This window comes from Lissotriton vulgaris, chromosome 9 (genome assembly GCF_964263255.1).
Source record: "Lissotriton vulgaris chromosome 9, aLisVul1.2, whole genome shotgun sequence".
In the NCBI taxonomy this organism is placed as follows: domain Eukaryota; kingdom Metazoa; phylum Chordata; class Amphibia; order Caudata; family Salamandridae; genus Lissotriton; species Lissotriton vulgaris.
Window position 1 is genome coordinate 28,674,031 of NC_141697.1, and position 1,153,433 is coordinate 29,827,463.

A 1,153,433-nucleotide genomic window follows, 5' to 3' on the forward strand; every position below is an offset into this window, starting at 1 on the left:
CAAATCACCGTCAGGTCTCTAGGCGCTTTTGACAGAAAGGAGTCATGAGATAGGTGACCCCTCCTTTGGATCATATTTCGCATGGGCATCGGCTCCATCCTCAGATTCTTTTCCGCCAACGGGCTTGGATGTGTTTCCTGCACTCCGGGTTGGAACCGATTTTCCTTCGGTGCGCAATTCTCACCAATTTTGACGGTATTGTTTCGAACGCGTTTCCAATCAATGCTACTCTTCAACTCCTAAGTCTTCGATTCCGGTCGTCGACAAAGGCATTCGGGCCTACCCAGGCCTCATCTTCCAGCTCATGGAAAGGACGCCATTTAAAAAATGTTCTCAATGTGGGTCGAAGTTTCCCTACACCAATCTCCATGAGGTGTGCAACCTTTGCCTCTCACCGGAGCTCGAGGCCAGAGACTGTTCCGCTTGTGCCTCCTTCCGCTCCAAGAAGACGATTCGGGACCGACGAGCTCGAAGAACAATGGCTCGCTCGTCTGCTTCGATCCCAGACGACATCTTCCAAGAGTGCGTCGACGTCCCAGAACAGGAGCAAGAACATGGCGTCGACAGCAACTCCGAGGCCGAAGACTCAGACGTCAAGGACATCACTCCAGCTCAGCGGGTCATGAGTACACACGTCGACCCCAACCCTTCCTCAACACCCTCCAAAAGGCTTCGGTCACACCCTCGCCCCCGGTGCACACCGAGACACTGCTTCCCGCACCCCGCATTCGAGCTCGGCAAATAAGTCTAATAAGCCTTTAGGTGACTCGGGCTCAAGTCAGCCTACCCCCTGTGCCGGCGCACACCTACTGCACCGAAAAAGAAGCAATCTTCTTCCTCCATGCCAGCTGCTTCCACATCTTAGCACTCTGTGCTGAAGACTACCACTGGCTCCTCGGCAGCAAAACCACACTCGGAGCCGAGCAAAAAATTGCCACTCAAAGTACCCGACTCCCATATTTCGGAGCTGAAAAAACCCTCTGAGACGAAAAAGCCAAATGTTCCACTGGCCAAAGAACATGTTTCAAAGCCGAAAGATGCTACCGGCTCGGTGCCGATAAAAGCCTTCAGCACCGAAGGATCTACCTCTCACAGAGACTGGTTAAAGATCCCAAAACTGGTCGACTGACACTTAGTTCTAGAAAAACGACCATTAGACACGCCTGCACTGGCTCCTCATCCTAAGAAGGACATTGCAACCTCTCTAAGGATACCTCCTCCTCCTCCACCTCATACTCCTACACCATCTACTACTCCGTTAGCAGATGATGATAATAGGGATGACACCTCGGATGACACAGGGGGTGGTGCAGATAGTGAGCCACCAGATAATTCTAGTCCTCCAGGCTCACCTGACCCTTGTAATAATTATAGCACCCAAGATGTCCCTAACATCCCACAAGATGACATATATCCCTCGACGCCTTCCCCACCAGAGGACACTATGGAATTTAACCAACTTGTACATAGGGCAGCCCAATATCATGGGGTTGGCCTACATACCGACCCAGTAGAGGAAGACTTCCTTATGGATACCTTTGACACCACACAAAGGTCCGCTTCAATTTTACCCATGCTTAAAGGGGTTATAAAGCATGCACCAGAAGTCTTCAAAGATCCAGTTAGGGCTCGAATCATCAACCCCCGAATTGAGAAGTATAAGGCTGCCCCCTCAGATCCAGCCTACATTAAAGAGCCTGCGCCATTAGACTCCCTTGTAGTCTCCAACGCACGCAAAAGAGCAAATTCACAAACATCAGGTGAGGCTCCTTCACCATATAAAGAGTCTAAGCTCCTTGACGCATCAGGTAAAAGAACAGCGTCACAGGCTGCAAACATTTGGCGTATTGCCAATTCTCAGGCACTACTTGCAAGATACGACAGGGCACATTATGACAAATTAGAATCCTTAATGCAGCACCTTCCAGATAAATACAAAAATAGGGCTAATGAGCTTATACAAGAGGGTACAAACATGACCAATTCCTCTATACATTGTGCCTTGTATGCAGCAGATACTGCTTCAAGGGCAATTAATACCAGTGTCCTGTTGCGTAGGCATGCCTGGCTACGCATTTCAGGTTTCAAACCTAAAGTACAAAATGCCATCCTCAACCAACCCTTTGCTGAGCAACACTTATTTGGGCCGAATGTGGACGTATCCCTTGAAACAATGAAAAAGGATACGGACACAGCTAAATCTATGGGAGCCTTGCAGTCGCAGGCTCCCAGACGCTCCTTTCGCCGCTCATCTTACAGAGGCACCACCAGGGGATACTCATCAGATAGTCCCTCTACCTCTTACAAAGCCCCTACCCAATCCACCTACAGTGGAGGCTACCAAAGAGGAGGTTACAGGGGTAACCACAACAGAGGCAGAGGCAAAACGAATGACTCCCGCTCTGCCTCCACCCCTGCCAAATGACTTCCCTCCACTTCCCCCACCACATTCCACCCCAGTTGGGGGAAGACTCCATCAATTCCTTCCTGCCTGGATCAACATCACATCAGACAGGTGGGTGGGTGCGACAAATAATTCAGTCAGGTTACTGTTTCAAACTAACATCTACCCCACCAAACATACCACCCAAACAGTGCCTAATGTCACAGGAACATCTGTTTCTTCTAAGGCAGGAGGTAACATCCCTCCTACAAAAAAGCGCAATAAAATAAGCGCCGGGACACTCCGACTGGAGTAGCCGTTGCGCTATAGAAGAGCCCAATTAACATAACATAACATCACATCAACAAAACAAGGGAGTTTACTCCCTGTACTTTCTTCTCCCAAAGAAGGACGGCTCTCTGAGGCCTATTCTAGACCTCAGACCACTAAACCTTTGTATACAATCAGACCACTTCCACATGGTCACTCCAGCAGGTCCTTCCTCTTCTTTTACAAAACGACTTCCTTGCTACTCTAGATCTCAAGGACGCCTATTTCCACATTCCCATTCACACAGGTCACAGAAAGTATCTCAGATTTGTACTGGACGGTCAACACTATCAATTCAAGGTACTCCCGTTCGGAGTCACAACAGCACCAAGTGTTTACCAAGTGCCTGGCAGTAGTAGCAGCACACTTAACCTCATCGCTGCGCGCATATTTTTGCACTAAGCGGCTTTTTTCGAAAAGCCGCGTTAGAGGACGAGCTCAGCTCGTCATCCGCACACGCCCCCCGTGGCTGATGACGACCTGAGCTCGCCATCAGCATCGAAGGGGTTAAGAAGACAGCACATTCACGTCTTCCCATATCTCGACGACTGGCTCATAAAAGCCAGCTCACACAGTCAGTGTGTACAACACACTCCCACCACCATCCAATTACTCCACAACTTGGGGTTCACAGTAAACAACACCAAGTCTCACCTGCAACCGTCCCATGTACAACAATATCTCAGTGCCATAATAAACACCTCAACAGCGCTCGCTTATCCCTCTCCTGCCAGGATAACAAATATGCAAGCTCTCCTAACAAAATTCGAACCGCAACACACTCTTCCAGCTAGAGTGTTCATGCAACTCATAGGAATGATGGCCTCTTGCATATTCATAGTACCTCATGCAAGACTACAAATGCGTCCTATTCAAGCGTGTTTAGCACGACAATGAAGCCAGGCTCAAGGTCAATTAATAGAGCTAGTTTTGATAGACTGTCGAACTCACCGCTCTCTACAATGGTGGAACACCAAAAACCTTTCCAAGGGCCGACCGTTCCTAGAGCCAGTTCATCAAATAGTCATGACAACGGACGCATCACTCTCCGGCGGGGAGCTCACCTACTGCAGCACACCATGCAAGGCAGGTGGACGCTGCAACAAAAATTATTCCACATCAATCACCTGGAGTTAATAGCCATATTTCTAGCCCTAAAAGCATTCCAAAAGCAAATATCAGGCAAAGCTGTCTTAGTCCGCACAGACAACGTGACAGCTATGTACTACATAAACAAACAAGGAGGGACATACTCTGCAACTCTCTCAGTTCGCGCAGCAGATATGGAGATGGGCTAGTCAAGTCAAGTCAATAGATTTATATAGCGCGCTACATACCCAGAGGGTCTCAAGGCGCTTGAAGAAGGGTGGGGAGTTACTTGTCAAATATCCATGTTTTGAGTTGCTTTCTGAATGCTAGGTGGTTCTGAGTAAGGCGAAGGCGAGTGGGAAGTGAGTTCCAAGTTTTAGCTGCTAGGTAGGAGAAGGATCTACCTCCCATGGTGGTTTTGTTGATGCGAGGTACAGTGGCAAGGGCTTGGTTGGAGGATCATAGCTGGCGGGAGGGGGTGTAGAAGGATAGTCGTGTGTTGAGGCATTTGGGTCCTATTTCGTAGAGTGCTTTGTGTGCGTGGGTTAGGAGCCGGAAAGTAATCCTCTTATTGACGGGGAGCCAGTGGAGGTTTTTCAGGTGAACGAGTGGGAACTTCATCCACAAGTTCTTCAACAATTCTTTCAAATGTGGGGACAACCTCAAATCGACCTCTTCGCCATCCATGAAAACGCCAAATCCCCAAGCTTCGCCGCCAGATATCCACACTCTGTCCAAAGGCAATGCAATATGGATGAACTGGTCCGTAAAATTTGTGTATGCCTTTCCACCTCTCCCACTGCTTCCATTAGTGGTACGCAAACTACTGCAACATTCCCTAACACTCATTCTAGTAGCTCCAACTTGGGCCAGACAACCGTGGTACACCACATTGCTGCAACTTTCCGTGGTACCGCACCAAAAGCTATACCTGTCTCCACACTTACTAACCCAGAACCATGGAGAGGTCAGACACTCTGAACCAGCTCAGCTCAACCTAGCGATCTGGCTCCTGATGTCTTAGAGTTCGGTTACCTTAACCTTCCCCCTGACTATATGAACGTTATTAAAAGAAGCTAGACGCCCCACCACTACAGAATGTTATGCAGCCACGTGGAAACGTTTTGTAATATACTGTCAACAACCACATCAATCTTTTAGATGTGTCTATTCAACACATCATAGAATACTACACATCCAAAGATGTAACTTAGCGTTTAACTCTATTAGACTGCCTCTTGCTGCCATTGCAGCATACCTACAAAATAGACAACATCTATCACTTTTTAGAGTACCTGCCATAAAGGCTTTTATCGGTGTGGAATTTAAACATTGTTCTCACACGGTTAATGGGACCTACCTTTGAACCTTTACATAAATGTGAACTGCAATTCTTAGCTTGGAAAGTTTCTTTCCTAGTAGCTATTACTTCTCTCAGAAGTTAGTGAGCTACAAGCATTCACCATTCAAGAACCTTTTCTGCGAATGCACCATAATAAAGTTGTTCTCTGAGCTAATCCTAAATTCCTTCCAAAAGTCATTTGGCCCTTCCATCTCAATCAATCTGTAGAGCTGCCCGTATTCTTCTCGCAGCCACAAACAGTCACAGAAAGAGCTCTTCATACCTTAGATGTCAAAAGAACATTGGTTTACTACATTGAAAGGACACAACCTTTTCGTAAAACTAAACTACTTTTTGTGTTGTTTTCACCACCACACAAAGGCAACCCCATATCAAAATCTGAGATAGCTAGGTGGATTGTCAAATGCATACAGGTTTGCTACCATAAAGCTAAACGTACGTTATCTCTTCCTCCTAAAGCCCATTTTACGAGAAAGATAGGGGCTTCAATGGCATTTTTAGGGAACATTCCCTTAGATGACATCTGCAAAGCAGCTACATGATCTTTACCGCACACATTCACAAAACACTATTGTGTAGATGTGTAAACTAAACAACAAGCTACCTCGGGCCAGGCTGTACTCAAAACACTGTTTCAAACTACTGCAACAGATACGGGTGATCGCCGCTAAGTGTGGGTACTGCTATACAATCTATGCACAGTGTATAATCTGCAGCTCATATGTCTCGAACGGAAAATGCTACTTACCAGTATGCATCTGTTCTTGGCATGTAGAGCTGCAGAGTTGCATACGCCCACCCGCCTCCCCGGCTACCTTTATCTGTTCCAATATTATCTTAATTAGATACAGCTTACATGGACATCCTTCCTTTTCTTGCAAAGCTCCATCATTTCCCTAATGGCGAAAAACAATCTGAGGATGGAGCTGATGCCCATGTGCAATATGATCCAAAGGAGGAGTCACCTATCCCATGACTTCCTAAGACTTTCCAGGACAAAAACAACTGCAAACAGCCGGGCCCAACACTAGGTGGCGACCTATGCACAGTGTGTAACTCTGCAGCTCTACATGCCAAGAACAGCTGCATACTGGTAAGTAGCATTTTCCTTGTTCTCTCAAAAACATTTCTTGTACAGATATGGGCCCTACGACAACAGGTTTCTAACCATTTTTGGATTGTAACTGACAGATGTCCGTTACATACGCCCACATCTACGAGACAAAGTTTTGGTAAGTCATGAAAAATCACTAGAAATCCAAACACAGCTCCCCGACGTCCTGCCACTCTCACCGTCCGGAGTTGCTTGATGCCCTGGATACCTGAAGACCGCTGAGCTGTTCCTCGAGCAAACTCCTGTCGGGCTTCTGCTGGACTTCTACCTCAGTGGACAGCCACAGCGCACAAATTACATCAGATGAACAAGGCCACTGCTAACATTTTTGGTAGCTCAACTAATCCCACTGGAGATCCATCTGGCCCATAGGAATTGAGGTGGTTGAAAGTGGGAAGCTCTTTGGCGTATCCTTCTCTGATGCTGTTGGACTTAGCCCTTTTTGCAGGGTCATCCCTGAACTTTTTGCCTTCCTCCTGTATTGTTTCTGACCTGTTGTTGGCCGTTTTATGACTCTGGGCACTTTACCACTGCTGATCAGTTATAAAGTTCATATGTTCTCCCTATGGTAAATTGATGTATGGATTAGTGATTCCATGATTGGCTCGTTTGGTTTACTTGTCAGACCCTAATACAGTGCACTGAGTGTGCCCAGGGCTTGCAAACTAAATGCTGCTGGTGGGCTTGCAGCACTGGTTGTGCCACCCACAGAAGCAGCCTGTAAAAGTGTCTCAGGTCTGCCATCACAGAGCCTGCATTTTTGTTTTTCACTATTGCAAGGCTACCTGTTCCCCATAGGCCAGAATAGGCAGTTTGATTATAACATCTTATAATCCTAACTGACTCAGGGGACCAGGTAAAAAATCGAGTTTTGTATGCCTGAACTCAGAATGATAAAATACATCTTTTAATGAAGGTGGTTTTAACATTCTGTGTTCTAAAATAACACTTTTAGAAAGTAGGTATTTTCTTGCCTAACTGTCGAAGCCTGCCTCTGCTAGGTTGTGTATTCCTTGTCTAGAGTTTGAGTGACAGGGGCTGAGGGATTCCAGGAGACAAGGTGAGTCAGCACAGGGCTGAATAGAGCTATCTGCATGTAGATGGGTGAGAGGGGTGCAACTGGGACCTGAATCAGCTGTGCCTGCCTTCCACAATGCTGGCTCCACCTCCTGTGGTGCGTCTGATGTCCCTGGCCCACACCGTCAAAGAAAAGGAGTCTTGTCAACAAAGTGCTCCAGGACTCGACTGAACTGGTTTGGACTGGGTACAGGACCCTCTGCCTTCAAAGGACTTGCTAATATAAATATTGGGACCTCTGCCTTCAGAAGACAAAGGATTTGCTAGTTTAAATATTGGGACCCAGACCCAAGAACGTTAGATCACTTTTGGGAAACAGGAACCTTTACTGAGGAGAGGAACCAGAGAAACTGAGGAGGAAACTATCCCTAAGCTGAGTGCTATTTGGGGGATTTGCCTGCAGTGGTTGCCTGACTGCCAAAGAAAGGAGAAAGGAGTTTGTGCTACTTTCAAATCAACTTGTAAAGAATCTCCAAGGGTTTGAGATAGAGCTTGCCTCCTGCTGAAGTTTCAGGGAAAACAGACTTCACCAACCAGCTCCCCTGCCTTCCCTTGCTGGGAATTGAAGTACCTGCTGTTGAGCTGGGCCTTCTGAGAGAATGTGTGTCACTGGGAGCTGGAAGCATCATCTGAGAAGTGTTGCCATTGCAGCAGACGCCGTCGCATCACCAGAGAAGCGTGCTGCCGCTGTCTCCCTCGCATCACCCGCATCACCGAAGCGCCTCGCATCACCGGAGAAGAGCGTTGTCGTTGCAGCAGACTGCGTCGCATCACTGGAGAAGCGTGACGCAGGGCCTGTCGCGGCTCAGAAGAATCGCTGAGTCGCCGCATGGCCGTCAGGCTTGCACGCATCATTGTTGCATCAAGAAGAAGATGCCATTTTGTTTCATTGCACCGGATCTTCACCGCATCACTGCGCTGCTGGTCACATCACCACGGAAGCGCAGTAAGAAACAGACACATCACCTCCCCACGCGGAGAAGAACCAACACATCCCCTACGCAGCAAGAGGGAGCTGACGCATCACCTTTTCTGCGTGTAAGGAACTGATGCATCACCTTCCCTGCAACACTTTCGTTGTATAGCGTTATGCATCCAAAGGTACATTGAACTCGGTGTCGCATTTTACATCTAAAGAGAACTAAGCTATTTCTACCATTTTAAAGTACAGTATTGTGGATTTTTGTTGTTTGTGGTCTTGTGTTAAGTCTATATAAAAATACTTATTTTTATACTGCAACTTATGTGGTGTCCATCTGTAGTGTTGTCACTGGGTTACTGTACGTGTTCACAAATGCTTTACACACTGCCTCTGAGATGAGCTGGTCTGCTCGTGCCAAGCTACCAAGGGGGTGAGCAGGGGTTATTTTAGGAGTGTACCCCCATACCCTGACTAGACGCAAGGGTCCCTATTTGGTCAAAGGTACCTACCTCTGCCAACTAGAGACCCCCAAATCTAACATTGGTGGGCAGCAGTGAGGATTCTGGACTTGCATTTGTGACTCATATACAGTGATTGCCATTTGACCGCCACCCAGGGCCAACTCTCTACCTGGAGCACAGCACTGCTGTCACGTGCCATAGCACCAGCATCACTGACACCAGACTTTGACATGAGAGTTTTATCAGAATCTCAACCTATGACATCTGGATGACGCCATTCTACTTTTTCAGACGAAGGACATCGAGACCTCTGACAATGTTGATGATGGTGGTGACTTTTATGATGAAGGCAACATTTCTGAGGAACTACTAGATGCCAGTGGGTTGGACAGCTCCCCTGACATTGGCCTAAATTCTGCAAACCCTACGGGTGCTGAAGATTCCACCTCCTAAGCCACTATCCTCATGAGAGCAGCAAAATCCTTGACTTAACATTATCCATGAAGGAGGTCAAAACCAATGTACTTCGCCCAGCAGGTACCACTCAAGAACCTCCTGTCTTTTAAATAGGCGCCATATACTTATTGTGACCCGGGCAAAACCAGGATCTTGTCCGCTGGTAAACAGACAGGTGGCAAGACAGCACTGACCTGCTCCCAGAGATCCTGACTTTCTGCTCTCACACCCCACTGAACTTGGTGGTCCAGGCATCACCCAGCCACCTGAAAGCAATTCTTTTCCTACCATTCAACCTGACAAAATTCAAGAGGATGGAAAATCTTGTGAAATGCTTACTTTCTTGTACCAGCCATACATTTTGATCTGTCAACAGCTCAAGCCTCCTGGAGCAGTATTAGCACACCTTTTGGGGCAGAGAGGCAGAAATCTTGCCAGCTGTTCTGCAGGAAGTTAGATAAACCCTGGAATGTCTTATTCTCAGCGGTCAAGGTGCTGTGAAATTCGCCATCCGTTCTGGCCTGGACATTGCAGACCGTCTGGAACCAGTGTGGTGCTTGGACGCCAAGCCTGGATACGATCCATAGGCCAACAGTCCTTGTAGGTGTGCCCTTTCATGGCTCAAAACTTTTTGATGTAGAGGTGGACTTGGCCCTCTGGAAATTTAAAGGGAGCAAAGCCGCCACTTGCTCTCTGGGCCTAGCTCAGCCTGTTTGGTAGCTCCTCTAACAACAATACCCCTTTCAAGGCTTCGGTAGAGGATACCTGCACAGGCAATGCCAATACGGAACTCTGTAGCAAGAGGCTGCCCAGCCCTTTCGAGGGTGAGTAGCTGGTGACTGCTTTCAGGAACCCAGGGGTAATAGTCTACCCCAACATCTCCCCCTGTGGCCACCACAAAAGTGCATTAAATTGTCTTCATCAGCATACAGTCACTTGGTAGGAGGTCATGAAACTTTTCACCTTCCCGAATGTTAGAGCATCACATCAGACCTGGGTGCTACAGATTGTAGAACACGGATACTCCCTACCCTTTCTGTTCTGTCTCGGACACATCTGCAATGCCACAGCACATCCTAGAGTACAAGTTCAAACTGCCCCTGTGGCCCAAGTCCTGGCCGCCCTAGATCCAGGACGCTGGACTTGCAAGACGCATACCTGCACATTTCCATCTTTGAGCCCCATCGGATTATCTGTGGATTTAGATATCCCATTGGAACTTTCAGTTCTCTGTGCTCCCCTTTGACCTTACCAGTACACTTCAAGTTTAGGTAAGAGTGTCAGCTAAACAGAAGAAGGGTGAAGTGGAAAAGGGGGTTAATCTTGATACTCCAGTTGGAATTAGAGGGAGGGGCAGAGGCAAAAGATTACCGGCTCCTAAAGTAAAAATAACTCCCTCACTAAAGTCATACTACAATGATTTGTCTACACCCACAATTTGGGGTCCTAACACGGAAGGTCCTCTTAATTCCAGCAGGATGCAATCGGATCTACCCCAGAATCCAACCCAGTTTGCGACCTCGGCTATGTTAGCCACACCTCAGAGAGATTCACAGTCCCCCATTACACCTAGTGTCTCGAACGGATCAGCGGAGGTAGCGGTAGAGATCTCTGGGTCCCATTTTACTGCCATCCATCCTACGGTTAGTATTTCAAATCGTTTTAGTGTATTGGAGGCCCAAGATGTTCAACTAGGCTCTTCCCCAGTATCCATGAATCCCGTTACACCACCCCCACATCTTCCTACCTCAACCCCACGGTCTAGTACGAGATGGGGAGTAGATTTACAGTCTCAGAGACGAATAAGGCGGCAATCTAAGCATCCTGTGTGGTATTAGCCCAAAAGTTGGATGTGTTCGAGCAGGAGATACCGAAAATCAAAGAGGTACTCAATACCTCTACAACGGAAATGGCTATGTTGGCAAGTCAGAACAGGGAGATAAAGGACGATCTAGAGCGCCTGGAGAATCACGCAAGGAGGAATAATTTGAGACTCATTAATGTTCCCGAAGCACTTGAAGGCACTGATATTAGGGGGTTTGTGATATCACTATTAGAAGAGACCGTATTAAAAAAATTCCCCCCAGTATAGATCTCGCTCAGGAGATAAAATGGGTACATCTGGCCCCTTTGAAAGAAACCCAGCGAAACAGAAGCCCAGGAAAATGTTGATAAACTTCCTTACGTACATTGTTAACAAGGCAATTTTATCTACAGCACTTAAGGAAGGAACAATAACATCTAACTCCTTATCTAACTTTTTTACATTTTCCATCAGGTCAGATGTGTGTCATATCACAGTATCAAAACAGTGGCAGCTGGGCAAAAGAATGGAGAAATTGAATAAGCTGGGGGTAAGGGCACATTTGAGGTTTCCAGCATCACTACGCATTATGTGGAACAACCACATATATATGTATCGTTCGTTTGAGGAGGTTGATGCCCTCATCAATGCGATTAAGAAGGGTGCTGGGGTATAGGGGGGAGGATTGTGGAAGTAAAGGAGGTCCTGAATTTAGTTAGACCTGGGAAAAGGAATACAAAGTTTAAAGTTTTTTCTTAACCAGCCCGAGGCCGAATAGGCTTATAGCCTAAAAGAAGGGATGGTTCCCTGGGGAGGAGGGGGGAACGCAGGTGGGCTAGGGGGGTGGTTTGTGAGGGGGGGCACGGGGTGGGGAGCATTGGGGATTTTTTTTTTTTTAAATCCTCAATCACACTTTTGTTAGGCCGTCGGTCCTGGATTTCCCGTATTTAATCGGAAGGAACTGTCCCAATGGGTAGTGAGGTAAAATTTATCTCGTGGAATATAAATGGGTTAAGATGCCCTCGTAGGCAAAGAGCAGCGATGAAATACCTAGAGCAAGGTTCTGCTCAAATTTGTCTTATTCAGGAAACTAATTTCAGCCACCTGGAGAGTTGTACTATATTTTCTAGGTACCCCTGGGTAAAATATTCTTGTACTTCAGAGCAGACAGTCCACAGTATAGGGGTGTGTAGAAAAAGGTAGGGCTAGGACCTTTCTCAAGATTTGCCCGGCGCTAACCGCCCGTGTACCATTCAAATTACCAAGCAATGAGGCAGGCGCCGGAGACCAGAAGGCAGGAAACAGAAGTTTATTCTGACGGAGCAGAACACATCAGATCAGACAACAAGGTATCGTCTCGAGGTGCTCTAGCAGCCTCTCGGAGGCCTGGCCTCTTATACACTGGTTTATGGCATGTGACCTTCCTTTATTACAATCACAACTTTGTAAGGCAAGAAAAAAGACATCCCCGTAATCCTCGTGTTAATCCCACCCCCATATACCTTCACAATGGAGGTCCTCAACCTGCTGATAAGAGAGAGGGTCATCACGCAGCTGAGTGTTTCGTCGAGTCTTAGGATGTGTGCGCCTGATCGTGTCACAGGGGGTGGGGAGGCCTGGATCAATAGAGGGTCCTTTGAAGGAGAGCGACCTCATACAATAAGGGCAGTAAATGATATCTCTCGGCTTAGGCAATGGCCTCGGACCTGTGTGGACAGTCGGACACGGGGTGAGGGGCCATCAATGGAGTGGTATTCATGCTGCGTGGACAATCCAGCGCAGAGGGGAGGTTTATCAACAGAGGGGCATTCATGGGAGGAGAGGAGGTGTTGGTCAGGCGCTGGCGTGACTCCCAAGGACAGGGTCATGCTCATAAGGAGGAGGGAGGGGGAGCCAGGGTGCGCGGAGGATGCTTGCTGGGTCAGAGGGGCGCGCTGGCGATCGATCGTGGACAGGGAGACCATGATATCTAAAATGGCTGCCGTGCACGTAGTACATAGGTGACCTAGAATGGCTGACGTGCACGTAGTACATAGGTGACAAGCTGGCGCAGATGATGTTCAGATCGCAAACTAAAATTCCACAGTCCTCCCTTTTAACATGTCTCGCCAACTTGTCAGTTCGGATTTATCCCCATAAGGCCACGTGTTTCTACTTCATAGAGGGGGCTCATGTGCTCATTTCGGAAGTCCAAAGTCTTTGGGCACATACAGTTAGAAACAAGGCCGAACAAAGGTGGCAGACATTGGATACCTAGGCAACACCCACATAATATCACAACAGGTATCAGCACGAAGGAAAACAACTTCCAACCCCAATTTTTCAAAGTGTCCCAAAACCAGCTCCCAAGCGACCATCCTTCCTGCTCTTGGTGAACCTCTGAGGACAGTCTGTGGAGGTGTTCAATGGCTTTGTAGACTGAAGGCGAGTTGTCGGGCACGTAGGTGCAGCAGCTGGATCCGATGATGCGGCATGCTCCTCCTCGGTCGGCTAGGACCACGTCTAGGACGAGTCGATTTTGAAGGGTCACAAGGCGGACCGCCTGAAGTTCCGCAGTGTTGTTGGCGAGGATGCCAGCCGTGATGTTGATCGTTGTTTCTACAGCCTGGGTCAGGTGTCGGATAGCACGGCTGTTTGCCATTGGACCCCACAGAGGAACAAGTCCCTTTGCTGCATCCAGGAACTGTGCTCCGGTGGAGTCGGCTTGTCCAAGGTCGTCTGCACGCCTCTGCCGGTGATGGTTGGCAGGGGCTACATATGTGGGTGGAAGAACGAAGGCAATATAACAGGTGCCCTTCCAACCTCTCGGGAGCCAGGTGTAAGCCTTGGTGCCACACACAAAGTACATATTCGGAGAAGCAACAAAAGAAGGGGGTTCAGCTGAGTCCAATGTTCTGGTGATTCGGCAGGCGCTGTAACCCACCAGCTGCGTTCCCTGGCCTTCGAGACACACGAGACCTGTGACATTGATAACAGACAGGGCCACCGTCAGAGTGGCGGTAGTTTGTTTTTGCAGATGAGTGAAGGTGGTTCTGGCCGGATTGTGGAGCACCTGTACTTCAACTCGTTTTTTGGCTGGAATGTCTTTGATGAAGGTGGCGCCTGCGAGCGCAGGACACAGGGCAGCTGGGGTCTTTCCTGTTTTGTTCAGCCAGAACCCAGAGTAGAAGTGTGACACTGTCCGGCTGGAGGTGGCGTTGTCCCTGTGGCTCTCTTGCATGAGGATCAACCAGGCGAGGCAAGAGCCGTGAACTGAGAAGGGTGAAGGGATGAAGGGAATGGAGTGTCCAGTGGCATGCGGGAGCAACCCGCAGATCCAACAGTTCGTAGCATTTGCAGCAAGGTTGTGTTGGTGCAACAGTTGCACGAAGGAATTGTTCCAGAATTCCCTGCGCCTTTCTCGGAGCTGAGGCGACAGAGAGATCTGGTGATGCTCTTTCAGGGGTGTTGGCTGTGCAGTAGGTAGCAATGTCTCATGAGCCGGTGTGCTTTCCTCCAGAATCCAGAAGGAGGTCATGAGGAGGAGGCAGAAGAGGAAGACAATGAAGAGTGCAATTGTCTTTGATTTGTGCAGGTTGTCAGTCTTTGGATTTCTATACTGGGTATTTCCCGTTGCTTCCATCATCTTCTTATCTGGCGCTTCCATCATCTTCTTATTTGGCGCTTCCATCACCTTCAAGGGGCTCGGTAGTGGGCAGAACCACAGACTTCGTTTAGCTTCTCTCCCGGTGACCCTTGATTGTGTGTAGGTCACCGTTCTGAGATTTAACTTAGTCCGTGGCCTACTTAGCCGAAGCTCCCTCCTCTCGACGCAGGAAATACCCTTCTCTGGATGGCACAGTGGGATCAGAGAATTTTGCAAGTTCGAGTGCCTCAGTATCGGGATAACAGTCCAATATCGGTCGGTCTTTGCTCAGGAGCTCTTCTTGGGTGCTGACGTTTTCTGTCGTGGCCAGGTTTGCAGAGACCTTCCGGCAATGATGCGCGTGCAGCCAATGCTTCTTCCCCTCCACCCGGAGTGCCGTTCGGGTGGTGATCAGCACTTGCCAGGGGCCCGTCCACCGAGGTTCCAGACTCTTGGTTCGCTGGAAATTTCGTATCAATACGAAATCTCCCGGTTGGATGTCGTGACCGGGACCCCTGGAAGCATCGGGGATGGCCTGCTGCACCTGTTGATGAATGACAGACAACGTTTTAGTTAACTTGCACAAATAATCAGATAGTAGGACGTCTGGGACGTCATGAATGGAGGTCGGTTTGGGAGCAGCCCAGAGATTCATTGGCCGCCCGAACACGACCTCGTAGGGGGTCAAATGGTGCTTGGTGGGAGTGGAGCGCATTGATAACAAAGCCAGTGGGAGGGCATCCGGCCAGTTAAGTCCAGTGGTGGCCACTATTTTTGCCAGTTTCAGCTTTAGTGTGGCATTGTGGCGTTCCACTAGACCAGCGGATTGGGGGTGGAAGACCGCATGGAATCGTTGCTTCACCCCCAACCCCTTCAGGATTAGTTGGATAACCTCAGCTATGAAGTGGGGGCCATTGTCGCTCCATAAAATTCGGCAAAGGCCATAGCGAGGGAAGAATTCCTTCAGTAGTACTTTGGCAGTAGTCATGGCAGTGTTGTCACGGGTTGGATAGGCCTCCACCCATTTACTGAAGGCACATACAATGACTAGTACATACTTCAGATTTTGGCATCTCTCTAGTTGGATGTAATCCATCTGAAGGACCTCAAAGGGGTGATTGGGGGTCCCAAACCCTCCCCGGGGCACTACAGTTCCTTTCCCGGGGTTGTGTTGCAGGCAGATAAGGCACTGCTGAACTAGACGTCTGGCTGAGTCAGGGATTTTGTCGTTATGCCAGACTTTGGAAATGAGTTCGATCATGGGTGCAGATCCTATGTGTGCGGGGGAGTGAGCCATTGTCAGTATGGGAATCAGATATGAGTCGGGCAGCAACCATTTGCTTGCATCCTTCGTTCGCCAGCAGCCCTCCTCATCCTTCAAACCCACCCTTGCCCACTTAGTCAGCTCGTGAGGGGTGCTGGCCGATTGTATGTCTCTGATCATTATCCTTGTGTCACTCCATGTTTCTGCTTGTGACCTGGTCATGTACATGCGTGTCATCGTCCTATTCTCGGCTGTGTTTCGTGCAGTGATGTCGGCCAATGCATTCCCTTGTCCAACTAAGTCTGTCACCCTTTTGTGTGCCTGACATTTTATCACCGCTAATCGTTTGGGGAGGAGAACTGCTTCAATCAGAGCGGAGACTAGATCTCCGTGGAGGATCGGGGTGCCGTGGGACGTCAGGAATCCCCTCTCCCTCCACAGGAGCCCAAAATGGTGGACCACTCCGAAGGCATACTGGCTGTCCGTATATACGTTCGTGGTGGTCCCTGTGGCTATGATGCATGCTCGGGTGAGGGCTATCAGCTCTGCTGCCTGGGCAGATCGTTGTGTGATGCAGGCTGTCTCAACTACGGTTCGGGCTGTCGTTACTGCATAGGCAGCTGAAGTGGTGCCATCTGGGAGTTTGATGCAAGAGCCGTCTACCCATAGCTCTCCATCGGGGTCAGGAAAAGCAGTGTCTCGGAGGTCAACCCTACTCCTAGTTTGTTCGTCCGTGAGGGTCACACAGTCGTGGATGGGAGGAATGTCGGGGTCATTTTCAGGCAGGGGTAACAGTGTGGCAGGATTCAAAGTCGTGCATCTCTTTAGTGTGATGTGGGGTGCAAGCAGAGTCAACTCGTACCCTGTCAGTCGTGCGCTAGTCAGGTGCTGGGTTTTGGTCTGGTTCAAGAGGGTGTCAACTGCATGGGGTACTAGCACTGTGAGAGTGTTGGAAAGTACAATTCCCTCGCTCTGACGGATAGAGACAGCAGCGGCGGCTACTGCTCGAAGGCAGGCAGGCAAAGCTCTGGCTACAGGGTCAAGAGTGGCGGAGAAGTAGGCACAAGGGCGCTGCTTAGGACCAATTGATTGAGTTAGGACAGACAATGCGCATCCCTCCCTTTCGTGGGTGAAGAGGGAGAAGGGTTTGGAGTAATCCGGCGTTCCGAGGACGGGCGCTGAGCAGAGTGCATCCCGTAATTCTTTAAAGGAGGCTTGACACTCAGCGGTCCAAGGAAGCGGGGAGGGGACATCTTTGGTCAGTAGGGCAAGTAATGGTTTCACAATGAGACTGTAGTTGGGCAACCACTGTCTGCAAAAAGAGGTTAGGCCAACCAAAGAGCGGACCTGCTTTTGTGTTTTTGGGATGGGGGTGTCTAGGATGGTTTGGATTCGGTCGGGTGTAAGTTTCCTCCCTTCTTTGGACAGAAGATGGCCTAGGTAAGTCACCTGTGGCTGACAGAACTGTAACTTCTTTTTGGAGACTTTATGGCCATTCTCTGCAAGAAAGTGTAGGAGATGGACGGTGGCTGTCGTTGCAAGCGGGGTGGTGTCGGCCGCCAAAAGGATATCATCAACATATTGGATCAACACCACTCCCTCTGGTAGCTGGAAGGCATCCAGCTGTCTTTTGAGGGCCTGGCTGTAAATGCTGGGACTTTCAGTGTACCCCTGGGGAGCTCTACAAAATCGGTACGAACGGGATTTTAAGGTGAAGCCGAAGAGATAACGGCTGTCTGGATGGATGGGGATAGAGAAAAACGCGTTCTTAAGGTCGATAACAGTGAAGGTGGTGGCAGTGGACGGGATGAGGGTCAGAATGGTGGTGATATCAGAGACCACAGGATATTGGGGTACAACCACTTTGTTAATCTCTCGCAAGTCGATGATGAAGCGGTACGCTTTCTCATCTCCTTCACCTTGCTTCTTAACAATAGGTAGGATTGGGCTGTTGCAGACGTTGCTAACCACCTCTTCAACCACTCCTGCATCTACCAGAGACTGAATGATCGCTACCAGTGCCTTCTCACCCTCTGGCGATATCCGATACTGCGGGAGTTTCGGGAGCATAGCGTCCTGTCGTACAGTTATGTGAATAGGATCAATCATCATTCGCCCCACATCAGAGTCATTTTTGGCCCATAGGTACGAAGGCAGGGTGTCAAGCAGGGACAGGTCAGCGTCAGTTATGGAGCACATGTGTCGTGGGGGACGGGATCTGGGCATGTCTGGGTTGTCGTACAGGATGACTCGTATTCCATCTGGGGAACACCTAATGGTAGCTCGAAAATGTTTCAGCAAGTCAATACCCATAATGGCGTCAGGGGAGTTGGAGGAGAGTAGAAATGTTGTGTCAGCGGTGTTGTTTTCTAGATCAAAGGTAATAGGTACGGACAGGGGGTTAGTGGAGGGCGTCCCATCGAAACCTATCGACGTTATGTGTGAGCCAGACAAGGGTGCCCTTGGAATCAGTCGTTTTGATAACACACTACGTGTCGCTCCAGTGTCTACCAAGAATGGAGACTCTGTACCCAAGACCTTAGCGGTGACATAAGGACCTTGCTGGTCAACACAGAGCTCGACTGGATCCCTCCCTTGCCCCTGGCAGTCCTATGCAAAATCGGGGGCATGTTCACCTTCGGACAGCTGATATTGGTTCTGTCGGGGACGGTCAAACGTGTTCAGTCTCCCTGATCTGTCATTGCTGGTGTCGTTGGTGCTCCCTCGTCCTTGTACTCTATTTCTCGGGCCACCTGCCACATCCCTGGAATCCCTATTTCTATTCATTTCTAGCAGAACCGGACACTGGAATTTCCAATGGCCGAGCCCTTTGCAGAAGGCGCATTGGTCATTGCTAACGTCTCTCCGTCCAGTGTGGGATGTTGGGGTGTAATCTTTAGGAGGGAGATCTCTGGGGGTGATTGATTGGTAGTTCCCCCTTTGGTGTTCCCGTCCTAGCGCTATACCTTGTATCTGGGCTATCATTACCCTTTCCTTTAAATCTTTCTTCTTTTTCTCGGACGCCCTATCATTCTCATTCTTTTGGTGCTCGTAATACTGAGCCATCTGAAGGATAGCTGCGGGTTTGGAGGCCCCCCAACTACTCTCACTCGTCTGCAGTTTTTGGGAGACTTCTTGTGTTAGTCCCTTTACATAATTTTGCACAAACAGGTGCTGTCCGGTTGCGGTGGTCATGTCTTGGCCACTGTAGTCGGAGAACACTGTCTCAAATCGGGAGAAGTATTCCGACACATCTTCCTGGGGTTTCTGTCGACAGGCCGTGACTATCGACCAGTCTACTTTTCTTTCCGGGACCAGGGTTTTTAACTTCTGGACCAGTTTGTCTGGGAGTTCCAGTATGTCCTTCACTGGTTTACTCCCCGGCTCTCGCTGTCTATCTAGTTTACCGAGTTGGTCCCAGGTATGTCCAAACAGATCCGTGTGGTCGACCTTCCGGATTTGCTTCCACACATCAGCTGGCAGGCATAACCCAAAGAACAAGTCAATATCTGCTAAAGTCATTATTGTCGAACCCAAGGCTGTGCCTAATTCGGTATAAAATGCCGTCGGGTTCTTTCTTAAGTCGGGCAAGGTTTGCTTAAAGGTTAGGATGTCTTGTCGGTCCCATGGTTGGTAAACCCAATTGTACACAACCCTCCCCTTTGCATTTTCACTATTAACATCATCGCTCATTCCCTGGCCCCGTGGCGGGATCCAGTAAGGAGCCGCTTCTCTGATAGGCATCATAGTATTGGCTACTTCTGTCGAGGTTGTTTCAGGGACCGTAACCTTGGCTTCTGGTTTCTGTTCCGCGAGGTGGCGGAAGACCTCAAGCATTTGCATGAAGAGCTCCGTCGCCTCACGTTCAGTCCCATCTCCAACATCAATCTTCCTATACAGTGTTGTTAATTTAGCGGGACCCTTACTCTGATATCTATCTTCATACGCGTTCAGGGTGTGGTAGCTGAATCGCAAAATGAAATGCCGTCTGTGGCTGTCGGCATGTGAATTATATATGCTCATTGTGTATTCTTCGCTCTCCCTTCGTTCTACCAATGTCTTTGCTATTTCGTTGATCCCATCCCGCTCATCTTTGCTTAACCTACTTAGCCTGGCTGATGATTGTTTGCTAGCCTCGGGGTCGTCTGACGAAGTTGTTATTGTGGCTGGTGCGGAGGCCGTAAGGGCCGGTGCACTAGCACTAGGGTCACTTTCACTCACACTCGGGGCTTGCAGGGTTTGTTGGCTGGGAGCATATGGAGGGGGCATGTAGATGATTGGGGGACCTAACAGTAGCTCATCGTTTGCCCGTTGTTTGGAGGGTAGTTCAGGGTAGAGCGCAGAGGGGGTCCTAACAGGACATTGGCCTGTCGACCCTGATTCTTGGTTTTGTGTAGCTTCCTTTCTTTCTTTTATTTCCTCTTCTAGTTGCTTTGCGGCTAGGTGGGCTGCCTTTCGTAATTCTTTCCCTATTTTTGCTTCTTCTCTTTTCTTTCGTTGTTCCGTTTCTTTGCGCCACATGCCGATACTGTCGAGCATAGTGGGCGTGGTCTTATTCTTCTGGAGCGCTATTTCTAATGTTTTTATTTTATTTTCACTAAAGGAACCTATCAGTGGCCACTGACTTTCAGGGTTCTTTTTCGTGTATTTATGCCATAGTCTAGTGTAAGCTATAGCGACTAGTCCATACTTAGTGAACATGTCCTTATTAGGGGTGCCCTCCAGTGGAGCTGGATGGTTCATCTCTAATAAGCGGTCCGGGCTAAACAGGCTACCAACCAGTGGGGAGAAGATAGGCATGACGGTTTACACCGGGGACAAAAAGTCTGCACTACCTATCTTATCACGGCGGGCAAAGACTAGACAGAATATTTCTATTCTCCGTTGTTTGCCGGCGGTGAATACCTCAAACGAACCAATACCGAATAATCGGCCAATCAAACAATTCAGTGGGGAGAATAAGTGGGCACGAAAAGTTATCGTTACCCACTCTTTCTCTACCTGCAAAGAGAGACCTTGTTCTTCCCTGTTTGCAGAAAAAGAATCTCCAGACAATAATCCACGAACGACAGTTCGGGAAACAGTGGGGGAGGAAGATAGGCACGACGGATTACAATAGGGACAAAAGTCTGCGTTACCTATCCTTCACTGTTTGCAAAGAGAGAGCCTGTTTGTTTTTCCCCGTTTGCAGACAGCGAATCTCCAGAGGTTTCAACAAAGCGTAATACTAGTATTATCCAAACAAACAATTTTCCTCAATTCGTCGTGTTTACACGACCTTACCCGGACCGCATGGACGGTTTCCTGTCCTCTGGATCCAGCGCCCGATCGTCCTCTCTCCTTCGTGATGTTCGCGGCACTCCTGATGGTTCCCAGTCAGGACCGTAGATCACTCGAGAGAGGTCTGTTCAGAACTAGTGAAGGTCGGATGATCGGCTGTCAGACGAGGGTCTATCGGACATGAGCTCTTCCCGATCGTTGCAGTCGTTCACTCTGTCATCGGGACCTCTCCCACTGGATCCACGTGTCGCTGATGGGCCCCACGCTTTGGGACGCCAATTGTAGAAAAAGGTAGGGCTAGGACCTTTCTCAAGATTTGCCCGGCGCTAACCGCCCGTGTACCATTCAAATTACCAAGCAATGAGGCAGGCGCCGGAGACCAGAAGGCAGGAAACAGAAGTTTATTCCGACGGAGCAGAACACATCAGATCAGACAACAAGGTATCGTCTCGAGGTGCTCTAGCAGCCTCTCGGAGGCCTGGCCTCTTATACACTGGTTTATGGCATGTGACCTTCCTTTATTACAATCACAACTTTGTAAGGCAAGAAAAAAGACATCCCCGTAATCCTCGTGTTAATCCCACCCCCATATACCTTCACAATGGAGGTCCTCAACCTGCTGATAAGAGAGAGGGTCATCACGCAGCTGAGTGTTTCGTCGAGTCTTAGGATGTGTGCGCCTGATCGTGTCACAGGGGGTGGGGAGGCCTGGATCAATAGAGGGTCCTTTGAAGGAGAGCGACCTCATACAATAAGGGCAGTAAATGATATCCCTCGGCTTAGGCAATGGCCTCGGACCTGTGTGGACTGTCGGACACGGGGTGAGGGGCCATCAATGGAGTGGTATTCATGCTGCGTGGACAATCCAGCGCAGAGGGGAGGTTTATCAACAGAGGGGCATTCATGGGAGGAGAGGAGGTGTTGGTCAGGCGCTGGCGTGACTCCCAAGGACAGGGTCATGCAGAAGGGTCATGCTCATAAGGAGGAGGGAGGGGGAGCCAGGGTGCGCGGAGGATGCTTGCTGGGTCAGAGGGGCGCGCTGGCGATCGATCGTGGACAGGGAGACCATGATATCTAAAATGGCTGCCGTGCACGTAGTACATAGGTGACCTAGAATGGCTGACGTGCACGTAGTACATAGGTGACAAGCTGGCGCAGATGATGTTCAGATCGCAAACTAAAATTCCACAGGTGGCCATTCTGATAAAACAAGGGGTGGGCTGCACTATTAAATCAACTAAAACCGATCAAACAGGAAGATGGATAGTGGCTATATTGGACTTTGGAAAATTGATGGAAGCAGTCTTGCCCATAATTATCGGAGGAGACTTTAATGTCCTTCTTGACCCTTTAAGGGATAGATCTAATCAGAGCCACTATGTAGGGGCGCCCAGAGTACGTTGAGCCTGGAAAATATGGTCCATGATCTAGAGCTTGCGGATCTATGGAGGGCAAAGATGGGCGACAAACAGGGTTTTACTTTTTATAGCAAGAAATACAGCCACCCTACTAGAATAGACTATGTCTTTACTGACAGGCCTAGTATAGGCAATATGACATCTATAACTGTTCTGCCCAGTCATATATCAGATCATCCCCCGTGGTATTCGCCTTAGCAGGAAAGAGGTACAATCTAAGGCCCAGATGGACATTAAAAAGGTCTATGTTGTTGGATTCAGAGATAGCAAGGGCTCTCAAATCTGCTTCCCTAGACTATTTCTCAGTAAATATCGGATCAACATCTATGGATTATGTCTGGGACGCCTTTAAGGCATACCTAAGGGGATTGTTACACAGTCGTATTTGCTCGAAGAACAGGGAGGGGTCACAGGAGCTACGGACCTTGGAGGATAAAATCTCTCAATTAGAGGTAGAAAGGATTCATCTCAAACGGGGTTCTGAAAGGCTGTTACAAGTTCAGAGGGACTTGGAAAATGCTCGCCAGGACTATAAGGGTAGGTTAGATTAGAAGTGTAAGGCACAATGGCTAACTAAAAATATGCAGAACTTCGAATATGGAGAGAAGGCAGGAGCACTTTTGGCATGGAAAGCTAGAGTTGACTGCAAAAAACAACATTAATGAATTAATAATAAATGAAAGTGGGGCGATGTCGAGCAGATTCACTATTCTCAGAGCTCTATAAAGAGGGGATTGTACCAAATACTGAGACCCTTTAAACATGGTTGAGGGAGAAATCCATATCGACTTTAACAGCTGAAAGCCACGAAAGACTAGATGCTCCAATTACAGAGAGTGAAATTAGAGCGCAAATAAGTATATATAAAAACAATAAAGCAGCAGGTATGGATGCGCTTCCTAGTGAGGTTTATAAACTCCTCTCAGAAGAACTGGACCCGATTATGGGTATTTTATTTAACTCCGTTTACAACTCGGCAGGTCAGGTTCCTAGATCTTGGATATTGTGCTTATTTTGAAACCCGGGAAGGACCCTCTAAAGGCGGATTCCTATAGACCAATATCCCTGCGCAATGCTGACTATAAAATCTTTGAGTATTCTCGCAGGGAGATTGGTTGAGATTGCCCCACAGTTGATTAACGCTGGCCAAAAAGGATTTATACCCAAAAGATATATCCAGGAACAAACACACCAACTAATTGGCAATATAGATATGACCATGGTACAATTGGAACCCTTGGACGTTGTGGCACTTGATGCGGCCAAGGCGTTCGATAGAGTCTGTTGGGTATATCTTTGGGAGATATTAAGGTTGATGGCCTTTGGGCCCATTTTTATCCAGACCCTGATAAATTGATATCAAGGGGCCCCTGCAAAATTCTATTAAACGGCATGTTAACTTCTAGTTTCAATATCTTAAGAAGAACCAGACAGGGCTGCCCCATCTCACCCCTGTTGTTTATCATCTATATAGAGCCCTTGGCACAAGCAATAAGAGCGGATGATCTGATTAACCCTTTTAGATCCCACCAATATAGCAGCAAGGTTGCTTTATTTCCGGACGACTTGCCGTTATATACTAACAATCCGGTGGTGACAATACCAAGGGTTGAGGCTTTGTTAGAGGAATTTGGATATCTGTCAGGGTATCTAGTCATCACCTCTAAAACAGAGTTGATGTGTTGGAATAATGATACCTGGGGGGAGGTAGAATGAGCCATGAGTTTAAATATTTGGGCATCACTATAATATCAAATATTTATATAAAATCCCTCAGATTAATTTGTACACGACTATAAAAGAAGTGGATCGACTATTTGCTAGGTGGAAGAATCTTCCCCTAACAATTTTCAGCAGGGTCAGCTAAGTAAAAATGGTCATCCTCCCCAAACTAACATAATAATAATAATAATACCAGTATTTATAAAGCGCGAACAGCTGCCTCAACTAGGAGGCGTCCCGGCGCTGTGAGGGCTTAGCAAGAAAGCAAGCTGGGAGTCTGCAGCCTAGAGAGGCACCGAGAACAGCCACGACTTAAGCTGTCTCCTAAAACTTGTTTCTGATTGGGCCTTTCGCAGCTCAGGAGGCAGGGAATTCCAGAGACGGGTCACGTTGGCTGAAAAGGTCTGGCCGCCCAGTCTAGCCCTTTTGACTCGTGGCACACTCAGTAGCACCTGATCATTGGAGCGAAGGGAGCGGGACTGTGTATTTATCCAGTATTAGGGGTGTCTTTCATAGATTCACATGCCTGAATCATTCCCCGTCGTCGAGACGGGAGCCTCCGGTAAATAAAAAAGTAATGTCCATAGACATACATAGAGAGAAAGGGTCCAAGGGTCTCCCCTTAGTAGCCTTTCCTTGTCCTTATGTAAAAAGGACCAAACTGACATAGTCAGCCAATCAGCTCCGACCTCCCTCTAGAACCTTCCTGGGAGGAGCCTCAGTCCCTCAGATTTTCTACCGCACGTTGTGCTAGGGAGTCTCCTGCCTGAGCTCTCCTCAGGATTACTCTAATTTCACCAAACTTTCTTGAAAGTGTTCTCTGGAAACTCAAAACTCTTCAAGGACTTCTTCAGCACACTATCACTGAAGTAAGTGTGTGTTTCTCCTGCTCTTTCCATGTCTGACTCGGGGAAGAAAGCCCTGTTCAGGGCCTGCTCTTCCTGCAGCAAGAAAAGAATACATGTGGATGATAAGCACGACCTGTGCTTGTATTGCCTTTACCCGGACCATAATTCGGAGAAATGCGCAATCTGTCGGTCTTTTCCAAAAAAGACTGTGAGAGACAGGGAAGGTCGCCTTCTGATTTGGCTGGACAGGCTTAGAAACAGAGACAATCTGGACTCCTCTGTGAGCAGCGTTTCCAGGACATCTGCTGCCTCAAACAAGAGGCCAAGGGAAGCTTCCCCGGGCCCCTCAGACACTCCTCCTACGAAGACTCACAAAAAGTCTTCAGAGGCGAGATCTGCGTCATCTTCAGTGTCTGCTAAAGAGGATAAAACCTTTAAAATGCCTGCTCCGTCCTCCAGACAAAGCCAGAGGACTACTTCAGTCAAAACCACCGTCTCTACCACGTCAGCGTCGTCGCCCTCAGCATCGTCGACGATGACTACGTCCTCCTCCTCTTCAGGTAGACCCGTTTCTTCAATTGTTCCACTAACATCGTCGTCGATGACGAAGACCATGTCGACAACGAAAACTACATCATCGTCGACGCCGTCACCGGCGACGAGCCCATCGTCGTCAAAACCGGCGACGACCAGAGTGTCGACGAGAGTCTCGTCGACGAGACCATCGTCTACGAAGGTACCGTCGATGAAGACCACGACTTCGCAATCGTCGACGACCAAGATCCCTTCGTCCACCTCACCGTCGACGAAGACCTCGTCGACGACCCCGTCGACGAGAGACTCGTCGACGAAGATCCCGTCGACGAAGACCCCGTCGACGAAGACCCCGTCGACGAAGACCCCGTCGACGACGGCCCCGTCGACGACGACACCAAAGGCTCTGTCGACGGACTCGACGACGACACCGTCGACGGGCGACTCGTCGTCCAATGAACCATGGAAAAAATCAAAACTGGTGGAAGCACCGTCCATGATGCTGCCACCGTCGACGACCCCCTCGACGACGACCAGCTCTACCAAACGGTCTGGTAAACCAAGCAAACCACTAATTACCCCGGAAACGACGTCTCCTAGCAAGGTGGACAAGCAACCACCTCAAGAAATTTTCCAAAGCGAGGAATCCGAAGAGGATGACCATCTGGATCCCGCTACTTCGGTCTCAGAACTTCACATAAAATGTCAAAGCACTGATGAGGAGCTGGAGGACTTCACCTACCAGGAACACTCCGTCCAGGCCAGTGTCCGCACTGAAGTCACCCCCATGATATGCTTACCAGCGACACTGGTGGATGACTTACGACTTCTTGTACAAGACTACAAGCAACGCTTTCCGGAGGCTAGCAGAGGTGGGCAAGCGCCTAAGAGTCCCGCACCAGGGGACAAGGGAGATCAGACACCTCCAGCTCAAGGACAGGTGTCCGCACCGGAACGCACTCACCTTCACCACCAAACCCACCACGACGCCCAGCCTCAAGTGGGGGTTTCTTCGGACGATGAGGAGGAAGAGGAAGAACTGGAGGAGGGAGAGGTCCAGGAGGTTCACTCGGACCACTCGGACCAGGATGAAGAGGATGAATGTATAGCATCATCCCCAGCCTCACCACAACCACGCCAAGCGGACTCCCCCCCGGTGGACATTGCTGGCTTCCACAAGCTGGTGGAGAGAGCGGCGAAGAGATTCCACATGGTGGTGGAATCCACGGAAACTGACTGTTTCCTGCACGACTTTAAGGAACAGACTCAGAAATCTACAAAAGCTGTTCCGATCATAGAATTTTTGTGGGAACAAGGAAAGAAGTTAATGCTAACTCCTGCTTCTGTGCCGGCGGTGGTCCCACGCCTAGATAAGAAATACAGAGCACCACTCACTGCGGCGGCTTGCCTTAATGGTCACCCCAAACCGGACTCGGTAGTGACGCAGGCGGCCCAGAAACACTCCTGCAACCCTTCCTCACCACTGTCCGCTCCCCCGGACAAAGAGGGCAGAAAACTTGACACGATTGGGAAACGTTTCACATCCACATCGGCCATGTCCATCAAGGTGGCCAACTCCATTGCCTTGCTGGGGCGTTACAATCGCCAGCTGTGGGAGGACATTGCCCCTTACATGAAGGAACTTCCTGATGACGTCCAGGGTGAGGTGAAAGCGCTCCTCGCGGAGGGTCAATCTTCTGCAGCGGAACTCATAGACTGTGCTATTGACGCAGCCATGACAGGCTTCCGTCAACTTGCGGGAGCTGCTGTACTGAGATGCCAGGGATGGCTAAGAGCGACTTCATTCCGCCAAGAAGTCCAAGCAAAGGTTCTGGACATGCCCTTCGACGGCCAGCACCTGTTTGGAGAAAAGGTCGACGAGGCTCTACAGGCCATTAAGAAGGACACAGACACGGCAAGGGCACTGGGCTCTCTGCAGTCTAGAAACCAGTCCTTTCGGGGCAACAGGCCCAGAGGTCAGTCCTCCTATCGAGGCTCATATCAAAACAGGTCCTCGTCCTCGTTCTCCTACAATCACAAGGGCCAGTACCAAAACAAACAACAGCAAGGCCGTCAATCTTCATTCGGAAGATCAACCTACAGAGGTAAAAATACCAAGAGGGGCGCTGGCGGCCGCCAGTGACCGACTACTCCAGCCAGTCCAAACACCATATCCATCCTTTCAAATTGGAGGAAAGCTGACCCATTTCCTCCACAATTGGCAGTACATCACCACGGACCGGTGGGTTCTTCAAATTATTCGATTCGGCCACTCTCTCGAATTCACCTCCATCCCTCCCAATACCCCTCCATGCAGACGGACACACAAACATCCACGCCTGCTTCTGAAGGAACTTTCGACAATGCTACAAAAAGGAGCAATCGAAAGGGTTCCGGCATCCTCAAAGGGGAAAGGATTTTACTCCCACTTCTTTCTTGTACAACAAAAAGAAAACAAGTGGAGACCCATCCTGGATCTACGGGGACTCAACACCTTCCTGCGGAGCCAATCGTTCAGGATGGTGACGATTCAAGAAATCCTGGGCATTCTAGAGAAAGGAGATTTCATGGTATCACTGGATCTCCAGGATGCATACTACCACATCCCCATCCTCAAAAATCACCGGAAATTCCTAAGATTCGAGGTGGCGGGCCGTCACTATCAGTTCAAAGTCCTGCCGTTCGGCCTCAAGTCCGCACCGCGCATTTTCACGAAATGCCTTGCGCCAGTGGCAGCCTTCCTGCGTCAACTGGGCCACCAAGTCTTCCCCTACCTAGACGACTGGCTGGTGAAAGCACCCTCACCTGGGAACGCAATCACGTCCTCCAACGCCTGCACCAATCTCTTTCAAAATCTGGGATTGACGCTCAACCTCAAAAAATCATGCATGGTCCCCGCAACAAAGATTACCTTCCTAGGGGCCATGTTGGACACGGTGTGCACAAGAGCCTTCCCCTCAAAAGAGAGGACAGACAAGATCTTATCTCTGGCCACGGCTGTGGCGAAGACAACGCACCTGAAAGTTCGGACTTACACCTCCCTCCTGGGGATGATGTCTTCCTGCATACTCCTCATTCCGCACTGCAGGCTCAGAATGCGGCCCTTACAGGAGGCACTCGCGAGCCAATGGACCCAAAGCACTGGCTCCTTCGAGGACATACTTCGGGTCACACCAAAAATTTCCAAAGCTCTACAATGGTGGACACATCGCCGGAATCTAACAGTGGGCTTACCGTTTCTCCTCCCAGCATCACCGCTGGTGATAACAACGGACGCCTCCCTAGAAGGATGGGGCGCGGTGCTCCAGGACCTACAGATCAGCGGCAAATGGGACTCTCACGAGCAATCCCTCCATATAAACCTCTTGGAACTAAGGGCAGTGTATCTGGCTCTTCAAGCCTTCTTACCCCGCATCCAGAAATCCCCGGTGCTCGTCAGGACGGACAACACCACGACGATGCACTATCTAAACAAACAAGGGGGAACACGTTCGCTCTCGCTCTCACGCGAATCACAGACGATCTGGAACTGGCTGGTGCTGCACGAAATCCAACTCAAAGCAGAATACGTCCCAGGAAAGGACAATACCATCGCGGACGCCCTGAGCAGGCAAAAGTCCCTCTCCCACGAGTGGGAACTATCGGACAGCGCCCTCACTCACATCTTCTCTCTTTGGAGAGTACCAAACATCGACCTCTTTGCCACCAAGAGGAACGCCAAATGCCCGTGCTACGCAAGTTGGCATCCCCAATCAGGATCACTAGGAAATGCGTTTTCCATCGGATGGTACAGCGTCTTTGCATACGCCTTTCCTCCATTCCCGATGATTCCACGGCTCCTCAGGAAGATGAAGGCGGAACCTTGCACCCTGATCCTGATTGCCCCGTACTGGCCGAGGCAACACTGGTTCTCGGATCTGCTTCGACTGTCCATCAGATCACCGATTCGCCTGAACCAACACCCGGCCCTTCTGACGATGTCCAACGGGCAAGTGCAGCACCCGAACCTCCAATCGCTCAAATTATCAGCCTGGCTCCTGAGCACAGAGAGTTCGGTGGCCTGAATATCCCACAGGACTGCAGGGATGTACTAGCCAAAGCAAGGGCAGACAGTACGAACAAGACCTACTGTCTCAAATGGAAGAGGTTCTGCATATGGTGTTCAGACCAGGGCCTACGGCCCCTCGCCATCACACCTGAACAGATATTACCATACCTCCTGCATTTGGCCCAGTCGGGACTGGCGCATACGTCCATCAAAGTTCACCTGGCAGCAATCTCGAGGTTCACCAGAACGGTCACAGGACCTTCCCTGTGGTCTAGTCGACTGGTCAAACAATTCCTCAAAGGGCTATACAGATCCTTCCCGAGACCTCGGAAAGTACCTCCCACGTGGCAACTTAACCTGGTACTCAACCAGCTCATGCGTCACCCGTTTGAGCCCATTCACAGGGCATCTCTTCAACACCTCTCATGGAAAACAGCGCTCTTGCTCGCTCTAACTTCGGCCAGAAGGGTTAGCGAACTGCAAGCCTTGTCCATTCAGGAACCATATCTGCAATTCAGACATGATAGGGTGATACTTCGACCAAACCCTAAGTTCATTCCTAAGGTGCCCTCGGACTTCCATCTCAACGAACCATTAGTCCTTAGGTCATTCTTTGCCAACCCTTCCACGGCAGCGGAAAGGTCGCTGCATTCTTTGGACCTTATGAGGTGCCTAAAGTTCTACCTGGACAAGACTAAGGATCTCAGGAAATCCTCACAGCTGTTCGTGGCATACAGCAGGCCACGAATGGGCCTACCCCTCACGAAGCAGAGTATCTCCAGATGGATCTCCTCGGCGATTTCCTTCTGCCACGAAAAGGCCGGCCGGCCTTTGAATGACCGTGTTCTGGCTCACTCAACCAGAGCGATGTCTACGTCGGCAGCACTGTTTGCTGGAGTGCCGATCCTGGACATCTGCAGAGCGGCGACCTGGAAGTCACCGCATACTTTCTCCAGACACTACTGCCTGGATATCGAACTCCAGAAGGATGCGGCAGTGGGCCAGGCGGTGCTTCGCCATCTCTTTCAGTAAGGTGAGCCTTCCTACATCCCGCCTTCCAGGTATGCACATTATTGCTCTGATGATATTATGTCTAAGCTGTCTCTTTATTGTATGATATTATATGCTGTATCTACTATGACGGCAGAGCAACTCTGTTTTACAAATGTGCTACTATGATTGCTAGCTACTCTGATTCAGGCATGTGAATCTATGAAAGACACCCCTAATACTGGATAAGAAATGCGTTACTTACCTGTAACAGCAGTTATCCAGTATTGGTGTCTTTCATAGATTCACATGCAACCCTCCCGCCTCCCCTGGAAGGACTCACTTCCCTCTCGGAACTATATTACGCCAAACCTAGCTGGGTGCGTACGAAAATCTGAGGGACTGAGGCTCCTCCCAGGAAGGTTCTAGAGGGAGGTCGGAGCTGATTGGCTGACTATGTCAGTTTGGTCCTTTTTACATAAGGACAAGGAAAGGCTACTAAGGGGAGACCCTTGTACCCTTTCTCTCTATGTATGTCTATGGACATTACTTTTTTATTTACCGGAGGCTCCCGTCTCGACGACGGGGAATGATTCAGGCATGTGAATCTATGAAAGACACCAATACTGGATAACTGCTGTTACAGGTAAGTAACGCATTTCATCTAGGCAGACGGGCTCTCAAATAATTAGGACAGGTGCCGTAGAGGGACCTATAGGCCAGAGTAAGGATTTTAAATTTTATTCTACTGGCGATCGGGAGCCAGTGTAAGGCCCGAAGATGGGGGGAGATGTGCTCTTTAAAAGGAATATGCTTAAGTAGCCTGGCTGCCGCATTTTGCACCGTTTGCAGCCTTTGAACCAAGTATTTCGGGAGACCGCTATACAGGCCATTAGCATAATCCAATCTCGAAGTGATGGTGGCATGGATCACGGTTTTTCGGCAAGACTCAGGCAAAAGTTTCAGGACTGGACGGAGGTTCCTCATTTTGCTCAGGCAGCAGCCTGTGACCTGATGGATCTGGGGCACAAAGGAGAGATTTTCGTCCCACTTGACCCCCAGATTTTTTGCCCCCTGAGAGGGGGAAGGTGGAGTACCCATCTCAGTCGGCCACCAGAGCTCAGCTGGAGGGTGACTGCCTTTACCAAAGAAGATCACTTCCGTTTTTCCCGGATTCAGTTTCAGCTTATTAGTATTCATCCAGGAAGCCACATCCTGAAGGCACCCCTTAAAGTTTGCAAAAGCCACATCTGTAACCTCCGAGTAGGGAAAAACCAACTGGGTGTCATCAGCGTAAGAAATATCTGTTTAATGCCATTCCCCTTAACTTTCCAAGTTCGGATATGGGTAAAATTCAAAGTAAGATCATGAGTTTTATTTTGGCAAAAAGGGGTGCTAGACTGACATGGAAAAAGTTTAGACGTAAGCTCATTAAAGGGTGGCTGGCCCTTCCAGACATAGGTTGGTACTGTCGCCTTACAATTTAAAAATATTCTGATGATACTTGCGAAGCCAGAGGAGACATCTTGGGGCAGACTGTTGGTTGAAATGACAAGGGAGGATGGTGGGGAGATGGTTTTTTGTACCAATCCAGGGCACCTAGATATTTCAAAATGGTGCGTCTGAAAGTACTTAGGGCTGCCCGTAGTATTTGGCATAAGGTCATCTGTAGATGGGGGATCAGGTATTACTCTGAATTCGCTCCAATCTGGGATTCCCCGGGGACCCCGTTATGCCTGAAGGACAGCCTTGTGATATCAGTTAGAAGGGCAGGCATCAATATATGGACAGAACTCTTATCCTCAGAAGGAGTCCACCCTTGGGAGGTTTTAAGAGCTAGGATTGGAAGCAGTCTTTCAAGATTTAATATCTGCAATTAGTTTCTCGGTTTGCAGCAGAAAAGGGGGATATACATGGGGATTGGGAGACTGAGCAAATTCTGCAAGAGGTACACCTTAAGAGAAAGGAAATCTCAAAATGGTATAAGAAATCCCTGGAGGCTGAGGATGTGGAATACCCCCGCAACATCTAGTCTGTAATAAATCCCCCCTAGATTCTGATATTGAGGAACTTTTTGAAGCTTCTTTACAAACCTGTTAAGCCGGACAGGCTAAAAAAGAACCACTTTTTTGTTACCAATAGACTTTATTATACACCTGCAAAGATTGCTAAGTTTGCCCCACTCTCCTCCCCCAAATTTCCAAGATGTGATCTTTTTAAAGCCAACGATATTCATGTTTTCTATGAGTGCCCTGAATTTAGTGCTTTTTGAAGGGGAGTCGAGGAAGTTGTTAGTGGTATTTTTGGAGTTAGAATCAAGGTAAAGGTAAGGGGGGGCTACAATAGGGCACTGTATACAAACTATCGAAAGCTACGTCTGACTGCCCCAAGGCACGTACGGTGGAAGTGTGGCATGGAGTCCAGCGAAGGGTGGGTTGGCAGGGACGCCTCACGAAGGCTACCCCCCTTTGGGAACCAGACATTTTAGGCCACCTCAGTAACTGTGCGGGGTTCGATAAATGGGACATGATTGGGATTGCCACAGTGGGGGAACATGTCGGTGAAAGGGAAGAAAGCAACGTTTGCTGACCTTCAAATTAAGTACCAATTAACACCGTTGGAGGCTTTTCGATATCTCCAGATCAGTCATGCCATTGATTCGGCCCATCCCAAAGGATGCCCCCCTTCCGGATTCCTTGCCGCTAGAGGGCAGGCTATTACTGGACCCAATAGACCTCAAGGCTATCTCCTTCACGTATAAGAAATTGGTCAATAACCGAACCGACCCAATACTGAAACCATGGTCGAGCTGGGAGGTTGACTTGGGGGAGTTGGCTGATGAGAGGCATTGGCCTCTTCCCGGGAGGTGGCTATTCCGATGCAACTACGGCTGGTCCGGCTCATGATTCTCCATAGGGTGTATTTTGATGCCACATTGTTATTCAGGTTGGGTAGGAGGCCTGATCCACTCTGCCTTCGGCACTGTAATCAGACTGGCACATTCGTACACATCCTTTGGGACTGCCCACGCATACAACAATACCGGACAGACGTCACCCGACAACTGGTCAGGACTTGCGACAAACCTATACAACCATCTCCCACATTATGTCTCCTTAATATCTTGGAAGCAACTGACCTCTCACAGGCAGCGCAGTCGTGGGCCACAATGGGATGGAGCATAGCAAAATGAAATATCGCCCAGAAATAGGGGGTGGATACGACAACGCACTTACAGGACTGGGCAAAAGACATGGACTATGCCATGATTGCGGAAAAAGCAGTGTATAAAGGGAGAGGGTGTCCACAAAAATGGGATCATAAGTGGGGACTCTGGAACAAATATAGGGGTGAGATCTGCATATCTCTTACGGCAGAACTGAGGAGGGAGAGACAATCATTGTTGGGGGAGGATGAGATGATCATGGGCCCCACCCTGGGCAGCCAATGATAGTGCGTACCTACAAGTAAACCAGTAGCGTGTTTTCTTGCTATCGTGACCTGAGCACACAGTTGTAACCATCATAATAAGTGTGATGCCACCAAAGATTGTAGTCCTCTGTGCTCCTGGCGGTCCGAAGGTTGCGATATAATGCTGAGAACTTGTGTACCTCTGTGAAAGATGTCTGTATAATGTTTTTCAATGCTGCAGTTTGTTCTTAATAAAAACAGTTAAAAAAAATAATAAAATAAAGGTAAATGTCATTCTGGTTATATTTGAGGATGATGGCACACTAAGTAAGAAGCTGTAGCAATTACACAGAGGTCTGTTATATCTTGTTTTAACTGCCCGGAGGGAAATTTGCAAGAACTGGGAAGGTCCGTTTCCTCCAAAGCTTGAAGATTGTATTTAAGCTGCGTTTACTATAGCCCGCTTGGACCAGGGTGGAGAAAATGAGAATTGTGTGAACATTTGGCAGGCCTTACTATCGTGGGGTAGAGGCCTGAGACTTGTATAGCTCTTCCTGGTCCTTTGACCTATACCTACCCAATTGACCAAAAACCTCACACTCTCCATAGCCCCATTCTGTTGCAGAATCATCATCAGCTCCCTGAGAACCAGCATCATACCTGAATGCCTTTAAGTCGGCCAAGTAACGCCACTACTAAAAAAAACAGGCATTGACTGCATGGACCTGAATAACTTCAGTCCAATCTCCCCCTCATATCCAAAGTTCTCGACGAATGTGTCCTCTCACAACTGACTCAACACATGGAAAACATCAACCATCCTGATCCCCACCAATCGGGATTCAGAAAAGGCTATAGCACCGAGACGGCGATCCTCTGCATCACAGACTATATCCACAAATCTCTTGATACTGATCAATGCTGTCTACTTATTCTCCTCGACCTATCGGCAGCCTTTGACATGGTTGATCACCAACTTCTCATCAAGGCCCTACAAGAAAGGGTACGTGTTGATGAGGTGGTCATACGCTGGTTCTCCTCCTTCTTACGTAACCAGAAGCAAAGGATAAAAATCAAAAACTTTACCTCTGACCTTCACCCAGTCAGCAGGGGCATACCCCAAGGTTCAGTGCTCTCACCACAACTGTTCAACATATACATGGAACCCCTCACCACCATACTTAAAAATGCTAACATCCCCTTCCACCTATATGCTGATGACACCCAGATCTATCTAGAAACCTCCGCCCCAGACGACATCCTCAGACTAAACAACACCCTAAAAGAAATCCAACATTGGCTGTGCCAAAATCATCTAAAACTCAATCAAGACAAAACTGAGATCCTCCTCATCTCCAACAAAGAAGAGAACCCTCAAATTGCAGAACGGCTTAAAGCTTTGGATGCTCTAAACGGTAATCACACCCTGGCTAACTCCGTAAAATCACTAGGAATCACCCTGGACTCAAAACTCGACATGAACAACCACACCGAAACTCTGCAAAGAGTGCCTTCCTCAACCTGAAGCTTTTCTACAAAATTAAACCATTCATCCCTACCAAGGACCTCAAACAAGCCACCCAATCACTGGTGCTATCCAGATTCGACTATGGAAATGCAACCCTAACTGGCACCACAAAATCCCACCTAGCTCCCCTCAAAACAACCCTCAACGCAGCAGCCAGAATGGTCACTGGAATCAGGAAATACAATCACATTTCACCAGCACCAAGAGAACTAAAATGGTTCCCAGTCGAACTGCATGCCAGCTTTAGAACTGCTTGCCTCACACACAAAGCCCTACACACAGGAAAACCGGACTATCTGGCCGCCAAACTCAAGAGGGCTGGTCAGACAAGAATCCTGAGGAGCTCCAACACCCTCCTTCTCATCCCTATGAAAGCATGCAAACAAAAAACCGCTGCTAGGTCCTTCGCTGGAAACGTACCCAAATCCCTATCCTGTCCTTCGCAAAATTAAAAAAAACACCTAAAAGCCCTCTTTCTCAACCGCTCCCTCCCGAATGGATAGCCGCCGCCTTAACGCTAACCCTGACTACGTTACTCCTTGGCTTTCCACCTCAGCTCACTCCAAGACAATTGTGCATTAAATGAGGTTGCCTCAGGACTCACGTACCCACTCAATAATACATACAACGAGGTTACCTCAGGACTCAAGTACTACCTCAAGAGTGCACTGCACTCTTGGACTTGCGAAACACTGTTGGAAAGCGCTCCGATACCCCCGGGTCCGGCCAGCGCTACATAAAACTCCTCACATAAAATAAATAAATTAAAAAATAAACAAAGGGGCAGGTCTGGTATGGACCCAAGCGAATGCAGCAGCCGCGTGGCGCAAAGATTGGAAGGGCGGCTTCTTTTAAGAATTGCAGACGCTTATTTGGTGAGATGAGGACAAAAAAAAGAAAAAAAGCATTACTGCATGGACAGTCAGGTCCAGTGGGACAGGCGATTTGCCAGATCTGTCCTGCAGTATTTCCCACTCTGAGCCATTCCACAGACCCACCACCAGAGGAAGTGTACTGCTTTGGCATCTATCCACAAGGTGAGACTCTGCAGTTAGAAGTCTCTGTCAAAGAACAAGTTACTTACCTTTTCTGGTAGACACTTTTAACTGCCGAATCTTCACTGACTCACCCACCTCCCCAGTCTGTGGAATGCACATCTTTTTTTATTAAGATGCCAATACCTTTCCTGGCAGTTCGGGCTGGACTGTTCCCATTGGGCTCAGGGTAAAGGCTGATTTGCATATGGCTGGGTTTAAACTGGAATGGCATGGGGAGCAAAAAAAAACTATGGATTTAGGCCCAGAACTCTGTACTGGGGTGAATGTATGACATTGTTCAACATTCTGTCCATCAATTGTTTGCAAATCCAAAAGATCGGCAAACTGTTTTATCAGAGTTTCTTGGCTCCATGTCTGACGGCATGATCAGAGATCAGAAAGTAACTGACGTGAGCACGCAGAGGTGGCCCACATTTAGGGCCCCAATGTCCCATTCGAGTTGGGACAGAGCTGATACCTAGCCGCACAGTGCCACCAACCGATGCGTAGGGGAATCATGGTAAAGTTTCTGGATCTAGTCTAGCATCTTGGAAAATTCATAAAGTGAGGGTTCTGCATCTAGTCTCTACAAGAAAAGGCATAACCGAAGGTAACTTGTTCTTTACCGCTACATGTTTATATTGCCATAGACCTGTGTTAGTCACAGTTTTGCAAACTATACTTTATTGTATATGTTTTTGTTACATAAAATATTTTGAGCGTTGTTCAGGATGATCTTGACATTCAGCTGCTGATCCACCAGTCTGGCGCGTGTTCTGAGTAGATCCTCCATTCAGTCATCCTTTCAGCTGGAAGGCCAGATGTAATCTGCAGTACATGCTGATATGTGGAGTCCCTCAGGGATCATCCCTTAGCCCCACCCTGGTCAACATCTACACAACACCATTCTTTTGCTCACCATGCCACCCCAGTTAGGACCTGGCCATATGCAAAGTTGCTAGAGGGAAACTGGAGGTTGAGCTTTTTACTAAGCCAACTGATAAGAATACTCTTTTAAAATATCAAAGTAATCACCCATGGTCACAAAAAGATAACATTCCGTTTGGGGAATTTTTGCGGTTAAGGCGCAACTGTACTAACGTGGATGATTTTTATCACCATGCAGAGATCATGGACAAGAAATTACGAGAACGAGGGTACCCGAAAAAACTAATAAAACAATCCTTAAAACGGGCAAGATTTTATGACAGAGATGCCCTTTTAGATATGAATAAACAAAAACCCAATAGAACTGAGAATAGAATAGTGTTTGTCAGTCAATATTCAGGCCTAAGCAATAAATTAAAAAATATTATGAACCGCAATTGGAAAATTTTAAACAGTGAGTTAGAAGTACCACTTCCTAAACCGTTGTTTTCTTTTAGGAGAACCAAGACAATTAGAAACATTCTGGTACATACATATAAAAATTCTTCTGGTTTATCCCAAACCACTTTGACTGGCAATGGAAAAGCAGTAGGGAATTATAGGTGTGGTTCATGCTCTATATGTCCTAACTGCATTGAAGGCAAAAGATTGCAATTCAATGGAAAAACATTGACTCCCAAAAGCCTGAATAACTGCAGGAGTAAGAACGTAATCTATCTTCTGATCTGCCCATGTGGCCATGGCTATGTGGGGGAGACGGGGAGAGAGCTCCGCATTAGACTGTTAGAGCATAGATCAGCAATTAAAAATCTAAAAGATAATGCCCCCCTAACTGATCATTTTAAAACAAAGAATCACGGCTGCCATGATTTCACCTGGATTATTTTGGAAAAAGTGAACATGAGTAGAAGGGGTGGTAATTTAGAAATAATAAGAAAGTCACGGGAACAGTGGTTCATGATCCATTTGGACACAATTAACAAAGGTCTTAATACCAGGGAGGACTGGATGAAAATAGTGGCTAGTCAATAAAATAAATAGTGATATTACTGTATGCCCTGTTAAGTAGGAATTGGGTAAAACAATGATGAATGACCGTAATGCAAGATCACAGTAAGAAAAACTTAATGCACTTATAGTGATTTTGTATGCTTTTATTTTCGTATAATTTTAAGGCTTTAAATCTAGTGTTTTAATCCCACATGTAACTTGGATAATTACAATAAATATGTAAAAATGCAGTAACAGGTAGTATAATGACCCATATGAAATGAAGAAATAATTATGGGACTATATTCAGGTACACAATTTAAACTCAAATTAAGAAATGAGCATGAATTTAAAAATTCTTATAAGATAAGTAAATGAACAATCACATTAAAATTAACCATCTACTGTGCAAGTAAGGGGATTAACTTTCCCAATTGAATGTGGATCTTTAAGGTCAATCAATATTTTGCCAAACAGTCGGAATAATAGAATAGCAGAAGGTAGAGTATCAATAGTAACCATAGAAACTGCGCTAAAACGGGCCGCACAGTATCAAAGAGAGGCTTGGAACGCAGCGCTCGTGGCTCTCAAATCGAGGAGTGACTAGCAAAATGGCCGCGATTGACACCGCGGCTTGGAACTTGCGAGTGATACGGTGTCAATCGGCGGTATATACTAACGTATAACGATGATAGCCCTAATACAAGCCAACAAGCCTCACCTGAAAACAACCAAGAAACAGCCAATGATAGGTTGAGGCATGGGGTTTAAATAGAGCTATATCAGTTAAGAACGATCTTTTTCGTTTCCGACGGGACGCGGCTGGTAACACAGAGGACTGCCGAATATAGCGTGGGAGTGGAAGACAAGAGTTTTGATGTTTAAAGGTAAGGATAGCTCCCCGTGAATTAGCAGAGCTTTAAATAGAGTAAGGCTAACAATTTTATACAATTGTCAAGACTGATCCTTTGTATTCGCTTTCTATTAGATAAGGATCAAGCCAGCAAATAGTGCAGATCCACGGTAAGACATGTGAGACTGCTCTACAACAAACTGACATTTCAGTAACTAATTTGTTTAAGACCAGTGTATAGATCGTTTCTCCCCTTTTGATTTTCAGACAACTGAGAATTTTTGAACTTGAGTCGGATGGGTATTAACTAAATAGAAGACCCACCCATGGACCACATATAAGCACAGTACAATAAAACAGAAGGTAAAAGCAACCAAACCCTGAGAAATGATACAAGACTAACACAGTATATAGATGACAATATAGGGTGAGCTTATCCCTTTTTTCTTATCGGAAGCAAAGTGCGACAGAAAAGGTTTTTTATTAAAAAAAGGGCGGCTTCTAGGAAGAAAGGACAACAACAAGATGGTAAATATAAGAGAGAGTGGTAGCAATAAGTAATGTCATTTTAATCCATAATCACACTGTATAATGAAAATATGCATCCATATTTCAGAAAGAACAGAATAATATGAAGGTCTGAACGGTCTTTAGTAGAAAATCTGCGAGAATAAGATCTTGTGCTATGTGAACAGGTAAATGATATTAATGTTTAGCTCGATTTGAGCAATGTGCAACTGTTTTATTATGCACAGGGAGGGCTTAAATCTAGAGTAACAAACCATCATCACAAGAGTCCACCAAACCAAAAGATTAGTGTCTTAGGGGACGTAAGATGCCTCCATATGAGGAACTGATGACCAATATGTGACAACAGGGGGTTTAAATAGACAGGCGAAATATGTGCATAAAATGATTTAAGCCTGACTATAATCCTACCAAACTGCATTAGGATAATAGGATATAATAAAAGTCATACTATGTACATTAGGACTGTTGTGAATGTATTTACCATATGCAAGATGTGTGTACAACAGTAATATGAAACTTATGTAAGACACTGATAGAAATATGTTTATCTGCAGGAGTCTTGTGTCAGTGGCAACCAACCAGTGCCCACCAACAGGAGAGACTCATTAGTTAGTCTTGACAAAGATGGTAGAATATTAGTAGAATCCATCGAAACGCGTCGACGGCTCTTCTGCACGATCAAGGGACCAAACCTAACCTGTAGATAAAGAATTAAGCAAGTCCAGGATCTGGTTTTGTTTATGCTAGGTCTCAAAACATGCAATATCTAATGACAAATTACATATGTCTTTGTATGTCTCTCCCTTTTGTGTAAAAAATTTTGTCAGTTTTTAGCCAATGAATGTCAATACTAATTGATCATGTTTGTTATCTTTATGTGTACCAAAGTTGTATTTTATGAAATTGTTCATGTGGTTTTATTGTAGGCGCGCAATGAGTTGTTTTTAACAAAAACTGTATTTGTAAAGAATATTTTTCTATGAAAATAAACAATGAGCTATATTACTGTCGTGTGAGTGTTCTAGATAGCAAAGGGATCTAGTGGTTATAGTTTCGGCGGCTCCAACAACCATTCTGGTTGTGTTACGTGAATTAGTTTGTCAAGAGAAGATTTCTCTTTACCATATGCAAATCAGCCTTGACCTTGTGCCTCATAGGAACAGACCAGCCCGAACTGCCAAGCCAGGTCCTCCTTTAGGCCCAGATCTCTGTACTGGGGTGAATATATGACATTGTTCTGCATTCTGTCCATCAATTGTTCTTTTTTCAGTTGTCACCCCGAGTGGGACGGGTATGCCCAGACGTGGGCCCGTGCTCTCCATTCCACTAAAGTCAAGCTATCCTGGCTGACGCAGGGTGAAACCCCAAAACCGGTCCAAGGATGCTTGTTTCCAGTTCAGGGAGGACCTGGCGTGGCAGTTCCCATTGGGCGCAGGGTCAAGATTGATTTCCATATGGCTGGGTTCAAACTGGAATGGCATGCAGAGCTAAAAAAACGATGGATTTAGGCCCAGATCTCTGTACTGAGGTGAATGTATGACTTTGTTCTGCATTTTGTCCATCAATTGTCCTTTTTGCGATTTTCAAATAGTGGCATTTCTGAATTGTCATTTAAAATCAGAATTTACAATTCAGGGGATTTTAAATTATGATCCTTTAGACACAAAATAAGATGTTCTTACTTGCTCTCAACTGAAAGTTGGCATTTGTTAAACGTAATTAGGTAATCCAATGTTATTTTATGGGCAGGGCCACTGGAATTATGTGATTGTGTGGCACCGGCGCTTTTCGCATAATTATAGATTTGCAGCATTTACCAAGTAATCCATCATGTGCCGCATAATCAATAGATTTTAACGAGAATTTTTTTTTTGTTCCTGGCACAAATGGTTCAAAAGTTACAAAAATTGCAGCAATGCCTGTTTGCACGCAGTGGAAGACCCTTGGCAGAGTCTGACTGGTCACCTTTTTGTTGCTTATTTGGTGTTAAACTGGTACCAATGAGGTGCAATTAATGCCCAGACAGTGTCAACAAGTTTAAAAATGACAAAATAATGAAGTAATTCAATCACAAAATGTGCTGCATTATGTTGCATAGTTTGCCTTTTCTTGCCACATAATTTGCTTAACCCTGCTGCATACTTTGGCCCTCCCCTGCAGCATAATTCCAGTGCCTCTGCCTATGGGTGCAATGGCGTAAAGATAATTGAGGGGGCTCCCTGCAAGGTACGTGGAGGGGCCCCCTCCAGACTCTATCAGGAGCTCTCTGGCCGAAGTGCTGTGCTGAGGGGGCCCCCCGCACTGCGGGGGCCTGTGTTACGCCCCTGTATGGGTGATGTAGGCCTTGCAGTATTGAAATACAAATTTAGAGTTTTTTATGACCAGGATATGTAAAAGTTAAAAGTACATGTCTAACTTTTTTAAATGCAATCCAATAATTTCAATGGATCAGAATAGTAGAAATGTCTATCGGTAGAAAGCCTAGGCACTAAGAAACATGTTAATCACCATAACATAAGAACTTGATGAGAGGGCACATCTTTTTCTTTTACCCCTGGAGACTGTGTTTATTTTCAGTGAATCAGGAGTGATCGCGCTTTTCAGGGGAGGCATAAAGTACCTTAGTGAATGTGTATTGGGAAGCGATCAAATACCCACCCAGCTTACAATCGCCTGCCATGATGTGGTGAGCTGGCAATGTGGATTTCAGCTTAGCACTGCTTATTGTGCCCATGCACATCCCAATGGATCACCGAGGAACAGTGCATCTGTTTCTCAAGTTTGGCAGAACATGTGGATAGCAATTTAAATCTGTGCATACTGCATACCAGGGCTTCCTTTCATTAAAAGGGAGAGTATTGTATTTGTATTTTATTGTTTTATAGAGCGCGAACTTGACCCTAGGGTATCAGAGCTTTTTACAAGGGAAACATAGCAGTGTACAATAGGTAAGGAATCACAATAGTTAAGCGGACACGTATGAAAACAGATTACATATAATTAACTCCAGATAAGGCCCCCAATATCTTGAAGAGGTAGGACGGTATTCCAAAGGGAGGCGCTAGTCCGTATCAGGTCGAGGTCTGTGTATTGGTCAAGGACTGAGAATCGGCAGGAGGCAGCATTTAGGAGAGGAATTTACCCATACGGAAGGTTTTGGCCTCCTTTTTTCAAGCGTGCCAGTCAGAGAGGGGATTCTTCTGATGGCGGGCGGGAGAGAGTTCCATATTCTTGGAGCGGATCCAGAGAATGCCCGGTTATACGTTTTTTTTTTCTTGCACTGTGTGTCAGCACTTCTCTGTGGGGCGAATACTTTCATTAGGAGCGCACTGGCTCCAAGGAACTGCAGCTACTCTGGAATAGTCTGTTCGTTTCACGCTTTCATGTGACTAATATATGCTCTATCCAAAACAGCATCAACATATAGTGTACATTACAGGAGGTTAAAAACCACAACAGGGGGCGCATTAACTGCATTGTTTTTCTGAGACTGCAGTATTTCCTATGAGGAAGGATTGTTTTTGACGATTCTCCTTGTATCTACTAGTAAACTCACTACTTACAGAATGCAATCACAGGACACGAGGCTAAACTGGGCGTACGTGCCGTGGCATAATCATGCTAGACGGTGCTGATGGTACCAACAAACACGTCTGATCATGCAGAGGACGCATTGCCATTTAAATAAATCACAGTCCGGATCAGAAAGAAGTCTGGGAGCTACAACATAGCAAAGTATTCGTTTTACACCAACATAGCTTAGTGTTCACATCTGTAACTCTAAAGTTAAAGAGTATTTCTGTTCCTGCTGCACCACACAGGCTTTGATAACTTTGAATTAAGAAAAACAAAACATCATATATTCCTCACGCGACGGTTGCACAGCAGCGGCACTCATGAGTAAATTACAGCCAGTCACGAAAACTAACGGCTTGCAAACGTGCTAAAGAGAGGACAGCAGTGCCCCTCGTATCAAAGCATCTTGAACGAGTGGAGCAAAGCCTGCCCCTTTCATCGAAGCAGAGCGGCGTGGCTGGAAAAAACAGTGCACTGGGCTAGGAGCAGCTGCGTAAATCCAAACTATCTTCCCGCTTCCATCACTGCACTCAAGATCTAACATCTGCTCGAGACACCCCAGCGCACAAACAATAAACACCACGGTAAGGGGGAGCCCCACTCAGCCCTGCCGCAGTCCGGACGTGGCGCTCTGCGCTGAGTCGCGCGCTAAAGGCAGGGCTGGTCCAGGCCCACAGGAGGTCCGGCACACATAGGCGGGGGCACACTCAGGGCACTCTCAGCCCTGGAAACCCAACACCGCCTGATGTCAAGGCACCAAGACAAAGAAAACCCAGGGTCCTAGTCAAAGGAAGAGGCGCCCAATCAATATGATCAGAGATTGCCTTCAGGAAAGAAAAATGTATTTCTTGAGTCCCCTCACTCACCAGGGTTTCCCCACGGTGACATGCTTCATCATTGGGGCCATCCCACTCCTCTACGAACTGGGGCGTGCTACGACTAGCGGAGAATACGTAGGAACACTTGAAGTGGAAGACTATATGTAGTGCAGAGTGTGAAAGTGGTTAAAAAAATACCTTGCTAGTGGGCTTAAATACTTTATTATCGCTCTGTAACGGGGTCGGGACGGGAGGCCGGGAAGACTGGTGGACCCCTGACCATACCTCTCCTTCTACCCTACAGACTGGAACATCGAGGGATGAATGGGAAACACAGCAGGAACCGAGCAAGGAAACTAACACTGGTTCCTTTAAGTGGGCGTACGACGACTGCGGAGAGGCCCCGCCTGCAGCTGACGTAGACATTCCTGGATGGATGAAAGAGGGGGAAGCCCTATACGCGGCGTGTGACGTCACCGAAGGACCGAGGCAAGGAGAACGCGAAGAGAACCGGACGGAGAAGCAAGGAGACGACGGAGAAAACGGAAGAACCGAGAGCGGAGGAGAGCCAGGAGGCCAACGACCCTGTAATCCGCCGTGCCACACTCCCGAGGGAGGAGTGTGGCTTTCTCAGGTACGGCGGCGTTGGGCGACCTGGGTGGGGAGAAAGAGTGCCCCGTGTACATAGTGTAGAGATCCCTGTGTGTGCCTTTCCTGTGTATTTCCCGATACCCGCTACCCGATACCCGTTACCCCTCCCTTCCCTTTACCTCTGTTCCTCACTTCACTCCTCCCTTGCCTGAGCACAAACACGAGTGGAACTGTACATAACAACGGTGCTCCCTCACAACCACTGGGTCCTGTTGGGTGGAGGTCAGTATTAGACAAGTGACTAACGGCCTCCCTCTGTCGGTCTTCTTTTCCCCTTGGATTCCGGAGACGCTGCACCTGGGAAGGCGACCCCTGAAGACAACCCGCGCACAGATCACCACCATCACGGATAAGCTGGAGTTTGCCAGGGAGAGACTGACTTTCAGAACGAGACGCACTATAAAAATAAAACCAAGTCTAAAGAAGTATACTGGTCAGCCTGTTACTGTTGCAGCACCTGTTCCCAGCGTCAAGAGGGTCCCCAGCCCCCCTCCCACGCCTACACGCTCCTAGGTGGGTATATCTAAAAGGGGGTGTTACACAGAAAAACTTAGCTGTAATGGGTAGGAGTTCAGTGTAAGATCAACATGTTTCGAGCCTACCCCTAGCTCTTCATCAGAACCACACAGGGACCAGCCCTGTATTTGCCACTCCTATTAAACCTAAATATGGAAATGAAATACTAAATCAAGAAAACGCTGCAACTAATAAAGCATGTGTGGTTTATACATATGATCACTATGTCACGTAGTGTATCTATAATAATAAAAAGAAACGGTTAAAGGACAGCCCCCTCTCTCTAGTCAAGTAGGTGGGTACACATTGTCATGTACTTCCAGGCTGGTGTGCTCCATAATTGGGCGTGCAGACGTCCATGATCTGAGCGTGGTTGCAACCTGAAAGGTATAAACATGCCCGCCAAACGTGGTGTGTGGTTATAGGTACATTTAAAAACACAATACTCATGTGGTGAGAATCACACAACACACACACACAACCAGGAAAAAATGTGTTAAGAAACGACTGTCAGCATATACGTTGTTAGAAGCAGGGTTACGCTTCATGGACTCTGGGGGGGTGGGGTGGGGGGGGGGAAGGGGAAGGGGAATGCAGTGTTTCCCTGTGAAATTACAGGGTTGGGAAATATTAGCGCGTACATAAGAAACCCTCGAGTAGTCTGGCATCTGTCCTGTAATCAGGTTCCTGTGGAGGCAAAAGACACTTACTTCTAAATAGGGAAAACCTCACCTGGACACCTATTCGTCTCCCTGCCGGACCGCATCTTAGCGTGTCTCCGGCGGGGGATTGAATAAATGATTCTGTGTTTCCCGCGTGTCGGTCAAATTGGACTAGACCGCAGGAGACGTAGTACAAAATGGCTGCTGCCGATGGCAAAGGTGGCGGCCATGTTGGTAGGATACACGAGTGTGCTCCGCGTTATCCTCAAGACATGCCCTGTATGAAAATGTAAATATGCGGGTTGAGAGTGTATTGTTTCATTAATCTAATATAAGAACAAACTGTTGCTCTACCAAAACCTTCAAGTGTGTGGTTTATGTAGGTAATTGGTGTATTAACAGAATATTGATGAGTAGATTAACTGTTATGTGGAACGCAAATTTGTACTTTTCCTGCGTGTAGTTGTGTTGCAGGTGGTGGCCAATGGAGTTTGTGGGCAAACGGTCTGTCACTTGGTGTCTTTGGCCACCTTGGCATACTTTGTTTCTGTATGGAGCGACTGATGTCACAAGATGAGGTCCCTCCTTGTGTGGATTGGGGAACAAATGCACGTAGTCATGTCGGTAAGTCATGGAATATCACGACATTGAACTATGTGAATCTTACACGCGGCTGGTCAGAGAGAGTTACCCCAGTTGTAGTGGGATTAGGAAATCCCTCCTTGATAAAGGGGCAAAACCTGTCAAGGTGGGAAATGTTTGTCGTTTATAATGGGTCCGTGAGGTGTATACCCCTGATCTTGGCCGAAGGACCTACAAGTTATACATCATAGTTGGTTAAACAGACACTGGCTGGAGGGAATCATTCAGCAAAACTGGCCCCAGGGGATATCCTCGTTAAGGCCCTGGGTGTCGGTACGGAGTTTGAACATCCATCGCTTTTCTCTCTCATGCAACTTCTTTTCTAGGTTCTCTTTGCTATTGATGTGTTCTAGTACAACCCACCTCAAATCATTGTACAGTGGGTTTCTGAACATACCTACGTAGGCCCATGTTCAGTCACAAACGTGGCATGAACCTGAAAAACCACTTAGTACACACACAACCAAATACCACGAAGGAGGAGGAAGACCGTGTTCGACGTTTGCACCCACTACCCACAGGACACTACCCGTGTAGTAACTGCAGCGTCTGACACCTCACTTCAGCCACCAAGACAATCTGTAAGCAGTCAACCTTCTAAAAAACCATCTCACCATCCTTGAACAACACTTCGGCACCTTATCCTACCTTCTTTCCATCCCACCTACTAACTTTTCACACACCCCCAACAGATTGACGTCCTCTCACCCGCCCCTTCCTTGTTTTCAACCCCTCACCCTACAGGCACTTTTACTATGTGTGATGACTCTCAACCCCAATACTCCAATTACCCCCCCTCGCTAGCAACCCTCCCTCATCCAAACACCTCAATAGCATGCCCAGTTCCCCAAATCCTATCTCTCTCTTATGACTTCTCCCCACCCACCTCTAGACATCCCCTCCTTCACTTCCCCCTTCCAGCACCCTCCTCCCGATATTCCTATTATTCGACAACCTGTTCCTATTTCACCTTCTCCTAACTGCTTTCCACCCCTTAGCCAAGATGTTATTATCCAGGATGTTATTTCACCTCTCCCCCTCAAGAATCCTTGCCAACTCAGGACACCCTTTACACGACCATCCCTCCATCCACCAACTTGAGAACGCCTCTCCATGACCCCCCTAAGCTCCCAAACCTAACACTCCACAGACCGCTCTCCCTGGATAACTCTGATCCAAATTTAGCACAGACCCTAGCTAACATCAACAACTATCTTATGACCTTGGCGTCTGAAGTCTCTCAGCTCAAGAAAGTTTTCTCCTTGTCGTCTAAACTCTCTCAACTCAGGAAAGATTTTAACTCCCTCTCTGAAATCCACCTTAACTGCACGATTTCCCCAAACCCTGACTCACAAAACACCTCCAACCCTCTACAGTGGAGAACCCTCCCCCGTTGCAACTGCTCCCATCGACCCCACCGTGCCCTGAACTTTCTCCCCTCCTATGACCTCCTCGACCTTTGTAACTCCTACCTCCTAAATATCCAATTGAACCGCACTCCCCCCCCACCCCCCACCTGCCATTCCCGCCATTCCCATGATCTTGGGGACAAGCAGAACCCCTTCCTTCCCTGTATCACCCAGGCCCCCAACACAACTTCCCACTATCCAAACATGCCCTCCTCCCATAAACAACCCAAAACCAATCGCATGCATGCTGGTCAATTGCCGCCAGCTGTCAGGCATGCGACTGAAATAGCTGAAACCATTGTTTGCGAAGACATTGATATTGCCTTCCTTACGGAAACTTGTCTCAAGGCCCATTCTACATCTATCCTTGACCTACTATCCACCCCCCGGTTACTTCATACTTAGAAAAGATAGACTAGATAAAATTGGAGGTGGTTTAGCTATCACCTTCAAAAACTAACTTCAACTCTCGCTTGTCAAGAAGTCTGACCCTGCTACGTGTGAATACCTCAGTGCCAAACTTAAAATACAGGGCGCCACACCCATTCGCCTCCACAATATCTACCACCCACCGGGCGAATCCCTTCCCTTCGCTGAGGAACTTTCTGACCTCCTCACCCAATCATCACTTTCCAACTCTAAAAATCTCTTCCTTGGAGACTTCAACCTCCACTGGAATGATATCAAAGACCCTGCTGTTAACCTCCTCACGGGTCTTATGGAGATCAGTGACCTTAAACAAATGTGTCACTCCCTAACACACACCAAGGGGTCTACTCTTGATGCCATAATTACTAATAATAATTTGGCTTCCCTTTCCAACATCATCCCAATTGACTGGGCCGACCATCACCTCATCCTCCTCACTATCACCACTACAGCCCCTCCACTCTAAGCCAAAAACATTAAACACAACAAATTGATCAGAAACCTCCATCTTATCCCCCCTGGCGAGCTAGAAATGAAGCTCAAAGCCCAATTCCTGCTCACTCCCAAAATGCTAACACCTTCACCGAGCACTATAATAAATCAGTTACTGTGGTCCTAGACCAAGTGGCACCTCCCAAACTAAAAACCCAAAGAAGTATACCTTCAAAAACCTTTTTTCAACTCTGATCTTAACAATGAAAGACGCTCCCTTAGGCAGGCCAAAAGAACCTAGAGGCAACACCTGTCCCCCTCCCATCTAGCCCTCCTCCGATCTTCTAGGTCCAATTACAAAAAACACATCCTCAAAGAAAAGGCCTCCTTCATCCGCACACAGCTTGATAGGGCCATAAATAGACCTAGAGAACTATTCAGCATTGTCAAAAACCAAACTTACTCTGCCCCCTTAAGCTGATAGCCACTAACAAGAAATCCGAAGTAATTGCAAATTTCTTCTCTGATAAAGTCACCAAAATTGATCAATCCTTCCTCTTAAACTCCTCCTCCCCAACCCACTACCTTCCAATTACATTCCCCCTGATCCTCATCCTCATCAACTCGTCCCCAGGTCCCCTCCTGCCTCTCATCCGTTACCTTCCCAACTGAATCCAACCCCTTTCTTCCCCAGCAACAAAAAAACAACTCCTCCTGGCATAATTTTCACCCTGTCACTGAGCATGAAGTCTATAGCATAATCTCTAAACTCAAACCGTCTTCTCACACCAAAGACCCTATGCCCTCTAATCTTGTCCTAGACCTTAAACATATTAGTGCCCCTCTCTGGACCACCATTATAAACACATCCCTGACAACCGGGTTTGTTCCCGCCTCCCTCTAACTGGGTCAAATCGCACCCATCCCCAAAAATCCCAACGATGATCCCAATTACCTAAATAACCTCCAACCTATCTCTAACCTCCCTCTTCTCTCCAAAGCCCTTGAAAAGTGCGCCCTGCTCCAACTGGACAATCACATCTACACGTTCGACCTCTTTGACTCACTGCAATCCAGCTTCAGAAAAGGATGCAGCACAGAATCTGCCATGCTCAATATAGTGAATGACATTTGTCACTCACTTGACAATGGTGAGTCTTCCCTACTCATTCTGCTCGACCTCTCCGTGGCTTTTGATACAGTTAACCATTCTGCCTTATTCACACTCTCAAAATCCGCTTTGGCCTCAATGGCCATGTCCTCAAATGGTTCACCTCCTTTCTCCAACACAGAACCCAACAAATCAAAATCGAGAACTGTCTTTCTAACCCCACTCCAATCACCCTCGGTGTACCCCAGTGATCCATTCTCTCTCCCACGCTCTTCAACCTCTTCATGGAACCACTCACCCTCATTCTCAAACGAGCATGAATCAATCAATTACCACCTCTATGCTGACGACACTCAACTTTACTATAAGATTAAATCCCACTCTGATGTCCTTCACCTCAATGACACCAAGATCCAAACATGGTTCCACCACAATCATCTTAAACTCAACCCTAAAAAACAAAATCATTCTCTTCGCCCCTAAAAACAACCCTCTCCCCATACAAAACTGGATATCTGACCCTAATGCCCGCAACTGATCTCTCACTACTACCAACTCAGTTAAGTCCCTAGGTGTTACCATTGACTATAACCTTACTCTTTCCTCCCACATAAAAACCACAGCCAAAGGAGTGCTCTTCACTCTCTGCCATCTCTAAAAAATTAAACCCTTCATCCCGGCCGATGACTTTAAAACTGTTGTCCAATCGCTAGTCCTGTCTAGAATAGACTTTGGTAACGCTATTCTCGCTGGAACACCTAAAGTCCATCTTGCAACTCTCAAATCTGTGCTCAACCTAGCTGCTAGACATATCTTTGACTACAAACGGTTCGACCACATCTCCCCCCGCTTAAAACACTCAAATGGCTTCCCATCGAAGACAGATCCACCCACAAGATTGCATGTATCACGCATAAAGCACTTCACCAAAACTCTCCACGTTACCTCTCAGAAAAACTACACAAAGCAGGCTGCACCCGACCGACAAGGAGTACCAACGCACTCATACTTATTCCCCCTCTGCTAAAAAAGAAAAGCACACAGGCTCGATCCTTCTCTGGAAACGCTCCTTCCATCTGGAACTCCCTGCTTAAAGACCTACGCTGTAACTCTTCCTACATCAACTTCAAAAGAGACCTCAAATTGTACCTCCTCAACAAATATTGGGGTCACTAATACCTAACTCAGACACCGTCTCCCGCTCTTCACCTCATCAGGCTACCCTCTTTTTCCCTCCAACTCTCTCACCTCCCCTTTCCCCCTTCTTTCTCCCCTCCCTCACGCTACTACTTCCCCTCCCCATACCACCCTCCCTGCCCCTACCTTCAAGTATGACATCTAGACTCTAGCAAGGCCTCCCTCTGATCTCCCACGACCCTATTCCTCTAATCTCCCAGTCTCCGTATCTCCCTCCTTTTCCATCTCTTTTTCACTCCCTCACACCCACCCTAATCTAATCACACTCTACCCACATGAGCTTATCATTGGGCTCTTGTAAATAACACTTGTATTTATCTGCTTTTACTGTTATATTGCTTTGTATGGCAATGTTTTTGACCAAATGTATCAATCACTGTACCTCCTTGCACTCCTGTAAAGCGCTCTGATACCTCTGGGTCTAGCCAGCGCTATATAAAACCTTTTAAAGAAATAAAAAGACAGTGACTTTGAATAATAATACCACTTGGGAGCTGAGACAATTCACTAATCGCAACACGACAAGGGTAGTGTACCTCATTACGTGCACATGTAATCTCCAATACGTAGGGATGACCACCAGGAAAGTTAGCACCCGCATAGTTGAACACAGGAGTAACATACGCTGCAAGCGCACCACCACATGAATGACTACCCACTTCCTCGAGAAACAACACACACTGAACGATTTGAGGTGGGTTGTACTAGAACACATCAATAGCAAAGAGAACCTAGAAAAGAAGTTGCATGAGAGAGAACAGCGATGGGTGTTCAAACTCCGTACCGACACCCAGGGCCTTAACGATGACATCCCCTGATGCCAGTTCTGCTGAATTATTCCCTCCAGCCAGTGTCTATTTAACCAACTATGATGTATACCTTGTAGGTCCTTCATCCAAGATCAGGGGTATACACCTCACGGACCCATTATAAACTACAAACATTTCCCACCTTGACAGGTTTTGCCCCTTTATTAAGGAGGGATTTCCTGATCCCACTTCAACTGGGGTAACTCTCTCTAACCAGCCGTGTGTAAGATTCACATAGTTCAATGTCGTGATATTCCATGGCTTACCGACACGACTACGCGCATTTGTTCCCCAATCCACACAAGGAGGGACCTCATCTTGTGACATCCGTCGCTCCATACGGAAACAAAGTATGCCAAGGTGGCCAAAGACACCAAGTGACAGACCGTTTGCCCACAAACTCCATTGGCTACCACCTGCAACACCACTACACGCAGGAAAAGTACAAATTTGCGTTACACACAACAGTTAATGTACTCATCAACATTCTATTAATACACCCATTACCTACATAAACCACACACTTGAAGGTTTTGGTGGAACAACAGTTTGTTCTTATATTAGATTAATGAAACAATATACTCTCAACCCGCATATTTACATTTTCATACAGGGCATGTCTTGAGGATAACGCGGAGCACACTCGTGTATCCTACCAACATGGCCGCCACCTTTGCCATCGGCAGCGGCCATTTTGTACTACGTCTCCCGCGGTCTAGTCCAATTTGACCGACTGTTGTAGAACGAAAGTTCAATAAAGTAGGAAACGAAGTGTATGAAAAAGTGAAGTACTTTATTTAACAAACGAGCTCACGTAAGGAAAGGAACAGCTGTGCAGGATGAAGCCGACTGGCTCAGGGGGGCGTGCCTGTCATATAAATATTTACTGAACATTCCGATGTACGTCATGACATTAACCAATGGAGAGGGAGGAGGGAGGGGAGGATAACAACTAGACCTGCAACACCAACCCGCGGGAAACGCGGAAGCATTTATTCAGTCCCCCGCCGGAGACACGCTAAGATGCGGTCCGGCAGGGAGACGAATAGGTGTCAAGGTGTGGTTTTCCCTATCTAGAAGTAATTGTCTTTTGCCTCCACAGGAACCTGATTACAGGACAGATGCCCGACTACTCGAGGGTTTCTTATGTACGCGATAATGTTTCCCAACCCTTTTCTTCAAACCTGGCAGATCATTTCACAGGGAAACACCGCCCGAGTCCATGAAGTGTAACCCTGCTTCTAACAAAGTTTGTGCCTACAATCGTTTCTTAACACATTTTTCCTTGTTTGTGTGTGTATGTGTCATGGGATTGTCATCACATGAGTATTGTGTTTTTAGGTCGAGCTCGACCTGCATTCAATGTGAAGCATTGATTGCTGTCTGCTCGACAACTATTGCCAGCCGTTTTTGGGAATGAAGACACGAGAGTGGCACAAGCGCAGATTTGACCTCGTGGGTGCGCACGGCGCCGTGCCCATCTCCTGCCTCGGAAGCTCCAACAACACACACGCATGCGCATACACAGAGACACACACACAAGCGCCCATGCACGCACGCACCCATACATACAGAGAACCTATCCCCGCCGTCGCATACACACACGCACACACTGCATACACACACACTGCATACACACATGCTCCCCCCCTCGGAAGCTCGAACACCACACACTCATACACAGAGACACACACACGAGCGCCCATGAACGCACGCACCCATACATACAGAGAACCCACCCCCGCCGTTGCATACACACACACACACGCGCACACACACACACAGCACACACACAAGCGCACCAAGACCCCCCGCCGCCCCCCCAGACCACGCCGCCCCCCCTACAACTAAGGATTGATAACGTTGAGCGTGTGCGCTTCTGACTCAGACAGCATGGCATGGCAGCGCGCACACATCCCCCTCACACCCCACTCACCAGGTTCTTCGTTCGTGTCCCTCGGCAGCCATCCGGTCATTCTGGGCAACAGGCGGGTGCCGCGCTGAGACGCAAATCTTCCGGCGGGCACAGGAGCGCGGGGTAGACTCCTGTCTGCTTCCTGTATTTGTCTGGCCCCGCCCCCGTCCCAACAAAGGTTGCCTGGCTTCCTGTTGAAGCCAGGCTGCTGCGTTTCACCCTTTTTACCCTTTTCCTTTCCGTCCTGCTCCCTCTCACGAACGGCAATCCACTAAGATGCCTGCCGTGCGAACCGGTTTTGACTAGACCAAGACAGTACTTAAGTGTACCTCGAAGCTTCCCTCGCTGTTATCACATCCAGACAGAGGCTTCAGAGGCGACGCGTAGCAGCTCCAGGTGTTTTTTTGCCGATTACTTCGGAAGGTAAGCCTCACGCACAATCAACTTTTTTTAACGGCTGGCCCACACTTCGTTATTCTGCACACCACTTGTACACTAACTTAATCTGTTTCCCAAACTCTGGTACCACTGAGGCACTATCAGCCAATAAGAGGGTGGTGCAGGTATAGTCTACACGACTATTAAGCCATTTATGGGGATGTTGTCGTGCGCATAAATATTTTGCGCAAATAACTTTCATACTTTGAATGAAATGCCACACACTGGGGCACTGAATGCTTAGCAAAGCGACTAAATGCGCTATTAAGGTGCGGCACACCATCTTGCGAACATAACCCGGTCATTTAACACGGAGCATCTACACATCACAGTAACTCAGCAATGTGAAGCTAATTAATGCGCGATGACCGCGCGCCCCATTTAATCTCACATAACTTCCTGAACTCTGTAACTGATGGACAAGTGCATCCTTTCAGATATCCCAGGACGGAACATATCCAGTTACCGCGCCCATTTCATTGCTACCTGTGACTTGGCCTACCTTAATGGAGGCCTACACGGGTAAGAATTTTTCAAGTTTCTACTTGTCGTTTTATACATTTTTAATACATGATGCACTTATTCCCTTCATGTACCACGCCTCCTTTGCAGGTAATAGCTCTCAGGCTCTGATCCATAGACAGCCGCATCTGCCCTGTCTCATCGTCCACCGCCAGCCTTCCTTCTGCTCCTTCCTTTCCACCCCACCCTCACACAGAAGAAAGCATCCTCACCTACAGTTGTTCATTAATTTCCACGATTTCCAGTACCCGCTTTACCAACATTTTCCCCCCTTTTTTCTAACATATACAGTATCCGGCTGGGTCCAGTGTAATTATATCTCCATTTCCTTTTCACTTGTTCAAAATGAGAGGACTCGGATAAGAATGTTTTCTTTTGCCGCAGGCCTGCTCAGACTGGCGTTGTCTCTGATTACTCCTGAGGCCGGGTTACGCACCTGTTCACGTGGAGAGATAAAGGACGACATCTTTCTCAATGCAAGATAATCCGCGCAGGTAATCTGGTCGCCTCATCTCGACTGACGGAGTCCACAACAACTTTAAAGGCCAACTATCTTACAGCTTTGCGGTCAAACAACTTGGCCCATTTTATTTATCAAAGTCATTTAATTCTTTTTTATTTGAATGCAGGCGAGTACCCCCTTCTTAGAACTGCAAAAGGAAATTTACAACTGTGTAATATTAGGTGAAAAAGCATTGCTGCTGAATAAGTTTGTTCTGCTTTAACGAAAACACAATTTAATTACTTTATTTATGTTATGCTCAACCAGATACTCAAAAGTTAAAATGTGAGGTTGTTACCTTATCTAAATGGTTACGGTCTGGTTCTGTCAATTTAATTTACTTTGTATTCAACCAAAATAGTCCCTATGTATTTTCTCTGTTAGATTTGAAATAGTTCCATTGAAAAAGTTGATTTTGTATTACTATTACCCTCACTCTATCTATCTATCGCCCTCACTCTATCTATCTATCTATCGCCCTCTATCTATCTATCTATCTCACTCTCTATCGCCATCACTCTCTATCGCCATCACTCTCTATCGCCATCACTCTCTATCGCCATCACTCTCTATCGCCATCACTCTCTATCGCCCTCACTCTCTATCGCCCTCACTCTCTATCGCCCTCACTCTATCGTCCTCACTCTCTATCTATCGCATCACCACTGCATCACTCAGCTGCACCACAGCATCACTCAGCGGCACCACAGCATCACTCAGCTGCACCACAGCATCACTCAGCGGCACCACAGCATCACTCAGTGGCACCACAGCATCCCTCACGGGCACCACAACATCCCTCAGGGGCACCACAACATCAATATGTGCTACCACAGCATCACTCAACGCCACAGCATCACTCGTCAACAACACAACATCTCTCAACGCCACCACAGCATGAATCTGTGCAACCATTCCACAACAACTGGTTCAAATATGTTCTCTCAATGTTTCAAGCTTTATTAAAAATGTCACAAAAAGATGTTAATATTTCACTTCTGTTCTTGGATTTTCCTCACAATAAAATACACTGAACATAATCTTCACAAAAGTTATTTACAAAAGTTTAAGCTATTGCCATTAGAAATTACATTAACTTTTATTTAAATATTAATTATTTAAAAAAATTAAAAGCCATTGTTATTTGTAATATCAATACATCTAAGTCACATAAATACAACACATATTGCATTACAAATGCTATAGGTGTCACATTTGCGAAAGTTAAAACTATTGGCATTGTAAATGACAAAGCTATTAATTTCGCTATTTTCAAAACCAACACATAAATAAAAAATGTGTCATTTACAATACCAATAGCTCAAACTTTCCTAATGCGAGACCTATTGCATTGCAAATGCTTGTTAAATGTACCTATAACCACGAACCACGTTTGGCGGGCATATTTATACCTTTCAGGTTGCAACCACGCTCAGATCATGGACGTCTGCATGCCCCATTATGGAGCACACGAGCATGGAAGTACGTGACAATGTGTACCCACCTACTCGACTAGAGAGAGGGGGCTGTCCTTTAAACTTTTCTTTTTATTATTACAGATACACTATGTAACATAGTGATCGTATGTATAAACCATGCATGCTTTATTAGTTGCAGCGTTTTCTTGATTTAGTATTTCATTTCCATATTTAAGTTTAATAGGAGTGGCAAACACAGGGCTGGTCCCTGTGTGGTCCTGATGAAGAGCTAGGGGTAGGCTCGAAACATGTTGATCTTACACTGAACTCCTACCCATTACAGCTAGGTTTTTCCATGTAACACCCCCTTTTAGATATACCCACCTAGGAGCGATAATTAAGTATTTAAGCCCACTAGCAAGGTATTTTTAAAAAAAATATCTTTTTATTAACAACCAAAAAGAAAAACATCAGGTGACAGTAAACGCTACATGATTGCCATAATTAGAAATTCCACATCTTCAAAATAGTGAGCATAATATATCGATAGTGAATCAAGGAGACTCATGCATCTCTACGTCTTCCACATGGATCGGGTGGTACAGATGTTACCACGGTATTGATTCCAGTCCCCCCAAACCTTCCCCCACTTCTCGGGACAGCCCCTTGCCACGTACACCAACCTCTCCCTAAACATACACCAGTCTAGATCTTCCACCCACTTCTCGACCCGGGGCCGTGTGTAGGCTTCCCACAATTGAGCAATGTTACGCTTTATTAACATACATGCCAACGTTACCCATTGTTTCCTATACGTGTTTAGATCCGTGGGCTCCCACACATTCAAAAGACACCTGCGGGCTTCCGGCCGTAGTTCCCCACCCCAGAACCTCTTGCATCGTGTCATGGGTCCCCACAAAGTATTCTTGCACTGTCGCGCAATTAGCAAGGTATTTTTAACCACTTTCACCCACTCCACCACACTCTGCACTACACATAGTCTTCCACTTCAAGTGCTCCTACGTATTCTCCGCAAGTCGTAGCACGCCCTAGTTCGTCGAGAACTGGGATGGCCCCAATGATGAAGCATGTCACTGTGGGGAAACCCTGGTTAGTGAGGGGACTCAAGAAATAATTTTTTTTTTCCTGAAGGCAATCTCTGATCATATTGATTGGGAGCCTCTTCCTTTGACTAGGTCCTTAAACCCGTGACCACAGGTTTTCTTTGTTTGCATACATTTAGGAGGGCGGACCTAGCTGTAAAACCCTCCACCTCCCTCTCCTCCTGTGTATTGGTCACAGCACCAAGCACATCATTTCACATGCACCATCCACTGCTTGGCACTTGAACAACAACCTCCACTCCTGTTGTACGCGTTAGGCAAAGGGAGGGACTTCAAAGTCAGGGGAGACCCGAAGGAACATCGCAACAGTGGCATCAACTTCGCAAACTAATCTTGGCGATTACACGAAGGCCAAAGTGCGAATGCATTCCTGCTTTCATGGTAATTCTTCCAGAAACCAAATTAAAACAGCCATCATCAGGTGTTAAGCACTGCAAAGGCACAAGCAATAACAAGTTTGGCCGCTAAATTGAAAGCGAACGCGCTGTGTTTAATTATCCATGACGAGGGAGGAATGTAATTGCCACACGGCGCGCCGCTGCTCGCTCCCGAGACCAAACGCCGTGGGAGTGAACATTTAGAGAAAAGGCGGGACATGCACCCGTCTCTGGCCAATTGCGTGCTTTCGTTATTGAAAGCCACAAGCAAAGGCCAATGGAATGTGTGGGAGTTGCCAGACCCACACGGAGAAGTCTCGCGGAAAGTTTGGAGTGCTTACAAGAAGCCTCCCATAGAGCAGCGCATGCGCGCTGCGCTACGGTTGACCTAAAAATGCACTCGACAAGCATGCTTGAAATGTGTGCAGCCACAGGGAGATTAGGTGAAGGGCGGAGGACAAACCAAACAAGCATAGCAATAAATGTGAGAGCGGAATAGGTTGAGAGATGGCAGGTGTATGGACCCAATAGAAGGAAGATGTGAGAGGGGCAGCAAAAGGGAACATCAGGGCATATTGTAAGTGGGAATGGTGAGGATGAGAAAAAGGAGAGAGTGAAATGGAAGCGAGGGAATAGAACGCAAAGGATTAGATTTCGGGCTGAGAGGAGACATGAAGGGAAGAGAGATCAAAGGGAGGGAAGGGAAAGAAAAAAATGGTACAGAAAGAGACAAGAGTGGGGGAAGAACAAGAGATGAAAACGTGGAAAAGAATGAAGTAGAGATACTGGGGGTGACTGTGAAGGGAGGGAGCAAAAGAAGAGGGGGAAAGGCAAGGGGAACGAAGGGGAAAGAGAAAAGTAAGCGATAGAGTGCAAAGGGAGAGAGGGGAGAAGTAATAGAGGTGAAGAATAGATAAAAGTAAATACTTTTTTGCAAACTGTGTTCATGGAATCACAAATCTGCCATAATTCTAACGGTGATAAAATGGTATCAAATTTAATTACAACAGCACCATGAGAAATGAGAACACCGCAGGGCAGCAAGTACTTTCACTACTATGGAAACCTGTTCAAATAAAGTTTAAACATAGGAAGTATGTAAAGTTCATTCTTCAGCCATAATTAATCTCCATTGTATTACTCTTATGTAATGTGAAAATAATTCAGTGCAATTCATTCAGTAAAGCGACCTCACGGCAGCATGCTTCTGGACTTGCCCTTGTGTTGTGTGGCTGCTCTTGGTTGATTGTTCACCCACATCATGAATGTTCGTCACTAGCGCTCATTGCAGACTAAGGGCTAGATGTAGGTAATTGTAAATTACCGATTCGAAAATACCGAATTTTTCTGATTCGGTATTTTCGAATCGGTAATTGCAATGTAGATAATGATTCGGTAACAAATACCGAATCGGTAAGATTCGGTGTTTACCGAATCGGTATTTGCCATTGATTCCTATGGGCCTGGAGGCCTGGAGGCCCATAGGAATGAATGTCAATTACCGAATCGGTAAATACTGATTTGTTATTTACCGAATCGGTAAAATAGCCTCCTACATAGGAAGAGGCCTTTACCGGTTGGTAACGGCCGATTTTGGCCATTACCGACCGGTAATAGCCTTCCTACATCTGGCCCTAAATGACTTCGAGGCGGTCACAGTAAGGAAAGGCAATGGAGGCACAGCCAGGGAGGCAGAATGACCTGCCCAGTATCACACAGTGTGGTGCCAACAGAAAGCCAAGATTTCAGGCTCAGGCCCCTGTGGCTGAAGTAACCATGGCTCGGTGTTGAGAGTCTACACTTAAAACAAGAGACGGGGGCGTGATTAAAAACACACGAGGCAACGTTAACATACGGAGTAGAAAACGAGTGATACACAAGTGCGGTCCGAGATTGGATCCGTTTCAAGATCCAGTGGCGAATGGAGCTGAACTAGAAAGACAACAAATTAAATTAAAAGAGGCTGTATGATTATAATAATACAAAAGAGGCTCATTTCAGAGACCGGGAAAGGTAAAAGATACTAGTATTCAAGGCCGCAGTGTCGGGGCTAAAATGTTACTGCAGCTGATAAACAGAACAAATGATACAGATCACGAGAAGCCGAAGTCGGCTGAAACAAACAACGTACTGACATCAGCAGAGGGCAGTGAACATCTACCAACCCTCAGAGCACCACACCTGAGGAAGGGGAGTACAACCCGGGAACCAGGGTGAGGCCCTAGACCAGGGGTCTCCAAACCGGTCCTGGAGGGCCGGATCCATGCCAGATTTTTTAAATTGCTACATGTATCTCAATGGGGATATCCAAAAAATCTGGCATGGATCCGGCCCTCCAGGACCGGTTTGGGGACCCCTGCCCTAGACTGTCGAAACTAATGCACTAGAGCGGGAATGCCTGCTTACTGCCTGCAAAAAGGCAAACTGAAGGCATCCCAACAGCCATCAAGCATTTACAATGCAATGGTCTCGCCATTATTAAAGGTAGAGGTATTGGCATTGCTCATGACATTTTTTAAAAAAAATCATAAATAAATGGCATTGTCTTAACAATGCCAATAGCTTAATCGCTCGCAGATGCATGACCTATTGCATTTACACCCACACAGAGCCACACACACACACACAGAGCCACACACACACACAGAGCCCCCCCACACACACAGAGCCCTTCCCACACACAGAGCCCCCCACACATACACAGAGCCCCCCACACATACACAGAGCCCCCCCACACACACAGAGCCCCCCCACACACACAGCCCCATACACACACAACCCCCCCACACACAGCCCCCCCCACACAGAGTCCGCCCACACACACACACAGAGCCCCACACACACATAGCCCCACACACACACAGAGCCCCCCACACACACACAGAGCCCCCCACACACACACAGAGCCACACATACACAGAGCCCCCCCCCCACACACACAGAGGCCCCCCACACATACAGAGCCCCCCCCACACACACAGAGCCCCACACACACAGAGAGAGCCTCACAGACACACACAGAGCCCCCCACACACACAGAGCCCCCCACACACAGAGCCCCACACACACAGAGCCCCACACACATACACAGAGCCCCCCCCCACACACACAGAGCCCCCCACACACACACAGAGCCCCCACACATACACAGAGCCCCCCCCCACACACACAGAGCTCCACACACACACATAGAGCCCCCCACACACACAGAGCCCCACACACAGACAGAGCCCCCCACTGTTGCGATTATGGGTACACATAGAGCTGACATCCCTCACCTTTCCCGGTTTTGCCTGTCACGTATGAGTCAGGAACTACATGTCCCACAAAGCTTAGGGGCATATCACAGGAAGACAGGAAAAAGTAAACTCCTATTTAAGCCCCACCTCCTTGAGTAACGGTGCTTGACAAACTGCCTGCTGAGCCTGTTCCTTGGACCTGTTTTACCGTTCCTAGCGGTTCCCCGTTGTTACTGCCGAACAGAAGTAGCTGCCGGGATTGGGATCGCGCTGCATGAAGCGCGGCTGTGATTCTTTGCCGTTCGCTCATATTTTCCTTGATTGCCGAATCACCGCTGGGACAGTTGAGTGCTCACGTCTCTGTTCCGGAGCCGAACAGGAGAGCGCTGAATCGACCGCGCTGCATGGAAGAGTGGCCGAGACTCCCTTCCGTCTTTCCTTCCTGAAACCCCGAAGCATCTCCGGGAAGGCGGGTGCTAAAGTCTCGGTTCAGGACCCGAACCGGGGAACTTCATTGTGTTTATTATTTACGTTACAGTCTGGGCTCATGAGATGCACTGGAAACCAGGATAAAACGACGTCCCCCTTCTTTTGGTTTGTGTTCACTCAGGAGTGAAGCGTCCAGCGTGAGAGTCGGAGACTGCGCATAAAGGCGCTCTCATCTCACTTTGCGCTTTCGTCATCCCATCATTACTCCTCACGAAACCATCCAGCACCACAGGTATTCGGGTACACTTGGAGAGTCGGAGACTGCGCATCAAGGCGCTCTCCTCTCTAGGTGCCCTATAACTTTCCTATGTTCTGGTGATCGGGGAAGTCATTGACCTTCACTACTTGTAGTATTTACTGTCGGGTATGCGTGTTTCCCAAGCGCCTACCAGCAATTTCCTCTGGAGATATATCCTAGAATTGTTTCCTGTAAGTGTGATAGGAGTCGTGTTCTTCTGCCTACCTGTGTGATGTGTGATTGAGGTACTTCTCATTCTGTTCTTGTTTTCTCATATATACAGGGTCCCAGAGGGTGTTCAAAAGAAGGTAACCAAATCCTGTGACGGAACAGGATTCCTTTGTTATTTTGTCCCATTCCCCTTTTCCCTTGAATACTTCTCTACCCATCGTGTGGTGATAACCATGTGGTGCGATTAGTGTTTAGGGGACGTTGGGAACTACTCTTCACAGCATCGTTCCTGCTGGCCGTACATAAGGTTAGTGGTATATTATTCTTGGCGCTGCTGACACCACTGACAGAAAACCTGACACCCACACACACAGAGTGCCCCACACATGCACAGAGCCACACACACACATAGAGCCCCACACACACACAGAGCCCCACACACAGAGCCCCCCCCACATACACAGAGCCCCACAAACACAGAGCCCCACACACACAGAGTCCCACACATACATAGCCCCCCACACACACAGCCCCACACAACACACAGAGCCCCCCACACACACAGAGCCCCCCCACACACACAGAGCGCCCCCACACACAGAGCACCCCACACACACACAGAGCCCCACACACACACACAGAGCCCCACACACACACAGAGAGCCTCACACACACACACACAGAGAGCCCCACACACACACACAGGGCCTCCACACACACAGACAGAGCCTCCCCACACACACAAACACAGAGCCCCACACACACACATACACAGAGCCCCACACACACACAGAGCCCCACACACACACAGAACGGCAGAAGAATCATTGATCCATGTACTCTGCCTCTGCAAGGAACTGATTGATGCTGCTGAGAAAACGTTGGTTGCGGCCAATTTGCTGGTGTATTTTGTACCTTGTTTTTAGGCAGAGCCTCTCCCTCACTTGCACCATAATCGGATATCCACCACGCTTGGCGGGTCCCTGGTTTCCCCGGTCTCTCGCAGGTTTGGGCGCCATATTGGGGGTAGTTTTCTGGACGCCTGGCGGCGCCAGTTCTGCTAGCAGACCAGCTGTCGCAAGGACACGCTGGCCTGCATATAAGGGGGCATTATAGGCAGGCTCCTTCCTACCATCTTTAGCTACCTGACAGCTACCTCACTCGCAAGACTGCTTGCAGCGCATACAGGAATAACGCGGCAGCGTTTTTTAAAATTATCCCGTTTTGCCATTTTATTTGAATTTCTGTTGCTTGTACCTTGTTTTTAGGCAGCGCCTCTCCCTCACTTGCACCATAATCGGATATCCACCGCGCTTGGCGGGTCCCTGGTTTCCCCGGTCTCTCGCAGGTTTGGGCGCCATATTGGGGGTAGTTTTCTGGACGCCTGGCGGCGCCAGTTCTGCTAGCAGACCAGCTGTCGCAAGGACACGCTGGCCTGCATATAAGGGGCCATTATAGGCGGGCTCCTTCCCACCATCTTTAGCTACCTGACAGCTACCTCACTCGCACGACTGCTTGCAGCGCATACAGGAATAACGCGGCAGCGTTTTTTTAAATTATCCCGTTTTGCCATTTTATTTGAATTTCTGTTGCTTGTACCTTGTTTTTAGGCAGCGCCTCTCCCTCACTTGCACCATAATCGGATATCCACCGCGCTTGGCGGGTCCCTGGTTTCCCCGGTCTCTCGCAGGTTTGGGCGCCATATTGGGGGTAGTTTTCTAGACGCCTGGCGGCGCCAGTTCTGCTAGCAGACCAGCTGTCGCAAGGACACGCTGGCCTGCATATAAGGGGGCATTATAGGCAGGCTCCTTCCTACGTAACGGATGTAGACACGATTAAAATGATGGATGTGACGGCGCCTCTCGGCCTTTCGCCTTATTATTGCGGCCCGACACATGTAAAGGGCCATATCCTGGATCTGGTCTTCTCGACGACCTCTATAGAGATGCTAGCACCTATTCAGGTGCTTTGGTCGGATCACAGGCTGGTCAAGTACTATGTGTCGGAGGCAAGAAAACCATCTAATGTTCCTCCCCGGCAGTTTTGCCAAGGATCCAGGGCTTTCCATCGGGTGACTCCAGAACTGCTGACACAGCATGTCTGGCTCACCCTTGTATCCTAACAGGGGATTTAGAAAGGGATTCAGAGCCCCACACACACATAGCCCCACACACACACAGAGCCCCCCACACACACACAGAGCCCCCCACACACACACAGAGCCACACACACACATACACAGAGCCCCCCACACACATACACAGAGCCCCCCCACACACACACAGAGGCCCCCCACACATACAGAGCCCCCCACACACACACAGAGCCCCACACACACAGAGAGAGCCTCACAGACACACACAGAGCCCCCCCCACACACACAGAGCCCCCCACACACAGAGCCCCACACACATACACAGAGCCCCCCCCACACACACAGAGCCCCCCACACACACACAGAGCCCCCACACATACACAGAGCCCCCCCCACACACACAGAGCTCCACACACACACATAGAGCCCCCCACACACACAGAGCCCCACACACAGACAGAGCCCCCCACTGTTGCGATTATGGGTACACATAGAGCTGACATCCCTCACCTTTCCCGGTTTTGCCTGTCACGTATGAGTCAGGAACTACATGTCCCACAAAGCTTAGGGGCATATCACAGGAAGACAGGAAAAAGTAAACTCCTATTTAAGCCCCACCTCCTTGAGTAACGGTGCTTGACAAACTGCCTGCTGAGCCTGTTCCTTGGACCTGTTTTACCGTTCCTAGCGGTTCCCCGTTGTTACTGCCGAACAGAAGTAGCTGCCGGGATTGGGATCGCGCTGCATGAAGCGCGGCTGTGATTCTTTGCCGTTCGCTCATATTTTCCTTGATTGCCGAATCACCGCTGGGACAGTTGAGTGCTCACGTCTCTGTTCCGGAGCCGAACAGGAGAGCGCTGAATCGACCGCGCTGCATGGAAGAGTGGCCGAGACTCCCTTCCGTCTTTCCTTCCTGAAACCCCGAAGCATCTCCGGGAAGGCGGGTGCTAAAGTCTCGGTTCAGGACCCGAACCGGGGAACTTCATTGTGTTTATTATTTACGTTACAGTCTGGGCTCATGAGATGCACTGGAAACCAGGATAAAACGACGTCCCCCTTCTTTTGGTTTGTGTTCACTCAGGAGTGAAGCGTCCAGCGTGAGAGTCGGAGACTGCGCATAAAGGCGCTCTCCTCTCACTTTACGCTTTCGTCATCCCATCATTACTCCTCACGAAACCATTCAGCACCACAGGTATTCGGGTACACTTGGAGAGTCGGAGACTGCGCATCAAGGCGCTCTCCTCTCTAGGTGCCCTATAACTTTCCTATGTTCTGGTGATCGGGGAAGTCATTGACCTTCACTACTTGTAGTATTTACTGTCGGGTATGCGTGTTTCCCAAGCGCCTACCAGCAATTTCCTCTGGAGATATATCCTAGAATTGTTTCCTGTAAGTGTGATAGGAGTCGTGTTCTTCTGCCTACCTGTGTGATGTGTGATTGAGGTACTTCTCATTCTGTTCTTGTTTTCTCATATATACAGGGTCCCAGAGGGTGTTCAAAAGAAGGTAACCAAATCCTGTGACGGAACAGGATTCCTTTGTTATTTTGTCCCATTCCCCTTTTCCCTTGAATACTTCTCTACCCATCGTGTGGTGATAACCATGTGGTGCGATTAGTGTTTAGGGGACGTTGGGAACTACTCTTCACAGCATCGTTCCTGCTGGCCGTACATAAGGTTAGTGGTATATTATTCTTGGCGCTGCTGACACCACTGACAGAAAACCTGACACCCACACACACAGAGTGCCCCACACATGCACAGAGCCACACACACACATAGAGCCCCACACACACACAGAGCCCCACACACACAGCCCCCCCCCCACATACACAGAGCCCCACAAACACAGAGCCCCACACACACAGAGTCCCACACATACATAGCCCCCCACACACACAGCCCCACACAACACACAGAGCCCCCCACACACACAGAGCCCCCCCCCACACACACAGAGCGCCCCCACACACAGAGCACCCCACACACACACAGAGCCCCACACACACACACACAGAGCCCCACACACACACACAGAGCCCCACACACACACAGAGAGCCTCACACACACACACACAGAGAGCCCCCCCCACACACACAGGGCCTCCACACACACAGACAGAGCCTCCCCACACACACAAACACAGAGCCCCACACACACACATACACAGAGCCCCACACACACACAGAGCCCCACACACACACAGAACGTCAGAAGAATCATTGATCCATGTACTCTGCCTCTGCAAGGAACTGATTGATGCTGCTGAGAAAACGTTGGTTGCGGCCAATTTGCTGGCGTATTTTGTACCTTGTTTTTAGGCAGAGCCTCTCCCTCACTTGCACCATAATCGGATATCCACCACGCTTGGCGGGTCCCTGGTTTCCCCGGTCTCTCGCAGGTTTGGGCGCCATATTGGGGGTAGTTTTCTGGACGCCTGGCGGCGCCAGTTCTGCTAGCAGACCAGCTGTCGCAAGGACACGCTGGCCTGCATATAAGGGGGCATTATAGGCAGGCTCCTTCCTACCATCTTTAGCTACCTGACAGCTACCTCACTCGCAAGACTGCTTGCAGCGCATACAGGAATAACGCGGCAGCGTTTTTTAAAATTATCCCGTTTTGCCATTTTATTTGAATTTCTGTTGCTTGTACCTTGTTTTTAGGCAGCGCCTCTCCCTCACTTGCACCATAATCGGATATCCACCGCGCTTGGCGGGTCCCTGGTTTCCCCGGTCTCTCGCAGGTTTGGGCGCCATATTGGGGGTAGTTTTCTGGACGCCTGGCGGCGCCAGTTCTGCTAGCAGACCAGCTGTCGCAAGGACACGCTGGCCTGCATATAAGGGGCCATTATAGGCGGGCTCCTTCCCACCATCTTTAGCTACCTGACAGCTACCTCACTCGCAAGACTGCTTGCAGCGCATACAGGAATAACGCGGCAGCGTTTTTTTAAATTATCCTGTTTTGCCATTTTATTTGAATTTCTGTTGCTTGTACCTTGTTTTTAGGCAGCGCCTCTCCCTCACTTGCACCATAATCGGATATCCACCGCGCTTGGCGGGTCCCTGGTTTCCCCGGTCTCTCGCAGGTTTGGGCGCCATATTGGGGGTAGTTTTCTAGACGCCTGGCGGCGCCAGTTCTGCTAGCAGACCAGCTGTCGCAAGGACACGCTGGCCTGCATATAAGGGGGCATTATAGGCGGGCTCCTTCCTACCATCTTTAGCTACCTGACAGCTACCTCACTCGCAAGACTGCTTGCAGCGCATACAGGAATAACGCAGCAGCGTTTTTTAAAATTATCCCGTTTTGCCATTTTATTTGAATTTCTGTTGCTTGTACCTTGTTTTTAGGCAGCGCCTCTCCCTCACTTGCACCATAATCGGATATCCACCGCGCTTGGCGGGTCCCTGGTTTCCCCGGTCTCTCGCAGGTTTGGGCGCCATATTGGGGGTAGTTTTCTGGACGCCTGACGGCGCCAGTTCTGCTAGCAGACCAGCTGTCGCAAGGACACGCTGGCCTGCATATAAGGGGGCATTATAGGCAGGCTCCTTCCTACCATCTTTAGCTACCTGACAGCTACCTCACTCGCAAGACTGCTTGCAGCGCATACAGGAATAACGCGACAGCGTTTTTTTAAATTATCCCGTTTTGCCATTTTATTTGAATTTCTGTTGCTTGAACCTTGTTTTTAGGCAGCGCCTCTCCCTCACTTGCACCATAATCGGATATCCACCGCGCTTGGCGGGTCCCTGGTTTCCCCGGTCTCTCGCAGGTTTAGGCGCCATATTGGGGGTAGTTTTCTGGACGCCTGGCGGTGCCAGTTCTGCTAGCAGACCAGCTGTCGCAAGGACACGCTGGCCTGCATATAAGGGGGCATTATAGGCGGGCTCCTTCCTACCATCTTTAGCTACCTGACAGCTACCTCACTCGCAAGACTGCTTGCAGCGCATACAGGAATAACGCGGCAGCGTTTTTTAAAATTATCCCGTTTTGCCATTTTATTTGAATTTCTGTTGCTTGTACCTTGTTTTTAGGCAGCGCCTCTCCCTCACTTGCACCATAATCGGATATCCACCGCGCTTGGCGGGTCCATGGTTTCCCCGGTCTCTCGCAGGTTTGGGCGCCATATTGGGGGTAGTTTTCTGGACGCCTGGCGGCGCCAGTTCTGCTAGCAGACCAGCTGTCGCAAGGACACGCTGGCATGCATATAAAGCGTCCTCTCACGCGCAGCGTTTTCGCGCAGCGTTCTCGCCGTAGTGACGCCGGAGTCACGCCAGAGTCCAGCCCGTCTGCGCCCGTCAGCGTCCCGGAGGCATCAAGGGCGGCGGGCTGGACTGGTCTCTGGCGGTCCTCATATTGTATCTTACCATCATGCTACAATACAAAAGATGGGGAGTTCTTGTCATAAGGTATTTCCTGCCCGCCACAAGGGTAAGAGCCGGTGCCCTGACTGTGGATGGCTGCCTCAGAAAAAACAGGTTCCTGTGTTAGATAGGGAGGCAGATAGTGTCAAGCATCTCTGTCTGCTTTTAAACACTAGATCTCTCAGTCGGCATGCTTTGGACATTTATGATCTTCTGGTAACAGAAAAACCTCTGTGCCTGATGCTGACTGAGACGTGGCTTGGGGAGTTCTCTAACCCCGATATTGCCGTAGCTATCCCCCCTGATTACAATATTCTTAGGCACGATAGACTGAAAGGGCGAGGAGGGGGTGTAGCACTTGTGGTGAACAAACGAGCCACCTGTACCACCGTTCCTACGGAGGCTATTATGGGCTGCGAATCCCTCGCTTTCTCCATTGCATTATCGCCGCACCAATCTTTCAAAGGACTTCTTGTCTACAGGCCCCCGGGGCCGACAGGCCCCTTCTTTGAAGAGCTTCAGTCGATAATCTCAACACTGGCACTCAGATCTGAGCAGTGTATATTGGCAGGCGACTTCAATATCCATATGGATGACGTAACGGATGTAGACACGATTAAAATGATGGATGTGACGGCACCTCTCGGCCTTTCGCCTTATTATTGCGGACCGACACATGAAAAGGGCCATATCCTGGATCTGGTCTTCTCGACGACCTCTATAGAGATGCTAGCACCTATTCAGGTGCTTTGGTCGGATCACAGGCTGGTCAAGTACTATGTGTCGGAGGCAAGAAAACCATCTAATGTTCCTCCCCGGCAGTTTTGCCAAGGATCCAGGGCTTTCCATCGGGTGACTCCAGAACTGCTGACACAGGCAAGTCTGGCTCACCCTTGTATCCTAACAGGGGATTTAGAAAGGGATTCAGAGCTTTTGCAACTGTGGCTCTTGGAGAGGCTGGATGATCTTGCCCCGGTGAGGCCTCCTCGCACTACTGCAAAACGGGCGTCCGCTCCCTGGTTTACCGAAGCACTGGCGGCTTCACGACGGCAGTGCAAGGTGGCAGAAAGAGCGTGGCGGGCGAAATACGATCCGGCGGCAAAACTCGCCTACAGAGCCTCCGTTAAAGAATACCATTGCGACATTCTCTCTGAGAAGAGAGGTTACTTTGCAAGAAAAATTGAGACTGCCTCCAATTCATGCAAGGAGGTATTTGCCATTGTAAGGGAATTTATGGCCCCTCGTGTCTCTTCGACTCAGGCACCCCCTACGGAGGCATGGGTGAGTGCTCTTGCCAACTTCTTCACCGCCAAGATTAAGTTGATTCAGGATTCCTTTCCTTTGAAGGGGCCTGAAGTCTCCTACTGTTCAGAGGGTATCCCTGTTTCTACAGCTAGTGTGGCCCCGATTTTGGCAGACTTTCCACCACTTTCAGCTTCCTCATCTTTGGATCTGATGGCCTGTCTCAAATCGGGATCACCTCGCGACGCATGCCCTGCCAAATTTTTGGCTAAAATGGCGGATGTCATCAATCCTATCGTGAACCCCCTTTTGAACCGCTCTCTTAGTGAGGGTGTAGTCCCCCAGATCTGGAAGCAGGTGATGATTATCCCTCTGCTTAAAAAGCCCGGTCTGGACTCGGAGGTATTGGCTAATTATAGGCCTATCTCGCTCCTGCCCGCATTTGCCAAGATCCTCGAGAAGCATGCGCATAGGGTGCTCTCCAATTATCTGGAATCGCATGATCTACTACACTCCACTCAATCCGGCTTCCGCACCAACTTAAGCACCGAAACAGCGCTTTTGGAAGTTTCGGAGGCTATTAAGGAGGTGCTGGACTCAGGTGGCAAAGCGATGCTTGTGATGCTCGATCTGTCGGCGGACTTTGACACCGTCCCCCACGAGGGTCTCCTCGCCCGACTTCATGAGATCAGTCTGAGGGGGACGGTGCTTAGCTGGTTTCGATCTTTCTTGGCTGGCCGTCGACAAACGGTCTGGGCCTCCTCGAGTTCCGCCGAGATGCCGTCATTGGGTGTCGGAGTCCCTCAGGGCTCAGCGTTGAGCCCGACTCTTTTTAGGTTTAAAGTATTTTATTGAAGCAGGGTAAGGAAGGAAACAACAAAGGACATGAAAAGAAAACCACAGGTGCCCCACAATCAATGCGTACGGTACATTAGATACATCAAAGTAATTCTGTCGCCTCAGTGGGCATCATCCAGCATGGAAACACAGCTTGCGCGCCTGTGGTTGAAGACAAAAAAAGGAAAAAAAAAAAGGGGGGGGGAGAGGGAAGGGGGAGGAAGGGAAAAAGGGAAAAAGGGCGGGGAAACAATCCTGTTCCATATCCTACCCAACCAACAACCCCCCAACTCCCACACCCCGACCCACCCCCTGTACTGTGCCAGTGACCATTCGCTCTCTCCTCAAAGCAACCCTCCGGTTGGCTCCGCTACCAGATGCCGGCTCCGACCAATCAAACAGGCGGGTCCGGCGGCGGTGTCAGTCGTAACAGCCTGAGATACCTAGGGCAGGTGATCTCCCTGAATTCAGAACACAACAGATTATGGAAAGGCGCCCACAGCTCCTCAAAGGCGTCTACATCCTCCGCCGCCACTAAGGACATTTTTTCCATGCCAAGGACATGCCATAATCTGTGCAGCCAGCCGACAACGGTGGGGAGCGTGGTGGAGCGCCAGTGTATGAGTATGTTTTGCACCGCCGACCCCAAAGCTATCGCAATCTGTCTGCCCCTTTTAGACCTGAGAGGGTACATCAACCCGTTCGGCAATCCCAATAGGACGTAGGCAGGGAACCGGGGCAGCTCCGTCTCGAAACATTTGTCAACCTCATTGAGGACCTCCTCCCAGTAAGAAGCCAAAAGGGGACAGTCCCACAAGATATGAGTAAGCGTGCCATCCTGGCCACAGTTACGCCAGCACGTCCCAGGTATTGACCTATCCATCTCATGTAGTTTCTCAGGAGTGCGATACCAATAGGTCGAAATTTTCGTGAAGGTCTCCGTGAGCCCCGTGTGATAGGCAGAGTGGCGTGACCGGTAGGAGATGTGGTCCCATTCAGTATGACTCAACACTCGACCGAGCTCCCATTCCCAGCGCTCCCGACCCGGGTTGTAGATGTGAAAGGGGGGGGGGCTGCAGCATCTTGTACAAATCGGAGATAAGCTTAGCGTCCGACGTGCGAGTGACTAGCCAGCGCTCGTACACCGTGATCTCCCGGTCCGCCTTCTCGCGCACTTGAGGCTGTAGCGCCCAGTGGCGCGCCTGCATATACCGCATGCGCTCCGTCTCGGGGAGGCCATAATCCCGACGTAAATCCTGGAAGGGGATGACACCCTCCGGGCCATACAGGTGATACAAAGTGCAACAGCGAGCCGCCCGCCAGCAGTCGTAGGCGCCAGGCTCCGTTCCCGGGCCAAAGTCCGGATTGCCAATCAGCGGCGTGAAGGGAGAGGGGAAAGTAGTGAGTTCATGCCTAGTGGCCACTGAGTCCCACACCCAAAGTGGAACACGCGTCACAAAAGAGGCGTAAAGGTTAGGGGGCCGATGAGCCCGTCTCAAGAAAGGCACCTCCTGTAGCGTTCTGCCTGCCACCGCCTGGTCCTGAAACAGCCAGTGTTTATCTGACTCCCACCGGCTCCACTCCACCAGATAGCGCAGTTGGGCGGCCTGGAAATATTTCCGTAAGTCTGGTATCCCTAGCCCTCCAGATTCAGGCGCCAGCGTGGCTATGTTCCTTTTGATCCGAGGTCTACGGCCCTGCCACACAAAACGTGCAATGGCCGACTGAGTCTCCGCGAGCCACCCTGTGGGGGGCTGTAGCGGGAGCGCCCTAAACAGGTATAGTACCTGAGGTAGAAGGGTCATCTTCACTGCGGCCACCCTGCCCAGCAGCGATAACGTGCCCTTATCCCACCGGGCCAATTCCTCTCTGATTTTCGTACTCAAAGCTGCGTAATTGGCCGTGACCATCGCGGGGAGGGAGGGTGCCAAAAGGATCCCCAGATACGGAATCCGGTCCCCGGACCAGCTCAAAGGGAAGAGCCTCTGCAAATCAGCCCTGGTGGCACCAGTAAGGGAAATATCGAGGGCAGCAGATATCCCGAGGTTCACCTTGAAGCCCGCCACCGCGGGAAAGAGGTCCAATTCCGCGATACAAGCCGGCAGTGACCTCCGTGGGTCATCGAGCGTCAAAATGACGTCATCCGCATAGAGGCTAATCGCATGGCGAAACTCTCCCATCCTGACCCCGATGATATCGGGGTTCTGTCGAACCCTTTGAGCAAACGGCTCCATATAAAGAGCAAAGAGCAAAGGGGACAGTGGACATCCCTGTCGCGTACCCCGTTCTATAGGAAAGGGTCGGGAGCTGCCCCCATTCACTCGGACCACCGCGGACGGAAACCGGTAGCAGTTGAAGATCAGGTGCCGGAACTTCTCGCCGACCCCGAACTTGCTCAGGACCTTCTCTAGGTAGGGCCAGTGCACTCTGTCAAAAGCCTTCTCCGCGTCTATGGAGAGGAGCATGCGTTCCCCGGGGATCCTGGAGGCCTTCTCAAGAATATGAGTCACCCTCTTCGTGTTGTCCACCGTCTGCCTGCCTGGCACGAAGCCGGCTTGATCCGAGTCGACCATGCCCGGAAGATGAAGTGCCAAACGTGCCGCCAGTATGCTAGTGAAAACTTTCAGGTCCGCGTTCAGTAGCGAGATAGGGCGGTAGGATCCACAGGCAGTCCGGTCCTTGCCCGGTTTCGGGATCACGGAGACCGTGGCCTGGAGAAATTCGGGGGGAATGGCACCCGGCTCCGAGAATGTATTGAAGAGGCGGGTCAACAGAGGCGCCAGCTCCTGACAGAAGGTCTTATAAAAAAGAGGGACGAAGCCATCCGGTCCCGGGGCCTTACCCGGCTTAAGCCGGGAGATCGCCGTAACCACCTCCTCGATACGGATCTCCCGCTCCAAATACTGGGCCTGATCCGGCGTCAACGACGGGAGCGACACCGATTCCAGGTAGTCCGCCTCCGCCCGGGCGGAGGGGGCCTCGCCAGTGTAGAGGTCAGCGTAGAAACTACGGAAAACGTCCGCAATCTGCTCGTCCTCCGTGACAGAACCTCCGGTAGGAGTAACCAGCTCCTTCACTCGGTGCTGCTGATGTTGCACCCTAAGCTTGTTGGCCAAGAGCCGGCCACACCTGTCGCCACCGGTGTAATACTTGTGCTTCAGACGAAGCATCGCGTACTCAGCCCGGTCCATGTCTAGAGCAGACAAGAGTTTCCTGGCGGCTTTCAGTTGCCTCCAGATTCTGGGGGCTCCCGTTCTATGATGGACCTGCTCCAGCTCCCGCACCTGCCGGGTAAGCTCATCCCTTTTAAGCTGGCGATCCTTGTTCTCTGCCGAGGAGATAGCGATAAATTCGCCCCGGACCACAGCCTTCAAGGCAGCCCATTGCGTCGCGCGGGAGGTGTCGTCGTTATCGTTTACGCGCTGGAAGTCCGCAATGGCCGCGTGAATCTGTTGCATCGTCGAACGCCTGTGCAATAGTGTGTCCCGGAGACGCCAGACCCCTCTCGGGCGAGCCACCGAGGGTACATTGAAGGTACCCTCCACCGGCGCATGGTCGGAGAGAGAGAGGACCCCTATGTCGGCATTCGAGGCCAGCGCGAGCATCGGGCCTGTCACCAGCAGATGATCCAGTCGCGCGTAGGACTTGTGTGCGTGAGAGAAATAGGAGTACGCGCGGGTCGCAGGGTGGAGGCGGTGCCACATGTCGTGCAGGTCCAGCTCCTCCAGTCGGGTACGAACCGAGCCCGAAAGCTCTCTTAACTGGTGGCGCCGTTGCACAGACCTGTCCAGAGTCGCGTCAAAGACCAGATTCAAATCTCCCCCTAGCACTATGTGCCTATCAGAGGTGGATGCTACGTCTTCCAATGCCCTGTGCAAAAATTGATCTTGATGGTCATTGGGGCCGTATATAGAGCCTACAGTCATCACCAAGCCCCCCACCTTGATCCTATACGCCAGAAGTCTCCCTTTCTGTTCCGCTACCTTTTGTAAGACCTCCCCCCTGAACCCCCTAGAGAACAGAAGTGCCACCCCCGCCGTTTTAGAAGCGCTGGAGGAAAAAAGCTGCGTGGGGAACTTGGGGGTACGCATTCTGGGACAATCCTTGGCCAGCAGATGGGTTTCCTGCAGTAGGCAAATGTCTGCCTGAGAATTCTCCAACAGAGACAGTACTGCCCGCCTTTTAACCGGGTTATTCAGCCCTTTCACATTCAGAGTAACAACTTTAAGAGCCATCAAGGAGGGGAACCCCTGAAACGCACATGAAGGTGAGCAAAGCCCAGCGGGCGAAACACAAAGGCCACATCAAGAAACCTCAGCACACAGCGTAAGCAAACTTCCCTACGGCACAGTACAGACCCCAAACCCCAAAACCCCCCAACTGAGTGGACCCCCCCCTTCCCCCAGAACTTCTCACACCCAGCTCCATACTGCTCCCAACTCCCAGCCCCCCAGCAAACCCCCCAACTCGAAACACCCCCTTGCAACTCCCATTCCCACCCCCCGCTTCTCAAACCATTCAAAGAAGTCATTGTCCCGGTCCGGTCCTCATCGGACAAGGCCGTGGAAAGTCGATCTAGTGGACGTCCAGCCACCACCACCTGCACCCGCCTTCCCGTCCCTCCCTACCCCCCGAACCCCCGCACCTGCAATAATGAAAGGCTAATGTAGAATCCCCCCGGAGTAAGTTCAGGCCGTCAAGGCCACTTCACTGTTCGCCGTTGCTCTGGAGGCCTCCTGGATGGCGCTCGACATGTCCGCCCGAATCGTGGGCGAGTCAGGCCGCTCCGGTGGCGGGGAGTGCCTCTCCCCGGCCTGCTGCCAACCATCTCGAGTGCTTCATCTGCGGCGCGGCGCCGGGGTGTCTGTATCCGATGCCGTGATACCCAATACTGCGCAGACATCCTGGAGGGACCGGAGCTGGTGCAATGTCCCGTTCCACCGGAAAATCAAGCGGAAGGGGTGCCCCCAAGAGTACTGCGTTTCATGCTCCCGGAGGAAGTCCGTGGCAATTTTAAAAGATTTTCTCTTCTGCAGTGTGACCGTAGATAAGTCCTGACAGAGGGCCACCGGGTGGTCTCTGAAGCGGAAAGGCTGCTGCCGCCTCGCCTTGCGGAGGATCCGCTCCTTCAGGGGGAAGTCCGGTAGAAAAGCCAGAATGTCCGGGGGGGGCGCCGTGGCCCTGCGAGGGCGGCCCACCCGGTGCGCCCTGTCGATACGGACTTGAAAGTCCTCTGACTCCCCCAAAATTGCACGGAAGAGGGCCTCCAGGTAGGCGGTCACGTCTTCACCCTCCTCGCCGGACGGGACGCCCCGGACCCTGACATTGTTCCGCCTGGACCGATTTTCGAGGTCTTTGGCGTGGGCCTGCAGCTCAATCTGTTGTTCCCGCAGCCGCAGGACCTCCTGCTGCAGGTGGGTGATCTCTTCATCCCTGGAATGACCAGCCTCCTCCACAGTATTAACTCGCTCCCCCAGGGAGTCCACCTCTCTCCGTACCTCACGGACCTCCCCGGCCACCTCCTGCTTCAAAGTCTGAAAATCCTCCCTCAAGGAGCTAAACAACGACTCCAGGAATGATCGTGTCACCGGGGGCTCTCCGTCTTCAGCGCCTCTGGAAGGGGCCGGGGAGCTCGGGCGGCTTGGCTCCCTCTGCTGCGCAGGGCACCGCGTCCCAACATTTCCGGCAAAGTTCGATCGCCTCTCCTTTGACCCCTGGCATTCGACATCCTGGCGGTGCGGGAGTCACCGATGGCCGCTGTTTAGCGAAGAGTCTACTAGGGTCAGGGCAGCTAGTCGTCAGCCAGGAAGCACCGCTACGCGGAGGCCCCGATCAAGGCTGGGCGGCCGGTCCGAGGTCCCAAAATGGCCGCCCGTTACAGTCAATGGGCCAACGCCCAGGGAACGAGGCCTACCTCCGTCCCGGGTCCAATGGTGCTACACACAGCCGGAGGGCAGGCTCGCGGGGCGAAGGCAACCGGGGCCGGCTCGTCTGGACGTATAAATGCTCCGGAGGCGCGGCACTACTCCGCCACGACCAGGATTGGGCCGGAGCAGCCACGCGAAGCAAGCGTTCTCGAGCCCCGGACTTGCGTAGTAGACGTAGGCCGGCTACGCCTCCGTCGCCTTCCTCCGTTCGGCTCCGCTCCGCCGGCGAAGTCCTTCTCGGTACCCACTCGGCCACTGCAGCGCAGGCACTCCGGCAGGCCACTCACAGTCGTCAGATCACACCGTCGAGACCCCAAGCCTGAAGGTCTCACGGCCCTCGGGCTGCACACAAGCCGATCAGCGGGCTCCGCCCCAGTCAATCTCGGGCGGAATCGCCACCTTGGCGGGACACCCAGGGCTCGCCGATTGCTCCACACCACCACAGGGGTCACCAGGCGCAGTTACCGCTCGATCCGGGGGGGGAATCAGCGGCTGCAAGCGGTGCAGGGTTTCAAGGGCCCGGGAGCTCTCGGCAAGTGCGTCCTCTCAGCCCGCCATCTTGGCCACGCCCCCGCCCGACTCTTTTTAACATCTTTATGACCCCTCTGGCGGCACTGGCGGAGTCTTTCGGGGCCCAGATCGTTTCCTATGCTGATGATACCCAGCTCCTTTTCACGTGCGGGAAAGGTGCGGATTTTGATGGAGAGAGTATCCGGGGTTGCCTTAGGGCTGTTTTTAATTGGTTCCATCTCAACAGCCTCAAGTGCAACTCGGATAAATCCAAGGTACTCTTTTTCGGTTGCAGATCGGATCCAGACTGGCAGGAATGGTGGCCGGCGAATATGTTTCCTCCTGCAGGCTCCTCCCAGTTGGCCAAGAACCTGGGGATTAAGATCGATAATGGCTTGACATTGCGAACCCAGATTATCGGTCTTACTGGCACCTGTTTCGGTCTGCTCCGGATGCTACGCAAGTTTCTTCCCATACTATCGGAGGATCATAGGAAGATAACGGTGCAGGCCATAATCGGGTCGAGAATGGATTACTCTAATATTCTCTATCTCGGCCTGCCGGAGTATCTGCTGCAACGACTGCAGGTGGTCCAGAACTCGGCAGCACGGGCCATTTTTGGATTACCTGGCCGTGCTAGAACCTCGGGCCTCCTGCAGTCACTTCATTGGCTCCCCATCCGGAAGAGGATAATTTTCAAGGCCTTGACACTGGCTCATAAAGCTCTTTATGCCTCAGGAGCAAAATACTTACAAAAAAGGCTAACTTTCTACCATCCTGCAAGGTCCCTGAGGTCGGGGTCCTTGTTTCTTGCCGTGGTCCCTCGAATAAAAAGGGCACGCATAGGAGGCCGATCTTTCAGACTGTTGGCTCCGCAGCTCTGGAACACTTTGCCAGTGACACTGCGCAGTACTTCAAATTTACTGGCGTTCAGGAAGGGCCTCAAAACCTGGCTTTTTACTTCTTAGATATTAGTTTTGCTGGTTAGTCAGGCTTTTCCCCCCTCTTTTCTGCTTTTTCTTTCTGTTATGTTGTGATACAGGTTTGCATCAAAGCGCCGGGACACTCTTTGAGTAGCCGTATACTATACAAGACAAATATAACATAGCATAACATAACATGTGCGAACCTGTGAAAGAGCGCTATAGGAGTCGAGAGGTGACTCTGTGCAACTGATAGCTTGCACCATCAAATTTATGACAGCGGCAGCAACGTTAATGAATCTGAAAAATTTGCAAGTCTCAAAAAAAGGGATTCGGACAGCGCAAACGCAGCCTACGGTCCTTGACCTAAAAAGGTTTTCATCTTAAAGTTTGCATCAGTGGATGGTTCGAAAGCGAATGCCAGCTAGTAGGCACCGTCCATTTTAGAAGTGTTAGAACTTAAAGCACCTTGAAACCTAGAACCATCCATTTGCAGCTAGCCCCCAGGTTAGATAGACGCCCCCTGCCCACTACACTGGTGGCTCGCCTTCATCCATCTCTTCCAGTGACTAGTTTATGTAAGAACAGTTCTGTATGGTTGGTCGAGTGCTGTTTAAATTAATTTAAAAAAAAGAGACAAAGCTATTCCTCTGGCTGGCTCTGATCTCTTGACAGAAAGACACGTCCCTGCGCTTGGGAGACTGCCTACACACCCTTCAGGTCTACTATGGATCATAGCTTATCACCTGACTCAAAGTAACACCGCATGGGATAGTGCTGCTTGCCTTCTGAGACTGTTGCAACGGTTCAGTCTATGGCAATATCTTCCAAGCGCTGCGTATACAGCAAATTATGAACAAATGCGCACCTCTTGAAAAGTGATAGATTTCCAAGGCTGCCCCGAACTTGTAAATCCAAGTTCTCCTGCGAATCCTCTAACCAAAGCAATGGAGGGCGTGAGATCCTCCTTGCGAAGGCCGTGCTATCTGATGGGGCCATGGTAACGGAGACTCACTCTCCTAGCATACACCATCCTTACGCCTGGATGATCTGTTTTTACCAAACAGCAATTCCCTTCCCATTTCCCGGTTGTCACCTGGCTGGTTCTCTACAAACTCAAAAGGCTAAGAGAAAAGCTGCTTCAAACTATTAAAGTGTCATGCTCCATCTCGTTCTGTACTCGAGACCTCCCCCTTACCTAAAAGCGCTAAACAGTTAAATTACACCCCCACAGACCACTTAAACCGACCTTTTACCTAAGGCTACCAGATCCAGTCCTGGACTGCCTTGCAGCAGCCCTGGGACCGTTCTACTGACCCAAACAAACCAACGCTCAGGGTTAAACACTGTGTTGTTGGTGACAAGGGGTCATCTGATAACGCCTCGTGGGGGGGGAGGGTAGTACGTGCTATTTAAATACCATTACGATGAAGACTGGCTGCCCTGATGCGGACCCCGCCACCGTGTCAGCCCTTTCCAGCACCCAAAAGCTACCTACCCACACCCCCTCCCAGTCCGGGTGTTACCTGGCGGCCGGCTCGGTCAGCGTGGTGGTGTCCAGGTAGAGGATCTTGTAGAACTCGAGCAGCGCCGGCAGATTGTAGAACTCCTGGTCGCCGAACTTGAAGCGCCTCGAAGGCAGCAGCGAGTTGATGATGTAGTGGGAGACGCCAGCTCGAACAGTCCGACGAGTCGAAGCAGGCCGAGGACATGGCTTGGCAGAGGTGGGCCCTGGGGCTGCGAAGGAGATGTCACCGCGGGCCAGGGACTCGCGCGCGATTCTCCTGACAGGGAATGAAGAGTCCTCCACAGCCAAGGCGGGTGCGGTCCCCCATCCTCCGAGCACAGATAAGGAGCCCAAAAGGCTGATGCAGTAGCTGGCTTGCAAGGCACTTGCTGAGAGCTCCTTAACTGTGAGTCGGCGAGTCTGCTTTCCGCACTGACAGAGCAGTCCGTTCACCTCCAACTGCGACTGTTACCACAGTAAAAAACAAGCAGACAGATAAACAAGAAAAACGGCACAATCAGGGGCAGAAGAAAACTTACCTGGAGTGGCAGCGAGGCTGTTCCGGGCAACAACAACAACAAAAAATGTCGGCCGCAAACGTCCAAAATTTTCAGAATCGGGGGCGTGTTTTTTGCGTTCTGAGTGACGGATGAAGTCACAGGGCGAAAGAACGTTAAAAACACGCCCCCGAATCCGAAAAAGACGGGGCTTCAACCGAGCGACGCCCCTCTCCTCCAATGGCTGGCCTCCGTTTAGGAAGCCAGCCAATGGGGGAGAGGGGCGGGTCCTCAACCTAAAAACATATAGGTGGTGCCCAAGCAACCGCTTGTGTGAGAAAAACACCCGCCTCGTAAAAGGGTTTCTGTCTGACATTTTCACTGCGCCCAAGCGGGCATTTGTACGTGAAAGTTGGAAGGAGGCAGTCATTCCCACAAAATGGCCACGGTGCCCAAGCAGCCATCTTATTAAACAGAAGCTGCAGCCCAGCTGCCATGCAGGACAACAAACAGCACAAGCGAAACCTAACAAACACAGCACAAGCGAAACCTAACAAGCAGAGTGCAAGCGAAACCTAACAAACACTGCGCAGGTGAAACCTAACAAACACTGTGCAGGTGAAACCTAACAAACACTGTCAAGGAGAAACCTAACAAGCACAGCGCAAGCGAAACCTAACAAACACTGTGCAGGTGAAACCTAACAAACACTGTGCAGGTGAAACCTAACAAACACTGTGCAGGTGAAACCTAACAAACATTGTGCATGCGAAACCTAACAAACACTGTGCAGGTGAAACCTAACAAACACTGTGCAGGTGAAACCTAACAAACATTGTGCATGCGAAACCTAACAAACACTGTGCAGGTGAAACCTAACAAACACTGTGCAGGTGATGTAAGGAAATGGGTTTCTGTTGCAGTAACCCCCCCCCCACTTTTTGCCTGATACCTGATGCCCTTTTCCTTGGTGTTCCCTGGGTCCCTGCCAACCAGGTGCCAAGGGCCTGTGTTCCTTCCCTAAAAACTGTACTAAAGCCTAAACCCAATTGGCATCTCTGGCCACTTGTCAGCCCCTGGTAAATGGTACCCTAGGTACTCAGGGATTTGTGACCAGAGAAGACCCCTAAGGGCTGCAGCACGTATTGTGCCACCCTTGGGGGTCCTGTACCCTGAAACACACACACTACCTTTGCAGGCTGTGTGTCCTGGTGCAGAACTAAACAAAGAGTCGACATGGCACACAAAAAAAGTTTATAAGTGTTGATTTTTTAAACTTACAAATATTCTTTAAAAATCGTGTCATCGATAAAAACGTAATTACTTACTTATACAGAGCCACTTTCTCACAGGTTAAACCTAACAAACACAGCACAAGCGAAACCTAACAATAGTTAAAGTTTGATAAAACAATGAAGAATCCGCAAAGATGCAGGAAATAACTGCATTTCAGTTTTTGAACGTATGGAAGAGAAGGGAATGATGAGTTCTTTGCCTCTCATAAAATGTTAAATGACTAGCAGGTCTCTGATAATGATAAGTGCTTATATATGTGGAGGTCAAAGAGGGTACTTCCAAGGCTAATATAAAACAGAGCGAGTTGAATCTTTAATGGAGCTGTTACACTGGACGTAGAGTGAACTCAGTAGGGCTAGACTCCGGAAAAAATGAGAATTGGAAAGGAGAGGAATACAAATATGTAGCAATGAGAAGCAGAGAGACAGAAACAAAAGGTAGAACATCTGAAGTTAAGTGCTGCAGGTAGAACAGGAGCCCTTGTTAGAAATACTAAAAATAATTTGTCAGTAAAGGTCCCCAGTGAGGGATAGGAGTTGGAGGTCTGTGAGACAGGCCTGTCTAATGGGCACACACATGATCTGTGTTCGCCCATTCAAAAATCAGCACCAGGGATCCAGATATTGTTGCAGCTGGGGCACTCAAGGTATGGGTACACGTCCGTCACCATGCCAGGGACATTTCTGTCCCAAAACAGGCCTTTTAAAATTACATTCATGCCACTCAGCCCACAAACCGCTAAGGGTGAGTCAAAATTTATTTTTCAGAGATTTAAACCTATATGTGATCTGTTGCAGATGGATTCTTCCTAGCCCTCCATAGTGACTACAGATCATCAAACTCTTGCCACTCATAGAAGCATGAGTATTGTAACCAATTTTTATCTTTTGCAAACAAGTGAATTACGTTTAAGCTTGTTTAGCATTTTAGTGCTATTGCTGTGCTAGCTTTGTGACAGGTGATTTTAATACTGTGTGAAGGAGCATACTGCTCCTAGAGTTAGGGGGGGGGAGAAAATGAGAAGCCCTATTGGACTGGCAGGGGGGAGGGTGTGGGAGGGGCTGGGTCATTTTACACTGAATATGAAAAGTGAGGGCAGTCTGTCCTCAATGTAATTATTTCAATATGCTGAGCTGTCTTACAGTGATGGCAACCTGTGGCCTGTACTTTCCATACAGATCTGGACACAGGGAACATTGGCCTACTAGGATATCTGAATGGAATTGTAGCCTGTGATTTGAAGGTCACACAGAAAGACGCGCACACCTGAACCCGTTGACCTCAATGCTGAACACGGATGCCAACACAAATCACACTGCTCCTAACTGTGTTATTTGGGATTGTAATAAGTAACCTCAAAGTTAGAAATGGCTAGTTGCAGCAAGTGCATTAACCCCCTAAGTTATTTGACTGGGATGTACATCTGTATTATATTCATGAACTCTTTCTGTTATCTTACTGGTTTTGGAACCTGCATGTTACATGCACAGCTCTGCAAGATGTTCATTACCCACCTGGATGATCTTTCCATGTCCTGCACAAGGCCTAAGTTGCAAACTGACAATGATGACCCTTGTTATTATTTCTCACATGATTACACGATCGGAATAAAAAAGGCCACAATCTGACAATACCATGAAACGCAGCGGGTGTTGTAAAAGCTCAATATGACACACCATTTAAAGAGGGAAGTTCAGAATAATTCTCTGCACCAACACTTATGTTGTTATTGTTACTGGGGGCATGCCTCGAAACGCGTATATTCTGGGCTATGTTTCGGTCTATATTTGGACTAAAAAGAAGGAATATGTAACTGAAAAATACCTCGGTCTGCTCCAAGTTCAATCCCTGAGTTTGGGCTTCAGTCGGAGTAAACTAAAGGCAAGTGTATGGAAAAATAAAGATTTCTATTGTACATGACCGTGTTACAGTAATATAAGGTTACTACTGCAAGATTTCATCTAACAAAATGGAGCGTGGCGGTCTGCACCTGGAAGGACAGGCTGCTTGGTCTCAGTGTCGACCAACTCGAACAATGAGAGGACTGCTGAAAGAATATTGTTTGCCAACAGCAGGAAAAAAGTTTTCATCGACTTCTCTGCCAACTTTGTCCTTCTCAGACGCGTGCCTGGTAAAAAGGCCTGTTGGATCCCTGTTCCCTGAAGTCAATACTCGTTCAATACATAAACAAACTTACTGCACAGAGACAGCTCCTCTGGAATCGCTGCCGGGCAGGGGGCAGGCAGATTTGAAGTGTTTGCTGTTTAGAGAAATGCATGCATCAGTTGTCCAGAGCCACCATAATAACAGTCAGATGATACCATGAAAGCACAGAGGATGGGGTTTTTACTTTTCTCCGAACAGTGACCCGGTCTTTACTTTAAACAGCTGCACATACCAGTGATTCGAAGGGACTGAAAATGTTCGGCGATTGTTCCCAGGGCAGCCCCATAGTAGCTCAGAAATTCAATCCGAGACAAACCAAATAAAATGGAGCCGACAAGCATGCTTGAAATGCTTGCAGTCAGGGGATATATTGTAAACAAGCACAGTGCAAAAAAAAAAATCAAGCACAGCGCACGCCGTGCAGGCACAACATAAAACAAGCAAGGAGCAAACAAACAGAGCAGAGAGGCCTTTAAAAACACGCTGCGCTCCAGGAGTTGCTCAGAAGGGAGGACTCGAGTGGGTTCCTGCTTCGGCCCCAGGGGTACTGGTGAGTGCGCTGCTCAAAAAGGAGCACCAGAGTGGGTCCCTGCCTTGACCCCAGGGGTACTGGTGAGTGCGCTGCTCAAAAAGGAGCACCAGAGTGGGTCCCTGCCTTGACCCCAGGGGTACTGGTGAGTGCGCTGCTCAAAAAGGAGCACCAGAGTGGGTCCCTGCTTCGACCCCAGGGGTACTGGTGTGTGCGCTGCTCAAAAAGGAGCACCAGAGTGGGTCCCTGCTTCGACCCCAGGGGTACTGGTGAGTGCGCTGCTCAAAAAGGAGCACCAAAGTGGGTCCCTGCATCGGCCCTAGGAGGACTTGTGAATGCGCATTGAGATTGGCATGTTTAGCTTCCCACAAAGCATGCAGAGTTGCTTAAAAGAACTTCCACCAAAGTGGATGAAAACAGTACTTGGGCCACAGGATACTGATAAGAGAAGCACAGGACGAACAAGAAGAAATAACATGCTACAGCTAATGAAAACAGAGGAAAAGTGGCAAGCAAACAAGCCAATGAAAATCAACGGCGGGATGTAAACCCCTTTTAAGATTTATATTAATTATAATAGATTTTGCAAGAGTTGTGCAGGCGAAACCTAAAAGGAAGGTTTATGTCTGCCAACAAGTTTTATTTTACCAGGTGGAATTGGCAGTTTAAAACTGCACACACAGGCTGATATGACAAGCATGAGACATATTTCAAAGGCAACTTGAGTGGGTGGCTGTGACGGGGTGGGTTCCCTTGCACCCCTAGAGGGGGATTAGCCTATGGACTGGTGGTCCGCCACCGATGTTTTACGTACCTCCGTTCCCTCCCTGCAGCAGCCTGACAACCCCGAGGAGGAGGACTGGAAATCCGGAGACCCTGAGTACTGGTGGCCGACGATTAAGGAAGGAATAAAACCCTGTGCCTTTAAGGACTTGGAGCCCGCACTGACAGCCCCGCCCCTATGGAAGGACGTGCCGGCGTCAAAAGTGGCCCAGAAACAGGAAGCGAGGGACAGCGTTTCCCCGGAAGAGGAGGAGAGGAGCGAACCCGAGGACCGAGTAAGCAGTTGCCGCGAAGCCGAGGAGAACATCTCGAGACCCGGAGAAGAGTGGGAGAAGCCAGGAGGCCAACGGATCAACGAGCCGCCCCGCCATGGCCCCACGGGAGGAGTGTGGCTCCAACAGGTACGGGGTCGTGTGGCGGGTTGGAGGGGACACCGGAGTCCGCCTCTCATAGAGTAACTGTATAGACCAGTGTACAGCTACCCCTGATTCACGAGCACCTACCCCCCTCACGATCGCCCTTTGTAATTACACCTGAGCACTGGTTTCCCTCACCCCGCTCCTTAAAACTATAGTACCTGCGTGGTCCTAATACTGCCTTTGTCTCTTGTTACATACGGCGATCCCTGGTTCACTGGAAGACCGGACCCGAGACCGAGGCACACTGGATCCTCCCTGTCCCCCGGCCTACGATCCAGCCGCGTTCGCCAGAGAACGCCTAACCAGCAGACAGAGAAAGACTTACACGAAAATAAAGCCATCTTTAAAAAGTATATTCAAGTTTACTGCCTCTCCTTCCGTTGAACAGTCCCCAAGTGCATCGACTAGAGTGGAAGAAGCTACCCCTGTCCCCAAGCCCGCTCTCACCCCGGGACAGTGGCACAAGCAGTGCTGCAGGCCCGCAGGCCCGCTAGTAGCATTTAATTTACAGGCCCTGGGCACCAGTAGTACCACTTTACTAGGGGCTTACAAATAAATCACATGTGCCAATTTGATATGATTCTACCCAGTTGAAAGGGTAGAGCAAACATACTTTAACTAAACCCATCCTCTCCCCCCCAAAACTCATTGCACCCATCACCCTGAACCGTCTCGCACTCTATTCCAGAATAGCCCCTACACCTCCTCCCCTAGACCCATCCTCTCTCCCTTTGAAACTCACAACTCCCACCATCCGGACCTGCGCTTCTCCCTACTTCCGAACAATCCTGCCCCTCCTTCTTCACCTCCTTCACCCTCTATGGCCAAATATCCACCTTCCCCCTCCATGCCTCTCCTCTTGCCCTACTATGAACACCCCGTGCCGCTCCCTCCACCTTCTCCAATTTCCCACCTTAGTCTTATATCTAACTCTCTTAGCAACATTGAACGCATTCTCGCCACTCTCTCTAGAGATTTGCCTCATCTTAGATCTGATTTCTATTCCCGCAAAAACAGAACCCTCCCACTCCAGATAAACACCACTCACACCAGACATATTAATCCCACTACCCCCAAACCATTTTGCAGAACTCCTCTACACCGCCGCGCACACAGACCTCTCCGCACCGCCTGACCTCTCTCACCTATGGAGCTCCTAGACCTCTGCAAATCCTACCCTCCCTGCTCACCCACTAATATCCAGCCTCCCCCTGTCTCCAGCATCCCCGTCATATTGGGGACTAGCCGAACCCCTGCTCCCCTAGCTCACCTAGGCCACCTCCCCAACTCACCTCCATCCACTCCCTTCCACTCCCCAAAACTCCCCCTAAACCTCTTTCCTGCATGCTTGTCAATTGTCGGTCCGCTGTTTGACATGCCATTGACATCTCTGAAACTATTCTTAGTGAATCCATCGACATCACGTTCCTAACGGAAACCTGGCTCAATGACCACTCAACAAACATCCTTGACCTCCTCGCCCCTACGGGCTACTCTATTCTAAGAAAAGACCGGCCCATCCGAAAAGGCGGTGGTGTTGCCATCATCTTCAAAGAGAAATTACAACTTTCCCTTGTCAATAACACTAATTACTCCGCCCTTGAATACCTCGAAGCTGAACTCAAAATTCACGGCTCCCAACCCATTCGACTTCACAACATATATAACCCTCCCGGCAATACTCATCCCTTTGTTGATGAGCTATCCGACCTTCTTACACAATCGTCACTTTCCAACTCCCAAAACATTTTTCTGGGAGACCTCAACCTCCATTGGAATGAGACCAATAACCTCTCTATCACCCTCCTATCCAACCTTCTTGAGATCAATAACCTCGAGCAACTTTGAAAATCTTCGACCCATTCCAAAGGAGCAATCCTAGATGCCATCATTACAAGCAAAGATCTAGCCCTCCTATCCAACATCGTTCCCATTCTCTATAGCGATCTCTGCCATCCCTCCCCCCACGAAAATCATTAAACCCATGAAACTGTCCAGAAATCTTAATAATATCCCTCCTGATTTACTGGAATCCAAACTCCATGCCCAACTTCTCGCCATCCCTCCATCACTGAACACGAATGAGCTTACAGAACAGAACACTACAACAAAGCAGTCGTGGATACCCTGGACCTCCTGGCCTCGCTGAAGCTTAAAAACCAAAGAACCATTCCTTCCAAATCATGGTTCAATTCTGAGCTTAATAATGAAAGACGCTCACTTAGACGGACGGAAAGAACGTAGAGACAACACCCTACCCCTTTGCACCTAGCTTACCTCAGACTTGCAAGATCATCTTATAAAAAACACATCTTTAAACAAAAAGCATCCTTTTTCCGAGCACAACTGGGCCAAGCCAAAAATAGACCTGTTTAACATTGTTCGCAATCAAACCTCATCCACTCCTCCTATACTTCTGGCCTCGACCACTAGATGCGAAGAAATAGCCCTCTTTTTCTCTGAAACAATTGCTAGAATGGAACAATCCTTCCTCCAGACTCGGACCCCTACCTCCATTTTGGCCATCTCCCCTAACTCACCTGCATCCCTCCCACAACCTGCTCCCTCCATGATCCTACATAACATTGATCTCCCGATCCCCTCCATTCCCTCCTCCCTCCACGATTCCAATCCCCCTAACATTCTCCTTAAAAATAACACCGCCTGCCATAATTTCCAGCCAGTTTCTGAAAGAGATGTCTTTGACATCATTGCGAAACTTAAACCCTCCTCCCACACCAAAGACCCCCTCCCCTCTAAACTTGTCCAAAATCTCAAAACATCATTACCCCTTCCTGGACCTCGATCATTAACACTTCCCTAGCCACCGACTGTGTCCCTTCCTCCCTACAACTGGGCCAAATCACCCCCATTCTCAAAAACCCTACTGCCGACCCTAATGACCTCAACAACCTCCGTCCTATTTCCAATCTGCCCCTTCTCTCGAAAGCCCTGGAAAAATGTGTCCTTCTTCAGTTTGACAGACACATTGAACTTTTTAACTTACTTGACCCCCTCTAATCAGGTTTCAGGAAAGGTTGCAGCACTGAAACCGCCATGCTTAACATTGTTGATGACATTCACCACTCCCTCGACAATGGCAAATCTAGCCTATTGATCCTCCTCGATCTCTCCGCAGCGTTCGATACCGTTAACCATTCTGTTCTACTCAAAGTCCTTAGAGAACGATTCGGCCTTAATGGTATGACTCATAATTGGTTTGTCTCATATCTGCAACACTGTGCTCAACAAATTAAAATCCAAAACTGCTTATTGAACCCCTCCCCCATTTCTCTAGGAGTTCCGCAAGGATCCATACTCTCTCCCTCTCTCTTTAACCTCTTCATGGAACCACTCACCCTCATTCTCAAACAAGGCGGGATCAACTACCATCTCTACGCTGACGATACTCAACTGTACCATAAGATAAAAACCCATGCTGACATCCTCCACCTCATCAACACCCTCATCAAAATTCAAGCCTGGTTCCACTCGAACCACCTCAAACTTAACCCTAAAAAAACTGAAATTATTCTTTTCTCCCGAAAAAACAACCAGCTCCCCATTCAAAATTGGATCACGGACCTTAATGCCCTCAACTGCCCCTAGTCCCTAGCCACCTCAGTCAAATCCTTGGGCATCTCCCTTGACAACCGCCTATCTCTCAACGTACACATCAAAAACTCTGCCAAAGGAGCCCTCCTTACCCTCCGTAACCTTAAGAGAATTAAGCCCTTCATCCTAATTGATGATTTTAACCTTGCAGTTCAATCTCTTGTTCTATCGCGCATTGATTACGGCAATGCCATCCTCTCCGGAATTCCCAAAACACACCTGGCACCTCTAAAATCAGTGCTCAACCTCGCGGCCAAGCTTATCACAGACTGCAAACGATTTGACCACATCTCTCCCGCCCTCAAAACCCTCAAATGGCTTCCAATTGAAGGCAGATCCACTTATAAAACGGACTGCATTACGCACAAAATCCTCCACCAAAACACTCCGACTTACCTTGCTATCAAATTGACCAAAGCAGGCTGCACGCGATCCCTGAGAAGCTCTAACACCCTTCTACTTATCCCCCCCTTCAGAAACAGAATTCCTCTCAGTCACGCTCCTTTTCAGGCAATGCCCCTCTTATTTGGAATGCCCTCCCACCAGACCTCCGTTGTAACCCGTCCTACCCCAGCTTCAAAAAAGAACTCTAACTTCTTCTCCTTAATAAATACTGGGGCTTCTAACTACCTTCCGAGTGGCCTCGCCTTCCTCAGCATCCCCCCACCCAGCTGCTCCGCCTACGGCTAGTGAACTCCCTCCGGCCCCCCCTCTCCTTCCCTTCCCCTTCAATCTTAACACCTTCCCCCCCCCCCCCCCTCCTTGCCTCACCTTTACCTCCTGTTTCTTACTACACCTTATGACCTTCAGTTTTTCTTTCACATTTTTGGTCCTTCTTGCTCCTAGGTATATTTTATCGAACCTTCCCACCATACTGCGACCTCTATATTGTATATCTTATGGTGTTTAGCAATTGTTTTTTACTTTTCATCTAGTGTAACCTTTATCCTATGTGGACTGCCTATTTTTGAATCAACTTTCTGTACTTATACACACTGTACCTGTATTTAAATACATTTCTGTTACAATTGTAAAGCGCTCTGATACCTCTGGGTCCAGCCAGCGCTATATAAAACCTCTAAAATCAAATAAATAAATAAGAACTGGTTAGCAGTGGTTAGAGTCCTAAAGTTAGCAAAAAGAGGAGGATGGAAGGCAAAGTATTCCAGGAAAACCATGCCACGTGTGTCAGGCCCAACACCCAAGGGTTAAGTGTTTTTTAAAAACTACTTTAAATTAATTAAATTAATTAAAATAAATTAATTAAATCAAATAATTAAATATTTATTAATTACAATTTAAAAAAAAAAAGATATACTTACCTATACTTACGTTGTAATGGCATGCGTTGTAATAGCATCTGCTATGTAATGACATGTGTTGTAAAGGATCCTGCGTTGTAAAAGTCGCGTTGTAATGGTATGCGATGTAAAAGTCTGCGTTTTAACGTCATACATCCATTTTAACTGTGCCATTCAACCCACTCAGAATAAATCACACCAACAAACAGGGGGCACACTGATGGTATTGACATCTTCTAAGGCCCTCCTCAAGTATCTAGGACTGGTAGCTGCATGGTGCATCAGACACCCACTTAAGATGTATTTTCAAACTTTTCAGCAGCCTACCAGACGTATACATGTATCAACCATGTTTTTCTTGACCTAAGACTGGTCCACGGGCTTTGGGGGGTAAAATAGGGTCCACGAACAATGTCGGACCATGGCCCGGTTCAGTTGGTACTCAACTGGCCTGAGTAAAGAGGTAAACGAGCGACGATCACATGGCCCCATAACAATTCTCTCTTGAAAGACCAAATAATCCTACATTAAATAAAGGAAGCCAAGAATATCCAAAGCTTAATCACACAGGAGAGCTCAATCCTGGGTTAATCTGGGATGTACTCACAACAGTGGTGAGAGGGGGGGGTTATTGATTGATTTGATATTTGGCAGGAGAATCGCCGTGACCCCCGGGCAACGCCCACTGACACAGGCCACGCCCCCTTTGCTATTTAAGGCGCGCTTTCTGGCCAGCGCTTGTTGGTAGTCAGAGCTCTTGAGGCGAAAGCCGAGAGCAAGGAACAATTTTTAAAAGAGTAATTTTTAAAACTTGTATTGTGATAAATTGTGTTTTTAAAACAACATCTACTTCTTGCTCTCCTTCGTGATTTCCCTACCCACGCAGCCGAGTCAGGCGCTGCAGCGGGTCGCAGGAGAATCGCAGTGACCCCCGGGCAACGCCCACTGACACAGGCCACGCCCCCTTTGCTATTTAAGGCGCGCTTTCTGGCCAGCGCTTGTTGGTAGTCAGAGCTCTTGAGGCGGAAGCCGAGAGCAAGGAACAATTTTTAAAAGAGTAATTTTTAAAACTTGTATTGTGATAAATTGTGTTTTTAAAACGACATCTACTTCTTGCTCCCCTTCGTGATTTCCCTCCCCGCGCAGCCGAGTCAGGCGCTGCAGCGGGTCGCAGTTGAATCGCCGTGACCCCCGGGCAACGCCCACTGACACAGGCCACACCCCCCCCTCTCTGACATATAAGAATGTGTTGCTCCCGGAAGCGCAGCAGACGGGCGCAGCGGGCGCGCCGGCGGAACGCCGAAGGCGCGCCAAAGGCAAGCCCGTCTGCGCCCGTCCACGACCATACGGGACCAGGGGCCACAACCCCTGGTTCCCACTTAACCCAGGCCCGGTCGTTACTCACCAGCTGAACTCCCCTCTCGCTGCCTTGGATGCAAACACCCCTTTCACAACCCTACACCGCCGGCCGCGTCGCAGGAATATTGTATGTATGTGCTAAATTGCCGATCCTTACCGAGGCACAGTACACAAATTGCCCTGCTGCTAGAGGAGCGCAAGCCAGACGCCATCTTTTTAACAGAGACATGGCTTACATCTCAATCTGAGCCAGACATAGTCTCAGCCTTACCCTCTGGTTTTCAAATCTATAGATTAGACCGTTCAGAGGGGAGAGGAGGAGGCCTGGCTATAATACTAAAAGACCAGTATCGCTGTCGTACCACAGCTGAAACCATTCCTGAGTGCGAGAGCTTAGCATTCAGCTTAGACTTTAATGCGAACAGCTCCTTCTCCGGCACTCTGATATACCGCTCCCCAGAGCCCGCTAAGTTGTTCCATAGGTCTCTTCCAGAAATCATAGCTGAACGAATTATGACCTCTGCTAACTACACGGTCTTAGGAGATCTTAATTTCCATTTCAACTCCCCTACAGATCATACTGCCATGGAACTAACAGATGACCTAGCAGCCTTACAATTAACTCAGCTTGTCACAGCCCCCACCCATGAAAAGGGTAACTTACTTGATCCGATTTTTAGCAACTGCACCGAGCTGGTGGTGGGCCAACCCACTCCCCTCCCCTGGTCGGACCATTTCTTAATCCCGCTTACCTGGCGCACCTGCAAAACCCCCCTGCCTACTCCCCAAGTCATAACGAGGAGGAATTGGGCTAAACTTCCTACGGAGTCCTGGATAAGTAACCTAGATTCCACCCGCCCACCTCCCTGCACAGACACCAACATGGCAAACAAGAATTATGAGGGCTGGATCACGAACTCACTGGATACGATTCTCCCTTTTCGGAGATCTATCTCAAAGAGGCTGCATAAATCTGCACCCTGGTTCTCAGTCACTCTAAGAGATAAAAACGCCTCTGCAGGAAACGAGAGAGAGCGTGGCGTCTAGATTTCCTACCTGAAAAAAAGTCCCAATATAGAGAGGCAATCAAGGCCTACAGAGAAGGGGTCAGGGCGGCTCAAGCCACCTACTTTGCGGACAAAATCATGGAAGCCAAATCCAAGCCCAAGGAAATCTTTCACTTGGTAAAAAAATGCACTAAAGTGAACACAGCTCTTCCATTAACAAAAACTCAAGAACAATGCAATGAGCTAGCGGAATTCTTCCATAACATTCCAGATCTACTCTTCCTTCCCGATAACAGCCACAAATCCAGGAGCAATTGACCAAACTTCTTCGAGACACCCCGCTCCCCCAGACCAGCCAAATCTTGAACATTTCCCCCCACTAGACCTTGATACCCTTGACAAATTGGCACGCCAAGTTAAATCTGGCTCTCCCCGTGATCCAGCTCCACCGGAGATCTTGCTCCAGGCAAGCCAAGCCATCCTGCCCGTAATCTTGGATCTATTAAACTCTTCCATTTCCTCCTGTACAGTGCCCACTGTATGGAAGAGAACCATGGTGCGGGCACTGTTAAAAAAAAAACAACCTTGATCCAGATGATCACTCCAGTTACCGCCCAATCTCACTTCTCCCCTGGGCAAGCAAGGTCCTGGAGAAGTACATAAACACCCAGTTAGTTCAATTCCTTGAGAACAACTTACTACTGGACACGACCCAGACAGGCTTCAGACCTAAGCACGGTACTGAAACCGCCTTGTTAGCGGTTACCGAAGAATCACGCAGGATACTAGATCAAGGAGGATCAGTGGCAGTGATCCTCCTTGACTTAAGCGCAGCCTTCGATACGGTCAGCTACGCCACCTTGCTGAACCGTCTACACAACATCGGAGTATCAGGCGATGCACTGAGGTGGTTTGATTCCTTCCTGACCAACAGATCTTTTCAGATCTTTGACGGGGAAATAGTGTCAGCCAGCAAATCACTGAGTTGTGGGGTTCCGCAGGGCTCCTCTTTAAGCCCTGCGCTGTTTAACATATATATGAAACCACTGGCTGGGATCATCGAACCGCACGGTATTAAGATCATATCGTATGCCGACGATACCCAGCTAGTGGTTTCTCTGGCACAAGAGAGCAACAGGCAAACCCCGGAAGGCCTGTTGAAATGTTTAGAGGATGTCAAGGAGTGGATGACAATCTCTTCCCTAAAACTTAATGGAGATAAAACTGAGCTCATGCTCCTGGGCCCAGTATCACCAGTGCCACTCATCTCCCTATGGCCCCCCTGTCTGGGTACCCCTCCTACTCCTAAGAAAAGCGTAAAAAGCCTAGGAGTATGGCTGGACAAAAGTCTCTCTTTCACCACTCAGGCCACAAAGCTATCTGCCACATGTTTTGGCCTACTCAGAACACTGAGGAAAGTTCTACCCCTTTTGCCAATGGAAGCGAAACAGGTGGCAGTACAAGGCCTAATTCAGTCCCGGCTAGATTCAAATAACGCCCTATACGTGGGAGCCCCTGAGATGACCTTACGAAAGTTGCAGGTGGTACAGAACTGTGCAGCCCGTACCCTGCTACAGATCCCACGCACTCAGTCAGCCAGATCCGGATCAAAAAGTCTGCATTGGTTGCCAGTGAGGCAGAGAGTGGCATTTAAGGCACTATGCATTGCCCATCGGGCCTTCTGGAAGACAGGCCCAGCAATCAATGACAACTTAGTCACTCGCTACCACCCAAGTAGAAACCTTCGCTCCACAGAGGCTTTCTTGGCTGTGGTACCCAGAGTCAGGAGAGCTAGGACCGGAGGCAGGATGTTCTCCCTGAACACCTCGAAGTTGTGGAACTCACTTCCTCTACAACTCCGGTCCAACTCGAACCTGCTCTCATTCCGCAAACAACTGAAAACCCTACTGTTTAAAAGTCCACCGAGTTCTAGCCTCTTCTGCACTGCCCACCTCTGTCTACTTACTCAGCGCTTGGACGCCCATTGGGCAGCAATCGCGCTATACAATACAATACAATTTGTAAAGGGCAGCACTCACCCTAAGGCATCAAGGCGCTGAAGATCAGCCGTCTGGAAGGAAATCGACAATAAAATCACCCCAGATAGAAAGCTAGACAGAGAATAGCCATGTCTTAAGAGCCATTCTTATTGGATGGAATTGGGATGGCCCTTAAGGCAAGGGGAGTTCCAGAGTTTGCTTGCAGCCACAGAGAATGCTCTGTCACCCCATTTCCCCTTTTTGGTTCTCAGTACCACCAGCCGCAGTTGGAGCGATGATCAGAGGAGTCTACTGGGGGAGTACCAACTGAACATAGTTTTTAATCGGAATGGGTAAGGGAGATAGAGTGACTTGTGTACCATGCAGAGTGTCTTAAAGCGAATACATTTATTGATAGGGAGCCAGTGCAGGGATTCTAATCCCTTCCTGGCAGATTGCTTTTTGGGAATGTCCAGAACAAGCCTCGCCAATGCATTCGCCACCACCTGAAGTTTATACTGCGTCTTCTTATTAGTGCCCAGGTACAGCGAGTTGCAGTTTTTGAGTCTGGACATTACCAAGGCAAGAGCTACCTGTATACGTGCTGGCCTCTGGATGAAGGGGAAGATTTTATTGAGCATCCTCATAATCCAGGTACACGTGGAGACGGTACGATTCATTTGAACATTAAACTTAAGGTCAGTGTCCATCAGAATTCCAAGATTCTAAGCCTTCTTGCCTGGGACAGCATCCTAAGGACTGGGCCAGCACTTGCTGTTCCACTTTGATGTCCTTGATCCGAATATCATAACTTCTGTCTTATCCCCATTAAGCTTCAAGAACTTACCAGACATCAACTCTGCCACTTAAGTCATGCAACCAAGAATATTTTCAGGTGTTGAACATGAGCCCTTGGGGGTTGACACCATGATCTGCGTGTCATCTGCGTATGACACTACTTCCAATGCAAAGGAGTGAATCACGGTTGCTAGAGGTGCCACATAGATTGAAAAGTGTGGGGCTCAGTGATGAGCCCTGCGGCACTCCACGTGGTAGAACAAAAGAATCAGAGTGAAAGTGCTGTAATTTCACCCTTTGAGATCTTCTTGTCAAGAATGAGGACAGGAGGGGTAGTGCTCGATGAGAGATGCCAAGACTCTGGAGTCTGTTCTGCAGCAGTAAATGTGAGATGGTGTCAAATGCTGCAGACAGATCGAGAAGTATGAGCACCACCCCCTGTCCTTCATCCACAGTACGCCTGAGGTAGTCAGTGGCAGATATTAGGGCAGTTTCCATCCCATGGTTTTCCTGAATCCAAACTGGGAGTCATTAACCACAATTGCGGTTCCGCAGTTTCCATCAGCTGGTTGTTGAGATGCAACTCCTGGATCTTTGCGGGGTCTGTGTGCCTGGATATGGGAAAATAGTTCTTACAGTCCCCTGGGTCAAAATTTTGTTTTTTTAGGCGAGGCCTAATACTGGCTTGCTTCCAGCTACGCGGATAGGATCACATTATTCATGAGTTTACAGAGAGGCTCTGCTATAATGTTATCTAATTACAAAGAACAATGGTCCCTATATAGAAGTAGTATACAAAGAACACAATGATCATACACTCGATAAGTCGTATGTCTTCTGTCCGTCCGGACAGGATTTTTATTTTCTATTTAAGTGAAATTTTAGGTTTCTAAAAGATGTCAAGTGGGCACAGCCGTGACCTTTAACATACAAGACACAACAACAAGAAAAGTGGAAAAAGCAGGAAATCTGTCTGTGCACTTGTATTTCAGTGAAACAGACTTGGGATGTTCAAATAAACCACACCATTGCATTATTCAGTGTTACATAGAAAGTTTGCATATGGGGTTAAGGGTCGACGTTTCGATGCCTTTCCTAAAATATAGGCCTCATCATCAGGACATTTGATGACATTATTGTTGTCTTGGACATCATTAATAACATTTTTGAAGCCGTTTCATCACAATTACTGTACAAACATATTTACAAGAGGGGAGAAAACAAAGGAAAATAACATGAATAACAGGCATATGACAAAGATCCTCTTTGGCTGTACATGGAGTGATTTCGGGTGCCGCAGTCTTTCATTCAACCCTGGTGGGTGTTTTGAGACAGTTGAGGAGTGAGGCATCATATATTAGCATAATAACGGCGAAGTGAATGTGAGAGTAGGTGAGGGCGGTAACATGCACAATAGCGATCTCCTAGGAACATAGACGTGCACGGCAGTATTGGTATTGGTTGGGACATTTGTCCGTGACATGTGCTTAAAATGGCTGAGGAGTGAGGAGTTTTGATGAGGTCCAATTCGTGGCATCATGCGAAAAAATGCGACGCGGTGGCTGTGAGCATGTGTTAAAATCATGCTTAATAGTCATCTCCTAGCATCGTGGGTACAGATCGATATTGGCATTGAGTTAAAAAAGAGTCATGTGCACTGTATAGATTGAAACGTACACATAGGGGGTTGAGCATGCTTTTAGTCAATAAGGGGTTAAGCAAGTTTGAATAAGACACCTACGCAGTATATGTAAGGCGATCAATCAGAGGTTCAAGGAGGGTAAATACCGCTAGGACAGGTAATCTGTGAAGAAGTAAACTGTCGATTATACTTTGGAAAGCGCGTGGCATGCACATTAACTCTACAGGGATGAGAAGGCGTGTTACCTGCAAAGTCGGGTTTTGGCTGTTTACTTGTCCGGTTACTAAAATATTCCGGAGCGGGTGAACACAGCTCGTTCGTATTCAATGATACGCGAGGAGCACAATGCCTATCTGCAATAAGGAATGCCAGGTTACCAGGGAAAATAAAATAAAAGCTACACGCTAATGAAGCAGCAGTCTTGGTATCCAGCAGGGGTAAAACTTACTGTAAGGATGACTCAGCGCTGCCACGGGTCTGGCGATCTGGTGCTGTATCGGCATGCTTTCCCGGGTTTAAAACTCGAGGACAATGTAACAAAATCCCGCGCACACAGATTAGGTACAAACAAGTAGAGTGCTACTCTGTATGATTCACAGTAACAAAGGTCCAACGTAGGTGTTTGTGATGTATATCTCCTTTTATTAGATCGTCACAGAATGGAAATTCACAGCCAGCCGACACGTGTTTCGTTATGGGTCTATACAAATCTCGACACCATAACTCTTCAGGGCTGGAAAGATACAGAAAAACGAATGACCTAACATCCAAATACTACAAAGAGTAGTTTCTGGTCAATGTGCCCGAGTGAAAGTGACATATCCTCATACCAAAAAAATAAGAAGAACAAACATCTGGAACCAGTTAGGTTTTAATGGGGCGAAGGGTTTTTAGAGCCTACTGGCTTTTCTTGGCGAGCTGACAAAGAGCAGGTGTTCTGTTCACTCACAAAGTGGAGGAGCAGTAAAGATGCCTATACATTTAGTTTGTATCTTGTCACATTGTTCTTAGTTCAAAGACAGAGGTGAAAAGTCAATTTATGTCTTGGTACAATTAACCTTCAAGTCAGAAAAAAGAAAAGTAGAGGATTTTGAACATTGAACTGTCTGAAAATTGTGCTGTACAAAGTGTGAAATAAACGGCTGAATGATGTTATTTTTTTTTGCTAAAAACAGTTGAATATCTAATAAGTGAACTATACAAACATTTCAAATTATATTTTATTAGGTATGACAGCACACTTTTTGTAACTCTGTGATGAAAAACAAGATTAATTAGGATGATAACAAATCAGAACACTTTACTTGGTGATGTGCAACTAATGATCATTTTTGCTAAAACCAAATTTCCAAAGATTGTTTATACACTGTGCCTCTTTTTGCATGGTTAGCCCCCACTTTTTTGTCTGGTTTTGATTGTAGTACACAGGGTCCCTGCTATCCAGTTTACCTGTGCTAGTGATTCTTCCCTAAATAACATATCGCCAATTGGTACTGCTGCCCCCTGTACATCCCTGGTAAGTGGTACCCTGAATACGTAAGGCCTGGGAGCTGAAGAGGGTTCTGTTGGACCCGGCCTCGTGGCGTGGCCCTCGCTGATCCCCCTAACCCCAGAACGACGGATGGAACTGATTCCCGTCCACCCAGAACTATACATGAGACTCCTACACCGGACCTGAGACAACCTCCAGACCGCGTGCCTGCACCCGTGCACGTGACCATCAGACTCCATGTTTGGCCACCCCGGCCAGCCGGCCGCCTTCTTCCCTTTCGGCAGCCTCTGGCCGCTCCTGGCTGCAGCTAGGCGTGCGTGTCCGGCGCGCCCAGACCCGCCCGGGGGGTGAACGACTCACCAAGTACCCGAAACCAAGGCTTCCATCACACCTCCGGCCCCCTCCCGAGGAACTGGTTTCCCTCACACCTCTGAACCATCCCTGGGGGCTGGTTTCGATCGCACCATTGGCCTCCTAGCGAGCTGGCTCCAGACCTTGATGAGCGCCTGGGATCCCCTGGACGCATGGTCCAAAAGCATCAAAGACCCAGCCGCCCAGACAATCGGGCGCCTGGCCCTCGGACCTCCGGCCTCCTGCCTCTGAGAGTCCGGACATCAAAGGGCTCCTGGATTATAAGACAGCCTGCCTCCCATCTAGCCGGCAATTGTATCTTGGACAAGAAAGCCCTGCTGATCGGATCACGGCTGACCTTGAGGAGAACAGACTCTGACCCACCGAGCCCTGCTGACGTCATCGCGGCTCATCCTCTAAGCTACGGAACTAAACCACCGAGCCCTGTTGACGCTGTCGCAGCTCCCTCTCGCAGAGTAAGTCCTGAACCATCGGAGCCCTAGTGACCTCGTCGCGGCCCACTCGTGAGAATGAGAGACACTTGCTACCATCCTGAGCCCTGTGGACGCTGTCGCGGCTCCACCTGCCTACGAGTACTACGGAGTACTCCTGATCAAGCCCTGCTGACCTCGTCGCGGCTTAAAGAACCCTCTGGTCCGGCTGGACCATCGACGCTACCCTCACGACAATCTTGAACAGAAGTGAGTTGGACAGCAAGTACCATCGCCAGCCCCCGTACCCCCCAGTTCGAGGATTGAGAACTGTGCGCAGGGTGCGTGGCCTGCCTCCTGGCCCTCTAAGACTGTCCCGCTTCCCCGTTCCCTTGTTACGAGACTTTCGCGATCCCTCGATCGCTGTGTATTGCTTCTTACTTTTCCTTTGATAAAGTTCATACTTGATAAAGATTCACGGTGTGGTGTCCGTTCGTAAGTGTGGGGTGTCGACAATGTGTACGATCAGTCCTCCCCGGCGAGGACTCCCCCTCGATAAGACTCGGCAGGAATTGTGGGAGAGGAGGTCTCGGGTGGTTAAGAGAGTAATCTTGACCCCTGGGGTCACCGCCTTCCAACATTGGTGGCAGCGATGCGATACGAAGGAAAGAACATCCAGAGGAGACGACATCCAGCAGTGGTTCAAGGCCTACGAGGTCTCCATGTCGGCCCACCGGGTCCCCGAGAAGGACTGGGGGCCGACCTGTGGAGCCGCTTCCTCAGCGAGGGAAGAGACACCCTGCTGGACCTACCAACCGCACACATGAACGCCTACCCCCACATGAAAGACGCTCTCCTATTCCGCTACGGCCTAACGCCTGAAATGTATCGCCAGCGGTTTAGGGAGTGCAAGAAGATTCCTGGCACCACATGGGTGGACTACGTGAACTACTACACCCGGGCCTTGGATGGGGGGATCAAGGGCAGCAATGTGACCACCTTCGAAGGCCTAGTCGACCTAGTCGCTTACGAGCACCTGTCCGGGAATTGCTTTGTGGAACTGAGACAGCATCTCCTGGACAGCAAGCTCGCCAATCCACGAAAACTGGCTGTTGAAGCCGATCGCTGGGTGGCCACCCGAGTCCAGAAGTGGCCCGGGGGAGACCCCCCACTGAACGACCAAGGATCTTCTCGCCAGCGGGGTGGGGGAGGTCGAGGTAAACAGCAAGGATCCCAGTCAGGGCCCCAGCGTAGCCCCCCCAGAAACCAGGCCTCGACGAGAGCAGCCCCGAGCGTAGGTCCCCCGGGGCTCAGCCCCAGCACAGCGTGCTTCAAGTGTCAGCAGCCTGGGCACTATGCCGGTGATCCCCGATGCCCCATGTCCCAGAAATCCACTCCCACTGGCCCCTCCACCAGACAGATATCCTCGGTAGCCCTAGAAGAGGAAGAAATAGAAGAGCAGGGGGAGTGGGAGCCCGCAGCCATGGTCTTAGCCTCCCTGGGGAATAGCGAGATGATCCCAGGAGATTACCTGCCCGACAACACAGAAAAGTATTGTCAGACAGTTAAGGTTAACGGGTGCAGTATAGGAGCCCTTAGGGACACAGGAGCCAGCATCACGTCTGTTGAAAACACGCTAGTCCCTGAGTCCATGATCATCCCCCACACCTCTTGCAGAGTGATAGCAGCTGACAATTCCGTCCGCACCTGCAGGATAGCACAGGTCCCGTTTGAGTGGGAGGGAGTTTCGGGCGATCTACGGGTAGCGGTCCGCACGGACATGCCTGTAGACTGCCTCCTGGGAAATGACCTAGAGAGTTCGAAGTAGAAAGAGGTAGAAAGAAGGACCCATCTAGAGATGTTGGGTCTGCCCCACTGGGCCTGTGTGAGCACCCGAGCCATGACCGCCAGAATGTCCAACCCCGGGAACGAAGAGTCTGAGTTCCCCAGTACAGCCCCTGATGCCCCAGAGGGAGGCGAGCGCCCCACGGACCTCGACCAGCCCTTCAACGAAGGAAGCGAATCCGACGAAGGTCCCCCGGACCCGCCGTCGAGCCGGTCCCCACCCTAACAGATATCCCCGAGTTGGCCCAGTGGCGCCAAGAAGGAGGACCGTCCCGAGAAGAGTTCTGCCAGGAGCAGACCTCCTGCCCTGCCCTTGAGGGGCTCCGGCAACAGGCCGCAGCCCAGGCCGCCGGAGACCAGTCCGGCTCCCACTACCTTTACTGGGAAAACGGCCTACTTTACAGCGAACAGAAGACCGCCGAACTAGGGTCAGCCAGCGTGCTGGTGGTACCCCTATGTTTCCGCGGCCTCCTCCTCAACCTGGCCCACGATGTGCCCCTGGCGGGACACTTGGGCCAAGATAAAACCTACCAACGGTTAGTGACCCATTTCTACTGGCCCCGCATGTGGGCCGATGTGGAACACCGCTGTAAGTCCTGCCCCACGTGTCAGGCTAGCAGCAAAAGTGGAGGTAAGCGCAAGGCTCCCCTCCAGCCCTTTCCAGTTGTCAGTACCCCATTTGAGAGGGTGGGAATCGACATTGTCGGACCTCTGGACCCCCGGACCTCCTTAGGTCACAGGTTCATTCTTGTCCTGGTCGATCACGCCACCCGATACCCCGAAGCCATCCCCCTCCGGACAGTGACGGCCCCAGTCGTGGGCCGGGCCCTCATGGGGATCTTCTCCCGGGTGGGATTCCCGCGGGAAGTGGCGAGCGACCGAGGCACAAACTTTATTTCCCGGTACATGAAGTCCCTTTGGCAACAGTGTGGGGTGTCGTGCAGGTTCACCACCCCATATCATCCCCAGGGTAACGGCCTGGTTGAGCGGTTCAACCGCACCCTGAAAGGAATGATCATGGGTCTCGAGGAGCCCTTGCGACGCAAGTGGGACGTCCTCCTGCCCTGCCTCCTGTTCGTATACCGAGAAGTTCCCCAGAAATCCTTGGGGTTCAGCCCTTTCGAGCTGCTCTATGGGCACCCCGTCCGGGGTCCCCTCAGCCTGGTCAAGGAAGGCTGGGAGACAGCCCCCCCGAGCACACCCCCGATATGTTCTCCTACGTCCTGGCCTTCCGGAACCAGACGCGGAAATTTCGCGAGCTGGCCGAGGCCAACCTGGAGGCCAGCCAAGAGGAAATGAAACGCTGGTACGACCAGAATGCCACTCTGGTCGAGTTTCAGCCTGGCCAACAGGTTTGGGTCATGTCCCCAGTAGAACCTTGTGCCCTTCAGGACAAGTGGACTGGACCCTTTAAGGTGATAGAGCGCAAGAGCCAGGTCACATACCTCGTCGATACGAAATCGGCCAGGAATGCCCTGAAGGTTCTACACGTGAACCGGCTCAAACCCCACTTTGTGCGTTCTGAGTTGGGATTACTCCTTGCCACCGACGACGGAGAGGAAGAGGAAACGGACCCTCTACCGGATCTCCTGTGTGCGAAGGACCAAGATGGCTCCGTAGAGGGAGTGAGTCTCTCCTCCTCCCTCACCCCCGTGCAGCGTGAAGAATGTCACCAGTTGTTGGGACAATTCTCAGACCTCTTCTCCCTCACCCCCGGCGTCACCAGTTGGTGCGTCCACGACGTGGACACCGGGGACAGCCCTCCGGTACGGCACAGAGCCTACAGAGTACCTGACAGAGTTCGAGCCTGCATCAAGGCCGAAGTTGACAAGATGTTGGCCCTGGGAGTAGTAGAAGCCTCCGACAGCCCATGGGCTAGCCCTGTGGTCCTGGTTCCGAAAGCGGCCGCCCCCGGCACCATTCCTGAGCTGAGGTTCTGCGTAGACTACTCAACGCCGTCACCCGAACTGACGCACACCCCATCCCCCGAGCCGAAAAACTCATTGACTGCCTAGGGTGGAGGAGTGTGGCTCACTGATTAGAGCGGCAGACCCTGATGCAGAGGTCTGGCCCGGGACCAGGGTTCAATTCCCAATGCGGCTGGGGCCTGAGCCCAAAAATGTCCACGGACTCGATAATTCTCGCCTCGGTGCCTACTATAATCATGGGGTCCCACGCTGCAACTCTGGGCAATAGCTTGCTTAATCTCCACTACGGCGGCCCACCCGCTGCGGGATGCCTGGCTTTCACCTTGGGGATGCCCAGTAGGGGTTATCTCACAGGGAAAAGCCAGGACGGGTTCCCAAGGTAAGCGCCTTGATGCCTTCGGGTGATACGTGCGCTATATAAGTTGCAATACATTTACATTTACATACATAGGGTCGGCTCAGTACCTCAGTACCTTTGATCTCACCAGTGGCTACTGGCAGATCGGCCTCACGGAGAGGGCCCGAGAAAGGTCTGCTTTCTCCACTCTGGATGGCCACTTCCACTTCAGAGTAATGCCCTTCGGCATGAAAAACGCCCCCGCCACCTTCCAGCGACTGCTCAACCAGGTCCTGGCCGGGTTGGAAAGTTTCAGCGCGGCGTATCTCGACGACATTGCTGTTTTCAGTGCCCACTGGCCCGAGCACCTGCAACACCTCTGGGAGGTGCTGGACGCCCTGCGCCGCGCCGGACTCACCATTAAAGCTAGCAAGTGCCAGATAGGACAAAGCTCTGTGGTATACCTCGGGCACCAGGTCGGAAGCGGCCTTGTAGCCCCCCTCCAACCCAAGATAGACGCTATCAATGCCTGGGAGACCCCCACGACCCAGACCGAGGTGCGGGCCTTCCTAGGACTCACAGGATACTACCGTAGATTCATTAAGGACTACGGGAGTATTGTAGGCCCCCTCACAGAGTTAACAGCCAAGGCAAACCCCAAGAAGGTTAGTTGGACCCCCGCCTGTCAGAAGGCGTTCGAGGAACTGAAAAAGGCCATGTGCACCGCTCCAGTACTACAGGCCCCTGATTACTCCAGAGAGTTCTTGGTCCAGACCGATGCCTCCGAACATGGCATTGGGGCCGTGCTCTCCCAGGTGGATGACCAGGGAATTGATCATCCAGTAGCCTTTATCAGCCAGAGGCTACTACCCCGGGAGCAGAGATGGAGCACCATCGAGCGAGAGGCCTTCGCCGTAGTCTGGGCCTTGAAGAAGCTGCGGCCCTACCAGTTCAGTACCCACTTCCGGGTCCAGACCGATCACCGTCCTCTCCGGTGGCTCATGCAGATGAGAGGAGAGAACCCTAAACTGTTACGCTGGTCCATCTCTTTCCAAGGGATGGATTTTACTGTGGAACACAGGCCGGGTGCCGACCACGCCAACGCCCACGGCCTGTCCCGCTTCTTCCTCCTCAGCGAAGAGAACCCCCAAGAGGATGGGTAGTCCTCCTCGTCTTTCAGCTGGAGGGGACGCATGTTGGACCCGGCCTTGTGGCGTGGCCCTCGCTGATCCCCCTAACTCCAGAACGACGGATGGAACTGATTCCCGTCCACCCAGAACTATACATGAGACTCCTACACCGGACCTGAGACAACCTCCAGACCGCGTGCCTGCACCCGTGCACGTGACCATCAGACTTCATGTTTGGCCACATCGGCCAGCCGGCCGCCTTCTTCCCTTTCGGCAGCCTCTGGCCGCTCCTGGCTGCAGCTAGGCGTGCGCGTCCGGCACGCCCAGACCCGCCCGGGGTGTGAACGACTCACCAAGTACCCGAAACCAAGGCTTCCATCACACCTCCGGCCCCCGCCCGAGGAACTGGTTTCCCTCACACCTCTGAACCATCCCTGGGGGCTGGTTTCGATCGCACCCTTGGCCTCCTAGCGAGCTGGCTCCAGACCTTGATGAGCGTCTGGGATCCCCTGGACGCATGGTCCAAAAGCATCAAAGACCCAGCCGCCCAGACAATAGGGCGCCTGGCCCTCGGACCTCCTGCCTCCTGCCTCCTGCCTCTGAGAGTCCGGACATCAAAGGGCTCCTGGACTATAAGACAGCCTGCCTCCCATCTAGCCGGCAGTTGTATCTTGGACAAGAAAGCCCTGCTGATCTGATCGCGGCTGACCTTGAGGAGAACAGACTCTGACCCACCGAGCCCTGCTGACGTCGTCGCGGCTCACCCTCGAAGCTACGGAACTGAACCACCGAGCCCTGCTGACGCTGTCGCGGCTCCCTCTCGCAGAGTAAGACCTGAACCATCGGAGCCCTGCTGACCTCGTCGCGGCCCACTCTTGAGAACGAGAGACACTTGCTACCATCCTGAGCCCTGTGGACGCTGTCGCGGCTCCACCTGCCTACGAGTACTATGGAGTACTCCTGATCAAGCCCTGCTGACCTCGTCGCGGCTTAAAGAACCCTCTGGTCCGGCTGGACCATCGACGCTACCCTCACGACAATCTTGAACAGAAGTGAGTCGGACAGCAAGTACCATCGCCAGCCCCCGTACCCCCCAGTTCGAGGATTGAGAACTGTGCGCAGGGTGCGCGGCGTGCCTCCTGGCCCTCTAAGACTGTCCCGCTTCCCCGTTCCCTTGTTACGAGACTTTCGCGATCCCTCGATCGCTGTGTATTGCTTCTTACTTTTCCTTTGATAAAGTTCATACTTGATAAAGATTCACGGTGTGGTGTCCGTTCGTAAGTGTGGGGTGTCGACAGTGTGTACGATCAGGACTCTCCCTCGATAAGACTCGGCAGGAATTGTGGGAGAGGAGGTCTCGGGTGGTTAAGAGAGTCATCTTGACCCCTGGGGTCACCGCCTTCCAACAGGTTCCCTTGGGCTCACCTAACAGGGACCAATGCCACTGCCCTTGCAGGCCCGGTGAAAGGAAAAACAACAAAGTAGACATGGCACCCTGTCTGTGTGTCATGCCAGCAAGCACTGTCTAATGGTATAGGTATGTCACCCCTCTAGTATGCCTCCCAGCCCTTAGGCAGGCTGTACTATACCACTGGTGAGGGCCTACCTCCAAGAGCAGACATCGTCCTGAACGGCCGCTCCCCTCGCTCCCTGCTCCCAGCCCAGTGCAGCGTCCACAGCCCACAGCTGAATCTGGTTTTGCCTGTGACTCGCCTGCAGAGTCTGGTATCGTTGTTCTAACCTGCTCAATTCGCTCTGTGCATTTTCTAGTGGCAGCGCTTAGTAACTTATTTGTGCATTTAGTTTTGGCAGCGCTTTTAACCTGTAGTGCATTCATTTTAGACAGCTTGTCTTAAAATTGTCAGCGCTCTTACCGGGACTCTCTGTGTGAGCACGCTGGTACTTATTTGCATTTGAAATTACCTGCCTTTGCATTGTGCCCTCCCGGTTTCACTTTCCAGCCCCCCCACCATCTTGTTGTTGTGCTTTTCCCCTGGCCCGCCTCCACGTCCACGCCTCCCAGCGGACCCTCCCACCCACGGATAGAGAGCTCACCTCCTCCCAGGACTGATTGTGACCGCCTGGACATCGTCCTGAACGGCCGCTCCCCTCGCTCCCTGCTCCCAGCCCAGTGCAGCGTCCACAGCCCACAGCTGAATCTGGTTTTGCCTGTGACTCGCCTGCAGAGTCTGGTATCGTTGTTCTAACCTGCTCAATTCGCTCTGTGCATTTTCTAGTGGCAGCGCTTAGTAACTTATTTGTGCATTTAGTTTTGGCAGCGCTTTTAACCTGTAGTGCATTCCTTTTAGACAGCTTGTCTTAAAATTGTCAGCGCTCTTACCGGGACTCTCTGTGTGAGCACGCTGGTACTTATTTGCATTTGAAATTACCTGCCTTTGCATTGTGCCCTCCCGGTTTCACTTTCCAGCCCCCCCACCATCTTGTTGTTGTGCTTTTCCCCTGGCCCGCCTCCACGTCCACGCCTCCCAGCGGACCCTCCCACCCACGGATAGAGAGCTCACCTCCTCCCAGGACTGATTGTGACCGCCTGGACATCGTCCTGAACGGCCGCTCCCCTCGCTCCCTGCTCCCAGCCCAGTGCAGCGTCCACAGCCCACAGCTGAATCTGGTTTTGCCTGTGACTCGCCTGCAGAGTCTGGTATCGTTGTTCTAACCTGCTCAATTCGCTCTGTGCATTTTCTAGTGGCAGCGCTTAGTAACTTATTTGTGCATTTAGTTTTGGCAGCGCTTTTAACCTGTAGTGCATTCATTTTAGACAGCTTGTCTTAAAATTGTCAGCGCTCTTACCGGGACTCTCTGTGTGAGCACGCTGGTACTTATTTGCATTTGAAATTACCTGCCTTTGCATTGTGCCCTCCCGGTTTCACTTTCCAGCCCCCCCACCATCTTGTTGTTGTGCTTTTCCCCTGGCCCGCCTCCACGTCCACGCCTACCAGCGGACCCTCCCACGCTCCGCCCCCTCCACCACCTATGTTAGTCAGATGTCCCAACGCGCAGCGTCCACGCGCTACGTCCTCGCCGAAGGTGCGCCAAAGGTAAGCCCGTCTACGCCCGTCCGCGCCTGGACCGCGCCCAGTGCCAGACGCCCTGGTCCTCGCATTGTCCAGCCCTCCCGCTTTACCTACGATGCCACCACCCTCCTAGCCCTCAACCCCGGCCGCTCCCCCAACTGCGTCCAAGCCGCTCCTGGACACACCCACGGTCCTTTCTCATGCTACTCCTGCAAATTCACCGGCACCCTCAACAACTCCGCTACGATCACACCACAGATTTCCGACCCCAACTACCTACAATGCATCTTGCTCAACACCCGATCGGTCCACAGACACGCCATTGACCTTTGGAATCTACTTGACACCATCTCTCCGGACATCGCCTTCTTAACAGAAACATGGATGAACGCCTCCTCCGCCCCGGACATCACCATTGCCATCCCAGAACATTATAAGATCATACGCAAGGACCGTACCGGCCACACAGGAGGAGGAATCGCTATCGTCCATAAGAAATCCATCCACATCTCAACTAGCTCTGACGTCAATCTCGCCAACTCTGAACACCTTCACTTCCAGATCCACATCGACCCCAAGACCACACTCAGAGGCACCCTCCTCTGCAGACCACCAGGACCCCGCGCAAAGTTCAGTGAAGACATCACGGACTTCATCACTCCACACGCGCTCCCCTCCAAAGATTACATCCTTCTGGGAGACCTCAACTTTCACCTTGAAAAGAACAACGACCGCAACACCACTGCCCTCTTGGACAACCTCGCCAACCTCGGACTTAAACAACTGGTCACTTCCCCCACCCACATCGCAGGTCACACACTCGACCCTATATTCACCTCCAGCAATCATATCTCCTTCAGCCACACTACGGATCTCCTCTGGACTGACCACAGCTGCGTTCATTTCACCTACAACAAGCCGAAACCCATCAACCACCCCCAACCAACTCTGCAACGAAACTGGAACAAAATCACCATCGACCAGATCTCCTCATCGCTCCGTCTAAACACCCCAGCCCACTCTTCTAATCCAGACCAAGCCGCCACCAACTTCACCCTATGGCTATCCAATAGCGCCGACATCCTAGCACCACTGAAAAAACGTCAAAGCAAACCTGGCAGCAAGAAGGCCTCATGGTTCAACGATAATCTTAAGAAGTCCAAGAAACTCTGCCGCTCCAATGAAAAAGCCTGGAAAAAAGACCCAACCACTAGCACCAAGGAAGCCTTCAAAAACGCCACCCGCACACACCACCAACTAATCCGAAAGGCCAAGAAAACAGCTTTCAAGGATCGACTAGACAACAACGCCCACAACAGCAAGGAACTTTTCAACATCGTCAAGGAATTTACCAATCCCTCGGCCAACTCCAACGACATCACCCCCTCTCAAGCCCTCTGCGACTCCCTGGCTTTATTCTTCCACAACAAAATTGCAGACATCCACAACAGCTTCGACAACCACCCCGGAGACCAACCCACCCAACCATATGATGAACATTCTCCCCCCTTGAACACCCTTAACGACTGGAACCCAATCTCCACTGAGGACACCATCCGCCTGATGAACTCCATCCACTCAGGATCCCCCACAGACCCATGCCCTCACCACATCTTCAACAAAGCAGACTCCGTCATAGCACCGCACCTCCGAGACGTCATCAACTGCTCCTTCAAATCCGCCACCTTCCCGGAAAGCTGGAAACACGCTGAACTCACCGCCCTTCTGAAAAAACCCACAGCGGACCCCACCAAACTCAAAAATTACCGCCCCATCTCGCTCCTTCCTTTCCCGGCCAAAGTCATCGAGAAAGCTGTCAACAACCAGCTCGCCGCCTTCCTCGAAGCCAACAAATCCCTCGACTCCTCACAGTCTGGCTTCCGAGCAAAACACAGCACTGAGACCGCCCTCATCGCAGCAACAGACGACATTCGAACTCTACTGGACAATGGAGACACAGTCGCCCTCATCCTCCTCGACCTCTCTGCAGCCTTCGACACAGTCTGCCACAACACCCTTTTACAACGCCTCAGAAACATCGGAATACAAGGAAAAGCACTTGAATGGATCACCTCGTTCCTCACCGGAAGAACCCAGAGAGTCCGCCTTCCACCATTCAAGTCCGAGGCCACTGAAGTCATCTGTGGCGTACCACAAGGATCCTCACTCAGTCCCACCCTCTTCAACGTATACATGAGCCCCCTCGCGGCCATCGCCCGCCAACACAACCTCAACATCATCTCTTACGCGGATGACACTCAACTGATCCTTTCTCTCACCAATGACCCCAGCACCGCCAAAACTAACCTACACGAAGGAATGAAAGAAGTTGCCGAATGGATGAAACACAGCCGTCTGAAACTGAACTCAGATAAAACAGAAGTCCTCATCTTAGGTACATCCCCCTCTGCTTGGGACGACTCTTGGTGGCCGGAAGCCCTTGGAAAAGCACCCATCCCGACAGACCACGCACGGAACCTAGGCGTTATCCTGGATTCCTCACTTTCAATGAACAGACAAGTCAGCGCCGTCTCCTCATCCTGCTTCAACATTCTTCGCATGCTCAAAAAAACATTTCGCTGGATCCCCACCGAAACCAGAAAAACAGTCACCCATGCTCTGGTCACGAGCCGACTGGACTACGGAAACACCCTCTACGCAGGTACTACCGCTAAACTCCAGAAAAAACTCCAACGAATCCAAAACGCCTCAGCCAGGATCATATTAGACATCCCGCGTAACAAACACATCTCTGGTCACCTGAAAAACCTCCACTGGCTACCCGTCAATAAGAGGATCACTTTCCGACTTCTAACCCACGCACACAAATCACTCTACAATATCGGACCAGAATGCCTCAACTCACGACTGTCCTTCTACACCCCCTCCCGCCAACTACGTTCTTCCAGTCAAGCCCTCGCCACTGTACCTCGCATCAACAAGACCACCATGGGAGGTAGATCCTTCTCATACCTGGCAGCTAAAACATGGAACTCACTCCCCACTTACCTGCGCCTTACCCAGAACCACCTAGCATTCAGAAAGCAACTTAAAACGTGGATATTTGACAAGTAATCCTCCTCCCCTACCTAAGCGCCTTGAGACCCTCTGGGTATGTAGTGCGCTATATAAATTCTTTGACTTTGACTATATGCCCCTACAATATTAGGGTCCATTCCTTAACATTGTAAGTGCCAGTGAAGTGATAGAGAGTACATGGGCTGGAAACTCGACAACTTGAATTCCCAGCACCATGATGGCTTCACTGAACACAGGAGTGTTTGGTACCAAACTGCTCCTCTCAATACATCCACACTGATGCCAGTGTGGGATTTATTGTACCATGTACACAGAAGGCACCTCAAAGGTGCCCCCAATTGTGGTCTCTGACAGACTGTAAGCAGTCAGCCATCACCAACATGTTTCTGGATCCCTGGGTGGAGCGTCCCTAGAAAAAATGCACATCCTGGGCAGAGGTGTTACACCTACTCCTCCAGGACGGGCCAGTGCTCGAGAGGGGAAGCTTCAAAGACCTGCCACCTTTGTAATCTGACCCCAACCTCTGCTGCTAGCAGCAGATGGTATCCCCTGGTTTACATCCCCACTTCGGGTGGGAAAACTTAGGAGAATAGGAGGTGTGCCCACTTCTGCCAACTCCATCCCTAAGGTGAGGCAAAGCACACCTTTCAGTCCCCACCATCTTGGAGATTTTATTTATTTGTGTCATTTGTAATGCGCACAAATCCTTCCCAAGGGGATCTCTCAGCACCTGAGAAGGACAAGCAGTCATTAAAGTGCAGATTAGAATAGGCAGGTCTTAATCCATTTTTAGGGCTCGCGAAGCGAAGAGCCCTTTTGTAGGGGGTTTTAAAATGGACTTTGAAATTCCACACAGCTCGTGCGTGTGCATTTCTTAGGTCCATTTTGATTGGGCTTTGTGTGCGTGCTGTTTTTTAACAGAACACGCAATAGGCCATAGGCGGTCGCGTAGCTCCGCCTATGGCCTATTGGTGTCTGTTACGCGCACCAAAGCCAATATGTCTTCAATTATCGTGGCCAAACACGGGCACGATAATTGAAGACATATGCCTCGCAGTGGCACACACGCACACCACTCGCTGGTTTTTTGTGTGATCCATTTCACGGCGAAGCAACTAAATAAAAAAACAACCGCTGACGGCTTGTTTTCGTGTGCAGTGTGCAGATGTGTTTCACAGTAGATGTCTTCATACGTTTTTTGGATGACTGTGATAGTTCAGTTTTCTGACTGGCAGGCATGGTTGCTATACTCACTATACTTGTTATCGACTTGCGGCAGAAGCTGGCTCCCTTGATCCACCCTGAAGGCTCTGTTCCTCATGTAGGTCTCAGGCGCAGCCTGTTTGCTTGGCTGACGCAACCACCTCTTCGTATGCTGAACATTATCTTCGGAAATCCACTGCTGCTTTTGACAGAGCTGTTCTGTTATTTGGATCCTTTCTTGCAGTGCTTGCCAGGGTTAGCTTTGCCTTTTCTTGGTGGTAAGCCCCTGCACAGGGCTCAATGCATTAATCCCATGGCGCCCGAAGGGGACATTCAATGGTGGCAAGGGATAAAGTATTTGTTGCAGTACCGGCAGACTCATTTCGGAACCAATGAAACCCTGTAAACCGAATTATTCACTCACCCCTAAACAGGGATCTCGTGCAGTGATCGATCTGCCTGAGACAGTTCCCGGTCAGCCCCCGGGAGTCGGCGAGAAAGGCGGGCTGCCTGCCCATTCATTTGGGGTTGTATGTATATATTTCCAGGGTCTTGTTCTGAGGCTAACAGGCAGTGTTAGGGGCTTTTCGAATGCTCAGTTATTCAAAAATTACTATTTTTTGTGGCGGAAGGGATTGTGAAACCGCACATGGCAATAAACCGGTGAGACAGACTCCCTCGGAGAGCCGTGCTCTTCTCACGCTGCGGTCGAGTGTGCACTCCTCAATCACACACAGGCGTCTCTCGGACTCTCCCTTCTCGCCATGTGGAGCCCGAGCACAGAAAACCCCCCTCTGGTCTGCCGGAGAGTGACTCCCGGGCTGCGAGGCAGGCGGCAGAAGCAGAAGCTGTGTTACAGAAAGGGACTTGCCATTTGCTCCCTGAACACGCCCCGCCTCGCCCTGATATCCTGGCGGAGCCATATGTTCACCTCTGGTGTGTGTCACTCCAACCGGCTCCCCCGAGAATACTGCAGGTTCAGAGGCACACAGGTTCTTGTTCACCGACGACTCATATTTTGTAATTTATGATCATGTATATAGCGTGTTCCACAATTAGTATGCCAAAGTAGCTCCTTCTTTAACTGAGTGCTCTTTTCGACGGTCTGTGTCGGTTAGTTGATAAGGGAGAGGCGTTGGCCGAATGGCTAGGGCGCTCAACCTCAGACCTGGGGACATATATATATATATCGTATTTGTCAGCCTCTGAAATGTTCCTCTTGTATTTATTACAAGGGATATGTGTAGCTGCAGAGTTACAATTACTCGCTAGTGGTTTGAATGCAGACATCTCTGCAAACACAACCACACACACACAATAACACAGACGCACACAAACACAACCACACACACAAAACCACAACTACATACACAACCACAACAACTACAACCACACACACAACCACAACTACACACAGCCACACACTCACCACACACACACAACCACACACGCACAGCAACATACACAAATAGGCACAACCACAACTACACACACAACAGCCCACACACACAGTAACACAAACGCACATCCACACACACAGCCACACACACAACCACAAACACAACCACCCCCACACATGTCCTTTTATTTATGTTTTGGTTTTTGAAAGATAAATAAAAGCCATTGTCATGTACAATGCCAATAAGTCAAACTTGTTTGTTTTGTTTCATATAGCGCATACTCAACCCTAAGGCATCGGAGCGCTTTATGTTAAGCACCAGTTAAGTAACACAAGGCCACATTCATTTTTGGTACGCATGGGGAGAATAAGCGATTTTCCCAGAATCCCAGGATGTTGAGCCAATGGTGAGATTTGAACCTGGCTCCCCAGCTTCAAAGTGGGCATTAGGCCACAACCTCTCCACACTTATCAGATGTGTAAGACACGCTCAGGAAAACTTGAAAAGTTCTCACTCAGGAAGGTGAACAAGGCAGACTTCAGTTCAAGCATAGAAGTATTTTACTGCCCAGCCATTTCTGTTTTTTATTTACCAAACCACACACATCGGAACCCAGGCTGGAGCCCATTATTATGTTTCAACAATATTACTGCATGAGGTGATATTATCAGTTCAAAATTCACCTTTTATTCATTTGCATTGGTGCGTAAACAAGCACTTTGTACTTCTAGTCCATGCTTATGGGAAGCAAGGCTGGCAGTCTCTTTTACTGCCAGCCTTGCTCATCTTAAGGAAGGACTATATGTTCAAAGTGCGTGTTTATGCACCGATTGCAGCTTTTAAAAACAAATGAATAAAAGGCATTGTCATTTACAATGCCAATAGCTCAAACTTTAATAATGCGAGACCTATTGCATTGTAAATGCTTGTTTGAATTGGGACAGATTCGGGCATTCCCGTATGTATTCAGGGAAGTCGTTCCAGAGTTTGGGGGCCAGATATGAAAAGGCACGACCTCCCATTTTTACCTTCCTGATTCCCTGGCAGCACAGCAGCTTACGGTTGCTGGATCTGAGCTGACATGCAAGATGGTACCATTTAAGTTTATTAGTCAGATAGACCGGTCCCAGTCCGTGCAAGGACCTGAAGACTATGCACAGCATTTTAAAGGTGGCCCATTTCTTGACTGGAAGCCAATGTAGTTGGCGTAGGAGGGGCGAAGAGGGGATTCGGGCTGGGGGGCCCCCTCAATCAGGGCTAGGTCTATGCCTCCTTCCAAAGGAGGGTTGCATAATAGAGGGTGTAGTCACCCCAGGTAAGGTGCCCTTTGGCCCTACTAGCTACTCCCCTAAATCTAGTATTTAGGTGGCTGTCCAAGACCTAGACATTAGATCTGTGACAATCTAAGGAACAAGAAGACATCCCTGCAGAGAAAACTAAAGAAGATGACTGCCTTGGCCCCAGCCATACCGGCCTGTCTGCAGCCTCTGTGAACCTGCGACCTGTCATGTAGCGAGTGACCTCTGAAACCCTGGGCGGACTGCTGCATTTGAAAAAGACTCCAGTCTCCCGTGGACAGCAGACCTGTCCAGAAGAAACCAACACCAAGTACTCTGGATCCTACCCACTCTGCACCAGATGCCCAGGACACGTGTCTGAGTGGCTCAAACTTGCAGTGAAGTCTTCCCAGCGATCCAGACCTCGAGTCCAGCATTGGCTGACCTCTCAGGATCTCCACGACGGTGCCTGCAGTGTGAATACAGAGGCTCCCCCATACCAGCTCCAGTAAGAAGACTCAGAAATCAAGAGACACTCCTGATCCCGAAGCCCCTGGGCCTTGGTGAGCTGAACATATGGTGCCTCTATTACCCCCTACATTTCTACTAACCTCTGCTGTCGTTGGTCTCCCTCCTACAACCTCTGGTGCCACGCCTACAGCATGTTTGCCAAAAGAAGAATCTCCATTGAAAAGCACTGGGCGCCCAAGGCTTAAATTGCACACTGCTGCCCCTGTGCCACTGGTGGTGTACAGTTAGTGCTGCTTTGTGGGCCACCCTTGTGCTGATCCTAAACCTCAAAGTTTGGCATTGCAACTGATTTACCTACCTGCAAGCAGTGCGCTCTAGGCACCCCAATCTCAATTGAATAGCAATGGGTCAAACTCTTGATTTGACCTCTGCCCCTAGCTGCTGGTGGTGCAGTTTTGGTAATCGCCTCACCCTTGCTGACCTTTGGTCCCGAAGACTGGAACCGCAAGTACATTATTTGCCTGTTTAACTGCAATATTGATAACACTGAACTGTTCTGAAAAATGAGTCAATTTTTCTAAGTGAAAAGTATTTTTCCCTGTTCCACTCGTTTTCTTTGTGCCCTTCTGCGCCACTCGTTTTTGTGCCGTCGATCTCTGGGACCTGCTCGACACAACATCCCCGGACGTCACCTTCCTGACAGAGACCTGGTTTAACAACTCCTCCGCACCCGATATCGACATAGCCATCCCAGACGGCTACAAGATCACCCACAGAGACCGCACCAACGGAGTCAGAGGAGGAATCGCCAACGTCCATAAGAACAGCATCAGGGTCTCAACTAGCACAGACTACGCGCTCAGCATCGCCGAACACATGCATTTTCAGATCTACACAGACCCTAACTCCACCCTCAGAGGCATCCGCATCTACCGAACCGTCCTGACCCCACCCCCAGTTCAGTGACTTGATCAGCACGCACGCCCTGACCTCCACAGACTACATCCTCCTCGGAGACCTGAACTTTCACCTTGAGAACAACGACGACTCCATAACCCTGATCGATAACCTCGCCAACCTCGGACTGAAGCAACTCGTCACAACGCCCACCCACTCCGCCGGCCACACGCTCGACCTCGTCTTCTCCTCAAGCCTGCACGTCTCCGTCAGCCACACCACCGAACTCCTCTGGACCGACCACCGCTGCATCCACTTCGCCTTCCAGAAACCCACCACGCCCAACAGATGCCCCACCACTGCTGGAGCGGAGCAAAATCACTGAAGACCAACTACAAGCCAACCTCGCTCTCAGCCCACCCACCGAACCCTCCAACACCGACGAAGCTGCCCACAGCCTCAGACGCTGGATCGAGGACTGCGCCAACACCATCGCCCCGCTGTGGGGGGGGCCCACAGAGACACCAGCAAGAGGGCCACCTGGTTCACAGCAGAACTCCTAGCCTCCAAGCAAGCCTGCCAGAAACTAGAGAAGAAATGGCACAGAGAACAAACTCCGGACAGCCACGCAGCACACAAGGACGCCATCCGCAACCACCACCACCTCACCAGGGCGGCCAAGAGGACCTCCTTCAAAGACCGGCTCGACAACAACGCACACAATAGCAAGGAGCTCTTCAACATCGTGAAGGAACTCTCCAAACCCAGCTCCAACACCAACGACATCCTGCTGTCGCAAGCCCTGTGAGACTCCCTCGCCACCTTCTTCCACCGCAATGTAGCAGACATCCACGACAGCTTCAACACCCAGACAGACCCAACAGACAGCAACACAACAGACCCTCTGCACACCATTGACCACGACCCCCTGCTAGCCTGGGCCAGCGTGAGCATCGATGACACCATCAAAACCATGCGCACAATCCACTCCGGCTCTCCGTCAGACCCATTCCCGCACCACGTCTTCAACAGAGCAAGCAGCTCCATTGCACCCCACTAGCGCAACGTCATCTATCTCTCCCTCGAGATCGCAACCTTCCCAGAGACCGGGAAACCCGCTGAGATCAACGCCCTACTCAAAAAACCTAAGGCAGCCCCAAGAGACCTCAAGAACTTCCGGCCCATCTCTCGGCTCCCTTTCCCGGCCAAGGTCATCGAGAAAACCGTCAACAGACAGCTAACCTGATACCTCGAAGAAAACAGAATCCTGGACCCTTCCCAGTCAGGGTTCCGCAGCAACTACAGCACCGAGAATGCCCTCATGGCCGCCACCGACATCAGGACCCTGCTGGACAACGGCGAGACCGCAGCACTCATCCTCCTAGACCTCTCTGCCGCCTTCAAAACCGCCTGCCACCGCACCCGCCTCCACGCCGCAGGGATCCGAGACAAGGCTCTGGATTGGACCACCTCCTTCCTCTCCAGCAGATCCCAGAGCGTCCATCTCCCCCCATTCCGTTCCAAAGCCTCAGAGATCATCTGCGGTGTACCCCAGGGATCCTACCTCAACATTTACATGGCCCCGCTCGCACAAGTAGCCCGACAGCACGACCTCAACATAATCTCCTACGCCGATGACACTCAGCTGATCCTCTCCCTCACCAAGGACCCCATCACCGCCAAAGCCAACCTCCACAAAGGAATGAAGGCCGTCGCCGACTGGATGAAGACCAGCCGTCTGAAGCTGAACTTGGACAAGACGGAGGTTCTCATCCTCGGCTCCAACCCTTCAGCCTGGGACAACCCCCTACCTCAACAGACGGCTCTCCTTCTACATCCCCAACCGCCAGCTACGCTTCGCCGACCTCTCACTCGCCACCGTCCCGCGCATCCGAACAACCATTGGTGGGAAATCCTTCTCCCACCTCGGCGCCAAGACATAGAACACCCTCCCACTGAGCCTTGGACAGACTCAAGACCTGGCTGTTAGATCAGTAGCGCCCCCCAGAGCCTTGAGACCCTCACGGGTATGTAGTGCGCTTTACAAATGATTGATTTTTATTTAAAAACGTACTTACCTTCTTGCCAAGATCTTGGTCTTAAAATAAAATAAATATTTTTTCAAAATTAGTGTGAAACTCCTTCCTGAATCATGTGTCCATTATTGATTAATAAATGTCTTACACTCCTGTGTTAAGCATAAGGCTGCTCATAAACACTACCACGTATAGAGCAATTTGGGTTTTACATTTAGCCCTGTGCACCCTGAACTCTGTGCACGGTATAACTACCTAGTGGGCATACCATATACAGATCCAGCTTCCTAGATACACTATACAGTTTTAGCAGTAAAACTGCATGTTAGTGCAAAAGTGTGTGGTAGTTTCAATAGAAGATGTGCTGTCTGTAAATGAAAGTGTACTACCACATGTTTTAGTATTACATTTATCAAAAGGGAGTTTTTACATCAACTGAGAAACATTTTTGCCCTCGCCTTGACGGCTCCTAGTAAACAAGAGGCAAGTCTGGGGTCATGTGTACCATATATGTGAGCTAGATTTTTATTATATATGGAGCAAACGTTTAGTCTATTAAATCAAACAAAAGAGATTTCTTTGTACAGCAGAAATGCATAACTGACATATTTGAAGGTGCTCTTGTGACAACGAAGAAGGCAGCTCTGTAGAATAAAATACTTACCTAGGATCACCCAATTTTAGACCAGTTTACGGATTAAGTACATTACAGTTACGCTGATTAAATTTTTCAAGTTACTAGACCTGCAGGTCTAGTAATATTTTTATGTTTTTTTGTGGACTGGGTTTGTATAATTATTTTCCTGATGGGAAAGCTGTCCTACTTTAAATCCCTAGATGTAGAGTCAAATATTTCTACTGCACACCGAAGACTCATTACTTCTTATATAGCCTTACCTCCCTATAACATTAGCTACACATTATCAGGTGTTGAGACGCCTGTAAAGTTTCTGAAATGTAACCCGGTTTCTAAAACTTTAACAAAAGTATTCCATTAATGTTTATGAAGTACTTTACTGAGATTTTAATAACTATAACACAATATACGAAATTAAGATCAAGACAAGAGGGGTAATTGTTACTTAGTGATATTTAAGATGGATTGTCTACTTTAGCGACACTAGTCTTGATTTTACTTTCTTAATTAACCTTACAGCTAGAACTTCTTGTTACATCCCGTAAGTTATCACTTTCTACAACGCGTTTAACTGTAATACTCGTACAACATCACTTGGGATGTCATTGCATGAAAGACTGCAAAATATGGACGTCTTTATTGAAACAAGCTCTACTGGAGAAACATATTTGCCTTTATTGGCAATATTTTAAAACGTTCTAGTTACAGTCAGTCTGGTGGCAATGTAGATATTTACAGTAAACTCAAACATTTAACGTTATCCATATACATCAACTGTTTGTTTCTTCAGACACTGAACTGATAAAGAGGTGCTTAAGGATGTCCTTATCCAAGTTTCTACCTATGAAGACCATTCGATTAGTTCTTTCATCATCCTTCTCCCAGTTCACCAGTGTCTCCTCGAGGTCGTAAAGCTCGTGTACACCTTGGACTATTACTTGCTGCATCTTGCCCTTCAAAGACACCAGGCCTTTCAATCTTATGACTTCCATGGGGTTACCCGTCCGGTCTCTCGCGGTCTTTTCCCACAGCAGGTTCTGAATGAATAGATTGAGGTCTTCTTCACCGATGCTTCCTGGGACCTCGAAGGTGACGGTGACAATGCTCAGGTCCAAGTGCGGACGAGTTGTCTCCAGCTGCCGCAGTTTTTCCTGTAAACTTGTGCTGGATAGCTTGTCGAATGAGTGTAGATCCAGCACATCCGAGAGGTCCACCCTCGCCCTCTGCGTCTCCAGGAGCTTGACACAGCCGTTGATGGACCGGACGGCGGCCTTCAGCGCCTCCAACTCCTCCTGCAGCACCAGGTCGGTCTTGTTGATGATGAGGAGGTCGGCCAGGGCCACCTGCCTGGCCGCCTCGTTGACCAGCCCCTCGCCCTTCTCCTCGCTCAGCTGCCGCAGCCCGTACTTGGCGTCCACCACGGACACGATGCCGTCCAGGTAGAGCTCGCTGCCCAGCTCGGCGTCCACCCAGAAGACTGCGGCCACGGCGCCGGGGTCGGCCAGGCCGGTGGTCTCCAGCAGGATGTAGTCGAAGCGGCCCTTCTTGCGCATGAGGTTCTCGATGGCCTGCACGCCGCGGTCCTTGACGGAGCAGCAGAGGCAGCCGTTGCGCAGCTCCAGCCACTCCTCGTACAGCTCCCCGGCCTGGCCGACGGCCAGCGCCTTCTCCAGCGCGCTGCCCTCGCCGAACTCGTTCAGGATGACGGCGATGCGCTTGTGGTGCTGCTCCGTCAGGATGTGCTGCAGCAGCGTGCTCTTGCCCGCGCCCAGGTAGCCGGTGATGATGGTGACGGGGATGCGAGCGGCCTGAAGCGGCGGCTCGGGGATGGGGATGAGCTCCGGGCAGTCCTCCTCGTCCTCCGAGCTGGAGTCAGCCATGGAGCTGCTGTGGGGGGGGGGGGGGTCCTGGACTATACACCCGGTGCTCGCCCCCTCACACCCGCCCCCACTACCCTCCGGCCCCCTCACGTTACCCTCACACAACGGTCAGTGTTTACTTCAGAAAGACCCGGAACCACAAGCACCTGTCACCTGCGACCGGAAGTCATCACACGCATGACGCACAGGGATACGGCGTGACGCACGGTCACTTGATGGTGAGCCGTTGCTTAGATATTTTCTTCTAACCCGAACTAAAAACGGGTCGTAGTCTTTAGATATGTGCACGCGCTCTAGCTCTGACGTCTGGTATTGCGCAAGATGTCAACCTAGTCTCCAAGGCCCAATCACGTGCGGACGGAAGTGACGCACTATAGATGCAGGGCTGAAGTCTTTGCCCATTAGTCCAACGCTACGACGCGGTCGGGCTGTTTCTGGCGCCGCCTGTTGGGAAGATTTGGTACTGCATACAGTATAAGTTGATGTGGCCTAACGAATGTTTTTCGGGGTGCTCTGGCGCTCCGTACCATCGGAGTCATTCCCGTTGTTTGTGAGATTTTTGTTCGCTTGTGGATTTTACGTGTGGACCATGCTGACGGTCATGAAAAATAAAATGTCTGATTTCGTTTTAGCTCGTTCCTCCCCGGTGTCGGTCAGAGTCTCCGTCTGATTCGACGCGACTCTCGCGCCGTTGTGACAGGAACGGTGCGGGCGGGGACGAGACACAGTGATGGTCCCTTCCCGGGCCGTCACTCTCTCCTGCGCGGCCGAACCCGGCACTGCAGAGTGCTTCTGTGGTTCTCAGTCCCTCTTGCTGCCGCTCCTTCCTCGGGCGGGCGGGTTCACAGCGCCTCCCACGGCCAGCAGGAGTACTGCAGCCGTGCCTCCGCTCCGTGGCGTCGTCGCGCGGCCGCGCTCGCGCCCCCGCCCGGCCGCGCGCGGCACTGCGGGTTAATGCTGTGTTTGCCGTCCCCGCCGCCGCGCTCCTCGCGCGCTCCTGCAGCGCCCCCTCTGGCCGCGCCGGGAGCGGGGGGCGGGCTCTGGCAGTGACTCGGGTTCCTGTGACTCGCTGCGCCGCCCGTGTCCGGCTCTGCGGCGCCTCTGTCCCGGCGCTGCCCCTGCTGCTCGCGGGCCCCGAGGCGGTGAGTGACCCCCGGTGCGGGGAGGGAGGGAGGGAAGGAAGGAGGGCCCCGAGGGCGGCGAGGGGCCCGTAGAGAACTGACGAGAGGGAGGGGGTAAGGAAGCACCCCCGGGCGGAAGGGCTTACGAGAGGCCCGGGCGGGGCAGGGGACCCTGGAGCCCCCACCCGGCCCCCAGACCCATGAGTGCCCGCTGTGCCCCCAGACATCGGTGACCCCAAACTAGAGCCTTCTCCCTCTTGAGCCCCCCCGTGACTGAAGCTACCTGCCCCCCTCACGACTGAGGCTGCCTGTGCCCCCCCCCCCACACAAGAGGGGCTCTCTGCCTCCCTGTACCTACCAGAAACTCTGCCCCTCACTCCGGGGGCTCCCCCTGTCCACCCCTCACACTCCAGAGGTTTCCCCTGTCCACCCCTTACACTCCAGTGGCTCCCCCTGTCCACCCCTCACACTCCAGAGGTTCCCCCTGTCCACCCCTCACACTCCAGAGGTTCCCCCTGTCCACCCATCACACTCCAGAGGTTCCCCCTGTCCACCCCTCACACTCGAGGTTTACCCTGTCCACCCCTCACACTCTAGAGGTTCCCCCTGTCCAACCCTCACACTCCAGTGGCTCCCCCTGTCCACCCCTCACACTCTAGAGGTTCCCCCTGTCCACCCCTCACACTCCAGTGGCTGCCCCGTCTCCTCACACTCCAGAGGTTCCCCCTGTCCACCCCTCACACTCCAGAGGTTCCCCCTGTCCACCGCTCACACTCCAGAGGTTCCCCCTGTCCACCGCTCACACTCCAGAGGTTCCCCCTGTCCACCCCTCACACTCGAGGTTTCCCCTGTCCACCCTCACACTCCAGAGGTTTCCCCTGTCCTCCCTCACACCCCAGAGGTTCCCCCTGTCCACCCTCACACTCCAGAGGTTCCCCCTGTCCACCCCTCACACCCCAGAGGTTCCCCCTGTCCACCCCTCACACCCCAGAGGTTCCCCCTGTCCACCCCTCACACTCCAGAGGTTCCCCCTGTCCACCCCTCACACTCCAGAGGTTCCCCCTGTCCACCCCTCACACTCCAGAGGTTCCCCCTGTCCACCCCTCACACTCCAGAGGTTCCCCCTGTCCACCCCTCACACTCCAGAGGTTCCCCCTGTCCACCCCTCACACTCCAGAGGTTTCCCCTGTCCTCCCTCACACCCCAGAGGTTTCCCCTGTCCTCCCTCACACCCCAGAGGTTTCCCCTGTCCACCCTCACACCCCAGAGGTTCCCCCTGTCCACCCCTCACACTCCAGAGGTTCCCCCTGTCCACTCCTCACACTCCAGAGGTTCCCCCTGTCCACCCCTCACACTCCAGAGGTTCCCCCTGTCCACCCCTCACACTCCAGAGGTTCCCCCTGTCCACCCCTCACACTCCAGAGGTTCCCCCTGTCCACCCCTCACACTCCAGAGGTTCCCCCTGTCCACCCCTCACACTCCAGAGGTTCCCCCTGTCCACCCCTCACACACCAGAGGCTCCCCCTGTCCTCCCCTCACACACCAGAGGCTCCCCCTGTCCTCCCTTCACACACCAGAGGCTCCCCCTGTCCCCCCTTCACACACCAGAGGCTCCCTCACACACCACAGGTTCCCCCTGTCCTCCCTTCACACACAAGAGGCTCCCTCTGACCTGTGTAGGGCTTTATGGAGGACAGAAACGTGTTTATTTTTCTCCAGCAAGTTTTGTGTTATGCAGACATGTGGAGTAATTTTAATCATGTGATACAGAGGTTTAATTTGTATGGTATGAAAGGATATTTCAAAGTGTTGTACTGTGATTGTAGACTAAACTAATGAAAACAGAGTAAAAAAAAAGTGATACAGAGGTTTAATATTAAATTAAAGTATTCCACTTACCATCTCTCTTTGCATGTTTATATTGCCCAGGTCCCACTGTTGAGGGCGACTTTGTGCCCATATTCTTCCTTCTGTCAACCAAGTAAGACTATCCCCCTGTCTGTTTGCAATTTTACGAACCTCTTCCAAATATACCTTGTAAATAGCTCCCAAGGGAGACCCTTGCGTACTGGTGATCTGCTCATTCCGACGATGAAGCTTGGCACTGGGTGAGGGTTTCTGTCCTTATACATTAAGTGCTAGATTGGATGGATTCTGAAAGGGTATCCATGCTTTGCCCCAAAGAATAGGGCTCTTCTGTGGTAACCCTACATTTGAGTGTTCTTGTATTTTTTGTGATGTTCTGTTGACTTCAACATGCCCCATGCCAGATGTCCCCTCTTGGCTCCCCACATGCCAGAAGCTACCTGTGGCCCCTCCTATCCAGTGTCAGAGGGTCCCCTCCCAAAGAATTGCAGGGACTCCATCTTGATCCCTCTCACGTGCCATGGCGCTTAGTCTTAGCACCTCCCAATTCCAGGAACTCCCTTTTGGCCCCTCTCCCACGTGTTCCAACTGCTCCCCTTAATTAACTATATAAAAGAGGGCTGACCTATGTTATCGTGATCTCTTCGGGCCGAAAGATCGGTTGCGGGGTCCTAGTAGATCTCAAGAAAGTGAAGGTTCAGCACCCAGGTGAATTAGTGCGATCCTGGCATCACTTGGATATTTTTGTAGGATCCTCCCGCGCAGGTACCACCTGTGGCATGCTTCATCATCGGAACCTCGCCCACTACACCTAGTGTGAGTGGATGGGCTCTATGCAATTTGTAAGCAGAGCTGTTATTCGAAGAAAGAGGGCTTATCAGTGAATTAAAATTGCCTTTGGAATCCTAGCTCTTTTTAATATAAAGATCATTTGGCAGAGATGTTTTGCGGGTGACCCAAGCCAGCAGACAAACAACATAAGGCATGCATGCAGCATACAGACCATAACAGGCCTTTTCCTCTCTATGTCCTAAATTGTAGTTGGGATTCTTAAGGCAGTGGGCGATCCCTGTAGTCACACATACGTCAAGGGACATCGTCCTCCGTTTTTATCTATTCGGCTCCCTGCATGCCTTGCGTGCTTCATGTTTGTCTGACTGAACTAGTCTAGAATTGGAAATACTAACCACAAATCCTAGGGATTAAATATAGTTCTTGGTCCTGAGGAAAGCCTACTGACCCTTGGTCACATACTATAGGCTGAAAAATGTCGACCTTTTGATGTTTTGGGTCATCATACCCACAAAATATCTCACTTTTTTAACTCTGCCAAAGGACCTTTATATGAAAAGAAGCTAGGATCCCAAAGGCATTTTGAATGCACTGATAATCCTCTCATTCGTAGATGAGCTCCGCTTACAAACTGCGTTGAGCCCGCCCACTCACTCTAGGTGTAATGGGTGAGGATCTGAAGATGAAGCATGCCACAGGTGGTACCTGTGGGTGAGGATCCTACAAAAATATCCAAGAAAAGCCAGGGTTGCACTAATTCACATGGGTGCGAATCCATCACTTTCTTGAGATTTACTAGGACCACGCCACAATAACATAAATTAACCTTCTTTTGTGTAGTTACCTGTAATAGTCTGTGATGCTGAGGGTTGCCCCTTACGTAGCTTCTCACTCCCTCTTTTGGTCATATACATTCCACTTACCCATAGTAATACATCATGTTAATAGCTGAGCCCTGCCTGATCAACTGACCCTGTCTTACATATTCCACAACCAGTGTCCCCCTTCATACATATCTCTCACTAACGCAGTAACCACCCTCACCCAGGTACCGCAACATAACTGATACTGTAACTACTACATATCCGTGCACAGTTTCCTGGCACCACAACTTCTTTTCCCTCTTCTAGATACGCAACATTCTTGTCACTCATTCACCCCTACTAGCACTCGACCCAGTACCGCTCTCTATCCACTACCACTCTATATTGACCCCCACACTACCCTATCGATTGCCACACAATCTACTACCACACAACCTCCCCATATCCCCCCCCCCCCCCCCTATGAAGCTCCCCATTTCTACTCATGGTGCCACAACCATCCAATAACCTTGATAACTCTCATACCACTACCATGAGTCATCAGTACCCCTTGCTTCTATAACCCCAAACGCTGTCGGTTGTAGCCACTAAGTGCTTCCCCTGAGGCCATAACTTCAAATAACTCTCCTGATACCTTCCCCGCCTTCCTGGGACCGCAAGCCACATTGTCACATATGAAGACACCACAGCATACTTAATTCGTCGCATCTTTAGGGCCACCCCTGTGATGCCAGTTTTGATGCTATAATGTTTTACATATCATTACCATAATGTGTGCCTGTTACATGCAATCCTCCATCCTCTGATACAACAAAACCCTAACGCTACTAAAACAGTGGTCCTTGACTATTGATCATAAAACAAGCTTTACATGAAAAAATTTTTTGAATTTGGAAATGCGAATTAAATCAGCATACTTAGACTCAATCTAGCTGAGGGAGATCTACATCTTATCCGAATTAGCTCTACATCAAATGAAAGCGAGCGAACATCCTGGCATATTAGCAATTACAGTAACTTGTTACCACACTCTGAGAATGTACTTCTGAAGAATTTTACATATTTATTTACAATTATTATAAAACAATGATAATCAAGATACGGCGCAAGGACTATGAAGTATAGTCGGTGAAAAAGTAAAGGGTGCTCAAGTGTTTAGAGAAGGAACAGAAGAAAATGAGTGCACAGTATTGATATTTACAGTAGAACAAAAGCGGGCAACCTTCCGCTAATGATGTGTGCCTGTCCACACACTCAGTTGGGGGGGGGGGGGGGGGGGGTTGGGGACGTATTAGGTACAGGCACAGTGGTTATAAAAGCGTCGACGTTTCGACCCTGATGCTCATGGGTTGTTCGGACCTCGGCGGCGGGTCTTCCTCAGGACAAGGGTGGGAAGAGGGGGGGGGCCGGGGGTGGAAAGCTGGCTTGGCCGTGGTCCAATAAATGGTCTGGATCAGGTACCTAGAGTATAAAAGTGGGGGTTGCTATTAGACTCTTCATGAGTAAATATTTACAAGAGTGTGGTCTGAATGTATGCTGCAGGGTACATTACCGATGATGCCGGTCAACTGAGAGTTCAATTCAAGCTTGCAGGGTATGAATCACCTACAGAATATAGAAGATATTGGAACAGCATCAGTTCCCATCTCCCAGGGGCAACTGACAGTCAATATCAAATCTATAGTAAGACAAGGTGTTAGACTCACCTACTGTCTTGGGAATTGATACACCAAGTGGGTCAATCTGTTCCTGTTTCCAGTACCTGTTGGGGAGGAGCACATGTTCAACCCCCAGTCTTAACTGCGCATTATTATGCAATCAGGGTGCATAGTTAAACTTACCCAAGGATGGTTTATAATAGGGCAGTCCTACCGGTGCCCCCACGGGCAATCCGGTGGTTAGGGGAAGATATTGCCTCTGTTTGTTGGTGTTAGTAGTCAAATCACCTGGTATAGGGAAAATGACAAAGTGGTGTATCAGAAACCTGGTTCAGCAATAGGGAGTCTCTATTAGAAGCCAAACAGAAATCTGATTCCAAGGAAGAAAGACTCATTTGCGTTACCACCTTTAACACACGGAGTACGGAAATAAAACAGACCATTAACGCACATTGGCATCTTGTAGCGGAAGAAATAGGAATAATTGAACCCCCAATGCATGCATTCCGTAAAGGCAGAAGTATCAAAGATTTCGTAGTACACTCCATGTTCAACCAAAAAAGGACAGAAAGTCAAACATCACTGTGGAATATACCCCCTGTCTTAGGACATTTTAAATGTGGCAGTTGTAAAGCCTGTAAAATGGCATCTGAATTAAAAACCTGTACGTACAACAATCACTCTCACACAATGCAACATCACACCAACTGCAATACCATGGGAGTCATCTACGCTATAATGTGCCCATGCGGCTTCATGTATATAGGCCAGACCACACAGAAAACAAAGACTCGTATCTTGCAGCATTGCAGCAAAATACGTTGCAAGGTACAAGGGGCTCCACTTGTGGATCACTTTCTAAGGTTTAATCATCATCCAGAAAGTTTCACATGGTGGATACTAGAAAAGGTCAGTAAGAACCCCCGAGGTGGCAATTATGCCAAACTATTGAGCACTCGTGAATGTTTCTGGATGCACACTTTCGATACTGTGAACCGTGGTCTGAATGACCGTGAAGAAGTGCAGAGACAAATGGTGTCAATTAGAAATGGCTGATTACTTATTTGAGAACTGACCCCCAGAGTTATGTACCATGCTGTTTTCTAGGACATTTCAGAATTTTCCATTATATCCAGTAACAAATGTTTTATGTATTCTATGTAGAGGATACTGTACTGTATAATGTGTGTTTTATGTATGGTGTATCACACCACTGATTTATTGTACATACTATGGCACCTAAATAATTGTGACCCAGATGGAAACATAACTGTTTTGTATTAACACAAGTGGGGACATGTTTCAATTTAATGCACTGTATATCACAGTATTCTCTCTCTGTGAATCTTTCATGCGCCTTGATCGCCCCTTTGTCTGCATTAATATTCCAAGGGTAAGCCACTGCCCCGAGTGCCCACGATGAATAGTCCCTCGTTTATGTTTAGACTGGACCTGAACAAGTTTGGTCCGTTCTCCATGTCTATCGCGTTCCGATTGGCTGGAATCAGCCCATGTGACACGCGTTGTAAACGCGGAAGTAGCAGCCGAGTAAAAACGCTGTTCCCTGCCGGTGGAAGCAACTGCTCCTCGCGCTAGACGCTGTCCCTGCTAGACGCTGCCTGGGCCAGGAATTACACAAACTCAGGTAAGCAGGCTCCCTACAATACATAGGGAGGGTGCACCGTCGGTCAGTCCACGGACCGGGTGCACACGAGTGAGAACGCCATTTGGCGCGTTAGTAGAGAAATAATTAATAATGGAGGGTTTCTGATACACCACTTTGTCATTTTCCCTATACCAGGTGATTTGACTACTAACACCAACAAACAGAGGCGATATCTTCCCCTAACCACCGGATTGCCCGTGGGGGCACCGGTAGGACTGCCCTATTATAAACCATCCTTGGGTAAGTTTAACTATGCACCCTGATTGCATAATAATGCGCAGTTAAGACTGGGGGTTGAACATGTGCTCCTCCCCAACAGGTACTGGAAACAGGAACAGATTGACCCACTTGGTGTATCAATTCCCAAGACAGTAGGTGAGTCTAACACCTTGTCTTACTATAGATTTGATATTGACTGTCAGTTGCCCCTGGGAGATGGGAACTGATGCTGTTCCAATATCTTCTATATTCTGTAGGTGATTCATACCCTGCAAGCTTGAATTGAACTCTCAGTTGACCGGCATCATCGGTAATGTACCCTGCAGCATACATTCAGACCACACTCTTGTAAATATTTACTCATGAAGAGTCTAATAGCAACCCCCACTTTTATACTCTAGGTACCTGATCCAGACCATTTATTGGACCACGGCCAAGCCAGCTTTCCACCCCCGGCCCCCCCCCTCTTCCCACCCTTGTCCTGAGGAAGACCCGCCGCCGAGGTCCGAACAACCCATGAGCATCAGGGTCGAAACGTCGACGCTTTTATAACCACTGTGCCTGTACCTAATACGTCCCCAACCCCCCCCCAACTGAGTGTGTGGACAGGCACACATCAATAGCGGAAGGTTGCCCGCTTTTGGTCTACTGTAAATATCAATACTGTGCACTCATTTTCTTCTGTTCCTTCTCTAAACACTTGAGCACCCTTTACTTTTTCACCGACTATACTTAATAGTCCTTGCGCCATATCTTGATTATCATTGTTTTATAATAATTGTAAATAAATATGTAAAATTCTTCAGAAGTACATTCTCAGAGTGTGGTAACAAGTTACTGTAATTGCTAATATGCCAGGATGTTCGCTCGCTTTCATTTGATGTAGAGCTAATTCGGATAAGATGTAGATCTCCCTCAGCTAGATTGAGTCTAAGTATGCTGATTTAATTCGCATTTCCAAATTCAAATTTTTTTTTCATGTAAAGCTTGTTTTATGATCAATAGTCAAGGACCACTGTTTTGCAAACCAATTTATACCCAGGTCCTTTGATTTGATGGGTAATACCCCATTGATTTAATGGCCTAACGCTACTAAGGCATCTCTGTCCACCTGTAACCCTGACTGGTCCCTGGCTCCAGGACACTTGTTTCTTAAATAAATTAAATGAAGGGGACGGATGCTACTTATAATGCCTGATCTGCCTTAAGGATGGTAGGGCACCTGCCCGTCATTGGCCCAGGTTGTGTGGATACCTAGCTCCCTCCTGTTCCTGAAGTGGGTGGGGCCTGGCTCCCCTCGTGGGCGCCTGCTCCACGAGACCCGGAACTGGGTGAGGTTACTTCTTCGCTTGGCATGGTGCTCGCTGCATTCCCTGGCAAACATGGCTGTGCCAATCTCCTTCCCTCCCTGCTTGGGGAAGGGTTTGTTCTTCTGTGCTCGCTCAGGTCCCTTTGTTCCCTACTGCCCAGGATCTTTGTTCAGGAAGTGATCCAGCTGCCTATTCACAGAAGCTCTTCACCCATACTCAATTCCAGGCAGTGCTGTCTGTTTTCTGTCCCAGGCTTACATTTGTTTGAAGCCGGTTTACTTCTTTGAGGTCCTTTTGTAGAGGGCTGTATTTGAGCTGGGTTCTTTCTGTGTGCTAGAGAGCTCTCGTAGACCCCAAGGTACCAGTATTTACTGCTCTGTAATTCCTAGATATTCCTGTTGGCAAACAGTAGTAGCCTTCTGTTCCCTTCGTGCAGTTACTTCTCTAGCTGAGTAAACAAGCATATGCCTATTCTTAATGTCCGCATAAGGCTGCTCCCAGGGTCAGGGTGTCCCCAGTACTTAGAGCTGGGGCATTATGCAGCTTTTGCAGAGAATTATCGGAGGGTATGAGTGGCTTGTACTTGAGCTTTGCGTCATTTCAAGCATTTAATTCTATTTACTGTACAGTTGTGCTATTACCTGAGAGGTGTATACTTGTGCCTTATCACCGTCTGAGGCTTAGAGTAGTTTATGCTGGGACTTGGGTAAAAGCAGAGCCTGAGAGAGGTTTATACTGGAGCTATGGCATTGCCTGAAGCTTGGAGAGGTTTAGTTATGGCACTGTCACAGTGTAAGAGGTGTATACTGAATTTCGGAAAAGGTTTACGCTGGAGCTCTGGTATCACTTGAACATTTATGCTGCAGCCCTGTTGCTGTCTTGAGGCTGGGAGAGTGGTTTATTCTGGGACTCTGTTACTATCTTAGGTGTGTGGAGGTCTGTACTGGGACCCTGGAACTGACTGAGGCCTAGAGAGATTTAAACTGCAGCTCTGGCACCACCATCTTCAAATAATTTTCATACCCTGATGCTATATCATGTCGAGGTAGACCCGGGGTCCCTACATTTTCAGTGAGCTACTTGTGTTCAAAGAAAATCCTCCTGAGCTACTAATGTTATTAGAGATGTAGTAGTAACCATATCGGACGAGATTGCATTAGTGGCCACCACATGTTGTAAGATCCATGTAAGATTACTAACAATGTTCACCTCTGTGCTTCAGGCATGGCTGGCAGCAGTAATGTAAAAAATGGTTTGTCAATGTGTAATGCCTCTACATGGGTAATACATAAAAGCTATCGCTGCAATTCTCTGGCACCAAGATAATAACATTAGCAATAGTCTCCCAAACAGTAATTGATTTTTATCACTCAAATGCCAGCTTTAAAGATGTTTTGGGAATTCAACAGCTTTTTCCAAAGATCAGCTTATAAATACTGAAAATGCACACTTTTTTGTTTGAAATACACACTTCAAATTTGGTATAGACCTATTTATCCAAAGAAGCAAAAGCTTTTAGTGTAGTTCACTGGGCAGCCTGCAGGAGAGCTCCTTACAGGTAGCTGGAGATCTACCTGTAGCTCACAAGCAACTCGGAGAAGCGTGAGGAAAAGGTTTATTGTGGATCTCTACCACCATCTCTGGGTATAAATGGTTCATGCTTGCTCTGGAATCTGGCAGAACATTTTACTGGACTTTCAGTACCCTCAGTGGCTTAAAGAGATTTACATACGTTTTAGTTTTTCTTCGAAGCTGTGAGAGGTTTATATATTAGCTGTACTGTTATGCAAGTCTAGCAATAGCTTTACAGTAAACCTCTGGCAACAGCTGGGGGTGGAAAAGAGTTTTATATTTTAGCTGCAGCCGTCTGTGAGACTGAAATACCATTGACGCTTCATTGCTGCTAGAATACGAGGCTGCAGCAGGTTCTTGGAAGTTTATACGCGAGTAGCACACTATATAAGGCTGGAAGAGGGTTTTACACTATTTGTTTTTAAATGTCATTATAGTTTTCTAAGCCCGGCCAACAGTGTGTGGGCACTACACCGGTGTGTAAAAATTACTTTAAAGAATAAAAAAATGCATAACTGAAAATAAAATGATACCCAAGGTGAGGGAGGGCACTGCTCTGGTAATTGTTTTGGGGGGGCGGTTCATTGGAGCTACATTTCCATGCTGCAGGAGCCATGCTGGTGTGTCTTTGGAATGGTGTTATCTTTGTTTTGATTCTATGTGGGAAGTGTTTCCATGTTGTGTGAAGACCCTCAATGATGTGGTTATTGTGTATGAGACCCAGTGCTTAGCAGTGTGAGCAAAAGACACCTGGCAGCTTTGAACAGCTCGTCTACTCCCTTTATGGTATTTCTTAAGGTCATAGTCCACTAAGCTGGTTTGCACTGGTTTACCCATTGTAAGATTTTTAGTTTGATGTCTATGGTCCTGAGGGTATAGGTTGCAAGAAGAGATGGTGGAGAGATCTGTTGGGATAGTCTTTTTTTTCCAATAATCAGTGGCCCGGTTATATAGCAAGTTGGGGACCACAGTGGTTGACTAAATTAGAGGCCTCTGATGGGTCAAGATGTATAAGGGAGTTATTATGCTGTTTCTTTGAGCTACAAATGGCTGCCCAATTTCTAAGTATGTGTATTTCTATATTATGTTTCTAGAGCATGAGCCTAGACCAAGGGCAGCGGATCCTGTGCTAGATCACAGGCAAGCATAAAGTCAACAAGTGATAGAGGTAGCAGGGTTGTGCACAGTTAATGCGCTGTAACATAGTGTCTCAAAGAGGCGAGTCTTCAACTCTTTTTAAAAATTGGAGCAGCGTTGGGTTGGACCTGATGGATATGGGGATATTGTTTCAGAGCCTGGGTTCAAAGATGGAATTGTTATGGAGTATTATGTAACTGTATTGATTACATATAAATTTACATTACTGTATGCTACGATGGGCTGACCAATGTCCAGCCTGTGTAATATACAGTAACTTTTTTAAATTAGTGTTGTGTGTGTATGTGTGTGTGTATGTATGTATGTATGTATGTGTATGTGTATATATATATATATATATGTGTTAAACAATGGACCACCCTTTTGAAGACGCACTATAGGAATGTACAAACACTCAAGTACCAGCATGCAACACAAGCGGCTAATATCTTCTGCCTAATGGGGGCGTTACAAAAGAACGTGCTGGGCAACGCCCCCTTCGATTTACTGTTCATCCATGCTTAAATGCCTGTTACCAAGGAGCTGAAATGTTCTGAAACGTGTTAAGCGACGACAATTTTATTGAATAAAGTGAATGAAGTGCTTGGTGCCGTCAATATGCCACTTGTGAGTGCGCCTTCAAAAGGGTGGTCCATTGTTTAATATATATATATATATATATATATATTAAAGCTCCAAGTTAGTCCACAAACAAGAGCGCACGCAGGCTGCAGAAAATCCCCTCAGACCTTCACACACTGCGGGATGTCGCCGACGCTTTTCGTATAAATTCCTTTGTCACAGGCTGGTAACCACAGTTCACAGCGTTTCTTGCCACACCACTTTATTCAATTACAAGCCTCCAGATAGGCCGGTAAGCCGCTCCAATCAGCATCGTCCCCCGTCTTATGGGACATGTAGTGCGGTGATTCTACCCAGATGGGTGCAGTGTTCTGTGGGTTGAACTCTGCATAACGGGAAGCAGTACCGAGTATGTAGACCTCACCCACTCCGGTGCCCATCAGTGGGTTTGATTGGGGACCCACAGAACACTGCACCCATCTGGGTAGAATCACCGCACTACATGTCCCATAAGACGGGGGACGATGCTGATTGGAGCGGCTTACCGGCCTATCTGGAGGCTTGTAATTGTGTGAAGGTCTGAGGGGATTTGCTGCAGCCTGCGTGCGCTCTTGTTTGTGGACTAACTTGGAGCTTTAATATTTGCACGGCGGTCCAGCCGAAAGAGAGCGCACCACCGCTTCAAAGAGCAGTGGGCCTTTGAGCTTGATATTCTGTCGAACTCTGCATATGGGGAAGCAGTACCGAGTATGTAGACCTCACCCACTCCGGGGCCCATCAGTGGGTTTGATTGGGGACCCACAGAACACTGCACCCATCTGGGTAGAATCACCGCACTACATGTCCCATAAGACCGGGGACGATGCTGATTGGAGCGGCTTACCGGCCTATCTGGAGGCTTGTAATTGAATAAAGTGGTGTGGCAAGAAACGCTATGAACTGTGGTTACCAGCCTGTGACAAAGGAATTTATCCGAAACGCGTCGGCGACATCCCGCAGTGTGTGAAGGTCTGAGGGGATTTGCTGCAGCCTGCGTGCGCTCTTGTTTGTGGACTAACTTGGAGCTTTAATATATATATATATATATATATACACACACACAAAGATAGATAGAATCCAATCCACTGAATTCAGACAAGCCCACAGTTCATCCGAAAAAGTTCTTTATACGGCAGGCACAAATGTCAAGAGATAACGCGTTTCGAACAAGTTGTTCTTGGTCACATGACCCGCGTTTTTTCTCAACCCACTATTTAAAGGTGTAAACACGTTTAATCATAGACATAAACAACATTTCTCTTTAAGACTCAGAGCAGTGTTTAGGCCTCTGTATCAGTTACAGTCACTGGCAGAAATTTATACAAAGTTTCTAAATGTGAACAAAGTGAAAATAAAAGAGAAAATGCCCCTTTCTAAATAGGATACAAATTAACACAACCATCTCTTTTCATACATGAAGGAGAAACTCCGTTCACACGTGAGATTTAGCAGGGTCCAAAAATTACGGTATAGTACCTGTATACGTCGTAATACATGATTACTCCAAGGACAATTATGGTATAGTACCTTAAACCTATTCCATGCAGATAACTCTATTGGATTCTACTGGTATGAACTGTGATAATACATACAAAAAACATTGTAGGAAGAACGTAAATATCTCATGTATGGACGTCGCTCAAAAGTAGTATTCTCTTCTTCACAACCTAAAGGAAGGAGAGGAAATAGTTCAGTGATTTATCCAGTGCAAGAGAAAGGCAGTCTATAGAGTTCATGATTATACTCGGAGGACCTACTCAATTGTATGTTACACAAACTACATCAGGGCTAAATAGAGACTGGTTTCACGTGTAAGAGAAAGGGGTTTAGGGGGTGAGAATGTGCGGGAAGGGTAAATAAAACAAGAGGTATACTATTTCAGGTGAGAGTTCAGCTGTCCTATTTTTCACAAGGGAAAACATTTTTTTAAAGATGGGAATGTAATTCCTCGTCCATATTTAAACCGACAGGGAAACGGGTGCCTGCCAAAAGAATCAGTCTTGATTCTAATTTGCGTAGTGCTCCCAATCTGTCACCACCCCTGATGCTGCTTTTGATGGTGGCAATTCCTATGTAGTTTGCTTTCGAAGCATCACTTTGGTGGAATCGACTAAAATGCCTACCTGTGCTGTAAGAGAAGTCTTGGTTGGTAATCGCTCGGAAATGCTCGAGGATACGTTTCTTGACAGGTGCTGTAGTTGACCCAATATACCATAAGTCGCATGGGCAACGAATCAGGTATACAACGTATTCTGTGGTGCATCTTATCAAGGTGTTGATCTTCCATTTCATTTTCGTTTTAGGAAGGAGGATCTCATTACAATTTTGACTATATTTGCAAGCCTTGCAATTTCCACATTTCCTGAAACCCTTAGTTGTTTTCAGCCAGTCAGTCTCTTTGGGGGCTTGGTGACTCTGTACTAGGCAATCCCTCAAGGATTGGCCACGTTGGTACGAAATGCCAGGTGAGCTGCCAATGGCGTTTCTTAATATGGGATCTTGCCTCAGTATGTCCCACCTATTTCTCAGTATTCGTCTTATCTGGTTAGACTGGTAGCAGTATTTGGTGATAAATCTCACTTTTGGGGTTTCTGTTTTGGAAATCAAATCAGTGGTAGTTTTAGGTGTTAAGGCTTTCTCCCTTGATATTTTGTCAGCTCTAGATTCAGCTCCCTTGAGGGATTTGGAGGAATACCACCTGGCTTTGAATCTTTCTTTCATCTCCTCCTTAACGTTTTGGAAGTGTGATTCTGTTGAGCAATTTCTTTTAGCTCTCAGGAATTCACTAAAAGGGATTCCCCACCGAAAACTAGGGGGGTGGGCGCTGGAAGAATGGAGTAGAGAGTTCCCTGCTGTCTCATTACGTAAAAGTGAGGTGGCTAGTTGGTTATTGGTATTGGTGACTTTGACATCTAAGAAATCTACGGAGTGTCTGCTGTAGTGCCTTGTACATTTTAAATTCACAAGATTATCATTTAGACAGTCAATGAAACAATTCAGATCATTTTCCGTACCCCGCCATACAAAAAAGACATCATCTATATATCTTAGCCATCGTACTACGTTCAATGCCCATTTTTCCGTTTCGTCATTCCAGAGCACCTGCTTCTCCCACCAGCCCACCATGAGGTTGGCATAACTGGGGGCGAAGCAGGTGCCCATGGAAGTTCCTTGTTGTTGTCTGTAGTGTTCTTTGTTAAACAGAAATACATTTTCATTCAGACACAGCCTAATCATTTCTAAAACCATACAAGTATGTTCAAGATATTCCAATTTCCGTTGTTTCAGAAAGAACTGACACGCTTTAATGCCATCCTTATGCCTTATACTTGTATATAGGGACTCAACATCCAAACATACCAGCCAACATTGTTCATCCAAATCAATACTTGAAATTTTGTGGATAAAATCGGTGGTATCCCTCACATAGGAGGATAATTCCTTGACAAATGGGAAGAGAAAATAGTCTATATAAATGCTGGTATGCTCAAAGAGGCTATCGATAGATGCAACTATTGGTCTGCCCGGTGGTTTCGATATATTTTTGTGCACTTTTGGCAAAAGATAAAAGGTTGGGGTTTTAGGATTTTCCTTGTGGAGAAACCTCTCTTCGTCCCATGTTAGTAAACCTTTATCTCGCCAGTGCCCCAATTGTTTATAGTATTCTTCTCGTAGATTCACTATGTACCGCTTATCTACTTTGCAGTAACATCTTTCGTCTGACAGTTGTCTCATAGCCTCTTCTATGTACATATTCCTGGGCATCAGCACAATGTTCCCACCCTTATCTGAGGGCTTGATTATTATATCAGTATTTTGTTGTAAGTTCTTAATAGCAATTCTTTGTTCTTTACTAATATTTCTACATATCGTTCTGTTTTCTAATAGTTTGTCAAAATCCCCTTTAACTAAATCACTAAAAACATCAATATTGTCTCTTGGTGTAATGGGCACAAACTTGGATTTTCTCCTGAAATGGGTCCCAGCCGGGGCCCCTGTATCTGTGTCTATTAGATGTGCAATTTGTGTCCCTTGCGCACTCTCGAAGATGTCCAATGCGCTGGGACAATCCTCTTGTGTCTGTCCTGTTTCTAGTGATATTAGATCTCTAAGGGTGGGAATATCTCCTATTGTCAATTCTCCCATGTTTGGCTCCATTCCCTCCCTAAGGAGTCTTGTCCTGTCCTTCCCAGCATGTATTTTGCAAAGTTTTAATTTTCTCTCAAATTTATACAAGTCCGCTCTTAGGTCAGCGTAATCAAAGTTAGACTCTGGACAGAATGACAGTCCTAGTTGCAAAACATTTATCTCATTTTCAGTTAAAGTTTTATTAGTAAGATTGATTACCGTTAACTTTGAGTTGTTGTCCATCATAGTTGTCTCTTGTTCAGCTGGTCCCTTGTTCCCATGCCGGGCTTCTCTGTTGGTTTTTCTCCTGCTGTTCCTTTTGCGGTTGAGTCTTCTTTTCCTTGAGTTTTCGTTTTTAGACGTCCTCTGTTTGAGTGCTCTCTCGTTTTCTGGAGGGTTAGCAGCTCCTTGGAAAAAAACCTGTTGTGAATTTGTCATAGATGACCCACTGGCAATAGAGTCGTTATCTGAGCTTAGATCCGTTAATTCGGTTTGAGATCCCTCCTTTTGTTTGTCAAAGGTGGTCATTGCTTGCTCTTTGAGGACATCTCTGCGTGGTTTATCATATTTTCTCGCAAAGGTTAGAATTCGTCCTGCAGCGTAATCTCTCTCATCTCTTGTAAATTTACGTTGTTTCCTTTGCATAATTTCTTTTTCATATTTTTTCAATCTCTCATCCATGGTTTTTAATGCTGATTCGATCTCACTCCGCTCTAGCTCCTTATCAAGGTCTGCCACAATGTCATCAATCTGTTTGATTATTTCTTCGCGTTCTTCCCACGCGTTTTCAATTAATATTCCCATCATGTGCTTGGAGCATGCGTTGGTATTGTCTGTCCATTTCTGCAATACATGTCGTTTGGGTACAGCCAGTGTAGGGATGATGATAATTCGCAAACCACGTGGAATGCGATTCACTTCTATGTAGTTTTTTAAGGAAGTTGCCTCCCACCACCGACTTATCTCTTTTCTTTTCAATCTTTCTAGTGAATTTATTTTGCTTCTCCAGCTCTGAGGTGCATCAGGCTGAGGTGTAGCAGTCAATCCTTGTGGTGTAGTTGTTTTCGTTGTTTGAAAAATAGTTAGAGCCGATTTCTCTCTTTCCTTAATTGATTCACTCGACATTCTGATTGTGCCTTCGGTTACAAAATGAATAACAAAAGCTTTGATGCTGTGTCCGTTTGAACTCGCGTTATGTGGCTGTTACTTCTAGCCAACGCGCACTCTGATCATAGAACAAGCCGATGCGTGTGTTATTACGCTCCTTTAGCCTGGAAGCGTTTACGATCGTTTGTCACTTTCTCTTTCAAACCCGCAGTTACCGGTCCGCTGTCTCCGGGGGAAAGCTGCCGTACACGGGCTGCCTTCACCGTTGCAGATGACAGTACTCGGGCTGCAGATATTCGAGAAGTTAAATCCCTTCTGTAAACAAAAGGGGAAAGTCCTTCACATCCGCTTCACTTTCTTGATCGGCGGGTTTCTTTAAAGGCACGGCAACCAAACAAACGATTTTGGCGGAAAGAAGAAACCCAGCCAGCGAGTGAGGGCTTTGTCAAGCGGGCGCCGCCGCCGATATGTACAAAGATAGAATCCAATCCACTGAATTCAGACAAGCCCACAGTTCATCCGAAAAAGTTCTTTATTCGGCAGGCACAAAGGTCAAGAGATAACGCGTTTCGAACAACAAGTTGTTCTTGGTCACATGACAGGCGTTTTTTCTCAACCCACTATTTAAAGGTTTAAACACGTTTAATCATAGACATAAACAACATTTCTCTTTAAGATTTAGAGCAGTGTTTAGGCTTCTGTATCAGTTACAGTCACTGGCAGAAATTTATACAGTTTCTAAATGTGAACAAAGTGAAAATAAAAGAGAAAATGCCCCTTTCTAAATGGGATACAAATTAACACAACCATCTCTCTTTTCATACATGAAGGAGAAACTCCGTTCACATGTGAGATTTAGCAGGGTCCAAAAATTACGGTATAGTACCTGTATACGTCGTAATACATGATTACTCCAAGGACTTCAAAAGGGTGGTCCATTGTTTAATATATATATATATATATATATTAATCAGTCAGTCAGTCAAAATACACTTTATTCGATTTTTGTTAAAATCATAAAAGGCAAGAGAAATACATACATTAAAAACATTTCAAAAGTACCCACAATTCATTTTGTTTTTACACAGTGTCCGTAAAAGAGTCACTTAATTAATCTCCATGATATATGAAATATAGTTACAGTTAATATCTTAGTTTTTGATTTAAAACAGTACAGTTCTAGGGATTCTTTTGTTTCTTCCTCTGTATGCGGCTGTTAGAAAACTTGCTACACAGAAAGTGACGTGTGCATCCGGTAGTCTTTGGAGGTAAAGCAAGGCTGGTCTTACTTGTATGAAGCCAAGGATTTTCAAGAGGGGAATTAAATATTTTCTCCTCTCCGTGTTGTGAAATGCACAAAAAAACAGAAAATGGAGAGTGTCCTGATTAGAAAACTGGTCACACTCACACGGTGGTGCATGCTCCGGTTTACCCCACATAGGGAAGGTGCCTAGTGAATAGTGGATCAGGTTCATTCTAAATCTGGTTAGCAAAAATCTGTGCAGGGGTTTAGAAACATATTGCAGGTATGGTTCCATCGAGGAGGAAGAGGACAAAACCAAGTGTGCTCTTACTGATGGTTTGTTAACTTCAGACTCCTCTCTCTCTAAGCGTGTCCTCCCATGGAATTCCCTCTTAATCCATGCAATATCTGCTTTCCTGATTATTGACGGTGTTGTATATAGATCAGGTCTCCCGAGGGCAGTGAATGATGACTTTATGTATCTCAACCAGGGTATGTTCATTGCCCCCTCCCTTGCAGTCACATCTTTAAGGATTGTATGGTTTAAAGACAGCTCCGTGTTTAACCAGGTATTGGCCCAAAAAAGTAAAGGGGCCAATTTCAATCCATCTATGATATAGGGTAGGCCAACTTCTTCATGTATGGAGTAAGTAGGTGTGGAGTTTGGAACCGACAGGATTTTTCTAATGATCTTATTCTCTACCCTCTGCATACTGTCTAGGTTGGTATAACCCCACAATGCTGCACCATATGAGGCTATAGAAATGCATTTACTTTTATAAACTTTTGACACAGCTTCCATTGGTTTAGCCCCTAATCTTTTAGTGAAATCCATCAGGGCTGCTGTGGACCGGGCTAAAGAAAGATGTTTGGCCTTAATTTGCGGGACCCAGGAGCCCTTCTCATCAAACAGGACCCCTAAATATGGAAAAACAGGGACCCTGGAGAGAACCTCACCTTTACAGAAAAATGTTTTTGTGTGTGATTTATTTTTCTGCGGACCCACAATCATTGTATGCGATTTGGTCACATTGATTTTTAAATCTAATTTAGCCATAAAGGAACCAAAAAGCTCCAAAAGGGTCTGTAGACCAATGCCCGTGCGGGCGATGAGAACAGCATCATCCGCATATAAAAGAGCCGGAATCTGCTTCCCACCTACCCGCGGGACATCAGCGTTGCCTGCTAACAAGGACTTTCCTAGATCATTAATATAAATGGTGAATAAAAGTGGGGCCAGAATGCAGCCTTGTCGGACGCCCTTATTTGACCTAAAGCTGTCAGAACATCGCCCTTCCCTGGTTACCCGGACCTTCGCAGTAAGTCCTTGGTGCAAACTTGCTATGAGGGCCACCAAGGAATCCTCGATACCAAGCTCACGGAGTATAACCCAGAGCTTGGCCCTATTAACTAAGTCGAAGGCCGAGGAGAGGTCCATAAAAGCTAGATATAGTGAGCCCTCCCCGGCCACCGTGTACTTAGATATCAGGAGATGTAAGTTTGAGCATTGCTCTAAGGTTCCCCGTTTTTCCCTGAAGCCATATTGAATCTCTGCGAGGCCCCCACAGAGCTCCAGGTTTGATCTCAATTTAGTCAATAGTACTCTACCCAGGATCTTAAAGGCAGAGTCTATTAAAGAAATTGGGCGATAGCATCCCGGATTCTCCCTATCTCCTTTTTTAAAAATGGGTACTATGACAGATGTATTCCAAGTTTCTGGAAAACATCCATCATTTGTTGCCCTAAAAACGTTTGTGAGGACTTTAGACCAGGTTGTTGGGGCATATATAAAAAAGTCTACCGGGACTCCATCTGGTCCCGGAGCCTTATTCTTCGTGGAGTCCATTATAGCTTTATATACCTCCTCCTCGCAGAATTCTACTACCGCTAGCCCACTGGTCAGTCCTATATCACTACCATTCACGGAGTCATTACCGCCGTATATGTTATTAAAATGATCAACCCATTTCTCATCACTGATGATGCAGTCCGAGATTGTGTTAATCTCCCCAGAGAAGAATTGGTTATTTATAATGTCCCAGAATCTCTTACTATTGCGTAGTATATCCACGTCAAGCAAGTCATTCCAGGCATTTTTTTTAATTGTGTTTTTCCTATTTTTAATAGCCAATTTATACTCCCATCTTAATTTAGAGATTAAGGTTTTATCCCTCGGTTTTGCTTTGAGTGCATTTTTCAGGTCTTTATGGGCTTTAGAACAATTTCTGTCAAACCATTTATGAGGCTTGGGCGGCAAATTGGATTTGGGAACTGTGAGTTCCTTAGCTATTTGGGAGCAGATAGAGTTAAAAGCTAAAACAGTCTCTTTACTAGTAACATTTTGGTCTAGACAAATACACATGGCTTCCTCTATCTTTGGGCACAGGGAAGCCATGAAGGTTTCCTGAACCACCTTACCCCACTTAAGCCGTCTGCCCTGGTCACTGGGCACCGTCGATGTGCAAGCCCTAGGAGAACCCAGGTGTTTGCTCCATAAGTCACTCCAGTGAACCTGTGCAGAGACTGGATTGTGGTCACTGTGTGGGGAGGCAGTTACCTCATATATCCCCATCTTAGAGGTTAAACCCTGAGAAACGAAGATGAAATCTATCACAGACCCACTTACAGACCCTTTATAAGTGGGCAAAGATTCGTCACTACCAGTGCTAAGGGGTTCAAACATATTAAAGCTAGCAAGAAAAAATTCAAGCGCCTCCCCCGCTTTGGTGTGAGCAAAGTGCAGATTACCACTTTCAGTCTGCCCCTCCAGGTTGCCTAAATTACATTTTAAAAGACATTTTTGAATGTTAAAATCACCTAAAATTATGAGATCGAAATTAGTGCAAGATTTTTGACTGTAATTGTTAAGAACATTTTCCAAGTGATCCACATGGGCTGTGTCTGTTTGTCTAACCCAGGAATTATAGAAATTTGAGACCACTAGGACCCGCCCTGGTGAGATAGTCCACTCTACCATTAGAATGTTTGGGGAGCCAGACTCTAGTTGTTTAAACGTCCCTGCCAGTTTAAGTGAGAAGAGGAGAACTAGTCCACCCTTAGCTCTTCCTGCACTACTTGGGGTTGCAGGAATAGTGAAACTTGTGAACCCGTCCAACCAGAAAGTTGGTGAGGTGTCCCATGTTTCTTGAAGGGCGATTACGTGGTTACTAGCTATGAAGTCTATCCATGTGGGATCTGGTCTTTTGGCTCTAGTGCCCGCCACGTTCCAACTAAGGAACCGACATGGAGTGAGTTCCACCTCCCCTAAGAAAGCTAAAGGCGGTGTCTGAGTTTGTATTGGTTGTATATTAACTGCAAGCATAGGATCCTCCGCCCTGTCTATTTGGGTTTGCGGGGCCGAATGTCTTTGCCCCTCTGGTGTTTCTGCTTGGGCGCCCTTTTCTGTGGTCACCTTAGAGGCCTTGTCTGTTTGTCAATCCACCCCCTCTAGGCCGTTTAAACAGTTAAACCGATTATAAATTGGGAGAAAAGGTGCCGGTCTACCCAAAAGTGGCCAGGGATGAGAGGACTGGTGACGCCCACTACCTCTGACTGTCTCCCATCTATCATGGTTTGGGGGTGGATGATGTGGGCCTGGGGTGATAGGGAAGAAAAAAGACACACGGAGGGTATGGATGGTAGATTCCCTTGATATATTCTCCCCCTGGCATATATGCGACACCGTGCCCCTGTCCCTGAAGCTCACCAGAATGCAGTCCCCTGTGATGGATTTCCGGGTTCTCCCCACCCATGGGACCCTTCTTACCATTATGATCTCATTGTTAAGGTGTCTCGGGAGGGGTCTATTTTTATTTAGCCACTTAATAACCCTCGATTTTAGGGCACAAAAATCCTCTGTTTCTCCTTCATCAAGTGGCGGGACCCCTGCCATAACTACTGTGAGATCATTGGTCTCGGGGGGTAAATTAGGGCGACGGGATCTTACAGGGGGCATTTTTTGGTGGTCCGGAATGTTGTTATCTATCGTATGTGCCTGAGGTACTGATACAAGGGGAGGGTTAAGCGTATTAATATGAGGTAAGTTGGTAGCTACAGGATTTGGTATTAGGGATTTTTGGGGGACTACCCCTTTTGCAGCCTGGGATGGAACTGGCGCTGGGTTATCTACCCTGGGTTTTGACCCTTGCGAGGCAACAGGGGTGGTGATGGGTGCTAAATCGCTTTCCTGTCGACCACCGCGAGATTTCAGACTTCCCAATGTGGCCTCCAGTATGGTAAGTCTGATCTCGATCTTCTTTACGCTTTCACTGATCGGGAGTAACAAGGACCTTAAGAGAAATTCCAAGTTTCCCAGCGGCACAACGGAGAGGGGGACATTAACACTACTAGTTCCTGGAACTGTGCTTAAGGCGGGAACTGTAGCTTCCTGAGCATTAGATTTAGGGTGTGGCACTGCCAGTGGTTTTACTGTGGGTACGGAATGTTTTTGAGGTTTGCCAAAGTCTAGGTGTAGAGTCTTGGATTTACTACCACCCTGCGCTCCCTTTGCCCTTCTCCTGCATTTTTTTGGGGGTGGTCCCGGGATTAATTGTGTGGTGACTACTTTCAATTTGGGATGTCTATCTTTATGTGCTATGGGCGGTTGTGAAGTTAAATCCATAGTCCCCCTGACGGGACTGGAACTAATAGGTAGAGCTGTGCTCGTTATTTCAACTGGGGAGTTGTTCGTACCCTCCCTTAACAGGAGTGGAATATCCTCAATTCGGGTTATCTCCTCCCTTAATGTAATAGATTGATCTCCCATGGGGGTGTTTTTCAAGTTGTCCACTGAACGTCTCCGTTCCGCCCTTAACCTTGACAAATTTCCCTCTTTATCCACCTCCCCCACAGCCCGTGCGAAATAGTTTTCAAGAGTCCCGCTTTTCACTCCTCCCGGCTTCTGGGGGGTACTCTCCCTTATCGGTGAGGGCATGATTAAGCTCCGGGAGGGTCAGTCAGTTATGCCTCCCAAGATGGGTGCAAAAAAAAAAAAAAATAAATAAAAATCCGGTAAATACCTGTACAAATGGGAAACCAAGAGAGTGGGCCCAGCCCGGCCTACTCCGGCCGATGACGGCCTTGGACGGTCCCGCCCTTGTCCCGGGCTTCTCCCGGCGCCCTCCCGCGCCGCGGGAGAACTGGCCTCCAGATATGGTAATCACTGACTAGGGGGGAGGGGTCGGGGAGAGCAGCCCAGGTGGTCTCAATCAGGCAGGCGGGTGCTCCTGGGAAACAGAGTCCCTGCACCCGCGCTCGCAGCCCCGCCTCGCTCTGTCCACTCCGCCGTGCAACACCCTCTGCAGTTGCCCCCGGTGAAGGTGAAACTCCCCTTGCGATGCGGGACCCGCGGAGCGGGTACCGCGAGGGGTGGAGGAGAAAGGTGAGTAGCAAATAAAGATGAATTGCAGGGTCCCAAAGTGCAGCGTCCGTTCTGCGATGCGTCCCACTTAACAGTCCTGGGACGAAGGATTAAGAAGGCTCAAGGGCGGGGGGGAGGGGTCGGGGAGAGCAGCCCAGGTGGTCTCAATCAGGCAGGCGGGTGCTCCTGGGAAACAGAGTCCCTGCACCCGCGCTCGCAGCCCCGCCTCGCTCTGTCCACTCCGCCGTGCAACACCCTCTGCAGTTGCCCCCGGTGAAGGTGAAACTCCCCTTGCGATGCGGGACCCGCGGAGCGGGTACCGCGAGGGGTGGAGGAGAAAGGTGAGTAGCAAAGAAAGATGAATTGCAGGGTCCCAAAGTGCAGCGTCCGTTCTGCGATGCGTCCCACTTAACAGTCCTGGGACGAAGGATTAAGAAGGCTCAAGGGCGGGGGGGAGGGGTCGGGGAGAGCAGCCCAGGTGGTCTCAATCAGGCAGGCGGGTGCTCCTGGGAAACAGAGTCCCTGCACCCGCGCTCGCAGCCCCGCCTCGCTCTGTCCACTCCGCCGTGCAACACCCTCTGCAGTTGCCCCCGGTGAAGGTGAAACTCCCCTTGCGATGCGGGACCCGCGGAGCGGGTACCGCGAGGGGTGGAGGAGAAAGGTGAGTAGCAAAGAAAGATGAATTGCAGGGTCCCAAAGTGCAGCGTCCGTTCTGCGATGCGTCCCACTTAACAGTCCTGGGACGAAGGATTAAGAAGGCTCAAGGGCGGGGGGGAGGGGTCGGGGAGAGCAGCCCAGGTGGTCTCAATCAGGCAGGCGGGTGCTCCTGGGAAACAGAGTCCCTGCACCCGCGCTCGCAGCCCCGCCTCGCTCTGTCCACTCCGCCGTGCAACACCCTCTGCAGTTGCCCCCGGTGAAGGTGAAACTCCCCTTGCGATGCGGGACCCGCGGAGCGGGTACCGCGAGGGGTGGAGGAGAAAGGTGAGTAGCAAAGAAAGATGAATTGCAGGGTCCCAAAGTGCAGCGTCCGTTCTGCGATGCGTCCCACTTAACAGTCCTGGGACGAAGGATTAAGAAGGCTCAAGGGCGGGGGGGAGGGGTCGGGGAGAGCAGCCCAGGTGGTCTCAATCAGGCAGGCGGGTGCTCCTGGGAAACAGAGTCCCTGCACCCGCGCTCGCAGCCCCGCCTCGCTCTGTCCACTCCGCCGTGCAACACCCTCTGCAGTTGCCCCCGGTGAAGGTGAAACTCCCCTTGCGATGCGGGACCCGCGGAGCGGGTACCGCGAGGGGTGGAGGAGAAAGGTGAGTAGCAAAGAAAGATGAATTGCAGGGTCCCAAAGTGCAGCGTCCGTTCTGCGATATACATATATATAATATGTAGATGTGTGTGTGTGTGTGTGTATATATATATATATATATATATATATATATATATATATGTGTGTGTATATTTTCACTAATTGTACTTGGCGGAGAGATGATTATTCTGGGTTTCATTCCAGAGTTATGGGATGCTTTAGTTCGTAGAAATGGCCATGTTTGCAGCTCTCTTCTGAAGCGCTCATGCTCCTGAATGCTTCAAATCTTGGACTGTAGTGATTTCCAGATCTTATTGGCATGTGCTGTGACAGTGGTGCCTACTTTGGGTTTCTCATAGTAAGGTGGAATGACCCTCTGTTGTGCAAGCCTGGAGCGCATGGTTCTTTTTTGTTTGTATAGCAGTCCTTTTACTTAGGAGGCTCTTTAATAATGCAAAGTGCTTTGAACATTGGTTCTCTAGCTACAGTTAGCCACTGGAGTGCTTGATGAACTGGCATCATACATTTTGTGGGTTGAAAGCAGGAAAAGCATTGACAGCATTTTTGATTGGGTGAATTTTGTGGATGACTAAACTGAGGTACAGCAGTATAGGTTGTTGGCATAGTTGATCTTGGAGTTTACTTGTGTGAGGATAGTTGGTAGCTTTTGTTGATAGCCGAGGTATGGGAAGATGGTGTCTTCATTGTGTAGTAGCTGCTGTTGGCGACCTCATTAACTTGTGGTATCACAACTAGGTCTGAATCTGTGGTTATCCCTAGGTTTCTTGCCTCTTGAGTGGTTGGAAGGTCCGAGTTCCTTTAGGTATATGGCGGTAGGCTGGTCTTTTTGACATTGTGTACAAATTACGATCTGTCTTTTTATTGTTGAGCTTTAGGTAGTTACTCATCCATCCATTGATGGCCCGAAGGCAGCCATCCGGTTTTGATTTGTAGATTTCTTCCAGGCCATCCATTTTTAGAATGATATGCGTATTGTCTTCTTAGCGGTAGCAGGTGAGGTTGAATGATCTAATTAGGATTGGAAAGGGGGTGAGGTAGATGTTGAGTAGTAAAGGAGATATGATGGACCCCTAAGTGGCGTCACAGTGTTGGGTATGAGGGGCTGATGTGAAGGGGTAAGTCTACCAAATGTCTGTCTGAGAAAAGAGGAAATCATTGTAGAGTATTTTCTTGCATTAAATATGATGACGTTTTCATAGCAGCATGTGGTTGTGGACAGTGTCAAATGATGTTGATGGGTCCAGCAGCCATAGGGCGGCCACCCAATTCTGGTCTGCTGTGGGGCTTTGGTCATCCTAAATGGATACTAGCACTGACTCGGCCTGTGCCTGATCTGACTCTGAATTGTTGGTCTGACAACAAGTCATTGTCCTCCATAAGCCTGGATGGTTGAGTACCCAGTGCTCTGCCACTTCGACGCTGGGAGAGAAGTCTGTAGTGAGCTCTGGCATCAGTTCTGGGAGATTGATTATTCTGATAACCTTCTGATAACCTTGTGAAGCTAGAATATTGGTTTATGCTGGGAATGAGGTTTATAGGGATTTATAAAGATATCTACTGTTATGTGAGGCCAGTGAATGTTCATATGTGACTTCTGGAATTATCTACATCTCGTACAGGTTTGTATTGGAGATCTGGAACTGTCTAAGCCTCAGAGGGGTTTGTGAGCCGCTCTGGCTTTAACCAGTGCATTGGGATATTTATCCAGGAGCTAGTCCACTATCCAAGATTTATTCAAAAAACCTCAACTGTCTGAGGTTTATACTTGAGCGCTTGCATTATCTGAGGCATAGGGAGGGTTATACAGGACTTTGCAGTACTTGAACCTTATGTAGGTTTATTCAAGGTATCCGGGACTGTCTGAGGACCATGGAGACTTATGAGGGAACTCTAAAAGGCTTATATGTTTATATATTGAAGCTGATATAGAGCCCTGGTTTGGTTTATACTGGAGTGCTGGCACTGTCTGAGGTATAGAGAGGGTTATACCAGAGCTCTGCACTGCTCAAACCATAGGTAGGCCTACGCAGGAGTACTAGCAGGACCTGAGACTTGAGTAGGTTTATACTGATGTAGGCGGGGAAGGTTTATACTGAATTTTGATTAACACTTTAACTGGAAGGGATTTATGCTGGCGCTATAATGATCTCAGACATTGGCATGAGTTAGTGGAACTATGCTCCTCTGAGGTAGCAAGAAATTGAAGTGGGCTTGTACAGATGCTTTAGTATACCTAAGGCGCGTGCACTGGTACTGTACCACTATAGAGAGGTTTTTACCTGCCCTCTGGCATGCATTGTCACAGACCCTAAATGAGTGTGTGCATTCTGATACTATCTGATGCTTATTGAGGTTTATGAAAAGCTTTGTCACCTTCTTTGGCGTGCAGGGTTTTTTCAAGAGTCTGCAGCATATAAAGGATCTCTGGCAGTATCTGCTGCTTATAAAAGAGCTCTGGGAGCAGTGTCTGCTGCTTATAAAAGAGCTCTGCCAGCAGTAGCTGCAGCATCTAAAGGAGCTCTGGCAGCAGTATCTGCTGCTTATAAAAGAGTTCTGGGAGCAGTATCTGCAGCTTCTAAAGGAGCTCTGGCAGCAGTATCTACAGGTTCTAAAGGAGATCTGGCAGCAGTATCTGCAGCTTCTAAAGAAGCTCTGGCAGCAGTACCTCCGGCTTCTAAAGGAGCTCTGGCAGCAGTATCTGCAGCTTCTAAAGGAGCTCTGGGAGCAGTATCTGCAGCTTCTAAAGAAGCTCTGGCAGCAGTACCTCTGGCTTCTAAAGGAGCTCTGGCAGCAGTATCTGCAGCTTCTAAAGGAGCTCTGGCAGCAGTATCTGCAGCTTCTAAAGGAGCTCTGGCAGCAGTATCTGCAGCTTCTAAAGGAGCTCTGGCAGCAGTATCTGCAGCTTCTAAAGGAGCTCTGGCAGCAGTATCTACAGGTTCTAAAGGAGATCTGGCAGCAGTATCTGCAGCTTCTAAAGAAGCTCTGGCAGCAGTACCTCCGGCTTCTAAAGGAGCTCTGGCAGCAGTACCTCCAGCTTCTAAAGGAGCTCTGGCAGCAGTATCTGCAGCTTCTAAAGGAGCTCTGGCAGCAGTATCTGCAGCTTCTAAAGGAGCTCTGGCAGCAGTATCTGCAGCTTCTAAAGGAGCTCTGGCAGCAGTATCTACAGGTTCTAAAGGAGATCTGGCAGCAGTATCTGCAGCTTCTAAAGAAGCTCTGGCAGCAGTATCTGCAGCTTCTAAAGAAGCTCTGGCAGCAGTACCTCCAGCTTCTAAAGGAGCTCTGGCAGCAGTATCTGTATCTTCTAAAGGAGATCTGGCAGCAGTATCTGCAGCTTCTAAAGGAGCTCTGGCAGCAGTATCTGCAGCTTGTAAAGGAGATCTGGCAGCAGTATCTGTAGCTTCTAAAGGAGCTCTGGCAGCAGTATCTGCAGCTTCTAAAGGAGCTCTGGCAGCAGTACCTCCAGCTTCTAAAGGAGCTCTGGCAGCAGTACCTCCAGCTTCTAAAGGAGCTCTGGCAGCAGTATCTGCAGCTTCTAAAGGAGCTCTGGCAGCAGTATCTGCAGCTTCTAAAGGAGCTCTGGCAGCAGTATCTGCAGCTTCTAAAGGAGCTCTGGCAGCAGTATCTGCAGCTTCTAAAGGAGCTCTGGCAGCAGTATCTACAGGTTCTAAAGGAGATCTGGCAGCAGTATCTGCAGCTTCTAAAGGAGCACTGGCAGCAGTATCTGCAGCTTGTAAAGGAGCTCTGGCAGCAGTATCTGCAGCTTATAAAGGAGCTCTGTCTGTATCTGCAGGTTGTAAAGGAGGTCTGGCAGCAGTACCTGAAGCTTATGTATCTGCAGCTTGTAAAGGAGCTCTGGCTGTATCTGCAAGTTGTAAAGGAGGTCTCGGAGTAGTATCTGCAGGTTCTAAAGGAGCTCTGGCAGCAGCATCTGCAGCTTGTAAAGGAGCACTGGCTGTATCTGCAAGTTGTAAAGGAGGTCTGGGAGCAGTATCTGCAGCTTGTAAAGGAGCACTGGCAGCAGTAGCTGCAGCATCTAAAGGAGCTCTGGCATCAGTAGCTGCAGATTCTAAAGGAGCTCTGGCAGCAGTATCTGCAGGTTCTAAAGGACCTCTGGCAGCAGTATCTGCAGGTTCTAAAGGAGCTCTGGCAGCAGTATCTGCAGGTTCTAAAGGAGCTCTGGCAGCAGTATCTGCAGGTTCTAAAGGAGATCTGGGAGCAGTATCTACAGGTTCTAAAGGAGCCCTGGCAGCAGTATCTGCAGCTTCTAAAGGAGCTCTGGCAGCAGTACCTCCAGCTTCTAAAGGAGCTCTGGCAGCAGTACCTCCAGCTTCTAAAGGAGCTCTGGCAGCAGTACCTCCAGCTTCTAAAGGAGCTCTGGCAGCAGTATCTGTAGCTTCTAAAGGAGATCTGGCAGCAGTATCTGCAGCTTCTAAAGGAGCTCTGGCAGCAGTATCTGCAACTTATAAAGGAGCTCTGGCTGTATCTGCAGGTTGTAAAGGAGGTCTGGCAGCAGTACCTGAAGCTTATGTATCTGTAGCTTGTAAAGGAGCTCTGGCAGCAGTATCTGCAGTTTAAGTATCTGCAGATTGTAAAAGAGCTCTGGCAGTATCTGCAGGCTGTAAAGGAGCTCTGGCAGCAGTATCTGCAACTTCTAAAGGAGATCTGGCAGCAGTATCTGCAGCTTCTAAAGGAGCTCTGGGAGCAGTATCTGCAGCTTCTAAAGGAGCTCTGGGAGCAGTATCTGCAGCGTGTAAAGGAGCTCTGGCAGCAGTATCTGCAGCTTCTAAAGGAGCTCTGGCAGCAGTATCTGCAGCTTCTAAAGGAGATCTGGCAGCAGTATCTGCAGCTTCTAAAGGAGCTCTGGCAGCAGTATCTGCAGCTTCTAAAGGAGCTCTGGCAGCAGTATCTGCAGGTTCTAAAGGAGCCCTGGGAACAGTATCTGCAGATTCTAAAGGAGCTCTGGCAGCAGTAACTCCAGCTTCTAAAGAAGCTCTGGCAGCAGTACCTCCAACTTCTAAAGGAGCTCTGGCAGCAGTATCTGCAGCTTCTAAAGGAGCTCTGGCAGCAGTATCTGCAGCTTCTAAAGGAGCTCTGGCAGCAGTATCTGCAGCTTCTAAAGGAGCTCTGGCAGCAGTATCTGCAGCTTCGAAAGGAGCTCTGGCAGCAGTATCTGCAGCTTGTAAAGGAGCCCTGGCAGCAGTATCTGCAACTTATAAAGGAGCTCTGGCTGTATCTGCAGGTTGTAAAGGAGGTCTGGCAGCAGTACCTGAAGCTTATGTATCTGCAGCTTGTAAAGGAGCTCTGGCTGTATCTACAAGTTGTAAAGGAGGTCTGGGAGTAGTATCTTCAGGTTCTAAAGGAGCTCTGGCAGCAGCATCTGCAGCTTGTAAAGGAGCACTGGCTGTATCTGCAAGTTGTAAAGGAGGTCTGGGAGCAGTATCTGCAGCTTGTAAAGGAGCTCTGGCAGCAGTACCTCCAGCTTCTAAAGGAGCTCTGGCAGCAGTATCTGCAGGTTCTAAAGGAGCCCTGGCAGCAGTATCTGCAGATTCTAAAGGAGCTCTGGCAGCAGTACCTCCAGCTTCTAAAGGAGCTCTGGCAGCAGTACCTCCAGCTTCTAAAGGAGCTCTGGCAGCAGTACCTCCAGCTTCTAAAGGAGCTCTGGCAGCAGTACCCCCAGCTTCTAAAGGAGCTCTGGCAGCAGTATCTGCAGGTTCTAAAGGAGCCCTGGCAGCAGTATCTGCAGATTCTAAAGGAGCTCTGGCAGCAGTACCTCCAGCTTCTAAAGGAGCTCTGGCAGCAGTATCTGCAGCTTCTAAAGGAGCTCTGGCAGCAGTATCGGCAGCTTCTAAAGGAGCTCTGGCAGCAGTATCTGCAGTTTGTAAAGGAGCCCTGGCAGCAGTATCTGCAGCGTGTAAAGGAGCTCTGGCTGTATCCGCAGGTTGTAAAGGAGGTCTGGCAGCAGTACCTGAAGCTTATGTATCTGTAGCTTGTAAAGGAGCTCTGGCTGTATCTGCAGGTTGTAAAGGAGGTCTGGCAGTATCTGCAGGCTGTAAAGGAGCTCTGGCAGCAGTATCTGCAGCTTCTAAAGGAGATCTGGCAGCAGTATCTGCAGCTTCTAAAGGAGATCTGGCAGCAGTATCTGCAGCTTCTAAAGGGGCTCTGGGAGCAGTATCTGCAGCGTGTAAAGGAGCTCTGGCAGCAGTATCTGCAGCTTCTAAAGGAGCTCTGGCAGCAGTATCTGCAGCTTCTAAAGGAGCTCTGGGAGCAGTATCTGCAGCGTGTAAAGGAGCTCTGGCAGCAGTATCTGCAGCTTCTAAAGGGGCTCTGGCAGCAGTATCTGCAGCTTCTAAAGGGGCTCTGGGAGCAGTATCTGCAGCGTGTAAAGGAGCTCTGGCAGCAGTATCTGCAGCTTCTAAAGGAGCTCTGGCAGCAGTATCTGCAGCTTCTAAAGGAGCTCTGGGAGCAGTATCTGCTGCTTTTAAAAGAGCTCTGGGAGCAGTATCTGCTGCTTTTAAAAGAGCTCTGGGAGCAGTATCTGCAGCTTCTAAAGGAGCTCTGGCAGCAGCATCTGCAGCTTCTAAAGGAGCTCTGGCAGCAGTATCTGCAGCTTCTAAAGGAGCTCTGGGAGCAGTATCTGCAGCGTGTAAAGGAGCTGTGGCAGCAGTATCTGCAGCTTCTAAAGGAGCTGTGGCAGCAGTATCTGCAGCTTCTAAAGGAGCTCTGGGAGCAGTATCTGCAGATTTTAAAGGAGCTCTGGCAGCAGCATCTGCAGCTTCTAAAGGAGCTCTGGCAGCAGTATCTGCAGCTTCTAAAGGAGCTCTGGGAGCAGTATCTGCAGCGTGTAAAGGAGCTGTGGCAGCAGTACCTGCAGCTTATAAAGGAGCTTTGGCAGCAGTATCTGCAGCTTATAACGGAGCTCTGGCAGCAGTATCTGCAGCTAAGGAGACGAGGACGCCCACTGATTTGTCCCCAGCCCTACCGGCCTGTCCCCACCTTGAACCTGCAGAAGCAAAACTCCGGTGTGTTCTGCAGCCAGCAAACTCAAGAACCCCGAGGACCTGCCCTGCCTTCCAAAGAAAAGACTTTGTCTCCTTTGAACAACAAATTTGTTAACCCACAGACTCCAGCTCCGGCCAAATCCGCAAGTCTGCACCACTCTGCACCTGTCTAGCACGGCCCGAGTTTGAGTGGCCCAACACCATGAGGAGGTCTCCCCGGCGATTCTGACCTGACATCTAGAGATCTCTGACATGCCTTGAATCTCCCAGTGAAGCCTGCAGCCTCTTTCTAGAGGATCCCCCAACCAGAACTGGTAAGAGAAACCAGACGCCTAAAGACACTCCTCCACCTGAAACCCCACAGCCTTGGGTGGCCCAGACGACTGTGTCTCAGCATCCCCAGGCATCCCAACTTACCTCTCGAAACTGTGGTCACCACCGGAAGATGTACCTCCCCGAGCGTGCAGTCTTTGTTGAAACCAGAGAATCCCCACTGCAATCAACAGGGCACCAGACGCCAAACTAGCACCTGCACCCAGCCGCTGCTGGGGGTGCACTTTTGTGCTAAACAGGATCCCCCTTTGTCCTGAGCCTAACACCAGGAGCTTTGCTCTCACAACCCAGTAGCCTGCATGTAAGCATCCACCAACCGAGGCCCCCATCGAATAACACTGAGCCTCAGCACTCTGCACCTGGCAGCCCTAATGCAGCTGAGGGTGTAAAAGAAGTGCATCCTTGACCCTGGGGGAAACCTTGTTCTTGCCACAGAATCCTAATCCCAAAGACCGAGTACTTACCTGGTAACCGTTAACCTTATTTCTCTCCATAGTAACCTTTTGACTGTTTTTCTCTGAAAAATGTTTTTAAGTGTGGAGTTGATGTGTATGGAAACCTGAAAAATTATAATTGTGCAAAACTGATTTTACTTACCTTTTCTCTAGCACATGTCCCAGTGTGATATCTAGGTGTATCACACTGAGTAGAAAAAGTAACTTAAAAAGTAATCTAAAAAGTAAAGATAAAGTAATCTGTACATTAATTTCAATACCTTGACTTACCTGTATTTCATACAACTGCATTTGAACCTGCATTCGCTTGTAAACACTGCATACTATTTGGCAAAGTATTTATTTCACTTACCTGTGCCAGGCTTGGCTTAGTTGTAAAATAACGTAATATTTTTATACAAACAAAATTGGTCTGAGTTCAGTCTTTGAGTGTGTGACATCATTTGCTGGTTGGGTGTCTATAACAAATGCTTAACACTGTCCTCTGATATAGCCTTAAAATTCACCCACACTACCACAAATAGGAAATAAGGTGCTATCTACTTTGACCTCTGCCTCCCTTTGGGGTTCCACTGAATTCTGTGCAAACTATACCTCATTTTGGTGTAGTATAAACAGTCAGCTTCCTACAGTTAGGCTAGACTAGAGCAACAGGACACCGCCAGGGCTACCTCTTGAGAAGCCTTGATTGTGATCTTTCCCAAACCAGGCAGAGACCCACTAGACATTCGCTCTTATCAGCATCTAACTCTCCTGTGCCCAGATTATAAAATCTTAGGCTTGGTACTAGCAAGCCGACTGCTCCCCATAACCCGCACTTTTAGGCACGAAGATCAATCGGGGTTCATACCCATGCACAGTACTTTCCTTAACATTCAACGCTTATTACGCCTTGTACAGGACCATCCGAAGCCCCCAGCCGGGTGGCAGTGTCACCGGATATCGAAAAGGCGGTTGAAACCCTGAATTGGGACTAACTACTGCTGACCCTTGAATACCTTCTCCGTGCGGTCCACAAGCGCTACGAGGCCTCAGGGCAGTAACGCGCTATGCAAGCACTATTTCATTCATTCATTCATTCATACATGCGGGTCGGTCCAGGCTGCCATGACTGGATTTACACACTGTACAAGAGCTCGACAGTGAGAGTCTGGACAGGCCAGTTATCAGAGAGCTTCACAGTCCAGAGGAGCACCAGGCAGGGGTTTCCTCTCTCTTCGCTGATCTGTGCCCTAGCAATGGAACCGCTGGCCTTCCATCTGCGACAGCGCGTGCACTAGTGAGGGATCTCTGTGCACACCACGCCATTTCCCTGTAGGCGGTTGATGCCTTCATTTTCCTATGGGATTTGGGGGCCTCCGTACCAGGTCTGACGGTTTTGTTGGATGAATTTCACTCGGCTTATGGTGAACTGACCCAACTCATGCCTATTCCCTCTGGCATCAATCCCTGAACTAAACAGGGCTGCCCCAATGAGATTCTGACTGGAGGTACTACGACACCTTTAAATACCTGGGTGTCCAGATATACCACTCGGAAAAGGACATCAAGAAGAGCAACTGGGTTTATTTCTAAGTCTCAACCCTTTTGGCAATCACTACCCCTCTCCCCGATTGGCCGGATGGTAATCTCCAAGGGCCTCATGCTACTCCTGCCTGCTTTACTTTTTCGCAACACTTTTGATCGTGCTACCTAATAGCTTCTTCCGTTAACTTCATGACCTCCTGTTGGAACTAATATGGGGCAAAGGCTGGCGGCTGGTGACTCTTACCACCCTCCAACAACTCCTAACCAAGGGCTGACTCAGAGCACCCAATTTTGTGCTGTATTATACGGTGGCACAGCTACAATGGCCAAGGTTGAGCGACCCAGACAGTCGCCCACACTGGGGAACATGCCAGATGACTGTGGCTCATCTGTGTTGGGGCTTAATTTGCACGACAAAGGTCCCCACATTCCATACTCTCCATCCATAATGATATGGCGCCTTCATGACGATATGACAAGGGGAATGCGGAAGTCGACCAACTGGGGGATATTGACCATGAAGGTACCCTCATTTCATTCTAAGACATGGATATTTATGGTATAGGAGCAGGTCATTTTCTGACATTTCATGGCATACAACATTCATTGTGAGCCACATGGCGCACAGGGGAAGCAGAACCACCTCTATCCCCTAGGTTACACGCACTCCTGACCCGTGGAACCACATGCCAGGACACCATCACATTATACACATCCCTTAGTACCAATCCCCCATCTATACTAAGGGGGCGCAGGCTAAATAGAATGGCATCCTTCACAAGTGTTATTGTCCAAGGCGTTTCAGCAGGTGAAAGAGGTGTCCTGTAACCTGAGATTCTGCTTCACACAATTTAATTATGTGCATCATACCTACCTCTCCACGCAGCGCATTAAACGCATGTTCTCAGCCCTGACCGCCCTAGGTGCAAGTTATTGGACGTTGGATTCTATCACATGGTGTGGGAGTGCCTAATGCTACAAACGGTCTGGCATGAGGTCACTATATAGTAGCTGAACTCGTCGCGGACAAACCCTGACACCCGAGCACTGCCTACTAGGGCTTTGCCTCAAAACCAAGGGAGACAAACACTGTCACAGGTTCATCTACCTAGCTTTTGTCCTGTGTAAAAGGTAGATAGCGATGTTGTGGAGGGCGCCCATGCCCCCAACAATGGCAGGCCACACTACTGACAAGGGCATGAGCGGAAGCAAATACCCTTAGGTTGATCCGGATGAGGGGGAACTCTAGGACTGGCAGCGAATGCTGGGAGACCTAACTCACCAACATTGAAGCGGAAAACAAGTTGCACCACCCTGAAGTGCACACCACCATTAGCAGTCAGAGATTGCATTCGCACACCGAGAGGCAGATCTCCTAACCACTGGAGCAAAAGCACACAGGAGATAGAGGGCAAAACACTGGATGGATGCATGATAACCCCCAACTCTGAAGCCCCAGACCGACTTTCTAACACTGGTGTACCCCCCTCAACCCACGATGACAAAACTATGACACGTCCTTGTCACTACTCAAGACCGAGACTGACCAGTGAACACTGCCACAAAGTCATCTAATGTCTACTGAGGGTAGTTTGTCCTTGTTGCTTTATTTGTGGTTTACTCCTGTAAACCATCCTTTTCTTTTCACACTAAGTGAAATATGGTGGCTCATATTGTACATTGCAAATACATTAAACACACATTTTGTGGGGAAAAAATATGTGGAAACTGGGTATCAGAAAAAAAGGTTTACCATTTGCATATCACTAAGTAAAGTGTTCTGATTTGTTTTCATCTTATTAAAAACTCGACTCAATTACAACAAAAGTGCTTTTATAACTACTAAAATATATTTTTAAGTGTTTGTACTGTTCATTAACAAGCTATTTAAATGTGTATTAGAAAAAAACCTGATACCCTACAGCCTTTCATTTCACACTTTGTACAGCACGATTGTCGGACAGTTCACTTTACAAAACTTTGCTGCTTATTGTATCCTGGAAGTTGTTTACGTCTTTCTCTGACTGCACATTGTAAAACATAAGCTGACATTTGACTTATGTCTCTCAACACAGAACAAATGTGACCAGATAAAAGCAAGATTTTAAGCCATCTTTATTGCTCATTCACTTTCTGAGATAACAGAACACTTGTTCTTTATCAGCTTGCCAGAATTGGACAGTAGGCCCTAAAAATAGCTTGCCCTGATCAAATTTGAATTGCCATAGTAAGTAGATTTCTCGAGGCTTGTGGGTGAACTGCAAGGCCAGGCGCGGGTATGCCACAAAGGCAGATGATCATTAGGGCCAAGTATGCATCACTGGTAGATTTACCTGCTAGACAGGTTTTTTCAGTCGCCTTGTGTTTACCTGTACACATTTGGCAGACCTGTGGTTCAGTGAGTTAAAGGAAGTGCTGTCTGCTCTCCTGCTTAGCAGCACCATAAGCAGCTTTGCACTTGCGCCGGGGGGGGCTGAGGCACGCAGGCGGCCAGGTTTCTCCTGGATTCTGATCCATAGGAGGATGGATTCGCTTGAGAATGGAGACTGGTGGCTGAATCTCACCCAAGATAAATGACAGAGGTACTTCGCGCTGCAGAGTATTAGAACAGCCCTTCGTTGTTATGTGTTCACTTATCCTGCCTATTTTTACTCCCTCCAGGCAAAGACTGTAGGAGAGACCATCGTTTGACTCCCATCACTGGCTGTTCGCTTGGAACCATTTATGGATTTTTGGTGCTGCTCCTGATCTTGTTCAGCGGGGGCCATGGCAGACGTGGACCCGGATACGCTGTTGGAATGGCTCCAGATGGGACAGGGGGACGAGCGGGACATGCAGCTGATAGCCCTGGAGCAGCTATGTATGCTGCTGCTGATGTCAGACAATGTGGACCGCTGTTTTGAAACGTGAGTTCCCCTCACCTGTTCTTTATTGTTGTGACTCTGAAGCTCACACATTGTGTGATGTAAGGGATTGTCCTGCCATGTTCTGGGGAGCAGGGGTCCTCATGAATGATCTACTCTGCTGTGTATGGAACTAGACTGTGAGATCTGTGCCATGAGGGGCAGCTGTACTGTCTGAGCGCATAAACTGTATAGAACCTGCCAGGTAGACCTGCCTTCTAAATGTGTAAGAGACGCATAACCGAAGGTAATCTTTGCTGCTCGAAAACGTAACTTGTTAGAACTGTATAACATGAACTGACCCATTAGTATATCGATCTTTTTAGAGCACAGTCCTAGCTGGATATCATTTGAGCCCTGAACATTGGAGAGGTATGATTCAGAGTAACTTACAAAGAGGCCTACTTTTCATGAGCGGCAGTTCTGATCTTGTGGCGATGTAGGTTTCCCTGAAGAGCCGGGTCTTCAGGTCTTGCTAAATTGCGTTAATGTTGGGCATTTCTGATGTTCTCTGAGATGATGTTCCACATCCTGGCAGCATATATAGAAATAGTCCCTGCAGTCAGGACAGTTCGGTAGATAGCTCTGATATTTGATCGAACCTGAAGGATCTCTCTGATGCGTGAACCTGTAGTGGCTGTGTAGTCTGGTGGATCGCTCTTAATGCTTGAACCGGTAAGATCTATGTATTGTGGTGGATCGCTATGATGCTTGAACCTATATGATCTCTACATTCTGGTGTATCTTTTTAATGCTAGAACCAGTAAGATCTGTGTACTGTGGTGGATCACTTCTCTGGTGCTTGAACCTGTAAGATCTGTGTATGGATCACACTGATTTTTAAACCTGCAATATCTGTGTATGGATCACACTGATTCTTAAACCTGTAAGATCTGTGTATTTCGTTGGATCGCTCCTCTGATCTGTGGCTGTGTGTTTTGGTATTGTGGTGGATCACTTTGGTGCTTGAGCCTGTAAGATCTATGTATTGTAGTGGATCGCTTAGGTGCTTGTACCTGTAAGATCTGTGTATTGTGGTGGATCGCTCTGCTGCTTGGCTCTGTGAGATCTGTGTATTGTGGTGGATCGCTCTGCTGCTTGGCTCGGTAAGATCTGTGTATTCTGGTGGATCGCGCTGTTGCTTGAACATGTAAGATCTGTGTATTGAGGATCGCGCTGGTGCTTGAACCTGTAAGATCTGTGTATTGTGGAGGATCGCGCTGGTGCTTGAAACTGTAAGATCTGTGTATTGTCGTGGATCCTCTGATGCTTGGCTTTGTAAGATCTGTGTATTGTGGTGGATCGCGCTGGTGCTTGAACCTGTAAAATGTGTGGATTGTGGTGGATCGTTCTGGTGCTTGAACCTGTAAGATCTGTGTATTCTGGTTGCTCGCGCTGGTGCTTGAACCTGTAAGATGTGTGGATTGTTGTGGATCGCACTTGTGCTTGAACCTGTAAGATGTGTGGATTGTTGTGGATCGCGCTGGTGCTTGAACCTGTAAGATGTGTGGATTGTTGTGGATCGCGCTGGTGCTTGAACCTGTAAAATGTGTGGATTGTGGTGGATCGCTCTGGTGCTTGAACCTGTAAGATGTGTGGATTGTTGTGGATCGCGCTGGTGCTTGAACCTGTAAGATGTGTGGATTGTTGTGGATCGCGCTGGTGCTTGAACCTGTAAAATGTGTGGATTGTGGTGGATCGCTTTGGTGCTTGAACCTGTAAGATGTGTGGATTGTTGTGGATCGCGCTGGTGCTTGAACCTGTAAGATGTGTGGATTGTTGTGGATCGCGCTGGTGCTTGAACCTGTAAGATGTGTGGATTGTTGTGGATCGCACTGGTGCTTGAACCTGTAAGATGTGTGGATTGTTGTGGACCACACTGACGCTTTTTTATGGACTTTGTGTAGGCTGCTGGATACTTCTGCTGTGTAACACAAGGAATTGCTCTGCTCTTGCATTAACTTATCTTTTTCCAAATCTTTCTATTGTATATTTCGCAAACTGTACACAACCATCAGTAGCAGTGTTCTCTGATTGTTTAACATGTACAATCTGAATTACACTCTGGTTCGCTCTGTTGTCAAGAGTCAGTGTTTGCCATGAAAAGCTTATTTTTTATTTTCAAAGGTTCGGCCTGTAAACTGTGTTGTGAGTCTTGGGTCATTGCACAATACACACGCCTCTAGCACTTTTGAAAATTAGTGAGAGCTCATCTTTGTTTTGGTATAGCTCATTTTGTGTTGCTGTGACTGGCTAGCTGCAGAGAACCAGAGTGTTATCTTCAAATAGCATCAAATCTGGCAGTGACCCACCGCTGGGATAGGTTTATTGAGGAGCAGCTGTCCATAAAATCTTGATGCAAGCCAGAGTGGCTAATTGTTGCCTGATTGATTTAGAGTGTTCTCTTCAACCTGTGTTCAAATGTCGCAATTTGTATGCTGCATTTATTGTCTTTTTCTAAAACGTTAGTATCTGTGAGAGTCTATCTCTTAGGAGACAGCCTTTGATACAATAATAATAATGTATACTGTTGTGTGGATGGGGTGAGAATTCAGTTTGCAGCAGTCTGTTTCTTCAAAGGCTCGTTCTTCTGTATTAGGAAGGACAGTGTCTCGCTCAGTGGGTGCTGGGTCACTGTGCAGTGCCCTCTCCTAGCGGGTGTATGTGGGAAGTGGCCCTTCCCTTGATGGTTGGAGTACATGCCACAAACTGCTGCTGCTTCACCTGGCAGCTCACACGCAGCCTGGATGTTGTTTTCCTGTCAAGGAGTAAATGTGATACTTTTGATGTCTGTAGAGCACGTCACTCTCTGTCTGTGAGTAACACACGCCCTCACCACGTGTGATAGTGACACACAAGTATCTATTTTGGGGATTTCAATCTGTGAAATCCATTTATGGCACTGTGATACGCTTATAGTGGTGTGGGTGCTTGGGATCCGTGTGGTCATAAGCTCGCAGATCTCAAACCCATTACAAAGAATTCATTTCCATCCATTGTGATAGTCATGATCGCTCCTTTTATTTCTCTGGGGACCACATGCATATCCCTGTGCCACCTGTAGCTGTGTGTCACATCGCTTCCATCCACCCAGCCCCATCAAAAATCTTGAGTCATTTTTTTCGTGCCTGTTGATTCTTTTTTCAGGTACCTTAAATGACCCGTTTGGTAGATAGAATTATTTCTACATCTGTAAGACTGTTATTAAGGACTTCCAATGTAATCATACGCCAGTCAAGTTTAAGCTGCCTTGGCCATGTATTCCTGTATGTCTGTGGCCAAAGCAAGTTGTGTATCCATCTCTTTGATCCAGGACAAGAGATATTTCAAAACAAATATAGAAAGCGCATAGTGTGGGACCGAGTACATTCCACCTTCACTGGGGTAGTGTTTTATGGGTATCTTGCTCCTCCATTGTTTGCTTGAGCACCCTTGGACAGGCCTTAATCCCCTCTTCTGGTGTGGCTACTTGTTTTGACCCGCGCACTAGGTAAATAGAGGTGCCAGTCTGTCACCAATGTTGTACTCCCTTTTCGCGGCTTGTGACTTTGACCTCTGCTAGAGAGTGGTGGGATGAGACACTTGCAGGCACCTTGTGACTATGCTACACTCTCCGCCACACTGGCAAACCTATAGGCTTGACTTGAAGGACAGCATTTAGTGAAGCATGAAGATACAGAGAAGCGTTGATCTTATCGTGACTGTAGGCAAACAGATTACTATTTGCAACTGAGTGTCACAGAATTACTTGTATGCATTAGCATTTCTGGAAACGTCAAATATTTGTTCCAGTAACAGGACACAAGCGCAGAATACTCCCCTCTGTTTTCAATCTGCTTTAGGAGTGGATATTGAGTTGCACTGTTGTAGTGGGGGTGCTTCACCAGCTTGTATGTTGTGCAGCCCGGTCTCCTCGTAGTGAAACTCTGTAAGGGAGCTATGGGTTCTCGAAAGCGAAATGTTGTGCCTTAAAGCTGCTGAAGTAATCCGGCTTTCTGCTCAGGCTTTGACTGCGTAACCTCCTTTAGAACCAGAAGAGAATGCTAAGGTACACATTGAGGAAATCACACAGTATGTCCCCCGGATAGGGTTATGATAATCTAATCCTGGCCATGCACACTGCCGATCAAGACCGAGACCGGACATTTATGTTGCTACTGTCTATCTCATCTGGAATGAGAATGGCAACGTGGGACTTTAAATGGTGCCATCTAGTGGTTTGGTACAGCCTGCTCTGGTGCTTTACCTGCCCAAATTCTGCTGTCCTGGGTCACCTTAGGTATGTGCATGGACAACATGAAATAATTTCTTATTCAGTCTGTTTCGGTCCAGAAAGAGGCCACTTTTTAAAAGGTTTAAAAACTTGGCCAGTATAGAGTGTGTTAGACGTGACATCCTTGACGTGGGTCCCCCATCCACTTTTTCGCCCTCTTCATGTATGACCCCTTTTTTGTGCTGGATTAAGATGTGCGGAGTTCGGCACCCCTACTAACCAGGGCCATGGTGCAAGTGCTCCCTTTCAAAGTATAACCACGAACAGTGTATCTGACCCGGAGTAAATGGTAGGAACTCCAAATTAGTGTCCATAACATCAGGGGTATAAGACATTCTTGTCAAGGAATGAAGGTTAGACCCGGAGCATAGAAATGACCTTTGCAGAGAAATGTCCAGATTCCTAACCTCGTAGTGGGCCCCAGATGTGTAGTCTAATGTCTGGGCTATCTCCCACAGCCTGGGGGTAGCTGGCTGCCGCCAGATGAGAGGCGGGGTAGTTCTGGCAAGTGTCCTGCTTGCAACAATGCCTGTCCCACTTCCTGCGGAGCGTCTGACACCCCGGTCGCCCTCCTTCAAAGTACGGGGGTGCCATCTGGCCGAAAAACCCCACAATAGAAACCTGGGTGGAGGGGAACACCCTACCTGATCAAAGACTTCAAAGACCTTCTGGGATATAACTAGGGTACCCTTGAACTGGAGACCAGAGCGCTTTTTGGACAAGAGAGCCCTGCTGACTTCGCCGCAGCTCACGGATCGTACCTCATGTACGCAAAGCATTTCGCCATCCCGGGCCCTGCTGACTTAGTTGCAGCTTGGACCTTGAGAATCGTACCTCCGGTACACAAAGCATTTCACCATCCCGAGCCCTGCTGACTTTGTCGCGGCTCGGACCTTGAGAATCGTACCTCCGGTACACAAAGCATTTCACCATCCCGAGCCCTGCGGACTTTGTCGCGGCTCGGACCTTTAGAATCGTACCTCCGGTACACGAAGCATTTCACCATCCCGAGCCCTGATGACTTTGTCGCGGCTCGAACCTTGAGAATTGTACCTCCTGTACGCAAATTGTCGCGGCTCGGACCTTGAGAATCGCACCCCTACTCTTGGAGTGTGAGTACCCTAGTCGCCCTAGCTACTCGAACCCAACCCGAACTGACTTATTGTGGAATTGTACTGTCATTGGGCCTTGTGATAAATCAATATATAAAGGATACTATATTTTCATAGAAAACCGGTGTGGTGTCCGTTTGTACTGTGGCAAGATATTACTGTATATGATCATAAATGATTTACACTGGCCCTCGAGGTTCAGTCTGACTGCTTGGTGATACTACTAAGGGGAGAGCCCCGTATCCTAACTAGAGGAGGCAGGTCCCTGCTGGGACAGCGGTACTCACCTCTGCCCACCCGAGACCACCCTATCTAACAAGTGTCTAAAGAGTAGTTGTGGGCTCAGCCTGGTGTGTGTGGTGGTCATTCCTCCATGAACATAAATTCATATATACATAATGACTTGCACTAGTGGTGTGTGTGTTATGGGGATCAAGTATTCCCATTTCATTTGAATGAAGGCCTTCTAATGTGTTATGGTCAGTACAGCGTTTCTGAAATGCTCCAACCAATCGTGGCATTTGTGCTGTGCAGATTAGCAGTTTGGCCTGCCTATTTAATGCCAGTTCTCTACTATGCAAAATGGGCATTCTCCAAAAATGTGTGCTGTCTCATCGCTAACATAGGCCTTCTAACCACTTTTATCTTCAAAACGCACAGTAAGGAGCCTACTGTTTTGCACTAGAATGATGTCCTCTTTGGGTCCACTTTAATCCGTCTCCTCTCGAATATACTTGTCTTTTCCTTACAATATTAGCTTAGGCCTTGTAACATCTGTTACTACACACTCAGGACTTCATCTGCTCCAGAGAACAGTACCAAAATGCACTCCCCACTCCCATCTCAAAAGCTCTAAAAAGTGTTCTGCATCTTTCTAGGAGCAGCTGCTGGGTTGTCGGTCCAAAGGGCTTCCAATTGATTTTACCTCCAAGTAAAGGAGGCTTTACCTCAGGTGTACTGTGTAAATCTGAAGTTCGTTGTGTGTGCAGTGGTTGTCCCAAATACGTCATTCCACTTGATGGAAAAAAGGATTACGTTCTGCGGCGTTGCATAATAACGGGATCCCCTCTAAGAGTGAGCAGCTCCCAAGAGCAACAGATGATCGGTGCTTGGCTTGAAAAGAGGTGCGTAGTAATCTGGAAGAGCACTTATGGTTTTGGATGAAGCGGTGCCATTTTTAGGGAAGACCCTGTTTCTGGTTCTTTGTTTAACTCCGATGATATAATTGACAAGTCCCAGGAGATTTTATCCCTGATCTGTGCCCAAGAGCTTGTGTCCCCTGGAAGTGTCCCCTCTCCAAAGCATGAGAAGTTGCAAAAGGAGCCGCACCCTCTTCCCTTTTAGCGCAACAAGGTGCCAATGGCGAGATCACAACCCTCCGAGCATGTAGAAAGCCAAGAGTGAGCCACCTCATCATCCACTTATGGCAAGGTGCCATGGATGAGCCTTTTTGAGCAGAACACTGTCAAGGGAGGGATCCAGAGCTCAACAGGATACCAACCATACCTTTCCTTACTGCGCTCTTTTGCTCTTTTTGCCCCTTATGTATGTTTCTATTTCTTGCGATACCTTCATTCCCACCAATACGTTTCCTCGTTTCTGTTGCTAGTTCCTTTGGGTACTTCTCGTTCCGTGGGGTCTTGTCTCACCTTAAAACGATGGTAATCTAAAACCAAAAAAACAGTATTTCCAAGTGCCCCGGCTGTGCCATTGGAGCGAAAGAATGTATTTTAACTGCTGAGTCATGCCTGAACGAACTTGCACGCGGGATACTTTATTCCGTGGACTAAATAACAATATTTAATAGATAGACTTCTTCAAGACTATATTCTGAGGTACACGCACATGCCGTTACGCCCTCTTGGTGCCAGCCGGAGGTGGCACTACCAGCAGCCACCAGTGTGCCGCTGTATGTGGGCACTGAAGTGTGCGTAGACTGAGGAAGAGGAAGATGCGCTACAGGGTTGGTTTGCAATTAGGTAACGAGCGTCCGCGCATCCTGCGCTAGGCGGGTTCAGTAAAGGCGCCGAGTGTGCGGACAGCGGGCTTCTCGGCACCTGTGTTTGCGGGCCGGATTATGGGCCTCGACTCCCGCGGAGGATTCTGTGAGAATTTTTGATGCTCGAGCTGGCGAACATCCCCAGAAAGAGGTGTGAGTATGTCGAGAAGGAAAGATAAAAGGCACCAGCGAGACACTTCCTTTCAATATGTTAATGCGCCTGTTCCATTTACAACGTTGGGGCTATCGAGAGTTTGAAACGCGTTTACATGTGTATATATAGTAGGAGTGAGCCGGTGGACTCCCCCTCCCCCTATTTATCTGCATACAAACCGCTCAATTAAACTTGTTTAAATGATTCCGGTATGTTATTGCAATGCTAGCAGTTTATTGGGGACTGCTATATTTTTCTTTTGACAGCCATTTCCCTTTTATTTTTTAAATGCTTGGCACTTCATTTATTTACACGATGTTTTAAAAGTAATGCCTGTAGCCGGTGTAATCACCCATACCGCAATATGGACATTTTGTAATTTGGCTTGAATGAAAAAATTAAAATATCATCTAATAGCAAATGTTCTAGACTTTCAGGAGGGAGGGTCTCTTATGCCACTCACAAACCATTCTTTAAATATACAGCAAATTATTTTTATAAACTCTTCAGCGAAATGTATTTACTGTTTTCATGGTGTGTGTTGAGCGAAGTTTAACGTTGGTCCAAGCCTAATTTTCCAGGAAGTGTAAACTGCTTCCCAGCGCTTCAACTTAGTCGCATTCATTCTCACCTTGAACCATGGCTGGATTTCAGTTGCATAATAAGCGTTGTCAATTAAGTCTTTTGTGCATTTTCTGGGCATTTATTAAGTGTGTTTATATATGGCCATGCCTATTTACCATATGTCTGCCACTTGTATCGATGGCCTCGCAATGCCGCCTGTGCATGGACGTCCGAAACGGGGTGTTCGCCCGTCGGGGTCCAGCTGGTGCATGACTCGCTCTGGCTATGGATAATGAAGAAATACCTTGTTGAGTTTGGGGGAGGAATAGCTTCATTGTTTGTCGTCTTGGCGCTTTAGGGTGCTGGTGACCTGTCTAAGCCCCCACTGATGGGGACCTGGGCAAAGGCGGGGAACAGGCTCCTGCACTGCATTCTAAATTACCTCCCTTAATGCTCTGTAAAAGAAGGATGCTATCAGACCTGGTATTCACTCTATTGTTTGTCCGGCACATGTCTTTTTTTGGTTGTGCTATTACCTGCTGGAAGATCTTTTTAGGTCGAGCCTATGGCAGAGCGCATGCGCTGCATAGGAAATCGACCTTTTGGAATCACTTCAGCTTGTATAGAAGTTTGTGCGTCTGGTGCTCACATGCGATTGGCCTTTGTGTTTGGCTTTAATACACAATTGGCAAAGGCGTGAGGAGGTCCCAGTTTCTTGGGAAATGTTTACTCCTAGGGCCTTCTGTTTTTAATTTGCGTGGCCGTGCTTGTCTCCCAGGCAGTCTGTCCCCCCTTTTTCAGGCCGTGGGGAGTTACGATCTTTACACTTTAAGAGCCATCTTCTGTCTTAACTGGGGTGTGCTGGGAGTTCCATTTACGCCTGTACTGCCTTGGGACGGTAAGCGCTGCAGGGTTCAGTGAACTCTGATTCCACGCACATCCAGACCTTTCAAAGTACCGAGAGGCCCTCCCTGAAACCAGAGTTTGCAGAGCCCGTCTCTAAAGTGCGGGGGTAACTTTCACGGATAAATCTCACTTTATTTTTCACACTAAAAAGCCTTTTCTCACTCCGAAAAACTTTACATTTACTTATATTCGAGCTCCTCTGGAGTGCGCAGCGGGGCATGGGTCGTTTTGCCAGTGGAGTGGCTGCAGTTGAACACTATCCCCAGAATAAATTTCTGCTATTGAATAAAGGTAAATATCTCTTTAACACAGGTTGTATGCCCAAAGATCATGCTGCAAACAGGCTCTGGAAGGGTGCAGGCGGTGAAGGTTCTGAGGACATCACTAGACTAGCACTATCCAGAGCTCCCCCTGCTCAGAGTACTACGGTGGCCAGCTAGAGTCTAGTTTGGTCACAAGCTAGTGTTCCGAAAAGGTTCCACCTTCCGAAGCTCTGTGCGCGAGCTTGAAAAAGAAAAACGCGCTGCAGGCCCAGCTGGCAGCAGGGAGGATTTTTTCACCAAGGGATTTCCAGTGACATTAAAGGCACTGAGAGCGCAGCTCCAGTCGTCGATGATGCCCCTTGTGTACCGAGGTGGCAAACAGCCCCCTTGTTGACAGCTACCGGTCACTTTTTTATGTCGCGCAAATCACTTACCTGGCTATTATCAACTGCACGCGCCCGTATTCTTCAAGGTAAAAAACGTATGGTCCTCCCCCCTTTAGTTAAACTAATGAGGATTCATTTTAATACTTGTGAATTTCAAACTTCTAGTTGTTAATTGCGCATCATTCTGTAATGATGGCTTTTAAATTGCTATTTTGTTTGTTGGTTGGTGTTTAAAAATCTGATTTCTTTTTCGATCTGAAAGTCACGGTGCCAAGCAGGGGTTGAGCTCGCCCTGGGGCCGGGGATTCAGCCAGCGAAATAGCTGCATGAGGGGAGTATGGTGGGCTGGACTGCAGGCCTCTGTAACTTCGTGCCTTCCTTTCTATGCTTGTGGGACAAGATGGCGACCGCCATGCTATAGGGGTTACCGCTGCTGCTGCTTAAACTCACTGAGCCTTTCTTGGGTAAAAAGGGTGTCGCTGCCTCCCGCTGGAGTTATAGGGCGCACCCCAACATATAACCATCACCTGCTCTGAGGTCTCGTGGTGCACAAGTGAATTTAATGGATATCAGTTGCATAACTCGCACCAACCTACTGTTTCATGCTAGTGGTGGGCCATTGGTTGCACCTCATTAGCACCAGTTTAACACCCAAATGTAGCAATAAAAAGCAAACGGGTGACCAGTACAGCTTTGCTATAGCTCTTCAATCCCTGGGGGTACACAAACCAGGATAATGTGATGCATGGCTAAACCCTTATAAGATCCAAAAGGCGAGACCTATTGGCTATGCCAATGCTTGTTTTTAAAGTCTGTGAAACTGGCATCCTGCTTCAGACAGGAAGCAACTTATGTCCTCATATGCCAACGAAATAGACTATTCATTCATGCCTGATAGCGTTTAACCAGACACCTTTCCTTCATTGAAGTGGGTGGCTCTAACGCTATAATAAGCCTTCTGGATTGCATGCAGCATGTACAGGGTTGGAGGAGAAACGTGTTGTGCAAGTCGGTGTGGGTTTTAATCATCTGTAAGTCACGTGCAGTCCAAAGATAGAGTTGCCTCATCTATTCCAAATGTTTGGGAATTCTGCCCACTGGAGCAGTTTGTTTACTCTTTCCTAGTTCATGGAATTGAGCATGACTATGACTCGTTTGAGGACACTGCTCCTCAGAATAGTTTGTTTATTCATCTTGTGGAAGCACTGGTTTTAGGTTTCTTTTTTTAAATGAGATGTTACTTTTCTTCGAAGAAGGCGGACTTTGCTCGACTGATTCCTGTGCATTGAAATCAGGGAGTGTACATTCTATTCATGAGGTTGGATCAGACTGGAGTAAACTCGTTGTGCCTCTATGCTGCTAGAAGATGGCACTTGAGCACTTAGATGAGAATTTACAGGAACGCTCATTGGCATCTCAGATACAATTTACTTGGGGTGACAAGAATTTTAAAGCCAAAACCCCGGACATATCACAAAAATAGGACTACAATTTTACTTCAACCAAGTGCACAGAATGACAGCGCTCCTAGCAGAGAATTACAGAAGAGGCAGTAAGAACATAAATACAATGGAATTTCTAAAGCCATTAGTAAGCCTAGTTAATTAAATAGCTTTTTTGTAACAGCTGCTAACTATCTGCTTTGGAAAACATAAAAAGGTACCTACCACAGTTTTCAGTCGACCCTCCTTCAAAACCAGGACAGGAGCTAAATTTCCCCAAATCTGCTTGGGCAGCTGGTTAAAAACAAGCATTTACAATGCAATGGTTTCGCCTTTGGAAAAGTTAGAGCTATTGGCATTGTAAATGACAAAATTTGTATTTATGTGTTGGTTTTGAAAACAGATAAATAAATGGCATTGTCATTTACATTGCCATTAGCTTAATCTCTTGCAAATGTGAGACCTATTGTACCCTACGGACGAGCTCAGCAGACAGCAATTACTACCACACACACACACACACCCAGAGACACACACACACCCAGAGCCAGCCACACACACACCCAGAGCCAGCCACACACACACCCAGAGCCAGCCACACACACACCCAGAGCCAGCCACACACACCCAGAGCCAGCCACACACACCCAGAGCCAGCCACACACACCCAGAGCCAGCCACACACACACACACCCAGAGCCAGCCACACACACACACACCCAGAGCCAGCCACACACACCCACCCAGAGCCACACACACCCAGAGCCAGCTACACACACACACACACACACACCCAGAGCCAGCTACACACACACACCCAGAGCCACACACACACCCAGAGCCAGCCACACCCAGAGCCAGCCACACACACCCAGAGCCAGCCACACACACACACACCCAGAGCCAGCCACACACACACACACCCAGAGCCAGCCACACACACCCACCCAGAGCCACACACACCCAGAGCCAGCTACACACACACACACACACCCAGAGCCACACACACACCCAGAGCCACACACACACACCCAGAGCCACACACACACACACACACCCAGAGCCACACACCCACCCAGAGCCACACACACACACTCAGGAGAGCAAGCACAGCGAGGTGGCAGGGAAGCAAGCACAGCGAGGGGGCAGGGAAGCAAACACAGCGAGGGGGCAGGGAAGGAAGCACAGCGAGGGGGCAGGGAAGCAAGCACAGCGAGGGGGCAGGGAAGCAAGCACAGCGAGGGGGCAGGGAAGCAAGCACAGCGAGGGGGCAGGGAAGCAAGCACAGCGAGGGGGCAGGGAAGCAAGCACAGCGAGGGGGCAGGGAAGCAAGCACAGCGAGGGGGCAGGGAAGCAAGCACAGCGAGGGGGCAGGGAAGCAAGCACAGCGAGGGGGCAGGGAAGCAAGCACAGCGAGGGGACAGGGAAGCAAGCACAGCCAGGTGGCAGGGAAGCAAGCACAGCCAGGTTGCAGGGAAGCAAGCACAGCCAGGGGAAGGGGAACCAGGGGGCGGATGCCCATCATCTGCCCTGGCACACCTCTGCTGTGTGCCGTCACATGGTGTGCATGCTCTCAGTCTCCTGAATCTTTCAGCAGGCTATGCTAGTAACTAGCGGTGGGCCACCGTAGGATACTTACTGTGACTTTTGGAAGCTTTGAGTAAGTAAGCAATAGCCACAGACAGCTCTATACCCTTAATTTTGTCGATAAACTATTAATTAACACGTTTCCCAAGGACACAAAGTATCGCTCCTAAAAAACTTTGAACCACTAAGATGTGCACTTAACTAAGACGACTTCACATTGAGCGAGGCCAGGCTTGGGTGTATTATAGTGGTCACACTGTGTAGTAAACACGGGTGGCTAAACTATGGGACTACGGCAATATTGTTTGTACAGAAAAAGAGTTGTTTAAAAAAATAATATATTTTCAAGAATAATTCCAGTCATAAATTACGCCAGGGTTCGAAATCAGAGAGGCATTTCGGTTAAGAAAGACGGTAACCGCGTAGAAACGCTGAGGGCAACCCTTGTTTTTTAGCCTCGCTTTTAACGAAACCCTCCTCCGGCAGACCTGCTCACGCGAATCCGAGGAACCGAAGCTTTGTGCAGGACTCACGTAGGCCGCGTTTCTCAGGTGACGTAGGCGCAGCGTTGACAAAATAGTGACTGTGTGGAGGTCACGGGGCTGTCAAAAATAAATATTTTCATTTACGGGTGGGGGAATGAGCCCGCTGGTCTACCGACAATCGTATCTTTTCCTTAACATTTAAATATCTAGTAACTAAAATGGAGACTGCAAACATGCTCCTCAAACCAGATAAAACCATGGGAGGCAGTACACTGCGGCCACCATCAAAAAGGGTTAAAAACGGCTTTGCAGATCACATAACAAAACATGTTAATAATGCCCAACTGCCACACGTCTAAGGAGAAGGAAATTAAATCCTACGTACGACGGTTCCTTTAAAATCACCACAAAATAAAGTACTACCGCCGTGGGTTTTCTTCATTTGGGTAAACGTGTGAGACCGGGGTGTTTACTACTATTAAATTAGGTTCTGCCACCAATCACCAAAACAAAATGTCAATTTAAAAATATTTATAAAAACGCTCATTTTGTGAAATTTAAGCATAAAAACGTGCGTCGCTAACAAACTACACACGAAACAGCACTGCGAGGTTGTTTAATATGAAGACAGATTTTAGGCAAGGCGGATGTACCATCCGCATAATTGCCGCAGCCCACAAAAACACACACATGCGCGTTATTTTCTGAGGGAGATGTTCCAGGAACACGTCGTAAACTGTTATTTCAGACTGCGGAGGGCTAAGTAAACAAGCAGGGGAAAGACAGAAACAGCCACACTGGTGCAAATACTTACTCAATAGGGTGCTCCGGGTCATAGTAGTCCCCCATGTTCATCGACCGCAGGGAGGACGAGGAGCTGCTGCTTCCGGGGGCCTGGACACATCCAGCATGGGAGAGAGTAAGAGGGAGGGGTGAAAGCAGAGCAGCTAAACACAGGAGACGAGCCACTTAACCACACGCACGCCAAGGGGGATCACTATTAACGGCTGCGCACACAGTGCCACCACTAAGAGCTGAACGCAGGGGGCTGGACAAGTTTTACTTCCACCTGAACACAAGTGACTATTTACAACTACACAGCGGAAGAAGCTCTCCGTCAACAGTTGCATACGGGAAAGGGCACCAATCTCACCAGCAACTCAAACACACAGGGTCTGCTAGCAAAACAGCAGCACAGTGTCCCCAGTTGACGAAGTTGCAACTACGTTCATTGATTAAGGGAGACAAACACGCCTGGAGGACCATATGTTAACAGAAGCAACAGGACAACAAGACCAAGGTTTAGCACAACCAAAGCACTAGTCCAGATAAGAATAAGGATGGTGCAGCACATTTCCCGTGCCCGTTGTCCCTGGGCACAAATACAATCACCAGATATGAAAACAGAATGGAAGGCGCACTCAAAGGAATTACGCAGGTGCTTGTAGTCTTGAATTTTCTTTTCTTTCTTAAAGGTAATTATACCAAAAAGGACATACACAGCCAACGCGTTTCGTTACGTGTTGTAACTTCGTCAGGGCTAGGTCTGTGATGTTGATTTAGAATAATAAGTGACCAATGAAGTACAGAGGATAGGCTTAGTATCAAGCAGGCACTGTGGCAGGTAACGGAAAAATCTAGATAATATACTGGGTAAAACTGCTCAATATGCCTGGTTCCAAAAGAAGTGAAGCGTGGCCTGCCGCCGTTGATGGAAATCAATACTGATAGGTAAGGTAACACGGGAGACCGCCATCCCTTATTGGGGAGACCATTATGTTCAGTGGGCCGTTGTCTTGATTTCCGACTATACTATGGGAATTTTTTCTGTCTGCTACGTCTGGAGCAGCTGGATGGATATCTCCAAACGTAGATAAGCAGATGCGCTTTCCCTTTGACCGATTTGATGTAAATGTATTTTGTGATTTTGAGAAAAATAAAAACATCTAGGTATATGGCAGTTGGGTTTAGAAATCGCTTCACCAAATTTTAATTGCAGTTCAGAATCTGATTGGCTGTGAAAAGCTCATCGTTATATCTCCTTTTGCCATTTTTGAGGTTCACCATGCAGTTCTCAAACCTCAGTGTAAAAATAAATGCTGACGCTTTGTAGTGGCAGGAGGAAATCACCCTGCCCTCATTATTCCAGCACATACCACCAATCTCCGCTTGAAATACATACCTTTTCATATACCACACTGGGCTTCCTTACCTGCTAGCACAGAAGTTTAGTGCTATATGTCCTGGATTCTTGTCAGATGCCACAGCCTACTGGCTGGATTTAAACGAATGCTGTGGACTGTGTAGCAGCAGTGAGACTTTTCTGGTTGGAAGTATTGGAAAACTTGACCCAAACTACTGGCCTAACAGATTTTGGTTACATAGATGGATGAATTTTGGGACTGTTTCACTGATGCAAAAAGAACAATTGGACAGAATGCAGAACAATGTGATACATTCACCCCAGTACAGAGATCTGGGCCTAAATCCATCGTTTGTTTGCTCACCATGCCATTCCAGTTTGGACCCCGCCATATGCAAATCAGTCTTGACCCTGTGCCCCATGGGAACAGTCCAGTCCGAACTGCCAGGCCAGATCCTCCCTGGACCGGAAACAAGCATCCTAGGACCGTTTTGGGGTTTTCAGCCCTCCTCAGCCAGGATAGCTTGAGTCCAGTGGCATGGAGAGTACGTTTCACCGACCCAAAATAAGTCTAGTTATGAAACTCATTGATCTAGCGCTCCTATTTGCCCAAAAATCTTTACTAGGCACTGCAAGTGCCCTGTCACCCCCAACCCTTTCTGACTACATGGAGGAGGAGTATGGTGATGAGTTGTGGCGGAGAGGAACAGCTGTGCAGAGAAAAGGGGCTTACAAAAGCAGGTAATAGCTGGGTAATCGGGAGCATTAGTCTGGGTGCATAAAAAGATTGATAAAGATGGTACTCGACAACCCAAAAATGCAGGCAGTTTGTGAGTGGTAGACGGAGAATGAACAAGATCCAGGTCACGATTGTAGCTCTGAGGACCCCTAGTAACAACAGATTACAGCAGCTGCATGGGTTGGGGAGCAGCAAGACCACACAAGGCCTCATATCTGGCCCCTTCTACTTCTCGATACCCAAAAGCCTAACTACCTGGATGGGGAGATCCATGCAGAAGCTTGATAGATATAGCTGATGGCTGGCCTCGAGATGGGGAGGAACGAAGGGTGGGTATTGTTAATAAGCAGCCCGTTACCTACTGGCAATAACGAAGGCAGTTGTAAGGGAATATCGCAGTGTGCAGCAAAGGAATGGGTTGTACATCCTTGAAGAATGTGTTAGAAATATTACAGGGTTGAAGTATGTGTTAAATGGCTAACCTGTATTTGGGAATTAAATGACAAATTTCTTTTAATATAGGAAGGTCCTTTTACAGTCGTGTTTGAAGGTTTTTTGTACTTTATAGCTGAGATATCAAATTGGAAGGTTACAGCAAAATGTTCTGACCATGTCAAAGAAAGACTCTCGATTTGAATTCCTTTGAAATTAAAAATATTAGTAAGATGTCCTGCTGAGTCTGTAGGCAGGTTAGCTATGAGCTTCAAATTAAAGGATACTGGTGTTTCCTTAAAATCTAATATTAGCCCTGCTTGGCCTTCCAGTCATAGATTTAAGTCTATTAGGATAAATTACTCTTTTTGGGGCACAGATACTAGGGTGGGTAGAGATTGGGGTGGTGTATGAGTCAAAAGAAATGTCCATTGGGAGCTGAGTAATCTCAATGGTTAAACCCAAGTTGTTAAATTGTGAATGCAGGGACAGTGTTCTTTTTAAATATTTCTTTGTATTTGCCCTGCGTTTGTCCTCTGTGATCTACTGGTCGCTGGCGAGTTTCCCCAGCCTCTCTTTGACGTACAACACTCCTGAATGCTCTGGCACACATACATATATGACCTTTTACTCGGAGCCCTTAAAAGGAAAAACTTTATCCACAAGTAAATACATTTTCCTTCTGCTTTCACTGAGGTCATAAATGTGGATCTCCAAGAATGTTCCTTTGAAAAGTATGTCCGTTTTACAATGGAGATGTGTTTTGAGAGATCTTGTGTTTAGGATTGGAGGGCACATTTTCAGCCTTGTTCACTTCCGCAAGGAGTCGCCTAGGACATGCAATAGCATCAGGCCGCATATTGGCCCAGACTCCTCCTTGCAGCAGGACAGTGATGGAGTTGGAGGACATGACACATAGGTGGTGGTCTGGTGTTATACTGCTGGGCTGACGTAGCCCCTGTACAGAACTGCCCTTGGGTAGATTCCCTGTAGGAAGTCTTACTCCAGTACATTGTTGGCAAGTCTAGTGCTGTTAGGAGAGTTCAATAAAATGGATCCAAATTTTTGTTAGTGTTTTAGTTTCTTTCATATGCTGACAGTTCTTTGATTACGTCATTAATCTCTGCCCATAAGAGTCTGTTAGGTTGGTTGGACCAACAAGGATCCCGATGAAATTTGAGGTTAGTGGACCAACTTTAGACCTTTTCTAGTCAGACACGGGGAAAGTCTGTCCTGGATCCATCTTAGTGCTGGCACCTCTGGTTTTTAAGGTGAGCAAGGCGATAGGACTGCCGGAAGTTATCCTACGGTGAGGAGTAGCGACCCCTGGACTTTCATTGTTCATAATAGTTTGGCTCTTGACTTTTCAAACAAGAAGCTTTGATTAGGCATTGGCCTAGTGGCAAGATTTAACATCCACCAAGGACCTGTTGGGTGATAGGAGAATTCCCAGTAGAAAGTTAAGGCGGTCATGGCTGGCCTATTCACACAAGGATCCATTTAGTTGTGGCTTGAGCACTTTAATCGAGGAAAGCTACTTATCATGGGATTAAATACTACCCAACACTTTCCATCTCTTCCATACAGATAAAAGCTCTGTGCGTTTCAGTATAGCACGACTTGAAAACTTTAATGAAAGCTATGAGACATGAGAACCCCGGGTAAGGGGCTATATGGAAAAGAAGCCCAGTGCTTGGCAGTGTGCCATAGAGGAGGACAAGACAGCATGTTCTTATGGAGAGACGAGCCGGGGATCTGGACTGGTCCTGTGAGCCAAAACATTAGTCATGGAGGTGGATTGGGGATCCGAGCTAGAGCTCCGGGCGGGTGCTCGCGGACAAAGCATGAGCCGTAGAGGTGAAGGGACCAGGTTCATAATGGAACTGAGCTAGGGCTCTGTGCTTGGTGCTAAGGGTCAAAGCACATTCCATGGAGGTGGACAGGGGAACACGATCATAGGTAGAGCCGCCCTAGAGCTCCAGGCTGGTTCTCTGTGCCAAATCACGAGCCGTAGAGGTGAAGGGACCAGGTTCATAATGGAGCCAAACCAATGGTCTCTGGTGGTGCTGAGGGCCAAAGCACGAGCTGTGGAGGTGGAAAAGGGACCATGTCATCCTGGAGCTGAGCTAGGACACTTTGCTGGTGCTAAAGGTCAAAGCACATGCCATGGAGGTGGACAGGGGAGAACAATCATAGGGAGAGCTGACCTAGGGCTCGGTGCTGGTGCTCAGGGCCAATGCAAACACAACAGGTGATGGACCGAATGTGGATCAATGTCACACACTCAACCCAGTCCAAGGATCTGGGTCCAAATCCATCGTTTTTTTGCACTCCACACCACCCTGGGTTAGACAATGGCGATATGCAAATCAGCTCTGACCCTGTGCCCCATGGGAACAGTCCAGTCCGAACTACAAAAGCCATGTCCTTCCCAGAATGGAATCAAGCATCCGAGGACCGGACCGGTTTCGAGGTAACACCTCTCATCAGCCCGGCTAGCTTGACTCCAGTGGTGTGGAGTGCCTGGGACCCACGTCTGGGCATCCCCAGCGCACTTAGGGCGGAATATGCAAACACAACAGGTGATGGACCGAATGTGGATCAATGTCACACACTCAACCCAGTCCAAGGATCTGGGTCCAAATCCATCGTTTTTTTGCACTCCACACCACCCTGGGTTAGACAATGGCGATATGCAAATCAGCTCTGACCCTGTGCCCCATGGGAACAGTCCAGTCCGAACTACAAAAGCCATGTCCGGTCCATCACCTGTTTTGTTTGCAGCGGTCCATCACCTGTTTTGTTTGCAATTCCGGTCCATCACCTGTTTTGTTTGCAATTCCGGTCCATCACCTGTTTTGTTTGCAATTGCGGTCCATCACCTGTTTTGTTTGCAGGTGCTCAGGGCCAAAGCACGAGCTGTAGACGTGGATAAGGGAGAGGGTTCATACTGGAGCCGAGCTAGGGCTCTGTGATGGTGCTCCGGGCCAAAGCACGAGCCGTAGAGGTGGAACAGGGACCAGGTGCATACTGGGGCTGAGCTAGGACAGTGTGTGGCGCTGTAGACTGGACAAGGGAGCGGGTTCATACTGGAGCCGAGCTAGGGCTCTGCGTTGGAGCTCGGGGCCAAATCACCATCCGTAGCGGTGGATACAGGAGCAAGTTCACTGGGAGAGCCGAGCTAGTGGTCTGGACTGTTCTTAAGAGCCATGGCTCTAGCCTTTTAGGGTGGACAAGGGAGCATGTTTATGGGGAAAGCTTAGATTAGGGTTTATAGGGAAAGTTGGACTGGCTATCAATGGGGCTAGGAGAAAATTGGGCTTGTCATGTACTCTTTTGTATCGGAAAAGTTTTATTTCATATAGTTGAATCGAAAGTGTATTTTAGAAACCAAATATGAATTACGTTTTTTGTTGCACACACCCTGAAGTTAATTGCTTCGTGGTGATTCTAAATTTGCCAGACAAGGAAAATGGGATAACTTGAGGTAAAGTGATTTGCCTGAGGTCACAGAAATGGGTCAAGTAAAGAAGCAAAGATTTTAGCCTGTATTTTACAGTTACACATCCTTCCGTGCAGCCACTCTCGTCACGGTGTTCACACCAGCTAGCAATGCGTTCTGTTTGTCTTCTGGTGCAAAATGTATGCAATCTATTAAATCAAGTAAACCTGCACAAAGCATACGTCAAATGGTAACTAAGTATTAGACTACGTATGAAAGCTTTCTTGAAAAAAAAATAGTATTTGTCTCAAAAAAGAAAAGGCAGAGAGTGAAATAATATTTGGACCACAAAAGGCTCGTGTAAACCTACATCTGTGCTGCAGCTGCGCTCGTAGCCCAGGGCAGGGCCCCCATTTAGTGTCACTACTTCTGGGGTTCCCTGGGATAAGTGGAGGGAGACACCCCAGGAGCCTGTGCTCGGGTTACAGGCTCGGCTGGAGCTGTCGCCCCGCCTTAAAGCGGCTGGAGGCGCTCCAAAGCAGGCTTCCAGGCGTTACTTCACCCCAAGTAAATTGACAGGGAGGGTCGAACCGGGGTCCGACTCCCCCTTACAGCCGACGCGCGAGGAGCGGATGTTACCGCCTGTTTCTATGATTGTTAGTTTGTGTTTTGTTTCCTTTGAATTCGGAGCCCCTTTGAGCTCCACACCACTTAAGCTTTTTGTGCTGACTCTGGGCTGGGGGCAATGTCGGGCAGGGACGTAAGGTTTCTGTGCTCAAGATCACGCGATTGGACTAGTGCATGGGCTGTGATTTGAAGCGAGGTTTTCCGGTCACCCCGTCTGCAGCTCCCCATGGGAGCACCGCCCTGCCTCTATAGTTACCGTTGTGTTGACCATGCATTCTGCACACTTGTCATCTGAGAACTAAATGAGTTGACTCTGTAGAGCGTGTACAATAAAAGCATACAAATCTATCTGCCATGAAATAATAAATGTGTCCGATGAACAGGTTGTATAAACAGTGCGAGACAGTCGCAACAGCCTGCCTTCAGAATAATTATTGCGCACTGCAGAAGACTGCATAGATTAAAGTGTCTTTTTGTGCTACATAACACAGGGCCTAATGTTAGGAAGCAAAGTACTCCCTGGCGCCTAAACCTCCCAGAAGCCGCCCCCACAGGGGCAATGAAGGCGAGCAACACGTTTCCAAGGTCAAGAAGGCGCTATGGAGCTGGCCCTCATTGTACACCGGAAGTATGTCCCTCCCTGCCCGCAGCGAGACGTTTTCACTTCCTTGTTCTTAGTTCCATGAAGGGTAAGAATGCACCTTTCGCGAGTAAACACGAGTGAGCAGTGCTCGGTGCACCGTTCAAGCCTGCCTTGCTTTTCCCACTCCTGCTGCATCATAAAGCCCCCTCTTTCCCCCCCAAAACCGCACTTATCAATGGAAGGGAGCATCTCTGAACCTGAGGTACTGGGCTTGGCTCTAAAATTGCTCCCCTGGCAAGTTCTGGGTCCGAGCCAGGCTCGGGCTTTGCTTTCTTACCCATCTGCAGTGTACTGCACTAAAACACATTTAAGGCATTTAAAAACACCTAGGGTCCACAGTGCGTCACTGGGTGTCGCCCCTTGCCCTGTGAGTCATGTCAATCCATAGTATGTCACTACTGACACACATAGGAGTTCAGGTGCCTCCTGTGTGAGTTCAGTCCAGTGTGTGTGTGTGGGTGGCATCCCATGCCTCCCCTTGTGAGTTGTGACCACTGTGTGTGTGTGTGTGACATCCCATGCATCCTCTGTGTGTAAGTTCAGACCATAGTGTGCGAGAAGAGCTGACATCCCTTGCCTCCTTTGTGTATGAGTTCAGTCCTCAGGGTGTGTCAGGAGGTGACATCCCTTGCCTCCTCTGTGTGTAAGTTCAGTCCACAGGGTGTGTCAGGAGGAGACATCCCTTGCCTCCTCTGTGTGTGAGTTCAGTCCTCAGGGTGTGTCAGGAGGTGACATCCCTTGCCTCCTCTGTGTGTGAGTTCAATCCACGGGGTGTGTCAGGAGGAGACATCCCTTGCCTCCTCTGTGTGTGAGTTCAGTCCACGGGGTGTGTCAGGAGGTGACATCCCTTGCTTACAGAGGTGTTGATTTCATCCCAAAGTCCAAACTGCAAATGATTTCACCTCCTTCCTGGGCGAGCTGCTGCCCGATAGGTACTGAGAAAAGAGGGTCCCAGCAAATGAAAGCACAATATATACAAAGTAATAAACAATAAAGAGACCATTATTTCCAATACATTGTTATTTAATCACAATGTAGGTATATACTGAATAGCTCAGAGGTGTATGTATAAATAATTTACAAAATATTTACAAGTGCCCCTGGGGGAGGAGGGAAGTGGTATCGTGAGGGAAAGTGTGGGTAAAGGATAGTGACGTAAAACTTGGCCAAGTGGCCTCACTATACTTTGTAATTGCGGTCAAACATAGACAAATGGACTTTAAGTTCACACAATCAATTATAAACATGTCATACTCCACATAATACAATAAATGTTAAGTTTATGGGGTGGAGTTGGAAAGAAACACAGAGCTGTCGATGTTTCGACCCCTAAACAAATTGCAGGTACTAATTATTCCCTTGCAGCGGGGTCTTCATCAGGACGGGGGGCGAGCAGGAAACCCAGCGGTTGCTTGTCTTAGGTGGAAGTGGTGGAGAGGAGAAAACACTCAATTAGAGGAGACTCAAATTCTAGGCAGAGGGTAGCCAGATCGGTCATCTAATGATGATCTCGAAAATATCGTAATGGGTCACACCCCGTGGACTGAACTCACACACAGAGGAAGCGGGGATGTTGCCTCCTGACACACCCCGTGGACTGAACTCGCACACAGAGAAAGCAGGGGATGTCACCTATCAGCAATATGGACTGAACTCGGGCACAGGAGGCAAGGGATGTCACCTCCTGACACACACTGAGGACTGAACTCGCACACAGAGGAGGCAAGGGATGTCACCTCTTGACACACCCTGTGGACTGAACTCACACACAGAGGAACCAGGGGATGTCACCTCCTGACACACACTGAAGACTGAACTCACACACAGTGTGGGTAAAGGATAGTGACATAAAACTTGGCCAAGCGGCCTCACTATACTTTGTAATTGCGGTCAAACATAGACAAATGGACCTTAAGCTCACACAATCTATTATAAACATGTCATACTCCACATAATACAATAAATGTTAAGTTTATGGGGTGGAGTTGGAAATAAACACAGAGCTGTCGACGTTTCGACCCCTAAACAAATTGCAGGTACTAATTATTCTAGGCAGAGGGTAGCCAGATCGGTCATCTAATGACCGTGGGTCGGGCACCTCGCAGTAAAAACCGCTGCGGCAAGGATCGTCGTGATAAAGTCCAATATCAGTGAAGTTAATCCATACAAGTCCGAAGCGCGGTCAGCAAATTGCTGACCGCGCTTCGGACTTGTATGGATTAACTTCACTGATATCAGACTTTATCACGACGACCCACGGGCGGACCCGTTACGATATTTTCGAGATCATCATTAGATGACCGATCTGGCTACCCTCTGCCTAGAATTCGAGTCTCCTCTAATTGAGTGTTTTCTCCTCTCCACCACTTCCACCTAAGACAAGCAACCGCTGGGTTTCCTGCCCCGCCCCCCGTCCTGATGAAGACCCCGCTGCAAGGGAATAATTAGTACCTGCAATTTGTTTAGGGGTCGAAACGTCGACAGCTCTGTGTTTCTTTCCAACTCCACCCCATAAACTTAACATTTATTGTATTATGTGGAGTATGACATGTTTATAATTGATTGTGTGAGCTTTAAGTCCATTTGTCTATGTTTGACCGCAATTACAAAGTATAGTGAGGCCGCTTGGCCAAGTTTTATGTCACTATCCTTTACCCACACTTTCCCTCACGATACCACTTCCCTCCTCCCCCAGGGGCACTTGTAAATATTTTGTAAATTATTTATACATACACCTCTGAGCTATTCAGTATATACCTACATTGTGATTAAATAACAATGTATGGGAAATAGTGGTCTCTTTATTGTTTATTACTTAGTATATATTGTGCTTTCATTTGCTGGGACCCCTTTTCTCAGTACTTCAACTACCCAGGTCCCAGTGACTTATATTGGGTGAACCCCTTTTTCATCGCTACCCGATAGGTGTCTGGACCCGGTCTACTGTGACCTTGGAAACTTGTTGATCAACTTCATTGCCCCTGTGGAGATGTAGGGGCGGCTCTGAAAACATTAGGTGCCAGGGAACCCAGCAAATGAATTGAGTACTTTGCTGTCTGAAAATAAACTTCTCCAAAAATAAATATTTAATTATGAAAAGCGTCAAAAGTAGAAAAATATTCTAACTTTAATTGGCAAATTGGTCTTTGGAGGTGGTAGACTCATACCTTTACTTAGGGAACCTTTTAACAGGCAGTTCGATGATCAAACCTCATATTGCACACTGCACTAGTAAAGCTACATCCCACGCCTATGGTTTGCATATCTTTTACAGTGGGTAGAAGACATTTTTTACACTTACTGACAGTTTTCAAGGCAAAAATTCCTCCAAACCTGCTCTATGCAACTGAATCAATTCCTGTTAAGGACTGGAGATTTTTGGATAGTTCTGAAGGTCAGATACTACTTAAAATATGTAATTTTAACACGTTAGTTCCAACAGCAGCAATTCGACTGGAATTTGGTCTGATAAGCTTCTATAATCAAGGCTTGTCCAGGGTCTTAAGTTGAGGTTTTCTGCTAAAACATAACGAACCAGATTCACTAAGAGGGGTCTTGTGCCATGAAATCTTTGGCGGTAAGGCAGGCAATTACTCTTTCTTTTGTGACTTTTCATTGGCACTAAAAACCTTTGGTTTACAAGAAGAAATACCGTTTACCCTTCAGTCATCAGGATTTATGTCTCTTTTAAAAACTTTGTGGCAAAATTAGTTTTGATGGACATAAAATCCTGCAACTCTAAAAAAAAAGATTACAGCTAATAACCTGGACAAACTTTCCGAGTATTGTGCAAAAAAACTTGTTTTGGAATTTAGAACATGGAATCCGTTGTTTCCTCATGTTATCGTATGAACCTTCTGCCTTTAAATGACCTTACTGCAAACTGGTCCAAGAATTCGAATAACGGAAAAACTTGTAATTTGTGCATGCTTAGCTCTTAAAACCTGGACCATGTTTTGTTTCTGTCCAGCATTGGTACTGAGCCGTCGTCGTTGGCTTCGACCAATGTTTTTACATAACTGTGTGAAAAACGTAGCATCAGCCCGAGACCATCTTCTTTGTCGTAAAAAAAACGAAGCAGTGTGTAAAACTTTTTAATTACTTTAAGGAGTTTATGTACATATTTTAAACTTTTCTAGTTACTTTTTTTGATTGGGCAGCTCTCCTTTTAGCCTGTCTTTTCTTATATAAAGTACCAGTTTCCAGCTTTTTAGTAATTTCATAATTTGCTCATTGCTAGGCAGCTATTTACAGCTATTTTTCCAATTGGGTCGGGTTGCGATGGTTTCCCACTTTGTGTCTGTTGATAACCTCAAAACTCAACTGCAGTGGGATCCAGGAGGCACTTTGCACATGAACTAGCTGCTTTTGAATCGCTTTTTGCACAGGTTTGGATATGCCTTGTCTTCCTCTTTTTTACTAACTCCAAATCTAATATCTCAGTTGAATTCAAATTCAGTATTTTTTATTGCATATGTTGTGGTGATTCGAAATTTGCCTAGCGTAGTAACGGTAAGTTTCAATTCTATTAAGGACACGGAGGCGAGGATTATGCTTTTCTCTCTTCGCTGTTTATTAACATCACATCGCACAGCAGCCAGAAAAGCATCAAACTTGAAACATTTTTAGTATTCCCAACACAGGAATATCAGAAACATTGCAATAACATCGTTTAATAACTACAAATCCCATGAGATGAACATTTAGGCAGTCCTTCTTTAGTGTCCATAAATCCCAATATAAGGCGTCCAACCAACGAACTCCTCCTCTTTCTTCGTGGCGAGTCAGGCCAAAGTCTCAAGCATCTCTTTTCGCACCATCATTCCCTGGCGGAAAAAAGAACAGCGTGAGCTAAGCCATACCGCTAAGCATGAAGGCAAGTCAACAAAACGTAGCGTCAAGTCATCGACATGCAATTCAAGAAAACAGTAACCATATTGCAAGTCGGAAAACGGATTACTTACTCCAGTACGGGCGGGATCTCAGCAGGAGGAAGGGGTGGGATAATCCTCGCCTCCGTGTCCTTAATAGAATTGAAACTTACTGTTACTACGCTATGCAAATTTCGATTCTATGTCAGGACCGGAGGCTTCAGATTATGCTTGTTTAAAGCTTGTTCACCACCAAACTAGCAATATCCACCACTGGCTTAAAATAGAACCTTTTGAAGGTGGAATCCGAAGACCAATCCGCAGCGCGCATGAGGTCTTCTAAACGTGCCCCAAGGGCAAAAGATTTGGAGGCCATAGGCCCTCTTGCTGAGTGAGCTCGAACTGCCTTGTATCAATACCAGCTTCCTGCATTACCCAACGCACCCACCGGGCTATAGTGGGGGAAGAGACAGCCTTGTGCGGTTTGCGCAGCGCAATCAGTAACTGCCGTTCGCCCGGAGGGCGAAGTTCCGTTGTAACATCCTCATAGGTTTTCAAACACTGAACCACACACAACTTGGGGGCATCTGCAAATGCCGGATAGGAAATAGACCTTGTAGCCGATTTCGTGCGGCGACCCACAGTAAAGGTCACCCCATCCGGGGAGAACGCTCTCGCCGTGACATCCAGGACACGCACATCAGACACTCTGCGACAAGATACTAAGCACAAGAGCATCGCCAGTTTAGCAGACAGTTCTTTTAAGGAAAGATACTTGTTAGGCTGCCAGGAAAGAAAAAGGTTCAGCACCACGTTAACATCCCACAGGACGGAATACCGTGGCTCCGGCGGTAAAGCCAGACGTACCCCTCTAAGAAGGCGACATACCAGGGGATGCTCCCCAACCGCCGCTCCATCGATATGTACATGAGCCGCTGATATGGCGGAACGTATCGTATTAATCGTCCGGTATGCCAAACCGGCGGTAGAGAGTTCTGCAAGAAAATTCAGGATAGGAACGAGGCCTGCGACCACAGGATCCAAACCCCGTCGAAGACACCAACGAACCCACCTGGTCCAAGCCGATCTATACCTCTTGGCAGTGCTGCCTGCCCAGGCCTTGGACAAAAAATGCTGAGCTGAGTTCGAAAGGCCAGGGAGCGACCAACGTCGCCTGAAAGCCTCCATGCCATGAGGCGGAGAGAACCCTGGAGGAGATGGTGAGGGACCCCGTCTGGATTGAGGAGAAGACGAGGAAGCCGGGGGAGTAGGATTGGAGAATCGAAATTTGCCTAGTGTAGTAACGGTAAGTTTCAATTCTATTAAGGACACGGAGGCGAGGATTATGCTTTTCTCTCTTCGCTGTTTATTAACATCACATCGCACAGCAGCCAGAAAAGCATCAAAACGTGAAAAATTTTGTAGTATTCCCAACATAGGAATCTCAGAAAACATTGTAATAACATCGTTTAATAACTACAAATCCCATGAGATTAACATTTAGGCAGTCCTTCTTTAGTGTCCATAAACCCCAATATAAGGCGTCCAACCAACGAACTCCTCCTCTTTCTTCGTGGCGAGTCAGGCCAAAGTCTCAGGCATCTCTTTTCGCACCATCATTCCCTGGCGGAAAAAAGAACAGCGTGAGCCAAGCCATACCGCTAAGCCTGAAGGCAAAGCAACAAAGCAGATTAGCAAGTCATCGACATGTACTCCAAGAAAACAGTGACCAACTGCAAGTCGGAAAAACGGATTACTTACTCCAGTACGGGCGGGATCTCCGCAGGAGGCATGGGTGGGATAATCCTCGCCTCCGTGTCCTTAATAGAATTGAAACTTACCGTTACTACACTAGGCAAATTTAGATTCTATGTCAGGACCGGAGGCTTCAGATTATGCTTGTTTAAAGCTTACTCACCACCAAACTAGCAATATCCACCACTGGCTTAAAATAGAACCTTTTGAAGGTGGAATCCGAAGACCAATCTGCAGCGCGCATGAGGTCCTCTAAGCGTGCCCCAAGGGCAAAAGATTTTGAGGCCATGGCCCCTCTTGCCGAGTGAGCTCCGAACTGCCTCGTGTCAATACCAGCTTCCTGCATTACCCAACGCACCCACCGGGCTATAGTGGGGGAGGAGACAGCCTTGTGTGGTTTGCGCAGCGCAATCAGTAACTGCCGTTCGCCCGGAGGGCGAAGCTCCGTTGTAACATCCTCATATGTTTTCAAACACTGTACCACACACAACTTGGGGGCATCTGCAAATGCCGGATAGGAAATAGACCTCGTAGCCGATTTAGTGCGTCGACCCACGGTAAAGGTCACCCCGTCCGGGGAGAACGTTCTCGCCGTGACATCCAGGGCACGCACATCAGACACTCTGCGACAAGATACTAAGCACAAGAGCATCGCCAGTTTAGCTGACCGTTCTTTTAAGGAAAGGTACTTGTTAGGCTGCCAGGAAAGAAAAAGGTTCAACACCACGTTAACATCCCACAGGACGGAATACCGTGGTTCCGGCGGTAAAGCCAGACGCACTCCTCTAAGGAGTCGACATACCAGGGGATGTTCCCCAACTGCTGCTCCATCTATCTGCACATGAGCTGCCGAAATGGCAGAGCGTATCGTATTAATCGTCCGGTATGCCAATCCGGCGGTAGAGAGTTCTGCAAGAAAATTCAGGATAGGAACGAGGCCTGCGACCATGGGATCCAAACCCCGTCGAAGACACCAACGAACCCACCTGGTCCAAGCTGATCTATACCTCTTGGCAGTGCTGCCTGCCCAGGCCTTGGACAAAAAGTGCTGAGCTGAGTTCGAAAGGCCAGGGAGCGACCAACGTCTCCTGAAAGCCTCCATGCCATGAGGCGGAGAGAACCCTGGAGGAGATGGTGAGGGACCCCGTCTGGATTGAGGAGAAGACGAGGAAGCCGGGGGAGTAGGATTGGAGAATCCCAGGAAAGTTCCAGAAGAACTGGAAACCACACTTGCGACCTCCAAACGGGCGTCACCATCACAACGTCCGCCACCTGACGGCGGATCTGGGCCGCGGCCCGTACTATCATTGAGAAGGGCGGAAAAGCATGCGGTCGTTCCTGACTCCAGTCTTGGAGGAACGCATCCGTCGCTTCCGCCAAGGGATCCGGCCTCCAGCTGAAGAACCTCGGAAGCTGGAAGTCCAGACGGGACGCAAAAAGGTCCATGGAAAACGGACCCCAGCACGCCGCCAGCCAGCGGAACACCTGAGCATCCAGCTTCCACAGACTGGTCAAAGCCAAATCGCCCAATTTGGGATCCAATTTTATCAGTAGCGACCGACGCCGCTCGGTCGACAGGGCACAGTTGGCATTCCCCAAGAAGACAACCGCCCGCTGCGCCCAATTGGACAATACTTCCGGGCAGATGGCGCTGCCAGACACCTTGGCTTCTTTGGCCATATCGAGAATCTTGGTGAGGGGGCCAATGGTGTCCAAGAGCTTGTCCTGGCAGGAGCGCCAGGAACGGTCGATCCCCTTCCGGGGGTCCTTGACGAACTTCGCCATGAAGGTGGCCATTTTCCCCATCAAGTTCCGGCGTCATGGCCACCTTCCCCTCCAAAGTCGGGCGAGGGCATTCGCCCCTCAGACAGCTGCGCGCCTCCTTTTCCAAGGGCTTGCGGAGGCGGCCCGCCACAAACTGCGCCACCTTATCGCCAGGCGCCCAAGCGGCTGACCGCGGGTGCATGATCTCGTCCGGGTCCAGCATGCCCGAGGTGTCCTTAGCAACTCCGTCAAATTGGACGACGGTCGCCATGACCGCACGGAGTCCCCATCGTCGTCGTCGTCGTCGGTATCCGCGGGGGAAGCCCCCCCCGGGGAGGTCGGGACGACGTTCGCCGGTGCAGAAGGTGTGTTAGGCGGAGGCGCCTCGGGAGTCGACCCAGACGCTTTAGCCAGAAAAGCGTCACGTAGGCGCTCGAAAGCGTCCTGATCCACACCCTGCGAACCACTGGGACCCGCGTCCCCACGAGACTTCTTGGCCGCCGGAGGCTGGCCAGGATCGGTGGCCGGGGATCCCCCCGGGGTCGGTGCCAACTTGGCACATTCCTGGACAATGCGGGCTGCAAGCCTGTCCTCCATAGGCCCAACGATTTCCTGTACACACCGATAAATCGACTGGTCCACAGCCGCATAAAACTCGTCGTCCTGGGGGTACTGGTGGGACTCCTCCTCCTCGACGTAGTACCCCTCAGCCATGGCGCTACGCAGTAGAAAGGAAAGTGAAACTGAGGGTTCCGATGGCGTACACAGACTGCCACGTGTGGGCCGACCAAAGGTTGGCAAAAGTTGTGGGCCGGTGGAACCGGACAATTAAAAGGCAGCACCAGCCTTTACAGCGCGCCGACCCTCTCCAGAGACCGGGCCGCACCGCCTCCCAGCGCGCTCAAGCGGGGAACACCCCAGCGGAAGCTGTTGCAGAAAACGGTGCTGAAATCGCCCGCAGGCTTCAACGTGGGTACAACCACAATACAGACCCCACCGGGGCGTTCAAAACGGGACAGTACCACCCAAGAGAGCGTCGGGGTTAGGCGGGAGCAGGGCACTTGCGATGTCGACTCCCCAGCGCAGCTCCAATCAATGAGACGAAAACTGCGCGCGGGCAGGCGAGACGCGACGGCGCCCTCTAGCGGTGACTCAGCACCGCGGAATACACGGGGACATCGCGTAAGGGGCGAAGGCGTCCCCGCGATGGAAGGGGCTCTGAAAGGGAAGAAAAACCCCACAGGCCCCCCAAAGCAATACTCAATGCAATAGAATAGAAGTAAAACACAAAAAACCTCAACAAACACAAAAGTGCAAGAGAGGGAGAATAGCACTTAACTGGCTGCGAAGCAGCGAAGAAAGAGGAGGAGTTCGTTGGTTGGACGCCTTATATTGGGGTTTATGGACACTAAAGAAGGACTGCCTAAATGTTCATCTCATGGGATTTGTAGTTATTAAACGATGTTATTACAATGTTTTCTGAGATTCCTATGTTGGGAATACTACAAAATTTTTCAAGTTTTGATGCTTTTCTGGCTGCTGTGCGATGTGATGTTAATAAACAGCGAAGAGAGAAAAGCATAATCTGAAGCCTCCGGTCCTGACATAGAATCCCAGGAAAGTTCCAGAAGAACTGGAAACCACACTTGCGACCTCCAAACGGGCGTCACCATCACCACGTCCGCCATCTGACGGCGAATCTGGGCCGCGGCCCGTACTATCATGGAGAAGGGCGGGAAGGCATACGGCCGTTCCTGACTCCAGTCTTGGAGGAACGCATCCGTCGCCTCCGCCAAGGGATCCGGTCTCCAGCTGAAGAACCTCGGAAGCTGGAAGTCCAGATGGGACGCAAACAGGTCCATGGAAAACGGACCCCAGCACGCCGCCAGCCAGCGGAACACCTGAGCATCCAGCTTCCACAGACGGGAGTCTCGGAGATACCTCGAGTGCCAATCCGCCACCTGATTGGCCTGACCCGGCAGGTATTCCGCCTGAACCGAGACTTGATGAGCGAGACAATAATCCCAAAAGTCTTTCGCCAGGTCCGCAAGGGCTCTTGACCGCGGACCCCCTAAGTGGTTCACATACCGAACCGCTGAGACATTGTCCATCCGCAGAAGGACGCATGACTTCACTGAGTCCCTCGTCCAGCAACGGACGGCGAACGAGCCTGCTAGAAGTTCCAAGCAGTTGATGTGAAGTCGCTGTTCGTCTGACAACCAAGCGTCGCCTGTGGAAAAACCCCCGCAGCGGGCGCCCCAGCCAGACCTGCTGGCGTCGGACTCTATCACTAGGTCTGGAACGGACCCGAAAATCGCGCGGCCGTTCCACGCCTCCATGTGGGCTAGCCACCAAGACATTTCTTCTTTGACTTCCACCGACAGGGGAATCAAGTGGTCGTAGGAAAGCCCCCTGCGCAAATGGTGCGCCTTTAGTCGCTGAAGGGCCCGATAAGGAAGAGGACCCGGGAATATCGCCTGAATGGACGATGAGAGAAGGCCTACTACTCTGGCCACCTGCCGGAGGGAGGTGTGTGACTTGGAGATAGTTTGCCGCAGCAGATGCTTTATTTTGGCCATCTTTCTGGACGGCAAACTGAGAGTCGATTTCACCGAGTCCACCACAAAGCCCAGAAACACCATTTGCTGGGCGGGGGTGAAAACCGACTTCTCCCTGTTGACAATAAACCCCAGACCTTGCAACAGGGAGATTGTCTGAGACAGATGGGCGGCCAACTTGCTCGGGTCCTGGCCCAACAGCATGATGTCGTCCAGATAGACGATAAGCCAAATCCCCTGGCTCCGCAGGGTTTCTATGGCCGGGTGCAGAATTTTTGTAAAGCACCAAGGGGCCGAGGAAAGACCAAACGGAAGGGCCTTGAACTCGAACACCACGTCCTTCCAGCAGAACTGAAGGAAGCGACGATGCGGGGGGTAAATCTGAACCACCAGATACGCATCCTTGAGGTCCAGACGGACCATCCATTCGTTCGGGAGCAAAACGTCCCTCAAAAGATGGATGCCCTCCATCTTGAAGTGGTTGTACACCACCCAGCCATTGAACTCCCTGAGGTTGATGACTGGTCGTCTGCCCCCGTCCACTTTTTCCACAAGAAAAATATTGCTCAGGAAACCCCGGGGGTGGCGCGTTGTTCGACAAATAGCCCCCTTGCGCAGAAGCGCCGAGACTTCTTCGTCGATCAAGAGCGCGTCCGATTGGGAAAACATTATAGGCCGGGGAGGCTCCGCCTGGCACGGCTGGTCGTAAAACTCTATGCGGAATCCCCGCACGGTTTGAAGGACCCATGCGTCCGTTGTAATAGCCTCTAATGCTTGGGGAAAACACGCCAACCTCCCCCCAATAACCACCTGATCTGCAGGGATAACACTCACCGTGTGAACTGTTGCCGCCGGAATCGTTCCGGAAGTTTCCGCGTCCTCTGAAACGCTGACCTCTGGTGGGGTAGAAGTTGTTATAATTCGCGTTGGAGTTGTAGCCTCCTCTGCCGGAGCCATGCCCTTTACCGGGCTGTTGCTGACCACCATGGCCGGTCGTGAGGCCCCTACCACGACCAGTCCCCCGGGAAAAACGCTGGTGGAAGACCCGCTTGATGGTCGACTGGGCTTTATCCAGGGAGGTGAAGGTGGAAACAAACTTCCCCAGTTCCTTAATGAATGGTTCACCAAAGAGTCCACCTTGGGCGACAGCGCCAGCTTCCGACGAAGCCAAATCGCCTAACTTGGGATCCAATTTTATCAGTAGCGACCGACGCCGCTCGGTCGACAGGGCACAGTTGGCATTCCCCAAGAAGATAACCGCCCGCTGCGCCCAGTTATACAATACTTTCGGGCAAATGGCGCTGCCCGACACCTTGGCTTCTTCGGCCATATCGAGAATCTTGGTGAGTGGGCCAATGGTGTCCAAGAGTTTGTCCTGGCAGAAGCGCCAGGAACGGTCGATCCCCTTCCGGGGGTCCTTGACAAACTTCGCCATGAAGGTGGCCATTTTCGCATCAAGTTCCGGCGTCATGGCCACCTTCCCCTCCAGAGTCGGGCGAGGACATTCGCCCCTCAAACGGCTGCGCGCCTCCTTCTCCAAGGGCTTGCGGAGGCGGCCCGCCACAAACTGCGCCACCTTATCACCAGGCGCCCAGGCGGCCGACCGCGGGTGCATGATCTCGTCCGGGTCCAGCATGCCCGAAGTGTCCTTGGGCAACTCCGTCGAATTGGACGACGGTCGCCATGACCGCACGGAGTCCCCATCGTCGTCGTCGTCGTCGGTATCCGCGGGGGAAGCCCCCCTCCCCCGGGGAGGTCGGGACAATGTTCGTCGGTGCAGAAGGTGTCTGAGGCGGAGGCGCCTCGGGGGTCGACCCAGACGCTTTAGCCAGAAAAGCATCGCGTAGGCGCTCGAAGGCGTCCTTATCCACACCTTGAGAACCACTGGGACCCGCGTCCCCACGTGACTTTTTGGCCGACGGAGGCTGGCCAGGATCGGCGGCGGGGGAACCCCCTGAGGCCGGTGCCAACTTGGCACATTCCTGGACAATGCGGGCTGAAAGTCTGTCCTCCATAGGCCCAACGATTTCCTGCACACACCGGTGAATCGACTGGTCCACAGCCGCATAAAACTCGTCGTCCTGGAGGTATTGGTGGGACTCCTCCTCCTCGACGTAGTACCCCTCAGCCATGGCGCTACGCAGTAGATACGAAAGTGAAACTGAGGGTTCCGATGGCGTACACAGACTGCCACGTGTGGGCCGACCGAAGGTTGGCAAAGATTGTATGCCGGTGGAACCGGACAAATAAAAGGCAGCACCAGCCTTTACAGCGCGCCGACCCTCTCTCCAGAGATCGGGCCGCACCGCCTCCCAGCGCGCTCGAGCGGGGAACACCCCAGCGGAAGCTGTTGCAGTAGAAGGTGCTGAAATCGCCCGCAGGCTTCAACGTGGGTACAACCACTATACAAACCCCACCGGGGCGTTCAAGTACGGGACAGTACAACCCAAAAAGGGTGTCCGGGTTAGGCGGCAGCAGGGCACCTGCGAGGTCGACTCCCCAGCGCAGCTCCAATCAATGAGACGAAACTGCGCGCGGGCAGGCGACACGCAACGGCTCCCTCTAGCGGTGACTCAGCACTGCGGAATACACGGGGACATCGCGTAAGGGGCGAAGGCGTCCCCGCGATGGAAGGGGCTCTGGAAGGGAAGAAAAACCCCACAGGCCCCCCAAAGCAACAACAAATGCAAATATAATAGAAGAAAACACAAAAACACCTCAACAAACACAAAAGTGCAAGAGAGGGATAATAGCACTTAACTGGCTGCGAAGCAGCGAAGAAAGAGGAGGAGTTCGTTGGTTGGACGCCTTATATTGGGATTTATGGACACTAAAGAAGGACTGCCTAAATGTTCCTCATGTTGTGTTCATCATGTTGTGGTGATTTCATTCTGCCTTTTACACTGTTCAGGCGATGTCCTGTTACTCTCATTCTCTTGCTGCTATTTCTAAATTGAGTTTCTAGCTGAAATTGAATTTTTAGATTTTGTTTTTTAATGCTGGTGTATGGATTGTGCTAGTCTTGTTTTATTACTTGTAATAATAAGCTTGCATTTTATGTGGACCTCCTTGGAGTTCCTAATGTTTAATAAATATTGAATTGAGTACTTTGCTTTCCTAATATCAGGCCATGTATTATGTAGCACAAACACACATTTTAATCTATACAGCCTTCTGCAGTGCGCTTTACTAATTCTGAGAGCAAGCTTTCGGGACGGTCTCGCACTCTTTATACAACCTGTTCATCGGACACATTTATTATTTCATGGCAGATTGATTTATTATCGGATCCGTAAGCTTTAAGGTTGAAGTATCTTCCCCCCTCACACCCCACTCACCGAGTTCTTTTCGTGTGCCCCTCTCTCCCTCGGCAGGCAGCGGGTCATTCTCAGTAGCAGGCGGGGCTCTCCACGAGCACGGGAGCCCCGCTAGCTGACATGCAAATCTTCCGGCTGACGGGCACAGGAGCGCTTCAGCACAGGAGCGCGGGGTAGGCTCCCTTCTGCTTCCTGTCTTTTTGCGGCCCCGCCCCCGTCCCAACACAGGTTGCCTGGCTTCCTGTTCAAGCCGGGCTGCGGCGGTGAGTTTTTAATATCTTTTAATAGCTGTCTGTAAACGGGAAATAAGTTTTATTTTTAAAAAGGATCTGTGTGAAGATTAAATGCTTCTGACAGAGGTATTTTAAGTGGACGCCGTGCCTACAACGCGCGCATCCATTATAATAATGGGGTAACCCTAGAGGTACTGGACCTGGGTAATTACTAATATAAACAAACAGTGGTCCGAGACCAATCTTTTTAGAAACTGAAAAATCAAAGCTTCAACAATTCACGGTGTGTTCAATTCACGACCTGAACACAACTAATGAGTAAAACGCGCGCATGGCACTCTTTCGCTTTCCCTTGTTCATTTATACACCGACCTTCTGCCGCCACAAAAGGAATAAGCCGCTCCCATTGTTATAAACCAAAAAAAAACAGTGCACTGTAAGTTGAACACTGACTGACCCAAAAACAAAAGTCTCGCAAACTCATAAAAATGCTTAGTCACGGTCTGCGAATTTAAAAACAATCCGAGACCTGCCAAAACATGAGCTACAAATACCACGGAAAGGTCCGAGCGCCCTCTGGTTTAAAACAGTCAGGTGCAGATGTTACAACTTGAACTCTCCTTCTCGTGGATGGGCAGGGAAGTGGTCACGTTGACCGTACACAAGTATTCACGACGAACATCACGTCTCATTCTAATCACAACTTAATTAAGGAACCCACGGAAATAAGACACACCTATTTGGTACATGCAATACCCTTACACTTTGAACGTGCTTCTTCTTTTACAAGCAGGTTATGGCGAAGAGCCAGAATTTTCAACATGAAAATACAGAATTTTGTTGCGCAGGCGCATATGATGGGTGCAACTAATGCTATGATTGTCAGGCACTGTAAGCGGTAAATACACTGAAACTGGTATCTCCCAGTGACTGTAGCACGCAGTTAAGATGTTTGGAATAATGTAGGAAAACAGGCCTGTCCATTACATGTATTGCTTAGAAACCAACCACGGCAACAAGGAAAGAAAGGGGTTTTACAGTCTGTTTCTTCTCCCGCCCACTTGTGCCGAGAGGTGATGAATATCTAGGGAGTGCTGCCGGGCGAAGCTCTGCAAACTTGAGTTAATTACAGCAGCCAAGGGGTGTCTTGTGAGCATAGTTTACTCCAAAGGCAGGGGCATGGCTCCAGAGCCAGCTTTCTAGTGTGTGCACAGAGAACCAACATGGTTGTGAGTGCTGGATACTGGATACTGAGGGATGGTCTGTCCATAGTACAATTTCTGCAAACTGGTGTAAATCACAGCTTCCGAAGGGTGTTCTTTATTGAGTTAACTTTCTTGTGTGTGCATAAGAAAACCCTCTTGTGATTGCGGATACTGAGGGATGGACTGTGCATAGTCCTATTTCTGCAAACTAGAGTAAATTACAGTCACCATGGAGCATGCTTATTGTGATTGCGCAGACACGTCTCTGGTGCCAGCTCACTAGTGTCTGCACAAGAAAACCCTTTCGTGAGTGCCAGATGCTGGGGGTAGACTGTGCAGAGTCATCTTTCTGCAAACTGGATTACATTAAAACAGCCAAGTGGCGTCTTGTGAACAAGATTGATTCCAAGGACATGGGTATGGCTCCAGAGTCGATTCACTAGTGTGCGCACACAAGAGAACCTTCTTGTGAGTGCCGTATACTGAGGGGTGGACTATTTGCGGACCTTTTCCTACTAACTAGAGTAAATTCCAACAGTCCCTTTAAACCAAGCTTATTCAGAGGGTTTGACTCCAGACCAGCTCACTAGTGTATGTACAAGCACAAGCTATCCCTCTTCTGAGTGGAGGATAGTGGGTATACAGCACGCAGTCCTATTTCTACAAACGATTCAGAAAAGGGGGTGGTGATGAACAGAGTGTCTGAATTAAGCAGACCACTCTTACCCAGTCCAAAGATCAGGGCTTGATCCATCACCCTTATTTATCTCACTGCACCATCCCAGTTCAGAACCTGGCTATATGCAAATCAGTCTGTCCCTGGCCCAGTGCATCATGGGAACAGGGCAGACTAAACTACCAAGCCAATTCTTCACCAGAAAGGAGACAAGCTACCGGGGACCGGTTTCTGGCATTTCAGCCTTCTTCGGCCCGGCTTGCTTGAATCCTGATGGTGCAGTGAGAAAGGGACTCATGTCTGAGTATACCCTGCCACACCTATAGTGGCCAAAACGATTCAGAAAAGGGGGTGGCGATGAACAGAGTGTCTGAATTAAGCAGACCACTCTTACTTAGTCCAAAGATCAGGGCTTGATCCATCACCGTTATTTATCTCACTGCACCATCCCAGCTCAGAACCTGGCTATATGCAAATCGGTCTGTCCCTGGCCCAGTGCATCATCGGAACAGGGCAGACTAAACTACCAAGCCAATTCTTCACCAGAAAGGAGACAAGCTACCGAAGACCGGTTTCTGGCATTTCAGCCTTCTTCGGCCCGGCTTGCTTGAATCCTGATGGTGCAGTGAGAAAGGGACTCATGTCTGAGTATACCCTGCCACACCTATGGTGGCCAAAAACGATTCAGAAAAGGGGGTGGTGATGAACAGAGTGTCTGAATTAAGCAGACCACTCTTACCCAGTCCAAAGATCAGGGCTTGATCCATCACCGTTATTTATCTCACTGCACCATCCCAGCTCAGAACCTGGCTATATGCAAATCAGTCTGTTCCTGGCCCAGTGCATCATGGGAACATGGGTTGACTGTGTGAAGTACTTCTTTTACAAACTGGAGTAAATTACCACTGCCAAGGGCCACTTTGTAAACCAGGCTTATTCAGAAGGCACGGTTCAAGGGCCAGTTTACTAGGGTGAGCAGAAGTGACCCTCTTGTGAGTGCTGGATAATAGGGAGTGAACTGTGTGCAACTTTATTTACTAGCTGTATGAAATTAAAGCAACCAAGCCACGTTGGGTCACAGCTCTACTTTTGTGGAAGAGGGGTGGCGTGTGTGTTCAAGATTATGCGTTCCTAAAGTTTACAGTGCTTCATTGTTGCACACGCTTAGTGAGCAGTTGCACTTGGCACATTTTCTTTACTCGGTGTTTGGCACACTGTTAAAAGGTTCACTTTCACTGAATCAGTTAAAGTGCAGCGTCAGGGGTGCTAACAAGGTAACCTCTGGTTCCTTTAGGCATTCTTTACTTGGTGTCATTTCTAAGCTCGTTTATCACCTTCTGTGTCATTTACAATAGCTGAACATGGCACATACACACGCACTCTGCAAATTTCTCTATGTAGTAATGTTCAATGTATTCCTTGCTTTTACATAACGCTCAGATTCTTAGGAAGTACCTCATACCACACTTTCTCTTTAATGGGAATCGCACAGCTTTCTTTAGATTCTGGTCATCTAAAGAAGGGGTGTGGCCGCCACTATGTTATGGGGCGCTTTTACAAAGAAGCATTTGGAATGCAATAGGCCTCACATTTGCAATAGTTTGTTATTGCATTGTAAATGACAATGCCTTTTATTTATCGGTTTTAAAAACCAAAACATAAATATAAGGCATTGTCATTTACAATGACAATAGCTCAAACTCGCGTAAATGCGAGACCTATTGCATTGCATATGCTTGTTCTTATTGCGGGAGGACCAAAGGCCACAAAGGCTTTGGGGACCGCAAATGTATCTGTTACTTATAGATGTAGGCATGTTGAAATGTGATCTGTTCCAGTTTGTGGCTGGGTCTTTTCCGATGTGACTTTGTCCCGGTTCCTTATTGTGGGACCCCAAGGTTCAGATTTGTGCTATCCTAGTGTTAGGGGCCATTAGTGGTCTAGTAGGAGTCTGAGGTCAGTAGGTCTTCAATATGTGTTTGTGCCGCTTTCATGCTAGGGGTCGTCTGATCAGTGGTGTTTCCTCTTGCACCTGGGATCTAGGATAGTATATGGATCTATATTTGTTCAGTTGTTGAGTTACGGTTTATATAACTGAAGGAAGGTAGTAGGGTTATTTAGGAGAATTTATTTGATGAGTAGTTATGTCATTCTCTGCTTTGAGGGAGAGGTGTGGCGGCGCGGCCAGGGCGACTGACTCCGGAACTTGGGATCATGGTTCGATCCCCAGTGCCGGCGGCAGATTAGCCCAGCACCATGTGACTCTGGGCAATAGTTTGCTTAATCTTCCCGACGACCCCCAGCGCCTAGAGACCCTAACCGGTGATGGTTCGCGCTTTACAAATGTGGATTATTAATATTATTATTATTATTATATGTGGATTATTATTGAAGACTAAGAGAAGGATTGGTTATTATTGAAGGGGACATTTGGATCCAGATCCTGAAGTCGCATCCACAGAAGACTTTAGAGGGTTCTTTTCTTTTGCAGGGAGGTATTTCCAGTAGGAGGTGGTTGTTGCTCCGTAGGAAGTGTTGACCTCCTGAAAAGGTCAGTTTTCAGATCGGTAGCTCGGGGTCTTTCTGTGAAGGGCTTTGTAAATAATCCAGGTAAAGTTCAGAATACTCTGGCTTCAATTGGGTGTCCTCTTAGTGTAATTAGGATGGATGTGATCTGATTTGATTTTCTTATGCTTGATACGTCTAGCGGCAAAGTAGAGGGCAGCCTTTAGGGGCATAAGATGTAGTGTAAGTATGGCAGTTAGAAGAGCATTTTCGGAGGCTAATCTTGATAAAACAAGTGAGTGAACCACTTGTCTGAGGTTCTCAGGAGGAAGTGTTTTACTTCTCGAACTATTCAAATTTGGAGTTGTTTCTTTGGCCATGTTGTTTGTGTCTGCTTGGAAGTTAAGGTTTTATGAGGTTGATATTTGAGGATGTTGCTGGCTTTCTGCCAAGCTTGGACTAGTATATTGCTGTTGAGGGTTTGATCAGTAAGTATTCTGTCTTTTGTAGATTCAGCTTTAGGTGATGTTGGGAATACATGATTCTATTTTCGCTAGTGTCTGGAACTCTGTGCGTGAAGTGATTTTTGGTACAGCTGTGCCGTCTTAATAAAAGTAGTGTGAGACATTGCAGTTGTTAAGGAGAGTGCTCGGAAGTTTCAGCTAGAGGTTGAAAAGTGTTAAAGACAGGATAGAACATTGGGTAACTCCTTGTGGAAGAGCTGTTTGTAGAGGTGCAGTTGAGAACTTTATGCACTGAGGGTAGTTGTCTAGATAGCAAATAAACCATTTGAGCACAGTCCCTTTCAGGTCCATTCTTATTTTCAGGATTTGCAAGAGAGTAAGGGAATTGGCTGTGTCGAATGCCGCCGAGAGGGCAAGGAGCGTGAGGAGGCAAGATTCCCTTTTAACACTGAGAACATCATCGACAATGTGCAAGATAGCTGTTTCGGTCCTGCATCCCATACTGAAACCAGATTAAGAGTGGTCGAGTAGATCGGTGTCGTAGATGTATTGTTTTAGTGGGGGTTGCACACAGCTTTCAAGGGTTTAGTAACATGGGGATGCTTTGCGACTGGGTGGAAGTTGTTTACTCGGTCAGCTCCTTTTTTTTCAGTATTGGGTATCCTACCTGATTTTTAGAGCATTTTGTACAATGCCTCGTGAAATCGTAGCATTGATAAGTTTTGTCCTGAAGATTTCCAACGCTGGCCTTTGTTCTATCTTGATGTTGCTGGGGATAAGATTAAGGAAGTGAGGAGTTTTTTTTTTTTTTTGAAAACCTTTATTAAGCTCTTCGTACAGTACAAATACGGGCCCACAACCATCCGGCCGGCCACGACACTTCTGAAGCTTGATAGCAAAGTATACGTCCACTCGGTGGCACGGCAGCACAGAAAAGCATACGACCCACGTTACAACAAATCTACGTGCACCGAGTGGCAGGAGACATTAAGGTTAATTTTAAAATAATTTTGTATGTAAGGAGATACAGAAGCAGTACGGATCAGTGTACAGTACAGACGATCATATGATAAATGGGTAACAGCCAACAGGAGAGTCCATTAACAGTAAACACATCTAAAATGGCGGCACGATACCGTAACATCAGGATATAAATACGCAGCGAGATGTGCCTCCCAACCACTACCCTTCTAACACCAGTCCCCACCACTGACCCTGGAAAAGACATAAGAAAAAGGACGGAGAAAGAAAAAGAAGGCCCATAGAAATAAAAACTTACTGAAGAAGACCCCCCACCCTACACGCATGCCGAGGCTATGGCCTACCCCCCCCCTAGCTACGTGTCTGTCGCCCCAGAAGAACCCGAAATGTAGAAATAAGAAAAGAGAAGGAAAAAGGACCATAAGATCACGATTGAACCCAGGGAGAAAGAAAGAGTGCACTACCCTACTACTCCCAGGAAAAAGAAAAGCGGGGAGGAGCCCACCCAACAATCAAACTCCCGGACTCCCGCGCCGCCCATATATCCTGCGCCAAGCACAATACAGTACCAAGGGACCCCCGTGAACCCGGTGGTCCCGAATCAATACCACCCAACACCTCAGCACTTCACAAATCCTCGACCCAACAGAAATAGGAAACAGGAGAGGAGATCACAGCAACATGTAGCAAAAACACAGGATATCAAAACACTACTCAGCCAATATTGCAAAAACGTGTGTCAGTCCAAGTCCCCGCCAGCCAGTCCAATCAAAGCGACAACGGTCGTGTCGTCACCCCTGTCCGGACCGGCAGATGTGATGCAGGTCCGTCCATTGCTGCGAGTCTCCTCCAGCCCGGACAAAGAGGCAAGATGGCCGCTCTCGAGGAAGGGGGACAATGAAAACGTTTCGCTCCGCGGGGCCCCAAACACAGCAGTAACATGCCACAGAAGTTCCACCAGTAGGTGCAGCCAGGGTAACATCGGGCAAGTGACGTGGAAAGTCAGGTCTCGACAGGTAGTTCAGAGGCAAGGGCACAGCATTCAAAACGAAGGGTGTCTCCGCAATAGTATCCGTGTCGACAGGGTGACGCGATACAATGTAGCCAAGAGGACTCCGCACCACCATCTCTCCGCTCTGCAACAGTGTTTCACCTCCAAAAGAATGCATGGGCGGCGGGGGATCCTCCAGCCGGGGACGTCCCGTTGCAGACAGTGCCTCATCGAGTCTCCGGGTCAGCGCCCGGCCAGTACTCTGCATCTCCGCTTTTAAAGCCACGAGGGCGGCCAACACATCCCCACAGGTCGGGTCTCTCAGTGCCGAGCTACGATCCGCACGTTCCCTCTGCTCCCTCGACGCGGCAATCAGCTCCGGGGCACAAGGGCGCGCAGGCACTGCGGAACCAGGGGCAGTCCGCGTCTCAGCATGATGAGCAGGCGCCATTGTCATCTCCGATGCGGGCGAATAATGGCGAGTGAAGAAGCCATGTATTCCGGAGACACTAGAATGCAGTCCCCAAAAAACTCCGTGCGCCACTCGGAAAATGCACAGGGCGAGAGCGCCCCACGGTTACATGAAAGCCAGCAGTTCACCGCAAAGGACACCTCAAAATGGAGTCCTCTCGCTTCTCGACAGGGTGGCGGAGGAGAGTTATTATTAGAGGGCTCCAGCGTCGTCTATGCCACCGTCAGCACGAGGGGGGTCCGACCCGGGTGGAAGGGTACGATAACAGTCGCACAGCCAGCGTGTTCACCCCCGCGATCACCCACAGTACTCCAGCCCAGCGCACCGTCCACAGCCTTCGGCATCCGGTGGCGACCATCTACGTGGGGACCAAGGAAAGCGTCGGAGGTCGAGGTAAACACCGAGTCTGCTACCAATCCAGCCGACCAAGGTGTCAGGAGAACGCCGGTCGCTTCAGTGCCGGAAATCCACGGCGATAGAGCGGCGCAGGACAGGAGAATTGTTCAGGATTGTCGAAGAAAGCCGGACGGTCCACGGAGCCGGGAGCTCAAACGTCCGTCCCGGCCGCCATCTTGGCTCCTCCCCCAAGTGAGGAGTTTTTTAATTTGAACCTAGTTTTTCGCAGATCAATTGGTAAGAATGTTTTGAATTCAGACCAGGAGGTAGTGTGTTTTTGGGGGAGTTGATAAGTAGGGAATGAGGGTGGAGATTTGCTGGCTTTTGCTTATTTTGTGGCTCATGGGCTAAGTGACTCGTGCTAGCCGGGTTCTAACCCGAAAAATTATATCAAATTATGATTTCGCCCTGGTCTACCTTTTGTCAGGGCGATTAGAGAAGGCTTTGTAGATTGTCTATTTGAAATAGTTTTTTAGGTCGGTTTTTTTTGCGCAATAGATTTCTTCTCAAATGAACATTGCGTTATCTTTTTATATTTTTCTTGTATTTTTTTCTTTCCATTTGGAAGTCCAAGTTTAGAGTTGAATGTTGTCTCTCATCATCTTTCCACTTGTGCAACAGTCTTTCTGTTGAAATCAAGGAAGCGAGACGAGTTTTTTAATTTAAACACCGTTTTTAACAGATCAGTTTGTGAGAATTTGTTTAATTTAGACTAGGAGGCAGTGTAGTTTTGGGTGAGTTGATAGGTTGCAAATGAGGGTGGAGAGCTGATGGCTTTTGTTTCTGAAAAATGATCCGAAATTATTACTGATTTCGCCCGGGCTACCTTTTGTCAGGGGGATTGCAGAGAGCTTTGTAGATTGTCTAACTATTACAAATAGGTTTTTAGGTCGAGAAATGTTTTTGTTCGAGGTATGTGTGCTGTAGATACACATGCTTTGCATACTCCTGCCATCTAGTGTTGGGTCCGGATGTTTGCAAGTTGCTTTTCTTCGAAGAAGACTTTCCTAGTCACAAGGTAAGGTGACTCCTCCTTTCGGTGATAGTGCACATGGGCATGTGAATCTACAGCTCTACATCGCAAGAACAGATGCTTACTGGGTGAGTAACATTATCCTTATATTGTGCAATCAATTTCTTCTCAAAAGAAGAACGCTTTAGGTTTCATTTTTTTTTTCTTGTCTTTTTTTCTTTCCATTTGGAAGTTCTCTGAGTTGTTTACAGCTGGCTGTTCTCGGTCTTCTTTCCACTGGTCTCAGTCTTTCTGTTGAGGAGCTTTATTTATGGGACAACCAAGCGGTGGAATGCATTGCCGCTCCACTTAAAAAATGTTCCTCCTTTAGAAAAAATCTTAAAACCCGGCCTTTTAATTTTGTATATCCACATTTAGATTGCTTTATTCTTTTCTTCATCCCTCTGTTGTTTGATTAGCTCTAAGACTACTACGGGCAATCGAGTGATTTATAGAATGCATTTTCATTTAGTTGCTTGTTGTACCATTTTGATTTGGATGTGGGCCGTTTGAAATTTAAGGGAGCCATCTCATTGAAAATTGAGGATATGGGGTTCATATAATTACTCGTCTTATTGTCTACCCCTGGGGATTGGATAGCAGTGAGATGCTTATTCTTGTATGTAGGTCCATTGGGTTGGTGTTTGAGAAGTCCGTGGTCTGTTGAATTGGGTGTAGGGGCTATCTCTTGGGGCTCCTTTTGGAGGCTGAGAGAGAGAGCGGGATCAAGGAATCCAGATCAATCTACTGGGACTGGGTTTTTGAATTTCATCTGATCTTTGCTGGCAATCACCATATCTAATATTGCACGTTTTACGTGAGTGGGGGGGGGGTGGAGTTAGGTATGAGAGGCTCCCTCATAGGAACATAAGTGGTACATGGCATCATTGGAAGGGAGGGAACCATGCTGAGTGGTTTGCACAGACCCAGGGTGGACCAGGCCGCTCCCGGCAGTGCACAACTGGAGGTTCACAAGTTTCACCATCTCTCTTCTGGTGTTGAGTAAGGCTTGCGGGACACCATGGTGCCTTCATAACATTGCAGGCTGAAAGAGAGGGAACGTGCTCTGTGGAAGACAAGCTGTTTTTCCTCTGGTTAGTTCCTTCCTGGAGTGTCCACCTGGAGCTCCAGCCGTTTTCCCAGTGCCTCTTCTGGTGTTCAGTGAGGCACCTGCAGTCCACTACCAGCCTCTGCGTCGGATCCCTGAGGATGAGAGGCAGAGCGAGGGCGCTGGATACTGAAGTGTGCAGGACCAGGGCACACTGGGATCAGTCTGCAGGAGAAAGCCAGTCATAGAGTTGGGGCACATCCCAGCACACGTTCACCATGTGTGAGAGCCCCCATCTTGGGCGAGGTGTCCGCCCCACAGCGCAGGGCTCCAACCACTGTCAAATGGTATTTTAATCTCGTGCTGTGATGGGGCTAGTTTAGAAAGGAAGAGGTTCTTACTGATTTGTCCTGGCCACCTTGCTTAGGCTTATTTTGTGGCTCATGGGCTAAGTGACTCGTGCTAGCCGGGTTCTAACCCGAACGATCCGTGGCCAGTCGCATCTCCTACGAGGTGCTGTGCATCACCCACCGAGCTAGCCCTGCTCAGTATGAGTTGCAATCCAAACTTAGTCTACCTTCAAAGGAGGAAGTGTCCAGAATGATCCATTTTTAGGTCGAGCTGGACTAGTGTCCAAGTTCGACAACTATAGTCATCGACTTCGGGGGGATTAGGGACAAGAGGGTGCCACGCGCTTTAACCTGTGGATTTGACCTCGTGCACGCGCACGTCGGCTCCGTCCACATTCGCAGCAATTCCCGCGCCGTGCACATCCCCACACATACACACATGCGTCCACATACACACAGACACTAGCTCACACACACACACTCTCCCCCCCCGCCCCCCCCCCTCAGCCGCAGTCATCAGGCTCTTTTAAACACACACACACGCATACACACACGCATACACACAGACTCCAAGACACATACACACACGCACGCTCACACACATACAGAGCCCCCCGCCGCCCCACGCACACACACATGCCCCCCACCCTCTCAGCTCAGCAAAGGCCCCCACTCACCGGTACTAGTCTCCAGGCGAGGGCTCGTTGCAGGCGGCGGCGGTCTCATCCTTCGGTGCGTGCGAGGCTCTCACCTCACGGAAGCCCGGCCGGGCTTCCGGTGTGTCTTGACGTCCCGCCCCCGGCCTGCCTGACTTCCGCCCGGGATTGTAAACCTTGTTTTTATTTATCTAGCGCTTGTTTTAACTTTTTTGTGCAACTTGGACAAAAACGTGCTATTAGTCGCAGGAACATTCACGTGTAGGGGGAACGACCGATTTGTCTCTTTTAAAGTAGAAAATGTTGACATTTTGATACAATAGAGTGGTTTTGAAGGTCTTTTAGTTAATCTGCGGGTTGAATCTTCTTACCTTGACATTTTCCTTGCCTGAAATAGATGGCATGCCTGCTACCATTGCTCAAGGGGGATGCTGGTGTAAAGTCGCTCACTTGCATAGCCGTGTACCCTGCCTGTAAACCGTGACCAGGGGGGATGCTGGTGTAAAGTCGCTCACTTGCATAGCCGTGTACCCTGCCTGTAAACCGTGACCAGGGGGGATGCTGGTGTAAAGTCGCTCACTTGCATAGCCGTGTACCCTGCCTGTAAACCGTGAACACTGCCTTCTCTGCTACGCTCAAGCAGTGCTGTTCCGGCAGTCTGTCTCGGTTTAACGTTTTTCTCATCAAATAAACGAAATGTGTGCCGGATGTGAAGTTTGCGGCTTTGGTTTACCAAGAGCATCCAGATCGTGAAGGCACATACCTGTATATATTTGTCACTCCACTTATGTTAATGCTTTTTTATTTGTTTACTTTTTAGTGTATTTTTTTGTTTTTTAAATATAGTGCAAAAAATCAGCCAAAGTTATTTCGAGTGCATTACATGAGTACAATTTACATTACACAAGGTCACACATGCTGTTTATAGGCATGGGGAGATTAAGTGATCTGCCCAGAATCACAGGATGTTGACCTGAACCCGGTTCCCCCAGTTCCACAGTCTGCAGCTTCCTGCCCTGAGGCCACATCCTGGGCAGTGGGAGGAAAAGCATTATGTTTTCCTTTCATTGCTGATCATGCGACTGGTGAAAGTGACGTGGAGGAGGAGGTTCTTTGCCACACATGGACACCACCACTGCCATGCACACACGGACACCACCACTGCCATGCACACACGGACACCACCACTGCCATACACACCACCACTGCCATGCACACACAGACACCACCACTGCCATGCACACACGGAAACCACCACTGCCATGCACACACGGACACCACCACTGTCATGCACACACGGACACCACCACTGTCATGCACACACAGACACCACCACTGCCATGCACACACGGAAACCACCACTGCATGCACACACAGACACCACCACTGTCATGCACACACGGACACCACCACTACCATACACACACGGAAACCACCACTGCCATGCACACACAGACACCACCACTGCCATGCACACACAGACACCACCACTGTCATGCACACACGGACACCACCACTACCATACACACACGGAAACCACCACTGCCATGCACACACGGACACCACCACTGCCATGCACACACAGACACCACCACTGCCATGCACACACAGACACCACCACTGCCATGCACACACGGACACCACCACTGCCATGCACACACGGACACCACCACTGCCATGCACACACGGACACCACCACTGCCATGCACACACAGACACCACCACTGCCATGCACACACAGACACCACCACTGCCATGCACACACAGACACCACCACTGTCATGCCCACACAGACACCACCACTGCAATACACACACGGAAACCACCACTGTCATGCACACACGGAAACCACCACTGTCATGCACACACGGACACCACCACTGTCATGCACACACGGACACCACCACTGTCATGCACACACGGACACCACCACTGTCATGCACACACAGACACCACCACTGTCATGCACACACGGACACCACCACTGTCATGCACACACGGACACCACCACTACCATACACACACGGAAACCACCACTGCCATGCACACACAGACACCACCACTGCCATGCACACACAGACACCACCACCGCCATGCACACATGGAAACCACCACCGCCATACACACACGGACACCACCACTGCCATGCACACACAGACACCACCACTGCCATGCACACACAGACACCACCACTGCCATGCACACACAGACACCACCACTGTCATGCACACACGGACACCACCACTGCCATACACACCACCACTGCCATGCACACACAGACACCACCACTGCCATCCACACACGGAAACCACCACTGCCATGCACACACGGACACCACCACTGTCATGCACACACGGACACCACCACTGTCATGCACACACAGACACCACCACTGTCATGCACACACAGACACCACCACTGCCATGCACACACGGAAACCACCACTGCATGCACACACGGACACCACCACTACCATACACACACGGAAACCACCACTGCCATGCACACACAGACACCACCACTGCCATGCACACACAGACACCACCACTGTCATGCACACACGGACACCACCACTACCATACACACACGGAAACCACCACTGCCATGCACACACGGACACCACCACTGCCATGCACACACAGACACCACCACTGCCATGCACACACAGACACCACCACTGCCATGCACACACGGACACCACCACTGCCATGCACACACGGACACCAAAAAAAATTTACAATGCCAGTAACTCAAACTTTAATGCTGCGAGACCTATTGCATTGCAAATGCTTGTTTGTAGGGTGGGCAAAATTCCTTCACGAAATGCAGAAATGTCGCCCCTCCAGTGAAATGGAATGGCCTGATCCGCTGCTTTGTGGGTGTAGAAAACACCAAGATAACCTGGCAACCTTCTAGAGTGTTGAAAAAAGAGAGGGACAGACTGTACTCAAACAGAGGTCACTGTGTGCTGAGGTGTGTACAAGCTACAACCCTGTCTGTCCCATTCATGGCAGATCCCGACTGGCATGCATGACCCCTCAGACCAACACTTTCCCAACCATATATAGCAAACTCACGAGCTGCTCCTTCGAACCCTCAAAGTGCTTTGAGCCCTCATCTGGGGTAGGAAAGCACTATACAACGTGGACGATGCAGATGTAAATGTTGCCTGAACTTGAAAATAGCCAAAGCTATAGGTTTTAAAGTTTTACAAGTAATAGTAACGGACATCATGACATTATAAACCAATCACTAGTCAAATATTGTAAAAAAGCCTTCACCATTTACCAGAAATCAAGAGTGATTCTACCAAAAAGAGTAACTGATAATGCTGCCTACCAGTTAGTCAGGGACAAGTCCGCTTTGTAAGTTTAAGAGCAAACATTGGGAAAGGCAGGGCCCAGTCCTAGGAGTATCACAACACCAGATACATTGCCTGATGTGACACCCACAGAACAGGAAAGGGCTCAAGTGAAAGGGACTGTGCGGCCAGTAATGACGGGTGGTCTGTGAAGGAACCCCCCTGTCCTACAATAAACCATTCATTAGAAGTAATGAATATTACTCGTTCTAGTGCTGTGGAAGTCTGTCGGACAGTGACTGTCCCGTGAAGAAACACGTGCTCGACAGCTTCTGTAGAGGTGGTTCATCGAGCATGGGACGTTGCTTTGGCATCTAGTTTAGAGAAGCCGCTTCATGTTGAGACTTGAATTGTTCCCTGGTGGTGCAGTGCTCAGGGACCATCTCTCTTCTGGATGGACCTTGTTCCTTTTCAGAAACATTTTGGTGGCGTTTCCTCGTCCTGGAGCATCCGACGTTTGCCTCCCCAATCTATCCTAATGTACTGTTCAGCACATTGTTACTATTAACACTTGTTTGTGTGCACCGCTTTTAAGCAGCCACCATTTCTTTTGAGTTTAGAATTTTAATTGGCAGGCATAGAGCTCGCAAGAACCAGCCACACACCATCCATCGAGGACTGCGATATCTCACTTATGTTCAGCTACTCTGAAGCATCACGCTGCTCCTTAGTTACTTTAGGGGGCACCCACGCTGCTCCTTAGTTACTTTAGGGGGCACCCACGCTGCTCCTTAGTTACTTTAGGGGGCACCCACGCTGCTCCTTAGTTACTTTAGGGGGCACCCATGCTGCTCCTTAGTTACTTTAGGGGGCACCCATGCTGCTCCTTAGTTACTTTAGGGAGAAGCCACGCTGCTCCTTAGTTACTTTAGGGAGAAGCCACGCTGCTCCTTAGTTACTTTAGGGTTAGAAGCCACGCTGCTCCTTAGTTACTTTACGGGGCACCCACGCTGCTCCTTAGTTACTTTAGGGGGAGAATCCACGTAGCTCCTTAGTTACTTTACGGGACACCCACGCTGCTTCGTAGTCACTTTAGGGGGCACCCACGCTGCTCCTTAGTTACTTTAGGGAGAAGCCACGCTGCTTCTTAGTTACTTTAGGGAGAAGCCACGCTGCTCCTTAATTAGTTTAGGGGGCACCCACGCTGCTTCTTAGTTACTTTAGGGAGAAGCCACGCTGCTCCTTAGTTACTTTAGGGAGAAGCCACGCTGCTCCTTAGTTACTTTAGGGGAGAAGCCACGCTGCTCCTTAGTTACTTTACGGGGCACCCACGCTGCTTCTTACTTACTTTACGGGGCACCCACGCTGCTCCTTAGCTACTTTAGTGGGCACCCACGCTGCTCCTTAGTTACTTTAGGGGGCATCCACACTGCTTCTTAGTTACTTTAGGGAGGGGCCACACTGCTCCTTAATTACTTTACGGGCCACCCACGCTCTTCCTTAGTTACTTTAGGGGGCACCCATGCTGCTCCTTAGTTACTTTACGGGGCACCCACGCTGCTCCTTAGTTACTTTAGGGGGCACCCACGCTGCTCCTTAGTTACTTTAGAGGGCATCCATGCTGCTTCTTAGTTACTTTAGGGAGGGGCCACGCTGCTCCTTAGTTACTTTAGGGGCACCCACGCTGCTCCTTTATTACTTTAGAGAGGGGTTGCACTGCTCCTTGGTTACATTGGGGGGCGGCCACACTGCTCCTTAGTTACTTTGGGAGCACCCACGCTGTTCCTTAGTTACTTTAGGAGGCACCCACACTGCTCCTTAGTTACTTTAGGGAGAAGCCACGCTGCTCCTTAGTTACTTTAGGGAGAAGCCACGCTGCTCCTTAGTTACTTTAGGGGAGAAGCCACGCTGCTCCTTAGTTACTTTACGGGGCACCCACGCTGCTTCTTAGTCACTGTTGGACAGGCCACGTGAAAGGCTCGCTCCCTCCCCGCACGACCAGGCCCGAGCCCAGCCCTTCAGGTGTTACACGCGACAACCACCCGTTTCCCGTCTCATATGGGACCCCTGCCCCTGGACATCTCCCCATCATGGGCCCGATTCCCTACCGGCCCTCTCGCCCGGCCTGGGCGCCATCTTGGACACAGCACCACGAGGCCGCATGGCCTCCGATCGACCCCAACCCTGGGCCTGGCCAGGCCCCGACATTCCGGCACCACCATCCACCCAGGAGGTGAGCGGACTACTTGGCAGGTCAATGGGAGAAAGAGGTGTCGATGGCTCTCCCCCGCCAGGTGCCGATCGCCCCAGCTCCCCCGGGCGCTGGCTCCACCCCCCTGCTGGGTGTCTGGACTCCCTCATCCTGGACCTCCCGACCTCCAAGTGCGAGGGTCCGGACATCAAAGGGCGCCAGACCTATAACTGGGGCAGCTCCAGAGCAGGAAGGCAGTTGTATCCTGGAGTCGAGAGACGCAGTGAAGAACTCATCCTTGACGGACTACTGGCGCTGCCGTAGCCCTGCCTTGCGAACTATCGACCTGCCTGCTGGCGCTGCCGCAACCTTCTGAAACCTTCCTCGTCGTCGGGACCTGCTGGCGTGGCCGCGGATCTTTTGTAACCACCTCCTTCATCGGGACCTGCTGGCTCCGCCGCGGACCGTCGCTACCTTCAACCATCCCGGGATCTGCTGGCTCCGCCGCGGCCCGACCATCTAGAACGCCGAGCTCGAGGATTGTGAGCTATTCCATCTACCAGATTGGTAACGAGACTGTCCCGCTACCCTTTCCCCAACCAAGAGACTAGAATAGAGGGGACCCCTGAGTCCAGACCTCCTTGTACCATTTCACCGTACTTGAAGTTTTGCTTATAAAGAGCGTTGAACCTTATCCTTGTGTGGTGTACATCTGTGGGGGGGAAGTTACTTGTCTGTACGATCGCTGGAGACGGCTCTCCCCGGAGACCTCTCCCCTTGTCCTCGGCCGACCCTCCAGGTCCCGTCTAACATTGGTGGCCAGCGGCGCGATCCGAATCGACGCGTAATCGTACAGAGAGTAGCTCACCCCACAACAAAACCACAATGTCAACTAAAGAAAGCGGATCCACCGACAAATTCCAGATGGAGAAATTGGAAGAGTACAGCCATCGTGAGTTGAAACAATTCTGCATTGAACTAGGTATCGCTACCACCGGTCTGAGTACTAAAGACGATTTCAAGCACGCCATTGAGTCATGGGCAGAAACCGGGGCCGTCAGACCCCCGCTGCTTCTTAGTTACTTTACGGGGCACCCACGCTGCTCCTTAGCTACTTTAGTGGGCACCCACGCTGCTCCTTAGTTACTTTAGGGGGCATCCACACTGCTTCTTAGTTACTTTAGGCAGGGGCCACACTGCTCCTTAATTACTTTAGGGGCCACCCACGCTGTTCCTTAGTTACTTTAGGGGGCATCCACACTGCTTCTTAGTTACTTTAGGCAGGTGCCACACTGCTCCTTAATTACTTTAGGGGCCACCCACGCTGCTCCTTAGTTACTTTAGGGGCACCCACGCTGCTCCTTTATTACTTCAGAGAGGGGTTGCACTGCTCCTTGGTTACATTGGGGGGCGGCCACACTGTTCCTTAGTTACTTTAGGAGGCACCCACACTGCTCCTTAGTTACTTTAGGGAGGGGCCACACTGCTCCTTTGTTACTTTGGGGGGGCGGCCACACTGCTCCTTAGTTACTTTAGGGAGGGGCCACACTGCTCCTTAGTTACTTTAGGGGGCACCCACGCTGCTCCTTAGTTACTTTAGGGGGGGGGCCATGCTGCTCCTTAGTTACTTTAGGGGGCACCCACGCTGCTCCTTAGTTACTTTAGGGGGCACCCACGCTGCTCCTTAGTTACTTTAGGGGGCACCCACGCTGCTCCTTAGTTACTTTAGGGGGCACCCATACTGCTCCTTAGCTACTTTAGGGGGCACCCACGCTGCTCCTTAGTTACTTTAGGGGGCATCCACACTGCTTCTTATTTACTTTAGCGGGCACCAATGCTGCTCCTTAGCTACTTTAGGGGGCACCCACGCTGCTCCTTAGTTACTTTAGGGGCACCCACGCTGCTCCTTAGCTACTTTAGGGGGCACCCACGCTGCTCCTTAGCTACTTTAGGGGCACCCACGCTGCTCCTTAGTTACTTTACGGGGCATCCACACTGCTTCTTAGTTACTTTAGGGGGGGCCATGCTGCTCCTTAGTTACTTTAGGGGGCATCCACGCTGCTCCTTAGTTACTTTAGGGGGCACCCACGCTGCTCCTTAGTTACTTTAGGGGGCATCCACGCTGCTCCTTAGTTTCTTTTGGGGGCACCCACGCTGCTCCTTAGTTACTTTAGGGGGCACCCACGCTCCTCCTCAGTTACTTTAAGGGGCACCCATGCTGCCCCTTAGTTACTTTAGAGGGCACCCACGCTGCTCCTTAGTTACTTTAGGGAGGGGCCACACTGCTTCTTAGTTACTTTAGGGGGCACCCACGCTGCCCCTTAGTTACTTTAGGGGGCACCCACGATGCTCCTTAGTTACTTTAGGGAGGGGCCACACTGCTTCTTAGTTACTTTGGGGGGCACCCACGCTGCTCCTTAGTTACTTTCGGGAGGGGCCACGCTGCTCCTTAGTTACTTTAGGGAGGGGCCACGCTGCTCCTTAGTTACTTTAGGGGGCACCCACGCTGCTCCTTAGTTACTTTAGGGGGCACCCATGCTGCCCCTTAGTTACTTTAGGGGGCATCCACACTGCTCCTTAGTTACTTTAGGGGGCACCCATGCTGCCCCTTAGTTACTTTAGGGGGCATCCACACTGCTCCTTAGTTACTGCCCCTGCTCCTTAGTTACTTTAGGGGGCATCCACACTGCTCCTTAGTTACTTTAGGGGGCATCCACACTGCTCCTTAGTTACTTTAGGGGGCACCCACACTGCTCCTTAGTTACTTTAGGGAGGGGCCACGCTACCTTTTAGTTCCTACAGGGAGGAGTCACGCTGCTCCCTAGTTCCTACATGGAGTTCTGCTTCTCCATAGTTCTTACAGGGAGGGATCGCGCTGCTCCATAGTTCCTACAGGGAGGGGCCACGCTGCTCCTTGGATACTTTAGGGGGCACCCACGGTGCTCCTTAGTTACTTTAGGGAAGGGCCACGTTGCTCCTCAGTTACTTTAGGGGGCACCCACGCTGCTCCTTAGTTACTTTAGGGGGCACCCACGCTGCTCCTTAGTTACTTTAGGGGGTACCCACGCTGCTCCTTAGTTACTTTAAGGGGCACCCATGCTGCCCCTTAGTTACTTTAGGGGGCACCCACGCTGCTCCTTAGTTACTTTAGGGAGGGGCCACACTGCTTCTTAGTTACTTTAGGGGGCACCCACGCTCCCCCTTAGTTACTTTAGGGGGCACCCACGATGCTCCTTAGTTACTTTAGGGAGGGGCCACACTGCTTCTTAGTTACTTTAGGGGCACCCACGCTGCTCCTTAGTTACTTTAGGGAGGGGCCACGCTGCTCCTTAGTTACTTTAGGGAGGGGCCACGCTGCTCCTTAGTTACTTTAGGGGGCACCCACGCTGCTCCTTAGTTACTTTAGGGGGCACCCATGCTGCCCCTTAGTTACTTTAGGGGGCATCCACACTGCTCCTTAGTTACTTTAGGGGGCACCCATGCTGCCCCTTAGTTACTTTAGGGGGCATCCACACTGCTCCTTAGTTACTTTAGGGGGCATCCACACTGCTCCTTAGTTACTTTAGGGGGCATCCACACTGCTCCTTAGTTACTTTAGTGGGCACCCACACTGCTCCTTAGTTACTTTAGGGTGGGGCCACGCTACTTTTTAGTTCCTACAGGGAGGAGTCACGCTGCTCCCTAGTTCCTACATGGAGTTCTGCTTCTCCATAGTTCTTACAGGGAGGGATCGCGCTGCTCCATAGTTCCTACAGGGAGGGGCCACGCTGCTCCTTGGATACTTAGGGGGCACCCACGGTGCTCCTTAGTTACTTTAGGGAAGGGCCACGTTGCTCCTCAGTTACTTTAGGGGGCACCCACGCTGCGCCTTAGTTAATTTAGGGAGGGGCCGCGCTGCTCCATAGTTCCTACAGAGTGGGGCCACGCTGCACCATAGTTCCTACAGGGTGGGGCCACGCTGCTCCATAGTTCCTACAGAGAGGGGCCACGCTGCTCCTTAGTTACTTTAGGGGGCACCCACGCTGCTCCTTAGTTACTTTAGGGGGCACCCACGCTGCTCCTTAGCTACTTTAGGGGGCACCCACGCTGCTCCTTAGCTACTTTAGGGGGCATCCACACTGCTCCTTAGTTACTTTAGGGAGGGGACACGCTGCTCCTTATTTACTTTAGGGAGGGGCCACACTGCTTCTTAGTTACTTTAGGGGGCACCCACGCTGCTCCTTAGTTACTTTAGGGGGCACCCACGCTGCTCCTTAGTTACTTTAGGGGGCACCCACGATGCTCCTTAGTTACTTTAGGGAGGGGCCAAACTGCTTCTTAGTTACTTTAGGGGGCAACCACACTGCTCCTTAGTTACTTTAGGGAGGGGCCACGCTGCTCCTTAGTTACTTTAGGGAGGGGCCACACTGCTTCTTAGTTACTTTAGGGGGCACCCACGCTGCTCCTTAGTTACTTTAGGGGGCACCCACGCTGCTCCTTAGCTACTTTAGGGGGCACCCACGCTGCTCCTTAGCTACTTTAGGGGGCATCCACACTGCTCCTTAGTTACTTTAGGGAGGGGCCACGCTGCTCCTTATTTACTTTAGGGAGGGGCCACACTGCTTCTTAGTTACTTTAGGGGGCACCCACGCTGCTCCTTAGTTACTTTAGGGGGCACCCACGCTGCTCCTTAGTTACTTTAGGGGGCACCCACGCTGCCCCTTAGTTACTTTAGGGGGCACCCACGCTGCTCCTTAGTTACTTTAGGGAGGGGCCACACTGCTCCTTAGTTACTTTAGGGGCCACCCACGCTGCCCTTAGTTACTTTAGGGTACCCACGCTGCCCCTTAGTTACTTTAGGGGGCATCCACACTGCTCCTTAGTTACTTTAGGGGGCACCCATGCTGCCCCTTAGTTACTTTAGGGGGCATCCACACTGCTCCTTAGTTACTTTAGGGGGCACCCACGCTGCCCCTTAGTTACTTTAGGGAGGGGCCACGCTGCTCCTTAGTTACTTTAGGGAGGGGCCACACTGCTTCTTAGTTACTTTAGGGGGCACCCACGCTGCTCCTTAGTTACTTTAGGGGGCACCCACGCTGCTCCTTAGTTACTTTAGGGAGGGGCCACACTGCTCCTTAGTTACTTTAGGGGGCATCCACACTGCTCCTTAGTTACTTTAGGGGGCACCCATGCTGCCCCTTAGTTACTTTAGGGGGCACCCACACTGCTCCTTAGTTACTTTAGGGAGGGGCCACACTGCTCCTTAGTTACTTTAGGGGGCACCCACGCTGCTCCTTAGTTACTTTAGGGGGCACCCACGCTGCTCCTTAGTTACTTTAGGGGGCACCCACGCTGCTTCTTAGTTACTTTAGGGAGGGCCCACGCTGCTTCTTAGTTACTTTAGGGGCACCCACGCTGCTCCTTTATTACTTTAGAGAGGGGTTGCACTGCTCCTTGGTTACTTTAGGGGGCACCCATGCTGCCCCTTAGTTACTTTAGGGGGCATCCACACTGCTCCTTAGTTACTTTAGGGGGCATCCACACTGCTCCTTAGTTACTTTAGGGGGCATCCACACTGCTCCTTAGTTACTTTAGGGGGCATCCACACTGCTCCTTAGTTACTTTAGGGGGCATCCACACTGCAATCCACACTGCTCCTTAGTTACTTTAGGGGCATCCACACTGCTCCTTAGTTACTTTAGGGGGCATCCACACTGCTCCTCAGTTACTTTAGGGGGCATCCACACTGCTTCTTAGTTACTTTAGGGGGCACCCATGCTGCTTCTTAGTTACTTTAGGGGGAGAAGCCACGCTGCTCCTTAGTTACTTTAGGGGGCACCCACGCTGCTCCTTAGTTACTTTAGGGGGCACCCACGCTGCTCCTTAGTTACTTTAGGGGGCACCCACGATGCTCCTTAGTTACTTTAGGGAGGGGCCACACTGCTTCTTAGTTACTTTAGGGGGCAACCACGCTGCTCCTTAGTTACTTTAGGGAGGGGCCACGCTGCTCCTTAGTTACTTTAGGGAGGGGCCACACTGCTTCTTAGTTACTTTAGGGGGCACCCACGCTGCTCCTTAGTTACTTTAGGGGGCACCCACGCTGCTCCTTAGTTACTTTAGGGGGCACCCACGCTGCTCCTTAGTTACTTTAGGGGGCACCGACGCTGCTCCTTAGCTACTTTAGGGGGCACCCACGCTGCTCCTTAGCTACTTTAGGGGGCATCCACACTGCTCCTTAGTTACTTTAGGGAGGGGCCACGCTGCTCCTTAGTTACTTTAGGGAGGGGCCACACTGCTTCTTAGTTACTTTAGGGGGCACCCACGTTGCTCCTTAGTTAATTTAGGGGGCACCCACGCTGCTCCTTAGTTACTTTAGGGAGGGGCCACACTGCTCCTTAGTTACTTTAGGGGCCACCCACGCTGCTCCTTAGTTACTTTAGGGGCACCCACGCTGCCCCTTAGTTACTTTAGGGGCACCCACGCTGCCCCTTAGTTACTTTAGGGGGCATCCACACTGCTCCTTAGTTACTTTAGGGGGCACCCATGCTGCCCCTTAGTTACTTTAGGGAGGGGCCACGCTGCTCCTTAGTTACTTTAGGGAGAAGCCACGCTGCTCCTTAGTTACTTTAGGGAGGGGCCACACTGCTCCTTAGTTACTTTAGGGGGCATCCACACTGCTCCTTAGTTACTTTAGGGGGCATCCACACTGCTCCATAGTTACTTTAGGGGGCACCCATGCTGCCCCTTAGTTACTTTAGGGGGCATCCACACTGCTCCTTAGTTACTTTAGGGGGCATCCACACTGCTCCTTAGTTACTTTAGGGGGCACCCACGCTGCTCCTTAGTTACTTTAGGGGGCACCCACACTGCTCCTTAGTTACTTTAGGGGGCATCCACACTGCTCCTTAGTTACTTTAGGGGGCATCCACACTGCAATCCACACTGCTCCTTAGTTACTTTAGGGGGCATCCACACTGCTCCTTAGTTACTTTAGGGGGCATCCACACTGCAATCCACACTGCTCCTTAGTTACTTTAGGGGGCATCCACACTGCTCCTTAGTTACTTTAGGGGGCATCCACACTGCTCCTTAGTTACTTTAGGGGGCACCCATGCTGCCCCTTAGTTACTTTAGGGGGCATCCACACTGCTCCTTAGTTACTTTAGGGGGCATCCACACTGCTCCTTAGTTACTTTAGGGGGCATCCACACTGCTCCTTAGTTACTTTAGGGGGCACCCATGATGCCCCTTAGTTACTTTAGGGGGCATCCACACTGCTCCTTAGTTACTTTAGGGGGCATCCACACTGCTCCTAAGTTACTTTAGGGGGCATCCACACTGCTCCTAAGTTACTTTAGGGGGCATCCACACTGCTCCTTAGTTACTTTAGGGGGCATTCACACTGCTCCTTAGTTACTTTAGGGGGCATCCACACTGCTCCTTAGTTACTTTAGGGGGCACCCATGCTGCCCCTTAGTTACTTTAGGGGGCATCCACACTGCTCCTTAGTTACTTTAGGGGGCATCCACACTGCTCCTTAGTTACTTTAGGGGGCATCCACACTGCTCCTTAGTTACTTTAGGGGGCACCCACGCTGCTCCTTAGTTACTTTAGGGGGCACCCACACTGCTCCTTAGTTACTTTAGGGGGCATCCACACTGCTCCTTAGTTACTTTAGGGGGCACCCATGCTGCCCCTTAGTTACTTTAGGGGGCATCCACACTGCTCCTTAGTTACTTTAGGGGGCATCCACACTGCTCCTTAGTTACTTTAGGGGGCACCCATGCTGCCCCTTAGTTACTTTAGGGAGGGGCCACGCTGCTCCTTAGTTACTTTAGGGAGAAGCCACGCTGCTCCTTAGTTACTTTAGGGAGGGGCCACACTGCTCCTTAGTTACTTTAGGGGGCATCCACACTGCAATCCACACTGCTCCTTAGTTACTTTAGGGGGCATCCACACTGCTCCTTAGTTACTTTAGGGGGCATCCACACTGCAATCCACACTGCTCCTTAGTTACTTTAGGGGGCATCCACACTGCTCCTTAGTTACTTTAGGGGGCATCCACACTGCTCCTTAGTTACTTTAGGGGGCACCCATGCTGCCCCTTAGTTACTTTAGGGGGCATCCACACTGCTCCTTAGTTACTTTAGGGGGCATCCACACTGCTCCTTAGTTACTTTAGGGGGCATCCACACTGCTCCTTAGTTACTTTAGGGGGCATCCACACTGCTCCTTAGTTACTTTAGGGGGCATCCACACTGCTCCTTAGTTACTTCAGGGGGCACCCATGATGCCCCTTAGTTACTTTAGGGGGCATCCACACTGCTCCTTAGTTACTTTAGGGGGCATCCACACTGCTCCCTAGTTACTTTAGGGGGCATCCACACTGCTCCTAAGTTACTTTAGGGGGCATCCACACTGCTCCTTAGTTACTTTAGGGGGCATTCACACTGCTCCTTAGTTACTTTAGGGGGCATCCACACTGCTCCTTAGTTACTTTAGGGGGCACCCATGCTGCCCCTTAGTTACTTTAGGGGGCATCCACACTGCTCCTTAGTTACTTTAGGGGGCATCCACACTGCTCCTTAGTTACTTTAGGGGGCATCCACACTGCTCCTTAGTTACTTTAGGGGGCATCCACACTGCTCCTTAGTTACTTTAGGGGGCACCCACGCTGCCCCTTAGTTACTTTAGGGGGCATCCACACTGCTCCTTAGTTACTTTAGGGGGCATCCACACTGCTCCTTAGTTACTTTAGGGGGCATCCACACTGCTCCTTAGTTACTTTAGGGGGCATCCACACTGCTCCTTAGTTACTTTAGGGGGCACCCATACTGCCCCTTAGTTACTTTAGGGGGCATCCACACTGCTCCTTAGTTACTTTAGGGGGCATCCACACTGCTCCTTAGTTACTTTAGGGGGCATCCACACTGCTCCTTAGTTACTTTAGGGGGCACCCACACTGCTCCTTAGTTACTTTAGGGAGGGGCCACGCTACCTTTTAGTTCCTACAGGGAGGAGTCACGCTGCTCCCTAGTTCCTACATGGAGTTCTGCTTCTCCATAGTTCTTACAGGGAGGGATCGCGCTGCTCCATAGTTCCTACAGGGAGGGGCCACGCTGCTCCTTGGATACTTTAGGGGGCACCCACGGTGCTCCTTAGTTACTTTGGGGAAGGGCCATGCTGCTCCTTAGTTACTTTAGGGGGCACCCACGCTGCTCCATAGTTCCTACAGGGAGGGGCCGCGCTGCTCCATAGTTCCTACAGGGAGGGGCCACGCTGCTCCATAGTTCCTACAGGGAGGGGCCACGCTGCTCCATAGTTCCTACAGGGAGGGGCCGCGCTGCTCCAGGGAGGGGCCGCGCTGCTCCATAGTTCCTACAGGGAGGGGCCGCGCTGCTCCATAGTTCCTACAGGGAGGGGCCGCGCTGCTCCATAGTTCCTACAGGGAGGGGCCGCGCTGCTCCATAGTTCCTACAGAGAGGGACCACGCTGCTCCATAGTTCCTACAGGGAGGGGCCACGCTGCTCCATAGATACTTCAGGGTGGGGCCACGCTGCTCCATAGTTCCTACAGGGAGGGGCCGCGCTGCTCCATAGTTCCTACAGGGAGGGGCCCGCTGCTCCATAGTTCCTACAGGGAGGGGCCGTGCTGCTCCATAGTTCCTACAGAGAGGGACCACGCTGCTCCATAGTTCCTACAGGGAGGGGCCACGCTGCTCCTTGGATACTTTAGGGGCCACCCACGGTGCTCCTTAGTTACTTTAGGGAAGGGCCACGCTGCTCCTTAGTTACTTTAGGGAGGGGCCGCGCTGCTCCATAGTTCCTACAGAGAGGGGCCGCGTGGCTCCATAGTTCCTACAGGGAGGGGCCGCGCTGCTCCATAGTTCCTACAGGGAGGGGCCCCGCTGCTCCATAGTTCCTACAGGGAGGGGCCGCGCTGCTCCATAGTTCCTACAGGGAGGGGCCACGCTGCTCCATAGTTCCTACAGGGAGGGGCCACGCTGCTCCATAGTTCCTACAGGGAGGGGCCCCGCTGCTCCATAGTTCCTACAGGGAGGGGCCGCGCTGCTCCATAGATACTTTAGGGTGGTCGAGAGAAGGGGCGTCACCCTCTGCCTGTGGCAGCCCTCACAACCCTCCACTGACTCCTTCTTCTTGTCGGCGCGCCCCTGACAGCCTGTGTGTTCTTGGTGTCTGGAGGACAGATCTGCGGGGTCCGCCCTGGGTGCCCGAGTCGGGCAGTTTGACGCTTTTCACAGCTCGCCCTCTTCCCGGATCGAGATGGCCTCTCTTGTCGTTGAGTTCATCTGTGCCCAGCGCCTTGAGCCGGCTCTGCTGGCGCTGCAATGGGTGAGACTGTGCACAACACAGAGCCCTCCAAGTGCACCTTCCCACACACGCCTGAGTGCTAGGGATTGTGGTCGTAGAATGACACGAGACCCCCCCTTCCCCGCCCCCCCCTCCGGTTGAAGCTGGGCCCCTCGAGTGTGGCCTGGCCCAGCCTCGCCCTCTGATGCCCAGCGCCACACCTGCCTTCTAGCTGGGCTTGGCCAGGCATTCTTGGCGCAGCGGGTGCACACGGCCCTCCCTGCCCGTACCCTTGGTTCTGCGCCCTGGGGGCGGGGAGGCCTTCCTGATCCTCGAAGATTAGACAACAGCTGTCTGCACTCTGTCCTGGTATTAGGACTCTCTTAGCTCGTTTCTAAGTACTCTGAGTTTAGCCTGCTAACGAAGTCGATGTCCAGGAAGGAGAGGTCATTTGTCGAGGGTCACACATTTTCATTGAGAAGAAAAGGCGGGATTGAAATGTAGCGCTGTCGGTTCGTACCTAAGACCTTGACCATGGTCCATGGCCTTCTCCTCACACACACCCTGCTGCGCAGTGTTCGCCTGTCAGTGGATCGGGTGCACTTCAGCCTTTCATCCTCACCTGTCCCCAGTCAGCTGCTCTCTGTTGCAGCCCCAGGGGCTCACTGGGGGTAGGGATGGGTTCCTGCCTCTTTCACTAGTGGCTGCTGGAGGTCTTTGAGCCCCAGGGGCTCACTGGGGGTAGGGATGGGTTCCTGCCCCTTTCACTAGTGACTGCTGGACGCCTCTGAGCCCCAGGGGCTCACTGGGGGCAGGGATGGGTCCCTGCCTCTCTCACTAGTGGCTGCTGGACGCATCTGAGGCCCATGGGCTCACTGGGGGTAGGGATGGGTTCCTGCCCTTTTCACTAGTGACTGCTGGACGCCTCTGAGCCCCAGGGGCTCACTGGGGGCAGGGATGGGTCCCTGCCTCTTTCACTAGTGGCTGCTGGACGCATCTGAGGCCCATGGGCTCACTGGGGGTAGGGATGGGTTCCTGCCTCTTTCACTAGTGACTGCTGGAGGTCTCTGAGCCCCAGGGGCTCACTGGGGGTAGGGATGGGTTCCTGCCTCTTTCACTCGTGGCTGCTGGAGGTCTAACCCCCAGGGGCTCACTGGGGGTAGGGATGGGTCCCTGTCTCTTTCACTAGTGGCTGCTGGTGGTCTATGAGCCCCATGGGCTCACTGGGGGTAGGGATGGGTTCCTGCCTCTTTCACTAGTGGCTGCTGGACGCCTCTGAGCCCCATGGGCTCACTGGGGGTAGGGATGGGTTCCTGCCTCTTTCACTTGTGGCTGCTGGAGGTCTCTGAGCCCCAGGGGCTCACTGGGGGTAGGGATGGGTTCCTGCCCCTTTCACTAGTGACTGCTGGACGCCTCTGAGCCCCAGGGGCTCACTGGGGGTAGGGATGGGTTCCTGCCTCTTTCACTAGTGGCTGCTGGACACCTCTCAGCTCCAGGGGCTCACTGGGGGTAGGGATGGGTCCCTGCCTCTTTCACTAGTGGCTGCTGGACGTCTAAGGCCCAGGGGCTCACTGGGGGTAGGGATGGGTTCCTGCCTCTTTCACTAGTGGCTGCTGGACTTCTAAGCCCCAGGGGCTCACTGGGGGTAGGGACGGGTTCCTGCCCCTTTCACTAGTGACTGCTGGACGTCTCTGATCCCCAGGGGTTCACTGTAGGCCATCAGTTTTCTTGGCTCTCCGCCACTGGTCATTGCTTGGGCGTTTCTCCCTTGGTTGGTAGGCTAGTGTTCCCGAGGTCACTGCTGCACATCTCTTCCCATGCCCCCGCTCCACCAGTGCTCACTATTGGTGGGGCAGGGTTCTTGCCTTTCTTCCAGTGGTCACTGCTGGACGTTTCCCAGCTCGAGGAGCGCTCTGTGGGTAGAGCAGTGTTCTTGCCTCTCACCCCGTGGACGTCTCTTGGCCCCTATTGCATACTGTGGGCAATGAAGAGTTCTTACTTCGCTTCCACTGGTCACTGTCGTGTTCTGGGGTTCGTGCCTCCTGTCCACTGGTCACTACTGGGCGTCTTGCCATTGAAAGCGACGTCTCGGAGCCTGACTGGCACGTCGCTGAAAGTGAAGGGGTGTGCCTCGATTCCAGTGGTCACAGCTGGACCTGGTAATAATAATTCTTTATTTATATATATAAAAACATATCTTTAAAAGATTCTTCCAGCACATTAAATACAATTTTGCAGATTAAAAAGGATTAAGGAAAAAAAGTAACATTTGGCCTTATCAGTGCTTACTGCAACGTGTCAATTTAAAAATTAGCACTCCCGGACAATGCAGATGAGGTTAAAGTACATATTATTCTGCACAGTTATCCAATTTTTCTAGAAGTCTATAAACTTGCTGAACGAATTTGGCCAATTTTATATTTAAAACAATGTTCTCGATATATATATCTAAATAAAAGAATTAGCTGGACCTGGTGTTGTGGGAATCTGAGGCCACTTAGTCTGAGGGACACCGTGTGGGCAGTGTCCATGTAAAGCAGGCGAATAATGACTTGCTGCTTTTGTTTGCTATCGACAGATCTATCCTTCCTACCTTGCATCAGCCATGAACCCTCGGGTGATTTACCAGACATTTGCCTTGCTGGCGCCACCCTGGTGCCATGAGGCTTTGGAGTGCGCCGACATGAGCAGGTACTTCAGTGCAAGTACAAGTCCACTTGGGAAGCTGCTCTCTTCCGTGCTTCTTCGAGGTTTAGGAAGTGAAGCAGGGGTGATATACTTTGAATGGAACAGTATTGGCGCTTCTCAGCATGGCTGACTTACTTAGAATGGGACAGTTCAACGCTTCCCAGCAGGGTCCACATATTTGAATGGGCGAATACTGTCACTTATCAGATGGGCTGACATGCATTGAATAGGACAGTACTGTTGCTCGTCTGCAGGGCTGAAATTGTTTGAATGGGACAGTGCCGATGCTTCTCAGCCGGGCTGACATACTTTGAATGGGACAGTACCGATGCCTCTCAGCAGGGCTGAAATAGTTTGAATGGGACAGTGCCGATGCTTCTCAGCAGGGCTGACCTAGTTTGAATGGGACAGTACCGATGCTTCTCAGCCGGGCTGACCTAGTTTGAATGGGACAGTACCGATGCTTCTCAGCCGGGCTGACATACTTTGAATGGGACATTCTCAGCCGGGCTGACATACTTTGAATGGGACATTCTCAGCCGAGCTGACATACTTTGAATGGGACAGTACCGATGATTCTCAGCCGGGCTGACATACTTTGAATGGGACAGTACCGATGCTTCTCAGCAGGGCTGACATACTTTGAATGGGACAGTACCGATGCTTCTCAGCCGGGCTGACATAATTTGAATGGGACAGTACCGATGCTTCTCAGCCGGGCTGACATACTTTGAATGGGACAGTACCGATGCTTCTCAACCGGGCTGACATACTTTGAATGGGACAGTACCGATGCTTCTCAGCCGGGCTGACATACTTTGAATGGGACAGTACTGATGCTTCTCAGCCGGCCTGACCTACTTTGAATGGGACAGTATCGATGCTTCTCAGCCGATCTGATATAATTTGAATGGGACAGTACCGATGCCCACCTGTCTGGGTGAACTCCAGAGTCCAAAGGAGGAAATTAAGAGTCTTGGGGTTTGGCTGGAACAAGACCTTTCCTTCAGGACCCAGGCGAAAAAAACGGCGGGAGTGTGTTTCAGTCTTCTCCGCTCAGCTCGGAAAGTTCTGCCCCTCCTTCCACCGCCGTCTAGGAAGCTGCTCATTCAGGGGCTGATTGTATCAAGATTGGATTATAGCAATGCTATCTTTCTTGGTGCCCCTGAAGCAACGTTAATAAACTCCAACAGATCCAAAACGCTGCAGCGCGGCTTCTTAAGAACATCCCAATGTCGTGGTCAGCTAAACCAGCATTGAAGGCACTGCATTGGCTTCCGTTGCGCGAAAGGGTCAAATTTAAGTCCCTCTGCCTTGCGCATACAATTCTGCAGGATAAGGGTCCTCCTATCCTAAAGAATCTAGTTGTACCCTATAAGGCTAATAGAGCCCTGTGCTCAGATCAGAAACATCTGCTCAAAACTCCTAAAGTTATAAAGGTACGTACCGGGGGATGAAGATTCTCAGTGAACATAGCGACCCTTTGGAATTCACTCCGATGCTTCTCAGCAGGGCTGATATAGTTTGAATGGGACAGCACCGATGCTTCTCAGCCGGGCTGACATAATTTGAATGGGACAGTACCAATGCTTCTAAGCCGGGCTGACATACTTTGAATGGGACAGTACCGATGTTTCTCAGCCGGGCTGACATACTTTGAATGGGACAGTACTGGCGCTTCGCAGCAGGGCTGACCTAGTTTGAATGGGACAGTACCGATGCTTCCCAGCCGGGCTGACCTAGTTTGAATTGGACAGTACCGTTGCTTCTCAGCAGGGCTGACATTCTTTGAATGGGACAGTACCGATTCTGCTCAGCCGGGCTGACCTAGTTTGAATGGGACAGTGGCGATGCTTCTCAGCAGGGCTGAGAGACTTTGAATGGTACAGTGCTGATGCTTCCCAGCAGGGCTTGACGGACTATGAATGGGACAGTTCCAGCGCTTCGCAGCAGTGCTGACAGACTTTGAATGGGGCAGTGCCGATGCTTCTCACCCGGGCTGACATAGTTTAAATGGGACAGTAACTTTGCTTCTCAGCAGGGCTGACAGGCTTTGAATGGGACAGTACTGATGCTTCTCAGCCGGCCTGACCTACTTTGAATGGGACAGTATCGATGCTTCTCAGCCGATCTGATATAATTTGAATGGGACAGTACCGATGCCCACCTGTCTGGGTGAACTCCAGAGTCCAAAGGAGGAAATTAAGAGTCTTGGGGTTTGGCTGGAACAAGACCTTTCCTTCAGGACCCAGGCGAAAAAAACGGCGGGAGTGTGTTTCAGTCTTCTCCGCTCAGCTCGGAAAGTTCTGCCCCTCCTTCCACCGCCGTCTAGGAAGCTGCTCATTCAGGGGCTGATTGTATCAAGATTGGATTATAGCAATGCTATCTTTCTTGGTGCCCCTGAAGCAACGTTAATAAACTCCAACAGATCCAAAACGCTGCAGCGCGGCTTCTTAAGAACATCCCAATGTCGTGGTCAGCTAAACCAGCATTGAAGGCACTGCATTGGCTTCCGTTGCGCGAAAGGGTCAAATTTAAGTCCCTCTGCCTTGCGCATACAATTCTGCAGGATAAGGGTCCTCCTATCCTAAAGAATCTAGTTGTACCCTATAAGGCTAATAGAGCCCTGTGCTCAGATCAGAAACATCTGCTCAAAACTCCTAAAGTTATAAAGGTACGTACCGGGGGATGAAGATTCTCAGTGAACATAGCGACCCTTTGGAATTCACTCCGATGCTTCTCAGCAGGGCTGATATAGTTTGAATGGGACAGCACCGATGCTTCTCAGCCGGGCTGACATAATTTGAATGGGACAGTACCAATGCTTCTAAGCCGGGCTGACATACTTTGAATGGGACAGTACCGATGTTTCTCAGCCGGGCTGACATACTTTGAATGGGACAGTACTGGCGCTTCGCAGCAGGGCTGACCTAGTTTGAATGGGACAGTACCGATGCTTCCCAGCCGGGCTGACCTAGTTTGAATTGGACAGTACCGTTGCTTCTCAGCAGGGCTGACATTCTTTGAATGGGACAGTACCGATTCTGCTCAGCCGGGCTGACCTAGTTTGAATGGGACAGTGGCGATGCTTCTCAGCAGGGCTGAGAGACTTTGAATGGTACAGTGCTGATGCTTCCCAGCAGGGCTTGACGGACTATGAATGGGACAGTTCCAGCGCTTCGCAGCAGTGCTGACAGACTTTGAATGGGGCAGTGCCGATGCTTCTCACCCGGGCTGACATAGTTTAAATGGGACAGTAACTTTGCTTCTCAGCAGGGCTGACAGGCTTTGAATGGTAGTCTTGATGCTTCTCAGCCGGGCAGTCCTAGTTTGAATGGGACAGTACCGATGCTTCTCAGCCGGGTTGGCAGACTTTGAATGGGACAGTGGCGATGCTTCTCAGCCGGGCTGTCCTAGTTTGAATGGGACAGTACCGATGCTTCTCAGCCGGGCTGTCCTAGTTTGAATGGGACAGTACCGATGCTTCTCAGCCGGGTTGTACTAGTTTGAATGGGACAGTACCGATGCTTCTCAGCCGGGTTGGCAGACTTTGAATGGGAGAGTGGCGATGCTTCTCAGCAGGGCTGTCCTAGTTTGAATGGGACAGTACCGATGCTTCTCAGCAGGGCTGACATACTTTGAATTGGACAGTGCTGATGCTTCTCAGCCGGGTTGACAGACTTTGAATTGGACAGTACCGATGCTTCTCAGCCGGGTTGACAGACTTTGAATGGGGCAGTACCCGCATTGGGTTGCTATACTTTGAATGGGGCAGTATTAGCACTTTGCCATGGGTTGCTGTACTTTGAATTGGACAGTATTAGCACTTTGCCATGGGTTGCTGTACTTTGATTGGGGCAGTACATGCATTGGGCTGCTGTACTGTCAAAGGGGTAGTTCCAGCGCTTCTCATACGGCTGCCCTACTTTCCATGGGCAAGGGTTTCCACTTCCACCAGAGATTGAATGGGCATACTGTGGCATCCCCGTGTATCCACTTCTGATGAAGTATAGCTCTCATGTGTGGACAATACGGAAGCTGTCTGTCGTGGGCGAGCCACCAGTGAATAGATCTGTTTGAATACGTTCATTATTAAGAAGGGTAGCAAGGGAGCCCATCCACCAGCACCTTCCAGCTCTGTGATCCTTCAACTGACCACCGAACTGGCACCGTAGTATCCCGCAGGCAAGCAGAGTATGGAACGGTACTCAAGAGATGCATAGACTAGAATACAAAGCGCGAGAAAAACATAAGAACGAAATACAACTAATCTCCCCCATTTACAATAACTAAAAGAAAATACCCAAAAAAGGTTACACAGAAAAGTCTTGCAAATAAGTAGGTTTTTAGACATTCTACCACTCCTAGTAGTAATACAATTATTACAGTTACTAATACACTCTGTCAGAATTCATGACTTCCGTATTTAGTGTGTCATCAGTTCAAATCAGTTCAGAAGTACTAGAAATGGGAATATCATAGACAATAACAGGCTGTAGCTGAGCATCACCCCTCAAAAACAAGAGGTGGTAAAACATTATTTACTAGGTTGCTGCAACTGATCCCTCACAATGGTACTTTTAAAATCACTTAAGAGAATCAAATTCCTCGTAGTCCTCCAGCGACCATCTTTCAACTTCACAGATGAACGAGCCACTCTGGAAACCTTAAAAGGCCTGTTAAAGTTGAAATCCAGTTTAGCTCTCCAAAATCTCATGTCCTTTAACATGACTCAAGAACCCACACAAACATCACTCGCACTCCTCGCCTTGTCACGTTATGTTGTCATTTTCCTCTGAGCTACACTGACTCTGGATTTGATTTTTTTCTAAATTCACTGCTTTCTCTAACTTGTTGGAAGATTTCTTTCCCAGCTAAGTAGAACATAACCCCATACAGGGCTGTCTACCCCTTAATAAGGAGAAGGGTGACACACCGGTCACAGTGTAAGGAGTATGTGAAATTCCCACACTTTGTCCTGAAATAATTTTTCTACATTCCCAACACATCAAAGCTGTGCTTAAGAAGAGGTTTAGCCCTCCTAACAGCACCATTAGCTTGGGGCGAATACAATGCCACGTTATAGCGTTTAATGCCTTTGTCCTCAAAAATGACTCCATACTTTCCGGCACAAACTGGACCCCCTTATCGATGACCAACTCTTCAGGGTAGCCTTCCAAGGTTAAAATCCTTATCCAAGAACCGTATTACAACTTGAGTGTATGTTTCAGACACAAAATCATAATATATCCACTTTGAGACATAATCCATCTTAAATATAAAATGTTTAGACCTGTCTGGTAAAGCTGCAAAGAGTTAAGCCAAATCTAGAGCAAATCTGCACCATGGTCCTTGAGGCATCCGTGTAGCCACCATAGGGGTAGCCTTCAACTTCTAATGTTTATTAGAGAAAGTACAGTCCTGGCAGTTATTGACAAAATCATCCACATCCCTATCCATATATGGCCACCAAAAATAACATCTCAGAGTTTTTTTTTGTTGGTGGCCGTGGCACCTAAATGTTCCTTGTGAGCCAACTGAATAATTTAACCCGTTCTGAAAAACACATTTCCCGGCTCTCAGTAAGAGATCATTTTCAATAGTAAGGTACTCCGCTATTTGGCAAAAGCAATATAGCTCTCCTTCGAATTATTTACAGGGGGCCACCCCGGATGAACAAACAGTTTGACCTTACATAAAACCATGTCTGCATCGCACTCCGCGTTCCACTCTCATTCAGACACAGTACCGCCACATTTGTTCAGCACGGCCACACTAGCAACTACGCGTTCACTACCAACATTTCTTCCTCATGTTTCATCTGCTGTTCCTCAACGGGAAGTATGAACAAATGAACTGCTGTAGTGTTGATGCTACCAGGTATATATCTGATCTCAAAATTATATTCTCCCTCCCCCAATATTGCATCCGCTGAACAATGTGAGCAACTCGCTACATACTTCGTTGAGAAAGTACAGAATATCTACAAAACCTTCTCTCAGCACCCCCTCCACCCCATCAAACCCACCAATTACACCTCCAGCTTCACCCCTCTTACTCAAATTCCTGACATTTCTTCTGACGACCTAATCAAACTGTGCAGAAAGGTGAAATCAGGCTTCCCTGCGGACCCTATGAGCCCTACCCATTTCATGGACTCGCTTGACTTCTTCCTGCCTCCCATGATTGACATACTTAACCTCTCTTTCTCATCCGCTACTGTTCCGGCAGCCTGGAAACAGGCATGGGTGTCGCCCATTATCAAAAAACCCTCCCTGGATCCATCTAAACCGGAAAACTTCCGACCCATATCCTTACTCCCTTGGCTGTCTAAAATTGCAGAGGCCCACGTTAACGGCGTCCTCTCCAAACATGTGGACCTGAATGGCATCCTGGACCCATCCCAAAATGGTTTCAGACCAGGCCACAGTACGGAGTCTGCCCTTCCGGCCACCTCCGAATATCTCCGGACGATCTTAGATTCCGGTCAGAGTGCTGCGCTGATTCTTCTCGACCTCAGCGCAGCCTTTGACACGGTATCCCATGACATCCTTCTTAAGCGTCTGGAGATGACCGGTGTTTCTGGCCTCGCTCTGACCTGGTTCCGCTCCTTCCTTAAGGACAGATCCTTCCGGGTGTCAGACCCTCCTTTTCTTTCCAAACCCCATCCCATAACACAGGGAGTTCCTCAGGGCTCAGCGTTGAGCCCTTCCCTCTTCAACCTTTACGTGCAGCCTCTTGCAGCGGTGGCCAAAGAGTGGGGGCTGACACTGGTGTCGTATGCCGACGACACCCAGTTGGTCATCACCCTCACGGAAAGCCCCTCCATCGCGGCCTCCAGGTTCAGAAATGGCCTGGCAGCAGTGGCACAATGGATGACGGATAACTACCTACAATTGAACGCAGGGAAAACGGAAGTGCTACTCCTTGGCAGAAACACCAGCCTTTGGAAAGAGCACTGGTGGCCGTCATCCCTTGGTTCTATCCCACTCCCTAAATCCCTTGTAAAAAATCTAGGAGTTTGGATGGACGCCACACTCAGCTTCCAGACTCACACCAAAAAGGTGGCCGCCACCTGTATAGGTTTATTGAGAAATCTCAGTTCTATACTTGGCTTTTTCGACCCGAAGGTCCGCCAGCTGATCGTCCAAGCGACTATCCTTTCTCGCTTGGACTACGCGAATGTCCTCCTCCTAGGCGCAAACAAAGCAGAAATTGCTAGACTCCAACGCGTGCAAAATGCGGCGGCAAGAGCGCTGGTCGGCCTTTCCCGCAGGTGCTCAGCCAGAGCTACCATCCGCAAACTCCACTGGTTGCCCGTTGACTCCAGAATTCAATTCAAAGCCCTCATCACGATCTTCAAAATTTTCAAACAGGGAAGTCCCACTCTTCTACAAAATCTCATCAGCCCCTACGTTCCTGGTCGACCAGCTTCTCTTGTGCGTTCCCCGTGCAAAGCTCTGCCGCACTGGAGGTCGCTCTTTCAGGGTCCTGGGACCTAAGCTATGGAATTCTCTGCCCCTTAACATCCGTTCCCTAGACAGCCTTCCTACTTTCCGAAAAGCCATCAAGACCCTCCTCTTTCCCTCTGGTTAGCTCTTCACTCCCCCCCCTCCCCCCCCCCCCCCCTTCCCCTTCCTGGTAGGTTCTGTGACTCCTCTCCGCGCCGGGACGCCCCTTTGCTGGGGCAGCTGTCGCGCTTTACCAAACCCAGAATAGAATAGAATAGAATTCTTGCAGTTTGGAAAGAATCCTCACAAGTCTTGTAGAAGCTGATGAAGTGCCCTTGTCCCTCAACAAATACATTAAGGGCTTGTGATCAATGCACAAGGTAAACTGTGCACCCCATTCATAAGTTCTAAACTTCTCTATAGTCCATGCCCAGGTAAGAGCTTCACGTTCAATTGTACTGTATTTTCTCTCGGTAGCTGTCAGGACTCTGCAAGCAAAAGATACAGTAACCTAAGTCACCAACCCATTGAAATAAAGCAGGGCCTAGACCCACACACTCACATCCACAGTTATAATGCATTTATGGCCACTGATGTAAGTTTTAAACGCAGGGACTGTGACCAAACTATTTTTCATATGAAATAAGTTTTGTTCTTCTGTGCCCCAGCCAATGTATTTTTTCTTGTGTAATATCTTCTTAGGAGGTTCCACAAGGGTGGCATATCCACACACAAACCTGGAATAGCGATCACTCGACCCCAGGAAAGATTTCAACTCCTCTTTATTACAAGGAGCGGGTACCTCCCTCAGAGCTTTAACAAGGGCCTCCTTAGGGTGTAATCCCTTAAAGTGATACAGTGCCCCAAATACTCCACATTGTCAGTTAAAAGTTCACATTTGTCATTCGACACGGTCATACCATGCTTATACACAATATGTCAAGTACCTTCTCCAAAATGCAATTATGCTCCTTCGCATTTTTTTGCAAAAATAAAGATATTGTCCTGGAAAGCTAGTACACCAGGCACGTCCCTGAATAACTTGGACATACTTTTATGAAATACACTTGTCGTTGGTGCAAGCACAGATATTTATAAGCCCCAAAAGGAGTAATAAAAGAGCTAAGAAACTGAGACGCCTGCTTTAGCGGTACTTTGTGATAGGCCGGTCTAAGATTGATATTGCTAAAACACTTTTGCCCCTTCCAAAGTGGACGGCAGCTCATTAATTTTAGGCAGTGGATGGCAGTCCACATCAATGTTTTTGTTCAGGGAACGGAAATCCGCACAAATACGGATCTCGTAATTCTTTTTTTTTTTTTAGCTATGACATCAGTAATGATCCACTCTGCTGTATTAATTGGCTCAATGACCTTATCCAAACAGAGTTGATCAAGGAGGTTTCTCTAGTCACTTATCACAGATAAAAGAACATCCCGTACCTTAGGGTTTACTGCCACCGCACCTGACTTTAAAACTATTTTATGCTCAAATCCCTTGACTGTACCAACAACATTAGAGAACACAGTGGGATACTTCGCTCTAATGTGATCCATGTTTTCCAGATCATTCTCAATCGCCATCACAGGAACAATGGTGCCTGGTAAACCATTGTCAATCGACCTAACAGGAGGAGTGGTGCCTGGTCTCAAAACAACGCCCAATCTCCCTTGATCAGCCTAACCCATAATGTTTCTGCCATCAACCGCTACATATAATTTAGTAAAGATTGACCTTCCCAAAAATTGCAATACTTCCTCAAAATAACCTGTAGTTACAATTCCTGATTCACCCTACGCAACTGCTCTGATAACAGGTTTTCTAGGCAGCGCCGTACTCCAGTGCAACTTAAGACTCTTCAAAAACCATAGTAACTGGCAAACCAGAATCCACCATGACCCTTAAATCAACTTCACCAATTTTAACGTTGCAAAAAGGGCCATTTTGTTTTTTTAGTTGTTATACCCACGTCCTGGCTATCAGTTTGCTTACAAACTTCAGGTTGATCAGAATATACAGTGAAAATAGTTACAGTATTAACACTTTCATCGGCACATGAATGCTGCTGTTCAACATCAGGAACACAACTGACTGACAGTATCTGTATTTTTGCAAACACTCATGAAGTGCCCCACTTTCTTGCACTTGTTACATTTACTTCCCTGTGCGGGCCAACTGGAACTGTTCCCCACATGGCTGTATGATCCACACCTATAATACGCATTTGAATCATGGACTCTACCTCTAAATATTCTCATGCACGCTCACATTATCCGTAACATTAGATGCACTAACAGATGCACCAGAGAGGTAAGGAGTTCCACTTTTTGGCTGCCAAGTAGCCAAAAGAGCGCGCTCCCATTCTGGCCCTTTGAACTTTGGGGATTTTGACCAGATGAGCTCCAGCCGACCTCAAATTGCGGGCAACATGAGAAGACCGTAGCAAATGATGAAGATAACTTGAGCCTTTTCCCTGCAAAATTCGGTGTGTCTCCTGTGTGGTTCTGTGAGGCTGTGTGTTTCCTGCAGACCTCCCAGTTCAAAGCGCATTGCTGGAGCAGCTCCCATCTATAGACCCTTGGATTACGGAAGAGACAGGTTCTTCTCAGTCAGAGAGACCAGCCCTGCACGTTTCTCCGTGTGATAGGGGCTGGGCTACTGAAGCCCTGAAGGTGAAGATCACAGCTGCCACTAAGGATGCAGCTGGGAGAATGAAGCCCGCGGATGGGGAAGGAATGTCACGGGGACATTATGGGGAATCTAAGCTTGATGACTTCTGGGAAAAAGTGTAGTTGCGCCTGACCGTGGTGATTGAGCTAACAGGCTGCCCCATGGACAGAATTCATACCAAGGGAAATACTTCTATAAGGTGGGACGAGTGCAGGACCATGGATCTTAATTCTAGGGATTATCCTTCTAACAGGATTTTTTCCGACAGAGAGGCACACTCGGGTGCGAGGTGATTTTTTTAAAGGGAATATTGGAGGCGAGTGAGGTTTTGGAGAAGTTTTCTTGTCTGGGAACATTCTTGCTGGTGTGAAATCCCAAGCGCTATCACATATGTGAAGGTCCAGGTCCCCAGGCTTCTAGAAGCTTGCCATGAGACCTGATCCTCTTCCACTTTCCATCTTCCCCTTGTGCTGGTAGTCCCGGCTAGAACTGGCAGCTGAATGAACCAAGTTGCTTGTTTAATTCTGTTAAGCTTGGGTACATTGCATGGTCCTTCACCTGACCGTTAACTTACTTCTGGTTTTCGACTTGGCTCTGTGTGAAGTTGCTAAAGTCACAGTTACATCTTCTCCTGATCACCTACCAAGAGCAGGACTCCTCGAATGAGATGGGGAGCAGCCTTACGGGTCCTTGGTCTGCTTTAGCAAGCTGTGCAGTGTGAACTACATGCCAACCTGGAAGTGACTGCGACCTCTGGACAGGTCTGCTCCAAGTGAAGACCTTTGTTAGGTCTAGCCGATAAGAGTTTTGGCTCTTTATGTTAATTCTTATAGAGAGTGCTATCCCCAGCAGGTCTTTTGACACTGGACCATAGAGTATACAGGACTCCTAGCCGGAGGCAATCATGGAAAGTGCTAGAAACACAGCAGCGTCTTTACTCTTGCCTGAAGAGAGTTTGTTGTTCGGGAGATAGGGGGAGGGTGTTCGAGAGTTTCGGGGTTTTGACAAAGCAGGCAAAGCCACCGAGCTGGGCTTATGAAACATAGGAATACGCCGAAGCCTAATTAGGAGAAGGGGGTGGTCTATTTGAGCAGTGTGTCTGAAGGCGATTGGACATAATAGAAATCCTTCCGTGGATGAATGGTGATCATCATCTAATACTTAAAGAGCTATACACGTTTGTTTAGGAAGCCAGAGTAGATGTTTCAAAATCGGAGTGCGGCAACCAGTACCTGACAAGTGGCCTTATTTTCAGTAGTCTGGAGTTTACTGAATAAAGAGGAGTTAATACCCTTTAGACGCCCTTAGAGCATTGAAATAGCGAGCTGGTATTGTGGAGCACGTTGGCTCTCTTCACATCGGAGGGGTACCACAGGATGACGTTTGCTCATGCAAAAGGTGCATGGCACGGAAACTGAAGCAACCTACCTCTCAATATGCAGAGAAAAGTCTAATTTGACTCCTAAACTTTTCAGTATGTCCTGGCAGGGGTCAGAGTCTGTGGGGCGTAGATCAGGATGCCACAAACTGTCTTCCCCACTAATTAATATCTGTGTTTCCATATTGGGCTTGAACTGAATAGGCACAAATCCATTTACTCACTGCTGATCGACCAGAGTCTATTGAGGACTCACTAGGAGAATGATCACTCAGTCTGTGCATCGTCTACATAGGTATATAGGATGAGTCTGGGGGAAAGCCGATTAGGGAGGCACAGAACCCTGGGTCACATTGCATGAAATACATGTTAACTGAAGAGCACAAGCATTTGCTATGCAATAGGTCTCGCATTTACGCTAGTTTGAGATATTGCCATTGCAAATAGCAATGCCTTTTATTTTTGTTTTTGTTTTTAAAACCTAAATAAAAGGCATTTTCATTTACAATGCAAATATCTTAAACTCTCGTAAATGCGAGACCTATTGCATTGCAAATGCTTGTTGATATCTCCTGCCACTGCCTTCAGGATCCCTGTGAGCAGGGGTAGAGAGCTCAATGCCCGGCGTACCACGGGGAATGCCCGGGTAGCAGAGGCCACACTCTGCTACCATTTAAACAATGCCAATGTCTGTGTGAGGCAGTGTGTTTTTTGTGATTATGTGCCTGCAAACTAACTGTGTGCGCGCGCTTGTCCATGTGTCATGTGCGTTTTTCTGTGTAGATGTCCGCATGCATCTGCGTGTGGCTTCAGTGTGCGTATCTTCCTGTCTCTGTGTGTGTCTTTGTGTATGTGTCTTCGTATGTCTCTGTCTACATTTGTGTGTGTTTGCGAGTCTGTGTTTGCTGGTCAGTGTATCTGCCTGTGTGTCTGTTTGTGTGTATGTGTCTGTGTGTGGCTTCATGTACGTGTGTGTGTGCTTGCGAGTCTGGTTTGTGCGTGGCTCTGCCTGTGCGGTGAGGGTCAGAGAGATCACACACGGAAAACGAAGAACCCCCAAATTCCGCCAGAGACTGTCCTTTAGCTGAGCCCACCTCCTTTATTTCTTGTCAAGCGCTTGCCTCCGTGGACGCTTCACCCCGGCTCTTTACTCACAAGCCCTCCTACGGTCTCCCGCGGCTCCTCCGCTCACTGCTCATTCTAGGGGAAAGAATTAACTTGCCACGTGGTGGCCAGGACATATTATTAAAGGCAGATTAACACATTTTCAAAAAGCCCTTCTGTGACCGAGGCTAAGAAGAGCTCTGCCATGCTCCTACGCTTGTGAACTGGGAGCAATACGCGCTTTGTCCTGATGAATATGGCTGCCTCCTCCCACCAAGAAGGCCACTCTGACCCGATGAAGTCCCGTCTGAACAATGAACAGCGCAACTCTGGGGAGTTTGCTTTTGAATGGGGGGATAGGGAGGGAGGAGCTGGTAGAATTCCCAATGAGGAGCCACCTTTTCCTCTAGCAGCACACCCTCCTACGTCAAGCCAAACAAAGATGGCGTCGGCCTGTCCACATGGGCCGTCCTAAAAGTGGAGAAGGCGGTAACCCAAAAGCCCAATTTTTAATCACGTGCCACGTTTAACGTAAACGATGCCTCAAAGCAATTGAAAACAAGAGCGTGGCTTAAAGTCTCCTTCCGAAACCGTATTGATTCCCAAAGGCTCTTGCAGAGCGAGCAGCACATGCGCGCTGCAACGCCAGGTGAGACCTAAAAAAGGGACCATACAGCGTGTTGAAATCCTCCCCCAAAAAAAGCATATGAACCATTCGAGTAATCTCTCATGAATGCCTGCCCTCCTGAAGTGCATTTAGAAGTATTTGTGCTCAACAGTCTTAAGTCCCATTCATGTTTAATAGAATTCGCAGATCCACTCTGTTGAACTCTGCTGTCTGGAAGATAGTCTAAGGCTTCCATGAATGCATATCGTACACATTTTGGGACGAAATTTCATCTGGGCCTAATACTAGATCTAGTGGATTCTAGAAAGGAGCAGGGATGTCTTGTTACAAGGTATTTTGAAAAGGTTCAGTGTTTGAGGGCAGCAGTCAAGGCTTTTTCAAAAGCTTTGAGAGCCCTTCACTGGCTGCCAATACGCGAAAGAATTATCTTCAAATCGCTATGTATCACCCATAAGGCGCTTCAGGGCAAAGGACCCCCGGCTCTTAGGAGCCTGATCTGCCCCTATTAATCTTCCCGGGCTCTCCGGTCGGATTTGGGAAATCTAGCTAAAGTTCCAAGAGTGAGAAAGGCACGCACAGAGGGACGCCGTTTTACGGTAAATGCGGCAAAAAATTGGAATTCTCTCCCCAGTCAGATCCGGACCGAACCCTGTTATCTTAAGTTTCGAAAGTCCCTTAAAACATTTCTTTTTCCCAAGAACCTCTAAGCAATGGTACCCTCCTCAGTTTGTTCCTGTTCTTTGTTTTGTTAGCGCTGGGACGCTCATGGGCAGCCATGCGCTTTATAAATCAAATTTCATTTCATTCAGGTGTACAGCCTGTTGTAAAAGATGAGTTCAAGATCTCTAGGTGAAAGAGAAGCAAAATGTCCTCAAAAACAGCAAGAAGCATTCTAAAATTGGATCTGATGCAGAGTTTGATTGTCTCAATAGCTCTAACAGTGTAACCTAGATTTGTAGACGAAACCCAGCCCAAATTTTCTTGGGCACGAGGTTAGATGAGGAAGGAGAAGCAAGAGGATACGATTCCTTAGCAACGAAATCTCTAATTTGTTTCATTTAATAAAGGGGACAGTCACATCACAGAAATCCAGGGTTAAAATTCTGGCTGCTACATTTCTGTTCATTAATAATCTTGAGGATCCGTAGAGATTTTTGTTGAATAGTGACAGTGACCAGCCTTTATCATGGCAGGTTTATACATGGATAAATTAAGTCTGAAACTTGCTCTTTCAGGGGACTAATGTGTTCATTCTCCATGCTTGGAGTCTTCTTTCAAAGCGTGTTAAGTGTTATTAAACGAAGGTGGAGAGTGTTGACATTTTTCTTTTACCAATCACTTTATATTTACAAGTCTAGGCCAGGGGTGTATACAGACTAGAGTATGTGTTTTTGAAGGTGTCTTCCACTGGGTGGAGCCAGTTAAGAGCTTTCAAGAATATGTCCCAGAGTTGCTGGACGCATTTTCCTCCATGCTTTGGAGGGTTTATGCGATGGGTCAGATATTGATGGTTTGTGGCTTGTTGTCGCGCGTGACCGCAAGCTTGAGGCCAGCAAAAGCGGTTGGAAGCACTTTGAAAACCCACTTACTAAATGTCTTGCAGGACAGTGCATGCGCTGGCTCAGGCGAGACCTATAAAAACTGCTCAACTGACTTGATAAAGTCCAATGCATATATTATAGATGACTTTCATCTCCAAGACACCAAAGGTCATGAGACTAAACATCTACTGTGGGATAGTATAATTTATTTATTTTATTTTCAGAGTTTTATATAGCGCGAACAAGATCCTTGCAGATATCAGAGCGCTTTACATAGAAGAGTACATGAGGGAACAAAGTCAAATAGGTAGGTCGATAGTTCACAGAGTACAGAAGGGAACATGAGGGAACAAAGTCAAATAAGTAAATCAGTAGATCATACAATACAAATAATACAATTGGGTGGCTGCAAAGCAATCAAGTGGGTGATAAGACAGCTCGTACAAATAGATAAGGGGTCAAGCAAGTAATAAAGATCATCGCAGGGTGTTGATAGGGTTCGAGATAGTAGTACAGGTGAATTTAGCCATGAGGATAGCTTTTACTTCTTTTTTGAAGAGTGTAGTGGAAGAGAGAAGCCTGGTTTCGGGAGGGAGTGAGTTCCAAATCCTAGGCGCCATTCCTGAGAAAGAGCGCTTGTATGTTTTCTCCTTCCGGAATCTTCGAGGTTTCAACAGAAGATTGTTTGCGCCTCTCGTGTTTCTGATTCCCCCAGAGATTGTCAATTTCTGAGCAAGGTAGCCGGGTGAGTTTAGGTGTACAGCCTTGTGTGTCATGCAGGCTATTTTCAAATGTATTCTGGCTTCAAACGGCAACCAATTCAGGGATTTCAAGTCAGGGGTGATGTGGGAGTGCTTTTTTGACCCCGTGATGAGTCTCGCTGCAGCATTTAGAGATGCTTTTAGTGGTGCGGTTGTAGTTAGTGGGAGTCCGCAGAGGGAGGTGATGCTGTATTCAATTCGTGGGATGACTAGTGCTTGCACCGCTGTTTGGAAGTCTTTGGCTGGGAGGTAGGGTTTAAGTTTCCTCAGAGTATTGATCTGGAAGTTCGCTCCCTGTGTAGCTTTGCTGACATGTTGCTGCATGTTGAGATTGGTGTCGAGTGTTATGCCTAAAGATTTTGCTGATTCCACGATGGTGGGTTGGACATTGAGTGCGGTTAGGAGTTTAAGCCAATGTTGAGTGGTGGTTATCTTCGCTGGAGGTGCGATCAGAAGGAACTCTGTTTTCAGGGCATTGAGTTTGAGGTGATTGTCGGCAAGCCAGGATTGGGTGCATCTGATCGTTGAGTTCAGGAGCAGGATGTCATTGGGAGATTGCAGTTTGAGGTAGAGTTGGGTGTCATCGGCATACATGTGAAAGTGTACATTGGATTCTTGTAGCAGAGTGGTGAGCGGTTCCATGACTAGGTTGAACAAAGTTGGGGATAGAGAAGATCCTTGGGGGACGCCTAGCGTTACAGGTACTGGCGTGGACATCAGGTTGTTGCTCTTGAATTTCTGCGTCCTGTTGCGGAGAAAGGAAGTGAACCATTTGAGGACAGTTCCAGATAAGCCCATTCTTTTGTTTAGTAGTTCTAGTAGATTCTCATGTTTAACGGTGTCGAATGCGGAGGAGAGATCAAGAAGGATGAGGAGGCAGGTGTCATTTTGGTCTAGCATTTGAAGTGCGTCGTCAATTATGTGAGTCATAGCCGTTTCTGTGCTGTGTCCTGCTCGGAAACCTGATTGGTGAGGGTTGAGGAGATCGAATTGCTCAATGTGTTTAGTCAATTGTAGTTGTGCGCATTTTTCCAGCAGTTTGGCGAGAGTGGGGATATTGGTGATGGGACGGTAGTTGTTGAGATCCGCGGGGTCGGCTGTTGGTTTCTTTAGTAGAGGTGTGACCTGACCAACTTTGAGGGAGTCAGGTATGCTTCCTTGTTGGAGAGAGCTGTTGATGATTTTAGTCCAGAGAGGGAGAATCAGAGGGGTAAAATCTTTTACTGCGAAGGCAGGGAGGGGGTCCGTGAGGTGATTGGAAGGTTTCAGGGTGCTGAGTAATTTGCCAATTTCTTCTTCCGAGTATGTGTCAAAGGTTGACCATGTCGCATTGTTTTTTGGTTCAACGGGTGCTGGGCATTTGGGTTTGGAGTAGAGGCTTGCGTCAGTGAGGAGATCGCTTTTTATTTTGTCGGTTTTTTGGATAAAGAAAGCAGCGAATTCTTCACATGAGGGTACCACACGCCCAGTGTTGAGTGGTTGTGGTAGCTCTTTGGATTGCGATTTGATTAGCTCAAACAGTTTTCTCGGGCGGTTCTTTGCTTGGTTAAGTTGGAGGCGGAAGAAGTCCGATTTTGAGCGTTTTATTTTCCTGAAGTAGGCGTTTCTCTTCTTCTTCAACTCTTTTAGGTGCATTGCAGAGGGGGCTGATCTCCAGGTCCGTTCTGCCATTCGCATGTCTCTTCTATCTTCGTTGAGACTCCGTCGTACCATGGTTTGGAGATTTTAATGGCGACTCTTTTTAGTTGCATAGGTGCAGCCTCATTGATTATCGAAGTCATAGAGTTGAGATAGTGGTCAGTCAGGGTTTGGACGTCCGAGGCGCCTGCAGGAGGGAGTAGGAGATTGCAGCTGTTAGGGGGCAGAGAGCCAGGGTTGAGCTTTTTCGAGTTTCTTTTCCAGACCTTGGGCTTGGAGAGCTGCACAGGGTTGACTTTGACTTTTTCGTTGATAAAGAATGTGATAATGTGATGATCCGACCAGTCACAAGGTTGGATGGATTCAAGTTGGATAGACTGCTCCTTGGAGATGATCAGGTCGATGGTGGAGCCTTTCTCATGGGTCGGACTGTTGCATATTTGGGTGAGGTTCAGGGCATCGAGGAAATTTTTAAGACTGTTTACCACTGCGTCGTTGCTCCCCATAGAAGTTCTTCCTTGGAGAGGCAATCGAAGCATTGGAAGACCGAGATCTATCGAAAAAAGGAAGATACCCGCTAAACTGTTTTCAAGAGTGCTAGTGAAACAGGCGTGATTATTCTTGGTCAACCGAGTTCTTCTGGAACGAAGTAGAATGGCCCATGCAAAGCTGGTAGCAATGTGTTATGATCCTCCGGACTGGCCTGTATGGTTAGGTCAAACCTTTTCCCTTGCTTTAGAAAGACAATTGATTCGGCTTAGATTATGCTGCATCCCCTCAAGGGATATCACTACAGCCATCTCAGTGGCAGTACTGTCCAACGTTCTCTGCTCTGTAGTCTGGCTCAGGAGTCGTTAGTCCATGTCCTTTGTATACAGAGAAAACTTCAGTCGCCACTGAGCTACTAGCTACTCCGATCTACCACCTTTAGAAAAATCCAAAATTGTACGATAGTCACGGAAACCTGTCTGAATGGGGTTTTTACTGCAAAATGTTTGAAATTTATGAAGTATGCAGTGGCGGCTTTGAAAAATGCTATGACCACTCCTATTTTAGAGGAAGGGATTACAGAGACTTTGTAGGACACAATCAAACTAGCATCGTAAAGTGATGGCCCTTCCATCTGTCCTTGCAGAAGTATTCTCGTGTGGCGGACCAAGGATACATCAAACATCTCATTGGTATCCGTGTTTGTTTTGCATCATTCCCTACGGCTTATCCTTTTCAACCATTTAAAGGGCTATCAATGTTATGAAAGTCTAAGAATATGCATATTTTAATGCACTGGTTCACTATATAACTCTTATAAATAGATGTTTTAGATTTGTTGGCTGTTTATGAATTATTGCAATGATTTTAATTAATTGTGCAACAAACATTTGCTTACTTGCCAGGCTCACCTGACTGCTTGATCAGTTAAAAAATTGAATTCGTTTGCCACAAACTTTCAGTAAAAAAACAATGATTCACTCCCTCTTGTAAGGAAGTTTTAAGGTAAGCCTAGGAAAGCCGGATTGTGTTCCTGCTGCTGAATCTGATGTGACAAATCTGATCTTGTGAATATTTTCTTGGATAGTGTCAGATGAGCGGGCCGAGTCTGGCCTTTCGAATGCGCTCTCTCCCATATGGCCTGCACTATCTGAGGACATCACAGCCCCCGCTGGCTGAACCACCCGAGCAGTAAATATGACACAGATGTCAGTGCTCATGCCCAATTTGTACTGGTCTTCTCTGTCTGTGAGAGAAGCTTGCAGTTCTCATGCATTGGTCTTTTCTATGCGAGTGACGCTTGTAGTGCTCATGTGGTACTGCTTCTCTGTATGCGAGTGAAGCTTGCAGTGCTGATGCCCACGTGAGACTGGTTCTCTCGGTTTGCGAGTGAAGTTTGCAGTGCTTATGCCCACGTTGTACTGGTTCTTTCTGTATGCAAGTGAAGCTTGCAGTGCTGATGCCCATGTGAGACAGGTTCCCTCTGTATGAGAGTGAAGCTTGCAGTGCTGATGCCCATGTGAGACAGGTTCCCTCTGTATGCGAGTGAAGCTTGCAGTGCTGATGCCCATGTGAGACTGGTTCCCTCTGTATGCGAGTGAAGCTTGCAGTGCTGATGCCCATGCGAGACTGGTTCTCTCTGTATGCGAGTGAAGCTTGCAGTGCTGATGCCCACGTGAGACTGGTTCTCTCTGTATGCGAGTGAAGCTTGCAGTGCTGATGCCCATGCGAGACTGGTTCTCTCTGTATGCGAGTGAAGCTTGCAGTGCTGATGCCCACGTGAGACTGGTTCTCTCTGTAATCGAGTGAAGCGTGCAGTGCTGATGCCCATGTGAGACAGGTTCCCTCTGTATGCGAGTGAAGCTTGCAGTGCTGATGCCCGTCTGATACTGGGCCATCCTGTAGGTGAGTGAAGCTTGTAGTGCTGATGCCCATGTGGACAGCAGCCGTGCCATCTTCCCTGGCACTCACAAGTGGCACAGGACAGATGGCGGCAGCTCAGCTCCAGTGGAAGGACGCATTCGACTGGCCTTCCCTTCCACAGGACCCTTGTTGTCTCGTGTGCTGTATTCCCAGCTATTCAGAGGTCGATGGAGACATCTCTCTCTTAGTGGCATGCCATGCCCTCAGCAGCACTTCCTTCCTTCCTCAAGCTATCGACAACTAAAACCACACAAAGGCGGCTGGCACCGCCTGTGCACTTCCTTGCAGGCCTCGGCCTTCCTATTGTGAAGAAAAATCTGTAAGAAAATAAATATCCACAATGTGTTCCTGCTCTTTGTGTGTCTAACGTCAGAGTATGTTCAGGGATTCATAAAGCAAAAAATACACAAACACCTCGGTTTTTGTTTTTTACACAAGTCCCTTAAAAAGAGCTGACGTGTCCATTTGCCAATGATTGTTTTCGATGGTGGGAAATGATTTCAGAACATGTGGCCGCCATGCCGTACACTGCAGGCCAACCTCTGTGTTGCTAACCGTCAGCAAGCCTGTCTCTATGCTACAGACTGACAGGAGGCCTCCCTCCCTGCGGGCCCTCTGGTACAGGCTGCCCACCTCTTGTTCAGGCCTGTCTCCATGCTGTCCGCCTCTGGTTCAGGCCTGCCTCCGTGTTCCCACCTCTTGTTCAGGCCTGCCTCGGTGCTGCCCACCTCTTGTTCAGGCCTGCCTCCGTGCTGCCCACCTCTGGTTCAGGCCTGCCTCCATGCTGCCCATTCTTGTACAGGCTTTCTCCCACCTCTGGTTCAGGCCTGCCTCGGAGCGGCCCACCTCTGGTTCAGGCCTGCCTCGGTGCGGCCCACCTCTGGTTCAGGCCTGCCTCGGTGCTGCCCACCTCTTGCTCAGGCCTGCCTCGGTGCTGCCCACCTCTGGTTCAGGCCTGCCTCGGTGCTGTCCACCTCTGGTTCAGGCCTGCCTCGGTGCTGTCCACCTCTGGTTCAGGCCTGCCTCGGTGCTGTCCACCTCTGGTTCAGGCCTGCCTCGGTGCTGTCCACCTCTGGTTCAGGCCTGCCTCGGTGCTGCCCACCTCTGTTTCAGGCCTGCCTCAGTGCTGCCCCTTCTTGTACAGGCTTGCCTCCGTGCTGTCCCCCTCTGTGCTCCCACCACTGGTTCAGGCCTGCCTCGGTGCTGCCCACCTCTTGTTCAGGCCTGCCTTGGTGCTGCCCACCTCTTGTTCAGGCCTGCCTCGGTGCTGCCCACCTCTGGTTCAGGCCTGCCTCGGTGCTGCCCACCTCTGGTTCAGGCCTGCCTCGGTGCTGCCCCTTCTTGTACAGGCTTGCCTCCCTGCTGCCCCCCTCCGTGCTCCCACCTCTGGTTCAGGCCTGCCTCGGTGCTGCCCACCTCTGGTTCAGGCCTGCCTCCTTGCTGACCCCATCCGTACTCCCACCTCTGGTTCAGGCCTGCCTCGGTGCTGCCCACCTCTGGTTCAGGCCTGCCTCGGTGCTGCCCACCTCTTGTTCAGGCCTGCCTCGGTGCTGCCCACCTCTGCTTCAGGCCTGCCTCCGTGCTGCCCCTTCTTGCACAGGCTTGCCTCCCTGCTGCCCCCCTCCGTGCTCCCACCTCTGGTTCAGGCCTGCCTCGATGCTGCCCACCTCTTATTCAGGCCTGCCTCGGTGCTGCCCACCTCTTGTTCAGGCCTGCCTCGGTGCTGCCCACCTCTTGTTCAGGCCTGCCTCGGTGCTGCCCACCTCTGGTTCAGGCCTGCCTCCGTGCTGCCCACCTCTGGTTCAGGCCTGCCTCGGTGCTGCCCACCTCTTCTTCAGGCTTGCCTCCGTGCTGCCCCTCTCCGTGCTCCCACCTCTGGTTCAGACCTGCCTCGGTGCTGCCACCTCTTGTTCAGGCCTGCCTCCGTGCTGCCCCTTCTTGTACAGGCTTGTCTCCGTGCTGCCCCCCTCCGTGCTGCCCACCTCTGGTCCAGCCTGCCTCGGTGCTGCCCACCTCTGGTCCAGCCTGCCTCGGTGCTGCCCACCTCTGGTTCAGCCTGCCTCGGTGCTGCCCACCTCTGGTTCAGGCCTGCCTCAGTGCTGCCCACCTCTGGTTCAGGCCTGCCTCTGTGCTGCCCACCTCTTGTTCAGGGCTGCCACCGTGCTGCCCCTTCTTGTACAGGCTTGTCTCCGTGCTGCCCCCCTCCGTGCTGCCCACCTCTGGTCCAGCCTGCCTCGGTGCTGCCCACCTCTGGTTCAGGCCTGCCTCGGTGCTGCCCACCTCTGGTTCAGGCCTGCCTCCGTTCTGTACACCGCTGGTTCAGGCTTGCCTCTGTGCTGCCTACCTTTGGTTCAGGCCTGCCTTGGTGCTGCCCACCTTTGGTTCAGGCCTGCCTCCGGGCTGCCCACCTCTGGTTCAGGCCTGCCTCGGTGCTGCGCACCTCTGGTTCAGGCCTGCCTCCGTGCTGTCCACCTCTGGTTCAGGCCTGCCTCCTTGCTCTCCACCTCTGATTCAGGCCTGCCTCCGTGCCGTACACCGCTGGTTCAGGCTTGCCTCTGTGCTGCCTACCTGTGGTTCAGGCCTGCCTCCGTGCTGCCCACCTCTGGTTCAGGCCTGCCTCCGTGCTGCCCACCTCTTGTTCAGGGCTGCCACCGTGCTGCCCACCTCTGGTTCAGGCCTGCCTCCGTGCTGTCCACCTCTTGTTCAGGCCTGCCTCCGTGCTGTCCACCACTTGTTCTCTTGTTCAGGCCTGCCTCCGTGCTGCCCACCTCTTGTTCTCTTGTTCAGGCCTGCCTCGGTGCTGCCCACCTCTTGTTCTCTTGTTCAGGCCTGCCTCTGTGCTGCCCACCTCTGGTTCAGGCCTGCCTCGGTGCTGTCCATCTCTGGTTCAGGCCTGCCTCGGTGCTGCCCACCTCTGGTTCAGGCCTGCCTCCGTGCTGCCCACCTCTGGTTCAGGCCTGCCTCCGTGCTGTCCACCTCTGGTTCAGGCCTGCCTCCTTGCTGCCCACCTCTGATTCAGGCCTGCCTCCGTGCTGTACACCGCTGGTTCAGGCTTGCCTCTGTTCTGCCTACCTCTGGTTCAGGCCTGCCTCCGTGCTGCCCACCTCTGGTTCAGGCCTGCCTCCGTGCTGCCCACCTCTGGTTCAGGCCTGCCTCCGTGCTGCCCACCTCTGGTTCAGGCCTGCTTCCGTGCTGCCCACCTCTGGTTCAGGCCTGCCTCCGTGCTGCCCACCACTTGTTCTCTTGTTCAGGCCTGCCTCGGTGCTGCCCACCTCTTGTTCAGGCCTGCCTCCGTGCTGCCCACCTCTGGTTCAGGCCTGCCTCGGGGCTGCATACCTCCTGGTTCAGACCTGCCTCTGTGCTGCCTCCTACTTGTCAGTGACTACAGGCCTAATCACCTACACTTTCCCTGAAAACCTATAATGAAAGCTGAAGTTTAATGATATAATTACTTTAAATGTTTGTATGTTTGCTCTAGTCGCTCCAGTGTCAGTGCCCTATGTCTAATTGCCAACCACATTTCTTTTAGTCTTCACATCACAGTATTTTGTGCAGGGTTTCTGATGGAAAGGCTAAAACTGTCCAAGCCATTCATGCAGTACAAGGTTTGGCCCTATAATCGAGACGGATTGATCTGAGGGTGAATGAAGCACATGTTTTGTCTGAACCCCAAAAATAAGGTTCAGAACGCTGAGGTCTTAAGGCATTGCCACGTCAATCGTGCCTTGTGGGCGAGTCACACCTCATTGTCAGCGGTCACTGTCCACTTTCACCCTGATAAGGAAGTGTCAGGGGGCAACTGTCACAGTGCTACTACATCTGGGTCAGGTTGCGGAGAGTGAACGAAGCCACACCAGACCGTGGATGGAGGTCGCCATCCGGTGGCCTGGTGGCACTGCGACATCCGTGCTCCAGTTCATGGATGATGGCTGTCCTCGTGTCAACCTGAAAGTGGGTCAGGCCGCAAGCTGCCAGTGCCAGTCACATGTTTCTCTCAGTGGCGCAAGGGATTAATCTACCTTGGTGTTGCTGTGTGGCCACTGAGTCACTGCTGTTCCCTGGAAGGAGAAATCGGGTTTGGTGTCTTAATGTAGGATTTTTAGTGGTTTTGTTTTGTTCTTGACAGAGGCTGTAGGAGTAGTTTTGTAAGGCCAGTACCCACGCTTCTTGGGGTCTGGAAGGTCCACTGCCATGGTGTACAGAAACCATATACTAGAAAATGAGTTTATGGTTGGCAGCGGTATGCACCCTGTCCAAGCAGGAACGACAATACTAGCCCGGGTAAGCCACAACACACCCCATTGGTAGCTTTACACAGAACAGTCAGTCTTAACTTAAGAGGCAATGTGTAAAGTATATGTGGAAAAACTCCACAGAAAAAGGAAATTTAATTTGATAAATAGAACAAGGCTAAAACTACAAAAATCTAACAAGTTGAAGTTTTGATATTAATTTAAAAAAAATAAATGTGAAATAGCGCTTAGAAGCAATAAACATTTAAATGGTTTACCTGGTCGCACTAGACTGGGGCAAAGTCAAAAGTTCAGGACAACTGCGATGGAGCACAGGCCGAATACAGGGACCCAATTAGGCCCTCTGAACCAAAGTTCCTTGATCTGGGATGCGTGGTCATTGACGAGGATGTGATGTGCAGCCGAAGTAATGCTTTGATGTCGAACCATGCAGTGGACGAGATGTCTGTTTTCTCCATGCAACTGTGGCCGTGCACCTGTTCGGAGTGCGAAGCACTGGTTCTGAATGTGATGCACGGCTGCTGCTCCCACAGTAGGTGTTCCGTTGATTCGGAAGGCGCGGCGCTAGCTCTAAAGGCAATGCGTCTCGTCTATTCCACGCAACAACAAGGATGATCTGGTTCAGGCTCCATGCCAAAGATGCAGCGGTTCAGATGAGAATGCATGAGTTCTGGATGTAGAAGCACCTCAGGCCTCACTTCCAAGGGTCCAGGACTGGGTTGGCAGCACTTGGCAGGGCAGACTCACAGCTTGTAGAGTCCAGATGCAGGTAGTTGAAGTCTTTGATATTCCTGAGACTTAAAACAGAAGGCATGCTAGCAAGCCCCTGGAGTCACTCTGGGTTCAAGTGATGCAGGTCCAGTCCTTCTCACCCAGGAAGAACAGCAGGCCAGCTTAGCAAGGCAAGAGCACAGTAAGGCACAAGTCCAGCATAGCATCAGTCCAGCAGAGTGGCAGTCCTTTCAGTAGCATAGCAGCTCTTCTTCCTTGCAGATTAGTTACAGGCCCAGAAGTGTACTGATGTCATTGTTTCAGAGGTTCAGTACTTATACCCAGTAGTGCCAATGACGTGGGGGAGACTTCAAAGAAAACTATGAAGTCCACAGAGGTCCCCCCTTCCTGCCCTGGCTCCACACTCACTACAGAGGTGTATGCAGCCCTATGGGTGTGGACAAGACAAAGCCTTTCCAGGTGTAAGTGTGAGGCTATGCCCAGCTCCTCCCTCTCATCTTCCAGCCCAGCAAGGCCAATCAGTACACACATCCGCTCCATTTGTGTGTGACTGTCTAGAGGAAATACACAAAGCCCAGCTGTTACTGAACCCACACTGAACAGAGGCAAGTAACAGGCAAATGGCTAAAGTAAGTATATCCCTACTTTCTAGAAGTGGCATTTGCTAAACTGTAATTTAAAATCCAACTTCACCAGAAGTTGTGATGTTAAATTTTGAGTCCAGTGACACCAGACTTGAAGTCTATCTCTTCACAATTGTAGATTACACTTCAAAGATAAAATAAGGTTATCTCAATATTATCCTATGAGAGAGATAGGCCTTGCATTGGTGAAAAACAAAATTGGGAGTTTTTCTACTACTGAGACATGTAAAACTTAAGACATGTCCTGCCTTTTAAATAAATTTCATACTGCCCTGTGTGTAATACAGGGCCTACCTTAGGGGTGACTCGTGTGTAAAAAGGGATGGTTTAGGCCTTGCGAGAGGTTTATCTTGCCATGTCGAAGTGGCAGTGTGAGCTGCACATACAGGCTCTGCAATGGCAGACATGAGTCATGGTTAGAGAGCTAGTAAAGTGGGGGGCACAATGAGTGCTGCAGGCTCACTAGTAGGATTTAATTTACAGGGCGTGGGCACATGTAGAGCACTTTACTAAAAACTTTCAAGTAAATTGAATGTGCCAATTTGGTTTGAGCCAATGTTAACATGTTTAGGGGAGAAAGCACACACACTTTACCACTAGTTAGCAGTGGTAAAGTGCACAGAGTCCTAAATTCGTCAGAAACGAGGTCAGAAAAATGGAGGGAGGCAGGCAAAAAGTTGGGGTAGACCACCCTAAGGCTGTTAGGTTTAACACCAGGCATTCAATTTTATCCTGTCAGCAAATTGTGGAAGCCGCATCAGCTGGTTCTCTGCTTGAATCACAGGTGTTAATAGTGCAGATCCTACATAGAGGCGAGTGATACCTCTCCTCTTATGATGAAATATGTGCACCTTCGAAGCACACAACCGCCTGTCTCTCCATACACACGAGCTCACCCCCGGCAGGCAGGACCTCACCTAAAGGGGTGTGTGATTAATGCCCTCTGGAGTGCTGCACCGTTTCCCCGGTACTGTGCACATTCACACTACAGTCCCCTGCGTCTGGTGCCCGCAGGTCACTACGAGGGCAAGACAGGGCCACATTTAGACTGCCTGGTGTAATCCATCTTTGAATGTGCAGTGCATGCAGGGATGATTGAATCCTGCACCTGCTGGCTGAGGTAAGGTGTCAAGGGTGACCGGAAGTGCATGGGAGGTCAGGGGGTGAGGCTCCTGCTCAGTCTGAGCTTGGTGTTGGGTCACTGATGCCTCCCTGGGGCTTACATGGTTCTCTGCTAAGAGGTGTGTGGGGGCCCACGGGGGTCTTACGTGCATGGTATGACACAAGTCAGGGCCTTGGTGGTCTTTCTTCCTTACCTTTGCAGTGCTGGTCTCGGTGGGAGCCAGCATCTCCCCAAGCCATGTTGCACCGGTGCTTGGGCCCTCATCCTAGGACCATTTGACACCCCTGTTGAAACGGTAAGGTACTTGCTTTCAATGCGGCTCAGTGGGCTCTGCCTTTCATCGTGCCCGGAGACGCTCACAGCAGGGCTTTCTTTGTTGGGTATTTTTTGCTTTGCTGGGTACAGTTCATTTTAGCATCATATTTTTGTATACGTCCGTGCAGCCCCCATGGCCCCTCACCGTAGCAGCACATAAATACCTCTGGTCACCTTGGGGTCTTACTCTAAACCTAGAGTGGATGAACCCACCCCTGCATCCCATCACCTCGGGTGTTTAGCCGTACCGTTCTTGTCCCACAGTCTATTTTGAAATATGTATACAGTACCCCAGTGGAGGCATGATTCTTGCACACACTAGGCATGGATGAGTAAAGCGTGCTTGATTTGACTGGCCAAGTTTACGGATGAGAGTTCTTTGATTACCGTTGCACATCAGTTATTACTATTGCTAGTTTTATGGCACCTTGTGACACTCAACCCTGGATGTGTGCAACGTCTCGGTTCATTGAGACCCTTTGACTGGAAGGGGTAGTAGGGTTGCCCCCCAGAAGAGGGTGTACGTAGGCATCATATCAAGATTGAGTGCACACTCCGAGCGTGGCTTTCTCGATGAGGTGAATGCATTAATGTTCCAGTCGTTCTCACTTCAGGCAGCAGGGCTGGACCCTCGCGTGCTCCAAGGACCAAGGCCCCCAGATCGATGCCCTCCTAGGAGAGGTGGAACCCAGATTGATGGCATTGTACTCTTTGTACCGGCCGAGGTTAGAAATGAACCATGGGTCACATGCCACCACTCTCATGCAATGTCCCAAAGCACAGCTGACCCCGGGGGCCGAGGAGTGCCCTGAAATCAGGATTATTTCTTGATAAGGAGCTTGTTCAGTTGCTCCCTTGACCGAACTGTACTCATTGTGGTATATCTGTCGAAAATCAGTCAAAAGATGGGCAGAGGAGGTCAGTGTCCCCAATTCAGAATTACCCAGTCATCTTGGAGGAAACATGAAGTGATAAACTACAGGATTCAAGTACAAAAAAGACTCCTACACCAAAGAAACCAAGCAAAGAAAAATCAAGTGCATAACTCGGTTGAGCTTTATGTAAGAAAAAGAACAACATTAAAAAGACCAATCCCTGGTCATCTGATAAGTCAATCCACGCTGACGAAGAGCAGTGCAGTTCCCCACGTGGCAGCTCCATGAATATCGGGGCCACCAGGCAGATGCCAAGAATCCTCCTCTCCCACCCCAGAGATCCTTCTGTTGGCCAATAAGTCGAACGCAAAAAAATACAGGAGTAAGCGCAGAAAGACAATTAGACCAAACCCTAATAATCAACCTGTAAAAGAAGAATTTGAACAGTTGTCAACAGTTCCAGCTGCTTTAAGTGTGCAGAAGACCTCGTGCCACCAGCTCTTCAAAAAAGAAGAATTACAAGTACAGCGAAAGAGTGGGATTGGAGTCAGTCCACTTCAGCCGTTGGCTTGTGTGTATCTCGTGAGTTTGACTGGATGGGCTGTTCATTTGTGCTAGGGCATTTCATGGATGACATAACATGTGTGTTCTCATTCGGGTTTGGTGATGGGCCATCACATAGTGCTCTAGTTAGACAAGTGCCAGTGTCTGTTCTTTCATATATTTACCTTGCTGGCTGAAGTCTTTTGTATTTAGTCTTTTATAGCGTTTTTATTTAGGAAGTGGATGCTGTTTGGATACTGTAGCCTGTCATAAGGACACTTCTATTCGCTAAACGTCGTAGCACAAGTATTTTCTTTGCTTTGCGGCGTGGGGTCGTGTTTAAGATGGAGAAGAGCACTACTTATTTTCATCAACTTTGAGGGCATCCTTGAATCTTGAATATACTATCTGATTATGATGTTGCTGGTTAGGGTCTGGTGAGAACAAAATAGCCATATGGATTAACGCTTGTGGAGTAGGCTGGAAAGTAACCGTGACAAACGACCTCTTTCTCTGGCCTGCTTTTCACATAGGTTTGTAACGCAGTTTTGTCGCTGTTCAGAGCGCCATACATATAGAGCTTTGACTGGCCGATGACCCAGCAGTGCATAGCTGGTACTTTAAGGGAATTGTGACATTCCTCACCTATCTGCGCTAACTTAGCATCTCCTTTGAGTGCCTGTGCATCTGGCTGATGTAGTATTTCTCCAGGGACCCTCCATGCACCCCACCCATCAGTTGCAGACCTGGCATCCCACCTGTGCACCTGGTTAGTCTAGTATTTCTCCAGGGACCCTCCATGCACCCCACCCATCAGTTGCAGACCTGGCATCCCACCTGTGCACCTGGTTAGTCTAGTATTTCTCCGGGGACCTTCCATGCACCCCACCCATCAGTTGCAGACCTTGTGTTTTCCCATGCTCCTGTTATTCAGAGTCTCCTTCACAAGGGTGTCCCTAAGCATCCCCCACCCTACACCCTGCATGCGGTAGCCCTGGAGCCCCACTCACTGGCCCTGTGGGCTTCTCATGGCTGCTCCTTTCACCCCGCAGATGAAGCCCCGGAGCCCCACTCACGGGCCCTGTGCTCATCTCTTGGCTGCTCCATTCACCCCACTGATAAAGCCCTGGAGCCGCTCCATGTACCCCTCAGATGAAGCCCTGGAGCTGCTTTGTGCACCCTACAGATGAAACCCTGGAGCCCCACTCACGGGCCCTGTGCCCTTCTATTGGCTGCTCCGTGCACCCCGCAGATGGAGCCCCGCTCACGGGCCCATAGCACTTCTCTTTGTTGCTCCGTGCACCCCACAGATGAAGCCCTGAGGCTGCCCCGTGATCGCCACAGATGGAGCCCCGCTCGTGGGCTCTGTGCCCTTCTCTTGGCTGCTCCGTGCACCCCTTAGATGAAGCCCTGGAGCTGCTCCGTGCACCCCACAGATGAAGCCCTGTAGCTGCTCCGTGCACCCCACAGAGGAAGCCCTGGGGCTCCTCTGTGCACCCCACAGATGAAGCCCATGGGCTGCTCCGTGCACCCCTCAGATGAAGCCCTGAAACTTCTCCGTGATCCCCACAGATGGAGCCCCGAAGCCCCGCTGATGGGCCCTGTGCCCTTCCCCTGACTGCTCCGTGCACCCCTCAGATGAAGCCCTGAAACTGCTCCGTGATTCCCACAGATGGAGCCCCGAAGCCCCGCTGACGGGCGCTGTGCCCTTCTCCTGACTGCTCCGTGCACCCCACAGTTGAAGCCCCAGTCACGGGCCCTGCGCCCTTCTCATGGCTGCTCCTTGCACCCCGCAGATGTGCTGCAGCCCTGCTGTCGCCCTCTGTGCGTCCGAGAGCCATGAATAATGCATGTGACTCGCTCGGGCAGTGTTCACCCCTCTTGCAGGTCCATCTGGTGTCAGTAACGCGAGACCGGCACGTCTCATTTCCCATCTGTGACCCTCCGACCTGACACGCACCCCGAAACCAAAGAAGGCACCCGCTTGGGTGGCTCGAAGCCTGCCAGCAGGGTGGTCAGTGTGTGCCAGCGGGGTGGTCAGTGTGTGCCAGCAGGGTGGTCACTGTGCCAACCCCTCCTGCTGAATTGTTCCACGTGCTGCAACTCTTCTTGACTTCTGATGGCACGGCTCCCCTGGCACCGCTGCTGAGGCCGGCACTGCCCCCTCCCTCCACCAGAACACCTAAAGAATGATCTGTGCAGACCATGGGCACAAAGTGACCCATGGGCCTACATGGGCCCTTATACCCCCTCCAGTCTCATTCCTTTAGGGTGGTCTCTCTGCACGGTTCCTGCACTTGTCCAGGTGAGATGGAGCTCAGTTATGGAGGCCAGGGGACATGGGGTTCAATGATAGAGAGCATTAGAGATGAGGCCTCAGTGATGGACAGCAGTGGAGATGAGGCCTCAGTGATGGAGAGCAGTGGAGATGAGGCCTCAGTGATGGAGAGCACTGGAGATGAGGCCTCGGTGATGGAGGCCAGGGGACATGAGGCCTCAGTGATGGAGAGCAGTGGATATGAGACCTCAGTGATGGAGAGCGGGGACATGAGGCCTCAGTGATGGAGAGCAGTGGAGATGAGGCATCAGTGATGGAGAGCAGTTGACATGGGGCTCAGTGATGGTCCCCCAGGGAAACCAGAGTGGAACTGGGTGTGAAGGGCATTGGACCAGAGCCGTGGATTCAAATAAGCCTCAATTCTACAACTATTTTTTTGACCTTTCACCTTCATGTAAATAAATACAATTTTTCATGCTCGCCAACTTAATGTTGGTGAGCCGCATACGAGAAAACCTTCGCCACATGGCGGTTTGTGGAGTTTTTCTGGAACTCTGCGATACGAGTGGGCAAAACTCTGTAATTTCCACCAGAGGAGGGAGCTTTCTGTCCACCCCTTCTCATTACTTCACACTCCTCACCCGCTCCACCCACCACTGCCTTAGAACATGTTTAGCACACCCTCTGCACACTTTTACCACCTACTCAGAGCAGATTAAATTTCTGCGTTAAAGCCCACAGAAAAGGGAATACCATGCAGAACACTGGCAGGTAAATCTCAGTCCATTTAGTAATTCCCCATTTCCTGGGGATTCATTAGCAATTGCATAGTACGAATGGGTTGTTACAGCATATTACTGGTGTGGAGTTTGCACCTTTCCAGTACTGCATATCTTGTAATTAGGGCAAAAAGAACAATTGATTGACAGAATGTTGAACAATGTCAAATATTCACCCCAGTACAGAGATCTGGGCCTAAAGCCATCGTGTTTTTGCTCCCCATGCCACTCCGGTTGAAACCCAGCTATATGCAAATCAGTCTTGACCCTTTGCCCCATGGGAACAGTCTATCCAGAACTGCCAGGCCAAATTCTCCCTGGACTGGAAAAATGCATTCTGGGACCGGTTTGGGGGTTTCACCCCTCATCAGCCAAGCTAGCTTGACTCCAGTGCCATGGAGAGCACGGAACCCACGTTGCTTCCCATTACCCTCTCGTACTGCACCCTCCCTCCCCCAGTTGTTGATTGCCCCGCCCCCCTCATGTATTGTATCTTGACCTGTACCTCTGCCCTCCTATTGTTGCTGGCCCGGATACCTATGCCCCTTCCCACCACCCAAAAATTGCTATGATGCAGCCAGAGCTGAACACGCATCGCTTTTTTAGGTTTCGCCTGTCGAAAGCTGCGCACAGTGCAGCTTTTCGGCGCAGGCGAAATCTTATGTGTACAGTATGTGTGTGTGTTGCCCCGCCCCTCTGTTCCATTGGCTAGCTCCATAAATGGAGGCTAGCCATTGGAACAGAGATCTGTCCGTCAATGCCGGAGCTGATTCGTGGGTGTTCCCGAGAATTTTAGGCTTTTGCCCACGTCATGCGGCTGTGGGCGTGTTTTTTTGTTGTTTTTTTAAAGCTTTGTTTTTGCCATATCGGAAGTGTCCTTTGCAGGGGTGGGTTGCGCGATGTCCCGCTGTCCGTTCCTGCCCCCCCCCCATCCGCTGTCCGTGTGCCCGTTCCTGCCCCCCCCCTGTCCGTGTGCCCGTTCCCGCCCCCCCTCCCGCTGTCCGTGCTTAATGCCCCCTTCCCCGCCAAGCAAGACATATTGCTTTCAATGGCTCTCTTTTCCTTCGCTGGCCTCGCACCTGAGAGGTTGGGTGGCCGGGGCTGGCACGGGGCAGCCTGAATGCGCGCTGATGAGGTAGCTGAGCGGGTTAAGGTTTTCCTGGAGAGATCTGCTTATCACTTGGTCGAATCGCTGGGAAAGTGTGTCCGGGAGGCAATACAATTAGCGTTTTGTTAGCCGACTTATTGTAGCCATTGTTGTTAACAGTGTTTAGAGGCACGGTGACAGCTTTACATATGGTGTGTTTGCATATTGATAAATCTTCAGAAATATACATGCGCCTCTTTCTGCACCCTTCCACGCCGTAACTTTCTTTGCGGCACCCAGTAAGCTGGTGTCCCTTCTGACTGGATCTACCCAGGTGGAGTTGGGGTTTACGAATGTTTTGCCTGGAGGGGCGGAGTAAAACTCGACATCTCCCCCGCACTCCTTTCCGCCTCTCTTGTAAGCTTACACTTCGCCAACAGTTTATTTTTACCCCAGTGGCCTCTGTTCATTAATCTCGTCCCCTCCCTTTACTGTCCTCTCTTCTTTCCCTGGTGATCCTTTCCTGCCTGTCTTCACTCCGTCCCCATCCTCTGCCCGCCGTTGGCTCTCTTCTCTCATCCTCTTTCCTATCTGTCCCTCGCGTCTTCTTCACCCATAAGACTCCCTCCCCAGCTCCTCCCCCATTCATCAGTCCCGTTCACACTTTTTTAAATGTCCCCCTACCTTCCCTCTCTTCTGCCCTCACTCACCCCTCTGCCTCAGCCGTCCCCTCTCGCGTTTCCCCTCTATTTCCTCGTTGGTTCCTCGCTCTGCCTTTCCCTCTCTTCTCCTCGCACCCTGACCAGCTCAACCTCCTCCATTCGCCGTCCCTCCTGCCCGCTCATCGTTGTCCTCACACACCCCTCTCCATTTCGGATGCCCCCTCCTTTCCTTTCTCCCTCCCATCCTCTCACATCCTCCATTGATACATTGTACTCGCCCTATCAAACTTTTGCTTTCCTCTTCCAAATCTACCTCTTGCCCTCTCGGCTCATTCCATGACCCGCCGCTACCCCTTTACTCCGTCCCCTTTCTCTCTCTCGCTCTCTCCCTCTCTCTTGTGCTTTCTCCACATCTTTCCCTCTCAGCTTTCTTTCTTCCCTCTTACAGTTTTGGTTTCTCTCGTTCTCTCACTCTCTCTCCCCTCCTGCCGTCTCTTTTCCTCTCACCCCTCCTCTTTCCTCGCTCAATCTGTGCCCCTCGTGTCTGCTCTCTCTGGTCACCAGAAGAGACGGCGCCTCCCACGGCCGCAAAAACGCCCGCCATAGAAAGAGCGCAAGGGACAGGAAACGAATAAACAAGGGAAGGAAAGACACACAACCAAGAGTGGAACACTTAAAGCTGCTCCAGAGAGACCCCCCTCTTTATGTCTGTCAATAATTCGGGGTGCTTGCCTGCCTCATGGAGGGGCTCAATCATTTCACCGATTTACAAGGCAGGGGATAGAATACTCCCAAAAAACTACCGCCTGATTGCACTCCAAGACATTGAGGCTAAATATTTTGCGGGCCTTCTATTACCCAGCTGCGAGAATGGGCAACAAACCATTGCCTAATACCATCTAGCCAAACTGGATTCTGCAGAGACACCGGAACAACAACAAATCTGGTGGCCATTTCATTACTCATTGATAAGGCAGGAGCGACCAAACAGGCTCTTCATCTCTGCTTTGTGGACTTTAAGGCGGCCTTCGATAATGTTAACAGAGGAATCCTTTGGCGAAAATTGGCCTCCTGGGGGATTCTCTCGTCATTATTAAGTCTCCTGATTGAATTGCACACGAACACGTGGGTCCAGGTAAAGCTTGGAAATGGCTCGCACTTCTCTAGGTGTATTCCAACTATAAAAGGCCTAAAGCAGGGGTGTGTGCTAGCTCCTACCCTCTTCAATCTATTTACAGCTGACCTGCCACCCGCACTAGAGGCTTGCAATTCCCACGCCCCCCGGTTAGGGGGAAAAGCATTATCCAGCTTATGCTGATGACGTGGTCCTGGTCAGCCACACAAAAGTGGGCCTTCAAAATCTGATTAACACGCTCCATGGGTACGCCGACGACAATCTATTAGAAGTCAACATCAACAAAACCAAAGTGTTGTCCATAACTAGTAACAAAACGTTGCACACTTGGTCCGTTGGCACAAAAGTAATTTCTAACTGCTCAGAATATAAATACCTTGGGATCATAGTTGATAAAGGTGGCCGCTACCAAAATCAATTAGAAGCCATTAAGAGGAAAGGGATGCTAATAACCATGACACTGAAACAGCTAAAGTCCAACTTGAGTGGTGAGACTCTATTGCCACTGTTTCGAGTGGCGAAAACTAAAATAGTCATCAATCACGTATGGCAGTGAGGCCCTAAGAGGTACTGATGCAAAACTTCTAGATATGACTATATCAAAGGCCTACAGACTTTTCATTTGCCATCCTATACCTCACAAGCTCAGATTCGTTTAGAATTTTGTCTGACAAGCCAAGTGCTTGCACGTAGAGGGTCATATATAAAGTGTTGGCACAAAATAAAGAGTTCACCGGAAAACTCCTTGAATCAACAGCTCTGGCAATACCTGACCAACTCCTCTGGAACACCGGCGAAAAATAACTTAGAGGAGTCCCTGAGTATTACAGGTCTAAAAGAGCTATGGGAGATTCCTCTATCGCATGCACAATTTAAGCACGCAGTGAACAAGAGCTTAAAAAGACATTCTCATGTGGAGGACAAAGCCACCTTTTCTCACAGGCACCATGCCTGGATGACTCTGTGGACATACAAAACACTCCAAGCATATTTTGGTCTGGGATATGGCTGGAAAACAAAAGACGCCTTTTTAAAATATAGGTTGGGGATCCTACCTGCCATTCCATATCTACCACCGTAGCTGAGAACGAACTATGGGACTAGATGCCGGCTGTGCGGAATAGGAATTGAAGACTTAGAACATTTACTATGCACTTGCTCGAGGCTGAACGAGGAGAGAGCGGCCCTGTTAAAAACAGCCTTTAACGAACTAAGTATCATGCTCACGCAGACAAGCAGTCCTTGCTTGTTTTGATGCTGGTCTTCCACCGCTAAATGGGAAGCTGGTGAAATTTCTGATAAAAACAAGCACAACAAAAATTACCATGCCAGGCAGTCTGCTAAAGAGGAAATTTCGGGCTGTGACCAGCTGCTATGAACAATTTGCCACTCACGTTTATTGATTTTAGTAATGTTACTTTTTAACAAAAATTTCTTGCTTTTACATTTTCTTTTTTAATTCTACTTGTGGAGATTGTTTTAATGTATTTTTTTGTAATGGTTTTAATTAACCTAAACAATAAAAGTTACTTACTTACAGAGAGGGGGAGCCGAGCAGGTCCGCCTGGAAATGTACATATGTAGAGACACTTCCCCGGGAAGGCCCCCCCACCCCCCCCCACCCCCCTGATCAGACCCTTTCAATTATTCAATAGCTAGAGCAGACAAAGTGACTGCCAGGTGCAATACATCAGGCTTAGGAAGTGCTTTCATTAGATTCAGAGAGATTCACGCTGCTCTCTCCCTCCATCCCTCCGCCCTCACTCCTGTGTGGGTGGCTCTGTGTGTGTGTGGGTGGCTCTGTGTGTGTGTGGGTGGCTCTGTGTGTGTGTGGGTGGCTCTGTGTGTGTGTGGGTGGCTCTGTGTGTGTGTGGGTGGCTCTGTGTGTGTGTGCGTGGCTCTGTGTGTGTGTGGGTGGCTCTGTGTGTGTGTGCGCGGCTCTCTGTGTGTGTGCGCGTGTGGGTGCAAATGCAATAGGTCTCGCATTTGCGAGAGATTAAGCTATTGGCATTGTAAAGGACAATGCCATTTATTTATCTGTTTTCAAAACCAACACATAAATAAAAAATTTGTCATTTACAATGACAATAGCTCTAACTTTTACAAAGGCGAAACCGTTGCATTGTAAATGCTTGTTCCTAACTTTTAGCTATGCTGCACAGCAGCTGTACATCCATAGCTAAACCGTATTAGAGCCAGTAGCTCTTGCATAGGCGTTCCCTTGCTTGTTTGTCACTCCTCTCACAGCTCTCCCTTGAATACCTCCCTAAAGATAAGCTCCCCAGATGATGTATGCCCAGTCAGGACTCTGAAACCTTTAGCTGCATTTGTTACATCAACTTTTACCATCCGCTTTCATCTTGCTCTGTAGAAACGGGTTGTCAAACCCCTTTAAAGCAGTCAAGCTTGGACTGCTGGGCAGAAGTTGATATAGGGCCACCCTTCTTCTGACAGCAGTCACTTAAACTGGTGAAAAGTTCTGGCTCCGCGGCCTCCTACACACGGCAAAGAGCGCTAGTTAGAGGATGCTAGAGGGGTGCCTTTGAGGCCTCTCTTAGACCCTGAAACGGCCCCGGTGGTTGCACAGACTATCAGACCGGATCACAGGGAGGGCATTTCCCCCTGCCCCAGCCCGCTGGTGCAGGTGCCGTCACCTCCAAATGACTCTTGAAGAAAACCCCTTTTTATTCCATGACATTCGGAAGCTTGAGTTGTTAATGCTACCACCATTTACAGATTTACCCATGCCAATGCTTGTTATGTCGGTCTGCCTTAGTCGGCTATGGACTAGTGTCCAAGCATTCAGGCTGTGGCAGCAAGACTGGTCATGAACTTCGGAAAGGTGATGGGTTCTGGAGGCTGCCTGTGAGCCGCGCTGCCGTTTCCAGGAGGATCTATTCCAGGCCCTGCGCTGCCCACAGGGCCTGTTGTCAAGCATGTCTCGAGGGGGCTTGTGTTTGCTTCCAGGTCTAAACCAGGGCTTCATTGCGGCTCCTCCCCGGCCGGGCCTGCGCAAAATAGAGCCCATTGTGTGTTTGAAAAGGCTCTTCAAATGAACCTTTTGTTGATTAAATGAACCTTTCGTTGATTAAATGAATCTTTCGTTGATTAAATGAATCTTTCGTTGATCAAATGAATCTTTCGTTTATCTTTATTTGGTTTCTGATGTTAGTTCAGTGCCAGTGTGTCTTGGGGCATTCATTGCACCTGATAAGTAACAGCTCAGCTCATTATCTTGCATGTGTTCAGTATATTTAATGGGTTTGGGCCAGTAGTAATTTTAGAAGAAATCGAGCGGAAATGGTCGAATTAATGCCGAAATGATGAGCTGGGGCTCTTGCACGTTGTTGATATAACAGTGAGACTTGAGGGATAGCTCAGGTGCCTGACCGATGGGTAGATTGAGAGATCCTCAACATATTATTTATGTGTAACCAGAGGCATACCTCTTCTGCCTAAAGCAGACACTTCGGCGCTCAGGTTCGCCCAGTGCATCCTTAGAAGTGTACAATTCACCTTAATGTATGCCTTGGGTGTGTTTTCTGCCGGATGGTGTCTCTGTAGAGGCAGTAGTCTCACTCCCCTGGTGTAGGCGCTGCATCGCTCTTGCCTCTTCCAACAAGTGAACTTTGGCAACAAAATGCTTTTGAAACCTGATTCTGCTTTCAGACTAAGCCTGGGTCTGTCAAAAGCAGCTCAACTGATCTTGCAAAATGGAAGCACTACTTTGTGCCTTACCTGTTCCAGTGTTGCAGTGACTAGGCTGGTCGCCATGTTGTCTGCCTGGTGTCCGCAGTGCTCAGTTCAAGGCTGTCGCTTGCTCCACACAGACCAAGACAACTGCTGTAATTAGTATAACATTTAGAAACAACCGTTTATAGAGAATACTGCACTCTTCTCGCAGGAATCTTGGAGACATTTGTAACAAACGTTGCATTTTACAATGCTTCTTGCAGATTACGGATTTAAAAAGATTGAGACTAGTAGATTTGAAACTTTATGTGCTGGGCCTCGCAACAGAACCAAAAGCATGTTTTTTGCAAATGTAACATAAGCAAATAAGACACTACTTTTGTTGGAGTGACCTCTGCAGGACAGTGCCCTTCAGTCTTAATATCTGTGTGCTCGGAGCTTGGGGGAATTCTTGTATCCTTTGCATGCTAGACCCATTTGTTGCCAAGTTATTCAAGCCACCGGGCAGCTTTGTGGGCCTGATGAGGCCCACACGGTTGAAGCTCAGTCATCACATGTTTTATTCTGATTTAGCACAGATTCTTGACAGTAATTAACAAGTGGTAATACCAGTACATTTACAATGCACAATCAATCCGTCTATTTCCCAGTACTGGCTGTAAGGATAGCTCTGCCCATGGCTTAGTGTTAGCCCATGACCATTGGCTCTGGGAAGTCAGCATCTGTTCTAATTGGGGACAGTGTTTGGAGTCAGAGCCAACCAAAGTGTGCATCAGAAGGGAAGGGGCTTCTGGTTTTCTCCAGGGTTTCTTATGTGCAGGCATTGCTGCTACGACACAGTGAAGGTTTTTAGACACTCGGCCTGGACAGTCTCAGCCAATACTCCCTGGTTATTTGTCTCTGCCTAACGTCAGACACGAAGTAGGGTGAGTGAGGGCTTCAGTACAGCAGAGAGTACTAGTTTATAAGAGAAGCAGGTGTGTATTCTACCCCAGTCCACAAGACCACTTCAGTTTTATGGCAAAGACCCTTACAGGTTGTTAATTTTATAATGCAAAGGCAGTTTGAAACAAAACCTCCATACCATGTCCTTTGTGGATACCATATGCCCTCCACATTCCCACTCTCACAAACACACACTCACACCACACACTCTCTCTGACACACACACACACACACACTCTCTCTCTCTCACACACACACACACACACACACACTCTCTCTCACACACACACACACACACACTCTCTCACACTCCCGGCCCCGGTAGCCCACATTAAACCGCAGCGCACACTCAAGGGGAGGCAAGTACTCCAGTGATAGAAGACGCTACAGATTTAACATTTGTAGCATCTGTAACATCTTTCCCACCAACCTTGAGTCGCCCCATAGAGTAACATGGGTGACCAGGAGTACCAACCCTTGTCTTTAGGTGGCGTACACTTCAGTAACCCCCTAACCACCAGAGGCTATCCACTGGCACCACAGAACGTGGTGCATCTCCATTGGACACGAAGAGTGAGCCCACTGTGAGAATGGCTTAATGTGGACTATAAAAATATAAAATCTGTGCTAGAACTTGCGTATCTGCGCGAGCCACTTAGCGTCTGTATGAAGAGCTCGACCTGTTAGATGAGTCTATGCTTCCCACGGAGATAAGCCCACTTCTTGTCATCTCCTCATCAGCTGTAGTTTGTGACTTTCAACAGTTTGCCTCAAATGTTTTGTTATTTTTCATTTTTAAATGATAGCCGTTGGGCAGGTGAGTGGGCGTTCCAAAAACAATGAGTTGTCTGCAGATGTCTGGAACGTTTACATTTTCTAAACTCATTTTCGCAAGATAACCATTGCGCTCTAGCCTTCTGCTCCTTCGAGATTCAGGGCTTTTGGCCAGGCTGTAATTGCTGCCTTGTACTTGCTCCATTACGTGCTCTGAAGCAGAACTCTGAGATGGTTAAATTTGTCTTCCCTTCTAGGTGCCCACCAAGGACCTTCCTGCCAGCCCTCTGTAAGATCTTTCTGGATGAGAGCGCCCCAGAGAACGTGCTTGAAGTGACTGCCCGTGCAATTACCTACTACCTTGACGTGTCTGCAGAATGCACCCGCAGGATCGTTGGGGTAGATGGCGCCATCAAGGCACTGTGCAATCGGCTGGTGGTGGTGGAGCTGAACAACCGGACCAGCCGCGACCTGGCCGAGCAGTGTGTCAAGGTGAGAAGGAAGTACTACTTTGACTACCTGTGGTGGGTGTGAGAGCTGGCGTTGCTGTTTGTAAGCTGCTTTTATACTGGGCATTGGTTCTTTATTTTGTGTGTTTTCATGGTCTATCTTCTAAAGCATGTTGCTTCCAGTAGATAATCAAAAATTAAAATGATTTGCTGTGCGGCTTGCAGCCTGCTCCAGTCTTTGACAGTGAAACTGTTTTTTTAGGTCTCGCCACATATCAATGCGCGCAAGCGCATTGAGCGGAGCGAGAATTCAAGTGCTCAAAATCTTCGTCAAACCAAGAGCTTCTTGCTGCGGTTTTCTTTAAGTTCACGTGAATCACGTGACCAAACAAGCACGCGCATCAGCCTCCCTAGTACAAGTTCAAGTTCAGGAATTTATATAGCGCACTACTCACCCAGAGGGTCTCAAAGCGCTGGGGGAGGGGGTGCATTATTTATCGAATAGCCAGGTTTTAAGTTCCTTTCTGAAGGCGATGTGGTTCTGTGTAAGGCAGAGGTGAGTGGGGAGAGAATTCCAGGAGAAGGATCTTCCTCCCATGGTGGATCTGTGGATGCGCGGAACTGCGGCGAGGGCTTGATTGGAGGATCTTAGTTGGCGGGCGGGTGCGGAAGGACAGTCGTGTGTTGAGGCATTCGGGTCCTAGTTTGTAAAGGGCCTTGTGTGCGTGGGTGAGGAGACGGAATGTTATTCTCTTGTTGACGGGAAGCCAGTGGAGGTCTTTCAGGTGACCGGTAATGTGAGCTTGGCGAGGGATGTCCAATATGAGTCTGGCTGATGCGTTTTGGATGCGTTGGAGTTTTTTCTGTAGTTTGGCTGTGGTTCCGGCATAGAGGGTGTTTCCATAGTCCAGTCGGCTAGTGACCAGTGCGTGGGTGACAGTCTTTCTTGTTTCGGTGGGGATCCAACGAAAGATTTTCTTGAGCATACGAAGTACGTTGAATCAAGAGGATGAGATGACGTTGACTTGTCTGGTCATCGAGAGGGAGGAGTCTAGGATGAAGCCTAGGTTACGTGCGTGGTCTGTGGGTATGGGTGCCGTGCCTAGGGCCGATGGCCACCATGAGTCGTCCCAGGCAGAGGGGGATGATCCTAGGATGGGGACTTCCGTTTTGTCAGAGTTAAGTTTTAGGCGGCTGATTTTCATCCATTCGGCTACTTCTTTCATGCCTTCGTGAAGATTGGTTTTGGCGGTGGTAGGGTCTTTGGTGAGGGAAAGGATCAGCTGGGTGTCGTCAGCGTAAGAGATGATGTTAAGGTTGTGTTGCCGCGCGATGGATGCGAGGGGACTCATGTAAACGTTGAAGAGGGTGGGACTGAGTGATGATCCTTGTGGTACTCCGCAGATGACTTCGGTGGCTTCTGATTTGAATGGGGGGAGTCGGACTCTCTGCGTTCTCCCGGCGAGGAACGAGATGATCCAGTCCAAGTTTTTTTCTTGTATGCCGATGTTGCTGAGGCGTTGTATGAGGGTGCTATGGCAGACTGTGTCGAAGGCGGCGGAGAGGTCGAGTAGGATGAGGGCAACTGTTTCTCCGTTGTCCAGAAGCGTTCGGATGTCGTCTGTCGCTGCAATGAGGGCGGTTTCGGTGCTGTGTTTGGCTCGGAAGCCGGACTGTGAAGGGTCGAGGGAGTTGTTGGATTCAAGGAAGGCAGCGAGCTGGCTATTGACGGCTTTCTCAATGACTTTGGCCGGGAATGGGAGGAGGGAGATGGGACGGTAGTTCTTAAGTTCAGAGGGGTCTGCTGTGGGTTTCTTCAGGAGGGCGTTGAGTTCGGCGTGTTTCCAGCTTTCTGGGAAGGTAGCGGAGTTGAAGGAGCAGTTGATGACATCACGGACATGGGGTGCGATGATGGAGTCTGCTTTGTTGAAGATGTGGTGGGGACGGGGGTCGGTTGGCGAACCTGAATGGATGGAGTTCATTAGGCGGATGGTGTCTTCAGTGGTGATTGGGTTCCAGGCGCTAAGGTTGTTAGAGGGCGGTTTGGGTTCGGAGGTGGGTGGAGTGGACTGTTCATTGGAAATGTTCTCAAAGCTGTTATGTATGTCGGCTATTTTGTTGTAGAAGAAAGAGGATAACGAATCGCAGAGGTCTTGGGAGGGAGTAATGTCGTTTGAGGCTGCGGTGGGATTGGTAAATTCTTTGATGATGTTGAATAGTTCCTTGGTGTTATGGGCGTTGTTGTCGAGTCGATCCTTGAATGCAGATTTCTTGGTGGATCGGATCAATTGGTGATGTTTGCGGGTGGCTGTCTTGAAGGTGGTCAGGTTGTCATTGGTTGGGTTTTTTGCTCCATGTTTTCTCGAGGGTACGGCATAGTTTCTTGGATTTCTTAAGGTCATCGTTGAACCAGGGGACCTTTTTGCTACCCTGTTTTGTTTGGTGGGTTTTCAAGGGTGCTAATTCGTCAACGCTGTGAGTGATCCATTGTATGAGTTTGGTAGCAGCTTGGTTTGGGTCCGGTGAGAGGGCGGGAGGGTTTTGTTTGAGCGATGTGAGGAGTTGGTCGGTGTTGATTTTGTTCCAGTTTCTTCGCGGAATAGGTTGTGGGGGGTTGTGGGTCGAGGTAGTTTTGTAGCTGAAGTGAACACAGCTGTGGTCCGTCCAATGGAGAGCTGTGGTGTGATCGAAGGAGATGTGCTTGCTGGAGGTGAAGAGTGGGTCGAGCGTATGTCCGGCTACATGGGTGGGGGTGTCAACAAGTTGTTTGAGTCCGAGGTTTGCCAGGTTGTCTAGGAGGGAGGTGGTGTTGCTGTCGTTTTTCTTTTCCATGTGGAAGTTGAGGTCTCCCAGTAGAATGTAGTTCTCGGAGGTGAGGGCATGTGGGCTGATGAAGTCAGTGATGTCTTCGTTGAATTGTGTGCGGGTTCCTGGTGGTCTGTAGATGAGGGAACCTGTAAGTGTGGTCCTGGGGTCGGTGTGGATTTGGAAGTGAAGGTGTTCGGCGGTCGCGAGGTTATCGTCGGAGCTGGTCGTGATTCGGATGGTGTTCTTGTGGGCAATGGCGATACCTCCTCCTGTTTGGTTGGTGCGGTCTTTACGGATGATCTTGAAGGTGTCCGGGATGGCTATGGCGATGTCGGGGGCTGATGATGCGTTCATCCAGGTTTCTGTAAGGAATGCGACGTCCTGTGATGCAGTGTCGAGTAGGTCCCAGAGTTCAGTGGCATGTCTGTGGACCGAGCGGGTATTCAGCAGGATGCATTTCAGGTGATTAGAGCCGGAGTTGTCTTTTGAGGGGGGGGATTTGGCGTGGGTCCTGATGCAGGCGAACTTGCAGGAGAGGCAGGCGAATGATCCATGAATTTGTCTTGGGGTAGCAACGTAGCATTGTGGTGTGCGTCCGGGGTTAAGGGACAGGAGGGTGGCGGCGTCATACGAAATGCGGGTGGAGTGGGTTTTGCGGGGGCCAGGGGGTCTGGCGCTGGGCGCGGTCCAGGCGCGGACGGGCGTAGACGGGCTTACCTTTGGCGCACCTTCGGCGCGCATGGGGCGCGCCCGAAAGCTGCGCAGAAAGGCATCTGTCGTATGCGGATAGTGGAGGGGGAGGGGCGAGGGAGGAGCAGCTGGGAGGCGGGTGCGTGGAAGATATCCGGCCAGGGGGGCACAACAACAACAACAAAAATGGCTGCAAGCCAAACACCGAACCAGGATTGGGGTAAAGACCCAATGGGCGCAATGAGAGTGGCACAGGCACAGACTATCTAAACAGGACTACACAATTAAAATATTCTAAAAGCGCTCTATGGCAGTCTAGCGCTACGATTGAAATTCAATTGGCAATTATGAGGCAAACGGGTAATTTAGCGGTATAATGTACTTTAGCAGATATTTAATCTAAACAGTTAGACTAGCGCTGAGATATCTTCTAGTGTTCAGGCAGGCAAGAGCGAGTCAAGCGGTGTAGTGCTACGATACCAGATGGTGGGTTGAGTGGAGCTGGAAGCAGCGTGAGGGAGCGGCCGCTTCTGATGGGAATCAGGGCGGTCACAGCTTCGCACAGGGGAGAGCGGCGCTTACAATGTCTGTGGGAGGGAGGAGCAGCTGGGAGGCAGGTGCGTGGAGGATATCCGGCCAGGGGGGCACAACAACAACAACAAAAATGGCTGCAAGCCAAACACCGAACCAGGATTGGGGTAAAGACCCAGTGGACGCAATGCGAGTGGCACAGGCTCAGACGATCTAAACAGGACTACGCAATTAAAATATTCTAAAAGCGCTCTATGGCAGTCTAGCGCTACGATTGAAATTCAATTGGCAATTATGAGGCAAACGGGTAATTTAGCGGTATAATGTACTTTAGCAGATATTTAATCTACACAGTTAGACTAGCACTGAGATATCTTCTAGTGTTCAGGCAGGCAAGAGCGAGTCAAGCGGTGTAGTGCTACGATACCAGATGGTGGGTTGAGTGGAGCTGGGAGCAGCGTGAGGGAGCGGCCGCTTCTGATGAATTGCATTTTTTCACGGCCGCACAGCACATCAAAGGGCTTCTCCCAGCGTGTGCTGTGCGGCTTCTCCTCCCCTAATTATTCATGGCTGCCCGGTGGCCGGCCGTACTTTCAGTTTCTGGCGTTCATTTTGCTGTTCCAACACTCAGAGTCGGCATGGTGGCTTAATCATCTCAATCTCTTGATGTTGAAACAACACAGCCCACTTATCCCCCTACAATCAGTAAACTGGCTATCAGTAAATTAAATAATAGTTAATACTCTTGCGTGCTGTGCTAAGAGATGGCAGGAGTGCTGTTTAAAGTTCTGTATTAAAAACATGTCATTTATGGTAGGGCGTCCTCTTTCAGTGCTACAAACGACCATACATAATCCTCTTAAAATGGAAAGCGAAGAAGGCCATACGCCCGGCACAGCTGAATATGAAACAACAATTTGTCCAGGCGGCCTAGGTAACTTGTGCTTCGCTCTTGGCATCTCTTCTGGGCCAGAGAGCAGCTCCTACGTCAGCTGTATTCGGCATCGCCGTGCTCCACTCGCTTCACCCCATGGCCAGCAAACTGGTACTTCAACTGGAGAGGAAGGCTTCGTAAACAAACCCCCACCCCACACCATGACGTCAGGGGTCGCTGAAAATAAACTTCCCACCTCTGATGCACGGAGCCCTGCTTCCGTACGGCTCTTCGTTCACTTCACCTGCTGCTGGGCCCCATAACTTCATTTTGCACTCGGGCCACTCGAGGGATCCGAGCAGGACTCGCGAGACAGCCTGCAATGACTACAGTCACTCTCGGGCTCTGCCCCCTACAGCGCCTCCTGGGACTTTTGCATAAACATTGGCCCTAAGTGGAGGCAAGCTGCAGCCCTGCGGGGAGCCTCAACAAAGGGTGAGAGTGCCAATTACCCCTCATCATCCATCAGAAACCCATCAATCCAACACCCATCAGACTCCACCTCCCACTGAAGCCTCTCTTATCAAGGTGCCAACATCAAAACGGGGCCAATTGTTCTGCAAACTATTGGCGGGGAGTTTTGCATCTGCAGAGAGAGCTCTGCTTTGATGGCACCCAGACACATTCACCGATGCCCATGCAGCCAGGCCTGCCTTGTTCAGTCCGAGGCTTAAGTGGGGTGAATGGCGGTGAGAGTGCTCAGTCTGCCCTGTCCCACAGTCGGTGTCCACCTCTGGAATTGGACCATTTAAGTATTATCACCACTTCTGAAAGGCTTCCCCATCTGTTTCTGGCCACGGTTATCCCAACATCCTTCTTAATGGTGGAACAGACATACGTCAGAGTACCGCACCTTCTTTGTTTCAAGGTGCAGCGTTGATGGGCACTGATAACATCACAAAGCATATTCACTGATAGACAACCAAACCAGCAGACAGATTTGAGAAAAACACACACACCCCTACCCCCCCCCCCCCCCCCTCCCCGCCCCCCAACACACACACACTCTCTCTCTCGATTCAGTGGGCACAATTTCTCTTGTAAATATGCAATTAAATGCTGGGTAAAATTACACCTACAAAGAACCGACTCCAATAATACATTGTGCCTACGTCACTGACAAATACACACCTTGGACATTCCACTGCGATTCAACGTCAATGCGCACCGTGGGAACTGAACTGTTTAACCTTTCTTTAACAACAACAGGTACCAGAGGGTCTAGAATCAAGGAAAGAGTTCAAAGGTATATGATATCCACCCAACAGACCACAGCCCCCTCCTTAACTGGAGGTCAACATGATGAACACAAGGACTCTATAGGGATGAGGAAAATACCCATCAGTCACCACTCTGATACTCAATATAGTGAGGCAGACTATAGGGTGGACCATGGGATGTCATCATTTAGACCTTCACGATAACACACTCCCCTGTTTTGGTTTCTTTTCTTCACTCACAGTTATTTGCACTGCACACCCCAGTCCCATATTTTCTCTCCACTCACTAAGATTGAGTGGTAGACCACACTGTAATTGGAACAACAAAGGGGACCTCCTAACCACCAGGTCTTCCTTTGATTGTAATACAAACTTTCTCAGACGGGTGGTCCGGACAAATCCCAAATGATGAAGGGCGGATCCTCATCCCTTGAGAGTCTTTGTGTTCATCATGTTGACCTCCAGTTAAGGAGGGGGCTGTGGTCTGTTGGGTGGATATCCTATACCTTTGAACTCTTTCCTTGATTCTAGACCCTCTGGTACCTGTTGTTGTTATCAGATTCTTTGGGGATTGTACTCAGTTAGGTCTATAAATTTTCCCTAGGTCCTCTCCCACCGTAGTGTTATTTGTTAACCTTTCTTTAACCCTTTCTTTCCTATTACGAGAGGACGTTTATAAACACTGTCACTTCACTACTAAGCAACTAAGGCACAGGGACATCATCTTATCTCATGGTTTGAAACCGTTATGCCAGTGCTGAAACCAGAAGTGTTTTTTCACAAACATTCAAATCCTGATTTTAAACGGAAATTCACCTCACACACACACACTGTCACCATAACACCCTCTACATCATACAAAGGCACACGCACACACCTTCATCCTCACAACACCGCACACCATCGGAATACACACACCCTCCCCCTCACACCACCTCACACACACTCACGCTCACACACAATTACACTCAAAGACCCTTACACACCCTCAATAACATTCTCAAAAATCACACACACTAACACACTCACACACCCTATCAGCATCACACATCATATCACAATCAATCACCCTTTTCAAACTCACTCACATTCTCACATTACACAAATGTCACAAAAAGACGTTAATATTTCACTTCTGTTCTTTTATTTTCCTCACAATAAAATACACTGAACATAATCTTCACAAAAGGTATTTACAACAGTTTAAGCAATTGCCATTATAAATTACAATAACTTTTATTTAAGTATTAATTATTTAAAAAATTTCATAACCATTGTTATTTGTAATACTATGAGTGTCACATTTGCAAAAGTTGAAAGTATTGGCATTGTAAATGACAAAACTATTAATTTCGCAATTTTCAAAACCAACACATAAATATAAAATGTCATTTACAAAACCAATAGCTCCAACTTTCCTACTGCGAGACCTATTGGCAACGCCAGTGCTTGTTTTCTTTACAAGCTTTATTACCCTCTTCGTCTCCGGCCTTATCCTAAATGCCCCGGGCCTCCCTCCAGCTCTACGTGATCAATATTGTGTTACCCAAGATCTTAGCTAAATACCACCTCCAATATGTCTGCCGCAACTCGCCAAGATACTTTAAAAAAAAAAAAAATTTTTGTAAACCTTTATTAGCATTACTCAGTTACATTCAAAGTCTACCAACCGTCACGGTTGAACACAGGTACAGAGGTAGTTTAAGCAGACAATATAGAACAGGATCAATGCAAAAGTACACCTCACAGTATCTATGTGTAACTCAGGAGAGCTTAGTAGAAATATGGTCACAGGATTAGGAGAGGTTTGTTTTTAAAATTAAGAAAAGCATGATCTGACGCCGCACAGTTAAACCTTACCAACGCCAGGGTTACACATGAAATAGGTTATTCACGGCAGGACCACCGTAGGCAGGATATTCGTGTCAGGATGTAGAATCAGGATATTCAATAAACATTACACGTCCCCACCCAAACAGCGTCCGTCCGTCCGCCATGTCATAAAGCGTTAAAAAACATAAAACCTTTTACTGAACTAGGAAAACGCACGGAGAATTACCTCTAATCAGACCCGCAAAAATAAGAGAAGAAGAAAAAGAAGAAGAAAAAGAAGAAAGGAAAGAAAAAACCAAAATATTAACAAGTAAAATAAAGGCCATAGAACAAAGAAAGGGAAACAAAAAACGGTACACGGGGCAGCGCTGGAGCCAAGTTTTCGGGGGCGGGCTGACCTGCATAGCGGTTGACCGGTACCTTCTGGGTCCATGCGGCCGTTGTTATTGCACTCGCAGGCGGCGGTGAAGTCACGCTAGGTCCCGGCTGCAAGTCTCGTGCAGGCCAAAATCACGGAGGTCCGTAACTTCGCTTCCAGGGCACGGAAAGCGCTCGAGGTCGGACGCATCTGCTTAGCGCCCTTTCCGACACACGGGAGCACCGGAGCTGTGCGGGGTAGTCGATGAAATCAGACGGCGGGAGAGGAGAGCCGGCGGAGCCGGGAGCCCGGGCGACCATCTTGGCCGCCGGTCTGGCTCCGCCCCCCCTCGCCAAGATACTTGATGGACATTGTCTCCCAATTTTAACATCGACCAATCAAAAGAATATTGCTGGGATGATCGGCCCTTAATGACTTTCTCTGGAGAAAAGAAAGGGTCGGTTTTGCAAAGGAGCACCCCGTTGCGGTGGGTAATTCTCTGTATTAAAATCCGCTACGCACTGGCCTGCAAGCAGTGTCCTGAGGGCCTGTGGGCTCATTCACCAGGGTCAAAGCCACTGCGAAGGTTTTAGTATAAAGGTATCTTTTCCAGACATCTGCCAGGCTACGACCTGGGTGTGGGTCCATATGGTCCTGAAACACTACTCCGTAATCAGTGCAGTTTATAACAAAGCTTTTGGAGACCTTCACAACATCTTTCACAGCATTCTGAACGCTTTCTGGTTGGGCTAGTAAGAATTCTGGAAGCCCTACATGTGGCCAAAAAGAGAGAGTCTTGGCATTGACAAGTGTCTCTTTACCAAGGCTTCATCCTCCTCAAAGGATTCTTCTGAGATTTCAGCTAACCTTGTGTAGCTGAAATAAAGACCATGGATAGCATGAACGTCCCAAACTGAACTTTAAGAGCCAGATGCCAATTTAGTACGACCCCTTTACTCCTATACTGTGCCTAAAACATTCTTTTACTAATCTAAGCCCTTTTAGAAGTGAAAAATTAGACTTCATGTTGCAGCATCCACTTGCAGCCAGTTGAGCCACGTTCAGTTTTTACTTTTCTGAAGTATTCCCTCCGTCTCATAGTGTCCCCCTGTCTACTAATCTGCCATGACAGGTATGTGGGTCTCATCTGCACATCTACCTTTGACTTGGCATCCTATGGTAAGAGGATCTCAAAGATAAGTGTATGTTGAAATAGATGCACGATAACCTTGTGTGTAATATGGGCTACTTGATTCTGGAAGGTCCACCTTACGGACCTGAAAGAATGCCATGCCACAGTCCTGGTGTCACATTAAGTTTGTAGCCTCCACTCTGCCCACATCAGTCGAAGGTGTTGAATGTTTTGGTCTTCCATATTGAATGCTACTGTGGTGACACACTACTTCTCAGTTCAAGGTGTTCACTTATCCACCTCTGTATTGGGGTAGGAAGCTGTTCGGTGGTTGTTTGCAGCCTGATATTGTACAGAAAGTAGATTCAAGCTTCTTGTTTTGTTGTCTCTTATTGTTTTCCTGGCTTGGTTATTAGATTGTTCCTGTTTTTTATTTCTCTTAATCTAGGTCCTGGAACTGATCTGCACTCGTGAGTCTGGTGCAGTTTTTGAAGCCGGGGGCTTGAACTGTGTGCTCACCTTCATTCGGGACAGCGGGCACTTGGTCCATAAGGACACGCTGCACTCTGCCATGTCTGTTGTATCCCGTCTGTGTGGCAAGATGGAGCCTCAGGATTCTTCGCTGGAGGTCTGTGTGGAATCCTTGTCCAGCTTACTCAAGCATGAAGATCACCAGGTGAGGCACGGCGCTGTACTGTAGGTAACTCCCTGGGTGGGTACGTCAGCTGTATCTACCCAAGACACAGACTTGGATTACTGTACTAGAACTGTGAGGCAGTTGGATGCAAGAGACACTGCTTGGTTTTCAGTTCTCTACAGTTGCTGCTGCAATCTTCACAACAGTAGGGGGCAGAAAGAGATTCTTTGTTGTTTCTAGTGGCCCAGTGCTTTGTATGAGTTTGCTCTAAAACCCAAAAGCTCCAAACAAGATTTCGGCTCAATTTGTTGGTTGAGAAAGAAACTCTCGGCCAGAGCAAACATTAAAGCAACCCAAAGTGAAATTGGGGAGTGGCTGAAGGATTCAAATTTTCATTTGAAAATGTATAGGTTTTGAGAACAAAATGCAAACGATAACAATCCGAGATTTGTACTGAAATCTAACCGGCTCCAGTGGTTTCTGGGCGTTCTTTATACATGTATTGCCTTGAGGCTTCCCAGCTATCTGAGACTCCTTCAATCAATCAATCAGTATTTGTAAAGCACTGCTTATCACTCTTGAGGGTATCCAGCCACTTGGGGTTGCTGCTGGGTGTAGTTAGTTGAAAAGCCTGGTTTTCAGGCCTTTTCTGAACTCCAGCAGGGTGGGGGTGCGGTCCGGAAATGGAGGGAGAGGCTGGTCCAGGTCTTGGTGGCCAGGTAGGAGAAGGAGCAGTCATTGCTCCTACTTTTGTGGATGCAGGGAGAGTGGGCGAGGGGGGCGAAGTGCAGTTGTCTGGCTGGTAGATAAAAATTTACTCTGTGGTTGATTGTGCAGGGTCCTGAGGCGTGGGTTAGCATTTTGGACTGGCACATTTTATGGATGGGGAGCTAGTGAAGCGTTCTAATGTGAGGGGTGGTGTGGGCACACCACAGGAGGTTGAGGTCGAGCCTGACCGCTGAGTTCTAAATGGTCTGTAGTCTGTTTAGCAGCTGGGAGATGGTTCCCACATAGAGGGTGTTGCCGTAGTCTAGAATGTTTCTCCTTTCCTTGTTGTTAGTCTCTATTGATGTTTCGTATGCCTTCTTGGGGTTTGCAGCCAAGTCTGTAGGTGCATACCCCTTTCCTTCCCGTGCATTGGCCCAGATATATTGGTGTTAAATATTGGCAAAGTTGGAGCAGGGGCGGCTTTAGTCATGTGCAAGCTGTGCACCTGCACAGGGCCACCAAACCCCTGGGGCCCCCACGCCAATATATATCCTTAATATAATAATCCTCTGAGGATGGATACATATTTGTGTAGCGGTCCCTGGCAGGGATTTGGCGGCCTCCGGCTCTGTTCCACTTCCAAAAACCCTGACCCCTCCCCTCTTCACTGGCCTCCGCGCCTGCGTTTCTCCTGGTTCATGATTGGCTTCTTTTTTTCCCTACCCACTGCTGACCCGCTGGTACATTCCTGAGCTCCGGAGGGCTCCGCCCCACCCGGACCCCCTCTTCCGGGGCCCCCTACCTACGCTCCCTGCCCAGGGCCGCCATGAGCCTAAAGCCGTCCCTGGTTGGAGAGACTAGTGTCTTCTCATGATGTTCTTTATTAATGTGGATTTGTCAGCATTGACCTCCATCTGTTGTACACTGGACACAGTGGAGGCGACGTGAAGTACTCCTGTGCTGACTGCCTTCTGTTTGTTGTATGCCAGGTACAGTGGAGCCGACAAGGAGTACTCACGCGCTGGCCTCCTTCAGTCTATTGTACACTGGGCACATTGAAGCCTGCAAGGAGTACACATGCGCTGGCTTCCTTCAGTCTGTTGTTAACTGGACACAGGGGACCCTACATTGATTTCTGATGAATTGGCCTCCTTCAGTGTGTTGTACGCTGCACACGGCAAAGACTGTATGTAGTTCATATGCACTGGTCTCATTCAGTCGTTCGCTGGACACAGTAAACTCTGTAGCAGTTTCTCAGCTTTGTCCATCAGTCAATCCGGTGTACATTGGACATCGTGGGACTGCTAGGGTTTCCACGAGCTGGCCTCCTTCAGACTGATCTACATTGGACACAGTGGAGCCTTTATAGGGTTCTGATATATTTACAGCCCTTATTCTGATGACTCCTCGAAGGTATGGACACTAACCTTCTCTTCTCATTCCCTAACAGGTTTCTGATGGAGCCCTGCGCTGCTTTGCTTCCTTAGCGGACAGGTTTACACGACGTGGAGTGGACCCTGCACCACTTGCCAAGCATGGGCTAACCGAGGAGTTGCTGTCACGCATGGCTGCTGCCGGGGGCACTGTATCTGGTCCCCCGTCTGCTTGCAAGTCTGGGAGCCGTTCCTCTGGAGCTCAACCCCCTTCTACAGACTCAAAAGTCAGCAATCAGGTGTCTACTATCGTGAGTCTGCTGTCCACGCTGTGCCGGGGCTCTCCTGTCGTCACTCATGTAAGTAAACTCCAGAAGTTGCGGGAACTTCTAGTAGTGGTCCCACAATGCATGGCATGGTTGGGTTGTCAACTGCATGCTTATATGACTCCTGTTTGTTTTTGTCCAGAAGGCTACCATATGAAAAACATTTTGAGGAGTCTTATTAGTCCCATATTTTTATATTTTATTACCTTTGCACTAACTTTGCTCATAGTGTTAAAAAAAAGAAATTTCTATATTTTACAATGCAAGGTGAGGACCTACATCAGTTGCAAAAACATGCCATAGAATATGGGTTTAGTGCCAGTTACCTGTGGATGTGGGTGGCATTTCTCGTCGGTCGTAAATGTTTTTGTATCCGCTATTCCATTTTTCCTGTCATTACCATTTACAAAATTTGTTGCGCGTGCTCATGTTTCTTTGTAGCATGATGTTCCTCAAGCAAAGGTAGGGTGGCAAGTGGCACTGCAGTTTATAGAGTTGATGCAGAGCTTTATATTATATAGCAAACTGTGTCTCGAATGCGGCCGTGAAATAAACTGGTACAATTCTTACATATTCCTTTTGATTCAGTCTTTCTCACTTGCCCTGCTTCATTCCCTTGAAGGCAGCAGTGACACCGGCTCCAGAAGGGATTTTTATTTTATTTTTATTTTACAGAGATTTATATAGCATGAACTTGACCCTAATCAGGTATCAGAGCGCTTTACATAGCACCAGTTGCATTACATGAGTACACGTTCTTTTTTGTTCGGCACACGGAGATTAAGTGATTTACCCAGAAGACGTTCAGCGTCCTTGCCGAGACTCGAACCCAGTTCCCCAGATTCGAGGTCGCCGCCCTAGCCATTAAGCCAACTCCTCTCCCTAGTGCTTCCAAGTCCTCCTCCTCCAGCCCCTGCTCTCTGTTCCTGTACATTTGTGAGACCTCTGTTGCTCTTTTAATGAACACAGACTGGCTCTTACGTTTCTTTCTCTTTGCCCAGGCTCCACTGGACCATATCTTATATTTGTTAGGGGCCCCATTGCTATTCAAGGTAGTCTTCTGGTGCATCCAAACAGGATTCTGAGATTTCACTCTTCATATTTGAACTTTTATCTTCTCCGCTTCATTCTACAAACTCAAAGCACCACTGCTAGGAAATCCTAGATACATTCAATATTGAGGTGCTATTCAGTTAACTGGGACAGCAGTACAATCCCCTCGCTTCTTAGAGATCCTGGGTATGACCAGGAATACTGAGACCCTTCTTTCAGGAAGTAAAAACAAAATCTAGAACCAAAGTAGGCTCTTCTTAGAAGGAAAAGTATCAAACATTAGGTAGTGCCGGGAATAGAAGCTGCAGTTCTTGTGCTTCCCAAGATGTGTACTTGTAGTCCTTTCAGCTAAGGTGCATGAGAAGTGGTGTACGTCCTCATTAGGGACAGTTGTGGCTGCCACATTTGTGCGCTTGAAGTATGCACACAAAGTTGCTCCAGTTTAGGTAAAGCATATTAGGACTGCTTTGTTATTTTTGAGACGGATCTAGACCTCTACCAGTACAGTCAGTTCGTGTACATTGCTTATTATTCTATGTTGACTTTGGCACGCTGAACAAGATTCAGAATGTACAACACTGGTTGCCTTGCCCTGAGCCTGCTGTCGTCTTTTTGTAGGATTTGCTGCGTTCCAAGCTCCCAGATTCTATTGAAAGTGCCCTACAAGGGGATGAGCGGTGTGTGCTGGACACCATGAGGTTGGTCGATCTGCTGCTGGTGCTGCTGTTTGAAGGCCGCAAGGCCTTGCCGAAGTCCAGCGCTGGCTCCACTGGGAGAATGCCGGGTTTGCGGCGACTGGACAGCTCCGGAGAACGCTCCCACAGGCAGCTCATCGACTGCATCCGTAGCAAGGACACTGATGCCCTGATAGATGCCATCGACACTGGAGGTGAGTGGGGAAGACTCATCGGCAAAATGTAATTTTGGGAGAATAGTATGTGATTTGGCAAGGATACACTTTGACAAGTGCCAATGTAATCATAGACACTTGGGGAACCAAGGAAAGGTCTGTGAGGGCTGCTCCTCTGATCTTTGGGTCCAGCATAGAGGATACAGATATGACCCACTCGGGACCAGACTTTGTAAATAAGGCATTCTTTTGCACAGGGCAAGTTGAAGAACAGAATTATTTTGGGCTTTCCTTTCACTCACTGATTAATGGGAGTTACAGCCTTGCATGGGAGTTCTGTTAACCTACACACTCTGAAAAAGTGTATTTTATATCCCAGTCCTGAGCACTAGCATAAAGTATGTCTGTTACTGACCAGATGTGAATGTCACACTGCCCTTTATTTTTAGACCAGCTAGAGTATGTATGCTAATGCTGCTTTACCTCCACAACAGAGGGAACAGCCAGGATTAATTTATGTAGCACTGCACTCCTTCCCTTAGGTCAATGAATGGTTGTTGGAGACTGAGGTTGAGCATAGAGCTGTAGCTTCATTAGAAGCTGGAGCTTTTGGGGCTAAGAAACTATCTGATGGCGCACAGCAGGTCTAAAGTAATTGGCAGGGAGGGGGGTATAAAGACTTAGTGCTAAGAACAAAGGGTGTCCTAAATGATCTAGAAAGGCTCCCACTGCATCTGTGTGTTCAGGGATGGGCTCAAAATGGTCTCTGTTGTGTTCCGATGTCATAGGTAAAAATATGTGCATCCTTGTTACAACTGGAAAGTTTAATGCTGGATATGCTTGTGTGTTTTAACCCCTGGACTCTTTTAATTCATAGCTTTTGAAGTGAACTTCATGGATGATGTTGGACAAACTCTCTTGAACTGGGCCTCTGCTTTTGGGACGCAAGAAATGGTAAGTCCAGTATCTCCGTCGTCGGCATAGACGAACACTCATTATGCAGTGATGTCAACATAACTTTTGGACAGAGACCCACAGACAATGATCAAGGCTGTCCTGTTGCAGCCGACAAAGATCATGACCCACTCCATGCTGGTTGAGCAATTAAGGACCTCTCTCTGCCTTTTGTCACAAATCAGAGCTACCCTGGTGTTCTGCACTGAGCAGGACCAGACACAAGGCAATTGGTAGAGACCAGGGCCAGGCTCTGGGAGGCTGGCGCAGAGCAAGGCCTGGCTCTGGCCGGCTGGCGCAGAGCAGGCCCAGGCACTGGGCCGCTGGCGCAGAGCAGGCCCAAGCTCTGGGAGGCTGGCGCAGATCAGGTCCAAGCTCTGGGAGGCTGGGCCAGAGCAGAGCTTTGCCAGGCTGTCTGCGGCCAGCCCAGAGCAGATCTGGGCCATGCTGCCGGCGGTTAGCCCACAGCAGAACTGGGCCAGGCAGCCGGCACAGAGCATAGCAGGGCCAGGCTACGGGCAGCCCGCATAGAGCAGAGCAGGCCCAGGATGCGGGCGGCCGGCAGAGAGCAGATCTGGGCCATGCTGTCAGCCCGGAGCAGGGCCAGGCTGCTGGCGGCCGGCACAGAGCAGAGCAGGTCCAGCCTGCTGGCGGCTGGCACAGAGCAGGGCAGGTCCAGCCTGCTGGCGGCCGGCACAGAGCGGTGCAGGGCCAGGCTGCTGGCGGCCGGCACAGAGCAGGGCAGAGCCAGGCTGTGGGTGGCCAGTACGGAGCAGGGCCAGGCTGCGGCGGCCGGCACGGAGCAGAGCTGGCCCAGGCTGTAGGCAACCAGCACAGAGCAGGCCAGGCCCAGGCTGTGGGCGGCCGGCACAGAGCAGAGCCGGGCCAGGCTGAGGGCGGCCAGATGGAGTAGAGCAGGGCCAGGCTCTGGGCGGCCAGCACAGGGCAGAGCAGGTCCAGCCTGCTGGCGGCTGGCACAGAGCAGGGCAGGTCCAGCCTGCTGGCGGCTGGCACAGAGCAGGGCAGGTCCAGCCTGTTGGCGGCTGGCACAGAGCAGGGCAGGTCCAGCCTGCTGGTGGCCGGCACAGAGCGGTGCAGGGCCAGCCTGCTGGTGGCCAGCACAGGGCAGAGCAGGGCCATTCTACAGGCGGCCAGCACATGGCATAGCAGGGCCAGGTTCTGGGTGGCCAGAGCAGGGCTAGGCTATCGGCGGCCAGGCCAGAGCAGGACCAGTCTGTGGGCGGCCAGGCCAGAGCAGGGCCAGTCTGTGGGCGGCCAGGCCAGAGCAGGGCCAGTCTGTGGGCGGCCAGGCCAGAGCAGGGCCAGGCTGCGGGCGGCTGGCACAGAGCAGAGCAGGGCCAGGCTTCGGGCGCCTGGACAGAGCAGGGCCAGGCTATGGGTGGCTAGGCCAGAGCAGGGCCAGTCTGTGGGCGCCCGGCACAGAGCAGGGCAGGTTCAAGCTCTCTATTCTGTCAGCAGCATAGATCAGGACAAGACTGATACAAGCACACATTTGGACAGATCAAGGCAGACTTTGCGGTCCTGGCACAGGCCAGGTAAACTGTGTGTGCTGACTCTGTTTCTTTACCCTCTAGGTGGAGTTTCTCTGTGAGCGAGGAGCTGATGTGAACAGGGGTCAGAGATCCTCTTCACTGCATTATGCTGCCTGTTTTGGAAGACCTCAGGTAGCAAAAGTAAGTTCTGCACCCTGAATTTGAGGAAAAAGGTTGAGTGAGCAGGTTTGTGAGAATCCCAGTTCACCCTTTTCTTCCTTGTCCTTGGTTGAATAAAGAGGGAGGAATTATTCAGCTGGTGAAATTGCATGGAGAGAACAAGCACTTAAAGATAGCATCGTATAACTAAAGGAATTCTACAAGGTGATCAATTTATATAATTTAAGGTTAAGCATTGTTTTTGACAGATGCACAGATCAATCCATTTACTAAAAATAAATCCGGTATCATGTTCTGCCTGCATGGAGTGTGTAACTACCCTCCTTGGTGTTGGTGTTTAAAGCTGTGCAGATCTTGTATTCTGCCGTACCTGGAATAACATGAAACATCGCCAGATGTTCCATTCTCGTCAGGATTGAGTCCTAAGCAGTCTAACCAGAAAAGCTGCACCGGAGACCCAGTAAAGTAACTAAAATGTGTGCACAGCAGGTTTTTGAAATCTACATTTTACAGACTTGAAAAACGGACCCAAAACCTTATAGAATTGTTTTCCCCTTTTACTTTTAGAGATTCATGTCTTTCTGTAGCGCCATCCGGGAGGTGCCATTTTATCACAGGTGTAGTGATCTATTTGCATGTCTTGTGAAAGCCCCATTCTTTGCCTTTCTCTTTTTGTTTGGTCATATTTTGAGAACATGTTCAGGTTTTGCCTGGCAATACTTTTGAGTGAAACATTAGTTCTGGAGTTCAGATACATTTCATGCTTGCTCCTTGTGTAACTGTTGACATGTGTCTTTGTCAAGGCTCAGTGTCAGAAGCTGCTAGAGGCTCTACTTAGGGCTCTTCTCGTTAGAAATCAGAGCACTTAACATACAACTGAGTTTGCCTCAACCCAGTTGTCATTTCCGGGTCACCATACTCTGCCCCAACTTAGCTGACATTTCAGGGGAATGGAACACCCACCCATAACATCCCCTCCTTCCCCAGCTGAATTTTCATAGGCACAGAACTCCCACCCATGACTTCCCCTTCCTCCCTAGAGGGTGTTCTGGGGAAGGCCGCTTCAGCTCCTCAAGGTGTCGGGTAAAATGGCGTGTACCACTAATCTACCACTTGGCTGCTCCTGACCACCAGTAGCCTTCATTTGTGGGTGGGGACTTATTGTGTGCATCCTCTTCCCAATGGAACCTATTCTGAGCCATGAAGCTTACTCATCTGACTCTTGATAAGTATTTCCAAAGCTGGAGTAGAAGGGGGAAGCGGAACCCAAGGCCGCAGTCGTTCCACCGACAGCAGATCCTTACTCTTTCTCCAAGTTCAGTTATGTTCTCTAGTGCTGGTCGTGGAAAGCATATTTTATAATTGGTAGAATTCCTTACCCTATCCAAGGATAGTCACTTGTAAATGTTTCTTTACTTCAAACATTTCCAGAAGACCCTGCACTGAGGCGTTTTCAAGATGGTAGAACCCCTGTGCCAGTGAACCCAGATGCTGCCCTATTACGATGAGGAAACTGCAAGAAAACCAGCACTGGCTGCTTCCGATCTTGTGTCCTCCTGTTCGAGGCATGTGGGCTGCTGAATTCATATCTGTGCATAGATCGCTGCCTAGTGTTGGGTCCGGATGATTGCACATTGTTGTCCTGGAAGAGTCTTCGAAGTATCACGAGATAGGTGGCTCCTCCCCTGGACTACAGTGCGCATGGGCATCACCTCCATCCCCAGATTGTTTTTTTCCGCCATTGGGTTCGGATGTGTGTCGGTTCCCTCTGTCGGAACCGATAGTTGTTAACTCTCTTAACTCGAGACCAAAAGGTCTTTAGGCTTGGCGCCGGTATCGTTTTCGTTCGGGTCTTACTGTTTCTTCAGCTCCGAACTCTTGCTGCCCTTCTGCGTGCTGTCGGCGCGGACGGGCCTACACGACGCTCCAGACATGGAACGGACTCCGTTTAAACGGTGCCCGGTGTGCAACTCGAAATACTCGCACCTCGACGTGCACCCAGTGTGCAACACTTGTCTGTCGCCGGACCATGACGAGGCCAGGTGTATGGCCTGCTCCAGGTTCCGGTGTAAAAAGACCCTCAAGATTCGTCGCGCTGCGAGACTCCAGGCCCAGATGTCTGCGCCCCCGCCGGACGACATCTTTGAAGAAGACGTTGGAGACGACAATGTCCAACAGGTTTCGGACTCTAGCCCTGCGTCCGAGGGGGATGCCTACGACGCAGGAGACGAGGAGTTTGACGAAGCCGGCGACGAGGTAGGGGACGACGATGGGGCCATCGCCACCGTGGGGGATAGCTCAGAGGAGGAGCATCCCCGGACTGACTCAGGGGTCGACCCCCTTCCTGCGGCCCAGGTCGAGGGATCGCCTTCGGGCCTTACCCAAGACCTCGTTCTTAGTCCAGCAGCCCCGCATCCGGGCCCGGCCACGGACATTTTGGAGGTGCCACTCACGTTTCCAAAAACGAAAGTGAAGCCTTCGGGATCTGCGACTCCGGTTTCGAAACCGAAAGTGAAAGCTGTACAGAAGGCTCTGGAGGTGTCAAAGTCTAAGAAATCCAAAATGGCCGATGTGGAGAGTCACGCCAAGATGGCCGACCCGAGGGCCTCAGGGTCGATGGCGAAGTCGACCGACGCGGCTGCGTCGGCGCCGAAGATGGTCGCGGTCAATGACCCGAAGAAGCCTTCGAAGAAGCGTCAAGGCGATCCCAAGGCTCTGGCCTCGCCGGCTCCGGCCGTCGGGGCCAAGGACGGTGCAGCGTCGGCTCCGAAGACGGGGACTCTCGCCGACACCACTCCCAAGACGGGGAAATCGCCCGAGCCGGTCAATCCCTCTCCAGCCCTATCGAAGAAGGTCGAGGAGTCCCTGCAACGGATTCGGAAGGTCGCTGTGCTTTCCGAACCGGAAGAGGGGGTGTCGAAGCCCGCACTGAAGCCGTCAAAGGTGCAAATGCCTATCCGCTTCACCCTGCCGCCGAAGTCGACGCCGAAGGCTTTCGCTTCGAAGCATGGGGCAGGCGTGCCCTTGAAGGAGGTGTTGACGCCCAAAGCGTCTCCAGTGGTGTCTAAGCCTCGGCTCCAGCCACTTGCGGAGGAAGAGCGTCGTGAGGTCATCATCGACGCCAATACCGGGAAACTGTCCCTCCTCAAAAGGAAAATCACCACGGAGCCGGTGTTGGAACATTTTCGCATTCCTCTCAAAAACAAGAAGGACTCTGCGGGTACTTCAGCACCTATGGAGCCGGCGTCTCCAAGAGACCTGCCGCGTTCACCAACTCCTTCTACCGCGGGTGATGGTGACGAGGAGGAGGTCGAGTACAACTATCCAGCGTACTCGGATCCGGAGGAGGAACATGAACCATGGACTGCCGGAGGCGACCCCGAGGACCCGCAGTCGGGTCAAGAACCGCAGCTCTTTGCGGCGAAAACTTCGCCGACGGAGGACTCTGCAGCCTTCAACGCTTTGATCGAGAGAGCTGCAGCTAACCATGATGTCGAGCTGCACTCCGATCCTGTGGATGTGGACTTTTTATTTGACACTTTCTCAGTGGCTGAAAAGTCAATCAAGACTCTGCCACTGCTCAAAGGAGTGCTCAAGCACGCGCAGGAGGTCTTCAAGGAGCCCACTCGGGCACGTGTCATCAATCCACGCATTGATAAGAAATATAAGGCAGCGCCCTCGGATCCAACATATATCAAGGGACACTTGCCACTGGACTCTTTGGTGGTATCCAACGCTCGCAAGAGGGCGAACTCACAGACAACTGGTGACGCTCCTCCCCCAGACAAAGAGTCGAAAATATTTGAGGCCTCAGGGAAACGGATTGCTGCACAAGCAGCTAACATTTGGCGCATCTCAAACACGCAGGCCCTACTTGCACGCTACGATAGGGCTCATTACGACACCCTAGAAGCACTGCTCCAGCACTTGCCTGACCAATACAAGGAGGCAGGGGAAATGTTAATTCAAGAGGGAAAGCTCATTACAAACGCTTCCATCAAATGTGCGCTAGATGTGGCTGATACAGCCTCCAGGGCAATCAACACCAGTGTGTTGCTCAGAAGACATGCATGGCTTAGGATCTCAGGGTTTAAACCTGATATACAAACAACCATCCTTAACCAGACGGTTAATCCTGACCATTTGTTTGGACCCGAGGTTGATGCGACGCTTGAGAAAATGAAAAAAGATACAGACACTGCTAAGTCTATGGGGGCCCTCCAGTCTCAGCAGTTTCGGGGTGGTTCCTTTCGCCGCTCCAATACCAGAGGCACCTCAAGGGGTCAGGCATCGCAATCCACCCAGTACTACAAGAGCAATACCCAATCCTCATACACCAACAAGGGTAGAGGTGGCTACAGAGGCAACAATGTCAAGGGCAGGGGACGTGGAAACAACAGCTCCAGGTCCACCGCCACCAACAAGCAGTGACGTCTTGTCACTGCCCCCCGACCACACAACACCGGTCGGGGGGAGACTCCAGCAGTTCCTGCCCGTGTGGAGATCCATCACCACGGACAGGTGGGTCAAATCTCTTGTCCAGTACGGTTACTGTCTGGAACTTACTTCCACTCCACCAAACATACCTCCAAGAAGCCGTCCTATGTCCGGCGAGCACTTGCACTTGTTGCAGCAGGAAGTTCAGGTCATGCTGCAAAAAGGAGCAATAGAGCTCGTCCCACTGCAAGAAAGGGGCACAGGGGTTTACTCCCTGTACTTTCTAATCCCCAAGAAGGACGGATCCCTACGGCCCATCCTGGACCTCAGGCCCCTCAACCGGTACATTCTCTCGGAGCATTTCCATATGCTCACGTTGCAGCAGGTACTCCCTCTGCTTCAACAGGGGGACTTCCTGGCTACGTTGGATCTAAAAGATGCATACTTTCATATCCCCTTGCATCCTTCCCACAGGAAGTATCTCAGATTCACAATTCAAGACCAGCACTACCAGTTCAGGGTTCTGCCGTTCGGGGTCACCACAGCGCCAAGGGTCTTTACGAAGTGCCTGGCGACTGTGGCGGCGCATCTACGACGCCAGAACGTCCACGTCTACCCTTACCTGGACGACTGGCTCATTCAGGCAAAAACAGAGCAGCAGTGCGCCGACCACGTGTCCCGCACCATTCATCTCCTGCACGATCTGGGATTCTCTCTGAACTACCCGAAATCCCATCTCCAGCCCGCCCATGTACGACAGTATCTGGGCGCGACAATAAACACTCTGGCAGCCACTGCGCAGCCAAATTCAGTGAGAATCGCCAGTATCCAAACGCTGATCCAACGATTCAGACCTCAGCACTCGCTTCCAGCGAAGGTGTTCATGCAGTTGAAAGGCATGATGGCCTCCTGCATCTCAATCGTCCCGCACGCGAGACTACATATGCGTCCGCTTCAGGAGTGCCTAGCACGTCAGTGGACTCAGGCTCATGGGCAACTGACAGACCTAGTGTTGGTGAGCGGTCGGGCATACAACTCTCTGCATTGGTGGAATCCACAAAACCTTTGCAAGGGCCGACCATTCCAAGAGCCCGTGCCACAGATTATCCTGACGACGGACGCTTCTCTCCAGGGATGGGGAGCGCATGTACTCCACTACACGGTGCAGGGACTATGGACACTACAGCAAAGGAAGATGCACATCAATGTGTTGGAACTGATGGCAATCTTCATGGCCTTGAAGGCGTTCAAAGTACATCTGTGCAACAAAGTCGTGTTGATCCGGACGGACAACATGACAGCCATGTACTACATTCAGAAGCAGGGAGGCACACACTCTCCGCAGCTGTCTCATCTGGCTCAGAGCATGTGGAAGTGGGCCATTCAGAGGAACATCTTCCTCATGGCAGAGCATCTCCCGGGCAAGGACAACCAGATGGCGGACCTGCTCAGCAGGCACAGCCATCAAATGCACGAGTGGGAGATACATCCATCAGTACTCCAACCGTACTTCCAAAGGTGGGGTCATCCAGAGATAGACCTGTTCGCCACAAAGGAGAACGCAAAATGCCAAAGCTTCACCGCCAGGTTCCCACACCCGCAATCACAGGGCAATGCGATGTGGATGAACTGGTCAGGCAGATTTGCGTACGCTTTTCCCCCAGCACCTCTGATACCGCTGGTGGCAGCACTCGATGACTCTCATCCTGGTTGCTCCAACGTGGGCTCGCCAACCGTGGTACACCACGTTTCTGGAACTCTCCGTGGTACCGCATCAAAGGCTTCATCTCACTCCCAGCCTTCTGACGCAGAGCCATGGCGACATTCAGCACCCAGATCCGCAACAGCTCAACCTGGCGATCTGGCTCCTGAAGTCCTAGAGTTTGGCTACCTCAATCTTCCTCCCGATTGCATGAACATCATTCGGGAGGCAAGAAAGCCCACTACTAGAGCTTGTTATGCGGCTAAATGGAAGAGGTTTGTCATTTACTGTGTTAACCACGATATTGACCCGCTAGATGCTTCCATTCAAAACATCATTTGTTACCTGTTCCACCTGTATCGATGCAATTTGGCGTACTCTTCCATCCGCATTCACCTGTCTGCTATGGCAGCATACCTCCAGAATAGGCAACACCTGTCACTTTTTAAGGTCCCTGCTATCAAGGCTTTTCTGGAAGGACTCAAGAGAGTCACTCCGCGAAGGACCCCACCAGCTCCAGAATGGAACCTCAATGTGGTTCTTACAAGACTGATGGGTCCTCCCTTCGAGCCACTGCACTCTTGTGAGCTTCAGTTTCTGACTTCGAAGGTTGCTTTCTTAGTAGCAATTACTTCGCTACGGAGGGTTAGCGAGTTGCAGGCGCTCACCATCCAAGAACCTTTCTTCCAAGTACATGCTAACAGGGTTGTGCTCCGCACTAACCCTAAATTCTTACCCAAGGTTGTATCTCAATTCCATATGAACCAGACAATTGAGTTGCCGGTGTTTTTCCAAAACCCAGAGACGCTGGCGGAGCGGATGCTCCACACCCATGACGTTAAAAGAGCCTTGATGTACTAGGTGGACAGGACAAAAGATTTTCGCAAAACCAAGCAGCTTTTCGTTGCTTTTGCCACACACCACAAGGGAAACGCTATCTCCAAAGCTGGGATCGCTAGGTGGATCGTGAAATGCATTCAAATCTGTTACGCTAAAGCTAAACGCACTCTCACTATCCCACCAAGAGCCCACTCCACCAGGAAGTTGGGGGCCTCTATGGCTTTCCTAGGTAACATTCCCTCAGAAGATATTTGTAGGGCAGCCACATGGTCTACCACACATACTTTCACTAAACATTACTGTGTAGTCGTGCACTCCAAACAGCAGGCAGCTGTTGGTCAGGCTGTTCTCAAAACACTTTTTCAGACTGCTGCAGCTGGCACGGGCGACCGCCGCTAATGGAGGGACTGCTATATATTCTATGCACAGATATGAATTCAGCAGCCCACATGCCTCGAACTGCAAATGCTACTTACCAGTATGCATCTGTTCTTGGCATGTAGGGCTGCTGACATTCATATCGATAGCACTACAGCCAGTAGTTTATGCCTCAAAACCGGTTTCATTTTATGTAGCCCCAGTAGTCAAACTTATGGTGTATTAGGTATTGATTCTCCTAGCATTATTCCCAGGGTACTTGTCACTTTCTGCCAGTAGGATTGAATTTCTGTACATGCCTAGGCAAAATGTATAAAGTCTTGTCTTTGTAGCGCTGCAACGTAAACATTTATCATCCTCCTGGAGGCCATATTTGTATAGCTGCGTTGGTGTATAATATATTTGCTGTAAACAATTTAAAGGAATGATCCTACGATTACAGTTAGGTGTAAGCACGTGTGTAAGTGCGCAGCTGTATCCCAAATCTTCTTTAGATAGTGGGCTGCGTAGCACACCCTCCCATCTTCGTAGAGACGGCTCTTGTTCTCAAGATTGCTCCCGTTGGGCAGGATTGTATAGTTTAGTTATGAGACGTTGACGTGTAGGTGATGTGAGCAGTATTTGTTGACCGTTGTGTTGGTGGCTTATTGGGGAAAGTAGGGTAGATAATAGCTTTGGCGGGGAAACTGTTGGGATCTTTTCCTGTTCTTTGTAATGCCCATATACGCTCCTGTCACCTCCACTCTTCTACATCTGAACATAAGTAGGGATGGATGGCCTGTAATGACCCTTTACCGCCAGCAGACCAAGACTTCTTACTCTTCTCGCAAAGGTTTCACACTTTTTTACTGAGTTAATTACTTTTGACGGAGAGCCTAGCAGTACCGAGTGAATTACTTTCCAGGCTTTCCAGCAGAGAAGCTTCAGTAAAATCAACTTTGCTGTATTCGTAATAGCAATCGGTGATCACCATTGGACTAGGTTTTGTTAAATATCACAAGAGTGAATGGATGCTTTCGAAAGCTGGCCCCGAAGTAACTTATGATAATTAGGCCTTCGCAATAGGGGAACACTTCTGCAGCATGTAAAGGAAAACAGCACTTTTGATCCTGTCTCAGCAGAGACATGGCAATCTTCATTTTTGGGTAGCTTTTGCACATTATATATGTGGCTCCAAGGTATGCAAAGCGGTGACCTGGCTAATGTTAAAGTTTGCTGTTCTACCTGTCGAAATCTCTTTACCTGGACATGTGCTGCTGCAGTGAGGGTTACTGTGGATAGGCCTAAAGCATTGTTTTTAAATTCGCTCATAGGTTATGTATATCTACTCTACAGCTCATGTGTGATATATTTCTTTTATGTGACTTGGATTTTATTGTACTATGTTATTTTGGTCTTTCTTAACAGTAAGATAGGTTAGATGGATTAAGCCAAATCTTTTACCATATTTAGGGGCCAGAGAACATACCCTGGGACCTGTATAGCAGCTTTTCAGTTCTCAGATTCAAAATATGCTAATGAATCCAGTTGCACACAAGCAAAAAAACTGCGAAGCTCATGAAGTATGGATGTGTTGAATTGACTCTCACAGCTTGGTTGCATTCCCTTTTCTTCCCTCTTTGTATCAGCTCAGACTTCCTTCGTGGACCTCCATCTGGCTGTTGAGAAAAATATATTTCTTATGTCTTCCCATTAGAAAAAAATGCTAGTCCTTGGAAAGCAGTTTATCATATCTGAAAGAGACACGTTAGTGATAGATTCCTTACCTCACAATATCTCCAGGCATCATACCGGATCCGGAAACTTTTGCGTAGCAATACCCCTGTGCGTCGGTAGGCGTCAGCGGCTCCGCGTCCGTCGCCAGCGTCGTTAGCGCCGGAATGACGTCGTCGGAGTACTTAGATGTCGCCCTCGTGCGCAGACGTCAGTTCTTCTTTTTTAAGTTAAGCTCCAGCTAGCGTAGATCCGGAGAAGCTCTACCCCTTGGTCACTTTTTGACTAAACTTTTTTGATCTTTGATCTGTTTTTTCTCGAGTCGTTTGACTCCTACGGTGCCGGTAGGGATGCCCGGGTTCAAACCCTGCTCCAAGTGCAGCCGGTTGATGTCGGTTACCGACCCCCATCGCCGGTGTCTTCAGTGTCTAGGCCTTAACCACGACGACCGAACCTGCTCCGACTGCCGGGCCCTAACGTCCAATGCTAGGCGGGAGCGGTCCCGCAAGCAGCTTGAGCTCTGGCAGTCGGCCCGCGCCGTTTGAGGTCCCGGTCCCACAGGAGGTCGAGGGACCGGTCGCGGAGTTGGAGCCCTCGTAGCTCAGAGAGTCGGCATCGGTCTTTGGGATCAAGATTCTCAGGTAAGAGGCATGAGAGGTCGGAAAGGCGTCATCGCTCTTCGACCCACCCCGACGCTCGTGCGTCATGGACAGGGGTTCGGGTGACACCACCCACGCGGCTCCGACAGAGTCGCGGGCGCCACATCCTGCCCCACACCTTCCGGTCCCTGGGCACGATGAAACGACTGTGGAGGTCGAGCGGTAACTCATGGCCATGAGATCCCTCCCTCTTCCGCCGGGTTCCGCAGCGCCTTCAAGCCCAGCGGTCCCGGCTGGGGAGGGCCTAGCGGCTTGGGTGCTTTGGCCCCGACGACGCCGGCGACTTCGATCCCGGCACCGCAGGCCCTCACTGGGTCCGCATCTGGATCCGGGTCGTCGCCAGTCGATTTTACGACCTCACCGACGCCGGCCCCTAGGGTGTCTCCGCCGTCGCCGCCTATGGGCGACGCTGTCCCCAATCCTACCCTCGATTCGGTTCCGGCGCCGGAGCGGCGCCGCTGGGCGCCGCTCTCGACGTCATTTGGAGATTTTTATTTTCCACGAACCGGCCCCATCCTTTGACCCGGAATTTCAGGTGATTGGTGACGAGGGGGATTGGGAGGGGTCTGTGGACCCTCTGGCACAGGAGTGCCAGTCTCAGCAGGACTGGACATGTAATCTTGGGGATGCCAGTGGACTGGACACTTCGCCAGACACAGGTTTTGTCTCCCCTCCAACCGTGGCTACGGAGGAGGGGGCTGCCTACAGTGTAGTGTTGACGCGGGCGGCCAAGGCCTTGAGCCTGGAACTCCCTGTCGCGGCCCTGAGGACTAACCTCCTCACTGAGGTACTTAACCCGCAGTCAAGCTCGGCTGAGCCTCTGCTGCCGTTTAATGAGGCCTTATGTGACATTCTTTTGGGCACCTGGTCCAGGCCCGCTACAGGGTCCGCCTGTGGATAAGAACGTGGCCAGACGCTACCGCCCTGGGTTATCCAGGCCTCTACTTCCCAGACCGCATTCCCGACGGCTCCGCCCAATCGGAAATCCAAGAGGTATGAACAGTTCGGTAAGAAGGTGTTCTCGTCCCTGAGTTTGGGACTGCGGTCAGTCAATACCGCATGCCTCTTGGGCCGCTACACCCACACTCTGTGGGACACGGTCGCGGACGTGCTGCCACAATGTCCGGAGGAGGTCCGGGCTAAACTCTCCCCAGCCCTTGCGGAGGGTCGAGATGCGGCACGCTACTCCATCCGGTGTGGGCTGGATACCACGGACTCACTGGGCAGAGTGATGGCAACGACGGTGGCTGTTCGACGACACGCCTGGTTGAGGACCGCCAACTTTTCGGCTGATGTCCAAGCCACACTTCTGGACATGCCCTTTGATGGCCGTCGCCTCTTTGGCGACAAGGCAGACCATGCGCTTGAGTGTTTTAAGAACTCCAGGGCTCCCACACATGCTGCCAGCCACGCGCCGCAGACTAATACACAGCGCGGTGTCGGCCATGGAAACCGCCGTGGCGGCGGTCGGGGACAATGGCGCGGCCAGTCCACACCTTCCCCTGCAGCATCCGCCTCAAAACCCTCCTAGTCCGCGCTTTCAAACCCATGTGACGCCAGTGGGGGGTAGGGATCGCCATCACCACTTCCACTGGCGCACTGTCACGTTGGACGTGTGGGTGCTGCAGATCGTCCGGAGGGGGTACTCCCTCCCCTTCGAGACAACCCCTCCAGCCATGCCACCGCAATACCACCGCGTGTCGGGGGATCATTTGCAACTTCCGCAAGAGGAAGTTACAGCCCTCTTGGCAAAGGGGGCCATCGAGCGCGTTCCTGGGTCAGAAGTAGGGTGTGGTTGTTACCCCCACTACTTTCTGGTACCCAAGAAGGGCAAAGTGGGCCTACGCCCTATCTTGGACCTATGGAACGTCAACGGCTTCCTCCGGAAGGAGAAGTTCAAAATGCTGACATTGGCTCAGGTCTTAGCTGCCCTAGACCCAGGAGACTGGATGGTAGCGTTGGACTTGCAGGATGCTTATTTCCACATCCCCGTCCTGCCGGCCCACCGACGCTACCTGCGGTTCACGGTAGGCCACGAGCACTTTCAGTTTACCGTGCTCTCCTTCGGCCTTACCAGCACCCCACGGGTGTTCATGAAGGTGATGGCGGTGGTCACAGCTCAACCGCGCAGGTTAGGGGTTTCAGTCTTCCCCTACCTCGACGACTGCTTGTGTAAGGCAGGCTCGCCCCAGACAGTCGTCGGCCACCTCCAAACAACGGCAGACCTCCTGCACCAGCTGGGGATTTCCATCAATGTGCCGAAGTCGCACCTGTGCCCCTCTCAGAAGCTCCTCTTCATCGGAGCGGTCCTCGACTTGGCGCGTTTTCGGGTTTATCCTTCCGAACAGCGGATCTGGGATATTCAGGCTCCGATTCCAATCTTTCAGCCTTTATCCCGGGTCTCGGTCAGGTTGACGCTGTTGCTTCTGGGGCTGATGGCCTCCTGCATCCTTCTGGTGCATCACGCCAGGTGGCGGATGCGGGCTCTGCAGTGGAACCTGAAGGTTCAGTGGGCCCAGCATCAACCTGTCCGACCATGTCATGATCTCGGAGGGCAACGCGAGACAGCTGCAGTGGTGGCTCACAGACCGCGATTGGGTCAGTCGCAGATCCCTCTCCCTTCCCCAACCGGAGCACGTAGTTGTGATGGACGCGTCCCTCCAGGGCTGGGGAGGCCACATGGGAGAGGCGGAGATCAGAGGCCTCTGGTCTCCGGCGGAGTCCCAGCTCCATTTCAACCTTTTGGAGCTGCGGGCAATTCGTTTAGCACTGAAGGCATTCCTCCCCTCTGTCCAGGGGAGTGTAGTGCAGGTGTTAACGGACAACACCACCGCCATGTGGTTGTAACAAACAGGGCGGAGCGGTGTCGTAGACCCTATGCCAGGAGGTTCTGCGCCTCTGGCAGTGGCTGGAACGTCAGGGCGTGACCCTGGTGGTTCAACACCTGGCAGGTTCTCTGAACGCCAGGGCGGACGAGCTCAGCCGAAGGTGCATGATGAATCACGAATGGCGTCTGAACTCGGACATGGCGCAAGGCCTCTTTCTGCAGTGGGGAGAGCCTTGGTTAGATCTATTCGCCACCGAAGAGAATGCACAATGTCATCAGTTCTGCGCGTTAGAATTTCCAAGACGGCACTCGCTCGGGGACGCATTTCGTCGCAAGTGGAGTTGCGGTCTGTTGTATGCCTTTCCGCCTATACCACTTCTGCCCAGAGTGCTGAAGAAAATCGAGCGCGACCAGGCCCAAGTCATCCTTGTGCCTCCTGACTGGGCGCAAAGGTACTGGTATCCCGAGCTACTCAGTAGGTCAGTCGATCCCCTGGTTCTTCAGCCTCTTCAGGAGGACCTTCTGTCGCAGCAGCAGGGAACGGTCCTCCATCCAAACCTGTCCAGTCTCCACCTCCATGCTTGGAGATTGAGCGGCAACAGTTGAGGCCATTTGACTTGCCTCCTGAAGTCTGTAATGTCATTCTGGCAGCCAGGCGTCCCTCCACAAAGTCGGTATACGCCTGCAGGTGGAACAGATTTGTGGCATGGTGCACAGCAAAGGCTGTGGATCCCCTCAATGCCCCTCTTTCTGAGGTTCTCCTCTTCCTGAGGTTCTCCTCTTCCTTCTTTCTCTTGCCCAGCAGGGCTCTGCTCTGGGCGCTATCAAGAGTTACCTTTCTGCCCTTTCAGCCTTCTTAAGGCTTCCTGATCAGCCTTCTTTGTTCAAGTCCCCCATTGTAAACAGATTCTTAAAGGGCATCACTCATATGCTACCTCCTGTTCCTTTCGTGATGCCCAGTGGGACTTGAACCTGGTTCTAACTTACTTGATGTGCCCTCCCTTTGAGCCGCTTCATAACTGTCCTCTACGTTTTCTTACACTTAAGACTGCATTCCTGGTTGCCATCACCTCTGCCAGGAGAGTGAGTGCGCTCCAGGCTCTTTCCTCTAAACCTCCTTTCCTTTCTGTCCATCCGGACAAGGTTGTGTTGCGTACAAAACCCTCTTACCTGCCCAAGGTAGTCACAGCCTTCCACATCGGGCAGTCCATCACCTTGCCCACCTTTTTTACGCCTCCGCATCCCTCGAAAGAGGAAGAGAGGCTCCACCGTCTGGACCCAAAAGTGTGCTCTCTTACTATTTGGATCGCACACGCCAGTTCCGGGTGGATGACCAACTCTTTGTTGGTTACGTGGGCGCTAAGAAAGGATGGGCGGTGCACAAGCGGACCATCTCTTGGTGGATCGTGTTGTGCATCCAAGCGTGTTACTCTTTGGCTGAGAAGGAACCTCCTGTTGGGCTGAGGGCCCACTCCACTCGGGCCACGGCGACTACTACTGCCCTGGGCCGGAGAGTCCCCTTGCAGGACATTTGTCAGGCAGCTACGTGGGCCTCGCTGCACACGTTCGCGAGACACTACTGCCTGGACAGCCAAGTCCGGAGGGATGGCTTCTTTGGCCGTTCCGTCCTCCAGGGCTTTCTGGTGTGATTATTGGTTCGCAGACCCACCACCGGGGTTGGTATTGCTGGGGTATCTATTCTAAGGTAAGGAATCTATCACTAACGTGTCTCTTTCAGATGCACAAGTTACTACTTGTGTAACAATATATCTGTAAGAGACATTAGTTAGTGATAGATTCCTTACCGACCCACCCATCCTCCCCGTTCTGCGAACCGATATCTAGGGTTAAGTTCATCCCCTTTCAGGGCCCTAGTTTCATGGCACCAGTGTTGGTTCCATCATGGCTCTGCGTATCAGGCGCGGAAAAGCTGTGTATAAGAACTGACGTCAGTGCGCGAGGGCGGAGTCTAAGTACTCCGACGTCATTCCGGCGCTGACGACGCCAACCGACGCGCAGGGGTATTGCTACGCAAAAGTTTCCGGATCCAGTCTGACGCCTGGGGATATCCCAAGGTAAGGAATCTATCACTAACTAATGTCTCTTACAGATATATCGTTATACAAATAGTAACTTGTGCTTATATACCAAAGGACATCCAAGGCATAGACAACTTGGTATTTTTGTTGTTTCTGCCTCTTTAAGGCACACTGGCCTCATTGCTCTGTTTCTCCCTCTGTTAGACCTTACTGAGACATGGCGCTAATCCGGACCTAAGGGATGAGGACGGCAAAACACCTCTGGACAAAGCACGCGAGCGAGGTCACAGTGAGGTTGTGGCTATTCTGCAGTCTCCAGGTGAGCTCGCATTGACTCACCAGCTCTCTCTCCACTGCTGCATCCATCTCCCCTGTTCTTTCAAGCTCCTATTACCCTATAAGTCTGCTATTTTGCTGTGTGAGTCGGTTGTAGTTTGCTTGCTGTGCGTGTTCCTCCATCTGGTATATTGGCTCGGATGGTGCTATTTCTTTTCATACGTTTGGGCACCAGTGTGGACATGTGCACTTCAAAAGCAAGATGTGAAACTGAAGATGGAGTGCAAAGATGTGTTTTTTCAAGAATACCATTGTTTTATGCTATTGCTTCACTCCTCCCTTACTTCCTGTCATCACTCTCCATGGTGCCCCCTCTGTCTCCCCCCACATTGTGTCAGATGTGTCCTTTATCTCCACTCTGACATTTTCTTCATTTTCAGGTGACTGGATGTGTCCAGTCAACAAAGGGGATGAAAAGAAGAAGAAAGATACAAATCGAGAGGAGGAGGAGTGCAACGAGCCGCGAGGGGACCCTGATATGGCACCTATCTACCTCAAGAGGCTGCTGCCTGTCTTTGCACAGACGTTCCAGCAGACCATGCTTCCCTCTGTGAGGTATGCTGCATTGCTGCCCATGCAGAGGACTTGTATATTCCCCAGCTCTCCCAGCATGCCTAAAATATTGTGAAGCTCTAGTACTTAACCAGTCTATCTCCAAGGGTACATGCAAGGAGGTCTGGCCTATGACCATATGGGTGGCTGGGCTTGCAGTGCAGGTCATGTCCAGACAAGTGTCCTGTGCTGTGGTTCCATCTGCAATCATACTGGCGATCTTAGAGTGTGACCACACTACAGAGCACGTATAGATTCCGCATCATAGGATGTTTCATTGATAGTCGTAAACATTCAAATAATTCCCTACTGTATTTGGGAACATAGTAACACTGCAGCATTAGAATGTCTGTAGCAGGGTCCATAATTCAGCAAAAAGGTGAAGTTCCCTACGTGTTCTTAAATTGCGGTCTTTAAAAACATGATCGAGCACCTTTTCTACGGAGTCTGCATTGCTGCTCCTATGTAACTCTCCACTGAAACATCATTAGCAGGGAGGAGACTGTAGCACATACTACACATTGCTTATCCAGTCTAAAACATTGTCACAGCTGCCACTGTCTACTAACTGGACCCGCTGTAAACATAGCAACGTGCTGCCACCTCGCTTGCCAGTAGTTCAACATCGGAAATCAATTTGTGAATATTTTCACTTCTTTTTATTTATAACTTGATACATAGCAAAAAGGTTGTAACTCTTTTATTTGATGCCTCATGCTTACCGTGAGCCCTTAGACCATGTTTTGTTCCCCTAGAATCCCTCTCCAGAGCCTGGGTTATCACATAGATATCCCTACTTGTCTCAACTTGATGCTTGAGTAATGGGCTGGTCGGAGGATCCTCCCTATTGCCTTACTTGATTCTCCCCTGGAATGGAAAGCTATGTGCTTGGCTGAGAAGCTTCACATGAAGGCAGCAGTGAAGAGCTGAACAGCGACAAGGCTCCCAGGTGGATGCAGCCTTTTAAAATGCTGTGCTATCTTAGCAGGACCCATCCTTCCATTTGCAACGAACTAAGAAAACTTGAACCTTATTTCTGTAGTAGGGGATCTCTGTGTATAGTCATAATCAGGTGAATAGTCCCGCCCATGTGCGTGGACCCCGGAGCAATCAAAAATAATCTCTTTAAGTGTCGAAAAAAATGCAGAACTGCACAGACACTTGAGAGAATTTAAAGACATATAATGCAGCCTATAAACATGCTACACTGTCCAGTACTTCAACTAGAAATTCCACCAAAAATCCACAAACAGCAAAGCCTGTCCAGATTTCCCTTGCCTTCAGCAAAAAAAAATCCTCTGGAATGATGGAGAGGAAGATATGGACAGACAAGCCCCATAGGCTGCCATTATGTGGCTCAAAACAGGATACTGTGCCTTTAAGAGAACTTTCCAGAACTTCACAGTATCCCAGAATGCACTGCAGGTCCCTTTTACTTTCAGTTCTTTTTTCCGGCTCCTACAAGCAGGACCCTGGAGCATTGAGCTCTCCCTTTTTAAGGGTTTTTGGTGATTTTTTCACTGCTTTTCTCAAGTTAAGTGCTTTATTGTACTTTGGTGCCTTTCTCCTTGGTTCTTGCACTCTGTTTTTTGTCGAATATGCCTGCTTTATTCGATAAATGCCCGGAGTGCTCCAGGAAGAAGGCAAAATCGGATCCCCATGAGGTGTGTATCCTCTGCCTTCCTTCACATATCCCTGAGGAGTGTGTGATATGTCAAGGCTTCTCTGGCAGGACCCTGAAGGACAGGAAGAAGATCAGACTTCAGGGCCTCGAGGAAAGAAGACTGAAGGCTCAAGGTGGGTCTGGAGGGGCTTCTTCTGCCCATGCTGAGGCTTTTGTGGGGCTCCCCAGTGGCAGGAAGACCAGCAAACGCCACCTTTCTCCGCCTGGGTCTTTTGCGCCCACCACGGCGTCGAGTGGGATGACTACGGTCTGCTCCCCGTCGTCGGAGACTAAACGACATCGACGCTCGGCGTCGAATGATGTTACTAGACCATCGAAGTCCCCAGTGACTGTTTCTTCGCCCTCGTTGGCGTCGAGCTTTCGACGTCGACAGGCCCGGCGCTCGCCGTCGAGGCGACACCGCCGTTCGCCGTCGGCGAAGAGGAGGCGTTCGGCGTCGAGGGAGTCCTCGTCGTCAAGGTCTCCGTCGAGGCACAAGTCGCCGTCGAGGCACAAGTTGCCGTCGAAGCACGGTTCGACGTCGAGGCCCAGGCCGCCGTCAAGGCGTGCCAGATCACCGTCGAGGCATAAAAGATCGCCGTCGAGGCATGGAAGATCGCCATCGATGCACAGACGGTCGCCGGCGAGGCACCGGAGGTCGCCGTCGAGGCGACATCGCTCGCTGCTGAAGGCGCCGACGCTCGCCGTCGAGGCACAGGAGGTCGCCGTCGAGGCGTAGAAGATCGCCGTCGAGGCGACAGCGTTCGTCGCCGAAGAAGAGGCGCTCGACGTCAGGAGGCCGGCGCTCGCCGTCTGGTCGCCGTTCCTCGACGTCAGAGAGGCGGAAGGAGGCCTGACGCTGTGGGAAGTTCACCAGCGTCCCAGGCTGGTGATGGTGGGGGTTCCCCAGGCTCGGTGTACTCCGAGGTGTATACCCCGTCAGGGAAGGTGACTCCCCCTCCTTCGTTGCCGAGAGGCCTCCCCCCGAGGACTTCTACTCCTCCTCCGTTGCCTCCACTGCATCCTGGGCCAGGGATGCCAGGGAAGCCTCCTCCAATTCCACCGAGGTCGACTTCGCTGCCTGTTCTTCCTACACCTCCCAAGGGTACACCTAGACCGAAGGCTCCGTCCAAGCCCAAGTCATCCGCTCCGGTGGATCCGGTTGACCGCCCTCGGCCGAGGAGGTCAAGTTCCCGCTCCGGACGGAGGGGTAGATCAAGGAGTCGTCATAGATCCTCCACCAGATCAAGGCGTCGCCATAGGAGGCGGGGGTCGAGGTCCCGCACGGACTCTTCCAGGACCCGTTCCTACTCCCCGACCTTATAGGACTCCCCTGAGACCAGGGTTTCTCCGGTGGATGACATTGCCACTTTCCAGGAGTTCCTCCTGAGGGGGGCTGCGAAGTTGGGTATCGCTGTGACGGCTCCTACACCTTCAACGTCAGTGATATTCGAGACGCTCCACAAGAGGCATCTGTCTCGCCCTTTGCTTCCACTGGTAACTGGATTGAAGGAACCCGTAGAGGAGCCGTTCCTCACAGCGGCGGTGGTGAAGGCGGCTCCCTCCCGGCTTCTAAAGAAGTACAGGGCCCCAGATTCGGACCCTGCCTTTCTGAGAGTTGATCCGACACCGGATTCGGTGATAGTGACGGCAGCCAGGAAGCTACACTCTACCTCCCCGTCCTCCACCATGCCTCCGGATAAAGAGAGTCGATGGATCGACTCAGCTAGAAGGAAGGCATGTGGGACCGCGTCCACAGCCATGAAGGCGTCCAGTGATACTGCTCTACTGGGACGTTCTGACCGGGCTCTGTGGGACTCCCTGCAACAGTTTGTGGAACTGCTACCGAAAGACAAGACGGAGGACTTCCAGGAGATCCTCAAGGAAGGGATGCTGGTGTCCAATCAAGTCATCAGCGCAGCAGCGGATCCCTCGTTGTTGGCTGCCCATGGTTACTGCCATGGTATTAATCAGCGGCGACATGCCTGGCTCCGGCTCACGTCACTCAAGCCAGAGGCCCAGCAGAGGGTGGCCAACCTGCCTTTTTCCGGGGACATGTTGTTCGGAAAACACGCAGATGATGAGATGGCCCGCATGAAGGCGGAGGCGGAGACCCTTACGGCTGTGGGCTTGGAGAAGCCCAAAGAGAAGAAATCCTACAGGCCTTTCCAGAGGCGCTACGGGGCACAAGGAAGAGGACGGGGGCAGTCTTCGGGACAGCAGCAGCAAAAACAGCAGCAGTTCCGGAGACCCTTCCAGAAACGGCAGAGGGGTAGAGGGGGACAGCAGTCCTCTACCGCGAACAAGGGCCCGGCCGGGTCTCGACCCTGAGCGGTTACTTCCCCTTCATCCGTTACCCGCTCCGGTGGGGGGAAGCGTTTAATTTTTTCTGGCACAGTGGAGAAAAATTACTCAGGACAAGTGGGTGCTGAATATTGTTTGCAATGGATACAGTCTTCGGTTCATCAGCCCTCCTCCGGCGATCCCTCCGGTCAGCTCGCAGTATCAACTGCGCGAGCTCCAGGGTAAGGCTGATATCCTGTTTAGGAAAAGGGCGATAGAAGACCTACCTCTGTCTCAAAGAGGAAGAAGTCTGTACTCCCGGTTCTTCCTGGTGTGAAAGAAGGACAAGAACGAGTTCAGGCCCATTCTGGACTTGCGGCAGGCAAACAAGTGGATTCGCAGAGAAAAGTTCCGCATGCTGTCGTTGCATCAGATTTTTCCTCAGTTGCAGCAAGGGGACTGGCTTTGTGCCATAGACCTACTGGATGCGTACTTCCTCGTGGCCATTACATCGGCCCGCAGGGTGAGTGAAATTCAGGCGTTGTGTTGCCAAGAACCTTATACTGTATTTCATGCTGCTAAGATTGTTATGCGTACTCACCCTACATTTCTTCCCAAGGTTATTTCTGATTTTCATGTCAACCAGACTATAACTTTGCCTACGTTTTTTCAGAACCCTTCATCTCCATAGGAAAGGTCCTTACATTCCCTGGATGTTAGGAGGGTGTTGAAATTTTGATCTGGATAAGACCAAAGGTATTCGTAGGTCAGACCAATTGTTTATCAATTATGGATCGGTCAGGACGGGTCTTGCGACCTCTAAGCAGTCCATCTCTAGGTGTGTTACCAGAAAGCTAATAAGCCCTTAGGAGGTAAGCCTAAGGCTCATTCCACCAGGGGCAAAGCTGCCACGACAGCCTTGCTCCGTAATGTGCCGATTGCAGAAATTTGCAAGGCCGCCACTTGGAAGTCGGTTCATACCTTTGCTAAGCATTACTGTCTGGACACTGATGCCAGGGCAGATGCTCAGGTTGGACAGGCTTCGCTGCGGAATTTGTTCGCACAATAGTGGTGTTGATTTCTTTTCTTTTTTCTTCTCGATCAATGGTGAGGGAGGAAGGAATTTGTGATCCGTTCAATTCCCTTGTATAAATATCAACTAATCAAAAGCGGAAGGATCACTTGTCCTGCATTGGAGGATCACTTGTCCTGCATAACATTGGGTATGCGGTCTCGGTACTAGTCCCAATAAAAAAACCCTCATTAACGTGTTGTTTTGTGGTTGTCTCTGAGCGGTATATTTTCGTTCTCCGCTTCTTACACACGTTTTTGCAAAATCATGGGGTTTAGTGGTTTTGCAACCTCCACCAGGAGGTAATACCCTTTGCTACAACAGTAGTGACCAGAAATGGTGCTCGTGAAATGGTGAAGTGAATTTAAAAGTCTCTCGGTTCCGGATATAACTTTTTATTCGTTCCGGGGTCTTTTGAGACAGTAAAACTAATGGAGGTGATTGAGGAGCTTGTTATGGCTCTATCACGCAATGATTGTGAAAAAGGTCGACATGTTTCAGCCCTTGTTCGCCAACAGGTCGGGTGGGCTTTCTTCAGGACCAGGGTGAGGTGAAAAGGGGAAGGATACTCCTAAGAATTACTTGGTGTATCTCATTTCAGAACGTCATTCATTAATGTTCTGACAAGGTCCTTTATTGGTACCTATGAGAAAAGGATGTATAGAATGTGATAGCTAAAATGAAACAAAGGGAAGGGATATGGGAAAACTAACATTATTTACAATGACATACACTATCCAGTGTGGTAGGGTATGGTCTATTTTGTACTCGCTCTCCAACCCCTGCACAATGGGTCAGGTCAACTCTCTCGGTAACTTAGGCAAACTGAATGTTTTTCGACAGTCGGGTTTTGCATGGATACCGACTATCGATATTGAGTGAAAAACGAACATCATTTCTCTTTTATGGACACATTCATTGGTTCTCATCAGTCATTCACTCATTCATTTTCAGGCTTGAAGGCGTATTTCATGTACCTTCTTTTTTTATTTCATACATCCACCATATATTCAGGGAAATGGTTCATATATCAAATATAAATATAAACAACACCCTTTCCAGTGAGTGTCATTCCAGCATGCTATTAGCTTCGTTGTGCTTGTTTGGTGCTTTCTTTTGTTTTCGAGGGCATGCGTATTGTAAAGGCATTCAAGTGCGTGATTCTGCGCGCTAGTACAACGCGTGCTCTCAATATTCACATACCTTTATTTTGGTCTACTTTGACCTCATCGGAATCTGTGTGGGTCAGCGGGGGCCTAATACAACAAAATAGAACTCAGTATATCTTGTTTTCAGAGTGATACATTACGGTTTTGTAGCGGTCGTTCTCTCTGCTACCTTCGGCCACCTCGTCACTCGTCTTGTGCTGACTTTGCCACTGCAGTCCCGGAAACTCGTTCTACTTCCGGGTTCAGTGTTTTAGTTCATGTTGAAAGGATAAACATAGTTAACAGACTACGCTGAGTCTTTTTTTATGATGAGATGTTAGTTCCAAATTATTTTTAATCCTTATATATTGATAAGTCGCACTTTTTACGATTATTTTAAAGGGTGTTATGTTAGAAATGCTATGATTTTTGGAGCAAGTTGTTGTTGAATGTATCTCTATTCACTTGTAGATACTTCCCCATGGGATGCTATCATTTAGTCCTTCACGATCTGTGCCCAATCTGTGCACCCATCTTTGCTCTTTTTCGAAGAGGATGTTTTCTGCATTATGATCTTTTTGGGACAGGGTTTCCAAGACAACCCAGATAAGGTCATTTACTGTGTGTCTTGCCTCCAGAAAATGTGTTGACATTTTGGTTGTTGCTTTTTTACATTTGATGTTGCTTTTGTGTTCACATAGGCGAAGCTTCACTTTCCTGCAAGTCATGCCTATGTAACGTTTGTCGCAGGGGCATGTGATCATATAGATCACATGGCTTGTGTTACAATTAGTATGATTCCGTAGTTGCCATTTCAGATTTGGTAATAGTTGAATCTCCTTTGTTACCTTCGTTAGGTGGCAGACTGAACAGGAACCACAGGGATAATGGCCAGTAACTGGGTTTGTATTCCAAGGTGTCATCATTATTGCTGTTGGTTTTTTTGGGTGGGGCCTGGTATGTACTAGTATATCTTTTAAGTTTTTGGTCCTCTTATTTGCGAACCTGGGTTTGGGCCATTTAATGTTCGCAGATGTCAGAATTCTCCAGTTTTTGTTCACACTTTTTTTAAGGTTGTTGCTTCCAGGACCATACGTAGTTACACATGTCAAAGTTTCTGTGTCTGGCTCGTGTATGGCAGGTTCTAGGAGTCCGTCTCTGTTTTGATTACGTGCTCTCTTCTTGCATTTTTCGATGATTCTTGATGGATAATTCCTGTCTCTAAGTTTTTCACTGAGTTCATTCGCTTGTTTTTTGTATTCTGTGGTCTCGCTACAATTCCTGCGTAACCTCAGGAATTGGCTATGGGGGAGATTTTCCCTAAGTGGTCTAGGGTGATAGCTTGAGAAGGAAAGTAGACTATTTTTTTATGTTGGTTTATGGTAAGTTTTTGTTTGGAGAGTGGACCCTTCTGCGTAAATGGTGATATCCAGAAAATCTAGATGTTTTTTATTGGCTGTGTATGTAAACTTCAGCCACTCATCACATGCGTTTATCCAATTGTGAAAGTTTTTCAAGCTCTCCATATCTCCCTCCAAAATCAGTATGACGTCGTCAATGTAACGACGCCAAAACAGAATTTGTTTTTGGAAGGGATTAGCCGGGTTGTTGATGTACTGTGCCTCAAAGCTGCTCACATACAGCCCGGCTACGCTAGGCGCAAAAGAGCTGCCCATAGACGTGCCATGGCATTGCAAATACATGGTGTCATTATACAGGAAGTAGTTTTCTGTAAGAGCCATCTTGCAACATTCTAACACAAAGTGTCTTGGAGTTTTGTGATCCCAGTCCAGCTCAAAGAGAGTGGTTTCTAACATCTCTAGAGTCTGTTGTTGAGGTAAGCTCGCATAGAGGCTCTCGACGTCTAATCCAACTAGCAGCATAGTTTCTTCTGAATAGTTGAGAGTTTTTAAGAGATTGAGTAGATCCCGGGTGTCTTGTAGGTAGGTTGGTGTTTTTTGGACGATTGGTTTTAGGTATTGGTCCGCAAATTGAGACAGTGGTTCTAATGCTGAACCAATTTCAGACACTATGGGTCTTCCTGGTGGTGGAGTACGTTCCTTATGCGTCTTTGGTAAGGAATAAAAATACGGAATTCGAGGGTTAGTTGTTTCCAAGAATTCCGCTTCTTTTTTTGAAATCCAGTTGTTTAATTCAGCTTCCTCAGTCATCAATTTTATCGTCATTTGTAGTCTTGGTGTGGGATCAGTGTCTATCTTGCGGTAAAATTTTTGATCAGATAGTAAGTCCAGGCATTGTCGGTTATATCCTTCTTTTGTGAGGAGTACAATCCCTCCCCCTTTATCCGCTTGTTTTATGATTATGTCTTTATCCTCTTTTAGTTCTTTTAGGGCCTGTTGTTCTACCCTTGATAGGTTTTGAAAGGGTTTTTTGATGGTATCTTGCAAATTATCTATGTCCTTCATCAATGCTTGTTCCAAAGTTATTATTTCGATGGGTACTTGTGAGTTCAGAGGGCAGAAGGTAGACTTTTTTCGAAGGGTAGTATCTCCATCTGGTGTATAGGGAGGTTGATTTTCAAAAAAGGATTTGAGTTTTAGTTTTCGGCAGAATTCAGCTGCTTCACACTTCATTTTGAAAACATCTAGGTTTGGTGTTGGCACATAACCAAGTCCTTTGTTCAGTAAATTTTCTTGATCTTTTGTCAGGACTTTATCTGATAGATTTACTATGAGGTTGTTGTGCTTGTTCCCGCTCTTCCTTTGGTTACACTCCTGGTTTGTACTTGTCGTGGTTGCTCCTGCCAGGTTACTCCTCTTTGTCGTGGTCCTCGGTTGTTCTGGCCTCTCCCTAAAAAAGGACGCCCTTGTTGGAAATGTTGTTGTTGCATTGCATGGTTCATTGGGGTTGGGCCCTGGAAATAAGGGTCCACTCACCCCTGAAAGTGAGGATTGAAAGGCGGAAAGGGGATCATTTGGTGATTCATTGGGTGTTGAGGTATTCGCCAATGGTTGCGTCCTCGTCTATTGCCTCTCCTGTTGCGGTTCCTTCCTCTGTAGTTCGTGGAGGACTCCTCTCCGCTCCAATCTGACCCGTCGGTGGAAGAGCCACTGTTGGAGCCATTATTGGATATATTCTCATTAGGATCAAAATCCTTGCTACTGTATGGGTGGATTTTCTCTAGGGAAAATTTCTTTAGTTCTCTTCCCAATTTTTGTAGCTTCTGTTGTGTAAGGTATTCCTGGGTCTGCTTCATTTCTTTATTGATTTCTTCCAATCGATCTTTGTATACCGTTATGTGTACCATGTTATTCAGTTTGGTCTCTATGACTTGTATTTTGATTGTTAGTTCGTCAGTAATTTTCGTGGCTGTTTTTATTATCAGTACTAAATAATCACGGGTACATTTCCAAGAAATAGCTGACCAGTCTTTACGAAAGGCTAAGTTTTTGAGGAAAATACGTGGAGCGTTGGTTACCCAAAGTCCTTTGGGTGCTGCGTTAACCCTCAAATACTTGGTCATTATTATCCCATGGACCGCTGTTCTTACTTGTTCTTTTTTAAGTTCAGTTAGTTCATCCCATTCAGTATTATTTGCCAAAGTCTGAGAGAGGTCCTTATCCAGTAACAGTTGAGGTCGAGCGAGTATTTCATCTATTTCCTCGATTGAGTAGCTCAATCCTAAGTTGTCTGCCATCTTGCTTGCGCTTCCTGATTTTGGAGTGCAGAATTGGTTGCAACTAGTTACTCCCACAGCTGTGCGCTGCTCAATATTCTCGATCAATTGTGAGGGAGGAAGGAATTCGTGATCCGTTCAATTCCCTTGTATAAATATCAACTAATCAAAAGCGGAAGGATCACTTGTCCTGCATTGGAGGATCACTTGTCCTGCATAACATTGGGTATGCGGTCTCGGTACTAGTCCCAATAAAAAAACCCTCATTAACGTGTTGTTTTGTGGTTGTCTCTGAGCGGTATATTTTCGTTCTCCGCTTCTTACACACGTTTTTGCAAAATCATGGGGTTTAGTGGTTTTGCAACCTCCACCAGGAGGTAATACCCTTTCCTATAACAGTAGTGACCAGAAATGGTGCTCGTGAAATGGTGAAGTGAATTTAAAAGTCTCTCGGTTCCGGATATAACTTTTTATTCGTTCCGGGGTCTTTTGAGACAGTAAAACTAATGGAGGTGATTGAGGAGCTTGTTATGGCTCTATCACGCAATGATTGTGAAAAAGGTCGACATGTTTCAGCCCTTGTTCGCCAACAGGTCGGGTGGGCTTTCTTCAGGACCAGGGTGAGGTGAAAAGGTGAAGGATACTCCTAAGAATTACTCGGTGTATCTCATTTCAGAACGTCATTCATTAATGTTCTGACAAGGTCCTTTATTGGTACCTATGAGAAAAGGATGTATAGAATGTGATAGCTAAAATGAAACAAAGGGAAGGGATATGGGAAAACTATAACATTATTTACAATGACATACACTATCCAGTGTGGTAGGGTATGGTCGATTTTGTACTCGCTCTCCAACCCCTGCACAATGGGTCCTTTTCACCTCACCCTGGTCCTGAAGAAAGCCCACCCGACCTGTTTGGCGAACAAGGGCTGAAACATGTCGACCTTTTTCACAATCATTGCGTGATAGAGCCATAACAAGCTCCTCAATCACCTCCATTAGTTTTACTGTCTCAAAAGACCCCGGAACGAATAAAAAGTTATATCCGGAACCGAGAGACTTTTAAATTTACTTCACCATTTCACGAGCACCATTTCTGGTCACTACTGTTATAGCAAAGGGTATTACCTCCTGGTGGAGGTTGCAAAACCACTAAACCCCATGATTTTGCAAAAACGTGTGTAAGAAGCGGAGAACGAAAATATACCGCTCAGAGACAACCACAAAACAACACGTTAATGAGGGTTTTTTTATTGGGACTAGTACCGAGACCGCATACCCAATGTTATGCAGGACAAGTGATCCTCCAATGCAGGACAAGTGATCCTTCCGCTTTTGATTAGTTGATTTCTTTTCTCCACCGCCGCTTTGGTGTGGGGATGGGCTTGCCATTCTATTCACTAGATTATGACTATACACAGACATCCCCTTCTACAGAAGGAGTAATTTCTGTCCTGTAACTCCAGTTCTGTAGTAGGGGTACATCTGTTATAGTCATAAGCGCCCGCCCTCCTCCCCGGTGGTGAGATATTCATGTACGGAATGCTATAGGTCTGGCGTGTTACGCCTTCAAAAAGAACTGAAAGTAAAAGGGACCTGCAGTGCATTCTGGGATACTGTGAAGTTCTGGAAAGTTCTCTTAAAGGCACAGTATCCTGTTTTGAGCCACATAATGGCAGCCTATGGGGCTTGTCTGTCCATGTCTTCCTCTCTATCATTCCAGAATTTGTTTTTGCTGAAGGCAAGGGAAATCTGGACAGGCTTTGCGGTTTGTGGATTTTTGGTGGAATTTCTAGTTGAAGTACTGGGCAGTGTAGCCTGTTTATAGGCTGCATTATATGTCTTTAAATTCTCTCTTAAGTGTGTGCAGTTCTGCATTTTTTTCGACACTTTAAGAGATTATTTTTGATTGCTCCGGGGTCCACGCACATGGGCGGGACTATTCACTAGATTATGACTATAACAGAGATACACTACAAACAAAAATAACTGTGGGTCAAATATGTGTCAAGCTGTGTCGAGATGACCGAGTGTGTGCTCTAAGTGTATTGGTCAAGCACACAACAGGATATCACACTGAATGGGAAGATATCCATCAGTTACTCGCCCTTTGCCGTCCTTTCATCATTTGAACCACTTCCCAAAGTGGAAGATCTTAGTTGTTGCCACCTATTAAGGGAAAAGGCTGCTGTTGTACAGTTAAGGACTTAAAGGGGAATGGTGTTGGTAACTGAAAAGCAGTGCAAGGAAAAAGTTTGGTGAAAAGAAAGGGAAAAGTGCTCTGTAATAAAATTGAATAGTGAACGCAAAAATATTTTATTCTGGTGCTGTTCACTTTCAAAGCTAAAAGCAATTCAGTGCAAAATAACCAGTAATTGAACCTAATAGTTGCTGGCCCGATGCGGTAGTCGACATGTTTCTGCGGAAATTTAAAGATCAATCAGTATCTCCCGCTTCTTCAGGACCTAAATCTTTTGCTAATGCTAGACGGTGAAATAGATGGAAAAAAAGATTTTTTTGATACAGATATCACCTGTTCAAACCTGGTAGTCCTCCTACTTATGCGGGGGATGGCCCGGGAGACACGTCATCAAGACACAGACAACATAAATAAAAGACACATACAAAGATAAAAACGACATTACCAAGATTAGTGTAAGTCATCTTATATTGTCAACTTATTTCAAGGTTATCTTAAGTGACCAGTTATTATTTGCTGGGTCACTCTACTCCTCTCGCTCACCTATAGGGTAAGAGGAACGTGCCTCTCCTCGCCTGGCAACAGCTCAGGAAGATAGTGCACCGCTCTGTGGTATAGAGAAAGTGGTACATACAGTCATAGTTAAAAACAGCGCGAAGGCCAAACATGAAAGCGCTCCAACCTGTGTACCACTTTCTCTATACCACAGAGCGGTGCACTATCTTCCTGAGCTGTTGCCAGGCGAGGAGAGGCACGTTCCTCTTACCCTGTAGGTGAGCGAGAGGAGTAGAGTGACCCAGCAAATAATAACTGGTCACTTAGGATAACCTTGAAATAAGTTGACAATATAAGATGACTTACACTAATCTTGGTAATGTTGTTTTTATCTTTGTATGTGTCTTTTATTTATGTTGTCTGTGTCTTGATGACGTGTCTCCAGGGCCATCCCCCGCATAAGTAGGAGGACTACCAGGTTTGAACAGGTGATATCTGTATCAAAACAATCTTTTTTTCTATCTATTTCACCGTCTAGCAGTAGCAAAAGATTTAGGTCCTGAAGAAGCGGGAGATACTGATTGATCTTTAAATTTCCGCAGAACATGTCGACCACCACATCGGGCCAGTAACTATTAGGTTCAATTACTGGTTATTTTGCACTGAATTGCTTTTAGCGTTGAAAGTGAACAGCACCAGAATAAAATATTTTTGCGTTCACTATTCAATTTTATTACAGAGCACTTTTCCCTTTCTTTTCACAAAACTTTTTCCTTGCACTGCTTTTCAGTTACCAGCACCATTCCCCTTTAAGTCCCTAACTGTACAACAGCCGCCTTTTCCCTTAATAGGTGGCAACAACTAAGATCTTCCACTTTGGGAAGTGGTTCAAATGACGAAAGGGCGGCAAAGGGCGAGTAACTGATGGATATCTTCCCATTCAGTGTGATATCCTGTTGTGTGCTTGACCAATACACTTAGAGCACACACTCTGTCATCTCGACACAGCTTGACACATATTTGACCCACAGTTATTTTTGTTTGTAGTGTATACTGTGTTAAGGGGGCTATAACTGTGTGGTCGGTAAATATTCCCTGGGACCCTCCATTTAGTTGTTTTGTTGTTATTATAACAGAGATACCCCTACTACAGAACTGGAGTTACAGGACAGAAACTACTCCTTCTGGCACGAATGCCCGCAGACTCCACAGCTCATGTCAAATGTTGAGCTTCAGTCTGTAAAATTTCAAGTGAAAAATATACAAAGCTCTCTTTTGTTTGCTTTAAGTGCTGTTTCTACTAGAATTCTTATGCTCTTTTTGGATTTGCACCATAAGCATTTTTGCACCAGTTAAGAAGGTTTTGTGGACTTAATTTCCACCTCTCCTTTGTGAATGCATGTCACACTATTGTACTCTTGAGTCTGTGTCTGTGCTCTGGAAATTTTAAGATTCGTTAGAAAAATATATATATGAAAACTGCCTATGGAGATAACAATGAGTGCACCATTGTCCAGCTCTTCCTACAGACCGTTCTAAATAAGGGGTTTGAGTTTTTTTTCCTTCTCTGCAGGAAAGCCAGTCTGGCACTTGTGAGGAAAATGGTCCATTTCTGTTCCGAGCAGCTATTGAAGGAAGTCTGTGATTCTGATGCTGGTCACAACCTGCCCACTGTCCTGGTGGAGATCACAGCCACTGTCCTAGATCAAGAGGTGAGTGTCCCGCCTTCTGCACCAAGATCTCACCCATGGTTGTAGAAAGAGGGGGTCAGTACTTCTGCTGATCCACCCTGTTGTTTTTTTGCAGAAGTTCATGTTGCTTCACTGTCTTTCTCCCCTATTCTTGTAGAGATCAGTCGTGTTCCTAGACCAGGAGAGGGGATACTCTTGCTGTTGTGTGTGAATTAATGGAAAAACGTAAACTGAGAAACCACACTGACAGAAACCACATCATTGAAAGGATATACAAATAAATCGCAAAGTTAGGCAAACATTTTCAAGGAAAGATAATTTTAACGGAAAACATTTAAATCTAAACTTACATTAAAATAAATTGGAGTGTCTAAACAATAATGTATTGTACTTGCAAATTAGTACACAAAATGTATATCTGAATATACAGTAACAATGGGAAACAGTAGTGTACCCCATATCAAAACCCAATTAGGGATTACATTTTTTAACATTTCAGAATATATAACTTTGTACTACAGTATGGTTTTTCTGTATTGCTTTACCTTGGAGGTCTTTTTCTTTAAAAATACACACCTCTTTCCATCTCATTTGCTATATTTACACACACATTCATACACAGGGGGAGTTCCGCATAAACCAATATGTATGTATGCAGAGTGAAATATGCTATTTATTACCAGTGTTGAGTATGTGGCGGGACCATTACATACTCAAGTTGAAGCATCGCATTGAGCCATAATGCCCCTCCCTCAACACTAGTAATAAATGCCATTGTGTACTCTGCATGTGGGCGTATGGTCTATGCCATGGCATTCCTAAATGTGTTTTATGAAAGAATATATACTATGATAAATCCGTTTTTAAATGCAACATGTGTTTTAAGGCAATAAAAGACATGCATTCTAAAATGTCCTTTTCTTTTGAAGCACATTAACACTATTGAGTAGGTTTATGAGGACATAGATAGAGAAAGAAAATAAAGTGAACTCTGGGCCAGTGTTCATTTCTGCTGACTGGGTTGAGCTTTTACAGTGTTTGTTCAGATTGGAAAATTCATTGGTAGATACTTGCATCACGGATGTGCCCTTAAGGCTAAGCTTGTCAGGTGTGCTGATTAATGGTCTAAGAACAGCAAGCACTGTTGTTGTGAAAGTGATTTTGTTTTTGTAACTAACATTTAAAGAAAGACAAAATGGTGCATTAACCATCCATGCGATTATATCTGTTTAAGGAATCTAAACTAATTCAGCACTTTAGTTGGGTGTTGAAATGGGGGGAAAACTAATGTTTAAAAATCCAAATAAATTAACTAGTTATAGTTTACTGAGCCATCTATAATTGGTGCGCAATCATGGCCTGGCCTGGGCCATCACCCATCCCTGCGTAAACACCCAACCCACCTTGTTGTCCGTTTGTTTTTCTTTTATATAGAATGTCATGAATGATGTAATATGTGAGGTCATTCGCAGGGCAAGGGCTCAAGTTAGTTAGCTCAGTAAACTATAACCTGTACATTTTAGTGTTTTTTATTTGCAAGTTTGATCTCATTTCAGCACTATAAAGTCTCTTCAACCTTTGGTTTTGCAGTGCATTTCTGCTGCTTATTGATCATATTCAGACTTGAGCTTACACCCAACCGCCTGAGGCAACCTACAGCCAAACCCCCCGCGGCTCATGGTCTTAAGTAGCCAGGCCAAACTTCTGCTGCGCTCTGCCTTCCATTCCAGGGAATCAAATACTTTGCAAGCTTTCTGAGGAAAGATTGCAGTGTAGCTGGTACCATGGAGTGAATGCTTGTATTGTGGTTCCTGCAGGAGTTATTTATTATTTTTTTCCCCACTTCTTTGAGAGGAGAGGGGCAGGAGTGTCTCCCCGAGTCCCCCCAGGACTCGTTTTTAGGAAATAGGGGGCTGGGGTCCTGTAATGGCAACCACAACATTTTCTTCTGAGTTCCGGTCAGCTAATCAGATCGCTCCTACTCTGTACCAACATTCTTCCATTAAAAAAAACAAAAAACATACTTCCATAAAAAAGAGGGTTTGGGGTTTCCCAGTAGGACAATAGACACAAAGGATCTATGGAAGCTTTGCAGAAAAACAACCGAGAACTTTTTTCGAGAACCATTTCATTTACCCCTTTAAAAAAATAAGCATGCAAAAGTAAGTTTCGAAAACAAGAGGCATTCTGTACGTTTGTTTTCTATTAAACGCTTATGCTGTTAATCTTGTAAATTTCCATTAAACGGTTTAGGTAAAATAGTTTCTCAGTAGTTGTAAACTATGAAATAGATTTTCTATAAAATCACATACACCTGCTGTCTGCACCAAGACCTCAGCCTTGGTAATGGACCGAGAAGGCGACTTCTTCCACTGACTCGGCCCGTTTCTTTTAGTAGATTATACTTTATAAGCAATACAGTCTTCACATAATCAAAACAACTAGTCAGCTAATCATGGACGATAAACATACAACTGTACAGATAAAATGTGAAACCTATAAAATGGTCTGCTGTAATGCATATGTAGTAAAATGCGTTCAGATAAAATCACTGTGTAAAAAACCCCATATACCAGAGTTTAAGAACATAGCAGCAGCGGTATGCCTAGTACCATTTTCATCCTATTACTGTGCTTTTTTCATAATTATCTTCTCGTATCATATGGAGTTTAAGGATTATGGACGGGGAGCCCTTTTGCTCTAATTTGCATGGCTGCTGTAAGAATCTGACCACTGCAAAAACGATCATTTCCCTAGAATTGCTTTTCAGTAATCTTAGAGCCTCCCAATAGTATGTCATGCCTTACAGCTTACACACTGCAATGATCCAGTTCTTGGTTGGGGACAAATATCTAGGGCAGAAGAAGGGGTCTTCCGTTTCTTTAAGTTGTGGGCAATAAGACTGGGAGCCGCCTGTCTTATCCCATTTAGAAGAACACATCTTGAGGGTGAGGTACCACATCGGACTCTGCCTGTTTGTTGATGTTGCTTTAATGACTTATACTAAGAGTATCCTTGTAGAGATCTCTTTCCCGTATCTAAATGAGAAGGGGGATACTCCCATTGTCCTCATTAGGATCTGTGATCAGGCAGAAGATGGGCATAATATCCATTCTGTGGAGATGTCCACTGTCCTAGGTTCAGGAAGTACTCCCATCATGCTCATGGAAGGCAAGAGAAACAAAACCCCTGCATCTCTCCTTGCAGCTTCGAGATGGTCTGACCCTAGACCTTCAAAAATATCTGACCTTCAGCAATTCTATGACCTAACCAGACTCTGGCCCCCGCATTCTCTATCTGACTCACCATAGGCTTCCTCTATATTGACTCCTTATGAATTTGTTTTATACTAAACCTTAGTTCACCTAGAAGTTTTCAGTTAATTTCTCCCCTTCCAGTCCCTTGATGCTGTAGGGGAAGTTTTTTAGATACATTTAAATCACATTTTCAAATGTAAAACAGGATGGCGCAGTCGAGTTTTAGCCATCGCTGGCAGGTATTGGATGCAGAGCAGGTAATGACCTCTTCGATAAAAAAAAGGTGGACATTTATGGTGCCGTAGGTCATTAGTGTGTATGCTTTATTTGAAGAACTTTAAGTAGGAAGCAGCTTAATGCATTTCATCTACTGGCTTTGACATACGATGGAGCTCTAGTGTTTCCAGGTAACATTTTTCAAGAGTGAGTCTGAGTATATTTCTAAAGTTCGAAAGTAGTGTCAATATAACCTGAATTTAAGAGAGAACATTAATACAAAGCTCTGCAACTGATTGCAGTGACCCTGGTCCATCCTCCGCCTATACATACACCTCCTGCCAAATGCTGTATTCTTAGGAACTGATTCTGTGAATGATTTGGGTGGAGGGGGATGTATGTTTTTCTATATGAACTTATGTTGGGGCCTCTGTTGTTGAAATAAAATAGATCATGGGTGAATCGTTCTCCATCAAGATTTACTCCCCTGCTTGATGGACAAGTTGAGGTATAAGAGCCTCAGGAGTAGCCCTTACTGGAACTATTACTGTAGATAAGTAACCTTTACTTCTTTCTCCATCTCCTCAGGATGACGACGAGGGGCACCTACTGGCTCTGCAGATCATTCGGGACCTGGTGGACAAGGGTGGGGACCTTTTCTTGGACCAGCTTGCTCGACTTGGGGTCATAAGCAAAGTGTCCATGTTAGCTGGCCCCTCTTCGGATGACGAAAATGAAGAGGACCCCAAACCGGAGAAGGTGGGTCACCCCAGTGTTTAATGGCATTTGCAGTTCACATCAAGGAGCCGGCATGCTCCATTCCTAATTCACTTCCATCCTGGGGTATGCTAAATGAAAAGCAGCAAACTAATGATGACATTTGCACTGCATACACAACATGGGAGCATCACTTGACACTTGAGGCAGTGGCTCAAAGCCAAAGGTATCCTTCATAAGCTCCTGCGCTTTACTCAATGAACTACTGCCACCTGTGCTCCTCACCTTCTTCGCAGGCTGGTGGATGAAAAATCGTGTTCTTGAACTGGTAACCAGGGAGGTGTGTTATGAGCTAGGGACACGATCCGTGCTTCTTTCCACTAGCTGGACTGCAGCATTTGGTGTCCTCTGTGGCTGCTGAATTTGGCAGGAGGGATGGCCACCATATACCATATTTAGCACCGCCTCAACTAATAACTTTATGAAGAAAAGTCAGCAGTAAGCTAGATCTAAGTACAACTACTGGTGGTAGCTGACCCTATGACAGAACTCAATCATATCTACATCAAGATTAGAGCGGTAGAGCAAGAAGCTCAGGGCTGCTAGGAAGGTCTTGTTATGACGACACAAACAGCATGACTTCGGTTTTGGTGTTAAGTTATAGAAAACTGTCCAGGTTCACTTTGAAAGAACCATTTTTGAAACACAGGAACAGTGGCTCTATCTTGAGACCATTTGTAGTAAATGTAGACTGCCCAACCACCTGAGTGATTTAGAAGTAAGCCTTTCACAACAGCAACACAAAGGTAGGGTCCTGACCGGCAGCAATTATTTAATTATTTTGGTTGAGGCATGACCGTTCCTAACAGTTGCATGTGGTAACTCTGATAATTGGTCGCCTCACCATGGGTAAAAAGTTAACTGCAGAGAGAGGAAATTGCCCCTGAAGTAGGTGAACCAGAATGCAGATTGAATGGGAGTTGAGGAAGTAAAAAGACAAGTAAGTCAGAGAAGGAAATGTCTAAATTATTCTAGCTCCTTGCCACATATTGAAATTAAGCTGCTGGACTTTTAAGACTGTGACTGTGAGAAGGTGGCCTGATATGCAGTGGTCACTATTCTAGTGAACACTATGTATCAGTCCAGCATCCCTTATTGATGATTGGTTGTAAGTCAACCTTATAGACCAGCTATCCTAGTAGCGTGGATAAGAGCAGTCTAAGGCTAAAGACTCGAGAGGGCGTGTTAAGCCAGCTGTTATACCACATATACCCCTTGAACACCAAGTGAAAGGACACCACACAAGTGTTATGAAAATAAACAGTTATTTATTAAAGATCACAACAGCCCTGTACTCTTTATGAGGACAGGGTACTAAGCACAAACCAAAACTCTTACAAAAATACTTAAGTTAGCACAGTATATACAAATGCCCGAGGGGCACGGAAAACCATATACTTGAAAAGTGGAATGCGAAATTACTAGCAGGTAAGTACAGTACTAATAGGCTTTGGAATCGCTAGGACTTGACTATAGAATCGTTAGATTACTTCTAGGAGACCCAGGGGACTCGGGTGCAGTGTGTGCACTCTCACGCGAGATGCGGGACAAAGTCTATGGTAGCTAGAATTTGCAAAGTTAGTGTTCTCGGGCGAACCCGACCTGGTAGGGAGAAAACGAAAGTAGATTCTGACCCTTGGATAGTGAGGCTATGCTGGGGCACCGAAATGCCGAAGTTACCTAGCCCAGGGGCTGCAGCTGCATAGGACTCAAAAGACGTCGGGAATCCTCGTTGACGGACCAGGAGCCTGGAAGAAAGAAGTTGCTGGCAGGCGACCAGTGAAGAAAGTTCGGTGGATCCAAGCCTGGATCGATGGAAGATGACACCTGAAAGCAGAGGGGACCAAGTTCGAGACTACTAGCCAGTAGTCAGTGGGCACCAGGAGGGCACCGGATGGTAGCCACCTCGACAAGGCATGTGGGTGACGCTGGGCTCGGAGATCTCACGGACCAGGAGGCGTTGTCGGCGACCAGGAAGGAGGATCGAGCTGTCCCACGAAGATAGAAGCTGTCGGCGTCGCTGGACCCAGGATTGGGCAACAAAGCCGTGGCAAATTCAAGCCCACGAGCTGGACCTAAAATGGCGTCTGGAGTGGACCAGGAGGGTCCGGGGTGCCTCTCTTCAAGAAGGAAGCAAGGGCCAGTCTGGAGCAACCAGACCAGCAGCAGTGATGTCGTCGGGCGTCGTTCAGAAGGCCACAAGCCAGCCGGCTAGTAGCCAAACAACGCGGTGCACAGCAAACAGCAGAAGGGCCCCACGCAGATCGTGGAGATGCAGGGAGGCTGATCTTGGGTGCTGGAGCTGCGCAGGGTCGGGGCTTCTCGGACCCCAAAGCACTCACCCGTGGAGGACACGGTGGGCTTGCAGTAAAGATGTCGTGCAGTCTTGGCGATCGTCGGTCCCTCGAGGTCTCGTCGCACTCACGGTTCTCAGCTTGGCTGTAGAGGTGAGTGGAGGTCAGAGGTGCCAGGGAAGCCGGGTCTCGTCGAGCTGGGTCGTCGGATTCGTGATGAAGGACTTGCAGCAGACCGCAGTGTTCTTTAGGATGGTGCCTGCGGATGCAGGGTGACTACTCCTTAGCCACAAGGGAGAATCTTGAGGAAGAAATCTTGAAGTCCTTTCGCAGAAAGTCGTGTCTTGATTCCAAAGATGATCTAATTTGAACAGGGGGCCCGCTCCCATCTTTATACTAAAAAAGGGGGCTGACCCGGTGACTAGGTCCTGCCTATGGGTGGGACTAGGTGGGGGGTGGTTACACCCCTCAGCCATGCCGGACTTCCCCAGGCCAGGGGCTGGTGTGCCCCTGGAACTGGTTCAGACCGGCCTATGCGTAGTGAGCACCGGGGTGCCACTCAGCAGTCACCTTCCTGTAAAGCCCTGCCTACCCAGGATACACAAAACCATGTCTGGGACGGTGCTAGCACCGCCCCTGACAGGAAACCCTTTGTCCAGGCTCCCCTCGCTGGAAGGACTCCCAGCTGCAGGGGGTCAGACTCGTGTCTGTGGTGGCAGCATCCATTTTGTGGAGCTGAGGCTTCAGTTAACTTTAACCGGGGTTCACAGTTACATACATGTCGTGTCCCTCTAGAAGGGTGGAATGCTAACCCCGTCGCCAGAATTGGCGAGGGGTTAGTATTCCAATTCGAATGACACCTTACTCGACATGTTTTGATAAAGCAATACCAAAGTTAGCATTTAACCGCGAGGATTATAATGCACTTAAGAGTATATGGTATGCGATATCATGGAACAGCTATTAGGACTTGGTTCCGCAAGCTGCAGACAGGCTCGGCTCTTGCCAGAGCACCATCTCACACGATTCCAAGCACTCTGCCTTCAGGATTGTCAAGGCCTGCCATAGGAGTGACTGATAGGAATCTGTGTGTCCATTTTAGGGTTAGGTATAGGTATACTACACCTACAGCAAAGGTTGATTACACGACTTTGCCCCAGCTGTCATGCAGCCAGTTGTGTCAAATTTAGGAGGCCAGCCAGGGGTGACATAATACATGCTGCAGCCCCTGGCAGCCCTGGGTACACCCATGCCCTGAGTTACAGGGTCTGATAGGGTGGCCCAGTACAAATTGGAAATGTACCTAGGGTACATGGAATCCATTTTAAAGAGAGAGCAGTAGGCCTGGGGTCCTGATTGGCAGGGTCCCAGGTCGACTATGTCCAAAACCAGCTAAAACACAGGGCAAAAAGTTGGGGGCAACCATAGTCAGGATGTACCTTCCTACACAACCCCCCCCCCCCCCCAAACGAAAGGAGATAAGGCTATCCTTGTCCAGGTAAGCCTCTATTACCTAAGTGGCCATATAAGGAAGGACCAGCTCTGGCTTGGTTTCCCCCTGTGTCATGGTCCACTAGGCAACCCCTCACCCTAAGGGTATCTGAGGGTCTCCACCATAGGGAATCTGTCTCTGGTGTGTCTTGGGAAAGAAGAAGGCTGATGCTGGGATGGAGTACTGAAGTGAGGCTCCTCTACCTTTGGGCTCAACTTCCTCCAATCACCATCCATCATGTGTGCCTTTCTTTCTTTAGCTGAGATGCACTGAGCTCTCAGGGTCAGCCTCTGGCTACCTAAAGCTGGAGGCTGAGTCCCTCTGTTTGGCTTACTGGAGGGACAGGTCAGGTCTGGGGTTTTTAGGCCCCATGTTTGGCTGTGCCCAACAGTGTCCAGCTGTGGGAGGTCCATAACTACTTTTAAGGGGGATCCCTCAGGAGTATGGTTTATTTTCACTTGGCTAGGTTTACCAGCTTCAGTGATCCTAATCTGCTGATTAAGTTGTTCTTTTGGACAGGGGGCCCTTTGGGGTCCACCACTGGCCTCCCTGACCTCCACAGCCCTGGGCTGACTGAGGCAGGGTAGAGAGGTGCAGTTTACCTGCTCCAGACTGGGTCCCACCTGGGAAGGGTCCACTGCCATCAGGGGCTCTGCCAGGCTAGGCCTGACTACCTCTGGGGCAGTTCCTTCAACAGGGGTAGAGTCAGTTCCCTGAGGAGGCTGGCTCTCACCTAGTGTCTGGGAGGGGGAAGACTCTTCTTCCTCCTCAATGCTCTCTGTTTGAGTGGAGTGATCCATTGTTTCAGGCTTCACAACCTCACTATCTGTTTGAGTAGAGGCTGAGACCATTTCAACCTTGCCAACCTTTTCAGGAGGGCACTCAGTTTGTTTTTGGGCTGTGACTGTCACAGCCCTCCTATCCTGTTCTGGCAAGTCTGTCTGAGCCTGGGCAGTGGCTACCACTGCCCTTCCAACCTTTTCAGGGAGGAATGGTGCTGGGACTGGGGCTGTAGCTATTACTGCCCCACTAACCTGTCTGGATAGGCCTATCATTCTGGAATGAGTTTCTTGTTCCACCTCAGCCCATGCTGAGAGTTCCAGGTCATTCCCCAGTAAGCAATCTACCGGTAGGTTATCTGTCACTGCCACTCTCATGGGCCCTGTGACATTACCCCAGCTGAGCTTGACTACTGCCATGGGATGCCTTCTCTTCATTCCATGAAAGTCTGTCACCTGATAAGTAAGACCAGGGGTCAGTTGAGCAGAGGGGACCAGATGGTCACTCACCATGGTGAGGCTGGCCCCTGTGTCTCTGAATGCCTCAACTTTCTGACCATTCACTAAAACTTCTTGTCTATACTTGCCCAAAATGTGGGGTCCAGTAGTGAAGTTGGCAAACCCCATGCCAGTCTCACAGACAAGAGTGTGGTCAGGGAACCTGGCTAAGCCATAGTCCTCCTGATTGCCCAAAGTAATGGCCACCACATTCTTGGGGGCACTCCCACCACCTGGGGGATTACCACTAGTGGTAACAGGAGGTTTAGGAGTATTACCTGGGGGTATATTTCCCTTATTACCATTTTTAGGGCAACTGGCATCACTTTTGTAATGACCCACCTGTTTACAGGTATGGCAATAAGGTTTCTTCTGTTCTGAAGGAGTGTTCTGGGACCCACCACCCTTGTTGGAGTTTTGGGGCCCTTGGGAAGTCTTCTCTGTGGATTTATCCCCACCCTTCTCTTGAGGCTTGGTTGATTCCTTTTTCTGGTCACCACCCTGGTTTTTAGGCCTAACCCTGGTTCTGACCCATTTGTCTGCCCTCTTACCCAATTCCTGTGGAGAGGTCAGATCAGAGTCTACCAGGTGCTGATGTAATAACTGGTTCTGACAATTATTTAAGATTTACTCCCTCATAATTAGATTATACAATCCTTTAAAATCAGTAACCTTACTACCCAGTAGCCAGCCTTCAAAAGCCTTAGTGGCACAATCAACAAAGTCAGTCCAATCCTGAGACTGAGTTTTCTGGGTGTCTCTGAACAGCAACCTGTACTGCTCAGTGGTTAAACCAAACCCATCAACATCAACCAGTGTATTCTTCAGGACTTGGTAATTGTTAGCATCCTCCACCCTTGTGGTGAGGAGCTTATCTCTACCTTTACCATCAAAGGAGAGCCACAAGATAGCTGCCCACCGACTTTGGGGAACACCCTGCACAGTGCAGGCTCTCTCCAAAGCAGTAATCCATTTGTGGATGTCATCCCCTTCTTTAAAGGGGGGCACTATCTTATTCAGGTGCTTTTTATCAAAACTCCTTTCCCTATTGCTAGGTTTATTGCTGCCACCAGTGGGCTGTAGCCCACATAATTCTTGCTCTCTAGCAAGGGCAAGTCTCTCTTTGGCCAGGGCAAGTTCTTCCCTTTTAATCCTCAGTTTGACTGCCCTTTCTTCAGCTTCATACACTCTCCTCTTAGGGGAAGACATTCCTCTGTGAGAAGAGTTGAGAGAGCCATTGGTTCGAAAGGATCTGTTAGAGCCTCTTGATAGAGACCTAACTCGTCCATTCCCAATGTTAAGCTGACCTGAGAGTGGGCCCAGGGGTCCCCCAGTACCAAGCTCATGTCTGCTTAAGTTGGACCTGGTTAGTCTAATGACTTCTACCTGTCCCTTGTCTGCCTCCTCCCCTGACAACTGGTCATCGTCCTCATCCTCAGCATCATCTGCTTCCTGGAGGGGATGGTCCTGGCTATCAAAGGGTCCCTGTAAGGAGGGCATACTTCCTTCTGGATTAGAAGGGTCTGGGTTACCAGCCCTACTGGCATCATAAGCCTCTAGGAGACCAATCAGAAAGGAAGTGGTGGGGTTAGACCCCTGTTTTAGTTTCCTGAGAGTACACACTTGTCTCATCTCATGGAAGCTAAGAGCAGTATATTTAGAAGGGACCTGTGGAGGGTCCACTGACACAAGGGGAGACTCAGAGTTTCCTCCTTTGTCTGACATACTGTTTCTAGTGTGGTGTAAGTGATGCACCTACCTACACTATGTGTTTACCTACTGATCCCTTGCTAAGAGTTGCAGCCAAGGTGTGCTAGGCCTTGAGGAGCTGCAACAGCTGGTTCAGTAGAACTCAGAGTATTCTAAGCTTAGTTATATGTACTAACAGTACTTATGTGATCTTTCAACAAGATATTCTTAGGATACGTGTGGTAAAACAACAGCAAGCTCAAATCCCAACCGCTGCTCACCAATGTGAGAAGGTGGCCTGATATGCAGTGGTCACTATTCTAGTGAACACTATGTATCAGTCCAGCATCCCTTATTGATGATTGGTTGTAAGTCAACCTTATAGACCAGCTATCCTAGTAGCGTGGATACGAGCAGTCTAAGGCTAAAGACTCGAGAGGGCGTGTTAAGCCAGCTGTTATACCACATATACCCCTTGAACACCAAGTGAAAGGACACCACACAAGTGTTATGAAAATAAACAGTTATTTATTAAAGATCACAACAGCCCTGTACTCTTTATGAGGACAGGGTACTAAGCACAAACCAAAACTCTTACAAAAATACTTAAGTTAGTACAGTATATACAAATGCCCGAGGGGCACGGAAAACCATATACTTGAAAAGTGGAATGCGAAATTACTAGCAGGTAAGTACAGTACTAATAGGCTTTGGAATCGCTAGGACTTGACTATAGAATCGTTAGATTACTTCTAGGAGACCCAGGGGACTCGGGTGCAGTGTGTGCACTCTCACGCGAGATGCGGGACAAAGTCTATGGTAGCTAGAATTTGCAAAGTTAGTGTTCTCGGGCGAACCCGACCTGGTAGGGAGAAAACGAAAGTAGATTCTGACCCTTGGATAGTGAGGCTATCCTGGGGCACCGAAATGCCGAAGTTACCTAGCCCAGGGGCTGCAGCTGCATAGGACTCAAAAGACGTCGGGAATCCTCGTTGACGGACCAGGAGCCTGGAAGAAAGAAGTTGCTGGCAGGCGACCAGTGAAGAAAGTTCGGTGGATCCAAGCCTGGATTGATGGAAGATGACACCTGAAAGCAGAGGGGACCAAGTTCGAGACTACTAGCCAGTAGTCAGTGGGCACCAGGAGGGCACCGGATGGTAGCCACCTCGACAAGGCGTGTGGGTGACGCTGGGCTCGGAGATCTCACGGACCAGGAGGCGTTGTCGGCGACCAGGAAGGAGGATCGAGCTGTCCCACGAAGATAGAAGCTGTCGGCGTCGCTGGACCCAGGATTGGGCAACAAAGCCTTGGCAAATTCAAGTCCACGCGGTGGACCTAAAATGGCATCTGGAGTGGACCAGGAGGGTCCGGGGTGCCTCTCTTCAAGAAGGAAGCTAGGGCCAGTCTGGAGCAACCAGACCAGCAGCAGTGATGTCGTCGGGCGTCGTTCAGAAGGCCACAAGCCAGCCGGCTAGTAGCCAAACAACGCGCTGCACAGCAAACAGCAGAAGGGCCCCACGCAGATCGTGGAGATGCAGGGAGGCTGATCTTGGGTGCTGGAGCTGCGCAGGGTCGGGGCTTCTCGGACCCCAAAGCACTCACCCGTGGAGGACACGGTGGGCTTGCAGTAAAGATGTCGTGCAGTCTTGGCGATCGTCGGTCCCTCGAGGTCTCGTCGCACTCACGGTTCTCAGCTTGGCTGTAGAGGTGAGTGGAGGTCAGAGGTGCCAGGGAAGCCGGGTCTCGTCGAGCTGGGTCGTCGGATTCGTGATGAAGGACTTGCAGCAGACCGCAGTGTTCTTTAGGATGGTGCCTGCGGATGCAGGGTGACTACTCCTTAGCCACAAGGGAGAATCTTGAGGAAGAAATCTTGAAGTCCTTTCGCAGAAAGTCGTGTCTTGATTCCAAAGATGATCTAATTTGAACAGGGGGCCCGCTCCCATCTTTATACTACAAAAGGGGGCTGACCCGGTGACTAGGTCCTGCCTATGGGTGGGACTAGGTGGGGGGTGGTTACACCCCTCAGCCATGCCGGACTTCCCCAGGCCAGGGGCTGGTGTGCCCCTGGAACTGGTTCAGACCGGCCTATGCGTAGTGAGCACCGGGGTGCCACTCAGCAGTCACCTTCCTGTAAAGCCCTGCCTACCCAGGATACACAAAACCATGTCTGGGACGGTGCTAGCACCGCCCCGGACAGGAAACCCTTTGTCCAGGCTCCCCTCGCTGGAAGGACTCCCAGCTGCAGGGGGTCAGACTCGTGTCTGTGGTGGCAGCATCCATTTTGTGGAGCTGAGGCTTCAGTTAACTTTAACCGGGGTTCACAGTTACATACATGTCGTGTCCCTCTAGAAGGGTGGAATGCTAACCCCGTCGCCAGAATTGGCGAGGGGTTAGTATTCCAATTCGTATGACACCTTACTCGACATGTTTTGATAAAGCAATACCAAAGTTAGCATTTAACCGCGAGGATTATAATGCACTTAAGAGTATATGGTATGCGATATCATGGAACAGCTATTAGGACTTGGTTCCGCAAGCTGCAGACAGGCTCGGCTCATGCCAGAGCACCATCTCACATGATTCCAAGCACTCTGCCTTCAGGATTGTCAAGGCCTGCCATAGGAGTGACTGATAGGAATCTGTGTGTCCATTTTAGGGTTAGGTATAGGTATACTACACCTACAGCAAAGGGTGATTACACGACTTTGCCCCAGCTGTCATGCAGCCAGTTGTGTCAAATTTAGGAGGCCAGCCAGGGGTGGCATAATACATGCTGCAGCCCCTGGCAGCCCTGGGTACACCCATGCCCTGAGTTACAGGGTCTGATAGGGTGGCCCAGTACCAATTGGAAATGTACCTAGGGTACATGGAATCCATTTTAAAGAGAGAGCAGTAGGCCTGGGGTCCTGATTGGCAGGGTCCCAGGTCGACTATGTCCAAAACCAGCTAAAACACAGGGCAAAAAGTTGGGGGCAACCATAGTCAGGATGTACCTTCCTACAGTGACCACTCCCCAGTCCCCACACCCCTGGGAACTACTGCTATAGTCTCTATTCTGAAGGTGAAGATACTACAGTTCTAAGCGCCCTTCCGAATGTTAAAGAGCATTACCAAAAGTAAGTAACTTGTTCTTCATGCATCAGTTTTTCTACATATCTGATTGCAGAGCTCTGGGATGGTGCATGTAGTGTGTCGTGCGAAGGAAAATGGACACCGCGGTTGGTAAATATTGTCTATAAGGACCACCCAGAAGAGTTGAAAGATGCAAACCACAGAAAAACTTGAGTAGTGCCCCACCAACAATGCTGTAGTAGCAAACCAAGAATATTCCGTAAATAGTCTGAGGGCTCCACCCAGAAACACGGTAAACATGTGGCCCATTTCTCTAGGTGACCTCTGGGAGCAGAGAATGAGTAGACATCAGTTTAGCCAGTGAAAGGAACGTGAGTAAATATAGATAATGAGAAGAATCATCAAGGGGAAAGGTTTAAAGAAGGAAAGAGGGGGTGAAAGCAGTGGTTCTGGCCCTAAGCCCTTTCCAGGCTCAAACATGGAAGACTACCCAGGAAGAACTAACCTGTGTTCTCTGCCCTTCACCTAGAAGTCCCAGGGTGAACCCTCTGGGAGGAGAGGGTAAGAAGGGCAATATAGTGAAGAAAGAGCCATCTCAAAGATAAACCTAGCCTTTAACTCACAATAGATACCTCTGGGAGGAAAAAGAAAATGTACGAAAATGGTAAACATGAACAGGCTAGCTTGTAACAGGCGTGGGTAATGAAAACAAAGCCTTGGCGATTCATTCTGCTCCCAATTCAGACCAGATTTAATTGGCCTTCAGATGATGAACCTGTACATGGCAGCGAGCTGGGCAGGAGAAAGCTAGTATGGTCGTCCCTTGGTGTGGGTTGGGGTGTGATTGGACGGTGTAGGAGAAAGACGGCATGGTCCTCTCTTGGTGCGTGTTGGGGGTTGAGATTGGAATGGGTGGGGGTGCAGTGCACAAATAATGGAAGTGAAGTGGCAAGATTGAGGTGCGATGCTTATAACAAGCTGCCTGCCGTTTAATATATTAGACAATACCAGGAGTAAGTGTGCAGGGCCTATCCAGTGGCCTTCATTGGGAGAGCAGGTCTGGTCAAAGAAGGGAAACCTCCCATGCCTGCTTGAGTATGTTTATTAGGCAGAAATATGAAAGTGTAAGCTCATGAAATAAATTGACAAAGGCCCTCCCTTGCTGTATCTGATGTTAATCTTCACCCCCCCAAACACATGTTTTTAGAGACACCCAGGCACAATTCGAACACACATGACAGAAGCGGAGCCAATGAGCTTATTGTAAATGTTAAACATTCTTATGAGAAAAGAGAGAAAGATCTTGGAATAGAGACCCGAAATGTAAACTACCAGATGCTGAGCACGCTACTTTTGAACACTCTCTAAGTACTGCCAAGCATATGAGAGAGCCTATGGAAGCAGCAAGGCCTGCACGGCTGTGTTTACATGGGCATACACAGTAAAATCAGTTAGGCAGAAACATAGGAGGCAGGAAATCGTTTCAAAGAAATACAGAAGCTTACTGTTGTGAACTAACTGAAATCATGTGTTCGAGGCATGTGGGCTGCTGAATTCATATCTGGGCATAGATCGCCGCCTCCGGATGATTGCACATTGTTGTCCTGGAAGAGTCTTTGAAGTATAACGAGATAGGTGGCTCCTCCCCTGGACTACAGTGCGCATGGGCATCCTCTCTATCCTTAGATTGTTTTTTTCCACCATTGGGTTCGGATATGATTTCCAACTCGGAGTTCGGAATCAATAAAAAAACTTTTCTAAAAGGCCAAAAGGCCTTCGGGGGCGTCGGTATTGTTATTGCAATCGGTATCGACAACTCTCTGTAGGTTCGAGGCATGTGGGCTGCTGAATTCATATCTGTGCATAGATCGCCGCCTAGTGTTGGGTCCGGATGATTGCACATTGTTGTCCTGGAAGAGTCTTCGAAGTATCACGAGATAGGTGGCTCCTCCCCTGGACTAAAGTGCGCATGGGCATCGCCTCCATCCCCAGATTGTTTTTTTCCGCCATTGGGTTTGGATGTGTTTCGGTTCCCTCTGTCGGAATCGATAGTTGTTTAACTTTTCTTACTTGAGACCAAAAGGTCTTTAGGATTCGCGTCGGTATTGTCCATCGTTCGGGTTGTTTCTTTCTCAGTTCCGAACTCTTGCTGCCCTTCCGCGTGCTCTCGGCGCGGACGGGCCTACTCGACGCTCCAGACTACTTAACATGGAACGGACTCCGTTTAAGAGGTGCCCGGTGTGCACCTCAAAGTATTCACACCTCGACGTGCACCCTGTGTGCAACAAGTGTTTGTCGCCGGACCACGATGAGGCCAGGTGTATGGCCTGCTCCAAGTTCCGGTGTAAGAAGACTCTCAAGATTCGTCGGGCCACTAGACTCCAGGCCCAGTTATCAGCGCCCCCGCCGGACAACATCTTCGAGGAAGACGTTGAGGACGACACCGTTTTACAAGTTTCAGACTCCAGCCCGGCGTCAGAGGATGACAACTACGACGCGGGGGACGAGTAGTTTGAGGAAGTCGTCGGAGAGGTAGGGGACGACGACGGGGCCATTGCCACCGTGGAGGATAGCTCAGAGGAGGAGCATCCTCAGACTGCCTCAGGGGTCAATCCCCATTATACGGCCCAGGTCGAGGGATCGCCTTCGGGCCTTACCCAAGACCTCAATACTCGTTCCACGGCCCCGCCTCCGGGCCCGGCCACGGACATTGGTGATGCGCCACTCCCGGTGAAGAAACCGAAAGTGAAGCCGTCAGGGTCCACACCAACGGTATCGAAACCGAAAGTGAAAGTCGCACTGGTGGGACAGAAGGCTACTGAGGCCTCAGCGCCTAAAAGGTCCAAAATGGCCGCCCACACCAAGAGCCAAGCCAAGATGGCCGACCCGAAGACCCCGGTGTCGAAGCCGAAGGTGAAGACGACCGACGCGGCCGCGTCGGCGCCGAAGATGGTCGAGGTCGATGACCCGAACAAAGCCTCGAAGAAGCGTCAGGACGACCCCAAAGCTCTGGCTGCGCCGATTGCGGGCGTCGAGGCCAAAGGTGGTGATGTGTCGGCTCCGAAGAACGTGCCTTTGATCGCCGACCCCACTCCGGCCTCGGGGGAATCGCTCGGGGCGGGACAGCCCTCCCCGTCCTTAACCAAGAAGGTCACGGAATCCCTTCAACGCATTCGGAACCGAAGATGGTCGAGGTCGATGACCCGAACAAAGCCTCGAAGAAGCGTCAGGACGACCCCAAAGCTCTGGCTGCGCCGATTCCGGTCGTCGAGGCCAAAGGTGGTGATGTGTCGGCTCCGAAGAACGTGCCTTTGATCGCCGACCCCACTCCGGCCTCGGGGGAATCGCTTGGGGCGGGACAGCCCTCCCCGTCCTTAACCAAGAAGGTCACGGAATCCCTTCAACGCATTCGGAAGGACGCATTGGCTCCCGAACCGGAAAATGTGGTGCCGAAGCCTCCGAAGAAACCGGCAAAGGCGCAGGCGCCGATCCGCTTCACGCTGCCGCCGAAGACGACGCCGAAGGCTTTCGCTCCTGGACATGGGGCCGGGGTGCCCTTAAAGCTAGTGTCGAAGCCTAAAGCGTCATTGGTAGTGCCGAAGCCTCGGCTCCAGCCACTCGCGGACGAAAAGAGCGTCGAGAGGTTGTCATCGACGCCAACACAGGCAAACTCTCTCTCCTTAAGAGGAAGATCACCCCGGAGCCAGTGTTAGAACATTTTCGTATTCCACTCAAGAAGAAGTTGGACTCTGCGGGTACTTCTGCCCCTATAGAGCCTGCATCTCCACAAAATCTGGAACTCTCACCAACTCATTCCAACGCTGGGGATGGTGATGTAGATGAGGAGGACGAGTACAATTATCCAGCGTACTCGGATCCAGAGGAGGTCAATGAGCCATGGTCTGCTGGAGGCGACCCTGGGGACCCTCAGTCAGGACCTGAGCCGCAGCTTTTTGCTGCAAAAACTTCTCCAACAGAGGACTCTGCAGCCTTCAACGCCCTGATTGAGAGAGCTGCGGCCAATCATGATGTCGACCTCCATGCGGATCCAGTGGATGTCGATTTTCTGTTTGACACTTTCTCAGTGGCTGAAAAGTCCGTCAAGACATTGCCCATGCTCAAGGGAGTGCTGAAGCACGCGCCAGAGGTTTTCAGGGAGCCCACTCGGGCGCGAGTCATCAATCCCCGTATTGACAAAAAATACAAGGCAGCGCCCACTGATCCAACGTACATCAAGGGACACTTGCCACTGGATTCTTTGGTTGTATCCAACGCACGCAAGCGGGTAAACTCGCAGACCACGGGTGATGCTCCTCCCCCAGACAAAGAATCAAAAATCTTTGAAGCCTCAGGAAAGCGTATTGCTGCGCAGGCAGCTAATATTTGGCGCATCTCAAACACGCAAGCCCTACTCGCACGCTACGATAGGGCACATTATGATACCCTAGAAACACTTCTACAGCACTTACCTGATCAGTACAAAGAGGCAGCAGAAATGCTAATTCAGGAGGGGAAGCTAATCACTAATGCGTCCATTAAGTGTGCACTGGACGTGGCTGATACCGCCTCCAGGGCTATAAACACTAGCGTGTTACTGCGTAGGCATGCATGGCTTAGAATATCAGGCTTCAAACCAGACGTTCAGACAACCATCTTAAATCAAACAGTTCATCCAGACCACCTGTTTGGCCCTGAAGTGGATGCAACCCTTGAAAAAATGAAAAAAGACACAGACACTGCCAAGTCGATGGGGGCTCTCCAGTCCCAACAGTTTCGGGGTGGTTCCTTTCGCCGCTCCAATAACAGGGGCACCTCAAGGGGTCAGGCATCGCAATCCACGCAATACTATAGAAGCAACACCCAGACCTCATACACCAACAAGGGTAGAGGTGGTTACAGGGGCAACAACGTCAAAGGCAGGGGACGTGGAAACAACAGCTCCAGGTCCACCACCACCAACAAACAGTGACGCCTTGTCACTGCCCCCCGACCACACAACACCGGTCGGGGGGAGACTCCAGCAGTTCCTGCCCGCGTGGAAATCCATCACCACGGACAGGTGGGTCAAATCTCTTATCCAGTACGGTTACTGTCTGGAACTCACTTCCACTCCTCCAAACATACCTCCAAGAAACCGTCCTATGTCCGGCGAGCACTTGCACTTGTTGCAGCAAGAAGTCCAAGTCATGCTGCAAAAAGGGGCAATAGAGCTCGTTCCACTGCAGGAAAGGGGAACAGGGGTGTACTCTCTGTACTTTCTGATCCCCAAAAAGGACGGATCCCTCAGGCCCATCCTGGACCTCAGGCCCCTCAACTGGTACATTCTGTCGGAGCACTTCCATATGCTCACGTTGCAGCAGGTTCTCCCTCTGCTTCAGCAAGGGGACTTCCTGGCTACGCTGGATCTCAAGGATGCATACTTTCACATTCCCCTGCATCCTTCACACAGGAAGTACCTCAGATTCACAATTCAGGACCACCACTACCAGTTCAGGGTTCTGCCTTTCGGGGTCACCACGGCGCCAAGAGTTTTTACAAAGTGCCTAGCGACTGTGGCGGCACATCTACGACGCCAGCACATCCACGTCTATCCCTATCTAGACGACTGGCTCATTCAGGCAAAGTCAGAACAACAGTGCGCCGACCACGTGTCCCGCACCATTCATCTCCTGCACGATCTGGGATTCTCGCTGAATTACCCAAAATCCCATCTCCAACCCGCCCATATACGGCAGTATCTGGGCGCGACAATCAACACTCTGGCAGCCACTGCGCAGCCATCTTCAGTGAGAATCGCCAGTATCCAGACGCTGATCCAAAGATTCAGACCTCAGCACACGCTTCCAGCGAAGGTGTTCATGCAGTTGATAGGCATGATGGCCTCCTGCATCTCCATCGTCCCGCACGCAAGGTTACATATGCGTCCGCTCCAAGGAGTGCCTAGCACGTCAGTGGACTCAGGCTCACGGGCAACTGACAGACCTAGTGTTGGTGAGCGGTCGAGCGTACAACTCTCTGCATTGGTGGAATCCACAAAACCTTTGCAAGGGCCGACCGTTCCAAGAGCCTGTGCCACAGATTATCCTGACAACGGACGCTTCTCTCCAAGGGTGGGGAGCGCATGTACTCCACTACACAGTGCAGGGACTTTGGACATTACAGCAGAGGAAGATGCACATCAATGTGTTGGAACTGATGGCGATCTTCATGGCCTTGAAGGCATTCAAAGTACATCTGTGCAACAAGGTCGTGTTGATCCGGACGGACAACATGACGGCCATGTACTACATCCAAAAGCAGGGAGGCACACACTCTCCGCAGCTGTCTCATCTGGCTCAGAGCATGTGGAAGTGGGCCATTCAGAGGAACATCTTCCTCATGGCGGAGCATCTCCCGGGCAAAGACAATCAGATGGCGGACCTGCTCAGCAGGCACAGCCACCAAATGCACGAGTGGGAGATACATCCATCTGTACTCCAACCGTACTTCCAACGGTGGGGTCATCCAGAGATAGACCTGTTCGCCACAAGGGAGAACGCAAAATGCCGAAGCTTCGCCGCCAGGTTCCCACACCCGCAATCGCAGGGCAATGCGATGTGGATGAACTGGTCAGGCAGATTTGCGTACGCTTTTCCCCCAGCACCTCTGATACCGCTGGTGGCACGCAAGCTCAGGCAGCACTCGGTGACTCTCATCCTGGTTGCTCCAACGTGGGCTCGCCAACCAAGGTACACCACGTTTCTGGAACTTTCCGTGGTACCGCATCAAAGGCTTCATCTCACACCCAGCCTTCTGACGCAGAGCCATGGCGACATTCAGCACCCAGATCCGCAACAGCTCAACCTGACGATCTGGCTCCTGAAGTCCTAGAGTTTGGCTACCTCAATCTTCCCCCCGATTGCATGGACATCATTCGGGAGGCAAGAAAGCCCACTACTAGAGCATGTTATGCGGCTAAATGGAAGCGGTTTGTCATTTATTGTGCAGACCACGACATTAACCCGCTGGATGCTTCCATTCAGAACATCATATGTTACCTGTTCCATCTGTACCAATGCAAACTGGCGTATTCTTCCATTCGCATTCACCTGTCTGCGATGGCCGCATACCTCCAGAATAGGCAACACCTTTCACTTTTCAAGGTTCCTGCTATCAAGGCGTTTCTGGAAGGACTCAAAAGGGTCATTCCACCACGGACACCACCAGCTCCAGAATGGAACCTCAATGTGGTTCTTACAAGGCTGATGGGTCCTCCTTTTGAGCCACTACACTCTTGTGAGCTTCAGTTTCTGACTTGGAAAGTGGCATTCTTAGTGGCAATTACATCGCTACGGAGGGTCAGTGAGTTGCAGGCCCTCGCCATCCAAGAACCTTTTTTCCAAGTCCATGCAAACAGGGTGGTGCTCCGCACTAACCCTAAATTTCTACCCAAGGTGGTATCTCAATTCCACATAAACCAGACAATTGAGTTGCCAGTGTTTTTCCAAAACCCTGAATCGCTGGTGGAGCGCATGCTCCACACCCTTGACGTCAAAAGAGCCCTTATGTACTACGTTGACAGGACAAAGGATTTTCGTAAGACTAAGCAGCTTTTCGTTGCCTTTGCATCACACCACAAGGGTAACGCCATTTCCAAAGCTGGTATCGCTAGGTGGATCGTGAAATGTATTCAGATCTGTTACGCTAAGGCTAAACGCACTCTTACAATTCCACCAAGAGCCCACCCCACCAGAAAGCTGGGGGCCTCTATGGCTTTCCTTGGGAACATTCCCTTAGAGGATATATGTAGAGCAGCCACATGGTCTACCACGCATACGTTTACTAAACATTACTGCGTAGACGTGCACTCTAAACAGCAGGCAGCTGTAGGGCAGGCTGTTCTCAAGACACTTTTCCAAACTGCTGCAGCTGGCACGGGCGGCCACCGCTAATGGAGGGACTGCTATGTATTCTATGCACAGATATGAATTCAGCAGCCCACATTCCTCGAACTGCAAATGCTACTTACCAGTATGCATCTGTTCTTGGCATGTAGGGCTGCTGACATTCATATCGCCCGCCCTCCTCCCCGGCGCCTGTAGCAGCTGCAGTATTCATTTTATTTATGCTCATAGCATGTGCATCACTCACATAGTTCACTCCATCTCAGCCAATGGCTAAAAACAATCTGGGGATGGAGGCGATGCCCATGCGCACTGTAGTCCAGAGGAGGAGCCACCTATCTCGTGATACTTCGAAGACTCTTCCAGGACAACAATGTGCAATCATCCGGACCCAACACTAGGCGGCGATCTATGCACAGATATGAATGTCAGCAGCCCTACATGCCAAGAACAGATGCATACTGGTAAGTAGCATTTGCATTTCTACTCAGAACGTCGAATCGGGCCGCGTGGCCTTTTCGACACCAAAGGACCGATCGTCGATGGAACGAAGTCCATTCAAAAGATGCCTCAACTGTAATCGAAATTTCCACACATAGATAAACACCCTGTGTGTAACAAGTGTTTATCTCCGGAACACAATGAAGCCGACTGCTTAGCCAGTTTCGATCGAAGAAGACACTTCGGCTTCGAAGAGCAGCGAGGCAGACAATGCAGAAGCCAGCGCCTGAGCCGGAGAACATCTTTGAAGACGACGAAGAGGTCGTCGAAGCTGAGGACTCAGACCAACAGTCGTAGCAGGGGTCGGAACATGACTCCAACTACTACATCGACGACTAAGACGACATCGTCGAGGTAGGGGACAACGATCCAGGCATAGGAGCCGTCGAGGACGACTCCGGCGAGGACACGGGGCAAACCGTGAGTACGGAGCCCAGTACGGTTACTGATACGCTTCCTGAGGCTCAGGTCGAGGCATCGCCAGAAGGCCTTAGCCAAGATCCTAACATTGATTCTATAGCCCCGCAATTCAGCCCGGCTAAGAATATAAGACAAGAGCCATCACTGCAACATTACCATTCCTTAGTAATATCTAAACCGACAGTGAAGGAAGCAAAACAGAAACCGAAACTGATAGACTTTACAGTCTTCGGACCGAGAGGTGCGGAACCATCAGCGCCGACCAAAATCAAAATGGCCGTCGACCCTGCTGGGTCACATATGAGGGTTGTCGAGCCGAGAGCCAGTACACCCAGAGACATGTCTAAGCTAAAGGCCGTCGAACTGACAAGATCGATGTCGACGCCAGGCAACATAAACAAAGGACTCCAGCAGGTTGTCGCACCGAAGCAGAAAGTCGACAAGCCGAAGACGGTGCAAACAAAGACACTCGACCCGAAAGCAAGGATCGAGGCTAAGGGGTCCGTCGAGCCGAGGCAACAAATCATCGCTCCAAAACAGCAGGCTTCGAAGATGACACAAAAACAAAAAGTGGTTATCGAACCAAAGAAAACTGTCGTATCGATAACAATTTCTGCACCGAAGAAGTTCATCCAGCCAAAAAAGACTGTTGATGCACAAAAGTCCCTCGGACCGATAAAATTTGGGCTTCCAACGCACATGAGGCAAAAAACGGTCGAACCAACAACGGAAATCGACCCGACGCAGGCAAAGAAGGCGATAACGGGGAGAAGAGCTTAAGCACATGAAGAGCAAGAGCCCTCGACAGAAGAACAATCAAAACTGTACGTCGACCCCGATACTGGCAGTTATCCTATTAAAAAGGAAAATCAGACCAGACAATTACGCTGAAACCTATAAGATACCACTGAAGAAGAAAAGAGACTCTTCTACATCTCCTACTCTCTTTGAGCCTATCAGACCACATGTGCAAGAGACTTATACATATTCTCCCACATACACAGACGAGGATGTGGAATATGAGGATAATGAAATTTATAATTATCCTGTGGACAATGACCAGGACAACCAAACTCAACAATGGTCTGACCCTGTAGATCCTGTAGACTCTCAGTTCATGCAAGACAATACTGCAAACCTTTGAATGCATTGCTAGAAAGAGCAGCATACAACCACCACGTGGAAATGCATGCAGACTCCATTGAGGAAGACTTCCTTTTTGATACTTTCAACACCTCTGAAAGCTCTGGGAAAACATTGCCAATGTTAAAGGGGGTGCTTAAACACGCAGGGGACATATTTAAGGAAACAACCAGGGCACGAGTCATTAACCCCAGGATAGAGAAGAAATATAGGCCAGCTCCAGTGGACCCTACCTACACTAGAGAACAGCTACTGTAGGAGAGTAGGGTCTGCAATCCTATGATCACCCAGATTTTTTGCTTTTGTTTCACTGGTTTACGACTTTCTCTGGCTGTGGGCCTGCCAATCAGACCCACAGCCTGGCTGTTCTCTCTCTAAATTACAACATGTACCCTAGGTGCATTTACCAATTGGTGCTGGGCCACCTTATCAGACCCTGTAACTCAGGGCATAGGTGTACCCAGGGCTGCCAGGGGCTGCAGCATGTATTATGCCACCCCTGGCTGGCCTCCTAAATTTGACACAACTGGCTGCATGACAGCTGGGGCAAAGTCGTGTAATCACCCTTTGCTGTAGGTGTAGTATACCTATACCTAACCCTAAAATGGACACACAGATTCCTATCAGTCACTCCTATGGCAGGCCTTGACAATCCTGAAGGCAGAGTGCTTGGAATCGTGTGAGATGGTGCTCTGGCATGAGCTGAGCCTGTCTGCAGCTTGCGGGACCAAGTCCTAATAGCTGTTCCATGATATCGCATACCATATACTCTTAAGTGCATTATAATCCTCGCGGTTAAATGCTAACTTTGGTATTGCTTTATCAAAACATGTCGAGTAAGGTGTCATACGAATTGGAATACTAACCCCTCGCCAATTCTGGCGACGGGGTTAGCATTCCACCCTTCTAGAGGGACATGTATGTAACTGTGAACCCCGGTTAAAGTTAACTGAAGCCTCAGCTCCACAAAATGGATGCTGCCACCACAGACACGAGTCTGACCTCCTGCTGCTGGGAGTCCTTCCAGCGAGGGAGGCTTGGACAAAGGGTTTCCTGTCCGGGGCGGTGCTAGCACCGTCCCAGACATGGTTTTGTGTATCCTGGGTAGGCAGGGCTTTTCAGGAAGGTGACTGCTGAGTGGCACCCCGGTGCTCACTACGCATAGGCCGGTCAGAACCAGTTCCAGGGGCACACCAGCCCCGGGCCTGGGGGAAGTCCGGCATGGCAGAGGGGTGTAACCACCCCCCTCCTAGTCCCACCCATAGGCAGGACCTAGTCACCGGGTCAGCCCCCTTTTTTAGTATAAAGATGGGAGCGGGCCCCCTGTTCAAATTAGATCATCTTTGGAATCAAGACACGACTTTCTTCGAAAGGACATCAAGATTTCTTCTTCAAGATTCTCCCTTGTGGCTAAGGAGTAGTCACCCTGCATCAAGCGGGCACCATCCTAAGAACACTGCGGTCTGCTGCAAGTCCTTCTTCACGAATCCGACGACCCAGCTCGACGAGACCCGGCTTCCCTGGCACCTCTGACCTCTACTCACCTCTACAGCAAAGCTGAGAACCGTGAGTGCGACGAGACCTCGAGGGACCGACGATCGCCAAGACTGCACGACTTCTTTGTAACAAGCCCACCGAGTCTTCCACTGGTGAGTGCTTTGGGGTCCGAGAAGCCCCAACCCTGAGCAGCTCCAGCACCGAAGATCAGCCCTCCAGCATCTCCACGATCTGCGTGGGGCCCTTCTGCTTTTGCGTGCTCACCGCGCTGTGTGGCTACTAGCCGGCTGGCTTGTGGCCTTCTACACGACGCCCGACGACATCACTGCTGCTGGTCTGGTTGCTCCAGACTGGCCCTTGCTTCCTTCTTCAAGAGAGGCACCCCGGACCCTCCTGGTCCACTCCAGACGCCATTTTAGGTCCACCGCGTGGGCTTGAATTTGCCAAGGCTTTGTTGCCCAATCCTGGGTCCAGCGACGCCGACAGCTTCAATCTTCGTGGGACAGCTCGCCCCTCCTTCCTGGTCGCCGACAACGCCTCCTGGTCCGTGAGATCTTCGAGCACAGCGTCACCCACTCACCTAGTCGAGGTGGCTACCATCCGGTGCCCTCCTGGTGCCCACTGACTACTGGCTAGTAGTCTCGAACTTGGTCCCCTCTGCTTTCAGGTGTCATCTTCCTTCGATCCAGGCTTGGATCCATCGAACTTTCTTCACTGGTCGCCTGCCAGCAACTTCTTTCTTCCAGGCTCCTGGTCCGTCTACGAGGATTCCCGATGTCTTTTGAGACCTATGCAGCTGCAGCCCCTGGGCTAGGTAACTTCGGCATTTCGGTGCCCCAGCATAGCCTCACTATCCAAGGGTCAGGATCCACTTTCGTTTGCCTCCTACCAGGTCGGGTTCGCCCGAGAACACTAACTTTGTCATTACTAGCTACCATAGACTTTGTCCCGCATCACGCGTGAGAGTGCACACTCTGCACCCGAGTCCCCTAGGCCTCCTAGAAGTAATCTGAAGATTCTATAGTCAAGTCCTAGCGATTCCTAAGCCTATTAGTACTGTACTTACCTGCTAGTAATTTCGCATTCCACTTTCAGAGTATATGGTTTTCCGTGCCCCTCGGGCATTTGTATATACTGTGCTAACTTAAGTATTTTCGTAAGAGTTTTGGTTTGTGCTTAGTACCCTGTCCTCATAAAGAGTACAGGGCTGTTGTGATTCTTAATAAATATCTTGTTTATTTTCATAACACTTGTGTGGTGTCCTTTCACTGGGTATTCAAGGGGTATATGTGTGGTAAACGGCTGGCTTAACACGCCCTCTCGAGTCTTTAGCCTTAGACTGCTCGTATCCACGCTACTAGGATAGCTGGTCTATAAGGTTGACTTACAACCAATCATCAATAAGGGTTGCTGGACTGATACATAGTGTTCACTAGAATAGTGAGCACTGCATATCAGGCCACCTTCTCACAGCTACCTTTAGACTCTTTGGTAGTATCCAATGCACGTAAACGTGCAAATTCACAGACTACTGGCGAGGCTCCACCTCCAGACAAGGAATCTAAGATTCTGGAGGCCTCGGGCAAAAGGGTAGCTGCTAAAGCAGCTAACGTACGGAGAATTTCAAACACACAAGCCCTGTTAGCTAGGTATGACAGGGCCCATTACGACACACTAGAGCAGATTCTCCAGCATCTGCCTGACCTTTATAAAGAACAGGCAGAATACCTAATACAAGAGGGAAAGCTCATATCTAACGCCTCCATCAAGTGTGCGCTAGATGCGGCAGACGCAGCAGCCAGGGCTATCAATACCAGTGTCATGCTTAGACGACATGCGTGGCTACGCATATCTGGGTTTAAAAATATGGTTCAGAGCACTTTACTCAATCAACCTGTGAACCCTGATTATTTGTTTGGCCCTAATGTGGACACAATATTAGACAAAATGAAGATGGATACCGAGACAGCCAAGTCTATGGGAGCCTTGCAGTCACAACAATACAGAGGTGGCTCCTTTTGTCGCTCCGGCAACAGAGGAGATGCAAGAGCAGGCTCAACACAGCAAACCTCATACAACAAGGGGAACACGCAAAACACCTACAACAAGAACAGTGGAGGTGAATACCGTGGCAATAACAGCAAAGGTAGAGGACGAGGAAATAACACCACCAGATCCTCTACCAATACCAAACAGTGACTTTTTGTCACTACCCACAGACCATGTGACACCGGTCGGGGGAAGATTACAGCAGTTCCTGCAAGTCTGGGAAAACATAACCACAGACAAGTGGGTGAGGCAAATTATCCAGCATGGCTATTGCCTAGAATTGACCTCCACACCATCCAACATTCCCCCAAGACACCGTCCTATGTGCGCAGAACACCTACACTTATTGCAGCAGGAAGTCATCAGCATGGTACAAAAAGGGGCCATAGAACTAGTACAGTTAGAACACCAGGGTTCAGGGGTGTACTCACTGTACATCCTAATCCCCAAAAAGGACGGGTCCCTCAGACCAATTTTGGACCTCAGGCCCCTAAACCAATACATTTATCAGACCATTTCCACATGCTCACTCTACAGCAGGTGCTACCACTGTTGCGTCAAGGAGACTTCCTCGCAGCACCAGACCTCAAAGACGCATATTTCCATATACCAGTACACCCAGCACACAGGAAATATCTCAGGTTTACAATACAAAATCAGCACTACCAATTCAAAGTCCTTCCTTTTGGGTTGACAACAGCCCCAAGAGTTTTCACCAAGTGCCTAGCGACAGTAGCTGCACATCTGAGAAGACAGCATATTCATGTCTATCCGTATCTGGACGACTGGCTGTTACAAGCACAGTCAGCCCAGCAATGTGCCAGCCACATGTCACGCACTATTCACCTCCTGCACAGTTTAGGTTTCTCGCGGAACTATCCAAAGTCCCATCTTCAGTCGGCCCACGTACAACAATACCTGGGAGCGACTATAGACACTCTGGCAGGGAAGGCACAACCAAATTCTGTCATTATAAACAGCCTTCAGACGCTAATCCAAAGGTTCAGGCCCCAACACTCGCTCCTAGCCAGAGTGTTTATGCAACTAATAGGCATGATGGCTTCATGCATTTTCATAGTCCCTCACGCAAGACTACACATGCGTCCGCTGCAGGAGTGCCTAGCACGTCAGTGGAACCAGGCTCAAGGACAATTAGGCGACCTAGTGTTGGTGACCAGTCGTGCATACAACTCTCTGCATTGGTGGAATCCACAAAACCTTTGCAAGGGACGACTGTTCCAAGAACCTGTACCACAAATAGTCTTAACAACGGACGCATCCCTGACAGGGTGGGGAGCCCATGTCCTCCACCACAAAGTGCAGGGCTTATGGACCACGCAGAAAAAGAAAATGCACATCAACCTACTAGAGTTGATGGCAATTTTTATGGCACTGAAGGCTTTCAACGTACATCTCTGCAACAAGACCGTGTTGATCTGGACGGACAACATGACCGCGATATACTACATACAGAAACAGGGAGGAACACACTCTCCACAGCTGTCACATCTAGCTCAGAGCATGTGGAAGTGGGCCATTCAAAGAAACCTTTTTCTCATGGCAGAACACCTCCCAGGCAAGGACAATCAAATAGCGGATCTGCTCAGCAGACAGCCAACAGATGCACGAGTGTGAGATTCATCCCACAGTGCTCCAACCATACTTCCAACAGTGGGGACAACCAGAGATAGACCTGTTCGCCACAAAAGAAAACGCAAAATGCCAGTACTTCGCTGCAAGGTTCCCACACCCGCAGTCTCAGGGCAATGCGATATGGATGAACTGGTCAGGCAAATTTGCCTTCGCTTTTCCACCAGCACCGTTGATACGCTAGTGGCACGCAAACTGCGCCAGCACTCCATGACGCTAATCCTGGTTGCTCCAACATGGGCGAGGCAACCGTGGTACACCACGTTCCTAGAACTTTCCGTGGTGCCTCATCAAAGACTAACACTAACACCAAGTCTCTTAACGCAGAGCCATGGAGACATTCAGCACCCAGATCCTCAGCAGCTGAACCTTGCAATCTGGCTCCTGAAGTCAGAGTTTGGCCACCTAAACGTACCTCCTGACTGCATGAACATTATCAAAGAGGCAAGAAGACCTACCACAAGAGCATGCTATGCGGCAAAGTGGAAACGTTTTGTCATTTACTGTAACAACAATGACATAAACCCACTAGACGCATCAACTCAAAATATCATATGCTATCTTTTGCACCTACACCGCTGCAATCTAGCCTATACATCCATTAGGATACACTTAGCTGCCATAGCAGCTTACCTTCAGAACAGGCAACACTTTTCGCTATTCAGAGTTCCTGCAATTAAAGCATTCATGGAGGGTTCTCCCCCAAGACACCCACCTTCACCTGTCTGGAACCTAAACGTTGTTTTAACCAGACTAATGGGACCACCTTTTGAACCTTTACACTCGTGTGAAATACAATTTTTAACATGGAAGGTGGCTTTTCTCGTAGCGATTACTTCGCTTAGAAGAGTTAGCGAGCTGCAAGCCCTAACTATTCAAGAACCATTCTTCCAAATTCACGCAAATAGGGTCGTGCTTAGGAAAAACCCTAAATTCATGCCAAAAGTGGTATGCCACTTCCACATCAATCAAACAATAGAACTTCCAGTGTTCTTCCCAAACCCACAGTCAGTTCCTGAAAGGGCTCTACACACACTAGATGTTAAGAGGGCTCTCCTATATTACATAGACAGGACAAAAGATTTTAGGAAGACAAAACAGTTGTGTTCGAGGCATGTGGGCTGCTGAATTCATATCTGTGCATAGATCGCCGCCTAGTGTTGGGTCCGGATGATTGCACATTGTTGTCCTGCAAGAGTCTTCGAAGTATCACGAGATAGGTGGCTCCTCCGCTGGACTACAGTGCGCATGGGCATCCTCTCCATCCTCAGATTGTTTTTTTCCGCCATTGGGTTCCGATGTACTCTCTTAACTCCAGTTAAGAATCAATATAAAACACTTTTTCACAAGGCCAAAAGGCCTTCGGGGCATCGGTATTGTCTTTTTGTTCGGTGCCGCGTACTTGTTCCAGTTCTTCGAGCTGGACGTCGAAGGCCGCTTGCCTTTTTCGACACCAAAGGCCCCGTCAGCGATCGACGATGGAACAGAGCCCATTCAAACGATGCCCCGTTTGCAACTCTAAATACTCTCACATCGATGTGCACCCGGTGTGCAATAAATGCCTATCCACTGAACCGCGGCGAGGCCAGTTGCATGGCCTGTTCTCGGTTCAGGTCAAAGAAAACACTTCGGCTTCGACGCGCCGCGAGACAGTCAGCGCAGAAAACGGCACCCGACCCGGAGAACATCTTCGAGGCTGAAGACGACGAGGGCGTCGATGGGGAGGATGATGAACAGTCGGATCCTGCGTCGGAGCAGAACTCTAACTATGATGAAGACGAGGAAGAAGACTACGTCCATGATGAAGACGTCGTCGAGGTAGGAGACAACGCAGAGGCCATCGGAGCCGTCGATGATGGCTGTCGCGTGGCCTAATATTGACACTCTGCTCTCTAAGGCTCAGGTCAAGGCATTGCCGGAAGGCCTTAGCCGAGATCTTAATCCACATTCTTTAGCCCCGCTTCAAGGCCCGGCTAAGAATACTTTCAAGGAGCCATCGGTCGATCCACCAAAATCGAAACCGAAACCAACAGAGGCGAAAACTAAACCGAAACTGTTAAAAACAGTCCTCGGATCGACGCCATCGGACTCCTCAACTCCAGTCAAGTATAAAAGTGTCATCGACCCCTCGGGGTAACAAGGGGGCGCGGCCCGAAGAGCGAGGCGCCGAAGCCAGTCTCTACGGTCAAGCACGTCACTCTGACGCCGTCGACGTCCAAACATGGCGACACTGGCAAAGGACTACAGGCTAAAAAGACTGTTGAACCGAAGCTTACGGCCTCCAAGCCAATGTTGAGCAAGACCCTCGAGTCGAAGACCAAACACGACCCCCAAAAGAACATATCGCGTCGAAGCCCAAGTCGTACCTGCTGCGCACCATGAGCTCGAGTCGACGCAAGGCCGCAAGCAAGCTGGTGATCCAACGAAGCCGATCGGATCGAAGACAACATCAATCTCAAAAAAGGTCGGTTCGTCTTCAGTGATTCCTCCACCAATTAAATACGGACTGCCCCCGACCGCTCGACCCAAAGCGTTCGAGCCACAAAAAAGCACCGAAACATCCAAAAAGGTGTCAGGACTTTCCAGGTCTCAGTCCATTCCGGAGGAGGTGGTGTTCGAGGCACCCACGTATGATAATCAGTCGAAGCTCTTCATCGACTCAGATTCTGGCAGGCTCACCATTCATAAACGGAAAATCGCTCCAGAACATCCCTTGGAGTCATACAAGATCCCTCTCAAAAGAAAGGGATTCTGCCACCTCACCTGTTCTTTTTGAACCTGTGGAGTCATATACCCAGCACTATGCCTATTCTCCCACACGCACCAACGAGGATGCGGGGGAAGGTTACAATGAGGATGAATTTACTTATCCTGCTGCCACAGAGCAGGAGGAACCTCAACCCTGGACTGACCTTGTTGACCCGGATGAGCCACACACTACGCCTGATACTCAGTTCTATAATGTCAAAACATCGCCTACTGAAGACACGGCGGCGTTTAATGCTTTAATTGAAAGGGCGGCAATTAACCATGACGTGGAAATGCACACTGACCCAGTGGAGGAGGACTTTCTGTTCAATACTTTCTCCACCTCAGAAAGATCAGTAAAGACATTGCCTATGCTAAAGGGTGTCCTCAAACATGCTACTGACATTTTCAAGGAGACCACAAGGGCCAGGGTTGTCAACCCAAGGATTGAAAGAAAATATCGGCCTGCGCCTGTGGACCCTACGTACATCAAGGGCCAGCTCCCATTGGACTCCCTAGTATTGGCCAATGCTCGCAAGAGAGCAAACTCTCAGACAAGTGGTGATGCTCCTCCTCTGGACAAAGAATCCAAAATCTTAGAAGCTTCTGGCAAACGGGTGGCTGCTCAAGCGGCTAATATTTGGAGGATCTCAAATACACAGGCCTATTAGCCAGATATGATAGGGCTCACTACGACACGTTAGAGCAGCTAATGCAACACCTGCCTGATGTTTATAAGGAATGAGCAGAAATGCTGATACAGGAAGGAAAGTTGATTTCAGATGCATCCATCAAGTGTGCACTCGATGCCGCAGACACAGCAGCTAGGGCCATCAACACTAGTGTAATGCTGAGACGTCATGCCTGGCTCCGTATCTCTGGTTTCAAACCAGAGATACAAACAACTCTGCTCAATCAGCCGGTTAACCCGGACTTTCTTTTTGGTCCTGATGTAGACACGACCCTTGAAAAGATTCAAAAAGACACTGAGACAGCAAAATCCATGGGGGCTCTGCAGTCACAACAGTTCAGGGGCGGTTCCTTTCGTCACTCCGGTAACAGGGGAGCCTCTAGAGGTCAAGCATCGCAGCAAGCCCAATACAACAAGGGGAGCACGCAGACCACCTATTGTAGGAGAGTGGGGTCTGCAATCCTATGATCACCCAGATTTTTTGCTTTTGTTTCACTGGTTTACGACTTTCTCTGGCTGTGGGCCTGCTAATCAGACCCACAGCCTGGCTGTTCTCTCTAAATTACAATGTGTACCCTAGGTGCATTTACCAATTGGTACTGGGCCACCTTATCAGACCCTGTAACTCAGGGCATAGGTGTACCCAGGGCCTACCAGGGGCTGAAGCATGTATTATGCCACCCCTGGCTGGCCTCCTAAATTTGACACAACTGGCTGCATGACAGCTGGGGCAAAGTCGTGTAATCACCCTTTGCTGTAGATATAGTATACCTATATCTAACCCTAAAAATGGACACACAGATTCCTATCAGTCACTCCTATGGCAGGCCTTGACAATCCTGAAGGCAGAGTGCTTGGAATCGTGTGAGATGGTGCTCTGGCATGAGCTGAGCCTGTCTGCAGCTTGCGGAACCAAGTCCTAATAGCTGTTCCATGATAACGCATACCATATACTCTTAAGTGCATTATAATCCTCGCGGTTAAATGCTATCTTTGGTATTGCTTTATCAAAACATGTCGAGTAAGGTGTCATGCGAATTGGAATACTAACCCCTTGCCAATTCTGGCGACGGGGTTAGCATTCCACCCTTCTAGAGGGACACGACATGTATGTAACTGTGAACCCCGGTTAAAGTTAAACGAAGCCTCAGCTCCACAAAATGGATGCTGCCACCACAGATACGAGTCTGACCCCCTGCAGCTGGGAGTCCTTCCAGCGAGGGGAGCCTGGACAAAGGGTTTCCTGTCAAGGGCGGTGCTAGCACCGTCCCAGACAGGGTTTTGTGTATCCTGGGTAGGCAGGGATTTACAGGAAGGTGACTGCTGAGTGGCACCCCGGTGCTCACTACGCATAGGCCGGTCAGAACCAGTTCCAGGGGCACACCAGCCCCTGGCCTGGGGGAAGTCCGGCATGGGAGAGGGGTGTAACCACCCCCCTCCTAGTCCCACCCATAGGCAGGACCTAGTCACCGGGTCAGCCCCATTTCTTAGTATAAAGATAGGAGCGGCCCCCCTGTTCAAATTAGATCATCTTTGGAATCAAGACACGACTTTCTGCGAAAGGACTTCAAGATTTCTTCTTCAAGATTCTCCCTTGTGACTAAGGAGTAGTCACCCTGCATCCGCAGGCACCATCTTAAGAACACTGCGGTCTGCTGCAAGTCCTTCCTCAGGAATCCGACGACACAGCTCGACGAGACCCGGCCTCCCTGGCACCTCTGACCTCTACTCACCTCTACAGCCAAGCTGAGAACCGTGAGTGCGACGAGACCTCGAGGGACCGACGATCGCCAAGACTGCATGACTTCTTCACAACAAGCCCGCCGAGTGTCCCTCCGGTGAGTGCTTTGGGGTCCGAGAAGCCCCGACCCTGAGCAGCTCCAGCACCGAAGATCAGCCCTCCAGCATCTCCACGATCTGCGTGGGGCCCTTCTGCTTTTTGCTGCTCACCGCGTTGTTTGGCTACTAGCCCGCTGGCTTGTGGCCTTCTTAACGACGCCCGACGACATCACTGCTGCTGGTCTGGTTGCTCCAGACTGGCCTTTGCTCCCTTCCAAGAGAGGAGCACCCCGGACCCTCCTGGTCCACTCCAGGCGCCATTTTGAGTCCACTGCGTGGGCTTGAATTTGTCAAGGCTTTGTTGCCCAATCCTGGGTCCAGCGACGCCGACAGCTTCATCCATCGTGGGACAGCTCGCTCCTCCATCCTGGTCGCCGCCAACGCCTCCTGGTCCGTGAGATCTGCAGAGCACAGCGTCGCCCACTCACCTAGTCGAGGTGACTACCATCCGGTGCCCTCCTGGTGCCACCTGACTACTGGCTAGTAGTCACGAACTTGGTCCCCTCTGCTTTCAGGTGTCATCTGTCTTCAAGATCCAGGCTTGGATCACTTCGAACTCTCTTCACTGGTCGCCTGCCAGCATCTTTCTTCCAGGCTCCTGGTCCGTCTACGAGGATTCCCGACGTCTTTTGAGACATATGCAGCTGCAGCCCCTGGGCTAGGTAAACTCGGCATTTCGGTGCCCCAGCATAGCCTCACTATCCAAGGGTCAGAATCCACTTTCGTTTTCCTCCTACCAGGTCGGGTTCGCCCGAGAACACTAACTCTGTGAAATCTAGCTACCATAGACTTTGTCCCGCATCACGCGTGAGAGTGCACACTCTGCACCCGAGTCCCCTGGGTCTCCTAGAAGTAATCTAACGATTCTATAGTCAAGTCCTAGCGATTCCAAAGCCTATTAGTACTGTACTTACCTGCTAGTAATTTCGCATTCCACTTTCAGAGTATATGGTTTTCCGTGCCCCTCGGGCATTTGTATATACTGTGCTAACTTAAGTATTTTCGTAAGAGTTTTGTTTTGTTCTTAGTACCCTGTCCTCATAAAGAGTACAGGGCTGTTGTGATTTTAATAAATACACTGTTTATTTTCATAACACTTGTGTGGTGTCCTTCCACTTGGTGTTCAAGGGGTATATGTGTGGTATAACAGCTGGCTTAACACGCCCTCTCGAGTCTTTAGCCTTAGACTGCTCGTATCCACGCTACTAGGATAGCTGGTCTATAAGGTTGACTTACAACCAATCATCAATAAGGGTTGCTGGACTGATACATAGTGTTCACTAGAATAGTGAGCACTGCATATCAGGCCACCTTCTCACACCTATAACAAAAATAACAGGGGTGGATCTCTTGGGAACAGCACCAAAGGCAGAGGACGTGGAAATAATAATGCCAGATCCTCCGCCACCAATAAACAGTGACGCCTTGTCGCTGCCCCAGGACCATATAACACCGGTCGGGGGAAGACTCCAGCAGTTCCTGCCAGTCTGGGAAGGCATTACCAAAGACAGGTGGGTGAGACAACTTATCCAATACGGCTATTGTCTGGAACTAACCTCCACTCCTCCCAACATACCCCCAAGGCACTGTCCTATGTCCGCAGAGCACATGCACTTATAGCAGCAAGAAGTACTCTGCATGCTGCAAAAAGGGGCCATAGAACTCGTGCCTTTAGAACAGCAAGGTACAGGGGTATACTCACTGTACTTCTTAATCCCAAAAAAGGACAGGTCTCTCAGGCCCATACTAGACCTCAGACCCCTGAACCAATACATCTTGTCAGAACATTTTCACATGCTCACTTTGCAGCAAGTTCTACCATTGCTCAGTCAGGGAGATTTCCTAGCAACCCTAGACCTGAAGGACGCATATTTCCACATTCCGATTCACCCGGGACACAGGAAATATCTCAGGTTCACCATAAACAACCAGCATTACCAGTTCAAGGTCCTGCCGTTCGGTGTCACAACAGCCCCCAGAATGTTTACCAAGTGCTTGGCGACAGTAGCTGCGCACCTTCGGAGACAACACATCCATATCTATCCTTATCTGGACGACTGGCTTATCCAAGCAAAGTCAGCACAGCAGTGTGCCAGCCACATGTCCCGCACAATTCACCTCCTACACAGTCTAGGATTTTCACTGAATTACCCAAAGTTGCACCTTCAACCCGCACATGTACAACAGTACCTAGGAGCGACAATAGACACTCTGGCAGCAACAGCAAAGCCAAACTACGCAAGAATCAACAGCATGCAATTGCTGATTCAGATATTCAGACCCCAACACTCGCTCCCAGCACGGGTGTTTATGCAGTTGATAGGCATGATGGCCTCCTGCATCTTCATAGTCCCACACGCGAGGCTACACATGCGTCCTCTCCAGGAGGGCTTAGCACAACAGTGGAACCAGGCTTGTGGACAGCTAAAAGACCTAGTGTTGGTGACCGGTCGTGTATACAACTCTCTGCATTGGTGGAACACACAAAACCTTTGCAGGGGACGACCGTTCCAAGAGCCTGTACCACAGATAGTGCTTACGATGGATGCATCTCTCCAGGGCTGGGGAGCGCATGTACTCCATTATACAGTGCAGGGACTCTGGACGACGCAGCAGAAGAAGATGCACATCAACCTGCTGGAACTGATGGCAATCTTCATGGCGATGAAGGCATTCAAATTGCATTTGTGCAACAAGGTAGTGCTGATCCGGACGGACAACATGACTGCCATGTATTACATCCAAAAGCAGGGAGGGACACACTCTCCACAATTGTCACACCTAGCCCAGAGCATGTGGAAGTGGGCCATTCAAAGAAACCTGTTCCTCATGGCGGAACACCTCCCAGGCAAGGACAACCAGATGGCGGACCTGCTCAGCAGGCACAGCCATCAGATGCACGAGTGGGAGATACATCCCACAGTGCTCCAACCATACTTCCAACAGTGGGGACAACCAGAGATAGACCTGTTCGCCACAAAAGAAAACGCAAAATTCCAAACCTTCGCCGCCAGGTTCCCACACCCGCAGTCTCAGGACAATGCGATATGGATGAACTGGTCAGGCAGATTTGCGTACGCTTTTCCTCCAGCACCGCTCATACCGCTGGTGGCGCACAAACTGCGGCAGCACTCAATGACACTCATCCTAGTTGCTCCAACATGGGCAAGGCAGGCATTGTTCACCACGTTCCTAGAACTTTCCGTGGTGCCTCACCAACGACTGCGACTCACACCCAGTCTCCTCACTCAGAGCCATGGAGACATACAGCATCCAGATCCGCAACAGTTGAGCCTTGCAATATGGCTCCTGAGGTCATAGTTTGGCTACCTGAAACTGCCCCCTGACTGTATGAATATTATCAAGGAGGCAAAAAGACCTACGACCAGGGCATGCTATGCGGCAAAATGGAAGCGATTTGTCATTTATTTTTCCAATAATGACACAAATCCGCTAGATGCTTCAACGCAAAACATTATATGTTATTTGTTGCATCTACACAGATGCAATCTGGCATATAGTTCCATCAGGATACATTTAACTGCAGTGGCAGCTGATCTTCAAAACAGGCAGCACCTTTCCCCTTTCAGAGTGCCAGCCATTAAAGCTTTTATGGAGGGACTCAAAAGAGTAATTCCTCCCAGACACCTGCCTTCACCTGTCTGGAATCTAAACATAGTTCTCACCAGACTGATGGGACCACCTTTTGAACCTCTTCACTCTTGTGAGATACAATTTCTGACATGGAAAGTGGCCTTTCTAGTGGCGATCACTTCGCTACGAAGAGTTAGTGAGCTTCAAGCCCTAACTATTCAGGAGCCTTTCATACAGATTCATGCTAATAGATTAGTGCTACGTACCGACCCTAAATTTATGCCTAAGGTGGTATCACAGTTCCACATTAACCAAACAATAGAACTGCCAGTATTCTTCCCAAATCCAGATTCAGTGGCAGACCGAGCACTGCACACACTAGATGTTAAAATAGCTCTCCTGTATTACATAGAAAGGACAAAAGATTTCAGAAAAACTAAGCAACTGTTTGTTGCCTTCTCTCCACAGCACAAAGGCAACCCCATTTCCAAATCGGGTATAGCCAGATGGATTGTGAAGTGCATACAGATCTGTTATCAAAAGGCTAAACACACATTAACAGTTCCCCCAAGAGCGCATTCCACACGCAAGTTAGGGGCAACCATGGCTTTCTTAGGTAACATTCCTCTTGAGGATATATGTAGAGCAGCCACATGGTCCACCATACATACATTTACCAAACACTACTGCGTGGATGTACACTCCAAACAGCAAGCTGCTATAGGACAGGCTGTTCTCAGGACTCTTTTTCAGACTGCTACAGCTGGCACGGGCAACCACCGCTAAGGAGGAAACTGCTATTTATTCTATGCACAGATATGAATTCAGCAGCCCACATGCCTCGAACGGAATATACTACTTACCAGTATGCATCTGTTCTTGGCATGTAGGGCTGCTGACATTCATATCGCCCGCCCTCCTCCCCGGTGCCTGTCGCAGCTGTAGCACTCAGAATTAATCTCAGGCATGGTCATCACTTACTGTATCAAACTCCATCTCTGCCACAATGGCGAAAAACAATCTGAGGATGGAGAGGATGCCCATGCGCACTGTAGTCCAGGGGAGGAGCCACCTATCTCGTGATACTTTGAAGACTCTTCCAGGACAACAATGTGCAATCATCCGGACCCAACACTAGGCGGCGATCTATGCACAGATATGAATGTCAGCAGCCCTACATGCCAAGAACAGATGCATACTGGTAAGTAGCATATTCCTTGTTGCTTTTTCACCACAACACAAAGGAAACCCCATTTCTAAATCTGGACTAGCCAAATGGATAGTTAAGTGCATCCAAATATGTTATCTTAAGGCTAAACGCACTTTAACAGTTCCCCAAGAGCGCATTCTACACGCAAAACGGGGGCATCCATGGCTTTCCTAGGAAACATTCCTCTAGAAAAAATATGTAAAGCAGCCACATGGACAACCATACATACTTTCACGAAACACTATTGTGTTTATGTACATTCCAAACAGCAAGCTGCTGTAGGACAGGCTGTTCTAAAATCTCTGTTTCAGACTGCTGCAGCTGGCACAGGTAGCCACCGCTAAGGGAGAGACTGCTATTCATTCTATGTACCGATATGAATTCAGCAGCCCACATGCCTCGAACGGAATATGCTACTTACCAGTATGCATCTGTTCTTGGCATGTAGGGCTGCTGACATTCATATCGCCCACCCTCCTCCCCGGTGCCTTTCGCAGCTGTAACATTCATTCTAACTCACACTTTCTTGCATGGACATCTCTTACTGTATAACACTCCATCTCTGCCACAATGGCGAAAAACAATCTAAGGATGGAGATGATGCCCATGTGCACTGTAGTCCAGGGGAGGAGCCACCTATCTCGTGATACTTCGAAGACTCTTCCAGGACAACAATGTGCAATCATCTGGAGGCGGCGATCTATGCACAGATATGAATGTCAGCAGCCCTACATGCCAAGGACAGATGCATACTGGTAAGTACCATATCCCTTACTTTCCTGGAGTGCCTCACAAAAAGGAAAAAGAAATCCCAGAAAGTGAGCACTCATTGAAGGACACAAGGAGACAGCCAAGGGGGCAAACAGGATATGCTCCATGGGAGGGACAAAGACATGCTGGACAGGCTAAAACAAATAAAGCCATCAAATAGAAAGCAATCAACTGTGAGTTAAAGAACACCAAGCTAATGGTCATCAGAGGGTGGCATGCATTCCCAGGGAAGCTTTCAGAATGTCCCCAAGACGTTTTTCGCAACTTTGACTGAAAAATAAAATGTTCAACGATCTTAAAAGCAGCTCCTGCTATTGAAAGTTGTGACATGGAGTAAATAGCAATGAAACTATGCGGACAGACAGAAATATCCAGTCTGAAGAGTAGGAAGTACCACTCTGAAGCCCTGCGCACAGGACTTGGTAGTAAAATGTTACAAGGAATCAACTTAAAAGAACTGAGAAATAATAGTGCAGGACAAAAAATATGACCTGTAGATTTTAGTACGACAGTCAAACATCCTTAAGCTAAGATTTGGGAATCCTAAACAATAGGTTGTAAGGTCTGTAAATGATGCTGCTAGATGGCTCCCACTTAAGACATTCTCAATCTCTGAATTTATTAAAACGCTCTCAGATTATTAGAACTGAAATAATCTTTACAAAGGTCATTTAATCTAGCGATTGCGATTTGATTATACTTTCTACTTATAGTGCCTAGGGAATAGAAATCCGAAGTAGAAGTTGGATATCTTCCTAACAGATGTAATATTACAGGTTAGTTCTAAACATCCGTCTCTAATTGCAAATGTTTGCGAATTTCTACAGATAACTGTTCAAGTTATGATGACCTGAATATGCTAAATCACACAGCTATTTGTGGATTGTAGGAAAGCTTGGACACAGAGGACAATGGAAATAGTAGACTTAGAAGTGACTTCATTGGGGCAGAGGCGGAAAGACAGGAAATGAGGAGCTAGGGACAAGGGGAGAATCTGTGAGCAGAGAGCATCACATTGAAGATTATCCGTACTGCCTCCACTATGTTTATCTTGTCCCTGATGCCTGGCAGGTCTGAAAGACATCTAGCTACAGATTTCCTTATCTTAGAATTATCCGCAGGCGTCGGGCTGGATCCAGAAATTAATGTTTTGTTAGCAGTACCCCTGGGCGCTGGTAGGTGGCGTCTGCGCCGGAAGTGAAGTTTGTGGTGCCTATGTAGTCCCTACCCCAGCATGCTGAGGTCCGTTCTTTTCTTTCCATACCAGTCAATGCAGATCTAGAAAGAGTTACCCCCAGCCATTTTTGACTGCCTTTTTTTCAACTTTTTGTCAAAGTTTTCTGGGACTTGTCCCCTGATGTAGTAGGGATGTCAATGAGGAAGGCTGGATTCAAGCACTGCAGCACCGGTCACCGGCAAATGTGGGTCACGGACCTGCACCTAGTCTGTCTCTGGTGCTGTGAGAGCGACCATGATGCCAAGACCTGCTTTGATTTTTGCACCATCCCCCCTAAGGCCTTAAAGGAGATATCCCTCAAGCTCCTTGCCATTCGACATGCGATGCTGCAGTGGTCTCGATCCCGGTTGTGAGGAAGGGCCCAGGATTGATCATTAATTCATAGATCTTCGTCTAAGTCATCCCACTCTGCTAAGTACCACAAGAAGAAGAAGAGCAAGAAGTCGAAGAGTTCTTCGACTTTACCTTGTCTGTAGAAGTCCTCTAAGGAGAAGAGCAAGCGTTGTTACTTGAGACTTGGCTCTGTGGTTGAGTCTGTGCCTGGGATGTCTCCTCTCCTCCCCGAGCATCCGGGAGACTGTGTGACCGCTGCCAAACTCTTAAAATTTTCTGAAGCCATGCACCTCGTAATTGGGTGGCCCTTCCCTGCTGGAGTGCCTTTTGCGCCCAGCGGGTTCATGAGGTTTCTGGTTTCCGACCACCAGGTCCATCCTCCGCCCCAGTCGGGCCCCCTGGATCTACAGATGGATCCGGACCAACGCCAGTCGTGCCACATCGACCTTCCCTGACGCCGAACCCACTGTCAACACTTGCAGCACCAGCCCCATTCTTATCCCCGACTCGAAATCCAAGTGGCGTCCTCCAATGCGGATTCCAGCGCCATTCCCTCCATGTCAGAGCCCTATTCCTATCTGCTGGGACTTGGGAGGATTAAGAGGGGCCATTGGACACTGAAGGATACCTGCCACTAGATCCTGATAATGACTGGTGTGAGGAATTGGCGGATGTCCGTGGACTAGACACTTCCCCAGATACTGGCTTGGTCTCTCCTACTGTGGCTTTTGAAGAAGGGGCCACATTTGCAATGCTGGTGAGGAGGGCAGCTGAGTCCCTGAACCTTCAGCTGCCGTCCGTGGTTGTCAAGACTAATGTCTTGACGGAGGTGCTTCAACAGGGAGTCACCCCTTCAAAACCGCTTCTCCCATTTAATGAAGCCCTCGCAGATGTCTTGTCCGGGCCTGATCCAAGCCCTGCACAGGGGCTCCAGTGCACAGGGGCTCCTGTGAACAGGACAATTGCCCATTAACCATCGTCCTGCTCCTAGGGACCAATCTTTCCTGACCCAACAATCTATCCCGAAAAGCTTGGTGGTCAAAGTCTCCACTTTACAAGTAAATCCTGGTGCATTCCCTACCACCCCAATGGATGGGGAATCAAGAAGGCTGGACATGGTGAGTAAGCAAATGTTTTCTTCCACCAGCTGGCATTGCAGTCTATGAACACTGCAAGTCTTTTTGGGCCGTTCCTCCCGTTCCCTCTGGGATTCGGTTGCGCAGGTGCTGACTTTGGTCTCGGAGGAGGCCCAGGTCATACTCTCACAAGCTATGGCTGATTGGAGAGATGCAGCAGAGTTTACAGTCCTATATGGGCTGGTCATGACTGGCTCGCTTAGCAGAGTGGTTTCTTCGTTGGTGGCCTTACAGTGCCACTCCTTGCTGAAGACAACTGGCTTTTCAGGGGATATCGAAGCTTCACTTATGGGCATGTCCTTTTGATGGCTCCCCTTGGGAGACCAGGCCGTCTCAGCACTGGAGCTTTTAAAGGACATCAGAGCAATGGGCAGAGATCCTTGGGCCTTTCCATGGCCCCCGTCCACTCTAGTCCATCTTTTGCTCCTTTCATGGCCATGAAAGAGAATTCCAGCCGCGTCTCTACTCACCCAGCCACAATGGCCTGCAAGTTTCCCAGCCCCTGCATGGCTGAGGCACCCACAGACCAAGTGGGTAAGTCAGCTGGAGGTCTGCCCTGTCCACCCCGCCCCAGCAACCGAAGCCTCCAAGACTCTTCAGTTTGACCTCAGACCATCATGGGCAACCAGTGGGTGTCAGGATACACCATCACCTGCACCACTGCAGGTTAATACCTTCAGACTGCTGGGTTCTACAGATTGTCCAAAGGGTCTACTCCCTCCCCTTCATGTCTACCTCTCCACCCATGCTACCTACTTATGACAGGCTGACTGAGGACCATCTCTCTGTACTCTGTCCAGAAGTGACCGCTCCCTTGGCCAAAGGAGCCATAGAGAGTAGGTTATGGTTGCTACTCCCGCTACTTTCTGGTACCCAAGAAGGACAGAGACCTTTGTCCTAACCTAGACTTGCATCCTCTCAATTTCTTCTTGAAAAAGGAGAAATTCGAAATGCTCTAAGTCTTGTCTGCCCTAAACCTAGGATACTGGATGGTAGACTTGGACACATACTTCCCCGCCCTGCCTGCCCATAGGCGTTCCTTGCGGTTCACAGTAGGTCACAAGCACTTTCAGGTGACTGTGCTCCCTTTAGCCTTACGAGTGCCCTTCGGGTGTTCACCAAGATGATGGCGGTGGTTGCAGCTCATCTGCGGAGATCAGGTGTGCCAGTCTTCCTCTATCTCGGTGACTGGATGGTGAAGATGGGCTCGCCTAGGCAGACGTCTCCCACCTCCTACTTTTTACGCTCCGCCACATCCATTTAAAAAAAGAGGCGCGACTTGACCAATTGGTTTTAAAAAGTGTTGTTCTACGTTGACCCAGGAGAGAGTTCCAGGTGGACTACCAACTCTTTGTGCATTATGTTGGGGTGAAGAAGGGAAAGGCCGTTTCGAAGGAAAGCATCTACTGATGGATCATGCCTTGCATTAAAATAAGCTACGCATTGGCCAAAAAATAACCCAGTGAGGGTTTGTGTTCTCATTCCACCAGAACCAAGGCTGCGACCACTGTGTTAGCACGAGTAGTTCTGTAGTAGGGGATCTCTGTGTATAGTCATAATCTTGTGAATAGTCCCGCCCATGTGCGTGGACCCCGGAGCAATCGAAATTGTCTCTTAAGTTGTCTTCTTCTGCAGTCCTGCATAGACACTTAAGAGAAAATCAAAGACCAATAATGCAGCCGAAAACTACAAGGCTACATTGGCCAACACTTCATCCTGAAGTGAAAAGGATAGCCAAATAATGTCAAAATTTACACATTTTGTTAAGTTTTACACATAGAGAAGCTCCCCTTCACAAAAATCCTTTGAAATGATGAGAGGAAGTGTTGGACAGACAAGCCCCCTATAGGCTGCCGTTATATGTCTGGAAAAGGGATACCGTGCCTTTAAGGAACTCTCCAGAGACCCTCTGTATCCCAGGATGCACAACCAAAGGCCTTTTACTTTCAGTTCTTTTTTCCGGCTCCTGCTAGCAGGACCCTGGAGCATTGAGCTCTACGTTTTTGGGTATTACTTCAATTTTTGGTATAAAAATTAGATGGTATAATGTTGCCGTCCTTGGTGGTAGCGCCGACACGCGTTTCGGTGTAAGGCACCTTCGTCAGAGCAAGCAGATGTAGCCAGGGAGGGGAACATACAAGCTGAAATTTAAACATACTCTCTTGTATTAGATTGTTCAAAAATTCTTGTATATATTTATCCAAATGCTTGGATAAAGGCCCAGGTGAAGACCAGTTAAGAACTCTTTTACCTACTAAATGTGGAAATTTGGACCCTGCTAAACCTGATAACGCTTTGAAGCCCCGTGTATTACAGGTAACATTCTATTTGCTTCATATGTGCTTCCACAAAATCCCCCCATGATAGTTATGTCTGTGGGACTATATAAAAAAATCACTTACAAAATGAGAAAATATACCCGAAACCCTTCTCTGATATCGTTTAGAATTTGATTCCATCTGACCATCTGGATCCCCCCTTAACTTGGTCGAGCTGGCAGTGGTATCCACGCTGCTGCCGCCCCTGAGACTAATTGAAGAAATTCATTGAGGTGCAATGTTAGGAACTGAACTGAATGAATATTTTGATGTACAGAATGAATGACTGAATGATCTTGGATAGTTGAATTTTCTGTCTTCACCTAGGCCTTTATCCCTGTTTGGCCTCAAGTCCCCGATCATGGGGGACTATATCCTAGGAGCTGTTACTTGGTATTAGAGCCATAACATTTGATGTTTTTAAATGTATTATTAAAATCAATAAATTGTATGTAGAACAATCATGTAGATAAGCAGATGTAGCCTCCCTGGCTACATCTGCTTGCTCTGACGAAGAAGCCTTACACCGAAACGCGCGTCGTCGCTACCACCAAGGACGGCAACATTATACCATCTAATTTGCCCTCTCTCTGTTGCACCCCCGTCCATGCAACCATAAGTCCATCTTTTTGTTGCAGGCTATGTGATATCTATCCGTCTGAACTGTCTGAATGTGTATGAGTCTGAATGATCCCCTGAAGGTACGAGTGTCTGTTGATTCCCCTTAATTGCCCCGTAGTGAGTGGAACACTGAACTGTATGATGATGCTTCCTTCCCTACATGACATGAAATGTTACATTGATTGTTTTTATGAATCCCTGAACATTTAATCCTTGAATGTTTTTTATAAATATATACATAAAAATCAATAAAAACATATATTTTCCATAAAAAGTATGATTTGAATCACTTTTATTGGTTGTTCCTGGCTCTGATATTCGGCTAATATTGCTCCTCCTCTAACAGAATTGGATCCCTTAGAGGACCATTTGTAATCTACTCTGGCAGGGTGCTCTTTTCTATTTTGTTTTGATCCCCTCCCTTCCTGCCTACATCTCTTATCGCTCTGGGAAACCCCCTTCTATTGTATATGGTCTCTCCACGCTCAAGAGTCCCTGAGAGGGTGGTGCTCCGCGGAGAATCTCCTCAAGGGGGTTCCATTCCACAAGGACATTCCCATTCAGACTATCGTGACGGATGCCTCTCTCCACGGCTGGGGAGCGCATTCGAACCATTTACAGATCCAAGGAACGTGGCCCCTGGCGGAATCCAGGTATCACAGCAATTTTCTGGAACTCAGAGCTGTTCACTTGGCACTGAAGGCCTTTCATCTGTCCTTCCAGACCAACTCCTTGCTTGTGCAAAAAGACATTACGACCACAATATTTTATCTCAACAAGTAGGGGGGCTCGCGATCGCACACACTGTCAAAGGAAGCACAGGCGATCTGGCACTGGCTGCTAGCCAGAGGACTGACAATAATGGCTACTCATCTGCCTAGTGTGCAGAAAGCTCAGGCGGATGCACTCAGCAGGCTAGTCCAAGAAAACCACGAGTGGATTCTAAACTACGAGGTGCTAGGAAACATCTTTGACAGATGGGGCACTCCAGAAATAGATCTGTTCGCCACCGCCAAAAACAGAAAATGCTGCGCCTTCGCCTCCAGGTTTTACCAACCGGGGACTCTGGGGAATACGCTCTGGATCAGCTGGTCGAACAGCTTTCTGTACACTTTTCGCCCCATTCCCCTGATTCCAGCAGTACTCATCAAGCTGTCTCAGTCCAGAGCACGGATGATCCTCATTGCTCCGGAGTGGCCTCGACAGTGGTGGTTCACAGACCTGCTCCACCGGTCTTTACAACCTCACCTGCGGCTGCCGTGTTGGCCGGACCTTCTCACGAAGTTCGGGGGGGCAGATGTTGCACCCAACCTCTGTTCGTTTAGTTTGGCGGCATTGCTCCTGAGGTAGTGCAATATGGACACCTGAATTCGTCTGCCGATTGCATGGACATACTCAAGGAGGCGAAGCGACCTTCCACAAGGACTTCCTATGCCTACAAGTGGAAGAGGTTCTGCATCCGGTGCACGTCCAAGAACTATGATCCTACCACCTGCAAGGAAGATGTCATCCTTATGTACCTCTTGCATTTGGCACAATCTGGCCTTAATTTTCATTCTATTAAGGTTCACCTCGCAGCATTAACTGCGTACAGGAAATGCCCTTCACAAACATCCTTCTTCCAGATTCCTGTGATTAAAGATTTTCTGGAGGGATTGAATAAAGTGTTTCCCCCTGTTCAGCGTCTTTCGCCTTCATGGGAGCTGAATGTGGTGCTGTCCAGGTTGATGAAGGAACCTTTTGAACTTATTCATGAAGGCCTCACTACAGCACTTGTACTGGAAGGCGGCCTTCCTTGTGGCTATTAGATCGGCCCGCAGGGTGAGTGAAATCCATGCATTGTGTTGCCAAGAACCTTGTACTGTATTTCATGCTTCTAAGGTTGTGCTGCGTACTCACCCTAAGTTCCTTCCTAAGGTGATTTCTGATTTCCATGTTAATCAGACGATTACTTTACCTACATTTTTTCATCATCCTTCCACTCCAGCGGAGAGGTCTCTTCATTCCCTGGATGTCAGAAGAGTGTTGAAATTTTACTTGGATAATGCCAAGGACATTCGTAGGTCTGACCAATTCTTTGTCAATTATGGGTCGGTCAGGACTTGCCTTGCCACTTCAAAACAGTCCATTTCCAGGTGGATTTTGTCCTATATTCAGTCATGTTACCAAAAGGCTAACAAAACCTTAGGGGGTAAACCTAAGGCTCATTCCACCAGAGTCAAAGTGGCTACAACTGCTTTGCTACGTAATGTTCCCATTGCATATATCTGTAGGGCTGCCACTTGGAAGTCGGTCCATGCCTTTGCTAAACAATACTGTCTGGACTCTGATGCCAGAGCACACACTCCGGTTGGGCAGGCTTCGTTGAGAAATCTGTTTGCACAGTAGTGGCGTTGTCTTTTTCCTCCACCGCTGTTTGGTTTGTTGGGATGGGCTTTCCATTCTATTCACAAGATTATGACTATACACAGAGATCCCCTACTACAGGAGGAGTCGTTTCTTACCTGTAACTCCAGTTCTGTAGTAGGGGTATCTCTGTTATAGTCATAAGCGCCCGCCCTGCTCCCCGGTGGAGAAAATTATAATGTACTGTATGCTACAGGCCTGGCTTTATACGCCTTAAAAAAAACTGAAAGTAAATGGCCTTTGGCTGTGCACCCTGGGATACCGAGGGTCTCTGGAGAGTTCCTTAATGGCACGGTATCCCTTTTCCAGACATATAACGGCAGCCTATGGGGGCTTGTCTGTCCAACCATTCCTCTCTATCATTTCAAAGGATTTTTGTGAAAGGGAGTTTCTCTATGTGTGAAACTTAACAAAATGTGCACATTTTGACATTATTTGGCTATCCTTTTCACTTCAGGATGAAGTGCTGGCCAATGTAGCCTTGTAGTTTTAGGCTGCATTATTTGTCTTTGATTTCCTCTTAAGTGTCTATGCAGGACTGCAGAAGAAGACCACTTAAGAGACAATTTTGATTGCTCCGGGGTCCCCACACATGGGCGGGACTATTCACAAGATTATGACTATAACAGAGATACCCCTACTACAGAACTGGAGTTACAGGTAAAAAACTACTCCTTCTGGTCCTGGTCATCTGCCAGGCAGCAACGTGGGCATCCCTGCACAAATTTACTAAGCACTACTGCCTGGACAGTTTGGTCCACAGGGAAGGGCACTTGACCTGTTCGAGTGTGTAGAACTCTTTAGTGTGAAGTTGTTTTGCAGACCCACCTCCTGTGAGGTATTGCTTGGATATCTTTTCTAAGGTAAGGAATCTGCGGTTAGAAGTCTCTATCAGGTAATATAGACTCTACCAACCCACCCAGCCTCCCCGCTCTGTGACCAGATTTCTAGGGACAGGGCTGCGCCTCCTTTCAGGGCCCTAGTTTTCCACACTGGTGGCCGGTGTTCTTCAAGGCTCCGCGCTCCTTACTTGGAAACTTACAAAGAGAAACCGAGGTCAATGCGCTGAGGTGGTGCCTATATTGGCACTGCGCACATCACATCCAGCACAGACAATGTCACATTGAGCCACATGACACCACCTACCGGTGCAAGGGTACTGCTCATGAAAGATTTCCAGATCCAGTTTGATGCCTGGGGATAATTTTTTTTTATTTTTTTTTTTATTTTTTTAAAACCTTTATTTATAAAATGCACAATACACAGCGTCTGCCTACAACCCCGCAGGGCCGGCCGCTATGACATACAAGAGAAGGATAAAAAGGAAATTATTAGGACAGAACGCTGTTAAAGCCATCTCTAAGCAAAGAGTATCGTGTGGAGCCGCGAGCGATAGTATGAGGATAGAAAAAGGTTTAATTTTATGATTTTGTCGAGTACAAATTATAACACTACAAAGAGAGTAGAGGCTAATAAATGACCAGGATAGCTATCATCATTCAAAGAACACTGAACCCCGACCCCAAAGAAGCGAGGAAACGTAGAGGAAAAGAAAGAAGAAGAGAAAAAGAGAAAGAGGGCCATAGAAACAAAGAGAGAACATAAAGCACATCCCATCCCCCCACCCTGCATACCAGCGGAAGGCCACGGCCCACCCCCCCCCAATAGGCATGCCTGTCGCCCCAAGAGAACCCCCAAGTGGGAAAGAGAATAGAGAGAGTGAGAGAGGACATCCCACTCCCCAACTCCCAGAAGAGGAGGGAGGAGCCAAATTCAACATATTCCCGGTCCCCACCGGCCCCGTAAGCATCCCCCCCCCCGAAAGTATCATATGCAAAACAGTGGTAGCAAGCAGAACTGCAGGTGGGGAAATCAAATCCAAATCTGAGAATAAATCAGACAATAGGCAGTCTCATGCTCAAACAGTGATAATCTCAGCTCAACCAGCCCATAAACCGATAACAAGGAAGAGCAATTTAGCCCTGGCCCGATCCCGGGTACGTCCCCGAATGGAGTTCCTGGAGACAGCTCGCCCCCTCTGAAAACAAGAAACAACATGGCAGCATAGACTAGAAAGTCGGAGGAGGGCCCAACATTATCCTTCCCGGACATACCCGCCGTGCAGTCTCTCCCCACTCCATGAGATAGTAAAACAATAGCAGTCTTAATTACGATAGAAACGGGGTGGGACATTGCGGTGTGCACAATCCAAAGCATAGCCGAAGATGTTCCAATCCGAGTCCCCATTAGCTCGTCAGTCCCGATCTACAAACAGAGTTCTTCAGCCCTGGCCAGAGCGCAACAGTCCCCCTGAGCACATCAACCGAGGAAAGCCTAATCCGTACAGAGCCGGGATATAAAATGGCCACAGTCGATGAAGAAACAGGAGACGGGGACAAAATGGAGGTCCCCAGGCGGCAGCCACACCACAGGCAGACAGGAGAAGCACCCCCATATACACAGACGGACATACCTTCCATCGCTGGGAAAAAGGCACTTGAGAAGCAGCAAGCTCAGGGGGATACAGTTGCCGGGTGAATGGAGGTTGGGGAAACAGTAACTTCTCCACAAGCAAGGTCTCAGACTCCAGTGTTATGTGCAACAATGTGTCCCCGGTACCAATGCCGGACTGCCATTCACGGGAGTCTCGGTGTAGGCTGGCATTCCGCACCTCCATGTCAGTACTCGGTCCCACGACTTCCCCCTCCGTGCTCGTAAAAGCCGAGACAGTACATCGCTGAGAGGCGGCCGGTCGGACCCACTCTGTCCGCCATGTCGTGTTGTCTCCCATCATATTAGCTAGTGCTCGCAGTTCCGCCCTGAGCTCAATTAGTGCCATGAGGACATCACGGCAGGTCGGCTCCGTCTGCAAGCTATTCTGCTCCGCAACGCGAGTCCATGCACGCTGCACAACGTCCCATTTAATGTCCGGCAGGGGGTCGCTGGCGCGATGCGAGAGGATAGTCTCCGCGGCAGGGAGGGCAGCCGCCATTTTCGGTGTCTGGTGGGGCGCAGTATTGGAGGAGGACAAAGACAGTCTCGGTGAGTTCGGGATCGGGCGAAGGTGCCTCTCGATTCCGGAGCGTTGCGAGAGGAGAATCACTGCCGCCGCGGTGCAAGTCTGGGCAGTCCTGGGGCGAACCACTTACTTCGGACGGCGCAGGTCAGCCCCAGCCAGGGAGACGATAACAACAAAGGGGAGCTGCACCCTCTCACACCGATCACGCGGGCTGTGGCGCAGGTGATGCAAAGCGGATCCGTCAGACTCATCCAACGGCGTTGCTTCCAAACAGTGGATCCCCGCATCCAGGACTCAGCAAACGCCTGCCGGTCTGAAGGTCCACGGCGGCCAGGAGCAGCACTGGTCTCAGCGCCCGGGCATGGGGACCCCGCCCGATGCGACGATATCTTCGGGAATCCAGCAGGTAGGGACCTCGGCGGAGCACCGGGAATGTCAGTACAGTAGTAGCTATGGTCCGCTGCGGTGCAAGGCCGGATTAGAGATCAGGATATGAGTGCAAAATATACCGGCTTGCGGAGCCGAGAATCGAGCGTCCGTTCAGGTCGCCATCTTGGCTCCTCGCCTGGGGATAATTTAAGGTAAGGAATCTCCGGCTAGATAGTCTCCACCAGATAAGGTGTTATCAAAGGTAACCAATTTGTTCAGTCTAAGATTTGGCATCATGCTGAATTTTACCAAGCATCTGAAGAGATGTTTCCATGTCTCCACTTTGTCTTTAAAAACCCCTACATACTTAGTGTTCTTCCATCTATAGTGAAACCATCTGAAAAAGTTTTGTTGACCAAAAAACTGTGAAAATTAAATGAACTTTGTGTTTCTGATCAGCCATGATGTTTGGCAAAATGAGGCTCAATATCTCCACGAACCCCTCCCCTAACACAGGACAATTATGGAGTACAAAATGGATGTGTTTTTTAAGGAGAATCTTCTTCATTGTGAAAGTGTTCTTAGTTTCTGTATAGGTATCTTGCTGGTCTCGCTCTTCGTTTGATAGATGTGTCAAGGAATGATTTGTGTAAGTGATTGATCAGTTTTGAAACTGGATTCTGAATATTATTGCAGCTCGTTTGCAGTCTAAATGTGTGTTGCTTTGTTTTGTGTAAATCTACAGTTTATTATAGAAACAGTTATATGTTAAATAATTTAGCTTCGAAATGTGGCTAGGTCGGACTTCACGCAATGCCATTGCTATAGCCAAGGTACCAATGTCGTCTAAAGGATGCTCAAGGGAACAACTGGAAAACGGCCACCCATGTATCCAAATGTCCTCTGTGGACAAGGGGTCACAGGGAGCAAATTACAAAACTAGATCCTGTTCTCGAGCAAAGAACAATATTATCAAATCAGAAAATCAGTCCAGAAAGTATCAAACCAAATCCTGTATTTTCTCATCCTGTTAAAAAGGCCATAGGAATTTTACAGATGGTTCATATCAACAAATAAGCGTAGCTGATGTAGCCAACACGGGTTTCGTCTTGGTATATCGGCCATCGACTTCCTCAGGGCAGTCGTTAATTTCTCAAGAGGTCCGCAAGAATCCAGGCTAAGCCTGTAAATAATCATATTCAGCATGGGTTTTAGTGTAACTCGTATCCCAGGCGGTACAATAAGAAGTGTATATCTCATTGTAACTTGTATGCCAGGCTGTACAGAAAAATGTATATGTATGTATCGCAGCTTGGAGAGTACTCCGGTCTGAATGAAAGCCTGGTTTTCATTGGCTACTACCCTATACTCCCCTAACACCCCTAAATCTAGTATTCAGGAGAGCACCTGGCATCAGAAAATCAGATCCTGCTGACCAAAAGAAGGACTGAAGAGCCACGACAAAGAACTGTGGAAGGAGCAATTGACTTTGCCCCAACCCTGCTGGCCTGTCTGCTGCTAATGATGATTGCTCCAAGGTCTACTCACCCTTCAAGCTGCTGTGCCTCCGAAGCTTGGGTGGACTGCCAGCACTTTTACCAAGACTCAGGAACTCCTGTGGAACAGCAGAGCTGTTCCCTTGCACCTTGCAGGTACCGAAGACCGGAGAGGACTCCAAGACTGAGGAAACCTAACACCGGCAAGTACCACTGCACCCGTCGATCGAAGCCTGAGTTGAAGTGGGCCAACTGCCAGTGTGGTACCCCAGCCCTCCAGAGACAAAGCTCACGTTGTGCTTGCCACTGTGGACTTCAGAAGCCGCCAGCAGCTTTTGTTAACATGCCCCCCTCTACCGGTGAGTGATGAAAACTAGACGCCTAATGACGCCTCTGCACCCGTTGCCTCTGGCCCGTGGAGAAGAGGACCAAAGGTGTCTCCACATCCCGAGCATCGTTAGGGCTGAGCCCTCCTATTGTTTCAGTCCGACTGGCCCCCCAGTTCAAACCTGCAGCCTCTATCACAAAGACCGATTTCCGATAGACTAACAATGAACACCCAACGCTGTGTTGCACCTTTGCACCCCTCCGCCCCCCCAGTCTCGCCTGGTGTGACCTCTTGGTGCTGCTCTGGACCTTGCCCCATACTCACCTTAAGCCCAGGAGATTAGTCTTGTAAGTCGCTGTTAAGTGCTTGAATACAACACCCCTCTGCCCCCGTCCGCCCGAGGTGACTTGTTGGTGCTGCTGTGGACCTTGCCCCACACTCGCCTTAAGCCCAGGAGATTGGTCCCGTAAGTCGCCATACCCTACCTGTATGCAGTTTTAGTTTCCCTTTATATGATAACATTACAGCATCTGAAAATTGCACTTTGGAAAACTGAAAGTATTTCTATCTCTTAATGTATTTACCGGATTGTAAAGATTCTGGTGTCTAAATATATGTAAAAATATGTATTATGTTTATAAATTTGGTTTGGATTTTTTTATTGCATTGTAAGCATCAGTTATTAACTATGTGTGTATTTGCAGATTTCTAACACTCCTCTCTGATAACCCTAAGGGTGCTCGACCACACTACCCCCTAAAAAGAGCACCTCCCTGCCCACTCTTAATAGAATCCCTGGACTTTTTGCATAGTATACCTCATTTTGGTATACTATATAAAGAGATAGCTTCCTGTACATATTAAGAAGGGCATGTTTGTTGTGTGCTTGACATGCACTGACATTGAAATTGCCGTTTTCACTGTTGGGAGGTTGGTAGCCTCATTAGTTGCATTACCCACACACCTAGTGCTAACTTCAATTTAGAATTACCAGAGGTAGTAACGTCAATGTATCAAATTAATAGTTGCACTAAACCCAACTCTTTGCTGAAGTAGGATTTAAAGTATCTTAAAAGAAAAGTGACTTTAAAAAGTCCCCCCTTTATTACCCAGACCTCTATTGGCCCTTCCTAAGTGTCTGCAGCAGTTGGCACCCAACACAATAGGCTGCTCCCCTTCTAGGTAGTGTGCAGTGCTCCCAGGAACAGGGAACTTGAAGAAACCGTTGATGGGTGAAAGTGTGACCTCCAATAGGAGGGCAACGGGGTGGTGGCTAGAGATGACCAGCTTCAAAGAGGCTAAACACATTGCAGAACCTGTTTTCCAGGAGGAGTGGCCTATTATGCTGGGTATACAACAGGGGTGTGCCCAGGGATCTTCACGGCAAGAAGGCCTACGCTGTTTTGGGTTTGGGCAGATAAGGGTATCCTGAAATTGTTTGGTCAAACCACCAGGAAGCATTTTGAAGTTCGAAAAGTTATCTTGTAGGAACTATTGCCCCATTGGCTAGGGCGTCCCTCCCTCCCACAAACATGAAGATGGTGTGAGAAGTTGGCCTGATATGCAGTGCTCACTATTCTAGTGATCACTATGTATCAGTCCAGACAACCCTTATGGTGATTGGTTGTAAGTCAACCTTAGACCAGCTATCCTAGTAGCGTGGATACGAGCAGTCTTCGGGCTAAACTCTAGAGGGCGTGTTAAGCCAGCTGTTATACCATCACATATACCCCTTGAACACCAAGTGAAAGGACACCACACAAGTGTTATGAAAATAAACAGTGTATTTATTTAGATCACAACAGCCCTGTACTCTTTATGAGGACAGGGTACTAAGCACAAAACAAAACTCTTATGAAAATACTTCAAGTTGCACAATTTACACAAATGCCCAAGGGGCACGGAAAACCATATACTATGGAAGTGGAATGCGAAATTACTAGCAGGTAAGTACTGTACTAATAGGCTTTGGAATCGCTAGGACTACGTTACTGAACCTTCAGATTACTAGTAGGAGGCCTAGGGGACTCGGGTGCAGAGTGTGCACTCTCACGCGGGATGCGGGACAAAGTCTATGGGAGCTAGTAAAGACAAAGTTAGTGTTCTCGGGCAAACCCGATAAGGTAGGTCGAAAACGACAGTGGATCCTGACCCTTGGATAGTGAGGCTATGCTGGGGCACCGAAATGCCGAAGTTACCTAGCCCAGGGGCTGCAGCTGCATAGGTCTCAAAAGACGTCGGGAATCCTCGTAGACGAACCAGGAGCCTGAAGAAAGAAGTTGCTGGCAGGGGACCAGTGAAGATAGTTCGAGTTGATCCAAGCCTGGATCGAAGATGGATGACACCTGAAAGCAGAGGGGGCCAAGTTCGTGACTACTAGCCAGAAGTCAGGTGGCACCAGGAGGGCACCGGATGGTAGTCACCTCGACTAGGTGAGTGGGCGACGCTGTGCTCTGCAGATCTCACGCACCAGGAGGCGTTGTCGGCGACCAGGATGGAGGTGCGAGCTGTCCCACGATGGATGATGCTGTCGACTTCGATGTCGTCGGGCGTCGTTAAGAAGGCCACAAGCCAGCGGGCTAGTAGCCAAACAACACGGTGAGCAGCAAAAAGCAGAAGGGCCCCACGCAGATTGTGGAGATGCTGGGAGGCTGGACTTCGGTGCTGGAGCTGCTCAGGGTCGGGGCTTCTTGGACCCCAAAGCACTCACCAGAGGATCCCTCGGCGGTCGTGCTGGATAGAAGTGGATAGAAGTCGTGCAGTTCTGATGATGGCTGGTCCCTCGAGGTCTCGTCGCACCTACGGTTCTCAGCTTAGCTGTAGAGGTAGGTAGAGGTCAGAGGTGCCAGGGAAGCCGGGTCTCGTCGTGCTGGTCGGTCGGATTCCTGAGGAAGGACGTGCAGCAAACCGCAGAGTTCTTAGATGGTGCCTGCGGATGCAGGGTGACTACTCCTTAGTCACCAGGGAGAAATCTTGAGAAGAAGTCTTGAGTTCCTTTCGCAGAAAGTAGTTTCAGGATTCAAAGATGATCTAATTTGGAAGTGTCCCCGCTCCCGCCTTTATCCTAAAGAAAGGGGTGGGTACGCGACTAGGTCCTGCCCTAGAGGTGGGACCAGGAAGGGGGGTGGTTACACCCCTCTCCCATGCCGGACTTTCCCCAGGCCAGGGGCTGGTGTGCCCCTGGAACTGGTTCTAGCCGGCAGATGCGTAGTGAGCACCGGGTGCCACTCTGCAGTCACCTTCCTGTAAAGCCCTGCCTACCCAGGATACACAAAACCCTGTCTGGGATGGTGCTAGCACCGCCCCGGACAGGAAACCCTTTGTCCAAGTTCTCCTCGCTGGAAGGACTCCCAGCAGCAGGAGGTCAGACTCGTGTCTGTGGTGGCAGCATCCATTTTGTGGAGCTGAGGCTTCAGTTAACTTTAACCGGGGTTCACAGTTACATACATGTCGTGTCCCTCTAGAAGGGTGGAATGCTAACCCCGTCGCCAGAATTGGCGAGGGGTTAGTGTGAGAAGGTGGCCTGATATGCAGTGCTCACTATTCTAGTGAATACTATGTATCAGTCCAGCAACCCTTATTGATGATTGGTTGTAAGTCAACCTTATAGACCAGCTATCCTAGTAGCATGGATACGAGCAGTCTAAGGCTAAAGACTCGAGAGGGCGTGTTAAGCCAGCTGTTTACCACGCATATACCCCTTGAATACCCAGTGAAAGGACACCACACAAGTGTTATGAAAATAAACAAGATATTTATTAAGAATCACAACAGCCCTGTACTCTTTATGAGGACAGGGTACTAAGCACAAACCAAAACTCTTACGAAAATACTTAAGTTAGCACAGTATATACAAATGCCCGAGGGGCACGGAAAACCATATACTCTGAAAGTGGAATGCGAAATTACTAGCAGGTAAGTACAGTACTAATAGCCTTTGGAATCGCTAGGACTTGACTATAGAATCGTTAGATTACTTCTAGGAGACCCAGGGGACTCGGGTGCAGAGTGCGCACTCTCACGCGTGATGCGGGACAAAGTCTATGGTAGCTAGTAATTGCAAAGTTAGTGTTCTCGGGCGAACCCGACCTGGTAGGAGGAAAACAAGAGTGGAGTCTGACCCTTGGATAGTGAGGCTATGCTGGGGCACCGAAATGCCGAAGTTACCTAGCCCAGGGGCTGCAGCTGCATAGGACTCAAAAGACGTCGGGAATCCTCGTAGACGGACCAGGAGCCTGGAAGAAAGAAGTTGCAGTGATGTCGTCGGGCGTCGTGAAGAAGGCCACAAGCCAGCCGGCTAGTAGCCACACAGCGCGGTGAGCACGCAAAAGCAGAAGGGCCCCACGCAGATCGTGGAGATGCTGGAGGGCTGATCTTCGGTGCTGGAGCTGCTCAGGGTTGGGGCTTCTCGGACCCCAAAGCACTCACCAGTGGAAGACTCGGTGGGCTTGTTACAAAGAAGTCGTGCAGTCTTGGCGATCGTCGATCCCTCGAGGTCTCGTCGCACTCACGGTTCTCAGCTTTGCTGTAGAGGTGAGTAGAGGTCAGAGGTGCCAGGGAAGCCGGGTCTCGTCGAGCTGGGTCGTCGGATTCGTGAAGAAGGACTTGCAGCAGACCGCAGTGTTCTTAGGATGGTGCCTGCGGATGCAGGGTGACTACTCCTTAGCCACAAGGGAGAATCTTGAAGAAGGAAATCTTGAAGTCCTTTCGCAGAAAGTCGTGTCTTGATTCCAAAGATGATCTAATTTGAACAGGGGGCCCGCTCCCATCTTTATACTAAAAAAGGGGGCTGACCCGGTGACTAGGTCCTGCCTATGGGTGGGACTAGGAGGGGGGTGGTTACACCCCTCTGCCATGCCGGACTTTCCCCAGGCCAGGGGCTGGTGTGCCCCTGGAACTGGTTCTGACCGGCCTATGCGTAGTGAGCACCGGGGTGCCACTCAGCAGTCACCTTCCTGAAAAGCCCTGCCTACCCAGGATACACAAAACCATGTCTGGGACGGTGCTAGCACCGCCCCGGACAGGAAACCCTTTGTCCAAGCCTCCCTCGCTGGAAGGACTCCCAGCAGCAGGAGGTCAGACTCGTGTCTGTGGTGGCAGCATCCATTTTGTGGAGCTGAGGCTTCAGTTAACTTTAACCGGGGTTCACAGTTACATACATGTCGTGTCCCTCTAGAAGGGTGGAATGCTAACCCCGTCGCCAGAATTGGCGAGGGGTTAGTATTCCAATTCGTATAACACCTTACCCGACATGTTTTGATAAAGCAATACCAAAGTTAGCATTTAACCGCGAGGATTATAATGCACTTAAGAGTATATGGTATGCGATATCATGGAACAGCTATTAGGACTTGGTTCCGCAAGCTGTAGACAGGCTCAGCTCATGCCAGAGCACCATCTCACACGATTCCAAGCACTCTGCCTTCAGGATTGTCAAGGCCTGCCATAGGAGTGACTGACAGGAATCTGTGTGTTCATTTTAGGGTTAGGTATAGGTATACTACACCTACAGCAAAGGGTGATTACACGACTTTGCCCCAGCTGTCATGCAGCCAGTTGTGTCAAATTTAGGAGGCCAGCCAGGGGTGGCATAATACATGCTGCAACCCCTGGCAGCCCTGGGTACACCTATGCCCTGAGTTACAGGGTCTGATAAGGTGGCCCAGTCCCAATTGGAAATGTACCTAGGGTACATGGAATCCATTTTAAAGAGAGAGCAGTAGGCCTGGGGTCCTGATTGGCAGGATCCCAGGTCGACTATGTCAAAAACCAGCTAAAACACAGGGAAAAAAGTTGGGGGCAACCATAGTCAGGATGTACCTTCCTACAGTTAGTATTCCAATTCGTATGACACCTTACTCGACATGTTTTGATAAAGCAATACCAGAGATAGCATTTAACCGCGAGGATTATAATGCACTTAAGAGTATATGGTATGCGTTATCATGGAACAGCTATTAGGACTTGGTTCCGCAAGCTGCAACCGGGCTCAGCTCATGCCAGAGCACCATTTCACACGATTCCAAGCACTCTGCCTTCAGGATTGTCAAGGCCTGCCATAGGAGTGACTGATAGGAATCTGTGTGTCCATTTTTAGGGTTAGATATAGGTATACTATATCTAAAGCAAAGGGTGATTACACCACCTTGTCCCAGCTGTCGTGCAGCCAGTTGTGTCAGATTTAGATGGCCATCCAGGGGTGGCATAATACATGCTTCAGCCCCTGGTAGGCCCTGGGTACACCTATGCCCTGAGTTACAGGGTCTGATAAGGTGGCCCAGTACCAATTGGAAATGTACCTAAGGTACATGGAATCCATTTTAGAGAGAGAGCAGTAGGCCTGGGGTCCTGATTGGAAGGGCCCCAGGTCAACTAAGTCGGAAAACCAGCAAAACACCAGGAAAAAAGTTGGGGGTAACCATAGTCAGGTATCTACCTTCCTACAGATGGTATAAAAGTGGCACTCTTAAGCCAACAGTCCTTAGGTCTCCTTTTCCAGGCCAATAGTCATGTAAGAATGACGACCTTGCTGCCCCCTGGATCCAGAAAAGAGAGGCTGCACCAGCGACTAGACTGCACCTGCTGCACCCTAGGGCCCAGCAAAGAGGACTGTGCCCACTCGTGGAAGAGAGCTCCACTTTTACCAGGACTGAAGAAGTGACTCCAGGGGCTAGTTGGTTAGCCTCCTGTTGAGCTGTAGAACCACCAAAATCCAAGAAAACTGTCACTTCTTGAAAGCCCAGCTACCCAGGAATGCCTGATCAGTGCTGGACGTCAACGTACCTGTTAAGGGACAGAGTATTGACCTTCCCAAGGGGTCCCCAGGTCCATGGGACACATAGCCAAAGTTGAAGTGGACCTTGCCTACCTGTAAGAAACCCCTAAGGTTGCTGTAACCGGGAGACTGAAGCTGCACTTGACTTCACTGCTGCATTGTGGAAGATAGTCCTGAGGCTGGGGACGACCCCAAATACTGGCAAATACCAGGGTGGTTGTCACTTCATCTCTTCACTAGCTTCAGCATCCTGTTTCTCCAGTATTAGGGTGTCTTTCATAGATTCACATGCTTGAATATTCCCCGTTGTGGAAGTGGGAGCCCCACTGTAAATAAAATAGCAATAAAATCCCAATAAAATATGTATGTGAAAACATAACACAAAAATACACAAACCAGAAATACTTGTAAGTACCAGGTTAGTATTCTCACATAGGAATACATAGAGAGAGAGAACTTTTGTAACATATCCCTGTCATTATGTAAGTCCAAACTACAGCCAATCAGGCGCAAGCACCCCTCTAGAATCTTCTCCTCAGAGGCTCAAGCCGTCAGATTTTCTACTGCACGTCGTGTGAAGGGAGTCTTCCCTGAGCTCTGCTCAGTTTTTCCATTTTCTTCTGGTTATCCAGTGTTTTTCTACTATGTCTTCAAGTAAGAAGTCTTTGTTTAGACCGTGTTCTTCTTGTGGGAAGTTGAGACTTTATTCTGAGGACCCCCACAAGAAGTGTATATACTGCCTCTATCCTGACCATGAGGCAGGCAAATGTAAAATTTGCAGGACTTTTGCCACTAAAATCCTAAAGGATTGAAAAAGTAGTCTCCTCCTTTGGTTACAGAGACTGAAAGACAAGGATTCAGCTCTTTCTGAAGCAGAAAGCCTGGTGTCAGGTACGTCTAAAGCCGCCTCAAAGCGTAGCAGTGTGCAGGATTTACCTTTTCCCTTCTTGAAGAAGAAACTTTCCCTCTTGAAGGATCCTGTGTTGTCTACACCTCCTCCTGCTACAACTACGCCCCCGAGATCTGACTCTCAGGCATCTACGGCTTCTTCTAAGCATGTTTCAGCCACAAAACGTGCAAAATCGACTGGAGCGTTGACGATCGTCCCGATGACGAGATCTGCGTCTACGGCTCGTCTACAGCAACTGTGACAATGACTTCGGCTTCTGGCTTGTCGACGATGGCTACGTCGAAGTCGTCTGTGTCGACGAAGGTATGCCTCAGCTTTAAGACTGTCTCGTGGACGATTACTATCGCCTCGACGTCAAAGAAGGGTCTCTCGTCGTCGTCAGGATCTTCGTCGACGAGGCTTGTGAAGAGTGCCTCCCCGTCGTCGGCTGCCCCGTCGACTAGTGCTCCGTTGACGGCGGTTTCGTCGACGATAGCCCCGCCGGTGACGACTCCGTCGACGGTGGGTCCGTCGACGTCTGTACTGTCATCAACGACTTCGGTGGTTTCATCAGCCTTCGCATCCTTGCCTCTGGTGCCACTTCCTTCATCCGGGTCTGGTTCTTCCATCGTTGACCCCCTACACCAACGTCGCCAGGTGCCTTTGGAACAACTTGCTATTCCAGGGAACACGGAGCCCCCGTCACACCTGTTTGCGACAGGTTCTGAACAGGACTCTGGTTCTGGGGAAGATGAAGATGATCACTTCTGGGCAGCACGAAGTCCTTCTGAATTAGTCATAAAGTGTCCGGACTATGGGGATGATAATGAGGATTAGTCTTTTCAGGAGGAGGAACCCTCCACTCAGGTTCCTGCTGCAACACTTCCACTTTCCCTCATTTCTATTCTCCAGTATATGCTGGAGGATTACAACAGGCGTTTTCCGCCATCTCGCCATGGCTCTCCTTTGCCTACCGCATCTGCACCTACACCGCTCCGGCCGCTGTTCCACTGCCGCAACCGACACCGCCATCTGCCCCGGTTACGGCATCTATTAAGGTCCATGCTACGGTGTACGAAGGGGATGATGATGATGATAATCTTCGCCCAGACAAAGAGGATGGCGAGCTTCAAGGTGACGACGGTGATATGCAAGATTGGGACGGTTACCAGATTCAGACACCGTACCCGCCTCCTGGGAATTCCCCTCCAGTTGACATCGCAGGCTTTCACCAACTTTTGGACAGAGCGGCGCTCCGCTTTAAGCTTCCTATGGTCCAAAGGGAAGAAGACTGCTTTCTTCATGACTTTTAAGAGTCAACCTTTCAAACCGGTTCGGACAGTCCCCATCATCGACTTAATTTGGTATGAGGCAGTCCAGTTGATGCAAACGCCGAATTCCATTCTGGCTCAACTACAGCGTTTGGAGAAAAAGTATAAGGCGCCACAGGGTTCTCCAGCTTGTTTGGTGGAGCAGCCAAAGCCAGATTCCGTGGTCACCCAGGCTGCCCAGCGCCGTTCCAGAAACCCATCTTCCCCGATTACGGCTCCGCCTGATCCTGAGGGTCATCGCCTCAATATTATCGGGCGAAAGTTTTCTACTATGGCTTCCACAGCTGTAAGGGCCGCTAATGCTCTGGCCATACTGGGACGCTACGACCGCCAGATGTGGTCTGACAAGTTTGACTTTTTTGCCCTCATTCCTGAGTCCTCCAGGGCGGAGGCTCTTAAAATTCTTCAGGAGGGTCAAAGAACATCTGAAGAGATCATAGACTGCTCCGTGGATATCGCCTGCACTGGCTTCCGTCAGCTCGCGGGGGCAGCTGCTCTGCGCCGTCAGGGTTGGCTCCGCTTTACCGCTTTTCGCCAGGAGGTTCAGGCGAAAATTCTTGATATGCCTTATGACGGCGAGTCAGTCTTTGGTCAATATGTCGAGGAGGCACTGCAGATGATGAAGGATACGGACACTGCTCGTTCCTTGAGCGTTTTACAGATCCGCAAACCGCCCTTTCGTGGTGTGCGCGAACGCGGCACCACCTCTTTCTTTCGTGGTGGATCTAAACAGTACCGCTCCTACGGCCAGGGAAATCAGCGGTATTCCAACCAGCCACAACAGACCTCTCGTCAGCAGTCTTCCAAATCATATCGAGGAAAATCTTCATATAGAGGATCCGCTTCCAAAAGGCAATGACTTGCCTTCCCCGCACAAGGTTGGAGGTCGAATCTCACGGTTCTTTTCTCAATAGTCCTCAATCACCTCGGACCGTTGGGTGCTGGACATTGTATTGAATGGTCATGCTTTGGAGTTTGTAAAGTTTCCTCCTCACACTCCTCCAGCTGGTCCACTTCCAGCGCACCTAAAAGAACTTTTCCAGCAGATTTGCATCATGATTCAAAAAGGTGCCATTGAAGTGGTTCCCGAACATCAGAAAGGGATGGGATTTGATTCCCGATTTTTCCTCATCCTCAAAAAGACAGGCGACTGGCGTCCAATTCTCGACTTCCAGGATCTGAACAAATACCTGAAGTGCCAGTCCTTCCGCATGCTCATGCTGGTGGAGATTCTACGTCTTCTCTGCAAGGACGATTTCATTACCAAAATCGACCTCCAGGATGCTTATTTCCATGTGCCAATTCTTCCTCGACACCGGAAGTACTTGCGCTTCCGGGTGGGGCGGAGAGACTTTCAATTCAAGGTGCTGCCTTTCGGCCTACGCTCCACCCCCATGTCTTCACAAAGGTCTTGGCTCCAGTGGTGGCTTGCACCTTTGTGGCTTCCAGTCTTACTAGTTTAGAGTACATAGTTGACTCTCTCTTTAGACCCCCAGGCCCTGTGTGTTTTACAGTATGACTATTAGGGGATGATAGCCTGGGCAGGTCTTTAAACTCCCTTAGACCCTCCACTCCTCGTTTTTGTTAGAATTCCAGTGGTGGCTTACCTATGTCTACAGGGTGTTGAAATTTTTCCATACCTGGAGGAATTGTCTCATCAAGTCGCAGTCTCGCAACCAGCTGTCTCGAGACACTCAACTCTGGCAAACCTTATTTCGCTCCCTCGGCCTTTCCATCAATACCGAGAAGTCTCAGGTCAACCCAGCTCCCTGCGGAACCTTCTTAGGCGCCACTCTGGATACGTCACAAGCCAAGGCGTTCGTGTCTCACGAACGTCCGCTGCGGAGTCTGCGCTTAGTGGCTCTCATTTGTGCAAAAGAGTCAGTTCGTATGTTGAAGTTGTGCCTGGGAATGGCGTCCTCATGCATTTCTCTGATCCCAAATTGCAGACTCAAGAGTCGCCCCATTCAGGAAGAATTGGACGGTCGGTGGCTTCAGATCACAGGCTCTTTTAGCGATCCGGTCTTTGTGACCGCTCGAATGAGGTCGGCTCTCCAGTGGTGGGCGCAGCCGTCCAACGTGGCTGCCGGCACTTCGTTTCTCACCATCGCTCCGGAACTCATTCTGACCACAGATGCCTCATTGGAAGTTTGGGGCGCGCACCTTCAAGGGCTGTCCATAAACGGCAAGTGGACTCAGTCTCAACGCTCCTGGCACATCAACAGGCTGGAGTTGATGGCCATCTTTCTGGCTCTCAAGTTGTTCCATCTTTTGATCCAGGGAGAATCGGTGCTCATCCAAACCGACAATACCACCTGCATGCACTACGTGAACATGCAGGGCGGAACCAAATCTCCTCTCCTGTCTCGTTTGGCGCAGACTATCTGGGATTGGGCGCTTCGGCACCACATTACCCTGACAGCAGTTCACCTACCAGGCATCTCCAACATCCTAGCGGATGCCCTCAGCAGGTCTGCTTCATCGACTCACAAGTGGGAGCTGCATCAGCCGACTCTGGACTTCATCTTTCGGCGTTGGGGTCATCCGCACATAGATCTCTTTGCGAGCCCGGTGAACCGGAAAAGGCCCGTCCTTTGAAAGTTGGCTTCCCCATCCAGAATCATCCGGGAATGCCCTTTTGATGGACTGGTGCAATCTATTCGCCTACGCTTTTCCGCCGATTCCACTGGTTCCTCAAGTTTTATGGAAGATGTGGAGACAGCCGTGCCACATTCTCCTGATCGCTCCCAGATGGCCTCGACAAGCATGGTTCTCGGAACTGCTGCTTCTTTCATAGTGCAAACCCATTCTCCTTCAACCTCGAGCGGATCTCCTCACAATGGATGAGGGTCAGATCTGTCATCCGGACCCCTCCTCTCTCAAATTATCGGCCTGGAACCTGAGCATCTTGAATTTGCCCATTTGAACATTTTATCAGCATGCAGGGACATTCTTGCCAATGCCAGGGCTCCATCTACAATAAAAACTTACAAAGTAAAGTCGAAAAGATTCTGTCACTGGTGTGCAGCGGCCAACATTCATCCTGTGCATTCCACTCCAGCTCAGTTACTACCGTTCTTTCTAGAGCTGGCACAGTCAGGACTTTCCCATTCCACTTTGAAAGTTTTCTTGGCGGCGATTTCTCGCTTCCGGCAGGATGGCTCCTCCTCTCTCTGCTAGTCTAGAGTCATTCGCCAATTCTTCAAGCGTCTGTTCAGGAAGTTCCCGCCCATTCGGCGTCCTCCTCCTACCTTGCACCTCAACATCGTTTTGGCGCAATTAATGAAAGCACCATTCGAGCCCATCCACAAGGCAGATATAAAATGTTTAACTTAGAAGGTGGCCCTTCTCCTTGCTTTGATCTCTTCACGTCGCGTAAGCGATATTCACGCCTTTATAATTAAGCCTCCTTTTCTCCAATTAAAATCGGACTGTGTTCTGCTTCGCACCTACCAGGCTTTCATGCCTAAAGTACCTACTGACTTTCACCTTAATGAACCTATTTTCTTAAAGACTTTCTTTCCCAATCCTCAATCTCCAGCGGAGGAACGTTTGCATTCTCTGGACAATAAACGATGCTTTAAGTTTTACATCGATAGTACGGCACCCTTTCGCAAATCTGATCAGTTGGTCATAGCCTACGGACGCATGCGCAAGGGGTGTTCTGTTACCAAGCCAACTATTGCACAATGGATTTCTTCAGCAATTTCTTTCATCCATCAGAAAGCTGGCAAGCCTCTTCAATCCTCGATGAGAGCTCATTCCACCAGGGCGATGTCATCCTCTACTGCCCTGTTTGCTGGTGTGCCGATTCATCAAATTTGCAGAGCAGCTACGTGGTCCAGCAGGCACACTTTCACAACATTACTGCCTTGAAACAATCAACGAAGCCGATACGGCAGTGGGACAAGCAGTGCTTCACAATCTTTTTAACTAAGGTGAGCCTCTGCTTTCTACCCTCCATCTATATGGTTTGTGTAATGATAGTGTCATTATTATTATTATTATTATCATTCCTACCTGGCTATGCTATGCTATCTTGCATCTTTATGCCTATGCATTTACTGTTTTTGCTCTTACAGCTGGCTGTAACTGGTCACTATTCTATTCAAGCATGTGAATCTATGAAAGACACCCTAATACTGGAGAAGAACAATTGTTACTTACCTGTAAACAGGTGGTTCTCCAGTATTGGTGTCTTTCATAGATTCACATGTGACCCACCCGCCTCCCCTCAGATGCTCGCTTCTCCTCCTAGACTATTTTGTCACTCCTGTGCTACGAAAATCTGAGGGCCTGAGCCTCTGAGGAGAAGGTTCTAGAGAGGTGATTGCGCCTCATTGGCTGTAGTTTGGACTAACATAATGACAGGGATATGTTACAAAAGTTTTCTCTCTCTATGTATTCCTATGTGAGAATACTAACCTGGTAAATCCTGCACACTGCTACGCTTTGAGGCGGCTTTAGATGTACCTGACACCAGGCTTTCTGCTTCAGAAAGAGCTGAATCCTTGTCTTTCAGGCTCTGTAACCAAAGGAGGAGACAACCCTCTCTATACTTTAGGGTTTTGGTGGGAAAAGTCCTGCAAATTTTACATTTGCCTACCTCATGGTCAGGATAGAGGCAGTGTATACACTTCTTGTGGGGGTCCTCAGAATAAAGTCTCAACTTCCCACAAGAAGAACACGGTCTAAACAAAGACTTCTTACTTGAAGACATAGTAGAAAAACACTGGATAACCAGAAGAAAGTAGAAAAACTGAGCAGAGCTCAGGGAGACTCCCTTCACACGACGTGCGGTAGAAAATCTGAGGGCCTGAGCCTCTGAGGAGAAGGGTCTAGAGGGGTGCTTGCGCCTGATTGGCTGTAGTTTGGACTAACATAATGACAGGGATATGTTACAAAAGTTTTTGCTATCTCTATGCATTCCTATGAGAAAATACTAACCTGGTACTTACAAGTATTTCTGGTTTGTGTATTTTTGTGTTATGTTTTTACATACATATTTTATTGGGATTTTATTGCTTTTTTATTTACCGTGGGACTCCCACTTCGATGACAGGGAATATTCAAGCATGTGAATCTATGAAAGACACCAATGCTGGAGAACCACCTGTTTACAGGTAAGTAACAATTGTTCATTCTCCTCATCAGCACCACTTCTTAGCTGATCATCTGCACCACTTCCTTGCTGGACCCCACGGTAAAGAGAAATATGCCCTGTGGACCCTGAGACTGCTGACTTTGACACGTAAACTGTCCCTGTGGACCTGATTTGTCGCTTTGATTGGCCCCCAACCTGTTGTGGTCCATCCAAGGGAAGATTGGTGGTAGTTATGGCCCATTGGCTCAGAACTTGCAAAGCCGATTAAAACAATTGATTTTACTTAAAAGAATTTACTTACCTATGAAAAATCATATCTCCGGTTTCCCTCACTAGATTTTAATCATTTTGGTATCTACGTAAAGATAAAATTACAACTATTTTTATAAATTGGTGTCATTGTTCTTGAGTTGCATTTCTTATTTACTGATATGATACTTCTAAATTCTTTACACTTGTTCATTTGATTAAGCCTGGCTTCTCTGTGCCACAGATACCCAGGGCCGTGCTACGGGTTTTATTTAAAAAACTGTACTTGATAGTGACATTGTTACATTGTGTGGTCTCACAACCCGCTGCATAATCTACTTTTCTACACCTTACTTCAGTGAAATGTTTTTTCTCTCTGATCAGTGTGTATCCTGCATAAGTCGTTTTTGCACATGCAGGATGCTCTGACAATATTTTTGTATGGCTGGAGAGTCATGATTCTCGGCGCTGCATAGTTTTGCGCACAGTGAATTCACTGGATGTATCTGCTTTCTGTTGCAGGAGGATGAGCCGCAAGAAGACGCCAAAGAGCTGCAGCAGGGCAAACCCTACCACTGGAGGGACTGGTCCATCATCCGTGGAAGAGACTGCCTTTACATTTGGAGTGACGCTGCCGCCCTTGAGCTCTCCAATGGAAGCAATGGCTGGTTCCGCTTCATCCTTGATGGGAAGCTGGCCACGATGTATTCCAGCGGCAGCCCGGAGGGCGGCTCCGACAGCTCGGGTAAAATTATTTTAGTATCAAGAGCTCTTATCACCTTCTTCTGATAGGTCTTCCAGCTAGGTGATGGGAAACCATTATCTCTTTGGTCTGCGAGCATTAACAACTGAGTTCTCTGAAATGCCAAATCCTGACTGGTGCTGACCGACCTCTGTGTTCCCTGCCACATACCTCTGCCCATGTGTCAGATATGTCGTCTTATCATTATGGGTCATGGAGTGGAACAAAGGAGGAACCATGATGTTGTCCTGATATCAAGTCTTACTTCCGAAAGAACATATGTGGGTTTTCAAGATAGCAGCAGATGGCAGCAGGTTTGTATGTTTGTTTCAGTAATGGTGCAGTGAGCCTTAAAATAAGGTGTCAAGCCACTGTCACAGGAGGTGTAGGCCTTCAACCCACCTACGGCTTCAGTCCGTAATATCTGTATAACCTAGAAGTAGCTCTACTCTTCAAGGTATGAAACTTATTTGCCTTCTTACCTGATTGGTCTCCGATCTAGAAGGCCTTAGTCTGTACGTGCTGTGTAACCAGGGTTAGATTTCAGTTGTATAAGTTAGTAGCCTCTGGGTGTTGTCAAACCCAGCTGATCTTAGCCGTACAAGACTTGTCTGTACACTTTTTAAACTGAAGAGGAGTCTGTTGCCTAAACCCACTATTCATACTGAAAGTTCTGCGTTGCATAAATGTTGTGTACTGTGGTTGTCTTATTTGTTTATACTTTTATGATCCACAGCGATCGAAATAAAGTTTTATGTTAATGATAAATGTTCGTTATTCTATTTTATTGAGCCAGTAATATCTGTTTAAACTAAGTGGTGACTGGTGTCCAAGGCTCAAAGCAGGGCATATGAGTAAACTGAGGACTATGTATGCATTGATCTAGTCTTGGTTCAGAAAATATGAATTTCTTGCACATTTGTCGAACAATAGTGATTCAGACATTTTTCTTGTTGTAACGTTAATGGAATGGTTAAGCAAGAGCAGTACCACAGTACTCTGCTCTTGATTGGCCTGACCTTGGCTTCAAAAACTAAGAATACAAATGTTCAATTCCAATACCTTTTGAATGTGAAAGTGTATTACAGATCCTTGTTAAAAAAAAACAGTCAGTGGAATTTTTCTGCGATTTAGGAATGTGAAATATAAATAGCAGTCACTTCCTCTGCTGTTTTTGTATTTTACACTTCTCAGTTGCTGTAGTTTTAGGATGTGACTAACTTGTTCAGACTGAATAAATGTTTGTAAAATGAATCACACTTGCATCGTGTTTGAAGTGCATTCTGGACTAGATCAATGAAAACACCCAAGGTTTGTTCTAAACCTGTAAACAGTATTATGTTTTCAGTGAGCATTCTCATTTTTTGTTTACAGAAAGTAGAAGTGAATTTCTTGAGAAGTTGCAGAGAGCTCGGAGTCAGGTGAAACCTTCCACTACCAGCCAACCAATTCTTTCTGGTCCTGGGCCCAACAAGCTGACTGTCGGCAACTGGTCTCTCACCTGCCAGAAAGAAGGCGAGATTGCTGTCCACAACTCGGATGGGCAGCAGGCCACTATCCTCAAAGAGGATCTTCCGGGATTTGTGTTTGAATCAAACCGTGGGACCAAGCACTCGTTCACAGCAGAAACCTCCTTGGGTGAGTCTAGGGCAAGGGGAGACAGTGAGGGAGGTATGGGAAATTGTCAATGAGACATTGGAAAGAGTCCAAACTAAAGCTAAGAAAAGCAAATGTTTGGCAGGTTGTTTTTATAAGGTTTTGTGGACACTACTTGTGAGCTTGACATTTGAGAGAGCATTTACAGGAGGGATCAAACTCGCTGTTGTCCGCTCTACCCGATCTTTGCATCAAAAAGAATAGCCTTAATTTAGAAGTACCTTGAGGGGAGAATAGAAGGATGTCCTCCAAAACGTCAACCCTCATAGTACACTATATTGCCTTAGGTGGAATGGGGTATGATGTCTAGTGAGTAGTTCTTAGATGCAGCTGTATCAGGCCATTCTTTCGAATTCATCAAAAACCTTTGTGTTTTGCAGTGTTTTTTTGCAGGACAATGGGGTCATCTTATTTGCTTTTGAGGTGGTTTACAGCTTGCAGCAGACACAATGTATGAAGAAGGCCCCATTTCACGGTAAAGGCCAAATCATTTCTCAGGAGGAGTGACAGGTTTCTGACTCATCAAATGTGTATTTGTGAATCCTTAAATTCATCCTCCAAGAATAACCCACGGCGACCACCAAGCAGATGTTGGGGTTTTATTTTGGAATGTGATTTCGTTGATTTCCTTTGTTGTATCTCTACTCCCCTATCTTTGTAAAGAAGAGGTGCTGAGTATTTTCATTCCACCTCTCTTCCTAAAGATTGGCACAACATGCCCTCCCGGACCTCCATATGCAGTGCAAGGGTGCAGTCTGCAAACCAGTCAGCATAATGTTACGTAGACCACAGAATTTAAGTCTTGAACAAGTGATTTAAATGACTCTTTTCTGCAGCTTCCGTGGCAAAAGGGTCATTAACACATTTTGGGTCCCTTGTCTTCCTGCATTTTCCTGATTCTAAAGGATTGTTCAAGGGCCACACATGAGTAGATTGTGCAGACCCTTTCAGAGTAAATCCATATGTTTCAAATGCTCACTTATACTTTCTTACTGTAATGAGCCGTTAAAGTATTCTTCAGGTTCAATGCATTTTTGGTTATGCAACCAATAATGCTATTTCTTTTGTGCAACCATTGATACTATTGTGTTCGAGGCATATGAGCTGCAGATCCTCCATTTAGCAATAGATCGCCACCTGGTGTTGGGCTCGGATAATTGCAGGTTGTTGTCTTCTTGGAAGAAGTCTTTTGTAGTCACGAGATAGGTGACTCCTCCCTTGGACAATACTGCGCATGGTCATCGACTCCATCCTCCGATTGTTTTTTTCCGCCACTGGGTTCGGATGAAAGTTTTCCGCTCCGGCTAGAAAAATAATTTTTCTGCTTTTTCGAAGTGAGAAACTTCAAACAAACTTCTTTTGACATCGAAAAGACTTTCAACATCACCAGATACATTCCGGTGCGTCGACGCAGGCTGTTGGGCCCATCGGCGCCGTGTGGCCTACGCCTCATGGAAAGAACTCCATTCAAGTGATGCCCGGTATGTCGAGCAAAATTCCCTCATAGCGACCATCACGAGGTTTGCAACCTCTGTCTCTCGCCAGAACACGACGAGTCGACCTGCACAGCCTGTGCCTCCTTCCGATCGAAGAAAACAATTCGAGATCGGGGGGCCCGTCGACGCGAAATGAGAAGATCACCACCAGCACCGGATGCCATCTTTGAAGAGGAGATCGTCAAAAAAGACGTCTCCGAGGACGAATATCCAATCAAAGATATCTCTGAGGACGAGGCTCCACTCGGCGCAGAGGAGGACTCGCCTGATCTCCAAATAATATCGGGGGCAGAGGATTCGGACGATTCGATCCCGTCTCGACAACCCGTGAGTACATCTGCCCCTGCACGACATACATTACCCAAACCGAAGGCAACGGTCAGCACTCTGCCCATGTGGCCCAGTCGAGACCAACATTTACCCTCTAACGCCCCGCCTTCGGGCCCGGCTCAGAGGAAAGAGAATACGCCTTCCGGTGCCTCTGCACCGAAGAAACACCATGTGCCAGTTACACCTCCTCCATTGGCACCGAAACATCCTTCGACACCGAAGGATTCGTCGGCACCGAACATAAAAAGCCCTTCGGTGCTCAAAGACAAAGACACTTCGGCACCCGTACCATCGGCGCCAAAGACAAAAACTGTACCAAACACGAAAGCTTTGACTCCGAAACCTTCCGGTTAAAAAAAAAAGAGGGGAAGCCAGTTTCCGGCGCCACAGGCCCAGCAAAACCGGTCTCCACGCCGAAACCTCTAATACCGGTACCCCAGATAAGGCTAAACAACATTCGGCACCGAAAACATTGCCAAAAGACTCAACTACTTCCTCATAAGCCAAAAAGTACTAAACAACCTCTATTGGCACCGAAAAAATCGACGCCGAAGAAGATTATAGAAGAGGAAGAACTGTTTAGACGAGATCCTAGACAGAAAAAAGTCCATATTAATCCAACAACTTGACATGTGGAAGCAATCCCTTATAAGAAGGGACTAGCAGGCACACCACTTACACCTGTGGTCCCTGCCAAAAAGGACTGTGCAACTTCTCCAATGCACCCTTCCTCTCCTTCACCTTCTTCCTCTCCTGTTACTCCATATGTAGAACCTATAACTTCTCCTATTCACTCTCCTGCATGATCACACCACACTGATGAGGAGTATGATTTGGGTGGGGGTGATGATATTCCAGAGCCACATACATACCCTTTAGATGAGGATGTTAACACAGAATAGTGGAGATGTGTGGCTCAATGATTAGAGCGGCAGACCCTGATGCAGAGGTCTAGCCCGGGAACAGGGTTCAATTCCCCGCCTCGGAGGGTCTTGGGCTCAAAATTCCACGGACCTGATAATTCTCGCCTCAGTGCCTATTCCAATCATGGAGTCCCACTCTGCAACTCGGGGCAATAGCTTGCTTAATCTCCACAACAGCCCCCACAACGCTAAGGATGCCTGGCCTCCACCATGGGGGTACCCAGGAGTGGACGCCTCACAGGGAAAGCCAGGATGGGTTCCACAGCGGTATTCGTACAAGCGCCTTGAGACCCTTGCGGGTGAGTAGTGCGCTATACAAGTATCAATTTACAATTTTTTTTAGAATACCCTAAGGATGATGATGCATATAATTTTTCACCAAATAATGCACCAGACATCCCTGATCCTCAGTACTACCCAACAAAACCTTCCCCTACAGAGGACAGTATTCGTTTAAAAAAATTGTTAAACAGAGCTGCACTTTACCATGGGGTTCCCATGCACTCTGATGCCATTGAGGAGGACTTCTTGTTAGACACATTCGAATAGTCACAAAGGTCTACCCAAAAATTACCAATGATTAGGGGAGCCATAAAGCATGCTCCAGAGATTTTTAAAGATCCAGTAAGGTGTAGGGTGTTAAATCCTAGAATAGAGAAAAAGTATAGGCCAGCACCAGCTGATCCAGTATACATTAAGGGTCATCTGCCACTAGACTCCTTGGTAGTGTCTAATGCGCGCAAAAGGGCCAATTCTCAAACTTCTGGGGACACACCCCCGCCTGACAAAGAGTCCAAGATCATTGATGCGTCAGGGAAACGAATTGCTGCACAAGCAACAAACATGGCGCATAGCAAACACACAGGCTTTACTCTCACGCTACAACAGGGCCCATTACGATCAACTACAAAAGTTAATGGAACACCTACCAGATCAACACAAGGATCTGGCAGCAGAACTTTTACAAGAAGGCAAATTAATTTCAAATGCCTCAATTAAATGTGCACTAGATGTAGCTGACACAGCATCCAGAGCAGTGAACACTAGTGTTATTCTCAGGCGTCTAGCATGGTTACGCATCTCGGGTTTTAAACCAGAGGTACTAACTACCATCCTAAACCAGCCCTTTAATCAGAACCAATTGTTCGAGCCGGAGGTAGATAATACATTAGAAAAGATGAAGAAGGACACAGATACCGCTAAGTCTATGGGGGCATTACAATCCACCCAAACTAGATGTTCTTTTAGCCGCTCCTCTTATAGAGGAAACTCCAAGCAGACCGGCGCAGACACAACATCATCTTTTAAAACACACACGCAGACCTCCTCTAATAGAGGATTTTTTAGAGGAGGATACAGAGGCAATAACAACAAAGGAAGAGGTAGAGGTAGTAACAACAACCGCTCCTCTTCCGCTCCTAAACAGTGACTTTCCTCTGCCTCACCTACAGCATTCCACTCCTGTAGGGGGTGGGGACAGACTTTCACAGTTCCTGCTTGTCTGGAACTCCATCACAACAGACAGGTGGGTAAGACAAATTATCCAACATGGCTACTGCCTAGAACTCACAGCAACCCCCCCAAACATACCACCCAGACAGCGTCCAATGTCTGCAGAACACATAACTCTGCTTCAACAGGAAGTTCTAGCACTTCTACAAAAAGATGCTATTCAAGTAGTTCCATTACAAGAACAAGGAACAGGAGTCTCCTGCCTGTACTTCCTAATTCTAAAGAAAGACGGGACCTTAAGACCAATTCTCGACTTCAGGCGAGTCAATCACTACATTCAATCAGATCATTTTCACATGATCACTTTACAACAGGTACTCCCATTACTACAACAGGGCGATTTTCTGTCCACACTAGACCTAAAGGACGCCTATTTTCACATTCCAATACATCCTGCGCACAGGAAGTGTTTAAGGTTTGTCATACAAGGACAACACTATAAGTTCAAAGTCCTTCCATTCGGGGTTACAACAGCACCACGAGTGTTTACAAAGTGCTTAGCAGTAGTGGCAGCACATCTCAGAAGGAAACAAATACATGTCTTCCCCTACCTAGACGACTGGCTCATAAAAGCAAGATCGTACAACCAGTGTGCACAACACACAAAGCAAAAAATTAAAACACTGCACAACTTTGGGTTTACGATAAACTACACCAAGTCACACCTAGAGCCTTCGCACGTTCATCAATATCTAGGAGCTACTATAAACACATCAGTAGCTCAAGCCTATCCCAGTCAAGCCAGGATTCAAAGTATTTAGAACTTAGTCTCCCTTTTTCAGTGCCAGCACTCTCTACAAGCCAGAGTGTTCATGAAACTAATAGGGATGATCGCATCTTGCATCTTCATAGTTCCCCACGCAAGACTGCAAATGCGTCGACTACAAGAATGTCTAGCACAACAGTGGAATCAGGCTCAGTGATTACTCCTTTTCACCTAAACCAATCAGTAGAGTTACCAGTGTTTTTTCAAAAACCGGACTCTGTTGCAGAAAGAGCTTTGCACACCCTAGATGCTAGAAGAGCTCTACTATATTACACAGACAGGACTAAATCCTTCGGAAAAACAAAACAACTATTTGTATCCTTCTCTCCCCCAAACAAAGGCAATCCTATCTCTAAAGGAGGTATTACTAAATGGATTGTTAAGTGTATTCAAATATGCTATCACAAGGCTAAACGTACACTAACCGTTCCTCCTAGAGCAGACTCCACTCGCAAACTAGGAGCCTCTATGGCTTTCTTAGGAAACATACCATTAGAGGATATATGCAAGGCAGCAACATGGTCTACACCACACACCTTCACTAAACACTATTGTGTTGATGTGCAAGCCAAGCAGCAAGCTGCAGTAGGCCAAGCTGTCCTTAAAACACTCTTTCAGTATGCTGCAACGGATACAAGCGACCACCGCTAGGGGAGACACTGCTGAACAATCGTTCCTAAATGTAGGATCTGCAGCTCATATGCCTCGAACGGAAAATGCTACTTACCAGTATGCATCTGCTCTTGGCATTTAGAGCTGCAGAATCCTACATGCCCTCCTGCCTCCCCGGGACTTGTATCCGTTCCAGTACTCATCTTACTTAGATGCACACGCATGGACTTCCTTTTCTCTTTACTTCTACTAACTTCATCATTTCCCATCATGGCGAAAAACAATCTGAGGATGGAGTCGATGACCATGCGCAGTATTGTCCAAGGGAGGAGTCACCTATCTCGTGACTACAAAAGACTTATTCCAAGAAGACAACAACCTGCAATCATCCGAGCCCAACACCAGGTGGCGATCTATTGCTAAATGTAGGATTCTGCAGCTTTATATGCCAAGAACAGATGCATACTGGTAAGTAGCATTTTCCTTCTGTGCAGACAGTACCTTTAATAGAATCAGATCTCATTGTATTAAATGTGGAATCAGTTTTGGAAGGGGCACGTTGTACCAACCATATCTACAATACTTTTCCGCAATATTTGTCTAAAAAATCAGCCCTGGTGCACGAACTGCATTCTCAAAAACATTCATATATCAATTATCTTAAACTGGACCCCCAATTGACACTATACTCTTATTTAGATGGGTGTAAGTAGAGTCCAAACCATTGTGGGTCACAACCCAGGTGCCCGTGTTAGTCATCAAAAACAGGGGCATCGCAGAGCATCATGACTTTGACGTTGAAGTTAAAATATGTTCGAGGCATGTGGGCTACTGAATTCATATCTGTGCATAGATCGCCGCCTAGTGTTGGGTCCGGATTATTGCACCTTGTTGTCCTGGAAGAGTCTTAGAAGTATCACGAGATAGGTGGCTCCTCCCCTGGACTACAGTGCGCATGGGCATCGACTCCATCCCCAGATTGTTTTTTTCCGCCATTGGGTTCGGATGTGTTCGGTTCCCTCCTGTCGGAATCGATAGTTCTTAACTTCACTTTGATTAAGACCAAAAGGTCTTTAGGACTTGCGTCGGTATTGTCTTTCGTTCGGGTTCGTAACTTCTCGGCTCCGAACCGACATTACTCTTCCGCGTGCTTTCGGCGCGGAGGGGCCTAGTCGACGCTCCAGACTCTTCATCCATCATGGACCGGAGTCCATTCAAACGATGCCCGGTGTGTGCCTTGAAGTACCCACATATCGATGTACACCCGGTGTGTAACAAGTGCTTGTCACCGGACCATGACGAGGCCAAGTGTATGGCCTGTTCCAGGTTCCAGTCCAAGAAAACGCTCAAGCTCCGTCGAGCTGCGCGCCTGGAGGCCCAGCAATCTGCCCCACCGCCTACGGACATCTTCGATGCTGGGGATGTCGAGGACGACGATATCCAGGAGATCACGGAATCTAACCCCGCATCGGAGGTCGAGGACGAATACGACGCAGCGGCCGAGGATTTCGATGAAGTCGTCGAGGAGGTAGGGGACGACGACGGGGCCCTTGCCACCGTAGAGGATAGCTCGGACGAGGAGCTTCCTCAGACTGACTCCGGGGCCGTTCAAACTCATGAGGCCCAGGTCGAGCGATCGCCTTCGGGCCATACCCGAGACCTTAATGTACGTTCCACGGCTCTGCCTTCCGGCCCGGCCACGGACATTAATACAGAATCACTCCCGGTGCCTCCAAAACCGAAAGTGAAACCTACGGTCTCGACGCAAGAAAAATCGAAACCGAAAGTGCGGGTCGCACTGGTCGGGTCGAAGACTTGGGAGGCCTCGGCGCCGAAGAAATCGAAGATGGCCGTCGAGCCGAAGAGCCATGCCAAAATTTCCGACCCGAAGGCTACTACATCGAAGCCGAAGGTTAAGGGGTGCGACGCAGACGCATCGGCGCCGAAGACGGTCGACGCCGGCAAGGGTCGACTCGAAGGCAAGAAAACGGTCGACGACCCCAAAAGGTCCACTCTCGACCCGAAGAAGCGGCAGGACGACCCAAAGTCCCTCTCTGCCTCGCCAAGTGCGTCGACTCCGAAGGGTGCATCTTCGGTCTCCGCTCCAAAGCCAGCCGCTAAAGACTCTGTTGAACCGGCGCGTCCATCCGCCTCGTTCACTAAGAAGGTTACGGAGTCCCTGCAACGAATCAGGGAAGGGGCCGCAGCAGTCGAGCCGAAAGACCCTGTGCCGCCCAAACCTCTGGAGAAACCGGCGAAGGCGCCTACGCCAATACTTTTCACCTTGCCACCTATGACGGCGCCGAAGGTTTTCGCGGCTAAGCCAAGGGCCGCCGTGCCCGAGAAGGTGTCTTCGACGCCGAAACAGTCGCGGGTGGTCCCCGGCCCACGGCAACCACCACTTGCAGAGGAGGAGCGTCAGGAGCATTTTATCAACGCCAACACGGGCAGACTTTCCCTCCTAAAAAGAAAAATCACCCCTGAACCACTATTGGAGTCATACAAGATTCCACTCAAAAGGAAGATGGACTCTGCTGGTACTCCTGCCTTGATAGAGCCCATTTCGCCACAGGCTCATGAACTCTCGCCCGCTCATTCTAATGTCGAGGCAGGTGAAGGCGACGACAAGGATGAGTACAGCTATCCCCTCTACACAGACCCAGAGGAGGTGACTGAACCATGGTCTGCTGGTGGCGATCCTGGGGACCCGCATTCTGGACAGGACACTCAGCTTTTCTCAGCCAAAACTTCCCCCACTGAGGACTCTGCGGCCTTTAATGCCCTCATTGAGAGGGCAGCAGCCAATCACAACGTCCAACTCCATGCTGACCCAGTGGACGTCGACTTCCTCTTTGACACCTTTTCGGTCTCTGAAAAGACTGTAAAGACTCTGCCAATGCTGAAGGGTGTTTTGAAGCACGCAGCTGAGGTGTTCAAAGAACCCACCCGGGCGAGGATCATCAACCCAAGAATCGACAAAAAGTACAGGGCGGCGCCCACTGATCCAACTTATATCAAGGGACAGTTGCCTCTGGATTCCCTGGTTGTCTCCAATGCCCGCAAAAGAGCCAACTCACAGACTACGGGTGATGCTCCTCCCCCAGACAAGGAATCAAAAGTCTTTGAGGCTTCAGGGAAAAGGGTGGCAGCGCAGGCAGCCAATATGTGGCGTATATCCAACACGCAGGCGCTACTGGCACGTTATGACAGGGCACACTATGACACTCTAGAGACCCTTTTACAGCATTTGCCAGATCAATATAAGGAAGCAGTGGAAATGTTGATACAGGAGGGGAAGCTTATCTCTAATGCTTTCATAAAGTGCGCGCTAGACGTGGCTGACACCGCCGCACGCGCTGTTAACACTAGCGTTATGCTTCGTAGACATGCATGGCTACGGATATCTGGGTTCAAGCCGGACATTCAAACTACCATCTTGAACCAAACGGTCAACCCTGATCACCTGTCTGGCCCAGAGGTTGATACCACCCTTGAAAAGATGAAGGACACCGACACCGCAAAATCTATGGGTGCCTTGCAATCCCAGCAGTTTCGGAGTGGGTCCTTTCGTCGCTCCAATACTAGGGGCACCTCAAGGGGTCAACTCTCGCAGTCAGAGCAGTTCTACAAGAGCAACACCCAAACTTCTTATTCCAACAAGGGTCGAGGTGGTTACCGCAGCAACAACACCAAGGGCAGAGGACGTGGCAACAACAACTCCAGGTCCTCCACCGCCAACAAACAGTGACGCATTGTCGCTGCCCCCCGACCACGCAACACCGGTCGGGGGGAGACTCCAGCAGTTCCTGCCTGTGTGGAAGTCCATCACCACGGACAGGTGGGTCAGGACACTTGTCCAATTCGGTTATTGTCTGGAGCTCACATCCACTCCACCCAACATACCCCCAAGGCACCGTCCTATGTCCGGCGAGCACTTGCACTTATTGCAGCAGGAGGTCACAGTCATGCTGCAAAAAGGGGCAATAGAGCTCGTGCCCTTGCAAGAAAGGGGTACAGGAGTTTACTCCCTGTACTTTCTTATTCCGAAGAAGGACGGATCCCTCAGACCCATCCTGGATCTCAGGCCCCTCAACTTTTACATCCTATCAGAGCATTTCCACATGCTTACACTGCAGCAGGTTCTCCCACTGCTTCAACAGGGGGACTTCCTGGCGACTCTGGACCTGAAGGATGCCTACTTCCACATTCCACTACATCCTTCACACAGGAAATACCTCAGGTTCACCATACAAAACCAGCACTACCAGTTCAAGGTTTTGCCTTTTGGGGTCACCACGGCACCCAGGGTTTTCACAAAGTGCCTGGCGACGGTGGCGGCACATCTCAGACGTCAAAACATTCACGTCTACCCCTATCTGGACGACTGGCTCATTCAGGCGAAGTCGGCCCAGCAGTGTGCCGACCACGTGTCCCAAACCATTCACCTTCTGCACGATCTGGGTTTCTCACTGATTTATCCAAAGTCCCATCTCCAGCCCGCCCACATACAGCAGTATCTGGGTGCGACTATAAATACTCTGGTGGCCACAGCACAGCCGAATTCAGTGAGAGTCAACAATATTCAGTCGCTGATCCAAAGATTCAGACCTCAACACTCGCTTCCAGCGAGAGTGTTCATGCAGTTGATAGGCATGATGGCCTCCTGCATCTCCATTGTCCCGCTCGCGAGACTACATATGCGTCCGCTTCAGGAGTGCTTAGCACGTCAGTGGACTCAGGCTCACAACCAGTTGAAAGACCTAGTGTTGGTGAGCGGTCGGGCGTACAACTCTCTGCATTGGTGGAATCCACGAAACCTTTGCAAGGGCCGACCGTTTCAGGAGCCTGTGCCTCAGATTATCCTGACAACGGACGCTTCTCTCCAGGGATGGGGAGCGCATGTACTCCAATACACTGTGCAGGGACTATGGACGCAGCAACAGGGGAAGATGCACATCAATGTTCTGGAACTGATGGCAATCTTCACGGCACTAAAGGTCTTCAAAGTACATCTATGCAACAAGGTTGTGTTGATCCGGACGGACAACATGACGGCAATGTACTACATTCAGAAGCAGGGAGGCACACACTCTCCGCAGCTGTCTCATCTGGCTCAGAGCATGTGGAAGTGGGCCATTCAGAGGAACATCTTCCTCATGGCGGAGCATCTTCCAGGCAAAGACAATCAGATAGCGGACCTGCTCAGCACGCACAGCCACCAAATGCACGAGTGGGAGATGCATCCATCAGTACTCCAGCCGTACTTCCAAAGGTGGGGTCATCCAGAGATCGACCTGTTCGCCACTCAGGAGAACGCAAAATGCCAAAGCTTCGCCGCCAGATTCCCACACCCACTGTCGCAGGGCAATGCGATATGGATGAACTGGTCAGGCAAATTTGCGTACGCTTTTCCCCCAGCACCACTAATACCGCTGGTGGCACGCAAACTCAGGCAACACTCGATGACTCTCATCCTGGTTGCTCCAACATGGGCTCGTCAACCATGGTACACCACGTTTCTGGAATTGTCCATGGTACCACATCAGAGGCTACGTCTCACCCCCAGCCTTCTGACTCAGAGCCATGGCGACATTCAGCACCCAGATCCGCAACAGCACAACCTGGCGATCTGGCTCCTGAAGTCCTAGAATTTGGTTACCTAAATTTACCTCCCAATTTCACGGACATCATTCGGGAGGCAAGGAAGCCAACTACTAGAGCCTGCTACGCAGCAAAATGGAAGCGGTTTGCCATTTATTGTGCAAACCACAACATTAACCCGCTTGATGCTTCCATTCAAGACATCATCTGTTACCTGTTCCATCTGTACAAGTGTAATCTGGCCGATACTTCCATTCGCATTCATCTGTCTGCGATGGCTGCGTATCTCCAAAATAGACAACACCTTTCGCTCTTCAAGGTGCCTGCCATCAAAGCTTTTTTGGAAGGTCTCAAACGAGTCATTCCGCCACCGACTCCACCAGGTCCTGAGTGGAACCTCAATGTGGTTCTTACCAGACTGATGGGTCCTCCATTTGAACCACTGCATTCCTGCGAGCTCCAATTCTTAACATGGAAAGTGGCTTTCCTCGTAGTAATTACATCGCTACGACGGGTCAGTGAGTTGCAAGCCCTCACAATACAAGAGCCTTTTATCCAAATTCATGCCAACAGGGTGGTGCTCCGCACTAACCCTAAATTCCTGCCCAAGGTTGTGTCTCAGTTTCACATCAACCAAACAATCGAATTACCTGTTTTTTTTCAAAATCCTGAGTCACTGACGGAGCGGATGCTCCACACCCATGACGTTAGGCGGGCCCTATTGTATTACATTGATAGGACCAAGGATTTTAGAAAGACTAAACAACTCTTTGTCGCCTTTGCGCCACACCACAAACCTTATTTCCAAGGCTGGTATTGCTAGGTGGATCGTTAAATGTATCCAGATCTGCTATGCAAAAGCAAAACGCACTCTTACCATTCCGCCAAGAGCCCACTCCACCAGGAAGTTGGGGGCCTCTATGGCTTTCCTTGGAAACATTCCCTTAGAGCACATATGTAGAGCATTAACATGGTGTACCACACACACATTTCCTAAACATTACTGTGTTGATGTGCACTCCAAACAGCAGGCAGCTGTAGGGCAGGCTGTTCTCAAGACACTTTTCCAAACTGTTGCAGCTGGCACGGGTGGCCGCCGTTAATGGAGGGACTGCTATGTATTCTATGCACAGATATGAATTCAGCAGCCCACATGCCTCGAACTGAATATGCTACTTACTAGTATGCATCTGTTCTTGGCATGTAGGGCTGCTGACATTCATATCGGCCGCCCTCCTCCCCGGCGCCTGTAGCAGCTGCAGTATTCACATATATACTCATAGCATGGTCATCATTCACTGAGTTTCACTCCATCTTGGCCACAATGGCTAAAAACAATCTGGGGATGGAGTCGATGCCCATGCGCACTGTAGTCCAGGGGAGGAGCCACCTATCTCGTGATACTTCGAAGACTCTTCCAGAACAACAAGGTGCAATCATCCGGACCCAACACTAGGCGGCGATCTATGCACAGATATGAATGTCAGCAGCCCTACATGCCAAGAACAGATGCATACTAGTAAGTAGCATATTCATAATTAAGCGCACGTTTACCAGGCGGTTGCTTGGCGCTATGAATGCAGACCCAGGAGGGCAACGGGTGGATACTTAGGACGGAAAGGCTTGTCAGAAAAGTAAGGTCTTCAAGGCTTTACGGAAGTCAAGGTAGGAGAGCGTGGATCTGATTGTGGAGGGAAGGGTGTTCCAGAAGGTGGGTGCAAGGACGGAAAACTTCACGCCCCAGATTTTTTCTTCCTGAAGCGGGGTATGGTCAGGAGGAACTGGGTAGAGGAGCGCAGCTCCCTACTAGGAGCATACATTTTGATTGCCGAATTGATAAAGGCTGGAGCAGTTCCAGCGCGAGCCTGGAAGGTCGTGCAACCCATCTTGAATAGGGCGCGCTCACGGATAGGGAGCCAGTGCAGGGATTTAAGTAAGGGAGTGACATGGTGGAATTTCGGAAGACCAAAAATAAGACGAGCCGCCTGGTTTTGGACCATTTGAAGGCGCCGAAGGTCATAGGCAAGGACCCCGTTGTACAAGATGTTGCCGTAGTCGAGGCGTGACAGGACCATAGCCAGTTGGATCAGTTTGAGAGCAGAAAAGGAAAAAAAACGTGATATCTTACGAATGGTGCGAAGAACTAAAAAGCAAGATGACACCACTGAACTGAACTGATCTGGGAGTGAAGAGTGAGGTGATTGTTGAGAGTGATCCCTTGTGTCTTGACTGAGGAGGAAGGTGAGGGAGGGGCACCCAAGGAAGAAGCCCAAAACAATGGGGTCCAGGGACTGGAGCTGCCACCTGTGAGTAGTAGTTCAGTTTTATCTGGATTTAATTTAAGTTTGTTGCAGTTCATCCAGTCCCTGATAAAAATCATAACCGATTGGAAATTGTGAATGGACTCAGGGGAGGAAGAAAGATTAAAGATGAGCTGGAGGTCGTCGGCATGATTGAGGACCGTGACCTCCATCTGCTGTAGACCAAATATGAGAGGGAAAATGTATGTATTAAAAGTCGGAAAAGTCGGCCAGGTGGACGGCCTGTGTACGGCCACTCAGAAAGGAGGTAAGCCAAGCCAGAGCATGTCCCCCTATGCCAGCCGCCTCGACACGGGAAAGAAGGATGGAATGGTCAACCGTGTCGAAGGCGGCGGACAGATCAAGGAGGACCAGTGCCTGGGGCGTGTTGACATCCAGCCCCTCTCTGAGCAGGGGGCTAAGCAGCAGCTGTCCTCCATTAAAGCACTCAGAACTTTAGTGACGTGGCTTTCAAGGACTTACCCAGGTACGGGAGAAGGGAGATAGGGCGATAATTGGGAAGGGAAGTGATGTCAGCGCCAGGCTTCTTAAGGATAGGGATAGTGATTGCTGATTTGTGAAGGGCAGGGACAGTGCTCTGGGTCTGAGAATCATTGAGGAAAGTGAGAGGGGGCAGGCCATAAAGATCTCCCTTAAGATGTATGCCGGGCAAATGTCGGAGGGGGATCCTGACTTGACTCTAGTGAGCAGGGCCAGAAAGGTTTCCCTGGTCAGAGGAGGAATGTGATCCAGGTGAAACTGATTGGATGGGGTTGGAGGGTCAGTGAAGGACAGGGAGGGTGGTGGAATGTTAGATTTGATGGCAACTATTTTCTCAATAAAGTACTCATTGAGAGAGTCACAGAGGGTTTGGGAGGGGGAGGGTTTGAGGGGGGTTCTGTCTGAGGAAGCCAACTCGTGGATGGTAGAAAAAAAATTCCCTGGGTTGATTTTCGGCCGAGAGGATTTTTGAGGAGAAGTAGTTGGTCTTGGCCAGAAGAATGGCTTTTTTGTATTCATTGGCTACAGAGGTGTACTGCAATTTCAACGCAGGGCAGTAGGCGCATCTCCAAGCGCGCTCTGCCTGTCGCACAATGAGTTTGTCCTTAAGTTCTGCGTTGAACCATCTGTTGGCGTCATGTGCACGCCTGGTTCGAACGCGTTTGAGCGGAGCCACTTGGTCACACGCTGTGGACAACCAGTTGTTAATGTTGTCTGCATGGGATAGAGGGGACAGATCAGTAAGAGTGGGACAGGAGGCTGAGAGGGAAGAGCACAGAGAGGGTACATCTACCTGGTTCCAGTTGCGGGCCCAGGTATTTCTGGGAAGAGGGGGTCTTTTGGCAAGACTTTGTTCTAAGAAAAAGAGACCAGGAAGTGATCGGACCAGGAACAGGGTGTGACAACAGGGGGGGATACCGGTATATTGAGTGACCAGAGCTGGTCCAGAATGTGGCCTCGGACATGGGTCGGAGTATGGATGTGAGATAAAAAGTTTAGACTGAGGAGGAGTTCAGTGAATTCTTTTGACATCGCGTCCTCAGCCGGGTCGGAGGACCAAAAATTAAAATCCCCCAGCAGTAGAACAGACGAGTTGTTGACTGCTAGAGTTTCTAGTAAGTCCTGGATAGCAGAGATGAAGTGTGGTGTCTGCTGAGGGGGGCGATAAGCGAGTACACACGTAATGGGGGTGAGAAAGGAGGCCGACCAAACAACTAAACAGTCGACCGCCCTAGTGGACGGGGAGGATAAGAATTGAAAATGAAGTCCAGAGCGAGCAACCAGGGCAACACCGCCTCCGGTCTGTAGGAGAGTAGGGTCTGCAATCCTATGATCACCCAGATTTTTTGCTTTTGTTTCACTGGTTTACGACTTTCTCTGGCTGTGGGCCTGCCAATCAGACCCACAGCCTGGCTGTTCTCTCTCTAAATTACAACATGTACCCTAGGTGCATTTACCAATTGGTACTGGGCCACCTTATCAGACCCTGTAACTCAGGGCATAGGTGTACCCAGGGCTGCCAGGGGCTGCAGCATGTATTATGCCACCCCTGGATGGCCTCCTAAATTTGACACAACTGGCTGCATGACAGCTGGGGCAAAGTCGTGTAATCACCCTTTGCTGTAGGTGTAGTATACCTATACCTAACCCTAAAATGGACACACAGATTCCTATCAGTCACTCCTATGGCAGGCCTTGACAATCCTGAAGGCAGAGTGCTTGGAATCGTGTGAGATGGTGCTCTGGCATGAGCTGAGCCTGTCTGCAGCTTGCGGAATCAAGTCCTAATAGCTGTTCCATGATATCGCATACCATATACTCTTAAGTGCATTATAATCCTCGCGGTTAAATGCTATCTTTGGTATCGCTTTATCAAAACATGTCGAGTAAGGTGTCATACGAATTGGAATACTAACCCCTCGCCAATTCTGGCGACGGGGTTAGCATTTCACCCTTCTAGAGGGACACGACATGTATGTAACTGTGAACCCCGGTTAAAGTTAAACGAAGCCTCAGCTCCACAAAATGGATGCTGCCACCACAGACACGAGTCTGACCCCCTGCAGCTGGGAGTCCTTCCAGCGAGGGGAGCCTGGACAAAGGGTTTCCTGTCCGGGGCGGTGCTAGCACCGTCCCAGACATGGTTTTGTGTATCCTGGGTAGGCAGGGCTTTTCAGGAAGGTGACTGCTGAGTGGCACCCCGGTGCTCACTACGCATAGGCCGGTCAGAACCAGTTCCAGGGGCACACCAGCCCCTGGCCTGGGGGAAGTCCGGCATGGCAGAGGGGTGTAACCACCCCCCTCCTAGTCCCACCCATAGGCAGGACCTAGTCACCGGGTCAGCCCCCTTTTTTAGTATAAAGATGGGAGCGGGCCCCCTGTTCAAATTAGATCATCTTTGGAATCAAGACACGACTTTCTGCGAAAGACATCAAGATTTCCTTCTTCAAGATTCTCCCTTGTGGCTAAGGAGTAGTCACCCTGCATCCGCAGGCACCATCCTAAGAACACTGCGGTCTGCTGCAAGTCCTTCTTCACGAATCCGACGACCCAGCTCGACGAGGCCCGGCTTCCCTGGCACCTCTGACCTCTACTCACCTCTACAGCAAAGCTGAGAACTGTGAGTGCGACGAGACCTCGAGGGACCGACTATCGCCAAGACTGCACGACTTCTTTGCAACAAGCCCACCGTGTGCTCCAGTGGTGAGTGCTTTGGGGTCCGAGAAGCCCCAACCCTGAGCAGCTCCAGCACCGAAGATCAGCCCTCCAGCATCTCCACGATCTCCGTGGGGCCCTTCTGCTTTTGCGTGCTCACCGCGCTGTGTGGCTACTAGCCGGCTGGCTTGTGGCCTTCTTCACGACGCCCGACGACATCACTGCTGCTGGTCTGGTTGCTCCAGACTGGCCCTTGCTTCCTTCTTCAAGAGAGGCACCCCGGACCCTCCTGGTCCACTCCAGACGCCATTTTAAGTCCACCGCGTGGGCTTGAATTTGCCAAGGCTTTGTTGCCCAATCCTGGGTCCAGCGACGCCGACAGCTTCATCCATCGTGGGACAGCTCGCTCCTCCATCCTGGTCGCTGACAAAGCCTCCTGGTCCGTGAGATCTGCGAGCACAGTGTCACCCACTCACCTAGTCGAGGTGACTACCATCCGGTGCCCTCCTGGTGCCACCTGACTACTGACTAGTAGTCTCGAACTTGGTCCCCTCTGCTTTCAGGTGTCATCTTCCTTCGATCCAGGCTTGGATCCATCGAACTTTCTTCACTGGTCGCCTGCCAGCAACTTCTTTCTTCCAGGCTCCTGGTCCGGCAACGAGGATTCCCGACGTCTTTTGAGTCCTATGCAGCTGCAGCCCCTGGGCTAGGTAACTTCGGCATTTCGGTGCCCCAGCATAGCCTCACTATCCACGGGTCAGAATCCACTTTCGTTTTCCTCCTACCAGGTCGGGTTCGCCCGAGAACACTAACTTTGCAATTTCTAGCTACCATAGACTTTGTCCCGCATCCCGCGTGAGTGCACACTCTGCACCCGAGTCCCCTGGGTCTCCTAGAAGTAATCTGAAGATTCTATAGTCAAGATCTAGCGATTCCAAAGCCTATTAGTACTGTAATTACCTGCTAGTAATTTCGCATTCCACTTTCAGAGTATATGGTTTTCCGTGCCCCTCGGGCATTTGTATATACTGTGCTAACTTAAGTATTTTCGTAAGAGTTTTGTTTTGTGCTTAGTACCCTGTCCTCATAAAGAGTACAGGGCTGTTGTGATTCTTAATAAATATCTTGTTTATTTTCATAACACTTGTGTGGTGTCCTTTCACTGGGTATTCAAGGGGTATATGTGTGGTAAACAACTGGCTTAACGCGCCCTCTCGAGTCTTTAGCCTTAGACTGCTCGTATCCATGCTACTAGGATAGCTGGTCTATAAGGTTGACTTACAACCAATCATCAATAAGGGTTGCTGGACTGATACATAGTGTTCACTAGAATAGTGAGCACTGCATATCAGGCCACCTTCTCACATTGGTGAGCAGCGGTTGGGATTTGAGCTTGCTGTTGTTTTACCACACGTATCCTAAGAATATCTTGTTGAAAGATCACATAAGTACTGTTAGGTACATATAACTTAGCTTAGAATACTCTGAGTTCTACTGAACCAGCTGTTGCAGCTCCTCAAGGCTTAGCACACCTGGCTGCAACTCTTAGCAAGGGATCAGTAGGCAAACACATAGTGTAGGTAGGTGCATCACTTACACCACACTAGAAACAGCATGTCAGACAAAGGGGGAAACTCTGAGTCTCCCCTTGTGTCAGTGGACCCTCCACAGGTTATCCCTTCCAGATATGCTGTTCTTAGCTTCAGGGAGTTGAGACAGGTGTGTACCTCCAGGAAGATAAGACAGGGGTCTAACCCCACCACTTCCTTTCTGATTGGTCTCTTAGAGACTTATGATGCCAGGAGGGCTGGTAACCCAGACCCTTCTAATCCAGATGGGAATATGCCCTCCTTACAGGGACCCTTTGATAGCCAGGAACATCCCCTCCAGGAAGCAGATGATGCTGAGGATGAGGATGAGGACCAGTTGTCAGGGGATGAGGCAGACAAGGGACAGGTAGAAGTCAGCAGACTAACCAGGTCCAACTTAAGCAGACATGACAGTGGTACTGGGGGACCCCTGGGGCCACTCTCAGGTCAGCTTAACATTGGGAATGGACGAGCCAGATCTCTGTCAAGAGGCTCTGGCAGATCCCTTCAAACCAATGGCTCTCACAACTCTTCTCAAAGAGGGATGACTTCCCCTCAGAGGAGAGTGTATGAAGCTAAAGAAAGGGCAGCCAATCTGAGGATTGAAAGGGAAGAACTTGCCCTGGACAAAGAGAGGCTTGCCTTTGCTAGAGAGCAACAGTTAAGTGGGGTAGTCCCCACTGGTGGCAGCATTGTACCTAGCAATAGGGAAAGGAGTTTTGATACAAAACACCTGGGTAAGATAGTGCCCCCCTTTAAACAAGGGGATGACATCCACAAATGGATTACTGCTCTGGAGAGGGCCTGCACTGTGCAGGGTGTTCCCCAGAGTCAGTGGGCAGCTATCTTGTGGCTCTCCTTTGAAGGCAAAGGTAGAGATAAGCTCCTCACTACAAGAGTGGAGGATGCTAACAATTACCAAGTCTTGAAGAACACACTGGTTGAAGGGTTTGGCCTAACCACTGAGCAGTACAGAGTGCTGTTCAGGGATACCCAGAAAACTCAGTCTCAAGATTGGTCTGACTTTGTAGATTGTGCCACTAAGGCTTTTGAGGGCTGGTTGCTGGGCAGTAAGGTTACTGATTATAAAGGATTGTATAATTTGATGATGAGAGAACAAATTTTAAACAATTGTCAGAACCAGTTGTTGCATCAGCATCTTGTTGACTCAGATCTGACCTCTCCCCAAGAATTGGGCAAGAAGGCAGACAGATGGGTTAGAACAAGAGTTAAACAGAACCAGGGCCAGAATCAAGGTGGTCAGAAGAAAGCAGACCAGAAGGGTAAATATTCTAAGGGGGAACAAAATGACCAGAAGTCTTCGACAGGTCCCCAACAACCCAAAGAGGGTGGGGGTCAGGCTCCCCAAAAGAAGAAAGAAGGCCAATCTAAAAGGTGGTGCCAATACTGCAAAAGTAAAACTCACTGGTTTAGTGAGTGCACCAAGAAAGGAGGAGGGCAGACTCCTGCCACTGCAGCCCCTAAGGCACCTGTGCCCCCTAGTACAGTCAGCAGTGGTAGTGCACCTCCCAAGGGTTTAGTAGGGTTAACCCTGGGTTCTGAGGGGTGTGACAACTTAGTTGGTACACTCACTCAGGCTGTCCTTGTTTGTACAGGGGATGTGGATATGTCCCCCTGACATAAGTCCCAATACTTTGGGCAAATACAGACAGACACCTTTCATTAATGGAAAAATGGCTCAGGCCTATAGGGACACTTGTGCCAGTGTCACAATGGTGACACCTAACTTTGTGGACCCTGGACAGATCATGCCAGGTACAGAATTCCTGGTGACCAATGCAAGCAATGTCACTACCAATCACAGTATGGCAATTGTAGCTTTCTCCTGGGGAGGGGTAACTGGCCAAAAGAAGGTTGTAGTTAGTTCAGACCTCCCAGTGGATTGTTTGTTGGGCAATGATTTGGAGTCATCACAATGGTCAGAAGTGGAGCAGAGGACTCACATGGAAATGTTAGGCTTGCCAGCACATGTGTTTGCTGTGACCAGGTCACAGGTCAGGAAATGCCCCACTGAACAGGTGCTGGATCCTGGAACAATGGACCAGACACCTTCCAAGAAAAAGAGCAGTAGGGTTAAGGCTGTGCCTTCCCCCTTGCCCCAGGTCGTGGATCAAGTCTCAGAGGAGGCTGACCTACAAGAATTGAGGGAAACTGAGCCTAGAGAGTTTGAACTTGATCAAGTTGAATTCTTGGGTTCAGGGGGACCCTCAAGGGAAGACCTGGGGAAGGACCAGTTAGACTGCCCTTCTCTTGAACCCCTCAGACAGCAGGCTGCTGCTGAGGCTGCTGGGAACGCCACAGGTACCCACAAGGTATACTGGGAAGATGGACTCCTGTACACTGAGTCAAGAGACCCCAAGCCTGGCATGACCAGGAGGCTGGTTGTACCCTTGTCTCAGCGAGGTTTCCTCCTTACCTTGGCCCATGAGATTCCCTTAGCAGGTCACTTAGGCCAGACACAGACTTGGGACAGGCTTGTCTCACACTTTCACTGGCCTCACATGAATGAGGATACCAAGGAGTTTTGTCGCTCCTGTGTCACTTGCCAAGCCAGTGGTAAGTCAGGTGGCACAACAAAGGCCCCCCTTATACCAATGCCTGTGGTGGGGGTGCCCTTTGAAAGAGTGGGGATTGACATTGTTGGTCCAATGGAACCCCAGACAGCATCAGGGCACAAGTTTATACTGGTGGTAGTGGATCATGCCACCTGGTATCCTGAAGCTATTCCACTTAGGACCACCACAGCACCTGTGGTGGCCAGGGCCCTAGTTGGAGTGTTCTCCAGAGTGGGCTTCCCTAAGGAGGTTGTCTCTGACAGAGGTGCAAACTTCATGTCAAGCTACTTAACTGCTATGTGGAAGGAATGTGGTGTCAACTACAAGTTCACTACACCCTATCATCCACAATGCAATGGGCTTGTTGAAAGGTTTAACAGGACCCTAAAAGGGATGATTCATGGACTACCTGAAAAACTCAGGCGTAGATGGGATGTCCTGATTCCCTGCCTTCTGTTTGCTTACAGAGAGGTCCCACAAAAGGGGGTTGGCTACAGCCCTTTTGAACTTTTGTATGGGCATCCTGTGAGAGGCCCCCTGTGTTTGGTGAAGGAAGGATGGGAGAGACCTCTCAAAAAGCCTGCAACCAACATAGTGGACTATGTACTTGGTCTCCGCTCCAGGATGGCTGAGTATATGGAGAAGGCATCTGAAAACCTTAAGGCCAGTCAAGAACTTCAAAAAGCTTGGCATGACCAAAAGGCTGTCCTGACTGTCTACCAGCCTGGACAGAAGGTGTGGGTGTTGGAGCCAGTGGCCCAAGCAGCACTCAAAGACAAATGGCCTGGGCCCCACACAATTCTTGAGCAAAAGGGAGAGGTCACCTACCTGGTGGACCTTGGAACTCCCAGGAGCCCCCACAGGGTACTCCATGTCAACAGGCTCAAAGCATATGTCGACAGGAAGGACATGAGCTTGCTCATGGCCATAGATGAGGGACAGGAGGAAGAGAGTGACCCTCTCCCAGACCTGCTCACTCAGAATCCTGATGATGGGTCAGTAGATGGTGTTGTCTTTTGTGGCAGCCTCTCTGAACATCAACAGAAAGACTGTAAACAGGTTCTTCAGTCTTTCAGACATATGTTCTCTGACACCCAGTCAGACCAATTGGTGCACCCATGAGGTTGACACTGGAGACAGCCTGCCAGTCAAGAGTAAAATCTACAGGCAGCCTGATCATGTTAGAGACTGCATAAAAACTGAAGTGCAGAAAATGTTGGAGTTGGGAGTCATTGAACCCTCAGATAGCCCTTGGGCTAGTCCAGTAGTTCTAGTGCCAAAACCTCACACCCAAGATGGTAAGAGAGAGATGAGGTTCTGCGTAGACTACAGGGGTCTCAATGCAGTCACTAAGACTGATGCCCACCCAATACCAAGGGCAGATGAACTTATAGATAGATTGGCTTCTGCCAACTACTTAAGCACATTTGACTTAACAGCTGGGTATTGGCAAATCAGGTTAGCTGAGGATGCCAAGCCCAAGACAGCATTTTCAACCCCTGGTGGGCATTATCAATTTGTGGTAATGCCCTTTGGTCTGAAAAATGCACCTGCCACCTTCCAAAGGTTGGTGAATCAAGTCCTTACTGGGCTGGATGACTTCTGTGCAGCATATCTAGATGATATTGCTGTCTTTAGCTCCACCTGGGAGGATCACCTGGTCCACCTGAGGAAAGTGTTAGAGGCTCTGCAAGCAGCAGGCCTCACTATCAAGGCCACCAAGTGCCAGATAGGGCAGACACAGGTTGTATACCTGGGCCACCTTGTAGGTGGAGGCCAGGTTCAGCCACTGGAGAGCAAGATACAGTCAATCAGGGACTGGGCTCCTCCAACCACCCAGACTCAGGTTCGAGCTTTCTTGGGCCTGACTGGATACTACAGAAAGTTTGTCAGGAACTATGGTTCCATTGTGACACCATTAAATGAACTGACAAGTAAGAAAATGCCAAAAAAGGTTCAGTGGACAGCAGGCTGTCAAAAAGCATTCGATGACCTAAAGCAGGCCATGTGCACAGCACCTATCCTTAAGAGTCCAGACTACTCCAAACCATTCATTGTCCAAACAGATGCTTCTGAGTTGGGTGTGGGAGCTGTTCTTTCTCAACTGAATTTTGATGGTCAAGACCAGCCCATTGCTTTTATAAGCAGGAGGCTGACCCCCAGAGAGAAGAATTGGTCAGCTATTGAGAGGGAGGCCTTTGCTGTGGTTTGGGCCCTGAAGAAGCTGAGTATCTATTTTGAACAACAAGGGGACCCCAATTGGTATCAGCGAGGGACCTCGGGGAGCTTATCATATAAACACAACAATGGTCCCTGGCAAGAAAATGGATAAGTGCCAATGAATATAGACTCAATCAGTACTATATTAGTGAAAACGTACCCAGCCGGGCAGAGGTCTTCAAGGTTTATATTTCAGTCAAGAAAATGTCAAACAAATTAACACCTTCAACAAATCACGTCGGTGGGGCACAAGCCTGTACCCAACCACGAACATACATAGACAACAACATACACAAAGGGCTTGCAAGGCAAAATCAACAGTCTCTGTAAAATTCCAATTTTGAACAGAGAATTACTTGTGGGTACCATTACATAATTATACATTGAGAGTTCCAAACGTATATGGTACACAGTGGGTCGACGACGTTTCGGACCCCCTTGCTAAATAATGGGGTCCATCATCAGGACAAAGCAATGGTTGCCTTTTTTAGTTTTAAGCCTCTTTAGCCTAAAGGGAAAATGAGATGAAAAAACAGGTACATTACATTTAAATCACATGCATAATGAGGGTGACATTGTGCCGTGATTTATAGACCCAGACCGCTAGTATCCTGGTGGAGATAGCGAGTGACTTAGTTCCAGTGTCAACAGGCATGTGACAGAGTGTGGTCATACTGTTGCGATTTAAGGAAGTGCTTAGTTGTGAGTAATTCTTAAATTCAGGTGAGAAAACGACGCAGTGATACTGGGCAATTTCGAGTGAAGATAATGCCAAGGTGGAAGTTGCTGCTATATTATATGCAGGGTGCACCATGCTCAGATGAAAGACAATGCAGTGGGTTGAATTTTAAAAGATTATCGGCAAATTGGAGAGAAGAAACGGCGCTATGAGTCGCGGAGAGAAATACATAATTATCCAGATTTTGCAGGAGTCAACGTGGTCAGGTGAAGATCGCGGCGCAATGAAGAGAATTAGTAAGGGGGCTCACCAGAATAATACTGGGCATGCTCAGATAAGAGCGCGCTGGAGGTTCGTTATATCGGGAAACTGAATAATAATAATCCGGGGTGTGGGATTCTTCTGGGAGTAAAAGAATTGTGCAAGGTTAAGGCGGGGAACAACCAATTCATTAATTTAGGCGTCAGTGCAAAAAGGGTAGGCTTACCAAGGGTTAATTGTACGTTTCAAGGGTCCAGGGGCGGAGGAGGATCGTTCCGCTTGTACCTGTGTACAAAACAATACTTAACGATGGAATCTAAAATAAATGATCAGAGGCATAATTCGGTCAGTACCGAGTGGGGCTTACCTTGACAACCGGAAATTGCCGGGAGCGCCGTATCGCGCTGGGGTCCTGGAACCAGGGGAGGAGCCTACCGATAGAATTGGGGGGATAATCAGTAGGGGCATTTTGGCAGGGTTACGCGCCAGGTAGCAAGGATAATATCTGGGGCTTACCGGATCAGTCGGCAATGCTTGACTTCCTGGTTCGTGAAGTCATGTGGGCGGATTACTTTTATCGTGCTCAGCCATTGGTTGGAAAGGGGCCATAGGCATAAACGAAGGACCACGCTGGCGGCCATTATGGGTGAGGGAAGTTAGATTGGTTAAGAAGGTCCCATGGACATAAATGAAGGACCATGCTAGCAGCCATCTTGGGCGACGGAAGTGAGATTAAAAGGAGTTAAAAACATCATAGAAGAAAAGTGGCGCAGTGACATTAGTGAAGATAGTGAATGTGAGATTTACAAACACATTAATTACATTAGAGTACATTGATTTATGCTTAAGAATATCGGCGAAGGCCAGACTGTATTCAGTTCATTCAGTTAGGTCTTATAAATTGTTGCTTCCAGTTCATTCACTTAAATATTTAAAAATGAAGTCCATAATCAGATTAGTGTTGTCCAGTCCTCTTGTTGGTTTAGGCCAGAGTTCAGGCTATCAGTCCGTATTATCCATTTCAATTCCTCTTTATTGAGAAGGAGACTCAGATCACCTCCTCTTGGTGGCAATGTCACTTGGTTTATAATGGTCCACCGGATATCATTTTCCGTGTGCTCTTTGGAGATGAAATGTTCAACCAAGGGAGCATTGGGGGTCTTGCACCGTATTCTGCTCCTGTGCTGGGAAATCCGTAATTTAACCTTTTGCTTGGTTTGACCAACATAAAGGAGGTCACATGGACAAAGGATCGCATATACAACGTTGCAACTATTACAGTTTGTAAAAGTTTTCAGAACATTTTTGCATTCCTTATACACAAATTCTTTACTCTCAATAGTATACTCGCATACCACACATGTTCCACATTTCGCATGGCCCCTAAGCGGTGTAGTGGTCCAATGGTCATTGATAGTTCTTTTTAGTGGGGTAGGGGAGGGTAAAGCTGCCCTCACTAAATGATCTTTAATGTTTTTATTCTTTCTGAAAGCAAACTATGGGCGTTCCCAGTTTAATTGGCCTGAATTCAAAATGTGCCAATTCTGTTTGATGGTTTTTGTAATTTTATTCGACACACTGGAAAATGTTGTGACACACACCAATTTATTAGTGGTAGGTTTGGGTCTAGTTGTCAAAAGAGTCTCACATGGGCAATACCATGCTCGCTTCATGGAGTTTTTTATGAGGCGGCGCGGATAACCTCTTTGTCTCAATTTGGTGGCTAGGAGACCAGCTTCATGGAAATAATCCTCTTTATGGAAATTATTCCTTCGCAGCCGAAGAAATTGTGAGTAAGGTAGACTATCTTTTAGGGCCCTAGGGTGGCAGCTATCGTAGCTTAAGAGCGTGTTTTTCTCAGTAGGCTTATGATATAACGAGGTGTAGAGTAGGCCATTCTCATGTTGGATAGTCAGGTCCAAAAAAGGGATAGAGGTCTTACTGTGAGTCAATGTGAATGTGAGGCCACTGCAGTTGTTGTTGAGCCAATGTAATAGGGCTGGGAAGGTATTGGTGTCATTATCCCATATCATAAAGATATCGTCTATATAGCGTCTCCACGTGCGAATACCTTGGCGGAATGGGTTACTGTCAACCAGAATCGTGTAACACTCCAACCAGACACAAAATTTCTTTGTATATGATAACCAGTACTTCCAGCAGATTCGCGGAACCTCCATGGGAGCAATTTTTGCTCCCACGTTGGCTATTCTCTACATGGACTGGTTGGAGTGTTACACGATTCTGGTTGAATCCTTGAAACCTTCCCAGCCCTATTACATCTGCTTAGACTGCTCGTATCCATGCTACTAGGATAGCTGGTCTATAAGGTTGACTTACAACCAATCATCAATAAGGGTTGCTGGACTGATACATAGTGTTCACTAGAATAGTGAGCACTGCATATCAGGCCACCTTCTCACACGGTCTTTCCCACGGGCCGGTCGGCGCGTAGAAACTAGTATGAGGGGGGGGAGTGTGTAGGAAGGTACCTCCTGACTATGGTTGCCCCCAACTTTTTGCCCTGTGTTTTAGCTGGTTTCTGACATAGTCGACCTGGGACCCTGCCAATCAGGACCCCAGGCCTACTGCTCTCTCTGTAAAATGGATTCCATGTACCTTAGGTACATTTCCAATTGGTACTGGGCCACCTTATCAGACCCTGTAACTCAGGGCATAGGTGTACCCAGGGCCTACCAGGGGCTGAAGCATGTATTATGCCACCCCTGGCTGGCCTCCTAAATTTGACACAACTGGCTGCATGACAGCTGGGGCAAAGTCGTGTAATCACCCTTTGCTGTAGATATAGTATACCTATATCTAACCCTAAAAATGGACACACAGATTCCTATCAGTCACTCCTATGGCAGGCCTTGACAATCCTGAAGGCAGAGTGCTTGGAATCGTGTGAGATGGTGCTCTGGCATGAGCTGAGCCTGTCTGCAGCTTGCGGAACCAAGTCCTAATAGCTGTTTCATGATAACGCATACCATATACTCTTAAGTGCATTATAATCCTCGCGGTTAAATGCTATCTTCGGTATTGCTTTATCAAAACATGTCGAGTAAGGTGTCATACGAATTGGAATACTAACCCCTCGCCAATTCTGGCGACGGGGTTAGCATTCCACCCTTCTAGAGGGACACGACATGTATGTAACTGTGAACCCCGGTTAAAGTTAACCCTTTCGATGCTGATGACGAGCTCAGCTCGTCATAATGCACAGTTGAGCTGTGCTGATGACGAGCTGAGCTCGTCATGAAACAATGGGAAATGTAGTGCCTCCAGCACAGGAGGGGAAAACACCTAGCAGCCAAGGTGTTAAACGAAGCCTCAGCTCCACAAAATGGATGCTGCCACCACAGACACGAGTCTGACCCCCTGCAGCTGGAAGTCCTTTCAGCGAGGGGAGCCTGGACAAAGGGTTTCCTGTCAGGGGCGGTGCTAGCACCGTCCCAGACAGGGTTTTGTGTATCCTGGGTAGGCAGGGCTTTACAGGAAGGTGACTGCTGAGTGGCACCCCGGTGCTCACTACGCATAGGCCGGTCAGAACCAGTTCCAGGGGCACACCAGCCCCTGGCCTGGGGAAAGTCCGGCATGGGAGAGGGGTGTAACCACCCCCCTCCTAGTCCCACCCATAGGCAGGACCTAGTCACCGGGTCAGCCCCTTTTCTTAGTATAAAGATAGGAGCGGGCCCCCTGTTCAAATTAGATCATTAGATCATCTTTGGAATCAAGACACGACTTTCTGCGAAAGGACATCAAGATTTCTTCTTCAAGATTCTCCCTTGTGACTAAGGAGTAGTCACCCTGCATCCGCAGGCACCATCTTAAGAACACTGCGGTCTGCTGCAAGTCCTTCCTCAGGAATCCGACGACCCAGCACGACAAGACCCGGCTTCCCTGGCACCTCTGACCTCTACTCACCTCTACAGCCAAGCTGAGAACCGTGAGTGCGACGAGACCTCGAGGGACCGACGATCGCCAAGACTGCACGACTTCTTCACAGCAAGCCCGCTGAGTGTCCCTCTGGTGAGTGCTTTGGGGTCCGAGAAGCCCCGACCCTGAGCAGCTCCAGCACCGAAGTACAGCCTCCCAGCATCTCCACGATCTGCGTGGGGCCCTTCTGCTTTCGGCTGCTCACCGCGTTGTTTGGCTACTAGCCCGCTGGCTTGTTGCCTTCTTAACGACGCCCGACGACATCACTGCTGCTGGTCTGGTTGCTCCAGACTGGCCCTCGCTCCCTTCCAAGAGAGGAGCACCCTTCCAAGAGAGGAGCACCCCGGACCCTCCTGGTCCACTCCAGATGCCATTTTGAGTCCACTGCGTGGGCTTGAATTTGCCAAGGCTTTGTTGCCCAATCCTGGGTCCAGCGACGCCGACAGCTTCATCCATCGTGGGACAGCTCGCTCCTCCATCCTGGTCGCCGACAACGCCTCCTGGTCCGTGAGATCTGCAGAGCACAGCGTCACCCACTCACCTAGTCGAGGTGACTACCATCCGGTGCCCTCCTGGTGCCACCTGACTACTGGCTAGTAGTCACGAACTTGGTCCCCTCTGCTTTCAGGTGTCATCTGCCTTCAAGATCCAGGCTTGGATCACTTCGAACTCTCTTCACTGGTCGCCTGCCAGCATCTTTCTTCCAGGCTCCTGGTCCGTCTACGAGGATTCCCGACGTCTTTTGAGACCTATGCAGCTGCAGCCCCTGGGCTAGGTAACTTCGGCATTTCGGTGCCCCAGCATAGCCTCACTATCCAAGGGTCAGAATCAACTTTCGTTTTCCTCCTACCAGGTCGGGTTCGCCCGAGAACACTAACTTTGCATTTACTAGCTACCATAGACTTTGTCCCGCATCACGCGTGAGAGTGCACACTCTGCACCCGAGTCCCCTGGGTCTCCTAGAAGTAATCTAACGATTCTATAGTCAAGTCCTAGCGATTCCAAAGCCTATTAGTACTGTACTTACCTGCTAGTAATTTCGTATTCCACTTTCAGAGTATATGGTTTTCCGTGCCCCTCGGGCATTTGTATATACTGTGCTAACTTAAGTATTTTCGTAAGAGTTTTGTTTTGTGCTTAGTACCCTGTCCTCATAAAGAGTACAGGGCTGTTGTGATTCTAATAAATACACTGTTTATTTTCATAACACTTGTGTGGTGTCCTTTCACTTGGTGTTCAAGGGGTATATGTGTGGTATAACAGCTGGCTTAACACGCCCTCTCGAGTCTTTAGCCTTAGACTGCTCGTATCCACGCTACTAGGATAGCTGGTCTATAAGGTTGACTTACAACCAATCATCAATAAGGGTTGTTGGACTGATACATAGTGTTCACTAGAATGGTGAACACTGCATATCAGGCCACCTTCTCACAGAGTGCCGCTAATACATTAGGCAGCGAGTCTGGGCAGAACCAGGTTTCTGTTAAAAACAGGAGATCTGGTTTGATAGTATCTAGAAAAATGAATAATTCATGATGGTGCTTGACGGCCGACCTAGTATTAAGGAGGAAAGCTGAAATGGCCGGTGCGGGGAGGGGGGGGGGGCAAGCTGTAATTCTAGGAGGGGTTAGAGGAGGTGGCATGTGGGGAGGCAAGGAAGGAGAGAAGTTGACTTGGCTAAGGCCGAGATTGTTAATGTATTCGATGGTAGGGGCACTTAGTGGCCAGGGGCCTTGAACTGAGCAAAGTTGCTCTTGGGAGTTAGTTAATAAACGGGCATAGTGGGGGGCCCCTACCCCCGGCCGGCCGTGGACGGGTGCAAACGGGCTTGCTTTTGGCACGCCACTGGCGCGCCCGTTGCGCGTACACATGGGGCGTCCCTTAAATGGGTTTAGGTGCGCGAAAACTGCAGCGCTAATAAACCTCATCTGCCCTTTCCAAGATGGGGCCAGCAACCCCGTCAGCCCTCCGGTTTCAAGCGGCACTCAGCCGTGCCGGAACGAGGCTAGGGATGCTGGGAGATGACGAAGGAAAGTGAGCAGCAGAGGTGAGCAAAGAAATAACAATTTTTAAAATCAGGGTTTTAAAAAGATACTTCCTTCACTGGAAGATTTCATTTATCGTTAAAATTTGCCAATGTTGAGGTGTCTAGTCCTTTACCAACACCTCAATGTGCAAAACAGAGGCCTCCTCCTCCTCGGCATGGAATTTAAACACTTAGATGGGGAGGAATTAAGATTATAGTTATTGCTCTTTATTTAATTAAGATTCTTGAATTTATATAGAGCCACGGCTGTAACAGAAGCTGTTGGTGAGCGGCTCTATTTATTTTATTTATTTAAAGAGTTTTATATAGCGCAAACAAGATCTTCACAGATATCAGAGCGCTTTACATAGACGGGTACATGAGGGAGCAAAGTCAAACAGGCAAATCAAGCTTTACATAGAAGGGTGCAAGGGGGAGCATATTCAAACGAGTAACTCAATAAATCACAGTATAATAGTACTACTAAGTGACAAAACCACTCATGTGGATGATAAAACAACTCATACAAATAAGTCAAGGGTCAAACATGTAATACATAACGGTGCAAGGTGTTAATAGGATTTGAAATAGTAGCTCAAGTGTATTTAGCCATGAGGATAGCTTTTACTTCTTTTTTAAAGAGTGTAGTGGAGGAGATCAGCCTGGTTTCGGGACGGAGTGAGTTCCAAATCCTAGGCGCCATTCCTGAGAAAGAGCGCTTGTATGTTTTTTCCTTCCGGAATCTTCGAGGTTTCAGCAGGAGATTGTTTGTGCCTCTCGTGTTTCTAATTCCCCCAGAGATTGTCAACTTCTGAGCGAGGTAGCCGGGTGAGTTTAGGTGTACCGCCTTGTGTGTCATGCAGGCGATTTTCAGCTGTATTCTGCCTTCAAAAGGCAGCCAATTCAGGGATTTCAGGTCAGGGGTAATGTGGGAGTACTTTTTTGACCCAGTGATGAGTCTCGCTGCAGCATTTAGAGAAGCTTTTAGTGGTGCGGTTGTAGTTAGGGGGAGTCCGCAGAGGGCGGTGCTGCCGTATTCAATTCGTGGGATGACTAGTGCTTGTACTGCAGTTTGGAAGTCTTTGGCCGGGAGGTAGGGTTTGAGTTTCCTCAGAGTATTGATCTGGAAGTTCGCTCCCTTTGTTGCCTTGCTGATATGTTGCTGCATGTTGAGATTAGTGTCGAGTGTTATGCCTAAAGATTTTGCTGAGTCCACAATGGTGGGTTGGACATTGAGTGCGGTTAGGAGTTTAAGCCAATGTTGAGTGGTTGATATCTTAGCTGGAGGTGAGATCAGAAGGAACTCTGTTTTCAGGGCATTGAGTTTGAGGTGGTTATCGGCAAGCCAGGATTGGGTGCAACTGATCGTTGAGTTCAGGAGCAGGATGTCATTGGGTGATTGTAACTTGAGGTAAAGTTGGGTGTCATCAGCGTACATGTGAAAGCGTACATTGGATGCTTGTAGCAAGGTGGTGAGAGGTTCCATGACTAGGTTGAACAAAGTTGGGGATAGAGAAGATCCTTGGGGGACGCCTAGCGTTACAGGTATTGGCGAGGACATCAGGTTGTTGCTCTTGAATTTTTGCGACCTGTTGTGAAGAAAGGAAGTGAACCACTTGAGGACAGTTCCTCAATCTTGAGGCCCATTCTTGTGTTTAGTAGTTCTAGTAGATTCTCATGTTTGACGGTGTCGAATGCTGAGGAGAGATCAAGAAGGATGAGGAGGCAGGTGTCGTTTTGGTCTAGCATTTGAAGTGCGTCGTCAATTATTTGAGTCATAGCAGTTTCTGTGCTGTGTCCTGCTCGGAAGCCTGACTGGTGAGGGTTGAGGAGATCGAATTGCTCAATGTGTTTAGACAATTGTAGTTGTGCGCATTTTTCCAGCAGTTTGGCGAGAGTGGGGATATTGGTGATGGGACGGTAATTGTTGAGATCCGAGGGGTCGGCTGTAGGTTTCTTTAGTAGAGGTGTGACCTGGCCAACTTTTGAGGGAGTCAGGTATGCTGCCTTGTTGGAGAGAGCTGTTGATAATTTTAGTCCAGAGAGGGAGAAGAAAAGGGGTAAAGTCTTTTACTGCGGAGGCAGGGAGGGGGTCCGTGAGGTGATTGGATGGTTTCAGGGTGCTGAGCAGTTTGCCAATTTCTTCTTCCGAGTATATGCTGAAGGTTGACCATGTAGCATTGTTTTTTGGTTCAGTGGGTGCTAGGCATTGGGGTTTGGAGTAGAGGCTTGCGTCAATGAGGAGATCGCTTTTTATTTTGTCGTTTTTTTGGATAAAGAAAGCAGCGAAGTCTTCACAGGAGGGTGCCTCACGCCCAGTGTTTAGTGGTTGCGGTTGCTCCTTTGATTGTGATTTGATTAGCTCGAACAGTTTTCTCGGGCGGTTTTTTGCTTGGTCGAGTTGGAGGCTGAAGAAGTCCGATTTTGAGCGTTTTATTTTCCTGAAGTAGGCGTTTCTCTTTTTCTTCAGATCTTTTAGGTGCATTGCAGAGGGGGCTGATCTCCAGGTCCGTTCTGCCATTCGCATTTCTCGTCTATCTTCGTTGAGACTCCCGTCGTACCATGGTTTGGAGATTTTAGTAGAGACTCTTTTTAGCTGCATAGGTGCGACCTCATTAATTATAGAGGTCATAGCGTTGATATAGTGGTCAGTCAGAGTTTGGACGTCCGTGGCGCCTGTAGGTGGGAGTAGCAGATTGCAACTGTTAGGGAGCAAAGAGCCTGGTTTGAGTTTTTTCAAGTCTCTTTTCCAGACTTTGGGCTTGGAGAGTTGAGCCGGGATGACTTTGACTTTTTCATTGATAAAGAATGTGATAATATAATGATCTGGCCAGTCACAGGGTTGGATGGATTCGAGTTGGATAGATTCCTCTTTGGAGATGATCAGGTCGAGGGTAGAGCCTTTCTTGTGGGTTGGGCTGTTGCATATTTGGGTGAGGTTAAGGGCAGCGAGGACATTTTTAAGACCATTTACCACTGCGTCGTTGCGGTCATTCCAGTGGAGGTTGAAGTCACCAAGGTATATTTGGGTGAGCTGCCGTCCGGAATTGGTTGAGATCATATCCATGATTTCTTGGGAAAAGGTGAGATTGTCCCTGGGTGGGTGGTAGATGCTGTGAAGAGAGCATATCGGTTTGCCCTCACTAATGATGTTGAGGCAGATGTATTCCCAGGATGTTGGGGATGGTAGGGATGTGGCTCTACTTCAGATCTGGTGTGATTAAATGTAATGAATCTGATTGCATGTTTGGCAGAGTCTAGACTTTATCAATCACTGAAGAGAACAAGTTATTCACCAGCTATTATGAAGGGTTCCTCAACCCAAAATGCAATAATTGGGTGTTTCTGCCAACCCATGGAGGTCAAGTTAAGCTAAATCTTTGCGTTGCTTTTTGAGTCTCTCAGTGACTACAAACTCTCCCCTTGTGCTGTTATTGCCCTTAAGGCAAGTGCATAGTCTACACCCCCCTTTTCGGATTGTCTGTTAATTTCAGAAAATTCTATGGCCAGAAGGGTACTGGCTCCCAGGTGCTGCTTCCTCGACTGTACTACATGTAGGAAACTAGCTGACCCCCCCTCTTTGTCCAGACCCCCTTTGGCACTTGGACAGGAGGAAAAATGTGCAGTTAGGTAGGCGTGCCTACCCTCAATCTAGTAACCTCCCTAGGGTCGGCCACCTGTAGTGGATGCAACTTTTCAGAGGCTGCCATCTTTGTGTTGTCAAACATAGGAACTCTGGGATGGGGATAGGGCCACTTCACACAGAAAGTGGTCATATAGGGGAAGTAGCGACCACAGGAGTAAGTAGCCCATTGGTTACTACCCTGCACTCCCCAAACACCTCATATCTAGTATTTAGGGGAGCTCCTGGCACCAGGAAATCTGAACCTGCCAAACTGAAAGAACACTGAAAGCCAGCTTTCTGCACTGCAAATGAAGCATCCAGGTCTGAACACATTGCTCTTTATGAGACATCTTGAAGTGGGCACAGTTCAACATGTAGCCTCCAGAAATGTGGAAACTTCTGTTGGCCGGGCTCTGTAAGCCATGTGAAGGTTCTAGATGTGGGCAAACCGCTGCTGACCTTCCAGTATAAGCCATGAGAGGCCCTCCGATCTGGACAAAGTGCTTCAGATGAAGCCCCAGGACTGGACAGAGGCCCACCCCCCACCCTACCAAATGTGAAGCCTCCCTAATCGGACACTGTGCACAATGTGCATCCTCCAGTGCTGTTGAAGGTGGCCTTTGACTTGGCACTACTCTCCACATGAAGCCTCCATTCTGACTTGGGAGGGCTTCCAGAACTGGACAAACTGTTGCTTAAAAAGATGTTGGGGTTTGTGATTTAACTGAAAGTCTTCAGTATGTTTTGTAAGTAACCTCCTCTTTCCCTCACTTCACAGGGTCAGAGTTTGTGACTGGTTGGACTGGTAAAAGGGGCCGAAAACTGAAGTCCAAGTCTGAGAAAATCAAGCAGAAGGTAATTATGGAGATTATGGTGGATGACTGCTTCCCGCATTCTGATGGTGGTATATAGTGGCGCTGGCTGCGTGAGAGAGTGGCAGCAATCTGCACTGGCCTGGGAAAGTGCCCTCCGTCAGCAATGCCCGTCCGTGAGGACTCTGCAGCCATTTTCAGCTGCAGTTAAATCTGCCAATATCCTAAGACCTCGCTCTGAAGGTGCTGTTGTGGTGTTTGATGTGTTTACTCCTTACATAAAGCAGCAAGGTACTTGCTGCTTTATGTAAGGAGTAAACACATCACCAGACGTTCACAGTTCTAGCGTGTTTCTAACCCCAATGCAAAGAGGAACGAAGGAACAGCTGAGTGGACTTTCTGCCAGCTGTGCCCCACCAAAGGTAGACCTGTTATAATCATCAAATTAGCAATGCTGGTGTAACTATTTCTATGTGAACAGTCCACATTGAACCATCATTAGCAGTGTGTGTTTTATTGACTTCACTGTTGTGAAAGGCTATTATCAGACCTCTCAGTTTTAAATTACACTCAAGTTTTAGCAGTAGGATCTACCATTCTGTTTACACCGTATGGTTTCTGAAAAAGCTTACACTGCCGCTCCTCATGCCTGCTTAAGAAATTGTGCCTTCTGTTTTTAAAAACACCTTCGAAGAACCTAGCCTACTGGGGTGGGTGTGTGTCAGTTCTGAAATTATGCATGTATTGTCTGCTTTTCCTACTTTGTGTATAGGCAGATTGCCTGCCTGTTCTACGACACAATTTGGATTTTGCTTAATTCTGGTACCAATCCATTATGTACCTAAAAATGGTGAGTTTTGCACTGTGCACATTCACAGTTTTCAAGTACCGCCTAACTCAGTGGTGTTCACGTTTAACAAGCCTCCCCTTCAGTGAGAACTCGATTAAGATTGCAATCAAGATCGTCAGACACTGAGCCAGTTTCTGTGCTCCTTTTAAACACCTCAGTCGTCCATCATTGAGCAGTTCTCGTCCCATTTCCCATCTCTTCTCTTATCCAATAGAAGTTATTCTGCTCTCAGGCTACACTGAGGTCCAAGCAGCCTGCATGTCATTGCTGTAGCCAGGTATTGGAACAGTCTTTCTGCTAAGGAGCCCTGAACCAGGCAAAGAACAGCATAGACTCCCACCTACCTTTGCAAACATGTAATCAGTACTTGGCAGTCACTTGGATAGGACAGTTTCAGAGCATCTGCCTTCCTTGAAATGACAAAAACATAGACCTGTTTAGTTTCCGGCTCTTGGAATTACGATGGAGAAGTTGGAAGTTGGAAGTTGGAACATAAATGCTTAATGTGTGTTAGATGGGAAAATGGGTTCAGTGTAGTGTTTTCAGAACAAAAGCCTAATGGCAGTTATTGCACTAGGCCTAGTCAAGAGTGCTGCCTGTTGCACACAGCAAAACATGTACACGCATTTAGTGCATTCCCAGCGTATCAGTTACATTATTTATTCATTGCTTTATTAAAGTCTTGAGTTAGCCAAGACACTTTGTTTTTAATAAAGATATATATTCTATTTGTACTTGCATATGAGACTTTCAGCCAGCCCTCTTCATCCATAGGTTTGCTTTAACATCACTCACATTTTGGTTCTGCCCGCTAAAGCATACAGCATCAGACTCTGGGACAGCCTATTTCCGCCAATGGCTTCACAGGTTGTAAGTGGCCGCATTCTGCTTTTGTACAGTGTGCGTATCAGTGCCATAATTAGTCCCCTTCAGTGCCATGTACTGTTTGTGCAATGTGTGCTTTTACATTAATGCCTTTACATTAAAAAAATACATTCTTGCTTTCAGACAGTGCTTGTCCTACTTATGCATAAGGCTTGGCAGCTTCCCCAACACAACTGCTTTGCTGCTCTTGTCCCACGTCTTCATACAAAACCATGTGCAAACAAAATAAATATTGGTAAAGCTTAAACTTAAGCAGTCAACACTATGCCAATGCTTATTTATGAAGAGTAAACGTTGCAATAGGCTGACAGTGCACTGAACAACATCAGATGAGTCCTTGTGTATACATCGGAAGAAGAAAGAAGGCCAGAACTACTAAGCTAAACAGAACGCACATAGCCTTCAAACAAAAAGGTTTAATTTCTTGCCTAAAAAATAAATGTGTTGGAGAAGTTGAAAAGATATTCCAAAGTCTGCGACCAGCAAGTAAAAATGCTTGACTGGTAGTGCAGGATATTTTTATTTTTAGAAGAAGGTGGAGAGCACTTCAGACAAATTGCTTATAACAGGTAGCATGTGATACTCCAGAGGTCTGAAAGTTTCATGGCCAGATAATATGCTTGATGCAGAACAAGAGTCGTATCGATAAGCATACCAGCTTAGAATGAATGTGTGCCTCTAAAGGCAGTCCATGACCTACACAGTGGAAAGAGGGCATATTTAGGGACACCTATCAACAAGTTGCTACCTTCAATATTTTTTGCTGGCGCTCAGGCAGTGCTCTTGCGCTGTCTTAGAGACGTGCTGTAGCTCCTCTGTGGGCTTCAAGCACGCCCATTGTGTTTTTATTAGTTCTTTGGTGTGCCCTTTGAAAATCCTTGGTTTTCCTGAGTGCATTGGTGTTTACTTGTCCCGCCTTTTGGTGTTTAGTTCACTGCCATGGTTACTGGCCATATTACATGTAGTCCTTCCCACAGTTTTATTTCTGTTACTTACCCCGCACTAATTATTTTTAGCTGGTGTCGGATCTCCTTTTCAGAATGTTGTGTTGCACTTAGCTGATGACATTTTCATTTAACAATCACCTCACAACACCTCACAACACGTCCAAACCACAGAAGGAACAATGCCCCCGGGGGGCATTTTCCTTTAATAACAATCGCCTTGCAACACGTCCACATAACTGGAGATACCGTGCCCCCTGATCCCCCAGCAAGTCTTTCCTGTATTTATGTGCTTTTGATAAAGACAAACATTCTAAATACCGCAAGCTCTACCCCTGGTTTGTAAAGTCCCGGGAGCCTTTTAGCAATGCCTCAGACCTTGTCACGTGCCACGATCCATAGAGGCTTCATGTAAAGCATTAGCTATTTTAGGTTTACATAACATCTGAGGCACAGCGTGGAAATAATTTTGTTATCGAATCAACACTGGAGCAGTTGCTCCCAATGTTCGTAAAAGTTCTATTCTTTTAAAATATATTTACATTTGTGACCAAACAAAAATGAGCCTTAAATATTGAGACTGATCAAATCTTTTCAGTTGTTAAACACACATTGGCCCAAATGTTAATTATTGCGCTGACATCTGTTGATTGTACAGGACGGCGCCATTCTAAGATTGCCTCTTTAATTACCTACCTTCATTGAGGCCATCTTTCTTTTTCTGACTACCTGCGTTTCTCCTGCAGTGTCACGCTCGCTTTGATGTGGCATGCTGGAGTGACAAACTTCTGACGTGCAAAGTCACCTGCCATATAGAAGGGAAAAGGATGTTGAGTGAGCACTCAACTTCTGGAACTTGTGACTGATTGGTTTACTTGTGGAATGAAGGTTGCACTGTGTGGGCTAGCATATCAGGAGAGTGACAATAGGCCTGTTGGCTAGAGACCGCTTTTAGTTTGCTACCTCTGGTGTCATAGGGGTACATTAGGGTGTCTGTGTCACCTTATGCTAGGCCTTGGGGTTAGTGTTCCACGTCCTTTCCTCCCACCACTTGAAAATTATTTTTGGTCCTCTACTTCACCTAATGAATTGTCCAATCTCTTTTCATCTGCTGATCATCTGTCATGTTTACATAGCTCTTCCCTCATTGTGTCCCTAACAAGTAGTTCCCTTTGTGCATTTGCCGAGTGGCTCATTCCAATGTCAGAAGTGTAAGCCCCTGAATTGAACACCCTAAAGTCCACAGTGAAAAGTATCTGGCTGTCCACATCCCCCGTTACCAGCCTCCTTGTTAGGTTGGCGTTTGTCATAAAGGAATAAAGGTCTGTCACTGTGTGATGCCTCCCATCCTTGCTTATTTGTATAATTTACTGAAATTGTATAGTAGAGATGCTTTATATTTACGGAGATTACATTAAACTAATTACAAGAATGAAAAATGTCCTAGTAGACATGAAGGAAAGTTTCAATTCTTTTAGGGACACGGGTGCAAAGAATTATGCTCTGCTTTCTTTTTTTCCTTTCTAGCAGTCTTCAAATATTGTATAAAAAATCTTTATCATGATGCACAGGGAAAGTGTTAACTGGATCAACCAATCAACAGTCCAGGATGTCCACACAGATAGGAGCCCCTTTTCTTGACTGCAACACTCCCTTTCACCATTTTCAATTAATTGCTTTGGATCCTTCCGAACCCAAAACAATCCAGAAACAAGAGGAATGAATCTGAACCTTTCTGCCCCGATCATAGTGCAGTCTACTAGTAGACCAAACCAAACATAAGGTAAACCGCAGTTGAAACAATTAAACTGAAACATATACCATATCAACATAAATGAAATAGACCATAGTCTCCTAGAAGAAGAAAAAAGAAAGAAACCAATACTTATCCCATATGAAAGACTGAAATCATACTACCAGGAAGATACCGTTATCTCAGGGGTGGGAACGTAAGGTAGAGTCTCGGGAACCCTGGGCAGGAATAATCTTCCCCTTCATTCCTTTTATAGGATTGAAACTTTCCTTCATGTCTACTAGGATATTTTTTCTTCTATGTCTGGACAGCAGGTGAGGATTATGCTTGTTCAAAGTTTGTCCACTACCAGCGATGCCTTGTCAACAACTGGTTTACGATGGAACATTTTGAACATCGAATCTGAAGACCAGTCTGCTGCATTCATAATATCCTCAAGGCGGGTCCCCAGGGAGAACGCTTCAGACGCCATTGCCCCTCTCCTTGAATGGGCCCTAAATTGCGGGACGTCCGTGCCCGCTTCTTGCATGACCCATCAGATTCAACATGCTGTAGAGGGAGGAGTGACTGCTTTGAAACGTTTCCTGTGAGATATTCAAAGTTGGAGTTTACTTGGGAAACTATGTTCCTCCATCATGCTTTCATAAGCCGTAAGGTGACGAACCATACTCCACTTGAGAAGCTTATCAACAGCAGGATAAAAGACCACTGTGGAGTCAGACTTTGTGCAGCGAGAAAGGTGAATAGTGACCCTCCGAGGGGTAAAAACCCTTCCGGAGATGTCTAAAGTCCACACATCAGACACTCCTGCATGATACCAAACACAAAAGCATTGCGAGTTTCGCCGACAATTCCGTGCGTGACAAGTATTTGTTTGTCTGCCAAGCACGAAAAAGGTACAATAACTTGTTAACCCATAATTGTGAGCATCTGGGCTCTGAAGGAAGTGCCAAACTAATACCTCTCAACAACTTACATACCAAAGGATGTTCGGCCACCAGAGCACCTTGGATGGGAACATGACCTGCAGAGATGGCTGACCTGTAAGAATTGACAGTAATCCCTGAGATGCCTAGAAAGTCAGGAAATTCATGTCGTGAACCACTTCGCACCCCATGGAATCCTGATCGTTCTGAAGGTACTAACCAACCTATGCGGACCTGTTCTGCTTGTTTGTGGTGTCTGCCCAGGCCGCTGCCAGTATTCTCTGTCTCCTGTAAAAGGCCAGGGAGTCTCCAGTGTTGCTGAATTCCGCCAGGCCTTGAGGGGCATGCAACCTTGAATTCGGTGTGATTTCCCCAGTGACCCAGAAGGATATCAGGGGGTAGGAGGAGGAGAGAATCCCATGTAAGTTTCAGAACTAGAAACCACACTTGAGTCCTTTATTAGGGCGTGATCAAAACCACTGTTGACTTCTGTCTGTGCATCTGTGCTGAGAGGCGCATGATCTTGGCAAATAGCAGGAAGGCATAACCTGTCCCTTGGCATCAATCCTGGAGGAAAGCATTCGTCGCTGCTTCCAGAGGATCTGACTTCCAACTGAAATACTTTTGATGATCGGGCCTGAAGCGAAGAGATCCACCAAGAACGGTCCGCAAAGAGCATGCTGCTTCTCGAAAATTGGGGATTAAGCTGCCACAGATTTATGTCCGACTATGCTCTAGAGCACCAATCCGCAATCACGTTGGGCACCCGGGTATGATACTCCACCGTCACTGAGACACTGTGGTCTAGGCAGAAGGTCCAAACGCCTTTGATTGGACCTGCTAGTGTCTTGGATTTGGTACCCCCAAGATGTTTATGGGGCGAACTGCTGACGCGTTGTCCATCTTGAGGAGAATACTTCAGTTGACCTTGTCATATGTCCAACACTTTATTGCAAACAATCCCGCCATTAGCTCCAAACAATTTGTGTGGAGTTGTTGCTCATATGGGGACCATTTTCCTCCTGTAAAAGAGTCCCCGCAGAGAGCACCCCACCCTGACTTGCTTGCATCCGATTCTATCACTATATATAGATCTGAACCGAGTATGGCCTGCCTGTTCCACGTCTCCATGTGGTCCAACCACCATCTCATCTCCACCTTCACCTCTTCTGTCAGGGGAACTTGCTCGAATACTGCAGACCCTTTCTTAGATTGAATACCTTGAGGTGTTGGAGGGCTCTGTAATAGAGAGGCCCAGGAAAATCGCTTGGCTAGAGGACAGAAGACCTACCAACCTGGTAACCTGCCTGAGATGTGGACTTAGCCAACGTCCTCTTCAACTCCCTGCGAATTTTGGATACCTTCGAGAGGGTAGGCTTTAGGTCTTTTGGACTGAGTCTATGACAAACCCAAGGAAGGTTGTCTGCTTGACCTGAGTCAAAAGGGACCTTTTCTCGTTGATTACGAATCCCAAACTCTGCAGTGGGTCCACAGCTGTCTGGAGCTGCTCTGTCAAGTGTGATAGGCACTGGTCCAAAAGGAGGAGTTCGTCGAGGTAAATTATGAGGCAAAAATCTCGAGCACTTAGGGATTCCGTTACCGGTTTGAGGACCTTGGTGAAGCACCAAGGAGCTGAGGAAAGTCCGAATGGGAGTGATGTGAACTTGTATACCAGAACCCACCTTCTGAACTGTAGAAACTTGCGGGGAGGGGAAAAATAGGTACCACCATATAGGTATCCTTCAGGTCCAAATGTACTATCCAGTCGTCGTGACGAAGTAGATTGTGCAGCAGGTGGATACCCTCCATTTTGAAATGGCGGTAAACCAGCCATTTATTGAACTCCTTTAGGTTGATGACCGGACGCTGCCTCCCATCAGCCTTGTCCACCAAGAATAAATTGGTCAGGAATCCCTGTGAGTGAAGGGAGGATTGGTATATTGCTCCTGTGTGCAGTAGATTTTACACCTCCTGGTCTATCAGAGTGGCCTGATCTTCTACAAAAACCAGCATACGAGTGCGGCATTCTTCAACCGGGCTCCCGTAAATTTTTTATATAAAAAACTTTGAAGGTCTATAGGACCCATGCATCTGAAGTAATTTTCACCCAATTATGAGCGAACAGCACCAGTCTGCTGCCCACCTTTCGATGGAGGGAAAGGCAAACTCCAATCTGTTTGGGCTTAGAACGACCCTATGGAGGTGCTTTTGGAACCTCGACGTCGGCGACCTCGCCTTGTTTGTCTGGAAGAACTCTCCCTGTCTGGGTTGGGATTTCTAGAATTCTCTAGGAGGGCTTTGGGTGTAAAAGTAGACAGCTGAGCGCCCTCTGCCAGGGCTGGCCCTAACAAAAATTCTAGGATGAAAGATCTTCTCAATAGAAGCTTGGTCGTGTTCGGGGAGGTGAACATAGCAACAAATGTGCCCAACTCCTTAATGAATGGCTCTCCAAAGAGCCCACCTTGTGTCAAAACGCCTGCTTCTGAGGAAGCTGGATCCTTCAGTTTGGGGGTCGACCTTTAGGAGAAGGGAACAATGTCTCTGTCGATTGGACGCAGTTTGCATTTACTAGAAACACTATGGCGCGCTGCTCCCACCCTGAAACGGACTCAGGAGAAAGCAGTGTATTGGAGGTCTTGGCCTCTTCAGCCAGATGCAGTATTTTAGTGATTGGTCCACAGAGATCCAAAAGCGTATCCTGGTAGGACTTCCAGGATCTATCTATTCCTTTCTTTGGGTCCCTAATATATTTTGCATTTTTCCCTAAGGTACACCCTGACTTCCTTTTCTATGGGTTTCCTAAGGCGCCCTGCGACAAACTTAGATACCTTACTGGAAGGGGCCACTCTGCTGAGTGGGGACGCAAAAGGTAATCCGGGACTAGCATGTCAGAGGAGTCCTATGCATCATTGAACGGCTCGGTTGGAACTGGTACTAATGAAGGGTACCAGGGCTGGAGGGACCGGCCTCGTCATTGGACTAGTCATGGGAATAGTCTTCTTCATCCAGGCAGTTGAAGAGTTTGGACGGCCATATCCCCCAAAATGTCAGCGTTACGGGGCGGGATTGGAGCCAAAAAGCCTTTTTAAGGCGTTCAAATGCAGTCAAATCAATGCCAGGATTCGCTTTGCACTTGGGCGCACGCTTGAGGGGGTGTCTCCTTATTAGAGTGAGTATCAGAGTAGGCATGGGCCATTTCCTCGGTCATTTTGCTCGCTCGCAGTCGCCAACTTGACGTTGAGGACCGCGAGCAAGCAAAAAATGGCTGCTACGCTAGTTTGCACTGTGCTAAGTGCAATTCACTTAGCACGAAGTAGTGCAAAGTTAACAAAATACGCGAGCGTAGCGTAGTACTTCGCCCAGGGTTAGTGAGGACATGGGTATTAAGGCTTCTGAGCGCCTCGGGCACATGCTCCACAGGGACGCACACTTCTCAGATGATGGCAGCGCGTCCCTCGTGGAGCAATGAGTCCCACACACGTTTCAATAGCCCCAACCACTAATGGAGCCATGAATAGTGCTCCCCTGGCCTGAACACAGCTGCGGCAAAGTCCCGTAAGGCAGCTATACACAAAAAGGCAAGCAGAAAACGATTAAAAACACTGCAAAACCAGAAAAGAACTGGAAAAAAGGGTGACTTAACTGCTGGCGAGCAAGAAAAGGAAAAGGATATTACCCAGAGGACTCCTATCTCTGTGGACTTCCTCGACTGTTGATTGGTACATCCCTGTTAACCCTTTCTCTGTGCATCATGGGAAAGATAGTTTTTTGATGTAATAGTTAAATACTGCTGGAAAGCAAAATAAAGAAAGTAGAGCATAATCCTCGCCTCCGGTCCTGACCTAGAATTTAGATTGAAATAAGACTTCCAGGTCAGTGTTTGGGATGGAGGGTTGGGAGTGAAACAAACAATGAAATAGTTACTGCAGGTTAGGTTTATTATATTTTATGGTTCATGGAGTGAGTGCTGACTAAGGTGCCAATTTTCTTGGGCAACTGTGCTACATAACTAGAATTGTTGCTTATTTTGGTCTTTCTATGAATTAAGCACATTTGGATGTCTCCTGTTTGAGCACAAAATGAGTATATATTTTTGCATGCATAGGAGTTTGCACAGTTCCCTGCATCATCTTGTAGTGACACGATAGAACACGAAACCGGCCTTAGCACCTCAAAAAATTGTCCCAAATTTATGGATCGTGAAACATTTGCTTAGTATCTGGAACCTGTTCTCAGAGATATTAGAACAATAAATGGGTAACGCTTTAAGGACCACTCACATCTGTCAAAACTCTGGAAAGACCATTACGGCTGTGAAAACCATTAACAGTAAAAGCATCGGTTTTTTAAGACCCCCCCCCCCCCCCTTTCTGCACAGGCCCCTAGGACATTCATTTTAATTTACAGCCTCATGGGTTATGCAACAGCTGCGTCCTTTAAATGTAAATGTACAGGAATGCGCAAATCACCGAGCGGTTTCTAAGCGCTTGCTTAGGGAACCCATCCTGGTATTCCCCTGTGAGATAACCCCGGCAGGGTATCCGCAAGGTGAAAGCCAGGCATCCCGCCGCGAGGGGCCGTTGTGGAGATTAAGCAAGCTATTGCCCAGAGTCGCAGAGTGTGAACCCGTGAGTCGAGTAGGCACTGGAGCGAGAATTGTCGAGTCCATGGACATTTTAGGACTCGAGACCTCGCCGAGCCGGGAATTGAACCCTGGTCCCGAGCTGACCTCTGCTTCCAGGTCTGCCTCCTCTAACCAGTGAGCCACACTTCTCCACTTAAAGGCCTTTGTTGCTTTTTTATGCTAGCTCCCCATCGGTCAGATCATTTTGTGAGCATGTGCATACCTGTATTTATTTTCAGTGATTGACCCAATGAATTATAATTGGCAATCAGTAATTCAGATTTTTTTCTCTTTTTTAAAATGTTTGTTGGCCATTAGTTGGTGCTGATGTCACCTTCGGACTGATTTTTTCTGAGTCTTATTGTGTTTCTGTGTTTATCTAGTTAAAGGTTTCCCCAGTGAAAGACGCTGTAAGCACTTGCCTTCTGGGGGATAGTCATCGTGTGACTTGGCATAACAGGCTCTTCAGTTTTGCCATTTACATGTTGTGGTCTGTGTGACTTGTGTTTCTATTGTAGTTGATCCGTCATATTGCTGCTACAATCAGATTTAGCAGACTGTAAGTCTGTGGAAAGTGGCTTGGCCTAATCCTGCACAATTGGTATAATGTGCACATCGCATACACAAAACATACTCTGTAAATAGCGTATCATGAGCTCAGTGCAACCAGACACAGACTGTAAACAATGCTGCAATAGCAACCTCAAAGAGAAGATAACTATATCATCTTGCTTTATTTTTTCAGTAACGATTTTTGAATCTTTCTCCAAAAAGTATGAAACAAAAGCTAGACACCATGCAGTGTTCTATAATATCAAATAAGTGTGGTGAAAAACATGGACAACATGATTATAAGTCTAGCAGAGTGCAAGAAAGTTATCATTGCTAACTTGACAACAGTATTCACAGAGCAATTAATGGTTGGATTGTGGTACTCCAGAACCAAAGAACACAAGAACCAACTTCCATTAGACCTTGTCCAGAGCTACCTTCAATAAAGGATAGGCTGACAGATGTACCACCTGAACACAGGTGCAAGAAGAAGGTTCACCTGGAGCTGAGTAAGCTCACATAAATAGATCCCAATCCTAAGAGCAAGGCAAAAGTGGAAAGTTAGAATTGGAGTAGGGATTTATTTTTTTACCAGACAAAAGCACAGCAAATTCTGCCTTGATTGATTTGATGTTTTGATCTCCGAGGGTCAATGATTTCAATCACCATGAAGGGTGCGGATGAGTAATTGAATAGGAAGTGTCTTGTGTTCAGGTAAATTGTATGTTTTGCCCAGATTGTAGGGCTCATCAGCCTAGTGTGCCTTAAAAGACCTCCCTGTATGCTGTATCCTGACTTGTTAATATCTTTCTCTTACACGTAGGTTCGCGCCACAGCGAGAGACTTATACGATGATCACTTTAAGGCAGTCGAGAGCATGCCTCGGGGTGTGGTGGTGACGTTAAGGAATATTGCGACTCAGCTGGAGTCAGCTTGGGAACTGCACACCAACCGGCAGGTGAGTATTCTGGGGACTGGAAGTGTTGGAGCATGGATCTCCAAACCACTGCTGTCCTACAGATTGGGGCGGTATTCGATGATATGTAGGCCACTCCTGCGGACAAACTCCCAGAGATGTTTTCATTTTAGCCTCTGTGCCACTCGGGGTGCTCTACTCTTGTTGTTCTACCACAGTTGGAACGCTGTGTTCCAAGGGGAGTTGCATTGCATTTGGCCCTTTCAGAATTATGCTGCTTCCTTTATCACCTGCTGCATCATTGACCATCTCGCAACATGTTCTTGGAATTTTCCCATCTCCTCCCCCAAACTTGACTTGCTGTGAACTCCTTTACAACGTCCCTTTTAGATCCTGCGAGTTTTGCTTCCTTGAACGCAGAGTTCAGTGGGTTTCTGTTGAGCGGTCTAAAAGGGCCGCCTTCACTTTGTATGTAGGCCGTGTTTTTTCCCCTATCTCTTGTGATTGAAGCCGACTGGTTGCTTAGCTCGAGCTACATAGTCCTTTCCTGTAACTCTACTTAAACTCTTATTTGGATGTCAGTCAGGAATGGCCGCTTTGTCCACTTCTTGCTCTGGTAACTCTACATTTCTGTCCTTTGAGCAATATTGGGAGCATTGCCTACATTTAGCTTTGGTGTGGATTGCTTTCCTGCATCGAGTTTTAAAACTTCTCATTTTACAGATCATCGAAGGAGAAAACACCTGGAGGGACCTGATGAAGACTGCTTTGGAGAATCTGATTGTGTTGTTGAAGGATGAAAATACGATTTCCCCCTATGAAATGTGTAGCAGCGGGCTGGTGCAGGCCCTCCTCACTGCTTTAAATAACGTAAGTGTTCAGTGTAGCCGGTGCCGAGTGAGCACTGTGGTGCAAGTAGTGTGGTGTAGGCCCTCTTTGCAGCATAAAATGTGTGTTAGTCTGGCTGGAGTTACATAGGGAGTTCCATGGCACTCAACATTGTAGCCCTCCACGCTATGTAAATAACATAAGTCTTCAGCGTGGCTTGGGTACAGTGAGGCAGCAAGTTTATGCAGGACCTCCACACTATGTTAAACAAGAGAAGTGGGGCTTGGGGTGGCACAGAGTGCTGTGGCGCAGCAGCATAGAAAAGCACCTCATATGCACGGTTTTAAACCATGGAGGGGCACATCATGGCAAGAATGGCGTAGAGCATAACATGGTGCTGCAGCAGGCTGGCTTAGGCTGCCCTCTAGATTTTAAACAACTTGACTACACCGTGGCTCACTCAGTTCGACATCCAAGCAGGTTGCTGGTGCTGACATCATTTGTATTTATAAAAAAACAATGGTACCTGTGGAAAAGATGAAGCAGTAACAATGGTACTTCTGATAATAGTAATCGTTAGGCACAATGGCAATAGTTTAGTGAGGAGATGTACAACCAAAAAAGAGAAAAGAGAATTCGAACAACCCAAGGAATAAAATGCAATATTCTTTTGTATAGAAAATTGAAGTAAAAATAGAAAGGAGGTGTAAGGTGTCCCAAGTGAAATTACAACCTATATATACAAGTGACAAGTTGTGGCATGCATTAATGTTCCAAGACAACAACAAGCATTTGCAATGCAATAGGTCTCGTATTAGGAAAGTTTGAGCTATTGTATTGTAAATGCCAAATCTTTTATTTGTGTTGGTTTTGAAAATAGCGAAATTAATAGCTGTGTCATTTACAATGCCAATGGTTTTAACTTTCGCAAATGTGACACCTATAGTATTTGTAATGCAATATGTGTTGTATTTACGTGACTTAAATGTATTGATATTACAAATAACAATGGCTTTTAATTTTTTAAAAATAATACTTACATAAAAGTTATTGTAATTTATAATGGCAATAGCTTTAACTTTTGTAAATAACATTTGTGAAGATTATGTTCAGTGTATTTTATTGTAACGAAAATCCAATAACAGAAGTGAAATATTAACATCTTTTTGTGACATTTGTAATAAAGCTTGAAACATTGTGAGAACCTATTTAAACCAGTTGTTGTTGAATGGTTGCACAGATTGATGCTGTGGTGCCCCTGAGTGATGTTGTGGTGCCCCTGAGTGATTCTGTGGTGATGCGATAGAGTGAGGGCGATAGATGGAGTGAGGGCGATAGATGGAGTGAGGGCGATAGATGGAGTGAGGGCGATAGATGGAGTGAGGGCGATAGATGGAGTGAGGGCGATAGATGGAGTGAGGGCGATAGATGGAGTGAGGGCGATAGATGGAGTGAGGGCGATAGATGGAGTGAGGGCGATAGATGGAGTGAGGGCGATAGATGGAGTGAGGGCCGATAAATGGAGTGAGGGCCGATAGATGGAGTGATGGCCGATAGATGGAGTGATGGCCGACAGATGGAGTGATGGCCGACAGATGGAGTGATGGCCGACAGATGGAGTGATGGCCGACAGATGGAGTGATGGCCGACAGATGGAGTGATGGCCGACAGATGGAGTGATGGCCGACAGATGGAGTGATGGCCGACAGATGGAGTGATGGCCGACAGATGGAGTGATGGCCGACAGATGGAGTGATGGCCGACAGATGGAGTGATGGCCGACAGATGGAGTGATGGCCGACAGATGGAGTGATGGCCGACAGATGGAGTGATGGCGGACAGATGGAGTGAGGGCCGACAGATGGAGTGAGGGCCGACAGATGGAGTGAGGGCCGACAGATGGAGTGAGGGCCGACAGATGGAGTGAGGGCCGACAGATGGAGTGAGGGCCGACAGATGGAGTGAGGGCCGACAGATGGAGTGAGGGCCGACAGATGGAGTGAGGGCCGACAGATGGAGTGAGGGCCGACAGATGGAGTGAGGGCCGACAGATGGAGTGAGGGCCGACAGATGGAGTGAGGGCCGACAGATGGAGGGAGGGGCGACAGATGGAGGGAGGGGCGACAGATGGAGGGAGGGGCGACAGATGGAGGGAGGGGCGACAGATGGAGGGAGGGCCGACAGATGGAGGGAGGGCCGACAGATGGAGGGAGGGCCGACAGATGGAGGGAGGGCCGACAGATGGAGGGATAGAGGGAGGGCCATGGATAGAGGGATAGAGGGAGGGCCATGGATAGAGGGATAGAGGGAGGGCCATGGATAGAGGGATAGAGGGATAGAGGGAGGGCCATGGATAGAGGGATAGAGGGAGGGCCATGGATAGATCCATAGATAGATAGATGGTTGTGTGGTGGTGTGTTTGTGTGGGGGGTGCATGGGGGTGGGGTGTGGGTGTGTGGGTTCTGTGAGTGTGTGTGGGGGTTCTGTGGGTGTGGGGGGTTCTGTGTGTGTGGGGGGTTGTGTGTGCCAGGGGGTTGTGTGTGTGGGGGGGGTTGTGTGTGTGTGTGTAGGGTTGTCTGTGTAGTTGTGTGTGGGGTTATGTGTGTGGGGTTGTGTGTGTGTGGGGGGGGTTGTGTGTGGGTGTGGGGGGGGTTGTGTATGTGGGTGCATATGGGGGGGTTGTGTGTGGGGGGTTGTGTGTGTGTGGGGGGGTTGTGTGTGTGGGTGTGGGTGTGTGTGGGGGGTTGTGTGGGTGTGCGTGTGGGGGGGGGTTTGGTGGTTGTGTGTGTATGGTTGTGTGTATGAGGGGGGGTTGTGTGTGGAAGGGTTGTGTGTGGGGGGTTGTGTGTGTGGGGAGCTGTGTGTGTGGGGGGTTGTGTGTGTGGGGGGTTGTGTGTGTGGGGGGTTGTGTGGGGGGGGAGTTGTGTGTGGGGGGTTGTGTGTGTGTGGGGGGTTGTGTGTGTGGGGGGATGTGTGTGTCGGGGTTGGGTGGGGGTTGGGTGTGGGGGGTTGTGTGTGTAGGGGGTTGCGTGTGTGGGGGTGTGTGTGGGGTTGTGTGTGGTTGAGTGTGGTTGAGTGTGCTTGTGTGTGTGTGTGGTTGTGTGTGGGGGGTTGTGTGTGTGGGGGGTTGTGTGTGTGGGGGGTTGTGTGTGTGAGGTTGTGTGTGTGTGAGGTTGTGTGTGTGTGAGGTTGTGTGTGTGTGTGAGGTTGTGTGTGTGTGTGTGAGGTTGTGTGTGTGTGTGTGAGGTTGTGTGTGTGGGGGGGGTTGTGTGTGGGGGGTTGTGTGGGGAAGTTGTGTGTGGGGGGATTGTGTGTGTGGAGTTGGGTGTGGGGGGGTGTGTGTGTGGGGGGGGAGTGGGGGTGAGGGGTTGTGTATGTGGGGGGCTGTGTGTGTGGTTGGTTTTGTGGGTGTGGGGTTGTGTGTCGAGTTGTGTGTGTGGCGGGTTGTGTGTGTGGGGGTGGTGTGGGGGTGTTGTGTGTGGCGGGTTGTGTGTGGATAGGGTTGTGTGGGAGGTTGTGTGGGGGTGTTGTGTGGGGGGTCTGGGTGTGTGTGGGGGGTTGTGTGTGGGGGGTTGTGCGTGCGTGTGTGGGGGTTGTATGTGTGGTGTGTGTGTGTGTGGGGGGGTTGTGTGGGGCGTGTGGGTACGAACACACAAGTACTCTATAACTAGCACATTGACCCATTGCCAGGGAGCGCAGAATGGTAGATGTGCGGTCAGTGGAATCACACTTTAAAACAAAGAAAAAAATAAAACGGCAGTTGTGCTCTAGTAGGACTAGTGCACAAGTGTTGTCAGTGGAATCAAACTGAAAAGAAAGAGAAGGAAAGAGAGACTTGGAGATAAACAAGCAGGAAGCAGAGCCAGACAATGTATTTTACCTGTGTATTATGGAGTGAATGTATGTGGTACCAGTAATGAGGTTAAGAGACCACCAGAAAGAAATGTACTCTCTACAAGCATATGAATTAGATCTTATTTCAAGTTTTGGGCGAAGGGGCTCTGGCATGGAATAAACATCACACAGTTGCTGTAACACATCATGCAGTATAGCCTACAACTTAGGTCTGACAACCAGCAGCTTCATAAGCAGAATACTTCAATAATAGTTACATGAACCCACACATTAAACTTGCCAGAGCATAATAAAAACAGAACTATACTTTAATGTAAATTGTTCTATGCAACTTGCATCCAAGCGACAGCCAAACTTCGAATCTAAAATCACAAACTATCCACTGAAGAGGCATGGATGTCTGAAAAGTCTTGAATAAAGATAAATAAAAGACCTCCATGACAAGATGTTTCAAACTGCAGCAACACCAGGCAAGGGCATCTGCGCTTTATAAATCCTGATTGATTTGATTGATTAACAGGAGTCTAACTGCCTCCAAAGTCTTCTAAGTAATTTTTGGCACCAGAGTGCTGTGTGCATGGGAAAGTGAACACTTTGGAGGTCGCTGCTAGAAATACCACTGGGAGAAACGTAATAATGGGCTGCACTGTTTCCAATGAGAAGGCAAACAATGTCACGCCAATAGAGAAACAGGCCATCTACCCTTGTGATGGAGGCAGAGAGTGCAGGCAGGCCCCACCAGAGATCACATGCACTCAATAGCTGATTATGCAAAGGGCTGTTTGGGGGGACCGCCGTGAAGCCGGACAGGCCAGTTAAAAGTACCGAATGTGACCAGGATAAGCACAGCATGGATTTTTTAAACAAATTGCTGCATGATTTATAAAACGTCACTCTAGTACAGCCTGTTGCTGGATGCAAGGTTGGAAATGGATACTCGATAGCAAACAGTTTTGGCAACGATAAGCCAGGGCTGTTAGTGACTGCGGGGAGACACAGAAAGAACAAGGGGTTGGCAGTCTGGAAAGAGGCACAGAGATAGAGACCATTACATGTAGAAAGTAAAAGAGAAAATAAATTGTTAAAGGCAGACAGAGAAGCAAATGCAGGGTTGAAACAGGGAGAAAGGCAGGTGAAAAGCTTCTGGGCGATTAGACAAAAGAGGAGATTAGAAAAGAAAAGAAAGTGGGAAAATTCTAGGGGTAGAGTGGGTAGAGAAACACATAGGTGTAGGAGAAAGAGAAAAGAAAATAGCAGAGGTGAGGCTGGTGACTTGGATATACATAGAAAGAGAACGATAGACAGGAGGGAATAAAGTGGAAGGAAGAAATGAGGGTTGATAGCAGAAAACCACAGAAGTGAAGCTAGTGGGAGAGAAAAGGAGAGAGGTGAGAAAGGCTCAATAGACAAGACAAGCCGCAAAGGGGGGGGGGGGGCGGGAGGCGGGGAGCGGATCCCTTTGAAGTAGCTCATGGCCTCGCGGCCGTGATAAGGGAAAGCAATTAGGGGGGAGGTGGGAGGGAGGCTGATGGCTTTGTGTGAAGCAGGCAGGTGGCTCGGGAAGCAAATGGAGAGCGCGTGCACGGACACACATGCACTCGGCAAAATCCGCCTTTTAGCTTTCTGGTTTAACGGTAATATGTCTCTCTACAAGACCTAAAAAAACTACCTTCCAGTCAGTATACATTAATTATTCACATTGTTTTTCTGATATATAATATAATATATACCCTGGTTCCTTGCGAGTAAGGTGACCCTTGTTTCTCTAGAACACCATCTAGCATAAATTACAGCATATTTTGGATGGGCAGGTGCATACCATGATGCTTCAGCATGTTGGGGTAGTCCTTCCTCACTGCCTTGAAAAATATAACTGGACAGCATGACTGAGAGCCTGGTGATTACCATGGTGCAGTGCCAAACTAGTGCAGTCCCTCCTCACAGAGAGATAAGAGAGTACAGTGTAGCTATTCAATGCCTTAAATATTGTAAACTTGTAGCATAGCAGGGGCATAGTGAGGACTGCAGTGCAGCTGCAGGAGGATGCTGAGCCTCCCTTCTGAGCTTGGCAGATGGGAGAGCGAGTACTACAGGTAGTATCTGTCTGCTGCAACCAGTCTCACTTCTTTCAGTAGTAGCTGAACTATGAGGTCAACAGATACTAAAATGTCTCTTCCGCACCTCTCATTACCAGAGTGTGTGTGTGTGTGTGTGTGTGTGTGTGTTTTCATGTTACTATTTCCACACTTGGCTCTCTCAGGTGAGGGAAAACTAGCAGTCCGATATAGAATCACACTCAGTAAACTTAATGTACATTAAGGGCTACAAGAATAACAAGACTTTCACTCGCAGAGTAGTTGAGCTGATAATGTACTCCTAAAAGTAGTATAACTGTGATAGATCTCTCCTAGGCTTTGGGTAGAGCTTGTTCACTAGAGGATGTTTTTTACTCTGATCATTTTTACTATAATTCTTTTCTGCCTGCCCCATCAACGGAGATAAGTTTGCTTTCGTCTTCTGGACGCATGCCTTTGTTCTTTGGATGGTCTGTGGCTGAAGTGAGGTTATTTGGGCTCGCCATGTTGGCTGAATGGGCAGAAAGGATCCCAATAAAAAGGTCGAAACCCACAGCTGAAACGCCCGTTTCCATTGGAGCCATTTAAACTGCAAGTGTCAGTTGAATGTCTTTTCCAATGTGCCCCAGCGATATAGCAAAGAAGCATAAGTCTAGTGCATTAAGAGCGTCCCACTAAAGTAGATTTCTGATTTCCAGGTAGTCTATAACGTTAAGTCACTGAACATGTTTCAAAGCGATCAGTGCCGGCCACGGGTGGCGTATTTAATTGAATGATGAGACTTTTTCTCTGTTAAATTACGTAACGTGCAATGATGAACGAATTTGTGAAGTGTGCATTCAAGTAATAGTGGTTAAGGATAATGCAGAGCGAAAGGTAGAAATTAAGGGAAGAATTAACTAAACCATGATATGGGTTTTTTAATGGAAGGGAAGACAGTACCCCCTTCACCCCTATTCCATAAGGGTGAGCAAAGAGGACCGGCACTTCTTAATGTAAAGTTTAAAAGGAAGAGGTACTAAAAATCAAAAGCGAAGCGTAATCAGCGATAGTTTTTTGCACAGTGAGTATTCTTGTAGAAAAGCACAATGGTTTTAGTCCATGCTCTTTAGTAAATAACACTAAGTCTACCCAGGGCACCCCTTCTTCTGGGAGAGTGTTCACCCATTGGAATCGGCATACCTAGAAATTTTTTCATAATAAGAGGCCATGAAACTTCAAGAACTAGCGACATGTGGCCGGTGATTTCTTCACCTAGGATATTACCTGGTGCCTAAGGGACTCAACCCCAGCCTGCGCGGTAAGCCCACCTAACTCTTCAGGTGGCGCAGTCCTTTCACTGGCTTTGAGCTACAAAGTTGAATTATTTATTTCACACTCTCTCTAAGGTTGTTTGATGTAAGAGAGGTGCCATGCCATATTTTGTTGCACTCTTGGTTGTAATTTTCTGCTTGATAAGATAGGGTATCCTGCACGGCTCATCATCCTTTCATCAAGCGAATGCCTGATACATGACAACGGAATATGAGGTAGCTGTTTCATCCTGATAAGTACACACACTTCAAAATGGAGTATGTTCTTTCAAACTGAGAGTACAGGACTATTTATTTTATTGTGTCAGGATCTGCCAGTACCTCTGTGAGAAAGAGCCGACCTTATACCGCTTGATGGTTTGCTTGAAGTGCTCTCTCTGCCCAGGGCCATCCATTGTGCCGCAGATTGGCAAGTCAAGGCACTCTCGGAGCGAAAGTGGAGCGCCAGTGTCTTGTTTGGTGCTGTTTCCACCACTATTTTAAGAGCTCCCTTCTGTTCCCTCTTCAGAGCGTCGATCCTGATGTGAAACCGGACTGTGGCCAGCTAGTGGGGAGAGTCAATGTTTTCAAGGCGGCATTCAGTGAGAATGAAGACGATGAAAGGTATGGTGATATTTCAATGCTCTTACTTCTGAAGTGTGCCCAAAGGTCACAGACCTCTGTCAATACATAAGCCCGACGACTTCTTACTCCACTTCTATATAGTAGAGCAGTCACCTAAAGACACCAATATCTTTTTACAATATCTCTTTTCTTAATTTCAAATAAATTGCTTGTTTAAAATCAGAGGAGCGGTATAAAGACTAGCTTCTTCATGCTGCCATCCTGCATCTGAAAGACTGTTCACATCTAGACTGAAATAGCAGAGCTACACAAACGACACCAGGCTGCCCTGAATTCAGCATTCTACCGTTTTAGTTTTGATGGACTTTTAAGTGTTGGAAACATTATATTTTTCCATAATGAAACAAATGTTTAGGGTGTACCTTACCATAGATAATGATAGGGAGTAGCCACTAATCCGAGTCTGGGTGTGTTGGTCTCAGTGGTGGTATGCACTGCAGTGATTTATCTGTTTTCTCCACAGTAGTCCTGCAGTTGCTTTGGTGCGGAAGTTGATTGCTGTACTGGAATCGATCGAGCGTCTTTCTCTGCATTTGTTTGATACTCCAGGCTCCACCTACAATCTGCAGGTAATCCATCTCCAAACCAAGGCTCTCTTATGACTCAGATATGCACTGCCTCCTCGTGCAGAGGATGTTTTGGGCCTTTGCGTGAGACCTCTTCTTTGGGTACTGGGCAGATTGTTGAGTCCACTAGCTGGAAAACCGCAGGGAAGGCCATCAACTGTGGGGTAGGTGTGGGATGTCATACTTTTCCTTGCCACAGAAGGACATTGTCCTAATCCAAGTTAACCTGCAATCATGCAAGCTAGACCCTAATTCTTGCCAAAGGTAAGCCCGTCCGCGCCCGGCCGGGACCAGGGGCCAGGACCCCTGTCCGTCTTAACTGTGAAATTCGTCAAGATCTTCTTACCTCACTTCAACCACACTGTCACTACAGCACCATATTTACATTGTTCACTACCTCTCATCGCACCTATTCAACCCTCTGCAATCTCGTTTGTGCACTTCCACTCCAAGTCGACTGGCATGACCTCCCCAAAACCCTATTTCGCCACCTTGATTTTACCTTAAACCCTCGCACCGGATGACCACATTTGACACAATCAATCATTCCACCCTGCTAGCAACTTGTGCCTCTCCTGCAATCACAATTCTAGCGCTCCATAGGACCTCCTTCTACCTTTCAAATGGCTCACGGTCTGTATCCTGGCGCTTGCACACTGTCCATTCACAATACTTTGTTCCAGACCATGTCCTGTTTTTACTGACCTCACATTGGGCTTTCCTTACCACCTCTAGCTCGATGAAACACAGATGTTTGAGGCATGTGGGCTGCTGAATTCATATCTGTGCATAGATCGCCGCCTAGTGTTGGGTCCGGATGATTGCACATTGTTGTCCTGGAAGAGTCCTCGAAGTATCACGAGATAGGTGGCTCCTCCCCTGGACTACAGTGCGCATGGGCATCGCCTCCATCCCCAGATAGTTTTTTTCCGCCATTGGGTTCGGATGTGTGTCGGTTCCCTCTGTCGGAACCGATAGTTGTTTACTCACTTAACTCGAGACCAAAAGGTCTTTAGGCTTGGCGCCGGTATCGTTTTCGTTTGGGTTTACTGTTTTCTCCAGCTCTGAACTCTCGCTGCCCTTCCGCGTGCTCTCGGCGCGGACGGGCCCACACGACGCTCCGGCCATGGAACGGACTCCGTTTAAACGGTGCCCGGTCTGCAACGCGAAGTACTCGCACCTCGACGTGCACCCAGTGTGCAACACCTGTCTGTCGCCGGACCACAACGAGGCCAGGTGCATGGCCTGCTCGAAGTTCCGGTGCAAGAAGACCCTCAAGATTCGTCGGGCTGCGAGACTCCAGGCCAAACTGTCTGCGCCCCCGCCGGACAACATCTTCGAGGAAGACGTCGGAGGCGACGATGTCCAGCAGGTTTCGGACTCTAGCCCTGCGTCCGAGGGGGAGGCCTACGACGCAGGGGACGAGGAGTTTGACGAAGCCGACGACGAGGTAGGGGACGACGATACGGCCATTGCCACCGTGGGGGATAGCTCTGAGGACGAGCACCCCCGGACTGACTCAGGGGTCGACCCCCTTCCTGCGGCCCAGGTCGAGGGATCGCCTTCGGGCCTTACCCAAGACCCTGTTCTAAGTCCAGCAGCCCCGCCTACGAGCCCGGCCACGGACATTTTGGAGGTGCCACTCACTTTTTCAAAAACGAAAGTGAAGCCTTCGGGTTCAACAGCTCCGGCTTCGAAACCTAAAGTGAAAGCCGTACAGAAGGCTCTGGAGGCGTCAAAACCTAAGAAATCCAAAATGGCCGACATGGACAGTCCAGCCAAGATGGCCGACCCGAAGGCATCTGGGTCGGTGCCGAAAGCAAAGTCGTCCGACGCGGCTGCGTCGGCGCCGAAGATGGTCGCGGTCGACGACCCGAAGAAGGCTTCAAAGAAGCGTCAAGGCGATCCCAAAGCTCAGGCTTCCCCGGCCCCGGCCGCCGGAGCCAAGGAGGGTACCGCGTCGACTCCGAAGACACTGCCTCTCGCCGACACAACTCCCAAATCAGGGAAATCAAGCGATACGGTCGCTCCCTCTCCAGCCCTCTCGAAGAAGGTCCAGGAGTCCCTGCAACGGATTCGAAAGGCCGCGGAGCTTCCAGACCCAGAGGCTGGAGTGTCGAAGCCCGCGCAGAAGCCGTCCAAGGCGCACACGCCTATCCGCTTCACCCTACCGCCGAAGTCGACGCCGAAGGCCTTCGCTCCGAAGCAGGTGGCTGGGGTGCCCACGAAGGAGGTGTCGACGCCCAAAGCGTCTCCGGTGGTGGCTAAACCTCGGCTCCAACCACTTGCGGAGGAAGAACGTCGTGAAGTCATCATCGACGCCAATACTGGGAAACTGTCCCTCCTCAAGAGAAAAATCACCACGGAGCCGGTGCTGGAACACTTTCGCATTCCTCTGAAAAACAAAAGGGACTCTGCGGGTACTTCAGCGCCTCCGGCGCCGGCATCCCCAAGTGACCTGCCGCGTTCCCCAACTCGCTCTACCGCGGGGGATGACGACGAGGAAGAGGTAGAGTACAACTATCCGGCGTACTCGGATCCGGAGGAGGAACATGAACCTTGGTCTGCCGGAGGCGACCCTGAGGACCCGCAGTCGGGTCAGGAACCACATCTCTTTGCGCCAAAAACTTCGCCAACGGAGGACTCTGCTGCCTTCAACGCGCTAATCGAGAGAGCTGCAGCTAACCACGATGTCGAGCTGCACTCCGATCCTGTGGATGTAGACTTTTGTTTGATACTTTCTCTGTGGCCGAAAAGTCAATCAAAACTTTGCCAATGCTCAAGGGAGTACTCAAGCACGCGCAGGAGGTCTTCAAGGAGCCCACTCGGGCACGTGTTATCAATCCACGCATTGATAAAAAATATAAGGCAGCGCCCTCTGATCCAACATATATCAAGGGACACTTGCCACTAGACTCTTTGGTCGTTTCCAACGCTCGCAAGAGGGCGAACTCACAGACAACTGGTGACGCTCCTCCCCCAGACAAAGAGTCGAAAATATTTGAGGCCTCGGGGAAGCGGATTGCTGCACAGGCAGCTAACATTTGGCGCATCTCGAACACTCAGGCCCTACTCGCACGCTACGATAGGGCTCATTATGACACCCTAGAGGCACTACTGCAGCACTTGCCTGACCAGTACAAGGAGGCAGGGGAGATGTTAATTCAAGAGGGAAAGCTCATCACAAACGCTTCCATAAAATGTGCGCTAGATGTGGCTGATACGGCATCCAGGGCGATCAACACTAGTGTGTTGCTCAGAAGGCATGCATGGCTTTGGATTTCAGGGTTTAAACCAGATATACAAACAACCATCCTAAACCAGACGGTTAATCCTGACCATTTGTTTGGCCCTGAGGTGGATGCGACGCTTGAGAAGATGAAAAAAGATACAGACACTGCTAAGTCTATGGGGGCCCTTCAATCTCAGCAGTTTCGGGGTGGCTCCTTTCGCCGCTCCAATACCAGAGGCACCTCAAGGGGTCAGGCATCGCAATCCACTCAGTACTACAAAGGCAATACCCAAACCTCATACACCAATAAGGGTAGAGGTGGCTACAGAGGCAACAACATCAAAGGCAGGGGACGTGGAAACAACAGCTCCAGGTCCACCGCCGCCAACAAGCAGTGACGCCTTGTCACTGCCCCCCGACCACACAACACCGGTCGGGGGGAGACTCCAGCAGTTCCTGCCCGCGTGGAGATCCATCACCACGGACAGGTGGGTCAAGTCTCTTATCCAGTACGGTTACTGTCTGGAACTTACCTCCACTCCACCGAACATACCTCCAAGAAGCCGTCCTATGTCCGGCGAGCACTTGCTCTTGTTGCAGCAGGAAGTTCAGGTCATGCTGCAAAAAGGCGCGATAGAGCTCGTCCCACTGCAGGAAAGGGGTACAGGAGTTTACTCTCTGTACTTTCTAATCCCCAAAAAGGACGGTTCCCTGCGGCCCATCCTGGACCTCAGGCCCCTCAACTGGTACATTCTCTCGGAGCATTTCCATATGCTCACGTTGCAGCAAGTGCTCCCTCTGCTTCAACAGGGGGACTTCCTGGCTACGTTGGATCTGAAAGACGCATACTTTCATATCCCCCTGCATCCTTCCCACAGGAAGTATCTCAGATTCACGATCCAAAACCAGCACTACCAGTTCAGGGTTCTGCCGTTCGGAGTCACCACAGCGCCAAGGGTCTTTACGAAGTGCCTGGCGACTGTGGCGGCGCATCTGCGACGCCAGAACGTCCACGTCTACCCTTACCTGGACGACTGGCTCATTCAAGCAAAAACAGAACAACAGTGCGCCGACCACGTGTCCCGCACCATTCATCTCCTGCACGATCTGGGATTCTCTCTGAACTTCCCGAAATCCCATCTCCAGCCCGCCCATGTACGACAGTATCTCGGCGCGACAATAAACACTCTGGCAGCCACTGCGCAGCCAAATTCAGTGAGAATCGCCAGTATCCAAACGCTGATCCAACGATTCAGACCTCAACACTCGCTTCCAGCGAAGGTGTTCATGTAGTTGATAGGCATGATGGCCTCCTGCATCTCCATTGTCCCGCACGCGAGGCTACATATGCGTCCGCTTCAGGAGTGCCTGGCACGTCAGTGGACTCAGGCTCATGGGCAACTGACAGACCTAGTGTTGGTGAGCGGTCGGGCATACAACTCTCTGCATTGATGGAATCCACAAAACCTCTGCAAGGGCCTACCATTCCAAGAGCCTGTGCCGCAGATTATCCTGACGACGGACGCTTCTCTCCAGGGATGGGGAGCGCATGTACTCCACTACACGGTGCAGGGACTATGGACACTACAGCAAAGGAAGATGCACATCAATGTGTTGGAACTGATGGCAATCTTCATGGCCTTAAAGGCGTTCAAAGTACATCTGTGCAACAAGGTCGGGTTGATCCGGACGGACAACATGACAGCCATGTACTACATTCAGAAGCAGGGAGGCACACACTCTCCGCAGCTGTCTCATCTGGCTCAGAGCATGTGGAAGTGGGCCATTCAGAGGAACATCTTCCTCATGGCGGAGCATCTCCCGGGCAAGGACAACCAGATGGCGGACCTGCTCAGCAGGCACAGCCATCAAATGCACGAGTGGGAGATACATCCATCAGTACTCCAACCGTACTTCCAAAGGTGAGGTCATCTAGAGATAGACCTGTTCGCCACAAAGGAGAACGCAAAATGCCAAAGCTTCGCCGCCAGATTCCCACACCCGCAATCACAGGGCAATGCGATGTGGATGAACTGGTCAGGCAGATTTGCGTACGCTTTTCCCCCAGCACCTCTGATACCGCTGGTGGCACGCAAGCTCAGGCAGCACTCGATGACTCTCATCCTGGTTGCTCCGACGTGGGCTCGCCAACCATGGTACACCACGTTTCTAGAACTGTCCGTGGTACCGCATCAAAGGCTTCACCTCACTCCCAGCCTTCTGGCGCAGAGCCATGGCGACATTCAGCACCCAGATCCGCAACAGCTCAACCTGGCGATCTGGCTCCTGAAGTCCTAGAGTTTGGCTACCTCAATCTTCCTCCCGATTGCATGAACATCATTCGGGAGGCAAGGAAGCCCACTACTAGAGCTTGTTATGCGGCTAAATGGAAGAGGTTTGTCATTTACTGTGTTAACCACAATATTGATCCGCTAGATGCTTCCATTCAAAACATCATTTGTTACCTGTTCCACCTGTATCAATGCAATTTGGCGTACTCTTCCATCCGCATTCACCTGTCTGCTATGGCAGCATACCTTCAAAACAGGCAACACCTGTCGCTTTTTAGGGTTCCTGCTATCAAGGCTTTTCTGGAAGGACTCAAAAGAGTCATTCCGCCAAGGACCCCACCAGCTCCAGAGTGGAACCTCAATGTGGTTCTTACGAGACTGATGGGTCCTCCCTTCGAGCCACTGCACTCTTGTGAGCTACAGTTTCTGACTTGGAAGATTGCTTTCTTAGTAGCAATTACATCTCTACGGAGGGTTAGCGAGCTGCAGGCGCTCACCATCCAAGAACCTTTCTTCCAGGTACATGCTAACAGGGTGGTGCTCCGCACTAACCCTAAATTCTTAACCAAGGTTGTGTCTCAATTCCATATGAACCAGACAATTCAGTTGCCGGTGTTTTTCCAAAACCCAGAGACGCTGGCGGAGCGGATGCTCCACACCCTTGACGTTAAAAGAGCCTTGATGTACTATGTGGACAGGACAAAAGATTTTCGCAAAACCAAGCAGCTTTTCGTTGCTTTTGCCTCACACCACAAGGGAAACGCTATCTCCAAAGCTGGGATCGCTAGGTGGATTGTGAAATGCATTCAAATCTGTTACGCTAAAGCTAAACGCACTCTCACTATCCCACCAAGAGCCCACTCCACCAGGAAGTTAGGGGCCTCTATGGCTTTCCTAGGTAACATTCCCTTAGAAGATATTTGTAGAGCAGCCACATGGTCTACCACACATACTTTCACTAAACATTACTGTGTAGACGTGCATTCCAAACAGCAGGCAGCTGTTGGTCAGGCTGTTCTCAAGACACTTTTTCAGACTGCTGCAGCTGGCACGGGCGGCCGCCGTTAATGGAGCGACTGCTATGTATTCTATGCACAGATATGAATTCAGCAGCCCACATGCCTCGAACTGCAAATGCTACTTACCAGTATGCATCTGTTCTTGGCATGTAGGGCTGCTGACATTCATATCGCCCACCCTCCTCCCCGGCGCCTGTAGCAGCTGCAGTCTTCATATATATATATATGCTCAATAGCATGGTCATCACTCACATACTTCACTCCATCTCTGCCAATGGCTAAAAACAATCTGGGGATGGAGGCGATGCCCATGCGCACTGTAGTCCAGGGGAGGAGCCACCTATCTCGTGATACTTCGAAGACTCTTCCAGGACAACAATGTGCAATCATCCGGACCCAACACTAGGCGGCGATCTATGCACAGATATGAATGTCAGCAGCCCTACATGCCAAGAACAGATGCATACTGGTAAGTAGCATTTGCACTTCTCTTTACCTTAGCATCTCTGACCTCCAGTCAATAAAAAAAACCTGGATGGGCCTCCTCTCCTTCACATTCAACTCCAATCCTGTAATAATCTGCTGTCCTATCTTCTTCTCTAATGGACTCAGTCACCTTCTCACCAACACACTTGCACACTCTTCCTCACCCCCTCATTTCTTTGAAAAGTTTGACTCAACTGTGAAGCTGGTTTCATTTATCACCCCACTGTCACCATTCTGACAGTGACACCTTCTCATCACTACTGCCAAACCCCTTGTCAACATCCTGGTCATGAGCACACTTGGGTATTTCAACAGAATCCTGGCCAGCCTCCTGTAATACCCTGTGTCTGCTTTTGACACAATGATAAGATTACAACTTTCACTTTTTTCATCCTTTCCAGGCATGGGGCCACTTCTTTCAAACACCATCGATTTTTGCAAACTACAAATATTCTTTAAAAATCGTACCAAATACTAAAACCTAATTACTTACCTGTCTTAGGTAGAGGTTCCAGGGCTGAACCGAGGAGTCCAGTACCGGATTACAAAAGTAACGAGTACCTACTTTACCTTGCATTTCCTTCCATAGGATAACATTGCTAGTTTTTCACTGAAAAGTTTCGAAGTGTCAACTTTGAAAATACATTTATATTCTTTAAAAATTACGTCTGTAAACAAAACGCTTTTACTTAACTGTTTACAGCTTAGGGACGCGGTGAATCTCAGCCTGGAAACACTGTTAGCTGTGTGTTGCTAAAAGCTGGAACGATTACGGCGGTATTTGTGTAATGTTTTAAAAATGAATCACGATTTTTAAAGTTCAATTGTATTACTGCTCACCTGAATTGCGCATCCTTCCACTCTTCCAGGCCCCGGTCCATCGCAGTAATTGCCGTTTGTGCGGAGGGCCCCCGGGAGAATATCTTTACCTCCGGTATCTTTACTTCCGGTAGGGGCAGCCCTCTAGCTCTGGAGCTGCCCACTGTATTTAAACTGCACCAGCGGTGCGCCAAAGGTAAGCCCGTCCGCGCCCGGCCGGGACCAGGGGCCAGGACCCCTGTCAGTCTTAACAAAAGTAAGACCACCTGTCTTTATGACTCACAGACACTGCGGAACCTAAAGGCAGCCACTGATGTTCCGTGTCCCCATGCTATGTGCCCAGCTAACAACGCCCCAAATTGCCCCCACTGTGATTTTAAATTTAAATCTACCACTTTACCGGTCCATGACCCCCGGCCACCTATAAAAGTTTCTTCTAAACTGTTGCTCCCTGACAAAGCATTCGGTAGAAAAGTCTCTTCTCCTGGAAACTCTAAATCCTAATGCTATCTTCCTATTTGAAACATGGCTGCGTAATGAGGCAGATCCTGTCATCACACAGATTTTACAGCCAGGATATTTACTTCACAGAATTGACAGGAAATCAGGAAGAGGTGGGGGGCTAGGGATAATTTTCAGGGATTGTTTCCGGTGTCGCTCCTCTTCACTGCACTGGAATTCTCACCCACAATGATCTTCTCTGGTCTACTCTATCGGCCTCCTGGACAGATAGGCCAGTTTATCAACTCCCTTCCCTCTTATGTCGCCGAGTTAGCTCTATCCCCGGCACATTTTACAGTTCTTGGAGACATCAACATTCACCTAGACGACCCTGCTGATCACCAAGCAAAGGCTTGCACCCACACTTGTCAAGGGCCATTTGTTAGATGCTGTGCTAAGCAAAGATCATATGCTCCACGTGGGCCTCCCTATTCCCCTACCTTGGACCGACCACATGCTGGTGCCATTAGACTGGGAAAATCTGACTCCTCCTCCGGTCCTAACCCCAGCCCCGCTGACGGGGAGGAACTGGTCGAAGCTCTCCGCTAGCCAGTTGGCATGTTCCCTGACAACGCCCCACCCCCCTCCCCCCGTGGACTGGCTAAGACCCCGATATGTCCCATAGGAACTTTTAACGCCTGGATACAGACATCACTTGACTCTGTAGCCCCCTTGAAAATCCTACACAAAAAAACTAAGTCTAAAGAAGCACCATGGTGGTATTCTAAACTGAGAGAGCTGAAACAAAAGTGCAGGAAGCTAGAGAGCGAATGAAGACAAGCATCAGGGGTGGAAAGTAGAATCAACTATAGGGAAGCAATCAGGAAGTATAAGGCAGAAATAAAAACGAAGCAATCCTCATTCTATGAGCAAAAGATAAGGACTGCAGCCAACTCCCCGAGGGAAATCTTCCAGATCGCTAAAACACTCACTAATATCCCGCAAAACCTCCCTGACCCCAGAGAGGCCCAAAACCGATGCGACAAGCAGGCGGAATACTTTCACCAAAAAATTCAGGTCATTTCCCTCTCTTTTACCTCAACAAGGAGCGAATCCAACTCCCCTGGGGTTGGATACATCCCCGCAGTTACACACTGGCCTTTAACGGAATTCCCTCTGCTTGATGAAGATTCACTGAACACTCCAATGCTAAAATGTCATCTGGTTCTCCTACTGACCCAGCCCCTCCACGCCATCTGTTGCTAGTTTCTGATATAATCAAACCAGTTATTTTGAACACTCTAAATGCCTCTATCACCGCAGGAACAGTACCGCTGGCATGGAAATGCGTCTAAGTAAGAGCATTACTGAAAAAACCCAACCTCGACCCGGCAATCATGGCTAACTATCGCCCGATCACCCTCCTGCCATGGTTGGGCAAGCTGCTAGAGAAGCATATCAATTCCACTCTGGTCAACCATGTGGAGTTTAACAACCTACTCCATAACTCTTAAGCAGGCTTCCGCCCGAAGCTCAGGACGGAAGTTGCCCTTTTGGCTGTGACTGAATCAGCACAGAGGTACATGGACCTAGGCGGCACTACAGCAATTATTTTGCTGGATCTTAGTGCCACCTTTGACAGATGGGATCACAAGATCTTGCTCTCACGCATAAGACACCTCGGCGTCACAGGGATAGCTCTCACGGGTTGCAATCCTTCTTGGAAGACCGGGTATTCCAGGTCTCGGAGGGTGCCACTTAATCTAAACCATGGCCCCTCAACTGCGGGGTCCCACAGGGTTCTTCCCTAAGTCCCACCCTTTTTAGGAAAAACTCCATTGGCTGCCTATACAGGCCAGGATTCAATTCAAGGCGATGTGCATAGCCCATAAAGCTATGTGGCACGCAGGCCCTGCACTGATCTGCTCCCTAGTCACCCCCTACCGCCCCCCCAAGAATTCTACTCTCCAGTTCCACCTTCCTGGCAGCAACTCGGAAAATTAAACGAGCTAGATGGGGAGGCCGTTCGTTCTCTTGGAACACCACCTCCTGTTGGAACTCCATTCCCCTTACTCTACATAGCGAACCTGACCTACTCAAGTTTCACAAACTTCTGAAAACCTTCCTCTTCCAGTAACTTCACAGTCTGATGGCTACCTCCACCCACCCGTCCTAAGCGCTACGAGGCCTCAGGGTAGAAGTGCGCTCTATAAAACCCCATTTCATTTCATTTCAGGTTCCGGGACTGAATCCAGGATCCAGTCCTGTGGATAGAAAAGTAATCCTTAAAGTAATCAACTGCATTTATGTAGAAAAACCCATTGAGCTCAATGTTAAATTATGTTTAGAATTGTGTTGCCTATTGCAACCACTGTAGCTATTGTACTTACAAAGTCTATTGCCTTTCTGCAAAGTAATTACCTTAAAGTCTCTCATATTGAGACAGGTATATTTTGATACCTGTTGGGTCTAAAATAAAACAACTATATCTTTTGATATAAAAACAATTTGCTTAGAGTTCAGTTCTTGAGTGTGTGAAACCTTTTTGCTGACTGATTGTGTACAACAAAAGCTTTACACTGTCCTCTGATACTGCCTTACTGCTCGACCAAGCTACCACTTTGGAGAGTAAGGTCATATCTCACGTTAACCTCTGTTATACCTCTGGAGACTGGGGACTCTATACACACTGTACCTTACTTTGGTCCAGTATATATAGAGCCACTTTCTACCACTTTCCCTAGGATCATAGCTTACTGGACTTTGGACGTTGCTTTGACTCGTCTACCGGTTTGTGTCCCCGTCTCCCTTCCCCTCCTCTTTCCATGCGGTGTCTCTCACCCTCCCCTCCTCTTTCCCGCCTTCATTATCAGTCTACTTCCCCTGCTCATACCCCCCTCTCCTGACTCTCTCCCCTTGCCTGCTTTTCCCAATACGTATTTGTGCTTGTTGTTTATCTCGACCTTACAAGTAACTATGTTGCCATGCTCTTAAAACTTTGTAACCTTTGTAATTCGATGTAACTTTGACCTGATACTCATGTAAAGCGCTCTGATACCTCCAGGTCTAGCCAGACCTATATAAAACCTTTAAAATAAATAAAATAAAATACAGCAAGCAGTCTACCATTGTGAAAGTGAGATCCCTGTGCCTCCTGAGAGAAGCAACCCCAATAATCTGCAGTTCTCTATACCTGATATTCAACCTGCAGATAATCCTCTTCAGTGCTCCATCACATGCTCCGGCCACCTTTATTTCCCAACTAATTCACTTCCCATAATTACTTGCAGCACTCCTGGGTCCACCTGCAGACAATGCCCTGCTCATTCCCTCTACAAACAGCAGCTAATCCTGTCCTGTGCAAGGTATATGCTGGAGCTACCTCCATTCTACATACAAACGGGGGAATGATGTGCTTCAGAAATACAGTTAACTTAATTGTAATAAGCTCCCAACAAACTTTCACTGATTCAGGGGCCACCTACAGCCTTCAGAAGCCAGTCGCTCCACTCACTCTGGGTCAGCATTCAGAGACACAGCAAAGACATGCAGTCTCAGACTCGCAAGGAACAGTGCAAGTCTTAGAATGTGCAGCATGCCAGTGCTGTAATTGTCTACACACTGACAGCTAATTCCTTTCTCTCTTCACTTACAGATACTAACCAGAAGGTTGAGGTTTCGGTTGGAACGTGCACCAGGGGAGACAGCGCTTATTGATCGTACCGGCCGGATGTTGAAGATGGAGCCCTTGGCAACTGTAGAGTCTCTAGAGCAATACCTCCTCAAAATGGTGAGAATGGAATAACACCTCTTTAAAATGTTGAAGGATGGGTTCTACATCCTTCAAATTGTGAAGGCAGAGTTCTGTTGCCTTTAAATGGTGATGTAGCGTACTGACTATTTTAAATTGCTCATTTAAATGGTGGGGGCTATAATACCAAAGGTGGTTGAAGTGGTGAAGCTCTTTCAATTCAGTGAGCGAGGAAGACTGTATTTGTCAATCAGTCAATCTGGATTTGTAGAGCACTGCTGCTTCACCCACGAGGGTCTCGATGCGCTGTCTGACACTGCCTGTTCTCCTATCGGTTGAACCTCCTTGTCTAGAGGTCCTTCCTGACTTGCTGGAGCAATGGTAAGGCTCTGAAGTGCAGAGGGAGGATGATCCAGGTCTTGGCCGCCAGTTGGGAGAAGCAGCGTCCTCCTCTGTCCGGCGGATGCGACAAGTGGCAGCTAGGGTGAGAAATTTAGATCAGAGTTTCCTGGTGGGCTGGTGAAAGGTCATGTGTTGATTGAGGTATGTAGCTCCTTCGTTGTGTAATGCCTTGTATTCGTGGTTGAGTAGCTCGCACTGGCATCTCTTCATGACTGGCAGCCAGTAGAGTTTCCGGAGGTGAGAGGTTATGTGTGTCTGTTTGGTGAGGTTGAGCCTGGCTGCTGTGTTCTGGAGTTTCTTCATGAGTTGGGCTGTTATTCCTACATAGATGGAGTTGCCATAGTAGAGTCTGCTGGTGACAAGAGCATGCGTGACAGTTTGCCTGGTTTTGGTAGGGAGGCGTCTGAACACCTTTCTGTGCAAACAGAAAATAATGAATCAGGCGGTGGAGACCGTGCTGAATTGCTCCTTCATAGATAGCAGGCTGTCGAGGATGATGCCGAGGTTGTGGGCGTGTTCGGTGGGTTTCTGGATTGGGCCCAGCTCAGGGGACGACCGTTCATTGTTCCAGTGCGTGTGCCCATTCCATTCCCGATGATTAGTACTTCTGTCTTGTCAGTGTTGAGTTTGAGGCTGTTGTTGTTCATCCAGTCTGCAACTTCTTTCATGCATTTTTTAACTTGTCTTTGATGGTTTTTAGATTGTTAGTCAGAAAGAGGATGAGTTTGGTGTCGTCAGCGTAGGAGATCAAGATGAGCACCTGGCTTTTGTGAATGTTGGCCAGTGGGGCCATGTATGTGTTGAAGACAGGCTGAAGGATAAGCCTTGAGGTACCCCGCAGGTGATGATCCTAGGGAGCGAAGAGTAGGGAGGCAGAATGATTTTCTGCATTCTTCCCGTGAGATATGATGCGATCCATTTGTGGGCTGCTCTTTGGAATCCTATGTGATGGAGCCTGTTAATCAGTGGCCAGTGGGATACGGTATCAAAAGCTGCCGAGAGGTCGAGGAGGATGAGGGCCATTATTTCTGTCTGGTCTAGCAGCATTCGGATGTGGCTGTGAGAGCTGTTTCGGTGCTGTGGTTTGCTCTGAGCTGGACTGGGAGAGGTCTAGGAGGTCGTGGTTCTCCAGATGTCTGGTGAGCTGGATGTTGATTGCCTTCTCGATTACCTTGGTTGGTTGGGAAAGGGAGCAAAGAGATGGGACGGTAGTTCTTCTGTTCTCCTGGGTCCACGGAAGGCTTCTTCCGCAAAAGCTTCATGTTCGAGGCATATGAGCTGCAGATTGTACACTTTTCATTAGATCGCCACCTGGTGTTGGGCTCGGATAATTGCAGGTTGTCTTCTTGGAAGAAGCGTTTGTAGTCACAAGATAGGTGACTCCTCCCTTGGACAATACTGCGCATCGGCTCCATCCTTAGATTGTTTTTTACCGCCACTGGGTTTGGATGAAAGTTTCTCCGCTCTGGCTAGAAAAAGACTTTTCAGCAACTTCAAAGCGCAGAACTTCCTCAAACTTCTACAAACTACCTTCGACATCGACTACAATACTTTCGACGTCATCAGTTCAATTCCGGTCATCGACGCGGGCCGTTGGGCCTACTGACGCCGTGCGGCCTACACCACATGGAAAGAACTCCGTTCAAAAGATGGCCGGTAGGTCGAGCAAAGTTCCCACATAGCGACCACCACGAGGTCTGCAACCTCTGTCTATCGCCGGAACACGACGAGTCGACCTGCACGGCTTGTGCGTCCTTCCGATCAAAGAAAACCATCCGGGATCGGAGAGCCAGTCGACACGAAATGAGGAGATCAGCTCCAGCACCGGAAGACATCTTCGACGAAGAGGTTCCCCTCATTCCCGAAGAAGACTCACCTGATCTCCAGATCGTATCCGAGGCAGACGACTCTGATGACTCCATTCTATTGGGTCAGCGCGCGAGTACTTCTGCCCCTGCACCACATATTCTGGAGAAGTGTGGCTCACTGGTTAGAGGAGGCATACCCTGAAGCAGAGGTCAGACCCAGTGTAGGAGAGTAGGGTCTGCAATCCTATGATCACCCAGATTTTTTGCTTTTGTTTCACTGGTTTACGACTTTCTCTGGCTGTGGGCCTGCCAATCAGACCCACAGCCTGGCTGTTCTCTTTCTAAATTACCTCATGTACCCTAGGTGCATCTACCAATTGGTACTGGGCCACCTTATCAGACCCTGTAACTCAGGGCATAGGTGTACCCAGGGCTGCCAGGGGCTGCAGCATGTATTATGCCACCCCTGGCTGGCCTCCTAAATTTGACACAACTGGCTGCATGACAGCTGGGGCAAAGTCGTGTAATCACCCTTTGCTGTAGGTGTAGTATACCTATACCTAACCCTAAAATGGACACACAGATTCCTATCAGTCACTCCTATGGCAGGCCTTGACAATCCTGAAGGCAGAGTGCTTGGAATCGTGTGAGATGGTGCTCTGGCATGAGCTGAGCCTGTCTGCAGCTTGCGGAATCAAGTCCTAATAGCTGTTCCATGATATCGCATACCATATACTCTTAAGTGCATTATAATCCTCGCGGTTAAATGCTATCTTTGGTATTGCTTTATCAAAACATGTCGAGTAAGGTGTCATACGAATTGGAATACTAACCCCCCGCCAATTCTGGCGACGGGGTTAGCATTCCACCCTTCTAGAGGGACACGACATGTATGTAACTGTGAACCCCGGTTAAAGTTAACTGAAGCCTCCGCTCCACAAAATGGATGCTGCCACCACAGACACAAGTCTGACCCCCTGCAGCTGGGAGTCCTTCCAGCGAGGGGAGCCTGGACAAAGGGTTTCCTGTCAGGGGCGGTGCTAGCACCGTCCCAGACATGGTTTTGTGTATCCTGGGTAGGCAGGGCTTTACAGGAAGGTGACTGCTGAGTGGCACCCCGGTGCTCACTACGCATAGGCCGGTCTGAACCAGTTCCAGGGGCACACCAGCCCCTGGCCTGGGGAAGTCCGGCATGGCTGAGGGGTGTAACCACCCCCCACCTAGTCCCACCCATAGGCAGGACCTAGTCACCGGGTCAGCCCCCTTTTTTAGTATAAAGATAGGAGCGGGCCCCCTGTTCAAATTAGATCATCTTTGGAATCAAGATACCACTTTCTTCGAAAGGACTTCACGATTTCTTCTTCAAGATTCTCCCTTGTGGCTAAGGAGTAGTCACCCTGCATCAAGCGGGCACCATCCTAAAGAACACTGCGGTCTGCTGCAAGTCCTTCATCACGAATCCGACGACCCAGCTCGACGAGACCCGGCTTCCCTGGCACCTCTGACCTCTACTCACCTCTACAGCCAAGCTGAGAACCGTGAGTGCGACGAGACCTCGAGGGACCGACGATCGCCAAGACTGCACGACATCTTTACTGCAAGCCCACCGTGTCCTCCACTGGTGAGTGCTTTGGGGTCCGAGAAGCCCCGACCCTGCGCAGCTCCAGCACCCAAGATCAGCCTCCCTGCATCTCCACGATCTGCGTGGGGCCCTTCTGCTGTTTGCTGTGCACCGCGTTGTTTGGCTACTAGCCGGCTGGCTTGTGGCCCTCTGAACGACGCCCAACGACTTCACGACTGCTGGTCTGGTTGCTCCAGGCTGGCCCTTGCTTCCTTGTTCAAGAGAGGCACCCCGGACCCTCCTGGTCCACTCCAGACGCCATTTTAGGTCCACCGCGTGGGCTTGAATTTGCCAAGGCTTTGTTGCCCAATCCTGGGTCCAGCGACGCCGACAGCTTCTAACTTCGTGGGACAGCTCGATCCTCCATCCTGGTCGCCGACAACGCCTCCTGGTCCGCGAGATCTTCGAGCTACAGCGTCACCCACTCACCTTGTCGAGGTGGCTACCATCCGGTGCCCTCCTGGTGCCCACTGACTACTGGCTAGTAGTCTCGAACTTGGTCCCCTCTGCTTTCAGGTGTCATCTATCTTCGAGATCCAGGCTTGGATCCATCTGAACTTTCTTCACTGGTCACCGGCCAGCATCTTTTCTTCCGGCTCCTGGTCCGTCTACGAGGATTCCCGACGTCTTTTCAGACCTATGCAGCTGCAGCCCCTGGGCTAGGTAACTTCGGCATTTCGGTGCCCCAGCATAGCCTCACTATCCAAGGGTCAGAATCTACTTTCGTTTTCTCCCTACCAGGTCGGGTTCGCCCGAGAACACTAACTTTCTAATTCCTAGCTACCATAGACTTTTGTCCGCATCTCGCGTGAGAGTGCACACACTGCACCCGAGTCCCCTAGGCCTCCTAGAAGTAATCTAACGATTCCCTAGTCAAGTCCTAGCGATTCCAAAAGCTATTAGAACTGTACTTACCTGCTAGGAATTTCGCATTCCACTTTCAGAGTATATGGTTTTCCGTGCCCCTCGGGCATTTGTATATACTGTGCTAACTTAAGTATTTTTGTAAGAGTTTTGGTTTGTGCTTAGTACCCTGTCCTCATAAAGAGTACAGGGCTGTTGTGATCTTTAAATAAATAACTGTTTATTTTCATAACACTTGTGTGGTGTCCTTTCCCTTGGTATTCAAGGGGTATATGTGTGGTAAACAGCTGGCTTAACACGCCCTCTCGAGTCTTTAGCCTTAGACTGCTCGTATCCACGCTACTAGGATAGCTGGTCTATAAGGTTGACTTACAACCAATCATCAATAAGGGTTGCTGGACTGATACATAGTGTTCACTAGAATAGTGAGCACTGCATATCAGGCCACCTTCTCACACCCAGGACCAGGGTTCAATTCCCGATGCGGCAGGGTCTTGAGCCCAATTGTCCACGGACTCGATAATTCTCGCTTCGGTGCCCACTCTAATCACAGGTTCACACTCTGCATCTCTGGGCATTAGCTTTCTTAATCTCCACAACGGCCCCCCCACGGCGGGATGCCTGGCTTTCACCTTGGGGATGCCCAGTACGGGTTATCTCACAGGGAAAAGCCAGGACGGGTTCCCAAGGCAAGCGCCAAGATGCCCTAGGGTAAGTCGAGCGCTATATAAGAACACACATACATACATACATATTCTGTCCAAACTGAAGGCAAAGGTCAGCCCTCCGCCCAAAGGGCCCAGTCGAGACCGAATAAGTACTTCGAAAGTCCCGCCTTCCAGCCCGGCCCTGAAGAAAACAACTAAGCCTTCTAGTGCCTCGACACCGAGCAAGCCTCTTTCATCGGCACCGAAAAATAAATATGCCTCGGGGCTGAAGCCAACAGACCCTTCGGCACCAAAGCCTAAAATAGTACCGGCACCGAAACATAAAGACTTACCGGTACCGAAATCAAAAGAAGCACTGGCTCCGAAGCTGTCCACTTCTAAACCTTCGGCGCCAAAGAACACAAAACCTGATTCCGAGGTGCCCAGATCCTCGAACATGCCTACGAAGCCGAAAACTACACCTTCTGCACCGAAAACTACACCACAGGACGTTATAACACCTCCCAAGGCTAAAGACAAGCGACAACCTCCCCTGGTACCGAAAAAATCGACTCCCAAGAAGGTTGTAGAGCAGGAGGAACTTTTTCGACCAGCTCCTCAACAAAAGAAGATCTACATAGACCCAAAGACAGGTTATGTAGGTGCTACACCTCACAAGAAGAGACCAGCAGATGCACCACCCACACCTGTGGTTCTTGCCAAGAAAAAGGACTGTGCAACATCTCCTATGCACCCTTCCTCTCCTATACCTCCTCTTCCTTCTTCTCCTGTTCCTCCTCACATATCACCTCAAATCTCTCCTGTACATTCTCCATTATCATCACATCCCCACAGCAGAATGATGATGAATACAATTTGGGCGGAGGGGAGAACATGCAAGAACCTGATTCATACCATGTAGATGAGGGTATATGGGACTTTTCAAACCCACAAAATGTGCCTATATGGGACTTTACAAACCCAGAAAAAATGGGCCTGACATTCCTGAACCGCAGTCATACCCATCAAAACCTTCCCCTCCTGATGATACCATTGGTTTTGGCCATCTGTTAAACAGAGCTGGTGTTTACCATGGAGTCCCTGTGCATTCCGATGACAATGAGGAAGATTTTCTCCTAGACACCTTTGAGCAGTGTCAGCGGTCTGCTCAAATTCTTCCCATGATCAAGGGGGTTATAAAACACGCTCCAAAGGTATTTAAAACCCTGTACGCACTAGAATATTAAACCCTAGAATCGAGAAAAAATATAGACCGGCACCCACAGATCCAGTCTACATTAAAGGCCACCTACCACTAGACTCATTAGTTGTGGCCAATGCTAGAAAGAGGGCAAACTCTCAAACCTCTGGAGAAGCCCCCCCACCTGACAAGGAATCAAAAGTGATTGATGGGTCAGGTAAAAGAATAGCTGCACAAGCTACAAACATTTGGCGTATAGCAAACGCACAAGCCCTCCTCTCTCGCTACAATAGGGCTCATTATGATCAATTAGAAAAACTACTTGAGCACCTACCAGATCAGTACAAAGATCAAGCAAATGACCTTATACAGGAAGGCAAGCTAATATCCAATGCCTCAATAAAATGCACGCTAGATGTCGCAGATACAGCATCTAGAGCTGTAATTACCAGTGTCGTACTTAGGAGACATGCGTGGTTACGCATTTCAGGGTTTAAACAAGAAGTGCAAACCACCATTTAACCAGAACCAGTTATTTGGCCCAGAAGTAGACACAGCACTGGAAAAAATGAAGAAAGATACAGACACCGCAAAGTCTATGGGCGCTTTACAGTCCACACCAGCTAGAAGCTCCTTTAGTCGCTCCTTCTACAGAGGAGGCTCCAAACAAACTGGAGCAGACACTACAACATCTTTCAAATCACTGACGTCCTCTAACAAGGGATACTTTAGAGGAGGATACAGAGGCAATAATAACAAAGGAAGAGGCCGCGGTAACAATAACAACCGATCCTCTTCCACCACAAAACAGTGACTTCCCTCTTCTCCCCCCACAGTATTCCACTCCTGTAGGGGGTAGATTAACACGGTTCCTGCGTGTCTGGCACTCCATTACAACAAACAAGTGGGTAAAACAGATTATCCATATCCCCATACATCCTGCTCACAGAAAGTATCTCAGGTTTGTACTGGAAGGACAACACTATCAGTTCAAAGTCCTTCCATTCGGAGTGACAACGGCACCACGGGTATTCACAAAGTGCCTGGCAGTGGTAGCAGCACATCTCAGATGACAAAAAATACATGTCTTCCCTTATCTAGACGACTGGCTCATAAAAGCCAAATCATTCAATCAGTGTGTCCAACACACACATCAAATAGTTCAAACGTTGCACGACTTAGGGTTTGCAATAAACTACACCAAGTCGCACCTGCAGCCTTCGCACGTACATCAGTATCTAGGGGTTACACTAAACACGTCTACAGCCCTAGCGTATCCCAGTCCAGCCAGGATACAAAGCATTCAAGCCTTAGTCGACACTTTTCAACACCAACAGTCTCTGCAAGCCAGGATGTTCATGAGACTAATAGGCATGATGGCATCTTGCATCTTCATAGTACCACACGTAAGATTGCAAATGCGTCCACTTCAAGAGTGCCTAGCATAACAGTGGAACCAAGCTCAAGGTCAACTAAAAGACCAGGTGTTGGTCGACAGTCGCACGCATCGCTCTCTGCAGTGGTGAAACACCAAAAACTTGACAAAGGGGCGGCCGTTCCTTGAGCTGTTCCACAAGTAGTGCTCACAACAGACGCATCCCTCACAGGGAGGGGAGCCCATCTTTTACATCACACAACTCATGGTCAATGGACCAATCAACAGAAACTGTTCCATATCAACCATCTAGAGCTGCTGGCAATATTCTTAGCATTCAAGACTTTTCAACTTCAAGTACAAAACAAAGCTGTCCTAATCCGGACGGACAATATGACAACCATGTACTATATGCAAAAACGGGGGACACACTCTCTGCAACTGTCCCAGCTTGCACAGAACATTTGGAGATGGGCCTTTCCTCAAAACATACATCTGTTAGCGGAACACCTTCCAGGAGTTCACAATCAGATAGCAAATCTGTCAAGTCAGCAGTCACAACAGATTCACGAATGGGAACTACATCCGCAAGTTCTTCAAGCATTCTTCCAAAGGTGGGGACACCCACACATAGATCTGTTTGCCACTCACGAAAATGCAATATGCCCAGCCTTCGCCGCCAGGTTTCCACACCCACTGTCCGAAGGCAATGCGATATGGATGAACTGGTCAGGCAGATTTGCGTACGCTTTTCCGCCTCTCCCACTCATTCCATTATTGCGCAAGCTCAGACAACAGTCTCTCACATTGATCCTAGTAGCTCCCACATGGGCCCGCGAGCCGTGGTTCACCACACTACTAGATCTCTCTCTAGTTCCACATCAAAAGCTTCAGCTCACACCCTCCCTGTTAACACAGAACCATGGAGAAATCAGACACCCAGACCCAAACCAACTGAATTTGGCGATCTGGCTCCTGAAGTCTTCGAGTTTGGTTATCTAAACCTACCACCAGAGCGTGTTATGCCGCTAAATGGAAAATATTTGCCATTTATTGCAACAATAGCCAAATTGATCCCTTGGATGCTTCCATCCAGAATATCATTTTCTACCTTTTACATTTACAAAGGTCTAACTTGGCATATTGTTCCATACGCCTGCACCTGGCAGCACTTGCAGCCTATTTACAAAACAGGCAACCTCTGTCTCTCTTCAGAGTACCTGCAATCAAAGCATTCATAGAAGGATTAAAAAGAATAATCCCACCCAGATTCCCACCTTCTCCTGTGTGGAACCTGAATCTTGTCCTTACAAGACCCTTTCGAGCCTCTACATAAATGTGAACTGCAATTCCTAACATGGAAACCAGTTGTCCTTGTTGCCATTACTTCTCTCAGAAGAGTAAGTGAGATACAAGCTTTCACTATACAAGAACCACTTTTTCAAACACATCCTAACAAAGTGTTTCTTCGATCTAATCCAAAATTTCTTCCAAAGGTCATCACTCCTTTTCACCTAAAACAATCCGTAGAGTTACCTGTGTTTTTCCAAAACCCAGACCTTGTAGCGGAAAGGGCTTTACACACATTAGATGTTAAGAGGGCTCTCTTATACTATATTGATAGAACTAAATCCTTTCGAAAGACAAAACAACTGTTTGTATCTTTCTCTCCTCCACACAAAGGCAACCCCATCTCCAAAGGTGGGATTGCAAGGTGGATTGTAAAGTGTATACAAATATGCTATATTAAAGCTAAACGTACATTAACAGTTCCTCCTAGAGCGCACTCCACTCGCAAATTAGGAGCCTCTATGGCTTTCTTAGGAAACATACCCCTAGAGGACATATGCAAGGCAGCAACATGGTCTACACCTCACACCTTCACAAAACACTATTGTGTTGACGTGCAAGCCAAGTAGCAAGCTGCGGTAGGCTAAGCTGTCCTTAGAACTCTCTTTCAAACTTCTGCAGCGGATACAAGAGACCACCGCTAGGGGATACACTGCTGCACAAACAATGCATAGTGTACAATCTGCAGCTCATATGCCTCGAACCGAAAATGCTCCTTACCAGTATGCATCTGTTCTTGGCATGTAGAGCTGCAGAGTTGTACACGCCCTCCCGCCTCCCAGGGACTTGTATCCGTTCAAGTTTTTTCATCTTACTTAGATGCACACGCATGGACATCCTTTTTTTATTTTACTTGTACTAACTCCATCATTTCCCATCATGGCGAAAAACAATCTAAGGATGGAGCTGATGCCCATGCGCAGTATTGTCCAAGGGAGGAGTCACCTATCTCGTGACTACAAAGACTTCTTCCAAGAAGACAACAACCTGCAATCATCCGAGCCCAACACCAGTTGGCGATCTAATGCATAGTGTACAACTTGGCCACTCTACATGCCAAGAACAGATGTATACTGGTAAGTAGCGTTTTCCTTTTCTGTGTTTCCACTTCTGGGGAAAGTGGGCTGTGGTGATCGAGGAGTTGAAAACCTTGTTAAATTCTTTGCTGTTGAGTTGGTTGCAGAGGTTCAAAGCTTGGTAGGAGCAGGCGTCTACCGGGGCTCCGGAGTGGATGGATCTCATGATGGTAGTAGGTTCATTTTTGGTGAGGGGGTTCCACGAGGTGAGCTGGTGTGGGTGGGCGTCAGTTGCTGTGAGGAAGTTGATGCTGTCTGCGGCAGGGGATTGGGGTGCGAAATCATGGTAGATGTTAATTTTGATTGTGTTAAAGCCTGCCAGGGCATCACAGAGATCTTGCGAGGGTGTGATATTTTCATTTAGAAGGGGTGGTGAATTCCTTGACTATGTTGAAAAGTTCCTTGGAGTTGTTGGAGCTGTCATTGATGCGGTTGGCTAGGGCGGTCTATCCAGGAGGTGGTGATAGCGTTTGAGGGCAGCTTTGAAGCGTATTTGGTCCTCTAATGTCTTTCTGGAGTGCCATCTCCTTTCAGTCTGTCTGCAGTTGCCTTTCTGGGTTTTTAGGTCTTCCGTGAATCAGCAGAGATTTTGTGTTCGCTTCTTGGGATAGGTAGGTTTTCTTGGGGCGACTTTGTCAGCGCTTGCTGTGATCCAGTTTGTGAAGTTGTCCACTGCTTGTTCTGAGTCCTCTGTGGTGGTGGGTAGGTGGGTGTTGAGGGCTTTGTCCATTGTTCTTCTGATACCTTGGACCAGCTACGCCGTGTTTAGGTAGAGGTGGGGGTGTTGAGGGGTTCCGAGATGACAAAGTGGACGCAGTGGTGGTCAGTCCAGGTGAGCTCTTCAGTGTGGGTGTATTTTACTCTATTGCTGGCTGCGAAGGTAGAGTCGAGCGTGTTTTCTGCGATGGGGGTGGGGTCGGTGACCAGTTGCTTTGAGTCCGAGGTCGGTAATACTTTCAAGGTGATCAGCTATATTGGAGTTCTCAAGGTGAAAGTTCAGGTGTCCTACGAAGATGGACATTTTTGAATTGATGGTGATGGGAGTAATGAAGTTGTGCATGGCATTGCAGAAGAGAGGGCGGGGTCCCAGAAGTCTGTAGGCAAGGGTGCTTCTGATTGTGGTTTTGCTCTTCGTTTGGATTTTGAGGTTCTCCATGAAGGGGGTTGTGTCTGTGGTAGTTGCGCATTTGAGGGTCTCGCTGTAGATTATGGCTATGCCATCGCCACTTCTATTGGTGCGGTCTCGATGCACGATCTGTATCGACCAGGATGGCTGGGGTTCTGTCGGGTGCTAATGGGGGTGCAGCCAGGTCTATGTGATGAAGACCGCGTCTGGAGCATAGGTGGTTATGGTGTCCCCGATTTCCCCGTCTAGTTTACCAAGTGAGCTTGTGTTGATTAGCAGGCAGTTGATCTCTTCGGAGGTGTTGGCGCCGGCCAAAATGTTGGTAGTTTTATGTGCCTCATGTGATTGTCAATGTGGTCAGTTCTCTTGGGTCTCTGTCAATTGCTTGAGTTTAAAATATCTGGGGACTATTGCCCTGTGGTCCTTTCAGTCCATAATATGTCCCGAATAATGCCTTTTAGTACTATTAATGCATGTTGGTGGTTCAGGACAGAATCTGAAAGTAAAGCCCAGTGGTGCTCCAAGTGGTGCTTTAAGTACAGAATATTTCGAAATGTAATGCATTTCAATTCTTTCAGTACATAATCCTGGGAGAATAAGGCTCTGATAATTTGCTTTGAGTCCTACGCAACAGATTTACTACAGTTAATGCTACAATGGTGAATTGCTTTTTTGCAGCTAGAAGCAATTCATTTTCCTCTGCTTCCTTCATGGTAAGGAGCTCACTCAAATACATCTATCCTGGAATGTCAACAGTGGTCTGTGGCACTTATACTTGTCTATTGCTGATTGCCGCAGGCCTTGGTTGCTGAAGGATAGCTGTGACAGGGAACCAAAATGAGAACCTGCACTCCCCCCTCTCCCCCCCCCCCCAACCCATTAGGCCTGCTTTTAATAGAAGACACTCTGCAGAAATAATGCATTTGAAAAAAAAGAACTGGACTAACTGTTGGTTTTTGTCTCTCTTCTTTTAGGTAGCCAAGCAGTGGTATGACTTTGATCGTTCGTCCTTCGTGTTTGTGCGGAAGCTGCGGGAGGGACAGACGTTCGTGTTCAGGCACCAGCATGACTTTGACGACAATGGGATCATCCACTGGATCGGCACAAATGCCAAGTAAGAGCATGGCCGAGCAGGATTTGGGGCATGTACGGTGCTGCTGGAGGAGCCTCGCTTCCTTACAGGAACAAAGGTGGCTACCATCTCTCAGGAAGCTCAGCCTTTGCAGGAATTGGCACTGCTGGCATGATTGTACTACTGACTGATCCTAGCGCCTCCCTCTCAGCCTCAGGCACCCATCACCTATGAAGGAGCCTGGTCCCTCACTGCCGGACTTGGGGGGGATGATCCTATGCACTTCCCTGCAGGATATGGAGCAGCAAGTGCTGCTGAGGATGACCACCCCTTCCCTTCAGGTTTTGGGTAGCTGTCCCCCCAGGGGAGCTTGCTGCAGGACTCTAGAAGCTGACACTGCTAGGCAGGTCAGACTGTCCTCCAAGTCTGTTTGGTGCTGGCTTCACTGATGTGTTCATGTTGATTCCTTACATGAGGTCTGCTGACTGAAAACCACCTGTAAAGGCAATAACTATAGCTTCGAGGCATGTGGGCTGCTGAATTCATATCTGTGCATAGATCGCCGCCTAGTGTTGGGTCCGGATGATTGCACATTGTTGTCCTGGAAGAGTCTTCGAAGTATCACGAGACAGGTAGCTCCTCCCCTGGACCACAGTGCGCATGGGCATCCTCTCCATCTTCAGATTGTTTTTTTCCGCCATTGGGTTCGGATGTACTTTCTTTACTTAAGTTCGGAATCAATATAAATTCTTTTCGCAAGCCCAAAAGGCCTTCGGGGAGTCGGTATTGTCTCTCGTTAGGTGCCTAGTACTTGATCCAGTTCTTCGAACAGGACGTCGAAGGCAGTTTGCCTTTTTCGACGCCAAAGGCCCCAACAACGATCGGCGATGGAACTGAGCCCGTTCAAGAGATGCCCCGTCTGCAACTCCAAATACCCTCACGTTGATGTGCACCCAGTGTGCAATAAATGTCTATCTCCGGACCACGTCGAGGCCAGCTGCATGACCTGTTCCAAGTTCCGGTCCAAGAAGACGCTTCGGCTTGAAAACGACACCCGACCCGGAGAACATCTTCGAGGCTGAAGACGATGAGGGCGTCGATGAAGAGGATCCTGACCAGCAGTCGGACCCTGCGTTGGAGCACGACTCCAACTGCGATGTGGACGAGGAAGAAGACCACGTCCATGAGGAAGACGTCGTCGAGGTAGGAGACGACGCAGAGGCCATCGGAGCGGTCGATGACGACTCGAGTGATGAGCAAGGCCCACCTGCAGTTGCGGGGCCCAAAAGTGACACTGTACTCTCTACGGCTCCGGACGCGGCATCGCCGGAAGGCCTTAGCCGAGATCTTCACCCACATTCTATAGCCCTGCGTCAAGGCCTGGCTAAGAATGCTTCTAAAGAGCCATCGGTCGATCAACCAAGCTCAGTGGCGAAATCGAAACCGAAACTGACGGATGCAAAATCGAAACCGAAACTGCTAAAGACAGTACTCGGATCGACGGCCTTGGATTCGTCGGCTCCAATGAAATCTAAAAGTGTCATCGACCCTTCGGGGTCACAAGGGGGCGTCGACCCGAAGAGCGGGGCACCAAAGCCTGTCCCTACAGTCAAGCACGTCGCGTTGTCGATGTCGACGTCCAAACATGGCGACACTGGCAAAGGACTCAAGGCTAAAAAGACTGTCGATTCGAAGCTTACAGCCTCCAAGCCAATGTTGAGCAAGGCCTTCGAGTCGAAAAGCAAACCCGACCCGAAAGAGAATGTCGCGTCGAAGCAAAAAAGCGTACCTGCTGCGCACCAGGAGCTGGAGTCGACACAAGGCCGCAAGCCAGCTAGTGATCAGACGAAGTCGGTCGGATCGAAGACAGCGCCACCCTCAAAAAAGGTCGGTTCGTCTCCAATGCTTGCGCCACCAATTAAATTCGGACTACCCCCGACCGCTCGACCCAAAGCATTCGAGCCACAGAAAAGCACCGACACGTCCAAAAAGGTGTCGGTAGTTTCAAGGTCTCCATCCATTCAGGAGGATGTAGTGTTCCAGGCACCCTCCTATGACAATCAGTCAAAGCTGTTCATCGACTCAGATTCTGGCAGACTCACCATCCACAAAAGGAAGATCGCTCCAGAACACCTCTTAGAGTCATACAAAATCCCTCTCTAAAGGAAAAGGGATTCTGCCACCTCACTTGTTCTTTTTGAACCTGTGGAGTCCTATCCCCAAGACGATGCCTATTCTCCCACACGCATCAATGAGGATGTGGGGGAGGGATACAATGAGGATGAATTTTCTTATCCCGCTGACACAGATCAGGAGGAACCTCAAACCTGGATTGACCCTGATGAGCCTCAAACCACGCCTGACACTCAGTCCTACACTGTCAAAACCTCGCCTACTAAAGATACGGCAGCGTTCAACGCATTGATTGAAAGGGCAGCCACTAACCATGAAGTGGAAATGCACGCTGACCCAGTGGAGGAAGATTTCTGTTTGATACCTTTTCAACTTCAGAAAGATCTGTAAAAACATTACCTATGCTAAAGGGTGTCCTTAAACATGCTACTGACATTTTCAAGGAGACCACAAGGGCAAGGGTTGTAAACCCAAGGATTGAGAGGAAATACCGGCCTGCGCCTGTGGACCCTACGTATATCAGTGGCCAACCCCCATTGGACTCCTTAGTGGTGGCTAATGCTCGCAAGAAAGCAAACTCTCAAACAAGTGGTGATGCTCCTCCTCCGGACAAAGAATCCAAAATCTTGGAAGCTTCTGGCAAACGTGTAGCAGCTCAAGCGGCTAATATTTGGAGGATCTCAAATACACAGGCCCCATTAGCCAGATATGATAGGGCTCACTACGACACGTTAGAGCAGCTACTACAACACCTACCTGATGCTTATAAAGAGGGAGCAGAAATGCTGATACAGGAGGGGAAGTTAATTTCCAATGCATCCATCAAGTGTGCACTCGATGCCGCAGACACAGCAGCTAGGGCCATCAACACTAGTGTGATGCTGAGACGTCATGCCTGGCTCCGCATCTCTGGTTTTAAACCAGAGATGCAAACAACTCTGCTCAATCAGCCGGTTAACCCGGACTTTCTTTTTGGTCCTGATGTAGACACGACCCTTGAAAAGATTAAAAAAGACACTGAGACAGCCAAATCCATGGGGGCTCTGCAGTCACAACAGTTCAGGGGCAGTTCCTTTCGTCGCTCCGGTAACAGGGGAGCCTCTAGAGGTCAAGCATCGCAGCAAGCCCAGTACAACAAGGGGAGCACGCAGACCACCTATGTCAAAAACAACAGGGGTGGATATCGTGGGAAAAGCACCAAAGGCAGAGGACGTGGAAATAATAATGCCAGATCCTCCGCCACCAATAAACAGTGACGCCTTGTCACTGCCCCCGGACCATATAACACCGGTCGGGGAAGACTTCAGCAGTTCCTGCCAGTCTGGGAAGGCATTACCACAGACAGGTGGGTGAGACAACTTCTACAATGCGGCTATTGTCTAGAACTGACCTCCACTCCACCCAACATACCCCCAAGGCACCGTCCTATGTCCGCAGAGCACATGCACTTATTGCAGCAAGAAGTACTCTGCATGCTGCAAAAAGGGGCCATAGAACTCGTGCCTTTAGAACAGCAGGGCACAGGGGTGTACTCACTGTACTTCTTAATCCCAAAAAAGGACAGGTCTCTCCGGCCCATTCTAGACCTCAGACCCCTGAACCAGTACATCTTGTCAGAACATTTTCACATGCTAACTTTACAGCAGGTTCTACCATTGCTCAGTCAGGGGGACTTCCTAGCAACCCTAGCCCTAAAGGACGCATATTCCCACATACCCATTCACCCAGGACACAAGAAATATCGCCGGTTCACCATACACAACCAGCATTACCAGTTCAAGGTCCTGCCTTTCGGGGTCACTACTGCCCCCCGGGTGTTCACCAAGTGCTTGGCGACAGTGGCTGCGCACCTTCGGAGACAACACATCCATGTCTATCCTTATCTGGACGACTGGCTTGTCCAAGCAAAGTCAGCCCAACAGTGTGCCAGCCACATGTCCCGCACAATTCACCTCCTACACAGTCTGGGTTTTTCTCTAAATTATCCTAAATCACACCTTCAACCCGCACATGTGCAACAGTACCTAGGTGCGACAATAAACACTCTGACAGCAACTGCGCAGCGGAACTCTGCCAGAGTCAACAGAATGCAATTGCTGATTCAAAAATTCAGGCCCCAACACTCACTCCCAGCGCAGGTATTTATGCAGCTGATAGGTATGATGGCCTCCTGCATCTTCATAGTCCCACACGCGAGGCTACACATGCGTCCCCTCCAAGAGTGCTTAGCACGACAGTGGAACCAGGCTCATGGACATCTAAAAGACCTAGTGTTGGTGACCGGTCGTGCATACAACTCTCTGCATTGGTGGAACACACAAAACCTTTGCAGGGGACGACCGTTCCAAGAGCCTGTCCCACAAATAGTGCTAACAACTGACGCATCTCTCCAGGGCTGGGGAGCTCATGTCCTCCATTATACAGTGCAGGGACTATGGACGACGCAGCAGCAAAAGATGCATATCAACCTGTTGGAGCTGATGGCGATCTTCATGGCAATGAAGGCGTTCAAATTGCATTTGTGCAACAAAGTCGTGCTGATCCGGACGGACAACATGACTGCCATGTATTACATCCAGAAGCAGGGAGGAACACTCTCTCCACAATTGTCTCATTTAGCCCAGAGCATGTGGAAGTGGGCCATTCAGAGGAACATGTTCCTCATGGCGGAACACCTCCCAGGCAAGGACAACCAGATGGCAGACCTGCTCAGCAGGCACAGCCATCAGATGCACGAGTGGGAGATACACCCCTCAGTGCTCCGACCATATTTCCAGCAGTGGGGTCATCCAGAGATAGACCTATTCGCAACAAAGGAAAACGCCAAATGTCAAACCTTCGCCGCCAGGTTCCCACACCCGCAGTCTCAGGGCAATGCGATATGGATGAACTGGTCAGGCAGATTTGCGTACGCTTTTCCTCCAGCACCGCTCATCCCGCTAGTGGCACGCAAACTGCGACAGCACTCCATGACGCTCATCCTGGTTGCTCCAACGTGGGCAAGGAAGGCGTGGTACACCACGTTCCTGGAACTTTCGGTTGTGCCTCACCAACGACTGCGCCTCACTCCCAGCCTCCTCACTCAGAGCCATGGAGACATACAGCATCCAGATCCACAACAGTTGAGCCTTGCAATACGGCTCCTGAGGTCATAGTTTGGCTACCTCAACTTGCCCCCTGATTGTATGAACATCATCAAGGAGGCCAGGAGACCTACTAGCAGGGCATGCTATGCGGCCAAATGGAAGCGATTTGTCATTTACTGTTTCAATAATGACATAAATCCGCTGGATGCATCCACGCAAAACATTATCTGTTATTTGCTGCATCTACACAGATGCAATCTGGCATATAGTTCCATCAGGATACATTTGGCTGTAATGGCAGCTTATCTGCAAAACAGACAGCATCTTTCTCTTTTCAGGGTGCCAGCCATTAAAGCTTTTATGGAAGGATTCAAAAGAGTGATTCCTCCCAGACACCCTCCTTCACCTGTCTGGAATCTGAACGTGGTTCTCACCAGATTAATGGGACCACCCTTTGAACCTCTTCACTCTTGTGAGATACAGTTTCTGACATGGAAAGTGGCTTTCCTAGTAGCCATTACCTCACTAAGGAGAATTAGTGAGCTTCAAGCACTAACTATTCAAGAGCCTTTCATGCAGGTTCATGCTAATAGGGTGGTGCTGCGTACCAACCCTACATTCATGCCTAAGGTGGTGTCGCAGTTCGACATTAACCAAACCATAGAGCTACCCGTTTTCTTCCCAAATCCCGATTCAGTGGCAGAACGAGCACGGCACACTTTAGATGTTAAAAGAGCTCTCCTGTATTACGTTGACAGGACAAAAGATTTCAGGAAAACTAAGCAACTGTTTGTTGCCTTCTCCCCACAACACAAAGGCAACCCCATTTCCAAATCAGGTATAGCCAGATGGATTGTTAAGTGCATACAGATATGTTATCAAAAGGCTAAACGCACGTTAACAGTTCCCCCACGAGCGCATTCCACACGCAAGCTAGGGGCATCCGTGGCTTTCCTGGGTAACATTCCTCTAGAGGTTATATGTAGAGCAGCCACATGGACCACCATACATACATTTACCCAACACTACTGCGTAGTTGTACATTCCAAACAGCAAGCTGCTGTAGGACAGGCTGTTCTCAAAACTCTTGTTTAGACTGCTGCAGCTGGCACGGGCAACCACCGCTAAGGAGGTAACTGCTATTTATTCTATGCACAGATATGAATTCAGCAGCCCGCATGCCTTGAACGGAATATGCTACTTACCAGTATGCATCTGTTCTTGGCATGTAGGGCTGCTGACATTCATATCGCCCGCCCTCCTCCCCGGTGCCTGTTGCAGCTGCAGCACTCAGAATCATTCTCAGGCATGGTCATCACTTACTGTACTACACTCCATCTCTGCCACAATGGCGAAAAACAATCTGAAGATGGAGAGGATGCCCATGCGCACTGTGGTCCAGGGGAGGAGCCACATATCTCGTGATACTTCGAAGACTCTTCCAGGACAACAATATGCAATCATCCGGACCCAACACTAGGCGGTGATCTATGCACAGATATGAATGTCAGCAGCCCTACATGCCAAGAACAGATGCATGCCGGTAAGTAGCATATTCCTTTTGCAGAGTGAAAGTTCTTCTAGATTCACGTTTTGCACAAAATTGCATTTTATTGGTTGGGCATTGATCTTAGTTTTCAGTGGCAGCTGTTCCTAATGTCCACAGCAGATGTCTGTGCTTTAATTTGCTCTGCTTGGATTGCTGTATTCAGTATAATGTGCATCTATTGCAGTCTGTGATGAAACCATCTCTTAATCTGAAACTCATCTGTTGTACAGATATCTTATGGCCTTGAGGCGCTCCTGTTTACAGGAAGTGCTCTGATGCGGAAGGCAACTCCTATTGCTTTCCACATGTGTCACTGGTGGTTGGGCGGAGCTAGATTTGCACAAACCAACTGTAAGTGGCCAGATTCTCTGATGCTGCAATTTCTTTCCCGTTCCAGAACTGCATATGAGTGGGTGAACCCTGCAGCCTACGGCCTGGTAGTGGTCACGTCTTCCGAGGGCAGAAATCTTCCATATGGTCGCTTGGAGGACATCTTGAGCCGCGACAGCTCTGCACTCAACTGCCACACCAATGATGACAAGAATGCTTGGTTTGCCATCGACATGGGCCTTTGGGTGCTGCCCTCTGCTTACACTCTGCGCCATGCCCGTGGGTATGGACGTTCAGCCCTACGTAACTGGGTCTTTCAAGTTTCCAAGGACGGCCAGAGCTGGAGCACACTCTACACCCATGTAGACGACAGCAGCCTTAACGAGCCAGGGTATGTGGAGAGTTTTAGAGGAGGTGGGGTTTGCTTTTCTACGGTCTGCTCTAGCAGCTTTTTGAAGATTGTGCTTAAAATCTGGCAGGAGATGTTTGCTCCTTACAGGAGCAATATTCTCATGCGATCTGTATGCATGTGAATAATGTTCATTTGTACGTTCACTGATTTACACTGGCATGCATGCATCTTCCTAATATGGACATGTGATGTTTGTCAGGGGTGTTTGACTTGCTATCATGAAAGTCTAAAGTGAAACTTCAAAGAGCTTGCCTTTGAAACAAGTGTGTATAAGTGGTCCTTGTATACTGGTATACCACAAAAGCAGTTACAGAGCGTTCTCTGACTCCAGAATAGATGACTTGTACAGGTTTTCATAGAATCAGTTCGATGGGAACTTCCATTCTGTGTTCAGCATTTATGGATGTTCACACGCAATTGAATCCATGAAGTGATCTCTTCAAGGCGTGGAAACTATCAGCAGTACTTTGATAATGATAAAGCATTTCTCACTCAGCAGTTAGGATGCCTCAAAAACGATTGTAAATCTTGCCATTAGTACCTTTTTTTCACTATTACCCTCTCTGGCATATGCAGATCTACAGCTACATGGCCACTAGATCCCCCGAAGGACGAGAAGCAAGGCTGGAGGCACATTCGCATTAAGCAGATGGGGAAGAACGCCAGTGGCCAAACGCACTACCTTTCTCTGTCTGGGTTCGAGCTCTACGGCACTGTGAATGGCGTGTGTGAAGACCAGCTCGGTATGTATATAGATTTACTGATAAGCTTGAACTCTTCCATCCTCTGCAGCACTCACTAGATCAGGAAATCATGGGGTCGGAGGCAGTGTGGACACACCACCTTAGCGGAGAATGGATGCTAGCATGTTTGCAGCTCTTGGGGAGATGGAAACCACACAGTAGCTTAAGAGGTGGGGACGGGTAAAGGTTAGCAGCGCTTCATATGTTAATGTGTTGTTTGAGATTGTACCATTATTCATGAGTGAGATAGCTTTAGGACCCTGAGGTCTACTTTTTTCCTGATTGATACGTTTAGCCGTGGATTTCTCGCCTTTAGAATATTCCCAGGCACCAGACTGGAACCGGAGAGTTCAGCAGCGATCGCTGCGTGTTAGTAGGTGGAGTCATGCGCTTTGATTTCTGATGGATACTTCTAATCAGATTCCTCACCTTGTGAATATCCCCAGGCACTAGACTGAATCTAGAGACTCAAAAAGCCGTTCTCGTTCATGCCACTAGGTGGCATGTTGCAGCTCCACACCAAGTTTGTTTCACTCTCAAAGTGACGAAACAAGCTGCATATAAGCGTCCTATGTGCACTGACGTCCGTGCCTTTCTTTCCACACCCTCAGGCCCGAATCCGGACCTCTACTTTTCTTTATACTGTGAAGAAATAATTTTCTCAGCAATTTTTCTCTCAATTCTACCAGTATCCAATGAAGAACATGTCATTTCCTAAGACGACTGGGTTTAAACTTTGCAGGGACTGTTGCAAACAGTTGTCTGGTACAGATCCCCATGCGGCGTGCCTCTGGAGTTTGGGTTTGGTGCACGACTCAAAGGCCTGTAATGTTTGCACCCAGATGAAACCAAAAGCTATTGGAGAATGCAAGGTGAAGCTCCACATAGCAAAGCACTACAAGGCACACCGATATCTCAGCCCGGACTGGCCACCTCTGATATACTGATCATACCCTAATATTGTTGTGGTGGGTGCAGAGCAAGCTTTATGCTGCGGGTCCACGCACCTAGAAATTGCTCTCCTAACTCTTGCATTGCACTCGGACCTTCGTTCTTGTAAATTATTTGTACTTGCTTTATCCCAAATGGTCCACCCCTCTCCCTAAGTTCATATCGTTCTTGTAATTTGTTTGTACTTGCTTTTATCCCAAATGGTCCACTCCCACCCCCAAGGTCGTAATGTATACAACTTGTTAACCCTGTAAAGCGCTCTGATACCCTACGGGGAAGTCCGCGCTCTATAAAACACAAATAAATAAAAAATAAGTTAACTCGGCTGTGTAAAGCCTGGGAGAGCTCTGCAGTGTAAAGCCTGAGAGAGCTCTGCTGTGTAAAGCCTGGGATAGCTCTGCTGTGTAAAGCCTGCAAGAGCTCTGCTGTGTAAAGCCTGAGAGAGCTCTGCTGTGTAAAGCCTGGGATAGCGCTGCTGTGTAATGCCTGGGGGGAGAGCTCTGCTGTGTAAAGCCTGGGGGGAGAGCTCTGCTGTGTAAAGCCTGGGATAGCGCTGCTGTATAAAGCCTGGGTGAGCTCTGCTGTGTAAAGCCTGGGTGAGCTCTGTTGTGTAAATCCTGGGATAGCTCTGTTGGGTAAAGCCTGGGAGAGTTCTGTATGAAGCCTGGGAGAGCTCTGCTGTGTAAACCCTGGGATAGCTCTGTTGTGTAAAGCCTGGGAGAGTTCTGTATGAAGCCTGGGACAGCTCTGCTGTGAAAAACCTGGGATAGCTCTGTTGTGTAAAGCCTGGGAGAGTTCTGTATGAAGCCTGGGAGAGCTCTGCTGTGTAAAGCCTGGGAGAGCTCTGCTGTGTAAAGCCTGGGAGAGCTCTGCTGCGTAAAGACTGGGTGAGCTCTGCTGTGTAAAGCCTGGGAGAGCTCTGCTGTGTAAAGCCTGGGAGAGCTCTGCTGTGTAAAGCCTGGGATAGCGCAGCTGTGTAAAGCCTGGGATGGCTCTGCTGTGTAAAGCCTGGGATAGCTCTGTTGTGTAAAGCCGGGGATAGCTCTGCTGTGTAAAGCCTGGGAGAGCTCTGCTGTGTAAAGCCTGGGATAGCTCTGTTGTGTAAAGCCTGGGTGAGCTCTGCTGTGTAAAGCCTGAGAGAGCTCTGCTGTGTAAAGCCTGGGTGAGCTCTGCTGTGTAAAGCCTGGGATAGCTCTGCTGTGTAAAGCCTGGGATAGCTCTGCTGTGTAAAGCCTGGGATAGCTCTGCTGTGTAAAGCCTGGGATAGCTCTGCTGTGTAAAGCCTGGGAGAGCTCTGCTGTGTAAAGCCTGGGAGAGCTCTGCTGTGTAAAGCCTGAGAGAGCTCTGCTGTGTAAAGCCTGGGATAGCTCTGCTGTGTAAAGCCTGGGATAGCTCTGCTGTGTAAAGCCTGGGAGAGCTCTGCTGTGTAAAGCCTGGGTTAGCTCTGCTGTGTAAAGCCTGGGTGAGCTCTGCTGTGTAAATCCTGGGAGAGCTCTGCTGTGTAAAGCCTGGGAGAGCTCTGCTGTGTAAAGCCTGGGAGAGCTCTGCTGTGTAAAGCCTGGGAGAGCGCTGCTGTGTAAAGCCTGGGATAGCGCTGCTGTGTAAAGCCTGTGATAGCGCTGCTGTGTAAAGCCTGGGTGAGCTCTGCTGTGTAAAGCCGGGAATAGCTCTGCTGTGTAAAGCCTGGGTGAGCTCTGCTGTGTAAAGCCTGGGATAGCTCTGCTGTGTAAAGCCTGGGATAGCTCTGCTGTGTAGAGCCTGGGATAGCTCTGCTGTGTAAAGCCTGGGAGAGCTCTGCTGTGTAAAGCCTGGGATAGCTCTGCTGTGTAAAGCCTGGGATAGCTCTGCTGTGTAAAGCCTGGGACAGCTCTGCTGTGTAAAGCCTGGGTGAGCTCTGCTGTGTAAAGCCTGGGAGAGCTCTGCTGTGTAAAGCCTGGGTGAGCTCTGCTGTGTAAAGCCTGGGTGAGCTCTGCTGTGTAAAGCCTGGGATAGCTCTGCTGTGTAAAGCCTGGGTTAGCTCTGCTGTGTAGAGCCTGGGTGAGCTCTGTTGTGTAAATCCTGGGATAGCTCTGCTGTGTAAAGCCTGGGACAGCTCTGCTGTGTAAAGCCTGGGATAGCTCTGCTGTGTAAAGCCTGGGTGAGCTCTGCTGTGTAAAGCCTGAGAGAGCTCTGCTGTGTAAAGCCTGGGTGAGCTCTGCTGTGTAAAGCCTGGGTGAGCTCTGCTGTGTAAAGCCTGGGTGAGCTCTGCTGTATAAAGCCTGGGAGAGCTCTGCTGTGTAAAGCCTGGGTGAGCTCTGCTGTGTAAAGCCTGGGAGAGTTCTGTATGAAGCCTGGGGGAGCTCTGCTGTGTAAAGCCTGGGAGAGCTCTGCTGTGTAAAGCCTGGGAGAGCTCTGCTGTTTAAAGCCTGGGATAGCTCTGCTGTGTAAAGCCTGGGATAGCTCTGCTGTGTAAAGCCTGGGATAGCTCTGCTGTGTAAAGCCTGGGATAGCTCTGCTGGGTAAAGCCTGGGATAGCGCTGCTGGGTAAAGCCTGGGAGAGCTCTGCTGTGTAAAGCCTGGGAGAGCTCTGCTGTGTAAAGCCTGGGATAGCTCTGCTGTGTAAAGCCTGGGAGAGCTCTGCTGTGTAAAGCCTGGGATAGCGCTGCTGTGTAAAGCCTGGGATAGCGCTGCTGTGTAAAGCCTGTGATAGCGCTGCTGTGTAAAGCCTGGGTGAGCTCTGCTGTGTAAAGCCGGGAATAGCTCTGCTGTGTAAAGCCTGGGAGAGCTCTGCTGTGTAAAGCCTGGGAGAGCTCTGCTGTGTAAAGCCTGGGATAGCTCTGCTGTGTAAAGCCTGGGATAGCTCTGCTGTGTAAAGCCTGGGATAGCTCTGCTGTGTAAAGCCTGGGAGAGCTCTGTTGGGTAAAGCCTGGGAGAGTTCTGTATGAAGCCTGGGATAGCTCTGCTGTATACAGCCTGGGAGAGTTCTGTATGAAGCCTGGGATAGCTCTGCTGTATAAAGCCTGGGATAGCTCTTTTGTGTAAATCCTGGGAAAGCTCTGTTGGGTAAAGCCTGGGAGAGTTCTGTATGAAGCCTGGGATAGCTCTGCTGTATAAAGCCTGGGAGAGTTCTGTATGAAGCCTGGGATAGCTTTGCTGTGTAAAGCCTGGGATAGCGCTGCTGTGTAAAGCCTGGGAGAGCGCTGCTGTGTAAAGCCTGGGATAGCGCTGCTGTGTAAAACCTGGGATGGCTCTGCTGTGTAAAGCCTGGGGGGAGAGCTCTGCTGTGTAAAGCCTGGGATAGCTCTGCTGTGTAAAGCCTGGGAGAGTTCTGTATGAAGCTTGGGATAGCTCTGCTGTGTAAAGCCTGGGTTAGCTCTGTTGTGTAAAGCCTGGGAGAGTTCTGTATGAAGCCTGGGATAGCTCTGCTATGTAAAGCATTGGAGAGTTCTGTATGAAGCCTGGGGGAGCTCTGCTATGTAAAGCATTGGAGAGTTCTGTGTAAAGCCTGGGACAGCTCTGCTTTGTAAAGCCTGGGGGAGCTCTGCTGTGTAAAGCCTGGGAGAGCTCTGCTGTGTAAAGCCTGTGAGAGCTCTGCTGTGTAAAGCCTGGGAGAGCTCTGCTGTGTAAAGCCTGGGATAGCTCTGCTGTGTAAAGCCTGGGAGAGCTCTGCTGTGTAAAGCCTGGGAGAGCTCTGCTGTGTAAAGCCTGGGAGAGCTCTGCTGTGTAAAGCCTGGGATAGCTCTGCTGTGTAAAGCCTGGGATAGCTCTGCTGTGTAAAGCCTGGGATAGCTCTGCTGTGTAAAGCCTGGGTGAGCTCTGTTGTGTAAATCCTGGGAAAGCTCTGTTGGGTAAAGCCTGGGAGAGTTCTGTATGAAGCCTGGGATAGCTCTGCTGTGTAAAGCCTGGGAGAGTTCTGTATGAAGCCTGGGATAGCTTTGCTGTGTAAAGCCTGGGATAGCGCTGCTGTGTAAAGCCTGGGAGAGCGCTGCTGTGTAGAGCCTGGGATAGCTCTGCTGTGTAAAGCCTGGGATAGCTCTGCTGTGTAAAGCCTGGGAGAGTTCTGTATGAAGCTTGGGATAGCTCTGCTGTGTAAAGCCTGGGTGAGCTCTGTTGTTTAAACCCTGGGTGAGCTCTGTTGTGTAAAGCCTGGGAGAGTTCTGTATGACGCCTGGGAGAGCTCTGCTGTGTAAAGCCTGGGATAGCTCTGCTGTGTAAAGCCTGGGAGAGTTCTGTATGAAGCCTGGGATAGCTTTGCTGTGTAAAGCCTGGGATAGCTCTGCTGTGTAAAGCCTGGGTTAGCTCTGCTGTGTAAAGCCTGGGTTAGCTCTGCTGTGTAAAACCTGGGATAGCGCTGCTGTGTAAAGCCTGGGATGGCTCTGCTGTGTAAAGCCTGGGATAGCTCTGCTGTGTAAAGCCTGGGGGGAGAGCTCTGCTGTGTAAAGCCTGGGATAGCTCTGCTGTGTAAAGCCTGGGAGAGTTCTGTATGAAGCCTGGGATAGCTTTGCTGTATTAAGCCTGGGATAGCTCTGCTGTGTAAAGCCTGGGATAGCTCTGCTGTGTAAAGCCTGGGTTAGCTCTGCTGTGTAAAACCTGGGATAGCGCTGCTGTGTAAAGCCTGGGATGGCTCTGCTGTGTAAAGCCTGGGAGAGCTCTGTTGTGTAAAGCCTGGGAGAGTTCCGTATGAAGCCTGGGAGAGCTCTGCTGTGTAAAGCCTGGGAGAGCGCTGCTGTGTAAAGCCTGGGAGAGCGCTGCTGTGTAAAGCCTGGGTTAGCCCTGCTGTGTAAAGCCTGGGTGAGCTCTGCTGTGTCAAGCCTGGGATAGCGCTGCTGGGTAAAGCCTGAGAGAGCTCTGCTGTGTAAAGCCTGGGAGAGTTCTGTATGAAGCCTGGGAGAGCTCTGCTGTGTAAAGCCTGGGAAAGCTCTGCTTTGTAAAGCCTGGGGGAGCTCTGCTGTGTAAAGCCTGGGAGAGCTCTGCTGTGTAAAGCCTGGGAGAGCTCTGCTGTGTAAAGCCTGGGATAGCGCTGCTGTGTAAAGCCTGGGTTAGCTCTGCTGTGTAAAGCCTGGGATAGCTCTGCTGTGTAAAGCCTGGGATAGCTCTGCTGTGTAAAGCCTGGGATAGCTCTGCTGTGTAAAGCCTGGGAGAGCTCTGCTGTGTAAAGCCTGGGAGAGCTCTGCTGTGTAAAGCCTGGGATAGCGCTGCTGTGTAAAGCCTGGGTTAGCTCTGCTGTGTAAAGCCTGGGATAGCTCTGCTGTGTAAAGCCTGGGAGAGCTCTGCTGTGTAAAGCCTGGGAGAGCTCTGCTGTGTAAAGCCTGGGAGAGTTCTGTATGAAGCCTGGGGGAGCGCTGCTGTGTAAAGCCTGGGACAGCTCTGCTGTGTAAAGCCTGGGAGAGCTCTGCTGTGTAAAGCCTGGGAGAGCTCTGCTGTGTAAAGCCTGGGATAGCGCTGCTGTGTAAAGCCTGGGTGAGCTCTGCTGTGTAAAGCCTGGGATAGCTCTGCTGTGTAAAGCCTGGGAGAGCTCTGCTGTGTAAAGCCTGGGAGAGCTCTGCTGTGTAAAGCCTGGGATAGCTCTGCTGTGTAAAGCCTGGGTGAGCTCTGCTGTGTAAAGCCTGTGAGAGCTCTGCTGTGTAAAGCCTGGGATAGCTCTGCTGTGTAAAGCCTGGGTGAGGTCTGCTGTGTAAAGCCTGTGAGAGCTCTGCTGTGTAAAGCCTGGGAGAGCTCTGCTGTGTAAAGCCTGTGAGAGCTCTGCTGTGTAAAGCCTGTGAGAGCTCTGCTGTGTAAAGCCTGTGGGAGCTCTGCTGTGTAAAGCCTGGGAGAGCTCTGCTGTGTAAAGCCTGGGATAGCTCTGCTGTGTAAAGCCTGGGAGAGCTCTGCTGTGTAAAGCCTGGGATAGCTCTGCTGTGTAAAGCCTGGGATAGCTCTGCTGTGTAAAGCCTGGGTGAGCTCTGCTGTTTAAAGCCTGTGAGAGCTCTGCTGTGTAAAGCCTGGGATAGCTCTGCTGTGTAAAGCCTGGGATAGCTCTGCTGTGTAAAGCCTGGGTGAGCTCTGCTGTTTAAAGCCTGTGAGAGCTCTGCTGTGTAAAGCCTGGGTGAGCTCTGCTGTGTAAAGCCTGGGAGAGCTCTGCTGTGTAAAGCCTGGGAGAGCTCTGCTGTGTAAAGCCTGGGAGAGCTCTGCTGTGTAAAGCCTGGGAGAGCTCTGCTGTGTAAAGCCTGGGAGAGCGCTGCTGTGTAAAGCCTGGGATAGCGCTGCTGTGTAAAGCCTGTGATAGCGCTGCTGTGTAAAGCCTGGGTGAGCTCTGCTGTGTAAAGCCGGGAATAGCTCTGCTGTGTAAAGCCTGGGTGAGCTCTGCTGTGTAAAGCCTGGGATAGCTCTGCTGTGTAAAGCCTGGGATAGCTCTGCTGTGTAGAGCCTGGGATAGCTCTGCTGTGTAAAGCCTGGGAGAGCTCTGCTGTGTAAAGCCTGGGATAGCTCTGCTGTGTAAAGCCTGGGATAGCTCTGCTGTGTAAAGCCTGGGACAGCTCTGCTGTGTAAAGCCTGGGTGAGCTCTGCTGTGTAAAGCCTGGGAGAGCTCTGCTGTGTAAAGCCTGGGTGAGCTCTGCTGTGTAAAGCCTGGGTGAGCTCTGCTGTGTAAAGCCTGGGATAGCTCTGCTGTGTAAAGCCTGGGTTAGCTCTGCTGTGTAGAGCCTGGGTGAGCTCTGTTGTGTAAATCCTGGGATAGCTCTGCTGTGTAAAGCCTGGGACAGCTCTGCTGTGTAAAGCCTGGGAGAGCTCTGCTGTGTAAAGCCTGGGTGAGCTCTGCTGTGTAAAGCCTGGGATAGCTCTGCTGTGTAAAGCCTGGGTGAGCTCTGCTGTATAAAGCCTGGGAGAGCTCTGCTGTGTAAAGCCTGGGTGAGCTCTGCTGTGTAAAGCCTGGGTGAGCTCTGCTGTGTAAAGCCTGGGATAGCTCTGCTGTGTAAAGCCTGGGTGAGCTCTGCTGTGTAAAGCCTGGGATAGCTCTGCTGTGTAAAGCCTGGGTGTGCTCTGTTGTGTAAATCCTGGGATAGCTCTGCTGTGTAAAGCCTGGGATAGCTCTGCTGTGTAAAGCCTGGGTGAGCTCTGCTGTATAAAGCCTGGGAGAGCTCTGCTGTGTAAAGCCTGGGTGAGCTCTGCTGTGTAAAGCCTGGGATAGCTCTGCTGTGTAAAGCCTGGGATAGCTCTGCTGTGTAAAGCCTGGGATAGCGCTGATGTGTAAAGCCTGGGTGTGCTCTGTTATGTAAATCCTGGGATAGCTCTGCTGTGTAAAGCCTGGGATAACTCTGCTGTGTAAAGCCTGGGTGAGCTCTGCTGTATAAAGCCTGGGAGAGCTCTGCTGTGTAAAGCCTGGGATAGCTCTGCTGTGTAAAGCCTGGGATAGCTCTGCTGTGTAAAGCCTGGGTGTGCTCTGTTGTGTAAATCCTGGGATAGCTCTGCTGTGTAAAGCCTGGGATAGCTCTGCTGTGTAAAGCCTGGGTGAGCTCTGCTGTATAAAGCCTGGGAGAGCTCTGCTGTGTAAAGCCTGGGATAGCTCTGCTGTGTAAAGCCTGGGATAGCTCTGCTGTGTAAAGCCTGGGATAGCTCTGCTGTGTAAAGCCTGGGATAGCGCTGATGTGTAAAGCCTGGGATAGCGCTGATGTGTAAAGCCTGGGATAGCGCTGATGTGTAAAGCCTGGGATAGCGCTGATGTGTAAAGCCTGGGATAGCGCTGATGTGTAAAGCCTGGGATAGCGCTGCTGTGTAAAGCCTGGGATAGCGCAGCTGTGTAAAGCCTGGGAGAGCTCTGCTGTGTAAAGCCTGGGATAGCTCTGCTGTGTAAAGCCTGGGTGAGCTCTGCTGTGTAAAGCCGGGAATAGCTCTGCTGTGTAAAGCCTGGGATAGCGCTGCTGTGTAAAGCCTGAGAGAGCTCTGCTGTGTAAAGCCTGGGTGAGCTCTGCTGTGTAAAGCCTGGGTGAGCTCTGCTGTGTAAAGCCTGGGTGAGCTCTGTTGTGTAAAGCCTGGGTGAGCTCTGCTGTGTAAAGCCTGGGTGAGCTCTGCTGTGTAAAGCCTGGGATAGCTCTGATGTGTAAAGCCTGGGGCGAGAGCTCTGCTGTGTAAAGCCTGGGATAGCTCTGCTGTGTAAAGCCTGGGATAGCTCTGCTGTGTAAAGCCTGGGATAGCTCTGCTGTGTAAAGCCTGGGATAGCTCTGATGTGTAAAGCCTGGGGCGAGAGCTCTGCTGTGTAAAGCCTGGGTTAGCTCTGCTGTGTAAAGCCTGTGATAGCGCTGCTGTGTAAAGCCTGGGTGAGCTCTGCTGTGTAAAGCCGGGAATAGCTCTGCTGTGTAAAGCCTGGGAGAGCTCTGCTGTGTAAAGCCTGGGATAGCTCTGCTGTGTAAAGCCTGGGAGAGCGCTGCTGTGTAAAGCCTGGGAGAGCGCTGCTGTGTAAAGCCTGGGATAGCTCTGCTGTGTAAAGCCTGGGATAGCTCTGCTGTGTAAAGCCTGGGAGAGTTCTGTATGACGCCTGGGATAGCTCTGCTGTGTAAAGCCTGGGATAGCTCTGCTGTGTAAAGCCTGGGAGAGCTCTGCTGTGTAAAGCCTGTGAGAGCTCTGCTGTGTAAAGCCTGGGTGAGCTCTGCTGTGTAAAGCCTGTGAGAGCTCTGCTGTGTAAAGCCTGGGAGAGCTCTGCTGTGTAAAGCCTGGGTGAGCTCTGTTGTGTAAAGCCTGGGTGAGCTCTGTTGTGTAAAGCCTGGGTGAACTCTGCTGTGTAAAGCCTGGGTGAGCTCTGTTGGGTAAAGCCTGGGAGAGTTCTGTATGAAGCCTGGGTGAGCTCTGCTGTATTAAGCCTGGGATAGCTCTGCTGTGTAAAGCCTGGGTTAGCTCTGCTGTGTAAAGCCTGGGTTAGCTCTGCTGTGTAAAGCCTGGGTGAGCTCTGTTGTGTAAATCCTGGGATAGCTCTGCTGTGTAAAGCCTGGGTTAGCTCTGCTGTGTAAAGCCTGGGTGAGCTCTGTTGTGTAAAACCTGGGATAGCGCTGCTGTGTAAAGCCTGGGAGAGCTCTGCTGTGTAAAGCCTGGGAGAGCTCTGCTGTGTAAAGCCTGGGAGAGCTCTGCTGTGTAAAGCCTGGGAGAGCTCTGCTGTGTAAAGCCTGGGATAGCTCTGCTGTGTAAAGCCTGGGTGAGCTCTGTTGTGTAAAGCCTGGGATAGCGCTGATGTGTAAAGCCTGGGATAGCGCTGATGTGTAAAGCCTGGGAGAGCTCTGCTGTGTAAAGCCTGGGAGAGCTCTGCTGTGTAAATCCTGGGAGAGCTCTGCTGTGTAAAGCCTGGGATAGCTCTGCTGTGTAAAGCCTGGGAGAGCTCTGCTGTGTAAAGCCTGGGATAGCGCTGATGTGTAAAGCCTGGGATAGTGCTGCTATGTAAAGCCTGGGATGGCGCAGCTGTGTAAAGCCTGGGAGAGCTCTGCTGTGTAAAGCCTGGGATAGCTCTGCTGTGTAAAGCCTGGGATGGCGCAGCTGTGTAAAGCCTGGGATGGCTCTGCTGTGTAAAGCCTGGGATAGCTCTGCTGTGTAAAGCCTGGGAGAGCTCTGCTGTGTAAAGCCTGGGATAGCGCTGCTGTGTAAAGCCTGGGATAGCGCTACAGTGTAAAGCCTGGGATAGCGCTGCTGTGTAAAGCCTGTGATAGCTCTGCTGTGTAAAGCCTGGGTGAGCTCTGCTGTGTAAAGCCGGGAATAGCTCTGCTGTGTAAAGCCTGGGAGAGCTCTGCTGTATAAAGCCTGGGATAGCTCTGCTGTGTAAAGCCTGGGAGAGCTCTCCTGTGTAAAGCCTGGGATAGCTCTGCTGTGTAAAGCCTGGGTGAGCTCTGTTGTGTAAATCCTGGGAAAGCTCTGTTGGGTAAAGCCTGGGAGAGTTCTGTATGAAGCCTGGGTGAGCTCTGCTGTATTAAGCCTGGGATAGCTCTGCTGTGTAAAGCCTGGGTTAGCTCTGCTGTGTAAAGCCTGGGTGAGCTCTGTTGTGTAAATCCTGGGATAGCTCTGCTGTGTAAAGCCTGGGTTAGCTCTGCTGTGTAAAGCCTGGGTGAGCTCTGTTGTGTAAAACCTGGGATAGCGCTGCTGTGTAAAGCCTGGGAGAGCTCTGCTGTGTAAAGCCTGGGAGAGCTCTGCTGTGTAAAGCCTGGGAGAGCTCTGCTGTGTAAAGCCTGGGAGAGCTCTGCTGTGTAAAGCCTGGGATAGCTCTGCTGTGTAAAGCCTGGGTGAGCTCTGTTGTGTAAAGCCTGGGATAGCGCTGATGTGTAAAGCCTGGGATAGCGCTGATGTGTAAAGCCTGGGAGAGCTCTGCTGTGTAAAGCCTGGGAGAGCTCTGCTGTGTAAATCCTGGGAGAGCTCTGCTGTGTAAAGCCTGGGATAGCTCTGCTGTGTAAAGCCTGGGAGAGCTCTGCTGTGTAAAGCCTGGGATAGCGCTGATGTGTAAAGCCTGGGATAGTGCTGCTATGTAAAGCCTGGGATGGCGCAGCTGTGTAAAGCCTGGGAGAGCTCTGCTGTGTAAAGCCTGGGATAGCTCTGCTGTGTAAAGCCTGGGATGGCGCAGCTGTGTAAAGCCTGGGATGGCTCTGCTGTGTAAAGCCTGGGATAGCTCTGCTGTGTAAAGCCTGGGAGAGCTCTGCTGTGTAAAGCCTGGGATAGCGCTGCTGTGTAAAGCCTGGGATAGCGCTACAGTGTAAAGCCTGGGATAGCGCTGCTGTGTAAAGCCTGTGATAGCTCTGCTGTGTAAAGCCTGGGTGAGCTCTGCTGTGTAAAGCCGGGAATAGCTCTGCTGTGTAAAGCCTGGGAGAGCTCTGCTGTATAAAGCCTGGGATAGCTCTGCTGTGTAAAGCCTGGGAGAGCTCTGCTGTGTAAAGCCTGGGATAGCTCTGCTGTGTAAAGCCTGGGTGAGCTCTGTTGTGTAAATCCTGGGAAAGCTCTGTTGGGTAAAGCCTGGGAGAGTTCTGTATGAAGCCTGGGAAAGCTCTGTTGGGTAAAGCCTGGGAGAGTTCTGTATGAAGCCCGGGATAGCTCTGCTGTGTAAAGCCTGGGAGAGTTCTGTATGAAGCCTGGGATAGCTTTGCTGTGTAAAGCCTGGGATAGCGCTGCTGTGTAAAGCCTGGGAGAGCGCTGCTGTGTAAAGCCTGGGATAGCTCTGCTGTGTAAAGCCTGGGATAGCTCTGCTGTGTAAAGCCTGGGAGAGTTCTGTATGAAGCTTGGGATAGCTCTGCTATGTAAAGCCTGGGTGAGCTCAGTTGTGTAAACCCTGGGTGAGCTCTGCTGTGTAAAGCCTGGGATAGCTCTGCTGTGTAAAGCCTGGGGGGAGAGCTCTGCTGTGTAAAGCCTGGGGGGAGAGCTCTGCTGTGTAAAGCCTGGGATAGCTCTGCTGTGTAAAGCCTGGGATAGCTCTGCTGTGTAAAGCCTGGGTGAGCTCTGCTGTGTAAAGCCTGGGTGAGCTCTGCTGTGTAAAGCCTGGGTGAGCTCTGTTGTGTAAAACCTGGGATAGCTCTGTTGTGTAAAGCCTGGGAGAGTTCTGTATGAAGCCTGGGAGAGCTCTGCTGTGTAAAGCCTGGGTTAGCTCTGCTGTGTAAAGCCTGTGATAGCGCTGCTGTGTAAAGCCTGGGTGAGCTCTGCTGTGTAAAGCCGGGAATAGCTCTGCTGTGTAAAGCCTGGGAGAGCTCTGCTGTGTAAAGCCTGGGATAGCTCTGCTGTGTAAAGCCTGGGACAGCTCTGCTGTGTAAAGCCTGGGAGAGCGCTGCTGTGTAAAGCCTGGGAGAGCGCTGCTGTGTAAAGCCTGGGATAGCTCTGCTGTGTAAAGCCTGGGATAGCTCTGCTGTGTAAAGCCTGGGAGAGTTCTGTATGACGCCTGGGATAGCTCTGCTGTGTAAAGCCTTGGTGAGCTCTGCTGTGTAAAGCCTTGGTGAGCTCTGCTGTGTAAAGCCTGTGAGAGCTCTGCTGTGTAAAGCCTGGGAGAGCTCTGCTGTGTAAAGCCTGGGTGAGCTCTGCTGTGTAAAGCCTGTGAGAGCTCTGTTGTGTAAAGCCTGGGTGAGCTCTGCTGTGTAAAGCCTGGGTGAGCTCTGCTGTGTAAAGCCTGGGTGAGCTCTGCTGTGTAAAGCCTGTGAGAGCTCTGTTGTGTAAATCCTGGGAAAGCTCTGTTGGGTAAAGCCTGGGAGAGTTCTGTATGAAGCCTGGGATAGCTCTGCTGTGTAAAGCCTGGGAGAGTTCTGTATGAAGCCTGGGATAGCTTTGCTGTGTAAAGCCTGGGATAGCTTTGCTGTGTAAAGCCTGGGAGAGCGCTGCTGTGTAAAGCCTGGGATAGCTCTGCTGTGTAAAGCCTGGGAGAGTTCTGTATGAAGCCTGGGATAGCTTTGCTGTGTAAAGCCTGGGATAGCTTTGCTGTGTAAAGCCTGGGAGAGCGCTGCTGTGTAAAGCCTGGGATAGCTCTGCTGTGTAAAGCCTGGGATAGCTCTGCTGTGTAAAGCCTGGGATAGCTCTGCTGTGTAAAGCCTGGGAGAGTTCTGTATGAACCTTGGGATAGCTCTGCTATGTAAAGCCTGGGTGAGCTCTGTTGTGTAAACCCTGGGTGAGCTCTGTTGTGTAAAGCCTGGGAGAGTTCTGTATGACGCCTGGGATAGCTCTGCTGTGTAAAGCCTGGGAGAGCTCTGCTGTGTAAAGCCTGGGATAGCTCTGCTGTGTAAAGCCTGGGAGAGTTCTGTATGAAGCTTGGGATAGCTCTGCTATGTAAAGCCTGGGTGAGCTCTGTTGTGTAAACCCTGGGTGAGCTCTGTTGTGTAAAGCCTGGGAGAGTTCTGTATGACGCCTGGGATAGCTCTGCTGTGTAAAGCCTGGGATAGCTCTGCTGTGTAAAGCCTGGGTTAGCTCTGCTGTGTAAAACCTGGGATAGCGCTGCTGTGTAAAACCTGGGATGGCTCTGCTGTGTAAAGCCTGGGATAGCTCTGCTGTGTAAAGCCTGGGGGGAGAGCTCTGCTGTGTAAAGCCTGGGGGGAGAGCTCTGCTGTGTAAAGCCTGGGATAGCTCTGCTGTGTAAAGCCTGGGAGAGTTCTGTATGAAGCCTGGGATAGCTTTGCTGTATTAAGCCTGGGATAGCTCTGCTGTGTAAAGCCTGGGTTAGCTCTGCTGTGTAAAGCCTGGGAGAGTTCTGTATGAAGCCTGGGAGAGCTCTGCTGTGTAAAGCCTGGGAGAGCGCTGCTGTGTAAAGCCTGGGTTAGCCCTGCTGTGTAAAGCCTGGGTGAGCTCTGCTGTGTAAAGCCTGGGATAGCGCTGCTGGGTAAAGCCTGAGAGAGCTCTGCTGTGTAAAGCCTGGGAGAGTTCTGTATGAAGCCTGGGAGAGCTCTGCTGTGTAAAGCCTGGGATAGCTCTGCTTTGTACAGCCTGGGAGAGCTCTGCTGTGTAAAGCCTGGGATAGCTCTGCTGTGTAAAGCCTGGGAGAGCTCTGTTGTGTAAAGCCTGGGAGAGTTCTGTATGAAGCCTGGGAGAGCTCTGCTGTGTAAAGCCTGGGAGAGCGCTGCTGTGTAAAGCCTGGGTTAGCCCTGCTGTGTAAAGCCTGGGTGAGCTCTGCTGTGTAAAGCCTGGGATAGCGCTGCTGGGTAAAGCCTGGGATGGCTCTGCTGTGTAAAGCCTGGGATAGCTCTGCTGTGTAAAGCCTGGGATAGCTCTGCTGTGTAAAGCCTGGGAGAGCTCTGTTGTGTAAAGCCTGGGAGAGTTCTGTATGAAGCCTGGGAGAGCTCTGCTGTGTAAAGCCTGGGAGAGCGCTGCTGTGTAAAGCCTGGGTTAGCCCTGCTGTGTAAAGCCTGGGTGAGCTCTGCTGTGTAAAGCCTGGGATAGCGCTGCTGGGTAAAGCCTGAGAGAGCTCTGCTGTGTAAAGCCTGGGAGAGTTCTGTATGAAGCCTGGGAGAGCTCTGCTGTGTAAAGCCTGGGATAGCTCTGCTTTGTACAGCCTGGGAGAGCTCTGCTGTGTAAAGCCTGTGAGAGCTCTGCTGTGTAAAGCCTGGGAGAGCTCTGCTGTGTAAAGCCTGGGTGAGCTCTGCTGTGTAAAGCCTGTGAGAGCTCTGTTGTGTAAAGCCTGGGTGAGCTCTGCTGTGTAAAGCCTGGGTGAGCTCTGCTGTGTAAAGCCTGGGTGAGCTCTGCTGTGTAAAGCCTGTGAGAGCTCTGTTGTGTAAATCCTGGGAAAGCTCTGTTGGGTAAAGCCTGGGAGAGTTCTGTATGAAGCCTGGGATAGCTCTGCTGTGTAAAGCCTGGGAGAGTTCTGTATGAAGCCTGGGATAGCTTTGCTGTGTAAAGCCTGGGATAGCTTTGCTGTGTAAAGCCTGGGAGAGCGCTGCTGTGTAAAGCCTGGGATAGCTCTGCTGTGTAAAGCCTGGGATAGCTCTGCTGTGTAAAGCCTGGGATAGCTCTGCTGTGTAAAGCCTGGGAGAGTTCTGTATGAAGCTTGGGATAGCTCTGCTATGTAAAGCCTGGGTGAGCTCTGTTGTGTAAACCCTGGGTGAGCTCTGTTGTGTAAAGCCTGGGAGAGTTCTGTATGACGCCTGGGATAGCTCTGCTGTGTAAAGCCTGGGAGAGCTCTGCTGTGTAAAGCCTGGGATAGCTCTGCTGTGTAAAGCCTGGGAGAGTTCTGTATGAAGCCTGGGATAGCTTTGCTCTATTAAGCCTGGGATAGCTCTGCTGTGTAAAGCCTGGGTTAGCTCTGCTGTGTAAAACCTGGGATAGCGCTGCTGTGTAAAACCTGGGATGGCTCTGCTGTGTAAAGCCTGGGATAGCTCTGCTGTGTAAAGCCTGGGGGGAGAGCTCTGCTGTGTAAAGCCTGGGGGGAGAGCTCTGCTGTGTAAAGCCTGGGATAGCTCTGCTGTGTAAAGCCTGGGAGAGTTCTGTATGAAGCCTGGGATAGCTTTGCTGTATTAAGCCTGGGATAGCTCTGCTGTGTAAAGCCTGGGTTAGCTCTGCTGTGTAAAGCCTGGGAGAGTTCTGTATGAAGCCTGGGAGAGCTCTGCTGTGTAAAGCCTGGGAGAGCGCTGCTGTGTAAAGCCTGGGTTAGCCCTGCTGTGTAAAGCCTGGGTGAGCGCTGCTGTGTAAAGCCTGGGATAGCGCTGCTGGGTAAAGCCTGAGAGAGCTCTGCTGTGTAAAGCCTGGGAGAGTTCTGTATGAAGCCTGGGAGAGCTCTGCTGTGTAAAGCCTGGGATAGCTCTGCTTTGTACAGCCTGGGAGAGCTCTGCTGTGTAAAGCCTGGGATAGCTCTGCTGTGTAAAGCCTGGGAGAGCTCTGTTGTGTAAAGCCTGGGAGAGTTCTGTATGAAGCCTGGGAGAGCTCTGCTGTGTAAAGCCTGGGAGAGCGCTGCTGTGTAAAGCCTGGGTTAGCCCTGCTGTGTAAAGCCTGGGTGAGCTCTGCTGTGTAAAGCCTGGGATAGCGCTGCTGGGTAAAGCCTGGGATGGCTCTGCTGTGTAAAGCCTGGGATAGCTCTGCTGTGTAAAGCCTGGGATAGCTCTGCTGTGTAAAGCCTGGGAGAGCTCTGTTGTGTAAAGCCTGGGAGAGTTCTGTATGAAGCCTGGGAGAGCTCTGCTGTGTAAAGCCTGGGAGAGCGCTGCTGTGTAAAGCCTGGGTTAGCCCTGCTGTGTAAAGCCTGGGTGAGCTCTGCTGTGTAAAGCCTGGGATAGCGCTGCTGGGTAAAGCCTGAGAGAGCTCTGCTGTGTAAAGCCTGGGAGAGTTCTGTATGAAGCCTGGGAGAGCTCTGCTGTGTAAAGCCTGGGATAGCTCTGCTTTGTACAGCCTGGGAGAGCTCTGCTGTGTAAAGCCTGGGAGAGCTCTGCTGTGTAAAGCCTGGGAGAGCTCTGCTGTGTAAAGCCTGGGATAGCGCTGCTGTGTAAAGCCTGGGTTAGCTCTGCTGTGTAAAGCCTGGGATAGCTCTGCTGTGTAAAGCCTGGGATAGCTCTGCTGTGTAAAGCCTGGGAGAGCTCTGCTGTGTAAAGCCTGAGAGAGCTCTGCTGTGTAAAGCCTGGGATAGCGCTGCTGTGTAAAGCCTGGGTTAGCTCTGCTGTGTAAAGCCTGGGATAGCTCTGCTGTGTAAAGCCTGGGATAGCTCTGCTGTGTAAAGCCTGGGAGAGCTCTGCTGTGTAAAGCCTGGGAGAGTTCTGTATGAAGCCTGGGGGAGCGCTGCTGTGTAAAGCCTGGGAGAGCTCTGCTGTGTAAAGCCTGGGAGAGTTCTGTATGAAGCCTGGGATAGCTCTGCTTTGTAAAGCCTGGGAGAGCTCTGCTGTGTAAAGCCTGGGAGAGCTCTGCTGTGTAAAGCCTGGGATAGCGCTGCTGTGTAAAGCCTGGGATAGCTCTGCTGTGTAAAGCCTGGGATAGCTCTGCTGTGTAAAGCCTGGGTGAGCTCTGCTGTGTAAAGCCTGGGTGAGCTCTGCTGTGTAAAGCCTGGGTGAGCTCTGCTGTGTAAAGCCTGGGTGAGCTCTGTTGTGTAAAACCTGGGATAGCTCTGTTGTGTAAAGCCTGGGAGAGTTCTGTATGAAGCCTGGGAGAGCTCTGCTGTGTAAAGCCTGGGTTAGCTCTGCTGTGTAAAGCCTGTGATAGCGCTGCTGTGTAAAGCCTGGGTGAGCTCTGCTGTGTAAAGCCGGGAATAGCTCTGCTGTGTAAAGCCTGGGAGAGCTCTGCTGTGTAAAGCCTGGGATAGCTCTGCTGTGTAAAGCCTGGGACAGCTCTGCTGTGTAAAGCCTGGGAGAGCGCTGCTGTGTAAAGCCAGGGAGAGCGCTGCGGTGTAAAGCCTGGGAGAGCGCTGCTGTGTAAAGCCTGGGATAGCTCTGCTGTGTAAAGCCTGGGATAGCTCTGCTGTGTAAAGCCTGGGAGAGTTCTGTATGACGCCTGGGATAGCTCTGCTGTGTAAAGCCTGGGAGAGCTCTGCTGTGTAAAGCCTGTGAGAGCTCTGCTGTGTAAAGCCTGGGTGAGCTCTGCTGTGTAAAGCCTGTGAGAGCTCTGCTGTGTAAAGCCTGGGAGAGCTCTGCTGTGTAAAGCCTGGGAGAGCTCTGCTGTGTAAAGCCTGGGATAGCTTTGCTGTGTAAAGCCTGGGAGAGCTCTGCTGTGTAAAGCCTGGGATAGCTTTGCTGTGTAAAGCCTGGGATAGCTTTGCTGTGTAAAGCCTGGGATAGCGCTGCTGTGTAAAGCCTGGGAGAGCGCTGCTGTGTAAAGCCTGGGTGAGCTCTGCTGTGTAAAGCCTGTGAGAGCTCTGTTGTGTGAAGCCTGGGTGAGCTCTGCTGTGTAAAGCCTGGGGGAGCTCTGCTGTGTAAAGCCTGGGTGAGCTCTGTTGTGTAAATCCTCGGATAGCTCTGTTGGGTAAAGCCTGGGAGAGTTCTGTATGAAGCCTGGGTGACCTCTGCTGTGTAAAGCCTGGGAGAGCTCTACTGTATTAAGCCTGGGATAGCTCTGCTGTGTAAAGCCTGGGTTAGCTCTGCTGTGTAAAGCCTGGGTGAGCTCTGTTGTGTAAATCCTGGGATAGCTCTGTTGTGTAAAGCCTGGGATAGCTCTGCTGTGTAAAGCCTGGGTGAGCTCTGCTGTGTAAAGCCTGGGTGAGCTCTGTTGTGTAAAACCTGGGATAGCGCTGCTGTGTAAAGCCTGGGTTAGCTCTGCTGTGTAAAGCCTGGGTGAGCTCTGTTGTGTAAAACCTGGGATAGCGCTGCTGTGTAAAGCCTGGGATAGCTCTGCTGTGTAAAGCCTGGGAGAGTTCTGTATGAAGCCTGGGAGAGCTCTGCTGTGTAAAGCCTGGGTTAGCTCTGCTGTGTAAAGCCTGGGTGAGCTCTGTTGTGTAAAACCTGGGATAGCGCTGCTGTGTAAAGCCTGGGATAGCTCTGCTGTGTAAAGCCTGGGAGAGTTCTGTATGACGCCTGGGAGAGCTCTGCTGTGTAAAGCCTGGGAGAGCTCTGCTGTGTAAAGCCTGGGAGAGCTCTGCTGTGTAAAGCCTGGGTGAGCTCTGCTGTGTAAAGCCTGGGATAGCGCTGCTGTGTAAAGCCTGGGAGAGCTCTGCTGTGTAAAGCCTGGGATAGCGCTGCTGTGTAAAGCCTGGGATAGCGCTGATGTGTAAAGCCTGGGATAGCGCTGCTGTGTAAAGCCTGGGATAGCGCTGCTGTGTAAAGCCTGGGTTAGCTCTGCTGTGTAAAGCCTGGGATAGCGCTGCTGTGTAAAGCCTGGGATAGCGCTGCTGTGTAAAGCCTGGGAGAGCTCTGCTGTGTAAAGCCTGGGAGAGCTCTGCTGTGTAAAGCCTGGGATAGCGCTGCTGTGTAAAGCCTGGGATAGCGCTGATGTGTAAAGCCTGGGATAGCGCTGCTGTGTAAAGCCTGGGATAGCTCTGCTGTGTAAAGCCTGGGTGAGCTCTGCTGTGTAAAGCCTGGGATAGCTCTGCTGTGTAAAGCCTGGGAGAGCTCTGCTGTGTAAAGCCTGGGATAGCGCTGCTGTGTAAAGCCTGGGATAGCGCTGCTGTGTAAAGCCTGGGATAGCGCTGCTGTGTAAAGCCTGGGTTAGCTCTGCTGTGTAAAGCCTGGGATAGCGCTGCTGTGTAAAGCCTGGGATAGCGCTGATGTGTAAAGCCTGGGATAGCGCTGCTGTGTAAAGCCTGGGATAGCGCTGCTGTGTAAAGCCTGGGTTAGCTCTGCTGTGTAAAGCCTGGGATAGCGCTGCTGTATAAAGCCTGGGAGAGCTCTGCTGTGTAAAGCCTGGGATAGCGCTGCTGTGTAAAGCCTGGGCGAGCTCTGCTGTGTAAAGCCTGGGATAGCTCTGCTGTGTAAAGCCTGGGTGAGCTCTGCTGTGTAAAGCCTGGGTGAGCTCTGCTGTGTAAAGCCTGGGTGAGCTCTGCTGTGTAAAGCCTGGGAGAGCTCTGCTGTGTAAAGCCTAGGATAGCTCTGCTGTGTAAAGCCTGGGCGAGCTCTGCTGTGTAAAGCCTGGGATAGCTCTGCTGTGAAAAGCCTGGGAGAGTTCTGTATGAAGCTTGGGAGAGCTCTGCTGTGTAAAGCCTGGGGGGAGAGCTCTGCTGTGTAAAGCCTGGGGGTGAGCTCTGCTGTGTAAAGCCTGGGCGAGCTCTGCTGTGTAAAGCCTGGGTGAGCTCTGCTGTGTAAAGCCTGGGCGAGCTCTGCTGTGTAAAGCCTGGGTGAGCTCTGCTGTGTAAAGCCTGGGTGAGCTCTGCTGTGTAAAGCCTGGGTGAGCTCTGCTTTGTAAAGCCTGGGTGAGCTCTGCTGTGTAAAGCCTGGGATAGCGCTGCTGTGTAAAGCCTGGGAGAGCGCTGCTGTGTAAAGCCTGGGATAGCGCTGATGTGTAAAGCCTGGGATAGCGCTGCTGTGTAAAGCCTGGGATAGCGCTGCTGTGTAAAGCCTGGGTTAGCTCTGCTGTGTAAAGCCTGGGATAGCGCTGCTGTGTAAAGCCTGGGATAGCGCTGCTGTGTAAAGCCTGGGATAGCGCTGCTGTGTAAAGCCTGTGATAGCGCTGCTGTGTAAAGCCTGGGTGAGCTCTGCTGTGTAAAGCCGGGAATAGCTCTGCTGTGTAAAGCCTGGGAGAGCTCTGCTGTGTAAAGCCTGGGATAGCTCTGCTGTGTAAAGCCTGGGAGAGCTCTGCTGTGTAAAGCCTGGGATAGCTCTGCTGTGTAAAGCCTGGGAGAGCGCTGCTGTGTAAAGCCTGGGTGAGCTCTGCTGTGTAAAGCCTGGGTGAGCTCTGCTGTGTAAAGCCTGGGTGAGCTCTGCTGTGTAAAGCCTGTGAGAGCTCTGTTGTGTAAATCCTGGGAAAGCTCTGTTGGGTAAAGCCTGGGAGAGTTCTGTATGAAGCCTGGGATAGCTCTGCTGTGTAAAGCCTGGGAGAGTTCTGTATGAAGCCTGGGATAGCTTTGCTGTGTAAAGCCTGGGATAGCTTTGCTGTGTAAAGCCTGGGATAGCGCTGCTGTGTAAAGCCTGGGATAGCTCTGCTGTGTAAAGCCTGGGATAGCGCTGCTGTGTAAAGCCTGGGATAGCGCTGCTGTGTAAAGCCTGGGTGAGCTCTGTTGTGTAAACCCTGGGTGAGCTCTGCTGTGTAAAGCCTGGGATAGCTCTGCTGTGTAAAGCCTGGGAGAGCTCTGCTGTGTAAAGCCTGGGAGAGCTCTGCTGTGTAAAGCCTGGGAGAGTTCTGTATGAAGCCTGGGAGAGCTCTGCTGTGTAAAGCCTGGGTTAGCTCTGCTGTGTAAAGCCTGGGACAGCTCTGCTGTGTAAAGCCTGGGATAGCTCTGCTGTGTAAAGCCTGGGAGAGTTCTGTATGAAGCCTGGGAGAGCTCTGCTGTGTGAAGCCTGAGAGAGCTCAGTTGTGTAAAGCCTGGGAGAGCTCTGCTGTGTAAAGCCTGGGAGAGCTCTGCTGTGTAAAGCCTGGGATAGCGCTGCTGTGTAAAGCCTGGGAGAGCTCTGCTGTGTAAAGCCTGGGTGAGCTCTGCTGTGTAAAGCCTGGGAGAGCTCTGCTGTGTAAAGCCTGGGAGAGCTCTGCTGTGTAAAGCCTGGGTGAGCTCTGCTGTGTAAAGCCTGGGTGAGCTCTGCTGTGTAAAGCCTGGGAGAGCTCTGCTGTGTAAAGCCTGGGAGAGCTCTGCTGTGTAAAGCCTGAGAGAGCTCTGCTGTGTAAAGCCTGGGTGAGCTCTGCTGTGTAAAGCCTGGGTGAGCTCTGCTGTGTAAAGCCTGGGTGAGCTCTGCTGTGTAAAGCCTGGGTGAGCTCTGCTGTGTAAAGCCTGGGTGAGCTCTGCTGTGTAAAGCCTGGGTGAGCTCTGCTGTGTAAAGCCTGGGTGAGCTCTGCTGTGTAAAGCCTGGGTGAGCTCTGCTGTGTAAAGCCTTGGTGAGCTCTGCTGTGTAAAGCCTGGGTGAGCTCTGCTGTATGAAGCCTGGGAGAGCTCTGCTGTGTAAAGCCTGGGAGAGTTCTTTATGAAGCCTGGGGGAGCTCTGTTGTGTAAAGCCTGGGAGAGTTCTTTATGAAGCCTGGGAGAGCTCTGCTGTGTAAAGCCTGGGAGAGTTCTTTATGAAGCCTGGGATAGCTCTGCTGTGTAAAGCCTGGGATAACTATGCTGTGTAAAGCCTGGGAGAGCGCTGCTGTGTAAAGCCTGGGTGAGCTCTGCTGTGTAAAGCCTGGGTGAGCTCTGCTGTGTAAAGCCTGGGAGTGCTCTGCTGTGTAAAGCATTGGATAGCTCTGCTGTGTAAAGCCTGGGTGAGCTCTGCTGTGTAAAGCCTGGGAGAGCTCTGCTGTGTAAAGCCTGGGATAGCTCTGCTGTGTAAAGAGTGGTAGAGCTCTGCTGTGTAAAGCCTGGGAGAGCTCTGCTGTGTAAAGCCTGGGAGAGTTCTGTATGTCGCCTGGGATAGCTCTGCTGTGTAAAGCCTGGGATAGCTCTGCTGTGTAAAGCCTGGGATAGCTCTGCTGTGTAAAGCCTGGGATAGCTCTGCTGTGTAAAGCCTGGGATAGCTCTGCTGTGTAAAGCCTGTGAGAGCTCTGCTGTGTAAAGCCTGGGATAGCTCTGCTGTGTAAAGAGTGGGAGAGCTCTGCTGTGTAAAGCCTGGGAGAGCTCTGCTGTGTAAAGCCTGGGAGAGTTCTGTATGTCGCCTGGGATAGCTCTGCTGTGTAAAGCCTGGGATAGCTCTGCTGTGTAAAGCCTGGGATAGCTCTGCTGTGTAAAGCCTGGGAGAGCTCTGCTGTGTAAAGCCTGGGAGAGCTCTGCTGTGTAAAGCCGGGAATAGCTCTGCTGTGTAAAGAGTGGGAGAGCTCTGCTGTGTAAAGCCTGGGAAAGCTCTGCTGTGTAAAGCCTGGGATAGCTCTGCTGTGTAAAGCCTGGGATAGCTCTGCTGTGTAAAGCCTGGGATAGCTCTGCTGTGAAATGCCTGGGATAGCTCTGTTGTGTAAAGCCTGGGAGAGCTCTGTTGTGTAAATCCTGGGATAGCACTGCTGTGTAAAGCCTGGGAGAGCTCTGCTGTGTAAAGCCTGGGATAGCTCTGTTGTGTAAAGCCTGGGAGAGGTCTGTATGAAGCCTGGGATAGCTCTGCTGTGTAAAGCCTGGAAGAGCTCTGCTGTGTAAAGCCTGGGATAGCTCTGCTGTGTAAAGCCTGGGATAGCTCTGCTGTGTAAAGCCTGTGAGAGCTCTGCTGTGTAAAGCCTGGGAGAGCTCTGCTGTGTAAAGCCTGGGATAGCCCTGCTGTGTAAAGCCTGGGAGAGCTCTGCTGTGTAAAGTCTGGGTGAGCTCTGTATGAAGCCTGGGGGAGCGCTGCTGTGTAAAGCCTGGGAGAGCTCTGCTGTGTAAAGCCTGGGAGAGCTCTGCTGTGTAAAGCCTGGGATAGCGCTGCTGTGTAAAGCCTGGGATAGCTCTGTTGTGTAAAGCCTGGGAGAGTTCTGTATGAAGCCTGGGATAGCTCTGCTGGGTAAAGCGTGGGTTGTGCCTCTGCTGCATAAAGTGTAGGAAGGTTTTCTGCTGTGTACATTGTGAGGTAGCTGAATGAAGCTGGCTCTGTATATACTATAAAATCGAACAAAAAGAGATGTTTTTGTGTAACCGCTCCTGGTCCCCCCAAAATTAATACAAACAAAAAAGGAGCTTTTCCAGAAAGGTTTACTACTTTGTATTAGCTTGAAAAGGAAAAAATTACTTTTTAAGAAGAACCCTCACTCACCAACCTACTTGGTGGCATGTTTCATCATAGCGTTCCCACCCGAGGGGCCGAATGCCTCCCGGGTGTGCTGCCACGCCTGATTACAACGGAGCGGGTTGTTTTGTGTGCAGAGTGAAAACTGATTTATGATTCTCTAAGCACCCACAAATTTTAGTGGTGGGGTCATAGGACAAGATTAAAAACCTAGTGTGATCGAGATCTATTTCAGTTTGTCAGCAGAGGCATAGCTCCACTGTGTACTGAGTGATGCCCTGCTCTCTGTGTAGTTTATGGAAGCTGTCCATTATCCGAGGCCGCCTGGTTGGTGAACTCAGTCTCCACTGGACCTTCAAAAGCTTACGCCCTGTCCCCTTGAGCGCCACTGGCAGCCTGACATCGGTGGGTTACATGGAGTCTCTCTTCTCATAGTCTTCACTGCACTCCAATGGATATTGCTTGTGTTACTTACCGTCAGCCCTGTGTCTCTTCTAGGAAAAGCAGCCAAGGAAGCAGAAGCCAACCTGCGGCGCCAGAGGCGGCTTGTGCGCTCCCAGGTGCTCAAGTACATGGTGCCTGGCGCACGTGTTATACGCGGCATCGACTGGAAGTGGAGGGAGCAAGATGGGAGTTCGCAGGGGGAGGGCACAGTGACAGGAGAGCTGCACAACGGTAAGTGCACACTTTGCTCTGTCTACTACCACGGGGGAGGGCATGCACTAATATGATGGAACGCTGTGCTTCGCATGTAGTGTCACTGGGTGGGCGCTGTCATTTTAGAGGATGCGGGCTGCACTATAGTGAGCAACTCCTTTGCTACAACAGTGCGAGAACACGGAGAGGACCAAGCTGCAATATGTCGAGTGAATGTCCAGCTTACATACTCAGTGTGTTAAGTGGTGTGAATGGAGCACCGTCCACAGCACCGAACTTGCAGAGCTAAATCTCCGGTTGAGATGAGTACTCATTTCGCTGTTGTACCTCCTATTGGATGACTGTCTGGAAGTTGTTTCACTTTTGACTGCTGGCAGCCTCCTGCTTTGGATGAGAACATGGGTAACATGAAAACAGGCACTTGATTTGATTGCTGATGTGCAGTATTACCCATTCCTTTGTCCATCCACCAGTATCGGGACTATCGACATTAGATTTATGCCTAAAGGCGCTTTGGGTTCGCATGCTTTCCGAACTTACAGCGGTCTGTGATTCTGGGTGAAACTCAATGGTTAATAGGATAGGGTGTCTTTAAATATCTGTCGTCCCTTGATTCCTTGCTAAAAATGCATTAACCCCTCTCCCTCCTAAAAAGCATTCCCACTTTTAATGTGGACACCTGGCATTGCCACCAGTGCTGGGAAGAATGGCTGCATCTTCAGTAATGAGAAACGTGGAGATCAGACTAGAATGTCTCTTAAAATGCTCCCTCACAAACTTCTCGACACTACTTTTGGTTAGATATGGCCCTAGCGCATGGACTATTGACTACCCTACGAATATCTTAAAGAATGAGGAAAAGAAAAACACAAATTACTGAACCACCCTGGAGACTCTAATTGCAGATACCTACAATAATTTGACAAATGGCACCAAGAAAACTAATTTTGTCTTCTATTCTAAACGCCCAGCTAAATGGAAAAACATCTTCCTTCTCCAGCTTCTAGTGACCAAGTCTACCAAGGTACCCTAGGGAACAAAACTAACAACAGTCCCCTCTCCATCTTTTAGAGGTGACATTGATATTTAAATTGTTAAGATAGGAATCAATCTTATACTAGCAACCGACCCTCACCTCTCCCTGTTCAATCAACACTTTGTAATTTTTCAATCCTCTCACTATTCAAAGCTATCTGTCCCTCACACCTGCATCCCCCTGACACTCACCACAGAACCGACCCCCCGCCTTATTCACCTTCTTGGAGTCACCCCCCTGCCTTGACTTGCAACCTTACCTCCCCTCCGTCACACACAGCACTCAAGCGATCACTGGTGAGACATCTCCTGTGCCCACCATAATCTGCTGATACTCGGTCCCTAATTACATCGGAGGTCACCAAAAACCTAGCTACTTGAGCCCCATCGCTAATCCGGCTTCACCAGAACCCTTTGCAAACACACCCTTCCCTACCATTAATGACCCCATTCATCCCCGCTGGACAATCCTCAAACTTAGTCCAAATGATAAGGAACCCTACCCTTTAAATACATCCCATGCTCTGTTCCCTGGACTTGAATTAGATCCTCCTGCTCACAATGCGATAAGCGGCAATCCCTCTCTCACGCAGATCTTGTCTGGGATGGACCAGAAAATTGACTCCCTGACAAATGACATAACACTCCTTAGACTTGACATCTCCAGGCAGGCTAAGCTTTCCAGCTTTCCCACACCGAAAGTGATAAGTTACCTCCACTCTCAGACTCTCCTTCCATAGTCTCTAATCATATTCCCTGGCACCACACACCATTATGTCGTCTACCCTACAGATCCAGCAGCCTTATCTTGAAACCGCTGCTCTCGGTAAATCCTACCTTACTAAGTCCAAAACTAGGTTGGCCAAACCTCCCTCCACAATCCCAGTTATCGTAAGCTCAAATAGAATCCCCCATGACCATAAACTAACCCAAACCAACAGTTCAATTCACCACCATCCAAACACTTAGTTCCTCAAAAAACAAAAAGCCCGGCCCTCTCTCTCTCTTGTATGCTCCTAAACCGTAGATCAGCTGCCAAGCACGCTACGGATATAGCGGAATCTATGCTTAGGGAAAAAATAGATATTGCTTTCCTCACAGAGTCTTGGCTAAATGAACACGCCTCCCCCATACTTGACCTGCTAACCCCTCCTGGGTACACCATCAGTAGACAAGACAGACCTAAAAGATCTGGTGGAGTCTTAGCCGTAATTCACAAATTAGGATTACGACTCAACACCTTAAATAAGGCAGATTACTCGTCCTTCGAATACCTTGAGGCTGAACTTCGAAGCAAAATTCCCCTTCTATCAAATTCCAAACCATCCACCACCCTCCGGGTGATCGAGCCCTCTTCACAGAAGTTATCTGTCCTAAATACCAGGTTCTTCCTAACTGACATGGAAGATGTGTTTCTGGGTGATATTAACATCCATTGGAGTAACCCAGATCTCAATCAACTCTGCAATAAACCAATACATTCCAAAGGATGCAGTTATCACCTGATCGCCATCAGCTCGATCGCTCCTATTGACTGGCCTGACCACCATCAAATCTTTTTCAACTTCAATACCCCAGTCAAACCTCTACTGGAGGTGATCAAGAAACCAAAGCAGTTATCCAGAAACACCAAAAAAGCCCCTATTTTTGATCTTGAATCTAAGATTGGTGAACAACTACAACGGACCCCATAACCTTAATGCCGCGACGTCACCCTCAGAGTTAAAGACTTCGGCGTCAACCAGCAAGTTAGTCACCGGTGAAGTCAATCCAATTCTCCATAAGATACAGGAGCAGCTCGACTCAACGCAGAAAGACCTAGTCATTCATTCCCACATGGGCCTCATCCTTGCCTTTCCTTCGGGCCGTGCTACTCCACCCTCGTAATGTCAGCTATCTTTCCAGGAGAGCTTGGAATTTATGGTCCTTGCAAAACTAGGCAAGAAAGAAGATAAAGCTTACCAGCCCCTTACTTCCGTACTCCACATCACCTCATACTATTTCTCAGCCCTCTCCACCTGGTTCTCCAGAGGACCCCCTTGATATTAGATCTTTGGGGTCTCCACACACTGACACGGGTAGGCATGGGTGGCCGAGAGGTGATGTTACATTTGATTCTCCCTCACAGGGTGACCAATAGGACTCCTACTATGTAGAACTACCTGAGGACATAGACCTAGACCTTTACCCTGCAGACCTATCCACTCCGAATGCTTCCACATCCTTTCTCATTGGTAGGGCTGTCTCCTTCTATAATGTGGTACTCCATACTGAGCCCTTAGAGAAGTGATTCCTCTTCAAAAGCCTCTCGTCCACACATCACTCCACCCAGTACCTCCCTATGCTCAAGGGCATTTTGTTGCGTACCCTTAACATGTTTATAGACCTGTCCGGGCTAGGGTTATAACACCTAGAGTGGATGAAAAATATAATGTCTCCTTCTGAACCCATCTATATTCACGGTCTGCTCCTACCCGATTCTCTAGAAATCCTCTGCCAGTAAGCGAGCCAACTCAAGCTGGCAGGGATGCTCTGCCACCAGATCAGGAAATCAAACTTATAGATGCAACAGGTAAACAGGTGATCGACCAAATACTTGCGCATTGCTAATTCTGACAGACCTCATGCAGGATATGATCATGCCCATTTGGACGAAATGGAGGAGCTCCTCCAATACCTCCCTGAAGAGCATAGAAAACCGGATCAGGAGCAGTGTATTCTAGCATTCTGCTATGCTATGCAGGCACACATGTCTCTGTATCTCTGGCTTTAAGCTGGAAGCTCAGCAAAATCTGCTTAACATGCCCTTTGATGGTGAGCACCTCTTTGGTACATAGTGGACCAAGATATAGATATGGAGACAGCCAAAGTGATGGCAGTACTGCAAACACCCTCTTCCCGCAGTTCCGTTCATCCCTTACTGTGGAGGCTCAAAGATCACCTCCCCTGAAGCCTCCATGTCATACCGGGGCCAGCAATTCTTTCCCAGAGTTTATTTTAGAGCGTCTGTAGGAAGGTAGCCCTTTTTAGGTCTCGCCTCTCAATGCGCATGCGCATTGAGCGAGACTATAGGCGCTTAAACAAGGTTTACCCAAGGTTTACCTAGACAGGCGATTTGATGCTGTGCCCATGCGCTTTTAGGTCAATGCGCAAGCGCATTGACCTAAAATGTGCGTGCACATCATCAAATCGCCATCTGTTCCCCAGCAGCACTCCTCCCACTCCTTTGAAGTGAAGCTTAGCTTCACTTCAAAGGCCCCTGCTGCTTCACACTCAGCGGTGTCTCTCCCTCATCGCCGCTCTCCCCGCTCCGCCCCCTGCTGCGGCGGTGTTGCATTTCTCCTCCCCCCTCCCCACAGCAATGCCCTCCGTCTTGTTTGTTGCAGTCTGTCTTCCTTTTGTCTCTCCCTATCCCTCTTACTTCACCTCTTTCTCTCCCTTCTCTCTGCCTCGCCATCTCTTCTTTCCCTCTCGATTCCCCGTGTTTCCTTCTTTCCCCCGCCTCACTCTCTTCACTATGTCTCACTCCTTTCTTTCTCTCCTTTATCTATTTTTTCCGTTCTCTACTTCTCTCTGTCCCTTACCTCTGAGTTATCCGCTCTCCCCTTTCTCTCACCGCGCACCCCTTCCCTCCCTCCACTCGTCTGTTCTCTCCCTGCCCCCTCGGTTTCTCCACCTGTGCTTCTGGTGGTCTCTTTTTAAGGTCTCTCCTCCGGAGGGGCACAGCCCTTGCCCTGCTAGTGCCATTCCGCACACCTGCCCCCCAGGGGCCACAGATTCCTGCCTGCCCCCCTCCCAGGGGCCCGCATTAACACTCCTGACACTGGTAACTCTTGCCATTAGAAGTGTGGCCTGGGCGGGGGCCGCTGGGCACAGCTGGCACAGATGTTTCCGTCGAGGCACAGTCACACCTCAGCCCACTCAACACCTCCGAGCCAAGCCCTTAAGTGTGGGTGTGGGGAAGGGATGTGTAAATGTACAGGAATTTATATAGCGCAAATCACCAACCGGTTTCTAAGCGCTTGCTTAGGGAACCCGTCCTGGTATTCCCCTGTGAGATAACCCCGGCAGGGTATCCGCAAGGTGAAAGCCAGGCATCCCGCCGAGAGTGGCCGTTGTGGAGATTAAGCAAGCTATTGCCCAGAGTCGCAGAGTGTGAACCCGTGAATCGAATAGGCACCGGAGCGAGAATTGTCGAGTCCATGGAAATTTTTAGGACTCAAGACCCCGCCGAGCCGGGAATTTAACCCTGGTCCCGGGCTGACCTCTGCTTCCAGGTCTGCCTCCTCTAACCAGTGAGCCACACTTCTCCACAAGGGATGCACTTGTATTGTAATGTGGTGGAATATCACACCAGGGGGGGTCACCGGTTGGAGAGTTTCTATTCTGTTTGACTGATAGTGCTCAGAATCCCCCCTCACTAAAACCTGCCAGAGTCTGACAAACTAGTGTGCTTTGTGAGGGGCTTTGCTCTTCCTCCAGTTTCAAGCTACTGACTGCCGTGCCCTCACTAGCATGTGAGACACCGGCCCGTTCAGGAAGTGTCTGCAGTAGAATCCGCCCTCGGCCTTAGAATAGTCACAGAGGGATCTGACCCTACTGCTCCTTCCATGTATCACAGGTCGTGGGAAACATGTAATGCAGTCTTTTCAGGGTCATACTCCGTTGGTACATTATTTTATAAGCTGCATTTCTTTGTGTAATATTCTTTTATGTCCAGCAGAAAGTACAATCAAAAAGTCACTCCTCATCGGATAAGTCTCTTTTCACATCCATCTCCCAACTCTCCGGATGCGCCCACTTTTGTCTGATTTCACTTGATTGGGCGTTTTCCTGCTTTTGCACCCATGTCTATAATCGCGAGAGCTCTCAGGTAGCTGCAGCTACATTGATAAGATAAAGAGCCCTCATCGCCGCTCTCCCCGCTCCGCCCCCTGCTGCGGCCGTGTCGCATTTCTCCTCCCCCCTCCCCACAGCAATGCCCTCTTAGAGTAGAACCTGCAGACGTAAGCTTTACAAAAAGAATGTTTTAAAGGCTAAACTTTTCAGAATGAATTTCAAAGTAAGACTCAAAACAACACAGGCAGCAACTCGGAAGGTCCTTCACAAGAGCCTAAACATCTGGCATGCTGCCCTAGAACAGTTCTTCAGCTCAGACGTTTAGTCTAACACTGTTTAGTGTTCATGTGGTGACATGCGGTGCTCTCAAGAACTCATAAAAAAAGGGGTTTCTCCGTCTCTTTTGGTCATAGAAGCACAAACAGAAATGCAGGCTCAACAAGAACATCTGATTGAAGAGATCACCTTTAAGACTGGTAGAATGCAGACCACTAAAACAATCAGAACAGCACTAAAGGCTGCTTCACCAGCATCACAATTGCTGAAAAGTGAACTTGAACACCCAAACCCTGCAATTCCATTTCAACAGGTTCTTGGCTAGGTCCAATCTTACTATGGACAACACTGGCTAGCCAAACTAAGATATGAAACAGATGGGTAACAAAAAGCGATTTGCTTTGTAATAGTTAATACAACACCCTGTACAGAGCATAGAATTTGGCTCCGCAAATCACAGTGCTTAGGATGCTGCATTTATTTAAAGCTATTCACTTCTTGTTAAATTCAGGGTGAATCCTGGGAGTGAAGCACACAGAGGGTGTTTGTCTGTTACACTTAAGAGCGGGAAGGCAGAGTTCAGATAGTATTACTGAGTTATTCTATAGGTTTGTTCATTGTTATGCAACTCGGTTATACTCTGTAGAATAAGCTAAAAAATATATAAGTTTCAATCACAGCATCATGTGGCTCGCACAGTCAGAAGGCAATAAGCTGAAAATCACCTAAAAATGATCATCACTAGACAGAGATTCTAAGTCAATTTAAAACATCTCAGAGGCTGCACCAGAGGAGTTGAAGGACTTATTATCTTCAAGTGTTGATGACTGTCTTCTTTATGCCCAACTAACCAGTTGGGAGCAGAAAGTTCTCCAACACGGGACCTTTCAGAGATTCCCCTGCTGCACTCTCCTGCTCTCTAGAGATGTGGCCTAACGACCAGAGCTGCCATCTAAGTCCCGTAAATACAAAACATGTTGCATTCCAAATGCTATAGGTTTCACATTCGTGAAAGTTATAACTATTGGCATTGTAAATGACAAAGCTATCAATTTAGCTATTTTAAAAAGCAACAAATAAATAAAATATTTGTCATTTACAAGACCAATAGCTCCAACTTTTCTAATGCGAGACCTATTGCATTTCCAATGCTTGTTGACATGGTCACCCCCTTTTTTTGCTTGATAACTGATGTGATTTCCACTGGAAGTGCACTGGGTTCGTGCTAACCAGGTCCCCAGTGCCAGAGCTCTTTCCCACAACTCTACGATTGTTTCCCCCCATCGGCAAAACCTTTATCACTCTGTAAGTCCATAGTAAATTATGCCCCTGGCACCTAGGTCCTGAGGTACTAAAGGGGGTCCCTAAGGGCAGCAGCACGGATTGTGCCACCTTAAGGGAACCCTCCCCAAGCACATGCAAGGCTGCCATTGCAGTCTGCGTGTCTTGGTGCAGACAATAGTGAAAACCCGTCACACATCCCTGTGTGCCATGTCCCATAACACTGCATGTAATATTTGTAAGTCACCCCTACAGCAGGCCGGACAGCCCTAAGGTAGGGTGCTTAATATTACATGTGAGGGCATAACTGCATGAATAGATATGCCCCTGTGCCGGTCAGTCCTATTACTGCCAGTACAAGTGACCAGGGAAGCCATTTTAAAACATGTGCTAGACACTGGTGAAAACGAGTTTTCCAGCTGCATGATGGCTTCACTGAAGATAAGGATGTTTCATATCAAACATCTCATATTGATAAACCCACACTGATTCTCGTGATCGATTTATCTATCCATGCACTCAGGGAGGTTCTCCCTGAAATCCTACCATCCTCTGGTGTGCTCACTGACTGATTTCTGCTAGTCTGCCACACGAGACACTGTTCTGAGCTCCTAGGGTGAGAGCCTCTGCTCTCAGGAGACCCGAAACAAAAGCCTGTAACACCTCCTCCCACTGGATGAACTTCTGATTAACCTTCCTTGGGCAGAAAGCCTCAAAGGGCTGCCTCCTTTGAAATGTGAAATCTGCCGCCCCCTCGCAGGAGAGGAAGCTGCCCCCTTTGTCCAGGGGGCCCCGTGGCATCTGGACAGATGGGGAAATTAGCTAGTCAGGTAGGTGCGCGACCTCCAGGCTAGTACCACCCCTAAAATAGGCTACTGTGAGATGGCAACTATTTTTATGAATTAACCATCTTTGTAATGGCATACTTAGTAACTCTGGGACAGGGTTATGCCCACTTCCCACAGGTCTTCCCTGGTCATATAGGGTGCGTTGTGACCTCAAGGGTCAGTAGCCCATTGGCTACTACTTTACACCCCCCTAATGCCCCTAAGTTCCGTTTTTAGTGGGGAGAAACCCTGGCACCAGAGGAGCGTATCCTGATGACCTAAGAGGGGACACAGAAGAGCCACAAGCAGAGAGTGTAGAAGAAGTACCAACCCTGCTGGCCTGTCTGCATCCCTTGTCGAGAACTGCACCAAAGTTTACTTACCCTGTAGCTGTAACTCCAGAACCTTGGGGAGGATTTCCTGCCTTAGATAAAGACCAGGACCTCCAGTGAGCAGCGGACCTATTCCCCCCCCCCCCCCCCCCCTTCCCTCTGCATCCTGCCGGAACTCCAAAAGCAAAGACTCTGAGGCCTCAAGAACAGAAAAAATCCACCACCCGAAGACACCACAGCACCAGTTGCGTCTGGCCCGAGTTGAAGTGGGCCACTGGTATCAACAAGGTCCCCCAATCCTCCAGAGAGCTAGAGTCCATTGTGGTTTCACCCTTCCTGGACTCCCCGGCACCCCCGGGAGCCTATGCACGCATGCCCCCTCGACCACAGCTGCTCCCACCGTTTTTTAGCTCACTGCACCATCCCAGCTCAGAACTTGGCTAGCTTGTCTCCTTTCTGGTGAAGAATTGGCTTGGTAGTTTAGTCTGCCCTGTTCCCATGATGCAATGGGCCAGGGACAGACTGATTTGCATATAGCCAGGTTCTGAGCTGGGATGGTGCAGTGAGATAAATAACAGTGATGGATCAAGCCCTGATCTTTGGACTGGGTAAGAGTGGTCTGCTTAATTCAGACACTCTGTTCATCACCACCCCCTTTTCTGAATCGAACTTGTAATTAACAGTGCTCAGTGCATATACTTAAGATGGCTTCCCTGTTCCCTTGTACCATCTTGTAATTGAACTAGACAACAGAGGGGCATATCTTCTCATGCAGATATGTCCTCATATGTAAGATAATACTATTTGCCTTAGGGCTACAAGGCCTGCTGTAGTTTGTGACTTACATTTATCACATGCAGTGACTTTGGTATGGCACAAAGTGTGTGTGCCAGGTCTTGTTTTCATTCATTGTTTGCACCATGACATGCAGTCTGCAATGACAGCCTGCATGCAATTTGTATGGGGGTCCCTTAGGGTGGAATAATGCATGCTGCAGTCCTTAGGGACCCTTTTAGTACTCATGCCCTAGTAACTAGGGGCACCACTTGCTATGGACTTACAAGGGTGCTAAAGTGTGTGCCATTTCTGTGACAATTCGACCCATTTTACCTTGTTTTTAGGGAAAGAGCACTGTCACGGCGGATTGCTAGAAGGGATCCTGTGCTCACCAGTCACAAAACATGAGTACCAGTGTCAAAAAGTGGGAGCGACCATAATAAAAAGGGTCACTTACCTTCAATAGTCACCTTGTAGCTGCCTGCAATCTGAGTGCCTAGTTGGCTGATGATGTTATCTTATTTTTATTAAAGGCAATGGTCAAATGCAACTCAAAAGCCATTTGATTTTTAAATCGATCACATCAGTGATTTTATTTTTAAATTTAACATTTGTATTTTCTAACATACTGTGGTCACATTGATGTGACAGTGGTTTTCATTTAACCATCGCACCAGCATGCCAAGACTAGACCGTTTGCTTTGGCAAAGCTTGTTACAAAAAGTAGTCTTTAATTTTCATATTAATCACTACATGAAATTGTCAACATTTTTCAAAGATCCACAAAATGGTGCAGAGATCATTCAACAACCACTCAATATAAAGAGGGCTCTCACGTATTGCATTGACTGGACTAAATCATATTGGAGAACCAAACAATTTGTTGGCTTTGCACATAGACTTCAATCCAAATTTCAAAGATGGATATTACAAAAATGATTCTTATCTATATTCAACTGTTTTATACAAGAGCAAAAGAAGCACTGTTTTACTTATTGCACATTCAAGTTCTGTTGCAAAAGGGTGACATCCGTTTAGTGAACTTCTGTAATGCAGTTGGAAGAACAGATGCATTCAGAAAACATTGTTCTAGGCATGTGAGCTGTAGGTCGCATGCTTTGCATACTCCTGCCATCTACTCCTGCCATCTAGTGTTGGGTCCAGATGTTTGCAAGTTGTTTTTCTACGAAGAAGTCTTTCCAGTCACAAGGTGAGGTGACTCCTCCTTTCGGTGATAGTGCGCTTGGGTATCAACTTCATTGTTAGATTGTTTAATTCCGCCATTGTGTTCAGACGTGTGCTGCAGCACTCCGGTTAAAACCCGTTCTTCGGTTCTCCTAGACACGCAACCCTCTCTACCTTGACGGTATTGTTCTCATAGAATTTCCCACTTCTCCGCGTATTGTTTCGGTCACCAAAAACTACTTTTGATCGGAAAGCTTTGTAGATGGCCTTCGGGCCTTGACGCGTTGGATTAGCTCTCCGTTGAGGGAATGGACACCAAATTTTGGCCTCAGTGCCGCGCACCGATTCACACAAAGTGTGTGACTTGTGCTTGTCTTCGGAGCACAATGAGGAAGACTGTGACGTCTGCAAATCAGTTACATTGAATAAAACTCCTTGCGAACGTCAGGCCTGACGTTGAGAAATGCAGCGTCAAAGCATCAAAGACACACCGGACATCTTCGGTGAGCGTTCTGATCAAGAAGATGTGGGGGCATCAGCGGCGGAGGATGAAGAACTATTCTCGGGCCAGGACTCCAGCTCGGAACTCAAGCTAGACCTTGACGTCGAGGAATTGCCGCATGGACGGGGTCACGAGTGTACCGAAGACCCCCTATCCCCCTACTAACCCCAGAAAAAAGACAAGGCTTCGGGACCACCTCTGCCACTGAAACGCTCGGCACAGAAATGACTTTTCCGTCTCCCCGCCTCCAGGCTCAGTTCCGAAACACACTGTCAAGCCTTCTGTTTCCGTACCTAGTCGCCAAAAGCCCTCTTTGGTTGCCAAACCATCGGATCAAAGCAAACATCTGTCTCAGAGCCGAAAGCGAAACAGCCTTCGGAACCAAAATCTTCCGCATTATAGACCATCACATGTCTGCAACGAAAAACACTGGCGCCGAAAACAAAACATGCTGCCTCTGATCCGAATTTAGACGTTGTCCCACCAAAAAAAGATCGGAAACAAAAATAACTATATATTAACCATGTTACAGGGTCATATACATAGTAAACTACCTCAAAAACAAACCTCCAGATGAGGACACTCCTTACAAAATTCCTTTAAAGAGGAAATCTGTGGCCACCAGTCCGTTTCATACACCACCACCATCCACTCCATCACCATCCTTTCCTCCTTCTGATCCATTACAGATTACACCTCAGGATTCTCTATAATCTCATCTCGATAATGATATTGATTAAGAGGGTAACATTTACCAGTAGGCCCATGGTCTGTCTATGTTGATCCCCCAACAGATAACGACCCAGAACTTTTCCCTTTCAAGCCATCGCCTTCAGATGACAATGTAGCACAATATCATGGAGTGGCACTATATAAAGAAACATTAGAGGAGGATTTTTAGTTTGAAATCTTAGGGTCCACATAGGTTGTCACAAACACTCCCCATGCATAAGGGCATGATGAGACACACTGATGAGATTTTTAAGGCCTCCCTCACTGATCCAGTATTTATCAAGGGGCATTTACCATTAGATTCGCTAGTTGTATCTAATGCTCGTGAAATGGCTAATTCCCAAAAATCTGGGGATGCTCCTCCACCGCATAAAGAGTCCAAATGAATTGATTCTTCTGGTATACGCATAGCGGCACAGGCGGCCAATAACTGGCGCTTTGCAAATACACAAGGCCTTTTAGCCAGATACGACGGGCCCACTGGGATGAAATGGAGCAGCTGCTTCAATATCTTCCAGATGAGCAAAAAACCAGACCCCAGGAAATAGTAAATAAAGGGAAACTAATTTCCAATTAATCAGTAAGGTGTGCACTGGATGCTCCTGACACCGCACTAGAGAGGTCAACACCAGCATTCTTCTTAAGAAACCTGCATGGTTAAGGATCTCAGGATTTAAGCCCGAGGTCCAACAATTCATTCTGAACACACCCTTCGACAAAGAACATCTTTTTGGACCTGATGTTAATGAGGCTTTAGAAAAAATGAAAAAGGACACTGAAGTCGCCAAATCTATGGGAGCTCTCCAGTTCCCTTCCAATGGAGGTTCCTTTCGCCAGTCCATTTACCAAGCAGGGTCTAAGACCACACCCTCAGAGCAAAATTCATCCTCCTATAAGGGTAACAACCAGTCGTCCCCTTCAAGAAGATTATTTCGGGGAGGTTGCAGAGGGAACATTTCTAAGGGTAGAGGAAAAGACGGCATGTCCCGTAATTCCCCTTCCCCAAATAATCAATGACTTCCCCCCGACTATACCACACCTTTCGGGGAAGACTGCAACGATTCCTCCCCATTTGGCAGTCTTATAACTACAGAATTATCTAACCTGGTTATTGCCTGGAGCTTACCACCAATCCTCCAAACATTGCAACTCGTTCTCAAAAAATGTCACCCGAACATTTACAACAGCTCATACAAGAAGAACAGTCTCTTTTACTAAAAGGAGCCATAGAACCTGTAAAGTTACAATATCAAGGGTCAGGTGTATACTCCCTGAATTTTCTAATTCCCAAAAAGGACGGCTCTTTGAGACCTATTCTGGATCTCAGAGAACTAAACCTTTACATACAATCAGAACCTTTCCACATGGGTGTACGTCAACAAGTTTGCTCACTCCTACTCCAGGAAGACTTCTTGCCACTATAGACTCCAAAGACACATATTTCCACATTCCAATTCATCCTGCTCATGTGAAAATCTCAGATTTGTGATAGCTGGTAAACATTACCGATTCAAAGTACTACTGTTTGGAGTCACTACTGCTCCCAGAGTATTTACCAAATGCCAGACCGTGCTCGCAGCTCATCTGAGAAGACAGCCCATCCATGTCTTCCCATACCTGGACGACTGGCTCATCAAAGCCAGCACTTACCAGAAGTGTCTGCAAAACACTTCAGCCACAATCCAGTTGATACATCAATGAGGGTTTACAGTGAATGTGTTAAAGTCCCATCTGCAGCCTTCCAACACACACACTTACCTGGGAGCCACCATAGACACTTAAAGAGCTCTAGCCTCTCCCAGTGCAGCCATAATTCTCAGTATTCAGTCTCTTGTCACTCAGTTTCAGCCCAACCAATCATTACCAGCAAGAGTCTGCATGCAACTGATCGGAATGATGTCAACTTGCATAGTAATTGTTCCCCATGCAAGACTTCACGTGTCCCTTCCAAAAATGTTCAGCAAGTCAGTGGAGACAATCGCAGGGTCAATTAACTGACCTAGTGTTGCTATATTCTGCACCCATTGCTCTCTGCAGTGGTGGAACCCACAAAATGTATCCAAAGGGCGGCTCTTAATCGACCATGTTCCACAGACAGTGCTAACAGCAGACGCATCGCTCACTGGTTGGGGTGCTCACTTACTCAATCACTCAATCCAAGGATTCTGGAGTCTAAAACACAACAGTCTTCATATAAATCACCTTGAACTACAAGCAGTTTTTCTAGCGCTCAGCTTTTTAAACTCACCTCATAAGCAAAGCTGTCCTAATCTGCCCGGACAACATGACAGCTATGTACTATATACACAAACAGGGGGGGGGCACACTCTCTCCAACTGTCACACCTAGCACAGCACATTTGTAAATGGGCTATACACCACAAGATATATCTCCTGGCAGAGCATCTTCCCGGAGTAAGCAATCAGATTGCAGACCTCCTCAGCAGACAGAAGCAGCAAGTACACGAGTGGGAACTTCATCCTCAGGTTCTCCTCCCATACTTTCAGGAATGGAGATTTCCTCAAATAGACCTGTTTGCCACAGCAGAAAACGCAAAATGCCCAAGCTTTAGCTCCAGGTATTCACACCCGCTCTCCAAAGACAATGCCTCATGGATGAACTGGACAGGGATATTTGCTTACGCTTTTCCGCCTCTCCCACTCCTTCCAGTGGTAGTTCGGAAGTTCAGGTCAACATCCTCACACTGATTCTCATAGCTCCCACATGGGCACGTCAACCATGGTTCACCATCCTGCTGGAGCTGTCAGTAGTTCCACACTGTAAGAAAGTGGCTCTATATATACTGGACCAAAGTAAGGTTCAGTGTGCACAGAGTCCACAGTCCCTAGATGTATGGCAGAGGCTAAAGTTAGATAGAACCGTACTCTCTAAGTGGTAGCTTGGTCGAGCAGCAAGGCAGTATCAGAGCACAGTGTAAAGTATTTGTTGTCCACACTCAGTCAGCAAATGGTCTCACACACTCAAGAACTGAACTCCAGGCCAATTGTTTTGTATATAAAAATATATAGTTTATTTTAGAACCACAAGTAGGTATTATAAATACTTTATCAGATTGAGATGTTGCAATAGAATACTTTCAATTAGCAATAGGCTTTTAAATGCAATAGATACAGTTGTTGCGATATGCAACACAAGTCTAAACAGAAAATAACATTGAGCTCAATTGGAAGTTTTAAGTAAATGCAATAAAATCACTTTACAAATGTTTTTCTTAGGGCTGGATCCTAGATTTAGCCTTGGTGCATTTCCTGTAAACAGTTGAAAGAAATCGTTTTTGTTACACAGGCGAAGGAATATTTGTACGTTTTGAAAATCAACGAAGAAGAAAATCTGACAAAAACCAGGCAATGTATTCCTATGGAGGAAAATTGGGTTAACAGTAAATCCCGGTTACAATTACTTTTCAGGTTCAGTGCTGGGATCAAAGATACAGCACTGGGATCTCTCCTGCTAGCAAGTGAGTAATTTCGTTTCTGTTGTTCAGACGATTTTTAAGGAATATTTCGAAGTTGCAAAACTCAACACTTAGAAGACATTCTGAGTGAAACCCAGCCAATGTTACCCCATGGAGAAAATCAAGTTATCGGTCTTTGGGTAATTACTCGGCTGGCAGAGTTAAGGCTCTGGGGGTAGACTCAGGGGTCTCCCAGGGTCAGGTAAGTACAGTCGTTACACCCTCAGCGGCACAGGGGCAGCCGGGTGCACAGTGAGTAGGCCCAATGTTATCCTATGGAGGATAGGGGGCCTTTGGTTGGTGGCTGCTGGCAGCCAGGCCATGTGGCTGTGGGAGCTGAGCTCCTGGTCACTTACACAGGGCAAGTGCAGAAGTAAGATAGGATAGATGATGCACTCCCTGTGGCTGTCGGGCACCCAATGTATTTCCTTATTCAGATCCTTATGCATCGTCTTGTGGAAGCAGGAGTTGGAGAGGTAGCACTTGAGTGGTTCCGATCCTTTCTCACGGATCGAACCTTCAAAGTATCTACACCACCCTATGTCTCCGCCCCTCGCCCCATTCGTCAGGGTGTCCCGCAGGGTTCGGCCCTCAGCCCTACCCTATTTAATTTGTATGTTCAGCCGCTGGCGGAGGTAGCCCACAGTTATGGTCTCACCATGGTGTCATACGCCGATGACACGCAGCTGGCGGTGGCACTTAATGGTGATTCCAACATGGATGCCCCCACCTTTCAGTCAGCTCTTAAAGCTGTGGCAGGCTGGATGGCGAATAATCGACTCCAACTCAATGCCTCTAAGACCGAGGTCATCATTTTTGGTAGGGAAAGTGGGCTATGGGGAGACCAATGGTGGCCATCCGAGTTGGGCCCTGTTCCCACTCCCGTAGCTGAAGTTAGAAATCTCGGGGTGTGGCTCGACGACAAACTTTCTTTCACTCCCCACACTAAACGTGTAGCTGGTACATGTTTTGGTGCCCTGCAGTGCCTCCGACCTATCTTCAAATTTTTTGATGCGGACACCAGACAGATCATAGTCCAAGCTTTTGTTCTCACCAGATTGGACTATGCCAGCTCTCTGTTTTTGGGCGTGAACCAGGCAGAACTAGCTCGCCTTCAGCGGGTTCAAAATGCGGCGGCCAGGATGCTGGTCGGCCTTCCGAAGTTCGTCTCTGCTCGTCGAACCATTCAAGATCTCCACTGGTTACCTGTAGGTCAAAGAATTAAGTTTAAAGCTCTCTGCTTAACCTTTAAAATTCTTAAGTTAGCCTCCCCTCCTATCCTCTCGCAGACAATCCTTCACTATGCCCCCTCCAGAGCCCTTCGATCCTCAGGGTTAAACCTAGCCATTGTTCCACGTTTTATAAAAGCTAGAATGGGTGGACGTTCTTTTTCAGTGTTGGCGGCAGCTCTCTGGAACTCTTTGCCTGCCCCACTCCGTTCCATCCCTGACCTGCTCCCTTTTAGGAAGGCATTAAAAACCTTCCTATTTTCCGCAGTTTAGTCCCATTCCTGTCTGGTTACCTCTGCTGTGTTGTGTTCCACCATCTCCTAAAGCGCCGGGACGCCTCTTGGCTGCGGCATCTGCGCGCTATATAAAATAACATAACATAACATTTCAATGGGAAAGCTGAATGTTCAAAAAAGGCTGCAGGTTCGGAGACGGAGATTCTTCAGGTGCGACCAGCACTTTGAGAGGTAAGTTGGGAATCTGTATGTTAGGTAGCCACCGAGGAGTTGGGCACAGGGGGCCGTGGGGCGCTGGGTGTCTTTGGGTGCCGGGAATCTTACCCTCTGCTAGTCGCGGTTGGAGGGTCCCTTGTTATGAGGCTGCAGGTGTCATCAGGAGTGTCGAGGAGGGTCCTTGGGTGCTAGATTTTGGGTCACAGTTGCCATGGGGACGTCCTTGTGGTCTTTGTCCACTCATCCATGGGCCGGGCTCGGCGGGTGCAGAGTGTGCTGGATTCACGGTTCCTGGCTGGCACCAGGGGTTGTTTCTGTTTGAGCAGAACCACTGCTCGTGGGAGTCCCAGTCTTTAGATGAGCAAGGCAGTCTGGTGCTCTGGGGTATTCAAGGTTGCTGACCACTGGAGACGCCGGGGTTTAGCAGGAGCAGGTTAAGGATCAACAGGTCGGTAGGGCAGGGGCCAAGTCAGTTGGTGTCGTCCTCTTGTTAGCAGCTTGCATGGCAGGTCTTTCTTCTTGTTTCAAAATCGAGATCTGAGGAAGGAAGGTTCAGGGTGCCCCTAAATACTAAATTAAGGGGCGTTACAGGTAAAGGGCAGGTCAGGGATCAATGGGTCCCTTCCATGGGGTAAGTACACCCCTATCCTTCTACTCTCCTGTGGGAGGGGGGCAGGAGCCTGTCTCTGATTGGGTAGGACTCCCCATCCCCAAGATGGCGGGAGCCCAGAGTTCTGCTTAACCTCACCTCTCCCACCTGAGGGGTGGGGTTGGCAGAGGGTGGCACACCCCCTTTCCTCACTTAAGGTTTCCTGCCTGTCTTCCCGCCAGAGTGTTGGTCAGAACCTGTGGGGGCCAGTTGCAGAGTACAGCAAGTGGCCTGGAGAAGCTCACAAAGGCGGCATTCCTTTGAAGCTTCCCCTGCCCATCCTGGGGGATGGGCAGGGACCTTGGCACCTCTTCCTAGGATGTGCATTGTTTCAGGCCCCCGAAAGCGTCAAGCTCTCGACCCAGGGGTCCAGAAACATGTCTGGTGGTGGCAGCTTCAGTAGCCACACAGTCAGGACACTGGGAGTTGGTTAAGTTTCAGGGGGCATTTCTAAGATGCCCTCTGTCGTGCATTTGGCATTAAATCCCATACTGGCATCAGTGTGGGTTTAATGTGCGGGGAAGTTTGATACCAAACTTCTCAGTGTAGCCATTATGGTGCTGTGGAGTTCGTAATGACAACCTCCCAGCAATATCAAACTCTTAATTGCATCACTGCACTTACAGTGCCCAGGAATGGCCCTGGGTACTGTAGGGGCACAGGGCTCATGCACCTGTGCCTACACCACTGGCATAGTGCACCCAGCTAGAGGGGTGACTGAGGTATGCCAGGGCAGTGTGTTGGTGGGCATGGCACACAGGGGCGTGTGCCATGTCGACTCTGGTTAGTTCTACACCAAGACACTCAGCCTGCAAAGGCAGTGTGTGTGTCAGGGTACAGGGCCTCGAAGGGTGGCACAATAAGCGATGCAGTCCTTAGGGGCCTTCTCTGGTCACAGTGCACTGGGTACCTAGGGTACCATTTACCAAGGGCTGACCTGTTGCCAGATATGCCAATTGGGTTTAGGCTTCAATGCAATTTTAGGGAGGGAACACAGGCCCTGGGTACCTGATTGGTGTGAACCCAGGGCACACTCAGTCAAAGTACATCAGCAATTCAGCAAAAAGTGGGGGCATACCGTGCAAGAAAGATGGCACTTTCTCACACACACCAAAAGCTGCATCTCACCTCCAGTCTCTTAACTCCGAGCCATGTAGAAGTCAGGCATCCAAATCCCTAAGAACTCAACCTAGCGATCTGGCTACAGAAGTCATAGTTTAGTTATTTACGAGTACCACCATAATTTGAGTATCCTAAAAGAGGCTAGAAAACCTACTAGGTACTACTGCATGTTATGCAGCAAATTAGAAACAGTTTGTTATCTATTGTAACAATAACAATTTCGATCCTCTTGATGCTTCCGTACAGAGCATCATCGGTTACTTGTTACATTTACAGCAATCTGGACTAGCCTACACTTCAATTTGGTTGCATCTAACAGCAGATGCTGCATACTTACAAAACAGACAACACTTATCTCTATACAGAGTACCAGTGACTTAAGCCTTTATGGAAGGATTAAAAAGAGTGATACTACCAAGATCCCTACCTGCAAAACCGTGGAACTTAAACATAGTCCTTACAAGACTTGTGGGTCCACCATTTAAATCAACGCAAAGGTGTCAGTTACAGTTACTCTCATGGAAAGTTCCTTTCTTTATAGCAATAACTTCACTGAGGAAAGTTGGTGAACTCCAGGCATTAACTACACAAGAGCCCTTTTTTCAGATTCATGAAGACTGAGTGGTTCTTCGAACTAATCCTAAATTTCTTCCTAAAGTAGTTTCTGCCTTTCATATCAATCAAGTTCAAGTTTTTATTGTTATGATTTGGCTCTCATTGAGGGCCACATAAAATAACATACAGATCAACATGACAAAATACGCGATAGTTACATACAACATCAAAAGTAATCAGTAAAATATAGGCAAATACAGCACTCAACAGCATCTCCCAAAATCACATTAATATATGTCTAAAAATTCTTTAAAATAATTAAATAATCTAAAACAGAACATTTCGTTAGGAGGACAATAAAGAGCATTGGAAAACATTTTTATATTCAAGATTCCCAACTGTAAACAGATTGGTTTTATCCATTTTTTGCGCAGTAATCGTAATGTCGGGCAAATGAACAGTACATGGTTGAGGTCTTGAGCAGCATTATTACATAGGTTGCATAGGGGAGACACACCGTACCACTTTGCAAGGAGTGTATTAAGTGGTAACAGGTTATGGCGTAAGAGGCACCACAATCTCCGAACGCCATGTGGAATATTCCATCTTAGGTATTGTTGTGCTTGTTTGGGTATATAGGTCAGGACCAAGGCTTCCCTTTCTTTATACTTCTGTTCTTCAAGTGTATCACTCTTAAAACACATTTCCCAGGACCTACTTTTTAGTTTTAGTTTTAACTCTGCTGGAGAAAGAGAAAATAACGTACTTTCGTCGAGTTCCAATAATAAGACAGCTTTTCTAAAGTTTTTTACCAGCTGCGAGAACTCGTTAAAGTTACCTAAAAGCTCCTTTTTTAAGATTTCACGTAGGGTTCCTGGTTTACTTCTGGCCAAGCATGCTACCCACCTTACAAGAGCGACTAGCCCTTGTGCCCAGCAGCTTCGCAGACCAAACTCCAGTCGGCAAGCGGATGTGGAGCATGCTGAATTAAGAGAGGAGATTTTCCTTAGTACCTTTCCCTCCGTTTTTTGCATAAAATCCCATTGTTTTAAATCCACCAGTTCAATTCCATAAAGGAGGGTGGCAGGAATCTTCGCTCGATATACCTCTAAGCAAGCAGAGAAATGCCTCTTCCCTGTTGCATTATATAATGAACATAGGCCCCTACCATGGGCCATGGCTTTTCTAGAATTATTTTCAATGTGAGGCTTCTCACTAAGATTAGAAGATATTATTTTGCCCAGAAACGGGTAGGAGTTAACTACCTCGAGTTTTTCACCACTTAATGTCCAGTTATAGCTCCTAGATCTTCATATCAATCAATCAATTGTTACCTGTGTTCTTTCCTCAACCTGATTCTGTTGCAGACGAGCTTTACACACACTTGATGTTAGAAGAGCTCCACTATATTAAGTAGAAAGAACAAAAGAATTTCGCAAAACAGCTTTTGTTGCTTTTCCACCTCCACACAAACCCAAGCCCATATCTAAATCGGGCATTGAAAGATGAATTGTGAAATGTATCCAAACATGTCATGTGAAAGCGAAAAGAACCTTAATAATACCCCCTAGAGCGCATTCCGATCACAAGATCGGGGCTACTATGGCCTTCTTTGGGAATATTCTATTAGCTGACATCTGTAAGGCAGCAACATGGTCTACACCACACACATTCTCCAAGCACTATTGTGTAGATTTGTTAGTGAGGCAACAAGCTAATGTAGGCCAGGCAGTACTGAAAACACTGTTTCATACAAGAGCAACAGCTACAGGATAGCCACCACTTTGGGAGTATGCTGCTGTATAGTCTATGCTAAGCATGTGATCTACAGCTCACATGCCTCTAACGGACAATGTTACTTACCCAGTAAGCATCTGTTCTTGGCCTGTAGAGCTGTAGATTCACATGCACCCACCCGCTTTCCCGGGTACCTGAAGTTGTTGCAATTCTCACTTTACATACATATATATGCAAGGACATCTCTGTTCGAGGCATATGGGCTGCAGATGGTACATTATGAATAGATCGCCATCTGGTGTTGGGCTCGGATGATTGCACTTTGTTTTTCTCTTGGAGAGTCTTTTGTATCTTGGTGACTCCTCCCTTGGTTGGTAGTGCGCATGGGCATCGGCTCCATCCTTAGATTGTTTTTTTCCGCCATCGGGTTCGGATGAAGATCGAGACGCTCCAGATCAACTTCAGAAGAAAGTGATTTTTCGGCGCATATTCCCTTTCCAATTCGACGGTATTGTTATCGAACGCGTTCATTTCCATTCCGACGCGTTACAAATTCAAAATAGAAGAGAAAAACTTGGATCTACGTCGAAGAACAGGAGGCCTTTCTCGACGCAGTCAAGCCCGGAGTCCATGGAAAGGACTCCATTCAAAAAATGTCCAACGTGTGGTGCTAAGTTCCCACACAAGGACCTACACGAGGTGTGCAACCTCTGTCTATCGCCTGAACACGAATCCAGGGACTGGGAAGCCTGTGCAGCATTCTCCTCCAAGCTAACGATTAGAAATCGTCGAGCTCGAAGACACGAGGTTTCCAGAATGCAGGCGGAAGCGATCCCGGAGCTGTTCGGAGACGAACAAATCGAGGAAGAAGAGGACCAGTCGGGGTCGGAAGGGGACCAGTCGGAGGTTGAAGAACTCCTCGAGCAACAAACCGTGAGTGACGACGTCCCCTTACCGAAAAACCGACCCCGTGCGGTAACGACCCCGCCCTCGGGCCCGGTCAAACCGCTGAAAAAAGTTTCCGACGCCCCGCCCTCGGGCCCGGCAACGAAACCGAAACTGAAACCGAAACACTCGGACTCCCACCATGTCGGATCCGAGAAAAGGGCGACATCGACTTCGGCACCGAGGCTACATACAAAGGAGAGCTCGGTATCGAAACATTCCATGTCGAAACATAAATATGACTTATCGCCCAAGATACACTCGATACCAAGAAAGTCGGAATCGAGCAGACATTCGGTGTCGAAAACAACAAGATCTGACGATCGAAAACAAAAGCACCTCTCGGAACCAGGACCCTCGCTACCGATTCAGGAGCAACAGACAGATCCCAAACAAAAGATCTTGTTTATTGATCCACAAACTGGGAAAGTGGTCACGAAGAAGAGAAATAGTGAACAGTCAGAAGATAAACCTCTTCCTTCAAAAAAGAGAACAATGGGGACGAATATAACTCCTCCTGCTTCTCCTCGTCCTAGAGTCACACCCTCTTCTCCTATTCCTCACAATAGGCCAAATATTCCTACACCTTCCACACCAAGACCAGCTACACCTCAGTCAGATGTAGACAGTGATCTAGGGGAGGGAGAACCTCAAGGGGATGACGAAACTATCCCAGATGAGGAGGACCCATGGGAAAATTATGATGTAGGGTCAGATGAGGACAACGACCCAGAGCTATATCCCTCAAAGCCTTCACCACCTGATGATAACACAGGTTTTGTGCAGCTCATTAATAGGGCAGCAAAATATCACAAACTAGATATGCATACAGAACCTCAAATAGAGGATTTCTTGTTAGAGACTCTACCTAATGCACAGAGAACATCAGGTACTCTTCCTATGTTGAAGGGTCTTCTTAGTCACACAGAGGAAATATTCGAAAACCCAGTGAGAGCCAGGGTGTTAAACCCAAGAATCGATAAAAAATACAAAGCGGCTCCAAAGGACCCAATATTTATTAGAGGGCATGTACCTCTAGACTCGCTGGTGGTCTCAAACGCTCGTAAAAGAGCAAACTCATTATCTACAGGAGAGGCTCCTCCACCAGATAAAGAGTCGAAGTTAATAGATGCATCAGGCAAAAGATTAGCATCACAGGCAGCGAATAGCTGGCGTATAGCCAATACACAAGCACTACTCGCACGTTACGACAGGGCACATTACGATGAGTTAGAAAAACTTCTCACACATCTCCCAAAAGAACATCAGAAGAAGGCAGATCAATTAATACAGGAAGGTAAAATAATAACCAATACTTCCATTAAGTGTGCATTAGACGCAGCAGACACTGCAGCAAGGTCTATTAACACTAGTGTCATGCTAAGAAGGCATGCATGGCTTAGAATCTCAGGATTCAAACAAGAAGTACAAACAGCCCTACTGAACAAACCATTTGATCAGAAGACATTGTTTGGTTCAAGCACAGACGAGACATTAGAAAAAATGAAGAAAGATACGGAAACGGCTAAGTCAATGGGAGCATTGCAACAGCCAACACACAGAGGTTCCTTTCGTAGATCCACCTATAGAGGGGGCTCAAAGAACACAGGAACGAATCAGCAATCCACATCTTTCACACCAACATCACCCAGAGGTAATTCAAGAGGCAGTTACAGAGGTAACAACAATAAGGGTAGAGGCAGCGGAAATAATAACAACCGCAACGCCTCAACACCAAAACAGTGACTTCATAGAACTCCCCCCAGACCACATAACACCGGTCGGGGGACGTCTATCACAGTTCCTACCTGTCTGGGAAAACATCACGTCAGACAAGTGGGTGAGACAAATTATCCAACATGGTTATTGCCTAGAACTCACAGCTACCTCACCAAACATCCCCCCCAAACAGCGTCCAATGAGTCAAGATCATCTGACATTGTTAAGAGAAGAAGTTCTAGCACTTCTACAAAAGCATGCAATAGAGAAGGTCCCAAAAGATCAACAAGGAACAGGAGTATACTCTCTATACTTCCTGATCACCAAAAAGGACGGGTCCCTAAGACCAATATTAGACCTCAGACCTCTCAATGCTTACATAAATTCGGAGCACTTCCACATGGTCACGCTCCAACAAGTACTCCCTTTACTGAAGAAAGGGGACTTTCTTTCTACACTGGATCTAAAAGACGCTTACTTTCATATCCCAATTCACAAAGCCCACAGAAAATACCTAAGGTTTGTGTTAGAAGGACAACACTATCAGTTCAAAGTCCTTCCGTTCGGTGTCACAACAGCACCGAGAGTTTTCACAAAATGCCTAGCTGTGGTGGCAGCACACCTAAGAAGACAACAAATACATGTCTTCCCATACTTGGACGATTGGCTAATAAAGGCCAAGTCAAAGGAAGAATGTCTTCACAACACACAGAAGACAATTCAATTGCTGCACCACCTAGGGTTCACGGTGAACTACAAAAAATCACACCTGCAACCAAACCAGATTCAGCAATACCTGGGGGCTACAGTAGACACAGAAAAGGCAATAGCATACCCCAACCCAATCAGAGTACAGACAATGGTCGGGTTAATACAAAGATTTCAACCACAACACTCACTACCAGCACGAGTGTTTATGCAACTATTAGGCATGATGTCCTCCTGCATACTGCTAATACCACATGCCAGACTACAAATGCGCCCACTACAAGAGTGTCTAGCGACACAGTGGAATCAGGCTCAAGGTCAGATTACAGATCTGGTGTTGGTAAACGACCGGACGTATCGCTCTCTGAAGTGGTGGAACACAGAAAACATTTCCAAGGGACGGTCGTTCCTAGAGCCAATTCCACAAGTGATAATAACAGCGGACGCATCGCTCTCCGGATGGGGAGCGCATATGGACAGATACACAGTACAGGGGAAGTGGGGTGTGCAGCAAAAGAAACTGCACATCAACTACCTAGAACTATTAGCAATATTTCTAGCACTAAAAGCTTTCCAAATGCAAATAACAGGCAAAGCAGTCCTGATCAGAACAGACAACATGACTGCAATGTATTATATTCAAAAACAGGGGGGGACACACTCTCTCCAACTGTCCAGACTAGCACAGGACATATGGAGATGGGCCATTCCTCAAAAGATCTACCTGTTAGCGGAACACCTACCAGGAGTTCAAAATCAAATAGCAGACATCCTAAGCAGACAGTCAGAACAAGTACACGAATGGGAGCTGCACGACCAAATACTACAGCCATTCTTCCAAAAATGGGGGCAACCAGAGATAGATCTGTTTGCCAATCATCAGAACGCAAAATGCAAGGAATTCGCATCCAGGTACCCACACCAAAGGTCCCAGGGCAATGCACTGTGGATAAATTGGTCCAACAAATTTGCTTACGCGTTCCCTCCTCTACCACTAATTCCATTACTGGTTCGGAAACTGCAGCAACACTCAATGACAATGATACTAGTGGCACCCACGTGGGCAAGACAGCCGTGGTTCACCACGCTGCTACAACTCTCACAAGTACCACATCAAAAGCTAAGGTTATTACCCATGCATCTTACACAGAACCATGGAGAAATAATGCACCCAGATCCCAAACAACTGAACCTAGCGATCTGGCTCCTGAGGTCATAGAGTTTGGGTATTTAGATTTACCACCAGAATGCATGCAAATCATTAAACAAGCAAGACGTCCTACCACCAGAGCATGCTATGCAGCAAAATGGAAGAGGTTTGCTGTACACTGTAACAGTAAGCACATCAACCCTCTGGACGCATCCACTAAACAAATCATTTGCTATTTATTACACTTACAGCAATGTAACCTAGCATATACCTCTATCAGAGTTCATCTCGCAGCCATAGCGGCGTACCTGCAAAACAGGCAACATCTGTCACTGTTTAAAGTACCAGCAATTAAAGCTTTCATGGAAGGACTCAAAAGAGTCATTCCACCAAGAAGACCACCTTCCCCAGTCTGGAATCTCAACATAGTGCTTACCAGACTAATGGGGCCACCCTTTGAACCTATGCATAGGTGTGAAATACAATTCCTCACATGGAAGGTGGCCTTCCTCATAGCTATCACGTCACTTAGAAGAGTAAGTGAACTGCAGGCTTTTACGATTCAAGAACCATTTATGCAGCTACACCAAAATAAAGTGGTTCTTAGAACAAACCCAAAATTCTTACCGAAGGTTATTTCAGCATTCCACATCAATCAGTCAGTGGAATTACCGGTTTTCTTTCCAAAACCACAAACAGTAGCTGAAAGAGCCCTACATACACTGGATGTTAGAAGGGCCATATTGTACTATATAGAAAGAACACAAACTTTCAGAAAGACTAAACAGCTATTTGTTGCGTTTTCTCCCACACATAAAGGCAATCCCATCTCCAAAGCGGGCATTGCCAGATGGATTGTAAAATGCATTCAAATATGCTACTTAAAGGCAAAGAGAACATTAACTGTTCCTCCTAGAGCTCACTCTACACGTAAACTAGGAGCATCTATGGCATTTCTGGGAAACATTCCACTAGATGACATATGCAAAGCGGCTACCTGGGTTACACCGCACACCTTCACAAAACACTATTGTGTAGATGTGCACACAACACAACAAGCTAGAGTGGGACAAGCAGTATTAAAAACATTGTTTCAGACAGTTGCAACAGACACGGGCGACCACCGCTAGGGAGAGAACTGCTGTATAGTCTATTCATAATGTACCATCTGCAGCCCATATGCCTCGAACGGAATATGCTACTTACCAGTATGCATCTGTTCTTGGCATAGAGGGCTACAGAGTGGTACATGCCCTCCCAGCCTCCCCGGAAACCTGTGTCTGTTCCAACATTATCTTATTTAGATACACTTACATGGGCACTCTTATCTGTATTCTACTATACTACTCCATCTAACCCTACTATGGCAAAACAATCTAAGGATGGAGCAGATGCCCATGCGCACTACCAACCAAGGGAGGAGTCACCAAGATACAAAAGACTCTCCAAGAGAAAAACAAAGTGCAATCATCCGAGCCCAACACCAGATGGCGATCTATTCATAATGTACCACTCTGCAGCCCTCTATGCCAAGAACAGATGCATACTGGTAAGTAGCATATTCCATTCTCCACTTACCTCATTTTCACCTTCGATGCCCACGCGCACTGTCACCAAAAGGAGAAGTCACCTCTCCTTGTGACGGGAAAGACTTCTTTGAAGAAAAACAACTTGCAAAATCCGGACCCACCACTAGATAGCAGGAGTATGCAAAGCATGTGAATCTACATGCCAAGAACAGATGCGTACTGGGAAAGTAACATTATCCTTTGTGGCTAACCATATGAAAAAAAATCTTAAGTAGGTCACACAATCCCTTTCTTCCGCAACTTTGTTCTTGGAGAGTACTGCTTCAGGCCATGCACAGCTTGTGGAATATGACAATACGTGTGGCAAATGGAAAACGCTATTTGGCTTTAACAATCGGCTCACAGTATGTAGTGTTGTGGATTTACTAGCAACCATCAAACCTTCTCAGGGCAACAATGCAGCAGAGCAAGACATTTACTCAATTCAAGGTTTGGTTTCCGAAAGGGGAAAAATAGAATTGCTCCTTTCAGGAGACGCGATTAGCAGTCCTTCACACGCATGGAATCAAAACTAGACTTAGTAGAAAGAGTTGTAATATTCTGAATCCAACACTAGTTGGCAGATCAGTGCACAACATATGATCTACACAATTGCAAGCTTCAAATGATTGTTATAGGTAAGTAATTGGTCCCTTACTACATGATCATTTAAAATTGTCTTTATAACCTGCAGTATGCAATGTGTTGTCTTTCTAATTGTTGAACTGGCAAGCCCTTGGCCACACACGAGGCCAGTATTTTAGACTAGCTTGGTGACCTGCATTTTTCGGTTCCTTATACATCGTTGAAGCGTTATGCAGCACCAATTTCAGACTAGAAATGTCCCAAAGGCATAAGACCCTACCCGCAAGCTCACGGGAAGATGTGCACATTGAACCCATTATCTTCCCTCTGCTCCTGGGTTCTTATGCGGTTCTCTAAACAGACCTGATGCTCGTGTGACCGTGTCATGCAGAGGATCATGAGGAATGTTATACTGCACATTAGTCCGAGTTTTTCGTGATTGATTGGTTTGCCATGCAATTGGATTTGTTTGTGAAGTGTGATATGAGATGTATCCAAGTGTGCCTGTTGACATTTTTGAACGATCGAGATCTGCACAGTGTTCGAGGCAGTCAAGGTTGGGGTTCTTTCACCTGCATGTGGTTGGGTGGCTTGGACTGTGAACATACCACTTCTAAAAAATGAATGAAAATATTGTCCAACATGTTCCTTTGTGCTTGATGTGGCTGTTGTTGCTGGAACCAATTGAACTCCTCAATACTTTTCTTTCTTTTTCTGCTGCATATGGTATCTCTGCCCTTGCTGATCTATAGCTCTAATACCAAATATCTCTACGCTTAGCATTTGCAATATCCTTCTTTTTTTTGTTTGTTTGTCTCTCTTTTAATCCTTTCCCGGGATCCAACCACATTTTTTTGGCCTAGTTTAAAATCCTGAGAGTGTAGGCCCTTTTGGTTCAAGTGGCCGAGCGAGAATGGGGCCTCCTCTGTTTCTAGGTGTTTCGTTGCCAGTAGAATATGGACTCCTCTCTCACCTCGACTGTATGTCCCAGAAGGCATTGTGAAGAAAGTGGTGTCGTCCTCGAGGATGTGCTTCTCCTCCTTGGCCTGATGCCTCCATAAGAGGATCGGCTTGCTTCAGCGGGGAATAAGGGGCAGTCTGTGGCTTCTTGGCGCCTGTCTCTGCATTTGGACCCAGCCTTTGCTTTAACTTGTCTCCTCCAGTTGTGCAGCGATAGGTGTGGGTTTGTCACAGCCGAAAGAGGGACTCGGTCACCAGGGGAGGATAGTGCTTGGTATCTGTGAGGCTGGGAGTCATAGAAAGTGTGCAAGGCAGTGAGTACCTGGGGGGGAGTCTTTTAGGAGATGAAGGGTGCATATGAGCGGATTGCAAAGAGATGGCAATAATGTGGTTACTTACGAAGGCGGATAAAGAAAGCAAAGTGCCAAGTGGGAGATTAATGGGCTTCTGGGATAGTGAGGTTTTAGGTTGTACGGAAGATGAGAAGAAAAATTTGATTGTTTTCCTTAAAGCCACGAAGGAGTAGAAAGATTTTGTGGGGGATCTGGTGGAGTCACTTGAATGAGAGAGTTTAAAGTGGTCATGTAGCAGGTGGAAACTGGTGTTGGTTTAAGAAGCTAGTTTGTGATAGTCTTGCTTCTGAAGAACTATCTGCATTTCTGGTGGAACAGGTTGAGGATGGTAGAGGTGGGAGGGGGTGCACCAATCTCACAATGTGCTTTGAATGGAAATCCTAAGATCAGTTTGGCTTGTGCATTTCTGATGAGTCGGAGACTCCTTGTCCATCAATTACAAGATAGGTGTGTTTGCACTCTGGGCTTCAAGTCACAGGCAGTAAGGGTTGGAAGCGTGGCTAGGGAGCCGGTGGCACTATTAAAAACTCTGCTCCCGTGCAGTTGGGTACTGTCTTGACTCGCTCCTGTCTGCTCTCTGCTGGGTCTCACATACTCCTGTCCCTTTCCAGGCTGGATTGATGTCAGCTGGGATGCTGGTGGCTCAAACTCTTACCGTATGGGCGCAGAAGGAAAATTTGACCTCAAACTTGCCCCAGGGTACGACCCTGATTCGGCGGCATCACCCAAACCTGTCTCATCCACTGTTTCAGGCACGACGCAGTCATGGAGCAGCTTGGTGAAAAACAATTGTGTGGACAAGACCACTGCCGCCGGCTCTTCCAGCCGCAAGGGCAGCAGCAGCTCGGTGTGCAGCGTGGCCAGCAGCAGTGACATCAGCCTGAGCTCGTCCAAAATGGAGCGACGGGCCGAGAGTGTCCTGGAACAGAGCATTGTTCCGGGCGTGGACATCCATGAATCCATTGTGGTTTTATCTGCTGCAGATGCCATCGCCCAGGCCGAGGTGGGTGGCTCCTCCAGCGCCAGCACCAGCACTTTAACTGCAGATAACAACGAGAATGCCGAGAGGAAGCTTGGCCCTGATGGTGTCATAAGGACAACTGGGGAGTCGAGCGCTATCTCCATGGGCATTGTGAGTGTCAGTTCCCCCGACGTCAGCTCCGTATCAGAGCTGACCAATAAGGAAGCCACCTCACAGCGCCCCCTTGGTTCCTCTGCCAGCAACAGATTGTCTGTCAGCTCACTGCTGGCTGCTGGGGCACCGATGAGTTCAAGCGCCAGCGTGCCCAATCTTTCCTCACGGGAGACATCCAGCTTGGAATCTTTTGTTCGCAGAGTGGCCAACATTGCAAGGACCAATGCTACCAACAACATGAACTTAAGCCGTAGCAGTAGTGACAACAACACTAACACCCTTGGAAGGAATGTCCTCAGCACTGCAAGTAAGGAAACATTTTTTATTATATACTCTATTTTCAATTGTGTTAAATATGACTGTGTGGAGATCAACATTTTTAATTATTGGCATCTGATGTTTGATGGAAAGGTAATTTAACAGCTACTTCCTGCATTCACCCAGGGCTGAATTGCTTTGCATCTGCTGGCTTTTGTCTGTGGTAACAGTTTTGCAAGTCTTTTCCAATTGGCTATCCCACAGCAGTTACTTCCTGCATTGGATGGGAGAAGGAACAGACGATGGGAGATGTTAGACAGTGGCCTCTAAACAACACACAGGCCATCATGCACCCTGAGGTTGTCCTCGAACCATTATATGCTAGTGATTTCCAGCCTTTGGTAGCACATCAGCCATATTTCACCATCAATACCTAGTGTCTAGCTACAAGACGGCTCTTCCGGAGGACTGTCCTGGACAGAACCAGTCATTTAGCATGTCTGTGCTGGAGGGAGGATTCTATCAAATTTGTTATCTAGTGAATCACACAATCCTCCTTAGATCTAGTTGGGGCCCGACCTTTTCTTGTTATACTTTAGGCTTCTATTGATTCATTTGCAAGAGCTGTTTCCACAAATAATAGACAGCACCTTGATCTTACATGGGTAATATACTGTGGTGGTTGTTTCTTTGTGGAAGACACTGTTTTTATTCTGAGAACTCCACTGGGGACTCCCATTTATTTTTTTGTAGTATTGTTGCTGATGTAGATGTCTTGTTATTAATAAGATAAATTAAGTGTATACCATATGACCTGAACATTTTAAATCAAATGTAGTACTCTTCTGTAATTGTCCTCAAAACGTTTCATGGTTTGATTTAATTTTACAGAGAATGCTAAATAGATAAAACTTATCGATAAGTATGTTGATGCTGTCTAATCAATATGCTACTATGCTGAAATTTAACTAGTGGTACGCTGGAGGGAGCAATTTCACTTGCTATATTGCTTAAAGCCCAAGCAGTTGCTGTTGCCTGTTGGTGGTACAAATGGCAGTACGGTAATGTTGAGTTAAGACTTGTTTTGGGACCTGCTTCTACATTTCCACTTCGGTCATCCAACATACTTTAAGAGAGGCTGGATCCTGTGCCAGCTTTTCTGGATGTAGAAATGAGACATTTATGTAGATTGAAATTCAGTTGAACACTTTTTCATAGTGTTGGGTTATCCTAAAATCTTCCATGAGTTCAGTACCTGAGGACCCCTGTAGGACACCCATTGTACATCTTTCATTGGATGCAGCTTTGTTCCTTTTCGATGTGTAACATGACTTACGTCGTCCTGATTTTGCAGCCAGGCTCAAGTCGGTGGTTCTCTGGCTCCATGGCAGACTAGACTTACCTTATTACTTGGTGGTGATGGAGGTTACTGGACTTGTATTCTTTCCTGGTTGCTCACGTCTAATTACTACTCGAAAACGTTGATTTAACTGACTTTAGGAACAATGTTAGTATTGATATAAACTACATGATCCATGTCACTAAGGCTTTTGTAACAAAAGGGCTTCGATTTATCTATCAGTACTTCTGCCCAAACTGATTTGGACACTAAGTCAAGCTTGCGAAAAAAGTTATCTGGACTGGATTCAGTCATGATGTGCTTTTTAAAAATAAAAGGGACTATTTGGCGAATGATCCTGTTTGCAACATGTGCTAAATGCTTGGCGATACCCAAATAGAACAAATATCGTAATTGTACGGGGAAAGGTGGTATCTGGATCCCATTTTTATGGGAGATGCAGACTGAAGCCACTCAAACAATGAATGCCAATACAATATGTGCCTCATATATGCAGTGGGCTCTGTGCGGAATCCATCCTTTTTTTCTGCCTAAAATGATTTATTTCAAATAACAGATATAAGATGTCAGTTGTTTTCCTTTCTCCACTGTTATGTAGGTATTAAAAACATGTCTACACTTCATGTCATTGTTTTAACTGTAATGTGTCCCACTGTAACAGACAGCTGCCGGCTAGATCCCGCCAGTGTGTAGGGATGCTCTAAACAGTATGAGGTCTTGATAAGAAAGCATAGTAATGTATTCTAAAACACCCTAAGCCAGCTCTAGGTGCAGCTTATATATTAGTATTGTGGAGATTTTCTTTTCTCTCTAATCAAAAAAACGTACAGAATTTAAAGTATAAATATATTTTGGAGGATTAACAGCTGAATATTTGTAAATGTACCCCAAAGGTATTAATGTGTTCTGTATCGTAGGATCTTCATTCATAGTTCAATACACATTTAATTTACTTGTTGCCTGCGTGGACACTGAAGAACATTCTATAGATGTATTGTCCATTAAGAAAGAAAGGCAGGGTGCCTGTCTCAATATAATGAACAGCACCCCTAGAAACAGAACAGAGGCAAATGATTTTCCTGGGTTGCAACTGCTGAGCATCAAATAGGCAATTTCAAGACTGCATTGCAATATCTGAAGTGCAATAAAGGCTACAAGTGTTCAATAGCAAGGGTAAAGCCTGATAGCCTACAATACATAGAGGAATGTGACACTAGCATACTGCCTTTCTTTCCTTTGATCCATTGTACATGCACTTACCTCACTGACATAGTTCTTTTTTTTGGGCTCCTGTGAAAAGTATCTCAGCAAACCTTTGGTTTTTACAGTAATTCAAGTCAATTCTTCAGGCTATACACTTCCACTAGACGTCTTTCAATTCCTGCATTTTCTTTTGTCTGACAAATGTTTTAACGAAGGACTTCTCTCTTGCCACTTACTGTAGCAAGAAGAAGACGGTCTCTACCTCACAAGAGGTCTGTAAAGTGTGCCACACATTCAGTGAAAGAATGTGACATTTGTCCAGAAATGTTGAAAAGGACATTGAAAATCTCAAAAGAATTAGACTCAGAGGGATGGTTCAGGAAAAGAGAAAGAAAAAAGGTGTCTCAAGAAAATTTTCTCTTGTGCACTCTTTGAGAGCAGGACGGTGACTGAAATGAACTTCCCAAGGAGGAGATCGAAGAAGAGATGTTTTATTTGTATGGCTAGTTACCTTCAGCATTACTCTCCACATTGCTCAAGATGGACATCAAAGTTATTTGATGTCAAAAGTATTGACACCAACCTGCTGTCTGTTCAAAGCGAGTCTCATGTCATCTACACCTCAGAGAACAGGCCACAACAGCAAGACATTAGTTTCATAACGAATTGTTGCTGTCCCCGTAAGAAACTTTCGGCTCATCAAATGCAAAGTCCGTTACTGCCTATAGGAGCCTTATCGCTGTTGAAGCAGACCCACCTGTTCCCGTTGACATCAATTAAACCCTGTTGACTTGTCATCCCGCTCACCGTCAAGGAGATTCAGAATGGCGATGCCACCCACTAATAGTCCTGACAAGAATTCAGTACTCTGCAAGGCTAACCTTGCATTATTTGACTACTTCTGTGACAAACGTCACCTGAGCTTCTCTACCTCTCACTCCAATCCAAAGAAAAGGTGACTCGCACCAGAATACATCTCAAGGCCGCCACAGGGCTCTTAGACGCTTGTAACTCAGGATTTCCATCCATAACTGCTAAGGCCTCTAAGACCCATCATGCCATTTGAGGACCCTCTTGCAGCTCGTGCATTTGTCACCAACTGGATTGGTGCCCATGACTACATCTTTGTCCCCAGTGGGACAAAGCAGGAGACTTGCTTCATCTCCTCTTAAGACCTCGATCCTTCTCAAGGGGTATAGTTTGCACCAGAAGGAAGCAGAAAAGACGGAACCTCTGGCTGGCCCAGAACTCCCTACTAAGATATGGGTGATAAAAGTTTCTCTTATTACTACGTCACCAGAAGATTCTGTAGTAGGGGATCTCTGTGTATAGTCATAATCTAGTGAATAGTCCCGCCCATGTGCGTGGACCCCTTAATTCTCTTAAGCTGTCTTCTGTTTAGTCCTGCATAGACACTTAATAGAAATTTAAAGACAAATAATGCAGCCTTTATCTACAAGGCTACACTGTCCAGTACTTCAACTAGAAATGCAAAGGATATTCCACCAATATCACATTTCACCCAAACTGCTAAGTTTCACCCAAAGAGAAACTTCCCCTTCAAAAACTCCTTGGAACGATAGAGAGGAAGGGATGGACAGACAAGCCCCCATAGGCTTCCTTTGTGTGTCTGGAAAAGGGATACCGTGCCTTTAAGGAACTCTCCAGAGACCCTCGGTATCCCAGAATGCACAGCCAAAGTTCTTTTACTTCCAGTTCTTTTTTCTGTCTCCTGCTAGCAGGACCCTGGAGCATTGAGCTCTCCCTTTTTGGGTGTTTTTCAATTTTTTGGCACTTTTCAAGTGTTTTGAGTGTTTCACTCGACGTCTGACTGCTTCTTCTTCCTTTTGCTGGGTTTTTTGGCCAGTTTTCTCACTCTCGTCGAATATGCCAGCCTTATTCAACAAGTGCCCTGAGTGTGCCAGCAAGAAGGCTAAATTGGATGCTCACAGAGTGTGTATCCTCTGTCTCCCTTCCTCTCATGTCCCTGAAGAATGTGAGATTTGTCAATCCTTCTCCAAGAGGACCCTGAGGGACACGGAGAAAATTCGTCTCCAAGGCCTGGAAGAACTAAGGAGACATCAGGAACCAGGTGGGTCTGGGCATGGAGGGACTCTGTCTACATCCTCGCCCGTGTTTCGGCCTCTGGGGGGGCTCCCCAGTCAATAAAAGGCCAGTAAAAGGCACAGATCTCAGTCGACGTCGGATTCGAGAGGGATGACCACCATCTACTCCCCGCCGTCCCAGCGCTCTGGGTCGAAACGACGTCGCCGCTCGACGTCGAGGGGACTGATGTCGAGACCTCAGACGAGGTAGACGTCGAGGACTTCATCGTCGTCGAGACGCCATCAACGTCGAGATGGGTCCAGGAGGCACCGGTGCTCGCCGTCGAGGCAACACCGCTGTTCGCCGCCGAGGTTCAACGTCGAGAAGAAGAGGGTCGACTTCGAAAAAGAGGTCGACGTCGAGGAAGGAGAAATCCTCGTCGAGGAGACTATCAAAGGCCATGACTGCGTCCCATGCCTCAGTGGTCAGCCAGTCTTCTGCATTCACGAGCTCACGGTCGAGCCGGCGCTCATCTGAGAAGAGGTCGGCCTTGAGAACTTCCTCATCCAGGCCTGCGCAGAAGAAGAAAAGGAGAGTGGTTAGGTCTCCGGACTATGTATATTCTCAGACCTATTCGCCTTCTAGGCCTAGGACTTCTACACCTCCTCCATTGCCTAAGGAGACGCCTCCTCGTCCTCCTACTCCTCCTCATCGTTCTCCGCTTCCTCCACCGCGGCCTCCTCCACAGTCTCTATCTTTGCCGTGCTTTCTGTCGCCTCCTAAGGGGCCGCCACAGCCTAGTATTCCGGCTCTGCCGCGCAGATTCCGCCTCCTGTACGGCCAGTGGATCGCCTGAGGCCTAGGAGATCTAGGTCACGGCCCAGGCGGATACACCGATCAAGGAGTGACCGTCGATCTTCGACACGGTCCCGACATAGTCACCGGAGGGACAGGTGAAGGTCCCGTCGTACGGACTCCTCCAGTGCCCGGGAATATTCGCCCACCTTATCGGATTCCCCCCATACGAGAGTGTCACCTGTGGATGACATTGTATAGTTTCAGGAGGTGTTATTGGGAGGGGCAGCGAAGCTGGGGATTACTCTAACGGTACCCACACCACCTACATCGGTGATCTTCGAGACCTTGCACAAGCGGCAGTTGTCTCGACCCTTGTTGCCCTTGGTGCCAGGGCTGGAAGAACCGGCTATGGAGCTCTTCCTGACTCCGGCGTCAACGAAATCCGCTCCTTCCCGGCTGCAGAAAAAGTACAGGCCCCCAGACTCCGATCTGGCGTCCCTTAGATCATACCCGGTGCCGGATTCAGTAATCGTCACGGCAGCCAGGAAGCAGCATGCTACTGCCCCGCCTTCTACGGTGCCTCCAGATAAGGAGAGCAGTCAGATGGATTCAGCGGGAAGAAAAGTCTGCGTGACGGCTGCTACTTCCATGAAAGCCGCTAGCGCCGCGGCTCTCTTGGGTCGGTGTGACCGGTCTTTGTAGGAGTTTATGGAGCAACTTCCTAGGGACAAGAGGGAGGACTTCCAGGAAATCATCAATGAGGGCATGATGGTATCCAATCAGGTGATCAGCTCAGCTGCAGACTCCTCTCTCTTGGCTGCTCATGGATACTGCCACGGGATTAACCTGAGGCGGCATGCCTGGTTGCGGCTTTCATCGCTGAAACCAGAGGCGCAGCAGAGAGTTGCCAACTTACCGTTCTCTGGGGCGACGCTCTTTGGAAAGCATGCGGATGAGGAGATGGCCCGCATGAAGGCGGAGGCAGAAACCCTGACGGCGTCGGGTTAGAAAAGCCAAAAGAGCAGAGGAAGACCTTCCGTCCCTTCCAGAGGCATTTCGGTGCCCAGGGAAGAGGGCAAGATCGTCAAGCTGGCCAGCAGCAACAACAGCGGCAGCAGTACCAGCGGCGGCCATTCCAGAAGCGCCAGAGGGGCAGAGGCGGCCAGCAGTCGTCCTCGACGCCCAAGGGCCCGGCTGGGTCTAGGCCCTGAGGTGTTACTTCCTCCTCGTCCGTTACCCGCTCCGGTGGGGGGAAGCATACAACATTACTTGGCAGAGTGGAGAAAAATTACTCAGGACAAGTGGGTGCTGAATATTATTTGCAATGGAAACAGTCTTAGTTTCGTCAGCCCGCCTCCAGCGATTTCACCGGTTTGCTCGCAGTTCCAGCTGCTCGAGCTCCAAGCGGAGGCCGATACCCTGTTAAGGAAAAGGGTGATAGAAGACGTCCCTTTGGCTTAAAGGGGAAATGGTCTTTACTCCCGGTTCTTTCTGGTGCGCAAGAAAGACGAGATTGAGTTCAGGCCAATTTGGGATTTGCGACAACCAAACAAATGGATTCGCAGGTAGAATTTTCGCATCCTGTCTCTGCACCAGATTTATCTTCAGCTGCAAAGAGGAGACTGGCTTTGCACAATCGATCTGCAAGATGCATACTTTCATGTGCCCATTGCACGGAAACATCGGAAGTTCCTGCGATTTCTGGTCTGCACCAATCACTATCAGTACACCGTACTACCGTTTGGACTGAAGTCTGCGCCCAGGACCTTTTCAAAGTGCATCGCTGTGGTGGCGGCTCACCTGAGAAAGAACAAGGTGTTTGTCTACCCGTACCTGGACGACTGGTTGATCAAAGCCTCCACCTTCCAGGAAGCGCAATTGCACTTAAACAGGACGGCCGTTCTGTTGAGCCAGCTGTGGTTGCACATAAACATGTCCAAGTCTGTTCCGACTCCTGTCCAAAGCCTACAGTACTTGGGAGCCTCCATCAATACTCTTTCAGCAAGTGTGTCTCCTCTGGAGGAGCGACGCTTATCGATCCTTCGGAAGGCTCAGGCTCTCATGGCAGTTCCATCTACGACAGTGAGGACGGTGTCTTCTCTACTGGGGTCGATGGCTACTTGCATCTTCCTCGAGCCACACGCACGCCTCCACATGAGGCCGCTGCAGGAATGGCTGGAGGATCAGTGGGACCAGAAGCGGGGGAGCTAGGACAACAGGATCCGGTTGTCCCTTCACGCTCAACAGTCCCTGAGATGGTGGTGCTCAGCAGAGAATCTCATCAAAAGGGTTCCAATCCACAAGGACATTCCCATTCAGACTATTGTCACGGATGCTTCTCTCCACGCCTGGGGAGCGCATTCCGACCATCTACAGATCCAGGGAAACGTGGTCCCCAGCGGAATCCACGTATCACATCAATTTCCTGGAACTCAGAGCTGTTCACTTGGCACTGAAGGCCTTTCATCCGTCCTTCCAGACCAACTCCTTGCTTGTGCAGACGGACAATACAACAACAATGTATTACCTCAACAAGCAGGGGGGCTCGAGATCGAGCACACTGTCACAAGAAGCGCAGGCGGTCTGGCACTGACTGCTAGCCAGAGGACTGACGATAACGGCTACTCATCTGCCAGGTGTGCAGAATGCTCAGGCGGACGCACTCAGCAGGATGATCCAAGAAAACCACAAGTGGGTCATTACGAGGAGGTGCTCGAAGACATCTTCGGCAGGTGGGGCACTCCAGACGTGGATCTGTTTGCCACCGCCGAAAACAGAAAATGCCGAGACTTCACCTCCAGGTATTACCAACCGGGGACTCTGGGGAACGCGTTATGGATCAGCTGGTCGAACAGCTTTCTGTACGCTTTTCCACCCATTCCCCTGATTCCGGCAGTACTCATCAAGCTGTCTCAGTCCAGTGCACGGATTATCCTCATCAATCCGGAATGGCCCAGACAGTGGTGGCTCAAGGACCTGCTTCACCGGTCTCTCCTGCCTCACATGCCACTGCCGTGTCGGCCGGAGCTTCTCACAAAGTTCGGGGGGCAGATGGTGCTCCCCAACCTATTATCGTTGAGTTTGGTGGCATGGCTCCTAAGATATTGCAATATGGACACCTGAATCTGCTGGAGGATTGCATGAATATCCTCAAGGAGGCTAAGCGGCCTTTCCACTAGGACGTCCTATGCCTACAAGTGGAAGAGGTTCTGCATCTGGTGCTCTTCCAAGAACTATGATCCGACGACCTGCAAGGAAGATGTTGTCCTTCCATATCTCTTGCATTTGGCTCAGTCTGGCCTTAATTTTCAATCTATTAAGGTTCACCTCGCAGTTTTAACTGCATACAGGAAATGTCCTTCACAGACTTCCTTCTTCCAGATCTCTGTGATTAAGGATTTTTTGGAAGGAGAAGGACTGAGGAAAGTGTTCCCTCCTGTTCGGAGTCCTTCGCCTTTCTGGAAGTTGAGTGTGGTGCTGTCCAGATTAATGAAGGAACCTTTTGAACCTATTCATAAGGCTTCCCTGCAGCACCTATCGTGGAAGGCGGCGTTCCTCATGGCCATTACATCGGCCCATAGGGGGAGTGAAATTCAAGCATTGTGTTGTCAAGAACCTTATACTGTATTTCATGCTGCTAAGGTTGTGATGCGTACTCACCCTAAGTTCCTTCCTAAGGTGATTTCTGATTTCCATGTCAATCAGACTATAACTTTGCCTACGTTTTTCCAGAACCCTTCCACTCCAGCGGAAAGATCTCTTCATTCCCTGGATGTCAGAAGGGTGTTGAAATTCTATCTGGATAAAACCAAGGATATTCGTAGGTCCGACCAATTGTTTGTCAACTATGGGTCGGTCAGGACTGGTCCTGCTACCTGTAAACAGTCCATCTCTAGGTGGATTGTGTCCTGTATCCAGTTATGTTACCAAAAGGCTAATAAGACCTTAGGGGGTAAGCCTAAGGCTCATTCCTCCAGGGGCAAAGCGGCTACGAAGGCTTTGCTACGTAATGTTCCCATTGCAGATATATGCAGGGCTGCCACGTGGAAGTCGATCCATACCTTCGCTAAGCACTACTGTCTGGACTCTGATGCCAGAGCAGATGCTCAGGTTAGGCAGGCTTTGTTAAGAAATCTGTTTGCACAGTAATGGTGTGGTCTTTTTTCTCCACCACCAGATTAGTTGTTGGGATGGGCTTGCCATTCTATTCACTAGATTATGACTTTACACAGAGATCCCCTACTACAGAAGGAGTAGTTTCTTTACTGTAACTCCTGTTTTGTAGTAGGGGTATCTCTGTTATAGTCATAAGCGCCCGCCCTCCTCCCCTGTGGAGGAAATGATACTGTACGCTACAGGCCTTGCTTTATGGAGAAGCGTGGCTCAATGTTTAGAGCGGCAGACCCTTACGCAGAGGTCTGGCCCGGGACCAGGGTTCAATTGACATCCTCCAACAACAAAAGACCCTGTCCACAGGACGCTAATTGTGTCAGTTACTTAAATAATAGAACAGTCTGTGCGTACTGATAACTATTATCTTCCCCTACATATTTTTATGCTCATAAGGGGACAGTTCACTGCACCTCGCCCATAGGTTTCTAAATTCAGACTAAAAGGCCAATCTTCCTTGACAGTTACACAGAACACCATGTAAATAATGTCTGACACCTCTAATCAGTACCGGACATCCACACCATCAGTGTTGGACCAAGTTCTACTTAGAAAATATGTGCAAGAAAACGAATGACACCTCACGGAAATACCACCAACGGGGTAACTGGTATGTAATCTCCAGACAAGCCCCTGTCTCATCATCGGTTGTCATCCGATTCTCAAAGAAAGAAGAAAGAAAGTGTCCAAAACAAACAACCAAACAGTGCAACAAACAGTGGAAGCAGAAGACATCTGCTAGTGACAAACAATTACATAAATTAGTGCATAAAACACAGCATCCACTTCTCTTCAATAACTTTATTCATAGAGAAATGAATGTCTGCTGTTGAAATAAAAAGGCTGGTAGCTATTCATGCATACCATTACCGATTGCAAATGCCGACATGTTTCACTGCCACCACAATTTTGGCAGATTCATCAGGGCTGCACCTTATGCTGCCACTCCACTCTTGAACACTTGTTCTGTGTTAACGTGAGATCGTACGTCGAGCGCCTCATCTCGTTCTCATGTTGACATCCTGCCTCAGGCGTCGGACTCTATGGCTCCACATAGAGGTTGTGCTGCGGATTCTTCTTCGGACGCCCCCTCTTCTCCGGAGGTTGGATGCCTACGGTTGTCATCCTCTCCGGAGACAGGTCACCGCGTGGTGTCTCTTTTACCGGCGTCATCGAAGGGCAGCTCCCCGCCGTTTCCGAGGCTGAGGTGTTCACCGGAGGAGCGGCAGGATCCACATTCTTCGGTTCCTTCTGACTTCCAGGTCTGGCCTTTGCCCACCCCGCTTGTCTTCGGGGACGGCTGCCTTAATTTGCAGCCGTCGCCCACGGAGGAGCTGCTGTCTCCACCGCGGGGCCCTACGTAGGCGGGTGCGGGCTTGGCTCATGGGGTGGGTAGCCTGAGCATGGGTGACCTGGTTGCTCATTTCCCGGCGGACTATCTCTTGGATGTTCTCCACCAGGGCTCTGTTGGGAGGGAGCTGTTGATTCCCTTTGAGGGTTTGCTCCTTTCCTCCCTGATGGGGGATTGGAGGTGCCCCGCCTCAGGGGATCCGGTGCCCCCACACCTTCTGCACTGGCACCTTCCAGCGCCGCGTGACCCGGCGTGTCTTCCCCTCCACCCCTCTGCCTCAAGTCCACTTTTGCGACTGCTTTTCCTTCCTTGCCGCCGCTGTTGACTCCGCCATCCCTACAGGCCCACTAGCTGGACACTTGGGGGTGCAACATGTTCGCCTCGACCAGCACTGCCTTAGGGCCCTTAACACCTTGTGTTTTGGCTAGGGCCTCCTCTTGTTTGTGGGACTCGGCTGAGTCCTTGGGGTCCACAGCTTCCCAAGAGACTGTTCACGTGGACTTACGGCATCATGCGTTGGATGGCCGGGAGCTAGCGGCGTTCATTCTCCGCTGCGCCCTGGACATCTCGGAGGTGCTGGGCCGGGCCATGGCTTCCTCAGTCGCCCACCGTCGCCAAGCTTGGCTACTGGACGGCGTGTTCCCTGAAAACATTCGGGAGCGGCTGATTGATCTTCCGTTTGATGGCAGCCTGTTATTCCATGCCCCAGCGGACTCCCCCATCGAAAAGGTTCCTGGCAGGGCTCCGTCCTCTTCCTCCTCCTGCCTCCACCTCCTGCCTCCTCCTCCTCCGCCGTATCCTCCATCTCCTCCTTTCCCTCCTCAGTGACTGCTGAGTTGAGCTGGTTTTGAACCTTCTTTTGGGCAGGTAGCCCTTGCTGTGGAGTGTGTTTTCTGGCCATTCGAGTCCTCCTTGCTGGGACTATGGCGTTGTTGGCTGCTGGACAGCTCTTTGTTGCCTGTTTGTGTTTTGCTGGCGTTATCTGCACAGAATTAGCCCTGAAATTAGGCCTTCTGTTTTATTCTTAGTCTGCCTGACAAGCCTTCCAGGGGGTCTTTTCTCTGTGGTTTTTTAGTTTTTCCTCTGCCGTTTAAGTTCTTCCAAATAGGGTTCCCATGTCTTGGGACTTAACGTACCCTATGTGGGTTATATAGCTGGCGATCCGATAGGGAGTTCTGGTAGCCTTTGGGTGCCTGTTCTCCATGGCGTTTATGTATGTTGCTATTGCTTCTTGAGGTCGTGTGCGCAGCCCTTCGTGGTGGGGTGTCCTGGCATTTCCTCACCTTCCTGCTCCTGTCCTGCTGGCAGGGATGATTCTGTGCTCTCCCTTGTCGGGCGTCGCCCGGTCTTCCTGGGGCCCTGGGCTGTTTCTTCTTGCTTCTGGCGGCTTATGTCTGTTGACGCCACTCTGGCTGGCCTGTTACCCTCCATCTGGGGTGGGCTATCCTTCTTTTTCCTCATTTCCTTTGGCCCTCTAAGCTTCTCCTCCTGGCTTGAATGGAAGCTTTGTTGCCTTGAAGGGGTGTGGGGTACTTCGGCCTCTCTGGAATTGCCCTTGGTTCCTCTGTTGTGAGTGTGAGGGCCTCTTCAGTTTTCGTTCTTCTTCCTCCATCCATATTGGGATCGGTGGTGTTCTGCTTGTGGGGGCTCCTCTTGCCTGGAAGGGACCAGGTTACTTACCTGGTCTGCAGGTCTGGTCCCCTGTGGGACCCTATGTCCTGTACTGGCTGGTGGGGTCCTTTCGCAGACCCTCCTTCCCCGTGGGTACTGCTAGGGTATCTATTCTACGTGATGGAATCTGCGACTAGTAGTCCCTATCAGATGTACGAGTAACATACCTTCGGTAACGATGTATCTGGTTGACACGATTCTAGCCGCAGATTCCTTCACGGCCCTTCCTTCCCGTTCTGCGTGGACCCTTTGGTTGGTTTAGGGGGGGGGGGCTGTTTACATACTGGCAGGGTGGCTCTTCAGGGCTCTGCTCTAATCTTTACTCTTCCCCTGCCTTTGGATACTGCAATGTTGCACTACTCCTTATGTTGTCACTTGTCTCCATTCCCTTTTTTTATACTCTTCGCACACTGTTCCCATACTCCCACAGTTTGGCCTGGTGGCTCTGCATTGCGGCGCAGAAAAGTTCTCAGAAGAAACCTGACGTAGACGTGCCGGGTTGCATGTCACCCCCCCCCTGCCCCCCCCCCCCCACCGGCGCGCAGGGATGCTGTGGCAAAAAGTTTCCAGATCCAGTCTCATGCCTGGGGATAATTCGACATGAAGGAATCTGCGGCTATAATCGTCTCTACCAGATACATCGTTACCGAAGGTAAGTAACTCATATGATTGGCTGATCAACAACACCACGCCGCAAAATTGCCTAACGCACCCTCAGGCAACAATACATCTCCTTCACATTCTAGGTTTCTTTATCAATTCAACCAAATCCCATCTCTAGCCCCTCCAAGTGCAGCCCTTCCACGGAGCAATACTCCACTCCAAAGTAGGGAAAGCTTACCCCAACCCACCAAGGGTACAAGCATTCCAGGCACTAATACAATTTTTTCCAGCCAGATAACGTTCTGAAAAGTTATGCGCGTACTCAACATAATGGCATCCTGCATTACCACAGTTCCTCACGCCAAGTTACGCATGCATCCATTGCAGCAGTGCTTAGCAGGACAGTGGTCACAGACAGATGGTCATTGGGAAGTTCTGGGGCTGTACTTATCGCTGTCTGCAGTGGTGGAATGCCAACAACCTATTGTAGGTGTGAGAAGTTGGCCTGGTATATAATGCTCACTAATTCTAGTGATCACTTTGTACCATGCCAAGCAACCCTTATGATGATGGTTGTAATTCAACCTTGTAGACCAGTTATCCTAGTGGTAACGTGGACAAAGCAGTCTTAGGCTAAACTCTGAAAGGCATGTGAAGCCAGCTGTTATACCATACACAACCCCCTTGAATACCAAATGAAAGGGACACCACACAGATATATATTGAAAATATATATTGATTTATTAACTATAAAATCCCCTGGACTCTTTATGAGCACAGAAGCACAAGCGTTAAATCACAAGACAGTTTAAAATACACAAAAGTTGCACAATATGGATGAGCCCTAGGGGCCACCTAAACCATATACTAAGAAAGTGGTATAAGAGATACCAGGAGGAAAGTGAAGAGGCCTAGGGCCTTGGGAATCGCTGGAGCTATTCGAGACTGGCAATGACTAAGTCGGGAAAGGCCCACGGGACTCGGGTGCAGTGTTCAAAGTGCACGCACTTTTCAATACAAAGTCTATGGTGCGTAAAAAGCACAAAGTTAGAAAGTTAGGAACCTTCCGAGTGACCTACGGAGTTAAAACTTTAGACACAGGCCCTTGAGATGTGTACCAGTGCAGGAGCACTGGCGGAGCTGAGTTACCTCACCTACAGGAAGCGGGTGCACAGGGTCGAAGTAGTGTCGGGTTTCGTCACGCTGGTCGATGGTGCTTGGAGCTGAAGATGCTGCAGGCGGCTCGATGTGAAGAGTTCCGGTGGATCCAAGGGTGGATCTGAAGATGTGATGACCTGAAAGCAGAGGGGACAATGTTCAAAGTCACTAGCCAGTGACTACCGTGGAACCAGATTGGAACCAGGCGATGTCGGGTGCAAACAGGCGTTGTCGGGTAGCTTCTTTCTGCAGCCACGTGGATACCCGGGGTCGAGGACGTCCAGGAGTCGGTCACGAGCTGTCCCACGTAGGCTTCTCGCTGTTGGCGGTGTCGGCGACCTGATCGGAGCAAACAGGCCTTGGCAAATGCAAGCCACGCAGAAGTTGAAAGATGCTGTTCACTCGGACCAGCAAGGTCAGAGCGGGTGCTCCTTTTCACAGGAGCTTGGGTAGGTCTGGAGCAACCAGACCTGCTGTGTAAATCTTCGGTTTCGTCGCCAAGATGGCCGCTGGCCGCGTGGCTAGTGGCCGGGATGGCGCGTCGAGTGGCACAATGCAAAAGGGCCCCACGCAGATCGTGGAGATGCTGGAGGGCTGCTCTTCGGTGCAAGGGCTGCTCGGTGGTGGGGGTTCTCAGTCCCCAAAGCACAACGTCGAGGATGCCTCAGAAGCTGCGCAGTCAGCTTTTCGAGTGTCTTCCAAGAGGTCCGGTCCCACGTCACTCGGTGCCTCCACGGGTCCCTTCTTTGCAGGGACTGTGGATCGGGCTCTGAGAGGTCTGGGAGTCTGGTTCTTTTCGGGCTCTGGCCTCGGTCTCCGGCGGGAGGCGGCGGCAAAGCAGACGTCGAGTTGCTGGTTGGTACCTGTGGCCACTCCTAGGCCACAAGGGAGATTCTCTTCAGTCTTCTGTGCAGCAGAATGTCGAAGTCCAGTCTTCTTCTTCGTGTAAAGTTGATTCAGGATGATCTGCTGTGCAATGGCACTGCTCCCTCTCTTATTCCCAATCTGAGGGGTGGATCACCTACTAGGTCCCTCCTCTGGGAAGAACCAGGAAGGGGGGCGGTTACACCCCCTTTCCTTTGTCCAGTTCCGCGCCAGGCCTGGGTCTGGAAAGTCCCAGGACCGGTTTGGACTGGCCTATGCACGGGGACACCTTGTGTGCCCCGGGCATGTCTGATTCTATTCAGCCCTGTCCTACCCAATACACAAAATCCTGTCTGGGGTGGTGCTCGCACCTCCCAAGGCAGGAAACCCTTTGTCCAGGCCACCATCTGCCGAGTTTCGGTCAGCAGCAGGAGGCCAGACTCGTGTCTGTGGTGGCAGCATCCATTTTGTGATGCTGAGGCTCTGTTTAACTTTAACCGGGGTTAAGGCTACACACATGTTGTGTCCCTCTAGAAGGGTGGAATGCTATCCCCGTCGCCAGAATTGGCGAGGGGATAGTATTCCAATTCGTATGACACCTTACTCGACATGTTTTGATAAAGCCAAACCAAAGATAGCAAATAACCGCTAGGATTATAATGCACTTAAGAGTATATGGTATGGCAATATCCCGGAACAGCTTAGGGAGTGGTTCCCGACAGCTGCAGACAGGCTCAGCTCATGCTAGAGCACCATCTCACATATTTCCAAGCACTCTGCCTCCAGGATTGATGAGGCCTTCCATAGGAGTGACTGATAGGAACATATGTGTCCAGTTTAGGGTTAGGCACAGACATACTGTACCTAAGTAAGAGGTGGTTACACCGACTTACCCCAGCTGAGTGATCAGCCAGTTGTGTCAAATATGGAGGCCAGGCCAGGGGTGGCACAATACATGCTGCAGCCCCTGGTAGGCCTTGGATACACCTATGCCCTGGGCACCTAGGGTGCACTAATACAGGGGCTCATAAGGTGAACCAGTTCCAATTCGTAATGCACCTAAAGTGCATTGGCAGTAATTTAGAGAGAGAACAGCAGGCTGTGGGTCTGATTAGCAGGCCCACAGCCACATTAAGTCAGAAACCAGTGAAGCAAAAAGCAAAAATTTGGGGTGACCATAGGATAGCAGACCCTACTCTCCTACAGTAGGGACAGCACTTTCTCTCCTTTCACGACCCGCCCTGACGTTGTCCACGTACGTGACATCACCGAGGTCATAAGTCCCTCCCAGGCGCCCTGATGTCGGTTTCCTTCTTTTCGCGTGCAACGCAGACCCGGAGTGAGCTCCTCTGTTCTGTTTTTAGGCCTCAATTTCGAGGCTTCGCGTCGGGAACAGTGTGCAATGCTTTTGGGCTTTAAATCTTGTAATTCCTGTTCGAGGCAAATATCCGCGACCGAACCGCATCTTATTTGTATGTGGTGTCTGGGTGAGCACCATGACTCCACGGACTGTGAAGCCTGCCAACGTCTGAAACCGAAGTCTCGGCGGGAGTGCCATATGATGCTTCTCTCAGCACGGCTGTCCCAGTCTGAGTCATCTCGCCCCCCGGCCTCTTCGTCAACTGCACGTCCCTCACTGTTAGGTTCTGCCGTCGATCGCCCTCTGGGGTCCCCAGCAGTCGTTCTCCACTTGGGAGGCGCTTGTCGCCTATGTCTTCGACCTCCTCTTCTTTTGTTGTCCGGGGCACTGGTTCCCAGAACTTTCCGGACCTGCGCGCCTGACAGTCGTCCCCCACCTCCATCCGCCCTTTTCGGGTGTGGTGGCGACTTGGGCCCAAATGGAGGCCTATGCTACGGCTTTGCAGGCCTCCCTTGGGCCCTCTCCCGTTCCTGGAGCGTCCTCTGCTTCTTGTGGGGTCTCAGACAGTTTCGCTGGCGGGTTCGCCCCCGGCGCCAATTGAGCCCTTGCCTCCCAGGAATGTCGGAGATTTGGTTTTAGGGCGCAGCCCGGTTAGGTCCCCCTCTAGGCTCCACATAGTCGTTAGGGCGCGGCCCAGCTGGGTCCCCCTATTCGACCCACGGCGCCTCTGCATAGCCCCGCGGAGCTCCCTGTGGCGCCGCAAGTGGTTGCTGGTGTTCATAGCCCTGACTTGAGCACACCCCAGCCTTCCAGAAGGGCAGGCAGCCGCCTGTCCGGAGCCGGGGTCGTTGCCTCCCCGGCTCTGCCCCATCTCCTTTCTCCGTAACCGAAGCCTGTTCTGGATGAGACGAAGGCATCGCCGGAAGATTGCCTTGCTGGCCCCGGCGCCCTCTACTTCAGAGGGGGAGCTTGTCATAGTTTCGGCGCCAGGCGATGCAGACTCTACGCCGGACGCTGCACAATCGGCGCCGACATGAGTCGTACCGACGCTGAGTTCTGTACTCTTCTATAGAGGCCTCTGGAGAGAGTACGGCGCCGCCCGGCATCAGTGGAGCTAGTGTTACCGGTACCCCCCTTGGAATTTATGGAGCCTCCTCAGGAACTCCCAGATCCAGCAGGCTGTTATCCTCCCCAGGAGCCCCGTCAGGATCCTCATTCTTCCATGGGGCTTCCTTCCGTGGGGTATTGGGCGCACCCTCAGTGTCTTGGGAGGGTCAGCTTACAACCCTCCCCCACTGATTAGCTGTTTTCCCCTCCACGGAAGGCTACACAGTCTGGTGCAGATTTTTTTAGTGTTCTCATTGGCCACCCGCATTTTAAATATGCAACCCCCTCTACCCCTTCGTCTGTGGACCCCTTGCTTGAGGTCCTCCACCGTGGGTCTGGAAATATTGAGCCGCTTTTGCCTTTTGAGGCTTTCCTTTATGATGCCCTTTTGGGTACCTGGGTCCGACCTGCTTCAGGTGACCCGGTGGCTCATTCAGTTTTGCACCGCCTCCGTCCAGCTCCACATGATCCGGTCTGTCTTTTTGTGCACCCTGATGCACAGGGGTTTGTGTTGCAGACTGCCTTTCCTTCTCTTCCCCCTCTAACGCTTCTTCCCTCTCGGGAGTCCAGGTGGCTTCAATCATGGGGTAGGAACGTCTTAGCATCCACTAGTGCTGCCCTACGGTCCTTAAAAACAGTGTGTGTTTTGTCTCGGGCTACCTCTGCTCTGTGGGACTCTGCAGGGTATTTGCATACTGCTACCTCTGAAGGTGCTCGCGTTGATGTCCTTCAACTCATCCGGGATGACCACGGCCTTGCCGAATTCATAATCCGTTCAGCCTTGGATACTGCGGATTCTTTGGGCCGAGCCATGGCAAGTTCTGGTGCCTTGAGGCTTCACGCTTGGTTGCGAGATAACGTCTTCCCTGAAAATATCCGGGAGCGACCAGTTGACTTACACTCTGATGGGGTTTTGCTCTCTGATGATCACGCCGAGTCGGCGGTTCACCGGCTCCTGGCGGGATTTCATCCTCCCATTTAGGCCCTTTTAGGCGTGTCTTCTGTGGTCCTTTTTCATTTTGCATCCTTGAGTCGCGCTCTGTTTCACATGGACAGTAAGCCTTACGTCTTCTTTTTTCTGTGGTCAAGGGTGCTTGCCCTTTTATAGCCATCCCTTGGATGCGTTTTTCTTTCAGCTGCCTGTTGGCCCTCTGTGGCTGTGTCCACAGGTTGCTGTGTCCTCTGACTGTGGTATTCAGCCGGTGGCTCAGCTCGGTAATGTCATTTCTGCTCAGAACTCAGTTCATTGGTTTGGTTCGTTACTGCATTCTTTTGGCCTAGCTTATTGCCCTAAGAGGTGTGCCCCGATGTTTGGGGTATGCATACTCCATGTGGGGTATGCATACTCCATCTGGAACCCAATCTCCACTGAGGACACCATCCACCTGATGAACTCCATCCACTCAGGATCCCCAACTGACCCATGCCCTCACCACATCTTCAACAAAGCAGACTCCATCATAGCACCACACCTCCGAGATGTCATCAACTGCTCCCTCAACTCCGCCACCTTCCCGGAAAGCTGGAAACACGCAGAACTCAGCGCCCTTCTGAAAAAACCCACAGCTGACCCCACCGAACTCAAAAACTACCGCCCCATCTCACTTCTTCCATTCCCAGCCAAAGTCATTGAGAAAGCTGTCAACAAGCAGCTCGCCGCCTTCCTCGAAACCAACAAATCCCTCGACTCCTCACAGTCCGGCTTCCGAGCCAAACACAGCACTGAGACCGCCCTCATTGCAGCAACTGACGACATTCGAACTCTACTGGACAATGGAGACACAGTCGCCCTCATCCTCCTCGACCTCTCCGCTGCCTTCGACACAGTCTGTCACAGCACCCTTCTACAGCGCCTCAGAGACGTAGGAATCCAAGGAAAAGCACTGGAATGGATCACTTCGTTCCTCACCGGAAGAACACAGAGAGTCCGCCTCCCACCATTCAAGTCAAAGGCCTCTGAAGTCATCTGCGGCGTGCCACAAGGATCGTCACTCAGCCCCACCCTCTTCAATGTATACATGAGCCCCCTTGCGGCCATCGCTCGCCAACACAATCTCAACATCATCTCCTACGCGGATGATACTCAACTGATCCTATCACTCACCAAAGACCCTAACACCGCCAAAACCAACTTACACGAAGGAATGAAAGAAGTAGCCGAGTGGATGAAGCACAGCCGTCTGAAACTGAACTCAGACAAAACAGAAGTCCTCATCTTAGGCACCTCCCCCTCTGCCTGGGATGACTCTTGGTGGCCAGATGCCCTTGGAAAAGCCCCCATCCCGACGGACCACGCACGGAACCTGGGCGTCATCCTGGACTCCTCACTCTCGATGACCAGACAAGTCAACGCCGTTTCATCATCTTGCTTCAACATTCTTCGCATGCTCAAAAAAACATTTCGCTGGATCCCCACCGAAACTAGAAAAACGGTCACCCACGCACTGGTCACGAGCCGCCTGGACTACGGAAACACACTATACGCCGGTACCACCGCAAAACTCCAGAATAAACTCCAACGCATCCCGAACGCTTCAGCCAGGCTCATACTAGACATCCCGCGTAAAGAACACATCTCTGATCACCTGAAAAACCTCCACTGGCTCCCCGTAAATAAGAGGATTACTTTCCGCCTCCTAACCCACGCTCACAAAGCACTTTACGATCTTGGGCCCGAATGCCTCAACACACGATTGTCCTTCTACACCCCCTCCCGTCAACTGCGATCCTCCAACCAAGCCCTTGCCACGGTTCCTCGCATCAACAAAACCACTATGGGAGGTAGATCCTTCTCCTACCTGGCAGCTAAAACCTGGAACTCACTTCCCACTCTCCTTCGCCTTACTCAGAACCACCTAGCATTCAGAAAGCAACTTAAAACTTGGATATTCGACAAGTAATTCCCCACCCTCCCTCTAGCGCCTTGAGACCCTATGGGTATGTAGCGCGCTATATAAATTTCTTGACTTGACTTGACTTGACTTGACTTTCTCATCTCACCTGGGCCTGGAGATCATGTGGGTTCCATGCATCGCTTGGTGGTCCGTTGTACGGTGTTCTATGTTTTTCCTTGGTGCCCTCTGCTTTCGCCATGGTCATCCACCTCCTTTGGTGGTTTATGATCTTCTCTTCCAAAACGGCTCCTACCTGCCCTTACTTTTCTAGGTATGGTCCGGTATATACATGTTCATGCTCCTGGCTCGTTTTGTCTCTACATAATTGTATGTTAATACATTTATGTCTACATGCCAGTTTCCTTGGTATCCTCTTCCTATGTTGCCACCTTTTGTCGAGGCTGCGAGGCCTGGACCAATATCTTAATGTGTGAGGGAGCTTTTCTAAGTTGTTGCAAGTTGTCCTTAGTTACCTCCTTGCTTCCACTTGCTTGAGTAATTTTCCAAATTGACATATGCTCCCTTTTTGGTGTTCAGCGCTGTACGTGTCTTTCTGGAGTGTCGGTCTTGGATTCTAAGACTCTTTCCACCGTTCGTTAACTTGGTGTTTTTGGCCTCTTCCTTCGGATATGCCTACTCTTGTTAAAGCTACGCCTGCGGGACAGTTCTTCTGATGGCAGTGGTCATTGATTACTATCTGCAAGTCTGTATTGTTGGTTGTTTCTCACTTTGGCTTCATGCTGCCCGGTCAGGCACTCTTCTATTCCTGTGTAAGCCACTTAAGGTCTCCATGGCCCCCTGCCAACGGCATATTCTACCTGCCCCTCATTACCTTTTTGGGGTTGGGTGTGCTCTTGGCGTACTTCTTGTCCTGCTGGCTATTCTCAACGCATTGCTCAGAGTCTGGCTCTTGCCTTTGGGCTCTTGCCACCTGCTCCTTCGGCTTCCTTCTATGGGCTAGTCTGTTAAACGCTGGTTGCATCTCTTCAAGTTCATTTCAGGCCTGGGTCAATGCACTCAGCGTGCGCCATTTAGCGGAGAGTAATCCTTCTTCCTCTCTTTCCCTGTTCTGGTATGGGGCTCATGCCGTTCTAACTGTCATTTTTAGGGCTCGTGCCCTGCCTTGTACTGCGCAGCAGTGCTCAAGCATGGTGAGAGCCCTTTTGTGGGGGGGGGGGGGGGGGGGGGGGGGGGGGGTAGAAACGGAGCCTAGAATCGCACACGCTTGTGCGTGTGCTTTTCCTTTTGGCATCCACTATTGGCCTTTGAGTGCGTGTTTTTCCCAAAGACGGTACGCAATAGGGAAAGCCGGAGCCATTTCTCTGCCCATGGCCTATTGGTGTCTATTACGTGCACCAAATGCCATGTGGCTTCAATTATCGTGCCCAGACACGGGCGCGATAATTTAAGCCACATGTTCGCTGTGGCGCTCGTGCACCACTCGCGGGCGTGTGTTTTTTCAAGTGCCGCTTGTTAATTAATAGTTTTGGATAGGATCCAGACAACTGTCATTTAAGAGGACTTGTCATTAGTCTGGCTTGTTGCATGTGGTTAATCACTCTTTCTCGAATACTGGGGATGCCCTTTAATTATTTGAGTGAGGTTGCTAATGGATATCTTGCTTTCCATTACACAACCGTCAACCTTCCTTTTGGATTTGATATTAGCCAATTGTCTTACTCAAAACACAGGCGGACAATCCTAATGTGAAATCAGGAGACGGAGTGAGGCATCAGAGAGGCCGGAAGGGCTGAAATCAGGAGACGGAGTGAGGCATCAGAGAGGCCGGGAGGGCTGGGGCGGTGCCAATCCACTTGTTGCAACTGTTCAGTCTCCCGTTAGGTCACTTTGCGTCTGGCAACAGACAAGGACATTGAACTTAATCGATGTACAGGCACGAACTGGAAGTTAAGGTTAGCTTTCCTGAAAGGAAAATGGCTTCTGTTCAGATTGGTATTTGAAGCCCTCTCCTGGCGCTGTGTGGGTGTTTTCATTTCCATAGTGTAGTTTTTGTTGGCTGCCGGCCACCATTATATGCTGCTTAACCTGACCCTGATGAAGATACCGGAGTGCACACGCTTGGGGGCGGTTCAATGAGCCCCACAGTGTTGACCCAAGGGATCGCTGCTTCTGGAAGGGAGTAGTCTTGGTTTCTTGAAGCCGTGTGGATATTAAGGGCCACTGGGCAATCCCTCGTGCTTTCTTGGCATTGCCTCATCTGGAAAATATTCAGCAATCCATCTGCACATCTGTCCCTGCTGACGCTGGCCCGCGCGTGGCTTGCTGCATGGCTGGCAGAGAGGAACGCCTCTCAAAAACTCAATCTGAAGGCGCGCTCATTTGAAACTCAGCACCAGGGCTGGCTCTCATCACATTCCTAAAGGTAAACAGTGAAAGCTGCTGCCTTACCTCTGCCCTCTAAGCAATCAACAAGTGCTTTAATATGTTCTCTTTTGACAGTTCTATCAGGACGCGTTTCATCAGCCATCCGTTAGCTGTGCTTACACGGGCCGAAGAGTGTATTAGTCAATGTTGTAAACTGCGGACTACTGAGAGAACTACAAATAAGCACTGGCAAAGCCAAACGAGTTGGCCTTGGGAAGCTGGTCTGATTTTTGTTTGTCTTCAAAAACATGGTACATATATCGCACAGAATAATCCAAACGTGGCAGCCATGTGCTTGCAATAAAAAATTATTGTCAACATTAGTGTAGCATTGCATGCAATTGTAAGTGTGGAAACCCGTTTCAATTTCAGTACACATCACAGGAAACATGATACTTAATGGGGCAAACAAAACTTAGCATTGTCTTTGGGTTACTGTAACCCACAGATCTGAAAGAAACACGTCAGTGATAGATTCCTTACCTTAGAATATCCCCAGGCGTCAGACTGGATCCGGAAACTTTTGCGTAGCAGTACCCTTGCGCGTCGGTAGGCGTCGTCTGCGGCTCCGCGTCCGTCGTCAGCGTTGTGGGCGCCGTGATGACGTCGCCGGAGTACTTAGACGCCGCCTCCGCGTACTGACGTCAGTTCTTCTTTTTTCCGCGCCAGCCAGCGCAGATCTGTAAAAAGCAGTTACCCTAGTCAATTTTTGACTAAGTTTTTGGTGATCTTTTTGATCCATTTCGATGTCTGTACGACTCAGACGGTGCCGTAGGGATGCCCGGCTTCAAGCATTGCGACGAGTGCGACCGTACCATGTCGGTCACGGATCACCACCGCCTGTGCCTGACGTGTTTGGGCATCGACCATGACAACGAGGCCTGCCCCGACTGTCGGGCCCTTTCGAGGAAAGCCAGGCGGGAGCGGTCCCGCAGGCGGCTCGAACTCCGGCAGTCGGCCCCGCGACGTGTGAGGTCCCGGTCCTGGTCCCACGGGAAGTCGAGGGACAGGTCGCGGGGACGGAGCCGTCACAGCTCCGGGAGTCGGCGCCACTCCTCCGGGTCCAAGTCGTCAGGTAAGAAGCATAAGAAGTCGAAGAGGCATCATCGCTCTTCTGACTCCCCCGACGCTCGCGCGATGCGGCTGGGGGTTCGGGTGACACCGCCCACGCTGCTCCTTGGGAGTCGCGGGCGCCGCGTCCGGCCCCATACCCTCCGGTCCCTGGGCTGAACGCGACGCCGGAGGAGATAGAGCGTTTCCTCATGGCCATGAGGTCCCTTTCTCCTCAGACGAGCTCCGCGGCGCCTTCGGGCCCAGCAAACCCGTCCGGGGGCCCTAGTGGGTCGGGGGCTTCGACCCCGACGCCATTGGGTGCTTCGGCCCCGACGCCACCGGTGCCTTCGGGCCCGGCGCCGCAGGGCCCCACGATCCCGACACCGCGGTGCCCTCGGGCCCGGCGCTGCAGGGAACAGCGGCTCCGGCGCCGCCGGTGCCTTCGGGCCCGGCGCCGCAGGGCGCCGGTGGACCTTACGACCCCCCCGGCGTCGGTCCGTGTGGTGTCACCTCCGGCGCCGTTTGGAGATTTTTACTTCTACGAACCGACCTCATACAATTACGACCCTGAATCTCAGGAGATGGGTGATGAGGAGGATTGGGAGGGGTCTGAGGACCCTCTGACCAAGGAGTGTCAGTCTAATATGGACTGGGCAGAAGACCTTGGGGAGGCCAGTGGCCTGAACACCTCTCCAGACACTGGATTTGTCTCTCCTCCTACCGTGGCTTCGGAGGAAGGGGCTACCTATGGTGTGGTGTTGACGAGGGCTGCCAAGGCCTTGGGCCTTGAGCTCCCCGTCGCGGCCGTGAGGACTAACCTCCTCACAGAGGTCGTTAAGCCGCAGTCATTCTCCATGGAGCCTCTGCTGCCGTTTAATGAGGCCTTGACGGACGTTCTTTTGGGCACTTGGTCCAGGCCCGCTACGGGTTCGCCCGTAGATAGGAACGTGGCCAGACGCCACCGCCCAGCTCTGGGCGACCCATGTTTCCTGTCCTCACACCCCACCCCCGAGAGTCTGGTCATCCAGGCCTCTAATTCCCAGACCGCATTCCCGTCGGCCCCGCTGGACAGGGAATCCAAGAGGTACGAAAATTATGGAAAGAAGATATTCTCGTCCCTTAGTTTGGGACTGCGGTCTTCCAACACCACATGCCTCTTGGGCCGCTACACCCACTCTCTGTGGGAGACGGTGGCGGAGGTGCTGCCAGAGTGCCCGTTGGACGTACGGGCCAAACTCAGCCAAGCCCTTGTGGAGGGCCGGGACGCAGCCAAGTATTCCATCAGGTGTGGGCTGGATACTACCGACTCGCTGGGCAGAGCAATGGCTACGACGGTGGCGGTGAGACGCCACGCCTGGCTGAGATCCGCCAATTTTTCGGCAGACGTCCAAAACACTCTTATGGACATGCCGTTCGATGGCCGTCGCCTCTTTGGCGACAAGACAGACCACGCGCTTGAGGGCTTTAAGGACTCCAGGGCTTACGGCCAAGTCCTTGGGCCTCTCAGCCCCGCGCCAGCAAACGGGTGCCTTTCGCTCCTTTCATGGCCAGAGAAGGGGCGCCCCCACACGTGCCGCCAGCCACTCGCCGCAGACTGTCGTCCAGCGCGGACGTGGAAACCGCCGCGGAGGCGGTCGGGGAACCAGGCGGGGTCAGTCCACACCTGCCCCCGCGGCATCCACCTCTAAACCCTCCTAGTCTGTGCCTTTCGGCCCATGTGACGCCAGTGGGAGGCAGGGTTCGCCATCACCACTCGCACTGTCACTTCGGACAGGTGGGTGCTGCAGATCGTCCGAAGGGGCTACTCCCTCCCCTTCATGACGACTCCTCAAGCCATGCCACCGAAACACCACCGCGTATCGGGGGATCACTTGCGGCTCCTGCAGGAGGAAGTTTCGGCCCTCTTGGCCAAGGGGGCCATCGAGCGCGTTCCTGGGCCAGAAGTGGGACATGGTTGCTACTCCCACTACTTTCTGGTACCCAAGAAGGGCAAAGGGGGCCTACGCCCGATCTTGGATCTGAGGAACGTCAACGGCTTCCTCCGGAAGGAGAAGTTCAAAATGCTGACTCTGGCTCAGGTCTTAGCTGCCCTAGACCCAGGAGACTGGATGGTAGCGTTGGACTTGCAGGAAGCGTATTTCCACATCCCCGTCCTGCCGGCCCACCGGCGTTACCTGCGGTTCACGGTAAACCACGAGCACTTTCAGTTTATCGGCCTTACAAGCACCCCACGGGTGTTCACGAAGGTGATGGCGGTGGTCGCAGCTCACCTGCGCAGGTTAGGGGTGTCAGTCTTCCCCTACCTAGACGACTGTTTGTTGAAGGCGGGCTCGCCCCAGCCAGTCGTCAGCCACCTCCAGACTACGGCGGATCTCCTGCACCAGCTGGGATTTTCCATCAATGTGCCGAAGTCACACCTGTGCCTCTCTCAGAAGCTCCTTTTCTCGGAGCGGTTCTCGACTTGGCGCAGTTTCAGGTTTACCCACCCGAACAGCGGGTTCGGGATATACAGGCTCTGATTCCGATCTTCCGGCCTTTATCCCGTGTTTCGGTCAGGTTGACGCTGCGGCTTCTGGGGCTGATGGCCTCCTGCATCCTTCTGGTGCATCACGCACGGTGGCGGATGCGGGCACTGCAGTGGGACCTGAAGTTTCAGTGGGCCCAGCATCAGTGCAACTTGTCCGACCATGTCCTGTTCTCGGAGGGCACTGCGAGACAGCTGCAGTGGTGGCTAACGGACCGCGATTGGGTCAACGGCAGTTCCCTCTCCCTTCCCCAACCGGAGCACGTAGTTGTGACGGACGCGTCCCTCCAGGGCTGGGGAGTACACTTGGGAGAGGCGGAGATCAGAGGCCTCTAGTCTCCGCCGGAGTCCCGGCTCCATATCTACCTGTTGGAGCTGCGGGCGATTCGTCTAGCACTGAAGGCATTCCTCCCGTCTGTCCGAGGGAGTGTAGTGCAGGTGTTCACGGACAACACCACCACCATGTGGTACTGCAACAAACAGGGCGGGGTGGGGTCGTGGACCCTCTGCCAGGAGGCTCTGCGCCTCTGGCAATGGCTGGAACATCAGGGCGTGACTCTGATGGTTCAACACCTGGCAGGTTCTCCGAACGCCAGGGCAGACGAACTCAGCCGACGGTGCTCGATGGATCACGAATGGCATCTGAACTCGGACGTGGCGCAAGGCCTCTTTCAGCAGTGGGGAGAGCCTTGGTTAGATCTATTCGCCACCGAAGAGAATGCGCAATGTCATCAGTTCTGCGCGTTGGAATTTCCAAGGCGGCACTCGCTCGGAGACGCTTTTCGTCGCGAGTGGAGCTGCGGTCTGTTGTACGCCTTTCCGCCTATACCACTTCTGCCCAGAGTGCTGAAGAAGATCAAGTGCGACCGGGCACAAGTCATCCTTGTGGCTCCGGACTGGGCACGAAGGTACTGGTATCCCGAGCTACTCAGTATGTCAGTCGATCCCCCGGTTCGTCTGCCTCTTCAGGAGGACCTTCTGTCGCAGCAGCAGGGGACGGTCCTCCATCCGAACCTGTCCAGTCTCCACCTCCATGCTTGGAGATTGAGCGGCGACAGTTGAGGCCATTTGACTTGCCTCCTGAAGTCTGTAACATCATTCTGGCAGCCAGGCGTCCCTCCACTAAGTCGGTATACACCTGCAGGTGGAACAGATTTGTGGCATGGTGCACAGCAAAGGCTGTGGATCCCCTCAATGCCCCTCTTTCAGAGGTTTTCCTCTTCCTTCTCTCTCTTGCCCAGCAGGGCTCTGCTCTGGGCACTGTCAAGGGCTATCTTTCCGCTCTTTCAGCCTTTCTGAGGCTGCCTGACCAACCTTCTTTGTTCAAGTCCCCTATCGTTAACCGATTCCTGAAGGGCATCACTCATACGTTTCCTCCTGTTCCCTTCGTGATGCCTCAGTGGGACTTGAACCTGGTTCTTACGTTTCTGATGTGCGCTCCCTTTGAGCCACTTCACAACTGTCCTCTTCGCCTTCTTTCTTTGAAGACTGCCTTCCTGGTAGCCATCACCTCTGCCAGGAGAGTGAGGGAGCTCCAGGCTCTATCTTGTAAGCCTCCTTTCCTTTCAGTCCATCGGGACAAGGTTGTGTTACGGACAAGGCCCTCCTTCCTACCCAAGGTAGTCACGGCCTTCCACATTGGGCAATCCATCACGTTGCCCACCTTCTTTCCGCCTCCGCACCCCTCGAGAGAGGAGGAGAGGCTCCACCGTCTGGGCCCAAAACGTGCGCTCTCATTTTATCTGAATCGCACACAACAGTTCCGGGTGGATGATCAACTCTTTGTTGGGTACGCGGGCGCTAAGAAAGGGAAAGCGGTGCACAAGCGGACCATCTCCCGATGGATTATCTTGTGCATCCAGGCGTGTTATTCCTTGGCTAAGAAGGAACCCCCTGTTGGGCTGAGGGCTCATTCCACTCGAGCCACGGCCACTACAACTGCCTTGGGCCGTGGTGTGCCCTTGCAGGACATTTGCCAGGGGGCTACGTGGGCCTCGCTGCACACATTTGCAAGACACTATTGCCTGGACAGTCAAGTCCGGAGGGACGGCTACTTTGGCCGTTCCGTCCTCCAGGACTTTCTGATGTGATTATTGGTTCGCAGACCCTCCACCACGGGGATGGTATTGCTGGGGTATCTATTCTAAGGTAAGGAATCTATCACTAACGTGTCTCTTTCAGATGCACAAGTTACTACTTGTGTAACGATATATCTGTAAGAGACATTAGTTAGTGATAGATTCCTAACCGACCCACCCATCCTCCCCGTTCTGCGAACCGATATCTAGGGTTAAGGTCATCCCCTTTCAGGGCCCTAGTTTCATGGCACCAGTGTTGGTTTTTGGCATGGCTCTGCGCTTCCGGCGCGGAAAAGCTGTGTCTAAGAACGGACGTCAGCACGCGGAGGCGGCGTCTAAGTCCTCCGACGACATCATCAAGGCGCCCACGACGGACATGGAGCCGCAGACGACGCCTACCGACGCGCAAGGTTACTGCTACGCAAAAGTTTCCGGATCCAGTCTGACGCCTGGTGATATTCTAAGGTAAGGAATCTATCACTAACTAATGTCTCTTACAGATATATTGTTACACAAGTAGTAACTTGTGCGCATAGATTAGACACACAAGGAGGACTTGAAAAGGGTAATGAATGGAAAGAACAAGGATTGAAAATGCAATAGGTCTCATTTCAAAACGTGACTGATAGGCATCCCAGGGGTCTCTAACCTTTTCAGTATTGAGAGCTACTTATGGCTAATAAAAATCATTCCAAGCTACTAATAATACCGCTGTAATTTTCGACGTAGACCCCAGGCGCCCAGATATCTCGAGAGGTGCTGCTCTCTATAAATTATTAGGTTTCACCTATTGGTGTGCTCAATGTTTTTAAAAAAAGTAGCACAGCAACATTAACCGTCCCATGGTGCTTTTTTTCTTCATTTCAAGCCCACGCTGCTATGCAACATCTTAAAAACGCCAATATGTCTTACACTGGTAAAAAATATTGACTTTTCCAATGCTTGTTATAATTGCAAGAGATTTTGCAAGCGGTATGTAGGTGAAACCTAATGAAGAACCACTGCTTTAAAGAATCTTCAAAGTTGCTGCAATTAAATAGGACTAGTAGAGGGCAGACTTGAGCGGTGTTCTCGAATGATATCTGTTTACATTGTACTGTTCATAAAAATTGGCCCGAGTATTTCTGTTTTGTTTTAAAGTACTCCTCACTTCACGGAACGCGCTCCATAGGCTGATTAAAGCGTGTGAGATGCAGATTATTTTTAAATAACAAGAGATTATGCAAGCGCTATGCAGGTAAAACGTAAAAACATTTGTTTAATTGGAATGCATTTATATGTGTAATGCATTGCAATAATTATAGCTTAAATACTCGAGGCACCAAGGTATTAATAATAGTAATAAATGCCACAGGTCTACATCATTTATCACTCCAATATTAACTTTAAATAAATTTCAAAAATGCAATCATTTTTCTCCATACATCAGTTTGAGTTCTGAAAATACATGCATTTTCATCTCAAATACACACTTTAAAATGTTGGTGTACTGATTAATTCTGCCAAGAAGCGCTCAAAAATGAGTGGACTGGGCTACACACAGGGGAGTAGGTCACGAGATGCTCTTGGAGAAGCCTGCATCGGACTGAAGGCTAAAACGGCCTGGTTCTGTCTCATGATTTGCAGCGTCCAGCAAGTGTGAACAGTGAGCTTTCAACTCGCGCAGCCATTTTGCAGATTTGTAACAGCAAGTGACTATCAGTGTGCTATGCTCGAGTGGCATCAGAACAGCTCAGAATCGAAGGCTTCGGGTCCTCCAAATGCAGAAAAGATACATCGAGATTCTTAGTATTCTATACTCCTCCCAGACCACCTGCTTTTATGAAGCCCACTTAACCTTTAACGTACAGGTTACCTTCCAGGCCTTTTACTCTGACTCTGTAAACCAAACTTGGGCAATAATTGTGATGCCCTGGCGAATGGATAGTGAACAGTAAATTTAATTGATCCAATTAGACAGGATGTTGAATTCCAAACAGGACCCATGATTATTGGATGGGCCTTCTGAACAAGCATTTGTTTTAATATAACTGTCCTTTCCTTTCTCTTTTTCAAGAGTCTAACAGCTCGTAATGTTGCCTATTATGCTGCATAATTTTCTTTTTCTTGCCTTTGCCAAATTTATCCAACCATGCTGCTTAATTTGGTTCATTCCTGCCACACAATTCCAATAGCATTATTAAATTTTGAGCTATTGATGTTGCATTATTTAGCAATGCCAATAGCTCAAACTTTAATAATGCGAGACCTATTGCATTGCAAATGCTTGTTTTATGGTGTGGCGCAATTCTGGCAGGTTTTTCGGACATCTTCTATCCTGTGACCCTGTCGGGCTGTTCTGCCACAGCTTCCCCCACCCCTCCTTATCCGTCAAACTGTTGTGGATCAGATGCTTGGCGCTTTCTGTTGTCCGTCGCAGACCCGCCTCCCTTTGGGATATAGATGTGGTATCTATTTTAAGTTAAGGAACCTGCAGCTAGATGTCTCTATCAGATGTACCCATTACCTTCGGTAACGATGTATCTGGTAGAGACGTTGTCTAGCCGCAGATTCCTACAGCCCACCCAGCCTCCCCGTTCTGCGAGTACCTTGTCTAGTGGTGCTCTCTGCTGGCCTCTTCGGTTGCCATTGTGTTCTATCTCAAAGGGGTTCGGATTGTTGCTCTATCCTGAGTGCTTTCATGTACAGTTCACCTCTGCGGAGGGGCTTCTTTTCTGTTATATGGTGCCTTTGATTCACAAGGAGATTCGTTTTCCTCTCCAGTTATCCAGTATTTGGGTGTCTTTCATAGATTCACATGCCTGAATCATTCCCCGTCGTCGAGACGGGAGCCTCCGGTAAATAAAAAAGTAATGTCCTATAGACATACATAGAGAAAATAGGCCTAAGGGCCTCCCCTTAGTAGCCTTTCTTTGTCCTTATGTAAAAAGGACCAAACTCTCACAGTCAGCCAATCAGCTCCGACCTCCCTCTAGAACCTTCCTGGGAGGAGCCTCAGTCCCTCAGATTTTCTACCGCACGTTGTGCTAAGGGAGTCTCCTTTGAGCTCTGCTCAGATTCTGTGGTTTTTCACTTCATTAAATGACTTTGTTGTCAAGGATTCTTTTCTACTATGGATTATCTTCAAATACATTCTTTAAAGAAGGTCTGGTAAGGAAGAGTTTGCTCTGCTCTGATCCTCACACCGACTGAATTTACTGTCTATACTGCAGGCCAAGGACTGAAAGTCTGTCGCACTTTCTCAAGTAAGTTTTTGAGACACTAAGACCAGAAAGGAGGTTTTTTATTTTCTCCAGTGACCGAGATGAGGCGTTGTCCTCAACGTCTAGGAGACCTCAAAAGAGAAGAGAATCTCCTCAGACTCATTCCTCAGGGGAACGTCCTGAGAAGGCCCTCAAAAAGACCACTCATGGGTCTTCTGGGCACAGTCCTTCAAAATCTCCTCACTCTGTGGAAAACGAGAGTAAAGGACTGGCTTTTGGAGAAAAATCATGTAAAAAGACGACTTCTGAGCCGTCAAAATCACCTCCTCTGGTCATAGGACCCTTCAGAAGGGCGTCTTCTATACCGTCTGAGGTAAAGACTAAGAAGCCAACCTCGTCTACGATGGCCTCGTCTACGATGGTCTTGTCTACGACGGCCCATCTACAATGGCTCGTCTACGACGGCTCGTCTACGACGGCTCATTTACGATGGCTCATCTACGATGGCTCATCTACGATGCCTCATCTACGATGGCTCGTCTACGATGGCTCGTCTACGACGGCTCGTCTACGACGGCTCGTCTACGACGGCTCGTCTACGACGGCTCGTCTACGACGGCTCGTCTACGACTGCCTCGTCTACGACGGCCTATTCTATGGGGTCGACGATGGCCTCATCTACGATGGCCTCATCTACGATGGCCTCGTCTACGATGGCCTCGTCTATGATGGCCTCATCTACGATGGCCTCGTCTACGATGGCCTCGTCTACGATGGCCTCGTCTACGATGGCCTCGTCTACGATGGCCTCGTCTACGACGGCTCGTCGACGACGGCCTCTTCTACGACGGCCTCGTCTATGGCGTCAACGATGGCCTCATCTATGATGGCCTCGTCTATGATGGCCTCGTCTATGATGGCCTCGTCTATGATGGCCTCGTCTATGATGGCCTCGTCTATGATGGCCTCGTCTACGATGGCTCGTCTACGATGGCTCGTCGACGATGGCTCATCGACGATGAGAGCGTCGACGACGAGAGCGTCGACGACGGCCTCGTCTATGACTGCTCGTCTATGAGGGCCTCATCTATGATGGCCTCATCTATGATGGCGTCATCTACGATGGCTTGTCTACGATGGCTCGTCTATGACTGCTCGTCTACGACGGCCTGTCTACGGCGTTGACGTTGGCCTCGTCTACGTTGACCTCGTCTACGATGGCCTCGTCTACGATGGATTCATCTACGAGGGCTCGTCTTCGATGGCTCGTCTACGACGGCATCGCCATCGACGACCTCGTCTATGACTGCTCGGCTATGACGGCCTGTCTACGGCGTCGACGAGGCCCTCGTCAATGATGGCCTCGTCTATGATGGCCTCGTCTATGATGGCCGCGTCTATGATGGCCTCGTCTATGGTGGCCTAGTCTATGGTGGCCTCGTCTATGGTGGCCTCGTCTATGGTGGCCTCGTCTATGGTGGCCTCGTCTATGAGGGCCTCGTCTATGAGGGCCTCGTCTATGATGGCCTCGTCTATGATGGCCTCGTCTATGATGGCCTCGTCTATGATGGCCTCGTCTATGATGGCCTCGTCTATGAGGGCCTCGTCTATGAGGGCCTCGTCTATGATGGCCTCGTCTATGAGGGCCTCGTCTATGAGGGCCCCGTCTATGAGGGCCTCGTCTATGAGGGCCTCGTCTATGAGGGCCTCGTCTATGAGGGCCTCGTCTATGAGGGCCTCGTCTATGAGGGCCTCGTCTGAGGGCCTCGTCTATGAGGGCCTCGTCTATGAGGGCCGCGTCTATGAGGGCCGCGTCTATGATGGCCTCGTCTATGATGGCCTCGTCTATGATGGCCTCGTCTATGATGGCCTCGTCTACGACGGCCTCATCTACGATGGATCGTCTATGGCCTCGTCTACGACGGCCTCGTCTATGACTGCTCGTCTACGTCGGCATAGTCTATGACTGCGATTCTCGTCGACTGGCTCGTCGACGAGGGAAATTCCGACAATTCTGGAATCTCTTATAAGGTGGTAGAGAAGGCTGCTCAACGTTTTAAGATCTCAATTGCCTCTCAAGAACAGGACTGCTTCTTGTATGACTTCATAGGACCTCTCAAGAAAGCATTAAGGTCATTACCGATTATCGACTACCTATAGTCAGAAGGGGTATAGGGCGCCAGATACAGCACTGCCGTGTTTAACAGGATATCCGAAGCCAGACTGCGTAGTGACATAGACGACCCAGAAGAACTCCAGGAATCCTTCGGCCCCTTTGTCGCTTCCTCCTGATAAGGGGGGAAAAAAGAGTGGACAACATTGGGAACAGGTTTTCCTCAATGTCGGCAATGATGGTAAAGGCCGCGAATGCCCTAGCGCTCTTGGGACGCTATCATAGACAATTGTGGGCACACATAGCCACATACCTGTCGGAATTGCCAGATTCATCCAAAGAGGATTCTGCTAGATGGTGGAGAATCAGCGCCAGAAACTATAGATTGCGCGATGGATATCGCAATGATAAGGTTCCGCCAGTTGGCTGGAGCAACCACTCCCCTCAGGCTTCCGCACAAACATCTACGCCTGCTGCTCCAGGAAATATCTGCGATGTTGAAGAAAGGAGCGATCGAGCAAGTTCATTCGTCTCAAAGAGGGAAAGGATTCTATTCCCGCTTCTTTCTTATACGCAAGAAGGAGAAAGAGTGGAGGCCCATACTAGACCTCAAAGCACTAAACTCTTTCCTGAAGAGTCAGTCGTTCAGGATGGTGATGATCCAAGAAATACTAGGCATACTGGAAAAAGGAGATTTTATGACATCTTTGGATCTCCAGGATGCCTGCTACCACATCCCGATTCTCAAGGGGCACAGAAAATTCCTGAGATTCGAGGTGGCAGGGCAGCACTACCAATTCAAAGTCCTACCGTTTGGCCTCAAATCGGCACCGCGGATTTTCACCAAGTGCCTTTCACCTGTGGCAGCTTTCCTGCGTCAAATGGGTCACCAAGTCTTCCCCTACCTCGGCGACTGGCTGGTAACGGCACCTTCAGCTGCAGGCTCGACCAAATCCTCCAACGCCTGCACCAATCTCTTTCACCAGCTAGGATTGACTCTCAATCACGAGAAATCCTGCATGACCCCAACAAGAAACATCCCCTTCCTCGGGGCGACCTTGAACACGGAATGCGCAAGGGCATTTCCTTCAAGGGACAGGAAAAACAGGATAATATCTCTGGCCACGGCTGTGGCATCAAGGAAGTCCCTAAGAGTTCGAACCTACAAATCACTCCTAGGAATGATGTCTTCTTGTATACTCATCATCCCTCACTGCAGACTCAGGATGCGCCCATTGCAAGAAGCCCTCACGTACCAATGGACACAGAGTACAGGTTCTTTCGAGGACATTGTGAAGATAACACCTCAAATATCCAAGAGCCTGGAATGGTGGAGAAATCACAGGAATTTGTCTATAGGACTGCCATTCCTACTTCCAGCAGCACCTCTGGTGATCACCACGAATGCACCCCTGGAAGGCTGGGGAGCTGTCCTCCAGGATCTCCAAATAAGCGGCAAATGGACAATTCAGGAGAAGCAACTCCATATCAATCTTCGGGAACTAAGGGCTGTGTATCTAGCACTACATGCCTTTTTACCACGCATCCAGAACTCCCAGGTGCTTGTCAGAACGGACAACACCACGACGATGCACTATCTCAACAAACAGGGAGGAACGCGTTCGCTCACTCTATCACGCGAGTCGCAAAAGATCTGGAACTGGCTTGTACTCCATGGAATCACGCTCAGGGCGGACTATGTCCCGAGCGAGGACAACACCATTGCCGACGCCCTAAGCCGACAGAAATCCCTCTCCCACGAATGGGAGCTCGACAAGAGTACGCTGGATCACATATTCTCAGAATGGGGGCCCCAGGAATCGACCTGTTTGCCACCAAGGAGAACGCCAAATGCCCAAACTACGCAAGCTGGCGTCCCCAACCAAGGTCACTGGGAAATGTTTTTTCCATCGGTTGGTTCAGCGTATTTGCGTACGCTTTTCCACCATTTCTGATGATTCCCAGGGTTCTCAGGAAGATGAAGGCGGAGCCTTGTACCATGATCCTAATTGCCCCGTTCTGGCCGAGGCAGGACTGGTTCTCGGATCTTCATCGCCTCTCCATCAGGACACCGATTCCTCTGAAGCGGCACCCGAACCTGCTAACAATGTCCAACGGGCAGGTGCAACACCCGAACCTGCAATCGCTCAGGTTACCGGCCTGGCTCCTGAGAACAGAGAGTTCTGTGACCTAAATATCCCACAGGTCTGCAGGGATGTCCTAGCGAGAGCGGACAGTACAAACAAAACCTACTCTCTCAAGTGGAAAAGGTTCTGCCTTTGGTGTTCAGACCAGGGCCTGCGACCACTCGCTGTCACCCCTGAACAGATATTGCCATACCTTCTACATTTAGCACAATCAGGACTGGCACATGCATCCATTAAGGTTCACCTGGCTGCTATCTCTAGGTTCACCAGAACTTTCACGGGACCTTCTCTGTGGTCAAATAGGCTAGTCAAGCAATTCCTGAAGGGGCTCTACAGATCCTTTCCAAGGCCTCGGAAAGTCCCTCCGACATGGCAACTGAATCTAGTACTCAACCAACTCACGAGACGTCCGTTTGAACCCATTCATCGAGCATCTATTAAATACATCTCCTGGAAAACGGCGCTCTTGCTCGCTTTAACATCGGCCAGGAGAGTAAGCGAGCTGCAGGCTTTGTCCATTCAGGAACCATATATGCAGTTCAGACAGGACAGAGTGGTGCTGAGACCGAACCCTAAATTCATACCAAAGGTGCCCTCGGACTTTCATCTCAATGAACCAATTGTCCTTAGGTCCTTCTTTGCGAACCCTTCCACAGCAGCAGAAAGGGCACTGCATTCTTTGGATCTCCAACGATGCCTAACGTTCTACCTGGATAAAACTAAGGCTATCAGGAAATCTTCACAACTGTTCGTGGCATACAGCAGTCCAAGAATGGGCCTGCCTCTCACGAAGCAAAGCATCTCGAGATGGATCTCCTCGGCGATTGCATTCTGCCACGACAAGGCCAGACGGCCTTTGACTGATCATGTTACTGCTCACTCCACCAGGGCGATGTCCACGTCAGCAGCACTGTTCGCTGGGGTGCCAATCTTGGACATATGCAGAGCGGCGACCTGGAAGTCACCGCACACTTTCTCCAGACACTACTGCCTGGATATCGAACTTCAGAAGGATGCAGCAGTGGGCCAGGCGGTGCTTCGCCATCTCTTTCAGTGAGGTGAGCCTTCCTACATCCCGCCATCCAGGTATGCACATTCTTTGCTCTTGTGGTATTTTACTTATGCTATCATTCCATGTTATGTGATAATATATGCATTGTCTAACAAGACTGCAGAGCGACATTACTTCACAAATGTGCATATCTAACTGCTAGCTATTCTGATTCAGGCATGTGAATCTATGAAAGACACCCAAATACTGGATAAGAAATGCGTTACTTACCTGTAACAGCAGTTATCCAGTATTGGTGTCTTTCATAGATTCACATGCAACCCTCCCGCCTCCCCTGGACGGACTCACATCCCTCTCTAACAATATTACGCCTACCTAGCTGGGTGCGTACGAAAATCTGAGGGACTGAGGCTCCTCCCAGGAAGGTTCTAGAGGGAGGTCGGAGCTGATTGGCTGACTGTGAGAGTTTGGTCCTTTTTACATAAGGACAAAGAAAGGCTACTAAGGGGAGGCCCTTAGGCCTATTTTCTCTATGTATGTCTATAGGACATTACTTTTTTATTTACCGGAGGCTCCCGTCTCGACGACGGGGAATGATTCAGGCATGTGAATCTATGAAAGACACCAATACTGGATAACTGCTGTTACAGGTAAGTAACGCATTTCTTACCTTCCGTCTGCTCTACTACCTCGGGGTCCTGGTCTCCTCGTGGTCACCCTCTTGGATGGTCGGTTGTGCTCTATTTCCTACCTCTGTTTTAGAGGGGAAAGGCCAGTCTTCTCATCCTTTCCTACAGTGGACTGTTGTTCTCTCTGTGTTCCGTTCTTAGTGGACGGCACAGTTCCACATGGCACTATTAGTCGATTTCTGTCTGTCGAGTTGTTCTTCCCTTGTTGCACTCGGGAAGGGGCCTCCGCTTACCTTGCGGGGCTCTTTCTCACAGCTACCAATTATATGTGTAAGCAGTGTCTATTCTGTCTTTAAGATGGTGTCTTTCACCATCCTCCTTTATTCACAGATTTTTCATTCCTCGCACACTGTTCCCATACTTTCACAGTTTTTGGTTGGTGGCTCTGCGTTGTGCCGCGGAAAAGTTTCCCTGAAGAAAACTGACGTCAGCGTGCCAGGAGGGACTTATATGACCTCGCTGACGTCACATACGTGGATGACGTCAGGACGGGGTCGTGTGGCGCCGGCGTGCAGAGGTGCTGCTGCAAAAAAATTCTGTATCCAGTCTGAAGCCTGGGGATATTCTAAGTTAAGGAATCTGCGGCTAGACAACGTCTCTACCAGATACATCATTACCGAAGGTAGGTAACTCGTACGACAGAACAAAACCTTCTATAAGCAACAGCTCTGTCTTTCTCCTTACTGCATAAGGGGCTTGCTGTTTCCCAGACAGATGTAGCACACTAGCTAGTAAACTGCATCCAGACACGTTAATGCTTAGGCAAAAGGACCCTTGCCTATCCTCTCCAAGACCCCACTCCACCCATAAGAAAGGGGCTTCTTTGACTTATATTGATAATATTCCTATAGCTGACATTTGCAAAGCAGCTACATGTTCGCCCCCATACACATTCACCAAGCATTATGTGGATATCTTGCCTGCCAGCAAGCTAACATTGACCAGGTTATCCCTGGTACACTTTTCCAATCCAAAGCAACATTCTTGGGCTAATCCACCGTTTTTAGGACGACTACTTTACAGTCTATGCACAGCTACACATGCCACAAACTGAAAATGTTACCCTGTAGGCATCTGTCCGTTGCATGTAGTGCTGTACATTCATATGAGCCCAACCTCCTCGCTCGCCTTTGGTTGTTGCAGCTAGTGTTAACTTTTATCTTAGGCATTACTTTGCATGGTCCTCTCTCCTGTACATCTAACAATAGAGCTGATGCCTATGCGTATTACAAGCAATAGGTGGTCACCTTACTTAGTGACTCATAAGGACTTTTTCCAAGAAAAACAAGTTGCACATGTCTCCATTACATACTCCATGCTTTGTTCCCCGAGTCCTGAAAATAGATTGACGAGAGCCAAAAGGGGCAAAACCCTTGCTGGGTATGCCCAAGGCTGTGGGCTTTAGGGGGGTCTCAGATAGGATGGATGTGGCTTAAGATACAAAAACACAAAAACCACTGAAAAAAATCTAACGTTAAAATGAGGTTATGGTTAGGTAAACAACCGTAACATATGTTCATGAATGGAATGCACGGTATTGTTAGTTCACCTGATCATGACTGGGCTGATGAATATAAGTGTTTTTCAGGTGTGTTTTTCGAACTAGAACTTCACTTTAAAGTCTTTTAATCTTGTTACATTTACTGTGCATTCAAAGACAGAGGTCAAATATCAGCCCATGTCTTCCTACATGTGACTGCTAATTTTTTCCCGGAGATTGGTGTTCGTTTATCTTTCTTCGACTGCAGTTAGAGGATTTTGTGAAGTGAACTGTCTGACAAGAAATGAAGGTCATATGATGTGCGTTTTTGTCTTTTTTTAATTGGCAATTCTTTTTGGTAGTTCTGAAGCTTGATGGGAATAAGATTTTAGTAGGATTAAATCAAACCGGAACACGTTTTGGTCATGTGCAAATGATAAATATTTGCTGAGGTCAGATTTCCACGCATTATCGTTTGTATGCCATGTAGTTTTATCAGTAAAACTACATGTCAGTGAGATTTTATGGCCATTTCAATGGGAAATGTGCGGTCTATAAATGGGAGTGTGCTACGGCATCATTCTTGAGTAATATATTTATTAAGGGTGAGTTTTTAAACATTAACTATGGAACCTTCCTGCCCTGATGACAACGCTATTAGTGAACTAAGAGGCAAGTCAGGGGTCATATGTACACTATGTGGGCTAGATTCTTATGCATGGAGCAAAAGTTTAGTCTATTAAAACAAACAAAATAATTGTTTGTACACAACAGATATGCTGAACTCACATATTTGAAGCTAGTCTCATGTGATAATGAAGAAAAAGGTGAATGTGAAATAAAATATGTGCCTAGTATCACACAATTAGAAACCAGTTTACTGGTCAAGCGTATTATAATTAGGTCAAGTAGATTATTCAAGTCACTAGACCTATAGGTCTAGTAAAAGTTTTATAAATTTTCGAGGGATGTGTGTGTGTGTGCGTGTGTGCGTGTGTGTGTGCGTGCGTGCGTGTGTGTGTGTGTGTGTGTGGGTGTGTGTGTGTGTGTGTGTATATATATATATATATATATATATATATATATATATATATATATATATATATATATATACACGTGTGTGTGTGTATGTATATATGTGTGTCTATCTGATGGAGACTTCTAGTTGCAAATTCCTTACCTTTGAATTTCTCAGTTGCAGTCTGGATCGGGAAACTTTTGCTGAGCAATAACTCTTGCACCGTCGGGTGGCTCCTTTTGCCTCCACATGTAATTTTTAGTAGTGTCGGGTATGACGTTGCGGTAAGTATATAGGCGCCGCCCAGGCACGCGGATGTGAGTTCTTTTCTTTCTGTGCCAGTTAAGTGCTGATCCGGGAAGAGCTACCCCTGTCGCTTTTTGACAGGCCTTTTCTCAACTTTTTGTCGAATTTGGAATTTTTCCTAACTTAGTTTGCGAGGATGTCTTCGAGGAATAAAGGGTTCAAGTGGTGCTGTGCCTGCCACCGCATGATGTCTGTTACCGACCCCCACCTCATCTGTCTCTGGTGTCTCGAGGGCGACCACAATTCAAATGTGTGCTTGGACTGTCAGGCTATGGCTCCAAAGGCCTTGCAGAAGTGGGCTTTGAAGCTCGTTGCAGTCCGACGGTCGACACCGTCCATCGAGACTCCAAGGAGGTCCCAGTCCCAATTGAAGAAGAGGAGGACCGCTTCAGGAACCCAAAGTCCTCTTCATCCCGCTCGATGTCTTCAGGACTCTTGGGTAAGGGGCACAAGAAGAAGAATAAGTCCAAGCTGACTTCATCTTCGTCTCGACTGTCGTCCATCGAAAGAGGGAAGGAGCTCTAGGCACAGCTCTGCAGAGCCGGAGCCGACTTCACTCCTCCCTCCCTTTCCGGAACCCAGGGTGACTCCTGCTCAAATTAGAGATTTACAAGGGAATACGCATATTTGAGCAGGCAGAATCCTCTGGTGAGCCTTCAGGCCTGCTGGTCTCTCGTCTGCTTCAAGTCGACGCCGGTCGTGCCATTGCGACCTCTTTCGGCAGCACCAGACCCATCCTTATTCCTGACGAAACGGAGTCGGAACAGCGTTGCTCTACACTGATTCTGGCACTGATTGAACGCAGGGGTTCTATGTTGTCGCCTGAACACTTTGAGGATATGTTAGGCTCAGGAGAGGAATGGGAGGGGTCATGGACTCTTTGGAACACCAGGATGACCCTGCAGAGCAGTTGGACTGGTATGGGGAACTTGGGGAAGCCAGTGGACTGGACACTTCTCGAGGTACTGGCATGCTCTCTCTGCCAATTGTGGCTAAGGAGGAGAGGGCCTCTTATGCCATGGTGGTTAAAAGGGCAGCAGAGGTCCTTGGACTTGAAATGCCTTCCTTGCAGGTCAGGACTAATCTCCTGACTGAGGTACTCAAAAGGGGGCATCCACCTCCGAACCCCTTTTGCCCTTTAAAAAAGCACTAACTGATGTCCTTCTAAGCATGTGGTCCAAGCATAGCACCGGGGCTCCTGTGACTGACAATAGCATGTCTCCATCATTCGGCTCCGGACGATCCAAACTTCCTTAGGCAGCACCCCACCCCTGAAAGCTTGGTTGTGCAGGCTTTTACCTCCCAGTACGTGTCCCCTTCCACCCCTCCAGATAGAGAATCCAAGAGGCTGGATTCATTTGGTAAGATGTTGTCTTCCTCCAGCCTGGTATTTCGGTTGGTGAATACTGCATGCTTATGGGCTGTTTCTCCCACTCCTTTGGGAAACTGTTGCACAAGTGCTGCCACAAGTCCCAGAGGAGACCCGTGCTGTGCTCTCTCAAGCTGTTAAGGACGGGAAAGAAAGAGAGATGCAGCAAAATTCACCATAATGTGTGGCCTTGATATGGCGGATATGCTGGGCAGATCGATTTCCATGACAGTTGCCTTGAGGTGCAACTGGCTTAGGACAACTGACTTCTCGGGCTATGTCCAGGCAAATTTGATTAACATGCCCTTTGATAGAACCTGTCTTTTTAGGTAAAAGGCAGATTTGGCCTCTAGCTATGGCCAGATCCATGGCCCTCTTTTCTACTCTTCGTATGCCACTCTACCTTTTGCGGTATGTAGGAGAGTAGGGTCTGCAATCCTATGATCACCCCAGATTTTTGCTTTTTGCTTCACTGGTTTACGACTTCCCTGGCTGTGGGCCTGCTAATCAGACCCACAGCCTAGCTGTTCTCTCACTAAATTGACACGTGTACCTTAGGTGCATTTACCAATAGGTACTGGGCCACCTTATCAGACCCTGTAACTCAGGGCATAGGTGTACCCAGGGCCTACCAGGGGCTGCAGCTTGTATTATGCCACCCCTGGCTGGCCATCTAAATCTGACACAACTGGCTGCACGACAGCTGGGGCAAGGTGGTGTAATCACCCTTTGCTTTAGATATAGTATACCTATATCTAACCCTAAAATGGACACATGGATTCCTATCAGTCACTCCTATGGCAGGCCTTAACAATCCTGAAGGCAGAGTGCTTGGAATCATGTGAGATGGTGCTCTGGCATGAGCTGAGCCCGTTTGCAGCTTGCGGAACCAAGTCTAAATAGCTGTTCCATGATAACGCATACCATATACTCTTAAGTGCATTATAATCCTCGCGGTTATATGCCAACTCTGGTATCGCTTTATCAAAACATGTCGAGTAAGGTGTCATACGAATTGGAATACTAACCCCTCGCCAATTCTGGCGACGGGGTTAGCATTCCACCCTTCTAGAGGGACACGACATGTATGTAACTGTGAACCCCGGTTAAAGTTAACTCGAACCTCAGCATCACAAAATGGATCCTGCCACCACAGACACAAGTCTGACCTCCTGCTGCTGGGAGTCCTTCCAGCGAGGAGAGCTTGGACAAAGGGTTTCCTGTCAGGGGCGGTGCTAGCACCAACCCAGGCAGGGCTTTGTGTATCCTAGGTAGGCAGGGCTGAATAGGAAGGTGACTGCAAGTGGCACCCCGGTGCTCACTATGCATCGGCCTGTCTAGAACCAGTTCCAGGGGCACACCAGCCCCTGAGCTGGGGAAAGTCCGGCATGGGAGAGGGGTGTAACCACCGCCCTTCCTTGTCCCACCCATGGGCAGGACCTAGTCGTGTGCCAGCCCCTTTCCTTAGTATAAAGATAAGAGCGGGCCCCCTTCCCAAATTAGATAATTCCGAATCTTGATGACTTTCCACGAAAGAACTCTTGAACCTTTCAGAAGACTCTCCCTTGTGGCTAAGGAGTAGCCACCCTGCCCAGCAGGCACCACCTAAGCGCATCGCGGTTTGCTGTAAGTCCCTCCTCCGGATCAAGACTGCCCAGCTCGACGAGACCCGGCTTCCCTGGCACCTCTGACCTCTACCTGCATCATCAGCCCAGCTGAGATTCGTGTGTGTGACGAGACCTTGAGGGACCGGCCATCTTCAAGACTGCACAACGCTTGCCCAGCACGACCGCCGAGGGATCCTCGAGTGAGTGCTTTGGGGTTTGAGAAGCCCTAACCCTGAGCAGCTCCAGCACCGAAGTCCAGCCCCCCAGCATCCACCAGATCTGCGTGGGGCCCTTCTGCTCTTTGCTGCTCACCGCGTTGTCCGTCCGGCTACTTGCCTGCTGGCTTGTGGCCCTCCTGACGACGAACGACGACATTTCCAACGCTGGTCTGGTTGCTCCAGACTGGCCCTTGCTCCCCTCCAACAGAGGAGCCCCCCGGACCCTCCTGGTCCACTCCAGACGCCATTTTGAGTCCCCCGCGTGGGCTTGCATTTGCCAAGAGTTGATGCCCCAATCCTGGGTCCAGCGACGTCGACAGCAGATATCTTCGTGGGACAGCTCGTACCTCCATCCTGGTCGCCGACAACGCCTCCTGGTCCGAGAGACTGCAGAGCCCAGCGTTGCCCACTCACCTTGTCGAGGTGACTTCGTCCGGTGCCATCCTGGTGCCCATCTAATCACTGGCGAGTGATTCAGAACTTGGTCCCCTCTGCTTACAGGTATCCTCCATCACCGATCCAGGCTTGGATCACATCGAACTTCATCACTGGTCGCCTGCCAGCAACAATCTTTCAGGCTCCATAGACTGCAACGAGGATTCCTGATGTCTTTTCAGCCCTATGCAGCCGCAGCCCCTGGGCTAGGTAACCTGAGCATTTCGGTGCTCCAGCATAGCTTAACTATCCAAAGGTCCAGATCCTTTTTCGTTTCAGCTCTACCTAGTCGGATTCGTCCGATAACACTAACTTTACGAAACCTAGCATCCATAGACTTTGTCCCGCATCCCGCGTGAGAGTGCACACTCTGCACACGATCTCCCTAGGCCTCCTGCTCGTAATCTGAAGGTTCAGTAGTCCAGTCCTAGCGATCCTAAAGCCTTTGAGACTAGTTACTTACCTGCTAGTATTTCGCATTCCACTTTTAGAGTATATGGTTTTTCGTGCCCCTCGGGCATTTGTGTAAATCGGGAGACTTAAAGTATTTTCATAAGAGCTTTGTATTGTGCTTAGCGCCCTGTCCTCATAAAGAGTTCAGGGCTGTTGTGTTCTAAATAAATATCCTTTTATTTTCATAACAACTTGTGTGGTGTCCTTTCACTTGGTGTTCAAGTGGTATATGTGATGGTATAACAGCTGGCTTAACACGCCCTCTAGAGTCTAGCCTAAAGACTGCTCTTGTCCATGCTACTAGGATAGCTGGTCTACGGTTGACTTACAACCAATCATCAATAAGGGTCATTTGGACTGATACATAGTGATCACTAGAATAATGAGCACTGCATATCAGGCCAATTTCTCACATTGGTGAGCAGCGGTTGGGATTTGAGCTTGCTGTTGTTTTACCACACGTATCCTAAGAATATCATTTGAAAGATCACATAAGTACCAAGGTACATATAACTTAGCTTAGAGATGCAGCAAAATTCACCATAAGGTGTGGACTTGATATGGCGGATATGCTGGGCAGATCGATTTCCATGACAGTTGCCTTGAGGTGCAACTGGCTTAAGACAACTGACTTCTCGGGCTATGTCCAGGCAAATTTGATTAACATGCCCTTTGATAGAACCTGTCTTTTTAGGGAAAAGGCAGATTTGGCCTCTAGCTATGGCCAGATCCTTGGCCCTCTTTTCTACTCTTCGTATGCCACTCTACCTTTTGCGGTAAAGGAAGGGATTTCCAGTCGCGTCAGCCCTATCCCAGCAGCCGTCCTGTACAGGCTTCCTAAGCTGTGCGGGGTCGTTGTCACAGTTCATTCCAACCAATGAATGGGAGCCAGAAGTGGTCGGCCACCCAGCCCTTGGCAACCGCAGCCACCAAGCACTCCTAGTCTGACTCTGCAAGACCAGACCAGTCCAGTTAGCGGGGGAATCCATCACCATCTCCCCCACTGAAGGTCCATAACATCAGACAAGTGGGTCTTTCAGATCATTCACAAGAGCTATTCTCTTCCTTTCCTCCTCCCATCCTGCCGAATCAGGAACGGCTGATGGAGGATCATTTGAAATTGCTCCAGGAGGAAGTTACAGCTCTCTTGGCCAAGGGGGCTATAGAGAGGGTTCCGGGTTCAGAAGTAGGCAGTGGCTGTTATTCCAGCTAATTTCTGATTCTGAAGAACAACAAAGGGTTGTCGCTCATTTTAGATCTTTGGACTGCCAATCTCTTCCTCGAGAAGGAGAGGTTCAAGGTGCTTACACTAGCTCATGTCTTGTCTGCCCTAGACCAAGAAGACTGGATGGTGGCTTTGCACCTGTAGGATGCATATTTTCACATCCTCATCCTGCCGGGCCACAGGCTTTACCTGCGGTTCAAGGTAGGCCATGAGCACTTTGTTTACCGTGCTCTCCTTCGGCCTTAACCTCTTAGCAGCTATGGAACGTCCAGCTCCAGTGCTGAACGTTCCATTGCGCAGGTGAGGTTCGAACGTCCAACGGCCGACGGCAGCACTCCTGAGGTAGTGGTGCCGTCGGCCGTTGGAATATGCGCAGCACCTAAGAGGTTAACACTTGGGTGTTCACCAAGTTGATGAACGTCGCAGCTCATCTGGCCAGGTTATGGGTGTCAGTCTTCCCCTACCTCGACGACTGGTTGTTGAAGGCGGGCTCGCCCCAGACAGTAGTCAGCCACCTCCAGACGACGGCAGACCTCCTGCACCAGCTGGGTTTCTCCATCAATGTGCCAAAGTCACACCTGTGCCCCTCCCAGAAGCTCCTCTTCATCGGAGCGGTTCTCGACTCGGCGCAGTTTCGGGTTTATTCTCCCGAACAGCGGGTTCGGGATATTCAGGCTCTGATTCCCATCTTTCAGCCTTTGTCCTGAGTCTCGGTCAGGTTGACGCTGCGTCTTCTTGGGCTGATGGCCTCCTGCATCCTTCTGGTGCATCACGCCCGATGGCAGATGCGGGCTCTGCAGTGGGACCTGAAGTTTCAGTGGGCCCAGCATCAAGGCAACCTGTCCGACCATGTCCTGATCTCGGTGGGCACTGCAAGACAGCTGCAGTGGTGGCTCACGGACCGCGATTGGGTCAGCGGCAGATCCCTCTCCCTTCCCTAACCGGAGCACGTAGTTGTGAAGGACGCGTCCCTCCAGGGCTGGGGATGCCACATGGGAGAGGCGGAGATCAGAGGCCTCTGGTCTCAGGCGGAGTCCCGGCTCCATATCAACCTTATGGAGCTGCGGGCGATTCGCCTAGCACTGATGGCATTCCTCCCCTCTGTAGTGCAGGTGTTCACGGACAACACCACCGCCATGTGGTACTGCAACAAACAGGGCGGGGTGGGGTCGTGGACCCTCTGCCAGGAGGCTCTGCGCCTCTGGCAGTGGCTGGAACATCAGGGCGTGACCCTGGTGGTTCAACATCTGGCAGGAGCTCAGCCGCCGATGCATGAGGGATCACGAATGGGGTCTGAACTCGGACGTGGCGCAAGGTCTCTTTTTGCAGCGGGGAGAGCCTTGGTTAGATCTATTCGCCACCGAAGAGAAAGCGCAATGTCAGTTCTGCGCGTTGGAATTTCCAAGGCGGCACTCGCTCGGAGACACTTTTCGTCGCGAGTGGAGTTGCGGTCTGTTGTACGCCTTTCCGCCTATACCACTTCTGCCCAGACTGCTTAAGAAGATCAAACGCGACCGGGCCCGAGTCATCCTTGTGGCTCCGGACTGGGCACGAAGGTACTGGTATCCGGAGCTACTCAGTATGTCAATCGATCCGCCGGTTCGTCTGCCTCTTCAGGCGGACCTTCTGTTGCCTTCTGTTCTCCACCTCCATGCTTGGAGATTGAGCGGCGACAGTTGAGGCCATTTGACTTGCCTCCTGAAGTCTGCAATGTTATTCTGGCAGCCAGGCGTTCCTCCACAAAGTCGGTATACGCCTGCAGGTGGAACAGATTTGTGGCATGGTGCACAACAAAGGCTGTGGATCCTCTCTCTGCCCCTCTTTCTGAGGTTCTTCTCTTCCTTCTTTCTCTTGCCCAGCAGGGCTCTGCTCTGGGCACTATCAAGGGCTACCTTTCTGCCCTTTCAGCCTTCCTGAGCCTGCCTGATCAACCATCTTTGTTCAAGTCCCCTATTGTAACTCGTTTTCTGAACGGCATCACACACATGTTTCCCCCTGTTCTGTTTGTGATGCCTCAGTGGGACTTGAACCTTGTTCTTACCTATCTGATGTGCGCTCCCTTTGAGCCACTTCACAACTGTCCTCTCCGCCTTCTTACTCTGAAGACTGCTTTCCTGGTTGCCATCACCTCTGCCAGGAGAGTGAGTGAGCTCCAGGCTCTTTCATCCAAACCTCCCTTACTTTCTGTCCATCCGGACAAGGTTGTGTTGCGGACTAGCCCCTCTTTCCTGCCCAAGGTTGTCATGGCCTTCCACATTGGGCAGTCTATCACCTTGCCCACCTTCTTTCTGCCACCGCACCACTCAAAAGAGGAAGAGCGGCTCCACCGTCTGGGCCCAAAACGTGCGCTTTGGTTCTATCTAGATCGCACACACCAGTTCCGGGTGGATGACCAATTCTTTGTTGGTTACGTGGGCGCTAAGAAGGGACGGGCGGTGCACAAGCGGACCATCTCTCAGTGGGTTGTCTTGTGTATCAAGGCTTGTTACTCCTTGGCGAAGAAGGAGCCTCGTGTGTGGCTGAGGGCCCATTCCACTCGGGCCACTGCGGCTACCACTGCCCTGGGCCGGGGAGTCCCCTTGCAGGACATCTGACAGTCAGCTACGCGGACACCGCTGCACACATTTGCAAGACGCTACTGCCTGGACAGCCAAGTCCGGAGGGATGGCTTCTTTTGCCGTTCCGTCCTCCAGGACTTTCTGGTGTTATTATTGCTTCGCAGACCCACCACCGGGGTTGGTATTGCTGGGGTATCTATTCCAAGGTAAGGAATCTAATACTAACCCGTAACTTTCAGATGAACAAGTTACTTACCTTCGGTAACGATATATCTGTAAGAAACAGTAGTTAGTATTAGATTCCTTACCGCCCCAACCATCCTCCCCGTTCTGCGAACCGATATCTATGGTTACGGTCATCCCCTATCAGGGGCCTAGTTTCCGCGACTCAGGCGTCGAACGTCGTCTCCGCGACGTCTAACTCCTTCCTAGACGTCGAACACCGCCTTCGCGACGTCGACCGTTCCATTCTCGACGACGAGCGTCGATTCCTCCTCGACGCCGTCCTCTTCCTCGGGGTCCTCGAAGCCACGGATCCCCTCGACGCCGACCGTCTTCTCGACAGCGACCGGCGGTATCGCCTCGACGACCAGCGCCGATGCCAGTGGCTTCTTCTTCGACGCCTGTAGCTCGACGTTGACGTCGACAACGAAGACGCCGTAGACAGTGCTTTCGACGGAGGCCTAACCAGGCTCCTCGACGTCGACTCTTCACGCCGTCTCGACCTGGAGCGCCGGGGAGAAGGGGAACACACCGTCGTCATCCCTCTCGACGTCGTCGTCGATGCAATCGACGCCGACTGAGACCGGGAGTGTTTGCTGGTCTTCCTGCCTCTGGGGAGTCCCCCAGAGGACTCAGCAGAGGCAGAGGGAGCCTTCCCAGCCTGCTCAGACCCACCTGCAGCCTGCAGTCGTCTCTCTTCCAGGCCTTGGAGCCTAATCTTCAGCCTTTCCCTCAGGGTCCTTGCTGAGAGGTTCTGGCAGATGTCACAGTCTTCAGGGACATGTGCCTCAGGGAGACAAATAATGCAGACGTCGTGTGGATCAGTCTTGGCCTTCTTCCTTCCACATGCTGGGCATTTGTCGAAAAGAGCAGGCATTTTAGAGCCCTAAAAGCCTGACAAACACACAGGAGAGAAGGGAAACACCAAGAATATAAACTGCAACCACTTTTATCAAAAAGTGAACTTAAATTCAATATAAACCCTTGAAAAAGGGGAGAGCTCAATGCCAGGGTCCTGTTAGCAGGAGCCGGAAAAAAGAACTGAAAGTAAAAGGGACCTGCTGTGCATTCTGGGATACTGGGAGAAAGTTCTGGAAAGTTCTCTTAAAGGCACAGTATCCTATTTAACCCACATAATGGCAGCCTATGGGGCTTGTCTGTCCATGCATTCCTCTCTATCATTCCAGAGTCTTTTACTGGTAGAGGCAAGTTTCTCTATGGAAGAAACTGGAAGAAACTGGGCAGGCTGTGTTGTGTGTGGTTTTGTTTGGTGGACTTTCTAGTTGAAGTACTGGACAGTGTAGCCTGTGGATATAGGCTGCATTATTTGTCTTTAAATTCTCTCTTAAGTGTCTTTGCAGTTTCTGCATGATTTGACAACTTAAGAGATTATTTTTGATTGCCGGGGTCCACGCACATGGGCACATGTTATAGTCGTAGATTATGACTATAACAGAGACACCCCTACTACAGAACTGGAGTTACAGGACAGAAACTACTCCTTCCTGGGAAATCTCCGACCCCATAGCAAACACTGAAGATTTTTGGTACGATTTTGGCTCTCTGGCACTCCTTTGAGTTCTAAAGAACCTTAGGGGTCTGTACTTGGAGTTGTCAGCAGGTCTAACCACGACATAGTCAGCACCTTGACACTATCAGACACGTACCAACTCCAATACTGACTTCTGCTCTGGCACCAATATCCATCCATGCCAGTTCCTTCCGTACCAACAGTGACTGGCTGCACCGGTCAGAGCTCCAGTACCGAGGCACCTCCTAACAGATTTCGCCCCGCTCCAGGCCTATGTTGTGCTCTGAAATCACAACAGCTAAGCTAGTGGTGCTGTGTGAGAAAGTGCCATCTTTCTTGCATTGGTATGCCCCCACTTTTTGCTGAACTGCTGATGTGCTTTGACTGAGTGTGCCCTGGGCTCCTGCCAACCAGGTGCCCAGGGCCTGTGTTCCTTCCCTAAAGCTGTGTTGAAACAAAACCCAATTGGCATCTCTGGCCACCTGTCAGCCCCTAGTAAATAATACCCTAGGTACCCAGGGCATGGTGACCAGAGAAGACCCCTAAGGGCTGCAGCGCTTATTGTGCCACCCTTAAGGGCCCTGTACCCTGGCACCCACACACTGCCTTTGCAGGCTGAGTGTGTAAGTACAGAACTAAACAGAGTTGACATGGCACACATCCTTGTGTGCCAATTCCACAAACCCACTGCCCTGGCATACCTCAGTCACCCCTCTAGATGGGTGCCCTATGCCAGCGGTGTGGGCACAGGTGCATGAGCCCTGTGCCCCTACAGTACCCAGGGCACTGTAAGTGCAGTGATGCCATTAAGAGTATATGGTGCTGGGAGGCTGTCATTACGAACTCCACAGCACCATAATGGCTACACTGAAGACTGACAAGTTTGATATCAAACTTGTCAGCACATTAAACCTGCACTGATTCAGTGTGGGATTAATGTAAAATGCAACAGATGGCATCTTAGAGATGCCCCCTGAAAACCTAACGTACAATCCACGTCTGGACTTAGAGGGTGCCTAGGCTGCCAAGGCTGCCACACTGCTGACATGTTGCTGGATGCCAGAGTGGAGAGCCCCCCGCTCTCCTGGGCCAGCAACAATGCACATCCTGGGGAGGTGCTAGGTCTCCTCCCACAGGATGGGATGGGGAAGCTTCAAAGTCCTGCCGCCTCGGTGAGCTTCTCCAGACCATTTGCTGTACTCAGCAACTGGCCCCCACTAGTCCTGATCCCCACTCTGGCGGGAAGACTGGCGGGAAACCCTATGTCAGGAAGGGGGGGGTGTGCCAGCCTGTGCCAATCCCACCCCCTCAGGCGGGAGAGGCGAGGTGAAGCACGACCACGGGCTCCGGCCATCTTGAAGTTCGGGAGCCCTGCCCAATCACAGCTAGGCTCCTGCCCCCCTCCCACCGGAGAGGAGCACACTACGGGGTGTACCCACCCCAGGACAGGGACCTATTGGTCTCTGCCCTTGCCCTACCTGTAACAACCCTAAATTCAGTATTTAGTGGCACCCTGAACCTACCTTCCTCAGATCCCGATAAGAAAAGAAGATGAAGAAGATGACCCGCCGTGCAGTTGCTAACAGGACGACACCAACTGACTTGGCCCCAGCCCTACCGGCCTGTCGACCCTGGAACCTGCTCGTGCTAAATCCCAGAGACTCCTGCGGACAGCAACCTTGGACACCCTGGAGGTCCTGCCTGCCTTGACCCTCTAACTTACTGGGACTCCCATGAGCAGAGGCTCTGCTCCAACAGCAATACCCCTGGTGCCAGCCAGGAACTGCAAATCCAGCCCACTCTGCACCTGCCAAGCCCGGCCCGTGCCCGAGTGATCCAAGACCACAAGGATGTCCCCCCGGCGACTGGGACGCGAAGTCCAGTGCCCAAAGACCCTCCTCGACTACCCAGACGACGCATGCAGCCTCAGAACCAGGGACCCCTCCAACCGCGACCAGTTGAGGGTAAGATTTCCCGACACCAAAAGACACCCCGGCGCCCTGCGGCCCCCTGTGCCTTGCTTTGGGTTACCTACCTCTTCTCCAAGATCCCAACTTACAGCTCGAAGTGGTGGTCGCACCTGAAGAATCTCTGTCCCGAGTCTGCAGCCTTTGTTCCCTTTTTAGGTCTCATACCTGGCGACACAGCACGAAGTGCTGTCGCCAGTGAGATCTATTGTTGCTGACTTGGCTCTCAAGGGAAACCGAGATGGCCATGCACAGGGCTTTTGGAGCTTGTGCACACGCACGTACAGCCACGCGGTGTGCACATCTCTGTCCCCCTTCTGAGGCAAGCCTGAAGCAGCGTTACTTTCACTTCTCCCATTCCCCCTCTCCCCCCTGTTGATGCTAACCTCAAGCCAGCTTCGCTGCCCAATTGAAGCCTCAACCCCCGTGCGCTGCCCCAGCTGGTGATCATCCCTCATCCAGCCAGCTCCGTGGCCGATAAGCATCTCTTTGCCCATTTTTACAGGTACGGCTGGTCAGCCATCTTCGCTGCCTGATAGCGCCACTACCCATCTCTGCACTCACCACTTCCTCCCCCCCTCCCCCAACCCCCCGCTGTCCTATACCACCACGCCCCAGGTCCCCCATGCCCCCAACCCCCTCTCTCCATCACCTCTGCGCTGAGGAAGAGCCGCCCACTGCCCATCGCCACATCCCAACAGCAGTGAACTGCTGCTTGTTAACTTTCCCACTGGATACCATTGAGCGCCCAAAGGCTCAAAAGTACCCTGCACCCAGCCACCCGAGTGCCGCTGGAAGTGCAACTACTACCCTACTCTACTTCCCCACTTACCCTGAGTAAGTGACCAGGAGCTCAGCTCCCACAGCCGCGTGGCCTGCTTGCTTGCAGCCACCAAGCGAAGGCCCCCTATCCTTTATTGGATTGCATTGGGCCTACTCTCTCTGCACCCGGCTGCCCCTGTGCCGCTGAGGGTGCAACTACTGTACCTTTCTGACCCTGGGAGACCCCTGATTCTATGACCAGAACCTTAACTTCACCAGTCGAGTACTCACCTGGAAACCGATAACACACTTTCCTTTCATAGGATAACATTGACTGGTTTGACTCGAAAAATATTCTAATTGTGAAGTTTTGAAACTCTAAAATATTCATCTAAAATCAGCAGAGTAACGAATTTCGAATTACTCACCTGGAATCAGGAGAGGAGCCAGTACTGTACCTTTCAATTCAGTACTGAACCGCAAAAGTAATTAGAACTGTAGTTCCCCATAACCTGAATTGTCTTCCATGGGAAACCATTGAAAGTGTCTACTTCTGAAAATTGCAAATATTCCTCAAAAATCGTACCGACTACTTAAACGTAATTACTTACCTGTCTTAGGTAGAGACCCCAGTACTGAACCTAGGAGGCCAGTCCTGGATTACAAAAGTAACGAGAACCTACTTTACCTGTGACATGAATTTCCTTCCATAGAAACCTTTCAGTGAAAAACTAGCAATGTTATCCTGTGTCAACTTTTAAAATACCTTTATATTCTTTAAAAATCACAGCAAAAACCAAACCATTTTTACTTAACTGTTTTCAGCTTAGACCTCCGGACTGAATCTAGGATCCAGTCCTGGAGTTACAAAAGTAATCTATAAAGGAATCAGCTCCATTTATGTAGAAAAACCCATTGAGCTCAATGTTAAATTGTGTTTAGAACTGTGTTGCCCATTGCAACCAACAAATGCTTTACACTGTCCTCTGGTACTGCCTTACTGCTCGACCAAGCTACCACTTTAGAGAGTAAGGTCATATCTGACTTTAACCTCTGTTATACCTCTGGGTATTGTGGACTCTATAAACACTGTACCTTACTTTGGTCCAGTATATATGGAGCCACTTTCTCACATGCTGAAGCTGGGTTCTTGTTCCAGACTTTGCCTTGATATCAGCAGTGGAGAAGTGTGGCTCAATGATTATGAGCGGCAGAACCTGATGCAGAGGTCTAGCCCGGGACCAGGGTTCAATTCCCCGCCTCGGCAGGTCTTGGGCTCAAAAATTCCACGGACCTGATAATTCTCGCCTCGGTGCCTATTCCAATCATGGAGTCCCACTCTGCAACTCTGGGCAATAGCTTGCTTAATCTCAACAACGGCCCCCACAATGCTAAAAGGATGCCTGGCCTCCACCTTGGGGTTGCCCAGGAGTGGACGCCTCACAGGGAAAGCTAGGATGGGTTCCACGGCGGTATTCGTACAAGCGCCTTGAGACCCTTGCGGGTGAGTAGTGCGCTATACAAGTATCAATTTACATTTACATTCTCTTGGTATGTCAATTGTGAACCCAGCGCAAAAAGCCCAGTGTCCCTCAGGGCACTGATAATGAGGAAGAGAACAGATTGCGGTCACATCATTATACTGATGATGCATCCTATTTAGTGGGCTATGTGTAGCTCCTGAAACGGAGCTTGGCTCTTCACTTGGGCTGCCAGTGGAGCAAAGTGCTTTGTTTGCAGTGTTTTTTGAAGGGCAGCTGAAATACTAGAATTGCAATTGCCCTCTATTGAGACTAAAACAAATGTGTTAACGGAGATCCTTCAACCAGAGCCAACTTCATTTGAGTCATTATTGGTCAATGAAGCCTTTCCTGATGCCCTTTTGGCTGCATGGTCAAAGCCACGCTAATGCCCGCTAGTCATCCTGTGGACAGGTGACACAGACTGGCTGCTGGGCTTTCTGATCAGGCATCATACACCTTAGATTTGATTGTTCAAGCATCAACAGTGAAGATCGGTCCACATTCCTTCATCACCAGTACTCCAGGTAGGGAATCGGAAAGACTCAATGGTTTCAGAAAGTAAATGTTTTCTTCAGCTAGTCTAACCCTTAGATCTATCAGTGGTTTTTCTCTTGGGTATATGATACACCCGCACATTATGGGATATGGCCGGCGATGACTTGATGGCCACCCTAGAGGTTCTCAGTGCCTCTTTGTCCCAAAGTATACATGAAGGTCATGATGTAATCCAGTATGTGCCCGGGCACTGTGGACGGCATCAGCAGAGCTTTTGACACCAGGGTCATGCTCAGAATGCACTCCTAAATGAGATCCAGGTTTTCTGGAGACATACAGGCGTCTTGAATACTTATGCCCCTTGATAGCTCTTGCTCCAGAGAGTAACAGTGATTTGATGCTTGAACGATTCAAAGAAAGTCGGTCCACAGCAGATTCTGTGGGGCTGTTTGCACCAGCTAAACAGTTTCCTCAACAGTTGAGAAAATGTAGATACCGTTCCAGGGGCTTGGTTTAAGGACAATGCTAGCCATCCCAACCTGTACTACAACAGCTGACCCAGGCCTTTTGTGGCCACAGCACTGGTAGACCTTGTTTGAATCAGCAGAGTCAAAAAGCTGCTTTATCTGGCCCACCCTGGTTGATGGATGCTGCATACAGCATTTCCTCTTCAGCCCGAGATCCATCAAATTGCACAACTGAGGAGATGACTATGCCATGCCCTTTTTTCCTTCACATCCCACAGTCCTCCCTTTACAATAGACATTCTCACATAGAGGACTCTACTATCCTGATGCAGGAAGTTGCCCATTGTTGTCCCAGGGTGCCAATGAGAGGGTACCTGACTCAGAAAAAAAAGAAAGGATGCTATTATTTTTACTACTACTCCGAAGGACTGAGGCCACAGGCCTATTTTTGACTTCTGCTTTTAGAATACCTTTCTGAGGACAACCACATTCAAATGCTCACTGTGTCTTAGTGCCTTTGAGCTTTGGTTGATGGGAACTGGATTGGATCCTTTGACATTGCCTTATACCCATCCTACAGTCCCACAGGCATTTCCTGATGTTCAAGTTAGCCCTCTCAGGTATTGGTGATGGCGATGGACGCTGCTCCTCTTGGTGGGTCAAAAGTACTGATATGCCCATGTGACGATGGCTGAAGTTCTGACAACAATGAGTTTTAACGTTACCGGGAGAGGAGTTAGCCTAACGGCTAGGGCGCTCGACCTCTGATTTGGGGATCTGGGTTCGAGTCTCTGTAACGACGCCAAAACCTCCTGTGATTCTGGGCAAATCACTTATTCTCCCCGTGCCTAAAATGAATGTGTGTCCTCATGTAACGTAACTGGTGATATGTAAAGCACTCTGATACCTGATGACGTCAATGAGCTGACGTCCCCTGAGCCCCACACAGAGGATTCTGTTCATCTGGACATTCTTGGATATTGTAATGTTCAAGAACTGAATCCAGCGCAGCAATTCTCGGACATTCGCAATAGGATTGATGTTTCTGTATCAGTTGTGGATTTTGGTAACAATGGCTCTGATGCTTCTTGGTTTCCTGGCCTTGTGAAACCTCCTCACCTTGAATGCTCGATGCCACATGCAGACTTCTGGATCTCAGTGGACCCAGCATCCGTGCTGCCTCTCCGACTCTGTTCAGATCCTAAAGGAGAAGATGCAGGATCTGCAGTGGGGAATGGCAGATATCAATCTGGCCTTCCCTGCCCAGAGATCAATATGGTAAGACACCTTGCTGCTGGGTTGGGGGTCTTCTGGGGGAGAAGGAGATGAGTGGGGGAGCTCACCCCATATAAATCGTTCTGGAGCTTTAGGCGATCGTCTCGGACTGAAAGCCTTCATATTGTCCATCAATGGGGCATGGAGAAGGTCATCATGGACAACATGGCCACCATGAGGTACTTTAACCAGAAGGATGGAGTGGGGTTCTAGATTCTGTGTCAGGCACCTAGAGGGCTCAGAGAATTCCAGAGTGGATGAACTGATATGGTGGTGTGTGGCAGACCGTGAGTGGTATCTCCACCCTGAGGTTTTGCAGGGCATTTTGGATCCATGGGGCAAGCTATAGCTAGCACCTTTCGCCCACCGTTGAAGGGGCAGTGTCTGCAACTCCGCTGTAGAGTTTTGTAGCTTGAATCTTCGCTGGCTTACCAACCGGCCACATTGGGAGAATTGTCTTCTCAGCGCCAGTAATATGGGCCACCAAAAAAGGTATCTGCACCATCGTGGAACTTGAATGTAATGCTCACACAGATGACGACACCCTTGGAACCTTTACATAAGGTAACATTACAAATGCTCACACTAAACACTGCCTTTCAAGTGCCATAAAGTCTGTGCAGGGTGAGTGAATTGCAGGCACTCATGTTACAGGAACCATATGTTCGAGGCATATGGGCTGCAGATGGTACATTATGAATAGATCGCCATCTGGTGTTGGGCTCGGATGATTGCACTTTGTTTTTCTCTTGGAGAGTCTTTTGTCTCTTGGTGACTCCTCCCTTGGTTGGTAGTGCGCATGGGCATCGGCTCCATCCTTAGATTGTTTTTTTCCGCCATCGGGTTCGGATGAAGATCGAGACGCTCCAGATCAACTTCGCAAGAAAGTGATTTTCGGCGCGTATTCCCTTTCCAATTCGACGGTATTGTTATTCGAACGCGTTCATTTCCATTCCGACGCGTTACAAATTCAAAATAGAAGAGAAAAACTTGGAACTACGTTGAAGAACAGGAGGCCTTTCTCGACGCAGTCAAGCCCGGAGTCCATGGAAAGGACTCCATTCAAAAAATGTCCAACGTGTGGTGCTAAGTTCCCACACAAGGACCTACACGAGGTGTGCAACCTCTGTCTATCGCCTGAACACGAATCCAGGGACTGCGAAGCCTGCGCAGCATTCTCCTCCAAGCTAACGATTAGAAATCGTCGAGCTCGAAGACACGAGGTTTCCAGAATGCAGGCGGAAGCGATCCCGGAGCTGTTCGGAGACGAACAAATCGAGGAAGAAGAGGACCAGTCGGGGTCGGAAGGGGACCAGTCGGAGGCTGAAGAACTCATCGAGCAACAAACCGTGAGTGACGACGTCCCCTTACCGAAAAACCGACCCCGTGCGGTAACGACCCCGCCCTCGGGCCCGGTCAAACCGCTGAAAAAAGTTTCCGACGCCCCGCCTTCGGGCCCGGCAACGAAACCGAAACTGAAACCGAAACACTCGGACTCCCACCATGTCGGATCCGAGAAAAGGGCGACATCGACTTCGGCACCGAGGCTACATACAAAGGACAGCTCGGGATCGAAACATTCCATGTCGAAACATAAATATGACTTATCGCCCAAGAGACACTCGATACCAAGAAAGTCGGAATCGAGCAAACATTCGGTTTCGAAAACAACAAGATCTGACGATCGAAAACAAAAGCACCTCTCGGAACCAGGACCCTCGGTACCGATTCAGGAGCAACAGACAGATCCCAAACAAAAGATCTTGTTTATTGATCCACAAACTGGGAAAGTGGTCACGAAGAAGAGAAAGAGTGAACAGTCAGAAGATAAACCTCTTCCTTCAAAAAAGAGAACAATGGGGACGAATATAACTCCTCCTGCTTCTCCTCGTCCTAGACTAACACCCTCTTCTCCTATTCCTCACAATAGGCCAAATATTCCTACACCTTCCACACCAAGACCAGCTACACCTCAGTCAGATGTAGACAGTGATCTGGGGGAGGGAGAACCTCAAGGGGATGACGAAACTATCCCAGATGAGGAGGATCCATGGGAAAATTATGATGTAGGGTCAGATGAAGACAACGACCCAGAGCTATATCCCTCAAAGCCTTCACCACCTGATGATAACACAGGTTTTGTGCAGCTCATTAATAGGGCAGCGAAATACCATAAGGTAGATATACATACAGAACCTCAAATAGAGGATTTCTTGTTAGAGACTCTACCTAATGCACAGAGAACATCAGGTACTCTCCCTATGTTGAAGGGTCTTCTTACTCACACAGATGAGATATTCGAAAACCCAGTGAGAGCCAGGGTGTTAAACCCAAGAATTGATAAAAAATACAAAGCGGCTCCAAAGGACCCAATATTTATTAGAGGGCATGTACCGCTAGACTCGCTGGTGGTCTCAAACGCTCGTAAGAGAGCAAACTCGTTATCTACAGGAGAGGCTCCTCCACCAGATAAAGAGTCAAAGTTAATAGATGCATCAGGTAAAAGAGTAGCATCACAGGCAGCGAATAGCTGGCGTATAGCCAATACACAAGCACTACTCGCACGTTATGACAGGGCACATTACGATGAGCTAGAAAAACTTCTTACACATCTCCCAAAGGAACATCAGAAGAAGGCAGACCAATTAATACAGGAAGGTAAAATAATAACAAATACTTCCATTAAGTGTGCATTAGACGCAGCAGACACTGCAGCAAGGTCTATTAACACTAGTGTCATGCTAAGAAGGCACGCATGGCTTAGAATCTCAGGATTCAAACAAGAGGTACAAACAGCCCTACTGAACAAACCATTTGATCAGAAGACATTGTTTGGTTCAAGCACAGACGAGACATTAGAGAAAATGAAGAAAGATACGGAAACGGCTAAGTCAATGGGAGCATTGCAACAGCCAACACACAGAGGTTCCTTTCGTAGATCCACCTATAGAGGGGGCTCAAAGAATACAGGAACAAATCAGCAATCCACATCTTTCACACCTACATCACCCAGAGGTAATTCAAGAGGCAGTTACAGAGGTAACAACAATAAGGGAAGAGGCCGCGGAAATAATAATAACCGCAACGCCTCAACACCAAAACAGTGACTTCATAGAACTCCCCCCAGACCACGTAACACCGGTCGGGGGACGTCTATCACAGTTCCTACCTGTCTGGGAAAACATCACGTCAGACAAGTGGGTGAGACAAATTATCCAACATGGTTATTGCCTAGAACTCACAGATACCCCGCCAAACATCCCCCCCAAACAGCGTCCAATGAGTCAGGATCATCTGACATTGTTAAGAGAAGAAGTGCTAGCACTTCTACAAAAGCATGCAATAGAGAAGGTCCCAAAAGATCAACAGGGCACAGGAGTATACTCTCTATACTTCCTGATCCCCAAAAAGGACGGGTCCCTAAGACCAATATTAGACCTCAGACCTCTCAATGCTTACATAAATTCGGAGCACTTCCACATAATCACGCTCCATCAAGTACTTCCTTTACTGAAGAAAGGGGACTTTCTTTCTACACTGGATCTAAAAGACGCTTACTTTCATATCCCAATTCACAAAGCCCACAGAAAATACCTAAGGTTTGTGTTAGAAGGACAACACTATCAGTTCAAGGTCCTTCCATTCGGTGTCACAACAGCACCGAGAGTTTTCACAAAATGCCTAGCTGTGGTGGCAGCACACCTAAGAAGACAACAAATACATGTCTTCCCATACTTGGACGATTGGCTAATAAAGGCCAAGTCAAAGGAAGAATGTCTTCACAACACACAGAAGACAATTCAATTGCTGCACCACCTAGGGTTCACGGTGAACTACAAAAAATCACACCTGCAACCAAACCAGATTCAGCAATACCTGGGGGCTACAGTAGACACAGAAAAGGCAATAGCATACCCCAACCCAATCAGAGTACAGACAATGGTCGGGTTAATACAAAGATTTCAACCACAACACTCACTACCAGCACGAGTGTTTATGCAACTATTAGGCATGATGTCCTCCTGCATACTGCTAATACCACATGCCAGACTACAAATGCGCCCACTACAAGAGTGTCTAGCGACACAGTGGAATCAGGCTCAAGGGCAGATTACAGATCTGGTGTTGGTAGACGACCGGACGTATCGCTCTCTGAAGTGGTGGAACACAGAAAACATTTCCAAGGGACGGTCGTTCCTAGAGCCAATTCCACAAGTAATAATAACAGCGGACGCATCGCTCTCCGGATGGGGAGCGCATATGGACAGATACACAGTACAGGGGAAGTGGAGTGTGCAGCAAAAGAAACTGCACATCAACTACCTAGAGCTATTAGCAATATTTCTAGCACTAAAAGCCTTCCAAATGCAAATAACAGGCAAAGCAGTCCTGATCAGAACAGACAACATGACTGCAATGTATTATATTCAAAAACAGGGGGGGACACACTCTCTCCACCTGTCCAGACTAGTACAGGACATATGGAGATGGGCCATTCCTCAAAAGATCTACCTGTTAGCGGAACACCTACCAGGAGTTCAAAACCAAATAGCGGACATCCTAAGCAGACAGTCTGAACAAGTGCACGAATGGGAGCTGCACGACCAAATACTACAGCCATTCTTCCAAAAATGGGGGCAACCAGAGATAGATCTGTTTGCCAATCATCAGAACGCAAAATGCAAAGAATTCGCATCCAGGTACCCACACCAAAGGTCCCAGGGCAATGCACTGTGGATAAATTGGTCCAACAGATTTGCGTACGCGTTCCCTCCTCTACCACTAATTCCATTACTGGTTCGGAAACTGCAGCAACATTCAATGACAATGATACTAGTGGCACCCACGTGGGCAAGACAGCCGTGGTTCACCACGCTGCTACAACTCTCACAAGTACCACATCAAAAGCTAAGGTTATTACCCATGCATCTTACACAGAACCATGGAGAAATAATGCACCCAGATCCCAAACAACTGAACCTAGCGATCTGGCTCCTGAAGTCATAGAGTTTGGGTATTTAGATTTACCACCAGAATGCATGGAAATCATTAAACAAGCAAGACGTCCTACCACCAGAGCATGCTATGCAGCAAAATGGAAGAGGTTTGCTATACACTGTAACAGTAAGCACATCAACCCTCTGGACGCATCTACTAAACAAATCATTTGCTATTTGTTACACTTACAGCAATGTAACCTAGCATATACCTCTATCAGAGTTCATCTAGCAGCCATAGCAGCATACCTACAAAACAGACAACATCTGTCATTGTTCAAAGTACCAGCAATTAAAGCTTTCATGGAAGGACTCAAAAGAGTCATTCCACCAAGAAGACCACCTTCCCCAGTCTGGAATCTCAACATAGTGCTTACCAGACTAATGGGGCCACCATTTGAACCTATGCATAGGTGTGAAATACAATTCCTCACATGGAAGGTAGCCTTCCTCATAGCTATCGCGTCACTTAGAAGAGTAAGTGAACTGCAGGCTTTTACGATTCAAGAACCATTTATGCAGCTACACCAAAATAAAGTGGTTCTTAGAACAAACCCAAAATTCTTACCGAAGGTTATTTCAGCATTCCACATCAATCAGTCAGTGGAATTACCGGTTTTCTTTCCAAAACCACAAACAGTAGCTGAAAGAGCCCTACATACACTGGATGTTAGAAGGGCCATATTGTACTACATAGAAAGAACACAAACTTTCAGAAAGACAAAACAGCTATTTGTTGCGTTTTCTCCCACACATAAAGGCAATCCCATCTCCAAAGCGGGCATTGCCAGATGGATTGTAAAATGCATTCAAATATGCTACTTAAAGGCAAAGAGAACATTAACTGTTCCTCCTAGAGCTCACTCTACACGTAAACTAGGAGCATCTATGGCATTTCTGGGAAACATTCCACTAGATGACATATGCAAAGCGGCTACCTGGGTTACACCGCACACCTTCACAAAACACTATTGTGTAGATGTGCACACAACACAACAAGCTAGAGTGGGACAAGCAGTATTAAAAACATTGTTTCAGACAGTTGCAACAGACACGGGCGACCACCGCTAGGGAGAGAACTGCTATATAGTCTATTCATAATGTACCATCTGCAGCCCATATGCCTCGAATGGAATATGCTACTTACCAGTATGCATCTGTTCTTGGCATAGAGGGCTGCAGAGTGGTACATGCCCTCCCAGCCTCCCCGGAAACCTGTGTCTGTTCCAACATTATCTTATTTAGATACACTTACATGGGCACTCTTATCTGTATTCTACTATACTACTCCATCTAACCCTACTATGGCAAAACAATCTAAGGATGGAGCCGATGCCCATGCGCACTACCAACCAAGGGAGGAGTCACCAAGAGACAAAAGACTCTCCAAGAGAAAAACAAAGTGCAATCATCCGAGCCCAACACCAGATGGCGATCTATTCATAATGTACCACTCTGCAGCCCTCTATGCCAAGAACAGATGCATACTGGTAAGTAGCATATTCCTTTCAAGTGCACAAAGACAGAATTGTCTCAAGAACTGATCCTCAATTCATGGTAAGTCTTCTCGTAGTTTCACATGAATCAAAGTGTTCAAATGCCACATTTTTTCCAGTATCCAAAGACATGCAGAGAGGACAGTACACGCCTTAGACACAAGAATGACCTTAATGTATGACATTGAAAGGATAAAACCAGGCAGAAAAAAGAAATATCTATTCATCTAATTTGCAAACCGTTTCATAGGAAGACAAGTAACCAAGAACTCAGTTGCAAGATGAATAGTATAAACTATTCAGTTGTGCCACAAAAATGCAGGCGAAACAATGCATTCGGCACCTGGAGCTTATTCTACTAGAAAGAAGGGGACAACCATTGCTTTTCTAGGAAATACACCTTACAAGACATTTGTATGTCAGCTACATGGCATCAGTACACATGGTCACAGGAAACTATTGTGTAGATACAGATGAACAGGAAAGCACAGCTGGGACAAAAGGTCTTACAACATCTGTTTACCAATCAATGCTCTTCTTCAACCCAACCACCACAGAAGTAACTACCCACTACAAAGTCAATGCACAACATGTAAATCCAGACTAGATTCATGCTGCATAATGTATGTTTCTTACCAGTTGGTTTAGTTTTGCAGCTTGAAGAATTTTCAGAATTTAGAAGCGACACACCCACCTCTGCCTAGAAGATGCAATGCAATAGGCCTTGCCTTTGGGACCGTATGAGTTTTTAGCTATGACGTACATTATCCTGGATAAAGTGAATCTCGCATTTTACTAATCTCTGCTGGTAGTTTTCTATCAAGACGGTTAAATTCAGGCAGTTGCTAGAAAAATAAAAAACGAAAGTCCGTAAGCAGAAAGCGATTCTGGTATTTTACTGACCTCTGCTGGTCTTTTTTTATCAATACTAATTAGAGGTAATTGCTAAAAAACAAGTAGTCCCTAAGCGGAAGCAGACAAGTACTGGGGCAATACTCCAAAGCCCACACAAAGTACATACAACAGATCTTCCAAACAGCCTAAGCGCTGTCTAGGCTCGACCTTAAAAAACAAATCTGAAAAATGTCGACCTAAGGCGGGAGCTTCTAGAGGAAGCACAAGGATGTCACAATGGGACACTAAATGGAGATCCATTGACGCCCACCAACAACAGAAAACAACGCTAGAAGAAGGACAGAAAAAATAGGGAGGATTCTGAACCCAACCACTAGATGGATGAACAGTGCACAGCACAGGAATCCTGAACATTCTTTAAGCTGTAAAACTCCACGGACAAAGAAACTATACGTTTCCTTCAAGGTGAGTATTGGGAGATGAATCTCTGCTGCAATGAACGGGCACAATTTTGTACCCCTTCCACCGCTACACCTCCTGCCTTGGGTTCTGATGAAGATCAAGACAGACCAGGCCCAAGTCTCATTGCCCTGGACAGTACCTGGAGAGAGTGATACCCAGAGTCTTGTTTTTGTTTTATTGTCCTCAAATCAGGCTTCCGCTTTGGGAGGACATACTGTCCCAGCAGCAAGGCAGGGTTCTACATCAGAGTCTTCACAAACTACACTTCCATGTGTGGACTTTTAGCAATGGCACTTGAATCCCGTTTGACTTGACAACAGGCGGTTGGGGTTATCCGTGCATTCAGATGTTGTAAGAAAGTGACTCTGTATATGCTGGGCCAAAGTAAGGTACAGTGTGTCCCCAGAGGTTTGGCAGAGGCTAAAGTTAGATATAACCTTACTCTCTAAAGTGGTAGCTTGGTCGAGGAGTAAGGCAGTATCGGAGGACAGTGTAAAGCATTTGTCGTACACATTCAGTAAGCAAATGGTCTCACACACTCAAGAACTGAACTCTAAGCCAATTGTTTTGTATCAAAAGATATAGTTGTTTTATTTTAGAACCAACAAAGTATCAAAATATACTTTCTCAGAATGAGTTACTTTAGTTAAAAACTTTTCAAAGAGGCAATAGACTTATCGATTACAATAGTTACAGTTGTTGCAATAGGCAACACAATTTCAAACACAATGTGACATTGAGCTCAATGGGAATTTCTAGTGAAATGCAATTAGTTACTTTGTAGATTACTTTTCCAACCACAGGACTAGATCCTAGATTCAGTCATGGGACATTTCCTGTAAACAGCATTTTGGTTACAGTAGTTATTTTTAAGGAATATTATTGTATTTTAAAAGTTGACAGAAACTTTTTCACATAGAATCACCAATGTTATCCTATGGGAGGAAATTCACTTAGCAGGTAGGAAGTGTTATTCTTACCTTTTCTTACTCGGTGTTCCATCCTGGATCCAGCACTGGTGCATCACCTGTGAACAGTTGAAAGAATGCGTTTAAGTTATACAGGCGATTTTTAAGGAATATTTGTAGTTTGTGAAAATCGCCACTTAGAAACTTTTCTAGTGAAAAGCAGACAATGGATTCCTATAAAAAGAAATTCAATTTACTGGTAGATGGACCACTGGGCTCGTTCGGTTGCTCGTTGCCCTCTAAAACGCTACAAGGCTCAGTCAGTCAATAGTTGAGCTTGTGCCACGGGTTCCAGCCACCTCCATGCTCGCAGTCTTTGCAGTTCATGCTTTATGTAGTTTCACCACCCTCAGTTTTAACATTGCTCCAGCAGCAATGACCAGTAGCAAGCACAGTTGTAACGAGTTGCTGTTCGTGTCCTTTTTTTTTTTTTTTTTTTTTACTTTTGTCTTTCATACGGCGTGTCAAATGTTCTCATGTGGATGCAGCATTTTACAATTATTTAATACATCGGTGCTTGCTGCTCGCAGTGAAATTCACTCCCAAGGTTGGGCAGAGAGGAAAAGGATTTGGTTTGAAACATTTACAATTCTGCCTCTTAAACCCAGAAAACGAGCATAAATCATGGCATCCCCGCTTAAATTGTGTGCTCTTGGGCTACATGCTAAAAAACACATTACAAAGTCAGTAGCTCCGCGAGACCTTTTGGCTTTGCCAGTGCCTGTTAATACTTTTGTGTTAAAGCTTCACAAAAACATTGCGAAAACACATTGGTAAAGGCATGTTGAATTTGTGTCTGCTTACAGTGTTGGTTTAATATGTATGTTCCAAGTAAAATCCACTTGTGAGTTTTATTGTTCTGGTGGCAAATGCCATTGCTTGGGAATGAATGCATGAACTTGCAATAATGTTTACTGTGTGCTGCCGATTCTAACTGGCCCCCTGCTTTATTTCTGTCTTCAGCATCTCCTCTTATGGGGGCCCAAAGCTTCCCAAACCTTACTACCACGGGTACCACATCCACCGTCACCATGTCCACTTCTAGTGTGACGAGCAGCAGCAACGTAGCTACAGCCACCACTGGTTTAACTGTTGGCCAATCCCTCAGCAACACATTAACCACCAGCCTGACCTCCACATCCAGCGAGAGCGATACTGGGCAGGAGGCGGAATATTCGCTCTATGGTAAGTGGTGAGCGTATGCTCATGCCCCTATCTCATCCATGTAGATTCACATCGCAAAAGTCTTATTTTAACGTATTTCTGACCACCCACCTGTCCAGCCAGTGGATGTGAACTATGTACCTTTCCCATGGATGGCTCCCGATCTCTTTTCGGGGTTCCCCATTCCCTCTGGCAAATTCTACAAAGAAGTCTTTCCTTCACATCGAACACTACTGTATTGATACAAACCGTGGCCCTATCTATGCTGCAAGGAATTTAACTTTCGGAATTGCTATCGTATCAGAGGAAAAGTTAGTGGGAAAAGGTCTTCCTTATCTGCTTGCATGTGCTGGCCTTTGCCCCGGGTATGCTGATTCCAAAGCATGTTAGGGCTGTTTTTTAGAATTATGTAACAAACCTAGTGGGAGGAATTTCTTGCACTGCTCTGGCTGTAGCTTTGTTGTAAGGCGCCCTGATCGGTGAGCCCACATTTGATTCATTCAGCAGTAGTTGCGAGTGGTGGGCTGTGGAAGAAGGTTTTGCTTTTATTGGATATAGTGGCTCAAGAACTGTACCCCTTAGGAAACAATGCTGTGAGATCTTCTCTAACCACAACCTATATCATCAGTTCCATTCTCAGAAACATTGACTCGCTTTCTTAACTAATGCATTTCTTGCCTTGTCTTGCTACCATGCAAGCATGCCTATTAAATATAACATGTTTCCCCAAAACTAGATTTCCTGGACAGCTGCAGAGCTAGCACTCTATTAAATACGACTGTCTCCCCGTGCCTAGATTTCCTAGACAGCTGCCGTGCTAGCACTCTCTTGGCTGAGCTTGATGATGATGAGGATCTGCCCGAGCCAGATGAGGAAGATGACGAGAATGAAGACGACAATCAGGAAGATCAGGAATATGAAGAAGTCATGGTATGTTGAGTATCTGCTTGTCAAATTCTCAGTGTGTGCTCTTGCTCGCCTACCTTCCTTGCCTTAGGGCCACCGTGATGATACAAAGTCAATCTTTGGTAACCAAGTGAAACCATAGCTCAAACTCTAAAGCCCCTTTCAATATGGTTTAGAGCATTTCATGCAAGCTTGCACAACACTAAATGATCAAGTCTAAGGCTTGGAGTGAGCGGCATCCTTTGACTGCATAAAGGTTTTGAAAACAATGTCCTTTGCACTGACTTGTTTGGGAAGGGCATTTTTAACATGTCTGGTTTGAGAGCTTTCTATATGCAGACGTTTTTTTGCGAGCAAACTTGTGTTTTGGGATGGCGGCTTGAATCCTGTACATTGGTATGTAGTTTCTACTGAACACCTTGTCCATACCTGAACAGACGGTACACTATCTTCACATTTAATTTATGAAGAGCCTGTCAAAGGCTATAGTGGAAAACTCTTCTTTAGGGAACAAAAATACAAGCCTGCTCCAGATGACCCAGCTTATTTTAGGGAGCAGACTGCCCCAGACTCTATGGTAGCTCATGATACTGCCTGTGAGAGAGCCTCTGCTCAGACCACAGGAGGCGCGTTTGACAAGGAGTCTTAAGATTGACATAGCAGGCAGGCGAGGAGCACTTGGGTCAACCACACACTGGCTTATTGCCCACTTGATGGGTCTCCTTGCCAGGTATTAAAAATAACATTGGGAGTAGATGGAACACATGGTAAAGCTCCTTGCAGAATCCCACTGGAAACTGGGACTAAAATTGTTCCCTGAGGGCAAAACCTTTGGCAACAATCTGTTAGTAGCCAATGACTAAACCACTACAGCTTAAAGAAATGTCCTCTAAACTCTACAAACCGTGGTTCAATGATAGTCTTAATTCCGAAATAGGAATGTAAGACTTGCGGAAAGGTTATGGAGATCCCATCCCCTCCCTCCAACATCTCTACCATTTAAAATCTCTGAGAAGCATACACAATAAACGCATCAGATGCTCTAAGACCACCTATTTTAGAACTCAACTAGAGCATGCAAAAAACCGTCCAAAAAAACTGTTCGAACTCATCAAGTCCCAAGCTAACAGTCATCCTAATCTCTCGTCACTGGGTCAAGGGACATTGCCCAACTGTGAAGAATTCGCTGATTTCTTCACGGATAAGACTATTAAGATTGAAACGGAATTACGCTCTGCCCTTCATCACCTGTAGATCAGTCCTCTGAACACCCTCCGTCCCCTAGGGTTGGATATCACTGACCCTGCACAGCCTATCTCCCCAAAAACAATGCATCCTGGAGTATGTTCCAAACCTTGGATGAATGCACTATACGCAAAATGCTGGCGACTTTGAAACCTTCCAATCACTACAACGACCCTCTGCCACCAAACCTTACCCCCGAATTTAGATCCTCCTTACCAACACTTTGGTTACGATCGTCAATGCATCACTACGACAAGGTACTATTCAGGATTGCCTAAAATCGGGTCCAGTTACCCTGATTCTAAAGAAACCATCTGCTGATCCCACGGACCTTCATAACTTTTGCCCAATCTCTAACATCCCCACCTTAGCAAAGCTCCTGGAGAAATGTGTGCTTGCCCAACTCTGTAACCACATCGACCATTTCCAACTCCTGGACCAATGCCAATCAGGTTTCCGCCTAGGCCATAGTGCAGAGTCTGCGCTAACGCACATTGTCGAGGATGCGCTAAGAATGTTGGACCATAATGAGTCGTGCTTATTGATCCTTTTTGACCTTTTGAGCATTCAATACTGTCAAACACGGTAACCTAATTGACCTCCTGGAACACAGGATAGGGCTGTCTGGGCCTGTACTAAAAGGGTTCTCTTCGTTCCTTCAGAACAGATCCCAATGCTTCAAGGTGAACCAATCCTTATCCCATCCCATTCTGCACCGGTCACTCTGGGGGGGGTTCCCCAGGGTTCAGCCCTTTTTCCCACGCTCTTTAGCCTGTTCATGGAGCCTCTGACAGAAATTCTGAAAACATCGATCATTCATTATCACATGTATGCGAATGATACCCACCTATACCTGAAGATCGCCTTCCCCGAGGACATTCAGTCCCTCAACTCAGTCCTGCTGGAAACACAAAGCTGGCTGACACGTAACCACCTGAAGCTATATGCTCTAAAAACGGAATTCCTCTAATCTCACCCCTCAAAAAATCTCAGGGCATGGAACAATGGTTGAATCAGCTTACTGCTCTTAACTGTAGACCTCACCTCGTGGATTCTGCAACCTCTCTGGGGATTATATTAGACAAAAGTCTGAACATGCAGAAGCCCATTAGTTCCCTCACCGAAGAAGCGAACTTCCAACACCGCATCCTAAGGAAACTTAGACCCTATATCCCTGCTCATGGCCTAAAGCTTGCACTGCAAGCATTAGTGATCTCAAAGCTGGACTATGGTAGCGCAACGCTTTGCGGCTTGCCCAGAGTGAAGATGGCTCCTCTTAGGGTTGCCCTCAATTCTGCTGCGAGGCTGATAACTGGGACCAAAAAATACAACCATATTTCTACGGACTTGCTGGCCCTGAATTAGCTTCTATATGAAGCTTGGATACAGTGAACAATTGCATGGATGGCACACAAAGCTATCGACTTCAAGACCCCGCTTGACCTCGCTCAGAAACTGGAGGTCTCATGTGGTTCGAGAGCCTCTAGAAGCGCCAGCACCATATTGCTCAAACCACAAAAATTCAAGAAAAAAAAGACCTACAATCGAGCCTTCTCCGGTATGGCTCTAAGAATCTGGAACTTTCTTCCCCAGAAGTCAAGGTGAAGCCTTCCACTGTCCTCTTAAAAAAAAAAAAAAGTCAAAGGGCTCCTGATGAAGAAATTTCTGCCTCAGTCTGGCTTCTCCATTTGACACTGGGGCCATAGCCATTGAATTGTGGCCCAGCTGCCTGGCTTACAAGAATGTCTGACATTTTAAGAGTGTGAATTCTAGGCTTTGTAGATTGTTTTGTTTGTTTTGTTTGCTTGTACCCTTCTTGATGCATAAACTGTAAAGCGCTCTGATACCCTTGGTGGTCATGTTCGCGCTATATAAAACTTTCTAAATAAATAATGATTAGCCACTATCGGGGGCGCCTTCAACACAGCGAACACTGCAAGAAGGTACTGCACTTTTGAGCATCACAGATCTGTTCGGATTTCCAATGAGGCTTCTGCTGGCAGATCCTCACTTGATGCAGACTCCCCCGTGCCCCTGGCATCCGGCCATATGTCAACTTCCTTACTGCAGGCTTTTCCAGTTCTTTGTTGGCACTGTGCCCAGTATCAGAAGATCAAGTACTAGTTCCCTTTAGATTCCAGTTGTGGATCCAAAACTGTCTTCCGGTAGGGCACACAATGTCCAAAATGAAAACAACGATGAGGCTGTGGACCATTTGCTCATCCAGTCATTACACTGGTGCCGGCTGATGTCATAACCTACAAAACATCACTGGTCTGGACAGTTCACCAGAGACGGAATTGAATATGGCCGTATTGGCCCTTTCACTAGAAAGTGCTTTGAGTTGTTGGTACCGAAAGCCACAGAGGTGATAGACTTGCATTTACCTACAGTAGACATTTAGGACAGAATCTTGCGGCCTGGGCACGCTGCTTAAGAGCTCTTATTGCCATTTAATGAAGGCTTGACTGAGACCCTTTCCGTTGCACAGTTCTCAACTTGCTCAACCCTGCCTGTGAGTTGCCTGATTGCCAGACAGCACAGACCTGCCCCAGGTAATCGCACTTTTATGATGCAGAATCCTACTCAAGGGAGCCTTATAGTTTAAAAAAAAAATATTTTTTTATTAAGATTTTACAGTACATCACGACAAACCGATTCATATAAGAATAAAAAAAACACTGGCAGGCTTAACACAGAGGCAAGTTAGCAGTAATTAGTTTGCCTCATGGAGGTACAGTTAGAGAGAATAACGGACTCAACATGCTGAGCAAGGGATGTGCATCTCCTAGAAAATGGCCAGAAGACCACAGGAGTGCGGCGTGCACAACAGAGGAGTAGACCAGGGGTACTGCCCCTCCCAGCATAGCCATCAGGCACAGATCCCAAAAGACCCCATCCCCAACTGTGTGAATAAGTAGAGGAATGAAACCTGCAGACCTGAAGGCCGCTAGGGGGCACCCCCCGAGGCTGGACTCAACCCTCCAGCATCGGAAGGGGAATCATCCGCTAGCACCCGGCTGCCTCTACCCATTAGAGAGCCTTGTAGTTAAGGCATGTCTGAGCAGAGTCTATCCAAATTCTTTTCGCACTGGTTCAGCGGACAGAGAAACAAAGAAAATACACTATGGGCAAAAGAATATTTTCTTTTGCTAGACTTGTGCTCCGATCATGGAATGTTGTTCGTCCTGTAGGTCACTAAACTCACACTCTTTGTGACATGGAGAGGGTGATTCTGCCTCCTTAGGATGTGCACTTATGAAATTCCTGTGCACTGACAGTAGAAGATGGCCAAGACTTGGTGAAGTGTTTTTTCAAGTTCTGCCTCAATAGCAAGATAGGGTGCACCAAGCTGTGGGCATCTGTGTTGTCCGTTCTATATGGTGGATCCTTTTGATTGAATTACTTAGTATTAGAGGAGGACGTATCCGCCTGAGTGTCCGCGTACAACACTCCCTCGCCTTGTTATATGAAGTCATTAGACAATAGGCTTGGGTGCGTACCACCTGGTTTTTCTGGGTAATCAATGTTTGACTAATGAATATGCCTTTTGGCGGGGTTGATTGTTTGATGATGAGGTTAATTCTGCTCTGGTCTCATTAGGGATAGAAGAGCTCCATCTCGTTCCTCTGGGTTGCTTTCACCCGCCTGATAGTTTCATCAATGATCCCGAACATTCAGAGTATATTTAAATGTCTTGCCTATTGTCAGAGGCAGTCATTGTAAACCGTTCAGTCTTTCTGTAATTTTCGGGGCAGGGTTGATGGTAGGGAAAGAGATAACTAAAAGCAGCAGTCCTTCGCCTTGTCAGGTGCTGCTTCTGACACGCCCTTTTAGTTTTGCGCCTCTCAGCCATTTGCGGACTTTTCTGTAGGGGTTGAATCCAGCTTGGACTATCACATTTGCACTCCATTATGCCAGACAAGTGGCTTCTTCAAATTCTTCGACAAGTTTCTGGTCTTCTCTTTTTGCGTGCTCCTCTGGTATTTGCTAAGACGTTCGTAGATCACACTCATATTTTGTCTCAAGAGGTGATGTTGCGTACCTGGGAAACAAATGAAATCATACCCACAGCATTGAAATCCCTGTGTTTCTAATCCTGGTACTTTCTGGTTCCCACGAAGGACAATGGGCTGAGACTGATTTTGGCCATTAAAGTCTTGAACTCTTCTATAACCACATCGCTGCGGCGGCTTTTCCCGCTGTGTGCAGCAATTTTCAAAAAGCCGCGTTATGTGACGAGCTCAGCTCGTCATCAGCACACGACCGCCGTAGCTGATGACGAGCTGAGCTCGTCATCAGCAGCGAAGAGGTTAAAGATGAAGCTCAACTAGTTGGCATTGGTCCCAATTAATGGATGGTATTAGACCTACGGGAAGCGTACCTTTGTGTACTGATCCCGCAGGCTAACAGGGAAGTATCTGTGCTTTGTGGGGCCAGACCTCTCCCAGTTACTCTTTTGCCGTTCGGCCTGACCTAGGTCTCTAGGGTCTTTACAAAGGTCATGGCATAGTGATGGTCCACAATTTTCTTACTTTGACATCTGGTTCGTAAAGGCTTTCTCATCTCAACTATACTCGCTGCCTTCAGACATCTTTGTTGTTACTGTCTATTCTCTGATTTTGTTTCAACAACCCAAATCCCTGGGGGCGCTGCTGGCCGAGCACCAAGAAGCCGGAGTGATTGTGTGGCTTCTCTGACTACAATGATAAACCAACAGTAATCATCCGTATAACCTGTCCTTGACCAAATACCAATGCACAGGAACGTCTTAGATCTGATTACACACTTTGAACCCAATGGCAGCCTGTGACAAGATCCAACTCCACCAGAAAAGGAGGTAGAGTCCTAACTAGCATGCCCCAGAAAGACCTGGGATTGTTAGGAGGCCAGGGCGGGGAGTGGCCCCTGAAGCAGCCTGCCTGCATTGCACTTCCCCAGTGAGGACAGTGAGGACCAATTGGCACCCACAGATATGAATCGGCAGCTGTGCCCTGCTCTGCAAACAGTGGTAGGATGCTGCTGTGGAAATTCCGACCGATCGGGCAGTTCGACTTGGCCTCCCTGACACACCACCACTATGCTGGCTCTAATTAAAAATCACTTGGCCTCTCAATGCGCTCATCCATTCCTCTGTGGGGTGGATGAACCCGCTTCTCTCCTGGGACAAATGCTGAGAGTCGACGTAAGGGGAAATGGGGATGACAGATGCGGAACAGTGTTACCAGGTCTTACAACTCCTGGTCATAAGCAACTGGCTTACCTGTGGAAGGAGCGATCCATCCTACCGATCAGAGCTGGACCTAAACAGCCCAGGCAATATGATGCACTACCTATACGGCACCCCCCTCCCGTCTCACCTCCCCGAGTGTACGAGGGAGGTGTTACTCAGCTGGCAGCCAACACTCCGATTTACGGGATTGAATAGGAAGCTGACCCAACAAACCCCATTATGGAGTGGTCACTGATTGAGCCACGTTTCACAGCTGCAGGAATTTGGCTAATGGGACCAGATTTGTTACACTTGAGGATGTATGGGCAGGATCCCATATGAAAACGTTTGCCGAATTAGACACAATATAAAGTTGCACACACTCAATTCCACAAATACTTACAGATTTGGCACGCATTGACATGTCATTGATCAGTGCCTTCTAATCTACCGGAATACAGCATGCTGGAGGCCCTACTGAGGATGTGTGGCCTCAGCCACGGAGGGGTATCTAAGACCTATCACTCATTCATAAAGAAACACCTCAAATAGGTTTGTACCCCTGTAACAGAAATGGGGGGGTTGGACCCCCTACACGCCGTTAACTGGCGGGAAGCAAACCAGGCCACCCAAAGATTGCAATAGCCTACAGACTGCTGCTGATTCAGCTGTGCTACGTACAGATCACATACCTTACACCACACCACCTGTGGCACGGGTTAGGCTTTCTGAACCCAAAGTTTCTGGTGCCCCCATTTGGACGCAAATTTCTTTCATAGGACATGGCAATGCCCAGACATCGCCAGCTATTGGAGTTTAACAGCCAAACCCCTCAACTGAGTGCTTTGCAGACACATCAACCTGACCCCAGGTTGCAATTACCAGGGTTGCTGGATGACCTGGGGGGTGAGGGGAACCTACTGTGGTGGTGTTGGCGACCGTGCTGGCCAAGAGAGTGACTGCACGCTGATGAAGAGCCACCAGTCCACCCACAATGCTGGAATAGAAAGGCTAGAGAATGCCCTGAGATACATGCCAGTATTTGGGGCAGATGGTGGGAATTCTTTGGGTTAAAGATTATTGCTAGAACTGGCGGTTGACGGGCGAGATGGCAGCAGGGATTGGTTTGGGGTAGGTGGTACAAAGGGGAGGTTTCCTGCCTGATGAAGTTCTTGTGTATTGCTATGACAAAAACCAATACAAAGTTAGTTATAAAAAAAGAAACGCTCGCTTTATCACTGCTCTGGCCTCGAGGTAGATGGACAGGGTGCAGTGGGCAGAGGGAAAATAGAACCGCTTGGTGCAGGTGCAAAGTGGCCATGATGAAGACAAAGCAGACACCACATGCAAGGGACAACTGACCTGGAGACGGCAAATTGCTAAACTTTCCCATGCCAGTGAGTGAATTAAGAGGTTATTTTAATACAAACATTTTACCACATATTCTGTCCTTTTAAGTGACCTGCCCACCCTCCCCATATGCTGGGAAGATGATATGAAGGCCCAGATGATTTCATGTAAATGCTAAACCAATCTTTTCATGATTCCAGTGTAAAGGGAATGGCTTGGATGTGCTTGAGCTCATTCTACTCTCAAGCGACAGAAACCCCTATGAATAGATTCTCTTATAAGAATGTTTGAAGTTGTTATTTCAAACCAGGCACTAAATGACAGAGTAATGCACTTTATTCAAATCTGACATAACCTCAGTCTGTAATCATGAGTTACAAGGATAGTACATTTCCCTGTTCAACTGGTTAGCGCGTCAATGTTTGATGTGTGCAGTGGTTTAAGGGTCTTTGTGCTGATGCACAGAGGTTTGCAGTTGTTTGTATAAGACTATGTAAAGTACTTTGTGAAGGAGAATGTTCAGGCTTTATGCAGGAAGATGTGTAATGATTAATGGCCCTGCACTTTGCTTGTGGTGTTACAGTGATGTGTAAAGATCCTTGAATACATATATTTAAGTAACTTTTTATTTTAACTGCCAGGAGGAAGAGGAGTATGAGACAAAGGGTGGGCGTCGCAGAACTTGGGATGATGACTACGTACTGAAACGCCAGTTCTCTGCTTTGGTTCCCGCCTTTGACCCCAGACCTGGTCGGACTAATGTTCAGCAGACAACAGACCTTGAAATTCCCTCCCCAGGTAAGCATTCAAAACTGAACTCTCTCTCTCACATGGTTTTATCTGACGTTAATTTAATCATTTATTCCATGTTTTTACAATATATTTCAAAGGACTGGCGCTTCTCTTTTCTCAATCTGTTATTTTCCAAATTCCTGACCAGGAAATGCTTTGATGTAAATCAGTTTGCTATTTTGAGGGCCATTAGTTCCAGCATGGCTGTGAAAAGCTCTTACTTCCCTTCCCCATATCTTCTCTTCCCTTAAGGTTTTGAGCCAGTGAATGTAACAGCCCAGCAGAGTTGCTCCACATTAAACCACAAACATTTTAAATCTGATTTTAGACTCCTGGAACAATTGCTGCAAGTGAACCTCTATCATAGTCCAGGGTGGGTTAGGCTTGACTCCCTTGTTGAACCTGCACAGACCCTTATGACCTGGGTCTTAACATTCCCTTAAGTGCATCTGGCGTGTTAGTGTGCTGTATGACGTACGTTGTGGGGCGCTGGATGCAAGATAAAGAATGCCCATTGACGACCCTGTGAGTCTGCAAAAGATGGTTTCTCTGCAGGTTCTCTTCATCCTCCCTGGATTTGACAACCTGGATAGCCTTTATTCTGTCAAACATTCTAATACCGTAGGTCTCTTGGGCCGCAAGGATTTCCATCAAACCCTAGAAGTGGATGAGCCTGGCAGACGTGCTTTAAAGGCTTCAGTCGGTGATTAGCACATGTTAATGAATCTGTGCTTGGAATATACTGACCTGAAGTCTATAGTCCCAATTGAATAATATTTTTGATAAATATTCCAGTCTTGTTTGTGGTACTGCAACATGCATTGCACAGTGGGGCCTGAGCACTGTGTCTTAAAGCAGTGAAGCTGTGGTGGTGCCTGGAGCGTCTCAAGGATACGTTGACAGCGAACCACCTGTCTGCATCCCTCAATATCAGGGCGGACGAGCTCCACAGGCGTCATCTTGTAGTACCATGAGTGGCATCTAAATCCAGAGATGGGACAGGGTATATTCATACACTGGGGCATTCCCTCGCTAGATATTTTTGCCATCTTTGAAAGCACTCTTTGCTGCCTCTGGGGCACTGTATCATTTCCTCCTGAAGAGTCTCCGAAAAGCACAGGATTCCAGCCTCTGGTATACATGTCCGCCATTGCTGTTCATCCTGTGTGTCCTGAAAGACATCAGAAGACTTTACCTTTACAACAGCTGATGATTCTGGTGGCCCCCAAGTGGCCCAAGAGTGTCTGCACTCAAAAGCGCTGACCCTCAGCAGCTTCCTCTGGCTTCGGCTGGCTCTTCACAAGGATCTGTTTTCTCAACAAGAGGGCAGGGTGGTCCCAAATCTCCTCCTTTGACACCCCCATGTGTGGAGTTTGAGTGGAACCAGCTGAGAGGATCTGATCTTCTGTCGGAGGAGGTGTATGTTATTTTGGCTGCTTGCTGCCCTTCTACAAATCAATGTCCTAAGGCTATGTTCATTACCTGGTGCAAGTAAAAGCAGGTTGATCCTCAGCAAGCTGAGTGCCTCATGTTCTTTTTTTTTTTTTGTGTGTTGCCTTTGGCTCAACAATGCTCTGTCGAGGATGGCTCCTCCTCCGGAGCAGAGGAGCGTTGCCCGCCTGCTGAGAGTACAGCACGCAAACACAATAAATAAAATGGCATGTGAATGCCATTTTATTTATTTGCCACCGCATCGGCCCGCGTTGTCTACAGGGGCAGGGCTGATTCCTGCAAATGCAGGATGGCAGCACTGGTCTTTGGTGCGCATGTCGGACTGGCTGTCTACAGCCGTCCTGTCTGACGTGAGCACTGTAGACCCTACAATCCAAAGACTGTGAAACAGCATGGGGATTGCTGGCACAGGCCCCCAGCCTCAATATTAGCACGGGCGAGCCTGTTTCCATCAATCCTGGCGCTGCTTGCACAGCATGAAGCAGCTCCAGGATTGGTTGGAGATGTGTTCCACAAGCCGATAGGGAGTCCTTTCCTGTTGTGGAAAGTGAAGACGAGTGACACTTGTCATGCTCCTGACTTAATGGTGAGTCGAACACCTCTGCGCCTCTCTGTTAAAGGTTAATTGAGTGATACCAATCGCAGCTTTATGCAGTGGAATAGCACTTTTAGGACTCTATGTATTTTCTGTTATCTAAGACCAATTGTCTATTACAAACTACATAGTGGTCTTTGTGTCTTCCCCTTGCCCATGATTGGGTGGCTTTTTTTTGTCCTCATTTGCCTTGTTTCCACCCTTCGTCCTTCTATAGTTGCCAGCCTTGGGTTATCTAACTTCATTTGCTGTGATAAGGGTATTAAGGTCTAGGCTCCCTAAACAGCAGCTATGCCACCTTTTGGCGAGACCTCCTCCGTCTGTCCACCACAGACCCTTCCCCATGTCCTTCTACTCGCGCAGAAAATACTATGCACAGTAGAGGCAGAGGAAGGCTTAATCATTGGACCGATTCCTCCAAACAGAATGTTCCCCTACGCACAAAAGGAGTGCAAAATTCATATCTTCTTTTCCCCTGATCCGAAATGTCCAAATTAGTAATATAACTCATAGATTTCAGCCAATCCTCCCATATTGGATGTGTCGGAGATACCCACAATTTACATATCTCCCTACGCGCTAAAAGCATAGCATAAACATTTTTTTTGCAGAGTCTTAAGTAACAAAGCCTTGACATCCATAACTCAAAAAGTAACCAAAACTGCGCTTACCTTAATCTGCAGGTTTAAAGCACTAGCCAGACACTTACTTACTGCCGCCCAGAAGAGCTGTAACTTCGGGCAGTAGAGAAACATGTGTAAGTCATCGGCACTCTGACTGCTGCCCTTTGGACTTACACCATTCTTCCTGACCCAAATTTAGGGAGCCTTTGTGGAGTGGGTGGCTTTATTGTCTCAGTTTTCTGCTCCCTCAATGACTTTCCTTCCTTATTCTTGATTTTATCCCATTCCTGGAGTATAGCTATATGAGCATTTTAATTGGGTGATCTGTATCCTTCCACTGCTAGTGTATGGGAAATATTTTCTAAGTGCCTTTCAGCACTTCATGGGCGTGTACGCCTTTCTTCATTCTGTTCCCTGCCACAACGTTTTTATTTCCTTCATGCGTAGGCTGGGCAGCTTACTTCTTTCCAGGTGCGGGGCATACTTTATTTTAAAATGTACTGTTCCCAGATGTCCATTCCAGCCTTGGAACTGTAAATTAAAAAATAAAGTATTAAGATTGTTGCTGCTTAGGCATGCATAAGTGCAGCAGCCATCTTTAATGATTTGTGCTTTCAGGTAAGTATGTTTCAAATTGTGGACACTGCAATTCCTGAGTTCCTCAACGTTATCCTGTGGAAGGAAAATCAAGCTCTACAAACAGATACAATACAGCGACTCACAAGACCAATCTCTAGGAGTTAAGGTGAACGGTGAGCAAGGTCCAAGGCACCACCAGCAGCAGCACGAGGGCGGCTGGGTGCAAGGTGCAAATCCGCATTTGGAACCCAATGTGTTTTAGCGGGGATCAGTCACTGCAAAAAGAGGCTGCAGGCTCTAGGCCAGGAGGCCAGTCGGGCTGAACCACCAAGTGGGCTCAGATCCTGTGATACTCGGGGATAGGACACCTTTGTTTCTCTTCTTCAAGGCCCAGGAGTTGCGGTGCAGAGGTGTGTTTAGGCCTCTGTTTTTTCTTCTCGAGCAGTTGCGGTCGAGTGGGTTAGTGTACAGAGGTTGCATGCAGCGTCGGGGAGTCCAGGAGGGGTGAACCCGCAATGGGCTCTGGCGAGCTGGGGAAGCTTGTTGGCACAGTTGGCACACTTCAACTTGGGCCGGAGGTGACTGGTGCGGTGGTTGCTTCAGGTATTGGGTTTTGGCAGTTCCGGAGGCCTCTGAGTTTTTTGTTTGGTGTTACTTTTGAACAGGTCTGCTGTCCTCGAGTGGTCTTGGTCTTAATTGAAGGCAGGCAGTTCTCCCTAGTTTTGAAGGCACATCAGCTGCAGCACGAGAAGTCTTTGGTGGAGAGGAAACTGAGAAAGGCAGACAGCAGGTCAGCTGGGTCCGAACCAAGTCAGGATCTCGTCCGTCTTTTCTACTTTCGTGGCTCTTTGTGTCCTCAGGAGCTTCTTTTCTGGTGCTAGGGGCTCCCCTAAATACTGAATTTAATGGTGTTAGGGGACTGTAGGGTAGTAGCCAATGGGCTACTGACCCTTGTGGTAACTGCAACCCCTATATGACCACTTCCTGTGGTGAGTGGACATAACCCTGTCCCAGAGTTCCTAGGTGTGTGAAAGTGCCTGTTTTTGCATGGTTCACCCCCACTTTTTGCCTGGTACTGATGTGGTTTTGATTGTAGTGCACAGGTTCCCTTACAACCAGGTCCCCTGTGCCAATGCTTCTTCCCTAAAAGCTATTCCACGATTGTCCCTCAGGCCACCTTATAAGTCCCTAGTAAACTGTACCTGGGTGCCTAGGGCATTGGGACTGAAGAGGGTCCCCTAGGTACCCCTCAACCTAGGCCATGCAGACTGCCACTGCAGCATGCATGCCCGGGTGCAGGTAAAATGCATGTGTGCCATGTCAGCTAGCACTGCCTTAGATATAGGTAAGTCACCCCTTTAGCAGGCCTTACTAACCCTAATGCAGGGTGCACTATACCACAGGTGAGGCCACATCTGCAGGAGCATATATGCCCTACAATGTTAGGATCTATTCCTTAATGTTGTAAGTGACAGAGAAGCCATAGAGAGTACATGGGCTGGAAACTCAACAACTCGAGTTCCACAGCACCATGTTTACTTCACTACACATAGGACTGGTTGGTATTAAACTACTACTCTAAAGCCCTCACTGATGCTAGTGTAGGATGTATTGCAAAACTTACCCAGAGGGCACCTTATAGGTGCCCATTGAAAACCTACCAATCCTGGTGTGGTCACACTGGCTTTAGGCAGCCTGCCACCACCAGACATGTTTCTGGACTCCTGGGTCGAGAGCCTTTGCTCTCTGGGACCAGAAATGAAGCACATCCTGGGCGGAGGTGTCACGCCTCCACCCCCAGGATGGGCACAGTGCTCGAGAGGGGAAGCTTCAAAGGCTGCCGCCTTTGTAATGCGACCCCCAGCCTCTGCTGCTAGCAGCAGATGGCAGCCCCTGGCTTACACCCCCATTTTGGGCAGAAAAACCGTAGGGAAAACTTAGGAGAATAGGTGTTCCCACCTCTGAGGAGGGTGAGGTAAAGCACATCTTTAACCCCTTACATCTTGAGATGTGGAGGCCCCTCCAGTCAGGGCTAGGTTTGTGCCCCATCCCACAGGAGGGTGGGATAATTGAGGGTGTAGGCAACCCAGGTAAGGTGTCAATTAGCCTTACCCGCTCCTCCCCTTAAATGCCCCAAAAGTATGTATTTAGGTGGCTCCCCCAGACCTGAAAACTAGTTCCCTGCTGACCTGTGAGGGACAAAGAATCACTTGGCCCCAGCCCTACCGGCTTCAAAGACCCTGCAAATAGGATGACTCCGGTCCAGCAGCCAGCGACTTCCTGAACCTGAGAAAAACTGCCTGCCCTACGACAAAGCCCAAAGCCTTCCTAGGACAGCGGGTCCGTCCCCAAAAAACCTACACAAAGGACTCCAGTGCCCTCCGGATCCGCAAGTCCCACTCTGCACCAGACACCTCTGGCCCGTGTCCAGGTAGACCACCGACTTAGAACAGGTTCCCAAGCAATCCTGACCTCAAGTCAAGCGTTGGCCGACCCCCTCCTGGACTACACAACGTCTGCAGCCTGAATCCAGGGCTCCCCCTGACCGCGACTGGCTCAGGTAAGAAAAATCCGACATCGAAAGGCACCCCTGCACCTGAAGCCCCTGGGCCTTGGTGAGCTGAATCGATGGGGTCCCCACAACCCCCTACATCTCTACTTACCTCTGCTGCTCTCCCTTCTGCAACCTCCAGTGTGACGCCTGCAGCCTGTTTGTCCAAAGCTAGTTCTATATTGAAAAGCATTGGGTGCCCAATGCCGAATTTGCACCCTGCGCCGACCGCCCCAGTGCCACTGGTGGTGTATGTTTGGTGCTGCTTTGTGCCCCCTCCGCGTGCTTGGTATAACCCCCTATGCTGGGCCCCTGCAACCAATTTACCTACCTGTGGAGTGGCTTGAAGCACTCCCATTATCCATTGAAACACTTTTGGCAGAATCCCGATTTTGACCTCTGCACTCGGCCGCTCCTGTGCCGCTGGCGGTGCAGTTTTGCTACTCACCTGGCCCTTGCCCCTTACTGACCTTTGGTCCCAAAGACTGTAACTGTAAGTTGGATACTTGCCTGTATAACCACATTATTGTTTTTCTCCCTAGGATAACATTGAACTCATTGAAAACTGCAATAAGTGTCGACTTTTGAAAGTCCTAAGTATTTGTCCTGCAAAACGTACTTACCTTATTGCGAAGATCTTGGTCTTAAAATAACGTAAACAAAGCTTATTTTTATAAAAGTGGTGTGTATCTCCTTTTTGAGTTGTCTTCCCCTTAGTGGTCAGTGTTGTGCAATAAACGTCTTATACTCCTCTGTGTTAGACCTAAGGCTGCCCACCCACACTACCACTAATAGAGCAACTTGGGTTTCCATTGAGCTCTGTACACCTTTGGGGGAATCTCTGGGCCCGGTATAACCATGTAGTTGTGTACCATATACAGAGCCAGCTTCCCAGACTAGGTATGCCCTCGCAAAGATGGCTAGCTCTGAAAATCGTGTCCACCTCACAAAGAGCCTACGTTAGGGGTGGTACTAGCCTGGGGGTGGTATAACTCCCTGACTAGCTAATTTTCCCACACGTCCAGGTGCCAAGTGGGCTCTGGACAAGGGCAGGTGGCTACCTCTCCTGTGAGGGAAGCCAGATTTGCATTTCAAACGTGGCTGTTTCTTTGAAACTCACCAGCCCTGTGAGGCCAATCAGCAGGTCATCCTGTGGGAGGGGGTGTTACATCCTCTGCCCAGACAGGCTATTGTTCTGGGTCTCCTGAGAGGAGGTTGGAATAGTGTCTTGTGTGGCAGGCTGGCAGAATCCAATCAGCAGCCACACCAGAGGCTGGTAGTTTTTCAGGGGGAACCTCTAAGGTGCCATCTGAGTGCATGTATTGATAAATCAAACACTGGCGTCAGTTTGGGTCTATCAATTTGAGATGTTCGGTACCAAACATCTCTATTTGCTGTGAATCCATCATGTAGCTGGGGAACTCGTTTTCACCAGTGTCCAATACATGGTTTAAGATGGCTTCCCTGGTCACTTGCACTGGCAACAATAGGGCTGACCCGCACAGGGGCATGTCTGCTCATGCAGATATGCCCCCTCATATGATATTAAGCACCCTGCCCTAGGGCTGTCAGGGTGACTTATAAATATCATATGCACTGGTAGGGCACATGTCATACAGGGATGTGTGACATGTTGTATTTTAACTTTTGTCTGCACCAAGTCAAGCAGTCTGCAATTGCAGTTGGTCATGTGCTTGGTCAGAGGTCCCTTTTGGTGGCACAATTCGTGCTGTAACCCTTAGGGGCCCTCTTTAGTACCCCAGGCCCTAGGTACCAGGGTACCATTTACTAGGGACTTAGAGTGTGATAAGGATTGTGCCAGATTGGGGGAACACGTGTACAGTTTTGGGAAAGAGCTCTGGCACTGGGGACCTGGTTTTCAGAAACCAAGTGCAATTTCACACCATGTACCAGGCAAAAAGTGGGGACAACCATGTCAAAAAGGGGCACTTTCCTACACACTTGAAAAAATAATTCAGCTTCCACATGTGCTGCTGTGAGAAAGTGCCATCTTTCTTGCATTGGTATTCCCACACTTTTTTTCTGAACTGCTGATGTGCTTTGACTGAGTGTGCCCTGGGGTCCTGTCATCCAGGTACCCAGGGCCTGTGTTCCTTCCCTAAAACTATGCTGAACAAAAGACCTAATTGGCATCTCTGGCCACCTGTCAGCCCCTAGTAAATGGTACCCTAGGTACCCAGGGCATGGTGACCATAGAACACCCCTGAGGGCTGCAGAACCTATTGTGCCACCCCCAGGGGCCCTGTACCCTGGCATCCACACACTGCCTTTGCATGCTGAGTGCCTATGTACAGAACTAAAACAAGAGTCGACATGGCACAGCTCCCTGTGTGCCATGCCCACAGAACCCACTGCCCTGGCATACTTCAGTCCCCCCTCTAGCTGGGTGCCCTATGCCAGAGTTGAGGGCACAGGTGCATGAGCCCTGTGCCCCTACAGTACCCAGGGCAATTCCTGGGCACAGTAAGTGCAGTGATGCCATTTAAAAGTATATGTTTTTGGGAGGTCGGCATCACAAACTCCACAGCACCATGATGGCTTCACTGAAGACTGACAAGTTTGGTACCAAACTTCTCAGCACATTAAACCCGCACTGATGCCAGTGTGGGATTTAATGTAAAATGCACGAGAGGGCATCTCAGAGATGCCCCCCAAACCTACAATCCACGTCTGGGCTGAGTGGCTGCAGAGGCTGCCACCCTGCAGACATGTTGCTGGACCCCTGGGTGGAGAGCCTCCCGCTCTCCTTGGCCTGCAACAAAGCACATCCTGGGCGAGATGCTATGTCTCCTCCCCCAGGATGGACAGGGGGAAGCTTCAAAGCATGCCGCCTCGGAGAGCTTCTCCAGACCATTTGCTGTACCCAGCAACTGGCCCCCACCCGTTCTACCCTCACTCTGGCGGGAAGACTCACAGGAAAAACTACGTCAGGAAGGGCGGGTGTGCCAACCTTTGCCAACTCCACCCCTCAGGTGGAGGAGGCGAGGGGAAGCACGAACCCGGGCTCCGACCATCTTGCAGATGGGGAACCCTACCCAATCCCAGCTAGGCTCCTGCCCCCCTCCCACAGGAGAGGAGCAGGCTAGGGGGTGTACTCACCCCAGGACAGGGACCCATTGGTCCCTGCCCTTGCCCTACCTGAAACGCCCCTACATTTAGTGTTTAGGGGCTCCCCGAACCTTCCTTCCTCAGATCCCGATACCAAAAAGAAGAAAGAAGACCCGCCGTGCAGCTGTTAACAACAGGACAACAACTGACTTGGCCCCAGCCCTACCGGCCTGTTGATCCTGGAACCTGCCCCTGCCTAAACCCGGCGACCCCCGCGGACAGCAACCTTATGAAACCCAGAGGACCTGCCTGCCTTGACCCTCTTGAAGATTGGGACTCCCATCAGCAGAGGCTCTGCTGCAACAACCCATCTGGTGCCCACCAGGAAGCTCCGGACCAGCCCACTCCGCACCAGCCGAGCCTGGGCCGGGCCAACCCGAACCAAGACCACGAAGAGGTCCCCCCGGCGACTGGGACCCCGAAGTCCAGTGCCCAAAGACCCTCCTCAACTAACCAGCCGACGCCTGCAGACTGAGAACCAGGGCCACTCCAACCGCGACCAGCAGAGTTTAAGCTTTTCCGACACCTCTGCACCTGGCGCCCTACAGCCCCCTGTGCCTCCCTTTGGGGTACCTACCTGTGCTCCAAGATCCCAACTTACCTCTCGAAGTGCTGGTCGCCCCTGGAGAGTCTCCGCCCCCAAGCCTGCAGCCTTTTTTCCCTCTTCAAGATCCTCATTGGATAACATTGAGCGCCCGACGGCTCAAATGCACCCTGCACCTAGCCGCCAGAGTGCGGCTCGCTGGGACCCCTTTGTCCTATCCTACTCCCTACCCCCTCCCCCCCCCTCCGCCCCCTTGCCCTGAGCAAGTGACCAGGAGCCCAGCTCCCAGAGCCGCGTGGCCTGCTAGCCAGCAGCCACCAACCGAAGGCCCCCTTTCCCTCATAGGATATCATTGGGCCTACCTACCTACCTCTGCACCCGTTCGCCCCTGTGCCAAGCCATACAGCAGCCTTTCATCCCAGAACAGGCCCACCGGTTTCAACATAGTCTCCTAGAAGACTAGGAGCCATATACGCTTTTCCTCAGTGGATTGCTATACTGCCATACTGTTCCTTTAAGCTAGCACTTCTATTCACTCTGGGGCGGCAATCAGTCCTGCTCTAAACTGGATTCAAGAACCCCTTAAATATAGGTGCAAACAGACAGCAGGAAAATTGAGTTTGCTAAAGCTAGGTGCCAGTGCCCCCAGTTTTAACTGTACCCTGAATTCCTTAATGCTGCTGAGATGGCTTGGGAGAGCAAGGGAGTAGGGGGTTGAAGCTTTTGAAGGTGGTAGGCCAGCTACCTTCTCACACCCATAGTTATGTTCTACGATCATCTGCCTCATGGCTACTGATAATGGTTCTGCCTTTCTCCTTTTACAGGAACTCCTCACTCTGAGCTGCTGGAGGAAGTTGAGTGCTCCCCTCCACCACGGCTCGCACTCATCCTGAAGGTGACCGGCCTTGGTACGACAAGAGAAGTTGAGTTGCCACTAAGCAACTTCAGGTCCACAATCTTCTTCTATGTGCAGAAGTTATTGCAGGTGTCTGGCAATGGCACTGTAAAGCCAGACAAGCTACGGCGCATCTGGGAGCCCACCTACACGTAAGTCTGTGACCGGAATCAAGGTCATTGAATGGGTGGGGAGGAACCGTTTGATTTTAAGAGTAAAGGCTTATCACGCTGTTTAGAAAGCTCCTCGTGACTGGAATACAGGCTTCACTTATCTCAGACTGGAAGAAAGCTATTTATCAGCATAGGTGAAGGGGAGGTCTATCAAGCTGTAGGGAAATACCCTCACAGGTAGGATGTGTTGGGATCCAGGTTCCTTTTTAAAAACATAAAACTGGGTGACGGACATTTCAAGATGTAAGAAAATCTGAGTGATCCACAAATCCAAAGCCATAGTGGATGTTATTAAATCTGGGAAAGAGTTACCCAAAGTAATCCTGCCAGAGAAGATGGCCTGACAGCCTGTGTATCAAACCCGCAGCAGATACCAGCCCCCAGGCTGCCCTCCTATGTTGCCCCTAACTTATCCACACCTCCCCAAAAGGCACGCAGAGGAATCAACACTAATCTTTTGGTTGCTGATACCAGTGTAGATCTGGTAACAGTAAGTAAACTACAGGTAGATCTGAACTAAACCTAGCAGATACCAGAGGTCTCTGTATGTTGACATAAAACATCCAGTATGTATGTAGTCTGGGACGATGGAGAGCAAAAACTCTTTAATAGACCCCATCAGCCCCCACTCTGGGGATAGAAAGCAAACAATCAACGGTAGCAGATATCAACAGACCCATGTATGGGCTTCCCCGAGCTATGCAGACGGGGGCTATAAAGTAAAAGTAATATAACAGATCCCATCAGTCCCCAATCTAAAGGTATACATCAAACATACCTCAGCAGTCACCTGTATAGGGAGTTGAGAAAATACATTTAGCAGATACCTGCTGGCCCCAATAAGGAGATACCAAAAAAACAAGCCTAAACCGATATTATCCGGCCCCTTTATGGGGACATAAAACCAGATAGATTTGCAACATGAAATCTATTCATGTTTGCACAATTTTGCCTTCTAGTGGTTGGGACAGAAGTGTTTGTTGTAAAACTTAGGTAGGGACTGTGACTGCTGTGTCCTGCTCAAGGAGAAGCTGTCACCAGAGCCCAAAAAATGGATGGAATGCGGATCAAATCAAACATTCACCCCCATTTGAGATCTGGGTTAAATCCATCCTTCTTTTGCTCACCATGTCCTCCCTTGACAAGAAACCAATATTTTGGGGTTCACCCCTCATCAGTCAGGCTAGCTTGAATCCAGTGGCACAGTGAGCAGGGTCAAGACTGATTTGCATATAGATGGGTCTAAACTGGTATGGCATGATGTGTAAAAATAAAAGATAGTATAAACAGATCTCTGTACTGGGGCTGAATGTTTGACATTGTTTCAGCATTCCTTCCATCAATTGTGCATTAGTCTCCAGAGCCAGGAGACTCCAAGGGTCAGCTGGTTGGCCTTCTATTCGCAGGACAGGGACACAACAGCTGAAGAATCCTGCTGGGGTAAGTTGATAGCACAAAGACTTCAAGCCACTACAATGGCCGACGCGCAGTACGAATCGGAGAGTTGATGCGACTCTCCGAAGACGAGTTATCTACCCAGTAAGGATTTGCCTGTGACCGCAACACTGTTCGACTGGAGGTCTAGTGACGACTAAACTTCAGCCAGGCCAGAGAGGATAGCAGCTAGCACCTTCTGAGCATAGTACATCAGGGTAAAGCTATGTTTTAAAAGCTAGCAACTTCAAAATCAGTGACTCCTGGCACAGAGAAGAAATGTGGAGCATCCACTCATGACCCTATATATCCAGGGGCATGTTGAGGCAGACTCACTGATGAGCACTGCGAGGAAAAGAACCAGGTCAGCAGCACCCATGGGGCCGATGCCAGACAAGGATATCAAAATGTGGAGACAGCGGGCAAGAAATAGAAAAAGAGGCTGCTACAAAATGGTGAATAGTCAGGTCTGTCGCCCTGTAATTAGACACATGTACCAAAACTAAGAGGACCTTATGTCACTCCTCCCAGAAGAGGGCTAAGTGTTGGGTTGAAGAAGATGAAAACAGTGTCAACTCCTGCCTTAAGTCCAATGTATCAGCTGATCCAGCGAGCACGAAGCTCACAATGGGCTCAGTCTTGAGGAGGCAAGCGCAGCTGTGCATCTCCGTGTTCAAACCAGAGGACCAGTCTAATATCATTGATGTGCCTCTTGCGTGAAACCAACTCTTTAGCCCAGGGGTGGAGTCCGATTCGAGAGGGAGGCGCTCAAAGTGTACAGGCCTTCCTTTTAAAAGTGAATCCCTCTGATGAGGGGAAACAGGCTTATAAAACTTAACTTATAATTACTGTAACTCAAGAGCTCTTCGCTCTAATTCTAGACTTCTATTGGCCATCCCTAGATTTAAAAAGTCCCGTTCTGGAGGCAAAACATTCGAGCTAGGAGCCGCCCAACGATGGAATAAGCTGCCTCTGGGTTTGCGCTCGATCAAACCTGAACCTGAATTCCGTCGGGCTTTGAAAACTCTTATGCCTATAACCCTCTGCCTGAAGGGACTAGCTGTTAATCATTCAGCGCCGGGACACCCCGTTGGGGTAGCTGCGTGCCTTACAAAAGACACAATAATAATAATAATAATAAAACACAAACGCAAAGACAAACTGGAGGCAACCAGTTTATACTATCTGCTTAGTGGCAGCAGCAGCCCCCGTGTTTGCTTCGAAGCAGAGCTGAACATTCCGCAAACTTCTCTGGCGAAACAATCTCAACCCTGTGAACTGTACCAAGCGCGTATCCCACACAATTTGTTCTGGCTCACTCTGCACGGTGAAGAGCGAAAACAGGTAAAGAGCAAGTTCGAGGCATGTGGGCTGCTGAATTCATATCTGTGCATAGATCGCCGCCTAGTGTTGGGTCCGGATAATCGCACATTGTTGTCCTGGAAGAGTCTTCGAAGTATCACGAGATAGGTGGCTCCTCCCCTGGACTACAGTGCGCATGGGCATCGACTCCATCCTCAGATTGTTTTTTTCCGCCATTGGGTTAGGATGTCTTTACTTCCCTCTTGTCGGAATCAATAGAAAACTTTCTTGAGACCAAAAGGTCTTTAGTCTATACGTCGGTATTGTCGTGCGTTCGGCATTACTTCTTCTAGCTCGGTTCCGAGCCGGATTCTCTACTCCCGCGTGCTCTCGGCGCGGAAGGCCCAGTCGACGCTCCAGACAACCGTCCATCATGGACCGAAGTCCATTCAAGAGATGTCCGGTCTGTAACTCAAAGTACCCCCACATCGACGTCCACCCGGTGTGCAACAAGTGTCTGTCACCGGACCACGATGAGGGCAAGTGTATGGCTTGTTCGCGCTTCAGGTCCAAGAAGACGCTTAAGCTTCGACGAGCTGCGCGCCAGGTGGCCCAGCAATCTGCTCCGGCGCCTGTGGACATCTTCGATGCAGGAGAGGTCGAGGACGAATCTATCCAGGACATTTCTGAATCAAACCCCGCGTCGGACGTCGAAGATGACTACGACGCAGATGCTGAGATGTTTGAGGGCGAAGAAGTCGTCGAAGAGGTAGGGGACGACGACGGGGCCCTCGGGGCCATGGAGGATAGCTCGGATGAGGAGCCTCCTCGAACTGACTCTAGGGCCGTGCCGAGTTATAAGGCCCAGGTCGAGGGATCGCCTTCAGGCCTTACCCAAGATCTCGCTATGGGTTCCACGGCTCCGCCTTCGGGCTCGGCCACGGACATTGTTGCCGAGCCACTCCCTGGCAAAACGAAACCAAAAGTGAAACCTACGGTCTCGACGCCAGATACTGCGCAGGTGCCAGCCTCGAAACCGAAAGTGCGCATCGCTCTGGTCGGCTCCAAGGCCTCGGAGGCTTCGGCACCGAAGAAGCCGAAGGTGGCTGTCGAGCCGAAGGCGCAAGTCAAGGGCGTCGAGGCGAAGTCTGCCGCGCCGAAGACTAAAGTGAAGGTGGTCGAGACGGGCGCGTCGGCACCGAAGACGATCGACACCGGCAAATGCCTCGGCGACCCGAAAAAGACTGTCGGCGAGCCGGAGAAGACTCTCGGTGACCCACAGAGGCGTCTCGACGACCCAAAGGTCCTCACTACCCCCCGTCCACAGGACAAGGCCAAGGGCGCTGCGCCCCGAGGGTCGACTCCAAAAGCGACCTCTAAGGATTCCATCGAACCGGCGCGCCCATCCGCCGCGTTCACCAAGAAGGTGACGACTCCCTGCAGCGTATCCGTGAGGGCACCGCGTCGGCCGATCCGAAGGATCCTCTGCCTGCGAAACCTGTGGAGAAACCACTTAAGGCGTCCACACCAATCCACTTCACGTTGCCGCCTAAGACGGCGCCGAAGGCTTTCGCTCCTAAGGCAGTGGCCGGCGTGCCCAAAAAGGTCTCCTCGGCGCCGAAGGCGTCATCGATGGTCCACGGCCCGCGACCTCGACAACCTTCGGGGGACGAGCGTCAGGAACACTTCGACGCCGAAACGGGCAGGCTTTCCCTCCTGAAGCGGAAAATCACCCCAGAACCACACCTGGAGTCTTACAAGATCCCTCTCAAGAAAAAGGACTCTGCTTGCTCTCCCGTCTTGGTGGAACCCCTTTTCCCACAGACTCATGATGTGTCGCCCACTTACTCAGATGTGGACGCTGGTGAGGGAGATGATGAGGATGAATACAGTTATCCAGTCTATACAGACCCTGAGGATACCAATGAACCCTGGGCAGCTGGTGGTGACCCTGGGGATCCTCAATCAGGACAAGACCCTCAACTTTTTTCTGCTAAAACGTCCCCTACAGAAGACTCTACAGCCTTCAATGCCCTCATTGAGCTTGCAGCTAATAATCACAACGTCCAGCTACATGCTGACCCCGTGGATGTAGATTTCCTCTTTGACACCTTTTCAGTCTCAGAAAAGACTGTTAAAACTCTGCCTATGCTGAAAGGTGTTTTAAAGCATGCTGCTGAGATCTTTAAAGAACCTACCAGGGCAAGGGTGATCAACCCTAGGATTGACAAGAAATACAAGTCGGCGCCTACTGATCCTACCTACATCAAAGGACACTTGCCCCTGGACTCCCTTGTCGTCTCAAATGCCCGGATGAGGGCTAATTCTCAGACTACGGGTGATGCTCCTCCCCCAGACAAAGAATCCAAGGTCTTTGAGGCTTCGGGGAAGAGGGTAGCAGCACAGGCAGCCAAAATGTGGCGCATTTCTAACACGCAGGCGCTTCTGGCGCGCTATGACAGGGAACACTACGATACACTGGAGACCCTGTTGCAACACCTGCCTGATCAATACAAGGAAGGGGCTGGGATACTGATTCAGGAAGGGAAGCTAATCTCGAACGCTTCAATTAAGTGCGCTCTGGACGCAGCTGATACCGCTGCCAGAGCTATAAACACTAGTGTTATGCTTCGGCGACATGCCTGGCTAAGAATCTCTGGATTCAAGCCAGAAATCCAAACCACCATCCTGAACCAAACGGTTAACCCAGATCACCAGTTTGGCCCAGAGGTTGACACCACCCTAGAAAAGATAAAAAAGGACACTGAGACTGCAAAATCCATGGGTGCCTTAAAGTCCCAGCAGTTTCGGGGTGGGTCTTTTCGTCGCTCCGGCACTAGAGGCGTTTCCAGGGGCCAGCTCTCCCAGTCCACGCAATACTACAAGGGCAACACTCAGACCACTCACACCAACAAAAGTCGAGGTGGATATCGTGGCAACAGCGCCAAGGGCAGAGGACGTGGTAACAACAGCTCCAGATCCTCTGCCAGCAGCAAACAGTGACGCCTTGTCACTGCCCCCCGACCACACAACACCGGTCGGGGGGAGACTCCAGCAGTTCCTGCCGGTCTGGAAGTCCATCACCACAGACAGGTGGGTCAGAACACTTATCCAATACGGTTATTGTCTGGAGTTAACATCCACTCGACCCAACATGCCCCCAAGACACCGTCCTATGTCGGACGAGCACTTGCACTTATTGCAGCAAGAGGTCACAGTCATGCTGCAAAAAGGAGCGATAGAGCTCGTGCCACTGCAGGAAAGAGGCACAGGGGTATACTCCCTGTACTTCTTTATACCAAAAAAGGACAGGTCCCTCAGGCCCATCCTGGACCTCAGGCCCCTCAACTACTACATCCTGTCGGAGCACTTCCATATGCTGACCCTGCAGCAAGCGCTCCCGTTGCTCAGGCAGGGGGATTTTCTCGCAACTTTAGACCTAAAGGATGCATACTTTCACATTCCACTGCATCCCTCACACAGGAAATACCTCCGTTTCACCATACAAAACCAGCACAACCAGTTCAAGGTTTTGCCTTTCGGTGTCACCACGGCACCCAGGGTGTTCACGAAGTGCCTGGCGACAGTGACGGTGCATCTCTGGAGACGGAACATCCACGTCTACCCTTATCTGGACGACTGGCTCATCCAAGCGAAGTCAGCCCAGCAGTGTGCCGCCCACATGTCCCACACCATTCACCTCCTGCACGATCTGGGATTCTCACTGAATTACCCAAAATCCTACCTCCAGCCCGCCCACGTACAGCAGTATCTGGGTGCGACCATAAACACTCTGGCGGCCACAGCACAGCCAAATTCAGTGAGGGTCAGCAGCATTCAGTCGCTGATACAGAAATTCAGACCTCAACACTCGCTTCCAGCAAGAGTGTTCATGCAGTTGATAGGCATGATGGCCTCCTGCATTTCCATAGTCCCGCACGCGAGGCTACATATGCGTCTGCTTGAGGAGTGCTTAGCACGTCAGTGGACTCAGGCTAACGGGCAGTTGAAAGACCTAGTGTTGGTGAGCGGTCGGGCATACAACTCTGCATTGGTGGAATCCACAAAACCTTTGCAAAGGCCGACCGTTCCAACACAACGGACGCCTCTCTCCAGGGATGGGGAGCTCATGTACTCCATTACACGGTGCAGGGACTATGGACGCAACAGCAACGGAAGATGCACATCAATGTTCTCGAACTGATGGCGATCTTCATGGCACTCAAAGCCTTCAAAGTACATCTGTGCAACAAGGTTGTGTTGATCCGGACGGACAACATGACAGCCATGTACTACATTCAAAAGCAGGGAGGAACACACTCTCCGCAACTGTCTCATCTGGCTCAGAGCATGTGGAAGTGGGCCATTCAGAGTAACCTCTTCTTCATGGCAGAACACCTCCCGGGCAAGGACAATCAGATGGCGGACCTGCTCAGCAGGCACAGCCACCAAATGCACGAGTGGGAGATACATCCATCAGTACTCCAACCGTACTTCCAAAGGTGGGGTTATCCAGAGATAGACCTGTTCGCCACAAGGGAGAACGCAAAATGCCAAAGCTTTGCCGCCAGGTTCCCGCACCCACAGTCGCAGGGCAATGCGATATGGATGAACTGGTCAGGCAAATTTGCGTACGCTTTTCCCCCAGCACCTCTGATACCGCTGGTGGCACGCAAGCTCAGGCAGCACTCGATGACTCTCATCCTGGTTGCTCCAACGTGGGCTCGCCAACCGTGGTACACTACGTTTCTAGAACTGTCCGTGGTACCGCATCAGAGGCTACGACTCACACCCAGCCTTCTGACGCAGAGCCATGGCGACATTCAGCATCCAGATCCGCAACAGCTCAACCTGGCGATCTGGCTCCTGAAGTCTTAGAGTTTGGCTACCTCCACTTACCTTCTGACTGTATGGACATCATTCGGAAGGCAAGGAAGCCCACCACCAGAGCATGCTATGCAGCGAAATGGAAGCGGTTTGTCATTTATTGTGCAGACCACAACATTAACCCGCTAGATGCTTCTATTCAGGATAACATCTGTTACCTTTTCCATCTGTACAAATGTAATCTGGTCTATGCTTCCATTCGCATACATCTATCTGCGATGGCCGCTTATCTCCAGAATAGGCAGCACCTCTCACTCTTCAGGATGCCTGCCATTAAGGCCTTTCTGGAAGGACTCAAACGAGTCATTCCTCCGCGGACTCCACCAGCTCCGGAGTGGAACCTCAATGTGGTCCTCACCCGGCTGATGGGTCCTCCCTTTGAGCCACTGCATTCCTGCGAGATTCAGTTCTTGAAGTGGAAAGTGGCTTTCCTTATAGCGATTACATTGCTACGGCAAGTTAGTGAACTGCAAGCCCTCACTATCCAAGAGCCACTTATTCAAATTCATTCTAACAGGGTGGTGCTTCGCACTAACCCTAATTCCTTCCTAAGGTTGTTTCTCAATTCCATATCAACCAGACTATTGAATTGCCTGTTTTCTTCCAAAATCCTCAGTCATTGGCGGAGAGAATGCTCCACACCCTTGACGTTATAAGGGCCCTGATGTATTACATCGATAGGACCAAGGATTTTAGGAAGACTAAACAACTTTTTGTCACCTTTGCACCACACCACAAAGGTAACCCTATTTCCAAGGCTGGTATTGCTAGGTGGATCGTTAAATGTATCCAGATCTGCTATCTGAAAGCCAAACGTACCCTCACCATTCCACCAAGGGCCCACTCCACTAGAAAGTTGGGGGCCTCTATGGCATTCCTTGGAAACATTCCTTTGGAAGACATATGTAGAGCAGCCACATAGTCTACCACACACACATTTACAAAGCATTATTGTGTTGATGTGCACTCCAAACAGCAGGCAGCTGTAGGGCAGGCTGTTCTCAAAACACTTTTCCAAACTGCTGCAGCTGGCACGGGCGGCCGCCGTTAATGGAGGGACTGCAACGTATTCTATGCACAGATATGAATTCAGCAGCCCACATGCCTCGAACCGAATATGCTACTTACCAGTATGCATCTGTTCTTGGCATGTAGGGCTGCTGACATTCATATCGCCCGCCCTCCTCCCCGGCGCCCTTAGCAGCTGCAGAATTCACACATACTTCTAGCATGGCCATCATTCACTTAGTTACACTCAATCTTGGCCACAATGGCTAAAAACAATCTGAGGATGGAGTCGATGCCCATGCGCACTGTAGTCCAGGGGAGGAGCCACCTATCTCGTGATACTTCGAAGACTCTTCCAGGACAACAATGTGCAATCATCCGGACCCAACACTAGGCGGCGATCTATGCACAGATATGAATGTCAGCAGCCCTACATGCCAAGAACAGATGCATTCTGGTAAGTAGCATATTCGAAACATCCCCTCCCCACTCTGTAACTGCGTGAGAGCACAGAAAATGGAGTCAGTTATACAAAATGGAGTCGATGGTCAATATAGCTTTCTCATAGTATCACACACTGGTTCGAGGCATGTGGGCTGCTGAATTCATATTTGTGCATAGATCTCCGCCTAGTGTTGGGTCCGGATGATTGCACATTGTTGTCCTGGAAGAATCTTCGAAGTATCACGAGATAGGTGGCTCCTTCGGACTACAGTGCGCATGGGCATCCTCTCCATCCTCAGATTGTTTTTTTCCGCCATTGGGTTCGGATGTACTTTCCAAAACTCCAAGTTCGGAATTAACTAACACTTCTCTAAAGGCCAAAAGGCCTTCGGATCCGTCGGTGTTGTTCAGCGCTCGGTACCGATATACTTTCTAAACACCTATTGCACTTCGGTCGTTGAATCGGGCTGTGAGGCCTTCTCGACACCACGTGGACCGACCGGCGATGGAACGAAGTCCATTCAAATACTGCCTGCAGTGCAACTCGAAGTTCCCGCACACAGATAAGCATTTCGTGTGCCTGTGCCCCGTTCCGGTCGAAAAAGACTCTCCGGAATCGACGGGCGGCGAGGCAAGAAATGCAGAGGTCGGCGCCAGAGCCCGATAATATCTTCGACGATGAGGAAGAACTAGCTAGCGCCGAAGACTCGGATCAAGACAAAGACCAATACTCGGAGCACAACTCCGATGATTACCTCAAAGAGGAGGACCAAATAGTCGATCTCGAGGAATACGATCAAGACATCGTAGCTGTTAAAGACGACTCCGATGACGACGAGGGGCGAACCGTGAGTACACCGCCCCATATAGACACTATACCGATATCAGAGACTCAGGTCGAGGCATCGCCAGTAGGCCTTAGCCAAGATCAACATTCTCGTTCTACAGCCCCGCCTTACCGCCCGGCTAAGAACATATTCAAAGAGTTCTCTGAGACACGCCATACGGAATCGGTTCCATCGAAACCGAAACTCGTTGACAACACAGTCTTCGGACCAAAAGTCGTCGAACCGAAAGTAATTAAGCCAAAGATCGTCGAGCCGAAGGCCGTAGCCCCAACACAGCCTTTGAAGCCAAAGACCGTCGAGTCGACATCAAAGATTAAAGTTGTTGAGTCGAGCTCAAAGCCTAAAGCCGCTGAGTCAACATTGCGGCCAAAAAACGTTGATTCGACGCCAAAACAAAAGCACATCGAATCGACCCCAAAGACAAAGCACGTCGAATCGAGCAAAGGAGCCTCAAATATCGACAAGGGGATAAAAACAGTCGACGAAAGTAAAAGGCCTACGCCCAAAACTAACGTCGAACCGAAAGTGAAACCTAGGGTGGACCAAAACAAATCGGTCGAGCAGAAGCCCCTTCAAACCATAAAAAAAGAGCATCGAGCCAAAACCACAAACACCTAAAACAACTAAAGAGACTGTTGAACCGACCAAACCGCTCGGTCCGAAAAAGGTGGTGAAGCCAGCCAAAGACATTCAACCGACAAAATCTGTCGACAAACATCAAAAACCGATCCAACCACAAAAAGCGGTCGAACCCACTAAACCTATAGAACCAAAAATAGTCCAACCAAAGGCTACTGCACCAATGCCAAAAACTGTGGAGGACAAGCTTATTCACCCGGACCCCCCCACAGAAGACAAGTCAAAACTGTATATTAACCCAGAAACTGGTAAAGTGAATGTTTACACAAAAAAGAAAAGGCCTCTTCCAATAGAAGACTTTCCAAGAATACCACTCAAAAAGAAGAGACTGTGCTACCTCTCCAATACTTTTTGAACCTATCACTCCAGCTATGCCTACAACCCCATATACCCCAACATCATCTGACTACAACCCAGATGAAGATCAGGATGCAGATGTGGGGTTTTGTTATCCACAAAAACCCAACTGGAGACCCCAACCTACAGCCATGGGGTGCAGGAGGGGAACCAGACAATGAAGGGACTCTGCCCATTACAGAACCTGCAGTTTACCCAACTAAGCCATCACCCACAGAAGATACAGTGGCCTTTAATTCTTTACTTGATAGAGCGGCTACCTACCATAATGTCTGATGCTATTGAGGAAGACTTTCTCTTTGATACACTAACAACATCTGAGAGACATGTAAAAACACTCTACATGTTGAAGGGATTCTTAAAACATGCACATGACATTTTTAAGGACACTGCTAGGGCACGGGTCAAAAATCCTAGAATTGAAAAGAAATATAGGGCTGCACCTATAGATCCTACATACATCAAGGGCCAGCTACCCCTAGACTCCCTAGTGGTATCCAACGCACGTAAAGAGGCTAATTCCCAAACTACAGGAGAGGCTCCTCCTCCGGACAAGGAGTCAAAGATCTTTGAGGCATCAGGCAAAAGAGTTGCAGCTCAAGCAGCATACTCATGGAGAATTGCCAATACACAGGCCTTGCTGGCCAGATATGACAGGGCGCACTACCACAGCTTAGAAGAAATTCTCCAACACTTACCTGATCCTAACAAACAGCAGGCAGATGAACTTATACAGGAGGGAAAGCTCATCACCAATGCCTCAATTAAATGTGCCCTAGATGCGGCGTATACAGCGGCCAGATCTATCAATACAAGCGTGCTGCTAAGGCGACACGCATGGCTTCGCATATCGGGCTTTAAGAATGAAGTTCAATCCACAATTCTTAATCAGCCAATCAACCCAGACTTTTTATTTGGCCCAGCTGTTGCGGAAACAGCAAAGTCCATGGGAGCTCTACAGTCCCAACAACACCGGGGCTCCTTTCGTCGCTCCAATTATAGAGGAGGAGTGCGAAGTAATACATCACAGCAATCCTCCACCTACAAAAGTAACACACAATCCACATACAACAAAAACACAAACAGGGGTGGATACAGAGGCAATAACACCAAAGGAAGGGGTCGTGGAGAAAATGCAAATAGATCCTCCACCAAACAGTGACTTCTTGGCACTACCCCCTAGACCATATAACATCGGTCGGGGGAAGACTACAACAAATTCTGCCAATCTGATTAAATATCACAACAGACAAGTGGGTCAGGCAAATTATCCAACATGGCTATTGCCTAGAACTCACTCAACCCCACCCAACATACCACCCGTGCACCGTTCAATGTCACAGGAAAATATAACACTACTGGAGTGGTGTGGCTCACTGGTTAGAGGCGGCAGACCCGGAAGCAGAGGACGGCCCGGGACCAGGGTTCAATTCCCAACGCGGCAGGGTCGTGGACCAGGGTCAACGGACTCGATCATTCTCGCCTCTGTGCCTACTCTAACTAGGGATTACACTCGGCAACTCTGGGCATTAGCTTTCCTCATCTCCACAACGGCCCCCCACAAACGCCGGAGATGCCTGGTTTCACCTTGGAGATACCCAGAAGGGACCATCTCACAGGGAAAGCCAGGATGGGTTCCCCAGCGGTCTGTAGCGCCTGGACGCCTCCGGGTAGCAGTGCGCTTTACAAGACACACATTTACATTTTACATTTACTGCAGCAAGAGGTCATCATTATGCTGCAAAAGGGGGCCATAGAACCAGTCCCACTACAACATCAGGGAACAGGAGTATACTCCCTATACTTCCTGATTCCAAAGAAGGACGGGTCTCTCAGACCAATATTGGACCTCAGGCCCCTCAACCTGTACATTTTGTCGGAGCATTTTCATATGCTCACTCTCCAGCAAGTCTTACCAGACAACACTAGACCTCAAAGACGCATACTTTCATATACCAATACACCCTGCTCACAGAAAGTATCTGAGGTTCACCATTCAAGGACAGCACTACCAGTTCAAAGTCCTACCATTTGGTGTCACAACAGCTCCACGAGTGTTCACCAAATGTCCAGCTACAGTGGCGGCACATCTCAGAAGGCAACACATCCATGTGTACCCATATCTGGACGATTGGCTAATACACGCGCCATCAGCCCAGCAATGTGCCAAACACATGTCAAAAACCATCCATCTCCTGCACAGTTTAGGCTTCTCGCTAAACTACCCAAAATCACATCTGCAACCCTCCCATGTACAACGATACCTGGGAGCAACTATAGATACACTGGCAGCAAAAGCATATCCCAATGCAGCACTGATCAACGGCATGCAAGCATTGATCCAAAGATTCAGGCCCCAACACTCAGTACCAGCTCAAGTGTTTATGCAACTAATAGGCATGATGGCCTCGTGCATATTCATAGTCCCTCATGCCAGACTACACATGCGTCCGCTCCAAGAGTGCCTAGCAAGGCAGTGGAACCAGGCTCAAGGGCAATTACAGGACCAAGTGTTGGTGACCAGTTGGGCATACAACTCTCTGCATTGGTGGAATCCACTGTGAGAAGTTGGCCTGATATGTAGTGCTCGCTATTCTAGTGATCACTGTGTATCATTCCAAACGACCCTTATTGATGATTGGTTGTAAGTCAACCTTATAGACCAGCTATCCTAGTAGCATGGACAAGAGCAGTCTTTAGGCTAAACTCTAGAGGGCGTGTTAAGCCAGCTGTTATACCATCACATATACCCCTTGAACACCAAGTGAAAGGACACCACACAAGTTGTTATGAAAATAAAAGGATATTTATTTATAACACAACAGCCTTGGACATTTTATGAGGACAGGGCGCTAAGCACAATACAAAGCTCTTAAAGAAATAATGAAAGTCGCACAATTTACGCAAATGCCCGAGGGGCACGGAAAACCATATACTACAAAAGTGGAATGCGAAATTACTAGCAGGTAAGTACTACTCTCAGAGACTTTAGAAACGCTAAGCCTACAATGCTGAACCCTTAGATTAGAAGCAGGAGGTCTAGGAACGCCGTGTGCAGAGTGGAAACTCTCACGCGTAATGCGGGACAAAGTCTATGGATACTAGTAAATGCAAAAGTTAGTGTTCTCGGGCGAACCCGACTAGGTAGGTCAAAAACGAAAGTGGATCTAGACACTTAGAGAGTTGGTCTACGCTGGAGCACCGTGGTACTCGGTTTACCTAGCCCAGGGGCTGCGGCTGCATAGGGTTCAAGTGTCGTCGGGAATCCTCGTTGATGAACCAGGAACCCGACTAGGTAGGTCAAAAACGAAAGTGGATCTAGACACTTAGAGAGTTGGTCTACGCTGGAGCACCGTGGTACTCGGTTTACCTAGCCCAGGGGCTGCGGCTGCATAGGGTTCAAGTGTCGTCGGGAATCCTCGTTGACGAACCAGGAGCCTGAAGTGGAAGTTGCTGGCAGGCGACCAGTGAAGATGTTCCGGGCTGATCCAAGGACTGGATCAGCTGACGAAGTGTACCTGTAAGCAGAGGGGACCAAGTTCTGAATCACAAGCCAGTGATTAGGTGGGCACCAGGATGGCACCGGACGAGGTCACTCAGCCAGGTGAAGAGCTGATACTGGATTCTGCTGCTGCACGGACCAGGGCGCTGATGTCGACCAGGCTGGAGGTGTGCGAGCTGTCCCACGTCGGATGTCTGCTGCTGGCGATGCTGGATCCGGTGAAGGAGGCAACAAGCCTTGGCTACGGCAAGCCCACGTGGCGACACAAAATGGCGTCTTGGGTGGACCAGGAGGGTCCGAGGAAGGTTCCCTTCAGGAGGAGACTAGGGCCAGTCTAGAGGAGCTAGACCAGCGGTGAAACAAACGTAGGACGTCCTCTAGAGAGTCACTAGCCAACGGGCAAGTGACCGGACAACGTAGCAGCAACCCAGGAGCAAAAAGGGCCCCACGCAGATCTGGTGGATGCTGGGGGGCTGGACTTCGGTGCTCGTGCTGCTTGGGGTTGGGGCTTCTCTTACCCCAGTGCACCCACTCGAGGGTCCCTCGGCGGTCATGCTGGGTCAGTGTCGTGCTGGTTCTGATGGTCGCCGGGTCCACTGGTCTCGTCGCACCTACGGTTTTCAGCTGAGCTGTAGAGGCAGGTTGAGGTCAGAGAGAGCAGGGAGTCCGGGTCTCGTCGAGCTGGTCAGTCTGATTCCGGAGGAAGGACGTCTTAGCAAACCGCAAGATATTTAGGTGGTGCCTGCTGCTGCAGGGTGACTACTCCTTAGTCACAAGGGAGACATCTTAAGAAGAAGTCTTGAGTTCCTTTCGTAGAAAGTAGTTTCAGGATTCAAAGATGATCTACATTTGGAAGGGTCCCCGCTCCCACCTTTATTCTAAAGAAAGGGGCTGGTACGCGACTAGGGCCTGCCCATGGGTGGGACCAGGAAGGGGGGTGGTTACACCCCTCTTCCCTGTCCGGACTTTCCCCAGCTCAGGGGCTGGTGTGCCCCTGGAACTGGTTCAAGCCGGCAGATGCATAGTGAGCACTGGGGTGCCACTTGCAGTCACCTTCCTATTCAGCCCTGCCTACCTAGGATACACAAAACCCTGTCTGGGATGGTGCTAGCACCACCCCTGACAGGAAACCCTTTGTCCAAGCTCCCCTCGCTGGAAGGACTCCCAGCTGCAGGGGGTCAGACTTGTGTCTGTGGTGGCAGCATCCATTTTGTGATGCTGAGGCTCAAGTTAACTTTAACCGGGGTTCACAGTTACAATCATGTCGTGTCCCTCTAGAAGGGTGGAATGCTAACCCCGTCGCCAGAATTGGCGAGGGGTTAGTATTCCAAATCGTATGACACCTTACTCGACATGTTTTGATAAAGCGATACCAAAGATAGCAAATAACCGCGAGGATTATAATGCACTTAAGAGTATATGGTACGCGTTATCATAGAACAGCTATTAGGACTTGGTTCCGCAGGCTGCAGACGGGCTCAGCTTATGCCAGAGCACCATCTCACATAATTCCAAGCACTCTGCCTTCAGGATTGTTAAGGCCTGCCATAGGAGTGACTGATAGGAATACATGTGTCCATTTTAGGGTTAGATATAGGTATACTATATCTAAAGCAAAGGGTGATTACACCACCTTGCCCCAGCTGTCGTGCAGCCAGTTGTGTCAGATTTAGATGGCCAGCCAGGGGTGGCATAATGCATGCTGCAGCCTCTGGTAGGCCCTGGGTACACCTATGCCCTGGGTACAGGGACTGATAAGGTGGCCAAGTACCAATTGGTATATGCACCTAAGGTACATGGAATCCATTTTACACAGAGAGCAGTAGGTCTGGGGTCCCTATTGGCAGGGTCCCAGGCCAACTATGTCAAAAACCAGCTAAAACACAAGGCAAAAAGTTGGGGGCAAGCATAGTCAGGATCTACCTTCCTACATCCACAAAACCTTTGCAAAGGACGACTGTTCCAAGAGCCTGTCCCACAAATAGTGTTGACCGCAGACGCATCCCTACTAGGATGGGGAGCCCATGTCCTACACTACACAGTACAGGGACTCTGGACTGTAGAACAAAAGAAGGTGCACATCAACCTTCTAGAGCTCATGGCTATCTTTCTAGCTCTAAAAGTGTTCAAGACACACTTATGCAACAAAATCGTGTTGATCCAGACCGACAACATGACAGCTATGTATTACATTCAAAAACAGGGAGGAACACACTCACCACAGCTGTCGCACCTAGCTCAAGCAATGTAGAAGTGGGCCATTCAAAGGAACATGTTTCTTATGGCAGAGCACCTCCCAGGCAAGGACAATCAAGTAGCCGACCTGCTCAGCAGGCCCAGTCAACAAATGCACGAATGGGAGATTCACCCCACAGTGCTTCAACCATTCTTCCGGAAGTGGGGACACCCGGAAATAGATCTGTTTGCCACAAGCGAAAACGCTAAATGCCAGTACTTTGCCGCCAGGTTCCCACATCCGCAATCGCAGGGCAATGCGATATCGATGATCTGGTCAGGCAAATTTGCGTACGCTTTTCCCCCAGCTCCATTAATACCGCTGGTGGCACGCAAATTGCGCCAACATTCGCTGACACTGATCCTAGTTGCTCCCACATGGGCAAGGCAGCCATGGTACACAACGTTCCTAGAACTGTCGGTGGTGCCCCATCAAAGACTGCGACTCACGCCCAATCTTCTAACTCCGAGCCATGGAGAAATCCAACACCCAGACCCGCAACAGCTGAAACTGGCGATATGGCTCCTGAAATCCTAGAATTTGGATACCTGAACTTGCCTCCAGACTTCATGAATATTATCAAAGAGGCAAGAAAACCCACTACCAGAGCATGTTATGCAGCAAAGTGGAAACTTTTTGTCATTTACTGTCGTAACAACGATATTAACCCACTTGATGCTTCTACTCAAAACATCATTTGCTATCTCTTGCACCTACAACGCTGCAATTTAGCCTATTCATCCATCAGGATACATTTAGCTGCGTTAGCAGCATATCTTCAAAACAGGCAACACCTTTCACTATTTAGGGTGCCAGCAATTAAGGCGATTATGGAAGGACTCAAACGCGTAATTCCTCCAAGACACCCACCTACACCAGTCTGAAATCTGAACGTTGTTTTAAACAGACTTGTGGGACCACCTTTTGAACCACTACACTCATGTGAAATACAATTTCTTACTTGGAAGGTGGCTTTCCTTATTGCCATTACTTCGCTTCGAAGAGTTAGCGAGCTGCAAGCCCTAACTATTCAAGAGCTATTCATTCAAATACATGCAAATAGAGTAGTTCTCAGAACAAACCCTAAATTCATGCCAAAGGTGGTATCCCAATTTCCATATAAATCAAGCCATCGAACTGCCAGTGTTCTTTCAAAATCCACAAACAGTAACTGAAAGGGCCTTGCATACTCTAGATGTCAAAAGAGCTCTGCTATACTATATAGACAGAACTAAGGCATTTCGAAAAACAAAACCGTTGTTTGTTGCTTTCTCACCGCAACACAAATGCAACCCTATTTCAAAATCAGGTGTAGCCAGATGGATCGTTAAGGGCATCCAAATATGTTATTTAAAAGCCAAACGCATGTTAAGTTTCCCCTAGGGTGCATTCCACAAGCAAGCTAGGGGCATCCATGGCTTTCCTGGGTAATATTCCTTTACACGAAATTTGTAAAGCAGCCACATGGTCAACCACACATACATTTACAAAACTCTATTGTGTAGATGTACATTCAAAACCGCAAGCTGCTGTAGGACAGGCTGTTCTCAAAACTCTTTTCCAGACTGCTGCAGCTGGCACAGGTAGCCACCGCTAAGGGAGATACTGCTATACATTCTATGCACAGATATGAATTCAGCAGTCCACATGCCTCGAACGGAATATGCTACTTACCAGTCTGCATCTGTTCTTGGCATGTAGGGCTGCTGACATTCATATCGCCCACCCACCTCCCCGGTGCCTGTCGCAGCTGCAGCATTCACTCTTTGCATGGCCATCTCTTACTATACTGTACTCCATCTCTGCCACAATGGCGAAAAACAATCTGAGGATGGAGAGGATGCCCATGCGCACTGTAGTCCGAAGGAGGAGCCACCTATCTTGTGATACTTCGAAGACTCTTCCAGGACAACAATGTACAATCATCCGGACCCAACACTAGGTGGCGATCTATGCACAGATATGAATGTCAGCAGCCCTACATGCCCAGAACAGATGCATACTGGTAAGTAGCATATTCCTTATACACACTAGTAAAATCATCTCCCAACCCTGACACATATCATTTCTTGGTACAGACATGAACACAACTAAAGCAAAGGCCTACCCGACTGCAAGGAGAGTATATGCAATACTAGGCCGAATTCACCTTTACCATACATCACAGTCTTGGACGGTGAGAACATAATGAAACTATTGAGGATGATGGCATCTTGCACTCCCCTCATTCCAAACACAAGACTACAAGTGAGGCCGTTTCAGGAATTGTTGTGCAACCAGTGGTCACAAACTGCATGAGGTTGAGAAGATCCTGATCTAGTGGTTGTCACAACCAGGGTCAGCAACAAAGGGAGGTGCTGGATGCAAGCAGCAGTGTCAGTAGAAACATGGCTTCAGGCCTACCCTGTGTAGCCTGATTACAGCTGCCAGACCCCTGCTGCTCAGACCTTTTAAAAGCACCCTTTTGACACAAAAAACCTCATTTGAAATATTAAGTTCACCCCAAAGTGTACCTTGTTGTCCGCAGGGTAAGGTAAAGCATCCAATAGTTAAGAGTGGGAGATGTGTGACATTGGAAAAGCCATGTTATCCCAGTGACTAGGCCGAAAAGGACATTGTCACTGGTCAGGCTGTAGCTGGTGTAAGAAGCTGGCTCTTTATATAGTGTTTTTTTTTGTTTGTTTTTTACGAACAACAAAAGAGTGACACTCAAGGTGCAATACAACCTGAGAGCAAAAGATATCTTTACCTTATAGCCCAAATCTAAAGGTGATTGGAGGGGAAACTGTGATTCAAAAAGAACCCTCTTGCACCCACAAAGTTGGTGACTGGCTTCATTGTTGGGTTCCTTTTTGAGGGCTAGTGAATGTGCCCAGAAAGGTGTCAGTGAAATTAAAAGAAGAGCCAACTGTTCCCTATACCCATTTTTATAAAGGGATAGTCGACCTTCAATAAAAACAAAGTGCAAGCGGACAACTAGTGGCTAAGTGAATTTGAACCAATGTGTCCTTATCTAATAATCGTGGTCAACATGTTTCTGCTGTTATGAGCTATCTACACTCAGCATTCATCAGGACCATATAATATCCCCCGGTGGTCCACGCACACTAAGACGTGACCAATCCGCAGGGATACATGATACTTAAATATAAACTCAGACTTCCCGTGTCGAATCTCCTTGTAATGCCAAGGTTATTCCACAAAGCTAACATCTTAAACAAATGATAATGGTAGCAGAACATCAAATTCATGCACATGCGATTTGTATAAGGGCTGTGTGCTCCATTAGCAATCTTATAGTAGAAAGACCTTTTATTAAACGATCAACCCAGTTTCAAAGTCCCCGTAGTCACCCACTTGTGATCAACGAAATGTTAACCTAAGAGTAGGCCAGTAATATGTGACCTCTCAAGACGTATATTTTGGGAGAAATGTACCTAAATTGACACATTCCATAATGCCAAGCAATCAGTACCTCTCGACATGTTGCCTGATACTATTATATCAATTTATCATGCGAGTTACGAATACTCGAAAGGCTATACATGGTAGTCCTGTTTAGTGCCAAAACCATTATGCCTGCATCCCATCATTCCTTTAATGCGGGAAAAACTCAAAAAAAGTGCCAAAAAGTCAAACTATAACATTAAAATGGAAGAATACGTATAAAAGGACTCACTATCAGTATCCGTTGTTAATATAACATGGGCTCACGGCAGGGGAAACCTTCACGCCCGATTTGCTGTGAGCACAGAAAGAGTAAAAATTAGAGTGGGAGTGATAATTTACAACATTTTTCTGCCGAGTTTAAACAATCATGTTTGAAAACAACAAGGGCCATGTAGCGGGAGGTTTTTAACGTTATTGCAATCTGGCGACTCCCCACCGTCTACCTAGCACTCTCACATCCGCGGCACGAATGGATAAGGCGCGGAGAACACAGAAGTGTTGAACGTCTTGCCACCTCACGAGACCACACCCGGTCTCTTGGTTCTTAAAGGGCCAGGCCATCTTAACCTAATGAACGTCTCCGTAATTTAAAGATATTCATTAAATAATCACGGAGATGGAATTGATGGATGTTCGAGGCATGTGGGCTGCTGAATTCATATCTGTGCATAGATCGCCGCCTAGTGTTGGGTCCGGATGATTGCACCTTGTTGTCCTGGAAGAGTCTTCAAAGTATCACAAAATAGGTGACTCCTCCCCTGCACTACAGTGCGCAATGGCATCTTCTCCATCCTCAGATTGTTTTTTTCCGCCATTGGGTTCGGATGTTATTCCTATACTCCAATTTTGCAATCAAAATAAAACTTTTATAAAGGTATTGTTGTTTGCGCTCTGTACTTCTTGACTCGATCAAGCTTTCCATCTCGAACCGGTCGTCAGCGCGGACCGTTGGGCCTTTTCGACGCCACGTGGGCCTGCTGTCGATGGAAAGGAGCCCGTTCAAAAGGTGCCCACAATGCCACTCCAGCCTGTGCCCAATTCCAGTCGAAGAAAACCATACGGATTTGACGGGCCGCTAGGCAAGAGATGGAGCGACAGGCACCGGAACCGGACAACATCTTCGATGACCAAGAACCTCCAGATTCGGACCTAGAGATCGTCACCGTCGAGGACTACTTGGACTCCGACAACGAGATCCCACCGGGGCAAATCGTGAGTACACTGCCCCCGACACCGATTACCCCGTTACCGAAGGCTCAGGTCGAGGCATCGCCAAAAGGCCTTAGCCAAGATCGGAGAAAACATTCGCCAGCCCCGCCGTCCGGGTCGGCTCGAAACATGAGCCTTCAGAGACCCCCAGGCCAAGTAACGTGATCCCAAAGAAGGTTCCAGAGCCCAAAAAGGTTGTCGACCCAAAGGGCGTTGACCCGAAGAAGGCCGTACAGCCTAAAGGCGTTGACCCAAAGAAAACCGTCGACCCAAAGAAGGCCGTCGAGCCGAAGGGCGACACCGAGCCGAAGGCCGCCGACCCGAAGAAGGCCGTCGACCCAAAAAAGCCAGCTGTGCCGAAAGTCGCCGAACCGAAGAAGGTCGCCGACAGAAAGGGTGCCGTATCGAAGCCTGTAATCTGGCCGGAGAAGGCTATCGCTCCAAAAACACCAGTCGATCCCAAAAAAGCCATCGACTCGGCAAAGGACAGTCAACCGAAAAAAACCTGTCGAGCACAAGAAACGTATCGAACCGAAAGACCTGGTCGACCCAAAATCACTTGTCGACCCGAAGAAAGGGCCCGAGCCAAAGAAGATCAATAAGGCTCCAAAAGTCGTCGAAACTAAAGGTGTTATCGACCCAAAGCACATCCAAGGACAGTGGAGGAAGAACTCTTCCATCCAGATCCATCAGACGACCAGGCAAAAATATATATTAATCCTGAGACTTTTAAAGTCACAATCCTTCACAGGAAGAAGAGGCCACTAGACACGGACTCTCATTCCCCCATTCCACTAAAAAGAAGGACTTTGGGACTTCTCCCTCTAGACCCTTCATTCCTTTCTATCCCACTTGCCTACTACACCTTTTGCTCCTTACTCTCCTTCTCACTGTGGGGACAATGAGGGAAACACAGGGGAGGATCCACAGCATGATTATGATTATCCAGAGGATCCTAACCCTCAAGATGAACCATGAGGGGAGCCAACTGACCCATATGACACCCATCCCATCCCTGACGTCTCCTAATACCCAACTAAGCCGTCACCTACTGACAACACCATTGTCTTCAACCAACTAATAGACAGGGCAGCGCAGGACCACAATGTAGATATGCACAATGACCCTGTAGAAGAAGACTTCTTATTTGACACCTTCCCTACTTCAGAGAAAAGCGTTAGAACACTTCCTATTCTAAAGATGGTGTTAAAACACGCGCCTGATATATTTAAAGATACAGCCAGGGCACGCGTAATCAATCCCAGGATTGAGAAGAAGTATAGAGCAGCCCCTACATACATCAGAGGTCAGTTACATTAGACTCCCTGGTAGTGGCTAATGCACGCAAAACGGCAAACTCACAGACAACGTGGGAGGCTCCTCCTCCTGATAAGGAGTCAAAAATACTAGAGGCTTTAGGTAAAAGGGTAGCATCACAGGCCTCCAATTCATGGAGAATTGCAAATACACAATCTCTGCTAGCTCGTTACGACAGGGTGCACTATGACCAGCTTGAAAGATGCAACACCTGCCTGAGCCTTTTAAAGCCCAAGCTAATGACCTCATACAGGAGGGAAAATGTATTACAAACGCCTACATCAAATGTGCGCTTGACGCAGCCGACACCGCAGCCACGTCTATTAACACTAGCGTTTTACTACGACGACATGCATGGCTGCGTATTTCGGGCTTTAAAAACGAGGTGCAGTCCACCATTCTTAACCAGCCAGTCAATCAAGACTTCCTTTTTGGCCCCGCAGTCGACACCATTTTAGATAAAATGAAGAAAGACACAAACTGCAAAATCAATGGGTGCATTACAGTTTCAGCAACAGAGGTTCCTTTCGACGCTCCTCATACAGAGCAGATCTTCTAACTCAGAACCATGGAGAAATCAGACACCCAGATCCCAATCAGATGAACCTAGCGATCTGGCTCCTGAAGTCTTAGAATTTGGATACCTTAACTTGCCTCCAGACTGTATGAACATCATTAAAGAGGCAAGGCGGCCAACTACGAGAGCATGCTACGCAGCTAAATGGAAGACATTTGTTATTTACTGCAACAATAACCAAATGAACCTTTAGACACTTCCATACAAAAGATTATATGTTACCTGCTGCATCTTCAAAAATGCAACCTAGCGTACTCTTCCATAAGACTACACCTAGCGGCTATAGCAGCATACCTTCAAAATAGGCAACACCTTTCACTGTTTAGAGTACCAGCAATAAAAGCTTTTATGGAGGGTCTTAAAAGAGTGATCCCTCCAAGACACCCAGCTTCCCCAGTCTGGAATCTAAATATAGTACTTACCAGACTTATGGGACCTGCTTTCGAACCTCTACACTCATGTTAACTGCAATTCTTAACGTGGAAGGTGGCATTCTTAATTGCCATTACCTCACTCAGGCGAGTTACAAGCACTAACCATTCAGGAACCCTTCATGCAAGTACATGCTAACACGGTGGTTCTTAGAACAAGCCCTAAGTTTATGCCAAAGGTCATATCCAACTTCCATATTAATCAATCAATAGAACTGCCAGTGTTCTTCCAAAATCCACAGTCAGTAGCTGAAAGAGCCCTACACACACTGGATGTAAAGAAAGCTCTGCTTTATTATGTGGACAGAACGAAATCATTTAGGAAAACAAAGAAATTATTTGTTGCTTTTTCACCACTACATAAAGGAAATCCAATATCAAAGTCAGGAATAGCCAGATGGATAGTTAAATGCATTCAAATATGCTATCAAAAGGCTAAACGCACTTTAACTGTCCCCATGAGAGCGCACACTACGCGAAAAATGGGGGCATCCATGGCTTTCCTAGGGAATATTCCTCTTGAAGGCATATGTAGAGCAGCCACATGGACTACCATACGCACCTTCACAAAACACTACTGTGTAGACGTGCAAGCAAAGCAGCAAGCTGCTGTAGGCCAGGCTGTTCTCAAAACTCTTTTCCAGACTGCTGCAGCTGACACAGGTAACCACAGCTAGAGGAGATAGTGCTATTCAGTCTATGCAAAGATATGAATTCAGCATCCCACATGCCTCGAACGGAATATGCTACTTACCAGTATGCATCTGTTCTTGGCATGTAGGGCTGCTGATATTCATATCGCCCGCCCTCCTCCCCGGTGCCTGTAGCAGCTGCAGCATTATCTTTTGCATGGCCATCTCTTACCTTACTATCTCCATCTCTGCCACAATGGCGAAAAACAATCTGAGGATGGAGAAGATGCCCGTGCGCACTGTAGTCCAGGGGAGGAGTCCCCTATCTCGTGATACTTCCAGGACAACAAGGTGCAATCATCCGGACCCAACACTAGGCGGCGATCTATGCACAGATATGAATGTCAGCAGCCCTACATGCCAAGAACAGATGCATACTGGTAAGTAGCATATTCCTTTTGATCTGCCGAGCGGCATGTGGTTGGACTGATTCAAATGTCTAATATCTGTACCTAATATGACGGCTCAACAGTTGGTTTGGATAATCTCGTTGACAAAGAAAGTTTATTGACAAAACTGGTGACGCCACAATGACAAAAGGGCTGTGTCCTCGGGATCCGCTCTTCTGTTCCCTTAAAGCTCTCTGTATAACATGAACCATAACATAATGGAATTAGAAAGCAATCTCGAAATGAAAATCATTGAGTAGATAAATAATGATATCAACTCAAAAGCCATACAAAATACCTAGTGCTGCCTGGTCACCATAGTATGTTCCGCTGAGTCTCAATGTCTCTGGTTCTCTATATAGTGGACCAAAAATAGGTACACTGTGTAAAGAGTCCAGGCAAACGCCAAAGGAATTACCGAAGCACAAATGACACCCCAATTGCTCTCTTTTGTGGTAGTGTGAGTGAGCCGTTGGGCATATTAGAGGATAGTGTTCCGCATTTATTGCACTCACAAAGGCAGTGAGACACACACTCAATAAATAAATCTGACACCAATTTATAAAAATAACCTGTGCTTGTATATAAATTTAGATACCAAGATCACCGGAATAGGGTAAGTACTTTGTGAGAGATGAATTTACAGTTTTCAGAAATGGATACTTTGTGCATTTTATGGATCGGCAATGTTATCCTATGGAGGAAAAGCATATAATGCATTCGGGCACTTGACAACGAATACAGGACTGTGCTTCAGGACAGTATGGGTCAAGGTCCAAGGCCGCATCAACCGGTCATGTCGGGAAGCTCTGGGGTGTCCGGGTGCAGAGACATGTTTTGTCTGGTGTCCCATTCACTTTAATGGAGAAAGGTCCAGTTACAAAGAGGTTGCAGGCTTGGACTGAAGGACCAGTCCGGGGGAACTCACAGGGGGGCTCAACCCTTGAGATGCTCATCCATTTAGGGACCCCATCAGTTCACTTCTCCACGGACTGTGGGACTCTGGTGCAGTGGTGTCTTTTGACATCTGATTCCGTGCATGATTCTCTCTCTGTTGGAGGGGATGACTTGAAGTCCAGTCTGGGCTAACCCAAGCGTGGGCTTAGCTCTTGTGGTTGTAGGGACCCTGTTGACACAGTCCCCTGCTTTGAGGCGTTGGATGGCGGCGGTCACAGGCTCACGTCTTGGTTTTGCAAAATAGGAGCCAACAAGCCAGAGCCGCTCACAAAGTGGATCTCACTGTCCATGAAGTCCCTCGACGTGCAGGTCGGTCTTCCTCGACGTTGGTGTCTGGACTGGGCTCAACAAACCTTGGCTGCTGCAAGGGGTCCAGTACCCAGGGTGTCCTCTCACTCGGTGGGAGGACATATCTGACCTTCCGGAGCACAGGGCCCTCTTCCTGGGAGTCTTCTGCGTTGGGCTGGCCAGGCAGCGGCAATTCTGTAGACTTCACCTTGCGTTTTTGGGGTGTGCGGCTGCAGAGGTGTAGCTCCTCTACTCCAAGGGAGTTTCCTTGTCAGTTTGCGAAGCACTGACAGCTCTTCTTCCATGATTGTTGGGGCCCGCAATCAGGCTGGCAAGATCAGCCCCAAGTCAGTTATTGCTTTTCGGTTCTTGGGACAGGACTCTTTTATCCACTCCTTCTCTCGATCTGTCAAATTCTGAAAATATGGTATCCGGGGTGCCATAAATGCTCAATTTAGGGGTATTAAGAGGCGTGAGAGGTATTAGCCAATGGACAACTTACCCCTGGGGCCACTACACACTCTAGATGACCACTTCCCTGTCCCAGAATTCCTAATTCAACCACACACAAGATGGTGGAATTCTAAAAGTCGTGTTCACTTCAGGCTGCTCACCCTAGAGATGTGTTCAGCCTGAAGTGCAACACGCCAAATGGGCCCTGGACAGGGGGGATTTTGATAGCCCCCCACCTCTGAGGAAAGCCAGATTTTCATACCAAAAACAGCAGGCTCTTTGAAGCTCCCGGTCTTGGAATGCTCATTTTCAGTCTTCTGGGGAAGGAGGTGATAACACCTCTCCCCAGAGCAGGTATTGTTTCTATTCTCTGAGAGTGGGCCACTCACCTCCTAGGGGGGGCTAGTAACATGTCTGTGGGAGTAGCCTGCGCTAAACTAGTCAGCCAGAGGGCTGGTAGGTTTCAGCGGGTACCTCTAAGGTGCCCTCTAGGTCAGGGGTCTTCAAACTGTGGGGCGTGACCCCCAGGGGGGCCGCGGAGCAATGCAAAGGGGGTCGCTCTCCCAGTCACACTTCTGCCAAGGGCTTCAGCCCCCCCGCTTCCCCCGGCCTGTGTCAGCCCGGGCTGCTGCAGTGCAGCTCGCGCTGCTGGGGCCTCAGCTGGGCAGTGACTGGAGTCTTTGCTCCGGCACGCCCGAGTTTTTCACAGGTCTTTAAAGACCATTTGCATAGGCTGTCCTGTCAGATGTAGAAAATTAGCTGGTATTTACTGCACCGCTCACAGTGCTTACGCTGATTTAATATCTTCTCATTCCTGGTTTTACCTGCTCAAAGGCGCTGCATGCATGTCCAATATCCTTTGACAAAGGTAATAGGTTTATACACTTTATTCAGCATTTTTATAATGTGCACAGAACTGAAGAGCTGAATATCCCGTGTTGTGGCAAAGAGAAAATCGATTAACCAAATGTTACCAATAGAAGATTATAATGACCCAGTGACTATTCAACAAATGATTACTAGGAAGTCAGAAGGTAAGGGATAAAGAGATAGGGGTTAACTTAATTGAGAATGATGAAAGGCTAGAAAAAAATGAATAGTCCGGGGTAGTTTACAGTAGGGGAGAGAGGGCAGAATGAGAAGAGAGTAGGGAATTCAAATGTGTTTTAAAAGGTAGAATGGAAGATAGGAAATTATATGAGGAAGGGCTGCATGAAGTCAATGAAAGATGCGTTACATGCCATTCGCAGTTTGAAGGCACAAGTTACTTACCTTCAGTAATGCAGAGTCTTCACCTTAGAATACTCTCAGGGTGCCAGACTGGATCCGGAAGGTTTTCTTAACATCAATTTCTGATAGATACATCTGCCGTGTGGATTCCTCACCTTGTGAATATCCCCTTGCGTCAGCAACATTCGGAAATTCTTTTCGTAGCCTCGCGCCAACGTGGACTTGGACGTTATAGAGACACGGCATCACACGCGACTCCGCTTACGTCACCGACAATAGGCCCACGCCGGCGTGATGACATCAGTTCCCTTTTTTCCGCGTCGTCGACGCTAACGGTTATCGGGAATCTCTGTAGCCAACTGGTACTTTGTTGCCATTTTCTGCTTCTCTGTATCCTGTCTCTTCGACGATGTCATCTAAGAAGACCGGCTTCAAGCCCTGCAGGGAGTGCGGTAAAATGATGTCTTTTACCGACCCGCATGATGACTGCATCTGGTGTTTGAGTTCCGACCATGATGTGGATGGTTGTTCTTCATGTCGGAAGATGAACCCGAAGGCCCTGAGGGAAAGAGAGGCCAAGCTCCTGGTTGCGAAGCTGAAGGCTGGGAAAGAGAAATCGTCAAGGTCTCATTCTCGAAGGTCGGGGTCGAGGTCGAGGTCGAAGTCAAGGTCTGGATCTTGAGGGGGGTTGTCTTCGAGGTCGGCTTCGGATCATGCTTCGAAGTCGAAGAAGAAGCATAAGAAGAGGAGACATGAGTCCCGACGTCGTTCCGGTAAGGAGTAGGGCTCGAGGTAGAGGTCACCGAAGAAGGTTCGTTCTAAGGTGGTTAGTCTGGATGTCTCTGAGCCTGAAGGTGAGGCCTCACCTTCGGAGTCGCGTGGGCGGTCTCCGACTCCGGCTCCGAATCAGACTCCGGCTCCGAATCCAGCTCCGAATCCGTCCCCGGCCCGAGAAGAGGAAGAGGCCCAGGAGGATGTGGATTCCGCACCTGTCGAAGAGCCGAATCTGATCCCTCCTCAGGACCGGCTTGAGGGTTTTCAGCCGCCCTTTCCTGCCCCAGGCCAGGACCCTTCGGCGTTTCTGAACGCTATGTATGGCGTCTTCTCAAGGGCGTTGTACCTTCGGGTCCCATGGGTCCTTTGGCTTTCAGTTTGAGAGTTCCTCACTCCTATCCTCCAGCTCCGTTTATGCCTTATATGCCGGCTCCGGCGTCGCCGGCTCCAGATCGTCCTCGAGGGCATTCCACTGTGCCATCGGATTCGATACCGGCGTCGATCCCAAATCCGTCGGAGCCGCTGGTGGATCCGGCTGCTGCGAGACGTGTGAAGGAGAGGTCCAGAAGGGAGGCTTAACGCCTTTTGGAAGAGCAAAGGTACTTGGATTCACATTCTGATATTGAGGAAGGTGAATTGGAGGAGGACTGTTTTGAAGAGTTGGCTGATGCAGGAAACCTGGATTTCTCTCCAGAGTGGGAGTTGCCCTCAGGCTCTGGTGCACCGTACCATTTCGCGAAGCATTACTGCTTGGATTCCGAGGTGAGGAGGGACGGCCACTTTGCGCGCTCTGTCCTTCAGGATTTCCTGGTTTAGAAGAGTGGACACCCTCCTCCGGGAGTGGGGACTGCTGTGGGACTCTATTCACAAGGTGAGGAATCCACACGGTAGATGTATCTATCAGAAGAACATCTGTGATGCGTCCGCTATTAGTACTAGTTGTGCCTGTGGATTCCTCACTGACCCGCCCGCCTCCCCGTTGTCCACTCTTCTATGCCAGAGTTACTGTAATGTATTGTATATATATTGTAATGTTAAGGAGATGTTTCCATTGCTTTCTTGCACTTGCTTCGCACTGTGTGTTTCTCCTTGGCTATTGTGTACTGTGTATACTATGTATATTTTTACTGTCATTGGTCCATCCGTGTGCCTCGATGGCACGGAAAAAAGGGCGGAGCTGATATCATCACACCGGCGTGTGCCTATTGTAGGCGTCGGTGACGTCAGCGGAGTTGCGTGCGATGCCGTGTCTCTATGACGTCCAAGTCCACGTTGGCGCGAGGCTACGAAAAGAATTTCCGAATGTTGCTGACGCAAGGGGATATTCACAAGGTGAGGAATCCACAGGCAGATATAGTATCTGTAGGAAGGTACATCCTGACTATGGTTGCCCCCAACTTTTTGCCCTGTGTTTTAGCTGGTTTTGGACATAGTCGACCTGGGACCCTGCCAATCAGGACCCCAGGCCTACTGCTCTCTCTTTAAAATGGATTCCATGTACCCTAGGTACATTTCCAATTGGTACTGGGCCACCTTATCAGACCCTGTAACTCAGGGCATAGGTGTACCCAGGGCTGCCAGGGGCTGCAGCATGTATTATGCCACCCCTGGCTGGCCTCCTAAATTTGACACAACTGGCTGCATGACAGCTGGGGCAAAGTCGTGTAATCACCCTTTGCTGTAGGTGTAGTATACCTATACCTAACCCTAAAATGGACACACAGATTCCTATCAGTCACTCCTATGGCAGGCCTTGACAATCCTGAAGGCAGAGTGCTTGGAATCATGTGAGATGGTGCTCTGGCATGAGCTGAGCCTGTCTGCAGCTTGCGGAATCAAGTCCTAATAGCTGTTCCATGATATCGCATACCATATACTCTTAAGTGCATTATAATCCTCGCGGTTAAATGCTATCTTTGGTATTGCTTTATCAAAACATGTCGAGTAAGGTGTCATACGAATTGGAATACTAACCCCTCGCCAATTCTGGCGACGGGGTTAGCATTCCACCCTTCTAGAGGGACACGACATGTATGTAACTGTGAACCCCGGTTAAAGTTAACTGAAGCCTCAGCTCCACAAAATGGATGCTGCCACCACAGACACGAGTCTGACCCCCTGCAGCTGGGAGTCCTTCCAGCGAGGGGAGCCTGGACAAAGGGTTTCCTGTCAGGGGCGGTGCTAGCACCGTCCCAGACATGGTTTTGTGTATCCTGGGTAGGCAGGGCTTTACAGGAAGGTGACTGCTGAGTGGCACCCCGGTGCTCACTACGCATAGGCCGGTCTGAACCAGTTCCAGGGGCACACCAGCCCCTGGCCTGGGGAAGTCCGGCATGGCTGAGGGGTGTAACCACCCCCCACCTAGTCCCACCCATAGGCAGGACCTAGTCACCGGGTCAGCCCCCTTTTTTAGTATAAAGATGGGAGCGGGCCCCCTGTTAAAATTAGATCATCTTTGGAATCAAGATACCACTTTCTTCGAAAGGACTTCACGATTTCTTCTTCAAGATTCTCCCTTGTGGCTAAGGAGTAGTCACCCTGCATCAAGCGGGCACCATCCTAAAGAACACTGCGGTCTGCTGCAAGTCCTTCATCACGAATCCGACGACCCAGCTCGACGAGACCCGGCTTCCCTGGCACCTCTGACCTCTACTCACCTCTACAGCCAAGCTGAGAACCGTGAGTGCGACGAGACCTCAAGGGACCGACGATCGCCAAGACTGCACGACATCTTTACTGCAAGCCCACCGTGTCCTCCACTGGTGAGTGCTTTGGGGTCCGAGAAGCCCCGACCCTGCGCAGCTCCAGCACCCAAGATCAGCCCCCCTGCATCTCCACGATCGGCGTGGGGCCCTTCTGCTGTTTGCTGTGCACCGCGTTGTTTGGCTACTAGCCGGCTGGCTTGTGGCCTTCTGAACGACGCCCAACGACTTCACGACTGCTGGTCTGGTTGCTCCAGGCTGGCCCTTGCTTCCTTGTTCAAGAGAGGCACCCCGGACCCTCCTGGTCCACTCCAGACGCCATTTTAGGTCCACCGCGTGGGCTTGAATTTGCCAAGGCTTTGTTGCCCAATCCTGGGTCCAGCGACGCCGACAGCTTCTATCTTCGTGGGACAGCTCGATCCTCCATCCTGGTCGCCGACAACGCCTCCTGGTCCGTGAGATCTTCGAGTCAAGCGTCACCCACTCACCTTGTCGAGGTGGCTACCATCCGGTGCCCTCCTGGTGCCCACTGACTACTGGCTAGTAGTCTCGAACTTGGTCCCCTCTGCTTTCAGGTGTCATCTATCTTCGAGATCCAGGCTTGGATCCAACTGAACTTTCTTCACTGGTCACCGGCCAGCATCTTTTCTTCCGGCTCCTGGTCCGTCTACGAGGATTCCCGACGTCTTTTCAGACCTATGCAGCTGCAGCCCCTGGGCTAGGTAACTTCGGCATTTCGGTGCCCCAGCATAGCCTCACTATCCAAGGGTCAGAATCTACTTTCGTTTTCTCCCTACCAGGTCGGGTTCGCCCGAGAACACTAACTTTCTAATTCCTAGCTACCATAGACTTTTGTCCCGCATCTCGCGTGAGAGTGCACACACTGCACCCGAGTCCCCTAGGCCTCCTAGAAGTAATCTAACGATTCCCTAGTCAAGTCCTAGCGATTCCAAAAGCTATTAGTACTGTACTTACCTGCTAGTAATTTCGCATTCCACTTTCAGAGTATATGGTTTTCCGTGCCCCTCGGGCATTTGTATATACTGTGCTAACTTAAGTATTTTTGTAAGAGTTTTGGTTTGTGCTTAGTACCCTGTCCTCATAAAGAGTACAGGGCTGTTGTGATCTTTAAATAAATAACTGTTTATTTTCATAACACTTGTGTGGTGTCCTTTCACTTGGTATTCAAGGGGTATATGTGTGGTAAACAGCTGGCTTAACGCGCCCTCTCGAGTCTTTAGCCTTAGACTGCTCGTATCCACGCTACTAGGATAGCTGGTCTATAAGGTTGACTTACAACCAATCATCAATAAGGGTTGCTGGACTGATACATAGTGTTCACTAGAATAGTGAGCACTGCATATCAGGCCACCTTCTCACATTGGTGAGCAGCGGTTGGGATTTGAGCTTGCTGTTGTTTTACCACACGTATCCTAAGAATGTCTTGCTGAAAGATCACATAAGTACTGTTAGGTACATATAACTAAAGCTTAGAATACTCTGAGTTCTACTGAACCAGCTGTTGTAGCTCCTCAAGGCTTAGCACACCTTGGCTACAACTCTAGCAAGGGACCAGTAGGTAACACATAGTGTAGGTAGGTGCATCACTTACACCACACTAGAAGCAGTATGTCGGTCACAGGAGGAAACACTGAGTCTCCCCTTGTGTCAGTTGACCCTCCACAGGTCATCCCTTCAAAATATACTGCTCTTAGCTTCCATGAGATGAGACAAGTGTGTACTCTCAGGAAACTAAAACAGGGGTCTAACCCCACCACTTCCTTTCTGATTGGTCTCTTAGAGGCCTATGATGCCAGTAGGGCTGGTAACCCAGACCCTTCTAATCCAGAAGGAAATATGCCCTCCTTACAGGGTCCCTTTGATATCCATCCCCTCCATGAGGCAGATGATGCTGAGGAGGAGGATGAGTTGTCTGGGGATGAGGCAGATAAGGGACAGCTAGAAGTCAGTAGACTAAGCAGGTCCAACTTAAGCAGACATGAGCTTGGTACTGGGGGACCCCTGGGCCCACTCTCAGGTCAGCTTAACATTGGGAATGGACGAGTTAGGTCTCTATCAAGAGGCTCTAGCAGATCCTTTCGAACCAATGGCTCTCTCAACTCTTCTCACAGAGGAATGTCTTCCCCTAAGAGGAGAGTGTATGAAGCTGAAGAAAGGGCAGTCAAACTGAGGATTGAAAGGGAAGAACTTGCCCTGGCCAAAGAGAGACTTGCCCTTGCTAGAGAGCAAGAATTATGTGGGCTAGTTCCCACTGGTGGCAGCAATAAACCTAGCAATAGGGAAAGGAGTTTTGATAAAAAAGCACCTGAATAAGATAGTGCCCCCCTTTAGGGAAGGGGATGACATCCACAAATGGATTACTGCTTTGGAGAGAGCCTGCACTGTGCAGGGTGTTCCCCAAAGTCAGTGGGCAGCTATCTTGTGGCTCTCCTTTGATGGTAAAGGTAGAGATAAGCTCCTCACCACAAGGGTGGAGGATGCTAACAATTACCAAGTCTTGAAGAATGTACTGGTTGATGGGTTTGGTTTAACCACTGAACAATACAGGATGCTGTTCAGAGACACCCAGAAAACTCAGTCTCAAGATTGGACTGACTTTGTTGATTGTGCCACTAAGGCTTTTGAAGGCTGGCTACTGGGTAGTAAGGTTACTGATTTTAAAGGATTGTATAATCTAATTATGAGGGAGCAAATCTTAAATAATTGTCAGAACCAGCTATTACATCAGCACCTGGTAGACTCTGAGTTGACCTCTCCACAGGAATTGGGTAAGAGGGCAGACAAATGGGTCAGAACCAGGGTTAGGCCTAAAAACCAGGGTGGTGACCAGAAAAAGGAATCAACCAAGCCTCAAGAGAAGGGTGGGGATAAATCCACAGAGAAGACTTCCCAAGGGCCCCAAAATTCCAACAAGGGTGGTGGGTCCCAGAACACTCCTTCAGAACAGAAGAAACCTTATTGCCATACCTGTAAACAGGTGGGTCATTACAAAAGTGATGCCAGTTGCCCTAAAAATGGTAATAAGGGAAATACACCCCCAGGTAATACTCCTAAACCTCCTGTTACCACTAGTGGTAATCCCCCAGGTGGTGGGAGTGCCCCCAAGAATGTGGTGGGCATTACTCTGGGCCAACAGGAGGACTATGGCTTAGCCAGGTTCCCTGACCACACTCTTGTCTGTGAGACTGGCATGGGGTTTGCCAACTTCACTACTGGACCCCACATTTTGGGCAAGTATAGACAAGAAGTTTTAGTGAATGGTCAGAAAGTTGAGGCATTCAGAGACACAGGGGCCAGCCTCACCATGGTGAGTGACCATCTGGTCCCCTCTGCTCAACTGACCCCTGGTTTTACTTATCAGGTGACAGACATTCATGGAATGAAGAGAAGGCATCCCATGGCAGTAGTCAAGCTCAGCTGGGGTAATGTCACAGGGCCCATGAGAGTGGCAGTGACAGATAACCTACCTGTAGATTGCTTACTGGGGAATGACCTAGAACTCTCAGCATGGGCTGAGGTGGAACAAGAAACTCATTCCAGAATGATAGGCCTATCCAGACAGGTTAGTGGGGCAGTAATAGCTACAGCCCCAGTCCAAGCACCAGTCCTCCCTGAAAAGGTTGGAAGGGCAGTGGTAGCCACTGCCCAGGCTCAGACAGACTTTCCAGAGCAGGATAGGAGGGCTGTGACAGTCACAGCCCAAACACAGACTGAGTGCCCTCCTGAAAAGGTTGGCAAGGTTGAAATGGTCTCAGCCTCTACTCAGACAGATAGTGAGGTTGTGAAGCCTGAAACAATGGATCACTCCACTCAGACAGAGAGCATTGAGGAGGAAGAAGAGTCTTCCCCCTCCCAGACACTAGGTGAGAGCCAGCCTCCTCAGGGAACTGACTCTACCCCTGTTGAAGGAACTGCCCCAGAGGTAGTCAGGCCTAGCCTGGCAGAGCCCCTGATGGCAGTGGACCCTTCCCAGGTGGGACCCAGTCTGGAGCAGGTAACCTGCACCTCTCTACCCTGCCTCAGTCAGCCCAGGGCTGAAGAGACCAGGGAGGCCAGTGGTGGACCCCAAAGGGCCCCCTGTCCAAAAGAACCACTTAATCAGCAGATTAGGGTCACTGAAGCTGGTAAACCCAGCCAAGTGAAAATAAGTCAGACTCCTGAGGGATCCCCCTTAAAGGTAGTTAGGGAACTCCCACAGCTGGACACTGTTGGGCACAGCCAAACATGGGGCCTAAAAACCCCAAACCTGACCTGTCCCTCCAGTAAGCCAAACAGAGGGACTCAGCCTCCAGCTTTAGGTAGCCAGAGGCTGACCCTGAGAGCTCAGTGCATCTCAGCTAAAGAAAGAAAGGCACACCTGATGAATGGTGATTGGAGGAAGTTGAGCCCAAAGGTAGAGGAGCCTCACTTCAGTACTCCATCCCCACATCAGCCTTCTTCTTTCCCAAGACACACCAGAGACAGAGATTCCCTATGGTGGAGACCCTCAGATACCCTTAGGGTGAGGGGTTGCCTAGTGGACCATGACACAGGGGGAAACCAAGCCAGAGCTGGTACTTCCTTATATGGCCACTTAGGTAATAGAGGCTTACCTGGACAAGGATAGCCTTATCTCCTTTCGTTTGGGGGGGGGTTGTGTAGGAAGGTACATCCTGACTATGGTTGCCCCCAACTTTTTGCCCTGTGTTTTAGCTGGTTTTGGACATAGTCGACCTGGGACCCTGCCAATCAGGACCCCAGGCCTACTGCTCTCTCTTTAAAATGGATTCCATGTACCCTAGGTACATTTCCAATTGGTACTGGGCCACCTTATCAGACCCTGTAACTCAGGGCATAGGTGTACCCAGGGCTGCCAGGGGCTGCAGCATGTATTATGCCACCCCTGGCTGGCCTCCTAAATTTGACACAACTGGCTGCATGACAGCTGGGGCAAAGTCGTGTAATCACCCTTTGCTGTAGGTGTAGTATACCTATACCTAACCCTAAAATGGACACACAGATTCCTATCAGTCACTCCTATGGCAGGCCTTGACAATCCTGAAGGCAGAGTGCTTGGAATCATGTGAGATGGTGCTCTGGCATGAGCTGAGCCTGTCTGCAGCTTGCGGAATCAAGTCCTAATAGCTGTTCCATGATATCGCATACCATATACTCTTAAGTGCATTATAATCCTCGCGGTTAAATGCTATCTTTGGTATTGCTTTATCAAAACATGTCGAGTAAGGTGTCATACGAATTGGAATACTAACCCCTCGCCAATTCTGGCGACGGGGTTAGCATTCCACCCTTCTAGAGGGACACGACATGTATGTAACTGTGAACCCCGGTTAAAGTTAACTGAAGCCTCAGCTCCACAAAATGGATGCTGCCACCACAGACACGAGTCTGACCCCCTGCAGCTGGGAGTCCTTCCAGCGAGGGGAGCCTGGACAAAGGGTTTCCTGTCAGGGGCGGTGCTAGCACCGTCCCAGACATGGTTTTGTGTATCCTGGGTAGGCAGGGCTTTACAGGAAGGTGACTGCTGAGTGGCACCCCGGTGCTCACTACGCATAGGCCGGTCTGAACCAGTTCCAGGGGCACACCAGCCCCTGGCCTGGGGAAGTCCGGCATGGCTGAGGGGTGTAACCACCCCCCACCTAGTCCCACCCATAGGCAGGACCTAGTCACCGGGTCAGCCCCCTTTTTTAGTATAAAGATGGGAGCGGGCCCCCTGTTAAAATTAGATCATCTTTGGAATCAAGATACCACTTTCTTCGAAAGGACTTCACGATTTCTTCTTCAAGATTCTCCCTTGTGGCTAAGGAGTAGTCACCCTGCATCAAGCGGGCACCATCCTAAAGAACACTGCGGTCTGCTGCAAGTCCTTCATCACGAATCCGACGACCCAGCTCGACGAGACCCGGCTTCCCTGGCACCTCTGACCTCTACTCACCTCTACAGCCAAGCTGAGAACCGTGAGTGCGACGAGACCTCAAGGGACCGACGATCGCCAAGACTGCACGACATCTTTACTGCAAGCCCACCGTGTCCTCCACCGGTGAGTGCTTTGGGGTCCGAGAAGCCCCGACCCTGCGCAGCTCCAGCACCCAAGATCAGCCCCCCTGCATCTCCACGATCGGCGTGGGGCCCTTCTGCTGTTTGCTGTGCACCGCGTTGTTTGGCTACTAGCCGGCTGGCTTGTGGCCTTCTGAACGACGCCCAACGACTTCACGACTGCTGGTCTGGTTGCTCCAGGCTGGCCCTTGCTTCCTTGTTCAAGAGAGGCACCCCGGACCCTCCTGGTCCACTCCAGACGCCATTTTAGGTCCACCGCGTGGGCTTGAATTTGCCAAGGCTTTGTTGCCCAATCCTGGGTCCAGCGACGCCGACAGCTTCTATCTTCGTGGGACAGCTCGATCCTCCATCCTGGTCGCCGACAACGCCTCCTGGTCCGTGAGATCTTCGAGTCAAGCGTCACCCACTCACCTTGTCGAGGTGGCTACCATCCGGTGCCCTCCTGGTGCCCACTGACTACTGGCTAGTAGTCTCGAACTTGGTCCCCTCTGCTTTCAGGTGTCATCTATCTTCGAGATCCAGGCTTGGATCCAACTGAACTTTCTTCACTGGTCACCGGCCAGCATCTTTTCTTCCGGCTCCTGGTCCGTCTACGAGGATTCCCGACGTCTTTTCAGACCTATGCAGCTGCAGCCCCTGGGCTAGGTAACTTCGGCATTTCGGTGCCCCAGCATAGCCTCACTATCCAAGGGTCAGAATCTACTTTCGTTTTCTCCCTACCAGGTCGGGTTCGCCCGAGAACACTAACTTTCTAATTCCTAGCTACCATAGACTTTTGTCCCGCATCTCGCGTGAGAGTGCACACACTGCACCCGAGTCCCCTAGGCCTCCTAGAAGTAATCTAACGATTCCCTAGTCAAGTCCTAGCGATTCCAAAAGCTATTAGTACTGTACTTACCTGCTAGTAATTTCGCATTCCACTTTCAGAGTATATGGTTTTCCGTGCCCCTCGGGCATTTGTATATACTGTGCTAACTTAAGTATTTTTGTAAGAGTTTTGGTTTGTGCTTAGTACCCTGTCCTCATAAAGAGTACAGGGCTGTTGTGATCTTTAAATAAATAACTGTTTATTTTCATAACACTTGTGTGGTGTCCTTTCACTTGGTATTCAAGGGGTATATGTGTGGTAAACAGCTGGCTTAACGCGCCCTCTCGAGTCTTTAGCCTTAGACTGCTCGTATCCACGCTACTAGGATAGCTGGTCTATAAGGTTGACTTACAACCAATCATCAATAAGGGTTGCTGGACTGATACATAGTGTTCACTAGAATAGTGAGCACTGCATATCAGGCCACCTTCTCACATTGGTGAGCAGCGGTTGGGATTTGAGCTTGCTGTTGTTTTACCACACGTATCCTAAGAATATCTTGCTGAAAGATCACATAAGTACTGTTAGGTACATATAACTAAAGCTTAGAATACTCTGAGTTCTACTGAACCAGCTGTTGTAGCTCCTCAAGGCTTAGCACACCTTGGCTACAACTCTAGCAAGGGACCAGTAGGTAACACATAGTGTAGGTAGGTGCATCACTTACACCACACTAGAAGCAGTATGTCGGTCACAGGAGGAAACACTGAGTCTCCCCTTGTGTCAGTTGACCCTCCACAGGTCATCCCTTCAAAATATACTGCTCTTAGCTTCCATGAGATGAGACAAGTGTGTACTCTCAGGAAACTAAAACAGGGGTCTAACCCCACCACTTCCTTTCTGATTGGTCTCTTAGAGGCCTATGATGCCAGTAGGGCTGGTAACCCAGACCCTTCTAATCCAGAAGGAAATATGCCCTCCTTACAGGGTCCCTTTGATATCCATCCCCTCCATGAGGCAGATGATGCTGAGGAGGAGGATGAGTTGTCTGGGGATGAGGCAGATAAGGGACAGCTAGAAGTCAGTAGACTAAGCAGGTCCAACTTAAGCAGACATGAGCTTGGTACTGGGGGACCCCTGGGCCCACTCTCAGGTCAGCTTAACATTGGGAATGGACGAGTTAGGTCTCTATCAAGAGGCTCTAGCAGATCCTTTCGAACCAATGGCTCTCTCAACTCTTCTCACAGAGGAATGTCTTCCCCTAAGAGGAGAGTGTATGAAGCTGAAGAAAGGGCAGTCAAACTGAGGATTGAAAGGGAAGAACTTGCCCTGGCCAAAGAGAGACTTGCCCTTGCTAGAGAGCAAGAATTATGTGGGCTAGTTCCCACTGGTGGCAGCAATAAACCTAGCAATAGGGAAAGGAGTTTTGATAAAAAGCACCTGAATAAGATAGTGCCCCCCTTTAGGGAAGGGGATGACATCCACAAATGGATTACTGCTTTGGAGAGAGCCTGCACTGTGCAGGGTGTTCCCCAAAGTCAGTGGGCAGCTATCTTGTGGCTCTCCTTTGATGGTAAAGGTAGAGATAAGCTCCTCACCACAAGGGTGGAGGATGCTAACAATTACCAAGTCTTGAAGAATGTACTGGTTGATGGGTTTGGTTTAACCACTGAACAATACAGGATGCTGTTCAGAGACACCCAGAAAACTCAGTCTCAAGATTGGACTGACTTTGTTGATTGTGCCACTAAGGCTTTTGAAGGCTGGCTACTGGGTAGTAAGGTTACTGATTTTAAAGGATTGTATAATCTAATTATGAGGGAGCAAATCTTAAATAATTGTCAGAACCAGCTATTACATCAGCACCTGGTAGACTCTGAGTTGACCTCTCCACAGGAATTGGGTAAGAGGGCAGACAAATGGGTCAGAACCAGGGTTAGGCCTAAAAACCAGGGTGGTGACCAGAAAAAGGAATCAACCAAGCCTCAAGAGAAGGGTGGGGATAAATCCACAGAGAAGACTTCCCAAGGGCCCCAAAATTCCAACAAGGGTGGTGGGTCCCAGAACACTCCTTCAGAACAGAAGAAACCTTATTGCCATACCTGTAAACAGGTGGGTCATTACAAAAGTGATGCCAGTTGCCCTAAAAATGGTAATAAGGGAAATACACCCCCAGGTAATACTCCTAAACCTCCTGTTACCACTAGTGGTAATCCCCCAGGTGGTGGGAGTGCCCCCAAGAATGTGGTGGGCATTACTCTGGGCCAACAGGAGGACTATGGCTTAGCCAGGTTCCCTGACCACACTCTTGTCTGTGAGACTGGCATGGGGTTTGCCAACTTCACTACTGGACCCCACATTTTGGGCAAGTATAGACAAGAAGTTTTAGTGAATGGTCAGAAAGTTGAGGCATTCAGAGACACAGGGGCCAGCCTCACCATGGTGAGTGACCATCTGGTCCCCTCTGCTCAACTGACCCCTGGTTTTACTTATCAGGTGACAGACATTCATGGAATGAAGAGAAGGCATCCCATGGCAGTAGTCAAGCTCAGCTGGGGTAATGTCACAGGGCCCATGAGAGTGGCAGTGACAGATAACCTACCTGTAGATTGCTTACTGGGGAATGACCTAGAACTCTCAGCATGGGCTGAGGTGGAACAAGAAACTCATTCCAGAATGATAGGCCTATCCAGACAGGTTAGTGGGGCAGTAATAGCTACAGCCCCAGTCCAAGCACCAGTCCTCCCTGAAAAGGTTGGAAGGGCAGTGGTAGCCACTGCCCAGGCTCAGACAGACTTTCCAGAGCAGGATAGGAGGGCTGTGACAGTCACAGCCCAAACACAGACTGAGTGCCCTCCTGAAAAGGTTGGCAAGGTTGAAATGGTCTCAGCCTCTACTCAGACAGATAGTGAGGTTGTGAAGCCTGAAACAATGGATCACTCCACTCAGACAGAGAGCATTGAGGAGGAAGAAGAGTCTTCCCCCTCCCAGACACTAGGTGAGAGCCAGCCTCCTCAGGGAACTGACTCTACCCCTGTTGAAGGAACTGCCCCAGAGGTAGTCAGGCCTAGCCTGGCAGAGCCCCTGATGGCAGTGGACCCTTCCCAGGTGGGACCCAGTCTGGAGCAGGTAACCTGCACCTCTCTACCCTGCCTCAGTCAGCCCAGGGCTGAAGAGACCAGGGAGGCCAGTGGTGGACCCCAAAGGGCCCCCTGTCCAAAAGAACCACTTAATCAGCAGATTAGGGTCACTGAAGCTGGTAAACCCAGCCAAGTGAAAATAAGTCAGACTCCTGAGGGATCCCCCTTAAAGGTAGTTAGGGAACTCCCACAGCTGGACACTGTTGGGCACAGCCAAACATGGGGCCTAAAAACCCCAAACCTGACCTGTCCCTCCAGTAAGCCAAACAGAGGGACTCAGCCTCCAGCTTTAGGTAGCCAGAGGCTGACCCTGAGAGCTCAGTGCATCTCAGCTAAAGAAAGAAAGGCACACCTGATGAATGGTGATTGGAGGAAGTTGAGCCCAAAGGTAGAGGAGCCTCACTTCAGTACTCCATCCCCACATCAGCCTTCTTCTTTCCCAAGACACACCAGAGACAGAGATTCCCTATGGTGGAGACCCTCAGATACCCTTAGGGTGAGGGGTTGCCTAGTGGACCATGACACAGGGGGAAACCAAGCCAGAGCTGGTACTTCCTTATATGGCCACTTAGGTAATAGAGGCTTACCTGGACAAGGATAGCCTTATCTCCTTTCGTTTGGGGGGGGGTTGTGTAGGAAGGTACATCCTGACTATGGTTGCCCCCAACTTTTTGCCCTGTGTTTTAGCTGGTTTTGGACATAGTCGACCTGGGACCCTGCCAATCAGGACCCCAGGCCTACTGCTCTCTCTTTAAAATGGATTCCATGTACCCTAGGTACATTTCCAATTGGTACTGGGCCACCTTATCAGACCCTGTAACTCAGGGCATAGGTGTACCCAGGGCTGCCAGGGGCTGCAGCATGTATTATGCCACCCCTGGCTGGCCTCCTAAATTTGACACAACTGGCTGCATGACAGCTGGGGCAAAGTCGTGTAATCACCCTTTGCTGTAGGTGTAGTATACCTATACCTAACCCTAAAATGGACACACAGATTCCTATCAGTCACTCCTATGGCAGGCCTTGACAATCCTGAAGGCAGAGTGCTTGGAATCATGTGAGATGGTGCTCTGGCATGAGCTGAGCCTGTCTGCAGCTTGCGGAATCAAGTCCTAATAGCTGTTCCATGATATCGCATACCATATACTCTTAAGTGCATTATAATCCTCGCGGTTAAATGCTATCTTTGGTATTGCTTTATCAAAACATGTCGAGTAAGGTGTCATACGAATTGGAATACTAACCCCTCGCCAATTCTGGCGACGGGGTTAGCATTCCACCCTTCTAGAGGGACACGACATGTATGTAACTGTGAACCCCGGTTAAAGTTAACTGAAGCCTCAGCTCCACAAAATGGATGCTGCCACCACAGACACGAGTCTGACCCCCTGCAGCTGGGAGTCCTTCCAGCGAGGGGAGCCTGGACAAAGGGTTTCCTGTCAGGGGCGGTGCTAGCACCGTCCCAGACATGGTTTTGTGTATCCTGGGTAGGCAGGGCTTTACAGGAAGGTGACTGCTGAGTGGCACCCCGGTGCTCACTACGCATAGGCCGGTCTGAACCAGTTCCAGGGGCACACCAGCCCCTGGCCTGGGGAAGTCCGGCATGGCTGAGGGGTGTAACCACCCCCCACCTAGTCCCACCCATAGGCAGGACCTAGTCACCGGGTCAGCCCCCTTTTTTAGTATAAAGATGGGAGCGGGCCCCCTGTTAAAATTAGATCATCTTTGGAATCAAGATACCACTTTCTTCGAAAGGACTTCACGATTTCTTCTTCAAGATTCTCCCTTGTGGCTAAGGAGTAGTCACCCTGCATCAAGCGGGCACCATCCTAAAGAACACTGCGGTCTGCTGCAAGTCCTTCATCACGAATCCGACGACCCAGCTCGACGAGACCCGGCTTCCCTGGCACCTCTGACCTCTACTCACCTCTACAGCCAAGCTGAGAACCGTGAGTGCGACGAGACCTCAAGGGACCGACGATCGCCAAGACTGCACGACATCTTTACTGCAAGCCCACCGTGTCCTCCACTGGTGAGTGCTTTGGGGTCCGAGAAGCCCCGACCCTGCGCAGCTCCAGCACCCAAGATCAGCCCCCCTGCATCTCCACGATCGGCGTGGGGCCCTTCTGCTGTTTGCTGTGCACCGCGTTGTTTGGCTACTAGCCGGCTGGCTTGTGGCCTTCTGAACGACGCCCAACGACTTCACGACTGCTGGTCTGGTTGCTCCAGGCTGGCCCTTGCTTCCTTGTTCAAGAGAGGCACCCCGGACCCTCCTGGTCCACTCCAGACGCCATTTTAGGTCCACCGCGTGGGCTTGAATTTGCCAAGGCTTTGTTGCCCAATCCTGGGTCCAGCGACGCCGACAGCTTCTATCTTCGTGGGACAGCTCGATCCTCCATCCTGGTCGCCGACAACGCCTCCTGGTCCGTGAGATCTTCGAGTCAAGCGTCACCCACTCACCTTGTCGAGGTGGCTACCATCCGGTGCCCTCCTGGTGCCCACTGACTACTGGCTAGTAGTCTCGAACTTGGTCCCCTCTGCTTTCAGGTGTCATCTATCTTCGAGATCCAGGCTTGGATCCAACTGAACTTTCTTCACTGGTCACCGGCCAGCATCTTTTCTTCCGGCTCCTGGTCCGTCTACGAGGATTCCCGACGTCTTTTCAGACCTATGCAGCTGCAGCCCCTGGGCTAGGTAACTTCGGCATTTCGGTGCCCCAGCATAGCCTCACTATCCAAGGGTCAGAATCTACTTTCGTTTTCTCCCTACCAGGTCGGGTTCGCCCGAGAACACTAACTTTCTAATTCCTAGCTACCATAGACTTTTGTCCCGCATCTCGCGTGAGAGTGCACACACTGCACCCGAGTCCCCTAGGCCTCCTAGAAGTAATCTAACGATTCCCTAGTCAAGTCCTAGCGATTCCAAAAGCTATTAGTACTGTACTTACCTGCTAGTAATTTCGCATTCCACTTTCAGAGTATATGGTTTTCCGTGCCCCTCGGGCATTTGTATATACTGTGCTAACTTAAGTATTTTTGTAAGAGTTTTGGTTTGTGCTTAGTACCCTGTCCTCATAAAGAGTACAGGGCTGTTGTGATCTTTAAATAAATAACTGTTTATTTTCATAACACTTGTGTGGTGTCCTTTCACTTGGTATTCAAGGGGTATATGTGTGGTAAACAGCTGGCTTAACGCGCCCTCTCGAGTCTTTAGCCTTAGACTGCTCGTATCCACGCTACTAGGATAGCTGGTCTATAAGGTTGACTTACAACCAATCATCAATAAGGGTTGCTGGACTGATACATAGTGTTCACTAGAATAGTGAGCACTGCATATCAGGCCACCTTCTCACAGTATCTACCAGAAAAAGCGTTACCGAAGGTAAGTAACTTGTTCTTCACTGCTGTGAGCTGATGCCAGTCTTTTATTTCCCTTTCCTCGCCCCGAGATGCAGAGAATGAACAATGGTGTGGGCTCCAACATGGGACCTTTTCAGATGTTACAAAGAGGCCATTCCACAGAACGGGGAGGTGGGAGGAGGTGAAGAATCTGCAGAGTATCCTACAGAAAGAGCAATAATGTAGTAAGGAACTGGGTCTTCTACTGGATAATTCTAACCGCGGAGTCCTCCCTTTAAGAAAGGATACCAAAGCTGTACCTCCCCAGAGAGTCAGTGCCATGCACTCATGTGACACTTCACTCACCTGTCCCCTTCACTGTTCAATATGCAACTCACTCAAACAATCCCCTCAGTAATCATACATTCATTCGTCCCATTCTGAACTTGCATTCGCACCCAAATTCATATGGCCACCTCACTCACCCGGAAGTCGCTCCTCTACCCCACTCTCACACTGTTGCATCACTTACCGTGCATCACATGGGGACTCTTGTCACCCACACAGTGCTGAGGGTTAATGTGCCTGCTACAAAGAATATGTACCATGCCTCAATTCCAGTAGCCCTGCCTACAGGTTTAGAAATTTTTGTCAGGAGGGGGTCCTCACGCCTCAAAATGTTGACAGGGGAGTCTCGGCATCCAAAAGTTTGAAGACCTCTGCTCTAGGTGCATGTATTAATAAATCTATCACTGGAGTCAGTGGGGTTCTTTCTATTGGTAGCTAAGCATGCAGCACAGAAAGAACTGTGGTTCCCTTCAGGATACAAGACCTTTCCAAGGCTGCTCCATGAGGGTGGTTCAACTCATTCACACACCGCAGCCTGAACCGGGACCTATATCTAGAAGAAGAGAGGGGCACAGCTGTTTGCACTCTGAGAAATATTTACATCTACAACATATTCAAAGCGAGAAGAAATGTTGCTTATCTGTGAGTGTGAATTTTCATCATTGCTTTCTTTATGGATTTCCATGTGACTCAGGTTTCCTCCCATGGATGTGAAAGCGGTCAACAAGCGTCAAAGCAACTTTAGATGAAGGGCAGGCAAATCGTACAATGGCACAGCTCTAGGTGATGCCACTGTGCTGTTGCGGGTGGGTGTTACTAAAACATGTGCTGTGCTATTCATCCACTGGATGACAGAAATGTGTCTTGTACTTCTAAGATGTCTCAAAACGCAGAGCGATGCTTGTTGGCAAGTGACGTTGCTAATCGCAATTTTAATTATGGTACACAGTCTTTCAGCCTTTTCATGTATACAGTCTGCCACCCATCCCACCTACTTCTTCATGGGCAAGAAATTATTTCAGCCTGCAGGAGAAGTAGAACTGATTAGAGAGACGCTGTGTGGGAGCAGGTTTTGAGACTGAGTGAATGTGTGGAACCATGGCCTCAAGTGGCTGAGTGGGAGGGAGCGAGCAAGGCTTGGGGTAGGTGTGAGAGGAGAGGGGGTTTGGGAGCAAGGCTCAGTTCTGGGGCTGATGGTAGTGAAGGAGCAGGACTTGTAGATGGGGCTGAGTGGTAGCAAAGGGGAAGGGCTTGGAGGTCGGGCTGAGTACTGATGAAGAAGTAGGGCTTGGGGTGTAAGGCTACTTGGCAATGATCGAGCAAGGCAAGGGCAGTGGACTGTGTGGGAATGTGGGTACAAGTCTTTGGTCTGGTAGGAGTGTGGTAGCAAGGCGTAGATGTGGGGCTGAGTGGTTAGGTATGGGCTGGATGGGTGTGTAACATCCGGAATTGGAGGCATGGTTAGTCGGAGTGTGGTTGTAGTACTTTATCTTGCATTCAGTGATACTTATGTCCCGGACCCGTTTTCTTACAGTGTTAGGCACCTAGTTGTGTATCCTCCAATGTCAATGGACTCACTTTGCCCATGGCTGATGAACTGTTTCCAGTTTATTCTCCTCTGTTTTCCGCCATTGTCTTTGTTGTGTATGTGATGTGCAAGATTTGTAGTGCAATGCCTTTGACTGTGTGAGCATGGAGGATACTTAAGTACATTTTTCTCTCTCCTACTCAAGGATCATATACCGGGAATTGAAGGATTCAGACAAAGATCGGGAGAACGAGCGGCAGGTGAGTACCAACTAGACACATCTGCACCCCCTCATCCATCTCTTTAGGCCCCATTAGACGGAAAATTGGAGGGAAGAGCCAGCAACGCTGCCACAGTTTGCCATGTGCATCAGCTTTTGAGAAATCTCTAACCATTGACCGTCCGGAACCATGTACAAGCAAACTGTGACAGTTGTGTGCCTTGCATGTCCCTCCCTTCACCCCCCAATCTCTGTTAATGCATGTGGCAGCTTTTGAGACTTTACAATCAGGAAAGACCAACATTTGGTTCTTCCTATTGTAGGGTCGCTGGTCTCTTGCGCATGTGGGACAGTACCTTGGCACTGATGAATTACCAAAGAATGACTTGATAACGTACCTGCAGAAGAGTGCAGACCCCGCCTTCCTGCGCCACTGGAAATTAACCGGCACTAATAAAAGTATTAGGAAAAACAGGAATTGTTCCCAGCTGATAGCTGCATACAAGGTATAATCCTGCGTTGAGCATTCCGTTGGGGTTAGGGTGAGAGGGAGGGCCAGGTTTTTTCCCCGTTCTTTTTTGTTTGCCAACAGTTTAGGTCTTCACTAGGGGAGTGTGGAAGGAGAAACTGCCAGTGGTTGTGTAATTGAGGCGAGAAAAATAATTATGAATGTCTCTACATTCCCCAATTAATGTGCTATGCTTGTGTATGCTGCATGTAACTAACGCAGAGGGTCTGTCTAGCCCTAGATTTTTCTTTTGTTATTTCTGCCCTTCTTTGGTTCATAACTTTTCAGGAAAATGTATTGCAGGTCATGGATGTTAGCCCTTGCTCAAACTTTTGTTTTGCACTCTATTGTGGAATACTGGCCAGTTTGTGTCACTAACATAGGCAGCAGTTTTCCTGCACTTGCTCTGTCCCAAATGTCACTGTGCCCCCTGCTTTCCATAGGACTTCTGTGAGCGTGCCTCTAAGGCTGGCATCAGCCCAAGCTCTCTGGCCACACTGCAGAGCTGTGATATCCTCAGCCAGGCGAGGGAGCAGCCCCAGGCCAAAGCTGGAAGCGGTCAGAGCTCCTGTGGAGTGGAAGATGTCCTGCAGCTTTTACGCATTCTGTACATTATCGCAAGTGACCCTTACTCAACCAGGACAGCGCAAGAAGGTATGTGATCTGGTTAGGCTCTGGCTTGGTGATCTGCTGAATGTGTAGTTTGGATGGATGGGGTGGGAAGATGACTGACATCCGCTTGACTTCGCTTACCACTGCATCACAAGTCACAGTTCGTATGACGTGGCGGGTTACAACTCTCAAGGGATGATTAGCTCACATGGTGTAATGCATCTGCTGCCTTTTCCGTTACAGGTGGTAAAACATTGCTCAGAATTATTTGTCCATGTCAGTACTAAGCCCTTTGTTTTCCACTGCCTGAGATGCTTGTACTCTGTACAATGGCATTCTGAGGAAACCTTATGTTAGAGTTTTCTTCCAGAACACACACCACTTTAGTTGCTGTTTACTGGAATGCTCACTAAGCTGTCCTACAGCCTGCATTGGTACCCCCCGAATGGTTCTCATTGAGCTTGCTATCCTCATAGAAGCTCATTATTAATCAAACACACAATTCAACAATTTCCCCATATGGGGGACTCCCCAGAACTCTTTCAGAGATGGGTGCATTTCAGCTGACCCCCTTGGAATTTCGCAGCCAGAACAAATGTGTATGAATTAAAAAAAATGCTTGTGATGTTCTCATAGCAGCACTCGCAAAAGCAAATATGAAGACTAGGCAGGCGCTATTCTAAAATAGGACATTTAGATTGGTGGGCCTCTATGGTGCTTCCTGCTTTGCATTTGGAAAGCAGAAGCCCTTGTATTTGCGCAACAGAATACCTACAGGTACACACAAAGGGCATTTGTCAATCTACAGACACATTTTGCAAGTGATGTCCTCCACAGCATTCACTTTTGTAGGGCATTTCAATTTTGGGGATTTCAGACATTCATCAAGTGCAAAACCATGTGTTGTGTGTGTGTGTAGGTGTGTGTATGTGTGGGTGTGTGTGTGTATAACTATGTTTTTTATTTTTTATTCCATGGCATGTGTAGCTGGAGAGACGCATACTTCTGCCATAAAGTGTTGGGTTCAGGCTTATGCAACTTGTTTTTCTTCAAGGTCTTCTGAGCCTCAAGCCACTGAGGGTTGGTTGTAGGGTCAGGCCCTGCAGCGCACCCCGTACCACTCTTGGTCAGGTGTAGGGTTGGTGTTATGTATGGTAATATATGTTTTGTGTTTAAAAAAAACACTCTGGAAAAAACAAAGGTTAAAATGACGTTATAGTTGAGTATGGTTATATTGTACGTTACATTAACTAATAACCCATGCCCTAACGTAACTAACTCACTTGCCATGCACTGCAAATTACACGGCATAGAACCGCATTGTCGAAAATCAAATTTTGGTGGAGTTACTTTGAACGCTGAGTGCAGGCTTTTTTTCTGTCAAGAGGTGAACCAGAGTGTCTTTCGCTATTGAAATGGCGTCTGCTCCAGTAACCCAGCACCATCCCAAGGGATGGATGTGGTTGGCTTTGTATGGAATTCAGCTGACATATATGATCTACTGGCAGTCACTAGTATATAGTTATAGTTCGGACCGTGATTTCATAGAAAAAGCGTTTTTTGTTTTGCCAATAAATTTAGCGCCACTTGACAAATCTTCCACGAAATTGTCAAAACGTTTGCTACAGTCGGTTCAGTTACTGTTTAAAGATTTGGGTTGATCCGTCAAGTGGGGGTCAAAAAAAAAAGGAAGGTCCCAAAACGCGTTTTCCTCATGCATTTTCCCACAGGGCTTCTAAATACAACTACAGCCTAAACCACTGAACAGAATTACTCTAAATTTGGCAGAAAGCTAGATGTTGGTCCAGAAAGCGTGTTTTTTGTTATTTGGTGTAAATCCTTTCAGTAGTTTGAGATACTAATGTTTAAAATATAGAGATAGCTAGGAACACAGATTTTTGCAGTGTGCTCGCGGATTCACAGTCGCCATGCTGAAATTTGATTGGCTGCCAACACTTCAACCAGAAAGTGTTGGCAGCCATCTTGGGACTCGTCGTAAAGCAGAGTCCCAATGTCACAATGTCACAATGTTGCTGAATCTCTGTGAACGAATCAGAATATATCTATTTCTATATTCAATAACACCTTATTTGAAAGCAGCTGTGTTTATAAGTATTCAAATAATTTGTACTACAGCGTAAACGTCGGATCTGAGGTTATCATAGATAAGCACAATTGTCATGAGGAAACTGTTTTTACTGCCTCAGAGGCTGCAAGTAATAATTACTTTATACAGTGCAACACCTCGCCCAGTAGTCACATCAGTAATTTTTGGTTGCCAGCAGAGCAAAATAAATAATTTTTGGTAGAAATAATATAAAGTAAACAGTCATTCAACCATAATATGAGGGTGTCATCATGGAGGTGATAGCCCTCTGCGCAGCAGTATCCTTATGTATCTGCTGAGCAGCCTCCTGAAAGAGCTGTGCTGTGTTGACAAAAAGCTGCTGCTCAATTTAGAAGTGGCAAGGAAATAGCCATTTGACAAGTGGCCGTGTGCAGAAAGGCAATAGCAACAATTGATGTACAGAATCCTGAATAATGTCATACATTCACCCCAGTATAGAGATCTGGGCCTAAATCCATCGTTTTTTTGCACTCCACACCACCCCAGTTCAGACATGGCCATATGCAAATCAGTCTGACACTGTGCCTCGTGGGAACAGTCCAGCCCGAGCTGCCAAGCCATGTCTTTCCTGGACCGGAATCAAGCATCCTAGGACCTTTTTCTGGCTATCAGCCGTCTTCAGCCAGGATAGCTTGACTCCAGTGGTGTGGAGAGCATGGGACTCACGTCTGAGTATACCCATCCCACTCGGGGTGACAAATGCAAAAACAACAATTTATGGACAAGATGCCGAACAATGTCATACATTCACCCCAGTACAGAGATCTGCAGAAAGGAGTATTCTGGGATAGCAAGATGTCACACTTCTCATGAAGTGATCATCCGTAGTGAGACAACCTAGTAACCTATTGGCTACTGACCGCGACCTACCCTGAGTGCATTTTCTGGATATAATGAGGGTACCGAGACCTCGACGGGCTGGAAAAGAGGACAGGACCGAAAGACTGCCCTGCTGCACCAAGGACCTGGTGAAGAGAGAGGCTGCACTGACACGGAGTGCTCCCGCTGAACCTGGTGGCTATAATCGGAGAAGGGACTGTGCCTGCTGTGTCCTGAGCCCATCCGAAGCAAGAGACTCAAAAGTCAGTTGGAGGACCTCCTGTGTGCAACACACGGCCACAGCAGCTGAAGAAGCCTGGTGGGGCAAGTTGATAGCCCATGTAGGAAGCTGGCTCTGTATATGGTATACCTGGAGGTGGTTGTACCGTGCACAGTCCAGTGGCGGCCGGCATGGCTCGTGGGCTGAGGGGGTGAGTCGCATGGGGAGGGTGGTGGAGGGACAGAGTTCTTAATACATTTTAAAAAATCCTTACCTTGCTGCCGGTCCCGCATCTCTGCTCTCCTGGCCTTGAACAGGAAGCAGAGTCAGGCCCCACTGACCTATCCCAATGTTGTGATTGGTAAGTACCTAAGCTCCCCTTGTGAATGGTCTGAGCGCCGTGACACAGCGCTCAGCCAGGGGCTGGAGAGGTGGGAACGTGCTCCATGCAGGCTGTAACGCAGCCGGTACGAGGAACAGGGAGCGTGCGCATGACTTGTTTGGGCGGCCCAAGAGGGCCAACCAAACTGTCATTGCGTGCTTAGGAGTGGGCAAACCACTCATCCCCTGCCCTGCTGGGAGAGCAGAGCAGCCCCACCCACCCACCAAGCAGCACAAAGCATGAAATGATAACGCAAAGTTATCATTTTATGTTTCGTGCTTTGCAGTGCTCAAAAGCAGTGGGGCAATGCTCCTCCGCCATAGTGGAGGAGCTGCCAATGAGTCTAGAGATTCTGCCAGAAGTACTGTGCTCGATGCAAACCCAAAGTGCTCTATTTGTGGTTGTGTGGGTTAGCAGCCTCAGGCCTAACACAAAGGAGTGCAAGACATTTGTGATACACAGTGATTAATGAATGACATGACCCAAAAAGGAGATCCACACCCATTTTAGAAAAATAAGCTTTGCTCAAGATTTATTTTAAGACCAAGCTCTTCGCAATAAGGTAAGTACATTTTTAAATAGAAATTCTTTTCAGTTTCGAAGGTGGGACACAGTGCAGTAGTCTATGCAATATTAACCTATGGGGGAAAACTAGAATGCTGTTTTGCAATTAAGTGACCAACTTACAGTTCCGGGTTTCAGGGTCAGCATAGGGCAAGATTCAGGTAAGTACAGATACTGCACCACCATGCAGCACATGGGTGGCCGGGTGCAGAGGTCAGAATTGAAGATCGGGGCCAATGTACCCATTGGAGACTGGGGTTGTTTGGAGACCCGCTGTTTGCAGGTAAGTAAATCGGTTGCAGGAGTCAAGCTTCGGAGGTTATAGCGAGCACAAGGGGGTCCACAAGGCAGGACCAATGCAATTCAATGAAATTTAGACGCTGTAGGTCGTATGGGGACACAGTCGGTGGAGCTCACCAAGGCCCAGGAGCTTCAGGTGCAGGGGTGTCCTTTCACATCGGGTTTTCTTACCTGAGCCGGTCGCGGGAAGCCTCTGGATTCACACTGCAGGCGTCGTCGTGGAGTCCAGGAAGGGTCAGCCAATGCTGGACTGGGACTCCGGATCGCTGGGGAACCTTTTCCAGATCGTTGAGCCACCTGCACATAAGCCGGAGACACAAAAAAGCATGTGCAAGTAACTTAAAGGTTAAACATTGTTTTTTCCACAGAGGCCCCTGAAGAAGGGACAGGCATCCCGAAATGCATCGGACTTCCCTCAAAAATCATCGTTCCGTCAGTTAAAATACAGACGAATGTATACACATATGTGAATCATGAAGTAATGATTGTCACACATTTAAATGAATATACAAGTTATGCGATTGAATATTTAAGATTTGCAACAAAAACCTAATTAAAACAAGAAACAATGAATTCACAAAGACAATGAATATACTGTGATTAATGTAATCTTTGTGTTAGAATTTCTTTTGTCTAAAAAAAGAATACGTTTTGATATAAGTTGTCAAGTTTTTGATGGAATAAATTAGGAGTGTGATATATTCACCCCAACTGTGCTCTAGATACGGTACTGACAGCACGTCATGAACCCACATTCTCAAGTTGAGACACCCTAGGGACAGGCAGCCATTTGAAATCTAGTAGCACGTTTCAGATAGAATAACAGCTAAAGTGGACTCTTACCTAAGTAAAAAACTAGAGGAGTGCTAGTAATTACAATCCACAGAGACACATCCCTGTGTGCCATGCCTACAACCCACTGCCCTGGCATAGTTCAGCCACTCCTCTAGCTGGGTGCACTATACCATTGGTGAATTTACAGGTGCATGAGCCCTGTACTCCTACATTGTCTAAGTCAATTCTTAGACATTGTAAGTGCAGTGCTGAATCATCGAGAAAATTGTCAACAGGCACCTGACCCGCCTCCTGGAAGACAACAACACCTTGGACCCATCCCTGTCCAGATTCAGACAAAACCACAGCACCGAGACAGCCCTCAACGCCGCCACAGACGGCATCAGGCGCCAACTAGACAACGGCGAAACATCAGCCCTCATCCTCCTGGACCTGTCAGCCGCCTTCGACGCGGTCTGCCATCGCACTCTAAAGACACGCCTCCTAGAAGCCAGATTCCAAAAGAAGGCCCTTGATTAGACCACGTCCTTCCTCACCAGCAGTACCCGGAGCGACTGCCTCCCACCATTCCGACCCGTAGCCACCGACATCATCTGCGTCGTATCCCAGGTCTCATCCCTCAGCCCGACGCTGTTCAACGTCTACATGGCCCCCCTCGCACGAGTGGCCCGACATCACAACCTCAACATCCTCTCCTACGCCGACGACACCCAGCTCATCCTCTCCCTCACCAAGGATCCACTCAATGCCAAAACCACGAAGGAATGAAGGCCGTTGCCGACTAGATGAGGAGCAGCCGCCTGAAGCTGAACTCGGACAAGACGGAGGTCCTCATCCTCGGATCCACCCCCTCAGCCTGGGACGACTCTGTGTGGCCGACCACACTGGGAACAGCACCAACACCCACCGACCACGCACACAACCTAGGATTCATCCTCGACTCCTTCCTCTCCATGTCTAAGTAGGTCAACGTCGTCTCCTCCTCCTGCTACAACACCCTCCGCATGCTCTGCAGGATCTGTAGGAAGGTACCTCCTGACTATGGTTGCCCCCAACTTTTTGCCCTGTGTTTTAGCTGGTTTTTTGACATAGTCGACCTGGGGCCCTGCCAATCAGGACCCCAGGCCTACTGCTCTCTCGGTAAAATGGATTCCATGTACCCTAGGTGCATTTCCAATTGATACTGGGCCACCTTATCAGACCCTGTAACTCAGGGCATAGGTGTACCCAGGGCTGCCAGGGGCTGCAGCATGTATTATGCCACCCCTGGCTGGCCTCCTAAATTTGACACAACTGGCTGCATGACAGCTGGGGCAAAGTCGTGTATTCACCCTTTGCTGTAGGTGTAGTATACCTATATCTAACCCTAAAATGGACACACAGATTCCTATCAGTCACTCCTATGACAGGCCTTGACAATCCTGAAGGCAGAGTGCTTGGAATCGTGTGAGATGGTGCTCTGGCATGAGCTGAGCCTGTCTGCAGCTTGCGGAACCAAGTCCTAATAGCTGTTCCATGATATCGCATACCATATACTCTTAAGTGCATTATAATCCTCGCGGTTAAATGCTAACTTTGGTATTGCTTTATCAAAACATCTCGAGTAAGGTGTCATACGAATTGGAATACTAACCCCTCGCCAATTCTGGCGACGGGGTTAGCATTCCACCCTTCTAGAGGGACACAACATGTATGTAACTGTGAACCCCGGTTAAAGTTAACTGAAGCCTCAGCTCCACAAAATGGATGCTGCCACCACAGACACGAGTCTGACCTCCTGCTGCTGGGAGTCCTTCCAGCGAGGGAGGCCTGGACAAAGGGTTTCCTGTCCGGGGTGGTGCTAGCACCGTCCCAGACATGGTTTTGTGTATCCTGGGTAGGCAGGGCTTTTCAGGAAGGTGACTGCTGAGTGGCACCCCGGTGCTCACTACGCATAGGCCGGTCAGAACCAGTTCCAGGGGCACACCAGCCCCTGGCCTGGGGAAAGTCCGGCATGGCAGAGGGGTGTAACCACCCCCCTCCTAGTCCCACCCATAGGCAGGACCTAGTCACCGAGTCAGCCCCCTTTTTTTAGTATAAAGATGGGAGCGGGCCCCCTGTTCAAATTAGATCATCTTTGGAATCAAGACACGACTTTCTGCGAAAGGACATCAAGATTTCTTCTTCAAGATTCTCCCTTGTGGCTAAGGAGTAGTCACCCTGCATCAAGCGGGCACCATCCTAAGAACACTGCGGTCTGCTGCAAGTCCTTCTGCACGAATCCGACGACCCAGCTCGACGAGACCCGGCTTCCCTGGCACCTCTGACCTCTACTCACCTCTACAGCAAAGCTGAGAATTGTGAGTGCGACGAGACCTCGAGGGACCGACGATCGCCAAGACTGCACGACTTCTTTGTAACAAGCCCACCGTGTGCTCCACTGGTGAGTGCTTTGGGGTCCGAGAAGCCCCAACCCTGAACAGCTCCAGCACCGAAGATCAGCCCTCCAGCATCTCCACGATCTGCGTGGGGCCCTTCTGCTTTTGCGTGCTCACCGCGCTGTGTGGCTACTAGCCGGCTGGCTTGTGGCCTTCTACACGACGCCCGACGACATCACTGCTGCTGGTCTGGTTGCTCCAGACTGGCCCTTGCTTCCTTCCTCAAGAGAGGCACCCCGGACCCTCCTGGTCCACTCCAGACGCCATTTTGAGTCCACCGCGTGGGCTTGAATTTGCCAAGGCTTTGTTGCCCAATCCTAGGTCCAGCGACGCCGACAGCTTCAATCTTCGTGGGACAGCTCGCTCCTCCATCCTGGTCGCCGACAACGCCTCCTGGTCCGTGAGATCTGCGAGCACAGCGTCACCCACTCACCTAGTCGAGGTGACTACCATCCGGTGCCCTCCTGGTGCCACCTGACTACTGGCTAGTAGTCTCGAACTTGGTCCCCTCTGCTTTCAGGTGTCATCTTCCATCGATCCAGGCTTGGATCCATCGAACTTTCTTCACTGGTCGCCTGCCAGCAACTTCTTTCTTCCAGGCTCCTGGTCAGTCTACGAGGATTCCCGACGTCTTTTGAGACCTATGCAGCTGCAGCCCCTGGGCTAGGTAACTTCGGCATTTCGGTGCCCCAGCATAGCCTCACTATCCAAGGGTCAGAATCCACTTTCGTTTTCCTCCTACCAGGTCGGGTTCGCCCGAGAACACTAACTTTGTCATTACTAGCTACCATAGACTTTGTCCCGCATCACGCGTGAGAGTGCACACTCTGCACCCGAGTCCCCTGGGTCTCCTAGAAGTAATCTGAAGATTCTATAGTCAAGTCCTAGCGATTCCAAAGCCTATTAGTACTGTACTTACCTGCTAGTAATTTCGCATTCCACTTTCAGAGTATATGGTTTTCCGTGCCCCTCGGGCATTTGTATATACTGTGCTAACTTAAGTATTTTTTGTAAGAGTTTTGGTTTGTGCTTAGTACCCTGTCCTCATAAAGAGTACAGGGCTGTTGTGATTCTTAATAAATAACTGTTTATTTTCATAACACTTGTGTGGTGTCCTTTCACTTGGTGTTCAAGGGGTATATGTGGTATAGCAGCTGGCTTAACACGCCCTCTCGAGTCTTTAGCATTAGACTGCTCGTATCCACGCTACTAGGATAGCTGGTCTATAAGGTTGACTTACAACCAATCATCAATAAGGGTTGCTGGACTGATACATAGTGTTCACTAGAATAGTGAGCATTGCATATCAGGCCACCTTCTCACATTGGTGGCAGCGGTGGGATTTGAGCTTGCTGTTGTTTTACCACACGTATCCTAAGAATATCTTGTTGAAAGATCACATAAGTACTGTTAGGTACATATAACTAAAGCTTAGAATACTCTGAGTTCTACTGAACCAGCTGTTGTAGCTCCTCAAGGCTTAGCACACCTTGGCTGCAACTCTTAGCAAGGGATCAGTAGGCAAACACATAGTGTAGGTAGGTGCATCACTTACACCAACTAGAATCAGCATGTCAGACAAAGGAGGAAACTCGGAGTATCCCCTTGTGTCAGTGGACCCTCCACAGGTCCTTACTTCAAAATATGCTGCTCTTAGCTTCCATGAGATGAGACAAGTGTGTACCCTCAGGAAGCTAAAACAGGGGTCTAACCCCACCACCTCCTTTCTGATTGGTCTCTTAGAGGCTTATGATGCCAGTAGGGCTGGTACCCAGACCCTTCTAATCCAGAGGGGAGTTTGCCCTCCTTAAAGGGACCCTTTGATAGCCAGGACCATCCCCTCCAGGAAGCAGATGATGCTGAGGATGAGGATGAGGACCAGTTGTCAGGGGATGAGGCAGATAAGGGACAGGTAGAAGTCAATAGACTAACCAGGTCCAACTTAAGCAGACATGCGCTTGGTACTAGGGGACTCCTGGGCCCACTCTCAGGTCAGCTTAACATTGGGAATGGACGAGTTAGGTCTCTATCAAGAGGCTCTAACAGATCCCTTCGAACCAATGGCTCTCTCAACTCTTCTCACAGAGGGATGTCTTCCCCTAAGAAGAGAGTGTATGAAGCTGAAGAAAGGGCAATCAAACTGAGGATTGAAAGGGAAGAACTTGCCCTGGCCAAAGAGAGACTTGCCCTTGCTAGAGAGCAAGAATTATGTGGGCTACAGCCCACTGGTGGCAGCAATAAACCTAGCAATAGGGAAAGGAGTTTTGATACAAAGCACCTGAATAAGATAGTGCCCCCCTTTAAAGAAGGGGATGACATCCACAAATGGATTACTGCTTTGGAGAGAGCCTGCACTGTGCAGGGTGTTCCCCAAAGTCAGTGGGCAGCTATCTTGTGGCTCTCCTTTGATGGTAAAGGTAGAGATAAGCTCCTCACCACAAGGGTGGAGGATGCTAACAATTACCAAATCTTGAAGAATACAGTGGTTGATGGGTTTGGTTTAACCACTGAACAATACAGGATGCTGTTCAGAGACACCCAGAAAACTCAGTCTCAAGATTGGACTGACTTTGTTGATTGTGCCACTAAGGCTTTTGAAGGCTGGCTACTGGGTAGTAAGGTTACTGATTTTAAAGGATTGTATAATCTAATTAGGAGGGCGCAAATCTTAAATAATTGTCAGAACCAGTTATTACATCAGCACCTGGTAGACTCTGATCTGACCTCTCCACAGGAATTGGGTAAGAGGGCAGACAAATGGGTCAGAACCAGGGTTAGGCCTAAAAACCAGGGTGGTGACCAGAAAAAGGAATCAACCAAGCCTCAAGAGAAGGGTGGGGATAAATCCACAGAGAAGACTTCCCAAGGGCCCCGAAACTCCAACAAGGGTGGTGGGTCCCAGAACACTCCTTCAGAACAGAAGAAACCTTATTGCCATACCTGTAAACAGGTGGGTCATTACAAAAGTGATGCCAGTTGCCCTAAAAATGGTAATAAGGGAAATATAACCCCAGGTAATACTCCTAAACCTCCTGTTACCACTAGTGGTAATCCCCCAGGTGGTGGGAGTGCCCCCAAGAATGTGGTGGGCATTACTCTGGGCCAACAGGAGGACTATGGCCTAGCCAGGTTCCCTGACCACACTCTTGTCTGTGAGACTGGCATGGGGTTTGCCAACTTCACTACTGGACCCCACATTTTGGGAAAGTATAGACAAGAAGTTTTAGTGAATGGTCAGAAAGTTGAGGCATTCAGAGACACAGGGGCCAGCCTCACCATGGTGAGTGACCATCTGGTCCCCTCTGCTCAACTGACCCCTGGTTTTACTGATCAGGTGACAGACATTCATGGAGTGAAAAGAAGGCATCCCATGGCAGTAGTCAAGCTCAGCTGGGGTAATGTCACAGGGCCCATGAGAGTGGCAGTGACAGATAACCTACCTGTAGATTGCTTACTGGGGAATGACCTGGAACTCTCAGCATGGGCTGAGGTGGAACAAGAAACTCATTCCAGAATGATAGGCCTATCCAGACAGGTTAGTGGGGCAGTAATAGCTACAGCCCCAGTCCAAGCACCATTCCTCCCTGAAAAGGTTGGAAAGGCAGTGGTAGCCACTGCCCAGGCTCAGACAGACTTTCCAGAACAGGATAGGAGGGCTGTGACAGTCACAGCCCAAACACAGACTGAGTGCCCTCCTGAAAAGGTTGGCAAGGTTGAAATGGTCTCAGCCTCTACTCAAACAGATAGTGAGGTTGTGAAGCCTGAAACAATGGATCACTCTGTAGCAGGGTTTCCGTTCTCCCACAGAACTGTGCATAGAGATCTAGAACCTCAGTGAGTTAGGATGATCCAAAACCCATCTCAGTGTCAGAAATCCCCTTACCTAGCTAGCTACAGTGTCTCATGGATCATTATGAAATGATCCATGTCTTATACAAACCAGAACATGATCTTTAGAATACCTCAGGAATCGTGGAACACATGAACACTCTTTCGTTATATAATCATTTCAAACCAAAACTGAGAGTCAAAGAACACACGTGCAAGTTTGAAATATTTATTATTCAATGCAAGGTTCTCAAACGCAGTATCTTGTATAATACCAAAATGCAGATTATAAAAATCAGAGTTAGCAGCATAGTCACTAATCCATAGTAAGCAAAAGGTGATAGCATATTACAATGCAAAATCTATAGAAATCTATATCACCTATATTTCGCGCACCCTATTTAGCATATTATTTTATATCTAAGAAGGTCTCATTCGGGCTTTAGCAGGGCGGACCCATACCTCTAAATGTCAGTAGGAGTAGATCACATCAACAGCTACCAGCTCTCTTCATGCGCAGCACCAAGTGTCTTCGTTCATTCCCTGTAACTCTATCCTAAACCCGCGTAGAGCCCAAAATGTTGGCATCAACATTATTTGTGTTATGTCTAATGTGGTGCGAGGATCAGGCCTCCCAGCAACCTTGTGTTAGGTTATTCTTAGAGTGTGCAGCTCTCAGTGTGCAGACAGTTGTACCAAGTGTACCAGGCAAAGCTGATAGCATAGTAATAACATATTATTCTCAAATAAATCACATCACCGCTTCTAGGGTGAAAGCGACAACAACAAGTAGGTGTCGTGTGCAAAACTGAAGCCGAAGGAAAAATGGCTGTTTAAACATGTAATACACTCATGCTAACTTAACACAATATATGTAACGAATTATCCATATGACAACTTCACTCAAACAGAGAGCATTGAGGAGGAAGAAGAGCCTTCCCCCTCCCAGACACTAGGTGAGAGCCAGCCTCCTCAGGGAACTGACTCTACCCCTGTTGAAGGAACTGCCCCAGAGGTAGTCAGGCCTAGCCTGGCAGAGCCCCTGATGGCAGTGGACCCTTCCCAGGTGGGACCCAGTCTGGAGCAGGTAACCTGCACCTCTCTACCCTGCCTCAGTCAGCCGAGGGCTGAAGAGATCAGAGAGGCCAGTGGTGGACCCAAAAGGGCCCCCTGTCCAAAAGAACCCCTTAATCAGCAGATTAGGATCACTGAAGCTGGTAAGCCTAGCCAAGGGAAAATAGAACATACTCCTGAGGGATCCCCCTTAAAAGTAGTTAGGGAACTCCCACAGCTGGACACTGTTGGGCACAGCCAAACATGGGGCCTAAAAACCCCAGACCTGACCTGTCCCCCCAGTAAGCCAAACAGAGGGACTCAGCCTCCAGCTTTAGGTAGCCAGAGGCTGACCCTGAGAGCTCAGTGCATCTCGGCTAAAGAAAGGAAGGCACACATGATGGATGGTGATTGGAGGAAGTTGAGCCCAAAGGTAGAGGAGCCTCACTTCAGTACTCCATCCCAGCATCAGCCTTCTTCTTTCCCAAGACACACCAGAGACAGAGATTCCCTATGGTGGAGACCCTCAGATACCCTTAGGGTGAGGGGTTGCCTAGTGGACCATGACACAGGGGGAAACCAAGCCAGAGCTGGTCCTTCCTTATATGGCCACTTAGGTAATAGAGGCTTACCTGGACAAGGATAGCCTTATCTCCTTTCGTTTGGGGGGGGGGGTTGTGTAGGAAGGTACCTCCTGACTATGGTTGCCCCCAACTTTTTGCCCTGTGTTTTAGCTGGTTTTTTGACATAGTCGACCTGGGGCCCTGCCAATCAGGACCCCAGGCCTACTGCTCTCTCTGTAAAATGGATTCCATGTACCCTAGGTGCATTTCCAATTGGTACTGGGCCACCTTATCAGACCCTGTAACTCAGGGCATAGGTGTACCCAGGGCTGCCAGGGGCTGCAGCATGTATTATGCCACCCCTGGCTGGCCTCCTAAATTTGACACAACTGGCTGCATGACAGCTGGGGCAAAGTCGTGTATTCACCCTTTGCTGTAGGTGTAGTATACCTGTACCTAACCCTAAAATGGACACACAGATTCCTATCAGTCACTCCTATGGCAGGCCTTGACAATCCTGAAGGCAGAGTGCTTGGAATCGTGTGAGATGGTGCTCTGACATGAGCTGAGCCTGTCTGCAGCTTGCGGAACCAAGTCCTAATAGCTGTTCCATGATATCGCATACCATATACTCTTAAGTGCATTATAATCCTCGCGGTTAAATGCTAACTTTGGTATTGCTTTATCAAAACATGTCGTGTAAGGTGTCATACGAATTGGAATACTAACCCCTCGCCAATTCTGGCGACGGGGTTAGCATTCCACCCTTCTAGAGGGACACGACATGTATGTAACTGTGAACCCCGGTTAAAGTTAACTGAAGCCTCAGCTCCACAAAATGGATGCTGCCACCACAGACACGAGTCTGACCTCCTGCTGCTGGGAGTCCTTCCAGCGAGGGAGGCCTGGACAAAGGGTTTCCTGTCCGGGGCGGTGCTAGCACCGTCCCAGACATGGTTTTGTGTATCCTGGGTAGGCAGGGCTTTTCAGGAAGGTGACTGCTGAGTGGCACCCCAGTGCTCACTACGCATAGGCCGGTCAGAACCAGTTCCAGGGGCACACCAGCCCCTGGCCTGGGGAAAGTCCGGCATGGCAGAGGGGTGTAACCACCCCCCTCCTAGTCCCACCCATAGGCAGGACCTAGTCACCGGGTCAGCCCCCTTTTTTTAGTATAAAGATGGGAGCGGGCCCCCTGTTCAAATTAGATCATCTTTGGAATCAAGACACGACTTTCTGCGAAAGGACATCAAGATTTCTTCTTCAAGATTCTCCCTTGTGGCTAAGGAGTAGTCACCCTGCATCAAGCGGGCACCATCCTAAGAACACTGCGGTCTGCTGCAAGTCCTTCTGCACGAATCCGACGACCCAGCTCGACGAGACCCGGCTTCCCTGGCACCTCTGACCTCTACTCACCTCTACAGCAAAGCTGAGAATTGTGAGTGCGACGAGACCTCGAGGGACCGACGATCGCCAAGACTGCACGACTTCTTTGTAACAAGCCCACCGTGTGCTCCACTGGTGAGTGCTTTGGGGTCCGAGAAGCCCCAACCCTGAACAGCTCCAGCACCGAAGATCAGCCCTCCAGCATCTCCACGATCTGCGTGGGGCCCTTCTGCTTTTGCGTGCTCACCGCGCTGTGTGGCTACTAGCCGGCTGGCTTGTGGCCTTCTATACGACGCCCGACGACATCACTGCTGCTGGTCTGGTTGCTCCAGACTGGCCCTTGCTTCCTTCCTCAAGAGAGGCACCCCGGACCCTCCTGGTCCACTCCAGACGCCATTTTGAGTCCACCGCGTGGGCTTGAATTTGCCAAGGCTTTGTTGCCCAATCCTGGGTCCAGCGACGCCGACAGCTTCAATCTTCGTGGGACAGCTCGCTCCTCCATCCTGGTCGCCGACAATGCCTCCTGGTCCGTGAGATCTGCGAGCACAGCGTCACCCACTCACCTAGTCGAGGTGACTACCATCCGGTGCCCTCCTGGTGCCACCTGACTACTGGCTAGTAGTCTCGAACTTGGTCCCCTCTGCTTTCAGGTGTCATCTTCCATCGATCCAGGCTTGGATCCATCGAACTTTCTTCACTGGTCGCCTGCCAGCAACTTCTTTCTTCCAGGCTCCTGGTCCGTCTACGAGGATTCCTGACGTCTTTTGAGACCTATGCAGCTGCAGCCCCTGGGCTAGGTAACTTCGGCATTTCGGTGCCCCAGCATAGCCTCACTATCCAAGGGTCAGAATCCACTTTCGTTTTCCTCCTACCAGGTCGGGTTCGCCCGAGAACACTAACTTTGTCATTACTAGCTACCATAGACTTTGTCCCGCATCACGCGTGAGAGTGCACACTCTGCACCCGAGTCCCCTGGGTCTCCTAGAAGTAATCTGAAGATTCTATAGTCAAGTCCTAGCGATTCCAAAGCCTATTAGTACTGTACTTACCTGCTAGTAATTTCGCATTCCACTTTCAGAGTATATGGTTTTCCGTGCCCCTCGGGCATTTGTATATACTGTGCTAACTTAAGTATTTTTTGTAAGAGTTTTGGTTTGTGCTTAGTACCCTGTCCTCATAAAGAGTACAGGGCTGTTGTGATTCTTAATAAATAACTGTTTATTTTCATAACACTTGTGTGGTGTCCTTTCACTTGGTGTTCAAGGGGTATATGTGGTATAACAGCTGGCTTAACACGCCCTCTCGAGTCTTTAGCCTTAGACTGCTCGTATCCACGCTACTAGGATAGCTGGTCTATAAGGTTGACTTACAACCAATCATCAATAAGGGTTGCTGGACTGATGCATAGTGTTCACTAGAATAGTGAGCACTGCATATCAGGCCACCTTCTCACAGGATCTACAAGTGGATCGAGACCGAAACAAGAACGGTGACACAGGCCCTCGTCAGCAGCAGACTGGACTACGGAAATGCAGTCTACACAGGAATCCCAGCCAAACACCTACAACGACTACAATGCATCCAAAACGCCTCAGGCCGACTGATCGTCAACATCCCCCGCCGCAGCCATATCACCCCCCACCTGAGAAACCTACACTGGCTCCCCGTCGACAAGAGGATCACCTTCAAGCTCCTCACCCACGCACACAAAGCACTCCACAACACCGGACCAGCCTACCTGAACAGTAGACTCCGCTTCCACACCCCCACCCGCCAGCTCTGCTCCACCAGCCTCGCCCTCGCTGCTGTCCCCCGCATCTAATGAAGACCTCCGGCGGCAGATCCTTCTCCTACCTTGCCGCCAAGACCTGGAACACCCTCCCTACCCACATACGGCAGACCCAAGACCTACTTACCTTCAGAAGACTCCTCAAGACCTGGCTCTTCGAGCTGTAGCAGCACACCCCCCCTCCCTTCAGCACCTTGGGACCCTCACGGGTAAGTAGCGCGCTCTACAAGTACGTTGATTGATTGATTGCTGCCATTAAGAGTATATGGTGCTGGGAGTTTATCATTATGAACTCCACAGCACCATAATGACTGCACTAAAAACTGAGAAGTTTGGTTGCAAACTTCTCGGCACATTAAACCCACACTGATGTGTGGGATTTAATAAAAAATGCACACAGAGAGCATCTTGGAGATGCCCCCTGAAAAACGGCCAACCTCTGGTGGGTTCCCTGACTGGTGCACACCAGCCTTCCACCACGAGACATTTTTCTCGATCCCTGTGGTGGGAGCCTTCGCTCCCCGAGCCCAGAAAAAAAGCTTTTTATGGGAGGAGGCGGTCACTCCTCCCACAGGCCAGGAAGAGCCATCTGTGGCAGGGGAGCTTCAAAGGCCTTGCAGCCTTTGTAATGCGACCCCCAGCCTCTTCTATCAGGAGCAGGCCCCCTTCCTGTCTCCCCTCCTTTTCGGGGGGAAGACAGGTGGGAAAAATTAGCCAGCCCAGAAGGTGTGCCCACCTCTGCAAACCCCACCCCTCAGTTGGGGGAGGCGAGGTGAAGCCCACTCTTCAGTGCCACCATCTTGCAGATGGCCGGTGTAGAAAGGTACCTCCTGACTATGGTTGCCCCCAACTTTTTGCCCTGTGTTTTAGCTGGTTTTTGACATAGTCGACCTGGGGCCCTGCCAATCAGGACCCCAGGCCTACTGCTCTCTCTCTAAAATGGATTCCATGTACCTTAGGTACATTTCCAATTGGTACTGGGCCACCTTATCAGACCCTGTAACTCAGGGCATAGGTGTACCCAGGGCCTACCAGGGGCTGAAGCATGTATTATGCCACCCCTGGCTGGCCTCCTAAATCAGACACAATTGGCTGCATGACAGCTGGGGCAAAGTCGTGTAATCACCCTTTGCTGTACATATAGTATACCTATATCTAACCCTAAAAATGGACACACAGATTCCTATCCGTCACTCCTATGGCAGGCCTTAACAATCCTGAAGGCAGAGTGCATGGAATTGTGTGAAATGGTGCTCTGGCATGAGCTGAGCCCGTTTGCAGCTTGCGGAACCAAGTCCTAATAGCTGTTCCATGATAACGCATACCATATACTCTTGAGTGCATTATAATCCTCGCGGTTATATGCTATCTCTGGTATTGCTTTATCAAAACATGTCGAGTAAGGTGTCATACGAATTGGAATACTAACCCCTCGCCAATTCTGGCGACGAGGTTAGCATTCCACCCTTCTAGAGGGACACGACATGTATGTAACTGTGAACCCCGGTTAAAGTTAACTGAAGCCTCAGCTCCACAAAATGGATGCTGCCACCACAGACACGAGTCTGACCTCCTGCTGCTGGGAGTCCTTCCAGCGAGGAGAGCCTGGACAAAGGGTTTCCTGTCCGGGGCGGTGCTAGCACCATCCCAGACAGGGTTTTGTGTATCCTGGGTAGGCAGGGCTTTACAGGAAGGTGACTGCTGAGTGGCACCCCGGTGCTCACTACGCATAGGCCGGCCAGAACCAGTTCCAGGGGCACACCAGCCCCTGGCCTTGGGAAGTCCGGCATGGGAGAGGGGTGTAACCACCCCCCTCCTAGTCCCACCCATAGGCAGGACCTAGTCACCGGGTCAGCCCCTTTTCCTAGTATAAAGTTAGGAGCGGGCCCCCTTCCAAATTAGATCATCTTTGGAATCAAGACACGACTTTCTGCGAAAGGACTTCAAGATTTCTTCTTCAAGATTCTCCCTTGTGACTAAGGAGTAGTCACCCTGCATCCGCAGGCACCATCTTAAGAACACTGCGGTCTGCTGCAAGTCCTTCCTCCGGAATCCGACTGCCCAGCTCGACGAGAACCGGCTTCCCTGGCACCTCTGACCTCTACTCACCTCTACAGCAAAGCGGAGAACCGTGAGTGCGACGAGACCTCGAGGGACCGGCCATCTTCAAGACTGCACGACTTCTTTCCAGCACGACCGCCGAGGGATCCTCTGGTGAGTGCTTTGGGGTCCGAGAAGCCCCGACCCTGAGCAGCTCCAGCACCGAAGTACAGCCTCCCAGCATCTCCACGATCTGCGTGGGGCCCTTCTGCTTTTTGCTGCTCACCGCGTTGTTTGGCTACTAGCCCGCTGGCTTGTGGCCTTCTTAACGACGCCCGACGACATCACTGCTGCTGGTCTGGTTGCTCCAGACTGGCCCTTGCTCCCTTCCAAAAGAGGAGCACCCCGGACCCTCCTGGTCCACTCAAGATGCCATTTTAGGTCCACCGCGTGGGCTTGAATTAGCCAAGGCTTTGTTGCCCAATCCTGGGTCCAGCGACGCCGACAGCTTCATCCATCGTGGGACAGCTCGCCCCTCCATCCTGGTCGCCGACAACGCCTCCTGGTCCGTGAGATCTGCAAAGCCCAGCGTCGCCCACTCACCTAGTCGAGGTGACTACCATCCGGTGCCCTCCTGGTGCCACCTGACTACTGGCTAGTAGTCACGAACTTGGTCCCCTCTGCTTTCAGGTATCGTCCATCTTCAAGATCCAGGCTTGGATCACTTCGAACTCTCTTCACTGGTCGCCTGCCAGCATCTTTCTCCCAGGCTCCTGGTCCGTCTACGAGGATTCCCGACGTCTTTTGAGACCTATGCAGCTGCAGCCCCTGGGCTAGGTAACTTCGGCATTTCGGTGCCCCAGCATAGCCTCACTATCCAAGGGTCAGAATCCACTTTCGTTTTCCTCCTACCAGGTCGGGTTCGCCCGAGAACACTAACTTTGCTTTTACTAGCTACCATAGACTTTGTCTCGCATCACGCGTGAGAGTGCACACTCTGCACCCGAGTCCCCTGGGCCTCCTAGAAGTAATCTAAAGATTCTGTAGTCAAGACCTAGCGATTCCAAAGCCTATTAGTACTGTAGTTACCTGCTAGTAATTTCGCATTCCACTTTCAGAGTATATGGTTTCCCGTGCCCCTCGGGCATTTGTATATACTGTGCTAACTTAAGTATTTTCGTAAGAGTTTTGTTTTGTGCTTAGTACCCTGTCCTCATAAAGAGTACAGGGCTGTTGTGATTCTAATAAATACACTGTTTATTTTCATAACACTTGTGTGGTGTCCTTTCACTTGGTGTTCAAGGGGTATATGTGATGGTATAACAGCTGGCTTAACACGCCCTCTCGAGTCTTTAGCCTTAGACTGCTCGTATCCACGCTACTAGGATAGCTGGGCTATAAGGTTGACTTACAACCAATCATCAATACGGGTTGTCTGGACTGATACATAGTGTTCACTAGAATAGTGAGCACTGCATATCAGGCCAACTTCTCACAGCCGGCACTCCCCAATCAGGATTAGGGATTGTACCCACTCCCCCACGACGTGGGGTGAGTACACCAAGGGTGTAGTCACCTTAACGTCAGTAGCCCATTGGTTACTGACCCCGAGACCTCTAAAACGCCCCCTAAATGCAGTATTTAGGGGGCAGCCCTGAACCAAGAAGTCGGTCAAGAAACCAGAAGAAGAAAAGAAGGATTTAACAGCCGTGTCTAAGCTAACTAGAGGAGGACCCACACTGACTTGGCCCCAGCCCTACCGGCCTGTCTACACCTCAAACCTGCTCCAGCAAAATCTTGGTGTGTCCTGCAGCCAGCAACCTCAAGAATCCCAGAGGACCTGCCTGCCTTCAATCTGAAAGAATTTGTCTCCTGTGAACACCAGATTTGTTCACCCACAGACTCCAGCTCCGCAAGGATCCGCGAGTCTGAACCACTCTGCACCGAATTCCCACACTCTAGGTAGAATGGCCCATTACCACAAGGAGATCTCTCCGGCGATCCAGACCTGAGATCCAGTGATCTCTGACCTGCCTCAAGCCGATGCCTGCTGCCTAAATCCAGAAGGGCCCCCCAACCGTGACCAGGAGCTGGTAAGAAGATCCGACCCTAAAAGGCACCCCTGCACCTGAGGCCCCACGGGCTTGTGTGGCCCAAACGACGGTGCCTAACCAAACCCCAGCATCCAACTTACCTCTCCAAATGGTGATCTCACCCAGAAGACCATTGTCCCCGAGCCTGCAGTGTCTTTACAAACCGGAGAAACCCCATTGAAAGCTACTGGACGCCCAACGCAAAAACAGCACTCTGCACCAGGCCGCCCCAGACCCGCTGAAGGTGCATCTTTTGTGCTGGCCTAAACCGGATTCCAGAGAGCCGTGTGCTTTCGACGCTGAAGGCCCAGTCGACGCCAAAGACCTTATCGATGTACCATCATGGAACGGAGTCCGTTCAAGAGATGTCCCGTGTGCAACTCAAAAGTATTCCTACATCGACGTCCACCCGGTGTGCAACAAGTGTCTGTCGCCGGATCATGATGAAGCCAGCTGCATGGCTTGTTCCCGTTTTCGATCCAAGAAGACTCTTATGCATCGTCGCGCTGTGCGCCAGGAGTCCCAGCAGACTGCACCGGCGCCTGTGAACATATTCGATGCCGGGGATGATGAAGGAGCTGACCGGGAAGTTAGTGAAGACTTGTTGAATCCCGCGTCGGAGGTCGACTACAACTACGACGCGGACGTTGAAATGCTCGAAGCGGAAGAAGTCGACGACGATGGGGCCATGGAAGATAGCTCGAGCGAAGAGCTAACTCAAACTGACATTGGGGCCGAAACCCTTCAAAAGGCTCAGGTCGAGGGATCGCCACTAGGCCTTACCCAAGATCTTCCACTGAGTTCTACGGCCCGCCTTCGGGCTCGGCTACGGACATTGCTATTGAGCCACACCCTGCGAAATCGAAACCAAAAGTGAAGACACCGGTCTCGAGGCATGTGAAAGCACTGGTGCCCCCCTCAAAGCCAAAATTGCGTATTGCTTTGGTCGGCTCAAAGCCCTCGGACCTGTCGGCACCGACGAAGCAAAAGGGCATTATCGACCCGAAGAAACAGCTCAAGGGCGTCGAGACGAAGTCTGGCACGCCGAAGACAAAGGTCAAAACAGTCGAGCCAAGCAAATCGGCGCCGAAGACGGTCGACACCGACAAAGGGCTCAGTGATCCAAAGGTTCTCGAGACTCCGCGTCGACAAGACAAGGCCAAGAGCGGCCCAACCCACGAGTCCACGTCTGGTGGTGCGTCGAAGGATTCAGTCGACTCGACGCAGCCGCCCGCCGCTTTCTCCAAGCAAGTGGCAGACTCCCTAAAACGCATCAAGGACAAGGCCTCAAGTGTCGGGCCAAAAGACCCTCCACCTTCGAAGCCTGTCGATAAACCTCAGAAAGCGTTGACGCCCATTCACTTCACGTTGCCGCCGAAAGTGGCGTCAAAGGCTTTCGCCCCTAGAATGGTCACCAACCTTCTAGGTGTCCTCGGTGCCCAAGTCGACGACAGAGGTCCCGGCCTTAAAGCATCGACAATCTTCGTTGGAAGAACAACAAGAACACTTTATCGATGCCAAACAGGCAGGCTTTCCCTTAATAAGCGGAAAATTGCCCCGGAACAGCCAATGGAGTCCTATAAAATTCCACTGAAGAGGAAAAAGGATTCCACTTCGACCCCTGTTCTTGTGGAACCGGTTTCTCCACATGGCCATGATGTCTCACCCACTTATTCAGATGTGGACACTGGGGAAGGTGATGATGATGAATACAGCTATCCTGTCTACACTTAGCCAGATGATACCAATGAACCCTGGGCAGCTGCTGCTGACCCAGGTGATCCTCACTCTACCCTAGACACTCAGATGAATGCTGTAAAAACGTTGCCTACAGAGGATTCAGCTGCGTTTAATGCCCTCATTGAAAGGGCAGCTAAAAATCATGACGTCCATCTCCATGCTGACCCCATTGAAGTGGACTTTTTTTGACACATTTTCTGTCTCAGAGAGGACTGTCAAGACTCTGCCTATGTTGAAGGGTGTCTTGAAGCATGCTAGGGAGATCTTTAAAGAGCCTACGAGAGCCAGGGTAATAAACCCTAGGATTGAAAAGAAGTATAAACCGGCACCTGGTGACCCTACTTACATCAAGGGACAGTTGCCTTTGGACTCTCTGGTTGTTTCTAATGCCCGGAAGAGGGCTAATTCACAAACAACGGGTGATGCTCCTCCCCTAGATAAGGAATCTAAGGTGTTTAAGGCATCAGGGTAAAGGGTGGCAGCTCAAGCGGCCAATATCTGGCGCATTTCAAATACTCAAGCACTTCTAGCTAGGTATGACAGGGCACATTACGCCACACTGGAGACCCTGTTACAGCACCTGCCAGACGAATACAAAGAGGCAGCTGAGATGCTCATCCAAGAGGGGAAGCTGATATCAAATGCTTCTATTAAATGTGCACTAGACGCGGCAGACACCGCAGCCAGAGCTATCAACACTAGTGTCATGCTGAGACGACATGCCTGGCTCAGAATCTCAGGATTCAAGCCGGAGATACAGACCACCATTCTCAATCAGACAGTAAACCCTGATCATCTATTTGGCCCAGAGGTGGGCACCACCTTGGAGAAAATCAAGAAGGACACTGAAACTGCTAAGTCCATGGGGGCTCTGCAGTCCCAGCAGTTATGGAGTGGTTCTTTTCATCACTCAAACACTAGAGGTGTTTCCAGAGGCCAGCTCTCCCAAACCACATAGTACTATAAAGGCAACACGCAGACCACGTACAACAAACAGTCAAGGTGGATATCGTGGAAACAGAGCCAAAGGCAGAGGTTGTGGAAACAACAACTCCAGATCCTCAGCCACTAACAAACAGTGACGCCTTGTCACTGCCCTTGACCACGCAACACCTGTAGGGGGGGAGACTTCAACAGTTCCTGCCAGTCTGGAAGTCCATCACCACAGACAGGTGGGTCACACAGCTTATACAGTACGGTTATTGTCTGGAGTTAACATCCACTCCACCAAACATACCCCCCAAGACACCGTCCTATGTCCGCCGAGCATTTGCACTTATTGCAGCAGGAGGTCCTCGTCATGCTGCAAAAAGGGGCAATCGAGCTTGTGCCTGTGAAAGAAAGAGGCACAGGAGTTTACTCACTGTACTTCTTAATACCAAAGAAGGACGGGTCCCTCAGACCCATACTGGACCTCAGACCCCTCAATCAGTACATCCTATCGGAGCACTTTCACATGCTGACCCTGCAGCAAGTCCTACCGTTTCTCAATCAGGGGGATTTTCTCGCAACTTTAGATCTGAAGGATGCGTATTTTCATATTCCGCTACACCCGTCGCACAAAAAATACCTCCGGTTTACCATCCACAACCAACATTACCAGTTCAAGGTTCTGCCTTTTGGGGTCACCACGGCACCCAGGGTGTTTACCAAGTGCCTGGCGACGGTGGCAGCACACCTGAGGAGACACAACATTCACGTCTACCCTTATCTGGACGACTGGCTCATCCAGGCAAAGTCGGCCCAGCAGTGTGCTGCCCACATGTCCCACACCATTCACCTTCTTCACGATCTGGGATTCTCACTGAATTACCCAAAGTCCCACCTGCAACCCGCCCACATACGGCAGTATCTGGGTGCGACAATAAACACTCTGGCAGCCAGAGCACAGCTGAATTCAGTGAGGGTCAGCAGCATTCAATCACTGATACAAAAATTCAGACCTCAACACTCGCTTCCAGCACGAGTGTTCATGCTGTTGATAGGCATGATGGCCTCCTGCATCTCCATAGTCCCGCACGCGAGACTACATATGCGTCCGCGTCAGGAGTGCTTAGCACGTCAGTGGACTCAGGCTCACGGACAGTTGAAGGACCTAGTGTTGGTGAGCGGTCGGACATACAACTCTCTGCATTGGTGGAATCCACAAAACCTTTGCAAGGGACGACCGTTCCAAGAGCCTGTGCCACAGATCATCCTGACGACAGACGCTTCTCTCCAGGGATGGGGAGCTCATGTACTCCACTACACTGTGCAGGGACTATGGACACCACAGCAGAGAAAGATGCACATCAATGTTCTAGAACTGATGGCGATCTTCATGGCACTGAAAGCCTTCAAAGTACATCTGTGCAACAAGGTCGTGTTGATCCGGACGGACAACATGACGGCCATGTACTACATTCAGAAGCAGGGAGGAACACACACTCCACAGTTGTCTCATCTGGCTCAGAGCATGTGGAAGTGGGCCATTCAGAGAAACATCTTCCTCATGGCAGAACACCTCCCAGGCAAGAACAATCAGATGGCGGACCTGCTCAGCAGGTACAGCCACCAAATGCATTAGTGGGATATACATCCATCAGTACTCCACCCGTACTTCCAAAGTTGGGGTCATCCAGAGATAGACCTGTTCGCCACAAAGGAGAACGCAAAATGCCGAAGCTTTGCCGCCAGGTTTCCACACCCACAGTCGCAAGGCAATGCGATATGGATGAACTGGTCAGGCAAATTTGCGTACGCTTTTCCCCCAGCACCTCTAATACCGCTGGTGGCACGCAAGCTGAAGCAGCACTCGTTGACTCTCATCCTGGTTGCTCCAACGTGGGCTCGCCAACCATGGTGCACCACGTTTCTGGAACTGTCCGTGGTACCGCATCAAAGGCTGCGCCTCACACCCAGGCTTTTGACGCAGAGCCATGGCGACATTCAGCATCCAGATCCGCAACAGCTCAACCTGGCGATCTGGCTCCTGAAGTCTTGGAGTTTGGCTACCTCAACTTACCTCCTGACTGTATGGACATCATCCGGGAGGCAAGGAAGCCCACCACCAGAGCATGCTATGCGGCGAAGTGGAAGCGGTTTGTCATTTATTGTGCAGACCACATCATTAACCTGCTGGATGCATCTATTCAAAACATCATTTGTTATCTCTTACATCTGTACAAATGTAATCTGGCCTATGCTTCCATTCGTATACATTTATCCGCAATGGCTGCTTATCTCCAAAACCGGCAGCACCTTTCACTTTTCAGGGTGCCTGCCATTAAAGCTTTTCTGGAAGGACTCAAACGAGTCATTCTTCCGCGGACGCCACCAGCTCCCGAGTGGAACCTCAATGTGGTCCTCACCAGGCTGATGGGTCCCCCTTTTGAACCACTGCATTCCTGCGAGATTCAGTTCTTGACATGGAAGGTGGCTTTCCTTATAGTGATTACGTCGCTACGACGAGTTAGTGAACTCCAGGCACTAACTATCCAAGAGCCATTTATTCAGATTCATTCTAACAGGGTGGTGCTTCGCACTAACCCTAAATTCCTTCCTAAGGTAGTGTCTCAGTTCAGTATCAACCAGACTATAGAACTACCTGTGTTCTTCCAAAATCCAGAGTCACTTGCGGAGAGAATGCTCCACACACTTGACGTCAAAAGGGCCCTAATGTACTACATTGATAGGACCAAAGATTTTAGGAAGACTAAACAACTATTTGATGCCTTTGCACCACAACACAAAGGTAACCCCATTTCCAAGGCTGGTATAGCCAGGTGGATTGTTAAATGTATTCAGATCTGCTATCCGAAAGCCAAGCGCACTCTCACCATTCCACCACAGGCCCACTCCACCCGAAAGTTGGGGGCCTCCATGGCTTTCCTTGGAAATATTCCTCTGGAAGACATATGTAGAGCAGCCACATGGTCTACCATACACACATTTACAAAACATTACTGTGTTGATGTGCACTCCAAACAGCAGGCAGCTGTAGGGCAGGCTGTTCTAAAAACACTTTTCCAAACTGCTGCAGCTGGCACGGGCGGCCGCCGTTAATGGAGGGACTGCTATGTATTCTATGCACAGATATGAATTCAGCAGCCCACATGCCTCGAACCGAATAGGCTACTTACCAGTATGCAACTGTTCTTGGCATGTAGGGCTGCTGACATTCATATCGCCCGCCCTCCTCCCCGGCGCCTGTAGCGGCTGCAGCATTCACACATACTTCTAGCATGGTCATCATTCACATAGTTTCACTCCATCTTGGCCACAATGGCTAAAAACAATCTGAGGATGGAGTCGATGCCCATGCGCACTGTAGTCCAGGGGAGGAGCCACCTATCTCGTGATTCTTCTAAGACTCTTCCAGAACAACAATGTGCGATCATCCGGACCCAACACTAGGCGGCGATCTATGCACAGATATCAATGTCAGCAGCCCTACATGCCAAGAACAGATGCATGCTGGTAAGTAGCATATTCGAAAGCCATCATGGAGCTGTGGAGTTCGTGTTGACAAACTCCCAGCCCATGTACTCAAAATGTCTACACTGCACTTACAATGTCTGTGAATGGCACAGGCACTGTAGGGGCATATTGCACATGCAGCTATGCCCTTACCTGTGATATGCTTCACCCTACCTTTAGGGCTGTAGGGCCTGCTAGAGGGGTGACTTGCCCATGCCACAGGCTCTGTTGGTGGGCATGGCGCACAGGGACGTGTGCTACCGCCCCAACCACCCCGGAGGAGGCCACGCCATCGTCCACAAAAGCTCCCTCTGACTGAGAACCTCCATCTCGAAAAACTCCGCACCCCCTATGGAACACATCCACTTCCAGGTCAACCCCAGAATGCCGCTATGTGGAACTCTCGACTAGAAACCTCCCGTACCCTGCGCCCCGTTCACCAACACCATCGTAGACCACAACGCAGCCCACGCCCTCGCTTCCACTGACTAAGTACTGCTTGGAGACCTGAATTTCCACCTCGAAAACCTAAACGACCCAAAAATCCACCGCCCTCCTAGACAACCTCGCCAACATTGGACTGAGGCAACTCGTCACCACACCACCCACAAAGCAGGACACACCCTCGACCCCATCTTTGTCGGAGGAATTAACATTCGCTTCAGTCACACCACGCAACCCCTCTGGACAGACCACCTCTGCATCCACTTATTTTTCGAAACCCACAACTCACAATCCTATGCCATGCCCCCTGCAAAAACTGGAGCAAGATCACCGAAGAGCACCTAGCCTCCTCCTTCAGCCGCACCCCTCCCTCCACCACAAACGATAGGACTTTGACGGATGCCTACCCCCATTGCCAGGGCTGCCTCACTGAGTTTTGGACGAGGACTAGCCGCAGGAAGACCCACCATTGAAAGCATCATATCTTTAGCAACCTGTATTCCTTGCATCAGGGCCACTTCCGTAGGAGTCTAGGGCTAGTAGCTAAAAGTGCCTGGACCGGACTGGAGACTGCCTCTTCTTTTGAGATAATGGTTTCTGAGGATCCTGTTGGTCCCTTGTCTGGCTGACTGCTGGAGTTAGTCTCCCAAATTAACTTTCAAGTAACCACATTGATACTTACCCTAGTTTTCTTGGAAAAGTTCTTAAAAGCCAGATTTGTTCAATTAGCCCGTTCTTGTATGTGGTTAAGAGAAAAAGTGCATATTTACTATAGTGCGTAATTGCTGTTTTCCAGAACCCTTCAGTGGATCCTTTTTGTTGTGCTGTCAAAAAATGTATAAAAATACAGTCTTGTTTTATCAATTGATGTCTGATTTCTTGAATGTCTCTTGTATATCTTCTGCAATTGTTTTGGTGCTGTTTAAATGCTTCACACTTTTTCCTTTGTGTAAGCATTGCTGCTCGGAGCCACAGAACGTGGTTGAGCAAAGTGTTTGACAAATGAAAACTACTGATCCTAAAGGTGTTGGTAAGTGTATTACACAGTGAGGTCGCCCAACACCTTATAAGACCCCTCATTTCCTCACAATAATATATGTGAGTCTATAAAAGATACAAACGCTGGAGTTCTAGTTACAGGAAAGTATCTTATTTCTTAAGACGCATCCATTTTTAGGGCAAAAGTAGTTCCTGGCTGTGTTGGCTATTTTACAGCCTGGGTATCTTCACATACAGCCCATCTGACCTCCTGTTTCCTAATTGTCATGTGAGATTGCTGCTTCTTGCAAGATCTGTTAAATGAGTTCTCCAGTTTTGCACCCTGTGCTGTACTCGGACATCACTAGATTGTGGATTCTTCACCCTCTGCGGTGTAAAAAGGCAGAGCTTTACTAGAGATCCTATTACCCAGTAACAACAAAATGCAAAGCTTTTAAATCTCCAGAAAACATACAGGCAGGTCCAGGAGTACTATATATATATATATATATGTGTTCGAGGCATGTGGGCTGCTAAATTCATATCTTAGCATTAGATCGCCGCCTAGTGTTGGGTCCGGATGATCGCACATTGTTGTCCTGGAAGAGTCTTCGAAGTATCCTGAGATAGGTGGCTCCTCCCCTGGACTACAGTGCGCATGGGCATCGGCTCCATCCCCAGATTGTTTTTTTCCGCCATTGGGTTCGAATGCGGTCTCGACGTCTCTCTGTCGGAACCGAGAAAACATAACTTTAAACGGCCAAAAGGCCTTGTATTCTTTACGTCGGTATTGTTTGCGTGCGGTCTCGAGTTCTTCCGTCTCTCGGAGCCGGAATCAGCGGAGTATTTGCACTCTTCGGACATCGAGGCCTTCTCATCGCGACTCGACAGCGACTTTCCAGCATGGAGCGGAGTCCGTTTAAACTCTGTCCGCTCTGTGGGTCCAAATACCCACATATAGACGTACACCCGGTCTGTAACAAATGCCTTTCACCAGACCATAACGAAAACAACTGCATGGCCTGTGCGAGTTTCAGGTCAAAGAAGACACTCACGATTCGGCGCGCGGTGCGCCTTGTGGTCAAACAAGCGGCCCCGGATCCAGAAAACATCTTCGACGACCGAGAAGAGGAGGACCAGAGCCATCATCTTCAAATCTCCCCGCCCGAGACGGAGGTCGAGGCAGATCCGGAAGACGACGACGGAGTCGTGGATCAAGGCCTTGAATACGTCGACGAGGTAGGGGACGTCGAAGAGGTTTATGGGGCCGCGGAAGATAGCTCAGGGGACGAGCTATGCCCCGAAGTTTACGGACATAAAGAGCGGGTCACGGGATCGCCTGTCGGCCTTACCCAAGACCCCGTAGCGCAAGCCACGGCCCCGCCTTCAGGCCCGGCCACGGACATACTTGCTGCGCATAGGGTATCGAAACCGAAACTGAAACCTACGGTATCGACTACACCTAAAATGGCCGAGCCAAAACCGAAACCGAAACTTAAGGACTCGAGCGTCCCTAAGATGGCGGCCGTACCAGCGAAAACGACTAAGCCCGCTGCTTCATCGACTCCGTCGACCTCCGGTCCACAGAAGTCGAAGAAATCTGTCGATTCCACAGTGTCGAAATCGGCGCCAGAGGAGGGATCCTCTAAGAAGGGTGGCACGCACAGGTCAAGCGCTGCGACGCCGGCTAAGCCCGCCAAAGCCAGCGACACGGCTCCAGCTCCGACTGGGACTTCGGTTGTCGGACGCGTGGTGGAAGCAGTGCCGTCAAAGTCACACGGATCGAAGGCTGGTGCATCTGCGCTTCGGTCCAAGGACTCTGGGTCGGCGGACGCGGCATCATCGTCCAAAACTCAGAAGGGCCAACACGACGTCGGATCCGAAGGCAAGGCCTCCTCGTCGGTGCCAAAGGCCACTGTCAGTGACGCGTCCCCCATCGCTTCTTCAATACAAAGAATTAGGGAGATGGCCTCTGCTTCGTCGGCGCCGGCGCCATCGCCGCAGAAGGCGATAGACATTCCGGTCAAGCCTGCGAGTAAACTCCTCTTCCTCCTGCCGCCAAAAGAGGCGCCGAAGGCCTTTTCAACAAAATCGACGCCAAAGAAGTCGGATTCTTCGACGGCAGGGGCACTTTCAGGTCGAGGACTCAACTCAGAAGAGGATTCTGAGTGCTTTATCGATGCAGACACTGGCAAATTGACCCTTTACAAGAGGAGGATCACTTCACAGCCGGTGGACTATGTCATACCCCTAAAGAAGAAAAAGTTTCCCCAAGCCGCCTCAGGCCTCATGGAACCTATCCAGCCTCCTCCAAGAAGGAGCCCAACTCCGTCTCCCGACCACTCTGAAAGTGAGGGTTATGATGAAGATGGCCAATACACTTTCCCAGTCAATGAACCAGATTCACAGCCGGATTCATATGATGACATTGGGGACCAAGACACCCAAAATATGGGGCAGGACCCACAGCCTTTCAGTACATGGGCATCCCCAACAGAGGATTCTGCAGGTTTCCATGCACTCATTGAAAGGGCAGCTGCTAATCATGATGTGGACATGCATGCTGACCCAGTTGAAGAAGACTTTCTATTCGACACTTTTTCAGTTTCAGACAGAACTGTAAAGACACTGCCTATGCTCAAAGGAGTCCTCAAGCATGCTGCGGACATCTTTAAAGAGCCTACCAGGGCGAGGGTGGTCAATCCACGTATTGAAAAGAAATACAGACCAGCACCTGCAGATCCTGCATACATTCGGGGACAGTTGCCGCTTGACTCCCTGGTGGTCGCAAATGCCCGAAAAAGGGCCAACTCCCAAACAACGGGTGAAGCTCCTCCCCTGGATAAGGAGTCCAAAGTGCTAGAGGCAGGAGGCAAACGTGTAGCTGCGCAGGCTGCCAATTTCTGGCGTATTGCAAATACACAGGCACTATTGGCACGTTATGATAGGTCGCATTACGACACCCTAGAGCAAATTGTGCAACACCTGCCTCCGCAGTTTCAAGAGGGCACCAAAATGATTATACAGGAAGGGCAACTGATCTCCAACGCGGCCATAAAGTGTGCACTTGATGCCGCGGACACAGCCGCTAGGACCATTAACACTAGCGTCATGCTGAGACGACAGGCGTGGTTCCGCATTTCGGGGTTTAAACCTGACATTCAAACAACCATACTTAATCAACCAGTCAATCCTGATAGACTGTTTGGTCCAGATGTTGACACCACCCTAGAAAAAATTAAAAAAGACACCGAAACTGCTAAGTCTATGGGGGCCCTACAATCACAACAGTTTCGTGGCAATAATTTTCGTCGCTCAGGTGCCCGTGGAGTCACCAGAGGACAGATGGGTCAGCAATCACAATTCTCTAGAGGTGGAGCACAATCCTCGTACCCCAAACAGAACAAGGGGGGCTACAGGGGAAACAGCACCAGAGGACGCGCCAGAGGAAATAACTCACGCTCCTCTACCCCAAGCAAACAGTGACTCTCGGTCACTGCCCCCGACCACTTAACACCTGTCGGGGGGAGACTACAGCAGTTCCTGCCCGTCTGGATCAACATCACCACAGACAGGTGGGTGCGACAACTTATCCAGTACGGTTATTGTCTAGAGTTAAAATCCACTCCACCCAACATTCCACCAAGGCAAAGACCTATGTCCGCAGAGCACTTGCACTTATTGCAGCAGGAAGTGGTGGTGATGCTGCAAAAAGGAGCAATCGAGCTCGTGCCACTGGGGGAGGAAGGCACGGGGGTATATTCCCTGTACTTCCTTATTCCAAAGAAGGACGGATCTCTCAGACCAATTCTGGATCTCCGTACCCTCAATCTGTATATACTGTCAGAACATTTCCATATGCTTACACTGCAACAGATTCTTCCCTTGTTAAACCAAGGAGACTTCTTAGCAACCTTAGACCTCAAGGATGCTTATTTCCACATTCCACTACACCCGTCCCACAGAAAATACCTCAGGTTCACTATCCAAGGCAAGCATTATCAGTTCAAGGTCCTACCCTTCGGAGTCACCACAGCCCCAAGGGTGTTTACCAAGTGTCTGGCGACAGTAGCAGCGCACCTCAGAAGGCAGAACATCCATGTCTACCCCTACCTGGACGACTGGCTCGTTCAAGCCAAGTCGGAACAACAGTGCGCCGCGGACATGTCAACTACCATTCACCTCCTTCACGACCTGGGTTTCTCGTTGAATTACCCAAAGTCTCATCTTCAGCCGGCACATGTCCGGCAGTTTCTGGGTGCGACGATCAACACCCTGACGGCCAAAGCTCAACCAAACCAAGTCAGGATAGACAGCATGCAGTCTCTAATCCAAAAGTTCAGACCAAAACACTCACTTCCAGCGAGAGTGTTCATGCAGTTGATAGGCATGATGGCCTCCTGCATCTTCATAGTCCCTCACGCACGGCTGCATATGCGCCCGCTCCAGGAGTGCTTAGCAAACCAGTGGACACAGGCTCAGGGACAATTAACAGACCTAGTGTTGGTTACCAGTCGGGCATACGACTCTCTGCATTGGTGGACTCCACACAACCTTTGCAAGGGCCGACTGTTCCAGGAGCCAGTGCCACGCATCTCTCCAGGGATGGGGAGCTCATCTGCTCACTTACACGGTGCAGGGACTATGGTCGACGCAGCAACAGAAGATGCACATCAACTATCTAGAACTGATGGCGATCTTCATGGCGCTCAAGTCCTTCATTGTACATCTGTGCAACAAAGTCGTGTTAGTCCGGACGGACAACATGACCGCGATGTACTACATCCAAAAGCAGGGGGGCACCCACTCACCGCAGCTGTCTCATCTGGCTCAGAGCATGTGGAAGTGGGCCATTCAGAGGAACATCTTCCTCATGGCAGAACACCTCCCAGGGAAGGACAATCAGATGGCGGATCTGCTCAGCAGATACAGCCATCAAATGCACGAGTGGGAGATACATCCATCAGTACTCCAGCCGTACTTCCAAAAGTGGGGTCGTCCAGAGATAGACCTGTTCGCCACAAGGGAGAACGCAAAATGCCAAAGCTTCGCCGCCAGGTTCCCACACCCGCAATCACAGGGCAATGCGATATGGATGAACTGGTCAGGCAAATTTGCGTACGCTTTTCCCCCGACACCTCTGATACCACTGGTGGCGAGAAAAATAAGGCAACACTCGATGACACTCATCCTAGTTGCTCCAACGTGGGCGCGCCAGGCCTGGTACACCACGTTCCTCGAATTCTCTGTGGTACCGCATCAAAGACTGCGCCTCACGCCCAGGCTTTTGACGCAGAACCATGGAGAAATTCAGCATCCAGATCCGCAACAGCTCAACCTAGCGATCTGGCTCCTGAAGTCTTAGAGTTTGGATACCTCAACCTACCTCCTGAATGCATGAACATCATCAAGGAGGCGAGGAAACCAACAACCAGAGCATGCTATGCCGCAAAATGGAAGCGTTTTGTCATTTACTGTGCAGCCAATGACATAAACCCGCTAGATGCATCTATCCCTAACATCATTTGCTATCTGTTACATCTTTACAAGTGCAAGCTAGCGTTCACTTCTATTCGGATACATCTATCCGCCATCGCAGCTTACCTTCAAAACAGGCAGCATCTCTCTGTCTTCAGGGTGCCTGCCATTAAAGCTTTCCTTGAAGGTCTGAAACGAGTCATTCCCCCAAGAACACCGCCAGCTCCGGTGTGGAACCTCAATGTGGTCCTCACCAGACTGATGGGACCACCATTTGAGCCACTGCACTCGTGTGAACTACAATTCCTAACGTGGAAAGTAGCTTTCCTAATTGCTATTACGTCTCTAAGGCGTGTTAGTGAGCTACAGGCGCTCACAATCCAAGAGCCATTCATTCAGATTCATCCAAATAGGGTAGTGCTACGTACTAACCCCAAATTCCTTCCGAAGGTGGTGTCACAATTTCATCTCAACCAAACTATCGACTTGCCGGCATTCTTCCAAAACCCACAAACAGTGGCGGAAAGAATGCTCCATACGTTAGACGTAAGGAGGGCGTTGATGTACTACATAGACAGGACACAACACTTTAGGAAAACAAAACAACTTTTTGTTGCCTTCTCACCACAACACAAAGGCAACCCGATTTCCAAAGCAGGAATAGCCAGATGGATTGTTAAGTGCATTCAAATCTGTTATCAAAAGGCCAAGCGCACTTTAACAGTACCCCCAAGGGCGCACTCCACACGCAAATTGGGGGCATCCATGGCTTTCCTAGGGAACATTCCTTTAGAGGACATTTGCAGAGCAGCCACGTGGGTTACACCACATACCTTTACAAAACACTACTGTGTTGATGTGCATTCCAAGCAGCAAGCGGCTGTAGGACAGGCTGTTCTCAAGACACTTTTTCAGGTTTCTGCAGCTGGCACGGGCAACCGCCGCTGATGGAGGGACTGCTATATATTCTATGCTAAGATATGAATTTAGCAGCCCACATGCCTCGAACTGAATATGCTACTTACCAGTATGCATCTGTTCTTGGCATGTAGGGCTGCTAACATTCATATCGCCCACCCTCCTCCCCGGTGCCTGTCGCAGCTGCAGATATACTATTGTATTCGATCATTAGCATGGACATCCTTTACACTTTTCACTCCATCTTCTGCCACAATGGCGAAAAACAATCTGGGGATGGAGCCGATGCCCATGCGCACTGTAGTCCAGGGGAGGAGCCACCTATCTCAGGATACTTCGAAGACTCTTCCAGGACAACAATGTGCGATCATCCGGACCCAACACTAGGCGGCGATCTAATGCTAAGATATGAATGTTAGCAGCCCTACATGCCAAGAACAGATGCATACTGGTAAGTAGCATATTCAATATCTATATATATAGATATAGATAGATATAGATAGAGATATAGAGATATAGAGATATAGAGATATAGAGATATAGAGACATAGAGATATAGAGACATAGAGACATAGAGACATATAGACATATAGACATATAGACATATAGAGATATAGACATATAGAGATATAGACATATAGACATATATATATATAGAGTGCTTTCAAGAAAGTCAAAGTTCAGCAGGATTTTCATAGCAAAAAGTTGCTTGAAATGCATTTATTCGTAGAATATTATCACTTTTTAAGGCCCTTTTAGAGTCCACAAACAGGGACGTACTTATTCCATTTATTGTTCACAGAAGGAGACGAGCAGCTCCTGTTCAATGTGCCGCCCGATGAGTTCACCAGCAAAAAGATCACCACCAAGATAATGCAACAGATAGAGGTAAGTATGTGTTTAGTACAGCTCCGGTGTGTCATGTGAGCTCCGGTGTGTCCTGTGGTCTTGTGAGCTTCGGTGTGTCCTGTGCTCTTGTGAGCTGCACTGTGTCCTGTGCTCTTGTGAGCTGCACTGTGTCCTGTGCTCTTGTGAGCTGCACTGTGTCCTGTGCTTTTGTGAGCTGCACTGTGTCCTGTGCTCTTGTGAGCTGCACTGTGTGTCCTGTGCTCTTGTGAGCTGCTCTGTGTGTCCTGTGCTCTTGTGAGCTGCTCTTGTGACCTGCCTTGTGTGTCCTGTGCTCTTGTGAGCTGCACTGTGTGTCCTGTGCTCTTGTGAGCTGCGGTGTGTGTCCTGTGCTCTTGTGAGCTGCGGTATGTGTCCTGTGCTCTTGTGAGCTGCGGTGTCTGTCCTGTGCTCTCGTGAGCTGCGGTGTCTGTCCTGTGCTCTCGTGAGCTGCGGTGTCTGTCCTGTGCTCTCGTGAGCTGCGGTGTGTGTCCTGTGCTCTCGTGAGCTGCACTGTGTGTCCTGTGCTCTCGTGAGCTGCGGTGTGTGTCCTGTGCTCTCGTGAGCTGCACTGTATGTCCTGTGCTCTCGTGAGCTGCGGTGTGTGTCCTGTGCTCTCGTGAGCTGCGGTGTGTGTCCTGTGCTCTCGTGAGCTGCGGTGTGTGTCCTGTGCTCTCGTGAGCTGCGGTGTGTGTCCTGTGCTCTCGTGAGCTGCGGTGTGTGTCCTGTGCTCTCGTGAGCTGCGGTGTGTGTCCTGTGCTCTCGTGAGCTGCGGTGTGTGTCCTGTGCTCTCGTGAGCTGCGGTGTGTGTCCTGTGCTCTCGTGAGCTGCGGTGTGTCCTGTGCTCTCGTGAGCTGCGGTGTGTCCTGGGCTCTCGTGAGCTGCGGTCTCTCCTGGGCTCTCGTGAGCTGCGGTCTGTCCTGTGCTCTCGTGAGCTGCGGTCTGTCCTGTGCTTTCGTGAGCTGCGGTCTGTCCTGTGCTCTCGTGAGCTGCGGTCTGTCCTGTGCTCTCATGAGCTGCGGTCTGTCCTGTGCTCTTGTGAGCTGCGGTGTGTGTGTCCTGTGCTCTTGCGAGCTGCGGTCTGTCCTGTGCTCTCGTGAGCTGCGGTCTGTCCTGTGCTCTCGTGAGCTGCGGTCTGTCCTGTGCTCTCGTGAGCTGCGGTCTGTCCTGTGCTCTTGTGAGCTGCGGTGTGTGTGTCCTGTGCTCTTGCGAGCTGCGGTGTGTGTGTCCTGTGCTCTTGCGAGCTGCGGTGTGTGTGTCCTGTGCTCTTGCGAGCTGCGGTGTGTCCTGTGCTCTTGCGAGCTGCGGTGTGTCCTGTGCTCTTGCGAGCTGCGGTGTGTCCTGTGCTCTTGCTAGCTGCGGTGTGTCCTGTGCTCTTGCGAGCTGCGGTGTGTCCTGTGCTCTTGCGAGCTGCTGTTTGTCCTGTGCTCTTGTGAGCTGCGGTGTGTCCTGTGCTCTTGTGAGCTGCGGTGTGTCCTGTGCTCTTGTGAGCTGCACTGTGTGTCCTGTGCTCTTGTGAGCTGCACTGTGTGTCCTGTGCTCTTGTGATCTGCGCTGTGTCCTGTGCTCTCGTGAGCTGCGGTGTGTGTCCTGTGCTCTTGTGAGCTGCGGTGTGTGTCCTGTGCTCTTGTGAGCTGCGGTGTCTGTCCTGTGCTCTTGTGAGCTGCGGTCTGTGTCCTGTGCTCTTGTGAGCTGCGGTGTGTGTCCTGTGCTCTTGTGAGCTGCAGTGTGTGTCCTGTGCTCTTGTGAGCTGCAGTGTGTGTCCTGTGCTCTTGTGAGCTGCAGTGTGTGTCCTGTGCTCTTGTGAGCTGCGATGTGGGTCCTGTGCTCTTGTGAGCTGCGATGTGGGTCCTGTGCTCATGTGAGCTGCGGTGTGTCCCCTGCTCTTGTGAGCTGCGGGGTGTCCCCTGCTCTTGTGAGCTGCGGTGTTTCTCCTGCTCTTGTGAGCTGCAGTGATGCACTCTGCTACCACAGGGCCCTATAGGTGTGCTGGTTATACATTTGTACAGTAGAGTTGTGTCCTGGGTAAGAGCCTTCTGCTGTTGAGAGAAGGCAAGTGGGCCCTTTTCTGAAGCAGAAACCTGCCAACACACAAAACCAATGTAAGGGACAGCTGCAGGGCTCCACATATATTGTTACATGACTGTATGTTGCTGTCCCATGTATGTATGGCTGTCCTTCCATGGTGGTAGGATGCTGTACCATATGTGCATGACTGTTACTGTGCCACAAGTATGACTGTCTTAGCTCGCATGAAGATTACTCTACCACCAGTGTACGGTTATCCTGACATGACTGTAAGCTATTTAGGACGCTATTCATTGCACATCTCACACGTCACACCAGCCTGCTTCTGCCTTCAGTGCGCTTACATCTTTGTTGGATCCGCATGTATGCTTAACAGCCTTGCTAGTATGTGTATGGACGCTCTGTAGCAGTCGGCGAGTGCCTTACATGCATCTTTGCCTGTGTCTCATGAGGTTAAAACTTTCAAGGACTTTAGCATGCTTATGTTCTTTCGTACAGAAGTGCTTGGTGTTGGTCCTTCTGTGGCAGTCTTGTTTTCTCCAACATGAGCAACTTGTTTACCTTTCTAGCAGACTAGTTTTCTCTTGCTATCTATTTAAAGTTTCACATTTTCTCGTACAGGAGCCCCTGGCGCTAGCAAGTGGTGCTCTGCCAGACTGGTGTGAACAGTTAACCAGCAAGTGTCCTTTCCTGATACCCTTCGAAACCAGGCAACTTTACTTCACTTGCACCGCCTTTGGCGCCTCCAGGTATGAGCTGCACCTCTGACCACTGTGATGTATCTCTCTTTTTCAAGTACCCTTTGCTGTAAATCACCCACTCCTCTTACCTCTCTCTGGTTTCTGCAGAAGGCGTCCATTTGATACAACAGCTAGCAGCAGAACTGGGCTGTGAAGGAACATGCTTCACCCCTGGATCTTACAGCCAAATACATTTACCCACCTCCAAACCCTAAAAACACCCTTGCCACCCAACACCCTTACCTTGCCCTAAAACGCTGTTACCACCCAATACCCTTGCCCACCCCTAAGCCCTATAAACACCCTTACCACCCAGTACCTTTACCCACCCCTAAAAATACCCTTACCACCCAATACCCTTACCCACCTTTAAACCCTAAAACACCCTTACCATCCAATACCCTTACCCCTACCCCCTAAAAATATCCTTCCCACTCAATATCCTTACCCACCCCAAGCCCTAAAAACACCCTTATCACCCAGTACTTTACCCAGCCCTAAATCCTAACCATATCCTTGCCACCGAATGTCCCATCTAATTCCCATACAGACCTCGAAACTCTAAAAACGCCCTTACCACACAATACCTTTACCCACCCCTAAAAACGCCATTACCAACCCTTAGCCCTACAAATATGCTTACCACCCAATACCCCTACCCACGCCAAAACCCTAAAAATACCCTTAACAGCCTATACCCTTACCCATCCCTAAACCCTAAAATACCTTTACCACCCTATACCCCTACCCAAATCCCTACCCAATCCTAAACCCTATGAACGTGTATATACACACTCACACACACACTTACCTTAAATAGACTTTCCATGCGTGGTAAAACTTTGTGTGGTTTCAAAAAATGTGTGGTAAAGACCCTGAGTGGTCATTTCCGCATGTAAAGGCGGTTTCTCTCCAAGAACATGATAATCTAAAATGTTCTTCATACATGATCCTGTCAAAACCATGGCTGCTCAGTGGGCTAGGGCAGAATCTCCTCCTCACTACTAAACTAGCACAGCTCAGTCCTCCTGATATATGGACTGGTCCCGACCTGTACCTGCAAAAGCTCACAAAGGCTGAAGATATTTTACTCTTTGATCTTAGTATGGTTTTAAATTTGAAGACCGTGTCCTTTGTTTGGTCTGTGCTTTCACCATGGCTCCCACAATGGGACAAATACTAGCCCTGTGGTCCTTTTGATTATTTGTGTGGACTAGGGAGAGGAGACTTAACATCAGGGCCCTTCTTTGATAAAGCCTCTCTCTCCTGCTAGAGGCTGTCCTCTCGTCGAGGCTGAGACAAGCTCTTTATACTGAAGAAGCCCTTTGTTTATGTTGAACCCTGCACAAGGAAATTCTGTACTGCCCTCTTCTACAGGGAAGTGAGTTGAATCACTGCTCCCTTCATAAAGTCCTTGCCTCTGCTGTCTGAGGATAACTCTGCACTCATTGTCACCAGGGACCTTGTGTCCCAATAGGGAACGTTAAATCCTAGATAATTTAGTTTAGCATAAATAATCTGCTTCTCTACATGACACATTTTCTGGTAGAATAAAATTCCATCCAAAACCATACTATGTCCCCTTCCTCTGCCAGTATTTTGTGTAAGAAAATGTCTCTGGTAGCTCATATTTATTTGTTCTGTCTGTAGCAACTTTGTGGTAATTGGTCTCCTTTTCTCCCCTTAGAGCAATAGTGTGGTTGCAAAACCGTCGCGAGGCTACAGTGGAGCGTACAAGGACAACCAGCACAGTCCGGCGTGATGATGCGGGCGAGTTCAGAGTCGGACGTCTGAAGCATGAGCGAGTCAAGGTCCCAAGGGGGGAGTCTCTGATGGAGTGGGCAGAGAATGTCATGCAAATACACGCAGACAGAAAGTCTGTGCTCGAGGTAAGCCAGTTGCTGTGCCAAATCAGTTATGTGATGTGTAGCTCACTCTGCCGAAGCTACAGTTTGAATTTGAATTTTTTGAATTTATTACATTTGCATAGTTACCTAAAACCATTGCAATACGAGTTTCAGATAATACAATAAAATCATGATAATATAAAATTACACATTTCCAAAAATTCATAGCAATTTAAAGCGATCAGGTAAAAATTGCTTTGTTCTTCATACACACAGTTCTCAATGTAACTTATGCTTTCTGCCCGACTTCATACTCTGTCTGGGCGGGACTACTACCAAAAATGAGATGTTATTGAGAACCCTGTCCAAGTGCTTATAGGGAGGTTTCCCAGGTCGACCTTAATGGTGGCAGTCTTGTATCATAATTAGGAGTGCGCACAGTATCGTGGCTTCCCCTTGGCCTAGGTGGAGTTTAAGCGTTCAATGGCATTGTTTTCCCGGCTGCATCTAGGAATCTCACTAGTCTGCAGTTTAATTGAGGCGTTGCGGGGTCAAAGCATGCCAAGACTGCTTGTCTCCTTGGGCGAATATTCCTTTTGTTTAAGGGGACTCTTAGCAGCTGTCTCCTTTCCTGTGTCAGCTCCTTGCAGGAGCATAGTAAATGGGTAATATCGCCCTGGCCATTTTTGCACAGACTACAAGATGTTCGAGATGGCTCCCTCTTCCATTGTGGAAGGTTCGGAGTGCACAGGATCAAGCCAAGGCGAAATGTTAAGAATTTTAGGTTCGAGGCATGTGGGATGCTGAATTCATATCTGTGCATAGATCGCCGCCTAGTGTTGGGTCCGGATGATTGCACCTTGTTGTCCTGGAAGAGTCTTCGAAGTATCACAAGATAGGTGACTCCTCCCCTGGACTACAGTGCGCATGGGCATCTTCTCCATCCTCAGATTGTTTTTTCCGCCATTGGGTTCGGATGTTATTCCTATACTCCAACTTCGGAATTGAAACACAACTTTTCTAAAGGCCAACTTCGACAGTATTGTTTTCGCTCGGTACCCATTGACTCGATCGAACTTTCCATCTTGAACCGGTCGTCGACGCAGGCCGTTGGGCCTTTTCGACGCCACGTGGGCCTGTTGCTGATGGAAAGGAGCCTGTTCAAAAGGTGCCCACAATGCCAATCCAAGTTCCCGCATACTGACAAACACTCAGTATGCAACAAGTGCCTATCACCAGACCATAAGGAAGAAACCTGCCCAACCCGTGCCCAATTCCGTTCGAAGAAAACCATCCGGATTCGACGGGCCGCTAGGCAAGAGATGCAGCGACAGGCACCGAAACCTGACAACATCTTCGATGATGACCAAGAACTTCCAGAAGCTGAAGATTCGGATCTAGAGATCGTCACCGTCGAGGACTACTCTGACTCAGACGACGAGATCCCACCGGGGCAAATCGTAAGTACATTGCCACCGACACCGATTACCCCGTTACCGAAGGCTCCGGTCGAGGCATCGCCAAAAGGCCTTAGCCAAGATCCAAAGAAACATTCGCCAGCTCCGCCGTCCAGCTCGGCTCCGAAACCGAAACTTAAGCCTTGAGAGACCCCAGGGCCAAGTAACGTGATCCCAAAGAAGGTTACAGAACCCAAAAAGGTCGTCGACCCGAAGGGCGTCGACCCGAAGAAGGTCGTCAACCCAAAGAGCGCCGAACCAAAGAAGGCCGTCGAGCCAAAAGGCGCCGAACCTAAAAAGACTGTCGACCCAAAGAAGGCCACCGAGCCGAAGGGCGCCGACTCGAAGAAGGCCGTCGAGCCAAAGAAGCCCGCTTTGCCGAAGGTCGCCGAACCAAAGAAGGTCGCTGACGTAAAAAGTGCCGTATCGAAGCCTGTGATCCAGCCGGAGAAGGCTATCGAACCAAAGACAAGTGCTCCAAAAAGACCGGTCGATCCCAAAAAAGCCATTGACTCGACAAAGGACAGTCAACCGAAAAAACCTGTCGAGCACAAAAAGCTTGTCGAACCGAAGAACCCGGTCGATCCGAAATCACTCGTCAACCCGACCGAAGGGTCCGAGCCGAGAAAAACCAATAAGCCACCAAAAGTCGTCGACACAGAAGGGGGCATCGACCTGGAGGCAATAGTCGATACAAAACAGACTACGCCGAAGAAATCTAAGACACAGCCACGGACAGTGGAAGAAGAACTCTTCCATCCAGATCCATCAGACGACCAGGCTGTGAGAAGGTGGCCTGATATGCAGTGCTCACTATTCTAGTGAACACTATGTATCAGTCCAGCAACCCTTATTGATGATTGGTTGTAAGTCAACCTTATAGACCAGCTATCCTAGTAGCGTGGATACGAGCAGTCTAAGGCTAAAGACTCGAGAGGGCGTGTTAAGCCAGCTGTTTACCACACATATACCCCTTGAATACCAAGTGAAAGGACACCACACAAGTGTTATGAAAATAAACAGTTATTTATTTAAAGATCACAACAGCCCTGTACTCTTTATGAGGACAGGGTACTAAGCACAAACCAAAACTCTTACAAAAATACTTAAGTTAGCACAGTATATACAAATGCCCGAGGGGCACGGAAAACCATATACTCTAAAAGTGGAATGCGAAATTACTAGCAGGTAAGTACAGTACTAATAGCTTTTGGAATCGCTAGGACTTGACTAGGGAATCGTTAGATTACTTCTAGGAGGCCTAGGGGACTCGGGTGCAGGGTGTGCACTCTCACGCGAGATGCGGGACAAAAGTCTATGGTAGCTAGGAATTAGAAAGTTAGTGTTCTCGGGTGAACCCGACCTGGTAGGGAGAAAACGAAAGTAGATTCTGACCCTTGGATAGTGAGGCTATGCTGGGGCACCGAAATGCCGAAGTTACCTAGCCCAGGGGCTGCAGCTGCATAGGTCTGAAAAGACGTCGGGAATCCTCGTAGACGGACCAGGAGCCGGAAGAAAAGATGCTGGCCGGTGACCAGTGAAGAAAGTTCAGTTGGATCCAAGCCTGGATCTCGAAGATAGATGACACCTGAAAGCAGAGGGGACCAAGTTCGAGACTACTAGCCAGTAGTCAGTGGGCACCAGGAGGGCACCGGATGGTAGCCACCTCGACAAGGTGAGTGGGTGACGCTTGACTCGAAGATCTCACGGACCAGGAGGCGTTGTCGGCGACCAGGATGGAGGATCGAGCTGTCCCACGAAGATGGAAGCTGTCGGCGTCGCTGGACCCAGGATTGGGCAACAAAGCCTTGGCAAATTCAAGCCCACGCGGTGGACCTAAAATGGCGTCTGGAGTGGACCAGGAGGGTCCGGGGTGCCTCTCTTGAAAAAGGAAGCAAGGGCCAGCCTGGAGCAACCAGACCAGCAGTCGTGAAGTCGTTGGGCGTCGTTCAGAAGGCCACAAGCCAGCCGGCTAGTAGCCAAACAACGCGGTGCACAGCAAACAGCAGAAGGGCCCCACGCCGATCGTGGAGATGCAGGGAGGCTGATCTTGGGTGCTGGAGCTGCGCAGGGTCGGGGCTTCTCGGACCCCAAAGCACTCACCAGTGGAGGACACGGTGGGCTTGCAGTAAAGATGTCGTGCAGTCTTGGCGATCGTCGGTCCCTTGAGGTCTCGTCGCACTCACGGTTCTCAGCTTGGCTGTAGAGGTGAGTAGAGGTCAGAGGTGCCAGGGAAGCCGGGTCTCGTCGAGCTGGGTCGTCGGATTCGTGATGAAGGACTTGCAGCAGACCGCAGTGTTCTTTAGGATGGTGCCCGCTTGATGCAGGGTGACTACTCCTTAGCCACAAGGGAGAATCTTGAAGAAGAAATCGTGAAGTCCTTTCGAAGAAAGTGGTATCTTGATTCCAAAGATGATCTAATTTTAACAGGGGGCCCGCTCCCATCTTTATACTAAAAAAGGGGGCTGACCCGGTGACTAGGTCCTGCCTATGGGTGGGACCAGGAGGGGGTGGTTACACCCCTCTCCCCTGCCGGACTTCCCCAGGCCAGGGGCTGGTGTGCCCCTGGAACTGGTTCTGACTGGCCTATGCGTAGTGAGCACCGGGGTGCCACTCAGCAGTCACCTTCCTGAAAGGCCCTGCCTACCCAGGATACACAAAACCATGTCTGGGACGGTGCTAGCACCGCCCCTGACAGGAAACCCTTTGTCCAGGCTCCCCTCACTGGAAGGACTCCCAGCTGCAGGGGGTCAGACTCGTGTCTGTGGTGGCAGCATCCATTTTGTGGAGCTGAGGCTTCAGTTAACTTTAACCGGGGTTCACAGTTACATACATGTCGTGTCCCTCTAGAAGGGTGGAATGCTAACCCCGTCGCCAGAATTGGCGAGGGGTTAGTATTCCAATTCGTATGACACCTTACTCGACATGTTTTGATAAAGCAATACCAGAGATAGCATTTAACCGCGAGGATTATAATGCACTTAAGAGTATATGGTATGCGATATCATGGAACAGCTATTAGGACTTGATTCCGCAAGCTGCAGACAGGCTCAGCTCATGCCAGAGCACTATCTCACATGATTCCAAGCACTCTGCCTTCAGGATTGTCAAGGCCTGCCATAGGAGTGACTGATAGGAATCTGTGTGTCCATTTTAGGGTTAGGTATAGGGATACTACACCTACAGCAAAGGGTGATTACACGACTTTGCCCCAGCTGTCATGCAGCCAGTTGTGTCAAATTTAGGAGACCAGCCAGGGGTGGCATAATACATGCTGCAGCCCCTGGTAGCCCTGGGTACACCTATGCCCTGAGTTACAGGGTCTGATAAGGTGGCCCAGTACCAATTGGTAGATGCACCTAGGGTACATGAGGTAATTTAGAAAGAGAACAGCCAGGCTGTGGGTCTGATTGGCAGGCCCACAGCCAGAGAAAGTCGTAAACCAGTGAAACAAAAGCAAAAAAATCTGGGTGGTCATAGGATTGCAGACCCTACTCTCCTACATGACCCCCCCCCCAAACTTTGGGACAATAAGCTAACCTTGACCAGGTGAGTCTTCTTGTTCTAAGTGGAAATATCTGGAGAGCCCATCGGCATTGCCATGATCAGTACCAGGTCTATGTTCCACTGTAAAGTCCATCCCCTGTAGGGAAATGGACCACCTAAGCAGTTTGGGGTTTTCACCCTTCATCTGATTTAGCCACAAGAGGGGCTTATGGTCGGTCTGAATCTTGAAGTGAGTGCCAAACAAGTATGGCCTCAGCTTCTTCAGGGCCCAAACCACAGCAAAGGCCTCCCTCTCAATAGCTGACCAATTCTTCTCTCTGGGGGTCAGCCTTCTGCTTATAAAAGCAATGGGCTGATCCTGACCATCAAAATTCAGTTGAGAAAGAACAGCTCCCACACCCAACTCAGAAGCATCTGTTTGGACAATGAATGGTTTGGAGTAGTCTGGACTCTTAAGGATAGGTGCTGTGCACATGGCCTGCTTTAGGTCATCGAATGCTTTTTGACAGCCTGCTGTCCACTGAACCTTTTTTGGCATTTTCTTACTTGTCAGTTCATTTAATGGTGTCACAATGGAACCATAGTTCCTGACAAACTTTCTGTAGTATCCAGTCAGGCCCAAGAAAGCTCGAACCTGAGTCTGGGTGGTTGGAGGAGCCCAGTCCCTGATTGACTGTATTTTGCTCTCCAGTGGCTGAACCTGGCCTCCACCTACAAGGTGGCCCAGGTATACAACCTGTGTCTGCCCTATCTGGCACTTGGTGGCCTTGATAGTGAGGCCTGCTGCTTGCAGAGCCTCTAACACTTTCCTCAGGTGGACCAGGTGATCCTCCCAGGTGGAGCTAAAGACAGCAATATCATCTAGATATGCTGCACAGAAGTCATCCAGCCCAGTAAGGACTTGATTCACCAACCTTTGGAAGGTGGCAGGTGCATTTTTCAGACCAAAGGGCATTACCACAAATTGATAATGCCCACCAGGGGTTGAAAATGCTGTTTTGGGCTTGGCATCCTCAGCTAACCTGATTTGCCAATACCCAGCTGTTAAGTCAAATGTACTTAAGTAGTTGGCAGAAGCCAATCTATCTATAAGTTCATCTGCCCTTGGTATTGGATGGGCATCAGTCTTAGTGACTGCATTGAGACCCCTGTAGTCTACGCAAAACCTCATCTCTCTCTTACCATCTTGGGTGTGAGGCTTTGGCACTAGAACTACTGGACTAGCCCAAGGGCTATCTGAGGGTTCAATGACTCCCAATTCCAACATCTTCTGCACTTCAGTTTTTATGCAGTCTCTAACATGATCAGGCTGCCTGTAGATTTTACTCTTGACTGGCAGGCTGTCACCAGTGTCAACCTCATGGGTGCACCAATTGGTCTGACTGGGTGTCAGAGAGAACATATGTCTGAAAGACTGAAGAACCTGTTTACAGTCTTTCTGCTGATGTTCAGAGAGGCTGCCACAAAAGACAACACCATCTACTGACCCATCATCAGGATTCTGAGTGAGCAGGTCTGGGAGAGGGTCACTCTCTTCCTCCTGTCCCTCATCTATGGCCATGAGCAAGCTCATGTCCTTCCTGTCGACATATGCTTTGAGCCTGTTGACATGGAGTACCCTGTGGGGACTCCTGGGAGTTCCAAGGTCCACCAGGTAGGTGACCTCTCCCGTTTGCTCAAGAATTGTGTGGGGCCCAGACCATTTGTCTTTGAGTGCTGCTGGGGCCACTGGCTCCAACACCCACACTTTCTGTCCAGGCTGATAAACAGTCAGGACAGCCTTTTGGTCATGCCAAGCTTTTTGAAGTTCTTGACTGGCCTTAAGGTTTTCTGATGCCTTCTCCATATACTCAGCCATCCTGGAGCGGAGACCAAGTACATAGTCCATTATGTTGGTTGCAGGCTTTTTGAGAGGTCTCTCCCATCCTTCCTTCACCAAACACAAGGGGCCTCTCACAGGGTGCCCATACAAAAGTTCAAAAGGGCTGTAGCCAACCCCCTTTTGTGGGACCTCTCTGTAAGCAAACAGAAGGCAGGGCATCAGGACATCCCATCTACGCCTGAGTGTTTCAGGTAGTCCATGAATCATCCCTTTTAGGGTCCTGTTGAACCTTTCAACAAGCCCATTGCATTGTGGGTGATAGGGTGTAGTGAATTTGTAATTGACACCACACTCCTTCCACATAGCAGTTAAGTAGCTTGACATGAAGTTTGCACCTCTGTCAGAGACAACCTCCTTAGGGAAGCCCACTCTGGAGAACACTCCAACTAGGGCCCTTGCCACCACAGGTGCTGTGGTGGTCCTAAGTGGAATAGCTTCAGGATACCTGGTGGCATGATCCACTACCACCAGTATAAACTTGTGCCCTGATGCTGTCTGGGGTTCCATTGGACCAACAATGTCAATCCCCACTCTTTCAAAGGGTACCCCCACCACAGGCATTGGTATAAGGGGGGCCTTTGTTGTGCCACCTGACTTACCACTGGCTTGGCAAGTGACACAGGAGCGACAAAACTCCTTGGTATCCTCATTCATGTGAGGCCAGTGAAAGTGTGAGACAAGTCTGTCCCAAGTCTTTGTCTGGCCTAAGTGACCTGCTAAGGGAATCTCATGGGCCAAGGTAAGTAGGAAACCTCTCTGAGACAAGGGTACAACCAGCCTCCTGGTCATGCCAGGCTTGGGGTCTCTTGACTCAGTGTACAGGAGTCCATCTTCCCAGTATACCTTGTGGGTACCTGTGGCGTTCCCAGCAGCCTCAGCAGCAGCCTGCTGTCTGAGGGGTTCAAGAGAAGGGCAGTCTAACTGGTCCTTCCCCAGGTCTTCCCTTGAGGGTCCCCCTGAACCCAAGAATTCAACTTGATCAAGTTCAAACTCTCTAGGCTCAGTTTCCCTCAATTCTTGCAGGTCAGCCTCCTCTGAGACTTGACCCACAACCTGGGGCAAGGGGGAAGGCACAGCCTTAACCCTACTGCTCTTTTTCTTGGGAGGTGTCTGGTCCATTGTTCCAGGATCCAGCACCTGTTCAGTGGGGCATTTTCTGGCCTGTGACCTAGTCACAGCAAACACATGTGCTGGCAAACCTAACATTTCCAGATGAGTCCTCTGCTCCACTTCTGACCATTGTGATGACTCCAAATCATTGCCCAACAAACAATCCACGGGGAGGTCTGAACTAACTACAACCTTCTTTTGGCCAGTTACCCCTCCCCAGGAGAAAGCTACAATTGCCATACTATGATTGGTAGTGACATTGCTTGCATTGGTCACCAGGAATTCTGTACCTGGCATGATCTGTCCAGGGTCCACAAAGCTAGGTGTCACCATTGTGACACTGGCACAAGTGTCCCTATAGGCCTGAGCCATTTTTCCATTAATAAAAGGTGTCTGTCTGTATTTGCCCAAAGTATTGGGACTTATGTCAGGGGACATATCCATATCCCCTGTACTGACAAGGACAGCCTGAGTGAGGGTGCCAACTAAGTTGTCACTCCCCTCAGAACCCAGGGTTAACCCTACTAAACCCTTGGGAGGTGCACTACCACTGCTGGCTGTACTAGGGGGCACAGGTGCCTTAGGGGCTGCAGTGGCAGGAGTCTGCCCTCCTCCTTTCTTGGTGCACTCACTAAACCAGTGAGTTTTACTTTTACAGTATTGGCACCACCTTTTAGATTGGCCTTCTTTCTTCTTTTGGGGAGCCTGACCCCCACCCTCTTTGGGTTGTTGGGGACCTGTCGAAGACTTCTGGTCATTTTGTTCCCCCTTTGAATCTTTACCCTTCTGGTCTGCTTTCTTCTGACCACCTTGATTCTGGCCCTGGTTCTGTTTAACTCTTGTTCTAACCCATCTGTCTGCCTTCTTTCCCAATTCTTGGGGAGAGGTCAGATCTGAGTCAACAAGATGCTGATGCAACAACTGGTTCTGACAATTGTTTAAAATTTGCTCTCTCATCATCAAATTGTACAATCCTTTATAATCAGTAACCTTACTGCCCAGCAACCAGCCCTCAAAAGCCTTAGTGGCACAATCTACAAAGTCAGCCCAATCTTGAGACTGAGTTTTCTGGGTATCCCTGAACAGCACCCTGTACTGCTCAGTGGTTAGGCCAAACCCATCAACCAGTGCACTTTTCAAGACTTGGTAATCATTAGCATCCTCCACCCTTGTGGTGAGGAGCTTGTCTCTTCCTTTACCCTCAAAGGAGAGCCACAAGATAGCTGCCCACTGACTTGGGGGAACACCTTGCACAGTGCAGGCCCTCTCCAAAGCAGTAATCCATTTGTGGATGTCATCCCCTTGTTTAAAGGGGGGCACTATCTTACCAAGGTGTTTTGTATCAAAACTCCTTTCCCTATTGCTAGGTACAATGCTGCCACCAGTGGGGACTGTCCCACTCAATTGTTGCTCTCTAGCAAAGGCAAGCCTCTCTTTGGCCAGGGCAAGTTCTTCCCTTTCAATCCTCAGATTGGCTGCCTTTTCTTTAGCTACATACATTCTCCTCTGGGGAGATGTCATTCCCCTCTGAGAGGAACGTTGAGAGCCATTGGTATGAATGGATCTGCTAGAGCCTCTTGACAGAGATCTAACTCGTCCATTCCCAATGTTAAGCTGACCTGAGAGTGGCCCCAGGGCTCCCCTAGAGTCCCTCTCATGTCTGCTTAAGTTGGTCCTGGTTAGTCTGACGACTTCTACCTGGTCCTGCTCTGCCTCACCCTTAGATTCCAAGTCATCATCCTCATCATCAGCATCATCTGCTTCCTGATGTGGATGGTCCTGGTTATCAAAGGGTCCCTGTAGGGAGGGCATATTGCCTTCTGAAGTAGAAGGGTCTGGGTTACCAGCCCTCCTTGCATCATGAGTCTCTAAGAGACCAATCAGAAAAGCAGTTGTGGGGTTAGACCCCTGCTTAATCTTCCTAGAGGTACATACTTGTCGTAACTCATGGAAGCTAAGCGCAGTATATCTTGAAGGGATGACCTGTGGAGGGTCAACTGACACAAGGGGAGACTCAGTGTTTCCTCCTGTGACCGACATACTGCTTCTAGTGTGGTGTAAGTGATGCACCTACCTACACTATGTGTTACCTACTGGTCCCTTGCTAGAGTTGTAGCCAAGGTGTGCTAAGCCTTGAGGAGCTACAACAGCTGGTTCAGTAGAACTCAGAGTATTCTAAGCTTTAGTTATATGTACCTAACAGTACTTATGTGATCTTTCAACAAGATATTCTTAGGATACGTGTGGTAAAACAACAGCAAGCTCAAATCCCAACCGCTGCTCACCAATGTGAGAAGGTGGCCTGATATGCAGTGCTCACTATTCTAGTGAACACTATGTATCAGTCCAGCAACCCTTATTGATGATTGGTTGTAAGTCAACCTTATAGACCAGCTATCCTAGTAGCGTGGATACGAGCAGTCTAAGGCTAAAGACTCGAGAGGGCGTGTTAAGCCAGCTGTTTACCACACATATACCCCTTGAATACCAAGTGAAAGGACACCACACAAGTGTTATGAAAATAAACAGTTATTTATTTAAAGATCACAACAGCCCTGTACTCTTTATGAGGACAGGGTACTAAGCACAAACCAAAACTCTTACAAAAATACTTAAGTTAGCACAGTATATACAAATGCCCGAGGGGCACGGAAAACCATATACTCTAAAAGTGGAATGCGAAATTACTAGCAGGTAAGTACAGTACTAATAGCTTTTGGAATCGCTAGGACTTGACTAGGGAATCGTTAGATTACTTCTAGGAGGCCTAGGGGACTCGGGTGCAGGGTGTGCACTCTCACGCGAGATGCGGGACAAAAGTCTATGGTAGCTAGGAATTAGAAAGTTAGTGTTCTCGGGTGAACCCGACCTGGTAGGGAGAAAACGAAAGTAGATTCTGACCCTTGGATAGTGAGGCTATGCTGGGGCACCGAAATGCCGAAGTTACCTAGCCCAGGGGCTGCAGCTGCATAGGTCTGAAAAGACGTCGGGAATCCTCGTAGACGGACCAGGAGCCGGAAGAAAAGATGCTGGCCGGTGACCAGTGAAGAAAGTTCAGTTGGATCCAAGCCTGGATCTCGAAGATAGATGACACCTGAAAGCAGAGGGGACCAAGTTCGAGACTACTAGCCAGTAGTCAGTGGGCACCAGGAGGGCACCGGATGGTAGCCACCTCGACAAGGTGAGTGGGTGACGCTTGACTCGAAGATCTCACGGACCAGGAGGCGTTGTCGGCGACCAGGATGGAGGATCGAGCTGTCCCACGAAGATGGAAGCTGTCGGCGTCGCTGGACCCAGGATTGGGCAACAAAGCCTTGGCAAATTCAAGCCCACGCGGTGGACCTAAAATGGCGTCTGGAGTGGACCAGGAGGGTCCGGGGTGCCTCTCTTGAAAAAGGAAGCAAGGGCCAGCCTGGAGCAACCAGACCAGCAGTCGTGAAGTCGTTGGGCGTCGTTCAGAAGGCCACAAGCCAGCCGGCTAGTAGCCAAACAACGCGGTGCACAGCAAACAGCAGAAGGGCCCCACGCCGATCGTGGAGATGCAGGGAGGCTGATCTTGGGTGCTGGAGCTGCGCAGGGTCGGGGCTTCTCGGACCCCAAAGCACTCACCAGTGGAGGACACGGTGGGCTTGCAGTAAAGATGTCGTGCAGTCTTGGCGATCGTCGGTCCCTTGAGGTCTCGTCGCACTCACGGTTCTCAGCTTGGCTGTAGAGGTGAGTAGAGGTCAGAGGTGCCAGGGAAGCCGGGTCTCGTCGAGCTGGGTCGTCGGATTCGTGATGAAGGACTTGCAGCAGACCGCAGTGTTCTTTAGGATGGTGCCCGCTTGATGCAGGGTGACTACTCCTTAGCCACAAGGGAGAATCTTGAAGAAGAAATCGTGAAGTCCTTTCGAAGAAAGTGGTATCTTGATTCCAAAGATGATCTAATTTTAACAGGGGGCCCGCTCCCATCTTTATACTAAAAAAGGGGGCTGACCCGGTGACTAGGTCCTGCCTATGGGTGGGACCAGGAGGGGGTGGTTACACCCCTCTCCCCTGCCGGACTTCCCCAGGCCAGGGGCTGGTGTGCCCCTGGAACTGGTTCTGACTGGCCTATGCGTAGTGAGCACCGGGGTGCCACTCAGCAGTCACCTTCCTGAAAGGCCCTGCCTACCCAGGATACACAAAACCATGTCTGGGACGGTGCTAGCACCGCCCCTGACAGGAAACCCTTTGTCCAGGCTCCCCTCACTGGAAGGACTCCCAGCTGCAGGGGGTCAGACTCGTGTCTGTGGTGGCAGCATCCATTTTGTGGAGCTGAGGCTTCAGTTAACTTTAACCGGGGTTCACAGTTACATACATGTCGTGTCCCTCTAGAAGGGTGGAATGCTAACCCCGTCGCCAGAATTGGCGAGGGGTTAGTATTCCAATTCGTATGACACCTTACTCGACATGTTTTGATAAAGCAATACCAGAGATAGCATTTAACCGCGAGGATTATAATGCACTTAAGAGTATATGGTATGCGATATCATGGAACAGCTATTAGGACTTGATTCCGCAAGCTGCAGACAGGCTCAGCTCATGCCAGAGCACTATCTCACATGATTCCAAGCACTCTGCCTTCAGGATTGTCAAGGCCTGCCATAGGAGTGACTGATAGGAATCTGTGTGTCCATTTTAGGGTTAGGTATAGGGATACTACACCTACAGCAAAGGGTGATTACACGACTTTGCCCCAGCTGTCATGCAGCCAGTTGTGTCAAATTTAGGAGACCAGCCAGGGGTGGCATAATACATGCTGCAGCCCCTGGTAGCCCTGGGTACACCTATGCCCTGAGTTACAGGGTCTGATAAGGTGGCCCAGTACCAATTGGTAGATGCACCTAGGGTACATGAGGTAATTTAGAAAGAGAACAGCCAGGCTGTGGGTCTGATTGGCAGGCCCACAGCCAGAGAAAGTCGTAAACCAGTGAAACAAAAGCAAAAAAATCTGGGTGATCATAGGATTGCAGACCCTACTCTCCTACACAGGCTAAAATATATATTAATCCTGAGACTGGTAAAGTCACAATCCTACACAGGATGAAGAGACCACTGGACACTGACTCTGATTCCCCCATTCCTCTAAAGAAGGAGGACTTTGGGACTTCTCCCTCTAGATCCTTTATTCCTTTCTATCCCACTATGCCTCGTACACCTTTGGCTCCTTACTCTCCTTCTCACTATGGGGACAATGAGGGCGACACAGGGGAAGATCCTCAGCATGATTATGACTATCCCGAGGATTCTAACCCCCAAAATGAACTGTGGGGGGAACCAACTGACCCATATGGCACATCCCATCCCTGACGTCCCCTCATACCCAACAAAGCAGTCACCTACTGACGACACCATTGTCTTCAACCAACTAATAGACAGGGCAGCGCAGTACCACAACGTTGACATGCACAATGACCCTATAGACGAAGACTTCTTATTTGACACTTTCCCTACTTTGGAAAAAAACGTCCGAACACTTCCTATGCTATAGGGTGTGTTAAAACACGCGCCTGATATATTTAAAGATACTTCCAGGGCACGCGTAATCAATCCCACGATTGAAAAGAAATAGTGAGCAGCCCCTACAGACCCTACCTATATCAGAGGTCAGTTACCATTAGACTCACTGGTAGTGGCAAATGCACGCAAAAGGGCCAACTCACAGACAACAGGGGAGGCTCCTCCTCCTGATAAAGAATCCAAAATGCTAGAGGCCTCAGGTAAAAGGGTAGCATCACAGGCCTCCAATTCATGGAGAATTGCGAATTCACAAGCTCTGCTAGCTCGTTACAACAGAGCTAGCAGAAAGCCTAATGCAACACCTGCCTGAGCCTTTTAAAGCCCAAGCTAATTACCTCATACAGGAGGGAAAATTTATTACAAACGCCTCCATCAAATGTGCGCTTGACGCAGCCGACACTACAGCCAGGTCTATCAACACTAGCGTTTTACTACGACGACATGCATGGCTGCGTATTTCGGGCTTTAAGAATGAGGTGCAGTCCACCATTCTTAACCAACCAGTCAATCAAGACTTCCTTTTTGGCCCTGCATTTGACACCATCCTAGACAAAATGAAGAAAGACACAGAAACTGCAAAATCAATGGGTGCATTGCAGTTTCCGCAACACAGAGGTTCCTTTCGACACTCCTCATACAGAGCAGCTACACAAGGCAATACTTCACAGACCTCATCTACATACAAAGGCAACACCCAAGGTTCCTTTAACAAAAACTCCAACAGAGGAGGTTATAGGGGCAACCATAACAAGGGGAGAGGACGTGGAGGCAATAACACCAGAGCCTCACCTGCCACAAAAGTGACTTCATCACGCTGCCTCCAGACCACCTAACACCGGTCGGAGGCAGACTCCAACAATTCCTACCTGTCTGGAACGCAATTACCACGGACAGGTGGGTGAGACAAATTATCCAGTATGGTTATTGCCTAGAACTCACCTCTACCCCACCAAACATACCACCCAGACACCGTCCTATGTCCAAAGAACACATCACCCTGCTACAACAAGAGGTGAAATGCATGCTGGAAAAGAGGGCCATGGAGCCAGTCCCTTTCCAACACCAAGGGACAGGAGTATACTCCCTATACTTCCTTATTCCCAAGAAGGACGGTTCACTCAGACCAATCTTGGACCTCAAACCCCTAAATCAATACATACTGTCGGAGCACTTCCATATGATCACACTACAGCAAGTGCTCCCGTTGCTACAGCAAGGAGACTTCCTAGCAACATTGGACCTCAAGGACGCTTATTTTCACATACCCATCCATCCAGCTCACAAAAAATATCTCTGGTTCACAATAGAAGGTCAACACTACCAATTCAAGGTTCTCCCCTTCGGGGTGAAGACGGCTACAAGAGTGTTTACAAAATGCTTAGCAACAGTAGATGCACATCTCAGGAGGCAACACATCCATGTGTTCCCGTACCTAGACGATTGGCTGATACAAGCAAAATCGTACCAACAGTGTGCAAGAGACGCGTCTCAAACACTTCAGCTGCTACACAGCCTAGGGTTTTCCATAAAGTACCCAAAATCGCATCTACAACCATCCCACATACAACAATATCTGGGAGCCACTATAGATACCTCAGTGGCAAAGGCATACCCAAACTCAGAGAGAATAGCCAGCATGCAGATGCGCATTCGCAAATTTCTGCCACAACACTCTCTTCCAGCTCGAGTCTTCATGCAGCTCATAGGCATGATGGCCTCCTGCATATTCATTGTCCCCCATGTCAGACTTCACATGCGTCCATTGCAAGAATGCCTAGCACTGCAGTGGAACCAAGTTCAAGGACAACTAAAAGACCTAGTGTTGGTAGACAGTCGCGCTCACAACTCTCTGCAGTGGTGGAACCCACAAAACCTTTCCAAGGGACGACTGTTCCAAGAGCCGGTTTCATAACTAGTACTAACAGCGGACGCATCACTGACAGGCTGGGGAGCCAACCTCCTTCACTACACAGTACAAGGACTCTGGACAAACAAACAGAAGAAACTGCATATCTGAAAGAGACACGTTAGTGATAGATTCCTTACCTTAGAATATCCCCAGGCGTCAGACTGGAAACTTTTGCGTAGCAATACCCCTGCGCGCCGGTAGGCGTCGTCTGCGGCTCCGCGTCGGTCGTCGGCGTCGTGAGCGCCGGGATGACGTCGTCGGAGTACTTAGACGGCGCCCATGCGCGCTGACGTCGGTTCTTCTTTTTTCCGCGCCAGCTAGCCCAGATCCGGAAGAAGCTCTACCCCCAGTCACTTTTTGACTGAAAATTTTGATCCTTTTTGATCTTCTCTTTAGTCGACTATCTCGACTATCGGTGCCAGGGATGCCCGGGTTCAAGCCTTGTTCGAAGTGCGGCCGACTCATGTCGGTCACGGACCCCCATCGCCGGTGCCTGAAGTGCTTAGGCCTCGACCACGACGATCGATCCTGCTCCGACTGCCGGGCCCTGACGTCGAAGGCTAGGCGGGAGCGGTCCCGCAAGCGTCTCGAGCTGAGGCAGTCGGCCCCGCGCCGCTCCCGGTCCCGGTCCCACGGGAGGTCGAGGGACAGGTCGCGAGGTCGGAGTCATCGACGTTCCGGGAGTGGACACCGATCGTCTGGTTCCAAGTCCTCAGGTAAGAGGCATGAGAGGTCGGAGCGACACCATCGATCCTCCGACCCGCCCCGACGCTCGCACGGGGCCCACGCGGCTCCGCAGGAGTCGCAAGCGTCGCCGCCTGCCCCACACCTTCGGGTCCCTGGGCACGGCACGTCGCAGGAGGAGGTCGAGAGGTACCTCATGGCCATGAGGGCCCTCCCTCCTCAGTCGGTTCCCGTGGCGCCTTCGGGCCGATCGGTTCCGTCTGGAGGTCCTTCCGGGTCGGGCGCTTCGGCCCCGACGACGTCGGGTGCTTCGGCCCCGGCGCCGCTGGCGACTTCGGTCCCGGCGCCGCACGACCTCACTGGATCCGGCTCCGGATCCGGGGCCTCGCCGGTCGACCTTACGACCTCGCCGGCGCCGTCCCTTCAGGTGTCGTCCCCGGCAGCCGATGTGGTTGCCGCCCCCAATGTTTCCTACGGTCCTACTCAGGAGTCGGAAGGGCGCCGCTGGGCGCCGATTCCGTCGGCCTTTGGAGAATTTTATCTCCACGAGCAGGCCCTGGCTGTTGATCCTGGTCTCCAGGAGCCGGGTGACGAGGAGCAATGGGAGGGGTCCGAGGACCCTCTGGCACGTGATTGCCAGTCGCAGCAGGACTGGACATATGAGCTTGGGGAGGCCAGTGGTATTGACACCTCGCCAGACACTGGATTTACGTCGCCCCCGACTGTGGCTTCGGAGGCGGGTTCTGCTTACAGTGTAGTGTTGACGAAGGCAGCTAAGGCCTTAAACCTTCAGCTCCCCGTCGCGGCCGTGAGGACTAATCTCCTCACTGAGGTCCTCAAACCGCAGTCCGGCTCCGCGGAGCCCCTTCTGCCGTTCAATGAGGCCTTGTGTGACGTTCTTCTGGGCACTTGGTCCAAGCCCGCCACATGCCCGCCTGTGGACAGGAACGTGGCCAGACGCTACCGCCCGGCACCGGGCGACCCATGCTTTTTGTCCACCCATCCCACCCCCGAGAGTCTGGTCATCCATGCCTCAAACTCCCAAACCGCATTCCCGTCGGCCCCGCCCGACAGGGAATCCAAGAGATATGAACAGTTCGGGAAGAAGGTTTTCTCGTCTGTGAGCCTAGGGCTGCGGTCTGTGAACACCGCCTGTCTCTTGGGCCGCTACACCCACACCCTGTGGGACACGGTTGCGGAGGTGCTGCCTAGATGCCCGGAGGAGGTCCAGGCTAAACTCAGCCAAGCCCTGGCGGACGGCCGAGATGCAGCACGCTTTTCTATCCGGTGTGGGCTGGATACTACGGACTCACTGGGCAGGGCGATGGCAACGACGGTGGCGGTTCGACGCCACGCCTGGTTGAGGTCCGCCAATTTCTCGGCCGATGTCCAGGCCACCCTCCTGGACATGCCGTTTGATGGCCGTCGCCTCTTCGGCGACAAGGCAGACCATGCGCTGGAACGTTTCAAGGACTCCAGGGCCACGGCCAAGTCCTTGGGCCTTACGGCCCCACGCCAGCAATCGGGTGCCTTTCGCTCCTTTCGTGGCCACGGAAGGGGCGCCCCACCACGTACCGTCAGCCACGCGCCGCAGAATGTACAGCAACGCGGTGGCGGACGTGGGAACCGCTGTGGCGGTGGTCGGGGACAGCGGCGAACCCAGTCCACACCTCCCTCAGCAGCCCCTGCCTCAAAACCTTCCGAGTTTTCAGGCCCATGTGACGCCTGTGGGAGGCAGGGTTCGCCATCACCTCTCCCACTGGCATACAGTCACTTTGGACAGGTGGGTGCTGCAAATTGTCCGAAGGGGCTTCTCCCTCCCCTTCGAGTCATCCCCTCCATCCATGCCACCTCAATACCACCGTGTGTCGGGGATCACTTGCAACTTCTGCGAGAGGAGGTTTCGGCCCTCTTGGCCAAGGGGGCCATCGAGCGCGTTCCTGGGCCAGAAGTAGGACGTGGTTGTTACTCCCACTACTTTCTGGTACCCAAGAAGGGCAAAGGGGGCCTACGCCCTATCTTGGATCTGCGGAACGTCAACGGCTTCCTCCGGACGGAGAAGTTCAAGATGCTCACTTTGGCTCAGGTCCTGGCTGCCCTGGACCCAGGAGACTGGATGGTAGCGTTGGACTTGCAGGACGCCTATTTCCACATCCCCGTCCTGCCGGCCCACCGGCGTTACCTGCGGTTCTCGGTAGGCCAAGAGCACTTTCAGTTTACCGTGCTCCCCTTCGGCCTTACCAGCGCCCCACGGGTGTTCACGAAGGTGATGGCGGTGGTCGCAGCCCATCTGCGCAGGTTAGGGGTGTCAGTCTTCCCCTACCTCGACGACTGGTTGTTGAAGGCGGGCTCGCCCCAGACAGTCGTCAGCCACCTCCAGACTATGGCCGACCTCCTGCACTTGCTGGGGTTCTCCATCAATGTTCCGAAGTCACACCTGTGTCCCTCTCAGAAGCTCCTCTTCATCGGAGCGGTTCTCGACTCGGCGCAGTTTCGGGTTTACCCACCCGAGCAGCGGGTTCGGGATATTCAGGCTCTGGTTCCCATCTTCTGGCCGTTATCCCGTGTCTCGGTCAGGTTGACGCTGCGGCTTCTGGGACTGATGGCCTCCTGCATCCTTCTGGTGTGTCACGCCAGGTGGCGGATGCGGGCTCTGCAGTGGGACCTGAAGTTTCAGTGGGCCCAGCACCAGGGCAACCTGTCCGATCATGTCCTGATCTCTGAGGGCACTGTGAGACAACTGCAGTGGTGGCTCACGGACCGCGACTGGGTCAGTGGCAGACCCCTCTCCCTACCCCAACCGGAGCACGTAGTTGTGACGGACGCGTCCCTCCAGGGCTGGGGAGGCCACATGGGAGAGGCGGAGATCAGAGGCCTCTGGTCTCCGGCGGAGTCCCGGCTCCATATCAACCTTCTGGAGCTGCGGGCGATTCGTCTAGCACTGAAGGCATTCCTCCCCTCTGTCCGGGGGAGCGTAGTGCAAGTGTTCACCGACAACACCACCGCCATGTGGTACTGCAACAAGCAAGGCGGGGTGGGGTCGTGGACCCTCTGCCAGGAGGCTCTGCGCCTCTGGCAGTGGCTGGAACATCAGGGCGTGACCCTGGTGGTTCAACACCTGGCAGGCTCTCTGAATGCCAGGGCGGACAAACTCAGCCGCCGGTGCATGATGGATCACGAATGGCGTCTGAACTCGGACGTGGCGCAAGGTCTCTTTCGGCAGTGGGGAGAGCCTTGGTTAGATCTATTCGCCACAGAAGAGAACGCGCAATGTCATCAGTTCTGCGCGTTGGAATTTCCAAGGCGGCACTCGCTCGGAGACGCTTTTCGTCGCGAGTGGAGCTGCGGTCTGTTGTACGCCTTTCCGCCTATACCACTTCTGCCCAGAGTGCTGAAGAAGATCAGGCGCGATCGGGCCCAGGTCATCCTTGTGGCTCTGGACTGGGCACGAAGATACTGGTATCCCGAGCTACTCAGCATGTCAGTCGATCCCCCGATTCGTCTGCCTCTTCGGGAGGACCTTCTGTCGCAGCAGCAGGGGACGGTCCTGCACCCGAACCTGTCCAGTCTCCACCTACAAGCTTGGAGATTGAGCGGCGGCAGTTGAGGCCATTTGACTTGCCTCCTGAAGTCTGTGATATCATTCTGGCAGCCAGGCGTCCCTCCACAAAGTCGGTATACGCCTGCCGGTGGAACAGATTTGTGGCATGGTGCACAGCAAAGGCTGTGGATCCTCTCTCGGCACCCGTTTCGGAAGTGCTACTCTTTCTTCTTTCCCTTGCCCAGCAGGGCTCTGCTCTGGGCACTCTTAAAGGGTACCTTTCTGCTCTATCAGCCTTCTTGAGGCTACCAGATCAGCCTTCTTTATTCAAGTCCCCTATTGTAAGTAGATTTCTGAAGGGCATCACGCACATGTTCCCTCCTGTTCCCTTTGTGATGCCCCAGTGGGACTTGAATCTTGTTCTCACTTATCTGATGTGTGCTCCCTTTGAGCCACTGCATAACTGTCCTCTTCGTCTCCTTACTCTAAAGACTGCCTTCCTGGTTGCCATCACCTCTGCCAGGAGAGTGAGTGAGCTCCAGGCTCTTTCTTCTTCTCCACCTTTCCTGTCTGTTCATCCTGACAAAGTGGTGTTACGTACACGACCTTCCTTTCTGCCCAAGGTTGTTACGGCCTTCCACATCGGGCAGTCCATTACCTTGCCCACTTTCTTTCCGCCTCCGCATCCCTCGAAGGAGGAAGAGAGGCTCCACCGTCTGGATCCGAAACGTGCGCTCTCCTACTACCTAGACCGCACACGCCAATTCCGGGTGGATGACCAACTCTTTGTTGGTTACGTGGGCGCAAAGAAGGGTAAGGCTGTGCACAAGAGGACCATCTCTCGGTGGATCATCTTGTGTATCCAAGCATGTTACTCCATGGCAAGGAAGGAGCCCCCGGCTGGATTGCGGGCTCACTCCACTCGGGCCTCGGCAACGACAACTGCCCTGGGCCGCGGTGTCCCCCTGCAGGACATTTGCCAGGCAGCTACGTGGGCCTCGCTGCACACGTTCGCAAGACACTACTGCCTGGACAGTCAAGTCCGGAGGGATGGCTTCTTAGGCCGTTCCGTCCTCCAGGACTTTCTGGTGTGATATTGGTTCGCAGACCCACCACCGGGGTTGGTATTGCTGGGGTATCTATTCTAAGGTAAGGAATCTATCACTAACGTGTCTCTTTCAGATGCACAAGTTACTACTTGTGTAACGATATATCTGTAAGAGACATTAGTTAGTGATAGATTCCTTACCGACCCACCCATCCTCCCCGTTCTGCGAACCGATATCTAGGGTTAAGGTCATCCCCTTTCAGGGCCCTAGTTTCATGGCACCAGTGTTAGTTCTATCATGGCTCTGCGTATCTGGCGCGGGAAAGCTGTGTGTCAGAACTGACGTCAGCGCGCATGGGCGCCGTCTAAGTACTCCGACGACGTCATCCCGGCGCTCACGACGCTGACGACGGACGCGAAGCCGCAGACGACGCCTACCGGCGCGCAGGGGTATTGCTACGCAAAAGTTTCCGGATCCAGTCTGACGCCTGGGGATATTCTAAGGTAAGGAATCTATCACTAACTAATGTCTCTTACAGATATATTGTTACACAAGTAGTAACTTGTGCATCAACCAACTAGAGTTGTTAGCGATATTCCTAGCCCTGAAAGCATTCCAAAAATACTTGTACAGCAAGACTGTGTTGATCCGGACGGACAACATGACAGCAATGTACTATATCCAAAACAGGGTGGAACTCTCTCCACAACTGTCCCACTTAGCACAGAGCATATGGAAGTGGGCAATTCCAAAAGACATCTTTCTCCTGGCAGAACACCTCCCAGTGAAAGACAATCAGATTGCAGACCTGCTCAGCAGGCACAGCCAGCAACTACACAAATGGCAGATTCACCCCCAAGTTCAACAACCATTCTTCAGGCAGTGGGGGCCCCCAGAAATAGACCTGTTTGCCACAAACGAAAACTCAAAATGCCAGGGTCCCTCATCCGTTGTCACAAGGCAATGCGATATGGATGAACTGGTCAGGCAAATTTGCGTACGCTTTTCCCCCAGCACCACTAATTCCGCTGGTGGCACGCAAACTGCGGCAGCAGTCACTCACACTGATCCTAGTTGCTCCCACATGGGCGAGACAGCATGGTACACAACGTTCCTGGAACTTTCAGTAGTTCCTCGCACCCCATCTTCTAACTCAGAACCATGGAGAAATCAGACACCCAGATCCCAATCAGATGAACCTAGCGATCTGGCTCCTGAAGTCTTAGAATTTGGATACCTTAACTTGCCTCCAGACTGCATGAACATCATTAAAGAGGTAAGATGACCAACTACGAGAGCGTGCTATGCACCTAAATGGAAGACATTTGTTATTTACTGCAACAATAACCAAATCAACTCTTTAGATGCTTCCATACAGAACATTATATGTTACCTGCTGCATCTTCAAAGATGCAACCTCGCGTACTCTTCCATAAGACTACACCTCGCGGCTATAGCAGCATACCTTCAAAACAGGTAACACCTTTCACTGTTTAGAGTACCAGCAATAAAGGATTTTATGGAGGGTCTTAAAAGGGTGATCCCTCCAAGACACCCACCTTCCTCAGTCTGGAATCTAAATATAGTACTTAGCAGACTTATGGGACCTCCTTTCGAACCTCTACACTCATGCAAACTGCAATTCTTAACGAGGAAGGTGGCATTCTTGATTGCCATTACCTCACTCAGGCGAGTTAGCGAGTTACAAGCACTAACAATTCAGGAACCCTTCATGCAAGTACATGCTAACAGGGTGGTTCTTAGAACAAACCCTAAGTAACAAAGTGCAATCATCCGGACCCAACACTAGGCTGCGATCTATGCACAGATATGAATGTCAGCAGCCCTACATGCCAAGAACAGATGCATACTGGTATGTAGCATATTCCTTTCTGTGGTTTCGAGTAGCCCAGATTGAAATATTTTTGAAGGGCAAAGGCTTTGTAGTTGTTCAAAGTCATCCAGGCATGCGATCTTACTGAAAAAGCTGCTTTGTCGTCCACCAAAGTCAGCTTTTTCAAGGATTGCCACACTAATTTCTTGAAAGCTGAATGGTGGATCTGCGTTTTCCAAATGGCCAAGAGTCCAGTGCATGCTAGAGCCTTCTGAAGATAGCATCTTGCAGGTGAATCCTCCTTCTGCCGAAGCTGCAGTGTATTTCAGCACATCCCCATATCATGGCATTGACCACACAATGGTAGAATAAGCTGCTTAATAGTGAAGCATACATGTGTCCACCCTTTAATGCCAGAAGGCTCTACCTTGAATCACTATTGTGGTGATATAGGTTTACAGTGTCAGAAATTACAACAGGGAGGTGGGTCCCTGTAGTCCTTTCCGGCTGTCATCTATTTTAAAGCAAAGTTGATAAATTGTCACATAATTGGCCCTGCATGTATTCTTTTTTTATGTCTCGCTGGTATTGCATCCGAAGGATGCGTCCAGCTGGAGACGTATAGCCGCCCGTCTGGGAGAATTAGGGACAAGAGGGTGTTACGAGCTTTTCTGCCAGATTTGGGTGCGCGGCCGCTCCGTCCCGCGCCGCGCCGTGCACATCCCTCTGATGTCTTGAAGTTGGCACACATGCGCGCGCATATACACACACAGACAGACAGACACTCGCTCACACCCCTCCCCCCCCCCCCCCCCCACAGTCATCGGCCTCTTTTAAACACACACACACACACGCATACACACACGCATACACACAGACTCCAAGACACATACACACACACGCTCACACACATACACAGCCCCCCGCCACCGCACACGCGCACACACATGCCCCCCGCCCTCGCAGCTCAGCAACAAGGCGAAGCCCCACTCACCGGCTTCCTTGTTTAACAAAGAAATCCGTCGGCTCCTGCTTTCCCTTCCACCGACTTCTGACAACTATTAAGAGATCAGCGTCTGACACCTAAACCACTACACACCCAATCACGTGGGCAAAAACATGTTCTGTAACAGCGGGAAATCCTGTACTGCCGTGTGATTGGTTAGAGGTAATATTGCCACGGGATTGGCTAAGACGTTTTCTTTTTTTTTTTTTTTTGATTGGTTATGGTGCTGTATGGTTTCCGCGATTGGCTTGGAGAATTTTCTGTCCTTGTTTATTAGCTGTTGAACCCAAGATACTACACTGCAACGTTTAGTTGGCTGAGATAACGGTTGTCATTTATTCATTGGCTATCGGGCCTCAGAGCCTGTACGTGCCCTCGGCACAGCAGTTAGCTGCTGCACTTCCCCTCCTTCCGTCAGTGGGCCGGCCCCAGCGAAAGGGGTGCAGAGATGCTGACTCTTTACTAGTGGTTGGCTGTGATTTGGGGGAGATCTGCGTGAACACGGCCAAGTGATCTCGTATGTCTGTGCCAGCCAGGGCCCAGGCTTGAGGGCATCTAGAAGACCGCAGTGGCTGGATTATCGCTGGTAAGTAGGTTCGTCCGTAGGGCAGACTCACGCGGACGGGACTATCAGCCACGCACTTGGTTCCTTGGTGTGATCCGCTGCCGATAGCCACCTGCTCTTCACCTTTTTTCACGAGTTGTCTTGATTTTAGGAGCTGGCTCGCCTTGTGCTGGCGTCGCCGCTTCCGTGAGCACAGGGAACAGGCCGACCTCTCTGTCTGCAAGGTGCTGTTTCTGTCCCGCTTTCTCCCAGCACCGGCTTCATGGCCTGCGCCACTTATCCAAGAACTACGCATTTCCATGCAAGTGCTGCCATTTATAATCCGTTTAAATAAAATAATTTGTCTGGATAGTATAGCAAGGTACCCTATTTGTTGTTATTTTTTTTGTATCCCGCAGACTTCAGATCTAGTATTCTGTGTGTATTATTGGAACTCCAAATACACGTGACATAATCTTCTAGCTTTAAAAGGAATTTGTTCCCTAAGGGGAAACCTGCGTTTTGGCTAGTCCTTGCCAATGACTACTAGCCTGGTTCTACTCCAAGGTGATGTGTTACGAGTTTATGTCTTTAGCTAACCCTGCCCAAAATTACCATCTCGATGATTCCCCGATTTCACAATATTGTCTGTAATTCTGAGCACGGTATACACTAATTTGAGTGGTTGTTTGGGATACTGTTATTGTGCTTTGAAAGGGATGGACTGTTGGGACTGTTTTCTCCAAGGTTCACGAGGCGCAGGAATACTTAGCAGTGGCATTTATTTCCCGGTAAATTCTCCCACGCACCTGGGACTGTAAAAGCTGGGTTGCAAAAGATATACAGCATCTCGTTGTGAAATAAAAATCTCTGGTTAGTTAAATCTCTCCTTTTTTTGCATACAACCTGCTTAATGGCAAATATATAGTCAATTTGGACAAGCATTTTGGAATTATCAGCAGATGTGTAAACCTTTTATATATGATCTGTTTACCGCAGGGGTAAGCAGCGTTTTCGTCATTGTGGAATTCTGATTATGTTGGGACACATTATATGAGAGTTTGGATTTTACCAATGTCTTGTGTGTTACCCCTTTATGCAAATCTAAATACATACAGCCTGGAAGCCAGTCTGCACCCACACACACTAATGCATTAAATCACCAACTCCTCTCCCATCTAATCCTACGCTGGGAGAGGTCGGGAATGTACTCCTGTCACAGACATCTATATAAACAAGCACTGGCGTTGCCAATAGGTCTCGCAGTAGGAAAGTTGGAGCTATTGGTTTTGTAAATGACAAAGCCCTTTATGTTTTTAAAATGAAAACAAAAATAAAAGGCATTGTTATTTGTAATTGTAATAGCTCAAGCTCTCGTGAATGCGAGACCTATTGCATTGCAAATGCTTGTTCTTAAATGGCAGACTCTTACATTAGTTCTCAGAATCATAATGTGACTGCAACAATAGGCAACCGTATTGGAGCTCCTGAAAAGGAGGCATTTCCTTTCTTATTAGTCAAGCTGATTTGGCTCTAGTTCTACATAATTATTCAAGTTCTGAAGATTAGACCACTGACCTCTCGTTTGTTATATTGTAGGCTGGCAGCAGGGCCTTCCTTTCGAGTCAAAGGGGCCCTTAGTCTCTGGTGGGGTAGGAGGGCGCTCCATGATTGAAAGAGCTTATAATATGTCAGTCAAGGAACAAGCAGGCTGGCAACCTTAGATGATTCTGCTTTGTCCCTAAACCAATGTGCTCACACTGTGCTTGTAACTACAAGTTTACAATATATTTTGCTCTCCCTTCTGTTACATTCATCTTTAGTTCCCCGAACAGTCAGAGGAACTATAGATTGTTTTGAAAAGGGCCCCTCTTGGAACGGCACTAGTTATATTTAGCTGCCACTGTGGCCTCTCAGCGTTCTGAAACACAGCTGCATATGCTGCCAGTTACGACTGAGAGCCTCAAAGCTTTAGAGGACACCCGACCACTCTGATGTGCTTGGTCTCACCTAAGGAGACATTTACACATCCTAAAGGCCTCTCTTCCTGCCTTTGCTGGCACAGGCTATGTATGTTGTAATGTTGGGATTCACTGTCCTGGGATTCGATCTTTCAATTTAACTTTCACATTCATGAAAAAGAGTAGATCTCTGAAAGAGTGTGTCTATTTTGACCTTTCCGGGATTTCTTGCCACCATATGAGGGGCATCTGCTGTTTATGAATTCAGAGGAGATGCCCATGATTTAGAACTAGGATTGGACACTGGTGTCTTTTAATTATCTGTCCTGCATAAGGTTTGTTTTGTTTTATTCATTTCCATTTTGTTTGTGATTGAACCCTTTCGTCTCCTACAGGTGGAGTTTCTAGGGGAAGAGGGTACAGGCCTGGGGCCGACGCTAGAGTTTTATGCTCTGGTGGCTGCAGAGTTCCAGAGGACGGACCTGGGCATATGGCTCTGTGACGACAACTTTCCTGATGATGAATCCCGTCAGGTGATGACCTACTTTGTTTCTTCAGACCCATCCCAGACCAGTTAAACATTCTTTCTTAACTCAGAAGCCTTGGGCTCTCCGAATTTGGCGGCTAGGGGTGGTGAGGAGGGGAAGCAGCTCTTCTGACCTGGCCACTTTCCCTGGTTTGAGTTCATTTTCCTGAAGTTCACACTTCCACTGGTAAATTACTTTGAACGCACTATGTTATTGTGTTTGGCTGCCTCACAATTTGGCAAGTGATTGATCAATTGTAAACTAAACTGTCTCCATGACATTGCCTTTTAAAATGTAGTTTGCAGCATGGTTGTCAGTGTCTTTGTGTTTTAAAGGTTGATATTGCTTCAACTGATAACCTATGCTCTTCCTTCCCGGATGTATTTAATCTGCCCTCTTACCTTAATAGGTCGACCTTGGAGGGGGATGGAAGCCGCCTGGATTTTATGTTCAAAGGTCATGTGGCCTCTTCACAGCACCTTACCCGCAGGACAGTGATGAGCTAGACAGAATAACCAAACTCTTCCACTTCTTGGGCATTTTTCTGGCCAAGTGTATTCAGGACAACCGCCTGGTGGATCTGCCCATATCGAAACCTTTCTTTAAGCTCATGTGCATGGGGGACATCAAGAGCAACATGAGCAAACTCATATATGAGTCCAGAGGGGATAGGGACTTGCACTGCATGGAGAGCCAGTCCGAGGCCTCCACGGAAGAAGGACATGACACCTTATCGCTTGGGAGTTTGGAAGAAGATTCCAAGTCAGAATTTATCCTGGATCCACCCAAGCCAAAACCGCCAGCATGGTTCCAGGGCATCTTGACCTGGGAGGACTTTGAGCTGGTGAACCCCCACCGTGCCCACTTCCTGAAGGAGATCAAAGATCTGGCAGTCAAGAGGCGACACGTGTTATCCAACAAGAGTTTGTCGGAGGATGAAAAGAACACAAAACTGCAAGAACTGGTGCTAAGGAACCCTTCAGGGTCTGGCCCGCCAGTTAGTATTGAGGACTTGGGGTAAGTCCATACCTGAGTCAGAGAGTGAATGGTGCAGATGGGAGTCTTTAAGCATGTGGGGGTCTCAGCCTGGCTGTTCACGCATAGTGACTAATCAGGCATAAGGAAGGTGATGTTAATAGCAAGGTGGAAGTCTGGCACCCCCTTTTCTAAACCCCCCTTTTCTAAAAGGGAATAAAAGAAGGCAATGATGGATGGCAGGGGATAGACCTGGACAAGCTGCAGAAAGGTATGGATTGTCTTGCAGCCAATGTCTCCATTAGAGGAACAGGTTGAGGTCTTGGCAAACGAGTAGGTTTTACAAGTACTAGATAGCAAGAAGGTGTGCGAGAGATTGGAGGAAGCAAACTAACATCTTTTCTGTATCCTCCAGTTTGAACTTCCAGTTCTGCCCGTCATCCCGGGTGTACGGCTTTACAGCGGTCGATCTGAAGCCAAATGGGGAGGATGAGGTAAGCAACCACTGTATTTCCTTGTGTACTCTGTGAATACCACTCAATCTTCCCAACTGTTTGTTGCCTGTGACCGATATCTCCATAGCCACTCCTGCAGTTGCAGGCATATGACATTTAGTAAGCGTGGTATGCCTGATGCCATACTGCCCATCAGCCTCCCGACTGTCTTCACTGTCAGAGGTTTCCCCTTCTGGTAAAGGCACATTTGCTCAGTCAATGCCAAGATTCTCTTCTCGACAAGGAGCGCTTTTCCGTTGGAATTCAGTCTAGCCGCTAGAAAGGTTTTCCCTTTCCTGTTTTTGGGATGATTCTGTTTCCAGTTTATGGAGTGCCTCAAGTTGTGTTAATATTCCATTACAATCCTTATACTGCTGTGACCTTGTTTGAACAACTTTGCCTTTACCAGTCAATATTCCAGGTAGGGGTTAACAAGGATTTATTTTCTCCTTAAATGCACCTTCTCTACCACAAATCATTGGCATTTCTTGTGTATATTATCCACTGGCATGTGGAGGGACACGTTTTTTAGGTCTATTGTTGTCGTATAATCCCCTCTTCGTAGTTTTGGTATCACCTCCTTGTAGTGTTATTTGAAACGTATGCATCTTGATTAAGCAGCTGGGGGTCCCGAGGTGAATGATAAGCCTGAGGGACATCTGGTTTTCGGACCAGAAAGTAGACCGAGTAGTCACCAAGTTTTGTTTCTCTTTCAGGAACTATTCCATTACCTGTTTCTGCATACAATCTGCCACTTCTAGACTGAGGTGCAGTAGGTTTAATTTGCGTTGTCTCTAGCTCCTGTTCTTTGACCTCAACCGGTTTCTCCTTCAAGGCCTAGAAGGGGCATCCTATAGCCCTTCACGGAGTCATCGTACTCCTCCTTTCTCCCATTGAAAGCCTCTATTTCAGCCTCAAGGTGCCTCATTTCAGTGTTGAGGGCTGTCTGGTCGACATGCTATCTTTTAAGTGCACCAAAGTTTCTTATGTGGCTCAGAGAGACTTGAGTGAAGCCCCGATGCAGATAAAGTAGTAATACATTTTATGTCGTTTTCATACAAAATATGGCCCTGAATTAGGTTTTTTAGACCCTCTGGTGAAAGTGAAGACTTAGTGGCAACTTTTGACAGTAAACCTGGTGGACTGTAGCCTACAAACCAACCATGAGATTGGTGTGTTCTGGGCAACAATCAGTCCTGCTAGACCTACAGGGGATTTGCTGTTAATGGGATCCACATCTCTTAACCATAAATAGCCAAACTTAACAATAAACAGTAGGATATTTTTGTAATGATTTTATGAAAACCTAGTGCAACTAATGTGTATAGTTATGATGAAGTGCCTCTTTTTTTTTGCATGCTTAGCCCCCACTTTCTGCATGGTTTTGATGTGTTTTCAGTTGTAGTGCACATTGTCCCTGCCAACAAAGTCCCATGTGGCAGTGTTTCTTCCCTAAAACACATCCACAATCGGTACTTCCGCCCACCTGTTAGTACCTGGTAAGTGGTACCTTTGATACCTAGGACCTGGTAGCTATAGAGGGTCCTGTGGTACCCCATTACTAGGACCATGCCTCTGCTCTTGCACCTTGAATGCTACTGTGAGGTGAATAACGACAGACGACAAGGCACCCTGCCTGGATGCTATTCCAGCCAGCATTGCCTGAAGGTATAGGTAAGCCACCCCGCTAGCAGACCTTACAGCCCTAAGGCAGGGTGCACTATACCACAGGTGCAGATCTGCATATGCCCCTGCGATACTTAAGTCAATTCTTCAATTTTGTAAGTGCCAGGTAAGCCATGAAGAGTACATGGGCTGGGAACTTGGCAATTCGGTTTCCACAGCATCATGATGGCTTCACTGACATAAGGAGTGTTTGGTACCAAGCATCTCCTTGTAATAAATCCACACTGATGCCAGTGTGTAATTTATTACACCATGTACTCAGAGGGGCCCTCTTGAAGATGGGGGGACCCAGCCAACCAGAGTGAGGCTAATGCTCCCCTTTCACTGGAGGGTGGCATAATGGGGTGTGTACCAACCCCAAACTTGGTTTTCCCACTGTTTCTCCCACCCAAAGTGGGGTAAGAACTGGTGGGGGTCAGTAGCTGGAAGCAGCAAATGCCTGGAGTAGCTCACAAATGTGGCAAGCCTTTGAAGCTTCCTCTTCGTGGACCCTGCCCATCTGGGGGAGGAGGCTTGGCACCTCGCCCCAGGATGTGCATTGTTTCAGACCCCCCGAGAGCAGCAGGCTCTCGACCTAGGGGTCCAGTAACATTGTCTGTTGGTGGCAGCTGGCGAGCAGCCACTCGGCCAGGACACTGGAGTTGGGTAGTTTTTCAGGGGGCATCTCTAAGATGCCCTCTGGGTGCATTTTTCAGTAAATCCCACACAGGCCTCAGTGTGGGTTTAATATGCTGAGAAGTTTGATACTGAACTTCCCAGTTTTCAGTAAAGCCAATATGGTGCAGTGGAGTTCGTAATGATAAACTCCCAGAACCATATACTCTTAGTGGCATTACTGCACTTACAATGACTCACTGTAGGGGTACAGGGCTCATGCACCTGTACCATCACCACTGGTATAGTGCCCCCAGCTAGAGGGTTGGCTTACCTATGCCAGGGTTGTCGTTTGTAGGTATGGCACACACTGATGTGTGCCATGTCGACTCTTCACTTAGTTCTGCACCAAAACATGCCGCCTGCAATGGCAGTGTGTGTTTGTGTGTGTAAAGGTACAGGGTCTCTAAGGGTGGCACAATAAGTGCTGCAGCCCTTCAAGACCTTCCCTGGCCAGGGTGTCCTTGGTACCTATGGTACCATTTACAAGGGACTGGCGTGGCCAAAGAATACCAATTGGGTTTTGTCTTAATGCAGTTTTAGGGAAAGAACGTAGTACCTGATTGGCAGGAGCCCAGGGCACACTTAGTCAAAGTACATCAACAGTTTGGCAAAAAGTGGGGGCAACCATGCAAAAAGAGGGCACTTTCTTACAGTAGGGGCTCGCTGCAGCATTTTTAAGGAATATTTCTGTAGCTAACATATGTAAGGCGGCCACCTGGAGGTCTGTAATACTTTCACAGTAGTACTTTCACAAGACAATATTGGACTGACGCAGATTGCAGAGCGGAAGCCCAAGTGAGTCGAGCTTCTTTGTGGAATACTTTTGATTAGTTTAATATTCAGTCTTTCCTTTTTACCCTTTTTCTCAGTTTTTATTGGGGATAGTCTGTTCTATTCAGTGCTTCTAACTAATAATGACAATGCCATAGGGGAGAAGGAATACTTGCTTATGTCTGATCCTAGTTCTTCTCCAGGGAATCTTCAGTATAGCACAAGCAACTGTTCTGCTTTCCCAGAGAAAGATCAAAGGGAATTAACCTCACTTCTTCCATGATTCCTCATCTCTGTATAAAGAACACTATCTAAGCTGCTAAAGTAAATAGGTGTAAATTGGCCGACATAGCCTTTTTATATGGTGCTAAAAATACTTTTCCTTGAACAAAACTGGCTTTGCAAAAGAAAGAGAGAGTGTGTGTGTGTGTGTGTGTGTGTGTGTGTGTGTGTGTGTGTGTGTGTGTGTGTGTGTGTGTGTGTGTGTGTGTGTGTGTGTGTGTGTGTGTGTGTGTGTGTGTGTGTGTGTGTGTGTGTGTGTGTGTGTGTGTGTGTGTGTGTGTGTGTGTGTGTGTGTGTGTCTGTGTCTGTGTCTGTGTCTGTGTCTGTGTCTGTGTGTCTCTGTCTCTCACAGTGAAGTAGATATTTCTACTTCGATATTGACCCTTAAACGGTCAGCTCGTTGTCTCTTGAGAAGGTTGGCCCATTGACCTCTTGCACCTTCGGGTCCAAAACACACCCCGTGTTACTTTGGAACCTGCTTCTGTCTGCTGTCAAAGTGGCTGGATTTTGGATAAATATAGTCTTCCCAGGTTTGTGGAGCTGTGAGTCCCTGTTCATGTCAATATTTATGAACAGCCCTCTGCTTTTCTCTAGAGATCTCAGCAGTCACACAAACCAAGTGGTGATGCTCTCTGAGAGTTTCCTTTCGTGTCAGTAGAGGAGCCTTGCTCTGTCAGGCAGTCACCCTATGTGTACCTCCATCTGTTCAAAAGTGGCTACACAACAGAATACGTGGTGACCAACAGTGGTGACAGCATGATTTTTGATGGGGCTTCTGGCTTTTTTAACTCAACATCCCGGCATGCATGGCGAAGGTGAATGCACATCCTTTCTACATTTTTCACTGGTTTGCCTTTAGGCTTACGACTCACATGTTCCTAATATTAGGCCACCAACAAGGACATGATGCTTGTCTGGGAATGAAGGAGTCCACAGTTCTTTGAATATTCCAAACCCTCTGGTTGGCTCTGGCATCCCTGCTTGACAACCAGAGGGTTAGAAGTCCTTGAATTCTCAGCAAGTACTTGAGCCCTCATTACCAACTAGACAATGAGGATACCTTCACACCAGTGTACGAGAGGAGAAACGGAACCAGTCATAGTATCTCTGCTGAAGTGCTACCCTCCCTCTGACCTGAGCAATAGTTTAGAGTGATTTTGATGGTGTATATGTATTTTTGCCTGTGACAAAATGATATTCAAAAATGACAAATCACATATCTGAGTGACCTAATTGTTTCTGAAGCACTATTGGGAAGTTACAGCTTGGTCTCCAGCAAGTGGCTATTGTAATAGCAAAATGAGTAGCACAGTTTGTTTGGAGAAGTAGGGTGGAATTGTTTCTTCCTAGTCCTGATTGTTCTGATGAGGTCTCACTTGCCTTCCCCACTATTGATTTCTGAATTGTTCTTGCTTCACAGATGGTGACAATTGAGAACGCTGAGGAATACGTGGATCTAATGTTCGACATGTGTATGCAGAGCGGTGTACAGAAGCAGATGGAGGCTTTCAGAGGTAAGCCGTTACAGGGACTAGTGCAAGTGAGGATAAGGGATGGACTGTCATCCATGGCAAAGAACCCACTATGCTTACGGATCTGCCATCAATTGTGGGTAGTGATATGTGAAGCGCACACCAGGCCCTTTCTTCGACTTCTTCACCATTTAGACTTCAATAATATTAGGATGACAGGTGCATCTGCTATTTTATATGGACTTAAATGTATTGCTTCAATAAAGTAAAACCTCTTAATAGAGCAACTGCTTATATTTGTAGGTCAGGTTTATTTTAAGGCAGCTACATCTAGATTTGTAATTCCTATGGATTCTTCGAACTGCAGATTCTACACCTTGTGAATATTCCTCCAGGTGTCATACTAGTTCTTGAAACTTGGAAGCAGTACTCCTGCATGCCGGTAGGTTGCAGTGTGCGGCTCCAACATTGTTACCCTTTGGAAGTGATGAACACAGTCACATATAATTGCCACTCAGGTGTGCTGATGTCCGTTCCTTTTTTCCACGTCTTCAGATGCAGATCCTGAGCTCTATTCCTTTCATCTTTGACAAGTTTCTTTCCTAGAAAAGAAGTTCTGTAGTAGGGGATCTCTGTGTATAGTCATAATCTAGGGAATAGTCCCGCCTATGTGCGTGGACCCCGGAGCAATCAAAAATAATCTCTGTAGGTGTCGAAAAATGCAGAACTGCACAGACACTTGAGAGAATTAAAGACAGATAATGCAGCCTATATAACCAGGCTACACTGTCCAGTACTTCAACTAGAAATTCCACCAAAAATCCAAAACCGCAAAGTCTATCCAGATTTCCCTTGCTTTAGCAGCAAAAACCCTCTGGAATGATAGAGAGGAAGACATGGACAGACAAGCCCCATAGGCTGCCATTATGTGGCTCAGAAAAGGATACTGTGCCTTTAAGAGAACTTTCCAGAACTTCACAGTATCCCAGAATGCAATGCAGGTCCCTTTTACTTTCAGTTCTTTTTTCCAGCTCCTGCAAGCAGGACCCTGGAGCATTGAGCTCTCCCTTTTTTAAGGGTTTATTGGTGATTTTTTCACTTTTGTTCAAGTTTTTGGTGCCTTTATTCTTGGTAATCCTTTGGTGCACTCTTTGGTTGTCAATATGCCTGCATTATTTGACATATGTCCAGAGTGCTCCAGGAAGAAGGCCAAATAGGATCCACATGAGGTGTGTATCCTCTGCCTTCCCTCTTCCCATGTCCCAGAGGAGTGTGTTCTTTGTCAGGGCTTTTCTGGCAGGACCCTGAAGGATAGAAAGAAGATCAGGCTTCAGGGCCTTGAAGAAAGAAGGCTGAAGGCGCAAGGTGGGTCTGAAGGGGCTTTGTCTGCCCGTGCTGAGGCCTCTGGGGGGCTCCCCAGGGGCAGGAAGACCAGCAAGCATCTCCATTCTCCGTCTAGGTCGATTGGACCGACTACGGCGTCGAGAGGGATGACTACAGTCTGTTCCCCGTCTCCCAAGGGCTCTGGGTCAAAGCGACGTAGACGGTCGACGTCGAGGGAACTAAATAGAACGCCGTCGAGGTTTCCGGTGACGACTTCGTCGGAGTCGTCGTCGTCGAGTGATCGACGTCGAGCGGCCAGGCGTCGGCGCTCGCCGTCGAGGCGACACCACCGTTCGCCGTCGGCGAAAAGGAGAAGGTCGTCGTCAAGGGGATCCTTGGCGTCGAAGAGAGGATCGCCGTCGAGGCGAAGGAGGTCGCCGTCGAGGCGAAGGAGGTCACCGGCGAAGGAGGTCGCCGTCGAGGCGAAGGAGGTCGCCGTCGAGGGAGAGACGGTCGACGTCGAGGAAAAGACGCTCACCTTCGAGGGACCGGCGCTCGCCGTCCGGTCGCCGTTCTTAGACGCCAAAGAGAGGAGGAAGGAGGTCTGAGCCCAGGAGTCAGTCGCGGACGTCCCAGGCTGGAAAGGAAGGTGGATCGCCGGGTTCGGTGTACTCCATGGTGTATACCCCGAGGCAGGTTACGCCCCCGCCTCCATTACCGAGGGGGCTCCCTCCGCGGGCCCCTACTCTTCCTCCGCTCCCACCACTTCCCCTGCGTCCTCAATCTATACCTCAACCTCAGCTGCCAGCAGACAAGCCGCCTCCGATTCCTCCGAGGTCGGTCTCACTGCCCCGATTACCGACTCCTCCCAAGGGGACCACTCAGCAGAGGGCCCCAGCCAAACCGAGGTCGCCCGCCCCTGTGGAACCGGCGGATCGACCGAAGCCAAGGAGGTCACGATCACGCTCCGTACGGAGGGGGAGATCGAGGATTCGGCATAGATCCTCCACCAGGTCAAGACAGCGCCATAGGAGGCGCTGATTGCGGTCCTGCACGGACTCCTCCAGGACCTATTCACCGACCTTGTCGGAATCCCCAGGGACAAGGGTGTCTCCAGTGGACGACATCAGCACGTTCCAGGATGTTCTCCTGAGGGGGGCAGCGAAATTGGGAATCACGGTGACTGCTCCAACACCCACGACGTCCGTGATATTTGAGACTCTTCACAAGAGGCACTTATCTCGACCTTTACTACCGCTAGTACCTGGCTTGGTAGAGCCCGCGGAGGAGCTGTTCCTCATGCCAGCAGTGACGAAGGCCGCTCCCTCCCGGCTTCAAAAGAAGTACAGGGCCCCGGATTCTGACCCGGCTTTTCTGCGGATAGACCCGGTTCCGGACTCTGTAATAGTGACGGCGGCCAGGAAGCTACATTCTACCTCCCCGTCTTCAACCTTACCGCCTGATAAGGAGAGCCGATGGATCGACTCAGCCGGCAGGAAGGCTTGTGGGACGGCATCCACGGCCATGAAGGTCTCTAGCGATGCGGCTCTGCTAGAGCGGTATGACCGTGCCCTGTGGGAATCCCTTCAGCAGTTATCGGAACTCCTGCCAAGAGATAAGAGGGAGGACTTCCAGGAGATCCTCAAAGAGGGGATGCTGGTGTCGAACCAGGTCATCAGCGCGGCTGAGGATGTCTCTCTGTTGGCAGCCCATGGGTATTGTCATGGGATCAACCAGCGGCGCCATGCTTGGCTCAGGCTCACATCACTCAAGCCAGAGGCCCAGCAGCGGGTGGCCAATCTGCCCTTCTCGGGGGAAACCCTGTTCCGCACGCATGCCGACGAGGAGATGGCCCGCATGAAAGCGGAGGCCGAGACCCTGACGGCTGTGCGCTTGGAGAAGCCCAAAGAAAAGAAGGCCTACCGCCTGTTCCAGAGACGGTTTGGTGCACAGGGCAGGGGGCGAGGACAGACTTCGGGACAGCAGCAACAACAGCAGCAGTACCGGAGACCCTTCCAGAAGCGCCAGAAGGGTAGAGGGGGCCAGCAGTCCTCTACAGCGAACAAAGGCCCGGCTGGGTCTCGACCCTGAGCGGTTCCTTCCCCTACATCCGTTACCCGCTCCGGTGTGGGGAAGCGTTCAATCTTTTCTGGCAGAGTGGAGAGAAATTACTCCGGACAAGTGGGTGCTGAATATTGTTTGCAATGGATACAGTCTTCGGTTCATGAACCCGCCTCCATCAATTCCTCCGGTCAGCTCGTGGTTTCAGCTGCGCAAGCTCCAGGCGGAGGCCGATATCCTGTTAAGGAAGAGGGCGATAGAAGACGTACCTCTGTCTCAAAGAGGAAGAGGTCTGTACTCCCGGTTCTTCCTGGTTCGCAAGAAGGACAAGAACGAGTTCAGGCCCATTCTGGATTTGCGACAGGCGAACAAGTGGATTCGCAGAGAGAAGTTTCGCATGCTGTCGTTGCATCAGATTTATCCTCAGTTGCAACAGGGAGACTGGCTATGTGCTATAGACCTACAAGATGCGTACTTCCATGTGCCCATTGCACACAAACACAGGAAGTTCCTGCGATTCCAAGTCGGCACCAATCATTATCAGTACACAGTACTGCCATTCGGACTGAAGTCTGCGCTCAGAACATTCTCGAAGTGCATGGCAGTGGTAGCAGCACACCTAAGGAAGAACAAGGTGTTTGTCTACCCGTACCTGGACGATTGGTTGATCAAGGCCTCCTCCTTCTCAGAAGCTCAAGCACACTTCCAGAAGATATGCGTTCTCTTGAACAAGCTGGGGTTGCACATCAACATGTCCAAGTCTGTCCCGACTCTGGTCCAGTGCATTCAGTACTTGGGAGCCACCATCAATACGCTGTCAGCAAGCGTGTCTCCTTCGGAGGAGCGACGATTATCACTCCTTCGGAAGGCTCAGGCTCTTATGACCACTCCATCTACAACAGTGAGGACGGTGTCTTCTCTACTTGGGAGTGGTGTGGCTCACTAGTTAGAGTGGGCAGACCCGGGAGCAGAAGTCGGCCCGGGACCAGGGTTCAATTCCCGACGCGGCAGGGTCGTGGACCAGGGTCAGCGGACTCGACAATTCTCGCCTCGGTGCCTACTCTAACCTGGGGTCCCACTCGGCAACTCTGGGCATTAGCTTGCCTAATCTCCACAACGGCCCCATCAACGCCGGGGATGCCTGGCTCCACCTTGGGGACTCCCAGTAGGGACCATCCCACAGGGAAAGACAGGACGGGTTCCCCAGCGGTATACAGCGCCGGGACGCCCCTTTGCTGGGGCATCTGTGATCTTTACAAGTATGTGACATTTATGATTTAACATTTACTGGGATCGATGGCCTCTTGTATCTTGGAACAGGATATGACTGAGGTTGGTACACGATTCCTGGACTTGCAACCACTGAGTCCAGAGGATCCCAGAAGCCATTCGGGAGTGCGAGGCAAAACTCTACCTCTTCAAACATTGGATTGCAATGTGCCGTGTTGAAAGGGAGGTTATGTTCCCATGGCAGATCCTTGTTTAAAGTCATTAGGTAATTCGAAGAAAAATCACAAAAAGTCCAAGTGGGAATCTGCCTCTTCCCACTGCTCTCGTACTCCAGAGAGTTGTGAGAGCATCAGTTTTGTCACCCATTCTCACCCCCGAACTTCTGAAGAGCTGATTCCAAATCGGGTCCTGATGCAACATGAATTTCCGGGTTGATCTGCAACGTTGCAGCAGATTGTGGCCTTTAACGAGGCCATGCTTCACATATTTCACACACATTCAGCTCACCGCGGCACGCCTTCAGGTTCTAAGGATCTGCTGAGGCCTGCAATTGGGGTTCCGTCGGCAGACTCACCCTTGACTCTTTCTGTGCCTCTTGAACCTGCGTCAAGTTCCGCAGCGACTTTGACAGTAGTTTCCGTCCCCTAGCCGTCCTCATCTTGACTGAGGCCGCATTGCGATCCCACTGAAGCACAGTCAATAGGCTACCTCTTCGACTCATTACCTTTACCAAGAATCGGAGCTTGCAAATTACACCGCTTTTTGGTGAATGGGACAAATTTGTCCCACAGTATGAGGAGAACAATTAGTATGTGAAACTTGAGGATGCCAGTAGTATAAACGTTTCCCAAGTGTAAAAGTGGCTCTATATATACTGGACCAAAGTACGGTACAGTGTGTATAGAGCCCACGATCCCCAGAGGTATAACAGAGGTTAAAGTCAGGTCTGACCTTACTCTCTAAAGTGGTAGCTTGGTCGAGCAGTAAGGCAGTACCAGAGGACAGTGTAAAGCATTTGTTGTACACACTCGGTCAACAAAAAGTTTCCACACACTCAAGAACTGAACTCCAGGCCAATTGTTTTTATATCAAAAGATATAGTTTTATTTTTAGAACCAACAGGTATCAAAATATACTGTTCGAGGCATATGAGCCGCAGATTACACACTGTGCATAGATGGCCACCTAGTGTTGGGCCCGGATGTTTGCAGTTTGTTTTGTTGTAGAAAAGTCTTTGGAAGTCACGGCATAGGTGACTCCTCCTTTGGATGATACTGTGCATGAGCATCGGCTCCATCCCCAGATTGTTTTTTTCCGCCACCGGCCTGGATGTGTTCCCAGCGCTCCATGTTGGAACCGATTTCCTTCGCAATCCTCACCTACTTACAGAAAATACGTTTTGAATGCTTTTCCAGTCGACGCGATTCTTCAACACCGAATACTTCGATTCCGGTCGTCGTCGACGGCCTTCGGGCCTCACTAGGCCTCTACTTCAGCTCATGGAAAGGAAGCCATTCAAGAGGTGTCCTCGATGTAGGTCGAAGTTTCCCCACACCGACTTTCATGAGGTGTGTATCCTCTGCCTCTCTCCGGAGCATGAGGCCAAGACTGGTCCTCTTGTGCCTCTTTCCACTCCAAAAAGACTATCTGGGACCGAAGAGCGAGGAGAACAATGGCTCGATCTTCGACTTCCATTCCGGCCGACATCTTTGAAGAAGGCGTTAACTTCCCAGAACAACAAAACGTCAACAGCGGTTCCGAAGCACAAGATTCGGACGTCGAGGACATCACTCCAGCGCAGCAGGTCGTAAGTAAGACCGTCGACCCCGACCCTTCCTCGACACACCCAAAGAAGGCCCCAGTCACACCCTCGCCCTCGGGTGCACACCGACACACTGCTTCTACTGCCCCACCTTTGGGCCCGGCTAGGAAGCCATTTAAGCCTTCAGGCGACTCGGGCTCGAGTCGACCTTTACACGGTGCCGGTGCACATTTACCGGCACCGAAAACGACACCGGCACCGGCTACGCCAACATCCAAACCATACCACTCATTCAGCACCGAAACCCAGATCGGAACCAAGCAAACCTGCTTCCGATTCGAAAAAACCTGTCTGAACCGAAAAAACAATCGGATCCAAGAACCATACCGGAACCGAAGAAATCCTCGGAACTGAAAAAAGCTCCGTAGCCAAAAAGACTCCTGCTTCCCCGATAAAAGACTTTGTCAAGAAACCAAAACAAGCCGCTTCGGTGACAACCTTCCTCCTCGCCAAAAGATAAACCTCCTGCGGAGGATTTACCTTATCCAGACCCTGCTCAAAAGACTCTAGCTAAAGATCCAATCACTGGACACTTAATTTTGGCTTCAAAAAAGCGACCACTGGACACACCAGCTCCAGCTCCGCATTCAAAGAAGGGCATGGCTACATCTCCCCTTAGACTGCCTTCCCCTTCTCTTTCACCTATACCATCACCACATCCTCTAATACCACAGCATTCCCCAGCATCCTCTATCATACCAGACGATGACAACAGGGATGATACCTCTGATGATATGGGGGGTAATATACATGATCCAGCCACTCCTTCAGGATCCCCTGACCCGTGGGATGATTATACCACCCCAGATGTCCCAAATGTCCCTCAGGATGACTTATACCCTCAAGGCCTTCCCCACCAGAAGACACTATAGGGTTTAATGAATTAATCCACAGGGCTGCACAATATCATGGGGTAGACATACACACAGACCCTGTAGAGGAAGACTTCCTAATGGATACCATTGATAATGCACAAAGGTCTTCATCCATTTTACCAATGCTTTAAGGAGTGATTAAGCATGCTCCTGAAGTCTTCAAGGACCCAGTCAGAACTCGGGTCATTAACCCTCATATAGAGAAAAAATATATAGCTGCTCCCTCAGACCCAGCATATATTAAAGGTCCAGTACCACTAGACTCACTTGTAGTTTCCAACACACGCAAGAGAGCAAACTCACCGACATCGGGTGATGCTCCACTACCAGATAAGGAGTCTAAGCTACTTGACGCATCAGGGAAAAGAACAGCGTCTCAAGCAGCAAACATGTGGCGTATCGCCAATACACCGGCATTATTAGCCAGATACGACAGGGCACATTATGATGAGTTAGAGTCATTAATAAGGCACCTCCCTGACAGGTACCTCACTCCCTCCTGAAACCAGGCTCATCTCCTCCACTACACTTTTTAAGAAAGAAGTAAAAGCTATCCTCATGGCTAAATATACCTTAACTATTACTGTGGATTTTTTAAAGACTCTGCATCGATCTGTATTATCTGTTCGATCACTTTGACTATTAATATTACTTGTATTATTGACTTACCTGACTGTCTGGCTCCCATTTATTTGTACTATTATCATTATTGATGTACCTGTTTTACTATGTTCCCTCATGTACCTACCCCACCCCACTTATTACCTACAACTACGCTATGCCTAATGGCCTGTTATTCACTCTCCTGTTTGCATCCCTGCTTTGTAAAGCGCTTTGATATCTGCAAAGATCTTGTTTGCGCTATATAAAACTTTCTAAATAAATATAGAGCAAACAAGCTTATCCAAGAGGGAAAAAACATCACAAACCCCTCTATTCGGTGTGCACTCTGCAGCAGATACTACCTCTAGGGCAGTTAACACTAGTGTTTTACTATGCAGACATGCCTGGCTACATATATCAGGGTTCAAGCCAGAAGTACAAAGTGCCATTCTTAATCAACCCTTTGATGATCAACACCTATTTGGATCTAACGTAGATGTATCACTCGAAAAAATGAAAAATGATAGACACCGCCAAATCTATGGGAGCCCTGCAGTCGCAGGCTCCCAGACGTTCATTTTGTCGCTCATCCTATAGCTGTTTCACCAGGGGATACTCCTCAGACACAGCTGCTACCTCGTACAAAGCCCCTACACAGTCCACTTACAGTAAAGGCTAACAAAGGGGTGGTTACAGGGGTAACAACAACGGCAGAGGTAAAAATAACTCCCGCTCTGCCTCTACCCCTGCCCAATGACTCCCTTCCCCGTCCCAATCCACTCCTGTCGGGGGAAGACTTTGACAATAGCTGCCAGCCTGGGAAAACATCACATCAGACAGGTGGGTGCTCCAAATAATTCAATCAGGTTACTGTCTGGAACTAACATCTACCCCCCCCAAACATACCACCCAAGCAGCGTCCAATGTCACAAGAACATTTAACATTGCTCAGACAGGAGGTAATATCCCTCCTGAGAAAAATGCAATAGAAATAGTTCCAGAGCATCAGAAAAACAAAGGAGTATACTCCCTATATTGCCTTATTCCAAAAAAGGAAGGATCTTCAAGACCCATCCTAGACTTCAGACCTCTGAACATTTACATAGTCGGATCATTCTCATATGGTCAATCTCCAGCAAGTCCTCCCACTTCTGGTACTAAATGACTTCCTTGTCACTTTAGTTCTCAAGGACGCCTACTTCCATATTCCTATCCACACAGCGCAAAGAAAATATCTCAGATTTGTGCTAGACAGGGAACACTACCATTTCAAAGTGCTCCCATTCGGAGTCACAACAGAGCCAAGGGTGTTTACCAAATGCCTAGCAGTGGTAGCAGCACACTTAAGAAGACAACACATTCAGGACTTCCCATATCTAGACGACTGGCTCATAAAAGCCAGCTCATACAGCCAGTGTGTGCAGCACACCTTGAACCTTGAGAAACTGGCATCGGAGCCAGACTAGACTCAACGACAGCCAGCTAGACTGGCAGCAAGGTTTATGCTAAAAAAACACTCAACTCTGAGCTCAGTCACAAGCTAGGACCCAGTAACAATTCAGCGCCTGGAGGCCCGGGACAAGAGACTAAACAAAATCTTCATTCATCCTTCCAACAATCATACAAACATACAGAAGTATACCTAACACCTCAAAGTGGGGTTCTCACTAGAGATGCACATTACCAAACCTTCCAATGCAACACCACATCCCTAGCTGCAGTCATCCCCGTCAGCGAAAGGGGTAAGTGCAGGCACTCCTTGCCAAAGGTGCTCTCAAGCCAGTGCCCCTACACCAGCCGGGCAAAGGAGTTTACGCCCCGTTTTTAATGCCCAAGAAAAATGGTACCCTCCGGCAAGTTGTGGACATCAGACCCTTAAACCACTGCATGCTGTTGGAGTACTTCCACAGGCCCACTCTGCAGACGTATCCTGTTTCTCTGGAGAGGGCATTTGAAGACCGCTCTAAAACTCAAGGATGCCTATTTCCCCATATATCCAGACCACCACCGGTGACTCCACTTTGTGGGAAGTGGAAAACAAGTACTACCTTTCGGGGTCACTACCGCCCCAAAGTTATTTATAAAGTGCCTAGGGATGGTTGCTGCGCATCTGTGCAGAAACAAACTTTCTCCAGTATTAGGGGTGTCTTTCATAGATTAACATGCTTGAATATTCCCCGTCATCGAAGTGGGAGTCCCACGGTACATAAAAATAGCACTGAAAATGCTAAAATATATGTATGTGAGAACATAACATAAGAAATAATAGAAGTAAATACACAACTATAACCTCTAAAACAATTCCTACATAGGAATGCATTATAGAGAGAGAAAACACTTGCAACATATCACTGTCATTATGTTATTCCAAACTACAGCCAATCAGGCACCAGCACCCTCTAGAACCTTCTCCTCAGAAGCTCAAGCCCTCAGATTTTCTACCGCACGTTGTGTGAAGGGAGTCTCCCTGAGCTCTGCTCAGTTTTTTCCTCAATTCTTCTAGTTTCCAGTCTTCTCCTCATGTCAAGTAAGAAGTCTTTATTCCGACCTTGCTCTTCTTGTGGGAAGTTGCGTCGTTTTAAAGAAGACCCCCACAAGAAATGTATTTATTGTCTCTACCCTGAGCATGAAGTTGGCAGCTGCAAGTTTTGTATAACCTTTTCTACAAAAACTCTTAAGGACAGGGAAGGCCGTCTCCTCCTTGGGCTCCAACGTCTTAAGGACAAGGATTCAGCTCTGTCTGATGCTGAGAGTTTTCAGTCTGGACCTTCCACTGCAGCATCTAAGCGTAGTAGTGTGCAGGATGTGCCCTCTCCTTTTCTGAAAAGGAAGAAACTTGCCCTGCCTTTGGTCTATGTGGTGTCCCCACCGGCTCCTACTACTTCTACGCCCACGAGACCTGGTTTTCAGGCGTCTTCTGCTGCCTCACAGCGTGTTTCCACACAAAAACATGCTTTGTCGTCGTCGACGAGTGTCCTGACGATGAAATCATCAGTGTCTACATCGTCGACGACGACACTGACGACGACGTCAGCATCTACTTCGTCGACGACGGTCTCGTCGACGGCCTCCACGTCTATGAGAGTATCATTGGCCTTTAAGACTGTCTCGTCGACGATTCCCATCACCTCATCGTCGAAGAAGAAACCAGTATCGTCAACGAAAGCCATCAAAAAGTCTTCATCGTCTACCAAGACTTTGTCGACCAAAGCTCCATCGATGAGGGCTCGTCGACAGGGGTGTCTTCTGCGTCGGCGGCTTTGCCATCTATGGTGCTTCCGTCGACGACGGCTGCGTCGACGGTCCTTCCGTCAACGATGGATCCATTGAAGTCATCTTCATCGACGGCCATATCAGCACCGTCAACGATACCGTCGACGGCACCGTCGAAGGTGGCACCATCCTAGTTTGCCTCATATCCTCTAGTGCCTTCGCCATCCTCAGGTTCTGCATCTGTCACCACAGAACCTTCACACCATCGCCGTCAAAAGTCCATGCCACCAGTGGTCTGCTTCAGATCCGCAGCCACCTTCACCTATGTTTGCCACTGGCTCTGAGCACGATTCGGACTCTGGTAATGATGTAGATGACACTTTCAGGGCGGCACACAGTCCGTCAGATCTGATCATCAAATGCCAAGGTTATGGCAGTGACGACGACTGCGACGACCAGGAGTCTCAAGCTGAGGAACAGTTCATCCAAGTTCTAACGGCTACATTGCCTTTAACTCTGATTTCAAACCTCCAGCATATGCTGGATGACTACAACCAGCGTTTTCCACCTACGCCACAAGGTACTCCTAGACCACAGGCTGCTGCGGCAGCTCCACCCTCTTTTCCACCACCGACGCCTTCACCCCAGGTTCAAACATCGGTCAAGATACACACAACTGTGTATCCACAGGATGATGATGATGTGCTTCCAGAACGGGAAGACTGAGAGGTCCACAATGATACGGACAATGATGATGCTGCAACCGGCATGGCAGAGTGGGACGACTACCAAATACAGACACCCTCCCCTCCGCCAGGAGAACCTGGAGATTCCCCTCCAGTAGATATTGCCAGTTTTCATCAGCTGATGGATAGAGCGGCTCAGCGCTTCAAATTACCCAGGACACAGAGAGAGGAGGACTGTTTCCTCTACGATTTCAAGCATCAGCCATTCAAGCAAGTCCACGCGGTTCCGATCATCGATTTTTATTTGGAAGGAGGGAGTGAAGCTCATGCAGGCAACAAATTCGTTACCTGCCCAAATACCGCGCCTTGAGAAGAAGTATAAGGCCCCAACAGGTTTACCAGCATGCCTGGTCTCTCACCCAAAACCTGATTCAGTGGTAACTCAGGCGGCACAGCGTCGGTCCCGTAATCCAGCGTCTCCGATCACAACACCTCCAGATAGAGAAGGTTGGCGCCTAGACGCTTTTGGACGCAAATTCTCCACCATGGCTTCCACAACAGTAAGGGCGGCTAATGCCTTAGCCATCTTAGGCCGCTACGACCGGCAGATGTGGTCTGACATGTCTGCCTTTGTCAACCTCATCCCTGACGCTTCCAAAGCTGACGCTTTGCAAATCCTCCAGGACGATGAAAGAACAAACATCTGAAGAGATGATTGACTGCGCAGTCGATATTGCGGGCACTGGTTTCCGTCAGCTTGCTAGTGCGGCTATCCTACGACGCCAAGGTTGGTTGAAGTCCACCTCTTTCCGGCAGGAAGTCCAGTCCAGGATCCTTGATATGCCATATGATGGTGAATCGCTGTTTGGGACACACATAGACGAGGCTCTAGAGTCCATGAAAAAGGACACCGATACGGCTCAATTATTGGGCACCTTGCAATTTCGGAAACAGCCATTTCGGGGTGGACGCGGCACTTCTTCCACTTTTCGAGGAGGACAATCTCAATATCGCTCCTACAATCAGAGTAACCAACGTTACTCTTCCAACCGACAGCAGTCAAACCGACAACAGTCGACAAAGTCATATAGGGGAAAGTGTTCATATCAGGGATCCACTCCCAAACGCCAATGACTTTTTTCTTCCCCCAAGTGTTGGATGTCGAATCTCTCTGTTCTGTTCTCAGTGGTCCTCCATCCCCTCAGACCGCTGGGTTTTGGACATTGTGATGAAAGGACATACTTTGAAGTTCATCAAGATTCCTCCTCATACTCCACTGTCTGGCCCACCTCCTCCCCATCTCAAGGAGTTTTACCATCAAGTCCGCCTTCTTCTTCAAAAGGGTGCAGTCGAAGTGGTTCCAGTGTCTCAGAGAGGACAGGCTTTTTACTCTAGTTTTTCCTCGTACTCAAGAAGACTGGAGATTGGCGACCAATTCTAGATTTGAGGGATCTCAACAGATACCTAAAGAGCTAATCCTTCCGCATGCTTTCACTACTGGAGATCCTGCGTCTTCTTTCCAGCAGTGATTTAATGACGACGATCGACCTTCAGGACGCATACTTTCATGTCCCAATTCTCCAACCGCATCGAAAGTACCTGCGTTTCAGAATAGGACAGACGCATTTCCAGTTCAAAGTGTTGCCTTTCGACCTCCGATCCGCCCCTCGTGTGTTCACAAAGGTATTGGCTCCAGTGGTGGCTCACCTACGCCTCCAAGGTGTCCAAATTTTTCCATACTAGGACGATTGCCTCCTCAAATCTCAATCCCGCCATCAACTGAGCCAAGACACTCGTCTTTGTCAACATGTGTTTCAATCCCTCTGCTTGGCAATCAACGTCGAAAAGTCACAGTTTGCACCAGCTCAAACCAGGAGTTTCTTAGGGGCAACCTTAAACACAATGCTTTCAAAGGCATTCGTTTCTCACGAACGTCAACAGAAGATCCTCCCATTAGTGGCTCTCATTCGATCAAGACAGTCCGTTTCTGTCTGGACATTAAAATCATTTCTGGGAATGGCATCCTCTTGTATTGCACTGATCCCACATTGCAGACTGTGGACCCGTCCCATTCAGGAGGCACTGGATGTACAGTGGCGTCAGGTCTCTGGTTCTTTCAACGACCTGGTTACCGCTCGCGTGAGGACAGCTCTGTACTGGTGGGCGCAGCCGACCAACCTGGCAACTGGAACGTCCTTCCTCGTCAACGCGCCAGATCTCACGCTCACAATGGACGCCTCTCTGGACGGCTGGGGTGCTCACCTTCAAGGCCTCTCCATCAAAGGCAAATGGCCTCCGCCCCAGCGCTCTTGGCATATCAACAGGCTAGAGTTGATGGCAATCTTTTTGGCACTCAAGCCGTTCATTCCTGTAGTTCAAGGGGAGTCGGTGCTTATTCAGACGGTCAATACCACCAGTATGCACTATGTGAACAAACAGGGCGGGACCAAGTCTCAACGCTTGTCTCCCTGGGATTGAGCTATCAGTCATCAAATAACCCTGAGGGTGCTGCATCTGCCGGGCGTTTCCAACATTCTGGTGGATTCCCTCAGCAGGTCCACATCATCGACACACGAGTGGGAACTACATCAGCCCACTCTGGAACTCGTGTTTCACCGATGGGGTCGTCCGTCTCTAGACCTCTTTGCGACACCAGAGAACCGGAAATGCCCGTCCTACGCAAGTTGGCATCCCCACCCCGGATCGTGCGGGAATGCCCTTTTTGATCGATTGGTGCGATCTATTCGTTTATGCCTTTCTGCCGATCCCTTTAGTGCCACAGGTGCAGTGGAAGATGCGGAGGCAGCCCTGCCACATTCTCCTGATCGCCCCTCGATGGCCCCGACAAGCGTGGTTCTCGGAGTTGCTCCTTCTGTCCCAGTGCGAGCCCATTCCTCTTCGTCCTCGTCCAGACCTCCTTACGATGGACAGAGGCCAGATTTGCCAACCAGATCCATCCACTCTACAATTGTCAGCATGGAACCTGAGCACCTTGAGTTCGCACATTTAAATATCTCGCGAGACTGCAGAGAGATCCTCGCTCATGCTAGAGGTCCATCTACCATCAAAACTTACAAACTCAAGTGGAAGAGGTTTTGTCGTTGGTGTGTGGAGGCAACTGTCCATCCAATCCATTCTGCTCCGGAGCAGCTCCTTCCGTTCTTTTTGAGTCTAGCTCAATCTGTACTCTCGCATGCTACCTTGAGAGTTTTCCTAGCTGCAATCTCTCGTTTCCGGCAAGATGGCTCCTCCTCCCTCTGCTCATCCAGAATTATCCGTCAGTTTTTCAAAGGTCTTTTCCGGAATTTCCCGCCTCTTCGGCGCCCTCCTTCAACGTGGCATCTCAACGTTGTTTTAACACAACTAATAAAAACGCCATTTGAGCCCATCCATAGGGCGGACTTAAAGTTCCTCACCTGGAAGGTTGCTCTTCTTCTTGCTCTGACCTCATCTCGTCGCGTGAGTGACCTCCACGCCTTTACTATCAAACCACCATTTCTTCAATTCAAACCTGACGGCGTGGTGCTTCGCACCAACCCATCTTTCCTACCAAAGGTGCCTACGGACTTCCATCTAAATGAGCTTGTGTTCTTGAAAACTTTCTTTGCTGAGCCAAAGTCTCTGGCTGAACAGCGATTACATTCCTTGGACATCAAACGATGCCTTAAATTTTGCATAAGCAGAACTGCCCCCTTCCGTAGGTCCGACCAACTGTTCATTGCTTACGGACGTATGCGTAACGGGCATCCAGTTACCAAGCCAACGATTGCCCGTTGGATTTCTTCAGCCATTTTCTTCTGCCATCAACAAGCTGGAAAGCCTTTGCAGTCTTCAGTGAGGGCTCATTCTACCAGGGCAATGTCTTCATCCACCGCCCAATTGCTGGTGTGCCGCTTCACCAGATCTGCCGTGCAGTCACCTGGTCCAGCAGGCACACATTCACCAAGCATTACTGCTTGGACGCCATTAATGAGGCGGATACGGCAGTGGGACAGGCAGTACTTCGTTATCTTTTCAAATAAGGTGAGCCTCTGTTCCCTCCTCCTTTATGTTTTTCTGTGATTGATATCAATGCTTTCCATGACTGTATTATTACTGTCTTTGAGCTTTTCCATGCTGTGCTTAGCAATTTCAGCTCTTCGAAGGTTACTGCTCTCTACTCTATTCAAGCATGTGAATGTATGAAAGACACCCCTAATACTGGAGAAGAACAATTGTTACTTACCTGTAAACAGGTGGTTCTCCAGTATTGGTGTCTTTCATAGATTCACATGCGACCCACCCTCCTCCCCTCAGAGGCTCTCTTCTCCTCATGCACTCTGGGTCACTTTGGTGCTACGAAAATCTTGAGCCTCTGAGGAGAAGGTTCTAGAGGGTGCTGGCGCCTGATTGGCTGTAGTTTGGACTAACATAATGACAGTGATATGTTGCAAGTGTTTTCTCACTCTATCATGCATTCCTATGTAGGAATTGTTTTAGAGGTTTTAATTGTGTATGTACTTCTATTATTTCTTATGTTATGTTCTCACATACATATATTTTTGCATTTTTATTGCGATCTTTATGTACCGTGGGACTCTCACTTCGGGGAATATTCAAGCATGTGAATCTATGAAAGACACCAATACTGGAGAACCACCTGTTTACAGGTAAGTAACAATTGTTCATTCATATGTTTCCTCACCTGACTGACTGGCTGATCAAGTAGATAGCAATGCCTAGTACACCCTCAACAATGTCCACAAGCGCGGGTTCACCACCCATGCGAATAAGTCCCAACTTCAGCCTCTGCAGAGCCATTTATTTTTGTGGTTGAACTTAAATGCTGTCACAGGAAAAGCCTACCACAACCAACAGAGAATGATGGCATTCTAATAGCTGCTGCCTGCTTTTCACAGAGCATTTCCCCTCCCTTTACAGGTAAGGATGAGATTGGCGTCTGGTACTATTGTGGTACAAGTAGCAGTCATCCCCCAACAAACTGGGAATGCCCCATATGCAAGAGTGCCTAGTTAGGCAGTTATACAGTTGGTAGGGTCATTGGGAGGATATAGTGTTTTTTTAAAGGCCAAAACGCCATAATCTCTCCTATGGTGGAGCAGCAACAACTTGTTGCTGGGCAGGCATCCCTCAACCCCTTTCCACAAGTGGCCATTATCACAGATGCTTCACTTATGGTTTGGGAAGCACATCTCGACCATACAACTGTACACTGTACCTGGATCCCTTGGGGAAACACTTGCTACATCAGCTGCTTAGAACTCATGGAAACCCTGTTGCTCAGAGCTTTCCACATGCTGATTCAAGGCATGGTTGTCCTCAAATGAACGGCATTGTGACAGCCATGTACTGCATCCAGACACTGGGTTCACATAGACACTCCTCAGCAGTCTGTGTTGTCCCAGGCAATACGGCATTGCGCTATTTGCAACCCGGTTCTGCTCCTGGCAGATCATTTCCCTGGTGAGGAAACAGACTTAGCAGACCTGCTAAGGTTGGCACATCAACAATTATACATGTGGGAAATGAATCCAGAGTCCGCCAACAGTACTTTCAAATGTGGTGCACTGCCTCCACAACAAATTCAAAATGGTAAAGCTTTACCTCCAGGTAACTATACCCCTAGTCCATGGGTAGTGCACTGAGGATAAATTAATCTTATTTATGGTAAGAAAAATTAGACGAGTGTCAAAGACCCTCATTCTGGTGGCACCTGTGAGAAGGTGGCCTGATATGCAGTGCTCACTATTCTGGTGAACACTATGTATCAGTCCAGCAACCCTTATTGATGATTGGTTGTAAGTCAACCTTATAGACCAGCTATCCTAGTAGCATGGATACGAGCAGTCTAAGGCTAAAGACTCGAGAGGGCGTGTTAAGCCAGCTGTTTACCACACATATACCCCTTGAATACCAAGTGAAAGGACACCACACAAGTGTTATGAAAATAAACAGTTATTTATTAAAGATCACAACAGCCCTGTACTCTTTATGAGGACAGGGTACTAAGCACAAACCAAAACTCTTACAAAAATACTTAAGTTAGCACAGTATATACAAATGCCCGAGGGGCACGGAAAACCATATACTCTAAAAGTGGAATGTGAAATTCCTAGCAGGTAAGTACAGTACTAATAGCTTTTGGAATCGCTAGGACTTGACTAGGGAATCGTTAGATTACGACTAGGAGGCCTAGGGGACTCGGGTGCAGTGTGTGCACTCTCACGCGAGATGCGGACAAAAGTCTATGGTAGTTAGGAAATAGAAAGTTAGTGTTCTCGGGCGAACCCGACCTGGTAGGGAGAAAACGAAGATAGATTCTGACCCTTGGATAGTGAGGCTATGCTGGGGCACCGAAATGCCGAAGTTACCTAGCCCAGGGGCTGCAGCTGCATAGGTCTGAAAAGACGTCGGGAATCCTCGTAGACGGACCAGGAGCCGGAAGAAAAGATGCTGGCCGGTGACCAGTGAAGAAAGTTCAGTTGGATCCAAGCCTGGATCTCGAAGATGGATGACACCTGAAAGCAGAGGGGACCAAGTTCGAGACTACTAGCCAGTAGTCAGTGGCACCAGGAGGGCACCGGATGGTAGCCACCTCGACAAGGTGAGTGGGTGACGCTTGACTCGAAGATCTCACGGACCAGGAGGCGTTGTCGGCGACCAGGATGGAGGATCGAGCTGTCCCACGAAGATAGAAGCTGTCGGCGTCGCTGGACCCAGGATTGGGCAACAAAGCCTTGGCAAATTCAAGCCCACGCGGTGGACCTAAAATGGCGTCTGGAGTGGACCAGGAGGGTCCGGGGTGCCTCTCTTGAAGAAGGAAGCAAAGGCCAGCCTGGAGCAACCAGACCAGCAGTCGTGAAGTCGTTGGGCGTCGTTCAGAGGGCCACAAGCCAGCCGGCTAGTAGCCAAACAACGCGGTGCACAGCAAACAGCAGAAGGGCCCCACGCAGATCGTGGAGATGCAGGGGGGCTGATCTTGGGTGCTGGAGCTGCGCAGGGTCGGGGCTTCTCGGACCCCAAAGCACTCACCAGTGGAGGACACGGTGGGCTTGCAGTAAAGATGTCGTGCAGTCTTGGCGATCGTCGGTCCCTTGAGGTCTCGTCGCACTCACGGTTCTCAGCTGGGCTGTAGAGGTGAGTAGAGGTCAGAGGTGCCAGGGAAGCCGGGTCTCGTCGAGCTGGGTCGTCGGATTCGTGATGAAGGACTTGCAGCAGACCGCAGTGTTCTTTAGGATGGTGCCTGCGGATGCAGGGTGACTACTCCTTAGCCACAAGGGAGAATCTTGAAGAAGAAATCGTGAAGTCCTTTCGAAGAAAGTGGTATCTTGATTCCAAAGATGATCTAATTTTAACAGGGGGCCCGCTCCCATCTTTATACTAAAAAAGGGGGCTGACCCGGTGACTAGGTCCTGCCTATGGGTGGGACTAGGTGGGGGGTGGTTACACCCCTCAGCCATGCCGGACTTCCCCAGGCCAGGGGCTGGTGTGCCCCTGGAACTGGTTCAGACCGGCCTATGCGTAGTGAGCACCGGGGTGCCACTCAGCAGTCACCTTCCTGTAAAGCCCTGCCTACCCAGGATACACAAAACCATGTCTGGGACGGTGCTAGCACCGCCCCTGACAGGAAACCCTTTGTCCAGGCTCCCCTCGCTGGAAGGACTCCCAGCTGCAGGGGGTCAGACTCGTGTCTGTGGTGGCAGCATCCATTTTGTGGAGCTGAGGCTTCAGTTAACTTTAACCGGGGTTCACAGTTACATACATGTCGTGTCCCTCTAGAAGGGTGGAATGCTAACCCCGTCGCCAGAATTGGCGAGGGGTTAGTATTCCAATTCGTATGACACCTTACTCGACATGTTTTGATAAAGCAATACCAAAGATAGCATTTAACCGCGAGGATTATAATGCACTTAAGAGTATATGGTATGCGATATCATGGAACAGCTATTAGGACTTGATTCCGCAAGCTGCAGACAGGCTCAGCTCATGCCAGAGCACCATCTCACACGATTCCAAGCACTCTGCCTTCAGGATTGTCAAGGCCTGCCATAGGAGTGACTGATAGGAATCTGTGTGTCCATTTTAGGGTTAGGTATAGGTATACTACACCTACAACAAAGGGTGATTACACGACTTTGCCCCAGCTGTCATGCAGCCAGTTGTGTCAAATTTAGGAGGCCAGCCAGGGGTGGCACAATACGTGCTGCAGCCCCTGGCAGCCCTGGGTACACCTATGCCCTGAGTTACAGGGTCTGATAAGGTGGCCCAGTACCAATTGGTAGATGCACCTAGGGTACATGAGGTAATTTAGAAAGAGAACAGCCAGGCTGTGGGTCTGATTGGCAGGCCCACAGCCAGAGAAAGTCGTAAACCAGTGAAACAAAAGCAAAAAAATCTGGGTGATCATAGGATTGCAGACCCTACTCTCCTACAGCACCAACCTAGGTGAGACAACCATGATACTCAGTGCTTCTAAAGATGCCAGTACATCTGCTTGAGAAGCTTCTACTGCTGCCAGATTTTTATCTCGACATCAGGGTCAGCTCAGGCATCCAGACCCCGACATCCCAGTCTAGCGATCTAGCACCTGATGTCTTACTGTTTGGTTACCTCAAACTCCATAAGAGTTCCTGCATGAAGAGTGTAAGCCCACTACGCTTTCCTGCTGTGCAGCCATTGAAATGGTTTAACTACTACATTAACAAACTCATAGACCCCCTTACATCTCCTGTGCAGGGTGTCGTCTTCTGCTTCTTACATTTGCAGAATGCAGGATTAGCATACACAGCTATCTTGTTTATATCTAGCTGCGGTTGCAACGTCCCTGCAATAGTGGGAACATTTATCACTCCTTAAAATCTCTATTGTTAAGGACTTCTCGGAAGGACTCAAGAGTGATCCCCTCAAAGACCCCACATGCATCCGCCTGGAACATAAACAAGGCTGCTGGGGCCAACTCATTGCACCGATGCGCTCCTGCAGTGCTTTTGACGGAAGGTGGCCTTTTAGTAGCAATTATCTGTACGCTGATGACACTCAACTGTACTATAAAGTAAAATCCCATTCTGACATCCTAGACCTCAACACAGCACTAACCAAGATCCAAACCTGGTTCCACAGCAACCATCTTAAACTCAACCCTAACAAAACTGAGATTATCCTCTTCTCGCCCAAAAACAACCCTCTCCCCATTCAATCATGGATAGCGAATCTCAATGCCCTAAACTGCCCTCTCTCCCTCGCTGAATCTGTCAAATCACTCAGCATCACCATCAACAATAATCTTACTCTTAACTCCCATATTAATAACTCAGCAAAAAGGGCACTTTTCACCCTCCGGCATCTCAAAAAATCAAACCCTTTATTCCGGCTGAAGACCTCAGTTATTTCCCAATCACTGGTCCTTTCCAAAATAGACTACGGAAATGCCCTTCTCTCTGGTACCCCCAAAATCCATCTTGCCCCCATCAAATCCGTCCTCAACCTCGCAGCCAAACTCACCACAAACTGTAAGCATTTCGACCACATCTCACCCGCCCTCAAGGCCCTCAAATGGCTCCCCATTGAAGGTAGATCCTCCTATGAAATTGCCTGTATCGTGCACAAAACCCTCTATCGGAAGACTCCATCCTACCTATCAACTAAACTTAAAAAACTGGCTGCACCCGAAGTCTGAGAAGCACCAACTCTCTTCTCCTCATACCCCATCGCCTCAAAAAAAGGTCCTCCCCAAAGACCTTCGCTGCAACCTCTCCTATGCCAACTTTAAAAGAAACCTTAAAATACACTTCATCACTAAAGATTGGGGAATGTAGCCCCGTCTCTCCTTTCTGTCTTTTCTCTCCCCTCCTGCCGTGTTCTGTTTACATTACTTGCTCTCCTCGCAATTTGTACTCTAAATGGTTCCTTTTTATTTATTTACTTAATCCAAATGCTATATTTGTTTCTTGCATCGCTTTGCTACTTTTTGGAGTCCTCCTTGCACACTGTAAAATAGCCAACTACTACGACATTTTTGTTTCTTTTAAGTGACGGATGAATCACAGCCGGCTGAAACTGAACTCTGACAAAACAGAAGTCCTCATCTTAGGCACCTCCCCCTCCGCCTGGGATGACTCTTGGTGGCCAGAGGCCCTCGGTAAAGCACCCATCCCGACAGACCACGCACGGAACCTGGGCGTCATCCTGGACTCGTCACTCTCGATGACCAGACAAGTCAACGCCGTCTCATCATCTTGCTTCAACATTCTTCGCATGCTCAAAAAAACATTTCGCTGGATCCCCACCGAAACTAGAAAAACGGTCACCCATGCACTGGTCACGAGCCGCCTGGACTACGGAAACACCCTATACGCCGGTACCACCGCAAAACTCCAGAAAAAACTCCAACGCATCCAGAACACTTCAGCCAGGCTCATACTAGACATCCCGCGTAAAGAACACATCTCTGGTCACCTGAAAAACCTCCACTAGCTCCCCGTAAATAAGAGGATTACTTTCCGCCTCCTAACCCACGCACACAAAGCACTTTACGAACTTGGACCCGAATGCCTCAACACACGACTGTCCTTCTACACCCCCTCCCGTCAGCTACGATCCTCCAACCAATCCTTTGCCACTGTACCTCGCATCAACAAAACCACCATGGGAGGCAGATCCTTCTCCTACCTGGCAGCTAAAACTTGGAACTCTCTTCCCACTCACCTTCGCCTTACTCAGAACCACCTAGCATTCAGAAAACAACTCAAAACTTGGATATTCGACAAGTAATTCCCCACCCTTCCTCAAGCGCCTTGAGACCCTATGGGTATGTAGCGCGCTATATAAATCTCTTGACTTGACTTGACATTGTTTTCTGTACTCTGATACTGCTGTTTTCCTGTGTATTACCCCTGTTATGTAAAGCGCTCTGATACCCTTGGGTGGAGCTAGTGCTATATAAAACCTTCAAAAAAATCTATAAATAAAGTTCCTTTCAAATGTGTTTTTTTAGTTCTATGTAGCGTCAACTATTGAGAAGCCGATCTTCTCGCCTCTAGCATAAAGGGTTTTACGTAATTAGACATTAAGGGGGCGTCCATGTATTACATCAATAGATTCCAATCCACTAGTAAGACAAAGCAATTGTTGGTAGATTTTGCCGAGTCACACATAGGAAATCCTATTTCTCAGGCTGGCTTTGCCATATAAATTTGGAAATGCATACACCATGTAATTCAGATGTCAAGTGTATCCTGTTTGGGTTGCCTACAGGGCATTCTGTGTGTTAAAAACAGAGCCACTGTAGCTTTCTTAGGAAACATTCTCTTAGCTGACACTTAAAGCTTGCTACATGGTCAACCCCACACACCAAACATTACTAGGTGAACATCTTTAGCTGTACTTGGCCAGAATATGTTAATACCTGTATTTCAGCTCGCTAGCCACCTCTGAGGGGAGGAACTGTCTATGCAGAGCACCTGCTACACACTGAAAATGTTAATTACACTGTAACCAGCTGTTCTTAATGTGTAGTGCTATAGATTCCAATGTGCCTACCCACCTCCCCAAAGCCAGCTGTGATCACAGATGCTCTCAACACTCATTTAACAATGGACAGTACTTTACTCCCCTGTCTTCTATACTCCTCTTACAATACTCACCTGCTGAGTGGAAACAATCTGAGGAGAAGCGCTGCTGCTTTGTGGACTAAGGGTGGAGTTACCACAGGCCTCAAACCCGACCAAGTGGCTGGAGTCCTTTCCCCTGATAGCATTGGAAACCTTAGAGAAATTGGCACAACAAATAAAAACTGGCTCCCCATGTGACCCTGCTCCTCCAGGCTCATTGGGCCTGGCCAGCAAAACTATTTTTCCCACTCTCTTGGATCTACTGAACTCCTCCATAGTAAGCAGAACAGTTCCCATGACATGGAAGCACGCTATGGTGCGAGCTCTACTGAAAAAACCTTCCCTTGACCCGGCCAACCCCAGTAATTATCGCCCGATCTCGCTACTCCCATGGGCGTCGAAAATCTTGGAGAAACACGTCAATACCATCCTGACAACGGTCTTCGAGGAAAACCACCTCCTAGACTCCTCCCAAACGGGCTTTTGCACCAAACATGGGACAGAGACCGCCCTACTGGCTGTAACTGAGGAGGCAAGACGGATCCTGGATCGAGGAGGGTCAGTGGCAGTGATCCTCCTCGATCTAAGTGCCGCGTTTGACACGGTACACCACAAAATCCTGCTGACCCGCCTTGCCGACTTAGGAGTGACCGGAGATGCCCTGACATGGTTCAAATCTTTCTTATCAGACAGAACCTTTCAGGTCTTCGACGGCACATCCCGCTCATCCAGTCGTCCTCTGGGATGCGGAGTCCCGCAGGGCTCCTCTTTAAGCCCTACGCTCTTTAATGCATACATGAGGCCACTGGCTGGGATTGTTCGTCCGCATGGTGTCAATATCATCTCCTATGCGGACGACACCCAGCTGGTGGTTTCCCTTGCACAGAAGAGCGGCCTCCAGTCACCACCAGACCTAGCGGCCTGCCTGGAAGATGTAAAGAGCTGGGTGATGAGCTCATGCCTAAAGCGCAATGACGACAAAACTGAGCTCATGCTCCTGGGCCCGGCCTCCCCTGCCTCCTTAGAGCTGATCTGGCCATCAAGCATGGGAGTGGCCCCACCCCCCCCAGAGACAACATCAAAAGCCTAGGCGTCTGGCTCGACAAATCTCTGAGCCTTAATACACAGGCCACCAAGGTATCAGCCACTTGTTTTGGCCTCCTTAGGGTGATCAAAAAAGTCCTTCCCCTCCTCCGTTTCGAGGCCAAACAAATAATCATACAGGGCCTCATCCAATCTCGTCTGGATTTTAACAACGCCCTCTACCTGGGAGCACCAGACTACACCCTACAAAAGCTTCAACGCACCCAAAACTGCGCTGCCAGGGCGCTGCTGGGAATCCCTCGGAGGACCTCTATAAAAACCGGCCTAAAGACCTTACATTGGTTACCTGTTAGGGACAGAGTAAAATTTAAAGCGCTCTGCATTGCCCACCAGACATTCTGGGAAACAGGCCCAGACATCAACCGCTCCCTGATTTCTCCCTACAGGCCCAACAAGACTCTCCGCTCCTCAACGGCATTTCTAACCAAGATTCCCAGAATCTGTAGAGCCAGAGCAGGAGGACGCTCCTTTTCGTACAATGTCTCCAAACTCTGGAACACCCTCCCTCTGCAGCTGAGAAACAACCCCAACCTGACCAGCTTCCGCAAACAGCTAAAAACTCTCCTGTTTAATGCTTAAACAAAAGTAACCTTATGAGGGCTTTCTCTGTTCCTAGCGCCTGGACGCCTCAGGGCAGTTGCAGCGCTCTACAAATCACATTTTCATTTCATTTCATTGTGACTCAAAAACAGCTTGCAATAGTCCATGCCCAGCACTAGATAGGAGTTTGCAGAGCATGTGAATCTACAGACCTACAAGCTACGATCAGATGGTTAGAAAGTAAGTAACCTATGTATTTCCTTCACATTAGCCTACTTATTGTGGACCGCACTCTAACAGACCTGTTAAAGCTGAATGTGTTTTGTACCAAGCCTGTCTTTGAAAGACTATTTTTCCCTGTTCTATAAACTCTTTGCCTGATAAGCATAGTAAACGCAACACCTCCCCACCATTTAAAATGTAGGGTATCTGAGGTTTTTGCTTTGTGCTTAGAAATCAAATGATCCTCTGACAGCATGAAATTAAGTGACAGTATATCCACATAGTTCCCTGCATGAATAGAGGAACCTCTGCATCTCTTCCTGATGCAGTTTAAACTCTGTGAAGTGATGCTCTGGGCTAGGGCATGTACCAGGTTGTTCTGCTGGTCATGCTGCTGCTTTTCTGCTAACAGCCATGATTTCAGACTTTAGACCATTAAAATTAATTCTGCTCTCTTTCAGTTAGATGCGGAAAAAGTTCTGCCTGAAAAGCTGTTTCTCATTGAAATATGTGTACAGATATGTAATAAGGGATTGACTCGGTTCCTACTGAAGGTAAAAGATGCATGCTAAATGCGACGCAGCTGAGCTCTTCCCTGAAGGATGTCACACTTCGCAGCAATAATAGCACAGAAGGGTGCCGGTTAGAATTCTTTCTTATCTAGTTACTATGCAGACAGCTGTGACGCTTCAGCAGATGTGGCTGGTTTCAGATGGTCTCTCTGGTTTGTGCAGAGCTGGATGTCGAACCTTGAGTTACAATAGAAGGACTCAAAGTTTATAAATATGTACTGTTCTCTTTTGCACAACACATCTAACCTGCATCTTTTCTGATCTCTCCAGTTGGCTTCAACAGGGTGTTCCCTATGGAAAAGCTGAGTTCTTTCAGTCATGAGGAAGTGCAAATGATTCTTTGTGGGAACCAGTCCCCGTCGTGGATAGCAGAAGACATCATCAACTACACGGAGCCGAAGCTAGGCTACACTCGGGACAGGTATGAGCTTGGAGCTACACCAAGGGAGACTTTGGGCAGTGTGAAAGGGGTGGGGTCTGATCTGGGCAGAATGCTACACCTCGGAGAGCTCGGAGCTGCTCATAGTGCTTCACCGAGTGAAGGGGGAGCTTTTGAACAGTGGTGTTGTTGGTCAAGCATCTCAAACTGCGCTGAAGCTTGGAGTGGATAGTCTGGGGACAGTGCTAAGAGGGCTTAGGTCCGGGCAGAGGGATACCCTTGAGAGGGCTCCAGACTGTGCACTGTGCTGAGCAAAGCGGGCCTTTGTATCAGTGTGCGTGACAGTGACTGACTGACGGTTCTGCTGGTCTGTGAAGGTCATAGATCATGGTGTCTGAAGTGTTGGCAGACAAATGGAGGACAGTAAGTAAGATCATCCAACAGTTGGTGTCTTGACAAGGAATGAGGGTCATACATGATGCTATATTGGGTGACTAAGTCTCCAGGTTAAGTGACTGTAAATTATGGTTTCTGGTGGATATTTCTAACCACATATAATTAATCTTTTGATTTGCCTATACACCAGACCGGATCTAGAGCTTATAGCAACCACTTCTGTGCTCGGACAGGTGGCGCCATTGGCTCTATGGCTCCCTCACGCTGCCCCAGGAAGTGACAACATGGAGTTGTATATAGCAACAAAGAATGAGGTGATGGAAGGAATGCTTGAATTAATCTTAACTGCTGGCGATTACTTAGGATCTCACTCCAGTCCATCATTTTTCACCTAACCTGCAACTCTAGACAGCGGTTTGCTGAATGCAAATCAGTACTGACCCTGCTCCTAATGGAAACAGTCCTTCCCAACCTGCCAGTCATGGGGTCCTCCATACAGAAGCACAAATAACTCCAATTTGTTTTCAATTTATTTGGGCCTCATCAATATCAGCACGATACTCGCAACTGGGCATGCCCATCATACTTAGAGTGTCAACTTCAGCAAAGATCCAGTTGATCGATGGGATGCTTAAATTAGTCTCTGGCGATGGCTTTGGCCGCATTCCATTCCATTGTTTTTCATACTTCATGCCACCCTAGACAGAGGCCCTCCTTATGCAAAATAATGATCATGGAAGCAGTCCATCCTGAACTGCCAGGCATGGCCTCCTCCAGGTTGGAATGCAAGTAATCTCATACCATTCTGGCCTGTTTTGGCCTGTTAAGGTCAACTTGTGACCTATAGCACATTGAGCACAGACCCCTTACAGTGCCAAATGCAACCAAGATCAGAGTGATGGAGCCTTATATAGGTGCCACCCCTTTGCACTTTCAGTTCTTTTCTTTCTACTCCTTCCAGCATGAATCTGGAGTTGTGTTCCCTACTTTGTCGCTATTTACCAACTCCAAAACTTGTTTTCCAAAACTGTGTGCTAGGAAAAATATATCCTCTGTAGACCACAGGCTTCAAACTGTGCCGTGACTGCAGGAAACAGATGTATGTAACAAATGCACACAATGTGCTTGTGGTATGTAGGTACGAGACAGATGATCCCTGGTTGTTGTAAAGGCAAACTGGGAAAGCTTTACATTGATTGTAGGAAGGTACATCCTGACTATGGTTGCCCCCAACTTTTTGCCCTGTGTTTTAGCTGGTGTTGGACATAGTCGACCTGGGATCCTGCCAATCAGGACCCCAGGCCTACTGCTCTCTCTTTAAAATGGATTCCATGTACCCTAGGTACATTTCCAATTGGTACTGGGCCACCCTATCAGACCCTGTAACTCGGGGCATGGGTGTACCCAGGGCTGCCAGGGGCTGCAGCATGTATTATGCCACCCCTGGCTGGCCTCTTAAATTTGACACAACTGGCTGCATGACAGCTGGGGCAAAGTCGTGTAATCACCCTTTGCTGTAGGTGTAGTATACCTATACCTAACCCTAAAATGGACACACAGATTCCTATCAGTCACTCCTATGGCAGGCCTTGACAATCCTGAAGGCAGAGTGCTTGGAATCGTGTGAGATGGTGCTCTGGCATGAGCTGAGCCTGTCTGCAGCTTGCGGAATCAAGTCCTAATAGCTGTTCCATGATAACGCATACCATATACTCTTAAGTGCATTATAATCCTCGCGGTTAAATGCTAACTTTGGTATTGCTTTATCAAAACATGTCGAGTAAGGTGTCATACGAATTGGAATACTAACCCCTCGCCAATTCTGGCGACGGGGTTAGCATTCCACCCTTCTAGAGGGACACGACATGTATGTAACTGTGAACCCCGGTTAAAGTTAACTGAAGCCTCAGCTCCACAAAATGGATGCTGCCACCACAGACACGAGTCTGACCCCCTGCAGCTGGGAGTCCTTCCAGCGAGGGGAGCCTGGACAAAGGGTTTCCTGTCAGGGGCGGTGCTAGCACCGTCCCAGACATGGTTTTGTGTATCCTGGGTAGGCAGGGCTTTACAGGAAGGTGACTGCTGAGTGGCACCCCGGTGCTCACTACGCATAGGCCGGTCTGAACCAGTTCCAGGGGCACACCAGCCCCTGGCCTGGGGAAGTCCGGCATGGCTGAGGGGTGTAACCACCCCCCACCTAGTCCCACCCATAGGCAGGACCTAGTCACCGGGTCAGCCCCCTTTTTTAGTATAAAGATGGGAGCGGGCCCCCTGTTAAAATTAGATCATCTTTGGAATCAAGATACCACTTTCTTCGAAAGGACTTCACGATTTCTTCTTCAAGATTCTCCCTTGTGGCTAAGGAGTAGTCACCCTGCATCAAGCGGGCACCATCCTAAAGAACACTGCGGTCTGCTGCAAGTCCTTCATCACGAATCCGACGACCCAGCTCGACGAGACCCGGCTTCCCTGGCACCTCTGACCTCTACTCACCTCTACAGCCAAGCTGAGAACCGTGAGTGCGACGAGACCTCAAGGGACCGACGATCGCCAAGACTGCACGACATCTTTACTGCAAGCCCACCGTGTCCTCCACTGGTGAGTGCTTTGGGGTCCGAGAAGCCCCGACCCTGCGCAGCTCCAGCACCCAAGATCAGCCTCCCTGCATCTCCACGATCGGCGTGGGGCCCTTCTGCTGTTTGCTGTGCACCGCGTTGTTTGGCTACTAGCCGGCTGGCTTGTGGCCTCCTGAACGACGCCCAACGACTTCACGACTGCTGGTCTGGTTGCTCCAGGCTGGCCCTTGCTTCCTTTTTCAAGAGAGGCACCCCGGACCCTCCTGGTCCACTCCAGACGCCATTTTAGGTCCACCGCGTGGGCTTGAATTTGCCAAGGCTTTGTTGCCCAATCCTGGGTCCAGCGACGCCGACAGCTTCCATCTTCGTGGGACAGCTCGATCCTCCATCCTGGTCGCCGACAACGCCTCCTGGTCCGTGAGATCTTCGAGTCAAGCGTCACCCACTCACCTTGTCGAGGTGGCTACCATCCGGTGCCCTCCTGGTGCCCACTGACTACTGGCTAGTAGTCTCGAACTTGGTCCCCTCTGCTTTCAGGTGTCATCTATCTTCGAGATCCAGGCTTGGATCCAACTGAACTTTCTTCACTGGTCACCGGCCAGCATCTTTTCTTCCGGCTCCTGGTCCGTCTACGAGGATTCCCGACGTCTTTTCAGACCTATGCAGCTGCAGCCCCTGGGCTAGGTAACTTCGGCATTTCGGTGCCCCAGCATAGCCTCACTATCCAAGGGTCAGAATCTACTTTCGTTTTCTCCCTACCAGGTCGGGTTCGCCCGAGAACACTAACTTTCTAATTCCTAGCTACCATAGACTTTTGTCCCGCATCTCGCGTGAGAGTGCACACACTGCACCCGAGTCCCCTAGGCCTCCTAGAAGTAATCTAACGATTCCCTAGTCAAGTCCTAGCGATTCCAAAAGCTATTAGTACTGTACTTACCTGCTAGTAATTTCGCATTCCACTTTCAGAGTATATGGTTTTCCGTGCCCCTCGAGCATTTGTATATACTGTGCTAACTTAAGTATTTTTGTAAGAGTTTTTGGTTTGTGCTTAGTACCCTGTCCTCATAAAGAGTACAGGGCTGTTGTGATCTTTAAATAAATAACTGTTTATTTTCATAACACTTGTGTGGTGTCCTTTCACTTGGTATTCAAGGGGTATATGTGTGGTAAACAGCTGGCTTAACACGCCCTCTCGAGTCTTTAGCCTTAGACTGCTCGTATCCACGCTACTAGGATAGCTGGTCTATAAGGTTGACTTACAACCAATCATCAATAAGGGTTGCTGGACTGATACATAGTGTTCACTAGAATAGTGAGCACTGCATATCAGGCCACCTTCTCACATTGGTGAGCAGCGGTTGGGATTTGAGCTTGCTGTTGTTTTACCACACGTATCCTAAGAATATCTTGCTGAAAGATCACATAAGTACTGTTAGGTACATATAACTAAAGCTTAGAATACTCTGAGTTCTACTGAACCAGCTGTTGTAGCTCCTCAAGGCTTAGCACACCTTGGCTGCAACTCTTAGCAAGGGATCAGTAGGTAAACACATAGTGTAGGTAGGTGCATCACTTACACCACACTAGAAGCAGTATGTCGGTCACAGGAGGAAACACTGAGTCTCCCCTTGTGTCAGTTGACCCTCCACAGGTCATCCCTTCAAAATATACTGCTCTTAGCTTCCATGAGATGAGACAAGTGTGTACTCTCAGGAAACTAAAACAGGGGTCTAACCCCACCACTTCCTTTCTGATTGGTCTCTTAGAGGCTTATGATGCCAGTAGGGCTGGTAACCCAGACCCTTCTAATCCAGATGGAAGTTTGCCCTCCTTACAGGGTCCCTTTGATATCCATCCCCTCCTTGAGGCAGATGTTGCTGAGGATGAGGATGAGTTATCAGAAGATGAGGCAGATAAGGGACAGCTAGAAGTCAGTAGACTAAGCAGGTCCAACTTAAGCAGACATGAGCTTGGTACTGGGGGACTCCTGGGCCCACTCTCAGGTCAGCTTAACATTGGGAATGGACGAGTTAGGTCTCTATCAAGAGGCTCTAGCAGATCCTTTCGAACCAATGGCTCTCTCAACTCTTCTCACAGAGGAATGTCTTCCCCTAAGAGGAGAGTGTATGAAGCTGAAGAAAGGGCAGTCAAACTGAGGATTGAAAGGGAAGAACTTGCCCTGGCCAAAGAGAGACTTGCCCTTGCTAGAGAGCAAGAATTATGTGGGCTAGTTCCCACTGGTGGCAGCAATAAACCTAGCAATAGGGAAAGGAGTTTTGATAAAAAGCACCTGAATAAGATAGTGCCCCCCTTTAGGGAAGGGGATGACATCCACAAATGGATTACTGCTTTGGAGAGAGCCTGCACTGTGCAGGGTGTTCCCCAAAGTCAGTGGGCAGCTATCTTGTGGCTCTCCTTTGATGGTAAAGGTAGAGATAAGCTCCTCACCACAAGGGTGGAGGATGCTAACAATTACCAAGTCTTGAAGAATGTACTGGTTGATGGGTTTGGTTTAACCACTGAACAATACAGGATGCTGTTCAGAGACACCCAGAAAACTCAGTCTCAAGATTGGACTGACTTTGTTGATTGTGCCACTAAGGCTTTTGAAGGCTGGCTACTGGGTAGTAAGGTTACTGATTTTAAGGGATTGTATAATCTAATTATGAGGGAGCAAATCTTAAGTAATTGTCAGAACCAGCTATTACATCAGCACCTGGTAGACTCTGAGTTGACCTCTCCCCAGGAATTGGGTAAGAGGGCAGACAAATGGGTCAGAACCAGGGTTAGGCCTAAAAACCAGGGTGGTGACCAGAAAAAGGAATCAACCAAGCCTCAAGAGAAGGGTGGGGATAAATCCACAGAGAAGACTTCCCAAGGGCCCCAAAACTCCAACAAGGGTGGTGGGTCCCAGAACACTCCTTCAGAGCAAAAGAAACCTTATTGTCATACCTGTAAACAGGTGGGCCATTACAAAAGTGATGCCAGTTGCCCTAAAAATGGCAATAAGGGAAATGTACCCCCAGGTAATACTCCTAAACCTCCTGTTACCACTAGTGGTAATCCCCCAGGTGGTGGGAGTGCCCCCAAGAATGTGGTGGGCATTACTTTGGGCAATCAGGAGGACTATGGCTTAGCCAGGTTCCCTGACCACACTCTTGTCTGTGAGACTGGCATGGGGTTTGCCAACTTCACTACTGGACCCCACATTTTGGGCAAGTATAGACAAGAAGTTTTAGTGAATGGTCAGAAAGTTGAGGCATTCAGAGACACAGGGGCCAGCCTCACCATGGTGACTGACCATCTGGTCCCCTCTGCTCAACTGACCCCTGGTTTTACTTATCAGGTGACAGACATTCATGGAATGAAGAGAAGGCATCCCATGGCAGTAGTCAAGCTCAGCTGGGGTAATGTCACAGGGCCCATGAGAGTGGCAGTGACAGATAACCTACCTGTAGATTGCTTACTGGGGAATGACCTGGAACTCTCAGCATGGGCTGAGGTGGAACAAGAAACTCATTCCAGAATGATAGGCCTATCCAGACAGGTTAGTGGGGCAGTAATAGCTACAGCCCCAGTCCAAGCACCATTCCTCCCTGAAAAGGTTGGAAGGGCAGTGGTAGCCACTGCCCAGGCTCAGACAGACTTTCCAGAGCAGGATAGGAGGGCTGTGACAGTCACAGCCCAAACACAGACTGAGTGCCCTCCTGAAAAGGTTGGCAAGGTTGAAATGGTCTCAGCCTCTACTCAGACAGATAGTGAGGTTGTGAAGCCTGAAACAATGGATCACTCCACTCAAACAGAGAGCATTGAGGAGAAAGAAGAGTCTTCCCCCTCCCAGACACTAGGTGAGAGCCAGCCTCCTCAGGGAACTGACTCTACCTCTGTTGAAGGAACTGCCCCAGAGGTAGTCAGGCCTAGCCTGGCAGAGCCCCTGATGGCAGTGGACCCTTCCCAGGTGGGACCCAGTCTGGAGCAGGTAACCTGCACCTCTCTACCCTGCCTCAGTCAGCCCAGGGCTGAAGAGACCAGGGAGGCCAGTGGTGGACCCCAAAGGGCCCCCTGTCCAAAAGAACCCCCTAATCAGCAGATTAGGATCACTGAAGCTGGTAAACCTAGCCAAGTGAAAATAGAACAGACTCCTGAGGGATCCCCCTTAAAAGTAGTTAGGGAACTCCCACAGCTGGACACTGTTGGGCACAGCCAAACATGGGGCCTAAAAACCCCAGACCTGACCTGTCCCTCCAGTAAGCCAAACAGAGGGACTCAGCCTCCAGCTTTAGGTAGCCAGAGGCTGACCCTGAGAGCTCAGTGCATCTCAGCTAAAGAAAGAAAGGCACACATGATGAATGGTGATTGGAGGAAGTTGAGCCCAAAGGTAGAGGAGCCTCACTTCAGCACTCCATCCCAGCATCAGCCTTCTTCTTTCCCAAGACACACCAGAGACAGAGATTCCCTATGGTGGAGACCCTCAGATACCCTTAGGGTGAGGGGTTGCCTAGTGGACCATGACACAGGGGGAAACCAAGCCAGAGCTGGTACTTCCTTATATGGCCACTTAGGTAATAGAGGCTTACCTGGACAAGGATAGCCTTATCTCCTTTCGTTTGGGGGGGGGTTGTGTAGGAAGGTACATCCTGACTATGGTTGCCCCCAACTTTTTGCCCTGTGTTTTAGCTGGTTTTGGACATAGTCGACCTGGGATCCTGCCAATCAGGACCCCAGGCCTACTGCTCTCTCTTTAAAATGGATTCCATGTACCCTAGGTACATTTCCAATTGGTACTGGGCCACCCTATCAGACCCTGTAACTCGGGGCATGGGTGTACCCAGGGCTGCCAGGGGCTGCAGCATGTATTATGCCACCCCTGGCTGGCCTCTTAAATTTGACACAACTGGCTGCATGACAGCTGGGGCAAAGTCGTGTAATCACCCTTTGCTGTAGGTGTAGTATACCTATACCTAACCCTAAAATGGACACACAGATTCCTATCAGTCACTCCTATGGCAGGCCTTGACAATCCTGAAGGCAGAGTGCTTGGAATCGTGTGAGATGGTGCTCTGGCATGAGCTGAGCCTGTCTGCAGCTTGCGGAATCAAGTCCTAATAGCTGTTCCATGATAACGCATACCATATACTCTTAAGTGCATTATAATCCTCGCGGTTAAATGCTAACTTTGGTATTGCTTTATCAAAACATGTCGAGTAAGGTGTCATACGAATTGGAATACTAACCCCTCGCCAATTCTGGCGACGGGGTTAGCATTCCACCCTTCTAGAGGGACACGACATGTATGTAACTGTGAACCCCGGTTAAAGTTAACTGAAGCCTCAGCTCCACAAAATGGATGCTGCCACCACAGACACGAGTCTGACCCCCTGCAGCTGGGAGTCCTTCCAGCGAGGGGAGCCTGGACAAAGGGTTTCCTGTCAGGGGCGGTGCTAGCACCGTCCCAGACATGGTTTTGTGTATCCTGGGTAGGCAGGGCTTTACAGGAAGGTGACTGCTGAGTGGCACCCCGGTGCTCACTACGCATAGGCCGGTCTGAACCAGTTCCAGGGGCACACCAGCCCCTGGCCTGGGGAAGTCCGGCATGGCTGAGGGGTGTAACCACCCCCCACCTAGTCCCACCCATAGGCAGGACCTAGTCACCGGGTCAGCCCCCTTTTTTAGTCCCTCCTTCCACAAGCCTCACCTGGACTCACTGAAGAACTCGGCTCCCTGTCTTTTGTTTCCGCTGGTGCCGCTGCTGCCGCTGCGACTGGCCGGACCCGCTCCGCGGGTCCCGCTGCGCGGCTGACAGCCTTGCTGTGCTGCATCTCTCTGTGGGGGTTTGGGCGTTCCTCTGACCGGCAGGGCTGCGAGCTTTCAGCGGGGGACTCCAAGGACCAGGAGCCCCCGCGCGCCCGTTACCACCTGGGCTGCTCTCCCTGCCGGCTCCGCCCCCTTCCTTGTCAAAACCGGCGGCTGAACACTCGACAAGTGGATCCCTCCTTCCACAAGCCTCACCTGGACTCACTGAAGAACTCGGCTCCCTGTCTTTTGTTTCCGCTGGTGCCGCTGCTGCCGCTGCGACTGGCCGGACCCGCTCCGCGGGTCCCGCTGCGCGGCTGACAGCCTTGCTGTGCTGCATCTCTCTGTGGGGGTTTGGGCGTTCCTCTGACCGGCAGGGCTGCGAGCTTTCAGCGGGGGACTCCAAGGACCAGGAGCCCCCGCGCGCCCGTTACCACCTGGGCTGCTCTCCCTGCCGGCTCCGCCCCCTTCCTTGTCAAAACCGGCGGCTGAACACTCGACAAGTGGATCCCTCCTTCCACAAGCCTCACCTGGACTCACTGAAGAACTCGGCTCCCTGTCTTTTGTTTCCGCTGGTGCCGCTGCTGCCGCTGCGACTGGCCGGACCCGCTCCGCGGGTCCCGCTGCGCGGCTGACAGCCTTGCTGTGCTGCATCTCTCTGTGGGGGTTTGGGCGTTCCTCTGACCGGCAGGGCTGCGAGCTTTCAGCGGGGGACTCCAAGGACCAGGAGCCCCCGCGCGCCCGTTACCACCTGGGCTGCTCTCCCTGCCGGCTCCGCCCCCTTCCTTGTCAAAACCGGCGGCTGAACACTCGACAAGTGGATCCCTCCTTCCACAAGCCTCACCTGGACTCACTGAAGAACTCGGCTCCCTGTCTTTTGTTTCCGCTGGTGCCGCTGCTGCCGCTGCGACTGGCCGGACCCGCTCCGCGGGTCCCGCTGCGCGGCTGACAGCCTTGCTGTGCTGCATCTCTCTGTGGGGGTTTGGGCGTTCCTCTGACCGGCAGGGCTGCGAGCTTTCAGCGGGGGACTCCAAGGACCAGGAGCCCCCGCGCGCCCGTTACCACCTGGGCTGCTCTCCCTGCCGGCTCCGCCCCCTTCCTTGTCAAAACCGGCGGCTGAACACTCGACAAGTGGATCCCTCCTTCCACAAGCCTCACCTGGACTCACTGAAGAACTCGGCTCCCTGTCTTTTGTTTCCGCTGGTGCCGCTGCTGCCGCTGCGACTGGCCGGACCCGCTCCGCGGGTCCCGCTGCGCGGCTGACAGCCTTGCTGTGCTGCATCTCTCTGTGGGGGTTTGGGCGTTCCTCTGACCGGCAGGGCTGCGAGCTTTCAGCGGGGGACTCCAAGGACCAGGAGCCCCCGCGCGCCCGTTACCACCTGGGCTGCTCTCCCTGCCGGCTCCGCCCCCTTCCTTGTCAAAACCGGCGGCTGAACACTCGACAAGTGGATCCCTCCTTCCACAAGCCTCACCTGGACTCACTGAAGAACTCGGCTCCCTGTCTTTTGTTTCCGCTGGTGCCGCTGCTGCCGCTGCGACTGGCCGGACCCGCTCCGCGGGTCCCGCTGCGCGGCTGACAGCCTTGCTGTGCTGCATCTCTCTGTGGGGGTTTGGGCGTTCCTCTGACCGGCAGGGCTGCGAGCTTTCAGCGGGGGACTCCAAGGACCAGGAGCCCCCGCGCGCCCGTTACCACCTGGGCTGCTCTCCCTGCCGGCTCCGCCCCCTTCCTTGTCAAAACCGGCGGCTGAACACTCGACAAGTGGATCCCTCCTTCCACAAGCCTCACCTGGACTCACTGAAGAACTCGGCTCCCTGTCTTTTGTTTCCGCTGGTGCCGCTGCTGCCGCTGCGACTGGCCGGACCCGCTCCGCGGGTCCCGCTGCGCGGCTGACAGCCTTGCTGTGCTGCATCTCTCTGTGGGGGTTTGGGCGTTCCTCTGACCGGCAGGGCTGCGAGCTTTCAGCGGGGGACTCCAAGGACCAGGAGCCCCCGCGCGCCCGTTACCACCTGGGCTGCTCTCCCTGCCGGCTCCGCCCCCTTCCTTGTCAAAACCGGCGGCTGAACACTCGACAAGTGGATCCCTCCTTCCACAAGCCTCACCTGGACTCACTGAAGAACTCGGCTCCCTGTCTTTTGTTTCCGCTGGTGCCGCTGCTGCCGCTGCGACTGGCCGGACCCGCTCCGCGGGTCCCGCTGCGCGGCTGACAGCCTTGCTGTGCTGCATCTCTCTGTGGGGGTTTGGGCGTTCCTCTGACCGGCAGGGCTGCGAGCTTTCAGCGGGGGACTCCAAGGACCAGGAGCCCCCGCGCGCCCGTTACCACCTGGGCTGCTCTCCCTGCCGGCTCCGCCCCCTTCCTTGTCAAAACCGGCGGCTGAACACTCGACAAGTGGATCCCTCCTTCCACAAGCCTCACCTGGACTCACTGAAGAACTCGGCTCCCTGTCTTTTGTTTCCGCTGGTGCCGCTGCTGCCGCTGCGACTGGCCGGACCCGCTCCGCGGGTCCCGCTGCGCGGCTGACAGCCTTGCTGTGCTGCATCTCTCTGTGGGGGTTTGGGCGTTCCTCTGACCGGCAGGGCTGCGAGCTTTCAGCGGGGGACTCCAAGGACCAGGAGCCCCCGCGCGCCCGTTACCACCTGGGCTGCTCTCCCTGCCGGCTCCGCCCCCTTCCTTGTCAAAACCGGCGGCTGAACACTCGACAAGTGGATCCCTCCTTCCACAAGCCTCACCTGGACTCACTGAAGAACTCGGCTCCCTGTCTTTTGTTTCCGCTGGTGCCGCTGCTGCCGCTGCGACTGGCCGGACCCGCTCCGCGGGTCCCGCTGCGCGGCTGACAGCCTTGCTGTGCTGCATCTCTCTGTGGGGGTTTGGGCGTTCCTCTGACCGGCAGGGCTGCGAGCTTTCAGCGGGGGACTCCAAGGACCAGGAGCCCCCGCGCGCCCGTTACCACCTGGGCTGCTCTCCCTGCCGGCTCCGCCCCCTTCCTTGTCAAAACCGGCGGCTGAACACTCGACAAGTGGATCCCTCCTTCCACAAGCCTCACCTGGACTCACTGAAGAACTCGGCTCCCTGTCTTTTGTTTCCGCTGGTGCCGCTGCTGCCGCTGCGACTGGCCGGACCCGCTCCGCGGGTCCCGCTGCGCGGCTGACAGCCTTGCTGTGCTGCATCTCTCTGTGGGGGTTTGGGCGTTCCTCTGACCGGCAGGGCTGCGAGCTTTCAGCGGGGGACTCCAAGGACCAGGAGCCCCCGCGCGCCCGTTACCACCTGGGCTGCTCTCCCTGCCGGCTCCGCCCCCTTCCTTGTCAAAACCGGCGGCTGAACACTCGACAAGTGGATCCCTCCTTCCACAAGCCTCACCTGGACTCACTGAAGAACTCGGCTCCCTGTCTTTTGTTTCCGCTGGTGCCGCTGCTGCCGCTGCGACTGGCCGGACCCGCTCCGCGGGTCCCGCTGCGCGGCTGACAGCCTTGCTGTGCTGCATCTCTCTGTGGGGGTTTGGGCGTTCCTCTGACCGGCAGGGCTGCGAGCTTTCAGCGGGGGACTCCAAGGACCAGGAGCCCCCGCGCGCCCGTTACCACCTGGGCTGCTCTCCCTGCCGGCTCCGCCCCCTTCCTTGTCAAAACCGGCGGCTGAACACTCGACAAGTGGATCCCTCCTTCCACAAGCCTCACCTGGACTCACTGAAGAACTCGGCTCCCTGTCTTTTGTTTCCGCTGGTGCCGCTGCTGCCGCTGCGACTGGCCGGACCCGCTCCGCGGGTCCCGCTGCGCGGCTGACAGCCTTGCTGTGCTGCATCTCTCTGTGGGGGTTTGGGCGTTCCTCTGACCGGCAGGGCTGCGAGCTTTCAGCGGGGGACTCCAAGGACCAGGAGCCCCCGCGCGCCCGTTACCACCTGGGCTGCTCTCCCTGCCGGCTCCACCCCCTCATCCTATAACATTCTAGTTATAAAAACCAAGTAACTTCCCCGCTGCGCGGGAGCGCGCGGGAGCGTCCCGGGAGAAGCCCGGGACAAGGGCGGGACCGTTTTAGGCCGTTCGAGGCCTAAGAGGACTGGCCTGGCCCACCCCCCTTGGTTCTCCTCATCGCCATTGCGTCTGGACTTTGAGTTTTGTGAGTACTACATATAAAACATAACTGTCACACATCATGTGTACTCGGGGGAGTCGCAGTAAGACTGCACTGGGATTATCTAAGTCAAAAGGTACCTTGGACAATTTTCTAGTAAAAACAAACCTGGCAATAGATGCAGAAATCACAAAAATGCAGAAAAGGGTTTCAATCGAGTTAGACGCGGCACGCAGACTTTCCCAAACCTTTGCTAATACCAAAAAATCCTCTCTGGGAAATATCGCGTCCGTTGTCTCTCCCCAGCCGGCTGTACGCCCCCCTCCACTGCTGATCCTTGCGGACGTTCATCACTCCCCTCCTTTTTCTTCACCATCACTAGATTCTTCCCTTATTTTTTCACCCATGACCGTTCAACCTAATGAGGGTGTATTACCTACTGAACAGGAAAACTTTACCACCTTGCCGGTCATAAATGCCCCTTCTTTCTCTGTAGCAAAAAGTGCAAACTCAGGTTCCCATGTTTCGAAGAAGAAAAACATTGTAAAATCGGCCTATGCTCGTAAGAAAGCTAAAGTGGCTAGGCAGCAGTTTTTCAATCATAGAAGAACTCTACCCAACACAGGGGATTGCAAACAAATACCACCGTCAGTTACAAAGCCGATTGGGGGTGATATTAATTCCACTCTTTCTACCCCCCTTAATGCCCTTGTGGTAGAGAATCCTACTATTCCTGTAGATAACCTAACACCGGGAGGGCCAAAAGAGATAAGGAAGGATACGGATAAACCCGGTGATGATGAAGACTTTCTTCAAACTGTCTGGGTCACGCTAAAACAACTACTGACACCTTTCGAACTCAGACTGTCTCGTATTGAGAATCACCTTCTTGAAATGGATAAAACATTAGTATCCCTGGCCACACTTAGCCTAAAACAGCTGGAAGCAATGCATCCCCATATTAACGAGGGTTTACCCCTGGCTAGTAATGTTGGTATACAACCTGCCCCAGACTTTAAGATTAACACTAAAGTAGCTACAGTGTCTAAGGAGGTCCCTCCTGTCCCTTTGATTTTGCCTGCACCCTTACCTATCCCATCATCTAAACCGACACCAATCCCCAAACCTAGAAAACTTGTTAACGTCGCTGCCAATCTTCCGAAAGGTAAGGAAGAATCCACTAAAAAACATGTCCAGCCTAAACCTTCCTCTAGATCTGACCAGAAGGCAAGTAACTCTATTACTCCTCTCCTAGAGCCCTTACCAAACTCACATCCGAATCATCAGAACTTTCGTGGGGGCTATATTGACCTCCCCCCTGAGGCTGGGGCTTATGTGGTTATCTTGGCCGGGGTACCTCCGCTTGCTCCTGATATTGTTGAATCCCAGTGGTCCCTAAAAAATAAAGTGATCCACTGGTTAAATACCAACAGGCAGATTTCCAAAACCAACAGGAGCAGGGTCCTTATGGTCAGGAGAGTCCCTTGGGTGGGCCGTACTTATAAATCAATACAAGGAGATTGCATTGTGGTGTCATTTGCCGACCCTCACACAGCCCACCTTATCACCACATGGGATTCATACGTAACTGAGCAAACAATTGCCACCAAACCCCTTACCTTCTTTTATCCCCCTAAACAGATAGCTGAGTATCCTGGGGCTTGGACTACGGTCCACAATCATAGATGGAAGGGCCAAGGACAGGGTTGGCAACCCTCCAATAATTGGTGGGAAGGTGCACCTACCATGAATAGGTTTGCATGCCTAGATCAGGTGGATTGACTGGAATCCGATGATCAACCACCACGATCAAGTGACCAAACTCAAGCAATAATCGCTAGTAATAGTATCACATCGCCACATATTCCTAATAACTCCACCCATCCGATGGCGACCCCAACCTCCCCCGTCCATCGCCCATTCTCTGTGCAAGTCATACAACATCTAGACAGGGCACATCCCCAAGATCGGGTTGATGCTATGGAGTATGTGGGTCACACACACCAGGTGGCTAGGGAACCGAAACATTCACTATTATCCTGGAATGTAGCAGGCCTGGGTAATAAGATCAGGCATACATCATGGCTGGAGACCGTCCAGAAGCATGATATACTTTGCCTGCAAGAAACTTGGCTCACAGAGGAAAGGCATATCATGGGGTATCGAACATTCCATTCACCCGCGGCTCCCGCCATTCAGGGGCGTAATAAAGGGGGTCTGTGTATATACACTTCAAATACAGGGGATATAAAGGTGTACAATTTCCATTCGGACCAATACTTTCAAATCCTTTCCTTTAAATGGGGCACCACACAAAAGTTTATACTGGTGAACTTTTATAATAATATGCCTGTAAATGAAATGGAATTCATCTTGAATAAAATGTCGAGCCATATTCACAAGGAGAGAGATCAAAACCTGGGAGACCATACAGTCTTGTGGGTAGGAGACTTTAATTGTACCGTCTGTCCACTCTCTGAGTTAGGTTTGTGCGGCCTTGCAGATCGAGAGGAGGACGGTCCTTTTCATTTCTCACACACCAAGCTGGGGTCTCTCCTTAACAGTATTGTGTTTACCTTCGACCTTACCTTCATTAATCAGGCATGCTCTTCCCCAGTTCCCTTTGCACCTACATATAATGGAAGAGGCTGTGAAAGTATAATTGACTTTGCACTGATATCCCCCATTATACCTAATTTTATAACCTTTTGGGAGATAGGGGATGAACCAATGAGTGATCACTACCCTATTACCTTTGGGGTTAGGCTCCCACAGGAGAAAGCTAAGGAACCTAGCGGCCCACTCTATCCTGTGGAGGTTACCTTAACGAAGTTAAACGGCTATGTGCTTAAGTGGGAGACCATAAACCCTACAATCTTCCTTCACAACCTAATAACCTCCTGCTTTGCAGACATATCTGTCTGTTTAGAAGAAGACATTGAGCCTAAAGCGATTATGGCAGCTTTCGCTAATATCCAGGATCACATAAAAAGCCTTCTTACCAAGAGCCATAAAAAGAAGGGGAAATGCGCCACCGGGTGGTTTGATTCTAGGTGTACAGCGGCCTTAAAGAACTTGAAGAAAGCTCTAAACGCCATCCCGAAAAGCAGGGTCCTAATCTCTGAGGCCAGACGCGAGTATAAGAAAGAGATTAACCTCAGGAAAGCTACTAGGAAACGGGAGGCCTGGGAAGCTTTGGGAGAAGCGGCCAGGAATAAGGATACCAACCTTTTCTGGAAAGTGATTAGATCAGCTTATAACACTAAGGGTACTGAGAACTGTATAGATGTAGCAATCACAGCAGAGCGCTGGGTTGAACACTATGGTAAACTTTATACCAATAGTCAGGGGGACAACACAAATAAACAAAGGGCACTTTCACCCCTGACCAAATCTATGCAGCTTCATCAGGCAAGTGACCCCCCAGTTTCCCCTTATCCAATCGACTTGGTCTTCACCACCTCAGAAGTGGAAACTGCAATTAGGGAAAGCCCATCAGGGAAAGCCCCAGGTCCGGACTATACACCAGTTGATGTCTATAAAGCAAATTTGGAACTTTGGACTCCACTCTTAACTAATGTTTTGAATATGGGAAATAAATGTGGCTTAATTAATACCTGGTCAGAAGCCATTGTTGTCCCCATTTTTAAAAAGGGAAGTAGGGACGACCCGGCGTGCTATCGCCCTATATCGCTATTAGATGGCCTCATGAAAATTGCGGGAAGGATTATTCTCAAGAGAATTCAGTATTGGGAGACAGAAAACAAGTGCCTCACGGAATTCCAATATGGTTTCCGAAAAGGCCTGGGCACTCAGGAACAATGTTTAAATCTGTCCCTTCTGATGTCAAAATATACTGAGGCCAAAAAAGGGGAGCTGTTTGTTACCTTTGTTGACCTTAGCTCTGCATTTGACTGTGTGGATCATCTGCAGCTTTGGTCAACATTGGAGCTTATTGGGGTGGATCCTACCATCATTGTATTTATTAAAGAACTGTATAGAGAGGCTGGTGCCAGAGTAAGGTTCGGGACCCAGGGACAATGCACACAGAAATTTCCCATAAGCAGAGGGGTTAGGCAAGGATGTATCCTTGCCCCCCTTCTATTTAGTTTTTACATCAACTCTGTTGTAGACCACCTGACAAGATTCCAAAATGATTATCCAGTTGTTAATGATAGGCCTGTACCCATCTTACTATATGCCGACGATGCGGCTATTATGTCTAGGACCATGATGGGGTTGCAGCGAGCGGTAAGAGAATTTTCATCCTATATGGGAAAAAGAAATTTAAAAGTGAATATTTCCAAAACCTTCTCTATGCCGAGCACCCAAAAGAGTAAAAGGCCACAATGCTCGATATACCTTGACGAGCAAAGAATTGAGAGCACAGATACTTTCTGTTATTTGGGTGTTGTCTTTGGGAGAAAAGGAGACTGGAAGCACGCAGTATCGGCTAGGAGGCTTGCCTTTACGCGTGCTATTGGGGCCCTGAGAACTTTTGCAGCGAAAATTGGGGGCAAGCCGACCGCCGAGATGATACAGATTTACCAAGCAAAGTGTGTAGCGACAGTTACTTATGGAGCAGGCCTATGGGGGTACGAAGATGTGTCCTCACTCCAAACCTGTGAGAACCTTTTTATTCGCTATTTATTGGGTGTGGGTAAAACTACTTCTACTTTTTTCACTCACATTGAGACTGGCCTCAAATATCTTAGCGACTCCATAAAGCTGTCCCCGTGCTTGCTCTGGCACAAAATCTGGACTACCAAGGAATGCCAACTTAATAGAGAACTGATCATTGATTGTACGAACTTGGACGCCGCATCCAAAATAAAATGGCTGCGACATGTCCGGTTGATGTTTTCTAAGATTGGCCGTCCTGAATACTTTGATGATCCAGAGTCTTTAGAAAATCTCTCTAGGTCATCCCTCAGAAAACTCCTAATCACATATCTGGAGGGTATTAGATGGGATGCTGAGAAACTCAAAAATACTACTTTGAGCTATCAAAGAATTACTCCCACTGAAGGTTTGCAACTGTACCTCAGGACCGAAACTGCACCTTATCCCCGTATGTTACTTACCAGACTCCGTCTAGGTACTTTCTTTCGTATGGTCACTTTACCAAAACAAAATGATTGGACTACCCCGAATCTAATTTGTCCGTGCGATGATCACTCATCACAAAGTAACATCCATATCATGTTCTTTTGCAAACTGTATTCCGCCCCAAGGAAACTGTATTTATTACCCTTACTCAAACGCTGGGGCATAAGAACATGCAAAAACGCTTATTTTAAGTTACTCTTGTTAGATGAGGTGTATGTCATCTTTGTTGTTTCTCGTTTTTTAAAGTCAGTAATGAAATCTAGAAATTCCATGATGTAACTTTTATATGTTTTTGTACATGTTTTTACCCGAGGTCGATTTTCTGAAATGTCATCACTGACTTCTTGTTCTTATCATGTGAAAATGGCTTTATCGACTTTTTATAAAAGTTTCGTTGGGGAAAAATTGCTGTATAAAATGTTTTGTATGCTTTTATGATTTTTACCAAACAAATCGAATAAAGCTAATTTTGAATTTGAATTTGAATTTGAATTTGAATAGTATAAAGATGGGAGCGGGCCCCCTGTTAAAATTAGATCATCTTTGGAATCAAGATACCACTTTCTTCGAAAGGACTTCACGATTTCTTCTTCAAGATTCTCCCTTGTGGCTAAGGAGTAGTCACCCTGCATCAAGCGGGCACCATCCTAAAGAACACTGCGGTCTGCTGCAAGTCCTTCATCACGAATCCGACGACCCAGCTCGACGAGACCCGGCTTCCCTGGCACCTCTGACCTCTACTCACCTCTACAGCCAAGCTGAGAACCGTGAGTGCGACGAGACCTCAAGGGACCGACGATCGCCAAGACTGCACGACATCTTTACTGCAAGCCCACCGTGTCCTCCACTGGTGAGTGCTTTGGGGTCCGAGAAGCCCCGACCCTGCGCAGCTCCAGCACCCAAGATCAGCCTCCCTGCATCTCCACGATCGGCGTGGGGCCCTTCTGCTGTTTGCTGTGCACCGCGTTGTTTGGCTACTAGCCGGCTGGCTTGTGGCCTCCTGAACGACGCCCAACGACTTCACGACTGCTGGTCTGGTTGCTCCAGGCTGGCCCTTGCTTCCTTTTTCAAGAGAGGCACCCCGGACCCTCCTGGTCCACTCCAGACGCCATTTTAGGTCCACCGCGTGGGCTTGAATTTGCCAAGGCTTTGTTGCCCAATCCTGGGTCCAGCGACGCCGACAGCTTCCATCTTCGTGGGACAGCTCGATCCTCCATCCTGGTCGCCGACAACGCCTCCTGGTCCGTGAGATCTTCGAGTCAAGCGTCACCCACTCACCTTGTCGAGGTGGCTACCATCCGGTGCCCTCCTGGTGCCCACTGACTACTGGCTAGTAGTCTCGAACTTGGTCCCCTCTGCTTTCAGGTGTCATCTATCTTCGAGATCCAGGCTTGGATCCAACTGAACTTTCTTCACTGGTCACCGGCCAGCATCTTTTCTTCCGGCTCCTGGTCCGTCTACGAGGATTCCCGACGTCTTTTCAGACCTATGCAGCTGCAGCCCCTGGGCTAGGTAACTTCGGCATTTCGGTGCCCCAGCATAGCCTCACTATCCAAGGGTCAGAATCTACTTTCGTTTTCTCCCTACCAGGTCGGGTTCGCCCGAGAACACTAACTTTCTAATTCCTAGCTACCATAGACTTTTGTCCCGCATCTCGCGTGAGAGTGCACACACTGCACCCGAGTCCCCTAGGCCTCCTAGAAGTAATCTAACGATTCCCTAGTCAAGTCCTAGCGATTCCAAAAGCTATTAGTACTGTACTTACCTGCTAGTAATTTCGCATTCCACTTTCAGAGTATATGGTTTTCCGTGCCCCTCGAGCATTTGTATATACTGTGCTAACTTAAGTATTTTTGTAAGAGTTTTTGGTTTGTGCTTAGTACCCTGTCCTCATAAAGAGTACAGGGCTGTTGTGATCTTTAAATAAATAACTGTTTATTTTCATAACACTTGTGTGGTGTCCTTTCACTTGGTATTCAAGGGGTATATGTGTGGTAAACAGCTGGCTTAACACGCCCTCTCGAGTCTTTAGCCTTAGACTGCTCGTATCCACGCTACTAGGATAGCTGGTCTATAAGGTTGACTTACAACCAATCATCAATAAGGGTTGCTGGACTGATACATAGTGTTCACTAGAATAGTGAGCACTGCATATCAGGCCACCTTCTCACATTGATGAGCACATGAAGTAGGTCAGGTCGTACTCCAAACAGCAGATCTGTTCTATTTCACCATCCTCTGGTAAGTCAAAGGACAAGTTTCACCCAAAAACATCAAGAGGGACTCATCCTAGTCTTTTCACTTCTGCTCAGGAGAGAGAATGCACAGTCAGCACTCAAAGGACCAGACTGTTTCCATCATCTCACTCGGAGCCCCACCCAAAGCTGGTCCTGGCTTACCACAAGTTCCCCAGAACGTAATTGATCCTGCAGCAGGTAGAGACTTTAAAAGAACCCATGCTGCTGTTTTTTAAGATGATGCAGACTCGGGGGCACTTGTCAAATTTCCACCAGTGTGGTGCACCCCACGCTGACTGACCCCTTGGGACGTGTATATGTCTCCACTCATGCTTAAGAGGCCTTATTGGTTCCAGCCGCTCGGGCCTCAACTCCAGTGGCACTTATTCTCAATCCGATGCCAATCTCCAATCTGATTTTGTTCTGCACCAGGCCAAACTCATGTTACGAGATTACGAAGGTGAAACCTTCCTCTGTAAATGAACATCTTCTGATACTGGATTGTGCTCCATACCAGGTCCCCCAACTGAGGAGAGTGCCTCCTGTGCGGTAGTGGTCCACAGAGTAGCCGAGGTTTTGGCTCTTGCCTGCTGTAGAGATAAAGACACACCAACTGACAGGAGTTTTGTATCATGGGCCTGCTACCTCAGAAACCTTACTGCCCTTTCACTTGGATTTGACAAACATTGATAGCAGCCTGGTGTATGTGGTGTTGGGCTCCCCTAATAAGTCGACCTACCCCAAGGCTGTGACTTTCCTGACGCAGCACCCAACTCCAGAGAGCTTGGGGATCTCGCTTTCACGAGCAAGGTAAATACCAATGAATTCCTTACTGCGCCTCTGGAGAGAGTCACAGCACATTGTGGCAAAAGAGTCTTTAAAGCACCAGTTTGGCGCTGTGGTCACTGAATGCAGACCACCGTTCGAGGCATGTGGGCTGCTAAATTCATATCTTTGCATTAGATCGCCACCTAGTGTTGGGTCCGGATGATCGCACATTGTTGTCCTGGAAGAGTCTTCGAAGTATCCTGAGATGGGTGGCTCCTCCCCTGGACTACAGTGCGCATGGGCATCGGCTCCATCCCCAGATTGTTTTTTTCCGCCATTGGGTTCGGATGCGGTCTCGACGTCTCTCCGTCGGAACCGAATAAACATCATTTTTCACGGCCAAAAGGCTTTGGGTTCTTCACGTCGGTATTGTTTGCGTACGGTCTCGAGTTTCTTCCGTCTCCCGGAGCCGGAATCACCGGAGTTTCTTACAACTCTTCGGACGTCGAGGCCTTCTCATCGCGACTCGACACTAAGTTCCCAACATGGAGCGGAGTCCGTTTAAACTCTGTCCGCTCTGTGGGTCCAAATACCCACATATAGACGTACACCCGGTATGTAATAAGTGCCTTTCGCCAGACCATGACGAAAGAAGTTGCCGGGCCTGTGCGAAGTTCAGGTCGAAGAAGACTCTCACGATTCGGCGCGCGGTGCGCCTTGTGGCCAAGCAAGCGGCCCCGGATCCAGATAACATCTTCGGCGACCAAGAAGAAGAGGACCAGAGCCATCATCTTCAAATCTCCCCGCCTGAGACGGAGGTCGAGGCCGATCCGGAATATGACGACGACGGAGTCGTGGGTCAGGGCCTTGAATACGTCGACGAGGTAGGGGACGACGCCATGGTTTATGGGGCCGAGGAAGATAGCTCAGAGGACGAGCTATGCCCCGAAGTTGAAGAACATCACGAGGGGGTCGCGGGATCGCCTGTCGGCCTTACCCAAGACCCTGTAGCGCAAGCCACGGCCCCGCCTGTCGGCCCGGCCACGGACATACTTGCTGCGCCTAGGGTTTCGAAACCGAAACTGAAAGCAACGGTCTCGACTACACCTAAAATGGCCGACCCGAAACCGAAACCGAAAGTGAAGGACTCGAACGTCCCTAAGATGGCGGTCGCAACGGCGAAAACAAGTAAGACGACGGCCTCATCGACTCCGTCGACCTCCGGTCCGCAGAAGTCGAGGAAACACGGCGATTCCACAGGGTCGAAATCGGCGCCAGAGGAGAAATCCTCTAAGAAAAGTGGCACGCACAAGACAAGCGCGCCGGCGCCGGCGAAGCCTGCTAAAGCAACCGACACAGCACCGGCTCCAAAGGGGACATCTGCGCATCGCTCCAAGGACTCGGGGTCGGCGCCGTCCATCCCTCTAAAAGACCTCCGGAACGTCGCATCCGAGGGCAAGGCCACCCCGTCGGTGCCAAAGTCATCGGTCACCGACGCATCTCTCGTGGCGGCTTCGCTACAAAGAATTAAGGACAAGGTTCTTTCCTCGTCGACGCCAACGCCATCGACGCAGAAGGCGGCAGATGTCCCGGACAAGCCGGCAAGCAAGCTCCTCTTCCTTCTACCTCCAAAGGTGGTGCCGAAGGCTTTTTCCTCTAAATCGACGCCAAAGAAGTCGGATTCTTCTACGGCGGGGACATCTTCAGGTCAAGTGATCGACCCCGAAGAGGATTCGGAGTGTTTTATAGATGCGGACACGGGGAAGTTGACCCTTTACAAGAGAAAGATCACTTCGCAGCCGGTGGAATCCTACGTCATTCCTCTAAAGAAGAAAAAGTTTCCACAGGACGCCCCGGTCCTCATGGAACCTATTCTACCTCCTCAGGGAAGGAGCCCAACGCCGTCTCCAGACCACTCTGACAGTGGGGACTATGGTGAAGATGAACAATACACGTTCCCAGCAAATGAACCTGATGCACAGCCAGATTCTTATTATGGCATTGGGGACCAAGGCAACCAAGATGTGGGGCAAGAGCCACAGTCCTTCAGTACACGTGCATCCCCTACGGAGGATTCTGCAGGTTTTCATGCACTAATTGAGAGGGCAGCTGCTAATCATGATGTGGACATGCATGCTGACCCAGTTGAGGAAGACTTTCTATTCGACACATTTTCAGTTTCGGAAAGAAATGTAAAGACACTGCCTATGCTCAAAGGGGTCCTCAAGCACGCTGCGGACATCTTTAAAGAGCCTACCAGGGCGAGGGTGGTCAACCCACGTATTGAAAAAAAGTACAGACCAGCGCCTGCAGACCCTGCATACATTCGAGGACAGTTGCCGCTTGACTCCTTGGTGGTAGCAAACGCACGCAAGAGGGCCAACTCCCAAACAACGGGTGAAGCTCCTCCCCCGGATAAGGAGTCCAAAGTGCTAGAGGCAGGGGGCAAAAGAGTGGCTGCACAGGCTGCCAATTTCTGGCGTATTGCAAATACACAGGCACTGCTGGCACGTTATGATCGTTCACATTACGACACACTAGAGCAGATCGTAGAACACCTGCCTCCGCAGTTTCAAGAGGGCACCAAAATGCTTATACAAGAGGGACAACTGATCTCCAACGCGGCCATAAAGTGCGCACTTGATGTCGCGGACACAGCCGCTAGGGCCATTAACACCAGTGTCATGCTCAGAAGACAGGCTTGGCTCCGCATATCGGGGTTCAAACCTGACATTCAGACAACCATACTTAATCAACCAGTCAATCCGGATAGACTGTTTGGTCCAGATGTTGACACCACCCTGGAAAAGATTAAAAAGGACACTGAAACTGCTAAATCGATGGGGGCCCTACAATCTCAGCAGTTTCGGGGCAATAATTTTCGTCGCTCAGGTGCCCGTGGAGTCACCAGAGGACAGATGGGTCAACAGTCGCAGTTCCCTAGAGGTGGAGCACAGTCCTCGTACCCCAAAAACAACAAGAGGGGCTACAGGGGAAACAGCAACAAAGGACGTGGCAAAGGAGGCAACAATTCACGCTCCTCTGCCCCAAGCAACCAGTGACTCTCTGTCACTGCCCCCCGACCATTTAACACCTGTCGGGGGGAGAATACAGCAGTTCCTGCCCGTCTGGACCAACATCACCACAGACAGGTGGGTGCGACAGCTTATCCAGTACGGTTATTGTCTAGAGTTAAAGTCCACTCCACCCAACATTCCACCAAGGCAAAGACCTATGTCAGCAGAGCACTTGCACTTATTGCAGCAAGAAGTGTTGGTAATGCTGCAAAAAGGGGCAATCGAGCTCGTGCCAGTGGGGGAAGAAGGCACAGGGGTGTATTCTCTGTACTTCCTCATTCCAAAAAAGGATGGATCTCTACGGCCAATTCTGGATCTCCGTCCCCTCAATCTGTACATACTGTCAGAGCATTTCCACATGCTTACACTGCAACAGATTCTTCCTATGTTAAACAAAGGAGACTTCTTAGCAACCTTAGATCTCAAGGATGCTTATTTCCACATTCCGTTACATCCGTCCCACAGGAAGTACCTCAGGTTCACTATCCAGGGCACGCATTATCAGTTCAAAGTCCTACCCTTCGGAGTCACAACTGCCCCAAGGGTCTTTACCAAGTGTCTGGCGACTGTAGCAGCGCACCTCAGGAGGCAGAACATCCATGTCTACCCCTACCTCGACGACTGGCTCGTTCGAGCCAGATCGGAACAGCAGTGCGCCGCGGACATGTCGACTACCATTCACCTCCTTCACGACCTGGGTTTCTCGTTGAATTACCCGAAGTCACACCTTCAGCCGGCACACGTCCGGCAGTTTCTGGGTGCGACAATCAATACCCTGACGGCCTCGGCACAACCAAACCAGGTCAGGATAGACGGCATACAGTCTTTAATCCAGAAGTTCAGACCGGGACACTCACTTCCAGCAAGAGTGTTCATGCAGTTGATAGGCATGATGGCCTCCTGCATCTTCATAGTCCCTCACGCACGGTTGCATATGCGCCCGCTCCAGGAGTGCTTAGCAAATCAGTGGACACAGGCTCAGGGACAATTAACAGACCTAGTGTTGGTTACCAGTCGGGCATACAACTCTCTGCATTGGTGGAATCCACACAACCTTTGCAAGGGCCGACTGTTCCAGGAGCCAGTGCCACAGGTTATCCTGACAACGGACGCATCTCTCCAGGGATGGGGAGCACACCTGCTAACTTACACAGTGCAGGGACTATGGACGACGCAGCAACAGAAGATGCACATCAACTATCTAGAACTGATGGCGATCTTCATGGCGCTCAAGTCCTTCATTGTACATCTGTGCAACAAGGTGGTGTTAGTCCGGACGGACAACATGACCGCGATGTACTACATCCAAAAACAGGGGGGCACCCACTCACCACAGCTGTCTCACCTGGCTCAGAGCATGTGGAAGTGGGCCATTCAGAGGAACATCTTCCTCATGGCAGAACACCTCCCGGGGAAGGACAATCAGATGGCGGATCTGCTCAGCAGATACAGTCATCAAATGCACGAGTGGGAGATACATCCATCGGTACTCCAGCCGTACTTCCAAAGGTGGGGGCGTCCAGACATAGACCTGTTCGCCACAAGGGAGAACGCAAAATGCCAAAGCTTCGCCGCCAGGTTCCCACACCCCCAATCGCAGGGCAATGCGATATGGATGAACTGGTCAGGCAAATTTGCTTACGCTTTTCCCCCGACACCCCTGATACCACTGGTGGCGAGGAAACTACGGCAACACTCCATGACACTCATCCTAGTTGCTCCAACGTGGGCGCGCCAGGCATGGTACACCACGTTCCTCGAGCTCTCAGTGGTCCCGCATCAAAGACTGCGCCTCACGCCCAGACTTCTGACGCAGAACCATGGAGAAATTCAGCATCCAGATCCGCAACAGCTCAACCTAGCGATCTGGCTCCTGAAGTCTTAGAGTTTGGATACCTGAACCTACCTCCTGAATGCATGAACATCATCAAGGAGGCAAGGAAGCCGTCAACCAGAGCATGCTATGCCGCAAAATGGAAGCGTTTTGTCATTTACTGTGCTGACAATAACATAAACCCGCTAGATGCATCTATCCCTAACATCATTTGCTATCTGTTACACCTTTACAAGTGCAAACTAGCGTACACTTCTATTCGGATACATCTATCCGCCATCGCAGCTTACCTTCAAAATAGGCAGCATCTCTCAGTCTTCAGGGTGCCTGCCATTAAAGCGTTTCTTGAAGGACTGAAACGAGTCATTCCCCCAAGAACACCGCCAGCTCCCGTGTGGAACCTCAATGTGGTCCTCACCAGGCTGATGGGACCACCGTTTGAGCCAATGCACTCGTGCGAACTGCAATTCCTAACGTGGAAAGTTGCTTTCCTAATTGCCATTACGTCACTAAGACGCGTAAGTGAGTTGCAAGCACTCACGATACAAGAGCCTTTCATCCAGATTCATCCAAATAGGGTGGTACTACGTACTAACCCCAAATTCCTTCCAAAGGTGGTGTCACATTTTCATCTCAACCAAACTATCGATTTGCCTGCATTCTTCCAGAACCCACATACAGTGCCGGAAAGGATGCTCCATACCTTGGACGTACGGAGGGCATTGATGTACTACATAGACAGGACACAACACTTTAGGAAGACAAAACAACTCTTTGTTGCCTTCTCACCACAACACAAAGGCAACCCAATTTCCAAAGCAGGAATAGCCAGATGGATTGTTAAGTGCATCCAAATCTGTTATCATAAAGCCAAGCGCACTTTAACAATACCCCCAAAGGCACATTCCACACGCAAGTTGGGGGCATCCATGGCTTTCCTGGGAAACATTCCTCTAGAGGATATTTGCAGAGCAGCCACGTGGGTTACACCACATACCTTTACAAAACACTACTGTGTTGATGTACATTCCAAACAGCAAGCGGCTGTAGGACAGGCTGTTCTCAAGACACTTTTTCAGGTTTCTGCAGCTGGCACGGGCAACCGCCGCTGATGGAGGGACTGCTATGTATTCTATGCAAAGATATGAATTTAGCAGCCCACATGCCTCGAACTGAATATGCTACTTACTAGTATGCATCTGTTCTTGGCATGTAGGGCTGCTAACATTCATATCGCCCACCCTCCTCCCCGGTGCCTGTCGCAGCTGCAGATATACTATTGTATTTAATCATTAGCATGGACATCCTTTACACTTGCCACTCCATCCTCTGCCACAATGGCTAAAAACAATCTGGGGATGGAGCCGATGCCCATGCGCACTGTAGTCCAGGGGAGGAGCCACCCATCTCAGGATACTTCGAAGACTCTTCCAGGACAACAATGTGCGATCATCCGGACCCAACACTAGGTGGCGATCTAATGCAAAGATATGAATGTTAGCAGCCCTACATGCCAAGAACAGATGCATACTAGTAAGTAGCATATTCATTCTTGCACGCCACATACATGCCTTTTTGGATGTGGCCAGTAAGATTTGACTAAGCCGCCAATGATGAGTTAAGTGACACCTTCTCACAGACCATCCAAGACTAATAGGATTCAGCTAAATAAATCTTGTAGGCTGGCCTATGCAAAACTAGACTGTTTGGGCCATACCCTGGGCACCTGTGTCATAGTCAAGTGAAGCCTCAGGTCAAGAAGGTGTCAGCAACTTGCTTTGCCACCTTGAAATGGCTCGGAAATTAATCAGGATCCTTCCTGTATCAGCTCAAAGAACGTTCCTCCAGGCACCTACTCTATCTTGCCAGGATTATGTTAACATTCTGTATTTGGAGGTTGATAAAGCCTCCAAAAGACCCATTCAGGTGGTGCAGAATGCGGCTGCCAGACTGATCTACAGACTGCCAAAACATGCGTTGACCACTCCTCTTCTGCGTGAGCTTCGCTGGCTAAGAGTGAATAAACATATCCAGTTTAAGGCTCTGTTACATCTTCAAAGCAAGAGCTGAGGTTGCCCCGCCACATCATTGGCTTGATAAAATCTTATCTGCCCGCGTGTTGTCTGCGATCTAGCAACCTATTTCTATGCACAGTTGCCTGGATTAAATGATCTCGTATTGTAGGTCGTACCTTGGTGTACCTCGGCCCAAAACTCTGGAACGCTTTACCAGAACATCTGATATTTTGCCTTTCACTGACCATCATTCGCAGACAATTGAAGACATGGCTGTTCTGAACTAGCTGGGGCGTGATAACTCATGCCTGTTGTTAAAGCTCTGGGTAACCGCGTGGGTTGCTGTTGCGCTATCCAAGCTTCTTAATCTAATCATGACTAGATACACCACAGTATTTTCCAATGATGTACCAGTATGTTTTTTTTATGACTCGGCCGTGTAACAGTTCCAGGCCTTCAGTTGTATATACTGATTGCACTGGATCACTTTGAAGACGGCAGTGCTATGGCCCTCTTTTAGGTTTGATCTCTCTGCGGTGAGATAGTTTCCACCAGAGAGAGTGTTACTGAAGGCAAGAAAGGTGTCCATCTTGAGGGTTTGGGATCTGACAACGTATGAGGGCAATGCAGTATATTAGGATTTCTGAAGGACTATTGTGTGTTCAGATGAATATGAGAGAGTACATTTTTTATGGTACCTGGAGGGGTGGTGTCTTCACATGAATGAGGTACAATGTTATCTAGGTTTTGTGTGCCTGTTACCAAGAGCAATAAAGACTAGAGACTTCAGGGACGTCGTCTGCCGGACCGCAATGTGTGCATGCGAGGAACTGTGGAGGGGACATGTCTGCCCTTGAATGTTGGCAATCAATGACTGGATGGGTAGTGTGGGCTTGTAATCTGATGTTGGCACTAAACAGTGATGTATGCCAGTCTGATCCCTGCCTGTAGACATTCCGAATCTCTAACCCAGACTTCTCTGTTCCCAGTCCTGGTTTCCTGCGCTTTGTCCGAGTGCTGTGTGGCATGTCTTCTGACGAGAGGAAAGCTTTCCTGCAGTTCACTACTGGATGTTCAACGCTTCCACCTGGGGGTCTTGCCAACCTGCACCCTCGCCTCACTGTGGTTCGCAAGGTATGTCCTGTACATGGTTCGACTGTGCCATCGTATGATCTGTACTGTGGCATTCTGTGGTATTGGCAATCCTAGTTCAGTGTTGCGTGAAAGTATTAACCTACAGTAGTAATATGCACATCTGGCCAGCATGCTGTATCTTGAAGATCCACTTATAGGGTTGAACTTTAATCACATATGATGTCACAAACTTTTGAAGTGATGAACTCTGGAAAATGAATCTTCTTTCAGTAAAACAAGCATCTTCCTGTGTCTGTCTGCTTATGCATGACCTCTTCACCTTTTAACGACTGTAAAACATACATGCTTATTTAATGTTGTTGTAAAGTACACTGTAAAATGCTTTTGGTTTGGGGGGTGTGTTGGTGGTATTGGCAGTTAATTCATGACTTTATCTCAAAGCCTGGACCCAGGAACCCTATTGAATGTTCTGCCTTCACCGCTGCTTCTGAGACTGTCTCTTCTCTTGCCACCAGGTTGATGCTACAGATGCCAGCTACCCTTCCGTGAATACCTGCGTACATTATTTGAAGTTACCCGAGTATTCATCTGAAGAGACCATGAGGGAGCGCTTGCTTGCTGCTACTATGGAGAAAGGCTTTCACCTGAACTGAGACCCAGGTCGTGCCCAGATCTGCGAGACGGAGACTGTGTTCCCAGCCCAGCCATGCGCCCATTGTGTGTATTTGCAGAAATGGCCCAATTTCCCAGCTGTGGTCTGAGACCCTTTTTCCAAGGCAGTTTGTTCTGTTACGTTCAGTTTTTTTATTGTCCTCCTTCGAGGCGTTAAAAGAACATGGAATTTCCCCTTTTTAAGCTGCTACTCAGAACAGCCTTTCCCAATGAAGTGGTCCAGTCGTCATGTGGTCTTCGCTGGGCAGCTGCTGTGTGGGTGCTTTTGAGGGGTTGGCACGGCTGGAGATGAGTGGGTGCCGCCTGGATATTCCAAAGAATGGGGAGGGTGAAGGAAACTCAATTCTATCTTTATTTTCTCTTTTATGTTCGCCCGACCCCCAGAGTGCACTGATAATGTTTCTAACACTGTACTTGTGCTCAGCTTTTCTTTCTGTTAATACCCAACACTACAGTGGCTCACTGATTCCGCTCCCTCTGTTTCCTCAGCTTTAAGCTGCTTTGTGAGAATGTAGAATGAACTGGCTGCTCAAAGATGACCCCTCCCCCCAGTTTCTTCCACCTGCCTTGCTTGTGCCGCCTTTCCCTCGCCCTCCCTCACCCCTAGCATCCTTCTCCAAGTGGGACTCGTTTGATTTCTTCAATGCCGTGCTCTCCCAATCAAACTCTTAAGTGTGTTTGTTGCAGCTTGAGAAATATTAAAAAGGAAAAAAGCTATTCAAAGGAAAACGGGCCCTGGTTTTGTGCGCCAGAGTCCGCTGAAAGCAGGTTATTTTTTTGCTTTTTGGTTGTATTTTCCTTGTATAATATAAACATTTATTTAACTTGTTGCAGTTTGAAGTATAAAAAAGAGAAAAATAATTAATAAAATACGAAAAACCGATACTGGTGCATGTGTGGAATAGTGGTCATTGAAAACTTTGCTGTGAAGCACGACTGCTCAGCACATATTTTAAAACCTACTTGGTACCTGAATCTGAATGTGCTCAGAAGTTGGAGGAGCACTAGATAGCCTCAGGCACCTCTACTGGTAAACATTTTTCTGATTCGAGGTACTGTTTTATCGTGGAATGATACAAATTATAGTATTCTGCACCAATTGGATCTTTCATACATCCACATGCTTGAATTGTTCTGCAATATTAGGAGGAACACCTTCGGAAGCCAATATTATCATGGCGTGTTTCAATACAGCAACTAGCATTGAAAACAAATGGAAGAACCTTGAGATATTAAATAGCCCACCCATAGGGAGGCATGCCTTGCCAACGAGCGCTGACGTCCAGTGCCTGACGCGGCTCCACAACTCGACCCACCAAAACCCCCCATAATCTGGCACACATCCAAATGAAACCCACTGCAGGAGGTGGGAAGGGATAGCGGAGGAGTGAGACCAGCCGCGGAGGGTGTCAGCTGGCAGTGTGCAGACCACCCTGGTGGTCTACTGGAGTGCGGCCCGTCTCCCCAAAAGAAGCCCAACCTCAATTTTCAGTGCAATGGCTAGCTCCAAAACTGCATCGGACAAGCGGAGGTTGCGAGACGGTGGAGGCTGCGAGAATGGCACCGGGACCGGAGACCCCGGTGGGGCCTCGTGATCCATCTCTCCTCTCGTGATCCAGTTGTGGAGCTGGTGCACCTCAAGATGTTGGGTAGGACCCAACAGTAAGAGGCCGGCCTTCGGAGAAGACCCCTGTCGGGTGGAAGGTAAGGCGGGGGGAAAAATAGAACCACCCGACGGTGACTGGAGCACGTCTGACCGGAGGTGTACCAGGGTCGGGGAGGGGCGATCCAGGGAGCCAAGCTGTTGAGGTGGGGCCAGCAACCACGGCGCTGCTGTAATAACAGGCCAAAAGAGCCACCTGCGCGGCTCCACACCACAGTGCCGCGTACAAAATCCCGCAATAAGTGAAGGAGGGCGGACGGCACAAACATTGCAGTGCAGGGCTGAAGAGCACCACCCGTCAACACAATGTGGCCTCAGGGTTAGTCCCCAACCACACCAAGCAATATATCTTCAGGAGGCAAGAGCTGTTACATGAGCCTCCAGTAGGAAAAAGCAGGAAACTACAGTGATTGAAGCGCTCTGTGGGGGATGGGGTCGTGAACTGAGACACAGGGGGACAACCTGACAAGCCGCTTGGATTACCGCAGTGACTCCTGGCTGGCGTCCCCTGTGTCCAGTAGGACTTGCATCATAAACTCAACGGAGGCCGCGCTCCAAGATGACAGTGGGGAAAAATGTGAAGGTCAGTCACCAAACAAAACTGGACAAATTCACTCTCCGAAAGGGCGCAAAGACCCAAGAAAGTCCTCACGAGCATCCGCCCCTTGACTCCACGTCCGCCTCCAAAAAGGGTGCTCTCTCCCTACACAACATCATGGCTGCTATACGAGGGGTGCAGGCAGCTTTGGAAAACCGAATAGACTCCGTCACAACGGAGGTCTCGCTGATTCGAGCAGACTTGTGCAATGTGGGTACATGAGTGCAAGAAGTAGAAAACTCCACCAAAACTCTACTCCAAGATACCTCGGTGCTTAAGGCTCAAATGAAGGAAATGTAAGCACTAAACTCCAACCTGGAAGCAAGACTCGATGATCAAGACTTCGGGTGCCAGGTGGGCAGCCCTGACCAGGGGCACCACCCAGGCCCATCATAGCGCAGCTCTTTAACTATAGAGATTGTGACGTGATACTCCAAAATGCCCGCACTGCCCCTCCTGTCCTATTTGAAAAGACACAGATCAACTTCTTCTCAGACTTTACCCTTTATACACAGAAGCAGAGACTCCATTTCATAGCAGTGAAGAAAGGACTCCTAGATAAAGGAGTAAAGTATTGTATGCTCTTCCCGGTACGTCTACGGGTGGGATCAGAAGGGAGGACTTGGTTCTTTACAACACCGGAGGCAGCGTGGGAATGGCTTGATGGCTGGACGACAGTGGAAGGCTCTGGGGCTGGGGCCCACAGTGGGAGACTAAGGAGAACAACTAAGGTGCCAGGAGACCAACTAACAGAGGACACGCACCTTGGGGAGGAAGCATAAAATTGTTGGTGATGGACAGGTGGACTATCATTAGAAGGGTGGGGCGGAGAGTTTCACACTCATTGAATGACTGAAACACTCGCACATAAATTAACTCCAACCCGCAAGACCTTCTCCGTGCCTAAAATAATGGCGGAGAAATATGATTATCTCTAGGCCAACGGGCCTGGAAATGGAGAAAAATACCAATCTCTGACTTCATAAAACCCATCTCTTTCCAGGAGAAATATGCTCAGGGACAAAGAGTGGGAGGAGGGGAGAGTTGGATGGCATGCCTACGTTCCCTAGATTTAAGTTGGGAATGGTTGACAAGCACTCTGCTGCGTTGGGGTGGACAGTTGGGGCACTGTCAAGCAGGGATGCAGGATGGGGGCGGATCGGGGTAGGGAATGGAGGGGGGTTTCAGAACTTTGTAGCATGTTTGCTGTGGAGCCTTTAAGGTTTAATAGGACGAGCATGAGACATCCATGAACAGGGCCCAAACATAGCAGTTCACATTGACATTTCGGCCGGGACTCACAGTGGTAAAGATCCGGAAGAAAGAGACAACAGGGCTAAAACAACGAGGATACTAGCTGCCACATGACAGGGCAATCTTCAGCTGAACCTAAATTAATGACCTGGAATGTAAATGGGTTAGGAAATAAAATCATACGGGGCATAGTAATTCAAAATTCACCCCACTGATGATGTATTACTGCTAGAAACCCAACTCATGGGAAACAGTTGTATCTGAAAAAAACATGTTAGCATTAGATTCCTTATCTTAGAATATCCCCAGGCGTCAGACTGGATCCGGAAACATTTGAGTAGCAGTACCCCTGCACGCTGGTAGGCGCCGTCCGCGTCCGGCGTTGTTGGCGCCGGAATGACGTCGCCGGAGTACTTAGACGCCGCCCTTGCGCGCTGACGTCAGTTCTTTTTTCCGCCTCAGCTAGCGCAGATCCGGAGAAGCTCTACCCCTTAGTCAATTTTTGACTAACATTTTTTTGATCTTTTGATCTGTTTTTCTCAAGTCGTTCGACTCCTACGGTGCCGGTAGTAGGGATGCCCGGGTTCAAACCCTGCTCCAAGTGCAGCTGACTGATGTTGGTTACTGACCCCCATCGCCGGTGTCTTTAGTGTCTAGGCCTCGACCACCACGACCGAACCTGCTCCGACTGCCGGGCCCTGACGTCTAAGGCTAGGCGGGAGCGGTTCCCCAAGTGGCTTGAGCTCCGGCAGTCAGCCCCGTGCCGTTCACTGTCCCGGTCCCACAGGAGGTGGAGGGACCGGTCGCGGGGTCGGAGCCCTCGTAGTTCCGAGAGTCGGCATAGGTCTTCAGGTTCAAGATCCTCGGGTAAAGGCATGAGAGTTCGGAAAGGCGTCATCGCTCTTCCGACCCACCCAGACGCTCGCGCGACGCGGCCGGGGGTTCGGGTGACACCACCCACGCGGCTCCGATGGAGTAGCGGGCGTCGCAACCTGCCCCATACCTTCCGGTCCCTGGGCACGATGCGACGCCAGAGGAGATCTAGCGGTACCTCATGGCCATGAGGTCTCTCCCTCCTCCGCCGGGCTCCGTGGCGCCTTCGGGCCCAGCGGTCCCAGCTGGGGGGCCTAGCGGTTCGGGTGCTTCGGCTCTGACGCCGTCTGGTGCTTCGACCCCGGCGCCGCCGGCGACTTTGGTCCCGGCGCCGCAGGCCCTCACTGGATCCGGTTCCGGATCCGGGTCATCGCCGGTCGACCTCACAACCTCACTGACGCCAGCCCCTAGGGTGTCGCCCCTGGCGACGCTGTCCCCGATCTGGCCCTCGATTCGGTTCCGGCGTCGCCGCTGGGCGCCGCTCTCGACGTCGTATGGAGACTTTTACTTCCACGATCCGGCCCCATCCTTTGAACCTGCATACCAGGAGATGGGTGACGAGGGGGATTGGGAGGGGTCTGAGGACCCTCTGACACGGGAGTGTCAGTCGCAGCAGGACTGGACAGGTTAGCTTGGGACTGCCAGTGGACTAGACACCTTGCATGACACTGGTTTTGTCTCCCCTCCCACTGTGGCTACGGAGGGGGGGGCTGCCTACAGTGTGGTGCTGACGCGGGCGGCCAAGGCCTTGGGCCTGGAACTCCCCGTCGCGGCTGTGAGGACTATCCTCCTCACTGAGGTCCTTAAACCGCAGTCAAGCTCGGCTGAGCCTCTGCTGCCGTTTAATGAGGCCTTGTCAGGCGTTCTTTTGGGCACGTGGTCCAAGCCTGCTACAGGTCAGCCTGTAGATAGGAACGTGGCCAGACGCCACCGCCATGCCCTGGGCGACCCTTGCTTCCTGTCCACCCACCCACCCCGCGAGCCTGGTCATCCAGGCCTCCAACTCCCAGAACGCATTCCCGACGGCCCCGCCCGATTAGGAATCCAAGAGGTACGAGCAATACGGTAAGAACGTATTCTCCTCCCTAAGTTTGGGACTGCGGTCAGCCTACACCACGTGCCTCTTGGGCCGCTACACCCACTCTCTGTGGAACACGGTCGCGGACGTGCTGCCACAATGTCCGGCGGAGATCCAGACTAAACTCACCAGAGCCCTTGCGGAGGGTCGAGATGCAGCACGGTTTTCTATCCGTTGTGCGCTGGATACCACCGACTCACTGGGCAGAGCGATGGCAACGACGGTGGTGATTCGTCGCCACGCCTGGTTGAGGTCCGCCAACTTTTTGGCTGATGTCCAGAACACTGTTATGGACATGCCGTTCGATGGCCGTTGCTTTTTCGGCGACAAGGCAGACCATGCGCTTGAGCGCTTTTGGGACTCCAGGGCTACGGCCAAGTCCTTTGGCCACTCGGCCCCCCGCCAGCAAACGGGTGCCTTTCGTTTCTTTTGTGGCCAAGGAATGGGCGCTCCCACACGGGCTGCCAGCCACGCACCGCAGACTAACATCCAACGTGGTGGCGGCCGTGGAAACCGCCGTGGCAGCGGTCGGGGACAACGGCGAGGCCAGTCCACACCTTCCCCTGTAGCACCCGCCTCTAAAGCCTCCTAGTCGGTGCTTTCAGGCCCATGAATCGCCAGTGGGGGGCAGGGTTTGCCATCACCACTTCCACTGGCGCACTGTCACTTCCGACAGGTGGGTGTTGCAAATCGTCCAAAGGGGCTACTCCCTCCCCTTCGAGACAACCCCTCCAGCCATGCCGCCGCAATACCACCGCGTGTCGGGGGACCACTTCCAACATCTGCAAGAGGAAGTTACGGCCCAAGGGGGCCATCGAGCACGTTCTTGGGCCGAAAGTAGGGTGTGGTTGTTACTCCCACTACTTTCTGGTACCCAAGAAGGGCAAAGGGGGTCTACGCCCTATCTTGGACCTACGGAACGTCAACGGCTTCCTCCGGAAGGAGAAGTTCAAGATGCTGACACTGGCTCAGGTCTTAGCTGCCCTGGACCCAGGAGACTGGATGGTATCGTTGGACTTGCAGGACGCTTATTTCCCCATTCCCGTCTTGCCGGCGCTACCTGCGGTTCACGGTAGGCCATGAGCACTTTAAGCTTACTATGCTCCCCTTCGGCCTTACCAGTGCCCCACGGGTGTTCACAAAGGTGATGGTGGTTGTCGCAGCTCATCTGCGCAGGTTAGGGGTTTCAGTCTTCCCCTACCTCAACGTCTGGTTGTTGAAGGCGGGCTTGCCCCAGACAGTCGTCAGCCACCTCCAGACAACTGCAGACCTCCTGCACCAGCTTGGGTTTTCCATCAATGTGCCGAAGTCAAACCTGTGCCCCTCTCAGAAGCTCCTCTTCATCGAGCGGTCTCGACTCGGCGCAGTTTCGGGTTTATCCTTCCGAACAGCGGGTTCGGGATATACAGGCTCTGATTCCAATCTTTCAGCCTTTATCCCGGGTCTCGGTCAGGTTGACGCTGCGGCTTCTGGGGCTGATGACCTCCTGCATCCTTCTGGTGCATCACGCCCGGTGACGGATGCGGGCTCTGCAGTGCGACCTGAAGTTTCAGTGGGCCCAGCATCCGGGCAACCTGTTCGACCATGTCCTGATCTCGGAGGGCTCTACGAAACAGCTGCAGTGGTGGCTCACGGACCGTGATTGGTTCAGCGGCAGGTCCCTCTCCTTACTCCAACCGGAGCTCGAAGTTGTGACGGACAGGTCCCTCCTAGGTTGGGGAGGCCACATGGGAGAGGCGGAGATCAGAGGCCTCTGGTCTCCGGCGGAGTCCCGGCTCCATATCAACCTTCTGGAGCTGAGGGCGATTCGTCTAGCACTGAAGGCATTCCTCCCCTCTGTCCGGGGGAGTGTATTGCAGGTGTTCACGGTCAACACCACCGCCATGTGGTACTGCAACAAACAGGGCGGGGTGGGGTCGTGGACCCTATGCCAGGAGGCTCTGCGTCTCTGGCAGTGGCTGGAACATCAGGGCGTGACCATGGTGGTTCAACACCTGGCAGGTTCTCTGAACGCCAGGACGGACGAACTCAGCCGACGGTGCATGATGGATCACGAATGGCGTCTGAACTCGGATGTGGCGCAAAGCCTCTTTCTGCAGTGTGGAGAGCCTTGGTTAGATATATTCGCCACAGAAGAGAACACGCAATGTCATCAGTTCTGCGCGTTGGAATTTCCAAGGCGGCACTCGCTCGGAGACGCTTTTCGTCGCGGTGGAGTTGCGGTCTGTTGTATGCCTTTCCGCCTATACCACTTCTGCCCAGAGTGCTGAAGAAGATCAAGCGCGACCGGGCCCAAGTTATCCTTGTGGCTCCGGACTGGGCACAAAGGTACTGGTATCCCAAGCTACTCAGTATAATGTTGGTCCCCCGGTTCGTCTGCCTCTTCAGGAGGACCTTCTGTTGCAGCAGCAGGGGACGGTCCTCCACTCGAACCTGTCCAGTCTCCACCTACATGCTTGGAGATTGAGCGGCAACAGTTGAGGCCATGTGATTTGCCTCCTGAAGTCTGTACTGTGATTCTGGCAGCCAGGCGTCCCTCCACAAAGTCGGTATACACCTGCAGGTGGAACAGATTTGTGGCATGGTGCACAGCAAAGGCTGTGGATCCTCTCTCTGCCCCTCTTTCTGAGGTTCTTCTCTTCCTTTTTTCTCTTGCCCAGCAGGGCTCTGCTCTGGGCACTCTCAAGGGCTTCCTTTCTGCCTTTTCAGCTTTTTTAAGACTACCTGATCAGCCATCTTTGTTAAAGTCCCCAATTGTAAATAGGTTTTTGAAGGGCATCACACACGTTCCCCCTGTTCCATTCATGATGCCTCAGTGGGACTTGAACCTTGTTGTTACCTATCTGATGTGCGCTCCCTTTGAGCTGCTTCATAACTGTCCTCTTCGCCTTCTTACTTTGAAGACTGCTTTCCTGGTCGCCATCACCTCTGCCAGGAGAGTGAGTGAGCTCCAGGCTCTTTCTTCCAAACCTCCTCTCCTTTCTGTCCATCCAGACATGGTTGTGTTGCGGACAAGACCCTCTTTCCTGCCCAAGGTTGTCACAGCCTTCCACATCGGGCAGTCCATAACCTTGCCCACCTTCTTTCTGCCTCCGCATCCCTCTAAAGAGGAAGAGCGGCTCCACCGTCTGGACCCAAAACGTGCGCTCTCGTTTTATCTGGATCACACACGACCATTCCGGGTGGATGACCAATTCTTTGTTGGTTACGTGGGAACTAAGAAGGAACAGGCGGTGCAGAAATGGACCATCTCTCGGTGGGTCGTTTTGTGCATCAAGGCATGCTACTCCTTGGCTAAGAAGAAACCTCCTGATGGGCTGAGTGCCCATTCCACTCTGACCACGGTGGCTACTACTGCCCTGGGTCGGGGAGTCCCCTTGCAGGACATCTGTCAGGCAGCTACGTGGGCCTCGCTGCACACGTTCGAAAGACACTACTGCCTGGACAGCCAAGTCCGGAGAGATGGATTCTATGGCTGTTCCGTTCTCCAGGACTTTCTGGTGTGATTATTAGTTCACAGACCCATCACCGGGGCTGGTATTGCTGGGGTATCTATTCTAAGGTAAGGAATCTAATACTAACCTGTTTCTTTCAGATGAACAAGTTACTTACCTTCGGTAACGATATATCTGTAAGAAACCGTCGTTAGTATTAGATTCCTTACCGACTCACCCATCCTCCCCGTTCTGCGAACCGATATCTAGGGTTAAGGTCATCCCCGTTCAGGGCCCTAGTTTTATGGCACCAGTGTTGGTTCTATCATGGCTCTGCGCATCTGGCGCGGGAAAGCGGTGTATAAGAACTGACATCAGCGCGAGGGCGGCGTCTAAGTACTCCGGCGACGTCATTCCGGCGCTAACGACGCCAACGACGGGCGCGGAGCCACGGACGACGCCTACCGACGCGCAGGGGTATTGCTACGCAAACGTTTCCGGATCCAGTCTGACGCCTGGGGATTTTCTAAGGTAAGTAATCTAATACGAACTACTGTTTCTTACGGATATATCGTTACCGAAGGTAAGTAACTTGTTCAACGCTCTCAACCAATGGGGGGTACGTATTGAAAATACATGCAGCGTACACGTCTGGGTCAAGGGGCACAGGGATTCTCCTAAAGAAAAATTTCCCCCTGATAATTTAAAAGACTTGGTTGGACAGACTGGGGAGGTATGCAGCACTCTCTGGGACCTGGGCAGGAGAGGTGATAAATATATCGATATATGTCCCTCTGACTTTTAAAGACTCTACCTTGACAGACTTGAGGCCCTTATGCTGGAACTCCGATTGGGACGTCTCTTCATAGGAGGCGATTTTAACATGACGGGATGCAAGTTCATGGAAAGCTTACCATCTAGGACCCCAAACCCCACCTACACACGACTGATGGGGTTTCTCTCTGAACTGGGCCTAACAGATATCTGGAGGGCGCTGAATCACAACACACAAGAATGTACTTGTCACTGAGGGGCACATGGGAGCCACTCCCGAATAGATTTTTTTATTTCCGGTGTGTCACATCTCCTCTATTTTATGGATGTGAAACACCTGACGAGAGGGATTTTCGATCACTCCCCCCTATGGGCGAGATATAAGGGGGGAAACACACTTAGAGCACGCCCACCTGTAATTAACCCCTGGTATATTATAGTGCCGGCAATCAGGAAGGGACTTATTGAAGCCACTGAACACTACTTTCAAGACCATACACATTCAGTTACATCAGCACAGGTACTCTGGGAGGCATATAAGGCAGTGGGCACACCGGGAGAAGAGAGAAAAAGTGACTGAGCTCAAGCAAGACATTCTTGACCTCAAACTTCAGTTATTAGGAAGGGATGATAGCTTACAACATACATTAAAACTCAAACAATAAGACTAGAGATTGGGTAACGGAGGAGGCCAGGAATGAAATTAAAGCGACACAACATCGAGTATGACATTGGCGACAAAGCAGGAAAACTGCTGGCATGGCTCGATCAGCATGAGAGAGCAAACCGATGGGTTGCATCCATCACTGTGAATACCGAGGCAATCCCCCGAGACCCCATAGCGATTCCTGAGGCCTTTGCTGACCACTACTCTGAGATCTACTCCTCAGTAACGATGGCTTTTGAGCAAGGCTCCCTAGAGTTCATGGTGGATATCCCCCTCACGGCCTTGACTGTGGAAGTAAGGCAACTCTTGTGATCTCAAAACTTGTCTATGGGAATGCTACCCTTGTTGGCCTACCTAAAAATAAAAGTAGCACAGGTGAGGGCTACCCTCCATGCTGCTGCACGGCTCATCACAGGCGTAAAGAAAAATGATCACATCACCCCAACCCTCCACTCTGAACTGGCTACCATATGAATCTAGGATCCCCCTAAAAATAGCATGCATGACATACAAAGCCATCCACCACAACCCTCCTCGCTTCCTGGCTTCGAAACTGGTGCTATCCGGAAGGAATAGAGCTTTTCATAGTACATGCTCCCTACTGCTTAAACCCCCAACATTTCACAAAAAGAAAACATATAAGAGATCTTTCTCTGGAATTGCCCCACTCTCTTCCCCTTGAGATCAGGACCGACCCCTTCATTTGTTCTTTTAAAAAACGAAGTAAAAATGAGACTACTGAATATTCTCCTTCCTATCTGAGGTGACTATCCATGCCAATTTGATTTCTTGGCTGGTGTTTTCACTATGTCTCTTTGTATTATCTTTTCATGCTGTATTTTCTATATTTGTCCTTTTATATTTAATGCTATTTATTAGGTTGTACATCGCTCTGACACCAACATATTGGTCATGTTCGCGCTTTATAAAACTTTATAAATAAAAATAAAAACTCCTAGATACTGACCTCACTGAGGACAAAATAATGCAGGCTGTTAGAGTTCTAAGTTCAGGCAAGGCTATGGGCCCGAATGGTATCCCAATAGGGTTGTATAAGGTCACAGCACCCACAACGGTACCACATCTCCTGACAATGTTTGAGGAAAGCAGGATATGAGGCAAGCTCCCGACCGATCAAAGGCTAGGTACTATAGTAGTGATTCACAAAGAAGGGAAGCCAAGGGACCAATTTACCTCATACCGACCTATCTCACTACTCAACGCGGAAGCAAAACTATTGGCCTTAAGACTTCTTCCAATCCTTACCACGTTAGTCCATCCGGATCAATCAGGCTTTATGCCAGAGCGCAGCTTTGCCCTAAACCTCAGGCGTCAGCACGGTGTTCCCATAGGATTCGGAAGGATGCCACGGTTCTCTCCCTAGTTGCGCGCATGGCTTTTGACACCATTGAGTGGCCCTATATGTTTGCTGTACTTAGGCGAATGGGCTTTAGACCGCGCTTCCTGTCTTGGATTAGTCTCTTATACACAAGTCCCCTAACGGAGGAGGTGGTCAATGGGAGGATATCAAGAGTGTTTCCTTTACAGCGGGGCACGAGGCAAGGTTGTCCCTTATCTCCCCTAATATTCGCTTTGATGCTAGAGCCAAAAGCAACTTGGATCCAATACTACGAGGTTTTCGCTGGACGAAGCCTGCGTGGGACAGCTCGTGCCTCCATCCTGGTCGTCGAAGACACCACCTGGTCCACGTGGCTGCAGAGACAAGCGTCCACCTTCACCTGATCGCGACAACGACATCTGGTTCCACTCCTGGTTCCACTCCTGTCACTGGCTAGTGACTTTGAACATTGTCCCCTCTGCTTTCAGGTTCTTCTCTTCACTGATCCACCCTTGGATAACACCGGACATCTTCCTCCTGACCGCCTGCAGCATCTTTTCCTCCAGGCTCCATAGACTTCAACGCCGGAACCCGACACGACTTGGCACCTATGCACCCGCAGCCTGTGGGTGAGGTAACACGAGCATTCCGGTGCTCAAGGGTAGCTTGACTCTCCTAGTGTCCAGTTCCACAGTCGTTTTTGTCCTATCTAGTCAGGGACGTCCGTACTCATCTTTTTCTTAAAACGGTACTGTCCATAGACGTTTGTACGCATCTCGCGTGTGAGTTCACACTCTGCACACGCGTTCCGTGGGCCTCCTAGTACTTACCTCAAGTTAGTATAGCGTGGTCCCAGCGATCCTACAGCCTCTGGACAGCTCCATTCCTTTGGTTGACTTTCACATTCCACTTACTTAGTATATGGTTTGTCGTGCCCCTAGGGCACCATTGTAAATCGTGCAACTTAAACATATTTTTCCTAAATGTTTGTCATGTGCTTAGCCCTCTGACCTCATAAAGAGTTCAAAGGTGTATGTTAGTTAATAAATACTTGTTTATTTTCATAACAACCTGTGTGGTGTCCTTTCACTTGGTATTCAAGGGGTTATATGTGGTAAAACAGCTGGCTTCACATGCCAAAAGAGTTTAGCCTAAAGACTGCTTTGTCCATGCTACCATTAGGATAGCTGGTCTATAAGGTTGACTTACAACTAATCACCATAAGGGCTGTTTGGACTGATACAAGGTGATCACTAGAACTAGTGAGCATCATATATCGGGCCAACTTCTCACATTGGTGTGCAGCGGTTGGGATTTGAGCTTGCTGTTGTTTTTACCAAATATAATCTTGAGATATCATTTGAAAGATCACATAAGGTACCATAGGTACATATAACAAGCTTAGAAATACTCTGAGTTCTACTGAACCAGCTGTTGTAGTAGAAAGGGAGTAGCACACCCTGTCTACAACTCTTAGCAAGGGATCAGTAGGTAAACCCATAGTGTAGGTAAGTGCACCACTTACACCTCACTAGAAAAGCATGTCTACCACAGGAGAGAACACAGTGGCTCCCCTTGTGGCAGTTGACCCTCCACAGGTCATGTCAAGATATGCAGCCCTTAGCTTCCAGGAGATGAGACAATTGTGTACCTCCGGGAAACTAAAACAGGGTTCTAACCCTACAATTCCTTTTCTGATAGGTCTCTTAGAGACATTTGATGCCAGAAGGGCTTCTAATCCAGGCCCATCTGACCCTACAGAGGGGAACATACCCCCACTAGAGAGGACTCCAATTTCCCTGAAACTGATGAAGTGGAGGGAGATGGAGACTCATCTGATGGTGAGGTAAACCATGGTCAGGGAGGAGTCAGCAGACTTACCAGGGCCAACTTAAGCATACATGAGAATGGAACTGGGGGACCCCCAGGCCCATCCTCAGGCAGGCTTAACCTTGGGAATAGACGAGTTAGGTCTCACTCCAGAGGCTCTAACAGATCTATTCACAGCCATGTCTCTCAGGCATCTTCTCAGAGAGGGATGACATCCCCTCAGAGAAGAGAGCATGAAGCTAAGATGAGGGAAGTCAATCTGAGGATTGAGAGGGAAGAACTTGCCTTTGCCAGAGAGCAGAAATTGAGTGGGGCAGACCCCACTGGTGGCAGCATTATCCCTAGAGATAAAGACAGGAGTTTTGATACTAGACACCTGAGTAAAATAGTGCCCCCCTTTAAACAAGGGGATGACATCCACAAATGGATGACTGCTCTGGAGAGGATCTGCACTGTCCAGTGCATCCCCCAGAGTCAGTGGGCAGCTATTCTGTGGCTCTCCTTTGAAGGTAAAGGTAGAGATAAGCTCCTCACTACTAGAGCTGAGGATGCTAACAATTACCAAGTCCTGAAGAATACACTGATTGATGGGTTTGGCTTAACAACTGAGCAGTACAGGTTGCTGTTCAGGGATGTGAGAAGTTGGCCTGATATATGATGCTCACTAGTTCTAGTGGTCACCTTGTATCAGTCCAAACAACCCTTATGGTGATTGGTTGTAAGTCAACCGTATAGACCAGCTATCCTAGTAGCATGGACAAGAGCAGTCTTTAGGCTAAACTCTGAATGGCATGTGAAGCCAGCTGTTTTACCACATATAACCCCTTGAATACCAAATGAAAGGACACCACACAAGTTGTTATGAAAATAAAGTTATTTATTAACTAACATACACCTCTGAACTCTTTATGAGGTCAGAGGGCTAAGCACATGACAATACTAAAAAGGAAATACGAGTTCGCACAATATTTACAAGTGCGCCTTAGGGGCACGACAAACCATATACTCAAAACAATGGAATGCGAGGAAAGAAAGTACTGTAAGGAGATCCAGAGGCTGGAGGATCGCTGGGACTACGCTACAAACTAGGTAAGTAAGGAGCAGGAGGCCCACGGGACTCACGTGCAGAGTGGAAACTCTCACGCGGGATGCGTACCAACGTCTATGGATACTACAGATTTAGAAAGTTACGGATTCCGGACGAACCCGGCTGGATGGAGGGAAAACAGTGGACCTGGACACTAGGATAGTGAACACAGACGTCAGCACCTAGAAGCTTTAGTTACCTAACCCACAGGCTGCGGGTGCATAGGGCTGAAGTTGCGTCGGGTTTGCTGGGTTGATCCCGGTGATGCCTGAAACAAGGAGTTGCTGGCAGGCAGCCAGATGGAGGAGTCCGGTGGTTCCAAGGATGGAACTGGGAAGAAGAAGTCCTGAAAGGGAAGGGGACAGAGTCTCGATCACTAGCCAGTGATGGTGCTGGAACCAGGAGGGAACCAGATGCTGTCGCCGCGTTCAGGTGGAAGAAGGGTCGCTTCTCTCTGTAGCTACGCGGACCAGGAGCTGTTCTTCACGACCAGGCTGGAGGCACGAGCTGTCCCACGTAGTCTGCTGCTGTTGGCGGTGTTGGATCGTCGATCTGGTCAACAGGCCTTGGCTAATGCAAGCCACGCGGTGGATCAAAGATGGCGTCTGGTGCGGACCAGGAGGGTCCGGGGTGCTCCTCTTTTACAAGGAAGCAAGGGCCAGTCTGGGGACCAGACCAGCAGTGGTGAAATCTTCGGATCGTCGTCTCGGAGGTCACAGGCCAGCTGGCAAGTGACCAGACACAGGAGATGCAGCAACCAGGCAAAAGGGCCCCACGCAGATCTCGTGGATGCTGGGGGGCTGGTCTTTGGTGCAGGAGCTGTGGGGCTTCTCAAACCCCAGTGTACTCACTCGAGGATCCCTCGGCGGTCGTGCTGGAAGCGCTGTGCAGGTTTCTCAAGATGGCCGTCTCGACTTTGCTCGTCGCACCCACGGGTCCCAGCTGTGCTGTGGATGTGGGTAGAGGTCAGAGGAGTCTGGAGGTCTGAGTGTTGTGGAGCTGGGTCGTCGGATTCCGGGATGGAAGGACTTGCAGCAAACTTCACAGGAGCTTGATGGTGCCTGTGAAGCAGGATGGTCACTCCCTGACCATAGGGGAGATTCTTCAGTCTTCTGATGGTTCAGGAGGGAGAAGGTCAAGAGTTCTTCGTGGAAGTTGTCAAGATTAATCTAGTTTGGAATGGGACCAGCTCCTAACTTTATTCAGCTAAAGGGGGCTGCACTATGACTAGGTCCCTCCTCTGGGTGGGACCAGGAGGGGGGGTGGTTACACCCCCTTTCCTTTGTCCGGTCTTACGCCAGCTCTGGGGCTGGAGTGCCCCAGGAACTGGTTCAGACCGGAGTATGCACAGGGACACCTTGTGTGCCCCAGACATGTCTCATTCCTTTCAGCCCTGTCCTACCTAATACACAAAATCCTGTCTGGGGTGGTGCTAGCACCTCCCAAGGCAGGAAACCCTTTGTCCGAGCCTCCCTCGCTGGAAGGACTCCCAGCAGCAGGAGGTCAGACTTGTGTCTGTGGTGGCAGCATCCATTTTGTGATGCTGAGGCTCGAGTTAACTTTAACCGGGGTTCACAGTTACATACATGTTGTGTCCCTCTAGAAGGGTGGAATGCTACCCCCGTCGCCAGAATTGGCGAGGGGGTAGTATTCCAATTCGTATGACACCTTACTCGACATGTTTTGATAATGCTATACCAAAGTTAGCATTTGACCGCGAGGTTCATAATACACTTAAGAGTATATGGTATAGCGTTATCATGGAACAGCTATTAGGAGTACTAAAGAGGGGGAATTCCCTACTCTATCGGTGTAGTGTCACAATTTTCAATGTTTCATGATGACATCGCACTTTGTTGCGATGTTTCAATATGCCCATGCGACATGGTTCTTCGCTACAAGAAGAATTTCATATTTTGACTGTAAATATGCTTTATATTGGCAAGAATCACGTGTATTACACCACTATATAATTAAGTACTGCATCAGTATAACTATAAGCACAGTTATCAATACCTATTACAAAGAGATATGCGCCCCAAAAAACAGCAGTTTGCATGCCCAACCCCTGTTTTAGGCAGCCCTGTTACTCAGCCCGAAACTGGGGCTAAAGACTACGATTCCCGTCATCCTCTCAAGTCAGGAACGGGACTATTTCCGGCTGTGACGTCACAAGCGTCACGCACAACACGGAAATAAACATTGCTCTCACCGGCTCCGGCAAGAACAGCAGCCGCAAGCCGGGAGGCGAGACAGTTTGTTTGCCGGTAGGGAACGTCCTCGCAATAAGTAAGTAGCACTCCCGCCCCCATCCCGCATTAACCTCGGACCTTAACGAACTGCTCTTTATTACGCTGGAGGCTCTCTCTAGTCTAATGCTTATTGCAACAATACCACCATCGAAAACAAGCAAAGCCACCAGTGAACTAGTTGAGTAGTGAATGCGCACCTCGTGGGCACTACTGCACACCTCTACTCTGGCAACGGAGATTCAGTGGGAGGGTTGGGATTTTCCTTTTAGTTCCATATATGTGCAGCTTAAAGCATATACCTTTATTGCGCCTTCATCCCGCATTAACCTCGGACCTTAACGAACTGCTCTTTATTACGCTGGAAGCTCTCTCTAGTCTGATGCTTATTGCAACAATACCACCATCGATACTTACCTCACTAACACTCTTTGGTTAGGAGAGCATGCCCCAGCGTCTTGCTGACTGAGAAGCCTACGCCCAACATAATTTGGGTAAGTGCTACTATGGAAGATGTGATAGCTGCATGATATGCATGAATGTGCGTGTGTGAAGACACGATTACTGAACATGTATGTGTGTGTTCCTATGGGAGTTTTCACTGCAATTGAGACTGCGACCACTGTTTTGGTATTTCACTTCACAATGTCACATCTTATGATCAAAATAGAGTGATATTTGATACTAGTTATTGGGTGTCACAAAATGAAAATGCCACTACATAAAAGATTGAGTGACAGAATGAGAGCACTCGTGCTCTCCACTAGTCTAGCATGTTCACTGAGAAGTCAGTGTGCCACGCGTGGGATTTCACACAAGAATATGGATAATGTCTATATCTGATAATGTGTTTTTTGCCACAATTTTTTTTGCAGATGGAGCCTGGCATCTCACAATACTATTACTACATAAACACGAGGAGAAGCTACTCTTCCCTCGCTACATTGATAGAGTAGGGAATTCCCCCTATTTAGTACTCCCACACATAAGGGGGTGACTTATTCTTGCCCTGAAGAAAGTCCGGGACCTTTATGGCCACATAAGGACTGAAACATGTCGGCACTTCACTAGGGTCATAGGACCATAAAAATCCTTGTAAGACCTATTTTTATTTTATTTTTAACAACCCAACCAGCTCCATGAATAAAGGGATACCAGGGGTCTGATTGAGGTATTTTATTTATATCCACTTGCCTTCACTATCACAAGAGCTTCCCAACACTGTAGTTGAGCCCACCCCGACTTGTAGGAGTCTGGGTGACCCGATGATGAAGCATGACACCACTAGGGTGTGTGAGGGTAACTAAAAACAACTAGTGTTGCCCCCTCCCATTACATAGATATGGTTAGCATATCATACACATCCCTAGTGAGTTGGTGTTTAATCTCACCCCATCCATAGGTTTTTATTCCTAGTTGCGCTACCTACATTGATCTAGTGGGTCTCATAGTAGGTCTCCTTTGGAGTATTTGTTGTTATAAAATATTTGTAGGGAGGACGTACTCCATATACCCTCTCATATCCCTTAGGACCTCTGGATTAAGTTACAGAGGCCCGTTTTTTGTTCAACAGGGGGATTTTAATTGTCATCTGTGCCCGAACCTGAGCCCGATTAACAAACCGTGGTCAGGTTGCTCAGTGGAGAAAGGCCTGCACTTTTTACATTACCCTTAAGGGATAGATCTGGACAGAGTGCTAAAAAGCCACAACTTGGTCAATACTACGGACCTCGTCAAATAAAGGGGTGGAAAGGAGATCAACCCCACATTTAATGGAAGAGGTTGCCGATCCTATATTGACTATATTGACTGGGTTAAGGGGGCAGAAATAGAATGGAGCACTTTCAGTGACCATAATCCCCTCGTGTTGGAACTAAAACTGCCAACTTTAACACGTATATCCCAAGGGGATGGCAACATAGAGAGGGCAACAGACCAGGGGAGGCGTCTCAAATGGTCTAATGTAGACGGAGACTCCTTTTATAAATCCCTTATGTCAAAAGGCGAAGACACGTTTAAAGTTTGCCTCGACCCTCTTTTTGAGGGCGTGGAAGTTCTCAACGCCTTTGAGGAGATGGCGAAATTGATTGAAGGTTTGTTAAAAACCACTAAAACGGGAGACCAAACACCACACCCAGATGGTTTGACAAACACTGCACACAGGCATGCAAAAAGCTGAAACACAGCTTAAAAGCCCTACCAAGAGATAAGACATGTATTGGCCAATGCAGGCTGTTATATAAAAATGCATTAAAAAAAGGAAGTACAGCCTACAAACACAAGCATGGGAAGACTTAAGGGAGGTAGCAGATAAAAGAGACCTAACGGAGTTTTGGAAAATTATAAATAATCCATGCTTCCAGGACTCAAATGTTCCACAGATCTGCAATACAATACTCCCAGAACAGTGGTACACCCATTTCAAAAAGCTTTATAACCATACTGGCGAAAGGAAGAGGGGACTGTAGCGAATTGGGCTGCGAGGACGGAGTTCGCTATAACTGAAATAGGAGCCATACAAGGTCTCTCACAGAAGAAAGCGCCAGGCCCAGACGGAATACCCCCTGACCTTTTCCTAAGCAAGGTGGAATTGTGGGCCCCTACCTTGGCACAGGTCATAAACGCGGCGGTAGGGGTCGGACTGCTGCGATCTTGGTCTACTGCAACAATAGTCCCCATCTTTAAGAAAGGGAATAGGGACAACCCTGAATGCTACAGACCAATATCCCTAATAGATGTGACAGCTAAGGTTTTGGGGCGGGCCGTCCTTAATCGCCTCATGGAATGGGCAGACACTAATCAGATAATTACGGATACCCAATATGGTTTCAGAGAGGGAAGATCTACTACCGACCAGTGTTTGAACTTCTACCTTCTGGTTGCCAAGTATACGATAGCCAGTAATGAGGCTGTCTACCCAGGGTCCATGGACCTAAGTGCAGCATTTGACAATGTGAACAGAGGGAAATGATGGGCCCTGATGTTAATCCTAGGGGTGGATACAGATTTGGTCAACATCCTCAAAGCCTTACATTGGAAAACCTCGGCATCAGTGCGATATAACCCGGACGGCAGGAAGACTTTGCCTTTCCCCTGTAACAGGGGAGTAAGGCAAGGCTGCATATTTGCTCCCTTTTTATTTTCATTATATATTAATAAATTCGATAAAGAACTATGTAAACTAGGAGTAGACTCTCCCACAGTAGGGAGCCGCAGCATCCCCGTTTTATTGTACGCGGACGACGCGGTGCTGTTAGCCCGGACGCCCTTGGGGCTCCAGAGACTGATAGACGGCTTTGTTCGCTTTATGAACTCACTAGATTTATCCGCCAATCTTGACAAATCACGTTATGCTGACAGGAGCTAAACCAGATAGCGGGTTCTCTTACAAGATTGGCAACCATAAACTCGGGCTGGTCTCGTCCTTCCCATATTTAGGTCTCCTATTTGACGGACGGCTAAATTTTAAAACCCTCCTGTAAAAACACTGCTCCACACTGGTGCCCTCAACCGGGGCACTAATGAGCTATGGTCGCAGGTTAGGCAGATGGTCCCCGCATGAAGTTATGAACATGTACAGTTCAATCTGCTGCGCAGAAGTATGGGGCTTTGTAGACGCCCAGCACACACAGACCGAAGAAAATAAATATATCAGAAGGGTACTTAAAATCCCCCATAGTACCTCTGCCTGCATTGTACATGAACTAGGGCAGGCTCACATTGAGGACTTAATCAAGGTCAGGCCACTGATAGCATGGGTCAAGATTTGGATTAACCCGGAGGCGGTCCTAACTAGACAAATCATCACAGACTGCCTGAACAGAGATAAAGGAATGCACATTCCTTGGCTACAATATGTAAGTGGCACACTGGAGGGCATTGGTTGTGGAAACATCTTTACCAACCCCGAATCCATTATACCGCAGGACCGAATGAGAGTCAAAAAAAGGTTCGGGGAACATGCAAACACATGCAGGGTGGCCAAGGAAGTGGGTAAATCCACAGTCATGACATATAACACAGTAAAAATCGTAAAGGGAATAGAGCCATATCTTGCACTGACACACAATGCGCAGGACAGATTTTATATGACCCGTTTTAGGCTCAACCTTTTACATCACATTCTAGCAGATCCTGCAGGTTTTACTATAACGGTTAGCAGAAGGGTACCTGCGGCTGCGACAATAGGTCTCCACAGGATACCCTTCACTTCGTTTTATTATGCCCTTTTTATAGCATACCTAGGTGCAAGTTCCTGGTGGGACTTTTGAAAAGTGCAAAGCTTAAACATGCCAAGGCAGCCCTAGTGTTCCTTCAGCAGGCTAACGATGCGTACACACTGTTTTGTATAATGAATTTTATTAAAATGGCGGCCAGGATAAGGAACCAGAGTGTAAGAATCTGATTGTATAACCTTTCTGCGGATGGTCCCCTGATGAATTAAGTCTGTACGATAAGATTGATTTTAAAGGAATGTAAAATGTTTTTAATTGTTTTTATGTACTTTTTATGGTATTTTGTAAATACCGAATAAAGATTTTGACTTGACTTGACTCCTGTCACAAGTTCATATCAGTCACGGATCCGCACCTCGTGTGCCTCTAATGCCTGGAGCATGACCATGACTCGAAGTCGCACTCCAACTGTCGGGCCTGAACCCGAAGTCTTTGCAGGAGCGGTGCCAAAAGCTTCTGGAGGCCCAGCAGCCAGTTCTGCGCCGCTCGAGGTCCTGGTCGAGAGGGAGGTCGCGGAACCGGTTGCGGAGTCACGACCATCATTCCTCCTTGAAGTCTTCGTCATCGGCTAAGTCGAAGCACAAGAAGGCGGCAAAGAAGCTGTCACTCTTTGCCTTCTCCCGGTCTGTAGGCTGAAACAGTGCGTGACGCAGAAGGTCATCGTCCTTCGGCTTCACCTACAGAGCCTACTGGGATGGCTCAGAGCTTCCCTACCTTCCTGGGAGCCGAGCTTCCTCTTTCAAGCTTGGTGCATTTTACTAAGCCCTCCACTTCATCTTTGGGCAGCCCTATTCAGCGGGCGCGCCTTCGGGCCTAGCGGACTCGACTTGGGGCTCTAGGCCTTCGATGCCAACGGCGCCGGCACCGCAGGGCCCCCAGTGATCCAGGCCTAAATCCGGATCAGTGGCGGTTGACCTCACGACATCTCCCCTGGCACCGGTACCTCTGACGCCTCCGCCACCAGTTGTGTCCCTGGCCGGCGTCGACCACCGCCTCCCCCTTTATTTGGACACAGAGTTGGACCGGCATCGACCGGCGTCGGTACTGGCGCTGACCGGTACCTTTTGTACCACTGTTTTACCATGGCGTTCCTTATCGCCCTGAGTGGCTGCCAGAGGAGGGTGAGGAGGACTGGGAGAGGTTTGTGGACCCTCTGGCAGACCAGCTTGAAGAGCCGGACTGGAGAGAGGAGTTGGATAAGGCCAGTGGTCTGGACACCTCCCCAGACCTAGGTATGCTCTCTCCCCTACCATGGCTACGGAGGAGGGAGCCTCCTGCGCTGTGGTGTTGCATAGGGCGGCTGAGGCCTTGGGCCTAGGGCCTTGTGCTACCTCCGGTGGCAGTCAGGACTAACCTGACTGAGATGCTTCTGCTGGCAGCGGCCTCTTCGGAGCCTCTGCTGCAGTTCAGTGAGGCCCTCACAGACATTCTTCTGGGCACTAGGCCCAAGCCCAGCACAGGGGCCCCTGTGGATAGGCTGATTGCCTGACGCCGCCGCCCGGCACTGGGCAACCCCATTTTCCTCTCCCAACACTCTACCCCCGAGAGCTTGCTGGTCCAAGTCTCAATGTCAAAAGGCACATTCCCTACTGCTCCCCCAGATAGGGAATCCAAGAAGCTGGACCATCTTTCTTCCGCCAGCTTAAGTCTGCGGTAGATGAACACTGCCTGTCTCTTAGGCCATTACACCAACTCTGTGTTGGACACGGTTGCTCAGATGCTGCCACAGTGCCTGGAGGAGGCCCAGATCATTCTCTCCCGTGCGGTCGCAGACGGTAGACTCAGCAAAGTTCGCCATTTGATGTGGGCTGGATACCGCTGACTCGCTGGTAGAAAGATTTCTACGTCGGTAGCCCTGAGGCGCTATGCCGGGCTGAGGTCCACTGGCTTCTCCGGGGATGTCCAGTCGACCCTTTTGTACATGCCCAGTTTGGCGACAAGTCAGACAATGCGCTTGAGCGCTTCAAGGACTCGCACTATGGCCAGATCCTTGGTCCTCGCAGCCACCTCTTGCCCCGCTCAGTCTGCTTTTTGCCCCTTTTGTGGCTACAAAAGGGGTTTTTCGGTTCCCCACCACTTTCCATCCAGAGTCACAGGCCGGCGCGAGCTACCCAGCCTCTGCGCGGTTTGGGACGTGGGACCCTCCGCCGTGGGTCTGGGGGCCAGCGGGCAGGCTAGCCCACCTGTGCCCCCTCTGCAACAGCCTCCAAACCTTCCTAGTCAGACCTTTCACGGCAATCAGTTGCCAGTGGGCGCCAGGATCCGACATCACAACCCCCACTTTCGCAACATAACGTCGAACAGGTGGATTTTGAAAATAGTCCAAAGGGGCTACTCCCTCTCCTTCAAGACTACCCCTCCCTCCATGCCACCAACATTCCATCGCATGTTGGAGGATCACTTGGCCCTTCTCTGTCAGAAAGTTATGACTCTCTTGGCCAAGGGAGCTATCGAGTGAGTCTCTGTCCCAGAAGTAGGTCATGGTTGTTACCACTTCTTCCTGGTAACCAAGAAAGACAAAGACCTGCACCCTGTCTTGGATGTCAGGGACATCAACCGCTTCCTCCGGAAGGATAAGTTCAAAATGTTGACATTAGCTCAGGTCCTGTCTGCTCTCGACCATGGAGACTGGATGGTGGCGTCGGACTTGCAGGACGCTTACTTCCACATCCCCGTCCTGCCCACTCACCGAAGTTACCTACGGTTCACCATAGGCCACAAGCATTTTCAGTTTAATGTGCTCCCCTTTGGCCTTACAAGCGCCCCTCAGGTGTTCACGAAAGTGATGGTCATGGTCGCAGCTGATCTGCGCAGATCAGGGGTTCCAGTCTTCCCCTATCTGGATGACTGGCTGTTGAAGGCCGAATCGCCCCAGGCTGTTGTCTCCGATGTAGGAGAGTAGGGTCTGCAATCCTATGATCACCCCAGATTTTTGCTTTTTGCTTCACTGGGTTACAACTTTCCCTGGCTGTGGGCCTGCTAATCAGACCCACAGCCTAGCTGTTCTCTCTCTAAATTGACACACATGTACCTTAGGTGCATTTACCAATTGGTACTGGGCCACCTTATCAGTATACCTTAGGTATCCAGGGCATAGGTGTACCCAGGGCCTACCAGGGGCTGCAGCATGTATTATGCCACCCCTGGCTGGCCATCTAAATCTGACACAACTGGCTGCACGACAGCTGGGGCAAGGTGGTGTAATCACCCTTTGCTTTAGATATAGTATTCCTATATCTAACCCTAAAATGGACACATGTATTCCTATCAGTCACTCCTCTGGCAGGCCTTATCAATCCTGAAGGCAGAGTGCTTGGAATTCTCTTCCAGGGGATCCTCATCAATAGTCATAAGCATTAGAATATTCCCGCCCATGCGCGGGACCCCGGAAACAATATATTATATGTGCCCCACATATACATATACATATATATATAAATATATATATATAAAAATAAGCAATTGCAGCCAAATAAAACAGTAGAGCTGGAGTATGCTGTGAAGAATTTCCACCATACATGTGTATTAGCATTAGAAAACATGATAAACAAAACCAATGCTTGTTTAGAAACTGTTTTAATGCTTAGAAAGCAGCAGAAATTCTTATAACACACTGTAAGCATATACAGCTCCCAGGCTGCATTGCAAATACCCAGTCTAAAAAGACTGAAAAGCTAACCCTGTGGCTGCATGTACCAAAACTGACGCTGTGCCTTTAAGGCACCTCTGCCCCTAGCTTCCCATCATGCCTCAGGGGTTACAGTTAGGTCAGTTGTTCTTTCCGGCTCCTTCAGGAAGGACCCTGGATACACAGCTCCACATTTTTTCTGCCTTTTTCAGTCAGAAAATCTTCAAAAGAACAATTTTTTGATTTACTTTGACTTTAAACATCAGGGTCAAGTAAATAACTGCTTAGCAGTCGAATGTTTGTGAGGTTTTCCTGTCAGGATGCCCTCATTATTTGATGATTGCCCTTCTTGTGGCCACAAGAAGGCAAAAACGGACTTTCATGAGGTCTGTATTTTATGCTTGCCAGAAGATCATGATCCAAAAGACTGTTCTCATTGTCAAAACCTGTCTGACAGAACTTTAAAAGACAGAGAAAGGAACAGGCTCTATGGTCTGGCCCAGAGATCCATGAGGGGAAGATCTACAGAGAGGAAGAGTTCAAAGAGACCCAGAACTCCCTCCAAAGGCAAGTCAGAGCGTCCATCAACCTCAGCGCCGGGCTCGGCGCTGAAAAAACGGCATCTGATGGACAATTCGAAAGAAAAAGCTCCGTCGACGTCGGAACCGGCGTCGATGAGGAAATCGTCGTCGAAAAGAAAATCACCGACGACGAAGAAAGCTCCGCCGTCGTCAACTAGGCGACGATCGGCGTCGAGAGAAGCCACGAGATCTCCGTCAACGAGAAGATCAGCGTCGAGACGTAAGTCAACTCCGCCGCCGTCAACCAGGCGACGGTCGGCGTCGAGAGACAGAATACACTCGCCGTCGTCTCAACGTCGACAGGCTTCGAAGAGTGTGACACCTCCGCCGACGTCTCCACGGAGGCGCTCGGCGTCGAGGAGCAAGAGCCCCCTCGGACGATCGTCGTCGAGGAAGGGATCATCGTCGAAGGCGTGTCGGCGCTCGACGTCGAGGATGTCCGATCCTCCGCCGTCGCCACATGCCAGGTCGACATCAAGGGCTTCGTCGACGACAGGACACCGTCGAATGCCATCTCCGTCGCCGACAGACCAACGTCGGTCGACGTCGAGACCTCCGTCGACGGCAGGGCAACGCCGTTCGACGTCGAGACCTCCGTCGACGGCAGGGCAACGCCGTTCGACGTCGAGACCTCCGTCGATGGCAGGGCAACGCCGTTCGACTTCGAGACCACCGTCGAAGGCAGGGCGACGCCGTTCGACGTCGAGGGAGAAGACTCCGTCATCGGCTCGACATCACAGGTCGACGCCGAGAGAACACAGATCGCCATCGAGGCGTTCGACGTCGAAGATTATCACTCCGTCGACGCCGCAGAGGCGTTCAACGTCAAGGGAAAGACTTTTAAGGCGTCTGCCAACGCCGGTGAGACGAAAATCTCCTTCAGTGCCTTCGACTATTTTGGTGACCCAATCGGCTTCTCACCATTCCTCCTCGAGTGCCTCTAGCTCATCGAGGTCCTCTTCCAGGAGTAGAAGTCCGTTGCCCCAGCGAAAGGTAACACTCTCGCCAAGATGGTATGCTCCGTTGAGCAAGTGGAAGGATTCTGGAGCGACGGAGAGGCTACAAAGATATGTAAGCCCAGTCCACAGGTCACCTCTTCAGAGACTGATAGAAGAGACAGACAGACAGAGTCCTATCAGGCACCGATCACGCTCTCGGGAGAGGAGAGCGGAAAGGTCGCATACCCCCAGGGTCTCCCGATCGCCACGGAGAGAGCATCCCAGGTCTCGAACACCGAGAAGGGAGGTACGAACTGAGAGGTCGAGATCTCCACGAAGGGAGCATCGGAGAGAATCACGTTCTCCACGAAGGGAAGACCGACCGAGAAGATCGCCAGTGAGGAAGGAAAAATCTCACCACAGGAGAAGAACACCATCATCCTCCTCCTCATCTTCTTCGAGATCTTCTAAAGGGGATTACTCCCCAACGCTGGCAGACAGCCCTCGCTCCAGAGCTTCCCCGCATGACGACGTCAACACATATCTGGACGTTCTACAAAGGGGCGCTCAAAAACTTCAGATAGAAATGGCTGTTCCAGAAGTTTCCACTACTGTGATTTTTGAGACCCTTCGTCACAAATCATATTCACGGCCTTTGCTCCCATTGGTTCCAGGGATAATGGACCCAATCAAGGAGGTTTTCCTCACGCCAGCAGCGATCAGGGCGGTACCGGCACGTATCCAGAAAAAGTATAGGCCGGCCGACTCGGATCCAATCTTTGTAAAAGGGGAGCCTGCGGCGGACTCAGTTATCGTAGCCTCAGCTAGGAAGAATCACGCAGTCGCACCTTCTTCTTCAGTTCCTCCTGACAAGGACAGCAAGACCCAAGATTCTTGGGGACGCAGAGTGTGCGGCACAGCAGCTTCATCCCTGAAAGTCTCTAGTGCCTCAGCACTTCTCGGCAGGTACGATAGAGCTCTGTGGGACTCCATGGAACGATTCAAAGAGAAATTGCCCAAGGAGGACCAGAAGGACTTTGAGGAAACAGTGACGGAGGGCTGTTTGGTGGCAAACCAAATGATCAGTTCATCCGCAGATAACGCTCTTCTAGCAGGACATGCCTACTCACATGGGGTATGCGCGAGAAGATCTTCTTGGTTGCGTTTAACTGGTCTCATACCAGATGCCCAGCAACGCATCCTCAATCTGCCCTTCTCAGGATCTTCACTCTTTGGGGAACATGCCGATCAGGAAATGACCCGCATGAAAACCGAATTGGACACGGTGAAGGCGGTTGGTCTGGAAAAAAAGAAAGAGCCGTTCAAGCGACGCTTCAAGACCAACAAGAACCGTGGAGGCCAACAGAGGGTTCAAACCCCTCAATGGTCTCAGAACAAGCCACAAGGGAAGACACAATACAGAGGAGGAAAATCGGGCAGAGGCAGAGGCAGAGGCGGACATCATCAGTCCTCTACCACGCCTAGAGGAGGCAAAGCCTGAGCAGTGGCTTCCTCTGGCGCCGTTACCCACTCCAGTGGGAGGAAGTGCTTCGCAACACCTGGCAGAGTGGGTCAGCATCACAAAAGATCAGTGGGTGCTGAATATACTGTGCAATGGATATGCGCTACGTTTCCGGAAGAGACCACAACCGATTCCTCCAAAAAAGACTCGCTCGTACCATCTAAACCTCCTCAAAAGGGAGGTGAGCGTCCTCTTAAAGAAAAACGCAATCGAAGAGGTACCCCCACCCCAAAGGGGGAGAGGAGTGTACTCAAGGTATTTTCTAGTCCCCAAAAGAGACCAAGAGGACAAGTTCAGACCGATTTTAGATCTTCGGACCCTCAACAAGGTGGTGGTCAAAGAGAAGTTTCGCATGCTGGCACTTCATCAGATATGTCCTCATCTACAAAGTGGAGATTGGATGTGTTCGGTGGATTTACAGGACGCGTACTTCCACATTCCTATAACACCAGGTCATCGGAAGTACTTAAGGTTTCTGGTAGGGAACAAGCATTACCAGTACAAAGTACTTCCGTTCGGCCTAAAATCCGCACCAAGGGTGTTCACCAAGTGCATGGCAGTGGTAGCGGCATGTCTACACAAAAAAGGTCTGTTTGTGTACCCATATCTAGACGACTGGCTCCTGAAGAGTCCGTCCCCTCATCAAGCCACCAAAGACGGTTGTCTGTGTCTTCAACAACTACGCAGGCTTGGGCTCCACGTGAACACAGAAAAGTCAGTCCTGCATCCCACACAAACCATCCACTATCTGGGAGCAGTTCTAGACACAAATTTGGGAAGAGCGTTTCCTTCGCAGGAGAGACTATCTTCCATGGGGCAGAAATGCAGAAAGTTACTTCAGTTTCCTCGTCCAAAGGTACGAGAAGTAGCGTCTCTACTGGGCTGCATGGCGTCCTGCATCTTCCTAATTCCAAACGCCAGGTTGAGGATGCGTCCTCTACAAGAGTCTGTGGAAGATCAGTGGGACCAAGCGACAGGAGATTGGGAGGATCGAATCATCCTATCTCAAGCAGAACTGACCTCAATACAGTGGTGGACTCGCCCTCGGAATGTCTTGCAGGGAGTCCCTTTTCAGCAGCCTCTTCCTTCGATGTCTGTGGTAACGGACGCATCTCTGGAAGGTTGGGGTGCTCACATGGGTCATCTTCAGATTCAGGGTCGCTGGTCGACCAACCTTCAGACATACCACATCAACATGCTGGAACTTCGAGCAGTTCATCTGGCGCTCAAAGCGTTCCTTCCAGCAATCACAACGGACAAAATCTTGGTTCAGACGGACAACACTACAACTATGTTCTATCTGAACAAGCAGGGAGGAACCCGGTCTCGCCCTCTGTCTCAGGAGGCCCAGACAATATGGCACTGGCTTCTGGCTCGAGGACTGTCGGTGGTGGCAGTACACCTTCCAGGCGAGCTAAACACAAAGGCGGACGCACTCAGCAGGCACTTCGAAGATCAGCCAGACTGGGTGCTAAACGACGAAGTAGTCGAAGAACTCTTCCGTTGCTGGGGCCGTCCAGACAGATTTATTCGCGGACGACGAAAACGCCAAATGCCACGCCTTCGCGTCCAGGTTCCACCGACCAGGGACACAAGGGAACGCTCTCCTGCTGGAGTGGACAGGAATGTTCGCCTATGCGTTTCCTCCTCTGGCACTGATTCCGAAGGTGGTGGCCAAGCTCATCAGATCGAGCATGGACATGATCCTAGTTGCTCCGGATTGGCCGCGACAATGGTGGTATCCAGACCTATTACATCTGTCGCTGTGTCCACACAGACGTCTGCCATGCAGGCCAGACCTGTTGAGCAAAATGAACGGGAGGATCCTGCATCCCAACCTCCCGTCACTGAACCTGACTGCATGGCTCCTGAGGTCTTGCAATACGGACACTTAAATCTGCCTCCAGAATGTATGAATATTTTAAGAGAGGCAAAGAGGCCTTCCACAAGGGCGTCTTATGCGTTCAAGTGGAAGAGATTTTTCATTTGGTGTAGGGACCATGGCTTTGATCCCACCAAAGGACAAGAAGAGGTAGTCCTCCCATACCTCCTTTACTTAGCGACATCAGGGTTGAAATACGCTTCTATCAGGGTTCACCTATCTGCCATAGTAGCGTACAGAAAATCACCTACACAAACGTCGTTTTTTCAGGTCCCAGTGGTTAAGGATTTCCTGCAGGGATTGAAGAAGGTCTATCCCCCTGTGAGAAATCCTTCTCCTCCCTGGGAGTTGAACCTGGTTCTCTCCAGGCTGATGTCTGCACCATTTGAACCTATACACAAGGCCTCCTTGCAGCATCTCACTTGGAAGGCGGCCTTCTTGGTGGCAATAACCTCTGCTCGCAGGGTTAGCGAGATTCAAGCACTCTGCACCAAGGAACCTTACACTGTGTTTCACCACAACAGAGTGGTAATGAGGGCTCACCCTTCTTTCCTTCCAAAAGTGGTATCGGATTTTCATATAAACTAAACGATTACCCTTCCTTCGTTCTTTCCTAACCCATCGACCCCAGCTGAGAGGTCGTTGCACTCGTTAGATCTTAAACGGGTGCTAAAGTTTTACCTAGAAAGAACGAAGGTCACCAGAAAGACAGACCAACTCTTTGTCAATTATGGTTCAATGAGGACCGGGTTTGCAGCAGCCAAAAGGTCCATCTCCAGATGGATTGTCTCATGTATCAAACTAGCATACCAGCTGGCTGGCAAACCTTTGTTACAATCACCCAAAGCTCATTCCACTAGAGGGAAGGCAGCCACAACAGCATTTTTACATGACATTCCCATGTCAGAAATTTGCAAGGCTGCGACATGGAAATCAGTCCATACCTTTACAAGGCATTATTGCCTAGTCTGATTCCAGAGCGGATTCTCAAGTAGGGCAAGCCTCCTTGAGAAACCTATTTGGGTAGAATAAGGCCTACTTTTGGGCCTACGAATATGAATGTTACCTGTTGATTCCTTTGCCCGCAGGGATGAGGTGAGGCTCGCTACTCTATTCTAATGCTTATGACTATTGATGAGGATCCCCTGGAAGAGAAGGATTAGTTACTTACCTGTAATCCTAGTTCTCTTCCAGGGGTATCCTCATCAAAGTCATAAGCAACCCTCCCGCCTCCCCGGGCAAAGGACTTTGTTTATTAAGTAGGAGATGTTTTAACCTGTTATTACCATGGTTTTGTTTTCAGTCTCCGAAAAGAACAACTGACCTAACTGTAACCCCTGAGGCATGATGGGAAGCTAGGGGCAGAGGTGCCTTAAAGGCACAGCGTCAGTTTTGGTACATGCAGCCACAGGATTAGCTTTTCAGTCTTTTTAGACTGGGTATTTGCAATGCAGCCTGGGAGCTGTATATGCTTACAGTGTGTTATAAGAATTTCTGCTGCTTTCTAAGCATTAAAACAGTTTCTAAACAAGCATTGGTGTTGTTTATCATGTTTTCTAATGCTAATACACATGTATGGTGGAAATTCTTCACAGCATACTCCAGCTCTACTGTTTTATTTGGCTGCAATTGCTTATTTTTATATATATATATTTATATATATATGTATATGTATATGTGGGGCACATATAATATATTGTTTCCGGGGTCCCGCGCATGGGCGGGAATATTCTAATGCTTATGACTTTGATGAGGATACCCCTGGAAGAGAACTAGGATTACAGGTAAGTAACTAATCCTTATGTGAGATGGTGCTCTGGCATGAGCTGAGCCCGTTTGCAGCTTGCGGAACCAAGTCCTAACAGCTGTTCCATGATAACGCGTACCATATACTCTTAAGTGCATTATAATCCTTGTGGTTATTTGCCATCCTTGGTATCGCTTTATCAAAACATGTCGAGTAAGGTGTCATACGAATTGGAATACTAAACGCTCGCCAATTCTGGCGACGGGGTTAGCATTCCACCCTTCTAGAGGGACACGACATGTATGTAACTGTGAACCCCGGTTAAAGCTAACTCGAGCCTCAGCATCACAAAATGGATGCTGCCACCACAGACACAAGTCTGACCTCCTGCTGCTGGGAGCCCTTCCAGCGAGGAGAGCTTGGACAAAGGGTTTCCTGTCAGGGGCGGTGCTAGCACCATCCCAGACAGGGTTTTGTGTATCCCAGGTAGGCAGGGCTGAGAGGAAGGTGACTGCAAGTGGCACCCCGGTGCTCACTGTGCATATGCCGGCTTGAACCAGTTCCAGGGGCACACCAGCCCCTGAGCTGGGGAAAGTCCGGACAAGGGAGAGGGGTGTAACCACCCCCTTCCTGGTCCCACCCATGGGCAGGACCTAGTCGCGTGCCAGCCCCTTTCTTGAGAATAAAGGTAGGAGCGGGCCCCCTTCCCAAATTAGATAATTCTGAATCTTGACTACTTTTCACGAAAGGAACTCTCGATACCTTCTGAAGACTCTCCCTCGTGGCTAAGGAGTAGCCACCCTGCACCCGCAGGCACCATCTAAGCATCGCGGTTTGCTGTAAGTCCATCCTCCGGATCAAGACTGCCCAGCTCGACGAGACCCGGATTCCCTGGCATCTCTGACCTCTACCTGCATCATCAGCCCAGCTGAGATTCGTGGGTGTGACGAGACCTGAAGGGACCGGCCATCTTCAAAACTGCACAACGCTTAACCAGCACGACCACCGAGGGATCCTCGAGTGAGTGCTTTGGGATTTGAGAAGCCCTAACCCTGAGCAGCTCCAGCACCGAAGTCCAGCCCCCCAGCATCCACGAGATCTGCGTGGGGCCCTTCTGCTCTTTGCTGCTCACCGCGTTGTCCGGCCACTTGCCTGCTGGCTTGTGGCCCTCTTGACGACGAACCCCGACGATTGCATCGCTGGTCTGGTTGCTCCAGACTGGCCCTTGCTCCCCTCCAACAGAGGAGCACCCCGGACCCTCCTGGTCCACTCCAGACGCCATCTTGACTCGACCGCGTGGGCTTGACTTTGCCAAGGTTTGTTGCCCCAATCCTGGGTCCAGCATCGCCGACAGCAGATACCTTCGTGGGACAGCTCGCACCTCCAGCCTGGTCGCCGACAACGCCTCCTAGCCCGTGTGACTGCAGGGTCCAGCGTCGCCCACTCATCTGGTCGAGGTGACTTCAGCCGGTGCCATCCTGGTGCCCACACAATCACTGGCTAGTGATTAAGAACTGAGTCCCCTCTGCTTTCAGGTCGTCTCCATCACCGATCCAGGCTTGGATCACATCGAACTTCTTCACTGGTCGCCTGCCAGCAACTTCTTCTTTCAGGCTCCATAGACTCCAACGAGGATTCCCGACGTCTTTTGAACCCTATGCAGCCGCAGCCCCTGGGCTAGGTAACCCGAGCATTTCAGTGCTCCAACGTAGGTTCACTATCTAAGTGTCCAGATCCTTTTTCGTTTTGAGTCTAGCTAGTCGGATTCGTCCGATAACAGTAACTTTACAAATACTAGCATCCATAGACTTTGTCCTGCATCCCGCGTGAGAGTGCACACTCTGCACCCGATCTCCCTAGGCCTCCTGCTCCTAAACCTTAGGGTTCAGTAGTGTAGTCCTAGCGATCCTGAAGCATCTGGATCTTGTTACTTACCTGCTAGTATTTCGCATTCCACTTTTAGTGTATATGGTTTTTCGTGCCCCTCGGGCATTTGTGTAAATTGTGCAACTTAAAGTATTTTCATAAGAGTTTTGTTGTGTGCTTAGCTCCCTGACTCATAAAGAGATCAGGGTAGACTTGTTATAAATAAATATCCTTTTATTTTCATAACAGTTTGTGTGGTGTCCTTTCACTTGGTGTTCAAGGGGTATATGTGATGGTATAACAGCTGGCTTAACACGCCCTCTAGAGTTTAGCCTAAAGACTGCTCTTGTCCATGCTACTAGGATAGCTGGTCTATAAGGTTGACTTACAACCAATCATCAATAAGGGTCGTTTGGTATGATACACAGTGATCACTAGAATAGTGAGCACTATATATCAGGCCAACTTCTCACATTGGTGAGCAGCGGTTGGGATTTGAGCTTGCTGTTCTTTTACCACACGTATCCTAAGAATATCATTTGAAAGATCACATAAGTACCAAGGTACATATAACTTAGCTTAGAATACTCTGAGTTCTACAGAACCAGCTGTTGTAGTCTAACAGGGCTTAGCACACCCTGACTACAACTCTTAGCAAGGGATCAGTAGGCAAACATAGTGTAGGTAAGTGCACCACTTACACCTCACTAGAAAAGCATGTCTGACAAAGGAGAGAACTCGGAAGCTCCCCTTATGTCAGTTGACCCTCCACAGGTCATGTCAAGATATGCAGCTCTTAGATTCCAGGAGATGAGACAAATCTGTACCTCCAGGAAGCTAAAACAGGGTTATTATTATTATTATATGAAATTTGTAATGCGCTCAGCTTACCCGGGGGCATCCCAGCGCAACAGACCAGAAGGAGAGACTCAACTAATCACTACTGTGGAAACAGGTAGGTCTTAAGAAGTTTCCTAAATGGTAGGATCTTGGGCTCTGAGCGAATCTTGAGGGGCAAAGAGTTCCAAAGAGTCGCCACCTGCACAGAGAAACGCCTGCCCCCAGAACGAGCTCTCCTTACTCTCGCTGACTGCAGAAGATGTTTTTGGTCCGAGCGCAACAGACGTGGGGGCTTATAAGGACGGGCCATGTTAGCAAGGATGGGGGGACCTTTGCCATGCAGAATTTTGTGGGCTGTACATAGCGCTTTAAATTTCACCCGCTCCTTCACGGGGAGCCAGTGAAGCGCTTTGAGGGCCGGAGCAGCAGACTGCCTTCTGGGAACATCCATAAGGACTCTCGCAGCTGCGTTTTGCACCTGTTGGAGGGTTTTAAAGGTCGCTTCGGGAGCACCGAGAAACAGCGCATTCCCATAATCGAGCCTCGATAGAATTAGGCCACGTATCAACAGCTTCCTTGCTGGATCAGGAAGCAGTGGTAACACCTTTCGGGCTGACCTCAGCAGACCAAAGCAAACCCCTGCGGTTTTCCTGGCGTGGGTCCTGAAGGACAGATCTTCCTCCAACCATACTCCCAAGGACTTGATCTCCTTCTTGGGGGATGGTGGGTCACCAAGAGACCGGGGCCAACAGCTCGCAATAATGGAGGGACTGGAATTGCCCAGGAGCATCAGCTCGGTTTTACCTCCATTAAGCTTTAGGGCGGAGATAGACATCCAACGATAAACATTGGCAAGGCAGTCGTGTAACACCTCAGGTTGTTCCGCCAACTGAGTGAGGCCCACCACCAGCTGAGTATCATCAGCATAGCTGATGATCTTCACCCCTGAAGGGGCGACCACTCTTTCAAGTGGAGTCATTTAAATATTAAATAAGGTAGGGCTCAGCGATGAGCCCTGCGGGACTCCACATTGAAGAGGGAATAGGGCAGATTGCTCTGATCCTTCCCAGACTTGGTAGAAACGGTTGGAGAGAAAAGATCCCAACCATTTCAGAGCCGTCCCTGAGACACCTACCTCTGACAGACGTTGGAGGAGCACCTGATGACTCACGGTGTCAAAGGCAGCACTCAAGTCCAGGAGGATCACTGCCACTGACCCTCCTGTATCTAGAGTGCTCCTTGCCTCCTCCACTACTGCCAGCAAGGCTGTGTCTGTTCCCTGGCCGGGGCGGAAACCAGTCTGGGAGTCTCCTAGCAGGTGGTTAGACTCTAGATGGTGAGAGAGCTGATGGTTGACCAGCTTCTCTGCAATTTTTGAAAATCCAGGCAGAAGTGAAATTGGCCTGAAGTTGGTCAAGTTGGATGGATCCAATCCTGTTTTTTTCAATAAGGCTTTTACCACAGCCTTTTTCCATCTCTGGGGCACTGTGCCATGAGCGAGTGAAAGGTTCATGAGGTCAGTCAGAGGAGTTGACAAGGTGTTAGCCACAAGCTTAAGATATTTTATGGGGACTGGGTCACTCGGAGAACCACTCTTCATCTCTAACAGGACTTTTATAACCTCCTCTTCCGAGAAGGGGCCAAAGGAGGCTAGCTCAATCGGGCGACTTATTGGACTAGTAGCCGGTTCAGGGATTTGAGGGATAGCGGGTAAGGAGGATAGTATTTTCTCTATTTTAGAATGGAAGAAGCTGGCCAGTTCCTCACATTTTTCTTTGGGATTATCATGCACAACTGGCGGGACCGGGGCTTTCAGAAGTTCCTTGAAGATTTTAAACGATTCTCCTGAAGAATTACTTGCTCTCTCAATCCTATCGCTAAAGAAATTCTTTTTAGCATCCTTCAGTGCGCTTTTATATTTCCTCAACTCTTTTATAATTGGCCCGGCTTTCTTCCGTCTGCTCTCTCCTCCAAGCACGTTCAAGCCTTTTACAAGAGGTTCTGAAGCACCTAAGTTCGGGGGTATACCAGGGGGCAGAGCCAATTCTTCTCTCCCTGACAAGCCTCCTTTTATTCGGGATCAGTAAGTCCAGAGAGTTGGTTAGCCATTCGCCCAAGAGCTGATCAGCGATATTGGGGTCATCTACGGGGTAAGGACAGGTTCTAGCTAGCTCTTCCGCCCAACTGTCCACCGGGAGCTTCGACCAGAGTCGTTCTACAGTATGTTGTCTTGGTGCGGGGTCTCTCCGGTTCCCCAGCAGCCAGCTAAACGGAATGAGATGGTGATCCGTCCAGGGGAGAGCCAACATCTGGAGAGCCTGCAGGTTCGCAGAGTTAGCAAGAACCGCATCAAGCTGATGACCTCTATTATGAGTAGCTCCCACATTAACAAGATGTAAGTCCAGTGCACCAAGCGAGCTTAGAAGATCCCTTGCTACTACATCATTGGGGTCGTCAAAATGAAGGTTAAAGTCCCCAAGAATAACAAAGTTGGACGAGGCAGCAGCCAGTGAGATAACAGCCTCAATGAGAGAATCTACGAAATTCCCTAGCGTAGCGGGAGGCCTATACACAAGGAGGCCAGAGATAGAGACAGTAGAGGAGATGCAAAGGGAAAATTGACAACTTTCAGCGTTGTTGATGCCGCAGTCTACTGCTTTGCATACGAATGTGTCTCTATACACAATGGCCACTCCACCCCCTCTCCCATCCGGCCTATCAAGATGAAACATGAGGTATCCCGGGGGGAGAGCGTTGACAATGTGGGGATCAGAACCTGTGGTCAGCCACGTTTCCGTCAGGAATAAGGCATCCAAACTATGGTCCAAAAGGAGGGAGTGAATTTCCATGGCATGGCAAGGCAGTGATCTGCAGTTAAGCAGAGCCATAGTAGGTGAATCAAGGTCCTTACAAGTGTTATGCGGGCGACAGCCAAGACAATGTTTAAATGCAGAACCCTCAGCCCAATAATAGCAGCAACTGGGGTGTCTGGGCATGCGTAGTGCGAGCAGAGAGTCCCGTGAATACCTGTAAGAGGGGATCCGAGGACTAGAAGGGTTGAGCAGAGTGGCGTGCCCTGGGCCCGGACGGGCACAGACGGGCTTGACTCTGGCGAAACTCCGGCGATAGTCCGGCGATGACGCTGCGTGATGACGCTGCGCGTCAGCATGGCTGGCTTTATGTTCGCCGAGCGCGTGCACACTAGAGCGCTAACCGCGCCGCCTGCAATGTCCCCCCTCCCAATATGGCCACCAAACGAGACAGTGGGCAGGGACCCGCTAAAACGCGGTGATTATTCCAGAAATTAAAGTGGGGGTAAGGTGGCAGCAATGCGGGTCTGCGAGTGGCCCTAATTAAAAACCAGGGAGAACGAGGAAATAAAAAACAAAGAAATGGAGAAAAAACGGGGATATTCAAAAGCGAATTAAATCCTACAGCCAACAGCAAGTACAGAGCTCTCCTAGCGTTTTCAGTCTTAGATGTTAAGGGTGCTCACCTGTGTATTGCCTGCCTTTATGCTCGCCGAGCGCGTGCACACTAGAGCGCTAACCGCGCCGCCTGCAATGTCCCCCCTCCCAATATGGCCACCAAACGAGACAGTGGGCAGGGACCCGCTAAAACGCGGTGATTATTCCAGAAATTAGAGTGGGGGTAAGGTGGCAGCAATGCGGGTCTGCGAGTGGCCCTAATTAAAAACCAGGGAGAACGAGGAAATAAAAAACAAAGAAATGGAGAAAAAACGGGGATATTAAAAAGCGAATTAAATCCTACAGCCAACAGCAAGTACAGAGCTCTCCTAGCGTTTTCAGTCTTAGATGTTAAGGGTGCTCACCTGTGTATTGCCTGCCTTTATGCTCGCCGAGCGCGTGCACACTGGAGCGCTAACCGCGCCGCCTGCAATGTCCCCCCTCCCAATATGGCCACCAAACGAGACAGTGGGCAGGGACCCGCTAAAACGCGGTGATTATTCCAGAAATTAGAGTGGGGGTAAGGTGGCAGCAATGCGGGTCTGCGAGTGGCCCTAATTAAAAACCAGGGAGAACAAGGAAATAAAAAACAAAGAAATGGAGAAAAAACGGGGATATTAAAAAGCGAATTAAATCCTACAGCCAACAGCAAGTACAGAGCTCTCCTAGCGTTTTCAGTCTTAGATGTTAAGGGTGCTCACCTGTGTATTGCCTGCCTTTATGCTCGCCGAGCACGTGCACACTAGAGCGCTAACCGCGCCGCCTGCAATGTCCCCCCTCCCAATATGGCCACCAAACGAGACAGTGGGCAGGGACCCGCTAAAACGCGGTGATTATTCCAGAAATTAGAGTGGGGGTAAGGTGGCAGCAATGCGGGTCTGCGAGTGGCCCTAATTAAAAACCAGGGAGAACGAGGAAATAAAAAACAAAGAAATGGAGAAAAAACGGAGATATTAAAAAGCGAATTAAATCCTACAGCCAACAGCAAGTACAGAGCTCTCCTAGCGTTTTCAGTCTTAGATGTTAACCCTACCATCCCATTTCTGATAGGTCTCTTAGAGACTTATGATGCAAGGAGGGCTTCTAACACAGGCCCTTCTAATCCAGATGGGAGCATGCCCCCCTTAGAGGGAACCCTTGGGGACCCTGACCTCAACGGAACAGGAAGTGAAGGAGAGGAAGAGGATCAGGAGTTGTCAGGGGACGAGGCAGACAAAGGTCAGGTAGTAGTCAGTAGACTCACCAGGACCAACTTAAGCAGGCATGAGAATGGAACTGGGGGACCCCCAGGCCCACTCTCAGGCAGGCTTAACATTGGTAATGGACGAGTTAGGTCTCTCTCCAGAGGCTCTAACAGATCCATTCATACCAATGGCTCTCAGACATCTTCTCACAGAGGGATGACATCCCCTCAGAGAAGAGAGCATGAGGCCAAGATGAGGGAAGTCAATCTGAGGATTGAAAGGGAAGAACTTGCCCTGGCCAAAGAGAGACTTGCCTTTGCTAGAGAGCAGAAATTGAGTGGGGCAGACCCCACTGGTGGCAGCATTATCCGTAGAGATAAAGACAGGAGTTTAGACACTAGACACCTGAGTAAGATAGTGCCCCCCTTTATACAAGGGGATGACATCCACAAATGGATGACTGCTTTGGAGAGGGCCTGCACTGTCCAGTGCGTCCCCCAGAGTCAGTGGGCAGCTATCTTGTGGCTCTCCTTTGAAGGTAAATGTAGAGATAAGCTCCTCACTACTAGAGCTGAGGATGCTAACAATGACCAAGTCCTGAAAAATACTCTGATTGATGGGTTTGGCTTAACAACTGAGCAGTACAGGTTGCTGTTCAGAGACACCCAAAAAATTCAGTCTCAGGATTGGGCTGACTTTGTCGATTGTGCCACTAATTTGATATTTTGATATTTATTAGCATTTGTAAAGCGCTACTTTCGCTCCGGAGGGAGCATCTTGGCGCTGAGCACACAGAAGATCAACTGTGGGGAGCAAGGATCAGATAGCTGCGAGGACCGATGAGTCAGACTGAGAATAAATCCAAGTCTTCAGGAGTTTCCTGAAAAGGCTTTCTGAGGGGGCATGCCTGAGGTTGGGGGGAAGACGATTCCATGCCTTAGCAGCCAGGAATGAAAACGTCTTTCCGCCTTTGGTTTTTAGTTTTATTCGGGGTTCAGTGATTAAATTAGCACCTGATGACCTCAAGCAGCGAGTTGGAATATAACGCTGGAAGCGCTTAATCAGGTAAGATGGACCCGTGCTCCTGGTGGATTTAAAGACAGTGACTAGAAGCTTGAATGAGATTCTCTTATGGAGGGGCAGCCAGTGAAGGGCGTTGAGGGCTGCAGAGGCCGAGGACCTACGGGGGAGTTTCAGGACAAGCCTGGCTGCTGCGTGTTGAACACTTTGTCATTTTTTAAGGGAAGATTTCTTGATGCCTGCTAGGAGGCCGTTACAATAATCCAGCCGGGAGAGGATAAGCGCCACCGCGACTGATTTCCTGGCTGAAATAGGCAGAAAATTGAAAAATTTCTTTAGTTGCCTGATCAGACTGAAACAGCGCCCTGCGGTAATGCGCACATGCTCATCGAAGCTGAGGGATGCGTCAAATTGAACACCAATATTGCGGGCTGAAGAGACCGCGCTCGGTGGTGCTTCGGAGTTATGGGGCCACCAGTCTTTGGGGGAAAAGAGTGTGCCTTTACCTAGGGGTATTATTTCGGTTTTGGCGCTGTTGCATTTAAGATGATTCAGGTTAAGCCAGGAGAAGACTTGTGAAAGGCAGTTTTGAAATCTAAGGGCAGCATCCGGGAGTCTTTTGTCAATAGTGACGACAAGCTGGGTGTCGTCAGCGTAGGATGTCACAAGAATCCCATGGGACTCGATCAATGTGAGAAGGGGGGCCATATATATATTAAAGAAGAGAGGGCTCAGGATGGAACCCTGGGGCACACCTGAGATGGTGGGTCGCTCGCCAGAAAGAAAGGGGCCTAAGGAAACCGTTTGAGAGCGGTTAGACAAGAATGATGTTATCCAAGCAAGAGCGGAACCCGAGAAACCAATCTCACACATTCTATTGATTAGAATGACATGTGAGATGGTGTCGAAGGCCGCGGTTAAGTCGAGCAGGATGAGGACAGCCTGCCTGCCCTCATCCTGCAAGAACTTGATGGTGTCTGATAATTCAATCAAAGCGGTTTCTGTAGAATGGCCAGGGCGAAAGCCGGATTGCTGTGGGTGCAGGATGCGTTTGTTTTCCACAAACATTTTTAATTCTTCATGAACTAATTGCTCGGTGATTTTACCTAGCGCTGGGAGAAGGGAAATTGGGCGCATATTAGACAAATCAGTTGGGGATTTATTTTGCTTTTTCATGAGGGGCTTAACTATGGCCTTCTTCCACTCAGTAGGAACAATGCCAGAGTTAAGAGATTCATTCACAATGGCATTAATTAGAGGGTTGACGGCCTCGATAAGATGGTGTAGGATGATTGGGGGGCAAGAATCCGTAGGGGCACCTGATTTGCAGGCCAAGATGGCTTTTTGCGTTTGCAGCAGGGAAACTGTTGTAAATTGATTTAGTAAGGGAATGGTTGTATCAGTCTCTTGGGTTGGAGTGGGTAAAGGGGGGAAGTCCTTATGAATATTATTGATTTTTTCCTCAAAGAAATCTGCGATTTGATCGCAGAGAGTTTGTGAAGGGGGGATTTCGAGTGCCAGTGCCTTGGGGTGAGTGAAAGATTTTACTGTATTGAAAATCGTTTGTTGTTTCTGTTTGGCTGAGTCTATTGCTAGAGTGAAGAATGCCTTTTTTGCTTTTTTTATATTAGAAAGATATTGTTTCCTCTGGAGAATGTATATGGATCTGGAAGTGGGATCGTAGGTTTTTCTCCATTCTCTCTCCAAAATCCTACACTTGAGATGACAGTCAGTGAGGGCCGGAGTATACCAGGGGGCATTGGGCTTCTTTTTACCTCGAACTGATTTTTGAGTAGCAGATTTTGAATTAGCAGAGACCACTCTGTCAATCCACAGATGAAAGTTTGTGGAGTCTTGTGAAGCATCTCCAATAATGGGAGGGGGGGGGGACAGCCGGTTGGGGATTAAGTTTGATGCACTCAGCTACCTTCTTCCAATTGATGGGGAAGGGGGTGTGAGAGTGTTTGATGGTAGGTGACAGTAGAGATTTAGTTTTGATGGAGAAGGGAATGAAACAATGATCTGTCCATATTTGTGGTAATGGGGGAGAAACATCTAAGGAAGCCAAGTTTGTGCAGATGCCGTCCAGGGTGTGCCCGGCACAGTGGGTAGGATAGGAGACTGATTGAGAAAGACCAAAAATCTCAAGGGAGTGACGGAAATTAAGAGTGTGGGGGTCAGTGCAGGATTCCAAGTGAAGGTTGAAGTCCCCAAGAAGGGTAAAAGTGGGGTAGTGAGTCAGAAGAGCTGCCAGAGTTTCGTCGAGGGAGTCCAAGAATGGTGTGGCATTCCCGGGGGGGCGATAGACGAGTCCTCCTGAGAAGGCGGAGGAAGGACTGATTTGGATAACAAATCCAAGGGACTCACAATCCTTGAGGGAGGCCAGGTCGAATGTATGGCACTTGAAGGATTTCTTTACAATGATAGCCAGCCCGCCTCCCCGACCAATAGGTCTGTCCCGCCTGAGGATGGTGAAATCAGGAGGGAGGGCGGTTGCGAGATCGGGGTTGGAAGCATCATGCAGCCAAGATTCAGTAATGAATAGGGCGTCAAGATCGGCTGACACAATAAGGTCATAGATGTCTTGTCCGTGACGCGCTAAAGATCTGGCATTGATGAGACCACAGTTGAAAGAGGTCGTCTTGTGGCGAGGGAGGAGGGGAAGGGGAGGGATAGGGCTGACGGGACTAGAGGGTGACCAACCGCATGATCGACAGGAAAAAGGGCCCCAGAGGTGGTCTGTGAAGGAGTGAACATGACAAGAAGGACTAGGTAAGGTCGGGCGCATAGAGAGCAGCACAATAGAGTCGTACCTAAGGCTTTGGAAGGCTGGTTGCTGGTTAGCAAGGTTACTGATTACACAGGGTTGTATAATCTGATCATGAGAGAACAGATTTTAAATAACTGTCAGAACCAGTTGTTGCATCAGCACCTTGTTGACTCGGATCTGACCTCTCCCCAAGAATTGGGAAAGAAGGCAGACAGATGGGTCAGAACAAGGGTCAAGCAGAACCAGACTCAGAACCAGGGTGGTCAGAAGAAAGCAGACCAAAAGGGTAGTAACAAGAGTGAACAAAATGACCAGAAGTCTTCAACAGGCCCCCAACAAACCAAAGAGGGTGGGGGTCAGGCTTCACAGCAGAAAAAGAAGACTCAAGAAGGCCAGTCAAAAAGGTGGTGCCAATACTGTAAAAGTAAAACTCACTGGTTTAGTGAGTGCCCCAAGAAAGGAGGGCAAACTCCTACCACTACAGCCCCTAAGGCACCTGCACCCCCTAGTACAGTCAGCAGTGGTAGTGCACCTCCCAAGTGATTAGTTGGGTTAACCTTGGGATCTGAGGGGTATGACAACCTAGTTGGCACACTCACTTAGGCTGTCCTTGTCTGTACAGGGGATGTGGATATATCCCCTGATGCCAGTCCCAATATTTTGGGCAAATACAGGCAGACACCTTTAATTAATGGAAAAGTGTCTCACGCCTACAGGGACACTTGTGCCAGTGTCACAATGGTGACACCTAACTTTGTGGACCCTGGACAGATCATGCCAGGAACAGATTTCCTGGTGACCAATGCCAGCAATGTCACTACCAATCACAGTATGGCAGTTGTTGATTTCTCCTGGGGAGGTGTAAGTGGCCCAAAGAAAGTTGTGGTTAGTTCAGACCTCCCAGTAGAATGTTTGTTGGGCAATGATTTGGAAACATCACTATGGTCAGAAGTGGAGCAGAGGACTCACATGGAAATGTTAGGCTTGCCAGCACATGTCCTTGCTGTGACTAGGTCACAGGCCAAAAGATGCCCCACTGAACAGGTGCTGGATCCTGGAACAATGGACCAGACACCTCCCAAGAGAAGGAGCAGTAGGGTTAAGGCATTGCCTTCCGCCTTGCCCCAGGTTGTGGATCAAGTCTCAGAGGAGGCTGACCTTAAAGAACTGAGGGAAACTGAGCCTAAAGAACTTGAACCTGACCAGGTTGAGTTTCTGGGCTCAGGGGGACCCTCCAGGGAAGACCTGGGGAAGGCACAGTTAGACTGCCCTTCACTTGAACCCCTCAGACAGCAGGCTGCTGATGAGGCTGCAGGGAACGCCACAGGTACCCACAAGGTATACTGGGAAGATGGACTCCTGTACTCTGAATCAAGAGACCCCAAGCCTGGTGCAACCAGGAGGCTGGTCATTCCCTTGTCCCAGAGGGGTTTCCTTCTTACCTTGGCCCATGAGATTCCCCTTGCAGGACACTTAGGCCAGAATAAGACTTGGGACAGGCTTGTCCCACACTTTCACTGGCCTCACATGAATGAAGATACAAAGGAGTTTTGTTGCTCCTGTGTCACTTGCCAAGCCAGTGGTAAGTCAGGTGGCACAACAAAGGCCCCCCTTATACCACTACCTGTGGTGGGGGTACCCTTTGAGAGAGTGGGGATTGACATTGTTGGTCCAATGGAACCTCAGACAGCATCAGGGCACACGTTTATACTGGTGGTGGTGGACCATGCCACCAGGTATCCTGAAGCTATTCCCCTTAGGACCACTACAGCACCTGTTGTGGCAAGAGCCCTAGTTGGAGTGTTCTCCAGAGTGGGCTTCCCTAAGGAGGTTGTCTCTGACAGAGGTGCAAACTTCATGTCAGGATATCTGACTGCAATGTGGAAGGAATGTGGTGTCAACTACAAGTTCACCACACCCTATCACCCACAGTGCAATGGGCTTGTTGAGAGATTCAACAGGACCCTCAAAGGGATGATTCATGGACTACCTGAAAAGCTCTGGCGTAGATGGGATGTCCTGATAACCTGCCTCTTGTTTGCTTACAGAGAGGTCCCACAGAAGGGGGTTGGCTTCAGCCCTTTTGAGCTTCTGTTTGGGCATCCTGTAAGAGGACCCCTTTGTTTGGTGAAGGAAGGATGGGAGAGACCTCTCAAAAAGCCTGCAGCCAACATTGTGACCTATGTACTTGGTCTTCGCTCCAGGATGGCTGAGTACATGGAAAAGGCATCTAAAAACCTTGAGGCCAGCCAAGAATTACAAAAAGCTTGGCATGACCAAAAGGCTGTCCTGACTGTGTACAAGCCTGGACAGAAGGTGTGGGTGCTGGAGCCAGTGGCCCCAGCAGCACTCAAAGACAAATGGTCTGGGCCCCACACAATCATTGAGCAAAAGGGAGAGGTCACCTACCTGGTGGACCTTGGAACTCCCAGGAGCCCCCTCAGGGTGCTCCATGTGAACAGGCTCAAAGCATATGTCGACAGGAAGGACATGAGCTTGCTCATGGCCACAAATGAGGGACAGGAGGAAGAGAGTGACCCTCTCCCAGACCTGCTCACTCAGAACCCTGATGATGGGTCAGTAGATGGTGTTGTCTTTTGTGGCAGCCTCTCTGAGCATCAACAAAAGGATTGCAAACAAGTTCTTCAATCCTTTAGACATATGTTCTCTCTAACACCCAGTCAAACCAATTGGTGTACCCATGAGGTTGACACTGGGGACAGTCTGCCAGTCAAGAGTAAAATCTACAGACAGCCTGATCATGTCAGAGACTGCATTAAGACAGAAGTGCAGAAAATGTTGGAGCTGGGAGTCATTGAGCCCTCAGATAGCCCTTGGGCTAGTCCAGTAGTTCTAGTGCCAAAGCCTCACACCCAGGGTGGTAAGAAAGAGATGAGGTTTTGCGTAGACTACAGAGGCCTCAATGCAGTCACTAAGACTGATGTCCACCCAATACCAAGAGCAGATGAACTTATAGACAGATTGGCTTCTGCCAACTACTTAAGTAGCTGGGTATTGGCAAATCAGGTTAGCTGAGGAGGCCAAGCCCAAAACAGCATTTTCTACCCCTGGTGGGCATTATCAATTTGTGGTAATGCCCTTTGGTTTGAAAAATGCACCTGCCACCTTCCAAAGGCTGGTGAATCAAGTTCTCACTGGGTTGGATGACTTCTGTGCAGCATATCTTGATGATATAGCTGTCTTTAGCTCCACCTGGGAGGATCACCTGGTCCACCTGAGGAAAGTGTTAGAGGCACTGCAAAAGGCAGGTCTCACTATCAAGGCCACTAAGTGCCAGATAGGGCAGACACAGGTTGTATACCTGGGCCACCTTGTAGGTGGAGGCCAGGTTCAGCCACTGGAGAGCAAGATACAGGCCATCAAGGACTGGGCCCCCTCCAACCACCCAGACTCAGGTTCGAGCTTTCTTGGGCCTGACTGGATATTACAGGAAATTTGTTAGATATTATGGATCAATTGTGACTCCACTTAATGACCTGACAAGTAAAAAGATGCCAAAGAAAGTTCAGTGGACAGCAGGCTGTCAAAAAGCATTCAATGACCTAAAGCAGGCCATGTGCACAGCACCTATCCTAAAGAGTCCAGACTACTCCAAAACATTCATTGTCCAAACAGAACAGCTCCCACACCCAACTCAGAAGCATCTATCTCAGCTGAATTTTGATGGTCATGACCAGCCCATTGCTTTTATTAGCAGAAGGCTGACCCCAGAGAGAAGAATTGGTCAGTTATTGAGAGGGAGGCTTTTGCTGTGGTTTGGGCCCTGAAGAAATTGAGGCCATACTTGTTTGGCACTCATTTCAAGATTCAGACCGACCATAAGCCCCTCTTGTGGCTAATTCAGATGAAGGGTGAAAACCCCAAACTACTTAGGTGATCCATTTCCCTACAGGGGATGGATTTTACAGTGGGGCATAGACCTGGCACTGATCATGGCAATGCAGATGGGCTCTCCAGGTATTTCCACTTAGAGCAAGAAGACTCACCTGGTCAAGGTTAGCTTATTGTCCCAAAGTTTGGGGGGGGGTCATGTAGGAGAGTAGGGTCTGCAATCCTATGATTACCCCAGATTTTTGCTTTTTGCTTCACTGGTTTACGACTTTCCCTGGCTGTGGGCTTGCTAATCAGACCCACAGCCTAGCTGTTCTCTCTCTAAATTGACACACATGTACCTTAGGTTCATTTACCAATTGGTACTGGGCCACCTTATCAGTCCCTGTACAGTATACCTTAGGTATCCAGGGCATAGGTGTACCCAGGGCCTACCAGGGTCTGCAGCATGTATTTATTATTATAAATCTGACACAACTGGCTGCACGACAGCTGGGGCAAGGTGGTGTAATCACCCTTTGCTTTAGATATAGTATTCCTATATCTAACCCTAAAATGGACACATGTATTCCTATCAGTCACTCCTATGGCAGGCCTTATCAATCCTGAAGGCAGAGTGCTTGGAATTATGTGAGATGGTTCTCTGGCATGAGCTTAGCCCGTTTGCAGCTTGCGGAACCAAGTCCTAACAGCTATTCCATGATAACGCGTACCATATACTCTTAAGTGCATTATAATCCTCGCGGTTATTTGCCAACTTTGGTATCGCTTTATCAAAACATGTCGAGTAAGGTGTCATACGAATTGGAATACTAACCCCTCGCTAATTCTGGCGACGGGGTTAGCATTCCACCCTTCTAGAGGGACACGACATGTATGTAACTGTGAACCCCGGTTAAAGCTAACTCGAGCCTCAGCATCACAAAATGGATGCTGCCACCACAGACACAAGTCTGACCTCCTGCTGCTGGGAGCCCTTCCAGCGAGGAGAGCTTGGACAAAGGGTTTCCTGTCAGGGGCGGTGCTAGCACCATCCCAGACAGGGTTTTGTGTATCCCAGGTAGGCAGGGCTGAGAGGAAGGTGACTGCAAGTGGCACCCCGGTGCTCACTGTGCATATGCCGGCTTGAACCAGTTCCAGGGGCACACCAGCCCCTGAGCTGGGGAAAGTCCGGACAAGGGAGAGGGGTGTAACCACCCCCTTCCTGGTCCCACCCATGGGCAGGACCTAGTCACGTGCCAGCCCCTTTCTTGAGAATAAAGGTAGGAGCGGGCCCTCTTCCCAAATTAGATAATTCTGAATCTTGACTACTTTCCACGAAAGGAACTCTCGATACCTTCTGAAGACTCTCCCTTGTGGCTAAGGAGTAGCCACCCTGCACCCGCAGGCACCATCTAAGCATCGCGGTTTGCTGTAAGTCCATCCTCCGGATCAAGACTGCCCAGCTCGACGAGACCCGGATTCCCTGGCATCTCTGACCTCTACCTGCATCATCAGCCCAGCTGAGATTCGTGGGTGTGACGAGACCTGAAGGGACCGGCCATCTTCAAAACTGCACGACGCTTAACCAGCACTACCGCCGAGGGATCCTCGAGTGAGTGCTTTGGGATTTGAGAAGCCCTAACCCTGAGCAGCTCCAGCACCGAAGTCCAGCCCCCCAGCATCCACGAGATCTGCGTGGGGCCCTTCTGCTCTTTGCTGCTCACCGCGTTGTCCGGCCACTTGCCTGCTGGCTTGTGGCCCTCTTGATGACGAACCACGACGATTGCATCGCTGGTCTGGTTGCTCCAGACTGGCCCTTGCTTCCCTCCAACAGAGGAGCACCCCGGACCCTCCTGGTCCACTCCAGACGCCATCTTGACTCGACCGCCTGGGCTTGACTTTGCCAAGGTTTGTTGCCCCAATCCTGGCTCCAGCATCACCGACAGCAGATACCTTCGTGGGACAGCTCGCACCTCCAGCCTGGTCGCCGACAACGCCTCCTAGCCCGTGTGACTGCAGAGTCCAGCGTCTCCCACTCACCTGGTCGAGGAGACTTCAGCCGGTGCCATCCTGGTGTCCACACAATCACTGGCTAGTGATTAAGAACTGAGTCCCCTCTGCTTTCAGGTCGTCTCTGTAGGAAGGTACCTCCTGACTATGGTTGCCCCCAACTTTTTGCCCTGTGTTTTAGCTGGTTTTTGACATAGTCGACCTGGGATCCTGCCAATCAGGACCCCAGGCCTACTGCTCTCTCTTTAAAATGGATTCCATGTACCCTAGGTGCATTTCCAATTGGGACTGGGCCACCTTATCAGACCCTGTAACTCAGGGCATAGGTGTACCCAGGGCCTACCAGGGGCTGAAGCATGTATTATGCCACCCCTGGCAGGCCTCCTAAATTTGACACAACTGGCTGCATGACAGCTGGGGCAAAGTCGTGTAATCACTCTTTGCTGTAGGTGTAGTATACCTATACCTAACCCTAAAATGAACACACAGATTCCTATCAGTCACTCCTATGGCAGGCCTTGACAATCCTGAAGGCAGAGTGCTTGGAATCGTGTGAGATGGTGCTCTGGCATGAGCTGAGCCTGTCTGCAGCTTGCGGAACCAAGTCCTAATAGCTGTTCCATGATATCGCATACCATATACTCTTAAGTGCATTATAATCCTCGCGGTTAAATGCTAACTTTGGTATTGCTTTATCAAAACATGTCGAGTAAGGTGTCATACGAATTGGAATACTAACCCCTCGCCAATTCTGGCGACGGGGTTAGCATTCCACCCTTCTAGAGGGACACGACATGTATGTAACTGTGAACCCCGGTTAAAGTTAACTGAAGCCTCAGCTCCACAAAATGGATGCTGCCACCACAGACACGAGTCTGACCCCCTGCAGCTGGGAGTCCTTCCAGCGAGGGGAGCCTGGACAAAGGGTTTCCTGTCAGGGGCGGTGCTAGCACCCTCCCAGACATGGTTTTGTGTATCCTGGGTAGGCAGGGCTTTTCAGGAAGGTGACTGCTGAGTGGCACCCCGGTGCTCACTACGCATAGGCCGGTCAGAACCAGTTCCAGGGGCACACCAGCCCCTGGCCTGGGGAAAGTCCGGCATGGCAGAGGGGTGTAACCACCCCCCTCCTAGTCCCACCCATAGGCAGGACCTAGTCACTGGGTCAGCCCCCTTTTTTAGTATAAAGATGGGAGCGGGCCCCCTGTTAAAATTAGATCTTTGGAATCAAGACACGACTTTCTGCGAAAGGACTTCACGATTTCTTCATCAAGATTCTCCCTTGTGGCTAAGGAGTAGTCACCCTGCATCCGCAGGCACCATCCTAAAGAACACTGCGGTCTGCTGCAAGTCCTTCATCACGAATCCGACGACCCAGCTCGACGAGACCCGGCTTCCCTGGCACCTCTGACCTCTACTCACCTCTACAGCCAAGCTGAGAACCGTGAGTGCGACGAGACCTCGAGGGACCGACGATCGCCAAGACTGCACGACATCTTTACAACAAGCCCACCGTGTCCTCCACGGGTGAGTGCTTTGGGGTCCGAGAAGCCCCGACCCTGCGCAGCTCCAGCACCCAAGGTCAGCCTCCCTGCATCTCCACGATCTGCGTGGGGCCCTTCTGCTGTTTGCTGTGCACCGCGTTGTTTGGCTACTAGCCGGCTGGCTTGTGGCCTTCTGAACGACGCCCGACGACATCACTGCTGCTGGTCTGGTTGCTCCAGACTGGCCCTTGCTTCCTTCTTGAAGAGAGGCACCCCGGACCCTCCTGGTCCACTCCAGACGCCATTTTAGGTCCACCGCGTGGGCTTGAATTTGCCAAGGCTTTGTTGCCCAATCCTGGGTCCAGCGACGCCGACAGCTTCTATCTTCGTGGGACAGCTCGAACCTCCTTCCTGGTCGCCGACAACGCCTCCTGGTCCGTGAGATCTTCGAGCACAGCGTCACCCACACGCCTTGTCGAGGTGGCTACCATCCGGTGCCCTCCTGGTGCCCACTGACTATTGGCTAGTAGTCTCGAACTTGGTCCCCTCTGCTTTCAGGTGTCATCTTCCATCGATCCAGGCTTGGATCCACCGAACTTTCTTCACTGGTCGCCTGCCAGCAACTTCTTTCTTCCAGGCTCCTGGTCCATCTACGAGGATTCCCGACGTCCTTTGAGTCCTATGCAGCTGCAGCCCCTGGGCTAGGTAACTTCGGCATTTCGGTGCCCCAGCATAGCCTCACTATCCAAGGGTCAGAATCCACTTTCGTTTTCCTCCTACCAGGTCGGGTTCGCCCGAGAACACTAACTTTGCAAATTCTAGCTACCATAGACTTTGTCCCGCATCTCGCGTGAGAGTGCACACACTGCACCCGAGTCCCCTAGGCCTCCTATAAGTAATCTGAAGGTTCTATAGTCAAGTCCTAGCGATTCCTAAGCCTATTAGTACTGTACTTACCTGCTAGTAATTTCGCATTCCACTTTTCAAGTATATGGTTTTCCGTGCCCCTCGGGCATTTGTATATACTGTGCTAACCTAAGTATTTTTGTAAGAGTTTTGGTTTGTGCTTAGTACCCTGTCCTCATAAAGAGTACAGGGCTGTTGTGATTCTTAATAAATAACTGTTTATTTTCATAACACTTGTGTGGTGTCCTTTCACTTGGTGTTCAAGGGGTATATGTGGTATAACAGCTGGCTTAACACGCCCTCGCGAGTCTTTAGCCTTAGACTGCTCGTATCCACGCTACTAGGATAGCTGGTCTATAAGGTTGACTTACAACCAATCATCAATAAGGGTTGCTGGACTGATACATAGTGTTCACTAGAATAGTGAGCACTGCATATCAGGCCACCTTCTCACATTGGTGAGCAGCGGTTGGGATTTGAGCTTGCTGTTGTTTTACCACACATATCCTAAGAATATCTTGCTGAAAGATCACATAAGTACTGTTAGTACATATAACTAAGCTTAGAATACTCTGAGTTCTACTGAACCAGCTGTTGCAGCTCCTCAAGGCTTAGCACACCTTGGCTGCAACTCTTAGCAAGGGATCAGTAGGTAAACACATAGTGTAGGTAGGTGCATCACTTACACCACACTAGAATCAGCATGTCAGACAAAGGAGGAAACTCTGAGTATCCCCTTGTGTCAGTGGACCCTCCACAGGTCCTTACTTCAAAATATGCTGCTCTTAGCTTCCATGAGATGAGACAAGTGTGTACCCTCAGGAAGCTAAAACAAGGGTCTAACCCCACAACCTCCTTTCTGATTGGCCTCTTAGAGGCTTATGATGCCAGTAGGGCTGGTAACCCAGACCCTTCTAATCCAGAGGGGAGTTTGCCCTCCTTACAGGGACCCTTTGATAGCCAGGACCATCCCCTCCAGGAAGCAGATGATGCTGAGGATGAGGATGAGGACCAGTTGTCAGGGGATGAGGCAGATAAGGGACAGGTAGAAGTCAATAGACTAACCAGGTCCAACTTAAGCAGACATGAGCTTGGTACTAGGGGACTCCTGGGCCCACTCTCAGGTCAGCTTAACATTGGGAATGGACGAGTTAGGTCTCTATCAAGAGGCTCTAACAGATCCCTTCGAACCAATGGCTCTCTCAACTCTTCTCACAGAGGGATGTCTTCCCCTAAGAGGAGAGTGTATGAAGCTGAAGAAAGGGCAATCAAACTGAGGATTGAAAGGGAAGAACTTGCCCTGGCCAAAGAGAGACTTGCCCTTGCTAGAGAGCAAGAATTATGTGGGCTACAGCCCACTGGTGGCAGCAATAAACCTAGCAATAGGGAAAGGAGTTTTGATACAAAGCACCTGAATAAGATAGTGCCCCCCTTTAAAGAAGGGGATGACATCCACAAATGGATTACTGCTTTGGAGAGAGCCTGCACTGTGCAGGGTGTTCCCCAAAGTCAGTGGGCAGCTATCTTGTGGCTCTCCTTTGATGGTAAAGGTAGAGATAAGCTCCTCACCACAAGGGTGGAGGATGCTAACAATTACAAAATCTTGAAGAATACACTGGTTGATGGGTTTGGTTTAACCACTGAACAATACAGGATGCTGTTCAGAGACACCCAGAAAACTCAGTCTCAAGATTGGACTGACTTTTTTGATTGTGCCACTAAGGCTTTTGAAGGCTGGCTACTGGGTAGTAAGGTTACTGATTTTAAAGGATTGTATAATCTAATTATGAGGGAGCAAATCTTAAATAATTGTCAGAACCAGTTATTACATCAGCACCTGGTAGACTCTGATCTGACCTCTCCACAGGAATTGGGTAAGAGGGCAGACAAATGGGTCAGAACCAGGGTTAGGCCTAAAAACCAGGGTGGTGACCAGAAAAAGGAATCAACCAAGCCTCAAGAGAAGGGTGGGGATAAATCCACAGAGAAGACTTCCCAAGGGCCCCAAAACTCCAACAAGGGTGGTGGGTCCCAGAACACTCCTTCAGAACAGAAGAAACCTTATTGCCATACCTGTAAACAGGTGGGTCATTACAAAAGTGATGCCAGTTGCCCTAAAAATGGTAATAAGGGAAATATACCCCCAGGTAATACTCCTAAACCTCCTGTTACCACTAGTGGTAATCCCCCAGGTGGTGGGAGTGCCCCCAAGAATGTGGTGGGCATTACTTTGGGCCAGCAGGAGGACTATGGCCTAGCCAGGTTCCCTGACCACACTCTTGTCTGTGAGACTGGCATGGGGTTTGCCAACTTCACTACTGGACCCCACATTTTGGGAAAGTATAGACAAGAAGTTTTATTAAATGGTCAGAAAGTTGAGGCATTCAGAGACACAGGGGCCAGCCTCACCATGGTGAGTGACCATCTGGTCCCCTCTGCTCAACTGACCCCTGGTTTTACTTATCAGGTGACAGACATTCATGGAGTGAAGAGAAGGCATCCCATGGCAGTAGTCAAGCTCAGTTGGGGTAATGTCACAGGGCCCATGAGAGTGGCAGTGACAGATAACCTACCTGTAGATTGCTTACTGGGGAATGACCTGGAACTCTCAGCATGGGCTGAGGTGGAGCAAGAGACTCACTCCAGAATGATAGGCCTATCCAGACAGGTTAGTGGGGCAGTAATAGCTACAGCCCCAGTCCAAGCACCATTCCTCCCTGAAAAGGTTGGAAGGGCAGTGGTAGCCACTGCCCAGGCTCAGACAGACTTTCCAGAACAGGATAGGAGGGCTGTGACAGTCACAGCCCAAACACAAACTGAGTGCCCTCCTGAAAAGGTTGGCAAGGTTGAAATGGTCTCAGCCTCTACTCAGACAGATAGTGAGGTTGTGAAGCCTGAAACAATGGATCACTCCACTCAAACAGAGAGCATTGAGGAGGAAGAAAAGTCTTCCCCCTCCCAGACACTAGGTGAGAGCCAGCCTCCTCAGGGAACTGACTCTACCCCTGGTGAAGGAACTGCCCCAGAGGTAGTCAGGCCTAGCCTGGCAGAGCCTCTGAGGGCAGTGGACCCTTCCCAGGTGGGACCCAGTCTGGAGCAGGTAACCTGCCCCTCTCTACCCTGCCTCAGTCAGCCCAGGGCTGAAGAGGTCAGGGAGGCCAGTGGTGGACCCCAAAGGGCCCCCTGTCCAAAAGAACCCCTTAATCAGCAGATTAGGATCACTGAAGCTGGTAAACCTAGCCAAGTGAAAATAAAACAGACTCCTGAGGGATCCCCCTTAAAAGTAGTTAGGGAACTCCCACAGCTGGACACTGTTGGGCACAGCCAAACATGGGGCCTAAAAACCCCAGACCTGACCTGTCCCTCCAGTAAGCCAAACAGAGGTACTCAGCCTCCAGCTTTAGGTAGCCAGAGGCTGACCCTGAGAGCTCAGTGCATCTCAGCTAAAGAAAGAAAGGCACACATGATGAATGGTGATTGGAGGAAGTTGAGCCCAAAGGTAGAGGAGCCTCACTTCAGTACTCCATCCCAGCATCAGCCTTCTTCTTTCCCAAGACACACCAGAGACAGAGATTCCCTATGGTGGAGACCCTCAGATACCCTTAGGGTGAGGGGTTGCCTAGTGGACCATGACACAGGGGGAAACCAAGCCAGAGCTGGTCCTTCCTTATATGGCCACTTAGGTAATAGAGGCTTACCTGGACAAGGATAGCCTTATCTCCTTTCGTTTGGGGGGTGGGGGGGGGGGGGTTGTGTAGGAAGGTACCTCCTGACTATGGTTGCCCCCAACTTTTTGCCCTGTGTTTTAGCTGGTTTTTGACATAGTCGACCTGGGATCCTGCCAATCAGGACCCCAGGCCTACTGCTCTCTCTTTAAAATGGATTCCATGTACCCTAGGTGCATTTCCAATTGGGACTGGGCCACCTTATCAGACCCTGTAACTCAGGGCATAGGTGTACCCAGGGCCTACCAGGGGCTGAAGCATGTATTATGCCACCCCTGGCTGGCCTCCTAAATTTGACACAACTGGCTGCATGACAGCTGGGGCAAAGTCGTGTAATCACTCTTTGCTGTAGGTGTAGTATACCTATACCTAACCCTAAAATGGACACACAGATTCCTATCAGTCACTCCTATGGCAGGCCTTGACAATCCTGAAGGCAGAGTGCTTGGAATCGTGTGAGATGGTGCTCTGGCATGAGCTGAGCCTGTCTGCAGCTTGCAGAACCAAGTCCTAATAGCTGTTCCATGATATCGCATACCATATACTCTTAAGTGCATTATAATCCTCGCGGTTAAATGCTAACTTTGGTATTGCTTTATCAAAACATGTCGAGTAAGGTGTCATACGAATTGGAATACTCACCCCTCGCCAATTCTGGCGACGGGGTTAGCATTCCACCCTTCTAGAGGGACACGACATGTATGTAACTGTGAACCCCGGTTAAAGTTAACTGAAGCCTCAGCTCCACAAAATGGATGCTGCCACCACAGACACGAGTCTGACCCCCTGCAGCTGGGAGTCCTTCCAGCGAGGGGAGCCTGGACAAAGGGTTTCCTGTCAGGGGCGGTGCTAGCACCGTCCCAGACATGGTTTTGTGTATCCTGGGTAGGCAGGGCTTTTCAGGAAGGTGACTGCTGAGTGGCACCCCGGTGCTCACTACGCATAGGCCGGTCAGAACCAGTTCCAGGGGCACACCAGCCCCTGGCCTGGGGAAAGTCCGGCATGGCAGAGGGGTGTAACCACCCCCCTCCTAGTCCCACCCATAGGCAGGACCTAGTCACCGGGTCAGCCCCCTTTTTTAGTATAAAGATGGGAGCGGGCCCCCTGTTAAAATTAGATCATCTTTGGAATCAAGACACGACTTTCTGCGAAAGGACTTCACGATTTCTTCATCAAGATTCTCCCTTGTGGCTAAGGAGTAGTCACCCTGCATCCGCAGGCACCATCCTAAAGAACACTGCGGTCTGCTGCAAGTCCTTCATCACGAATCCGACGACCCAGCTCGACGAGACCCGGCTTCCCTGGCACCTCTGACCTCTACTCACCTCTACAGCCAAGCTGAGAACCGTGAGTGCGACGAGACCTCGAGGGACCGACGATCGCCAAGACTGCACGACATCTTTACAACAAGCCCACCGTGTCCTCCACGGGTGAGTGCTTTGGGGTCCGAGAAGCCCCGACCCTGCGCAGCTCCAGCACCCAAGGTCAGCCTCCCTGCATCTCCACGATCTGCGTAGGGCCCTTCTGCTGTTTGCTGTGCACCGCGTTGTTTGGCTACTAGCCGGCTGGCTTGTGGCCTTCTGAACGACGCCCGACGACATCACTGCTGCTGGTCTGGTTGCTCCAGACTGGCCCTTGCTTCCTTCTTGAAGAGAGGCACCCCGGACCCTCCTGGTCCACTCCAGACGCCATTTTAGGTCCACCGCGTGGGCTTGAATTTGCCAAGGCTTTGTTGCCCAATCCTGGGTCCAGCGACGCCGACAGCTTCTATCTTCGTGGGACAGCTCGAACCTCCTTCCTGGTCGCCGACAACGCCTCCTGGTCCGTGAGATCTTCAAGCACAGCGTCACCCACACGCCTTGTCGAGGTGGCTACCATCCGGTGCCCTCCTGGTGCCCACTGACTACTGGCTAGTAGTCTCGAACTTGGTCCCCTCTGCTTTCAGGTGTCATCTTCCATCGATCCAGGCTTGGATCCACCGAACTTTCTTCACTGGTCGCCTGCCAGCAACTTCTTTCTTCCAGGCTCCTGGTCCGTCTACGAAGATTCCCGACGTCCTTTGAGTCCTATGCAGCTGCAGCCCCTGGGCTAGGTAACTTCGGCATTTCGGTGCCCCAGCATAGCTTCACTATCCAAGGGTCAGAATCCACTTTCGTTTTCCTCCTACCAGGTCGGGTTCGCCCGAGAACACTAACTTTGCAAATTCTGGCTACCATAGACTTTGTCCCGCATCTCGCGTGAGAGTGCACACACTGCACCCGAGTCGCCTAGGCCTCCTATAAGTAATCTGAAGGTTCTATAGTCAAGTCCTAGCGATTCCTAAGCCTATTAGTACTGTACTTACCTGCTAGTAATTTCGCATTCCACTTTTCAAGTATATGGTTTTCCGTGCCCCTCGGGCATTTGTATATACTGTGCTAACCTAAGTATTTTTGTAAGAGTTTTGGTTTGTGCTTAGTACCCTGTCCTCATAAAGAGTACAGGGCTGTTGTGATTCTTAATAAATAACTGTTTATTTTCATAACACTTGTGTGGTGTCCTTTCACTTGGTGTTCAAGGGGTATATGTGGTATAACAGCTGGCTTAACACGCCCTCTCGAGTCTTTAGCCTTAGACTGCTCGTATCCACGCTACTAGGATAGCTGGTCTATAAGGTTGACTTACAACCAATCATCAATAAGGGTTGCTGGACTGATACATAGTGTTCACTAGAATAGTGAGCACTGCATATCAGGCCACCTTCTCACAGTCTCCATCACCGATCCAGGCTTGGATCACATCGAACTTCTTCACTGGTCGCCTGCCAGCAACTTCTTCTTTCAGGCTCCATAGACTCCAACGAGGATTCCCGATGTCTTTTGAACCCTATGCAGCTGCAGCCCCTGGGCTAGGTAACCCGAGCATTTCGGTGCTCCAACGTAGGTTCACTATCTAAGTGTCCAGATCCTTTTTCGTTTTGAGTCTAGCTAGTCGGATTCGTCCGATAACAGTAACTTTACAAATACTAGCATCCATAGACTTTGTCCCGCATCCCGCGTGAGAGTGCACACTCTGCACCCGATCTCCCTAGGCCTCCTGCTCCTAAACCTTAGGGTTCAGTAGTGTAGTCCTAGCGATCCTGAAGCCTCTGGATCTTGTTACGTACCTGCTAGTATTTCGCATTCCACTTTTAGTGTATATGGTTTTTCGTGCCCCTCGGGCATTTGTGTAAATTGTGCAACTTAAAGTATTTTCATAAGAGTTTTGTTGTGTGCTTAGCTCCCTGACTCCTAAAGAGATCAGGGTAGACTTGTTATAAATAAATATCCTTTTATTTTCATAACAACTTGTGTCGTGTCCTTTCACTTGGTGTTCAAGGGGTATATGTGATGGTATAACAGCTGGCTTAACATGCCCTCTAGAGTTTAGCCTAAAGACTGCTCTTGTCCATGCTACTAGGATAGCTGGTCTATAAGGTTGACTTACAACCAATCATCAATAAGGGTCGTTTGGAATGATACACAGTGATCACTAGAATAGTGAGCACTATATATCAGGCTAACTTCTCACAGCCGACCTCCAAACTACGGCGGACCTCCTGCATTTGCTGGGTTTCAATAGCAACGTGCTGAAGTCACACCTGATTCCCCTTCAGAAGCTCCTTTTCATTGGAGCAGTTCTGGATACAGTGCAGTTTTGGGCTTATCCTCCAGAGCAGCGAGTCCAGGATATTCGTGCTATAATACCGATGTTTTAGCCCCTATCACGGATTTCGGTTAAAATTACCTTGAGGCTGCTGGGCCTCATGGCCTCCTGCGTCCTGCTGGTGGATCATGCCAGGTGGAACATGCGGGCTTTGCAGTGGGACCTGAAGTTCGATTGGGCACATTATCAGGGGAATCGTTCCGATTGCATCCAGATCTCGGAGGGCACTGCACACCAATTGCAGGATTGGGTCGACGGCAGATTCCTTACCCTACCCCAACCAAAGTTCACAGTGATGACAGATGCATCACTCCTGGGATGGGGCTGCCACATGGGAGAGGCGGAGATCAAGGGCCTCTGGTCTCCAGCTGAGTCGGGGCACCACATCAACCTTCTGGAGCTCCGGGGGATTCGTCTAACACTGAAGGCATTCCTTCCTTCTGTCAAAGGAAGGATTGTGCAGGTGTTCGCAGACAACACCACCGCAATCTGGTACTGCAACAAACCGGGCAGGTTGGGGTCATGGACCCTGTGTCAGGAGGCTCTAAGCCTATGGACATGGCGGGACCATCCAGGCATGTCCCTGGTGGTTCAACACCTGGCAGGTTCTCTGAACGCCAGGGCGGACAAACTCATCCGCCGGTGCATGACGGATCACAAATGGCATCTTCACTTGGAGGTGGTTCAATGTCTCTTTCAGCAGTGGGGAGAGCCTTGGTTAGATCTGTTCGCCTCCGAAGAGAACGCGCAATGTCAGCAGTTCTGCGCATTAGAATTTCCAAGGCAGCACTCACTCAGTGACGCTTTTCGTCATGAGTCGAGTTGTGGTCTTCTATACGCCTTTGCGCCTATACCACTTTTGCCCAGAGTGCTGAAGAAGATCAAGCGCAACCAGGCCTAAGTCATTATTGTGGCTCCGGACTGGGCACGAAGAGTCTGGTAACCCGAGCTCTTGAACATGGCCATCGATCCTCCGATTAGACTGCCTCTTCGGCAGGATCTTCTGTCGCAGCAGCAGGGGACGGTCCTCCACCCGAACCTGTCCTGTCCAACCTCCACCTCCTTGCGTAAGAGATTGGGCAGTTGACAGCTTTTAACCTTCCTCCCGAAGTATGTAATGTAATCTTGGCAGCCAGGCGTCCCTCCACTAAAACGGTACACGCCTGTAGATGGAATACATTTGTGGCATGGTGCACAGCAAAGGCTGTGGATCCCCTTTCTGCCCCACTTTCAGAGGTTCTCCTCTTCATACTGTCTTTGGCCCAGCAGGGCTCTACTCTGGGCACTCTTAAAGGCTATCTTTCGGCCTTTCTTCGCCTTCCTGAGCAGCCTTCTCTTTTCAAGTGCCCTGTTGTAAATAGGTTTCTTAAGGGCATTACTCGCCTCTTTCCTGTTATTCCTTTAGTAATGCCTCAGTGGGACTTGAAACTGGTCCATAGTCACCACCAAAACCCTGAAGGATAGGGAGGGTGCACTACTGTGCCTGCTAAATACAGAGTCTTAAGGGCATCATTAGAAAGGTTAAATCTGCTTCAAAATGGCTTCTATAACCTCATCGGAGCCCTCTGTAACACCCACCAAGAGATCCTTTGCCCCTTTTCTGAATGGACAGACTTCTGGTCAAGGTACGGCTAATACATCCACTTCCGACCGTTCTACTTTGAAGAAAAAAATCAAAGAAAGATTCAAAATCAGATCCTCCACATGTGATTCGACTGACATGTCCATGATGAAGCTTCTGACAGCGCATGCCACACAGATGAAGCATTCTAGCCAGGTGTCGAGTTCAACATAGATTGTGTCTTCGTCTTTGACAAAATCCTTTTTTCAAAAAACATACACTCAGTCAACATCCAAGGGCTTACCATCGATGACTCAACATCCTCAAACATCGTTGACAAAGTATCATCTGTTGACTAAGTCCTAGTCAAAGACTTCCACAAAAAGTATTACAATCAACGACAGAGTAAAAACCATTGACTAGGTTGGCATCTTAATGAAACACCTGTCAAACACCAAATCTGTTGACAGCAGGAAGTGTACCCTCTTCTGCTGGAACCAAAGACACACCAATGACTCGAACTTCAATTTCCACTGCTGCCACAATGTCCCAGACAACACTATAAAAACAGTCTTACCACACTTAGTGCAACAGTACCCTTATTGCAGCTGGTGTCACCAATGTGCATCACTCCAGAGCCACCGGTAAGGTTACTAGATATCGACGCTTCAGAATCTTCAAAAGGCTGAATGAATTAGATATTCAGATTGTACATAAAAGATCAGAATAAGATCCTGAACCTTATGGTTATCAGGAACCAAATTATAAACCGATGGTTTAAGGACCCTTGGTTTCTTACAAACAATCAATTAAACGAATGATGCAGGATTTTTTTATAGGAGATCACCACTGCCACTACCACCCTCTCAGGCACCCCCAGAAGACTTCAGACCATGTCTGAACTAACCCTGGGCGTTCGGTTATGGAGCATGCGAAGTTTGCACTACTACACACTATGCCAAGTGCACGTAGCACAGTGCAAAAACTGCATAGCTGCAATATCAACAATACCCACAAATGCTTTCATAAATCAATTTTACACGCTAAAAAGCATATAACCAATTCACAAAAATTAACTGTGAATGTAAATATTAGGCAATGAGAGAGGTGATGATTTTGGGGTCCCCCTAAACTAGGGGGAGGACCAAGCAGATGCCTTGAACACAAAGAGCATATCATGCTGGTGAACGATTCAGTGGTGGTCCCTTCCTCTTAGGACCACCCCAAGCACAGTTATGGGCAAAAATACAATCCAACCAAAGGCCCTGCAAAGCATTATGGGACGAGATTAGCAGTGGGCAGTGAATATTATAGTATCCAATATCAAAATAATTCTACACAGAGCTGCAGTTCAACTCGTTGTTACTAGGTGTCCCGCATGAGTCAAATGCAAAGGCTTTGAAACCCTTTCATGAAGCTTTTGCATTTGACTTGTGAGGGACACCTAGTAACGACTAGTGGAACTGCAGCTCTTTGTAGTTTTTTTTAGGTCGAGCGTAGCGATGGACCTCTTGTATACTTTAGTATACCTATATGCTTACTGAATATGTGGACACGAGTCGGACGTGCGCATTTTCCGTCTCGGATTTGGCCTTGTGAGCGCGCGTTTGCTGCTGGCATGAGCTGTGAGCGTGTACGGCGGCGTCAGCAGCGTCTGTTCTCGCGCTCCTGCTTTCGCCTGTCCGGGCGCGCACATGGTTTGTCTCCCTTCCAGCAACAACAGCCTGTCCGAGCGTGCACATGTTCTGCGAGACAGAAGTATTCTTCAAAATGCAAATCATGGAGGAAATGTATTGATGTGCTTACTTTCTGCTTACGGGCGCATCGCGCACATTCACTTTCACCTCCTCCGTCGGCTCCACGGAGACAGCTAGTTTCCATATTTTCCGAGTAGTGGTAAATGAAAGTCACGTACGCAGGCGCACCAAGGACGTGAATTCAGGCCACGCTTTCGCCCTTCTGACAGGTTCACATTTTCACAGTTTAGGAATGTGTCAGAGCCAAACTCATGAGCAATCCGATTCTTTTTAATTAAACACATTTCTAAGAACATTACCTCACAGGCGTGTTGATTGAATGGATATTTAGAAAGGTGCACTCTTTGCCTTAAAGGCAATCGCAGGGTACGATCAAGGGTATGTTTTAACTATTGTGCCGGTTCTAATCCGGGCTTCAACGTTTGACCAAGATGTGTGATCCTGTGCAGGTAACTCATTCTGCCAATACTGGATACTGAAAGGTCGAAATGGAGAGTCCTGAAATTGGTGAATACAATACCGTCAGTTATTTACAGCGCTTGGAAACAGCAGACCAGCGCTATAACACGCAGTAGAAAAATTGTTTCCAGCTACCAGAAAGAGAGGAGCTTGTTGCAAACCCTATAGAAATATATACAAAATGTACCCACAATCGCCCTCTTTGCCTCAAAACCTTCAGAAGAGGGAAGCCCCAGATGTGCGGTTTCTTAAGGGATCAAAGGTAGGCGCGGTCTGAATCGGAACACCTTCACGCCACGCGCAGTCGATCACACGCCCCGTATTGTGCATAATATTCGTCCTGATGAAAGTGCGGGCGGATCTCCTTTCAGTGCAAAATATCACGCAAGCTGCCCAGACCTCTGCTTTCCCGTGCTGCTGTTTTCATGTGTGGCGCCAAAGAGCACACAGGGCAGTCGAGGGGGCTGTGTTCTCAAGGAAGAATATTGTCCAAAAGTGCCCCAATTGTTTGTTTTCACGCGTCCAGTGTTCATCTTTATTTGAACCCGAAGGATTGAGACAGTGAGACTGGCCGGCCTGGGGGCTAGAATGAAGCTGAATTGTTACATATTTGGTAATAATGAAGAGGTAATTGATCTAAGTGTTTAACACCTGTCGGCCAAGAGTTCCAATAAGGGCCCCCTCAGCCTTTCATCTTTTCAAATCGGAACACTGAGCACCATTACTGGGTGTCAACCTGGCTCTTGCACATTCCAGGGCTTAGAATCGGTATAGCTCCTTCTTTAAACTATTTATTGGCAAAAAATCGAGTTATTCATGGCCACCGATGTTTGGGAAATTAAGTTGAGTGTTTTTGAAAACAATAAATACAAAAATTACTTATCCAGCCAATCTCCTCATTTGGTGTTGCACGAGTGAAAATAGGCAAATAAGCTAAAATGTAGGTAACTGACAACTGACCGAAAGAAAATCAATAAGTGTTTTGATATGCTTTTTTTGCACTCCCTTTTACCTAACGTGACTTGACAAATACCCTTTTTTCGATTATACACAAAAACAGATTTTGTGTGAATCTGAACTGAAGACAGCAAGTGTCGGTCCCACATTAGCATATCACCACTAACATGTATGGAACCGACTTGCAATGTTTGTTTTGCCCTTAAGATGGGCTCAGCCATACAAAAAGAAAAACACAAAAATTCACCATCTAGATTCATGAAACACGGTTTGGTGTAATTTCACTCTCTTAAGGGTGCACTTACAAATACGAAAACTCAGTTGGGGGGCACACAAGTTCAGGGCGAGGGCATTTTCTGAGTAGGCCATTTTCTTATAAAAAAGGTGAATACCTCAAAACTCGCTACTTTTTGGTATTTACGTACCTCTTGCAGGACGTTTCATCCAATTTAGACATGCTGTTCTGGCAAAAGTAAGTGCCTTTGCAGGGGGCAATAGATAAATAACCCTCTAATATATAATGCTGCGTATAATATGATGGTGTATGGTCGCCATTATTTAAATTAGTTGCACTGAGGTGCATCGCATGCAAATATATCTCCTGAAAACCTAGGGTGAATTCAGCCCTCATGGTCCCACATGGACACCCCTGATCTATGCTCATCATGGCTCCGAAACCTTCGCTATTAAATGGCACGACCATAACGGTCTGATTCCTCTAAATTTTCATCTTAAAAATTAGTTCTGGTTTAACAACCAGGTGTCCTATGTTTTATAACAGATGTCTCATATTTGATTATGATTGGATCTAGGTTAGGAAACTTGAAAAATGCTATTAGGGACGGACCTGATTATATACAAATACAGTAGCTTGTTCAAGTGCCATGATGACCGAACAGTCAAAATGATTTCAGTATTCCATGAAGCTATTATTCAAGTTTACTCTACTGTTGGCCACACCAGAGGCTAAACAACATTTCACTGAACACTCAAAAAAACTGCTCACATTTGCAATGCAACAGGTCTCGCAGTTGAGAGTTTGAGCTATTGGCATTGTAAATGGCAATGCCTTTTATTTTTGTGTTGGTTTTTAAAACATAAATAAAAGGCATTGTCATTTACAATGCCAATAGCTTAAACTCTTGCAAATGCGAGGCCTATTGCATTGCAAATGCTTGTTTATATTGGATACTATAATATTCACTGCCCACACTAGTCTTGTCCCATAATGCTTTCCAGGCCCTTTGGTTAGGATTGTATTTTTGCCAATAGCTGTGCTTGGGGTGGTCCTAAGAGGAAGGGACCACCACTGAATCGTTCAAGAAGATGTGCTTTTTGTTTTGAAAGGGATCTGCTTGGTTCTGTCCGTAGGTTAGGGAGGATCCCAAAATCATCACCTCTCTCACTGCGTGCTAATTTATCATTTTCACTTTTGTGGAGTGACTATATGCATTTTAGCATATAAAGACAGATTCTTATTTTATCATAACTTGCTCTGTGCAAGATGCTGTTTGCAATTATTGCTCATAGCAGACAAGCACACAGTGCTGACAGCTAGCAGCTGAGCGTAGTTCAGAATGTATGATAGTCCTCAAGGAAATAAAGATACCAATAATGAAAAGTCTCACAGAGATTAAAAAAGGCACTTACTGGGACAATTATGTTAGGTAAAGAGCTGTCCCTTTATATGGAACACTCTACAGCTGACTCTCTAAATCTGCTCCCTTCAGAGATCTGTTTTTCCAGCAAGTTCAAAGCCTAGGATTATCCTAGTGCAACCCACTCCAAGCCAGAAGGTCACAGAGCCTTTCACTATTTTTGCAGCAGAGTCTTTAAGTGTTGGATTAGCAAGTACCATCCATGCCGAGCTGAAAAATAACATTCCAGGCATAGTATTAATTGGTAAAATACCATCCAATGCAGCTTGGAATAGATAAAAGCAACCGTGGTTGCTCCCTGGTATCTGGACAAAGCTAGACATCAGTCTAACTCGAATACGAGATAAACATGTGTTGGGTTGCTTTTATTCCTTTCAGGTTGGAACTGAGCAAAGTGAAGTAATATCTTAACTTGAGTTCATAATTAATATTTTTTTAATTAGAAATTCACTGAAAAAGCACTCCTGAGACTGGCATTACTACACAGTGACGACCGCAACTGTTATATATAGATAGATATAGATTTCTTTCATATAGTAATAAAGCTACCCAGAAATGTAACGTTCTGACAACAATTGTGGAGAAAACATTGTTTTTATGTGATTTGACTATTTGTGGGAAGAGGGTATGCCTTGTATGAGGAATCCTGTCGAAGGCTGAACTCTTCTCTCCAGACCGGGTCAGAAATATAAAGTTCTGGACGCTGCTCCTGCATGTTTAGTAAACCAAGGTAAGACTGACCCTGTCACCTCAGTAGCAGCTCAAAGAAGATTGTGTAATCTGGCAACACCATATGTAGTCCAAACTGTTAAAGAGGGTAAAAGACTAGACACAGTTGGCAAGAGCATCAGTGTCTTTGCAGCAGCGTATTTTAAAATTGCCAAAGGAGGAGAAGACGGTCATAGTATGACCGCTTTGGAATTATATTGCATATCATGAAAAATTCAACTGAAGCTGCAAGGAGCAAGCAAAATATATTCTTCAGGATGAAGAAATAAAATCTTTTGGACTCCTCATCAGATGCTTCCAACACCACTTTTAGACAGATTGCTACTTTTCAGGTGGAGGTGGTGGGGTGGCGTTGAACTCCAGATCCTTTCATCCCTACAGAGAGGGTTTCTATTCTCAGAATCAGAGTAGCACACCTTAGAATAGTCAATTGGCCCTTCCACCAACAAAGGCCATGACAAAAGCTGACACACTTCCAGGCTGAAAACATCAACATCTGGAGACCTTAATACAGGAGCTAAAGAAATCTGCAATAGAGCCAGTACCTCGCAACAAAATGAACTTTGGTATCTGATAGAGATTTCTTGTCAGAGGTTCCTTACCTTAGAATAATCCCTAGGCATCAAACTGGATTCAGAAACATTTCGAGCAGTACCGCAGCACGCCTGTAGGTGGCACCGTTCATCTCTGAACCGGAAGTGACATGCACAGTGCTATGTAGGTGCTACCCCAACTTGCTGACTTCAGGTCTTTTCATTCCGCGCCTGTTCGAGCAGATCCAGAGAGAGCTATCTCCAGTAATTTTCTCTAGCTTTTTTTCAATTCCTTATCTCCCTTTGTGCTAGGGATTTCCCCAGGAAACCAGAGGGGTTTAAGCCCCATGGTTCCTGTCACAGACCAATGTCTGTGACTGATCCCCCCCCTCCCAAACTGGTGTCTTTGGTGCTTGGAGCTGTAGCGCAACTCCAAGTCTTGTGACGACTGCCGCTCCATGAATCCAAAGGTGCTGAGGGAGCGTTCCTGGAACCTCCTCGTCGCCTGATGCCGTTCACATTTACGGCACTCAGGTCCTGCCCTGTGGAAGGTCCTGAGCATACGGCTTGCTTGAATCCAGTGGCAAAGTGAGCAAGGGACTCACGTCTGAGTCCCTTACACAGGTCCTGCCCTGTGGAAGGTCCCGGGCACTCTGAGGCGTTACAGGCACTTGTCTTCACATTTGAAGTAATCAGGTGGTCTGACAAGAAATCAAAAATATAAGTGCTCTTCGACTACACCGTGCTGGTTTAAGTCATCAGAACAATGTCACTCTAGGTCCTGTTCCTCTGGGACTGCTTTGTTCATCCCTGATTTTCCTTTATCTGGAGTGACTGCTGTCCAACTCCATTAGTTTTATGAGGCCATGCACCTCTTATTTGGGATAGCTGACTGGTCTAGAGCACCTTTGGGTCTCATGAGTTTGGAAGGTGCCCCCACTAGATTCTCACTGGCATGTCTGCCCTCTGCACCTTTCGGGCCCCTTGGATCAGGTGTAGAGTCCAGAACTGCTTTGTCCACGAGTCTTACCCCATCATCACACCCAACTCCGTTGGTGTCACCTGATGCAGATTCCGGCACTGGCCGGAACTAGACCACCCAACTCAGAGCCAGTGCCTCCACTCTTGGAAGGGCCTGGGGAGGAGAATGAGTGGGGGGATCTGAGGATCTCTATGGCTACATCAACGCTTGAGGAGGCTGAAGACTACCAGTATGAGGAACTGGGACATGTCAGTGGTCTGGACACCTCACTAGACTGGTCTCTCATAGTGTGGCTGTGGAGTTAGGGGCCCCATTTGCTATGGTGGTGCGCAGGGCCCCTGGGGTCCTAGACCTTCAATTGCCCTGAGTGGCAGTCAAAATGAATGTGCTTCAATTGGGAGTTACTCCGTCTGAGCCCCTTCTCCCGTTTAATGAAGCCCTTACTGATGTCCTGCTCGGGATCTGGGCCAAGCCCTGTACAGAGGCGCCTGTGCACAGGAACATTGCCTGCTGCAGTCGCTCTACTCCTGGAGATCCAGCTTTCTTCACCTAGCACACCACCCCGGAGAGCCTGGGTGTCCAGGCCTCCACGTCCAAAGTTAACCATGGAGATAACCCCACCACACCACCAACTAGGGAATCCAAGAGGCTGGACCCCTTAGGCAAGAGGATGTTATCTTCCGCCAGCCTACCACTGTGGTCAGTTAACACCACATGCCTTTTGGCCCGATACACTCGCACAGTTTGAGATTAGGTTGCACAAATGCTAGCCATGGTCTCGGAGAAGGCTTGAGCCATACTGTCACAAGCTATTTCAAATGAGACCCAGTAAAGTTCACTATTCGCGGAGGACTGCGCAAGACTGACTTGCTAGGTAGGGCGATTGCATCATCAGTGGCACTCAGATGCCACACCATGTCCACTGGCTTTTCGGAGGATGTCCAGGCATCACTTATGAACATTCCCTTCAACAGCCCGCCTCTTTAGCAATAAGACAGGTTCAGGACTGGAGCCATTTAAGGGGAGCTCGGCTACTGCCAAATCTATGGGCCTCTCCATTGCCCTGCCAACCCCATTCTGCGTTTCGCCCCTTCTTTGGCCACAGTAGGTGTTACCAACTGTGTCCATTCCTTCCCAGACACCTAGGCCAACAGTTCCTCCAATCTTTTTGTGGCTGAGGTTCCATTAAGCCCAGTGGGACAACCAGCCAGATGTCGGCCCAGTCTGCTGCCCCCTTCCAACCACCACCCGGCCATCTCTGCCTCCAAACCACTTTAGTTTACCCTCATACCATCACGGGCACACAGTTGGCGGCAGGGTCTGCCTTAACCTGCTCCACTGGTCGTCCATAACATCGGACAAGTTGGTACTTCAGATCATTCAGCAGGGTTACTCAATCCCCTTATTAGAAAGCCAGCTATTTTTCGACCGGCTAACGGAGAATCACTCTCCCTGGTCCATTAGGAAGTGCAGGCCCTTTTAGCTAAAGGAGCCATTGAGAGGGTGCCGCCATCAGAAGTAGGTCATGGTTGCTAGTGCCCAAAAAGGACAGAGGCCTCCACCCTATTCTAGTTTTCTGACCCGGGCAAGTACCCCTTGGGCCAGGGCTTCGATGGAGAGGAATCTACTGATTTTCCGGATTCTGCGCGAATGGCAAAAGCATGCTGAAACCACCGAACTAACCTGAACCTTCATGGTGCGATCACTACTGATCATAATGAATGAAGGAAGGAAACGACAGGCTCCTACAACAAAAGCCTTGAAAGTGATACTTCTTGAGCTATTTCTGGTGAGCCCGCCTGGGCTTACTTTGGTGAGCTATCACCGTCGTGTGTGCTACATTAATGTGTTGGCACTACTCCTCCAAACCCAAACCTGACCATTGATCCTTATAATCAACAGGTTGCTAACCCCCTACCTAAGTCCTTTTGAAGACCCGCACTGACCTCCCAACAGTGCAGATCCAGGGTTGATCCAGGGTTGAAACGTCGACATTACTTGACATGACATTACATTCTTTGGACCAGCTAGAGGATTCTGCGATGAGACTCATTCATTCAGTCCGCAGAATTACTTGAAATATTATGCATCTCTGGCCAACTCTCCTCCCTCCCCCCTCAATCACCTTTGTATATAATACACCTTCACAATATCACTGAGCACTAAATGTCACCTTCACATACTATGTGTCACTATATGCCTTTAACCCTTTAATTGCTGCCGACGGCCAACGGTCGTCACGAGCGCTACCTCCCCAGTGCTGCGCACGACCGTTGGCCGTCGGGTCAGCATTCGTTCTCCGAACGTTCAGCACTGGGCGCTGAACGTTCGACGCTGGGAACGGGTTAACAGCCTTACAAATATTGAAATAGGATATTTATAAATGATGTAATGTATAAAAGTTCTTAAAATACCCCATATGGTTTGGATTTATTATGATTAACTTGTCCACCCTGTTCTAGACCTCCACCCTCTCAACTTCTTCCAAAAAGAGAAGTTCAATATGCTCACATTGGCTCAGGTTCTGTCTACCCTCAGCCCAGGAGACTGGATGGTAGTGCTGGACTTGCAGGGTCCCTATTTCCATATCTTCCTCCTGCCTGCCCACAAGCATCACGCAAGCAAACGCTAGTACACTGAAATTTGTGAGCTATTGAGCAAGAAAAATAAGACTGCTATGAAAGGCAGTGACTTATCTGACGAGCAGTGAAGAAAGAGGACCGTTCTATAAATTGGGCATTAGGGAAATCGAATACTTTCTCCCCCACCCATAAACACCCTCCCTCCTAACATAGTGAAGGTAGCAAAGAACTTAGGGGTGAAATTTGACTCATCACTCTCCTTTCCCCAGCAATCCCTAGCAGTCGCAGGGACATGTTTTCACTTGATAAAGTTCCTAAAAAAGCTTTTCAATCTATTCCCCTGCACGGCTAGAAAGCAAGTTGCTGTTGCCCTAATCAACTCTACATTCGAATATTGTATCAGCCTTGATGCAGCGACCAATAAGTCTGTTTTAAACAAATTACAGATGATCCAACATGCTGCCGCACGGCTAGTATTAAAATGGCCCAGAAGCTCTTCAGCCTCGGCTGCCCATAAAGCACTACATTGGCTGCCCATCCATAAAAGAGTCCCTTTTGAAGATCTTGGTAATTTCCGACAGACCTTTCAATTCCTCAGGTCCCCATTATCTCCGGGCCAGGTTTGCTCACTATGTGACACACTGCACCCTCAGATCCTCATTTCCAAATCTCTTGAAGCTCCTTGGTTTTAGGTGTATTGCAAAGGGTGGGAAATCTGTTGCGGTGCTAGGGACCAAAGCCTGGAACATGCTCCCGAACCATCTACGTTTTACTCAAACAGAGACCATTTTCAGGAGAGCCTTGAAAAAATGGCTCTTTACCACCCCTGATGCTCTATGTAGATCGCTTATCTGATTCCCTCAATTATGGTTGTGTATGTTGATTAGGGCTCCGCATAGCGCCTTGATGCTCCCCGGAGTGAAAGCTGCGCGATACAAGTACTATATAACAAAACATAACATTATGATTGGTGTGAGAAGTTGGCCTGATATATGATGCTCACTAGTTCTAGTGATCACCTTGTATCAGTCCAAACAACCCTTATGGTGATTGGTTGTAAGTCAACCTTATAGACCAGCTATCCTAGTGGTAGCATGGACAAAGCAGTCTTAGGCTAAACTCTTTATGGCATGTGAAGCCAGCTGTTTTACCACATATAACCCCTTGAATACCAAGTGAAAGGACACCACACAGGTTGTTATGAAAATAAACAAGTATTTATTAACTAACATACACCTCTGAACTCTTTATGAGGTCAGAGGGCTAAGCACATGACAAACTCTTAGGAAAAATACGTTTAAGTTGCACGATTTACAATGGTGCCCTAGGGGCACGACAAGCCATATACTAAGTAAGTGGAATGTGAAAGTCAATCAAAGGAATGGAGTTGTCCAGAGGCTGTAGGATCGTTGGGACCACGCTATACTAACTTGAGGTAAGTAATAGGAGGCCCACGGAGCGCGTGTGCAGAGTGTGAACTCACACGCGAGATGCGTACAAACGTCTATGGACAGTACAGTTTTTAAGAAAAAGTTGAGTACGGACGTCCCTGACTAGATAGGACTAAAACGACTGTGGAACTGGACACTAGGAGAGTCAAGCTACCCTTAAGCACCAAAATGCTCGTGTTACCTCACCCACAGGCTGCGGGTGCATAGGTGCCAAGTCGTGTCGGGTTCCGGCGTTGAAGTCTATGGAGCCTGGAGGAAAAGATGCTGCAGGCGGTCAGGAGGAAGATGTCCGGTGTGATCCAAGGGTGGATCAGTGAAGAGAAGAACCTGAAAGCAGAGGGGACAATGTTCAAAGTCACTAGCCAGTGACTGGAGTGGAACCAGGAGTGGAACCAGATGTCGTTGTCGCGATCAAGTGAAGGTGGACGCTTGTCTCTGCAGCCACGTGAACCAGGTGGTGTCTTCGATGACCCGGATGGAGGCGCGTGCTGTCCCACGCAGACTCTCGCTGTCGGCGGTGTCGGCTTCGGATTCGGAGTCAACAGGCCTTGGCAAAGGCAACCCACGGGGTGAGTGGAAACGGCATCTGGAGTGGACCAGGAGGGTCCGGGGTGCTCCTCTTTTCGAAGGAAGCAAGGGCCAGTCTGGAGCAACCAGACCAGCAGTGAGGATTTCGGGTTTCGTCGTCTAGGAGGTCACCAGCCAGCCGGCAAGTGACCAGACAACGCGTCGAGCAGCAAACAGGCAGAAGGGCCCCATGCAGATCTCGTGGATGCTGGAGGGCTGGTCTTCGGTGCAGGAGCTGCTCGGGGTCGGGGCTTCTCAGTCCCCAAAGCACTTGGACGAGGATACCTCTGAAGTTGTGCTGGAGCGAAGTGCTGCTTCTTTCAAGATGGCCGGTCCCACGTCTCTCGTCACACCCACGGATCTCAGCTGTGCTGCAGATGTAGGTAGAGGTCGGAGAGGTCTGGGAATCCGGGTCTCGTTGGGCTCCGAAGTCTGGATCCTCGAGGGAAGACGACAAAGTGAAGCCGCTGGACGCTGATGGTGCCTCCTTGTGCAGGGTGGACACTCCTTGCCCACAAGGGAGATTTCTTCAGTCTTCTATGGAGCAGAACATCGAAGTCCAGAGTTTCTTCTTGTAAAGTTGTTCAGGATAATCTAACTTGGAATGGGACCAGCTCCTACCTTTATCCGGCTAAAGGGGGCTGTACTACGACTAGGTCCCTCCTCTGGGTGGGACCAGGAAGGGGGGTGGTTACACCCCCTATCCTTTGTCCGGTCTTGTGCCAGCTCTGGGGCTGGAGTGCCCCAGGAACTGGTTTAGACCGGAGTATGCACAGGGACACCTTGTGTGCCCCAGGCATGTCTCATTCCTTTCAGCCCTGTCCTACCTAATACACAAAATCCTGTCTGGGGTGGTGCTAGCACCTCCCAAGGCAGGAAACCCTTTGTCCGAGCCTCCCTCGCTGGAAGGACTCCCAGCAGCAGGAGGTCAGACTTGTGTCTGTGGTGGCAGCATCCATTTTGTGATGCTGAGGCTCGAGTTAACTTTAACCGGGGTTCACAGTTACATACATGTCGTGTCCCTCTAGAAGGGTGGAATGCTACCCCCGTCGCCAGAATTGGCAAGGGGGTAGTATTCCAATTCGTATGACACCTTACTCGACATGTTTTGATAATGCTATACCAAAGTTGGCAATAACCGCGAGGATTATAATGCACTTAAGAGTATATGTTATAGCGTTATCATGGAAACAGCTAAAGGACTTGGTTCCGAAAGCTGCAGACAGGCTCAGCTCATGCTAGAGCACCATCTCACATAATTCCAAGCACTCTGCCTTCAGGATTGATAAGGCCTGCCATAGGAGTGACTAATAGGAGGATATGTGTCCATTTTAGGTTTAGATATAGGGATACTATATCTAAAGCAAAGGGTGATTACACCACCTTGCCCCATCTGATTGATCAGCCAGTTGTGTCAGATTTGGATGGCCAGCCAGGGGTGGCATAATACATGCTGCAGCCCCTGGTAGGCCCTGGGTGCACATATGCCCTTGGTACCTAAGGTACACTGTACAGGGACTGATAAGGTAACTCAGTATCCAATTAGATATGTACCTAGAGTACATGGAATCCATTTTACAGCGAGAGCAGTGGGCCTGGGGTCCTGAATAGCAGGGCCCCAGGTCAACTAAGTTGAAAAACCAGCAAAACACCAGGCAAAAATTTGGGGGCAACCATAGTCAGATATCCACCTTCCTACAATTGGACTATGGTTACTATGACTACTTATTCCTTATAGTTCATGGGATATGTATTGTGGGTAAGTAGGATCTTTCTGGAATAGATACCCCCACTTTTTGCCTTGTGTAAGTGAGTTCTGACTGTAGTTTACTGGGATCATGCTAACATGATCCCAGTGGTAGTGCTCTCCCCTCTAAATTTGCTGGTAAGTACTTTGCATACCCCACAACTTGCTGGTACCACTGTATGTCCCTAGTATGTGGTACTGAGGTACCCAGGGCATTGGTACACCAGGGGTCTCCTATGGGCTGCAGCATGTATGTTCCCACTCATGGTAGTCCGTGCAAATGGTGTCTACAGACCTGCTATGACATTCTACATGAAATGGTGCATGCACCTTTCACTTAAGATAAGGTTTTCCTTATATCCCTCTCACTGCACTTTGAAACTATGTCTCCCCTAAGGTAGGCCCTTCAGTCCAAGGGCAGGGTGCATTGTTTAAAGTGTGTGGTACCCCTTCACGAGCAGAGGTACCCCTAAATACCCCAGGCTCTTTTCCCTGGGCTTTGTAAGTGTGGGGCAGCCATTTTAAGGTATGTAGCTACATAATCGTTGCTCCGAACCTGGTAATGTTTGGTATCAAACATGTTGGAATCATGCGGCTGCACCGATTCCAGTGCTAGTTACATGGTGCCATGTACTGGGGGCTCTTTAGAGGATCCTCCATACCGATCTGTGTAGTCTTGCAGGCTTCGCCTGCCAGCTTGTGCTGCTGCCCACCCCAGACACTATTCTGCCCCCCTGCTGATGAGCTTAACTATTGCAGGGGAAGCTGAACAAAGGATTTCCTGTGAAGGGACGGTGTGACTACCTCTCCTTAAGAATTAGGTATGGTTGGGGCACTTCCGAGTGCCACCAGACTGCATTGAAGGGCACATTTGGTGCCCTCCTTGCATAAACCAGTTTGGCCCAGTTAAGGAACTACACAAAGGAAAGGGGGAATATCCACCCCCTGTCCATCTCCTTCCTAGTAAGGTGCCCAGAGCTCCTCCAGGAGGCCACTAGTTTCAGCCATTTTGAATCTTGGCCCCGGGGAGCATCTGACTGACTAGGCCAGCTGAGTAGCATCCCTGGCCTCCCCTGATTGGTGGGTCACCGCTGAAGACTTCCTTTCCCATTTTAGGGTTACTCAAGAGCTCCCCTGAGGGTTGGTTCTTAGATTTGTACGGACTTCATCTTCAAGAACTGACTGCCTGTCTTCTTGAGATCGTTTCAAGACTCTTCTGCTGTTGGACACTGGAAGTCTGCTGCTGAATCGAGCCAGGACCAAAGGCAAGACTGCTCTTGGTAAGATTCCTGCTGCAACTCGTCTCCGTGCTCTTCCAAGTTTCTGCAACTCCATGGACATGCACCCTCCGAGTCAACAAGGGCTCTGCATGCATCCAAGCAAGAAGGAATCTCCCTTGGAAGGAAAGTAGTCACTTCCCTGCTTCCGCAGGCACCTTAACATCGACGACCGGTTTGCTGATTCTGCGGTCCCACGGACACCTCCTGCCTCTGCAGAACAGGTGGTTTGTTGGCTCTCCAGAGGCCTGACCAGTCTTCCCAGCAACTTGGAAGACTGCATTACCTCTCCAGCCAACTTGAACCGCATCAGTGTGCCCCACATCTGCTTGCCGTTCCCAAGGCTTGGTGACTCTCCTCACTGAAGATCTTGAAGCTCCAAGAAGCTCCAGCCTTCAGTATTGCACAGCTCCAAGCACGTTGTACTGCCTGCATCCTCTGCACCATGGACCTTCATCTCCTGTGTGCTGCTGGCGCTTCCCTGTGACTCCCGGTGCCTGCTGCTAGAGGGTCCTCCAGGGGGCTCCAATGATTCCTTCTGGCTCTCCTGCGTGCTGAGGGCTGGTCGTGACTCACCCTTGCTGGGTTTGTCACACACACCTTGCTGGTCTTCCTCCAAGCATCTTTTCCTTTGACCCGACTGTTGCGGTTGCCAAGGCTTGTTGACCACTGACCTCTCTACATTCCTCATCCGTTGTGGTACAGCTGGTGTACGGCTCCTGCATCGTTGCCTGGGCTCCACAGCTGCTTCCCCAAGACAGTCGTGCTGCAGCAAATACTTCTGACAACGGGTGGCATTGTGCTCCTGCGCCTCATGGACACCTCCGTCTGGTTTGTACTCTGTCCTCTCTGCTTTCGGGTACTTCTTGTAAAAATCCACGTTTGGGTTCACCGTCCTGGTCCACAAGTCGCTGTAGGCACCGGACTTCCAAGATCCTCCTTTGGCTTCCACGGATGGTTCCGACATCACTTCACACCTATGCATCTGGGCTCCCTGGAGTAGGTATCCTGGTTCCCTGGGTATCCATGGGTGGGCTGGCTCTCCAACCTTCCCTGATTCATTTGATGTCCTCTGGGTTCTTTGGGAAGTGACCTGAAACAAGTAAATACCAACCACAACTTACCCTGTGTTATCCTATGGAAGTTTGACCCACTCTGCACCCGGGCGCCTCGGGGTGACAAGCTACTCCCCTTTGGTGGTTCCTTGCTTCCTCTGGGCTTTTCCATCCTTGGGTATCAGTCTCGTTTTGGTACTTGCCTCACATAATATTTTCTTAGTATGTGGTTTGGCCCCCCAATAGTGCCTGTGTGTTTTGTTTATGCTAGTTACCTATTTCTGAAGTATTTCTTGTGTGTAGTTGATATCTCCTGGAGGGATAGATACCAAGTTAGTTCTTAGTGTTGTGTAAATAAAAACTATAGTATTTTAATGAACACCCGTATGGTTCTTTCTTGTGTGAAAAGCTTACAGACTGACTGTGTGGTAAATGCACCCGGTTTTCACCCTCCTGGATAAGCCTTAGCCGCCCTCCACGGCTACCCCGTAAGGGGGCTCTGGTTATCAGGGACCGAAACACTTTCACTAAGGGTTGCCTGGACACAGTGCCTCACCATAGGTGGAAACTATATACTGAGCTATCCTCCTATGAGTCTGTTTTATTTATTTTATATGTTTTTTAAAGGCTGCTGATATAATAAAGTGAAGAAAGAAATGCATAACCTTCACCTCTGGTCCTGACCCAGAATTCATGCTTGGATTGTTTTGAATATATTGTCACAGACCGGAGTTGAATGCAGTTCTGGGACAACTCATGAAAGATCTTTTTGAGCCAATGCAGGGGGCAGACCTTCAAACGCTTTCGTGGAATGCAGCCTTCCTAATTGCTGTTACTTTGGCAGGAAGTGTAATAGAAATACACTTTTTCTCTGTTAAGCCACCATTTAAAAAAATTATATAAAGAAATTAACCAACATTTCATTTAAACAAAAGATGTATTTGCAAACAACTTTTTTTCCCACATCCTTCAACCCCGTCTGAACTTTCACTGCTTTCGCTGAATATTAAAAGATGTTTAAAATAACATTCAGACAAAAGTAAGCAAAATGTAATCACAATACATAAAAATAACCAAGATGAAGTCGGACCCATCCCCACCCCACTCCTCCCCCTAACCCCACCCACCCCACCCTGAAAGAAACTAGTAGACATGGAGACAAGGGGAAAATAGCTCCCCTCCCATGGCAACAAACAAAGCCATGGTGGACTATTGGGTTTAGACCGTTAATCAGAACAATGGATGTTAAATGTGTAACTATTATTAGCTAGGTCACTAATGTTAACTAAATGTGAGGCAGACAGTAGCATGGTCTAAAGGGGGTCCCCTGCTTGTCTCGGTCTTTTCCTGACTGCTAGATAAGCAAAAATAAGATCTAGCTCTAGGATGATGTGCACGCATAAGTGATGGACTGTCTGGTCACACATGAGTAGGAAACCAGGGACTAACAATGTTCCTAACTATTATTGGATCTTCATGGAAAAGTCTGCGAAAATATTTCAAGCAATAGTGAAACAGCTCCCACCAGACATAAATTTGGGTACCACATAGTAGTGAGCCCCAACCCTGCGCTGAAGAAATTGTCGATGGATAAACCTGGACCTGCAGCGAAAGCATCAGTTATTGTCGTAATCACAGGTATCTCATCCAAAAGTTCGAATACCTTCCAAGGAAAGGACCTCGTTGAAATTCTGCTAAGACATTTCAGGCATTAGTGAGACATTTTAAGTAATTGCAAAACAGCTACAACAAGCATAATTAAGAACACAATATGAAGTAGTGAAAGCACAACTATGTAGGCCATATGTTGAGGCCATTTTAGACGGACACTCAGGTGTTTGCAGCGGAAGGGCCAGGTGTTGTTGTGTCCATAGAAAGTTCCTCCGGGCCATCAAGGAATCTTTTGAGTTTCGGGGGATCCGTAAAAACCTCGGGAACTCCTCGGATGACCACACGGAACCTTGCCGGACCTGCAAAACCAAACTGGTAGCTTAAAGAGCGTAATCTGGGTCAAAGAGCAAGAAAACCTTTTCTTATATCTACTGTCACCTTCTGTAGTCTTGCGAAATGAAGATTTTATTGGACTTCCATAGGATATGGTTGTTTCTACGCATGAAGGCCAAGATCTGTTCGACATGTTGGTAACGCAGGGGCTTGCATACGATTGGTCTTCGACCTTTTTGATTCGGAGTGATTCTGGAGGGAACCCTACGAGCCCTGTCGAATTCAAGTGGCTGGTGAAAGGTTAGGTTAGTTGCTTGTGAGAACAAGGAATCTAGGAAGGAGATGCAAGAACTAGAGGCATCCTCCGAACCCTCCGGTATTCCAAAAAATGCGTAGGTTTCCTCTCCGATTCCTGTCTTCAAGCTCAGATAGACTCCTAGTCAGTTGTGATTGATACATTTTTGAGAGATTTGCAAACTTTTGTCCCAGTATCTTCTGGGTGGCTTATCCTGGCTTCTGTTTCGGTTAGCCTGGAGTTGGTATCTCTGATGTCCTGTCTGATTGCTGAAATTTCTTCTTTTGTAGACTTTGCCAAGTCATGTACTTCCGCTAATTTATTCAGTATTGTGTCCATTGTAGCATTAATGTCCTTTTTACCTTTTGTCGTTGAATCAGGATTTGGTGGGTCCGCTTTAAGCCTCTTGAGGTTTTTAGCCTCCTTTTCGCCCATGATGTACAAGCTGTGTGAGTCGTAATGTGTTATAAGCAATACACTTTAGGAAGGACTTTTTTAACATTAGCACCTGAAAGATGTGCAGCTACTCCTTGGGTTTAAGTGGTTGAAGATAGTGGCTGGAATGTAGAATACAATCCAGATAGATCTCAGTATTAGTTAGCTGAGCCTACCATCCAGGCAGCCATCTTGGGGTCAGGCAAGGCTAGTAATAGAGGTAGGCATCTTAGATAGTGGCCATTTTAAAGTCCGGCAACAAGAAAGATTATTTAAATGAGAGGCACTTTTCAGGCAGAGAACACCAACCTCTGAACACAGCAAGGCCATCAATAACTCTCACAGAACAGTCTGCAGCCGACCAATATTAGATATTTGCCAATTGAATAATCTCCAGCAACACAGTTCACATAAACACCAATGTGTTATTCATAATCCAGCATTGAGTGTGTACTAATGTGACCCCACAAGTGGCACAAGGAGCGCTTCTGTAGATGTGTAACACAGGATTAAACTTTTTGTGGGAGCCTTCTTGTGGGAACCCCTGCTGCTCAGAATGTCAGACCTCTGCTGCTAACCATCGGCATGATCCCTAAACATGTCGTGACTAGGGAGGCCTCAGAGCATGAGAGTACCATATCTATGGTGCAAGGAGCCTGAGGACGCTGTTTCTATGTTTACTATATCTGGGGCACGCGGGAGAGTGCTTGCAGTCGGTGTCTCGGGAGAGTGCTGGTTGCGCCCGCCATTTTGGATTTCACATGTAATCGTGCAGCCCTGGTGATCGGATACCACAAAGTGCCAACGTTATAAAGTATGCACCAAGGTGTGAACATAGGCCGTTCTATATTAGTGTAGAGCTAGTAACATTGATTATGGCGCTATTAAACATTGCCGCCGGGGACCTCCTCTAAGCGCTGTGTGCACTCGCCATCTTATGTTCAGCGCTCACGATCGTCTGAGCATCATACAGTGCCTCAATTGTAAAATAAGCCACCTAGGTGCAAGTGCTGATTTGTAGGTTGGTTTGCACTTTGCTTGGTGCCAGTAACATTTCACAAGGTGTCGGCAGTCCACAGCCGGGACCACCACTAGGTGCCGATCACACCTGCCATTTTGTGTAGACTCGCGCAATGCTTGGGGGCCGTTCGATCAGGGGTCGACGAGCCCACTTACTGTTCTGGAGGTTCTGTATGTTTTCCTGGTTGCCTCAATATTGCGAAGCTGCAGCCGCAGCGATTCGTCCGTTGGTCTTCCTTTTGGCGGGTAGATTCTGGTGCGAGCGACAGGAGCTCGGCAGGAGTTCGGCGAGTGGGCTGAATTATTCCTGAGCCTGTCGTAGTCTCAAGACACGCTGGAGCACCACCAAAAACAGGTCGAAAGCAGACCTCACATTCCGTTTATAAAATCTGGTGACAGCATCAACTTAGCCACGAGGTTACACAGCAAAATGTAATAAGAAAGTGGCGCCATGGGAGGAGATAAGAGCCTACGCCGCCATCTTCTCCGGCGTCCAAACCACGCTCCAGCACTCTATTGTTTGCCAATATGGTCCAGTGTGTGATGCAACTTATCTATTTAAGTCAAATGCGCTGGCTCCCCTGGGTCATACGGTGTAAAAGTCACATGCGGTTCAGTAGTTGCGAACAACTCACTACTTGTGTTCACACCACCAGCGTAGTTGATACTTCATGGTTTTATGCTTCTGCACACGTCTTGTACACAAGGACAGCCCCCTTGAGACGAGAGCTTAGTGACCTAGACAACAGCAGGGACACTGATCTAGTTTGGATCATATTTAAGCCACATCTATGATGTCACACACCACAATCAAAACCCCTTTAGGGACCTCTATGCTAAGTAACCTGAAAATACTCTCGCTTAACGTTTAAGGTCTTAACCGAAAGGATCGATGCTAAACAATTCAATACAGTCAGAAATAGATTTTACAATGAAGTTGTGGGTTCTGAAGCAGTAGGAAAGAAAAAGGGTGTTCTGACCCTTATAGCGAAAAAATCAAACATTGAGATAGGAACATACACAGCTGATATTAATGGGAGGTAGGTCACAACCAAACTGATTATGGACAACACAGAGTTATATATCACTAATATCTACGCTCCCAACACTAACGAGCTAGACTTCTGGAACGACTTAACTAAACAGATTGAAACTATCCCTGATAGCTATGCATATCCTAGCGGGAGACTTTAATCTACCTCTAGACCCGGCTTTAGACAAGGATTCAAGATGCACTTATCGTAGCAACAAGTCCCATAAAGCCTTCACTAACCTCTGCTCACGTTTTAATTTGCTGGACTCTTGGAGACTACAAAACCCCACAGGTAGGGAGTACACTTTTTTTTCACCTCCTCAGAATTCCTATACACGTATTGATTATCTATTTATCACAAGCAATGCCACCTATAGAATCGTAGAAACGTCAATAGAACCTAGGGTGGTTTCAGATCATTCCTGTATCTCGCTATCCATTTCTAACGTAAAACCGTCCAGTCGTAGGTCCATCTGGAGATTGAATGATGAAGTGTTGGAAAAGGAACAACATAGGAAAGTCATAGAAAATGCAATCCAGTCTTACCTCATACACAATAAAAGGAACAGCACATCTGACCCAAACCGCTTGGAGGCTCTGGAAAGTACTATCCGGGGTGAAATTATATATCCAGTCACTTCGTCCGACGCATGCACGTCTCAATCCTTGTCTTGGGACTGCTTTCCAAAAAAGACGAACAAGTCTAACCCAATCCTGGTGCTAAATTTCAGTTCTTTATTTTCTCAATAGAATTACCACGCATCAAGCCCGCATGACGTGTTTCACCTCTAGCCAGAGGCTTGATCACATGATGTGCTGCTGAAACTGATAAGGGTACTTATAGAGCAAAACATAGGAGGTGGAGTTTAATAGTAACATCCTACCTTTCTTAACCCTATAGAGATCAGTAAACATATTTGTTTTCTAACCAAATTTTCATTTTCACAATTGAAGACATAGTGTCTTAATTTGGCCACAATATAGCAAATTGTGCAATTGTCGCAAAAAACTGTGCAAATTATGCAATATGAACTGTAAACATACTACAAAAAATAACACACATCGACATTTATATAAAAGTTTGAATAAATATATAATAAAAGACATAGGCTCTAAATTAATTTAATCTTCTTCATGGCTTTAAAACCTAGCAGCAAATGTCTGTGCAAACTAAGCAATATAAAAGACTTTTAAATCTCAATTGATTTTAAAAAAAACTAATTTTGGTATACAACAGTTTACATTTTTTTTTTTAAAAGGGAAGATTTCATATAGGGTACCAGAATCATACTAATAGGTTTCGTCTTCCACTTTGCAAGCTCTAAATTCATAAAAGTCCCAATCAGTAAAACCCAAACCCCAAAGTGCAAAATATCATAGTGTTAATACTATAATAACAAATTTTAAATCATGGGGAACCAGGGAGGAGGGGGTCATCATTTCATTGTTTCTCATTTAAACTACAGTTATCATATTCTGCTTGAATAACACCAAGAGATTAACGTTTCATTGGTTACTATGCTACAAGTATATAGACTGGGTTGTATCAAATGCGATCCCCTGGATACACCAGCTCTAGAGAAGCAAAATGAAAAATGAGAAACAACACAAGAAGTTATATTTCAAAAAAGACTTATTTGTATTTTTGAATAAAATTGTATGGGTTCAAAGTCAACTGAATTGATACCATATCTCAAGTACAAGGAAAAAGATATTCATTCCATTAATACAAAAGATAAAAGTCCAGTCTGTATGATTAATAACAATGACTTCTCGTTTGAATAAACAGAAATTCAAAAGCAATAAATGTCAATTAATGCAGACATGGACTGGTGTGTGTGCGCGCATGTCGGCATTAATTGACATTTATTGCTTTTGATTTACTGTTTATTATGCCCGCATGCGTGCGTTCCACGGCTCATGACGAGCTCAGCTCGTCATAAGCATGGAAAGAGTTAAGTGTCTAAGTCATATAGATCTTAGTTGCTGCAATTATTTGTCAAAAGCAAAAACCCTTTCCGGTATCTTTATCTTTTCATGTTGTTTGCCCGAGCCCGCAAGGGTATATTGGGTTACCCACCCCCCTTCACTACCCCTGGATACACAACATGTCGTTTTTGCATTATAAGGAACTAAAGACATGTATGTAGGTCTTCACTCGCATTAAGACCACCTGGGGTCTTATTGTCTAGTTCTATTATGCATCTGTTTCCAGAAGACGAAGCATTGCTTCTCTATCGCCTCCTCTCTTTAACGGCATGATACAATCTATAACATAGTACTGTAGGTAAATCGGATCACTTTTGTGGACACTTTCAAAATGTCGGGCCACCAGGTATGTTTGATCCTGTCAAGAATTCCTGTCATGCGAGGGGAGGAAAACGGTAACCTGCGAAAACGGACTACATCTCCCAGGATGCTTAGCGGTTGAGAGGTTATGTAAACAGGAGAGCTGTTACATAACTCAAGGAAAACACGCCCTTATGTAAACAGGAGAGCTGTTACATAACTCAAGGAAAACACGCCCTTATGTAAACAGGAGAGCTGTTACATAACTCAAGGAAAACACGCCCTATAAAGGGAGAAACCGGGAGGTACAATGCTGTCGGATATTGTGTTTACACTGACGTACCTGCTTCGTGAAGAGCAGTGTTCCGGAGTGGTGCTCCAGTAAGGCAAGAACGGAGGTAGGTCGAGTCTTTACTCCCTGGGCCGTGTCTTGCCCCATCGTCACCTGTGAAGGACCCGGAAGCTCAACCGGTCAACCATTGAGCTTCGCTTTTTGACTCGGCTGAGTCAAAGCGCAGTGGCGCTTTTTCTGGTTGGAGTCGTAACTCCCAGCCCGACCAGAGATACAGGGACTGCCAGCTGTAACGCACACCAGGAGGTGTTTGCCGCGTTACAGACTCGGAAGTCCACAGGATCGATCGAGCGGCTGCTCTCGGTTCAGTCTTCTTGCTTTTGATTGGGGTATCGGTGACGCATCACCAGGAGGTGACTCCGCGTCCCGGTGCAGTCTGAGGAAGAGGTTGAGCGGCTGCTCCCTTCAGGTAGAGACCCCGGCTGGGTGTTTCCCTGACTCCTCGATTCTCCCCAACACTCTTCGTGCCCCTCACAGCCTACCGATTGGCATTGTCGGCCATTTCATTTCTGCCCTCTGTTGGCATACGCCGGGATCGGCGTATATGCAGAGGACGGTTAGGACCATCCGTGCTGTGGGCTGGTAACGTACTTAGCCTGGAGGATTCCAGTGACTATAACTTTTGTTTACTCTTTGTATTATTTTTGCCTTCATTAAAATAACTAACCCTTCACAAGTGGTTGCGTCCTCATTATCGTGTCTGTTAAACAATCCTGAGACGTTCAGGGCGTTACAAAATATCCGACCTTAATAACACTAACTGTCTCCCGGTCGATAACAGACATGGCAACACTTGATGATGTGCTGGCTGCTTTAGCGACCGTGCAAGTTGAATTGGCTGCCTCTAGGCAAGAAAAAGCCGATGTAAAAGCCAGACGGGATGCTATCCAATTGGACCCGCTCACGCCCAGCACCTCCCTCACGAACCAGACCCCTGCGGTAGTAGTGGAAATGCCGGTAGCCATCCCCTTGGCAACACCAGAGCGGTACAGTGGGGATCCTAACACAGTGCAGGTATTCCTCACACAAGTGGCGCTACATTTATTGTGCAAACCAAAGGCGTTCCCCACGAGTCAGGCTCGTGTGGCTTTCCTTATTTCCTATTTGGCTGGAAACGCGGCACAATGGGCCGTACCTCTGGTGAGCAGGGACGACCCCATCTTATGTGATTGGGGTGCTTTTCGCGAGGAATTCCTGAAGGTATTCGACAGAAGGGCTGACTCGTACACGGCGGACCGTGAAATGCTTGAGTTGAGACAGGGATCCAACGACCTGGTGCAGTATCTCAATGCGTTCCGAAGGCTGGTTGCGGAAACCAAGTGGCCTGTTGCTAAACAGACGGCGCTCTTCCATCAAGGGCTGTGCGATGAGCTCAAGGACGCCGTGGCTCATATTGACCCTCAACCCAAGACATGTGAGGGCCTTATCAACCTGGTATTACGGCTGGAACATAGGCTAAGTGAAAGAAAGGGGGATCATGGGAGAAAAGGAAAATCCCTTCCATCCTATGTGACGGTGGGAAGTCCTGAAACTTCCACCGCATCCAAGGGAGAACCCATGGACATCGGCGCAATACGAGCGAGCCTCACAGCCACGGAGAAAGAGTCACGCCGTAAACAAGGATTGTGCCTATATTGTGGCAAAAAAGGCCACTACGTACGTGAATGCCCTGCCAAACCGAAGACGTCACGTTATCGGGCCAACCGGTCGGTAACAGCCGTGGTGGACATACCGGCGGAAAACTAGAGGACTCCCAGACCAAAGAAGGGGCATCTCGGAGTCACTCATCCATCCCTTCACTTTCCAACTCGGTCACTAAGGGACAACGACACCTGTTTCTCACGGTGCACGTGGGAGTGCATGACCAGTGGATACCCGTTGTGGCCATGGTGGATTCAGGGGCCACTGGCATGTTTATGGACCACAACGAGGCATGCAGGCTAGGGCTAGTGCTTCTTCCCAAAGCTGTACCCGAAGACGTCTATGCTGTAGACGGATGGCGATTGGTGACGGGGCCCATCGGGCAGCACACGGGGGTCCTTCCGATGAGATATGGGAGGAACCATTTGGAACAAATCGATTTTAACATCATCAGAGCGCCCCAATATGGCGTCATATTGGGATTGCCGTGGCTACAGAAACACAACCCCTCTGTGGATTGGCCAACACATCGCATCGAAATGACGTCACCGTATTGCACCCTGCATTGTGGAATACGAACGGAATCCCTTGACGCAGATGAGAGCGGGAGTCAGACGGTGGCTACAGCGGCAGAAAAAGATGTGGCTCTCCCCCAGGCTTATCACAGTTTTGAGGATGTATTTGATGAGGTGAAGGCAGAAGTGCTACCACCACATAGACAGTTTGACTGCCAGATCGACCTGGTGCCAGGGGCCAGAGTTCCCAGCGGCAGGCTGTATGCCCTGACGGAGCCTGAAAACGTGCATCTCCGGGGGTACCTGGATAAACTCCTCAAGCTAGGATTCATCCGCCCGTCCAAGTCTCCGGCCGCCTCGCCACTCTTCTTCATCCCGAAGGCTAATGGGGAGCTGAGAGCCTGTGTGGACTTTAGGGCATTGAATGCGATAACCATAAAAAATCGGTACCCCTTGCCTCTCATCAGTGTACTTCTGGAACAGGTCAAGAAAGCTCGTATCTACACCAAGTTGGATTTGAAAGGGGCATACCATCTGGTACGCATGAGGGACGGAGACGAGTGGAAGACCGCCTTTAAGACCAGGTTCGGCCTTTTTGAGTACCTCGTCATGCCGTTCGGTCTGTGCAACGCCCCGGCAGCCTTTCAGTACTTTCTGAATGAGGTATTCAGAGAGGAGTTGGATATCTACGTGGTCGTATATATCGACGACATCCTCATCTATTCGTCCAGTGTGGAGGAGCACGTACACCACGTCAAAGCTGTGCTCCAAAAGCTGAGGGAAAACATGCTGTTTTGTAAACTCAGCAAGTGTGACTTCCACGTCACATCCGTGGAATTCCTCGGAGTGATGCTGAGTCCAGAGGGACAGGAGATGGCAGAACGAAAGATCAAGGCGGTGAAAGAATGGCCGGTGCCCCAAAGCGTGAAGGACGTTCAAAGTTTCATTGGCTTCGCCAACTTTTACAGGCGGTTTATAGATGGATTTTCAGGATTGGTGGCCCCAATCACACAGCTACTGAGGAAGTCCAAGGAGTTTGTCTGGTCCCCTGAAGCGAACACAGCCTTTGAGGCCCTGAAAAGCGCCTTTGGTAAGGCGCCGGTGTTGGCTCACCCCGATCCGGATCTCCCCTACGTGGTGGAAGCGGACGCATCGGATGTGGCGCTGGGGGCTATCTTGTCCCAACGCAACCACGACACAGGGGTGCTTCATCCCGTTGCGTACATGTCCCGCAAACTCAACGATGCCGAACGCAACTACCATATTGCGGAGAAGGAGCTTCTCGCAATCAAGGACGCCTTCACCGAATGGAGGCATTGGTTGATGGGGGCAAGACATGTGGTATCGGTGTACACGGACCATCGGAACCTACAGTCCATGACGGCCACAAGACACCTTTCTCCCAGGCAGCTGCGGTGGATGATCTTCTTTGCGGGGTTCAACTTCCGCATCACATATCGGCCGGGGACGGAAAACCGGAAGGCGGACGCCCTGTCCCGTCAATCTGCAGTTAAGGAACCATTGCCTGCGACCGAGCATTCCATCATTTCCCCGAGGATGGTATTGGGGGTTATCCAACCGGATACTTTCCTGAGGGGAATAAAGAGAGGGATCAGGTGATTCGCATGGCGGAGGTGGCTCCTCAGTCACAGAGAATGGCAGCTGAAGGACGGGATACCCCTGAAGGGCAGGTGCCTATTGATACCCACGCCTAGGCTAAGGAAACAAGCATTCATCTGGTGCCATGACTCTCCATGCGCAGGTCATTTGGGCTTTGAAAAAACGGTGGCTAGCATGGGACGGCATTTCTGGTGGCCAACCATGAGAGTGGATGTCAGGAGGTGGGGACAGGAGTGTCCTACGTGTGCTACCATGAAGGCCGACCATGGCCGAACCCAAGGGCTCTTACATCCACTTCCAACCCCGGATAGACCATGGGATAGCATATCACTGGACTTCGTGGTGGGCCTACCGGTAGACCAGGGGATGACGGCAATACTGGTGGTGGTGGATTACTTGACGAAAATGGGGCACTTCATCCCCTGCAAGAGAGTCCCTACCGCCGGGGAATTGGCGTCACTACTCCTAAAGAATGTGGTACGACTGCATGGATTACCTGGGGTGATCGTGTCGGACCGGGGGTCGCAGTTTACTGCGCAATTCTGGAAGACTTGGTGCACTGCGCTGCATGTTAAGACCGCCCTGTCCACCAGCTACCACCCTCAAACGGACGGCCAAACCGAGCGCCTGAACCAAACGCTCAAACAGTATCTGCGATGTTTTGTGGACCAGGGCAGGGAAGAATGGGTCGACTTGCTATGGGTTGCAGAGATAGCCTACAACAACGCCACTCACAGCTCCACAGAGTCATCTCCGTTCTATAGCAACTATGGCCAACATCCCAGGTTCTTGCCATTTCTACATCCGTTCAGAGAGGACAGGATTCCCGCCACAGCGGACAGGGTGGCACACATAAAAGACACGTTGATGCGCTCAAGGGCTGTCCTAATAGAGGCCAAGAGAAGATACAAGGCTGCGGCAGACAGGAAGAGAAGGCCCGGGCCACTGTACCGCACTGGAGACTACGTCTGGATATCCACAAGAAACATGAGGTTTCGAAAGAACAGTGTGTTCCATCCCAAATACATGGGCCCCTATCGAATTACCAAGTGTATGGGTCCCGTGAACGTGAAGGTGTGCTTGCCCCAGTCATTGCGGATACACCCTGTCTTTCATGTATCATTGCTCAAACCAGCACCCTCCAAGCCGTCTGGGACACCTAGGCCGGTATGCGTGGAGTCGGAGGTGGAGTATGAAGTGTCGGGCATACGGGCGTCCAAATGGCGCAGGGGGAAGTTGTGGTACCTGGTTGCGTGGAAAGGCTATGGCCCGGAGGAGCAATCATGGGAACCGGCTGAAGGGGTTCATGCTCCGCGCTTGGCCTCCTTGTTCCATCGGCGTTTTCCTGCCAGCGCTGGCCCCGTGGGGAGGCGCTGAGAGGGAGGATGTACTGTCAAGAATTCCTGTCATGCGAGGGGAGGAAAACGGTAACCTGCGAAAACGGACTTCATCTCCCAGGATGCTTAGCGGTTGAGAGGTTATGTAAACAGGAGAGCTGTTACATAACTCAAGGAAAACACGCCCTTATGTAAACAGGAGAGCTGTTACATAACTCAAGGAAAACACGCCCTTATGTAAACAGGAGAGCTGTTACATAACTTAAGGAAAACACGCCCTATAAAGGGAGGAACCGGGAGGTACAATGCTGTCGGATATTGTGTTTACACCGACGTACCTGCTTCGTGAAGAGCAGTGTTCCGGAGTGGTGCTCCAGTAAGGCAAGAACGGAGGTAGGTCGAGTCTTTACTCCCTGGGCCGTGTCTTGCCCCATCGTCACCTGTGAAGGACCCGGAAGCTCTACCGGTCAACCATTGAGCTTCGCTTTTTGACTCGGCTGAGTCAAAGCGCAGTGGCGCCTTTTCTAGTTGGAGTCGTAACTCCCAGCCCGACCAGAGATACAGGGTCTGCCAGCTGTAACGCACACCAGGAGGTGTTTGGCGCGTTACAGACTCGGAAGTCCACAGGATCGATCGAGCGGCTGCTCTCGGTTCAGTCTTCTTGCTTTTCATTGGGGTATCGGTGACGCATCACCAGGAGGTGACTCCGCGTCCCGGTGCAGTCTGAGGAAGAGGTTGAGCGGTTGCTCCCTTCAGGTAGAGACCCCGGCTGGGTGTTTCCCTGACTCCTCGATTCTCCCCAACACTCTTCGTGCCCCTCACAGCCTACCGATTGGCATTGTCGGCCATTTCATTTCTGCCCTCTGTTGGCATACGCCGGGATCGGCGTATATGCAGAGGACGGTTAGGACCATCCGTGCTGTGGGCTGGTAACGTACTTAGCCTGGAGGATTCCAGTGACTATAACTTTTGTTTACTCTTTGTATTATTTTTGCCTTCATTAAAATAACTAACCCTTCACAAGTGGTTGCGTCCTCATTATCGTGTCTGTTAAACGATCCTGAGACGTTCAGGGCGTTACAGATCCTTTCCCAAGATGGCCCTCAGGTGTTGCAATATCCGCATGTGTACCAGTAGACGAGTGCTGCCCACATATCTTAGCCTAAAAGGGCATTGCAACACAGACTGCAAAATCAGTTTTGCAGGTCAACCGTTTCTTAATTTCAACTGGTCTCTCTTTGAATGGTACTATATAGTGGGTTTTATTACACCCATACTTGCATGCTTTGCACACCAAGCACTTTTTAAAACCTCCACTAAGTATTCGATACGGTATGCAACGCTTACAACGCGCGCGTTACCACGACCTGCCATTACCACGCGGTTGTAACAACGAAAGTTGTTACAACGAATTGCGCTGGGGGGCGCTCGAGGATAGTAAATCATTTAATTTACTATCCCAACACCTTCCCTACTATCCACGGGGACTGGTGTTGGAATAGTAAAGTAAATGTTTTAAATTTGCGCCCCCCCCCAACGCAAGTCGTTGTAACGACTTGCGTTGTTACAACCGTGTTGTAATGGTAGGTCGTTGTAACGCGCGCGTGGTAACATCATATATCCATTTGATACAGGTTTCTCAAGGATATTTCTTACTAACCCATCAGCCATAGAGGTTGATTTCTTAAAAGTAATGTCTGTTTTTTTTGTTATATACTTGCCGAAGACAGTTTTTATAGAAAATCTTCCTTATTTCCTTATGTTGTCTGTTGAAAGTAGTGATCACTCTAGGCGACAGCTTAAGATTACTTGCTGCCACAACAGTAGATTTATTTTTGACAGTCAAAGCTTCCTCCCTAGTTATTGCTATAGAGCGATTTATTGCCCTTTGGATTACCTTTGCTGAGTAACCGTGGGACAAAAATCGTTCCTTACTTTCCTTCTGAGTCTTATGACATTCTAGGTCTTTGCTACTTATCCTCCTGATTCGTAGCATTTCCCCAAAAGGAATGCTACTTATTAGGTGGTGTGGATGCTGGCTGGACGCATTTAGCACCGTGTTCCCAGCGGTGGGCTTTCTGTGCATCCTGGTAGCCAAACCTGTGTCAGTTACGTAACCCTCCGTGTCTAAGAACACCACTGTTTTTTCATCTATTGTGGAAGTAAATTCTAAATTAAGGGTATTGTTGTTTAACTTTTCCACAAAGCTTTGGGCCTGTATCAGTGATCCTCGCCATATCAAAAACAAATCATCTATATACCTTAAATAAATAGGTACATGTTCCTGCATGATTCAATCAGCCGTAAATAAGGAATACAACAAGGCCCTCGATGAGTTAGAAAAAGAGATCTCGACCCTAGAAAGTAAACACATTGAAACTAGGAATGAATTAGTAATGAACAAACTGGGCAACAAAATGTAGGAATATAATAAAATAATAAGCAACAGAGATGGGGTCTGGATAAATAGGCAAAAGAGATTCTGGCTTTGTGAGTCAAATAAGGCGGGTAAGAGCCTAGCTGCATATCTAAAATTTAAAGTACAGAAGAACACAATTAATAGTATAAAAGATCAAAATGGAGTAACATATTCTGACCCAGAAAAAATATGGAAATCTTCAAAGACTTTTATAACACCTTATATTCTAAAAACAAAGATAATGCTAAAATCCAGGATTATCTAAACGAGTATGACCTGCCAGCTCTCTCGGAATCGGAGCAATCAAAACTTAATAGTCCAATAACTGCCATGGAAATTGAAAAATCAATTAAATCATTCAATGCGGGAAGGCACCGGGCCCGACGGGTTCAGCGCAAAATTCTATAAATGTTTCTCCTCGCTTTTATCTCCGCCACTCTTACACTTGTTCCATGAATTTAGTGAAGCAGTGTAACCACACTGCTTCTTTATATGGTCATTTGTAATGGAAATATTCGTTCACTGCTGTTTTCTCATCTTGTGGCTTTCATGTAGACACTGGATGTAATCAACAGGCACTTGAGTATCCCAACGTGTATGCAATGATTAACTTATATATATTATTTTAGTTGGACCCATTTCTTTGTCATTTTATTTCTGTTTCTTTCGTTTCAATTCCTTTATTTCCGTTATCTCTTGTATGTATTTTCTTTGTATTTGTATCTTTTTTCAATAAAAATGATTTGAATTGAAAAAAAAGATGTTTAAAATGCTATTTTGATAGATTAACGGATATTAGAAAGACTGACTAGTTGTTTAGTTATGGAAATACAAACATATGGGATGAGCTATCGAAGCTGGGCATAGCCCAATGAATAACATCTCGTATGTCATACTGCCACGTTGAGGGAGGCACACTTTTCCAACATAGAGTTGGAACCTGTTCTATGAGGCATGACTGAAAATGTGCTCTTTTTACAGAAGTGCCACTGCGAGATATCGGCACAGTAACAAGTGTGGTTTTAAGCCACTTCTTTGCCGGACACTGCTGTCTAGATATACAGTCAGCTGAAACTGCAGTGGGTTGGGCAGCGTTGTGAAATCTTTTTCATTAAGGTAAGAATCAGTATCTGTATATATATATATATATATATATATGTATATATATATATATCTCCACGGTTTCCTCTTGTGATTCGAGCAAAAGGATGACAAGCCACACCATCCAGGTACCGGAAAGTTTGTTTATTCAGGCATAAACAGACGCGTTTCGAGCTCACAGGCTCTTGGTCACATGACCACCATTTTTTTAGACTTTGTTTTTATAGTGGTTCAAAATAATAGAAAGGGAAAAAAGTATCCGTGTTTACAAACATCACACGGAGACTCTAACAGTGCAGATTCTTAATTCAATTCATATAAAGAAAAATAAATAGTGCACATTTCCCAAGTGTTTAGTTAAATGCCATTCAAGTATTAAATGAAAATTATTTACAGAAAAAGCGCGATTAATTATATATATATTCTTTTTTTACTGAAAAAAAACAAAGGTTAAAGTGACGTTATAGTTAGGCCTTGTAATATAAAAGCTATCATTTTAATTTAAAAAAACACCGCAATTCACCAATTATAGTTTACTGAGGAAACTATAACTTGGGCCCGGCCATGAACTGCTTGTGACCACATATTAAATTACTCATGACATCATTGACAACACCTATACAGCATAGAGTTACTCAGGGTACATATGTGGGACCATAGCATGGAAGTAGCGTAATCTCTGGAGGCAAGCATGATGAAAGTTCTGTGGTGCACCGGATGGAATGATCACTCCCTGTTAGACAATATAAAGGCTAATGTGGGCTGCAGATGTGTATTTGAAGGTAGTTTAAGACTTAAAGCCAAAGGGTATTCCAAGGAGGGAAACATTGTTTACAACGCTGGGATTAAATCGCAATGCTATTACATCGCGGTTTTCACAACGTAAGTCATTACAACAACTTGCGCTGGATGGCGCTCTAGGACAAGGAATAGTATAATTAACTATCCAACACCTTCCCTACTGTACTGGAGTTGGAATAGTAAATTATACTACTCCTAAATCCAGCGCCCTTCAACGCAAGTCGTTATAATGACTTGCGTTGTAAAAACCGCGATGTAATAAACCGCGATGTAAATGTATGCGTTGTAACGTCATACATCCTCCAAGGATATCTGTGAGAAAGGCACAACCTTCTGTTGGCAATAGATTATCCACCAATTGTTATTTGGACAAGTGCTCAATTTAAATAGTTGTAAACCACTGCTATAGACAAATTCTGTTTAGCTGGGATGTTTATAAGGTGTGGATGTTTATTTTCAGAACTTTGGTAAAGAGTTTGAGACTTTTGAGATTGCTGAATATTGTGGAATGGAGGTTTGTCCCACTTAGAGGTGGTTTATCTCTCGCCAGTGTTGTAAGTGTGGCTCGAAGGTTGGAACAAGGAACAAGTAGTTTATCTCACTAAACTACGGAGTGCTGTCCATAGGGCCTGGAAGAAAGTGTCTTTACTGTGGCAAATGTATACCTGTCACCCCTTGACTTAAAGTTGGGGTTCATGAGAATTATGTAAACGGGCAAATCCCCTGAGGTGAACAGGAAATTGGGTACAGCTATGGTGTGGGATTACTCCAAGGTCACAAACCCTACAAGACTGTGTCACAATGATTGTATGATATCATCAGTGATGTCATCAATGATGTAATTTAACATGAGTGATGGAAGATGTGATGTCCTAAGCAGGGCTTGGCAGGGTGCATGTTATAGTAAGATTATTTAACTATAACTGATGATTAATTTTTTTTAAATGATATATCCAAGTACCGTACCTAACTATGTCACTTTAATCTTAGGTTTTTGTAGTGAGTTTCTGAGTGTTCTTTTTTTATTTTTTACATGAAGTAAGATATTATTACCATACACCCCATGTGTGCCTAACTCCCTCAATGAGCATACCTTTGCAGTGGGGGTTGGAGGAAGACCAGGCCGTGTGCCCCAACCCACTATGGGCAGCCAACACCTGCTTTCTGGCCAAAAACCATGGCTGTGCAATCCCCCTAGGGGAACCCATACCACATTTTCCATTTTTCTTTTCACAGTGCTGCGCACAAGCAGCAGTCCAAGGTGCTCCAGGATAGGCCTGTGCTGGTTCCCTCAGGAGATCTCCAAGACCCCAAGGGGACACCTCGGTGGGACCCGCAGCACCAATGTTAATTTTAGTTTGTTCCAAGGGTGTCCCTCTAGGACCCACCCCTCCATAAAATACTCCACCCTGCCCCCCAATGTGTAGGAAGGTGGATTCCTGACTATGGTTGCCCCCAACTTTTTGCCTAGTGTTTAGCTGGTTTTCGACTTAGTTAGCCTGGGATCCTGCTATTCAGGACCCCAGGCTATCTGCTCTCTCTGTGCTGTAGGTACATACCAAATTGGATATTGGTCACCCTTGTGAGTCCCTGTATAGTGTACAATAGGTACCCAGGGCATAGGTGCACCCAAGGCCTACCAGGGGCTGCAGCATGTATTATGCCACCCCTGGATGGCCACTCAAATTGACACAACTGGCTGATCACTCAGCTGGGGCAAGGTCGTGTAACCACCCCTTGCTTAGGTGTAGTATTCCTATACCTACTTACATATAGACACATAGTAACCTATAACTCACTCCTATGGCAGGCCTTAACAATCCTGAAGGCAGAGTGCTTGGAATTATGTGAGATGGTGCTCTATCATGAGCTGAGCCTGTCTGCAGCTTTCGGAACCATGTCCTTATAGCTGTTCTTTGATATTGCCATACCCTATACTCTTAATTGCATTATAATCCTCGCGGATAATGCTAACTTTGGTTTTGCTTTATCAAAACATGTCGTGTAAGGTGTCATACACTTTGGAATACTACCCCCTCGCCAATTCTGGAGACGGGGGTAGCATTCCACCCTTCTAGAGGGAGAAGACATGTTAGTTCTGACTATCCCGGTTAAAGTTAACCAGAGCATCACAAAATGGATGCTGCTGCCACAGACACAAGTCTGACCTCCTGCTGCTGGGAGTCCTTCCAGTCACAGAGGTTTGGACAATAGTTTCCTGCTTGGGGAGGTGTGAGCACCACCCCAGACAGGAGGATGTGTATTGGGACAGGGAGGGCTGAATAGATTGAGACACTGCCTTAGGCACACTAGGTGCTTCATGCATAGCCCAGTTCAAACCGGTTGCTGGTGCACTCCAGCCCCAGCTCTGGCGCGAAACTGGACAAAGGAAAGGGGTGTAACCACCCCTCTTCCTGGTCCCACCCATAGGAGGGACCTAGTGAGCAAACCAGCTCCCTTTAGTTGTATAAAGGTAGGAGCTGGCCCAGGAGACATTAGATTAATCCTGGAATCGACTGAATTCGAAACTCTTGACCCTTCGACATTCATCCAAGCTGAAGACTGAAGAATCTCCCTTGTGGCCAAGGAGTGACCACCCTGGGAAACCAGGCACCATCCAGCAACTCGACGGCTTGCTTTGTTCCCGTTCCCGCCGGAACCCGAGCACAGAGCCTGACAAGACCTCGCCTCCTGGATCCCTCTGACCCCCACTGCATGACTCCAGCACAGCTGAGCCCCATGGAAGGCGTTGGGACCCGTGGAAGCAGGTACCTTGAAAAGTCGACAACTTGCTAACAGCGCAGCTCCAGAGGACTCCTCGAAGCTGTGCCCTGGGGACTAAGACACCCCGACACCGAGATCCACCTGCACCGAAGACCAGCCCTCCACACTCCGCGAGATCTGCGTGGGGCCCTTCTGCCTGTGTTCTGCTCGACCCGTTGTTCGGTTGCTGGGTTCAATTCCCCGCCTCGGCGAGTCTTGGGCTCAAAAATGTCACGGACCTGATAATTCTCGCCTCGGTGCCTATTCCAGTCATGGAGTCCCACTCTGCAACTCTGGGCAATAGCTTGCTTAATCTCCACAACGGCCCCCACAACGCTAAGGATGCCCGGCCACCACCTTGGGGGTGCCCAGGAGTGGACGCCTCACAGGGAAAGCCAGGATGGGTTCCACAGCGGTATTCGTACAAGCGCCTTGAGGCCCTTGCGGGTGAGTAGTGCGCTATACAAGTATCAATTTACATTTTTACATTTTCCTTTGTGAAAATCCATTGCTGGTTTGGTTGCTCCAGACTGGTCCTTGCTTCCCTGCAAAGGTGAAGTACCTCAGACCCTCCTGGTCTGCACCAGAAGCTCCTTGTGTATCCTGCGTGGGTTGCCTTTGCTTAGGCTTGTTGGCTCTGATCTTGAAGCCGACCCCTCCATCTGTGAGATCCTTTGTGGGATAGCTCCTCTCCAGCACCTGGTCGTCCTTGATGCCTCCTGGTCCGCGTGGCTGCAACTACAAGCTTCACCCCAGCACCTGATTGCTCCTCTACGACGTTTGGTTCCTTCCCTGATTCCAATGCCCTCAAGAGTCTATTAGCCTAAGACTGTTCTGTCCACGCTACCTCTAGGATAGCTGGTCTATAAGGTTGACTTTACAACCATCACCATAAGGGTTGTTTGGACTGGTGCAAGGTGCTCACTTGAATAGTGAACATCCTATACCAGGCCAACTTCTCACACCCACCCCACCATAAAATACTCCACCCCTGCCCCCCATCACACCCTCCCACCACCCCTCAAAAGGGGTATCTCTACCCTGCCACTTTGTACCTTATTTTTGCATAAAACTCAGAGCATTGTGAAGAAAGCTGTCTCTGTATGTACTATACCAAAGTGAGGTATAGTGTGCACAGAGTCCAGTGGAATCCCAAAGGTAGGCAGAGGCAAATGTAGGTAGCACCTTACTCTCTATTTGTGGTAGTGTAGGCGAGCAGTAAGGCTTTATCAGAGGGTAGTGTTAAGCATTTGTTGTACACATTCAGTCAGCAAATGATGTCACGCACTCAAAGACTGAACTCAGACCAATTTTGTTTGTATAAAAATATTATTCAGTTATTTTATTTCCAGAACCAAGCCAAGCCTGGCACAGGTACGTGAAATAATAGCTTTGCAAAATCGTATGCAATGTTTTACAATTGAATTCTGGGTCAAAAGCAATTGGTTGAAATATGGTTGTTAAAATGTCGTAATTACTTTTCAAATTACTATTCAGATGATTTTTAAGTTACTTTTTAGATTACTTTTAAGTTACTTTTTCTACTCAGTGTGATATGCCTAGATATCACACTGGGGCATTTCCTAGAGAAAAGGTAAGTAATTGAGTTTTGCACAGTTGTAGTTTTTTAGGTTTTCATAAAAATCAACTCCACACAACATTTTTCAAGGAAAAACAGTAAATGTATTCACATGGAAAGAAATGAAGTTATCGGTTAACCGAGTATGTACTCGGACTTTGGTGTTGAGTTTCTGGAGATAGAACAAGTGTTCCCCCAGGGACAAGGATGCACTCTCAAAGCACCCTCAGCGGCACTAGGGCCAGGTGCAGAGTGCTGAGGTCCAATGGGGGATGGGGGGCCTTCGGTTGGTGGCTGCTTACGAGCAGGATACAAGGTTGTAGGAGCAAAGCTCCTGGTGTTAGGCTCAGGGCAAATCGGGATCCGGGTTAGCACCCAAAGTATAGGCCCAATCAATGGGGATTCTCTGTTTGGCTTTTAGCTGCAGGCTCGGTCCAGCAAGACTCCCAGGAGGAACCAACAGCTGGGCAGGTAAGATGGAGGACTCAGGCAGGTAGGTGCACCTAGTGGTCTTTTCCCCAGGGCACAGGGCACAGGGTGGCTGTATGCAGAGGTGTCTTTTGAGGTCAGATTTCAACTTACCAGGCCACTCGCGGTTGGGGGGGGTCTCCGTGCAGAGGCTGCAGGTGACGTTGGGGAGTCCTGAAGGGGTCAACCTACTGTGGACTCAGACTCTGGAGTGCTGAGGGACCTCGCTGGGACCGGTGGGCCACTCGAGCCGTAGGCGACGGGTGCAGTGGTAGTTCCAGGTGTCAGGTTTCTTTGTCCTCAGCAGGCTCAGAGTCTTGGTTTGGAGATTGATTTGAACAGAGCTGCTGTTCACAGGAGATCCGGTCTTTGTTGAAGGCAGTCAGTCCTCCCAGGGGTTCTGGAGGTCGCTGGCTGCAGAACAAGGCCAATTTAGTGCAGGATCTGCGAAAACTGCAGACGGGTCGGTAGGGCTGGGGCCAAGTCAGTTGTTCTCTGCAGTCTCCTATGCTGGGCGTCTTCTTTCGTCCTCCTTCTTCATAGGTTGCAGAAATCTGTCTTCTGCCCCCTAAGTACTGTATTTAGGGGCGTTTTAGGGGTCTCTGGGTCAATAGTCAATGGGCTTCTGACCTTAGGGTGACTACACCCTTGGTGTGCTCACCCCACATGGGGGAGTGAGCTCAATCCCTAATCCTGATTGGGGAGTTCCGGCCATCTGCAAGATGGCGAGCACTGAAGAGTGGGCTTCCCCTCGTCTCCCCCACCTGAGGGGTGGGGTTGGCAGAGGTGGGCACACCTTCTGGGCTGGCTAATTTTTCCCACCGAAAAGGAGGGGAGAAAGGAAGGGGGCCTGCTCCTGATAGCAGGAGATATTTATATTTATACAGAAAGACAATGGTCCCAACCAAATAATTCCTTACAGAAAACAAAATCTGTACTCAGTTAGTTACTTAAATGAGCTTCTTAAATCAAATTGCTCCGTTGAATCAATCAATATTGCCAAAAAGACAATTTTTCAAAACATTAATTATTGTCAAATACCTGACGCAAACCAAAGGATTATTTGAAAAAGTTAGGAGTTTAATGATTTACTCCATTGGAACTCGATAATTAAATATATAAATTTTTACGATTATATACAATTTGGACCAACGGTAAAAAGAAGAGCAGTCAGCTTCTAAAGGAGTGCAGGAAAAAGAAGAAGAGAAGGTGATTGTGATAGGAAGGGTGTAAGCCTCAAAAGAAAAATAGTGACAAGTGAATAAGGATTGTAACAATTTCAGATCTGTTGTAGCTGTACTGAAAATCCAGCTACTTTCACAAAAGGCCACAGTTAGTTGTTATTATTTTCATTCATTTATACAGTCACAGGTGACATGTATAATGGTTTTCCAGGGTGGTCCTATTTGTATATCTCAAAGAAGGGCGTCGACGTTTCGACCCGTCTTTCGGTGCATGGGCAAGTTGGAGCCTCGACCTGCGGGTCTTCCTCAGGACTGATGTTGCACATACGTTTTTTACCGTAGACTTCTCACAAAAGTAACCCACGGATTATTTATGGGCTGCCTCCATCCTCCTATTCCAAGATGGACGGATGGTATGATTGATCGTAGAGACCCACCCTGAGCTAGGTGGTGCGGCGTCTTATGATGGTTATTTAGACCTTGATTGATAAAATTCGAGCAGAGCGTCCCCGGACACTTCCGTGTCAGGCGTTGAACATATCAAGTGTCAACCAGTGGGGATCAGCAAGTGTTCAGGTTCAGTCCCCGTTTTGTTAAAAATAACACCAGGCGCTCTCCGCCTCGCGTCTGTTGCCGCTGAAAGACGAACTGCCGTGTCAGGTCCAGGCGTGATAGCAGGAGAGGCTGAGGGTCGCATTACAAAGGCTGCCAGGCCTTTGAAGCTCCCCTGCCACAGATGGCTCTTCCTGGCCTGGGGGAGGTGTGACCACCTCTTCCCAGGAAAGGCTTTGTTTCTGGCTCAGGGAGCGAAGGCTCCCATCCCAGGGGTCCAGAAACATGTCTCGTGGTGGCAGGCTGGGGTGTACCAGTCGGGGAACCCACCAGAGGCTGTTCGTTTTCAGGGGGAATCTCTAAGATGCCCTCCGAGTGCATTTTTCATTAAAACCCACACGGGCGTCTCTGTGGGTTTAATGTGCTGAGAAGTTTGGGACCAAACTTCCCAATTTTCAATAAAGCCATTATGGTACAGTGGAGTTCATAATGACAAACTCCCAGCACCATGTACTCTTAATGACAGCACTGCATTTACAGTGTCTAAGAATTGGTCTAGACATTGTAGGGTTACAGTACTCATGCATCGGTACCCTCACCACTGGTGTAGTTGACCTATGCCAGGTATGTGTGCCACGTCGACTTTTCACTTTGTTCTGCACGAGAGAGAGAGAGAAAGAGCATATCTAATTTGCATTATGAGCGCTCTGATTCTGTTACAATTTCAAATGCTGTTTTAGATCCTGCACATAGCACTTTTTTCCATCTGCGTATCCTTGCACATTAAGACCAACATGAGTTCAATTATTATAATATCTTGTATTATTATCTGGTTGCACTGTGTACAGACTATTACAATTGATTATTTAATATGTCTAACAAGAGCGTTATTACCATCGTGCATTTTTTTGCTATTGCCTTTCTGCTCTGTGTTTTTATGTGTGTGGAAAACATTGAGCCTTTTTTCTAAGGCTATTCGTGCACTTTACTCACTTTAGATCACTTTAAATGTCGTCATGGCTAATGGACGCATCATGTAACCAAGCTCCCACGAGGAGGGAAACGCGTAATGGAGGGCACTTGCCTGTGATATTCTATGCCGAAATAAAATCTGCACTGCTTCACCACAATTTCTTGTGTGGAGGTCCTTTGTTTGCTGGAGGAGATATCTTGAGGTCCGTTCCTGCGAGCTGTGAGCAACTGTTCCTTGACGAGGAGGGACGGGCAGCATTTGTTTGGATATATATATATATATATATATATATATATATATATATATACATATACATACACATACATACATACATACACACATAGGTACAGGACCTCTAAGGGTGGCACAAGAAGTGCTGCAGCCCTTAGAGGCCTTCCCCTGCCCTTTTACAAGGGACTGACATGTGGCCAGATAGGTGCCAATTAGGGGTACAAGGTACAATTTTGGGAAATAACACAGTCCCTGGGAACCTGATTGGCAGTGATCCAGGGCACATCAGGTCAAAGTGCATCAGTAGTCTGGCAGAAAGTGGGGGGGTTACTGCAACAGAAACCCACTTTCCGACACATGCTGATTAGGTCCTTAAAATGGAATTCGCTACACTTGTGTTTTTTTAATATATTTATTTTTATCGGCATTTCAGGAATAAACAATTACAAGCAATGCGCAGTGTTAGTTCACATCATGTGACCCAATGGCTCGTCACCCCACATTAAAGCCATCTACGTTGTGAAAGCAATCGACGCGCTTGCCCCATCAGTATATAGTACAATATGCCTCTGGGTCAAACTGGAACAAAGAATATAAACCAATGAATGAACTGCTTTCATGCCACGCGACCCCCGTGCTCTACCCATTTTTAATGTTTACAGTCAGGCAGACTCAAAGCTGTTGCAAAGAAGCCACAGCATTCTTTCACTAATTCATCACGCACATCTCAGTGACTATCCCTACGGCGTCCCCTCCCACGCCTCCGCATTGCTTGTGAGACGTCGCTCTTGGGATTCCACCTGATAACGCGCCTCTGTCACAGTTGGTGAGGTGGCGGTGCTGTTTATAGGTCGTGGACCATGGCACCCCACACAACCAGGTCCTCTGCCAGCCTGTCATCATGTCTCATCTTTTTCCTATTTTGGGTGTCCCTCTTCCAACTTGGCCCATTCCTTCATATCCCCTTGCCAGTCCTTCATCAGGGGGAGGTGTCCGGCTCAGCCATCTCAACGGCTATGCATCGCTTGCCCAATGTCAGTCCAAGTAGTGCCAATTTCCTGAAAAGTTTCCTGTTTTTCCTTTCAAACACCAAACCCAAGAAACATTGCATCATCTCCCAGGGGATCATCCATCCCGTGGCACCATAGAGATGGTCTAAGACCTCCTCCTAGTAGTGTGCAACCTGAATACTGCTCCGCGCCAAATGAGAGAAGTCCACGGATGTGCTTCCGCATCATATGCCCCCCTGACCCCTAGAGGGGTAGATTGCATGCAGGTGCTTGCAGGAGAGGTAAGTGCTGTGGACAATGTTAAATTGGATAAGATTGAACCTTGCATTGACGGAGCCCTCCCACACACTCCTGTGTACCCTGGACCACTCTCCAGTTGGGATTAGATACTCTCTAGCCTGTTGTCAAACCTCCTCAGCCTTGAGGGGGGTCGTCGGTTTATCTGACAGTAGGGCCGGTGTGTGTGTGTGTGTGTGTGTGATAAGTCTCCGACCTCCTGCTAGTGACAGCAGTGCAGCCAGCTTCTGGGTAGACGCAGGGGCATCTGGAAATGTTGGCCAGATCTCTTGTGTTGTGGCAGCTATTTTGGCATACTAAGAGAACTGCTCCCTCCCCAGTTCAAACGTCTCCATTGCCTCCTGCAGGGTAATAAGACAACCTGCCGGGTATAAATCGCCTAGGGTTACGCATCTCCCTTTATAACATAACACGTGTATTTGTAAAGTGCACGTTCACCCGTAGGTATCTTGGCGCTGAATAACAGTTGTTTATTGTTACCCAACTCAATGGTACTCATTTTATCGACCTCAGATGGATGAAAGGCTGAGTTGACCCGCTGTGATTTCAACCTGTGACCATGAAGTCGAACACAGGCCCCTGCAGTGGACACATCAGCCAATTGTGGCTGTGAAACTCTGGGACCAGTGTTGCAGCGCTTGGGGCAGGTTTACTAAGAGGTCACACAACGCAGCGCAGCGAGACAACTTGCTGCGTTGTAAGACAGGGAGACAGCAGAAATGCGCCAAATTGAATATGTAATGTATTTCTGTCCTCGCCCTGCGCTGGTGCACGGTGTGCTGCCTGGCGCCAATGCAGCCACCCATGCTCCGCGGTGCAAGGGGGCCTGCGGTACTGGCAGGATTGTTTGTGCAGGGAAGGACACCTTCCTGCACAAAAACAATCCTTTAGAGTTGTTTTCCTCTTTCTAGGTGTGCTGCAGAAGGAGGAAATAACGAGGATAAATACAGATACTTCTCCTTGTTACACCTGGGTCCGGGGGCACCATTTCGATGCAGTCCCAGGATGCACCAGAGTCAGTGGGCGGATGCACGGGGACGCCCCTGAACGCAGAGTGGCGCACACATCGATTTATTCTGCCTTGCATTACTCTGGATTTACTAAACCATGCAGAGCCAGGGGAGGGAGCCTTAGTAAATGCCAGCTAAGGGCTGGCGTTGCCTTGCGTGACACAATGGCTATGCAAACCCTCAGTGAATCCGGCCCCTAGTTTCCCCAGCTGTGTGTTTGAGGGCTCATTGTTTTATTTCCTAATCCCAAGTTTCCTTGTTTGCTGATTCTTCCCTTGGTCACAATATATATTTTTTTATTATTTTCTATATTTAGCAGAAGTTCAGCACAGTAACATTATTTCCTGGACTCATTTTGTAGGACGTGTGTTGATAAACTTTCAAGTGCGGGGGGAGGGGGGGGAGAGGGGGGAGGGGGGGGGGGGTAGGGGGGCGCTGAGAGGCTTTAGAAGTGTGCTTCAGTGGTGGATGGGGAATTAAAGGATTACATCAGATGACAAAATCTTTGAACAGGTCGAACCTGGTTGATGTATCTGACCCACGCTCCATTAGGGTGATTCTCAAATTGCGCCTGGACCCCGGTCTACCGCAACCATTGACTATCATTTGCACTCTGTTCTTTTTGTTGCTATTTCTTCTTAAAAGTTTAAATATTCATATTTCTGGGAAAAAATAATGTTCTAAAGCTGTGTCTTGCAGCACTGTCCTAGGTTAGTAAGAAAGCAGGGGCGTATTCACAAGCCCCTTGCGCTGCGTCACGTGTTCCCATGTTAAAAGTGACGCACCGGCGGCGCAAGAGGCTTGTGAATCAGCCCCGCAACTTATAAACTGCAAGTAGCAAAGCTTGATGTATATTCAAAATTCATATTAGCACCCCTGCTATTTACAATTTATATCAACGGCCAAGGCAAGCACCTAGAAGGGGCAGCAAGAGACGTTCCGCGTGTAGGAGAAGTTAAGATCCCTGCTCTCCTATACGCGGATGACGCCGTACTCATAGCACGTACAGGGGTGTGTCTCCAAAAGCTGCTGGACGCATTTGGCTCCTTCATGGACCAGCTTGATTTGAGGGTCAACGCTACAAAATCCCACACTATGGTCGTCGGACCGCAAAAGAAAAAGGCTAAGGTAAAAACATTTTTTTGTAAAGGAGAGGTAGTCTCTAGCGTTCCTGTTTTCCCCTACCTTGGTGTGCTCTTTGATAGCAAGGGTACCTGGGGACCTCAGATACGGGCCAAAAGCCTAGCGGTGACAAGGACATCAATGGCCATTCTGGGTTTCGCTAAAAGGTTGGGCCACAGACCAATGGAAGCTAGCTTAAAGGTGTATAACAGCAAATCCCTCCCTGTGGCTTTATATGGCGCGCCTTTCTGGGGTTATGTACACTTGGACAAAATTCAGCTGGCGGAGAATAGATTTTTACGTTCCCTTTTGTGCCTCCCCCAATCTTCACCAACTTTTTCTATTCATGTGGAACTGGGTTTGGCCTATGTTCAGGATAAACTGAGATTGGCGCCTTTAACATACTGGCTCAAGACCTGGCTAAATACAGACCTAACGCTAAACCACATGATTATGAGGGATGTGATGAGTTTGGAGAACAGTAGCATGATTCCATGGATGGCCTACTTAAAAAAATCTTTTAATGACCTGGGACGACCAGACTTATTTACTGATCCCTCTGGTATTACAAAACAGGATGTGGATGTAATTAAAAAACAATTTATGGCAAGGGAAAGTTTGTTGCGAGAAGAAACAGAATTGTTAAAGCCCACAGTTCGACTGCATTATTTGTCACTTCATTCACTTGCAATTGAGCCCTATTCATGTTTTGTCACAAACCCTTTTCATAGGTTTCTGTTAACAAAATTCAGGTTCAACCTTATTCACTTTTATTTGGGCAATTTTAACTCTTGGATAAAACCAGAGTTAGCACCACCTTGCACTTGTGACAACTTTTCACTTCAAGACACGATGCACGTTATTATGTTTTGTGATTTCTTCTCTGCACAAAGGAAAACATATCTGCTACATGTTTTAAGGGAAGCTGGTTTCTCCCAGGTGAGACCATCCATGTTTTACTTATAATCTCTGGGAAATATACGCATCACATTCTCCATGGCAAACTTTCTAGTGCCAGCGGTTAGATCAAGAAGATGTAAGAACCTGTCAAATCAATGTGTATAAACTGTTTTTAGTGATTTTAAAACTGTTTTTACTGTAATACCATGTCAAATGAACTTGATTGTAAAGAAACTGTTTAATTCTATTTTACTTGTATATAATACTGTTTTTATGTCCTTTGTATGATTTTAATCGAATCGAATAAAGTTAATTTGACTGACTGTATATTCAAAATGGCGCGCGTCACTCACCCAGTAATGCACACTGGCCTCCTAATGAACACCACTGCAGGACTGGCACACTCACGCGCAGTGTATCATTCCCTCGCATGCTCACCCACCTGTGTTCTTTGCTAGGGAGTTATTAACGTACAGCACTCGGATACCCATGAGTCACGTTCATGCTTGACAAAACAATCAACAAAAAATGGATCTGTGTCTCAAAAAAAGTACCCTCTGAGCTATCTTTATGAAATGCAAATCTGCGTGTTACATGATGTGCTTTGTGGCAAACTACTTTTCAGTCAAAACTGTGAGTAGACAAATCACAGATCTCTGCATCAACCCCCCGGGTTGTCGCACTATTATTGTCATGCCCTGGAAATTGCTGGACAAACAAAGATCGCTGCAGCAAGTGTCTTTACCCCGGTAAGATATTTTAAAATGCAGCCTCTTTGTGATTAAGTAAATTAAAACATATGTAATGTTACGTTTATTTTTGTTGCCAAGTTCTCTGTGGCAGTGTTATAAAATAAGAAATGTGTGAGCTGACTGTAAAGACTCTTTTAATGTCCCTGGCCCTCGTGAGTCCACCCCTTTCCTGGAGTACATTCTTTGCATTTCTAGCCCTCCTTCGCATGCTCATACCTGTGAAGTGGCCCAGTGCCCGCCTGACGTCACTCGAGGGAGCGGCTGGGGGTGAGAATATTCTCACGGGGGTGTAAACTCCTAACCGACCACAAGATGGCGCCAGCGGACAACGAAAGCACAGTGTCATTCATGTCCTGCAGAGTGCATGGGTTGGGATGAAGGCCTGGGGCCTGCACTTCGATGGTTTGTTTGCATTCCTTCCTATGTGTACATAGTTCCATGGCCACACCACAGCACAGCACAACAGAGGCGGGGAGGGCTGCACAGACGGTGATTATGTGGTCATGTGCGGTGAGACGCAGGAAGAACAAGATGTATATGTTTAAGCCCTCTTTCACAAACAGCATTTGTGGGAGTAATATTACTTGCAGGGATATAGTTTTAGCTGAACTAGCACCCCCCCCCCCCCCCCTTTTATATCCCAATCCTGGGTGAGCCAGTGCACGCCTGAGTTCACGCTCATCACACCTGAGCGTAGAGTCCAAGCAGCAGCCGTGGGCTCCAGTGCACCCAGGATGTGCACGTGACACTGCGGTGTGATCTTACGCAAGGATGAGACAGCTAGACAGCCCCACCCAGGGCATGTCAGAGGGGCCGGGCCCTGCTCCAGGCCGCTCTCCGGCTGGGTCACGGGGGCTTTACCACATACACAGGTGTGTCCCTCAGGCTGCAGACAGCGGTGACACCTCACTGTGTGTGCGCAACACCTGTTCAAATGTGCATTTGAGGGGTGCTACAGGGTGTCCTTTGGACACCCCTGGCACCCTTCAAATCGCTATCTTATTTGCGATTAGCTAATTGCTAATCGCAAATAAGGAATACTCCCCATTCATTCCTATGGGCCTTTTGGCCCATAGGAATGAAAGGGGAGTTTTTCCTTATTTGCGATTAGCAATTTGCTAATCGCAAATAAGGAATCAGTAGGAATCGCAATAAATTTTGCTAATCCTACATGAATCCCGTTTTGCGAGTCCTTAATAGCGAATCGCTATAATTCGCTATTAGGGCCTTGCAAAACGGGAGATTGATGAATCAGGCTGTATATGACCAGGTTACCCAAAATTATCCAGCAAGAAAAGGCAACATATACAGCAAAATGTGGCACATTTTGTGATAGTATTACCTCTTTATTTTATCATGATTACATGCTATAGGTGTCCGGGTAAAGGTTTCACTTCTTCACTACCACACCTCACAGCAGCCTCTCTCTGGACATACACAAAAATGTGACGTGTTTCCTCACACACCTCCTTATGTCATGCCTCATCATAGGACTCCCGTCGCTCCTCAAAAACCCAGGGGCATATTACCAAGCCCGTATCGCCACCACAACGTCACTTTTTGTGACGTTGTGGTGGCGATATGGTCAGCGCCCTATTACCAAGGCAGCGTAAAACCGCATTACGCTGCCTTGGTAATAGGGCCCCTTTCACACTAAAATTAGCGTAAAAGGGGCGTGTAGTGGGTGTTGCGCAGGACCAGACTGGCCGTTGCGGGCACTGGGCATTCCCCCGGTGTGCTGCAAGGGTGGGGGCCGGTTTTGGGACCCTGGGGTCCATTTTTGTTACAGGGCTGTTTGTGCAGCATAGCTGCAAAATCGTCCCGCAACAAAATCGGCCGAAAACTGGCCCCGGCAAAGAGCTCAGACCTCCCCCCGGGGGCCGGCCGAACACTTTGCCGAGGTCGGTTTTGGTTCCCAGTCCAGCCCTGGTGTTGCGGTGGGCGTTCCACCGCAACACCCATTCACTTCGACGCTGCCTATTATAAAGAGTGGCGATAATAGGTGGCAGCGCCGAATTTAAGACCAGGAAAATCCTGGTCGTGAGGTGGCAAAACAAGGAGAAATGCCTAATTTATCCTCGTTTTTGATTTTTCCACGTGTGCTGCCTTGTGCAGCACACATGGAAAAAGCAAAATGCCAAGGTTTGTTTATGTACAGGAAGGTCTCCCTTCCTGTACTTAAACAAACCTTTTTTTTAAATGCTATTTTGTAACTTACATGTGTGCTGCATGAAGCAGCACACATGTAAGTTACAAAATGGCATTTTAGGTTTGTTTATGTCCAGGAAGGAACTCCTTCCTGTACATAAACAAACCTCCCTGCTCACAGACACCCTTGCACTCTGGTGTAAGCGGGCCTGCGTTGGCGTTAAGTTATAAAACTTAGCGCCATCGCAGGGGGAAACGCCAGGCTGCACCATATCCTTGGTAATATGGTGCAACCTGGCGTTTCCGAAGTGGCGAAGAGAGACGTTAAGCCAAGGAGGCTAACGCCTCTCACTACCACTTTCTAGATAATATGCCCCCCAGTTTGATGAAGAGCGGCCCTACACCTGGAGATCAGGGAGGCACTTCTAAATAGGAATGGACCAGTGACATAGACAAATAAAATACCAATGTGATATCCCAACCTGAGCTTTATAATTTAAAAAAATATATATATTTTTATTTAATTTTTTATAAAAAAACAAAACATCAAACAGAGCATGAATACACAATACACAGTGCTGGGCATTCCATATTGGAAGTGTAGGGCAGTTATAGAAACACAATGACTGTCTGAATTGAATCTGCGAGTGGGGTTGAGCAGCCTAGGCGCAGAGAGAATCTGAAAGAGACACGTTAGTGATAGATTCCTTACCTTAGAATATCCCCAGGCGTCAGACTGGATCCGGAAATTTTTGCGTAGCAATACCCCTGCGCGCTGGTAGGCGTCGTCTGCGGCTCCGCGTCCGTCGTCGGCATCGTGAGCGCCGGGATGACGTCGTCGGAGTATATAGACGGCGCCCATGCGCGCTGACGTCAGTTCTTCTTTTTTCCGCGCCAGCTAGCGCAGATCCGGAAGAAGCTCTACCCCCAGTCACTTTTTGACTGAAAAGTTTTTTGATCCTTTTTGATCTCTTTTAGTCGACTGTCTCGACTATCGGTGCCAGGGATGCCCGGGTTCAAGCCTTGTACGAAGTGCGGCCGACTCATGTCGGTCACGGACCCCCATCGCCGGTGCCTGAAGTGCTTAGGCCTCGACCACGACGATCGGACCTGCGTCGACTGCCGGGCCCTGACGTCGAAGGCTAGGCGGGAGCGGTCCCGCAAGCGTCTCGAGCTGAGGCACTCGGCCCCGCGCCGCTCCGGGTCCCGGTCCCACGGGAGGTCGAGGGACAGGTCGCGAGGTCGGAGTCATCGACGTTCCGGAAGTGGACACCGGTCGTCTGGTTCCAAGTCCTCAGGTAAGAGGCATGAGAGGTCGGAGCGACACCATCGGTCCTCCGACCCGCCCCGACGCTCGCTCGATGCGGCCGGGGGCTCGGGCGACACCGCCCACGCGGCTCCGCGGGAGTCGCAAGCGTCGCCGCCTGCCCCACACCTTCGGGTCCCTGGGCACGGCGCGTCGCATGAGGAGGTCGAGAGGTACCTCATGGCCATGAGGGCCCTCCCTCCTCAGTCGGTTCCCGTGGCGCCTTCGGGCCGATCGGCTCCGTCTGGAGGTCCTTCCGGGTCGGGCGCTTCGGCCCCGACGACGTCGGGTACTTCGGGCCCGGCGCCGCTGGCGACTTCGGTCCCGGCGCCGCGCAACCTCGCTGGATCCGGCTCCGGATCCGGGACCTCGCCGGTCGACCTTACGACCTCGCCGGCGCCGTCCCTTCAGGTGTCGTCCCCGGCAGCCGATGTGGTTGCCGACCCCAATGCTTCCTACGGTCCTACTCAGGAGTCGGAGGGGCGCCGCTGGGCGCCGATTCCGTCGGCCTTTGGAGAATTCTATCTCCACGAGGAGGCCCTCGCTGTTAATCCTGGTCTCCCGGAGCCAGGTGACGAGGAGCAGTGGGAGGGGTCCGAGGACCCTCTGGCACGTGATTGCCAGTCACATCAGGACTGGACATATGAGCTTGGGGAGGCCAGTGGTATTGACACCTCGCCAGACACTGGATTTACGTCGCCCCCGACTGTGGCTTCGGAGGCGGGTTCTGCTTACAGTGTAGTGTTGACGAAGGCAGCTAAGGCCTTAAACCTTCAGCTCCCCGTCGCGGCCGTGAGGACTAATCTCCTCACTGAGGTCCTCAAACAGCAGTCCGGCTCCGCGGAGCCCCTCCTGCCGTTCAACGAGGCCTTGTGTGACGGTCTTCTGGGCACTTGGTCCAAGCCCGCCACAGGCCCCCCTGTGGACAGGAACGTGGCCAGACGCTACCGCCCGGCACCGGGCGACCCTTGCTTTTTGTCCACCCACCCCACCCCCGAGAGTCTGGTCATCCAGGCCTCCAACTCCCAGACCGCATTCCCGTCGGCCCCGCCCGACAGGGAATCCAAGAGATATGAGCAGTTCGGGAAGAAGGTCTTCTCGTCTGTGAGCCTAGGGCTACGGTCAGTGAACACCAACTGTCTCTTGGGCCGCTACACCCACACTCTGTGGGACACGGTTGCGGAGGTGCTGCCACAATGCCCTGAGGAGGTCAGGGCTAAACTCAGCCAAACCCTTGCGGACGGCCGAGATGCGGCACGCTTTTCTATCCGGTGTGGGCTGGATACCACGGACTCACTGGGCAGGGCGATGGCAACGACGGTGGCGGTTCGACGCCACGCCTGGTTGAGGTCCGCCAACTTCTCGGCCGATGTCCAGGCCACCCTCCTGGACATGCCGTTTGATGGCCGTCGCCTCTTCGGCGACAAGGCAGACCATGCGCTGGAACGTTTCAAGGACTCCAGGGCCACGGCCAAGTCCTTGGGCCTTACGGCCCCACGCCAGCAATCGGGTGCCTTTCGCTCCTTTCGTGGCCACGGAAGGGGCGCCCCACCACGGACCGCCAGCCACACGCCGCAAAATGTCCAGCAGCGCGGTGGCGGACGTGGGAACCGCCGCGGCGGTGGTCGGGGTCAGCGGCGAGGCCAGTCCACACCTCCCTCAGCAGCCCCCGCCTCAAAACCTTCCTAGTCCGAGTTTTCAGGCCCATGTGACGCCTGTGGGAGGCAGGGTTCGCCATCACCTCTCCCACTGGCATACAGTCACTTCGGACAGGTGGGTGCTGCAAATTGTCCGAAGGGGTTTCTCCCTCCCCTTCGAGTCTTCCCCTCCATCCATGCCACCTCAATACCACCGTGTGTCGGGGGATCACTTGCAACTTCTGCAAGAGGAAGTTTCGGCCCTCTTGGCCAAGAGGGCCATCGAGCGCGTTCCTGGGCCAGAAGTAGGACGTGGCTGTTACTCCCACTACTTTCTGGTACCCAAGAAGGGCAAAGGGGGCCTACGCCCTATCTTGGATCTGCGGAACGTCAACGGCTTCCTCCGGACGGAGAAGTTCAAGATGCTCACTTTGGCTCAGGTCCTGGCTGCCCTGGACCCAGGAGACTGGATGGTAGCGTTGGACTTGCAGGACGCCTATTCCACATCCCCGTCCTGCCGGCCCACCGGCGTTACCTGCGGTTCACGGTAGGCCTAGAGCACTTTCAGTTTACCGTGCTCCCCTTCGGCCTTACCAGCGCCCCACGGGTGTTCACGAAGGTGATGGCGGTGGTCGCAGCCCATCTGCGCAGGCAAGGGGTATCAGTCTTCCCCTACCTCGACGACTGGTTGTTGAAGGCGGGCTCGCCCCAGACAGTCGTCAACCACCTCCAGACTACGGCCGACCTCCTGCACTTGCTGGGGTTCTCCATCAATGTGCCGAAGTCACACCTGTGTCCCTCTCAGAAGCTCCTTTTCATCGGAGCGGTTCTCGACTCGGCGCAGTTTCGGGTTTACCCACCCGAGCAGCGGGTTCGGGATATTCAGGCTCTGATTCCTGTCTTCAGACCGTTATCCCGGGTCTCGGTCAGGTTGACGCTGCGGCTTCTGGGACTGATGGCCTCCTGCATCCTTCTGGTGCGTCACGCCAGGTGGCGGATGCGGGCTCTGCAGTGGGACCTGAAGTTTCAGTGGGCCCAGCATCATGTCCTGATCTCGGAGGGCACTGCGAAGCAACTGCAGTGGTGGCTCACGGACCGCGACTGGGTCAGTGGCAGACCCCTCTCTCTACCCCAGCCGGAGCACGTAGTTGTGACGGACGCGTCCCTCCAGGGCTGGGGAGGCCACATGGGAGAGGCGGAGATCAGAGGCCTCTGGTCTCCGGCGGAGTCCCGGCTCCACATCAACCTTCTGGAGCTGCGGGCGATTCGTCTTGCACTGAAGGCATTCCTCCCCTCTGTCAGGGGGAGCGTGGTGCAAGTGTTCACCGACAACACCACCGCCATGTGGTACTGCAACAAACAGGGCGGTGTGGGGTCGTGGACCCTTTGCCAGGAGGCTCTGCGCCTCTGGCAGTGGCTGGAACTTCAGGGCGTGACCCTGGTGGTTCAACACCTGGCAGGCTCTCTGAATGCCAGGGCGGACGAACTCAGCCGCCGGTGCATGATGGATCACGAATGGCGTCTGAACTCGGACGTGGCGCAAGGCCTCTTTCGACAGTGGGGAGAGCCTTGGTTAGATCTATTCGCCACAGAAGAGAACGTGCAATGTCAGCAGTTCTGCGCGTTGGAGTTTCCAAGGCGGCACTCGCTCGGAGACGCTTTTCGTCGCGAGTGGAGCTGCGGTCTGTTGTACGCCTTTCCGCCTATACCACTTCTGCCCAGAGTGCTGAAGAAGATCAGGCGCGACCGGGCCCAGGTCGTCCTTGTGGCTCCGGACTGGGCACGAAGATACTGGTATCCCGAGCTACTCAGCACGTCAGTCGATCCCCCGATTCGTCTGCCTCTTCGGGAGGACCTTCTGTCGCAGCAGCAGGGGACGGTCCTGCACCCGAACCTGTCCAGTCTCCACCTACAAGCTTGGAGATTGAGCGGCGGCAGTTGAGGCCATTTGACTTGCCTCCCGAAGTCTGTGACATCATTCTGGCAGCCAGGCGTCCCTCCACGAAGTCGGTATACGCCTGCCGGTGGAACAGATTTGTGGCATGGTGCGCAGCAAAGGCTGTGGATCCCCTCTCTGCACCCCTTTCGGAAGTGCTGCTCTTTCTTCTTTCCCTTGCCCAGCAGGGCTCTGCTCTGGGCACTCTTAAAGGGTACCTTTCTGCTCTTTCAGCCTTCTTGAGGCTACCAGATCAGCCTTCTTTATTCAAGTCCCCTATTGTGAGTAGATTTCTGAAGGGCATCACGCACATGTTTCCTCCTGTTCCCTTCGTGATGCCCCAGTGGGACTTGAATCTGGTTCTCACCTATCTGATGTGTGCTCCCTTTGAGCCACTTCATAACTGCCCTCTTCGTCTCCTTACTCTAAAGACGGCCTTCCTGGTTGCCATCACCTCTGCCAGGAGGGTGAGTGAGCTCCAGGCTCTTTCTTCTTCTCCACCTTTCCTGTCTGTTCATCCTGATAAGGTGGTGTTGCGTACACGACCTTCCTTTCTGCCCAAGGTTGTCACGGCCTTCCACATCGGGCAGTCCATCACCTTGCCCACCTTCTTTCCGCCTCCGCATCCCTCGAAAGAGGAAGAGAGGCTTCACCGTCTGGATCCAAAACGTGCGCTCTCCTACTACCTAGACCGCACTCGCCAATTCCGGGTGGATGACCAACTCTTTGTTGGTTTCGTGGGCGCGAAGAAGGGAAAGGCTGTACACAAGAGGACCATCTCCAGGTGGATCATCTTGTGCATCCAAGCATGCTACTCTATGGCGAGGAAGGAGCCCCCGGCTGGATTGCGGGCTCACTCCACTCGGGCCAGGGCAACGACAACTGCCCTGGGCCGCGGTGTCCCCCTGCAGGACATCTGTCAGGCAGCCACGTGGGCCTCGCTGCACACGTTCGCAAGACACTACTGCCTGGACAGTCAAGTCCGGAGGGATGGCTTCTTTGGCCGTTCCGTCCTCCAGGACTTTCTGGTGTGATATTGGTTCGCAGACCCACCACCGGGGTTGGTATTGCTGGGGTATCTATTCTAAGGTAAGGAATCTATCACTAACGTGTCTCTTTCAGATGCACAAGTTACTACTTGTGTAACGATATATCTGTAAGAGACATTAGTTAGTGATAGATTCCTTACCGACCCACCCATCCTCCCCGTTCTGCGAACCGATATCTAGGGTTAAGGTCATCCCCTTTCAGGGCCCTAGTTTCATGGCACCAGTGTTAGTTCTATCATGGCTCTGCGTATCTGGCGCGGAAAAGCTGTGTTATCAGAACTGACGTCAGCGCGCATGGGCGCCGTCTATATACTCCGACGACGTCATCCCGGCGCTCACGACGCCGACGACGGACGCGGAGCCGCAGACGACGCCTACCAGCGCGCAGGGGTATTGCTACGCAAAAATTTCCGGATCCAGTCTGACGCCTGGGGATATTCTAAGGTAAGGAATCTATCACTAACTAATGTCTCTTACAGATATATCGTTACACAAGTAGTAACTTGTGCAACAGGATCACAATTACATTTCTCATGGGGACAAACAGTGGGAACAAACAGTACATCTTTCAAGGCTCTTCCCCCGGTCCTAAGAACAGCAGATTCCCACCCTCCGTGTCTCCCTCCACCTCCAGATCGTAGTATTCTATCCATAGGGCCCATATTTTCTAGAACTTCCTAGAACAGCCCCAAGCCCTATATATGTCACGTGTTCCGCAACCATATACAAGTCAAGATTAGCCCTCCATTCGTTAAGGGTAGGTACTTGCGGGCCCCCCAATATTTAGCTATATCCCGTTTGGCTACTACCAGCCCCAAGTTGGCTAGTTTACGCCTTAGGATGTCTACATCTGTCGAAATTCCCAAAAAGAGAAACCTTGGATCCAGTTCTATTTGGACCTCCAGTATATGGTTGAGCTCCCCCACAATCTTTCCATAATAGGCCTGTATCTCGTTACACTCCCAAAGGGTATGTATGAACGTCCCTTGTTCTGTGTGGCATCGAAGACAATCCGGGCTCTTGGCTCTCCCCATTATATGCAATTCAGCTCTATCAAAGTAAGTGCGGTGTAGTATTTTGTATTGGATGAGACGCAACCTTAATTTGATTGCCACTTTCCGTGGATGCATGAGAGCGGCCTCCCAATCTATATCTTCCAATACTCCAGTGGTCTTTTCTCATTTTGCTCGGAGTGGACCTAGTTTAATCGGGCATGTTATTGAGTAATGTTTTGTAGGTAAACAAAATAGCTTAAGCCTGGATTTTCTCCTTTAGGAGACGACCCTCCAGCAGGGCATATTTCGGTAATGCCTCCCCACCTAACCCCTCCACGTACGCATATGCCTGCGTGTCATGAAGTTGATATCTGGTTTGGAGCGTGTTGAAAAAGGCCAACACACCATGGTCCAGGCCATCTCCTATTTTAGAAATACCTATCAGGTACCACTGCCTAAAGCCACTCAGCTTTCCAATCTCTTTTAGCCTGGTTCCCTCCCACAGTGGGGTTCCTCTGGTACATTTGTCGTCCCACTTAATTTGTTGCTCGTCTCTTTTCCATGCCTCCAGCGTCCCCGGGGTCGCTTGGAGCAATTTACTACACTCCTTACCGCCATAGATATAATTAAGATCAGTATGGTCTCTAAACTGTAGCCTTTCAAACCTATATGCCGGGTGATCCCCAGGTGCATGGATCCATTCATTAATTGCAATAAGGTGGGCCGCTCGGGGGGCGTGGCTTGCACGCCGAGGGTGATGGCGGCGTGAGCCCAGAGCTCCGCGCCCATTCCCCCGCTTATCCTGAATAAGACTGCGTGGAGCCCAGCGCTGCGCCTGACACGAAGTGCCTCGAGCACTGCGGCCGGTGGGGTGCAAGCGGCGCGAGCGGGGAACAGCTGAACGGACCGCTCTCCGCCGCGACTCGGGGACACCACAGCCGAGCCGGAGAGACGCCTCAAAATGGCGGCTGCGAGGAGGTCCTGGTAGCGTCCGGCTGACTAAGCCGAGGGACAACGCCTGGAGGAGCGGCCGCGACCTGCTGCCGATTGGGGGCTTGAAGAAGGAGGCCCCCCCTCCTGGGAGCCACGAAGCCCTGCGGTGGTCCTGCCTGGAGGCTCCGAGGAGCGGAGGAGCTGCTGAGAGCGGCCGGCCCGGGAGGGCTGTGCGGAAGGCGGGGTGCTCCGGGAGGGCTCCGGCACTGAGGACACCCGGTGGACAGAACCGGCGCGACTGAGACCCGGTGTGCTGGAGGTACCCTGCGCTCCCCCCCCGGAACCAAGTGGAGAGCGGGAAAGTGAGACATTCTGAGGTGGGGAGCGGAGGGACGTGGGAGTGACCTGGAACATTGCCGGTGAGAGCACGCACACCGGGGGAAGGCCGGGTGCACCGGCTGGGGGCAGGACTTACCCTCGGGTCGCAGTGGGAGGCCGCGGACACACTGCTGAACTGGCTGGCAGCGACCGCGGGGAGGTGACCCTGTGAACCGGTGGGGGAAGGGAATCGGAGCCCCACCATCATCGACCTGGGGAGGCTGGCACTGATCTCTGCATTCCTTAACCCTGGGCAACGCGGCTGGCTGCAGCGGTTGACTGCTCTGACGGCGAGGATTGACCTTCCATCTCGGCAGAGTGTGCAACTTAGGAGAGGCTGCGCGGTGGCTAAACCCTAGATACTGGCTCGGGGGCTCACGTCGACCACCATGGGGAAGCCGAGAGGCAAGCAGGAGGAAGCGGCGACCTCAGAACCAATGGAGAGCGACACAGGAGAGCCCACTGACCTGAAGCGGCTGCAAGATCGTATCCTGGAGGCCATCACGGCGACGAGAGAAGCGCTGCACAATGACATCGCGCAGGTGGCGTCAGGGCTTGGCCTGCTTCGTGCCGACCACGACAAGCTGAAAGACAGGGTAAAAGAGACTGAGACTGCCCTGAAGGACTTGGCCCCTGCCCACAAAAACCTAGAGGGCAAACTCACGGAGGCTCTAGATCGGATTCAGCTCTTGGAAAGGCGTGCAGAGGACGCGGAAAACAGGAGCCGTCGGAGTAATGTGCGGATCGTAGGTGTTCCGGAGAGCGAGGGGGGGACTGACTTGGTGGCCTACTGTGACACTTGGCTTAAAACTGTAGTAGCACCTGAGGGCCTGTCACCCTTCTTCACCCTGGAGAGAGCGCACCGGGTTCCATCCGGACCGCCTAAACCTGGTCTACCGCCGAGACCCATCGTGGCCAAGCTGCTCCACTACAGGGACAGGGATCTTCTGCTGCAAAGGGCCCGGGACGCTGGCCCGTTCCGAATTGCGAATAGTAAAGTCACGCTGTTTCCAGATTTTACGTTTGAGACGCAAAGGCAGCGAGCTTCCTTCCTGACGATCAAGAAGGAGCTGCGCACAGAGGGCATCCCGTACTCCTTGTTATTCCCTGCCAGACTCCGGATTGTGGTGGACGACAAAACGATGTTCTTCAACTTGGCCGCGGAAGCTTGGAGCTGGTGGGAAACCTACAAGGCGGGCACGGATGGTGCCAAGGTCCGGGAGGAGCAGGAAAAGGAGCGGGCGCAAGCACCAGACAGCCTGCGCAAATCGCAGAGACTGCGCAAACGGCGGCGCGGAGCTGGGAAACCGACCGCCTCGCAAACGGAGGCTGAGCGCAAGGCGGCGCTGCAAGCGGTGGTCACGATGGCGAGAACGGAGGACTCCCAGTCCAAACATGGCACGGACACAGAGACACACGCATCGGCTTCGGGATCGGAGTCGGACCTATCTGGGATCCACGACGCCAAGGGTCCGGTGGTGACGCCGCAAACGGCAGAAGAAATCCTAAACGTCTGACTCATGCTTGATGGGTACAGGGTAGGACATTTGAGGGGTTTCACCTGTTTAGCGGATACATTAGCTCCAGGCTTGGGCGCTGGGCGACTGGCTGAGCGCTGATCTCCATGATGGGGGGATGGGTGCGGACCTGGGTCATGAGGCCCCCTCTTGGGCGAGGCCTCGCTCCATACGCCCTTAAGGCACTTGCGGCTGCGGCCGTGTACTAGTCATCTGGGGGTTCTCAGTTGCGGGAGTTTGGATGGGGTCTGGTATCTCGATATTGTGGCCTGTTCTGGGGGGAGGGGGAGCACCACAGTTGGGGATTGTTGCAGGGTGTTTTTCGCAGACACCGGCCCTGGTTTGCTTAGGGGCTGGACAGTTGGGGGTTCACGTTTGGGGTTGGGGTGGGGCCATCATCCGCAAGAGCACGAACATGGGGGGGCGTCGAAACTTTGGATTGCGGGACAATGGCTAACTTGAATGTTTTGAAGTGCATGACCTGGAACGTGAGGGGCCTACACACGATGCAGCGTAGACATAAAGTGCATGCCTATCTCATGAGGAGGGGAATTCACATTGCGCTATTGCAGGAGACACACCTTACAAAGCAGGAAGGGGCAGCGCTGCAAAGGAGATGGAGGGGACAAGTTTTCCACACCTCTTACTCAGCTTACGCGAGGAGCGCCCTGGTATGGATAAGAGTGGGGACACCTTTTCAATTGACACAGCAGCTGATAGATCCAGAGGGGAGATTTGTGGTGGTGGAGGGCAGGTTGCGGGGGAAAGATATTGTCCTATGCAGCGTATATGCCCCGAATGTAGACCAAATGGCTTTTTATGCAGGTTTGTCGGGAACACTGGCGCGCTTTCTAGTGGGCCCGGTACTCATGGGTGGGGACTTTAACTCTGTGGCGGAAGTGCATTTGGATAGGTCACACCCACCTCTGAGAGATTCCCCGGTACACCGCGTTGCCAAGGGTCGGCGAGATTGGCAGGAGAGCTGGGGGTTAACTGATGCATGGAGGACGCAACACCCGACAGACCGGGATTACTCGTTTTACTCCGGGATACATGATCTCCACGTTAGGCTAGACGCGATATTGTGCTCGCGAGTCGTGTTGCCGTGTGTCACTTGGTCGGAATACCTAACGAGAACGGTCTCAGGCCATAATCCGCTCCTGATTCACTTAGACTGGGCGACGGAAAAGCCAAGGGTGCCAACCTGGAGGCTCCGACCGGAGACACTGGAGGACCCGTTGCTCGGGGCGGCACTGGAGGAGGGATTGACACAGTACTTTGTCATTAACGAGGGAACTACGAGCGCTAGGGCGGTGGAATGAGATGCTTATAAAGTGGTAGTGAGGGGACAGTGTATTACACAGTACGTAGGCACGAGGAGAGTGTTGCTGACCGACCTGGGGAAGGCGGACGCAAAATTGCGGGTAGCGGAGAGAGAACGGTCTGGGCGCCCGGACCTTCAGGAGATGGTGTGCTCGGCTAGGGAAGCGGTGGCGGTTGAGGTGGAAAGACTGCGAGCCTACGATCATCGGGCATACGCGCTGCGCTCTCACGTGGAGGGCGACCGATCGGGCACCCTGCTAGCGTGGCTTGCAAATCCCACGAAACGTTGCTCCCCTATCTTGCAACTCGCAGACGAGGGGGGAAATCTGTCCTACACCCAATCGGCTATAGTGGACGGATTTCAGAGATACTATGGGAGACTCTATAGCAGTACCCTGGGTGACCGGGGGGAGGCGACAGCGACGTTCCTGGAGGGTCTCACCCTGCCGCGTTTTGAGGACGAGCAAGCGGAGGAGTTAGGTAGAGACATTGACTTGGGGGAAATTAGGAGAGCTATCAAGTCCATGGCCCGCAATAAGACGCCGGGGATGGACGGTTTGCCCATCGAATTCTACAGCAAGTATATGGACGCCTTAGCGCCGCGGCTTTTAGCTGTGTACAAGGAAGCAGGGACTGCGGATCGGCTTCCCCAATCGATGCACGAAGCGTTAGCCATTCCGCTACTAAAACCTGGCAGGGAAGGGAGCAGCCCTGCATCTTATCGACCGCTCTCTATGTTAACTGCTGACTATAAAATCTTGAGCTCTATATTGGCGGCGAGACTCTTACCGCACATGACCACTCTGATCCATGAGGATCAGAACGGCTTTATCCCTACTCGGAACACGACGCTCAATATTAGGAGGCTTATCCGACTCATGGAGGATTTGCGGGTGGGGAGCAGTACTCCATGTGCCCTCTCGGTCGACATCGAAAAAGCGTTCGATAGTCTGGAATGGGATTATTTATACATGGTCATGGAAGACTTCGGGTTGGGAGCAGGATATATCCGTTGGACGAAGGTGCTTTATGCAGCGGCGGTGGCGAGAGTGCGGGTTGGGTCCTTGGTGTTCCACCAATACCCGGTGGAGAGAGGCACCCGGCAGGGGTGCTCCCTTTCCCCCTTGCTGTTCGCTTTGGCGATTGAGCCGTTGGCGGCGGAGGCCCGCAGGGGACGTTACTTTGCAGGTGTGCAGGCTAGAGATGGGCGACAGTTTATCTCGCTGTACGCAGATGACCTCCTGCTGTTCCTTGATAACGACGCTGCTGAGCTCGACGGCGCGGAGGAGCTGCTGGAACGCTTTGGGGGCCTGTCGGGCTTGAAGGTTAATTGGACGAAAACGTGCCTTTTTCCGCTGAGGGAGGGCATGACCCGTCCTGACCACCGACCGCTACTCCATTGGGAACCAACCTGTCTCCATTACCTTGGAGTTTACGTGTATCACACTGCGGCGGCCTTGTTTGAGGGCAATGTGGAGAGATGCGTCAGGGGACTGAAGGGTAGCATGGCCTTTTGGGCCACGCTTCCACTGTCCATAGGTGAAGTAGTGTGGCTCAGGTGAAGTAGTGTGGCTCACTGGTTAGAGGTGGCAGACCCGAGAGCAGAGGTCGGCCCGGGACCAGGGTTCGATTCCCGGCGCGGCAGGTTTCTGGACCAGGGTCAGCGGACTCGATAATTCTCTCGCCTCGGTGCCCACTCTGATCAGCGATCACACTCGGCAACTCTGGGCATTAGCTTGCCTCATCTTCACTAACGGCCCCACCAGACCACCGGGGATGCCTGGTCTCACCCTGGAGATACCCATTAAGGGACCATCTCTCAGGGAAGCCAGGAAGGGTTTCGCAGCGGTCGAAGCGCCTTGGGACCCTACGGGTAAGTAGTGCTCTATATAAATGCCTATACATACATACATACATACATACAGGCAGGATTGCTCTCTTGAAGATGGTGGCACTGCCGCGGCTACTATATTACTTCCGGACGCTTCCGATCTGGATCCCCAGCTCCTTTTTCCGCCGGCTTAGGACCCAGCTCACTACTTTCCTGTGGGGGGCGGGCAGGTGCAGGGTGGCGCTGGCGACCCTCACCCGCCCGAAAGATGAAGGCGGTTTGGCGTTCCCAGATTACGAGCTCTACTACCTTGCTGCCCAGCTGCAGGTGTTCACGCAGGAGGTGGCTCGCGTTTACCGGGGCCCGGAGGAGGGACGACTGCGAGGCACGCCGCGACATGTGCTGGCCTACATTGCACTGGGACAGAAGCTCGCCGCCCGAGACTTATCCCTTGAGCAGGACACATTTCGGCGATGCTGGAACCGTGCGCAGAAGCGAGCGGGGATTAAGCACCCTTACGCCCCGGAGATGCCGTTGGGCATGCTCACCGCGCTGCCGCACGGAGGCGATTGGTCCCGCCTGCAGCAATGGGAGGAAGCGGGAGTACAGGTCCTGGGGGATCTTTTTGAAAACGGGGAGCTCCTCCCGTTCCTAGCCCTCCAGGAACGTTTCGACCTACCGCGTGGGGGCTACCTTCTCCACGCAGCCATAATAAGAGTGATGCAGAAACACTGGGGACTGGGACTGGCGGAGCCGGAGACGGCTATGGCCTGCCAGTACACCATGATGGCGGCGGGGACGGTGAAGGCGGTGACTTGCTTGTATAACAGAATGCTCCGTGAGCATTTGCCGCCCCTGGAAAGGCTGAAACTCAAATGGGAGACTGATCTGGGCAGGCCCATACCGGACACGACGTGGGCACAATTGGTGCAGCGGGCGCGTAATAGCACGAGGAACGCTAGATTTCAAATTATCCATTATTATATACTGCACAGGGCGTACATGACCCCTGGGAGGATCCTGAGATACTTTGGCGCGACTGACGCGAGGTGCCCCCGCTGCGCGGCGGAGGCCGCAGAACTGGTACATATGCTCTGGTCGTGCCCAGCCCTGTCGGACTACTGGCGGGCTGTGGGAGAGACTTTGAACGAGGTGACGGACAGGACTGTCGACTTTGACCCAGCGGCGTGCCTCCTGCATTGGTTCCCTCATACCCCCAAAAACAAGCTCTCAAGTAAATTCATTGCTATGGGTTTGATGATAGCCAAGCGTGAGATCACTAGAAACTGGAAGGCGAAGACGGGCCCGACATACAAGAGGTGGTACAACGAATTTCTGAAATGGGCGGCTTGCGATAGTACATATAGGTATCAGTTGGCGCGTAGAACCACTAATGAGAGAGCGCTAGAGCAGGCGACAGCCTGGGAGATGCTGGTGCAGGGCCTCAGGGATAGTGGGATAGAGGATGAAGGGGAGGACCTTGGCGCTACCGGGGGCAGCACTTCACAATGACCAGGAGAGAAGAGAACTGATTGTTGGAATTGTCTGACGGCCAAGTTTAGCTGTACACATCAAAGGCCCCGGCGCGGATGATGGGGAGGGGGGGCGGGTGAAGGGGAGGTTGCACTTTCGGGGATGGGGGGGATTTGGGGGGGAGTTTATTGGTTATATAGATGAGGTCCTAAAAGTAGGCACACACACCTTGCTGCGAGACGATCATCCTGTAGTAGCTTAACCGGGCATGTGGGAGCTGAGAGTTTGTCGCCGCCCGGCCCTCGGGATGCGGGCCAACGGGCTGTGTAGATTGGAGGGTGTTATACCAGATTGCAGAACTCTGATTGATATTGTATATGTATAACTATTGGCCTGCGAATTATGTGTCTACAATAAAAATTACTTTTAAAAAAAAAAATACGGTGGGCCGCTCTATAGTAAAACCTAATGTCTGGCAAAGCCAAACCCCCATTATATGGATTCCTCTGCAGTGTGGGAAGTGCAATTCATGGATGAGTCCCATCCCAGAGGAGTAGGCGCCGTTCACTGTCAATGCTGTTGAACCTCGTGTCCGGAATCTTAATGTAGGTGTTTTCCAGTACATAGAGAAACTGCGGGAGCGTTACCATTTTACACATGGCAGCCCTCCTCATAATGGGCACGGGCAGTCTCCTCCATCTCTTAACGTCCTTGTGAAAGTTTAAGAAGACCCGCCTAATGTTACAAACCAGGCTAGTTGCCACATCCGTAGTGATGTAAAGACCACGGTAAGTAAATCCCTCTGTTGACCAGCGCAGGCAGCTAGGAAAGCTCTGGGGCTCTACCCCACCACCCCCCACTGGGTATAGGGTAGATTTAGTCCAATTGATCCTATATCCCGCATGGAGCCCATAATCTTCAACGAGCCGTAGGATTTGAGGGAGCGTCTCCGTCGGGTTTGTCACATATAGTAAAATGTCATCCGCATATAAAGATATGCGTTCTTCATCTATCAGTCGAGAATCATCTACAAAACCACCCAGCCCTGGGTAGGCTCTGATGACACAGGCCAAGAGTTCCAAAATAAGGACAAAAAACAGGGGGGAGAGTGGGCATCCCTGCCTAGTCCCCCGCTGGATCAGCCAGGTCCCGGAAAGAGTTCGATTGGCCCTAACCCTGGCCTCCGGCGCATTGCATAACATCCCCACCCAGTCCCGGAGCCCTGGGCCAAATCCAAATTTCTCAAGAGTGTGTCTCATAAAGGGCCAATGGATGGTGTCAAACGCTATTTCAGCATCCAAAGAGAGTAGGAGATGAACCTCCTCTCGGTGTCTGACAACATCCATCCAATTGGCCACTTGTAGATTGTTGTGTGTTGCTCTTTTCGGCATGAAGCCAGACTGGTCCCCGTGTATCAGAGAGGGGATAACGGATAGAAGACATATTATCAAGGACAGCGTTAAAATTATCGCTGGATTAGCAGCAGAAAACTGCCGCTAAAGCGGCGATAATGGGCTTGATAATATGCCCTGGAGAATTCCAATAGAAGCCCGTGTTCACACCAGAACATGGACTTCTATTGGAATTCTCTAGGGCCTATTATCAGGCCCATTATCGCCGCTTTAGCAGCAGTTTTCTGCTGTTAAACCGGCAATAATTTTTAACTCAGTTCTTGCTAATATGCCCCTTGGTTTCTATATTTAGTAGTGAGATGGGGCAATAAGACCCACACACCAACGTTACCAGTCTGAGATCTGCCGGGAGTATCCCATCCTCTTTTGAGGCCATGAACATCCTAAGTAAATGTGGGACCAACAGGGCACTATTTGCTTTAAAGAATTCCCCCGGGAGGCTGTTAGGACCTGGGGTTTTCCCTGTTTTCAGTCGACCAATGACCTCTATGACCTCAGTCAAAGTAATATCCTCATCAAGCCTGTCCCGCTCAGTTGGGGCTAGGCTGGGGAGTTCGACCCCTTCAAGATAATGGGGGCATATTATCAAGAAACAGTATTAACATTAGCGCCGCTTTAGCGGCAGAAAACTGCTGCTAAAGCGGCGATAATGGGCTTGATAATACGCCCTTGTGAATTCCCATAGAAGCCCAGGTTCTGTTGTAAACATGGGCTTCTATGTGAATTATCTACTGCGTATTATCAAGACCATTATCGCCTCTTTAGCTGCAGGTTTCTGCCGCTAAAGTGGCGATAATGTTAACGCTGTGCTTGATAATATGCCCCTAGGTTATTTGTACCTCACTTGTATATGTCTGGGCTGCATAAATTGTTGAGTAATATCGGGCAAAGGCCCCCACAAAATCATGGGGAGTAGTATAAATCCTGCCTTGTTCCCCGATAGACGTGACCCACCTCAACTCTTGTTCCTTCCTGCCCAACCACACCAACAGTTTACCCCGGTCTCGCACAGACCTTGTTGGACTGCGAGATGATGTGCCTGTGTCTCTTTGGTAACCAGCGCCTGGTATTCCCTTTTAGTAATGTCAATTTGATGAAGAGTGTGTTCACTCAATGAAGGGGCACCCTCATTTTCAAGGTCTACCAGCTTGCGTTCCAGCGCCAAAATCTCCTGAAGTTCCCATTAATTTTTGTGGGTGATAATATTTTGGGCTCTGTCGCGTATCACAGTCTTGAAAGCTTCCCAAAGTGTGACCGACAATTGCACAGACCCTTCATTCTCCTTAAAATAGAGTTTGGTGTCTACCTTAATTTCTTCAGCCACCGTTTCGTCCTTCAGTGCCCATGCGTTCAGTCTCCATGTTGTGCCCTGACTTCCGCGTCTCCCACCCACCCGTAAATAAAGTGGCCAGTGGTCCGAGATTCCCCTAGCCAAGTATTACGCCTCCTCAACCTGGTCAATCTCACCGGCTGGGGCAAAGAGGAAGCCTAACCTTGAACACACCCTGTGAGCCCCAGAAAAATAGGAGGATGCATGTGTGGATGGATGGTGGCGCCTCCAAAGGTCGGTAAGCCCCAAGACTGCCTGGAACCAAGCCAATGCAGTAGTTTCATATGGCCCCAGCCGCATCAATGTACGATCCAAGGAGGGATCACTCACATCATTGAAGTTGCCCCCTATGATATGTGTAGCGGGCCAGATTGTAACAGAAGGCCGGACAATTTATCCAGCGTACACTGCTGGAAACGCGGGGGAGCTTAAACACTACTAATTAGCCAAGGTGTGTGATTCCAGATGCCCTAAACTGATACGTATGTGCCATTCCGGGTCCTCCCAGTGTTGAGTGACCCGGGAGGGGGGAGATTTTTTGATGAGGATCGCCACTCCAGACGAACCTCGGGTAAAACCCGCATGTGCACTGTCCACGGCCAGGGACTCATGATTCTCTGACTGATCAGAATCTCCATTGCCACTCGATCTCTGAGATGTTCTTGACGTACATTCCAGGGCTGTGTTATCATCCATGTCCGATAGGTAAGGCCTATGTTCCCTAGGCCTCAAGGTCCTCCCTGGCGTAGCTCTGATGGAGGTCCGGTGTTTTAGCACTCGTTTCTGTCGCTTTTCATTAGGCCTTTCCCAACTGGGGCTCGGTTGCTTGTCCGCAGGCAGGAGAACAGTGGAAGGCGACCCACGCCTCAGTCGAGGCCGTTCTTCAATCCAGGACCACGCCTCTTCTGGTGTCTGAAAGATTTGCGTAGTGCCCTGATAGATAACTTTAAGTTTGGCAGGGAACATCAGAATATAGTGGATCCCAAGAGCAGGAAGTTTCATTTTTATGGGGTCAAAGGTACGCTGCAGTTTTTGTACATCCCTTGAGTAATCCCTCGAGTAATCTGGGAACACCATCACTCTTGTGTTCTCATATTTGATCTCTCCCTTCTTCCGTAGCTCTCAGAGTATAAAATCTCTGTCTTGAAAATTCAAGAACCGAGCTATCAGCGGCCGAAGGGGAGCTCCCGGCCGCGGTTGGACCCCAGGCATCCTGTGTGCTCTTTCTATAACAAAACATGATGAAAATTGTGTCTCTGGTAAGGCATCCTTGAGAAATATCAGTAGGAAATGTCCCGGATCAGAGCGTTCCGCGTTCTTAGTAAAACCTACAAATCGCAGGTTATTCCTGCGGGCTCTATTTTTGGCGTCGTCCACTCTCCAGACCACGTTCTTTCTGTCGCCATAAGTCCCGCTACTTCTTTACATGTGGTCCTTGAGGTGTCTTCAAGTTCCGAGACACACTGTCCCACTCCGGTCACTCTTTCAGAGACCTTTCCCAGATCTTGCAGCAGAAAGGAAACCTCTGTCTGCACCTCCGCTATCTTGCCTTCCAGGCTTTCTTTTTTTTTTTGAAAGACCTTTATTAAAAGCAAAGCCATTGACATCACCAATTCTCTTACGGTTTCACATCGGGCAGGTTCAAACAACACAAGGATCTTGTGATCAATAATCAAGAAATACTGTACACAGCCAGTGTGCCGGCATCCCGGAGGCCCGGCGGCGTGATGTAGTGACGTTATTCCAGTGTTACCAAGAGAGATGCTCCTCCGTATGCAGCAAGTAGAACAGTGTGCCAACTGGCCATCCCAGAATGCAATCGCGAGAGTAAGGTCTTATGTCGAAAGAAGGTCAAAGGAAACTACCCCAACTACCATCCCAACTCCCCGCCCCCCCTTGAGTGTGATTGTGGAACTACTACCATCAGTAAATCGTGAGCAAATCATGGTGTGCCTACCGTGTGTCCCGTGCCATCCCCCCATAAGTGTAGTCGCCCCCCCCCAATGTCCACCCCCACCCGCCTACTTGTGTCATGAACTTCAGTGTAACCCCCTCCCGCTCCTCCACTCGCTCCACCCTTCGCCCCTCAGTGAGAGAATCTCATGTGTCCAAACCACATTCCAACACCTGGTCCTGGAGATCAACTACTTCGGAGGTGTCAGAGCCGCCGTCCTCCCCCTTTTGCAGGTGTTCCTTGTAAAGGTCCCAGAAATTTTTAGGCCTACTCCTGGGCGGTAGCAATTCACTGTACAGTTCTGTTTGAGTGCAGCAGTATTGTAGATCCCTTAGCCATCTTGTTTTGGCAGGGAGGGGCCCACGCATCCAACAGGCTGCGACCACTCTCCTGGCCAACAGCAGAGCCATATCGACCAGCCGTCGAAGGGAAGGGGCTAGTGGCTTAGAGTAACCAAGGAGCGCAAGTGCCGGAGTACGCGGCAGCGACTCCCCCAGAATCTGGTCAAGTTCCGTAAACACCTCCCCCCAGAAAGCTTGTACGCCGGGGCAGAGCCACGCCATATGAAAGAAATCAGCTACCAATGTTCGGCAGCGCTCACACTCCGCAGAGGGGCGCAGGCCATATCGATGCAATCGTTCGGGGGTGTAGTACACGCGCTGAAGGAATTTGAAATGCACCAGCCTGTGCCTACCGTTCAAGGAGATCTTGCGCGTGCTGGAACAGCAATATCGCCACATGACGTCATTTATGGGGGTTTGCAGATCGTCCTGCCAGGCTGCTCTAGCTTTAGAGGGTTGTAAGCGCTGATACGTCACCCCCAGCCTGTTGACTTGTGAAATTAATTTTGGAGGTATTTTGGATTTGATGATATGAGTCAGTTCAGGGATCTCCTCCGGCTCCTCCATGGAAGAGCCCAGAACCTCCCGAAACGCAGAGCGGAGCCTGTGAAATTGGAATTTCTGCAGCAAGGAGGGGCCCGATTCTGTGGGGGTGAGCTGATCCCAGGTCTTCAGAGTACCCTCGGAGAACAAATCCTCCATTTTCACTATGCCGAGAGCACGTCGGGCCTCGACCACTCCCTTCTCGCCCAAGGGGTCCAGCCAGAGAGCCCATTCTACGGGCATCAATGGGGAGTACAGGAGATCACAGCCGCGAGCTCTCGCCAGGGCATGCCATGCGTGGTTGGTCGCCTTAAGAGAGTCCATCCGTCCGATTGAACGATCTGCCGGGAGGCAGATCGTGGCAGGCAGGGGGAGCGGGTCAGCAAACAGCCTCTCCAGAATGAGGTGCGGCGTGCGTGCGTCACCGTGTACCCATGAGTGTAGATGAGAAGCTTGCGCAACTCGATAGTAGCGCTCCAGATCCGGAGCCCCCAAAGCCCCCATCTCGCAGGGGAGAGTCAGAGTCGCCCATCGTACACATGGTTGCTTGTCACCCCAGGCCAGTCGGATCATGACTTGTGTGAGCTGTCTAAAAAACGACTTCGACAGAACCACTGGTATGTTAAGGAAAAGGAACAGGAATCGGGGCAGCACTATCATTTTCATTATAGCTATCCTGCCCAAGAGGGATAGCGGGAGTCTAATCCAGGCTTCTACATCATCTACCAATTTATTGAATGCTACGCCGTAGTTATCCCGAACCAGGACCTCGGGGTCAGTATGCAGGCGGATGCCCAAGTACCGGACCGAGTCGGTGGACCACTGCAGTGGGTACTCCATGTCAAAGGGTTGTGTCACCGGGGTGAGAGGGAAAGTGATGGACTTGTCCCAATTCACCCTCAAACCCGAGAGTGATCCAAAGCGGACCACCTCCCTAAGTACCGCGGACAGATTAGACTCCGGGTTCCGGACGTACAGCAAAGTGTCATCAGCGTACGTCGAGATCCCTATCTTGTAGGTGGGAAAGCTTATGCCCTCCAGACTGTGGTACTCTCGTATAGCACAAGCAAGGGGTTCCGCCACTAGGGCATAGAGTAGCGGCGACAGAGGGCAGCCCTGTCGAGTTCCCCTGCCAATGTAGATTAGATCGGCTCCGACACTCTATCTCCCAACCGCAGTCTGGCCGATGGCCGGTGGTATAGCGCCCCGATTCTCTGCAGAAACGGTTCGCCCAAGCCCAGCTTCCGTAGTACTCTGATCATGAAAGGCCACTCAACCGAGTCGAACGCCTTTTCCATGTCTAGGAATATTGCCAGCGCTCGGTTCTCCTGCTTGACATGTTGCATCGTGCCTAGCACCGTGCGTATGTTGTAGGTTAAATTTCTACATGGGACAAATCCCGACTGTTCCGGAGCGACCAGCTCTGGCACCAATAGAGCCAGTCGGTTGGCGAGGACTTTGGCATAAATCTTTGCGTCCACGTTCAGCAGACTAAGTGGCCTGTACGAACTGCAAAGATCCGGAGGTTTCCCTGGCTTCGGAATAGTGACCAGCAACGCCTCACGCATGGTGAGTGGCATCTCACCATCCTCGCAGATAGTGTCAAAGAGGGCGACCAAGTGCGGGAGCAAAATATCTTTGAAGGCTTTATAAAAGCCAACCGTAAGGCCGTCGGAACCCGGCGCACTCCCGGACTTCATGCTCGCAAGGGCCTCCAGGATTTCGTCCTCATGGAAGGGGGCCATCAAAAACTCCCTATCCGAATTTTTGAGGCATGGCAATGTGGTCCAAATAATCGTCCATTTCGCTCTCCGCACCCTGCGTCTTGGACTGGTAAAGTTCAGAATAATAGCGTCTAAAGGTCCCTAGTATCTGTTCCTCTTCCACTACCGTATCACCCTCCGGGGTCCTCAGTTCCTCAACAACCAGAGGCCTCCAAGAGCCCCGAACCATGCGAGCCAACAGGGCGCCCGGCCTATCCCCCTCACCACACACTCGGGCCGTGGCGTATTTGCCCATATAGAGAATTTCTCTATCCGCCAGTGTTTGATACTCCGACATCAACTGGGCGAGCGCCGGGCCATCGTCCGTGCTAGGAGCCAACAATTGTCGGTTCTCTAGTTCCGCTAGTTTAGTTTCTAAAGCGGTAAGTTCCCGCCTAATGGAGCGTAGCACACTAGAGTGCTTGGACATAGCCATTCCTCTAATGAACACCTTGAAAGCCTCCCAGACCGTGAAAAAGTCTTCAACCGAGTCTAGATTAGTTGCGAAATATTGTTCTATGTCTTCCGCCAGTTCACTCCGAAAGGCATCATCCAGCAGAGCAAAAGGAGGGAACCTCCAGGTGAAGGCCGGTATCCCCTTCCTGGCAGTGGAAAGGTGTAACAGAATGGGGGAGTGGTCCGAGAGTGTGCGCGGGAGAACCTCGCACGTGCTAATACCACTAAGGACCGGAGGAGACGCTAACCAATAATCTATCCTAGTGTGCACGTTATGAAAGGCCGAGTAATGTGTAAAGCCGCCTTTCGTGGGGTGTTTGTCCCTCCAGACATCCACTAGGTCTAATTTAGTCAACTCGGTCCTCATATAAGCGGCAGAGGCCACCGGGGGTCAAGTAGGGCCCGCGGAGCGGTCTCTGGAGGGGTCAAACACAAAATTAAAATCCCCCCCCCCCCCCCCACAACATCCCAGGCTGAGCATGAGACCTATAGTGGGCGGACAGGGTCGCATAGAATTCAGGGTGATCATAATTGGGGCCATAAACATTAACTACCAGCAGGTCAATTCCCTTACCCACACATCTAGCCAGGACATATCTACCCTCCGTGTCTGCTTGTACCGGGATCAATTTCAATTGTGAAGAGGGATTGGCCCAGGTTAACACCCCCCGGGCATGCGTCGTGAAGCCTGCTGCCACTATATTCCCCGCCAGCCCTCTGGACTGCAACATCCGACTGTTGATAGGCAAGTGTGTTTCCTGCAACAGGGCCAAATCGACGTGGTGTCTGTGTAGGTAGCCGAGGACCTTCCGCAACTTTCGGAAGTCGTTCAGGCCTCGAACATTCCAGGTCATCAGTTTCAGCGTGTGTGGGGCACGTGTGGGAACAGTCATTGCAGCATTAGACATTGCAAGGGCCCATGAACCATGTTAGCACAAGGGATGGAGAGAACATAACACAGCAGTACACTTTTCCCCATTGTAGCCAGCCGGCATTTCCATACAGTTACAGTTCCACAAAGCAGTCCACACACATCAAGCACGAACCCCTCAAACACCCCAAAGCAAAAACCCCCAACAGCCCAGTCCCCTGACCCCGCCTCCCGCTCTCCCACCCACCCACAGCCGACCACCCCCAACCAGGTCAGACAGGTCCCAAAAACTACCCCCATCAACCCAAAAATAGCAGAGTGTTAGTCAGTTCGAAACTCAACTCTCTTGAGAGTCGCACAACCAAAGGCACCGGGGCGAAGCGCGCCTGAATAGTAAAACACCACCAACTGTCCCAATGTATTTGTTCAGGTCGGCACTCCATCCCAGCCCCGCTTGTGTTCCAGTGTCCATCGTAAAGCACATCAAACAGCCCCCCCCAACCCCACCAACCCCCGACAATGTTATATTGACCAAATCTCACTCCTCAGCAGTGCTAAGCGATCTCTTCACCAGCAACCTACAAAGCACGGGTCCGAACAGTGTGGTCGCTGCCCCTCCAGACAGTACAGGCAGCCCCCATGTAATCCAGACTTACCGCCCCCAGGGGGGTGGCGCAGCTCTACCACTTTGAGGGTTCGTGTCCATCCCTTGGCAGGAAGAGCCAAATGTTCCTAGTCTTGCTCTTCCAGGTTCGAGGCTGAACCAGTGTTGTCTTCCTGGCTCTGCCGAGCCTCCTTACGCTCCCGAGTCCATACCTTCAGGGATTTTTGAAGTTCTTTGGGATCCATGAAGAAATATGATCGCCCACCTGTATTGATGCGTAGCTTGGCAGGATACAGCATCGCGTAGTCGAGGCCCAGCGGGCGCAGTTGTTTTTTATACGGCGCAAACTGTCGTCTCTCCTCCTGCACCTTGGCCGTAAAGTCCGGGTAGAGGGAAATGTCCATGCCCTCATGTTGGAGCTTACCCTTATCCCTCGCTAAGCGCAAAGCAGTGTCCCTGTCGCGGTAATTGAGGAGCTTCGCGATGATGGGACGAGGAGGCGCGCTCGGCTGCGGTTGTAGGCCCAACGTACGATGTGCCCGTTCCACGATGAACATGGGGGAGAAAGCCTCCTCCCCGAGTAGAAGTTTCAGCAATTTCTCAACATAGAGCGCCATCTTCCCAGTTTGAGTCGTTTCCGCCACTCCCGTTATACGGATGTTGGACCTGCGTGAGCGCGCCTCCAAATCCTCCGTCTTATCACGGATGACCTGCAAAAGTCTACCGAATTGCTTACTGTCCTTGTCCCATTCGGTCTGCGCCTCCTCTGCTTCCGTGAGTCGACGTTCCGCCATATCCAGGCGTTCCGCATGTTTGTCTACTCGCTCCGCCATGCGGTCCATGCGGTACGACAGAGCGTCTATTTTAGAGCCCACAGACGCGATACTGTCCTGAATGCCCTTTTCCATGGCGGCCAACATGTCCCGGAGCTCTGTAGGCGCTGGGGCAGTCGCAGTGGCCCCCTTCGGGGACGCCTCCGGGGCCGTCGTATCAGGTCCCTTCGTTCGACGCCGGTCAAAGGAGAGCTTCGCTTGAGTGGCGTCGTTTTTCCCCATGTTCTTTTCCTGCCGCAGGGGAACACAAATCCAGTAGGTACCTCGCTGTCTCCAGTCGGCAAGGGCAGCGTGGGAGACACACCAGCCGGCGATCCACTGCCTCTAAATACTGGGCCTGTGTCGGAGGCACGATGCAGTCAAGATGGCGTCCGTTATGGAGGACCAACGGTCTCCGACCGCGCAGGCAATACCCTCACTCACTTGACACTGGGCAATATTAGTTCAAAAGACTCAGCACCGGGCTCCGCTTTCAGGTGCAGCGTGGGGACTCGGGGACAGCAGGATATCTCAGGGTAGACCTGCCCTCGCGAGCGCTCCGAAGTGGCGACTGTTCCGCCTCGTAGATCAGGTGCACAGTGTCTGCTTCGCTGGGGTCCCACTGCGTGGGAGGGCAAATCGTTCCGATATGAGGCAGCAGCAAATAAGAGGGGGACGCTCCGGTGAAGGAAAAAGCCAAGTGTGAGTCCAGACGGAGACCACACCGCCCTTGTCAGATTCCGAGGCCGCACGTCAGATGACGTCGCACGGCCTTCTCCCCAGGATAGTCCGTGGCGTCAGGCCCAGTCCGCCGCCGCCGGGTCGCCGAGGAATCTCGCTGCAATCCACGCGGTGGGGCTCGCCAGCCAAAGTCTGAAAGTCGCCCAGCAGAATCTAGGGGTGCCGGAAGGTGCAGGAGAGCCGGCTACAGCAGATTGGACGCTTCTGAGGATAAGTTAACAGGATTTTTCCGGGGCTAAGGCGAGGAGCCGAAAGCTCACGCGTCCGCCATCGACGCTGGCTAGCTCCGCCCCCCACTTGCCTTCCAGGCTTTCTCGTGACGCATGAATTGCCTGCAGTATCGCATCCGTGTCCTGGTGGGGAGGGCAGAACCTCCCTCTTCTCCTACAGGCGCCAGGAGTATCTTGGTATATTGGTCCAACTTGCAATGTTTGGATGTCTTGGGCTCCTTATCCTTTGCCATAGTTGCCAAGCTGTTGGAAGGCTGAAGCCGCATGTCCCACCCAGGTTATGTGCCTACCACTGCCCTCAGGAGGGTGTCCCCACGCCCCACTGGGCTTGCAGAACCACAATGTCAAATCTCACCAGGCCACAAAAAATCCCAGGAGTATGCCCTAGTTGCTCTCACCAGCCAGGCAGGTAAAGAAACAGTCCACCGCTCACTTCTCCATGGACACGGTCTTTAGGGTGTAGGCTAGCGAGCTGGTAGTGCCCCTACAAACAGGAGCGTATCGTGCACTTACTGCAGCCCCTTTGGGCGGCCCGCAAGGCCAATCCTGGATCATCTCTGCGCCCTGAAGCTGTGTCCGCGGTTCTTTGGTAGGCCTTACCCAGTTCGTCCGCACACACACCTCGTCGTTCGGCCCAATGTAAGAGGCCGCTGAGCCCCCAAAACTGAAGGCACCCTGCCAGGTATATAGTGGCCTCCGGTGCTCCCCGGCCTCACAGTGCCAATCCCACTCACCACAGCCTTCGCTCGTCTGGGCTCGCCACTGCCCCACTGGTGTAGCACTCCACAGCTCCGGCCCACGGCCCCAGCTATGCCACTCCAGCCGACATCTTAGGACACCGCATGCCTTACGTCGCGCCGAAAAGGTCTCGTGTCAGACCAAAGATGCCTTCAAACACCTCATCGGACACACCAGCGCTTGCTCGTGCCTTGCAATCGCTGGCACAGTGTTTATGGGTGAAAAGGAACCCAGGATGTAGATCGGGGCCAACGGAGCTCACGAACAATGCAGTTGCTGGCCACGCCCCCCTGAGCTTTATAATTAAACAGAATACCACTGGTATTAAAAACCAAAGTGGGGACCTAGAACCCCATCACCCATCTCACTGTCAACATGTTTCTGCCTTCACCTCTTATCGGATAGAGGGAGTTATGAAGTTCTAGAAATAGACCCCACTTTGAAAATATAAAACAGGATGAAACTTGTGGTAGAGGAAGCACAAGCCAGAGATTGGATCACTAATCACGAGGCAGAATTCTTTATTGCTGAGAAACCCAGAATCCAAAGGTTTTACACCCTACAGAAAATACATAAACAAAGATTACAGCTGAGCTGGGTATCGTCGGCCTAGAAGTTGTTATTGATATCACAGGTTCTAACCATGTCTATGCGTGGTGTCATGTTGATATTGATGAGGGTTGGACTGAGGGAAGAGCCTTGAGGACGCGGCTGATTGTGTTCTTGGGTTGTGAGCAGTAGCGGCTGCTACTGAGCGCATGTGGTAAGGTGAGAGAGTGGAGGAGGGGGAATACAAAAAAAAAAACTTACCTTGGTGCTGCCGTCTCTCCTCGCATGTTTTCTTCCAGCACTAGGAGGCACACAGCTTCTCAGAATCCCCTGTCCAATCACAACGCTGCCTTAAGGCACAGGGTTTCTTGTGGAGGGGGTCTCGCCTCTCCATGTTTCCAGGCTTACGGAAAGGTTGTTGCAGGGATTATGCACATACACAGAACTATACGCAGGATTATGAGACCTCTGTGTATAGGGACTGTGCCTTCCTACCGCCTAAGTACCCACGTGCCCAGGACTGACTAGCTATAGTGTCTCACTCGCCCTCCTACACACTCACGGAGAAGTAAATGATTAGACACCCCAGAACACAACACTCCCATATCTCTCAGGAATCGCGGTAACAAGACACACCTTTTCGCTCACACTCTCATACCTGTCCACAAAAAGATCGGACTGAGACACGAATATAGTTTAAAATTAAGGGTGGGCGTAGTGGGGCTACGCAAAGCTTCGTGAAGTGGGCAGGAAACTACGCCCACCCATGCGCTTTGCGTAGCCCCACTACGCACCGCCCTCCCCCCTCCCGCCCTCTACTACATCCCTAATTTTGTTTTAAAATAGTATAAAAATAAATTACAATCACTTACCTGATAAGCGGCGTCCCGGGGCTCCATCTTCTATTTCACTCTGACTTCTTCCAACCAAATGTGCATGTACGGGTGCCCGCGCATTTCTTGTGAGGAATGCGCATGCGCGGGCGCATGCGCATTTTGCTGGAAGAAGTCGGCATGAAATAGAAGATGGAGCCCCGGGACGCCGCTTATCAGGTAAGTGATTGTAATTTATTTTTATACTATTTTAAAACAAAATTAGGGATGTAGAAGAGGGCGGGAAGGAGGCGAGTGGCGGGCAACTTCGCTCCGTCCACGGGGTGTGCGTAGTGTTGCCTACTACGCCTACTGTAGCGATCACCCAGCATGGCACAAGAAGGAAAAAGTGCATCTTTGTTATGGTTCCCAAATGGAGGAACTACAGGTCCCAGAAAGCAAAGCGGCACCAGGAACCAGGAAAGTGGGCGGACACTATATAGGTTCCTCCCTATCACTGGACTGGTGCTTGTCAATGAAGTTCCAGAGCCTGTTTTGTTTGCCTTCCTGTGAATGCCTGTTCTCACGAACCGTCAGGGTGAGCGGAGATCCACAGAACACGAGCCAGCGCTGCCAGATTCCCTGGAGTGTTTAACCCCCGCCGACCAAGAGCCAGCGAGGTCAGTTTCCGTGGAGCAACCCCCGCCGACGAAGAGCCAGCGAGGTCAGTTTCAGTGGAGCAACCCCCGCCGACCAAGAGCCAGCGAGGTCAGTTTCAGTGGAGCGTTTCACTCTGTTCCAGAGACTGCGCGGGCAGAGTATTCCGACGCGCCTCTCTGGAAGTGAAGCCTGAAGGATTCCCGTCTCCGTGAACTTGCTCCAGCTGCAAGCAACGCACAGCAAGTATCACGGGGAGAGCGGGATTGTTTCTGTAGATTACTTTGGTGTTACACTTTCTTTCTGAGGTCCGTATTGCCGCCTCCCATTTTCGAAGCCCTACGTGTGTGGGGAAGTTTGTTTATTCCTGTGCCCTCCCGTTGCAGGGGAGAAGAGGAAGTTCGCTCTTTTGGTTTAACTCTTTGTCCACACAAAATCGTGTGGTATGAATAAGACGTGTTGTTAACGTCTATTCTGAAATCCACTACCAGCTAATTACTCATCCGAGGTGAATGATATTTTTGAGAAGTGAAGTAACTTCTTGTACTCTAGCAGCAAGTCTATGTGGTTCTGATTATTTCTGGGATTTATACCGAGAGAAGAAGAATAGATCTCGGTAGGTTTCACTATAAGGGAAGGCGGGGAAGACAACAACTGCATGAGTACTAAGAGCCTGTTGTCTTTCTTTTTATCCTCCTGCAGTACTGTCGACCCCTGTGTCTCCAATGGTAGTGTGTATCTGAAGCAGTCGAAGAACCCTAGACGTCCTCTGCCCATTCACCTCGTGGCCTCTTTTCTGATTCCCTTAAACAGTGGTGGAGTACCCATTGTTGAGGTATCACGGAGAGAGGCTTTGAGGACTATCTTCTCATCGTCCCCGCTGGTCTTAGGAAGAAGGTTAGTGGCGCATGCGTGTTCTTGCGCCGCTTGTAATCACGACAGATTGACAAGCCCAAGAATACTGTCTAGCCTGGACGATGGATACAAACGCGGTCCTTACCTCCTTACTGGAAAGTTTCTCGAACCTGCAACAGGAAGTACAGACCTCCCGTGCAGAAAACCAAGCTCTGTACCAAGAAGTGGCAGATTTGCGTAAAGATCTGTCCGATCTTGCACAAAGAGATCCCGTTATCAAACCATTGTTGAGGCCAGCTACCTTGCCCCCACCAGCCTCCTTCCCGTCAGGAGGTTCCTTTGCTGCGCCCTCCACCTCTACTGAGACTACTCCTACCGTACACATTATTCAGAATCAAGGGATACCTCTTGCCCCACCCGAAAGATTCTATGGAGACCCCAGGAAATTCGAAACATTTTTGAACCAATGTCGTTTACATTTTTTATGTAAACCCAGGGTGTTTCAGGATGATTCAGCCAAAACAGCATTTATGATGTCGTACATGGGAGGGAATGCCTCCAGTTGGACAATCCCTTTGATGGAACGAGATGCTCCTGTACTCCAGAATTTCTCTGATTTTTGTCTAGAACTGCGGAAGTTGTTTGACAGAAAGTCGCACATGATGTCCTTGGACAGGGAATTAATGACCTTAAGACAAGGTTCCCAAGACCTCTTGTCTTATATCACCACATTTAATCGTCTTATTGTGGAAACGGATTGGCCCGTTCAAAAAAGAATATCCTTGTTTTACCAAGGACTGAGGAGTGAACTGAAGGACGTATTGGCTCAGGTGGTGCAACTACCGTCCACTTGTGAGGAACTCATTGATCTGACGGTCCAGCTTGATCATCGATTGCTGGAACGAAAGGGGGATCGAGGAAGAGGTGACTACAGGTTCTCGTACCCTTTGGCCAGAAGTCGACAAGGGGGTGAAGAAAAGGCCAAGGTGTCAGATAGTTCCGAACCTATGCAGATCGGTGGGATCCGTGGTCCACTCACCAAAGAAGAGAAGGACAGGCGAAGAAAATTCAAACTGTGTCTGTACTGTGGAAAAAGTGGGCACTTCGTAAATGATTGTCGAGCGAAATCTTACGTAACTGGGAAAAATCCTCCTTCCCGTGTACAGGCCCTTTCAAGAACGGAAGAACCGACGGAAAACTAGAGGTCTTGGATCAGTTGGAGGCCTCTGATTCGAGACACCCTTCTCCTATGGTCTCTCCTTTTGTGGCGAATACCCTTCATCCCGCTGTTGCCCATATGAATGTCAGCGTCTCCTTATGGATTACGATGCAAGAGTCTTTCCTGGTAGATGCTCTGCTTGATTCGGGAGCTACGGGCAATTATATTGATCGAGAATATGCCCTTCGCATGGGCATACCATGTGAAAAGAAACAAAAACCTGAGACCGTCAAGGCAGTGGACGGAACGGTTCTTTCTTCAGGACCTGTTGTGTCTCATACCCTTCCTCTCCGGATGGAATTTGGAAAGGAACACAGCGAACATATTCAGTTCGATCTCATAGACGCACCACAATTTCGCCTGATACTGGGAATGCCCTGGCTCACATTACACGATCCTGCGGTGAGCTGGTCCTCGAGAACAGTCAGTATGACATCTGAGTATTGCAGAGAGCATTGTCGAGGTCAGGCAATCTATAGTTCCACTCCCGAACCATCACCTGCTACTTACTTGGCAAATGCCTGTACCATCGACATGTTCTGTTGCGCCACGACATTGCCAGAAGAGTACATAGAGTACAGTGCTCTGTTTGACAAACAAAAAGCCACCCAATTACCTCCTCACCGGGCATACGACTGCCGAGTGGACCTTGTTCCTGGAGCAGACATTCCCTGCAGTCGAGTGTATGCCTTAACGGAGAAAGAGACACAGTATCTTAAAACCTACATTGAAGATAACCTGGCTACGGGTTTTATAAGACATTCCACCTCCCCTGCCTCATCACCCATGTTTTTCATTCCTAAGAAGGACTGTGATGAATTGAGACCCTGTATTGACTACAGAGCCATAAATAAAGTGACAATTAAGAACAGATACCCTCTCCCCCTGATTCCGGTCTTAATGGACCAATTAAAAGGCGCTCGATACTTCACCAAACTTGATCTCCGTGGAGCATACCATCTTGTACGGGTGAAACAGGGGGATGAGTGGAAAACCGCGTTCAGAACCAAATTTGGACTCTATGAATATCGGGTGATGCCTTTTGGGCTTTGCAACGCCCCCGCAGCCTTCCAGTACTTTATGGATGAGGTTTTACGGGGGTGCTTAGAGTCTTTTTGCATAGTGTACATTGACGATATCCTGGTGTATTCAGTTTCTTATCCTGAACACATCTCCCATGTGAAGGCCGTATTGGACAGATTGCAACAAAATTCTCTGTATGCGAAACTGGAGAAATGTCTCTTTCATGTACAAGAAGTGGCATTTCTAGGGTATGTCATTGACGCACAAGGATTCAGGATGGACATGAAAAAGGTTGAAGCCATTTTGTCATGGAAGACGCCTAGAAACGTGAAATCTGTGCAAAGTTTCCTTGGCTTTGCCAACTACTATAGGAGATTTGTTCAGGATTTCTCAAAGACCATCCAACCCATCACGGCGCTCTTGAGAAAGAATGCTCCATTCATATGGGGAGAGGAAGCAGAAAGCGCCTTTCGGCTGTTGAAACAGAAATTCACACAAGCCCCTGTCCTACGACACCCAGACCCCCACCTACCGTTCATTCTCGAGACCGACGCTTCACAGTACGCGCTTGGGGGAGTGTTGTCTCAAAGACATCCTTCTACAGGACAGCTGCATCCCGTGGCATATTACTCGAAGAAGCTCTCTCCCTGTGAAGTTAACTACACTATTACAGACAAAGAACTTCTTGCCATTAAGAGAGCATGCGAAGAATGGAGGCATTATCTTCTGGGGGCCTTGCACACGGTGGAGATCATTACAGATCACCGTAATTTGTTGTTTCTAAAAACGGCTAAAGCTCTGACCCCTCGTCAGCTGAGGTGGACTCTCTTCTTTTCCGACTTCGATTTCGTGATAAAGTTCAGACCTGGAACAAGAAATGGGAAGGCTGATGCCCTCTCGCGACTTGGAGAAGAAGAGACGGCTGCCCCCTTAGACCCACCGTCCATTCTTAAAGAGACACACATTCAGGATGACGTTATAGCCTTGATTACCTCTAAGGATTTTCTGGAGGATTGTAAAGTTGCCCTTTCTGTTCTTGATGTTTCTTCCTGGATACAAGAAGATCCAACCCATCGCTGTGAGAAAGACCAACTCGCATACCATTATCATGCATTGTATATTCCCCAAAGAGAGTTACAACTACAAGTGTTACAATGGGCTCACGATTCAGTACTAGGTGGACACATGGGTATACATAAAACCATTGCCACGGTGGAACGATCTTTTTGGTGGCCTAGTCTTAGAGCCGACGTGACAGAATACGTCAAGAACTGTGCTGTTTGCGCTCAAGGGAAGTCTAGTCATGCGAAACCTTCAGGTCTCTTACACCCTTTGCCGATACCACCTAAACCCTGGCATACTGTGTCTATGGATTTCATCGTGGAAATGCCCCCGAGTGAAGGCCAGACTGCTATTTTGGTGATAGTGGACCACCTCACGAAAATGGGTCATTTTATAGCTTTGCCAGGTCTACCCTCGTCATTGGTATTGGCCAAGGTGTTCCTGCAACAGGTCGTGCGGCTGCATGGCTTACCGAGTGTGTTGATCACGGATCGTGGAACGCAATTCACTTCCCATTTCTGGAAAGCCTTATGTTCCTTACTCCAGATCGATGCACGCCTCTCCTCTAGTTTCCATCCACAAACGGATGGAAAAACGGAAAGGCTCAACCAAACCCTTGAGCAATACCTTCGTTGTTTCACTTTGCAATGCACAACCGACTGGACCACCCTTTTGTGGTTGGCGGAGTTCGCCTACAACAATGCGGTGCACTCTACCTTAGGATGTTCCCCTTTCTTTTGTTTATATGGTTTACATCCTAACATGCTTCCCTTTGAGTGGCCGGCCACATCATTGGTTCCTACAGTTCAGGAACATCACGCTCATCTCCGGGCTGTTTTGATTGATGCTAGACACTGCTTGGAGAATGCTCAAAAGGCCCAGAAGCGTTATGCAGACACACATCGTTCCTTGGAACCTGAGTACCAGGTCGGGGATAAAGTGTGGCTATCTACAAGAAACCTGAAATTGAAAGGGATCAGTAAATTGAAGCCGAAGTTCATAGGTCCCTACGGTATCTGTGAAGTGATAAATCCTGTGGCCATGAAGCTTTCTCTTCCTCTGTCATGGTCCATACATCCTGTGTTTCATGTGTCACTTCTTCGCCCTTGTCTGCCTGATGTTCGGGTGCCGGTCCGACCTCCTCCTCTGGAGATAGAAGGTCAGGAAGAGTACGAAGTCGCAGCTATCCTTGACTCTCGGATGGTGCGAGGTAGGATACAATACCTCGTGGATTGGAAGGGATTTGGCCCAGAGGACCGTACCTGGGAACCGGCTGCCAATCTACATTGTCCTGACTTATTGGCGTTGTTTCATGATACCTACCCTGGAAAACCTGGTCGTCCGCCGGGACGGCGGTCCTCGAGAGGGGGTACTGTAGCGATCACCCAGCATGGCACAAGAAGGAAAAAGTGCATCTTTGTTATGGTTCCCAAATGGAGGAACTACAGGTCCCAGAAAGCAAAGCGGCACCAGGAACCAGGAAAGTGGGCGGACACTATATAGGTTCCTCCCTATCACTGGACTGGTGCTTGTCAATGAAGTTCCAGAGCCTGTTTTGTTTGCCTTCCTGTGAATGCCTGTTCTCACGAACCGTCAGGGTGAGCGGAGATCCACAGAACACGAGCCAGCGCTGCCAGATTCCCTGGAGTGTTTAACCCCCGCCGACCAAGAGCCAGCGAGGTCAGTTTCCGTGGAGCAACCCCCGCCGACGAAGAGCCAGCGAGGTCAGTTTCAGTGGAGCAACCCCCGCCGACCAAGAGCCAGCGAGGTCAGTTTCAGTGGAGCGTTTCACTCTGTTCCAGAGACTGCGCGGGCAGAGTATTCCGACGCGCCTCTCTGGAAGTGAAGCCTGAAGGATTCCCGTCTCCGTGAACTTGCTCCAGCTGCAAGCAACGCACAGCAAGTATCACGGGGAGAGCGGGATTGTTTCTGTAGATTACTTTGGTGTTACACTTTCTTTCTGAGGTCCGTATTGCCGCCTCCCATTTTCGAAGCCCTACGTGTGTGGGGAAGTTTGTTTATTCCTGTGCCCTCCCGTTGCAGGGGAGAAGAGGAAGTTCGCTCTTTTGGTTTAACTCTTTGTCCACACAAAATCGTGTGGTATGAATAAGACGTGTTGTTAACGTCTATTCTGAAATCCACTACCAGCTAATTACTCATCCGAGGTGAATGATATTTTTGAGAAGTGAAGTAACTTCTTGTACTCTAGCAGCAAGTCTATGTGGTTCTGATTATTTCTGGGATTTATACCGAGAGAAGAAGAATAGATCTCGGTAGGTTTCACTATAAGGGAAGGCGGGGAAGACAACAACTGCATGAGTACTAAGAGCCTGTTGTCTTTCTTTTTATCCTCCTGCAGTACTGTCGACCCCTGTGTCTCCAATGGTAGTGTGTATCTGAAGCAGTCGAAGAACCCTAGACGTCCTCTGCCCATTCACCTCGTGGCCTCTTTTCTGATTCCCTTAAACAGTGGTGGAGTACCCATTGTTGAGGTATCACGGAGAGAGGCTTTGAGGACTATCTTCTCATCGTCCCCGCTGGTCTTAGGAAGAAGGTTAGTGGCGCATGCGTGTTCTTGCGCCGCTTGTAATCACGACAGATTGACAAGCCCAAGAATACTGTCTAGCCTGGACGATGGATACAAACGCGGTCCTTACCTCCTTACTGGAAAGTTTCTCGAACCTGCAACAGGAAGTACAGACCTCCCGTGCAGAAAACCAAGCTCTGTACCAAGAAGTGGCAGATTTGCGTAAAGATCTGTCCGATCTTGCACAAAGAGATCCCGTTATCAAACCATTGTTGAGGCCAGCTACCTTGCCCCCACCAGCCTCCTTCCCGTCAGGAGGTTCCTTTGCTGCGCCCTCCACCTCTACTGAGACTACTCCTACCGTACACATTATTCAGAATCAAGGGATACCTCTTGCCCCACCCGAAAGATTCTATGGAGACCCCAGGAAATTCGAAACATTTTTGAACCAATGTCGTTTACATTTTTTATGTAAACCCAGGGTGTTTCAGGATGATTCAGCCAAAACAGCATTTATGATGTCGTACATGGGAGGGAATGCCTCCAGTTGGACAATCCCTTTGATGGAACGAGATGCTCCTGTACTCCAGAATTTCTCTGATTTTTGTCTAGAACTGCGGAAGTTGTTTGACAGAAAGTCGCACATGATGTCCTTGGACAGGGAATTAATGACCTTAAGACAAGGTTCCCAAGACCTCTTGTCTTATATCACCACATTTAATCGTCTTATTGTGGAAACGGATTGGCCCGTTCAAAAAAGAATATCCTTGTTTTACCAAGGACTGAGGAGTGAACTGAAGGACGTATTGGCTCAGGTGGTGCAACTACCGTCCACTTGTGAGGAACTCATTGATCTGACGGTCCAGCTTGATCATCGATTGCTGGAACGAAAGGGGGATCGAGGAAGAGGTGACTACAGGTTCTCGTACCCTTTGGCCAGAAGTCGACAAGGGGGTGAAGAAAAGGCCAAGGTGTCAGATAGTTCCGAACCTATGCAGATCGGTGGGATCCGTGGTCCACTCACCAAAGAAGAGAAGGACAGGCGAAGAAAATTCAAACTGTGTCTGTACTGTGGAAAAAGTGGGCACTTCGTAAATGATTGTCGAGCGAAATCTTACGTAACTGGGAAAAATCCTCCTTCCCGTGTACAGGCCCTTTCAAGAACGGAAGAACCGACGGAAAACTAGAGGTCTTGGATCAGTTGGAGGCCTCTGATTCGAGACACCCTTCTCCTATGGTCTCTCCTTTTGTGGCGAATACCCTTCATCCCGCTGTTGCCCATATGAATGTCAGCGTCTCCTTATGGATTACGATGCAAGAGTCTTTCCTGGTAGATGCTCTGCTTGATTCGGGAGCTACGGGCAATTATATTGATCGAGAATATGCCCTTCGCATGGGCATACCATGTGAAAAGAAACAAAAACCTGAGACCGTCAAGGCAGTGGACGGAACGGTTCTTTCTTCAGGACCTGTTGTGTCTCATACCCTTCCTCTCCGGATGGAATTTGGAAAGGAACACAGCGAACATATTCAGTTCGATCTCATAGACGCACCACAATTTCGCCTGATACTGGGAATGCCCTGGCTCACATTACACGATCCTGCGGTGAGCTGGTCCTCGAGAACAGTCAGTATGACATCTGAGTATTGCAGAGAGCATTGTCGAGGTCAGGCAATCTATAGTTCCACTCCCGAACCATCACCTGCTACTTACTTGGCAAATGCCTGTACCATCGACATGTTCTGTTGCGCCACGACATTGCCAGAAGAGTACATAGAGTACAGTGCTCTGTTTGACAAACAAAAAGCCACCCAATTACCTCCTCACCGGGCATACGACTGCCGAGTGGACCTTGTTCCTGGAGCAGACATTCCCTGCAGTCGAGTGTATGCCTTAACGGAGAAAGAGACACAGTATCTTAAAACCTACATTGAAGATAACCTGGCTACGGGTTTTATAAGACATTCCACCTCCCCTGCCTCATCACCCATGTTTTTCATTCCTAAGAAGGACTGTGATGAATTGAGACCCTGTATTGACTACAGAGCCATAAATAAAGTGACAATTAAGAACAGATACCCTCTCCCCCTGATTCCGGTCTTAATGGACCAATTAAAAGGCGCTCGATACTTCACCAAACTTGATCTCCGTGGAGCATACCATCTTGTACGGGTGAAACAGGGGGATGAGTGGAAAACCGCGTTCAGAACCAAATTTGGACTCTATGAATATCGGGTGATGCCTTTTGGGCTTTGCAACGCCCCCGCAGCCTTCCAGTACTTTATGGATGAGGTTTTACGGGGGTGCTTAGAGTCTTTTTGCATAGTGTACATTGACGATATCCTGGTGTATTCAGTTTCTTATCCTGAACACATCTCCCATGTGAAGGCCGTATTGGACAGATTGCAACAAAATTCTCTGTATGCGAAACTGGAGAAATGTCTCTTTCATGTACAAGAAGTGGCATTTCTAGGGTATGTCATTGACGCACAAGGATTCAGGATGGACATGAAAAAGGTTGAAGCCATTTTGTCATGGAAGACGCCTAGAAACGTGAAATCTGTGCAAAGTTTCCTTGGCTTTGCCAACTACTATAGGAGATTTGTTCAGGATTTCTCAAAGACCATCCAACCCATCACGGCGCTCTTGAGAAAGAATGCTCCATTCATATGGGGAGAGGAAGCAGAAAGCGCCTTTCGGCTGTTGAAACAGAAATTCACACAAGCCCCTGTCCTACGACACCCAGACCCCCACCTACCGTTCATTCTCGAGACCGACGCTTCACAGTACGCGCTTGGGGGAGTGTTGTCTCAAAGACATCCTTCTACAGGACAGCTGCATCCCGTGGCATATTACTCGAAGAAGCTCTCTCCCTGTGAAGTTAACTACACTATTACAGACAAAGAACTTCTTGCCATTAAGAGAGCATGCGAAGAATGGAGGCATTATCTTCTGGGGGCCTTGCACACGGTGGAGATCATTACAGATCACCGTAATTTGTTGTTTCTAAAAACGGCTAAAGCTCTGACCCCTCGTCAGCTGAGGTGGACTCTCTTCTTTTCCGACTTCGATTTCGTGATAAAGTTCAGACCTGGAACAAGAAATGGGAAGGCTGATGCCCTCTCGCGACTTGGAGAAGAAGAGACGGCTGCCCCCTTAGACCCACCGTCCATTCTTAAAGAGACACACATTCAGGATGACGTTATAGCCTTGATTACCTCTAAGGATTTTCTGGAGGATTGTAAAGTTGCCCTTTCTGTTCTTGATGTTTCTTCCTGGATACAAGAAGATCCAACCCATCGCTGTGAGAAAGACCAACTCGCATACCATTATCATGCATTGTATATTCCCCAAAGAGAGTTACAACTACAAGTGTTACAATGGGCTCACGATTCAGTACTAGGTGGACACATGGGTATACATAAAACCATTGCCACGGTGGAACGATCTTTTTGGTGGCCTAGTCTTAGAGCCGACGTGACAGAATACGTCAAGAACTGTGCTGTTTGCGCTCAAGGGAAGTCTAGTCATGCGAAACCTTCAGGTCTCTTACACCCTTTGCCGATACCACCTAAACCCTGGCATACTGTGTCTATGGATTTCATCGTGGAAATGCCCCCGAGTGAAGGCCAGACTGCTATTTTGGTGATAGTGGACCACCTCACGAAAATGGGTCATTTTATAGCTTTGCCAGGTCTACCCTCGTCATTGGTATTGGCCAAGGTGTTCCTGCAACAGGTCGTGCGGCTGCATGGCTTACCGAGTGTGTTGATCACGGATCGTGGAACGCAATTCACTTCCCATTTCTGGAAAGCCTTATGTTCCTTACTCCAGATCGATGCACGCCTCTCCTCTAGTTTCCATCCACAAACGGATGGAAAAACGGAAAGGCTCAACCAAACCCTTGAGCAATACCTTCGTTGTTTCACTTTGCAATGCACAACCGACTGGACCACCCTTTTGTGGTTGGCGGAGTTCGCCTACAACAATGCGGTGCACTCTACCTTAGGATGTTCCCCTTTCTTTTGTTTATATGGTTTACATCCTAACATGCTTCCCTTTGAGTGGCCGGCCACATCATTGGTTCCTACAGTTCAGGAACATCACGCTCATCTCCGGGCTGTTTTGATTGATGCTAGACACTGCTTGGAGAATGCTCAAAAGGCCCAGAAGCGTTATGCAGACACACATCGTTCCTTGGAACCTGAGTACCAGGTCGGGGATAAAGTGTGGCTATCTACAAGAAACCTGAAATTGAAAGGGATCAGTAAATTGAAGCCGAAGTTCATAGGTCCCTACGGTATCTGTGAAGTGATAAATCCTGTGGCCATGAAGCTTTCTCTTCCTCTGTCATGGTCCATACATCCTGTGTTTCATGTGTCACTTCTTCGCCCTTGTCTGCCTGATGTTCGGGTGCCGGTCCGACCTCCTCCTCTGGAGATAGAAGGTCAGGAAGAGTACGAAGTCGCAGCTATCCTTGACTCTCGGATGGTGCGAGGTAGGATACAATACCTCGTGGATTGGAAGGGATTTGGCCCAGAGGACCGTACCTGGGAACCGGCTGCCAATCTACATTGTCCTGACTTATTGGCGTTGTTTCATGATACCTACCCTGGAAAACCTGGTCGTCCGCCGGGACGGCGGTCCTCGAGAGGGGGTACTGTAGCGATCACCCAGCATGGCACAAGAAGGAAAAAGTGCATCTTTGTTATGATCTTGCCTCTGCCAAGTTTAAAAAGTCAGTGGGTCGGTGGATGCTCCAGAATGGATGGAGTTCATTAGAGTATTTGTGTTCGGTGTGCTGAGTTGTTCACATGCGGTGAACAGTTTGTCATAGTGGTGGTGATGGTCGATGGGAAGCTGAAGAGGTCGGGGGTTGGGGATCGTAGTTTTTTTAGATGGGTCCTATCATGTTGTGGAAGTGGTGGGCGAGACGTTGCAGAATTCCTCTAAGGAGGGGATTGGGTTTTCGGCGGCTGACGGGCAGGTGAACTCTCTGACGATGGTAAAGAGTTCCTTGGTATGGTTGGTGCTGGTCTTGATCCGGAATGTCAGGGACACTTTTTAGGGGGCTTTGATCTGGTGGTGGTAGTTGTTGAGGGCCGTCTTGGACGTGGCTTGCTCATTTGGAGGATCTGTGCAATTTCGCTGGTTTGGTGGGAGCGACTGCGTCAGCGGCGCTGGTGATCCAGGCATTGAAGTTCTCTACTGCCTGGCTCTGGTTTGTGGTGACGTTGGAGTGTGTCATGCTGAGGGTGTTCATCCATCGCTGCTAAGTGACCTCGGTCCAACTGTGGAAGGGGGCACTGTGGTGGTTGGGGAGGTCCCTTGTGGGTGAAGTGTACAATGGAGTGGTCGGACCAGGTGAGTTCCATGGTGTGGCTGTATCTGATTCTGTTGCTGGACATGAAGATGGGGGTCCAGCGTGTGTCCCGCTTTGTGCATGGGGTCTGTGACTAGCTGCTTGAGGCCGATGTTGTCCAGTCTGTCCAGGAGGTTGGTGGAATTGGTCAGTGGGGGCCGTACAGGTAGAAGTTCAGATCTCCATGGAAGACGTACTGTTCGGATTCAATGGCGAGCAGGGTGATGAATTCCGCAATGGCGTCGCTGAGGCCATTTCATGGTCCTGGTAGTCTGGAAGCAAGGGAGACTTTGGTGGTGGTTTTGTCGTCAGTGTGGAGCTGTACGTTAATATGTTCCATGATCTGTGGAAAAAACAAATCTGTGTGATTTCGACATCTGTGGTGGTGGAAGTTAACGCTTCTTTGTGTATGATGGCAATTCTACCTCCGTGTCTGTAGGTGCGGTTGCAGCGTTTCCTCTTGTAGCCGGTGGGTGCTGCAGTGGCGAAGTCCAGGGCCGAGGCGGGGGTAAGCCAGCCCTCTGTAATGAAGTTTACTTTGGGGTTGAGGGTGTAGATGGTGTCCCACACTTTGGTGGCGTGTTTGCAGAGTGACCTGGCGTTAATCAGGAGGCAGCTGGGTTGTTCCGGGGAGGTCTCTGCTGCCAGGACTGGGCGGGCAATGGTGGTCAGTCCTGGGGTGGAGGTGAACTGGCAGCCAACGCAGGTGAAAGGTCCTGCTGTGGAGTGAGGCGGTGTGAGGCAGCAGTTGTTGTTGCATCCCGGGTTCAGGGCACCGAGGACTGCGGCAGAGAATCTGCAGGAGCGCAGAGGGCCAAGGTTCTTGGCGCTGGGCGCTGCACAGGCATGGATAAGCACAGATGAGCTTGGCTTTGACGAGCCGGCAGCATGGCTGCACAGTGGCCTGCATAAGTAGCCATTGGAGGTGGGAGGGGCTGGCAGAGAGATAGGTGCTGGCCAACTGGAAACAAAATGGCAGGAGCGAGAAAAAACTGCGGAAGCAGCCAATGGACAGGAACAGGGGGCTTGAATGGAAATACAAGCATTGGGGAAAATACAAGTGGAAATACAATAAAACATGCGCAAATGGGACGATTACAATGAAAACAACAGGCACTGGGGGAGATATGAGAAAAAATACAACCACAAGCGCAAATGGGCCAATGTAAGAAAGTGGCTCTGTATTTACTGGACCAAAGTAAGGTAGTTCAAGTTCAAGTTCAAAAATTTGTATAGCGCACTACTCACCCAGAGGGTCTCAAGGTGGTTGAGGGAGGGGTGGGGGTACTTTACTTATCGAATATCCAAGTTTTTAATTGCTTTCTGAAGGAGAGGTGGTTCTGTGTAAGGCGGAGGTGGGTGGGGAGAGAATTCCAGGTTTGGCCCGCTAAGTAGGAGAAGGATCTTCCCCCCATGGTGGATCTATGGATGCGCGGAATTGCGGCGAGGGCTTGATTGGACGATCGTAGTTGGCGGGTGGGGGTGTAGAAGGACAGTCGCGTGTTGAGGCATTCGGGTCCTAGGTCGTAGAGGGCTTTGTGTGCGTGGATGAGGAGACGGAACGTTATTCTCTTGTTGACGGGGAGCCAGTGGAGGTCTTTCAGGTGACCGGAAATGTGAGCTTGCCGGGGGATGTCCAGTATGAGTCTGGCTGAGGCGCTTTGGATGCGTTGGAGTTTTTTCTGTAGTTTGGCTGTGGTTCCGGCGTAAAGGGTGTTTCCGTAATCCAGTCGGCTTGTGACCAGTGTGTGGGTGACCGTCTTTCTTGTTTCGGTGGGGATCCAACTGAAGATTTTTTTGAGCATGCGTAGGATGTCGAAGCATGATGATGAAACGGCGTTGACTTGTCTGGTCATCGAGAGGGAGGAGTCCAGGATGAAGCCCAGGTTACGTGCATGGTCCGTAGGTATGGGTGCGGTTCCCAGGGCCGGTGGCGACCATGAGTCGACCCAGGCAGAGGGGGATGAACCTAAGATGAGGACTTCCGTTTTGTCCGAGTTCAGTTCTTCATCCACTCGGCTACTTCTTTCATTCCTTCGTGTAAGTTGGTTTTGGCGGTGTTTGGGTCTTTGGTGAGGGAGAGGATCAGCTGGGTGTCGTCTGCGTAGGAGATGATGTTGAGGTTGTGTTGGCGTGCGATGGATGCGAGGGGACTCATGTATATGTTGAAGAGGGTGGGACTGAGTGATGATCCTTGTGGTACGCCGCAGATGACTTCGGTGGCCTCTGATCTAAAAGGGGGGAGGCGGACTCTCTGGGTTCTTCCGGCGAGGAACGAGATGATCCAGTCCAATGCTTTTCCTTGTATTCCGACGTTGCTGAGGCGTTGTATGAGGGTGCTATGACAGACTGTGTCGAAGGCTACGGAGAGGTCAAGTAGGATGAGGGCGGCTGTTTCTCCGTTGTCCAGTAGAGTTCGAATGTCGTCTGTTGCTGCGATGAGGGCGGTTTCGGTGCTGTGCTTGGCTCGGAAGCCGGACTGTGAGGGGTCGAGGGATTTGTTGGATTCAAGGAAGGCGGCGAGCTGACTGTTGACGGCTTTCTCAATGACTTTGGCAGGGAATGGGAGGAGCGAGATGGGGCGGTAGTTCTTAAGTTCAGTGGGGTCTGCTGTGGGTTTCTTCAGAAGGGCGCTAAGTTCGGCATGTTTCCAGCTTTCCGGGAAGGTAGCGGAGTTGAAGGAGCAGTTGATGACGTCATGGAGATGGGGTGCGATAATGGAGTCTGCTTTGTTGAAAATGTGGTGGGGACATGGGTCGGTTGGCGATCAGTGGTGATTGGGTTCCAGGCGCAAAGGTTGTTAGAGGGCGGTTTTGGTTCTTTCATTCCTTCGTGTAAGTTGGTTTTGGCGGTGTTTGGGTCTTTGGTGAGGGAGAGGATCAGCTGGGTGTCGTCTGCGTAGGAGATGATGTTGAGGTTGTGTTGGCGTGCGATGGATGCGAGGGGACTCATGTATATGTTGAAGAGGGTGGGACTGAGTGATGATCCTTGTGGTACGCCGCAGATGACTTCGGTGGCCTCTGATCTAAAAGGGGGGAGGCGGACTCTCTGGGTTCTTCCGGCGAGGAACAAGATGATCCAGTCCAATGCTTTTCCTTGTATTCCGACGTTGCTGAGGCGTGGTATGAGGGTGCTATGACAGACTGTGTCGAAGGCTGCGGAGAGGTCAAGTAGGATGAGGGCGGCTGTTTCTCCGTTGTCCAGTAGAGTTCGAATGTCGTCTGTTGCTGCGATGAGGGCGGTTTCGGTGCTGTGTTTGGCTCGGAAGCCGGACTGTGAGGGGTCGAGGGATTTGTTGGATTCAAGGAAGGCGGCGAGCTGACTGTTGACGGCTTTCTCAATGACTTTGGCAGGGAATGGGAGGAGCTAGATGGGGCGGTAGTTCTTAAGTTCAGTGGGGTCTGCTGTGGGTTTCTTCAGAAGGGCGCTAAGTTCGGCATGTTTCCAGCTTTCCGGGAAGGTAGCGGAGTTGAAGGAGCAGTTGATGACGTCATGGAGATGGGGTGCGATAATGGAGTCTGCTTTGTTGAAAATGTGGTGGGGACATGGGTCGGTTGGCGATCAGTGGTGATTGGGTTCCTGGCGCAAAGGTTGTTAGAGGGCGGTTTTGGTTCGGAGGTGGGTGGAGTGGACTGGTCTTCGGACTGGTTTTCAAAGCGGTTATGTATGTCGGCGATTTTGTTGTGGAAGAATGAGGCTAAGGAGTCGCAGAGGTCTTGGGAGGGAGTGATGTCGTTGGTGCCGGCGTGGGGTTGGTAAATTCTTTGACGATATTGAATAGTTCTTTGCTGTTTTGGGCGTTGTTGTCAAGTCGATCCTTGAATGCTGATTTCTTGGTGGATCGGATCAGTTGGTGGTGTTTGCGGGTGGCGTTCTTGAAGGTGGCCAGGTTGTCAGTGGTTGGGTTTTTTCTCCAGGCTTTCTCGAGGGTACGACAGAACTTCTTGGATTTCTTAAGGCCATCGTTGAACCAGGGGGCTTTTTTGCTACCTTGCTTGATTTGATGGTTTTTCAAGGGTGCTAGTTCGTCGGCGCTGTGGGTGATCCATTGTGTGAGGTTGGTGGCTGCTTGGTTTGGGTTTGATGATTTGGCAGGAGGGTTTTGGTGAAGCGATGTGAAGAGCTGGTCGGTGGCAATCTTGTTCCAATTTCTTCGGGGAATAGGTTGTGGGGGGTTGTGGGTCGTGGTCTTTTTGTAGTTGAAGTGAACGCAGCTGTGGTCCGTCCAATGGAGAGCTGTGGTATGATTGAAGGAGATGTGTTTGCTGGAGGTGAAGATTGGGTCGAGCGTGTGTCCGGCATAGTGGGTGGGGGTATTGACAAGTTGTTCGAGTCCGAGGTTGGCTAGGTTGTCCAGAAGGGTGGTGGTGTTGCTGTCGGTTTTCTTTTCCAGGTGGAAGTTGAGGTCTCCCAGTAGAATGTAGTCCTCGGTGGGGAGGACGTATGGGCTGATGAAGTCAGTGATGTCTTCGCTGAATTGTGTGCGGTGTCCTGGTGGTCTGTAGATGAGGGTGCCTCTGAGTATGGTCTTGGGGTCGGTGTGGATCTGGAAGTGAAGGTGTTCGGCGGTAGCGAGGTTATCGTCGGAACTGGTCGTGATGCGGATGGTGTTCTTATGGACGATGGTGATGCCTCCTCCTGTTTGGTTGGTGCGGTCCTTTCGGATGATCTTGTATGCGTCCGGGATGGCTATGGCGATGTCGGGTGCTGATGAGGCGTTCATCCAGGTTTCTGTAAGGAAGGCGACATCCGGTGATGTAGTGTCGAGTAGGTTCCAGAGTTCAATGGCGTGTCTGTGGACCGGGCGGGTGTTGAGAAGGATGCACTTTAGGTAGTTAGTGTCGGAGCTCTGTTTGGAGTTTGTGGATTTGGTGTGGGTCCTGATGCAGTCGAACTTGCAGGAGTGGCAGGTGAAGGGTCCATGGGTGTGTTCCTGGGGCGGCTTGGTAGCAGTTTGGTGGGCGGCCGGGGTTAAGGGCTGAGAGGGCTGCGGCGTCGTATGTTATGCGGGCGGAGTGGATTTTGCGGGGGCCAGGGGGTCTGGCGCGTTCCAGGCGCGGACGGGCGTAGACGGGCTTACCTTTGGTGCGCATGGGGCGCGTCCGCTGCGCGTGAACGCTGCGCGCAAAAGCATCTGTCATAAGTGGTTAGTGGAGGGGGGTGGGGCGAGGGAGGAGCAGCTGGGAGGCGGGAGCGGGGTGGAGAGCCGGGCTGGGAAGCACAACAACAAACAACAAAATGGCAGCAAGCCAAAAGCAAAATAGGACGAGATTGGGGCACGACCTTATTAAGAGCTATGAACAGGCAGCACAGTCAGGCAATAATATTCTGAGCAGGCAAAGCGAGTGATACACAATGGCACAGTAAATATCAAAGCACGGTCTAGCAGTAAAGCGCTACAATAACACAATATTCAGCAGTGCGAGCAATGTGTGATAGATGGCAGTCTGGCAGTAAGCGCTACAATAACACAATATTCAGGCAAGCAATGCGTGATAGATGGCAGTCTGGCAGTAAGCGCTACGATACCACAAGATTGAACAGGGAGCAGCGAGGGGAGCGACCGCTTCTGAGAAGCTCAGGACGGTCACAGCGCTAGTTCTGGAAGAGTGGAGTCTACACTTTCTGTGGGAGGGAGGAGCAGCTGGGAGGCGGGAGCAGGGTGGAGAGCCGGGCTGGGAGGCACAACAACAAACAACAAAATGGCAGCAAGCCAAAAGCGAAATAGGACGAGATTGGGGCACGACCTTATTAAGTGCTATGAACAGGCAGCACAGTCAGGCAATAATATTCTGAGCAGGCAAAGCGAGTGATACACAATGGCACAGTAAATATCAAAGCACGGTCTAGCAGTAAAGCGCTACGATAACACAATATTCAGCAGTGCGAGCAATGCGTGATAGTTGGCAGTCTGGCAGTAAGCGCTACAATAACACAATATTCAGGCAAGCAATGCGTGATAGTTGGCAGTCTGGCAGTAAGCGCTACAATAACACAATATTCAGGCAAGCAATGCGTGATAGATGGCAATCTGGCAGTAAGCGCTACGATAACACAATATTCAGGCAAGCAATGCGTGATAGATGGCAGTCTGGCAGTAAGCGCTACGATACCACAAGATTGAGCAGGGAGCAGCGAGGGGAGCGCCCCGAGGTTTGGCAGAGGCTAAAGTTAGATATAACCTTACTCTCTAATGTGGTAGCTTGTTCGAGCAGTAAGGCAGTATCAGAGGACAGTGTAAAGCATTTGTTGTACACACTCAGTCAGCAAATGGTCTCACACACTCAAGAACTGAAATCTAGGCCAATTGTTTTGTATCAAAAGATATAGTTGTTTTATTTTAAAACCAACAAGTTATCAAAATATACTTCCTCGGAATGAGTTACTTGAGTTAAATACTTTTCAAATAGGCATTAGACTTTTGGAATGCAATAGTTACAGTTTGTTGCAATAGGCAACACAATTTCAAACACAATGCAACATTAAGCTCAATGGGAATTTTCAGTTAAATGCAATTAATTACTTTCTAGGTTACTTTTCTAACCACAATACTGGATCCTAGATTCAGTCCTGGGACATGTCCTGTAAACAGTTAAGTAAAAGCGTTGTGGTTACAGTAGTGATTTTTAAGGAATATTATTGTATTTAAAAAGTTACCAATGTTATCCTATGGAAGGAAATTCAATTTGCAGGTAAAGTATGTTCATGTTACTTTTGTAATCCAGCACTGGACTCCTAGGTTCTAATTCTAATTTCTAATTTAAAATACTTGTAAAGCGCAGCATACACCTTGCGGTTTCTTGGCGCTTGGGTTCAGCACTGGGACATCTATCCAAGACAGGTAAGTAATTATGTTTTGGTAGTTGGTAAGATTTTTAAAGAATATTTGTAGTTTGCAAAAATCGACACAGAAGAAATTTCACACAAAAACAGTCAATGGTTTCCTATGGAGGAAAATCAGGTTTCTGGTAAGTACGGTAAAAATACTTTTCAGGGTTTGTGCTAGTCTAAAAGATGCTCTTTTATAACAACAAGGGGCCCCAATACAGTCAGCCAGGGACCTCGGGGAGCAATTTTCTGAAACAACAGTGGTCCCGTGCAACACAAGCCTGTGTGTTGGGCACAGGCTTGTGTACCACACAGGGGCTCTGTGGAAGGTATCCTTGTTCTACTTTTGAAATTTCTGTTTATTCAGTAAACTTGAAGGACCCCTGTCCGGCTGGACAAGTCTTTCCAAAATATAGATTTGATTTCGTCTATATTCATTGGCTGTTAATTGCTTTATGCACGGGACCACTGTTGTTTCAGAAAAAAGTCTAAAAGATGCAGCACTGAGGTCTCTCCTGATAATAGGTGAGTAAATCGGAATTCGTTGTTCGGCTGATTTTAGGTGAATATTTTAAAGTTCCAAAACTCCACACTTAAAAGAATTTCTAAGTGAAACCAGTCAATGTTAGCCTATGGAAGAAAAGTGAGTTATCGGCTTTTAGGTAAGTACTCGACTGAAAGAGTTAAGCTTCTGGGCACAGACTCAGGGGTCTCCCAGGGTCAGGTAGGTACAGTTGGCACACCCTCAGCGGCACAGGGGCAGCCGGGTGCAGAGGTAGTTAGGCCCAATGTTATCCAATGAGCGGCAGGGGGCCTTTGGTTGGTGGCTGCTGGCTAACGGACCACGCAGCTGTGGGAGCTAGGCTCCTGGTCACTTGCTCAGGGCAAATGGGGAAGTTGGATAGGACCAAGGTTGCACTGCCAGGGGCACTCGGGCGGCTGGGTGCAGGGTTCTTTTGAGCCGTCGGGCGCTCAATGTTATTCAATGGAGATCTTGAAAAGGGAACAAAGGCTGCAGGCTCGGGGACGGAGGATCTTCTGGAGCGACCAACACTTCGAGGGGTAAGTTGGGATCTTGGAGGGTAGGTAGGCACCACAGAGTTGGGCATAAGGGGCCGCGGGTGCAGGGGTGTCTTTTGATGTCGGAAAATCTTACCCTCTGCTGGTCGCGGTTGGGGGGGCCCCTGGTTCTGAGGCTGCAGGCGTCGTCTGGGTTGTCGAGGAGGGTCCATGAGCACTGGATTCCAGGTCAGAATTGACGGGGGACGTCCTCAGGGCCTTTATCCACTTGGGCAGAGACCGGGCTCGGCGGGTGCAGAGTCGGCTGGATTTGCGGTTCCTGGTTGGCACCAGGGGTATTGCTGGTAGAGCAGAACCACTGCTCATGGGAGTCCCAGTCTCTAAGAGGGTCAAGGCTGGCAGGTCCTTCGGGGTTCTCGAGGTTTCTGTCCGCAGGAGACGCCGGGATTTAGCAGGAACAGGTTCAAGGATCAACAGGTCGGTAGGGCTGGGGCCAAGTCAGTTGGTGTCATCCTCTTGTTAGCAGCTGCACGGCAGGTCGTCTTCTTCTTGGTCTTCTTTTTTGTTTCAAAATCTGGATCTGAGGAAGGAAGGTTCAGGGTACCCCTAAATACAAAATGTAGGGGTGTTACAGGTAGGGTGAGGGCAGGGACCAATAGGTCCCTGTCCTGGGCTGGGTACACCCCCTAACCTGCTCCTCTCATGTGCGTCTTTGGGGTCGAAACATCGACAACTGATTCTCCTGCCAATTTCTATCCCTAGCTTGAAATGTACTGCTTACTCTAGAAGTTTGGTTACCCTAAATGTATGATCATTTACTGTATCTGTGTCTGGCTCCCATCTGAAGCCAGTTTTAAAGAATGTTGTTTGACTAAGTAAGCTTGACCTTTTTCACGTACCTTACCCTGCGTTACGTTAAAAATATTTGTACCGCGCACTTTCACCAACTGTTTCATGGCGCTCTTGACAAAGTACTGTGATCAAGGGTGAAGGAGTTACTCGAATGCTGACTGGAATAGCAGAGTTTTTGACAGTCTGCGGAAGCAGTCGTAACTGGGACAAAGACGAAGTGTGGATGGCAGGGAGTTCCAGGTGGAGGGGGCCAGAACAAAGAAACTCAAACCACCATGCTTTTTTCGTCTGAATTTGGGAACCACGAGGTAGTTAAGAGATGTTGAGCGGAGAGCTCTGTGGGGGATGTAGCGTGTCAGACCAGATGAAATGAAGGCAGGGGCTGCATCAGAGAGGGCCTTGAAGACTGTACATCCCAGCTTGAATGTGCAGCGCTTGGAGACCGGGAGCCAGTGAAGACTTCGAAGGAGGGGGGTAACGTGCTGATGTTTAGGCTGTCGGAAAATCAGGCGGGCAGCCTGATTCTGCACCCGTTGCAGCCGGTGGAGGTGGCATGCAGGGATCCCCACATACAGCATGTTGGCGTAGTCGAGCCTGGAGGTGATGAGAGCGATGATGACTAGAATCAGGGCATCTCTAGTAAGAAACCTACTGATTTTGCGGATCCGCCTAAGATGGAAAAAACAGGATGAGGTGACTGAGTTAATTTGTGGTCTCATCGAGAGGTCTTCAGAGAGGCATGCACCACTTCCTACCACTTTCACTTCCCTCCCTACTACCTGTTGTGCACTAAGATTTGTTATTATGTGAACTCATGCCTTGTGCTAAAATATGTGCATCAGTACTTAGTGATTAAATAACAACGTACTATCAAGTTGAATATATTTGTTCTTTAGTCTGACACTAAGCTATTTCTATTGTGCATTCCCCTTGTTCGGGACCCCTTCCTTTTGTACCGATACGTACCCAGGTCCCAGTGACTTCATATGGGTTTACCCTTTCTTTGTAACGAACTTCACAAAGACAGCAGAGAACGTTGATCCCTACATGTCATCACTGCCATTTTCTAATCTGCATTTAGTCTGGTTGCCGACTGCACATTCGCATGCATTTCTCTTTTGTGTCATGCTTTCTCAGTCTGATATTTGGTTTTAGGCCCTGGTAACTCGATCGCCCAAGTCTGACCGCATTCATGCTCGATTCCTCATGTTTCACGTATGCCACATTTCTTCCACTGGACATTGTCCTTCCCAGGCTTCAGCTTCCACTTGACATTGTCCTGCTCTTCGTCCCAGGGCTCAGCTTCCATTGGACATTGTCCTGCTCTTCGTCCGAGGCCTCAGCTTCCATTTGACTTTGTCCTGTTCTTTGTCCCTGGGAGCAGCTTCCACTGGACATTGTCCTGCTCTTCGTCCCAGGGAGAAGCTTCCACTGGACATTGTCCTGCTCTTCGTCCCAGGGCTCAGCTTCCATTGGACGTTGTCCTGTTCTTTGTCCCCATGCTCAGCTTTCACTGGACATTGTCCTGCTCTTCGTCCCAGGGAGAAGCTTCCATTGGACATTGTCCTGCTCTTCGTCCCAGGGCTCAGCTTCCATTGGGCATTGTCCTGCTCTTTGTCCTCGTGCTCAGCTTCCATTGGATATTGTCCTGCTCTTTGTCCCAGGGCTCAGCTTCCATTGGACGTTGTCCTGTTCTTTGTCCCAGTGCTCAGCTTCCATTGGATATTGTCCTGCTCTTGGTCCCAGGGCTCAACATCCACTGGACATTGTCCTAATTGTTGTCCCCGTGCTCAGCTTCCATTGGACATTGTCCTGCTCTTTGTCCTCGGGCTCAACTTCCATTGGATATTGTCCTGCTCTTCGTACCAGGGCTCAGCTTCCATTGGGCATTGTCCTGCTCTTTGTCCTCGTGCTCAGCTTCCATTGGATATTGTCCTGTTCTTTGTCCCAGGGCTCAGCTTCCATTAGACGTTGTCCTGTTCTTTGTCCCAGTGCTCAGCTTCCATTGGATATTGTCCTGCTCTTGGTCCCAGGGCTCAACATCCACTGGACATTGTCCTAATTGTTGTCCCTGTGCTCAGCTTCCATTGGACATTGTCCTGCTCTTCGTCCCAGGCCTCAGCTTCCACTCGACATTGTCCTGCACTTCAGCCCAGGCCTCAGCTTCCACTCGACATTGTCCTGCTCTTCGTCCCAGGCCTCAGCTTCCACTCAACATTGTCCTGCTCTTCAGCCCAGGCCTCAGCTTCCACTCGACATTGTCCTGCTCTTCGTCCGAGGCCTCAGCTTCCATTTGACTTTGTCCTGCTCTTCGTCCGAGGCCTCAGCTTCCATTTGACTTTGTCCTGCTCTTCGTCCGAGGCCTCAGCTTCCATTTGACTTTGTCCTGCTCTTCGTCCGAGGCCTCAGCTTCCACTCGACATTGTCCTGCTCTTCGTCCCAGCGAGAAGCTTTCATTTGACTTTGTCTTGCTCTTCGTCCCAGGGCTCAGCTTCCATTGGACGTGGTCTTGTTCTTTTTCCCAGGGCTCAGCTTCCATTGGACATTGTCCTGCTCTTGATCCCAGGGCTCAGCTTTCACTGGACATTGTCCTGCTTTTCATCCCAGGGCTCAGCTTTCATTGGACATTGTCCTGCTCTTCGTCCCAGGGAGCAGCTTCCATTGGACTCTGTCCTGCTCTTCGTCCCAGGGCTCAGCTTCCATTGGACATTGTCCTGCTCTTTGTCCCAGGCCTCAGCTTTAACTGGACATTGTCCTGCTCTTCATCCCAGGGCTCAGCTTCCAATCGACATTGTCCGGCTCTTCGTCCCAGGGCTCAGTTTCCATTGGACATTTTCCTGCTCCTTGTCCGAGGCCTCAGCTTCAATTGGACATTGTCCTGCTCTTCGTCCCAGGGCTCAGCTTCCATTGGACATTGTCCTGCTCTTCGTCCCAGGGAACAGCTTCCACTCGACATTGTCCTGCTCTTCCTTCCAGGGTTCAGCTCCATAGGACATTGTCCTGCTCTTCATCCCAGGGCTCAGCTTCCACTCGACCTTGTCCTGCTCTTCCCCCAAGCCTCAGCGTCCACTCAACAGTGTTCTGCTCTTCGTCCCAGGCCTCAGCGTCCACTCGACATTGTCCTGCTCTTCGTCCCAGGCCTCAGCGTCCACTCGACATTGTCCCAGGGCTCAGCTTCCACTCGACATTGTCCTGCTCTTCGTCCCAGGGCTCTGCTCCATTGGACATTGTCCTTCTCTTCGTCCCAGGGCTCAGCTTCCACTCGACATTGTCCGGCTCTTGGTCCCAGGGCTCAGCTTTCACTCGACATTGTCCTTCTCTTCGTCCCAGGGCTCAGCTTCCACTCGACATTGTCCGGCTCTTTGTCCCAGGGCTCAGCTTTCAATGGACATTGTCCTTCTCTTCGTCCCAGGGCTCAACTTCCACTCGACATTGTCCGGCTCTTCGTCCCAGGGCTCAGCTTCCACTCGACATTGTCCGGCTCTTCGTCCTAGGGCTCAGCTTTCACTGGGCATTGTCCTTTTCTTCGTCCCAGGGCTCAGCTTCCACTCGACATTGTCCGGCTCTTCGTCCCAGGGCTCAGCTTCCACTCGACATTGTCCGGCTCTTCGTCCAAGGGCTCAGCTTCCATTGGACGTTGTGCTGCTCTTTTTCCCAGGGCTCAGCTTCCATTGGACGTTGTCCTGCTCTTCGTCTCAGGGCTCGGCTTCCATTGGACATTGTCCTTCTCTTCGTCCCAGGGCTCAGCTTCCACTCGACATTGTCCGGCTCTTTGTCCCAGGGCTCAGCTTTCACTGGACATTGTCCTAATTGTTGTCCCCGTGCTCAGCTTCCATTGGACATTGTCCTGCTCTTTGTCCTCGGGCTCAACTTCCATTGGATATTGTCCTGCTCTTCGTCCCAGGGCTCAGCTTCCATTGGGCATTGTCCTGCTCTTTGTCCTCGTGCTCAGCTTCCATTGGATATTGTCCTGTTCTTTGTCCCAGGGCTCAGCTTCCATTAGACGTTGTCCTGTTCTTTGTCCCAGTGCTCAGCTTCCATTGGATATTGTCCTGCTCTTGGTCCCAGGGCTCAACATCCACTGGACATTGTCCTAATTGTTGTCCCTGTGCTCAGCTTCCATTGGACATTGTCCTGCTCTTCGTCCCAGGCCTCAGCTTCCACTCGACATTGTCCTGCACTTCAGCCCAGGCCTCAGCTTCCACTCGACATTGTCCTGCTCTTCGTCCCAGGCCTCAGCTTCCACTCAACATTGTCCTGCTCTTCAGCCCAGGCCTCAGCTTCCACTCGACATTGTCCTGCTCTTCGTCCGAGGCCTCAGCTTCCATTTGACTTTGTCCTGCTCTTCGTCCGAGGCCTCAGCTTCCATTTGACTTTGTCCTGCTCTTCGTCCGAGGCCTCAGCTTCCATTTGACTTTGTCCTGCTCTTCGTCCGAGGCCTCAGCTTCCACTCGACATTGTCCTGCTCTTCGTCCCAGCGAGAAGCTTTCATTTGACTTTGTCTTGCTCTTCGTCCCAGGGCTCAGCTTCCATTGGACGTGGTCTTGTTCTTTTTCCCAGGGCTCAGCTTCCATTGGACATTGTCCTGCTCTTGATCCCAGGGCTCAGCTTTCACTGGACATTGTCCTGCTTTTCATCCCAGGGCTCAGCTTTCATTGGACATTGTCCTGCTCTTCGTCCCAGGGAGCAGCTTCCATTGGACTCTGTCCTGCTCTTCGTCCCAGGGCTCAGCTTCCATTGGACATTGTCCTGCTCTTTGTCCCAGGCCTCAGCTTTAACTGGACATTGTCCTGCTCTTCATCCCAGGGCTCAGCTTCCAATCGACATTGTCCGGCTCTTCGTCCCAGGGCTCAGTTTCCATTGGACATTTTCCTGCTCCTTGTCCGAGGCCTCAGCTTCAATTGGACATTGTCCTGCTCTTCGTCCCAGGGCTCAGCTTCCATTGGACATTGTCCTGCTCTTCGTCCCAGGGAACAGCTTCCACTCGACATTGTCCTGCTCTTCCTTCCAGGGTTCAGCTCCATAGGACATTGTCCTGCTCTTCATCCCAGGGCTCAGCTTCCACTCGACCTTGTCCTGCTCTTCCCCCAAGCCTCAGCGTCCACTCAACAGTGTTCTGCTCTTCGTCCCAGGCCTCAGCGTCCACTCGACATTGTCCTGCTCTTCGTCCCAGGCCTCAGCGTCCACTCGACATTGTCCCAGGGCTCAGCTTCCACTCGACATTGTCCTGCTCTTCGTCCCAGGGCTCTGCTCCATTGGACATTGTCCTTCTCTTCGTCCCAGGGCTCAGCTTCCACTCGACATTGTCCGGCTCTTGGTCCCAGGGCTCAGCTTTCACTCGACATTGTCCTTCTCTTCGTCCCAGGGCTCAGCTTCCACTCGACATTGTCCGGCTCTTTGTCCCAGGGCTCAGCTTTCAATGGACATTGTCCTTCTCTTCGTCCCAGGGCTCAACTTCCACTCGACATTGTCCGGCTCTTCGTCCCAGGGCTCAGCTTCCACTCGACATTGTCCGGCTCTTCGTCCTAGGGCTCAGCTTTCACTGGGCATTGTCCTTTTCTTCGTCCCAGGGCTCAGCTTCCACTCGACATTGTCCGGCTCTTCGTCCCAGGGCTCAGCTTCCACTCGACATTGTCCGGCTCTTCGTCCAAGGGCTCAGCTTCCATTGGACGTTGTGCTGCTCTTTTTCCCAGGGCTCAGCTTCCATTGGACGTTGTCCTGCTCTTCGTCTCAGGGCTCGGCTTCCATTGGACATTGTCCTTCTCTTCGTCCCAGGGCTCAGCTTCCACTCGACATTGTCCGGCTCTTTGTCCCAGGGCTCAGCTTTCACTGGACATTGTCCTTCTCTTCGTCCCAGGGCTCAGCTTCCACTCGACATTGTCCGGCTCTTCGTCCCAGGGCTCAGCTTTCACTCGAAATTGTCCGGCTCTTCGTCCTAGGGCTCAGCTTCCACTCGACATTGTCCGGCTCTTCGTCTTAGGGCTCAGCTTTCACTGGACATTGTCCTTCTCTTCGTCCCAGGGCTCAGCTTCCACTCGACATTGTCTGGCTCTTCGTCCCAGGGCTCAGCTTCCACTCGACATTGTCCGGCTCTTCGTCCCAGGGCTCAGCTTTCACTCGACATTGTCCGGCTCTTCGTCCAAGGGCTCAGCTTCCATTGGACGTTGTCCTGCTCTTTGTCCCAGGGCTCAGCTTCCATTGGACGTTGTCCTGCTCTTTGTCCCAGGCCTCAGTTTCCATTGGACATTGTCCTTCTCTTCGTCCCAGGGCTCAGCTTCCACTCGACATTGTCCGGCTCTTCGTCCCAGGGCTCAGCTTCCACTCGACATTGTCCGGCTCTTCGTCCCAGGGCTCAGCTTCCACTCGACATTGTCCGGCTCTTCGTCCAAGGGCTCAGCTTCCATTGGACGTTGTCCTGCTCTTAGTCCCAGGGCTCAGCTTCCATTGGACGTTGTCCTGCTCTTTGTCCCAGGCCTCAGTTTCCATTGGACATTGTCCTGCTCTTCGTCCCAGGGCTCAGCTTGTCCTCAGCTCTTGATGTCTGTGGTTTGTGTAGGATGAGCGCTTGGACACTGGGGCCTGAGTTCACTGAGGCTTGTGACGGCACAAACATGATGCAAAGCAACGCGTGCTGTCACTACCCTGCACAACAGTTGCCTTGCAATGGAAAGGTGAACTTTTCAGACAGGAACAGCTGCTTTGTATCTGCACAAACACCACAGGCTCAGACACAAAGCCTGATCTACTAAGACAACTAGACTGGGCGTTGTGTCACAAGGGAACATCTACTGGAAGCAGGTGTCACAAGGGGTTTATCACCAAAAACAAGGCATTGCATGTGTGGCGCCGTGCACAATTACCATCCAATGTGTGCAACCCTTAGTGCACACTCACATCTGCACCACTGAGCGAGGCAAAGCGTCACTCACAGCAGCACTCCCAGGCACCCGCTCAGGGTGTGAGCAAAGGAACGATGGATTAAACCGAGGTCTGTGACTGGGGGTGAGTGTCTGTAACGTTTCCGCGCTCCGTCCATCCTCTCCTTGTGTTTGCAGGGGGTGACGGGAGCAGCCGCCAGACTGAGTAGATGGGACTCGGTGCTGTGCTTGAGGCTGCGCCAGGAAACAGTAAATCTGTCCGGATGACTCCAAGAAGGGGCAACACCAGGCTGTGGCACGAGTACTCCCCCCCCCCCCCTTCTTCCACGCTGGACATTTTCCTACTATTCACCCTTCTGCCGAGTCCTTGTACCCTCGACTTATACCCGAGGAATGTGTGGAATGAGTGCTTCCCACCCTGCTGGGGCAGGGGTAAGTGCTAGATATTACCCCCCCCCCCCCCCCTCCGGCATGCGTGGAATGAGCGCCGGCACTGACATCACAGGTCGATGCACTCAGTCGTGAGAAGGCATCCTAGGAATGTGCAGGTAGCCCCCGCCCTCCCCGGGCCCTGACACCAGCATCACAGCGCGCTCTGTGTCCTGTGGATCCTCTCCCCCCCTGACTGCAGCTCTGTACAACCCCCCCCCCCCCACTAGGGTGACCAACCGTCCGTAAATTTCACGGCCAGTCCGTAATTTCGGCCGTCTGTCCGTTGTCCGTGAAGCATTCTTTAACGGACGCCATTTGTCCGTAATTTTAACCTCGGGCGCCGGTCGGACCACCCTAAAGCAGGCACAGCTTCCACCCTCCTCCCTTCTTGACTCTGATGCAAAGCTCAGATACCGCGCAGCACTGTAGAGGCACAGCGGGATGGCAGCCCTCACACCTCCAGCCCTTGATGAGCTGTTAAGAGGCGCTCGAAGATGACAGAGGGAGGGTCTGTGGCTTCAGGAGCAGGGGGCATCCATTCACATGCAAACAGCCCTGAATGCGTCTTGTATCTGCTATTTAGAGGGGGGCTCACACATTCCATCTACCCAGGGCCCCAAACATCCGAGACTCGGCCAGATTACACCCCTGATTACACCGAGGCAGCACCTGCTTCTCTTCACCGAGCTTAATTACTGTCACTAATTTGTAAGCAAACCTCGGTTCTTCAAACATGCATAATGTAATACAATAAAGAAATGGCACAATCGCACCCACACTGATTAACAAAGTATGGAGGACAATCAGTTCTCTTAGAGTATCTCCTGTAAGTACTGTACATCACAGTGGGGGGTGGCATTTTGGACAGAGAGCCTGTCTTCTCGTTGCCTTGTGCAGGAGGGGGCGAGAAGCCCAAGATGATACTAGAATACTGCATGCCCACCCCTGTGCCCACCCTGGTGGATCACGTTCCCTCTCCTGTGATGACTCCTGCTCCTGTCCCCCCCTGTGGTGACTCCTGTCCACCCCGCCTGTGATGGCTCCTGCCCTCCCCTCAGTGATGGCTCCAGTCCATCCCCCCCCCCCCCCCGCCTGTGATGGCTCCTGTCCCCCCATGTTGTGGCTCCAGTCCACCTACACCTGTGGTGGCTCTTGTCCCCCCCTGTGGTGGATCCTGTCTCCGCCCTGGGTGGCTTCTGTCCCAGTCCTGGAACTGCCCCTGCAGCAAGGGCGAAGTTCTTGATGGGCCTCTTCTCAAAAGGGCTCAGCTCAAAATTAATATGGAAAGGTCGGCGAGTAAGTACGTTACTGAAGGGATGGGTGAATGGCTGGATGAATTAGTGAAAGGGTGAATGGATGAATGAAAGATTGAATAAATGGATAATGAGAGAGGATGGATGGATTGATGAGAGGGGAAGGATGGAGAGAAAATGTAAATAGCTGGATGTATGGGTGGAAGGGTAGCTGGATGATGGATGAGGGGAAAGATGGATGAGGGGAAGGATGATGGATGAGGAGATGGATGGATGGAGGGGAAGGATGGATGGATGAGGGGAAGGATGGATGGATGGAGGGGAAGGATGGATGGATGAGGGGAAGGATGGATGGATGGATGGAGGGGAAGGATGGATGGATGAGGGGAAGGATGGATGGATGAGGGGAAGGATGGATGAGGGGAAGGATGGATGAGAGGAAGGATGGATGGATGGATGAGTGAGGGGAAGGATGGAGAGAAAATGTAAATAGCGTGATGTATGGGTGGAAGGGTAGCTGGATGATGGATGAGGGGAAAGATGGATGAGGGGAAGGATGATGGATGGAGGGGAAGGATGGATGGATGGATGGAGGGGAAGGATGGATGGATGAGGGGCAGGATAAATGGATGGGATGGATGGATGGGTGAGGGGAAGGGGAAGGATGGATGAAAGGAAGGATGGATGGATGACGGGAAAGGATGGATGATGAGGGGAAGGATGGATGGATGGATGATGAGGGGGTGGGTGAAAGGATGGATGGATGATGAGGGAATGGATGGATGATGAGGGGGTGGGTGAAAGGATGGATGGATGATGAGGGGATGGATGGATGGATGATGAGGGGAAGGAAGGATGGATGGATGGATGATGAGGGGGTGGGTGAAAGGATGGATGGATGAGTGGGTGGGTGGATGGTGGGTGGGTGAAAGGATGGATCAGTGGATTGGATGGTGGATGGGTGAAAGGATGGATGAGTGGGTGGGTGGATGGTGGGTGGGAGGATGATGGGGGGTAGGTGGATGAGTGAAATGATGGATAGATTGATGGATTGATAAGTGTAAGGGTGAATGAATGGACATATGAGTGAAAGGGTGGGTGTAAGGATGGATGAGTGAGTGAAAGGGAGGGTAGATGGACAAAAGGATGAATAGATGTGTGAAGGAGTGAAATGATAGATGGATGAGTGATAGGATCAATGGATGGATTCATGAGTGGATGAGTAGATGGATGGATGGGTGGGTGGATGGATGGATGGATGGATGGAAGGAAGGATGGCTAAGTGAAAGGGTCGATGGAGAGAGAAAGGGAGGATGGATGGATGACTAAAAGAGTGGATGGGTGGAAGGATTATTAAGTGAAAGGATGGCTGGATTGGTGAAAGGGTAAATGGCTGAATGGATGAGTAAATGGATGGATGGGATGAAGAGTGGATGGATAAGTGTACAGATGGATAGGGTGATGGATGGATAATGGAGGATGAGTGAAAGGATGGATGAGGGGATGGATGAAGGGATGGATGAGTGAAATGATAGATGGAAGGATACATGATGGATAGGTGTGCAAATGGTTGAATATGTTTGGAAATGGCTGGGCTTACTTATTACTATTGCGCGGCCTCTGATGTGTCTGTAAAACGTACCTATTGTCCTGAAGTTTTGTCCTGAATTTTGACCTCCTGTCCTGAATTTGTGTCCTGAATTTTGACCCTTTGTCCTGAATTTTTACACTCACCGTCCTGAATTTGCACCAATGCCAGTTGGTCACCCTACCCCCCACACACACCCTACACACACCGGTCCGTGACCCCCTCCACACACACACACCGGGACCCCCCCCCCCACACACACACGCACTCTACACACACCGTGACCCCCCCCCCCACACTGCACCCCCCCCACACTGCACCCCCCCAACACACACACAATCTCTCACCCGTCCCCCCCCCCTCCCCCACACACACCCCACACTGCACCCTCCCCACCCCCCACACACACGGAGTCCAACTGCGCTCACTCTGGCTGACAGCGCCGGCCTTCGAGAGTCCGGTGTACATGTCCCCGGCTCACACTGATGACGTCACATCATGGAGGAAGCTTCAAGTCACATCATGGAGGAAGCCTGACGTCACGCCTCAGCCTGGCAGTGGAACCCTTGAAGTGGGGCCACATTCCTACACCCCGACCATCAGGACTTCAGACACAATCTTGATTTGTAGAGAAAGAAACGACCGAGAACGAAATGTTTGAAAAAGGAAACGCCGTTTATTAAGAGACAGCCCTTTTTGTGAATCTGCTTCAATCCGTTATCAGCAAGATTCCACGCGGACCGTGTTATTGTTCTTTACACTTTCAAAACCGAAAGAAAACTTGTTTCCGTCTGTGTGCACTTAAGACGGGAAAGGGAGGAATCAAGGCGACATCTCTACAGGCCCGGGGTATCTATCGTGAGTGCCAGACCGAAGCATAGTGACGGTCGAGGAAGTTTGAAAAAGAAAACTTCGAAGCTCAACCACCGCCAGAGTGCTTGTTTTGTATTTTGTATTTTCATATGGCTAGACAGCGCACTAAAGATGCCACCGGCACTAGAGGACAAGGGTACATTTATAGAACGGTGAAAATATCTTCACTGCAACTCTTGTTTTTTCACAAAAGAAAAATGAAGTATGGATAAACAGAGACAGGAATCTGAAAAATATAAGGGGCATATTTACAAGGGAAATGCTTGCTGGCTGGAAGATTGCTCGTGGCTTTGGATCGTGATTATCATATTGCGATCCGGTTATTTTGGCCTGATGAAGCCTGTTTCTTCCGAGTAAGGTGAATGACGTGTAACATCACGTAGATCGAAAATTGCTCGTTTCACTTTACGCAGTCTGCCTCTTTTGAAATATTTTCTTGGGGTTTCAGTGACATATGTTGTGAAAACCTTTCGGGCGTCTGAGTTGGACATCTATTTAGCCTTTGCTCTATATACACTTATGCAGCGTTTTACTTGAAAACACGCTGTGAGAATCTCTTTGAATTTCACAAACTACTCCCAATTTCATTATTCGGGATTCCAGACCACAGGAAACATATCCCACGCTGACATGTCTTAATGGATGATCGCCATTTTCGCTGCACATTCTGCATAGTTCTCGGTCACTCACAAAGATATAAGGATTGACTTATAGATCGCCCTGAAGAAGTCCCAGACTGGGACGAAACGCGTCGGCTGTACTGTTTTTTCTACCACGTAATGGAATAAAGAGACCAAAACTCAGGAGCCTCGCTTTCATTATCATTTGGAGTTGGACTTCTATCTGTCTTAATTGTGAAATTGGGCTTTATGACGTGGTGCACCTGTGCGTTTGTTTCAATTGTCTAGTTCCTGTAGGAACAAGCACTGTGATGGTGGGTGCTGTTCGGCGTGCACACGTACCCCTATAGAGACAGAAGTTTTTTTTTCACTCTTAGAGTAATTGTAGGTTAGGTGCTGATAGAAAGAAGGTGCCACTGTCCACCCGAGCTTTGTTAGCATATTTACAAGGGCTTATCTCTGCTTTTTTGGCTTAAAAAGCCAAAAAAACAGAGATAAAACTTTCGCCCTATTTACAAGAGGGTGCTAGCATGCATAATCGCATGTTAGCACCCTTTTTCCCAACGCCTCCCTTTGCATCTCCAATGAGATGCAAAGTGGGCGTCACTGGGCGTACCCTGGATGGACTACCTTCCAAATATCGCTGATGTTCACATTGCGATATTTACAAGGCTGCCCCAGCATTTTAGCACACGTTAGTTTTTGTCGAAAACAGCTGTTTTCTCCAAAAACTAACTTCTGCTAAAATGCAGATTTACCTATCCCTAACATTGGGGTGGATTATGCTGATAAGACTCTGTGGGTCGTATCAGCAAGGTTATTGCCGTTTTGCAGGGAACATCACTGGAAAACCAGCGATGTTCCCTGCAAAACGGCAATAACCTCGCTATCTCTGGAATTTTTATCGCCCGGGAGTAACGCAATGTTAATAACTCACTACCAGGGCGATAAATACCAGAGATAGCCTGCGATAATATAAATATCGCTAAGCACGGCCAGCGATAATTATCACTGGCCGTTGATAATATGCCCCTAAATACCTTAAAACTGAGAGAACTATTTATTAGACGCTAGTTTGAGATATTCTTGGACTGGAGATAGACTATTAATTGATTAAGGGGCATATTATCAACGCCTAGCGTTGTATATATAGTACAAGGCTTTGAATTGTATTCGCTTTGTAACTGTGAGCAAATGAAGCTGACGATGGTTTGAGACTGAACCGTGTTTCAGGAGCCGATACGGAAGTCTAGCATACAAATTCAGAACTCTCTGTAGTCGTCAGATGATCATCTAATCTCGACAGGATTAGAGCTCGTGTCACTGTTCCATGGGCTGATTGGGGAATCATCCGATGATCTTTTTCACCCACTAGAGCTCAGCGAAGCAGGTGGCGCTGACCTTGACCACCTCAAGTCAAGTCAAAAACATTTGTAACACGCACATATCACATCCAAAGAGTCTCATTATGTTTGCAGACGGCTCTGGCGAGAGAGTAGAGAGGCTTAGTTTCATCAGCTTCTTACGGAAGTAGCTGTGTTCAGAGATAACTCGGAGGTTGGGGGGCATTTTGTTCCATGAGGCAGGGGCGAGAAAAGAGAAGGCACGACCACCATTTCTGGAGGTTTGTATTCTAAGGGGTGTAAGCAGAGACTCTGTGCTAGATCTGAGTTCTCTTCGAGACCAATATTTTGGACCATTTCCGTACATGTGTTTGTGGACTAGGCATAACGTTTTGAACAGGATTCGTTTTCTTACCGGAAGCCAATGAAGGCTTTTCAAACATGGGGCCGATGGGGACCTTCACGGTAAATTTAGAACCAGCCGAGCTGCGGTGTTCTGAAGAACCTGCAGTCTATTCAGGTGGTGCTCATTTATGGCTAGTAAAAGCGCATTCCCGTAGTCCATTCTATTTATGATTAGAACCTGAACTAGGGGTTTCCGGGCCTCAGCGGGGATCCACTTAAAAACCTTTCTAAGGCAGCGCATAAGCAGGTGCCTACGATATGATTTACTTGGTTCTTCATGGACAATTTATTGTCCATGTGAAAACCTGAGGCCTCATGGAAAGATGCTTATTCAACAGAAAGCCCATATTTTTTCCCTTGGGGGACAAATTGAGGAGAGCCCCTAGGGTTCCTGTCATTGTGGATGGAAAGCTGACGTCATTTGATGTCTTTATGCGAAGGGCCATGTCCACCAACCTCTGTGTGTTCCAGCCTCTGTGCCCATGGCGACGTTTGCATTCCTCTCTTTTGAGTGATGGGTGAGTATCCTGTGTCTGACTGTGCATCCTCAGGCCTCTGTTGAAGGGTTATCGTGCCCCCCCCTATAACTCAGGAACCACTTATCTCTAATGGGGATTCCTTCAAGTTGTGGAAGGTGGCCCCTAGTGCTTGGTCAGCTACTCCTGGCACAGGTCTGGGGTGCAGGGGTACTGCGCCATGCCTGAGTTTGGAAGGTGACTGAGTCATAAAGATGCCTTTAAATTGTGTTGTTTTTTCTTGTCACACTTTCAGTACGTCTACAGACAGAGGTCGGAATGTCACCCTGTGTCTTCTGAAAAACAGCTGCCTAATCTTTTGACACAGAGATTGGTGTTTACTTTTCTTTTTTCAACAGCAAAGTTAGAAGAATTTTGTACAGTGACATACCAGACATTCAGGTACAGGTACAGTCAGTGTGAAAGGCTCCAGGGGGGCAGGTCTTTTTCCAACACACAAAAGTTATATACCTGTAAATGCACTGTACAGATATTTCAAAATATCGCAGCAGTTAGGAAAGCTCAAATGAAGGGCATTTTAGTAACTCCAAACTGTGATGGAAACAAAAGATTTTAATAGGAATAAAACAAATCAAGAGACTTTACTTACTGACGTGCAAATGGTAAATATTTGAAGAAAACCATTTTCCACAGATTATCATTTGTATGCAATATAGTTTTATTAGTCAAACTATATGTGTGTAGAAATCTAGTGGCCAGGCCAGTGGAAAACGTGCGGTCTGTAAATGACAGAGCCCTAGCACACCGTGCGGTAGTAATATACGTGTGGCAGTGTGCTCCGGAACGCCCCGGCCACATTCCACACCCTTACCACTCTCCCGCAGAATGGGCGGGGCTCATTTGCTACACTTTTTTCTTGGTGTGAAGCCAGGATGTTTCACAGTCACTATGGCTTCAGTGATGTAACATTGATGGCAGCACCCCCACTCTGAAAACTGTCCCAGCACCACCGGCCAGAGGCGAAGGAAGCAATGGCGAGTTCTGTGACGAGGGGTAAAGATGGTGACTCTGGTGACAGCGGATGTGTCCGTCTGCTTTCATGAGGACCGGAACCTCACGGAAGGGGTCAAGGTGCACTTTACTCTCTGAACCACCCCTCTGCAGTGGGAAGATGTCACCTTTGAAGTAAGATGCTATTTAATATTTGGTGGATGGCCCATCCCCTGCCAAGGCAACGGAGTCAATTACTCCATTGCCCTGACGGAGTTGCCTGGCTGCCAAATTTTGAAATGTCTACTGGCCCAGCGGACATTTTTTGTAGAGAGAACAGGGGTCTTCAGGGAATGCAATAAAAGGAAGAATGAACATATAGACCACGATAAGTACTATAGTGCAACTTCCCAGCCCAGCCGGGCGGGGAATATTTAATTTATTGAATTTAAAAGGAATCAGGTAGACCAAAGAGATGGTCATGTACAGAGAGTTAGATAGGGCACAATCCTGTACCTATCCCAAAAAGTAGAAAAACCTTTAGATTTAAGGAAAGAAAAAGTTTTAACAGGCAAAGAGAGTTTTGGAGCCAATTGTCGCTTGCGAATTAATAAACAGTCATAGCAAGTCTCGACAAACAGTGTATACAGAGTAATATACAATTGAATTTCAGCAACACTGTTTTTTAACCGTCAACGTTTCGATCCCTTGGCTCCTAATGAACCGGGATCATCATCAGGACTGTATTAATCACTGCCTGTTTCCAGTAAGAACGCCTGTAGAAGTAAAGAGGGAGAAAAATAAAAGAATAGCATCAGGCATCCGCCTCAGTAGGTGGGAATAAGACAACAATTGACAGTAGCGAGGTCAAAGTGTGGCTGCCCAGCCACCATTAATCAGAGTCCATATACAGTTGATTTGGAGTGCACGCAGTGTTGGCATGCATTTGTGGGGCAACTCGTGGTTCAGTAAAGGCTACATCATCTTACAATTGAACCGGTTGTACACCTATATACAGTTTAAAAATCAACTGAGTGAAAGTAATGAAGCCAGGCAGCCAAAAACCGGCGCAGTGAATTAGTGAAGAGAATTCAACATGAGATGCATCATAGTAATTCGGTTGGTTTGATCGCATATTTTTGGAGCAATTACGTGACAATAGTAAAAAGCGATTGAATGGATACGACGCAGTGAATAGGTGAGCAACTTTTTGAACTACAAGGCCAGCTAGTAGAGCGAAGACGCGCGAAGTCAGTGGAAGGTACACAATGTGACTTCATGCATGCGTGTGGACGGCGCAGTGAGTTGGTGAGAGAATTCCGGATTAAAAGACCAGCTAACCGAGCGAAGACGCGTGAAGTCAACGGAAGTTTCAATATGTGGCTTCATCCATGCATGTGGTCATGAATGAATTAGAGCCATTGGTGTCCGTGAAATCCGTGGCATTTCCTTAGGCATACATTATTGGCTCGTGCTAGTGGTTCGCGCGGGGTGTTGGCGATTGGTAAACATGCCGGAATCATGCAAGAAATTGCGGCCGCAGTGAGGAGTTAGGAGGTCCACTAACCTGCCAAGGTGCAGGGGTTGGCTTGGTCGGGCGCTATGGCTTGATCAGGCGCTTTAGGGTGTGAGGGGTATTATCCGTAGCCCAATGCTAGGATTGCCTGAAAAACAGGAATTGGACTATAATCATTCAGGCTTAGTGGGATGTTGAAATTACCAAATGCGGGAATATTTGCAATTACCTTAACAAAAGGAGTGTCGCCGTGAGGTTACGGGTAGTTGCTCCTTGAATTGTGTGGGTCAACGATCTCGACTGTTGAGTGAGATGAAAAACCATTAGGGGCGGGATATTAAAACGGAAGGGAATTAGTCCTAATGTTGCGGGGGGCCCGCTCGGCGCTTACCTTGTTCCTGTCTTAGCATCGACAGTCGAACGGAAGTGCTGCCGTGGGTTCACAGGTCTTAAAGCGTGTGGGGGCTCGTAGCTCCTTAGGTAGTAAAGTCGCTTGGGTCAGCGGACTCTTACTGTTAAATCAAATAAAAACATATTAGGAGCGGGGATGGCTCAGGAAGGAGTAACCGGATGCTGTCAGGAGACCAGGTCGGCACTTACCTTCGTCCGCAGCGCGATCGGCGGAGGGGGGAGGGTGGAGACACGATGGTCTCGTTGCACAGCTCCGGCAGCGTGGATCCGCTATGCCAATGATACTCAATAACGGCAGGCTATGATTCATGAGCTGCCAACATAAAGGGCGGACTAACCGTTCAGACCGCGTCTGCGGCGGCCATGATGGAGTGGTTAGATGGACAGGGAGGACTGGGTCCAGGGTGGGGATTTGGTGCTGGGTGTGATAACGTGAAAGTGGTTAAAAATTGCACAATAACGTGGCTGTGATTCTAAGGTGCACAAACCATTGGCTAGGTGTTTAGGTGTTATACCTTGGGTGTAAATGCCGAGTGAAGTTCATGCCCAACCAAAGTAAAGGGACTGGCCTATTATGCCCAGCATTTATACACATTAGATTACTAATACAAGAATATCTGTATGACAGTAGTAGCAGTAATGCAATGCATGCATGAAGTACATTTAGAATATATACTTGAGAAAATGTATCTTAGTGAATACATATATCAGCGAGTAATGTTTAAATATTTAAATATCTGTATCTGTGTCTCACTTTGTGTATAAGTGGCTGCATGGGTTGGTGAGTAGCTACATGAGTGTGTATATGGGTTATTAGTTGTTTTTTTGAGTATCAGTATCAGTGTCTGTATGGTTCGGTGGGGGGTATTACTTAGAGCACAGATGGATGAATGAGTGACTCACTATTTGTATGTATTCTGAAGACAGCATGTGTGCAAAACTGTATGGGTGGATGATTGTGTGTATGGGTGGGTTAGTGAGTATGTGTTTTTATAATTGATTGTTTAAGAGAGTAAATATGTTTCCGTTTCTGTAGAAGTATTTGTAGTGGTGTGTATATAGCAGTATAATAAAGTAAATGGTTTTTTATTTGCATGTGTGAATTTGTGTGTGAGTAACTATATGGATGAGTATTAGTGTGTAACAGGATGTATAGGTGTATGAGTACATATGATGAGTAAGTACATGCATGAGTGACTATATAGAACTGTTGGTGAATGAGTGGATGTGTATGTAGATGTTGGAATTACTTAATAAGTTGTTGTAATTGGTATTGGTTTCTCCTTTTTTAAGAAAATGTTAGTTTCTATTTTTGAATGTGTGTGTCAAAGGTTATTTTATGCTGATAGGAGGTCTGCCACTTTGTCACAAGGATGTTGTCATCAGTGATGTCATTTGAGATATCATCAGTGATGTCATGAGTGATGTCACTGACCATGTCATGAGTGATGTAATATGTGACGTCATCAGCAGTGAATTGCACGCGCAAGTTATAGTGAGTCCAACTAACTATAACGTGGGAATTTCAATGGTTTTATGCGAGTAAAATTTCCACCTAACTATAACTGGTGTGAAACCTATGGTTTTTCAAGTGAATATATATATATATAGAGCGAGAGGGAGAGAGTGAGAAGAGAGAGAGAGTGAAGAGAGAAACAGAGAGTGGAGAGAGAGTGAAGGGAGAGAGAGAGTGAAGAGAGAGAGAGAGAGAGAGAGAGAGTGAAGGGAGAGAGAGTGAAGAGAAGAGAGAGAGAGGAGAGAGGAGAGAGAGAGCGAAGAGAGTGAAAAGAGAGAAGAGGAGAGAAGAGAGAGAGAGTGAAGAGAAGAAAGAGGAGAGGAGAGACGAGAGGGAGGGAGGGAGAGAGAGAGAGAGTGAAGAGAGAGCTAGAAGAGAGAAAGAGTGATGGAGGGTGGGAGGGAAAGGGAGAGAGAGAGAGAGAGGAAGAGAGAGATATGCAGCCCAACCTTCACCAGATGTTTTATATGATTTGTTTTGCTCACTCTGATTTTTTGCCAAATTTCATAAAGCTGGGTGAATGTGCAGAGTAGGGGTTGGGACATGAGGTGGTTGTTAAAGGAGACTTAGGTACTTTCAACAACCACTGGCTAGAGCAAAAACAGATGAACAGTCACTTACCACACAAGACCGATCAGGTGCAGCTTCTTTAGGTGTCTTTTGCATCAATGGTCCAGTTCTGGCTAGGGCTTGTCCAAATATGAGACATTATTCAATGTAAATGTCGCCCTTACCGTACAGGTCAATCGGTGATTAGCTTCCAGAAGCAATAATTTGATCTACAAGATGGCATCAATACTTAATAACAGAAAACATGCACACACAGTGGTACATACGTCACGGAATAGCCGTACGCTAGAAGACTTTACGAGTAGCTGACAAAGCCTCGAAAGTCACAAAACTTGGCAGTGACAGACTTTAGTCACTCATTACCCCCCTCCCCCCCCCTCCCCCCAGCCCTGCCCCCGTGTCGCAACCCCACTGGACTGCACAACATTGACTGGTATAGTTAGTTTCACTGTTAAAAGGCAGGAGGTGGGTCCACATTGTGCGCCTTGATTAAAAACACCAAGGTTTGAAGGACATGGAGGAAAGTGTAGCATGAAGACTAAAAACAGTACAAATCAAACAACCCATAGCATTACTTTTTGTTTTAATACAATATACATTTACGAGAGTACTGACACACCTGCGTGTCTGCACAACCGAACCACCCCTTAAGATTGTGGCGATGGTTGCAGCCCAGGGCGTCACAGCGAATGGCAGGTCAAAGGTCGGTTTCAGCCCATTTCATTCTCAGGTTGATGTCAACTTCTGGTCAATCTTCAGGTCAGTGCACGTTGAGGGACAGGTGCCCATGTTGTGTATAAGTGCTATTATTAATGGTGCAAGTTAGGACTAATGCCTAGGTGATTTTAAAAGTTGCGGTCTTTCTTTTGCATATCCACCTCCAGGTGCTATTGAGGACAGTCGCTGGACCGGACACTTGTAACGTTATACCTTTATTTGATATGAAACATCCTCTGTTGACCAGGAAGCAAACAGCAACTTAGAAGTTTAGATGCTGCAGGAGGCTTCTTGGTGATGTGCAGGGACTGGAGAAGCAGGGCTGGGTCTTCACCGAACGAGACACACCTTGGCAGTAGCTTGAATCAACACCAAACCAGGTGCCGTGGCAATAGGCCAGGTCCTAACGGAAAATATGCCGCTTCGCAGCAGGACTGGTCTCACCCAACTGGATGCCACTTGGCAGTAGATCTGGTCATCCATGAACTCAATGCCAGGAGTCAGCAGGCTGGATCTGCCACATGGCAGTAGGTTGGGTTGTCACCAAACACAATGCCAGGTGGTAGGAGGCCGGGTCTATGCTAAACCTGCTCGATCTAACAGAAGTCGGCCCAGGTCTTCGCTGTCCTTCGTAGTCAAGCAGGATGAGGTCTCAGGATTCAGACACTTTGTCAAGTACCAGTAAAGGTGCAAGGATGCGGCTCTTGTTGGTTTCCACCGTGCAGCCATTTAAAACCATCTCATCCAAAATGATGTGCACCTTATCCAAGTTAAACATGATCTGCAGGAATGAGCGTTAAGGACTTGTGTTCACCATTGATGGATTTACTGCAACATCCCAGACCCTGTGCTTCACCAAGACACCTTCACCATTCTTCATGTCACCGAGCTACAGGGCACATATCAGACCCTGCATCTACCCATGGCACCTTCACCCGTCTCCATGTCACCGAGATACAGGAGTGACAGGTCCAATCTCAAAAATCTCTCTTCCCAAACTCCCACACACCTCACACCTCTAGGTCCTGGGCAGACCATGCACTGGGCTGAAGGCTGTGTGCACCAGGCTTCCAACTCTCACACTCTGTCCTAGGCTCAAGCGCCATGATTCTCTCGAATCTATCATCTAGTGCCAAGGTTCGCCCAGACCGTACATCATCCAAAGACTCCTGTTGGATTCCCTTCTCTTGCTCAACCCCATCATGGCAGCAACGACCAGGGTCTTTTCTCAGATCATGCACCATGCCAAGGATCCATCAGCTTCCCAACGCCCTTCTCACACATCTGATGCCCAGACCCACCACAGACCACACTCTGATATGTTACAGACCTCTAAGGTCTGTCCAGAGCGTGCAGTCTCAAGGCTTGCTCGTGGCCTCCTACACGTCGCACGCCTCATGGGGATGTCCAGTGTCACCAAAGATCTCACGAGGCTCCCACACATCAGAGACCTCCAGGGTCGGTCTAGACCATAGACTCTTGGTAAAGCTCCCTCACAAGGCTCCTACACATTACAGACCTCAAAGACCCGTCTAGACCACGCACTCTTTGCAAAGCTCCCTCACGAGACTCCCACACACCAGAGACCTCCAGGGCTGGTCAAGACCATGGAGTATCGACAAAGCTCCCTCACTAGGCACCTACACTTCACAGACCTCCAGGGCCATGTATATCAAGTCCACCAGTCTCTTCACCCGGCTCCCATATGACAGATCTTCAGGACCTGCCCAGACCTTGCATCATCCCAAAGCCCACCTACGGTGCTAACTCATCCCACAGACATGCTGAGCTTGTCCAAACCATGCATTATCCCAAAGCAGTCACACTCACACATACGAGTACAGAGCTCTATGGCCTAGTCAAACCATGCTCCCCAAAGCTCCCTCACCAGACTCACACACACACTTCACAGACTTCCAGGGCCCATCTGATGTCCCAAGGACCACTTTAGAGGGTCTAATTTGACTACCATGGGATGAGACAAATCTCTGAGTTCGAGGGAAGACCCTGGCCACCACCTGCTCAAATTAGGCATTCATTAACCCTGCGGCTTTGCTGGTTTATGGGAACTTTACCGCCATTGCAGGTAACGCTGCTGCGCTATTGAAAAGGATACATCAAGTTCGCTCTGTGAAGAGAGGAGAAAGAGAAGATTAGAACAGCCTTCTGGGTGACCAGCGCTAACACATAGTTTACTATCCCCGCCCTTAGGACCACATGTGCCAAGCTGGGTTCCTCCCAAAATGCAGTTTTGATCTTCAACCTCCATGTATTGGCATTCTAGAAGGAGGATGCAACCCTGTCTGGCAGACCATGGCAGTGACACCCATGTAAAGCAGTAATGTACACATGCTACCTCTACTATATATCTCTCTCTCTCTCTCTCATCAGGATCTCTACTGGCACAGGTGCCCATCTCTGCTACCAGGCCAGCTATCCTAGCAAGGGGGAAGTGCCACCTCACTGCCAACTTAGAAGGCCCCAAACCCAATGAAACACTGCAGAAGCAAGAGTGCCATTGAGCGATTGTTAGACATTAACATACATGCAGGTAGACAACTATGCATCCCTCCCCCTGGATAAAGAATCCTGTGACAGAAAATGTGAGAGTGAGTCTCCTGCTGCAAACACTCCCACCAGGCCACCTGCCTCAATCCATAGCTATGTCTTCCTGCCTTACAGGTTTCTAAGGTTTTGACTCAGCTAGAACTGGGTCTAACATGCCTGTTCCATCACTGCTTCGTCCGACTGCTGTTGAAATTACTAAAGAGAATCTGCCCCAGCTAACAGCAGAAAAGAGAGCCATCCCTTTTTTTGGAGGTCTCTGTTTTTGCAATCTCTGTTTTCACAAGCGTCCAAGTCCGCTCACGAGGCAGTGGCTCAGATATTTTGGTCTTATGTTATGGAGAGCCGTGTATCCGTGTGTGAGGAGCTTCAAGGTGATTCTCTTGTTGACTGGGAGCCAGTGGAGTTGTCAGAGGTGTTGTGTCATGTGGCTGCGGCGGAGGATGTCGGGGACCAGTTTGGATGCGGCGTTTTGGACATTTTGTAGTTTCCTGAGCTGTTTGTGGGTGGACCGGTGTAGAGTGTGATGCCGTATTCAAGTCTACTGGCGATGAGTGCGTGGGTAACTGTCTTTCTAGATTCTGTGGGGAGTCATCTGAAAGTATTTTAAAGCAGACAGAGCGTGTGGAAACAGGATGAGGATACTGCGTTGATTTGGCGGATTATTGAGAGTGAGGAGTCTAGTATGATGCAGATGTTGCAAGTGTGGTTTGTCGGGGTGGGAGGAATTCCTAGTGCGGTGGGCCATGAGGACCCTCCCCCTCGGCCTCGCAGGCTGAGGGGGTGGATCCCAGGATGAGTAATTCGGTCTTATCCGAGTTGAGCTTGAGGCAGCTGTCTTTCATCCAGCTAGCGAGCAGACGATGTTGAGTCTGTGGTTTCTGAGAATGGCTTCAAAGAGGGCCATGTAGACATTGGTGATGGTGGGGCTAAGGGAGGAGCCCTGGGGTACCCCACACCTGATCTCTGTGGGCTCAGAGAGGAACAGAGGAAGTCTGACTCACTGTGTTCGGCCGGTCAGGTAGGAGTGGATCCAGTACAGTACCTTGTCGCAGATTCCTTTGTCGTGGAGTCTCATGATTAGAGTGCGTGGGAGACCATGTCGAAGGTGGCCGAGAGGTCTAGTAGGTTGGGGGCTGTAGTTTCACCCCGGTCGAGGAGGAAGCGGATGTCGTCAGTTGCGGCGAGGAGTTTGGTCTTTTGCTGGCTTTTGCTAGGTGTGTAATATGCAAGTAATACATGCATAATACTCACTCATTCCTAGTGTAAACATCTTCTTGGCACTCACATCCTCGTAGCACTCCCCTCATCCAGGTATAAAGACCTTCCTAGCATTCACTCTCTTCAACTACACAGACACTCACTCCACTTGCTCCCATCCATATGAAAAAGATGCTCTAATCCTGAGGAGAATCTTTCGTGCCGGAAAGATTCTCCTGTCGCTCACCTCCTTTCAGTAATCAGTAATCTTTTTAGCACCCACTCCCACCTAGTGTAGAGATCCTCCTGTCACTCACCTCCTCCAGGTAATCTCTTTAGCACTCACTCCCACCTGGTGTAAAGATCCTCCGGGTACTCACCACACGGCTGAAGTATTTGTCCAGAACCTCGACAAAGTTGTGGATGAGTTCGTACACAGCCATTTCATTCTGAAATTGGAGGATAAAAGGCAAGTGAGAAGCCAGGAAATAGCCATGGATCACTATTGAGGATGGTGAATAGGAGCTGGCTACTGTCCATGCTCAGCAACAGAGGAGAGGGAGTGAAGACTCAACCACTGCCCATAGTTCACAACAGAGGTGTACTGGGGAGACGGCTACTGCCATTCTCTGCAACAGAGTTGGGTGCGTGTGGAGCCGATTATGTCCATGGTCGACAACAAAGGTGTATTGTCGAACAAACTACTGTCCCTAGTCTCAACTAGACGAGGGTGTGGAGCGGTTTACTGTCCATGGACCACAAAAGGGGAGGGTTGAGGCAATACAAAGGGAGAGATGGGGAGTTGTGGTGAGTGAAGCGGTGAGTGGACTGAAGGGGCTTCATGGACCAGTCATATGAAGAAAGTCCAGGGTGTGAGTTGAGGGAATGTAGTGGTGGGATGAGGGGATGTGGTGGCGGGTTGAGGGAATGTGCTTATGGGTTGAGGGAATGCCTTAGTGGGTTGAAGGGATGCAGTGGTGGGTTGAGGGGATGCAGTGGTGGGTTGAGGGGATGCCTTAGTGGGTTCAAGGGATGCAGTGGTGGGTTGAAGGGATGCAGTGGTGGGTTGAGGGGATGCAGTGGTGGGTTGAGGGGATGCAGTGGTGGATTGAGAGGATGTGGTGGTGGGCTGAGGGAATGCCGTAGTGGGTTGAGGAGATGCATGGTGGGTTGAGGAGATGCATGGTGGGTTGAGGAGATGCAGTGGTGGGTTGAGGGGATGCAGTGGTGGGTTGAGTGGATGCGGTGGTGGGTTGAGGGGATGCAGTGGTGGGTTGAGGGGATGCGGTGGTGGGTTGAGGGGATGTGGTGGTGGGTTGAGGGAATGCAGTGGTGGGTTGAGAGGATGCAGTGGTGGGTTGAGGGAATGCCGTAGTGGGTTGAGGAGATGCATGGTGGGTTGAGGAGATGCAGTGGTGGGTTGAGGGGATGCAGTGGTGGGTTGAGGGGATGCAGTGGTGGGTTGAGGGGATGCGGTGGTGGGTTGAGGGGGTGTGGTGGTGGGTTGAGGGGATGCAGTGGTGGGTTGAGGGGATGCAGTGGTGGGTTGAAGGGATGCAGTGGTGGGTTGAGGGGGTGTGGTGGTGGGTTGAGGGGATGCAGTGGTGGGTTGAGGGGATGCGGTGGTGGGTTGAGGGGATGCGGTGGTGGGTTGAAGGGATGCAGTGGTGGGTTGAGGGGGTGTGGTGGTGGGTTGAGGGGATGCAGTGGTGGGTTGAGGGGATGCAGTGGTGGGTTGAGGGGGTGCGGTGGTGGGTTGAGGGGATGCAGTGGTGGGTTGAGGGGATGCAGTGGTGGGTTGAGGGGGTGTGGTGGTGGGTTGAGGGGATGCAGTGGTGGGTTGAGGGGATGCAGTGGTGGGTTGAGGGGATGCAGTGGTGGGTTGAGGGGATGCAGTGGTGGGTTGAGGGAATGCCGTAGTGGGTTGAGGAGATGCAATGGTGGGTTGAGGAGATGCAGTGGTGGGTTGAGGAGATGCAGTAGTGGGTTGAGGGGATGCAGTGGTGGGTTGAGGGAATGCGGTGGTGGGTTGAGGGGATGCAGTGGTGGGTTGAGGGGATGCAGTGGTGGGTTGAGGGAATGCCGTAGTGGGTTGAGGAGATGCAGTGGTGGGTTGAGGAGATGCAGTGGTGGGTTGAGGGAATGCCGTAGTGGGTTGAGGAGATGCAGTGGTGGGTTGAGGGGATGCAGTGGTGGGTTGAGGGGATGCAGTGGTGGGTTGAGGGGGTGTGGTGGTGGGTTGAGAGGATGCGGTGGTGGCTGATGTTGTGCTGTTAGATTGCTAGCTTAAAGAGGTAGTAAGGATTGCTAACGGAGGAATGGTACATTGGGATTATATCATAAGCAAATAATAACAAAAAAGGAGAAAAATCAGGATGTTAATGAGTTGAAGATGGAAAAAAAATGACAAAGAAAGGGGACAAAATGACAAGGGACATCTCACCTCCGTCTCGTCGATGGCAACGACTATGAAGAGAGCAGCATACTGACGATAAACCAGACGCAGGTCCTTGTATTCCAGGAAGGAACACTGTAAACCAGAAGGTAGAGAGACACAGTGTGAGAAGGAACACTGGAAACTAGAGGATACAAAGACACTGAGTGTGAGAAGGAACACTGGAAACTAGAGGATAGAGAGAGACGCGGAGCATGAGAATAAACACTGGAACCCAGAGGAAAGAGAGACACAGAGTATGAGAAGGAACATTGGAAACCAAAGGATAGAGAGAGAGACGCTGAGCATGAGAAGGAACACTGGAAACCAGAGGATAGAGAGAGACACTGAGTATGAGAAGGAACACTGAAAACCAGAGGACAGAGAAAGACGCTGAGTATGAGAAGGAACACTGGAAACACAAGAATAGAGCGAGACGCCGAGTATGATGAGGAACATGGAAACCAGATGATAGAGAGAGAGAAACGCTGAGTATGAGGAGGAACACTGGAAACCAGAGGATAGAGAGAGACGCTGAGCATGAGAAGGAACAATGGACGCAAAAGGATAGAGAGAGTCGCAGAGTATGAGAAGGAGCACTGGAAACCAGAGGATAGAGAGAGACGCCGAGTATGAGAAGGAACAATGGACGCAAAAGGATAGAGAGAGTCGCTGAGTATGAGAAGGAACACTGGAAACCAGAGGATAGAGAGAACAGCTGAGCATGAGAAGGAACACTGGAAACTGGAGGACAGAGAGTGACACTGAGTATGAGAAGGGACACTGGAGAGCAGAGGATAGAGAGAGACACGCCGAGTATGAGAAGGAACACAGGAAACCAAAGGATAGAGAGAGACGCTGAGCATGAGAAGGAACAGTGGAAACCAGAGGACAGAGAGGGACGGTGAGCGTGTAAAGGAACACTGGAAACCAAAGGACAGAGAGAAAGGCTGAGCATGAGAAGGAACACTGGACACAAAAGGATAGAGAGATACACTGAGTATGAGAAGGAACACTGGAAACCAGAGGACAGAGAGAGACGCTGAGCGTCAGAAGGAACACTGGAAACATCTTTGACACCACACCGCACCTTGCAGGCATGGACGGAACACTCAATTGTAGAGATGGAATCCCTATTCATAGATGGCCAACTTAGAACATATGACCAATTAACAGACGAGTATGACCTCCCGCCAGGACAGGTCCTGTTACACCGACAACTGTTAGATAGTGGCCGCCAATACTGGACCCTAGACGAAGGAGAACCCCCGACACACCCAGCACTGCACGCAATTCTACTCATGGGAGCAGGTAGGCATTTAGTCACCTGGCTCTACAAAGCTGTCAGGACACTACTTCTGCAACCGCTGCACACATTACGTCAAACATGGGAAGAGGACGTGGGACGGGTATTTCACGACAAGGAATGGGAGAGGGCGCTTGAATACATGAAAAAGGTGTCCAGGAACGCCCGGTTCAAGAACATTTAATTTAATATTCTCCATAGAGCATACCTCACACCGCAACGTCTCCATCGTTTTTATCCCGACACGCACTTCGCATGTCCCCACTGTCAAACCCAAGAGGCAGATTTTAGGCACATGTTTTGGGATTGCCCCAAGATACAACATTACTGGCATACAATTCACAGTGCATACGTGCAAGTACCAGCGCGCCAAGGGCCAGATCTAATGAACCCAGCTTATAATCATGTACTACTGATTAACTGCAATACCTTCTGTGTTGACTTAATATAGGGGCACATTTCCAAGCAGACATGTTAATGCATGCTATCTAATGACCGATTATGCCCACGCTTATGCTTCTCAATAGCTGCTTGACTTAAACACCATGTGTGTTACTTTAACACAACATCGATGTGCACTTTCAAGTAGACGGGCCACTGCACGCGATCGTATGACCACCTGTGCCCACAAGTTAATTACATATCCATCACGATAGCCCGTTTCCCACCGTATTGCCTGTAGCACTGTAATAATAGCAGAGTTCCCTGTAAACAACAGTTGCCTCGGTAACACCCACGTGACAAACCTCCCCCATGGCGGTACTCGGCACCCGTAACAAGCCGCAGACACGAGTTGCCTAGGCAACTACCACATGACGAGCACGCTACCCCACCCTTCCCGGAAGCCGGCTCTTTACTTATACTCACACGAGATACGGCGGCTTTGTAGCAGGGCAGCGGAGGACTGATATAGGTAATCGGCCATTCCACCACGAGAGAACTGTGAGTAAAACAACTTTGCTTTGCAGGGGCAGAGGCCATTACGGAATCATCAATCTACCGCGTAACGCGGCGGTTCCCTAACGGTATCCATCTGGGTAACATTTGACTCCATGTTTTTTCAGAATATGTTTCAGTAGTGGGGATACCTCCTCCCGCCCTCCGATGAAAAAAGACACTAGAATAGGAGTAAGCCATGCATTTCCAACCAATCTGTGTTTCTGTCTTTTTTACGTTACATGTTAGTAAGTCCATGTATGTCCACTGTATTCTTACAAGTAATCTACGTACTCCTAAACAATTCCTGCTACCACAATAACGGATAAGCGAGAATGTGATATCACGTTACCATAACGGTACTAGAAGTGCGCGAGACTGTATAAATGTAGCGAATGCCACTGAGCACGCTGCCACTGAGCACGCACCTTTTGATAAGTATGCGTGATTTGGCTCAACAACCAGCCCACAGCCCACAGCGGGCCTTATAACACCGTGATAATTTCACCATGAAACCTTTATTATTTTCCTAATGAGAGTGGCATGAAGGATGAAGATATAAAAGACACAACACTGCACAACGTAACAGGCATGTAACATAGTTCACGTCTGATTGATGTCTGTTTTTCTTCTTTCTTCCCACAGGTCTTTTTGACTTTTCCCTGACTCACCCACTGAGGCTAGAGTCTTTTTACCATTTAGCGTATTTTGCTAACTTTGGTCACAAGGAACTAGGATTGGGTGTGCCTTTTAGGGGGCACATACCGTCCAGCTCCCTGTCTTAACGGTCCTGATGAAAACCTGGTATATCCCACCTTTGGTTGAAACATGTAGACCAGTACACACATAGAGATACTTTTGGCCTTAATTTACCCTCACAGTATCTCGTCCCACCTTTTTTAATATTGTCCAGTTACTTATAAATAAAATCTATCTTCCTATTAAGTTAAACCAGGACCATTTTTAACACTCTTTTTTTCTGCACTTACACTCACAACCTGCTCCACTGTATTCCAGGTGTTGTAGCACACCCTGGTGACGCTAGGCCGCCAGGGTGGACCCCGAATGAAGCATGTCACCACTAGGCTGGTGAGTGAGAGGTTTTTAACAAAAGGATACATTCTTTCCTTTTGTCAGTCTACCACCACATTAGGAAACTCTTTTGATCTTCCAATGATGGTACTCCTTTCTTTGTTTATTTATGCTATGGGACATGCCAGAGCCCAGTGTAGCTGCTCCCCATCCGCTTTCCCAGTTTTACCCCCACATGTTCGGACCACCAAAAGTACACTAGTAGTTTAAGAACCGACACCAACACACGAAAACACAGGCACCTTACATTACACGTCATTATACAGCAATACTGATGTGGGAGGGACGTAGCACCTCCTGGGTAGTAGCCATCCATCAGGTCACTCCCCAATATGAGAGCCACTGCAGATGGGACATCGGACCAGTACGATGCATATAACAAACATTGTTGTATAGTATACACTGTGCCTAATCCGCGAGGCCTCTGAATGCTTAGCGGTGCATTGTAAGATGTAATATTATTGTGTGTGTGGGGGCGGAGCTAGCCGCGAAGCGAGATGGCCGCTGCCTGAACGAGTTCCTCCCCTGAGCCCAAGCAATCCTGCAAAACCCATCCTTTATTCCGAGCTGAACCCGCACTGCCACAAGCTGTGAGCTGTTGGGATCTCCGGGACATCGAAGACTGGCCAAGAGATGACAATTAAAGCCCCAGAACCCCGGACTGCTGGTCGAGAGACCGGGGGCCTGCTGACGCCGGCGCGGGACTGAAGCCTCGGACTCACGTGAGTAGCGACCCGGGACGCAGGTCAACCACGGTGGCCGCGCTGCATGGTGCGTACCGCCCACCACCTTCGACGAACTGTGCTGCACTGTCCCAGGCCGCGGTGGGCACCGGGAGCCCCGGAGCTGAGGCGCTCTGCCCTGTGAGCGGTCCCGGTGGAGTGAGGCCGCGTGGACGCTGGGGGAAACCCGGATCGACGCCCGAGAGGTAGGGCCTGCTGATTCGGGGGCTGACTCTGGGGTCGAGACCGTCGGGCATGGCGCTCCCCCTCATCCCAACTTCCGTTCTAAACCTCTGCCATGGGGACCTCAGGACGGGCTAAATCGGGGCTGCGCACGGCCCCCCGGAACCTGATTGGCGGGCTGCTGCCTGAATTGGCGCCCGGAGTGCTGGATGGCCTGGTACGGGACGGGGAGGCCCTGAGGGGCACTAGACACTGGAACACGGACAGACTGGAATCGATGCTCCCGAGGGCCCTGCTGTGGCGGGGGGCAGTTTGCAACAGCTGGGGCGGCACCACACTGTAAGGCCAACAGACTACCGTGCACAGACGACGCTACTAGGTCACCATAATCGCTGACCACCACTCGACGAGACCCCGGGCCTATGGCGGAACCGAGCCGGCAACAATACACAACTACAAGGTATTTGGCCCATACCTGGAGCGGGCGGTGATCAGGTCCTGGCCTACAATAGGAGGAAGCGGCGTGGGTACATGTGAACTAGCGCCGAAACAGAACGAGCGAGGCGCTGCTGACATTGGACACTCTTGCTTTAACTGCATACTAGCACCAGTGCCCTGACCTGAACCCAGACATAGCCCGGACGGCGCATCTGCTATCTCGGCATCCTCTCATACTGAGACCACCTGAGCTGATCTATTACAGTATATAACGGCAGAGTCATGGGGAAACCGGACCACAACCAACCGAAGATAACCTTTGACCATGCCAAAAAACAACAGGATAACAGCACGGAAGCGCACGCCCCACCCACGCTCACGCCACCAGAGGCAGGAGCGATCACAAATGATGGCATACAAACCATGTTCCACACCATACAGACCTCACTCATGAACATAGATGGCAAAATTGACTCTCTAACATACAGGGTTGATAGAATGTCAGAACGCTTAGATAAACACACACTGAGCGCTTAGATATGGTGGAATAACGGATTTTCGAGGCCGAAGACTCCCAGGTACAAATGGAAGCGAAACAAACGAGGATAGAGAAACAATTGGTGGTAATGGCGTTCAAGACAGAGGAGTTGGAGGCCAGATCCAGGAGGAGTAACATCCGCCTGATGGGTGTTTCCGAGACTACAACACGGGCCCAATGGAACACTATGTTAAGAAACTACTCATCTCCATGCTAGGACGGGACACCTTTTCAGAAGTGTTCATTGTAGAAAGAGCGCATAGGACATGGGCGCCGAAACCACCCACTGGGTCCAGACCGAGGCCCATCATAGCTAAAATACTAAACTATAGGGATCGGGATGCGGCGCTACGGAAAGCCAGAAAACCGAAAACTCTGACAATCAAATCGAAGGCTGACACACTGAGACTGACATTCTCGGACAGAGAACACATGGGGGATCGACACTAGACTTAGTTACAGAAGATGGGAGGTCCCTTTAAGGATAGTAGGCCTCTGAATCTCCTTACATGGAATGTACGGGGACTACACAACCCACAGAAAATACGCCGGATGATGGCGTATCTAGACCGACACAAAATAGATGTAGCTTGCCTGCAGGAGACGTACCCCACTGACACTCGGGAACAACATATCGGAAAATGGTGGGCTTCATTCCGACTGGCATCCTCCTACTCGTCCTATGCCAGAGGGGTCATAATATGGGTAAAGCGCACTGTCCCCTTCACTCACCTTAAATCAGTACGGGATGACCAAGGGCGCTTTGTAATATTACAAGGTAATTATGGAGGCTCTGTATTGACCATAGTGAATGTATACGGTCCGAACAAGGACCACCCTTCTTTCTATGGTAAACTCTGGTCGACACCGAGGGAGATGCAACCAGGCACCATAATTTAGGGAGGAGACTTTAACACCTATCTAGACCCCACATTAGATTGGTCAACTGGACTAGATAGGTATGGAAAACGTCTGAATGGAACTTGCTGGATGTGTGGAGACAGAGAAACCCAGATAAATTGGAGGAAACATGCTTTTCGTCCACGCACCTCACATGGTCCAGACTTGACTACTGGTTAGTGGCACACAACGTTTGCACTTGGACTACAGAGGTGGCACACATGCCTAAGACATTGTCAGACCATGCACCGGTCATACTCAAACTAGAAATACCAATGCACACGCCACTGCAGTTTACATGGAAATTGAGGCACACGGCACTGCAGGATCAGGTGTTCAGAGAGGGACTGAGACAGGCCATAGTGAGCTTTTTTTAGCATAACACAGGCTCTGTCCAGAGCACAAGAATCCTGTGGGAGGCATTTAAGGTGACCATACGCGGCTACTGCATTAGCACCCACGCGGGGATATTAAGGGACATCCAGTGTCAATTGGAGAAAATTGAAAGTGACATTAAGGCATTGGAACGTAGGTTCGAAGAGAACCCTTCTGACTCTATCCTAGCTGAGATAAGGCAACACATTGACAAGTATGGCGAATTCGCTGCCGATGAAGTCAAATACCTCTCACCTAGCTATGTAGCGCGGAATTATGGCGAGGGAGGCAGGCCAGGTAGGGCATTATCTTCCAAAATCAAGCCTACACAAACCATGACGTATATTACCGAATTAAAAACTGCCCAGAATGTTGCTGTGTATGATACACCGACCATATTGAATGGCTTTACTGAATATTATGCACAATTGTATACGGCCCGAGCAACACACCCCCTTTTTAGACATATGGCAATACCTAGACGACATAGGAATTGCATGGCTGTCTGATACTCATAGGACATATTTCTGTCTCCCAATTTCTAAAGACGAAATAATAGAGGCTTTTCACTTACTGCCTAATAATAAGGCTCCTGGTCTGGATGGACTCCCGGGTGAGTTCTATAAGGAATATCAGGAAATACTGGTGCTCCACTTTGCAGAAATGCTTGAAGAAGCGTATGCAGAAGGTGTGAGAAGGTGGCCTGATATGCAGTGCTCACTATATTAGTGAACACTATGTATCAGTCCAACAACCCTTATTGATGATTGGTTGTAAGTCAACCTTATAGACCAGCTATCCTAGTAGCATGGACAAGAGCAGTCTAAGGCTAAAGACTCGAGAGGGCGTGTTAAGCCAGCTGTTATACCACACATATACCCCTTGAACACCAAGTGAAAGGACACCACACAAGTTGTTATGAAAATAAACAGTGTATTTATTAAAATCACAACAGCCCTGTACTCTTTATGAGGACAGGGTACTAAGCACAAAACAAAACTCTTACGAAAATACTTAAGTTAGCACAGTATATACAAATGCCCGAGGGGCACGGAAAACCATATACTCTGAAAGTGGACTGCGAAATTACTAGCAGGTAAGTACAGTACTAATAGGCTTTGGAATCGCTAGGACTTGACTATAGAATCGTTAGATTACTTCTAGGAGACCCAGGGGACTCGGGTGCAGAGTGTGCACTCTCACGCGTGATGCGGGACAAAGTCTATGGTAGCTAGTAAAGACAAAGTTAGTGTTCTCGGGCGAACCCGACCTGGTAGGAGGAAAACGAAAGTGGATTCTGACCCTTGGATAGTGAGGCTATGCTGGGGCACCGAAATGCCGAAGTTACCTAGCCCAGGGGCTGCAGCTGCATAGGTCTCAAAAGACGTCGGGAATCCTCGTAGACGGACCAGGAGCCTGGAAGAAAGAAGTTGCTGGCAGGCGACCAGTGAAGAAAGTTCAAAGTGATCCAAGCCTGGATCTTGAAGAGAGATGACACCTGAAAGCAGAGGGGACCAAGTTCGTGACTACTAGCCAGTAGTCAGGTGGCACCAGGAGGGCACCGGATGGTAGTCACCTCGACTAGGTGAGTGGGTGACGCTGTGCTCTGCAGATCCCACGGACCAGGAGGCGTTGTCGGCGACCAGGATGGAGGAGCGAGCTGTCCCACGATGGATGAAGCTGTCGGCGTCGCTGGACCCAGGATTGGGCAACAAAGCCTTGGCTAATTCAAGCCCACGCGGTGGACCTAAAATGGCGTCTGGAGTGGACCAGGAGGGTCCGGGGTGCTCCTCTCTTGGAAGGAAGCAAGGGCCAGTCTGGAGCAACCAGACCAGCAGCAGTGATGTCGTCGGGCGTCGTTAAGAAGGCCACAAGCCAGCGGGCTAGAAGCCAAACAACGCGGTGAGCAGCAAAAAGCAGAAGGGCCCCACGCAGATCGTGGAGATGCTGGGAGGCTGTACTTCGGTGCTGGAGCTGCTCAGGGTCGGGGCTTCTCGGACCCCAAAGCACTCACCAGAGGGTCACTCGGCGGACTTGCTGTAAAGAAGTCGTGCAGTCTTGGCGATAGTCGGTCCCTCGAGGTCTCGTCGCACTCACGGTTCTCAGCTTGGCTGTAGAGGTGAGTAGAGGTCAGAGGTGCCAGGGAAGCCGGGTCTCGTCGAGCTGTGTCGTCGGATTCCTGAGGAAGGACTTGCAGCAGACCGCAGTGTTCTTTGATGGTGCCTGCGGATGCAGGGTGACTACTCCTTAGTCACAAGGGAGAATCTTGAAGAAGAAATCTTGATGTCCTTTCGCAGAAAGTCGTGTCTTGATTCCAAAGATGATCTAATTTGAACAGGGGGCCCGCTCCTATCTTTATACTAAGAAAAGGGGCTGACCCGGTGACTAGGTCCTGCCTATGGGTGGGACTAGGAGGGGGGTGGTTACACCCCTCTCCCATGCTGGACTTTCCCCAGGCCAGGGGCTGGTGTGCCCCTGGAACTGGTTCTGACCGGCCTATGCGTAGTGAGCACCGGGGTGCCACTCAGCAGTCACCTTCCTGTAAAGCCCTGCCTACCCAGGATACACAAAACCCTGTCTGGGATGGTGCTAGCACCGCCCCGGACAGGAAACCCTTTGTCCAAGCTCTCCTCGCTGGAAGGACTCCCAGCAGCAGGAGGTCAGACTCGTGTCTGTGGTGGCAGCATCCATTTTGTGGAGCTGAGGCTTCGTTTAACTTTAACCGGGGTTCACAGTTACAAACATGTCGTGTCCCTCTAGAAGGGTGGAATGCTAACCCCGTCGCCAGAATTGGCGAGGGGTTAGTATTCCAATTCGTATGACACCTTACTCGACATGTTTTGATAAAGCAATACCAAAGATAGCATTTAACCGCGAGGATTATAATGCACTTAAGAGTATATGGTATGCGTTATCATGGAACAGCTATTAGGACTTGGTTCCGCAAGCTGCAGATAGGCCCAGCTCATGCCAGAGCACCATCTCACACGATTCCAAGCACTCTGCCTTCAGGATTGTCAAGGCCTGCCATAGGAGTGACTGATAGGAATCTGTGTGTCCATTTTTAGGGTTAGATATAGGTATACTATATCTACAGCAAAGGGTGATTACACGACTTTGCCCCAGCTGTCATGCAGCCAGTTGTGTCAAATTTAGGAGGCCAGCCAGGGGTGGCATAATACATGCTTCGGCCCCTGGTAGGCCCTGGGTACACCTATGCCCTGAGTTACAGGGTCTGATAAGGTGGCCCAGTACCAATTGGTAAATGCACCTAGGGTACATGTTGTAATTTAGAGAGAGAACAGCCAGGCTGTGGGTCTGATTGGCAGGCCCACAGCCAGAGAAAGTCGTAAACCAGTGAAACAAAAGCAAAAAATCTGGGTGATCATAGGATTGCAGACCCTACTCTCCTACAGAAGGCACACTGCCAGCCACTCTCACAGAAGCATTATTGGTAGCACTCCCGAAGCCGGCAAGGACCCCCAGAAATGTGAATCCTATAGGCCCTTACCCTTAATTAACATGGAAGCGAAGATTCTGGCAAAAAAAATAGCGAACAGGATCCACCCACTCCTCTGTAACCTAATACTGCCAGACCAAGCAGGCTTCATGCCAACGCGGTCCACTGCTCAAAATCTACGTACAATTTTTCCCTCTACAATCAGCTGGACACGGAAGTGCCAGCAGCTGCGGCCCTGCTAGACGAAGCTAAGGCATTTGATTCCGTGGAGTGGAGTTTTAGGTTTATAACCTTGCACAAAATGGGGTTTCCTGAACCTTTTCTGCAGTGGATTTCCCTACTATACACGACACCAAAGGCACGGATACGTATTAATGGCTTAACTTCCGATCCTATATTAATTACTAGAGGCACGAGGCAGGGGTGCCCGCTGTCACCCATGCTTTTTGCCCTGATACTTGAACCACTAGCCTGCAAAATTCGACAAAAGCATTCTGACACTGATTTGCAATTCACCCTCCGGCCAATCGGCATTTCATGGTACGCAGATGACATGGTCCTCTATACCACGCACCCGGACAGGATACCTGAACCCGCTCATAAGAGAGTACGAACAATATTCCGGCCTCAGTATAAACTGGGACAAATCGGTGGTGATCCCACTCACCATCATTACTGAGGAACCAGAGTTAGACTACCCCTTAAAATGGTGCACTGACCCAGTCAAGTATTTGGGGATATGGATCCACAGAGACCCAGAGATAGTCATTAGGGAAAACTATGGAAAGGCACGGACTAGATTAGAAGAGCAAGTGGAAAGGTGGATAAAAATGCCCCTCTCAATGGCAGACAGAATTGCTTTCCAGAAGATGATTATACTACCTAGGTTCCTGTATTTGTTCTGGAATGTCCCCATTTGGCTGACGAACGCCTTTTTTGATAAATTGCGCTCTGTGGTTCAGAGACTAACATGGGCTGGAAAACAAGCCAGAGTGAGTTGGAAAGTCCTCACCCAGCCATATTATCTGGGTGGTTTTGAGGCACCTGACCTGCAGCTCTATTATATTTGCGCACAAGCCCAACATGCTCATTACTGGACACGGCCCCACGCATACATACCACACGTGGCGGTAGAACATGACAGCGTCTCCCTGAGGCCGCTGATGGCGTTGCTAGCTGAACCCATATGCTCTGCACCAAACGACACGATACAGCTAAAAACACTTCGAGAGCATGGCATGCATTGGCGCGCAGAGCAAATAAATTACAGGTATATGCGCGGGCTCTACCAACAGCCAAACACCCTAATCTGACGGTGACACAAGAGCCAGACACCCGGGTCCACACGATTATGTGCTCCTGTTCTTTCACTGTTATAACCACTCCATCGTTATTAGCAGCTTAAAATGTCAACGCTGTCATTGGATTGCTTCATTTCCTGGCCAAATACACTAGCATGCCCATCTGCGCCACCTCGCAACCACATAGGTCTTTTAAGTCGATCCGCCTGTGAATGTAGCACTGCACTTTTCACTACAAGTCACTGGGTTTCTGAAACCCCTTTTAAAACCTTGTCCCTATTGTATGTAATTCCTCCCTTTTTCCCCCTTCCTTTTTTAGGCATTTAGAGGCTAAATTTCTGTTAAGGCTTTCATTGAAATGTCCTGATGATGGTCCCCGTGATTTACCAGGGGTTCCGAAACGCCGTCGACTTACTGAGCACCTAATACTATAAACGTGATTACTATGTGTTGTAATGGTGCTTTGTTAAAAATTCTGTACAACTGTATTTATGACAGATAACGTGCTTTGCCTTAAGAAGCCCTCCTTCGCTCTCTATATCCACCTTTGTACCCGCCCTGCTAGTGCTGGGCACAGGCTGAACTGTGGAAGGTACTCTTTGTGTTGTATTGAACTTTATATTGAGTAAACTTTGGAGACCACTGTCCGGCTGGACATGTCACTCGCAATATAGATTGATTCTGTCTATATTTTATTCCTTACATATGATTTCTGTATGCATGGGACCTGTGTTGCATTTATAAAATATAGGTTAAGGCTCAAGAAAGCGTGGCCAAAGTAATGCCACCAGGAAAACCACTTCCATGAAAAACAGCGAAGGTCGGAACTATTAATAGAGTCTAAAGTAGGGTGCAAAGAACAACATTCAAATAGGAGGGCAGCAAAGTATTCTAACTGTAGGTAAGGCTTTCTTGCAAGTCCTTCTAAAAATGCTTAGGAATGACACTTCCTGTATGCAGTAAGCATTGCCTGTGTACAACAACCACCCCTACAATACTCAGCTTTAGGGGTACACTTGTCGGTCAGAGTTAGCCAATGAAGACCGCGTGTAGTACTGCGTCTCCTCACCCTCTGCCCTTAGGTAGATTTGTTCCTCCAGACACCAGATAGAGAAAGATTCTCTCCCACAAGAAGGCACGTGAGGCTCTGGTCATTAGACATTCAGTCTCTATTGTGATGGTCACACTGTAGGTATTCAGGAGGCAAATGGTCAATTGGAGAGATCGAGGGCTGTGATGTAGGATGTTTCGCGATAAGCTGGAGTTAAGATGTGGTGTTTACCACTTGCGTGGCCAACTTGCAGCGATGATAAACATGCTCGTTCGGTGGTGGTTGAACAGAATCTTTGGCAAGAGAGAAGTGGATGGAAAAGCATAAGGAGCCAATCAGATGGGTGTCTCCCCCGGAGTCGACTTTTGGGAAACAAGACACGAGGCTCTGAATTGTGTATTTCCCGCAGTGGTGAAGACACACAGTGGAAGGAACCTGTGGAAAGCCCAAATATGCTTTTCCTGTATATCCATGCTTGGTTCACCAGCTTTGATGTTTGTTGACCTTAAAGATGAACTGCAAGTCCTCGCTGGGAGAAACCCTCACGGAGTCCCCCCTTGATAGAGTCTGGCATTTCATCTCTTCCTATTTGCTCATATGTTGCACGGTGGTAATGTCCATGTGAATCAACATGAACTTTGTTGTGATTGGTGAGAGAAAAGACATGTAAACAAGCTGAATGACTCCACTCCGGCATAGTTATATGATAACATTGTTCCTTGCTGGATGCCTTTCCTCAACCAATCAGCGTGGACGCCTCTGCCATGAACTGCTGCTTCAGTTGATGCCTCGGACACAGTGCCAAGAAGCTCTTAGCCTGTTGAAATCACAACACGCACTGTGGAGTTCGTCCTCCTAATGCCTTCGCTTCTGAGACCACTGGTCTTTGAGGTATTCGTGAAGTCGCAGTTTAAGCAGTTCTAGAATTTGCGCATCACATTAAGCAGGATTGGGCTGATATATTGGGCTGGTGAAAGTAGATCATGGCGTCAACCACGTACAATGATACTCTATGGTCCGTGCGGCCAACCCGCATGCCTGACCTATGAAGGTCTGCCGGAGACGACACGCCAGAGGCTCCATCGCGAGAGCAAAGATTAAGGGGGACGAAGAGTACCCCTGTCGTGTGCCACTCTGTAATAGGATTTCAACAGAAACGTATCGTCCAGTCGCACTCTACCCTTCGGACTGTTATAGAGCAGCTTAACCCAGCGGATATCATTCTGACCCGGCCCCACCCTATCCAAGACCTGCCAGTGATAGTCCCATCACCCTGAGTCAAAGGCTTGCTTTATGCCTAAGAAGGCCAGAGCGCCTTGGTTGTCACCCAGCACGCGTGCATGCAGACCAAGCACAGGGTACGCAGCGTATTCCAGTGTGGAGCAAATCCTGACTGGTCTGTGTGGTTTTGGCAGGGGAATGGAGGAGCAGTCTAGCTGCCAATACAGGACTAAGGATTTTCTGATCGACATTCAACTTGGAGAGTGGCCGATAACAGCCCGCCTCAAGGGGGCCCTTCCCCGGTTTTGGTATTAATACGATAAGAGCCTCTCGTGTGCAGTCAGGGAGTAACCCTCTCTCTAGTGCTTCAGCAATAGTCTATTAACCAGGCTCCCAGAAAAGAGCTTATAAAATTCTGCCGGGAGCCCATCCTCTCTGGTGGATTTGGCGGTTTTCAAAGTATCTGCCGCACTTAGCAATTCCTGTCTGGACAGTGGGCACTGCAAGGCATCTTGAGTGAACTCAGTGATGGTGCAGCCGATTGACTTGGAATCTGGGAAATGTGCATTTTTTCACAGCCTCTGTGCTGTAGTTGGGTCAATCATTCAGGGGGTTGGTAAAGCGCACTACTCACCCGAAAAGGTCTCAGGTTCTAGCATCAACATCTTGAATTACTTCCTTATCCTTGTATCAGAGGTCTAAGATTGGTCAGAACCCTTGTTATGAATTATGTTTCCATAATGAACATGACACGTTTGTGCCTTGGACTTTTTCAATCTCTCAACCTCTTCTTTCCTACATCACGGTACTGACCACTGGACGCAGATGGTTGAATAGAAGGGCTTGGTCCTCTTCAGTGGAATGCTGGGAGGAGAAATGTGGCGGCAGAGCATGTAATCTTTATGTACAACGCGTCGGTTCTGTCTATCTTTTGTCACACTCTGCCTGGCTGCACAGTGCAGATGTTTCTTCAGGAGGATCCTTGGCAGTGGAGTTGGAGTTGGGCAGGCATGGCTTCATTTTTGGGGAGCTTCCCCTTAGCTGATTGGGGCAGGCATGGCTTATTTTTGGGGAGGTTTCCTGTTACCTGCTTGGGGCAGGCTTTGCTTATTTTTGGGGAGGTTTCCTGTTACCTGCTTGGGGCAGGCTTTGCTTATTTTTGGGGAGGTTTCCTGTTACCTGCTTGGGGCAGGCATGGCTTTATTTTTGGGGAGCTTTCCTCTTAGCTGCTTGGGGTAACTGCTCTGGCTGCCCTCCTTGGACTCTTCTGTTTTTTATTTGCTGATACTTGTACAAAGGCCTTGGTTGCAGCTATGGGTCTGCCAGTAGAGTCCATGAACCCGTTGCTTGAAGGAACCACTCAGCGAGGACCTCCCTTGCATTCAACAGGCTCCGCCCGCCCAGGAGGTTCAGCCTCTGTCCTCATAAGATGAGTCTCTGGATGGCCAAGGATGGGCATAAAGAAACCCAACAGCAGCCACACATCGATTCCACATTCAGCACTGCCTTGTTGGCTCATTGTGCACTGCACAAGCCAGACTTAGATGCTGCAGGTGGTGTACATGAGTATGCTTGTAATTATGCCTAGACGTGCAGATGGCAGGTTTGTTTTATCAATGAAAAAGATATTCGAATAGTCGTTTTAAACATTTGATATCTTTAGCTGTAGTTTTTTTTTCATGCTAACTTTTATTGGGTTTTAACAAAGATTCACAGCTGTTGTGGCCAAGGAACGTATACAGGAGATTGCAATGCGTACCCCCAAGAATGGAGACAAAGAAACTTGCCCAGTCGATCCCAGCATCCCCCCCCCCTCCAAGTACCATAAGACACCACGAAAGCCTTCAACAAATTAAGCTTTAGACACATACATCCTTCCCTTGCCTTTCGGCTCCATATCTCCGACTGTCCTCCTCTAGAAGGGAGCAAGTAGAGTGAACCGGAGATAACACCATTCCCCTATAGTCGGCCCACCTCTGCCAGATTTTGGGGGGCTTTTGAGGGTACCCAGTCATCTGATACATTGCCACCTCTAGCCCCATACAGTGGTCCATCCCATTTTTCCACACCCCGAGGGATGGAGGGACATCCGCTTTCCATACCCCGGCCAGATCTCTTTTTGGTTGCTTTAAAAAAAAAAAATATTTGTATGAAATAAATATACACATTATTTTGGTTCATGTTGCCAACAATAGAGATTGATTAATTCTCTTGTTCACCCCCCAAAGAGTGGCAAGTCTAGGATCTTCTGCTCACAATGGGATTCACGCTGCAAACTGGAGACAGGAGATTGAGGAGAAGCAAGTCAGGGGGGTCCATGGAATTAACCATCACCTCGAAGACCCGCTGAGGCCCTAACAGCGGACAGGGGTGGGCTGCACATCCCTTCTTCAAGGGACACCACCTCTCCGCAGTGGACAGGGGTGGGCTGCACATCCCTTCTTCAAGGGACGCCACCTCTCCGCAGCAGACAGGGGTGGGCTGCACATCCCTTCATCAAGGGACGCCACCTCTCCGCAGCAGACAAGGGTGGGCTGCACATTCCTTCTTCAAGGGACACCACCTCTCCGCAGCGGACAGGGGTGGGCTGCACATCCCTTCTTCAAGGGACACCACCTCTCCGCAGAGGACAGGGGTGGGCTGCACATCCCTTCTTCAAGGGACGCCACCTCTCCGCAGTAGACAGGGGTGGGCTGCACATCCCTTCTTCAAGGGACGCCACCTCTCCGCACTAAACAGGGGTGGGCTGCACATCCTTCATCAAGGGACGCCACCTCTCCGCAGCAGACAGGGGTGGGCTGCACATCCCTTCTTCAAGGGACGCCACCTCTCCGCAGTAGACAGGGGTGGGCTGCACATCCCTTCATCAAGGGACGCCACCTCTCCGCAGTGGACAGGGGTGGGCTGCACATCCCTTCATCAAGGGACGCCACCTCTCCGCAGAGGACAGGGGTGGGCTGCACATCCCTTCATCAAGGGACGCCACCTCTCCGCAGTGGACAGGGGTGGGCTGCACATCCCTTCTTCAAGGGACGCCACCTCTCTGCAGCAGACAGGGGTGGGCTGCACATCCCTTCTTCAAGGGACGCCACCTCTCCGCAGCAGACAGGGGGGGGCTGCACATCCCTTCTTCAAGGGACGCCACCTCTCCGCAGAGGACAGGGGTGGGCTGCACATCCCTTCATCAAGGGACGCCACCTCTCCGCAGAGGACAGGGGTGGGCTGCACATCCCTTCATCAAGGGACGCCACCTCTCCGCAGAGGACAGGGGTGGGCTGCACATCCCTTCTTCAAGGGACACCACCTCTCCGCAGAGGACAGGGGTGGGCTGCACATCCCTTCTTCAAGGGACGCCACCTCTCCGCAGCAGACAGGGGGGGGCTGCACATCCCTTCTTCAAGGGACGCCACCTCTCCGCAGAGGACAGGGGTGGGCTGCACATCCCTTCATCAAGGGACGCCACCTCTCCGCAGAGGACAGGGGTGGGCTGCACATCCCTTCATCAAGGGACGCCACCTCTCCGCAGAGGACAGGGGTGGGCTGCACATCCCTTCATCAAGGGACGCCACCTCTCCGCAGAGGACAGGGGTGGGCTGCACATCCTTCATCAAGTGACGCCACCTCTCGCAGTGGACAGGGGTGGGCTGCACATCCGTTCTTCAAGGGACGCCACCTCTACGCAGAGGACAGGGGTGGGCTGCACATCCTTCATCAAGTGACGCCACCTCTCCGCAGTGGACAGGGGTGGGCTGCACATCCCTTCTTCAAGGGACGCCACCTCTCCGCAGCAGACAGGGGTGGGCTGCACATCCCTTCATCAAGGGACGCCACCTCTCCGCAGAGGACAGGGGTGGGCTGCACATTCCTTTATCAAGGGACGCCACCTCTCCGCAGTGGACAGGGGGGGGCTGCACATCCTTCATCAAGGGACGCCACCTCTCCGCAGTGGACAGGGGTCGGCTGCACATCCCTTCATCAAGGGACGTCACCGCAGAGGACAGCGGTGGGCTGCACATCCCTTCATCAAGGGACGCCACCTCTCCGCAGCAGACTGGGGTGGGCTGCACATCCCTTCATCAAGGGACGCCACCTCGCCGTAGTGGACAGGGGTGGGCTGCACATCCCTTCTTCAAGGGACGCCACCTCTCCGCAGAGGACAGGGGTGGGCTGCACATCCCTTCTTCAAGGGACGCCACCTCTCTGCAGAGGACAGGGGTGGGCTGCACATCCCTTCATCAAGGGACGCCACCTCTCCGCAGAGGACAGGGGTGGGCTGCACATCCCTTCATCAAGGGACGCCACCTCCCCGCAGAGGACAGGGGTGGGCTGCACACCCTTCATCTAGTGACGCCACCTCTCCGCAGTGGACAGGGGTGGGCTGCACATCCTTTCTTCAAGGGACGCCACCTCTCCGCAGTGGACAGGGGTGGCTGTACATCCCTTCATCAAGGGACGCCACCTCTCCGCAGAGGACAGGGGTGGGCTGCACATCCTTCATCAAGTGACGCCACCTCTCCGCAGAGGACAGGGGTGGGCTGCACATCCCTTCTTCAAGGGACGCCACCTTTCCGCAGCAGACAGGGGTAGGCTGCATATCCCTTCATCAAGGGACGCCACCTCTCCGCAGCAGACAGGGGTGGGCTGCACATCCCTTCTTCAAGGGACGCCACCTCTCCGCAGAGGACAGGGGTGGGCTGCACATCCTTCATCAAGGGACGCCACCTCTCCGCAGAGGACAGGGGTGGGCTGCACATCCTTCATCAAGGGACGCCACCTCACCGCGGGGTGAGGAGCAGGGTCTGTCCAGGTGCAGACGAGAAAATGTGCTTGCCAAATGTACCCTTTATCACTATTTTTCTCAAAACTCGCTTGGGGCAGGTGAACCTGCAAATATTCTGGGCAAGGTACGGCATGCCTGGCCCACCATTCTAGAACTGTGCCATGTCATCAGTACTCCTTCAGTACCTAGGCTGTTAGCACAGTTATGTGATAATGCTGTGGTGTAATGCACAGTTTTGCACTTTAAAAAAATCAATCTTGTCATGGATGGCAGAACATGGCACAAATAATCAATAATGATACGAGGGCCAGCAGCAAGGGCGGGCACCGACATACTATAGATGACTACAATATGGCACAAAGGGCCAGTAATGATACCAGGGCCAGCAGCAAGGGCGGGCACCAACATACTATAGATGACTACAATATGGCACAAAGGGCCAGTAATGATACCTGCCTGGCCCAGCAGTAGCACGGGTGGGCACAGACATATTATGGATAGTCACAGTATGGCTCAAACCACCATTAATGATATCTGGGCCAGCAGGAGCGGGCATCGGCATTCTATGGCAATAATTACCACCATTATGCCAGGGAAAGCATTACAAAGGGTGGCAGTGGGAACCATCAACCTATGATGTCCACAGTTTGTTTAAATATGCCAGCATTATACCAGGACGCTTACCTTTTTGCTACACGACAAAGCTGGGTTGCAGATCTTGCCCTTTCCTGTGGACTTCTGTGGACGCTGCAGCTTGCCGCACCCGCTTCGCGGGTGCCGCTTCGCACAGAGGATCGAGGGCGGAGGTGGCAGGCTGTCCCAGTGGACCTTGAGGAGAGAGTGGGAGCGCGGCAGCAGCCTCAGGGGTGGTGCGCGGCAGGGACTCTGTTTCCCAGGAGTCCCTGCACACCCAGGAACATCGCGGACGCGCCCCCTGATAGCCACGCCCCCTGCCTGTCCAGGTGGTAAAAGTTAGGCTCTCTCTATGAGCCTGTGGGACGCTGACCTTTTTGCTACACGACAAAGCTGGGTTGCAGATCTTGCCCTTTCCTGTGGACTTTTGTGGACGCTGCAGCTTGCTGCACCCGCTTCGCGGGTGCCGCCTCGCGGGTGCCGCTTTGCACAGAGGATCGAGGGCGGAGGTGGCAGGCTGTCCCTGTGGACCTTGAGGAGAGAGTGGGAGCGCGGCAGCAGCCTCAGGGGTGGTGCGTGGCAGGGACTCTGTTTCCCAGGAGTCCCTGCACACCCAGGAACATCGCGGACGCGCCCCCTGATAGCCACGCCCCCTGCCTGCAACGCCCCCTATTTCAACAGCTTGTCCCACGTCTCGCGGGACGCCGAGCAAAGCCCGAGCAAAGGGCAGGCAGTCTGTGGCAGTCCGGGGCTGGCCAAGGCTGGGCTGGGACACTCCCCTGTCATCTGCTTCTCCCAGCTGTAAGGGTTGGACTTTGTCAGGTATAGTGTGTTGCTATACCCCCATTGCTACTACTAATGTCCACACGCTCGGGAAAATCCTGATGGGAGGGGGAGAGGTGGGGCCCAGTACTATTATAGGAACTATGGACCAGTTTATCACACGGGTAGCTGCAGTTATCGAGAAAGAGATTGTAATGACAGAGCGCCGCCTTTCTCAAGAACATCTTCCACCAAAGCGCTCTTCTCTGGGGTTATTAGCCCAGGCCAAGTCACCTATGTGCAGCTCTGGTCCCCTCTACTCTACCCCCCCTACATCTGATCAGTTACGAATTGCCTCTTTGAGGGACAGTATTGATAGGCTGGAAAACCTGGTAGCGCAACCCATCCCCGCTCCAGTACTTGGTAGTGGATTGGACTTGTGTTCCCAGGAATCTCCAGCACCCTCACCACGTCCGGCATCGTCACCTAGTGGTTCTGCTTCTCCACTAGTCATACCGGTGATGGAAACCAAGAACCGCTCTCGCGCCAAAAGGAAAAGGATTGCTAGTCCGCGTAAAGGTAGTTTCTTCAAATTATACAAGAGATCGAAGAAGCCTGGAGGTAGGGGTATAGGAAATGCTATGGTGGAGGGTGTAGCTGAGGACAATAACGACACTGAAATAGGGGGCAACCATCCCGGTCCTAAAGCCAAAAAAGTGTGTGTAGCCCCCCCCCTCCTAATTGCCAACTAGGTGCTAGCCATGACCAGATAACACTGGTGAAAATTGAAAAAATGATGAACACCTTACTGTCTCCGATAGCTGATAGAATAAGGGGGCTAAGGGAAAGGTTGGACAGGTTTGAACAGACAACCCTAGATAGCTTTTTTTCGCTGAAATCCCTTATCAAGTTGCATTCCAGGATGAGGGAGGATGGTCAGGGTGGGGTAGCTGGCAACTGGGTGATCCCGGACCCTCCGCAGTCAACTCCCGCCACAACAACTATCACAGCAAACAAAGTAATTCTTCAGACGTCTGAAAATGCTCCTGCAGCTTGTGTTGTGGAGAGCCCAGTGAGCACTACCCTGACTGCCCATGCACCCACGAGTATCCCCACACCTTCAGTAGCTCAGGGAACGAAGCCTAGTAAGATCAAGCCGACGGGAGTGAAGGGTTCCTTCAAAAACACGAGCACATTGAAGGGGAAGGGTTCTGGTAAGGGTCCTGGTCGGGTATGTCCCGTTCCTACTTCCAGTAGTATATCTGGGGTCCCTGCTTCCACTAGTACTTTTGGGACCACCAAACCGGAAGGTTCTGTGCTAAACATCGCCCCAAAGTGCCCCCCGGTTAATCTGCCACCTGATTGTCATCCCTATGTTGCCATCCTTACAAACGTTCCAATTCTGAAGGATGGACAATATGAATCCCACCAAACCCTTAAAAATAAAACCCTAAACTGGCTAAAAATCAACAGGACACTTCCCAGGGGTGTTGACGGGCTGATCCTGGGAGTAATAAGAGTAGGGTGGGTGGGGTATGGCAAAAAGCAATTTGAAGGGGATTGTGTGATAGTTAACTTCCAAGACAGTAGAGTAGCACAAGCTATTTGTAACCACAGGGACACAAATGGCAGTCCCAGCATTGGCGTAGTGGACCGGACCTATTTCTATCCAAGGCCTGCTGCAATCCCCATCTGTCCATATTCTGATGGGGGTTGGAGTAGTGGTCTATCTCACTCTGGTAATCAAGAGGGCCCTCAGTTCCATCCCTGCGCTACATGGCCTGGTTGGGAAAGGAGCCCTCCTGGTTATTGAACCGACATTCACAATGGGGAGGCTACTTGGGTACAGAGTATGGGTGAAGCTGGGGCAGTCCCAAAAGTACCAGCAGTGGGTAACATCCTGGTCGACAGCCCAATGCCTCCCATTGCTGCACTTGGAGATAACGCGTCCCATGGGAGATCAAGCAGGGGCAGTGAAATAGAAAGCCAGGATCAGTTGGAGGGTAGAGATGGCACCGTATCCCGCGGCGAGAGAGCTGTGGCGGATCCAGTTTTAAGGATTTGCAGCTGGAACGTCGCGGGTATTGACAGGAAGTTGGGCCTACCGGATTGGAATACCCTCGTGGAGGGTTATTCCATCTGCATTTTCCAGGAAACCTGGTGCAGGGAGCCTTGCCACAAGGTGGGTTACTCAACGCACTTTGTCCCAGCTGTTCCCCCGGTGTCAGGGAAGGGACGCCCTTCGGGTGGTCTCCTTATCTGAATTGAGACCTCCCTAGAGTGCAGGGTGGAGGTGCATCCTACTAACTCTCCCGACCTTCTCAATATCACCCTAAGGGACTCTAGGGGTGCCCCGCTTTTGGACATCTTTAACATCTACGCTAGAGGAACTAAGGGTGGTACACAATCGACCACCATTGTTCTTCTAGAGGATCTTCTTAGGCGGCGCGCCCCTGGGTCCCATATCGTGGTGGCGGGTGACCTTAACTGCACGTTCGAGCCCCTCGACTCTGATGATGTATTAGGCACAGAAGAGGAGGACTCAAGGCGGGGGATTCCTGCTCTGACCCTCCCCCCCATTAAGAGGTGGACTCAAGTGGCTCTACAGATCAATTCCCTCAATATGGAATTCGACTTGAGGGCAGTCAATGGGAGGTCCAAATCAGATTCAAATGGGGCCCATACCTACAATAGGCCAAATCACACATCAAGAATAGATTACATCCTGCTTGATGTACGCCTATGGGGTGACCTGAGGGATATGGAGATTATCCAGACTATTGAGAGTGATCACAATCTCCTCTCGCTTGTTCTTTCTCCCCTGTGGCTTAAGGGAAGGAAGAAACCCCTCCCCCACATGGCCCCCAATCCCCAGGCAGGCGATATTTCTAACTGTGGTCGGTGGTTGAAGTGGGCTAAATTTACCCTCTCCCCTGAGAAAGTTGCAGCCGTAGGGTGTCTTCTGCTTGCAGCTTCGAACAAACTAGACCTGCCCTCCCAAGTTGCTGAAGAGGTCTCGTTGACTTTCTGTAACTTAACTAGAGAACTAAGAAATATATTTACTCTTCCTGGCGGGCGCAGAGGAGCTAATAATAGGGAGCGACCACCTATCAAACAGGGCTGGTATACTAAGAAATGTAGGTCTATGAAAAAAGCCTTGGTGGATGCAGTTAAATCTAAATCCCAAGTAGCTACCAGGCTTGCAAGAAGGAATTATAATCAAACACTGAAGGCAGCAAAGAAGGAGTGGGTGGAAAAGTTCTGGGCGGACCTTTTGGCAGCCAGTAAAGGAAGGGACGCTAGGGGCTTCTGGGGCATGGTCAGGAATAGGGATAGGCCGGTAGCCACGTCGGTTACATGTAACATTCCAGCCCTGAGTTGGTACAACCACTTCGAGGCCTTGTACTCCTTACCGGGCGGGGGCAGCAGCGACATCCCATCTACGGTGGTCGAAGCAATGGTTGACCCCCTCGATGCCTTTACCGCTAGGGAGGTCGAAACTGTAATAAAGACCCTGGTCCCACTAAAAGCTGCAGGACCAGACGGGATCCCGGGCGACCTGATACGAGCTTTCCCTAAGGAATGGGGCAAGTTGATCGCCTCCATACTGAACGCAATCCTGGGGGGAGGCCCTGTAACCGATTCCTGGAAAGTGGCGGAGGTTGTCCCGATTTTCAAAAAGGGATGTCGGGACAGCCCTGCCAACTACATGCCCATAAGCCTCTTAGATTCCTCCCAGAAGGTGGCAGGGAAGGTGATACTGGGGAGGCTTCTCCATTGGGTAGATGATAATAAGATCTTGTCAGATTTCCAGGCGGGTTTCCGGTCGGGAACTGGAACTATCGAGCAGGCCTTTAGACTAATGCTCCTGCATTGGAAGGTGGTGGTGCTGGGCAAGGGCAGTCTTTATCTGGTCTTTATAGACCTGAAGACTGCCTTTGACCTGGTACCAAGGGAGGAATTGTGGAGGGTTCTGCAAAACATGGGGTTGCCCCCCTACTTACTGATGCTCCTAACCAAACTACACTCAGGGAATTACGCACAGGTGCGGTGGGGCACAGGGGGGGAAAGACAGACAGGATCCCGGTGTGCAGGGGAGTCTGCCAGGGATGTGTGCTAGCCCCCACCCTATTCTCCTTGTATGTGAATGGGGTGGTGGAGTATCTACAACAAGAACCGGCCGATGCACCCTCCCTGGCGGGCAACCGAATCCCTACTCTGCTCTTTGCGGACGACACCCTACTCATCTCTAAGACCCCCCAAGGCCTGCAAAAGCTCCTCGACCGCTTTCAGGAGTTCTGTTCCCTGAGGGGATTGGTGATCAATATTGATAAAACCAAATATCTGGTCATGAATCCCCCCAGGAAACTAGGGCGTCCACCGGTGCTGAATAATTGTCCACTGGAGAAAGTGGCAGAGTTTGACTACCTGGGAATCCGGCTTAGCGATTCCATGAGCTGGACCCCGCACATTAACAAAATGTTACTTAGCCATAAAAGAGTGGGTGGCGTGTTACTTAGGGAACACTGTTCTTCCCCTAAACAATGTATAGCCCCTGTTATTGATATATATAAAGCTAGAGGGGTCACCGCTGCACTTTATGGGGCAGAGCTGTGGGGTACCTGTAATCTGGAGATACTAGCCAAAGTGGAGAGCAAATTTTTGAAAGATCTAATGGCTCTCCCTTTGAGCACCCCCACAGTCCCTGTGTTACTAGACTTGGGATGTAGACCGATTGAAGATTAGGCACGATTACGGCCCCTGTTGTTATGGGCTCGTCTGTGGAGGGTCCCAGAACTTTCCTCATATGCTGAGGGCCTGTCCGAGGTGATGGCTATGGGGGGGCTGGCATAAGATAAAGTGGCTGAGGGATATCAAAAGCCTTTTGGGGGAGTTGGGATTGGGCGAAGCATGGATTACTCGCTCCGCCCCCCCCCAAAGCCATCTTAGAGAAATTGTACTGGGACTGGGTCTCCTCTAAACTTATTAGCAACCCACGCCACTGCAATTCCACCGCAGCTTTCTTACAAATTAAAGACGTGGTGGCTTACGAGCCCTATCTTGACTTGATTTCCATCGCATTCGATAGGGCTCTGTACTTTAGGCTTACGGTAGGTACTCTACCAGTAGGCTACTTGACATCGAGATGGAAATCTTCCTCCCAGCACTCTCCCTATTGTGCCCTATGTTCCACGAGGGTGGAGACGGTTGCCCATATCTTTTTTGAATGCCCAGACTACTGTAACCCAAGAAAGCGCGGGCTTAAACCTGTGTGCAGATCATTCGACACCCGCCAGTATTCAGTGGTCCTTCGCATCTTACTTACAGATACCACCCCCTTGTAGTATGTGGCGTCTCAAAATTTTTAAAATGGTCTTGGTTGATCCGATTTGATAGGCTTTCTGTATCCATTTAATTCCTTTTTAACTGTACATACTAAAATAATTTCTTTTTAATTGTATATATTCCAATGTTTTATTGTCTTTTTAGCTCAAGGATGTATACTTATGTATATTTGTTGTATATCTTTTTTAAATTCCTATTATATGTACTGCTTTTAAGATATTTTTATGTATCGAAATAAAGCATATCAACCTCCTCTTATTACAAAGGGTGGCAGTGGGAACCATCAACCTATGATGTCCACAGTTTGTTTAAATATGCCAGCATTATACCAGGAGCATGTCCTGACGTACACCTAGTTCTGGAGATAGTGCAGCACCTGACTGGACCTTGAGCTGTCAATCACAGTGAGGGCATTGCAGGCCCTGCAATTGGTTGTGCTACAGAAGTGAATGCCCGACAGGGCGGTGTGCATCAGCGCTCCAGACTCATACAAACCGGGCACGTCTGCTAGTAGGAACGGGGAGTGCCGCCCCATCACTTATGTGCACTGCACATCTGTTCCCTTGCCACTTCAATGGTCTGGTGCTGTGTGTCCACAGTGTACAGATTGTGACCCAGGGAGTGACAGGGGAGAAGCAGCGGGGTGGCACCCAAGCGAAATAACAGGCAAGTTGTCCTGCATTCCAGTCGCCTCACCCCATACAATCTGCACCTTCTTGGACCACAAGGAAATCCAGGAAGGAGCGGCCTACCTTACCTATTCCAAAGGATTCAGGATAGTGCAGCACAGGGAACAACTCTGATTGGTTCAAAGGTGGCCAATCATTACTGCTCAAACAATGTTGTGTTTCGGCCACTGATTGGCCACTCGAGCAGAACTGTTCTGTGTCTTCAGAAGACACTAAAGGCCTCTGGGATTGCAATCAGGAGAGACAGGGCACCGTGCACCTTCCAAGACGGACCTTGCACCTTCCAAGGCGGACCTTGCACCTTCCAAGACGGACCCTTGCACCTTCCAAGACGGACCCTTGTACCTTCCAAGATGGACCCTTGCACCTTCCAAGACGGACCTTGCACCTTCCACGACGAACCTTGCACCTTCCACGACGGACCTTGCACCTTCCAAGATGGACCTTGCATCTTCCACGACGGACCTTGCACCTTCCAAGACGGACCTTGCAGTGCAGGGAGAAGCCGAAAAAATGGAGTCCAGCCGAATACACCAAGTATACACAGAGTGGTATAGCAAGGAATCTAAGTGCGGAAAGCGCTTGCATGCCTCGTCATCAATGGATGACGGCCTGAGAGGTTTCTTGCCCCAACCCTGCTCTTGATAATGTGTGCCTAGCATAGCTACCCACTGACAGCTCAAAGGCATGGCAAAGTGACTACAAAGAACAACATTTTCTATAAGTACTTTAGTTGTTTTTCCACAATGAAAAAATAAATGCAAATTAAACTAATTGTTGGGAACGCTTTCTTTTATGTTATGAAACCTCAGTTGGTTGTTGTGGTCGCTGCAGAGGTCTGTCTGTGAGACCAGAGAGTCCGACAACTGAACCCTGGTTGGCGCAGTGCGGAATAGAGACATATATTTCTAATGCTGTGAAGTCCCACCCGAAGCAGTGTCAATTCTCAATATGAAAGTCATTATTTAAAAATTGTATTACACACATTATAAGCAGGGCCAATGGAATTATGCGGCATGAGAGGTCCAAATCATGCTGCAGGTTTGACTAAATTACGCAGCAAAAAAAGCAAAAATGTGTTGCTTAATGCAGCACCTTTGTGATAGTTTTAGTTTATTATTTTGTCAATTTTACACATATTTATTTATTTAGAAGTTTTCTATAGCGCTAACAAGACCCGAAGGTAGCAGAGCGCTTTACAATAGAGGGAATGAAAAAGAGAACAACATGACACAAACCCAATAAAAGCGATCAGCGAGCGACAATTTGGAATGCGGAAAAGTTCGGACAGCAGGACTTCTTGGTAACAGGATTCAATGTTACCGCATGGATTCAGGGGACGCTTGCTGATCCAAGTTACCCGCAACCAAGGGAACGGATAAGGCACAAGGATTTGAGTTGGCTCTTGAATTCTGCATAGGACGGCTACCATTAGTGCCGCAGGTGCAGGGGCACAGGACCAATGCTACGAGGGAGCGCTGCACCCCGATTATGGCGGTGTTACTATGTTCCTGGCAAAAAGGGGGGTGGGATCCCTTTTCCTTGTTAGTATTGGGGCCCAGGTCACCCTGGCTGCGCCGGGAACAGGTCGCAAGCAACAGGCGGTGAGATGTGGGATTGCCCCCCCCCCCTTATTTTTATTCTACCCACCGGGGAAGCCAGGGTTCCTTGGGCCTCAGGCCTATGAGTGAGCCCCTGTGCAGTGCACGGAGGAGGAGGTATCACCTGTGCCGCAGGTGCAGTAGCATCTGGGCCAGAGGTGCGAGGGGCCCCCAACCCCAATTACTACTGTTTTACTATCCTTCCTTCCTTCCGCAAGGCCCCATGAACCACTGCCGTGCCAGGGGTGTTTGGGGCCCCATGCCACTGTCCCAAGATACGAGAAAACTGAGGCGGAGGAGACGCCTTGGCAAAGCCCTCAGATTGCAGAACGTGGAATAAGACAAGATGGCGGCCGCGCCTTCAACAAGGGGCGGAGCCCAGGGCGCGCTTCGCAAGGTAGTCGCTCTCATCAGTAAAGCAGGTGCAGTGGCACGGGGGCCCGGGAGTGTGAGGGGCCCACTGCATCACAATTATGACTGTCTTATAAAAGAGGCGTGGAGCCTGATTCCCCTTGCTGGGATTAGGGTGAGGATACCCTTGCTGCAGAGTGGTGGACAATACATGGAGACTAGTTTGATTCTATAAGGGACAGGGAATCTGTTCCAAGATTGGAATGAGGCCAGGCATGGTGTTGAAGGGGTGAGAAAGGCAGAAGACACAGCCTGCTACTCAGAACAGCCGCTTTCATTAGTGCAGCAGGTGCAGTCGCACCGGGTCCCAGGAGTCTATGGGGCTCACAGTACACCATTTACGGGGAGTAGTGTTTTTTGGTCAATTTTTGTTTTAGCTTGATATATTTGTTCTTTTATAAATCTCACATTTAGAGGGGATAATGTGCTACAGAAAAAGCACCCCTGAAATGAAAAGCCCACCCATGCACGCAGCCCTAAACCTTCTGATCCCCCAAATACTAAGTGTCAGAAGGGGGTCGTCGCACCTGGTCCTTGGAGCGCGACAGGCAGCTCTTGATGACCTCAGCCTCCAGCTGGGCCCGCCTCTGCACCTCCATGTGCTGGTAGTACCTGGAGAGGCGAGTCTGGCCTTGCCTGTTCACAATCAGGAAAAACTGGATCATGGCGCCTCCAGCCTGTGCAGTCCCAGAGCGGGAGGAGGTGTCAGCCCGTTCTGAAAGGGTGAGACAAAAACACAGGTGTGAATGATTGAGGCACAGCCCTTAGACCTGGGCAATTCAACACTTTTATAGTACCTGGGTGAATGTAATCAGAAAAAATACATATTTCCCCTTTGATGTTAAATCTTATTCCTACACAAAAATTACGAATCCATTACAATGAACCAAAGAAAAAGAGAATAAATGTCCCTATGTATAGCAACACGTAATCTGATATTTAATACCTTGACATTTTTATTATTATTTGCAGTTTGATCAAAACATCAGACAATATTGTATCGTGTTTTATCATGTTTTGTATTTCATAAAGCATATATATGTAAAAATAGAAACAAACATTTGGAAAGATACTATCTTTTACAATAATCTTAGACAGCGACTAAGAAATAGTCACAAAAATGCCATGTCTTTTCTGATACATAACACAATGTTAAAAGCATAAAAGCATAACAATTTTATTAAAACAAAAATAATTTTGTCCTCTTGTTGACGCGTTTCGTTGTGTCATGTAGTTAAAACACCTTCTTTAGGACCCACAAAGTATAATCATAAAATGCTCAATCTTATCACCCCAATTAATCCTAGATTGGAATTTGATAGATGGTATCGTATGTAATCGTAGTGTTCTTTCTAATGTCACTCTATATCTCATTTCATCGCATCATTAAGTGAGCAAAATATATATTCCTTTTCTTATATTCCATAAAGGGATTTAGAACATCACTCCTCCCAGTTAGTAGCCAGTACTTTAATCAATTTCCAGAACCTTGTCCTTTCCAGTTCTGACACAGGTGCTTGCGAATGATAGGATACTCTCTCCCATCCCTTAGGAGGCCTGTTTTCACACAGAAACTTTTTTTTGGGCCAGTGCTGGTGCAGTATTCCACCATAAAATTATGTGTATATGTCTGCCTTTTTTTCCAATTAGGTCAGAGGTATGTTCCGTGTAAGACGCTATGCGTCTCTGCTGCTGGGATTCTGGTTTGTTTAGCGGAAAGACCTGGAAAACTCTCTCTTTTTGAGGTAACACATGGGTGAACACGGGCCTGACTTCAACATGGCCTCGCTCATCAGCATGAGCCTGACTTTAACATGGCCTCGCTCATCAGTATAACCATACCTCTACACAGAGCGTCTCACACTGACACAAAGCCTCTGTGGCAGTGTCTCCCAAACTCTGGGTCGATTTTTGAGGGGGTGCGTACGTCCAAGCAATAGATAAAGATGCCTTTACGCTCTTCATCTTGTCACATTTGCTGCATTTCAAAGACAGAGTTCAAATGTCAGGCCATGTCTTCTGACAAACTGCTGCTTGTTTCATCATGGCGATTGGTATTTACAAAGCGCTCTCACTTTTCAGGCAGAGAAGGAAAAGTCAAGAGGATTTGGTGACAATCTTGCTGGGGTACAGTAAGTGTGAAAGGAAAGGCTGTAGGATGTGTTTTTTTGTAACACAACAACATGTAAATACCTCCAGATGAACTGTTACATTCACAAGTGAGGAAAGCAAAAACGGAGAACATCTTTTTTAGTAATTCTAAAATGCGATGGAAACAAAGATTTTAATACAATCAAAACAAATCAAGACACTTAACTTAGTGATGCACAAACGATAAATAATCAAAGTTCCTTTTGTATATCACGACTTTGGATTGTGAGGTTGCAAAGCCTGTGATGTGGGATTCTTGTTTTGATTATTGTTTTGGGTACTGGTTATTATTCCTGTATATGATTATTGTATGTACTCCCCTTATCTCCCTGTGCTCCATCTCATAGCCCATTCCTACTCGTGCACTCAGGTTACATTGAGCTGTTATGTTTGTACTAGTTGATTCAATGCCCATTAGATTCCCTATGTTAGACTAATGTTCCGATTTGTTACCTATGCCTCAAATTGTAAAGCGCTCTGATATCCTTCAGGATCAAGTTCGCGCAATATAAAACTTTATAAATAAAAATACAAATCTCATTATATCCAGGCTCACTGGAATTATGGGGCAGGAAGGGGGGGTAGAATTATGTGGCAGTGTTGAGTAAATTATGCAACAACAAAAGGAAAATTATGCAGCACAGGGCGGCACATTTTTAAATAGTATTACTGTCTGGGCATCGGGTACCAGTTTAATACACAAATAGAGCAAAGAGTCAACTTTTACAAAAGGACGTCCACTGCGCGGTAGCGCGCACCTTCAGTGTATTTAGTAACTTTTGAACCGTTTGAGCATGAAACAAATTTTGGGGGGTTTAAAATCTGCAAATTATGTAGTGGGTGATGGATTATGTGGCAAATCTATGGTTATGCGAAAATCCCTGCACAATCGCATAATCCCAGTGGCCCTGATTATATCCCGTGGGATTTCCGCCGCCGTTGTGATGGAGTAACCCATCCGCCAACACCCAAATCAGGTCCTCTGTGCAAGTTTGCAGGCTATTTCAATGGAAAATGTGCTGTCTGTGAATAAAAGTGCGCTACCACACAATAATTAAGTTACATAAAATAATAATAATAATTTCCCAACTCATTTCTGTTAAAGCTAGGTGAGTCACACAAGTTTGTTGTTCTAGAAATTGGGCCGCGTTTCTACAGAATTTGGGAAGCGCTGCTCTACAATGTTCACTGTGAGATGCCCCAGCACCCCCAACCCGCTCAAACCAGGCTTTCAAGCTTAGTGCAAACACCCCGGCCTCTCATATTTTCCCTGGTAAAAGCTTGGTGCATGCATCCATGTATAAATGTTCAGAATGAGGAAAGAATGTGCAAAAAGTAGTCCGCAAAACACCAATTTCTGCGTTTTTCTCTTGTCCCCACACTCCTATAGGCCAACGGGCTCAACCCCGCTCTCTAAGGATACTGCATATGGATCCTGCACACTACAGATAGAAGCCTAACGGCCTAGATCTGTGAAGATTAAAACAAGAAAACAAATGAAGGGAGTGAATAGGCTTACTAGTGCCCAACCCATCTCTAGAGCCCACCCTCCAGCCGCTTCGATATATATAACGGATATGTGTACCACCGGCTATTCGAAGTCCCCTGTCTACACCTCCGCTGCTATGCACTACCTCGGCAAGTTAAGTAACCCTCCCAGACGAGAGTCCCGCAGCACTAATTAGGTGTGATCAAATTACTTTAAATCCTAAAGAGTCTGATCCCACTGTCAGGATGATGGAGTCTTGCTCTTTCTTCTTGTTTTCTTCAGCCTTCTCAGCCTTGGGTGGCCGTCCCATCGTCCTTCACTTCAGCCGCCGGGCTCCTTCGATTGGAGAGGAGTTGTCCAACCGCATCAGCTCCTCTTCAGGGTGTTTCAATGTGAGATCTTCCACTGGTGTGGCGAGTACAGTCTCCTCATCTTGCCACCAGAATTGGGGGCCGAATGGGTGCAATTACATCCAGAATTGGTTCTTGCGTAGGTATCAGCTCCAGGGGTACCGAACGTGTTTCTCATCTATGTTGCAGAACGGTGGCTGAGAGTTCTTGGAACTATGTCAGATGACTCTTGCAGTAAGCCAGAGGGTCAGACAGTCTGGCTTCTTGGATTACTCTTTTATTTGAAAGTTGACAGTTTTCGATAGTACATCATGTGGGCAAGTGGTTGTGTCCTTGTTATTCCTTCTCATTCTTTGCGCCATGATGATCTCAAAAGCAAATTTCGAACCCCTTTTCAAGACTCCCCAAATGATCCCCAAAATGTATTTAACGATAATATTTCTCTCTGTATCCTCCTTGCAGTTCAGGATCGAGAGGTTTTCTCTTCTGGATCTGTCTTCCGGATCTTCACACTTATCAATGCAAATCTTGGTCTGGGATTCCAGATGAGCAACTGTGGTATGAAGACACTAATCAGCTTTGCACTCACTGAGAGATAATTCTACTTTTTATCCAGTCGTTGCTGGAGGGAGGTCACATCTTGTGATGTCGGACAAGTCTTTACTCAAGTCTTCCTAGATGGTGTAGAGGTGGTCTGTGAACGTCTTCTCAAAGTCAAAGTTTAGCTCTGCAAGAGAAGCCTAAGATCTTCCTTTGTCAGAGCAGCACCCACGGTGGAGAACACTATTTCACGAATGAACCGCTATGGCAAGGGCTTAGAATGATCTCCTAGTTTGGGTTTCTTTGGTGGCTTTGACATTTGCCCTCCCAACCCAAGGGCCAACCATCTTTCCTCTTCTCACGGAGTAGTAGTGGGAAGCCAGCAATGCGAGAGCCTCTCCCTACCCGGGTTAGCATCACAGTAATGTTTCTGCGTCTATGGATCCTTGCATCAGAATATCAGCATCAGAGTTTTTGGAAGAAGGCTTGAGGATGCGATGACCCTTTACAAAAGCTCCAGAGGGCACCACTGTTGAACTGCAATGAAGGAGGGTCACTGGAAGCAGGAAAAGGTTGTAAGACCGGCTCATGACACGAGGGTTAGGGACCAGTCGGTGAATTGAGCACAAGGCTCCTCTTTCCTGGGGGGCTCAGTGGTTGCTCCCAGTCCTGCAGGGCCTTCCTCCAGGACCACACAGTGCTGCCAGGAGAGACCCTAGAACACAACACTGTTTAGAGCCAACTCTTCCTCTAGCTGCTAGGAGTAGGTGCCAACCACACCGCTGGCTCACACCACTCTTCCAGGGCCCCATGCAGCAGACCAGAAATCAGTACTGCTGCCTCAAGGTCTCTTTCAAACAATCACATAAAGTCCAGCAACAGAGGAGCTATCTAGCCAAACCTAAAAAGTTCACTTTTTATAGGTACACCCCTTGCCTGCATCCTAGCATCTCAAAATGATGGAGCAAGGAGGTCAACGCTGTGATGTCATTGTGGTCAGTGTGTGATATCACTTCTGCGGACCCTGGACTTTTGGGGTGTTTACAAGAAGCGCTCCCCAAATGTTACCACAATTCTACTTCAGCGCCCCGCTATTCATCTTGAATAACTTCATTTCCTACACATACGTATACCGACAAGACCAGGCCCGTTACATCCTTGCTCCAGGCAGGCGTTGGACTGAGTGCCCTATAAATACCAGGCTGACTTCTCTAGGCCACCATGGCCTGGCAGAGGAGGGGCCAGTGAGTGCTTGTTGTGGGGTGACCCGGGGAATCCCCTATGAGGAGGGGCTCGGGGGAGCTATTCTCAGCCATAAACGAGGGACCTGGAGCTGGCCCTTAGCTCTGCTGGGCACCAACTCTCCTCCTCCCTACCAAGGTCACCCTAAAAATACCAAGGCGCAGCAGTGCCTCAGCGCTGCCAACCCTGGCAGAGTCCCCAGATGCCCGCTTATTTTTAAATACTTTGTGAAGAGCTTTTCTGCCATTGGAAATGTTTGACACACACATACACCCTCCCCTCCTCCCCAAGGGCAGCAGTAGGGCAAGCATCCCTATTATAGGACATCGCAAGCATCTTCCACATACATGGGTCAGGCACAGCATGGATAACAGCAGTGCAAGCTTCTTTTACCCACACAGACTAAGTACAGTATGGGCAGCAGCATATGATCATTCCTCACACAGGGTGGGAACAGCAGGGGCAATATCATTGCAAGCTTCCTTCGTTCACAGGGCGTGTACAGCAGGGGCAATATCAGTGCAAGCTTCCTTCGTTCACAGGGCGTGTACAGCAGGGGCAATATCAGTGCAAGCTTCCTTCGTTCACAGGGCGTGTACAGCAGGGGCAATATCAGTGCAAGCTTCCTTCGTTCACAAGGCATGTACAGCAGGGGCAATATCAGTGCACGCTTCCTTCGTTCACAGGGCGTGTACAGCAGGGGCAATATCAGGTCAAGCTTCCTTCGTTCACAGGGCGTGTACAGCAGGGGCAATATCAGTGCAAGCTTCCTTCGTTCACAGGGCGTGTACAACAGGGGCAATATCAGTGCAAGCTTCCTTCGTTCACAAGGCATGTACAGCAGGGGCAATATCAGTGCAAGCTTCCTTCGTTCACAGGGTGTGTACAGCAGGGGCTTTTCCAGTGCAAGCTTCCTTCGTTCACAGGGCGTGTACAGCAGGGGCAATACCAGTGCAAGCTTCCTTCGTTCACAGGGCGTGTACAGCAGGGGCAATATCAGTGCAAGCGTCCTTCGTTCACAGGGCGTGTACAGCAGGGGCAATATCAGTGCAAGCGTCCTTCGTTCACAGGGCGTGTACAGCAGGGGCAATATCAGTGCACGCTTCCTTCGTTCACAGGGCGTGTACAGCAGGGGCAATATCAGTGCAAGCGTCCTTCGTTCACAGGGCGTGTACAGCAGGGGCAATATCAGTGCAAGCTTCCTTCGTTCACAGGGCGTGTACAGCAGGGGCAATATCAGTGCAAGCTTCCTTCGTTCACAGGGCGTGTACAGCAGGGGCAATATCAGTGCAAGCTTCCTTCGTTCACAGGGCGTGTACAGCTGGGGCAATATCAGGTCAAGCTTCCTTCGTTCACAGGGCGTGTACAGCTGGGGCAATATCAGGTCAAGCTTCCTTCGTTCACAGGGCGTGTACAGCAGGGGCAATATCAGTGCAGGCTTCCTTCGTTCACAGGGCGTGTACAGCAGGGGCAATATCAGTGCAAGCTTCCTTCGTTCACAAGGCATGTACAGCAGGGGCAATATCAGTGCACGCTTCCTTCGTTCACAGGGCGTGTACAGCAGGGGCAATATCAGGTCAAGCTTCCTTCGTTCACAGGGCGTGTACAGCAGGGGCAATATCAGTGCAAGCTTCCTTCGTTCACAGGGCGTGTACAGCAGGGGCAATATCAGTGCAAGCTTCCTTCGTTCACAAGGCATGTACAGCAGGGGCAATATCAGTGCAAGCTTCCTTCGTTCACAGGGTGTGTACAGCAGGGGCTTTTCCAGTGCAAGCTTCCTTCGTTCACAGGGCGTGTACAGCAGGGGCAATACCAGTGCAAGCTTCCTTCGTTCACAGGGCGTGTACAGCAGGGGCAATATCAGTGCAAGCGTCCTTCGTTCACAGGGCGTGTACAGCAGGGGCAATATCAGTGCAAGCGTCCTTCGTTCACAGGGCGTGTACAGCAGGGGCAATATCAGTGCACGCTTCCTTCATTCACAGGGCGTGTACAGCAGGGGCAATATCAGTGCAAGCGTCCTTCGTTCACAGGGCGTGTACAGCAGGGGCAATATCAGTGCAAGCTTCCTTCGTTCACAGGGCGTGTACAGCAGGGGCAATATCAGTGCAAGCTTCCTTCGTTCACAGGGCGTGTACAGCAGGGGCAATATCAGTGCAAGCTTCCTTCGTTCACAGGGTGTGTACAGCAGGCGCTTTTCCAGTGCAAGCTTCCTTCGTTCACAGGGCGTGTACAGCAGGGGCAATACCAGTGCACGCTTCCTTTGTTCACAGGGCGTGTACAGCAGGGGCAATTTCAGTGCAAGCGTCCTTCGTTCACAGGGCGTGTACAGCAAGGGCAATATCAGTGCAAGCGTCCTTCGTTCACAGGGCGTGTACAGCAGGGGCAATATCAGTGCACGCTTCCTTCGTTCACAGGGCCGGTACAGCAGGGGCAATATCAGTGCACGCTTCCTTCGTTCACAGGGCGTGTACAGCAGGGGCAATATCAGTGCAAGCTTCCTTCGTTCACAGGGCGTGTACAGCAGGGGCAATACCAGTGCAAGCTTCCTTCGTTCACAGGGCGTGTACAGCATGGGCAATATCAGTGCAAGCTTCCTTCGTTTATAGGGCTTGTACAGCGGGGGCAATATCAGTGGAAGCTTCCTTCGTTTACAGGGCTTGTACAGCAGGGGCAATATCAGTGCAAGCTTCCTTCGTTTACAGGGCTTGTACAGCAGGGGCAATATCAGTGCAAGCTTCCTTCGTTTACAGGGCGTGTACAGCGGGGCAATATCAGTGCACGCTTCGTTCATTCACAGGGCATGTACAGCGGGGCAATATCAGTGCACTCTTCCTTCGTTCACAGGGCGTGTACAGCAGGGGCAATACCAGTGCAAGCTTCCTTCATTTACAGGGCGTGTACAGCATGGGCAATATCAGTGCAAGCATCTTTCTTACCCTGTGCAGATACAGCGCTGGCAGTAGCGGTGCAAACGCCCTCATCCACCACATCCAGGACAGGTACAGCACTGGCAGTAACGGTGCAAGCTTCCCTCAAACGGAGGTACATCACATGAGGTAGCAACACAAGCCTCCTTCAAATACAGGACAGGTACAGCACTGGCAGCAGCACTGCAAGCTTCCCTCACACATAGGACTGGAACTGCACTGACAGCAGCAATGCAATCTTCCCTCACACAGAACAGGTACAGCACTGGCAGCAATAGTGCAAGCCTCCATCAAACACAGGACAGGTACAACACTGGCAGCTGCAGTGCAAGCGTCCCTCACACACAGGACAGGAACAGGACTAACTGCAGCAGCGCAAGCTTGCCTCAAACATAGGACAGGTACAGCACGTACAGCAGCAGTGCAAGCTTCCCTCAAATAAAGGACAGGAACAGCACTAAAAGCAGAACGCAAGCTTCTCTCACACAGGACAGGTACGGCACTGGCAGCAGCAGTGCAAGTGTCCTTGGGCAGGTACAACGTGGATGGCAACAAAATGAGTTTCCATTATTGTCACAGAGCAAGTACAGCATGGAGAGCAGAAGCACAATCTTCCCTTGCATACAAAGAGCGGGTCAAACACGGAGAGCAGCAGCACAAGCTTCCTTTGCACACACAGGACGGGTCAACCAGGTAGAGCAGCAGCTTAAGTGTCCCTTGCATGTACAGGACGGGTCAAACATAAGGAGCAGCAGCGCAAACTTCCTTTGCATGCACAGGACGGGTCAAACATGGAGAGCAGCATCACAAGCTTCCTTTGCATGCACAGGATGGGTCAAACATGGAAAGCAGCAGCGCAAGCATCCTTTGCATGCACAGGATGGGTCAAACATGGAGAGCAGCAACTTAAGTGTCCCTTGCATGCACAGGATGGGTCAAACATGGAGCGCAGCAGCTCAAGCTTCCTTTGAACACACAGGACAGGTCAATCATGGAGAGCAGCAGCGCAAGCTTCCTTTGCATGCACAGGATGGGTCAAACATGGAGCGCAGCAGCTCAAGCTTCCTTTGAACACACAGGACAGGTCAATCATGGAGAGCAGCAGCGCAAGCTTCCTTTGCATGCACAGGACGGGTCAAACATGGAGAGTAGCAGCTCAAGCGTCCCTTGCATGCGCAGGACGGATCAAACATGGAGCGCAGCAGTGCAAGCTTCCCAACACTCTCAGGACAGGTACAGGATGGTCAGCAGGACGACAAATGTTCAAACCACACATACAGGACAGGTGTAATATAGGGAGTAACAGTGCAAGCTTCCTCCATATACAGGACAGGTACAGCAGGGGAGCAGCAGTGCACGCTTCCCTCACACACTCAGTACAGGGGCAGCATGGTCAGCAGCTGTGCAAGCTTTCATCATACAAAAGACAGATATAGCATGGCAAGCAGAAGTGAAAATGTTACTCATACACAAAGGTAAGGTATATCACAGGCGGGAGCAGTGCAAGCTTCCCTCACACACAGAAGGCAGGTAGAGCAAGGGCAGCGTATAGGATGGGCAACAGCAGGCAAGCTTATTGTATATGTATTATAGTTGCCACAGGGGGGCAGCTGAGCAAGTCTCCATCGCCCACAGGAGGGGTGCATCGTGGCAGCAGCAGTGCAAGCTTCCCTCACACACAGAAGGCAGGTAGAGCAAGGCCAGCACATAGGATGGGCAACAGCAGGGCAAGCTTATTGTATATGTAGGATAGCTGCCGCAGGGGGGCAGCTGTGCAAGTCTCCATCGCGCACGGGAGGGGTGCAGCGTGGCAGCAGCAGTGCAAGCTTCCATCACACAGAAGTCAGGGAGAGGAAAGGCAGCAATAGTGCAGGCTACCCTCCTCCAGGTACAGGATGGACATCAGCAGTGCAAGCTTATGTTATGCATAGGACAGCTGCCGCAGGGGGAGCAGCTGTGAAAGTCTCCATCGCGTGCAGGAGGGGCACAGCGTGCCAGCAGCAGTGCCAGTCTCAATCGCGCACGGGAGGGGTGCAGCGTGGCAGCAGCAGTGCAAGCTTCCCTCACACACAGAAGGCAGGTAGAGCAAGGGCAGCGTATAGGATGGGCAACAGCAGGCCAAGTTTATTCAATATGTAGGACAGTTGCCGCAGGGGGGACAGCTGTGCAAGTCTCCATCACGCATAGGAGGGGTGCAGCGTGGCAGCAGCAGTGCAAGCTTCCATCATACATAGAAGAGGTACAAACATCTCCCATGCACACAGCACGGGTACAGCACGGACAGTAACAGAGTACGCTTCCTTCATGAACTGTGGGTCTAGTGATCTGTATCGGTTCGGCGGGGTATATGAATGTATATATGTGTGTGACGTACGCAGTGCTAACCTAGCTGCATTAAATTCACAGCAGGTGGGGGAAACACAGGACAGAGTAAGGGTCAGCGAATATGGTTTAGTAGAGGTGCAAAAAGGACAAGGGGATAAGCCCTATAACCCCTCAATGCGTGTATTGCAATCAACATACGAAATTACATAAACAACATGTCCTATGCACACTGCAATAAGGTTCAGAAATAGGATTGTATCCTCATTAGTCAAAACATATTTGAAATGCAACAGCCAAGGAAAATACACAGTTCCTTTTGGAGTAATGGAATCTTCATTTAATGATTCTTGCAAGCCAGCCGACACGCGTTTCGTCGCAATTGGCATATATCATCCGCGACTCCTCAGGGCTTCGGGAAAGCGAAAGATTTCTATGGAGGTCCACAACACGGAACACGATCGAACCTGAATTCGCAGAGCAGGAAGAACTTTCGAACTCCGGCTACCCGGGCCCTAACTATCAACGTGGACTGACTTGTTCACCGTTTGTGACGGTACTAACAGCCTGCGGTTCATAGACTCTCTAACACTTAAGATACGGTATCCCGGACCTACGTGGAGGATTTAACAAACCCCACTCAGTATCTTGAACCCATGTGGAGGACTTAATAAACTCCACCCACGCGTTTTTTCAAACCAAAGACACGGATCAAGATCTTACACACTAGATCTTGTTACCCATATTTTCCTCAGATCGTAAGGGTCCTTGACATGGACTCTCGCCAACTATACCCAGTCTTGGGCAAAGCCGGGTCAGAATTATCACCGGCTTAGCGACCTCCATAGAAATCTTTCGCTTTCCGGAAGCCCTGAGGAGTTGGGGATGATATATTTATTTATTAAGAAGCTTATAAAGCGCACGGCTACCCCCGGCGGGGGTGTCCCGGCACTACAGACTGCAAGCTAGAGAGTAATGATCTGGTTATGAGATGGTAAACAGCCAGGTTTTCAGTTTGCTTCGGAACAAAGGCTCAGAGTCAATGAACCTAATATCAAGAGGGAGGCTGTTCCAAAGTTAAGCTGTTACTATGCCGAATGCTCTGCCCCCACACCTGGCACGACGGAATCTGGGTACCACCAGGAGGCGTAGGCTATTCGATCTCAGAGATCTGACAGAATGGGACAGTTTAAGTCTCTTTCTCAAGTCTCTTTATATTCCAATTGCGACTAAACACGTGTCGGCTGGCTTGCAAGAATCATTAAATGAAGATTCCATTACTCCAAAAGGAACTGTGTATTTTTCTTGGCAGTTGTATTTCAAATATGTTTTGACTCATGAGGATACAATCCTATGTCTGAACCTTATTGCAGTGTGCATAGACATGTTGTTTTTGTCTTACAGGAGGCGGTTGGGGGCGGACAGGGGGTGGCTCTTCGCTAGGGGTACAGTAACGTGGTCATGGCACTCCGATAAGGTCCTGCTGAAGAGTTGTGTTTTCAGTGGAGGGGTGACGGGGCCTGGCAGCTCTAAACTTGGACAGTCTTCCAAAGTCTCAGCTCACACTTGGCCAAGGCCTGGATTCTGGTCTTCTTCCACTTTGAGTCTGTCCACGGTAATCTGTAGGACGTTCTGTTCTCCACCACATGTTTCCATCTTCAATGTCAGCTCCAGGGGAGCAGCAACACAGACCGCTCTACATTTTATTGTATTTGCAACTTTGACGTAAGGTTTACACCTCTGAGGAGGACGAAGGTGCTTAGAAGTGAGTCGGGATCCTCAGCTCCCTTGCTGGGGCACATGGCTGGAATGGGTGCTGGTTGTAGTGTGACCCACATGGGTGGTGTAGGGTGAGGTGGGAGATGTTTGAGGCGGCACGTGGCTGGAAAGGGTGTTGGTTGTAGTGTGAGCCACATGGGTGGTGATGGGTGAGGTGGGAGATGTTTGAGGCGGCACGTGGCTGGAAAGGGTGTTGGTTGTAGAGTGACCCACGTGGGTAGTGTAGGGTGAGGTTGGAGAGGTTTGAGGCGGCACGTGGCTGGAAAGGGTGTTGGTTGTAGTGTGATCCGCATGAGAGGTGTAGGGTGAGGTGGAGAGGTCTGAGGCTGACTTTAAACACATATGAAGTGCTGAGGGGACGTGTCAGACAGGCACTTTCAAGCTTGCAGATAACTAGTCCTACTGGGGTTAGCTACAGCATCGTAGGTAAAAATGTGCAGAGAGCAGGTTTTTAGAACTGGTCAAAATTCAAGATGTTTGCGAATGCCTCTTAATCGTGCAGGATCGACCCCGTCCTGACGCCAAATGGATTAGGGGAACCGTCCCCCCGGTACGAGATCTCCTAAGGGCCGGGGACAGAGCGTAGTGAAGCAGGCTAGATCAGAAGGGTGCTCCGGTGTGGTGGCATTGGCAGGGTTTCTCCTGAAAGAACCGTGAACCAAGTCATGTCGCTCAATAAGCCAAGCACATTACTCTGAAAGTTTAGGTCTGGTCACAGGTGGCCAATAGTGGAATGCATGACCTGATGGAACCGTCGGGCGGACGACTGACTCCCGAGCAGGAGCCAGAGGAGAGCACTGGGTTCTAGAACAGGTTCGATGTTGGTAATTTTAGGTTCTTCTGGTGACAGTCCAAACCTCAGGTTGGTCACTCTGGCCGGAGTGGCAGGATGGGTCACGCTGGATGGAGGGGCAGCGGAGTTGCTGATCAGGAGGGCCTTGAATTTAAGGCTGGACTGGGGCCGGGGCAGACCCTGATGCACCGCGGTCATGAGTCGGTGGATGGAGTGGAGACTCTGGTGCTGAAGGTGCTCCTGTGTTTATGCCTCAAGAGCTCTTTACATCTCCAGCGAAGGAGATGAAGCATGTATCCAGCACGCGACATAAATACTGCTTGGTGGTGGTTCTGGAGTTGGCAATAAGCTGGTGGCAGCAATGCCAATAGTCCCTGCTGCACAGGCGTTTAACCGAACCTTTGATGTATATTGAAATTAATGCCTTTTTTGATTTTTAAATGAGTAAGAATGTATGTATTTATATTTTTAGTTTGTTCTTAGCTTTTTTGGATTCCACAATTTGCAAATCACTGATTAATCTAACCTCAGTGCATTTTGTGCTTCATCGGGAGCTCATACATTATGTTGTGAAGTTACTCCGTTGCATACATTTGATGGTGAAGTGCAGCTACTTTGACTTGCTGTCTGCGGCCTTCGTAGACCCCGGCGTGGTGCTGCACTGTCCGTTTGTCCGCGATGCTGCCACTCTTTGTCCAGTGTCTCTCCAGGGCCTTGTGCTGGCTGGTACAGCTTCCAGCCTTGGGGTCCTCCAGTCAGCTCAAACACACTGATGGGAGGATTGGGGGGGGATGCTGGTGTCTAGGGCTGATGCCCACCACTGATGGAACAGAGATTGTAGGTTGCCAGGCAACGAGAGGGTGACCATGGCAGGTGGCTCGGTCCAGTCTTTTCCGCACTCATGCAGATGTTTTGACAGCTGTGGCTGTATACATAAGTGCGAGCGGGATAGGTGGTGGTTGAACTGAATTATACCAACGTCAGTCCAGCTCTTGAGATATGTGCTTGTGACAGTGATAGGCTCTCAGTGCATTAAGGTATGGCCAGCTGTATGGATTGGGTCAGAGGACATTTAAATAACGTTCACTCATTCACTGTTGGCCAAAGGCATTTGGGTTTGGGCCAATCAGATTCAGACTGAAGTGCCAGAGTACAGAAAGAACGGGTGGGAGGGGGCGGGGTTACTGTGATTTTGGGACAAAGAATCTATGAAGAGGTCACACTCCCTCTACAGCACACCCTAACCACCCTACAGACCTCACAGTGCTCCTACCCTCCTCTTTCCCACTTTTTTCTCCCCTTTTTCCCCTTACTCGCTTCAAAGGAATCACAAAATGGCGGGCAACACTTCCTAGTTGCAACCGCTCTGTGGAGATGGGGGGTCTGTAGATGAGGATGAATGAGCAAGTGAATGTGGGTGAAGAACAACAGTGGACGGGCAGGGATTGGCTTCCCGGAGCGGGGCAGCTCACAGTGATAGTGTGGTTACTACCTACAGTCAGCGTGGCTGCACCGCCCGAAGGCTTCTTTGTGGTGAGATTTCCAGGAGCATTATCCTGAATCACTGCAGACTGGGGGGGGGGGAAGAGGGGGGGGGGGATGAGTCCTCGAGATTCATCTTTGGAACTCATCCGGATAACTCGGTCCCTTCCACTCTGAGTTCCTAGACAGGGAACCCGTCAAAAGCCGCAGCAACCCGGAGCTCTGTACCTTGCATGAGCCGTCCTGCCGCAGGGTCCACAGGGCGAGCGGAAACTCAGCCTACACTAAAGGCAGTGCCCTGGGGTCAGCCAGCTCTCCCACAACCACGCCCAATAAAATAGACATGGTACATGTATGTGAGTGGGTCCATCAGCGACCAAGGCCAGAGGCTCTGGAATGGGCGTGGTCCCAGCCATGACATTTGTACCAAATCACCAAAAACACAGGTGCTCACCGTACCGTGGGTGAGAACAAACACCGGAGGGTCGAGAAACAGGTGTAATGAGGCGAGAAGGCGTAACTTTAGACCTGAGCTAAGGGGGCCCCATACACAACCCTACAGTAACCCTGGCATGCCATCACCAATGCACGTCTCCCTGCCGCATGCCCTCCGATCGCCTAACAAAGTACCAGGGGTGGGATTACACTGTGGTTTAGGAAAGCGCACAAAGACCAGCTGTAGCCTGAGTACAGCTGCAAGAAGCCGCAGCATCAGCAGCGAACAGGACAGAGCGAAGAAAGAAAGATGGGCAGAAGACCCAACTCAGGTACACACCAGTCCGGTGACACCAGCGAGGCCACTCCTCACCATACCCAGGACGGACACTCCTTTTCACCAGCACAGTTACTGATCCCAAGAGCCTGCTGGGAAGGGCAAGCAATAATATGCTTAACACACATTTATATTCATGAATTCTGCGAGGCGAAACACACAAAACTCCTCACAATTCCAAGCTTGCTGGCAGTGCACACCTCCTTAGAGATTCCTGCTCAGTGAGCGGGCACAGCTGGCAGCATCTGCACCACCCGGGTGTGTCATCTGAAACCAGGAAGCAGGTCCCTATCGTGGCCGCCCAATCCCACGAGCCAAGCCTTCCAAAGGATCATTAGGGGCTTAAAATAGGCGCAATTACCCAACCGCGACCCAACCTTCGCAGGTGGAAACAGTCAGTCTTCTTTGTGACTCCCATACATCCAAGTCTGACTCTCCTTCTTGCACGACCTCGACCCATCTCAGCTGCTTCTGTGGGCAAATGATGCAGAATCACACACACACACACACACACATATATAGAATTCAGCAGCATACAATGCAGCATTGTAGAATGCAGCGGCATAGATTAGAGTATTGCATAGTAGAGTATTGCAGAGTGGAGTGGATAGCAGTGGTGCAGAGTAGAGTGGCACAAAAGTGCAGTGGTGTAGAGTGGTGCATAGTAGAATATAGTGCCGTAGAGTGCAGTGGCGTGGAGTGCCGTAGAGTGCAGTGGCGTAGAGTGGTGCATAGTAGAATAAAGTGCCGTAGAGTGCAGTGGCGTGGAGTGCCGTAGAGTGCAGTGGCGTAGAGTGGTGCATAGTAGAATAGAGTGCAGTGGCGTGGAGTGCTGAAGAGTGCAGTGGCGTAGAGTGGAGTAATGCAGAGCAGAGTCAATTAGAGTGCAGTGGCATAGAGTGCAGTAGTGCAGAGTGGAATGTCATAGAGTGGCATAGACTGCATTGGCGTAGAGGAGAGTGGTGTTGAAGAGAGTGGCGTACAGTGCAGGTCTAGTAACAATTTTATGATTTATCGAGGCCTGCTTTTGGAGCACCCCCCATGTCACAGAATAGGACCTGGGCCTCAGATAGGGAGAGGCCTAGGCCTAGATTAGCCTGATGCCAGGGCCGAAATAAGGGTCAGAATCCCAACTTCACCTGCAGTCAGGCAGTCAGGGCGGGGGTCCATCCCAGGAGAGACACAGACAGGAGAAAGGTGCAGATGAGAGATGCCAGGAGAGAGAGAGGGTGGTGAGAGGCACATTTAATAGAGCTATCAGGGTGAGAGGGGCGAGCAAGAATCAGGAGAGAGCGAGAGGGAGGGGAGAGACAGGTGAGAGTGCGGAGAGAGAAAGAGAAAGGAGAGAGAGAGAGAGAGAGGAGAGAAAGAGAGAGAGAGGTGAGTGGAGAGAGGGGGGACAGGTGAGAGAGAGCCATGAGAGACATAGATAGCGAAAAGAGAGGAAGGTGAGAGAGAGAGGTGGCAAAGGCTGGTGAGAGTGCCAGGAGATAGAGGCGGGTGAAAGAGAACCCGGAGAGGCACAGACAGAAGAAGGAGAGGCAGGTGAGAGAGAGAGAGAGGGAGGCAGGTGAGAGAGGGAGAGGCTGCAGAGGCAGCTGAGAGTGCCAGAAGAGAGAGGTGGCTGAAAGAGAGCCTGGAGAGACATAGACGGAAGAAGGAGAGGCAGGTGAGAGAGAGAGGCAGGTGAGAGAGAGAGGTGTGAGAGAGAGGTAGGAAAGAGGCAGGTGAGGGAGAGGCAGGTGAAAGAGGTGAGAGAGAGGCAGGTGAGAGAGAGGCAGGTGAAAGAGGTGAGAGAGAGGCAGGTGAGAGAGAGAGGCAGGTGAGAGAGAGAGGTGAGAAAGAGGCAGGTGAAAGAGGTGAGAGAGAGGCAGGTGAGAGAGGTGAGAGAGGCAGGTGAGAGAGAGAGGTGAGAGAGAGGCAGGTGAGAGAGAGAGGTGAGAAAGAGGCAGGTGAGGGAGAGGCAGGTGAAAGAGGTGAGAGAGAGGCAGGTGAGAGAGAGAGGCAGGTGAGAGAGAGAGGTGAGAGAGAGGCAGGTGAGAGAGAGAGGTGAGAAAGAGGCAGGTGAGGGAGAGGCAGGTGAAAGAGGTGAGAGAGAGGCAGGTGAGAGAGGGAGGTGAGAGAGGTGAGAGAGAGGCAGGTGAGAGAGGGAGGTGAGAGAGGTGAGAGAGAGGCAGGTGAGAGAGAGGCAGGTGAGAGAGGCAGGTGAGGGAGAGGCAGGTGAGAGAGGGAGGTGAGAGAGGGAGGTGAGAGAGGGAGGTGAGAGAGAGAGGCAGGTGAGAGAGAGAGGCAGGTGAGAGAGGGAGGTGAGAGAGAGAGAGGTGAGAGAGAGAGGTGAGAGAGAGGCAGGTGAGAGGTGAGAGAGAGGCAGGTGAGAGAGGGAGGTGAGAGAGAGAGGCAGGTGAGAGAGGTGAGAGAGAGGCAGGTGAGGGAGAGGCAGGTGAAAGAAGTGAGAGAGAGGCAGGTGAGAGAGGGAGGTGAGAGAAAGAGGCAGGTGAGAGAGGGAGGTGAGAGAGAGAGAGGTGAGAGAGAGAGAGGTGAGAGAGAGAGGCAGGTGAGAGAGAGGCAGGTGAGAGAGAGGCAGGTGAGAGAGAGAGATGAGAGAGAGAGGTGAGAAAGAGGCAGGTAAGGGAGAGACAGGTGAAAGAGGTGAGAGAGAGGCAGGTGAGAGAGGGAGGTGAGAGAGGTGAGAGAGAGGCAGGTGAGAGAGGTGAGGGAGAGGCAGGTGAGAGAGGGAGGTGAGAGAGAGAGGCAGGTGAGAGAGAGGCAGGTGAGAGAGGTGAGAGAGAGGCAGGTGAGGGAGAGGCAGGTGAAAGAGGTGAGAGAGGCAGGTGAGAGAGGGAGGTGAGAGAAAGAGGCAGGTGAGAGAGAGAGGCAGGTGAGAGAGAGAGACAGGTGTGAGAGAGAGGTGAGAGAGAGAGGTGAGAGAGGCAGGTGAGAGAGGCAGGTGAGAGAGAGGCAGATGAGAGAGAGAGGTGAGAAAGAGGCAGGTGAGGGAGAGGCATGTGAAAGAGGTGAGAGAGAGGCAGGTGAGAGAGGGAGGTGAGAGAGGTGAGAGAGAGGCAGGTGAGAGAGGTGAGGGAGAGGCAGGTGAGAGAGAGGCAGGTGAAAGAGGTGAGAGAGAGGCAGGTGAGAGAGAGGCAGGTGAGAGAGGGAGGTGAGGGAGGTGAGAGAGAGGCAGGTGAGAGAGGTGAGGGAGGTGAGGGAGAGGCAGGTGAGAGGCAGGTGAGGGAGAGGCAGGTGAGAGAGGGAGATGAGAGAGAGAGGCAGGTGAGAGAGAGAGGCAGGTGAGAGAGGGAGGTGAGAGAGAGAGGTGAGAGAGAGAGGTGAGAGAGAGGCAGGTGAGAGGTGAGAGAGGCAGGTGAGAGAGGGAGGTGAGAGAGAGAGGCAGGTGAGAGAGAGGCAGGTGAGAGAGGTGAGAGAGAGGCAGGTGAGGGAGAGGCAGGTGAAAGAGGTGAGAGAGAGGCAAATGAGAGAGGGAGGTGAGAGAAAGAGGCAGGTGAGAGAGAGAGGCAGGTGAGAGAGGGGGGCAGGTGAGAGAGAGAGACAGGTGTGAGAGAGGCAGGTGTGAGAGGCAGGTGAGAGAGAGGCAGGTGAGAGAGAGGTGAGAGAGAGAGAGAGGTGAGAAAGAGGCAGGTGAGGGAGAGACAGGTGAAAGAGGTGAGAGAGAGGCAGGTCAGAGAGAGAGGCAGGCGAGGACATGCTGAGGAATGTGGGGAGCTAGTCCCATTCCCTGCAGAGGTGTAAACACCTCCTTAGTCACGGCTCACTCAAAATTACACGTGGGGCTGGGTTCATTGCACAACAGCTGTTTGTCACTCTTCCTACTGAAGGTGTGGACTGGCACCGTCACTACAATTGAAGCACCGAGTACCCTAAATTGACTTGCAACCAGTCACGACAAAGACAACAGGCCTGGTCAGGTTTCGATGAACTCGCAGTACGATGACGGATGTGCCTTGGGGTTCTCTGCAATGTAGGGTGTGGGTGGAAGAGAGTTTAATATAATAATCCACATTTGTAAAGCACGAACAATCATCCGTTAGGGTCTCCAGGCGCTGGAGGCCATCGGGAAAATTAAGCAAGCTATTGCCCAGGGTCACATGGTGCTGGGCTAATGTGCTGCCAGCGCCGGGGATCGAACCGTGATCCCCAGATTCCAGCATCAGTCGCCCTGGCCGCGGAGCCCCACCTCTCCCTTTGTAGGGTGAAGGGTATCCTATACAGGTGTGCTCTACCACCAGGAAGAGAAGAGGATGGGACACTGACAGCCAACGACAGCACAATGTGGGCTGTGGGTTTAGCTTCACAAGTTATGCTGCCAGAGAGGTTTGGAAAAACTGTGGTTTTTGGTTGATAGGACATAAGCCAAGGGGGTGCTGAAGGCTTTTGCTTTTAGGCCAGGAGGGAACTGCAGGCTCCCATCTACAGGCCATGGGAACACTGCAGCTTCTAGGTTACAGGCCATGGAAACACTGCGGCTTCTTGGTTACGGGCCATGGGAACACCACGGCTTCTTGGTTACAGGCCATGGAAACACTGCGGCTTCTTGGTTACGGGCCATGGGAACACTGCAGCTTCTTGGTTACAGGCCATGGAAACACTGCGGCTTCTTGTTTACAGGCCATGGGAACACTGCTGCTTCTTGGTTACAGGCAATGGGAACACTGCTGCTTCTTGGTTACAGGCCATGGAAACGGAAACACTGCAGCTTCTTGATTACAGGCCATGGGAACACTGCAGCTTCTTGGTTACGGGCCATGGGAACACTGCAGCTTCTTGGTTACAGGCCATGGGAACACTGCGGTTTCTTGGTTACAGGCCATGGGAATACTGCAGCTTCTAAGTTACAGGCCATGGGAACACTGCAGCTTCTTGGTTACAGGCAATGGGAACATTGCAGCTTCTTGGTTACAGGCCATAGGAACACTGCGACTTCTTGCTTACAGGCCATGGGAACACTGCAGCTTCTAAGTTACAGGCCATGGGAACACTGCAGCTTCTTGGTTCAGGTCATGGGAACACTGCGGCTTCTCGGTTATAGGGCATGGGAACACTACAGCTTCTTGGTTACAGACCATGGAAACACTGCGGCTTCTTGGTTACGGGCCAGGGGAACACTGCAACTTCTTGGTTACAGGCCATGGGAACACTGCAGCTCCTTGGTTACAGGCCATGGGAACACTGTGGCTTCTTGGTTACAGGCCATGGGAATACTGCGGCTTCTTGGTTACAGGTCATGGGAACACTGCAGCTTTTTGGTTGCAGGCCATGGGAACACTGCGGCTTCTTGGTTACAGGCCATAGGAACACTGCAACTTCTTGCTTACAGGCCATGGGAACACTGCAGCTTCTAAGTTACAGGCATGGGAACACTGCAGGTTCTTGGTTCAGGTCATGTGAACACTGCGGCTTTTGGTTACAGGAACACTGCGACTTCTTGGTTACAGACCATTGGAACACTGCGGCTTCTTGCTTACAGGCCATGGGAACACTGCAGCTTCTTTCTTACAGGCCATGGGAACACTGCGGCTACTTGCTTACAGGCCATGGGAACATTGCGGCTTCTTGCTTACAGGCCATGGGAACACTGCAGGTTCTTGCTTACAGGCCATGGGAACACTGCAAATTCTTGCTTACAGGTCATGGGAACACTGCGGCTTCCTGGTTACAGGCCATAGGAACACTGCTGTTGCGTGTTTATCTAGGTTCCTGATCGATACTGCGACCTTATGCCCCTATTCGGCTATAAATCCATTTATTCCCTATATTGGCATAACCGTTCAAGTGCGATTTTCAGAAAAGTCATCTCTGGCCTCACACGAACAGAGCCACATTCCAGCATAGTTCTCTGCCACTTCCTTTGCGACCAATTAGTGCAATGACAGAGCAGAAGTCACTATCTGATATTCCTAGATTAACACTCCGAGTTCTTCAACAAGATAAAAACTCAGCAAACCTGGAAATCCCCGCTTGCTGTGTTTTGATTAGTAATGGAACTCTAATGAGCAACTGATAACTATCACTTCCTAGTGACATCTTTAATTGACGTCTTATGTCCAGCAAACTTGCGTCAAACCCGGCACCTGTCAGGTATAAATATTACCAACGTTGCCTTAAGCAATGAGACCAACAAGAGCTGTTGTGCTGTTGTAAGCTGTCGTGCACCCTGTGTGCATCCCATTGCTGCTGCAGGCAGTACGCTGCTGTTGTCCCTTGGTGGTGAAGCTACTGATACCATTATCGCTGCTAAAGCGCGAACGATGGTGCAGTACGCTTACAAGCTGAACAGCCGTCCCTCTGCGAAAGAAGCCCAGCAGATTCCAGCTGCCGCGGACGCTGTCCCCCGCCTCCTCCTCCCGACGCGCTGAAGAAGAGCCGCTGCCTTTCTCCTGCAGAGAAATCCAGCTCCAGCGTTTCCGGTCTGCCCTCGCGGGTGACTGGGATATTGAGTGCCCCCTGAAGGAAATACCAGACTTCCATCATTCTATTCAGAGGTATGGTGTTGACTAAACCCTTAGACGAGAATTCTTGAAGCAAACCTTGGCAAAACCAACTTAACTTAAAGCTACTTACTTATTCCCCTTCCACGTGTTAGGCTTAGGTCAGGCACACTGGGGTAGGCGTAGTTAGAAACACCAGTTGAGTATGTTAGCCTAATGTATATATGAATGTATATATGTTTTATTACTTTTAAACCATTGTATGGCTAAGAAACCATATCAATGCTTTTACAGTTCTATTTCGCAATCCTTATCTTACTGTACGTACTTTTTATCATAACAAGTCTTGCAATTGTGGCAATACATTTCTCTTGTACGAGAAGAAAGACTGTTCAATAAATGTTAAACCTTTATTGACAAACGCCCGTCTCTCTATTCTCTACATCTCGTGAAAGTAAACTGCACTAAACTGACTGAGTGAAATACATGTCTATTGTTTCACACGACCCTAGAGATTGACTCTTGATCTGAGGAGCAAAGTTGTCATGTTGCACGGTTGTTGGAAAACTGAATCCCTTCTTGTCTGTGCCAGGGAAGCTGATCACTACCCATGCAGAGAAGAAAGTTTCCAGTGACCTCTGAGCTAGTTGGTAACACACCCAATTAAGTTTAGCATAGTCAGTGGAGGCCTGGAATATCCGCAGTTCCACGTCGATACTACTGTTTATGTTATTCCAATGCGCAGGGCCTAGTGGGAAACTAGGAACTACACTACATGGCGCCCAACGTTTGGTAAGGCGATAAACTAACGCAAGACAGTTAGAGTAACTCAGTCGTGCATATTTCACACAGACCCCTTTCTCCCGTAAATACTCCAATAGACGTCTGGAGTGGGTGAAAGGTTAAAATCCGCCCGACCTTAGTAGGAAGAGATTCCTATGTAAAGCTCTGGTTTATTCAACGTTGAAGGATACAGTGTTCCAAAATATTGTGCACCTAATCTTTGTCTCCTTGGAGACCTACTCTGCAAACCTTGCATTTATACAATGCCAGGAGAAAACAACGGAACCACTGGGGCAGCAGTAAATGCAACTCAGCAGGATTCCGACGATATGGTACCGGGTGCAGTAACCATCCCGGCACATTTAAGAAGATCTATAACGTTAAAACTTATAGAGAACGGACTGACACCTCAAGGAGGTACAGTAATTTTCTTGATAGAGGCTCACGAATATCGGCAGACAGAGGTATTCTATTCATGGATAAACTTTCCAGCGGTAAACGCTATAACAAAAGAGTTTCACTATTACAAAATAGAGAAACCTCCGGAAGAGTACGCTCCTTTCGAGGAGATTGAAATTCCACTTAAATTTCAAGAGCACCTGCTCTGGTTTAATGGTGCCCTAAAACATACTGATCACATAACCAGGCTCGGTCCACTAGGTAGACCAGGAGCAACGTGGCCGGTTCTAGCCAGCTACACACCACATCCGGACATTGTAAAAATGTCTAGAGAAGAGCTGTTAGTACAGCTAAACACATTAATAAAAATACATAGGCAATTAGTCCAATATGTAATGCGGACTGCAACAGTCCAACCAGCTGTTAATGTACCACAGCTGACCCCTCATCAGGGGAACACTAATAAAATCACACCACAGAACATACAGTCATGTCTTGGTAAAACACCCGTAAAACGGGAACAAATTCCTTTCTGGTTAGCACAGAAAATCACTCAAATAGAGGCAGTATTTCCTGATACTACCCCTATTGAGAAACACAGAATCTTGACCATCTGCCTTCCTATGGGAATCGCACCACATGTGGAGGACTGTGACACTTGGGGTACAGTCTTTGCTTCCATTTACACAAAAACACACGGTGTTCCATCTATGGCGGTAATACCAGAGGTGCTAAAACAGATTCAAAATGAATTCGGTCCAGAGCCCGCTTTAAATCTAGGTATGAAATTACTGAAAGACTTCAAGCAGGTCTCGGCTATATTATTAGCCAATATAAAAGGAGAAGCAGCATCTGTGGCGATTCGCCAGAAGTTGAAGGAAACAGATATAAAAGATCCTGTTGAGCTTGCAAAAATCATAGAAAAATGCTATGAAGAATTAGGTAGAGACAGCTTGGGTGGGAAACCGGTAAAGCCCCAACTGCTCGAAAATCCTGAAAAATTATTTATTAAAAATAATTTAAATACTCCTAAAAAGAGCTGGGATGGAAATAAACAATCCACTCCCAAGGAAAAAGTTTTCCAGTCCAGAGGAAGGTCTCCTCGACGGAGGGAAAGAACTCCGACTCGAGAACGCCAGTCTCCCCAGAGGGAGCCCTCTGAGAAAAGATATGACCTTAGAAATAGGGATAATCTGAAAAAACCTGATAGATATCAAAGTATTGATACACGTCCCTCTCGATCTTTTCCACAGAATTCGGAAAGAAGAGGACGGTCAGAACCAGGAGAGCACACCAAGTCCAAAGACAAGGAACCTGCTCAGAGTAAAAAATCTCAATTTCAGAAAAAGAAGGTAGCCAGTATCAGAGTAATCAACCATGCCGAGAATACTGAGGACACAGTTGAAAAACGGGGAGTGGGCATTGACAATGTTGGACAGTGCAGCAGAAATCAGTATAGCGCGCAAGATCTTGATGAGTCATCTGGAGACAGTGGACACGAATGAATTCATTCAGGTTGAAACTGCCGACACCAGACTTAGCGAGCCCCATAGAATATACGAAATAACATTGCGTATAGAGGGTGATAAGACTAGGAAAATAAAGGGTCTATTTTGGGATAAGCTCTCAAAAGGCTATGATATTCTGTTAGCTGAAAAAGATTGGCCCCCAGAGTTTGTCAGGGAGTGCCCTCGTGGCGAAGAAGTGATTATGCCTGCCTTCTCGAATCACATTCCGATTCACAAAAAATATACATATGCAAGGAAATGGGCAGTGGCCCAGGCACCTGCATTGTATAAAAATCATGTAGGATGGGATGAGGACTCACCTCCTCACAAAATCCAATTAAAAAGTGAACCAACTGCCCAACGGCAGTATCCCATAAAGCAAGAAGCTAAAAAACGAGTCAGGGAGATCTTAGATCAACTTGAGTACCAGGGGGTGATTGAAACATGCACCTCTCAAATGAACAATCCTTTGTTTCCTGTCTCCAAGCCAGACAATTCATATCGTCTAGTTTTGGACTACAGACACCTTAATACATGTTGCAAAACTTTTGCAGTACAAAACTCGCATAGTGCAGCCCTAATGAATAACATAGTTAGGAAAAAATATAAAACGACATTAGACATTTCTAATGGTTTCTTTTGTCAAAACATTGCACCAGAAAGCAGATATTTGACCGCTTTCTCTGCATTTGGGTCACAGAAAAAATTCTGTCGACTCCCACAGGGGTTCAAGAACAGCCCAGGACTATTCTCAGCTAGGGTAACAGAGTTACTACAAATCTATGATGATGAAGCATTATCTTACATAGATGATATTTATCTCACAGACGACGACTTGGATACTCACTTGAAAAGAGTGAACACCATTATACTTGGGTTCGCAACAGAGGGTTACAAATTCAACTTTAAAAAGTCCTGAATTGCCCATCTGACAGTACTATTTTTAGGGTACGAATTATCAAGTGAAGGGAAAAGCCTAGCGGACAACTTCTTAGAGAAGTGCGCTGTACTCCAAGCTCCAAAAACGCTGAAGAATTTACAATCCATACTAGGTTTTCTGAATTTCGGGAGAACTTACATTCTAAATTACGCAGAGAGGGTTAAACCTCTCTACGAACTAATTAAACCTGATTTTAAACAAATCAATTGGACTCAAAAACACACAGAAATTTTGAGATCACTGCAAACAGACATGTTAGCAAAAACAAAATTAGATACACGTGACAACACACGTGATCTTGTAATCCGAGTCATCCCAGGAAGATGCGGGTTCACATACCTAACCTCTAATGAGGGAGAAAAGGTCCCAATAGCTTACAAATCACATTTGTACACAAAGGCTGAAATAAAATTCAGTTCAACGGAGAAAATTCTAACTGCGGTTCAGACTGCTGTAGCGAAAGAAAGGCCCCTAGCACAAGGTAAACGAATAATAATCGTAACACCTATACCGGCTTTAGAAGCGGTAACTAAAGCAAGCATTCCTAATGCTAAAGCTTTGCATCCGAGATGGATTCAGTGGGTTAATTCTCTTGCTGCAACAGACGTAGTTTACGAATTTGATCCGAACTTAAAAACACAGGAATTTTTACAATATGAATATGAATGTCCTCTGCCAATTGAAATCCTGCCTCTCGAAGAATACGGAAGTATTATATATACTGACGGATCAGCACAACCCGCAGTTGGGGGTAAGCAAGCTTACAGTGCTACGTGCGCGATTGTAAAAGGTCGCTGGCACAAAGGAAAATTCAGACCACTGGTCACTAAAACACAATCTCTAGGAGATTGCTCGGCTCAACGAGCTGAATTAGTAGCATTTAAGATGGCGCTAGAAAATACCGATCGCGAATTCCCCACACTAATAGTGTGCGATTCTTTCTATTGCGTACAATCTTATAATGAATACTTGCAGAATTGGGTGGAAAATGGTTTCAAAGATGCAAAAGGTGGCACAATAAAGCATAAAATGCTTTGGGAACAGGTAGTTCTTTTACAGAAAGAACTACAAAAGACTCACGTGATTCACGCACAGAGTCTTCAACGTGATGGCGTTCACGTTGCAGGGAATTCATTGGCTAATACAGCCATAGCGGAAGCAACTAAACCGGCTTCCGTAGCCACAAAAAAGCGTACAGATAAATACATAGATGGGGAAACCATGCTGGCAGTAAAAACGACCGTAAAAGGCGACTGTGCAGCACTACCCGTAAACTATCCACTCAATTATGCATACATAATCGATGCAAACTCCGTTCCTTTTGCTCGAATCCCTGGAGTGGGGGACAGAGTAATTCCAAACAGGAGCAGGAGGGGCTTCCTCTTACTGGAAGCACACATGGGGTTGGGTCTGAGACACCAAACAATCAAAGCCTCTCTGAAAGAATTACAATCAGAGTACTGGTAGCCAGGAATGAGTATAGTCATTCAATGTTTTGCACAAAATTGTGAAAACTGCAACAGAGATAGCAGTAATGAACAGGCCAGTGTAGTTTCAGGATCCCTGCTAGACAGCATAAGGCGGTCTATCTGCGCAATCAACGAAGAGAAGCGCGTCCCAGTGTACACCATTAAGACGAAAAGCACTTAAAAAATGAGGCCTCCAGCGCTCGGCTGACGCTAGAACGGTTATAAAAGATTTACGAGTCTTTATCGGCACATACGCAATTACCACGTTCCATTCTGACCAGGGTCCTGCTTTCAGCTCTCGAGCTTATAAGGAGGCCATGGCCAGCATGGGAATTGGGTTGCGGTATTCTTGTCAGTCGCACCCCAAAGGGAACAGTGTGGTAGAAAGAAAAAACCGTGACATAAAGCAATCTATAACAGCGAAGGTATTGGGTTCAGGCGCTGGGTGGGTCAAACATTTAATAAGTGTCCAGACTAGTCTTAATAATATGCCAAGAAATTCTCTAAAAGGTTTCAGCCCATACGAACTATTGTTCGGAATTAGAATGCGTATTCAGGACCTCGATAGTCAGATGTCAGTGGTACAAGAAGAAACAACGCACTTTGATGTAAAGGATCGTTTGGCTGTTTTACAGGAACTGAATGAAACAAGAAAATCATTAAGCAACATAAAGTTAAAGCAACAGCCAAGTACCACTGACGAGGCACCACCAGCAACAGCCCCAGCAAGGCCTGTCTGGATTCCAAAGATTGGGGATCTAGTCAGAGAAAAGATCGCGGTGAAGAAGGAATTTGGGCCTTCTTACAGAAAAGCAGTACCTGTCTTAGCAGTCACCGGAACAAGATCAGTTGTACTACCGCCCCTTGCTGGTAAAAAGGAGAACAGAGTCGTGTCCATCGACCTGGTAAAACCACAAGCATGTGGCCTATAACCAACAGTAGGCCCAGTGGACTCCCAAGAAACAACAGAATACCCAAACTTGCAACAATCCAAGAGGTTCAAACTGAAAGACTAATCACATTCGATCAGCCTGCAGTGCACAATGAAGGACTATGCAATAATGCCATGGAACTCGTGCCTCTTGAAACACAGATTGAAACAGTTCGTCAAGAAACAACACCAGTCTACAATGATGTGGCATCAGAAAGTGCTACCGAGAGACAGATTGAAAGAACAATCCCATCAATTGACAGAACTGCCTCTGGTTATTTCATCAACTTCGACAACTTCTCTGAAGATTTTAATGACCCCGAAGTGATGCCAGAAACAAAAAAGACTTTTAAAGAAAAAGAAACAGAACTCTTTCATCAACTAAAGGAAATCTACCTTATTTCCCCTTGGCTAGAGTTCTGGTTCGGTCTAGGTGTATTTTTCCTCCTGCTTTGGCTCATCATGGTACTGTGTTTGGGAAAATTCATTGAAGGAAAATATATTACAATGGACACAGCAAGTCAGAACATCAACCTAGTCCTGAAACCACACAGATCATCCCACGTGAAGAAAAGAGAACTGTCAACAGTAAATGTCACAGCAATTCCAATACCTGGTGGGGTAGTATGGGAGAAAACAGACTATGAGATCTATGGTCCGGTCGAAATCCTGAAGTATCCTCATCAACTAAAGGTTTCCTTAAGTGACTTTGTGACACCTAGTACATTCTCTGATGATTGGGACTTTAACAGTATTAATGACATGATGTCTGATTTAGTAATGTCAGCTAGATTCACAGATCATGATTATTTACAAGGTTCATCTAGTTATGAGCAGTTATTCTGTTACACCCACTATGGGGATCATTACTTGCATAAATCTGCACAGCCTAGAAATGTTTTTATGTATAATCAATGGGAACGTTGTTCTACACCACCTAAAAGCAGTTCTAAAGCATTTTTTGAGAAATTCAAATACTTCTCAGGGTTTAACACCAGTGATGCAGAAACATTTTATTACAAACTGTTAGATAAAACAGGAAAGAAAACAATGCTGACAAATTCTAAATTGATATATTCAGAAGCATTTTATGACAAAATGATGACATTTGGTTTTGATTATTGGAAAAATAATATTGAAACGAAAACAATTTGGGGTTCAAAAGATTGGCAGGTGCAAGGCATTGAAGCACTATTTAGAACCTGCATGATACCAGAACAAATGTTATTTTTAAATGACACAATACACCAAACATCCTGTCTTGGCCTAGCTAAGATCAAAGACCTTAAAACACCGTCTATTCCAAAGCCAATACCAGAAAATATGACTGCTGATATTGAGTTAGACGTATCACAAATTTTACATTTTAACAGATCACATCCTGATTGGAAAAAGTGGTTAATCTGGCCTACTGACACAAACAGCTGTCAAGATAGATTCCTGAATAAAACACAGGGGTTAAAAATGACCAGATTAGACTCGAGATATTCCCAGAGACAACATCCAGGGATTATAACAACATACAGTGTAGGGAAACTCTGCCTTGAATGGCTAACATCATCCACACTGGCTGAAATTAAGCAACACTTGTCTTTACTAAAAGATGGTGCTGATTTGCGCGATTTCATTCTTGGACCACGCAAACAGCGTCAAAAGCGTTTCATAGGGACCAGTATCTATGCTGCTTACAACGAGGCTTGGAAAGTAAAGCAAATTGAAACTGCTGAAAAAATACGAGAAATTGATCGTATTAATTTGGAGAAATCACTTTCTGTGGTAGACAATGGGTTAATGACTCTGTCTTCCAGAATATATTCGTTGGACAATATTGTATCATCTGCCTTTGATGTGATAGACAGAGACTTGCTAATGTTACAACATGGCCAGTCTCAATTACGCTCTATTATAGAACTAGGCTGGACGCTGCAAAATCTTCGTTCAGGCTATGTGCCGTGGCGTTTAATCAACACAACGTCATTATTTTCCAGTTTTAACCTTACCGATAAACAGATCAGTTTGGCACAGAAAGGAGCAGACTATACAATCCTGAGCATCGAAAAACTCGAGAGATTACCATTGACAATGTCAGAGAGTCCTGTCATTGAATGGATAATACACGGAATTATCACAATTCCGATAACAACTTTCCGATTTAAAAAGGGCCTTGAGTACATACCTGCTGGCCAGTATGAACAATTGGGTAAAGGATATGTAAAATCTGAATGGAAATTACCATACACACATTCTTGCTACAGTGACAGCGACAAAAATGTATTTCTTAGTGGTGACAACTGTAAACATTCACTAAGCGGTATACTTTTGTGTCAGGGTATTAATTTACACGGAGCATGTGATGGAAATTCAAACAACCTTTCATGCCACCAGCTAGTCACACCTGCAACTCAGATAGAGCCCTTCTTTATGCAACTCGCAAACGGGAGTTACATTCTTAGAACGGATCACAGATGTTGTGGCCTTGTGCCAGGGAAAAGTTATCTAGTAAGAGTAACATCCACGGTCAAATGCTGTATGCAAGCATTGTTTCCGAGTGGGCCTGCAGACACAGTGACTCCCATCTGGCCTCGTCTGAATCTCTATTCTATACGAATTGATACATTAAGCAAAATGAAATCTGTACTTTTACAGACAACAGTGCCTATAACGTCATCAAAAGAGACGTATGATCTTCTAGTTGCAAGGACAGCTACTGAAGTTCATGACCTTTTATCAACAAATTGCCCCGTGCATTTCGTAGAAATGTTGAGCCAACTCCTTAACATGTCTAGTGCAACAAGCATCCCAGGCATATTTAAGACAGTCTTTACGGGACTGCTAACACCTTTTCAGGCAATTTTGGGAATAGTTCCTAATTTTGTACACTCTGTTTTTGGCGGCATACCATTATTTTTGGGACCCGTCGCAGGGATTTTATTTTGACCCTCCTGCTTCGTTATGGCAAGCCTCGGCTCAGACATAGCTCCCATGGGAATGGAAGAGACAATCCTAGCAATGCGCTACAGGGACAGGATAACTAACGTCCTTGGATTGGCCAGGCTGAGAGATCTAAACATGACCTGGTTCCTTTCATTCAGACCTATATGGCAGAACTGTATCTTACCGGTACTAAGATGTATGCTTTGCGGCGATGAATGCGTGTTGGACATCTGTCTTTCACTTCCATCAGCAGTACCAATGGACGTCGATACTTTGCTCAGTCCAATAACGGCTCACGCATTGTGTTGTCCCCAGCGGCTACCAATCCTGATGACGGCATTCGTGGAGACACCTGTACTACGACTAGGTGGTAACAGTGGAACGAATGACAAAAGCAACATCACCCAGGTACGACCTTCTGTGAGCATTGCTGCTCCCGACTATGATGACAGCAATCATTCTCACACCTGCCAAGTTACAGCACTATCGAATTTGGTTGAACTGTCACCTGATTTTGTAGACCAATTCTTTGAGAGCCTGTCTGATACGATGTTCTCACCCGTACAGAAACAATAACTTTGGAGAAGCTTTCCGACACACAGTGTTCCCATGAACTCTGAATTCGGCCTTCAGTTTTGATCAACAAAAACTGCAAAAGCTTTGGAACTCTATTTTTCCCCGTTCAAGCAATAATTCTTTTGAATTGGACATTTTTAATATTCACCTTCCCTTTTTTGGCACGAACAATTCTTTGCTTAACGTAAAAACTATTCTTAGAGAACAGAAGCTTCAAACTTCTATTTCTAAACACATCTAGAGACATAATAACATTACATCAGCCTCTAGCACATGTTATTACAATGCATTTTTATGTGATGATTTATCTCGCCCTTCTTCTGTCAGAGATACTTCATGTGTAATTCTTTTTGCATAATCGTTCATTGATTTCATATGCAATAATTTTTGAATGATTTCTATGCTTTAAAAAAACGTACAGTACCTAAATTTCATGTATTACAAATACGCCTATTTTGAATGCGAATATGTATTTTGGGGTGGGCAATGTTACACATGCATCTAATTGCTCTAGTTTTAGTAACTTGATGGACATGAATACGTGGAGTGGGTGTTGCGTGTTTATCTAGGTTCCTGATCGATACTGCGACCTTATGCCCCTATTCGGCTATAAATCCATTTATTCCCTATATTGGCATAACCGTTCAAGTGCGATTTTCAGAAAAGTCATCTCTGGCCTCACACGAACAGAGCCACATTCCAGCATAGTTCTCTGCCACTTCCTTTGCGACCAATTAGTGCAATGACAGAGCAGAAGTCACTATCTGATATTCCTAGATTAACACTCCGAGTTCTTCAACAAGATAAAAACTCAGCAAACCTGGAAATCCCCGCTTGCTATGTTTTGATTAGTAATGGAACTCTAATGAGCAACTGATAACTATCACTTCCTAGTGACATCTTTAATTGACGTCTTATGTCCAGCAAACTTGCGTCAAACCCGGCACCTGTCAGGTATAAATATTACCAACGTTGCCTTAAGCAATGAGACCAACAAGAGCTGTCGTGCTGTTGTAAGCTGTCGTGCACCCTGTGTGCATCCCATTGCTGCTGCAGGCAGTACGCTGCTGTTGTCCCTTGGTGGTGAAGCTACTGATACCATTATCGCTGCTAAAGCGCGAACGATGGTGCAGTACGCTTAGGAGCTGAACAGCCGTCCCTCTGCGAAAGAAGCCCAGCAGATTCCAGCTGCCGCGGACGCTGTCCCCCGCCTCCTCCTCCCGACGCGCTGAAGAAGAGCCGCTGCCTTTCTCCTGCAGAGAAATCCAGCTCCAGCGTTTCCGGTCTGCCCTCGCGGGTGACTGGGATATTGAGTGCCCCCTGAAGGAAATACCAGACTTCCATCATTCTATTCAGAGGTATGGTGTTGACTAAACCCTTAGACGAGAATTCTTGAAGCAAACCTTGGCAAAACCAACTTAACTTAAAGCTACTTACTTATTCCCCTTCCACGTGTTAGGCTTAGGTCAGGCACACTGGGGTAGGCGTAGTTAGAAACACCAGTTGAGTATGTTAGCCTAATGCATATATGAATGTATATATGTTTTATTACTTTTAAACCATTGTATGGCTAAGAAACCATATCAATGCTTTTACAGTTCTATTTCGCAATCCTTATCTTACTGTACGTACTTTTTATCATAACAAGTCTTGCAATTGTGGCAATACATTTCTCTTGTACGAGAAGAAAGACTGTTCAATAAATGTTAAACCTTTATTGACAAACGCCCGTCTCTCTATTCTCTACATCTCGTGAAAGTAAACTGCACTAAACTGACTGAGTGAAATACATGTCTATTGTTTCACACAACCCTAGAGATTGACTCTTGATCTGAGGAGCAAAGTTGTCATGTTGCACGGTTGTTGGAAAACTGAATCCCTTCTTGTCTGTGCCAGGGAAGCTGATCACTTCCCATGCAGAGAAGAAAGTTTCCAGTGACCTCTGAGCTAGTTGGTAACACACCCAATTAAGTTTAGCATAGTCAGTGGAGGCCTGGAATATCCGCAGTTCCACGTCGATACTACTGTTTATGTTATTCCAATGCGCAGGGCCTAGTGGGAAACTAGGAACTACACTACACTGCGGCTTCTTGCATACAGGCCATGGGAACATTGCGGCTTCTTGCTTACAGGCCATGGGAACACTGCAGGTTCTTGGTTACACACCATGGGAATACCAAGGGTTCTTGGTTAGAAGACGCCTAATCAGCACTGCAGGTTCTTGGGTACAAGAGAACATAGGAGCACTGTAGGTAATAGGAGGTCCTAATGGCATAGGTTTGTGTGTTTATCAAAGGTTTGTATTAGGTACAGCATTCATTGTGGCACCAAGGGTACATTTAGCTAAGCAACATATTGACACATTCATACATTGGCGTACTATAGGTGTTCATACACTGGTACATCAGGGAATGAGTTCCTGTTGAGAGGCCCGAGGAGCACTGCAGGTTATTGATTATAGGCCCTGCGAGCACCTCATGTTCTTGGTTATCGGTCATGGGGCACTGCAGGTTCTTTGTTACAGGCCATGGGAGCATTACAGATTCTGGGTTATAGGTCATGGGAGAACTGCAGGTTCTTGGTTACAGGCCATGGGAGCACTGCAGATTCTGGATTATAGGTCTTGGGAGCACTGCAGGTTCTTGGGTATAGGTCATGGGGCACTGCAGGTTCTTGATTACAGGCCCTGGGAGCACTGCAGGTTCTTGGTTATAGGCCCTGGGGGCACTGTAGGTTCTTGGTTATAGGCCCTGGGCGCACTGCAGGTTCTTGATTACAGGCCCTGGGAGCACTGCAGGTTCTTGGTTATAGGCCCTGGGGGCACTGTAGGTTCTTGGTTATAGGCCCTGGGAGCACTGCAGGTTCTTGGTTACAGGTCCTGCTAGCACTGCAGGTTTTTGGTTATAGGACCTACAAGCACTTCAAGTTCTTGGTTACAGGCCCTGCTAGCACTGCAGGTTATTGGTTCTAGGCCCTGCAAGCACTGCAGGTTCTTGGTTACAGGTCCTGCTAGCACTGCAGGTTTTTGGTTATAGGACCTACAAGCACTTCAAGTTCTTGGTTACAGGCCCTGCTAGCACTGCAGGTTATTTGTATTTGTATTTGTATTTTCGACTTGTAGAGCGCCTTATCACCCCGGGGTCTCTAAGCGGTTATTGGTTCTAGGCCTGCAAGCACTGCTGGTTCTTGGTTACAGGTCCTGCTAGCACTGCAGGTTTTTGGTTATAGGACCTACAAGCACTTCAAGTTCTTGGTTACAGGCCCTGCTAGCACTGCAGGTTATTGGTTATAGGCCCTGTGAGCACTGCAGGTTCTTGGTTCTAGGCCCTGCAAGCACTGCAGGTTCTTGGTTACAGGTCCTGCTAGCACTGCAGGTTTTTGGTTATAGGACCTACAAGCACTTCAAGTTCTTGGTTACAGGCCCTGCTAGCACTGCAGGTTATTGGTTATAGGCCCTGTGAGCACTGCAGGTTCTTGGTTCTAGGCCCTGCAAGCACTGCAGGTTCTTGGGTATAGGCCCTGAGAGCACTCACTGCAGGTTATTAGTTATAGGCTCTTGGAGCACTGCAGGTTATTGGTTATATGCCCTGCAAGCACTGCAGGGTCTTGGTTATAGGCCCTGCATGCACTGCAGGTTCTTGGTTATAGGCCCTGCAAGCACTACGGGTTCTTGGTTATAGGCCACTGGAGCACTGCAGGTTACAGGTACTGCAAGCACTGCAGGATCTGGGTTATAGACCCTGCGAGCACTGCAGGTTCTTGATTATAGGTCCTGGGAGCACTGCAGGTTCTTGGTTATAGGCCCTGCGAGCAATGCAGGTTCTTGATTATAGGCCCTGGGAGCACTGCAGGTTCTCGGTTATAGGCCCTGCGAGCAATGCAGGTTCTTGATTATAGGCCCTGGGAGCACTGCAGGTTCTCGGTTACAGGCCATGGGAGCACTGCAGATTCTTGATTATAGGCTGAGCGAGCACTGCAGGTTCTTGGCTATAGGTCATGGAGCACTGCAGGTTCTTGGTTATAGGCCCTGGGGGCACTGCAGGTTCTTGATTACAGGCCCTGGGAGCACTGCAGGTTCTTGATTACAGGCCCTGGGAGCACTGCAGGTTCTTGGTTATAGGCCCTGGGGGCACTTTAGGTTCTTGGTTATAGGCCCTGGGAGCACTGCAGGTTCTTTGTTATAGGCCCTGGAAGCACTGCAGGATCTGGGTTATAGACCCTGCGAGCACTGCAGGTTCTTGATTATAGGTCCTGGGAGCACTGCAGGTTCTTGGTTATAGGCCCTGCGAGCAATGCAGGTTCTTGATTATAGGCCCTGGGAGCACTGCAGGTTCTCGGTTATAGGCCCTGCGAGCAATGCAGGTTCTTGATTATAGGCCCTGGGAGCACTGCAGGTTCTTGGTTACAGGCCATGGGAGCACTGCAGATTCTTGATTATAGGCTGAGCGAGCACTGCAGGTTCTTGGCTATAGGTCATGGAGCACTGCAGGTTCTTGGTTATAGGCCCTGCGAGGACTGCAGGTTCTTAGTTATAGGCTGAGCGAGCACTGCAGGTTCTTGGCTATAGGCCCTAGGAGCAATGCAAATTCTTGGTTAAAGGCCCTGCAAGTACTGCGCGTTCTTGATTACAGGCCCTGGCAGCACTGCAGGTTCTTGAGTACAGGCCCTGGGAGCACTGCAGGTTCTTTGTTATAGGCCCTGGGAGCACTGCAGGTTCATTGTCATAAGCCCTGCGAGCACTGCAGGTTTTTGGCTATAGGTCATGGAGCACAGAAGGTTCTTGGTTATAGGTCATGGGGCACTGCGGACACTTGATTATAGGCCCTGGGAGCACTGCAGGTTCTTGGTGATAGGCCCTGGGAGCATGGCAGGTCTTGGTTATACGCCCTACAAGCACTGCAGGTTCATGGTTACAGGCCCTGAGAGCACTGCAGGTTCATGGTTACAGGCCCTGCTAGCACTGCAGGTTCTTGGTTATAGGCCCTGGGAGCACTGCAGGTTCTTGGTTATAGGCCCTGGGAGCACTGCAGGTTCTTGATTATAGGCTGCAGGGCTACTCATATGGGTGGCACAATCAGTGCTGCAGACCCACTAGTAGCTTTTCATTTACAGGCCCTGGGCGCACACACAGTGCACCTTACTAGAGACTTACCAGTAAATCAAATATACCAATCATGGATCACCAATCACAATCAAAATGTACACATGGGCACTTGCCCTTTAGCACTAGTAAAGTGCCCAGAGACCTAAAACCAGCAAAAACAAAGTCCAGCACACAGTCAAAAATACAAGAAGCAGAAGCAGAAAGACATGGGAAACCACGCCAAGGATCCCAGGTCTAACATAGTCTATCCACGCTACAAAATACCACTCCACTGTACGACAAGCCACGCCACCCCACTCCACAACACTGTACTCCACTATATAACTCGCTACTACATTCTACCAGACGCCACTAAAAGACACTCTATTCAATGTCTCTCCACGACATGCTACACCACGACACACTACACCATGACACTCAGCGACAGGACACTGTAAGGACCTCTACTTTAAAGTACTTCACTCTATGTGACTCCAAATCACTCTACTCCACTTTATGCCATTCTACAAAAGTCTACTCCACTATATACATCTCCCTTTATGTAACTACACTCTACATCACTTCACTCGACGATACTTTATGCAACTCTACTCTAACAGACTCTACAACACTCCATGACATTCTACTCTACAACACTATCCTCTACGACACTCTACAAAACTCTACTCCACTCTATGCCACTATACAACACTTGACTCAACAGCACACCATTCTAAGCTCTTCCACCCAAGACACTCTATACGACACTCTATTACATTGTAAATACAAACAGCTTAAAAAACATACAGGTAAAAAATAAAACAAATTACAATTAGTTATAGTTAGGAAACCAATTTAAACTACACAAACATTAGACATTCTATAGTTAGTTATATATAGCCACAGTAAATTAACTATACTCTCCCCTCTGCCATGCACAATGTTTTCAAAATTGATGTTATTTCAGATGTCATGAGTCTTGTTAAGAATGCTATTATTTAACATTCTATTAGAGATATAATACGAAAGGGTCTAAGTAGACCATGGGGAAGGTGCAAGTTTTAGTTAATATACTGTGGCTAGCAAGTTGACAATATTGTGTACAGAGGTGCGCAAGTTATATTTATTTTTGTGTGGGGTGCAAAATATGACAAAGTTATAACTATAATGTAGTTTAAGTTTGTTTTGTACAGAAATAATAAATTCAGTTATCCTAACTATAAATAGTCTTTAACCTTTGTTTTTTTCATTGAATTAGATTTTTTTTATGAAAAAGCACAAGCTTGTTAAATAAGAAAAGATGAATGGTATAATTTAAAGTCAAGGAATTGAACTCCACCTTCCTGTTTAGGTCCCTAAAGTTTAGCTAAAGCTATATGGAGAGCCTTGCCATACTACTAAAGTTCTGAAAAAAATTATCTATTTCTTTTTTAATGTATATGGGATCATTAGAAGGCAACATTGAAAGCATGTATAAACAAGCATTGGAAATGCAATAGGTCTCGCATCATTAGAGTTAGTGCTTTTAGAATTGTTTATGGGTTTTTTTTGTAAATCTTTAGCATTTTTGTTTCCTGTAGCCAATGCTAAAGAATTACAAATAAAAAAAGCCATAAACATTTCTAAAAGCTCTAACTCATACTGCAAAGGTGGAAAATAAGAGTTGGCACTTAAATATCACTTAAAAAAAACATTCCTTGCATGCAAACTTGTGAAACGCGCCGATGGAAACAACGATTTTACTCATCAGAAGCAGCTAATAAATATTCACTGCTACTCAGTCTCCAGGGCACAAAAGCAAACCTCAGTCACCAAGAAAACTCATTTCTGCCCAAAGATGAACGATATGGCTGCTCCTCAATGTTCACAATCTCCCACTACAATACACAAAGAAAGCTGCAGTTTTTGCTCTGTGCGTTTTGATCACAATTAAAATGTAATTCTAACAAAATCTACTACATTTTTTTTAAATAACGTAACAGACTTAAAATAAGTTTACAGTGTGCCTCGATGTGCAGTGTGCCTCGAGGAGTGTAGAGCGGCCTCAAGGAGTGTAGAGTGCCTCAATGTAGACAGCGCCTCAGTTTTCCCGTAGTGCTCACTTCGATTGGCCGAAGTCCCTCTCTGAAGCTACTACTATTATTACTGCTCAGGCAGCATGCACCCCTTCTAGAGAAAGGAGGGTTGTCCTAGAAAATGCGACCACCAAGTAGCAACGGTTTCTTTTACTCGTTTTTAAAGGCGGAACAGATCATCGGTTCCTGTAGATCGGTTGCACGGGTGTTCCTTGGGGGATAGAAATACTCGACACACCCAGACAGCAACTGCGTATGAGTCACAAACATGCTTCAGCGAACTCAGGACGAGCCGAACAGCCTTGTGGATTTTCAAAGCTGCATCTCGGTTTACACAGAGCGGCTTACAAGTTTCCATTCACTCTGCGAGTCTATGGAGTGTTTAATGATACAGAGAAAACGAAAACATTCTCTACTGAACAATCACGTGAAATTCAAATACTCTACATTAGTTTGTAATTTGTCCGTGAAGTTGTTCAAATCACAGGTCAGGGAGTATGCAAAGAGGCTAAATGCTTCTTAGTCGGGCTTGCCAAAAAGACACAGAAAAGCGTGTGAGAGTTCACGGATGTGAGCGTTTGTGTGTACACAGATAGCAGTGACTTCCACACACAGACGCGACGAGACATGGCAGGCAGGGGAGGGGGCGGAGCGGGGGTGTGGGAGGAGTGCGGGAACAGACGGCGAGGGGAGGAGAGTAGGAGGAGGAGAGTAGGGGAGCTGTGGGGAGGGGGGAGGAGAAATGCGACGCGACATGGCAGGCAGGGGAGGGGGCGGAGCGGGGGTGTGGGAGGAGTGCGGGAACAGACGGCGAGGGGAGGAGAGTAGGAGGAGGAGAGTAGGGGAGCTGTGGGGAGGGGGGAGGAGAAATGCGACGCGACATGGCAGGCAGGGGAGGGGGCGGAGCGGGGGTGTGGGAGGAGTGCGGGAACAGACGGCGAGGGGAGGAGAGTAGGAGGAGGAGAGTAGGGGAGGCACGGCCTAGCGGCCGTGCAATCAAGAAGTGAGGGGGCGGGAGAGTAGGCAAGGCAGGCGGCTGGGGGCATGTGCACGCGCTTTTAAGCTCAATGCGCATGCGCATTGAGCTTAAAAGTCACGGGCACTGCAAGGAATCGCCACGATTCCTTGCAAGTTGGATAAAGAGTGGATAAGCCCCCATAGTCTCGCTTGCTCGATGCGCATGCGCATCGACAGGCGAGACCTAAAAATGACGTTTAACCATCATCCTAATCGTATCTAACCATCCCCACCACAATAATAGTAGGGCCGAACAAAGAGATAATACATTCTGTAATTTCGTTTTTAAAGAAGAAATATTAAACTCAACAATCTTCTTAACATCAGGACAAAACCATATTCCAAAATATTTAATATTAACAGAATTCTATATAAAAAAGATCACAATGCTCAAACATATATATTAAGCTAAAATAAAATTAGTGGAAGGAATTCTATTTTACTCAAAGTTACCTTCTAACCAGAAATTTGAGGATATAACTGAACTACATTTAGAAAGAGTTTAAAGAGGACATATGTCATCAGCATGTACTGAAATTCTGATCGCCACGTTACCATATTTAAACCTTTCTATACAGGAGTTACATCTCAAACGCTAAAGGGTTACAAACATAAACTGAACATTATTGGAGAAAAATCGATTCTTGCCTGGTACCACAGTTTAAAGTACGAGGACAAGCAAATATGAATAAATACCAGTGCTTTAGGAAATGAATAATACAATTTAACAAAAGTGATAAATTGTGAGTCAAGCGAGCGAAGGGTTTCAAATAAAAACATTACATTTATGTGATAAAAAGCTTTTTCTGCATCAAGGGAAACAGCTGCAATCGAAGTTTTAATTTTGGAGGCCAAAGTATGGCATCAAAAAACATGCAAGCATGATCAGTAGTCAATTTTAATAAATGAAGATTGATCATTTTTAATAATATATTTAATTACTCATGCTAATCTGGAACTGAAAATGTTTGTATACATTTTACAATCTCTTTTTTTAACAGTATGGGACTAATATTTATGGTCTTTATCTGACTTTGGAATAACAGTAATGAGTCTCTCAAAAAATGCAGGATGTATACTATGTAAAAATTAAATACATAATTCAAGTAATTTAGAAGCAAAGAAGGATGACAAGGTATCTATAGGTTCAATAGAAATACTGTCAGGGCCATAAGCATTAGCTTTCTTTAAAGATTGCATTGCTAGCAGAATTTCCAGTAAAGAAATACCCTCTTGCAAGAAATTATAATCTATATCTTTTATTATAGGTTTAGGAATACCTGAAAATGGTCTCAAAATCATGACTTGAACCGTGTAGATCATAAGAATACAAGGACGTTTAAAAAAATCTCAAGACGTAGGAACAGCCTTATTAGAGCTAATGTTCACTGACGATTCTGCAAATTAGTTTATGTTCTCCTTTAACTTTTACCCAATTAGCCATTTTTTACCCACTTTATTTTGACAACCATAGAATTAAGAATTAATACATAATCCTGTGTTTCAAGCATCAAGTGGTAATTTTATTTCTCTGAAGTATAGTATTAATCATTTCATTAAGTATTTTATTGAATTTAGAAGTAAAACAACTATACTCAAGTGATTAAATCTTAAGAAAGGATAAAAAATACTGAGTGTTCATTTTCTTCTTTTTTGGGCTACACTAGAGAAAACAAAGGCTCCGACAGAAGCCTTGAAAGAGACCTAGTTGTTGACCACCGATGTGTCTGAAGGGTTATTAAAAATCAAAACAAATAATTTAACAACGTTATTTAAAAAAAATTAACAAATTAAGTATCATATAAGAAAATATTAATAAAGCTCCATCAATTAGATTTGGGTTCCAATTGATAAATATCAAATTAAGAGATAACCTGGAAGCATTTCAGCTCTACATGCTTTGTGGGACTTATCAGACACACATTTAAATTCCGATTTCCTATCCAAGAATGGATCATTTATCTGACTGAAATCACCACTTAAAATAATATTACATTTTGGAAAAGTCACTAATTTAATTGTAATAGTAGCCCAGAAGGAAGGATCAGATTGTAATAGAAAACAGATGTTAAATAGTGCAATATGTATTTTGTTCAGCTTCATATCCATCAACAAAAAAACAAAACAACCACAGACCCTCATCATCACATTTTTGAGAAAAACGTTCAATATTAAAGGTATTAGGACATAAAATAGCTACCCCTTAGAAATAAAAGCAAGTACCTTTTGTTGTTTCACTGGATTATCCAATCCTTGGGCAGTATACAAAGAAATATTAACCACTGGATACAAGAATAGAGTACAATACAGGAGGACATAAAACAATCTGCAAGAATATCAAAAAAACGTATGTGTGACAATCAATGACCAAAGAATTACAGAGTAGAATGACATAGTAGAGCAGAAATTATAAGTATTACAGAATAAGCAATAATATAAGAAGAAACCAAATATGAAAAATGAGAAGAAAAAAGTCAGCAGCTCAAGTGATAGAACTCTAAACTGAGGGAGACGCTTCTCGTTTGTGGCACCAGCGGAGCAGTGGGGGCAGGCTACCCACCAGGACTCGAAGCCCCAGCATCCAGCGGGGCCGCCAGTGGACCGGCAGCCACTCCCCCTCAACATCGCCATCAGGTGGATTTAACTGTCTGAGCTTCCCCGTGTCGCAGGACGCGCGCGGCGTGCGCCGGTCTAAGCCTGGGAAAGGGCAGCCCATCTGTGGCCGTTAGGGGCAGACAAGGGCAGGGCAGGGCCCTGTCCCTTTGAGGCTCGCAACAAACTGGAAAATTGTGAGGACTGGTAAGGACTGTGGCTCCTTGGACTTAACGTAGCTCGTTCCACTGTTTAGGAGTTTAGGAGTATATGAGTGCCACTGTTTCCAGTAACCATTAATTACAGAGTTTTTAGGATTAATTCCAACCAGGTTAACCTCTTTTAATTTTAAAGTCTAGCCTAAAGAATTCAAGAATTCAATCCGGACGGAGAAACGAAAGAGTACTGTAGGTACCTTGGATGCTTTTTTGATTAGAGCAGAATCACTCCTCAACCATGAGATCCAATTAACCGAGCGTAGGCTCTCAAACGATCCCCTACAGTTCCCATTGACCAGGGCGGAGGAACATACTAGCTCATTAACCCCTAAGAACACGACCTCCTTAATATCTGCTTCCCCCTCTGTAATATCTTAGTTAAAATGTCTTACATGCTTTACACTTCTCCATCTGTAGAACACTATAATGTGGATGTCATTTAGAATGTTGCTGCATGAAGCAGACAGTTGGAGAAGGGCTGACAGCCTTGCTGGCTGCTCCTGGTGGGGCTGATTACATCTATACTTCAATGCTGTAATCTATCTAAATAAATCCTCTTGAAATATCACAATCAGCGTGGACTAAGTTACTACACCCTCCCCCCTGAATATTCAATCACAGCTTAAAAACACCCAGGAGAAGGAGGTTGAAAACCCCATTGCAGCAGGGAAAGGCCCACAAACGAGGAAACAATCTGAATTAATGAAAGGCACATCAATGGGAACGAGACAGAAGGGAGGAAAACAGGGCAATGTGGGAAGGGTAATAGATTGTCACGGCCCCAGCCTCTTGGGAACAGGCTCAATTCAAACCCAAACAGAGGAAGTTACTAGCTATTCTGAAGCACAGACAGGTACCTCAACCTCTACGCCTCAAGCAGCCCAACAAGATCTGGGATTCTCCATGGAAGGTCTTATAAAAAAACATTCTAGAAGACAAGTTGAGAGAAATGACATCACAGTTGACCAACCTTCTCGAAGATAGATTTGTTCGCATTGAGAACAAGTTAGACCAATTAAAGCAGGACGTAGTCTTAATCATGTCCCGACTGGAAACCCCTAATACGATCCAAATTAACTCGAACACTTCCCCACTGCAGAAGGACCCTTGCAATCAACCAACTCACCACTCCGAGTCTGGTCCATTAATTGAGCCTCATCTAGTAACTTCAAAGCACTCTGCAAAAGAGGACCGTACTTTAAAAGTTACTGCCAGGGTCGAGAACATGAGAAATAAAGGGAAGGATAGCACCAATTGTAACCCCTGCAATTCCGATGTCCATCCTAATACAGACATTTTAAATCTACCACCCGCATCTTGTCCCTATGTTTTGGTTCTGGCAGGTGTCCACCCCTCAACAAGGTCAGTCCGAATCTTGGCTCTCCCTACGCAATAAAATAGTGGACCGGCTGGTTAAATATAAGCACTTTAATCCTCAGTATACAAACCAAATCTTGATGGCCAGAAGAGTAGAGTGGTTGGGTTCTTCCTCAAAATCCATTCAGGGCGATTGTATAGTTATACATTTTAGGAATCCCAGAATGGTGCAATCCCTCTTAACTCAGAAAGAGGAATCACATATAACCCCAACAGCGATCCTGTCCCTCCCTCTTGGTTTTTTCGATAAACTGGTCGCTATCCCCTGTTAAAAAATAAATGGCTCCATAATAACTCCTAATAGATTTGAGCTTTTATCAGCTTTAGAGGAGGTTGACTGACAACCAATAGCAACACTGGGGCCTGTTCCTACTATAGTCGAGGGAATTCGCAGGGTTGGACCAGCAGTATTACTATCTACTTGCCCTCCGGTAGCAGTGCATGCAACAACTCCCTCGACTAATCTCTCTAACCTTAGTCTGGCCCATTCTGAACAAGTTCAAGAACCACCCCCACCTAATCATTGCATTAATTCACTTTTCTCGGGAGCAACAAAACAAAGAAATGACTCAGGCCTATTCCTGGCTCCCCCAATGGACAGTAGGTGCCTAAAGGGAAGAGGTGGTATTACTCCTGGTTTACTAACTGACACTAACCCTCCAAAAGGGGCTTCTCTTAGTATTACATTCTGGAACATCGCTGGCCTCCGTTCTAAGAACACTCAAGAAGATTGGCTTATTTTTGTGCGGAACCACAATATCCTGTGTTTATAGGAGACGTGGGCCGTAAAACCAATCCATTTAAACGGCTACAAAACATTTTTCTCAGCAGCAGTTAGATCAACATCTGGGCGTGCAAAAGGTCGGCTAGCGGTCTATATCTCGAACTTAGCACAGGTGAGAGAGATTAGTATTTTAAAAAACGTGGAGAACTACCAAATAATCTCATTAGCCATAGATAACTCTCTCCTCCTTGTGCTAGTTAATTTTTATAATAACCTACAGCAATTAAAGTTAATAGAGACGTGGAAGGAAATTCGTCATTTCCTTCTAGACTTCAATGAAGGCCATCAAGGAAAAAAATCCCATTACTTTGTAGAGTGGCGACTTTAATGTACCTCTATGTGACAGAAACAATAATATCACATGCGGATTGTTGGATGAGCAGGAAAACATCATCACCCACTTTCCCCACTCAAGTGTAGGGACGTGTATGAACGAGACGATGTCGTTCCTTCAACTGACCCTAGTAAATGAATTGTTATCTCCGCCTGTCCCATTAAGTTCAACTTTTAATGGCAGAGGAGCCTCCAGTTGCATTGATTTTATTCTTGTGACAACCAGGGCCTCTCCCCTTATTACAAACTTTAATACGTACGATTGCGTATTTAGCAATCATTTCCCGATGTCTGTTACGCTGTCGGTGCAATTTCACACGAGATAGAGAAAAGCCAACGCCTCATTATCAGGAGGAAAACCTCTCCATGAACAGATTGAATGGTTACGCTATAAAATGGGCCCGCTTAGATCCGGAAGTGACGACTGGAAAGGTTGTCAGAAACTCTATGCCCGCAATTAGTTTATGTTTGGCGGACCGTTCAACCCCACAGGAGATTTTAGAAAATTTCAAGATTGTAACCAAATCTGTTAACAAAGCTTTAACCATGATACCTAAAGGAAAAGGAAAAAGGAAGGCCGGTTGGTTTAACTCCTCTTGTACTAAAGCCCACTCTAACCTCAAAACTGCTCTTAACAAACCTAATAGAGATAGGTCAGAGGTAATTCAACTTAGGAAAACTTATAACAAGGTCCTAAGACAAAGAAAGTTGGATTTAAAAGAGGAATTATGGGTAGCCTTACACGCTAGCTGCCAATCCAATGACAGCGCAGCTTTTTGGGAAGTTATAAACACTCCATTTCTCTCAGATACAAGGGACTCTGGGAAAATTGAAGTTTCAATTAATGAAGCAGATTGGATAACCCATTTTTCACAGATCTTTGGCCAACCAGAGGTTATAACCTTAACGCATTGCAATCAGGGGAACAGCAGAAGTAGTTTAAGATCTTCTTCCATCTTGTTGTCCTTAGATTTTACCCTGGCTAAAGTTGAGCACGCCCTAGCCGACAGTAAAGAGGGGAAGGCCCCAGGCCCCGACGAGGTACCCGTCGATTTTTATAAATACAAAATGGATCTCTGGGCCCCAATAATACTCAGGGTACTAGAAGCTACTGCTAAAGTTGGCCTTTTGAAATCATGGTCAGAATCCATTTTGGTTCCTGTCTTTAAAAAGGGCGATCGCAACAGTCCATCTTGCTATCACCCTATCTCACTTCTGGATTCTTTGGGTAAAGTAGTTGGCCATATTCTATTAGAACGCCTTCAGTACTGGACGGAAGATAACAACATCGTATCTGACCTCCAGTACGGTTTTATGGAAGGCCTCGGTACCATTGAACAGGTTCTTAACCTGACGCTACTAAGGGGCAAATACGTAGATGCGAAGGGTGGAAGATTGCATATGGCCTACGTAGATCTTACTGCGGCAATCCACTGCGTAGGTCATACTAAACTGTGGAACATACTAACAACAATGGGTGTTATCTACCTGCTGGTTAACTATCTGCGGGAAATTTATTCTAATGCGACGCTAAAGTGAGATATGGATTGGGGGGACAACTATCTGCACCATTTAGGGTTGAGCGAGGAGTAAAACAGGGCTGTGTCCTGGCACCCTTTCTCTTTACTCTCTATACAAATGGGTTGGAACTGGCCATGCTGGAAGGGTGCCAGGACCTAGCCCTGGTACAGAAGCGCCCTATCCCCGCTCTCCTATACGTGGACGACGCAGGGATCGTCGCCCGTACACCCATTGAACTCCAACGCTTCTTAAATCGGTATATGTCAAACCTAGACTTAAAATTAACATTAACAAGACTTTTATTATGACTTCTGGTCGGAAAGTAGATAAAGGACACGACATCTATATAAACAACTCCAGGGAGGCTTACACTCCCACATATCCTTATTTAGGAGTTGTTATAGATGAAAAGGTTAACTGGAGAAGAGCTATAGAGGCCAGAAGATTGACATTTTTAAAAGCCACAATGGCCTTAGTAGCTCTTACCCAGAGATTGGGAAAACGCCCCCTGGAAGAGATGTTACGTATTTACCAAGCTAAATGCGTTATCACAGCTATATACAGGGCAGGGGAGGTGGGATACGCACAGGTAGAATCCATCCAAAAAGTGGATACAGTTTTTTAAGATTCTTACTTGCAGTTCCCCAAAGTACGTCCACATTCAGTTGCCATCTAGAATTGGGCGTGCCCTACATTTCAGACATCATAAGGATGCAACCCATTCTTTTATGGCACCGTCTCTGGACGTCAAATAAGTTAGCTTTTACTCAATCGGTTGTGACAGATTGTATCAGCCTTGAACACGCTAACAAGATCCAGTGGTTACAATATGTTAGGAGGTTTTTAAATGATCTGGGCCTGGAGAAATACTGTCACACTCCATTAGACATGGCATCAATTACAAGGAAGGCTTAAAAAAAATCTATGCTTAACACACTTAACTGATCTACGTTTGCTGACTGAAGCAAATAAAACCTCTGTCCAGCATTCCCTGCTAATTCAAACATCCCCAACGATTCAGCCATATCTAACTTGGAAATTATCCACCTATGATAGACTACTAATAACCCGATTCAGACTGAACATCTTTCATCGGTTTGTTACTTTTCCAGCGGTCAACGACTGGTCAAACCCGTTAAGCTACTGTCCTTGTGACAATATATCCCCTCAATCGATTTTACATCTAACCCTTTTCTGTAAATTTTATAAGGAACCTAGAAACCGATGGCTTGTACCCATTTTCAAAACCCTGGGCCTACGTAAATGTCGGCCCGCTCTTCTGGTTCTTCAATTCCTTGAATCAGATCTTTTAGCCTTAAACATAGCCAGGTTCCTAAACTTTTGTATCCGGCATAGAACACATTTTTAACTTGAGATTGGGTGAATTTTAAATGTCTGTCGTATGTTTCTAACTGTAATACTCTGAATGAAAAACAATTTTTAAGATACAAACTAATTACTGTGCTGTTTTTAACAATTAACTTTGTATTCTTTCTGGAAAATGAGTTGTTCTTTTTTATTAGATGTTTATACTTTTATGTTTTTTTCCAAATGAAACCGAATAAAGTAAACAATTTCAATTTCCCTAAACTGAGACGTAGCAGTAAATAACAAAGACATGTGTGCATTAGCAACATCTCAAGATGCACAGTAGAGTTACAAAAAGAAACCAATACTAAAAACTACAGTACAGCATGTTTACAATAAAGAAGCACAAAGAAATTCCAGATTTAGAATGGCATGTATCCACAGCCACCAGAGATAAACTATGTAAATACTCCTTCAATTAAGCAGGATTATCATAAGAACTAGTAACATCATTGTGTGTGATTTTACACAAACATGGATGCAAAATACCATATCCTATATTATGTCTGAGCATAGGACAAAAAGGTAAAACGTCTTTACTTCGAGCATTAGATTCACTGGAAAGATCTTAAGAAATATTTAAAATTATGTCCAGATCATGACAACTTTTTCTTCTCCTTGGCAGACTTGATAGCACACAGCAGATCAGTATATTCAAGAAAAGAAATAAACAATTCCACATGATTTTGAATTTGCAGAACATTGTTTCCCAAGTCAGTGTGCTCGTTGTAAATTAAGTGGTTGTGATCGAGGAATAGCAAGCAGACCTTAATATAATCTTTTGAGGGAGCCTATTATGTCATTGTCTTTAACATCCTACGGGGCACAATATAAACATAAATTATTTCTCCTATTTCTGTGCTCTAAGGGCCTGATTACGATGTTGGTCGGAAACTACACCGCCCGTCTCCTTGTCGGATTCGGTTCCGACAGTCTTGTGGTTGGCTGTACCTCCCGACAGATTATGATGCTACCAAACACCGTTTGGAAGAACTCCCATTAACTTAAATGGGAGCCTGTGTTCCGACCGACAACACATGCTCCTATGGTTAAAATGGGTGTCTGCGGAACACCTTGCACCCTGTTGTGGGAACCCCAAGGTGCCTGCCACACTGTGCATGGTTTTACAGTGGGCTCCAACAGACTCAGATTCTCCGAATGCCGCTTGGAACTGATTCAGAATGACCAAATGGTTACCCTTCCGATCGCGAGCATCGTAATCGGTCGGAAATGTTTCCGAGTGAGTCGGGCGGATGGGTTCCGGCAGGGTCTAGGAGATTCAGCCTGTCGGCTGGAGGCTTTCCGACCAACATTGTAATCGGGCCCTAAGTGTTCAGCATTTCTTTAAAGCTGCTAAATTTCTTGTTCCATTTGAAATGACGTGTCTTGAACATCGCTAATGAGATGTTTTCGTCATTTCCATCAATCTATACTCCATTAACACCCATCTGCCCTCAATTTGTTTCAGTTTAGTGTTAGAAACAAATATAAAAAGTCTCAAATTCTCTTATTTCTTTGAAGATACTATCAGGGACAGGATTATTAGATGCACCTAAACGAGAGGGAGGATTGTTACTTGTCTTTTCTGTTTTTGAGCCAGATGCAAAAGATGAGGATTTAATATTGATCACAGATTCCGACTACATCTTCCTAGGATCAACGTTGATCTTAGAAACTTTCAATAAAAGTTTGGATCTGCTAATATTCAAAATCTGGATGATTATGAAAAAACAGCTCAGCGTGAGCCATCCAAATAATAGTGCTTGGACGAAATGAAGCAAGAGTCCTCTTGTGTGTGACATCACAGCAACTCCAAGATTCTAAAAACAAAGTTTCCAAATCAAGGAAATACACAGTATATTTTCATGGTCCTTCGCAACCATACTAAATGCTGCTTGGACATGCCTCCCCCCACCACTGCTCCCTCTTTTGGTCTCAGGGTTTGACGAAGATGAAGTTGCGTAGTATCATCGGTGGGGGCAGCAGCCATGGTCGCTGTCATTTTAGCCTGGAGACCACGTTTGAGGAATTGCAGCTAGGGAAACTGCCTTGGGGCCTGCGCTGGATCACTGGTGATTTCCTAGTGCAGAGTAAACACAACACTGCCCCATCCTCCCTCTTTTAAATGATGGAAGGAGGAGACCGCCTGGACACCTCACACTTATGCTGAACAGCATTGCCTTTGCAGAGGTTGCAGTAAGAGCTGCAGGGCAGGGAAGGCTGATTGTCTTGACAGGCAGCTTCAACGCCCAGGGTCAGGGGGGTTTGGCTGTGTTTTTGTGATGGTGGGGTTGGCAGGCTCTCAGTTCGTCTGCAGTGCCACAAGGCTGTTGGTTCATTGGTGCCTTCCTCTCCTTTCCAAGGGTGAAAGTGGAGACCCCGGCAGCGACCTTGGTGAGGCCAGTCAGCTAGCGATGGAGAGGCGGGTGCTGGTGACTGCCCTGGTCAGCTTCCTTTCCTCCCTCGTGCCCCGCTGTGGCAGTCCTCTTGGATGGAGGCCGGACAGTCACCGCAGTCGATGGGGAGTGCTAAGGGCAGCGGAGTTTGTATGGGGGTGTCTGGGGAGGTGAGATAGAGCCTCTGGCACCTCGCTTTCATTCACAGTGATCTGGTGTTCTCCCACGCAGTAGGTTAGGCAGGGCTGCAGCCACAAGCCACTGTACGGTCTGTCAGTGTTGGGGCTACTCCAACTAAGTAAGTGTGCCCAGGGGGCATTTATTGAGGTCTCCAGGGACTGCAGGATTGGCCCTTGGAGCCAGAAGTTGTGGTCGTCACATCTGGGAGGCAGAGGGCTTTCCGCTTTACCGCTCTCTGATGCTGTTGTCCTAGTCATGGCCAGAAGTGGTCAATGTAGCAGTGTAAAAGGGCAGTTTTGGAGCGAACAAATAGAGCTTCTGTCCATTCTCGAGCTGCATAGGACTTCTCCAATAGCAACAGTAATGGCTTGGTGTGTAGAGGGTGTAGAGCTCGGTTAATGTGCCTTCCACACACACATTACCTTTCTTTTTCATGTGAGGGGTGCTGAGGCTAGACAGCTGGACTGGTTATATTCCATATAGGTAACATATATAGGCGCAGGTAACACTGCAATCTTTCACCTATATGCTTCCCTACAATACATACATAACGGTTCACAGGGACAGACATTTTATCTAGATACAACACTGCGTCTAGAACACAGGTTTTTCCTTAGTTTGATACTCATACATTATGCATGAGGCTTCTTGGAAGCACAGCAGGACTGACAGCAGGACAAACATCTCCTGTATGATATCTATGTATAAAGTTCAAGCCCAAACGTCATCCTTTAGGCCGACACAGTAACACAGCAAGGTAGGACCCCTGGGGAGACCTGTGGGTATATATACATCATGTCTTGCTTATACAGACAGAGGAGACCTTGACTTCCCAGATGACACACTGACCAGAGACGCGGAGGTTCCTGCATGCAGACACTCCAGCTCGCAGTGGTCTAACATCCCTCGCGTGGTGTCCAACTCAAGACCAGGACGGGGTCCCATATACTCTCCTTGCTCAGGTAATGGGGTTGACTAGACTTTAGAGGGATTCTCGGCATAACACCTACATAGATGCTAAGTACATTGAGGGCGGCATCGCAGGAGTATGCACTTTTATCATGTGTTCTATATACGTGTATGTATTCATGATTATTGCAAAATGGTAGAACTGTACCATCCCTTTACTGTCGTAGTACTGCTAATCATACATCTCTGCTACTGTCTAATGGTTGTTACGGCACATCTATTCTACACTAGAATAACAACTGTTCAATAAATCATTATTGAAACGCCCAGACTGTTTATTCTGTGTATCTCCGAGACAAACCAAGTGAGCACGAGTGACTGAGCAAAAAGTAGTATATTTCTCCCAAGATCCTGGGGGATCAGGGTTGTCATGTTCTGAGGTTGCCAGAAACTATTCTCTCCCCGATAAGAGGAGATTCTGTGGCACTGTGAGCGAGCGATGCAAACAGGCTAACATATCCGGTGGGGGTGCTCAGAACCACTCTACCACTCTACTCTGAACGCGCAGATCCTGTATAGGATATATAGGAACTACATGACAGTCTCAATGGGTGATGTAGCGCCACAGGAAGTAGCTTCTTCCCAAGTATGGGAGCGATCTAGAGTGAGTGAGAGATTAGTGATCTAGAGTGAGTGAGAGATTAGATACTGGATCCCGTTGGGTTGAACAGACCCCTCGTGCACAGGCCTTCATGTGCACCAACAATGTGAATAACAAGGACCCCCTGTTCAGAATAAATGATTCCTAAGGCAGGGAAATACATTGTGTGAATATCATGGCATAATCTTGGCAAGACACAAGGGAAGGTAAATACATAAAGGAACCACAAAATCAAGAACATATAAAAAACTCTATTTCATTTAATAAGTATTCATATTAAAACCAAATATCATAAACACTAATAAACACAAATAAACACTAATATTGCATAAATTAGGACAAAAATTAGAAAGGCAATAGAATACTATTTCCAACGGCCGCGGGACGCCAGCAGCTATCTTTTGCAGCGCCCGGCGTTCATATATGCAGCACCCGGTTCTTTCTATCGAATCTTGTCGAGTACATTTTAACTATGAAGGAGAAACAGTAACTACCCATTGCGACGTTGTAGCATTGCTGTATGCAGCCTTCAATAATTTTACCGAAACCGATCGAGTGCAACTGAAATAGGAAAGTGACGCAATTATTTGAAATATATACAGGAGACTGATACCCATTTTTACGAGCAACTAGTCCCTCTAGCGTTGAGCAAACTTGGTTGCCAGCTAAGGTCATAACAACTACGTTTACATAAATCGAACGTGAGAAAAAGAAGGCGTTGTTTTTAGTTTGAATCTTATAGTGCATTGATCGCCCTAACGATAGTACTAGACAGAAATCGTGGCTCCTGAAGAAGGCGTCTCTTGTAACGCCGAAACGCGCGTCAGAATATATTGATTGGAGGTAGTCTCCTACGCGGATGACACACAGATCCTCGTGTCTCTCTCCCAGTCAATTGAGCTGACCGCCTCCAGATTTAGATCCTGTATGGAGGCCGTCGGCCAGTGGATGATATTCCACTCACTCAAATTGAATGGGGAGAAAACCGAGGTGATGGTGTTCGGTGGAAGGGAAGATATCTGGTCCATGGAGTGGTGGCCCGACTCGCTTGGTCTGTGCCCCAAACCTACTTCTTCAGCTAAAAACCTTGGGGTAATGATTGACCCTACCCTGGACATGCTATGCTACCCTGGACATGCGCCAGCAAGTCAACAGGACGGTATCGACCTGTTGGGGCATAATTCATGTTCTCAGGAAAATAAGGAACTATCTTTCCCAGCCGGCAAGAAGACAACTTGCTGTCGCCCTTTTAGGATCGCGCCTGGACTACTGCAATGCGCTGTATGCTGGACTGAATAAGTGTCAGATGCAGCGCTTGCAGGTAGTACAGAATGCGGCAGCTAGATTTGTCCTTGATCTTCCCCGTCGCTCTTCGGCCACGCTGGCCAGGAAGCAGTTGCATTGGCTTCCGATTAAGGAGCGGATTGTCTTCAAGTCCATGTGTATGGTCTATAAAGCCTTGGCCAAAAGAGGCCCCACAGGGATCAGAGCCATCCTGACATACTACAACCCTGGCAGGAGCCTCCGCTCCTCCAATCACTCTTTCCTCCACATCCCCCGTACTCGGAAAGCCAGATGGGGTGGTAAGGCTTTCTCCCTCCTGGCCCCTAAATGGTGGAACGATCTTCCATTAGAACTTAGGTCCCTCCCCTCCCTCCAAACTTTCAGAGCAGCCCTTAAAACTCGCCTCTTTGTTCAAGCGTACATGTAAGTGCTTTACTGCCCGCTTTTTGATCTTTTTTGCTAGGCGCCTTGACACCTTCGGGTTTTAGTTTGCGCGGTATAAGTTGCAAAATAAATTGATTGCCACTATTTTGCTTTTTATTATTATGTGACTGTATTTCATTGAAATTGTATAATTTGCCTTTTTAATTTTTGTCCTAATTTATGCATTAGTGTTTATGATATTTGGATTTCATATGAATACTTATTAAATGAAATTGAGTTTTTTATATTTTCTTGATTTTGTGGTTCCTTTATGTATTTACCTTCCCTTGTGTCTTGCCAAGATTATGCCATGATATTCACACACTTCATGTACACCAACACAGGAAAGAGTCTTGTCTGTCTCACTACAGGTTTGGCTGCAATTCATGGTGTTAGCAGAGGTGCACAGGGGTGCACCCAGTTCACAACTCATCTTGGGCAAGCCCGAGTAGTGACAAAGCGGACGGACCCCACTTCCAATGTGGTGTTGCGGGCTCTAGGGAGGAATGACAGTGAAAGGACAACTCAGACTCTGGAGTGCTAAGTATAGCTGGAGTGACGGCAACTGTACCCCACTCCCTCTCTAGGTGGAGTGATCTAACTGGAGACGCCTGTGGTTGGTGAGTGTGCGTGAGTGTAGGGACAGCTTGTCATGCGTGCTTGTGACATTACAAACTAGGCAAGTCTCAGACTGAAGAAGAGCACCTATTATAAAGAGAACAGAAAAGAAATCATGGGGACCTGGACGCCATTAAAACCCCTTTCTGTTACTCTTCCGGGGCAAGGCTGGGGGAAGTAATGGAGTAAGTGAAATGTTGAGCCAGGTAATCGCCTCCTTGTCTATCAGACACCGAGGGAATGGTTTTGTTTGTGCTGCCTGATGCGGTTAGCATTTTCCTGCTGAGAAACTTAATACAGGAAAGGCATGAATGTAGAAGGAGGGGACAAAGTGTTATATAGGGCAATGGTGGCACAGCAACCCAGCTATGGAAGGACTTTAGCCCCTGTGGGCATTTCTAATGGGCATCATGCCCGCTTTGAGTGAAAGGAGAAACCACTTCATTCACATCGCTGGGTAATGCGCTGCAGGCATAATAGATGCGTTAATGACCAATCTTGATACCCCATCTCAAGGTAAAGATAAATCTAAATTTAACGAACTTCATCACATAATAAAATAAAATTGCTATTGTGCAAGTGCTACAGTGGTAGTGACTGACACAAACTCTGTTTTTAATTGCTTTTTTATTTGTTTAAAGGAGTGCTGGTGTGAGGCAGACATTAACCTGCTAATGTTTTAGGCATCCTTCAACAGCAGGCTTCCAAAGGGAGGGGAGGGCTAGCCACTTATGAATCCACCAGCTTGAAAGGCACGCATGTAAGACTTGAAGAGGGCCCAGACCCAGTGTTAGCTGTAATGATTGGATACAGTGGAGAAGTGAGGATTGTTGCCTCGTTTTAATACATATGCTGATTCAAATTGCACTTAAAAGAAACATGCCCAACATAAGTTAGTAATCACTATAGGTTCTACTGTGAGACCGTATTTATATATATATATATCCACAAGCAAACGTCCCTGTTTAAAGAGGAGCGGCCAGTCAGCTGGTGCAGGCGACGAGTCAAGGACTAGACTTGTGATTTATTATCAAGTAAAAATAAATACACCGCACTCTTATCGGATCTGTTTAAAGCGATTTAATCCAGCTCAGAAAAACTTCATTCACCATATATATATACTAGCAGCCCGTCCCGACCTTGTCCGGGAGCAACAGGCTTCCCCGATCCCCGCCCGCCCCGACATTGTCCAGCAGCCCAGGCCCCTGCCCGGCCCCTTCCCCCGCCTGCCCCGACCCCCGCCTGCCCTGACATGGGTCCCCTTACCGCTCCTCCCGCCTGTCCGCTGCTCCTCACGTCACCGCTCCTCCCCCGCGCCATGTCCGCCGCTCCCTTACCTCAGCCACCGCTCCTCCAGCCTGTCCGCTGCTCGCACCGCCGCTGGCCTGTCCGCTGCTCCTCACGTCACCGCTCCTCCCCCGCGCCATGTCTGCCGCTCCTCATCACGCTCCTGGATGCCGCTCCTCCCCGCGCTCCTGACGTGAGCACGCACGTCGTGGCCGGCGCTACTTCGGAGGGACTACTTTTTTTTACTGTAAATTTTTTAAATAACGCTTTTTTATTTTTATTTATATAGCCTATAACCATCTACACACCCTGACGATTCCAACGGTGTATCGGGTGTGTGGATTGGCGCTGTGGTTCCAGAGTTTACCCGCCTCAAAGGCTGAAAGTTCTTCCTTTATTATAGTAGTACTTGTAAGACTGACTATGCCATTGACGTACTTCAGTGCCCACGTGGCCTGAGGTACGTGGGGAGTACCATCAATCCTGTTCACCTGAGAATTTTACAGCATATGAGGGACATAAGAAGTGCTGATAAAGCATATCCGGTGGCCCGGCATTTTGAGCTTGAACATAACAAAGATGATACAGGATTATCCTACTTTGTTATAGACAATGTGCCGCATAATGCCCGAGGTGGGGACAGACTGAAAAAACAGACGTTTGGAATCGCGGTACATTGTTGAATTAAATACTAAGGCACCGATGGGTCTGAATGTGGAAGAGGACCTGATCACACACTTATGAACAGTACTGCATTATTATGATATGAAATAAGCATAATATTGAAATGTTGGATTAAGGAACAGCAACCTAATTAGGCATAACTTTAAGGTTTTAATGTATGGTTTTTAATGTAATTAATTGGCAACACGGGATTATTGGGGTTTTTGCACATTGTTCAGAGATAGACATAAGACATTATAAGCCCACTGGAGGCTCAATAACAAACAGGAGCGGCATAGGATATCTTTTGTTGTGCATAGAATTATATGCCCACTGGGGCAGTACTCAAATGATGTGCAAGTTTGATAATGTGGCATTTTGAAAAAACCGGGCTATGGCAGGGGAGCATCACGGCTTCCTCCAGCCCAAATTTTTAATTGTTGCAATAGCTATGCCGAAATAACTTGCACGCATGTATACAATTTCTGCACTTCTAAAAAAGTATTTAATCCATGCAATCCACAGTATTAGGTGTTGGTTGTAAAGGGTTTAGACTCCTCGATAATGTATCATTCAGTTTGAACTACGAGTCTGTTATTCATGTCTATCATGTTGTAGTCCACTATCACGTGATCGGGGTTTGTTTTGCACATGGGTTATAATGGCCGCTACAAGACATAAACCTTCGGTGATCAAGCCTGCAGGTCAGGCGAAACGCGTCCGAGGGGCTGACTTTAATAAAAGAATTTTGGCCAGCACATGGTGTCGTCAAGCGTGTTGTTCTGCTGCGCGCTCGAAAAGTTAATTTTAAGGACCTGACTACGGAACTCCTTTTACGACGACACACCCGCTGATTTGGCAGGCGACGGCGTACTCTGTAGTGAGGAGTTGGGAATATATATATATATATATATATATATATATATATATATATTTTCTCCAATCCTGACGAATACAATAGCAATCAGGCGCTGACTCCGTGGGGTCATGTTCAGAAACAAATATTTATTTTTCTTAGTGCTTTAGGATTTTTTATGTTCAGAAACAAATATTTATTTTTCTTAGTGCTTTAGGATTGACGCGTTTCGACGGTCAAAGCCGCCTTGCTCACAACACAGAGCTAACAATGAGTCATTGCTTTTAAACATGTCAACATTTGATTGGATCTCAGAATGGTTTCCCCGTAGCCATGACTACCAGTTACAAACTCACTGGAAAAATACAGCGTTCTGTGTAGTACAACTGCTCCTATTTAGAAACAGCAACCTTAAAGTTAAACTACATATTTATCATTCTATGTAAATAATAGACAATTTATGTCATTGTCAATTATGAAATTTAACCAAAAAAGCATTGCATACTTTGCAAATTTCAAAAGGATTGCATGTAAAATTATTTTTCGCAATGTGTTTAAATAAATAAACCAGTTAAATCTGCCGTATGAGTACAAAAATCATGGTTGTACTTTAGATTAAAAAATACTGGGTCTAGTGCCCGTTTTATAATCTAGAACCTTAAAAAATTTCGAGGTTCATTGTGTGGAAACACACATGATTATTTTTTAAACAATTATTTTTTAAACAATTTTTGAATTTAGCCCAAGTGGGCAATGACAACACATTGTATGATTATTTATCCATAAACATTACATTGAGCTATTTATTAAATGCATACCTAGCAATGCTCCGACAGTGAGATATCCAGTTTTTTGAGGAAAACCATAAAATAAATTCTGTGAGCATATATACTGCAAATTCAGATAGATGACATATATCTTGTACATATGATTATATTCTAATCTCTGTTACCGGAGGAACGGTTTGGGAGCTTACTGGATCAATTCATTAATGTGTTTTTCATTATTGTGGGAATCATAGATGTACACTAAGTGCTTCGTCTGCATTGAGACCCTGCGGCGTCTTACTGTCCAGGAGAATGATATACCTTGATTCCAATCTCCTAAGGGCTAATTGTCTGTTTCCCCCTCTGACGCTTTTTTTCACATGGTCTATTACGAAGTATTTGATGTTATCAGCATTGCCTTCATGTGTCATGTTTATATGTCTCGCCACTGGATACGTAGGGTCATTGTTTTTTATGGCCCTAAGATGTTGGAGCACTCTTACGTGGACCGGGTGTATTGTACTCCCCACGTATTTTTTATTACAGCTACACTGCAATACATAGACTGCGAAGTCTGTTTTGCAGGAGTAATTCGCTCGTATCTCTAGTGGGGTTTTTCTGTATGGGACATTTACCTTGGTAACATTGGTACCATACTGACACGCTTTGCACTTAGTGCACTTAAAGAAACCATTTTTAGTTTTTAACCATGGCAGTTCTTTCTTTTTCAACACTGGGGCATTGTCAACTAGCTCTTCCCTCATACTTTTCGCTTTCCTGAAAGTGAGTTGTGGGTTTTTGGTACAACATTTGCCTATTATCGGATCATTCCGAACTATAGGCCAATGTCTGTAAATTATGTTTCTCATATATATATATATATGAGTGTGCTATTATTACAGGAGATTTGAACTCTTCCTTGCTGCAGCTAGTATCTGCCAATGAACTCTTGGTTTGGCAAGATGAACACTGGAATATTTCTACCCCATAACAAAAGTAGCAAAATCTAATAACTAAGGCATGGAACATTGTAGTTGTTTATAGCAGCTGAATCTACAAATCTTAAATTGGTGCTTCAAGTTAGGCTGCCCTGCACAACATGGAATAAAAGCAGGCTCTGGGTAAGCCATATAGTATTACACATTTTTACTTTGCCACTTTATACCTAGTGTATAGGCCATTGTCTGGAAATTCAGGTGGGGTGGACTGCATGCCATGATTGGTCTATCTTTCAGTTCCTTTACACAGAGCACCAAATACAATGATGGCGGGTGGTATTCCCATGGCCCAGGGGAAACAGAGACATCTAACAGGCAAGGGAGAAAGACACTGAAACCTCCAGGCAAGTTAAGAGGCCTAGAGTGTTACCAGTAATTTGAAGGAAAAAAAGGGCTGTACTGGAGGCAACACTGCTAAATTAGGAAAGGGAATGGAAGGCAGTTTGTTAAACTTATAGACATTTGAACCCAAAGAAATGTTACACATACAGTAATGCTGTTGACAAATCCCAGGCTCCCTTGATCGAAAAGAACTCTTGAAAATAGTGCAGAAGCCATATATAAAACAACATAAGGGAGATGAAAATGTAATAGAACCTAGGGCATAGTCAACCGAAGCTACTTGTTTGGATCTATCTATTAGTGCAGTCAAGATATGAATTCAAGGGACCAAGGATGAGGGAGTCTACGACCCAAAAGCAAGCAGTCGATCACTCTCTTGGCACTTGTGTTGCCCGTACAGCTCAACCACCGACAATCTAACGCGCATGACCAAGCTGATGACCCACAGTCAGGTTAGGCAGTTTGTGCTTTTGCTTCATTGATTATAATATGACTTTTGACTGAGTCCACAGGGAGCTGTTGGGGTAGAAAGTGTTGAACGTGGAGCCAGGGTCCTCGAACCACAAGTGGTCACAGGCATGAGCGCTGTATTAAAAGAGGGGAGGATTATATCCGCAGACTAAATTAAAGAACGTACCGCACTTTATGGCGAGCATCTAGTGGAACCTGTTGTGAGTGATGTTATTTTAGCCTCGGTAAGAAAGGGCCGACAGTGACCTCAACTTTTATTGTTCCTGTAAACATTATGCAATACATAACTACGACTCAGTCACTGACAGGAGAACAGGATGGATTCTAACCACAGTATTAAAACATCACCTTCCACATCCAGTCCAGGAAGCATATATCCACCGCCTACGTCAGAGCAGGACAGGCATTCTATTAATGGGACAGCGACATCATACATCACGAGCAAGATATGATGCGCCCATCATATTCATTATTCTGTAATTGCATAAGATATGCCCTCATTGCGGCCCATAAGGCTTTGGGTACAGTGACATTTGACCAACGTGTCTTAATTGTGAAGGTTTTTAATACTGTTTTATTGTATGACATATTTTGAACAGTTTCTGAGTTGTACTAATCTACAGAATAAAATACCACCTATTGTTGGGGAATTTTAACTTGATGAATGCACACTACATGGGAGATCGGATGGCAAGGTTGAGTCATAAATGTCCTGATTACGTGCCACAGTCATTACATTTAAGGTTAACCCACATCCAAGATAGGAACATCCTAGGAGATTCTGAAATGAACGCCCCACTCACCCCACTTGGTACTATAAAGGGTCTAGCATTCCCAGAAGAGAAGAGGTGTGACGCCGCGGCCAGGGCAACTAACTCCGGAATCTGGGGATCACGGTTCGATCACCGGCAGCAGTTTAGCCCAGCACCATGTGACTGGGCAATAGCTTGCTTAATATTCCCGACGACCCCCAGCGCCTAGAGACCCTTACAGGTGATTGTGCGCTTTACAAATGTGGATTATTATTATTATTATTATTATTATTATTATTAATCCTCTTGTAAATGTTCAAGCTATGTCAAAGACTAAGTAGGGGAGTTGGGGTGGGATTGTAACGACCGTGATGCTGGTGAGCTGGACTAAGATTTATGAAGATTATGAAAGTAGGGGTTGCCCACAAAAATGGTCCTGAATATGGGATCCATGAACCCTGTTGTCCACCCTAGTGGTAGACGATGAAGATATTTAAGTGCTTAAATGTGAAACGACAAACTATGCTCTTTTTGTAATGTTACCCAACGCCTAAATGTATATAATCGCTGTGTCTTGAGACTTTTGTACTGTGAGATTATAGAAATGTACTGATTTGTATGCTTTATGTTTTCGGATTGAATAAAAAGATTTATAAAAAAAAAAATTCATGAAGATTACTCATATTAGATCTACGACCCATGTCCTCAATATTTTAGAGGAATACCAAAGTAAGAAAGCCTTTGGCTGTTACTCTCTAATAATTACCACTCCGACTATACGCACATTCCTTTAGAATATATGCACACTAAACACAAGTAGTACTGGACAATATCAGTAATGAGAGACAGTTCAGCATTCAGGACGATTGACTTCAAAACCGCGACACCAAAGCTGCCATCAGTGCCAATGACATGATTCAGTATCTAGTGTTTTACAAACATATTGCCCAAAGATAAAGTTGCAGCCCTAAGATCAAATAGTTAGGAACACCCTGTAATTCAGCCCAGGTTTCTGCCATTCACCTTGTGGACATGACCTGGGCCACATTGTAATCAAAACAATATGAATTGCCTGAATTATTCTAGCCTTAATCCATCTGCTCAAGCCATTCTATGCTGCTTTCCTGCTTTTCCCTGACAAATGGTCCGATTTTCTGAATTCACGTGACCTGTCAAGATAAATTAATTTATAAATAAATAATTTATAATAAATGTATTACCCCGGAGTTCTGCTGCCCCACCCCACACCCTCCCATTGAAGTTAACTCACCTGGTACATCGCCACCACCTGTAGTTGATACAGCACCAGCCTTAATACATGTGGATCCCATCGTAAATGTAATATCACCGACCCATAAGGGTATGAGCACACGGAAAAAAGGGAAGTATAAACTAATAGCTGGGAAAGTACCCACAAACAAGAAGGCAAAAATGAGGTGCGATGAGGGAGAGGAAGTTTCTAGTGCCCGAGATTCTGCAACAGACCCCACCCTTAGTGTGATCTCTGCCCCTAAATACCCGGACTGGGTCCAGTCTCTGATTGTGGAACTCCTGATACAACTGGGTGATTTAATTACACAAGAGGTTGCCCCGTTAGTTGACCAAGTGAGACTCCTGACAGATAGGGTAATAGCGAGGCAGATACACTTTAATCCGCTCGATAAAAGCAATGACCCAAGAGGAGAGAATCCGTCCAAAGTACCTAGTATATGCCCTGGGAAAGCAATGACTAATCCATCGAGCACTAGCAGACCAAGGCCTAGCAATAACAGAGTCTCTATCCAAGGCGCCAAACCATCCCTGCTCACTCAATCTGAGTATGCCCAGTGTAATAATAGCCAATAGGCATTAGTACCAGGTGGGACAGGAAGTAGCCAGCTGTTGGTCTGTACCCCTTCCAACCCTGTAATTGCAGGGGAGAAACAGGACGCAAGTAACAAAGATACAAGGGGTAAGGGTAATGTTGCGTTGCCAACCATAGATCTCCCCCCACAATCACTACCTTATGTAGTAGTCTTAACTGGGGCTCCACAGAAAGAGTCACAGCTGGATCTTAGAAACAAGAGCTTGTTTTGGTTGGCAACACACAGGCACTTCCCTTACGAGAAGGCAGGGGATATTCTGATGGTAAGAAGGGTAGAATGGGTGGGACCTAACAGAAAAAACACCAGGGGGGACTGTGTGATCATTAATTTTAAAACACCCCTGACGGTAAGCTCTCTACTGAACCAAAGAAGCCCACCTAATGGATCCAACAACGGAATGAGAATGTTCCCTCTAGAAAACCTGAATTGGATATAGCTCTGGGGATAAACTCTGGGGAGGGGGCAAGGGCACTTCCCACTGCCTTAACTTCATGCCCCACCACCCCCAATCCTGTTATGGATGTCCTAACTTCTTCTAATCCCCAAACTTCATCTGAAACCAACCCTATCCTGCCTGATGAGACACCTATGCAAAGTAGTGATCTTAAAATCCTGTCATGGAATCTGGAAGGTATTAAGGCCAGGTTATCATCTCCTGAATAGGGTGGGTTTGTTGATCAGTTTGATGTCTGCCTTTTTCAGGAGACATGGGTAAGAGAGGATTGTGGAAGGGTGGGCTTTGCTACCTACAATAAACCTGCCAGCACAGGGGGGAGGGGAAGGCCGTCGGGAGGACTATCTATATGGGTAGCTTCTCATGTGGGCTGCCACCCCACCACCCTGAATACCCACTCACAAGACATCCAATCAATATTGCTCACTTTCCCATCCAAACTGAGATTAGCAATTATTAATATCTATTTCGCCCTGTATCGCTTGCCCAGGAATCAAAAACATTGAAGGAAATACATTTTGTTATCCCAGTGGTGCCACCTAATTCAGTATTGATAGTGGGGGGGTGACTTAAATTGCCACTTCGAACCTCTTCTAGGCTCACAGGATGCTGTCATCGGCGAGGAGGATCTACAGTGGGCTATACCCGACCCCCAAACGCACCCAGTAAAATCCTAGTCACCCTTGATAGCTCAATTCCATAGAGCTCTAGCAATTTCTCAGGAGATTGTTTCATAGCTCCCCATTTTAACCTTCTCCTGTCATTGGCAATAATTATCCTATCTTCAGTCTGCAACTCGCTAGGAGGGGATATGCCTGAGTCTGGAACCCCAAAAGTTAATGACAAGGCATAATGATCGCTGTCTATTCGTGGCATGACCTCGAAGTCCTTCACCCGATGCCAAGAGCTGCACTCCACCATGATATAATCTATTTGGGAGGCCTGACCAGTTCTATTGAATGTCGGCCTGCTGGGCCTGTCCGATCGAGCGCGGCCATTGCAGGCCCTCAGGGTATGTGTTAGGGCGATAGCGTTAATCTGCAACGATAGCGTTGCAGATTAACGCTATCGCCCTAACACATACCCTGAGGGCCTGCAATGGCCGCGCTCGATCGGACAGGCCCAGCAGGCCGACATTCAATAGAACTGGTCAGGCCTCCCAAATAGATTATATCATGGTGGAGTGCAGCTCTTGGCATCGGGTGAAGGACTTCGAGGTCATGCCACGAATAGACAGCGATCATTATGCCTTGTCATTAACTTTTGGGGTTCCAGACTCAGGCATATCCCCTCCTAGCGAGTTGCAGACTGAAGATAGGATAATTATTGCCAATGACAGGAGAAGGTTAAAATGGGGAGCTATGAAACAATCTCCTGAGAAATTGCTAGAGCTCTATGGAATTGTTATCCCGATATTGAAGGAAATAAGCATGATTAGGGGTGACGGGACTAACCCCACTTACGTACATTCGGTTGCAACGCTCCATAATCAGCTTGTAGCTCATTTAGCTGATATTTTAAATCCTATTAGTCGCACAAGGAAAATGAAAGATTCACCACATTCTTAGTATAATGATGAATGTCGCAAGGCCAAGAAAGCATTGTTGGAGCTATTAAAGGGGAACAAAGGACACTGATAAAAAGCAGGCGAGCCCACTATAAAGAAGCTGTTTCCAGTGTAAAACAGTCCTGGGAAGAAAACAAATGACTAAATATTAAATCTGCCCTATTGAATCGGGATATGAAAGCATTTTGGCTAATAATAAGAATGGGTTGTAAGGAAAGCATTTGTGCCAGTGAACCTAATTTGCCTGCTGAAGTGTGGTCTGAGCACTTCCAAAGGCTATATGCAATTGATCAAGAACAGGTCCCTCAGGTAGACCCCAGGGAAGCGTTCTGCATAGAATCCCTAACTACAGAAGCCCATTTGGTCCAACTGAGCAGTAGGGCAAATGATGTCTGCGAGGAAATAACGCTACAAGAGGTTAGCTCAGCGTTACAAAGATTACCTGCAAGAAAAGTTCCTGGGTTGGACAAATGCCCTGGGGATATGTTTCGGGAAGAACCGTCAATTTGGGGCCCCTACTTTTTAGTATTATTCAATGCCATCAAGAACGGCATGCCCATCCCGGAGACCTGGGCCGGGGCTGAGATTGTACCAATCTTTAAAAAGGGTTCTCCGCTATTGCCAGCAAACTATAGACCGATCAGTTTGATCGATGTCACACAAAAACTGTTTGCCAGGGTAATATTGGATCGGATCCAGGGCTGGATGGAAGAAAATGATATCATCAGCCCATACCAGGCAGGACTCAGGAAAAACACCTCCACACTCAACCAAGTATTCAGATTTCAACTTATCACATGGAAGACAGTATCAATAGAGGGTGGCAGCCTCTATTTGATATTTGTGGACCTGAAAACTGCTTTCGATCTCGTCCCCAGACCCAAATTGTGGGGGGTTTTAAGACATATGGGGATCCCCGTCTATCTACTTGAATACTGATTAAGTTGCATGATAAACACCTATGCCAAAATTAGATGTGGTAGGGGAGGAGAATTGACCGACAGCCTTTTAGTGGGCAGAGGTGTAAGGCAGGGCTGTGGGCTCGCACCGACCCTGTTTTGCCTCATTGTCAAAGCACTGATCCCGCTTCTGGCCGAGGTTGCAAACAACGATGCTCCAAAGTTAGCTAACATCAAGGTGGCGGCATTGATGTTTGCTGACGATACCCTCCTTCTATCAAAGACCCCAATGGGCATACTGAGGTTACTGGATCGTTTTGCCATATTTTGTAGCAACAGGGGTTTGGAGATCAATACTGCTAAAACTAAATTTATGATTGTTAACCCTCCCAAGACAACTCTCCCTAACACACAATTGAATGGCATTTGTCTGGACAGGGTGTCTGTATTTGAATACCTTGGCGTCACCCTATCAGAAGACATGCAGTGGGCGCCCCAAATAGCTAAAGCCAAGCTCAAGCTTTCACAGATTTCCGGGAGCATAGCCAAACTAGCCAGGAAGTCACCTTTTAAACCTATTGGTCCCACGCTTGAAATGTACAGGGCTCAAGCGCGTGGTGCAACTTTGTATGGGGCGGAATTATGGGGGCATTCTTCGCCCTCTACCTTAGTTGCAACTGAGAACAGATTCTTAAGACAAATAATGGGCCTCCCGACTAGTACCCCGCTAATCCCTCGACATTTAGACTTGGGCATATCTCCGATTGAGGATGAGATTGCCCTAAAACCGTTGATGTTTTGGCGAAGACTATGGGCAACTCCCGAATTAGCATCATACCAGGCAGACACAAACAAGCTTTTATCCTATCCAGGCTTGTTGAAAAGGGTCCCTTGGTTTGCCCATGTAAAGCATGAGTGCGAAAGACTTGGTCCCTCGAGCCTTAGTGCCCAAGACTTTTCGTACTTTAAAGCTTGAAGCGCTGCAAGCAAACCCCAAACTAGGCTCCCTTACAATACAGTTTCTTGCAGTGAAGGATAACTATAAGTTAGAAATATTTATGGATGATATCCTCCCCAAGACTGCTAAAAAGCTGTATGTACAGTTCAGACATAGCACTTCGCCTGTACGTGCGGTCAGTAACAAATGGGTCGGACAGAAGGAGGAGGGTTGCCCTGTATGCATTACACAAGAAGAAACAGAAATGCATGTTCTATTTTTCTGTCCTAGCTACCAAAATGCAAGGCGCTATTGGCTAGTACAGCTTTGTCGGAACTTGGGCTTTGAGTACTGTAGGGAGGCTTTTCGAGTCTTAAAATATGATACATCCAAACCTATTGTATTTGCTGTTTCAAAATATTTAAACACAATGTGGCACAGGAGGTGGGCTTTTATTCAGAAGGGTAAAATGTATAAAATGTGTACTAGCAGCATATCTATAACTGTGATTATTATGTGTACAGTTTCTGTTAGATATTAATTTTAGCACTGGATTATCTTGTATATAGAATTGTAAATAGTATTCATTTCTCATACCTTGCCATTTTAAATTATTTATTGAACTATTGCTGCTATTTTCTTTACCTGATGGTTGATTGCATTATATTAAGTGATATAAATTCTTCCTGCAGTGCCCATTTAATGCCTCCCCTCCCCCTCCATTGGCCATGTGGTAAAATCTATTGCACCCGTTACTAAACTGGGAATTGTACTATAAATGGAGTGTTCTTTTTTAATCTGACATATAGTATTTTAATAATGTGTGTTATTCTGTGCCTGACGACCGAAATAAAAGTTTTTGAAACAAAACGATAAATTAATAGTGTTGTTTTAACATCCAAAATATATAAAAGATGTTCTTCCTGTGAAGAAAGACAGAAGGGAGAAACACCTCACATGATAAATGAAAAGCAGAGGTAAGCTTAGAGATGACCGATGGGTCAGGGTTGAAAATCCCCCCATCATCAAAAAAACTTTAAGGAAGGAGGATGATATAGTAAGGTCGTAATCTCCACAATTTCACGAGCAGATGTTATGTCAACTAGAAAAGAAACGTTATAGGAAAGCAATTTAAGATCCACTGATTCCAAGCTCAAAGGAAGGCCACTGTAAAGCCTTCTGAACAGATGGAAGAACCTAAAAAGAAGAAACCTGTGAAAGAAGTTTTAAAAACTCTCACTACTAATGGCCTGATTACTTACCATAATAAGGATTATTCCTAGTCCTACCCATCATCACTCAATGAGGTTTCTTCCACCTCAGGACAGGAATGCAATTTAAGGGCTAGCATTCTCTCAGCACTTCCTGTAATACCAAACCATGTTAAAGGCCTGACACTTTGTGATGATGAAGACAAGTAGGACAAAGAGTAATGAAGATTATCGGTAGGTAATCGGGCCATTACCTCCACGTCCCTCGTCCCAGTCATCACTCAGTGAGATATGTGAAAGCCAAAAAAGGCCTTTGACAAACATCTCGCTGTGTTCATCTACATCTACCATGCGCTCCCCTGTACAAATGCCGACAAACCATGAAATGTAACCACACCATGAGATACTACACCTATGATTTAATAATAGCCATCCGAACAAATGAAAAACAAAAATCAGATACAATAACTGAAGAGAACTAAAGTCGACCTTTAAACAGCAAATATAACAAAAAATGTATCTTTTGATGACTGCAAGACTGCTTCACCAAATGTTTTCCCTTCAGGGCTAATGTTTTGCAACCGATAAAGCTTACAAACGTGCCCAAATGTTCCAGCTCTGTATATTTCTTCCAATGGACCCCCTTTAACCCCTTGCGTGCGGGGCGTATTTTCCGCCTGTGCTGACTCCGCCTTGCGCGGGCAGAGTCATGACGGAATGGTTCCGTCATCAGCACAGCTCAACCGATGCTGATGACGGAACCGTTCTGTCATCAGCACGCAAGGGGTTAAACTCTGGCCACGAGGCTGCCGCTCCCTTGGTAGATCGACCCTGAACATCATCTGGGTGTTGAAGATTTTGGCTTTAATATTCCATCATAACTGTCTCTTTAATCCATCTGATTATAGTTATTTTTGAAGCCCCATTACCTTGAGAAGGTAAACCAAAAGTAACAAATAGAGAGTCTGTTTGTCTGTACTTACTGGATCTGCCAGGGAAAACAGACAACGCATGTTTAGCATCCAGTAAATGTAACAGCCTCTCGTCTTCAGACACAGATTAGGAAAGAAAGAACCACTTCCTGAGACAAATAACATTGAGAATGAACTTTAGAAAGAAAAGAGGGATTCGTTTTCAGAACTACTGCATCCTACAAAAACCTCATAAAGGGGGGGGGGGAGACACAGGAGAGCTGAAAGTTCCCCTAGATGGCTTGCAGATGTGACTGCCATAACAAAATGCATCTTGAGAGAGGAATTTCAAACCCACTGTGTCTAAAGGTTGGAAAGGATGGTGCTGTAAACGTTTCAAAACTAGTGGAAGATCTCAGGAAGGAGCCACACTCCTCGACAAAGGCTTCAAAACAGAGAAAGATTCTATGTCAGGCCTGGAGGCAAGGATTAGGCATTTCTCTCTTCACTTTATTAAATCAGGATCCCTAAAAGAACATATTAAAAAAAAAACACAAACTACATATCCCATGATCTATAGGGGGATGAGCCTCCATAGTAACCATAGTCCGGTGTACATAATTGTATGAAGTCCCTTCCTGTTACTCTTCACTGCTTGTCAGTTAAGTCACTGCCTTTCATAACTATCTTATTTGCCTTACTATATATTGTGTAGAGTTAGCGATTTACTGTGTTTAACTTGTATTGCCCATGATATGCTGTTAGTGTGTTTATTACTGCTTATTTGTGCAGTAAGCCAATCAGCCCGAACGCGCTTTCTACTCCTTTGCCGGTCCTGAAGGGGCGCTATTGCACGCCTTCTGCATTCCTGTAAGGTGTGGAACAGCAGAGTGAGGCGACTTTATCCAGGCGCTCTCGCCAGCAGCACACAGGCATTGGGGAGAAACCCAATGAGGCTCTGTGATGCACAACAGATGGCTCTCCTGGGGTTTCTCATTAAGATGGGACAGGATCGCTCTGCGGCAACTGGTCCGGATAGTAGTACTACACTTCTCATCCATACAAGCCATCTTCCCGAGCCCACTGAACAATCGGGCCCTACAGAGAAATGAAGACGACACACCTACGAAGAGGATTAACCTTCTCTGAACTAATATTCCCGATACACAAAGCCAGAACAGAACTCCTGTGGTGGACCGAACATATGGACGCTTGGAACGGGAGAGCAATCTTTTAGAGAACGCTGGACATAGTCATAGAATCATACGCTGGTTGTTTAGGCTGGGAGGCCAGATGTGGAGATATGTCGATGGGGGGGGGGACGATGGTCGGAGGAGGATCTGCAGTTACACATTAGCTGCTTGGAACTCAATGCCAGGTCCTTTGTGGACAAATCTCTCTCCAGAGACAGAGGATCCAGTTGCAGTCTGTTACGGATGGACATCTCCATGGTCCAGTGCATCTATCGGCTGGGGGGCACCCGTTCAAAGGCACTTTTGAATTTGGCGAATGATTTCTAGCACTATGGTCTACGAAAACAGATTTTGGTGACAGTAGAGTACCTCCCAGGAGTACAGAATACGGTAGCAGACTGGAATTCTAGGAACTTCTCGGATAGCAGTAACTGACAGCTGGATCGCACGATCTTCCTGGCACTGATGGACAGATGGGGTCCTTGCGATTTGGAACGTTTTGCATCACGGTTGAACCATCAACTACCAGGATATGTGAGCTGGAGACCGGATCTGGAAGCCATAGCGGTGGATGCCTTCCTACAAGACTGGACGAAGGATCTTCCTAAGCCTTCCCACTTGTTGTGATAATTCCCTGGGTAGCGGCATAAGTTAGACAATAGAAAGCATTCCTGGTGTTAGTCACTTTGATCTGGAAGTCACGGGCATGGTTCCAGAAGCTGATGAAGCTGTTATGGGACCTACTGATGGAACTGCCCTCATTCCCCGGGGCCCGCAGTGTTATCTGCACCCACTGGTCCTACAGAGACACCTATCCCTCAAGGCATGAAAGATTTCTGGGGACGCTGGAAAGATGACAAATTTACAGCGGATAATGCAACCTTTATCTAGAAGGCATGGGCTTCAGGCGCCATCAAGAGATATTGCTCGCCTTGGAGATGATGAAATAGTTGGTGTTTAGAGAGACATCTAGATTTCGTGGCGGGCAGAAGTTACTCACATTCAAACCTTTTTGGAAGACTTGGCACAATTAGGGCTGGCATACCCTACAGTCAATTCCTTTAGGTCAGCCATATCAGCCGGGCATAACATTATTGATAACAAACCAAATGGAAAACACCTTGGGGTATGTAAACTAATGACTCTTTAAGCCCCCGGGAGCCCAGATACTCAGACTTATGGGATGTTAATGATTGCTTATGACTAATCCTTAGTTTGCAGGATAACCAGTACTTGTCACGAAAGGAACCGTCTGTAAAACTGGCCATATTACTGTGCCTCATTTCATGTAAAAGGGCATACGATGTGAGGGTTTTGGATATCTCTGCTATAGTTTTCACACCAAAAGGCGTCACATTTACCATATCTAAAAGAACAAAGACTAATCCCAGCCTACCTTTTCGGAATACCCTAAATTATGTGTGGTCAGGTGCATTAAGGCATTAGAAGAAATGACAGCAGATATTGGACTGGCAGGTGAGAAATCCCTTCTAATTGCCATGCAAAAGCCGTTCAAGGCAGCAGCATCACCTTCCATTGCCAGGTGGGTATGGTGGATCACGGTCGAGGCCGGTATGGCTGTGCATACGTTTGAGGTCCACTCTATGGGATGGGCCATGGCGTCTAAAGCCATTGAGGTAGGTGGCAGACTTAAGGATATCATGAGTCCGGCGGACTGGATCTGAGTTGACCTTCAAGATGTTTTACTTTGCATCCATTTCGGAGGCCGTCACTCTGGTAGTAAGCTTTGAACATGCATAATCCTCGCCTACGGTCAAGACATAGAATAAAAAAAATCCTAGCTAACGAGAAGGAAAGTTTCAATTCTATCAAGGACAAAGAGGTGAGAATTATCCCACCCAGAGACATAATGGAATGATTTTCCGACCCACCCAATGGTACTTCGTTATCAGTGAGTAAAGATATCTTATGTCTATTTACTTGAATTTTCATGGAATTGATGTAAATGTTTTCTCAAAAATGTGAAGAAATTGATTAAAACCATGGTTGAGAATAAAGCATCTTCTAATATTGCAAAGAATTGGATAATGTGAGTTACCTCTCTGTTGTATGGAACGATCAGAAATTCAAATAGGACAAGTGTTCAAGGTAAACTTCATCCAGTGAAGAAGAGAACAAGAAGGGACATCATACAATTACATATACCGAATAGGACTATGGTTACTTTGGGGGCTCATCCCCCTATGGTTCATGAGATATGTAGTCGGTATTGGTTTTTTCTTTAATATATGTTTCAAAGGCTGCCGATTTAATAAAGTGAAGAAAGAAATGCATAATCCTTGCCTCCTTGTCCTTCTTAGAATTAAAACTTTCCTTCTCATTAGCTAGGAAATTTTTAATTAAAGATCTTTTGCTTTCAAAATAAAATGCTCACAAAAAATGCAACTAGGAAAAAAATGTTTTGCTTAACTGCTGTGAAATTGTATGTAACATTTCTTTGAAGCATCATTTAGAAAAATGTGTTGATGCATGCAAGTATTTCCCAAAAATATTCTGAATACAATATCAGTGCAACCAGTTTCAACAAGATAATGGGAAAAATGAAAATAAACAAGCATGTACAAAATCAATAGGTCTGATATTGGTGTCAAAGCGTCTCTTGTTTTGATATGGTGTTTGTAAAACTTTGTGGGAGCTGCCAGGCCCTCACCATTATAAGAAACATTGGCAAAAGTAATATTTTGGGGTCTCAAAAAGCAAACATTGCCGCAGTAGTCCCTGGCACTGAACAAAACTACTTTGTGTGCAGATATCCTCCTTGTGAATGAGCAGAAGCGAAGCCCATAGATAGATACATAGCTAGATAGAGACCGAATTGTAATTTTTAAAAAGGTATTGGTTAACTACAGACCTAATTAGAAGCCCAATTCATACAGAAAGTCACAAAATTGCACCCAAGGTATATGTTCTAGCTTTAGAGCAGACTTACAGCTTTCATGAATTCACAAGAATTTACAGAAATAGTACTCCTAGAAAGCATTTGTGAACTGTTTTTTAGTACGAGCAAATATGTAAGAGTAGATTTGCTCATGCGAAAATCTGTTGAACATTTACAAGTTCACTTTCCTTCCAACCACTTTTTTCCTAACGCTGAAAGTAGTTTTACTTCTGCCATTGTCAGGAGTATATTTCCAACCTTTCCCAGTATGGGAAAAGATTTGAGAAGGTCTGGCGAAAATCCATAAAACATGCAATTTCGTAGGTTTGCAAAGACACAAAAGGGTATTCCAACCGTGAAACATTGCTTAATGCTACCGCCAGCACCAGCATGTCGATCTGCGGAAAGGTGGCAAAATAAAGGGGAAAACTGCTAGAATTCAAACCCTACTATATTTTGAGCCCTGGCATAATCAGAAAGGTCAATAATGAGCTTTTATATAATAACATTGCTGCCGTAATTTGCAGCTGCACTATACGGAATCAAAGGGACAAGTGGATTTTTTTTACAGGACAAGTAGATTTATGAAGCAACCTGTCCCATAAGCAAGTAGATATTGTATTAAATTCCACACCCATTTTAGAGTTGCTAAGGAGATGCCTTTGTGAAACCTCACCACCCAAAAATCCAAAATAGAGGGAATACCACAAGAAATTGCAGAGATATTGTGAGAATTACACCAAGAACACCAAGAATTAAAGATAGACCAATGCAGGAAACGGGACTTCAAAGCTGAAGGTCTCCTCGAACCTTGCATAGCAGGAACCACTTTTGAGGAGAAACCTTTCTGAACCAGCTTCAGCTCTCAGCTCTAGACCGAGAGAATACTCTTCAGATGGTTGCAGGAGCTCTGTCCTCTCACCGGGTGAGGTAATCATGAAGGAATCAAAGGAGAATACATGGCCATCATTCTCAGGAGTGAAAACCATGTTCTGCAAGGCAAAAAAGGAACCACCAATATCGCACTCGCCTTTACCTTCAAATTTTTAAAAAATTGTTTAGGAATCATGGGAAATGGGGGAAAGGCATAAAGAAACTTCTTTGGCCCTTGGGTCAAAAATGCATCCCCTCTCCAGGTACCCTCCTCCAGGAACCAAGAGAAGAACTGTGGAAGTAGATGGCATTTCTTCGAAGCAAAGAGATCCAGATACAAAACACCGAACCTCCAGTAGATCTTCTGGAAAATTATACCTTGAAATCTAAAGATTCAAACCATTGCATTTCTCGAGGAACAGTTCAAATTTTAGAAGGGCCCCAAACACAGCTGTAGGTTCTCTCCAATTCGAGGATCTGACAGATTCCACCCGTTGCCATTTCCTTTTGACTGTGTGATCTTCCAGGGTTACCCGCCACCCTGTCTTGCTCGCATCTGTTGCTAGGAGCTTTGATTGAGGAGGATGCATCAGGACCGCACCAATCAGATTCTTTGGCTGGAACCACCATTGCAGACTCTCCTCCTTTTCTGAAATAAGGGAAATAATTGTTTTCAAATCTTGAGCTTTTTCTTGACAGTACTTGTTCAGGTACCACAACGGGGAGAAGATGGAGCCCTACTGAAGGGACTGTGAATACGCTGGAAGCCACATGCCCCGGAATCTGCATTCAGCTCCTCACTGGAGCTTCCTTCTGACAAAGAGTATTCAACAAGTGATGGAGCTGAAGCCTAATTTTTCTCTGGGAGAAAGACTTAGTCCAAGCCTGTTCAGAACCGTGCTCTTATAAATATCAGATCTTTTTCTGGAGACAAATGGAACTTTGGAAGATTCAAGAGAACACCATGGCAATTAAGCACAAGAATGGTTTCTTGCAACACCAAAACGAGTGACTGTGCATGAATCAACCAGTCATCTAAATATGGGTGGACTGAAATCCTTTTTAGGTCTCGCATCTAGCGAAAGACCTATTGTTGCCGACTTGCCGGGAATGTTGGACAGCAGATGGGTACGCGCAAGCCATCAGCGATTTCATCTCGTGGATGCGCACGTCCAGCACAGAGCCGTGCACATCTCCTGTCCACATTCCCAGCAAGTCAGCCTATTGCGCGCATGCACACAGACCCACATGCGCGCGCACACACACACACACACACACACACACAGCCAGCCACACACACGCACGCACGCATACACATGCACACAGCCAGCCACACACACACAGCCACACATACGCGTGTGCAGACGCGCACACACGCACACACCCCCCCAGCCAGTGCATGCAACTTGTGTTCAAACAGCCTGCAAGCTCTAACTTACCGGCTCGGTCCTTGCCCGTCTCCTGGCACGCCGCAGGGCTCTCCTCACCACTCGGGAGCCCCGTGTTGCCTCTGGTGCCATGCAGTCTTTGCCCGGTCACTCTGATGGGGCCAGGGACTTAAGCATTGAGCCTGCAGGGTTCCGGACTTTCTCCCGGCGGCTCCTTACTCTTTCTTTTGCAGACCCCGCCCACGTCCTAACGAAGGCTGCCTGACTTCCGCGATGTCGCATGGCCAATGCTTGTTGCAATTGTTCTGGTTTGTGGGATTGGCTTGTTTGTGTTGGATCCGCAGGGACTTATTGTGTCCGACATTTGTCTAACGTTATCCATGTTTGTGAGTGCTGATATGCTTCAAATCCAATTAACAGATAGTCTCAGAAGTTAATGTGATAACCGCACCCTTGCCAGGCCTTCTTTAATGGTGTTAGTAGAAATGGTACGTTTGACTTCCATTTTTTTGGGGGTTGTGCGGAAATGTCACATGTATGTTGTGCTCTGAAGCACGTTTCTTTTTACGAATGCACCGTTAGTGGTAATAATCAGTTACTTGTGTCTCTGTGGAAAAGTTTGCAGGTACTAATAACATGCGTCAGGGAATTCCTAAAATGAGGAATGCACTAGGCGTGTGCCCGTTTTATCTGGTCTTGGTTGGTTTTAAATTGTCTTCCTGAGGCTCTACCGGCCCCCTTTGTAACTCTATAATCTTGCAATTAGTCACAAACTAAAGTGAACAAGCCAGCATTGGTGAGGGATTTAAAAACCCTCCGTTTGGCTTAGCCGTTCGTAGCGCTGGGCGGGATTCCGCGATGGGCTATACGTACCCTCCATCCTAACCCGTTTACAGGTTACAAGAGGGTGGTTTGCAAAGCCTCGAATGCAAGACCTTCCTAGCCTACGCCAAAGTGAATCCCTTTCTAGACAATAGCAGTGTTGTATGCAGGCTGCATCAGTTTACAAATATCTTAAGTATGTATACAAAAGCATGTAATGTACAATCTGTATGCAGTTGTTGTCTATCAACAATTTAAATAAATTTAACATTACTTTGCGTTGTGTGTAGGGGATTGGCTGTCCAGAATTTCCAGAGGACTGCCCGTTGCTTCTTTTGCATTCAAATACATGTCCCGGTTTTTGGGACAAATGTCAATTCATCATGCAGAGCGTAATTGAAATGAAACTCTCGCTGCTCTTCTTTCCACAAGCGCGTTGGAAGTCTGAAACAATTTAAGTATATTTTTGTTTATTTCAGGCAGCGCATGAGGAGGTGGGTGCATGGGGCAGACAGAGTGGGGAGAAGGACAGGGGGGCTCAGGGTAGAGGGCCTGTCATAGCTAAGGCCATGGAATCATGTAAACGTTGCCTTGTGAATATAAATGTGTGTGTACATGCATGTATGTATATCTGTACATTCATATGTGTGTATATATAGATGTGTGTGTATATGTATCTATATATATATATATATATATATATATATATATATATATATATATATATATATATATCGATACACGCTCACTTTTTACGAAGAAAGCAGACGGCACTCCAAGCTGATGATATTTCGTTGTGTTTATTGACAGACCCCCTACCCCATAAAAAGACAAACGCGTTTCGCCGTGAAACGGCTTCCTCAGTGTCAAAAATAAATAAATATATATATATATATATATATATATATATATACACACATATATATATATATATATATATATATATATATATATATATATATATCCATATTACCTACTGGCGGTCGCCAGTAGGTATATATAGTTAGGAACTAGTTACCATAGGAAATCCCCAACATTCTATTGGGAATAACTTTTGCGCCGATTGAGGAATCTGCGTGTAATTTTCCTTAAAATTGCTTCGCTCCGCTCCTTCCCTGAAAGTGTTGAGGGGATTCGTCAAGCGGGGGCCGAGAAAAAAGGGGGGTCCCAAAATGTGTTTTCCCCATGTTAATTTCCATAGGGACCTTTAGACACGGCTACAGCCCGAACGGCTGAATGGAATTACACCAAACTTGGCAAAATGGTAGGGCCTGGTATGCAGATGTGCCTTTGCTATGTTTGGTGAAAATCCCTCCAATAGTTCTTGAGAAAATTGAATTTGAAATTTTTCAAATGACATTTTCTATGGGACCTTTTGACACGGATACAGCCCGAACGGCTGAACCGAATTACACCAAACTTGGCAAAATGGTAGGGACAGGTATGCAGTGGTGCCTTTTCTATATTTGGTGAAAATCCCTGCAGTAGTTGTTGAGAAAATTGAATTTGAGCAAATTATATATCTATATGCGCTCAACGTACGGGCACCGTAAGCGTACGGTACCGTACGCGTACGTACCCTTACCTGGGCAAGCGAGTTTCTGATTGGCTGGCAGTCGACTGTCAACATTCCAAACTGTCCAAACCAGGAAGTGTTGGCCACCATCTTGTTTTTCAGGAGAACTGAGGCACAAGAGAGCCCAAAACAAGAGTGGAAAACACGAAAAGGGGGCAGAGCAGAGACCCCCCAACCCTGTAGTCTTTCTCAGGGGGTCCCAAAAGGAACCCCAAGGGCAAAAAAAAAAAAATTCTAAAAAATCACGGGGTACGCGCACCGTACACGTACGGTATGCGTACTGTGCACGTACTCCGCGATTTAAAAAAAAAAATCACTGGTGGTCCTTCTGGGACCCCCTGAGAAGGGCTAGGGGGGTCAGGGGGTCCCAACCCTGCCCTCTTTTCACGTTTTCCACTCTTGTTTTGTGCTCTCTTGTGCCTCACTTCTCCTGAGAAACAAGATGGCTGTTCAGGTGGTCCCTGAAGGATAATAACATATATAAACGTTATCCGCGAATAGAATTAGCATTTTTGAAATTTATTGAAAAGAAATATAGGTTTCACGCCTGATATAGTTAGGAATTAGCATTTAAAAAACCTTGCAAATTTACTGAAAAAACCATAGGTTTCAAGCCTAATATAGTTAGGAATTAGCATTTAAAAAACCTTGCAAATTCACTTAAAAACCATAGGTTTCAGGCCTTATATAGTTAGGAATTAGCATTTTAAAAACCTTCCAAATTCACTTAAAAAACCATAGGTTTTAGGCCTTATATAGTTCGGAATTAGCATTTAAAAAACCATTGAAATTGCTCCTATATAGTTAGTTGTACAAACTATATTTGGCGCACCCGTAATCCACTGCTGATGATGTCACATATTACATCATTCATGACATGGTCAGTGACATCACTGATGACATCTCAAATGACATCACTGATGACATCACTGATGACATCACTGATGACATCTCATTTGACATCACTGATCACATCACTGATGATATCATTCATGTGATAATACAATGTACCTCCTCACACTCTAATATAACCTTTGATACACCCAGTGTTAAATACAGACTACCATTCTTGAAACCATTGACACACCAATACCAGTTACTACATACGCACTCACTGATTCCTAGGTCTACACACACATTCACCCATAGAATCACTCATACATACAGTCACTCATCAATACAACACTATCATATGCACTCATACACCTATACAGACACTCACACGCTGTCACTCATCCATGGAGTTACTCACACATCTAGTCAGTCATGCAAAGAATCAATCACACTTCCATTTCCTCAACTATACAATTATACACACAGCACCTTACTTATTCAAACATATACCAACACATACTTACTCTCTTATACAATCACTGATACAAGTACACAATGATCCATACAGCCACTCGCACATTCACTGACTCTCATGTATAGTCATTTATATATGCCAACTCTCACATGCACTGTGTTTTACATATGTACTTACTTGGACATGTAGCACTGAGATATCCATTCACTCACCAACACACCCATGCACACAGTCAACCGCCCATATAGCTGTTTCCACATGCACTCTTGAACTCATACACCTAGTGAATCAACTGCTCACACATCTATGCACAGAGTCACACACCTCCCAGCCACCCACACACACACTCAGTCTCCCATTCAAATACTTGGGCAACCAATCAATAACCCATATAGCCACTCATATAGCTACTGATCAACACATGCAGCAGCTTACACAACAGACATACTGATGCACACATTCCGACAGTTTAGTCACTAACCCATGCATTTAGTAAGACACATTTAATCACTCACTCATACAGTCAGTCACACACCTACTAAATCCTTCATCCAGACACTCATTCTTCAATATGTAAAACATATTTAAACTTTACAGAGACACACAGTCACTGGATGATGTCATCAGTGATGTCAAATGAGATGTCATCAGTGATGTCATCAGTGAGGTCATTTGAGATGTCATCAGTGATGTCATCAGTGATGTCATTGACCAGGTCATGATTGATGTCATATGTGACATCATCAGCAGTGGATTGCGGGTGCGCGAAATATAGTTAGTACAACTAACTATATAGGAGCAATTTCAATGGTTTTTTAAAATGCTAATTCCTAACTATATAAGGCCTGAAACCTATGGTTTTTTTAAGTGAATATATATATATATATATATATATATATACGTCTCCGACACTCACAGGTTGCAGTGCACGTAGTTATTTTAATCAGCAGGAAAACAACGCGTTTCGCAATGTAGCTTGATCACGTTTACAAAATTCCAACCAAACATGTGTCCTTTTACTCTTTCCCAAAAGACGTAAACATCAAAAGTGGACTTTCACCCAAGTGTAAAGGTATTGGTTTTGGCAGACATTTTGAACTAGTCAAACATTGTGGATGTTATAACCAACACTTGTTCCAATTATAACATAATGCCTTACATATCAAGTCTATTTGGAAGCCATTATCAAATGAGTTCATATTTACAGAGGAATCATTGTTCACATTGTGATTCTGTCGGATATTATTTATACAACACAGGGATTTTGCCCAAGTGGGCATACGTTTTGTCTTCCGAGCTTTGGCTTGAATCCCACTCCAAGAATTGAGCCCCAGTGGGCCTATGTTCATTAGATCCCTGTTCTTTCCAACTCCGCCCAAGTGGGCAAGTCGATGTTAGTCCCGAATCGTTTCATTATTTGGCGTGAGATCACTATAACAGCAGATGTAGGTGAGAGATCACCATTACTGTAGATATAGCTGTGAGATCCCTATCACTGCAGATAAAGGTGTGAGATCACTATCACTGTAGACATTAGTGGGAGATCACTATCACTGCAGATGTATATAGCTGTGAGATCACCATCACTGCAGATATAGGTGTGAGATCACCATCACTGCAGATCTATAGGTGTGAGATTAATATTACTGCAGATATTTAGGTGTGAGGTCACCATCACTGCAGATATAGGTGTGAGAGCACCATCACTGCAGATCTAGGTGTGAGATCCCTATCACTGCATATATAGGTGTGAAATCCCTATCACTGCAGATATAGGTGTGAGATCACTATCACTGCAGATATAGGTGTGAGATCACTATAACTGCAGATGTAGGTGAGAGATCACCATTACTGTAGATATAGCTGTGAGATCACTATCACTGTAGACATTAGTGGGAGATCACTATCACTGCAGATGTATATAGCTGTGAGATCACCATCACTGCAGATGAATATAGGTGTGAGATCACCATCACTGCAGATATACAGGTGTGAGATCACCATCACTGCAGATATAGGTGTGAGATCACCATCACTGCAGATATAGGTGTGAGATCACCATCACTGCAGATATATAGGTGTGAGATTACTATTACTGCATATATTTAGGTGTGAGATCACCATCACTGCAGATATAGGTGTGAGATCACCATCACTGCAGATCTATAGGTGTGAGATTAATATTACTGCAGATATTTAGGTGTGAGGTCACCATCACTGCAGATATAGGTGTGAGAGCACCATCACTGCAGATGTAGGTGTGAGATCCCTATCACTGCATATATAGGTGTGAAATCCCTATCACTGCAGATATAGGTGTGAGATCACTATCACTGCAGATATAGGTGTGAGATCACTATAACTGCAGATGTAGGTGAGAGATCACCATTACTGTAGATATAGCTGTGAGATCACTATCACTGTAGACATTAGTGGGAGATCACTATCACTGCAGATGTATATAGCTGTGAGATCACCATCACTGCAGATGAATATAGGTGTGAGATCACCATCACTGCAGATATACAGGTGTGAGATCACCATCACTGCAGATATAGGTGTGAGATCACCATCACTGCAGATATAGGTGTGAGATCACCATCACTGCAGATATATAGGTGTGAGATTAATATTACTGCAGATATTTAGGTGTGAGGTCACCATCACTGCAGATATAGGTGTGAGAGCACCATCACTGCAGATGTAGGTGTGAGATCCCTATCACTGCATATATAGGTGTGAAATCCCTATCACTGCAGATATAGGTGTGAGATCACTATCACTGCAGATATAGGTGTGAGATCACTATAACTGCAGATGTAGGTGAGAGATCACCATTACTGTAGATATAGCTGTGAGATCACTATCACTGTAGACATTAGTGGGAGATCACTATCACTGCAGATGTATATAGCTGTGAGATCACCATCACTGCAGATGAATATAGGTGTGAGATCACCATCACTGCAGATATACAGGTGTGAGATCACCATCACTGCAGATATAGGTGTGAGATCACCATCACTGCAGATATAGGTGTGAGATCACCATCACTGCAGATATATAGGTGTGAGATTACTATTACTGCATATATTTAGGTGTGAGATCACCATCACTGCAGATATAGGTGTGAGATCACTATCACTGTAGATATTAGTGTGAAATCACAATCACTGCAGATGTATATAGCTGTGAGATCACCAGCACTGCAGATGAATATAGGCATGAGATCACCATCACTGCAGATATACAGGTGTGAGATCACCATCACTGCAGATATAGGTGTGAGATCATCATCACTGCAGATATAGGTGTGAGGTCACTATCACTGTAGATATTTAGGTGTGAGATCCTCATCACTGCAGATATAGGTGTGAGATCACTATCACTGCAGATGTATAGAATACCTAAGTGTTCGGTATACAAGAGTTTAAGCTATTGGCATTGTAAATGACAATGCCTTTTATTTATGTTTTAAAAACGAAAACAAAAATAAAAGGCATTGTCATTTATAGTGTCAATAGCTCAACCTGCTGTAAATGCGAGACCTATTGCTTTGCAAATGCTTGTTGTGCATAGAAGCTACCAAGAGAGCCACTACCTTCGTAAAGACTCGTGCATGAGGCTGAGCTAAAGACCAAAGGGCAGTACCTGGAATTGCCAGTGGCTGCTCTGGAAGCAAACCCCAAGGTACTTATCGATGAACTACTGCCAGAAGCACACGAAGACAGGCATACATCAAGTCTATTGAGACCATACAGTGATCTTTTTGAAGCAAGGGAATGACTATCTGTACAGTTTCCATTTTGAATGGAATTTTCTTTATGAATCTGTTCAAGAGCTTCAGATCTATCACCAAGCAGAACCCTCCAGAATCTTTGGGGACCAGGAAGACAATAGAGTCCACACCCTCCCTGGGATGGTGGTATTGAAAGTATTGCCATCTTTTTTGCAGTGCCTGTATCCCTTCCAACAGGGCACGCTTCTTTTCTGGAGACTGAGGGACAGGGGTAGGAATCTTCCCTATCTCTATTCTTATAGAGAGGAATTCAATGTTGTACCCATGCCTCTATATATTTAGGACCCAAGCATCTGTTGTCATCAACAATCAAGCATCCAGGAAATGGTGGATCCTTCCCCAGACTGACCAATCCTGCCCAACTAGCACACGGCATAATCAGGAACTCTCACTCTGATCTTGCTTCTTAGGATACTTCTGGAATGGTTTTGACTGCTACTTCACAAAATTCTGCCTTCTTGATGGTTGGTGAATGGAGTTGCTACTCTTAAACAAATATGAAACAGAGGAAGAAGAGCTGGTTACTTTGGAGTGATTTTTCCTTAAAGAATTTCTTGAAAAATCTTAGGCAGTTTTTCTTCCAAACAATCTTTTCCTCCCAATTGGGATCTGCAGTGCTATGGCTTTTTGTGCGGTAACTGTATTCCATTCTTTTAAGACATAGATTACAACAAGCCACCACATAGGCTCCAAGCCCAAAAGCAGAAGCTCTGACAGCATCAAATGAAATATCCAATAACTGTGCCTCTGAGCTTCCTCTAATAAATCAGAGACATCCTGGTGCCCCTGAATCACTTTAAAATTGCTTTAAAGTCAATCAGTAAAGATTGGGAACCATGGACACTATGACCCCAGCTCTTAAGGCCAAATGAACCCCTGTATGCATTTTCTTGAGAGCCTCATCAGCTTTCTTCTCAGGTGTCTCCCTTAAAGTATTCTCTCCTACAACAGAGGATCGCCCTAACTAAACCTGCCACCACCAAATCTACATGAATGGAATTAGGAAGAATGTCTTCCATTTTCTCAAAGGGATATAGCTTCGCCATAAACCTTGGAAAATGTTTTTTTTTCCGTTTCGTTCCAATCATTCAAGATTACATCCATTACATAATTAGGAACTGGCATTCCTACACAGGTCAGTTTCTTGAATTGCCTCAAAACATCACCTTTAGAAGAAAGAGGAGAATCTTCTAGCGAAAATCCTATTTTTTTGATTTTTGACTTAGAAATTCAGGAAGTACTTTTCAAATTTATAACAGCGATCGTCTTGACGCAAGAAACTTCCCGGGGAAGCCTGCCAATTTACTATATGAGCTGTGAGCGCTTAATACCTGGATACAAAGAACTGTAAACGAACCAAAGTCCGCCTTCGTAGAAAAACTTGGTGAAATCGGAATGCTTAAAAATAGAAGGGACTTTGAAAAGATAACGGAAAGAAGAGAGTAATAAGGAGCAGAACAAGGGCACCTTAACAAAGAGAACAACATATCGTTATGAAATAGCGCGTTCTGAGCCTATAAAAATCGCTCTTTAGTTGGGGAGTCTAAAACTGAAGAAAAACTAGACCCCATATTGGATACAATTTTAACAAAAAAAGTTTTTTCGTTCACCCAGATGCTTTTGCATAGGTGAAACCTTGCAAATTGGAGAAATCAAAAAACACTGTCCTGAAGAAGGAGGCCACAATCATCAAGGGTCTTCGAAACGCGTTGACGCAATAAAATACGCTTAAATTTGGAATTGGCAACTAATAGTTGGGTATAAGAAATTTATAACTTCCCAATGTTGCCAACAAAGTGTCCGAATTAACAAATACCAAGACAAAGTTTATTGTTTGGGTTTATATTTCTCCTAATCCACACTAGGTGGTTTTTAAACATGTATGGTGTAAAGTTTTAATTTAATTGTAGATCGATTTATATGCTTTTTAGATAAATAAATTTATATATTTTGTATAATTGTTTTTGTTTTCATTGTGTAGCTTTTCCCAAACTATTGGACAATATATAATTGAGCGAGAGTTAGTGACTGAATGTAGTGAGTGTTTGATTTGGTAATTATTTTTACCTCCCAAAAGGAAAACCTTGTTTTACTTAACACTTCACTAGAAATGCCTTTCAAATCAGGTGCTGGAATTGAAGAGTCACCAGAGTCCCCAGTGATTAAAACATCAGAATACATGCCGGTCTCCAGATTGTCCACAACTTCATCGTTCCTCCCTTTTAAAGAAGCTAAGGTTTCTAGAATAATTCTTTAAATTCTCTCTTCCCCAATATCCCTTTTTCTACATCTCTTAGGGGAAGGAGAAAGAGATCTGGACCTCCCAGATGATTAAGATAAGGATGAAGGAGAGGAAAGGTGTCCCCTTTTATCCAAATGTTTCCCCATTTGGAATGCAGCAATATCAGCAGGCTCACATACTGTCTGCCAAATGTAAACAAGGGCACAATTACTGGCCTGCGAAGAAAAACAGAACCTCACGCGTCCGCGGTACCCTTGCCGTGCATGCAGAGATTTAATGAACAACTAGAGCAGAGGTCTTCAAACTTTTTGATGCCGAGACCCCCCTGTCAAAATTTTTTAGGCGTGAGGACCCCCTCCTACAAAAAAATTCTAGAACTTGGTACTCATCATCATAGACAACCAAAAGCACCCCCAATATTACTGCCCTTATGTGTTTGTTATGTACAGAGAAGGATACTTCAGACGTATTTAGCTGGGGGCACAGGGTCATGCTAATTCACCTGATATTTTTTGGGGTTTTGTTATTTGTTTCAGTTTTGGTATCATTTTGACCAAGTGAACTGTAACTTCTGAAGGCCACGAGAAAATGCTAAGAGGCTGGCTGCCCTGGTGTCCAGTAACCTAGGCTATAATTATGTTCATGTGGTGGTGAAAGAACGACCATGGGGTATGCCCTTGTGATGTGTGTGCTTGGGCTATACACAAAGGTCACCTATGCTCACGGTGTATCTCCTGTCCCTAGCAGGTGACCTCTGACCTTGTTCATGTCAGTGCCCCTAGAAGTGCCCTGCTCTGCAGGCCAGACATTCAGTACAGTGGGAGGCTTTGCGTCTGGAAGGAGAATGGCACCCATTGTAAACACGTGTTCCCATGCATTTGGTGCAGGTGGAGGAAGGATAGTGGAGAGATGTTTTGGAGCTCACAGTAGTAGTAGGAGGCTTGGGATGAGTAAAAGGGAGACGGAGGGGGAAGAGTTTAGAAAGACTTGTTTTTTTGTGGGGGTGGGGGTCAGATTAGTAAAAGTGGTATGAAAAAGTTAAGAATTAACTAAATGGACATTTCTAGAGTTAGTGCTTGGCCACGTTTGCTGACTAATGCTATGGTTTTACTCATGAGAAGATACTTATGCATTAAAACTGAAGTTGTATCTACATGGCTGACTAAATGTTCTGGCATATTCTCATGTTTTGCTGTATTACCGCAAATAGTACTTCTATTGCTCGTCATCTATAGAAGCTTTCTTAATACATTTGAACTACACAATTTTAAATACTCCATGTCTTGGAATCTTGTTTCTTTGCAAAACACATGAATAAACATAATTTTGTAATTACAAATATCATAATTTTTCTAATGTGTATAGCACCAATATCTTTATTTGCAGGACATAATTATCTGTTTGTAACCACAGCTGAAATTCAGAAGGCTATTTAGGTTTCTATGAGCTCATATTCACCAATCTGTTTAGAACTTTTTGACAAAAAATGATGTCCTCAGATGAAGTCTTCCCAGACCGGTTATAAATGATTCCTCCACGTGAAAGTTTTTTGTACTAGAAAAACCACCACATCAAGTAAGGTGAAATCATGGATGCTTTACACATGAACAATTAACCATCATTTTTGTTTGGAGTGGGTCAACTGCAGTTGGACAAAGGCATCATATTAAACTCCTGTGTCAAAAATAAAAACGAAAAGAACATGAAAAATAAACATTTCAATGTCACAAAAATGAATATGAAACTGCTGCAACAAAAACAGAAAGTACACCGAAAACAAACAGAATTCCACGGTCATAAAATGTAACTGGAACCTTTTTCCTGTCCCCCTCCCGCCCCCCACCCACATTGCTCAATCGAAGAAACAGATAAGAATCTGTGTGTGTGTCTTTGCGTGGTGCATGAAAGATTCAATGTACGTCTTCTGCAACAATCTGTTCTTTTGTAATGTTTCTCATTATGTTTCATTTCTGTTCCTTTTGTGAAGCGCTCTGACACCTTCGGGTAAAGTCCGCGCTATATAAAAATGCACAAATAAAATAAACTGAAAAGCCAGGGTATGGGGGCTGAGGAGGGGGCTTACCTAATTATTCCTGGAAGCTTCGGGTTGCCATGGAAACCACCCGGGACGGAGATCCTAATGCAGAGGCAGCCACGGAGATGTGTTGGAAAAAGGGACACGAGGTGAAAGCAGCGAGGGCAACGAAATACAGCTGGATCCAGTTAAAGGCAGAAGTGACGTCACAGAACTCCGTGGAAATACAGCCTGCATTGTCGAAGGTGCTGGTCCATCTTTAAAGTTCGCGGGCATTTCCTGGTGTGCATGCAGCAGTCTCTGATTGGAGGACAGACATTAAAGACATAGCCACATTTTGATTGGCTTATTTTGCACTGTCCTCCAATCAGAGAGGTTTCTGAGATGTAATGATTTCGAATCCAAAACGAAAGGTAAATGTTTTGGATTCGAGGCAGCAGCGAGGCAGGTGAATGCGCGACCCCCTTCCAATGACTCCGCGCCCCCCCTGGGGGTCGCGCCCCATAGATTGAAGACCCATGAACTAGAGCTTTAACTCAGCCATTTGCCGCCCCACTCTGAGCATGCGCACAGCAGAAACGCGACTCGTAGTTTTTCTCCAGTCAGCTTCTAGGCACGTGCAAAGCCAGACTGAGGTCCTCTTCCCGGTGCTTCACTTGACATGCGTGCTAAGCAAACAAATGATGGACGGAATGCTGAATAAATTATACATTCACCCCCAGTCAAGCGTTCTGGGTTACATCCTTTGTTTTTTGCTCACCATGCCAGCCCAGTTTAGACCCAACCATATGCAAATCAGTCTTGACCATGTGCCTCATGGGAACAGTCCAGACCAAACTGCCAAGTCAGGTCCTCCATGGAACGGAAACAAGCATCCAGGGACCGGTTTCTGGGTAATACCCTTCATCAGCCAGGCTAGCTTGAATCCAGCGGAACAGTGAGCAAGGGACCCACGTCTGGGCATTACCATCCCACATAGGGTGAAAAGTGCTACGCAAACAAATGATGGATGGAATGCTGAATAAATCACTCATTCACACCCAGTCAAGAGATCTGGGTTAAATCCATAGTTCTTTTGCTCACCATGCCACCCCAGTTTAGACCCAGCCATATGCAAATCAGTCTTGACCACGTGCCTCATGGGAGCAGTCCAGACCGAACTGCCATTTGTCACCCGAGTTGGACAGGTGTGCCCAGACGTGGGTCCCCTGCTCTCCATGCCACTGGAGTCATGCTATCCTAGCTCATGAGGGCTGAAAGCCCGAAATCAGTCCTAGGATGCTTGTTTCCAGTCCAGGGAGGAACTGGCCTGGCAGTTCGGGTTGGACTGTTCCCACTCGGCGCAGAGTCAAGACTGATTTGCATATGGCGGTGTCCAAACTGGAATGGCGATGGATTTAGGCCAGATCTCTGTACTGGGGTGAATGTATGACATTGTTCTGCATTCTTTCTGTCCATCAATTGTTCTTTTTGCATTTGTCACCCCGAGTTATGAGAACACTCACACTTCAACCAACTAAAATTACCCCAGTACCTCAACTACAAGGGACTGCAACAATTTAAAAAAAAAATCTTTTTATTGAAACGTAACAGTTCCATCAAAATACACATCAGATAGCAGTGGAAGTGCATTGGTAGTTTCACAAAACATGAGTATAAAAAAACCCCTTCGGTGTATGTACTATTGGTCTACCCCCAAATCATGCCCTGACGAAATTCAGTATTCTACACTAAAACATCCCTGCCACCCTGTCTAGGCCCCCCTCCCTAATCTGAGTCCTCACCCTGCCCTCCCTCCCCCTCCATCCCCCCTGCTTCACGCTCAGTACCTCTCGCAATCATAGGTTAGTGGCCTCTCAATAAATGGGTTTGTCGAATGTACACCATGTGCTGTGCTCAGTGGGAGAATTCCTATAGGGGGTACCCTCAACCTATCGGTGAAGCATCTGGGGTATCCAGCCATTCCCCTCTGTACCTTCTCCATGCCAGCCATATCTTTTCCCATTTCTTGGGGCAGCCCCGACTATTATAAATGACTTTCTTTGCCCCCTGGCACTAGTCCATATCTTGTTTCCATTCCTCTATCGTTGGGGACAGGTCACTCCCCCAGAGTCGAGCTATGTTCCTTTTGGCCACCATACTTGCAAAAGCTAACCATGTCTTGTCCCATTTGGGTCAGGTAACGTTACCCATCACCCCCAGAACGTGCCATCGAGCCTCCAAAGGCCCCTCCACCTCAACCACCTACTCCATGATGTCCTTCAGTCTGACCCAGTATGCACAGATTTTGGGGCAGTCCCATAGAATGTGAAAGAAGGTGCCCTCCTCCCCACAGCCCCTCAAGCAGAATTGTGTTGTCGCAAACCCCATCTTATATATCACCGTTCGAGGGGTGTTAGACCTATGGAGGATGCGCAGCGGAACCAATCTGAATCTAGCTCGAATCGCCACCTCTCTAGGACACTGCAAGGCCTCAGTTCAGTCATCGTCCTCCTACAATCCAAGGTCTGATTCCCACTTTTCCCTCAATGGCCCCAGTGTGTCCAGAATGTTATTAACAAGCTTTTTGTAGGTAAGTGAGATAGTTTTGTCAATCATAGGGTCTAACAGTAGCCTGTCCTCAAGTGGGGCATACTCAGGCAGTTGGTCCCCCTGTTTCATATGTGCGTGCAAGCGTGTTTAAATTGTTGGTAGTGTAGAAATTCGCCATCACCCATTTGGAATTCCGTCTGTAGGGTCGCGAATTCCACCAATTGCCCCCTTTTCCATACGTCCACTGAATTAAGTCACGGAGTTTCACAACCTCCCTAAGGAAGTCGCCTTTCCATAAAGGCGTTTGGACCGTAAGCTTCGCTTCCCACCCAAGCAACTTCGCTGCCCGTTTCCACACCCCTACCACCACCGCAGTCTGGGGAGGCAAGGACTGGCTGCGCCTGGTTTTAGAGTATATAGCCGCCAAGTACGAATCCACTCCCAGGGCCATACGGTCCACCCGATAGGCGGGTTCCTCCTGTGGGGCAAACACCCAACCATTTATATTGACCAACTGTGTCGCCCAATAGTATAGACGGATGTCGGGCACTGCCAGCCCCGCCTCATAGGGACCCCGCTGCAGTTTCCGAAGAGCAATTCTCGGACACCCTCCACTCCATAATAAGGAGCGTCGCTCAGACTCCACCATCTTAAAGGCACGCTCCGGGATCGGGAAGGGCAAGCTCTGCAGTACATAAAGCAGACGAGGCAGGGCCATCATTTTGAATAACACGGTCCTGCCCATTAGGGAGACCAGGAGGGTCCTCCAGTGCAGCACGTCACTGTGAAGGCGGTCCAGTTGTGTCTGTACATTTAACTGGAGGAATTCAGTGTCAGATGGTGTGACCCATATTCCCAGATACCGGAACGTTGTGCACCAGACTAGACCCTCGCAGTCGTCCGCGGTGCGGGCTGGGGTCCCACCAGAACATAGCCCAAGGATTTGCTCCAGTTGATGCGATACCCGGAGTATTCCCCGAACGTGCGCAACATGACCATCAGCCTTTGTATGGACTCAGACGGTCGCTGGGTATATAACAAAATGTGATTGGCATATAACGATCTGCGTTCCTGCCATCCTGCCCCCAGGTCTACACCCCACACTTCAGGGTCCATCCTAACCCAATGCGCCAGTGGCTCCAGTGCCAGGGCAAAGAGAGTTGGGGAGAGGGCGCAGCCTTGTCTCGTGCCGCGCCCCAGTCGGAATTCCCGCGACATAGCCCCATTGACCCGAACTATTGCCAGTGGCTCCGTGTACAATAGTTTCACCCGGGCGCAGAAGTTGTCTCCAAAGCCCAACTTCTCCAAAACTGCAAATATGTAACGCCATTGAATGCTATCGAAGGCCATATGGGCATCAAGAGATAGCAGTGTCGCTGGCACTTCCCGGCGTATGGCTACCGTCTGCAGGACCCCGAATAGGCGACGCAAATGGAGTTGCGTGCTCCTGTGGGGCATAAAGCCCGACTGGTCCGGGTGGACTAGCGATTGTATCACCGCACCCAGGCGCGTGGCCAGGATCTTCCCCAGGACCTTTGTCTCATAGTTAAGGAGAGAGATAGGTCTGTATGAGCTGCATTCCTCCTGCGGTTTACCTGTCTTTTGGATCACAACGATTGTTGCCGACCGTAAATCCCTCGGGAGCCGCCCAGTCTCCCGCGCCTCGAGGAACATACTGTACAAGTGGGGCGCTGTGCGGCTAGCCACACAGCCAAATGCCTCCGCTGGGAACCCATTGGGCCCCGGGGCCTTTCCTGTCTGCAGGCCCCCATGGCCTCCTCCACTTCCTTGACCGTGATATCCGCTTCCAGCACTTCCTTGTCCGCGGACTCTAGTATAGGCAGCCACAAGGGGGCCAGGAAATCGCGACACTCCTGTTCGTCCCTTGTCGTGTGAGATCGGTAGACCTCCTCATAATATCGCGCGAAATCCTCCGCTATTGCTGCGCTCGTGGTGCTCACTGACCCATCCGGTCGCTCTATCCTCGGTACCCAGCTGCGGTCCCGGTCTCTCTTCTTCAGCCAGACGATCATTTTACTGGCCTTGTCCTCCAAGTCGTACACCCTTCGTTGAGTGGAAAGTGCATTCGATCGCGCCTGTTCCGTCAGGACATCCCGTAGCTCTTTACTTAGGAGGCTTGCCTTATGCTGTCTGTCCTGCTCGTGAGCCTGAGTAAGCCCTGTCCCACCTTCCAGAGCATGAAGCTCCGATTCCAGTTTCTCCACCTGCGCATGTTCGTCTTTGCGCCGTACAGGTCTCCCAACCTTGGCCTGTACAAAATCCCTGGCCACTGTCTTGTATGCCTCCCACACTATCCCGGGGGAGCTCACAGAGCCTACATTGTCATCAAAGTAGTGATCTACCCTCTCCCGGAACCTCTCCTGGAACTCCCTGTCCTTAAATAAAAAAGGAATCAAGTCGAGGAGGGACACTCCCAATCCCGCCTGGGACCCATCATCTGAACCCCAACCGGTGCATGGTCAGAGATCCCTCTAGCTTTATGATGTCTGTCTCTAAAGAGGTTCATGCAGTCTGCTGTTGTAAATATGTAATCGATCCTAGAGGACGACCCATGGGCCGCGGAGATGTGCGTGTATTGTCTGACTTGTGAGTTATGCGTCCTCCATAGATCGACCAAGCCCAGTGCCTGTGCAAAGTCCCTGAGGTGGCCTGTCCCTCCCTTACCCAGTGCAGTCGGTGATCTGTCTAGTTCTCTAGCCATCACATCGTTCATGTCCCCCCCCAGGAACAATGTCCCCGTAGGCATTTCCAACAGCAACTTTCCAATATCAGGGAGGGTAGTCGTGTGTAGCTTCGGAGGAATGTATAGCGAGCAGAACTTCAGAGTGCGGCCCTCCCATTGTGCAGATAATGCCGTAAAGCGACCCAGGGGATCAGACCAGCATCGCCCCAAGACCCGTTGTAAAGCCAGAGTGGGCACGAAGGGTGTAACCAAATCTGTCTAGTGCTTTGCAGTGATTCCCCAGCAGATGCGTCTCCTGTAGGAGTACAACATCAGGGGCGTGTCTGCGTAGGTATTGAAGCACAACAGTGCGCTTGATCTTGTTCTGCAGGCTGTTCACATTCCAGGATATTATGTCAAGGTGTTGCGTCCTAGGCGTGTGTGACCCAGCCATTGTCCCTGCAAAATCTAAGGTTTAGTGACCCCCCCTCCCACCTGCCAATTGAGTGTGTCGATGGAGTCAAAACAAACATACAATACAAAAACAAATCATGAGAACTAGAACAAAGCCCCCATTTCCCCCCATCAACAACCCCCCTCCCTGCTACCCTGCTACGTCGGCCAACCGCGCCAGACATCCCCAACAAGCAAAGCGCCTGTAGCCCTTAAAACGATAAACTCAGGGGTTATGTTATGTTATGTTAAAAGGGACTTTTATAGCGCAACGGCTACTCCAAAGGAGTGTCCCGGCGCTTTGTGCTTCAGACCTTAAGAAAGAACTGGAAAACATAACATGAGAAAGAAAACAGCCAGGTTTTTAAGCCTTTCCTGAAGGCAAGCAGATTCGATGTGGTCCGCAAGGATAACGGTAGGGAGTTCCATAGCTGGGGGGCAAGAAATCTAAAGGACCGACCACCCTGTCGAGCCCTTTTTATACGTGGCACCACTGCCAGAGCTAATAATTCCGATCTTAGGGATCGTGTAGGCCGGTAGAAATCCAGTCTCTTCTGGGGTGAGTGGTGCAACCAAGTCCAGCATCCGTGCCTTCCATCCGACCCGCCCTTACAGTTCATTAGGTAGTCCAGCGATCGCCCTGATCTAGAGCAGCGTCCCATAACGGAGTAGGACCCTCCCAAGACTCAACCAGGGTCACCCCGTCAAAATGGTGAATTAATAATAATAATAATAATAATAATAATAATAAAGGGGCTTGTAAAGCGCCTGGTGACGCCATCACGGCGTGTCCCCGCGCTGTGGAGAAAGAGTCAGGCCAGTAGAGGGAATTAGAGGGAAAATAGATAAGTTTTTAAGCTTTTCCTGAAAGTGGTCTCAGAGTCCGCAAGTCTGATACCCATAGGGAGTGCGTTCCATTCCCTGGCGGCCACTACCCGAAAGGAGCGGCCACCCATTCTGGCTTTCCTGATACGGGGAATTTTGAGCAGGCCCGTTCCCCCAGAGCGAAGAGTTCTGTTGGGCTCATAGGGAATAGCCAGGTCATTCATGTAGGGGGGAGCTTTTTGGGAGATGATCCTATAGCACATTAGGAGTGCTTTAAAGAGAACTCTCTTTTTTATAGGCAGCCAGTGAAGGGTGTCCAGAGCAGGTTTGGATGGTGCTCTCTTGGGGAGTCTGAGGACTAGGCGTGCCGCTGTATTTTGCAGTACTTGAAGTCTCCTGATGTTGTTTTGCGTTGTTCCGAGCAGAAGCACATTGCCGTAGTCTATTCTCGAGGTCACTAGAGCTTGTGTCATAGTGCGCCTGGCTTCCAGAGGGAGGATATCAAGGGTGCGGTTTAGGGTCTTCATGACCCCAAAACATTTTCCGACCACTTTGTTCACGTGGCAGTCATAGGAGAGTTTGGGATCAACCCAGATCCCCAGATTTTTGGCCGCTTTACAGGGGGTAGGTAACGGCCCCAAACATGACGGCCACCACTCCTTAGTCCAGCTCGTATCCGTGCCTCCAATTACCAGAACCTCTGTTTTTGAGCCGTTGAGCTTAAGGCAATGCTGGGTCATCCAACTTGCCAGCGCCTGCATGCAGGATTTAAAGTTGTTAGCAGAAATGGAAGGAGCTTGGGATAGAGAGATGAGAAGTTGGGTATCGTCGGCATATGAAACTAATTCAATGCCGAACGATTGAACCACTTCCGCCAAGGGGGCCATGTACAAGTTGAACAGGGTAGGGCTCAGGGCCGAGCCCTGAGGAACCCCCTGTTCTAAAGAAATGCTTTCAGAGAGATAAGTGCCTCTCTGAACCTGGAAGCAGCGGTTAGTGAGGAAGGCTTTCAACCAGCCCAATGCTTCCTGGGTGACCCCGGCTTTGTTCAGACACTGTAGCAAGATGGAATGTGCCACAGTGTCGAACGCCGCACTGAGGTCAAGCATGATTAATGCCATTGTCTGTCCTTCATCTGCACCTGCCCGCAGGGTTTCGGTCGCTCTCAGAAGGGCGGTTTCGGTGGAGTAGCCTGACCTAAACCCTGATTGGGAGTTGTGGAAGGCATTGTTAGACTCAAGATGTGCCATGAGTTGGCTGTTAGCTATTTTCTCGGCCACCTTCGCCAGATAAGGTAGTAACGAGATGGGCCGTAAGTTCTCCAGGATGTCTTGGCTGATGTTAGGTTTTTTCTTTATAGGTAATACAATGGCTTTCGTCCATTCCATAGGGAGGGTAGCCGTGGCGAAGGAGAGTTGGAGGATGTGTCTAAAGTGACGTTCTAGGACCTTTAGGCTGGCTGCTAGTATCTTGGGGGGGGCAGGGTCGCGGGGCGAACCTGATTTAATGTTTTTGCAAATGCTAGGTAAGATTGTGGTATGGGGAACAGAAAAGCTGGTAAGGCAATTCTTATCATGAATGAGCTCTAAATTCTCAGTGAAGTCAGAGCCCGATGGCAGCTCAGTAGAGAAGTTAGAATAAATTGTAGTGATTTTGCTGGCAAAGTATTTGGCAATATTATTACATGTTTCAACAGAATCATTGTGGGCATTACTCCCATTGGTAACCACTGAGATTTCTTTAAAAATTTTAAAAAGTTCCTTAGAGGAGTTTTCTGCTTCATCAATACGGGTCTTGTAATGTAGAGCTTTAGCAGAGCGGATAAGTTTGTAGTATTTCGCTTGCTCTTTCTTATAGTGGTCTTTAGCTGTGGGGCAGAATTTGACACGCCATTCGCGTTCCAATCTTTTACAGGCCGATTTAGCATCCTGCAGTTCAGATGTAAACCAAGGGGATGGTTTTCTCAATTTCTTATTAGCCACTGACCTACGAATAGGAGCGGTCTCGTCAAGGGCAGTTAGGACACAATTTTTTAGGCAAGTATAGGCGGTCTCACAGTCAGAACCTCTAGGAGGTCCAGCCATTTCAAGCTTGTCAATAAAAGTGTCTAGGTTAAAATTTTTCCACTTGCGCCTTTGGTAGGTCTGCATGTTATCGTTCTTAGTTTCAGTCTCAGGCACTAATATATGTAGAGGAATAACATAGTGGTCAGACCAGGGAACGGGAATTGGAGGAAGTACTTCTACTCCATTCCAGTTGCTAAATACGGGGTCTAGCAAGTGACCTTGTCTGTGGGTAGGGTCATGGTTTTTAAGAGCTAACTGCAAGGAGAGTAGCTCAGCTTTTATGCAGGCGGCGTCTTTGTCCCCGACGTCGTCGAAATGTATATTCATATCGCCGAGTACCAGGAGTCTAGATTTCCTTAAGGCAAGATGTGCAGTAGCTTCTATTAGGCTAGCGGTAAAGTCAAACAGTCTGCCCGGGGGTCTATATAAGAGAATGCCAGATAGGGAGTGTTTAGGACCCAGTGCGATAGTGAAAGAAGCTGCTTCGCAGTGATCAATAGTCAGGGGAGATAGGGAGCATTCCAATGGGGCTCTAACAGCAATGGCTATTCCTCCGCCCCTACCATCCTGCCTATCGAGCCTGGCGAGGGAGTAACCTGGAGGTAACGCCTCGATGATGTCAGGGTCAGAGTGTTCACCAAGCCAGGTCTCAGTTAGTAGTAAGATCTCAAGTGCTTCGTCCTCAAGTAGATGATATATTTGGATGCAGTGTTTGCTGAGAGAACGGCAGTTGAGAAGTGCAGCTTTTAACACGTTTTTGTGGGGGATATCGGAAGAGCTAGTACTAGGCGTGAAATAGCACATAGAGCAATTCTGTAGAGATAGCGCCTTCATAGAGTGTACAAAGTACACAACCCTAATGTAATGAATCACTAGGTTGATCAACCATTTGTATTGATTGACTTATTTTTTTATAAAATGTTTTTGCAGAAATATTTTTGGCATCAAAAGTTACATCACAACATTACATTAATTTACAAACAACACATTCTGTGAACTAAACACAAGATCAAGACATTACAAGAAACAAAGAAAATTGTCATCATTAATAACAAAGACAACTGTGAAAAGGCCTCAAATTAATCGCTTTACAGAGGCTTCCAATCCTTTACAGAGGCTTCCAATCCTGAATTTCTAATGTCCATTAGAAATTCAGGATTGGAAGCCTCTGTAAAGCGATTAATTTGAGGCCTTTTCACAGTTGTCTTTGTTATTAATGATGACAATTTTCTTTGTTTCTTGTAATGTCTTGATCTTGTGTTTAGTTCACAGAATGTGTTGTTTGTAAATTAATGTAATGTTGTGATGTAACTTTTGATGCCAAAAATATTTCTGCAAAAACATTTTATAAAAAAATAAGTCAATCAATACAAATGGTTGATCAACCTAGTGATTCATTACATTAGGGTTGTGTACTTTGTCACTAAATGAATACTGTCCGGTCATTGTTTTGTTGTTTAAATTGCTAGTGGCCTAGGCCGGTCAGTGACAGGGCCCAAGCCTTCCCCCAGTTCCTCCTTCATAGAGTGTAGGCAGGGTGAGGTGAGGGCAGGACGGAGATTAAGCAGAGTTTGTTTATCATACCGTAAAAGAGGGGGCTGTGGTTGACCAGGGTTTGTGGCCCCGCACCCCGTCCGGCCGCGGACGGGCGCAGACGGGCTTGACTTTGGCTCGACTTCAGCGCGCTTCCGGCGCGCCCGCTGCACGCGTCCGCTGCGCGGTCGCTGCCCAAAGCACATTTATAGGCTGTAGGGGCAACTAGAACGCTGACCATCCGCCCGAGCCCGGAAGTGCTAGGCTCCTCCTCACCCTCCGCAAACAAACGCCCAGAAATGGACGCGGTGGACCGGGGCGGGAGTCGGCAGGAAAGTGAGTGAAAAACAGATTTTACATTGCACACAAACACATTAAAATTAGCCTTGTTTGCTAAAGTTAAAAAACGCTATAGATCAGCGCTTCAGTAGTGTGACCCTGTTAAAGTAATCAGCGCGAGCGGATAGAGCCTGCCACTGCCACCGGCAAGACTCTTCTCCACAGCGCGACTGAAAGAGGCAGCAGGTTAAGTACAGTCCGCCTACAGCGCAACTAGAACGCTGACCATCCGCCCGAGCCCGGAAGTGCTAGGCTCCTCCTCACCCTCCGCAAACAAACGCCCAGAAATGGACGCGGCGGACCGGGGCGGGAGTCGGCAGGCAATTAGCAACAACAAACATAGATCAATGTCTGCAATCGATCCCCTCAGGACCCCCCATACATTTCGAGGCCCCCCAACTCTTAGTGACCCTTCAGGATTAGTATCAACAGTCCCCAAATACGTTACATGTCCACAATATCCTGCCAGTCCGAACCCACGTAGTCCATCTCATCACCCCAGGTCCGGAGACGCCGAAAGGCTGCGGGACCTCCTCCTAGTCTGTTGGAGCTGGCTCTCCTGTCGCTGTCGCGCTCCCCCCGCCGATCCCACAGATGAAGCTGGAGACTGGGGCGCCACGCTCCTCCAACTTTCCTCGCAGTCTGGGCCCCTCCGCTGCTGGCCCCGCTCTTCAAGTCAGGTATGGGCCTCCTCCGGGGTGGTGAAGAAAATGGACTTCCCCTCCGCCAAGACCTTGAGCCGCGCCGGAAAGAACATCATGTACCTGAGACTGCGTTCTCGAAGTTTCCTCTTGACGGCGTCAAACGATCGGTGCTCCTGCTGGACCTTTAGTGTGAAGTCAGGGAAGAAGCGTATCGTGGAGTCGTCCACACATAAATCACCATGCTGCCGTGCCGCCTGTAGTATTGCATCTCTGTCTCTATAATTAAGAATCCGCGCGATGATGGTGCGCGGCTGGACCCCGGGCGTGGCGTCGGGACTGGGGTCCTGTGCGCTAGCTTTATGACAAAGAATTTAGACAGTCTCTTGGGTTTCAGGTGGTTCAAGATGAGATCTTCCCAAAACAGTTCCACACTAGCCCCTTCCATTTTCTCCGGCACACCTACCTCCCGAGGTTGTTTCTTCGGGTCCTCCCTTCCTGGTCCTCCAATCGCGCTGCCAGCTGCCTCTGGTGGTGTGTGAGTTGTTGGACCTGTTGTCGTAACGACTTGGTAGTCCCCTGGAGGTCTGTAAAGGCAGCGGCGTTTTACGTGGCTTTCTCAGATCCGCCCGCTGAAGCGTCAATTTGATAGACATTTTGTCTATTTTTTACTCCAGAGTAGTGCCCAAAGAGTGTATTGCCAGCATTATGGAGGATAGGCTCATGGGGCTCCTCCGAAGGCCCGGGTGGGGCAAAGTTCCTCCTCCCTGGTCCGCCATATAGTTATCCATGGTATTTGATTGGATCGCTGTGGACTTCTTGTTCCTCATGGCCGTGGGGAATATAGGGTGATAACCACTGGGCCCTCCGTCTTCCACCCGCACCCAGCCTCAGTCAAGGGGAGCAGGGGTGGCACTCCGTAGTGCAGCACGTGCCCACTGATGCGTACCGGCCGCCTGCCAATATAGTCCGCTGCCCGCCTGGGACCTCACACCTCACTTAGCAGTGCGCAGTCCGTTTTTACCCCCAGTCCCGGCACCGTTGTCGCCGAGGGCCTCTGCCGCTGCCGCCACCAATAGGCGATGTGTCCCTGTTGCCCCGATAGCTAGGGGCCTCCTGGCATACACGTTCTGCCTCTCCGACTTCCAGCTCCTCCCCGCGGTAGGGGCGGCCCGCTCCCCTCGCCCCCACTCCCCCGCCAGGGGGGGGGGGGCAATGTACCACACTACCGTAGACCAGGGGAGGGAGCGAGGGTTCGCACCTCTTCTTGACCTGGGGCTCACCTGCGCCGCACTTGGCCGCCCTCCTGCGCTCCCACGTCGGCCCTCTGAGCACTTGAGGCCGGTGTTGCACTGGCGGGCCTTCACCGTGTAGGCCGCACCCGGCCCGCACTTGCCGATCCCCGGTTCTCGGTTTCCCGGGGCCGGATCTGGACAGGAAACACACTGTCGGGCGTCGGAGTATGGGAACTCTCCGACGCCGATGTGCAGCGTCGTAGATCCACAGGATGGATGGTGGATTTTAGGGGTCGGAAGGATCGCCGCTGGATTATGCGGCCATCTTGGTCGCTGCAAAGCCACGCCCCCCAGAAAAAGGCACAATTAGAGGCAGTGTTTCCACACACAGGCCCACAAGAAAAACTCAAAATACTGCCAATATGCTTGCCAATGGGGATAGCTCCTCCGATAGGGGATCGAACGACTTTAGGTACAGTTTTCTCTGCTATATATACCAGAACACATGGTATTCCTTCAATAGCAGTGATACCAGAAGTATTAAGACAAATACAGAATGAGTATGGAGCAGAACCAGCTCTGAACTTGGTGATGAAATTATTAGGCAATTTTTCGCAGGTATCTACTATTATGTTAGCAAACATAAAGGCGATGCTGCTGCGGTGGCTATACACCAACGTCTGAGGGAATGCACTCCTGCACAACAGGAGCAAGAATGACCTAAAATTATCAAAGATACATATGCTGAATTATGTAGAGATAATTTGAAACCACGAGCTATAAAACCACAAGTAATGGGTAGTCCTGGAAAGGATAAAAACAAGCAATCACCTGATTCTTCGAAAAAGAAATGGGATAATAAACAAAAAAAAATAAACAGAATAGATCACAATCAAGGGGTGGGTCTCCTCGACAGGAGTCCTCCGAACGGAGGTAAAACCCTAAAAATGCTGACATTAGAAAACCTGATAGGTATCAGGATACTGATACATGTGCCTCTCATCTCTTTTGGGGTTCATCAAAAAACTCAGAGAGGGAAGGATGGTCAAAACGCAGATCAGGAGAGCGGACAAAGTCCAGAGAAACACATTGTACTTCGGACTATAATACCAAAAAAGAAGATAAACCCAACTCAAAAACTCAATTTAAAAAGAAGAAAGTAGCTGGCCTTAAGTTAAGAAATGTCCAGGCTGCTGAGGACTCAACTTCTGAACGGCAAATTGGCTCTGACGATGCTAGATAGTGCAGCAGAAGTAACAATAGCTCGCCAGAACCGGATGGAATTTCTGGTGACAGTGGCGTGGAATGAACATATCACGGTGGAGACACCCGATACTAGGGTAAGTGTCCCACACCTACTATACGAAATAACACTCCAATTGAAGGAGGACATACCCAGGAAAGTTAAAGGTCTCCTTTGGGAGAACCTGAGTTTTGGATAGAACATTCTTTTGGCTGAAAAAGATTTGACACCTGAGTTCGTTATGGATTGCCCAAATGGAGAAACAATAATTTTACCAGCTTTCTTTAGCCTTGTTCCAGAATCACTAAAACGTTCATACGCGCAGGAGTGGGCGGTGGCACTTGCTTTGCTCCTACATTATAACGCAATTAAGTAGCTTGGGATTCTGAGTCACATCGCCATGTAATCTCAATAAAAAATACTCCAACTCCACAGAGACCGTACCCAATAAAACATGACGCGAAAAAACAAGTCAGGAACAACTTAGATCAACTTGACTGCCAAGGTGTAATAAAAAATGACACTTCCTCCATAAATAATCCTTTGTTTCTCGTAATGAAACCCGATAATTCATATCTTCTAGTTTTAGACTACAGACATCTGAACACATGCACAAAAACATTTGCAGTAGAAAATGCACACAGTGCGGCATCAATGAATAACATTGTGTGGAAGAAATACAAAATGACACTAGATATCGCAAATGGATTTTTTTGCCAAAATATAGAGCCTGAGAGCAGATATTTGATAGCATTCTCAGCCCTCAGCTCTCAGCGTCAATTTTGTGGACTGCCCCGAAGGTATAAGAATAGCCTGGGATTGTTCTCAGCAAGAGTATCAGAGTTACTTCAAAAATTTGATGAGGAGGCATTGTCCTATGTAGACAATATTTATCTGACGGCCGATGAGCTATTGGATCATTTGAACAACATTATTTTGGGGTTCCCCTCAGAAGGCTACAAAATGAACTTTACAAATTTGAAAAATTTCCCAGCTCAATGTCCTATTTTTGGGATATGAGCTTTCAAATGAAGGAAAAAGCCTAGTAGCTAACATTTTAGAAAAGTGTGCGATGCTACACCCTCCAAAGACTCTAAAAAATGTACAATTCATTTTAGGATTCCTAAATTTTGCCAGAACATACATTTAATATTACGCAGAAAGAGTAAAACCTTTCTATGACTTAATCAGTCCTGATTTTTCAGTTTAACATTGGACACAGGAACACACAGAGATACTTCGTTCCCTACAAGCGGACATGATAGCTTCAAAACATTTAAACACACGTGTAAACACTAAGAATTTTGTGATCTGTGTAATAGCAGGTCAATCCGGGTACACTTACCTAACCTTCACTGAAGGTGCCACTATACTCACTGCATACAAATCTCATCAGTACACAAATGCGGTGATGCGATTTGCATCCACTGAAAAGATTCTAACGGCAGTACAGATTTCTGTAGTGAGAAAAAGAGCACTGGCACAGGGGAAACTAATATTGTTGTGACTCCAGTACCAACCTTAAAGGCTGTTACAAAAGCTAGTGTTGCAAATGCAAAAGCACTGCATCCACGATGGATACAATGGGCTAATTCTCTCACTACAACAGATGTAGACTACAAATTTGATTCTACATTAAAAACACAAGCAATTGTGCAGCACGAACATGAATATGCACTCCTGAATTAAATAATGCCTCTAGATCAGTATGAATACATTATTTACACTGACGTATCTGCTGAGGCTGCCGTAGGAAGTAAACAGCAATACACCTCAGCTTGTGTGATTGTGAAAGGAAGAATGCGGGACGGCAAGTTCCGTCTTAGCAATACACAGAAGCAGTCTTCAGGAGATTGCACAGCTCAGTTGGCAGAGCTAAAAGCCCTGATACTGGCACTAAAAATATGGATCGAGAATACCCACACTTATTGTGTGCGATTCATTTTATTGTGTCCAGTCATACAATGAATATGTTCAACACTGGGGTCAGAATGGAGTTAAAGACTCAAAAGGTAGAACAATAAAGCATAAGTTGCTTGAGGAACAAGTGGCAGAGCTAAACAAGCATTGGAAATGCAATAGGTCTCGCATTAGGAAAGTTTGAGCTATTGGTATTGTAAATGACACTTTTTTTATTTATGTGTTGGTTTTGAAAGTAGCAAAATTAATAGCTTTGTCAGTTACAATGTCAATAGTTTTAACTTTTGCAAATGTGACACCTATAGCATTTGTAATGCAATGTGTGTTGTATCTGCCATCCCAAACATAGTACCCGCATTCAGCCCACTACAATCATCGCAAAGCTAGTTACCGTGAATAAAAGTCCCCTAAAAATCAAATACGTAAATTGTATAAGTAATGCTTTTGGGGTTAAAAACTATTTAACACAATGTTTTACATAACGACTACCGTGGTAGGATCTGTACAAAACGGATGTCGTTTTCATATTATTCCAAAGAAGCTTCATCTTAAAAACCACACATATTTAAGGTTACATTTGTATACAAAAGCTCGGAGTGCAAGGCTCTCATGGTACTGGAGTACGACAGGCATGATTCAGAATTCTTAGGCACTCATAAATACAAATCGAACCTATACAAAATAAAAAATAAGCATAGGATGTTGCTCTTTGATTTGTAACTAGATATCCTTCCCCGTTACACGATTTCAAAGTAGCCCCCAGGCAACGTGCTCCATAGAAAGCAACAACAACGTAAACTTTCATTTCTCGTAGAGGAAATAAAAATGCAGACAGAAGAATAAAATAGTAGATAACAAAATACTTTAAATGTTTTAATGGTCAAAAGGCGCTTTAAATCGTTAGCGCTTTCAGCAATCACGTCAGGCTACGTAGCACATGAGATGTCTCCTCCCCTTTCTCCCTCCCTTCTCAAAATTCCTTTAAAAAAAAAAAAAGTTTGCCAAAAAATTAATCCTCTTCCCCGTGAGGTGGCCCCTTCTCTTCCCTTCCAATGTGCCTCTCCCACATTCTCAGACAGTTTTTTATTAAAATTTGCAGACAAAAGAAAAACAAAAATGGCAGCCTGAGCTTATTTTTGAAACGGGGCACAGCGACGAGACGCCATATTCTGCAGATCTGCACAAAAAGGACGAGTGAAATCCAAAAAGCGGGAGGGGAGGCAACAGAGCACATCTGCAACACGGGAAAATGTATAGAATTGTACAAAACAAAATACGATAAATAACACAGATGACACTACGCTGCGCGATTCATTTGCAAAAAAATATATAGAATAACAAAAGATTTTGCAGAAGTTCCGTAGAAAGAGATTGACGCCGGTTCGATAATGCCACAGCTCTGTGCTAACAAAAATGCGGAAAAAATAAGCATTTAAATCATTGGCAAATTCTACGGAAATTGATTGCAAATGGGAGCAGCTCTGCTTGCAAATCCTCCCTCCGTCGCCCAGGCTGCTGGACTCGAATTGCAGCAGCTAGAAGTGAGGAAGAAAAAAACAAGCAGCAGAGCACGGCGTCAGTGTTGGCATTGCTGGGGGGTAGGGGGGAAGTGGGGATTTAAAAAAAAAATGCGACACGGCGGGCAGGGGAGGGGGCGGAGCGGGGAGAGGGAACAGACGGAGGGAAGGCAGATAAGGGGAGGGGGGAGGAGAAATGCGACACGGCGGGCAGGGGAGGGGGCGGAGCGGGGAGAGGGAACAGACGAAGGGACGGCAGATAAGGGGAGGGGGGAGGAGAAATGTGACACGGCGGGAGGGGGCGGAGCGGGGGCCTGGAGTGCGGCTGAGGGAACTGATGTGCACGCGCTTTTAAGCTCAATGCGCATGCGCATTGAGCTTAAAAGTCAGAGTGGATAAGCCCCCATAGTCTCGCTTGCTCGATGCGCATGCGCATCGACAGGCGAGACCTAAAAAGGGCTTGCCAGAGGCTCACATGATTCATACCCCGAGTCATCAACGTTTGGCGTGCACATTAAAGGGAATTCATTGGCTGATGAAGCCGCCAAGACGACAGGGTGAACTGCTGCCTTATCTGCAATCACTCGTTCTTGCTAGCTGTCATCGCTTTACGCAAAAACAGCACAGCCTTGCCAAAAGGCTTTCCACTCAAGTACTCCTACAAGTTAGATGCGCAAAATATTCCGGATGACCAAAGTCCAAGAGTGGGGGATAGAGTAATACCAAACATGGATCTCAGACTGGGTTCAGCACACGCAGGTATTGCTGCAACAGTTTAATTACTGTAATGATGTTATTGGTGGCCAGGTCTTACCAAACAGACAAAAGCATTTGTCCTTAAGTGCGACATCTGTCAGCAGATGAAGGGTTCCACTGTAGCGCGCCCACCACAAACATTACTAAATCAGACAGACCACTTGCATGTGTCTATTTGGACCACTGCGGCCCTTACAATCTGATGGGGTCTATGTCACGAAGTCCGTGGTCCACAGGAGTCGATGCTGGTCCCAACGCCCCTCCACCTCAGTTGCCGCTCAACATTAAAAATTGTAGCAACCCCTGACGTAGAAGGGAAAGGGGAAGTGGATAAAACAAAAAATTTGAGAGAGAGACAACCTATGGCGATGGATACGACACCTCTTCTGGTTCTGTTTGGACCTCGAGTAGTGTCCTGCAGGGAAAGAAATATATGTACTACACTGTATACTGTATACCAACTTATAATACTCTATTATCACTCGTGAACTAATCTTACCCCAGTACCATAGGTTATTGCTGTTCTCTCTGAATGGGTTTGCCTCTCTGAATCTGTAGTACTGTAATTAAACAATATCATACATTAGTACATTCCCATGTGTTTTATAATCAGGATTTTATAACATGAGTGTTGGCTTCCAATTACCTGTCACAGATTCAGACGCCTCTTATAATTACCTTCTACTGCTAGACTTCTATGGACTCCCCTAGTTAAACTTCACTAAGGAGTATAAGAAGTTCCTTATTTAAGTAACCGGAAAAGTAGGATTTAGGAGTTCTGTTCACTCGAATAAATGAGAAGGATTAAGTAGTCGTTCATGAGTGGGAGCAATAAGAACCACTAATTATTCAATGACAAAACAGTCTCTGGGTTTTCAATGAGATTGACAAGAAACAGATGCTGCCTTAGGTTTTCCGTTCCGTGTGAAAATATTCCTGACTAAAAGTTCTCAGTCTTTTAATTACCAAGCTGTCCTTACTTGAATCCCTCGTTGCGCATGCGATAGATTTCAATACTTGACTTGCTGAAGAAATTCTATGAACGCTGAACTCTGGAAACGCTGATGAATGCCGAACTCTGGAAACGCTGTTGCTCCGGTCAGGGTACAGTTGAAGTGCGCAGATTAAAATCAAAACGCGCGCTTCATGCAGCTGCGAGTCGCGTGACATCAAACACTAGAGTGGCAACCCTAGTGTTTACCACGGCGCCACGCACTCGCCATTTCCAGACCCTGTGCTCTGATACGGAGCAAGCACCGCCGCAGGAAATAACCTGACACCACATGACGTTTCTTCCAATGTCTATGTTTTGAAGGGTTTTGTTTTAGAAGGCTTTTCTTCTTGAAATATCTGTCCATGTAAACTGCAGCCAGAGTGGTCTTGACAGTCTACAAGTACATCTTAGTGGCAGTGGATTCATGCTCTAGATTCCAGTGGGTTTGGCCCTAGCGTTCGACGGACGCCCGAACTGGTATAAAGAATTTGCGAGTGTTTATAGGGACATACGCATTGGCACATTATATTCTGACTGTGGCCCCGCGTTTAGCTCTCGGGCTTACAAGGAAGCCATGGGAAGTGTGGGTGTTGCATTGCAGTACTCATCTCTGTATCATCCCAAGGGAAATTCTATTGTGGAGAGGAAAAAACTGGACTTAAAGCAATCCTTAACAGCAAGGGTATTAGGCTTGGTGGTAGTTGGGTCAATCACCTATATGGGGTCCAGAGGGCACTTAATAACATGCCAATAAGTTCCCTGGGAGGCCTTACTCCTTACAAGGTCCTATTTGGGACGTGAATGTGGGTACCGGACCTCGATGGTGGCAGCACAGTGGCGGATGAAAAGTCAATTGACATCAATGATTGTTTGGCTGTTTAACAGGAACTCAATAAATTCCAGATATTACAAAGCAACATCCAAGTAAAACACATCGCCACTGGGGAAGTTAAAGCTGTTCCGGCAAGACCTGCCAGGGTCCCAAAAATCGGGGACCTGGTCAGAGAAAAGATTGCAGACAAGAAAGAATTTGGGCCACCTTACAGAAAGCTTGTACCTGTCCTGGATATCGAAGTAACAAGAACAGAACTTCTTCCACCTCTCGGCGGTAATAAAGAAAGAGATTCATCTCCATTGATCTGATCAAACCACACTATGTGCTCGAAACTGAATAGCAGGCCACATGGGCTCCTGGGTAGCCGTCGATCTCCTCTCGCTACCATACAGGAGGTTTAGACAGAAAGACTAATAACATTTTAAGTGTCTTGTATACGAAGTAGTGGAGTTACCAACAATAAAATAAAACTCATACCGGTTGAAAATAAACAGCAACAAAATAGAAATGAAACACAGATCTCAATTTTTCCTAACACCGACATCTACATCAATATGCCTGTTTTCCATTTTTATATATAAATACAGGCAAAAAACAATGTATTTGTTAACAAATATTTGTATACAATGCTAATATTTACCTATGGGTGTAGTGTTTGGTTAGATTTGGCTGCTTAATTAGCTAAAGCGTGACAGGTACCAGAGTATGACTGCATGTTTATCATTTAAATAAATGAGGAAATATACCCTTTTACATCTTTATTGATTATCAAAACACAAAATAAATGTGGAAAATACTAATAAGATGGACAAAAAATAATTATGGATAAATACAGACAGAAATGTTCACAAAATTAACATCAGAAAACGGAAGTCCTAACCATAAGGCAAAGAAAATATGGGAATTGAAGAAATAACAAAGATAATTTAACAGTAAAGAAATAAATTAAATTTGCTTTAACGCAAAATACAACCAGCTTCAATCTGTGAGCAATGCAACTTGGATCACATAAATAATTAAACTCATACCCATATACAATATCCTAAATATGAAACAAGGAGAGATTACTACAGACATTTTTGCAAAAATCACAGAATTTTAAAACCTAATGAAAATGAAGTTGTGAATCCTAAAAGGTAAAAATGATGAAATGGCACTAAAAGCTGACAAAACACTAGAAACAAGTGTTAACCAACCATACACGCCAACAGCAGCGATACATTGAAGAGACTCCCAATTTTTAAAGTAAAAACTGACTGACTGACCATTTCGAAATGTTGGCATGAATGTACAACATGTTAACTAAAATTCCAAGGGGAAAACACTTTCTACTACCAGACCACAGACAGCATTAAAATTATAGAGCTCGCGAATAGCAGCTAGCTAAGTGACCGTCTCTATAAAACCATTATAAATGTCTGTTCATAAAAACTTTTTAAACCAATTTGCGATGTGTTCAAAATCGCCAATAGTAGTTCAACAACATATTTGCCAGACATAGGGATTACCACTATATTGTAATCATTGAAACATTGGCAAAACCTTTGTTTAACGACCACACTGTCTGGTCAGTGCTAATTTTGAGCTCGAAGGCCACCGAAGATTTTCAGGAAGGCAATGTCATCCTCAAACTCCTGGGCGCACAGTAACTGTGGCAACACAGGAGCTCGGCTGGCTTGCTCAGCAAATCCCAGTGGGCGCATGGAGCGAGCTTGGCTGTGACGTAACTTCACTTGTAAGAAACACACTGCCTCTGTGTTGTAAGTTAGATACACTATCCTCTATGCTGTAAGATACATTCTCTATGTTGTAGGTTATGCACACGTTTCTCTATGTTGTAAGATACAGATATATACCCTTCTCTGTAAGGTGTATGCGCATTTCTTCTTCATGTTATAAGAAACACACTGTCCTCTGTGTAGTAAGATGTGTGCACTCCCTTCTACGTTGTAAGATACACATTCTCCATGTTGTATAATTTGCACACCCTTCTCTGTGTTGTAAAATAAACACATTTCTCAAATACAAACAGCGTGGCTGACCATGGTTAGGCACCTCAGTTTCAAAGCAAACTTATGAGTACTGGGTTTGTGCACAGCGCATCGAGAACTTGCCACACGTATGCTCCACTGTCGAGACAGATACAAACTTTTTGAAAACAAGGATGGTGCACTAAGGAACAAAGTTCAGAAAGCTTCCAATTTTGCCAAAATAAAGTCCTTTATTCTTATTCAATCTTTAAAAGACCTCAGCCAACGCGTTTCGTTCCATTGGAACTTCGTCAGGGCTCGATAATCTCTTGTGGTTCCAATAGAGTAATCCAAGTGTTTTCAGGTCACGTTCTCATAGACGTCCTTTTTTTTCTTTTTCCAATAGCCAAAAGGGAGGGTTCTTAGCGTTCAAGTCAAGTTCTATTGGTCCAAAGTCCTTGGTCATGTACCTTGTGTATAGTCTTAATGAGTGCAAGATGACAGCCCTATTCCTCCAGGATCAGAGGAGGTTAAAGTGCCCATGGTCTTGGCACATGTACCTCTATAATCAGGAAAGCACCTGGACCAGCCGTCTATTTCAAATTAAACTTCAAATAATTCTAGTATAAAATTGTGATAGGTCCGTACTTCTTATTGTTCAAAAAGTGGCATTCATCACCCACAGGCAAAATTAGAGTGGTCGACAACCGAAATGACGGTTGTCCATCCTTAGAATGCAACGGGGCATAAATAACCCCCGAAACAAGATAACTGAGCTGCCCACCCGTATACATTAGTCTTCCCGTTATCTCGATCGCGCCACCGCAGTCTTCGTAGGCTTGTACGGGCCTTGGACAACTGTCATTCCGGTGTTGGAACCACAAGAGACTATCGAGCTCTGACGAAGTTACAATGGAATGAAACACATTGGCTGAGGTCTTTTAAAGATTGAATAAGAATAAAGGACTTAATTTTGGCAAAATTGGAAGCTTTCTGAACTTTGTTCCTTGGTGCACCATCGTTGTTTTCAATAAGATAAACACATTATCTATGTTGTAAGATGCACACTGCCTTCTGGTTTGGTTTATAACATAGGGGCACTACGCTGTATGTTGGAAGATGTGTGCACGCTGTTCTATGTTGTAAGGGACATGCTTTCTCCATGTTGTAGTGCAAGCACACACTTAAATACATACTCCTGTTAAGACTCTCCTCTATGTTGTAAGTTAAACACCCTACTTGAGTAATGTAATGTTTCTAATCCAATACGTGAAAGATGTGGAAACGAAACCTCTGTAAAGCGCAGTGACACCACTGCAAGTTTTAGATGGCGCTATATGAAGAACTAAGTGTAAATACGGGCACCATTCTCGTCTCTCTCGGGGCACGAGGCGGTTCGTGCAGACTCTGGGCTCCAGACGGCAGGGCCTGTCTCCACTGAGCATCAGCTCGCACCTCCAAACATACACTCCCAGCCCGCCTGAGCTTTCACGGAAACTGGGCCTGAAGCCAGCTCATAAAATCTGCAGATCTCACCGTGGGGGCAGCACAGATCACATGCCGACGTGAGAGGGTGAGGAGGGACTCGGGAGGCAGACGCCGCGCTCCCTCCCTCCATGAGACCTCTGCGCCCAGTCAGCACGAAGACCGAAAAATATTTATTTGATATTCATAGATCAAGTGTTCCTCCGGGAAGAGATTAACTCCTTTAATCAAGACCTGCTGGTTTGCTCGGGGATATTAAGAAAGCATATTTTTAGGGCTAATCCCAGGGGAATAAAAAATCCATCCCACCCTCAGACGCGAAGCCAACTTTGCAAAAGGTCAGTATTGAGAGACACAGGGCTTAAATGTAACTGTACATGAGGGTGCGTGGAGGGAGGGTGGGAGTGAGAAGGCAGCTGGAACAAAGCGAGAGAGAGGAGAAAGAAGTGGGGAGGGAGAGAGAAACTAGAGGAACAGAGGGCGACCAAGGCAAGAAGAGAAGAAAGCAAGAGAGAGGGGAAAGGAGAGGAAAAAGAAATCGAAATTCATATGGGGAGAAAAGTAGAAAAGAGGGAGCGGTGAAAGTAGACAGGGAGTGAGGGCAGTGGCAGACACTACTAGAGAAGCAGAGAAAAAACAAGGGGCAGAAGAGAAAGAATCACAAGAGGGGAGAGCCGAGGGTGGCTGGAAGTGGGAAAAAACAAGCCCGGGAGTTGTGTGCCCTCGCAATAAGGAAATTTAAAAAAACACGCGAGTGGTGTGCGCGAAAGTGAACGCATGCTGTAAGGGTGCCATGAGCGCTTAATGAGCCATGACAGAAAGCCAGATGGCGCCTGTGCGCGTCACAGCGCCCGTAACCGCAAGCTTCAGGCAATGGTAGGATTTCTAAAGCCCACTTACTAAATGTCTCGCCAGATCAGCGCATGTGCTGGCTAAGGCGAGACCTAAAAATGAAATGTATGATGACATTATGGTCATCATTTTTTGCATACAAGTACCTCAGGTAATGTTTTCACATACCACCAATGGGAACATTTCCCAACACCACCGAAAGGTAGTTCACAAACATTTGCGGAGAAGTTTGCTTATTTTTCTGGGTTTAACAAATCAGACTCATGCTCATATTATTATACGCTTGCACCTACACCTGCAAAAAAATATGCTCACCAACACGAAACATATATACTCTGCTTCTTTTATCTCCCAACTGTCTGAACAGGGTTTTGACTTATGGAAAGACACTATAGACATAAAATCAGTCTGGGGGACTAGAATGACAGGTTCAGGAAACTGAGGCACTCTTTAGAGCATTCTCATACCACAGCAGATTATCTTTCTGAACAACACTGTGCAAAAGACATCCTGTCTTGGGTTAGCCAAGATTAAGGACTTGAACACACCTCGTATTCCCTCGTTTTCACACTTTGAGGGATGGCAGAATTATACAGAACACAGTGAGGGTACGCTAGATGACATCATGCATGAGGTTTCATACAATTCATCAAAACCCAATTGGAAGGGATGGTTAGTTTGACATATCGACACAAATAGGTGTCAGTCAAGATTCAAGGGTACCACCGAAGGGTTTAGTATCCTTAGACTGGACCAACGTTATGTACAACGAGAACATCCGGGGGTGGTGACATCCCACAGTGTTGGGAAGTTATGGCTAGATTGGCTAAGAACCTTAACACTATCCCAGGTGAAACACTTTTCCTTGCTCTCAGATGACATGGATTTAGGGGATTTTTTGCTAGGTCCCCGAAAACCACGTTGCAAACGCTTCTTATACCCTATTTACAACGAAGTTTGGAAAATCTCTCAACAGGAAGCTGCGGAGAGATTGCATGAAATGGACAGAATTAACCTAGAAAAGGCTTTGGCAGTGGTCGACAATGGCATGACTACACTAATATCCAGGTTTTATTCACTGGGCAACATTGTGTCTTCTGCCATAGATATAATGGAACAGGATCTGTTCATTCTACAACATAGGCAATCGCGGTTACAATCCATTCTATTATTAACCTGGACGCTACAATCATTGCGCTCTGGTTACGTGCCCTGGCGATATATTAACAGTACGTCTTTGTTCTCTGCATATAACCGAACAGAAAGGCAGCCAACAATGGCACGGAGAGATACAAAATATACAATGCTGCACATTGAAAAATTGGACCAATTACCTTTTACCATGGCAGAGTCACTGTCCACAGAATGGTTAATTCATGGCCATATAACATTGCCGGTAACAACTTTTCAATTTCAATATTGCCTAGAATACCACCAGGTAGGCAGCTATGAAGCAATGGGAAAGGGCTACATTCAGGAATCTTGGGAATTACCGTATAGGTTAAGATACAGGAATGGAGACACTGAAGTATTTCTCTGCGGTACAGACTGCGAGACTTTGTTAAGTGGGTCTCTAATTTGCCAGGATATTATGCTTCACAGGGCTTGTAATAGTTCAGTTGCTTATGTATCCTGCCAGTTAAAAGGATCCCCAGCTGCTGTGGTTAATCCAGCATTCAGGCTGCTCTCGAATGGGAGTTACTTAATGCTGAATGATAAAGGTTGTTGTGAGATGCTTCGAGGCATTGTGTATCTTGTCACAGTAAGTTCCAGGGTAGCTTGTTGTGTGCAAGTATTATTTCCACCAATCCACACATTCAGTGAAGCGCCGTTATGGCCTTCGTTGAATTTTTCCTTTATACGGTTTGATTCTCTGAGCGAACTGAAAGCCATGTTTTTACAGAAGGATGTGCCCTTAACCTCAGCCCGAGAGGCTTTTGATCTTCAGGTTGCAAGGTCCTCCGCTGAGATAGAGGCACTAGTACAAACTAATTGCCCTTTCCATTTCGGAGAAATGGTATAGCGTATCTTTAACATGTCTGATACGAATTGAATTTACACCTATTTAAAACCATAGGTTCTGGACTGTTAAGCACCTTTCAGACAATCTTCAGAGTGATTCCAGCTTTCATTAGTGTTAGGAAGCGTTTTTTGGAGGACTTCCGCTAATACTGCTACTGGTAGTGAGTATCCTGATTTACATTTTTTTTCTACGCAATGGATGTCCCAATAACCAAATAGATGGAAAAAGCGCTCTTGGAGCGACATTGCTGTGATCGCATGGTACTCCATATGGGCACAACTCGACTTTGGGACCTAAGCAAGTTTTGATTCTTATCATTCCGACCATTCTGGATCAACTGTGTTTTGCCTCTTCTCCGCTGCTAATTATGCAGACAAGAATGCACGTTGGACCTCTGTCTAACACTTCCATCGGTTCCGCCTCCGGAAGTGGGTGTATTGTTGGACCCCTAAAAAAGGCCCACGTAGTGCAGCGTCCTCAGCGTAGTCCCATGTTTATGCTGGCATTCTTGAAGCGGCCACAGGATGCTTCGACTCCTGTTGGATTGGACACCAGCTCCACAGCAGGCACACAGGCTTCTGATGTTTCAAAGAATTCCTCTGCATCGACTGTGGGAACTGAAGATCACCTTTTCTCGATTTACCTGATCTGTGAGGCGTTACAGGGACCGTTGTCTGCAAAGGCAAGCAGCAGTCAGGGCTCGAAAAATCCAAAAAATGGTACTAGTCCTGCAGGACTAGTATCTTGAAAAATATCCTCGAACTAACTCCAACCTACTTGACCGCCGTCTCTGAAAGCGGAGCAAATGTGACAAGATAACAAGATTTAATGTCATCTCTTTGCACATTACATTTGTGAGCAATAAAAATGCCTTTAAATCTTGTTATCTTGCCACATTTGCTCCGTTTTCACAGACAGAGGACCACAGTTAGTTTGTCTTCCTACTCGCCAGATAGGGCGAGTAGGACCTAAAAGCAGCTCGACCTTGTTAAATTTAGCTTGTATATGCGAGCGGTCGAGTGGATTTTTCGAGCCCGGGCAGTGATGTTGTTTCTCCCACACAGGACACAACCATTTGACTATCCGTGTGCTGGGAACAATACAGCCTCTTTTCCAAAACTACGGAAATTGGAATTTTATAACAATTCTTTTTCTCTCTATCTCGCTCTTACACGGCTTTCAGGCGTACTGAGTTATTCAAACTTTATAACTATTTTTAAGAACTGCAAGAACTTTTTTTCATATTTTAACCCCTTCCATGCTGATGACGGCCCCCAGCCATGATGCATCATAGTGCTCGTGTGCTGATGACGGCTGGGGGCCGTCATGAACCCGCCCACTCTTTAAAACGGCCGCACAGGCGCAGAATCGCGGCTGCGCCCAAGGGGTTAAAGACAAAGTTTTATTAGCGGTTTTATGAATTTTTTTACATTTTCCGTGCTTTTAGATATGTTTATACTGCAATGTTTTATAGAAGGACATTATATATCGTGGTGCATCATTCAGTCGGATGAGGAGTGGGTGTTATGATTACCAATGTACTCCATTATAGGCCTGGGTAGTCTCGTAACATTTCACCTACATTCACCCTGCCATTGTACTACGTAACGGTTTTTGGTGCTGACCTTTTACCTAGTTAGGTGCTGCATAAATGTTGTGTGGTTTTCTCCGAAAACTAGCCTAATTTCTTATGCATGAGAATTTTCAGAATCACAGCAGGATTACCATCTTCTGCATAATCACTATCGTCATCCTCGGCCGACATGACACAGCAAGGTAGAACACCTGAGGGTACCTTTTGGGTATATAAGCACCACATCCTCACTGAGCCAGCGGAGGAAAAAGACTTCCATGCTGACACGAGATCCTAAGGTCCCTGCATGCAGATACTCCAGCATGCAGTGGTGTGACATCCCTTGTGGGGTGTCCCAACTTGAGACAAAGATGGGGACCTTTGTTATCTTATTAGTTTTTTAAATAACAACCAACACACACTGGGGTCGATTGTGGAAATATGATATTGTGTACAAAAAAGGAGAATTGCTCCTTTTTTTAGGTGTCCCCTCACTTACCATCCGGACCGGAGGGACACAAGTAGGTGCCTATAAGTAGGAGGTATCCGGTGCACAAAGCTGCTAGGATACCGAACCCCTCCGAATCCATGGGGCCCAGTTAGGTCTCATGAAATGAACCACGTGTTTTTGGAACAAATACGTAGGTATTATTGCATGCACTTAATATAGTTTGCTGCAGTCTAACTTTAAAATGTAATCTTATTTATCAATAACTCATTGAAGAGCTAAGGAGTGGCGAACACAGGGCTGGTCCCTGTGTAGTCCTGAAGAAGTGCTTGGGGTATGCACGAAACATGTCGACGATAGGAGTTGATAGGTACATCTGGACACATTACGTTTAGGGCAGCCTATCTTTCCACCCCGTTTTTAATATTACCACCTAGAGGTAAGAATAAAGTTTATTATAAACCTACTGGGCAGGTATTTTTAATACACATCACATAGTCCACTCCTCAAATACACATGCACCACACATAGTCTAAAAAAGTGCTCCTACGTAACTGTCGCAAGTCGCAGCACGCCCCAGCCCGTAGAGGACTGGGATGGCCCCAATGATGAAGCATGTCACCGTGGGGCAACCCTGGTGAGTGAGGGGACACCTAAAAAAAGGAGCAATTCTCCTTTTTTGTACACAATATCATATTTCCACAATCGACCCCAGTGTGTGTTGGTTGTTATATAAAAAACTAGCAAGGCTCTTAGGAATCTGGAAACAGAGACCATTTGTTTAACTTAGTATTTGGAGGGCGAGCCTAGCTACAGTTCCTCTAACTCCCTTCCTTTTTGCTGACCTTTGTTATCTCTCATCAGGCAATGTGGTTGGCTTTATCCTAGGGGGATTCTTGGCAATACACCTACATACAAGCATGGTACATTTAGGTACATCTAGTTAGGGTTAGCATCGTAGGAGTGCACAGTATTACGGTCATGTATTTATATGTCTGCATATATTGTTTTAGCACTATGGTAGAATTCTACCATCTATTTACTCTGTTGGTGCTCATAACCGTATATACCTGTTTCGGTCTTATGTCTGTTGCTGCACACATATTTTACACTAGAATGAAGCAAGTGCAATAAAAGCTTATTGAAAATGTCTCCACTGTTTATCCTGTGTATTCCTCTGAGACAAAGTGAGCACGAGTGACTGAGCAAAATGTACTGTACTGTTTCCACAATCCCTGAGGGGACAGGTTTGTCATGTTCGATAGTTGCCAGACACTATTTGCTCCTAGGTAAGAGGGGTTTATAGCGGCACTGTGAACTACCTGGTATACAGGCGAACATATCCGGTGTCTGGAATCAGTCTGAACACCAATCCCACAGTTATCTAAATGCACCAATCCTATATAGATTTATAGGAACTACACGACAGTCTGTGCCTGTGCTTCATCCAGGTTTCTCTCCAGGCATGTGGGCATCAAAGACACCCAAAGGAATCTCCCCTGGAGTGAAGGAGTCACTCCCCTGCATCTGCAGGCACCGCAACAAAGCTGACCAGTCTGCTGCTCCTACGTCCCACGGACTCCGAAAGGCTCAGCAAGGTGGTGGTTCTGCAACTCCTCATGGCCGGACCTGTCCTCTTAGCAAGTTTGAGGCCAGTATCTCTCATCAGCATAGAGGGAACAGAACCCCTGTGCACTGCATCGCATTGAATTGCCGTTGCCAAGGCTTGTTGGCTCTGTCCTCCAGAGATTTTCGGGCTGCAAGAAAAATTAAGTAGTCTATGTAAAATGATTCAACGTTTTTAAGGAGTTTATATATATATTTTAATATCTTATATATATATATATATATTATTTTAGTCGGGCTGCTTCCCTTGTCTCTGTTGCCCAATTATGAATTCCTAATATTCTCTCCTTTTCCAGATAATATTTTGCACATCTTTTGGTTACTACTTAATTACTCTTTGCACAACTGGGCAATGGTTTGCTTTTCGCCCAATTTTTTGCAGCCAATTAAAAATTCTATTCTTTATTGAAGTTGTATTTCGGATCGTATTTTGCACATAAATCTGATGTAACTCAACTGCTTTTGTAGCACGTTAGGATATGCTTTGCTATCCCTTTTCTCTTGCTGCTAATTTTAAGTTAACTTTCTGCTGAAGCTGGATCTTTTAATTGTATTTTGCACATGAATTGGCTGCTACTTAAATGCTTTTTTGCACAATTCTGGATATGTTTTGTTACTTTAATCACTATGCTGCTAATTCCAAACTCTATTTACTGAAGTTACTATGTGTTGAAAAAACTGTATATGTTTTATTATACTTTAGGTAATAATTTGTATGTATTTTATTGTGAACCTCATTGGAGTTCCAAATCTTTAAATAAATATTGGAGTGAGTGAGGGCTGCAAGAAGCTCCAGCATCTCTTCATCCTCACTGTATCCTGCACCGTGGGCCTGCATCTTTGGTGAGATGCTCGAAGTCCTCTTGCGACTCCTGTGCCTTTGGCCAGTGGGTCCTCAAGAGTCTTCTTTGGCTTCAGTGCTTGCTCGGGCCCTACTCTGACTCTCCTGCATTTGGTGAGTCCCTTGGTCCTTGCTGGTCCCAATGTTGCACCTTCTTTGTTTACGTCTCTTGCTGCTGCCAAAGCATGTTGGTGCTCCTGCAGGACACCAACCCCCTGGTTTTCGACTCCCGATGCGGGCCAGCTTGTGAACAGCTCCTGGTCTTTCACAGCGTCACCTGGTTCTCACAGACACAGCAACAAGGTCACCGTCATCGCTCTTGCATCTTCCATCATTGCTCTTCCGTGCCTCCTTGTCACCAGAGTGCCATAGACTCTGTCCCCTCTGCTTGCAGGTTCTTCTCTTCCAGAATCCATCCTTGGATTCCACCAGACTGTTCCACCTTCTTCGCCAGCGGTATCTTTCCTGAAGTCCTCCATTGTGGTCTACTTTGGTTTACGACATAACTTTGCACCTATGCAACCGGCTTCCCTGGTATAGGTTTTCTGTTTCCTGGGTTATCCACGGGTGGGATGACTCTCCAACCTTCTGTCCGCCATGCGTTTTCCTCAGGGTCCACTGGGAAGGGTTGTTGTTCTTGAAAACTGCAATTGAAACTTTCCCATTGACTTGAGTAAGCGTCTGTGTTTCCACTCTGCACACAGTCTCCTTGGAGTTCCTTGGTACTTACCCCGTACTTACCCTGGATGGTTCCTTGTGTCCCCAGTTCGTTTGAGTCATCTGGTCCAAGTCCTGACTTCGGTCACGGTTTGCATTCCACTTATTTAGTATATGGTTTGGTCTTTCCCTGGAGACCACTGTGCGTTTGTGCTTACTTACCGGTTTACATTTAAAGTATTGTGTTGATATCTCCGAGTAGGAGACACATCAATGTTTCAGTCTCCTACAGTATCCAAAGCCAAAGAGGCGCTACACTAACGACAGCGTCAAAACTTCCTGGCCAGCGCAAGAGCCTTCACCACCGAAGAACAAACAACGATGAATAAAATGTGGAGAGTATGTGATGTACTCAGCTCTAGTGACACAGGACTCCTGTTACTCAGTTGCCAAATAGTAATACCATAGAGCTTATGGGCGAGAGTGGTTGAGTTAAGGCACCAGGGTCACCAAGGGATCGCAAAAACAAAGGCTTGTCTAAGAGACAAGGTGCGGTTCCCAGCGATGAACAAATGGGTCGATGAACGGTTTCCCGACTGCCACTCCTGTGCCATCACAAATGGAGACTTCCCAATTGCACCAGTGATCACCGAAGAGACCTGCACAACACTTTGGTCATGTGTTAGCATGGACTATGGCAGTCTCCCCGATGGCAGGCTCACTACTGTAATGCTAGACAGTCACACAGAATACCCTCTGGTTGAACTGGTACGCTCCACAACATTCGGGAATGTCAAGTCCATGCTTGAAAAAATATTAGCAAAACTAGGGATCCCAGAAGAAATAAAAACTGAGAATGGGGCCCCCGGTTTCAAGGGCAAGAGTTTCAAGCCTACCTGCAGTGTTTGCACATAGATCACCGGAAGATAACTCAACAGTGGCCTTAGGCTAACGGTGAGGAACAGAACTTCATGCGCACCTTGCATTGTGCACTCAAAATCAGGGTAGAGTGCTGCCTACCCTGGTTCATGAGAGCCTACCATCAAACACAACACAGTGCCACATGGTGTACCCCAAGCGACCTGCTCATGAGAAGATGTGCCCAGGACTTTATCCCAGAAGGTCCTAGATGGAGCCCAAAAGTAATAGATATACAACCTATGCAGGAGAAACAACAAGCCACAAATGACTAGTGAGTAGAGGAGTCTCTTGTCGTACTGCTTGAAGTAAAGGGGTCTCAAAAACCAGCGTGCTTTTTTTCTACTCTGGGGTGTATCTGTGTCACCCCTTAAATGCCAATAGAAAGATTGCGTAAGCTATTCTTTTGGGTTAGAATTTGAAACTGTTTCTGTCACTAGGTTAACATCCACAAATTGCATGCAAAAATTCTCAACCTTAAGATACTGCATGAAAGATTGACCTTTCACCCCTCTGCTTCCTTCCACCTGTCTGTCTCTTCTGGAGACACATTACTCTAAATCTCATGTTGCTATCTGCCTTGCAGCTATTTTTAGACACCATAACAATATCTACTACTTCCAGCAAGGCATAGCATCTCACCTGGTCCCCTCTAATGATCACATTGCTATCAACAATGTACCACAAAGAAACTGGTGTGAATTCATGAAACGAGCATGCAAAACTAACCCCTGTAACTAATCGACTGATCACTAACTTTGGGGTCAAGAGTAGTGTGCTACTCGCTGTAAAGCGCTTAACCGCCTTGTATGGGGTAGTTAGCGCTTTAGAAATACAATTTAAACACATACGCTATCCTGAGGAACATGAGCAATGGTCCATCCAGGAGCCAAGGAGAGTGGTTGTGGCCAGAGGTATGGACTCCGGCCCAATCCAGTGCCTAGCCAGAGAACATGTATGTTTTGTTTCAATCAGGTAACTTCTTTTAATCACTGCATTCGGTTTTAGTAAATGTATTGTTACGGTTTTAATTAACTGAAACAATAAACTATTTTGATTTGATTTTGGAGGTAACTGACTCTTTGTTGCTTCATGTTTGTTAAAGTTGGGAGGGTGCAGAGTGCCAGCTGGCCTTCACTGTACACTGTTTCCCCTGCACACCTGAGTGGAACTCTCCTGGCTGGAACTGACAGCCTGGGCAAGTGTATTATTTGGGGGTCTGAGGCCAAGCACCCCACACCCGGGACGAGGGCCTTGAGGTCATACAGCTCCATGCAGACCCGGAAGCGGTTCTGGATTGCTCTTGGTACAGCGCCTCATTGGTGCAGTCAGCAACATTAGCCTTCTAGGCTCTTCAAAAAGCACCTGGGGCGGGAGCTTGCCTACTAGAGCAGGTGCTCTCCATTTGTAAACAAGTGACCATTCCTGCAATAAAGATGACGTCACTCACCTGTGCGGATCAGATGATGGCTAGAACATCAGGTCGCCTGCCACGGGTATCGCGCATGCGCAAGTCTTGACCCATGGTGGAGGCTCCGCGCATGCGCTTTAGTCATCAAGGTGAGCACAGTTCCACCGGAAGCCTTCGGCTTCCGCATAGTGTCCCTTCAACCCAAGCGCATCTCCAACACCATCCAAACACTAGACTGCGCACAAACATAAACACTTCCGCCATCTTGGGTGAAGAGACGTGTTTGGGCTTCCCTGAGCGAGGGGTACACCAAATTTCCTTCCACATACTGGATACACTGGACTTACCCACACCATTCACGACTCACACGAGAAGATCACATGAAAGTATCACCCCCATCGCTGGTGCTGATGGTCTTGTCTCGCTCACTAAGTTCAACTGCCCGACAGACATACCCTGGGCAGTAAGAAGTAACGACAACAAAAAAGGACTATGACAGACACGGGAGCCGCCCCAATGACTCAGGCACTCACCGACATCTTGGACTGCTCAAGCCTAGATGGAGAGAAAGCGTTCACTGTGCACCCCCGCACCAACAGTGACTGCACACAGGCGAGACTTCCGGGGATTGGAAACTCTAATACATGTGCACAAATTCAGTTCGTACACATCGCTTATACACGTTTTGCTTACATTTTTTTCTTCTCGAATGAATGCCTTATTCATGCCTTATTTACGATGATTAAACTGTGATATTCTCGAGTATTGAGAAGGCGCAGTTTTATTTCGCCCCACAGCAGCGTTTATAGTTTTACTTCGCGCTAACATTTTACATCTCATCAAGCCCTCTGTAATGTATGTCACTCGAGTCTTTCTTTAGTTTCGACAGCCAAAGCGGACACCACGGGGTGGAGGAAGGAAGGGGGCGGCGAACAGATGATGTGATGGCCTCCGCCGTCGTCACCGACAGAGCCTCACGGCTGTACAGCTGACGGCGGGCCGGTACCGTTCCGTGGAACGGCCACAGCGCTCTTACGTCACTAATGCCCGGGCCTAGCTCGCCTACCACCTGGGACGGAGGTATTCCCTCCGCGCGCGTACGCGGACCCTAAGTTTAGCTACGCACTGCGCGTGCGCAAGGGTTGCCGGCGCGCACTCGTCTGCGAGAAGCTCAGTGAGTTCCACGCGCGTGCCCCCTGTCAGTAACAGCGAGATCTCACTGGGGAGGGAGAGAGCGTCCTCTTCGCCCACTGAAGCACATCAGCCTGAGCACGCGCAAGTGAGCAAAGCAGCGCGAGGGCTGGTCTGTTGCGCGTGCTTGGCCAGGAGAGCGTGGGCTGAGCGTGCGGCCCAGCGCGTGCGCAAAGAGAGCGCGAGCCCCGCCTCCGTGCGCGCAGCCTCCCGGAGCCAACGGGAGCGGAGCGCGAGCCCCCGCGCTTGCGCAGAGCAACAGGGGAGCGCGCGCGGCCTGTAACCGTCCCGCGGCCTCCTGTCAGCAGCAGCGGCGCCGCCCGAGGCATGGAGACGGAGCAGCACCCGGGGGGAGCCCCGCGGCCCCCCCAGCCCGGAGCCAACAACGGCTACCAAGCGGCGGCGGCCCCCGGTGAGCCCGCAGTTCCTTCCGCCGCCCCCGCCGAGCCCGGACGGCCTCAGCACTACAGCATCCCCGGCATCCTTCACTACATCCAGCACGAGTGGGCCCGCTTCAGCATGGAGAGGGCCCGCTGGGAGGTGGAGCGCAGCGAGCTGCAGGTGAGTCCCCGGACGGGGTGAGGAGGGCTGTGAGGAGGAGTGAGTGAGAGCAGCGGATCCCTCGCGAGAGGACGAGGGCTGTCGGTGCTGCTGGCTGAGGGCTGCGAGGTGGACGGCAACCTGCAAAAGAACTCAATGTGCAGTGTAAGGAAGGGACGGGAGGACACAGCTGCAGCTGCTGTCAGTGCTGGAAGGGACTGTCAGACCCAGGGGCTGTCAGTACCTGAAGGGGTTGCCAGGCCCAGGGGCTGTCAGTAATGGAAGGGGCTGCCAGACCCAGGAGCTGTCAGTGCTGCAAGTGGCAGTCAGACCCAGGGGCTGTCAGTGCTGCAAGTGGCAGTCAGACCCAGGGGCTGTCAGTACCTGAAGGGGTTGCCAGGCCCAGGGGCTGTCAGTAATGGAAGGGGCTGTCAGACCCAGGGGCTGTCAGTGCTGCAAGTGGCTGTCAGACCCAGGGGCTGTCAGTGCTGCAAGTGGCTGTCAGACCCAGGGGCTGTCAGTGCTGCAAGTGGCTGTCAGTGCTGTAAGGGGCTGCCAGACCCAGGGGCTGTCGGTGCTGCAAGTGGCTGTCAGTGCTGGAAGGGGCTGCCAGACCCAGGGACTGTCAGTGCTGGAATCAATCAGTCAATCAATCAAAGACATTTCTAGAGCGCACTACATACCCGTAGGGTCTCAAGGCGCTGGGGGGGGGGGGGGGGGGGGTGCCGCTACTGCTCGAACAGCCAGGTCTTCAGCTTCTTCCTGAAGGAGAGGTGGTCTTGGGTCAGGCGCAGGTCGGTCGGGAGGGAGTTCCAGGTCTTGGCGGCCAGGTAGGAGAAGGACCTTCCCCCTGTAGTCGCTCTTCGGATGCGGGGGACCGTGGCGAGGGCGTGGTTGGCTGAACGGAGGTGGCGTTTGGGAGCGTAGAAGTTGATTCGGCTGTTGAGGTAGCTCGGGCCTTGGTCGTGTAGGGCTTTGTGTGCGTGGGTGAGGAGGCGGAAGGTGATTCTTTTGTTGACGGGGAGCCAGTGTAGGTCTCTCAGATGTCCGGAGATGTGGCTGGTTCGTGGGATGTCGAGGATGAGTCTGGCTGAGGCGTTCTGGATCCGCTGGAGTCTCTTCTGGAGCTTGGCGGTGGTACCGGCGTAGAGGGCGCTGCCGTAGTCCAGTCGACTGGTGACGAGGGCCTGGGTGACGGTCTTCCTGGTCTCGGTGGGGATCCACCAGAAGATCTTCCGTAGCATGCGTAGGATGTTGAAGCACGCCGAGGAGATGTTGTTGACTTGTCTGGTCATGGAGAGGGAGGAGTCCAGGATGAAGCCCAGGTTGCGTGCTGCATGGTCTGTCGGTTTGGGTGCGGTGCCCAGGGTGGGAGGCCACCAGGAGTCGTCCCAGGCGGAGGGTGAAGAGCCCAGGATGAGGACCTCCGTCTTGTCTGAGTTCAGTTTCAGGTGGCTGGTCGTCATCCAGGGGGCTGTCAGTGCCGGAAGGGGCTGTCAGTGCCTGAAGGGGCTGCCAGACCCAGGGGCTGTCAGTGCTGGAAGGGGCTGTCAGTGCCTGAAGGGTCTGCCAGACCCAGGGGCTGTCAGTGCCGGAAGGGGCTGTCAGTGCCGGAAGGGGCTGTCAGTGCCGGAAGGGGCTGTCAGTGCCTGAAGGGGCTGCCAGACCCAGGGGCTGTCAGTGCTGGAAGGGGCTGTCAGACCCAAGAGCTGTCAGTGCTGGAAGAGGCTGTCAGTGCTGGAAGAGGCTGTCAGTGCTGGAAGGGGCTGTCAGTACCTGAAGGGGCTGCCAGACCCAGGGGCTGTCAGTGCTGCAAGTGGCTGTCGGACCCAGGGGCTGTCAGTGCTGCAAGTGGCCGTCAGACCCAGGGGCTGTCAGTGCTGCAAGTGGCTGTCAGTGCTGGAAGGGGCTGTCAGTGCTGGAAGGGGCTGTCAGTGCTGGAAGGGGCTGTCAGTGCTGGAAGGGGCTGCCTGGAAGGGGCTGCCAGTGCTGGAAGGGGCTGCCAGTGCTGGAAGGGGCTGTCAGTGCCGGAAGGGGCTGTCAGTGCCGGAAGGGGCTGTCAGTGCCGGAAGGGGCTGTCAGTGCCGGAAGGGGCTGTCAGTGCCGGAAGGGGCTGCCAGACCCAGGGGCTGTCAGTGCTGGAAGGGGCTGCCAGACCCAGGAGCTGTCAGTGCTGGAAGGGGCTGCCAGACCCAGGTGCTGTCAGTGCTGGAAGGGGCTGTCAGTACCTGAAGGGGCTGCCAGACCCAGGGGCTGTCAGTGCTGCAAGTGGCTGTCGGACCCAGGGGCTGTCAGTGCTGCAAGTGGCTGTCAGACCCAGGGGCTGTCAGTGCTGCAAGTGGCTGTCGGACCCAGGGGCTGTCAGTGCTGCAAGTGGCTGTCAGACCCAGGGGCTGTCAGTGCTGCAAGTGGCTGTCAGTGCTGGAAGGGGCTGCCAGTGCTGGAAGGGGCTGCCAGACCCAGGGACTGTCAGTGCCAGAAGGGACTGCCAGAGCCAGGCGCTGTCAGTGCTGGAAGGGGCTGCCAGACCCAGGAGCTGTCAGTGCTGGAAGAGGCTGTCAGTGCTGGAAGGGACTGTCAGTGCTGGAAGGGGCTGCCAGACCCAGGGGCTGTCAGTGCTGGAAGGGGCTGCCAGACCCAGGGGCTGTCAGTGCTGGAAGAGGCTGCCAGACCCAGGGGCTGTCAGTGCTGGAAGAGGCTGCCAGACCCAGGGGCTGTCAGTGCTGGAAGAGGCTGCCAGACCCAGGGGCTGTCAGTGCTGGAAGAGGCTGCCAGACCCAGGGGCTGTCAGTGCTGGAAGAGGCTGCCAGACCCAGGGGCTGTCCGTGCTGGAAGAGGCTGTCAGTGTTGGAAGGGGCTGTCAGTGCTGGAAGGGGCTGCCAGACCCAGGGACTGTCAGTGCTGGAAGGGGCTGCCAGACCCAGGGACTGTCAGTGCTGGAAGGGGCTGCCAGACCCAGGCGCTGTCAGTGCTGGAAGAGGCTGTCAGTGCTGGAAGGGGCTGCCAGACCCAGGGGCTGTCAGTGCTGCAAGTGGCTGTCAGACCCAGGGGCTGTCAGTGCTGCAAGTGGCTGTCAGTGCTGGAAGGGGCTGCCAGACCCAGGGACTGTCCGTGCTGGAAGGGGCTGTCAGTGCCGGAAGGGGCTGTCAGTGCCTGAAGGGGCTGCCAGACCCAGGGGCTGCCAGTGCTGGAAGGGGCTGCCAGTGCTGGAAGGGGCTGTCAGTGCCTGAAGGGGCTGCCAGACCCAGGGGCTGTCAGTGCCGGAAGGGGCTGCCAGTGCCGGAAGGGGCTGCCAGTGCCGGAAGGGGCTGCCAGTGCCGGAAGGGGCTGTCAGTACCTGAAGGGGCTGCCAGACCCAGGGGCTGTCAGTGCTGCAAGTGGCTGTCGGACCCAGGGGCTGTCAGTGCTGCAAGACCCAGGGGCTGTCAGTGCTGCAAGTGGCTGTCAGACCCAGGGGCTGTCAGTGCTGCAAGTGGCTGTCGGACCCAGGGGCTGTCAGTGCTGCAAGTGGCTGTCAGACCCAGGGGCTGTCAGTGCTGCAAGTGGCTGCCAGTGCTGGAAGAGGCTGCCAGACCCAGGGGCTGTCAGTGCTGCAAGTGGCTGTCGGACCCAGGGGCTGTCAGTGCTGCAAGTGGCTGTCAGACCCAGGGGCTGTCAGTGCCGGAAGGGGCTGTCCGTGCTGGAAGGGGCTGCCAGACCCAGGGGCTGTCCGTGCTGGAAGGGGCTGTCAGTGCCGGAAGGGGCTGTCAGTGCTGGAAGGGGCTGCCAGACCCAGGTGCTGTCAGCGCCGGAAGGGGCTGCCAGACCCAGGTGCTGTCAGTGCCGGAAGGGGCTGCCAGACCCAGGAGCTGTCAGTGCTGGAAGGGGCTGCCAGACCCAGGGGCTGTCGGTGCTGGAGGAGAGGGTGTCTGGTACATGCACTGGAGAAGTGGGAGGTGCCAGACCCAGGAGCTGTCAGTGCTGGAGGGGGGTGCCAGACCCAGGAGCGGTCAGTCCTGGAGGAGAGGGTGTCAGGTACATGCACTGGAGAGGTGAGAGGTGCCAGATCCAGGGGCTGCCAATGTAGGGCATGCAGACCTCTCTAGCAGGTGTCCCCAGTGCTGGAAGGGTGTACCAGACCCATGTGCTGCATACAGGTCCACTGGAGAGACAGTCTGTGAGAGGTCAGTGTCTGTGAAGCTACACACACGTGTGGTGGAGATGCTGCAGACCACGATAAATCATAAAAATGTTACTGGACTTGCAGGTGTAGAGACTTGAATAATCTTCTCGGCCTAACTGTAATGTACTTTACCCAAAAACTGGCCTCAAAATGCGGGTTCCTAGACAAATATTGTATTTTACAGAGCGCCTTTTTCTTCATTATCACATGTGAGAGCACCTTCTAAAATACGAGTTCACAAAAAAAACAGTTGCTTGATTTAATAGCCTAAACTTTTTTTCTTTGTATAAGAATCTAGCCCACATAAATATTACCCCTGGCTTGCCTCTGAGTTCGCTAATAACATTGCCGTCAGGGTACAGGAATATTTCTTCATGTTTAAAAACTCACTTGTATTAAATAGATTACTAAAGCATGACATGATAGCGCTCTGTCATTTACAAACAGCACATTTCCCATTGAAATGGCCACACATTTTCCCAGGACCATGCACTTTTACTGATAAAACTATATAGCGTATCGACAATAATCTATGAAAACTGTGCTTCAGCAAAAATATTTACCATTTGCACATTACCCAGTAAAGTGTTCTTATCAGTTTTCATCCTATTGAGATATTTTTTTGCATCGCACATAAATTACAAAAAATGTGCTTTTATAACTACTGAAATATATTTCAAAATGTTTGTACAGTTCATTTACAAGTTATGTACAAATGTTGTGTTTTACAAAAACACTGATATCGTACAGCCTTTCATTTCACAGCACGATTGTCAGGCAGTTCACGTTACAAAATCGCCTAAGTTTGCAAGTTGGAGAAAGAAAAATAAACAAGAACCTCCAGGATAAAATAAACAGACGTAAGCTGACATTTGAACTTTGTCTCTGAACACAGACCAAGTATGCCAAGATGAAAACGAGATTTTTTTTTTTTTCTGTTTGAATGAACAGAACACCTGTTTATTGTCAGTTTGCCAGACCAGGCCATTGGGCATACAGATAGCTTGTCCTGATAAAATCTGCCTCGCCATAGCGAGTAGATTTCTTGTGGCCTGTGCTGGTGTTGAGAAGATTAACTTTTGTGCTTGGTTTATATTAGGTGCCCTGCTGAAGTGGTGTCACTTGGCCGGCACACCTGCACTCGAGGGGCTGTGGTCGCCAGGTTACCTTGTGAGAGGAGACCTGCCCGGTTATCATTTCGGTTTGGGGTTCCAAAATACTGCTTGTTTGTTGGCGCAGGGAGATGGGTGGGTGCGGGGCTTTGGAGCTGCTCTGAAGACCTTCCCGGAGTGGAGTAGGTGCCAGGAGTGGGGCAAGGAAGGTGTTTGTGCAGGAGATAACGTTTAGATCCTGGTCTTCTGTACCTCTCAGGCAGTGGAGAGGGCGCCTACCAGATTTGGTTACAGGGGGTGTTTGTGCAGAAGAGGTTAACTTTTCTATACTGGCCTGCAGTAGCTGTCAGTGTAGGGAGGGCAGTGCTGTGGGTGCCACGTGTGGTCACATAGGTTGTTTGTGCAGGAACTGTTAACTTTTAGATACTGGCCTACTGTAGCGGTCATTGCAGGGAGTGGAGGGGAGTACCAGGTGTGGGTCAGAGCAGCTATTTCTTCCGGGCTATAGTTGTGGGTGCCACGCTTAGATCGCAGCAGCTGTTAGTGGTGGACGTGCTTGTTGACCTGTAGGTGTACTTCCCAAGGAGCTGAGGGTGGAACGAACAAGGGTGTTGGTTTCCGTCCAGGGAGCTGCCCTGTGTAGGTCTCCACTCAAAGCACGGGATATGGGGGTCCTGCCCGCCCAAGCTTTCACTGTGGAAAATATAAGGGCGATAAGCACCTTAACCACCTTCCCCCCACCACCAGAGGGCAACAAGCTATCGGTGGGGAGAGGGATTGGCGAGTAGTTGATACAGGTAATGTTTGGGTCACATTCCTTTGAAATTCCGAACGTAGTCTGGGTTGGAGTCATTGTGGCATCTTTGTTTCCATGTCACCGTGGAATTTAGAAATAATTTAGATCTGAGAATATAACAAAATAATATGCCTGCCAACGCAGTATTCATTATATTGTAATCCAAACAATTAACATACACTAACACGGGGCATTTTGTGCTACCGCTAGCTGCAGTAACGGGACTATTAGAGGGAAAACAAAGCTGCACTATTGCTGGCTTCACCTGCTTGAGAGTTACACCTTTTGGATTGATGCTCGTGTTAAGTAAGAGCTGAGTGAAGGCTTGGTTAAATAGAGTGGCTTCTTCATCTTGTAGAGCTCATTATGCTTGTTCTTTATTTATATGGTAAGGCTTTCTTACCTGTACCAAAATGTATTGAGCCGTGCTGAGCTTCCCTGTTTTGTCGCCCGCCCCTCTGCTGAGGCCCCAGGACACAAGCGTTGAGGGGACCCTGTAGCATCTTCCACAGCTGCACTCCCTGTACTTGGGCGGGGCACGGTGACTTGACACTTCTTCAGGGCGTGATGCCCTATCTCACAAACAAGTCTTGGGCAGAGCCAAGCTGCCCGTGCCTAGCGGCATATGTTCATGAAGGACACGTGTAATTGAAAAGTCTTAAATCTGGAATTTGTGAAGAGCTGTTTGACATGGCAGATAGGAGCATGGCAAGCACGCACAAAGCAAAGTGTTGAGTGGAAGGTCACAGGAGTAGCGGAGGGCACTCCAGTGGCCTCTGAGTCAATTGGTGGTGTAGGACTGTACTGGGTGCATAGATCAATGCAGTAGGCATCATGCTATGGGCACTGAGTCACCAGTGTATGCCTTTCTAGGGGACACCATCTGAAAATTCTCCAGGTGTTTAGGCTGCATCCCCAGAGAGGAACAGACTGATAGGCATGCTTGTGGGACATATGGCCTGCCCACCGTGCTTAAAGGAAATGGCTGTGGTGTCTAATAGTGGCACTTGGACACCTAATGGACACATTGAAGTTTCTGGATGGAGTAAACGTGGTAGTTTGAGGCAGCCATATTTTTCAGTTGTAGAGTAGTTGGAATGGTGTGGGTAGAGAACAGATATTCAAGTATTGTTTTTCCCATGCGTTCTTTAAGTTGGAGGGGTGGATAGAAAGTTGATGAAAAGTGATCTGTATTTTTGAACACACATTTCAATTCGTGCTGCTGTACTAGGCAAACAATGTTATATAGAAAACAAACGGGCCAAGTCACTAGGAAGGTTCAAGTCCAGTTGCTGTCTGTTGTACCTTTCTCTGAAGTGGATAACTGCTAGCCCAACGCATGTTTGCATTTGGGCAGACTTTAAAGATATGTGAAGAGAGTGGGAGCTTGTTTTTGGTTTAAGAAAAACTTTAACACAGAAGGTGGTGGATCTCGAAGCAAGCTGTAGACGTGAGTACCTGAAACTAAATGGAATTTATAAGAGAGTTGAGTTAAGGACCGAGTCATAGTTGGTCACTTTTGGGACTTTGTCATCTGGTTGGTGCTGATGACTTTTGTCATCTGGTTGGTGTTGATGACTTTTGGAACACCCTCCAGTGAACTTGAACACGTTTCCCTTCTTCATTTAGCAAACTTCCTTTAAACTGCAATTTTCGTGGCCTTGATACTATATTGATTACTTTTTTAGATCTGGTAACAGAATTACAGATTCATAGCCGTAGTAGCTAAGTTCATGCTCACATAGCAAAGCAAGGCTGGTTTCTTGACATGAGCTGCCCAAATTCCTATTAATGAAATCAAGTGCGCTAATATGAAGTAATCAGGTCATTAAGAGTAGTTTGTGTCAGTGCTGTGGAAGGCTTGGGCCATCAGCGTGATGTGGCTGTTAGCTTTTTTCTTTCTAATATGTTAGCTGTTCTAAAGTTGTAAATTTTGGAATGTCCAAGCAGGTAGTAAATAAACGATAAAGCATTGAGGGTAGTAGTTCTGCTGTCGTGGCAGGTTGCAGCACGTCCATACGTCTGTCCATCAGTAGTGAAATGGAAGTGTGGGAGTAAGGGCGAGGACAGCTTTCCTTGAATATCTTTGTTTACTTGTGCCATTTGGGGTAGAGCATCATTGGTGGCTTTTATGGACTGGCACCACTGGTTGCAGTGACAGTCACCATAACACTGGTCTTCGGTGGTGTACCCGTGCAGCTGCTCCTAGACAGCCTCACATTGGGTCACATGGACCTGCTTCTTCTGTAATTAATTTACTTCTACTTGTTTGGCCGTATTTTTTTTCCCGCACTTTCCTCAGCCTGCCACCAAGGTTGAGGTGCTTTGACATCTATGCATGAAATTAAATTCCTTGCTGCTCCTTTTTGGGTGGGTTATATATTATTCTAGCTAGTTGCACATTATGTCAGTGTTTGTGAAAAATCTTAACCACCATGGGTTTGTAGCAGGTGACTTAGTGGCAAAGCCCTCAAGTCGAAGTATTGGGCAGTAGTAGGCACGTCCTCACCGCCTGGCGTCCAATTAAGGTAGAGTGACTTGCTGAAGACCTATGTGGTTAGGGTTGGTGACGTAGGGGTCTCATACAGATGTTGCTGTATGGGGTCTCTGCTGGGTCTGTTGGGGCAGTCCAACGTCACCTTCGTATTATTGCAGTGTTTGCATTCGTTTTCAAGTGCGTATGTAGAAACAAATGAACTAGCAAACTTCTTGAAGCACCGCAATGATGCATATTAATATTTCAGAACCCTTTCTAAGGCTTTTTTGTTCGGCTGCACACGTCCTGATCATCTTTGTTTTCGGTTTTGGCATTTATATTGCAGCAGTGCTTGAAATGAGGTAGGATGTGCCCACTGAACGTTGGATGAGTCTTCAACTCCTCTGTTCAGAGTGGCCAGGTGTGTTCTTATTGACATGCACTCCATAGAAACGTGTTAGTCTTTTATCAAACACCAAATCCTCCTCACCCACTTGTAAACCGGCTTGTGTCCCAGTCCCTTTTGCTAATTCCTCAAAAGACTGCTGTCAGCTAGAGTGCTTAGTTTCAGCTATTTATTTGGGGTTGAAAAGACTCAGCTCCATGTCCGGTTGCATCAGTTAAACCGTTGGCTTTGGGGCGCCTGCAGCTTTGGTTGAAGTGTTGGTGTTGGTTCAGGTTCGAGTCCGGTTCTGTGGGTGGAGGCGTTTGCCATAGGGTCAGCTTCAGGTCGGGTTATGTGGGTGGAAACGTTGGCGTATGGTCAGCTGCAGGTCGGGTTGCCTGGGTGGAAGCGTTGGCCTTGGGTCGGGTGCGAGTCCGGTTGTCTGGGCGGAAGAGTTGGGTCAGCTGCAGGTCCGGTTGCATGGGTGGAAGCACTGGCGTTGGGTCAGCTGCAGGTTGGGTGGAGTGGGTGGAAGCATTGGTGTTGGGGCAGCTGCAGGTCTGGTTGCATGGGTGGAAGCTTTGGTGTTGGGTCAGCTGCGGGTCTGGTTATGTGGATGGAAGCGTTGGGTCAGCTGCTGGTCTGGATGTGTGGGTGGAAGTGTTGGTTCAGCTGCAGGTCCGGTTGTGTGGGTGCCAGCGTTGGTGTTGGGTCAGCTGCGGGTCCGGGTCTGTGGGTGCAAACGTTGGTGTTGGTTGAGTTACACGTCCGGTTCTGTGGTTACAAGCACTTGATCAGCTGCGAGTCCGTTTGTGTGCGTGGAAGCCTTTGTGTCGGGTCAGATGCGGGTCCGGTTGTGTGGGTGCAAGTATTGGGTCTTCTCTGGGTCCGGTTGTGTGGGTGAATGCGTTGGGGCTGGGTCAGCTTCGGGTCCGGTTGTGTAGATGGTTGCATTGGCGTTGGGTCATCTGCGGGTCCGGTTGTGTGGATGGTTGCGTTGGCTTTGGGTCAGCTGCGGGTCCGGTTGTGTGGATGGATGCATTGTCGACTCCGGTTGTGTGGGTGGAAGAGTTGGGTCTTCTCCTGGTCTGGTTGTGTGGATTGATGTGTCGGCGTTTTGTCCGCTTCGGGTCCTGTTGTGTGGATGGTTGCGTTGGTGTTGGGTCTTGTCCGGGGGCGGTTGTAAAATGTAAATTGATACTTGTATAGCGCACTACTCAACCGCAAGAGTCTCAAGGCGCTTGTACGAATACCGCAGTGGAACCCATCCTGGCTTTCCCTGTGAGGCGTCCACTCCTGGGCACACCCAAGGTGGAGGCCAGGCATCCTTAGCGTTGTGGGGGCTGTTGGATGGTTTCGTCGGCATTGGGTCAGCTGCAGGGCCGGTTGCGTTGGCACTGGGTCAGCTGTAGGTCAGGTTGTGTGGATGGTTGCGTTGGCATTGGGTCAGCTGCGGGTCCGGTTGTGTGGATGGATGCATTGGCCCTGGGTCGGCTCCGGGTCCGGTTGTGTGGATGGTTGCGTTGGGTGAGCTGCGGGTCTGGTTGTGTGGATGGGTGCATTGTCAACTCCTGTTGTGTGGGTGGAAGCGTTGGGTCTTTTCTGGGTCTGGTTGTGTGGATTGATGCGTTGGTGTTGGGTCGGCTTTCGGTCCGGTTGTGTGGATATATGCGTCGGTGTTGGGTCCGGTTGTGTGGATGGATGCGTTTGCGTTGGGTCAGCTGCGGGTCCGGTTGTGTGGGTGGAAGCATTGGGTCTTCCACGGCTCCGGTTGTGTGGGTGGAAGCGTTGGGTCTTCTACGGCTCTGGTTGTGTGGGTGGAAGCGTTAGGATTACCACAGATGATCTTACTATAATTATCTCCCTGCTCACTGCATCATGGTGTAGAGTTCAAATGGGGGGAGAAAAGGGCTTAACCAATCCAATTCCTACGCTGAAAAGCTTAAAACAGGGATGCCCACTAGCACCCATAATATTTCCATCTACATAAGTGACCTGCCGGGGCGCTTTTCCCTAATTAAGAACTCTTCCCCCAAAATTAGCACAGCTCGATATCCATTGCCTAGTGTATGCTGATGATGTTGTCATATTCGATCGCACCCCAATTGGTTTGCTAAGAAATCTAAATGAACTAAATCAATATGCAAAAGGGAATTTCTTGGTCCCAAATATATCTAAAACCAAAATATTACTTTTTAGTGGAGGAAGGAAATCTCTACCTTTCACAAGGTCATTGGGGGGTAACCCAATTGAGACAGTTAAAGAGTATATCTACTTGGGCCGCATCTTTACGAATAACTTACAAGACACTTCCCATCTCCAATATCTAGGGCGAAAGGCAGATTCCCATGTCTGGGCACTACAGAGATTTTATGGCTCAACGGGCAATAGACATTTTAATTCTTTGCTGGAGGTCTATGGCATTAAAATCCCATCAATTTTTATCTTATGCCATGGAACATACACAAATTAAAACATGGCAATCAATAAAAGTAAAGGAAGGGATAACCCTTAGGAATTTGTTTAAAGTATCCCAATCAGTCCCTGTAACAAGCTCTACGCCTTTGAGCTCTCTCTAACGAGCATATTTACTCGAGTTGTCTCCAATATCATAAGGTGGGCCTATAATCTCTTTCATGCAGCTCCAGACACATTAAGACATAAAGTATTTGTCCGAACTTATCCCAAGCACGAGTCCCCTTCCTAAAAAAAGCCATGAATACTAGAGGCCTAAGAACGTCCAGATCGGCAACTATGGCGACCTTGAACCCTACTGACACTCCATTGAATTGCCAACGAATAAAGTTCCTCTTAGCTCATGCACATGCACTAATAAGTAACCCTGTGCCCTGCTCGCAAAAAGCAAATAAGACAGCCAACTCAGAAGCAGACCCTACTCCCGAACACAACGCAAAATAATAGCAGAATATTGGTAGGAACACTTTACAGGGACCAATTAATGCTCCAGACTTCCTAAACTGTATACTACGCACTTTAAAATGTCTATTTGAAAAATGTCATTCCTTATACATAATTCTAGCAGAAACGGAAGGCTTTTACGATTTTAGGACAAAAAGAAGAAAAAAAAGTGGCAAAAAAACGAACTTTTTCTTAATCGCAGCATTTGGTTTTTGTAAAGGTATTGTTATGGTTTTAATTAACTGAAACAAACTTTTTTGATTGATTGACAAAAGGATGAAAATAAGTTTTTAAAAAGATTGTTATGCCTCCCCCCTTCCGCCTCTGTTCAATTAATTCATGATGAGGTGGGAATCGAGTTTATTTCTGACTTAGCAGCCGTTCGGCCACTCTTATTGTGGCGTTCTATTTGGGCTAAGACAGACCCGATTCACTCAAGAAATTATTCTTGATTGTATAGGCCTGGATTTTTCACTTCGTATTGAGTGGCTGAAATATATTCTATTTTGGTATAAAACCCTTTTCAAAATTGATGTTCTTCTGGATCCCGAACTGGCGGTTGCAATCCCCCAAAAAGAAATTAAACAAGCATTTTTTAACTTCAAAAAGGAAGGGCGAGATAAGGTGTATGGCAAGTTAGCCACCGTGAAGTTTTACAAAGAACTAAATCTAACTCCGGGGTTTCAAGCCTACCTTTCAAATGTTTCCCGCCCATCTCATCAGTTTGTACTTACCCGAGTTAGGTTGGGAATTGCACATCATCTTGTCGCCTTTCCAGTACAGAAATTAAGGTCTGAGACTCTCTGCCCATGCGACAATTCCTCACGGCAAAGCTGTAGTCATTTTTTACTTTTCTGCAAATTTTATCGTTTTCTAAGAATAAGGTACCTAAAACCTATTTTTATAAAATACAACATTCGATCTTCTAAGACTGCTCTAGAGTTGCTATCCTCCCTAGAGAATGTGGATATTTGATTTTTGTTGCCACTTTTATCTTGAAGTGTACAGCTGCCAGGAAGTGTATAGTGCTGCCATAATTATATACACTCCTGTCTGTACACATTTTTCATTTTCTTTTATCTGCATATTGTATTTAAAATTGTATTATGCCCATTGCTTGTAATTGTATGGTCCAACTATCCTTCAGTTTTCACCAATACTATAATGTACAGCTGCCAGGAATGGTATTTGGCATGATAATCTATACTATTTCTGTCTGTACAGGTATGATTGATTCTAACTTTTAGCTTTTACATTTTAATCATGTATTGTTGCCCAGTGTTTGACTAGTTTAAGCTTTCTTCCCTTATGAATTACTTCTGAGATCGTTTGAGTCTCTGTGTTTTTAATATTATTGTGTATGTAATGAATTATGTTTATGTCTACGCTTGTGTGATTTGTATTCTCAAATCGAATAAAAGCTTATGACTTGATTGATTGACATATAGTAAAATTGGAGACTTAAAGACATGATGCGTCCTGGTACACCTTTGATAGGAACCTTTTAAAAGCCCTTGTGGTGTCACAATGCACTATTGCACTTTTGCAGGCTTGGTCTCCAGTGCCCTTGAAGCTCTTCTTAAAACATATCACGCCGAGAATATGCTATGAAATGGACAAAGAATATTGTATCCAATTAAAGCATTACAAAACTTTCTCAGAAAACATAGTATTTAAAACCCCGAACAATATTTACAGTTTCAGCTAGAGCACATTGTAAGGCGCTGTATCCTTCTTTTGCGATTGGGAAATCTCCCTTTAAAAACATACAGCTAGATTTGACGCCATAAAAAATTCTTTAGGCAAATATGACTTATGCAATGGCGGTTCACAAGATTTGTATTATGTATTGCTAATTTGTCCTAACCTGATACTGGTAGAGGCTCGACGTCGATGTATAAAGCCAATCCGCTTAAGATATAATGCTATTTTAGCGGAAGATCTAATCACGGAGTGCCAGTCTCCCCCTAATGAATTTGTTTGTTACAACTTATTCAGGTTTGTAAATAGTTTCTTAGTCATTTAAAAGACAAAATGTGCTCAAATCTAATAGTTTTAACTATTGTAAGATGTTCGTGTGGACCACAAACTATTATTACTTGTCGTTCCTTATAAAGAGCTTTTAAAATGTTTTTAATAACTTAACCATATATTATCTTTTTTATGTATTTGTATTTGTTGACCTTAGTTGAGGTCTCAGTTAAATAAAATTATTTGTCATTTCTGGAAGCATTGGGTCTTCTATGACTCTGGTTGTATGGGTGGAAGCGTTGGGTCTTCTACGACTCCGGTTGTGTGGGTGGAAGCGTTGACTCTGCTTCGGGTCCGGTTGTGTGGGTGGAAGCGTTGGTGTTGGGTGTTTGTGGTGGGCTTGTCCCACAGGTCCAGGTGTAAATAGGTAGACACAGCAGACCGGAACAGGTGCATATAGATGGTAGTTTATTAGTAGATAAGATGGTACAAGTTAACAGCCCCACCAGGAGCAGACCTACTCGCCGCTCAGCCCATCCTCAACTGTGTCTCTCATGCGTCAAACATTCCACATACCAAGATTCCAGAGAGCACTCTCACACAGGGCTGAGCAGCTAGATGCAGGTACATAGAAATAACATGAGGATACTACATTATCCTCTCCCTATAATAATGGAAAACAAAAAGAGCAAATAACTAAGGGGAAAACTATGCACATAAAATATACAAACTTTTAAGAAAACTGTAACCCAGAGATGGATAATAAAATGCACCACATGAGGGAAAACAGAGATCCAAATTATTAAAGAAGGAAGAAAGCAAAAAGATAAACACTTACACATCCTCCTCCTTTAATAACGAACAATTTAAAATAAACAAGGCGTAAAATTTTTGAGCTCACATATAATAACCAAAAACTAAGACAAAAACTGCAATGGGCGAACCAAAACCCAAGAAAGTGCTTCTCACATGAGAAGACTGTGACGTAGCCAAAAACGCCACCCCTCTTTTAAGGGACACTATGGGACTCAAACCCTAGTATAACACTGTTCAGGTGGGACTGACACCCCCTAAAAACCAAGGTGGGACTAAAACCCCCTCACAAAAATGATCATTTAATTTTTTTTAAAAAAAACTAGCGTAAGCCAAGGGTAAATGGGACTAACAACCCACTCCCAAAGTATGGGACTAATAACCCACTCCTTAAAGTAGCAATAACCTATGGAGAAAACATAATGCCAACTGGCATACAGGGATGATGGGACTTAAAACCCTCTCCCAACACTAGGAAAAATAAATCATGTTTTCTAATGGGAAATAGGACTAATATAACCCATTCCCAAAGCCCAGAAGAACAACTAGTGAACACCATTAACTAAGTAGGCATGCTGTCAAACCAGATAAAAACTGTAAAGTATTCTTTTACATAAGAAAACATGTCATCAATAACTGTAAGATGAAGCGTAAAGACCAATAACAGACATTAGATGGCAGTGTAACAAAGATCTTAGCATAAAGTGCAGAAAAAAAATGTGTAAATGAGAGAACACTAAAACAAACTTTTGCAGAGCCTCGCTATTTTCCTGTTTAAAAAAAAAAGTCACTGAAGTGCCCTCCACATAAATAAAAAGGTATGCGTGAGCCAACTTATGAAACATCTCTTAGACCTGCAATAAAAACAGACAAACGAAAAGTGCTTTATATTTGATTCCAGAGATATGCTGAAAAATGTAAGAACTTGCTGAAGATTACATGTCCCCAGACGATAGAGAATCAAATGAACACACCGGAGACACACCCACGTTTTTTTTAGATATGTCATTGTCCTCTGTGAGTTATTTAGACTGAAAAACAGCATGGTGCTCTTACATCAGAAAAAAAAATCGTTCCAGGAGCGTAGAAACCCCACAATAATACGCAGAATGTCAAAACAGTGCCGCTTTCACTGGAAACATGCTGCCAAGGACTAAGTTCAAAAATGAACAAACATACCGGTGCCGCTTAACGGCTACTGAAGCACACAAAGTCAAGGAGGAAAAATACTGGTACCGCTTGTCAGTTTGTGTCCGGTGCCGCTTATCAGCTTGTATTCAGTGCCGCTTGTAAGTTTGCCTCCTCAAAGTGCGTCTTTACCACACAGCACGTCTTTGCACCTTGTCTCCTCGCAGTACGTCGCACTAATCTGCTCCGCAATAAACCAACATGGCCGTACGTTAATATTACGCTCGCAGAGTGGTTCACGGCACGTTACTGCTCTAAAGCGTAGATCATCAGCATCGACATTTAGATAACGTCACAGATGGTTGCTGATGGTTCCGCATGATACTGCACCTGAGGTAAATTCCACGCGCCGCTTCAAGTTTAAACTTTGGCTCAACTGTCTTTTGCTTTTACTTCGTGCAAAACGATGTTACTCCAAACAACAAATTAACTATTTTTTTAATCAAATCATTAGTCCCAAATTCGCTCTTGATACACATTCCTCAGCTGCACGATCGCTAGAGTTGAAAATAACCAGAACTCTTCTTAACCGTTTCTGACAAATAAATCACAAGCCTTCTGTAGAAATTCAGTTCTTTTTTTAGTAAAATCTTCTTATCTTTCACACGCTTCCATTTATACAACGATGCGAGGTTGGAGTCTATTAAATGTAGTCTTAACTAAAAACAGGATACTTTCTTCAACCAAAACTTCTTATTAACCGTTCTATTTCCAAAATCAGATAAACAACCACTTTGTTACCTTCACTACTTGTGGACTGGACAACGTTTGTCATTTTTTTTTTTTTACATTGGCATACTTGATACTCTGAAGGCTTCTGCTTGATGACTTGTTACCAGATGTAGATGGAGGTAGATAACACGCCTGTTGATGAGCTGTCCGTTGTGCTGGACTCTGGTGGGGCAAGCAGGCGTGACCTCTCTGTTGTTTGACAGGTTCCTCTTTATTTCTTACGCTTTTTCTTTTTTTTTCTTAGCAGCTTACTTGCTTGACAGTTGTCCATTGGTAAAAGTGGTAGGTTCATAAATCCGTGGTAGGTTCTTAAATCCATCGTTGCCAACATGTGGTGGGCTTGTCCCACAGGTCCAGGTGTAATTAGGTAGACACAGCAGACCGGAACAGGTGCTTATAGATGGTAGTTTATTAGTAGATAAGATGGTACAAGTTAACAGCCCCACCAGGAGCAGACCTACTCGCCGCTCAGCCCATCCTCAACTGTGTCTCTCATGCGTCAAACATTCCACATACCAAGATTCCAGAGAGCACTCTCACACAGGGCTGATCAGCTAGATGCAGGTACATAGAAATAACATGAGGATACTACAGTGTTCTCCGGGTCCGGTTGTGTGGGTGGAAGTGTTAGGTCTTCTAAAGCTCCAGTTGTGTGGGTGGAAGCGTTGGGTCTTCTACAGCTCCGGTTGTGTGGGGGGAAGAGCTGGGTCTTCTCCGGGTCCGGTTGTGTGATGGATGCGTTGACTCTGCTCCGGGTCTGGTTGTGTGGGTGGTAGTGTTGGCGTTGGGTCTTCTCCGGGTCCGGTTGTGTGGGTGGAAGTGTTGGGTCTTCTACAGCTCCGGTTGTGTGGGTGGAAGCTTTGGGTCTTCTACAGCTCCGGTTGTGTGGGTGGAAGCGCTGGGTCTTCTCCGGGTCCGGTTGTGTGATGGATGCGTTGACTCGGCTTCAGGTCTGGTTGTGTGGGTGGAAGCGTTGGCGTTTGGTCTTCTCCGGGTCCGGTTGTGTGGATGGATGCATTGGCTCTTCTCCGGGTCCGGTTGTGTGTGTTGATACGTTGGTGTTGGGTCGGCTTCGGATCCGATTGTGTGGATGGAGGCGTTGGCGTTGTCAGCTTTGGGTCCGGTTGTGTGGATGGAAGCTGCCCCGGGCTGTGCATCACCGATGTGATGTGGCTTCCCTCCATACTTCGACAGTGTTGCCGCAGCTTGGGTTCCTCTTATGTGTACAGCACCTGATTGATTCATAAACTTAAAAAGTAGAGGAAATACTTTCCACTTTAACGGTGAAACACTACCATCCTGGCCTCGGGCATGTATCAAGTATCCCTTGCTTTATGTTAGTACCTGTCTGTGTGATCACCTACTCTTATCCGAGCGAGGGCCTTGTCTTGTCAGCACATTTTCCAGAGACCAGCGTGTTTCTCCTGTTTCCATCTAAACTCTAGCGCTTCTGGCCCCCGCGAGACAGCGCCTGCTGCTCGGGCTAGTGCGTTTATAGAGTAACCCGCTCTAATCCGAATTCGCGGGCTCACGGCTGGTAGGAGCTCTGAAGTGTGACACGTCCCAGTGGGAGAGGCCATGGAGGTGGGGGATTTCTTTTTTGGCTGTGTTCTGTAGCGTGCGGTTTAAATCGCTAAAAGTTGGCTTAATGAAAATGGGGTTTAATAAAAAAAAAAGGTTGCATCGGTGAAATGTGTGTAAAAAGAAACGTGCACAATTTCTTGTATAGGTCTGTTTTAAATATGCTGACAGCACTTAAAATGTGCAAACGCCTTAGTTGAGTTTTTAAAACGATTTACAGTAATCAGTGTTTATTTTTATGAACATTTGCTGTGGCATACAAACCCGAGAAAGCGGGTGGATTGTCAAGAGATGGAAACGAGGAGACCGCCGACCGCACCTCATTCCCCGGTGATTCATTCTCCCTCTCCGGGACAGGATGCTTTTCCGGGGTTTGTCGCTCCCGAGGAGATGGAAGCCCCTTTCATCGTAGGCAGACTGTCGGCGTGAATCCTTGTATTGTGAGCAGGCAGCTAAAAATACAGCGCCGCATCGAGTTGCTAGTGCAAATTGCGTTATTCGGCCGAGTGGGATTGGAGCGCCTGAGTGGGTTCGAGATGTGCCTGCGAGCGTGGGCGCAGCTCAGATCAGCGCAGGGAGACTTGGGAGCACTCTGTTCAGCACGGAGGAACATGGACACGGACTCCGGGCCTCCTCGTGTGTGTGGGCTGCCGGCTGTGAGCAGTAGCGGCCAAAGTGTGAATGATGGGTCCGCTGGCCCCGCACTGAGCAGGTGGAGGGCTCCCCCCTCCCAGGGCTGTGCGCCCAGCCCAGCACCGTCCTCTCTGCTTCAGGCACTCCACTGGCGGCCTTGCATCGCTCGCTTCCTGCTCCAGCTTTCTAGAGTGGTTAGAAAGTGGAAGCGTAGACGTGTATTATGTAGCTTCTTTTAACTCTGTCACCTGGCTAGGCCAATCTAACAGTCGGTCATTAACTTTACCTACTGTTTTATGAACAAAGCTTCATACCTTGTTAGGCCAAGCTTTATACCGTGTTCTGCAGGAATAGGAGTGTACGGTGAGGTAAGTGGCCCTAGCATACACGGTGAGCTCAGTGGCCCTAGCGTACGCGGTGATCTCAGTGGCCCTAGCGTACCTGGTGAGCTCAGTGGCCCTAGCTTACCTGGTGAGCTCAGTGGCCCTAGCTTACCTGTTGAGCTCAGTGGCCCTAGCTTACCTGGTGAGCTCAGTGGCCCTAGCGTACGCGGTGAGCTCAGTGGCCCTAGCGTACGCGGTGAGCTCAGCGGCCCTTGCTTACCCGGTGATCTCAGTGGCCCTAGCGTACGCAGTGAGTTCAGTGGCCCTAGCGTACGCAGTGAGTTCAGTGGCCCTAGCATATGCGGTGAGCTCAGTGGCCCTAGCGTACACGGTGAGCTCAATGGCCGTAGCATACGCGGTGAGCTCAGTGGCCCTAGAGTACGCAGTGAGCTCAGTGGCCCTAGCGTACGCGGCGAGCTCAGTGGCCCTAGCGTACGCGGTGAGCTCAGTGGCCCTAGCGTACGCGGTGAGCTTAGTGGCCCTAGCGTACGCGGTGAGCTTAGTGGCCCTAGCGTACGCGTGATTTCAGTGGCCCTAGCGTACGCGGTGAGCTTAGTGGCCCTAGCGTACGCGTGATCTCAGCGGCCCTTGCGTACCCGGTGATCTCAGTGGCCCTAGCGTACGCAGTGAGTTCAGTGGCCCTAGCGTACAAGGTGAGCTTAGTGGCCCTAGCGTACGCGTGATCTCAGTGGCCCTAGCGTACGCGGTGAGCTCAGTGGCCCTAGAGTACGCGGTGAGCTCAGTGGCCCTAGAGTACGCGGTGAGCTCAGCGGCCCTTGCGTACCCGGTGATCTCAGTGGCCCTAGCGTACGCAGTGAGTTCAGTGGCCCTAGCATATGCGGTGAGCTCAGTGGCCCTAGCGTACACGGTGAACTCAATGGCCGTAGCATACGCGGTGAGCTCAGTGGCCCTAGAGTACGCGGTGAGTTCAGTGGCCCTAGAGTACGCGGTGAGCTCAGTGGCCCTAGAGTACGCGGTGAGCTCAGTGGCCCTAGAGTACGCAGTGAGCTCAGTGGCCCTAGAGTACACGGTGAGCTCAATGGCCGTAGCATACGCGGTGAGTTCAGTGGCCCTAGCGTACGCGGTGAGCTTAGTGGCCCTAGCGTACGCGGTGAGCTTAGTGGCCCTAGCGTACGCGGTGATCTCAGTGGCCCTAGCGTACGCGGTGAGCTCAGTGGCCCTAGAGTACGCGGTGAGCTCAGTGGCCCTAGAGTACGCGGTGAGCTCAGTGGCCCTAGAGTACGCGGTGAGCTCAGTGGCCCTAGAGTACGCAGTGAGCTCAGTGGCCCTAGCGTACGCGGTGAGCTCAGTGGCCCTAGCGTACGCGGTGAGCTCAGTGGCCCTAGCGTACGCGGTGAGCTCAGTGGCCCTAGAGTACGCGGTGAGCTCAGTGGCCCTAGAGTACGCGGTGAGCTCAGTGGCCCTAGAGTACGCGGTGAGCTCAGTGGCCCTAGAGTACGCGGTGAGCTCAGTGGCCCTAGAGTACGCGGTGAGCTCAGTGGCCCTAGAGTACGCGGTGAGCTCAGTGGCCCTAGAGTACGCGGTGAGCTCAGTGGCCCTAGCGTACGCGGTGAGCTCGGAACTCTGTGGACCCGGCCGCTGCGGTGCGTTCGGTGGCCCCGGCTGAGGCGATGCGTTTGGTGACCCCGGCCGCGGCGGTGCGTTTGGTGACCCCGGCGGTGCGTTTGGTGACCCCGGCGGTGCGTTTGGTGGCCGCGGCGGTGCGTTTGGTGGCCCCGGCCGCGGCGGTGCGTTTGGTGGCCCGGCCGCGGCGGTGCGTTTGGTGGCCCCGGCCGCGGCGGTGCGTTTGGTGGCCCCGGCCGCCGCGGTGCGTTTGGTGGCCCCGGCCGCGGCGGTGCGTTTGGTGGCCCCGGCCGCCGCGGTGCGTTTGGTGGCCCCGGCCGCCGTGGTGCGTTTGGTGGCCCCGGCCGCCGCTGTGCGTTTGGTGGCCCCGGCCGCGGCGGTGCGTTTGGTGGCGCAGGAGCACGCGGTGCAGGCTGTGGCCCTGGCGTAGACACTACATTTTATGGACTGTTGGATTTACGAACTGGGATCTGACTCGAGGGTTGTTCCCTGGCCGGTTTTTAATCGGTATGACCAGTATTTTATTGTGAAGGCTTGGTTTAATGGCCAATGCATGCAATACAGTGTGTTGGTGGTACAAGAACAAATCAGAGAACAGTACATTTGGGTACCGTGAACAAGGTTAGTAGATATGTGGCATAAGTACTCCCTTAACATACATTTACCCGCACTTGTTAACCACCCACATGACTGCTTCAAAATGCAGGACAGGGTGACTGAGGTTCAAGCAGAGGTATGTGTAGAGGGAAGCCGCTCACAGGGAGCATGTGATCCAGGTACTACAAAGGTCTTTGTGGAAAGGAGAACTAAGCAGTACACTGGGAAAAGCGAGGCTGACCTGTATGCTACCCTACCACTGAATAATTTTTGTTACACAGCAACCCAGGTTACAGAAATTAGGAAAATTACCTAAAGCCGGTATATTTCCCCAAAGCAATACACACTTGAATAGTAAATATAGGAACAAAACACTTTAAAATGTGTTTTTACAGGTGCCTTAATGACCCCTGACTAATAATGAAAGCACGCAAAGATGGAACGATCATGTTAAACAAGAATACAGACAGTTTCACACACAGTTCTACAAATTATCATGACCGGGTCTTTTGCAGAATCTTAAAATGTGAACTGATGGTGTGTATTTTTTCTCTGAGAAAGGTGGCGACCTAAACTTCAATTGGCTATTACCCTCTCTACCCAGGCTTTGAAAGACATACAGTGTAGTCTATAATCGGAGGAAGGTGTGATGTACAGACCTTTTTCTCTGTCATTCCTATCCCTGTGGTTCTAGAGAAAATGTGGATGTCGCCAATAGGAGTCCATTGTCCTGGTGAGTACTGCAGTGACTGCTGGACTCCCTGGTGTCCGTGTTTGTGTTTCTGAACCCGTGGTTCCTCCACTACTGGAAAATCTCTGCAGTGACGGCCACATATTTAGATGCAAGCCCAACTATTCACACAACTGCCTAATGGGAACCCCATTGGGAACTTGTACTCGAAACAGCCACTGTCTGTGCCCAAAGATCCCAGGGTACTGGTGACGGGACTCCCATTGTACTTCCCCCTTCCTTCATGAACACCACTGGATCCCTGATCAAAGTTTTTCTTACCTGATGGGTTGGATCTTCTTGTCTTTAGTTGTGATTCTTTAGTTCTCATAGGACCACTATATTTGGCAATTGTGGCAGGGACACCGGGCACATTCCATGACCTGACCCTGCAATACAATGTGTGCATACTGAAGGTAGGACAGTGCCATTGGTTTTGGTCTCTGATATGCATCTTGTAAGCACTTGAGTATTGCAGACTAGAGAGAAGGTGAAACTTCACACGAAGGGTAAATTGGTCACAGAGCCCAGTGTTAAACTAGGAGTGTTTGGGAATGCTTCTTCTGTGCTCCAGGGGGCAATCAGCACTTCTACTTTGCAAAGTTTTATATGATGAGCAGTTAATTTTCCTGTAAATAATCATTTTTATATACAAGTGAAGAACTGTCTTGTGTCGTATTGTTTGAATGTCTAATCTCGCATCACTTTCTGGAATAAGCTATGTCTAAACGTAACCAGTTGGATGCCAGTAATTAACAAATAACATTATTGTTCAAAAGATTGGGCATTCATTTCTAACTCCTGTGGTACCCCAGCAGAAGGCCTCACATATGCTCAAGCACATAATGTGATTTAAGGCTGAGGGTTTAGCGTTTGCTTTGAGGGTGCATAGAGCATTGTTTGTGTAGAATTTATAATTCTGGCACACTTTTATAGCTGAGGTTGAGCACGTTTTTGGAACACTGTAGTTTTTGTACTCTAATCTTAATCTCTGCACGGGTGCAACATCCATGTAAAATGTGTAACAGTGAGTTAGCCGTGTACAGGTGTATACGTCCAATAGCCTCAGGTTAAAGCCCTTCAGAAGCTCTGCTCTCTTGGTTTTTGTGTGTGTACGTGATGGTCTCATCCCAACAGGAGCATCAGTCGTGTTGCAGGGCTCGGGCTTTCTTGCCGTGACAGTATGCTTACAGGTGTGATAATGCTGGCCTCCATTGTACAAACACGTTTTTTCATCCTCTGCAGACTTCCTGCGTGTTCAGCTCCTCCTTTCAAACCAAACGTCATCGGGCGCCATCCGGCTTTCTGAGCAGTGGTTCTTGGCCCCTACGTCCAACTGCTAGGGGCCTGTGGCTTTCTTGCAGCCCTTCTTTTGAAAAGTTTTACTACACGCTTTAATTTGTGAATGAGTGTCCATAAGGTGTGTATTGTTTCTTGTATTTGAATCTCATAGGCGACTTGTGTGATCGAGAAAAGTCTCCATCCGCACCTCTCTCATGACTATTGTTGATGTCAGTTTACCACATAGTCCAGAGCTTGACTATCATGAGTTCCTAGGTGACCTACCAGCACACTTTTCTTTTTAGGTCTCGGCTGCTGCAGGGCATGTGTCGTAGCTGGGGGTTTTATTGTTTATTGTAAAGGGTTCGGAGCCCAATCATTACATACCATTTGTTGGCTTCGTTGTCACTCTTATTTGCTGGCTCCCAATTGGCCAGTGCATGCAGATGTCACTTCTGTTCAACAGTTTGGAGCAGCGAGCAAGTACTTATTGATTTCATTTTATTAGTTTTGCTCCATGGTCCATCCACTGCTTGCTGTGCTTCAGAGAATATTTAATTTATTCTTCTCTCATTGATTCTCTCCCTCCCACTCCTCCCCACCCATTGTGTTGCTTCTTCCCCTGATGTCCGTTTTGCTTTATCCCTTCCACCTGCACAATCGTGTTGTCTATTTTGACCCCTCCACTCCCCAAACCTGGTACAAAAAAACGACTGACGCAGCTACAGCACTATTTAGGTTTAACCTACAGCGAAAGCTATTGTAACAAAAAAAGCTTAAAAACAGATTTAGAGCCTGCCTAATACTTACCATTTGTTAACTTCCATGCTTCCTGCTTCTCACCACCTCCTGCATTCTTCTCAGGTTTTATGTCCCTGCCGTGGAGCATGCACCTATCGTAGCTTCCTGTTTGCGGTTAGTGTCCTTCCACTGCCCATACGCTGCTCCTGGTAATTTAAAAAAATGTTTATGCCATTCACTCTGTAAGAGTACATGAAACTGTACAATCTCCGCACCCGCCCTCCTCCTGCTGTCCGTAGTTGCTCTCTCCGCACCTCACAGCACAATTATGTTCTCCACCCCTTGCCCCTCCTCCCACGGTCTGTTTTGTTCCCCACCCCTGCCCTCCTACCACTGTCTGTGTTTCCCACCCTACCGCTCTCGTCCCGCTGTCTGTTGGATTAATTCACCTCCGTGCTCTACATTAAGTCCATGGACTGCCTGGCGAGTGAAACATTTATCTTCTAAAGAAATCGTATACCATAAGGCTTGTGTGATGTTATACTTTGTGCCAGTCCACAAGACAGAGCATCCATCTGAGCGAACACAAATACCACTGCCCTTCATTTTTTGTTTCCAGAGGGGTAAAAATACCCATGTCATCTTTCTTCGAGATTGGCAAATGAGTCCCTGGTTGTAGGGTCATGCTGTAACTTGGGTTGATGTTTAACAACAGTTCTTCGGCGGTAGGGAGGCATAAAGGCCAGCCAAGCTTTTCCAAGTGTTCTGCGTATTCCTACTTTCCACAAAGGCCTTTGCCCTACACGTGCTCCCTGTGGGCTGCTTCCCTCTACGCACATCTCTGCTTGAACTCCTGCCACCCCACCCCCTTCTGAAGCAGTAAAGTGGCTAGTTTGCATATGCTAGAAAATCAAGAGGAGGGAAACACCATTCTAGATTCCAGTGTATCATAAATAAGATTTTTGGATACCCTTACCCACCAGTGGTGTATAATATTTACTAATGTACTTTTAGCGGATGGTATAATCATTAGGTCTCCTACCTAGGCATGGGGAAGTCCACGCAGCTAACACCGCCACCCAGAAGGACACTTTCTCTTTATAAAAATTTCGTTGGATTTGCAAGGGAAGTTAAAATTACCTCCTATCCCAAAAAGATGGCGCTTTAATAAAACGGATGGGGATGAGATGAAAAAAATATAAAGGGAGGTTTTCGGGATGTGCTATCAGTCCTTCTTATCTCATAACAGCAGTTTTCATGTTTTAGCCATCTTAAGCCTAGTTGGTCGGTTGGCTTTCTTTAGGACATATGATTATCAGATCCCAGTGTTCACAGTAAGGACACTACCTTCCGGAACTCCATAAAGCTATTGGTAAGTACATTTCCCTTTGTTTTTAGGTCGAGCCTAGCGCAGCTCTAGGAGATGACCTTTTGGAATCGGTCTGCACTTTCCAAACACTTGTGCTTGTGGCGTCATCCACCTTGCGAGAGCAAGCAGCGGCGTGCAGGGGCCATCTGTTTCTAATTAGCGCATGCGCTTGTTAAAGTTGGCTGTCTTGCGGTCGCTTTCACACTGGCTCAACATCCTGTGATCCTCCTTCTCTGGTCCTTTCGGTGCTCTGGGACGGGAGGATTATACATACCCCTGCCAGCCCTTGCTCGCTGCAAAGGCGCTGTGCTGACAGGCTGCGCGCGCCACTGTGCATGGGGGCCCGCATATCCCGGGCATAAGTAACATTTCCGGGAAAGCACCGCGCTAATCGCGTCGGCCGTGTGGCCGAATTAACCTCCAGCGGCAAATATGTGCTGACTCAGCCCTCCGCCCCAGCCAATTTTGGTCCGGTGGCCGAGCCACAGAACGGGCTCAGAGCTTGCCAGTCTCTCAGCTGCTGCCACCATGTGAGAAGAGCCCTCTTTGCTGTGGGGAAGCATACCTACGCCATCAAGCAGGCTTTCCTGCGCTGGGCATCGGAGAGAGCCCAGGGGGACCTGGACAGGGACCCGCTGGTGAAGCTGAAGAGAGTGCACGGCCTGTTCTGCGTCGAGCAAATGTGCGGTTTGAGTGTAGCACTTACTAGCCCTTAAATTATTTTGAAGCACCAATATGTTTGGTAGATAATGCAAGTGAAGCTCTGAGAGATCTAATTTTGTGCCCTGGACCACTCGTTTTGTCAAGTAGCGAAGAATCCTGATGTCATGGTTACGCCGCCTGCACACCAACCAATAAATCTCTGAAGCATGCACATCCCTTCCTTGGCTCATTAATTGATGTTTCATGTTGGGGTTGAAGGGCTTGGTCGTGAAATACCTTGTACACATTGACCGAGGTGACATTTCTAGAAAGCAAATCCAAAACTTAAAATAAGTCCATTTGGCAGAAAGGTCACTCTGGCCCATCAAGATATCTTTGCCCAGGATAACACTGTTGCTTTCTGAGTTGCACCACGGGTGATTGAGGCCTTCTTGGATGTGGTGCACTCCTTTGTTTACATAGGATTGCTCAATATTGGTTTAAGCGGGGAGGGGGCGGTACAAGAGTGAGTGGTGCAGTATTATGCAACTAGCCATTGATTATGTTTCTAGACAGCATCTGTTGAAATTTGAAGGAGATAATGTTTTTGTATTACACTGTATCGCAGTTGCATGGTTTGCATTTTGTCATAAGGATAGCAGATGTTTGGGCTTTAACTGTTGCAAACATGTTCTCGGTTGAAAAAATGCTTTACTGATTCAATATTAATTGAATACAGTATGTATTTAAAAGGCGTATTCAGCCGATACAAGAGATTTGCATCTTTTGTATGGGGATCGTTATAGCCTAGAATTGTCTATTGGCTCGTTTTTTTTGGGAAGTTTTATATAGCTCTAACTCGACCCGAAGGTATTGGAGCTAATAGGCCGAGCATTCTTGTAGACCAAGAACAGGCTGGGAAGTTGGCCTAACAATATAAGCATTGGCATAGCCAATAGGTCTCGCTTTTGGGACCTTATACGTATTTAGTTATGCAGCACAGTATCTTTGGTGCAACAACAACTGTTGCATGGCTAAACACTTATAAGGTCCCAAGGCGAGACCTATTGGCTCTGCCAATGCTTGTTTTTAATCTTATACCCATTCCCGTTTTATTAAAGTGGCATTTATTTGGGATAGGGGATAATTTTAATTACCCTTGCATATCCAACCAAATTTCCATCTCTCTCTTGGTGGAGGTGTTCCCTGCCTGGACTACCCCATGCCCAGGTAGGAGACCTGATGATGATGATACCATCCGCTACAAGTAAATCAGTGGATCTCATACACCACTGATAGAAACGAGCGGGTGAGGGTCTCTAAAAATCTTCTCAATGAGACTCTGGACTCTAGAATAATGTGGTTTCACCCCCTTTAGAATGTCTAGGATTGCATTAGGAAGCTGAGTGAACCCCCTTATGCTATATCCGCCCCATTGATTTTTTGTTTTTTAGTTTGCTTGCCACATTATATGTCGTGGGTACATGTATGATAAGGGAGTACTTATGCAGAATCTCTAATAACCATGTTCACAGTACTTGAATGTACTGTTCTCGGGTTCATTCTTGAACCACTAATGGATGTTACTATTTTCACAGTATTGCATGCATAGCCATCTAAACCTGACCTGCAAAGCCTCTATATTTTTGTTTCATAGCCTTGGCGCTTGATTATGAGTGAGTGAAAAGGCTTTATTTCGATACGTAAATATCTTAAAAGCAAATACATTACAAACATACAATTTCAAGCATTAAAAGGGGACTTACAGTTATAATTTCGTAAACCAGTCAGATAAAAAAAAGCAATAAATAGTTAAAAATAGTATTAAATTGAAATAGAAAGCCTTTTTGTTCTAATTATCCAAGCCCATTTTAGGAATTTGGAGACAGCACAAACTGTAGAAGGAGAAGTATCGGTTATTAAAATGCGGAGGGCCACCAAATGTTGTCTGGTGCCAAGGAGCCTGCACAGAGGTGCCAACCATCGCTTCCTTGGGGCACGGTACTCGGGGCATTCGAACAGAAAGTGTGCCACTGACTCAACCCTTGTTGGGCACGCCGCACAAAGAGCGTAGGGCTGAGCCATTGTTGATCTCCACCTGGACACCAGGTCGGCCAGGGGTAAAGTGCCCACTCGGAATTTAAAATAGAGGGCCCTATCCATGGAGATGGAGATTAAATCCAGGTAGGGCTCGAATGCTACAGCGTCTTTAGTTTGTAAAAATGCAGTGGTTGAGTTGCAGTGGCGGGGGTAGCAAATGAGTTTGTTGGTTACCCAGTCCCAGTATATCTTCTTCAGGGTGGCTTTTGGTGGGGCAGAGCGGGTAACCCAACAATTTTCCAAACCCAACTCCACCAGGAGACTCTTGATGTCTCTTAACCATTTTATGCGATGCCAACCGTCCATTGCAAGTACTTCGGACAGACCAGCTGCATAGGAGGCTAGTTCCGGTACCCTCCATTGACGGCCCCAGAGGAGCAGTGGCCGCAATCGTGCCTGGTCCATGATTGAGATGCAGCCCGTGTCGAGGAGCACTGGGATAGTAGGTGTGCTTGATGGAAGTAGCAAAAGGTCCTTCAGGAATTTATTTTCTGCTTTCCCCAGTACTTCTAAATTATTAGAGCCCCACAACTCTGCCCCATACAAAGCCGCTGGAACCCCTCTGGCTTTGTAAATGTCTATTGCTGGGGAGATGCAATGTTTGGGCGAAGAACGGTGTTCCCTGAGTATAGCACCCGCCACCCTTTTATGATTAAGTCACATCTTGTTGATGTGTGGGGTCCAGCTCATGGTGTTGCTAAGACGAATCCCCAAGTAATCAAACTCGAGGACCCTTTCGAGTGCAACAGAATTTAGGACCGGTGGAGGACCAGGGTTTTTTGGGGGATTCATGGATAGAAATTTGGTCTTATCCACATTAATTATGAGGCCCCTGAGGGAGCAGAACTCCTGGAAACGAGTGAGGAGCTTTTGGAGACCCTGCGGTGTTTTGGCGATGAGCAAGGTGTCATCGGCAAAGAGCAAAGTTGGTATCCGGGTGCCCGCCAGGGACGGGGCGTCTGCTGGCTCCTTGAGCAGATGTTCAACCATACCATTGACATATAATGAGAATAGTGTGGGGGCCAGCACACAGCCCTGGCGGACACCCCTTTGCACTGGGATTCTGTTGGTTTTCTCTCCATCCTTACCCCACCACACCTGTGCGTAGTTATCTGAGTGGAGTTTGACAAGAAGCGACAGGAGATAGGCGGGTAATCCCAACCCCTGCAGGACCCTCCAAGCTCCTCCCTTGGTACTAGGTCAAAGGCAGTCTTCAGGTCTATAAAGGCCAAGTAAAGACTGCCCTTGCCCAGTACCACCACCTTCCAGTACAGGAGGGTCAGCCTAAAAGCTTGTTCTATCGTACCCGTACCTGTACGAAAGCCCGCCTGGAAGTCTGACAATATCTTGTGTTCCTCAGCCCATTGTAGGATCCTCCCCAGGATAGCCTTCCCTGCCACCTTTTGAGAAGAGTCCATCAGGCTGATTGGCCTGTAGTTGGCGGGGCTGTCCCGACATCCCTTCTTATAGATCGGGACAACCTCCGTCCCCTTCCAGGAATCAGGTACTGATGCACCCCTCATAATTGCATTTAGTAAAGTGGCAACCAATTTGCCCCATACCTTGGGATTGGCACGGAGCAAATCACCTGGCAACCCATCAGGCCCCGCAGCTTTTAGTGGGACTACGGACTTGATTACTGCTTCTACCTCGCTCTCAGTGAAGTCAACCGCGTTGCTAACCACTAGGTCATTCACCTGGGAAAAGGAATCTCTAAGAGCCCCTAAAGGTTGAGAATAAAGAGCCTCATAATGAGTATACCAGAGCTGGGCAGGGATGTTACAAGTTATAAGCAACCCATCTGGCCTATTCTTGTTCTTAATCATACTCCAGAAGCTCCTTGCGTCCTTACCCCTGCTTGCGATCAGGAGATCATCCCAAAACTTTTCCTCCCATTCGCTTTTCGCCTCCTTTATGGTCTGGCAATATTCTTTCCTGGCTGATCTAACAGCAGTTGGGGACTTAGCTTTAACTGCCTCTATCAGGGCCCTTTTCTTGTGCCTGCATTTTGCTGTATACCAGCCCTGTTTGTTCCCGGAGTCTTTCTTATTGGACGTGGTCCGGGCTCCAGTGGGTAAGACAAAAAGTTTGCCCAGCGCACGAGTAAGGGCACAAAAGATCTGCGTAGCCTCCTCCGGTGCACTACGCAATGGGCTCAGCTTGCTCTGGGCCTCGACCAACAGGACACCTATAGTAGAGAGTTTCTCGGTGGAAGCTGAGTGAACCCCCTTATGCTATATCCGCCCCATTGACTTTTTGTTTTTTAGTTTGCTTGCCACATTATATGTCGTGGGTACATGTATGATAAGGGAGTACTTATGCAGAATCTCTAATAACTATGTTCACAATACTTGAATGTACTGTTCTCGGGTTCATTCTTGAACCACTAATGGATGTTTCTATTTTCACAGTATTGCATGCATAGCCATCTAAACCTGACCTGCAAAGCCTCTATATTTTTGTTTCATAGTCTTGGCGCTTGATTATCTGAACTGTAACTACCTTATTACCGGCTATAACACCCTCTGTAATTCTTTCTCACTGCCACATGCTTCTTTATTTTTTTGTTGAGTATTGACCTTGCTTTAGAAAACATTATTTTCTATCTCTGTGCATGCACACATATATCATCAGTGTTTTGCAATGTTTGATACAGTTGCACACCTTTAAATGTATGTTTCGCTTACTAGACAGCTTTTAGCTGTATGTAGAGGAAAAGCCTCTTGTGGACCAGCTCTTAGAGTAGCCTTCAACCCCGCCCATTCCTTTTCATTGATTAGCTTTATTGTCACTCCTTAGTTAGTTCTTATTGTTTGTTCATGTCCTGAGACACAGCCTCTATACCACATTTTGATTGGATAACTTATATTCTTATATTGCTCACGTTCAGGAAACTATTTTATATATTTTTTAGAGCACTTTTTGTCAATGTATTTCCCTCCTACACACATGCTCCGTTTTGCACCCTCAATCCCACAGCTCATCTATTGCTTTCCCCGCAACCCAATGTTGCTTTTCTCTATAATATTGTTTGTATCTCGTCCTGAGCCCATCCTTAAGCGCTTCCTTTGCCCTCTTGCCCTCCCCACACCCGTTTTGCTTCCTGCTACCCCCCTTGCCACCCCACTTGTCTTTACTTTTTTAATTTGCATTTCTTTGGCGGGCCCGGCAGCAGCCATTATTTACCTGGCCCTCTGCATTACAAAAAGAGCTTCTGCACCAGTCAAGATTTCGTTTTTTATTTCCCAATCTGAGCGGCGTTTGGCATCTTGGAACATAAAAAAAACAAATGGCGCCCACTTTATTTCGTTGACATGACTTCATCTCTCTTTATTTTGGGACTCTGCTGTAAAGCATTGGCAAAGCCAATAAGTTTGTCCAAAAGGTGAGACCTGTTGGCTTTGTCATTGGTTGTTGTATATTGTGCTCCTGATATTGGTCTGGTTCTATTGCTCTGCAAATAGTAATACATGCGTGAGTCTTACACAACACTGAGAATGCAATACGACTACAACCAGCTTCTTTGTTTGCAAATGTGGTAATTTTTTTTCAAGAAGTTGGAGGTTGCTGTGGTCCCGTTAGCTCACGCAGAAATGAAAAACATCAGCCTAAAGTGTGATAGGTGTCTCCAGCTCACAAGTCATGTGCCTGCCTCAAGGTCAATGTCTCTGTCTTAGATGCGTCACCTGCTTGTAAGTGAGGACCACCAATTGCACGGAGTTGCTGTTGACCATCTTAAAGTATGATGACCCCATGCATATGGTTTCGGGATCGTCTTTAGGAAATAAATTAATACATGCCTCTGTGCTTGGCTGCTGGGATACTCAGCAGTTTATAGGTTGACTGAAAGTGTTCATGTAAAAAAACAGAAATACTAGTTGCCTGTGCTTCTTTAAAAGTGGCAAAATGTAAGCCTGTTTGTCCTTTACCTTCACATTCAAGCCAGAAAACCTGGATGTAAAGTAAACCCATCTGTAGAATCGTTTTGGGCCAAATCACTTTGGACCAGGGCAGGTTTTTGAAGTGGCTTTGTCCTCCTTGAGTGTATGCCTATAAGTGCTTGTCCGTAGTTTGGCTGTTCACTGAGCCTGACCCTCGTGGACTTCAGCCTGCTGGTCTGCAGCAATCTACCTTAGGGTCTTCTGTTCAATAGGCATGGACCTGCTTGGGTGCTACTGTTACATATTAAACTCTTCCAGTGTTCATCTACTTTTTAGGTCTGACCTACCGATTCAGCGCCATGCGTTGCTCGCGTAAGCGAGACTTATAGTCGCCGGGTAGCTAGCGAAGTGGGACAGGAGAGGTGCACGAGCCTGTAAAACACATTGAAGACAATGGCTGTAACCGCGTGCTTTTGGAGACATGCGCTGTGAATGCGCGTGTCTCTTCTTGCGCTCCCCCTGCTTTAACTTTGACTTTCGCGAGTGAGGGTGCTTGGACAGGCTCAGGCCCGTGCCACCCCAGGCCCCGCTCTGCCCCTGGTGATTCGCTCTCTTGGCTCCGTTCGCGGAGATCCTTCCTTACTGCTCGTCCACACCCTCCGCCTGAAGCGCCGTCCCTGCCTCCTCCCGTCATGTTCTGCGTCTCTGGGAGCTGTGGCAGGTGCAGAGTAACCGTGGATGGGAGCCGGGAAGAGACTAGGTTCTGCCCATGCCAGGCCGTGGAGCAGATAAGCCTCAAGACCACAAGTGTAGTAGCAGCAGCATAACGGGTACGACTCCGAGACGGTGACTGTGCATTTAAGTGTGTGGTGATTGAATGCATAGACTGCAGTGTGAGCATACCCGCAACAGAGAAGGTGCATCGTCACGCATGCATTGTGGTCTTGTTTCATTTCTACGATTCACTGGACGTAAGCTGTTTAATTAAACTGTACAGTCCCTCATTTCACAGACCATAACCTGTCCAGTGCAAAAGGCCAGTGTGTAAATTGCAACCCACATGGTTGGTTATCAATACCGTTGCTCAGTAGATTACAATACCAGCGCCTTAGGTCTGCGTTTAATCTGCAGGTCGCTTGTCCCGACCACCACTAAAATTCATCAAGGTAGCTCAGTTGTGTAATGCTCATGCAGCAGTGCTCTTTGTGCAACGTGTGGAGGCGCATACTTCTGTTCGGATCAGTAGAGAGGTGTGCGTTGAAAATGGTGTGCCACCACCACTTCTAATCACAGGTATGTTACGACGTAATTGGCTAATACACCGGTTGCTCAGGGCATTACATAATCTACGGGTCACAGGTTGTGTAAATTGCAGCCCATAAATAGGCTATATTACATTAACCGCTATTAATTTTATATAAAGAACGTGGTATTTTCGTTTTTGTCCAAATCTCTCATTTACCAATATGCTTTCCTCAGTGAGCATGGCCTATGCTTTCAGTCTGTTATGCAAAACATGCGCAACCGTGATAAGAGGATATCGATTAGGTGGTTGAGTCTAATTAGTAAACACTGACCCTGGGGCAGCGAAACGCAATTATTGCGTATTGTCAGATGGGTCTCACTCGCACGACAACAACGCTGCTCCAACTGACAGCGACATAAACTCTCATTCATAATATTACGAGCACAACAAGGGCTTGGATAGGAAAATAAGTCCACTTTTAAGGGGTACCCACATTCAAATGTATTAACTCTGAAAAATATACAATTGTTTTCAAAGTGAGGCTTGTTATCTAACTCTTGCCGGTTCCTTTTCATCTCTGCTAGGCCCTTTGTGTTTTTAGGGCTCGGGCCTACGTCATACTGCGTAGCAGTGTGGGCGGAGCCCAAGAGTCCTTGTGTAAGGGTCTCCAAAATCTTACCTAACACATTCCTGGCTGCTCGTGAATTTGCGTCCTTTTTTTTTGCCAGCTGCATGGCAATTGGGCCTCGCATGCGTGTGTGTTTGCAAGAGAGCACGCAATAGGCCATAGGCGTTAGAGTTGCTCCGCCTAGTGCATATTCCGTGCGGACACGCGCAGCAGAAGGGCATATTTCTTAAATTACCAGCTGTCAGGGGCGCGGTAATTGAAGACAGATGCTGGGCGCGCGTGCACCACTCTCCAGTTTTTTTTTTTTCAGCTGTGTGTGTGCGCATGCTGGTTTGTGTAGTGGAAGGCTGAGCACGATGACTGCGTGGCCACCCCCGTTGCACTCGCCCCAGGCCCCCCTTGCCTACGTGGGCGCGCGTGCACCACTCTTCAGTTTGATGCTGGGCGCAAGTTTGAAGCTGCACTTTCTGCCCGTGGAAGCGGCGGAAAGTGAAAGTTCGTAGCCTCATACAAAACAGTTAAACGGACTCAGACGCTGGAACCCACAATGTTTTTTAAAAAAAAGACTTTTTGACTCTCGCAGCCAGCCGCGAGTTTGGGAAATGTGTGTCTCCCTATATTTATAAACGGCTTCTACATCCGCAAAAAGGCAATTCATGGTTTCTACCTGTGGGACATTTGCTTACAATTCAGTATAAGTGGAAAAGATATTTGTTGTGACGAAAACAAACCCACTAAATGCGGAGCATACCAAACTCCAGCTGCTTGTTGACAGCTGGGTGTTCCCGCCCCGTCCGTATTCTGTTATGCAAATTACGAAGCAGAAAAGCAGATCAAGCTGTCTAAAGGCGTCTGAAAGCAAGCGATGCACAAGCTTTGAGCACAGCAGAGGTGTGCCAGACAGCACGCTTAAAATCTCAGGTCAGAAATTCAAAAATCGCTTGTACCTCAGAAAAAGCAACACTTTCCACAGGGTTTAGACGTATTCCGCACGGAGGTTTTATTGCTGGCAATACTGATGAAAAGGAAAGCTCTCAATCATGATTGCAATTGTGAATATAGACATCTGCGAGTGTCATTGAATCTTAATGTGCGGAGGAATCATGGGTGAGTGGTGTTATGCGGTTCGCAAGTTAGGGCCAGCGCTATACAAATAATCTATTCATCCTTGGATATGGTTCAGTTAATGACCGGCCATAAAAAAACCTTCAATAACTGGAAAAGTGTCTGAGAATCAAAATCCTTTAAAAGCCTCATCTATATAGTATGCTCTCGGAGGGTTCCTACCGGGCCAAATATAGTACTGACCATCAGGGTTCCAACAACATACACCATAAGTGTGTACTCGGGGTATTTTAGCATACCTCAGACATAGTGTGTGCCCTGAGACTTCTTACAGGTTATATCAGATATAGTATGTCCTCTGAGGGCTCTTACAGAATATTATATCAGACATAGTACTCGCCTTGAGGATTACTACAACATATAAAAGACACTATGTATACTCAGAGGGTTCCTCCAACATACATCAGATGGAGTATGCAGTATGAGGATTTTTACAACAAGTATCAGAATTTGTATGTACCCTGAGAGTACCCTGGCCAGCAACGAGTGCGAAGGGAGACACACCGCTGC

At 49.1% G+C, this 1,153,433-nt stretch overlaps 4 protein-coding genes and 1 pseudogene across 17 annotated transcripts in view; 3 read left to right on the forward strand and 2 right to left on the reverse strand.

The window, feature by feature from the left end:
- Nucleotides 1-119,605: 119,605 nt before the first annotated feature.
- Nucleotides 119,606-121,600, reverse strand: LOC147689564 (zinc-regulated GTPase metalloprotein activator 1B-like). Its single transcript, XM_086936961.1, has one exon. It carries the CDS (start codon nucleotides 120,828-120,830, stop codon nucleotides 119,721-119,723), a length of 1,110 nt encoding a protein of 369 aa, XP_086793087.1. The 5' UTR covers nucleotides 120,831-121,600; the 3' UTR covers nucleotides 119,606-119,720.
- Nucleotides 121,601-121,852: 252 nt separating this feature from the next.
- On the forward strand, nucleotides 121,853-787,095 carry HECTD1 (HECT domain E3 ubiquitin protein ligase 1). Of its 10 annotated transcripts, none has more exons than XM_086936967.1 (42): nucleotides 121,862-121,972; nucleotides 158,746-158,990; nucleotides 263,586-263,820; nucleotides 273,732-273,959; nucleotides 276,079-276,360; nucleotides 277,999-278,269; nucleotides 279,108-279,184; nucleotides 280,780-280,878; nucleotides 295,657-295,771; nucleotides 296,169-296,343; nucleotides 310,414-310,552; nucleotides 314,593-314,763; nucleotides 378,735-378,957; nucleotides 380,329-380,592; nucleotides 415,000-415,076; nucleotides 426,391-426,525; nucleotides 427,207-427,353; nucleotides 435,063-435,157; nucleotides 435,642-435,747; nucleotides 447,688-447,822; nucleotides 460,228-460,367; nucleotides 467,491-467,814; nucleotides 468,412-468,578; nucleotides 492,623-492,799; nucleotides 522,386-523,216; nucleotides 589,609-589,830; nucleotides 590,546-590,739; nucleotides 599,164-599,320; nucleotides 609,612-609,834; nucleotides 656,424-656,478; nucleotides 656,762-656,944; nucleotides 657,390-657,600; nucleotides 692,751-692,836; nucleotides 695,483-695,610; nucleotides 697,289-697,490; nucleotides 723,869-724,006; nucleotides 724,410-725,017; nucleotides 725,391-725,469; nucleotides 730,286-730,379; nucleotides 756,468-756,618; nucleotides 785,435-785,579; nucleotides 786,056-787,095. In XM_086936967.1, exons 2-42 carry the CDS (start codon nucleotides 158,851-158,853, stop codon nucleotides 786,191-786,193), a joined length of 7,767 nt encoding a protein of 2,588 aa, XP_086793093.1. In that variant the 5' UTR covers nucleotides 121,862-121,972; nucleotides 158,746-158,850; the 3' UTR covers nucleotides 786,194-787,095. The 10 variants fall into 10 exon arrangements, with proteins under 10 accessions (XP_086793101.1, XP_086793102.1, XP_086793093.1 ...); XM_086936969.1 differs by having other exon boundaries at nucleotides 590,606-590,739; XM_086936970.1 differs by having other exon boundaries at nucleotides 522,527-523,216.
- LOC147689566 (uncharacterized) lies at nucleotides 686,456-689,165 on the forward strand (annotated as a pseudogene). The gene has a single exon (XR_015299882.1). The product of XR_015299882.1 is annotated as an uncharacterized LOC147689566 (transcript).
- Nucleotides 787,096-961,861: 174,766 nt separating the features above from the next.
- On the reverse strand, nucleotides 961,862-1,116,592 carry AP4S1 (adaptor related protein complex 4 subunit sigma 1). Of its 2 annotated transcripts, none has more exons than XM_086936982.1 (6): nucleotides 1,116,465-1,116,592; nucleotides 996,484-996,671; nucleotides 968,221-968,307; nucleotides 966,158-966,226; nucleotides 964,129-964,140; nucleotides 961,862-962,793 (listed from the first exon to the last, which is right to left on the reverse strand). In XM_086936982.1, the coding sequence occupies exons 2-6, from the start codon at nucleotides 996,619-996,621 to the stop codon at nucleotides 962,665-962,667; spliced, it is 435 nt and encodes a 144-aa protein (XP_086793108.1). In that variant the 5' UTR covers nucleotides 996,622-996,671; nucleotides 1,116,465-1,116,592; the 3' UTR covers nucleotides 961,862-962,664. The 2 variants fall into 2 exon arrangements, with proteins under 2 accessions (XP_086793108.1, XP_086793107.1); XM_086936981.1 differs by lacking the exon at nucleotides 1,116,465-1,116,592 and adding an exon at nucleotides 1,116,157-1,116,287.
- A 104-nt stretch (nucleotides 1,116,593-1,116,696) lies between these two features.
- Nucleotides 1,116,697-1,153,433, forward strand: part of STRN3 (striatin 3) — a 1,097,014-nt gene continuing 1,060,277 nt past the window's right edge. For 2 of the 3 annotated variants that reach the window (XM_086936979.1, XM_086936980.1), the window contains exon 1: nucleotides 1,117,000-1,117,869. In XM_086936979.1, coding sequence (XP_086793105.1) covers nucleotides 1,117,636-1,117,869 — 234 coding nt within the window. In that variant the 5' untranslated portion in view covers nucleotides 1,117,000-1,117,635. Of the gene's footprint in view, nucleotides 1,117,870-1,153,433 lie in introns of all 3 variants that reach the window. The other variant, XM_086936977.1, reaches the window with a different exon arrangement.

Bases quoted from the DNA above. Each gene is read 5' to 3' on its own strand.
- LOC147689564 (XM_086936961.1), bottom strand. From the start codon at position 120,830: ATGGCTGACTCCAGCTCGGAGGACGAGGAGGACTGCCCGGAGCTCATC.
- HECTD1 (XM_086936967.1), top strand. From the start codon at position 158,851: ATGGCAGACGTGGACCCGGATACGCTGTTGGAATGGCTCCAGATGGGA. The intron at 296,344-310,413 runs GTATGCTGCATT...CCTTCTCTGCAG, and splicing joins ACCATGCTTCCCTCTGTGAG to GAAAGCCAGTCTGGCACTTG. The intron at 467,815-468,411 runs GTATGTGGAGAG...TGGCATATGCAG, and splicing joins AGCAGCCTTAACGAGCCAGG to ATCTACAGCTACATGGCCAC.
- AP4S1 (XM_086936982.1), bottom strand. From the start codon at position 996,621: ATGATCCAGTTTTTCCTGATTGTGAACAGGCAAGGCCAGACTCGCCTC. The intron at 968,308-996,483 runs GTGCGACGACCC...TCTGGTTTACAG, and splicing joins TGTCGCGCTCCAAGGACCAG to TGTTCCTTCCTGGAATACAA. The intron at 966,227-968,220 runs GTGAGATGTCCC...CTCCAATTTCAG, and splicing joins TTGCCATCGACGAGACGGAG to AATGAAATGGCTGTGTACGA.